This window comes from Triturus cristatus, chromosome 10 (assembly GCF_964204655.1).
Source record: "Triturus cristatus chromosome 10, aTriCri1.1, whole genome shotgun sequence".
Taxonomy (NCBI): Eukaryota; Metazoa; Chordata; class Amphibia; order Caudata; family Salamandridae; genus Triturus; species Triturus cristatus.
Genome location: NC_140593.1, coordinates 209,564,143 through 210,717,575, shown reverse-complemented (window position 1 = coordinate 210,717,575; position 1,153,433 = coordinate 209,564,143). Strand labels below are relative to the sequence as shown.

General features: G+C 44.2%; 1 protein-coding gene and 1 long non-coding RNA gene across 7 annotated transcripts; one reads left to right on the top strand and one right to left on the bottom strand.

The window, feature by feature from the left end:
• Positions 1-233,482: 233,482 nt before the first annotated feature.
• On the bottom strand, positions 233,483-911,516 carry NEBL (nebulette). Of its 6 annotated transcripts, XM_085630816.1 has the most exons (32): positions 911,064-911,342; positions 909,283-909,377; positions 749,979-750,063; positions 613,382-616,993; positions 610,602-610,659; positions 497,566-497,664; positions 477,797-477,892; positions 473,916-474,023; positions 445,842-445,952; positions 438,905-439,006; positions 438,241-438,342; positions 436,151-436,264; positions 410,774-410,878; positions 406,211-406,315; positions 401,811-401,918; positions 399,257-399,367; positions 395,292-395,402; positions 395,072-395,182; positions 368,884-368,988; positions 352,507-352,599; positions 308,450-308,542; positions 299,929-300,021; positions 295,024-295,116; positions 292,918-293,010; positions 291,888-291,980; positions 290,853-290,945; positions 287,477-287,581; positions 283,896-284,067; positions 265,951-266,043; positions 263,661-263,804; positions 239,276-239,391; positions 233,483-234,509 (listed from the first exon to the last, which is right to left on the bottom strand). In XM_085630816.1, the coding sequence occupies exons 5-32, from the start codon at positions 610,635-610,637 to the stop codon at positions 234,333-234,335; spliced, it is 2,982 nt and encodes a 993-aa protein (XP_085486942.1). In that variant the 5' UTR covers positions 610,638-610,659; positions 613,382-616,993; positions 749,979-750,063; positions 909,283-909,377; positions 911,064-911,342; the 3' UTR covers positions 233,483-234,332. The 6 variants fall into 6 exon arrangements, with proteins under 6 accessions (XP_085486942.1, XP_085486943.1, XP_085486944.1 ...); XM_085630817.1 differs by lacking the exons at positions 749,979-750,063; positions 909,283-909,377; positions 911,064-911,342 and having other exon boundaries at positions 613,382-613,458; positions 614,007-616,047; XM_085630818.1 differs by lacking the exons at positions 497,566-497,664; positions 610,602-610,659; positions 613,382-616,993; ... (1 more) ...; positions 909,283-909,377; positions 911,064-911,342 and adding exons at positions 492,139-492,210; positions 492,304-492,487.
• Positions 911,517-921,960: 10,444 nt separating this feature from the next.
• Positions 921,961-923,994, top strand: LOC146789218 (uncharacterized). Its single transcript, XR_014969771.1, has 4 exons — positions 921,961-922,066; positions 922,691-922,830; positions 923,135-923,222; positions 923,649-923,994. It is a non-coding gene; the product is annotated as an uncharacterized LOC146789218 (long non-coding RNA).
• Positions 923,995-1,153,433: the final 229,439 nt, after the last annotated feature.

The window sequence follows — 1,153,433 nt, the reverse complement described above, 5'->3', positions numbered from 1 at the left end:
CAATGTATTTAAAAGCTAGGACATGTACTTTTGAGTTTTACAGGGCCTTTGTAGTGAACATCTCTTAAATTTGTTTTTCACTACGGCAAGGCCTACCTCTCCCATATTATAACATTGGAGTTACCTTATTTCATTCAATAAGTGTAATTTCCAAATAGGAGTAGGAAATATGTTCATGTTTAGTGTCCTTTGATTTGTACTGAAAAATCATAACTTATAGTGAAGTCGGAGTTTAAATTACAATTTTGAAAATGCCACTTTAGAAAGATCGCATTTTCCTGTCTTAGCAATTTGGTGCCTACAGCCTGTTCCTAGGTATCATGTTTAGGTGTATTTGACACATGAGCTTTGATTATTCCTCCCAGACAGCCACACATAATGGGGAGCTTAGGTGTAACTGGATGGATCATCACTGACAGGATGGGAGGGAGGAGCTGGACCTACCCCTCTTACACTTGAATAGGCTGTGTCCTGTCTCCACACAAAGGGTTGCATATCCCCTGTAGGTAGTCTGGAACCAGGGCCAGGAGGGCAGGACACTGGTGCACTTAAAATGCATGCCTCTAGAAGCTTCTCCCCACTTCAAAGGCACATTTGGGCATAAATACTAGATCTCAGACACCAACTCTTCAGTACACTTCTGGGCCTGTGAATAATATGCCGGGAAGGAGGACTGCTGTGGTGTCGAAAGGATTGCCACTCAGATGAACTGCTCCTCTGAAGGACTGCTGCCCTGCTGTGCTGACCTGCTGCCTGCTGCCCTCTTGCCTTGGTGAAAAGAACAGGGCCTGCATCTCTTGATCCCAGAGCCCAGAGTGATTCCAGTGGCTAGTTGGCTGGCCTCCTGACTAGAGCTTCAGACACCGAAGGCTCCAACAATCTGAAACCAGAGCCTGGACTCTGTCATCTGTGATTTCTTCCCTACCAAGTGAAATTAAATGAAATACCAGTATTTGTAAAGCGCACAGCTACCTCCGAAGTGGTGTCCCAACGCTGGGGGCCCTCGGAAGATTAAGCAAGCTACTGCCCAGAGTCACATGGTGCTGGGCTAACCTGCCGCCGGCGCCGGGGATCGAACCGTGAACCCGGTAGTCTGGAGTCAGGCACCCTGGCCGCTGCACCACACCTCTTCCCCTGGTGCCACCCCAGTCCTGAAACCTTGGAAGTGGGCCTGAAGGTGCTATGCCAAGCCATCTGGGGAAACAGCACAACCGACACAGCTCCTCTGCTTCGCGGCACAGTCTTCATATTTTGTCCAGTCTACCCAAACCTTACCACCCACCCTTATGAATCACGCCTGGATGTAATTAACTCTGCACTGATTTATCATCTCAAGGAATCAAATACAAAGCATTAAGCCTTGATCTAAAAAGAGAGAGGTGGGGTTAATCAAGTAGTGACCAAATTTCATAAACACCTAGCATCACACCCGGCTTCCATTTCCCCACATTGTGTGTTCCTAGGCAATTACTCTTCCCACTGGGCCTTTTTTTTCATCACCACATCAGAAAACTTTGAAATAGATGAACTTGGGGTGTGTCCCGCTGAAAAGCAAAAGACTGTAATGTCACTCCTTCTATGGTAAAATCCTAAGCGATGTATATGGGACAATAAACAGCTTTCCTCTTGGTTCATTAATAGCATCGCAGTCAGGATGTTGTTGCGGAAATGAATGTGTCTTAGTTTGTGAATTGAATCTCTCACGCCCATAATTTGTTTCCAAATGCCAGCAGCCTCATTACCGCCTCATTACTGCGAGCAGCAGGGGTACTCCAAACCCCATACTCCAACGCGGCAGGAGCCGCCAACTAGCCGCCCACATCATTCAGAAGCACCAGGAGGCATTTTAAAAGTGGGAGAGGCTTCCTGTAGCACGGGCTGCACGAGGGTGCGCCCAGGCAAAGCCTGGGCCAAGGGCGGGCCCGTCTGCGCCCATCTGAGACCCATCTGGGTATACCCTCTTGGTCTCACTTTTGTACCTTCTTTTGACTTCAGTACTCTGCCACAGCAAGATCAACCATCTTCCAGCTCTTGCACCAGATCCAGTTCCAGTTCCAGTTTTAGAGGCAGCAGCAGAGGACCAGGTAGGGAGACAACTCCCCTTATGTTTATCTTAATATACTCCTTTGAATAGCCCGCTGGTCGTAGAATTGGCGTAGTAGCAACCCAAGGGATTTGGTAGCCGGAGTACCAAGGAATGTGTATCTAACATTCTGTTTATGTACTGGCAGACTTGACTTTGACCCTTGCTGTTTTTGTGTTGAAGACCCTTCAATTGGTTCATCGACTTGGGTACTACATGGGGAAATGTAAGCCATCTACAGTTCCTGGGGGGGCCACGGCTGGCTCCTTAGATTCAGTGGTGACCATGGACTCGTTCCTGCAGCGGGCCTCATCAGTGTTTGATAAGGAGATCGAGCTAGTGAACTGGTGTCACTCTAGATCTCCTGTAAATGCCCATCTTCTCTTGCCCACATGTATACAAAGGGCTGTGGATAGTGTAGATGAATCCCATAATAACTCCGGGGTGCCAGAACCCGTTGGATTGAACCGTTTTTTAACTGGCCAGCAGTTACCCCTTACACTGACTATCATGGTTAATAATTCCAGGGGAGACGCTGTACATTCAAGCCGGGGGCAAGAGGGGGCTACGTCCATTAGTCATTCAATCAAACCATTAGCTGCTGGACTAGCGATGTGAGGAAGACAGGGAGGTGTTGAGTCAGTCAATCAACCTTGGGGAAAGGCTAAAAGACCTAGAGCCAATCCGTCATCTCAGAAGATACCAGTCAAACAAGGTCTGACAAAGGTAGATCTGGTGTGCATATTAGAATCCTTTCAGGATTCCATGAGGGTCATGATGGCCTCAAAATTGGGTTCAGTAATCCAACGTGTGACCGCATTGAAAAAAGTATTTCTACCTCTCAAATGTTGTGTACCGTTAGGAGGCGGAGCCACTATCTTGGAATCAAGGTCACTAATGGCTCCCTCAGCACCGGATTGTCCTACAATTGCAGGCCTACATACAAACACTATGGAACCTCTACTCTCCCCTGTAAAGTTATCGAGGGGCCGTGCACATTTGCGTCCAGTTTTGCCCCCCTCTGTGATCCACACTGTGTCAAAACTGGGCATAAGCTCTGGCCCTGTGGAAAGATCGGCTATACAGGATGAATCTACTCTGGAGAGTAACGCACCTGGGGAGCAATCTCAGGGGGGAGGGCTTTATGCAGAACTCCATGCAGAATCGACCCCATATGTGGTGATATTCGGGAACTTGCCAACTCTCCCTCAGGGTGCCAAGGAGGATTACTCTCAATTGAAGAACAAAGTATTATATTGCGTATCCTGTAATACAGCCTTAGGAATGAGGGTAGAGAAAAATATCAACATGGTGCGAAGGGTCAACTGGGTCGGCAGTTCCCATAAGTCCTGCAAGGATGATTGTGTTATTATCAACTTTAATCGCCCTCACGTGGTAGAAAGGATTTTGATCACAAATTTGAATAATACCCCTTTTGGTCCTAAGTCATCCATCATGGCTCTACCTCTTGGTTTCTTTTATAAACCTGAACCATTGGGGTGGAAATATATGTCTAATACTTTCAAGGGCCCTTATTAACAGGCATATGCCATTGTATCCATCTTTCAGGAATTCGAATCCGAATCTGGCCCCTATTCCAAATTACTGGAATCGGACTGTACATGGCCAGCAGGAGGCACTTCCTCCCATTTTGGAGCTAACAAATCTTTTTGCACCCTTGGCTGCCTTGGATGCTTGTGATTGACTTAGTGGGCCTGCTTCTATGAATCTAGTGACATCTACTAACCAGCTGGAAAGCTTACGGCCAAGTAATGGGACTATGGGTGAAACCGACGGAAACCTTATATCCTGGAACATTGCTGGTCTAACCAACACATTTTCTGACCCTTTGTGGATTGCATTTATAAAACAATTCAGTGTGATTTGCTTGCAGGAAATGTGGCTTACTGAAAGTAGTTTACCATAGGAGGGCTATAAGTTGTTTTCTGGTCTGGTTACCCCTTCATATGTAGGAAGACCAAGAGGTGGCCTTGCAATTTATATTTCCTTGGCAGTTGAATGCAAGTTGTTTGTCCTGCCTACAGAGAGCCCATGTATACAGTCCCTGGTACTCTGCAGGGGGTCCCATAAAATGGGTCTCATACATTTTTATAATTCAACATCTAGTACCAAGGGTATGTGTAACATTTCTTAATGTCGCTTTCCAAAATTTTATGGTTGCCGGGAATTTTAATATTCACACATGCGGTGATCCATGGGTAGACTGGCTGAACTGGGATGTCCACGTGTGAGAGGAATCCATTTTGAGCATTCCCTACGAGGGGAAATATTGAATGGCCTCCTACACAAATTCAATTTATCGTCCCTCATTTGTTTATCTGACCCTTGTAGCAAGGCTGTTATTCCATCTTTTAAAGGTAGGGGGTGAAGGTTCATTTATAGATTTTATTCTGGTATCATCACCTCTACTAGAGTTATTCACAGGATTCGCCATACAAGCGAGTGTACATAGTCACTGTAATCTTCTGTGTGTTCATATTTGTGGGCCTTTATTGTTGCATAGAGGGGGTGCTGGGCAGAGTGGGGTGGTGAGACCAATAGATAGTGGTAGGCTGCTAAAATGGACCCAGATATCCCCAGAGGCTTTCTATGAGTTAATGTCGGTCTCATGGGCTAACGAGCTAGCAATGTGCACTACACAGACCACGGTGCTGGGGTCCTATCGAAACATTTTTTAAAGCGGAATTGGCAAGATGTAAGTCCACTTTAAAGGAGGAATCTTGGAGGGAGTTAATTGAGGCTAGCACGTTGAGGGACAGTTCCAGATTCTGGAGCATAATTAATAGTCCCTTTTTAAATCACGAGGAAGGAAGTGCATTATGTGCCCATATTACTGAGGAGGAGTGGGTGCTCCATTTTGAAGCCATGTTTGAGTGCCCCCAAAAGTTGAACTGTTCCTTTTACCAAGCGGCTGGTACCCCTAACCATGTTTTTAACTTGGCAGAGGTCAAGGATGGTATTGTCGGATTGTCACGATATAAAGCCCCGGGACCTGATGGCATCCCATCTGACCTCTTTAAATCAGATACAACTTTTTGGGCGCCGGTTCTTTCGGCAGTTATGAATGCAGCAGCAAAATCCGGCTGTCCTGAGTCTTGGGCTACCTCTACTGTAGTATAGATTGTGGGTTCATTGTCAACATTTGCTAAGTTAGCATGAGCTTCGCTGCCATGAGGCTGCTTTTGCACACAACACTGTATGCATATATTTCACAGGACTCTGGTTGTGCCCTTTTCACATGAGAACTGTCTGCTTTTCGCGTCTCTGCTGTGCTCTGAGGTTTAGTCTGCACACGGTGTACAAGGTCAATCAACAATGCCCCTTGTTATTCTGTTCTGGTCAGTGCTTCGCACCTTGACATAACATGACACACAGCTACACTACTGAAAATCGTATGCTTTAATACTGCAAGCGAAGCATGTTGTGGAGGCACTTGGAGAGAGATCTCTCCAGATAGAAGAGCTGTGTTTGTCCTGAGATGTGATCCTTTCATCTAGGCCGAAAGGTATGGGGTCTGCTGACAAAGCCCAGAGGTCTTCTTTTTTATAATGAACTAATTTTTACCACAGGGAGGGTGGTTAGGTATTGTAGCCCATTTCCACTGTCTTTAGTAAATGATATCCCTGTTTCTATTCTTTGGAATTGTAACCATGCTGACTATATTGTATTTATGCATTTTGCTGCTAGTAATGGCACATGTACTGTACCATAGAGCGCGTTAGTTAAAATAAACATTTTAAACTACGCCACAACTATGATTACTCTTGTGGGTGAAAGAGCGAAAGAGATGTCTGGCTCCCGCGATTCCTGAGAGAGTCGAAAGTTTCGTGTTCTGGGGTGTCTAATCATTGGTAGCTTTGCTGTAAGTCAGAGAACGAATGAGACACTATAGCTAGTCGGTTTGGGATTTTGGGTACTAATGTGGTAGGTTGGTACACCCCTATTTACTGAGGTCCTGTTTTCCTGCGCATAGTTCTGTATATGTGCAGAATCCATGCAACATGGCGCTGCCAAGGTTTGGTCTGGTTCTTATCTGCGAGATGCTTGAGTAGGGCTTGTGCTTGTCTACAATACCCTCACTTCTGCCTCCGGAGACAGCTGTGATGGTAAAACCTCCGGTATTGATGTTTTTATAGGTTCTTTCAAGCTTGACGTATTAAAACAAGGTTTCTTTCTCTCTATTATAAACCCATTGTTGCGCTGCCGCTTATTAAGTTGTTCTTCTTTGCTTCCGTGATGGCGCTTAATATTCCGCCACACAGTCGCGCAGCACTCCGGTCTTATTTGACTTTACATGTGGTCCCTGATGGTGGTGTTGCGCTGATTTTTGTAGTAGAAGCGAATCCAGGATACACCTTCGAAGTGTTTTACTCTTGGGTCACCTTTCTGGTGGTGGACGGAGCAGATAATCTGTTTCATGAATACATTACCACGGCTGTTCCTAATGCATATCAGCCCTATCGGACTCTGGTGGTCCCGCTCACAGCTTGGCAACACCGAATTTGGTTTAATGGCGGCCTTCCTCACCCACTCACGCCGGTCCGTTTAGGTCCTTTATCGATAGATGGTCCACATGGCCCATTTTTTGATGGGTATTCCCCTCACCCGGCTCAGGTGACAACAGCCAAGCTGGCTGAACTTCACGTGTTACATACTTCTTTAATACCTGAGCATAGAGCTGTTATACAGTTCATATCGCACAACTTCCAGGTGGGACCACCTGGCATTGCTGGGCATCCTGCTGGACCTGGTGGTGTCATGTCATGGTTAATTCAGTAATGGCCAAGCGCCCACAAAATAAGGACGTTTACCTTCTTGCCTTGCTGAAAAATTTGGACAACTTGAAGCTGTTTTTCCAAATACAAGTCCTGTAGAGAAACACAGGATATTGACAATAAGTTTGCCTAAAGACTTACTTCCTGAGGTGGCTGATTGTAACACCTGGGGCAGGGTGTTTGCAGCCGTGTATTCAAAGTGTTTCGGAACTCCCTCTATGACGGTACTCCCTTTCGTGATTAAAAGTGTTCAAGATGAACACGGTGCAGAAGCGGCTGTAGAGCTGGGGATGAGACTGGTGGGGGTGTTTGACATGGTTGCTGATATGATTCTTGCCAATGTCAAGGGCGATGCAATAAGATTTCAAGTAGCTAACGGCTTGGAGGCTGTCCCTGATGCAGACAAACCACGCAAACTACCAAAGATTATTGCAAAGGCTTATAAAACAATAGGCCGTAATAGTTTGGATGTTAAGCCTTTTACTCAAACGCAAACGCAAACACAATCTCAATCACAACAGAAAGCTCAGTCTGATAAAGACGGGCGTCCTGTCTTTCCCCAAAAGAACTGGAAAAATAAAAAAACAGGGACAACAACAACAGAAGCAGGGTTTGCGTGCTGGTTCACTGACACCTGACACTTCTGAGCGCACTTGTGACTTGCGCGACAGCGCAAAAATTAAGACTCCTGATAGCTTTCATGTCCCTGATCAGCGTTCCCCTCGTTCTTCACAGGACACATCTGGCTTTCAAGTCGGAAGTGGGGATCGCTAGGATCGTGGCAAGAGCCATCCCGCGCCACTGGGACATCATCAGCCTCATCAGTTTGATGGCAAGGGGAAACAAGAGGAGCTACCACGCTTCCATGCCTCATTTCAAAAGAAAAAGGTTGCCACTTTGACAGCGAGATATGCCTCAGACAGTGAGCACCCGACTGCTGGATTGGTGACTCTGCTCGACAGCGCAGCGGAAGTTACCATAGTGCGAGAGGCACTGCGTCCTTGTCTGGAGGCAACAGCAACTGAAGCTTTCATTACTGTAGAGACAGCTGACACCGGGGTTGCCCCCCCCCGGATCGACTGTAGAACATAGTTTTTCGAATTGAAGGTGACATTGAGCGTGTAATCACTGGGATTTTTTGGGAGAATCTGACCGCTTCCTATGACATTTTGTTAGCAGAGGCAGATTGTCTCCCACCTTTTGTTCTGGCCGCATCAAGGGGAGAGGACATGATACTTCAGAGTTTCTCATGGTTTGTCCCCAAGGAACATGCAGAGGCCTTTGAAGCTGAGTGGGCTTTGGCCCTGGTGCTGGCAGTGTACCGTAATCAAGTGGGTTGGGATAAAGATTCTCTGCCACATGAAATTCAATTGCGGTCTATGCCTCAACCTCAACCCCAATATCCCATCCGATGGGAAGCCAAAGTTGGAGTATCAAGAGTGATTGAGAAAAAAAGAAACCTGCCCTTAATGAACCCCTTTTGATCCTCATGTACTATTCCTGGGATCACCTTCGCCAACCTATCTGCTAAAATCTTAGCATATAATTTATAGTCTGAATTCAATAATGAGATTGGTCTATATGAATCCAAATACCTTGGTGACTTCCCAGGTTTAGGAATTACAATGATGTTGGCCTGATTCCAGGAGGCTGGGAGCTCTACGTTACCCAAAAGGACCTCATTGAATACCTTTAATAATAACTGTATCAAACTACCAGCCAACATCTTGTACACCTCGACCGGAAGGCCATCTGGGCCCGGTGCTTTGCCCTTCTTAGCTGATCTAATAACCAAATCTAATTCCCCTTGTGTAATCTCTTGATCTAACATATTTTGTAAGTCATCAGTCACAGGTCGCAGACAAATTAACCATTCCTCTATCTTCTTCCTATCTGGAACCATATCCTCCCTATAGACCTCCATATAATAATTAAAGAAGGCATCCACTATGTCCTTAGTTTCTGTAACCATAACACCTGATGGTTCCAATTTCACTTCCTTAATTATGTTCCTTGTCCTATCTGTCCTAGCTTTCCAGGCAAGTAATTTACCTGACCCCTCCCCATACTGAAAGTTGGCTAATCTAGAAGCAAGCCATTTCTCTTTTACCCGATTGTTGACAACTAAATTTAACTTTTCTTTCAAAATCGCCAATTTCTGAGTATTCTCCTCTTGTTGTGAACTATCCCTGTAACTATTAATTATCTCTGCCTCTATTTGCCTGATTTCTTGTTCTAAACTTTCAACCTCAAAAAAGTATTTCCTTCTTTTACTAGCGCCTATAGCGCCTAGTCTCCCTCGCAAAAAAGCCTTAGTTGTTTCCCAAACAATGTCTAGTCTAGCTGTACCTAAATTTTGCTCGATAAAAATTTCAAGCTCATGTTGAAGAGACTGCATTGCCTCATCATCGTATAAAACTGTACGGTCCAATCGGGGGTTGTCTGCTGGCCATTTCTGCCCCGTGGCCTGGTCCGCCTCTGGGGTTTCTGTGCCTCTGGACTCTCTGTTGCCGGTGTGAGAAGGTGGCCTGATATATGCTGTCCACTAGTTCTAGTGGGCACCTTGTATCAGTCCAAACAACCCCTTATGGTGATAGGTTAAAGACAATCTTTATTGAAAGCTATCCTAGTGGTAGCTATGGAGAGCAGCCTTCAGGCTAAGTCTTGAAGGAATGTATAGTAGCTTGTTTTACCAGTCTATAATCTTTAAAATGATCAAATGAAAAGACAACCACACCAGGTATATATTTAAAATATATGTATTTAGTATAAAACACACCCCTCTAGTCTGTTTATGAGACTGGAGTTCGAAGTACTTAATTTACAAGTTAGCAATTATCAATAATAGCACAAATACACATTTGGGCCCTAGGGGCGTACCAAACCATATACCAAAAAAGTGGTATAAGAACCACGACTGGAATAGACACTAGGCCTATAGTCTCTAGAATCACTGGGAGCCCAAGGAACCACCCAAGGTAGTGTCACAGGGGACCCACGGGGACTGTATGCAGTGTGTAAACACAACCGCGGGTTCCCGTTATCTTCTATGGGCAATGTTGTGGTTGGTAATTTAAAGATTAGGGACACTTCTAATCGAGTCAGGACCAAACCCTTTTGGACTTAAGAAGTTCTAGGGCTAGCACCCACGGGAGCACCAGAGTACTCGAGTTACCTCACCCAGGGAAGCCGGGTGCATAAGTGTCTTTTGGTGTCGGGTCGCGTCATCGATTTCAATGGAAGCCTGCAAAGAACTGCTGCTGCCGTGAGGAGGAGAAGTGTACAAAGAGATCCAAGCCTGGATCTAGGATGGAAAGAACCTGAAAGCAGAGGGGATAGAGACTGGGTCACTTGCCAGTGACCTGGGGCAGGATGGACCAATGCCCACAGATGTTGGGTGCTTCAGGTGAGTTGATGGGTGTCTTGACTCTTCAGCCATGAGGTCCAGGACGTGAGCCGGATTCGAGCTGTCCCATGAAGTCTGTCGAGTGCTGTGGTATCGGCAACAAGAATAGACCCAACAAGCATTGGCAACGGCAAGTCACTGGAATTTAGAGAAAGGACTGCGGTGCAGACCAGCAAGGTCTGAGGGACTCACCCAGCATGGGTAAGTCAGGGCACGTCTGGAGCAACCAGGAAAGCCCAAGCAGAAAAGGAGTTGCCTTCTTGGGGACCTGCTAGCCAATGGGCTAGTGATCGTGAAGGAGCCTCAAGCAGTCGCACTTGAAGCTGGCCCACGAGTCACTCGTGGAGTGGAGGCCAACAATCTTCGGTGCAGGAGATGCTCAAGACTGAGGCTACTCAGAGCCCAAAGCACAACTTCAAGGAGGACCAGGAAGATAGTGTTGCTGCAAAAGTTCATGGCATCCAGGGGTCACGGTTTTACATCACCCACGATAGCCACAGGCCTCAGCTTTGCTGTGGACTCAGGGAAGCCTCAGGGAAGTCTGGAAATCTACCTCTGGTGATGCAAAGACTTTGTCGTCTGGCGGGAGCTTCAGCGATGCAGACCGGTAAGTTGCTTCTTTGGTGCCTGCCAAGCAGGGGAGTCACTCCTTGACCCCAAGGGAGATTTCTTCAACCTTCTATTCGAAGTAGAACGTCGAAGGTCCAGGATATATGTAGCAGAGGGGTGTACGTCGTTACAACGCACACTTTTACAACGCATGCACTTACAACGCATTTTTTACAACGCAACATCCACTACAACGCATTCCATTACATCGCAGGACACTACAACGCATTTTTAAAAACTACCTTTACAACGCATTCCATTACATCACATACTACCTTTACAACGCATACCATTACAACGCATAATATTACATTGCATTTAAGGTAAGTATTGGATAGTATAGGGGTAAAAATTACTAATCTTACTCCAGGGGGTGCAACAGTAGGGTAATTGTTGGATAGTATAGGGGTAAAAATTACTATTCTTACTCCAGGGGGTGCAACAGTAGGGTAAGTGTTGGATAGTATAGGGGTAAAAATTACTATTCTAACTCCAGGGGGTGCAACAGTAGGGTAAGTGTTGGATAGTATAGGGGTAAAAATTACTATTCTTACTCCAGGGGGTGCAACAGTAGGGTAAGTGTTGGATAGTATAGGGGTAAAAATTACTATTCTTACTCCAGGGGGTGCAACAGTAGGGTAAGTGTTGGATAGTATAGGGGTAAAAATTACTATTCTTACTCCAGGGGGTGCAACAGTAGGGTAAGTGTTGGATAGTATAGGGGTAAAAATTACTATTCTAACTCTAGGGGGTGCAACAGTAGGGCAAGTATTGGATAGTTTAGGGGTAAAAATTACTATTCTAACTCCAGGGGGTGCAACAGTAGGGTAAGTGTTGGATAGTATAGGGGTAAAAATTACTATTCTAACTCCAGGGGTTGCAACAGTAGGGCAAGTGTTGGATAGTATAGGGGTAAAAATTACTATTCTAACTCCAGGGGGTGCAACAGTAGGGTAAGTGTTGGATAGTATAGGGGTAAAAATTACTATTCTAACTCCAGGGGGTGCAACAGTAGGGTAAGTGTTGGATAGTATAGGGGTAAAAATTACTATTCTAACTCCAGGGGGTGCAACAGTAGGGTAAGTGTTGGATAGTGTAGGGGTTTTAAAATAATATTATGCTTTGTAATGGTATGCGTTGTAAAGGTAGTATGCGATGTAATGGAATGCGTTGTAAAGGTAGTTTTTAAAAATGCGTTGTAGTGTCCTGCGATGTAATGGAATGCGTTGTAGTGGATGTTGCGTTGTAAAAAATGCGTTGTAAGTGTAGTGCGTTGTAAAAGTTGCGTTGTAAAGGTTGTTCCCCGTAGCAGAGTTTCATCCAGGCTAATCTAAAGTCCTAGGGACTGGTTTCCTATACTTATAGTAAGTTTCGGGGATGGACTAACTCTAAGGCCCCACCTATGGGTGGGCTTGGAAAGAGGGGTGGTTACACCCATTTCCTTTGTCCAGTTTCGTGCCAGAGTATGGGCAGGTAGCCCCTGCAACCGGTTTGAACTGGGCTATGCACAGGGACAGCAAACGTGCCCCCAGTGCAGGACTTCAAAGCACCAGAGAGTGCTCCCGCCCAGCCCCAATACACATCAGCCTGTCTGGGGAGGTGGTTACACCTCCCCTCGACAGGAAACCTATTGTCCAGGCCTCCCCTGCCAGAGTTTCGGTCAGCAGCAGGAGGCCAGACCCGTGTCTGTGGCAGAGGCATTCATTTTGTGATGCCAGGGCTCAGGAAAGTCCTACCGGGTTTAGCCAGTGTGAACATGTCTCTCCCTCTAGAAGGGTGGAATGTGACCCCCGCTGTCAGAATTGGCGGGGGGTAGTATTCCAAAGCGTTTAACACCAAACACAACATATTTTGATGCAGACATCCCAAAGTTAGCATTTACCGCGAAGTTATAATGCACTTAAGAGTATATGGTATGGCTGTATCACAGAACAGCCATAAGGAAGTATTTTCGAAAGCTGCAGAGGGGCTCAGCTCATGCTTGGGCACCCTCTCACATAAAACCAAGCACTCTGCTTTCAGGATTGTTAAGGCCTGCCATAGGAGTGGCTTATAGGTTTATATGTGTCTGTATATGGTAGTGATATAGGTAGCCTATACCACTGTAAGGGGTGCAAGCACACCCTTACCCAGGCTGCAGTAGCAGACCTGTGGTGCCATTTTGGAGTGCTTCCCAGGGGTGGCATAATACATGCTGCAGCCCCTGGTTGGCCTCTGAGGTACCTATGCCCTAGGTACATAGTATACCATATACTAGGGGCTTATAAGGCACTCCAGAATCCAATTAGATATGTACCCAATGTACATGCAAACCATTTTAGAGAGGAAGCAGCTAGGCTGTGGTCCTGATTAGCAGGGCCACAGCCAGACTAAGGTTGAAAAACAGTGAAACACCAGCAAAAAGTGGGGGTACCCATGTAAAGCAGATCCTACTCTCCTACAGCCGGGGCTGTCGGCGTTGCAGGGGGGGCTTGCTTGTGGTCCCTGCCCCCTCTCTTCCTGGTTGCTCATTTTGTGCCTGTCCTTAGTTGGTGCCTGTGTTTTATTCGGGCTACGTCCTCTCCGGTCTTTGCAGCTCTATTGGGGCCTTCCCCTGGGGTGTTGGGTTTGGTCCAGTGGTGGATCATGTTGTTCCTTTGCTTTGGTGGCAGGTTCTGTCTCTGCTTCCTTCCCTTCAGTGGGTGGTCGCATTCTTCTCTCGTCTGGGGGGCTTGCTCTCTGTCGTTGCTCCTGCTGTGTTCTGGATGGCGGGTGGTGTTTCTGTGCCTTCAGCAGTGCCGCCCTGCGTGAGCCTGCTATTGTCTGCTCCCCATTGTTCAGCCGGGTTTGTCCTGGTTTGTGCCTGGTTGGGCGGCAGCCTGGTGGTGCCTGGTGCTGTTGGCTTTGCCCATGGCTATTTTTTCCCTGGACAGTTGCCCTTCCTGGCTTTTGTTCTGCCGTGTGGGTGATTCCACTTCCTCTGGGCCTCCTTCTGCTGGTTGTTCTGGGGGAGGCGGCTGGTTGTTTCAGCCCCTCTGGGGGTTCCCTTGGGGCTTGACTCTGGATGCTGGGCCTTCTTCTGGCCTTGCCTAGGGTTCTTGTGTCCCTCTCGTTGCGGCCCTGGCTCCTTTTGCTGGGTCTTTTTCTGTGGTGGCCTCGTCGCTGTTCTTGCGGTCTGTTCCTGGTCCTTTCTTGTTGGGTTCTCCTCCTCTGTGGCTGGTGGGGAGGTTCCTGGTGTCGGTTGTCTGCCGTTTGGGTGGCGGCTCCTGGGTTGGGCTCCTGGTTTTGGGGTTTAACTGCTCGTCCCCTGCTCATTTTGGGATTCAGCTCTGTTTTGCTTGGTTGGGGGCATTGCTGGTTGTGTGCTCCTGTCTGTGTTTTTTCTCATGGTTCTACCTTTTGCTTCTGTTGGGTGCCTCTTTCGGTGTGGCGTCCCTGGTGTTGATGGGAGTTTGGAAGACCCGGTTGTTTGCTTTGGTATTCTCCACTTTGTAAGGAATGGGAGGAGGACTGGATGGACCGGGAGCTAATGCCCTATTAATTACCGGTAATTTTCATTACTCCTGATCCCGTTGTCCTCCTCCCATTCCTTACACCCCTCCCTCTCTCCCGGATGGCCGGCATTCCAGTTGGTGGCTTGGTGTTTCAGGCTGAATGCTGGGATAGTGCAGCTTATGTAGTCCCAGTGGGAGTGGGTGGGTTTAGGTATCCCAGCATTGTCCTGCTCTTTTTTTCTGTCGTGGAGATGAACATCTCCACTTTGTAAGGAATGGGACGAGGACAACGGGACCAGGAGTAATGAAGATTACCGGGATGTAATAGGGCATTTTCTGACCCTTCTCCCCTGAATAAGCTCCGCTTTTCTTGCAAACAGTTTGAGAGAAGAGAAATGTCTGCTTGAACTTTGTTTATTTTTTGTTCCTTCAGCAGTCTCTAGCCCCTTAGCGTCAGGGATACCATACTGCAGACCTGAAGAAGCAGCGGATTAAAGTCTATAGTAGCCAATCAGAAACAGTTCCCTCCTATGGTTAATTAAAATGGCTAATGAAAACATGTTTTTAGGTATTTCCACCTTTTAAGAATCAAAAGAGTGCACATTCTTGTTTACACCAAGTCAAAAAGATTAAAACCTCATTTTAGAAAAATCATTTCTTTTTTACCCTCAGAGCAAATCCCTTTAAATGAATTGGCAGCGCTTTTCATGAATGTCTAAGTAATCTTTTATTTGCCTTTTCACTTAACTCCAAATCGATGCTCAGTGCTAAAGGCTACGTTTGATATGCACTCACTGTCCACCTAACGGCCTCTTGAAAGCATTGTTTTTTCGCTGATAGGGAAACGAACTCTTGCAAAAGCTCTTTAGAATTTAAAGCAGAATCTTAATAAAGGAATGATTAGGCTACATTCAAAGTTTAGTCTGAAAGTGAATAGAGCGGAATGAAAAGGCTTATCACACAATTGGGCATTAAGAGAATAACTTTATTAAGGCAAGGCTAATAGACACTCTTTCACACAAGTCAACAGAAGGAAGGCAATAGAGCTGCTAATTGTCTCACATTCTTATGGTACCTTAGGGAAAGCAATGCTTTAGGAAAATGTGCACTAATCTCTGTTTTCAGTGCTGCATAAAATATGGGCAGCTACATTTTAGATAAGAATGAGGAGGCGCTGGGATTGACTGAGAGAAAATCCCGCCTAATCACACCATTATTGACTGACTTTGAAGTGGTCATCAGTTATAGGAATGCAGACAAGGTTTGTGATTCGTCCTTAAAGCGTTGGTTTACAGAAATGTGCAAGGTAAAAGAATGAACGACACCTTCGATTTTCATAAGTAGTTCTTTATTGAAAATCTGAATTTCAACGAGAAATGGAGTCTCACACTTAAAACTTAATCAGACGACATGCTAGCCCTCAAACTCTGTTCTGTTATGTGTTGCGAAAGGTATGGTAATGTTCCACTATATGTTTTTCCCTTTGGAGGATTTCCCAGGTTGCAACTGGTGTAATTGTCTCAAAGGGGGGTGGGCAAATAGAGAGAAAATGTACAGAAATCAGGTGTAGTAACTTTAATTACTCATGTTAAGCCGTGTTGGACTTGGCCCTTCTGGCAGGTTCACCCCTAAACTTTTGCTTTTTATTGTGACCTGGTGTTAGTGATTTTTGGCTTCTGCGCACTTTACCACTGTGTCCCAGGGTAAAGTGCGTGCGTGTAGTGAGGTTGGCCTGCCCTCCCATAGGAATGCATGGGGGAATGTATGTGTCCCTGGTAGTTCCTGATGCGTGGGGAGTGCAGGTGCGAGTTTGGTATGTGCGGACTCGTGTGATGAAATGCTGCGCGATGATGTGTGCGGCGTTACTATGACTAGTATAGAAGTGCCACTTCTAGACGCTGGCATAAATGTGAAGTGATTGTCTGGCTTGTGATTGGCTGGTGTGCCTGGCTCCAGGAGTCAGGATGGGTCTGCCCCAGTGGTGAGTGGAGAGATCTGCATGTGGATGAGTGAGAGGAGTACACCTGGGACCTGAATAGGGCTGGGCTTTCCCCACACAATGCTGGCTCCACCCCCTGTGGTGCATCTAATGTCCCTGGCCTGTCCTGTGAATAGGGAGAGGGGCTGAGCAAAACAAAGTGCTCAGGAACCAGTTGCATCTGGTCCGCCCCTTCCCTGCACCTTTGGAAACAAAGGATTTGGTGTATAAAAGAGGGGCTGTGACCCCATGAAAATGTTCTTGTTCTGGACTTGAATCTACCAGGGGCGTGCTGCTGCTGGGGCTCAGGGGAAGGCTTGCCTCCCTGGGCCCTGCCCTGCCCCTGGATGCCTGGAGGACTTTTTTTTGATGGGAGCTTTTCTGCTCCATTTCTTTATGCCCAGGACCTCTTGGACTTATTGTTTTGCTTTTGCCAAGGCTTGGTGTCGCCTTGGAGCCTGTGGGGCTGATCAGCGCCAAGCAGCAGCCCTTGTCGGGGGAATCCCCCTCGTAGGGATCCCCCCCGCCTCATGAGCCTTGCGGGTGCCCACCCCGCTTCTTTTGCTTTAAGTATATGCAGGTGCCCACCCTGCGTCTTCGTTTTGACTTCATAATTAATGCGGGTGCCCACCCCGCTTATGGGAGTCTAATGCGGGTGCCCACCCCGCTTTGACATTTATTTTTCCTTATGAGGGAGCCTACCCCTCATTGCCCCCGAGATCCACGCTGCCGTCTGCGGCCTGCCTGGTTGTGGGCGGGGCCGCCGGACGGAACCGGAAGCAGAGACGAGAGGCAGCGCCGGGTCGCGAGGGGCTCCTGTGTGCGAAGGGAAGCCCCGCGCGCCGCACCGGAGAGAAGTCCTGGGCCCTAGGAGAGGACCCAGGTGAAGGACCACGCCGGAGCTGCCTCATGTCCCAGCGGGGCTCCCTTGAGTGGCTGGGAGCCTCGGGAGCCCCGTGAGAAGCGCGAGGCATGCAGCGAGTGCAGGAAGTCCCGGTCCCAGAAGAGGGACCGGGTGAAGAGAACAGCCGGTGAGTGGGGCTCCGGGTTCTCTTGGGTGTAGTGCCTGGTGGAGGCACAGAATCAGAGCGGCCCCGTCTGATAGTGGGCCGCTCCAACGCTATGGGGGCATGTTTATTTTAAGAGCCCCAGCTGGCTCCAATGCTACGGGGGCATAATGCATTTCAGAGCCTGCGTGGCTCCAACGAAGGGCACATGTATGTTTGTTTTGAGCGCCAGGGCGCTCCAACGTGGGCCGTATTGATTTGAAACACCAGTGCGCTCCACAGTGTCATGGGGCTCGTTCTTCTTACTTATTACAGCCTGAGTACTTCGGGAGTGTGTGCTCCCTGGGACCTGATGATTTCCAGAGCCAGATGGCTCCCACGTTTTGCACACTGGTTGTTCTAGAGCCTAGGGGGCTCCAATGATTGGCGCAATTTGTTCTGGAGGGCTAGTGAGAACCCCCCTGCCACAGTTTGACTTCGCAGCTGCCCAGCAAGTAGTGAGCAGCTGCACCATTTAGGTCTTCCTTCCTAGGGACTTGCTTTTTCCTTCGCCCCTACTTTGGCCTTCCACAGCTGCGCAGCACTTAGTGCCAGCTGCAGCGTTTAAGCCCTGTGCGTGTCCCCAGCTGCCCAGCAAGTAGTGGGCAGCTGCTACGTTTAGGTTCTGGCGCAACCTGGTCCCTAATGTGATTTAGCGAGTTGTATACTAATGCGTTGGGTGTTAGGAAATGTACTGTGTGTAGCATGTTTTGGGCACCCTGTGTTTTATACCTCTAGATAGGATTTCTGCCTAGTAGGTTGTTTTACCTGTTTAGGTTGATGTTAGTAGGGAGATTGTACTTCCCTGTGTGATGTACGCCCCTAGAGTAGTTATACTTAGGTGGTTAGGTCTAATGCGTTAGACTACTGAGAAATTGCATAATGTGTTTATGCCCCTGTGATGGATGCAGGATAGGTTTTATACCTGATGCTAGTGTGATGACGCTGAGGTCATTATTGCGCCAGTAGTTACTGGTTGTGCTCTACAGTGCTAATTTGTGTTACAGTTAGTATATGTTCTACATGTACAATTGGTGATTTGTGCTGATTCTGACAGTGGTCCATGTGGCCCTGTCCAGTGTAAATAGTCCCTTGTAAAATTCTGCCCAGTGCCAGTTGGCACAGTGTAAATTGTGTGAATATTATCTAATGTGTTTTGGTATAATATTAACCCCTTCAGTGCCCATGACGAGCTGGACTCGTCATGGGCCGCGGTGGCGCTGTGCCCATGACGAGTCCAGCTCGTCATAGACCCCGCCCGCTAATACAACGGCCGGCACAGGGCGGGGAAAGGGGCGGGCACTGAAGGGGTTAAGGCTATTTTTATATATAACCTTGTGCGGAGTGTCCTTTGTGGTGGGCCTTGGGTGTTGTTGTTGGGTGCACGCGCAAACGCTTTACACATTGCCTCCGGGATAAGCCTGACTGCACGTGCCAAGCTACCAAGGGGGTGAGCAGGGGTTGTCTTTGGCGTGTAACTCCCCAGCCCTGACTAGAGTGGTGGTTTCTGCCTGGCTTTGGCGCAAGCCCTAGCCAACCAGAAATCCCATTTCTAACAAGCCGCATTCCACACTTGAAATCTCAGAATATGGGGTTGTCACACTATTGGCTTCCAAAATATTGTTCTGCCAAAATATTGGACTCATCATATTGACTATTATATATTGTTTAGGTAAATATATACAGGTAATTTGTAGTATAAACAAGGAATATGGCACATTACAACACGATATAATACATTGCGTGCCATTACAACACGGTCGTTAGAATGAGCTCGTTCTTAGTAGGCAATGTATTACATCACAAGTCTTTACAACAACTTCCACTAAGGGGCACGCTGCACTTAGGAATAGTATTATTTACTATTCCTACTCCAGTTTGCGCAACAGTAGGGAAGGTGTTGGCAATTTATTTCCAATACCTCAGCGCCCCCTAGTGGAATTCTTTGTGAATTGGGTTTTTGGATGAGGCGGTTCATGACCTTCTCAAGCAACACCACATTCCCTGTCAGGGTGAACCACACAAGTCACAAAATTACCTGTGCTTAACCCTTTGGCAGCTTAGCTCAAAAGCAATCTGGCTGTCATTAGCAGTAATTTATTGAGTATGTATGCAGCACACAAACATTAATAAAGTTAAAAAACAACACAGGATAAATTCCACAAAAAAATATGAAAAATAGAGTACAATCTAATAAATACATGTATACCAAAACTACACAAATCCAATTAGTAGAACCAGAGATATGCATTTTAAAAGATTTAGGTAAGTTTAGAGTCCAAAAGAACAAAGCTTCACTGGGTCAGTTGGCTTACCTCCTGTTTTGAGCTACAAGGCCGGGCAGAGCTCTGATATTTTATTAAATAGCCATAGTGATGAATCTGCACAATTGGACTAAGAAGTTGACCTAGATTTGTATTTTAATTGTAATGTTTCTCTTAATGTAATGACAAGATTGTTTTGGAAAAGTGGAACATGATGAATTTTGGCACATTTGAACCGTGAATTTTACACTTTATGAACAATTTAGCATATTATTCCTATTGTAAAACCTCCTTAATGGAAACAAATGAGAAACCGTTATGCAAATGACAAGACTCTTTGTAGAATGTTAGCCTCCAGTGAGTGCTAAATTTAAGCCCATGGTTCCCGGTACTCGCTACCAGCTGGCTGTCGGTGGCGGGTTCACCGCCAACGTGAGGTCATTTCCCACCTGCAATATTATAATGGCGTGCTGTACCGTGGCTGTCAGTAACTCCGACAGAAACGCATCCGACGGGCTGCATGAGCCAGCCGGTGAAGCGGAGGCCCTCGTATTCCCATAAATGGCGGCAGTGCCTACCAGGCACTGCTGTTGGGATTACGATGGTGCTTCCCCGACAGCCTTTCCATGACGGCTTACCTGCCACGGGAAGGCTGGCAGGGATGGACTTCCCCCCCTTTCACCTGGGCACTTTAGTTTTGGGGTTGGGGGCACCTATGGAGCCCCTTACATTATCCTACACCATGCAGCAGGCACAGCAAGGTGCCTTTCTCGTAGTGCAGGGAAATGTAAACAGTGCCTTTTTTGCATTGCGGCAGGTGGTGCAGCCAGCAGCACCCGCCGTAAGGCAAAGTATGGCGAGTGCGACTGCCACGGTGGTGGTCGCATCCTAATACCTCCTGTGGAACTGCCGCCTTGTAGGCAGGCGGACCCACTCTCGAGACAATGGCCGACAGACTGAAGTCCGTCCTCCATCGTAATCACCCCCATGGTGACGATGTATGTCTAATTTTGAGATGAGCAAAACAACAGAGCCCAATAATTCAATATACATTAAAATATAAATGATACCTGCGACCAACACCCTTCTCATATCTTTAGGTGGCCTGGAATAGTCTGAATGTTCACTCGAGTGGGAGTGGGATGGTTAGTAGGTGTTGGTATAGTCATTGGCAGCACTGGCAGGGGCAATGGCTGGTGCAAGGTGCTATGGCCTCCTGAGAAGAGCCCTGGCACTTACATTTTTTTTTTTTTTACAAATTAAGTCACCCAGTGAAACCCCAACACGAAAATACCACAGCACTTGGATACGTTTCAGCACTGAAATGGTTTGAGAACCACATTTTTGGGTCCTTCCACCTTGTCGTAAATTCAGTGATAGCGAATTGGTAGCAACTGTTATTTACAGTGTCTAGAAGTGGCAGAAGAGTGGCATCAATCGCTATGCACATATTTAAATAAAAAAAACTACCAGCATAACCTCCATGCAGATGGCAAATGAACCATTCCTGTCACTGAGCTGTATTTGAAGCAAAAACGGCCTGGCACTAGTCCAAAAAGTGTTGTCAGTGACGCAGTGTTATACTTGTTTTGCAACGCACTCTGCAATTAATTCTGATCTGAATTATATATTAGAGACTCTGAGAACATACTCGTGTATTCAATGCGAGTGCGATTAACAATGGAAGAGTGCGGCTTTGAAAAAACAATTCAGTGAAAGTCTTAGTTCAAGAGTCATTGGCAAATCCAATCCACTTGGGACCTGGTTCTCCAATACATTGCGTTCACTAATTTAACTGGGCACTGGTCCAGTAAATAAGAATTGCTTTCTTTGAGTTAAGTATTCCATGGACCTGCTCCAATGTATTCGTCAGAACAATCCCAGGTGGCACTTGTGTCAGTATGGATATTATATTGAATCTAATGATAAAGCAGTTTTCATGAATGTATGATTGTTTTGAGAAATAATGGGCATGGAAATATGAAGGCACAGACTCAAAAAACGTTGCGGTTTGCATTTTGACATACTATACATTGTTTTGCGTATTTTATATTTGAAACGACGGAAAGGGTTGTGTTTTTCTTTATTTGACTTTTTGAGGTTTTATTTCAGGAAAAGACTAAGCTATAACATATGGGCTGATACGAGAAACTTTACGCGGCTTTCTGCCAACTCACTCACTGCTGTAATTGCATCCTAGTTTCTAAATTTCGAAGTTCCTTTCCAATTTTCTTTTGGTTTGAAAAAATCTGTACATAATTAACACTTAAATGAATAATTTAATAAACTGATAACTAATGAATGCTAGTCAGCGAAGAACCCAAGGACCCTGGCAATCTCGAGGCTGCAGGCGAAGCGTCCTCACGAGGTCACAGCACTGCGAGCAGCCCTGCCAGCTGTTATTTCCCACCACTCCAAGCACCCGGTGTTTTGTTTTACACTGTCAAGAGCCGCGGGGCCATGCCATGAACAGCTGAGCTGGTTTAGTGCAGTGTTCAGCATCTGTTTTATGCATTTGCACTTTCTAAAGCGCACACGCCCTCAGGCCCGATTTGCAAAGTTTTCAGAAAGAGCATCGCAGCATTGAAATTCACCGACTGTGTGTGCAAGGGGGAGACACGGAACATAGCAATATCTCCTATGATCAGTGCTTACATTGTAAAAAGAACTACAGTAAGTGCCAGGGTCCTTGCAGGAGGCCAGTGCAGCTTGCATCGCCGACTGCCACTATCAGCGCTGCCAATGACACTACTAACCATCCCAGTCCTACAAATGGGACATTGCACACTATTCCTGCCCCCAAAGCTACAGCAATGGTTTGGGCGGCAAGTATTAGTAATTTTTATGTATATTATATTAATACATGTTAGACCTGGTACCATTGGCGTGAGTCTCCCTTTCATTTTTTCTGATTGTCTCCTCCGTTTTTTATATGTTTTGCTGGTTTAGATGCTTTGGGCACTGTACCACTGCCATTCAGTACCACAGTGCAAGTGCTCCCTATGCTAAATTGATGTATTGATTAGTGACTCCCTGATTGCGTTATTTGATTTACTTGTCAGACCCTAGTACAGTGCACCATGTGTGCCCAGGGCTTGTAAAGCAAAAGCTGCTGGTGGGCTTGCAGCACTGGTTGTGCCGCCCACAGAAGCATCTTGTAAAGTGTGTCTCAGGCCTGCCATTGCAGAGCCTATGTGCAGTCTGGTACTGCCATGCTGCTTGACCAAGTGCACCCACTTGCCAGTCCCTAAACCTTCCCTTATTTTCATATCAGACACCCCTATGGTAGGCCCAAGGGCAGGGTGCATTGTAAGTATAAGGTAGGACATGCCCTGGTGTGTGTGGCATGTCCTAATAGTGAATTACAGCCATTTTAGTTTTTCACTATTGTAAGGCTACCTGTTCCCCCTAGGCTAGACTGGGTAGTTTAATTATTACATCCTATAATCCTAACTGACTCAGGGAACATGGTAGAAATTCGAATTTAGTATGCCTGAACTCAGAATGATAACATACATCTTTTAGTAAAGTTGGTTTTAACATTCTTTGTTTGAAAATACCACTTTTAGAAAGTAGGTATTTTCTTGCTTAACTGTCCAAGCCTGCCTCTGCTAGGTTGTGTATTGTGTGTCTGGTTCTTTGAGTGACAGGGGCTGGGGATTCCAGGGGAGAGGGTGAGTCAGCAGAGGGCTGAATAGGAAGATCTGCATGTAGATGGGTGGGAGGAGTTGCACCTGGGACCTAAATAGGGCTGTGCCTTCCCTCCACAGTGCTGGCTCCACCTCTTGTGGTGTGTCTGATGTCTCTGCCCTGCACTCTGAAAGGAGAGAAGGAGTCAGGTAAACAATATGCTCCAGGACTGACCAGAACTGGTTTGGACTAGGCAAAGGCCTCTCTGCCTTCAGAGAACAACAAGAAAAGTAGTTTAAATATGAGGACCCAAACCCCAAGACTTTGGATCACTTCTGGAACAACAAGAAAAAACCTTTGCCAAGGAGAAGAACCAAAGGAAGCTGTAGGAGTTGGACTGCCCCCCGTGGCCAGGGTGCTGTGTTGTTGGGTTGGCCTGCAGCGGTGTCTTCATTGCCAAGGAGAGGAGAAGGAACTTTTACAGAACTTTCATCATCTTGCATAATATTTCTCCAAGGGCTTGAACGTGTGCTTGCCTCCTGCTGAAGTCTCAGGGATAACAGACTTCACCACCAGCTCCCCTCAGAATTTCCTTGCTGGGAATTCTATCTGCAGAAGTCTGCGTGTCGCTGGGAGCGCGACGCAACGAGAAGAAGCGTGTCGCCGCCGCAGCTGTAGTAATCGCATCGCCGGAGAAGCGTGCCTTCGTCGCAGCTGTCTGCTGTCGCATCACTGGAGAAGCGCGTCGCAACCGTGAGGGTCACCGTCGCATCATCGTAAAAGCGTGTTGCAGGGCCTGTCATGGCACCAAATTACAAGGTCGCCACAAGGCTGTCAGGGCGTGTCGCATCGTCTCAACGTCATCATATCAAGGGTGCCATCTTATCGCATCGCACCGGATTATCGCATCGCATTGAGGCGCCATCTTGCCGCATTACAACCGGGCTGCATCACGAGAATCTACGCATCACCTCGTCTCCGGTAAGGATCAAGACGCATCCCCTACTCTGCGCAAGCATTGAGGCGCGATGCATCGTCTCCCCCGAAGCAAGGAACCAACGCATCTCCAATGCTGCGAGCCTTTTGTTTATTTTGTGTTACGCATCCAGGTACTTTTGTGAGAACTGTGTTGCATTTACCAACAACTCGAACTAAGCTAAATCTACCATCTTTAAGTCAATTTTGAGAACAGTATTGTGGATTTATTGTCGTTTGTGGTCTTGTGTTAAGTCTATATAAAGAATACTTATTTTTATAAAACCTGTGTGGTGTTCATCTGTAGTATTTTCACTGTATTACTGTATGTGTTCACAAATGCTTAACACACTGCCTCCGAGATAAGCCTGTCTGCTCGTGCCAAGCTTCCAAGGGGGTGAGCAGGGGTTATCCAGTAGTTTAATCCCCTTTCCCTGACTTAGAAGCAAGGGTCCCTATTTGGTCAAAGGTACCTACCTCTGCCAACTAGAGACCCCTAGTTCTAACAATACACAACTGTTGTTATGCTTATTAGTAAATTAGACAAACAGTCCCACCTTGTAGCAGACTGTCATAAGTGCCAGTGTGAAAAATTAACTTCCGGTGCTGAGCACTGGAAACCACTGGCTTAATATAAGCATTGCCTATGATTGGCTTGTTGCTACTTTTAACTATGCTTGCCCTTAAACAAGGCTTCCTTGCATGATGTTCAGCCTTGCACCATGGTACAGAGGTTAGTGTGCTCTCTTTGCCAGTTGATTTGTAGTAGAAATGTCCACTCCGGGTAAACATTTTTATGCATCAAACTCTTCCTTGCAATGAATGTGCGTTGTGCAGGCAGCGCAGATGAAATTCATTGTTTTCAGAGATGAACAAAATTCTTCATATTTGCATCTGCTTCCACTAGGCTATAGTTTTCAACCTAAAGACTGGTCTGGCAGTCTTAGTAGATCATGCTTTACATGAAAATCTGTGGGTGTTCGTCTCTGATCTACCCCAGAAAATCCTCTTTGACACCCTGTTGGCGAAAAGCAACACAAAACAGCTTAAAAACAAAATTAACACTGAGAAAAATGCAAACTCTTTTAGCTGTTGGATAGTATATTTCATGCACTGAATTGATGATGAGATAAAATAAGATGATGGAATTACTTTGTGTCTCTTTTCTCCTTAATACATTTGGGCTGGAATTTATCAGCATTCGCAAATGAGTTAAGACAGCACAACACAGAAACAGAGATCAATGGTTGCCTCATTCTGTTTTCCAGCTGTGCTTTCTGAAAATCATGCAGTAAATCAGAGAAATTTCAATATAAATTTAAGGGACTTAGACAGCGCAAACAAATTAAATCTGACACTCAGCTCTACAACTGTTTCTGATACGGACTGTGGCATCTTAGAAAGAAGCACCTTGCAAGCTGGGATCCTTAGGGTAAATTTGAAATCAGAACATATAAATGTCAAATTAGAGTATGCAATTTGATATTGGCTAAAATGGAAAAAAACATTTTGAAGTTTCCACATTCAACACATGTCATCTGGGTAACCTCAGAGCAAAGCAGTATTTGCTAATATAGCTACGTTTTGGACCAGAACAGTACATGCTTCCTCATACTCCTCGATCTGTCATCGACATTTGACATGGTCAATCACGGCACCCTCTTGGAGCTATCAGAAGACAAAAATGGTATTATCTAGCAACGTTCTCAAATGTTATGTACAATACTCTGATATCTGAGGGTCAAATTTGTGCTTATAAAACTCTTCATTAAATAAAATTCCCTTCACCAGTTTGAAAAAGTTCTTGACCCCAATAAAACGTAATTGAAGGGCTTGATACAACCAACTTTTTCCAGCAACCTGAAACACTAGAAAACACAACATACAAATTTAGGAATCCTGCCTTTGTCAAGTGCTGACAATTTCATATATTACTATTTGTTCTTGATGAAGAAGAAGAATTTGGTGCACTCATGAAGAAACCATGTTTGTTATGGAGTTGCTTGGAGTAGTGTGCTGTTGCTGTTAAGGGCGGATAGTAGTCAGCCAGAACAAATAATGTCCCTATCTTAGTTCTAGATAAAGATTTCAGTAATGTAATCCTGAGCTAAAACCATGGCAGCTACCGCACAGATCTGACAGACATTTACAAGTACCAAAACAGTTTAAAATTAAAAAACACATTGCAATATGTTAGACCTGGCATCCTTACGGTGGTCTTCCCCCAGATTTACCTCCTGCCTTTGCTGATTCTTTTTGTTGACCTTTGAACTTAGAGCACTTTACCACTGCTAACCAGTGCTAAAGTGCATGTGCTTCTCCCCTAAACATGAAGACACTGGTATATATATACCTGATTGGCGTATTTGATGTACTCGCAAGTCCCTTGTAGGGGTACACATATACCCATGGCCTTTACTTCAAATGCCACTAGTGGGCTGCAGCACTGATTATGCCACCCACAGAAGTAGCCTTTCAAACCTGTCTCAACCCTGTAACTACAGGGACTGTGTGTGCACTTTACTGCCACATCGACTTGGAATTTAAAACTACTTGCCAGGCCTTAAACTCCCCTTTTATTGCATATAAGTTACCTCTTAGGTAGGCCCTAAGTAACCCTAAGGGCAGGGTGCTATGTATGTGAAAGGTGGGACATGTACCTTTATGTTTTGCTTTTGCATGCCCTGGTAGTGACAAACTTTATATTTCATTTTTCACTACTGTGAGGCTTACTCCTCCCAATGGTTAGCATTGGGAATCCTTTAATACACTTTTACGCTGTAATTCTTGATAAGAGAGGAGTATTCAATTTCAATTCAATTATCTTTTTTGCATGATTAATTAAAATCTTTGCAGTAGAAAACTACATTCAGAAACAACCTGTGCAAATATGCATAAAGCCGCTTAATTCATTACAGTGAAATTGATTTAAAATCATTTAAAACATTTTGCAAGGATTTATACTATTGTAAGAAAATAAGTAAATAAAATAAAGATCTCATATACTGTGTGAGGTTTAAAGTACAATAAAAGGACCGAAAAACTCCTAATTAACAGTTGTTAGACTAAGTCTATTGCCTGCACTCTATACCCTAAAATTCATGACAGATCTAACAGTGGAGGCAAAGATTATCGTCGCATGATTTAAAATTGGAACAATACTTTACAGTTAAAGGTTGTGTAGCTGGTTCTACATTTTGAATATAGCCTTCTGTAATCGATTTGTCATTTAGCAGTTAGATTTACCATGATTTTTGCTATACTCATGAATCGTACCAGTCTGCATGCTTATTGAATGTCTCTGCCTTCAGGACAGGCTTTTAATGCTTGTCTACGTGTTCAAATCCATATTTGGTTCCAGAGTGGTTTTAGTAATAGTCTACTCTCTTTATCTAGACCCCTGCAATTGCACAGTAAATGCAGGACGTCCTCTTTAGGATCTCCACAGATTCTGCAGTTTGTTGTTGTTTCTAGACGTTTCCATGGTGGGAGGTGCTGATTTACTGGTAAGCCTCCCATCCTCAATTTCAGGTAAGATTCCTTCACAGTCCTTGAGAACCCTGTTCCCAAGTAAGCTTGTGGCAAAGACCTTGTATAACTCTGGATAACGAGCAACCCATGAGCCCTCTTGGTCAATGTAAGAGAGGCGTAGCTTTTTCATATTTTATATGATTGGGATAGTAATAGTAAATCCTCCTTACTGGTGAAGTTGGATTTAATATTACTGATTCAGAAATGCCACTTTCAGAAAGTAGACATTTTTCTTCACTTACTGCTCTGTGTGCCTGAAAACCTGTCTCCATTACATGTCTGGGGTGGGCGACAGCTACACTTTTTTGTATTCCATCTAGACAGCCACAACACAAAGGATAGATGTATCTGAGTACCAATCTACATACATCTGCATTCTGATGGCCTTGCCTGGGCAGCATGGAAGGGAGGGGCTAACACTTCTCTTGAATAGGCAGTGTCCTGTCCCCATGCAAAGGATTGATTACCCCCCACAGGTAGCCTAGCAGACAGGACTGGGTTGGGTATGCACTTGAGAGAGGTCCTTTAAAGCCACCCCCACATCAAAGGCACTTTTTGAGTATAAGTACTGGGTCTCTGACCCCCTAAAATCAGACACTACTGGACTTGTAACTAAGCTCTGCCTGAAGAACTGCTGTACAGCCTAAAGAACTGAAGTGGGCTGCTGATCTGGAAGGCCTGCATTTCTGTTTGTTTCCCTGCTGCCTGCTGCTCTCTGCTGAAGGAGAGTAGGACTTGACTTCACTCCATGAGATCTCTAAAGGCTTGTTGGCTTGAGTCCCATTGCTTGAGACTCAAGGATATCAAAGTCTCTACCCATGGATCTGTGCTTGGCTGACTGGAAGTGGCCCAGATACTTGCAACATGGATTTTGGTGTATCTCCTGTCTGCGTGTAGCAGAACTTGCGCATCGACCAGGTTGAGGGAATAAAATCAGTGCACTGCCTCAGAACCATCAGTTTGCCTCCAGATGCAGCAGACATCATATCGCCACCGCTGCAGCTTGGTAAGATCGATGCATCTCCTCAACTGCATGGCATAATCAGGTGCATCACTCTATGCCTCTTGAATTCGGCACCTATCTTCAGAACTGAAGCACCGCCTTCACTGCATGGAGAAGATCGATGTATACTGTGCCTGCGGGACTCGACATTGACACATCTTGCTGTTTATGATTGGGAAAGATACTTTGTTCACCAGGACCTTTTTAGTGCTACTTGCTTATAAGTGGTTTTCTGCATTTATTCCTTTAAAAATGAATATCTCAACTTCTATCCAAGTGATTTTTGTAGTTTAGGTCTTGTTTTGTTCAGAAAATAATAATACATTTTTCTAAACCTGTGTTGTGTCTTTTTGTGGTGTATTCCATGAGTTACTGTGTGAGTGTGTTGCACAAATACTTTACGCATTGTCCCTTTAGATAAGCCTGCCTGCTCTGTGCCAAGCTACCAAAGGGTGAGCATAGGTTATCATTTAGTGAGTATCAAGCTTACTCAGACTAGAGAGGTGATTCCTGCCTGGACTGGGTGCATACCTCAGCTGATCAGGAATCTAATTTCTAACACTAGTTATTAGCTGTGAGGATAGAACTGGTGCTTGTCAAATACCATTTAGAAACTCATGGTTTCCTACAACCTTGTACTGGGACCCATTTGTTCTGCAATGTCAATGGTCCTGCCTGGCTACACAACATCTGAGTTAGACAATCTGGATACATACACAGTGGCCCAACTCAAGGCGTTCTGCTGGGAGAAAAGGGTGTCTCATAAGGGAAGTGCCAAGAAGGCAGAGCTTTAGAAATCCTTAATAGCATGGGCAGAAGCCATCCCAGATGGAGAGGACGATTAGGAGGAGGGGTCTAAGTCTGAGGAGAGATAAGAGTAGGACCTGACTGAAAGACTTGTAATGTTGAGTACAGAAGGGGGAACCAATCTCCTTACAGGACTGGGAGTCCATTCTAGACCAGGCAGCAGTGTGTCAGCAAGGAACCTCTGCCCGGCAAAACTGGAGGACAGGAGATAGGAGAGAAAGCTGAAACTTGAGCTTGGAAAATGGAAATTATAGAAAGAGCAAGCTCTTGAGAAGAAGAGGCTGGCCATGGAGGAGAGTAAGATGGCCCATGAGCTGAGCCTCAGGGAGCTGGATATGAGAGCCTCAAAGTGGGGTGCAGTAACAACAATATTGGTGGCAGCATGTCTGCATTGTCTTCATAAGAGTCAAGATTTCACATCCCAAAAGATAGATGTTTGGCAGCCTATGAGGTGACATTGAAAGTGCACAGGGTTCCAGAGGAGTTCTGGGGGGGTTAGTCTCTGGTGGTACATGGCGACAGTGGGGAGGGGCGGAATCCTTACATTGGAGGTGGGGGACCAGACCAACTTCTCTGCCATGAAGACCATGTTAACCAACAAGTTTAAACTTGGACAGATGGGTGTCGGGGGTACAGATCTGAGTCTCCTTGCCTTCTTCCTTGGTGAACGTGAACAGAGGGTGAAGTTAGGCCAGTTCTTTTCAGCCCCTAAAGCTCTGTAATGTGGTGTCCCTCAGGGCTCTTCTTTGAGCCCTACTCTCTTTAATGTCTATGTGGCCCCACTTGCAAAAGTGGTGAGATCTTTTGGGCTGGAGGTGTTGTCCTATGCGGACGACACCCAAATAATGGTCTCTATAACACATACTGTAAAGGATTCTGCCCTTAATTTTAGGAGTTGCATGGAGGCAGTTTCCCTCTGGATGGTGGAAAATTTCCTGAAACTGAATGGAGAGAAGATCGAGGTCATGATCTTTGGGAGTGATCAGGAAATCTGGTCCAGTGATTGGTGGCCGGCCACAATGGGTGTCTGTCCGTGTCCAGTTTCTCATGGGAAGAACCTAGGGGCGATTGTGGACAATGCTCTCTCTCTGAGGCTCCAGGTAAATAGGACTGTTTCCACCTGTTTTGGTATCATCAGGAATCTTAGAAAGATCTCTCACTATCTTTCTTTTGAAGCATGCAAGCAGGCCGTCGTGGCTTTGGTAACGTCAAGACTGGATTATTGTAATGCCCTTTATTTGGGCATTAATAAAGGTCTTATTCATCGGTTGCAGATGGTGCAGAATGCTGCGGCCAGGCTGGTCTTGAACCTTCCTAGATATCATTCAGCTACAGCCTCGATCAAGCTTCTGCACTGGCTCCCGATGAACCATAGGATCATTTTCAAGATCTTATGCCTGACTCATGAAGCCTTCTATGACTCTGGTCCTGAGGGCATTAAGTCGATCGTTTATCATTATGTTCCCACCAGATCTCTTCGTGCCTCGGACAAAAACCTTCTTACTGTTCCCAGGTTCAAGTAGGCTAAATGGGGTGGCAGAGCCTTTTCCACTATGGCGCCCAAATTGTGGAACTCTCTTCCATTGGAAATTTCAAGTGAGGGCTCGCTACCTTTATTTCGTAAGGCCTTAAAGACCTGGCTCTTTCGTGGTCCTTCAGTATGAGCATGATCCTTTTCTTCTCGTCTCCTGATGTTTTGCATCCAGCGCCTTGATGCCCTTGGGCTAAGTTCGTGCTTTTACAAGTCTAAATTCATTCATTCATTCATTCATTCATTCATTCAGACTGGCCCCTGAGAAGTACAGACAATGGTTCAGGGCCAGTCACAAACTCTACATAAACATGGGTGGACTTCTCGGACTATGCTGGTAAAGCACTGAAGGGCTGGGTAAGGGGTATCAAAGTAGATGATTATGAAGGGTTGTACAACTTGTTTTTAAAGGAGCACATTCTTGACACTTGTTTTCCAGAACTGCACCAACATCTGGTTGAGGGGGGCAGGGTGTACAACAATGCAATATGACTCAGTTAGATTTTGCCTGCACTTAACATTAATTGTTCTGTATGCTGTTGGTTCCACAAGACTACTTGCGGTAAGGGATCATGTTACCGGTCATATCGTACTGTTGTATATTGGGCATTTTTCTGTTTCATTCAGCCTTGAAAATGTCGCAATGACAAAACACATGTTGGCTGCCTGTGTATATGGGCGTGTCCGTATTTGATGCATGAGATGTGAATAACAAAGAAAATAATAAAAATGAATCAACTTATCTTGGAATTCTTCATTACTTTGTTCTCTGGCTTTAATATTTGAATATTGGACTTCTCTGTGTGCTTTCTGTACTGTTCTATTTAGATCAAGAATCACTCAGATGCATTCTGTAGGGCTTGTGTGACCTGCCAGGTCAGTGGGAAGACAGGGCAGAGGCTGAATTCCCCCTCAATTCCTTGCCTGTCATTAGCACCCACTTTGAAAGGGTTGGCACCGACATTGTAGGGCCTATGGATCCCCAGACTGCAACAGGCAGCAGTTTTATCCTGGTTCTGGTGGATCATGCCACTAGGTGCCCAGAGGCAATCCCTCTGAGGACTACTACTGCACCCGCAGTGGCAAAGTCCTGATAGCGATTTTCACACAACTGGTTTTCCCAAAGAAATTTAAGTATGACAGGGGCACAAACATCATGCCTGCTTATATGCAGTCAATGTGGAAGGAATTTGGGGTAAATCACAAGTTCTACACACCTTACCACCCATAAACCAATGGGCTTTTCGAGTGCTTCAACAAGACCCTGAAAGGCATGATTATAGGCCTACCAGTGGCCCTCAGGAAAAAGTGGGATATTCTCTCACCATGCCTATTGTTTGCTCACAGAGCGATGCCACAGATAGTAGTGGGTTTCAGACCCTTCGAACTGCTGTATGGGCACCCAGTCAGAGGACCACGGAGTCTGGTAAAAGAAGGGTGGGAGCAAGGGTCCAGGAAGGCACCCCAAGATGTAGTGAGCTACATGTTGGCCTTCAGAAGCCAGATGGCTAAGTTATGGAAGCAAGCTTCCACTAACCTTGAAGCCAGCAAGGAAGTCATAAAGGAGTGGTATGAAAAAAATACCACTATAGTGGAAGGCACACAAGGTTCTGCAGTCCAACAGTGGCATTTAACCTACTGACCCTGAGTACACATTGTTCCATATACTTGGGACTTATAGGTAAATTAAACATGCCAATAAGGGTTATGCCAATGTTTCCATATTAAAAGAGGGAGTACAGGCACTTTACTACTGGTTCGCAGGGTTAGAGTGCACGGAATTCTACAGCCAGCAAAAACAGCGTTTAGCAAAAAGGTGAAAAATCCAGAGTGTCCATGCAATAAAAGTTAGATTTCCTACACTATTATTCTGTGAGCAAATCAACCAATCCCATGACGTTCTTTCAGTATCCATGGGTATTTATGAAGACAATGGTCAGGGTGGCAGGGTGGGGCCCAGGTTCACTGCAGAGGGGATGCTTTTATTGCTGGGCAGCCGCAGGTGCTTTCAAATGAACAATGCAAAACAAATACCTTTAAAGCCTACTTTTTAAAACATTTGTTTGCATTGTTCATTCAGGAAAGCCCGGCAGCCAGTCCAGCCCTGGTTCATTGAGAGGCGAGCTGATTTTCATCATGGCTATTTCTTTTCCAAAATATGTGTTCTTGAAATGTTTTAGTTGTGCTGTCGATGTAGTACATGAACAGCAGACATCAAAGGCCATCCAGGCCCTAAGGCCTCATTGAAAAATCTGCAGTATTTTGGGAGCTCAAAATGTCAGCCATTGCTGAAATTTCAAGTAGGAATTATTATCTACTCTAATGACTGTGCAGACCCTGTATGATCTGGGAAACAACCATTACAACGCAATCATTCCAACGCACTACATTTACAACACCGTCATTGCAATGCAACTGCCTTTACATCTCATGCCATTACAACGTAGCCATTACAATGCTTGCCACTACAACGCTTGCAATTACAACGCATGTCACTACTACGCATGCTATTACAACGCAATATAAGGTAAGAATTGGGGAAGAGTAATTTTTAACCCTGCACTATCCATCACTTACCCTACTGTTGCACTCCCTGGAGTGGGAATAGTAATATTTACCACTACACTATCCAACACTTACCCTACTGTTGCACTCACTGGAGAAGGAATAGTAGTTTTTACCTCTACACTGTCCAACACTTTCCCTACTGTTTCCCTCAAAGTATTATGCGTTGTAATGTTATGCGTTGTAATGGTATGCGTTGTAATGGAATGCGTTGTAAATGTAATTTCTAGAAATGCGTTGTGATGACATGCGTTGTAAAATAATGCATTGTAATGGATGTTGCGATGTAAAATCCGCGTTTTACAGGCATGCGTTGTAAATGTTTGCGTTGTAACGTGCCCTATCGTGTCCTATTCGCATGATCCGCTCAAAAACTGCCCAAATACCCAACATGCATTTGCTTCAGGGATTAAATGCATGTTTTGCCTATTACATGATTAATTAATGATCACAGTTGTTGACAACAGTGATTTCTGCTGATATTTTAAGGACTCTTGGCTACTTTCCATTCACAAAGGCACTATAGCTACGATGAGTGTCAGAGTCACATATGTGTAAACTGGGATACAAGCCCTGCATCATTTGTTTCAGTTTTTGATGACCAATAATTTAATTGCCTAAAATAAATGCAAATAACACGCTAGTGGTGAGTTCTTAATATTGATGCATGCTGTGTATTTTTGCACATCAGCTATAGAACTCTGAATTACCGTTTCCATGAATGTTGCAAGTTAATAGCCAAACATAATCCAAAAGAAGCAAATATATATCTTCTTATGTTTACTGGATCTGAAGTCTCATGTTTCAAATACAGGACAGCCCTATCTTCTATTTTATTCATTGCTAAACGACCATCAGAAAAATGCTAGATTTCTTTACATAATTTATTGTATTTGCTATTTTTTCTCTTTGAATAGTTCTTGGGGTGTTTTGCCCTCCCCAGCAGTTCTGGCTACTTATATGTAGGGGTGGGCGGAATTTGGGAAATTCACTTTCGCAAATTATCGCGAAAATGTTAAAAATCTCCGCAATCTCGCGGAAATATCGCGAAGATGCGGAAGTTTTTTTCCCGCCCGTTCGCGGTATTTTCTGCGTGGTCGCGGCTCGCCATCTTACCCATGCAGTTGCTCACGGGCGCGGCCATCTTGTTTTCACTTGTCTCGCGGTGCATGATCGCGAGAAGAAAGACGTAAGCGCGTGACAAATGACGTTACTGCGGGCGCGAACTGTCGCGAGACAGCACAAATGGCTACCAACAATCCAATATCTCGTGGAGAACACGACCGGATCGGGAAAACTTGTCGGCGAACGCGGGGTTTCAGGTAAGGCAATCGCGCGCACTTGAGAATGTATTATTTTACAGCACGAGCAAGCGAAAAATTTCCGGTAAAATTCGGATTGTGGAAATTTTGACATTTTCGCGCTCTCCGCGGAACGCAAAAATGTCAAATTATCGCAATTTCCGCGAGCGGAAAGGAATTTTAGCCCAGGCCTACTTACATGGCTGTTTGCATGCGAAGACTGCTAGTGCGGGCAATAGTTAAGAGGGATCAGGCATACAAGCAATACAAAAAGGTGTCATTATTTTCTGATCCACAGACATGTTGGCAGATCTACAAGGAAGTGCCGCAGCGTGGCAACTCAAGCCCTTTGGCTGCGCCACGCTGCGGCACTTCCAAAGCACAGAAATGTGACATATTTACAATAATATGTTGCATTCCTGTGCTCTCCCCAACACTGGCGCACAAACGGCAGCCACGTGCCGGCGCAGGCACCTTTGCACCATGGTGCAAGGATGCCTGCGTCATGGGGAGATTGTTGTTGTGCAGGAAGGGGCACCTTCCTGCACAAAAACAATCACTACAGGCATTTTCGTCTTTCAATGCGTGCTGTAGAATGCAGCACCCTTTGAAAGAGGAAAAAACGAGGAGAAATGAAAACATTGCTCCTCGTTGCGCCTCTCTACGCCTCCTCTGGGGAGGCGTAGCATTGACACGCATTTCCAGATTTACGATTACTCATAAATCTGGAAATGTGTCTCGTTCCATTGGTGTTGCTTGGGAACTACCACAGCAACAACTATGGAACGCCCTTTCAACGCAAAGTGTTGCGTGTGAAGGGGCCATATTTACAAGGGGAGAAAAAGTCACGCAGGGCGGCTTTTCCTCTCCTTCTAAATATAGAGAAGTGAAATGCGCCTCTAATACATCACAAAAAGTAACGTACTGGTGGTGCAGGAGGCTCGTAAATCTGCCCCCAAGAACATAGGCTGCAACGGATGGCAAATCTATTTCCGAATGAAAGGATGTCTCTGCCTACTTTTTCTGATATAGAAAGGAAAAGCTCTCCATTCTCTCACGTCATTATGATTACGATTCTAATACCATTTCAGACAGAAACACGAGGTTACTGCACAAAATGGTATAACAAGTGACTGCAAATGCAGTATTGCTGAATTGATTTCTTGAGACAAATTCTCCACATTATAATGTGATTACTTTGTCCAAGATAAATTGCCTGACTTTCAAGTCCAGAAATCAGTGCAAAGGCTCCAATTTCGGCATTGTAAGACAGGATATTATTTTATGTGATCCACCACATTTTCGTGTCTGGTTTTGCTAGTTTTAGGATTCTATTTGGTGGTCTACTGTTAAATCGTGGCACAGTCTATGTGCTTTAGTCCAAACATGTACTTTTCATTAGTTTCCCCTAAATAATTGACTTATTTACCTTTCCATTAAGGATATTGTAAGCTAGCGCACATTTACACTAGTGATGTGAAAGTTAACTCTCATGTATGGCAAAAATACATGGCTTCAGTAAAAAACTATTTTTCACTAGCTGGTATGCAATTTAGAAACACTGTGGAAATGTGTGGCCAACTAAATATTGAGATTAGCATGCCCTCATTGACAACTATCATATAAAAAAAAAAATCACTGTGAAGGTAAAACTACATTCCAAAAATAGGGTTTGTCATAAAAAAATTCATTATTTCATATCTTTTCATAGGAAAAGCTAGAGCATTGATTAAAAGTTATATTTTACTGAGTATCAAACATCTAACTCAATGGTGCAAGTTGACTTTGATAACGTTATTTGAAGGGTCCATTTATGAAAGTGAATTTTGTACTGCCTGGGAAAGAACTGGTTTGGAATCGATTTGAATCTCAGCTATGCTACAGACAACACCTCATGTCAACACAAGTGTGGCTAACAGAGAGGATCAAAAGATCACCCAGATGGAGGCAGGTGAGGGTGATTGTTAGAAATTGGGTCTCTAGTTGACAGAGGTTTGCACCCTGTCCAAGGAGGAACCACAATCCTAGTCAGGGTAAGTCAGATATACAGCCTAAATTAACCTGTGCGTACCCTCTGGTAGCTTGGCATAGAGCAGTCAGGCTTAACTTAAGAGGCAATGTGTAAAGTATTTGTACACACTTTATTAACAGTAACACAGTTATAACACCACAAAACCCCAAGACCCCAAGACCCCACGCCGGTTTAGAAGACTAGAAAATTGTTATCTGAGTAAAACAAGACAAAAGTGACAAACATCAAATAAGTATAAGTCAAGAAATGATTTTCTAAAGAGGAAATGCAGAAACAGTACTTAGAAGTCACTAGTGGTCAAAAGATTACCTGAGGTCAGGAGGGACCGGAACAAATCCAAAGTTCAGGTGGATTGCGATGGAAGGCATGCTGGCTACAGAAACCATGCAGAAAATGATCTTGTATGGTGCAAAGCGTTGACATCTGGAGCACCATGCATCGATCTTTTCTACCCAGTTGGGTTGATGCATCGGAGACGAGCCTCACAGACGGTTTCAAAGGTATCAGCGCTGCATTGTCGTCATGCCTCGCAGATAATGTTAAAGGATTGGCGATACGTAGTCATCAAACCTCGCAGTTGGGAACTGTGTCCTTGTTGAATCGGCACTAATTTGACGTTGAAAGACACTGCATCAGTTCGATTGGTGCAAAGAGGACAATGCATTGATTTTTCAAGAAGGCAGCATCAGAGCCCACTTCTGGGGCCTTGGACTGGAGGGGTCACCTCAGGCAAAGGTAGGACTCACAGATTGAGGAATCAAACAGCACCAACAAAGTTGAAGGAAGTCTTTTGTGTTCCTGAGACTTCAGAAAACAGGACACAAGCCAACAAGCCCTTGTAGAATCTTGGGTTCAATGATGGAGAGGGCAACCCCAGTCCCTCTAACTCCTAGGCAAGAAGCAGCAGGCAGCAGGCCAGCAAGCAGAGTATGTAGCAAAGTGGCAGTCCCTCCCACAGCACAGCAATCAGAAGGCTAACACAGCAATGCAGTCAGCAAAGTGGCAGTTCTTCCAACAGCTCAGCATCTCTTATTCCCAGCAGAATGTCATTGATTCTGCTAGAGTTTGATTTGGTGGTGTCAGGGGTCCTCCCTTATACCCAAATGTGCCTTTGAAGTGGAGGAGACATCAAAGAGGTCTTTAAAGATCACAATGTCCCTGCCTTTCTTGCCCTGGCTCCAGACACATTACAGGGAGTATGCAGTTATTTGTGTGGGGACAGGCACAGCCCTATTCAGGTGCAAGTGTCAGTTCCTACCACCCAATATACTTCAGTAAGTCCCATCAGCCTGGTGATGCAGCATCAGGATGTAATCCGTCCACCCTTTCTCTCTTTGTCTGACTGTCTAGAGGGAATGCAAAAAGCCCAACTGTGACCCAATACAGATGTGCATTCAAAGACAGGTAAAGACGCAAAATGATAAAAATAAGAAAATGCCAACTTTCTAAACGTCCCATTTTCAGACTTACAATTTAAAATCTAACTTCATCATATGTTGTGATTTTTAATTGTGAGTCCAGAGACACCGTACTCCAAATCTCTATATTTTCCCAATTACACCTAAAAGATTTTTTAAGGGAATCACAGTGTCAGCCTGTGGGAGAGATGTAGTGAAGTAGAGAAAAAGCAATGTAGCAGTTTTTCACTCCCAGGATAAGCAAATCTCATAGGGCTTAGTGATAGCATGGTGTTATCAATGTTCACATTCTAGACTTTGTTAAATACAGGGACAACAAAAAATGCTACTGAGTGGAGAATATGGGCATGGTACACACCATGAGGGCAACATGGCTTAATAGATAGAAAACCATGTCTGGATTTACCTGGAGTGAGTAGAAAGAAATCTGAGAGGAGAGGAAGAGGAAGATCAGACAAAGACAGTTTAGTAAATTGAGCAGGATTAGAATATTGTGCCCGAGGAGGATATTTGCTTCTGATGAAGTCATTTTCCTGTGAAATAAATTTCAAAGGTAGTTTCACAAGCCTTGAAAAGAATGAACTAGCATATTGCGAAAAAAGGGATTTGTTTTTATTTTTAAAAGAAGAATGTGCTGCTTCTCATGAGATGCATTTCTTGTAGGCGTACGAGGCAGCCCGATATATATGGGTTTTGATCTGTAATTAGTGAATTGTCTGAGATGGGGCATCAATTAATCAAACACTGTGGTGCATAACAGGTCACAGGTTACAGGGTGCACTGGTCATGAATTATTCATGGTGGGGTGGTGTAAAAAGCCCTAAAGATCTCGGGGCCGATTCACAGAAGTAACTTAAGACAAAATCCTAACTTAAGTCTGTCTTAAGTCTGTCTTGAGTCTGTCTTAAGACTGTCTTAAGTCTGTCTTAAGACTGTCTTAAGTCTGTCTTAAGTTTGTCTTAAGACAAACTTAAGACAAAATCCTAACTTCTGTGAATACCAAAAGTAGTACGTTTAGGATTTTGTCTTAAGTTAGTTCTGTGAATCGGGCCCCTCAAGTTGAAGCGTGCGGTAGACTCTGATCACTCAAAAAGGGGTGAGGTACCGAGCGACATGTTTCACACATTACAGAGTGCAGGGTGATGAATAACTCAACATGTGAAAGGGTAAAGTGAAATAGAGCACACAGGTTGTCAGTTACCAGTCAAATAACAAAGGATGGGAGCTAAAGGTCAGTACGTCACGGATTGGCTCGTTCTGGAGATACACATCAATTGACACACTGTCGATTCATAACATCATTTGGTTGAGGTGAATGGTTTTAGAGTGCCGCAAGTAGTGGTGACTCAGGACCGAATGGCGGATGCCTGTGTGCTGCAGATGCTGGGCTGTGTGCTGTGTTCTGCTGCTTTCCAGTGTGATTATCGAGCAAGGTAAATCCCAGGAGGTCCAGAGAGCCCGAGTTAGGGGAGCCTCAGTTGTGATGACTCAGGTTAATGCTGTGATCATCAGGTTATGTTGTTTTATTTTGTCAGCAGGCGCAGCATGGCAAGGCTATCTGTCATCTTGCTCAGGTGCCTGCTTGCCGTTTTGAAGGAGGTGGCTGTAAGTTGCCCATCTGTGGACAAGGACTTCTCCTCACATAACTAAACGAGTTTCGAGGCTGCGTGAATCAGTGGAGATCCCCTCCCAAGCTGTCTCAGAGCCCAAGATAACACGGTGGTCTCTAGTTCCCTTAGAATGACATCAGTAAGGTAACAGGTTATGATGTATTAAGAAAATATTTACATTGATGCATTATGCAATTCTAAATAATTGTATACATCGCTTGTACGTTCTGGTGATGAACATCTGAGTGCATGCATAGTTTCATAGATCAAACATGTAGGGCCTGCACATGGTAGAACAAAAACAGTTCACTAAACACCAGGAAACAGAGGACTAAAAACACGAGATTCTCGATTGTCAATAGTATCTCTTCTGAAAATATTCCGAATACTTATTTGGGTGTATAATCTGATAGGAGAGTTTCCAGAAATTCGATTTTTTGGGTAAAAATAGTGGGATGGGCTGGTGATGTTTTCGGGGTGAGAGTGGAGCTAGAAGATGAGGTCAGTCTGCAAAAACTTTGCATTACACCTTCAAAATTAGACCTCAGTGAGATGAGAAAACATTGTCATTATCAAGCACAGAGATGTCAAATCCTGCTTCTGATTGCACAATGGCTGAATTTGCTTTATTCTACTAACTTAGAAGTCACATTAATTTAGACTTTATGAACAAGATTGAAGCATCTTTATTGGATGTCAAATTCCAGAGGTACAGACAGATTAAACCTGTCATTCTGCAGTAACCTAATACTTACAGTCTGTGTATATTTTTGTGTTTGCTTATTAAAAAAGCTTAGGTAACCCCTCATAGCTGGGCCTGGTGGTTCGGGAGGATAATGAATATGTTGTAGGGATCTATGATTGACCTCATGGTCACAGGTTCGAATTCTGTAGGCGCTTGCTCCGCCTTTCACCCGTCTGAGCGCAGTTACATTATTATCAATGAGATGGATAATATTAAACATCTGCTGTCTGTCAAAAGCACCAAGAGACTCCTTGGGTGATCATGCACCCTATACATAAACCTGTTACGTGTTGTTATACTCTAGTTGTTATCAGCTGCACAACTTCAATGAATAGAGCAATACTTTCTCCTGCTTGGTTTTTTATTCCTTTAGGCCCATGAAAAGCTGTGTTTATGCAAGCATCTTCTTGTGGAGTTCGCAATTAGTGGCCCATCCATAGTTCATGGAGTTTTCGACTTTTCTTCTCCTACACATGCGCAGTTTCAGCTTGCTGATATATCGCAATCATTTTGTATGTCATAGGCTTTCTTGCCTAGCCTTTCCTTGAGAGTATTTTTAAATCTTCTTGAGCCTTAAATGTGAGCCAGCATTTTGTATATAAATGACTACCTCCTTCAGTCTTCTCCCACAAGTGGCTCAACTCAAATAATTCTAATTGCCAGCACAAATAACTCTAGGTGGCTGAATGGCATTGCCAGTACCCACCATGGGCCTAATTTGCAATGAAGTTGCAACACTGGAGCGCCACATTTTGCGACGCTCCAGTGGCACAGGTGCCTGCTCCTTAGTTACCAGAAGAACACTAAGCCACTTTGCATGGCTTAATGTCGCCTTGTAAACATTGTTTCCTTTAATACAATTTTCGGCAGTAAAGGGGTGTGCAATCGGTGTTGCTTGGGGGTTCATTCCCAGCAACACCCATGCCTTTTTGACACTGCCGCAGTATTACGAGGAATCTTAGCTCTGAGGCAGGGCCAAAAACATGCGCCTCCCAAAAGGAGAAATACCTTTATTTCTCCTTGTTTTTCCTTTTTCTATTTGTGCTGCAGCCTGCAGCACACGAAAAAGAGAACAAATCCTCTTGTGATTGTTTTTGTGCAGGAAGCGAAACCATCCTGATCAAAAACAATCATCCCCGCAATGCAGGCGCCCTTGCACCATGGCGCAAAGGTGCCTGCACTGGTGTACGGCGGCCTATTGTGCGCCAGTGCAGGGGAAAAGGACAGGAATGCGCCATATCTGAAAGATCCTGCGCATTCCTGCCCCTTTCTTTTGCTGTATGGCAGCGCGGCAGGAAGGCCTATGTCCTCAAAAGCCCCAACTGTGATCCAGCTGGGGGCCCTTCATTATCTACCTATTATTAATCTGCCATCAAAACCTGATAATTTTGTTATTATTGTTTTGTCGTGTTATTTACATAATTTTTCACACACCAGTGTTCCTTTTCCTTTGTTTGACAAAGCACTGGTTTGGATAATTCTGTACCGTAGGCTTCAATTAAGGGTGCCTTAAATTCCAAATCACATGTTTTGTGTCTAAAGGCCGTGGAATTATAATTCTGTCTGGAAAATCCGTCAGGTAGGTAAATCCTGCCTAAATTTACTGAGTGTAAAAGGATCCTAAATACTGCAACATGCAGATTTTGGGGCGCTAAACACCAAATCGACGTTATGCCTCATTTTCACTGTGCAACTTGTAATTGGCAATATGTATCACATGCTATAAACAACTATATCCAAGGTAATATTACTTATCGGGTGCAAAAAACAAAGCAGCAATAATGAAGGACTCATAATCGAGTCCTTGAAAAAAATAAGATGCTATAAGAATTGTTTATGCAGTATATCTCATGCTAATTGAACTGTAGTACGACTTATCTGCTGCAACAGATTGTCATTGAAGGCTACACGTCCATGCCTGTTTTTGCTGCAGTTTCCTAAGCCACCATGCAAACTGCACAATAAATCTGTTTTTTTTCTGCTGAAAATTGATTTGTAAGCGATGATCTGTCACCCTGTCCTTTGGCCATCCTGCGGTTATGCACTTTATTGCCCTTTCAAAGAACAAAATGAAGCAGCAATCAATACCATGTGTCTGCGTCTTATGCTGTGAGAACACAACAAATGGAACTGCAGGCTATTGAATACAAGCTTCTGAAAATGGGACCTTTCACATCACAACAACCTTTAATAAGAGAAAACGTGTTCTGCTGATTTCATCAGCAGTTTTCTTCAGAGTGAAAGGCACTGTGAAAAATGCAACAGCATCATACATTTTGAAGGATTTCAAGACATTAGCAATAGGCATTCTAGTACTGAAAAGCCTATATTTACTTCATATACAAAAAAGCTGTCGGTTGTCTATAAAACCTGCATACTCCTGTATAATCTGTAATCCAGATATCTAAAAATTCCACCATCTCCTTGCTATATTTAGCTATCAATTTTAGGTTGTTGTCACTGCAATTAAGCCATACAATAAAGTCTTGTAAGGCCTTTTCTTCTCCCACCCATACAAAAAACATATCTATGAATCTCATAATTGGGTGGTCCTGATGAAGGTGGATATAAAATAAAAATTCCTCCGAAACGTGCGTTGACCGGGTTGTTGTGAAATCCTTGCCTACAACACGATCACGGATATCTTTTGAAGTGTCCTCTCCGTGATTAGCATCAGTGTATGTAATTGTGGATGGGTAGCCCATGTATGTGATGAGAGAGTGTTACTGTGTTGTTGCGTGTGAGATTAGAATGTCAGTGTGGTTGGTTCCAGGGGGTACACTAAATGTTTCAACACATATGCATTATTCATTAATTTTAACATTGCATTAGAATAATCATCACATGTATTTCAATGTGGAACTATTGTATGTTTACATTAATGAATTTCTTGTGGTTTCAATAACATGTTTTTAACTTTTGTATAATTAAGATGAATTTAGAAAACATGAACAAGTCTAAAAATATAATACAATGACAAATAACAATATGATCATGTGCATGATCTGATAATTCCTGTAATGGGTAGCCTATAGAGCTCTAGTGAGCCAATAGAGAAAGAATACAGGTCACGTTGGAGTTTTTTCCTATATGTTTTGCCAGCATCTTAAACTGGCATCTCTTCTGAATCAGGAGCCAGTGTAGTTTCTTGAGATGGGCTGTAATGTGTGTCCGTCTGGGGACGTTGATTATGAGTCTTGTTGCTAAGTTCTCTATCGTCTGGTGTCTCTTCAGGAGTCGTGCGGTGATTCCAAAGTAGAGCGTGTTTCCATAGTCCAGTCTGCTGGTAATAAGGGCCGGCTTGCCGTTTCTTTTGGTGTTTACCAAGGAGCCACCTGAACATCTTGCGTAGCATGCAAAGGGTGAGGAAGCAGGTGACTAAAACTGTGTTGACTTATTTCTTCATGGATAGCTTGCTATCCAGGATGATGGCAAGTTTGTGTGCGTGGTCTGCTGGGGTGGGGGAGTGGGGCTGTGCTGACTTCCATGGGCCACCTTGGCGAGGAGTTATTCACAAATATTAGGACTTTTGTTTCTTGGTTGTTGATTTTGAGACTTCATCCAGTCCGTGACGTTTATCATTCATCTGTGGAAGTTAGCATTTGTGGTGGAGGGGATGTCAGACAATGAGAGCATGAGTGGGTTGTCATTGGCGTAGGAGATTATATTGAGTCCGTATGATCTGATTGTGATGGCGAGGGACGTCATGTAGGTGTTGAAGAGTGTCAGGCTGAGGGATGATCTTTGGAGGACTCGTAGATGATCTTCTTGGGCTCTGAAGTGAATGGTTGGAGGCGGGTCCTTTGGGTTTGTTTTGATAACATGTATTTATTTGTTTATTTTTCTATGGTGCAATTGTACAATTGGCATTAGCACTTGGTGCAAGAAAGACTCTTCTTATCAAAGATGGTGTGGAGTAGTACTTAAGTGTACTTCCAGAGAATTATAGGAGCTGGTTGCTGCTCCTGAAAAAGATTGTTTCAACATTTGTTCTGAATTATGAGAGTTTATGGATCTAAATAGAAATTGCTTCTTGGATGAAGCACCTGACATCCTTGGCATGGTATTCCACTAAAGGTTTTGCCTTCACATCCACATTTTTGCTGACATCATTTTTGTTTACACTCTGTGCACTTTATTCCTACTAGCCAGTGCTAAAGTGCTTGTGTTCTATCTTTCCAACATGGTAAAATTGGACCACACCTAATTGGCACATTTAATGTACTTGTAAGTCCGTAGTAAATGGTACTGAATGTACCCAGGGCATGTAAATGAAATGCTACTAGTCAGAAGATGTACTCATTTTGCTACCCTCTAATGTAGCACTGTAAAATATGTCTCAGGCCTGCCACTGCAGCCCACAGCGCAGTGTTTAACTGCCCCCTCAACCCGACAAAATAAAGCTTTTGCCAGGCCTATCCTTCCTTTCTATTACATGTAAGTCACCCCAAGGTAAATGAACCAAACAGGTAGCAGGCAGGGCGACCGATCTCAAATAAGTAAGTACTCTGAAAAGCGCGATGTCTTCCTTCACCATTACGTGACTAGCACTCGCCATTCTCTACCCCACTCATTCGGATCCACATACTGGCAGATCTACCAAGTCTGCTCGTTGACACACGTTCTCTTCACGGTTCCCCCCAGGACCGCCCATTCTGACTCTCTGGTCCTGTGAGATACAGTCAACCTCCCCGAATTGGGTAATGTATAACTGTAAACTAAGTGTGAATGAGTGTGTTGTATGCCTGTGTATTACTTTATATTTCCCTATGTATTTTAAACACACTCGTAGATAGGTTTGGAATCACCTGGATCATTTACGTTCTGTGTGCACTAGAGACTGGAGACACTTTGTGCACGCTACTTTCAAATACAGACATCACGCTGTTATCGCTAGGATGCGAATCAAATCGCCACTCGCACAGAATGCCTGTCACATATACAACGATATGTTACAGTGATCTTGAGTGGCACAAGAGGAGGACACTCCTCCTAATGAAAGCATGCGCACAAATACACGCATGTCCACTTGCGGTTATCACTATACTGCTTAAGGGGAAATGAACACGGCGGCAATCATACCGCTGATATTTTTATATGTTGTTTGTCTCTAAATTCCTTTTCAGATGGAGCCTGGCAGTTGACACACATCCACTGTTACATAATATCACGTGGAGCAGCTACTCTGCCCTCACCATACTGACAGGATAGGGACACCCCATCCCAGTAATTTCACTCACATAGGGGAGTTACATTCTTGCCCTGAAGAAAGTCCTGGACCATTTTTTGGCCCCTTTTTTGGACTGAAACATGTCGGCACTAGGGTCCTAGGACCATAACACTCCTTTAAGACCCATTTTATCTATTTTAATTACCCAGACAGACCCAAAAATAAAGGGAAACTGGGGATCTGCCTGTGGTATTTTATCTAATTAACCCCCTCTGTCTTAAACATATTAAAAGCACTCCCAACACTGTGGTCGAGCCCACCCGGACTTCTAGGGGTCTGGGTGACCCGATGATGAAGCATGACACCACTAGGGTGTGTGAGGGTAACCTAAAGAAATACTTATCTCCCCCACGACCACGGTTGTATTAGGCACAACCTTTATTTCAGGAGTTTTCATTTCCCCCCTTCCTTTAATCTTGTTGGATCTTTCTTTAGGTCCGTTAGAGTATTTTTTGTGCATATAGTTTGTATGGGAGGATATACTCTATACAATCCTGCCTCTCTTACCCTTTAAGTCATTGGGATTTCCCAGTGCCTTGTTGTGTTATAGACCCCAAGGTAAGCCATATAGGATCTTAGGGCAGTGTGCATGGTTTTTAAAAGGTAGGACATGTGGGTTTACGTTTTACATGGCTTAGCAGCAAAAAACTCGTAAACCTCTTTTTACTGCTATGAGCCAGAGCCGCGGTTGGAGCTTCTTTATTTATATGTCCCCTTTAAAAGCAGCGTGGATCTGAGAAAGATTGCTTAGGTTTTTGCTCTCATTAATTAGGTTTCTTCTCTCATGAAAGCCGCATCACAGCACAGTGTGCTGGTTACGTTAAAAAAAGCAAAAGAAAGGAAAGTGAATGAATCCCCCACTGGAGCTCTCAAAAGAGGTAGTTGCTGCCTGGAAGTGTCAAGCAGTGAGGTGTCTATCAGATTTCACACTGGATTTTAACATGCACACACAGACAGACACACATACATTAATATTCTCTCTTGTCCCTGCCTTAAAACCTGGTTCATTTGAAAACAATTGTGTTTAAGTACCCTAACAATATGCACTATTCTCTCTTTCCACTGCCTCTTAAGCCCCCCTCGTGTCTTGCTTTTCATAATTCTGTTAGCAAAACTGATCACAGTGATCAGTTATTTGCTGTGCATGGCATATACTGTCATAGTCAAAAGTAGTTCTGTACATTCCCCCTTTGTTCCAGGTTTGACTCTAGCTGTGGCCTTATAATGTGCAGTGAAATGACGGATCTTGGGAACCAAATTTCACTGCACATTATCCCCTTCTGACAGACCTATTTATAGGACAATCAAGCTTGAATGTGTTGTGTGTTCGCCAGACACTGTGTTTACTGGCAGTTTATAATAAAACCTTACATTACACACATACAATTGCAATTCATGTCTGTGTTCAAACCTTGGTTGCATGTTATTAAAAAACATACGCATAGCCAGGAAGGTGTTTTACTGTCGTGCTTTGTGTTTTTTTCCTCATTGAAGCAAAGACTATTATTCTTTAAGCCCAGTGCACGTGCCACATTCTTGCTTCGTGGAAACAGATCTCACTCTGTCACGTGGTATATATCCATTGTTCGAAAATGACAGCGCTTGTGTAACACGGACAGGTAGCCTCGGGTGCTCAGGTAAGGTCAGAGCAACAAAAACATACGTTTTAAGAAGAACTGTCCAAACGCTCCCTCAAATGGTGTGTAAAAACACCTTAAACCAGAGGTCTTCAATCTGTGGGGCGCGACCCCCAGGGGTGGCCTGGAGTCCTGGGAAGGGGGTCGCGCTGCGCATTTCCAGGCCTACCTTCTGCCTGAATGCAAAAGGTGGTTTGGACAAACACAACCGCGCTCGTTAAAATGCTTTAGCTGAAATGAATTGAGTCTCATGTACTGTAAAACTAAGAGGCCCAGCAGACAGGTAAAACAATCCTTCAAAGAGGTCTTCATGCCAGAGTGCCTGCTTGCCTGAATGAAGTGCAAATGTACCCAAGGAGTTAATCTGCAAATGTAAAGGAAGCTTGGGAGTGGTTCTGGCTTTAATTGCTCGAATCACTTCAAGCATTGTGATGGCAAAGATGTGTTTTTTTTGTGTTGTGGTTAGCAACTGGGCTGTGAAGTGTGTGCTTTTAATGATAACTGGATTTACACAGCGCTTAGTACCCCTCAAAAGGTGCTGAAGGGACAGTTATGCAAAAATAAATGCATTACTTACAGTCTGATATTACACAAATCTAAATTTTGGAAGCAAGTATAAAATAATGACTTCCACATTCACTGTGCTTTCTGTCACAGGCTGTGACCTCAAAGCACTAAAAATACCCAAGTCACTATTTTCCACTGCACCAACGAATTTTAATTCAGTGGCTCTCTGGCTACACACAGACCTATGCAGTGCATTAAATAATACAGGTTAAATAATGTACACTGTATAGTGCATTTCCCACTGAGTAACAACTTTATACATTTATTTTTCTTTTAAGCTACCCATTATTTTATATGTAGCTACCTGATGGTGAAAGACCTAAAAAGGAACAAAATATTTTAGGGTTGATTTATGAGAGGCTTGCGTCACTGAAGCGTCAATTTTTTGAGCTTCGGCGACACAAGCATCTCAATCATATCTATGAGGTGAGGCAAAGTCACGCTGCGTGGCTTTGCATGGCCTCATAAGACAAAACAGTGCAAGTCGCTGCGTTGCCTTACTCTATGTCAAGTAGGCATTCCATAGGAGTTGCGGTGGGTGTTCCCACACAACGACCATGGATTTTGACGCTGCCCCAGATTTACAAAACCATGTAAACCTGGGGCAGTGCCAAACCTTAGGCCTCCCCACAGTAGGCGTAACGAGGGGAAATGGTTTCATTTCTCCTCGTTTTTTCCTCTTTCCATGTGTGCTGCATTCTGCAGCACACATGGAAAGAGGAAAACCCCTCTCAGGATTGTTTTTGTGCAGGAAAGTGCCCCTTCCTGCACAAAAACCATCCAGCTCATGTTGGCGCTAGGCAGCAATTTGTGTGCCAACAGGAAATTTAATAAATAAGGTGTATTCCTGCCCTTTCATATTGGTGTAGGGCAGCGCTGCAAGAAGACTTGTGGCGCTGTCCTACGTCAGTGCCTCATAAATGAGGCCCATTGTTTTTAGCCACACTTTTGACCACGCCCCCAACCACTGACCTTTGGTTTGCTAAATACGGTTTAATTTATTTCCCCAATGTATAAATAATTTGCTGTGGTAATTAGAGGCGTTTATGGTTGTCGATAGTTAGCAACAATTAGGAGGCTCAAGTTCTAGAGATTTTCGGCAGGAGGGGGTCCTTACGCCTAAAAGTTTTTAACAGGGGGGTCTCGGCATCAGAAAGTTTGAAGACCTCTGCCCTAAACATAACACGGAAAACTGAGCACGGTGACAGGATCAACAGGGACTGCTCATAACATGCACACACTCACGAGACCTGTGCAATGCATGTCTTGAGAAACGTTTTTACAGGACGACCAAGCATATTTACCAGCATTGCATCAGAGTGTCTATATTTGCACAGAGGCTCTCTCAGTGCTTCTATCCAGTGTGATTTCAAGTTGCGCATCTTTTCAGAGGATATTGTGGACCGGACCATGTCAAATTGAGCACTATTATGAGGAAGTCTTCCATATTGTGCACTCTGGGGCATGGGTTTGTCAGTAAGATTGGGGGGGGGGGGGCAGGGGCAAAGGTGCCTCCCCCAGGACAGATTATATTGTCTTCTGGGGAAGGTACATTGATGATGTCATTTGACTCCGGACGGGCCCAACTAAGGCACCCCATGAGTACTTCTTATATCTGAATGACAATCCATATAACATAAAACAGACAATGAGTTGACACAGAGAGAGGACTGATTTTCGGGATTTGCACTTCTATGTGAAGGAAGGCACAATTCACAGTACCATGTTCCCCAAATGATGCCATGTAACAGCATCCTCCATGCTTCTAGTGCACACACAGCTTCTGTTATCAAGAACATCCCGCATGGGGAAATGATCCGTGTTCGATTGAATTGTAGCGAGGACCTACTTTTCAAGACTAATATAAATCAGACCAAAACCCGGTTCTGAAACAGAGGGTATGAAGTAAAAGGTTTGGCCATGGCATAATGAAAAGTCCGAGAAGTAACGAGGGACGCCACCTTCAAAACAAAGATGAATAAGAAATAAAATAGGAAGCAACATAGATTCAACAAACCTATGTTTATCACCACATACTCTCTTTACAGTGACAAGCTTTACAGGATTTTACGTAAACATTGGCACCTACTAACAGAAATACCTGAGTTACGCAATGAGGTGGAAAAAAATCCTAGAGCTGTGTATAGAAGAAGTTGTACATTGAGAAACTCACTAAGTCTCTACACGTAATAAGAACACATGGTTACCCTCTAAACCATCCGGTTTCTATACCTGCTATGGTTGCTGTGTGTGCTGTTTTGGTAAAAGCAAACAAAAGGATTTCAGATTTAGCGCAAGTCAAACATATCGCATAAGACACTTTATTAATTGCAACACACGGTTTGTGATCTACATAGTAGGTTGTGGTTGTGATATGATCTACTTGGGCAGCATGGTCCGGTGCTTGGAGACAAACATACAGGTACATTGTCAAGCGCTGCAAAATAGTGATTGTAGGTACCCTACGACCGAGCATTATAAAATTGCCCATCCAAATGATCCCAGTTTTTGGTATTGCCCACATAACAGAAAATCCTTGTGGCGGTGACATGGAGCTGTTAATGAGACAAACCAAGGCTAAATGGATTTGTCACCTCAGAACCACACAGCTGGGACATAATAAGGATAATGAGTTTCATTATTTCCTGGGCTGATGTGCTAATAGTCAAGAATGGTAGTTGAATGAAAAAATTCCATTAGTTTCCCCAATGTAGAAATATGGCGATATCAGCTGTTTTTGAGGGGGACTACCGTGGGCATGATGGGGCGTCCCTTATCGCCCACCTAACGTCCCTTTGGTAGGGTTTAAAACCAGTTACATGCATGTTTTGTATATACAGATGAGGGCTGAAAAATAAATATAGGATTTTGCACATGGAGCAAATACTTTACAGGGGTACCCCTATGGGCATGGTGGGGACTCTCCTTTTGCCTATTTTTCCTGTTAATTTTTATATGGTTATCTAATTCTATATTTGCATGCCAAGAATTGGTATATGAGATGCAATTACGCATGTAGGAGTTTGGTTGATCGTAGTGTGCATTTGGACCTTAAGAGATGTTCTAATATATAGCCATGCATTTAGATGTGACATCTGTCCATGTGACATTGTGGATTTTAATATATACGGTGGATTGTTGTTTGCAAAGGATTTTGCTCCAGGGGCACAAATAGTTTTGATGGAGTGAAAATCATTAAGGAATGCATTAGAAAACCAAGTCACTTGCTTCATTCCAATATGGCCACCATGATATATTGGGTAGTTACTTGGTCTGTGTGTGAATTGGACCGTCACCATAGATACGGCTGGTGTAGTCATAGGTGTGGTTTATCCCACCTATGAGTTGCCAGCATATAAAAATAGGAACTCCGATTGGCCACATCCGAACGCCCAGATACAGATGCTTTCTCGACAATACAGATCCTGGCAAGTCGGGAATGGGGAAGTGTTAGACCTGGCATCTTTGGCGTGGTTACCCCTGACTTTTTGCCTCTACCTCCTGTATTTTTGATGCTATGCTGGATTTCGATTTTGCTGGTTTAGATGCTTTGGGCACTTTGCCACTGCTGATCAGTGTCAAAGTGCAAGTGCTCCCTTGGTAAATTGTTGTATTGATTGGTTATCCATGATTGGGATATTTGTTTCACCTGTTAGCCCCTAGTAAAGTGCACTGCGTGTGCCAGGGCTGGTGATTCAAATGCTACTAGTGGGCTGCAGCACTGATTGTGCCACCCACAGGAGTAGCGCTAAAATGATGTCTTAGTCCTGCCTGCAGTGCCTATGTGCAGTCCAGGACTGCCATGTCGACCTGGCCAGTGCACCCACTGACCAGGCCTTATCCTTCCCTTTCTGTACATGTCAGGCATCCCTATGGTGGCCCTAGGTACCCCCCTGGGCTGGGTGCAGTGTATCTGAAAGGTAGGGCATGTACTGAGGTGTGTAACATGCCCTGGTAGTGAATTACAGCCATTTTCGTTTTTCACTGCTGAGAGGCTATCTTGCCCATAGGATAGAATGGGGAAGGCTGTTTACATGCCTATCTTCCCATAGGGGCAAGATAGAAAATCCAAGTTTGGTATCTCTGTGTTCAGAATTTAATTATACATCTTTTTAGCAAGATGGTTTTTAAATTCACTGTGTGGGAATAGCACTTTTTAGAAAGTAGCTATTCTCCTGTTTAACCTTCCTGTGTGCCTGTGTGCTGGTTGGCTGACTGGTGTCAGGTGATGTGCTAGGTGGCTCCAGGAGCCTGGATGAGTCAGCAGCAGGGTGAATAGGGAGATCTGCTTTAGATGGGTGGGAGGAGTAGTCCCTGGGTCTGAATAGGGCTGCCCCTGACAAACACAAAGCTGGCTCCACCCCCTGCTGGCCAGGCTGAGGACTCTGCCTCTGCTGGCACAAAGAAGGCTCCACCTCCTGCTGAGCGTCTAACGACCCTGCCCCTCACTCTGAAAGGAACCAGGTGCTCCAGAGCAGAGCACACCCAGGAACCGGTTTGAGCAGGGGAATCCCCCCACTGGAACAAAGAGAGACAAAGACTTGGAGGGGTATAAGAAGAGGACCCCAGACACCTAAAACTTTAGATCACTTTGGAACTAAGAAGAAACCTCTACCAAGGAGAAAGCTGGAAGAAACTGAAGAGGAGAAGACTGCCTACTTGCTGTTTTGCTTTGCTGCCAAGGAGAGGGGAAGGACTTTGCTGTGTCCCCTTCTTTTGATTCTGATCTCCAAGGGCCTGAGAAGAGCTGGCTCCCTGTTAAGAAGTCCCAGGAACAAAAGGACTTCACCACCAGCTCCCCTGGAACTCTGCTGAGAGAGTTCTGACCTGCCTTGGAGTGCTTGCCCAGTCTTGGGGCCTCAGGAGGTCGTTTTGCTGTGTTTGGGAGCTGGGAAGCAGAAGTGTGAACAAGAGTGACTGGTACCCAACGCATCATCCGATTGCGTGTCGCAAGACGAGAGTGCGAGGAAAATTTCATCGCGGCACCATCGCAACACGCAGGGTCCCCGCATCGCCGAGTGCGTCGAGCATCGTCCCGAAGCGTGAAGCTTCCTGCCATTGCGAGGGTTGTCGCAGAACCAGTTTGCGGGCCGCACCACTGCCGGTGCGTGAAAAGTCTCCAATCGCTGCGTGCGTCGACGCAGAGTCCCGTTCCGTGGCGCATCGAGAATTGCGGCGCCGGAAGGCAACGCTGCGCCACGCATCGCACCACATCGAAGAGTGTCGCATCGAACCTGTGCGTGAAGCTTCCCCCTAAGAAACCTACGCAACGAAGGCCAAAGTCATCGCATCCTCCCCTTACAGATCGGAGCCGGCGCATCCACCTCTGCTGCGTGAAGCAGGGCTGCTGCAAAGCCTCCCCAGGATCTCAGGAGTATCGCATCGCCTTTGCAAGCTTCCTTGTTATAGCTTTTGGGAACCTTATCGCAACTACAGGTACTGTTGGGCACGAAAGTGTCGCATTTTGTGCATTGAGAGTCGCATTGTGCAGGACACTGACTTTTACATCCTGGAGTACTTTCTGCAAACCCTGAACTATCTTTAAAGTAACCTTTTTGAATTATATGTTGGTTTGTCTGTAATATTTGGTCTTGTGAAGTTTTTAGTAAAGATACCTTATTTTTCTAAAACTGGTGTGGAGTAAATCTGTGGTGTTTTCACTGTGTTACTGTGAGTGTTGGTACAAATACTTTACACATTGCCTTTGATAGCCTAGACTGCTCAGGCCAAGCTACCTAGAGGGTGAGCAGGGGTTATCTTAACAGTGTATCCCCCTATCCCTGACTAGAAGCAAGGGTCCCTACTTGGACAGTGGTACCTACCCTGCCAACTAGAGACCCCCAGATCTAACATTGGTGGTCAGCGGTGAGGATTGAACTTGTATTTGTACTTGACCCACAGTAATTGGTGTACATCACTAGTTTAAGTGCAGACCAATAGACAACCACATACTATATTTTTGATTCTATTTTTGAGTAACTCTTCAAGAGCATCATGTCTCAGGTGGCAACAAGCGAGAAGGCAGAAGTGGAGTTTTCCATTGCGGATTTGTATTCGTACGGAGTGGTAGCACTCAAGCAATTCTGCAAAGACCGTGGTTGCCCCTTTAAAAGCGGAGCTAGAAAAGATGAGCTCCAAAAAATCTTGAAGGCCTGGTGGGAGGCCCAAGAGGAGGATGATGCAGATGAAGAGGATGGTTTTGTTCCCCAAGATCTGCCCGTGGGCAGAACAGTCTCAAGGGCTGGGAGCTCCCATTCCAGTAGGGGGCTCACTCCATAGGAGCTGGAGGAGAATCAAAGGGTGAGAGACCATGAAATGGAAATGATGAAAATGAAAATGAAGCAATTGGAAGTAGAGAAGGACAAGGCGGCGGAGGAGAGCAAGAATGCCCGTGCCTTGGAAGAGAAGAAATTGCTTCTGGCTCATGAAGTGAGCATGAGAGAACTGGACATCAAGGCCAAGCAGGTGGAGTCCGGTTCAAATGGTGGCAGCGCACAGCCAGTGCAGGGGGTAAAGTATATATCCCCAAAGATTTAGTACAGAATTACAATAGGAGTGAAGATATCTATGCCTGGTTTACATCGTATGAGATAGCATTAAGAATGAATGGTGTGCCTGAACAGCATTGGGGGGCGGGCCTGTGGAAACATTTTGAGGCTTCTGGGAGGAGTGCTCTAGAGCCCTTAGAATTAGCAGGTGCCATGACCTATCCCAATAGGAAGGAGGCCCTATGTCTCAGGTATGGACTTACTCCAGAGCAGTATAGACTGCAGTTTAGAAATTCCAAGAAGAAAGAGTCTGAGACTTGGATGGAGTGTGTGAATCTGTACTCGCGGGCACTGGAAGGTTGGATGAAGGGCAGCAAGGTAACTGATTATAAGGGGTTGTTACATTTAATTAGTTGGGAGCACTTGAGTAGTCTATGTGTTCCAGAGCTGCGCCAGCATCTTTTAGATAGCAAGTTGACGGACCCCATTGAGCTTGCTAAGGAGGCGGACCGCTGGACCAGTACCAGGGTCCACAGAGGAATTGTGGGTACCATTGCCAAAGGTGGGCAGGGTCCCCAGCAGAAGAGTGGGGGGGACAAGGGTAACCAAAAGGAGTTCTCACAAGGGCCCCAAAATAGTTCCCAGGGTAACCAGTCCCAGCCCCCCAAGTCAAAACCCAAACCAACCTGGCCCCCTAAGGGCAGGTCGGATAACAAGGGTCCCATTAAGTGTTATCACTGTCAGGAATTGGGTCACAAGTCTCCTGTGTGTCCCAAGAAATCCCAGGCACCCACTGGTGCTCCAACACCGGGTATAGCTAGTGTAGCTTTTGGGGGGGATTTAATTTCTAGTGATTTGGAGGGTTTAGCAATTATGTCCCTTGTCTCTTTAGGAGACACAGAGATGGTCCAGGAAACCCCTGTCCCTGATAACACTAAGAAGTACAGGCAGTGGGTGACCATCAATGGGAGGAGGGTGGAGGCTCTCAGGGACCCTGGAGCCAGTGTGACTACGGTCAGGTGTCAGTGGGTCCCTGAGGAGCTGATCATTCCAGACGTACTTCACCCAGTAGTGTCAGCTGACAACTCTGTGCGCCTTTGCAAGGTAGCACATGTTCCCTTTGAGTGGGGGGGGGTCTCAGGTCCTCTCAAAGTTGTTGTGAGTCCATCCATGCCAGTAGACTGTCTGCTAGGTAATGACCTGGAGAGTTCCCCGTGGAAGGAGGTGGAACGCCAGGCTCATTTGGAGATGTTGGGTTTGCCTGAGTGGGTCTGTGTGACCACCCGGTCCATGGCAGCCAGACAGGGTTGTGAAGCAGACCTGGAGCCTGAAACAGTGGCCCAGGTCCCTGCCAGAAAGAGGAAGGGCAAGGGGCGTGGTGCGTCCACCCCCGCTGTTCCCACGGTCCAGGAAGGAGCAGAACCTACGGGGGATGCCCTGGAGCCTACAGGGGAACAGGTCACTGAGCTGGGAGACATACCTGAGCTGACCCATTGGCAGCAAGAGGGTGGTCCCTCCAGAGAGGAGTTCTGCCGTGCGCAGAAGACATGCCCTACTCTTGAAGGTCTGCGGCACCAGGCTGCAGACCAGGCAGCAGGTGCTGATCCGAAGAACTTTTTTCTCTACTGGGAGAATGACTTGTTGTACAGTGAGCCTAGGTTTGCTGAGCCCAGTGGATCACGTACCCTGGTGGTACCCGCAGGGTTCAGAGACTTCCTACTGGGTCTGGCTCACGACGTGCCGCTTGCAGGACATCTCGGGCAGGACAAGACCCGACAAAGGCTTGCCACCCACTTTTACTGGCCCGGGATGAAGACGGACGTCGCTTCCTTTTGTAAATCATGCCAGACTTGCCAGGCAAGTGGCAAGGCTGGAGGAAAATGCAAAGGCCCTCTCCAGCCTTTTCCGGTAGTGAGCACCCCTTTCGAGCGGGTGGGAATAGATATTGTGGGGCCACTGGACCCCAGGACCGCCTTAGGCAACAGGTTCATCCTGGTCCTGGTGGATCATGCCACCCGGTACCCGGAGGCTATCCCTCTCAGGACAACCACAGCCCCGGTGGTGGGCCGTGCGTTGATGGGGATCTTTTCCCGTGTGGGTTTCCCCAAAGAGGTGGTATCTGACCGGGGTACCAACTTCATCTCCAGGTATATGAAGTCTCTGTGGGAGGAGTGTGGGGTAACTTATAAGTTCACCACTCCTTACCACCCTCAAGGAAATGGGTTGGTTGAAAGGTTCAACCGGACCCTGAAAGGCATGATCATGGGGCTGACAGAGCCCATGAGACGGAAGTGGGACGTCTTTTTGCCATGCCTATTATTTGCCTACAGGGAGGTACCACAAAAGTCTCTAGGGTTCAGTCCCTTTGAGCTTTTGTACGGGCACCCTGTTAGAGGACCTCTCAGTCTGGTGAAGGAGGGTTGGGAGAAATCCCCGGGGAAAACCCCTCAGGATGTGTTCAGCTATGTGCTGGCCATCCGCAACCAGACACAGCGCTTCCGGGCCCTCGCTCAGGCGAACCTGGAAGCCAGCCAGGATGAGATGAAGAGTTGGTATGACCAGCATACCACTCTGATGGAATTTCAACCTGGGCAGATGGTGTGGGTGATGGCGCCAGTGGAGCCTTGCGCGCTCCAGGACAAGTGGACTGGGCCATATGAGGTGGTGGAGCGCAAGAGTGAGGTGACCTACCTGGTCAACTTGCGATCTCCCAGGAACCCCATGAGGGTCCTACACGTGAACCGCCTCAAACCCCATTTTGAGAGGTCTGAAATAACAATGCTACTTGCTACAGATGCAGGTATGGAGGAGGATAGTGATCCTCTTCCTGACCTCCTGGCAGCTAAGGAGCAAGATGGGTCAGTGGATGGAGTGGTCCTCTCGCCCACCCTGACCCCAGAACAGCAGAGGGACTGTCGCCATGTGTTGGGTCAGTTTGCATCTCTGTTCTCCCTGTCCCCCGGTATCACCAACTGGTGTGTCCATGACGTGGACACGGGAGATAGCATGCCTGTGAAACAGAAGTTTTACCGGGTGGCTGACAAGGTCAGGGCCAGCATCAAGAAGGAGGTTTCTAAGATGTTGGAGCTAGGGGTGATTGAGCCCTCCAGCAGCCCCTGGGCTAGCCCAGTGGTACTTGTACCGAAAGCTGCTGCGCCAGGTGCCACTCCAGAACTTAGGTTTTGTGTGGACTACCGTGGGCTCAATGCTGTCACGAAGACTGACGCACACCCCATCCCCAGAGCTGATGAGCTCGTGGATCGGTTGGGAGCTGCCAACTACCTCAGTACGTTTGATTTAACTTCTGGGTACTGGCAGATTGCCTTAACTGATGGGGCCAAGGAGAGGTCTGCGTTTTCAACGCCAGAGGGGCACTTCCAGTTCCGTGTCATGCCCTTTGGGTTGAAGAACGCCCCTGCCACATTCCAGAGACTGGTCAACCAGGTACTGTCCGGGCTGGAGCAATTCAGCGCCGCATATCTGGATGACATCGCTGTGTTCAGCTCCACTTGGGAAGAACACTTGCAACACCTCTGCGCAGTGTTGAAGGCTCTGCATAGTGCAGGCCTCACTATCAAGGCCAGTAAGTGCCAGATAGGGCAGGGTTCGGTGGTGTATTTGGGACACCAGGTAGGAAGCGGCCAGGTGGCGCCCCTACAAGCTTGGGAACCCCCCAAAACCCAGACAGCGGTGAGAGCCTTCTTAGGACTCACCGGGTACTATCGCCGTTTTGTCAAGGGGTATGGCACCATTGTGGCTCCCTTGACAGAACTAACTTCCAAGAAGTTACCGAAGAAAGTGATTTGGACCAGTGCCTGCCAAGAAGCTTTTGATGCCCTGAAGGAGGCCATGTGTACAGCACCTGTACTCAAGGCGCCTGACTTCTCCAAGGAGTTCATAGTGCAGACAGACGCTTCTGAGCATGGAGTGGGAGCGGTGCTCTCACAACTAAATGATGAGGACTTGGACCAACCTGTAGCTTTCATTAGTAGGATGCTACTTCCCAGGGAACAGAGGTGGAGTGCGATTGAAAGGGAAGCTTTTGCTGTGGTCTGGGCGCTGAAGAAGCTGAGGCCCTACTTGTTTGGGACTCACTTCCGGGTTCAGACGGACCACAGGCCCCTCAGATGGTTGATGCAGATGAGGGGTGAGAATCCTAAGCTGTTGAGGTGGTCCATTTCCCTACAGGGGATGGACTTTACGGTGGAACACCGCCCCGGTACAGAACACGCCAACGCTGATGGTCTGTCCAGGTTTTTCCGCCTTAGCGATGAGAACTCCCAAGAGGGTGGGTAGTTCTCCCCACTTACAGCTGGAGGGGACACGTGTTAGACCTGGCATCTTTGGCGTGGTTACCCCTGACTTTTTGCCTCTACCTCCTGTATTTTTGATGCTATGCTGGATTTCGATTTTGCTGGTTTAGATGCTTTGGGCACTTTGCCACTGCTGATCAGTGTCAAAGTGCAAGTGCTCCCTTGGTAAATTGTTGTATTGATTGGTTATCCATGATTGGGATATTTGTTTCACCTGTTAGCCCCTAGTAAAGTGCACTGCGTGTGCCAGGGCTGGTGATTCAAATGCTACGAGTGGGCTGCAGCACTGATTGTGCCACCCACAGGAGTAGCGCTAAAATGATGTCTTAGGCCTGCCTGCAGTGCCTATGTGCAGTCCAGGACTGCCATGTCGACCTGGCCAGTGCACCCACTGACCAGGCCTTATCCTTCCCTTTCTGTACATGTCAGGCATCCCTATGGTGGCCCTAGGTACCCCCCTGGGCTGGGTGCAGTGTATCTGAAAGGTAGGGCATGTACTGAGGTGTGTAACATGCCCTGGTAGTGAATTACAGCCATTTTCGTTTTTCACTGCTGAGAGGCTATCTTGCCCATAGGATAGAATGGGGAAGGCTGTTTACATGCCTATCTTCCCATAGGGGCAAGATAGAAAATCCAAGTTTGGTATCTCTGTGTTCAGAATTTAATTATACATCTTTTTAGCAAGATGGTTTTTAAATTCACTGTGTGGGAATAGCACTTTTTAGAAAGTAGCTATTCTCCTGTTTAACCTTCCTGTGTGCCTGTGTGCTGGTTGGCTGACTGGTGTCAGGTGATGTGCTAGGTGGCTCCAGGAGCCTGGATGAGTCAGCAGCAGGGTGAATAGGGAGATCTGCTTTAGATGGGTGGGAGGAGTAGTCCCTGGGTCTGAATAGGGCTGCCCCTGACAAACACAAAGCTGGCTCCACCCCCTGCTGGCCAGGCTGAGGACTCTGCCTCTGCTGGCACAAAGAAGGCTCCACCTCCTGCTGAGCGTCTAACGACCCTGCCCCTCACTCTGAAAGGAACCAGGTGCTCCAGAGCAGAGCACACCCAGGAACCGGTTTGAGCAGGGGAATCCCCCCACTGGAACAAAGAGAGACAAAGACTTGGAGGGGTATAAGAAGAGGACCCCAGACACCTAAAACTTTAGATCACTTTGGAACTAAGAAGAAACCTCTACCAAGGAGAAAGCTGGAAGAAACTGAAGAGGAGAAGACTGCCTACTTGCTGTTTTGCTTTGCTGCCAAGGAGAGGGGAAGGACTTTGCTTTGTCCCCTTCTTTTGATTCTGATCTCCAAGGGCCTGAGAAGAGCTGGCTCCCTGTTAAGAAGTCCCAGGAACAAAAGGACTTCACCACCAGCTCCCCTGGAACTCTGCTGAGAGAGTTCTGACCTGCCTTGGAGTGCTTGCCCAGTCTTGGGGCCTCAGGAGGTCGTTTTGCTGTGTTTGGGAGCTGGGAAGCAGAAGCGTGAACAAGAGTGACTGGTACCCAACGCATCATCCGATTGCGTGTCGCAAGACGAGAGTGCGAGGAAAATTTCATCGCGGCACCATCGCAACACGCAGGGTCCCCGCATCGCCGAGTGCGTCGAGCATCGTCCCGAAGCGTGAAGCTTCCTGCCATTGCGAGGGTTGTCGCAGAACCAGTTTGCGGGCCGCACCACTGCCGGTGCGTGAAAAGTCTCCAATCGCTGCGTGCGTCGACGCAGAGTCCCGTTCCGCGGCGCATCGAGAATTGCGGCGCCGGAAGGCAACGCTGCGCCACGCATCGCACCACATCGAAGAGTGTCGCATCGAACCTGTGCGTGAAGCTTCCCCCTAAGAAACCTACGCAACGAAGGCCAAAGTCATCGCATCCTCCCCTTACAGATCGGAGCCGGCGCATTCACCTCTGCTGCGTGAAGCAGGGCTGCTGCAAAGCCTCCCCAGGATCTCAGGAGTATCGCATCGCCTTTGCAAGCTTCCTTGTTATAGCTTTTGGGAACCTTATCGCAACTACAGGTACTGTTGGGCACGAAAGTGTCGCATTTTGTGCATTGAGAGTCGCATTGTGCAGGACACTGACTTTTACATCCTGGAGTACTTTCTGCAAACCCTGAACTATCTTTAAAGTAACCTTTTTGAATTATATGTTGGTTTGTCTGTAATATTTGGTCTTGTGAAGTTTTTAGTAAAGATACCTTATTTTTCTAAAACTGGTGTGGAGTAAATCTGTGGTGTTTTCACTGTGTTACTGTGAGTGTTGGTACAAATACTTTACACATTGCCTTTGATAGCCTAGACTGCTCAGGCCAAGCTACCTAGAGGGTGAGCAGGGGTTATCTTAACAGTGTATCCCCCTTTCCCTGACTAGAAGCAAGGGTCCCTACTTGGACAGTGGTACCTACCCTGCCAACTAGAGACCCCCAGATCTAACAGGAAGTTTTAGTCGTCGGTGCCCGATAAGCTTGGAGAAATGGGGCTAAATCTGGAGAAAATGTACTATTCTAACTTACACTGCCCGTAGAGCCCATTTATGATTGTCATGTCTCAGTTATGTTTAAAGTAATGGTTGGTGGCATTTAACGAGATCGGGCTTGAGTAATGGATGTTGCTGTATGACCAGGAACAGCCGTGATCCCATTACCTGTAAAGTTTTCTGCATTGGCTGTTCTATAATGATAGCTGGTGTTTCACAATGATTGGCTCTGAGTAGCCTCGGGCAACCTTTGAAAAAAATCCACATACTGGCTATTAAACTACGAGAAACACTGTTTGCCTTTGGAGACAGGATCAGAAATACTGGGCATGAACAATGGGCGATACCCATTTTTTCTTCTAGGTAGTGCTGGTGGAGTATTTTTATAGTTTCCCCGTTATCAGCTTGTACTTCAATTAGTTGGACAACATGAAATATATTTTGAAAAATGTAAATACATTTGGGGATCGAGTAATACCATGATGTCATAACTCCTCCATTTTATCTGTATTGAATAGTGGAAATTGATAACCCTACATCGACTAGAAGTTCATACAAGAGGTTGCTAAATCTGATGTGGAAGCTTACTTTAGACTGAAGGATTAAACGTGATCCACGACTAGCTATACACAAATGCCAAAGATTGATGCAATATAAGCTGCAAGGAAAATGTATGCTTGTAATGTACATACTTATTAAGAAAATATGTAGAAATTGTTAATTCTTAAAAAATGGTTTTATTTGTTACTCAGCGATGGATTAAATATCACATCTGTGTGTTGGTCGCCCTTATCCATTTATAGGTGCGGTATAATTTAACTGTGCAACTTAGTCTATACAACTCTTTGTCTTTCTATAACATAGAACAGTTACGCATTTCACAATAATAAGTGCCATAATTTAACTGTGCAAATTAATTTATACAACTCATATTGCAATATTACTTATTCAATGAGTTGATGATCATGATCAGTATAGAGCAACCTATAGCTCTCGTTATTACAGTAATAATTGACTTTTTATTATTAAAGAGTTATGTGCTCAAAATGCTGATTTGTAAATGGTTCAAGCAACACGTATGACACTTCTGACATTTATGTCAGCACTTATCTCATTATAGATGCTGTACAAATTGGGTATGTGCTTTACCCAGGCTGCCCGTTGGTCGTTTCCGCAAAAAAGTCAGTTTTCAGTACTTAATGAAAACATGTGTTCAATGACGTGGTAGTTATGAGTTATATAAATCAGTTGAGAATTTACAGTCTATATATGAGTAATGGATTCCCAAGCTCTGCCAACCTATGGGCTTGTGATTTTAATCCATAGTCCCTATAAAATATGTTTACAATTTATAACAATGTATAAATATTTTTAAAAAATATATGAAATTTATAAAGTTTATAAGTTAGTAAATATAATGAATGTTGTGTTTGATAAGAGGACCTAATAGGCCTATATGTCTGTCAGTGATATATTGTACTAGTTTGTAAGACTGGATGTTTTAATTTTTGGATCTCATAATTTCAAAAATTGGATTTAACTAAAGTAGAATTTTTATAATGATTGGATATGAAGACATGGTGTTCTATTAGTTTATGGGTGCACCGTTCCATCTTTTTTTCTAAGTATCATTCTGCTTCGCAATAATATCACACAAGGGCTGATATTGGGATAGAAGTGCACCAAGCGATACTATTTGGAACTGTATGGGAGGTGCCGTTGAGAGGTCCGCCTTTTATGTGGATTGTCCTTTGCTAAAATTAGGGGGGGTGCAAGCTTCAGATTGCCCAACAATCACGCAGGCATATCTTGATAAAAATGCAGTTGGCATACACAATTCTTTCACTTTCACACAGTCCCCTGCATTGGTTTTATGTTGTGCCATAAAACTAATGCACCGCTCTGTGTGAAAGTTTTGTATATTGACTTCTTTAAGGTGTGTTCGCAAGTGAATTTCGATTACTCTTAGGCTAATTTAAATAAAATAAAACTTTAAACACATTCACCCCCAAACACAATGAGTTTCTCCACCCCAGTCAATTCTTGCCTGCTGCAAGCAAATTATAACCTCACCTCCCTCAGGCCCAGTCCCACCCGGTGACTCCAGAAGCGAGATGATTGACTGGGTCAGGGGCTGCCAACACTCATTTGGAAGCTTGGAGGGCTGTGGCAACAACCCCGGGGATCATACATTATGGAGCCTGGTTAGGATTCAAATGTGCTTGTGGGGCATGTCGGAGCACGGCACCCGTCCAGCCCGACATAGCAGACTTTACCTCGGGGAGGCACTGCATCTGCCAATTATCGAGCATGCTTGAAGCTGAGGCTCCTCCCCACCCCTTCTCATGTAACTTCTTCTTCTTTGTACAGGCCATGCTGCACCCTGTGATAGAAAAAACAACTGAATAAACAGCATTAATTAATTGAACATTTAATGTGACAAACAAACAAGGGGGCGATGCCCCTTCTTCCCAATAAAGAAGCTGCTGCTGCCTGGGCCCAGATGCTAGTAAGTAAAATGCACCACATGTTCTTTTTAATAGTAAGACTGCCATATCTGAGTTCCAGTGCCCACTCACAAGGTCCTGTGCTGTGAAACAAAGAGTAGAGAACTAAAGAAGAAACATGCCTTCTCACCAAGATGCCTGCTACCTGAAAGAAATGTAAATGTATGCAATGGTTAATCACCAAATGTAAAGGTTGCTTTGGAGTCAGTGTAGCTTTTAGTTTAATGGAGTGACTCAGCCTCATGGTTACAAATATGTATTCTTTTTAATAGGTAATATATGTGTCCCTTAAAAAGGAGTGCACCCTTATTTTCAGTTAAAAAAAGTAAGTTTATTAAGGTAAAGAAAAATACTAATACAAAAAGTATAATAATCAATAGAAAAGGAGAGATTTCATACAATAAAACTAATCAATTCTTGATGAACATAGAGGAAAGCAATGTAAGTCATCTAACTATGATACATGAGAAAAAAGTTAACAATATCTTGTAAAGAATCAGTGAACAAATGAAAACTGCAGTTTATGTTGAATACGCACTAGAATGTAAAACCATGGATAGATCATACAATATCAATATAAGGAAATTCATGGAGGTTTAATAACTTCTTGTTGAGAGGGGATGAGGGGCAGAGAGCGTCGAGCACTAGCATCAATGATAATGGTAACAGGCGACCATAAGTTTGAACGTTTGGATGCCATATGAAATGGGTACACAAAAGTAGTGTCCAGTCTATGATTGTAACAGACACCATACCACCATGCTTGATATTACAATTTAGTAAAATCTTTCCAATTCTTAGTTATTTGCTGAAAGGCAACTGCTAACAATAAATCTATTATTCTTGCATTGGAACTACAATCTGACCAAATAGAAGATAAACTACCTAAAAAGATATGTGAGGCAGAAAAAGGGAAAGAGGAACCAAAAATCAAATTAATTTGAGCCCATACCCTTTCCCAGAAACTGTGAACAAGTGCGCATGTGAAGAGTAAGTGATATAAATCAGCATGTGGGGAGGAACAAGTCCAACATATACCCAAGAGATCGGCATGTCTTGCATTAAGGACGAGTGGGGAGAGCAGAAGTCTATTGTATATGAAAAAGAGTGTCTGTGTAGTATTCGCAGCTCTAGAAGATTTCCTAAGTTTAAGCCAAATTCTATCCCAGAACTCCACAGACCAAGAAACTCCAAAGTCCTTTTCCCAAGACAACTCTACTTTGTTTTTTTCTCTTGGAGTAGGTGAGCCACGCAAGAATTTATATATGGTCGAAGGCTTAGAATTATTAATTAAAAGAGTGCGTAATTTCCCTACAGGTGATGGGTCACAAGAAGCAGAGTGAGGAGAATTTGTGTAGAGTGTAGACGCAATTTGAATGGTTCGTGTTAAAAGGGAGTATTTAGAGAGGGAAGATTCAGGCAATTGAAAAGAATCCCTGGCGTGTGAAAAGGACATAATCTCCTCCTGTACATATAATTGGCATACCCAAATCAAGCCACGTTGTCTCCAAGGCTTCCAAAAAACAGGTTTATTATTTATTAAAATGTAAATGTTATGCCAGATGGTAGAGTTGAGAAAGGTAGTCCAATCAGTAGAATTCAAAGAGGAAACAGATGACAGAATCTTATCGGTATATTTAAGAACAGGAGTGGGGATAGATTGTGGTTTACGCGTAAAAGACAGAAATTCTTGAAAGGAAAATGGGGACATGAAGGACCGCTCAACCGTGGTCCAAAGAGGGCAGTTAATAAGAGATCAGAAAGCCACCTCGAGGTCTGATGTAATAAAAAGGATTTATGGTAAGTAGGAAAATCAGGGAAATTGACCCCATCCTCTGATTTTGGGTGAACTAACTTTGAGATAGACATACGTGATCTCTTCCCACTCCAGAGAAAGGAGGATAAAATGGAATTAAATTAGGGGGATAGACAATGGAACATTAGAAATTGTATATAAAATTATAGGAGACAACATCATCTTTATAGTATCTAGACGACCCCACCAAGACAAGTATAAAGGATGCCATTTTGTTGTTAATGCGGAAAATCTGTGTATGCAATTATCCATACAACGGGATATTGTTCCTGCAATTGAGGGAGTAAAATGGAGGCCTAAATATTTAATGAACTGGGGACTCCATGCGAAACCTGAAGCGGTAAAATCAGCCTTAAAAGTATATTTCGTTAAAGGAAGGATTTCGCACTTATCTCTATTTAATTTATATCCAGAGACTGATGCGAAGGAATCAACCTCTTCTAGAAAGGCAGGGAGAGAAATTTGAAGTTGTGAGAGAAATAAGAGAACGTCGTCAGCATAAGCTGCCATTTTAATGTTGTTCTCTTTAAAAGTGAAACCATGGATATTATCATTTTGGTGAATTCTTAATAAAAAAGGCTCCAGGGCGAGATTAAAAAGGAACGGAGAAAGAGGACAGCCCTGCCTAACTCCCCTACTCAGCGGGAAATAGGAAGAAATGTCTCCGTTTGCACAAATAGCCGCTCTCGGATTAGAGTACAAAATGGAAATCAGAGAAATAATTTTTGGGCCAAAGCCAAACCACTTAAGTGCATGAAAGAGATAAGGCCATTCAACTCTGTCAAATGCTTTCTCGGCATCCAAAGCTACGGCTGCCAATGAATGTGGAATGTAAGAAGCCTTAGAAAGGACATAAAAAAATAAACAAGTATTGTCTGTAATGACTCGTCCCTTGACAAAACCAGATTGTTCTGGTCCTAAGAGATCAGGTAATTGGGATTCCAAACGCAAAGCTAGGGCTTTTGAAAAAAAATTATAATCAATATTAACAAAAGAAATAGGGCGATAATTTTTACAGTGTTGCGGATCTCTGCCATCTTTAGGTATAAGGCAAATAAGAGCATCTGAGAAAGAGCCAGAAGATTCACCTGATTGTAAAAAAGCATTTATGAGGGCATGTAATTTGGGAATCAGTAAATGTGCAAAGTGAGTTAAAAATTCAACAGTAAAACCATCTGAGCCATGTGCTTTGTCTTTTTTAAGTGTTTGCAAGGCAGTCATTAATTCCTTTTGTGTAAGGTCGAATTCTAAAAGGGAAAGATCTGGGCATGTAACAGAAGTGTGTTGAATGTTAGAAAAGAATTGAGAAATAAAATGGTCAGAAGAAGGAGTATCAGATGTATATAATGTTTGGTAAAATTGGAGAAACTCATTTAGAATATCCTCATCTTTGAACTTCAATGTATGGTTTTAATCAAAAATAGATTCTCTATTAAGTTTGTTATGTTTAGCCTTCAAATAATTAGCTAAAAGTTTCCCAGCTTTGTTCTGGCCACCATAAAATTTTGCTCTGGACTTAAACAGAAAGTTAGAAGCATTATTAGTTGTATCCTTATTAAACTGAAATGTTGCATTTAGAAGTTCAGACAAACAACATTTCGATTTGGAAGAGTAATAGGAGTGCTCCAATCTCTTTATTTTAGCCAAAAGGGCATTAGTAGTTTGTTGTGCCTTTTTCCGTTTTTTAGAGACATATCTAATAATAAAGTCTCTAACGGAAGCATTGAAAGCATCCCAAATTACACAAAAAGGCAAAGTGTCCGATTGATTAAAGAGGAAATAATCATTAAAAAAGTAGACAATGGAGGAAGTGAATGCTGGATCTAAAAGAAGGGCATGATTAAAACGCCACTTCCGCGATACATTGGGCTTCTGCAGAACGTCTAACTGAATAGTAACAGGAGCATGATCAGAGATTAGAATAGAACCAATATCTGCTGCCACTAATGATTGAGATATGTTATGAGAAATAAAAAAATAATCCAATGGTGAATGGGTGTGATGAGTCGGGGAATAATAAGAATACTCTCTCAATGTAGGATTGCAAAGGGGCCAAGCATCTATAAGCTTGTATTGCTTAATGGTCTATATAAAATATTTATGATATTTCTGAGGAACAAAGGGAACCAATGAGTTTCGATCCAAAAAGGGATCAAATACTTCGTTACAATCCCCTACAAGAATAAAATTATCATCAAAACGTTGTGTAATCTGTTGGGCCAAGGAAGTCCAGAAGGAGGTATCTCCAACTGTGGGAACATTAATATTCAATAAAGAGATTGGAGCATCACCCACCATCAATTTAACAAAAAGCCATCTACCATCCTGATCGGCACATTGTGATATCACTTTGATAGGAAGGGATTTGCGACAAAGAGTGAGAACTCCATTGCGCTTGCCATCACCCGGAGAGAAAAATACCTCCCCCACCCAACCTCTCTTTAATTTAACAGATACTTCAGCCGACAAGTGAGATTCTTGTAAACATGCTATATCCACTCCCAATTTGGCCAAATGATTTAAAACTCTCTGTCTTTTCATAGGTGAGTGTAAACCTCTAACATTCCATGAAACAAGTTTTAACGTCATAAAACAAATCTGTAAATAAGTGATAAACTACAACTGCAGCGAAGCTGTGAATAAGTCAAACTGTACCAAATAACAAACCAATTGCAAAGAGCTTGAGTCAAATGAGAGGTAGGATAGAAAAGAAAAGAAGAGAGAATGATACGCATAAACATCATTTGAAATACAAAAGAAGAGCATGGGAAGGAAAGCATTGTTAAGGTAGAAGGACATTGAGAAAGAGCTCTGAAAGGAAAGGAAAGGCAAAAAAGAAAGAATGCAATACAAAACACATAAGGACTTAATACAACTAAAGACTTACATATACTCCAAGACATACGAAAGGTGGGAGGATGTGAGGCCACACGGAATAATGACGTGTCCAAAACCCAGACGGGAGGACGTAAGGGAGAACAGAACCGACGGACGATGGAACATGAGGAAAAAGATGACGCAGGGTCATAACCTGTAAGGAGAAAAGGGAGGTTAATTGTACAAATAAAATGACATTAGAGGAAGCTTGTAATATTACTAAATATCAATGTGTATGCAAATCATTAATAAATCTAAAGCACATAACAAGAACAAAGGCATTACAGAGTCCAAAATGTCTATTTAGCACGAGGTGAGGAAGTATCCATGGAATCAGCGTGATAAGAGTAGAGGAAGCTCTTCAGCTTTACCGGATCTTCGTAGGAAGTTGTTTTGTTATTGATGGTCACTTTAAATAAGCAGGGATGATAAAGACCATAACGTGCACCTATTGAATGCAGCTGTGGTCTCAGCGAAAGGAATTACTTGCGTCGATCAGCAGTTCACTTGGCATAATCTTGTGAAAAGAATAAGGAGTTCCCAGACCAGATAATGCGACCCAAGGCTCTGGCTGCAGATAAAAATTTTAGCAGATCGGTGTATTCCAAAAAATATAAAATTACTCCTCTCGGTTTTTTCACGGATGAAGAAGATGAGAAAGATGGCAACGAACCCAACCGATGAGCTCTTTGAATATTGAGAAGCGTGTCCTCCGGTGGTTTGAGAATCTTTGGGATGAAGGATTTAAAGAAGACAATTTGGTCCGACCCCTCCATTCCTTCAGGCAAACCATAAATGCGAAGATTATTCCTTCTATTCCTATTTTCCAAATTTTCAATTTGCTTATGGAGCATTGAGACTTGGGAACATAAGGAGTCTATTTTGGAAGTAGAGGAATTTAGAGAATCAACATTTTGTTCTAATGCAATAACAAGTTCTTCTACATTTGACCATCTGTCAGTAAGGATCTGTAACTTGGAATGGGTTTCTTCAACGAATGGACGCAAAGCCCGAATTTCTTCCAGCAACAAATCCATTGTGACTGAAGCAGATTGTTTAGGGGGGGAAGGAGGGTCTTTCTTCAACCTCTTACTCGGTGCTTTGGAGGCTCCGGAAGGCAACGATGTATTAGATGTCGACGCACCTTTAGGCGAAGTGCTCATTGAATCCTCCATAGAGAGACAACTGTAGCGAGAGCTAGTGTGAATTAAAAATCTACGTGCTGAAGATTTGGATTGGGAAAAGTCCTTAGTTAATCTTCCCATAAGTTAAACAAAATTGCAGAAGAAAAATCGCAATGTTGGGATCCTCAGCAATATAAAACTAAGTATGTAGGTGCACAAGTGCAGGATAACTAAGCGTATCTAGATAAAAGAGATACGACTTTATAAACATGTCCCCTTTGTCATGTTGGAGAACTAAAAAAATAAAAAATAAAAACATCAAAAAATATGAGCTGGCACGAATTGTGTGAGGGCAATTATATTTCAAGAGGAGAAGCAGGGAAAAATGTACCAGCAATGTATCCTGCATTTACCTCAGGACACCACATACATGAGTGAAGTAATCATTTTAGAAGAGAGCAGGCAGTGTATAAACACATACAAAATCAAAAAGAGTTAAAAAATGCAAGGCAACCTTAAGATAGGAGAGAAACACGATATGTGTTACACTCTTCTCCTCACACTGAGTGAAACTCACTTACAGGGCTTATAACATGGTGGTTGGCTAACAAGAAATGCCATTACAGCCCAAAAACGGACCAAAAGAGGAGATTGCAGGGCATTCAATATAGTAATGAGCCGACTTACAGCGCTTCATGATTAATGGCAGTCACAGTCATCGCAACCGGCACACTTGAATTGCTCTGTCCGCGAGCGCGCGTAAGATGGCGGCCGCATTGCAGCCGGTAATGAAAATTGAGAGAAAAAAATGCCTACGAGCCTCTCAGCAGGACATGAAGGAATTCCCTTGGTGCCGCATTACTTCCGACGGCTGGTCTTTCGTTACCGTGCGTCCTCAGATGCAGAAAGTATCGCCGCCAGGCCGTTTCCGTTCCCGTCAGAACGGGAGAGCTACAGAACAACCGCCATCTTCTTCAGGCGCTAGCCACGCCCCCGAGTTCACCCTTTTTAATAGACACATATACAAATATTATTTTATTTTATAATTATTTTTATTAGCTGTGCTCATGAAATCATACATTGCAGGACAATGGTCATATAGCATGTAATAGAACAACTTTCACCATACAGTATAAAGCCATGATAGACATATGTAGGACTGTTGACCCTTATACATCAGACCCTGATCCGCCCACATATACATATATTAACATTAGGTATAGTCGGAATGCTTATCTCTAAAATGTGTATTATTAAATGCTTGGTTTTTCTCAAACAGTATTTTGCAACAGCCAGTTTATACAGTGTAATACAGCTTTAAAATAATGACATTCACAGTGCTTTCTGTCACAAAGTGGGGCCTCGTAGCACTAGAAACAAGTCACTATTCCTCATTGCACTAATCAGGACTTAATTATGTGACTGTCTAGTCACACACGAAGACATCTGCAGTGATCACACTAGCCAAATGAGGTTTCATTAGGTGAAAGAGCATATTTTCCTTTGATTAGTTGAAATTGCGTTTATATTTTTTTGAGATGTGTGCATATTTTTATATGGAGTTATCCAAAGGTGAACAAAAAACCCCGACATCACACTCACTGACCCAGCCCAATGTTATCCTATGGGAGAGATAGGCCTTGTAGTAGTGAAAAACACATTTGAGCATTTTTTGACTAACAGGACATGTAATAGATGGTTTGGACCTGGGAAGAGGTGTATCTTGCCAGGTCAAAATCACAGCGTACAGTGCACACACAGACTCTACATTGGGGAGCCTGAGCCATTGTTAGAGGGCTACAGAAGTGGGTGACACAATAAATTATACAGGCCCTGGTATTATGCAATTCATTTTACTAGGGACTTATAAGTATATTAAATATGCCAATTGGGGATTAGCCAATATTTTCATATGTAGGTGAAATAGCACAAGCACCTTAGCACTGGCTAGCAGAAGTGAAGTGCACAGAGTCCTAAAGCCAGCAAAACAAGGTCACAAAATTGGAGGAGGTTGGCAAAACGTTGGGGGGGGGGGGTAACCACCTGGATGCTGCCAGGCCTAAAATACCAATTAAAGGGACTTATTTCTTTTTAGGTATAACAATGTCAGAAATGGCGGAAAACAAGGCACTGGTTAAAAGGAGGTGAAGTGGATGTCCCTAACTGGTATTTAATTGACCAGATACATCCTAAAAAGTGAATAATCTGTTAAATTTTAACCAGTGCCTTGTTTTCCGCCATTAAAATTCTTTGTGGATAAAACAACGGCCCTTTTTAAATTCATTGTTTTTGCACTCATCACACTTTTTTGAAGGTTTAATCAAACAACACGCCCTGCTATATTTAAGCGTCACAGAACACCAGAGATGCATTCGGCATCTCTGGTGGCGACCCTATGATGAAACATGTCACCAACCAGGTTGGTGAGTGAGGGTTCTTTTACCTCTTTAGAGTGACACTTTTTCACAAACTCTTCCTCATTGTTTGGACACACTCTTTTGTTGTTTTATTATGTCTCTGCTGGTATCCAGTGGCATCTCCTCCCAGCCCTCCTGCCGTGCTTAGCGCTTGGACCAGGTGTCTCAGGCCTGCGGAGGATTCCAGCCCCTAGCCAACGTTCAGCTGCCCAAGGTTTCTTTCACCACCTCAGATCGCAGTCTCCTTCTGAGAGGGGGGCCAGTTTCCCACGGTTCTTCGGTGCAGCAGCACATGCTTTTCTGGCTGTTTTCACAACAGGGGACATCCCCGGTCCACACCGTCTCAGGCCTGAGCCACCGCGCCTCACTACAGCCTAGGTCGCGATGTCAGGATAAGTCCTATACTTCGCATCGAGCATCCTGAAAGCAGCCCTGTGTCGGCAGGGCACCAGTCTGGCTCAGTGACACTCTTTTCCAGCCGGATTGAGGATATGGCTTCAGGATTATGCAGGGTTTATGGACAGATTGACTGGGAGCTCATGAGGCTCTCATCCTATCAGACATGTTGCTTGGCCACGTACCGAAGTTGGATTTTAAGTCTGAAAATGCCACTGTTAGAAAGTTAAAATTTTACTAACTAAACCATTCTGTGCCTCTGCCTGTCTCTGAAAATATATCTGGGGTAGATGACAGCCGGGCTTTGTTGATTCCCTCAAGACTGTCACGCACAAAGGGAGCAGAGGTGTGCCTGATGGGCCATTACCATCCTGATGGGCCATCCTGGGCAGGATGAGAGGGAGGAGCTGACACTTGCACCTGGATAGGGCTGTGCCTGTCTCCACACAAAATTAGCCTGGAGACAGTGCAGTAAAGAAAAGGACCCTATGCACTTCAAAGGCCACTCTTTGATGTCTCTCCCACTTCAAAGGCTCAAATGAGTAAAAGTATTGGATCTCTGGCACCATGCTTTCAGTGCACTTCTAGATCTGAGGATATCCTACCAAGGAGAAGTACTGCTGTGCTGCTTTGCTGAACTGCTTTGCTGTGTTGGCTTGCTGGCTCTTGCCTGGTAGTGAGAAGGACTGTGCCGAATCTATATATCCTCCAAGAATGTCACCCCAAGTGTTTGTTGGCGTGCCTACTGTTTTCAAGTCTCAGGTCCATCAAAGACTTCCTTCAATTCTGCTTCAGCTGCTGGACTCTGCTAATTGTGAGTTCTGCCCTCCCAGAGGTGCCAACCCAGTCCCAAGCCATGAAAGTTGGATCTGAACCGGTTTCTTTTTAAAACCCACGCATCATCAACTTTGTGCCAATTGGACCAACTCATCTCCTTAGACGTTAATTCGGTATCACTTGAGGACCTCCTTGCTAGACTCAACGAAGACACGGAACTCGACTGCGAGGCTCGACGATGCACAACAACATTATCATAAATGGTTCAACGAAGATGTGGAACCAGACTAGGCTTGACATTGATGCTTCTCTTTCAGCACAAAGGAGTTTGACAATGATGCGGGACCTGTCTTCGAAGCCTGACAATGGTGCATCTACCTGACTGCATGACTCGGAAATGAGGTGTCATGCTCTTACCATCAAGGTATTCTCCAGAAAGGTACTGTTTTTAATGAGGCCTGTGTGGCTTCTGTATACGACCTGCATCCCATAGTGATCAGCCGGATCTTTTGAATTTGCGATGAGCTGTCCCCGCTTGGTGCTTAATGCTTTTAAGCACTATGTTGCAGTATAATCTTTAGAAATTCATATCTCAAGTTCTACTTAGTTGACTTTTGTCATTTTGGTCTTGTTTTACTCCTAAAAATTGTATTTCTTTCTCTCAACTGGTGAAGAGTCTTTTTATTGTGTTACCGTAATTTAAGTGTTTACGTTACACATTGCCTCTTAAGTTAAGCCTGAATGCTCTTTGCCAAGCTACCACAGGGTGAGCACAGGACTATTTAGGCTGTGTGTCTGACTTACGCTGACTAGGATTGTCGTCCCTACTTGGACAGGGTGCAAACCTCTGCCAACCATAGACTAAATATCTAACAAGGGTTACCGGAAGAGTTGATCTCTGACAATGGACCCCTGTTTGTCACTAAGGTTTTTGAAGACTATTTATCAAGGTGTGGTGTAAAGCATAAAAAAAGTTGCCAACTATTATCCCTATTCCAAAGGTCACCATGAGATATTTAACCAAATTGTTAGAGCATCTATTCAATTGCCCTGTATGGGCGGATTACCTTGGAAGAAAGTTTTGGAGGCCACATTATGGTCGTATTGTATGATTCCAAATTCTATACAGGGTGTTCGCCTTTTGAACTCCTTCATGGCAGGAAAACAGGAACCAAGTTGGCTCCATTGTGGTTGAAGGATTGTAAAGGAGATTCAGATGCAGGTATTGATTATAAGGAAGATAAGTGAATGTGTGAAAGATTATCAAGAAAAAATTAGGAAAGTTAGGAATCAGAACAGAGGAAAACCTTCTGGTGTTAAAATCTGTCTAGGGGAATGGGTTTGTATCAGAAAGGCGTTAGTATCAGGGAGAGTGTTACCCAAATGATCATATTCAATCAAGGTTGTGGAGGTTTATGATAATGTTGTGAAGGTTCAAGGATGGAAAATTTGGAATATGAGGAGGGTCACTGTTTTTAGAGATCCCTTGTGTTCTGGGTTGAATTATTTTGAGCAGTTTTCCTTGAGAACGGATGAAAGTAATGTCTGAATGGATGTGTCAATGTATAATAATGGGGTAGTGTTGAGTGAATCTGAAAATGCTCCAAAATGTGGCATGCATTCGAAGGGAGTTAAACATGTTTTAAGAAAAACTTCAAGAACCAAACAATCACCTGGGAAATTTTCAGAATAGGTTAATTATTAATTTATAGAATGCCTTTAGCTGGATGTATATTTGTTTAGCATGCTTGGTGACAGTGATGTACTGCATTAGTAATTTTTATTTATGTTCTGCCCACATATTGTATTTCATATTTTTATATGGTTTCTTTATTAGTGCTAGGAATTAATTATGTTTGCTAATTTTCGGCTTGTGTGAATGTGTTTTGTCAATGGGGGGAGGTATGCTACATCCTGCATCTTGGAACCTTGGAGAGGCAGGATGTGGGTGGAATGCTGTAGGTGAATGCCATGGCATAGAAGGTTCAGGTGGCTTCCAGAAAGGCGGCTAGACAGAGAGCTCTCTACCTGGCTGTGATTGTTGGCGGCTCCTTTTGTGTGGAAATAAACTAACTTTGAAACCATTGTACCAGAGGACTTTGTTACTATAGAAAGAGCAATCAGGTTCCTGTTCTAAGGCGGGATATGCCTGACATAGCCCAGAAGCATCACCAAGGAGGACAGTTGAATATGACAGAAAGGGCCAGATGTATCAATCTATTTTGGGTTCGCAAACGGTGCGACTCTCAAATTTTGGCCGTCTGCGAACGCAAAATGGCCTAATCCTATGTACGAAAGATTTAGCAAAAAATGTGAATGCAAATTTTGGGATTTAGCAAATCCCAAATTGCGAAATTGCAATTTGGGCCTGCTTGCCACCTTCTCTTTCACCCTTGAGAGCAAGTAGTACCAGCGCTTGCATAGATCTTCTATGGAGCGCTGTGTGACCCCTATGGCATTCACTTTGGCTTGGATTTCCACCCAGATCTTCCTCTTCTCTGACTTGGGGATGTGTGGGGATTTTTTACCAAACGTGGCTCTTCACCGTTTTTGCTCCCATCTCCCAGATGCGTCACGTTGTAAATATCCCGCAGCCTGGCGCTGGTTTTGCGCCGCCGCAGCGTCACAAAAGTGACGCAACGGCGGCGTAAAAGTGGCGCAAGGCGCTCATAAATCTGCCCCTGTATTCCTAGAGATGCCAACCTGCATCCGAGACCTCCCACCACCTGCCACTTTTCACTCATCTGATACCAGCCACTACAAACCTGATTGTGTTAAATGTGCCTTACTAATAAAATCTGAGAGTTGCCAAACATGATAGCCCACATCACAGAGCTCCATATGGAGAAGGGTAGGAAGGTGCTGATTTCTGAACTGTGAAAATGGCAGGAAAAAAATAAGAAAATCAGGACCTTTGGGACAGTGCTTAGTGTGTAGTATTTTTCTGCTTCTTTTCGTTTTGTGAATTATAACCCCACTTCTTTTTTCGCACATTAATTTAATGTTTCAGCAACAGACAGTTGGTAAACCAATATCTTTCTGGGACAGTACAATAGCCTTTTTTGCAAGAATGGATTTGCTTCTTTCAGGCATTGTTTATTTGAGTAATGCATTGGTTAATGTGTCTGTTGCCTTCCAATTTTTTTATAAGACCATTTGAAGGCAATCTTGGGTAACAATTTGGAGCAAACATATTTGTCACCAAATTTTGCCCAGCGCGCCATTCGTGCAGCTGTCCACCCAGCCGTCCTCCTATTCTAGAACCTTCATTCAAAACAACATGACTATACCTCCCCACCTTTAAAATTGTATTAATAATATGCCTGTTCGCTATGTATTTATATTTCCCCCCAAACCAGTTTTGCTTTCTGGGAATATTCTAATCCTAAACAATGTTCTTCTTCAAACTGACTTGACGTTCCGAAAATTCAAGTAGCATACTTTAGCTTTTTCATTTCTTTCTTCTTCTTACATAAAACAATGTATTTTTTTCATTTCTCAAATTGGTTTTAAGCACCACTGGATTTAAGTGGCCCGTGGTCCCCTGGTGAGTAGGGCATGCATTTCAAATGTAACCAATAAATAAATGAAGCAGGCCCATTCACCTACAAATGGACTGAAACCCTTTGATGTACCCACGCAATGAAATATTTATAGTAAGTCAGAGAAATGTTCTCTGAACTTCTCTGTAATTATCCAATTGGAGGAGTCATTCAAAAACAGAAAGGAGCTGTCTGCAGAAGTACAGCCTGTGAAAAGTGTTTTAATGCAACCTTTCCTTGCATAGCTAATGGCCTCGTCAAAGCTTTGAGGTAACATTATTTACACAGCACGGCCAGAGCATCTGACCAGGCCGGGCTCCCAGATAAAAATGTGAAGGACATTTTAACAAGGAAACAACGTGCTGCTTTGAATCTCATATTTTATATGCCATCTCGAAAGTCTTCTACATCACAGGCTGAGCCACATTTTTATAATTAAATTAGGAAACCACTGACAGTGATTTCAGAATAGGTTATTCTGCCCTTGTCAGAAATAGCTCACATAAACAGGGAGTTCTACATGCACAGAGAGTCAAACTGTTCCCTAAAAATGTGTTTCCATAAAATAGCAGATATTTTATTGCTGGCAATTAATTGGCCAACAAAAAGCATGTAAAAGATGAACACTTATAAAAGTTATTTGGCTTAGAATTAAAGGGGTTTTTTTTGTTGTCAAAAGCCCAGCTGCATGTAAACTGCTTTTTACAAGATAATTGCATCGCAGCTTTGTAACCCAATGAGACCAGCAATAAGGCATTCTGTGGTAACGCCACTAACTTTGTTGCTCTTGTAAAGAATTGGCCATTCTAATGCAATATCTGCTGGCACAATAGGTGCTATTGAAAGTCTGCTTCATTCTTTTACATCATCATGGATGCTTTAAATTCATAAGTGAGGGAGTCCTCCATGTGTTCGTTCATCTGGTACTAAAAGTTAATCCAAAAACCTATGTTACCTGGGCACATTCTTGTCCGTAATGTGAGGTATATAAATGTGCCCCACCCTCTGATTCTTTATACTCCATCCATTGCTAACATCAGGTGGAATGGGAAACAGCCATCACATCGCATGCGCTACAACGCATGCGATTTTAACGGGTTGTTATAACGACCGTGTTGCTACACCGCAGTATCATTACAACGCAAATTGTTACAACGACTTGCTCTAGGGGGCGCTCTAAACTAAGGAATATTATAATTTACTATTCCAATACCTTCCCTACTGTTGCATACACTGGAGTTGGAATAGTAAATTATACTATTCCTATGTCCAGCGCGCCTCTAGAGCAAGTCGTTGTAATGACTTGCGTTGTAATGGTACTGCAGTGTAACAATGCGGTCGTAGTAATGACCGCATTGTAATCGCATGCATTGTAAACACATGCGATGTAAAGTGCTATATTCGGTGGAATGCCTATGGGTTAGGGGCCTTATTTATGCAGCGGTTGTGTTGCTTTTGCATCATGCAACATGGTGCATGCACAACACCACCCTAAAATGCGATTTATCAAGCCAAGCAAGGCCATTTCGCATGACCCAGAGTGGCTTGATAAATCCAGAGTAATACAACGCAGCTCAAATTGCTGCATTGTATTACTCTGCCCCAGGGAGGCAATCGATGGGCATTGCATGGGTGTTCTCACGCAAAGCCCATTGCAGGGAGAAAGTGGGAATGCACAATATCTTCGTAGATATGGCAGATTCCTACCCTCTCCATGTGACAATGTGCAGCACAACAACTTGTCTTGCTGTGTTGTGCTGCTTCCATCTTCATAAATATGGCCCCAATTATCCTCCCATAATGGCTCACAACAACTAAAACACCCTCTGACCAAGCATTTCCAACAAAGTAGGATGGTACACACCTGACAATCATCTTCAGTGCCCCACAAGGGGGTATAATGCTCTCACCCTGATGTGCTTTCTACTTTAATACACATGTAAGCATCGACTCGCCAGTTTCTATTAATGGAGGTGGTCACTGGCATGTTGCACAAAGCCCCAAAAGAACCGGAGAATATGGTGCAAGACACTGCCCTAGAAACCATACTTAAAGAATGGCAGCCTTCAGAATCTCTATGCCACCAATAGAAGAAAATACTTCCAAAGCATTGCATGAAGTGGTCCAAGCTAGACTTACAATCACCTTTGGAGCTGAAGAGGGTGCATGGAATCAAGATATGAACCAACAACAGCAATGCTGTGACAGATTTTAGTCTGTTTCTTCCAACACCTGCACGCAATGGAAAATATTAGACTGGCAAAGCCAACTATTCTTTGAAGGTCATAAAATGTATGTAAACCAAGACTTGTCCCAGGAAACCATACTTAAACCATACTTAAACAGAAATGATTCTTATCCCTGAGACCTCGGCGGAAGTGCCTCGACATTCGCTATAGACTGCTGAGTACAGCGAGAATGTTGATCACCAAATATGGCCACACCAAAGACTTTGACACCCCTGATCAACTTGAAGTTTTCCCTTTACAACATTTGACATGGATACTAGATGGCCACTGGACCCCTTACATCCATAAACCCAAGTACTGTGAACAAAACGGACTGCTCCATCCAACAAAAAGAGGGAACATTTAGAGGAAGTTACGAGGAGCTTGTCATGAGGCCCAAAACACAAACATAAAGCCTGGCCACCATTGGTGAGAGATAAGTCCAGGTAATCTATTATGAATAGTTAATACTCTTGCTCCAGACTCCCGTGTGGCCCACGTTTCCAGTCAGGATACCGCAGAGCAGGCGGTAAAGAGCAGATCACGTTTCAGCGCCAAAGAAAGGAGGCAAAATTCTAATATGCAGCAAATTTCCATGAGTGGAAAAAACACAGTAGCCTCCTCTTTTTAATGAGTTTAACGGTTTATCAATGTTTTAACCAGTAAATGTAAATGTCAACTGTTTCATATCACACATAATATTTCTTGTTAGCAGAGAACCCATCCCGAATGCCGTCATCATTTCAGTGTTGTCAAGGGGAGGAGCAGGGTTTTGGAGAGAAAGAGAAAGTGTGTGCTTTTGCAGACTCCATCATTTTATTCAGGGGTTGCCACTCACTAGGGCCGCATGAGGCCTGTGTTTCTGCAGTTCTCCTGCCTCCTAGCTGGGTGGGACTCGGTCCCCCAGCATTCACGGCAACACAGGAGGCGGGAGCGCATTTTACTTGTTCGCAACGATTATTGCGTGTTTGAAATATCGCGCGAACTTACCCACGCGGTCGCGAATGGGCGCGGCCATCTTGTTTTTCACTCTATGCTATGGTTCTGGGCCTACTTTTCTATCCTCCTTTAATCTTTGCAATCCATAATTTTTTACACTTTTTTTCTGACTTTTTTTTATTTATCATCAATCTCTCTCTGTCCCTAAGTTTATATTTTGCATTTTATTTCTACTTTTACTGTGTTTATTTTTACTTTTCGACTGTTTTATATTACTTCTTTCTTTAAGCTACTACTTCTACCCCCTAACTCTATTTTTTCCTTCTAACTTTTCTTTTCCGCCTCCCACACACCCCAGAACCATGGCCAAGAGTAGCACTAACGGCTCAAACGGCAAGGCGCCTGCACCCAAGAGCCGCCTGCCTTGCGGCAGAATGCGCCCTGCAGGGGTGCAGGCCTGGCAGCTGTTTGGCGAGGCAGAGGTGGCTGCCCTTGTTTTTTTATCCAGCGCCACCTCCCCTTGACCTTGGCAGCAGGCCTGGCTCCGGGTACCCTACCCAGGAGCATCCCCGTCGGTGGGCGAAGGTGCGCCGGGCAGTGTTTCGCTGCTCAGGGGTCCGGCGCACCCATAACCAGCTGGCCCACCGGTGGTCAGACATCCTGGACCGTGAGCAGGACCTGTTGGACCTGCTAGGTGTCGAGGTTGTGGGGCTTGGTGAGTAGCTAATATATAGTAGTATAAGTATTATGTATAATTTTTTGACGAATAACAAGATGACTGCTTCTTACAATTACATTGCAGGTAAATTACGTTTCAAAATCTTCTGTGATTGTAGGACACAGGTGCTCGGCGCTACTCTGACTTGTTTGAAACTTTGCTTGGGCTGATTAATGTAAGAGTTTACTTTAGAGAACTGAAGTTAGGTAATGCTATTGCTAGAGAGACTCTAGTCCTTCCATTGTCCTCCTGTGAAATAGTAGTGGATGGGTATTACTAAGTTTAGTTAGTATTAGTTCATAATTTTTTTACGGTCTGCGTGACGCCTCCTCTGTCACTGAGTGCTGCTTACCCCAGTCCTCTGTAGTACCTTTTGTAGTTTGTTTAGTGAGTGGTAGGCTTAGCAGTGTCAGTAGCAGAACAAGATTAGACGCAACCAACCCACAATTTGGTGTATGCACAAATTTATGCATGTGTCCTCCATCTCATCTATGCATTTTTGAAGGCTAAGAAAAATGGAAATGCAGACTTAGTGAACAATTGGCCCATCTGGAATAGGTGGTCTAGGTCAGGTGGTACTTAGGCTACGTTAGTATTCTGGAATCAGAATGATTATGGAATACTGGAGTGTTCATAAATAAGTAGACGATCCGTGAATTCAGCAGGCAGCACAGTAGTCGATCTGATTAGTTAGGTCAATTTTATTGCAATTGTTGTTTCCTAAAATGTTTTTTGACGTTTTTTTAAAATGATTTCTTTGTTTCACAGCACTCCTTAATATTTGTCTCTTTCTTCATTATATCCGAGTCGGCGGGACAACAACCAGAGAACGGCTCCTCTACCGAGGCCCCTGCTGCTGGCCCCAGTAAGTCCTCCAGTGGTTAATATTAACAATTATATTTCCCTAAATTTTACTGCACCTTTTATTTTCGAACTATTAATTATGGTTCCACTTCCTAATTCTATTTTTTACAAAAGCTTCTTTGACCTTGACTATCTGTTTCCAAATTCTGGTTAGCCCTGCCTCTAAGTTCCTTCTAACTGCCTCTGCTACGACTCTTTGTACTACTACTATTAGTCTGTCTGTAGCTAAGGTTGCCCAGTTGGCCACTCTTTATTGAGGGTTTTCTTTGGAATAAAACTCAGATTAACCAATAGCTCTAGCCACTGGGTCCTGTCCTTTGGGTTGTCCTCTTCTAGTCTTAATCTTGAGGCTTTGACAATTCCCACCAACAAAATGCCCAACCAGATATTTGACTGGTATTTTGGATAAGATAGAACATACTACTACTGTTGCAGGGAATGGGGTTCTGCACAGCCACATACAGAACTATGCACAAGAAAATAGGATGTTGGTGATGGGAGGTTGGACCTTACTCACACCTCAGTCAGAAGAACCCACAATCCCTTGGCCGACTAGCTATAGTGTCTCATTAGGTCCCGAACCCCCACACAAAGATACCCAATGATGACACAACCCAGAACATAACACCCTTTTGCTCACTCACTTGTGTAAGTCCACACCACCACACCAAATACCACAGAGTCTATGTGTAAGTTCAAAAGGTTTATTTTCAAATAACAAGCTCTGTACGTCGTTCTATGAAATTACTACAGCCAGCTCCAACAGCAAAAGGCATAAGATTAAAACAGTAAACATTTACAAGTGCATGATAGAAGACAAAAGATCTGTGTGAATTCTTTAAGACCGTAGAACGTAGAAATACTGGTCACATGCATCATAAGCTCTGCAAATCTGTGGATTGTAGAAGGGAATCTTCCGCCTATTATGAGAAAATGGTGCGCGTTAGATAGTATAATGCAATTATGCAAGCATTTCGCAGCCATGCCAAAAAGTGTAACATGTACATGTTAAGGCTAAGCAATACGGACTAACCGAACTCCATAGCAAAGTGGCTTGTTTTTCGACCTCTTGACTTGTACGCAACACTCATGTGGCCTCAAAGGCTTCTACTGCACAACAAGCTGTGAGGTAATATGCGCAAAAGAGTAGACATGATGAATCTAAAATGGTGAAATGGCTCAGGCTAACTTTCCAAAGAGTAGAGTAGGACTAGATGACCCTAGGGACCATAACACTACTAGTGTATGTCAACTGACTCTACTCTAGTGCCCGATTTGGACTAGTGATGATGTATATTGTATTAACTTTTTTTTCAATCTTCCTAGTGAAAACGAATGAAATATGGGGAGGTGTACAGGCATCTAAAAATGTGTAATGTTTTTTCTAGGCGTACTACCAACCACCAGTGCCGGCGGGGTCAGCGGCAATGGCGATGCGGCCATTCTGGAGGGGCAGGAGAACATGCGGCAACTGCAGGAGCTACAGGGGGGAGCCAGCAGCAGTGGCGGGCGGTGGTAAATTATATTCATTACTTATTGACATTACTACTAGCTGGAAGGGTGTTCACTTCACTCACTGTACTGTGAGACTTATTAAGTTGTAGTGAACATTATACAACGGTTGAAGAAGACACCCTTTACTTAGCATTAGCAATGCATTAGCAATAGCATTAGCAGCGTGAGTTGAGTAACCAATGGCCTCTTCTATCTGACTCCAACTCAGCTGTGAAAGTTTTATGGAGAAGACTAAAAGTCAGATCAGATGACCTTGATGGATGTGTTGAACAAAGAGGGAAAGAAGGGTGGAAGGAGGAAGGACAGGTGAGATGTAATATGACCAGCAGAGAAGGCTATGTTGGAAGCAAGCTTAGGTGGCTGATAGGAATCAGATCAGATGCATGGGTTGTTGAAGGATGGGTGGAAGGTGAAAGAAGATGCCTGCCTGGGTGGGTGACACAGTATGGGTGGATACTAGATTGCAAGAATCATCAGCGGTGTTTGGGTCAAACTCAAAGCCATGGCAAGCAAGGAAGGAGCGGGCGCATGGGTGGTTGTTGGTGAAACCAACTAAGGTTTGTTAAGAGATATATAAAAAAGAATGATAGACATTTACTTTTAATGGATGGATGCCTGGATGAACTATTCATCAAGACAGCATAGGTGGAGACTGTCACTGGAGAGTCTTACTTTGAAGAGAATGTAAAAGAAACTGCGCCAGACTAGCAAAGCGGAGGGGAATATAAGTAGTATTTTGAGAATACAGTTGACTCACAGTAGTTTGCAAGGACATCATATATATATATATATATATATATATATATATATATATATTATCAAGCGCCTTCCTCCGACTCCGAGGACCACTCCCTACTTATGTTAATTTATTTTTGATTGTGTCAGCCAGCCTGCAAAGGGTGGCCTATCTGTTGGTTACACATTCAATGAAAACAAAGTACCCTATGCAGTAGCGGTCGGTGGTGGGAGTGCTGGCGGGCGGTGACGTGGGGAGGGGCAGGGTGAGGGGTAGTAAACTATGTATTATGGCCAAATACAGGTAAGTAAACATACATTTTTTTAAAAATCATTTTGCGCACTGCACCTCCAAATGTGCTGCAGTGCGTGCAACGAGATTTGTTTTATTTATTTATATGTATTGTTTACTTACCTGTAATTGTCTGTAATCCATAGTTTACTAACCCCCACCCTGCCCCTCCCCACGTCACCACCCGCCAGCACTCCCACCACCAACCACTACTGACCTTATGTCGTGCTCCCATATATAATATAAGCAATGATCATTGGATCAGATAAATAATCTGCCTTTTTGTAGTGCCCAGGGCAGGATGAAAGTGAAATTGAGCAATTGCCCTCATGTAACAGAGAGAGTATGGCCAGTGCCACCCGTAATACAAAAATATGAGCTTCCCCACCTGCAGACAGTAGTAGTAAATAAAACTAACGTGAGTCTGCATCATGTGACTCGTATCTGTTTCTCTTGTGTGCAAGCTTAGCTGACTGAGCTGGCATGCCGGCTACAACAAGGTTATGTAAATTCGCTAAACTAGAGATAAGAAGAAGACGACTGGTGTGTACTGGAGTCCATAGTGCTAGTATAATGCCTGAAACTCCCACAAATGTTAGAGTCCGAGGAAGTGGTAGGATAGATATTTACCACAAATGTTATGTACTGTGCTTGCTAGTGTTACTGTGCCACTATGTGTTACTTTTTTGCTAACAGTATTGGTTACAATATTCTTTTTCTTTCTTGATATGGATCCCCCTTCCCAAGAAAAACCCACGCAGAAGGAGTTGGCAGCCAGGGCCCGGCGCTGTAAACTGGAGGCCATCTGTGAAGAGTACCAGCGACTGGTGACTCAGGCGGATGAGGAGGAGGCGGCTGCAGCTGCAGCCTCCTCCAATGTCCCGGGCCCCAGCCAGGCCCCGCCTCTAGTGTTATGGCGCTGTGGTCAGGCAGCCACCCGCTGCCATGCTTCGATATCATCTAGCACTGCTGCCCCCCACCCTGGATGAAACTGCAGGGCATTTTGCCACCAGATGCTCCTCCGGATGGCACGCTTGGAAGAGCACCTAGAGGAGCGGGTCAAGATCCCCGTTAATAAACATCTCAAAACCCGCCGAATTTAGGACCACATTGAATTGCCCCTTTTTAATTCCTTTTGTTGGTGGGTGGGTTTTTGGGCGTTGGGGTTTATGGACATTTTGGACTTTTGGGTTTTGGACATTGGTTGGGGTTAGGGAGAGGGGTGGGTCAGGTCAGAGTGGGATAGTTTATTTTTGTTAGGGTAATAAATTATATGTACTTAAACATACGATGTTAATGTTATGTGGGTGGGTTTCTGTTTTACAAGTTTACGTCACATGGTTTCCTTGCTGCTGCAGGCCCGCAGCCAGTGTTTGATTTAAAATATCTGCCAATTTTGTAACACACAAACAGATAGATGCGGTACCCCTCACTGAGTTATTTTATTTGTCCTACTAGTACTGTCAGTCTCTCCTCCTAGTCCATTATACCTCCCACCAAACTTATCTTACCTGTGATTGATGATGATTAAGTTCAGCACAGCGATGGCTGCATGGTTTCCCAATAGAATGGATAAGATGCCATAGTTGTGGTGGTAGTAGTAGACACTAGCACTAGCATTTGAAAAAAAAAGAGACAGTCACTTGCCTGAGAGAGACTGTGGGAGGAGTAGTAGAACGAAGTAAAGTACAGCATGGGTGGCCAAGCAGAAGAAGATCCTTGCCCTGCCTTGAAATTGAATTAGTGTTGCTTTCACCACATCTGCCCCAGCAAGCGTGTGATCAATTGTTGGTGCACATTTAATGTAGTCACATCACACCTCAATATAAATCACACAGCCCGGAGGAAGAGGGTTAGGTATTGATGAATGGATGAGAAGGGCGGTTTGGGGAAAGCTTTGACAAAGAAAAACAGACAGTACGCATGGACACAACAAAAGTAAAACACAATCTTGGAAGAATACCATGATCCATTATCCAATAAATCTATAAAGGGAGAAAAAGGAAATGCATGTATGATGATGAAGAGAACTTGATGGTTAATGAGTAGTATTTACTAACTACTACTACACAATTAGACAGTACAGGGCAGAAGTAAAATTATTAATATGAAATTTGCCTTGCCTGTATGCCCTCAGAGAGACCCAAATTACATGCTGTACCGGGCTTACTTTTAGTTTTAAAGCTAGCAAAGAAAATGAAAAAATAGTTGTAGGGATCAATTACCAAACAAACCACAGCACACAGTCGTAATGATTGAAGAGAAAAAAGGAATCAAATAAATTAAAAGACGAATGATGAATGATACTAAAGTTACTGTATTATCCTGGTCCAATTGTGGAGTTGCATCTCGTCATTCATCTTGGTCCTCCCTTCCATGGACACTCCGCACATCAATCTTGGCCTGCCTGATGCGGATTGGTAAGGTAAGTGTGAGTTGTTTCTCCCAGTATAGCACAGGGTAAAGGCCGACCTATAAGTGTAGATGGAAAAACAAAAGGGGTATTGAAAAAAAATTACGGGGGAGTGCAAGAAGAGAAGACAAGACTCTTGAGAGAACACTTTCAGACTGAGGCGACTTGCATACATGGATCGTGTCTACTCGAAAGCATTAAGCTACAACAACAACAACAGGACAGGACAGAGCCAGCACAGAACAGGCCCACGGCACCGGGCCGGCCCGTGGATGTGACCCAACCTCCATTTACCTTAAATTTTGACAGAGCCAGACAAAAGGCATATACAGCAACCTAGCATGTTCCAAATCAAGTGACTAAATCAATGCGCCACTGTCAGTCATATCACTACACTCTACTCCACACCACTACTCGGACATGTAGCCTAGGTCTGCTGTGGTTCTTGTTGAATTATTGTGTTTACCGTTTATGCCAGTCCATGAAACGCAGTTATTCCATCAATTATCTCCGATCCAACTGACTGAATGTGTGCAAAGATAGTATGGTCATCATCATGACCGTGTGGTACGTGTTGTCCAACACCAACTCAGTCTGTAGTGACTCCGATTAAGTTTATATTCCATATTAAAAAAATTGCAATGGATATTGGCCTGCACATGCAGTAGTAGGAGTACAATGTGGTTATTAAACAACCAGGAAACATTGACTGTCACTTGAGTCACTTTTACTTTGTAGATAAACTAGCATAGTTCGACTTCATGCACATTCACTTGGAGTCAGCAAGCATCCAATGCAATGCATGCCGTCATTCATTAATCATTACCTGTCTTGCTCTTCTCTTTGGCTGTCAGATCAGATGCCTAGCCTTCTGACAGTGATGAGTTTTGGCTGGGAAACAAAACGCAACATAGCTGTAGTCACGTTTCCCTTCTTATGGAGGGACTGTTAGAGCCAACATTTATTGTACTATTCTCCATCTCCATCCAATTTCTGGCTTGCTGGAAATGTATTTAGGGAGAGTCAGGAAGATGGATCAGGACTCTGAGGAGTGGAGTGTACAGTTATGCACAAACGTGCAACTCCAATAGGGAAATAAAAAGAGGAGACGGTGGTGATGGATTTGTTGTGATTAGATTTGAACCAGAAAAACAGATACACACACACAAATAAAGGAAGGAAGAAAGTAACAATTTGAAAGCCTAGTTGTCAGGGAAGAGGAGCTCGTTCTCAAACTCTGGTGGTTCGAACAAAAGTAGGTCATGTAACCCACTACTAATGTCATCGAAGTCGCTCTCCTCTTCCTGCTGTGATTCACGTATTTTGTACTCCGGTGGTATAAAGTGCTGATTCATTTTGATCATGGTTAACCCCTCCACGCTTTTGGGCGAGAGACTGGTCCTTTTCACAGTTACAATGGCACCAGCAGCACTGAAAACACGCTCAGAAGAGACACTTGCAACAGGGCAAGCCAGATACTTTATCGCCAGCCGGCTGAGCACTGGCCATTGGCTTCTTTTCCCATACCAATACACCAATGGGCTTTGCTCCATGAAGACCTCTGTTGTATCATCCAGATAGGCCTGGATCATCCACTCAATGTTCCGGGGTGCTCCGATTTGCTTGGCCTCTTTTGCCTTTGCATCAGCAATGGACGTACAAAACCCTTTCCATAGAAACCAATCACTTGCCGTTTTATTTAATGTGGCTAATGATCCTGTTGGTGCTGTTGTTGATGTTATTGCTGGTAGCGTTGGTGACTGCTGGGAGGCAAACGCACTGCTATCAGGCTCTGAAGTAGAATTTGACTCTGGGTGCCCTGTAGTACTTGTTCTGGCCTGGGGTGACGGGCCTCTAATTAAGAGCCGTTCGTTTTTGAAGTCAGTGGCTTCCTCAGCTATCAAAGTTTTGTACTTGGCAACATCCACTTCTGAAAAAGGAATTACTTCATTACAGTTCAGAAATAATTTGTACCGTGGATCCAAAATTGAGGCAGTAATGTAATGTCGATGTGACACAATGTTATTTTGAATCCTTGTATTTTCAGATAAGCGAACGTCTAAGGTGTCCGCCAAATATTATGCATCTACTTTGTCATCCACACCTGCATACGTTTCAGACACCTCCTTCAGCTCTTGCTCTAGCATGTACAACAATGGGATAGCTTGGCCCATAGTACAGTCCTCCCTGCTGACTTCATGTGTGAAGACCTCAAAAGGAAGTAGCATCTCTGTCAGGCATTTAACGAGGTTCCTTTGGGCCATCTCAAAGGTTTCACAGTAGGATCTCATGGCCTTTTCATGACATAAGCATTGAGTGGTATGTACTGCTCAAACAGACGGTCAAGCATGTAATAAGTTGAGTTCCAACGTGTTGGCACCTCCTGGATGAGTGCTTTGACTGGCCTTTTATGCTCACATTGAATGGCCCTCAGCTGCTCCTGGGGTTTAAAAGAATGGTTGAAATGTATACATATTCTTCAGCAGGTGGTCAGTAAGTTGCTTACTTTGCTTTCATTTTTCAGAAAGTCTTGAACAACAATGTTAATGCAGTGTGCCAAACACGGGACCCTGAAATAGCCACCATCTTTCATGGCCCTAATTACATTACTGCCATTGTCCGTGGCAACAAATCCAATGTTAAGCCCTCTTGGTCGCAGCCACTCAAAGACCTTGATGTTAAACTCATCCAAAATGTTTGCAGCAGTATGAGATTTCTCCATAGCAAACATGGCTACAGTTGCATGTTTGCTAGTGTCATTAAAAATCTCAGCAGTGTCAACACCTGCAGATATCTTATCTCCAACACCCGAAAAAGAGACCCAGTGTGCAGTGATGCACATGTAATCAGTGGCTTGGCAACTGGTCCACATGTCTGTTGTCAGGTGGATACTCTGAACAGCACTCTGTATTACGGCTTTTCCAAGCAATTTCAGCACGTCTTGATGTAGTGCTGGAACAGCAACTCTGGCGAAATAGTAGCGGCTGGGAAACTTCCATTTTGGGCAGATGGTTGTCACAAATTCCAGAAAACCCACCCCTTCAACAAAAGAAAAAGGGAGAAGGTCCCATGCTAACATTTTAGCCAGCTTCACACTGTACAAACGTGCTATTGGGTGGTTGCGTTCGTACTGCCCCTCCGGCCTAGTAACCATGCTAAGAATGGTAGGCTGCGTGGTATTCCTTCCTGTTATGCTCAACTTCACACTTTTTTTCAATGCAGTACTCCTTGGTGTCTCAGGCTGACTGTTACTCTTGTGCCACTGAGATGTTGCTGAAGATGCAGGGCTGGGGACAGGCTACTTTATGTACCACTACCACAGAGAATGCCTCCCTCTTCTTCTTCTTCCTGTTCCACCATGAGCGGACCTTCTACTTATTTATTCCCACCAACAGCAATGGTTCCAGTTTTTATGCAACGAAGGTGGTCCTCCCAGTTGATTGCGTGGAGTTTTTTCAGATGGGTCATTTGGCCTCCGGTACCATAGTTTGTACCAAGCTTATCATGACTAACAGAGGTATGACAAATGGAGCATATAGCAATGTTCTCCTCCTTTTCTCTAATCGTAAAGAAGTCCCACACTAGGGAGCTTAACTTTTGTCTCCTGCTGGAGGTGCCACTTCCAATGCCGGATGAACTGGCGGGTGTGTATTGAATTTGACTCTGTGCAGTACCACTACCTACTTCTGCTGAGGTGGTGCTTGTGCTGGATGTAGTATGCTGCCGGCCCTTTGCTAATGTAAATATGGAAGCTGGAGGTCGTGTTGATGTTACCTGTGTTGGAGGTATGCGTGCTACATCCCTCGCAGCCATTTTGTATACGGTAATAATGTTGGTCTCCATCTCCTCTGGGACAGGAGTGATGTTCTTGATGACTGGCTCATCATCATCAGCATCCTGCTGTTCTACATCAACCTCCATAAGTGTAAGGCTTTCTGGAACCTTCCTTTTCCCTAGCCTGATCTTGGGACATGTCTCCTTCTCAGACTCAGTTTGTGGTTTCCAAGTGGCATCTAGATCATCAGAAGGGGGGCTTGGCGAAGAACTTCATGGACTAACCCTCCTTTTCCTTGCTGGGGATTTAGAAGACAATGGAACTTCTGAAGGAGTGGCTTCCTCTTCTTCCTCTGCATGAGGTTCAATTTCCTGAAGTGCCCCTACTTCGGGAGGAACAACAACTACTATTGCGGGCGGTGGTTGTGGCTGTTGTTGTTGACCACTTATCTGCTGTGTTCCCTCCTGCGTTGATTGTGTACTACTTTGAGATAGCGATACGTTTAGGTCAGGCTCAGCATCACTGCTTTCCACCATTAAGCTGGCTACCTCTTCCACACTCATCTGATTGGGCCTGAGTTGGTGGGTTGGGCCCACTGATGCGGAGGTGCTGCCCCCAGCTTGGCCCCAGGACACCGCTGCCAGAGGCGTCATTTTTGGTGCCCCAAAAAAGGTTTTGGGCGGCACACCAGACTTAAGTGACACTTCCTTCTTCTTCTGTTCCTTCTTCTTAATGGCAACTTTCTTGGTACTGGAAGACCTGCTACCTGCTTTCTTTGGGCGCATCTTCTTCAGATGTCAGCAGCCTTCAGTTGCACAAGTTTCAGAGATGGCTGGTCAGGTCACTCACAAGTCACGCCGTGTACAGCAGCAGGACATCGGTCTGGCACCACAACGGGCGATGATGACAGTGACACACCTCCTCCTCAGTCTTTTGTGCACCTAAAAGCAAAGGAGCCAGAAGAACATCAGTCAAAAGATAGTACAATCAAACTAATATAATATATAACTTCTTAGTGTGTGGGGGTGGTCACAATTATTAAATTTTATTAAGTCAGTGAACAACAACAGTGTAGCCATTTATGAGACTTTGACAACAAGGCCAGGGCTCCTGGTGTACTGTACTGTGTACACTCAGGAAGAATAAGAATAGCAAAGAACAAAAACATAAATGTAGTGGAGCCTGTTTGCCCTAAATAAAAATGTGTGCATCACATGGGATGGATGCAGAATCAGGGAGCAACAACAACGAACAAATACACATAAAAAAGGCATTTATTTAACACACCCAAAAAGCTAAATATACCCCAGGAAAAAAGTAAAATCCACATTTGCAATTCAATCCAAAGCCATCCATGCCATACATGATGTTAAAATTCAACAGACAACACAAAAACAGTTGTTTAACTTTCATGCACCCATGATGATTGATGAGTAGTACCCCTGGGCCTACTGGCAGATTAGGCCAAAAGCTTGGAGGCCTATGGCAAAAGCACAGTGGCTAGTCCCACAAAATGGCCGCCACCACATGGCCAGGCCACTCACAAAAACAAGAAAAGGACAGGAATACAAGACAGACAATGCAGGCCTATGGCAAAAGCACAATGCCTGGCTTCACAAAATGGCCGCCACCCACATGGTCAGGCCAACCACCACAATAATAACAGGAAAGTGAATACAAAGGACAGGAACAGGAAGTTGGAGTCTCTGTGGAACTTACTTCCTCTTTTAAAAAATGTTTTTAAAAAATAAAAGTGATTCCATGCTCGAAACTACAGCCAAATGACAACCTGAGGAGTTTTTTTATCAAAATGCACAAAATCATCATTTTCGAGAAGGTTTTATGTTGCTCGCGAGATATTGTTTGCCAGATTGCAAATTCTGCGTGTTCGGCATCACGAACTGTACAAAAATTTGTTATCGCGTGCGCGAACACGCATATTGAACGCGCAAAGACAAAAACTGTAAGTCTGCATTGTCGCGCTGTGCAGAGTTGCCAAAAGTACACGAGCTGAACTCCCAGGGTTCCCTACTGGCTGAAAAGCCCTATTTCATTAACACACACCCAAAAACTGAAATTCCACTTCAAAAACCACATTTTGCAATTCCATCCAATGCCATCCATGAAGTTAAAATTCAACAGACAACACAAACTGTTTTTATGCACCCATGATTTCATGATGACTACCTCTGGGGCTACTGGCAGACTAGGCCACAAGCTTGGAACTGAATGTCAAAAGCAAGCACACTGCCTGGATGGCTCCACAAAATGGCCGCTAGCCACCCACAACTACAAGAAATGGAAGACAGACAATGCAAGCCTATGCCAAAAGCACACTGCCTGTCTTCACAAAATGGCCGCCACCCACATGGTCAGGCCACAACAACAACAAGCATAAGCCAAGGGGAACAAAGAAAAGACATGCAGACCTATATGGAAAAAGAAGCACACTACTAAACTACCACCACAAAATGGCCACAAGTTACATGGTCACTCACAGTCACAATGAACTGAAGCAGGCCTTTATATGACCAGACAAAGGAGGCCTGCTAAACAACACAGCTTTAATACATAAATGAAAATCAACAGGGCTACGAAAGGATTGGAAAGTTACACATCAAGCACACACACATATCCAACAAAGGTATTTAACACACACACCCAAACAGTGAAATACACCACAACCACATTTAGCAATTCAATCCTATGCCATCCATGCCCTACATGATGTTTAAATTCAACAGACACCACAGAAACATGGACCCAAGGGTACCTCTGGGCCTACTGGCTAAAATAAAAAATAAAAACTAGGCCCAAATTGAAAGTACAGGCCACCCACAACAATAATTTTTTAAAACAATGAAAATCCCAGAAAAATTTAGGTACAAACAAGCCCCAATCAAACAAACTTGTATGCCAATTCTCCAACTTACTTGTAAAGTTAAATATCAAATCCAAAAGTCCTCAAATAAATCCAATCCAATGATATGATGCAGCAGACAGACACAAAAAGTGATCCTTCCAGCTCCAAATCCAAATGAAAGTGAACAGCACATGGACAAAGCACTGGGAGGAGCCTGCTGGACAGGAACAGGAAGTTGGAGACTCAGGGGCACTTCCTTCCTCTTGAAACAAAGAGTAAAAAATAAAAAGGACTTGAGTCCTTGCACAAAAGACTCCAGCCAAATCACAATCTGAGGAGTTTTTCTGAGCAAAATGATCATTTTCAAGAAGGTTTTATGATGCTCGAGAGATATTCTTTGCCAGATTGTAGTTTTTGCATGTTCGGGATCGTGATCTTACCAAGACAGCCGCCGGAAGTCAGCTCGCGCGTCCGAATGACACTCTCGCGGGATCGGGCGGCCATATTACAAATCTCGTGGCGCACGCGAACGGATAGAAAATCGAGTCGGCGAATGCAGAATCATGGTAAGACGTTACCGCGAGAACGCATATTGAGCGCGCGAGGAAGAAAAACAACTACGCTATGCTGTAGATTGCGTAGTATTCGGCAACTTCGTGCTCTACGCGAACCGCGAAGTTAGCGAAACTTCGCAAACTCCGCGAGCGGAGCGTAGTTCACCGCCTAGGCTTAAAAACAATGGGAGACAAGCTGGGCACTCCTAAGAGACACCGAGGCACTACCCTTGACTCTTTTCTGAAACGTGCAAGGGTCCTTTTGAGGCCCCATCAATTACTTAAACATTGCCTCACTAACAGCTGGTGGTCCTCCAACAAAAAGGAAGAAGAAGCCCATACATGCGGCCCCAATTCAAGGGACAAGTACTAAATCTAAAACATTTTTAGATGAACAACAGAATTGGGGGGATATGTCTGATTAAATTTAGAGTCGGATAGCATAATAGGTAGATTAAGTGTGTATTGACAAATAGCTTCTCACCACTGTTAGATAGACTTGGAATATTAGAGAAGTCTGTATTATCGCTTCAAAAATCTATTGATAACATTAAAATACAAGATGGCAAGGAGAGGCCACCAGTATAGAATAATAGTAGTTCTGGAGGTGGTCGAGAGGTTGTTAGACCTAACACACAGCTTACCCTCCCAGCTATCATTTGTAATGGGGACCATGGTACTGGAGAAGGATTAGCTCAAAATGCAGGTTTGATGGAAGGTAGTTTACCAATAGTAGGGAGATGTACCAGAAATGGGTCTAGGGACTGGGAGGATTGCAACCCCAAAGAGGCAATAATAGATCTAATACAGGGCAAATAAACAAAGTAGCTGATGGTACACAAGCCACCTCAAACCAGGTGAGTCTGGATCTCCCCCCTGAGTGTTGCCTTTATGTGGCAATACCAACAAATGTCCCCTGCCTTCCTGATAACCGTAATGAGACAACAGGCCAATTGAAAAACAATGTTTGCTATTGGTCATCTTGTAATACTGATTTTACGAATCTTAGTTATCAATTCATTTTATTTGTTAGAAGAGTGGGTTGGGTTGGAGCCTCCTGTAAACATACCTACGGTGATTATGTGGTGGATAATTGTGGAAAAATTTATTAAATGTGGCGATAAGCTAGGCTGGCAGGGTTTTGGCCATTGGATTGGCATTATGCCACTGGAATATTTCTATATACATCTCATGTACACTCGTGTAATTACACCAGTTAGCGGCACCTCAACTCAGCATACTCAATGGAGCAAAGAGCCATTTGCAATAGCATCCTTTAACAGGTTCCAACAACTTGCTGATCTTGACAATTTAGACTGTCTCGAGATGGGTAATGCCGAATTAGAGATGATGCCTGTACTAGATTTAACAAGTTACCCACAGTGAGTTAGTTTACATAGTGAGAACACGCCTGCATCCTGTAACCAAGCTCATTTTGCCAGCAAGTGCAATATGTGCCTGACAAATCTAGGGAGAGCTAAGGCAACAGATTGTTTTAAATGCAAAGATCTCAAGTGTCGATCAACAACTTAAAGTGATCTCATGGAATGTTGCTGGGCCAAGGTCTAAACTGTCTGACTCTAACAGGGGCAAGTTAGTGGATCAGTGTCACATTTGCGTGTGCCAGGAAAACTGGGCGATTGAGCCAATCCACAGGGTGGGGTATACCACTTTTAGAGTTCAAGCCAGACCATCACCGGCAGGTAGACCCGCGGGTGGGCTTCTAATCTGGATCAGGCAAGCATGGCGTGCAAAATATGCAGGCTGAAAATTGAATCGCCTGATATACTGAGCCTTGATATAATATCTCTAAAAGGAAAGTTTAAAAAAAGGCTAAATTAACAATTTCAACTCTATCCAACTTCCTTGAGAATTGAGGAAGGAAGCATTATCTTATAGTAGCTGGGGATTTTTAATGTTACATGCGAACCAGTAGATTATGAGTAAGATCTTTTGCAAGAGAAAGAGTTGGCTAGAGGCCTAAAAAAGTTGTAGATAGCTCCCATTACAAGATGTGCAAAGGTTGGTCAACAAGTTCTGTCCTTTACTCTTAATCATGAGGTCTGTGCTTGTAATGGGCGGACGCCTTCTGATCAAGATACAACTTTCACTTTCAAAAGGGTGAATACATGGAGTAGGATTGATTATATAATGGTTGACTTAGACCTGTGGCCTAAAGTGTATGACATGGCTGTTATAGACAGACATGACAGTGATCATAATGCACTGCTCATGGGGTTCGCCAATATTGCCTTTTTGATAAATCACAGTGTTCCAGTTGCAGTGCCCTTGTAACCACAAACAACCACAGGCCGATTGAATGGCCCCATGTAGTTTCAGATGAGAAGACGTTAGCCGGTATCTATACAGAGGTAGCCCAAACTCTTATCGTTATGGGAGATTCTACTCATAATGAGGTATGAATTGTGATCAGTTTCTCCCACCTCCTAATGACCATAATGAGTTACTTCTGCGGACAGCGTCAAACCAACTTAGACAGGTGGAAAGATGTGCCCTGGTATAACGAGAATTGTCGACAAGCTAGACCAGCACTAATCTCTGCTGTGAAGAAAGGAAATAGTAGTGACATAGGAGAGTGAAGAAGAGCCTATAGTAAGATGCAGGTCGAGGGAAAGAGAAGTTGGGAGGAAAATAACCAGCGTACCCTATCAGAGGTGTCCAGAATGAACTGGGGTGGTAAGTGAGCTAAAGAACAATGATGGATTCAACTCAAATCTGTGACTGGGGGTGAGTGTCTGAAAAGTTTCAGCACTCCATCTATCATCTCCTTGTGTTTGCTCAGAAAGAAAGTTTGCCAGCTATTCTGGCATCTAATCTCTGAAGGAGCAATCCATTTGGTTAAAGAGAAGGACTTCTTTATTCAATCACCTGTCTGGGAAGATTACTTCTGGAAAATATACACCAAAGATTGTTGGGAGTCAGACAATGAGAATACTAAGGATGGGATGCATTGTTTATTTGAGTCAGAAGTAGGGGATCCAGTTAGTTTTACCTGAGAAGAGACTGTGGCTGCAATTAGTACATTGCAGTTTGGAAAATCACCAGGACAAGACAAAATACCTGGAGTTCTTTACCGTTCCAAGCCAAATATAAGGGGCTTTTTACTCCACTCTGTTTTTAATGCAATTGCTTCTGGGAGGGATATCCCAGGGACTTGGAAGGGTGCTGAAATTATCCCATATTCAACAAAGGTGACCCGCTCCAGCTATAGCCCATTAGACTCATTGCCAATGCACAGAAAGTATTTTGTAAACTGATCACAACTCCACCTACGCTCTTGGATTGAGGAAATATTATACTGTCTTACTTACAAGCTGGTTTTTCGGTAGCCACAAGCACTCAGAATCAGGTGTTCCATTTTCTATTGTTCATATGGAAGAAAGTTACAATTAGGAAGGGACACCTGTATGTTGTGTTTGTGGATCTCAAATCAGCCTTCGACTCCATCAATTGTACAAAATTAAAAGGTCACCCTGAGGGATCTTGAGATGCCTAGCAGCCTGTTACAACTTATAGTCCGACTGCATCAAGACAATTACACCCAAGTCACGTGGAGCACTGGCAGAGATTTAACCAAAATATGTGTCTCAAAAGGGGCCCATCAAGGTTGTGTTTTGCTTTCAGCCTTGTTTACCTTACATATGAATGGGCTCATCAATGCATTGTTTGAAAGTAGGGGTGATCCCCCTAATTAGCAGGTTGATTTATTCCCTCTCTCCTCCGTGCAGATGATACACTGCTAATTTCTAAAAACCCAATGGGCATGCGAAATTTCATAAATAGTCTTGCAACAGCCTGCAATGATTTTGGCTTTGGATCAATTGTTCTAAGACCAAGTTTATGGCTTTTAATACTCATAAATCTTTTAAAAGGAAACTGAGGCTGGGCTCAACAATTTTAGACCCGGACAAGGTTTTTGATTATCTGAGAGTCTGATTAACCAGTAATCTGACATGGTCTGTCCAGATACAAAAGTGCAGTCTTGCACTTCAGCATGTAGACAGTGCAATTGTTTAGAAACTAAATCTATCTGTTTTCCACCCAATTTCCACTGCAATTGAAATACATGGGGTCAGAGGGCTGAACGCTGCTCTTTATGGTGCGGCGTTGTGGGGCAATTGAAATGCCTAGTGGTGGTGGAAAATAAATGTATAAGATTACTTTTAAACCTTCCAATAAACACACCACTATTCCCTGTACATTTAGACCTAGGGTTAAAGAGCATTACACTCATTGCTTTATAGAAGGCACTATTATTCTGGGTAAGACTCTGGACCAGTAACACTCAGATCCCAGTCACAAAATCAGTTGCTGAATTACAAATCCTTGAAAAACAGGTTCGGCGAGTGCTCTGGTTTAGGGAGGTCAAGCAGTGGCTGTTGAAACTGGGGATGGGGGTTCGTTGGAAGATTCAAAAACTAGTGCTTCCCCATTTAAAAACAATATTTCAGAATTATACTGAGCTATTATGTCTCAATGCTGTAGCACCAGGTACTTTTACTGATAGGTTCTTGTATTGTTTTCAGTTTGGAATTTTTATGGAAGAAATCAAACCCCCACCTGCACATGCACTTTACTTACAATTTAGGCTTGGGACTTTGCCTTTGAATGCCAGCAAAAGTAAATGGAGGAATGCTACTGTAACCCCACTGTATCCTGTGTGTAGTCGTAGCTCTGAATCTCTAGAACATTATATGTTCATCTGCCCCTACTATGCACACATTAGAAAAACATGGATAATCCCGGCATTTCGACTTGTGTCATTTACACGACCAGTAGAAGCTGTACGAGTGTTTAGATCTGACACTAACAAATAGCTTGTGTTTACATTAACAAGATACTTGTATACCTTGATCTGAGTACATGATAGTGGTGGGTGAATATCTGACATTCTTTACTAGTTTGGTGGTATGTAGGTTACAGGTGTTACATATCTTTCTTGGGTTGCGAACTCCATGGCATGTAATTCCTGGAAATAGAACATGTAGCCTCCCTGACACTCTGGTATACCCCCATCTGATAGAGATCTTGAATACTATGCATCCCCCTAACCCAAGATAAGTTGAATGAAGGGCAACACATAGACCGCACTGTCTAATTCAATCTCCTTAACCAAAATGTTTAGTCCATGCCTGTACATCAAAATTTATCTCCCAGAATCATAATGTGAAGTTCTGACTTCTGCGCAAGCCTTGTCAAATCACAGAGCTGTTCACTCTATTTGGCAGCAGACGTTCCACCCAGTGACACTATCTCAGAGGGAATTACTATTACCCAAGGAGTTAACCTTGGAAACACACCACTACATCTTTACTTTCAACACATAAAGACCCATAGAGCCGTCCTTCAGGTGTCTTAATCCATAGCTAACTTCACTTTTCTCCTTGTGACCAACCAACCCTTTCCACTGTCCAAGTCCAGGTGGGTCCTTCAAGACCACTATCATAACCACACAAACTGCTTCCCCCATTAAACTCGCAAAGGACCACGTACATTCACTCCCTATATATCAGACCCAAGAAGCCATGCACACTGTGACCACAGGAGACCAAAAAGTAATTTCCCTGAATGGGAAATCTTAGCCTCCTTAAATAGGGCCAGCAGGACATAGCATTGATTCAGTAAACTCACCACTTATTCAGAAGGAAAGGGAGAAACTCAGAAGGTAATGGGTGGGAAAGGAATATCATGGTTGTGTAAGTCCCCTTCAAGGAGGTGAGTCACCTTAGGCCGATCTGTAACATGAAAGGGCGTGGCAATCCTAGTTCAAAAAGGAGTTGCCTCTCAGAGTGCTAAAGTCATGGACCAATCCAGAGGGACGTTATATACATCTAAGGTCAGACACTAGTCCTAGGATCAGTTTGGGGCCCTGGACCACATGCTCTTCTCCATACCTTGATTAAAACAATTGCTTGGGGGAGACTGGAATTTAGTTCTGAACCCAGTATTGGGCACATTGGACCTTCTCACTCTTCGTAAGCATAGACATCCAAAGGAGCACTCCTTGGCAGACCCATGGAGATTGACACACACCTTTGAACATGACTATACTTTCACATCTTGTGTACATCGCACACACATCAGAATGACATTTAACTCACAACTCCCTGTTACTCCCCTTTTATCATGAAGGCAGCTTTTATACAAAACATCACCTCCGACCATGATTCAGTGCTGCCACAACTAGCTTTAGGTAATCTAACACAACCCCTGGGGCAATGATGGTAGAGCACCTCTAGGTTTAAAATGCCAGAAGCCAAAAGTAAAGTAGAAAGAACTGTAAACACCTACTAGCAGCAAAGCCAGCACTCCGTAACTTCTACTCATATATTATCGGAGGCTAGCAGGGTTTGCACCCGTGGGAAATCAATGCACAATTAAGAATTACAAAACAAAAGGCCACTTTGAACAAAACTGAGCTTGTACGCCTAGTAGCACACCTCATGTCGTATTGTCACAAGACACACTCCCAAGTTATACTGTAGGACAACTCACAAAACAAATTTACATTTATTGGAATACATACCTCTCAAGTGGAAATGTCACTATTTAGCCTCAAGCAAATGCACTAGGAGAGCAGTAGCAAAGCAGCGTGCTTACTGGCCTTTCGACTACGAAAACAAGATGCCTCTTGTATGATAGTTGCAAAAAGAACCATTGATGAACAGAATGCAGAACAATGTCATACATTCACCCCAGTACAGAGATCTGGGCCTTAAATCCATCGTCATTTTGCTCACCATGCCATTCATGTTTGGACCCAGCCATATGCAAATCAGTCCTGGCCCTGTGCCCAAGGGAACAGTCCAGCCCAAACTGCCAGGCCAGGTCCTCCCTGGACTGCAAACAAGCATCCTAGGACCAGTTTTGGGGTTTCACCCCTCTTCAGCCAGGATAGCTTGATTCCAGTGGCATGGAGAGCAAGGGACTCACGTCTGAGCATACCCGTCCCACTCGTGGTGACAATTGTCTTTTGTGTTTTGCTGTTCGCCCTATAGGGAAGGGTATGCCCAGATGTGGGTCCCGTGCTCACTACGCCACTGGAGTCAAGCTATCCTGGCTGAAGAGGGGCAAAACCCCGAAACCGGTCCTAGGATGCTTGATTCCGGTCCAGGGAAGACATGGCTTGGCAGTTCGGGCTGGACTGTTCCCATGAGGCACAGGGTCAAGACTGATTTGCATATGGCCAGGTCTTAACTGGGGTGGCGTGGTGAGTAAAAAAAATAACAATGGATTAAACCCAGATCTGTGACTGGGGGGTGAATGTTTTGCCAATTTCCATCATTTTGTATGTTTTCTTGTATGATAGTGACCCTTCGAAATTATCATGGGGAGATTCTTCATATGCAACAGAAGTTCTAGAAGCCTTCCAATAATTTTACACTAAGCCATATACATTTGAAAGGCATGTGACTTGTAAGACAGGAATCAAGTTTCTCTGTGAGAGAAAAGTACCAAAACTCATCCAGAAGTCACTGTGTAACTGTCACAGCATATCACAGGGGAAGAAATAGGGCAAGTTAGTGATGGGTTCCCCTACTTCAAAGCGCTTGAGGTAGAGGACAACCCAGAATATTTTACAAGTCTAATAAGCGCTCAGTGGTCTTCCTATTATCTAAACTATTTAATGAGACCCAAGACAGCTGTCCAGAGGATAACAAGGTGAGAATCACTGTGATTATCAAGTCCGAAAATAATCCTCTAGGCTGTGCAAGCTGTAGGCGGATCTCATTGATCAAGGTCAATCTTTAGATCCTAGAAAAGGTCTTAGCCAATAGTTTGAAAGGACTGATCCATGCAAATCAGGTAGGATTGTGTCCCACAATGAGCCTCTGCATTTCACCTGTGCTCTCTGGTGCATATACCTTCGCTGGGACATCATGGCAAAGTTGGTGGTCTTGCTGTAATGCAGAGGGCTTTTGACTGGCTGAAGTGGGGTTACCTGATTGTGGCAGCTGGAACCTATGGGCCTAGGCCAAGGATTCCATCACAAGGTGAGATGGCTAAATATGATCCCACAGGTGTGGTATACTGTAATGGGCATGTGTCTCAACCCCTAAAGATCAATTGAGTGAGCAGAAGGGATGCCCAGTATACCATTATTATTTAATGCAGGCCATCATACCCCTGATGATTGCCATCAGAAACAACCCAGGTGTCCATGGAATTCCAAGCCCTACAAGGCAAGCTCAAAGCACTGTTCAATGCAGAAAACATTCTGTCGACACTTACCTACCCTCAATCATTCCTCACACATCCCACTAGCCTGATCTCACTTTTTTCTGACTTCTTGAGATACCACATCTGGGGCCTCATGTAGGTAGCCAAATACCGGTTGGTAACGGCCGATTTTCGGTAATTATACCGTTACCGACCGGTATTTTGGCCATTGGTATGTAGGGGTACAAATTTTGCTTTCGGAATTTACCGAATCGGTAAAATTACCGATTCGGTAAAAATACCGAATCGGTAATGTTACCGAATCGGTAACTTTTCCGAATCGGTAATTTTACCGATTCGGTAAATTCCGAAAGCAAAATCGAGATGTAGGGGGAGTGTGTGTGTGTGTTTAAGAGTCGGTATTTACCACCAACTTATAGTTGGTGGTAAATAATGAATGTATGTGTAAATGCATTTTTACGCGCGTAGCAGTGTGCAATGTGGCATACATACATGCCCTTAGGGCATGTATGTGTGCCACATGTGCACACATGGCCGAATCAGGGGTGCAACAGGGTGTCAATGTGACACCCTGCCACCCTTGTATGTGTTCCCCCCATTACCGAATCGGTATTTACCGATTCGGTAATGAGGCATACCTTCCCATCAATGGGAAGGTATGCCTCATTACCGAATCGGTAAATACCGATTCGGTAATTACCGACTAGTAACGATTCGGTAAAAAATACCGACTCATTACCTACATACCAGTTACCACTTCTAAAATACCGATTCGGTATCGTTCGGTATTTTAGAAGTGGTAACTGGTATGCTACCTACATGAGGCCCCAAGTGGGGGAAATGTGAACCGATGCCTTCTACCAAACCCGTTACAAAAGCCACACTTGTGACCCCATCCATTCAAATGAAACTCAATCAGATAAAATAAGTACGAATTCTGCATAATGCTGGATAACATAGCAGATGATAAAATAACCCAGATGAGCCATAATCTACATGGCACGTTTTACAGTTGGTGTGCCCTAAACTTCTCCCTATGGGGGATAGTTTAAGTATATATAAGTTATAAAAAATGAATATAATACCAAGGGTCAGCTACCTGTGTGCAATGATCGTCTCTATTGATACCAAACCAAAACATCTACCTCATGATGAAGTTGTATCTATGGACATGGTGGAGGAGGAGTCTGTATCCAAAACTACCCAACCTCCAAGTCAGCACTTCGCGTGGGGGTATTTAACTGCCAGAGCCAGATCTCAGTGGCTCTCCTTCTAACTAGCTCAACTGCGCAATTTTATGCATGCTATTTCAGAGGCGTCACAGTAGGCCCTAAGTTGCTAGGTACATTAGGTTGAATGGGTACTCATTACTCAAAAGACAAACACAAAATAATCAACTCTCACCCATACCTGAAGACTATGGCCTACACAAGGCAAAAGGCACAACAAATATTACACACAGATAGCACACAACTCAAAGGAGCACCATTCTTGGGTAACATTAAATTACAGATAGGCAAACTCGAACCGATGTGACCATACTTCTGGGATAAGGCATCTCATGATCAAAAAAATATTGCCAGAATAATGTCCTACACTGACGCGCACATCAAGTTTGCTCTCACTACCAAACAGTTCTTGAGATACTGATAATTGTTGCACTGCATTACCACAGTATTCGGACCATATCCCATTTCTTTACCACAGTCCCACCTGAGGTCAAAACTGGATACCCTTTAAAGCAGTGCTTTAAATGGGAAATAATAAGTGCAGGTCCTCATTAAAATGAGCTACAGGTGTAGTGAGGGGGCGGGGCTAGGGGCGGGGCTAAGGGCAAGACATGATGATACTTAACGACTTCTATAATAGTTGCAGCACACACCAAAACACATGATAAATGCGTATATATCAACAAAGCAGGTTAACTCATTACACAAAATGAAAGAGAAATGCGATAATATTTTAACATTTCCTTTTTTTGCAATAGTTGCACCTTCTTAATGCCATACTGTTGTTTGGCACAGTACTATATATTTTTGAGCACGTGAGTAGGAAGGAACTGAAAATACCCCCTCTTTGAACCAAAGCTCTTATGGCACCAAGCAAATGAAGCAAATCATCATGACCCTCCCCGAAGATATCTCTTGTCTCTTCCATCGATCTATCCATTCATCCTTTCATCCTACCATTTACCTGCTGATGTCGACCATATACCCTTTACATTCTGTCGTCTATTCAGTTTTTCACCCATCATTCAGTTTTTAACCATTCCGTCTGTCCGCCCTTCATATCCAAACCTATCCATCCATCTTTAAACCTATACTTTCACGCATCTATCTCTTTATTCACCCTTTCACTCATCCATCAATCCTTTCATCTATCCATCAACCCTTTCACTCCTTTATACCATCCACCCTTTCATTCCATTCACCCTTTCACACAATCCCTCCTTTCACTTATCCATCATCCACCTTTTCATCCATCCTCCCTCCTTTTCATTCATCCATCCAATCTTTCACTTATCAACAAATCATCCGCTCTTTTATCCAATCATCCACCCTCTTTCACCCATCCATCCATTCACTCATTCATCCATCCATCCACTCGTCCATCCATTCATCCATCTATACATCCATCCTTCCTCACTCATCCATCCACTCACTCACTCACCCACCAACCCTCCCACCTACATTATTTATGAACCTTTGTCACCGAGCAGACATGTATACACAAAGTGCCACCCATTTTCTTTAAAATACCTCCTGAGAGTGTCTTGATTCTCTCTCTCGCTTTTTTCTTACAAAAACACAGGCATACAAATGCAGGCAAACACACAAACATAAGCAGACACACAAAAGACTCTGGTATGTTAAAAGCCATGTTATATACTCTTCACCATGGGTTTTTTAATTGCCACTGCCAGGCGACTGCCATGAATCCTGTGTTTGCGCAAATACAGAGGATAGTGTGAATGTGGTTGACAGCACAGGGCCTGAATGGACCCCATAGCTGCCAAGGTTTCAGATTGCCATGTGTGACATTTTCATATTTTCATTGTAATTATGAGTGACATTTTAACGACTATGAGTGACACTTTCTCGCTAGCAAAATTAAGCAATGAAGACGAGGGACTCATATACATATCAGGAATGACACTCATTTGAGTATGGCTGCTAATGTTTCAGATTGCTAATGTGTGACATTTTCATAGATTCAGTGGATTTACGAGACAACAACAACAACTAGATGTGTAACATTAGAGTGGCACTTTCTTTCGACCAAAATCATGGTATGAAGTCAAGGGAAATAGACAAATATCAGACATCACACTCATTTGAGCAACAAGGAAGTCAGACTCTGCAACAGGTGCTTTTGAAGCTATTTCTTAATTTCCACCCCAACACCAGCTTCAGGTGCGGCCAAACCACATGTAACAAAGGGATCTCGGTGACTAACACAGCAACTCACTGAGCTATCCACATACAATACAGTGCAGTACAATATGCTTTTTTGAAGGAGGCATGTTAACCCTCTACGCTACCTAATGGAGAGAGTGAAAACTGCCAGTAGAGAAAACCCTTACCTCTCTCCAGCGGGAACAATAATCACATGACTTGTCTCTGACTTAGCAAGTCTGACAGTGCTGAGAAAATAAAGGGTGCTGCTTTGTAGTGTCACTGTCAAGCAGGGATGTTAAACACTTTGCACTACTAATAAATCAGCAAAACTGCAAGTTTAGACAAAACGTAGCGCATTTTAAGCACAGAAAGACAAGTCTAGTGTGCCCATTTGCAAGGCCCTGTGCCGTGCTGGAGCCCCCAATCATTTTCCTAACAAACATTTTAAATGTCAGCAGCAGGAGATTATTAAAATAATATCTGACTTACCTGCATCTCACAGCTGTCAGAACGATCCACCGAGAGGAGATGATGGCCTGGCACCCATGGATCTCTAGCCTGTCTCTTCTTCAGAGAGTCAGACAGCGAGCCCTGCTGCAGTGTCTCAGCCTGTGCCATCTGCTCCCACTATGAGACTCACCATGGCGTGGTGAGTCTGGGGCAGAAGTTGGGCTCTGCTGGGCTGGGCACAGTAATAGCACATCATGTCGAGGTCAGGAGGAGGTGAGCGGGTGATCGATTCTCGAACACGGGGTTCCTCTTTTAACTCCATGCAGCAGGGGAATTCCTGGGTGCCCTGGGGCCCGACTGGCAGGCAGGAAATGCAACATCCTGCCACAGCATGGGCGCCGACCAGACATGGCTCCTCCGCAACAGTGTGTCCATGTGGGACCTTACGTGACCCGGGAAACAGTAACAGGGTTGGCGGCACTAGTTTTGAGCTTCTAAGGCATATAATAAAGCCTTCTGTGCACAGGCCGGATAATTGAGGCTTTTGGCGTTAGGAAGGTAGGTGCCTCCGTGCAGAAAGAAGTTAGAGGAGCGCTCCAGGGGCCTCTTCGATCGCACTGTCTGGGCATTAACCCTTCGATCGAGAGAAAGTACGGGAAGTGTGAGAATCCGCCACCCTTGCCCCTGATAAAATGTCTGTGTTTAAAGTATTACCCTGCACAGGCTTTTCACTACCTGAAGTGCTGGGTTTTGAAAATTACACGCGCACACCAGCAGGTAAAATGAGTCTTACGGTCCCTGCTCTCTCAAGCACAGCGTGATGGTGAGCACCGGACATTATTCAGATGAGCCCTGCTGAATAGCTCAGCCGGGGCTCAGGTCGGGGCTGCAGATGCGGCGCCTTGGCTGCCAGACACGTTCCATTCCTGCTCATTAGCACTCTCAGCCAGTAAGCCTACCTTTTCATGAGTACCGGTACTCTCGTCGGCAGAAGAGAAGTGCCGGTACTCAGAGCGATACATTTAAGAAGTGCCGGTACTCAGTTCCGGTGAGTACCGGCCCATTTAAAACACTGCTTTAAAGGGATGGTCTCAGGGATACATAACACCCTAATGGAGGGAGTTTACTCAAAGAAGTTTAGGCACCAACTATGGGACTGGTGGAAGTCTAAGGGACAATTGGACCAGCATGTACAGTGCCCACTTTATGTGAAACAGCCCATGTTGCCAGTAAAGTTGTCCCACCATGGAATAGAGGCTGGCCCAGTGTTGGTCTTTCCAGAGTCCTTTCCTGCTTTATCACCAGCCATTGTAAGTAATGCTTTAGGCTTCCATTGGTCAAGTAAACAATAAGCCATGCTTTCCAATAGGATGGTATTTGACACATAGTGAATGCAGATCCCCACACATCTTAACTCTCTGTACTTATTATTAATTGAACCATTTAATGATTATGGCATAACCAGACCCCTTTTCCATACATATATCACTGTCTGTAAGTAGGTCAAGGTAGTGAAAATCAAAGCTGCCATTGTACTTTGGTAAAGAGGTTTATCACAGAAAAAAATATTTAAATATATATTGTGTGCAATGATGATATGGTGGATGTTTTCGCTGTATCTGTTGGCCCAATTGTTACATTGGAATTTGGTATTAAGTGGTTAGTTTTCAAGGCAATAGTTTGTTTAGTATGCTTTGTGTGTCTGTAAAGATGGCTTGGAAAGGAGAAACAGAGAAACAAGGAGTAACTGTAGCTTGAGGTTCTCTTTTTTTCCTCCTCTCCAGTGCTTGAGCTGATTAGCAAAATGATTAGAGTTTTGCTCTACCATCATTATAAAATGGTATGCTGGGACTCATTTCTGAGTGGTCTGATTACAACTACTGGGCAGTGCTAATTTCTTTTTTAAAACATAAGTGTCAGAGCCCTCGTCAGGAGGCCACTGCAGCTTGCACCACCCATTATGCCTGCCAGTCCTGCCATGACATTACCAACACAACTACAAACCATCACACTCATAGAAGTGTTACAATTCAGCCTATTTCAGTCTCCCAAAGCTATGAGAATAGCATGGGTGGCAGGTACCAGTCTTTTTTGATGTATAATGAATTAATAAACAACTGTTGCTGTGCTCATCTCTAAATCAGACAAACAGTGCCACCGTGGCATAAGTGTTCTGTGTTGACAATTAAGTGCCGGTACCGAGCACTGGCAACCCCAGGCTCAAATTAAGCACTGTTTAACAGGCCTAATTAGCATTTTGCGTGCCAGCTTGTGTTTGTAGGTGAAAAGAGAGTTCTAGGCAGTAGGTATTTGTCCTGTGCTAATTGCATATGCACTGTATTCCTACGTGCAAATTAAGTACACCACGCTATTGCTCATAGATTTAAAAGAGATAACATACTGCAGTGTTGCAAGATGCTGTTGTTTAATATCAGTGTTTATTTTGTGGTACCAAGCATCTCACAAGCTTACTGCAGATATAAACTGATACATCGGAAAAGCCGCCTGCTCTGTTAGGTACAACAGCCTTCCCATGCCTCTCCTTCCGTTTGTATTTTCACATGTACTGGTAAATTTAGAGCATTCCCGTCAGAGTAATGTTTGCCCTTTGCATTCAGTTTTGCCTGGTATCCTTTTTAAGTTGAAATATTGTTGTTTATTATTTTGTTGCACTTAAGGGGTTCAATGTTTAACCGTATTTTATTGATATGATGCATTTATTTTCACATAAAACATTCATAATTCAGTCATGGGAATGCCAGCATCATATGTATGCATGTATCACTACACATGAATCTAGCTTAATGCAGTCCGACAGCATTGTAATTGATATTAATGAAAAAGAAATAATTATTTGTTAAACAATTTGTGCAAGGACCTCATTACTAGGGTGTCGTTTTCTGTAACTATAGCCATTACTATGAAAATGATTATTGATTCCAAACCTTAAACCAAACTTAAAGCGAGATTAAGGCCTCTTTCCTTAGGTCCCCGGGTCCTGTCACTAAAACAACATCATGTGGGAATGTGTCACCAAAATTAGTCGTTGTGCAACAGAGTTGGGTATACTCATTTTGTATCAAACATGTTAGATTCAAATGAGCCTTCTGTGCATGGAACTCTTAACAGATGTACTTTCAGCAAATATTTAATTGATTTTTTTACAGGAGCATTGGAGCAGTTCAACAAGTTTCCCGAATATGTAAAATGTACAAAATGCATTCTTTCGCGTGGTGCTCCCATTATGTTTCACCTGGATACGTGGATACCTGGGGGCAGATTTACAAGCCCCTTACAACACGTTTGCGCCGCCGTTGGAGGCAAAGTGCAAAGTATTTATGTAGCACACAAACAGTAAGAAAGTGAAAACACAGCACAGGAAAATTCCCACACCAATTTAGAAAAATAGAGTAAAATATAATAAATTATTTGTCTCCAACAAGACAAACATCCAGTCAGCAGAACTGGAGATATGCATATTAATTAATTCAGGTACGTATGGCACCTAAAGACACAGAGTGCCACTCATAGTTATCTGGTTGTGCGAGACTAGGTGAACGTCATAATTTCAGGCCAACTGCAATAGAGTGTGGGCTGGGAACAAGGACCAGGTTAGTCCCACTGCAAGAGTTACCTTCTAAAATCCAGGGTGAAGGGTTCCACACGTGATTGAGGAGGCAGCGAGGAGGAGGGAAAGTGTTGCAGATGTTTGTCACTGTAGCGCAAATATATTGTTGTGCGTCGTGGAGGATTGTAGCTGGAGATTCGCATTGGGGGTCACTGCAGGCTGCCGATGCTGCAGTACCAAGTGCAGATCTTGCACTGCCGGTCACTGCTGGCAATCGCTGTTGCACAAAGAGTCGGGTTCACCAGAGCTTTGTGCTGGCGGTCCGCCCAGGTGACATGTTCGTATCCCTGTAGCTTAGAACAGGAGATCAGTCAGCTGATCCTTGGAGTCAATTCAGTCCGGGATGAAGGGTGCAGATCCAGTTTTTCTTCTCAGCAAGTAGGATAGGCGAAAAGCAGAAGGGCAGCCCGGCATCCTTCTTCTGAAGTATCCACAGGTCCAGGAGTGTTCTGAAAAGTGGGTCTGAGGGTTCCATTTTTATACTTGTGCCCCCTTTGAAGTGGGAGCAGCTTCTGGAGTTCCCCCCACAGAGGTGTCTAAAATTTCCTGCCTCTCTGCCCTGGTCCCAGACAGTCTGGGGGCACCATCGGCTAGGGTTAAGTCATTTGTGAATGTGCTGGGCCAGTGCCTTTGAAGTGCAAGATGGAAGTTGAGAGCTTCGCCCCCATACTAAGTTAGGAGGACCAATGTTGCCAACAACTGAATCCTCTATTGTGTTACACAAAGGCCAACTAAACCTAGTCATTAGCTCCAGGAACAGGCTGTAGTCATAAAATGGCAGTAAAACTCCAACTTTCCAAAAGTGCCGTTTTCAAAACTGTACCATAAAATCTGACTTTACCATTAAAGAGGATTTTACATTACAATTTCTTAGACACCAAATGTGAATCTCAACCTGTTCTTAATCACAAGTTTGCACTTTTTAAACGTAATAAGTCAGCCTATGGAAGAGGTAGGTCTCACTGTAATAAAAAGCGAATTTGGGAGTTTTTCCCTACAAGGACATGTAACATTTAAAAGTACATATCCAACCCTTTAATCTAATGCACAGTGCCCTTTGGGCTACCTAGGGGCCTACCTTAGGGGTGACTTACATATAATAAAAGGTGGAGTTAAGGCCTGGAAATAGGTTTGGTTTGCCAAGTCATATTGGCTGTTTAAAACTGCATTCAAGCTGCAATGACAGACCAGTGACATGTTTTAAGGGACTAATTAAGTGAGTGGCATCCTAAGTGTCGCAGGCCCACTAGTAGCATTTAATTTACAGACCCTGGGTATATGGTATACCCTTTTACTAAATATACTAAATTAAATATATCAATCAAATGTAAGCCCATTTTACAATATTTTAGGGAGTAAGCACAAGCACTTTAGCACTGGTTAGCAGTAGTAAGGTGCACAGAGTCTTAAGGCAACAAAAACGAATTTAGAAAAACAGGAGTGTGGCGGCAAAAGGTTAGGGGAAGACTACCCTAAAGTTGACAGGCCTAACACGCTCACACAAATGTTATCGCATATTAAATGTAATAAGGTAATCCAAGGTAACCCAATTTTATCTTATGGGAGAGGTAGGCCTCACAGTAGTGAAAAACAAATTTGGGAGTTTTTCCCTTTCAGGACATGAATGAATGAATTGTGACTTATAAAGCACACTGTCACTCACAATGGAGCGTCCTGGTACTGGATCTCCAACTGAGAAAGAAGGAATAGAGGGCGGATGGCTAGAGAAGGGAGTGGCAAAGGGCATCTGGATCCAAGAAGATCCAGGTCTTCAAGTGTTTTCTTAATGAATGCAATGCGCTGGGGAGATGGTTCCCTGCTCCGGATCCTAGAACTGAGAAGGATTTACCACTTTGGGTTTTCAGTGTAAAAGGAGGAGGCTTCAGGAGATTTGCATGTGTGAATCTCAGAGTTCCTGTAGGTGTATAGTGGGTGACTCTGGCATACAAAACCTTAAAGTACATGTTCAACATTTTAAATACAATTCACCCTGCCTTATGTGCTGATGAGGGCCCACCTTGGCGGTGAATTATCTGTAATTAACTGGGAGTTTAAGGGCTGGTAAAAGGCTTATATTGCCAGGTCGACATTGCAATTTAAAACCGCACACACAAGATTCAATGACAGGCCTGAGACACTTGTAATATTTAATTTGCAGGTACTGGGTACAAGTAGTGACAATTTACTAGAGACGTATATGTAAATTAAATGTGCCAATTGGGTGTGAGACAATTTTACCATGTTTAAAGGAGAGCACAAGCTCTTTAGAACAGGTGAGCATTGGTAAAGTGTGCAGAGACGTGAAGCCAACAAAAACAATTTTTAGCAAAACATGAGGTGTGAAGGCCCAAAAGTATGGGGGATAACCAACCAAGAGTGTCAGGTCCAATACTCTCCTGAAAGCTTTCCCTAAAAGTATCAGGATTTTTTTATCATCACATTAGAGAATGCTTGAAAATAAATTGGGAGTTATATATTTTCTACATTTAGAGCACCATGACAACATACCAAGACTGCCTGAAAAGAGACTATCTGGGCGGGCAACATTTCCTGATTTGTCCCAATCTGAACTTTTTGCCATGACATACAAGACTCCAAAGGAAATGCAACAGAGAAGTATCTAACATCCTGGAGCTCTTCCAGGCTGCATCTTCCAAGTCTTTAAGGTGATGATTTTCAGCCTCTGAGACAGTGTCAAAGTTTAAACTGCAAAAGCAGCGAAGGTGCCTAAGGGGGTCCAACTTTGGGAGTCACGCTTTCCTGATTTGCTCCACTCTAAGCTTTTTGTTGTCAAGATTTAGGGCTCTATTACGATGCCACCGCAATGGCAAAAGGGACCACCCGCCATAGGTGCGGCGGTCCCGCCATTCAAATTAGGATGCGCCCACCAGTGTGGCGGGCACATCACGCATTTTTTACATTGCGGTGGGTGGTGCTGTAAGCAGCAACCGCCGCAATGTAAAAAATTTAAAAACCGCGCGGTGCCTGCCACCTTGTGCATTCAAATGCAGGGGGGTACCATAGGTATCCCACATGTGCACCTCCCACCCCCAACATCCTACTGCCAGCCCGGCGGGGGAGATCCGCCCACCATCCTAATAGGCCCCTTAGTCTTCAGAAAAGCTACAAAAGGGAGGTTTGAAATTTGTGGAGTGTTACTCAGCTGCAGCTCTGTTCCTTATCATCAAAAAGGACTTTTCACTTCTGAAAATGTCACACATTCTAAAGCTAGAAACATTGATTGGGATAAGCCACCAACTTTTGCTAAAGCTTACCCATCACTGCTTGCTGCAAAAGTTTCTGAGGACATGTTTCTCGTTATCTTTGGCTAAAGAAAACCAATAGCTTGCATTCAACCCCACCCTGTCACTGGTCCTGTTTGGAGGCTAACTTGAGTAAGTGCACAGGCTTTATCCAATTTCGTTGTGGTCTCTCTTTTAGATTCTCTGATGAATCCCCAAAGATCCACACCTACGATCTTCCATTGGCCAGCCAAGCTTCTGCTCCACTGAAAGATACCTGGCTACCCTGTTAAGATTCCAAATCCTGTGGTCACTTGTTTTTACAGCATTTTAAAACCATTTTAGGGGCATATTATCAAGGCGATAATTTTTAACGCCGTCCTTGATAATATGCCCCTATATTCTTTGAAAGGTTGACTAAAATTTGATGTTTCTCCACCCTTCCATGGAGACATGATTTTTATTAATTTACCCAATTTCACAAGAGTCCCCTTCACAGCTTCCCCCATCATAAAATTCCTTTCTTCACACCTTTCTCTCTCTCTCTCTCTCTCTCTCTCTCTCTCTCTCTCTCTCTCCATTCCTCAACATTTCCCACCTGATCATCCACCTCCTTTGTTCTCTCAGCCACCCATTTGGGAAATGCCTTACAATTTGGAACCCTTCCTCTGAACAGTTGAAAGGGTGAGACCCTAGTGGTGGAGTGAGGTGTCAGTTGGTATTCTTATACTTTCGTTCCTAACTCATTCTCTCATGCCAACCCACACACCAGAACTGTTGTAAACTCTCCTTAAGTACCTTGATAAAGCGCTCAACAACACAATTAGACGTGGGGTGGTACAAAGCTGCTTTTTGAAAGAGGAAAACACCTCTGAGGATTGTGCCCCTTCCTGCACAAAAACAATCCTGCCTACAACTCATACACCATAGCATCATGGCACAACGGGGCCTGCATTTGTCGCCAAAAGGGCGCCAGGGCAAAGAAAGGTCAGAAATGTGCTGTATAATGTTAAATACAGTGCATTTACTTTCATGCAGCGCAGCAGCAGCGTGAAAGTTTGATAAATATAGCCCCTTAATTTGTATTGCTCTCTAGCATATGTTTTAATACTGTTGAATCTCATGGTGACTATGTCTTGTTTTGGGTGTGTTTGGGTAAGTGCAATCATTGAATTGTATTAATGTAATTTGTATTGATTTAGACATTTTAACTCATCTATTTGTTAACTGTATTCATGTTTTGGTGTTTCTATTTACCACCTGCAATTTTCTCTGAGGAAGGCCTCTCTGCCATTACCAAGTTAATAAAGCTCAATTCACAATTTCACAAGGAAATTAGCTTCGTTTTTAGGCATCAGTTGGTTTTAACCTTGTGGAAGGTCTGCCAAAGATCATGTCTTTCTCCCACATAGTTTAACAACCTGGTTTGCCTTATAAAGAAAAATAAATGACAAAAAAATGGATTTTGGCATGTTAAAATAGTTTAACGATGATATTGGGGGGAAAGACCGTCACCCCCAATAGGCATAAGGAGCCCTTCAGGGCAGCTGTCGGACTTCCATTCCTACCATGAGGGCGGTGCCTATGAAGGCACCGCTATAGGGATTAGGAGGCACCTTTCCGACTGCCTTTCAGCATCTGGAAAGGGACTTAAGGGGCCCCAAGCAGGGTCCTTGTCCACTGCTATGTGGCCAGGGAGGTACATAGGGTGCCTGCCACACAGTGCATGGATGTTTGAAAGCATGTCTTTTTCTACTGCAGCTCGTGCTGTGTCCCTTTTTTATGTGGCAGAGTGTTACAAGCGCTGCTGTCGATAATTAAGTGCCGTTGCAGAGCACCGGTTAGCGCCAGCTCAAATTAAGCACTGCTTGAAGCCATGCATGTGTTTAGAAGAACAGTAGAATGCAAAGCAAAATAAAACTATAATGTACACTCTCCATGAACTAACACATTTTGATTCAGCATATTTTCTGGTGAAAACTCTCCTGAATTTGCACATACCAAATTATGGCATGTTTCCGAAGACAGAACAGCGAAACACTACAAAAACCAGATGACAGTCCACTGATGCAAATACCTCCACAACATAGGATGGAAATACTAGAGAGTTTAATAAGCCAATTCGGTAAAGGTGTGCAGACAAAATATCAAGTTGGAATTATCGAAGTACAGGAATATCGAGTCCTAAATATCATCAGTGGGAACTATCGACAGCAAGAAATATCGTTTTTAAATATATAGGGCCATATGTAGGTAGCTAAATACCGGTCGATAACGGCCGAAATTCGGTAAATATCCCGTTACCGACCGGTATTTAGCTAATTGAGATGTAGGAGGCCAAAAAGAAGGATTCGGTAAATATGAATCGGTAAATACCGATTCATATTTACTGAATTCTAAATTACCGATTCATATTTACCGAATACATATTTTCCGAATCGGTAAATATGAAGTGGTAAAATGAGAAAAGAGATGTAGGTAAATTCGGTATTTAAGAAATCCCTGAAATTCGGTATTTAAGAGTCGGTAATTAACACAGATTGAAAGCAGGTGGTAATCAGAAATAGTGCATATAAGCAATCCCAAAATGCAACAGCGTGAACACCATGGCCTCTCTGTATGTGATTGCAAGGCGCCTACGTCTACAGGCAGCAGGTCTGAGGATTTGGAGACGGGAGGAACGCATTTACAGACAGCGCATCACACTCTTTCAACAGACTGAGGCTGAGATACATGAAAGGTACAGGCTACACCCCCAAACCATCATGGACCTGATAAGGGACCTGCACCCACTCCTGGACCAGCCAACAAGAAGGGCGCATGCCATACCACCACATGTGCAGGTTCTCTGTAGCCTACATCTACTTGCATCTGGCAGTTACCAGGGGGTGATAGCTGCGGTAGGCGGTGTATCCCAGAGTTGCCTGTCCCGTTTCTTCAGGAAGTTCCTGGATGCCATGATGCTGAGAATGCAACACTACATCAGCTTCCCAAACATACAGGCTGAACTGCAGAAAACCAAGAGAGACTTTTACCAGATGGCACAGTTCCCGCATGTCATAGGCTGTATTGATGGCACACACATTCCAATCTGCTCACCAGCAGCCACTGAGCACATCTACAGGAACAGAAAGTCCACCCACTCCATAAATGTGCAGGTAATCTGCGATGCAGGGAACATAATCACTGATATCGTATCTAAGTTTCCTGGGAGCACCCACGACTCATTCATCTTCCAGAACAGTGGGATCTACACACGACTGGTTGCCGGAGAATTTGGAGAAGGATACCTGCTAGGTAAATCACTGTGACGCTCCCTAATACTTATCGCAAATGATTGTTTATTGAGGCATGAGACTGATGGTACTCTCTTACTCACCTAGGCGACAGTGCATATGCCGTGCGGTCATTCATCCTCACTCACTACCTACACCCATCAACCCTGAGTGAGAGACGATATAATGTGGCACACAAATCAACACGCAACGTGGTGGAGCGCACGTTTGGACTATTGAAAAGCAGGTTCCGCTGCCTCCACAAAAGCTGAGGCGCACGCCAGTACACACCCATCATCTGCTGCAAGATCATTGCCACTTGTGCAATGCTGCACAACCTTGCCACGAAAAGAGGTACAGAGGTGGAACTAACTGATTTTGAGGACAATGATGATGAGTCTGCACAGCCAGAGGACAACGCAGCAGGAGTGGCAACAGCAACAGATGGGAGAGTGAGACGGGCAGAGATCACATGCAACTATTTCTGAGTAATTAAGGGGACACAGCCAGTAGTTGGATGCCATGACGTAGTTTAATCATGCGGCACTACGCCACAACACAAAGGAAAAACTGTCCTATCAATATTGTGCAATCACTAGTTGTAAGTCAAGGGTTACTTCACCCAATAGTCCCATGCAATTGTGTGCAGCATCAGTGTCTGCGCCCACGCACTACAGTGCGGGATGCCATTGATTGTGCGTCCTCACTGGCTGTGGGACCAGTGGCAGCCCCATGCCGCCTGCTGCTCCTCCGTGTGTCTGGGGCAGGGGGGGTAATGCTGCTCCTGCTGGTGGTTTCTTCGCTGTCCCCAGCATCCACAGCACCAGTTGTGGCAGACTGGCTTGTTAGCAGCACCTCAAGTGCACTGGTGACCCTCACCATCCCCCTTGACACGTCATTGCTGCAGTGCGCAAGCCCCTCCTGCATTGCCACGGAGCACCTGCAGAGCAGCGAAGTGGCAGTTGCCAGCCGGTTCACTGCCATTGTGTGATGCTCTTTTTTCTGCCGTTCCCGGCGCCGTGCTGCTCTGTCCTCATCAATCTTTGTGCACAGCAGCATGACGGACTGGGACATGTCCCGCATGCCCGCGGCCATCTCACTCATTCCCTCAGCAATGGCGCTTATGCCCCTGTCAATATTGCCCAAGGTAACAATGAGGCCCCGCATTTGGTGCTGCACTGACATTATTGCCTTTGCTTGTAGGTGCTGTATCTTGACCATGGTGGCCTCCAGCCCTGAGAAAACTCCATGGCTCTCACCCTGTGGAGGTGGACTTTGCACCCGAGCCCTGCAGCGACGTCTGGCACCTGTGTGTGCTCCCTCAGAGGCGGAGGGCACACTGGCATGGCTACCATCCAGGGGCACAGTGGATGTTTCCGCACCCCTCGAGTCTTCAAATGAGGACTCCGAGACATTTAACCTGAAAGCAGCACGCCTCCTCGACCTGAGCAATGCAGGTGGTGGTGATGCCGGTGACTCCAGCAGGAGTGGCGATGCTGGCTGGGGTGGCAATGCTGGCTGTGGTGGTGAGGCTGGCTGTGGTGGTGAGGCTGGCTGTGGTGCTGATCTCTGCCCAGAACTTGTGGTGGCCTTCTCTGAGCTGTCCCTCCGGGGTGCCCTCTCTCCCTTCTCATGTGCAGTCCTGCACAATGTATCGTCTGTGGACAGAAATGCAACATCAGCTCAGTGTACCTGAAGCCCTGCATTGCTAGCATCACAATACATTTCTGAAACACTCTCTCATTGTCCTCTGCCTGCTTTTCGCTAATGTGTGTTACATGCCTTGTTGTTCTGTGCTATTCTTCTCATGTTTGGGGTTTCAGTGACTACATCTCCCTTAATGCATTGCTAGTATGCACTAACACCTGTACTGGAGTGGGATTCTCATTGCCCAATTGGGGAGTTGGGATAGGGGTAGGGGGGGCCACATTGCTGTGCATGCGTCTTACCTTGTTTGGTGGCGGCTCTGGCAGAGCTGTCTGCATCCCCAATCCCCACGACACTCTCGGGCTCAATTGTTGACTCCACGAGCTCCTCAAGTTCTGTCAGGGCAGGTGCCCTGTTCCTTCCCCCTCCTGTCCGGCTGGCCTCTTTCTGCAGTTCCCCCATCTTCCTCTTCGTGACGATACGGAGGTCGTACCACCGCTTCTTCAGCACGTCTATGTCCCGGGGGGTCACTCCTATTGCATTGACCTGCGCCTGGATTCCCAGCCAGATTTTCCTTTTCTCTGACTCAGGCACTTGCAGGGACTGCTTTCCAAACAGCTTCTGGTGCTGCTTGACCACCTCCTCCACTAGTACCTGCAGTTCCTTTGGGCTGAATTTCTGTTTTCTCCTCCTTTCACCTCCATCTCTTTCTGTCTCCTGGCTGGACATTGTGTCAGTTTGTTGTTCTCAATCAGGCACTGGCTCTGTTGCTCTGCTCTGCACTACCAGCCTCTCCAGAGTCTGATGATTGTGTGCACCTGCCTGGGTGTGGCCACTTCCTGGTTGGGTGGGGTTGGCCTTGCACAGGATTGGCTGATTCCTCAAGTGATGTTTATTTGAATTACCGATTCGGTAAAATCCGATTCGGTATTTACCGAATCGGTAAATACCACTTCGGTATTTACCGATTCGGTAAATACCGCTTCATGATTCCGGCCGGTATTGTGGATTCGGTATGCATTTACCGATTTTTACCGAATCGGTAATTTATACCGAATGTTTACCTACATACTATTTACCGATTCATAAATACCGATTCGGTAAAATTCGGTATTTATGAATCGGTAAATAGTATGTTACCTACATATGGCCCATAGTTGTTTAAAATATCGATTTTTTAATTAGTGGTATGTATTTTAGTATATATATGAAATGTATGTGATTTTTTTTGTATACATTTTGTTTATGTTTTATAATATATTTGTTACATTTTTTGTAATTATCAATTTTAGTTTAATTACATTTTGCGTTTTTTGTTCCGTAGCTGGTTGTGGGTTTATCGGGGAATAGGGTGGAAAGTAATTTAATTATGATTAATTAATGATAGTATGTATTTATTAATATTAATTTAATTGATATTTTGTGGTGTTAATTGTGGGAAGTAATGTATTTTAAATTAATTATTAAGCTGGAGGTCGTCAGCATAGTTGAAAGTTACAACTCTTCTTTTGAGTAAAGACCAGATCAAAGGTAGCATGCACAGGTTAAACAGGAGGGGCGTGAGGGAAGAACCCTGGGGAACCCCACAGGTCAACTTCACTTTCTTGGCCGAGAAGTTGGAGAGGCGGACTTCCTGAAATCGGTTACAGAGGAAGGAGGAGATCCACTTCAAAGCCACACCCTGGATACCAGCATTACTGACACGATCGATCAGGAGGCCGTGATCGACCGTGTCAAACGCGGCTGATAGATCCAAAAGTACCAAGGCCTGGGTGATGTTTTTATCAGCCCCTCTCCTGAGCTCGTCCATGACTGCTAGGATGACTGACTCCATGGAGTGTGCTGGTCTGAATCCTGCCTGTTGATGGTCGAGGAACTGAGAATGCTCAATAAATGAGCTAAGACAGTTCCCTACGTGAGCCTCTAATATCTTCCTTAGGTGGGGGAGTAAGGAAATGGGGTGGAAATTATTCAGGACCAAGGGGTCAGAGTTGGGTTTCTTCAGGATCTGGACAATTTCAGCATTTTTAAAGGTGTCTGGGACAATGCCTTGTTTAAGAGTGTTGTTCAGGAGTGAGAGGGGCAGGTCTGGACAGGTAAGGAAAGCCTCCTGTAAGATATGAGGAGGGCAGCAGTCGGTAGGGAAACCTGATCTGACTTTTTTGAGTAAGATTAAAAACTCTTCCCTAGAAATCAGGGGGATTTGGTCCAATACAAGAGAATTTTTGCATGTGATAGGGGAGACAGTCGAAGGTGTGGGAGTAGGAATACTAGCTTTAATGGTGGCAATTTTCTCAATGAAGTAAGAGTTAAGGGAGTCACATAGTGATTGTGAGGGGACAGGTTTCGCCGTCACTCTATCTGGTTGTACAAGCTCGTCGACTATAAAAAAGATATCCTTGGTCTTAGTAGCTGAGTTCATAATTTTTTATGAGAAATAAGCTGCCTTAGTCTGGAGGATGGAGTGTTTATAGTCTTTTAGCAGGGTTACATAAGTGGCTTCGTCTCCAGCTACGCTCAGCTTGCCTAAGGGGAATTTATTTTGTTTCAGATCATCGGAAAACCAGCGATGAGCATCGTGGGGGTGCTTGAGTTTGGTTCTCCTAAAGGGGGCGATGCTATCACTAGCTGATTCAAGCCATAGCTTGATGCTCGATGACTGATTGCAAAGGGAATCCTGTTCACTTGGTAAAGTGGTTTTAATAGTGTAGTGAAGGCAGGGATTTAGATACATACATTGCTATGTTAGCATAAGCGCATTAGATGTTAGAAAAGCCATCTTGCCACTTTTGCTGCTTTTGCACACGACACTGCAGAGACATGTTATTATTTGAAAACTGCTTGCTTGCCTTTTCGTCACATGAGAACTGTCTGTTGTTCACATCCCTAGACGTGCACTGCGACCTTGGTCTGAACATTGTGTGCAAAACACTCTGAGCCGCAAGACAATGTATGTTTTTGAGTTCAGGTTGATCGGCCCACTCTCTAGCCATCATACGCACACAGCTGCAAATACCTGAATGTCGAGAGCCTTTAATATTACTGTTTGCATGCGTTAGAAACACATTCTGGAGAAGAACATTTCCAGGCGCAGAGCAAAGCTGATCCTGTGATGTGATTCACCTAAGCTGATCTTTACGGCATTGGGTTCCCCATTCAAGCCTAGAGACCTTCTATTAGTATAATAATACTAGCATACTAGCGAAGGGAAGGTGGCTGTATTCCACTGTCATTTGTAATATGATTTCTCCCTTAATTTTCTATGGTATTGTAACAATGCTGATGTTTTTAATTGTAATCATTTGTCTGCTTATGTTAGCCAAAGTACCGCATCTTAGGACACATAGTTTCTAAAATAAACCTTTTAAACTTTACTGTGTCTCTGATTACTCTTGTTGTGGACTGATATGAGAATAATAACGAACAGGTATTTCTGATTCCCACCATTCCTGAGAGTACTCTAAGTCGCTTGTTCTGGGTTGTCTATACATTGGGACCTCCGAGAAAGTACGGATAACGAATGGGACACTGATGCTGGTCAGATAGGGGTTCTGGGTACTGAGGTGAGCTTTTGGTACACCACAATTCACTGAGGTCCTGGTTTCCTGCACATAGCTCTGTGCATGAGCAGAATCCCTGCAACATAGCGCACCTAACGTTTGATCTTTTGATTTGAAACGCCTTAGTAGTGCTTAAATTAGTCCACGACACCCTCACTCTCGTTTCCGGATAGCGGGAGTGATGGTTTTGACCTACCTGTTTGTACAATAGGTTCCCACAAGCTTGTTAATTAAAAAGGTTTTAATATTTCTGAACCCTTATGCTACTGTAAAATCCATTGTTGTTCTTCTCTGTGTCCTTATGGCGGTCGATATGGCAGCGCATAGCCGTACGCCTCTGCGGCATCATTTGACGCAGTATGGGGTGCCGGACGATGGGATGGCCGTTATTTTTGTGGTGAGTGCCGATGCGTCTTACCCCTACGAGTTGTTTTACTCTTGGGTGACACTGCCGGCAGTGAATGCGGATTATAATGCGTTTCACTCCGAAACTCACACACGGGCCCCAGCAAATTATACGCCATATAGGATGCAGGAGATTCCCCTTTCGGCCTGGCAGCATCGCATTTGGTTTAATGGCACCCTTCCCCATGCGGTTACACCGGCTAGAATGGGCCCTCCAGGGGCCACATGGCCGGTGCTGGCCGGATTTACGCCTCATCCCCGCTATCTGACTGTTGCGGTGGATGAGTTGCGTGTAATTCATACAGCCCTTATTACAGTATATAGAGCTTTAGTGCAATACGTTTCACGCAACGTGCAGGTGGGGGCACCTGCTGTTGCGGGACAACCAGCTGGCCAAGCCGCGGTTGTTATTAGTCCCGTCATGGTTAATTCGGTAATGGGCAAGCGCCCCCAGAATAAGGATGATTTGCCTTATTGGCTTGCTGAGAAATTTGGCCAACTGGAAGCGGTATTTTCGCATTCCACTCCTATGGAGAAACACAGTATTCTCACCATTAGTTTGCAGAAGGACTTAGTCCCAGAGGTGTCCGAATGTGACAACTGGGGCAAGGTATTTGCCGCAGTCTTCTCGAAGTGCTTTGGCACCGCGTCTATGGCTGTGCTTCCCTCCATCATTAAACGTGTTCAAGATAACCAGGGTCCGGAGGCGGCTGTAGAGTTGGGAATGCGGCTTGTCGGTGTGTTCGACGTAGTTGCCTCTCTCGTCCTTGGTAATCTCAAGGGAGATGCGGTGCAATTCCAAGTGGCTAATGGTTTAGCCCGCGTCGATGAGCTCAACAAGCCCAAAGAGTTGCCTAAAATTATTGCGGAAGCATATAGAACTATTGCCCGCAGTAGCTTAGGGATTAAACCGACTATAGTCATTCCTGACTTAATACAGCAGACTAAGGTGAGTTCGTCTGTCAAAGACGATCGTCCAACTTTTCCTAAACAAAATTGGCGAACAAAGAAACAGGGAAAGCAGCAACAGAAACAGGGGTCTCATCCTGTCTCTCCTGTACAGGCGACTGGTGAACGCACATACGATTTGCGCGATCGCACCAGTATTTGGTCACCTGCTAGATTTCAGGTTACTGAACAACGTTCTCCTCGTTCTTCACAGGAAACATCGGCCTCACAGTCCGGTGGCAGAGAACGTGGAAAAAGTCGGGGTGCCCAACAAGGACGTGAGCAACCCCGTCTGACTGACGGTAAAGGCAAACAGGACGAGTTTGCACGTCAACGTCCCCCATTTCAGAAGAAGAAAGTTGCTGCATTAACAGTAAAGTATGCCACAGATAGTGCGGACGCAGCTTCGGAACCTGACATGGGCACTAACGCTGCTCGACAGCGCAGCGGAGGTTACAGTAGTGCGGCAAGCACTGCGTTCATTTCTGGAGGCGACAGCAACTGACACGTTAATTACTGTAGAAACTGCTGACACTAGAGTGGCTCCCCCTGACAGACTATATGACATAGTTCTCTCAATTGAAGGTGACATACAACGTACAACACAAGGGATTTTTTGGGATAATCTGACCTCTTCCTATGACATTCTCTTGGCAGAGGCGGACTGGCCCCCGGCTTTCATTTTAGATGCTCCTAGAGGGGAAGAGGTAATCCTCCCGTACTTTGAGCACACAGTGCCAAAGGAGCACGCTGAAAGGTTTGCCGAAGAGTGGGCTCAGGTGCTTGCACCGGCTTTGTATCGTAATCAGGTGGGCTGGGATAAATTGTCTCCCAGCCATGATCCCAATATCCCATGCGCCGTGAAGCTAGATCTCACGTCGCGGAAATCCTTGAGCAATTGGAATATCAGGGAGTTATTGAAACATGTGTGTCACCAATGAATAATCTTTTATTCACCCTAACGAAGCCTGATGGGTCGTACCGTCTAGTTTTGGATTACCGGCATTTGAACTCTCATTGCCGGATGTGCGCAGTACAGAATACCCACAGTTCTGCCCTCGTTGATAGTCTCGTGAGATAAGGGTTTAAAACCACACTTGACATATCAAATGGCTTTTACAGCCATAACCTGTCCTCTATTAGTAGTCAGTGGACAGCGTTTACTTCTGGCGGCAAGCAAAAACAATTTAAAAGATTGGCAAAGGGCTATAAAAACAGCCCTGGCGTCTTTGCCACACGTGTAGTCTCTCTGTTAGAGAGCATTGACCCTGATGCGTACTCGTATGTTGATGATATCTATCTCACAGACAACGAGTTGTGGCCGCATCTATGTCGCGTTGATCGCATTATTGTTATGTTATTGTTATGTTTGCAGACTTTGGTTACAAATTCAACTTTGCGAAGTCTCACATTGCAGAGCATACAGTGTTGTTTTTGGGCTACGAGCTCAACAATGAGGGTCGAGGATCAGCCGCTCACTTTCTGGAGAAGTGCGCATGTCTGCGTGCTCCTACAACATTGAAAAAATTACAGTCTTTGCTGGGTTTCTGAATTTCGGTCGCATGTACATTCCCGATTATGCCCAGCGTATCAAGCCACTATATGCCTTGGTACAACCTACTTTTTTCAAATCGAGCTGGCTGCCAGAGCATTCAGCTATTTTGCAATCTTTGCAGGCTGATCTTCTTGCTTCAAAATACTTACTGACACGCGATAACCACACAAACCTGGTGATAAGAATTGTGCCAGGCGCCGTGGGTTTCATGTACTTAACGTTCAATGAGGGCGACACAGTCCCCATTGCCTACAAATCACACTTGTACACTTCGGCTGAATTGCGCTTTTCCTCAGTCGAAAAAGTTTTGACTGTGGTGCAGATGGCGATTCTTAAAGAATGGGAGCTGTCGCAAGGAAAACGCATGTTGGTGGTCACACAGTATCCTTCCCTAGAGGCAGTGACGAAAGCCAGTGTACCCAATTCAAAAGCTTTGCATCCACGTTGGATACAATGGGCCACTTCTCTGACATCGCCAGATGTCACCTATATCTTTGATGCCTCTTTGCAGACGCAGGAGTACTTGCAATATGAATTTGTTCATCCGGCTCCTCTGTCTTTGCGCCCGCTCGAAGATTACCATTGTGTCATTTATACTGACGGTTCGGCGCAACCAGCGACGGGATCGAAGCACGCATATTCAGCAGCCTCAGCAATTGTAGCGGGTACTTTCGAGAATGGAGAATTCAAGTCTGATGTTGTACATACGCAGTCATTGGGTGATTGTACCGCACAGTTGGCAGAGCTCCGTGCTCTGGTGCTTGCACTGGAGTTTGCTGATCCTCGGGTTACTACTCTTATAGTGAGTGACTCGTTTTACTGTGTTCAGTCTTTTAACGACAATCTATTCTTTTGGTCTCAAAATGAATATCGTGATTCCAAAGGTAGCACAATTAAGCATAAAAAGCTTTGGGTTTGAGTGGCAGAACTTAAAGAACATCTGCCTCTCGTGAATGTAATTCACACTCTTGGTCACCAACGAGTTGGTGTCCACGCTGTCGGCAACAGCTTGGCTGACGAGGCAGCAAAAAACAGCAGTGGCGACATATCTAGTAGCAGCAGTTACAAGATCCAAAAGTAAGAGCGATGATGACATTTTGACAGCTATTGCTTCTACAGAGAAGGGACGTAATTACCCGAGAGGTTTCCCTTCTCGTTACCATTATCACTTAAGTCCTGATAACGTCCCATTAGTGAGAATTAACGACGTTGGTGACAGATTGATTCCCAACGTGGACTGCAGACCATCCTTGATAACAGCGGCTCACGAGGGTATGGCCTCTGCCCATGCCGGCGTTGCAGCAACTGTTACTCTGTTACAACAACGTTACTCGTGGCGCGGCTTATATAAACAGGCCCACACTTATGTTCTTGATTGTGACATTTGCCAGCAGATTAAACCTTCAACTGCTGCGCTCCCACCACAAACTCAGTTGTACATATCTAATAAACCACTGGGGTGTGTTTATCTAGATCACTGCGGTCCTTTCTCCTCTGATACAGCGTATAAAGATATCTTAGTTGCAGTGGATTCGTGCACACGTTTTCTTTGGGTATGGCCACAAAGGAGTGCTGATGCTCGTACTGTCATAAGGGATTTGCGTGTCTTTATGGGAATTTTTGCGTGTGGTACCTTTCATTCTAATCAGGGCCCTGCGTTCGCCTCTAAGGCGTACAAAGAAGCCATGAAATCCTTGGGGTCCAAGTCAAATTTTCGTCTCCATACTGGCCTGAGGGTAATAGTGTAGTGGAGCGAATGAACCGTGACTTAAAGCAATCCTTGACAGCTAGGGTTTTAGGCACTGGCCGGAACTGGTTTGCCCATCTGTATAATGTTCAACGTGCACTTAATAATCTCCCTAGAAGGTCTCTGGGTGGGCGGACCCCATACATGATGCTCTTTGGCATAAAAATATTTGTCCCAGACTTGATGGTCTAGACATGGCGGCGTCTGCCGTATCCTTTGACGTAGATGATCACTGGGCTGTGTTACAGAGTGTACAAGAGACCAGAGACAGTCTCGCGAAGGAACACTTGCCCTCCACATCTGATGCTGTGCTTCAGATTGCGGTAGTTGGCTGGCTACCTCGAGTTGGTGACCTGGTCCGTCAAAAGGTGGAGAACAAGAAGGAGTTCGGCCCCTCTTATCGTGCCCCGGTTCCAGTGCTTGGCGTGCAGGGTACAAGAACAGTCATTTTACCTCCACTTCCTGGTCGCAAGGATAACAGGTACATCTCCATTGACAATGTCAAACTACAGCGAGTGGCCGATTCTTCTTAGTATGACTCCAGCGGTCTCTTGCCCTGCGATGCTGAGAAATTCTGTCTTGGCTCCGGCTTCTACCACCATGCCTGATATTGCTATTGAGATGCATACAGTTGCTGATCCTTTGTTGCTACCACCAGCTGATGGTCTACCTGAAGATACTGAGTATGCTTATCCTGCAGATGTAACATTGCCTGTTTTACAATCAACCGCAGTTACCCAGTCACGTTTCTCCTTTGATACTAACTCTACGACTTCCAGGGCCCCATCAAAAGTCTATATTTTTGCTGTTTGGTTTAAACGACATTTTTTGATTCCCCCTTGGACTTACATTTGGCTGATGCTCATATGTATTTTTTTATTTATGTCCATCGGATTTGTGGTGGTATTTTTTCTTGTGAACGGACACTACCTAAAAGAAAGATCGACAATTAGATTAATTGATGGAACTTTGGCCCCCCACTCCTCATCACACATCATGAAGAGAGACCAGACTTTTGTGAATATTACTGCCTGGCCTGTGTTAGATGGGATTGAGTGGGATGCTGTTAAATTTCAAATTTATGGACCCACTGAGGTTATTAATGTTCCGAATGTATTTCGTGTTTCTATGGGTGATGTGGTTAAATAAAACATCCGCTCTGATGATTGGGACGTTCAGGCCATAGAAGCACTGTTTTCTGATTTGAAATATTATGCCACTTTTGATGCTGAAGATTTGTATTTAGACACTGCTAACTACGGGGAGTTGTTTTGCTATCAACATTATGGCAATCATTTCCTACATAAAGCCAATACGTATAGTAATTTTGTGAATTATACACAATGGGAACATTGTCCAACGCCAATGTTAGGCAGCTCCAGCATATTGGTGAACAAATTTGCCTATTTTACTGATTTCAGTGTTTCAAAACCTGCCGCCTTTTATTTTAAAATGGCAGCAGAGTCTGCCTCAAAGTTTAGGCTGACACACACTAAATTATTGTATTCCAAATCCTTTATGGATGATTTAGCGGTCAGGGGTTATGATCTGTGGAAAGATACTATTGATCTTAAATCTGTTTGTGGTTCTAAACCATGGCAGGTACACATATTATTTTTGAATTCAACTATTTTTCAGACCACCTGTTTTGGATTGGCTACTTCTAAAAAGCTGAATTACTTCTCTATTCCATGTCTGGGTGCTTATCCACATTGGGATAATCATACAGATTTGTCCCTTGATGCGTTGCAGTCATACATTACTAACACATCATTCAATATTTCCAAATTAAATTCAAAAGGATGGTTGACTTGGCAGACGAGCTTAGAATCCTGTCAACATCGTTTTTTAGGTCTGCAGCCTGGGTATACGCAGGTTCGTGTAGACCCCCGCTTTGAATTGTCTCATTCTGTTACTACCTACTCTGTTGGGAAGTTATGCCAGTCTTAGCTGCAACATTCCACCTTGGCATCTGTTAAAGTTCATTTATCTAAATTACATGACAAAATAGATTTGAATGATTTTGTTAAGGGTCCTGTGGGTGGCAGGTCCAAAAGATGGGTGTTTGCTATTTATAACGAGGTTTGGAAGTTATCACAAATTGAAGCTGCTTCCAGATTGAGAGCTATTGATCAAGCCAATTTGGAGAAGGTACTAGCTGTTATAGATAATAGCATTAACACCCTTTCTTCCAGAATTTACACGTTAGATAATATTGTTTTATCTGTCGTTGATATTGTGCAGGATGATATGTCTGTTTTGTATCATGGTCAGAATCAATTGCGTTCTATAATGCAGTTTGCATGGACTTTGCAAATGTTAAAAGCTGGCAAAGTCCCCTGGGACTACATGAATACTTCATCATTATTCCTTCCTTTTAATCTAACTGCGAAACAACAATTCATGTCCATGAAGGATGCAACATACTCATTACTGCATATTGAAAAGTTAGAACCTTTGCCTTTCTCAGTGGCCAAATTGAACTCAGCTGTGTGGCTTATCCACGGGTTAATCACATTGCCATTTCCATTGTTTAAATTCAGTTCGCGCATGAAGCATTATGCCCTAGGCAGATATGAACCATTGGGTACTGCTTTCCTGCATGAAGTATGGTCGCTCTCATTTACATACAGGTGCATGAGAGAAGGTAAAGAAGTTTATTTGAAGGGTGAGGAATGCTCTTCCACACCTGATCACTCTGTAGTTTGTAGGCACATCCAATTGCATGGCGCCTGCTATGTGCAAGCACCTAATTTAGCATGCGTCCTGAAAGGGATTCCAGTGCCAGCTATTACTCCCTCTTTCACATTGTTAGCTAACGGCAGTTATTTGCTTTTAAATAATGAGGCTTGCTGTGGGATGCTAGTGGGAATTTCTTACATTGTGACTGTATCGCAGAGACTAGTCTGCTGTAAAAATGTCCTTTTCCCACCACCGCATGGGCGGCTGGATGTATCCATCTGGCCTTCCATTCCAACCTTGAAAGCAGAGTTCAACAAGATGAGCAGAATAAGGGCTCTATTGTCTCAAAAAGAAGTCACTCTAACGTCGTCCCGTGAAACATTTGTCCTTCACGTAGGAAAACACCCGTACCGAGGTGCAGGCGCTGTTAAATACTGATCTCCCACTTCATTTTGGTGCCCTGATTCAAACTATATTTACCACCTCGTCAACAACTGGCTTGGCGCATTTTTTCAAAATTGTGGGCTCCGGCCTCGTGACCTCCTTCCAACCAATTTTTTTGTGATACCATCCTTTTTTCATTCTATTTTTTCCAGCGTCTTTGGAGGGTTCCCGTTGATTCTCGCCCTCACGGCTGGCGTGCGGCTGTTGGTCTGCGTACTGCGCAATGGCTGCACAATTTGTGTCATGCGACAGCCTGTCCCGGCTGCTTCATCTTCGTAACCGGATGCTTGAATACTATGGAACTTTACCACTGGCTACCCTGAGCATAGCCTATGGATTATCCTTCTGGTTTGCCTACTTTACACGCGTACAACCTGTTTTTCATTGCCTAGATTGTCCTTTTGAATGGGCTCTGGATTTGTGCTTGTCAAACTCGGTGTAGCCTGCCCCGGATTATGATCGACTGATGAGTCCATTAGTGGCTCATGAGTTGGACTGTTCTGGTGTTCGGATTATGGCCTGTGGTGCGGCACATGGAGTCCTAGGGAATTGGGACATCAGAACGGCAGCGTATGACTACTTGGCAAGAAGTTATCTTGAAGAACACGCCAGTTGTCCTCTGAATGTGCTAGAGGCTCCAGTGGTAGAAGAACATGTATGTTTGTTTACCTTATTAGACTGGATGGCGGACACTTTTGCAACTCGTTCAAATGACTTCCTCTTGGAAGCTGTCGCTACGTACTGTGCTTACACATTGATGGATTAACTTGATTATCGTCCAGCTTCCCTTGCACAAACCACACATTTTTTTTCTGTGTTCCAACATCTGGGCTCGTTGAGCCTTTGCATGATGTATTGACTTACCATTTTCTATTTTCCCTTTATTTTGTTTTTTTTTACGTTTATTTTAACTTTCACTCCTCTTTATTTGGATTTCCAATACATGCACTTGGTTCCGCTCTGTCCAACTTGAACTCTGCGTTCCTTTTTGTATCCCTATTTGTTCGTGGTCCAATCAAGGGGGGGTGTAGTGAAGGCAGGGATTGATATACATACATTGCTATGTTAGCATAAGCGCGTTAGATGTTAGAAAAGCCATCTTGCCACTTTTGCTGCTTTTGCACACGACACTGCAGAGACATGTTATTATTTGAAAACTGCCTGCTTGCCTTTTCTTCACATGAGAACTGTCTGTTGTTCACATCCCTAGCCGTGCACTGCGATCTTGGTCTGAACATTGTGTGCAAAACACTCTGAGCCGCTAGACAATGTATGTTTTTGAGTTCAGGTTGACCGGCCCACTCTCTAGCCATAATACGCACACAGCTGCAAATACCTGAATGTCGAGAGCCTTTAATGTTACTGTTTGCATGCGTTAGAAACACATTCTGGAGAAGAACATTTCCAGGCGCAGAGCAAAGCTGATCCTGTGATGTGATTCACCTAAGCTGATCTTTACAGTATGGGGTTCCTCATTCAAGCCCAGAGACCTTCTATTAGTATAATAATACTAGCATACTAGCGCAGGGAAGGTGGCTGTATTCCACTGTCATTTGTAATATGATTTCTCCCTTCATTTTCTATGGTATTGTAACAATGCTGATGGTTTTAATTTTAATCATTTGTCTGCTTATGTTAGCCAAAGTACTGCATTTTAGGACACGTAGTTTATAACATAAATCTTTTAAACTTTACTGTGTCTCTGATTACTCTTGTTGTGGACTGATATGGGAATAATAACGAACAGGTATTTCTGATTCCACCATTCCTGAGAGTTCTCTAAGTTGCTTGTTCTGGGTTGTCTATACATTGGGACCTTCGAGAGAATACGGATAACGAATGAGACACTGATGCTGGTTGGATAGGGGTCCTGGGTACTGAGGTGAGTTTTTGGTACACCACAATTCACTGAGGTCCTGGTTTCCTGCGCATAGTTCTGTGCATGAGCAGAATCCCTGCAACAATAGTGTGCAGAAATCGCCAATGTTGGCCCAATTCCAATTTCTAGCCAGGTGATTGCCCATCAGGGAGTGTTTGGTTAGGCGGGCACAGGCCATGGTGATTGAGATAAGGTAATGGTCTGACCATGTACATGGGGAGATTAATGGTTGTGAATTTTCCAAGTTAGAGGTCCAGACTTGGTCCAGAATATGTCCCTTTATATGGGTGGCATAATGCACATGTTGAATGCAGTTCATTCCTGACAGGAGATCCGTGAATTCTATGGAGCTGCCACTCTCCTGTACATCAGTGAGACAATAATTAAAATCCCCAATTATGATGATTCTGGCGTGGTTAATGACTAGTTGGGAGATAATTTGCCAAGCAGTTGGGGAAATGAGGGCATGTGGTGAAGAGGTCGGTAGAATAAAGCACAGACAAAGGGGGTTTGGGGCGATTCAAATTTCAAAATGAGGCTGTCGACCAAGGGTATACCTGCGATCCCTAATGAGGTGAACCTGAGATTTTGATGGATATTAGCTGCGACCCCGCCCTGAGCTTGCCCGAAGGCCTATAGGCCTGAAGTATATAATAGCCATTGGGAACTGCTGCGAGGATATCAGGGCTGGACTCTGTAGTGAGCTAAGTTTCGGACAAAAGAAGTATGTCGGGTTTGTCTGAGTCAATGAGCTGGAAGATTTCGAGTTGATGTCTCACCATAGAACGGGTGTTTAAGTAGCTAATTGCAAGAGGCCCTGCTTCCTGACACACAAAGGTGGTGGATTCAGGTAGGCCCTTCCGAGTGACGAGGGATTCCTGACTGGTAGGTGGAGCAGAGAGCTCTAGGAAGGAGTGTCTGTGGGTGAGGATCCCTGTTTTCTGTGCATTAGCCCTGGCACCAACGCTGATGGGTCAGTTACAATGTAAGTGTATCAGCTCAGTTGCCTAGGGTGGTTACAAAATGGGCATATTGTCTAGCCCCTAGCCCCAGCAGGCCACGGATGGACGCAGATGGGCTTACCTTTGGCGCGCCCACTGCGCGCGTCCGCTGCGCGAGGAGTTAAGCATGCCAAATTTATAGAGCTGTGCGAGCTAGAGCGCTAACCAACCGGCTCCACCCCCAGTAGACCCCAGCTACCTGGTGTTAGAGATCAGAAAGCACCAGCACCCTCCACAACAAGTGGGGAAACCCCGTGGTGGACCGGGGTGCAGGCGATTAGAACCAGGAGAAAGCAAGTGCACATAAAGGTAAGGACAGTGATCTCGGCGTTCGTGAAGCAGTAATAAAGTGATACAAGTATTTCAAATCTGTGAGTTAAGAGCAGTTTTAAAATTCAATTCAAAGCGCAAGGTTAAAATTCGGTTTAACAGCTTTGTAATCAAGCGAGAAACTCAGATGTGGCCGAGGTAGCTGGCATGTGGAGGTGTCCTCAGCCGTGTTTGGTGTCCAGTTGGAGATGGTGGGCTGGCTGGTGTCTCTGGGGCCGGGGGGCGGCTGTGGCATTCTATGGGTTGTCGACGAAGGTGTCGTAGAGTGTTCTCATCTTGAAGTGGAAGTAGGTTCCAAGCTTATCACAGAGGTCTTGGGCTGGGGTGATGTCTACAGGTTTGATTCTTGGGCTCCCCTCTAGCATAGTTACAAATGGATTTAATACAGTGCAAATAGCAATGGGGAGCACGGGCAACCTTGCCTCATGATATATGTACTGGTTCCGACTCTACGCCATTAATACAAATTCGGGCTTTGGGGTTCCTATACACAGCTTGGATTGCTTTAATGAACCCAGAACTGAACCCCAAGGAACGTAGTGCCTCGCATAAAAAATTCCATGGGGCCCGGTCAAACGCCTTCTCTGCATCTAACAAAACCAGACCTAGGGTGGTACCCTGCCCATTAGCTGTACGCAACAGGGCTACCACCCTGTTGATGTGGTTGACAGTGCCCCCGGTGGGTATAAACCCATTCTGTCTCAATGATACCAGTGGGGTGATAACTTTAGCCAGCCGGAATGCTAGGATTTTAGTATAGATCTTCCCGTCACAGTTTACCAAAAAAATAGGTTGATAGGATCCTGGGAGCTCTGCTGGTTTATCTTTCTTCTTGAACACAATAATATGTGCCTCTTCCCACGCAGGACTACACCACCCACCTTGTGCTTGTTGCAAGGTGGCCAACAACTCCAATTTTAGATCCTGGAAGAAGGTTCTATAAACCTCCAGAGGCAGCTTGTCTGGGCCCGCAGCTTTACCATTAATCACGTTTTTTATTGGCTCCTCCAGTTCTTCCATGGTAATAGCGTTATCTAAGATAAGTGCTTCTTCCCAGCCCAATTTTTTACAATTAATGCCGATAAGAACATCTCTACCCCCTCCCTCTCGTGGATGTCTTCTGTGTACAGACTCTTAAAAAATGCATGAAATACTTCCAATATCTCACACGGGGTTTCCACTAGTTTAACTTGTCTGTCATTCATACTTTTAATTGTCTGTGCAGCTACTTTGGAGCGAAGCCTTTGTGCCAAGCATCACCCGGTGGCTTCCCCAAACTCATACCCCTCCTCTTTTAACAGATTATATTTGATAGCAATCTCTTTGCTCCAGTATAGATTAATCTTGGCTATATTATGGGCAACATCTGTTTGTAACTGTACAATATCACCTCCATTCTGTATCCCTTGCATCAATACTCCTTCCGCTATCCTAAGTTTCTCATAAAAATCTTGGATCTCAACTCTCAGTTGTCTCTGTCTGTGAAGCCCATAGCTCAGGACCTCTCCCCTAAATCCTGCTTTCAGGGCATCCCAGACATAGGCCTGTGAAGTCGAGTTGCGATTAACTTCCAGAAACTACCGGATCCAGTTATTCATATAGTTTATGAAGTTAGAGTCTGTTAAAAGTTTCCGGTCAAACGAAAATAACTGCTACTAACCGGAATGTGTATCACTAGTGGACCATGATCTGATGTGATTCTTGGATAAACCTTTATTTTGGCACCCGAAAGCATTGCTGATGACAAAAAGAAGTAATCTAACCGGACCAGTTTATTAAATAGGATAGGAATGGAAGGTGAAGCCAGGGTCTGGGCTCTGTAATGCAGACCATGTATCCGTCAAACATGACCCTCCTCCAAATGATATAGTACCCTAAGCACTTTAGGCTTCCTGCCCTTATAGGACTTCCACCCCTTCTGTAGCTCTTGGCAACCCATATGAATATTAAAATCACCACAGAGGATCAGTGGGGTAGGCCATGATGCCAGTTCTAAATTAAATCCCTCCAATGCTGTTGCTTCGGCTACACGGGACCCATACACGGAGCACAAAGTAAACATTAAAGTCCCATTTGCACATTCAATAACCACTCAGCGGCCCTGATTGTCTAGCAATGTTTTACCAGTGCCTTCTATCCCATTTTCAGCTAGGATGGCTACGCCTTGATTCATGGTAGATTGTTGTGTTCAGGCCAATAATGTATAACCTATCTCATTTAAAATCTTCCGCTTATTCCATGGTACATGTGTTTCTTGTAGACATAGCAGGTCGGGTTGAAATACCCGCAATTCAGCTGCCACCTGCTGCCGTTTCGCATTATTGTTTAACCCACATACATTAAATGAGCATATGTGCACTCTGGATTGTATCCTTTTATCCCCCATAATACACTGTTGCATCTCTCCCCTTAATAGCCTTATCCCATAGTTTCCTATATCTCCGTGTCTTTATCTTCCACTTATTATGGATTGCATTTTCCTTTTCACCCCATCCCCGCTCTCTCTGCCAGCCCTCTTACACCCCAATCCCCTGCAGTGTAGTTCCTATTTCCCTTATAGACTCTGCGCATTGGAATAATATACACTATAGTTGTGGCATAGGACTGAGGTCAGTATGCCTCTATTGAGTAAATTATTCCAATGCGCAGAGACTATAAGGGAAATAGGAACTACACTACATGGCGCCCCACGTTGGGCGCCATGTAGTGTAGTTCCTATTTCCCTTATAGGCTCTGCGCATTGGAATAATATACACTATAGTTGTGGCATAGGACTGAGGTCAGTATGCCTCTATCGAGTACATTAAACTTAATTACTTTGTGTGCCAGCTAACTCAGAGGCCACTAGAAACTCCTTGAATAAACAAGAATGGAGTAGTTTCTGGCAACCGCATAAACATGACAACTTTGTTTCCCTTAGAATCGGAACAGGTCTCAGAATCATGGAAACAACAGATAACAGTTTCACTCAGTCAATCTTGCATGCTTAGTTTCTTCAGAGTTACACAGAAATAGATAGACGGGCGTTTCAATAAAAGGATTAATTGAACAGTCTTGTTTCTCGTGTAAGAGAAGAAATAATACTGCAACAGCATTGTCTTTTAGCTATGACATATATTCATAAACACATACATAAATAACATAGGCTAAAAAGTGGTACTCGATGATGCTTCTAAATAGTTCTACCCCAATGTACCTAACCTAAGTGTAGTACAAGGTAAGAAGTAGGTGCCGTGTTCTATAGTATGGTAAGCTATAGTTTTGCATGTGCCAAGTTTGTATGCCAAGAGTCCCTCTAGGTTCTAGTCAGCTCCATACCTTAGAATGAGAGAGGTGGGAATCTCTTTCGGGGTCTCAAACTCTAACACCCCGCAAAGGGAGTCAGAACACTGGAAGCTGGATTCTCTGCGAGCAGTGATGACAGCGTCTGGTCAGTACGTCAGGTGGGGACTCTAATTCTTCTGAACTTGCTGTGGCGAGCCGTATCGAGCTGTGCAGCCGAGCTGTGGTTTGCCATGGTAAGGGAAGGTATATTTATACCTGGAAGGTGTTTAGGAATGTTAGCATTGACGTAAAGTCGGGCAGAGGAAGACGTCATGAATGAACCCCTAAGGAATAGTAGTTCATGCATAATAGATGAGTTCTTGGAGAAATCAATAATCCCAGCTAGGGAGAGTCCCAATGGCTTGAGGGTCTGGTTTCTAAGAACTCGTTGTGACGTGGGGATGGATAGATGTAGGTGACCATGCCTGTATTTGGATAGCATGGCTTATGCCTAAATAAGGACTAGGATTCTATGCCTAAATAAGGGTAATGCAAATTGTGCCTATATAAGGACATGATTTTGGAAAACCTATGTATGAACATCTAAATCGAAACACAACACCCCTCTCCAAAATCTTCCCCAGCCCCTCCTCTCCTTGGGAGGTCAGAAACCTGCCTCGCACCCACCCCCACCCATCCTGCAATGAGGTTATAGGACCAATGGCCCCAGTGATGGATAACTAACACCTCCCAGAGTTCCCCCCCCTTGCGTATTTAGCTTGCTTACAAAAACAAATAGATAAAGGGCATAGGAGCCTGAGATAATACAAAAGCAATGAAGCCAAACCAGAACAGCAGCCTTATATCTCAGGTTAGCTTTCCATTCCATTCTATGAGATCACATATGGCTGTTCTTCTGCCTCCCTTCCACAGTCCTCTCCCTGTTCACATCTAGCTTCAATATTACTTAATAACATATAGATACCCAAGAAGGCATGGCTGAACAATCAAATGTATATATAGCTAAAGATATGAGAGATGGGTAAACCACATTAGCGAGACACCCTATCTAAATACGAAATCTGGTGCTGATCACAACAAAATATGTGTCTCTTCTTGAGTCCTATGTAATGGATTGTAAATACTGCTTTGCTTTAGCTTCCGATGTAAAGAACCAAGTTTGTTCTTTACATGTGACCTTCAATGTGGCCGGGTTGTGTAGTAAGGCTTTGGCACCTTGGGCCTGAAATGACATGATAAGCTGTCTTAATTGCCACAGTTTTTCTTAAGTACGATGGCAAAAGTCAGGCCTTACTAAAAATTCTGATCCCTTCACCATCCTCCTTTAATCGGGAAAATGCCAAATCATAAACAGCTTGACAAGCTAAAAAATTGTTGACCGAAATATAGATTGCTCTAGGTCTGATCCTGTTCTGCCCTGTCTTTGCACGCTGTGTAAATAGGAATCTGTGTGCTCTCTGTATCTCTTGATTCCAATTCCACCGTGAGAGCTCAGGAAGCACCTCTGAAAACAGATCAACAACACATTTTCGTATATCCTGGCCTTCCATGCCTTCTGCAACCCACCAATATTCTCAAGTTGTTACGCCGGAGGCTGATTTCAAGATCTGCCAGCTTCCATTGTGTGTCCTCCTTGGATGCCTGTATTGATTCCATTATTGCCTTTTGAGCTGCCAGTTTATCTTCCAGGTTAGATATTCAGATTTCCACCTCAGTAACTCTTTCGGTGAACTTGGAGCAGGACTAGGCTGAATTGACTTTTGTAACTTACCGCAGGCACCCCTGTTCCGTTGACTTTCTGTGTGGGTTTCTTCTCTATGAGCCATGATCGTTTCATAGATCATAGTCAGCAATATCTCTTCAGGTTTCCCTACCGCAGCCGGTTGTTTCATTACCGCATTCTCATTTGTCCTTGTCCCGGCCAAAAATGAATAGTCCCATTTCTGAGCATCACTCCCCCCCATCATGCATGACATTTTCACTATGCCCCAGTTTTTTTCGGACTGTTCGAGGGGTAGTATCTGATGTATCTGTCCCCTGAACTTGATCTTCAGGGTGCAGGCTACTTGATTCACTGTACCCACTACTCAGGGATACCCCTGTGGATCCGGGCCTAAGATTTAACTCAATTTCATCCCACGATGAATCCGAGGGGTCTGAGAGAGAAAAAAAGTAGTCGCCAGAGTCGATCTCCTTGATCATGGTTTGTGCATTATTGTCATCACCCACCTTCGCCTCTTCATTTAGTAAGACTTATAGGCGCTCTCAGTGTTACAGTGCTGTACATCAAACTGAGGATAGACTAAAAGTGGAAGAAAAAGTCTATTTGAATCCTTACCTGTGTTACAGTGGACATCTGATGAACACTTCCAATGAAGAAAAGGGTAAGGAACCCGGGAGGTCCCAGGTTGGATCCGAGGTTCCCTTCCTTTCCTCCTGCAAAAAGTAATACTCAGCATATTAGAATCATGGAACTTAGCATACAACAGAAGAATATCTCTATATGTACATGAACAAAAACATGAATAAAAACATCTGTGTTGTTGCATACCAGTTTCTTGAGTCATGTCATAGATGCAAAACCAATATTCTTTACAAAGTATGTAAATAGACTATTTCTTCATCGTTGTTATGCCTTCCAGGGTGACGGGTTCCTAAATCAATGATGTGCCTGGACTCTCATCGTCTTAGGGTAAGTTCTCTATTGCCCCCTCTAATGCCTATGTTAACTTGTTCTATCACAAAATATTTTAGTTTCGAACTATCAGAGTAATGATGTTGTTTGAAATGTCTGGCTATGGGGTAGTGATGCTCCTTGTTGTTAATTGCCCTCATATGCTCTAAGACTCTCTTTTTTTGCATGATAGGTGGAGCTCCCCACATACCAGAGATTGCACGGGCATTCCAAGATATAGATGACATATGAGGAACTGCAGGTAAGGAACTGTTTGATTTGTATGATCTTATTGGTAATTGTATTACGATTCTCCTTCCTAATTAGGCTCCCACGACAAGCCTTACAATGGCCACAGGGAAAAAAGCCTTGTAGATTCATGATGTTTCTGCCTGCCGTGGTTGTGATGTCGCTATGCACTAACATGTCCCTCAAGTTGCGTCCCCTTCTGTAGGTAATTCTCAGTCTTTCAGGGAGAGATTTGCCAATGATGGGAACGTTGGTAAGAATTTCCCAATATTTGGCTAGTATTTTCTGAATTTTTGGGGAATTGCTACTGTACATGAATACAATTCTCGTGGTGTCACAGTCCTCATTGTCATTTTGAAGTTTTTTGACCTCACTGTCCGCCAGAGTCATCTTTCTTTCTACCTTACTTACTTTCTCTACTGCCTTCTTGAGAACCCAAATTGTGTACCCTCTTTCAATAAATCTAGCAAGCATGATATCTTGCTCTCTGCTTAACATCTGTTCCGAGCTGCAATTACGTTTTGCTCTGAGTAGTTCCCCATAGGGAATGTTCCACTTCAGGATTTCTGGGTGACTGCTCAGAGCGTGAAGCAAAGTGTTGCCATCTATGGACCCGGCCCCCTTTTCTTGTTTATCATCTTTTTTCCACCCTTTTTCTTGTGACTCGCTGCTCAGATATATATATTTTTTAATTTCTCAGCAACTACTGAACGGATGTACACCATTTAAATAAACGCACTCTTTCTGGACCAAGACCTACCTTTTTGCCAAATTTGGTATAATTCCATTCAGCAGTTTGGGCTGTAGACTGTTTCAAAATCCCTATGGAAATTAACATAGGGAAAACATGTTTTGGGACCCCCCTTTTTTCTCGGCCCCCGCATGACAAACCACTCTAAACTTTCAAGACACCAGCTGACCTGAGCTGACCTGAGCGAACCATTAGTTTTGAAAATTTTGCAAAGATTCATCAAGCAGTGCCAAAGATATTGGCAGATCAATAAAAGCTTTTCCTATGGATAATAAGTCCTAAATATAACTACCTACTGGCGACCGCCAGTGGGTAATAATTATATTATATGTGATCGAGGCCTCGTTAGAGGCTGAAAACCGTAATGGCGGAGGTGCGGTTTTTCTGGAATAAACCTGCTTTGCACTTACTCTGGGTCTGATTTTTCGTCCTTTGGATGGTTGGCGTGGCGAGAATCTTTGTGGATATATATATATACATACATATATATATTCACTTAAAAAACCATAGGTTTCACACATGTTATAGTTAGCTGGGCATTTCACTCGTGAAAAACCAATCAAATTCCCCCGTTATAGTTAGTGCATGCAACTATAACTCACGCGACCGCAATCCTCTGCTGATGACGTCAGATATTACATCACTGTATTTAGACACCTATTTACCCATGTCTTCTTCCATTAATCTTTAGCTATACATATATTATAAATATTTATTTTTCAGAAAGACACATATGTAATCAGTGATGTAATATCTGACGTCATCAGCAGAGGATTGCGGTCGCGTGAGTTATAGTTGCCTGCACTAACTATAACGGGGGAATTTCATTGGTTTTTCACGAGTGAAATGCCCAGCTAACTATAACATGTGTGAAACCTATTGTTTTTTAAGTGAATTTGCAAGGTTTTTTAAATGCTAATTCCTAACTATAACGTGTGTGAAACCTATGGTTTTTTCAGTGAATTTGTACGTTTTTTTAAATGCTAAGTTATGTATTTATTTATTTTTTTTAAGGTTTTTCAACGTGCGCGTACTGTGCCCGCTCGGTGCGCTGCGCGCACCGTGCGCGCGCTGTGGGCGCTCGGTGCGCTTCGCGTACCAAGCGCCCACGTTACGTAGTTCGCGTAATTTTTCCATTTCTACCGTGCGCGTACGCTACGCGCACTCCGCGATTTTTCATAAAAAATTTAAAATACATTTTTGCCCTTGGGGGTCCTTCTGGGACCCCCTGACCAAGGCTAGGGGGTCAGGAACTGTCCAGCCTGCCCACTTTATACGTTATCCACCTTTGTTTTTCACCCCCTCAGACTGCGAGAGACAAAATGGCGGCAGACACTTCCTGGTTTCGACCGATTCGAATGTTTACTAAGATCTAACAACCAATCAGAATCGCGCTCGCGCACGGCAGCGTGCGCGTACGGTAAGCTTACGGTACGCGCTCGGAGCGCGCCTATAGATATATATATTGATTTAAATGCTATTTTCTCAGGAAATACTGAACAGATTTACACGAGACCTTCAAAAGGCACATCCCTGACCTGAGGGCTACCTCTCTGCCAAATTTCAAGTAATTCTGTTCAGCCGTTCGGGCTGTAGCTCGGACTAAAGGTCCTATGGAAAAATGCATGGGGAAAACGCGTTTTGGGACCCCCCCTTTTTCTCTGCCCCCGCTTGACGAATCCCCCCGAGACTTTCAGGGAAGGAGCGGAGCGCCCCACCTATTTTGAGAATTTCGCGAGGATTCGTCAATCGGCGCCAAAGTTATTCAAAATAGAATGTTGCGGATTTCCTATGGAAACACGGTCCTAACTATAACTATCTACTGGCGACCGCCAGTAGATAATATATATATATATGGAGGGGTTTGGTGCATATTTTCACACCGGCCAGAGGCGTGTTTAGAGGCCCCATCCTACAAGTTGGCTGAGATACTACTTACTTCTGCGGCTGCAGTGTTTTCTTTTCCAAGGGATTGGATTTATCTCAGCCCGCCTCTACGAGTGAGCTAAGCAAGGGCTTCTGTGCTGACAGCCTGTGACTTCACAAGGAGCAGGTCACATTGTTTTCCTGTTTATTGCCCGGTGGAAACTTATTTTTGAGGCTGGGATGTTATGGGGACTCGAGGAAGCGTTTGTTTTGTCATCAAACACATTTCCAATATCGGACACTCTGCGTCTAAATCCTGCCCAGCAAGTATCCATCTGGACTGATATCGAGTCCATCCCCTTGCAGCATTGGTTCCAGCAAGGTGTTACCTAGGATATGCAGTACTTACAGCACTCCCACTGACTGCTGGTCATGTGATGGGGGATTGTTAGAAGCTCTTGCCAATGGGAGGGTGCAGGACTATTTGAGGACGCAGGTGTGGCAGCACTTTGATTTACAGCGGCATCCAAAGAAGGCTGAAGGCAGCCGAAATGCATCATGCCATTTGATGTTTTCAATAAACGCTTCCGAAGAAATCCCCTGTGTGGCCTCTACCTTTCATGATTGGAGGAGTTTGGTGCATATGCTGCAGGGGGTGATGAATTACTGGCAGATCTACAAGGACTAAGACAAGAGAGCAGTAGTGAAATGTTATGCCAGCAAGTCCAAGCATTACATCATACACAACAGTGGCTACGAAATTCAAATAAAAATCCAATAAAAACACAAGACTCTTTAGACATCTTCAGTGAATTAATAACCAGTGAAATTAAAAATCTCAAAATACAATCATATAGAAGTCGCAAAAAGTATAATTTCCAACAAAATGCATATCATAGACTCACGAAAAAATTTCAATCTAATGACCAGATAATCCTGAGAAACTCGGACAAAGGAGGCAATCTGGTAATATGACCAAGGAATATGTACATGGCAGAGGCTAATTTACAATTGGGTGACAAAAACTGTTTTAAAAGGAGCAATGTTCAAATGGTACGGGCATCATGGAATGAACATTACTCTAAGTTGAATGGTTGGCGAAGTGCGGGCTTACTCAGTATAGATGAGTTTAAATATTTAAAAAATGAACATCCTGTGATGGCCGTTATATATTTTATACTAAAGCTGCACAAAAACATTACAACACCTCCAGGTCGGCCAATAATATCGGCTAAGGGCAGCCTATTGGAAAATTCATCAAAATATATAGACTTCTTTTTACAGGATTATGTCAAGAACCAACCATCGTTTGTACAGGACACCAGTGACTTTATAAGACATATTAACAATTATGTTTGGCAACCAGATGATTTACTAATGTGTTTAGATGTAACATCGCTATACACAAGTATATATCATAAAGATGGCTTACGGGCAGTGGAGCACTACCTGAATTCTAGACCAATACAACTTGCCCAACATAACAAGATGCTAATAACAATGATTATGTACTGTCTGAACAATAATTATTTTCTCTTCAGAACCAAATCCTACAACAAACTAGAGGAGTAGCTATGGGGGCATGTTTTTCCCCTAGCTACTCCTGCCTCCACATGGGGTGGTGGGAAGAGTTAGTTCTGAATGAACAGCACAAATAAGTTGTAGATAACCACATAAGACTATGGCTACGCTATATAGATGACTTATTTGTCATATGGCGCTGAACAAAGGAAACAGCAGAAGAGTTTGTCCAAAATATTAACCAAAATGAGCTGAATCTCCATTTTACAGCCACTATAAGTGACTGCCCAGTACACTTCCTTGACTTGGAAGTATACATGGAAAATCAGAGAATTGAAACCTGCCTATATCGTAAACCAACAGCGGGCAATAGTGTTCTGCATGCCACTAGCCATCATCCTCAGCATTTGATACGTAGTATACCATATGGAGAAATGCTGAGGATTAGAAGAGCATGCAGAAATGACAAAGATTTGAGGGAAGCCCAACAACAAAGCAAACACCGGTTTATTGAGAGAGGTTACAAAGCCAATATCATTGATACAGCCAGAGACAAAGCAAATTCATTGAACAGACAAGTATTATTAGCAAAGAAAGTTAAAGACTACAAGGATCAGGATAAAGAGAAAAAGGAAGAAACTAGGCTCATATTAACATATAGCCAACAGCATAACTCGCTGCGCAAGATTGTGAACAAAAATTGGTCAATAGTGTGCTGGTAATTGGTAGGATGATGCCAAAACATCCTAGCATCACCTTCAGAAAATCACAATCCATGAAAGATTCTATAAACCATCTGCAAATTGGTGAACTGCTTGCAAAGGGTTTGTGAAGTGCAACAATTGCCGCGCATCCAAATGTGGGATTAATAAGACTGTGTACAATACACCATTTTCACAGCATTCCATCATGATATCTAAATTCATGACTTGTCGTACGGAGTATGTGGTGTACGTGTTGGGTTGCCCTTGTGGGCTGCAGTATGTGGGCACTACTAAACTACAGGCCCACAAACGTATACTGCAGCACATGAGGGCAATCACCAACAGTGACCCCACATACCCAGTGGCACGACATTTTAAAGAGAAACATGACAACCAATTGGACTTACTAATGTACTTTTTAATTGATTGCATTCCAGTATCCAGACAGGGAGGTAACCGAGAGGCTAAACTCCGTCTCTTGGAGACTAAATACATATTAGAGTTAGATACAAAAACTCCGAATGGACACAACTCCAGTGAAGACTTTCATATATGCTTATAAATAAATCAAAGTGGGCAGTATGATATTAAAAATATATATATGATAAGTAATATATATAAAATATTTTCCAAGCTTTTTCGCCACCATGACATTAGGTCATAAGAACAGTAAAGGAAACATTTTACCAGCACAAGTTTTTTTTTAAACACCATAATTTATTGGTAGCACTATTTATTTTTAGCACTTGCACTTTATTTCAGGACGTTCAACATATAGAGAAATGCAAGTATGCGGTGAAAGCAGAAATTTGTATCAATGCGCACACTTTAAAAAAATGTCAAAGAAATCGGTAAAGCAATGTACAATACAACAGAATTAATATGCAGGTTTAGTTGAGTGAAATTAATGAGGGATGGTTAATTAAACATTCTTGAATTGACGGTCAGGTAAAAATAAGAGACCTAATTGAGCAATGAAAGGCAAAGAAATAATAACACAACCCGTGGAAAACATGAAAGGATAATAATCCCAAAATCAGGGTATACAGCGGGTTGAGTATTTATATGCCATTTTTGCAGTCAATATGTATGTATATAATCAAGGGAGGCCAACAGTTGTGAGGTTTTTTTAATATGTTGTATGTACGAAACATAATTGCTTTTAAGAAGGGTTTTTAGTATAATGAAGTTGGTATTTTACCTAAATTATTCTATCAAATTAATTTTATTATTTAAATCTGTTTTTAAATAAGTTAAATTCTTATTTATGGCAGTATGTTGCACATTGAAAATGCGAAATTGCACAAACATCAAGATACATTCAAAATATGTTGTTTATGTCTATGAAAGTATGACATCACATGTGGTTACACTGTCACTTTAAAAACAGCATGGTAACTCCTTAGCGCGTTATTAGAACAAGGCCACGAGGCCGAAACGCATCATGATGGACAAGGTGGCTGAAAAAAAATAAATTGCAGCACGAAGTTGTGGTCTGGCCGTCCGTTTTTCCCGGAGGAAGGGAAGTGCAAGGAGCAGCGCTGTGTGAGATATATACATTCACGAGAAAACTAAAACAAAAAAAATCGCATAAGCTTAAAAGATTGGGAGACAACAGATGGGTAGGATCGACCATATCCAATTGTCAGGACAACATCAACTCTGGAGACATAGATACCCTTGTCACCATGGTACAGCTAGGGAAAGAATCTGAAGTGAATAACAGCATGAATACCATAGACTCCACACAAATCCACATTTCTTCCACTGACTGTGAGGTATCCTCTACTCAAATGATCAGGAGTTTAGAGTTACCAACTGACTTACCTTGTGCAACAGGCTTTAAACCTAAATCTACATTTTTACCGATGATGTCACATGACAGCATAGACACCTTTCATGACAGGTTCAGCAAAGCACTTTGCACTTTTAGACACAAAAATAGACATCAGAACAGGATGAATAATCTTACATTCAAACAAAGAGAGGCTTTAAGATCCCTGGCAGAAGATAACAATATTGTTATCCGTCCAGCAGACAAAGGCGGGAATGTTGTTATTCTGGACAGGGACAAATACATCCAGGAAGCTCAGAGACAACTTTCAGATCAGAAATTTTACATGCCGATCCCATTTGAGATCTATAACAACAGCATCATCACTATTTGGGATAAATTGACCAACTGGTATGAAAAGGGTATTCTTATATGGGAAGAGTTTTGTTATCTCAAAAATCATCATCCCATCTTACCTGTGTTGTATTTGCTGCCCAAATTACACAAGGATCCCATCAACCCTCCTGGGCGTCCCATTGTGTCTTCCAGAGGGAGTGTTTCGGAGAATATTTCTAAATATGCTGACCACTTTCTCAGAGATTATGTTGTCAAGCTGCCCTGTTACATAAGGGACACTAAAGATTTTCTTAACAAGTTGCAAAAATTCAGCTGGGAGAAAGGATGTTTGTTTATTACATTAGATGTCCAATCGTTATATACGATTATTGATCACAAACAGGGCTTGACAGCATGCAATCATTTTCTTAAAGATAGACCCATCCGTTTCAGGGAACACACTGCCATGATTTTGGAGATGATTGAGTTTTGTCTCAATAACAACATTTTTTTGTTCAACAGCGCCCTCTACAGACAAAACATCGGTACTGCGATGGGTTCTTGCTTCGCTCCCAGTTTCGCGAATCTCTTCATGGGACGCTGGGAGGAAGAATTGTTTGCGAACCCTGACATGAAAGGTCATCTAGAACATGTTAACACCTGGGTACGCTACATTGATGACCTTTTCATCATATGGAAAGGCACGGAATTCGAGGCCACTGAATTCATTGAACAGCTGAACATCAACCCATACAACATTGTTCTCACCTGCAACATCAGTAGCACAATGGTTGAATACCTTGATGTCAGGCTTGACATCAAAGAGAACTCCATCTGCTCCGCTTTGTTTAGGAAATCTACTGCAGGGAACAGCATTCTTCATGCCCTCAGCAGCCATCTAGACATGCTCAAATGGAGCATTCTGTTTGGAGAACTGCTGAGGGCTAAAAGAAACTGTAACACTGAAGAAGCTTATCAGATGGAATGTGTTCGCATGCTTGATCGTTTTAAGGCTAGGGGATACCCCAATTGGGTATTACGCAGGGCCAAAGACAGAGCTGATGGCATTAGCAGAGCTTCCACCATTGAAGACAAACCTCCCAGTACCAATGAGGAAGAGGGGAATGAAACTAGGCTTATCACGACATTAAATTCTGATTCCAACAAGATACACCATATATTGGCCAAAAATTGGGATATCTTAAAATGTGATAACATCATTGGTGCTAGTATTCCCATCAGACCCAGTATCACTTACAGGAAAGGAAAAAACATTAGGGATCTTCTTGTACGGAGTGATGTCACCATCTATCCCAGCAGACATAAACATGGTCTTCAGGGTTTCTTTCCATGTGGCCACTGCAAGGCCTGCAAAAACAGTGTCTTTTGCAAGAATGCCCACAACAATGGGATCAGCAAGGAAATCACTCAATTTTTAACCTGCAGTTCCACGTTTGTCATCTATGCAATTGAATGCCCGTGTAAGTTATGGTATATTGGTAGCACCACTCTCATGGCCAAGAAACGCATTCTCGAACACTACCGGGCAATTATACACAAAGATGACAAATACCCCGTGGCTCGCCATTTCAGAGATTTACATTTTTCGAATCCTGCCCTTCTCAAATTCTTCATCTTGGAACAAATTTGCCACAGTCCCAGGGGTGGGAATCGCACTCTGAAGTTGAGACAAAAAGAATCGAAATGTATTGGCAATTTCCAAACGAAACATCCTGGGGGGATCAACCAGGATGAGGAATTGGCAGAACATCTTAGAGATTAATACTTGATGACCTGTGTCCTTTTTCTATATGCTTAAGCTCATTCTTTTATTATCAACTGCTTTCTCTCGATCTCAGCTTGTTTCTTGTTGCTTATGTGCATGGAAGAAAGAGAACATCATTATATTCTGCATTTGTAATGTATAATGTATAATGTACTATCTGTGCTCTATGTTTTTAATCTTTTTCTTTCCTTTACCATTCTTTTTTCAGGAGGAAAGGAAGGGGCCCAGTCACTGGCACGCACGCTTCACGGGCAACCTACCCTTTTCCCCTTTACACCACTTGTACCGGGCGTCTGACGGGTACAGTATATCACTTCACATGGACTTTCAGTGACTGTTTTGCAATGTGGCCACTATGCCGTGCAAGGAGTCTGGACACTTGTCCTTTAGACCCTCATGCACTTATACTCTCTCATGCACATGGAGATATTGGCCAATTGGCGTTTGTTTTCTGTTCTTTTTCAGTTATACTGGGTGACATCTGCCGATGCCCAGCATTTCAGATTGCTTGCAGTGCCGTAGTCGTTCGCTGCATGGCTTGACTAGATTCCTTTCATTAATTACTTGTGCACAGTCTGTTAGCACTTGCTTTGGAATTCTAGCATTATATCACACTTTTCGATGCCTGTGATCCACTACAGTCAGTTGACTGCTTTATGCAGCACACATGAAAGTCACAAAATTTCATTTTTTTTTAGATTGTTTATCTACAGGAAGGAGGAACCTCCTGTACATAACCAATCCAAGGCATTTTGCTTTTTGCATGTGTGCTGAAAAGGCAGGACACATGGAAAAAGCAAAAACGAGGAGAAATAATGCGTTTCTCCTCGTTTCACCAACTTAAGACCAGGTTTTTCCTAGTCTTAATTTTTGTGCTGCCTCCTATGTATGCCACCCTTGTACATAGGGGGCAGTATCAAAAACAATAGGTGTGGCGGTGGAACGCCCACTGCAACATCCACTGGCCACACCTTTCACGCTAACCATACCGTGAAATGGGGCCTTTTTTACAAAGCAGCGTTAAGCCATGTTAAGTGGCTTAACGCTGCCTTGTAAATAAGGCGCAGCCCCTATCGCCACCACAAAGTCAGTGAATGTGACGTTGTGGTGGCTATACGGGCTTGTACATATGCCCCTCAGTGGTATAATGCACAGTCATAAAGCCAGCAAAATAACACAGGAAAAAAATGGGTGACCACGAACGATAAACGCCCTTTGTTACAAGGGATTAATATGGTTCTATAATGTATAAACTTTCTCTAAACAGGACACATTTGCTACTTTGCTTATTGTATTTTCTTTCAAGCATCTTTGATTGAGTAGCACCCACCCTAATAAATCCCTGAGCTTATTCTCAGCTTCATGAATGAAATACTTAATCGGTCCTTTTGAGAATGAGCTAAGTATACTTCTATGTTCTTTTAAAACACAGTGTTGTTGTGGCTAGTCACACAGGTAGGTCACCATTTTGTCCTTGACTAATTTGTTATGTCAATCAAATTTGTTTTTTCCCTATTTTCATCTGGACACATTGGGAACTCTACACAGCTTTCTTGCAACAAACCTAGAATATTGATTATGCATTCAAAAGGTATAGCAGATCAACCGGGTGCCTGAACAAAAGACATTGTGGGGTCTCTGTTGTAAATAACAAGAGGTCACATTTTATGACCCAGATTAAACCCTCCCAGATACATTATTTTCCTCATGCGAGACAATGTCACAGTCTGCACATGTCTCTACTGTCTTTCAGGTGCATTGTGTACACATCCAGTCCCACATTTTCCAAGGGGTTGCATTGCTTCTGCGTCACGCATGGCGATGTTAGGCAACCCAAGGCTTTAAGTCAGATTCACTAAGTCGCGCTGTTACCTTGAGCGGCCCTGATTGGTTTAGTAAATCTATAATAACACAAGGCAGCGCAAGTCACTGTTTTGCGTTACTCTGCTTTGGGAAGGCGTTTCCTGGGTGGAGTGTTGGTGTTCACGCACATCCACCCATGGATTTTTGGCACATTTCCAGATTTACTAAGAATAATAAACCTAGGAATGCGTCAAAATGCTACACCGTCCTGAAAGAGGTGAAACAAAGAAAATATGTTTATTTCTCCTCATTATTTTCTCTTTCTATGTGTTCTGCATTCTGCATAGAATGCAGCACATGTAGAAAGAGGAAAATGCCTCTGAGAATTGTTTTTGTTCAGAAAGGTGCCCCTTCTTCCACAAAAACAATCTTGCCTGTAACACAGGCACATGGCGCAAGGCTGCCTGTGTTGCTGCTATGTAGCCCTCAGTACCCCAGGGCAGAGAGAACAGGAATGAGCAATACATTAGTAAATATTGTGCATTCCTGCTCTCTCCATTTGAGGAAGCGCAGCAAGTTGTCTTGCTGTACTGCATTGTAAGAAATGTTAGTAAATGTGGCCCTTGATGTCTGAAACACACTCCCAGATATATTGTTAAGGACATATACCTTTTCAAAACTAGTTCGATGGGGAATATCGTGTTATTTATATTTAAGTAATTTAAAGCACTAAAGAACCCTCTTTGACAATCGCTTGATCTCATCTCTAGTTTTAGTTCTTTACTCAGGAGAGGACAGTGAGCACTTATTGTAAATTTATGAGAGAGATCATGCTTACAGACAAGGTTAAGGTCAGAGTAAAGTTTATCCTCAACTCTGGATGAGTAGTTTCTATTTGAACTTGGATTTTCAAGCCAATGATGAATTAAATGTAAAGTATTTGTTTTACTGATATTTTTCGATGCTATTTCTTTAGTTAGGTTTAGAAAGACATGTATTTTCGAACTTTTATATTCAAAATTGATAACCATAAACTGTACTTTTTGTAAGTTAATTATATAACTATGCCTCAAAAAATGTTTTTTCTATTTACTAATAGTTATCAAAGTGAATAAGATTTACATAGATCCATAATTTAAAAATTTTTGGATTAGCCTTATAGCTGTAAATTCACGGTACGCCAAACATACAGTACAATATATATATTTACTGAAGCAAGATTAAAACAAGTACATTGAATGCACACCTCTCCATCCAGGCAGCATTCCATGGAGAATGAACCCAATCTAAAGGCTTCCCAAATGCACTTTCAAGGTCATATGTTCACTGAGCAGAAGACAGACGCAAGCCATCTTCACTCAGCTCAGGGGAGTTAAGGAAACAGCGCATCTTGTCAGCCTGTAGTGGCTGCTAATTCAGACCTCTACAGAAATCCTAAACGACTGACCTAACATTTTGTAGCAGTTATAATTCTTTGCTGTGTGGTTTATGGTACTGTGAACCAAGTGGCAGTTCCCTAGCATACCAATGAGTTTCTCTTTTAGTGTGTCTTTTGACTGCGCTGAAATTACAAAAACACTTCATATTAATCATGTTGAAAATCAGTATTGTAAAGGTCCCATCAAACATCCGGCTGGCTGTCTTGAGACCATTTTGTCAAAATATAGTGCCTGCCACTGGAATGTAATCCTTCTGTGTCCTGCAAAATGTAAGGTGCCCTGCATGCTGAATCCTGAATGTGAGCCATATTCTCTTTAAGAGGCGTGGCTTTGCAGCCTTTTGGCGAGGTTATAGCTATGATTATACCATATGCATCTATATACACATGTTCTATGTTATATTCCCTGTTTTATAGTTAAAAGAGCAAAGTGTATAAACCCATGATCTTACAATATGCCACCTGTTTGACTCTGCAAAGTGCCTATACTTACCTACTAAATATTTAGCAATTTTTCTTCACATTTTATGTAATAGAAATTTGATATAAATGAGTACCATTGCTCGCACCTTAATGATTACTCTAAAAATTATTTAGAGCACAGAAACTAGGGTCCAAATGCACTAAAATTGGTGCTGCGCTGAATGAAAATCTACAGTTCTTTGATGTGTAGAGGGTGTACATGTGTGCAGTGCCATGTTTACTTGGGGCCAGATTTAGCAAGGGATTGCAATGACTTTGTGTCATACTGGGTGTCAGTCGCGAGAGCATCAAAATTCCAAAGTCAGAGTTACCAAGCAAGTGTTGCTTGGTAAATCTGGAGTAATGCAGGGAAGCGTAAGTCACTGCCTTGCATTACTCTGCCACTGGAAAGTGTGCCATGGGTGAAGAGTGTGTGTACCCCCGCATCCACCCATGGATTTTGGTACATTCCCAGATTTACTAACACTAGTAATCTTGGGAATGCGTCAAAATGCTACTTCTTCACAGGGGAGGCACAACGAGGAGAAATATCTTTATTTTTCCTCTTTGTTTCCTCTTGAACATTCTCATTCTCACCCTTATTCTCATCCTCTTTCTCATTCTGCAGCACACTTAGAAAGAGGAAAAATCATTAGAGGATTGTTTTTGTGAAGGAAGGTGTCCCTTCCTACACAAAAACAATCCGGCCTGCATCGCAGTGTAACTTTCACTTTGACACAAAGACCCCTGCGTTGGTTCTAGGCAGCATACTATGCACTAGAGCAGACAGAGAGCAAGAATGTTTCATATATTAGTAAGTATGGTGCGTTCCTGCCCTCTCCCTTTCACACAGCACAGTGCAGCGAGTAGTCTTGCTACATTGCATTGCAGGAACTGTTGATAAATCTGGCCTGAGTTTGTACGCTACGGTTGTAAAGAAAAATCCGTTTTCCCACTACTCTAAGAATTGCACCGTGGCACAATGGCAAAAGAGAATGGTCTGCATGAGATTTTCACTCGTGTGACACCTTCCAGTACAAATTTCTATGGACAGGTAACTGCCTATGGATAAATTGTGTCTAATTACATGCATCATGCATAGAAAAATCACATGAATTTAATGTTGCCCACCGTTTGAGCCTGGTTTTATTTGATAGTCGGATTTACAAAGTGAGTATATTAGGCTTTGCGTGTAATCAGTGGGGTGTTTGCCTGTTCCCACCATGAACCACCCCCTTTGTGTACCTTAACCTGCTCAGGAAAGTCTTCAGATGGATTGGACCCAACACCAGGCAAACTACCACACAAGCTCTTGTCACCAGAAGACTCAAATGCGGCAACTCCCTCTATGTAGGAATCACCACCCAACTCCTGAGGAAACTCCAGACCATCCAGAACACAGCAGCCAGACTCATATTAGACCTCCTCAGACGCACATCACTCCTCACTTCAGGAAAGTCCATTAGCTACTTCTAGCAAAGAGATGCCGGTTCAAGCTTCTCTCCCACTCTTACAAATCACTACACAATGAAGGACTTGCGTACCCCAACAAACGAGTGCATTTTCACCATCCCACCAGAGAGCTTTGTTCCGGATCTGTATCCCTAAGAGCCAACCAAAGCATCCACTGAACGAACAGCTCCTTCTCCCACCAGGAGGCCAAGACCGGGAACACCCTCTCCTGCACCTAAGAGCCTCACCATCACTCCAGCAGTTCAGGAAGGACCTCAACACCTGGATGTTCAACGAATAGGTACGGACAGCATGTTCCCACAGCACCTCAAGACCCTCATGGGTAAAGCAGCCATGCTTTACAAATCCTAATTGATTGATTGAGCTGGGACTGGTGTTTTCTGACACAGAGCTGTATTACAGTGCTCTTCCATCAATTTTTCACCTCAAATTTCAAGTTTACCCATAAAAGCTTATCGATTCTGCTGATGTGTCACTTTTCACCACAAAACACTGATTTCTATCCCTTGAGCCCCGGCACAAAAGTAAACTTAAGTAAAATTAGAAACATCTTGTGGGTGCATGAATAATGAACTACATTTGAGCATCTAAAAGTGGAAGCCGCCCCTCGCTCACAAATCATTAAAAACTGTAAGTACATTTGCTTCTATTTTAAGTATTTTGCCATTTTTGTGATATCCATTTATGCTAGGGATTAGAGACTGGCCTATAGAGCAATCAGGATGTCCAGGATGGAATAGCCTTACAGGTCAATGTGGGCAGATTTATTAACTGTTTGTTGCCCTATTTTATAGTCTGCTGGTCCGGTTTTTCCTGTTAATTTCTCTGAAATTAAACCAACCTTGGGCTGCGGCAAGTTCAAATCCACACTGTCTATCATACCTTGTAAAACACTTATACAGCTTTTCTTTACAAGTTCATACATACCCCAATTTGCAAACATGGCTGACTTTTTTAGCTTTCTAATTCACTACTGGGGCCACTTCAGTGTTGGTGCCCAGGCCTATTTTCTATCCCAGTCTGAACCTTGCTTTATTAACACTTGGTCGCTTTGTGCCTTTGAGAATAGTGGTGATGAAAACCTGCTACCACACTACTTAGTATGTTTTTTTTTTAGGTCTCGGCTAGACAGTGCATGTGCTGTCTCAAAGAGACGTGTTGTGTTCAATCTTTCGGCTTCAGCCCGTCCATAGGCTTACCATTTGCTCACTCCATCGTCGGTCTCATATCCTGTAACCCCATTTGTCAATGGCACGCATGTGTCATGCCTCTTATTGTGTTTAGCCCTCCCCCAGAGCATGGACCAAGTATTTGTGTACATCCACTGCTCCCGATTTAGGAGCTACTTTTTTCTTTTTGCTTGAGCTCTCCACACAGGTGCTCATGTTTTGACAGGCTCCATCTCCTCCCACCTGGTCTTCATTATATCCAACAAAACCCAAAGGGTCATCACTTTTTTTTACTATATTGGCCCGTACTTTGCACAAAAAAAAATGCCTTGTGAATAGGCCCCCTTTCACGCTGTGTTTAGCGTGAAAGGGGCGTGCAGTGGGTGTTGTGTGGGGCGTTCCAACGCAACACCCATTGATATTTATGCTGCCCCCTATTCACAAGGGCAGGGTAAATAGGAGCTAACACCAAACTTAAGACCAGGAAAACCCTGGTCTTAAGTTGACGATACGAGGAGATATCCTTTATTTCTCCTTGTTTTTGTATTTTCCATGTGTGCTGCCTGGTGCAAGGGTTCCTGCATTGGCGCTAAGTTGTGAAACTTAGCGCCATCGCATGGGGTAAAGCAAGGCTGCACCATGTCCTTGTGAATACGGTGCAGCCTCGCGTTTCCGAAGTGACGGAGAGAGGCGTCAAGCCAAGAATGCTAATGCCGCTCTCCACCACTTCCTTGTGAATATTCCCCTCTCAGTAGCGGCCCGGGGTGGGTGTTCCGTGGGGCGGTGAGGCGGGGCGGGGGAGGTGCAGGGTGGGGGGTACCGACCGACCGGAGTAATTAAATAAATAAATAAATACAACAAATTTCATTGCGCACGCTGAAACACCAAATGCATTTCAGCGTGCGCAATGAAATTTGTTTTATTCATTTATTTCTTTACATTACTCAGGTCGGCCGTGAGCTGGAGTTTACTACCCCCCCAGCCTTCCCCTCCCCCGCCCCTCCCTACCACCCCACAGAACTCACTCCACGGCCCGCTACTCCCCCCTATGTGTCACACTTTCAGAGACACTTTATTGCGAGGAGAACAAAGTAGTTTCTTCCATGTAACTGGTTATATTTCTGAAATTACTACTTCTGTGAAATACAGAACACATCATAAATGTTTGGAAAGTTTTGCAGTTCTTTCAATTTCTCTCTTCCTTCCTGTGAATATCATAATGGACTAGTTGTTTTGTTTGTTTTGTAAATTAGAACCTGGTGCCAAAAAGCAAGTTAGTCGCTTAAAAGAGGTAAAAAGAAATACCTACTTTTGACTTTTGACCTTCTAGAGCTGCGTGCTGTCTCTTTACTTTCTGTTCAGCTGGTTTACAAAATCAGTGAATTTAAAATTGTAGTTTATTCATAATCTACCAAATCATGTTGACCTTTTTTTTTATGCAAGTGACCGCCATTAGGAGGGGGCGTTATCAGTCCATAATGTCCCGATAAACAAGAACGCATTCTGCAGTGCCAAGGTATTAAACTTAATCCCAGCCCCAGCATTTTTTAATGCCAGTTCTCCCCCATTTGGTGATTAGCGCCGAAACGTTCTGTTAATCCTCTGCTTTGAAACGTGTCGCCAGCAATCAGAACAGATGGAGTGAGGTAGCGGTCTGGTTCATGCTTGTCTTATGTTACATGAGGAGTCATTCAATTTTTGAGGGTCTTGCATATGAAAGGAGGCCCTGCAACATGGTGATACCTGCTCATCGTCACACATATGCCTAACCCTAAAACCCCACGCCTCTGGCCGCATGACATCAGGACTACAAGCAAGCCCCAGAATGCACAGAAAAAAGTTGGTCTGGCTGAGCTACTCAAGCATACACTGCTGCAACCTGTGTTTAAGGGCTCCCAGTTATTGCAGTTATGTCAGACAAGCGATAGGTTTGAAACGCACACTTTCCACACGCGACAGGGTCAACTGACTAACGAGGTGACAACTTAGCCACTATACTTAATCTCATCTCACAGGAGTACACCAAACAGGTCAGACTGAACACCAAATCATTCCTAAGTTCATTGTGAAAACATGAAAAGCACTAACATTCAGGTAAGATTTCAAAACAAACGAATCTTAAATTTCAAGTGTCAGCAACACCTTAAATATACTTTGTGAACACAATGGCACATTACATTGTACACAAGTGCAGCTTGTGAAGTGACATCAGACAGTCTTGTCTAAGTAAAATGTGGGTGCCGAAGGGAAACATTACCTACCTATTGAAATCTGTTTGCATCGTGTGCCATAGATTTACATGTTGTGTACATTTCTGCCACTAATGTAGTGCCAAACATGCTACAAGTCGTTCTTCTATCAAGAAGTATTTTTGGTTGTGAAACACATCGTGATACTCCCCTTTAAAGCCATAATGCATCAGGATATAGATTCCTCCTCAAGTTGTGTGTTTCTCCCTCGTTAAACTTGGTAACACAATCCACACAAATACACTCCACACCATGCCACATAATTCCAATCAGCATAATACCACTCGAAGACACACACGTCTATGTCAAATAATTAAACTCTACACATTTCCATTCCACACCACATGGTTCAACAACAAATTACATAATTTAACTCAACACAATTACACAACACACCACATACATCCAGTCCTCACCACCTAATTCCACACTGTGCCAAAAAGTTCAACAGCACACCACATAATTAAACTTCACTACCTACCACTCTACAACACTATGTCACACAAAGAAGGGGATCAAAGCATTGGTGTCTGCACTAGTCCTAACATCCCACATAATAGTTTACAGAAATTTTAGGTGCAAAAAGGCTTAGGACACAATCCCCTAGGTCCTAACTTTAGAGAGACAAAAATATTTATTGTACACTCTTCAACAATATAAACAAAATAGCCCTCCACTCTTATAATAATTAAATCAACATCTAGATCATTTTTTGCAATATATATCCATAACGTAAGCAATTTTCAGTAGATAGCCATTTTCCCAAATGAAAGAAGTCGATCCAATATTGCAATGTTAAAAGTTATTCTTTATTCATGTTCTTTAAAAGAGTTCAAAACAGCCACAGCCAACGCGTTTCGTCCTCAATCGGACTTCTTCAGGGCATAAAATTGTAAAGAATATTAATTCATTCAGTTGTCATCAATAAATAGAACACAATCGATTTGAATTTATATATTCGATTTTAAGGTTTGGGTCAATTCAATAGGTCACGCAAGCAGAAAAAGTGTAATCGGCGAAAGTAGCGCTGGTCCTCATTTAGTCATCTGGTTCAGCAAGGTTTTCACGTGAAAGATTGGATCGACTTCTTTCATTATTATAAGAGTGCAGGGCTATTTTGTTTACACTCTACATCACTAAATAACATTCCACATTATTGCACTCCATAAAACACAACCCCACAAATTTCCAGCACAATCAATACCACATAATCACTATCCACATAATTCCACTGCACACCATGCCACATAATTCCACTGCACACCATGCCACATAATCCCACTATGCAAATCCACTCTACACCACAATTCCGCAACTAACAATTCTAATCCAACCCACTTAATTCCATGCCACACCACATACATCCACTCCAAACCAAAACACATGGGTAAAAAGCATTGTTATTTATGGCAATAGCTCTAACTCTCACAAATGCGAAATGTATTTTAATGGATAATATGCTGCATGGTGCGTGTTGCTATTCAGCATGGCTAAAAGACATTGACATTGACAACACCAATAGCGCTCAGATTTCTGAGACCTATTTGCTTTGCCAATGCTTGTTCTTACTCATTGCCCCATTTCAGCTTGCTATTATAAAAATGAAATAAATCTGGTATTTGTAAAGCGCAAACTACTCACCCCGTAAGGGTCTCAAGGCGCTGGGGGCTGTCGGGGAGATTAAGTGAGCTATTGCCCAGAGTCACAGGGTGCTGAGCTGAACTGCCTCCCGTGCCAGGGATCGAACCATGAGCCCTGCACCTGGGAGTCAGCCGCCCTGGCCGCTGTGAATTACCTCTGGCAAACCCAGGACAGTTTGAACCTGGGTGCTAGAAACTCGCACCCGTCCCCCACAGATCAATGATCAAAACCGTTGCCTGACCTGATGACAGATTTGAGAACATTAAATTGCATCATGTTCCCGGTGAAATCGTGTTGGACCACTCGCTAAGGGTTTTACTGTATCCAACTACTGGATCTCAGTTTATGGATTATATGAGCATCAATATAAAAAAGTAGATTCTGCTAGATAAAAACATATTAAAAACTTGTATATAGTAGAGGCCATAATACCACAGCAGCCATTTTGAGATTTTACTAGCATAATATTGAACGTTTCTCCATAAGAGGTCATTTGTTACATGTATTTTTATAACATCGTTTACAACTGGTCCATTGTAATATGATTTCCATCTAGGATTCGTTTCTGCAAAATACTCAGGAACGACAACACATATTTTAAATGGCTGTGCAACCGATGCACACCAGATCATATAACAACATTTTTTTAAAGTTAAAATGATATGGCCCTTAGATTTGGCCGCCTAGCATCTGCAGTTATTTGAGTCCAGGAATTTCAGGGAAAGGATTCGCTTAAGAATTGGAAAAATATCTGAATAAAACTGAAATACCGACGATTTGCCATCATAGTTAACAGTGCTTTTGTTCCTATAATGGCCTAGCTTATATACCAATATGATTTTTTTTGTGAATATTTAGGTAATTTTAAGCACGACCAAAGATTTAATTAAATAACGCTAATTAAGTGTACGTTTCTTTAGCATTTGAAAATGATTAATTTAATCATGCGTTATACATTTCGTGCGAACCTTTTTATTAACTTTCACTTTCAGTGTCAAAACTACTGTAAAAAACATTACTTCTATAAATGGCATTTAAAAATTGAATTATTATTTGCAATTGGCAGTTCTTTACTGGCATCTAGCGGTCACAATTTATAACGCAACCAACCAGTTTATACAGATCAGTGACAGGAGAAAACGTTGCTTTATCAGTGACAGAGCATTTACCAAATCAAGCAATACACTCAGGTAGATGTAAAAATATTGTTTGGAACAATCAGAATGGGCTTCACCGAATTTATCTAACTTAAAACCAGCAAATGTAAAAATATCAAAAATAAATGCAGGATTTCATGTCTGGACGCAGGTTCATCTGAACACGGTTATAGTGCACACCTGAATCAAATTGTTGTCAGTCTCTTACTTTAATGAGTTCGGTGATCAAAACAGCTATTTTCTAGGGTGATCACATACTCAAAAATGGTTAAATAAAATTAGGCTATATAATCTATTGAAAACAGCAAATTGAAACATGCATTTACACATTGAATGGTTTTGACATCTGGCACTCTATAGGGCAGATTTACAAGCCCCGTGCGCCTCATTTACGACGCCGTTGCGTCACTTTTGTGACGCAACGGCGTCGCAAATCCTGCGCCATGATGCGGGGTACTTACAACTTGACACATCTGGGAGATACGTCACGTTGTAAATTCCACATGTAGGCGTTCCTGCGCAGGGGGCGGCGTTCCGGTGCAGGAACGCCTCCTAAAAGTGGCTGAGTGAAATCTACAAGATTTCACTCAGTCACTTTTAGGCCCATGCTGCGTCAAAACCCTGCGCCTGCCTGAAGCAGGCATAAAGATTGACGCAGCATTAACAAGATAGGGTCCCCCAGAGCATTGCTGATGCTGCGTCGCGCTTGCGACACAACTCCAGCAATGCCCCACTTTTACGGCACAGATGCGTGACGCATCTGTGCCATTTTTGCCACATGGTAAATGTGGCGCATCCATGGTGGCGGAGCTGTGGCGCACAATAACTGACGCATCCCTGCTGATATGCAGGGATGCACCAGTTATTGTAAATATGTCCCTATAGGTTTAAAAATGACTTAATATGTAAGGCATGAAATATGCCAGTGAGGGGTTTCATAATGCTGGGCACGCACAGTCTATGCCAAAGATGGTTAGCATTTGTCAGGCATGAGCAGTATCATGCAAAGAATGTTCACAACGTACAAACAATGATGAGCTTCATGTCTGGGACAAAGTCAGGCCACATTTATGTGGTCAATATTCCAAGTAATAGCCACACCATGCCCGGTTGGACAGCATTGTACCAGAATACGCATGACATTGCCACGGACGTCTCAATAGGTCAACATTATTCACAAGGAGGATCTCATTGTGCCAAAGATACCTAAAATATTTCATGGATAATCTGTGTGAGAAACTCCTCTGCATTGTCACCTCTCATTTTTTGGTGAATTTTATTGCTGATTTTTAGACTCCGCTCACCGGGGTACTGCTATCCAGCCTCTAGTGTATATGCTCCAATTTCTAAAACATGTGGAATTGTCTAATCCCTGATTGGTGTTTTTATCTCTCCTATAAGGCCACAGTATATGGTACAGAAACTGCAACCATGGCATTGACTGTTCAATGTCACATGTAGTCCGTCGCCCCTATTGTTCCAACACCTAATATAAGAAGGAAAACATGGCTTCATGCCTACCTCTGTAGCTTAACTGCTGTAGTTTAGCCCTACAGTGGTTCTTTTAAGCTGTAATAATTACCAAAGACCAGTTTGTAAATCGGAATGAGCTACTCTTTTGTGGATGGTCGTATAACCCTCCGAAATCACTCCCCACCTCTCCTGTAACCCCACTTGCTGCCTCTCCAAACCCCTTCCATTTATATGCAAATATTGCCATTTTCCACCTACTTTCTTTCCCTTCCACATTTACTACAAAAATATATACCTGCATGTGTGGAGACCTCCACAGTTTTAGTGGCGATCTCTGCACGTAAAAAGAGAGACAGAGACCTCCGCATGTAGGTTTGTGAATGGCATTTTGTTATACATGAGTGGTTCTATTGTAGTACTACTAGTATACTACAAAATAGAGTTTGTGAATAGGTCCCAGAATGTCAAACCAGAGGCCCTATTTAAACTAAACAGAATACATAACACATTAAGGGCCTAATTATGAGAGACAAGGAGGGATAGTCAGTATGTTTACAGCCTATAAAATCTTACACCCTAGAATCAGAATCTATTCAATGCAAGAATAGCACCCATGATCAGTTTTATATTGGCAATGGGGACTAACATGCTGCTTTTGATACTTACTATGCCACAATTCACATTGTGTGATAAAGAAATAGCCCTTTTTCTGTGAATAAATAAAATGTAATGGAGTGCAGTCTGCATTGCACCAGGTATGATAAGTATTTCTCTACTTATAATTGCATTGTCTGTGCAAACACGCTTGCCCAGGGAATGCAATTTCCAGGGCACTGGTAATGAGACCCCAAGAACATAGAAATGTGCTAAATAAAATATAACAAAACAGGAGAATCACATTCCTTAGTGAATCAGCAAATATACACATAGGAAATACAAATAGAATACCTAGGTTACAGAAAAATATATTGATTTCAATCACTAAGTGAATGTGTTTGTGATTTCTTTTGAGAACAATGATGTTTGTAACCCCCACCAAAACAATATGATCACTAGCTGACTGTGATCGCTGAGGGAATGTTAACAAATATAAAATGGACAGAAAGCAAAATCTGGGAAACCTGATTTCCCCCTCTTTTAATGCTAGGTTTGCACAGAATGTTGGCTAGAGTATGACACTAGGTTTTAATTTGATTGTTACATGTCTTACACTTGCTTTTAAGTTTTATGTTTAAATACTTTCTTTATTTATTTGTCCTGAATTACTGGTGATCTTGCATGTTTTCTTGACTTTGACAGATGATAGTTCCAGAGATGTACAGCCCCAATAAGAGAGAGGTTCAACCAATTGACACCTTATTGCTAGAGGGGACTATGGGGCAAGAATACATTCTGATTTCATTTTGGATTCTTTGCAGTTATCAGAGTAGGCAAAGTGGGACCTCAGAGCAGGCAGTCCCAAATGCATACTACCGGGTAATTGTGGCCGATAACCATGAGAGTCACTATCCAGTAGCTCTATATCCCTTTGAGTGGGGGGTCCCAAGCTCCTTTAGGGTAGCTGCCGGTCGAGAATGTATAATGCTACAACACATGCATTTACAATGCATGCCTTTATAACGCAGTTTTTACATCGCAACATCCTTTACAATGCATTCTTTTACATCGCAAGCCATTACATCACATTTTCAGAAACTACCTTAACAACGCATTCCATTACATCGCATTATACCTTTATAACGCATACCATTACAATGCATACCATTACATCGCATTTAAGGTAAGTGTTGGATAGTATAGGGGTAATAATTACTATTCTAACTCCAGTGAGTTCAACAGTAGGGTAAGTGTTGGATAGTATAGGGGTAAAAATTACTATTCTAACTCCAGTGAGTGCAACAGTAGGGTAAGTGTTAGATAGTGTAAGGGTACTATGTGTTGTAATGGTATACATTGTAATGACTTGCGATGTAATGCCTGCGTTGTAGTGACATGCGTTGTAATGACATGCGTTGTAGTGACATGCGATGTAATGGCTGCATTGTTATGACATGCGAAGTAAAGGATGTTGCTATGTAATGACTGCTATATAAAGGTAGTGCGATGTAATGACTGCGTTGTAAAGGTTGTTGCCCGCAGGTTGATCCATGCCTGTGGATTGTCTGCTTGGCAATGACCTAGAGCTCACCATCTGGAAAGAGATGCTAGGGTTGCCTGAGTAACATAGTCTTCGTCTGAGCACTAGAGATAATGACATGTTTAGACCCAATAACTGATGATGGCATAATTATAGCATTTGAGCAAATCCTATTGGAAATTTAAACTAATTTAATGCGTTCCATACGTAATGGGCAACGTAAGGGCCCAGTTTGGTTTGATGATGATTGTGCCCAATCACTTAAGAACCTTCATATGGCCTTAAAATCAAAACCTAGAGACCAAATTCTCGCTATGTGTTTACGTCAGGTATATCGAAAGCAAGGATATCAAGGCAAAAAACTTTAAAAGAGGACTGGTGGGAAAAATTGGAAGGGGATGCCCTATTAAATAGCTCACAGGCCTTTTGGTTGCTGATTGATGCGCCTTTTCTGAGAGACGAGCAAAGGATGACAACAGACACTCATGTAGAGCAGGAGGCATGGGTTGCTCACTTTGAAGGCTGTTGGATTTGGGGGTCTCTAGTTGGCACAGGTAGGTACCTGTGACAAATAGGGACCCTTGAGTCTAGTCAGGGTAAGGGGGTACACTCCCAAAATAACCCCTGCTCACCCCCTTGGTAGCTTGGCACGAGCAGACAGGCTTATCTCAGAGGCAGTGTGTAAAGCATTTGTGAACACATACAGTAATCAAGTGACAACACTACAGATGGACACCACACCAGTTTTATATAAAAAATAAGTATTCTTTATACAGATTTATCACAAGACCATAAACGATACAAATCCACAATACTGTTACTTTAAAATAGTAGAATTTAGCTTAGTTCTCTTAAGATGGTAAATGCGACACTCAGAGTTCAATGTACCTTAGATGCGATACGCATGGCAACGAAAGTGTTGCAAAGATGGTGATGCGTTGAAGATCCTGTGCAAATAAACAAAGATGGCGCTTTCTTCTTGATGCGACACGCTTCCTGGTGATGCGGCGGCGCCTGATGCAATGTCGATCCTCTTCTCTGGTGATGCAAGATGTTTCCTCACGATGCGAGCTGCGACAGGCCCTGCGACACGCTTCCCAGAGATGCGGTAGCGTCTGCGGCGACGTCGATCCTCTCCCCTGGTGATACGAGTTGCTTCCACAACGATGCGAGACGTGACAGGCCCTGCGATACTCTTCCTGTTGATACGTGGCATCTGCAGTGACGTCGATCCTCTTCTCCTGCAATGAGCCGCGACAGGCCCTGCGACACGCTACCCAGTGGTGCGGCGGCGTCTGTGGCGACGTCGATCCTCTCTCCTGGCGATGCGAGGCGCTTCGGTGGACCTGCATTGACTCAACGATTCCTCTGCGACCCTCTTCCCGGAGATGCGGCGGCGTCTGCAGCGACATCGATCCTCTTCTCTGGCGATGCGAGGCGCTTCGTGCTGTGAAGCGGCAGTGGCAGTTCGGCGACAGCTTCCTGTTCTTGAGTCGCGCTTCCAGCTCCTTGCGACACGCAAGTCCTCAAAAAGTCCAGCACAACTGCAGGCACTTCAAGAGAACTCTTGGGGAGCTGGTGGGTGAAGTCTGTTGTCCCTGAGACTTCAGCAGGAGGCAAGCTCTTTTCCAAGCCCTTGGAGATCCTTCACAAGTTGAATAAAAGTGCACACAAAGTCCTTTCTCCTTTCATTGGCAGTCAGGCAATCACTGCAGGCCAATCCCCCAAACAGAACTTCAGCTTAGGGATAGTCTCTCCTCAGTTTCTTCTGGTTCCACTCCTCAGCAAAGGTTTCTTCTTGTTTCCCAAAGTGATCTAAAGTTCTTGGGTTGCGGTCCCAATATTTATAATAAGTTTGTCTTTGTTCCCTGAAGGCAGAGAGGCCTTTGCCTAGTCCAAACCAGTTCTGGTCAGTCCTGGAGCACTTTGTGTACATGACTCCTTCTTTCCTTTCAGAGTGCAGGGCAGAGACATCAGACACACCACAGGAGGTGGAGCCAGCATTGTGGAGGGAAAGCACAGCCCTATTCAGGTCCCAGGTGCAACTCCTCCCTCCCATCTAGATGCAGATCTCTCTATTCACCACTGGGCTGACTCAGCCTGTCTCCTGGAATTCCCCAGCCCTGTCACTCAAACTCCAGACAAGGAATACACAGCCTAGCAGAGGCAAGTTTGAATGGTTAGACAAGAAAATACCTACTTTCTAAAAGTGGTATTTTCAAACACAGAATGTTAAAACCAACTTCACTAAAAGATGCATTTTATCATTCTGAGTTCAGGCATACTAAATTCGAATTTCTACCATGTTCCCTGAGTCAGTTAGGATTATAGGGTGTAATAATCAAACTGCCCATTCCGGCCTATGGAGAACAGGTAGCCTTGCAATAGTGAAAAACGACAATGGCTGTAATTCACTATTAGAACATGCCACACACACCAGGGCATGTCCTATCTTATACTTACAATGCACCCTGCCCTTGGGCCTACCATAGGGGTGTCTGATATGAAGAAAAGGGAAGATTTAGGGACTGGCAAGTGGGTGTACTTGCCCAGTCAGCATGACAGTACCAGACTGCATGCAGGCTCTGTAATGGCAAGCCTTAGACACACTTTTACAGGCTGCTTCTGTGGGTGGCACAACCAGTGCTGCAAGCCCACCAGCAGCATTTGGATTACCAGCCCTGGGCACTCCTGGTGCACTGTTCTAGGGTCTGACAAGTGAACCAAATCAGCCAATCATGGAATCACTAATCCACACACCAATTTACAATAGAGAGCATATGCACTTTAGCACTGATCAGCAGTGGTAAAGTGCCCAGAGTCATAAAACCAACAAAAACAGGTCAGACATAATACAGGACGAAGGCAATAAGTTTCAAGGATGACCCTGCAAAAAGGGCCAAGTCCAACAAAGGCCTATTTGGAAATACCGAGGAGGTGACCATCCAACCCCCTCCTTCAAGCTTAACTGGTACAGGAGGCAATGTCTTGTTCACTTTGGAAGAAACAAAATACGCTCTTAATCGGTGTAAAAGAGCAAAGTCACCCAGACCAGATGTTGTCCCAATTGATTACTTTTTAGATAACCAAGACCTTTAGGCACCACTTTTAACAAATGTTTTTAATAAAATTGCTCGAACAGGTGCCCCTTCCTCATGGAAGACAACTGTAATTGTTCTCATTTATAAAAAGAGTGATAAAATGTTTCAGAAAAACTATAGGCCCATATCGTTATTAGATTCTACTGCTAAACTAATGGGCTAGTTAGTCTTAAACAGGCTTGAGGAATGGGCTTTGGAAAGAAACATTATAATCCCATGCTAATATGGCTTTAGAAAAGGAAAGGGCACAGCGGACCAGTGCTTGAATTTGAATTTAATAATAGCTAAACATACAGCAGCTAAGAAAGGTCATGTATACCTTGCCTTCATGGATTTGTTGGCATCCTTTTACTGCGTGGCACAGTCCAAGCTGTGACAGATCATGGAGGCAATGGGGATTGACATACAGTTTATTAATATAATCCGTGACCTGTATGCCAGAGCTACTGCCTGTGCTCGCTTTGGCAAGGTAGGAGAATGCACTAGACACTTTAAAATTACTATGGGTGTGAGGCAGGGGTGCGTCCTTGCTCCCTTTTTATTTGCGCTTCATACAAAAGCTGTAGAATCTGCTTTGTTAGGGTCCACTCCAGATGTCCCTTATATTAACTCCCTTGAAGTACCGATACTCCTCTACGCAGACGATGCAGTGATATTGCACGTACTAGTAACGCGCTGTGCCGACTCGTAGTGGAGTATGTTAAATTTATGAATTATTTGTCCCTGAAAATTAATTATTCAACGTCTTTTGTTCTTGTTGCAGGTCCAAAACAGCAGAAATTACCTAAAATTTATATTAAAGGGAGGAAATTAGGTGTCGTGGACTCTTTTAACTATTTAGGGATCATGTTCGATAGAGACAGTAACTGGCGAAGTATGGTCTCTAATAAAGGATTTTTGATGGGAAGAAATGATGGGGCTCTTTTTAAATTTGTGAAAAAAATTGGGACCAAACCTATTGAGGTGGTAAAGAAAGTTTATGAAGCAAAAGCTGTATCTGCTGCCACTTATGGGGCAGCTGTCTGGGGTATCTCGGACTCATCTAAATTGCAACGCATAGAAGATGCCTTTCTGGAAAACTTGGCTTCTTTGCCCCAGTCGTGTTCCAACTATAATTGCCACACAGAACTGAGAGTTCCTTATATTAGTGATAAAATTCGTATTGCACCCATTCTGATGTGGCATTCAGTCTGGTGTAAGGAGACTCTTTCATTGACCAGGGATAGCATAAATGATGTTTTGAAATTAGAAGGTGTGAACAATATAAGATGGTTAAAATATGTTCAACCCAACCTTAAGTCGGTTGGTCTGCACCACCTTTATGAAGATCCAATCTCATGTCGATCCATTTCTAAGAAAGAGCTGAAAATCCATCTATTGATCGAATTTCAGGCAAGGAGAGAGGATATTAATCTTAAACTGTCGACAGTTAAAGTATATCATGCTGTCCCTAGTTTAACATCGATTAATGTATACCTAACTTATCTATCGTTTGTGACTAATCTGCAACATAGATATATTTAAAAAAAGATTCTGCTTAAATTATATCCCCTTGATGTTAGGTCTTCCTTTTAAAACATATGCGTTTTCCGAACTGCCACCTTGTCCTTGTGACAATCGATCTACTCCGAATGATCTTCAGTTTAGTTTTTTGTGCAAATTCTATGGTGAAGAAAGGAAAAGGTTTATTGTTCCCCTTATTCGTAAAATGAATTTTAAGCAGTGTCGTGTGGCCTTGTATTATTCACAGTTATTGTCTGATCCCTTTAAATGCTGCTCTTTGGCCTCATTCTTTTTATCTGCCTTGAGGAATAAAAATTATACTGCCAACTTGATATGCAAGTTTTGTATTTTTATGTAAAAAGCATGAGCTTCAATTATTAGCATAAGGAAACAAAGCATTGTTACCAGCATTACAAGAATGGTGAAAAAGATGAATAGTCCAACCATCATAGCTTGCCATGATTGTATGATTATATGAAAATACGTCATACTGATACTCCTACCTAGCACTACCTATCCTATAGAGAGTGTAGTGAGAATGCGTTCTGCCAGCTCGCTTGCAGCAACCTAACTCCCCATACCTGTATGAGATGTATCAGGAAGCCAGTCTGGTGTTGAACAGGCCGCTTTCCTTTGCAGGATAAGGACTGGAGTCAGTAGGGTTGGATCACAGTCGTGGGCGAACATTCCAGGATAGCCCATCAAAGAGCTCCTCTGAGGAACTGAGCCAAAGGCAGTTAATATAAAAAAAACCCTGGTTCCATTTGCACTGTGTCAGAGATGCAACGCTGGTGTGATTGTTGTAATGTCCTGTTCCTGGGATAGGAGTTATCAAATGTAATTTATTGAATTGTGCAATCGATCTGTATATATTTATGATTTATTATTCCTTTTTAAAATATGAATACTCTTTTAATCCAATTTTTCGTAATACATTTCTATGAATATATGTAATTATATGTATATGTAATTTTAAACTGTAATAATAACAGAAATTGTTGTTTGAGTTGTTTATAGAATACTTTGCATGCCATCATTGTGTTGGAGAAATAAAGTTATTTTGACTGACAGACTGACACCTTTTGCAAGAGGGGTCTATGGGACCAGAATACATTCTGAAGTGAAGAGTTGTTTTATATGAGCTTTTTTGTAGTTTTGCTTAGAAAGGAAGTCTTTTCCATGGATGTCCATGTGGGCAATACATAGTGTGTTGTTGTGCCAATGGATAGCCAGTGGGTTCCTTGGATAGCCAGTGATATTTGGTACTATACATGAAGATGCAGGAGATGTTTTTCATGTGCATTTTGGATTCTTTGCAGTTATCAGAGTAGGTAAAGTGGGACCTCAGAACAGGCAGTCCCTAATGCATACTACCGGGTAATTGTGGCTGATAACCATGAGAGTCACTATCCAGTCGCTCTACATCCCTTTGAGTGAGGGGTCTCAAGTTCCTTTAGGGTAGCTGTGGGTCGATCCATGCCTGTGGATTGTCTGCTTGGCAACGACCTAGAGCATACCACCTGGAAATGGATGGAGCTCATCCCACTTGGAGATGCTAGGGTTGCCTGAGTAGGTGTGGCTGACCACATGTTCCATGGCTGCCCGAAAGGGTAGTCAGGATGACCTGGAGCCTAGAAGAATGGCTCAAGTGCCTGCCAAAAAGAGGACAAGGGGCATGGGAAACCCGCTCCTGAGACCTTCATGGTCCAACCGAAGGCAGACCCTAATGTTGATGCCCCAGAAGCTACAGGGGAGGACATTGTTACCCTATGACACCTACCTGACCTGACCAATTGGCAGAATGAAGGAGTGGCCCATTCTGAATTAATGAATGAATGAATGAATGAAGGCAGAATCTATAGAGCGCTCTGTCACTCACAATAGAGCACCCTGGCACTATTGTGACTGCTGACTAGTAAACTGTGCTTTGTACAACGAGGGAGGGCCAGGAGCCTGTTAAATGAAGGTGTGAGAAAGAGTGTGAGGTGCAAGAAAAAGGCAGGTCTTCGGGCACTTTTTAAAGTTGGCCTCAATGTCTGTAAATCGAAGGGTCCTGGAAGTTGATTCCAGGCTTTGGCACCTAAGACCATGAAGGATTTCCCAACCCCGGATTTGAGTCCGAAATTTGGGAGTTTTAGAGCATTGACATTGGAGGATCCTAACATCGTCTGAGTCCTATGGTGACACAGTCAGTCAGTGAGGTATTTAAGGATGGTGGAATTAAAAGCTCTGAATACCAGGACTAGGATATTAAATATGATGCTTTTGAGGATTTTGTAGAAATGGGGTTTCTGGTTGACTAGGGCATATGCCTAAGTCAGGCAGAAACCACCACTCTAGTCAGGGCAAGGGAGTTACACGCTGAAGATAACTCCTGCTCACTGCCTTTGTAGCTTGGCAGAGCAGTCAGGCTTATCCCAGAGGCAAGGTATAAAGTATTGGCGCAACACACTCACACAGAAGTGGCACACTAGTCACACCACAAAAGAAACTTCCCACAAGGTTATATAATAATAGCCTTTGTATTATCCATAAAAACACATTAGAGCACAATCACATATTTTGCCATGCCACTAGGCACTTGTCATGACTTTAGACAGGATTGCATAAATCACTTGGCCCATGGGGCCACTGTCATAAAACATCACAGTTAGGGTCACCAGTAACTACTGGCAGGATTACTCTTAGCATAGAACATTATTCTGCATACATCATAATCATCAGTGCACCCTACAACACCCTAATAGTTTGCACATACTTGTAATCCTTACCGGCAATGTAATATCAAAACATAATCACATCAGTTGCGCAGTATAATGCATTACATCACTTCAACAGGGTGCCAGAGTAAACACTAGTCAGCTGTACACAGTAAGGACATTTTGTGCCGACATCAGGCAACTGCCTCAACTAATCAGCACATGAACCATAGCCAGGCCTCCCCTTTGTCCCTTGTGAGGGCACACAACACGAACCCAAATACTAAGGTACCAATGCAGCCAGCCGATGCGGCGGACCAAAAGGCACCTCCCTTGTGGCTACCAAAGAATGTCCCCGGTGCTCAGCACTACAAGTAACGGGGCGGGGGTGCAGCTCACCTTATCTCCTTCACTGGCAAATGCCCCAGGTGTTGTGAGTAGGGTAAGCCGGGCCGGGACCTCTGTAAAGGCTTTCCGTCCATACGATTACCCGCGCAGGAAACGGTGCCCCCCTCTCCAAAAATGAGGGAGAGAATCGCCTCTGTCTCCTCGGGTGGCACACGCTACATGAAAAATGCCATCAGGGGCAAGGATTCCACCCCAGCCTCCTCGGTGCTGCTGCGGCGAACACTGAGCGAAGTCTCCGTCAACGTTGGTTCTCCATTTCGCAACTAGCCTCCGGCCAGTCTCCTCTCCCTGCCTGGGTCAACCACAACAACTCCCTGCAGGGCAGAAGCAGGACCTGGAGCGAAGTCTACCTACCTACCTTTTACCTACACCTTACCCTGCCCATAGGGGTACCCAGGGCCCATCTTAGGGGTGACTAATATGTAGTAAAAGGGGAGTCATAGATGTGGCAACCACTTTATGTGCCACGTCACAGCGGCAGTAAACTGCGCGCGCAGGCCCTGCAGTGGGAGACGCAGGAGACAGGTTTGAAAGGCTACTTTGGAGGGTGGCGCAAGCAACGCTGCAAGCCCACCAGTAGCATTTAATTTACTGGCCCTGGGTATATTAGATACCACTGTACAAGGGACTGACAGGCAAATTAAATATGCCAAACAGGTGTAGACCAATCTTACCAAGTTTACCATAGAGAGCACAAGTACTTTAGCACTGATTAGCAATGATAAAGTGCCCAGAGTCCTAAAACCACCAACAACAGGTCAGAAAAAATACAGAAGGAAGGCAATGCGGGGATGCCCCTGCAAAAAGGGCCAAGTCCAGCAGGATTAGTAGCCCATGCAGGCTTCTAAGTGCCTCAGATGCTGAACTATTTTTTAGGGAGTTTGGGAACCAGTCTGGCCACCACATTCTTAACCATCTCAAGTTTGCCTTTGAACTTCCAGCATAAACGGTATTACAGTAGTGAAGTCTGGAAGTAATGAATAAGAAGGCAACTGTTGTCCTCATAGCTTGTGGAAGGTAATCAAAGATTTTTTAAAGATATTTAATTAGAGAGAAGCACATGCAAACCATTGCATGTGTAAGAATGGGCAGTGTCGAATTTGACTCCCAGATTTTTTGCTACTTTGCCGGAAGGGGGGGAGTTGGGCCACCATTGCGATGGGGAAAATAGATTAGTCTTTACGAACAGGAGAATGTCGTTCTTGTCCGTATTACTTTTTAGATGGCTATGTTCCATCCTGCGATGATGTTGGTCAGAGTAGTTTTTGAAATTTTGCTTTGATCCAAGAGAGTTCTTTTCGAGGGATAGGATCAATTGTGTGTTGTCTGTACTTGATGTGGTGGCAATTCTGAAGGAGGCTAGCTAGGATATAAGAGGGGCCATATGGACATTAAACAACACAGGACTAAATGATGAGCCCTGTGGGACACCACAAGTCACTGATCATTCGACAGACAAGAAATCACCCATGGCAGCCAATTGTTCCTGTCTGTAAGGAAAGATATGAGCCAAGCTTATGCACTATAGGAGATACCGATCTTGAGAAGATGCTGGAGCAGTATGGTATGAGAGAAGGTATCGAATTCTGCAGAAAGGCCTTATAAGATCAATACAGTGTTGTTACCAGCGTTGAGAGTCATTTTGGAGACTTCCAGTAGGGCAGATTCCGTTGAATGCTTTGGTCAGAAGTCTAATTGGTGGGTGTGTAATGAATTCAAATTCTCCACGAAGGAGATAAGTTGGGTAATGATGATTATTTTGAGTATTTTGGCCAGCATGGGAAGCAACGAAATGGGCCTGAAATTTGCCAGGGTTAAAGCGTGCTGTGAGTGCTTCTTTTTATAAAGGTATTTCCACTGCCAATTTCCAGGATTTAGGGACTTTGTACATGGAGAGAGAAGTGTTTAGTATCTGAATAATTGCTGGATTTACTGTGTTGATGGCTTAATGTAGGATGGTCGGCGGGCAGGAATTCTCATTGTGATCCTGATTGGCATATTGACACGATTGTACAGATAAAATCTCCCAGAAGGCGACTAATGTGGCATTGGCAAGCTCACTTTGAGGCTGGTTAGATTCAGGGCATAGAGTTAGAAAACCCCTTTGTAGAAGGTAGCGATTTGATTGCAAAGGGACAGTGAGGGGGCATTTCTCTTGATATGGCTTTGGGCTGCTGGAAGGATTTGTTTTTGGGGTCAAATTTAGCCTGCTTGATTTAGTTATTGAGGTAGGTGTCAGGAATGCACACTGGGCCTGTATCATCTGCCAACATCCCCATGACCTCTATACTACTCACGTTTTAGTATCTAAAAAACTATGATGTGTTTTACCTCAGCCCTTGCCAATGCTTGTAGTGTACCCAAGTATGCTACCACTTTTTAATTTACTATTGTTTCTTTTTGTGTTACCAAAGGTGAGTTGCATGCCACATTATACTGCCATTAATATTCTCTCTGCAGTAGTATTCGTTTCCTTTTTTTAATTGGACCAAAAGGACGATCTGATCCAATGCGTGTTAAAAGAAAATGAATATCAGCTGTGTTTCCCTGTTTCCAGGGAAACACACGGGCAGGAACATGCTGGTCCGGTCAGGTGGAGCAGCAACGTTACCAAACACGTTGCTACAACACGCCCGGCTATGCCCAAGGATTGGCCATAAATAGCCAAGCCCAGTAACATTCCTCGCTTGGGTTTCTGCCTTTGTCGTCGCGTGGCTGCGAGGAGGTCGCCTTCATTGGACTGCTCTTTGCCACATCAAGCGTAACCTCCAGCTGTGTCATCGCAGCTCCTAGGGTTCCCATTTCACCGGAAACCTTCCGTCCCGTTGGCTCCAGCGGGGAAAAGACAATGAAAGGGAAGGCACGAACAAGCTAAGTGCATATTCTTAATTCCGCTTAGTACCCCTTACATGTGCAGAGCTTGATGAAGGTAATGAAGGAGTACCTGATACATATATTTAACTCATTATAGAAATTATAGCAAAAAACACTGCAGCTTAGGTCAGTTGATAATGATCATTCTTTCCCTAGGATTTGAACGAACGCTACGCCTGCCTTTCCGAGGAACGGATCCTGGCTGGTCCAGGTGGTGGATTGTGGCATTGTCTTTTCTTCTCTTCTCTCTCTCTCGTCCCAATCCCCTTCCCTCTTGGAACATCTGCCAAGGCTCCTGTCTAGTCAGTAGTGTGGAGAGTTGTTGTGGGCGGATTGAGGAACTATCATCGCCCCTGCAGACGATCCTCGATTTCAGGTGAGTGGCTGGACTCACATCTTACAGTACGCTTTCTTGGCCTCCATGATTAGGTCATGATAGGATTTCTTGGGCCTTCTAAAGTTGGTCACGTCCTTGGGAATGTAGGACTGGTGCCATTTGCACTCCAGCCTTTTACAGAGGAGCTTGCCTTCGGCTATGGTTGGGGAGATCCATGGTGCAGATGGATTAGGGTGCTGTTTACCAGGACAGACTAAGGGTGCTAATTTGGTTGGAGTATTGGTGATCCATTCGGTGAACAACTGAAGAGTCTCTGGAAACCTGCCAAGGAGGGTAGGGGAGGTATTGGCAACTGAGTGATGGGAGTTGGGTTAATCATTTTTCCCTTTTTACGACGGCTTTGAAATTTGGTGGGCTAGTAATATTGATCACCAGTCTAAAAAGGGACTTCGCAGTGAACAGACCATGATTGCATTAATGGTTTCTCGGCAGCCAGTAACAGATGGTTGGTGCAGATCTAATCTAGGTTGTGGCATGCAGAGTAGGCAGGTACTACCACTAATTGGGGAAGGTCTAGGGTGGTATGGGTCTCTTGAAGGCTAACTATATTGGGGTTGCTAATATCATCAAAATAATGGTTAACATTCATTAGTATAGTGAAATATGCATATTGGAGAAGGATTGGAGCTAGGGCCTCCCCAAGACTAGTTAAGAAGTCAGCGCCGATAGCTTAGACAGTCAGTAAAATACTGAGAGAAGCTGATTTTTAAGCAAAATTCGAGATTTTTGACTCCCTTCAGGGAGCCCATTTCAAAGGAGCTGGATTCAAAAGTTTCATGACGGATAATGGCAAGGCTACCTCCACGTCCCACAGTTCTGTTGCATCTAAGGATGGCATTCCTCAGGGGATAGCAATAGCAGGTTGGACCAAAGTATGAGCCAGGATTTGGTAACATACAGGAAATCAAAATGAAGATCAGAAATCAGGTTGTGTATTTCATGGACGTACTTGGGGAGGGAGTGTGCATTAATCAATCCCCTCACAAGAGATTTGCTTATAAGAAGGACTAAGACCAAACTCACCTTTGAAACAAATACAGGTCACTGAGCCCTCTAAATTGGTGGTGTCAAGCATATGACCACAATGGGGTACTTTATTAATAACGTTTTTTAGGAAATCAGCAGATAGTAGGACATCTGGCAGAAAATGACTAGGAGGGCTAAAGCTGGTTGCGGAACGGCTGCAGACGGGTGCAAACAGGCTTGCCTTTGGCATGCCAGCAACGCACCTGCTGCACACATCTGCCCTGGAGGCCTGCATATTTTTTTTAATTGACTTAAGCCCCTCTTCTTGAGTGCCTCCTGAGTGCTCCACTAGACCATTAACCTCACCGAAGACGGCGGCTTCACAAGGCTACTGGGGAAGTGGGTAAAGTCCACAAGAACAAATATTCATGTAATTCAAGTAATTCAAATCCCCATATCAAATTCAAGTATTTTATATTCCCCAAACATATTCAAGAAGTTCAAATTTAATATCCCTTATTTTACAAATACGTTGTATTCAAATTAGGTTAAATCTTGATGTTAGCATAAATTCACTTAAAAGTTATTAGGCAGTATTTAAAAAAAAAAAAAAGTGCAGTGTGCAGAAAAACGTGTGCTGCCAAAGTTGCAGTGTGATGTGGAGGACTTATGGTGGCAGGCTGAGATCCAGGCAGCTGGAGACACCTCTGGTAAACACTTGATCTATTGGGAGAATGGTCTCCTGTGTAGTGAGCCTAAGGTTCTTGAGCCTGGTGCAACCTGTGTGTGGTGGTCCCTCAGTGCTACAGGTTCTTCCAACTGGATGTGGCTCATGATGTTCCACTGGCACATCATCTAGGGAAGAACAAGACCTTTGAAAGGTTTGACACCCACTTCTATTGCCCTCAGATGAGGATGGTCTCTGATGCATTCTGCAGGTCATGCCCTACGTACCAGGTTAGTGGAAAGTCAGGAGGGAAGAACAAGGCTCCCCTGCAGCCACTCCTGTCATTGGCACTCTCTTTGAGTGGGTGGGCATCGCCATTGTTGGGCCTCTAGACCCCTAGGTAGGCCTGGTCAACAGGTTCATCCTAGTCATGGTGGACCATGCCACCTGTTACCCAGAGGCTATTCTTTTGAGGACAATGACTACGTCTGCAAGGGCCATGGCACTGAAGGGAATATTTACCAGAGTGATATTCTCCAAGGAGGTGGTATCTGTCTGGGAACCCCAACTTAATGTCTGCATACAAGAAGTCCATGTGGAAGAAATGTGGGGTAACATATACGTTAGTGCCGCTTTGTGTTTTTTGCTCTATTTTCACTTAAATCTTTAAACTTGCATAGCTCCAGTTCTACTGATTTAATTTTTGTATTTTGGTCTTGATTTATTTATTGAAACGTACGCTATTTGTCTACATTGGTGTGGTATTTTTCTTGTGTTGTGTTCTCACTTTATTACTGTTTGAAGTGCTGCATTACTACTTTACACATTGCCTTTAGGTTAACCCTGATTGCTCTATACCAATCTATCAGAAGGTTGAGCACAGGTAAATTTGGGGTTTGCTTGTGACTTCACTCTAACAAGGATTGTGGTTGCTGCTTGAGTACAATTCCACCCCCCTCAACCAGTTAATTAAGGTCTTGCAATTGACTTCCATCCTTCAAGATTTAGGACGGACTGGTTTTAAAATTCTTGGAAGCAACCTTCAGGACCAAAAAAGGGGTGGAGTGGTTTGATTTTTGGAACAATTTAGATATCACACTATTAGCCAGCCCTCACGAACAGTGCTGAGACTTTGGGGTATATTTACGAGAACTGCCACTTACCAGTGTTTGCGTTAGTTAGCTGCAATTTTCTTAACGCAGCCTATCGCTGAAAACTATCGCCCTGTCACCGACATACATGGCGATAGTATCAGCCATCGGCAGTGAATACTGCCGCTAACACTAGCGTCAAGGTGATAAACTTTTTGACGCTAGCAAGAGAAAAGTCATGAAAGCACAATTAGCGGCAAAAAAAAACTCTTGTCAGTCAGGCCAACGTCACTTTTCTGCCTCTAGAGGCAAAAATAGCCTATAAGTCCACCTCCAATGAAAAAAAGCAAATAAAACCAATGGAATACAGAATTGAGTAGCCAGGGCCAAGTTCAGCACAAGTAAACAACCCCCCCACACTCGACCACAGCCAAGATTATCAGCCAGAGTCCCAGGGGAAGAGAAAATGCAGATTCAGGGCTCCATTTATGTAAAGCGGTGCATCACTGCAAAACCAGTAATGCAGCACTTTGGATAGCGCCATTCTTGCAACACCATATCAGCTGATGCCTGGAAGCGCGGTCAGTCTCCGGGGCTCGGAGGCCTCATTTGGCCAGCATCTGAAAACCAGAGTGGGAGGCAGCGGTGCTGTGGAGCTACTATGGCCTGACGGTGGAGGCATGCCATGTCGGGCCCATGCCTGTGGGCTGTGGCACTGGACATTGAGGTGTTGGTGATCGCCTTTACCTGGTGGTGAAGTCTGGCAGGTCGCATGGAGACACGTTGCTTACCTGTATGAGAAGACCGCCTGACACCCCGTGGAGCTGTGAATGGTAGAGGGGCTAATGCGCACCAACATAGGGAGGGTTGCATTGCATAACACATGCCACCACTACACCGTGGTGCACGGAGCAGATGACCAATGGTGGGCTGCAGCTCTCAGCATCACAGGCCAGAGGATGTGGCGCTGCCTGGATGCTGTGGAGGGTGAGGCCTCTGAGCTGCACCAAACTTGTGTGGCGGGAGTGCTACAACTTCACGCCTAAGGGGGCCCTGTTGCATCACCTTCATCCGGAGGTTCCCCAGTGGACTTGGCGGCAGCTGTGGCACCCAGGAGTATGAAATCCTGCCTGGCTGAGGCTTCTAATGACTGAGTCACAGATTTGGAGAGAGTGCAGTGGATTGAGCCCCGGTGTCAATGTCCAGGTGAGGAGAAGATAGGACGCAGAGCGGAGAAGGTACCTGCGGGTGGTGCACTGCAGATGACCTGCATCACCGAGGGCACCACAAAAGACTGGTGGGGGACTCCATTAAATGGCTCATGTCACTGAGATCCGCCATTGGTTGCAGTGCCTGTCTTGGGCACGGGGGCCGGTTCCGGCCCAAGCCCTAGGGTATGCAGCTTGTTCCGTCGTTTGTCGCTGGGGACCTGGAGAACATGGAATCTGGTCACCACTGTTAGATGAGAAGACGCAAAATGCTGGTGCTGTCTTTCCTCAACCCCTGTTAGATTGCTTTTGGGTGTACGAGGGACTATCCATTAGTGGGCTTGCTCTTCCCACAGTGCAGCGCCATCTGGTAGCTGATGTCCCTATCTGCTGCTGCTGGTTCCTCTGATCCAGAGGTCAGATGTTCGGGTCCCTCCTCCAACCGCAGACTCCTGACTGGGCCGCAAGCCTGGTGGTCCGCCAAGACATGGAACACCCTGCCCCTGCACCTCAGGCAATCCACGTTGCTGATCCAATTCAGAAAGGGCCTCAAGACCTTGCTCTTTGAATGATCCTCCACCCAGTGCAACCAGCAATCCTCCTCCATATGGCCTTGAGACCCTCATGGGTGAGTAACCGTTCTATATAAGTCCCGGAATGATTGATTGACTGAATTCCCTTGGTACCATCCGATAAAGATTCCTTGCTAACATACATCTGACTGGAGGAGAGAGGCCGGCTTGCAGCACTGCAACGCATGTCATACATAGTGCCTGGGCATCTGGTGCAACAATGGGCCACCTGCACACGGGGGTAGCATCGACACATGGCAGCTCCTCCATGTCAGTGGACCGAGTGGCTGGGGGGTCACTGGCTGCCAGGGCAGGTGACAGTAGACAACCTGGTTGCCAGACTAGACTCGTTACTCATGGCTGCGGAGAAAATAGGCACCTCCCTCGAACAAAATCGCACTTCCCATAAGGGCCGCATCAACAAAAGATGACAATCGACTTCACCCTGGAGCACCAAATCATCGCAAGCTGACTGACAAGGTACATGACAGTGACCAAGAACTGGTCAAAGTCCACCATATTAACCGGAATTCAGCGTTGGAAGTACAGCAGCTAATGGCACCTGTGAAGTCACTAGAAAGAAGAGCCAAAGATGCGGAGGGTCGTTCCAGGCAGAACAACGTGCAGGTGGTAGATCTGCCCCAAGGAGCAGAAGGAGCTGAGGCAGTGGCATGTAATGAGACATGGTTGTGTGATCTTCTGCCAGCAGTTGCACTCTCCCCATTCTTTGTTTTGGAGCAATCTCATTAAGTGCCGGCGAGCCATCTGCTGCCAGGTACAGGCCCCAGCCCCTTTCTCTTCTGCCTCTGACAGGGATCATAACGCTTTCCTGAGGGAGGTACGCAAGCTGGGGGAGGTAAAAGTGGATAATGCCACAGTACTTTTCTTCCCTGACTATGCCATGTGGGTGCAGAGGCAGAGGGGGTCGTTTCTAGTGGTTAAGTGATGCCTCAGAGAGTTGGGCATCAAATACTCCCTCCATTTCCCTGCAAGGCTGCGAGTTGAATCAGATGGTAACACGCAATTGTTTGATGCCACTGAATGGATCTGGACCTGGCTGGAATATACTGGTCGCCAGGAGGTGCAGACAGGTAGTGACGGTCTGTGCAACAAGCTGTCATTTGCAGATCCAGTTGTAGTGGGAGGTGTTGGAAGAGCAGGCCTCCCGCCAGAACTACAAGCCACCCCCAATCTGGAGCAGGTTATTTCAAGAGGCAAAATGCGATGCATGTGGTGACGCGATGCGTGATTGCACTCAGAGACAGATTCCCAACACTTCAGCTGAATGCTCCCCAAGCGACAATGGTTCCACTGGCCATTCGGTGTGAAGTACGGCTGGCCACTGGATGTGATTCCTCAGGCAGCAGATCACCTAATTTAATGTTTACTGGTTGTGCGTCTCTCCTTCTTCTGCGGTTACAGACAGCTCCGGAGAGTCTCTGGTTTTCTGTGGTTCCTGGTCTCCAGCTTACTCTTACTGAAGTTCCAGTGTGCAGATGTCAGCACTTAGAGGGGATCAGGTCAAGTTGTCACCCAATGGGAATGGAGCAGTTGTTCAGGTGAGCGATGTATATCAGGGGTGGTGGTGGTGGTCTTCTTGATGCTCCAAGCTGCTATGGCAGGAGATCCATGGCGTCGTTGACCTTGCCAAGGATGAATTTTTAGAGTTCTGCTATTATCCAAGGGCTTCATTTATGCTGTGATGTCACACGATTGACGTTCTGGTAGCGCAGTCTGCCACAGCATGTTTACCAGGCCACCCAAATCCACTTTGCATGGCTTTTCATTGACTTGTAAATATGTGCCCCTTTCACGCATTAAAAAGTGTGAAAGGGGAGTATAATGGGTGTTGCTGTGGGCGTTCCTATGCCAAACCAATGGAATCTGAAGCATTCCCAAGTTTATGAGAAACCGTAAACCTTCAGAATGCGTCAGAATCTAATACCAACTCAAGTTTGACATTTCATACGCGCTACAAGGATACATGTTTTAATTTCTCCTCTTTTTCTTACTTTTTATATGTGTGCCTCATTCTGCAGCACACAGAGAAAGAGGAAATACCCTGGATTTATAGTTTTTGTTCAGGTAGGTGTCCCTTCCTGCACAACATCAATCAACTCCGCAACACAGTCACCCTTGCACGTTGGAACATAGCAGCCATTGTGCTCCAACGTAGGGGAAAAATACAGGGGTGCTTATTCATGAACCTCTTCCAACAGTTTAAAGCCGTCAGTGTGTCATTTTCTTGACGTACTTGCAGCCTGAATTTTGCACCATGTTGTGTCATGTTTACAAAGTGATGCATATCGGCATATGAGTTGCCTTGGTAAGCCCTGTGCCACATTATACCTGCGTTATTATGATGTATGCAGGGTGGGCGTTCCCACGCACCAAAGCCTCATAGGAGTGGCAAAGTGAAATCTATCAGATTTACCTGCGACAATTCTAGGACGCCACTGTATCAAAACCTTACACCTGCCTCATGGCAGGCATAAGGGTGAAGCAGTGCCATAGGGATAGGCTGGCTCCATGCACTGCTAGTATTGCATCATGCTTGTGACACAACTGCAACAATGCGTGACTTTAGCACTGACTTTTATGTCAGGATTTCAGACTTATCTGTCATTGATTGCGACATGGAGCACCATACAGTAAATACAGTACATCCATGGTGTCGCAAGGAGGGCGCAGTGTAAAGGGTTGCAACACTGTTTTGTCACAGTGATGCAACACTTTTCATGAATGAGGCCCAAGAATGCACCCTATCTTATTGATAGAGTGCATTCCTGGCCTTTTGTTTTGGCACAGGGCAGTGTAGTTATATTCCTTGTAGCGCTGTCCAGTACCCAAACATCTTATATGTGGATCCAAGTGTTTGCACAAATTTTAAGATAAGCTATTTTTTGGTCTTAAAGAACTGCCTCCAACTGGACTTAGCAGCAGTTTTTTGTTTTTGCACCATACAAGGAATTCCTTGTAAATATCACGTAGTGTGTTTAGGAGAAACTTTTTTCACAGGAATGCCTACCTGGCATCTCAGTTTTGCTAAGTCCCGCTAACAGAAGTGGCGGTCTTGAAAATTTATGCTACGGCAGCATGAAGTTCTTGTAAATATGTCCCTGACCAAAACTATAGACAGCTGTCATATATTGTTGCCCATCATTAACCACTGAGTTTTTTTAAATTGGCTTTCAGAGTAATTAGTTTTCACTCAAACCCTATTCATCACATTACTACTTTTGAGTGATTTCAACATTTGGGCTGTGCAGCTGGATGAACCAATTGCCAAACTAATTTTTAATACTATAAACCTCTTTAATGTATCACAAATTGTTAATGGACCTACCCACATAGTACAACATACCCTGGACTTAATTTTCACTAATCCTAATACTACTGAAATAATAGAACAAAATAAAGCTCTTTGGTCAAACCACTGTTTATTGATATTTGCAATATTCATTACCAATCACCTTAAGGCTAAAGAAGTACAGTATCAAAATATTTCTATCTAGCCCTGGAATAAATATTGTTCCTGGTGATGTTTCAAAACCAATGATGGATCCCCCTACAACTGACCTGGTGTTCACACCTGAGTTCAACCCAGTCCCAGCTCTTCTCGTGCTGCTGCATCTATGTTCTTCTTTCCCGTTATCAGAGTGCATTCTCCTTACTTTTCCCTAATTTTTCACTGCTTTCTCCTTCCCTTTGCCCCATTTTTTGAATTCTTTCTCCTTGCTTTTCAATCATTTTTCATTGCTTCCTCTACTTTATTACACAGTTTTTTGAGTGCTTTCTCCTTGCATTTCCCTCGTTCTCACTGCTTTCTCCTTGCTGTTTCACCCATTTTTGAGTGCCTTCTGCTTCCTTTTCCCCAGTTCTTCACTGCTTTCTCCTTCTCTTTCCCCCATTTTTCGAATGGTTTCGCCTTGCTTTTCCCTCATTTTTCATTGCTTTCTCCTCCTTTCTACCCCATTTTCTGAGTGCTTTTTCCTTGCTTTTCCCTTGTTCTCACTGCTTTCTTCTCTGTTTTTTACCTAATTTTTGAGTGCCTTCTCCGTGCTTTCCCTATGTTTTCATTGTTTTTCCCTCCTTGCCTCTCCCTTGCTGTATGAGTTCTAGCCTCCCGCATAACCCCACCCACCGCTTCCCAGCACCCCTGCCTTTTCCCAGGACCTACTTAGTGGAGTCCACAGCGCAACCATATTGAGCAGGTACCAGGACCAGGTCTCCCTATTTTACTCTATCGTTCATGCACGTGTCTGCCCCTTTCTCCTCCCCCATTTTTGGAGTGCTCAGTCCTTGTTTCCCCCTCATTTCTCACTGTTTTCTACTTCCTTGTCCCCCATTTTTTGAGTGCTTTCTCCTTGCCTTTCCCTCGTTCTCACTGTTTCTCCTTGCTTTTTACCCAGTTTTTGAGTGCTTTCTCCATGCTGCTCCCTCATTTTCACAGTCTTCGCCTTGCTTTTGTCCCTAGTTTTTGAGTGCCTCCTCATCTACTGAACAGATAGCCAAGAAGCAGTTAGCAACTCCAGTGCCTTGACACCCCCACCATTGATTTGCTGTGCTTTATAAATCCTTGATTGAGTGAGTGAGAAATCTAGTAACTGATGTTTATGGCAAGCCCAATGAAGCCCTAGATATAGTAGGTCCCACCCTAGAAATAGATTTCAGGCCAAAACACACCGAAGCCAAGTGGTACTAGTAGAGTTTGAAAAATTACAAAACTAATCAAATACGGTTGGCAAACAGTATTGATAAACTCAGCTATAGTGGACATTGATACAAATATAATTACTTGATTCAGAAAGCCAAAAGAGTAATTCTTTTTGAAACACCTTGAATGATCCTAAGATATCACAGGAACATTTTTTTGTAGTAAACCTCTCAGAGAGTGCAGACTATATTGATGTTTCTCCTTCACATGTATTAGTTGACAATCTAGCACTCTTTCTTACTAAAACATGTACATTTTTAGAGATTTCCTCTCAGTTATCGAAACTAATAGAACTCCCAAAGATCAGGTAGTCGAACCATCCACCCAATTATTTGAGTTTAAACTTCTCTCTCCCACTGACTGCAAGAGTTTGGTAACAAAAGCCAACCCTTCTAGATCTCCCAACAGCATCCTACTGGAAAGAGAAAGCTGGCATCAATCCATAGCTTCTGACTAATAACATTAAAACTCCTCCCTAGAAAGCGTGTAGTTCCTGAGTATTCTAACCATTCTTTATAATGTGTCCTTTTCTAAACAAACTTTCTGTAAACTCAAATAACCTTGCACATTTCAGACCTATCTCCCTCTTTATTGATCCAAAATGCCGGAGAAAATAGATTACTCTCAGCTTCAACTGTTTGTTGAAGCAGAAAAACCTTTAAGCACAACACCATGCAAGCAGACTTCAGGGAAGGCAGAAGTACATAGGGGCATTTTATCAAGAAACTGCGTTGAAATTATCGACGCTTTAGCGGCAGAAAACTGCCGCTACAGCGGCGGTAATGGGCTTGATAATATGCCCTTGAGAATGCCCATAGAAGCCCATGTTCTGGTGTCAACATGACCATTATAGATAATGGGGTAACCCAAAAGTCATCAACGGACCTGGGCACAATGCGGGAATGAAAAGAACGGTCCGTGACTCTTTCGAAGAGAAGCAAATTCAAACCTTTATGATCTGTGTTGTGTAAAGACTCCAACACTGGTATTTAATCCCACATGAATAACATTACGTTTATGCAATTTGAATTTAGGAAGAACAAGCAACAACACTAGAGCGCCAGAAAAGCCTGCATCATCTTTCATGAATTTATTTTTAAAGTTAGACTCAAATCTTAATTTCAATCATTAAGTTAATAGGTTGCAAAAAAAGGGAAGGGGTTGGGATGTGCTCGTGTGGGGTTGGAGAAGGTGAGGATCACAGTTTTTTCGGCAAAACAATTCAAATGTTTTAACACACAACTAGTAATGAAGACCAGTATTGAGAGACCTGTCTATACATAAACATATTAGTTACAATAAATCATATAATTCCATCATGCATCAATGCATCTTCAGAGTGTAGGACGGGGAGACAGGTACAGGCCTCGAGTGGACAGAGGGTGTTGACGTTTCGACTCGACTAATGCAAAGAGGGGGTAGATTTTGACCTCCGCTGCGAGTCTTCTTCAGGACGGGGTGGGACGGGGCAATCTAATTCTGGTGCCATCCAGGCATCACAGGTATGTCGAAACTCACGATGGCCGGTGTTCACAGTCACACGGCGAAGGAATAAAACTGATAGTGGGGGCAGTGCCAGAAATCGCCAAGTGCACAGGAGCCGAAACTTCCTAACCCCTTAGATGCGGTCCAATCCAATGATTTCCAAGATGTGGGACACAATGTGCGCCCGTGAATAATGTGAATTGAATCACGATTCCTTATTACGGGAGACGATGCACCTCGCAGTTGTGCTCCTGTGCAGTTGGCGACCTGCTTCTGGGTTTGCCAGACGGGCGGTTACTGATCGGCGGGGACTTTAATTCTATAGTCTGAGATTCCTTGGACCGTTGGCCCCAGAAAGAACTGCCATTATCCCGCAAACGGATCCACAGTTTCTTAGGTGCAATGGGACTATTGGATGTCTGGCGGTGCCTGCACCCAGCGGAGCTTCAATATACACATCTCTCGGGTCCCCATGGCACCATGTCCCGCACTGATTATGTGCTTACACTCACACATCATCTCTACACCGTCAAAGAAATATGACACTTGGCTAGGGGCATATCGGACCATTCCCCAATTCTGTGTAAACTGGAGGTGGGAGAGCCTTCGGTCGGCCGGGAGGCACCGATCAACTTGTGGTATCTCACAATCCCCCCATTAGAGACAAGGTTTTGTCTGAAACTGAATTGTATTTTCAAGAAAATCACGGGTCCGTCAGTTCCGCTATCTCACTCTGGGAGGCCTACAAGACTGTCGTCCGTGGGGTGGTCCTGGAACAAATCGCAGGGCAGTGAAAGGAGAAGACTGCAGCCATTGTGCGCATAGAGGATGAGATCTTTGAACTGGAACGGGCAGTTAGATCGCGAGATTCGGAAGAAGTGCGCCAACAGCTCCGCGTAAAAACCAAGGAACTCCTAGAACTTGCCATAGATGCGGCTAAGGCGCACTATCGGGCTACCCTTAGCAGGATATATGATGTAGGCGATAAGGCGGGCAAATTGTTAGCCTGGCTAGATCGCATAGAGGGGGCACGGCGGGTGGTGGCTGAACATACCACTAGTTCTCACTCCCAACTCACAGCTCCGCAAGACATCGCAGACGCATTTGGTAGTTATTACCACTCCCTGTATTCTTCCAGCATGACCTACTCGGAGGAAGAGGCTTCTTCCCTCTTACGTGACATACGGATGCCAGTTGTTGCAGAGGAGGAGTGTCTCGATCTCAACCGGGACATTACAGTAATGGAAGTGGAAAAGGCTATTCATGATCTACGTGGGGGGAAAGCGTCGGGCCCAAACAGGATCCCTATAGAATTATTTAAGTTAACGGCAGGCAAGACTGCCCCATTTCTCACTGCCATGTATAGAGAAAGTAAAGAGGTAGGAATTCTTCCAGAGGATCACAGACTCACTAACATTATTGTGATCCACAAAGTGGGTAAACCAGCTGACTTGTGTTCCTCATACAGACCCATCTCGCTCCTCAACTGCGAAGCCAAGATCCTGGCAAAAGTACTTGTCGCTCGTCTGTTACAAGTCCTTCCCAACTTCGTGCACCCGGATCAGTCCGAGTTCATGCCAGCCAGAAATACGTCTCTTAACCTCCGTCGTTTGCATGCAGTGCTTTGTAGGGCTGGTATGCTCAATGAGGGTGCCGTAGTGGTATCGCTAGATGCCGCTTCGGCCTTTGACACTATTGAATGGCCCTACCTGTTTGCGGTGCTTCATAAGCTGGGGTTTGGTCTGGAATTTATCAACTGGGTGCGCCTTCTATATAGTCAACCATTGGCGCAAGTGGTCGTAAAAAATCGGAAGTCTCCTGTCTTCTCTCTGGGGAGGGGCACCAGGCATGGCTGCCCCCTGTCACCGCTCCTCTATCTGTATCTATCCCTGGAACATCTCGCAGCATGGATCCGGCATGACCCTGCTATTCGGGGCCTTAAATGGACACACGGGTGGGAGGACCGCACATCACTGTATGCAGATGATATCCTGCTTTATCTAGCCTCCCCGGCAAAGTCTCTTAATGTGGTGATGGACATATTCCATATTTTTGGCAGATTCTCAGGCTACCGGATCAACTGGTCCAAGTCAGTGCCATACGTTCTTGGTGGGCAACGACCTCGACTTCCCTGGGATTGCCAGTTGGCGGAAGCCGCTGAAGGCTTCAAATATCTGGGAATCTGGGTATCTAAAGATCTAAAGATCGAATGCAATTTTATGACACCAACCTCTGGCCACCACTGGTGCGCCTTAATCCGATGTCCATCACTGGAAGTCACTTCCCTTGAGCCTCCTGGGACGTGCTGCCCTATTCAAAATGATGTCCCTCCCCGTCTTTTGTACATGTTGTAGAACACTCCTCTTCCGGTCGCGGCATCATATTTTAAAGAACTGGAGGGTACCGTACGAGATTTGCTATGGGACCTTGCATCACCACACACAAGCTCACACTGGGATGGTTCGATGGGGGCATCGGACTTCCTGACATGAAAAGATACTACTGGGCCTCGCAGTTCGCTGCTATTCATCAATGTACCTATAGACGCCACGATGACCCGGTCTTTCGGATCGATCAATGGCTCGTCCCCGGGGGTGGGTTTGAGGGCGCGTTATACACAAAGTCTCAGAATAATGCCTTGTCCGGTCCAACCAAGCACGCCGTGCAAATATGGAGAGATGCTATTAGGAGCCTGGGGTGGGAGGGCAAACTTACTCAAGCCACGCAGCTCTGGCATTGTGACCAGCTGGGTCGACTGTTGCGTTCTGCGGGGTTCCATAACTTGGACACCATTGGTATTTCTAGACTCGGGGACCTTTGGAAATCCGGGAATGTCATTTTGTTTTCCCAACTATGTCAAGAGTTTGAAAAGGCTAGTTCTGATATCTTCAAATTAGACACGCATAGCTCTCGGCTTTCCCTAAGGGTACAGATCTTCCAGAATCCTCTCTTTTGGAGGACAGGATTCTGGATGGCGATTTGCCAGAAAAGGCCATATGCCTCATCTACAGGAAACTTATCAATAATATGCCCGATCCCTTAACACGTCTAAGGGGTAAATGGGAACATGATGTGGCAGGTTTGGACGACGTGGAATGGCAAGCCACAGTGGCTTCTCCCCGCGAGGTTGCCATCTCCTCCAGACTCCGACTGGTTCAGTTAAAAATCCTCCACAGGACGTACTTGTCAGGTCCCTCGCTGGTTCACATGGGATACACCCAGGACAGTGGCTGTACACGGGTCTGCGGGCAGGAGGGCACCTTCATCCATACACTTTGGGAATGTGAGACGATTCAGAAATTTTGGGAGGGGGTGGTTTTAATGATGGGAGAAGTATTGGGGCAACAGTTACAGTACAACATCAAATTGATTTTGTTAAACATTTGGGACCCCACTGATCTTACTGCCAAGGAAAGAATATGAGTCACGTTGGGCTTCATGGTGGCCAAGCGGAATATCGCACGTCTTTGGAGGGCTCCGACATCACCAAGCATTGCGGACTGGGCCGGAGACATGGATTGGTGTATGGTGACTGAGATACCTATCTATGTTTCATGGGGATACCCGAAGAAGTGGTCTCAGATTTGGGGGCCATGGAACACTTTCCGGGGGAAGATATGTGAGCCACCGGGGGAAGGGGTGATGGGATTAACGATATTGGTTGATGTGACATTCCCAAATACATTCATGTAGCACTGTGGTGAAAGAGACTTTGCCAATAAGTACATGTGAAACGATGTGTCTCTACTGTTTAACATGCCAGTTTTTTCAATAAAAAGAGTTACCAAAAAAAAAAGGGACAGGTTTGCTAGGTTTCCCTAGGTGCTAGCTGAGCTAGGACTTAAAATCCACAGCTAGCCGCATTGCAAAAAAGGGTCAGTTTTTAGTGGAAAAATGTGATGTGTCCATGTTGTGTTTTAACACCTTCTGTGTTGCGGGAACTAGCCCTTACCTCACAAGTGAGGTACCATTTTTATCAGAACACTTGGGGGAATACGGGGTGATACGATATTTGTGGCTCCCCACAGATTCCAGAAGTTTTTCTCACAGAAATATGAGGAAAATGTGTGTTTTTTTTATAGGTTTACGGTTTTCAAAGGTTTCTGGGTAAGAAAACTTGATGGGAACCACACAAACCACCCCACCTTGGATTTCTCTATGCATCTAGAGTTCACAAATGTAAAGGTCTGCTAGGATTGTCTAGGTGCCTGCAAAGCTATGGCTCAAAAAACACAGCTCCCCACCTCGAAAAAAGGGTCAGTTTTCAGTGTAATACAATGTGATGTGTTCATGTTGTGTTTAGGGTCCTTTCCTGTCGCTAGCACTAGGCCTACTCTCACAAGTGACATAACATTTGTATCGGGAGGCATGTGGGAGAACATTTGTTATTATCCATTGTATTTTTCTGCATTTGTGCCTTCCAAATGTAGGGCAGTGTGTAAGAAAGAAGACATTTTGATAAATGCCCTCTGAATCACATGGTAGTATGGGTATCCACAAATTCAGAGATGTACATATAACCACTGCTCATAAACTCTGTATCTGGTGTTTATTTCAGAAATACATAGGTTTATTTGGTACCCATTTTTCACACTTTATATTTTACTATTTGAATTGCTCTATACCAGGTAGACAATGAAAACACCATTGTAAACTGCAGTTCAGTTGTTGGCTCTGGGTATCTCAGGTTTTTAGACAACCTAAAAACTCTATGTATCCGCATAACCAGAAAGGGCTAGTGGATGTAATGGTATTTTGCTTTTGTAAATCAGCCATTGTGACAAGAATTACAAACGAAAATGTCGCAAATGGCAGTTCTTCACACTCATTTTCTCCTTTCGCCCTCCTGCACAGCTACTCCGGATTCTCTGCAACTCCCTGAGTCAAAGCCTTGAGATTGTCTTTGAACTACAGTCAAGTGGAAGAACTAGGCTAGGTACTTGATATCAGGTTAGTGTGCACTAATCCTTGTTAGTAGTAAGCAGGATTGAGTATTAGCTTCTTCATAGACTATAGACATTTTCTCTATGCCCATTCTGTGATTTACTCCAATGCTTCTTGCTTGTTTATACTTTGTACCCTTCCTGCAGCCTTGGTTCTGGAACTGTTACTGTGCAAGGATTAAAAACTTTAGCTCTGTGTTTCTCTGATGAGCAATAAGGCCAAGAGATGGCACTTCAGAGTCTTTGCTATATGAATGAAACTTGTAATTAATTATATGTTCTGAGTTTATCTCTAGCAGCGTGCACACTCCAATCTGTGATTTTGGTTATTCTGCTCTTATGTTGTGCTACTGATGAAACCTGTAAATGTATGTCACTGCAGTCAATGTATGGTCATTGTATATAGAGAGGCCTCATAGGGAACTGATGTTAACTGCCTCCTCTTGTTATTTCCAGTGTATTTGCCTCATTGCAAAACCAATGGTTCTAGTCCCGTGTGTATCCAACTTGCAGACACAGAAGGTGTCTGGAGTGACAAATCCTGTTACGCAGTATCGCATAACGGCTGAGCAGATCCAGTCTCTCTTTTCTTATTTTATCACACCCCCCTTTCCACCAGTTTTTGATCTATTCATTTGGTTGGTTGGTTGACATGTGCTGGCCTCTGGAGGGATAGGAGGTCCAGCAGCAGCTCCATTATCATCTACGGAGTTGGGACCTTTTGAGTGCATGACACACCCACTTTCTCGCACCACACCAGAAACCTTGGAATCATCATTGACAACAAGATCACCATGAAATCACAGAGCAACCTTGTCTCCTCCGCCTGCTTCCTCACTCTGAGCTTGCTACGTTAGATCTACAAGTGGCTACCTCTACACACGAGACGCACTGTGACATAGGCCCCCCCTACCTAGTTGACTGGACTATGGCAATGCCCTCTATTTAGGAACTGATGCATGGCTCCTCAGAGACTCCTGACCATACAGAACACTGCAGCCAGACTCATACTCAACCTTTCCCGACGAACCAACATCACATCCCATCTCAGGCAACTTCACTGACTCCCCGTACAGAAGAGATACCAATTCAAGCTGATAACTCAGGCACACAAGTCTCTACACAACCAAGGGCCTGCCTACATTAACCACAGCCTGCTCTTCCACCAACCATCGAGAGGACCACGCTCTGCCTCCCTCCCTTACTGTCCATAATCCCCTCATTGACCGAAGAAAAAGTGGAGGAAGCTTCCTCTCCCAAATTGTAACAAAGATCTGGAACAGCCTCCCAAAGCAACTCCAGACCATCACCTCACTTCTGGAATTCTGAATAGCCCTCAAGACCTGGCTGTTTGAATAAGCCGCCGGGACCTGCAAGTGCCTGTATAAAATCTGGGGTTATAATCCACGCTATATAAATTCTGATTGATTGATTAATTTCCCCCCAAAAACAATATTTGACTATATTTGGGCTATATACAGAGACCCTCCATGAGAATTCAGAACCCCTGAGTAGCTTTTTTAATCCAGAGGATGTTGGAAAAAAGAATCCAAATTTGGCGTGGATACCTTACATGGAAAAACAGTTATAAAGCCCTAAGCACAAACTACTCTAAATAGCCACAAAAGGGCTTAGCATTCTAGTGGGTTAACTCCCTCCATTTTATTCATAGGTAATCCCCATTTTTAAGCTATTTCCCGGAGTCTCTCCCACATTTACTATTAAAATGTAACCTAGGTCAGTCAGGGTACAGATCTCTGCAAATTTAGGAAGAGGAGAGTACCAGATGTAAACTCACCTAGGTTTGTGAAACGATACCAAAGGGGATGATGGATGAAGCGTTTGAGCAAATCAAACACTCACCCCCAATCAACTGATCTGGGTTTAATCCACCATCATTCTTTAGCTCACTCCACCACCCCAGTTCAGACATGGCCATATGCAAATCAGTCTGACCCTATGCCTCATGGGAACAGTCCAGCCCGAACTGCCAAGCCATGTCTTTCCTGGACCGGAAACAAGCATCCTGGGACCGGTTTCGGGTTAATAACGCTCATCAGCCAGGCTATCTTGAATACAGTGGCAAAGTGAGCAAGGGACCCATGTCTGGGCATACCCTGCCAACTTAGGGCGAACAAAGCGATACCAAAGGGGATGATGGACGGAGCGTTTGAGCAAATCAAACACTCACCCCCAGTCAACTGATCTGGGTTTAATCCACCATCATTCTTTAGCTCACTCCACCACCCCAGTTCAGACATGGCCATATGCAAATCAGTCTGACCCTGTGCCTCATGGGAACAGTCCAGCACAAACTGCCAAGCCATGTCTTCCCTGGACAGGAAACAAGCATCCTGGGACCGGTTTCAGGTTCATAACCCTCATCAGCCAGGCTATCTTGAATCCAGTGGCAAAGTGACCAAGGGACCCACGACTGGGCATACCCAGCCAACTTAGGGCGAACAAAGCGATACCAAAGGGGATGATGGATGGAGCGTTTGAGCAAATCAAACACTCACCCCTAGTCGGAGACAGAGGGCAGCCCTGTCGGGTCCCCTTGTACGAACGAGAGGGATCAGAGATCACTCCTCCAGATCGTAACCTGGTATAAGGAACAGAATACAGTAAGCAAACCCACCAGATTAAACCACAGGATCAACCCAAGCCTATGGAGCACCCGCCACATGTAAGACCAGTTTACGTGTCAAATGCTTGTTCGACATCTAGGAGCGCAAGGGCATAGTCATCAGACAGGAGGCATGGAGTCTTCCACACATGAGCCAGTCTTTGTAAATTATGAGCAGTGCTGCGCCTTGCGATGAATCCGGACTTGTCCGAGTGTATAAGCAGGGGCAAGTGGAGGAGTCAATTTGCTGCCAGGACACTGCTCAGAATTTTGACATCTATATTTAAGAGCGATATCGGTCTATTTAAGGAAGCGTTTGATGGGTCTTTGCCGGACTTCGGTATCATGACCACGAGGGCTTCCCTCATGAAGGCTAGCAAAATTCTGATCACCAGGGCCTCATTGTTCACCTTGAGCAATTGGTCTGTTACTGATACTACACATTTATGATAACAGTTTCCCAGTAGTCCATCCCTGCCTGGGATTTTTGCAGGCTTGAGATGCCTGATTACTGAAAGGATTTCTTCCTTCATGATTGCAACGACTAGGATCTCTACTACGTCAGAGTCGAGACACAGGCGCCTAACATCTGCAAGGAATGTCTGTACGGCCTCCCTCGGAGGGTATGTAAGCTACGTATAGACCTTGCTAAAGCGGTTGGCAAATTCGTTGTTAATAGCTTGCTGAATGTATGTTGGTTTCCCAGACTCACAGCTGTAGCACAGGGGTCTCAGGGCAATCTGTCTGGATCAGGCGGGTCAATTACGCCTGTCCTGTCCCCCACCATGTATAATCACTGCTGGTGGACTGTGTGGGTATGTTTCTTCAGCCTGCGCCAGTCTTCTAACAGCAACCACCCATATCGGGCCTTCCCACAGTTGCAGGCACTAGGCCTACCCACACAAGCGAGGTACCATTTTTATCTGGAGATTTGGGGAAAAGGTAGGTGGTAGGAAATGTGTGGCTCCCTGCAGATTCCTGAAATCTCCATCACAGAAATGTGAGGAAAATGTGTATTTTTTCTGAACTTTTTTAGGTTTGTAAGGGCCTCTGGGTAAGAAAACCTTTTGAGAGCCTTGCAAGTCACCACACCCTGGACACCTCTGGGTATCTAGATGTAAAAATTTTAAAGGTGTGCTAGGTTTCCTTAGGTGCCTGGAGAGTTAAAACCTACAAACCACAGCTAGCCGCATTGCAAAAAAAGGGTCAGTTTTCAGTTGAAAAATGTGATGTGTCCATATTGTGTTTTGACGCCTTTCCTGTTGCGGGCACTAGCCCTAACCACAAAAGCAAGGTAGCATTTTTATCAGAACACTTTGGGGAATACTAGGTGATAGGAAATGTGTGGCTCACCACAGATTCCAAAAGATTTCCTCACAGACTCATAGAAATGTGAGAAAAATGTGTGTTTGTTAGTTAAAGTTTTACTTTTGCAAAGATTTCTGGGTAAGAAAACCTGTTGGGAGCCACACAGGTCCGCACACCCTGGATTCCCCTGTGTGTCTAGTTTAAAAAAATGTACAGGGGGGCGTGGCCAAGCCGAGCGACAAAATGGTCACTTGATATGTCGGCTCCGCCGACCGAGTACCAATCCGCTTTGAAATCCGTACCTAAATGCCTGGAATGGGGCGCTCATAACGCCGACTGCATTTCGGAAGGGCTGTCGCACATTTTGAGACTGCCCGCGGCTGAATTGGAGGTGTGGAACCCGACTGACAGGATCTCCGTCCTCGTGCCGGATTGAGGCCAGTGTGCGGCCGTGCGGTCTGCTCATCGAGGAAATCGGCGACGGCAAGTGATCATCGGGACAGCCATCTCCAATCGCGGAGTAGTGGAGCACCCGGAAACGGCTCTTCGACGTGTCTGGCGGACTGGCCCAGGCCGCGACTGCCATCCTCCATTTGCCACCGCTGCTCCATTGAACAAGGGGGCGAAGTGTGACCTGGAGACTCGGGAGGCTGGCAGGTACGGCGCATCACGCTAGCGCCGGTAGCAGCGCTGGCCTCCCTGGGAGTGTACCCAACTCCTGAAGTGCCTGGGGGTGGAGGATACCCCGCGCGGACCGGGTGAGCGGATCAGTGCCGGGCTGCATGTCTGATGGTGGGGAATATACCTCGCGCCGATACACACTAAGAGGGGCGCGGGGCTTGAATCACAGTGCCACAGTGCCACTGGCTCTGCTACGCGCCTGTATGGTTGAGGAGGCTAATGGTTGGGAGCGGCTGTGACCTGCTGTGTACGGATACAAGACTTCTCCGCCGGGCTGCTGTTGTAACCACCTGTTGGAAATATCGCCCCGCCCCGACATCAACAAGTAAGTGCGCCACACGAGAGCACTGCCGTCCGCCATAATGTGCCTTTGGTATAGGCCTCTCATCCCTACCACCTTTACCTCTGTGCAGAGCCGAGGCGCACTTCTGGTGTGGATGTGGGGTGCACCCGCCCACAATCCTGTGTTAGAGGGGACCCCAGACCCAGGATATCGGGGGCCTGCTTTCCTCCTACGATTGGTCAGCACAGACAGGCAGACTTTGGTGATTTCTCCACTGGCTGTCGCTTGTACTATCTGACACCTGCAGCGGCCCGGCCCGTTTGCGGGATCCGCAGCCAACATGGCGGGGGGCAGCAGCTCGAAGGCAGCCCGCAAGGCCAAATTGATGAAGTACGCCTGGGAGGGAGGACCCGGCATGAGCCCCAAAGGGGGGCCGACTGTGACCGATAAAGCCGAGCCCGGTGGGAGGCAGAAAGAACCAACGCTACAGGACATCCTTGGGGCCATCACCACAGTCCGCACGTCATTGGAGTCGCGTATTGACACGGTGTCCACTGAGGTGTCCCTTTTCAGAGAAGACATGCGCTCAATGAACTCACACTTGAAGGACGTTGAAATCAAGGCGACCTCTCTTATGGAAGACACATCGGAGTTGCAGAGGAAGATGGAGGAGCTACAAACTCACGCTACGAAACTGGAAGCCCAGCTGGACGACTATGAGGGACGCTCCAGATGCAACAATGTACGTGTTATTGGGGTACCTGAACGGGCGGAGGGCCCTCAGCAGACCTGTTTGTATAGGAGCTGATCACTACCTACCTCAAGCCAAAGGGACTTTCCAATTTCTTCTGAGTGGAGCGAGCACATCGGGTGCCAGGGGGTCGGCCGAGGCCTGGATCCCCCCCGAGACCACTTCTTGCTCGGATCTTCAATTTCTGCAACAGGGATGTCATCCTACAGTGTGCCCGGTCCGCCCCACCAGTGGCATTCCAAAACAGTCGTATTATCTTCTTCCCGGACTTCACCATCAAGGTGCAGAGATAGCGACAGAGCTTCCTGGAAGTGAAGAAAGGACAAGGACTTGAAATATACTATGATGTTGCCGGCCAAGTTGAGGGTGGAATCGGAGGGGAAATCCTGGTTCTTCACCAGCCCAGAGGAGACCTGGAACTGGTTGGAGGGCTGGTGCATGGCAGGCCACCGTAACAACCAGGCTTGGGGTGTGAGGATGGATGGAGAGGCCTGGACCACAGGTGGTGGCTCACCTCACCAGGACAGGAACGAGGCAGCGGGTGGTGTCGAATAATTGGTCTGTATTAATTTCATTTGAATGGTTGACAGTTTCCGTTAAGATGGAGGGCTGCGGGGCTGGAGCTGACTCAGTCAATAGCGCCAGACTTTTGTCGAACTGGGCCAGACTGTTATAGATGGCTCTGTTGACCTTTGTCATTGTTACATATGTGGGCATTAGTGGGTATCTTCTGGGCCCTTGCCAACGCTTTTAGCATAAGCCCTATAGGCTATCAATGATAACATCAGTAAACCAAATTCTCAATGATGAGTGCTCGGTTGGGCTGTACGTTCCCGTAGGATTTTGGAAGGGTGGGCGATAGGCACTCTGCTAGTTTGGGGGGCGGGATGTTTTGGTACCGCCGAACAGGGAGGCAGGCAGGGGGGCTCTGGGGGATGCGTATTGGATCTGGAGGGTGGGCGGGAGGGGAGTTTCTTTGTGTTTTGGTTGAGTTGTTGTTGTTGTGTGGGCATGTCTTATCTGGGCATGTCTTATCATCTTGGATACAGATACAAATTGCAGCAGACATGGCGTTGGCTACACCCTCAGGGATCACGGTGCTAGGAAATGTATAGCCTCATTCCTTGTCTTCCACCCTATCGTGCTCCTCCCTGGGGCATATTGTATTTTTTAACTTGAGTGATGAGAACTATGGGTCAACAGAAACTTTATTTGCTCTCATGGAATGTGAATGGGCTGGGGGACAGAATAAAGAGAGGGGTGGTCCTCCAATTCCTGAAACGCCACTCACCGGATGTCGTGTTTTTGCAGGAGACCCACATGCTGGGCAGCAGTTGTAGGGCCCTGTCACGACGGGGTTTTCGGCTGGCTGCTCACTCTGCTTTCAGCTCTGGCTCCCAGGGGGTGGGTATCCTCGTTCATAAATTCTTCTCCTTAATGATTGATACGGTCCGCACGGACCCGCTGGGTAGATTCGTAGCTCTGTCTGGGTCTTGGGAGGGAGCCTCCATTAGCCTGGTCTCAGTATACATCCCTCCGGGCCTCCATTCACAGGCCTTTATTGATCTCGGTGACCTGCTTCTGGGTTTGCCAGACGGGAGGTTACTGATCGGTGGGGACTTGAATTCTATAGTCTCAGATTCCTTGGACCGTTGGCCCCAGGAAGACCTGCCATTATCCTGCAAACGGATCCACAGTTTCTAAGGTGCAATGGGACTAGTGGATGTCTGGCGGTGCCTGCACCCAGCGGAGCTTCAATATACGCATCTCTCGGGTCCCCATGGCACCATGTCCCGCATTGATTATGTGCTTACACTCACACATCATCTCCACACCGTCAAATAAATACGACACTTGGCTAGGGGCATATCGGACCATTCCCCAATTCTGTGTAAACTGGAGGTGGGAGAGTCTTTGGTCGGCCGGGTGGCACTGATCAACTCGTGGTATCTCACAATCCCCCAATTAGAGACAAGGTTTTGTCTGAAACTGAATTGTATTTTTAAGAAAATCGCGGGTCTGTCAGTTCCGCTATCTCACTCTGGGAGGCCTACAAGACTGTCGTCCGTAGCGTGGTCCTGGAACAAATCGCAGGGCAGTGAAAGGAGAAGGCTGCAGCCATTGTGGGCATAGAGGATGAGATCTTTGCACTGGAACGGGCAGTTAGATTGCGAGATTCGGAAGAAGTGCGCCAACAGCTCTGCGTAAAAACCAAGGAACTCCTAGAACTTGCCACAGATGCGGCTAAGGCGCACTATCGGGCTACCCTTAGCAGGATATATGATGTAGGTGATAAGGCGGGCAAATTGTTAGCCTGGCTAGATCGCAGAGAGGGGGCATGGCGGGTGGTGGCTGAACTTACCACTAGTTCTCACTCCCGAATCACAGCTCCGCAAGACATCGCAGACACATTTTGTAGTTATAACCACTCCCTGTATTCTTCCAGCACGACCTACTCGGAGGAAGAGGCTTCTTCCCTCTTACGTGACATACGGATGCCAGTTGTTACAGAGGAGGAGTGTCTCGATCTCGACCGGGACATTACAGAAACCAAAGTGGAAAAGGCTATTCATGATCTACGTGGGGGGAAAGCATTGGGCCCAAACGGGATCCCTATAGAATACAGCAGGCAAGACTGCCCCTTTTCTCACTGCCATGTATAGAGAAAGTAAAGAGGTAGGAATTCTTCCAGAGGATCACAGACTCACTAACAATCTTGTGATCCACAAAGCGGGTAAACCCGCCGACCTGTGTTCCTCATACAGACCCATCTCGCTCCTCAGATGCGAAGCCAAGATCCTGGCAAAAGTACTTGTCACTCGTCTGTTACAAATCCTTCCCAACTTGGTGCACCCGGATCAGTCCGAGTTCATGCCGGCCAGAAATACGTCTCTTAACATCTGTTGTTTGCATGCAGTGCTTTGTAGGGCTGGTACGCTCAGTGAGGATGCCGTAGTGGTAACGCTAGACGCCGCTTTGGCCTTTGACACTATTGAATGGCCCTACATGTTTGCGGTGCTTCATAAGCTGGGGTTCGGTCCGGAATGTATCAACTGGGTGCGCCTTCTCTATAGTCAACCATTGGCGCAAGTGATCGTAAAAAATCTGAAGTGTCCTGTCTTCTCTCTGGGGAGAGGCACCAGGCAAGCCTGCCCCCAGTCACCGCTCCTCTATCTTTATCTATCCCTGGAACATCTCGCAGCATGGATCCGGCATGACCCTGCTATTCGGGGCCTTAAATGGACACACGGGTGGGAGGACCGCATATCACTGTATGCAGATGAAATCCTGCTTTATCTCGCGTCCCCAGCAAAGTCTCTTAATGTGGTGATGGACATATTCCATATTTTTGGCAGATTCTCAGGCTACCGGATCAACTGGTCCAAGTCAGTGCTATACGTTCTTAGTGTGCAACGACCTTGACTTCCCTGGGATTGCCAGTTGGCGGAAGACGCTGAAGACTTCAAATATCTGGGAATCTTGGTATCGAAAGATCTAAAGATATGATGCAATTTTATGACACCAAACTCCGGCCACCACTGGTGGGCTGTTAGACCCGGCCTTGTGGCGTGGCCATCCCTGACCCCTTTATTACACCGGTGTGCAGGCTCAACCTTTTCTTATTTTTCATACCCTAAGCCCACCCTTGAACCAGCACCCACCAATTGAACATGTCTTTCAAAGACATAGCAGACCTGACATCTAACCAGGCGGACACCAAAGCATATTCTACAGATGAAGCTGAAACAATCTACTCTTTAATACATGAAGCACGAACGTTTGGTACCACCACTGGAACTACAACTCAATTACTCAAACAATTGGAATACACCATGAAAAAAGAGATTAACCAACGTCTCCACGCCACCACTCTCATCGAGTACCATAAAGTCAAGCGAATCCCTAGGGGACTAAGAATTGCCTTAAAACCAATGCTATTCAAATTTAATAAAACTTTCATGGCAAGATGGTATGCCATTTTGAATAAATGTTCCTTAGACCTCATCTTACTCATCATTGAAGAATTATCAACCATACTTATAGAACTCACGCAAGACATCAACCAACTCAAGGATGACTTACAAGAGAAAATGGAGCAAGAAAATTGGTCTAAAGTTCTGGAAGAAATCAATGGGAGATTGGACAATTACGCCAGAGAAGTCCATGAACGCAAGATTCGGAAATTTAGATGAGACACTATCGACTATAAATTAGACGAGGTGTATACATGGGCTGAAACCTATGCACAAAAACGGTTCTTCCGGAAACCAGACCACACTTCATCCGAAGAGAGTGTAGTAGAAGACCAAGAACTCTCCACACGAAGACCACCGGCCAAACAAAGCACCCAGATGGATAAATCAAACATGGAAACAGCATCAACCTCAGGGGTAAAACCGTCTTTTTTAGCCGAGGGACAGTCATCCAATCTACCTCCAGACAGGAACATCCAACAACCAGACACCGCATCCGGAGGGGACAAAACAAAAAGAACAGTAGAAACAGGCAGACCACAGAGGAACCCGAAAAAGCCAACTCCCTCGTGAGAAACATCTCAAAAAAAAGTTTGAATACAGAAGAACTACGGGTACTTAACAAAGGCATGTCCTTTGTGCCCACATACACGTCCAACCCACTGGAGACTGAAATATCATTATTCAAGTTCATGCGCAAGCTGAGATTGAGGTGGTTCTTTTCTCATAATACTCTAGAGGAGAGGCCCACAGAACGCTTTCGACCAAAGAGTAAATTCATGCCTCCATTTTCACACAAAACTTTGGACAGTTTTGAACTATTGGTAAAAAAAGATCTGCAACAGATTAAATACGTCAAGCCGAGCCACATTAATCTATCTAAAAAGGAACTCAGAACCCTGAACGCATTAAAACAAAACACGGAAATAACCATCCAACCAGCAGACAAAGGGGGAGCTATAGTTGTATTGGACACAGACTTTTATGAAGAAAGTGTGAACACACATGTACACGATGGAGACACATACATACAACTGGACAGTGACCCCACCAAACAATTCAAAGATCTCTTAGGTACACTTCTAACAAAAGCTATGGAGAACAGCTTGATCACAGAGAATACCAGAAAGTTCTTACTGGTTGAAACACCTAAAATACCTCACATATACATGTTACCTAAGATACATAAGAATGCGTCTAAACCACCTTTTCGCCCTATTGTGGCAGGGTGTGGATCTTTACACGAACCTATCGGACAGTTCCTGGATTTTCACCTACAACCACTAGTTCAATCATGGGAAACCTACGTTAAGGACACAACTGACTGTCTACTGAAACTGGAGACCGTAAAATACCAAAATGAAGAGGACATTATCCTATGCACAATAGATGTGGTAGCCTTATACACATCCATAGCTCACAACGAAGGTCTCGAAGCGGTGGAATGGCGACTTTTGGAATCTACGTTAGAACAGGACATGAGTGTGTTCCTATTGGAACTTTTACACTTTTCACTCTATCACAGCTATTTCAGCTGGAAAAAACATCATTACTTGCAAAAAACAGGAACTTCAATGGGATTTCCCGGAGCATCGTCGTATGCCAATACCTTCATGGCACATTTTGAACACCAACACATTCTTCAGAATCCCACATGGCGAAAGCACGCAATTCTACTGTTACGGTACATAGACGACATATTGGTCATTTGGAAGGGACCAATCCAAGTGTTAAAAGATTGCATTCAAGAATTGAACCAACACAATCCACGCATTCAGTTCACCTCAGAAATCCAAACAAGTGAAATACATTTCTTAGACATTGAAATTTTCAAAACATCAACAGGGCTTCAAACAAGAGTATACAAGAAACCGACAGATGTTAACAATGCGCTACATTTCTTTAGCGCACATCCATATTCCTTGAAAAAACATCTTCCGGTGTCTCAACTTATAAGGATCAAGAGGATAACTTCAGATGAAACACAATGCACCAAACTAATAGAGGAGCAAAAAATGAGATACATGGAACGTGGATACACGGAAGAAGTGCTTTCACAAGCCCAAAAGACAGTGACACTCAAAAAACGAGAGGAACTTCTCCAACCCTCACAGAAACAGACCAAACAACGCGAAGTGTTTGTCTTAAAATACTCAGCACAAACCTCTCAAATAAAGAAAATCATCCACAAACGTTGGGAAATCATCTCACAGGAAACGGGTTTCAAGGACTTGTATAAAGGCCCTCCCTTGTTCGCCCACACTCGATCCAAGAACATTCGAGAATTATTAAAACCTAAAGATTCAACCAAAAAACAAACCCATAAAGGTATGCAAAAATGCCACAACTGTGGCCAATGTGGTAATGTCATCGTGGGCAACTTATTCTCACACCCACAATCAGGACAAAAAATCACTTTAAGACATTCCTCGGATTGTAACACTGAAGGCGTCATTTACGCAATTCGATGCCCTTGTGGATTAGTGTACGTAGGAAGAACCTCCAGGAAAATAAAAACAAGAATAGTGGAACACAAAAGCACTATACGCAATAAAAATTTCAAGTCAAGCTTAGCAACACACTGGGTAAACACCTCGCACACAATACCACAATTACGTTTCACAGTGTTAGAAAAGATACAATCCATGCCAGGCATTGACTTTAACACAACCCTAGCACGAAAAGAAACTGCTTGGATAAAACAACTTGGCACCCTAACCCCGGGGGGCCTCAATGACCATGTAGAATTGCTATGTTTTTTGTAAACAGCTCCTCTATCACTGATATCATAGATCAAGAGGTTTTTCTAATACATACTTAATATAGAAGAGGTACTGTTCATTTGTAAAGGATTTGCACTCTCTTAAAAGTTTGTTTTTAATCCCTTTCTCATCTCACTTTCATTTATTTTTCGTAATTCTGTTCATGTACATAAAGTTTTTCAACTTGAGTCGTCTAATTGAAAGGAGGCCCCTTTAAAAAAGTCTCGGGAACACACGCGTCATCACGCACGTTCTCTGGAGACGACGAACTCTGCATTCGGTCGGAGCCTGTTTAGATCAGCTGGTAAGCGGCGTTCGTGTAACACGATAATTCTGTTTTTTAGCTCATTTAATCTCTCCCGGAGTTTCATTGTACTTACATTTGATTCCCGACAGCTTACTTTTTTACGAACGTGTGGAACGTTACCACCACTTAGGTAAGATTTAAGACACTCGGGTGTTTGTTAAAGGATAACACAGGTCATATGACCTTAGAGAGATCACATCTCATAGTTAACATTTCTGCTTCACAGATAGACACTTCTTGTGAAAGCGACGTATCCTTCAGTGATCGTTTTTCACCATAGATCCCGCTGTAAGTACATTACTCAGCGATACTATGCACAGGATCACTAGGCACACCAGTCCTAAGCAGCACTTTCCCTTGTTTCTGTATCACACCCACTTTTGGCATTAATCGCGTTCTAATACGCGCATACTTTTGGCACGTTTGGGCAACTTTTCTACAACTAGAGCTCTTTCGGTTACTATCTCCTTCCTTAAAAACCACGTACATTTAACAGTCTGCTTTCACGAATCTTTTCAGGAGTACAAATCCTATTTTACAGTATGTTGTAACTTCTTTTACTTAGTCAATCAGACTTTCTGTTTTGTTGTAGCTTGCACAATGGTGGACCTTGTTGAAAATTGACTTCTTTTCTACAATGCGTAGCCCCTGAAGAAGGGTTTCGTTAACCCGAAATGCATTGGGAACTTTCATTGTAAAACAAAAAGAATAATATTTATGTTGCTTCTAGAGTCAGAAATTTACATGGATTGAACATGTCTATGATTCTTCATATTCTTATGATTTTTGCACAACAGTTGTTTGTATTCACGATGTTCTGACTATTATATGTTCTAACAAGTTGGCACATGTAAAAATATTCACGTAGAATAGTAAAATAATGATATAGACTTCTATAGTCTTGTGTAGTGCGTCATGCAGGTTTGGGTCACTCCACTCCTCTACTTTAGACATCCCTGACCCCTAGCCACACACCCTGACCCATGCACCTCATTCAGCCCCCGAGTACACGGCCTAGCCGGTCCTTCCTGCCAGAACCCACACACCTGACCCGGACTTCCCCGTCCGTGCCCTCCATCTTCCCAGCACCACAGGGCCCGCGCGCCCACTGCATGCACCTACGATGGCCGCCCGGCTCCAACGCAACCCGGGCCTAGAGGCGCCGCCCCGGCTGTAGGACATCGCACTCCCACGGAGTGAGAGAGGGAGGAGCAGTTTCCATCGCACCTCTGGGAGATGGGTTTCGATCGGCCTCCGGCCTCCCTGAGGGCTGGCTCCACGCCTGCTGCGTGTCTGGGACTCCTCCCGACCCGGCCCTGAAAGGATCAAAGTACGACATGGCAGGACGCTCCAACGAGCGACCCCCAGGTGCTAAGCCCCCTGCCTACACAGACTCCAGACATCAAAGAGGGGTTGACCTATAACAAGGGATGCTCTGGGACTATCTGGCAGATTCGACTCTGGAACGACGAGAGCCCTGCTGACGTGGTAGCGGCTCCCTTGCAACCTTGGAACACCTGAGCCCTGCTGAGTGACTCGCGGCTCCCCTGAAGATCGTAAGACGTCCGAACTTGTGCTTGAGCCCTGCTGAGTGACTCGCGGCTCCCCTGAAGATCGTAAGACCTCCGAACTTGTGCTTGAGCCCTGCTGAGTGACTCGCGGCTCCCCTGAAGATCGTAAGACCTCCGAACTTGTGCTTGAGCCCTGCTGAGTGACTCGCGGCTCCCCTGAAGATCGTAAGACCTCCGACCTTGTGCTTGAGCCCTGCTGAGTGACTCGCGGCTCCTGAAGACTCCCTCGGTCCAGCTGGACCCCAATGACCACAGCGTATCCCCCAGCTCGAGGATTGTGAGCTGTGTGTTGGGTACGTCCCTGCAGTGACCCGGATCCACAAAGACTGTCCCGCTACCCCCTATCCCTACCGAGACTCTTGGAGCCCGTGCTCTATTTGTACATATCCACCTTGTTGATCATAAAGATCCTACGAAGCTGATTAGATAAAGATCTGTTCCCAAGAACATACAGTGTGGTGTCTCTTTGTTGTGTGGTGCAGTGTGTACGATCTTAGATACGAGACTCTTCCCCTGAGGAGTCGCCCGCCAGTGCCCGGCTACGATACCCCGAGGGTAGGTCTCAGGGTGCTCAGGTACCTCCCTGTCTCCTCTGAGGTCGCCTTCTAACATGGGCCTTAAATCCGATGTCCATCACTGGAAGTCACTTCCCTTGACCCTCCTGGGACGTGCTGCCCTATTCAAAATGATGTCCTTCCCCGTCTTTTGTACATGTTGCAGAACACTCCTCTTCCGGTTGCGGCGTCATATTTTAAAGAACTGGAGGGTACCGTACGAGATTTGCTATGGGACGGTAAACCACCTCGCATCGCCACACACAAGCTCACACTGGGATGGTTCAACGGGGGAATCGGACTTCCAGACATGAAAAGATACTACTGGGCCTCGCAGTTCGCTGCCATTAATCAATGTACCTATAGACGGCACGATGACCTGGTCTTTCGGATCGATCAATGGCTCCTCCCTGGGGGTGAGTGTGAGGGCGCGCTATACACAAAGTCTCAGAATAAGGCCTTGTCCGGTCCAACCAAGCACGCCGTGCAAATATGGAGAGACGCTATTAGGAGCCTGGGGTGGGAGGGCAAACTTACTCAAGCCACGCCGCTCTGGCATTGTGATCAGCTGGGTCGACTGCCGCGTTCCTCGGGGTTCGATAACTGGGACACCATTGGTATTTCTAGAATCGGGGACCTTTGGAAATCCAGGAATGTCATGTCGTTTTCCCAACTATGTCAAGAGTTTGAAATGGCTAGTTCTGATATCTTCAAATTAGACACGCACTGCTCTCCCTAAGGGTACGGATCTTCCAGAATCCTCCCTTTTGGAGGACAGGATTATAGATGGCGATTTGCCAGAAAAGGCCATATGCCTCATCTACAGGAAACTTATCAATAATATGCCCGATCCCTCAACACGTCTAAGGGGTAAATGGGAACATGATGTGGCAGGTTTGGATGACGTGGAATGGCGAGCCACAGTGGCTTCTCCCCGCGAGGTTGCCATCTACTCCAGACTCCGACTGGTTCAATTAAAAATCCTCCACAGGACATACTTGTCTGGTCCCTCGCTGGTTCACATGGGATACACCCAGGACAGTGGCTGTACACGGCTCTGCAGGCAGGAGGGCACCTTCATCCATACACTTTGGGAATGTGAGACGATTCAGAAATTTTGGGAGGGGGTGGTTTTAATGATGGGAAAAGTATTGGGGCAACAGTTACAGTGCAACATCAAATTGATTTTGTTAAACATTTGGGACCCCACTGATCTTACTGCCAAGGAAAGAATATGAGTCACGTTGGGCTTCATGGTGGCCAAGCGGAATATCGCACGTCTTTGGAGGGCTCCGACATCACTAAGCGTTGCGGACTGGGCCGGAGACATGGATTGGTGTATGGTGACTGAGATACCTATCTATGTTTCATGGGGATGCCAGAAGACGTGGTCTCAGATTTGGGGGCATTGAAACACTTTCTGGGGGGAGATATGTGAGCCACCGGGGGAAGGGGTGATGGGATTAACGATATTGGTTGATGTGACATTCCCAAATACATTCATGTTGCACTGTGGTGAAAGGGACTTTGCCAATAAGTACATGTGAAACGCTGTGTCTCTACTGTTTAACATGCCATTTATTTCAATAAAGAGTTACCAAAAAAAAAAGGGACAGGTTTGCTAGGTTTCCCTAGGTGCTAGCTGAGCTAGGACTTAAAATCCACAACTAGCCGCATTGCCAAAAATGGTCCGTTTTTAGTGGAAAAATGTGATGTGTCCATGTTGTGTTTTAACACCTTCTGTGTTGCGGGAACTAACCCTTACCACACAAGTGAGGTACCATTTTTATCAGGACACTTGGGGGAATACTGGGTGATAGGATATTTGTGGCTCCCCACAGATTCCAGAAGTTTTTCTCACAGAAATATGAGGAAAATGTGTGTTTTTTTTATAGGTTTACGGTTTTCAAAGGTTTCTGGGTAAGAAAACTTGATGGGAACCACACAAACCACCCCACCTTGGATTTCTCTATGCATCTAGAGTTCACAAATGTAAAGGTTTGCTAGGATTGTCTAGGTGCCTGCAAAGCTATGGCTCAAAAATCACAGCTCCCCACCTCGAAAAAAGGGTCTGTTTTCAGTGTAAAACAATGTGATGTGTTCATGTTGTGTTTAGGACCCTTTCCTGTCCCTAGCACTAGCCCTACTCTCACAAGTGACATAACATTTGTATCGGGAGGCATGTGGGAGAACATTTGTTATTACCCATTGTATTTTTCGGTTGTATGACATAATTTCGACAGACAGAAAATCGACCTACAAATATATCGCAACAAAAATATCGATGTCAAGAATATCGACATCCTATCTACAACATGGTAAGTACAAAAATATCGAAAATTAAATATCGATGTCAAAAATATCGTTATTAAAAATATCGTTTTTCTTTTACTTTAAAAATATATGTAAAATAAACCAAATTATACTTAGAAATTAAATAAACATAATTAAATATATTGTATAATATTTAAAATGTATAGTTAATATATATAATTTAATAAAACTTTAATTAAACATATACATATGATATATAATATATATACTTACTTAATAATAAATTTTACTAATAATTTCTGTAACGTATAAATTATTAAATGTTTTTAAAAATTACCAATACATCTATACACATAAAATAATAACATTAATAAATATTTAATTATTACATATAGCAAATAATAATCAATGTTTTTAAAGTAAATAATTTTTATTATTAATGATATATTACAATAGCAAAAATAATACAAAACATATGAAATATGAGACACAATAAAACTACTAGTCCAACTCCAACAAAAACAACAGTAAGGAAAATGTTGGATACCGTAGGGGTAAAAATTACTATTCCAACTCCAAAGAATGCAACAGTAGGGAAAGCGTTGGATAGCGTAGGGTTAAAATTACTATTCCAACTCCAGAGAGTGCAATAGTAGGGAAAGCGTTGGATAGCGTAAAGGTAAAAATTACTATTCCAACTCCAGAGAGTGCAACAGTAGGAAAAGCGCTGGATAGCGTAGGGGTAAAAATTACTATTCCAACTCCAGAGAGTGCAACAGTAGGGAAAGCGTTGGATAGCGTAGGGGTACAAATTACTATTCCCACTCCAGTAAATGAAACAGTAGGTAAAGCGCTGGATAGCATAGGAGTAAAAATTACTATTCCAACTCCAAAGAGTGCAACAGTAGGGAAAGCGTTGGATAGCGTAGGGGTAAAAATTACTATTCCAACTCCAAAGAGTGCAACAGTAGGGAAAGCGTTGGATAGCGTAGGGGTAAAAATTACTATTCAAACTCCAGAGATTGCAACAGTAGGGAACGCGTTGGATAGCGTAGGGGTACAAATTACTATTCCCACTCCAGTAAGTGAAACAGTAGGGAAAGCGCTGGCTAGCGTAGGGGTAAAAATTACTATTCCAACTCCAAAGAGTGCAACAGTAGGGAAAGCGTTGGATAGCGTAGGGGTAAAAATTACTATTCCAACTCCAGAGAGTGCAATAGTACGGAAAGCGTTGGATAGCGTAAGGGTAAAAATTACTATTCCCACTCCAGAGAGTGCAACAGTAGGGAAAGTGTTGGATAGCGTAGGGGTAAAAATTACTATTCCAACTCCAGAGAGTGCAATAGTAGGGAAAGCGTTGGATAGCGTAGGGGTAAAAATTACTATTCCCACTCCAGAGAGTGCAACAGTAGTGAAAACGCTGGATAGCGTAGGGGTACAAATTACTATTCCCACTCCAGTAAGTGAAACAGTAGGAAAAGCGCTGGATAGCGTAGGGGTAAAAATTACTATTCCCACTCCAGTAAGTGAAACAGTAGGGAAAGCGCTGGATAGCGTAGGGGTAAAAATTACTATTCCAACTCCAGAGAGTGCAACAGTAGGAAAAGCGCTGGATAGCATAGGGGTAAAAATTACTATTCCAACTCCAGAGAGTGCAACAGTAGGGAAAGCGTTGGATAGCGTAGGGGTACAAATTACTATTCCCACTCCAGTAAGTAAAACAGTAGGGAAAGCGCTGGATAGCATAGGGGTAAAAATTACTATTCCAACTCCAAAGAGTGCAACAGTAGGGAAAGCGTTGGATAGCGTAGGGGTAAAAATTACTATTCCAACTCCAGAGAGTGCAATAGTAGGGAAAGCGTTGGATAGCGTAAGGGTAAAAATTACTATTCCCACTCCAGTGAGTCCAACAGAAGGGAAAGCGCTGGATAGCGTAGGGGTAAAAATTACTATTCCAACTCCAAAGAGTGCAACAGTAGGGAAAGCGTTGGATAGCGTAGGGGTAAAAATTACTATTCCAACTCCAGAGAGTGCAACAGTAGGGAAAGCGTTGGATAACATAGGGGTACAAATTACTATTCCCACTCCAGAAAGTGAAACAGTAGGGAAAGCGCTGGATAGCGTAGGGGTAAAAATTACTATTCCAACTCCAAAGAGTGCAACAGTAGGGAAAGCGTTGGATAGCGTAGGGGTAAAAATTACTATTCCAACTCCAAAGAGTGCAATAGTAGGGAAAGCGTTGGATAGCGTAAGGGTAAAAATTACTATTCCCACTCCAGAGAGTGCAACAGTAGGGAAAGTGTTGGATAGCGTAGGGAAAAGAATTACTATTCCAACTCCAGTGAGTCCAACAGAAGGGAAAGCGTTGGATAGCGTAGGAGTAAAAATTACTATTCCCACTCCAGAGAGTGCAACAGTAGTGAAAACGCTGGATAGCGTAGGGGTACAAATTACTATTCCCACTCCAGTAAGTGAAACAGTAGGGAAAGCGCTGGATAGCGTAGGGTTAAAAATTACTATTCCAACTCCAGATAGTAAAACAGTTGGGAAAAAACTGGATAGCGTAGGGATTCTATAAACATAATAACCAATTAAATAATTAGTTATAAAAAAAATAGCATATTAATAATTAATTTACAAAATATGTATTATTAAATACCAATTATTTAAAATAAATATTTATATAAATAACACAATTCATTTAAATATCAGTTTATCTATTATTTACAATTAATAATACATTTTTTATAATTAATATACTTATTATTTACAAATTTATACATATTAACTACCAAATTACAATTATTCACAAATTTATTATTAATTAACAATACATTAATTAGCAATAACAACAAATAACATGAAATAATAAATTATTTATATTTACTATATTTAACGTACTAATAACAATTAATTACCAATTAATAATTAATTAACAATTAATTATTATTAATTACAAATAAATAAAAAGTATCAGTAATTATTTGAATTTAATTACATCCCACCCTATTCCCCTATAAACCCACAACCCACTACATCAATTAATCACTTAATAAAATTAAATCACCAATTAATTAGTAATTAACAATTAATTAATTAACAATACCAATAAATAAATAATAATATTAAACTAATTATAACTTATATAATTAACCAATTAATAAAATTAATTTACAATTAATAATTAATTAACAATTAATTAATCAATTAATATGTTTAATTAACAATTAGTAATTAACAATTAATTAATCATAAATACCAATTAAACAATACATATTAATTAATTAATTATAATTAAATTACTTCCCACCCTATTCCCCTATAAACCCACAACCCGCTCTGATACTAAAACGCTAAATTATATTTTAAATAATTATTAATCTCTAAACATTTATTTTTAAATGTATTAAAATACATTACAATAATCTTTAACATACAAATAAAATACATATTAAAATACATTACACTAATAAAATATCGATATTCTTGACATCGAAATTTTTGATTACGATATTACTTACATCTATATTAATGACTTCGATATTATCAACTTCGATAATACTTACCTTGGGGTCGATATTCTGTCCATCGATATTCTTGACTTCGATATTCTTTACCTACGATATTTACAACTCGATATACTTGTAGGTCGAAATTTAAAACTCGATATTTAGACTGCTCACCGTATTTTTCTGCATTTGTGCCTTCCAAATGTAGGGCAGTGTGTAAGAAAGAAGACATTTTGATAAATGCCCTCTGAATCACATGGTAGTATGGGTATCCACAAATTCAGAGATGTACATATAACCACTGCTCATAAACTCTGTATCTGGTGTTTAATTCAGAAATACATAGGTTTATTTGGTACCCATTTTTCACACTTTATATTTTACTATATGAATTGCTCTATACCAGGTAGACAATGAAAAAACCATTGTAAAGTGCTGTTCAGTTGTTGGCTCTGGGTATCTCAGGTTCTTAGAGAACCTAAAAACTCTATGTATCCCCATAACCAGAAAGGGCTAGTGGATGTAATGGTATTTTGCTTTTGTAAATCAGCCATTGTGACAAGAATTTCAAATGAAAATGTCGCAAATGTCAGTTCTTCACACGCATTTTCTCCTCTTGCCCTCCTGCACAGCTACTCCGGATCCTCTGCAACTCCCTGAGTCAAAGCCTTGAGATTGTCTTTGAACTACAGTCAAGTGGAAGAACTAGGCTAGGTACTTGATATCAGGTTAGTGTGCACTAATCCTTGTTAGTAGTAAGTAGGATTGAGTATTAGCTACTATAGACATTTTCTCTATGCCCATTCTGTGATTTACTCCAATGCTTCCTGTTTGTTTATACGTTGTACCCTTCCAGCAGTCTTGGTGCTGGAACTGTTACTGTGCCAGGATTAAATACTTTAGCTCCGTGTTTCTCTGATGAGCAATAAGGCCAAGAGATGGCACTTCAGAGTCTTTGGTGTATGAATGAAATTTGTAATTAATTATATGTTCTGAGTTTATCTCTAGCAGTGTGCACACTCCAATCTGTGATTTTGGTTATTCTGCTCCCATGTTGTGCTCCTGATGAAACCTGTAAATGTATGTCACTGTAGTCAACGTATGGTCATTGTATATAGAGAGGCCTCAGAGGGTACTGATGTTAACTGCCTCCTCTTGTTATTTCCAGTGTATTTGCCTCATTGCAAAACCAATGGTTCTGGTCCCGTGTGTATCCACCTTGCAGACACAGAAGGTGTCTGGAGTGACAAATCCTGTTACGCAGTATCGCATAACGGCTGAGCAGATCCAGTACCAAAGTCTCTCTTTTCTTATTTTATCACACCTCCCTTTCCACCAGTTTTTGATCTATTCATTTGGTTCCTTGACTTGTGCTGGCCTCTGGAGGGATAGGAGGTCCAACATCAGCTCCGTTATCATTTACGGAGTTGGGACCTTTTGAGTGCATGACTAGGGGTGGGCGGAATTTGCAGAATTACCCTTCGCAAATTATCGCGAGAATGTTTAAAATTATCGCAAACAAGCAGAAATATCGCGAAGATGCGGAAGTTTTTTTCCGGCATGTTCGCGAGATTTTCTGCATGGTTGCGGGTCGCCAACTTACCCATGTGGTTGCTTGCGGGCGCGGCCATCTTGTTTTGAGTTGTTCTCGCGGTGCATGATCGCGAGAAGAAAGACGTGATCGCGCGACGCATGACGTCACTGCGGGCGCGAACTGTCGCGAGACAGCGCAAATGGCTAAAAACAATACAACATCTCATGGAGAACGCGACCGGATCAAGAAAACTTGTCGGCGAACGCAGGGATTCAGGTAAGGCGATCGCGCGCGCGCGAGAATGTATCATTTTACAGCGCGAGCAAGAAACAAATTATCGCCAAGCTGCGGAAACCGGAATTTTTGACATTTTCGCGCTCTCCGCGGAACGCAAAAATGTCAAATTATCGCAATTTCCGCGAACGGAACGAAATTTTTGCCCAGGCCTATGCATGACACACCCACTTTCTCGCACCACACCAGAAACCTTGGAATCATCATTGACAACAAGATCACCGTGAAATCACAGAGCAACCTTGTCTCCTCCGCCTGCTTCCTCACTCTGCGCTTGCTACATAAGATCTACAAGTGGCTACCTCTACACATGAGACACAGTGTGACATAGGCCCCCCCTACCTAGTTGCCTGGACTATGGCAATGCCCTCTATTTAGGAACTGATGCATGGCTCCTCAGAGACTCCTGACCATACAGAACACTGCAGCCAGACTCATACTCAACCTTTCCCGATGAACCAACATCACATCCCATCTCAGGCAACTTCACTGACTCCCCGTACAGAAGAGATGCCAATTCAAGCTGATAACCCAGGCACACAAGTCTCTACACAACCAATGGCCTGCCTACATTAACCACTGCCTGATCTTCCACCAACCATCGAGATGACCACGCTCTGCCTCCCTCCCTTACTGTCCATAATCCCCTCATCTACCGAAGAAAAAGTGGAGGACGATTCTTCTCCCAAATTGCAACAAAGACCTGGAACAGCCTTCCAAAGCAAATCCAGACCATCACCTCACTTCTGGAATTCTGAATAGCCCTCAAGACCTGGCTGTTTGAATAAGCCGCCAGGACCTGCAAGTGCCTGTATACCATCTGGGGTTATAATCCACACTCTATAAATCCTGATTGATTGATTAATTTCTCCCAAAAAGCAATATTTGGCTATATTTGGGCTATATTCAGAGATCCTCCAGGAGAATTCACAAACCCTGAGTAGCTTTTTTAATCCAGAGGATGTTGGAAAAAAGAATACAAATTTGGCGTGGATGCCTTACATGGAAAAACAGTTATAAAGCCCTAAGCACAAACTACTCCAAATAACCACAAAAGGGCTTAGCATTCTAGTGGGAAAATGCCTAGCAGTGAAAGGGTTAACTCCCTCCATTTTATTCATAGGTATTCCCCATTTTTAAGCTATTTCCCTGAGTCTCTCCCACATTTACTATTAAAATGTAACCTAGGTCAGTCAGGGTAAAGATCTCTGCAAATTTAGGAAGAAGAGAGTAACAGATGTAAACTCAGCACCTAGGTTTGTGAATCGATACCAAAGGGGATGATGGATGGAGTGTTTCAGCAAATCAAACACTCACCCCCAATCAACTGATCTGGGTTTAATCCACCATCATTCTTTAGCTCACTCCACCACCCCAGTTCAGACATGGCCAAATGCAAATCAGTCTGACCCTCTGCCTCATGGGAACAGTCCAGCCCGAACTGCCAAACCATGTCTTCCCTGGACCGGAAACAAGCATCCTGGGACCGGTTTCGGGTTCATAACCCTCATCAGCCAGGCTATCTTGAATCCAGTGGCAAAGCGAGCAACGGACCCACGTCTGGGCATACCCTGCCAACTTAGGGCGAACAAAGCGATACCAAAGGGTATGATGGACGGAGCGTTTGAGCAAATCAAACAATCACCCCCAGTCAACTGATCTGGGTTTAATCCACCATCATTCTTTAGCTCGCTCCACCACCTCAGTTCAGACATGGCCATATGCAAATCAGCCTGACCCTATGCAAATCAGTCTGACCCTCTGTCTCATGGGAACAGTCCAGCCCGAACTGCCAAGCCATGTATTCCCTGGACTGGAAACAAGCATCCTGGGACCGGTTTCGGGTTCATAACCCTCATCAGCCAGGCTATCTTGAATCCAGTGGCAAAGTGAGCAAGGGACCCACGTCTGGGCATACCCTGCCAACTTAGGGCGAACAAAGCGATACCAAAGGGGATGATGGACGGAGCGTTTGAGCAAATCAAACACTCACCCCCAGTCAACTGATCTGATTTTAATCCACCATCATTCTTTAGCTCACTCCACCACCCCAGTTCAGACATGGCCATATGCAAATCAGTCTGACCCTAAGCACAAACTACTCTAAATAGCCACAAAAGGGCTTAGCATTCTAGTGGGAAAATGCCTTGCAGTGAAAGGGTTAACTCCCTCCATTTTATTCATAGGTATTCCCCATTTTTAAGCTATTTCCCTGAGTCTCTCCCCCATTTACTATTAAAATGTAACCTAGGTCAGTCAGGGTACAGATATCTGCAAATTTAGGTAGAAGAGAGGAACAGATGTAAACTCAGCACCTAGGTTTGTGAATAGCATTTTCTAGTATGTTTTGTATTACTACAAAATGTGCTATAGAAAGCAGTTTGCAAATGAGCCCACTCCTGTTTAAATTACCCCGCAATTTGGCTGACATTGTAGCAAACATTAACCAGGTTCTTACACTTACTCAGGACTAGATGACTAACAATTGGCATTGTTCCGGACTCTCAGTTCTCTTTAGAACAATGAAGTTCTAAAGAATCAAAAGCTTGCCTATTCCATCTAAAAATTCTGAAGTTAATCCTTACATTCTTATCATCTAGCCATAAAGTTATGGTAGCTTATTTATTTATTTATTTATGTTATTTGTAAAGTGCAACAATCATCCCAATGGATATCATGGCGCTAGCATTGCGGGAGGTTGGTGAGTTGAACTGGTCTGTTGTGATCGGTGGCAGCAATCCTAGGGGAATAAATGAGTTTTAAGGTTCTTCCTGAACGCCATGTAATCCTCGATCAGTAGTAGTTCCATCGGAAGCTCGTTCCAGTGCAAAGCTGCAAGGTACGAAAAAGTGCGTCGGCCTGCCCTAATCTTACTGATCCTTTTAGTTTCAGCTAGCGCCTGAAAGCGTGACCTTAGGCACGAGGACTGAGAATAGAATTTAATTGTATTCCGCAGAATCCTGGGGCTGGTGTGATGGAGTGCCCTGTGTGCATGTCCTAAGAGGTTAAATCTTGCTCTTTGACACATGGGCAGCCAGTGAAGTTGTCTTAGGCAATCTGTCTCTCAACTATATCTGCCCTTGTTGCACACCAGTTTGGCCGCTGTATTTTGTATTACCTGCAGACGTTTAAAAAGGTAGTCTGGCATGCCAACAAAAAGTGCATTTCCATAATCCAGCCTACTAACAAGCAGGGCCTGTGTTACTGTTCTCCTGCTTTCCATTGGGATCCAGGAGAAGAGCCTTTTTAAGAGCTTCAGTGTGGCAAAACCTCTACCACACAAGGTCCGCATGTGGTCCTGCATTGATAGGCACACTGCTTGGGCGCTGAGGCCATGCCCAATGAGTAGGGCCACCAGGACACATCCCAGATATGATTGCCTCCACCGAGAAGCAAGATTTCAGATTTCTCAGCATTGAGCTTCAGGCAGCGTTCTGAAATCCAGCTTGCCATTTCGGTGAGGCAGTTGTTGAGTTTGGCCCTAGTGTCCTCATGCCTCTCTCCTATAGCTATCGTCAGTTACGTGTCATCCGCATAGGAGCACATCCCATAGCCCCATTTTGTGCCAATTTCTGTCAAAGATGATACATAGGCATTAAATAGGGTAGGGCTCAGGTATGCCCACTGCGGGACCCCACAGCTGAGAGTTTTTGGAGTTGATGAGAAGGCACCAATTTGCACAGTTTGAGTCCTTTTGCTGAGAAATGAGCTGAGCCATTGAAGGGCTTTTGCATGTATCCCTTTCTTGTGCAGGTTTCCCAATAAAAGCTGGTGGGAGACCGTGTCCAAGGCCGCCAACAGGTCTAACAGGATCAATGCTAGTGCCTTTCCCTGATCCAACAGTGATCTTACATTATCTAGGACAGCCAGAAGAGTTGTGTAGTATCCTGGTGTTATGGCTTGCCTCTCCCATGTTTCCTGTCCCTGGCTGCTCAGCCTGTGGGAGTGTTCTGAATGGAATGTTTGCTGTGAGGGCTATGAGTGGAATGTGTGGGTGACTGGATGAGGATGGACAGTTGGATGGATGGGGCTGAGCAGTTCGCAGGCTGCTCCCGGTGGGGCTAATGTTATGGACATTCACAGTTGCTGTTGGACTTATTCTACCTGTGTACCTGCTTACCTGATACCTGAATAAACCTACGTTGACATCATCACTCCAATGTGGTCTCCTGATTACTACACCTATTTTTGGCGACAGGTTGAGGATGTTCCCACACTCTATGGTGGTTCAAGAGGTCAAGAAATTCTTCAAGATGCCTCCTACATCATGCTGGGAATGAGCCACTACATGGAGAAGCCGACTAATGCAAGCGACAGGTACAAGTTGGAAAAACAAGAGTTACAAGAGGACACACAACAGTGTCACTCTAAAGACATTATGCTACAAAGACAACATGTGAAACAGGTACAGTGACAGCACGCAGTGCAGCCCCACCGGTGTCTATCACATCGGACAGCCACTACACAAGCATGCTGTACAACAAGATACTTCATGGACACTGTGCAGAGTGAGTTTTTAAGACCAGTAAGTCCATATCTTCACTACAATGATACTGCGCAGAGTGTGTGTCTGATAACTGTTTGTGTTGGAACAGACCTTCTCTACAATGACGTTGCCCAGAGTGTGTGGCTGTTCATTGCCTGCGTTGGAACTGAGCCAAGAGACATGTTTGAAGCCACGCTGTCAGAACTACTCCGAGTTTTTCATCTCAGCAGTGGCATTGGCTGGGAGAATGATGTCAGGTGACCAGATGTGTTTGGGGGTCAAACAGCTGTGGTGTCAACAAACCACAACTATCAGTACGCCTTGACAAGCCCTATTGGTGGAGTGATTACAGGTGACAGAACGTGTTTGCACAACATGACACTCCCGAGCAGACTGAGGACAAGTCTGAAAGTGAACTTTGCCCACTGAGCGATGATGTTTTGCATGTGTAGGACATTTTTTGTCTCACATTGTTGGGCTAGGCTGAGACCTCATGTCTGCAGCCCCCAACCGCCGTTTGGAAGTAAAAAAAAAATGAAATTTGCACACGCTTACCTGCCTCAGTCCGGCTGTGACGCATTCTTCACCTCTGCTACGGGGATCCATTCGTGAGTTTGTAGCACGCTCATGCCGTGAGCCACCCGGCATGGCATGATCCAACGTGCCGCCATTTTGATGATTTTGTGGGGCAACTACTTACTTTACCCAGACATTGCCCCGGAGAATTACATTCCAGTTTTTGTTTGTTGTTCGCAGCACTACTCACATTGTTCTTAGAGAGCTGATGAAGTTTGAACATTGCGTCTTCATCTAACTTGCTTTGTCATCCTACATGTGTTATGACCCTTTCATTATTTCTCAACTTTTCGAGTGAGAGAATCTTTCACCGGCGTGTTTATTGTTTTGGTTGTTTCCCTTGTCTACAGAGACTATTTTGTGACCTCATTTTAGAGTTGATGATTGGGTTTTGTGGCAGGGGTGGTCCCTGTGTGCTTAAGACACCTTGTGCTGCATGAGTTTATGTTGCAGGGGTGTCCCTGTGTGCTTAAGACGCCTTGCGCTGCACGAGTTTGTTGCAGGGGTGGTCCCTGCGTGCTTAAGACGCCTTGCGCTGCACACGTTTATGTTGCAGGGGTGTCCCTGTGTGCTTAAGACGCCTTGCGCTGCATGAGTTTTGTTGCAGGGGTGGTCCCTGCGTGCTTAAGAAGGCTTGCGCTGCACGAGTTTTTGTTGCAGGGGTTTACCCTGCGTGCATAAGACCCCTTGCACTGCACGGGTTTTTGTTGCAGGGTTTTCATCCTGCCTGACTCCTCACATTGGAGAATTTCACGTTCTTTTCACAGGTTGTCCCTTGAAATTTGTTGCGGCAGGACATTGGGTAATAGTCTCTCTAGTTCTCATTCATGTACACATTGTTCCTTACTTAGGGTGGGGGCAGGACGTTGGGTACTAGTCCCTTCTGTCCACATTGACTTTACTCCTTACATGGAGATATTACATTTTTACGTTTACTAATTTTTTTTCATTAGAGGAGGTGGATGGGTATTATTGTTTATCCGTCTTTCTCTATAGTCTTCTGTTTCTTTCCCTCTCGTGATGCGTGTTTCCCGCCATCCCTGGGTCTGGACACTGGGTCCCTGGGTCTGGGGCTGAGCAGCTAGCAGTCTGCTCCTGGTGTGGCTCATGATATGGACTTTCGCATTTGCTGTTGGACTTATTCTACCTGTGTACCTGCTTACCGGATACCTGAATAAACCTACGTTGACATCATCACTCCAGTGTGGTCTCCCGATTACTACAAGTTGCCTCTAAACTGTCGGTGGCCCTGAAACCTGTTTGAGAGGGGTCTAGTAATTAATTCAACTCTAGATAATTTGACAGTTGTCTGCTGACTAACTTTTCCAATACTTTGGAGAGATAAGGGAGTTGAGAAATTGGCATGTAGTTGGCTGGGTTATTTACATCTGAGCCTACATTTTTCAGCAAGGGGGTCGCTATGGCCTGTTTCCAAATCTGTGGAAAAACTGCTGTTTCCAGAGATTGGTTAAAAAAGCTGCATGATGTATAGGCCTAAGGTAGGTATGATCTGTGAAAAAATAAAACAATAATAACATAAAATTACATTCTTATCATCTAGCCATAAAGTGATGGTATCTAATGCCTACATTAAGTCAAAATTTGATTTTGGCAATGCTACTGTAAGAAAGTGGATTATTATTTGGAGAACCCAAAATGTCACTGAATTTACCTGAGCTAAGCCTCCTGGTAGCTATGGTACAGAGAAGACATGCTTAACTTAGGGCAATATGTAAAGTATTTATGCAGTGCGAAAACAGTAGTAAAGTCAAAACATCAAACAATAAGGGCTCATTTACAATATTTTGCCTCAGGGCAGCGCTGCAAGACTTCCTGCTGCGCTGCCCTAAGGCATAAGAAAAGAGTAGGAATGCACCATATCTATCTATGCTGAATGCAGTACACATAGAACAAGGAAAAAACAAGGCAAAATAACATTATTTCTCCTGCTTGCACCTTTCCTACGCCACCCCTGGAGAGAGGCAGGCTTTTGACAGATTCACAGGTTTACCACTTGTTATACATCTAGGAAAGCGTTAAATGCCATGTGTGTTATGTGGGAACACCTACGCAACACCCATGGCATGCCTCCCCATCCTAGTGTGAGGCAACACAGCAACTTCCGCTGTGTTGCCTCACACCACATCTACGAGGCCACGAAAAGCCACACAATGTAACTTTATGTGATCTTGTAGATGTGGCTAAGCCCTGTGTGCCACTGGAACATCAAAAAAAGTGCAGAGCGCAGAAGGCCTCTTTTATGAGGTTTTGGCACAAGGGCAGTGCTGCAAGGAGCCTTGCTGTGCTGCCCTAAATCAAAACAAATATGCAGTATTGTGCCGTATCTATGAGATACCACACATTCCTGTCCTTTTCCCCTGCTGCAGCAAACAATGGGCTGCCATGGGCCAATGCAGGCACCCTTGCACCATGGTGCAAGGGTGCATGCGTTGGGGGGCTGATTGATTTTCTGCAGGAAGTGGCACCTTCCTGCACAAATAAATCAATAAATCCAGGTGATTCCCTACTTCTATGTCTGCTGCAGAATACAGCACTCATAGAAAAAGGAAAAATCGAGGAGAAATAAAAACATTTCTCCTCATTCTTAGATTCTGAGGCATTCCCAGATTTACAATTTCTCATAAATCTGGAAACGCTTCAGATTCCATGGGTGTTGGGTGGGAACACCCACAGCAACACCCATGGAACACTCCTTTCACGCAGTGTCCTGCATGAAAGGGGCACATATTTACAAGGCCATCAACAGCCACATAAAGTGGTTTTATGTGGCTTTGTAAATATGCTGCGGCACCAGAATGTAAAAAAAGTGACTTTCCAGTGGCGCAAAAGTGCCTCAATGAGGCCCTAAATGTTTAGCCAAAAGCACTAAATGCCAATCATAGCCTATGGTTGCAGTTGAACAGTAACTAGGCACACTTTGAGGCTGATCACAACGGATACCGAGATCCGATACATCATGTGGGATGGCCCACTAAGGTTTCAACCTTTAGACTTAGGAGCTTATTTTTTTAGAGGCTTGCGTCAACTGAGCATCCCTTTTTTTATGCTGCAGTAGCGCAAACCTCTCAATCATATCTATGAGATGACACAAAGCCGCTCTGTGTCTCTTTGCATGGCCTCATAGATATGAAGTAAAACAAAACTGCGCAAGTTGTTGCTTTTCGTTACTCTGTGTCAAGGAGGTATTTCATGGGCGTTGAGGGGGGTTTCCCACCCATCACCCATGGAATTTGACGCTGCCCCAGATTTCCCTAATCATGTAAACACGGGGCAGCGCTAAGGGGCATATTAACAAGCCAGGCGATAAAATTATGGCCTTGATAATATACACTATGGAATTCCAATTGAAGCCCATGTTAGACGTCCTTCACATTTAACATGGGCTTCAATTGGAATTCCATAGAGCATATTATCAAGCCCATTATCACCGTTTTAGTGGCAGTTTTCTGCCGCCAAAGCGGCGATAATTTTATCGTCTGGCTTGTTAATATGCCACCAAAACCTTATGCTTCCCCAGAGCAGGCGTAACAAGAAGAAATATTTTTATTTCTCCTCGTTTTTTTCCTCTTTCCATCTGCACTGGATTCAGCAGCATACATAGAAAGAGGAAAACACCTCTCTGTATGTTTTTTTGTGCAGGAAGGTGCCCCTTCCTGCACAAAAATAATTCTGCCTGTGAAGGAGGCACCCTTGCACAATGGATGTCAAAATCCTTCAGTGTGGGAAGGCTGCAGGCTGTATCTACCAAACTCCTCTGTAAGTCAGGTAGCTGCTAGACAATTTAGAATTGTTGTTTTAGTCAGGAAAATCTCAGACCGGGAGAAAATTGAATATCCCACCCACTGAGGTTCATCAATTGCCAGGATACTTTTCAAACCTTTGTTTTCTCATTGCAACTTAGTCTCTGAAAAAGAAGTCCTTTTCTTCTAAGTGGGGATAGGCAGCAGGATGTATCCAACGAGGGCTCCAAGAGGTCAGATACCTTCTTGCGGAGGGCTCCCTGTTGGGTTGGCTCTGTTCCTTAATCCTTGTCCTCTGGTGGGTGAAAGTCAGCACCTTTTTAATTTCCATACCTTTGCATAGGTAAGTCTAATTTTCCTTAAGTTTCAATGTAAGGCTCTCAGTCATCAAGGAGACTCTTAGGACTAGCAAGGCCTTGAGCCAGGTCAAGTGCGGAGCCAAGTGGGAATGCAGGGAAAAAGCTTCTTTCAGCTCTTTGTATCCCTATAGTCACACTGAAAGACAGCGCACTGACCCTTGGAGTCCACTTGTTTGTCCTGGGCACAAGACGGAGCACATCCAATACTTCAGGGTTTCTCCCGAGTTACAGCAAGCAGGGCAAACTCCTGTATAGGCCTGGGCGAAGCACTACACTACGCTCGCGTAGTTTGCGAAGTTTGCGCTACTTCGCACTACGCAAACTGCACGTAGCACAGTGCGAACACGCGTAGCGTAGTTTTGCGTAGTGCTGCGGTCATTTTTTGCTTGCTCGCGGTCCTCAACGTCAAGTTGGCGACCGCGAGCACGCAAAATGACATCCCGGCGAGACTTTTTCCTTGTTCGCGATCAGCAACATCAAGTTGGCGATCGCGAGCATGGAAAATAAACCTCCCGGCGAGATTCCCAACGCGAGGTTTCTCATTGCGAGGGGTCGCGTATGCTCGCGACCGCTCGCGATGAGAAACTACCAGTTCGCGTTGAGAAAGCTGCCGCTCGAGTAAAAATCTACTCGAGCAGCAGAAAACTACAGCTCGCACTGTGCAAGATGCCATTTTCAATGATTGCACAGTGCCGGTTGCTTGTCCGCACTGTGCAATCATTGAAAACAACATCTTGCACAGTGCGAACATGTTACTACGCAGTTCGCGAAGTGCTACGCGTAGCTCGCGTAGTGCGAACTTCAATTTGCATAGCTTCGCGAAGTGCTACTTTGCGAACTACGCCCACCCTTACTCCTGTACTGATCATCTGCAGGTCCAGAAAGTGTTCTGAGAAGAGTTCTGCGAGCTGCCACATTTATGACTGGCTGTAGACAGTGGGTCAGGGTGACTCCTAGCTTCTCCCTGACATATGAGGTAACTGTTCTTAGGGGTAAATCTGACTACTTTTTTAGCAGTTTGTTTGCCCTATTGCAAGCAATCCCACAGTGCGTTTTACTCCTAAAATTCAAGATGGGGGCGCTGTTCATTCTTTGTGCAACTCCCTTGTGTAAACGCGGAGGTGATGAGCAGTCCTCTTTCATCTGTTCACTCAAAACTTGTTGTGGATCGACTCCTCCTACCACTGGAACGGAGCCAGGCTTGTTACCATGTGGCATGTGATAAATGTGTTTACCCCTTCCATGTGCCTCCTTACATTAAGCTATGAATGGGCAAGCCTCACCTCTACCCCATTCAAGTTTATGAAGTTCCTAGAATATCCCAAGCTGTCCTTCCTTAGCAGATAGAGAAGGCCTGCCCCACACACAGCCCACCAGACCTAAGCCATTGTCCTACTCTGGAAGCAGTTTTCACATCTCATTAATATCAAGCACTGGCAGGGGCAGCTGCTGGCAGGCCAATGCAAATTAGTATCCAAAAGCTTCAGACAGGGAAAAGGTAACTTTCTAAACATATGTATGAAAAAATTTCGGCACCATTGAATTGGATTTTTAATACAAACTAAAATAGTGGTTGAACTGTTTCTTGAGTTTCTCCCAAATCCAACACAGTAAAATTGATAGATAAATCTGCACTCTAGTTTTCTTCACTGGACAGCCAGAGCCTTCCACAGTGAAAATAGTATTTGAGGGCTTGTCACTGTCGGCACACGCCAAATTTCTATCTGTCCCAATTTCAAATACTTGCCACCTACCTTTTGGGCTACAAGTCTACTGAGGTATGACATTCAATTTTAAAAGGATATATTTTTTCCCACAGAAAAAGGGTTATTGTGCCAGATTGAATAGGAGGTCAGTCTACATTGGTAGGCCTGAAACTATGTTTTTCTTGTCAAACTACTACATGGCACAACAAGATCTGAGGTGCACTGATGACATTTAACTTTTCGTGTGATGGTGTAGTTTCTGTACTATATATTATAACCTTACAGAAGTCTTAAATATGTAAATCAGGGATTAGCCATGTTTTTCCTGTTTTTCTCGGGGTCAGAGCACATACACTAAGTACTGGACAGCAGTGTCCCAGTGTAGAGTGTAAACAACAGCAATAAACGTCTGCACAACATGGGAAGATCATGTAAAAAGGAGCACTCTCTTAAAACTCCTATGCCTGTAACCACACTATTCCCAGAAACCCCAGGCCTAGCTCCCTCAAAAAAACCTAAAATCCTCATCTCATCCCAAAAGAGTAGCTGCACAAACTCACATCTGTGCCAGGAGGACGGAGTGTGCCCTGAGATCATGGCAGATCACTTTAGGAGGCAAGCATGATGCCTGAAGGCATTTGAAAAAACGATGTGATGGGACCCTCTTTATTTTTTATTTATCCTAGACTTTTATTTTTGTTAAATATTTTGAAATTACAATGATATACCCTGAGGTAGATTTTTGTTGTTTCTGTTTGATTTAATTTATAAAAAGTTAATAATACACTTTTTGTATCTGTTTTTAGTTGTAGATATTTTTGCTGTTAAGGGCGTTATGTTTTTGATATACTATTGTGTATTTCAATATGTTGTTTATGTTAACTCTTTACTTTTATTTCCAGATCGTGTGATTTCCTATGTGGTGCACCGTGGGGGATGTAGTTCACTTTCTTTGTCATGTACATTAAAGGAACTGGGAGTGCTGGTGTGAGGAGCTAGCGTGTATGACATTCAGAGTAGGAGTGTGACCTCAATAACTTCAGGGGTTGGAGTTCACATAGAGTGCATTATGTTGCAAATTCATTCTGTGCTTCGAGCACCCCCATTCTCTGTTGACTGGTACGGGTGGTAATTGACTCTGACTATCCCTGGGCTCTGCCTAGCCAGGCCCAGGGCCAGTGAACACACACACACACATTAGGGTTCACTATGTGTTAAGGTACCCCTATGAGTGGCATGACCTACCCCATAAGTTCCTAGTACATAATAGAGCTGGGAGATTAAAACTACCATTAAGTCCCTAGTATATAATAGGCCAATGCAGTTTAGAAGCCAGAAACCCTTTCTGCACCTGCATGTGTGCACTGTTGAGAGCGGGAGATTATTTTAAAAGCAGCCCTGTGTTGAAGCACTGCATTAAAATGTAAATTGTGCCCCAACCTCGATTTTGGTGGTAGGGGAACTTACAAACTGATAAACTACAGTTTGTCAGCATACTAAGTACCCCCAGGGTCTCCCCGGTGTCCCAGGGATAGGGGGGTCAGGTATTTATAAGGAGGGTCCTTATAAAATATAGCACAACAGGGTTCAGCACTATTCAAGAAAAGTCAATGAATATATGAAGGAATGTCCAAAACGTCGATGTAATTTTCTTTGAAAAATTATTTTCTTTATTTCGTATTTTCATAAGCATGAAGAATCATAGCCTCATAGACATCAAGAATCATATCTGATGCGTTTCGTCTCTTAAAAATAGACTTCTTCAGGGCTTCAAAGATCAATATAGAGGGTGTTCAGATTAATTATTAATATAATTCGAACTGATGACTGAAAATTCCAATATTTCAATAGACTTCTTGTATGATGAACATTATCAAAATGGCATGGTGGCCCGTGACTCCCGGTCTCATCGTTTTCAATATGTTTATATCCCCTGGAGATAGAGGAATTGCACATTTCACTTCCCCATTGTAGTAAAGTGTTTCCCCAAATCAACTTTTGTGCTAGAAGCACTGTGGAGTGAGAATCAACACTATTTTTGTATATTCAGGACCCCTAAAGTCTCCCCTTGATGCCCCGGGGTGGGGGTCATGTAGGTATATCAGGGTCCTTATAAAAGATGTTTTATTGGCCCTGGTGTTGGAGAAATTCCACAATTAATCCTAAAGTCTACAGAAAGGACTTGTCTGTAAGCCAAACTTCAGCCTCCCTGCACTCTTCCCTGATTGGTCAGAGTTAACAGGATTAGTCAGGCCGCTTTGATGAAGTGATAAGTGGCACCCAGGGAGAAAGGCTATCAGGTAGAATAGGGCTCTGTTAACTGAAATGCCAGAGCAGGGGGAGGGGTTGCACAGTATGAGCTTCAACGGAAGAATGGGACAGGCAGAGAAGGCCAGGTCCATGTACCCCAATTCCCTCTCTAACCCAGCCAGATGGCAGGCTTAAGGAAGGAATTTTCACATGTTAGAGGGAGAAGAGCTATAAAAATGAGCCATACTTGAGGTTGGTTTAACTAGTTTTTACTCCTCTGCTGACACTTCAGCCATATTGAATTTTGGAGAAATTGTGCTTTCTGAGAGACCATTATGCCACACTTTGGCAGACAAGGTCATTTCTCTGGGGTGTTGCTCTGCTCCTCATTGAACAGGAGTGCTCTCCTGCTTCGCACAAGAGAACACTGAATCATTATCAGAGAGGGGCAGAGCCTCTCAGATCTGCTGCTTGAACCTAAGAGAAGAAGAAGGGTCCATGCTGAAAGTTTGATTTGACACCCAGGCCCTGCACTCTGACTGACTGCGCCTGCTGAACAATCTGGAACTACAGCCCTGTGGACCTAACGTGCTTCAAGAGTTATAAAGAGCGGATTCCTTTCAAGCTACAGGTTAACAGAGCTCACCTGGACCATCACCACAAAAAATCCCCAGCCTGGAGTGCATCCAGTGGATTTATTAGGGTTTTATCCAAGTGGATTGTGGGAACCGAAGTCCCAAACTTTCAAGGATCATCTTGGAGATTCCAGACCCTTCAACTGTGTTTTGGACACTTTGGGACCCCCAGAGGAACTTCATGAAGAAATTCCAGAACTTGGAGAACTTTGGAGCAACTTTTGAAAAAAAGCTCCAGAGGGGGACCGACTCAACCAAGAGAGCCAAGAGGGCAACCTTCAACCATGCGCAGACCTGCCCTGCTGGTTCGTCCCGCTGAAAAGCTCCAGAGGTCTGACTGGTGAAGACCTTCGAGGGACCCCAGCAGAAAAAGCTCCAGAAACATTTCTAAGTCTGAAGGTAAGACTTTGACTGAGGCCTTCTGCAAATGATAGCTGCACCGGGTTCCTTCATGGTCGGTCTGAAACTTTGACTTTCTCTAGTGCTACCCGATGTCCCAATAGGCACTATAGGTTTCTATGTGCTATATAGTGCTAAATCTTTAAACATTCATATGTCCAGTCCCCTATATTGAATGCTTTTTGTTTTGGTGTCATTTGAAAGATACAAATATTTCCTATTTTTATAAATTGGTGTGTGATTTTTATAGTGTGTTGTGTCTTAATTAGTTGCAGAAATGCTGTTTTTAAAGGCTCTACATACCTTTCTCTTAAGTGAAGCCTGCCTGCTCGCAGCCAAGCTACCAAGGGTTGAGCATGGGAATAATATTCTGAGCCCTAAACTGTTAGTGGCTTTATTGCCGGTGGTCGATGCATATTTACCACTACTAATAGCCCACTTTCTAACAAATACCATACATTAAGTTTGCTTTCACCTAGGTTGATTATATAAGTACATCTTGCATATGAGTATCTTTCCTGTCCTTGATCTTGTGTGAATGATTTTAAGTTGTAACATAGCAGAGGGTGGACTGTGTTGATATCCATTTGCAGTACATAGTTGAATTATATGATTGTTGAGTCTGAGGTATGTGGAAAAACAGCTCATTGGCAGCCTCCCAATAGTTGTGTTATTTAATCAGACCGCTTCAGCTTAGAGCTATTATTAATATACAAACAATTAAAAAAAATAGATACACAGTTTAGTCATTGTATAATAGCATTATATGTAATCTGGGCATGAAATTGTTAAAAGGAAATGTGGAATACCTTACTGATTTGAGAGGGGGAAGAGTAAAAGTGTGTTTGGTGACTATTTAGGGTATGTAGTGTAAAACATTTGGTCAGACAGGGAGACTGGTTACGTTGTTGTTAGATATACTTTGGTGTAGATAGATAGATAGATATCTTTATTCGATTTGCATTATAAAAACACAACATTTACAAACATTTAGGCAATACATTTTCAGACAAATAGTGAGGGGGGGTGGACAAGTTCCACAGCAATGTTCCTTAGTTGGTGTGAGGTCAGATTATGATTGGCACTTATTCTTTGTCCCTCAGTCATAAAGCCATCAAACAATCTCTATTATTTGTTTCTCGGTGTGTAGCTATAAGCCATACTGTATATCTCTATATTTGCTTTAAAACTTAACGAATTATTAATTGAGGGCGGGGTGGCTTTGCGATCACACAACTCTAAGCAATCCTTATAAAAGTTGATTATATACAATAAAATCAAAGTAAAAATTGGTATTTCCTACACAAAAACATAAAACATCGGGTTCAAATTATTTGCAAAGTGCCTGGTGCCTTTGCGATCAAAAAACTCTAAGCAATTGTTTGACGCTTGATGGTAAAATTAATATTTCCTTTACAAGTATATGAGCCATCAAACATCAAGGTAGTCATCACCAACAGGATAGCAGCATAATTATTTGAGCCGTCACATGCTAAAATCACACTGTGGCATGTCTGAAGTGAATAGACTGAATGGTAGGAGCCTAGTATAATTCACAATAAAAACACTACTATGCCCCTAGTTGTTTGGTGTTTTGTAATGCTCTACTTCGGGGCATCCATGCATAGAATAAATATCTGGACAAGCCAAAAACTAGGTATTTTGTACTGTTGCTTCTCAAGATTCTAACAAGCTCTACTAAGCCATTGGCTGCCAGAATTTGACAGATCGAGAATAACCAGGTCCTTCTTGTTTGCTTATACATGGTGTTTGTAGATCTCCGCGCTGCCTTTGATCAGTGTTCTTGGTCTTCCTGCTTCCACTGTGGATTTAATAAAAAAAATGTGCTTATATTTATAACTAGGGTTTTGAATGTATCTACCTTGACTTGCTCTTCCACATTATCAAGCTCTACAGTCTTCAGAAAGTCACTAACTATACTGCAGATTTGTGCCAGGGTCTCTGCGCTATACTCTATTTGTGGCCATCTAACCGTCTTCCTATTATTGCTGGTAAAAGTACTGTTAAATGATTTGGGATCTATTAGCGGCTCGGATGAGTATGGTGTTTCTTTAAGTTCTAGAGAGAGAGCATTGTGGTCACTGTTGTGTCTTTCTATAACCCACATGTCCACAAGAGTTGACCATAAGTGGACATCAATCAGAAAATAATCTATTCTGGTTTTACTGTTTGCCCTCTTGTATCTATGATGAAGTTGGGAATCAGAAATGGGGTGGTTATTCACAGCCCTCAGCCCGTGTTTGTGGGAAAAAGATGCTATTTGGAGGGCTACTCTCACGTGCTTTGCTGATTTCTCGTGGCTCAGCAATGGGATGCCTAGTTCCTCATCTTCTTCATCAGTAATACTTTTGGTTGCTTCAAGAAGCTCAAATGTTACATTTAGGTCCCCAGCTACTACTAGGTGATCGTGTGCTCTCACCGTCTCAATAAATGTATCTAGATACACAATGGTCGGTGTATATTAAAGATACGTTTAGTGGCGTTAGTAGTTATCGTAGTGCAGTTTAAAATATCTAAGCAGCTGCACTCAGATTGTACTTTGTTGCACACTGCGGTTGTGTCCATCCACTGCTGCTAGATAGAGTCCCATGGCTTGCAGTAGAAGGAACATGTTGGCTGAGTAGGCTTTCTGTGTGCTGTGGGCATTGTGTAGCTATCAGTGCTCTTTTTTCTGTGTTCATCCACTGCTGCTAGATATAGTCCCATGGCTTCCAGTAGAAGGTACATGTTGGCTGAGTAGGTGTTGTGAGTGCAGTGGGAATTGTGTAGCTATCTATGCTCTTTTTTTCTAAACAAAGGTGTGGAGGATAAACCCCCAAATTTCCATGAACATACAGCAGCTGCAGCATTGACTTTCGGTTGCTCCCTCCACTGCGATTAAAGTATATTGTGGTTGACGGAGTAAGACAAATGCAGTAGAGGTAGTGGATTATTACTAATTATTATAAATTAAGTTTTGTAGAGCTTGCAGCTACCCACATAGGTTTTCTGGCACAAGGCCTTCACAGGGTACGTTATCAGAATGATGTGTTGGTTTACTGAAACAGACAGGTTTTCAGACTAACAGGATCTCAGTGAATGGCCTTGTGTTCTATGGTTAGAGTCCCGGGCAGGAGAACATGCGGCCTATTAAATGTGTTCTTTTTACTCTGGGAACTGAGGAGAGGTTAGTGTTGGTAGAACGTAGGGAACGAAGTGGGTGGTAGGGTGAGACTAGGTATCTGAGATACTTTAAGCCGTAGTATGTGCACATAGCACAGTGTTTTAAAGTGAATTCTTCTTTCCACTGGCAGCCATGGAGTTTAGCAGTAGAGCTGAATTTTGTCAGCTTTAAGCAGCATTTTGGACTAGCTGCAGTCGCTTGATATTGTCCTCTGTAGCACCCGGGTATAGAATGTTACCGTAGTCCAGTCGGGAGAAGATTAGTGCATGTATCACTGTTCTTTGAGCTGAGGGTGGCAGGCAGCTGAGAATATTTCTCAGCCATCTGAGTATTACAAAGCAGGATGCTGCTAATTTGGTATTCTGGGTGTTCACGGAGGGCTTGATGTCAATCCGCTTGTCCATATTATTGACAGCTGGTGATGGAGTGGGGCATGCCTCAACGTTCTTAGTCCATAGATGAGGGCCCCACAACCTGGGTGGTTGCCTACCACCAAGATTTTGGTCTTGCCACCGATCAATTTGAGATGGGTAGTATCCATCCAGGTCAGTACTTTCTCCTTGAAGGTGTTTAAGACTTCTGCATTCTGGTTGTCCTGGGCTGTGAGAGGGAGAACAGTCTGGGTGTCATCCGTGTATGAGAGCAGTCAGACTACAGCTCTCTACATACACATTGAATGTATTGGGGCGAAGGGTCGATCCCTTCGATACCTGACAGGAAAAATAATAAATCTGAAAGCACTGCTGTTTTGTATGAACATGAAAACAGAGGTCTTGCAGAAAGAACTTGAACAATTGCAAGATGATGCCACACACAGCTATGTCTTCTAATCTCTGCACTAAGAGATTGTGACTCACTGTGTCAACGGCAATGCTTAGGTCCAATAGAAACAGAGCAGCGGTACCGCCATCTTCTCTGAAGCCTGACTGAAACTAGTGGAGAAGGTCAATGGACTCAATCAACATTGTGAGTTGATTATTTATGTGTTTTTTAAAGATCTTGGTAATTATTGGGAAAAGAAAGATAGGACTGCAGTTTACCCACTTGTTACTATGAAGGTTTGGCTTTTTCAGTAATGGTCTAACCATTGTGTGCTTCCATGCCTTCAGAATGTGTGATTTCCTTAGAGAGGCATTCAGATGCTGTGTTAGAAGTTCGAAAACCTGTTGGTCCAGCTTACCCAAAACCAAAGGAGTTAGGGGCCTATTATCAAGCACGGCGTTAAAATGATCGCTGCTTTAGCAGCAGAAAACTGCAGCTAAAGCGGCGATAATGGGCTGGATAATATGCCGCAGAGAATTCCAAGCCCATGTTGACACCAGAACATGGGCTTCTATGGGAATTCTTGATAATATGCCCCACAGTGTGTCTAACAGAGAGCCTGGTTTCATGGTATTTAGAAGCTCTATGAATGTCCCCACGTACAGAGGTGAAAGTGTGCTCAGCATAGGGGGGAGGGGTTCCAGACTTATGGGGTGATCCCAAGCATTCATTTTCTGATGCTGGGTCACCATTTCTCTTGAACCATCGTAAGAGCTGCCTGGGATGGTGGTGGTGGCAGGAAGGATCCAGGAATCTCTCTACTCTACCCTTCTCAAGCTATCAGAGAAGTCTGCCAAAGTAAAGGAAGCTTCAATATCAACCACATTTTTATTTAAAAAAGCAGGCTAATTCATTGCATTGGGAATGTGAGAGAGTGGCTAGGGGCAGTCTTGGTGGGGTCGGATAGGCTTTTCAATACTTGTAAGAGCATTTCAGGACTGTTTTGGCCTTGAATGATTTTGTTTGAAAAAAAAGAGACTCTAGAGGTGCAGCATTTTTATGATAGCACTTCAGCGCTATTTAATAAACTCTTTGCTCACTTTACGCATATGATTTCCACCAAATTCTTTCTAGGTGTTTACATTTTCTTTTTTCTTCATGCAGTGCTTCACTAAATCATGGTACTGTTGGAACTATTCTTTGATGTGTGACTTGGGTCAAAAATAGTAAAGGATAGTAGCCAGTCCTCAATGATTCTCAAGTCTGATTCCACTGAGTGACTTATGGTTGGGTCACTAGTCTTAAATCTACAATTCAAGGCTGACATATCAATTTTGGACCAATTCCTCAGTGCTGTGAATATGTCACATTTTTTTTACTATGTGTCGATGGGGTAGCATAAGATAATGGTACTGCTAAATGGTCGAAATTGGGGATTCCGTGTGAATGCTCATTTAAATTTGAAAACAGAGGGCCAAGCAAATGATCTGCCCTGTGTGGGCATACTATTAACAAGCTTCATAACTAAGGCTTCAAAATGCATTATAATTGAAGTAGCTATGTTGAATTCCTTGCTATCAAGGAGAATGTTGAGGTCTCCTGCTATCGTAAAATTAGAATATTTCAGTATATGTGGTGAGAGTGTCTCTAAGACATGGATGCACCAATTTCAGGGGGTGGTATATTAAGGCTCCTGACAAGGCAAAATTGTTCGATAGAGATAGGGAGAACAGAAAACTCTCATAGTCGGAATCTCTAAGTCCACTATTTTACATTGGTATAAAGATTTGAAAATGATCGCAATTCCCCCCGAACCTACCCTGATGATCCAATCTGATCATACTATATGCGGTGAGTAGGACAGCAATTATGCATTGAATCGAGGCTTCATTAAGCCGTGTTTCAGTTAGAAAAAGAGCTGTTTTGATTATGGTCAATTAGGAAGTCAAAAAATTCTCTTTGGTGCTTCACTAGGGAGCAACAATTAATGTTTAACAATTGGTAATGAGCCGATTCTATGTATATTAGTTTCTGGTCTAGGAACTGGCATCAACTCATTGGCTTCATGGTGCCTATGTGTTTTGAAGTAAGTAGCAGTAATGAAGTCACAGTGCTTACATCTATCCTGGTTGACACTTAGGTTGATAGAAGAGAGACAGGTAGCTGCCACAATGGGACAGAGAGTGAGTAGGCACAATACTGAATACACTAACCTGTCGTGTGCAGGTGGGCCATAATTCCTGGCCCCTGGTCCCATTTGGGCACGGATAGGTGCAGACGAGCTTGCCTTTGGCGTGCCAGCAGCATGCCTGCTGTGCATGTACCGGATGGCTGACACACTTTCATTCATCAAACCACCATACTTTACATAGGATGGATGGACCTCCATGGCAGCAGATGGTCGAACAGATGGTTTTTGATGGCCCGTTCACCTCCACCAAACTCTAAATTTGGTCGATGGGTTCTTGACAGCATCAACCTTTGGGTATTCTCATGGCAATATTCTCAAAAGCTAATGCATCAAGGACCACTTTTAATAAGGTTTTCCATGAATGCTTGTGTGATGCAATACAACGAAAAAGCTAGTGTCAATTTACTTACCATTTTGAAGGCCCACCCGTGCAGCAGCAAATTGCATTGCATCACTGAAGCATCTACATAAACATAAGTCCAAGAGCTGAGAGGAGTACACCACATAGTAGTCAATACTTCTTACCCAAATACACACTCAGTGCTTATACAATAACATTGGTGGAGAGGAGGACTGCTGGCTACATCCAGTCTATTCATACCAAATATTTACTTACTAACAAAAAAAATTCTTTAGATTTACCGTTGACTTTTGTGAGCAGTATTCCACCCAGGAGTCTAAGGCCCATTCAGTACCCTTGTTTCCAGCCTGCTCATTACTTTTAAACAATACACGGTCTCTTGCATCAACCTCACACACTGAAGGACAGATTTAATTGGCAGCACCAGCATTATTATTTGTGCCTCTAAAAGTAAAGAGGTTTGAGAGAAAGAAGTAAGGTGAGGAAGGGGACATGGATAGGAAGAAGGGAGACAAGGGGGAATCAGGGAGGAAAATGGCCAAAAGGAGGGGGAAGAAGAAAAGAAGAAGAGAGAGTATGGATGGTAGTGAGAATATGGGGGGAGGGCAGAAGAGGATAGAAGATTACCCAGGTTAAGAATTAAGGGAGCAAGACATTAAAGAAGGTGATAGAAAAGATAATGAAAGAAAGAAAAAATAGGGAAGTAAAAAAAAGAGACAGATTCAGAGATCTATAAGAGGGAGAAATATTAAGGAGGTGTCAGAGAGAAAGTCATAGAGATGTTACAATTAGAGTAAGGAGGAGAAGAATTGAGATAAGTGAGAAGAGAGCAAGTGAAAGGAAGCCTGAGGGGAGAAGGAGATGTCATATGACTATGCACTTCTTATTGGTCATGGTCCCGCAGTTGTGTCTGGACCTTCGAAATGCAGTTACCCATTGCGGCCCCCACTACGAGTGCGGGCCCCCTATCACAACTGTGGGGTCGCAACCATGACTGCAGAGGCACTTCTTGAATCGACCTTTTTGAGTTCATGATTTTCTGTGCTTTAAAAATTATAGACTGTGATGAACCAAAATTTGACAAGGCTGACTTTGTTTCCCAGCCCGGCCCTGCTTTGGGTACCAGAAGATTGGTGGAAACAATATATCTTAGAGGTTTTTTTTCCAAAATCTTTAGATATTTTGAAAATACCACGGAATTTCTAGTTTTTAATGTTTATACAGGAACCAAAACTCCCACAAAATTTTATGCCATGTTCAGCATCAGGGAAAGAGTCGTCAAACTGATTATACTAATTATGCAGTACATACTCACATCATTCAAAGAACATATTCACCAAGAAAATGTTTCTGAAATATATGATTTGGGAGTTTGCTCAGAGTTTTGCACTAATTTCTGTAACAATACTAAAAATATTTGGGGAACAAGGGTGAGTTGTTACACATGTCGAAATTAGAAAATGCGTTCCTATGTAAAGCGAATCAGAAAGACAAAGAACAATGTCAAAATAACATGAAAATGCACTTTTTATACTACGTAAAAGAAAACAAACACTACTTACTGTTTTTATTCCAGACACTGTTTAATAAAGACAATGTGCTTACTTTTCCAGTCAGTAAAACTCACATTTGAATAATGTAAGGAAGATACTACTTGTGTTCAGCTATTTGTAATGTTCTTGGGCAAAACGTAAGGCATGTCATCCAGTCATATACTGTATATTTTATTTCCCACAACTGCAGCACAAGTTACAAGCTAAGATAAAAATAACCCGAAGTAAAAAATGCAGAATAGTTTGTCGAGAGCTCATTGTGAACAGGAATGCTTCTTCAGGATAGATAAAAGACAGACATTCGTGCTGTAATGTGTCAAGAAAAAAAAACTTTTTCTAACAATAATATGCCCTTGCTACCAACTTCTAGTAGGCACTCAGCTGAGTACATTGAAACATGGCTTTTAAGTATTAGGCTTTCTCATAAGAAACTCTTAGAGGCATAGCTTTAACGTGCTCACATCTCTTACCTTTCTGTACAAAAGCGCTTGGAAGCTTGTGTTATAACAATCATTAGTACATTTCTAGTAAACTTACATGGCAAGTTGATAACACCGCGATTATGATTAGCACCACCAGTTTCCAGATATGTTTTTAAATATTTCAGAGAACTTTAAAAGAAATTAGATTTTAGAGCACTGTCTGTTTTGATGCTCTTCATGTAAGGTTTCTATTGTGCCAGGGTAGACTCTTACATTAGAGTTTGTTGTATTGGCGATGCAGTGATGGGCACGGAAGCTATACAATAACTCTTTCATCTTTAAAAATATGGCTAATAACTATATTTCATATACTATCTCTCTTTACAGAATTATCATAAAATGTTAAAGGTTGAGGAACATAAGCTGGTCTTTAAAAATATTAGTTCACCAATTCAATGTAATTTGCTGGAAGCATGCCAGCTTTTCCAGTTCGCTGCACTGTGCCATACATCCAGCCATCATCTATAGGTTGTACATTGATTATATAGTCCCCATCTCTAAATGAAACTTCATCTTCATCCTGTGCACTGTAATCATACATAGCTCTGTATGTTCTCTGTTAGAGAGAGAAAAAACATAACTTTTTAGAACACTATTAGACGAAGATTAGGCAGTTTCAAAACAAAGAAGCAAGAAAAGAGGAAATGATGACAGACCAAAACAAAGGACTGAACGAACGAAGGAAAGAATAAGAGCGAATGAAAGTACAGAAAAATGTGAGAAAGCAACTAAGATAGTAAAGTAAGGAGAGAAGTAAAGGGGAAAAGGCTGAAATGAGGTTAAAAAGAAGGCAGGATCGAACAAAGGATGGAAAGAAAGAAGGAAGGAACTGAAGAACAAAGCAGGGAAGAAAGGTAGTAATCCAGGAGGGAAGGAAAGAAGTGTGAGACACAAAGAAGAAAAAGAAAATAGAAAAAAGCTAGGAAGACAGGAAACACGGAAGTAGGAAATAAACAAACACACTGTAGTCAAAATGAGTAAGGAGGTAAACAGGAGGAGTTTAAGCAAGTAAAAATCAGGTCAAAAGGAGCCAGACAATTCAGGGACATAAAAGTGAAAAAGGAAGATACTCTGGCCCACGTTTTTGATTCTGACACCAATCAGATGGTGGCATACCCTCCTCATCCACCACTAATGCCTCGCCGAGGGTATACAACGTTTACAACGCAACTTTTACACCGCACTACCATTACAACGAAACTGTAACAATGCGAAATCTGTTACAACGCATGCCATTACAACGCATTCCATTACAACGAAATGCACTAGATGGCGTGCTAACATTAGAAATAGTGTAGTTTTACTATTCAAACACCTTCCCTACTGCAACGTGGACTGGAGTTAGAATAGTAAATTGTACATTTCTAATGTCAGCACTCCATCTAGTGTACGTCGTTGTAAAAGCATGCGTTGTAAAGGCTTGCGTTGTAACAGATCTTGCGGTGTAAAAAATGCGTTGTAACGGCATGCGGTGTAAAAGCATGCGTTGTAACGTCATACATCCCTCGCCGAGCCTCCACCATGAAAGGATAAGAAAAGGATATTTTGCAACCAATTTCTTTCATGGTTTTCTTTGGGAGAAAGGATGGTGTTTGTGTGACAGTGATGAATGTCACCCCTTCCGTGTGCCTGAATTCCCAGGGCTTCCCAGAGACCCTGGTAAGTAAAGATGGCTCTCATATCCCACACCATAAAGCACCAGTTGACGCATTAAGCCTCCCTGAAAAAATAGCAATCCAGTGGATTACTCGGCTGATGCCACTCGCGTTGCCTTCACCCTGAGTAATGCCTGTTCGCTCTATCCTGCACTGCGTTGCATGGACAGAAGGATGCTAGAGAGTCCACACGGATTAGAGATATAAGCATGATTGCTCTTGTGCCAATGTGCAGCTGTTCACCACTGTCCGCGCTTCTTCCACAACATCCTGGCTGCCACCCTAGCTGAGTGGTAGAGCATATAAAAAATGAATAAATAAAAAAAAAAGATTAACCCTACTCAAAAGCTGTTCGAATTTTAACATGCACCAAGAGTTGAATGCCCCATATATTTCAGATTTAATATTCCTCGCCCCGGTTCTATTGTGGCACTCGATCTGGCGGAGGGATACAGTGGGATTATTGCAGAAGATTATTAGGGATGGTTTAACCCTTGAACAGACGGTACCATGGCTTGAATATGTAAAAAAAAAAACTGGAAAAATTGGGTCCCAAATCTCTTTTTAAGGATCAAATCTTGCTCCAACACGCACAGGGGAAACGAAAGACATGCAGGATATTGTAACAAAACCATGGAAGCAATATATCTGGTGCTTCCAACTATCCCTGATGAAGCAAACTCATACCTGGTTTTTCTCACAAACATCCGCCACCGATATGTATTGGTGAGATTTAGATAAAATCTTATTCCGTGCATGCTGGGCTATCCTGCGGGAGTCTACTCACCTACTGAATTGCCCGTGATGGTACCTCACCTCAATCTAATCTCCAGCTGATATTTTTTTGTAAATTATGCACTCATGAATGTAAAAAGTATATCCTTCCCCTGTTGCGGAAATATAACTTTGTACAATGTCACCTAGCTTTGTTTTTTCTCCAAAAGCTACTTGACCCTTATGTAAGCTTTTCTCTTGCATCGTACTTATGAATGACCTCAATAACTAGGAGATTAATTGCCTTCTAACCTGCACTTTAATCGGATTTGGGTATTGTTCTTGCATTTTATACTATGTATGGGATGAATTTACTATGTTTTAATAGAGGGTTTTTAGCTACGGAATTTTATATGATTTTTATCAGTATTTATCTATATTTAACTACTGAAATTGTAATATATTATTGAACAAGTATTGCACAATGTACTGTACTTCTATGATCTTATTTTTTAAGATTGAATAAAGCTGATATTGATTAATCGATTGATTGAGTAGTAGCATAGACTATCTTTCAGATGCTATGGTGGGGGATTACACCTCAGAAGACACACGCAGGGATGATAGATTTAATTAACCATTTTGCAATAGTCTCCACCTCAACTACTTACAGAATTCAGCCGCTTACCCCCACAAGTACAGAATGCTGAGAGCCTGAACAAACACAATTACACTTTAGAGGTAATCAAACCATTTATGGAGACATGTTTTAAAAGGAGTAACGCTGAAATAAATAATGTTGAGTTTTGCCCCCACATCTTACTAGATATATACAAAACAAGCTGATCCTGTCAATATCAATATTGTATTCGACAAAAAATCTAAACCACAGAAAGCTGTGTAAAAAAATACAGAAATTGTAGGACAAACGTCCACCACAGGTGCAGTGGCCAGGACACCTGACTTCGGAGCACAGGGTTCACGGTTCGATCCCCGGCTCCGGCGGCAGCTCAGCACCATGTGACTCTGGGCAATAGCTCACTTAATTTCCACGACGGCCCCCAGCGCCTTGAGACCCGTAAGGGTGAGTAGTTTGCACTTTACAAATATGGATTTACATTTATTTACATTTACACAAAAGAAGCTGATTCTATATCTTGTGTACAAAATTCCTAGGAAAATGATTAGGATATCTAAGGCAGCATCTTACAAATCGGAAATGGTGTGTGCCAAAATTCTCAAACTTTATTAAAATGCCTTTGTTAACTATAACGTTAAAATCCAACTTGTTGCTCTTTTAATTGCGCAGACGTGAGTCGATAATATATAGATTCATTGTTGAATAATACATACACTATGGGACCTGTAGCAGTAGCTGATCTAAGGAACAAACATATCATAGATGTGCTAGTGTGCTTGACATATACAGTCTCTGTCCATTTGTCAATTAAGAAACTTGGATGTACCACATTTACTGAACATCAACTAACAACTCCTGCTCATGGTTCTCTGTTTAAAGAATGGGTCAGGCATCTTGAGTTTATACTGCCCCAATTAGTTAAGAAACCATTTTGACAAGGTGGCCACTGTCTTTGGAAAAATGGTAGTGATTTATTTGATACTGGCACTTGGTGGTTTCTGTGGCTACGTCACAGGCTACTAAGCAGAAGCATTCTAGCATAGATAGCACCTAAAAACAATGAGATAAGGGAAATTGAGGAGGGGCTACATGTTATATATGATTTGTTGACCTTCTATACACTGTAGGCCTACTTTACAGTGTGGTTACTCCTTCAGGGTGACGGAGTACAATACTATACTCCAAATTTAGAGATGTCCTCTGCCCCAGCCGATATCTCTTACTCTGGTAGCCTCCACCGTCACTGCGGTTCCCGTCAATGATTTGAAACTGTGCCATAAGGCTCCATCAACGTTGATGGAACCGTATGACACCCTTTTAATTTCTTGTTTAATTTTCAAAAAGAAAATCCCAAAGCGGGATTTTCTTTTTAAAAGTAAAAGAGGAATGATCCTGTTACCATGGGCGTTTTCACCCCCTGGGTGTGGGGGGTCACTGAAATCTTTTTACTTTCATTTGTTGCCATGTTTTGGATGGCTGTAAGAAAACTGAAAAGCCTGCAATTTGTGTGCCCACTCTACTTAGGTTGGCAGACAAATGGCATAAATTCTGACAGCCCTTACACCAGAGAGCGCTCTGAGCTGTATGTCAGTGGCTGAGAGGGAGCAGTCCATGCTGCTAACATAATGAAGTTCCGCCCGACTCTTATAGGGGGCTAGCGTACCTTAAGAATGGCAGCAACGGTTTTCCATGCCCTGTGCTCTTTCTGACACACTCTAAAGTGATGCTCTGGACCAGAAGACAGTCTTCACCTCTTTGTTTTGTCGAGACACTCATTGAGTTCTAACATTCCTAGTGAGGCAGCTGCATACAAGTAATAGGGTAGGATTAGACTATGCCAAAGAGGAGTCACAAGTCTACTTGGCCATTAATCAATACATTATCTTCATTAATGATCTTGAATCCCATTATGAGGTATTTTTCTTCATGATGCAGTCATATGGTCAAGTCTAGATATGGCCTTTTAGTTAATCTTCAGAAGGGCTTTATTAACTAGTTTCAGGAGGAACCGTCGGGTATATGTCTCAAAATGTAAACTAAGCGTCACATATCATGAGGCTGGCAGGAGAATCCCCCAAAGAAAACATTTCTCATTGAGAGCCTAACAGTTGATAACCAGCTTAGTGTAGCTTGTAATCAGGCTAACCCAATCCCTCCGAGAAATTTGCCATCCAGACCATAAAAATGGTGTAAATACAGGACTGAGCATATCACAATTGATTTTCCTACTCTCCTATTTGTTTAAACATAATTTATAGTTAAGAGAGAACTACTTTAAGTGAAGAAGGAAAGTTTAATAATAATGATACCTACCAAACTTGGTGAAAGAGGCTGTGAATGCATTGATCTCATCGAAGACATACTGGCTTGGTGCATGTATCCAAATCCCTGGGGCGGACTTTGTGGATAAGCCCCGGGGAGCACAGGGGCTGCAGAGACAAAAACATGCAATTACAACAATTATTTGACTTTTAGAATCCGCCTGATATAGGTCTTTATAAGAAGACCTCCCATTTGCCAAAATAGACTATCCATTAAGAATATTGCAAAAGTGACGTGTTTCTTAAAAATATGTTTTATAGTATATTAGAAACAGAGGATTCATCAGCTCGAAATTATGCATTTGTCCACACCATTAGATAATTTAGCGTCTCGCAATAATGTACAGCAATGTGTCCTGGAATGCAGTGAAAATCAGCCTTCTTCCCCTGGTACCATTGTGTAAGTAATCAGAAAATCACTATTAGCAATATAATAAATGATTGGTAACTGATTGTAACGGTGTATGTCTTTTCTTCGTCTTCAGTCTAGCCTTATTCACTTTTTTGTGGTCCCCTGCAGTGACTTATGAGGGCTATGCAAATGTTATCTGTATGCACATGTATACAGAGGAATATCACAGTTTTTGATTCATTAACTCTCAGTAAATGTTCACAAAACTGTAAGATTACAAACACATTTGTATTGCAAATTCTACATTTTCAGGTAAAGAGACACATATTAGTGCTGTGCAATCATAAGTGTTCTCTGTCACCTGGGAATGGGAGCACAAGATTCACAATAGACGTCTCACAAGTGGAGGCGTGTATCATACAACATATATGTATGGTGTAAAAAAAAGTGAATGGAACTGTACAATCTGAAAATCACATTCTTCAGTTCCTCTACTGATCTTCATCACATGAGGGAATTTTCCCCTAGATTCAGGATAAAAATAGAAGCTGTGGGCTTGTTCCGTTTTAATGATGACTTACACGTTTTAACCCTCAATAAGTACAGATATACGTTTTGAACAATGTAATATGCTACGATTAAAAAGCGACTGTTTTCAGGTGAGTGTGTGGCTTTATTTGGGATGACCATCAAATTATCATTGGAATGGCACTACTTGTTGTACCAACTCAAGGGGCTACATTTCAGGTAGACTTCTATCCCTGAATTGTTGAATCATCCATCTGTGCCACGAAACTGTTCTACATTTTCAAGCCGCTAGTAACTGCACTGGCCCCCTTAACGATCCCTCTTTAAGACTCCCCTGTCATTATCGATTGAAAAAATCTGCACTCATGGGCTTCGGATGGCTTCCTCTGCCCAATGGGCCTTGGCGCCTTTTCCTTGTTCAATCTCTTCTTGCTCTAGCTCGCTTTAAGTTTGTGCCACCTGCGAAACCAGAGGTTAACCGTGCCTGTCCCCTTTGAAGAAATCCTCCCGATCCTACGACAAATGCAACATTAATGTCATGGAGTTAAGCCTTCCTGCCTTTAAACTTACTCTTACAAATGTGGTCATTTTCTCCCTTTAGAGTAGAGACATCGCCTAAGGCGTTATGTGCCGAATCTTAAGTTCAATGTTTAAGGAAGGGAATGCAAACTGTGAAGTTCTGGAGATTTATATACCAATTTTGGGCCTTTATTATGTATAAAAGCTATTGGATACATACATAGTTCTTCAACTGTCCGCCCACATACAGTTACATGGCCTTCTGTGTGACTTTGAACTGAAACCACCTTTTCAAAGATAAGCAAGACTATCTAGATGCTCATGAGATCCTACATCCAGCCTGTTATATGGCTTATACTGGCTTGTTGTTCTAATCAAAGCATTCAAGCTCTTCCTTCATCAAGTCTACAACACCTCATCATGATGGTATTTATTGTTGTACCATCACACCTGGATTTTCGATTAGTATTACACCCAGTTTCAGAACTGGGACTCATATTATGACTTCTACAAAGCCCACTGAAGCCACTATTCAGTGGGTAGCAGCACATTACACAAATAAAAATAAAAAATATATTGCACAAACTGCACCCAAGATCGAAGTATGATAATATATTTATCAGGTATATAAAATTGAAATATATTGTGCAGTTCACATTTTTCAATAATCACAAATAAAAGTGGAGAAATAACAGGAAATTAAATACAATTTAAAAATGGTGACCACAAATGGTAAAAAATTAGTATGATTATAACCCCAATGTAAAATCTATAATCAATGTCACTTTAAAAGTGAATGTATGCTTAAGAAAGGTGTCTAAAATGATCATAGATTTATCTGTACTTGCTCAAAGCTCACTGAAGTTCTGTAGTGCTGATGCTTTGTGAGATGTAAAACTCTAGCACCAAAAGAACCACGTTTTATTTTTCAATCTTTATTTATTTATATTTATTTATATTGATGCAGCATGCACTTCGTAAGTGTGTACTTTGTGAATTGTGTTCATTCACTGTGGAAATGCAGGGACCTTATCCGATTTCCAATTAGCTAAGAAAAATGATCTAGCCACCAGCATTGAGATATAAATTAACTGTCGCTGTCTCATAGATAGGTTGGGCACTACTAGTCCAAAAAGGGCTCCATGTGCATCTGGTGGGATATTAACCCCAATTCTCAAACTAATTTCCAAGAACATTTCTTGCCAGTATTCATCTACATAACTACAAGTGAATATAATATGGAACTAATCTTCATTCCTGTTATTACATCTCAAGCAATTTGGCTCCACCTCAGGATAATATTTATGCTATTTAGCTAGTGTATGATACATTAGCCACTTGCTATAGAATGACATTTTTCTTAGATAAGCGGCTTGACCACCGTAGCGTAGAAGAGATTAAAAACTTCCACTGTGTAATATCCACTTTGCACCCGGTAGCGGATTCAATTTGATGTAATATATCTAATACCATAACACCCTTGCCTTTAGTATACAACAGTTTGCACCAATTTCCCATACCTACTAATTTCGACAATAAACAAACAGAGCTGAGAGGTTCTGAAGAGACCACCCCCCCCCCCTCCGTTATAGAACCCTCACAAAAAATGTATTGAGAGAAAACTGAAAAAGCGTGAAGGGCTAATATCAGGGGTCAGATTAGACAATTGCTGCTAGGTCATGAATTCATTATTGTAAAAGTAATCTCAAATCCTCCTGTATCCCATCCTATACCACTTACTGCATGTCATGTACCAGTCGATAATTGCAATCCAATTGACCTACATTCGGCTATTTTCAAGAACGGATGTAGCCTCAGTATTTCTGAGGTTTCCCATATCCTGTTAAATCTTTCTAAAATAGTGCGCGGTGTCTTGTACCTTGATTTATTAAAGAGTCTTGGCATGAGAAGGAAAGGGGGTATATCGATTTCTGATACCTTCACCATTTGTTCTAGATAAAAGTTTGTATCACTTGGGACGTTAGAACTAGACCTCAATAACGAGTTCATAAACTCTGCATGGTAATAACACTTTATGTTAGGCAGTGCTAGCCCTCCGTCCAACTCAACAGCCTCTAGTTTTAATCTTGGGTTTTTGACCTGCCAAATGAAATGTCGGATAGCGGAATTGATTGACCTAAAAAAGGACTGAGGGACTTTGGTCAGAAAATTGGTAACACAGTAGCAATGGTAAAATACTCATTTTCAACAAGGCCACTCGCCCCATAATTGCCATGGGAATTTTCTGCCATCTGCCCAACAGCTTACGAATCCTATCTAGGGTAGATTTATAATTTAGCCTAAACAAGTCTCCTGTATTAGAATTGACATATATCCCTAATTAGAACATTGGAATGTTGGAAGCTCCATTGAAAACTATGGAGTGCTCCGGGCTTATAATGGCTGGTATAAGCCCGGAGCTCCAACATTCCAATGTTTCTTTGTTCACAGCTCTGGCTGTGAACAAAGGCTTCAGGGAGCCGAAGGGGATTTGAATCCCCTCGCTCTCCCTGAAGGCTTTGTTTAATTGTTAGAACATTCTGCCCTCTAGTGGCAGAATGTTCTAATAGCCTTATAGCCCTTCGTAGCAGGGCTTTACCGGCAATTAAAGTCCCGCTGCTTTGTTAAAGTCCCTCGCCTTCGGGCTTTAATAGCTGGTATAGCCCACTACGGCGGTCTATGAGGCTATAATATCTTATGGGTCTATACAGAGAATAATTCGAATGCATTGTAAGAGGTAACACATCTACTGTGCAATTTAAAAGGAGAGCTTCAGATTTTACATGGTTTATCTTATACCCTTCCAGTTCAGAGAAGTCTCCTATTTTCTTTTCATTGCATTCGAAATATCAGCTTTATCAGCCTTTAAATACAACACCATGTTGTCCACAAACAACTTTCATTTTGAGGACTCAGATAAGAGGGCTTTAAAATTGGGGTCCTGGCGAATGGCGCACGCGAGTGGTTCAATAAACAGTGTGAATAGTATTGGCATGTCCCTCACATTATAGTAATATTTCCAGCTGTTTTTCCAATAATATTTATACTAGCCTTTGCTCCCGCGTACAAATTTTGCACAAACAAGATTAACGCAGCTGAGAAAGCAAATCTTTCCAGGATTGTGAACAGGGCATTCCACTGTCAAATTCTTTCTCCACGTCCAGCATTATCACTGCCGATTTAATGTCATGTGTAGAATTATAATCTATTGTCTGTGTTAGATAATGTGTATTGTCTGCCACTCCAATTACACTAGAATATGTCACACAGGCAGTCAATCTTTGCCCAAAATGTGAAAGAATGTGGCAACGACCGGATCTCTGCTGAAGTTTATAAATGATTTGCTTCCCAACTCAACACATTTTTTGTGAGATTGTTTTATAGTATAATGAGGGGTTTGGTGATTCCAACCTCTTTCTCTGAAGCTTTCATTGTTAGTTTTCTTTAAAAGGGTCAACCGGAATAGGATGTAATATCATCCAATTAGTCTTTAAAATTATAATTACAAATTATTTACAAAGATATTGGCAAATCGTTTGGCTTCAATTGCACCATCAATTATTCATGGTAACAGAAACAACCACATATTATGCAGATTAATTACTCCTCCCATAAAGGCTCCATCCTACAAACGTTTGTTTTGCCGGATGTATGACATGAGTGAAGGTCTAGTCCTGCCTCATAAAATCATCTAAATGCTTGCACTGCATGGTTCATAAACACAATACATTTGGGGGCATAATCTCAAGGATCTATCCCCGAGTTATCAGCACTTTAGCGTAGCCAAAATCGCAATAAATCTATCGCTACATTCACAAGCCGGTGCAAACAGCTGATATCACCAGTTTTTCGGCGATAGCATCCTCAAAAAACATTGCCACAGGTGACCCCAGCAACTATCGCTAATGAGATGCAGAGTAGGCGTTCCTGAGCAAAAAGCCATGACAACACCACACCAAAACATTCTCAACGACCAGCCAGATAGGCGATAAGATCACAAAACATGCGATAAGGCGCGTTAGCAGATGGAAATTCACACCTGCTCTGATCTGGTGCAAAGTCGGTCGACAACCGGCACCAGAAAAGGGAGCCCAGCCCAGAGCCACACCTGAAGAACAACAGATGCCATGAAGCTACTCATCATGCAGCTCGGAGTCCCAACAGGGCCACAACACCCACCCCCTGGACCGCCGCCCCCCCAAGACCACCACAGAGGCAGCGCAGACAAAGACAGCTGACCTTCAGGAAACGCACCAGCCTCACAGACTTAACACCAGAGCATGTGATTGCCCACTACACACTCAAAAGGACAACCATCCTCCGCATCCTGAACATCATTGCCCACAGGCTGACTGCACCAACACAGCGGACAACAAACATCCCTCCGCATACAAAGCTGCTGGCTGTGTGGCACCTGTTGGCCTGTGGAACTTTCCAACCAACAACCGCCAGAGTTGGGGGAGTCTCACAGCCAGCCCCATCCAAGTTCCGCAAACCTGTCCTGGATGCCATCCTCAGCTTGGTACCCCAGTACCTATACTTCCCCCACACTGCGCAGGAACAGCTGGAGACCAAGCAAGGCTTCTATGCCATAGCTGCATTCCCGCACATGTTGGGGGCAATTGACTGCACTCATGTCCTAACCACTGGGGACTCTTTACCAATGTCGTCGCCAACTACCAAGGCAGTGTGCATGACTCATACATCTTCTGACAGTCCATCATCAACCGGCGCTTCCAGGATGGCACTTACGGAAATGCAGTGCTCGTTGGTAAGTACCAAATGAACACACCACACACTTCCAATCCACAATCGTGCAACTCACAACTCTGGCAATACACATGTTACAAACCCATATACAACATGCCAAACAACATTCCCACCCACCAGACAAAACAGCACAACTTACTGTGGCAACCTGGCCTAGCCATGTGCATGAGCCATCAACGGCATGGCACATCAGCCACACAATATGAGGATGTGGGGAGGGGTGGGAACCAGGCATGTGCGATGGAGGCAGCTGACCCATTAATGAGAATGTACACAATGCCAAGTGTGGCGTGGGTGTGCTGGACAGACTGCAGTATGCAGACCACAGATATATCCATGTCGACATATAATGCTGGTGGTAGTAGTGTTGTGGACAGTGGACACAACCATTTCATCCCAGCCAGTGGGGAAGATCACAGAAATGTAGCTTGTTACGTCCCCCCTGTAAGCATGTGCGGAGAGGGCTGGCCCGGCGGTCGCCAGGCTAGTATAGGGGTGTGAATAAAAAGCACGTAGCTCTGGGCGTGGTTCTCTTCCAGAATGCCCAATGTGTCTTCCAGGGCGGCACCTCTCACCTTGCCACGAGGCCGACGTCATGTGCGGCCGTGCCTGCGAACCTGGGCGCCTGCCGCAGCCCTAGTCACTGCTCCCAGGACCAGTCTCGTCCGCTACGGCGCATTCCAGGCCTCACTGTTCACCTGCCAACACCAGCGTGTCTCCAAGAGTGCCCACCACGTGCCGGTGCAAGCTCCAAGCCCGAGGCCCACGAACTTGGCAGCCTCCTCAGACAATCACGGCCTCGGCGAGCAAGGCCCGCAATACTCCTTTTTTGTTGACGTACTCCACCAGCATACACAGTGGACAAGTAGGTCACACATTTGGAACTGAGTCTTGTTCACACAATGGCAGAATACATATTTAAGGCATCGTTAAAATCCGTATACTCCTGTGATGTGGTGCCACCAACTCTGTGCATAGCATTCCGACAACACGTGTCTGTGGGCCCCTGAGGACTTCTGCCTTAGGCCTACACACCGGACCAGCAGGCCTCAGACAAATCCAATCCAGTCCGTCCCAGGCAGGACACAGCATCGTCCCATGCTGACCGCTGCCTCCAGCACACACTGCGGTCGAGTAGGACACACAATTGGAACTGAGGCTTGATTTGTTCATTGCAGAGATAATATCATTGTTTAGGCCTCATCACAGACTGCATCCCCTCACAGCTCTGGTGCTACTGACTCTGTGCCACGGGAGTCATGGGCACTCTCCCGTTGAACTTTGTTGGCATCTGAGTCTATTGCCTGGGGGTTGTCTTCATCATGTAGCTGATACTGACATGATGGGAAAAAAGAAGACTGTAGCATTCAACTCCTCCATATTGCCTGTTTCTGCTTGTTTCTGCCTTCTGCATCATGCCCTGGATGGACAACTCCACTGTCCCCGTAACACATCGCAACATTCTCCTTGGACATCAACGAGGACTCGCTCAGCACTCATGGCCCTATCTCAGTGCACCACAAGTCACCGTCCCTTGCGGGTGTGCCTGTGAAGGCCGCAGGGCATCTGGTACCACTAACTTTGTGTAGCTCACGTCATGGACTCATGCTGTTTGTACTTTGAACTTCTGATTGTCTGATCACTGTTGTAGAGTTGTTGCCAGCACCAACCAACCCCTGAGGGGTTGCTTACAATACCCAACACAAAAACCAGCACAGACGTCACTGGACGTGTGAAACTGGCAATAAAAGGGTCCGGGCGCACATGCCCGTAGCCAGTTCTACAAATTCTCTCAGTGTGTCCGTGTGGTCATTATGTATGCATGAGGGCCCCGGGCCATACCACATCACATTGTGCTGTGTACAGCGTGTGCAACCTTGTCACCTCAGGCAGTGGGGTAGACCTGGGACATGTAGCTGTGCCGGACCCCCCTGTGAGCGTGAGTGAGTGGACCGGCATATGGCAGTGCGGCGTAGGGGTGTGGTCATTTGATACATGGCTCTTGGCATGGTTGAGTTTAGGCCTTGACAAGGAGGTAACTAAGGCGTGTGTCTCTGGTGTAGTGTCTGCGCCAGCCGTCACGTAATGTGCAATGTTGCCATGTAGCATGCCCACGGATTGCAGCCTCAGCCGAGGGGTACATGAGGGTGAGCAAGCCCGCCCGGGGTCTGGGATCATAAATGCCAACTTCTGTGTGTGTCGCTATTTCCGCAGCATAAGCCAAAGGTCTATCCTCAACCACAGGGCAAGGTCAGCCAGGCATGAACTCTACATCTGTGTCCGCCCTGTCCTTACCATAGGCCTACACACACGTGGTCGCCCAACTTCAGCGCACAACATCACTGTATTGTTGTCAGGCTTGTGGACATGCACAGACAGGCATGACAATGGTGTGCCGTGATGCAACCGCGCTGCGCACACTGGTGAATAGGCTTGGGGGAGGGAGGAGCAGCAGTGATGCTACATAATACAAATTGATGCCACTCATTTGCAACATACAAAAACAACAATTGATGGACAGAATGCAGAACAATGTCATACATTCACCCCAGTACAGAGATCTGGGCCTAAATCCATCGTTTTTTTGCTCACCATGCCATTCCAGTTTGAACCCAGCCATATGCAAATCAGTCTTGACCCTGTGCCCCATGGGAATAGTCCAGCCCGAACTGCCAAGCCAAGTCCTCCCTGGACTGGAAACAAGCATCCTAGGACCGTTTTCGGGCTTTCAGCCCTCGTCAGCCAGGATAGCTTGATTCCAGTGGCATGGAGAGCAGGGGACTCACGTCTGAGCATACCCTTCCCCCTCGGGGTGACAAATGCAAAAACAACAATTGATGGACAGAATGCAGAACAATGTCATACATTCACCCCAGTACAGAGATCTGGGCCTAAATCCATCGTTTTTTTGCTCACCATGCCATTCCAGTTTGAACCCAGCCATATGCAAATCAGTCTTGACCCTGTGCCCCATGGGAACAGTCCAGCCCGAACTGCCAAGCCAAGTCCTCCCTGGACTGGAAACAAGCATCCTAGGACCGGTTTCGGGCTTTCAGCCCTCGTCAGCCAGGATAGCTTGATTCCAGTGGCATGGAGAGCACGGGACTCACGTCTGAGCATACCCTTCCCACTCGGGGTGACAAATGCAAAAACAACAATTGATGGACAGAATGCAGAACAATGTCATACATTCACCCCAGTACAGAGATCTGGGCCTAAATCCATCGTTTTTTTTGCTCACCATGCCATTCCAGTTTGAACCCAGCCATATGCAAATCAGTCTTGACCCTGTGCCCCATGGGAACAGTCCAGCCCGAACTGCCAAGCCAAGTCCTCCCTGGACTGGAAACAAGCATCCTAGGACCGGTTTCGGGCTTTCAGCCCTCGTCAGCCAGGATAGCTTGATTCCAGTGGCATGGAGAGCACGGGACTCACGTCTGAGCATACCCTTCCCCCTCGGGGTGACAAATGCAAAAACAGCAATTGATGGACAGAATGCAGAACAATGTCATACATTCACACCAGTACAGAGACCTGGGCCTAAATCCATCGTTTTTTTGCTCACCATGCCATTCCAGTTTGAACCCAGCCATATGCAAATCAGTCTTGACCCTGTGCCCCATGGGAACAGTCCAGCCCGAACTGCCAAGCCAAGTCCTCCCTGGACTGGAAACAAGCATCCTAGGACCAGCGTACCCTTCCCACTCGGGGTGACAAATGCAAAAACAACAATTGATGGACAGAATGCAGAACAATGTCATACATTCACCCCAGTACAGAGATCTGTAGGGAAGGCTGAATTGTTTTTAAAATGTATGACATGTGTTTTTAAGTTTTACATGTCCTGGTAGTGAAAAACTCCTAAGTTTATTTTGCACTACTGTAAGGCCCATCTCTCCCATTGGATATTGGGTTACCTTATCACATTTGGACTCAAATGAATTTCTAAGTTGGATTTCAAGTCACACTTCTGAGAAACCCACGATCCAAGCGAATGGGGGTTAATGGCACCTTCTATGGTAAATCAAGAATCAAACTTATGAAGATGTTCTCAGTTTTTTCAATTCCCAAATCACGGCACAGTACAATGCAGTTCAAAGTCCCATATCTGATATATTTCAATAACCGGGGTAACTGACTTATAGATGGAAGTTTTAAATTTTTTGAGCGGAGCTTACATGTTGTACAATTAACTGACTTCTAGTGATTTGAGAAACCTATGATAATGTATTTGTCAACCTTACTCCCAGGTATTCAAATTGCTTGACTTGTTCCAATAGAGTGTCACACAGTTTAACCTTACCTCTGAAGGACTTATGTGGATTAGATGCTATGAGCTTAGTCTTATTGATGTTAACCACTAACCCAAGTTTCTCACAAGATACTGAAAGTCTTAAAGTTAAGTATTGTTAGCAAATGAGAGGGACGTATATGTGTGTTCAGCAATCCTAGGGGGACACCCTTACAATCAACTAGAGTGTCATCAGCCTGTTGATGTACAGGGTGAGCAGAGTTTGCGCCAGTACAAACCCTTGCCGCACCCCTCTGTTCACCCTCATATGCTCTGTTATTTCGTCATTTCCTCCCCATCTTATTTGGGTGTAGTTGTCTGACAATTACTTGCAATAAATCATTCGGGACCCATAACTGCTCTAGTACTGCTCACATTTTATCTCTGGGGATGAGATCAAATGTGGCACATAAGTCCACAAATACTATGTATAGGTGTTACCTTTTAATAAGCGCATATTTCCATAAAATTGTTAAGAACCTAAATAATTGGTCGGTAGGGCTCACGTGCTTTCTAAAGCCAGCCTGTAGGGGTGACAAAATCTTCCTTATTCCGCCCCTGTAACCTCACCAAAAGATGCCTGCAAAACAGTTTTTGTGATGTATCAATAAGGCTAATTGGCCTGTAGTTTGCTGAATCACTATAATCTCCCTTCTTGTATACAGGGATTACCTCTGCTCCCAGCCAGGAGCCCAGAACATCTGGACCTTTTAGAATGGCGTTAAAACTGTGGTTCAAAATGGCATAGAGTACCCCAAAAGAGTTATCCAGGACTGAAGTTGAATGTACTAGTTTTCTTTGATAATTTGCTAAAATATGCAACAACTGTCTGCTGTCCTTGGTTTTTGCCACAGTGTTTAGATCGCTCCATAGCCTCTCTTCTCAATTCCGTTTGCCATCATTTAGAACCATTTTGAATTGTTTCTTTTAAGGGCCACAGTGCCTTTACGGCTATTTCTTAAAGCACCCATCAGTTCCATTCTTTCTTCCTTACGTTAATCATCAAATGATTTTACTTTTTTATTACTTATAGCTATCTACTTCAGAATCTTATAAAAAAAAAATCTTAACCTTGCCCATTAATCCACAAAAATATCCAGGATTAATTGCTCCTTATCAACATACTTAAGGATGTCAATTAGAGAGTGTGCTACAATGGTATGTCTCTGCACAAGAGTGTCTTCATTCCCCTCAATAATGGGCCATTAGACCCTCCTTCTGTTACTATGGATAATTGGTTTGGTTGGATTGCTCTTTTGTTGGAACAGATGAGAAATAATCAAGTGATCCATTTCTAAAGTGAGGACATTATGATCACTATCAAATCTCTCTAATACCCTCTTGGCAATCAGGTGGGACAACAGAGAAAGATCAAGTAAAAGGTAATCAATTCCGGTTAAAAAATTAACCCTTTGAAGGTTAAGTTTAGGTTCTTTATCCATTGCAGGCTCGGAGGCTATGCTTGAGTGTAAAAGATGCTAGTTGGAATGCCACGTTCGTATTCCTGGGGGGGCAACTTGACTCAGGCTAGGCATTCCCCATTCCTCATCCTCCTCCTCTGTGACATTTGACATCACTTCAAGGGGTTTGAAGGTGGTACTCAGATCCCCTGCAAGTATTAGATGACCCATATCCTCAGCCTTTTTCAGAAATTCATCTAGGGCAATTGTAGTAGGGGAATCCTGATTCTGCGCTGAGAATCTTTTATAGATATTATCCAAAAGAACAGACTGTTTCTCCTTTGTGTTATGAAAGGTTACGACCAGTAGGTCCTTAAAACTTAGAGTCAAGTTTTTTGAGATTACATTGTAGATGGACATTAACCCAAATAATAATGCCCCCTACTGGATGGCCTAAATATAGGTGGAGAGGCCTCAATACAGAAATCCACCCTGTAGACCAAATCATTAGTCCATGTCTCCTGCAGGAGACATATGTCAAAACTATCAAAGCAGGACACATATGTCAAAACTGTCAGTGAAATTCCCCCATTCCTCACAACTAAGTTTGGACCTAATACCAGAAATGTTCCATGTCAGCATCATCAATTTATCATGATTCCCAGAGAATGTAAATGGTTTATGTCGTAGGGATTTCCTCCCTTCTTCACTGGCCTCATTAGGGTCAGTATACATTTCTGTTGCTACAGGCTTACAAGGGTGACCATCTGCCACTTCCAAGCTGAACTTATTGCTTCTGGGTGACAATCCCTTGTTCAATCATGTACTGCCAACTCAAGCCTCCCTACTGAGTGATCTCTTATTCGAATCAAGTTGAGCATTATCAGTATGGTTAGCTATCACTCTACAACCCCCTGCATCAAGTGCCCCTCTTCTGTTTAGTAGTCAGCACTTAAACTAAATCTTAGAACCATTAATAGGAGAAGTCATACATTCAAATTTACCAATCCACCTCCAAGGTTTTCATTAGCCAACTTAAGGGTGATGTAATTAAATGCTTCCTCAAAATGACACTGTCTAGTGGCCGCTATATCTGATCTAATTATTGAACGGCATTGCCTAACATGCCTAATCTAATGAGTCTCATAATTTTCTTTTGTTGAGTGTGGGATTTTGGGTACATTTATCATGTATATTGTTTTGCTATTTGCTCCTTGGTAACTTTCAGGCCCTGTAGTAGGGTACATTTGGAAGCTCATAGTAAACTCTCTGAAGGTCTACCTCTCTTCCTGGGGGTTTGTTGCCATCCTCCCGCCTGAAGTGGGACAGATGTGGCAATGTCCTGGAACCCTCCTGGGATTCCTGAAACTAATCTTCTTGAGGGGAAACAAAAACTCCCTTAATAAAGAACCCCTAGAAGCCCCTTGTCTGTAGCCACTAGGTGGAAGGCATTAGGTGCAAGGTAAGATGTTTGAGTGTTAGAGACTAACATTAGATTAGGCTGATGTAAAGTATTTATCCCAGTACTTTCTAAATCCATGCCATGGCAGGACCTCGTGTTTTCCTGAAATATAGGTGCCTCCTCGCTTTACTCACAAGGGGTTATTATGTCGATTTTATGAGAGAGTTTCCCCAGATTCACTCTTAACAGGGACAATCCATTACTCAATCATTTGATTATTTCCTGGAGCTGGCTTTTTCTATCTGGCATATACATTTAGTACATACTTTACTATCCTCACCCATTCTCTTAGCTCTTTATGGATTACATTTTTGGTGTCACAGCCAAGCTCAAAGTATTAACCCCAGTCTCATTAATTAATATATCACTTGATAATGCTGTGATAGGGTTGACTGCCCTCACATCACCACCTTCAGTGGCACACAACTGCCATTTCCACGGTCCCCAAAGACTTGAAGCATGGAAGGTGCTTTCCCAAGGGAAAGTGAATCAGATGTTTTTTCTTTTTAAAGATGCCCGGAACTTTCTGACCCAATCCACTTGGTCTGGATGAGTTCCTGCTACTCAGTAGGGTCTCCACCACTTCAATTAGATTATCAACCGCGTTAGCCACACAGTTCTTTGCCACATTTGGTACTGACAATTTAGCCATATTTGTATTCCTCTGGGGGGTCTCTATTGCTTTCTTTTTGCCCATCATAACAGGGGTACCTTACCCGCACCTCAAAATCTGGAGAGAAAATGATCACACCTAAACACTTGATAGGGGCAGAGGCAGTAGATGTTAATAATGAAACTTGCTTTTTCCCTAACTCCTCCTCAATCCCAGGGTAGGCTTGAGGAAGTAGTCCCACCCAGCTCCACAACTGTGAAGCATCTTTGGGAGGAATGCAAGCAAAGGGGAATGATTGGCAAACACCTGTGATGCGGAACAACTCCTATTGGCTGCGCCTTGATCCCTGAATAAGGTGAAGCCACCACTCTGTTATGGCCTGTTCACCTAATCAATTAAATGTGGCACAAGTAAGCAGAGTAGAGACCAAATGATTACACAGCAGGGCAGCAACAATGCAAATCTTAAGAACACAGGGGCTTATTTACAAGCCCTTTGCGCCACTTGTGCATCACTTTTCCCCATTTATAAAGTGATGCACCAGTGGTGCAAGAGGCTTGTAAATAAGCCCCACAGTACCTTTGCTGCAGTGTCAAGGGGGAGGTGGGGGCAGCCCCGCCTCTTCCTAATGTGACCATCGGTGCTATCCGCACTTTGGCATGTTAGACTGGTGGTCCCCTCTAGCAGCGATTCAGCAGGCTAAGGGTTCATCACCCCACAGTGTAATAGGTCCCGCTGACAGATGGCCCAAGTCCTGAAGTTGAAGCCAGAAAACTCCCTGGCCAGGAGTCAGCAGGGTGGCCCAGCTCTGGCTAATCCTGGTGCTGAAAGGTGGAGGGTTGGGCCCACCCTTATAGTGCTATTAGGTGAGGTGACTTGAGGCCATGCCCCCGTCAAGCAAGAAGCTGCACTTCCGCCTCTTGGCACATTGTGAGGTAGGAGAGTGAGTCCCCGATGGCTTGCCGGTCCAAAGGAATAATATACTCCCAAAAGAGCTTCCAAAGTGTCCCATGCTGGGGGATTGTAGAGCACTTTTAGGCGAGATGACGGGTGTCCCTGCCCCCATGAAGCAAGAAGCTGCAGGTGCTCCTAATGGTGTGTTGTCGGATTGGGGAGTGAGTCTCCTGTGGTCTTAGTGGTCCAGAGGGATAGTATACCCAGGAAGGAGCTTCCAAAGTGTTCCATGCTGGGGAATTGCAGAGCACTTTTAGGCGAGATGACGGTTGCCCTGCCCCCATGAAGCAAGAAGCTGCACCTGCAGGTATGTTTAAGATAAGTTCAAGACCAAACGAAGGAGCTGCCAGATTGGTCTTTCTTCCACTATTAAGATAGGGTAACAGTATCATAGGTCCTGGCAAAAGCCTAGTGATCTAGTCACATATTGCGTAGGGCTGAAACATGTTGACCTAGATATAGGATGTGAGGTTGGTGTTATAATCAATACCACATACTCTACTCTCTTTATGTTTTTAATCCTGTGTAAGATAGTGGCAATCCTTTATGAAAATTCCCAATAATAAAATTGAATTTATCTTGACCCTTCATACATCAAAAGCATCACTACCATTAATAAATAGTTTTGCATAAGCCCGCCTACCACCAACCAGTACCGGCAAAGGAGCACCCTATGTTGAAACATGCCACTTAGTGTGGGTGAGGGGTTTAATTTTTTTAAAATACGTCCAAGCAACCAGTAGGTTTACATCAACAACCCTGCAAGCGGAACATAAATGACCTGATCAAGTAAAGAATATTTTTTGTCTTTTCCAGATCTGGTTTGTAAATTTTGTGCAGCAGCAGCCCGTGCAGGTAACAGCGGTGAGGCAGTGGGGCCGGGTGTGTGTGGGGGGGGGGGGGGGTTACTTTTGACGGATGACCAAGAGGGGAAATTAAATAAATAGTTAATTTTCCATAGTCGCTGTCTGTCGAAATACCCTCCAACCCGGCCCCACCGCACCACCACTCTTACCTGCATTTGCCGCTGCTGATTTTGTGTATATGCAAGTATGAATAGGGAGGTTTTACTGTCATAGGCTCTCTTTGACCAAGAATACTTTCATGGAAATTGGGTGCAGTATATCACCAGAAAAACAAAAATTCACTGAAAATCCTACAGCTAAGGTGAAGTGGCTAGAATTGACTATAGCACGTTAATTTAAATTTCAACAAAAGAATGCATTCAATTAAAAAACAAAGTTTAAGTACAGTCTAGTTCAGGTTAGAACTTCAATATGTAACTTGCAAAACAACCATGCACACCATCAACTGCACACTCAATACACTTCTTACACCTCACAATATTTATACCAATAAGTAACACCATCTAAAAGCACTATACTAAAATAAATTCATAGTTATCTTATTAATAGTGACAGTGGTAATGTGATATGTATTTTGATATTTAAGATCAAAAATTAGTAATTACATCTCTTATATCAAGGATGAGGAAATGGGTGAGGACATGAGCGTTATATTTGGTTTGCCATTAACTTGAACCGGAGAAAGAGGAGGTTGATTTGATTGTGTCAATAGCTAATTTGTTCCACTAACTGGAGCCTCAGTTGGGGTTTTTAAGGTCGCATTTCTGTTCCAGATATGCTAAATTGAGCAGGAGGTCATCTTTCATATTTTTGCAAAGGATACCAACAGCAATAAACCCTTAGGGGAAATATTTTGGAGTGCTAATTTCTCATATCAATCAAAGTAATTTTCATGGGGCATATTCACAAGGATCTATCGCCGAGTTAACGACATTTTATCACAGCCAAAGTTGCGATAAACGTATCGCCCCAATCACAAGCTGGTGTTAACAGCCCACAGCATGAATTTACCCGCGATAGCAGCTGCAAAAAACATCGCCACAGATGATCCCCCGCTACTATCGCTTATGAGATGCAGAGTAGGCGTTTCCGTGTGAAAAGCTGCGACAACACCACACCTCAACATTCTCAACGACCAGCCAGATTAGCGATAAGAACACAAAACAGGCGATAAGGCGCATTAGCACCCGGAAACTAACACCTGCTCAGACCTGGTGCAAAGTCGGACGACAGCCTGCACCACAAAAGGGAGCCCAGCCCAGAGCTAAATCGGAAGGGCAACAGATGCCACTGGTCATGCGGCTCGGACACCCAAGAGGGTCACAACACCCACCACCACCACCCCAAGAACCCAAACCCCACCCAGAACCTCCCCCCTCCTCAGGACCACCACAGAGGCAGTGCAGACAAAGACAGCGGACGCCCAGGAAACGCACCAACCTCACAGACCGAACACCTGACAATGTCATTGCCCACTATAGGCTCAAAAGCACAACCATCCTGACCATCATCACCCAAAAGGCCGACGACACCAACACAGCGGACAACCAACATCCCACCCCACACAAAGCTGCTGACTGTGCTGCACCTGTTGGCCCCTGGTACCCCCCAACCAACACCCGTCACAGTCGGAGGAGTCTCACAGCCAGCCACATCCAAGTCTCTCACACCTGTCCTGGACATCATCAACAGCCTGGTACCCCAGTCCCTATATACCCAACACAATGCGCAGAATCCGCTGAAGACGAAGCAAGGACCATACGCCATAGCTGGATGCATGCATGTGTGGGGGCAATCCACAGCACACATGTCCTACCTGTGCCCCCTGGTGACACAGCACACAATCACCGCAACAAAAAGCACACGTCTCACATCAATGTGCAGGAAACATCCGAACACCGTGGAAAATCCACCGATGTTGCCTCCAAATACCCAGCCAGTGTGCATGATTCCTTCATACTCGGACAGTCCATCATCAACCAGCATTCCCTTGGCAAGTTCCAAATGAACACCCCACTCACCTCAACTCCACAACCATGCAACTCACAACTCTGGCAATGCACACGTCACAAAATCACAACCAACATGCAAAACAACATGCCCAGCCACCAGATACGACAGAACAACTTACAATTGTAACCTGGGCAAGCCGTGAACATGAACCATCAATGGCATGGCACCACAGCCACACAATAGCCGAATGTGGGGAGAGGTGGCAACCAGGCATGTGTGAAGGATGTAGGAGAACCAAGGCTGGGAAAGTACACAATGCCAAGAGTGGCAGAGATGTGCTGGCCAGACCGCAGTATGCAGAACACACCCATATTTCGAGAGTGCCTTTCGGTTCTTCTTTTTCCATTACTCTCGACCATTAACTCTTCTTTTAGTAAGGCATTGGTTCCCTCGGCTTGGAAACAAGCTAAGATGCTTCCACTGCTGAAAAAACCTCTCCTGGACCCCACCAAGCCCGAGAATTTCCGACCGATCTCTCTTCTGCCGTGGGTGGCCAAAGTAGCAGAGGCACATGCCAATAAAGTTCTCTCTAACCATATAATCAAAAATAAGATCCTTGATCAATCCCAGAATGGATTCCGTGCGGGGTACAGTACCGAAACGGCCCTTCTAGCAGTGAGTAAAAACCTACGTTCCATCCTTGACAAAGGCCAAACAGCGGCACTCGTATTGCTCGACCTGAGTGCCGCGTTCGACACAGTCTCCCATCCGATCCTCCTGCGTCGGCTAGAAGAAGCGGGAATAAAAGACTTTGCCCTTGAATGGCTCCGCTCCTTCTTGTCAGACAGATCTTTCCAAGTTTTCGCCCCCCCTTTTGCTTCTTCCATCAAACCCATTGAGCAGGGGGTTCCTCAGGGCTCGGTGTTAAGTCCGGCCCTGTTTAACCTTTACGTGCAACCCTTAGCTGCTGTCGCCCGTCACCATGGTCTTTCCATGGTCTCTTATGCGGACGACACCCAGCTTATGGTGGCTCTTTCGGACGATCATGCTCACGATGCCTCTCACTTTCGGATAGGCCTTAAGGCTATCGCGGGCTGGCTGACAGAGAATTGTCTCCAGCTCAGCGCCAGTAAATCCGAGGTCCTTCTGGTAGGCAGGGACAGGGAGCTCTGGAACTCCCATTGGTGGGCTCCGTCTCTGGGTCCTGCCCCCTCCCCCAAATTGGTGGTAAAGAACCTCGGGTTTCTGTTTGATTCAACCCTGCGCTTCCAAGAGCACACCAAAAAAATAGCTGGCACATGCTTTGGTCTTTTACGTACCTTAAGACCTATTCTCCGTTTTTTTTACCCGGCTACACGTCAACTTATAGTCCAGGCCACTCTCCTCTCGAGGCTAGATTACGCCAATTCTCTGCTGCTAGGCGCCAATAAGGCGGAACTGAACCATCTTCAGCGTATTCAGAATTCAGCAGCCCGCGCTATCCTCGGTCTCTCGAGATCGTGTTCAGGAATTGGGGCTGTCCTACGCCTTCATTGGCAGCCTATCTCAAAAAGGGTTGACTACAAATCCCCATGTCTCACTTAATCTTAAAAAACTCTCCACCCCGAGATCTTGTCTGACTTGATCACCCCGTACATCCCTAGCCGTATGCTGCGCTCTTCTGAATTGATCCTAGCCTCTGTTCCCAGTGTCAAGAGATCGAGAGCTGGGGGCAAGTCTTTTCGTCTCTTAGCAGCCAAGCTATGGAACTCCCTTCCTCTAAAGATCCGCAGCCTGGAATGTCTGACCTCCTTTCGAAAAGCTATAAAAACCTTTCTCTTTCCCATGGCTTAATCATTTTTTTCTTTTTTTTCCTTCTGGAAACTGCTACTAGCGCCGGGACGCCCCTTCGTTGGGGCAGCTGCGCGCTTTATAAGTGATTTTAACATAACATAACATAACATATCCATGGCGACATACACCTCTGGTGTATGGAGTGTAGTGGACAGTGGACGCAACCATGTCACCCCAGCCAGTGGGGGAGATTTTGGAAATGTTGCCTGTTACGTCCCCCTGTAAGCGTGAGCGGAGTGGGATGGCCCGGCGTATGCCAGGCCAGCGTAGGGGTGTGAATGAAAAGCACATAGCCCTGGGCGTGGTCCTCTTCCAGAAAGCCCAATGTCTCTGCCAGGGCAGCGCCTCTCACTCCGCCATGAGGTCGACGCCATTCCCGTGAGTGGAGTTGCCTGCGATCCTGTGCGCCTGCCGAACCCTGGCCCGCTGGACCCCGAACCCATTCAGGACCGCCCCAGTGCAGTCAGGCCACACTGATCACTTGCCGACACCGGCGTGTGTCAAGGAGGGCTCACCACATGCCGTCAGAAGCTCCAAGCCCGAGGCCCACGACCTTGGCAGCCTCCTCAGACCATCACGGCTTCCATGACACAGGCCGCTTTAGTCCTTTCTCATTGACGTACTCTACTGCCACCTCCGGCCTACACCACGGTCAAGTGAGTCACACATTTTGAACTGAGTCTTGATTAGACGACCACAGAGTACATATGTTCATTGCAGATTTTATATTAGTGTACTCCCTTCGATGTGGTGCCACCAACTCTGTGCATGGCATTCTTACAACACATGTCTGTTGTCCCCTGCTGACCACTGCCTTCGGCCTACACTACGGACAAGTAGGTAACACATTTGGAACTGAGTCTTTATCATACATTGTCCGTGCCTGCACAATAATGGAGATTCTACTTCACTGTACTCCCTTCGATCAGGTGGCAGCAACCATGTGCATAGCATCCAAATGACAAGTGGCTGTGGGCCCACGCGGACTACTGCTCACGGCCTACACTGTGCTCGAGTAGGCCACAGAATCGGAACTGAACATCGATCGTTCAAAGTCAGAGTAAGAATCATTGCACGCAAGGAGAGGCATAAGAGGAAGACGCGGTTCAGGCAGGAGGAAAAAAAGGATCATCGTTACGGAGGTGATCGAACACTACCGACAACTGCCCTGGTGTCACTAACTCTGTGCATGACAAGACAACGACACGTGGCTGTGGGCCCTTGCTGACTGCTGCCCCTGGCCTACACTGCGTTCGAATAGGTCACACACAATTTTGAATTCAGCCTTGATTTATTTATGGCTGACTTGATGTCATTGTACAGGCCTCAACGCAGACTGCATCCCCTTTCAGCCCCGGTGCCACTGTGTCTATTCCCCGAGACCCATGGACACTTTCTGGATGGACTTTGGTGGCGACTGAGTCCATGGACATGGTGTTGTTGTCGCTATCATGGCAGTGATACTGACTTTGTGGCGAAAACAAGGCCGTGGCATTCCACTCCTCCATTTGCTGCTTCCGGACAGCTTCCACCCTCTGCATCATGCCATGGAGGACACCTTCCACTGTCCCCCGCAACCCTCCACAACATACACCTTGGACATTGATGAGGACCGGCTCAGGTCGCATGGCCCATCTGACTGCACCGCAAGTCACCGTCCCGTGGCTGGGTGCCTGTGCCGGCCGCAGTGCATCCGGGGCCACTAACTCTGTGCTGGTCAGGTCCGGGACCCCTTCTTCTGAGATATTGGATGGCCTCTGAAGTGATGGCTTTGGGGTCATCAACAGCATGTGTCTGTGGCCCTGCACTGTCCACAGCTTCCTGCCTCAACTGTGGCCCACCAGGGCTCACACATCAAATCGAGCCCTGACCGGCCTGGACGTCACATCACCGCAGGAGGCACACGCCACCACCGCCACCACCGACTCTAACCGTAAAATTCCTGTGTCGAAATGGTCATACTGGCAGACTGACGGAGTTGCTTCCCATGACATGGATGCCATCTTCTGCCTGATCCCCTCCTCAGCACTCTAGGTGCCACTGACTCAGTGCACTACGAATCATCATCCATTACTGTCTTGGTTATGTACTGTGGTGAGTTCACGCAGCAATGTCACCTCAGGCGGTCTGGGAGACCTGGGACGACGATGAGGAAGATGATGCAGGCGTGACCCCCCCCCCCCCACTGCAGCTGCATCCTGTAGGTCCCGAAGGGAGAGAATCCTAGACATTCTCTTCACATGACCGTGCTCAGCTCTGGTGCCCCAGACTCAGTGCACTGCAACTCACGGACACTTCTGTTTGCTCATTGTGTGCCCTCTGGACTTGCTCAGGCTACCTCCATGATGCTCCGCAGTTGTCCCTGTAATGTTGGTGTTGTCTGTTATCGTATTCATTGTGTTCACTGTTTTATTTGTTATCAGCACCAACAACTCCTTGAGGGCTGGCTTGCACCCACCCCACACACATCTAGCACAGGCGTCACTATACATGTGGCCCTGCCAATAAAGGGGCCGGGCGCACGTGCCCATAGCCAGTTCAACATAATATCTGCATGTGTCCCTGTGGTCTTGTTGTATGCATGAGGGCCCTGGGCCCTACGACATTATATTGTGATGTGTACAGTGGACGCAGACATGTCACCGCAATCAGTGGGTTGGGCTTGGACATGTAGCTTAGTCGTTACCCACTCAATCCGTAAGGGGGGCGGACTGGGCCATCGTACGCAGAGCCAAAGTGGGTGTGTGACTGATATGTGCGTGCCCTCTGTACTGGGAATGTGCATCTGCATGTGTCTCTATGGCAGTGTGGGTCTCCTTTTTGGGGTGTAGGTGGTCACTGAAGGGTAATGGACACCCACATATGTGTTCTGTTTCGCCTTCCATGGGTTCGGACCACACCCGCACCTGTCAGCCCACCTCCTTTTGGCGTTCTGACACCTGGCATTGGTGTGCCATGTGTGGGTCGGTGAAGTGTTGTGTGCCAGCCGTGCTTACGGGTGCTTCATGCTGTGTGGTCTGTTGCAGGGGCTGGGTTCTCCTCTAAGTAGCTTGTCTGCCCTGGTGGTGGGTTGCGTGGGATGTCCATGGGCTGTTGTAGGGCATCGGTGTCGAAGGTGTGGTGGTCGTCTCCGGCATCACTGATGGGTTGTCTGGTGTGACCTGCTGGAGGTGTTGTTTGTCCCTCTGCAATGTGAAGGGGATAGGCATGTTGACATTTATGTCGGCGCATTGTTCTTGTAGACATGCAAACTGTGTGACAATGTACATCATGGCTGTTTGGGCGTTGCTGGCAATTTGAGTTGGGACAGTGGACATTTGGACTACATGACTGATGTGAGGTTGTACCGGTACATATGCATCTCACAGTTCCCTGCTCTGCCCAATGTGATTGGCCTGTTTCTGCGCATGGGCGGACCCAGTTGTGTCCCCTGTTCTGCAGTGTCGGTGTTGCACTTAGTGCCACATTGTCATGGGATGTGCTGTGATTGCTAAGTGTGTGTGCTGCAGTGTGCCATGGGGATGGGGGACATGTCCCTGGGTATTTGTGGTTGTGCAGTGTGCTACACATCATTGCGCATGTGTGTCATTGTGCCCATCTCACCCGTCCACACAGTCCCTTTTAGATCCTCACCCTGTTTTTGTGTCATGTCTTCTCGAGCTGTGTCCACAGTCTCACCTCCTTGCACCGTCTCCACACTGATGACTGGCCTCCATTTCCACCAGCTCCTCCTGTGGCACAGGACTTCCACCTCCTGTTGCCGTTGCTGCCTTCCTGTTGGCAGCAACTTTGGGCCTGGTTTAGGTTTCCACGTCATGCCAGCGCCTCTTGGCCTCCTCCTTTGGCCTCCTCGACATTCCGTCTGCATTCAAGATAGTCTGATTGTGGGGCAGTTGCTGGTAGTGTTCTGTCACCTCCGTGACGCTGGTCTTGTTTTCCTGCGGTCTGCACCCCATCTTCCTCTCCCTCACTCTCCTTGGCCTTCCCCAACCCCGTTTTGTTCCTTGCTGGTGGTCTGTGGGGCTTGTGGGGTTCGCGTTGGCCTCTGCGCTGGGTCAGGGTGCATCCATGTTGCAATGCACTTTGGATTCTTTCTGGTGTTTTGTTTTTGTCGCTTTTATAGTGCATTTTTCCGCCAGAAGCGCGGGATTTGCTGGCCTTTCACTGGTTTTCGTGGCTTTTTGTATCGTGATTGGCCTCATCACAGCTTTTTTGGCATACGTGTTTCGCATTTTTGCGGCGCGGCATTGATTTTTGCGTGGCCATTTGAAGCGTTATCTGGTGACTATCGCATGGTACCGCCACGTTGTGAATATTTGGTTAACACGGCATAATTTTCCCGCGATAGGCTGCGATGTTGAGAGTTGCGTTAAGCTACTCTTGCGGTAGTCATCACACGTTCTTGAGAATATACCCCCATGTTGTGTGAGAAGCGCCGGGACACTCTTTTTGAGTAGCCGTGCGCTATAGAAATGAATAAATAACATAACATAACATAACATAACATAACATAACAAGCATACTGCTGAAAACTGCACAAAATTTCATAACGCACAATTTTGGAAAATGTTTTTCGTATTATGAGCATCTACAGATTTCAAATATTATATTTTAGCTGAGGCCCAATTTCTTGTTATATCTTTAATCAAATTCGTACAAGTATAAATTGGCATTGCATCAGTACAATGTATGTGACAAGATGTTGGAAGTTTTCTGCAAAATGTCAAGACTGACTTAAGGTATTGTGCAATTAGTAAGGATGAAGATAGCTGTGCTCTCCTTATACTCTTAGTGACATCACACTGGGCTTCGTTAGTAGAAAACAGTCAGTGATACCTCCTCCAAAAGATCGTTTTGTTCCCTCACTGTAGTAGGAACAAGTAGGGTTCATCTCTGAAAACTCCGACGTGTCATCCCCCACGCTTAATTCAGCTACACTGGAGGAGTTCCGCTGCTGTTTGTTAAAGCGATTTGCTTTCTCTAAAATAGTAATAAAAGTTATACGAACCGCCATATGGAAACCAGTCATGGGCTTAAAAATCAACAGGCAAAAAACACAACATATAGAGATAAATTAAAATAAGGGCTGCCCTAAAGTGTAGGCATAGCAAGTTAGAATCTGGTGTTATCAACATGCTCTATGTAATAATATATAAAAAAAATAGGGTTTTCATATTAGAGGGGTTTGGGAAGATTGCTTCATGTTCAAATTAAACTACATTCAACAGTAGTCTACTCAGGAATTCATGCGAGGTGACATTTCTACTCCACTAGCTTATCGAAAAAGAGTCGAATTATTTGCACTATTGTGACAAATATTTAAATTCAATGAAAGTGAACCAGTATAAAGTGCTCTGTCTAACAGATTACATTAATTTAGCAAACTCTTTATTAAAACAATTGGCTCATGTGGATAGTAAACTCTTGAATCTTTTAAGAAGAGTCTCATCGGGGAAGACTATCAACATATAGCTGAGGTTTGAATATTTCGTGACTAACTAGCATGTTTTCAAAACCATGTATTAACAATTTAACTTTTATAGAAGTAATTTGGATACTGACTATGATGTACAGGTCTGCAGGTATGTAAACAAAAAAATTTAGCTTCCAGCACAAAAACGAATTACGGCGGCCAGGGACATTGCTTGAAAAGTTTTGGAAACACAATTACATTTATGACATGAATTTCAAAATATTTGTCACATGTGACCCAACCCCTAAAGGGTCAAAGGGAGTGGGAGCGAGTTTGCCCAGAGGGCAAGGGACCAATGTTTGTGCTATCCCTTCAAAATACTGTTTGCACTAGAAAAATGAACAGGCCATTCTGCTATCAGTCCCACCTATTGTGGCTTTTTCTCACCTTACAGTGTAGGTCCGCCTTCACCGAGGAATTGTTCTGGTACTCAAACGTTCCAAAATTTTGGACCAGCACAATTGTGTGCAAAAAATGAACAGGCTGGCCTCACACACCTCCTAGGTGTCAGGCCTCATAATTGGCCATCCCATGTTCACTAAAGAATCCTCTAATGGCGAACAAGCTCATGTTAGGGCTATAGTTCCAATATTAGTAGGAAACAAAGGTGAAAAAGAAAGGAAGGAAACAATAGGGGAAGTTCAACATAAAAATTCCCTACCGCCTGCCAGTCACTTATTTTAAATTTCTATTAATTGGTGGCCCTATGAGGGGTCCAGGATTTCCCTTGGACAAGGGAAAAGGCACCGCTGGGAGGAGGACAGGGATACACGTTAGGTATCCAGTGAGGGAGTACCTTGACGAAGGTGTGACTACATGACTCCCTCCCCCACCCCTCAATGAGGTACAATACTTAAACATTAAGGATAAAAGGACCCGATTTGGACCACGTGTCAAGCGGGTATTGTATGCATGAAAATTGTACGCATTGTGTAGGGAAGCACCATTGAGATATGTTGGGTTCATCATGGTCCTAAAGAAAGCCCTGGACCCCTTATGGGGCCATGACAGGGCTGAAACATGTCGACATGATTAAGTGGACAGCTAGCACCATAACAGGGTTATTATTGTCCTATATTTCATGTTTTTAACTATCCCTCCACCACCAATGAATACAATTTTTAAAAAGTGACTGACAGGCAGTACGAATTTTTATTTTGAACCTCCCTACCCCCTCTTTTTCTCCTTTCTTTCTTTTTCACCTTAGTTTTCTACTAGCAATGGAACTATAGCCCTAACATGGGCTTGTTCGCCATTAGAGGATTCTTTGGCAAACGTGGGATGGCAAATGATAAAGCCTGGCACCTGGGAAGTGTGTGAGGCTATCTTGTTAATTTTTTGCACACAATTGTGCTGGTCCAAAATATTGGAACGTTTAAGTAGCCAGAACAATTCCTCGGTGAAGGCGCACCGACACGGTAACGTGAGAAAAAGCCACAATAGGTGGGACTGATAACAGAAGGGTCCGTTCATTTTTCTAGTGCAAATACATTTCAAAATAACAGGAGATGCTACTTCTTCTGTGTATGAAATACGCTTATAATAACGTTGCCTGTCATCCATTTTCGAAATGCATTTGGTGCCAAGTGTTAATATACGCATGCAAGAAGTGATCAAGATGTGACCATTCACACAAATCGTGTGCAGGAATACCCGTAATTGTATGGAGACTTCTAGACTGAATATTGTCTTCCAGAGGGTCGATGTCAAATATGGAGCCAGGATCAGTGCGCCACACTTTAAGGTCTTTCAGCAAAAGAAAGATTAAGGATATTGGTTCAAAATATTTGGAATTCGAATTCAACCGAGAACATACCAACACAGTACAACAAACAGACAAATACCAAACTAAGAGAGGTTACTTGGTAATCTATAGCGTTAAAGGTCATTCAGCTCTGTAGGCCCCTTCTATTTATTTTTTGCAGTATGACACTGCACTCTGTGTAACTTTCTCATTGTTTCACTTTAAATTTACAGTTTGAAAAAATGTGTCCCTTTATCATAACTAAAACCAGTATGTACAGGTCTGAAGCAAACAAATGTACTTCATTTATTGGTATTAAAATGCATAATTCACAGCAGAAGTACGCCTGGGAATTAAAAGATTTCTTTAAGTGTTTCTTTGAACTGATTTCCAGTAGTAACTCAATTTATTTGCTTCTTTTCCACACATTATCTAATAGCAACACAGCATTTGTCACTGTAGCATCTTATTGAATTAGTCATCAAGTTCGAAAGAGGAGAAATGAAATCTGTTTTAGGCTGACTGACAGAGAACAACATGTGAAATGAACAGCGGTTGCTCACGTTGACTCTTAAAAGTGGCTCAATCAAAGTGCAGGACTACTGAAAAAAAAGTTTCAAAACGGTATCCCTTCTGGTGAGAAGGGCCTTTCACTTTAAGATGCCCGTTAAGAATGGAATAATGACATTAATCTTTAGAGGGACATTACTAAACAGAAACACCAGAAGAGGGAGGATGGACATATCTGTGCCACATGTCCTATAACTGTCAAAGGAAGTACTGACCATTTATTCAACAGGCTTTGTATTCTTATCAGCATAGCCGTGTAATTTAATGTAAACAGTTGATCTATTGATTTAGAGATGAAAATACCCAAATATCGTATGGGGGCTGACTTAGATGCTTGTTTTTGCAGAATGGGTGGTAAAAAAGAGTTATCATTGATACTTAATATGATGATTTCTGTTTTATTTTGATTAATTTTATACCCCCCTATAGATTCAAAGCTAGTGAACTCGGCTAAAAGCCGCTCTAAATTTGATTTATCAGGAAGCAGATAAAGAATGATATCGTCCGTGAAGAGTTTCAATTTCTCCATCCCCTCTATGGGCGCTCTAATTTCGGGATTTTCACGAATTCTAATTGCCAACGGCTCAATAAAAAAAGTAAATAAAAGGGGGGACAGCCCTGCCTGGTCCCCCGCCTGATCAATACTGTCCCAATCTGCTCGGAATTCACAACTATTCTGGCTTCAGCCCCCTGATATATATTCCTTAGCATGTGTATGATTGAAAGCGGAAATCCAAATTTATTTAGCCCAGTAAATAATGCCTCCCAATTTACAAAGGTCAAAAGCCTTCTCGGCGTCGACCATCATAAACATTGATGGGATTTTATTACAGGTGAAATAGTCAAGGGCTTGAATTAAAAACCCAGTATTTGATGACATGAAGGGGCCAGCTACAAAGCCAGATTGATCACTATGAACTAACTCTTGAGCGGCTGGTGTAAAGCGCTGTGCCCATATTTTCATCAGAATTTTATAGTCAACGTTGAGCAAACTAATAGGACGGTAGGAATTCACGTCCTTTGGGTTTTTACCCTTCTTGACAAAGCTGACAATCACGGACTCTTTAAAACTTGATGGAATATCGGAGCCGTTTTTAATAACATTGAACAGCTTTGTCAGGAAGGGAGTCAATTCATTTGAAAATATTTTATAGAGTTCAGCAGGAAAGCCATCGGCCCCACACGCCTTTGCTCCTGCAATAGATTGTATTGCTTGCGAGACCTCCAGTTCCGTAATCTGTTGACCCATATGCTCAACTCGAAATTCTGAAAGCAAAGTAACTCCCTCAAAATATTTAATTATCTGCTCCTGCGGTAGCTCATAGTTTGTGGCATATAGCTTCAGATAATGCTCGTTAAAACCTTATCTATTCCTTCCTTTTCGCCCGTTATATTCCCGGTTTGAGGATCAATAATTTCAGACACCAGTGCCGCTTCCTGCTTAAATTTCGTCGCCCCGGCTAACAGTTTGCCTACCATCTGGCTCTCCTCATACACCCTCTGTTGGAAGGTTTTAGTGCTATTGATCTCTTCCATTAGAAAAAATTCCCGAAGGGATTGTTTGGCCTTCTCGAGCAAACACTCCACATTAGTTGAACCTTGCAGACTATTTCGAAGCTGAAGAGCACTTTCTAGAGCCCGCTGGAGTTTATCAATTTTATCCCGGCGTAATTTATTCTGGGCTGCCGAATAGGCTATCAGCTGACCTCGCAATGTTACTTTAAATGCTCCCCAGACTGCGAAAACCCCTGCAGACTCCCGATTACGACTAAAAAACTCAGAAATCCAAATCCTCATACTCGCAAGCCAAATGGAATCTTGCGTAAGGCGTTGATCCATTTGCCACCTAGAACGAGAAGTTGTTTGTTTGATGATTTCAACCTCTAATTTAATAAAAGAGTGGTCAGAAAAAGAGTTTGCCCTTATTTCTGAACCAAGACATTTCATTGACTGGGATACCAGAAAAAAATCTATCCGGGAAGCGGAGCGAAATTGACGAGAATAACAAGTGTATTTATGATGAGAGGGATACATATGTCGCCAAGGGTCGTGAAGATGATGCTCCATTTTAAGGGCTTCGAGCATCTTCTTAGTACGGGGTTTTAGCTCTTTTTTATTTATGTTGAAAGTATCTTTTTTAATATCTTGGATAAAATTAAAATCACCTCCTTGATTATTTTCCCTGGGACTCCCCTTTTTAAGTCCGCTATTTCTATTATCTGGAAATCTCATCTACTACCGGTCCATAATAATTTATGAAATTTAATATAGTACCACTTAGTTTAGCCACAATCCAAATCCATCTCCCTTGTTGGTCTCTCTCAATTTGGCCAAACTCCCAAGGGAGGCTATTCAAAGAAATTGATTCTCTATTCAGGAATTCTAAATGGGCAAAGAAGGCTCCCAGGGTGAAACTTGAAGTGCTACAACTGGAGGTAGATAAAGGGGGGCTAGCACTTCCAAAAATCCGCACTTACTACGAAGCTGCGATCCTCGATATAGTAGCTCGTTTATTGGATTTTAATAATTTAGAATATCATTTCTTTCTAGATAGAATGGTTCAGGAGGCAGGTGTACAACTCCCTACTTTCTTAAAAATTATTAAATTGCCAAAAAACAGAAGATATAAGACATTACGTGATCTATCATCCAGACTTCAATTACTATTTAAACAGCATTCTTCTCCAGGCTGGGCTTATTTAAGGCTGCAGGAATGCAAGACTTTAGGTCTATTACTTCATCCCTCTCGAATTTCGAAGTGGAGGGAGATTGGTATTGAGGAATTGGGTCATCTCTATACGAATAACAAGGTGATCTCGTGGCAGGAGGTCTAAATCAAGCTTATAGAACAAACTATACCCAATTTCCTCGACTACTTGCAGGTCATCAATTTTCTGAAAAAGGACAATTTTCCCTCCCCTTCTGCGACGATGAATTTGGCCTCCCTGCTCTATAAAACCAAAGTTAAAGGCATAGGAAAATGGTACACTCTGCTCCGGAAAGATAGTGAGATCCCTATCCTACATATGTTTTTGAGCAAGGTTGAGCGGGAAACAGGGTGTGCCTTGTCCTGTCAAGAATGGCAACTTCAAGCCCGGCTCGGCCATAAGGCTTTGAGAGCGGCTAATTTTAAACGGATGGCTTTTTTAAATAGATGGCTAGCCTACTATACCCCGAAGACTTTGAGTAAACGATATCCAGATGTGGAAGATAGATGCTTTCGTTGTCAGGCTGAGGAGGAAGGAAATTGGCTTCACATCTTCTACACCTGTCCTAAACTTAATGAATTCTGGGGAAACATCTTTATAGCTATAAGCCAGGCCATCCAAAAGCCGGTAGATCCCGAAGTTGAAATTGCCTTATTCGGAATCTCCAGAGTTAAACCAGGACTGACCAAATATGAAGAAGCATATGTAATGATCTGTTCTTTGATGGCACGTTCATTAATTCTTCAAAACTGGAGGTCGCTAGAGATTCCCTCTTTTATGAAATGGGTCAATAAAATGAAGCGGACAAGGGGTTTTGAGGAAGCGTATGCTAGGAGGGCGGGAGCAATAAATACATTTGTAAAGATCTGGCAGTTATTCGACAATGGTACTATGCACACTTTTTAAGTAGACTCTTCCCAGCATATAATATTTTAAAATACTAATTCACTTTAGTTAAAGAACTTCCAGGTGTTGGATTAGCATGAAAGAGGGCTTAATGTTTCGTGATAATGCAGCTATGGACGTTATGTTCTATGAATTGATTTAATATTGAGTTAGTAATATGCAGCAAATTCTGTTTTAAAATTCATATGTATTGCATTGCGACATTTTTGTAGCAACATTAGACTTTATGTTAAAACATTTTTTAACTCTCTACATGCATTTTTTGTACCTTTTTTTTCTTTTTTTCTCTTCTTCTCTCTCTTTCTCTTTCTTTCTAGTTATAGTAGTGTAGTACATCAATTTTTTATGGTTTTAGGTGCTACATTATAAGGATTATGATTGATTTGTATATGGAGAATTTTTCCTGATTGTTTGTTGTTGTTACTATCCCTGTTCTGCTCAATAAAAAAAAGTGAAAACAAAAAAAGAAGGGAATAATGACAAGGTCGAAATCAGCGACTCTTAGGGGCATATGTACAAGCCCCTATCACCACGGGAAAGTCACTTTTTGTGACGTTCCCGTGGCGATAGGGGCTTTGCTTTATGTACAAGGCAGCGTTAAGCCACCTAAAGTAGCTTAACGCTGCCTTGTACATAAGGCACCCTTTCATGCTTTGTTTAGCATGAAAGGGGCGTGCAGTGGGTGTTGTGGTGGGCGTTCCACCGCAACACCCATTGTATTTGATGCTCCCCCTATGTACAAGGGTGGCGTACATAGGAAGCAGCGCCAAAATTAAGACCAGGAAAACCCTGGTCTTAAGGTGGCAAAACGAGGAGAAATGCAGTATTTCTCCTCGTTTTTGCTTTTTCTATGTGTACTGCCTTGTGCAGCACACATGGAAAAAGCAAAATGCCATGGTTTGTTTATGTACAGGAAGGTGCCCCTTCCTTTACATAAACAAACCTTTTTAAAAATGCCATTTAGAAACTTTCATGTGTGCTGCACGAAGCAGCAAACATGAAAGTTACAAAATGGCCTTTTAGGATTGTTTCTGTGCAGGAAGGGACACCTTCCTACACATAAACAATCCTACCCTGCACACATTCACCCTTGCACTCTGGTGCAAGGGTGCCTGCGATGGCGCTAAGTTTCAGTGCCATCGCAGGGGGAAACTCAAGGCTGCACCACATTCTTGTAAATATGGTGCAGCCTTGCGTTTCTGAAGTGGCAGAGAGTGTCGCTAAGCCCAGGAGGCTAATGACACGCTCCGCCACTTCGTCATACATATGGCCCTTAGATTCCAGGTAGCTACTGTGAACCACCATAGTATTGATGATATATATATCAAAAAAACTTTATTAACTTTTCAGTGGATGATAACAAACAATAACACATTGCCCATAGGAACGAGAATTATCTTCATTACATATGACACATCAATATGCAAGGGAGCACAAGAATTCCTGCTTCCTATAGCGATAAGAAAATTGCAAATATATCTTCAGTATGGTATGTTTATAGAAAAGTCCACGTATAATAATGGCAATAGCGTGAGATAGGCCCAAATGTTGGTGATCTGGTGGATTGGGGCAGGCCAGGAGTAGACTGTAGGGATGGATAGAAAGAGGTATGACTTCAGTTTCAGCCATCCGCCTGCAGAGTAAGTAAATAATCTTGGAGGGGTTCCCATATACTCTTGGGTCTGGGGGAGGGGGTCTGCAACTGTGCGTAGTCTTCGCTAATTTTATCTCAATTAATCATGTTTTTCAGCTAGGCAGAGTCTATGAGAAAGTGTCCACTACTCCAATGGAAATCTAGTTCCCGTTTTGCGAGTAGGAACGCAATGGAAGTGAACTTATTGACATTCTTGGAGACATCATGGGTGTATCCCAGAAGTGTCACTAAATGGGTGGGCACAATCGTAACTTCTGTAATAGTAGAGACTAGGGAGAATATGGTGATGCAGCAGTGTCCTATAAAAGGGCATGTCCAGGTTACGTGTGCAAAATCAGTGTCTATGGCAAGGCATTTATGGTACTGGGACAAGCGTATGGAATCAAACTGCGCTAGTTCTTTGGGTGTGTTGAAAGCTCGATGTAGAAATTTAAAATGTAGATGTTTGTGTTTGTGATTGATAGATATCAGCTTTGTTTGAGAACAGCAGTACCAAACTTTGTCAGAGAGTGGATGTCCCAGATCATTTCCACAGCCTACCCATGTGTGCTTGGAGGATTCAGGTTTCATGGATAAACAGGTTTGGTATAACCGAAAGGCCAACCATTATCCATCAGTTTCGGAATAAATAAGTGTTAATGGAGGGAAGTTGTCGGGAACTAAAGAATACAAAGGTTGGGATCATAAACTATAAACTATTGTGAAATCTCCGGGGGACAAAGTGTTCCATATAAGAGGCGTTTTGAAAACAAGTTTCATCAGCGTGTGTTAGGACATGGCCATCTGGAAAGATATCCCCCAGGGTGTGTAGGCCATGGTGTTTTAAGGTGCTTTGAACTATTTTCTCAGGTGCAAGAGAGAACCAGGGGTCATCAATCATGGACAGAGCCGGTGAATAAATGATGCCTTCTCCTAATGCATAGGGGAGTTTCCGCAATACCCAGCTGGTGGTGAGTAGCATTTGTATATCGAAAGGGTCCATGGGGATTCTCTTACGTATCATGGAGGATAATGGCAGGTCTCTAAGTTGATCTTTCTCCGATTTGAGATAGGGGACCCAAGCATCGGCTGGTGCCAACGATATGCATATTGGTATTGTGCCGCGAGATAATAGAGTTGAGGCTCTGGTATTCCGAAAAAGCAGTGTGGGTGAATGAATTTCCATTGGATGCAGGGTTTGCATCTGGGCCATATGAGCCATAACAGGAGACTGCATAAAGTGGTAAAGAAATGTTGTGCCAATGGTATGGGAATGTTAAGAAAGAGGTATAGGAAACCGGGAAGGAAAACCATTTTGAATATCACCACACATCCAGCCATGGAAAGCTGGAGTTTAATCCATCGACCTGTGTTGAGATCTTGTAAATGGTGTGACCATAATTGAGCTGAAGGAACTGATCTTTTTCCCTGTGTAGATGTACGCCTAAGTACTTGGTGGAGTCAGCGCTCCATGTTATGGGATATATTCTATGGACACTGGTTAAGTGCAGTCAGTAAGAGGGAAGAGCTTTGATTTAGCACAGTTAATGTGTAAGCCAGAGATGCCCCCAAATTGCAGAATTTCGGGAAGTAATGGCAGGAGATTATCGGAGGGGTGGCAGACGAAAAGTGATATTCAATCAATCAATCAATCAATCAATCAGGACATTTGTAAGCGCACTACTTACCCGTGAGGGTCTCAAGGTGCTGGGGGGGGGATGCTGCTACTGCTTGAATAGCCAGGTCTTGAGGAGTCTTCTGAAGGTTAGGAGGTCCTGGGTCTGCCATAGGAGGATGGGGAGGGTGTTCCAGGTTTTGGCGGCGAGGTGGGAGAACGATCTGCCACCGGAGGTCGCTCTTTGGATGTGGGGGACTGTGGCGAGGGCGAGATCGGCGAAGCGGAACGGCGGTTGGACGTGTAGAAGCTGAGTAGTCTGTTGAGGTATGCTGGTCCGGTGTCATGTAGTGCCTTGTGTGCGTGGGTGAGGAGCTTGAAGGTGATCTTGTTGACGGAGAGCCAGTGCAGGTCTCTCAGGTGTGATGTGGCTGCGGCGAGGGATGTCGAGGATCAGGCGAGCAGAGGCGTTTTGAATGCGCTGGAGTCGTTTCAGTAGTTTGGCCGAGTCTCCTGCGTAGAGGGCGTTTCCGTAGTCCAACCTGCTGCTGACGAGGGCCTGGGTGACCATTCTTCTTGTTTCGGTGGGGATCCACCTGTAGATCTTGCGGAGCATGCGGAGGGTGTTGAAGCAGGAGGACGAGACGGCGTTGACCTGCTTTGTCATGGAGAGAGTAGAGTCGAGGATGAACCCTAGGTTGCGCGCATGGTCGGTGGGTGTTGGAGCTGTTCCCAGAGCGGTCGGCCACCAGGAGTCATCCCAGGCCAAGGGGGTGGAGCCGAGGATGAGGACTTCTGTCTTATCCGAGTTTAGCTTCAGTTGGCTGTTCTTCATCAACTCAGCGACGGCTTTCATTCCTTCGTGGAGGCTGGTTTTGGCGGTGAGGGGGTCCTTGCCAATGCCATGTAGATGTTGAACAAAGTTGGGCTGAAGGATGAGCCCTGGGGTACGCCGCAGATGATCTCGGTGGCTTCGGAGCGGAAAGGGGGGAGGCGGACGCTCTGGGTTCTGCCGGAGAGGAAGGAGGTGGTCCAGTCCAGAGCCTTCTCTTGGATCCCAGCATTGTGGAGGCGTGTGCGTAGGGTGCAGTGGCAGACGGTGTCGAAGGCGGCTGACAGGTCCAGGAGGATGGGGGCCGTGGTTTCTCCATTGTTCAGCAGGGCCCTGATGTCATCGGTGGTGGCGAAGAGGGCAGTTTCGGTGCTGTGATTGCTGCGGAACCTGGACTGGGATGGGTCCAGGATGCTGTTCTCCTCGAGGTAGTGGGTCAGTTGTCTGTTGACGGTCTTCTCGGTGACTTTTGCCGGAAACGGGAGCAGGGAGATGGGCCAGAAGTTCTTGAGGTCCTTCTGTCAGAATACATGGACAATATAGACAATAAAAGGGGGGCATGCATAATTTGGAGGCCGCGATGCGTATGCCTCTCCTGGAGGTCAATCAATTAATCAATCAGAAATGGTATAAAGCATGAAAGCATGACTACTCACCCGTGAAGGTCTCAAGGTGCTGAGTGGGGGGGTGGGTGGTTCAGTCGAAGAGCCAGGTCTTGAGGTGCTTCCGGAATTGAGGCAGCAATGGTAATTGCCTGAGGTGCAGAGGCAGGGAGTTCCAAGTCTTCGCAGTCAGGTAGGAAAAGTATCTACTTCCAGCCGGGGTCACGTAGATCGATGGGGTGGTGGCCATGGCCTGTTGGGCAGAGTGGAGATGTCTGGTGGGAGTATAGCATGAGAGGAGGTGGTTGAGTTATGCAGGCCCGACGTTTTGGAAGCCTTTGTATGCGTGCGTGAGAAGCTTGATGGTGATTTTTTTGTTGACAGGTAGCCCGTGTCTCTCAGGTGGCTGGTGATGTGATTGTGGTGTGGTATGTTCAGGATGAGTCTGGCGGAGGCGTTCTGGACTGACTGCAGTTTTAGTTGAGTTTGTAGGTGGTGCCGTCATAGAGTGCATTGCTGTAGTCGAGTCTGCTGCTGTCAAGCACATGGGTGACCATTTTCCTAGACTCAGTGGGGATTAGGCATGGGCTAAAATTTTGTTCCGTTCGCAGAAATTGCGTTAATTTGACATTTTCGCATTCCGCGGAAAGCGCGAAAATGTCAAAATTTCCGCATTCCGCAGCTTGGCGATAATTTGTTTCTTGCTTGCACTGTAAAATAATACATTCTCGCGCACGCGCGATCGCCTTACCTGAATCCCTGCGTTCGCCGACAAGTTTTCTTGATCCGCTCGCGTTCTCCATGAGATGTTGTATTGTTTTTAGCCATTTGCGCTGTCTCGCGACAGTTCGCGCCCGCAGTGACGTCATGCGTCGCGCGATCACGTCTTTCTTCTCGCGATCATGCACCGTGAGACAACTGAAAACAAGATAGCCGCGCCCGCGAGCAACCACATGGGTAAGTTGGTGAGCCGCAACCATGCAGAAAATCTCGCAAACATGCGGGAATAAAACTTCTGCATCTTCGCGATATTTTCGCGTGTTTGCAACAATTTTTAACATTTTCGCGATAATTTGCAAAAGTGGATTTCGCAAATTCCGCCCACCCCTAGTGGGGATCCACTTGAAGATAGAATGAATTAGGTGGAGCGTGTGGAAGCAGGAGGATGAAACAGTGTTGATTTGGCAGTTCATTGAGAGAGAGGAGTCCAGGATGATACCAAGGTTTTGTAGGTGGTCCGGGGGTGTGGAAGGAATTCCGAGCGCTGCAGGCCACCAAGAGTCACCTAAGGCAGAGGGAGACAAGACCCAGGATGAAGACTTCAGTCTTGTTAGTGTTAAGCTTGAGGCAAGCAGCTGTCGTTCATCCAGGTGGCGACTGCCTTCATCCTGTTGTGGAATTTTCTCTTGGAGGCTGAGGGTTCATCTGTGAGGGAGAGAATCAGCTGGTTGTTGTTGGCATAGGAGACAATGTTGAGTCCGTGGCTTATGTGGATGGCTGCAAGCAGGGCCAAGTAGATGTTCAAGAGGGTGGGGCTCAGGGAGGATCCCTGAGGCACTCCGCAGATGATCTCTGTAGGTTTTAAGTTGAACGGTGGAAGTGTGACTCTCTGCGTTCGGCCGGTGAGGAAGGAGCGGATCGATTCTAGGGCTTAGTCGAGGATGCCGGCATCGTGGAGCCTTGTGCAGAGGGTGTGGTGGAAGAAGTTGTTGAAGGTGGCTGAGAGGTCCCAGAATATGAGGGCAGCAGTCTCGCCTCGGTTGAGGAGGGCACAGATGTTAGCTGTAGCAGCGGGGAGAGCGGTCTCGGTGCTGTAGTTGCTTCTGAAGCCCGATTAGTAGAGGTCCACTATGTTGTTCATTTCGATGAACTTAGAGAGTTGGGCGTTGATGGCTTTCTCAATGACTTTGGCTGGGAAGGGGAGCAGAGAAAGGGGTCTGTGGTTCTTGAGGTCCGTCCGACCAGCAGAATGTTTCTTCAGCAGGAGGTTGATCTCTGCTTGCTTTCAGTCTTCCGGGAAGGTGGCGAACCAAGGGGTCGATTGCAATAATGAAAAGGAGTGGGTAGTGGGGACACCCTTGTCTGGTCTCTCTTGCTACAGGGAAGGTACCAGTGAGGGACCCTTCAACCACAATTAAGCCACTGGGTTGGAATAAAGGAACATGACCAGGGAGATGAAGCCACAAGAAAGGCCTAGTTTGATAAATGTTGCCTTCAGGAAGGACCACTCCAAGGAGTCAAACGCCTTCTCAGCATCCAATAAGACCACTGTTGTGGGCGTCAGATTCTATTTAGTATTGCAAATATTGTCTGCAAATAAAGTGAGGTGGGTATGTGGGTGACAAGGCCGATTGGACAGGAGAGATAACCTTCTCCATTAATAGCGGCAGACTAGGTGAGGATTTTGGATAAAATCTTGTTGTCGAGATTGAGGGGGGAGAGAGGGGAAAATAGGAGGTGCATCGGTCAGGGTTTTACCAGGTTTCAGTAGAAGCGTAAGCACAGCCTCACACAGACTGTGCGCTGAGAAGCCTGCTTCCAGAGATTCAGCATACATGACAAGGAGATGAGGTGTAAATTGATGTTTATGTGCTTTGTAGAATGTTCCAGTGAGACCATATAGGCTTGGGCTTTGGACACATCAAGGGCATCTAATGCCTGTGAAATTTCTTCAGGTGATAAGCTCACTCAGGAAACACTGTTGACCATATCATTGTGATCTCTGCAATATCAACCGAGATCTCCGCAGAGGTGTCGGATGAGCAGGAGGAATACAGTTGCTCATAATAGTAAAGGAGTTCAGCCACTATGCTCACATTATCAGAGATGCTGTCACCAGTGGAAAGGTGCAGTTTAGTGATGTAGCCACTAAGTTGGTTGGGGCAAAGCAATCTTACCAAGGTACGGCAAGGGAGTTCTCCCTCGCAGTATCATCTAGCGTTGGTGTGTTTCTCCAAATATGTTATTTCCCTGTCAGCCAGGTCTCAAAACTGGGCCATCAAGATTGAGCGTCAGTGTAGTTGAGGAGAACAATTAGGGTGAGAGTCCGCTCATTCGATATTTCACAGCTCAGATTCGACTCAAGCTAGTTGGGAACGTACGTCCTGCAGGATCCCCGCATGTTTGGAAATGCATATTCTGTGAATATAGGCTTTAAAGGCCTCCCAGAGGGCAGCTTGGGTCGAGACTGAGCCTGCATTTAAAGTATTTGATGATAGAGCCGTGTAGTTCAGAGCAAAAGACCACATCATTAAGGGCTTCACCCAGAAACCACTAACTGTGTTCCAGCCTGCCTCTGTATGGGATCTGTAATACCAATCAAACCGACAGTGATTTGACAATTCACACAGAAGATGGGCCACATCAGTTGTCCACTGTGTGGCATTTGCAGAGAAAAGCTAATAGTTGAGTCTTGTCCACATACCATGGGGCACGGAATGAAAAGTATAATCAGAGGTGGAGGCGTGACGCATGCTCCAGATGACGTGGAGAGCAAAGGTGTCAGCAACGTTACAAAGGACCCCGAAAGAACATGGTTTACCACTTGCTTGTGTGCTGGTGGAGTCTTTCCAGAGGATTCTGTACCATATTGAAGTCTCCACCCATGAGTATAAAGTCCACCTCTATTCAGCCAATAAGCGAATAAATAGCCTGAAAATACCTGGGCATATCTATATCTGCTTATCAATAAAATGCGTTTGTCAGCCAAGGCACCAGCCGAAACAATATAACAGTCGTCTGGGTCAATGCAGCTGGTAGTGAGGGAATAGGAGTAACTTTTATATATGATTATGCATACCCCACTTGAATAAGAGCTGTAACAGGAAAAATAATAGTGCGCTCCCTAAGGGGTCACAAATGTATGGGAGTCAAGGGGAGGAAAGTGAGTTTCTTGGAGAAAAGCAATTTTGACCCTATGGCGGGATAGATATGACAGGACTGGTTTTCCCTTACATAGATTATTAAGGACACATTTATTCCAAGTGAGAAGGGCAATTTCTACCATTCTCTCCCGGGCTGCCACGTGGTACCATCCAAAGGAATAGCATGTGTAATGTTGTGCCATGTCCGTAGGAACTGTAATAGGTGCCCATCAGACAGTAGAAAACAAACAGAACTAAAGTCTTTACAAATTCTAAATTCCCTCCCCCACCCACACCAGACAATAAAACATACAGTGAATCCCAAGAACAAACAAAACGACAATAAACATCTCTTTAAACAACATTGTGTCTAACACCACTGAGGTGCACTTTGGTTTATACGGTCTGATGACGGGTGATACCTGCAAACAGAGGGTAGGATTGCTGATGCAACACAATAGGTGGTAGCAATATAAGCATTGTATCAAAACAAGGAGGGGACAAATGCAGTGTTGGCACCCAGGAAGAGTGTCTTTGATGGGTCTGTCAGTGATGAGTTTAGGCAGTGGAAGAAGCAGCCAACAACAGGAAATTACTTCACTGTAGGGTTTGGGGAGCGGGAGCACTCTGGAGAATTTTGCCTGGAAGTGGAGTTATTCACAGAATGTTGTTTGAAAAAGTCATCCATATCTGCTGGGGTATCAAAAAAGCAAGGTTCCCCGTTTACTTCAATCCCTAACTGTATGGGATATAGTATGGCATATTTGAAGCCTAGTTTGTGCAGTGAGGTTTTGACATAAGAGTATTTACAGCCTGCCACATGAACAGCCATAGTAAAATCAGGGAATAATGAAATGGTGGAGCCCTGATATTGTAGCGGGCCTTTTTCGCAGGCCAGTCTGAGCGTTGTGTCACTGACCCTGTAACAAAGGAGACGTGCAATGATCAGGGATAGGGATGCACCTGCTGATGTCTCTGGCCTAGCAATCACTAGGAATGTAGGCGTAAAACTGCCACAATCAAAAAGATCTGAAAGCACTTGTTCAAGTAATGTATCCGTTTGCCCCATATTTGTGGATTCCGCATTACCCAATATGCAGATATTTTTACAGGCGTCTGTCACTAGGTCCTCATTTGTGATTGCTACCATTTTTAGGATGTGTTCCTGCTTTTCCAGGTGCTTCACCATGGTCGTCATTCCATCTTCCAGTCCAGAGATGCACTGCTCAGCACTGCAAAGTCTGGTGGTTTGGCAATACAGGCGCTCACCCATGCGATCAATGTGACTGGGGAGGGCGTTGAAATGAGCATCAATTGAGTGAAACTTGACTTAGAGTTCCGCCATTTTAGCAGCGGTGCCACTTGTAGATTGGGGCGGGTATGCCCACACGTGGGTCCCATGCTCTCCATGCCACTGGAGTCAAGCTATCTTGGCTGATGAGGGCTGATAGCCCGAAACCGGTCCTAGGATGCTTGCTTCTAGTCCAGGGAGGACCCGGCCTGGCAGTTCAGGCTGGAATGTTCCCATTGGGCGCAGGGTCAAGACTGATTCACATATGGCAGGGTCCTAACTGGAATGGCATGGTGAGCAAAAAAACAATGGATTTAGGCCCAGATTTCTGTACTGGGGTGAATGTATGATATTGTTCTGCATTCTGTCCAGCAATCGTTCTTTTTTCATTTGTCATCCCGAGTGCGACGGGTATGCCCAGACGTGGGTCCATTGCTCTCCATTCCACTGGAGTCAAACTATCCTGGCTGCTAAGGGCTGAAAGCCCGAAACCGGTCCTAGGATGCATGTTTCCAGTCCAGGGAGGACCTGGCTTGGCAATTGGGGCTGGACTGTTCCCATTGGGCGCAGGGTCAAGACTGATTTGCATATGGCAGGGTCCAAACTGGAATGGCATGGTGAGCAAAAAAACGATGGATTTAGGCACAGATTTCTATACTGGGGTGATTGTATGACATTGTTCCGCATTCTGTCCATCAGTTGTTCTTTTTGCATTTGTCACCCCGAGTGGGACGGGTATGCCCAGACGTGGGTTCCGTGCTCCCCATGCCACTGGAGTCAAGCTGTCCTGGCTGCTAAGGGCTGAAAGCCCAAAACCAGTCCTAGGATGCGTGTTTCCAGTCCAGGGGGGACCTGGCCTTGCAGTTTGGGCTAGACTGTTCCCATTGGGCGCAGGGTCAGGACTGATTTGCATATGGTAGGGTCCAAACTGGAATGGCATGGTGAGCAAAAAAAACGATGGGTTTAGGCCCAGATTTTTGGACGGGGTGAATGTATGACATTATTCCGCATTCTGTCCATTAATTGTTCTTTCTGCATTTGTCACCCCGAGTGGGACGGGTATGCCCAGACGTGGGTCCGGTGCTCTCCATGACACTGGAGTCAAGCTATCCTGGCTGATAAGGGCTGAATGCCCAAAACTGGTCCTAGGATGTTTGTTTCCAGTCCAGGGAGGACCTGGCCTGGCAGTTCGGGCTGAACTGTTCCCATTGGGTGCAGGGTCAAGACTGATTTGCATATGGCAGGGTCCAAACTGGAATGGCATGGTGAGCAATAAAAGGATGGCTTTAGGCCCAGATTTATGTACTGAGGTGAATGTATAACATTGTTCTGCATTCTGTCCATCAATTGTTCTTTTTGCATTTGTCACCCCGAGGGTGACGGGTATGCCCAGATGTGGGTCCTGTGCTCTCCATGCCACTGGAGTCAAGCTATCCTGGCCGATGAGGGCAGAAAGCCCGAAACCGGTCCTAGGATTCTTGTTTCCAGTACTGGGAGGACCTGGCTGGCAGTTCGGGCTGGACTGTTCCTATTGGGCAAAAGGTCAAGACTGATTTGCATACGGCAGGGTCCAAACTGGAATGGCACGGTGAGCAAAAAAACAATGGATTTAGGCCCAAATTTCTGTACTGGTGTGAATGCATGACATTGTTCTGCATTCTGTCCATCAATTGTTCTTTTTGCACTTGTAGATTTGGAGCATGTATCTCTCTCCGTGGGTTCATCTGTATCCGACTAGGAGCTCTGGTGTTGAGCACGTTTGGACTGTTCAAAGAGCAGTTTGTGCTAGTTCAGGTCCCCTTGACCCATCATGGAGACCTAGAATTAGATACGTGCAAGTTCTGATAGTTAGTGAGGGAGAGTTGATACTGTAGTTTCCACCAGATATCTAGATATGGAGGTAGCTGTCCACAGCTGAATTGGCGTCAGGCGGGACCGAGTGGGGCTGAATCTGTCACACAGGGCCTTTCCCAAGAGTGTGGGTTAGTGGGCGAGTTTGGTGGAATTTGAGGCTGCAATCGGCATCATCCTGCTAGCAACAGTGTGCTCCCACTGTGTGGATGGTGTCAGATAGGTAGTTGAGTACGATCCATGCAGAAAGCGGGCCAAAGTCACAAGAGCTCCACTGTCAGTCGGCCTTCTTGGTCATTGGCGTGGCCACGTCCCCCTGGTATTGTTGTCATTGATCAAGGGAAGAAATGTTTGAGTTTCCATTCTATCACATATAGTATAGTTTTTTGTTTATTGTTTTCAGAGAGAGTAGCCTTTTGGAGCACAGAAAAGTATATGAAGGGCAGAAATAGTATTTGCTTATTCACTGTATTCATTTAAAGTTTCCAGTGTTTTGGTTTTAAGCTAGATGGTGGTTCTGGTCACTAGTGCCCTAGAGTAAAATTTGCATATCCGTTAATTCCACCAGGTTCAAGCAAGAAACAATAAACATGTCAGCTGCCTTCCACTGTGGATGGTGATTAGTAAGATTATGTCTATCAACATACTAATATCAAATCATGGAACAAAAATCCAGTGAATAGCTGAAAACCTGCCAGAAATGCTTTCCTCTTCAGAATTTTTGGCTCTACGGTTCCTCAAATAAAGTCATCCTCATTCTAATAAACATTCTTAGATAACCCAGATTCCTTTAGTCATTACAATCACTACCCCTAATAGTCTCAGAAGATAAAAGCAAATTTTTGATCACCCTCATAACAGTCATTTAAAACTTACAACAGTTCGCCCACATCTAGACTAGTCTTTGCAGAATTACTTTATCTGGAAGGGTATTACGCATTGCTGGCATAAAGAGCAATAATATCTTCAATTTTATATCTAATACAAATAATTCTTTTATTTTCCACTCAAATTAATTGATGAAGGGTGCCATTATTTTGGACAATAGTTCACTATTTGGATTCTATCTAACCATCATAGTATGTTATAAGCAGGCCCAGACAAAATTTTCTTTACAACTGCAAATGTTAATTCCCAGTAATTTGCATTAGCTTGTGTTGGACCTGGCCTTTTTCTGCAGGGTCACTTCAGAGTTTTGCCTTTCCCCGCCATCCTTTGCTAAATCTGTTTCTATTTGTTTTTAGGAATCTGTACACTCTTTCCCTACTAACTAGTAGTAAAGTGTTTCTGTTCTCTCCAGAGTGACCTATACCTATAAAGAAGATTTAGGGCTAGCAAAAGGTTTATTTTGTCAGGTCATAGTGATTATTTAAAACAACACTACAAACTGTAGTGGAAGGTCTGAGACATGTTTTAAGAGACTAGTTTAGTGGGTTTCACAATGAGTGATATTGCCCACTGGTAGCATTTAATATACAGTCCTGGGTACATGTAACGATTTAGAAGGGGTGTACAAGTAAATTGAAAGGGGCAATTAGGTGTAGCCAATTTTACCATGTTTTAAGGAGAGCGCACATGTACCTTCTCACGGGTTAGCAGGAGTAAATTGCACAGAGTCCTAATGCCAACTATAATGAGTTCAGCAAACAAGGAAGTCAAGGGAACAAGTTTGGGAGGAAGCCATACAAAGGATGCAAGGTCTAACATGGATGTGTAGAGCGAGTGTTTTTTTCACATGAAAAATGTATTTCCTCATTCATACAACTACACTTGTTACTTTTCTAAATGCCTAAATGAGTACACCTGAAATGCTGTAATACACCTGCACACATAAAACACTCAGGAGTAATTTACATCTAATACAGGAGCACTATAATAATACCTTTCAAATCAAGGGCAAGGTTTCAAGGGGCAAAATAGGCAGAACATGGAACAAGAGCATGTGTCATCATAACTGCATTAGAGCTCAGTTTGTCAACTCACCAACTATAATTCCCGGCTTTCGATCCATTTCAACAACATGTGGATGCACTCCTTTATACGCTGCATCACTGACGATTTGTGTGTTCCTTCTTACCCTCTCAGTCACAGGATCATCAGCCACTGGCGTAAAACCCCGACCCTTGGTCTTCTCAAAGTCCTCATGATATTTCACCTGCAAAACAGAGTACATTTTCTGTGATGCTGGAAATAGCAGCTTAGTTTGTATTAAGATGTGTGCCCATGCTTTTCAGAAGCACACAATCGATACAAGCACTTAAAGCAAATGTGCAACCAAACAGTAAAATGTTGGCAGTCTGTGTGTGATGACACCAAAGTTGAGTGGATAATAGCGACAAAAGCAACAAAAGTGCCTAATTATTATTCAAAATAAGTGACTGACTATGCTATCCTTCCTGAGATCTCCTAGACTTCCAGAATTTGCAACAGTGGATTAATATAGGACTGAAAGCTGTACAAATAAGGTTTAATTCACACAGATATTTCCAACTTTTTGATTTTGTTGGAAAGAAAATATAAAATGTTTGCATGAATCACAAGGATTGAAATAGGCAAATGTCATTGTTTAGTGTTCTGGGCTCGTGCCAATGATAGTTATCTGGGCTTTTGCCAATGCTAGACTCTCTGCATGTGAGACATGGAATACTCAGTGAACATTCCATGGCAGTTGGAAAAAAGGGTTCGGTGCTGTACATTGCTGGCATGTGTGGCAGCTCCTTATCAACAATAAATATGAGTTTTTCCAGTTTATGAGAAATCATCACATTTTCTGTTGGCAACAAACAGCTGGAGCCAACACAGGACACTTGCAATGACAGGGTGTAAATAAAAAAAGTTGTCTATGTGAGGATGAAGGGTTATGATAAATTCAGTGGACCATTTGTGGTGGACCAAGATTGTAGAAATGCAGTCAGAGTCAGTGGTGATAGTTGGTTGAATGTGGTACTAGTGGTCAAGGATAAATCTAAACAGGATATCACTAGAAACAGAGTGGAGACATTAGGTGCATCTGTTGAGGACAAGGTGGTTAAAACAAGGAATGAGGAATTTAGAAACATTGAAAGCAAGAATGGTATATGCGAAACAATGATATCAAGGAATATCAATACCTAAGTTCGTAGGAGCAGTCTTATCAGACATGTTCCCCTTAGGTTCAGGTAATTTCTTTGGGATCTTGAACATTAGGTTTGAATATTCTCTTTCCATACTCTTTTGGTATTACTCCATATTGTATTCTCAGTCATATAATGGTGTTTTCTGTTTGACAATGCTTAAGCTTATATAGCTGCTGTTTATGTTTTAATGCAGTTTTGTTTTTGTTTTTTATGACTTATTCAAGTATTTTATAGTTTTTAGCTGGTTTTTTTTGGGAGGGAAAAAGTAAATGTAGTATTCTAGGCTTGTGCCAATGATACTCATCTAGGTGCATAGCAATGTTAGACTTCCCGCATGTGAGACATGGAATAGTTAGTGAGCATTCTATGACAGTTGGAGAAATGTGTTCTAGGCTGTGCATCGTTGCCATGTGTGACAGCTTCCTATTAACAATAAATAAAAGTGAAACTATACCTCTGTGACACGATTTTTCCAGTAAATGAAAAATCACCAGAGATTGTTTTGGCTTTATATGGACACATGCATGGACAATAAACATGTAAGGCTCAATGCACAAAAAATCCAGGAACTTTTCAGAAATTCGCTCCAAAGGGTTCACTCCTACCTTTGGAGTAGGGGTGTGTACATTTGTAAAGCAAGGTGACTCGAAAAAGTGCATACATGCATTTAATTTATTGATAGCTATGTAATGTGCCTAACTATATGTAGTTTACATTAGTGGGCAGATATAGTGTGACCTTTGAGTGGAAAGTGAGATCTTTTGCAATGTGGCACACACAAAATCGTTCTTACTTTGTGGGCTTTTCAAAACAATTATCAAAATATTTACTGCAAAAATGTATAGTTTTCAGAGTGTTTATAGAAAAAGAGACACATAAGGGTTTTTTCTAATTGTAAGAAAAGAACTCTAATGACATTTGTAAAATTCCTCACATTTACCAAGTCTAGTTACACTTACTGATTGTAATGTATATGGTAGACATTTTTATATTTAACTAAACAGGCGCGTTTACATTTGTTAATAAATGAATGTAGTTACATTAATTATCGAGGAAATCTTTGATTACACATGCATAAGTCAGAAACGATTGTGAATCAGCCAAACAAATGTAAATTATTACCGTGCTTACAGATTACTTATACCTCTTGCAGCTTTCACCTTTCTATGCATTACAGGCTTTGTACCTTTCTTGAAGTAGCATCATTTAAGTGTTATATTTGATTGATCATTTCTCAGACAAGAGAAGAGAGCCTGAATGAAGCAGGACCTAGAGGGTTATTTAGATTTAGCAGATGCGGTACACATGCCTAAAATTAGTGGATGTTCCACAGTGGATGATCCGTTCACCCTACTTAGAATGTATAATGGGTAAAGACTAATTAAGACAGAACGTATCCGCCAGTTTTGGCGGTTTTGGTTTTAAATAATCAATTTTTGCCACCATTTGAATGGTGATCATTTGAAGCAGGTATTACTTTGCATGTAAGTACATATATGTGCTTTTAAGAGCAAAGCTGACAACAAGGGACAAGCTAATGAATAATGTTCAAAACATCTAGCAGTCTAAATATATTTTGGGAAATAAAGATATTACTCAAATGAGCCTATGGTCCTTTCTAGTGTGTGTGGTTATGTGAGTAACATTACAGATTATATAAATGAATGCCATCACCGTTGCAACCAAGTGGGAATTTAGTGACTAAAGTCCCGTGTTTTTCTTTTGTTTCTGTCAAATTGTAAATGTAATTAGACTAATGAAATGTTGCAAGCTTCATTATAGATACTGGAGTGACTGAAGGCAAAAAATAACAGACAAAGATCCTCTTCTACAAAAAATTGAATGTGTGTTCTGTTTCTCCTGTTGAACTTAGAACATTTTACGTGCAGTGGATGAAAGGTTCTCATAGCAAATAAACCCTTTAGTCTCAGGCCCTTCAGTGTGTTAGTGATACATCAATTTGAAATATTCAGAAATGGTTAAATGCATAGTACAAAATACACCCATGCGACATCACAATGTTTTTGTCTTTATGAAGTGAGAAGCAACAAGTTTCTGTTGACAATGTAAAAAGTCACTATACGTTCTGGTCATATGCATTCCTAGAGTAGTTGTATTAAAAGTACAACCAGAAGCAACTGAAGCCACACATGATCAAGCTGGCACACCACACGCCACACTGTGTCAGGTTCTGGTTAAACATGCATTCCACAGAGAAAATTAACCCACACCAGTATTTCTGATGTCAACATTTTATTAGTATTGTGATATTATTCTAAGGTATTCAAGTGCAGGTGTAAAATTCCAAAACAAGAAGGATCAAGGCAGCTACTGATGGGGAGTGCTCCATTAATGGTGCTTGTTAGAAGATGAAGGCAAACTGCTGCTGTAACGTGAGGTGTCCATTCCTTGCAGCATTCTGATCCGGCGGAGCTCCCGGGACCTTACCATTGAGACATTGTTTTGTGTTTCCCTCACATGCCTCAGCTCAGGTGTGTCTATGATCATACTGGGTCTACCTTTCATTTGTTGCAGGCCACTGCTGTACTTCACCTAAAATAAAGCAATGAGAGATTGTTGACAGCAAAGACAGGTTCTTGTTAAATTTGTGGATTGCAGACCAATATTTACACACCAACAAGCAATAAGCCCCAAATGTTTGTATTTATACTAGAAAAGACTTATGATGTGAAATTAAATCGGATGGATAATGTCAAAGTTACTCCCATGACCAAAAGTCAAGTAAGTAACTTAATGACTTAGGTGAGCATTTCACACATATTGGACCCCATTCACAAAATATCTTCGAGCAGTAGTAGTGTCTTACTCTTGTATTACTCAAGTCTTAGATGCAAAATTCACTTCACTAGTCAAGCCTGTTTTACAATGCATTTTCTGCGAATAGCTGGGTATAGTTCTGACTCACACATGAATTTCATTTCAAAGAGTAAGACATGATTAATCACATAATAAAAAGTATGTGATTCAGAGAGCAGTTTTCAGTCAGTAAGTATGTCTTGCTTCTGGAACACATATCCAACCTGCCACCAATCAAACAGGAGGTGATTAGTTCAGTTCTGTAATGGAAAACATCCTCAAAGATGCATGTGCTTCGAAATAAAGTATATAAACATATAAGAACTTGCTGACCTCGTGATCATGGCATTGTATTGTATTGTAAAGTCTTGTTTGTGTTATACTGTTTAAGTCATCTAAATCCTCACCCATGTAAAGCCTATGAAAAAGACATCATATAGTAAATACAAATGACAGCTTAGTATGTAGATCAAATAACATGACTGCATTACCTCAAAATTTAGTATACATTTATCAAATAGAGTAAATATGATTACGGTAAGAAATGGAGAAGTATCAAAAGCAGTCAGCCAACCTTTTCTACTATAATTGAATTCTGCAGGTGGTAGGCTCTTGTTTATTTTCTTGAAGACAGCAGAGTGTGCTGCTGTCCTATTGAAAGGCAGCTAAGTATTCCACATTACAGTAGCTGCAGGGTTAATTGAAAAATCACCATATGCTATTTAATTCCATTTCGATTAACAAGTTTAGGTTCTCTGTTGGTTCTCCGATTCCTCTTTAACTGGATTAGATCAGTCATGCAAGTTGGTAATTTTTTAATATAAAATGCTTTTCCATAGGAGACAAAGAATTCGCACTTTGACAGGAAATAGTTAGCCAACCATTACTGTTTAGATGCATACACATTTCCAGAAGACACAGATTACGTCACTCATTCTCTTTAAAACTCACTCAAACAGGTTTACCAAATTACCTTGGACAAAGTTAAAAAGCCATCAAAAAATTTAGAGCATATATAGAGTTGATCCCAGATATAATATATAAATGATAATGTGTTTTATTCAACCACCATCTGAACCTGGGGTTCAAATGATAACATATCATCAAAAAGTATTCCTATGGTTTGGACTGCCACTACCAGGCAGTTGATTGAATGGAATCAGCAGAATGATTGTTGTGAATATGAGACATGAATCAAAACCTTGATTTAGATATTGTTCTGTGTTCTACCAAGAAATTCTTACAGCAAGAGATCAGATTGCAATTGCAAATGAACATTTAAAACTGTAAGTCATTTGTGTCTGCCAACTGAATACAATCAGCTGAGACAATCACTGACCACCTTAACTATTAAGAACTTGAAGGAGCTGAAGAAGGATGAGATGAGGCAGAAGTCAATTGGAGGCTTGGAAACTTCCTCCTTCACAGTATTGCTTATTTAGTGAAAAAAGATTTAGTTAATCAGATCTAAAAATTCAGGAGTCATTCATAGGTACAGCATGTGTTTTACACAACTATTCACATTTAAAGCTGTGTGAAGCTGGCTGTAACTGTATTCTAGCAACAATTCCTTAGATACATCCATTATTAACAAATATGATTCATGGCTTACCTCCCTGACTTTAATTACTGCATAAATGTATGTATCCTCTTAATCAACCAAGGGCCTCATTACGATTCTGACAGTGCAGAAGTGGAGCGGTTCACCACTTCCCTACTCCTACACCACCAAACCCGAATGCTGACCGCTTGCCAGATTACAATACAAATCATTGAACGGCAGGCAGGCAGCATGGAGGTCCCGCAGCAGTGCAGTAAAAAAGCTCAATGAGCCTTTAATACTGCCCCACTGTGGGACCACCAAAATGTGTTCCAGCACGGCATGGAATGTAAAGTCTCTGCTGTGCTGGAACTGGGGATGGGGGGCGGTGTGCCTGAACACAGGGGACACAACATGTAATCCCCTGCATGCACCTACCTGCTTGGCAAAAGGGGGGCCATGAAGGGCCCCCTGCATTTCACAACCTCCAGCTTTCACATGGCGCTGCTGAACGCCATGTATGGCTGGCATTTGGAAAACTCAAAACATGCATGGTGGTGCTGCAGTAGCACAGACAGAATATTCTGAGCTCCTGACCATCGCGCCACCACCAGGAGGTGGTTGCGGCAGAGGTGGTTGTGGCGGTCAAATGGTAGTCCTAACACCAAGCTTATAAAACGGTGGTGGGACTGCCACCGCTGCGCCCCGCAACTCTGGTGGTCCATGGACCGCCAAACTCGTAATAAGGCCCCAAAAATTTAACATGTGTCTTTTAATATGATCCCTTTGGAATATAGATTTATAAGCAACCCAGGTACCTGAGATAACCAACACAGTTTTTACATTTTGAGATGCTTGTGATCAAGTGAAATCTTTTCTCAAATCAAATATTGGGAGCAAGTAATATCATTAAACAAAGAGGGTCATAGTAATTTCTTTTATTGCCAGATATGGTATTGAAAACATGAGTTCCATGCACAAAAGATAACCATGGGTTGACAGGACCAGAATATCAATGCCCTACTTGGTGGGGAGTATAATGGGGAGTATAATGATAACCCAGGGATAGGCTGGAAACACGAAGCAACCAAGCTGGAATTTTGTGGTGATTTATAAAACATTTATATGATATTGACAACCCTTGTGTATTTTTCAAAATAGGAACCCGAACACACACATATTCAAGAGGTGTGCAGGAAAACAGGTTAATCTACTTCAAACACCACCTAACGTCCAAATTGGTGATGTAGACAAATGGAAATATACAAAACTAAATTTTTGCAGCCTAAACATTTAGAATTGTTTGAATTCCAAAATAAGAGTGAATAAGGTACTTGCGTTTAACACAGGACTTTTGACCAGTGTCTCCAAACCATCCAGCATTAATCATATAATTTGTTTTATAACCTTCTTCCGTGAAAATACCCCATAACTGTGTTATACAACATATTCATGTAATACACTTGCCGAACTGATGTTTTCTTGATTCCTTTTCACTCGTTCTATCTCAGGAGTTACACCTACAGGAGTAACCTTTCCCAGTTGCTCTTTGTAGTGAATCTAAAGTTCAAGTAAAATATAGTTTCAGAGAATATGGCTCAATTAGAAGCGCATCTTTAGTTTTATGATGTTGAACGACAATTCAAATGAAGTACCACATAACATGTAAAAGGATATATATATATTTGGACAAAATATATCGAGGCTTTATAAGTATAGCATTTAATGAATTACAAACTATAAAAGTTACATCTTTTCTTGAATCAAATATCGGTAGCAGGTACTGTCATTAAACAGAGAAGGTCATTGTAATGTCTTTTAGTGTCAGATATGGTATTTAAAACATGAGCTCCATGCACAAAAGATAACCGTGGTTTGATAGGACCAGAATATCCACTTGCCTATGTGAAAAGGTCTCCCTACTTGGTGAACTTTACTACATACATAAAGTAGAAGAAGGAGTGGCACATGGGGATTATAATGAATGTCCAGGGATAGGCTGGTAACACAATGCAACCAACTGGAATTTTGTGGTGATTTACAAAACATTTGCATGATATTTTCAACCCTGGAAACACCCTTGAAGGTAATTCTTTAAGATTCCGGAGAAAGTGTATTTTCAAAGTAGGAACCTGAATGCACACATATTCAAGAGGTGTGTAGGAGAACAGGTTCATCTTCTGCAAACACCATCTAAGATCCAAATTGGTGATGTCGACAAATGGAAATATACAAAACTACATTTTTGCAGCCTAAAAATTTAGAATTGTTTGAATTCCAAAATAAGGGTGAATGTAGGAAAATTAAGATGTATTCCTATGCTCTAAGGTGATTATGTGCATGAGGAACAATCTAGAGTGAGATAGGTACTTACGTTTTACACAGGACTTTTCAATGTTGTCTCCAAATCATCCAGAATCAATCACATATTTTATTTTATAACTTCCTTCCCTGAAATGCCCCATAACTGTGTTATTCAACAGATTAATGTAATACACTTGCCGAGCTGATGTTTTCTTGATTCCTTTTCACTCGTTCTATCTCAGGAGTTACACCTACAGGAGTAACTTTTCCCAGCTGCTCTTTGTAGTGAATCTAAAGTTCAAGTAAAATATAGTTTCAGAGAATATGGATCAATTAGAAGTGCATCTTTTTGTTTTATGATATTGAGCAACAATTCAAATTGAGTACAATATAACATGTAAACGGGTTATATATATTTGGACAAAATATATTGCAGCTTTATAAGTAGAGTATTTAATGAATTACAAAAGAAAGAAGTGAAATATTTTCTCAAATCAAATATCGGGAGCAAGTACTGTCATTAAAAAAGAGGGTCATAGTAATGTCTTCTAGTGTCAGATATGGAATTTCAATACGAGTTCCATGAACAAAAGATAACTGTGGCTTGACAGGACCAGAATATCAATTTAGAAATCCACTTGTTTATGTGCAAAGATCTCCATACTTGGTGGACTTTCCCACATATACAATTAGAAGTAGGAGTGGAACATGAGGAGAATAATGATAATCCAGGAATAGGCTGCAAACACAAAGCAACCAAGCTGGAACTTTGTGGTCATTTACAAAATATGTGCATTATATTTTCAACCCTGGAAACACTCATAAAGGTAATTCTATAAGATCCTGGAGAAAGCATATTTTCAAAGTAGGAACCAGAACACACATATTCAAGAGTTTTGTAGGAGAACAGGTTTGCCTACTTCAAACACCACCTAAGGTCCAAAATGGTGATGTAGACAAATGGAAATACACAAAACTCAATTGTTACAGCCTAAACATTTAGAATTGTTTGAATTCCAAGCTAAGAGTGAATGTAGGAAAAAGAAGATGTATTCCTATACTCCAAGGAGATTTTTTGCATGAAGAACAATCTAGAGTGAGATAGGTACTTGTGTTTAACACAAGACCCCAAATCATCCAGCAACAATCACATAATTTGTTTTATAACCTTCTTCCCTGAAAATCCCCCATAACTGTGTTATTCAAAATATCAATGTAATACACTTGCCGAGCTGATGTTTTCTTGATTCCTTTTCACTCTTTCTATCTCAGGAGTTACACCAACAGAGGTAACTTTTCCCAGCTGCTCTTTGTAGTGAATCTAAATTCAAGTAAAATATACTTTCAGAGAATATAGATCAATTAGAAGTGCATCTTTAGTTTTATAACGTTGGACAATTAAAATTGAGTACACCATACCACGTAAAAGGGTTTTATATATATCTTAGGACAAAATATATTGAGGCTTTGTAAGTAAAGCATTTAATGAATTACATTGGATGAAGAGTGAATGAATTAGTAATTTTGTGAGTGATAGCATTTCCATACAGCAAGAAAAAAACCACACCATTACTAGCTGCAATACACCTAACACTGATCAACAGCCTACCATAAATTATGTGAATGAGAGTAGACACTATTTTCCCAAATAAACAACATCTTCACCCTAAGAATCGTGCCTATGTATGGGTGCAAATTTGTTATTTTATCTATTCAACAACATTCATATTAGTTTGCCTGAGAAGCTGTGCCAGATGCAGGTTTTCAGGCTTACTTTTGAGAATGTCACATGATAAGTCTCATAGGGTCCTATTGCCTATGTGCAGAATTCAACATAATGCAGCATTGCATAAAAGGGAAGGGACGCCTCCTGTACAAATGCACATTTTATTCCACAGGGTGCCCATTGTTCTCAGTGGAGAAAGTTCTACCACAACCTTTCCAGGAAATTCTGAGGCAATCCCTTCCCAATCCCTTCTAGGAGTAAATCTCTCACGATTTCAAGGTATGAAGGGGGTTGCATCACAGTTTAAGAAATTCTACAAATATACATGTTTGTGGTTGTTCCCAAACTTCCAAGGCAATCGACACCTTGGAAAACCCACTTCCCACCCCTAAGGTGGGATTTACCAATGTAGATTTCTTGGCACTAACGGCAGAGACGTCCACAGTAATAAATCCATTTTCACCTGTAAGGAATTTCTTATTGGATTACTTAAAAGTACAGATGGAGGTATTTCTGACCATAACATTTAATTTTGGCCAAAAATACCCCCTTGAAAATGACTATTCAACTTCATTATCAAAAGATCAAGATTTTCAAAAGTTTTGAATTTCATCTTGATGAAAGTTCCTAAAATGTTTGATCTAGTAGGAGATACTACATTTCAATCCACTGAAGATCGAGGATCTCAATTTAGAGTTTGGCAGATGGAGTAAAGGCAGTCAAGGTGATAGAGGCCTTTATGTCCGCCAACTTGCCTTTACACCTCCCACCAAATTTAGAGTTCACTGTTGGCTCTGCAAGGAACTCTATATGTTTTAATTAATTGCCATCAAGGTGGTTCATACAAAGCCATTTAAAATTTGATTGATGATGGATGCTTACACCCAGCTTTTAAAAAGTTCATTTTCTTTTCCAAAAACAAACTCCCAATGCGAGAGTTCTTTTTTTTTTTTAAAGAAACAACTAACTGCCCCAACACCACTGGAATTAATTCCCATGGGCTGTTGGTTCTCTTTTATTTTTACAGTTTCTTCTCACCAGGACATTACAATTTGGGAAGGCCCACAAACGTCCATGTTTGTGGGTGTACCGAACTTCCAAGACAAACACATATTGGAACATCCACTTTTTCCCCACTCAAGAGAATTATGCAGTAATAAATCCAATTACTCTCCAACAGGAAACCCTCTGTTGATTTCTGGCAGGAATAAGGGGACTAATTAGGATATTTTTGGTCATAATCGTGTGCTTACGACCACAAACACGTTTTTTGAGTAGTGCTCACAAAATACATGTTAGGAAACATAAATAGGTATATTTTATAATTTTCTGAACCATGACCATAAAATATAAACCAACATAAATATAAAAGTCTAGCGTTTGCAAATGTTGCCATCTGAAAATGTCAATAGACTATCTTGGTAATGATATTTAAACATGATTTACATTTTTAGTTTTCATAATCATAGGGAAATGTAAAATTTTAGATCAGATATGAACTTATTTTAAAATTCAGTACTAAATGTAGGTACCACAAACAGCGTGTGACTCCATATTAGAGTAGGCAGTATGTTATGCAAAAAACAAAAGTTAATAAGAATTGCTTGCCGTGCTAAGATTTTCTTGATTTGTCTTGACCCTTTCCATTTCAGGTGTGATGCTAACAGAAGTAGCTTTGGCAAGTTGTTCTTTGTACTGAATCTGTTGGTTAGAAGAATATTGTGTTAAGAAATGTATGCAAAAAGCTAAATTGATTAAAGAAACACATATAATGGAACCACAGCCTACAATCTTTCTTTGGAGTACATCATGCCATGTAGCATGATGGAAATTAAGGCTGTGGGTGTGCATGGGGGTCCTTCGCCCGACCCAGAAGACTGATCATGTCACATAAAAATCATCTGCCTGTTAGGATGCCCCGTTTTTGCTTCCTGGATTGTTAATGTTTAGCTTCTCATACGCTGTGACTCCTGTTAACGGAGATGCAGCCCTTCTGTACTCCTGCAGGCATGCTCTCTAAGGAAGTCAGAGTATTTGGGTGATGAAAACATATAGCAACTAACATGTTGGTAGATGACTGTCAAAATGACAAGAGGCAAACATATTCAATTACTAGACTATGAAGTAAAATGTGTTATTCATACACATGAATTATGTCATTGTGATTACGTGAATCATAAGGAAAGCTAAAAGATTAAAGGAGTGCGCTTCCACGTGACACAAAATGTAAGGAAATCTTAAGACACAACATATTAATGGTGGTAGTGAGAGATTCATTTTCAGTATAAACAACTAGTCCTAGAAATCACTTTAAATATTTCACTCAGTTTTAGATTACGGTTGGCCACAGGCAGCAGCCAGTCTGCTGAGAGCTCTTCCACAGGTCCATAAGTGAACTGAAGAGTGGGTCTGAGGGTCCTATTTTTATACCTGGTGCGAGCATTGAAGTGGAAGAAATATCTTGAGTTTTCACCCCCGCAGTAGTGTCTGGAATCCCCTGCTTACCTGCCCTGGTCCCAGTCTGTCTTGGCTCACAATAGACTAGTGTGAAATTCTTTGTGAGTGAGCAGGATGTTTGAAGTGTGGCTGTCTGGGAGGAATATGCAAAGGTCAACAGCCAACTGCGGATAGCCATGCGACCCAGGAACAGGCTGCAGGCCCCAAATATTTAGGGTAAGAAAATGGCAACTTTCTAAAAGTGGCATTTTCAGAATTGAAAGCCCAATTCCTTAGATACCAAAGAAGACATTCCTACCTGCTCCTAAACACAAGCTATCACTTTTTAGATGTAATGATGGTAACCCAATGTTGTTCTAAGGGAGAGGTAGGCCTCAAACTAGAGGGAAATGATTTTCACTACCAGGGCATGTAATGCCTTAAAGCACATGTCCAATGTATTATAAATATAAAGCACCCTGCCCTATGGGCTGCTTAGGGCCTACCTTAGGGGTGACTTACATGTAATAAAAAAGGGAGTTTTGGACTTTAGGGCTTATTTTGTTAAGTCCTATTGGCAGTTTAACAATGCATACAGTTTACAATGGCAGTCTTGGGATATGTTTTAAGGGCTACTTAAGAGGTTGTCACAAGTGCTACGAGCCAACTAATAGCATTTAACATACTAGCATTGGGCATGTGGTATACTAATTTACAAGGGAAATATAAGAATAAGAAAAATAAGAAGCACTTTAGCACTGGTTAGCAGTGGTAAAGAGTCCTAAGGCCAACAAAAACTATATTCAGCAAAACCAGAGGGGTGAAGGCAATACGTTTGGAGGTGACCCTGTAGAGAGGACCAAGTTCAATAGTCTCCTCGCACAAGTCTCCAGCAGGCAAAAGTTCACATCAAGTTACCTCTGAAATCTGAAATTCCTTAGATTTGCAAGAATTTGGTTATGTTAAACCTATTTTAAAAGTGCCTAAAATAAATATTTCATATTCTCTAATAAATGATGAATTCAATATGTATTTGCTCCCCTTGAGGAAGGAGCAAAGCTAAATGAATTAAGTCAATGCATAATTACTTTCAAACTTGTGCCAACAAAAAGTCTTCTGGGAGCAAAGCGCAGTGGGAAGATGAAATTGTTGCAGCTTAGCTGCACAATTTGTAATGGGATGAATGGCCCCATTGTTGTCTGGCCTATTAATCAAAGCACGTACACTTATTGGCTGCAGAACATTTTAAGTGCAGGCCCAGTTTCTGTTATAAAAGACACACAATTGATGGATGGAATGCAGAACAAATCAAAACATTCACCCCCAGTCAAGAGATCTGGGTTAAATCCATCATTCTTTTGCTCACCATGCCACCCCAGTTTAGACCTGGCCATATGCAAATCAGCCTTGACCCTGTGCCTCATGGGAACAGTCCAGCCCGAACTGCCAAGCCAGGTCCTTCCTGGACCGGAAACAAGCATCCTAGGACCGGTTTCGGGGTTTCACCCCTCTTCAGCCACGATAGCTTGATTCCAGTGGCACAGTGAGCCCAGGACCCACATCTAGGCATACCTGGCGCACTTAGGGCGAGAAAGCAAAAGACCCACAATTGATGGATGGAATGCAGGACAAATGAAAACATTCACCCCCAGTCAAGAGATCTGGGTTAAATCCATCAGTCTTTTGCTCACCATGCCACCCCAGTTTAGACCTGGCCATATGCAAATCAGTCTTGACCCTGTGCCTCATGGGAACAGTCCAGCCCAAACTGCCAAGCCAGGTCCTTCCTGGACCAGAAACAAGCATCCTAGGACCAGTTTCGGGGTTTCACCCCTCTTCAGCCAGGATAGCTTGATTCCAGTGGCACAGTGAGCCCAGGACCCACGTCTAGGCATACCTGGCGCACTTAGGGCGAGAAAGCAAAAGACACACAATTGATGGATGGAATGCAGAACAAATCAAAACATTCACCCACAGTCAAGAGATCTGGGTTAAATCCATCATTCTTTTGCTCACCATGTCACCCCAGTTTAGACCTGGCCATATGCAAATCAGTCTTGACCCTGTGCCTCATGGGAACAGTCCAGCCCGAACTGCCAAGCCAGGTCCTTTCTGGACCGGAAACAAGCATCCTAGTACCGGTTTCAGGGTTTCACCCCTCTTCAGCCAGGATAGCTTGATTCCAGTGGCACAGTGAGCCCAGGACCCACGTCTAGGCATACCTGGCGCACTTAGGGCGAGAAAGCAAAAGACACACAATTGATGGATGGAATGCAGAACAAATGAAAACATTCACCCCCAGTCAAGAGATCTGGGTTAAATCCATCATTCTTTTGCTCACCATGCCACCCTAGTTTAGACCTGGCCATATGCAAATCAGTCTTGACCGTGTGCCTCATGGGAACAGTCCAGTCCCAGTTTCTGTTATAGACACAAGCAATATTCTTGTCTTTTGAGGAGTAAATAGTGTGTTTCTCTGGAAGTTTTTTTAAATTGGGTTGAGTCTATTTGTTTTGATATGCACTTTTATACTGAATGTTGTAGATTTTGGATAGCTGAAAAGTAAATCCCACAAGATGTTGCATGAATCATATTCCAGAAAAGTTGGGGGTGAGGAATATTTTAATATTAAGTAGGTAATCCACATATATTTTCAGGGCTGAGTGGCAGAAGGGAAAACAGGCAAGAATATCCCCATACACCTGTAGAGAAACACTGAGAAAATACCCAAAACATCCCACTTGAATTTCCTGAAATAAAAAAAGAACTTGGATCAGGGCGGTAACCAGTCAGATTCAAGGGAGATGGTCAAACAAATCTCAGGCCTTATACTAAATGGATAGATTGTTTGCTTAAAATAGCATTTTCTATTTGAAGGACTGCCCAGGGCGGAATCCTGGGAAAGCAGATACTATCCATTTGTGGGATCCCATTCAGCTACAGTCTTGAAATTCTAAAATGGACTGGCACTAGATATGAATAGCATGCTGGTTCTGTGGGGAATGATTCAGTCTGTTTGAATATGCATGCAAATGTTTTAATAGGTGGAGAGGGTCAATGGAGAAGTCCTAAAGGCACTTGAATGAACACAAGTTGGAATGCCTACAATATCAGTACAGAAGAAATTATGTATCAGAGTTTTGCATTTTCTTCATTCTTTTCAGTATTTGAAGAGGCTTCTACTGAGCTGGACCAAGATTTTCTGTTATGTTCAATGCAATGCACTAGTGGCCAGCTTTTTCACAATTATTGGTTTAGTTGCTGAATGTTTCTATGCATTTTCATCTACTTCTACATAAAGTGTTAATGAATTCTTATCACACAAAACTCCTCCTCTTAGCGTTTGAGCATGGTTGATTTGTATTTCACCATCATCATTCCAGCGCAACTAGCTAGTTACCAACAGTAACTAAATCTCATTTTGAACAGTTGTCTAATGTAGCTCATGTGGCTATATTGAAATTCTTATAGTGTGTTGAAACCATTTATGAATGAATCTAATTCTGTGGAATGAAAACCCATTGTATTGTTTATGTTCCCTTTTATTCATGGTAGACACAACAGGTCAGACATAGGGAAAGAGTTCTTCATGAAAATTACCTGACACATATGACAAGGGATACATTGTTTTTTCTACATTTTCAAAATCATACAAGCACATTAAGATTTATTTGACGATTGTGACTGTACATAAGACTAAACAAAATGTGGCATGTTCCTCCCACAAAATCACTTGAAATTTGGCAGAGAAACAATACGATGATTAAGGCAGAGACAGTTTGTATACTAGAATGAAAAAACTGAAAAATGCAGTATGGAATTACATGCACATCATTCAGGATATGAAATAGAAGGTCAGGATTCCTCCATCCCTATATGCATGATGAAGAACAATGTTTTACATTATTTTTTTGTATTGTATTTCCTGGTAAAAGAAATATTTAGTACATGTAAAGGAAAAAATGCACACGGGTTAAAATGTTAGTACTGATAATACAAATAATTAAGAGAATCTTATTACTGTACAATAGACAAATATAAGACATGCATCAAAAATATTTAGTACAAAAGACTTGCCAGACTTATTTGTTGTTGATTCTTCTTGGCCCTTTCAATTTCAGGGGTGACACTGACAGAAGTGGCTTTACCAGGCTGTTCTTTGTAATGAATCTGAGGGTCAGAGGTACAGTGTAAAGAATGACTTGTACTTTAAAATCACACTGCAAATTAAACATATCAATAAAAATCAGAAATGTACATGTATTTAAGTCTCTAAATGTAAAAAGATGCAACCTTGTTGCTCCAACTTAATGTGCAGATTTCAGATCGAAAATCACACTGAAATTTTCCCTGTGTGGTGAATGTATTACATCCACTCAAAAGTTATTCTTTGCATTGTGTCACCTACCATTTTAATTATGAATTATTATTATTATTATTATGTTTATTATTATTATGATTATTTTTTATACTATTGGTTGAAGAGCACCCAGGCCTGGGCTTTCCAGCGCTGACAGAAATCGTAACGGGAACAATGATGTGCTATTTATATAAACAAGTAGGTCTTTTACTGCTTTCTAAAGCTAAGCAGCTTATCATTAGCCCTAAAATGGATAGGGAGAGAATTCCAAAGCTTAGAGACCAATCAACAAATTATCTCCCTCCACTTGTAGCCTCTTAATTCTGGGAACAGCCAGGAGAAAGTGGTTATTTTATCTCAGATGTCGTGCATCGCTATACAGGACAATTAAATGGCTCAGGATATGTAGACCCTGAGTGCACTTTTTCTTGAGTGGAATACTGAGATCTTTGAAATTAATTATTTTTTTTACTGGCAGCCAGTGAAGGCTGGCCAAGGCCAGGCGTTCAGACTGAGATTTAGGAAGGCTCATCAAAAAATGGGCTGCAACATTTTGAATAGTCTGCAGTCTCTTTAGGACATGGGCGGGGCTGCCTAGGTAAACTGAATTACCATAATCCAACCATGAGAGAATGAGACCTTGTACCACTATTCTTCGGGTTTCCTCAGGGAGCCATTTAATTGTCTTCTTCGAGGCTCTTAACAGGCCAAAAAAAGTCACTGCAACTTTCTTGGCTTAGGAGGCCATGGTGAGATCTTGATCTAAAGGAACTTCCAAGCTCTTGACTTCCGGTGGGGGAGACAGGCTGTCTCCCATGCATGAAGTACAAATGATGTGGTCCCACAGAGATGAACTGTTCTCGACCACCATGACCTCTGTCTTGTTGCTGTTTAGCTCAAGGCAGCTAGAGGCCATGCATTTGATGACTTGCTCAAGGCAGCTAGATAGGTTCACCGTAGTTTGACTCATTCCGGTGCCAGGGAGACAAAGATCTGGATGTTGTCAGCATAGGACACCATAGTAAAACCAAATGAGAGGATAACATCAGCTAAGGTCCATACATATATATTGAAAAGAGTGGGGTTCAGGGAGGACACCTGAGGCACACTACACTTAAGCTAGTTGAAAGCTGACAAACAAGAACCTTCCCTGACCTGAACACTACTGTTATCAAGCCATTTTAATACTGTTGCCATTATCCCTAACGTCTCTAATCTATATTGGAGAATGGGATGGGAAACAGTGTTGAAAGCTGCTCTCAAATCAAGAAGAATGATCGCAGTTGACCCTTCTTGGTCAACAGTTTTCTTTAGATCTTCCATGGCCAGCAGGAGAGCCATTTCAGTAACATTCCCAGGTCTGAAGCTGGTCTGTGTCTGATGCAGTAGATTATGGGCCTCTAGGAATTTGCTGAGGTATCTGTTGACCAATTTCTCCAAGATCTTGCTAGCACCTGGGAGCAGAGATATTATTCTCTAATTCTCTGTCTTGACAGGAAACATGGATCAATGCCACCTCCACCCCGACATCGCCACCGCCATTCCTGACGGATACAAGATCCAGAGGAAGGACCGCCTTCCACCGCCCAGGAGGAGGACTCGCCATCGCACACAAGAGCCCGCTCCGACTCTCCACCTCCAGCATGAGCGACACCCTCTCCAACACAGGGCATCTCCACTTCCAGATCCAAACCAGCCCGAGAACCATTCTGCGCGGGACCTCATCTACAGACCCCCTGGGCCTCGCGCCTTTTCCGCCACCACCATTGCCAACCTCATCGCAACCCACGCCATCGCCTCCATGGACTACATTCTCATTGGAGACCTGAACTTCCATCCCCACCCACAAACATCCACTTCAGCCACACCACACAGCCCCTCTGGACAGACCACCACTGTGTACACTTCACCTTGAACTCAACCACCACACCCAAACCCGCCCCACGCTCGCCATGGAGGAACTGGAGCAAGATCACAGAGGAACACCTCAACACCACCCTCCTCCACGACCCCCCTCCGCCACGACCAATGCAAACTCTGCAGCCAAAGAAATACACCGCTGGATCTCCAGCTGCGCCGACAAGCTCGCACTCCTCCGCCACCCAGTCAAACAGCACCCCCTGAGGGCCGCCTGGTTCACCACCAACCTCCAAGAAGCCAGGCGCTCCTGCAGACGCCTCAAGAAACTCTGGCGGAACAGGAAACCCCCCGAAGACCAGAAAAACTACAGGAACGCTATGAACGCTATGAATGAATACCACCAACAAAATCCACACCAACGCCAGCAACGCAAAAGAACTCTTCAACATCGTACAGCAATTCACCAAACCCCTCAGCGTAGCCATGGACATCACACCTTATCAGGACCTCTGCAACAAGCTCAGTGCCTACTTCCACCTGAAAATCAAGGCCCTCTACGACAACTTCAGCGAACAGACGCTGGAACCAACCACCCTCCCCACCTCCAACAACCAGCTGACCATCACCACTTGGAAGCCTGCCACCACTGAAGACACCACCACGACCATGAAGAACACCCACTCAGGAGCCCCCATGGACCCCTGCTCACCGCACATCTACCACAGAGCTGCCGCCGCCATAGCACACAAACTAGGCCAGACACTCAACATCTCCCTCGAATCTGGCATCTTCCCCGATGACTGGAAGCAGGCAGAGGTCAAGCTCTTACTCAAGAAACCCTCGGCCGACCAGACAGACTGCAAAAACTACCAGCCCATCTCCCTCCTTCCCTTCGCAGCCCAAATCACCGAGAGATTCATCAACACCCAGCTGACCACCTCTATCAAAGAGAACTCCATCCTCGACCCCTCCCAGTCTGGATTACACAGCAACCACAGCACCGAAACTGCCCTCCTCATCGCCACCGATGACATCCGCATGCTACTTGACCAGGGCCACACTGCAACCCTCATCCTACTAGACCTTTCAGCGGCCTTCGACAACGTGGCCCAATGCACTCTTGCAGCCAGAATCCACGATGCCGGCATATGAGGAACCGCCCTCGACTGGATCCATTCCTTTCTTTCCGGCAGAACCCAAAGGATCCGACTCCCTCCCTTCCTCTCTGAACCTACAGAGATCAACTGTGGAGTACCCCAAGGATCCTCGTTCAGCCCCACACTCTTCAACATCTACATGACCCCCCTCGCCGCCATCGTCAGACAGCATGGGCTCAGCATAGTATCTTATGCTAACAACACCCAGCTCATCCCTCTCTCACAAAAAACCCAGAAGACACCAGACTCAGCTTCCAAGAAGGAATGAAAGACGTTGCAGCCTGGATGAGCAACAGCTGCCTAAAACTGAACTGGGAGAAGACTGAGGTCCTCATCCTTGGACCCACCCCCACTGTGTGGTACAGTTCCTGGTGGCCCGGGCCCTCAAAACCCACCCACCGTGACTGACCACGCCCGAACCTTGGCATCATTCTTGACTCCTCCATCACCTTGACCCGCCAGATCAATGCCGTCGCCTCCACCTGCTTCGACTCCCTCCGCATTCAACGCAAGACCTTCAAGTGGATCCCCCGAATGTAGAAAGACCGTCACCCATGCACTCATACCCAGCAGACTGGACTACGGTAACGCCTTCTACGCCGGAATCAATAAGACCCTGCTACGCTCCAAACCATCCACAACACCGCAGCCAGACTCGTCCTCGGGACCCCACAACACAAGCAAATGACCCAACACCTAAGAGACCTCCACTGGCTCCCCATCGATAAGATAGTAACATTCAAGCTACTCACCCATGCCTATAAGTCCCTCCACAACATCGGACCCAAATTCCTCAACGAAAGAGTCTCCTTCCACGTACCCAAAAGGAACCTTCGCTCCGCCGACCTCACCCTGGCAGAGATCCCATGCATACGCAGACCCAGAGCAGACGGAAGAGCCTTTGCCTATGTCACAGCAAAGACTGGGAATGACCTGCCAATCAACATCAGATGCTCCCTCACTCTGCACACCTTCAGGAAAAGCCTCAAGACCTGGCTCTTCGACTGATCCGGAGCTGCACCTCCCCCCCCAGTGCCTTGAGACCATCACAGGTGAGTAGCATGCTTCAAAAACCTGATTGATTGATTGATTGAGCCCCCTGCTAGAGAGTCATAGATAGACCTAACTTTACTGAGAAAGAAATTTGCCAACTCATTACAGCATTCCTTGAAGGGGGTCCTACTCCTACAGCTTTCAGTTTCAGGAAGGAATTCACAATTGTATAGATTTTCTTCTATGCGTGAGAGGATTGAGAAATCCTGTGAGTATAGTCCACTAGCCTCGCTTTCCTGATTGCGAATTGATATTGCATCAGCGCTTTTTTATGAAATGGCCTTCCTCTCTTCATCATAATGTGCCCTCTATTTTCTTTCCTCTCTCTTGTATACCTTCTTCAGCTCCCTGATTCAGCTCCCCGAATTATGCATTGGAGGTGACAAAACACTGGGGCATCTTGAAATTAATGTCATAGTAGTTGATTTTTTAATCCATTTTGCAGCATGGTTCCAGTGCACATACAAAGTTGAAGGGTGTGAGATTTTATAAGATATATTATAGAAAGTTGACATGAGTTCAGACTTTCTTTGGATTTTTATGGCACTCTTTTTAGAAAGTTACTGCTAAGGTCCTGAGCGCACCCTAAAATATTCTTCTTTTTGTTTGCAAATTTGATTGATCCTCAGAAATTGGCCATATGGGAAATTATCCTTTGAGACATGAGAATAATAACTGCAGCATTGTAAGGCTATATTTCCTTCATTAGATTACCGAAATAGACATGCATAAAATCGGCAGAACAAAGTCACTGATGTGTTATCCACAGTATGAGTAAAAGTCTGATCTTTATGGCAGTACCTAAGTCATGTCACAAAACAAGTAATGGAATCTTTGAATCCTGTTTAAATCATAAACACATTGTTGATGCACCTTAGGTATTGCCAGGTTTGCTGGTGCAATTGCTTAATTATGGAATATAAGTTTTTCAGAACTGTAAGCAAACACATTTGCTAGGTTTAGGAGTGCTGAAAGCCCCAAAACAGTGCCTTTAGTGTGTAAATAAATGTTGTAAAAAAACTAGAAGTAGTTCCTCCTTAAAACCAAATCAGTGAGTTCAGCAATAAATGCAGTTGGCTCAATGTCTCATTCTGATTATCTTTAATGCCCCATGATGTAGAATATTACCAATAATTCTATATTAGGGTGAATTAACAAGTCCAAAAAGTTTGATATATCCTTTGAGCAAGCTTGAGGATTTTACTTATTGAAAAGGTAAATTTATTGATAAAGGTGTTTCAGAGAACTTCATGAGTTCTACAATACTCTGGGGTAATCTAGCCAACTATTCCTTGTCATGCTTGGCAATTTCTCTAGTTAAAAAAAAATGTATTTTGTTACTAAGGTTTACGTTAGTATTATTTAAAATTCCAGGACGTTTCCCCTGTTGAGATCAAAAGGATTCTTACATGATGCATTATCTGTGTACAATGTATCTTTATCCTTAAGAGGTCGATGTCAATGTCGGTATGTATAAAGATACATCGTACACAGATAATGATTGGTGTAAAAATCCTTTTGATCTCAACAGCACTCGCAGGATCAATACCAACACTGTAATCCCTTAAGGATAAAGATACATCGTACATAGATAATACATCGTGTAGGAATCAGCATCACATACAGAGCGCCAAAAACGCCCTATATCTGTTTATAGCCATTCAACAACCGCATTACTTGAGGAATTCCACTCCGATCATGAATACCACATTTATCATAACTAACCACCACCAGCAGTTCTTTCATTGTCTCTTGTGGATCTGTATTGTGTATTATCTGTTGTGTATTTATCGCACACATAAAATACCCATTCCAACTGATTGACATGTTATTATCACATCTAATTTCCCACATCCAAAAGGGCCACGCCATTGGCACGTAACCGGGCAGCCATCTTGTGAAGGTTCGCGCTCCAGTCATCACAGTATGACTGAGCGGAAACACTTCCTTTTAACCCAGCTCCCGGACGAGAAACGCCAATATGCGATCTCGAGGAGGGAAGGATACTAGGTCTACTGACCGAGAGGAAAGACATCCAAGTAAGTGAATTTCCATTGCAGGCAACACACGATAACCGAGCGTTTTGCGGGAACCTTCCCTCAGCACTCACGGTTACTTTCTCTTTCCCGACAAGGACCTCCATTGAAAAGCAGCTACTAACTTTGTTTTTCTTCCGATTTTCAGAGTTCCAGTCGGAACGCTCTCACCCCTTAAAAGACCATGAGGCACATTGTTGCTTCTAATACAGTATGTCATTTATGTTACATGTTTTGTTTGTTGTCTGGTTTGTCCACGGCTCAGTCACCAGGGTCATTTTTTACTTTTAATTTCTCTAAAAACACTCATAATACAGCGCCTAAGCTCCATTAAGATTTTAGGCTAGCATGTTTTTTTCGCAGCTCTGCATGGCGAAAACACACGATGGCAGAGTCCTAGCATGCATCTAAAGGAGCATTTGGGTATTATGCAGAATTTTTACCGATCCGTAAGAGGGGGACTGTGTCCCTTAAGCTATGTTCTCATTTCTTTTACAGATACCACGTGACGATTAAGTACCATACAACGTGACAAATTTGTATTGTATGTATTACTAACGCCTGCTTATTTTCGCAGCGTATTTGTTTCGTTTTTTATCACATCTCACTCTATTCCACTTTGGAGTGGTACACACTGGGCGGGACCCTGTGTTGTCCTGAAGAAGAGCTCTGGGGAAGCTCGAAACATTTGGATAGGCCCACTAGAGACCCACCCCGGTTTTAATAGACCAACGAGGAGCCCGAATAAAGTTAGGTACTTTTTAATACAATCCACTTTACCACACCACTGCACTACACATAGCTCCTCACGACAAGAGCGCCTACGTCTCATCGCAAGTCGTAGCACGCCTCAACCCGCAGCAGGTTGAGATGGCCCCTATGATGAAGCATGTCACCGTGGGGAAACCCTGGTGAGTGAGGGGAATCAAGAAAGGAAAGCTTTCCTTCCTTAAGATTTTCTAGCTCAAACTGAGTGAAAATTCCAATCCCGGCTAGGTCCCTATCCGGTCATACCGGATTTGTATGTTCACTATTGTGTCAGGAGGGTGGACCTAGCTTTATCCCTCTCCCTTCCTCATACTTTTTGATTTGTAACTAATGTAGTCATCTTTTCATTTAGAATCACACCAACAGTTTACTTGGGGATACTTGCAGTATTTGTGGATACTCCGAAGGGCCTTATTATGAGGCCTTGCAACACTTTTGTGCCTCCGGTGCGCCACTTTTTGTGGCGCACCAGCAGCATGAAAAATGAGCCATGTTGCGCAGTATTTACAAAGTGACACATCTAGGCAGATGTGTCACTTTGTGAACGCCTGCGCCACATTATACCTGCCCCAGGTATAATGTATGCAGGGTAGGCGTTGGCCCGCAAAAAGCCTCGAATAAGTGGCGAATTCAAATCTAGAAGTTTTCAATGGGCCACTTCTAGGACGCCATTGCATCAATATCTCACACATGCCTTACAGCTGGCATAAGACTGATGCAGTGCTATATGCATAGTCCTCCCCCTGGATTGCTGGAGCTGCATCATGCTCCTGACACAACTCCAACAATTTGTCAGTTTTGCGCTGACATATATCGTCATTAATACTGACGCATCTGTAATTCCTTGCAACATGATGCGTCATACAGTAAATATGACGCATCAATCACGTCGCATGGAGGGCGCAGTAAAAACTGTTGCATCGCTGTTTTCACGCAGTGATGCAACAGTTTTCAGAAATAAGGCACAGAGGATTTTAGGGCAGGTAATGGTCATATTCCAAATGTATTTTTGTTTTAAAACTGCACTAATTTTTTTTTTTAATTTGCTCTCTGCACCATCGATCACTTATTTCTGTTTCTCTGTTTTACATACTATCAGATATATAATTAATGCAAATCATGTTTATTCTATGGGTAAAATCTGACATGAAATCAGTAAAATATAAAATAATGGAAACAATTGTATTGCTAATCATTCTTTTCCCTTCAATAAACATAGTTTATCTCTGATAACTAAGTATTATACTGTGGATAATCTTTAACAACAATTTAGAGAAATCCAAAGTTTACAGATTACAAATACACTTAAAAAACAGGCATACTTATTTATATGGTGTATAAAAGTACTTATAAAATGACCACACATTGCTAATATTCTTCTGGTTTTCTTTGACTCTTTTCATTTCTGGAGGATCTGAAATAGAAGTCGGAGTACCAATTTCTTTCTTGTATTTAACCTGTGAACACAAAGGAAAATAAAGTTGAACATATGTCGAAAATGCTTGGATTAAAGGCAGAGATTTGTTAAGTTTGTCAAATGATCCCTAGAAAAGTCTGCCATCATGTTCATAAATAATGTCTGTCAAGAATGTTGATATATGATAGATAAGTCAGATTTAGCAAAACTTAGCCACATACCAACAATTTGCATAATTTTAGTGTTTATGACCAGGCATATATTTTACTTTTAAATTACCCCGCCATCTTCTTTTAAAGGTAGGTGTCCAACAAAGCTCCACTTTTCCCAGTGTTCAGTCTTAACATTTCTTGGCATCCTTACTCACCATTCAAATACATTTGATAATTATTTAAACCTAGAGACCTACGCTTTTTCTAACACTCGCAATTGAGTATTCAATCTGTTTTAACCTTCAATTCTGATATCTGTTTACATTCATTCCAATTATTTTGAAACATTTCTAGCTCACTAGCCAAGATTCCATTCTGAACCAATATAATGTGGAAATACCCATGATGGTATTTATTAGCATACAATTTACATTGTCAAATCCACAAATGGGTATGTTCTCATGTCTGAGCTACTCTATTTGTAAGCATGTGTATATGACATGATCATCTGAAACTGGGTTATGCTAAGTAGAACAAACTTCAAGAAAGTTGTCATCCAGGATTAAAGAATAAAAATCTAATATCTGCATAAAAAAATACGAGATCAGGGCTTGCAACACACTTTACAGACATTGGTCACAATGCCTTACAAATACCTTTTTAAGTATGTGAAGTCAGTTCATCAGACACAAGAAAGGGTAATAACTCATAAATAGTTAGAAAGAGAATGCAGGTGGATACAGACTTTTCAATCAGAATGGTTATTTGTGTTAAATGACAAAGAGACTTTTTAAAGTTTTTTGCTGAACTGCTGGGAGTGATACATATTGAGTACTGTAATTAAGTGTATGTATAATTTTATAAAGTATGATTTACAAGGAGAGACAAAGATAAAAAAGCATTATTTACACATACGGAACTCTCAATTTCAGGTTAGGTAGTTTTCACCACTACTAGAATGCGAAGCCAAACAAATTGTGCTAATAGCATGGATACATTTTAGGCTTCCCACAACAAAATAGCCAGATAAGGAATAGTCTTTACAGGATGTGCACATAATTCTGTATAGAGGGATGTATGAGACATATATTCTAAGACTCTGCATTTTTTCTTTTACAGAATTATATTCTACCTGAAGAAGGGGTGTACGCATCCCAAAATGCATCCAGGATTGATAAAGTAATGGAAGCCATTACATATTGAGGGATCTCGTGACTATTTTAAAACATTTACTTTCAAGAAAGAAATTAATTTTAAAATACATTAAAACTAGAAGTAAATCTGTTAGACCTGACATCTTTTGGTATGTTTCCCCAGTCTTTTTGCCATCTGAACTCCTGTTTTTGATGGTATGTTGGACTTCGTTTTTACTGGTTTCGTTTCTCTGTGCACTGTCTCACTGCTATTCAGTGCTAAACTGCAAGTGCTCCTTCAGTAAATTGAGATAGGAGTGGTTTTCCATGGTTGGCATTTTTGATTTACTAGTACTGTTTGTGCCCAAGGCTTGTAAATCAAATGCTACTAGTGGGCCTGCAGCCTTGGTTGTGCCATCCGCACCAGTAGCCTCTCGAATGTGTTTCAGACCTGCCCCTGCAGCGTCTGCGCACAGTTTTACTGCCATGTCGACCTGGCAAGTGCACCCAGTTGCCAGGCTCTAACCTTAATTTGTCTTACATGTGAGTAACCCCTAAGGTAGGCTCAAGGAAGTCCCCTGGGCAGGTTGCAGTGTATGTCAAAGGTAGGATATGGCGTAGTGTGTGTTACATGTCCTGATAGTGAAATACTGTGCATTTCATTTTTAGGTCGAGCGTAAGCGTACGACCTCTTGTATACTTTAGTATACATATATCTCTGTGGGCCAAATGCCATTCCTTGCTTCTCATTTCTTTGTTTCAAGGTCCTTTAAAAATCTTTGCTTGCTAATGGCCAGTCCTGCCTCCTTGTCCCTCCTTTTTCCTCCAAGGAGCAGGGACTTAGAACAATATCATTACGCTTTGTTCTGTTGATCTGCTCTTTGGGGGACTATTTTATTATATTTTCAACCTCGTGTTACACTGTGGCTGCTCAGACCTGTAGGTGCTCACATTTTATTGCAGCATTAACCTTCCCAGTTTCTTCCATGTGGCTGGCATTCTTTTGTATTCTTCCTGTAGACAGCTTGATGGCTGGCTTGGAATGCATGAAATTAATTATTGTGGTTTTAAGTCTAAGTCTGCCTCCTTTAATTTCCTCCAGAAACAGGCACACAAACACTGCAACAGCATGCCATCTAGCTACTGCAGCTCTAAATCATGTAAAAAAAAGTTCAACCACTACTTAAAACAGCCATTGTTTCAGTTCCATTAAATCAATGCTTCAAATGATACTTTAATATGCATGCTGCTTTTGTTCTTTCCTCCCCTCCTGGACCTGTGCTTGGCTGCTGGCTGAGGGGTTGGAAGTCTCCCCTTTTGGTTTAACGCTGAGGCCAAAATGTTTCTTCCTGGAAGAATGTCCCCTGTAAGTGTGCATTTGAATGAAGTACATTAAATAAATGAAGAAGGCTGGCACTGGATACTGACTTTTGCTCTTAAAAACACTCCCTGACACATTCCTGGCCTCAAGCAATTCCAGACAACAAAAATGTCAAGATAACTTCTGTGATTAATGATTTTGCTGGAGAGATGAAGTTGACTAGTGGAAGAAGTTTTGACTCATTGCAAGGTAGCAAAGGGTTAATAATTAGGCAGACTGCAAAGAAAGTGTGCCATGCAGAACACAAAGTGCATAACATGTAAATAGGGCAGTGGGTTATTGCTTTTCTGTTACTTGCAGCTTATAAATTAAAATCCTAACACAGAACAGTGAATTTAGAACTGTCATCAAAGAACTGCATGCACTGCAAAGTATAGATTAGAGCAGATATTATGATTGCAAAAAGGGTTCATCTAGGTAGAAATCGATTGTTTTTATTTGAGAGCACCCCCAACTATGGTTTTCCATTTTCAATTCTGAGTTTTTGCTTCTGGGGCCCAAGCACTCTTTAGCAATGCTGCCTACCAATGTACATGACTTGTGACTCTTACAACCTGTAGTCCTCTGTCTTATGTAACATTTCTTTTAAGCTAATTTATACACATATGATTGATTGTCTCTGTGTATTTGTGTGTGATGCACAGTGCTTTGACACCCTACACTGGTATGAGTGGCGCTTTATATCTAATTGAATACATCTGAACGTTAGTGGTTATGGAGCCTTAAGGGACACTGTTAAAGGGTGGTGGTGATGAAGGAATCAGCACCACTCAGTTTTACCTCAACATCACGCCAGCACCACCTCAGCATCAGTGCAGCACCAGCACCAGCGCAACACCATCTTAGATTTAGCACAGCACTATCTCAGCATCAGTGCACCTCCACCAATGCAGCTCCACCTTAGCAGCAACTCAGCACCAATTCAGCATCAGCGCACCACCACCTCAGCACAAAACCAACACAACATCACTCAGCACCACCTCAGAACCCGTGCACCACCACCACCTCAGCATCAGTACAGTACCACTTTCTCATCAGTAAGCCACCACAAGTGCAGCACCAAGACGCACCAAATCAGCACCAATGCAGCACCACCTCAGTATCAATGCAGCACTAAAGCAGCCCCATCTTCACATTAGCACAGCACCACCTGAGCACTAGCACCTCAGAATCAGCACAGCCCCATTTCAGCATCAGCCCAGCACTGCCTCCTCATCAGTGCAGCACCACCTCTGCACCAGTGCTGAACCACATCTGCATCAGCACAACAATACCTCCTCAGTGCGTAGCACCACATCAACATCAGCAGAGCATTCTGTCAGCATTAGCAAAGCACAATCTCCGCATCATTGCACCACCACCAGCACAGCCCCACCTCAGCAGCAACTCAGGACATATGCAGCGTCACTTAAGCATTAGCACAGCACCACCTCCCCATAAGCACAGCATCACCTCAACACAGCACCAACTAAACACCACTCAACATCACCTCAGCACCAGCACCACACCACCTCCGCATTAGCACAGCACCATAGCCACATCAGTGAACCACCACCTGAGCACAACACCACATCAGCATCACTTAGCACCAACTGAGCACTAGCTCAGCACCACCTGCACACCAGTGCAGCAGCACCACCTCAGCATGCCTCAGCACCACCTCAGTACCAGTGCAGCACCACCTCAGCATTAGCAGAGCACCATCTCCGCATCAGTGCACAACCACCAGCACATCACCACCTCACCACCAAAGCAGCCCCACCTCAAAAGCAACTCAGCACCAATACCACACCACCTCAAGATCAGCACAGCACTACCTCAACATCAGCAGAGCATTATGTCAGAATAAGCAAAGCACAATCTCCGCATCATTGCACCACCACCAGCGCAGCCCCACCTCAGCAGCAATTCCGGACCCATGCAGTGTCACTTATGCATTAGCACAGCACCACCTCCGCATCAGCACAGCATCACCTCAACACAGCATCAACTCAACACCACTCAACATCACTCAGCACCACCACAGCATCACTCAGCACCACCTCAGCACCACCTCAGCATCAACACAGCCACACCTCCTCATCAGTGCACCACCAACTCAGCATTGGAGCAGCACCACCTCAGCACCACACCACCTCCACATTAGCACAGCACCATAGCCACATTAGTGAACCACCACCTCAGCACAACACCACATCAGCATCACTTAGCACCAACTGAGCACTAGCTCAGCACCACCTGAACACCAGTGGAGCAGCACCACCTCAGCATGACTCAGGTCCAACTCAGCATGACTCAGCACCGCCTCAGTACTAGCACAGCACCAACTCAGCATCAGCACAGCACCATCTCTGTTTCAGTGCACCACCACCAGGACATCACCACCTCACTACCAAAGCAGCCCCACCTCAGAAGCAACTCAGCACCAATATCGCACCACTTCAAGATCAGCACAGCATCACCTCAGCACAGCACGAACTCAACATCACTCAGCACCATCTGAGCACCAGTGTAGCACTACCACCTTAGCATGAACCAGCACCTTAGCATCACTCGGCACCACCTCATCATCATCTCAGTATCAACTCCTCATCAGTTCACCACCAACACAGCATGAGCGCAGCACCACTTCAGCATCAAAGCATCACAAAGTAATCATCAGGCAGCACCATTTCCGCATCAGTGCACCACCAGAATCAGAAGAGCATCACCTCAACACAGCACCAACTCAGCATCACTCAGCACCACCTCAGCACCAGTGCAGCACCACCACCTCCACATAACTCAGCACCACAGCGTCACTCAGCACCACCTCCGCATCACTCAGCACCACCTCAGCATCACTCAGCACCACCTCAGTAACACTCAGTATCACCTCCACACCAGCACTTGCTACCTCAGCATCGCTCAGCACCACCTGAGTATCCTTCAGCATCACATCTGCACCAGTACACTACCACATCAGCCCCACTTCAGCATTACTTAGCACCACCTCAGTGTGCCCTCGAAATCTGGCATCTGTTGATTCTCTCCTAGTGCCCGTCCACTGCTAGTGTTTTAATTCAGGTACTATTTCTCAACCTCAACCTTCCTATTGATTATGTCCTTCCATTCATAACAACAAAAAAATCTATAATATACAAGTATTACAACAGGCAGGAAGAGGTTGCCATTATTGTAAGGACAAAAAAACGAGAAGACAATTTTTGTTAATTCTTTTTTTAATAGTCATTCAATTCTACATAATGTCTCCATTAAACTCCACTACATATCACCCCACAACACAAAATACCATTCACATACTTTTGCTCCATTACACACAGTGTCACTCCACATAATTCCAATACACTCAAAAAAACATAATCCCTATCCACATAATGCACCTGTTCATCATACCACTTAATTCCACTACACAAATCCACACCACACAGTATCACAACTAACAAGTCCAATCCAACCCACATAATTGGTACACACCACATACATCTACATCAATCCATAAAACATAGGTAAGAGATATTTACAGTTACAATGCAATAGCTCCAACTCTTTTCTTTTTTTCAAACATACAGATCTGATGCTTAGCTCCAACCTATTTGTTCTTTTCCATCACCAACAACGGAAAGCTATACACACAGTTCCATGCCACACAATTCAACAATTCAGCTCCACACATTTCCAATCTACACCACATAATTTAACACAAAATCACATAATACAACTCAACAACACAATTACACAACACACAACATACATCAAATCCACACCACATAATTCCACATTGTGTCGCAAAATTCAACAGCACAACACATAATTAAACTGAACTACTTACCACTCCACCGCACACAATTCCACTCCACATAATGCCACTCCACTGAATGCCACATAATTGATAACCATATATTTAAACAGCACACCATGCCACATAATGCCACTATACAAATCCACTCCACACCACACAATTCCACAACTAACTAATCCAAATCATATAGTTCCACTACACACCACATACATACACTCGATAACACATAAGTAAAATATATTGCCATTTACAATACCAATAGCTCCAACTCAAAGGTGTTTTTTTAAACTGTGTTTGAAAATGCCACATTTAGAAAGTAGCCATTTTTTTATTGAACCCATCCTGTGTATCTCTGCCTATTTGTGTATTCACTGTCTGGTTTTGGAGTGAAAGGGCTGGGGATGTGCATTCACACTAGACAGTCACCAGGGGGGTGAAGGTGTGTCCTGCCTTTCCTGGGTGACTCATAGCCAGGCTGAATAGACCTTTCTGCATTTAGAGTGATGGGAAGATTTTTCACTAGCACTTGAATAGGTTCTGCAAACTATTGTCTCCACCTACTGTAGTGAAGCTGGACTAGGGAGGGCAGAACTGGTTTTTACTGAGCTCAGAGACTTTCTGCCTAAAACTTCAAAGGGAAAAGTAGCATAAATATCTCAGAAGTTTAGAATGCTTTTGGACTAAAGACCCTGCCAAGAAGAAGAGCTGCCAGGAGGAGTACTGTCCCTTTGCTGTTTGTTGCTTTTTTTGGTTGGCCTGTAGTTTCTGCTTCTGCCTTGGGCAGTGAAAGGACTGGAGTGAACTTTCTTAAATCCCGCTATTTTTCTTCACAGGCTTGAAATAGAGCTTGCCTCCTATTGGAAGTCTCAGGCACACCAAAGACTTCACCATCCTCTGGGTATCCGCATCTGGAACTGTGTGTTTCATGTGCCACAGTGGAAAAAGCAACCCAACACCGCTGCTGGCTCAGTGACCTGTTGGCACCACAACGAGCACCGCCACACTTCGCACCGCAACCCTGGTCTCACTGACGTCATTACTATGCTCCTGCTTGAACAGTGATCTTTGGGCACTGCACCCCTCACTGCCTCGCTTCACACCGCCCGCCCTGGAATCCCCGATGATGGCGCTCCATACCGTCTCAGGCCGCAGCCTTGGCGCATAAACGCTGATGCCATCAACTCCAGATTGTCTACCGACAACAGCGCTTCAACCATGAACTGCCAGCACCACAAAGAGACCTGCTCCACTTCGTAGTGCAGCCCTGGTCTTACCTATGCAGCTGGATGCCATCACAGAGAAGCTGAAGGCACCACATTCTGCACCACTGCACTTCCCACCACAGCTTCAATGCCTGCACACATCAGCGCTCCTGACTTCATCCTCATGGAGTTTAATCTGCAACTGGTGTGACTTCAAGGGTCCAATGACCCATGCACCGACCTCCGACACCTGCTGACACCACCTTTTCAGAGCTCATCGCAAGGTCAACGACACCCTGCATTTCGAAGGTACTGTTTGCAGGTCTTCCTGACACTGGAGATGGCTCGGGACACCGAGGTTCACCTAAACTGTTGGATTTGTTTGTTCACAATACTTTGTAAGTACCGGACGGAGCTATCCACTTCAATGAACTGTATCTTAAGTCTATTTTTGCAATATTCATATTTTGATTACTGTATGTTGGATGTTTATCGTTTTGGTCTTGTTTTACACAGATAAATATTGGCTATTTCTCTAAAACTGATGTGGTGGCCTTTTGTAGTGTTTTCTCTGTATTACTGAGTGTTATGTGCAGGGGTTATTTTAGGAATTGTAGTCCTCTTACCCTGACTAGAAGGAAGTGTGCCTGCTTGGACAAGGTGCATACCTCTGTCAACTAAATACCCCATAAAATCAAGTGTCAACCGGATGCTGCAAAATATTTAATGTGATCTTTCTAGTTTATGTCGAGCTTAAAAAGGTGGCAGACAAACTGGGGAAATAATGGTTGCCTATAGACCTATCAGATTGTGAGGAGACGAGGACGGGGCAGGCGCTATTAGCCACTTTTGCGCTCTGATTTGGCATCCTCACAATCGGATAGGTCAATTTGCCCTGAATTACAGGAGGGTTACCATAACTAGAGCACTTTGTTAGAACAGTGCTCACCAGTGGCAGTAAGATGTCAGCCAGCACCTTATCAACTATGAATAGTGTGGGGGTTTGCGTTATTGAGCTCCCCACCCTGGGGAGAAGATCAGGACACATCTACCAGTTCTTTAAAATTTTGGTCCAGACAAAATGCCAACAGATCGCTCCATGACTACCCAAGGCAGGAAACATATTGACCTATAACACAGACCAGAGCTTATTAGCAGGTCTATAGACAAGGGTATTTTAATGGGGCCTTTATACAGATTAATTGGAGATTGTCCGGCAAGAGAACCATGGACGCTCACCTGCAGCATCTATCAACGTCTTTAGGCCTATATCCAACTCTTAGCCAGTCACAGACTTACTTAATGGGTGTACATGAAAAGTACACAATTTGCTTTTGCAAAATTATGCAAAATCTCATGAAAATTACACAAAATTGTGTGTAATTAGGCAAAATTATACGCCATCATTTTGCGCTATATTTTAGCACAAAATCCAGTATCTCAGTGTTTGACGCAAGGATGCATTTTGTCTTATAAGCTGCTGGTGCTCTGGCCATTAGCATTATTCCTGTGCGTTCATAGTTACATTTTCAATGAACGGCATAAATTACGTCACATGGCATAATGGCGTAATTTCATGAATTTCATATAACAAGCATAATGCAAAATTATTCAACTGGCGCAAACTATGCCGGTGTAAATCAAAGTTCACTCGAGCCTATTCTTTACACAAGATAAACTGAAAGCTTTCCGGATGTGAATGCATGTCTAGAAGTAGCAGAGAATGACTGGGTCCTATGAGAGCAAGAGATGTAAACAATTGAAGACATCTTGGAGGACTCACTCTTGAGAGGTGAAGAGATGAGCGCAGAGATGGAAAGAGAAGGTTTACGGATAAATGATTTCATATAGCCTCATACAGACAGTACCGACCATGAAAGGCCTTCTCCAGTGTTATTGCCTTGAGGCGAGGTCCACAACTATGAAAGCTCGGATCACACGGCCGCCATAGCCCACTGTGGTGGGCTGCAAGGATACTCTAGCATCGTCCATTCATTTAGAAAATATCTTCAGGGAGACACAAGGCTTTACACCTCCCAATGCCTCTTGGAAGCTTTCATCTCTGCTTCTCAGTTTGCAGCTCCTGCAGACTGTACTCGTGCCTGGCTCTCCTTGACATAAATGAAGAGTAGGAGCTGTGAAAGAAGAAAGGATGGAGAGCCCGCAGGCTTTTTTTTAAAAAAACAGGAGAGGAAGATAGAGGAGCCAAGGAGAACTAACACTCCCTCCGTCCACAGCTCTGCCACAGTGAGAACCTGGTGATAAAGGAGGAGGAAGCCTGGCTGCTTAAATCCGTCCACAGCCTCTGTCTCAAATCAATTCAATTGCTTGACTTTATTCAATTTTTATAGAAATCATAAATGCATCTACAACAAGCATTGAAAATGCAATTGGTCTCGCCTTTGATTAAGTTAAAGCCATTTGCTTTGCTAATGGTATTGTATAGCAAAGCAAATGGCTTTAACTTAATGAAAGGCAATACCTATTGCGTTTTTAATGCTTGTTTATTTCTCCAAGCAAGACCAGCCAACAACCACCACCCTTCTAATGCTCCCCACTGCATGGCATGCCAATAAGAACAACATGCTTACTGCTCCCTACTGTGCGGGCCAACAACCACCACTGTTCTACAACACGACATAACACGCGCTAAAAAGGTTCATACTCTCAACAGCCCTTACCAGAACCTCCACCATACTCTGCAGTTCTTGCTGGTAACAAGCAGCCTTTTACTGTTCCATGCTTCACATACGGTCATCGCCTTTTTCTCTCCTTTCTATCCTCTATGTAGCACCTGCCATTAACTACCCCTTTTTCTGTGTTCAATAGAGTGCCTGGTGATATTCACCACCATTCTGCCAGACGATGCATTCATTGCCTACCAATAATCACCACCCCTTTGCTGTACCATACAGGATTGCCAAAATCACCACCTCTGTTCTACTGCATCACCCACTGCGTGCCAATAAGTACCTCTCTTTTTCTGCTTCATGCTCCCTGTGTAACAACTGCCACCCTTTTACAGCTTCGTGCAGCACCCATTGATAACGACTATGCGTCTCACCTACCAGTTTTCCTATACACTGCAGCACACGCGAATAACCACAAAACAATGTAGCACAAGCTAATAGCCACTACCCTAAACCCACCTTCCACTTTCGCACCCTGTCTCTTGCTCACTCATTCTCTGTGCCCCAGCTCACTTAGAATTAAGCTAGTTCTCTTTTCCTTTCCCCTTGGTTCTCAGTTACTATGGTTATGGCCCCCTGTGGAGGAACACTATCAAATTCTGTACTTTTCCATAAATGTGCAAAGGTGACATTAGTTTTGTGTTTTTTACCACAGTACAGCAAACTTGGCACGATGAAAACACTGTTTACTACCTTTCAGATTGTGTGTAACAAGGGAAAGAAATCTAATAGTCATGAGGTGTCTACTGTATGATTTTAACTTTACTGTACAACTTTAACTCCTTGCACACTGCTTTTGGTGAAATACCTTTTGTGAAAGCAAATTCACATGAAAAAAACAGCATGGTATAAGTCATATGCAAATCAACAGTGGTAATTATACCCTGATTACCAGGAGGGCCCCAAAGAGCCGCCAAAATAAAGCCATTTTGTGCTTCGAAAACCAGGCGTCTCCCGTCTGAATCGGGTATGTTGGCATGTATGGATTTTAGCCACATGTGCATTATGAAAGAATCGCCAGAAAGAAGTGCCAACCACTGAACTAGGAAAATTATTCATAATTAGGAGATCACGCTGTTAGCTGAACACAGCTGATAATGATATGTGCGACTAATTAAAGCCTTGCGGTGATGCGGGTTTTATTCAAAATGTTAGTATAACCTGTGGTGCCCGGTGCTTGACAGGGCTCGCCAGTGCAGTGCCTCACACAGAGGTCAGAAATAAAGACTGCAGCTCATCTTTTAAATGGCACGTCCACACAGCCCAAAGGATGCTTGTGCCTGCTTTGCTGCACAGGCGGTCAGTCCGCCTAATGCCATGTGCTGTACACACTCCATTACAGCTAACCGTGCAGGATCACCGGGGCCCTGCTTAAGAACAGAAACAAAGTGGGCACGGAGGAACAGAAACAAAGTGGGCATGGAGGATAGCTGCACACGAGGCCCAAGCATAAGCTTGACGGGGAAACCGCGCTTCACGCCTGTCCTGGCATCACACACTTACCTGGGCCCAAAAATTGGCCAGGAGGACCAGGCTGTGTTTTCGGTACCCCACAAAGCCACAGGCCGAGGGGTGTGCGTCCGATAGGTATGGCATGCCTCGAGCGTGTCCTGATATTTCACACATCCCGGGGGCGAGCGGTGAGCCTGGAGGGTGGTGCCTTCGAGCCGGTTAGGATACCCCACACTCTCCGGTGCCCAGAGATGCGCTCCTGAGGGTGGTGACATGCTTCAAGCCTGTCCTGATAACTCACACCAGCGGACTCATGGGTGAGCGCCTGGGGTAGCAAGCTTCGAGGCTTGCTTTGTTGCAATATAGCGGTAACTCGACCCGAAGGTATGGACTCTTTACATGAGCACCAATTAAGTTACACAACCACATTAATTTTTGGGTAGGCACGGGGAGATTAAGTAATTTGCCCAGAATCACAGAATATTGAGCAGACGCCGAGACTAGTACGTGCTTCCCAGCTCCAAAGTCGGCCGCTCTGGCTGGAAAGCCACATCCGCTCGTCTATGCCTTTCCTAATAACCCACATACCCAAGAAGTGGTGCTTGAATGAGTAGCACTTCTAGACTAGCCTGTCCAGATAACGCACACGCCCGGGGCGAGAGCCCGACGGCAGTGGAGCGCTTCGAGCCAATACGAGCCCCCTCATTCTGCTCCAGTTCCCGCGCAGACCAGAGCTGAGCACCGACCGAGTCGCACTCTCAAGCCTGCCGCACACACTCCATAAACCCTGGGTCTTCTCCGTCACGTGGCTAAGCAGATGTCTCCAGTAATCAGCCTCATGCCGTGACAGAACAGTAATGGTTTTAGACCAGCCCCTTGCTCGGAGAACCGTACAGTGCCATCATCTCGCTGAAACAAGGCGGCTTTAAGCCCAGCTACCGAAGCTTGACTTGGCTTCTGGAAGCAAAAGGATTTTTTGTGATTTCTGTCGAGCATAACTTCATCACAGCTGACACTTTAACCCTCCACTTACTGAGAGCACCGCTCAAGTAAGAAGGCTCACCCGAACAGATACAATAAATATACAGGAGGCAGGGTACAGCACCTCTTGCAAGTTAGGTGGCATGCTTCATTATGGCGAGGTGTGCTCTTGCCCCAGCACCTGTTGGTGTCTTTTGTATGTTTAAAGGGTCAGGGAGAATTAAAAACTTGTATTAAGAAAGGGACAGACTCAAACCCAGGTAGCCTGATATTGCGCCCCTGTGCCTCCGCCCCGCCAGCAGCCTCCTAAGACAATGGCAATCGTGGCGATTTTACTTGCATCTGGGCTGAATTTAATTGGGGTCAAAATTACTTGCAGTGTGTGGACGTTTTTGAAGAGCGCCGAAAAAAATAATTCGCAGTTGAACTTGAAGTCGAGAAACTTCGAGAGAATCAAAAACTGGGAGCTTCTCCTGCATTATTAAAAGCTCAGAAGCGTTTAAGTATACCAGGAAACCGGTACTTGTGTGAAAGTTTCTAAGTGTGGAGAAGAAAGCTAATAGCGTAAAGTGTTTGGCTGAGCGCGTGCAGTGTGTGGCTCGCGGCGCCAAACATGTATTTCATCTTTTCTATCCCGTTGGTGTAAGCTTTTAAAGGTACAGAAACTCAGTGCTGCAAAGACCAGCTTTCCGTTGCCAAGAATGGCACCGGTGTCTTAGTGGTAGAAGCAGTGTCGGCATAGCAATCTAGAAGGCACCTGCTTCTTAAAGCTACAGAGGATTTAGCAGCTAGCTATTCAGGCATTAACTGCGTTATTCAGTTATTGTCTTGAACTTTTCAGTACTACATACAGTGACAACTGCTCCCCGCACTAGCGGGAGGTTTTCGTTTCTTAGTGCTACGAAGGCAGTTATTGAACAGATTCCACCTGCAGGTGGTGCTATGGATGCAGCGGCAGGACATATGCACTAAGACCGGCTGGGGAGATAAACTTCACGTTCAAAAGTAATTGAAAGGCAAACAAGCATTTGCAATGTAATCTGTCCGATTGCATTGCAATGCTTAAGTTTAAAACTGAGCGCGGCGCCGCTTCAAGGACACCGCGCTCGGTTTCTTTCCTTTTTTGGACTTTAACACGGAGTGCGGTGTCCTTGAAGCGGGCGCCACGCTCAGGGCTAAAGTTAAGAAATATATAAATAATCCGAGCGCGGTGTCCGTGAAGCGGCACCGCGCTGTTTCAAAGTTAACCAGCTGGAATAACAAACAAGAATCAGCAATCTCAGTCTAAGTTTCATTAAGGACCCGGACTCAGAGGTACAGCGCTTTCCACAAGTAAGCAGCAATATTGTGTCTGGGTCCTTGTAAAACCGCTGGAGACTGGTCACACGAGTCCCACAGAGTCGCTTCTAATTGGCCGAGATGTATAGCCAATCAATGCATTCTCGATTCTGATTGGTCTTCCTGATTTTACCTCGAACTGGCAAACTGCGGTGGAGGTGTAGTTTAAACTAGCTCGTAATATAGCGTGCAGGCGCTGCTCTGCCCGCACACCTGCTCCCTATCCACCCTCTCGGCAATTAATAACGCGCCATTGCTCATATTCACCTGGAAGGGCTGCTTCCTGTCCCCGGACACGAGCTTAAGCCCCCGGGAGTTCAGCTGAACGAGGTGGAGTCCGAGGTCCTTGGCGAGGTGTGCGCGCGCGTTAGGCAGCCGGGGATGCGGTGAGGGGGATCGGCAGCGGCGAGGTGTGTGCGCACGTGCGCGTGTGTGTCTGTGCGCGTCTCAGAAGCGCGTCCACAGACCCCGATCGCTGCGCGTGCCCTGGTCATCTCCCTTGGGAGCAAACACGGCAACAATAAGTCTCGTTGGCGGCAGCGCTTCGCGCTGCAACGCCAGCGAGACCTAAAAATGACAGCATAAATACATTAAAAGAGAACTGTAGTGCAGAAATGAGTTAAAATCATACAATAAAGTATGACAATAATGAATTTAAAAGCCAAATGGCAATATTGCACTGAAAGGGAATGCCACTGTGCCGTAGCCTGGTTAAGACCCGCCCTCCATTATTTCCCGAATGTGAATCAGGGACCGTAGATACCTGGATACATTCCAGCAGGTTGGCAGAGATGCCATTGTTGCAAGAACAGTAGGGCAGAGCGACATTGCTTACATTTATAGTCACGTAAGATGAGCAGGATAAAATGCCTCCTAGGTATCTTATAAAAAATACCACAAAAAAATGCGCAAAGTGCACTGACTAGGTAAGGAATGACATTGGCATTTTGTTAAAGCATCAGACCAGTAATTGGGCTTAGGAAAAATTACATGTCGATAAAAAATATAAGATTCTAAATCTTGTCAAACAAACCTGTGTTGATGCCTATAAACATATTTTAAGATAAGGCTGCCTGCCATCCGTAACAAGCATCATTTGATCATTAACAACTCTAGGTTTGTCTAATTCTACTGATCGCGTTTGTTCTTCGAGCAAGAATAAAAAACACATTTTTTAACTCTCTCTCAGTAGTTTGATATAAGGAGTCAGGGTTATTGAAATATTTTAATCGTCCTACGTCCAAACAAGACTTTCCTACATATTTCATCCATGGGATTTACAAAAACAGTGATAATTTAAGACAGTCCTTGGCAATCTTTCGATTTAAGATTGTGTCTTGGCAAGTCCAGATCTTGTGCCATAAAAAAATTGGCTGGACTCTGATCGTGTGCCTATAAACAGGAGACCAAGTTCATTGTGGCAAGCAAAAGAGTAGCTACCTTTAGGGACAGCCAGTTGTCTCCAAAAGAAAGCATTCTCCGACAGTTGGATAGGCTTGATGTGATGTTGCTGTATCCCCACGCTCTTACTCCATACAGTGCTACAGAAACACACTTAGACTTATAAATAGTGACCATTTCATTCAAGGGTCTTTTGCAAAGTTTAGTTGCACAATTAAGTAACACCGATGATGCTTTTAAAAAGTGATTTTTTTGTCTATTGCTTGTTTCCAAGAACTGTGTGCCTCGAATAAAACACTTAAGTAGGAAAAGGAGGAGGTGAAATTCATCTTTCAGCTTTCAACCCGCATTTCATTATAAACATTTTACACAAATTCACATTTAAACCTAAATCCTGCATATAATTAATGAAACAGGTAAGTGAACGACATAGAGCAGGGATGGAATCGGTCGCAGTCCAATCTGAGGGAGGTCAATGCATCTCTATCCAATCTATTAATGTACAGTGTGGTGCGAGAACACACCCCTGCCTAACTCCTCTATGCCAAATTCAGGAGTGCATTTGCCCCTCAACCCATAGCGTATCCTAGCACTGCTCACCGTATACACCTCTCTGGGGAAATAAATTATTAATGGGTCAACAGCGGACCCAATTACCTCAACAAAAGACTCTCCGTCCATGTACCCGAAAGGAACCTCTGCTAAGCTGACCTCGTCCTAGCAGCTACCACGAGCATCTGCAGAATGACAGCGAGTGGAAGAGCCTTCTCATACATCGCAGTCAAAGCCTGGAAGAGCTCCCAGTCAACATCAGATGTTCCCCCACTCTACACACCTTCAGGAAGACCTGGCTGAACCAGAGCTCACCTACCCCCCCAGCACCTAGATACCTTCACGGGTGAGTAGCGCTCTTTAAACACCATGATTGATTGATTGATTCTTGGTCAACTCCTAACTCTGACAATACTTGCCACAATTTCTCATGCACCACACAATCAAGTGCACTTCATAAATGAACGAATGCCAGAAACTATTGGCCTTTTTTTAATATGAGCATATGTCCCAATTAGCAAATTTAGAATAACCCATTGTTCGATTGTCCCCATTTCCCTATGGAAGATGTACTGCAGATCTGAAGATACTGCTGATCTGGCGTGATATCTTTATTTTTACCCATTCTTCGAGGCTTTCCAATAATATTCAAGCTGTGATTTTCACCAAAGGGTCAAACAGGGGAACGGGCAATAACAAGCTGGATTGGAATGGTTCCCCTTCTTATAAATGGAGACAATCAATGATGTGGTATATTAGTCTTAAAAAGGTCGATGCAGATACAGTCTGGACCCGGCGCTTTACCACCCTTACTTTTAGTATGAGCCATGTTGGTCACATCTAGAGTAAAAGATAAAAAAACTCTGGTCTCCTGGTGATTCCTCAAAAGTGTTATGGTCTGGCCTTAATGATACAAGATCAGAGGCAGAAAAGATTTTTGAAAAGTGGGCCACCCAGTTAGCAACCTCTAATCTAGGGGCACTTTTGTCCTTTAAAATGGGGGCATTAATCAAACATTAAAGGCTGAGCAGACCTTAGTCTTACTACATTCAAGTAATGATTCCCAGGCAGCCTTCTTTAATTCTTTTCTCCTCTCTTTAAGTGCCAAACTGTAATCCCGTCGGAATGCTTTAACTTCGGGGGAGCACCTGGGAGATTTATGAAGGGCCTATTGGCTTTAGAACAGTTAAAATCAAACCAGCCAGATCTAGTAATTCTAATGTGTGGCATAGGTCAAACTAAGCATTCTTCAATCCCTCTTGAAATACAGAGAAAGGCTTCCTTGATGTCATCATCATTAGCGGAAGCGGTCAGACATGTCTTGAAAGCCTCTATTATATCAACAATCAAACTTTGAAGACAACTAACTAGCGCAACCTGCGTCCAGCGTTTGGAAATACTGTTACAAGAGGCTATTTCAATATTAGCAACAGTACACTCTGTGTTATGCCTGTGCATCATAAACAGGAAATTAACATTAACACTCTAAGGATAATGGTCGCTCATTAAAATTGATTGAGGAGTGAAATTAGATAGCAGTGTGCCAAACTTGTGTGATGAGAGTATATAATCAATGACAATATTAGAACCTCCACCATTGAATGTACAATTAAAATGACTCATTAGTAAAAATATAATCATATTTAAACATCAAATCATTCAATTTAGCCCCATAAATATCGTAGATAAAATGAGATTGATCCATATCATGTATGCCCACCATACCAGAATCTTTTTAGATGGCCAATGACACAAATGGACATTGAAGTTGTCACCTCAAAAAATAAAAACCTCTTTCCCTTTGCAGCAGCATATAACTTCAAGCTCATAATCCAATTGAAGAAGTATATTCAGTATGTCATCTGAGAGAACATTATTATAGAGACTGACAAGAGGAAAGTTTCTGGTGAGTTGATTGTCTGTTGATATCATCAAATTATCAATAGGGATGATCAGTGAAAGGGTGGTGTGAGTTGTGTAAACTACTTTCCGATAAAATGTTGACGTGACGTGTAACTTACAGTGCAAGGAGGCGGAGCACTAGCTACATTCTGACAATTAAAGCTAGAAGCAAAATTGTGATTTCAATACTTCTAGAAAGGTGGCAGTAGATTGTCCCACTAGAGCGAACCTCAAGGTTAATGTATCTAAGAATGCTTAACAAATGGTTCTAAACCACGCATGGAAGTGAGTAGGGCACTAAGCTCCTTTGAGTTAACTGAACGGAGTTTGGTAGCTCTACCCTTTGAATAGGTTGTTTAAACAGTTCATGAACAGCTACTGCCCCCCCCCACTCTATACTATTTCCCAATACTCTGGAAGCAGGTCCTGTTGTCTTTTTACGCTTGGGAAGTGGTTGAAATCGTGAGTCAGAAGGGGATGTAGGAGTAATAGATTGGGAATTGCTTTGAACACAACAATTAACCTCAAAGTCCACATCAGTCCCTGCAGCGTCGGTGTTCCTCCTGGGTAAGATATATCTAATGGGAATTTACTTTGTGATTCTGACAAAGTTTGATGACAAATTACAAGTCTGTCTTCAACCATGTTCATTTCTTTGTCAATGCCCCCATTGCACTGGTTAAAAAGTTAGTAATCAAAGTAGAAGTCACACCCGGTACCTTAACCACTGCAAGGGGGAGTTCTCTTTTTACCATGATTGAATAAGTGAGCAAAAAGAAGCAGCAAAAGAGTAACAAGAAACAACAGACAATGAAGGCAAAGAGAATAGGCCCAGCCCACCCTCATTCGGGCACTGACAGGCGCAGCCGTGTGCAGCCTGACGCGTTCTTGGCCCGGTCATTGCCAGGCATGAGCCCGGGTGCATCCCGCACTACCGGATTCCTCCTGGGGTTAAGTATACCCACCTGGGGTGCTGATCACCAGCCCACCTTCTCCAAAGCAGGGCACTGTGGGCTTGGCAGTCTCAGCCCTTCCTGCTGCACAGCCTCTATCTCACGCACTCCTCTGCATAACTCCCCATATCTGGAGCACAGTTGGAGGAGAAGGAGAGTGAGAAGCTGTATATTAGTGCACTGAAATGTTCAAAGCAAGAGGCCTAAACTGGTTTTAGAGCCTACTAATACTTCATTGTCTTCAATGGAGCTGCCTAATTTCCCATATTCTAATACATATGTATATGTTTATATATATGTAGGTATGTGTACATCACAAGACTGGATAGACATAGTATTGTACATGAGCCCTAAATTGAAATTCAGAATCCTTTTTTCGTGAGGTGAAATCTACTGCGCCGAGATGTCACGTTCTCTGAAAAAGTGAGTCTTCAAATCTTTTCTAAATTGCAGGAAGATAAGGACAGTTTAGATATTGATGATTAGTGTGTTCCAGACATGCAACATAAATGGATAAGGCTTGATTTGTGTGTTTTTTTTCTTCTTTTTTTCTTTTTGTGTTTGCAGTTTGAGGATGTTGTGGATTCTCTTAAGGTGCCATACACCGGAGGTGGTTTTTACTCTGCCTAGTATTTATGGCTGACAATTCAGGTGGTCTTGTATGATAATGCTTGGGTAGTGGATGCGCCACTATGATTTCTTACAGCGGGTAATATGGTTGAAATTCTTCAGACCTTTGAAGAGACAAGAAGCAACAAGAGGGATACCTTTTTGGCGGTCAATATGGTGTTGAGTAGACCATAGATCCGGTTATAGCCTACCTTCAAGTGCAACAAGACAATGGCTTGGACTGCTCTTCTGAAGTTGCTTTTAGCAAGAAACTGTCACTTTTATCAAGAGCCAGTACCATATTCTTATAAATCATAGTGATCTGGAATTGTTGGCATTGGTTAAAGTTTTAAAGCTATCCCGGTTCATTTAGGGGAGCCAAGCTTTAATTACCTGATTGTCTGTTTCTTTGATCAAAATTAGGAATTCCAGCTTAATCCGAATTTCAGAAAGGTGACGGACGTACAATTCTAAATAGGACAGATATGTATGATGTGTGGAGAAACAGAGAATGAGGTAAGCCACATGGAAATATTATCAGTAACTGAGTTTGTACATTATTTGTTTCTATCAGAAAAGAAACAGGGGCAAACTCTCAATAGGTGAACTTATAAGGATCACCTAAGTCAAGCTAAGTCACTACAGGTACCTTCTTGGTGCTGAACTGTAGCTGGGGGAACCTGCCATTGCCTATTTGCACTCACCATTTTCTTGCACATTATAGCCCCAATAACGTTATTTTAACTTTGATCTTACTGTGTTTTTAAATTGTGCTTTATACTGTGTTTCAAAAGTATTGCTAATCTCTTCTGGTTTTTGTGCTCTCACTGTCTTTGCCTCTGGCTCTTGCCTTACTTTGGATTGCTCTCTGTTTCTTTCTTGCCAGATCCTCCCCGTTTCACCGCAGCAACTATGGCTGTTTGAGTGGAGGGAGATCAGGACCGCAATCTTTCTACTTCTGGTTTTTGCCATTTTCCGGCGACCATCTTAGAAGGGAGATATTCTAGTCTTCCTTCAAGTCTTCCATTTCCCCACATACTTAAACGGACGATGGCGCCGGCACGCAGTGGGCGTGCCGCTGCCACGACAAAGGCAAGCCTGTCTGCGCCTGTCTGTGCCCGGAATGTGACCAGCGCTAGAGGAGCTGTACAATTTGCGCCAGAAAAACACTATACCAGAGACTCCCTGCTCGCCTATAACAGTAGCTCACATACTTGTAAAACACAGCTCGATGTCACTAAATGAAGGGACCCCATAGGCTACAAAAACTGCAAAACACTCCTCAGCCCCCCTCAGATCACTCCTTTGGGAATTAGCCCCAATATTACCTCCATACGAGGAGGTCTAATTAACGTCCTCTCTCCATGTAAAGACCCAAAAATATTCACAATCTCATCATAGATGATACCATAGACTGCCTCTTTATAACAGCAACCTGGCTTAAAGCCTGGTGTACTCCAGATATTGTCTGTGCACTACCCCATGGCTACCTCATCCACAGACAAGTGTTCAGTGATTGAAATACCTGACCTCAAAGGAGCAGAAAGCATCGGTTTCTGTTTTCAAGTAGACAACTCTTTCGCTTTCTCAGGGGTTTTGCTCTACTGCCCTCCTGGTCCATATAAATCTTTCTTGGATATAATTGATGATATCATTAGATTACTAAACCTCAGATTTGAAAATGTTACCCTTCTAGGAGATGGCAATATCCATCTAGATGATCAAAGCGACCTAGGTACAATGACCTTTTTGGGAATCAATGATACTCTTGGACTAGAGCAGCGGATATCAACTCCCACTCACAATGCTGACCACACTCTGGATGGTATCTGCTCTAATCTCATGGCCCTTAAAGTCAAGACCCCAAATAGAGTATCCTGGTCTGACCATAAGATTAAACCTCTAGAAATGATATACCAAAATGGAATGAGATTGCAGCCCATCCTGATCTTAGTATAGAAGCCTCAATCTGCAAGCCCAGGCTGTCGGGTGACCCAGCAGCTGACAAACTATTTACACAGTGGATATCCACTTTGAGGGACCGCTTAGCACGCCCTGCCCGACTAAATAAACAACTGCTCAAAAAACCTTCTGCCTCATGGTATAGAGAAAATCTGAAAGTACTACACAGCCCCTGTAGGAAGCTGGAACGCAGATGGCGATAAACCTATCAACAGGAAGACCTAACTAAGTACAAAACCTTACTCAAAAAATATCATCAACAGATCAAAGCCGCAAAGAAATCTCATTTCACCAAGATGCTTAAACTAGCTAACTCGAACCAAAAGACTATCTTTAACATAGTAAACTCTTTCACTAACCCACACCTCCCTTAAACTAGATACTCCCCCCACAGGCCCTGTGTGACCAGATAGCCAACTACTTCAAACAGAAGGTCCAGTCACTGCAACAAGATTTCACAGCACCCCCCCTCCACCGCCCACCACAACTGCCGATCCAGAGGAAAACCAACCATCTCTCATTGATTTTCAAGCATTACATTAGAACAATCCCACCAGGCTATTCTTGCGGTAAATTCAGGTTCTCCTCTTAACCCTTGTCCCCCATTAATTCTGCAGGCCATCATTGACTCTGTAAATCCAGTGATCAATGAATAATTACCTCTTTATCACTAGTGGAAGTCCCAAATGAATGGAAACGTGCGGTAGTTAAACCTCTCCAAAAGAAACCACTTGCGGATCCTATCACTCTTACCAATCTTCGTCATATTTCCCTTATTTCATGTCTCAGTCAAATTACTGAAAAGCTAGTTAACTCACAACTCATGACCAATTTGGAAGGAGCTAATATCCTACATTCCAATCAATCAGATTTTAGACCCCAACATTCTAAAGTATCAGCTCTCTTACACACCACTAAATCCCTGAAAACCGCTTTGGATCAGGGAAAAAATGATGTGCTGGTCTTATTAGATCTATCAGCTGCATTTGATATGGTATCCAATTTCCTTCTCGTGGACCGTCTCGCGTTATATGGCATCTCCCATCTCACATTGGCATGGCTCAAATCGTTTCTACAAAATGGAAAACAAGTCATCACTCTCGGACAATACCAGTCATTCAAATACTTCTCAACTTCTATATGGCCCCTTTGATTAGTCTGATATCGTCCTTTAACATCACGACCATCTCATACGCGGACGATATGCAGCTAATCTTGGTCTTAGACAAAAATACCACACTGGCTGAGGAAAACCTCAGCGAATGTTTGACAGCTGTCTTCCACTGGATCAAAAACAATCACTTAAAATGCAACTCTGAAAAAATGGAAATCTTGCCACTAGAAAAAGCTAACACCTTCTCCCCCCCAACACAGTAACACTAGCCAGAAATCTTGGTGTCAAATTTGACTCTGCACTATCCTTCCACCAGCAATCCTTAGCAGTGGCTGGGACCTGCTTCCATTTGATAAAATCTCTCAAAATGTTTTTGGACTTACTATGTGGTACAGCGAGACAGACCGTTGCAGTGGCCCTAATCACCTCCTGATTGGACTACTGCAATAGCCTCTATACTGGAGCCAACAAGTCAGTCCTACACAAACTGCAGATGGTACAGCATGCGGCAGCCCGGCTCGTACTGAAATGGCCTAGGAGCTCCTCAGAATCCGCCTTACTGGAAGCTCTGCATTGGCTACCTATTCATATAAGAATCTTGTATAAAAACCTTCCGTATCTTTCACTCCTCAGGCCCTCACTACCTTCGACATAGATTTTCACACTATGTACCACGCCATAACCTTAGATCATCCAATGCTAACCTGTTAAAAAACCATGCCTTCAGATATGCCTCAACATGAGGGTAATCAATCGCAGTGTTAGGGATTAAGGCCTGGAACAAACTGCCCACACATCTTCGCTTCATTCAGTCAGAAACTTTATTCAGGAAGTCCTTGACCACCTGTATATTTACAGCCCCTGACACTCTCTGCAGAGCACTCATTTAAGCCCTTTCTGGTCTTTGGTTACCCCCTATCTGTCAGTGAACTCGTTCAGCGCCATGATGCTCCTCGGAGTGAAAGTTGCGCAATACAAATATGAAATAACATAACATAACATAGCAGAAAACTAATGGAAAGAAGAAGGGGATATAAATCATTTTGTTTGTTTTATAAAAAATAAATAACTCTTTATTCGGGAGAAAACACAACCACAAGAGATACAATCCTGCATTAAAAATAGCATCACTACAATCCAATTAATAGCAAACATGGAGAGTTAAATGTCACGGAGTGGCACTGCACAAATAAAAATACTGGATACCACTGCTGAGCACCAATGTCAAAAATCGGGTTCTTGGTTGAGGGGGTTGGATTCCCCTCTAAGGCAACAAGCACAATCTTTGTCAGGGTGAACCACAAAAGTCACTGAATTAATCTGTGATTAATCCTATAGTAGCTTGGCCAAAACAGTCAGGCTTAATATAGAGGCAAAACAGCAAGAATTTATTCAGCACACAAACAGTGATGAACTAAAAACACTACACGAGGAAAGATATGAGACTAATTTAGAAAAATATAGTACATTTTAATAAATAAAGTGATATCACAAAAACAAAAATCCAATCAGCACAAGAAAGCAATTTTTAAATGGAGCTAGGGTCGGGTACAGGGATCAGGCTATTCCCACTGAATAAAGTTACTTTCTCAAATTCCAGCTAGAAGAGATTGGTTCTCAGTGGAAGAGGTGGTGTGGAGAAGGGAGAGCATCATGGATGGTCGCTGCTGGAGTTTTTTGTTGGTGGTCACTGCGGGCTGTCATTGCTGTAGTATGGAGTGAAGATTTTGCATTGCATTGACAGCTGCTGTAGTATGAATGGTCGGTTGGGCATTGTGGATAGTTGTTATCGGACCTTCAAGTTGGTGGTACAGCTGGCTGTTGTTGCTGTGGCGTGGAGTGCAGATTTTGCATTGCTGGTCCTCACTGGCGGTCACTTTAGCACAGAGGTTTGGGTTCACCAGAGCTTCATGTTGGCAGTCGGCATGAGTAGCAGAGTCTTAGCATGAAGATTTGCTTCTGTTCCTCTTAAGAGGAGCTCAAACAGATGTCTGCCATGTGTCCAGGACATGCGGAGGCACCTCTTGGGTATCAATAACTCACTACAGCAGAGGCAAGCAGGGCTCAATCAGGTTCAGTTGCAAGTCCAGGCAGGTCCATTGCAGAAGGTCAGCTGAGCAGTTGCAGGGAGGCCTCTGGAGCTTCTTATGTTCCTGTAGCTCAGACAGGAGGTCGGCTAACTGACCCTTGGGGTCCCTCTGGTTAGCCTGGGATGAAGGTTAAGGGTTAGAAATGGGGGTCTCTAGTTGGCAATGGTTTGCACCTTTGTCCAAGTAGGGACCCTTTTTCCTAGTCAGAGTAAGGGGGATACACACCTAAAATAACCCCTGCTCACCGCCTTGGTAGCTTGGCACGAGCAAACATGCTTATCTCAGAGGAAGTGTGTAAAGCATTTGTGCACAAATACAGTAATAAAGTGAAAACACTACAAATGGACACCACATCAGTTTTGAAAAATAAGTGGTCTTTATCTAAACCAAACAAGACCAAAATGACAAAAATCCAACATACAGTTATCAAAAAGTGACTTTTAGAAGGTAAAAAGAGTTCTGTCCTCAGCGAACTATAGATGCAACACTTTCAACACAAAGTATCTTGGATGCGTCAAAATCATAAACAAAAACAGCCTGAAGGGAAGGTGATGCGTCGGTTCCTTACACAGAGGGAAGATGATGCGTTGGTTCCATATTTCAGGGGAGGTGAGGCGTTGGTTTCTTACTGCCAATCAGAGGAGGTGATGCATCAGTTCTTTACTGAAGGGGACGTTTGCTTCGGTTTCTTACTGTGTGGGGAGGTGATGAGTCGGTTTCTTACTGCGACCCTAGTGCGATGCGTGGAGATCAGGGGATGTGTCGGTTCTTGATGCGGTGTCAATGGAACTGTGTTGGTCTCTCCAGTCGCGGTCCCACTGTGGTACTTTGAAATTTGGGACCGCGTAGGAGGCAGGGCCCTACCCCTGTCTATTCGGGTATTAGTGAACCGCGAATGGCCAATGCGTTATGTACAAGTGCTTTTCATTACATTTCATCGATAAATGCACTATGTATACGATATTATACATTGACTTCATGGGTTCCATCTTAGAGCGGTGGCCATCTTATGGTTGCCCTCACATAGGCTACACATTACAAACAAGTACGGGCCTTTAGAACACATGTACTTTCTGTTTGACTTCTCTTTGACCTGTACAGCTTGGCTCCGCTGCCCCAGGTCAGTCCGGTCTCACGAGCTCCCCGTCCTACGGCCACCTGTGATTAGCATCAGGGTTTGACACACCATAAAGCCTTTTCATCCCACACAAGCCTCCGGCTAATCTCTTTCACATCTGACTCTGTTTCCTACTTTATGGCTTGTTTTACGAGCAGGAGGTGCCCGTTTTATTGGGGTCTGCTGATATCTGATGAGGGTTCTGAGCCTTGCTGGGTTAAATGATTGAGGGCTGAACGAACTGGAATGTGGGATTGTCATCATGACTCTGCCTTTTCTTTGAAGCCAAAATATGTGAATGACCACTTGTGAAACAGGGGCGGTGTTGCCCAAAGCGTAATATTCTGTATAAAAGGGAAGACTGTTTTTTGTTCTGGAGACTGCCTCATTCAGTTGCTAAGGCTTCTGTGCGACGTAGTCTCACTCATTTGAGTTTAATAAAGATGTCTTTTCATATTTCAGCTTCTTTACCAAGTTCTTTGTTATATTACCATGAGAGTGGAATTTTATAATACTACGCCAACATGGAAAACGAAGTCATAGGGTGCTGCCCCTGGCACCGCTGGGGTCCTAAAATCCCTGGTACTTCAGTTGGCGCCCGACAGCGCGGCATCAATACAAGTGACTATCTGGAGGAGCGATCTTGTCAGAGGACAGAAATCTACTGGAAGGAACAGGACAGAAATCCACTAAGCAGGTACTTTGAGCACCGAGGTTCTGGGGGATTCTTTGTCTCTGCAGCCCAGTAGTATATCTCTGATCTTTCTGACTTTGACTCTCCAAAAGATGTCACTCCCGATTAGAACCCTTTTTGGCGTGAGTATTATAAAAGACGTTTGGTTATGTAGAACTTGACAGTTAGAATTTGGATAACCTTTTGATTAGTAAAAATAAGAATTAAGTATAAGTGCTTTGGTTCTTTGTCTTTGATTTGGTTATCGCAGTTACCAAAGCCGAGGGGTTGGTTTCTTGGTTTGTTGATTTGGTCATTGCAATTACCATACCCAAGGGTCTCGCATATTTGCGAGTATATTGGTAGAGATAAACCCTTGAAGTTAGAAGCTAGATTAGTGAGCTATAAGATGCCTGATCTTAGCAAGTTTGAAATGTAGCTTTGGAACTGTGAAATTTGTGTTGGCCAACCTCTGGTTTGTATAGGTTTGATTTGCGAATTGCAATTTGTGTAGGCAGGTAATGAGGAGATATTTCTCCATTTGGTTTAGTTGAACGGTGCACGTACGAAAAATACCTTAAGCACCATTTTGATTATAATACTTGCGTTTTCCGCAGTATTTTTGACATGCCTGTTTGTAAGCTCACATGGAAATATGTGTTGCCTTTTTTGGAAGGTACCATAGTTAAAATCGGTTAGATTTGAAAACATATTTCTTCCTTGGTGATTTTGTACCCCCAGGGAATTAAAATATGACATAATACAAAACAAGGATCCTTCGTTCTGCGCAGTTTTATGAATAAAGATATGCAGAACGATTTTGTGTGGTGTTCTGCTAGGCAAAGCTAGTGAATTGAGCGCATTCACTACTTCTTGGACATACATCTGTCTGTTGGGCTGTTTATGCAGCCTTTTGGAATACTATTGAGAAGCGTTTCTTGTAAATATGACTTACAACTAGTATTTGCAAATGGTTTGGTTCAAGTATAGTCTGTGAGCTGTTCTTTCTTTCTGTCATGCGTATTGATTTGTAAGTCAACTGTGTGTTTAAATGTCTATGTGGTTTTCTCATTAGTGCAACTTCTGTAAGTAAATTGCGACGGCGCTATTTATGAAAAATGGCTAAAGCACGCTGTATTGTCTGTTTGACCCCCTTTCCGTTTGTGTCTGAAATGAGCTCAATGTGTGTTTGTGAGTCTTCTGATGTTTTCAGTCTGTGAAGTAAATTGCTGGTTAATTAATATCAAGTAGAAACTTAGAAAAGAAATCCAGAAATGAACCATGTGATGTGCTAAAATAGCTATATGGTGCTCTTTAATTTATAGAATGAGCGTTTGTTAACATATACAAAACTGCCGTTAAATGCTTAAAGGATAAAATTAGAAACACATTCAGTAGATATAAATAAGGCCCCAAAAACGAAATTATCTATTTTTGCAAAAATAAAATAAATTTACAGCATTTTCCTTAGATGCATTGTATTAGATGTTCACAGGCAAACTTTTCAGCTGCAGTATATTTGATAGAAATGTTCCTTCAGCCAGCACCTTCCCAGTTGAACACGGGTGGAATTTTGCATAACCGTCCTTTTAAATGAAAGTGGCGCAAAAATGTGACGTGTTTCAAGTTGGGCTTATGCGCTTAGGCTTGTGAGGTAATGTGTCCAAAATGATAGGCAAGAGATGCAGCTTGCTTTTTTATACATGGAATTATCACAAAAACGAATAATTGGGATTTTTTTAAAAAGAAAATTATTAATCATGGAAAAATTATTTTTAAAAAAAATAAGTGCTTTTCAAAATCGTTTTTTGATATTTATAAAGCTTAATACTCATACTATGACCTCCTAGCATTAAAATTTGATTTAAGTTGTGTTGCATCACTAAAATGACAAGCATTGGCGTGTACAATTTTCCCTTGGGACAGGCGCAAACAAGCTCATTTTTATAAAGTATAAGTTATTATTTCCAATGCCTGACTCATGGGTTATGTAATAGACATTCTGGTAATGCATATTATGCAAGAAAATTGTAGGATATTCATTTTTTAATGCCTGAAATATCAAAGTCGAATTTGGGTAAAAAACACTGTTTAAACTGAATTTTCTTTCATTCAGAGTACTTTTTAAAGTGTCTCAGGCTTCAGTAAATACATACATTTAGGTTTGATATATATTTACAGGTTGTGCCTTCTTATGATTCAATGAGTCAATATGCCAGTACAACGGCTTGTTTTAATATCAGGGTTGAAGGTTCTAACTTCAGCTGGGCCTACTGAGAAGTTTATTAATTTAAGGTTGATGAAATGTGTACCATTGCATAAGATTACAACGAGCATTCATTCTAAAAACTGGTATGTGTGTTATTACGTTCTGTGAATTATTCACAGTACATGTAGTTTAATAATCTGGGAATAGAGGTAATTTTTTTAGCGCCTAAAAAGGAGAAATTATTTTACAAAATAGAGTGAATTATTGCAAGTTAGGAGGAATTAGGAAGGCCTTCTGGCTTTGACAAATTCAGAGTGGCAGAAGCTGGCTATACATCTGTCGGTCCCTCAGCGCTTGGACGCCCCCGGGCATCAATCGCGCTTAATAAATCCACATACAAATACAAAATACAAATACAAGGAGAGCTGCAGAGGCTGGCTCACGTTACGCTTCCTGTAAACAATGGAGTAGGCTGCCACGTTGACATTTATGACCGTTTAAATTAGGGCCTTGCCTCTGTGGAATGCAGAATGACCTTGCTACACGGGCCTCTAAAGGTGGGGTTTCTGGTTTCTCCATAACAAAATCACTAAAACTAACTTCCAAAGGGAAAATATAGAAAAGGGGTTTTCTTTGAAAGCCCAAACATCATGTTAAATGCTTTGCAGAACAGATACATTTGTGTTATTTAACAGAAAACGAAGTGTTGCATTAAGTCTTAGACAGAAAATAAGATGCAGCCCACTTCTAAAATTTTTAAGGCTACATGCCTAAGTGAGAACGTATCGCCAATTAAGACTTCTTTTTCACAGTGGAAACTGTAGGTGCCAAATTAATATGGAGTGTCATGTAACGATTTTTACTTTCAGAAAGGTAAAACTACGGTGGCTTGATGTTGCCAGGTAACTGACAAGAGGGTAACAGTTAAGTAATGGAAATTTATTTTTGTGTATTTGGTCCTATCATGAATTGTTCTTGCTGGTCCTGTACGTTAGAAGAGAAACAGTAAAGTTATATTTGACAGCAGATTTCCATTGCCTGGTGATCTGCTGTCAAAAGGAGGGTAAAGATTTTAAACCTGACAAATTAAACAGGCCCGTATATTGGGTTTTGGGCTGCAGGTTTACAGTGCATATAAGTACATGACATGGTGTTGTGTGTCACCGCTTATTTACATATGCTATTGTTTTGTCTATGCTTTTTGTGCTTGATATACAGCAAGTATATCTGATGGCTTGACGTTTTGTGCCTTTTTATTATTTTTTGCATGTTTTCGTTGTTTTTGTTGCTGCTTTTGATACTATTACAAGTTTACCTGTGTTGTGAGGGGATGGTCATGACGATGCCCATCGCTACGCAACAGTTGGTTGAACTTGTTCTGGTTACTAAATTCCACAGCTAATGATATTTCATGCTGTGAACATGAGAGACAACACTTCACCAGTGCATGTCTATTTGGCTATAATGGTAAGGAAAATAAAAGAGATATACCGGATCAAAGTGTGTCACCTGTAGTTAGTCACGTTACTGCCCCTTCCCTTAAAGGAACAGGCAGCCTTACATTTATGTATCCTTGATTGGACCTAAGGATGAAATTATAGATCTGTGACTCAAGGTGGCCTAATTTCTATATTACATTAGTTAATGATGTTTTGCTTCCTAAGTAGCCTATGGCTTTTGTTCCTTAAAAGAAAACTAGGTTTTCATTTTTCCCTGAAGAAGGAACTGGAACATTACCTAAGATTACTGTATATGGTGTAGCCGCCAGCGGTAGAGTTAAAATGTATGTAATTTTGGCCTTTGTGTATCACCCGTACTCTTGGTGTTGTGTCACATGCCTGACTATCACCCAAATAATGTTTGGTCTTCCTATAGATTTTTTTTTCCTTTTGTTGCTTCTCCCCTGACCAATGTCGCATCATGCTTAGTTATTGGGGATTTTAGTTGTGTCCTAGTTCCAATTCCCTTTTCCGTATTCCTTTCACCAGTCAGCCCATTTATTATTGTAGGTGTATTGTTCAGGTACACACTTCCAGACTGCATGTTTATGCATAATTCCCTTTTGTATGGCCAGACTGGTTTCCAAGAATTTTCCTTAGGCCTGCTTCAATGTTTTCCAGCCTGACTGGTTAACTGACTCAATATTATAGAAAGACAAGTTTTCCACATCAATAGGAGATATCTTACGTTTACCCTTTTGAGCATGACGAATTTTCAATGTCTATTTTTTAATGTGGTTTTTACCCTTTTGTTCCTGCTGCTTTAATTTTTGGTGGGATCAGATGTGTTCTAATCATGCAAATTTCAGGACCCTCTAGTTCTTGTCTTTTGTTTGCATATTTGACTATTAGCCTGTGTATTGCATATTGCGCCTGATGTGAAAGTTTTCTACATGCCCATGATAATTTGTACCATGTGATTTCTCTATTGAGATGTTCTGGATAAGGAATTTAGGAATACCTAGATGTAATCATTCAGAAAAAAATGTGTTTGCCCCGTTAGACAATGCCACCATATGTGAAGACATCCATTTAGATAGAATTCTCGTGTAGTTATCTACCTTTAGATGATGGAGGCTCTCACACGGAAACCAAATTGAAAAGATTAGAGACACTGTTTTGCCTACTGTCTTTATATTTGTATTGCTTTTTGAGAATGACAGTATATTCTAGACCAAAATTGTCCCATGGCGTGTGGCCACTCCTTTGAAACTCACAGACCACCTGTTTGCAGTCCCCTTGTTATACAATGAACTGTTTAAAGCATCGCACTTGCTTCATCAGAAGGCGTTCAACATCAGAAAAGAAGGAGGAGCTGGTTTTGCCACAGAACCAGAATTTCAGTGCACAAGAGCGCCTGTCATGTGCTGGTAACCTCTGACAGTGTGCAGTCCCTTGAGCCCCTTGGCCTGAGTTTTTGGCCACACCCCCCCCCTCTTTTCCTTTGCTCCAATGGAAGTGCAGTGCACCGGCGGATCCAAGATTGACAAAAGGCACTAATTCTAGGGCCCATGAAAGAGCAGCCTGAGCGTCCTCTGACACCGAATGATGAGTGTTGGATCCTGAGAATGGTCCCGGGTCTGCACAAGATGATCTGTGCCCATGACCAATGAAGAGCATATTATTTGTAGTGTCTGCAGCAGAGGAAAGACACAGGTGCACTGCCTTGAGACATTGAGACTCTCGAGTGAGCTGTGGGTGTTTGCCAGGAGGGCACTCCAACTAAGCAGTACTTTTCCCATGTAAGGCTTGAATGAAGAGGCCCATGCAAAAGAAAACAACAGAAGAAGATTTGATGGACAATAGAAGCCTGCCAGAGAGGCTTTTTGAACGGACTCTGGGCATAGGTGGTTTCACAAGAGGTTTCCGTGTGATTGTATAGAGTAGGTGTTAAGGAGACTGATTGTTTTGCTGGCATTGTTTTAAAGTACTATTCTGTTTAGTAAAAGCAGAATAAAGTCCATTTTCTGTGGAAAGAGTATTTTCACCTCAGAGCATTGATGAGGGTCACCACTGTTTCACCTGAATATATAAAATGCATAGGAGCCCTAAAGGTGTTACTAGATAATTTTAGGACTTGCTTTCGGCTTAGGGTTGTGAAAAATTATTATTTCATTTGTAATAGTGGTCACTACTTTCTCCCATTGCCTATATGTTCTTAATAACGTGTTTTCTAGTGTTTTTAAAACATGACGTTGTCATTTATGGGTGGGATTGTTTTACTCTACCCAATTGACTTCTGCACCCGCTTCCCAACCTATGTCCTTTCCTACTACTGCTTCTTTGCATTCTTTTCACCCTTTTCCTGAACATGGGCAGGTTAAAAGATTAGAATTCGTAAGCAATTCTTTTGTACAGCTTCTGCATCAACATTAGTTAGTAGTGAACATCACTAATTATTGGGTGTGTGATCTTATGCCGCCTGCTACAGACAGAGGTATTCCTTATTTTTGTCCCGCCATATGTGGCCTTTGTGCTACTACATGTGTAAGGAAACATGTATCAGAAGACGAGCTAAGTAATAGGATGATGCTACAGCAACATCTTCATGACTTTATGAATATAGACCTGGACTGAGATTAGTATGAGAATAGTTATTGCCTATGTAAGGGCAAAAGGAGGGTCTGTGGTACTTTGAAATTTGGGACCGCGTAGGAGGCAGGGCCCTACCCCTGTCTATTCGGGTATTAGTGAACTGCGAATGGCCAATGCGTTATGTACAAGTGCTTTTCATTACATTTCATCGATAAATGCACTATGTATACGATATTATACATTGACTTCATGGGTCCCATCTTAGAGCGGTGGCCATCTTATGGTTGCCCTCACATAGGCTACACATTACAAACAAGTACGGGCCTTTAGAACACATGTACTTTCTGTTTGACTTCTCTTTGACCTGTACAGCTTGGCTCCGCTGCCCCAGGTCAGTCCGGTCTCACGAGCTCCCCGTCCTACGGCCACCTGTGATTAGCATCAGGGTATGACACACCATAAAGCCTTTTCATCCCACAAAAGCCTCCGGCTAATCTCTTTCACATCTGACTCTGTTTCCTACTTTATGGCTTGTTTTACGAGCAGGAGGTGCCCGTTTTATTGGGGTCTGCTGATATCTGATGAGGGTTCTGAGCCTTGCTGGGTTAAATGATTGAGGGCTGAACGAACTGGAATGTGGGATTGTCATCATGACTCTGCCTTTTCTTTGAAGCCAAAATATGTGAATGACCACTTGTGAAACAGGGGCGGTGTTGCCCAAAGCGTAATATTCTGTATAAAAGGGAAGACTGGTTTTTGTTCTGGAGACTGCCTCATTCAGTTGCTAAGGCTTCTGTGCGACATAGTCTCACTCATTTGAGTTTAATAAAGATGTCTTTTCATATTTCAGCTTCTTTGCCAACTTCTTTGTTATATTACCATGAGAGTGGAATTTTATAATACTACGCCAACATGGAAAACGAAGTCATAGGGTGCTACCCCTGGCACCACTGGGGTCCTAAAATCCCCGGTACTTCACCACGATGCGTTGGTTCTTGCAGCTGCACAGAAGGGCCTTCGCCGGTATCTGTGTACAAGATTCAGCATGCAGTGATTTCTCCAGCTGCTGGCAGGCACTGCGTCCGTTTCTTCAGCGGCATGATGGCGGTGCGTGGAAATTCTTCGAAGCGTCGTGTGTCTTTTGCAGCTCCCAAAAGCAGGAACAACCTCCAGAGGCCAAAAACAGAAAAAAAGCACCTCTTGGCAGGTCAGAACACCCAGCAAGGAGTTCAGGGGAGCTGGTAATGAAGTCTTTGTGACCCTGAGACTTCAGAACAGGAGGCAAGCTCTACTTCAAGCCCTTGGAGATCTTCCTTAAGCAGGAGACAAAGCACACAGCAAAGTCATTGTCCTTTCCTTGACAGGAACAGCCACTGCCGGCCAACCCCAGACAACACACAGCGAAGGGGCAGTACTTCTCCTTCAGTTTCTTCAGCACTTCTCCTTGGCAAAGGTTCTGATTGAAGTCCAAAAATGATCTAAAGTTCTGGGGTTTGGGCCCCAATATTTATACAGCATTTCTCTTTGTTCTCTTGTGGCAGAGAAGAGAAGCTCAGTCAAAACCAGTTCTGTTCTCTCTGGTCCAGGTTCCCAGCAGTAAGTGGAGACAGCATTGTGTAAGGCAGACCTGCCCCGTTCAGGAGAAAGAAAATCTCCTCCCCCTTTTCTAAATGCAGCCCAGATCTATTCAGCCCAGCCCTGACTCATCCAGGAAAGGCAGGACAAACCTCAACCCCCCCCCTGGATGTCTACAGTGAATGCACATCCCCAGCCCCTGTCACTCCAAAACCAGACAGTCAATAAACAACCGCGCAGAGGCACACAGGATGGCTAAGCAGGAAAACACCCACAATATAAGATTATCACTTGATAAATGTAATAGGGTGACCTAGTGACAGTCTATGGGAGAGATAGATCCTACAACTTTTAAATATTAGTTCAGGAATCTTTCACTGTTAGTAGATGAAAACGTAAACACACATGTCCTACTTTTCAAATAAAATGCCATTTTCCTTATGACGCTTTACAGCCTACCGTAGGGGTGACTTATAAAAAAAGGTTTATGCCTGGTCAAAACATTTTTTAAACATTAGGAAAACAGTCTGCATTCCAAAAATATATTTACAAAGTGATCACAGACATAGTGGTTTCCTGACCCCAGCAAGCAATTGTCTCTGTGATGGTGACCAACTGTAGAGAGTCGCAATTTGCTGCTTACCTCATGAATACTCATTGGGTATGCCGGAGTGCAATGAAGTACGATTCAGAATTTTGTGAACCAACCTATTAGTACATTGGTTGGTTCGGATAATTCCACAATAGCTGCCAAAATTCAAGCACTGCAAGCATCACTTTTTTGGATACTTCAGTCTGACGTCTCCAAGTGTGAAGAGTATGCCCTGATGTGGGTACTGTGCACACTGTGCCACTGGAACAAATCTCCAAACCTGACAGATGAGCCCTAACAAGGGTGAAACTGGTCTTGAGTAGCTTGTGTTCCAGTTCCAGGATTAACTATTAGGCTGAACTATTTCAATTGGCGCAGGGACAAGACTGATTTGCATATGGCTAGATCCAACCTCAGGTTGCATGGTGTCCGAAATAAGGATTAACTGGGATGAGATCAACCGAGTAATTAACAGTACCTGAATTCAAGCAGTCCAGCCATCAATTTGTTGGTTGCTAAATTATCAGTCATAAATTGCAACCAGTGTTTCATACATCTTGATAAAGGCTGTCAGTATTGGCAGAAAGGTACAGTTAATTTCTAGATGACTCATGATGGACTGGGGAGAAAGAAACATTGCTTTGGGCCTTCATTTGCAAATCTTATAAAATATGTGCCACTATTTTACTTACATTCCAGGAGCCAAAATATATTTCTACTCCAACAAACCAAAATGTGGAAATTCACTGGTGCGTGACTTTGATATAAATAGATGAAGAAAAAAAACCATTAAAATAAATGCACCCATACTCACGAAAAAATAATGGGGATCTAACACATTTGAGTGTCTGCTAAACACAACAGATATCTATTATTATTTAAATTTGTGGTACTGAGCAACACTGTGGATGGAATCAAGTGACCATGTGGTCAAGCACAGATCTCTACAGTGCATGCCTAGTATAATGAGGTACTAGACCCTAGCACTTGCAAAAGTGCTAGGTAGGACAGCTTGGTGAGTTGGACACTTCCCACGTTTGTGTGCTGTGATATGCCGATCATGAGTTTCAATACCATCAAAGCCAACTAAACTTTCCAATCTACAGTATATATATAATATTTAAATTAAAATAGTACAATTAAAGTGGGGATAAACCAATACATGATTTATCAGAGTAGATTAAGCCATGTGTTATGAAGAGTTAGAAGTAAAACATGTAATTCGTATAAGGTATGGCACATAGAAATTTGAATGGTGTTTAATGTATCCCCAGATATGGGACCATTACCAAAGCACAGTTCAGAAAACCCCCCACTCTGTGTAGTGAATAGGAGTTTTTGCCTTGCTCGATCAAGGGGAATATTACTCCAGACCCCCTCCTAGCGAGATTTCTCAAAGTGAGTGGTTGCGGATGGCCACGACGCTTGCATTGAGAAACCTTCCGTTTACGTTGATGATGCTGCTGCTCGAGTAAAAAATGTACTTCGGTGGCAGAAAGAAGTAGCGCCTTCCTGCGCTGTGCATTGTGCCATTCGCACTGAACAAACACACAGAACTAAAATTCAGCGCGAACGGCATGACCTAACACACTCAATTGCTTGAAGGACTCGCATGGTGCGACAGAGTTTTTTAGTCACTAAGAACTCAGCCCAGGCCTACGTAAAAGTGTGCTTTAAATTGTAGGATGAAGGAAACATACATACAAAGTAATACTAATATAGATATAAACGAGTTGCACTAATTAATATCTTATGAGCAGGTTGTTTATTAACATTTTCTGATGAAATAGTGCTATTAATAAAGTGGCCTAGTGTTTCTTTTGCTTTTTATTAGAATGCACTATTCAGAAAAGTCGGTAAAAAATGTGTAAAAACTAGGTATGGTTTTGAAATTTCACATGATAATACTAGAAATTCTATAGTTTATGAAAAATTAAAAACACATTTTGTAATGTGAATTTAGAAAATGATATACTTATATGAATATTGAGAAAAATTGTGGTAGGAGGGTATTTCTAACGTTAGCTATTTCCATGTGTTAATGTCTGATGAAAGTTCCACATATTCCCTTTTTGAATTGATTTCATTACATTATATCTGATATTGATTTTCATTTTATTTTATTTAAAATGTGTAATGCCAATTTAAAGGCTCTTTCCAATATGCTTTTTCGCTAATGCTGACCTTTCCATTGACCTAATACAATGGTCCCTTAACAAATAGTGAAATGTTGCTTTATTTGTTCAGCACATGTGTAACTTTCAACATTCCTAGATGTTTTTTTAATGTTCACAGTGAATTATTCCTGTGGGAACAGGACTTCAGCAGTTACTATAGACTGGTACTTTGTATTTCTTTTCCACTGACGTTAGGGCTATGTGGACATTCAAATCTTTTGTTTCTTGTGACTAACATGGTATTACAAAGTATTGTAATAGAATACCAGGTAACGTTATGTGAATCTGAGCATTTGACAGTCTTTTGATGCCAAATCACTGGGACTTTGTTAAGGACTTTATAAAAGAAGAAACCACAAAGGAGGGGAATCACCATATTTTTTCTTTTCCCCTTGCGAGAAGAGGCTTTGCTGATTGATTTTTGATGATTACTAAGAGCTGTCCTTTTACTTCTGGACTGCTTTGCTGATGCTACAGTCGGTAGCTGATGTACTGAAACCTTCTATGCCGAACTATTTCAATTACATGTTCCTTAATTTCTTTTGTTCTATGCTAATGGACTTGCCCTAAATAGACTTTAAATCTGAACCATTTCCACTTCTTCATAGGATTTAAGCTGTTAGACAAATTAACTGTTATTCTGCCTTTGATGGTAGTGGGACTCTGTAATTCTGTAAACTGATTTTTATAATAACCATACAATAGATTCTTGCCTAAATGGTTGGTGCTTTAATGCAAGCTGTGATATTCTAAACTAAAATTCTCAAAAGATTGCTTATAGCTATGGATTTTGAATCTTTAATACAATAACCAAATTAATTTGATATCTCTCTGAGTCTATTATTGAGTCTTGTTGGCTCTATCATTTAAACTGTGCTATTTTACCGATTAATTAAAAACATTGTAGGGATAATCAGTGAGCCCTATCAGAACATCAAGAATTGCTGTTGCAGATCTTTTGCAAAATTCTAGTCTGACTTAACTTCTTCAGGAGGTTGTGTCTTACCATTGCTATTCTTTATTTCTACAGCATGGTCTTAAGAGCTGTGTACCTAAATCTGATCTCAAATTTGTGAATTAGCTGTCAATTAATGGTCCTCATTGGACAGCTAACGTGGTGTTTTTGCCAACCCTAATATCCACCTCTTCTACCGGTGGACAAAGATTTATCAGAGGATCATTGCCTATGAGGTAAATAGAAATGTTGCAGATTGTCTAATCGTAAAGGGCCCAGTAAGGTTATGGTTGTAAGGAGAGTAAGTATATAATAAAAGTTTACCATGCTTGTGCTGAAACACCACCACTGTTTTGTTTTTCCTCAATTAAAATTTAAATATAGAGAATTTAGAGTTATGAATGGTTATGTTGCTTGTTCTCCTGGGAATGTTGTTGCGTGTTCTGTTTAAAGGTGCTAGACTGCATGGACCTTAGAATGTGGACTATACTATTAGGAGCTTGCTGTATCATGGATGTCGCCAGTACAACTGGAACGGCAATAAAGAAACTGTTGGAAATAGGTTCAGTATGTATAAAGGAAAATGTTGTGGATTGGGCTTGCACTCTCTACAACTGACAAGGTGTCATCTGCATGCATCTAAAGTCCTGGCCGCTCTCTTTGATGATCCCAGCCTATGGTCACATAGAAGCATAGAACACAATAGATGCTGTGAAAGCCCAATTCAATAGCTGTTGTTAGAAGAGACCTGATATTTGGTCAGGAACATGTTTTCAATTAAATTCTAAACCATATTCTTTTACCCAACCAACACAGTAAAAGCCTTTGGGCCTGAATTTAGAAAACATCAGACAGACTCAACCAAACAGGATTTCTGGATGCCCCTAAAAATATTGTTCAAGTAATTTTATTCTCACATGCCATTAGAAGTGAAGTATGGGGAAGCGTTTGTTACTACTTTTCATTTTTGTTTGACGATACATTATTGCACATCATCACATGCAATCTTTGCTTGTTCCCATTTCAGTGTGATTTTATAGTTAGATTGACCTCAACAGTTAACCATAGTCACATTAATTTAGCCATAGACACTGCAGGTCTTGATTTGAAAAGCCCAGGTTAAATGACATGCTGTGTTTCTGCTTGATGCGCATAATCATTTCTCATGTTCCAGAAGCCAGGTCCCAGCAATGCAGCAATGTATTCGTTAACTGTACTGTCATTGTTTCAATTGTGTCTTCTAATGAGCTACACAGTAAACCTTTGCACCTCTGTGTGAGAGAGCTGGTGGAGAAAAATTCTCCCTTGTGTGATATCTATGAGGGCCACAGCACAGGAATATCTTTCCATTGTATGACTCATGCGAAAAGGACCAGCATTGAAAGTTACATTAATGTTTAGCTTTTATTAGTTCATTTTCTGTGGGAATGGAAGGAGTGTCCTTCTGGTTACATTTTATACTTTAATTATGTATTTGAATGTTAGGCAGTTTGAACAGCTTCTGTTCACCTTTGAGACCCCATGCTTCTCTTATTCATGCTTCTAGAACAAATCTCGTGTGCAAAACACTTTCTCCGTTTCTTAATTTGAACCTTTATCTCGAGTTTTATTTTGGTGATACATACCACTTAAACTTCTCTGACTTCACTTCTGAATCCTTAGCTTAGCATTAGGGAATTTCCCTTTACGAAATCCAAGTCCTTTGTGATTTACCTACAATATAAAAATAAACTTGGCTTTGTATTTGCTCTTCTGACCTGCTTAAATTATATTGGCTTACTCTGTAGCCAAATGATTATTGATTTAAGAATAATTTGACTAATTTGAGTTTGTAACTTTACTAATCTGCCAATAAACATTTATGGTTTGAAAACCTACTACTCTCTGTCATTCTGTGGGGCAAATTGCGCTTCACTTTTATTAATATATTTATATATTTAATATGTTTTTAATATAATTTTGAATTTTTATGTTAAGGCTCAATTTGAGTCAAAAATACATCCACATGGGTATAACAGAGACACGAGCCTTTGCACAGTACACACACTTATCTGCTAAATTAGGTAGGCCAGCTGATTGCTACCCCAGTGTTTCTATTGAATACTTTAATCTGGAACAACAACTAGATTAGCAGCACATAACATTATCAAGGCTAATCTATCAATCTAGCCAACTGTACTGCTACATGCAATCATACATTGTGAGACTGGTGACCATTGACTCCATGTGTTTTAATTGATTTAAATTTGAATGTACAACATCATTGTGTGCTCTCTCTCTGTGTTAGTAAAAGGTATTAAAGATCATTTTGGTTCTCGGACAGAAGCTTGCCTGTGAAGTGGATGCACAGTCACAAGGAAAAACTTTGGTGGTGCCCGATCGAGACTTCTGTCTGACCATCAAGGGTGTCCTGGTCGTGCTGGCCAGATGGTTGAAAGATTTTTGCTCGATTATATATTTCCTTTATTTACTTCGTATATATATTTCATCAGTTTCTCTGCTCTGTGTATATATTTCATATGTTTTTATGTTGTGTATACATGTCCTTTATATTTGATTCTTGCATTTGAAAGTGCTTATTTCTACTACTTGATGTCCATTATTACCAGCAAGTGTTTTATTATTATTATCTGCTTAAGTTTTATTCCTTGCATTTGACAGTTGGATTACTTGTGAGTGTTTTATTATTACTTGCATGTGTTTTACTACTATTATCTGCTTGTGTTTTGTCCCTTGCATTTGACAGTTGGATTACTTGTGAGTGTTTTATTATTACTTGTTTGGGTACACCTACACACACACGCACACAGACTCACACACACACACATATATGAAGAAACCTGCCTGCTGACAAAAACGTTAGGACATGATGACAGAGCAAGGGGCAGTCACTGAGACCAGCACCTTTAGGTACAACAGTTCGAATGGGCAGTAATGTGACTGACGAGAGGGACATTTTAAAATGCAGTCACTCCGAAGTTAAAGTGCACATTGGCCCAATGTGAACGCCATCAATGAATTAAATTTACTTGAAATACCTTCACTGAGATTAAATATCACTAAGATTGAATTAAAAAAATATTCAACAATGGCCGTGTTATGAACAGAAAGGACTACAGTAAAATCGTAGTCCTTTCTTGCTGGCCACAATGCAGGAGGAGTTAAGAGGACTACATAACAACCTGCATGATAATGACCTTCACTCAAAGCATTTGAAAAAGACTTGGTTGCTGAAACGCGTCATGCTGAGTGGAACGGATGCACTTTGCAAATGCTGAGCGTAATAAATGCATCTTTTTAACCTGTGAGAGTGCTCCGGTTTGGTTCCTGGTGGAGAGACATTGGTGATGAATTGTTGTGTGTAGGCCACATGCACACTGGAGGCACCCGTCAATAAAGAGTTCAGTGGAGTTGGTGGCAATTGGTGGATTGCAGAAGTCAACCTGCCTGAACCGCTACAGCCCAATGAAGAAGCGTGCCTGCTGACAAGAAAGTTGGGACATCACGACATGGCAAGGGGCAGTCACTAAGACCAGGACTTTCAGGTACAATAGGTCTAATGGGCAGAAATGCGGCTGATGAGGGGGACGAAGTGTAATGCAGTCACTCTGAAGTTAAAGCGCATATTGGCACGATGTGAACCCTGTCAATGTATTATATATATATATATATATATATATATATATATATATATATATATATATATATATATATATATATATAATACATTTGTATGTTGTTTTGTCTGTTTCTGTAAGAGAGTTTTTTATTAATTAAACCACATGCTTTATGTTGTAACTGCCTTTTGAAGGTTAATTTGCCTCATTTTGTGAGCGCTGAGTCTCTTTTCCGAGTGTCTCTTCTTCCTTTACCAAGTGCCTCATCTTGGGAGTGCTGACTTTCTTTTATTTTGGAGTGGAAAGCAAGACACAAAATGGTGGTGAAAAATAATGGCTCCAATTCCATGTGATCTTCATCTAATGGGCCACCATGTACAAACATGCTCAGCTTCATTGAGTGAGTTAGGTTTATGTGCTTTGTCAGCAATGAACTAAGATGTGACAATCAACAAGATGGACCTGAAAGCCACTTTGCACAGTGATATTCAGAAATACCAGATGCAGAAGATGTCTCTAAGAGTGAACCGTGCCCATGGCAAGTAAGTCTAGCCCACCAGAGTTAATGATACTTGGGAGTCTGTTATAACCTTTTGTGTGAAATTAACAAGTTTTTTAAGTGCAACCATGAGTTTCCATTGAAAAAGTGAATTATTAATTCCTGGTCCAATTGTCCTGGTAATTTCCCATTCCTCATCGAAGTTTACCCAGGGGTTTTTCCATTCTAAAACTGTGGAAACTCCAAGACAAACCAGACAACCCCTGATGTTTCTGCAGACCTCATCAGCTCCAATGAAGCCGATAACAGGATTACCAGCTGCATCAGAAATTTTGTGGCACACATAAAAAGGCGATAAGTGTTCAACTGAAACATTTCTGGTACAAAAGACCTGGCTGAAAAAAAGCCCTAACACAAACCTGTTGTCAATTCTGCAAACCCCTAGCAGGAGGGAATGGGGAGCATTAACACAATCTAAAACAATATGATGCTTTTAGTGATCACGTTGTAACTTTCTTTGTTCATAAACAGTGAAGTCCAAGGACATTGTGCTTTTAACAACTATGGGAGGTTGTGTGCAGCCATTAAGAGCAGTAAGGAATAAGAGGGTTGAGGGATGTCACAGTCTTTGCAGAAAAATCACAATATGACTTTAAAACATAAAGCCTGATCAGCAATGCTTTGACCCTTAATCCTAACATCTCTTCCATAGTGGCTGTTCTGGAAGCCTATCATTTTCAGTAATGCCTAGTAATATTCCATGATTCTCCAATTATCTGGTTGAACATTTGTGAGAAGGAAACTGCCATACTGTATTCCCAAGCAGACTCTGCCATTTAAGTCCCACTACAAACCATGTGAAGGTCAGCCCTGCAAGGCCAGTGTGTTCTGAAATTCAAGCAGTCTCATTCTATACACCACAAAAGAGGCATCCATGCCTCTATCAAGGGTGCCATGTAGCCAGGAACAAAGATATTTAAAGAGTGGATATTTCGATGAGGCTAAAAACAGGGTTGAGGGCGCAGACACAAATGTAGTCTGGAATATAGACCATCTCCCCCCACACCGGCTTGGGTATTGCTGTAGTAGAGTGTCAAGTACAAGGTATCTCATCCAGCTGCATAAAGTAGCAAAAGCTCTCTAGCAATTTTGCCTGTTTAGCAAGACCCACTTCCACCTACAAGGAAATGAGCAAAAAGAACAAAACATATAAGGCACTTTTATCACACTTTGAAACTCACCTTTACAATTAGTAAATCCACTTTTGAAAAGAAAGGGAACCTACCTAGAATTTGAGAAGTAACCAACATAATTGAAGCTCTTAACTCCGATCAAATCTTATAAATGGCAAAACAGGATTTCAGAGTAACTGTTCTGGTGTGAATGTTCTTGGGCATGAGAAGGGACAAGGGTGTGTGCTGTATCTGAAGGGCTGGCACAATTTGTCCATTTCCCAGTACTGATCCCAGAAATGTGTTATGGTCAATTTTCAGATTGAAGAGCTCTATTGATTAGCAGGGAACCCCTTATCTAATAAATATTGGCTAACGCTGATAATGATAACATAAATGTTACTGATACCAATCGGGCCTTGTCTCACTGCTAAAGTTATTTAGTATAATTCAAAATTGTGCAATCCAAATGTATCATGTGTAACATGAGAAACTGTGTAAACTTTGTAAGAAAAGTAATAACGAGCAACATTGCTGTAACAGACTTTTAGTGCTTGGGAAAAGACATATGTATTGACCAGTAGTCTCAATAACCACAAGGAGACATGGCCTGCATGTGCATGCTACTGCAACAGGTAAAAAACGAAAAGAAATTTTGTAGGACACTTACCGCACTGATATTCTGCTGAGTTTGTTTAATTCGTTCTATTTCTGGAGTCTCACTGACGGCAGTCCCAGCTCCCACTCCTTCTTTGTAAAATACCTTTGTTAAATAAATGACATTATCATTTAATTATTAATCAGGCTAATGTTCAATCTCTGCTCATTGATGTACCCATTGACATGTACAGCGTGGAGAGTGACGAAGGAAAAAGCATTTGATTGTTGAGTAAATAATAAGTAAATAAATAAATAATCGTGCAGTTTTCTTAACCTAAGGACTAAGAAGTCGGAATACTGTAAGAATTCAACAACATCCCAAAGCAGCTTGTCTAACCTTTATTGCATCATACTGTTTTCATCAAACGTCATCATATTTTATCATATAGCTGCTTTTAGTTTTCTGTTAGTGGTAATGAGCTGTCTATTATTCCACAGTATCAGAGATACATTTAGTGTACACTACCAAAGGGCTTGTGCAAATGTCGAGAGCAGTTGTTTCCTGGTTACAAACAAATAAATAAGTCTTCTGCTCTCTCTGCCATTAAACTCACGATGACTGACTCATTCTCCAGTCTCCTGCGCATTGTCACTCATGGTGCATTTTCTTCTCTTAGATTTTTTCTTGGCTTCCTCATTCTCAAGACAATAATTCGCCAAAAAACAATAGAATTATTTATAGACAATTGACGTGGGTCAGCCTACTTGGTCCATTGAGTTACCTGCTTTTCCTCATTAACCATTGCTTGGTTTGCCTTTGCCTTTGCATCAAAGCAATGCCATTTCATCCATGATTTACATTCTGTATTAGACTTTCCATTAGAGACTTGGATATGAGGCATAAAGCAGTTGTGTGATTGTAGGTGTTACTGCACTACAACTGCTGGTACATTGTGCAACATGACATAAATGTGTGTCCTGCAGGGCTACACTTTCTATGTTTAGACCTGTTGGAAATTGCTGTAAAAAGGCTATCTGTCCCATAGGATAGCATGGGAGATACTTTGTAACATATTACAGAGTAGTAAAGTTTAGTAAAGATTGTTTTTAAATTATGTGTTTGAGAATGCCACCTTTAGAAAGTAGTCATTTTCATGTTTAACCATTCTGTGAGCCTCTGCCTGTTTGTGGATTGGCTGTTTGGTTTTGGAGTGATAGTGACAGGGGATGTGCATACACTGTAGACAGCCCCTGGGGGGGTTGAGGCGTGCCTGGCCCTTCCTAGATGAATCAGAGCTGTGCTGAATAGACCTTGGCAGCATTTGTATTAGTGGGAGGAGTTTTCTTTGCACCTGAATAGGGCCTGTCTCCTTTGCACAATGCTGTCTCCATCCCCTGTGGTCATATTGCACCAGTGAGGACAGAACTGGTTTGGACTGGGCATAGAGACCCTTCCACAAAGAAGAACAAAGGCAAAATGGAGCATACGTTGTAGACCTTAAACCCCAAAACTTTAGATCCCTTCTTGACTCAAGTGGAACCTTTACCAGGGAGAAGAGCTGGAGAACTGTAAGGAGTACTGCCCCTTTTGCTGTGTGGTGTTGGACTGCAGTTGCTGCTTCTGCCAAGGAAAGGACAAAGACTGGTACTTTGCTGTGAACCTGCTTGAAGAAGAATCTCCAAGGTCCTGTGTTTGGTGGTCTCCTGTTCTGAAGTCTCAGGGACACAAAGACTTCACCCCCAGATCCCCAGAACTCTATCATTGAGAGTTCTGAACTGCCAGGAGGTGCCTATTCCAGTTTTGTGTCTCTGGAGGATGTTCCTGCTGTTGGTAGCTGGAAAAACTTGAAAGAAGCAAGAAAAGCAATCTCTGGCACTGTCTGTGCCGCTGCTGTGATGCCGCGACCTGCACCGAAGCTAGGGGCACCATTCGTGAACTGCATGACACACCGCCCGGCCTGCACCACAGCTCCTACACCCTTCGACACATGCTGATGACTGCAGTTATTGGCATTCCCGACGCCAGCACTCGCACCGACTCCATCACTACCAGGGCCTGCATCGCGTCACTGATAACTGCTGAGGGTGACTCCATGAACTCACCGACTTTGTATCATCACCGAAACCAATGCTTCACTAACGACACAACTGACTTCCCCTGTCCTGGATTCAACATGTCTCCTCCTCATTGACACAAAGCCTCGTCTCTCTCATGGCAGCTAGGGAGCTGGCCTTCGACCTCGACGCCTCACCTCCACGACGCCGTGCATCATCATAGACTTCATTTCCAAAGTTACTGTTTGTTTGGGGGTCCGTGCAACTCCGTGCCCAATGTCAGGCAACTTGTAGTTGGAGCCATACTTTGGATTTATTGCTACCACAATGTTGTAATAGCCTCAGGTAGAGCTATTTGTTTTCTACAAGCTTTATTTTGGAAATACCTGTTTTGAAGTGCTATTTTACTACATGTATACTGGACTGTTGTCATTTTGGTCCTGTTAAGTTTAGATAAAGATACTTTATTTTTCTAAACTGGTTTGGTGTCCATTTGCAGACAAAGGTGCCTACCTCTGCCAACTAGAGATCCCCAGTTCTAACAAGAGCACTTTGAGGGTCCCCTGTTACTGCTCCTGTCATCCACATTTGCCATGTCTAGACCTCCGAGTAGCTTTCCTGCTGCACCTTCAGATAGTCCTCATTTATTCTACTTGGGTTGTTAGCCTCCCTAAAATTGTCCTTTAATTATACTACTGCTTAGCACCACCACAGGCCTAGAAAATGCTAGGTTGTGCAACCACCATGGGCGTAGAAATTGCTAGTGTGTACAAACTCTGAGAGAGACTAGAAACACACTTGCAAACATGCTGTGAATTGCAGACCAGAACATAAATCTGTGCATGCTTTTATATATTGCCAATAATTTTCATCAATGCACATGCTCGAGGTGAACCAAAATTATCATTATACTTATGGTCTGAAAAATGGAGATGCGAAAATTAGAACAGGGAAAGGGTAGCTCTGTTAAACCCCGTACTGTGACTACATTGGATAACTATTTGGTGTGTGGAAAAATGAACTACCTAAGGACACTAGTACAGAAATTGTTAAGGGTTTGGACCCCAGCAGCTGAGATTTGAAAGAGGATAAACTTAAACAACTAATAGAAAAATGTATTGCTCTTTTGCATGAGAAGTTGCACAAGTTAGAATTAATGTTTAATGTTCTAACCTCGAAAATAGATCATATATCTGGCTTCCGAAATGGCAACAAATCCGAGAGGGGGTCTGAGGCTACTTATTCAAGGGCTTTACGTGATGAGGCACAGCCCTGCCCAAATACTAAGTTAAAATCTTCTGAGCAAAGGATAAGTAATGAATTTGAGACAGCTCTTAATCCTGTCCGGCTGATAAGTAGTGATCCAGTGCTGGCAAAAAGGAGTTTAGGAGACGAGGCAAGGATTAGCATGGGAGATAGGGAAGGTTTGGGCACTTGTTCACATAAGAAGGTTATCTTGCCTATACTAAACCTACTCCCTTAATGCGGCCCATATGTAGTTGGAATGACAGGGGTCCCTGAGTTACCCTTAACTTCCAAGGAATCTACCTCACAGCTATACAAAAATGTTTGTCACTGGTTCTGTAAAAATGCCCAATTTCTTGTTATGGAGCATGGGAATATTCCTTTTGCTAAAAGGGTAGGGTGGCTGGGCCCAGGAAGAAAACAGTGAGAAGCGGACTGTATTGTGGTTAACTGTAGAGATCCTGTATTGGCAAAGCGATTAATACATATATGTCAGTCCCCCCGGCTGACAGTCGAGGGTATTGGCCTAGAATCACTGGGATTCTTTTACAGTCACCTGAGGTCCATAAGTAGGTACAATCAGAACCACTTGATTAGCACCAAGTACAATCCTTCTATTCCTGCTGCCAACAGATATCTACCATTAGCAAGCCTTGATAGCAATGACTTACTGCTACTTAAATGAAAGCAACAAGGGGGAATTGTCAAAGTTACCAATCTCAATGGGAAATATTAACAGTTTGGAACCACTGGCAATTAGGCACTCAGCCTTTAAGTTTGCTTGTTTGCATGCTGTAGGATTTGTTTTAAAGGTGACAAAGTGGTTAAAACTGACAATCCATATGATGTAATTTTACTTCAGGAAACCTGGGCATATGAACCTTTTTTTGTGGATGGGTATGAGTGTTTCCACATTTCTGCTATTGGTGGTGATGGACGGAGAGCTGAAGGTGGATTATCTATTTTGCTCCGTGCAACAAACCTATACAAAATCACAGCTGTTCCTGTCAAGCATAAGGGGATTCAGGAGTTATGACTGGTGGTAACTGGAAATTGTAATTTTCTTTTGTATTCGTTTTTATGACTCAGTGGTTAATATGGGCTGTCAAATTTCTGCACTATTTAAGGTTCTGTATAGCCTAGAAATTAGGGCTCATCAATGGCTGCAGAAGTTCAACTTAGTACTTGGGGATGATTTTAACGCCAAGATAGGCCAACTTTGCCTTGACGAGAATCCTTTTGGGAGGGAAGTGCAATAGAATCACTCAACTCTGGTTGATGAAAGAGGATAGCGGTTAATAAAAGCCCTAGTTCAGACTGATCTAATAGATGTAGGCTCCTTACTAGAGCAAGGTTTAGTTGTAAACCAACTTTTATAGGGTGGGGAAAGGGAACAACTATCAATTTTATATTCTTATCAAGGTTAATGCGAGAGCGGGTCAAATCAGGCAATGTCTTACCTACTAGCAATAGTGATCATGGTCCCCTAGTGGCTGAACTACTAATACCTCTGGGAGAAGTAAGAACTAGCAACCCAGGCTTGATTAGACTGAAAACCACAGAGAAGTGTTGCAGAATTAGGTGGCAAAAACATAGATTCCTGAGTTATTTAAGCCCCTAGTTAGTTAGCCAACCTGGATTTGCTTATGGTTCTATTGCTTTGGATTGATCCTTCTCCTGATGAGGTTTTGGATGCTTTTGGGTCTCTTAAAAAAACTGTTAATGAGATTAAGAAAACTTTTGGTTTGACCATGATTGCAGAATAGCAAATAAGCAGCTTAGAGAGACTCTTTATACTAGGCCAAAAATTAAAGGAGATGACCTTAGGGCCAGAGCCAGCTATACGTTGGTCATAAAACATAGGAAGTGATAGAGCATGGATGTTATCTTTCATCTACCTCTATGAATTCACCCTAGAAAAATAATTTGTGACATTTATGTACGAACATGACAAATGCGTGTTAGGTTACCACGTTTAAGAATAAACACACATGAAACTTGATTTAGGTACTGCATCGTAAAAGCATGCAGAATGTTAGATGTAGGATTTTGATGACATTTGCCCGTAAAAAAAATAATAAAATGTTTAACATATATATATTAAGATTTTTCTCTCTGTGTGTAAATGAATGAGATAAATAAACAATAACATAGAAAACTCTATGAAGGAATAAAAACTTTAATGTGTCATGAACATGGCTGTTAACCTCAGAATGTGTAATAATTAAACACTGATAATGAAGAGAAATAGATGTTATAATGATTTGCGTTGTGAAAAGAATATTCTAGATGTGCCTTTGAATCTTGCGTGATGCATTAACCTATAACATGAAATAGAAAACTGCTGAATAGAATGTGAAATGAAAATGGAGTGTTATAAAGTTATTTATGGGATGTTATACTCACATGATATAGATGCACATCATTAATTTGCTTAAATAAAGAATTAATGTATGATTTCTAATAACGTGAAATTTATATATTAGCATAAATTCATTGTTCACAAGCTGTGTTTTCATGAAGCCCCAAAATTTGCTTTCCTAGTATGAACTTATGAACCGAATAGTCTGAAGCCTATGGGAACCTCTCGTAAAGTTCCTACTTGTGCTCTAACAATAAATGATTACTTTCACATTTGTAGCTCACCCTATTGGACTTGCAACAAAATTGTTACTTCCTAGAGCACATGCTTGGGAAAGAACTGGAAAAGGATGAGCGCATGGACTCGCCTATTCCCTAGATGACATAACTAATCGTATGACTAAGGAGAGTGGAGTTAAGGAAATGCAAAGTAATGGATTATTTAATCCTTCTGCATTTGTATACTATTTGCTCACTACATCATCTCATCCTACTGAAACTGACCAATGGGACAGAGTGGTATGATCAAATGGGTGATGTCAAGGGGTGTAAACCAGAAATCAATGGAGTATAATTGCCTAAAGTGCAAACATGGGCGATTTCTATCTAGTCCACCTTCTTAACCCACCTTTTAGTACAGAGACTGATGATTTGGACCTCCAGAAACGAACACAAACTGAGATGTATTACTGCGTTTGCTGCCAGCTGGTATGCTTGCGTAGTGGAATCTTTCCGACTGGAGGGTTTCCAACAACATCTGTGGCATTGACGCTGCAGTGTGGACAAAGGCGGACAAACCTGTCCATGAACTGGAACTGGTCATTTGGCGATTTCTGAACTTTCATCTATATGGTTTGTATGAGGGTTATTCACTATAAAGGATTCATTTCCCAAGGTATAATCTCCCTTGGGTGAGGAAGATAATTCCCTTTAAACTTTGATCCTCACAGCTTTAGTTATGCTTATTAAATCCTTATAGGTCAAAAATTAATTTGGCATGAATATTTCTTCAAATGTGATAAAAATACCAACTGAGATAACTGTTCTGCTCATTCTGTTTCATTAATTTGCTGTGGTCAATGTATCTCTTTCCAAATTCACTAACTTAAAGATAAATTCTGCCTAAGCAAATCCATTTGGTAATGAATAAATGCTAACTATTATCTTTTTCCAGGTCCCCTAAATATTCTAATCCCTTTCAGCACAGAGCAAGATCCACTGGATGACCTAATGAGATAAATGTGGTAGCTGAGGTTATTCTGGGAAAATATATTTGAAGTAGAGATTTATTGGGGCCCAGCATGTTTGCGCTACAACAGAAGCAAACACTAAAAATCATGGGATAGATTAATGAATGTATGTGCCAAGGGGAACTCTAGGGGCTTCTGGAAGATAGTCAAGGGTAAGGATTTGTCTCTAGATGCTCAAGAGGACATACGGATAAGCATTTCACCAGAACAGTGGCTAAACCACTTTTCTGATGTCTATTCAGAGGATCCAAGCATGTATAATGAAAGGGTTTGAAGATCTAATTGAGTTATTTACTGCGTTCAAAGAATGGCGGCAGGGTATATCTCACTGCACAAACTACAGGTGTTAGTTTTGAGTAATTCAGTGTACTGTCTGACTGTCAATGAGCACCTCTAGAAACCAGCACCCCACTATGGTTTCAAATACAACATAAAAACACAAAGACTGGGAGAGGCATCGTTATGAGAACAAGAGTTTGTAAGGTTTAAATCCCACAAATGATGCATGAGAGCGATGACAGAAATGGCGAGTCTTTCACTTTTTGGTTTTGTAGATCCTTTTGGGGCACATGCATCAACCATTTTTGCGAACGCAAACGGTGCTATTCGAATAAATCGGCCGTTTGCGCCCACAAAAAGGGCATTTGCGATGCACGAAGGGTCAAGGCACTCGCAATCTGAGAATTCGCAATTAATTGCGAGTTCTCAAATTGCGATTGCATTTAAGGAATCGCAAATTGATATTCCTTAAATACAATGCATTAAAGTAAAATAATTAGCGATTTTGCTGATAGGGTGCGCAAATTACCATGAAGTTGAACTTAATGGTAATTTGCAAAAACTTTGAAAAATGCACGAAAGTGCATTTTTCAAAGTGGTAGGTTACACACACACACATGTCCTTTGGGCATGTGTGTGCGCAACATTTGTACACAGATCGATTTCAGGGGAGCAACAGGGTGTCGTTTTGACACCCTTGCACCCTTGAAATTGCATTCTCAATTTGCGATTCTCTAATTGAGAATCGGAAATTGAGAACGTCCTCCCATTCATTCCTATGGGCCTCTAGGCCCATAGGAATGAACGGGGAGGTATTCCTTAATTGCGACTCGCAATTTGCGACTCGCAATTAAGAAATATTTAGAAATCGCTATTTTGTAAGCGATTTCTACATGCATAGGCTTTTGCAATTCCTTATTAGCGAATCCTTATTTTTCGCTAATAAGAAATCGCAAATGGCATTTTTGATGCATGTGCTAGTTTATTCTTTATTAAACATACAGCAGCCAACACGTTTCACCCTCGCGGGCTTCTTCAGGGCAAAGAAATAGTCCACACAATACACAACAAACTGTATTCCATATGATGTAAGCCCAAATCGAACAGAACTTTCTCAAATGCTTTAATCTTAACCGCAAATAGGCCGGCGATTGAGCGCGTAATACCTTATACATTCTGGTCCCGGAATGGGGCAGTGATCATCGACCATTGCATATGGAACAAAATCGTTTTTCCAGACTCTGCGGTTAAGATGAAAGCTTTTGAGAAAGTGCTGTTCGATATGGGCTTACATCTAATGGAATACAGTTTGTGGATTTTGTGGACTATTTCTTTGCCCGGAAGAAGCCCGCAAGGGTGAAACGTATTGGCTGTTGTATGTTTAATAAAGAATAAAGGATCTACAAAACCAAAAAGTGAATGACTCACAATTTCTGTCATCGCTCTCGTGCATCATTTGTGGGATTTAAACCTTATGAACTCTTGTTCTCGTAACAATGCCTCTCCCAGTCTTTGTGTTTTTATCTAATTGAGTTACCCCTAGCCATAACATTTGAACTGGAGGAAGTATGGGAGGCCATCAGTTCCGCCAGTAAGGCTGATTCCCTCTCATTGGACGCCAATGGAATTATATAAGCTTAATACTCCATTTTCCGCCCTACTATTAACTAACACCCTCGATGCAGCTGCAGCCAGAGGAATCCCAAAGAAGTGGAAGTGTGCCACAATTGAACCAGTCTTAAAAAATTGGCCTGCCAGAACCCTAGCTGCTATAGGCTGACTTCTTTTTTAAATTACATTTCTAAAGGTGGCTGAAGGAATTATTTGGGGGCGATTAGAGGAATGTGCCAAAAACAACAATATTTTAGGTCCTTTTCAATATGGTTTTAGGGAGGGCAAGGGAACAATGGAACACTGCCTAAACCTAGAGCTGCTGATCAGGAAATATGTGGTGGTAAAGAAAAGCACCATCGACCTATTGTTTATGGACCTAAGCAGCACCTTTGACTGAGCCAACAGGTCAAATATGTGGTCTTTATTAGAGGATATAGGATTGCCTAAAACCCTGTTGCATTTTTCATGGGCTATGCATTCCAAAATATCTGCTACTGTTAGGTTTGGCCAGGATAGGGAGTGCACAGCTCCCCTAAATCTCAAGAGAGGTGTTAGGCAGGGCTGTGTTTTGACACCCCTCATATTTTGATTGTATATTAATGGAATTAATAAGTTTTTAATAGCCAATGGAAAGGATATGCCTAGGGTTAACTTTGCTTTTGTACCGTCTCTGCTATACACAGATGACGTGGTTTTGTTATCTCGAACAGCTAATGGTCTCAGGGGACTAATGGATCTGTTTGTAAATTTTATGAATAATATTGACCTGGACACCGACATCCCTAAAACTCATTTCATGATTTGCGGGAAGATTACCTCTAAGGTCAGGCCTTTAACTATTAAGTGCAGAGTAATCTCGTGGGTTGGTTCTTTTCCATACTTGGGAGTCACTTTTGACCAACAACGCGACTGGAGCCCATGTATGGCTGTTAGAGGCCAACAGTTTAATCAAGCTTGTGGTGCCCTCTTTAAGTTTTCTGCAACAATAGGAAACAAACCCATAGCCTCTCTTCTTCAAATCTATAGGATGAAATGCCTGCCAGTACTTACATATGGTGCAACCATTTGGGGCTATCTAAATTGTACAAAGATACAGATGGGAAATAACTGTTTCTGTCGGAAACTGCTTGGGGTTGGCCCCTCATGCCCAAGTACCTTTATCCATAATGAACTAAGTCTGGAGTTTGTAAAGGGTTTTGTAAAATTTGCCCCACTACTTTTATGGATCTCCGTTTGGTGTGGGGACATTATAGGGCAGTAATCCAGGATTGTCTTGATTGTGATCTGGGGAATAAGATACAGTGGTTGGCTTAAATAGAAAATTTGGCAATTAAACTGGCGCACCCCGCATTGTACTTTACTCCTCAGTCTATTGTTAAATCCGACGGGAAAAGGAGAAGTATTTTAGCCTAAACATGGAAATGAGGGAAACTAGGGCCCAGGAAAAATAGATCATGAGAGCTTATAAGATAATAAAAACAAACACAAGACTTGAGCCTTATCCTACCTTGGTCAAAAACCCGTGGGAGAGATCTTTGCTTGCAAGGTTTTGATTGGGCTCATTACAGTGCAATCTATGTTTCCCTCCTGGACAATATGAATGTAACTTCATTTTAACATGTCCATGTGTTGGAATTGCCTTAGAAACGTTGGAGCATCTGGTACTATTTTGCCCGACGTATCACTACCTGCTTAAAAGTTACTTGCTCCCTATTTTAAGGTTCAGGGGTTTTTATCAGTATAGGCCTGCTCTTTTACATTTACAGATTTTGGGAGATCCTTTTTTATATTTATAACACACCAAAAACTTTGAAAAAGGGGGTCCAAGGGTATAAATATTTTAAGACCCGCAAGATACAAATGACCAACTTGAAGACACGAAAACGACAGGTCTCAGACCACGCTCTACTTTTAATCCTCCATTACATCTGGTACCTGCTCAGATTGCGACATTTGAGAAAGCGGTTTCACAAGATGTGGAAGACTTGTTCAAACAGGATACCAGACATTACCATAATCTACTAAAATCGGAACACCATGCACTGCAACACTTGGCTGATGATGAGACTATCGTCATTAAAGCGGCAGACAAGGGGGGTGCCATTGTTATTCTTGACCGCATCACGTATAGAGCTGAATGCCTGAGGCAGCTCAATAATAGAGATGCCTATATACCTCTCAAAATGGAACCAACAAAACGTCTGACAAGTGAAATCAAAAAGATGACGGAGGAAGCAAAGGACAACGGTTGGATCACAGATCATGAAGCAGCATTTTTAGTAGCACTCCATCCTGTTGTGCCATACTTTTACGTGCTGCCTAAAGTGCATAAAGGACAGTTACCACCTCCAGGGAGACCCATTATCTCTGGAGTAGGTTCCTTGTTGGAACCCTTATCTACTTTCGTGGATTTTTTTCTACAACCGCTGGTATTGGAGATGCCGTCTTATCTCCAGGACACCAAGCATTTGTTGCGTCTCTTAAATTAGAACAATTTTGATCAGGAACAGGATTACTTGGTCTCTTTCAATGTGGAGGCTTTATACACCTCGATACCACAGGATGAGACCCTTGCGACCATAGAGACTTTGCTGACATCCAAACCCATCGAGAGCATAACCCCAGTACATTTTATAATGATGTGTGCACGGATGGCGATGAAATTAAATTTCTTTAGGTTCGAGGATGACATATATTTACAAATAGCTGGTACATCTATGGGCAGTATTTTTGCCCCCAGTTTGCCTAATCTATATGTACATGCCTTTGAACAGTCTATCGTTCAAACAGAAGACAATCCGTTTGGAAAACACATACGTATCTGGAAGAGATACATCGATGATGTGTTTGTCATCTGGAGGGGTACCCCTGAAACAATTGAAGCCTTTCATACATGGCTTAACTCGAAGAACCACTATTTGCGATTCACGGTGGACTATTCAAATGTCAGTCTACCGTTTTTGGATATCTGTATCTATCCTGACAGAGGAGGCCTGGGTACAGAACTTTACAGAAAGCCTTCTGCTCGGAACTCGTTGTTATCCTTTGATAGTTTTCACCCGAAGGCCTTGCGAGAGAACTTGCCCTTTGGACAATTTCTCAGGATAAGGAGGAATTGTTCCACAATGGAGAAATACAAAGAACACGCTAAGCAATTGACCATTCAGCTCAAAGAGAAGAATTATCCTCCGAACACCATCCGCAGATCGCGCAAACGAGCTGCCAATAATAACAGAGAAGCTCTGATTGATGTGGCTGGTCCTAAACTGACTTGTGTCAATACTTTTTGTCCTCACTCAAATAAAATCAAGAGGAGTATTTTGAAACATTGGAGGATCCTCAACATCGATGCTGAGCCCTTACCCACACCTCTTTTTGCTTTCAAAAGGAGTCCCAACCTAAAAGATCAGATTGTTCATACCAGGCCCAGAATGAAGCAGAGAAGCATTGTCCAACCATCGCCATGGGGATTACCGCCAGTAGTGGGGCACTATCCTTGTGGCTCCTGTGCGGCTTGTCCGCAAACAATGCACATGGCTGAGGTAGACATTGGCACTACAAAACCTTGGTTGCTTAATAAGCACACAAACTGTAACAGTGAGAAAGTTATTTACTTGATCACGTGCCCTTGCTCCCTTCGTTATGTGGGGATGACCACGTAAGGCAAAAATGATAATATTGGAACATAAAAGCACCATTCGGTGCAAGAGAAGATCTACAAAAATAACTAATCATTTTTTAGATTTTAACCACCAAGCAGATAAATTAAAATGGACTCTCCTTGAACAACCTGCAATACCCCAGCATATTACAGACATTTCTAAATTTTTATTTAGAAGAGAGCAACGCTGGGTGTTTCACATTAAAAGTGACACGTTAGGACTTAATGATGATATCCCTTGGTTGTCTCTCTAAAGTTTCACTATATTTTGACTCCCCACTATGAGCATTCTCGATAGCTGTAGGGTATCACTGTTTATGACAGGGATTTTTTCCATTTCCTACAATTTATGGGTGAGATTCACCATGAAATGAGGTGGCTAGTTCCTCAATTTGGGTAAATTAGCGCTTATAATATTAGGTGCATAGCTAAAACTACTAATTTTGTGAACTTGGTCATTACTCACATCTTGCACTTAATTATAGCCCCTGATACTCATGCTTGTTGGTACTGGCAGTGCGGAGAGACACTTCTCTACTATTGTTCATGAGCACATACATTGTCGTCTTGATAAAGTTGGCTAAGTAGAAAGAAGACTATTCTGAGCATGCGCGAGACTATACACTGATCTTTCGCGCATGCGTGGTAGTTTAAACAGGCATTGGAGCGGTACACCTATGGGGTCTTCGTATCATTTGTGCACACAACCCCCGTTGTTATTTAAGAAAATGGGTTGCCCACGTCGGTACCTCCGGTTGCAACTTTGTACTACAACGGAGTACCGACGGAGAGGTGAGTTGGGTTGGGTCGTGAAAATAGGAGTAGACGGCTGTTTGTTTGCTACTTAGTCTATTTTGCCCCATTTGTTATGTCTAAAATTAGGTGGCATTGTTATTCATGCCTCGATGCTGGAAAGTGATTTGAGCGAGTGAAACTCTCTCCCTTTTATCTAAATTCTCGGAAATACTAAGGACACCTTTACGATAGTTATGTGCACAGACATTTACAAATATCTGTGAAGGGACATGGTTTACTTAGCCCTTATTGCACTATTTGTCATCGCGGCATTATATCTTTTTGTTGCTAAGACTAGATTACTACAATTGTTCTAAAAACAGCACAATTTGTACAGCCTTGCATTTTTAATGTCACACAATTTTGGTGCTATCAAGTTTGGCTAACAAAATCTCGATGTCCAACCGGCATATTAACTGGGTGTGGCACTACATGTACTCATAATTTTTTGGACAGCGCTTACGGCAGTTTTTTAACCGTTTTTGAACTACTTTGTGTGTTTGCTGTTAGAGCGTGATGGTTGTGATTTAATTACATATTCGACCATTTGCCTACTAAGACTTTACTTGTTTATATCATTGCATTGTTGATTGTGAGGCATTTTGAACCAAGGCCCACAGACTTTTGAGCTCTGCTTCATTTCAATGTGGCGAACGCTTGCCCACACTTCATTTAAGATTGATTAGAGTATCTGCCTATTTACAATATAGTCTTTATATTTTCGTGCCCTTAATTTTTGGGTCCACTTTTGTTGGTGGTCTGTGACACTACTTACACATCTTGATATACAACATAGCATAACTGACTCATTAATTGTTGGACATTTGCTTGTTGTTTTTTCAGAGCGGGGCTCCCTTCCCTGAGTTGTAACCAGGTTGAGGTGGGCTCACTTGTCCCTCAAATTGGGCGAGTAAAAACACTGCGAAGTACTTAAATAGACTTCAAAACAAACTCGTTTGAGGCAATGAATAGAGCATCATCCTCATACAGTACAGAAATTGTTTGTTAAAATTCTAGGAAGTGGAATGATTGTGTTTTTCTGTGTCTCTTTTCCTTAGACAAGTTCCAGTGATACTGAATCTGCTTTTGGATTAAGAATTTTTATATACACTTATTGTTGCACTTTCATAGCAGCAGCTTTGTTTATCGGTCCTGAAGAAAGCCAGACATACTTGTTAGATGGTTAATGGCTGAAACATGTCGACCTTTTTCTAAATCTAGCTGTTTTCAGTAGTTCCTGCTTTGCACTGCGTTTAATCCTGCCAGTACAGATGAGTTAATAAAGTTCTTTTTCATCTGCACGAGGCAGTTTTAGTTTTACACTTTTTCACTCACTTATTGCGCTGCACCCTTGCATCACCACATTGCTCGTCTTTGGGATTTTAGTATCCATACTCTAGGCACAAATTTAAAAACATCCCTGAGCTCCCACATCTTAGTGAGGTGGTTGTAGCCCTCAGTGGGACTAGGTTATCCCACTGAGAGGAGAAAGCCCAAATGATGAAGCATGTCACCTATGGTGAGTGAGGGCATTCGTCCTGAAAAGGGATTCCTTCCCCCATTAGGGTTTTGTTAATGAGACTCAGTTTCACCATTCATTTCTTTCTTCTTTCTACTGTTTAATGTCGTTCCAGACCCGAGAAGTTCTTAGTGTTTATAGATCCATTTTCATGTCAGCTGTTGTGTCCTTTATAACATGTGCTTTAAATTTGAATGCTGCTAAACACATATAAATATTCCAATAAGTGTACTAATGTAAGATGTCCTTTTTATTGTAGTTTTAAAGAATATGTATTATATAACTTGAATAAAAAAATATGATATATATTTATAGCCCTTTTGTTTTATGATGAGTGATGTATCCATAGTGATTTAGCTTGTAATTGTAGGATTATTAACACATAATCAAACAAATAATTATTGATTGATGGTCTGAGATAAAAAGCAGTGACAGTGCACACACTGGTTCGCCTACCTGTGCATTGAAAAAAAAACTATGTTTTGCTGGGGTACGCCATCCAATTGTAGACCAAACAAACTGAACAATTAGCATTGTCAAAGCCAAAACATTTGATTGATAACTTAAAGTGCAAGCCATACTTATGGGTTGCCAGTGCCTGTTATCATATTATTCTGTTTCCAAAGAGCGCATGACAATTGCAAATCATTTTTATTTTATTATTATCATTGTAATGCATTGTTATAAATATAGATGTATAAGGAAATATATATTGAAACTATTTATAGTGAGGTAGTTAAAATGATTTAAACTATGCATTTTTGTACAAAGTGCTAATAAACTAATTTTCACCCAAATCATTTCAATCAATGTGCTTTTCAATCAATAATTTTCAACTAAAACTGTTCAACCTCAGCAAACAGAATTTAGGGCCACATTACTATGTCAGATGAACCACCACCGACAGGCCATCATGGCGGTCTGCTCGACATCTAGTGTATTGGTCAGACTACTGGATTACATTTACGGTGGTCAGAGTGATTTGGGCGGGGGAAAGGCTGCTGCCTCTGACAGGCTCAAGGAGCCCATCAGGGCAGTGGTCGGAGCATAATCCTTACAATGAGGTTGGTGCCTGTGGAGGCACCGCCGCAGGGATGAGGATATCCCTTTCCCTCAGCCTTTACATGGCAGAATGGGGCTTTGGGGGCCCAAGTATGTCCCCAACACCCTGTGGGCCACTGGAATGTGGCTTGGGGGCACATGTGGTACCCCCCAAACATCCATGCACCATGTGCCAGACACAACATGGTGCCTAGCACACGGCGGATGGATATTTGAGAGCTGCCCTTTTCCACTGTGGTTTGTGTTGCACCCTTTTCTAGGGCCACAGCACAAGTCGCAATGGAAAAGAGCAGTTTTCCTACCGTCAGCATGGTGGTCACATTGTAATTGGGCAGGTGGGAATGCCGACATATAGAGGGTCGGACACCTGCCTGAGGCGATGGCGTTCGTATGCACGCCCACCCGAAGTAGTAATGAGGGCCTTAGTATCTACTTTATCAATTACAAAGGAAATTATACTTGCTGATAGAGAAAATGCGTTGTCAAGTTTGAAATACTGAAAACTCTGTACGATAATGTGTTTTTGTTAAAACACAAAGCACTTGATCGTCATATATGAAGTGTCACTGAAAGGTTTTGTCATGCTTAGGAATTTTTTTAACTTACAGCACTAATGTTTCTCTGACTGTTCTTTACTCTTTGTATTTCAGGAGTATCTGCAACCGTAGAGAAGCTAGAGAGCATCTTTCCAGCTTTGTCTTTATATTTATTCTGAAAAAAATAGAAACACTACCAATTAGGCTATACATTTTGTTGTCATATAATGATATATTCTTGCATCACTAATGTCATTCATCCAAGTCATAAGTGAATCCAAATTCTGAACAAAATTCATTTGAGTAAACTGGAATTTACTTGTGACTTCTTGTACCAGGCTTAAACCCACACCGTGAAACTTGTAGCTCTATCACCAGATGGATATACAGAAAAAAATGTATAGGAGAAAAAACACACTACGCCCTGACTACAAGTTTGCTGGGGGTTTTTTTGGGGCAGGGGTGGATAATATTGCAGGGTCAAAATCCAGATATAATAGTCACATTTCCTTGTGGTTTTTCACCACTGATATGCTGGGTACTTTCCACTGATATAATGGGTACCACCCATCTCTGAGCAGGCAGAAAATTTCATTGGGAGAGCCAATGAGGGTTATGTCTAGGGTGAGTCTGCTCCTTGTTGGTGTTGTAGGGTCTGGGCAGGGGTCAGGCTTTATTCCTGCCTACAGCCTCTGCAGCTTGTAAGAGGGCCCAGTGTCTTCAGGGCCAGATGCTTTGGGTCCAGAGATTGCATACCTGGCAATTCCAGGCAGGAAGGCACTCAAGTGTTGCAGGTGGGAGAACTATATCCAGAGTTACTGCTTTGGATGAAATTCTGCCACTTGTAATCAAGGGCTAAGGGATTAATTTGCTAAGGTTTGCATGGGTACTCATGTGGTAAAAAGTGACACAAAGCACTGCATTGATTTACCTACCATTACAAAAGCCAGCAGGCAAAGGACATAATTGCATAGTGCCATACAAGTGCATGCTCAATAATCCTCAGTAAGTCTAAGCCTAGAGAATTTGGACCAGCTATTACCCTATCCTTAACCCATTCAAACGCAACACCAACATCACACACATTCTTCTCCTAGTGAATTTGTTAAATATATTCATTTACTGTACACAGCCCACCACCAAAATTGAAAAATATGCTAATTAAAATAAAACCAGGCAATCAAGTGATTGCTCACTATAAACATGAACACTATATCTCATTTCTTGTTTCACTGCTTTATATAATGAACTTGGATGTTTCTAGCTTATTGCTGCACTTTGTCAACAGTATTTTTCCCGACTGATAATCCTTTAACAGTATATATTGTGAAATTAAAAAATCCTATCATTACTAATTTAGTATTAAAAAATATGATTATTATTTAGTAAACATGAATCCATGCAAACGATGACTACTGTTATTGTATACGTCATTGCTTCCTAAGGACTTGTATGTCATTGACATGTATTGTAGTGTTATACTATATATATACAATTTGGCCCAAGATGCATAAAGCTGTTCTTCAGTCACAAAGTTCTCAGATTTGGAGTTTGCAACCAAAAAAACAGCTTTTAGAAATATTCTACATAGTTTTTGTTAGTTGGTAACATTTTAACAACAGCTAACATTGGTTCAGAAATGCATAAGGAATCGCTATTTGGAAAGGGGTGTTGTAGGAGTCCCCTCGAAATAATGATTCCCATCAATAGGTATCAATGGCTTAGGACTGAAATAGCAGTTGCAAACCATTGACCCCAGGTTGGGGTTGTAACTGATTTGCAAAAGGATAGAGTCCCTTCAGGACCCCTACCACTTGTGAATGTTAAAAGAAGTTATTTGGGAGTAGGCAGTGGCCCATAAGCCCACTGCAAATTCTCAAATAAACCACAGAAAAGTCAACTTTTCTTTTTAAATGCAGCCTGGTTTCTTTAAGGAAAAGGGGCTGCATTTACAAAAAAAAGTTTATTTTATTGAAAGGTAAAAATAAACATGGTGGTCTGGAGGCCATCATCCCTGTGAATCGTAGTGATTGGAAATTGGGGACCTACCTAATTAGTATTTATATGGTAGGTAGGTTTGCGACCCACTTTGATTCGGAATTTCAAGAACAGACCCAGTAGTACATAGGTCAGCTCTTATAATCTTTACTGGTCTCAAATGTGACCAGTAATTTGCAACCACTAAATAGTCCATCTGACCCTAAGACTCTAACCATTTCTATAATAATGAAAAAAATATATATCTTTCACTTATATTCTCCTATCAAGTACTGACATGTTCATACACAGAAACCTGTAGAAAAACATCGGACAGACATTTACTTTTTCTGATCAGTTGAAGTATGTAGTGGAAATGTTTGGTGGGCATGTCTCTCAGAGCAAGACATCTGATTCTAAATCAATTTTAGATAGTGTGTTTCCTTTTAACATAAGGTGCAAAAATAAATGAAAGATTTTGAGATGTGAAAGCACTTCAACTCAGATCAGTGGGAGAGTCCAGGTTATGGTGGAGGGCAGGATTGAGACTTTGGCTAATTTAAGAAGGATTTCTTACATTAAGGTACTTGGAATTACTGCTCAGGTGAACACAGAGACATTGGCAAACAAACTAGTGACATTAATTCATCTACCGTGCCTGCAACCTGCTGAGAATATTAATATTGAAATGAAAGCTCTTCTCTAGTTTGATTCCCTCAAAAAGAGTAACTGGCAACACAGTGATGGTGGTGATTAAGTCAGTTGAGGGAAAGAATTACATTCTGAGGGTAGACATAAAACAGAAAGTTGCATCTTCAGGAGCTACTCCCTTGCCTAAATGTATAGACCCTAATTTGTATCTGAATACCCATCCATAGTAAAACATGATAGCCTTTGTAGTACTGTCTACAAATTCTAATTGATCACTATCACGACTTAAATTAGTTTTTTTAGTGTTTCTTTTAAAATTTGTAGAGCAAAAAAATTGATCAAGAGGTTGTGCTAATCTTCATGCTTAGGATGGTCCTGAAATTTAGCTGTCAGATATTTTGCAATTCATTTGCGGTAGGTAGTGTCACTGCATCATAAGCTGTCAGTTCAAGGAGTATAGTTTCCCAATGAAAGGGTCAGACTTGACTCTGAGTTTTGGGGGATATTGGACTGTCACCCCACAATAACTCAGCACAAAAAATGATTCTCTTCGAGCTGTCAATCCTGATGCCAGTTATCTGCATGACGAGGGAGATGACCCCCTCCTTCCAAAGTGTGGCTCAGGAGCATTTCTTTTCACACCCATGGACAAAGTGTTGATGAACTCATTCCTTTGCCATGCTGCAGGGAGACTATTGGGTTAAGGGAATGGGGAAAGGTAGAAAATACTACAAAAATGAAACTAACCTTGTACAGGATGTCTTGCCAGGCAGAATCCTAGCTCGTCTATTCGTGAAGCTTGAGCTATTCTGCAGTCCTCATCCACCCTATGATGAGGAGTTGAGGGGGCTTCTTGGTTATCTAAATCAGAATCTCTGGACTTTGGATGGCTAATGACAGCAATGAAAACAGCAGATATAGAAAAGACAAGTTGAGACCAAAAAATCAGCCTATTGCCAATCAGTTAAGGTGCATCTTTAGAATTTGGAATTGTAAACACTCATATTGGATAGATATTTGCTGCTTCTGTAGAAATGCAAATTGTGCAGATAATAGGCAGCATTGTCCAGCCTCAGCGTTCATTTTAGAAAATGATGATTATGTGACACCACACAAAGCATACCTGAAGAGGGATACATTTGGAAAGAGGATATAGAGAATGGTCTGCCCTTGCCATTTCTGTGGACAACATTCTACATATTGGTAACACATACAGAAGGTGTAGTGGAGGTATCAACTTTTCAAATGGTAAATGTTTAGTGGTTTGCAAGCAGTATTATGATCACTGTCTCACAAAAAGCTGACGAACCATGCTATTCACTACAAAATAAAATCACATGGGTTCACGTTACCAAAGGACTGGAAATTATTTACATGAAGGTGTTTGGGCATGTTCCCTGACTACAGAAACAACACCTCCCAACTCCACATATGCTGCCAAACAGCCAAAACCTAGAGTTGGGGATTAAAGACATGCCCCAATGGAACTAGGGAAAGGAAGAATAGCTTGGGGACTCACCTAATCCTAATCTAGGGGTCACTATGGGTAACCCTTGGAGCATAGGCCTAGAGTGTCAGAAATCAGATTTGGTTGTGGGCTTTAGAGTCAGTCAGGACATAAGTGGGAGAACATCATTGGTACACACAGCAAACACAAGCTTGTGACTTGCGGCATTATTTCACAAGCCCAGGAACATGCACTAACTTATACTGCGGTTATCATTAACACATTACTTCAGCCAGCCTCTACTCTGAACCACCCTATTACAGCCATTCCAGAGTATAGCAAAGAGGATACTAATAGGAGACATGGGTCACTGGCAATGTTGTTAAAAAAGCACATAGACAGAAAAAAGTTGAGAAAACATGGACATTGTACTTCTTCTTGTATCCCTGAGTAAAGCTCAAGAATTGGATGAATTTAGCGAACGTCATGTCGGCTGACTATAAATGTCCTGCCCCTTCTACTGGAGGTCGCTTCCCCATACAATTTCCAAAAAGAGTGCAGCAGTCTATAAGCAGCTTCTAAAGAAAAGTATGAGGCTTCGCCTGCACCGTCGTCCTCTTCCATTATGGCGGGTGCTGCATGGACTCAAACGAAGAACATAAACATTAAGTGAAGCAGTTTGAGAAAAGACTGAGAAATGAAGGCACCATGTACAAAGTCTGTTCACAACTCTAAATTCTGCAGTTCTCAAAATTACACAGTTTGGGACAACAAAAGGCTTTTTACAATGCACTAAAGACATTTTATCAGTTGAAAAAGAATTTTGAACATGTTAAAGGGATTTTGTGATTAAGAAAGATGTGTATCAATGGTTTGTGACCAAAAGTATGTTCACAATCTATTGATCAGTTACTAAACATCAGTCTATGGTGGTAACTGATTTGCATAGGCTTCCCGTTGGGTATCATGTTTGACAGCCTCAGAGGGATCATGCAATGGTTCAGAGGTATACTGCATACTTCTTCCAATGTTCTCCCAAATGGGAAACCTTTAGTTTTTAAAAGCAGCACCTTCCCCTTTTCTTGGAAATGGGCTGCTTTAAGAAAAATTCTTCACATTTATGAAACCAAAGGTATAGATTGTGGTCTTCTGGTTCTTGGAGACAAGCATCCTTACATTTACAGCCAATCATGGGTAGAGGGCGAATTGTGAGCTGCCTAATTGACATACTTTAGCCAGGTTGTGTTGTGGCCACAGCAATTGGACACTTTGGGATGTTACTTTTAAGTGTAAAGGTTTCACTAGAAATTGCACCTTCTTTCTGAAGCCAGTTGGCATGCCAGCCGAATATCCCTGGTTTGCGAATGGATCTTTTACTCGAGGCACTAAAAACTGCAATTCACATTTTGGAATCTCATGTGTTCAAACTCTATTTTAGACCAGTCATGGTGGAAAGCCTAAATCAGATTTAAAGCTGATTTGCATGATCTTCACATTTACAGAAACTGGGAAACAGATGATAAACATCAATTCCTAAATGGCCTTTATCAGAGCTACAGTCTGAGTAACCACAGAACACTCATCTCCTCAAAACAAATTTGAATGTGATTTAAAAAGGAAAAGTTTGAACCTGTTTCAGCAAAAACTTAGCATCAGATTTTAGAAAAGCACTGCGGTACCATAATCATGGCTCTTTATCTGCCACACAACAATAAGAACAAGAACAATAAGTAATGGCTTACACAAAGAGATGCTTGGAAGAAAAAAGAATCATGGCATTTATGGATAAGGATTGAGTCTAGACAATAAACTCAAAGAAGGTGTCTGCTTGCTTTAAATGTTATTACATCAACTTGTATAGTTCTGAATGAGAGAGGAACAGAACATTTTAAGCTCTAAATGTTGCAGTGGCTAGCATGTTGTAGAGAATATATGAACCTTGGTGAGGTGACTTTGTGACATAATTATTTACGAAATTAATATTTCTTCTGGTGCTTCAATAAGACTATTTAAAAATGTTTGAACCAATGCTCATCATGTAGAAAAGGATTTGTATTCAATGAACACAACAAGATTGATGCCTAGATTTGCTCAAAGATTTATAAAAAAGTAATCATCATTAGGAAAATAAGCTATAATTAAATTTTGTAGAAGATAACAGGGTTAAAAAAACATTTGCTGAAAACGAGACCTTATTGATAGCACTCAAAAGTGACAACAATAGATCAAATTCCCAGGGGCATGAATGATGATTAATGGTATGTGATCTCAGGTTTAAATGTGGGTAATGTGGGTAAAGGCACTAGACATAACTGTCTATTTTTCACCCATTCATTTTAGCTTTATTATTGAGCTACACAAATCTAGGTGGGGAGCCAAATCAGAGATACCAAAGCAAACCTAAGACAATCATATCATGCTGAAGCTATAAGGAGAGCATAAAAGCTTTAAAAAATAGCAGCCAACCCACATGCATCAGAAGGGAGAATAAATATTCATCAGCTCCCAAAAGTTCAAATACTGTATTGATACATGTATTTGAGAAGTTTATATGTGACTGAAGATCTTCTTTCAGTTACTGGAGTGCACTGAATGCAAGGAGGAGTCTTGATACTGTGAATAAATTGTCCAAGAGGCACCCAGTCAAAATCAGGATAATTTTCTATTATTCCTGCTTTCATTTACCCGGATTTTAGTAATTTGGCATCAAAAGCAATTTGTTTTTCAGGCCTCTTCTGAAACACATGTCATTTGTCTCTGCCTTCAGACCTGGGATCAGAGCATTCCACAGCTTAAGGTGCTGAAAATCCAGAGATCCTTCTTCATTTTTCACCCTCTCAAATTTTAACATGTAATCATATTTAGCACAGTCAAGTTCAGGTTTCTCTTGGAAGAGTATTTGGCGCATGATTTTGTAGGCATCTTTTTCAACAAATCAGTCAGTCAATAGTTTATTTTACACTTAATTAGAACCACTACAATATAAGACATGTTTGAGTGAAACAATCATACTTCGGTCTTGGCCCTTTCTATAGAAAAGCTGTTGATTATTGATCTGGGTGAATTAAGTGCACATCATCAGAAGATATAGGGAATGAAATAGAGTCTGATGGAGAGGGTACTCTGTACTAACTGTGATGGAGTAACATCTCTGCCAAACTGAAGGTCTGCCCACCTTATTTACAGTTGAGCGGTGCTTCAGTATAGTGACGGCAGAGACTACTCCAGCTCTGCCACCGAAATACACCTCCAATGGCCAAACATCCATCAGAGGTTTTCCCATTTAGCTGTCTGCCTTATTTTAAATGGGTGGACAAATGGCAAGTACTTACTGTCTGTCACCGCCAGGTAAAACCTGGTGGGAAGGGGCAGGGAAATGACCTCCACACCTTTGGACTCCCATGGTGCGGGGGTCAATTATGTTTTTTATTTTCAAAATATAAATCCTGCTTTGGGATTTTGTTTTTAAAAATAAAAATGAAAAGTTGATAGTGTGATGTGCAGCTCGGTCATGTTATGGGAGCTGTCCATCAAACCTTCAACGCATTTACAGGACCTGCCATATCGGGCGGGCTGGCGGACATCTCTAAATCTGCCCTCGCTATAGCAGGAGTAAAGTATTTTGCCATGGTGACAATACTTAATCCATCCACCAAAATCTAAATCAGGCCCATAATCTTTAAATGATGGGACCAGGACTTGACCAATATGGCTTGGGTGAGCTTCCAGTTTTACAGGCTCACCCATTAGCATCCTGACCTGATCAACCTGTCAAACAAGTTGAAAATGGCACTGTTGCATGAGAAGGTAGCAGTGATCTATATGAGGCTGAAATGGTCACCAGAATTTGGGTTGATGATGAATGCAGGCAGAGTGTCAAGGCAGGGACTGTGCTGCCTTCTGAGACAAATGGTTGCTAGCTGGCAACAAACAGCGAAGGACTCTGGGAGAAGGTGCAGAGCTGAGCATGCTCGGCAATATCACAGATGGTGAGAGGAGGCGAGAGGTGAGTCTGGTGCAATAGACCCCACCTGACCTGAGAACACCAGTAGCTGAGAACTGATGCCCTGGTGCCCAGGAGTTGAGAAGGACAGGCGCTCCTGAACGACACTGTCATGGAAGCCTCACCCAAAAGTGGAAGTGTGTATTCAGCTGGAGAGAACGGCACAATAAGGAGGATGGAGTGCCTGCCCTTTGACCCCTCTTCAGCACCCCCTTCTGGACACTGCTTGCTTGCCTAATAAAATTCAGAAATTGCTGTTTGACTTTTGAACCTTTTACCTTCACCTTCCTGTTTTCTAAACCTGATTTTGTTGGCTTTTAGGACTCTGCGTAATTTAGCCCTGCTAACCAGTGCTAAAGTGTTTGTGCTCTCTCTTAAACATGGGAAAATTGGCTAATACCCAATTGGCACATTTAGTCCCTATTAAAGTGGTAGCCCATGTACTCAGAGTTTGTAAATGAAATGCTACTAGGGGGCCTACAGCACTGATTTTGCCATCCACTTAATTAGCCATGTCAAACATGCCTCAGGCCTGCAATTTCAGATTGTGTGTGCAGTCTTAAACTGTCATTTTGACTTGGCAAAAAAACTTTTGCCAGGCCTAAACCTTCCATTTTAGCATGTATAAGTTAAGGTTAGACATGTATGTTTAAGTTGTACATGTCATGGTACTGAAATACATTTGTTTTTCTCTACTGCAAGGCCTACCTCTCCCATAGGAGAACATCGAGTGAACTTATATTACATAAGTGATAACTTTCAATTGGGAGCAGGTAGAAAGGTCAAGTGTGGTGTCAAAAGAAGTGTAATTTAAAGCCTTCTTTAACGGGAAAATCAGAGTTCAACTCTGAAAATGCCACTTTTTGAATGTTAGCATTTTCTTGGTGCCTGCAGCCTGTCCCTGGGTCCCATGACTAGGTGTAGCTGGCAGTTGGTCTTTATGTATAGCTTTCAGGTAGTGAAACAATGGGCCCTATGTGTTGGCAGAATGGGTAAACTCTCTGACTTGATCTGTCATCTACCACACATTTGCCCATCACAAAGACTCTACCTTTACACAGTCACAAAGGGTTTGAAACTAGTCTACTGTGACTCCAGACAATCAGGGGCCATGACAGGGAGGCAAAAAATTCCAAACACCTTAGAGGGTTGAAAACCTCCAGAACCTTCTCCTACTTCAAAGTGGGCACCAGGTATAAATATTGGACCTTCAGATCCAACTCTTCAGTACACATCTAGACCAGTGGAAGAGAAGAAGGTCTACTGTACTGCTTTGCTGCAAGAATGACTCCCATACTGGTGTCCTGCTGGGCAGCCTTGCTGCCCAGCTGCCCTCCTGCATTAGTGATAAGAACTGGACCTGCATCTTGAACCCAGGACCACCAGAGTTACTCCACGCGTTAGTTGGCTGGCTTCCTGATCAGAGCCTAAGGGACAGAACCTTGTACGCAGCACTAGGACTCTGCCAACCATGAGTCCTGCCATACAGAGGGGTGCCCCCCAAGCCCTGGACTTTTGGAAGTGGGCCTGAAGGTGCTCTGCCATCCCAGGTTTGGTCCCAGCAGAACCCACACAGCGCAATGTATCGCCTCCCACAACTCTGCATCAGAACTGCAGCACGGTGCATCGCCTCACCAAATTATGCATCTGGACTGCTGCATGACATATCATTGATGCAGGACTTTGCATCGCAACCCGCAGCCTCCTCGGAACTGTCACTGCACGATGCATACTCGACGCAGGAATCGCATCGCAAGTCCCTTGTCGAAGGCATCCTCAATGATGACGCAGGACTCTACAATGCAAGGCCCGTAACTTCTTCAGAACCAGTCAGTGCGTGACGCATCTTTGATGCAGGACTTCTCATCACAAGCCCCTCATCAACAGCATCCTCAATGGCTTCGTATCACAGCCATGCATCTTCCCAGAACCGTCACTGCGTGAGGCATCTCCACACCAGGAAGAGGGATCTCACAATGCTTCGCAACTATAATTTAAGGTACTCTTGTCTCTCAGCACCAACTTAGTACCTCTAGACGGCCCACACTCCATTGCATTGGCCTGAACGTGTGTCTTTGTCCTGCTCCGGTGGGACCAGATAACCACTGTTGGCGCTCTATGCTTTTTTGAGCTAATTTCACTCCCATCTTTAAAATTGCATATCTCCGGTACTAATGACTAGATTTTTACCATTTTGGTCTTAAATTATTAATTGAATTCTTAAGTTAAGCCTGACTATTCTTTGCCAAGCTACCAGAATGTCGAGCACAGGTTAATTTGTGGTTTGCTTGTGACTTCATGCTGACAAGAATTGTGTTTGCTGTTTGAGTAGGGTGTCCCTCCTTCTCCCCTACAAGTACCTCAATTTCTTAAATTGCTTACCAGGCAGAAATAGATTACAAAAATGAATAGAAAAGAGAGGTGTCATGGGCAGTATGAGGTGAGTAGTGAAAGACATATAACTGATAAATTCTAAGCTGAGGTGGTTGGACAGAAGCACTGAGAAGTATTGCAGCATGTGTTTCAGACATTGTAGGATCATTGCGTGATGCAAATCATGGGCAAATTTAAAGGAGCAATCCAGGTGGCAGCACACAAGGGGCGTAGCTTTGATGGGTGGTGTAGAGACATGTAATATTAAGGGTATAGGAGAAACTGCTCTTAAATGGAGATACCTACTAAGAAGATAAATGCCATACTAGAGGCAATAACAGCGACCTGTGAAGCAACAGAAGTGGAATACCGAGTTTCAGGGATAGGTTGACTATAAACTAAATAGGTTTGAGAAAGAATCTCTGATTAATGATGATTTGTGCTAAATCCTGGATGTTCACCAAAAAGACTCAAATGAAGTAAACTTGAAGATTTTCACCCTACAACTTTTGCTTAGTAATGTAACACATTCTGATATTTGGGCATTCATGTGTATCACACGGTATCAGATGTAATAGCTTTAAATACAACCGGATCATTGTCGGGGATCAGAAAATCTGCAACATTCTGGAAGAGGCTACCACTTTGAAAAGTGGTTTGAAAAGTAGTATCTAGAATTATTGTGCTTCCAAGAGTAATATTTTATTTTGTTACAGCCCCACTGAGTCTGTCATGCAGCCTTGTCGGCAATGCTAACAACCTATTGCCGATCTTATCTTGGGTGGATAGAGACACAGATGCCTGTTGAGCTAGCTGCAACTGTATTATATAGCAGCCAGGCTTCCATGAATAGCAAGGGGAGTCTCAGATAACTCAGATGTGGAAATGGCTTACCTGAGTACTAATTCAAGCAAAGAGGACACAGTTGTGAGACTCTTACAGTGAGCGACACAGTAGATACACAAAGACAACTAAGCTGCTGGATGTGGCCAGAGACTGCTGGGTAAGAACACCTTTAGGTACAAACACAAAGCTAGACTGCCACTGGGGTACTTGTCCTTGTTTCATAAGGCAGATGGACCGCCCTGCGAACATCTAGGTATCAAAACTCTGGTAGATTTACTTGCTAACCAGAAACTACATACTTATCAGAGCATCAACTCACAGTACCATATAAAGCCATTCCAACAAACATATAAGACAATGATTAGGTTGTTCTAAAATATATGGGTGAAGTGTCTTGTGTAATATAGAGCGTGCAACCCTTATGTTCCCTAATGCACTCCGTAGTCTAATGACATAACTGTTTAGGTGTGGTTAATAAAATCCAGGATGCAGTATGTTTCAGTTAACAGTTACACTCTAGAGAAGAAAGATGTGTAATACCGAGCTCCATGTGTGGTATAATTTATTTACCTGCAACCAGGCTGGGGAAGACTCTACAATGGGTAATAGGTCAAGACAAACCAAAAGTGCACAGGGTAAGCGCCGCAAAATTAGCAATAGTTCTTACAGGACGGCGATATTGAAAATATATTTGGTGCAAATTATTCAAATAAAGGTCACATTAAATACATGTAGGCACTTGTGTTTAGAAATGCAAGATTTAAAGTCTTGTATGCAGGTTCTACATCGTACATATCTGACGCCTACTTAGCTACACAGAATATTCCTAACGTCATCATATAAAGGTCCATGTGCCAAGAGGCAAATACTGGAATTGTGCATAGGTTCTGGCTAGCCTGTCACTTATGAATTACTGGATGAATAACCAGACGCAGCCTGTACAGGTAAGAACCGTCATCTGGTGAATCCCCCCCACCCCGCCCCACCGCTCTTACCTGCACGGGCCGTGGCTGTGAATAACTTAGAAGATACCAAACAAATAACAGACCTTAAGATAGATAGGGAGCTCAAAACATGTTTATGGGCCTTATTCCAAGACCCAAGCAATATTTATTTGCAAAACGATTTGTGGATTTGGCGCAGGTTCTGGCCAAAAGAAAAGTTGTATTTCTATGGGAAAATGATAGCCCACCCTCGCAGACACAGTGGAAAAAGGAACTGTATCAATAGCCTGAAGCTACAGCTTTAGCAGAATTGTGAACTGAGGACATGGAGGGAATCCCAAATGAATTGCTGAATGGAATGTATTTTGATGTGGGTGGTGGCAAGGTATGATACTAGGCACTGCTGAGAAAGCTGTGAACTAATTATATGCAGACAAATAGGAATTCTAGTAAATATAATAACATATCAAGCAAGCATTGGGATTCCTTACCCTTTCCTAAAAACCTTTGAGTGTGTCAGTAGCAATCAAGAAATAATAGTTGTAGTTAAAATTATGAATACTAAATGTAGGAAAACTCATGGATGGACAAAATATATGAAGCATGCAGAATCTGGAAGTCAGGTTCCCTTAAATGTCTAAGGATAATAACGTTATGTTAGTGCATTAAAATGACACAGCCAGTATGCTCGACTTACAAAACAGAATGTCACAGAAATATGACTAATAATGTGACCTGGGAGATCTGGGATGTATGTGTGTACGTTGATGTGGCCAAAAAAAAGATGTATAAACCTACATGACACTAACTGTTACACGCAGCAAAAATATTAAAATATATTATAATAAAATATGTAAATGATAAAACCATTATAAAAAAATTATCCCAAATAAAAAGATTCTAAGATGGTAGAAAATCATGATTCACTAATAATCGATAGGTTTAGAAAAAGATGCCATGAGGCACATGTATTATGGTATGGGACTACAAAGCAGAATACATTATTCTGGGATATCTGAATTAAGTACCTTCACAGATCAGAAATTAAGTTGTTGGCTTACTACAGTTTAATTCATATCTCGAACAAAAAGTTGAAACTCTATTCTTGTAAAATTTGGACTGTGGTAGATAGGGATTTCATATTCAAATCTTAAGTGTGTTGTTGCATTAAACATACACATTTTCAAATAAATGTAAGGAAATTATTTTACTTTTTAAAATATTGCCAATCTTATAACGTATATGTTCATCAGCAAGAATATAATTAGATACATTAATTACCTTTCCTGGTCTTCAAGTGAGGCCAATTATCTTATGCTAATTTGTCTGGGGAGGTGGAATTCTGCCAGCAGCAACAGAACAGTCCCACTTGACAAAAAATACAAGGCGGACACATGAAGACATTAATTATTTAGCTTGAAAGTTATAATCAACCTATAGTGACAGGTTTTTTCTCTGAAGAGAACTTCTCAGAATTTCATGTCTCTAAGGGACTATGGAAGGGTTAGTAAATTTAAATCACAAGAGCATGTGAAATGCATTCATGTCTTTGGGCAGAATTAACTCTATCAATTTTAAAAGTCATCTTCAATATTGGACTTTGTATGTTTTTGTGGGATTTAGAAAGAAGGAAATTAAGCATCACTGAAATGTACATACAATAGTGCTATAAAAAGGGAGGCATGGGAGCAATTTTAACATTGGCTTGTGCTTTCTTATCCAATGGTACAGAATGCCTTTAATTTAAAGTGAGATGTTGGTTTGTGAAACATGTCACTTACATGCTTTTTCTCCTTTTCTCTGAAGCCTGTCTTTTTCTAGTTGCCACGCTACCAAAGTTAAACAGAGCTTAATCTCATTTAAACCTTTTTACCTCTGTGAGCAGAACAGTGGGTCATTTTCTAATATGGCACTTACAACTTCCACTTACAGAACGTATCTTTTTAGCCTAAACCTAACAACGAATATGGGTTATTAGTAACTACTTAAAGTACGAAACTGTCTCAATGTAAGAGGCTGTGGATAACTGTGGGGAAGTTGCTGAAAAAGTGCCCCGAGGTTCTAGCTATAGATCAGCCTGCCTAATTCAAGCTGTACAAATTGTGTTACGAAATTATTAGGGGGGACAAGATTCAAGCCCCCCCCCCCTACAGCTAATCCATGAATATTTCTGTTTCAGAACTTTTTGGAGAATTATGCAAGCAACAGTAGCAACCTATTGGTTGCACGTTATTATGTTTCAGTCACCAAAAGGCACAAACCTTTAATGTCTATGCTTATAGGAAGTAAACTTTGTTAGACAAAATAAATATGAGCTTAAATCAGTTTCACATGGATCGTCCAGCCACCTTTCTTTAAGTTTACAAAGTTCTTATTGGGGAATGGCTTCTTCCTGATCTTTAAAGTCTGCTCGTTTTAGTTGGAAGTCACTCAAACCTGGTCATTGGAATGTAGGAAAAGATGCACTGCTAAATCAAATGTATTAATCTTTCGTGCAATTTAGGAGAAGGGTATACCATTCTTTGGACATGAACAACTTGAATGCTGTGTCTGCATGCCGAGGGCTGCATTCCAATGTAGTTAGGTGAAGACTGACATTTTCAATAGAAAAGTTTGTTTAGTGGAAAGGGTATTCTGTGAACTATTTGTTATGCATCTTTGGCAATGAACTTCTACCCTAGTAATTCAACTAGACAGTTGTTCAAAATGGCCCCAATAAGCTTAATCTACAATTTACCTGGCAGATAAAGAATAGGTAGCTCTCTTTGTGTCCATCTATAAATTGCATCTTACATCAATAGTTCTAGTATCCACGTTAAGCACCAACCACCAAGGTTGCCAAATCCTCATTCTATTTCTTCCACAGCTTTAAAACGTTTTACTTTGGAATCAATTATGTCTATCTTTGAACATTTTGCCTTAATACGGAGAGGATGTAGCCTTACGGCTAGAGCGGTCGACCTCGAAACTGAGGAACCGGGTTCGGGTCTCGGCAATGGCGCTCAACACCCTGGCATTCTGGGCAAATTTTTTAATCTCCCAATGCCTAACAAAAATGAATGTGTTCTATTTGACGAAACTGGTGCTCATGTAAAGTGCTCTGATACTCAATGTTTCTGGTCTTGTTTGCGCTATATAAAACTGTGAATGTATTTCTCAAGTGAAATGATGTTTTATCTCATGCCTTTATCAAATACACACAAGCAATGTGACAAGTAACAAAGGACCAAATGCACAAAGAATTTTTGTGGTTGCAAACTTCCCAATTGGCAGAATTGGGCCATTTGCAACTACAAAAAATGTTTTTTCAAATGCACAAAATGCAAAATGTTATTTAATAGCAATTTCACTTGCGATTTGGTATTTGGTATTTGGGAGGAGTGTCCCTGTTATTAATTACTGTTTTGCGACCGAATTCCGGTCACAATACATTAATACTATACCGCCAGTTTGAAAGTGATGGTAAAACATTTACAAAGGAAAAAGGGTCTTACTAATCAATGCCCAAAAATTGACTTAGTGCTGCTTGTACTTAAAAAAAACATATTTCTATTATATCAATAGTTACAAATCAGTTTTTACACTTTTCACCAAAATCACGAAAGCAATGCAGCACTAAAACAAAATGCTTGATGAGTTCCAGTCTGGGATGAGAGTCAGTCGAAGAATGGAGATAGTCATCCTGCAAATTACTGACCTTGCTCTTCACAACTTGGGCAAGGGGATTCATGACTTCTAATTTTTTACAACTTTTTGATCGCTTTCAATATAGTAACCCATGCCTTTCTTACTGACACTCTAAGAGCTGCATGGGCTTTGAATGCAAAGTCATGGACGGGCTCACATTTTTCAAGGGCAACCGAGCTGATAAAGTGGGATCATGCAATGTGTAACCAAGTAACTGCCTTTCAAGTGGTACCCCAAGCTACTGTTGAAGCATCTGCATTATTTAATCTTTGCCTTCAACTTCTGGATGATATTGTAAAGAAATCTGACATATCCTGTTATACTGATGACACCCAGTGGTACCTGAAACTTACATTTCCTGGGTGGGCTGGCAGAGGTCATGGTGCACTGGAATTACTCACAAAGAATCATATTTTTGCAGTCTCTCATTTGAATTCTAACCCATTGGCGAGTTATGCTGTTGACCTGTGACCTGATAGAGTTTCTTCTCCTCCTTAGAGGGATAAGGTGGAGAGAAAAGCATTGGTAGGGTGATGTTTTGCCAGACGTGAAAAGTAGTCACCACTTTCAGAAGATAAGAAGCTCAGGTTCTCAGGAACAGGTTGACTTAGAAGAAAGAAGTAAATAGTGGGTTACTAGAGAGGGCTTGCAGCTCACTCACCCACCACACCAATGTAATGAAATGTTAATGAGGAACACTGTCTTGAAGATGAGAATCCATAGTGGGCAGCTGTGCAGTGGTTCAAAAAGGAAAAAAAGTTGAGGACTAAGATAAGATCCCACTAAGGCATGATAAAGGGAATGGGTGCAAATAAATGTTGGAAACCCTTCACCAAAAGCATCACGGCTGCTGTATACAAAGAAGGCAAAATTATCGAAATTAGGCGATTACAGCAGCTTCAGTAACAAAGAGTAATTTGGGGCAAAAATTCTACCACAGGAGCACAGTAACAACTAACTCAGAAAGCGTGAGTCAGTGCTGGCTTCTGCTGTTTGTTTCCTATAGCATTTAGTCCTACTTTCTTAGCGCAAAATGCTTCCTCTGACCCGTTTTTAGAAGCGAGGGTGCATTTTGCACTAAGAAAATAGGCCGAAATGGTGGATTGTGCTTCGTTACACATAATTACATATAATTTTGTGATAATTATGAGTTACACCCACCCCTAATCATAGCCCAAATGTTTTGAACTTTCCATTCATGGAGGGAAGGCACGAGACTTCACTATGTCCAGAATGGCTCTGATGAGGAGGTCTGCCATAATCATGAAGTGGGTGACAGATGCCTGAAGCAAGCCCACCCTCGAGAGCCAGTCGTCAAGGTAGGGGAAGACTGGAACCCCTGACCTCCAAATATGTGGTGTTGCCATGGCAATCACTTTCATGAACAACTGAGGGACACTGGTGAGGTCAAAGGGGAGCACAAGAAACTGGGAATGCTCCTATTCTACCATGAAACACAGATAGTTCCTGTTGGTCTGCAGGACAGAGGTGTGAAAATAAGTGTTCTGCAGTTCCAACACTACCATCCAGTCTTCAGAGTCGAGGGCAGACAAGACTTGGACCACAGTGAGCATCTTCAATTTGTTCTTCTGCAGGAAGGCTGTGAGAAACAGTGACAGCCACCAAAAGGCATGCCCATTTAGTAGGATAACGTCTCAGGAGAAGCCCATGGAACTCATTTGACATGCCTCCAGATAGCTACACTGCTGCCAATTACCCTGCCTAGGCAATCTGTGGTGACCAATCCACAGTAGATAGTATATTTAGCTGTATCACAGCCATCTTGGATAGCCTGCATGAGGACATTAAGCAAGTCCTCAGGGACACAAGGTAAGACCTGTGTACTGGTGTCCTAAAGGGCATGATGCTAGCATCCTAAGAGCTAGCTGGCATTAACAGAATGTAGTGCCAAAGTTGTCAAACAAAACATGCGCTTCCCACAACTTTTGATGGGCTTTGACTCTCTGTCTGAATGAGAGGTAGGAAAAGCTTTAGGACTGTCTTTGCTAATTGAGGCCTGCACAACTAGACTCTCATGCGAGGGGTGCTGAGTCAAAAAGTAACCCGGGACTGGATGATGATGTACCACTATCTGTCTGTTCACTGGCGGTCTGAACCAGGGTTTTCCCAAGCCACCAGAAGGGTGTTTCTGATGGCTTCATTAAACTGAAGCATGGGCTCTGCATTTGTTTACCGTGGCCAAAGCACCTTCATCAGGATGTTGGTCTTCATCTACATAGTTTGTAACTGGAGGCCAAAAACCTTGGTTACACTTCACAGGACCAAAGCAATAGAAGTGTCTTCTTTTGGGGCAGCGCCTGAAGAAGAAACTAGCCCAGTGTCTGGAGAAGTGTCCATCCCACTGACATCCTGAATGTCCTGTTAGAAATGGGGGTCTCTAGTTGGCAGTTGTATGCACCATTGCATCTGTTCCGGACTGTAAGTGGAAGCAATGCACCAAAATCTGAAGACGGTTCTGGTCTGCAGGTGATGTGGTGGAAAACGTGGCGCACAGGTGTGATGCATGGACATGCAGATGCTCTGGAGGTCGAGACAGCATCAGCAAACAGGTGCTGCATTGATTCTTTCAGCTGCGGAGCAGTGATGCGTTGATTCTTTCAGACGCACAGTAGGGCCTGCGTCACAGTCAATGTGGTGGTCTCGGTCGTCTGAGACATGTTCCGCTGGAATTGGGCTGCATGGTTCTTCAGGCCCAAACAGGCGCTGCATCGATTTCTTTGGGCATACAAGGGCAGTGCATAGAAACTTCTCCTGCGCAGCGGTGCTGCGTCGGAAAAACAGGCACTGGATGGGTGATGTGCCGATTTTGCAGTCTTTTGCAGCAGAAACCTTAGGGATGCCTCACATAAAGTAAAAAGGGAAGATTTGGGCCAGTTAAGTTGGTGCACTTGCCAGGTCGACATGGTAGTTTAAAACTGCACTCACAGAAACTGCAATGGCTGGCCTGAGACAGGTTTACAGAGCTACTCACTAGTAGCATTTGATTTATAGGCCCTGGGCCCACACAGTGCACTTTACTACAGATTTACCAGTAAATCAAATATGCCAATCATGGATAACCAATCATTATCATAATTTGAAAAGGGAGCACTTGCACTTTAGCACTGGTCAGCAGTGGTAAAGTGCCCAGGGTACACAAGCCAGCAGAAACAAAGTCTAGCACCCAGTCAAATATACAGAACGTAGAGACAAAAAGACAAGGGAAACCACACCAAGGACGCCAGGTCTAACAGGTCCCCGCACCAATTATCATCTGTATAGGGCAGGGCAAATTCATTCTCAGTATCATAAACATCATTGTCAGAATCTGTAAAATATGAGGAGTTTGAGCCCTTCATGATTCAAGAACAGAGTATCGGAGTCTGATGGGTTGTACAAAGGTTGCAGCCCAAGGGGATCAGTGCACTGCATTGATTACACTCAAAAAGGTGCTGGCTGAGAGTCGGAAAGCACAATATGGTGGTCTTCATCAACCGGCATTGATCGCTTTAGCGTCAATGTTCCATGGTCAGGTTTGGTTAATGGTACCAGCACCAGAGTCTGCATGTAAGCTGGTGTGGAGCCCATAGGGGTCCAGAGGGTCCATCTGGTGCAGAGGGCAGACCCACTGACGTAGTCAAAGGTGGATGCTATCAATGGCTCACTGGGGCCCAAATGCACACCAGAGTGAGCCAGTGTTGGTGCAAAGAGCTACAGCATGGCTTCACTGAATTCTTCAATTTGCTGCAGTGCCTCCTATGGCCCAGAAAATGCCTGTTGCTTCGAGACGAGTGCCAAATAGGGGAACAGCTTCGGGAGGCCCTCACACCTTCTCTGGAGTTCAAGAGTGGCAAGAAAGGTCCGAGCAACACTTGGACATTTTATGTATTTTCTTCAACTACCTGAAGACTTTGACCGCAACAATGATTGGCCATGGGAACAACATTGAGAAAGGCACCTTCCGTTCTGCTTAGACCAGTCTTGGCATGAAGTCTTTCAGTGCTTGGTAATGTGGAAATTCGTCTCATAGTCCCGAACAGTCTTAGGACTCATCAAGGTGCAGTCATTGCATGCCTTGGAGTCATGTTTCAACCTTAGGCACCACAAGTAAACCTGATGGGGATCTTTCACAGACATTTGCTTGCGACAGTCTCTACTCATTTTAAACAATGTAGTCATTGAAGGTGACATTTTCCTTGCACACTAGCATTTTCAATTTGTAGCAGATAAGTGTCTTGTGAAGAGACAAGGGGGTAGGTCCAGATCTACATCTAATGACCCAGGAAGAAAATAACTACTGTAAGCATGCATGAATAGCGCTGATGCGCAGTTCTGCGTGCCACTTTCTGAGTGGAAAGATGAAGACACAAAGCTGCATGAAGCCACCTACAGCACAGAGGTACTGTTGACAAGTTTATGATCCATATTCGTTTTCACATGGTTGAACTAACTTGCCATTTTCTCTCCTTTCTCCCCTTTACCAAATGTTGTGCCATACTGAGAGTTTTCTCTATATACCTCTCTATCTACATGGCAAATATCCAATGACCAAGTTAAGTCAATTCTTTTAATACTTTAGCCATTAAGAAGAGTTTTTAAAAAACTTTCCAACACTAACATCAATCATCATTATCTCTTTCTTCTGACTTAATTTAAAAATTCATCAAATGCTCCCATTCTGGTGAAAATGACAGCTATACTTTCAACTATGCTGTTGAATTCCAACACCTATTCAAAGAAAAGCTGTCTACCGAGACTTGCGGTCTCATTTCATTACTGTAGAACTTTAGCAACATCATACAGAGGATCTCTTATGTTGCACCACAACTACTAGTGGGAACTGAAAGGTTTCTTGACTAGCTTGGTTCCATGTACTATGACTCAGAAAAAATAAACAAAACAATCACTTTTGGCACTGAAGCCACCAAAGTATCTCCAAATGCTCACTATAAACCACTTGTGTATTTTTATCTTACTATTCATGAATCCTAAAATTTTCAGCTTTCATGTGTTACCTGATTTTAAACGGAAAAATATTCGAATGTCTGGTGAAATGTCACTTTCTGAGAAGATTTCACAAGTCTTGAAACTCAAAAAGCATGCACGAGTTTGAGTGGACCTTGAATGATTTGCACCATAACAGAAATCATCATGTCGCGTTTTGTTCATTTAGTGATATTTCTTTGTGCAAAATGCATCCATGGGCCATTAAGACCGCGATGGTGCATTTCACACGATGAAAATGGCCTTAAATGCTGGGCTACACTCATTGCATAATTCTGCGTAATGTTCTGTTTTGCTTTAATTTCATGTAATTATGCTACAGCATATTACACAAGTTATGCCCACCACTAACTAAATCAATCAGCCACTGAAAACATTCTTCGTTCTTTAGCAGTTCAAGCTTAAATATCCTTTTACCCTTGCATATGTTCATCCCATTGTTGCTGGCTTACTCATCAACACCAGAGTGGACAATACTTGTATACTAGATCAAACTGCCTCCAAAAGGGTGGGTATAGATCAGGTAGATTGTTTATTCAGCTGATAAGTGATTTTTAATGCACACTGTCACAAATGTTTCACAGCTTCAAAGCCAGATCGTCATAAAACACTGATAACAGGATAACCAGCTGAATACCCCAAATAAATGCACTTCCATTTTTATATCCCCTAACTCCAATATTTTGGTTGTGGTGATTGTTGTTTCTAAGCTGTGGCCTCTAATCTGTGAATACACCTCTCAATCACTAGCAGGGGCTGCTCCTCTCTGCTAAGGTGGAGTGTCACCCCACTGCTTTCAGAGCAGGAAAAAGGTAAAAATAAAATGATAATAACATTGTTATTATCATTGTATTTTTCTGAGCTATGGGGCTGGGGCCACAGGGAGAGGAGTGGTTCATGCACTTAAGTGCACATAACGGTTTGGCCGGCGTCTTTGGCCTGCCAAACAAAAATGCACACTTTGCATGTACTCCACCATGCTGTAATACACAGCATGGGTGATGAACTTGCCCAGGCTCTCAGTCCCCGTCTGAGTGCTGAACCACAGTGCTCAGACCAATCACAACACTGCATGCAGCGCTGTTATTGACTTATGAGAACCTGTGTGTTTCTGGGACTCGTCAGGGAAGCAACGACGAAGGAGAGACGTAGGCGGCCATGAGGAGGTAAGTGTTTTTTTTAAATATCTTGTTCCCCTGCTCCCCGCCACCCCCGCTCCCTGCCAGCTGCCACTGATCACTAGTCTGTTCCGTAGTTCTTTCAGGAGAGACATGAAATGTCTTCTTTTTAGTTTCCTGTTGAGTCAGGGCACTATGCTTCATCACTTCAATATTACTGATGGTACATGTCCATTCACTTTTGCCCCATCATGGGTTTGAATTAAAGCAGGCAATAATTGTCAATAAAGAACTTCAGGTCTAAAGAAATGTTGATCCAGAGCTAGGCCACAATGAGAGATATGGAATGAAGTCTACCATTGTCTCTGATTTGGTTTAAACATGTTTGTCAAAATCCATTCATTAATGATCAGGTTGCCCAATGAGTAGACCAATTACAGTTTTTTCAACAGAGGAACAGAGTTTGTGTACTCCATGGATCTAAACGCAAATAATTGCAATTGACTTGTAGGCTTCTGTTGGGGCTAATTCTACAGAATGGTTGCCACATCGCTATGAGCCACAGTGTAGATAATTTTACTGTTGCTGCTTTATATTTTTGAGAAAACTGTTGACCGTGTTTTTCTTTCATGAGGATTTGGCATCACTGAATACTTTGGTTTAGAGAAGCATCGTTATTGAAGCTCAGTTGTGAGGTCATAGTGATATGCCTTGTATTGTTGCTTTTTCCAACAAAACACAAGCTGGTGCTACAATTTCTGTGCATGCTTTGAGGATGCTTTTGTCTACCTGCTATATGAGGACTGCCTGAGGAGCGAGACAGCAGTTGCAAAGAAACACTAAAACTCAAAGTGGGAATTGTAACAGAGATAGTGAAGCAGCTAAGCATAATAAGTGCTTGCTGATGATAAAATGTATGTGAGACATGCATGTCTCAAGTGTGATATGTCTGTGGTCACCTCCTGATTTAGCCGTGGTATAACTTGTTATTTACCATGATAAGAACACAAGTGTTATAAAAATACTGACCACTATTACTGAGAGTCCGGATTAGTATTCTGGCACAGAATAGAGTTGGGAGAGAATTAGGGAGATTTGAGAGCCACGTCGGATAATCCACTGAATTAGAACATGGGGGGGGGTCAAAAAGGTGGGTGAATGTGGGCTATATATTACATTTCTGGGATACATGTGTACCACAAACTAAATTGTGATATTTGCTCTGCAAACATGTGCAAATGACGTGTAATCTAGCCTCAACAGACCAGAGATTTTCCACTATTGTGCCCCCTATGAACTTCAACCTCTTTCCTAACAGGATTGCTAAGGAAAAACGTATCTGTTTTGCAAGGGGTGTGGGTCTTATGTGAGATTTTGAGAAGTTGCTTTTAGGTGCCTAAAAAATTCAGGATCATGTGATAATGATCACCAAAGAATTGCCCACCTTTGAAATGCTACTCCTGCCTCAAGCCAGTTTTGGAGCAGTTACAGGTATCTAATTACAGTGCATTAAAGTTTGAGTTTCATTGATATATTTTATTTGTGAGCTTGCGTGTGTATTGTGAGCCTGAGGAGATGGAGTGGGGAGAGGTGCTTAATTAAACTATGCATGTTTGATTTTTTAAATGCTCAGATTAAGGAACTGAGCTCAAGCATTTCCGCACGGCAGCAGCTGAAGCACTCTCTCTTTTAGGCACTGTCTAAATGAACTCACTCAACTCATCTAATACTAGTTTTATAAATTAACACTGAAGTCCAGCAAATGTGTAATACCCTTACAATATTAGAGACTTTTTTTCAATTGTTTTCTTCTTTATTTAGGAAATCTTGGGGTTATTACTACGCATACAGTTAACTTCAGGTAGCCATTTCAGTTGGTTACCAAAGCTTTGGTTTGTAGTTTGCTTGCTATGCACTGTTTTCCTTGGGTTGTAGTTGTTGAGGAAAAAAGGCAGAAAACTGTCTTTATGCAGAAAAATGACATTTGGAAAATCAGTGTCACGTAATTTCAAAGAGCTTAAGAGAAAAAAAGAAAATGTACTATGTAAGAAAAGTCACACATATTTACCTTAAATGTTTTGAATCACCAAGGCTGCAACGAGATATGTTGCAAGTCACAAGCAAAATGGGGCACGTTCTGTACATATGATAGTCCAAGGTGCTCCATGTGTAAAACACTTACACTTAACAAGTTCAAGCAGTAAGTATTTGAAATATAGGGCCTGCGATATAGATGTTGGTGGAAAGGGACCACCATCAAATTTTATGTGGCATGCATGAACATAGGATGACAGGTGTGTTCTGTTTCATAGTCCATTTTTGAATCCTCTAACTTTCAACCAATGGCGCCTTGGAAGCCCAAATTGCTAAAATGGTGTCTGACAATGGGTATATTAAGATATGGAGAACAAACAATATTATACAATTGTTATTTTGTTTTCTGGAGTCTAACACAGTCAGGATCTCCCAAATGGTTGAAGGGTATCTATTGGTGAACTTTGCTCCGGCTGCTACGGCTATCCATAACTGGCATACTTAAAAAACTCTTTGAATCAGCTTTTATATGAATTGACATGTGCAGTGCCTATGTAACATAAAGAAATTGTTCACACGTACATTTTCACGCTGGTTGCACAACGAGTGTTTCTTACCCATTGTTACATATAGAAATATCACATGTTCTTTCATTGTCAGAATGCACATTAAACAATATCTTGTTTAGTGCACTCATGAAGTAGCGGTAAGATAGTTCAAATGGTTCCGTGCCCACTCCGCGCTATAAAATAAGTTCTTTTAAGTAGGGTAAAGATTATTCTACTATTTATAACATTTTACTATTTAGCAAATGCCATTTATTGTTTGGTAGTGAATTAAATGTTCTCTACCGTGGTAATCAAAAACAATTTGAGTTTGACTAAATTATGATTTTATCTATGTAGTATATTAAACACTTTCTATCAAACTTTATTACCAGTTATAACTCATTCTGTATAATCATTCACAAAGATATGCACTGTTATTTATTCAAAATATTATTAATAAAATTGCTGTTTGTAGAATTCTCTCTAAATATCACTAAATTAGATTTACTAATAGCTTAGATAAACAATATGTATTTGCAATTCAACATACTTCATACATATTCAAAATGTTGTAATTGATGGAATTTTACAAATGGAAAAAGCACTTAGAATGACGGAAAATTCGGCAATGTGCTAGATTCAGTGACACTGTATATTTACATTTATTGGAGCAAAAAGGGGAATAACGGTGTTAGGAGATGTCCTTGTGTGAGTATTGGGAATGATGAAACTGTTGGATCTTTGTGAAATTTACAAAACCTTTTCAGTTAATTCGCCAGCCACGAAGACTAGTAAATTTAAATCAACAAAACATTGACAGTGAGCTTGTACCATGCAAAAGATGAATAAACAACCTCTAAACATTAAGGTGGTGTATGAGGAGGAGCTTCAACACAGTCAAAAAAATCCTCTCTATGATACTAATCTGGGGAAAAAGCATACAGCTCACTTAACACAAAGTTGCCAGCTTTTTAGTCAGCTGTAGTGGAACTGTTACAATCTCTCAGGTGGAATCTATTTCATTTTAATGAATATTCTTCTGGCTTATTTATGATTTTTTTTTTAATTCAGATAAGATTTGTAGCAGTGCTCCCAGGTCATCAGCATTATACAATCGAACATAAAACTGTTGACCCTTTAAGATGAACCAAATCCTCAAGCTGCTGAAAGCAGCTAAAATCTCCAAAATTCTCTGATATTTTGTTCATGAACCAAGAATGATTAGAAATTAGGGGAGAGAATGAGTACTTTTTGTGGAAATCTCATCAGAAATTACCAATGCCCTTGGCATTTCTCAGCTGAACCTCAGGGTTCCATGTGTAGTTGCTAGTAACACTGCCCTTACTGAGTTACCAGTACCTCAGTATTGTTCAAAATGGATGAGTGGAGCTACTTGGTAAAATCTGAGAACTTTGTAATGAGACCCTTAAGTTGTGAGCCTAAAGTCAGAGCTCACACAGTTCTGCTCTCTTAAGATTTTCTAACTTCTTTATAAATAGCTTCCTAGGTGCTACGTTCAGTCAAAAAGTGTCTAAATGTCGGACAAAATAAACAACTATTTATTCTGTTATGTGATAATCATGATTGTTAATATTAGAATCGTTCATAAGGCTTAAAACTTCTGACCTGACTAAGGATTTCAGTTACTCTTTTCACTCTCTGGATGTCTGGAATTTCGAAACTGACATCCATTCCTTTCCCTTTGATTTCATTTTCCAGGTCTTTTCTGTATTCCTTCTGCAAGAAAAATATAGAACCAGTTTAGTATTCTTGGAACATTACTTCTATCCTTCAGTATCAAAAACTGGATATTATTTGATGCCAAAAATCTTCTCTAACTATATACCTCATTTAGAATATGTGATGCATTTTTCACTCTGATTAAGTCTGGTGTATCATCCAACACTGTCAGTCCTTTTCCTTTCACCCCTTCTTCTAAATCCTTCTTGTACTCTTTCTAAAAATAAAAAGATAAAAAACTATTAATTAGATTAAATTGAGTGTGCAAAATTGAAAATTCTTATCAATAGTTTCCCATACAATCTAAATGTTCCAGTGTTTGTTCATCAAGGAAGATAATTATTAAAATATGTGTTTACAAATATAATAAAATAAATAAATATTCCATGAAGAATGTTGCTGTCTACTTTTTCTTGAATCAATTTAATATGTATTCTGGCCGACCCATACAGAAAAAGGGAAATAGAACCTCACCAGCAAATTATCAAAGGATAGCATTATTGGATATCGAAAGGAAGTGCTATCCTAAATTACTGTATGAAGGGCATGAAAGTGGGCCAAAGAGAGAAAATTGATTAAATGTTTCCAAACTAGTTTCCAAACACATAGCCACATAGAGTTTAATCACCTCATGCTTTCCTGCCTGATCGATGAAGAGATGAGCCTAAGGCCCTCCCGTTAAATGCAGCATTTATCGACTCCACCAACGATTTTGATAATATTCTCAGAGGCAGACTAAGGGAAAAGCAGATGACCGATCAAACAGGGCGCCTGGTCGATTAGGGGGATAAAAAATTAAAAGATAACAAGTTTCAGGTACCTTGGTGTCACACTGGATAAAAGAGGGGGTAAGAACACCCAGCTGGGCTGCTTGAAATCGACTTCAAAACACCTGACATGCAAGATGGTCCAACTTAAAAGAAGCATTGCATGTCAAAACACAGAGGCCCTTCTAACAGTGGTGGCTGCTAACATGATGCCTGCATTGACGTATGGTGCAATGGTGTTTAATGAAAACCTCTATGAGTGGTTAGACAAATAGTAATGTATTTGCTATTGGTGTATTTTTGCCCTTCCAGGTTGCACTAGCCAATCACAAATAAGGCCAGAATTCAAATTGCCGAAGCAGGATCTGACTCTAAGTGTTACATTTATAACTTACTGCCGAACATTGCAAATGGCAGGGGGAAGTCGGCACACGATGCAGATGCAGTGGCACAACAGAAGAATCCTTAATACACATAATCTGCATATATGAAGTCCTGAAACCCTTGATGCGGCTTTGGCTCTGACCAATAATTTGAATCCTAAACATAAGGACGTGTGGGGTCACTGTCCTTACCTGTCTACAAGGAGAATCGTCTCAGCTACCTGGGCGCTTCATACATATTATGAAATCAGTGACAGAAAACATTAAAATGCCCAAGATTGCTGTTGAAAACTAAGAGTACATCAACTACAAATTTGCTTGTGGCACAAACTATGTCATATTATTGGAAGCACTTTATATTACAAGCATGCCTGAGGCACATACCCTAGAGTGTAGCACCCCTACAATAAAGAACTATGAAGCAGCATGCGTTTTTAAGGTAGCTCATTGTTATGCCACCTTTTACAAGACTGTTTGAGGCAGAAATTATGTTTTATAATCGAAAGCACTTTAAAGCAGCCCATCGCCAGTCCAGGAACTACAAGGGGCGAGGATGTGGGTGTGCGGGCTAGGGCTGTCAATTTCAAATCTGGGGAACCGGGTTCGAGTCTCAGCAATAACGCTCAACATCCTGTGATTCTGGGCAAATCACTTAATCTCCCAGCGCCTAAAAAAATAATTCATGTGTCCTTGTGTAACGTAACTGGTGCTTTATGTAAAGCGCTCTGATACCTTCGGGTCAGGGTTGCGCTATATAAAACAAAACAAAAAACAAACAAGCATGCGTGAGGCACAAATCACGCTTTATTACTGAAAGAACGAAGATCTTTTCAGTTTAATAGACTGCACTAAGAGGACTTTCTCCGATTACATTGTAGGGCCTTCTGTTATTACACTCTGATATTGAATGTCTTTATTCTGCTTTTATTTTCTGAGCCCCTTACTTTCCTTGGCTGAGATGAAATGATTTTAATTAATTGAACATCATTACACTTTACTTTACTTACTTTACTTTGAAATTCAATATCTCAAGTTCTATTGATTAGATTGTAGTTGTTTTGGTCTTATTTTATTTATTAAATCACAGTCTATTTTTCTAATCTACAGGGGACTCTTTTTGTGTTGCGTTTTTTACAGTTTTACTTTTTGAAGTGTTGCACTAATAATTTATGTGCGTGTGCTTCCACTTCACTTAAAGCCTAATAACTTTAGGCTTTTCACTTTTGGTCCTGAAAAAAGCTTCTCATTGGCTGAAACATGTAGACCGATTTGTATGATATCGAAAATCAATAAAATCTCCTTTATATCCGCCTTTCATTTTTTAACTCTGCCACATGACCCCACGAATAAAAGACTCCCATGTAGGAGGGGGGTCCTGGAGACAGTTTTAATTTCACTACTTTCACCATCCATCATTAACAAAGACCCGCTCCAGGCTTCGAAGCGCACCTAGGATGCATTTGGCATCCTAGGTGGGAACCCAACGATGAAGCATGCCACCAACTAGGTTGGTGGGTGAGGATTCTTTTAAAACATTTAGTTTTTTTGTTTGACACAACAGTTTTTGAATGCAGAAAACCTTTTTTAGCCTGTTTCTTCTTGTTTTATTACATTGATTAGGTGAAAGGGACAAGCTCCTTCTGTTCCTTGCTCCCTTTTGTTCTCAGGCACAAATACTTTACACATTGCCTCTAAAGTTAAGCCTGACTGCTCTGTGCCAAGCTACCAGAGAGAGAGAGCACATGTTAATTTGTAGTCTGCCTGCCTCTTACCCTGACTAGGATTGTGGTTGCGGCTTGACCAAGGAGCATACCCAGTCAACCAGCAATCCAATTTCTAACATCCTACATTTGCCAAACACTAAATATGCCCATTTTTTATAACACTGGTCAGAATCTATTAAAAATAAATTCTATGTAGCTACAGCATGCTGGTGGATATAGTCAGTGGCCTGGCTAATTATTGAAAATATATATTTCTTTAAAGTATTCCTCTGTGGGCAGGGATTCAGAAGCATGCCAAAACGATTGATCTATATAGATCCATAAAAGTATTCATGGTTTATGTAGAGTTCACAGGATATGATAAGTTTAAAACGTGGAACAATTTATTTTCTCATAATTTGGAGAAATCATAAAAAGACACATAAAACTTGAGAAGCGCAAGATGTTTTGCTTATCTCTTAGATGCACAATATAAATTAATTTGATAAAGAGTGCAATGTAGACTTGTTTAAAGATCCAAAAGTCAGTGAAAATGCCCTATTTTCCTTCAAATATGTGACCATGCTTCTGACCACAGGAAATTTGAGGTCTATCAGTGCTTTTTGTTTCTGCCATAGTAAGCCCATATGATGACAACGACGTTGCCCAGGACACCCACTAGACCCAGCCTCAAGAGGGGACACAAAAGTACACACATTTTAGAAATACAGGAGGAACTCAATTTTCAAATACTTTTTTAGAACCTCAGTGCCTGAACAAGATGTACACACTGATTTTACTGAGACTGAACCCCACTCACTATTAATCTCTTTCCAAGACATGTTACCTTGATATCATGTAGTGCTCTAAAATGGCTGTAAGGCAACATGATAGCACTAAGCAAAACTTGTTAAACAATAAAAAAAGAAATTAGTATGAGAACATATGCAGACTCCAATAACTCTTACAAAGCAGACCCACAATTCCAAAATTGAGGTCTATTTGTAAGTACAAATATTATTTTATCCACTATTTCTTGTAAAAAGTTATATAGGGATACAGTTGAGCACTTTTCTTTTAGCGTTTACACTGAACACAATGTGTGATGGTTCACTAAAATAATTGAAGTAATACTTGACAGGCAACTGTTTATTTTTCAGCTTCAACATATAATGATACTTCTCAAATCAAGTTGGAAAAGCACACAAATGTCCTTACCTCCTTCAGCAGTTTGGTGACGTGCTTCACATGCAGATATGATGGTGTTAGGTCTAGATCTGCAGATGCTCTCCCTTTCATTCCGTCTTCATAATCTTTCCGATATAATTTCTAATTTTTATTGTAATATACAGATAAACAAAAACTATTTTATTTATATGTGTACAATACAACAGACAGCACACACATCAACAACTACAAATTATTTCACATAGTCCATGAATAATTAAGTTATATAAAGAGGTTTTTAGGACCACAGTTACAAAGCTATCTAACACTTTGAAAAACAGTAGATCCAAGATAAAACCTGATTTCGATCACATAAAACATTATTTCAGATTATTTATAATTATACATCTACTTCACATCACGTGCCAGGGTTTACAGGAAAAAGTTGAATAGGTCTACACACATTTTCTCTTAAATTGCAGGGGGGGCTCCTCTGCTAAGGTGGAGAAGCACTGCCCCACTGCTCTTTCAGCAGAGCAAAAAGGAAAAATAAAATGATAATACCACAATGTTATTATCCTTTTATTATTCTGTACTGAGACACTTTTACAGGGCGGGCTGGGCTGTCAACTCAGCCAGCGAGGGAGGAGTGGTAGGCACTTAAGTGCGCATGGCGGTTTGGCCGGACGTTTCGGACCGGCCAAACAGTCATGCACTCTTAGTATGTTCTCCATCAGGCTGTATGGAACATGCACCAGCTCCCAGTCCCCATCTAAGTGCTGAACCATGGAGCTTAGACCATTCACAAAGCTGCTGTCATGTTAGTGAAAGTAGCCTCTTGATTGGCATGGGGAATCTGTGATCCTGGGTGCTGCCGGGAGCCAGAAACCAAGGGAGGACGGAAGAGAGGCGATGGCCGGCGTTCGGCAGGTAAGTTTTCTTTTCTTTCTTATTTTTTTTCGAACCCTCACCCGCCTCACCGCCACCGTTACCTAGCAGCCACCACTAATAAATTGTCTGTGCTCTAAAATAAATATTTGTCATATAACTTAGTCGTAACTAAATATTTAGCAAGCATCTATTTAGAAAATATTTGAAAGAGATCCATTGTTTGGCTTTAAGAGAGGAAAGGGAGACAGGATTCATCATTCACAAGAAAATCCGCACATGAAATGTAAATAAATAGGGAATGGGCTCACATACTGAATTGAGAATCCCCTTTGCAGCATGAATACAATTAGCAGGATCATGTGGATCATGTCAATACATTTCTGAATCAGTCACTTTCTGGTGAGAGCCAAGGCTAACATGTATTTTCATCTGCTACACTCAGACTGAAAGATCTCTCAAGAAAAGAAAACCTATGGAGCTAAAGTGTGAGGCTGGGCATCATTGCAGCTGCTCAGAAAAGGTTTGCATGCACCAGGCACCATGATAAGAGCATAAATGTATCTAGGAATTAAATTAATTGCTAATGTCACTGCAGCGGAGTAACACAGGCCCTGTAGTGCGGGGGGCCCCCATGCTCCATGGGGCCCCTTCACCACTGCCCTTCGGCCGTGAAGCTCCTGATAGAGTCCGGAGGGGCCCCTCCACGTACCTTGCAGGGGGTGCCCCTCAATTATCATTACGCCACTGTGTCACTGTGCTGAAACCTGTTAAGAATCGGTTGAGTCTGTGTTCAAATGTTTTATTAACCACAGGAGTTTTCACTGCCTTGTAGGGTTCTCCCAGCTGGGCATACAGTTATAATACACTGTTTAGTGGGAGACTTAAATAATCCGGGGAAGCTCTACCAGTGGTAAAAGTTAAATATATCATAATTAAATAATGTTGAATACCCTCATTGAACACACACCTCTAACATTGTTAAAAAATATGACGTTAAATTAGCACGTTACCTGATGGTGGCCAAACTTTCTGTTTAGAAACCTCATATGGCAAGTTTCTATTAGCTATCAGTGATTAAAATCTCAAAGTGTGGCATGAAGTTTCCCACTCATTCCTGCTTCTGTGATTGTCTTACTTCTGACATCCCTGCCACAAGGTGGTGAGTGGTTAAGTAAATGAGATTACAAGCATTTGTGAAATTGTATGCAGGAATCAGGCTTCCCATGCAATTCCCACAAAGTCGTTCCCACTATATCACCAGGAGACATCCACTGCTTGCAGCAGGTGAAATCTCCAGGTGTGATATCCTGAAGCGGTGGTATGCTTGCTGAACATACCATTCCGATGGGACCTGACACTACTGTCACCCGTCCCAGCAGAACTGATTGGCAACTTGAAATGATGGCTCATGAACTGGGAGCACATAGTGATATCTTACTTGTGTACTGTTTTACCACAAGCCATTCTTACGAAATATACAAAGAACAAAAGACAAAGCAAACACATCGCAAATGTCTTTTTGAACCTAGCACAAACAGGACATCTAAAGGTTTATTTTTGTTTTTTTGGTCCGCTTAGAAGTATCTGAACGAGGGTCCAGTGTTAAGCAGCTCTTCCTGAACACTAAAGAAGAAATGTGAACAGTCACTTCAGTTCAACCAGAAAAATCGAATTCCCATCTCATTTTTCAAATAAACTTCGTTTTGAAACCAACCTCACTCTGAAACTTCTGGGCGTCTTTTGAAGCTTGATAGGTCGGCGTGTCAACAAATTCAAGCAATGATCGGCCTTTTGATTTCTCATAGTCTTCTTTGTATTTCACCTGCATGAAAAATGATCTTTTAATGTGTCTTTTAAACTTTCAAAACTTTTCTAAACAACTGCACATTTAGATTGAGATGGTTTGCTTTGAAAATCTATAAAAATCTGTTAATGTGTTAACAGAGAAACATTTCCTTCTGCAAAATTGCAACATATCTACTAATTGTTAAAAAACGAAGTTCTACAATACACCCAGGCCACTGAATTCTTCTTACTGATTACTTTTCATAGCATGACAAGCCAAATCGGTTTTTTTCCTTTGAATCCCTGCACTGGTTACTGTTGTATCGAACACTTTAATAATAAGCATTGTTTGGCAGCCTTTTTTTGATCCTCAATGCTTGTTTTTTTCTGTCAAAGGTTTTGTAAAATGTAATTGTTGAAAAAGCTGCTAGGACCTCACCAATCTGAACAAACACATTGCCTAAAAAAAACAATCTTTATGCCTCAAAGTGCACACTACTCAATAGTAGCCCCTGCCACTGAAGAGAAATTCTTTGCGTGAGGATGTTCTCCACGAGAAAAAGCAGAATGTTATCACAGTGAAGTTAGCCAATGGCTGAAGTAGGTTGACCCGCAACCCCTGGCTGTATTTAGAAGTGAGCAGATGAAAATGTGAATCACACAATAACCTAGCAATGGACGAATAAAGCTGTCTGAAAGCCACTATTAGTACATGTATTACACACGTTAATTAATAAAATCAAAAGGTCTTGTCAAATACCAGCCATAATAATTTTTATTTTTTTATTTTATTTGGTTGGTGATCTAAACCTGAGACAATTCTTTTATGCATAAGATTTAAGGTATCAAGGGCCTGGCATCATCAGATCCATCTAGGTCTGGGCAGAATACCATCCACATCTATATGGGTTACAGGGTAAGATTACTTGACTGTTTTACTCCCCCCCTCCCCCCCCCCCCCCCCCCATGTTAGGCTTTGTTCCATTACCAGCAAGATTAATTTCCATGCTTCTTGATAGGGTTTCTCTGGTTTGACACATTCTGTCTGCTTGAAGGGAAAATCTATCTATATATATCTAAGCATCTATGCACCCACAGGCGAATAAAAGGCAATGTCTAACATGGAATCTAGATGTTTTCTATATACATTTTCTGCTACAGAAGAGGAGACCACTCCAAAATCACACTTGAAGTTTAAAGGGTACAGGGTAAACTCAATAAATAAACTCTGTCCGTGGTTCTTCAAAGGCTATACTCCTTTTGGTAAAGTTGGCACTTAGACGTATTTGCTAGTGCTTCCAAATTGGTAAACAAACTATCCCGAAAAACCTTGTTCAGAAATAACATTTTTGGTTGCAAGATTTTTTATATTCTCCTGGTGAACAATGACTTACAGTTAAGACAGCATGCAGTGAGAACATGCAGTGAAAGTATCTGAAATGACCACAGGTGGCAGAACATGAGCACATCCGGTGTTGAAGGCATACCACATTGTCCAAAGCACTTCAATATGATTAGGTTTCCTGAAACTCACTTTTATGACTTTTATGTTGGGTTCACACAAGGCTGCTGGAAAAGTGAAGACGCTTGCCATCTACAGCTTGGGATCCATAAGGTTAAAGTGATGCCTTCCAGAGAAGATACTTGTACTAATGCCTTCACACTAGATTTACCTAGTGGGGTTTAACGGGTGGGGAACAAAAGAGCCCAGGGAGGTGGCTCATCTAATGCAAGAGAGCTTTTCAGTCTTGTTTGATAAAATCCAGACTCCACTCCTGCAACAAATATCAGGGTTGTCTTTATATGTATCCAGAATAAGAACATATTTGGGATCCCATCTGCCTAAAACAGGCCTTGAAATGAGACTAAAACATGTGTTTTGGTATCGCCCAAGTAAGGGTTTTGTTTTATGGATGTATTCTTTATTAAATGCATTTCCAGGCTCTGTAGCTAATAAGAATCATCAAGCTGTCTCAAAAAAGTCTTGATTGAAGGATTTCTCAGAAGAATGCCAGAATAATTAAAAAGAAAATGAGTGGTTGGAAATATCCACACACTTGAGGATGAACAGTTCTAACCTGTATCTCATTTACACTTAACCCCAGAATGTTTAAAATCTTTGAAACAGAAAAACTAAAATTACTGTCCTTGCTGTCATCCAGTGGGTCACAGTGAGCCTATGTCCTGGCAATGTCCTAAATGCTTTTTTTTCAGGGTCCACATTTCTAAGTTCATGGCCCAGTTTATCAGATTTCAAGTAGCCAGAATATAAAGGTTTAAGGAATTATTATTGTTTTCTATTCATTGTCAGCAATATCCCTAATCGAAGAAAATCGGAAATCAGATCAAGGTAAATCCTGTTGTAAATTAAGGTAGAAATTGTTTCTTGAATATGGCAGGACAATGGGATTTAAGATTTTGTAGAGTAAAGTTTCTTAAATGATATACAAAAAGTTTAGAATTATGTTTGTAACTCAGGCCTATTATTAGCATATGATGTTGTAATGCTAGTTTATCGTTGTCTAGTCTTCTTTGTGGTCTTAATTTTAGGATTTATGCCAGGCATTCATATACATAGAATGTGCAATTTTCCCTGGTTTTTCATGTCCTGGTCCCATTTTCTAAAAAGATATCAAATAAAAAAATAAAGATTGTGCTCAAGATCAAATGTCCACTTAATTTAAATGTCTAAGTCCGATCAGGGTAAAACCAACTGAGGGCAGGCTGGGTCTTTAGGGTTGTGGGAACTCAGTGGTCAGCCTCCTTTTCTGCCATCAAAGTTTGGAACTAGATGTCCACTTCTAACTGAGCACTCATGAAAATGCTTTACCAACTGGTTATCCCAGCCTAGCACCTAAAGCTGATTCAAGGTTGACCTCGCTTGAACTTGTTTGCCTCAGTGTGGTAGGTGTCAAAGCTAATAAACAGCTGACATAAGACTAAGGCCTCTCTCCAAACAGCATGACACATGGTTTGCCCAGTCATGCTGCATCAATGTAACATTTATATAATGCGCGGGTTTGGGAAGGTTTTCTCTTCCGCAAGGGAGACCTTTTCCTGCTAGTGGACAACAACATATGTCAGAGAATTTGGCAGCAGTTCTAGCTGAAGCACTAGGGCCTACCGCATATTATAGAAACACTGACGCCAGTAATTTGACCTAGTATCTGATTTAATGCTAGATAATGAAAGAAAAGAATGCATTGACTCTGATCGATGTACAAAGGACTAATTCTGAAAATACTAAGGGGGTCGTTAGTATAGCAGGCGATCCGCCCGCTAAAAATCACTGCCCGCTTTCAAATTCCCCCCGCCACATTAACAAGACTATCTGCCGGTTTTCCGCCGGTAGGCAATCCGCCCGATTGCCTTCCGGGCGGAAAAGCATTTTATATGGTGGCGGTGTCTGGTAGACACCGCCATCCATATTACAATGCTGGCGGGGACCTGCCTTGCCGCCACCACGGAAAGGCAGGCGGTTTTTGACATTGGGGGCCCCAGTGATTCTGGGGGTGGGGGATGCACATGACACCGCGCGGTGCCTGCCATGTTGTGCATGGAAGTGCACGACATGCCTTCTTGGCATTGCGGCGGGCGGTGCTGAAAGCACCGCGCGCCGCAATGTCAGGAATGCAGGATGCGCCCCCCAGTGTGGCGGGGCGCATCCTAATTTCACCTACGGGACCCCTGCACCAATTGCGGGTGGTCCCATTCCGCCCGCCATCCTAATGACCCTCAAGATGTTGCACTCAGACATAAAGACTCTTGTAATTTCTAATGTGACATTTAGAACAAAAACACAATATTTCTTTTTGCAAATAAAAGATTCACATGTTTACATTCTACAGCTTAGCTATATATACTTAACAGAAGGTTTAGTATGAGCAATAAAAGAGTGCTTCTGTCAGGACCCAACATAGCTTTCAATGTTTATTTCACTTTGCTTCCAATTCCTTCAACAAAGAAGCCTACTTCTGTGTGTGGAAAAGCCATGCTGAGGGCCCTTACTCTGCAACTTGCAGAAGATGGAGTCAATTGGACTTTGAAAATCTACCCATTCTATCATCGTGAATTTGTATTCATGGTTAGTCTCTTTTAGGCATTGCATTCAAACCCAGAGTATTTGGAATGTCAGATCGAACAAATAACCCATACCACTCCTAGGGCGCTATAAACATTGAACTACAGCAAAACAATATATAACATGTAAAAATCTTTTTGAAATGTAAGATTTTTCACACTCATTGAGACGGACAGAAAACTGGTTTTCCACAAATGTTCCACAGATTTCCTGTAATATTTATATTGTCATTATCATGGTTGGTTTACCTGGCTCTGGAGCACGGCGTTTTCTTTGTGATGAATCTGTTCTGCTGTATCAGTGGAAAAATGAAAGTTCCCCTTGGTTGCCTCAAAATCTTTTTTATATTCATGCTAAAAATATAATCACAGTAAGAAATGTCGGTAAGATACAAGTGCAAATAAAATGTTCCCAATTTCTATTTAAACTTAACGACCATGGGGCTTTTGCAGAATAACTACTTTTCATAAACATTATTCATGCAATGCAATTATTGTTCAGCTATGTGTGTTGCTAAATAAGGTGAAATGGCGTCTTCATTGGATCATGTATCCCATCTATTTAATGGGAAAGTCAGGCCAACCATGCTTTAAATATTCACATTTTGGACATGTAGCTTAATGCTGTTCTAGAAAGCACAGAATCAAATCTGCTATTATGCACAACAATATCATAGCAATTCCTTTGGTCAAACTGGTTTAATGTTAATCAGCACACATATTAGTGAGTCACATGCACTCAGGAAAATAGCGACTACACATGTGGTACTATTTCATCTGACTGTCTTCCTTCTGTACATCCTCACTTGTCAAGTGTGACTTAGAGCCAAGGTTTTTCTAAAATTCTGTTTGTCAGATTTACGTGCACCAAGAAAACATTAAAAAACAAACAATGGCATGACACTAGATCTCAATGCAATGTGCTACCATAGGCAGTAGCGGCCGGTGTCCTAGCAAAGTGGTGAGGCGAGGGGGGTCGGGGTCGACGGACAACCAAACAAAAAAACATAAAAAAGAACTAACCTGCCCCTCCGACACTTCTCTCTGGCTCCGTGCACGGCAGGTACAGGCTCCCGAATCCCCTGTGGCCAATAGACACTGTTCCCACGCCGGGAGCAGCGTCAGGATTGGCTTGAGCACTCTGAATTTCCCAGTTAGACTAGGCGTCTGTGCCAACTGCCTCCAACCCGGCAATGCAGCTCAGGTTGGAGACAGGTTCAATGCGCATGACGGTTTGACTGTCCTGAGATGGTCGGCCAAACTGTCATGCGCACTGACAACAGTGCACCTACCAGTCCCCCTCTGCCTGTCATCTCAATCCCTCCATCCCCCCGCCCACTAGACACAATGCCACAGAGAAAGATAAAATGATAATAAACACAGGTTTATGTTTGTTTTATTTTTCATTTTTTTGGCTGCTCGCGAGGGGGGGTGATGCGTAGGGAGACACAGTTGTACACAAATGTGTGCATATTATTTTTGATCTGTCTGTGCAACCTTCCGTTTTCTGAGCCTCCCTTGTATGTGTCCCGCACTGCAAGCTTAGGGAACGAAAAATATCCCCAACACAATCTTGGAAGACACAGAGCTAGCGGCAGCTTGCACTGAGACAAGGTGCAGAGAGTCCCTGTAAATTTGCACTTGCCTGTGTCTGCATGCATCGGCTTTCTCAAAGCTAGTAGTCTATATATTGTGGCCTGTAGATTTTTCCAGTCCCATCCCCAGGTCAGCATGGTGCAATAACGTTAGAATTTTGAAAGGGATCAAGAAGTGGTCGGTCTAGTCCATTTGTAAGGGTGAGAGAATGGTATGTGCTGTTCCGTCGCAGGGTGCGCCTGTGACTGTGGATAGTGACTGTGCAATATTGTAGTAAGCTGTTGTCTGATACAAAGGTTTTGATAATGGTATTAGGATATTTTCGCGTTTTTCCCAGTGGAGGCTGATATTTCCCAGAATATTCGGTTCACAAGAGAAGAGAGCAATACAACCATTTTGGATAAATGGTGGGGAGAAAAATTGCTCAGCCCTTTTGGTTTAAATGACATGTTTATAATCTTTGCTGTGAGACAATGAAGTGAGGAGGAGGTTAAGGAGAACATCAGATTTCATTTCATGGATTTACTGAGAGTAAAGTCAACTCGGCTGGGAGCATCCTACGGGGACATGGAGGGATCCTGGTGTTCTTGTGGACTGAGGGCACTGGTCTTAGTCAAAATCGGGAGTGTGGGAGTTCTTCTTAAATCTTCCCCGAACCGGCAGAAAACTGGCTAATTGTGACTCTGGAAAAGCACGCGGTACTGCAGGTGCCCCTGGACACAGCATGTGTACGTCGCTGTAAGGGTCGGGACATGCCCAGGTGTGCCACCTCTTTTTGCTGCACAAGAGTGAACTGTCAGTGGACTCTCAGAACCTCACATCTTCTGGGACTCCTGCACGGCCATCAGCTAACTTTAGCATCAGTTGGCTCAAAGCATGAATTGCTTGCCATCTGGCTGTCAGCTCCTGAGTTCTAGTCCCAGCATACCCATCGTTGCCTTTTCTTTTTCTTCTACGTAGACTGGGTAAAAGCATATTTGGAGCAGAAAAGACACAATTTAAACCCGTCACATCACGACTAATTGGGGATTTAATGCCTAAATTAAAGAGCAGTCACACTATTTTTGTTACACCAAATGTGTTTCTCCTGGTGCATTTCTCCTAATGCATGCCGCCCCGCGTCACTGTTCATTTTCTTTCTACTTGTACGTGTTTGTCTCCAACACAAATAATGCCTCTTGACCTTGCGAAACAATAACACCCATTATTCCCAGATTACAGATATAGTTAGATGCAGCTTTAAGTGCTGAGATAAATGTAATTCATGTTTGGTTACTTTTACTTAGCCAAGGAAGTCATTTGAAATGTCCTAGATAATGACATCAACGATGTCATTCATGATATTACCAGTGATGTCATCAGTAAGGTCATGAGCAGTTTATTACTTCTTTAAGTGAAGTTCTGAGCAAACCTTAGAGAGTTGTCAGCACAGGAAGACCTAACCTGCTCTTTAAAAAGTTTTATTTAGTGATGTTTTGAATGATACACCTTCCCCTTTCAACACCAACTAACACTGCACACAGGCCTTGGGTGTGAGTAGCAGAGGTTGGCAGCAGGGCCTGGCCTTCCCTCAGTATGTTCGCCCAGCCTCTCCTGAGGCAATACCCTGTGGCACACAGCCAGGCCCTGCACCCACCTCCCTTGCATCCTGGCTCTGTATTGCAAAGCTGGTTGCGTGTAGGAAAAGACTGTATGCAACATGTTGTGGCCATAGGCAACATGACCAACCTTTCACACATCAAACCCTGCATCAGTGCATGGAGGCTGTGTGTACATTCAGCCATGTGTAATGGCTATGAGTGCAGGCCCTACACCAGCCCTTTGCCACTGAGCCACCTTCCTACAGCCGTTTCCCATACACAGAGACAGCACAAGGGGTAAAGGTGTAATATCGCACTATATTATGATCAAGAGATGGTGGCAATGTACCTATCCACAAGCCAAAGGCCAAGCAGTTTGCAGCTGTCAGCAGAACACCAAGATGGCACTATATGACCCTGATACACTTTACACATTCATGAATTTTTTACTTTTCATGTTTAATTTGAGGCAGGTAGATTGAAAATGTCTTTTTAAACAAGCAAATGTTTATTGAAAATGATAAGTGAAACACTGGCTATGCTGTTTGATACTCTGCAGTAAAAAGAAGAAACAACAAATATATAAAAAATCAAAGATTGCTTTGTTAAAAACATATTCTACCTCTAAAAGGTAGACTTTCTAGAAGTGGTTTTCTGCAAAGTGCATCTAATTATGAGCCCTTTTAGGAATTAGAATGTTCAGGTTTTGTTTACCTGTCATGAAGAGCACGTTGATTTAAAAATGGAAAACATTAGAGCGCTGCTGACTTATTGTGGGCTGCCTTTATGATAATATCCCCACATTTCATAGGGATATGTGTAATACGTTCCATAAGTCATGGGTCTCTGAAGTGTACTGAGACCCCTTAATTCTGTATTGAGAGCATGTTCCCTGCCTATTCATTGAGGCCTGTTTCTTGCAGCATCGTTTTCTGTAACGAGTGATGAAACGATGGGGTCCCTCTGAAGAATGTGAGGAGAGGCCTCTAAGTCTCGCATATCGCTCAGATATTCATAGGCCCTGAGCCAAATGGGGGCCCCTCAAGGGTCTGCCCCCGCCCTTACTTCAGGTCCTGATAGGACCTGTGTTCGACCCCTGATAGCAGTTCACTGTCAATGGACATTCTTTTTGCTTTATGTGAGCAGCTCGGCTTTGATGGAGACAACTGTGTAGAGGCACCGTCCCCTGCCCTGCTTACTCGAGTGGTTGCTTCTGCTAGGTTTCTACTTTTCCTTCTGCAACAGCGAGTAGAGCGGGCGCTCATGGACTTGTGGTCCATTCATTCGTGCAGAATGCTGCCTTTCCATTTAGCAAAACTCTTCCATGTTATGATGGGAAGAGATGTTCTTCCTGCCGCTGTTTGAAAAAGGACGAACAGAGAGCCAGAGCATCTGCCAGCGCGTCTTCACATAAACAAGGCCTGCCTCCTTGTACGGTAAGTGAATCAGTGTTCTAACAATTTATATTTTCACTGACAGAAAGAGCTACAGTTGTCACAACTTGAAATTAATTATTTTTTCATTGTTTAAAAAAAAACGGCTTGCATTCATGCACAGCGACACTCCTTTAGCATTGGGTGATACCAGCGCGGTACCCTCCAGCTTCACCAGACTGGCAGTATTCACAGGGACTTACGCTGCTTTGCATCCGACTGGTCTTCAGGGCATGCTCCAAGTAGAGCATGTTTGGCAGGTCCAGCGTTGGCTCGTGCATTTGCTGGATGTCTTTTTTGTAAATCACCTGTAACAACAATAGATAACACGAGAGGAAGGAAGTAAATATAACGTGTAACTGCATTTACTAACTTACACTGACATAGCAATAACTTTGAGAGATAAGAGACACATGAACATTTCTACAGGGCAACAGTAAAGCAAAAAACCACTAGGTGGCACCCGTCTCCCATAAGGGTAACATAAAAAAAATGCTTTGTTAAGAAGCATTGCATAAAAGTGACAAAAAGAAAACTCACAAAGGCTGTTTACGGTGTCAAAGAAGGCGCCGGTCCATTTTGCATAAACAACGGTGCAAACTAAAAGTATGGCATCTTCTTGTGCCACAACTGAAAATTATATCGCGCGACTGTCATTGACAAAAATTGTCACGTACTTTGATGTGACCATCATGTATTCAAGCAATATTATATTAATAAATGGTGGAATTTGAGACATTTCTCAGAAATGTCGCCTTAGTGTAAAGTTAGAAGATAAACAAACTTCAACAGTAAGAACTGAACCTCCTAAGACGAAATTGACCGGCCGCAGACAACCATGGAGACGACTGATCTGATCATATAACCTTAGACAGAGAGAGCGTAACCCGGGCAGCGGAGAAACACGGAATCCTATTAAAGAAGGAGCAAGTGAGCTACCTGCATTTGCCGGATGCACCATATTTTCTGTGACACGTGAGTTTCCTGTGCCCGCTGAGCAATGCAGGCCAGTGGAAGCCAGGAATATGAAAGTTGGGTTTTAAGACCAATCAGGTTAAAGGGTTACTATTTAACAGACCAGATTTTGGATAGGGTGCATCTACCTAAGCATGTGCCACTTTGATGTCCAGTGGTGCCGAGGATTTGTAGATGTGTAATGAAAAGATAAGTTATCCTTTCTAATCTTTCTCTCTATTTCTATCTGTCTTTTTGTTTCCAATCTCTCGCCATCTCCCCCGGTTTCTCTTCGTGTCGTCACAAACCGAGGGCGCTTGAGACAGAGGCAGGGGCCCTCGACCTTCAAAAGCCAGCTTCCAATGGCTAATGCCCAGGGCCGCTGGATTTATGTGAAAGTGGTGGGCCACATCAAACGATAGGGTTGACTAAATTATGCGGCAAGAAAAGGTAAACATGCGAAGTAATGAAGTACGCTTTGTGTTAGTATTGCTTAATAACTGACATATTTAAACATGTTAACACTCTTGAGGCAAATGAACGCAGTTCGGGATGTTGACCTACGCTGCTACAGCATTATTTGGACAGCTTTTATTTGAACTTCACTGCATCATTAGATGGTAAAATGATGGAGTTTTTTCTACCTCAAAAGAAGGAGACAGGTTTTTTTCTCTTAGTAAAGAAATACTTCTTTTTAACTGGCATCATGCCTCGATGATTCCAAATAGCCGCTGATTCAGTTTCAGCACTTATTGCTTTCCTCTCAGACTCAAGCGAGGCATGACTGCCTGAGAGGCTTGGTAGAGGGCCACAATCATATTCCACACATTGGAGCACTTCTCTCTATTTGCTTTCCAGTGAAAAGCTCACTACAGGTGCATTTAGCAGTAGGGCGCTTTGTATTGGAAACATGGCTGCCTGATCTCACGATCAAAGCTAACTGCACTAGCAAGGGAAGGTCTTGTTAGCAGCACCCTCGCCTCGACATTGCCCTACCAAAATGTTTTCACCACGAGGTACAACCTACTCGTCTATGGTACTTCAGATACAAATTTGGTGATTTGTCTCAATTTCAATTGTAAGCAAGTGTTTCTTAGTCTGTCGCTACAATGTGGTGATTATTGGAGGTGTTCCTTGTAAAGTATGAGACCAATGCTTTCCACACCATCTGATATGAGATGGATGCCTTGCGGACATCTTCTTTTTCAAAGTACAATGAAGAAAAGTTTGCCCCCAAAAAGTCTCCCTTGCACTTCTACCAACAGTCACCTCTCCATCACGTACACCCTGCACCTCTCATCCCTCTCTCACACTCCCACACCCACTCTCATCTCGCAATACCACTGCCCCTCTCATCCCTCCCTTACACTAGCAGTCTCTTCTCTAAACTGCCTACTCACACATGCTACCTTCGTGTGCCTCCTCACGCTGTGCTCACTAGTCCACCTCTCTCCTCCCCCCCCAGGTGCACCTTCCACTTGTCCCTCTATCTCTCTCTCGTACTCCCTCTCACCCATCTCTCACGCTCTCTCACACACTATTCCCGTATCTCTCGTGTGGTTAACATCAGGTCTTTAAGCACAGTTTCTATGTCGTGACTTTTCAAGGTTTCCGTCCCTCAAACCCATGCTCTCCTCCTCTGCTTAGAGTGTCTTCTGCGTGCACAAAACCTCCATCTTTATGCGTCAATGGCTTGATCTCTCCTTCTTCCTACCTTTCGCGCAAACTATTTATGCTCTTCTGTCTCATGGTCAGTAACCACTTCCTACACAACCTCCCGATCTGTTTCATTCTTCCTTTCTATCTATTCTCTACAGCTCCCACCACTATCTATTCACCATACCACATAATTCCACTACACAAATACACTCGTGTAGGAAGCTGGCTCTGTATATTTGATACCAAAGTGAGGTATATTCTGCACAGAGTCCAGTGGATCCCCAAAGGTAGGCAGAGGTAAAGTTAGATAGAACCTTACTCTCTTTTTGTGGTAGTGTGGTCGAGCAGTAAGGCAGTATCAGAGGACAGTGTTAAGCATTTGTTGTACACGCTCAGTCAGCAAATGAATTCACACACTCAAACACTGAACCTCAGACCAATTGTTTTGGTATAATAACATTCTTTTAGTCATTTTATTTTCTAGAACCAAGCAAACCTGGCACATGTAAGTAATACATACTTTACAGTAGTAATGCAATTGAAATACAGTTTGGATGATAATTGTATATGCACTTTGGTTTGATTTACAGTATTGATGCAGAGAAAAGCAATACTTAGTAAATGTAGTACATAGACATGAATAGGCTTTTTAGTAAAATAGCAGGTAAGTAACGTTTGAGATTACTAGGCTTACACAGAGTAGTATAACTAGTTACTACTCTGGGAAATTTCCTGAAAACAGGTAAATAAAATCCCTTTTGTTAGATTATGCCATTTTAAAGAATTTCTTTAGTTTCTCAAACTCCACACTTAGAAACTTTTCACAGAAAAACAGTCAATGTTATCCTATGGAGGAAAATAGTGTTATCGGTTTTGAGGTAAGTATTTGGTAGTGGGAGTTGAGTTTCTGGGGGTAGACTCAGGGGTCCCCTAGGGTCAAGGATGTTATGTTATGTTAAAAGGGTTTTATAAAGCGCTCGTACATCAGTTGGTTTATTGGCTCTGATTCTAGGAGATGCCGAACCTGGAGCAGTTTATTCGTAGGCCGGGATGTACAGCCATGTTTTGAGGTTTTCTTAATCTCAATAAATCAGTGCTTGACCTAATTTCTAGGGGGATGGAATTCCACAGTCTGGGAGCCAGAGTTGCAAACCTGCAACCACCTTGACGCTTCAGCTTGAATGTGGGGATTGCCAAAAGTTTGAGATGAGCCGAGCGGAGGTTGCGTGAGGAGGTGTACCGTGATATAAGGCTGTCTATGAATCTAGTGCTCCGGCCATTCAGGGCTTTAAACACCAGACAGCCAATTTTGAATGCACAGTATTGTGGGATAGGAAGCCAGTGCAGCTTCCTCAGGAGGGGGAGGCATGTTGCCACATGAGTTGTTTGTAAATCAGTCTAGTTGCTTGATTCTGTACCATCTGTAACCGTTTTGTGAGGCAGAGTGGCATTCCAAGATAGACTGCGTTGGCGTAGTCTAAATGTGATAGGACCATGGGAATCAAGACATGTATCAAAGCTGCTTTGGTGAGAAGCCTGCTTATCTTCCTAATCTTACGCAGCTGAAAAAAGCAAGTGGAGATCAGAGAGCCAACATGTGTTTTTAGAGATAGGTCATTGTTTATTGTGACCCCAAGGCTTTTGACTGAGGAGGGGGGGTTGGGGGAGTCCTAATTCAATTGGCCAATAATGTGGGCCCCAAAAGTTGTGACTGCCACCCGTCAGGACTAGTTCGGTCTTGCCAGGATTTAGTTTAAGGTGATTGCAGTCCATCCAATGACGGATGAACCACATAGTAGACTGAAAGTCAAATATTGACTGGGGAGAGCTGTCAATTGTGGACAATAGTTGTAGATCATCGGCATAGTTGAAGGTGGCCACTTTCCTTCCCTTCAGAGACCTGATCAACAGGAGAAGGTAAAGGTTGAACAAGTACGGGGAGAGCGAAGAGCCCTGTGGCACCCCACACGTGGTTTTAAATTTGGGAGCCGTAAACTGGCCAATACGGACTGCCTGGGAGCGGTCTTCCAAGAAGGAGTTGATCCAGCTGAGGGCTGAGCCCTGGATGCCTGCCTCCCTGACAAGGTCGGCCAAGATACCATGGTCGCCCATGTCAAAGGTGGCCGATAGGTCTATCAGCCCCAGGGCCTGAGGAGTAACTCTATCAGCCTTTTCCCGTAGGTAGTCCAATACAGCCAGTATTACTGTTTCCGTGGAGTGAGCTGGACGGAATCCAGCTTGCTGTGCGTCAAGAAAATTAGTTTGTTCCATGAAATTGGACAGACATTTCGCCAAGTGGGCCTCCAGCACCTTAGGTACGTACAGGAGCAAGGAGATAGGGCGGTAGTTTGACAACGTCTGGGGGTCAGCCCCAGGTTTCTTCAATGTTATGTTATTAATATTTGTAAAGCGCGACTATTACCCAAAGGTGTCCTGGCGCTATAGAAGAAGGTCCATCCTTGAGTCGAGACCAGGTGTGAGGGCATTTAACGAGTGAATAGCCATGTTTTTAGGGCCTTCCTAAAATCTAGATGGTTTGTGGTGTTTCTGAGATGGAATGGGAGAGTGTTCCATGTTTTAGTTGCTTTCACTAAAAAACTTCGCACACCCCAATTCGATTTTTTTGCCCTTGGAATGATCGCTAGTTTTTCCCCTGAAGACCGCAGGCTTCTCTCGGGTGAATACCATTGAATATGATTTCTCAGATGGGAAGGACCAATACTGTGTAAGGCTCTATGTGTAATACACATAGATTTGAACAAAACTTGTTTCTTTACCGGCAGCCAGTGAAGCCTTTTGATCTCCGCTGAGATGGAAGCATATTTGGGAATGCCAGAGATCAGCCTAGCTGCCGCATTCTGCAATAATTGTAGTCTTTTCAGTAGTCCCTCCTGAATATTTAGGTAGAGGCTGTTACAATAATCTAATCTAGAGAGAGCCGGGGCTGATATAACTATCCTTTGGGATTCTTTGGGTAGGAGGGGCAAGATCTTTTTACAGGACCGCAAAGTATGCGAAGTAGCCAACACTACTGCATTGACTTGATCTTTGAGGGAAATTTTATTATCAATGATGATTCCCAAGTTTTTCACTTTCTAACTAGGAAGAGGTAACGGTCCCATAGTATCTGGCCACCAGACTGGTGTCCAGAAATTAGGGTCATTTCCAAAAATCACCACCTCAGTTTTGGAGGTGTTCAGCTTGAGGCAGTTCTGGGCCATCCAGCTGCCTACTGACGTCATACACTCCTTAAATGCAGATGCTGTGTTTGGTAGTCCTCCCGGAAGTAGAGAGACCACAATCTGAGTATCATCCGCATAGGAGGTAAGGTTGAACCCACAGGATTCTACCAGGGGGCCAGGTTTTTTACATAAATATTAAAAAGTGTAGGACTGATGGATGGATCCTGCGGAACACCACATGGAAGGGAAAACGATTTAGCCGTAAAGTCTCCAAGCGTCACCGTTTGTACTCTGTCTACTAGAAATGACTTGATAAGTTTCCAGGCTTTTCCTTTGACTCCAATGTCGTTGAGCTGGTCCATCAAAAGACCATGATGTACTGTATCGAAGGCAGCAGATAAATCAAGCATTATCATTGCTGCCTTTCCTCCTTGATCCAGAATAGCTCTAATCTCCTCAGTGGAATTAAGAAGCGCTGATTCAGTGCTGTGTCCCCCATGGAAGCCGTATTGTGTGGGATCTAGCACCTGGCCTTCTTCCAGGAATTTGCTGAGCTGTAGGTTCATGATTTTCTCCACTATCTTTGCAGGCAAAGAGAGCCTAGATATAGGTCTGAAATTGTTGGGTTCGCTAGGGTCCAAATGTGATTTTTTCAGGAGCGGGAGGATCGACGCCAGTTTCCATGTTTTAGGGAAATAGCCTTCCGCGAACATTATATTAAAAATAGAAGTTAAAAAAGCTGACACTGGTTCTGGGGCTAATTTTAATATATATTTTTTTTTTTGAGAGCTTTATTTAGTTTTGAAAAACATAACAATATGAAAATATCGGCTGTGCAGACAGTTAATAGCAAGTACGGAGATACAACATTACACACCCCCCTCGTATACAAAAAGCAGCACATTATCAAGGCATCGGACCACAGAAAGACCCCAATCAAGAGCCCACCATTCTCATCCGCCTGTGCCCATTAAAGGAAAAGGACGCAGTCAGGACCCACCAAGCATGCTCAGCGGTCACCCCCATCACCGGCCCACATCCCCCAATTCAGCCCACACCGAGAGAATACAGCCCCCCAACACCCAACAGGGAGGAAGACCAGAACTACCCTACTCCCGTAGGCACTATTCCGGAACTGGATCGCGGTGGGGAAGAGCTCCGGAGGGTAGCGATATAGGTCTTGTAGGGGCCCCAGATATCTTTGGGACGCGCCACTGCAGGGAGGAGACTGGCGTAGATCTCGCTATTTGTGCTGCAATAAGCCATAGACGTGAGCCACGTCCCGGCCGTGGGGGCCGTTCTACCGCCCCAATGTTTTGCCACCTCCCGCTTGGCGAGTAGCAGGCCCAGGGAGGCAAGCCTGCGAACATTCTTAGGGAAATTTACTGTGTAGCCCAATAAAGCTACCTCCGGAGTGGGAACCAGCGTGAGCCCCAACATAACGCCAAGGATCTCATGTATCTGCGTCCAGTATGATTGCAGTCTGGGGCATGTCCAGGACAGGTGCGCAAAGTCAGCATGTGGTGCAGCGCATTTCCAGCATGTGTGTGGGCGCGCGGGCTAATTTTAATATTGAAAGGGGGCAGGGGTCATTAAGAGAACCTGATTTGGTATCCTCCAATAATTTTAACACCTCAGTGACTGAGATAGAATTAAAAGAGTGGAGCAGAGTGTTATGGTTACTTAGACCATTTGTAACTACCAACCCCGGTACAGATTTCCCATTTGTGGAATGTGCAAATGTAGTAAAAATGGCTTCAACCTTTTCAAAGAAGGAATTGGCTATTTTATCGCAGAGTTCCTGACTGGTTTCTATGGGAGGCGGGGCCGGAAGAGCCAGGACTGTAACTGTCTTAAATAATTCTTTAATAGAGTTTTTTGCCTTATTGATTTTAATGGCGAAGAACTCTTGTTTAGTTTTATAAAGCATTTGTTTATATTGATTTAGAGAATCTTTATAGAGTTTTTTGTCCTGTGAGTCATACTTCCTTCGCCAAGATCTTTCCAGGTGTTTATAAAGGAGTTTTTTATCTCTGAGTTCTTGCGAGTACCACGGTGCGGATGGTCGAACTCTGAAATTACGACGACTTATTTTAGGAGCCAATTCTTTACACACTCCTTCCAACTAATTAGAGTAGTTCAGTACTGCTTCGTCCAAATCAGGCGAACAATTTGGAAAGGTGTCTGCCAGGCGAATATTAAGTTTGTCGGCCTTTACTTTATTCCATGGACGATAAGTAGTTTGTTTATTCATTATTTGTTAGACCCGGCCTTGTGGCATGGCCATCCCTGACCCCTGGCCACACCCCCTGACCCGTACACCTCATTCAGTCCCTCAGTACACGGCCTAGCCAGTCCTGGTCCCACGACCCACACACACCCGACCCGGACTTCCCTGTCTGTGCCCTCCATCTTCCCAGCACCACCGGGCCCGCGTGCCCACTTCATGCACCTACGATGGCTGCCCGGCCCCAGCACAACCCAGGCCTAGAGGCGCCACCCCGGCTGGGGAACATCGCGCTCCCATAGAGTGAGAGAAGGAGGAGCAGTTTCCATCACACCTCTGGCCTCCCCTCGGGAGATGGGTTTCGATCGGCCCTCTGGCCTCCCTGAGGGCTGGCTCCACGCCTGATGGGTGTCTGGGACTCCTCCCGACCCGGCCCTGAAAGGATCAAAGGACAACAGGGCAGGAAACTCCAACAAGTGGCCCTAAGGCGCTAAGACCCCTGCCCACACGGACCCCGGACATCAAAGAGGAGCTGACCTATAACAAGGGGTGCTCTGGGGCTATCTGGCAGATTCGACTCTGGAACGACGAGAGCCCTGATGACGTGGTCGCGGCTCCCTTGCAACCTTGGAACCTCTGAGCCCTGCTGAGCGACTCGCGGCTCCCCTGTAGATCATAAGACCTCCGAACTTGTGCTTGAGCCCTGCTGAGTGACTCGCGGCTCCCCTGAAGATCGTAAGACCTCCGAACTTGTGCTTAAGCCCTGCTGAGTGACTCACGGCTCCCCTGAAGATCGTAAGACCTCCGAACTTGTGCTTGAGCCCTGCTGAGTGACTCGCGGCTCCTAAAGACTCCTCTGGTCCGGCTGGACCACAGCGTATCCCCCGGCTCGAGGATTGTTAGCTGTGCGTTGGGTACGCCCCTGCATCTATCCGGATCCCCCAAAGACTGTCCCGCTACCCCCTTCCCTACCGAGACTCTCTGAGCCCGTGCTCTATTTTGTACATATCTACCTTGGGGATCATAAAGATCTGACGTAGCTGAATAGATAAAGATCTGTTCCCAAGCACCTACCGTGTGGTGTCTCTTTGTCGTGTGGTGCCGTGTGTGTGATCCTAGATACAAGACTCTTCCCCCTGAGGAGTCTCCCACCAGTGCCCGGCTACGATACTCCGAGGGTAGGTCTCAGGGTGTTCAGGTAACCTCCCTGACTCCTCTGGGGTCACCTTCTAACATTATTCTATTAGTATCTTGTAAAATGGGGGATACTAAGAATTTCACTGCCTTGTGATCAGACCAGATTACTGAAAAAGTATCAGTGAAAGTGACTTGTGCATTGTTGGTGAATATGCCGTGTAAGGTATGGCCTGCTCTATGTGTAGCTCCGTGGACAATTTGATTTCAAATCTATTAGATTCAGGAGGTCTACTAATTTCCTGGTATCAGGGTCTTCCTCCGCTTCTAAGTGAAAGTTAAAGTCCCCTAGAATAGAAAAGAAGCTTGCATCTAGTTCATTTTCCACCCAACTGCTGGCAAGTTCTATAAACCTAGATTTAGGACCTGGAGGTCTATATACCAAGGTACCCTAAAAGTTACTTTGGTGTGAAAAAGAGAAACAAAAGTCTAAAGATTCGCAGTCAGTATTGGATGAACTATGAAAGGTTGCGGTTAACGACTCGTGGTAAATTATAGCTAGTCCAACACCTTTCTTGGTTTGTCTGTTAAGGGTATTGCAGATGAAGCCTGAGGGAGTGGCTTTCACAATATCAGGACCTGAGGCCTCATCCGTCCATGACTCTGTTATAAACGCAATCTTAATATCTTCATTTTCAATTAATTGTGCACATTCAGTGCTATGTTTAACAAGGGACCTAACGTTTATTAACAAACATTTAAAAGAGTTCTTTTTTCCATGTCCTGGTTCTGCTTTATTCAATGGCTGAATGGTATTAGTCGACTTTGAGTATTGGATTGGTATATTACTTCCACAATTTGAGCAACATATTGTATCACTGGCTGAAATAAAGTCAGGAATAATACACCTACATCTGGAGGTAATTTTTGGGTTGTTTAAACTAAGAAGCATTGAAGCAGAATAAGTCCAGTGTCGAGTTTTTAGTGGGGAAGAACGGGCAGGGGGACCGGCGCTGTGCGCGGGCCATGCGCGGACGGGCACAGACGGGCTTGCCTTAGGCGCGCCGTTGGCGCGCCAGCGGCGCGTCCGCTGCGCGCTCGCGCTGACATCCGGAATATGAAGGCAGGAAGTATGACGCCTAGAGCGCCGACCTGCCTTCACCTAAGATGGCGCCACGTTCTAAAACACCGAGTGCCAGGAGGTAAGATGTGCAAATTAGCAGTACCATACAAGTAAAATATAAACCGGAGTGTTAAAAGATTTAAAAGAAGGTTTCTCACAATCACAAGTACGTTTAAAATATAGAATGTAAAATCGGTTCAGCAATTATGCCCCACACTCACAAGTACCAGCTCTGTCCTCCCGGCTCAAGCCTCAGGGGACCATTCAACTACTGCGCGCTCGCGCTGACATCCGGAATATGAAGGCAGGAAGTATGACACCTAGAGCGCCGACCTGCCTTAACCTAAGATGGCGCCGCGTTCTAAAACACCGAGTGCCAGGAGGTAAGATGTGCAAATTAGCAGTACTATACGAGTAAAATATAAACCGGAGTGTTAAAAGATTTAAAAGAAGGTTTCTCACAATCACAAGTACGTTTAAAATATAGAATGTAAAATCGGTTCAGCAATTATGCCCCACACTCACAAGTAGCATCTCTGTCCTCCCGGCTCAAGCCTCAGGGGACCATTCAACTACTGCGCGCTCGCGCTGACCTCCGGAATATGAAGGCAGGAAGTATGACGCCTAGTGCGCCGACCTGCTTTCACCTAAGATGGCGCCGCGTTCTAAAACACCGAGAAACAGGAGGTAAGATGTGCAAATTAGCAGTACTATACGAGTAAAATATAAACCGAAGTGTTAAAAGATTTAAAAGAAGGTTTCCCACAATCACAAGTACGTTTAAAATATAGAATGTAAAATCGGTTCAGCAATTATGCCCCACACTCACAAGTAGCAGCTCTGTCCTCCCGGCTCAAGCCTCAGGGGACCATTCAACTAGGGGGACCACTACTGCCTCTTCGAAGGCTTTAGGAACACAGCCCTGGAATAAGGACTCGTTCAGGAGAGCGAGGGCAGGGCCAGGAAGGGCAGTAAAAGCAACTTTTAGGACGTGTGGAAGACAACGGTCCATTGGGGATCCAAATCTGACTTTGGACATAAAATCTTGAAAGGTCTGGGTATCAATGGACGGAAAAGATTCAAGGGAGTAGGGATTCCTGGGCATGGGGGGGAGATTTCCTGAGTGGTATGTGTGGGGATACTGGCTTTGATTGAGGAGATTTTTTCAATAAAGAAGTTGTTCAAGGAGTTGCAGATGGTTTGAGGGGGTATGGGCTTACTTAAGACTCTGTCTTGGTTGGACAGTTCATCTAGAATTGTAAAAATGTCCTTAGATTGGTTGTTAGAGGCTAAGATTCTAGAGGAGAAGTGTGCTGCTTTAGCTATTGAGATAACCTTTTTATATTCCCTCATAGCCATTAGGTAGGTGAGATTTTCTTTTAGTGAGTAGTTCTGTCTCCACTTCCTTTCCAATTGGCGGAGGGCAAGTTTTTGTAAATTTAATTCAGGGGAGAACCATCGCTGTGCCTCAAAGCGGCGAGTCAGTCTAATTTTTTTTAAGTGGAGCATGTTTATTGCTGGCCGCTAATAGCCAAGCTGAAATTGTTTACTCATGGAGATTAACATCAGATATGGAATTAGGGACTGCGTTGGCCAGGTCAGGTGCAGAAATCGTTTTTAGCAATGGTGTTCCATTTTCTCGCCAATCCCTCGCCCTTTAATGGGAAATTTACCCGTGTTAGGGTTTCGTAAGGTGAATTTTATCAGGTAATGGTCTGACCATGTACATGGTGATATAGACATCGCAGATACCACCAGGTTGATGGTCCAGATTTGGTCCAGAATGTACCCTTTTGTACGTGTAGCTGAGGATACCTGTTGAGCGAAATTCAAGTTGTTTAATAATTCAGTCAACTCGGCAGATTGTGGCCCTCCTTGTGTGTCGTTGGCCCAGTAGTTGAAGTCACCTACCAGCAAGATCTGACGTGATTAGTTACCAAGTTTGCGACTTGTTCCCCCAATATATGAGGAAATAGGGGCATGTGTTGTGGGGGTCTGTAGAGTAGAACACATATGAGCGGGCCTGAGTCGGACTCAAGTTTCATTACAACATTATCTACTGTGGGGAGGCAGAGTGGGGTAAGGGCAGTGAATTTGAGATCCTTGTGGATAATGACCACCCATTTTGCCTGGTGGACGGTTAGTTTGAAGAATGTAATACTCATTAGGTAACGCTGCCAAGATGTCGGCACTCTAGTTACACCCTCAGTGGCACTAGGGTGGCCAGGTGCAGAGAGCTGAGGCCCAGTGTTATCCAATGGGGGATAGGGGGCCTCCGGTTGATGGCTGCTGACTAGCAGGCCACTTGGTTGTTGGAGCAAAGCTCCTGGACTTTAGATCAGGGCAAATGGGGAAACAAATTAGCACCAAAGGTGCACCCTCAGCGGTACTAGGGCGGCCGGGTGCAGAGTGCTGTTTTGACATCGGACGCCCTGTTGTTTTCAATGGAGATCCTCCGGTTAGGAAAGACACTGCAGGCTTGGGGACGAAGGTCTTCTGGGTGCGACCACCACTTCGAGAGGTAAGTTGGGAAGTTAGGGGTTGGTTAGGCACCGTCGGTTTGGGCACACAAGGCCGTGGGGTGTCGGGTGCAGGGGTGCCTTTTAGGGTCAGATCTTCTTAGCAGCTCCTGGTTGCGGTTAGGGGGCAATTCTGGATTTAGTCTGCAGGCGTCGGCTGGAGACTTGATGCAGGTCAGGGGTCGCCGTATCTTGGCTCAGGATCTCTTCGTGGTGTTTGCCCACTCGAGCTCAGGCCATGAACGGCGGGTGCAGAGTGGGGCAGAACCGCCGTGTCCGGCCGGAGCCAGATGTTGCAGATGAAAAAAATCCAGTATTCACGGGAAACAGAGTCATTGTAGTTGAAGGTAGGCAAGTCCTTCAGGGGTTTCGAGGTTGCTGGTTTCAGAACACACCGGGATTTCGCAGGAGCAGGTTCAAGGGGGGAGACAGGCCGACAGGGCTGGGGCCAAGTCGGTAGGCATCTTTCTCTTGTTTTCTGCTGCACGGCTGTTCGGTCCTTCTTCCAGGTTCTTGTCTGAGGAAGCAAGGTTCAGGGCTGCCCCCAAATACTGGATTTAGGGGTGTTACACGTAGGTAAAAGGTAGGGACCAGTGGGTCTCTTCCCTGGGGTGGGTACACCCCCTATTATGGCACCTTCCAGTGGGAGGGGGGCATGAGCCTGTCCCTGGTTGGCTGAGTCCCCCCATCTTCAAGATGGCGTGCACTGAGAGTTGTGCTTCACCTCGCCTCCCCCACCTGAGGGGTGGAGTTGGCAGTGGCGGACACACCTCTCTTCCTCACTTGTTTTTCCAGCCGGTTCTCCCACCCAAAGTGGGGGTCAAAACCAGTGCGGACCAGTTGCTGAGAGCAGCAAGTGGTCTGGGGAAGCTCACAAAGGCAGCAAGCCTTTGAAGCTTCCCCTTCATCAACCCTGCCTATCCTGGGGGAGGAGGCTTGGCACCTCGTCCCAGAATGTGCATTGTTTCAGGCCCCAAAGAGCAGCAGGCTCTCGACCCAGGGGTCCAGAAACATGTCTGGTATTGGCAGCTGAAAGCAGCCACTCAGCCTGGACACTAGTTGTAGGTTAGTTTTCAGGGGGCATCTCTAAGATGCCCTGTGTGTGCATTTTTCATTAAATCCCACACTGGCATCAGTGTGGGTTTAATGTGCTGAGAGGTTTGGTACCAAACTTCTCAGTTTTCAGTGTAGCCATTATGGTGCTGTGGAGTTCGTAATGACAAACTACCTGCACCATATACTCTTAATGGCAGCACTGCTCTTACAATGTCTATGAATGGACTTAGACACTATAGAGGTGTAGGGCTCATGCACTGTACTGTCACTACTGGTATAGTGCACCCAGCTAGAGGGGTAACTGATCTATGCCATGGCAGTGGGTTGTAGGCATGGCATGTCGACTCTTCACTTTGTTCCGCACCAAAACATGCAGCCTGCAAAGGCAGCGTGTGTGTCTCTAATGGTGGCAAATGTTATGTTATGTTATGTTATGTTATGTTATGTTATGTTATGTTATGTTATGTTACTGATTTTTGTATCGCGCACAGCTGCCCCAGCAAAGGGGCGTCCTGGCGCCAAAGGTGAACACAACAGCACAGTATGCAGTGGGATTACTTTGTTTTATTAAAAAGAAACGTTTTAATAGCCCCTCTAAACCTGGTTAGATTATCCACAGCACGGATATCAGCGGGAAGGGCATTCCAGAGCTGGGCAGCTACCACTCGAAAGGAGCGGCCACCCGTCCTGGTCAACCGAAAGCGAGGAACCACCGCCAAGTTCTGGCCCAAGGATCTCAACGAGCGAGAGGGAATGTACGGAGTAAGGAGATTCATAAGGATAGGAGGGGCCAAGCCCTTCAAAATTTTGAAGGCCAGGCACAACACCTTAAACTCAATACGCCGCACAACAGGTAGCCAGTGAAGAGTATTTAATACTCCGGACACTGAGCAGTGTTTGGGCAACCCAAATATTGCTCTTGCGGCGGCATTCTGCACTCGTTGTAGCCGCGCAAGTTCAGCCTTGTTCGTGCCTGCGAGCAGCGCACTAGCATAGTCTATTCTAGATAGAACCGAGGCCTGGACCACCAGCTGTCTCGTACTGGCGTCAAAAAATTTGAGCACCGGCCTAATACTCCTGATGATGCCAAAACAAGAGGCAGCAACCTTCTTCGTATGGCAGGTGAAACTAAGTGCCGGGTCAAGCCATACCCCAAGGTTCTTTAGCTCCAATACCGGAGAGGGGGTCACACCTAGCTCAGAAGGCCACCAACTTTCCTTCCAACAGCCAGGACGCGTACCGAACACCATCACCTCAGTCTTCTTGGTGTTCAATTGGAGACAGTTCTGATTCATCCAATTGGCCACCGAACGCAGCCCCTCACAGAAGTTGCGGGCATCCATAGCTGAGTCCCCGCTTAGTGTGACCGCCAGCTGCGTGTCATCCGCGTAGGAAACCAGTGTCAGGCCCCAGCTTTTGACAATAGCAGCCAGCGGCCTCACATAAAGATTAAAAAGAGTGGGGCTCAGAGATGAGCCCTGAGGGACCCCAGTCGTGAGCTGGTGAGAGGTGGACTTACCGGGTGGTATTGCTACCCGGAAGGATCTGTTGGAGAGAAAGGAGCGGAACCATCCTAATGCCAAACCCCTAACCCCAGCTTCCTCTAGCCGCCGCAGCAAAATGTCATGGGACACCGTATCAAAGGCGGCACTCAGGTCTAACAAAAGGAGTGCCGCTGTGTGTCCGGTGTCCAGCACGGAGCGCAGATGTTCAACCATGTATAACAGGGCAGTCTCCGTGCTATGAGCTTTACGGAAACCATTTTGCGTGGGGTCCAAGATATTAGCTTTATCCAGATGGTCCGCCAGGATCCCATTCACATGAGTTTCGATGACTTTAGCAGCCCACGGCAACAAGGAGATGGGGCGGTAGTTCTCAGGTTTAGTGGGGTCGAGGGTAGGCTTTTTCAGGATGGGAGTAACTACCGCTTCCTTCCACTTGGTAGGAACAGTTGCTGACCCCAGGGACAAATTAATGAGGGAAAGCAAGGGAGCACGACAAATATCCTGCAGGTTTTTAAATAGGACCGGTTTGAGGGGGTCTGCCGGAGAGCCAGATTTAATTTTCTGGCTCAAGAAGTCAAAACCCTCCTCTGATAGGGGGGCGAGACAGTCCAGGATCACATCCTTGGACTCAGGGCAATCAGCTGGTTTGGAGCTGTGCATGGCAATAGGTAAGGTTTGATAGATAGCTTGCACCTTCTGCACAAAGAACAAGGCCAAGCGCTCACAATGGGAATCAGTGCATATTTCAGCCGCAGGGTTCCTCTTATTTATAAGGTCCTTTAGGACCTTAAATATTAATTTTGAGGGGTTCGGACTATTCCGAAACTCCTGCGCATAGAAAGCTGCGCGTGTACGACACACCGCTCTGTGATATGCCTTGGAGGTAGTGAGGTAGCTGATCTTAAGCGCGGGATCATAGGCTTTCCTCCATCGCCTTTCCGCTTGCCTACATTCTCTCTTGAGAGACGCCAGTGTCTCGTCATACCACGGGCTATGGGCCTTAGTCCGGCAATTGGAACGTACACAGGGAATAAGAGAGTCCAAAGCAGACTCAATCCAAGTGCAGAATGCATCATACCCACTGTCCACGTCAGCGAAGAGGGGTAGGGGAGTGTTTCCTAAAAAACTATAAAAATCATCAAGCTTTAATTTACACCACTGGCGGGACAAAGATGTTTTATTCTGAGTCACGTGCAGAGGATCTGCCACCGGGAGAACTGCTTTCACCAACATATGATCTGTCCAGGCCAGCTGGACAGGGTGGCCTAGAGTAATCTCCTCTAAGGAAGTAAAAAACGGGTCCAGTATATGACCCCCAGAATGGGAGGGGGACATCACTCTCTGTGTAAGCTGCAAAGCTTCCAGATCTGCTAGACAACTCCTGATGGAGGCTTGGGAGGGACAGTCGAAATGCAAATTAAGGTCGCCAACCACATTAAAATTTGCACAGCCGAGAGCTTCTAAGCTAATGACGTCCGGGAGAGCAGCCCTAAATGCCGCATCGCAGCCCGGAGGCCGATAAATTAAAAGACCAGAAAAGCTAAAACAAGGAGATAGCGAAATTCTGAAGCGAGCGCATTCACAACCTGGAAGTGTTAATGCTTTCCAATCGCATGGAAAACGCCGTTTCACTGCCATAGCGATCCCACCGCCTCTCGAACCGCGATTGAGCGTTACCACGGTATACTCAGGGGGGAAGGCAAGATTTAAAATCGCAGTGTCATCGTCTTGTAACCATGTCTCAGTCATAAACATCACGTCAGGGGAGTCATTGGTGACCATGTCAAAGATCTCCGCCTGATGTTTAACCAGAGATCTGACATTTAGGCTGTATATGCTGGCCGTGTTCCCCTCCAACGCGCTCAATTGCCGAGCTGAAATATGGCTAGAGCGAATGCGAACTGGGGGCGACAGATGCCAGCAACAGCAAGTACACCGATAAGGACCCCTTAATGGTGCTACAGGCGGAAATGGACAGGCGACGCAGAGGTCACGAATGGCCAATAAGTCAGCTCTATCATACCTATAGGACGAAGTAGCCATAGTTAAAATAAAGAGTCTGCCGCGCCCTGCGCCTCCTTAGCGCTGACGGGCGCAGACGGGCAGGACTCTGGCTTGACTCAGGCGCGAGTCAGGCGCTACCGCTGCGCGTCCCCGCTGCGCGCCAATACGAGCTTTAAATAGGCAGAGAGGCGTAGCCGCGGCGCTGGAGCGCTAACCCCAGAGCCCAGGAAGTGCAATTCGCCCTCAGCAAGATGGCGGCGGCGCGTCACGTGACCCCGTGAGCCCGGACCCGCAAAATGCGGTGCTTCAAACAATTATGGTGCGAGCAAGGGCCAGGGGGGGGGCGCAGCTATTAAAAGCAGGGGAAACGAACAAAAATGAAATCAAATCAGAAACCAGGGAGGATTTAAAAGTTCCTTCAGCAGGCACTACAGTGCGCGCAGCGCGAAGCCCTCGCACAGCGTGGTGTTACCTTTAGAGGCAGACACACCTCCTCACTCACCTTAAGTAGGCAGAGAGGCGTAGCCGCGGCGCTGGAGCGCTAACCCCAGAGCCCAGGAAGTGCAATTCGCCCTCAGCAAGTTGGCGGCGGCGCGTCACGTGACCCCGTGAGCCCGGACCCGCGAAATGCGGTGCTTCAAACAATTATGGTGCGAGCAAGGGCCAGGGGGGGGCGCAGCTATTAAAAGCAGGGGAAACGAACAAAAATGAAATCAAATCAGAAACCAGGGAGGATTTAAAAGTTCCTTCAGCAGGCACTACAGTGCGCGCAGCGCGAAGCCCTCGCACAGCGTGGTGTTACCTTTAGAGGCAGACACACCTCCTCACTCACCTTAAGTAGGCAGAGAGGCGTAGCCGCGGCGCTGGAGCGCTAACCCCAGAGCCCAGGAAGTGCAATTCGCCCTCAGCAAGATGGCGGCGGCGCGTCACGTGACCCCGTGAGCCCGGACCCGCGAAATGCGGTGCTTCAAACAATTATGGTGCGAGCAAGGGCCAGGGGGGGGCGCAGCTATTAAAAGCAGGGGAAACGAACAAAAATGAAATCAAATCAGAAACCAGGGAGGATTTAAAAGTTCCTTCAGCAGGCACTACAGTGCGCGCAGCGCGAAGCCCTCGCACAGCGTGGTGTTACCTTTAGAGGCAGACACACCTCCTCACTCACCTTAAGTAGGCAGAGAGGCGTAGCCGCGGCGCTGGAGCGCTAACCCCAGAGCCCAGGAAGTGCAATTCGCCCTCAGCAAGATGGCGGCGGCGCGTCACGTGACCCCGTGAGCCCGGACCCGCGAAATGCGGTGCTTCAAACAATTATGGTGCGAGCAAGGGCCAGGGGGGGGCGCAGCTATTAAAAGCAGGGGAAACGAACAAAAATGAAATCAAATCAGAAACCAGGGAGGATTTAAAAGTTCCTTCAGCAGGCACTACAGTGCGCGCAGCGCGAAGCCCTCGCACAGCGTGGTGTTAAGCCCTTAGAGGTCTTACCTGGTCACAGTGCCCTGGGTACCTGTGGTACCATTTACCAGGGGCTGACTTGTGGCCGGAGATGCCAATTGCTTTAGTTTGGGGGAAAGAACACAGGCCCTGGGAACCTGATTGGCAGGAACGCAGGGCACATCAAGTACAAGTGCATCAGTAGTCTGGCAAAATGTAGGGGGGTTACTGCAACAGAAACCTACTTTCCTACAACTCCACAACACACAATTCCACAACTAACTATTCCAATACAACCCACATAATTTCACTCCACACCACACACGCCCATTACACACCATTGGGGAACATGGCGGCAGGCTGAGGCTTAGTCACAGGTGCGTCCACTTTCCCTCCCCGGTATGCTGTGATGTGATTGCAGACGACAAGCTGAGCAGGGCTACACTGAACCCCTTTTGTTTTTAACTTTTCCTACCTTTTTTGCGGATGTACATTCTGTTTTAAGGGGATTGTAGCTGAGCCGGTAGAGGAGCAGGACCTGGAGTGCATAAGCTGATACTTGACTCAGCAGGCGGGTGCTGCCAGTGTTTTGTGGTTGCATGGCTGTAGTTGGAGGTATCACCAGGTAGGCGCACATAGGAGTTTCTAGCGAGGCGTAGGAAGGCTGGAACAGTGCGTGCTTGAATAGTAAGTAGCCGTGTAACCTGGCAGGAGCTGCTGAAGGTGCTGCTGGAAAGGAATCTTAATGTTTGTAATGGAAGTGATTACAGAAAGAGTAACACAATCCTTCTGGTGTTAAGATCCCAGGTAACCCGCACAAAATTATTTCCTGCAAAAAGTAGGCAAATATGAGGGTGGTGAGCTGGAATTCCCCTGTGCTGAGTATACATTTGGGAATAAGGTTTTTAAGAGGGGGGTCCCAAAAATATATGGTCAAGGACCAAGACTAGTACAAGTACAACGAAAGATACCAGTTAAGGTCTAGCAAGCTATCTCCATCTCTAGAATTAGCATGCACCACCCATCAAGGAACTATAGTTAAGGAGGGGAATTCCAAAACTTGGTTTCCCTGCAGAATAGATCTAGGAATATAGGAGGAACTTATATTAAGAAGAAGCTCTGCAATGGAAAATCACCAAGACTAGCTAAGCAAATAACACCAACTCCTCCCCGAGATCGTACTTGGTCATTAAAACGACAGGCAAAAGTAACACCAAAGTATATCAAGTAATTTCAGGGGAAGAATTTGATGTGGTGCTACAAATATCAAACAGTTTTGCCCCACTACAAAAGTTAGAAACAGATACAAAAGTCAGTGAGGGGTCCTGACAAGTCCCTCCACAGAAGCCATTAATGCCCCTTCTTGCTTCTGGACTGAGCACAAACAGCTTTACAGGACTCACACCTCCCTTCATCGAAGTTTCCATATCACAGTCAAGAAAGGTAGGGCATGAAATGGAAAATGTAACTGATGGAAGTAGTCAGAGAGATGAAGATCAGGTTTGATGTTTCAGAAAACAATCAAAAAGTGATACATGACTCCTTTCAAAGGTTATCAGATACAACTGATGACTTAACAGCAAAACCAGCAACATTAGAAGGGGACATGTCTAAAGCCACCGCAGGCATCAAAATAAATTCCTGTGGACTAGCAGAGCTTAGAGTTTTAAAAAAAACTACCCAGGCTACATTGGAGAGGTTAGAGAACCAAACAAGGCAGGATAACATTCGGATTAATAACATCCCTGAGAGTATTGAAAGGCAGGATATCGAAACAATTGTGATCAGTTAGTTTAAGATGGTCTCTTTAAGGGAACATACCGAGCAGATTTGGAGGCAGGATCCAGAGAGTTCACCGGGATCCTTATTGCACGAGTCTCAGAAGGACAAAATCATGGAAAATGTTGGTCAATTTCCAAATTTTTCTAGGTAAAGAAGCAATGTTTGCTAAGGCACTTAAGATGAAGGAGGTGATGTTTCAGGGGTTTTCATGCTCTATACAATCAGATGTGGGCCGAGATATGAGGGAGAGGAGGTGAAGGTTGGGGAAGAGGGTGACTATGTTTAAGGAATGGGGGGCAAATGCAAAGTTGAAATTTCGAACTACCTTAAAAGTTATGTGGCAAAATAAAATGCACACCATTAGTAACCAGAAAGACGCCAACCTATTGAAGCAAATCCAGCAGGGAAATCAAATTTGACTATATGAGCCGACTGAACTAGGTACGAGAGGGCAGTTCAGTGAACAATTACAGAATGGTGTTGCAAGGTGTAAGCACAAGCTGGGGTTCAGAATCACATTGGTATGTTCACACAGAGACTACAGCAACAATGGTAGAGGGAGAGCAAGGGGGTACCTAAATGGCTGGCCAGCCAAGGATGAAGAGATAGCTGAGGAAAAGGGAGGGTTTCACAGGGTGGCTTCACAAAAAGGGAGGAATTAGGGGCGAGGTTGCATGGGGTGAGGATCATTCAGGAGAAAGAGTTTAAAAAGCCTCTACACCATGACTCTGATGTAATAAATATATGTAAAAAGTGAAACATTTAATAGCAGTTGTATGGTAGAGGGGGCTGCTCTGGTGAGTCAATAACATTATAAGATCAACAGACATGATTAATAAAAGCATCAAATTTTTGCCATGGAATGTAAATGGAATTAGGTTAAATCCGACAACTGAAAGAACAGGGAGATAATGTTATGTTTTTGAAGGAAACAGATTTATCAGAAAAAAAACAAAAATGTGAAATTTCTAGACAGAAGTGGGTATGAGAGGTGATCAGCACAACTCAGCCAAGTGGGATGAAGGGGGTTACTATCTTAATTGTACAACAGACAGAAATACAGACACTACGGTCAGTGTTACATTTAAGAGGTAGATGGGCAATAGCTGAATTGAGGGATGGTGCAACAACATTTCTAAGTGTGGGTTAATATGTTCCTGACTTGGATGACCTGAACCCGCTTAGAGACCTATTTGTTGGAGTCCTGGAATACAGGGATCCAATTATATGACAAGAGGAGATGTTAATATTTTTATGAATTATTCCTCAGACAGGGCTAACCCTAGGGCAGGAAAAAGCTCCCACAAGACGACTAGTAGCTTGCAGACCTAGGTCTGACAGATGTTTGGCGAGAGAAGATGGGTGACCAAAGAGTTTACTCTTTCTGTAGAACCCACATTCAGAGCTTGAGATCAGATTACTGGTTTGTGGACAGTAAACTGATACCAAAAGCAGGACAAATTAAATATATCCCAACACTTGTGTCGGATCATAAACCAGTGGAGTTAGAGTTGGAGACTGATGAGTGAATGTGTCCACAGTGTGTCCTTTTCTTTGTGCCACTATCAGGGTTCAGGCAGAGTATGTCACCCGGGTCCAACAGTTCTATCAGAATCTCACGGCTAGAGTTCTTTGCTTTGGTAGCTCCACCAAATGAATACAGATCTGTGGCACCCGCAAGGGATGTCCACTCTCACCACTGCTCTTCTCGATCTATATTGAACCCTATATCCAAGCCCTGAATAGCTCTAGGGACATGTATCAGTTGCGGATTCACCAACTTGAGCTGAAAGTGCTTGCTTATGCAGACAATATTACTGTTTTGACTTCTGCCACTGAGGGCTCTTTTGCTGCTGTCTAAAAAATGGCAAGCAAATATGGGGCTATCTCTGGGTATAAACTCAACCATGATAAGACTCTGATTTTAGCAAACACTGCTCTTTCTCGATATGATAGTTGCTGGGTCAACACGGCTACTTATTTAGTGGAACAAACCTTTTAGAAAATGGAAGAGGTATTGGAGTCAAATTTCGGCTCACTCTTTATCAGAACCACAGAGGTATTTAGTAAGTGGAACTTCATACATACCGGCATAATAGGAAGGTGTAATCTTCTAAAAATGATTAATTTGCTTCGCTATTTATATATTTTTTGCTGCATACCCCGGTATGTATCTAAACATTTGTTTCATAAATAGAGCCATGTGGCAAGAATTTATATGGGGGGAAATAAGCCTGGGGCCAGTATACAATTGCTATAGAGGTCATGGCTGGAGGGAGGTTTTTCGCTACCAGATTTATGAGCATACTAACTAGTGGCATCCCTATCCCACCTTGTCAAGGTGTTGGGGTGTAATTCACAGGGTTAGGCCATCTGTTTCCAGAATATCTTTCTTGGGGGGCAGATATCGCCCCATAAAGCAGTATCATCAATACTGTCTACTTAAAGAGGACTAATTTTAAGATGCAGCGGGTCTTCCATTCTATCTGGGCCTACCTGAAAGTGTGAATCTTGGGCATTTCCCTGTTTAATACATGCTCTTATTTAGGCTACAACCCTAATTTTTCCAGCCATGTACTTGAGAGCTTTATGGAATGTTGGTAGGCATCCCACTTTTTACATTGGGCTCTTTTTATGAGGGCAATTGCTTTCTCTCTTTTGAGATACTATCTTCTCTTCACATTCTGGTTTCTTCAGCGATCTTCAAATCCAGCACTTTCTCATGGGTCTGAAGGTGAACGATCTTCATTGCTCTTCGAATGCCTTCCTTGAATATCTGTGGCATGGTCTGACAAAGAAGGGCATCAGTCTAACAATTCCTTTTGCCGAGGTTCAATGACAGCCCAATCCCTTTCAGCTAATAGCCGATAAGTGGAGCCAACATCTTGTTGGGGTTCAAGTTGCCTCTGATAAAATGAGATGCAAAAACGCTTTCTCACATACAGTTTTAAATGTTTCCTGGTTTTAAACACATCAGTTCCAATTTTTAAAGAATTTTTACTACACCCCTTATCATTTATTTACCTTGATTTTTAGGCAGGGTTCTAAGTGTTACTGATGTTCTAAAGACAGGGCAGATTTGGTTAACATTTTTGCTACCTGCCTTGCTATCTCCTATTATAGGCAGACAGTCTTTGGGAAGCTTAATCGGTTCTGTCCGATCACTTTGAGGTAGGAACCAAAACTAATTGTGTTGGGCCATTCACCTCATGCTTCTGGTCATCTGAGCGCCATTTACTTTTTTGATATCGCTCTAGCTCGATTGATTCTGGCGCATCATTGGTTATTAGTTCAGGCCCCCAATCCTATGCTTTGGTGGCATGAATTTATCAACAAAGTCCTTCTCAAGTGCTGGATCTTCGATAACGATGAGTGATGCACTAGACTTAGGAAGAAATGGGATACATTTAGGGGATTCTGGGTGGGTTCTCAGTCTGGTCATGACCACCTACCTTCATAGATATCTGTTTTCCTTCTATACTCCTTTCTTTGGTTCCCTTTTTGGGTGGTTCATATAGCTACATCCCTCATGGTTCATTGTAGCACTTATTTTTCACTCTAACCAATGACTCTGTACTGTGGCACTATTGCATCTCATTTAAGAAACAAAAGACCTCAATAAATAATGTTTAAAAAAAGCAAGAGAGAATGTGTCCACAGCGGGTTAGATGAACTATGGAGCAGAGGTTCTCTAGTATCTTTATTCCATCTTGTGGAAGATTTCTGAAGAGAGCTTTTGTATGGAAGGATATGCTTTCTGTTGAGACTTGGTAATCATAGCTTCCAGCTTCCATCCTCACTAAAGAAGTTATCTTCTTCAAAGGCTATCTAAGAAAGGTTTGCAACAAAGTGAAATAGAGGCTCAGAAGGCTGTAGCTCAAATTATATCAGAAGAGACATCTGCTAAGTAATTGCTTGCTGTCCTGTTTGCATAAGGATGTTTGAATACTCTGTTCCCTCCTGAATAGCCACTGATAGCTGTTTTTGACTATTTTAATTACTCTCTCCCTACCACCCTGTGAAGATCAGCCCAACTTCAAAGCAGGAGCTTATGTCAACTAAAAACAGGGCCTTGTTGAATTTAGAAAGTTTGTTTAGGAGGTTCTGCGCTGTTTATTATGTAATTAGTGTAGGCAAAAGCAACATTCAGAATAATGTGATTACTAGTAAGTAATTGAAGCAAAAGGGAGAAGGAAGGGGGTGTTCAGGAAGCACAGCAGAGACATTTGCGACAGAATGGGGTAGCCTAAATTGGCAGTAGGAAGCGCCGAATAGTGCCTTTTTGAGTGCAACAAAAGATATTCTATTGCCAGTCCTGACAAAACTGAAGAATTGCTGGCTTGAGTCGCTGTGTTCAGGATTGGGAAAGATGGTCACCTGACCTGTTATACTGCCTGCTTGGACACGTCTCTGCCAGTAAACTGTCTGCTGAATAAGACTTCTCTAAGGAGTTTGTATTAGAAAGTTGTGCAAGCTTTTGATCCGGAGTGAGGAGCTGAACGCAGAGAACAATGTAAAAAAGTGGAGTTTGTGTTTAATGTTGCTACTGCATTCTGTACTATGTTAACTTCAATGAAGAGTCTCAATGCACAGTTGCACACATTGGATATTTCACAATTGTCATGAAGCTTTGTTTATTATTTTACTCACTTTTTTGATATTTTCTTCTTGTTGTAATATTTGATCCTTGATCACTCATCATTTAATCAGCATTTTGCATAGCAACAATTTTTTTTAAACTATGCTTGGTTTGTTTTGTATTTATTTGTTTATTGGTTTGGTGTTTGGTCATGCTGGTACATATTACCTCCAAGGTTTTTCTTGTCACTCAGGCTAATCGATTAACAGTGAGCAAAGGATGCCACAATGGAAAACTATTTACACCGGTGGGCTGGATTGTTTGTCGAGACCCAACATTGCTGTTCTTCATAATATCTTATATGCTTCTGATTTATGGGATGCATATTATAATGTTGCTGTCACTTTTCAATATAAATCTATACTTACATCACTCGCCAATGCAGATGCAATCTGGGCTTGCTTAAAGGAACCACTTTCCATAGGGTTGTACTGTGATTTTCTTTCCTTTTTTTCCATATCAAAAACTTCTTTATATTTGACCTGCCATGAAAACGAAGCAAAATTTCTTAGAGTATTATAACATGTGTCCTAAAAGATCTGTCTGTTTCAGCAAAGATAAGAAAAAGGCCTACAATTTCCGAATTTTATATGGACAAAGTCACTCTAGTAATAGAACGCCATTCAAACTGAGATTTAGCGTTTAAAGTGTCTGTGCTGTACAAAGAGGTAGACAAGCTTATCTAATTTATGCAGCATAAAATGGAAATTTTGTTGCACAACTTCAGGCAGCTTTACTTTCATTCATTTCCACTAGAAACAAAATATATGGTAAAACCTTCAAATTATGCAAAATATAAGGCAAATGTGGCAAACCTGTACTTATGAAGTAAAAGCTACAAACACTGAACTCATCACGCCACTGTCTCTCGCCATTGCCAATTGTCTTATTAAAAATGTATACAAAACAGGCAAAAAAACAAACATTCTAATTCCAATTAGTGCCATTGTTATCTGCACATAGAAGCTAACTAAGCCAAAATAAAACATTTAAATGTGGGGCTGCGCCCTGTGCCCAGCCTCACCCTGTGCACGGTAAGCATGGCCGAAGACCGTGCGCAGCATGGGGGGGGGGGGGGGGAGGCTGCCCACAGGGGGTTTGCCATGGTAAAAGATTTTACCTTATATTAAACAAATCTCAGATATCCAGTGAAAGAAACAAAGGTCACATTGTTGTGATCATGGGATGTAACATTTTAAATTCAAACAACCACTGAAATTCACCAGGTTTAATGTATTGATCTAACTAGAACTTGTGCCTACACCATGCTCTCCTTATGGCCTCACAAATTTGACCACTCATAACATGTTCACTAACATCATTGATGACATCACTGATAACATCTCAAATGATATCATTGATGACAACAGCTGGGCATGCTTTTTTGGTCAAAGCCTGCAATTTTGAGAATCACCAGCTTCTCAGCCACAAATCTAAATGTCTTGGTCATACCACAAATCTCATAATCCAAACTGCAGTTTCCATACAATTCAGGATTTGGATGTACAGGTGTATAGTTTAATATCCACTACTCCATTTACACATATGATACTATCACTTTGACTTACTGACTGGCCGGTCGCAGTGCTGGAATCGGAATAAATGTATACAGTAACCCATAAAGGGGTCAAGGTGATGCAGAGGAAAGGGGGTGGAGTCACAAGGGTGGAGCTTGAAAAGCAGAGTCTAACAGTCAACTTATGCATTTATTTAAAAGAATAAATGTACTGCAAAGAAATTAGCAACCATGAGAAATGTGACAGTAAATCTGTTCTAGAATAAAAATAGTAGGTGTCATTTACATTGTATTTGTGTGAGTTCTCATACACACAGATGCATCTGGCATTCTTCAGTGCATGAACATCTCTTACATGGGGGAGGGGGTTGAACAAAGTAACACATCTCTCTCCAAGTCATAATTTTGCACAAATACTTGTGGAGTAATAAGCTGTGTGCTTTGTTCCCTTCCATTGTCTCAATGTATGGGTGTTAGGCTTCAGATGGCTCCCAGCCAGGAAGACTCTTCAAAAAAATAAAGAAGGGCTAATGACCCTTTAAATCACACTTTTGTTTTGGACCTCGCTGGAAGTGGAAAGAAGAGAGCCCCCTGACTGCCTGTGGATTGCTGCTCCGAATAAACGAAAAGCAGACAACATTTTGGGGCTACTAAATGTGTCCTGCTGTCAGAAAATTACACCAGAACAAATTCACCATATTTCTCTAGGTCAGCCAGATCCCAGATCAGCTCAGAAATCGCTGCTGTGACCGGGATGTAGCTGGATCCTCCTATTTTCCAGCACTGGCCAACAGTGGCCAGTCAGGAATTTAACTTTATACGTTCACCTTTTAATGAAAGTAGACAAGCAATGCACTGGAGACAAAAGAAGAATAGTCATTACTGTTTTCATTGGAAAGCGAAACCCAAATACTGTACTTGTTGTCCACGATACAATCTTACCTGGCTGGAGAGCTTGGAAGCTTCCATCGCATGCTCAAAATCAGGCCTGCCAAGAACAGCTGTCTCCTTGTTTAGGTCTCGCCTTCCTTTTTTATACTCAACCTGAAAGAAATACTCCTGTGAATGGAACTTTTACAATTTGAAATTGCTGAATCAAATCCAAAGTGAGTAGTGACCGGCAGGTTTAGAGGTAGTTCTTGGGGAACAGACAATATTGCAAGTGCCTCTTTTGCAACTAAATTGAGAGCGACATGTTTTATTTTAGGAAGATGTGGCCTAGTGGCTAGAGCTACCAACACTGAAACCAGGAATTTCACTTTAATGCCTTTGTGCAATTGGTGGACATTTTTTGTGGACTTACCTAAAGTCTTAATATACCAAATAGAAATAGGTTGCCATGTTGTAGCACTATACCTCATGTGATGAGAAGTTGGTAAGCATCCTCTCATGCCAAGATGGCACAAATGGCAGTTAATTAAAAAATAAAATAAGGGGCTGCACACAAAGGGATAATCCTACAATTTTCTACTACAGCCAACTCTATAACGGGCCTTAAATGATAGGTTAACACTTCATTGCACCAAATATTACTCTTATGTCTCAGACAATCATACACAAAAACCTGTAGCTTATGAGGAAACGATAAAGATGAAAGAGTGCATACATCGCTGATAATCTTTGCTGACTGAGTTGCAAATTTTATGTCGGTTCTATTAAGTACATCCGTGTATCTGTGCATTTCATGAGCATCCTTTTTATAAGAAGCCTGCAAAAAAACACAAGGACAAGTCAGTGAAAAATATTCACATATTGCATTTGCTAACACTTAATGATTTTCTGTTAATAAAGACACGAACAGCTAAAAACCTGCAGACAGAATAGTTAAGACATTTCAACTTCAGAAAAATACAGATTTCATGAGAAGCTTTTGATTTGAAACACGCAAATTCAGTATTATCTGAGTTGAAACACTTTTGTTAGCAAGCATTTTCTACCTACATAAAATTCCCACAGTACTCTTTGACAAACATAAAACATATAAATAGCGTATGTCATACATAGTAGTGTCTACGAAGTAGAACATGAACAATGAATTAGTTTGCCAAAAACAATGAAGGGGATATTACAGCATCTAAAATTAAAACACATATTTCAAGGAGGAAACGTTTGAGAAACATTGCCCTAAATGTTAAACAAAGTTTGTATCCGTGTATTTTAATATAAATAGATTAGAAAGGAAGTCATGTCCCTTTCCAGTTCCTGTGTCTGTATCTTTACACATGACTTATGCCTTAAACACCCAAAGAGAATTATCATAAAATAAATGGTTGTTTTAGCTTGTATGGCTTCTACATTTGTAAATGTCTGTCTACGATGCAAACATTCTGCAATGAAACTTATGTAATGGATTTTGGTCCAGGACTTCGTAAATAGTGTGTAAATAAGAAATACTGTTTAAAGGACCAGATTTACAAACATTTTCCAGTGATTTTGCGTCATAATAGTGACACAAACCTGCGCAAAATGTTTTGGGGGATTTACTTGGAAAGTTGCCTGAATGTAATGAGTTTTATTATTCTGCTTAAGGGGGTTTTCCAGGGATGAAAAGGGTGTTCCTGTGCAACCACCCATGGTTTTTGAATCGAAATCCTTTCTACTAACAATAGTATACAGGGTTTTTCAACAACTATAACACCACTTGACAGCAGGTGTTAAAAAGGAGAAATGATTTTATTTTTCCCAACCTTTCCCACTTTACAGTGTGTGCTGCATTGTACAGCAAACATCCAAAGAGGAAGACGTTTCAAGGCTTGTCAATGAATAGTATTTTATTCTATCCTATCAGGTTATCCTCCCAGTTCAAAGCCTATGCTGGTCAGGATACAGACATATTTCCAGTGTGGCACAAAGGGATGTGTGTGGCACTCGGCAGCCTGATTGTGTGCCAGCACTAGCAGAATAGTGCCACATCTTAGCCGGCATGGCTCCATCCTGCTCTCTCCCTGTCATGCAACCCAGCACAGCAACGTAAGGGGCTATGCTACATTGTGTGACAGTTATGTACATCTGGGCCAACATGTGTTTTAGGAAAAAAATTGCTATTTGCCCTAGTTGGGCAGTAATGAGGGACAGGTGTAATAATCAGACAAACTCATACATTGCAAGGGCATAACATAAAGGTTTGCTTTGAGCTGCTTCCAAAGTGTTGCCGGTCCCTCTTCTTATCTCCAGCAGCTCCTCATCCCGAAGACTGGAGTGGAGACTAGAGTTAACTACATGATCTTTCAAAGGGCAGTGAAAAGTCCAAGTGCCAGTGGTAGTGTGGATGTAAAAGAAAAAGCCTCGTCCAGACCTACTAGAACTTTGCAGATCCGAGGAGTTTCAAATGGGCTCACCCATACATCTGGCTCTATAGTCCTGTTTCACGTTTATCATCACATAATCAGCAGCTGCCATTAGACATCAGGGCTCGGAAAAGAACAGAGGAGTGCTAGAAATCAATAACTCCCATGATTATAATACTCACTGAGCTTTGTCGGAAGAGTTCCATTAAAAGGCATGGGGATTATTGAGAAGTGCTGGTTTCTTGTCGTATGAAAAAGTGAAGTGCTTAAAAATGCAGCTGGAAACATGGCAAGTTATACTTTCCTGGACTTATTGTAATTACTGCCACGGAACTACTCGAACAAAGGGCCGGATTGACAATGCTACCATCTACCTTGAACTGATTCTTTTTGCCAGCTATTATAAGGGGCCCCTTTAGCACAGTGCTAACCCCTGTATTGTGCAACATGAATAAAGCCTCTGCACTTTATTGAACATGATATTCTTTGACCGAAGCTGCAGTATACGTTTCATTGCAAAAAAGCAAGCTGCTTTGGTGGAAAACAGTTTTCAAAACACGTTTGCTATGAAAAGTTGATTGATTGATCCAATAATGTAAAGCTACCTTTTTGCACTCAAACTGGGGGCAAAGGAGATGATTCACAAATCCATATGTAGTTGTAAATCTATGTTAGAAGTGCAAATGGCTGGACTCATGTGTAAGGTATTCACAAATGACTGTCTTGTGCTCGTCAATCCTTTTAGTCAGCAGAAAAGCCTCCTATTCTTCTTTAATATTCTGTGAGAGTAAATCCCATTAAAGGGGTGGGAGGTGGGTTTTGGAATGTGTTAGAAATAGCGTTATTAGTTGTCCCTAGCAGTGTGATCCATAAAAAGTCACTAAATCAACCTGTGCTTCCCCCTGGGTAGCTTGGCACAGAAAGCAGTCAAGCTTAACTTAGAGGAAAAGTGTAAAGTATTTATGCAGCTCACAAACAATAAGAAAGTGAAACACAAGAAAAATTCCAAACCAATTAAAAAATATATAGTACATTTTAATAAATTATTTTACACCAACACGCCAACTATCCAATCAGTAGAACCAGAATTATGAATTTGTAAAGATTTAAGTAAAAATAGTGTAAAAAATGCACTAAGTGTCAACTATGGATGTCTGTTTGCACTGGACCAGGTCAAAGTCACAAGTTCAGGCTGACTGCGACAGAGTGCAGGCTGGTGACAGTCACCAGGTTAGGGTCGCTGAAGTTTTACCTTCTCAGATCTATGCCATGCGTCCTGTTTGCAGTGGTGGGGGCTCAGGGAGTACGTCGCAGGAGTTTGCCTGCTTAGCGTGAAGAGAGTCCCAGGTATTGCGAATGGACTTTGCTAGAGCTTTGCGTTGGCGGTACCTGTGACTAGCCGATGCTGTAGTGCTATGGGTCGAGCTGCAATAGCAGGTCAGGCTGATGGAGCTTTGCATTGAATCACAGTGCCAGTAGCAAGGTCTCTGTGTGAATGATCCTGTTTGTTGTTGCGAAGAGCCCAAAAGCTTCATTATATCTCTCTGAGCCACAGCAAGGGTCCAGGACTGTCGGGACATCACTTGGGGTTCAGGAACTCACTTCTGCTGGGTCCAGGAGCTGAAAGAAAATGTTGGGGAGCCTTTGATCCCTGAGGCTCATATCAAGAGGCCAGCAGACTAGCCCTTGGAGTTACTCTGGTAGCCCTGGGTTCAAGGATGAAGTTGAAGGTCAAGTTCTTCTCCTGGCATGGAGGCATCAGGGCAGAAAGGCAGCAATTCTGCAAGGTCATCGGTTCAACAGAGTGGCAGTCCTTTCAGCAGTATAGCAGTCCTTCTTCCTGGCAGAGTATCCACAGGTCCAGAAGTGTGATGAAGAGTTGGTGCCTGAGGTCCTACTTGTATATCCTGCTGCCCTGATTCTGGAAGGTTAGGAAAGCTTCTAGGCAGTGGTTTTGGAGTGAAAGGAATTTCCTGCCTCCCCTGCCTTGTTTCCAAGCTTGCTAAAGTGACAATATGGGGTTGTTAGGCCCTTTGTGGGAGGGCAGAGCATAGGCCATAGACTTGTAAGTGGGGCTGTGCTCAGCTTCACCCCCACATCCTGCCAGCAGATGATCCATTCAGGCACAGCTAATCCCTCTGTTGTGTGACTGTGTGGGAGGAGCTCACTAAGTCTCTCGGTTACACCAAGGCATGTGACCCAGGCCAGTCTACAGGCACAAAAGGGCTATGGGCAGAAAAATGTTAACCTTCTAAAAGTGTTTGGGACAAGGGGGAACAATTGAGGTGTTCTGATTAGGGGGATGTGTTGGGGAATCATACGATTGTTTAATATACAGTGGGTATCCAATGATAAGTTGGTTGAGTGGTTTATTTTATTTTATTGTAGAGACCACTGAGAGCACAGGCTCGAAATGCATTGGGTACGAATATACATGCCTATTCCATGAAATGATTGACCTCAACGTGTTGTTGTATGAAGCCTGGATGGGCATACAGTGCATGAGGAGATTTGAATAAAGAATTTAAGTGCAATCATGTTGTCTCCGCAGTGATGAAAAGAGTAGAGTATAAGTTTGGAAGAAGGAAGTGTTTAATACTTGGTATGGTGTGTTTAGTATGGATAACCTGGATGTATTGCTCCATTGGAGGGATTTTTCCCATATTGGCAGTGCGACAGCTTGGAGCGCAAGGAAAGTGCTCCTTTTTGGAATACTTCAACCTTCTAAAGGTGGCATTTTTAATATTGTGATCAAAAACCTGACTTTACCATTAAATAGGGCTCTTCACCACAATGCCTAAGACACAAAGCATGATATAGTCACATGCTCCCTGTTGGAATATACAGCGTATTAAATGTAATAAGGAATCACCGATATTATCCTATGGAAGTGGCCTCACAGTAGTAAAAAAATAATTTAGGACCTTTTCACTACCTGGACATGTCAAACTTAATAGCACATGTTCAAATTTTTTAATCAGACAGCACCCAGCCCTAGGGGTTACCTAAGGCCTACCTTAGGAGATACGTATATGTAATAAAAAGGAAGTTTAAGCCTTGAAAGGGGGTTTTAATGCCAAGTTGACATGAGGTTTTAAAACTGCATTTAGGCTGCAATGACAGGCCTGGGACATGCTTTGAAGATCTACTTAAGTAGGTGGCACAATGAGTGCTGCAGGCCCACTGGTAGCATTAAATATAATAAGGTTTCCCTGTGTCCCTCAGAACCTGGGTATACAGTAATAAGCTACAAACAGTTCTGTCAGGTGAAAGAAATCTCCTCAAGGGGAATTGTACAAGCCTATAAGTGATCCCTCCAACCTGTGGTAAACTTCACCGGACTCAATGAACACAAATCTTTCAAGAAAATAATATCTTAAAACCACTGACACAACCATTAACTTATGTTTTTAATATATTATTTTTCATATATCAAAACATGCATATATATCTCTTTTTATATTTCTCTTTTCAACGGCTGTCCAGAAAACATAAAGAACAATACATCACATTCACATATACATAGTAAAAATCAAAAATCTCCTAGTGATCACATACACAAACATGTGACCTTGGAACCACATATAATTAAAATGTCCAAGACATTTTTGTTCAGTGTATCCATATATCTTCATTACATATTCCAAGTATAGTTGACATAGGACATAACGTAATGTCGTCTGCGTTTCGACCGTATGTTAAAGTGTTAATGACTATGCATCATGTAGGGTTTTACCCACTGGTAGCATTAATTTACAGGGCCCGTGTCTCTACAAGGGACTTATATGTAAATTAAATATGCCAATTCAGTATAAGCTAATGTAACAATGGTTATCAAGAGTAAGCACATAGGTAAATTAAATATGCCAATTCAGTATAAGCCAATATAACCATGTTTTAAAGAGAGTGAGCACAAGCAGATTATCACTGGTTAGCAGTGGTAAAGTGCACAGAGTCCTAAAGCCAAAAAAAAATAAGTTCAGCAAAAATCGAGAAGGTCAGGCCAAAAGTTTGGGGGAAGTCAAGCCAAAGGCTGACAGGTCAGAAACAATGCAATGTGTGTATTAGAAGTTTCTGAATGCCAACAAATATTTCAATTTGAGAGCATTCACAAGCTATTATCCAACCATTACTCACCCTGGAAATATTTGGAGATTGTACCATGCATATATTTATCCTTTGTTCAAATAGTAGCAACTATGACAAAAACTTAATTCACAAACATTCCCAGGATTATGCCTTTAAATCTGTTGCTGCTACATCTCCCCAGCCATACCCATGGAAAGATATGTGACTTTCTAAAACATGAAGAAGAAGATTCAAAAGGGAGAGGATATCTCTCAACATACTTTTACATTTAGCAGCCCAATATTTCATACCAACATTAAGAAGCAACATTAATACTACAATAACAGCATAGAATGGTCCCCATGTAATGATCTCACTTAGAGATGAGCAGGTGGCTTGTTAGATTGCTAGGTAATTGGGGACTGTCGCCTGCCCTGTCCTCATGGACAACTGCCTGTCATATTTAGAGAACCCTCAGATCCCCAGTAGAGGCACCACTGTGGCCGCATCAGTCAAGCGGTTTGTCAAGCGGACACTATGGTTGATGTGCTCATGCAGCAAAGTTTTTGTTTTCTGATAATAAACTCTCAAAATGGGAATTTGTTTTTAGAAGAAAAAAATGGCCCAGATGTGAAGGAATTTACTCCCTGCCCATGGGCGTCATTGTGTGGTTTCCCTAACTAGGAACGCCATTTAAGACAGTTAGGGAAACTAGGTGTTAAATGACCTGAAATCCTGTGGTGAGTAGGCCATCAGATCATTGGTTCCAATTGCGAAGACAGCTGAGACTCTGAAGTCAAAAATGCAGCCATTCCCAGATTCTAAAGAGAGAGGGGGATCAATATGTTTGATAGGGTAGATGTGGTGTCAATTTACAGCGGTGCTCCTGATCTGCCAAATTCGAAGTCATACCATGGAGCCCATGTGCTAATTTTCACCCTGTTAAAAAGTGACTGGCTTGTTGGTGGAGTACTGGGGCCAGACAATACTATTCTGAGACGGTTGTTTAGAGAGGGTTTTGATTGTGTTAGTATTTTCATACTCAAGACATGTATTGACCCCTCTAACTGCTGACAATATTGATCTAGAGCATTTCAGAATATCAGTGATTTGTAAGCATTGACATAGGTGTATAAACGATGATCAACTATGAGTGAAGAAAAACTTGCATTTTAGATATCTGCTTACATCACTTTGGTGTTTGCTGACTTCCATGGCATGTTTAATATCTGGTGGTTCCTGCATGTAAGAATAACTTGATCTTCCTTTTTCAGCATCATGCTTCTGTTTGTAGAGTACCTAGTCAATAAAAATAGATATGTTATTGAAATCGTTTTCGTAACTACTCTGCCACTAAATATGGGTGTCACTGCTAACTTCAAACATATACTAAAACACTATCAAAACACAACATCATTAGTTATTGTCTGAAGCACAGCCATTGAGTTGGAAGTAATATATATTCACCTCTCCTTCATAGCAAATACAAATAATGACAGGATCAAGACTAAGAGTACCTATTGTCATTGAGTGGAAATATTTTTACATTAACATTCAAAATGGAAATCACTTTATAAAAACAGATCATTATTTTGTGGAGAAAAAAAATTCACAGTAGTTAACTCACATAATTGTTTTGGTAATACATAGAGTTTGCGAGATATATAGATATATGTTCTTTTTTTAGATACATGTGCTTGGTATACAAAATGTCAGGAGGCTTGTGAGACCAAGTTTTACAAGATCAAGCAAACCTTTGCATTTCTTCTCTGCTGTAGGTTTCTATCTATCCTGATCTCATCTCAGGATATTGTTGCTATCAGTTCACAGGTGTGCTGTCCTACTCCAACATCCTGGTGCAGGACATGCCTGAGGGTGCTGGGTGCATGGAGCCAGACACCAGAAGCTCACGCCCACAATAAGAGCACTGGTATTTAACTCATGTTTGCAAATCTCGTATTCAAAGGTGCACCTTGTATTCAAAGGTGCATAAAATGTAGCACCATTCTCAGTACTACTTCTTAACTCTGTTTAAGTGTAAGTTCACTTACCTCTTTTCAACACGTTCCTCCTGGATGGAAAAAGTTCTCTTTCCGAGCCAGTTTGAACAAATCCTTTTTTTTGTTTCTATAGCTCTCTTCCATCTTGGGTTGTAACTTGGTCTGCGAAACTTATAGCCTACGTTATTAATTTATTTTGCATCTATCATCCCTCAGATGCATCAATGAAACAAAATTCTGAAGCAATTATGAATGACGAAGCTAATCTCCCAAAAGTTTGATAATGGCATCATCCTTTGAGATTTTAACTGCTGGGTAAATACCACTCAGTGTGCTGCCCAGGATGTTCTTGGTGATATTGCCTGGCTCGATTTGTCCATTTTAAATCTGGACCCGCTCACATCTCTGGTCATCAGTTACAGTCTGTCTTTACATCTCCCCAAAACTGCTGTACTACTAGCAATCAGTTATGTTTACCATGGTCTGATCGTTGCACAGTCTTTTGCTCTAGTAATACCCACAGATCACCACTATCTAAAGCCAACAAACTGTCAGTGTCTAGTTGGTTCTCACACTGTCTGGCCTAGAGATAAATTACTATCAGTCCCATTTTTAAGGATACTAGAGATCAAGCCCAAGATGTAGACTCTACCAAACATCTAGGAGAACAATTGTTCTGTTGGCTTGGATACCATAACCCCTCTAAAGACATTTAAATGTTCCAAGAACAATAAACATCATCAAAATTCCAGGTTTAATAATGATCTTGTTTCCTAGAAACTTAAGGTATGCAGAGCTGAAAGAAAATGAAGATCTTTGTTTACTCAAGAAGCTAGGGTATTTTATCAAATAACTGTATAGAAGTACAACATAATGATTCAAATTACTAATATTAACTATTATACTGCTAATATTCGCAATTCTCCCAACTTATCTAAAGGATTCTTCAGTGTTATAAAAAGTCTAACTGCACCCTGTCACTCCAAACCTCTGACTAGTGCTTCTGACAAAAACTGTCAACAGTGGAACACATTTAGCGACCAAAACTGAATATATTTTGACAGATAATATTTATGAGATAGTCTCCATTATTATTAGATCACCCTCCTTCCCCTAGTAAGCAACCTAATAGTGTTAGCAATATCCTGTTTAGGGTTGAGGAGGTCTACACCACAGAGCTTAATTGAATAATCCCTGTCGGCCAGTGTTTCAGGTTCTCCTCATGACCAGTGTCCAGCCCCAGTAATAAAACAACCAGTCCTGCACACTCTTATCATCCCAATAGTTTTATTCAATCAAACATTTAAACAGGACAAGGTCCCTAATGCATAAAGGCATCAGTTTTTAAAAACAATGCTGAAAAAACATGCAGTGGACTTCTATTTCACATCTGGCTTTCTTTGCCGAAATCCCGGATACACTTTTACCCAGCTCCAACATTTAGGTTCAACTATTTAAAAAGTAACAGCTTTCCATCCCAGGATCCCTACTTCTTGTCACCAAGCAAGTATTGCAGTGTAAGCATGGTAAACATTTTATTATGTGATTACTCTCCTTTACAACTCTAACTGTACTGGGCCCTTTATGACTAGACAATCTGCATCACTTCGATTTACCGCAGAGGCAATGATCCTCTGATTAATTTTCTCTGCCGGTAGGAGGGGTGGAAATTAAGGTAACCAAACACCATGTTAGCTGTCTAATGAGGCCATTAATTGACAGACAACTCACGAACTTGAGACAAGAATTAGGTTCACCACTCTTAAAACCATGCTGTAAAAACAAAGGATAGCAACAGGAAGACCCAACCTCCAGAAGTTAAGTCGAGTTAGGATTTTGCAGACCAAAAACTTTGCAAAAGCACCTGATGTTCTGTCAGAGCTCGCTGATTCTCCCCACAACACATTCAATTATTAGTAAAAAGCACATATGAATGGAAGAACCAAAAGGACTCAATAATAGACTCAGACAGATAATTTGATTAATTTGGCTATGGTAATAAAGATTCAAAGTTCATTGCCATGAGCAATTTCTTGAGAAGTTCAGTTAAAAATATCACAGTTTGTATAACAGTGCCAATTATTTAAGCAGGCTTTGTCAGATTGTTATAATTAGAATCTGCTTACAATGTTACAGAGTCCCACCACCAATAAGGCAGAAGGATAATTTGTTGTCTAACAGCTCAAGTCCTACGATGATGGGGAAAAGAGTTAAAATTTAAAGTACATTAAGGGCAAGTCCATTAGTATAAATAAGAAAATAAACGGAAATAAAAAATGGAATTGGTTTGGCAAAGAAGGTTGTAGTCCATCAGCTACCGACTGTAGCTTCCGCAAGGCAGTCCAAAAGTGAGGGAAAAGTTAATCAAAAACCGATCACCATAGCATCCAGGTCACATAGTAAGAAAAATCACAATAGCGTTTTGTCTAGAAGCAAAAACACTATGGCATTGCCTCTCCTTTGGGGTTTCTTCTTTTATAAAGTCTTTAGCAATTTACAGTGACACAGCATCACACCACCATCGGAAGACTGTCATATGATCAAATTCACGTAATGTCACCTAGAGCACTTGCAACAATGAGATAGTTTCCCATGCTAGTTATGAGAAATGAAAGACTGAGAGTCCGTATAGGCCAAATATCTGTAAAAAGTGATACAAGATAATCATCTATAGCAATAGCTGAAATTCTGTTCCCACAGGAATATTTTACTGTGAACGTTGAAACATTCAAGAATGTCAGGGTGTACATATTTACAGGACAAATAAAGCAACATTTTACTTGTGAAAATTAACTATTGAAGTAAATCAGGGGAAAGGTCTGCACTAGAAAACAACAATTAAAAAGGCCATTAAGTTAGTGTCACACCTTTAAATGAAATGAGCTCTAAACCAACACCAAATAAAATATAAATAAATCAATTCAAATAAACAATATATAGAATCTGTCACAAATCATTATGAGATGAAAATAGCGAACTTTAGAAATACACTACTACCACAAATATTCTCAACATTAATAAGTGTATAATTTTCAATGTTCACATCACAAAATTCAATTTTCATGTTTCATAAACTATAAAGCTCTAGTATTACTATGCAAAATTTCAAGATTGTGTGATGTTCCGACGCGTTTTTGCACCAACTTTTCTAAATAGTGCATTCACAACAGAAAGCATTAGAAACCCTAGGCCATTTTAATTGCATCACTAAACATTAAAAAACAACATTTTCCCAAAAACGTTTACTAGTGCAACTTGTTTATATGTATTAGTATCACTTAGGATATATGTATTCTTCATACTATGCACATCGTAGCATGCTTTTAGGATGCTTCTACTACACTTGCCTCATTTTCATGTGTCACTGTGTCTAACGGATGCAAAATTTTCAATTATAAGTGTCGAAGCACACACAAGTAATATGTTTAGTTGAGGTTTTTTAAAATGAGTAGTCTAAAAGTGATCAAAAACTGCAAACTCCATAAAGTTCTTTTTCTTGTGAAATGTTTATTGAATTTGTTGTTTTCACAATATCTGGTATATACAAACAAAAACAGCATGTTGCCTCTAAGCTGCTAGGTGGCATCCTTGGAAGCCTCAAATGATTGGGGGAGTTCACCATCAACCCCTCAAAGTGAGTAGTTTGCAATAACTGGAGTTCCCACTTGGGTGTTTTTGAAGGGCACAGTGTCTCCCTGGAGAGGAACTGGAATTCCCTTGTGGCCCCAGCACTGCCCCATCTAGGCTTCCTGCTGACCAGGCAGCAGCTGATTGAGTGCGCAAAACTCAGACAGACTGAAATTGGGAAGGAAGGGCCTATGCAGCAGTTCCTCTAGAGCCCACCAAATATAGGGACTGTGATTTGGTTTCCCCAGATCATAGTGCGTGGGTGTGGATTCTGTCTTGAGAAGGCCTTTCTGTTGCACTGAGCCCCCTCTAAAACCCAATCCCAGGCCTCACTGCCACAGTCCACACCACACAACTCTACCATCAGCAAACTCAGCTGTGGTTGCCCTTTTAGCGCTCGGAGGAGAGTAATGGTTCAAGTGCGTGGAAGCTCTTTACTTGAAACAATGGCCAAGTCTGGTCAAGCACTCCATCCCTAAACAGGACATATACACCAAATCAGTCAGAGTACATAGCTGGGATAAATATCCTCAAGTGGCTGCTTGGCCCAGTATATCTGCTTTACCTCCGTGCCTGCTCCCTAGGAAGGCAGGCTCATGGAAGGGTAGGAGGCCTGTGATCTGGACGAGAGCTGAAAGATGGCCAAATACCAAGGACCCTGGGGCCCTAGGATAGGCCCAGGGTGGTCCTCAGAATGTGAAAGGAAACCAACTGTTTGACAAAGCGATCTCTGTCACCACTAATCTGGAGAAAGGTATCTGGGGTTTCTTGTAACCTGTGTTCTGGTGAACTAATTGCTGATTTAGTTTAGGACAGAATTTTCTGTTCCTGACAAATCACTTTTGAGCTCGGTAACTGTGCTAAAAAGTGTCCTGATTATTTTCTCACATACTGTATGTTCTAACAGCTTCACCTATCCCATTTCTCTCCAGGTGCTGCCACTCTTCTTTAATTGATATATTTAAAATAATTTCTAAACTGACTCACTGATTCATAACATTATGGTTTAGTCACAAAATGGTTGCAAATAGAAAATGTATTAATGTGTAAATGCTACGACTTCATGATTAACATAAAAAATTAATCACACAAGATATTGTAAAAGTTTTTTCCTTTTTTCTAAAGTGTCTGTATTAGCACTTTGCATGAAGAATCAGTCACATTACTTCTCTGGGAGAGAATCTGAGCATATATTTCCTAGCGTGGTATTGCAAGAATTACTTGTTGCTTGTTCCTTTTTTTCTTTTACTACAATACATTTCAATTATCTTGGATACGTGTAACTGCAGATTCCTCAACTTAAAGCATTCACCAGATGATAGACTGGATCCAGAGATTTTTTGTATCAGTACACCCAAGTGCCACTAGGTGTTATGGTGCGGCTACATGTTGGGAAGGAGAGGGGGACGTGTGAGAAAATGTATCTTACCCTTTGCCGTCCCGACTGGATAAAACATTTTCAATAAGCCCTGATGGGGACTTTCAGAGCAGTGCAGCCACTTGGCTGTATTGTTAATTTCTTGTAGCACCCAACCCGATGTCTGACCTCAAAGTCTGGACATCTAGCTATACTTTGCAAAAAAACAGTGCCCTCAGCCCAGGCAAGCAGGCAGGGCCTCTCAAAGCTTTGACTAGGGTCTGGTTAGAGTTTTCCTCCCTAAGGGAGAAGGGATGCTCTTGACAGGCCCATGGAACCCCAAAGTCATGGGGACATTGTGACTCCATAGGCCAGTAAATGGAACCCAGGTCCAAGGAACTGCACCTCATGCCAGAGTAGAAGTCTGATTGGATTTGACCTTTGTCAAACAGGGATGCACTCTTCATGCCTTTTGAACCCCATCCAGGGCACTTTGTGATAACAAGGGCTGGCAACATGAACAACAGCCCAGAAGCCTGCACCACTTGCCTGCGAGAGTACTGATTGTGGTCTGTTAATCTTCTAACCAGCAGGGCATGGAGAGAAATCTTCAGATCTTGACATTATAACCGATCAAATGGATCCAGGCCAAAGAGATTGCACCACAGGCCAAACACACTGCAAGAGCAGAAGAGCTCTCTCCAGGCCTGACAAACCAAATTTTGGGAACTTTGTGACATCACAGGAAGCAAATGGCGCCCAGGCCCAGGTGACTGCACCCCAGGGTTGACAAGCATTCTGACTGGTATTGTGTAAACATTTGCTTTTTTTCTGACCTGTTCACCTTGGAGTGTCCAGGAATTTTCTGCAGAAAGTTACGACTGTTCTATCCTTTGACTGGGAGAAGGATCTGGTTGGTCCAGAGGTCCTTGTAAGTCAGAAGGAAGGTGACTGATTTTTCTTGCACCTTGGATGATGGAAGAGGATGATTCAACAAATATATCTGACCTCTTTGCATTATGGAACCCTGCCTAGGCAAATGTTTCAAATGAGCCTTTATAGGGAAATTTCAGGATAGCCCAATCTTCTGGCCATACTTTTCATTTGGCACACTAACATATGTATGCCCACAAAGCCTGGACATCTGCTCCTAATATGAATTCAAAATGGAGATGTGAACAACATTCTGCTTACATTCAGGAGGGAAGCTGTGCATGGTGGGAAGCCCCGGGATGTGGCTGGAGCCTGAACCCTGGGGGCCAGGCTCCAGGTACAGCTGGAGCTTTGACTGGGGTCAAGTAAGTGTTTTTGTCACCGAGGTATGTTGGAGTCACTCCCAAGATTCTAGACATCCAGAAACTATAAACCAAAAAATGTTTCCTCAAACGTGGCCCTGGTCAGGAGTTATGCTGAGAAAAAGAGAGATTGTTTGGTGCAGTCACTGGGCAGGGTCTGTGTCATTGGAGGGAAAGAGGTGGATCAGGCAGGCAGAATACAAGCCATTCTTTTCTCTCCTTCTTATGTTTCTAAGCATGTGCCAGAACCTTGGGACCAGTATCACAGTATCAAGCGCCCAGGTTTCTTTAAGTGGATATTTTGAGCAAAACTGTGTCATTTGTAGGATTAGCATTTCTTATAGCTGAAACTATATGACTTGTAGTTAGCTGGAAGGATCCTAGTGGGGCAGGGGAATCTCGCCTGCTCTGTCTGGACAGGAGAGAAATCGTCTTGGTGGAGACTCTGTTTGAGGGAAACCAGGGTAAGTGTCCCAGAGACTTGCAAAATGCCAGCACTTTGAGCTTGACTGGTGCTTGCACAGGGAAGGCAGGTTGAGCCTGGAGTAAAACTCCAGGTCAGTGGTAGACCCTGGACTCCACTGGCGAGGTCCTTGTGTGGTTGCAGCTGGAGCTCTGTTGGGGTCCTGTAAGAACTTTCTGTGCCTGACGTGTCTGGGAGTCCCTGCCAGGCTTCTAGATGGCTGCAATGGATCCTAGTGAAGTCCCAGGTAGTAGATGGAGCCCAAATTGAGTGGTGCTAGAACAGTCCAGCAGGCAAGGCCTCCAGGAGCTCTGACATGGATCTGGTTAGAGCTTTTCTTCCTGTTAGAGCAAGGGAGCACTTGCCTTGCTTTCAGAAGCCAAATCGGGTAGCTTTGTGACACCAAGGACTGGCATTTGAAGTCAAGTCCCAGGCGATCGAACCCTGAGCAAAAACAGAGCTCTAATTGGCAGTTGTCTGGGCGTTTTACTCTGGAGAAGGAGGGGCGCAATCTTTATACATATGGAACTCCACCCTGGGCACTTGTCAATACTAGAAGCCAGCAAAAAGATCCAAGGCATAGCGGTAAGCCTTAAAGGTCATCCAGAGCTTTGACGAAAACCTGCCACACCTTTCAACTCAACAGAAGCTGGAACACCCTCTTAAACCCTACAGAACCCCTTCTTGGGCACTTTGTGACACTATGGACTGGTGAATAAGCCCATGCCCTAGAGAACTGCAAGCCAAACCACAAATCTGAATGCAACCAGTCAGAGCTTTCAACCCTCATGGAGAAGGTGAGATCTTGCCAGAATTCTGGAAACCTGACTCCATTCCAGGCCAGCTGTAGAACTTTTACCCCATGTGAACAAGGGAAGCCTCCTCAAGCCTTAGAAAGCATGGCCTGACTGCTTTACTGCATCAAGGGTTGGTGCCTTGAGCTCAGTGCCAAGTGCCCAGGCTCTGCGCTGTTGGTGCTCTGACAGAGACCTTTGAGAACTTTTAACCATGCAAGAGCCATGGAACTCTTGATGTACCCGGGGAATACAGTTTTGCATGGAGGAAGAGCCTGGAAGTTCCTAATGGAAAATAAAGTCACACAACATTGGCAGGGAGAAGTATGTGGTTGGTGCAGCAGACACTCTCTCTCTCTCTCTCTCTCTCTCTCTCTCAAATAAATATCTGTGGCAATAAAACTAGGCCTACTTGTAGTTTGACTGAGAGTGTAAGCTGAAAAGAGTTCTGAATGGAGGCAAATGATCTCATGGTGCGAAGCCTCCACTCAGAGGCTTCTCTTATCAGTTATGATAACATTGAAAATGAGCTCCATTCAGGACTTCCAGGGCTCTGGTGTTCTGAACTCTTGAGTTCTGCTCACAAATCATATGTGGTTTTTATATACACAATTTCACTAATGACTTTGGTTTGACCAATTTTGCACACCCTACAGCATAACAAATATTGCTCTGCCATATTTTTGCACTCTCCTATCCTATTTAATGTTGCCAGCTCCATCTTGCTAATTTTTCAGACCAGACCCAAATAGGGTGTGTAATTATCTTGTAACTTGTAAAACTTGTAACTTGCAACTGTATAGCAAACGAGTTGTTTCTCTTTCAGATAGAAACATGTTATATTCTACAGCACTGCTGTGATATTGTAAAAATGTAATGTAATGTAAAAATTATTTGTAAAGTGCGACATTCACCGGACGGTTTCTTGGCGCTATTCATTTTAATCAACGAGAGGCAGAAGCAAAGGCAAGGAGAAAGAGATTTATGAATAGATACCGAGAAAGAGGTGGGTTTTTAGGAGGGACCTGAAGTGAAGATAAGAGGAGGAAAGTCTCAATTCCAGCGGTAGAGAGTTCCAGAAAGAGGGTGCCAGAAAGGAGAACCTAAGACCGCCGTGTTTTTTGCGCTTGAAGCGGGGAGTCTGAAGGAGCGCAAGATGAGAGGAGCAGAGATTCCTAGAGGGGGTATAGGGGTGCAGAAGGGAGGAAATGAAGGAAGGGCCGGTGCCTGCCAGAGATTTATGGGTTAGGCAACCGAGTTTAAACTTGCAGCGCTCCGAAATAGGGAGCCAATGGAGGGCCTTGAGGAGGGGGACGGACGTGATGGTGTTTCGGTTGGTGATAGATAAGGCGAGCTGCTTGGTTCTGAATAAGTTGTAGTCTGTTGATTTGATATTGGGGGATGCCAACGTATAGGGCGTTGGCGTAGTCGATGCGGGAGATGACTAATGCCAGTAGTACCAAGGTGAGGGCTTCAGTGGTCAGAAAGTGGGCTATTTTACGAATCTTCCGGAGCTGGAAGAAACAGGAGGACACGGTGGCACTGACCTGATGCTGCATTGAGAGGTCGTGGGAGATGTAAACCCCGAGGCTTTTCACTTTGTCAGCAGGGTGGGGGGGAGGGCCGAGGGAGGAGGGCCAGAAGGTGGAATTCCAGGGATTGGAAGGGCCTCCGACAAGAACGAGCTCCGCCTTGTCGGGGTTAAGTTTGAGATGGTGTGTGCCCATCCAATTACTGATGTGGCAGAGGGTGGACTGGAAATCTAGAGCCGCTTCGTCCGAGGAGTCGAGATTGAAGACGAGCTGAATGTCATCTGCATAATTAAATGCTGTGACATTCCTACCGCGGAGGGAGCGGATCAGGGGGGTGAGGTAGAGGTTGAAGAGAAGGGGTGACAGGGAAGAACCCTGCGGGACACCGCAGGTGACTCTCGTCTGGTTTGCCGTGAACTGAGAGAGACGGACCGATTGATGGCGGTCTGCAAGGAAGGAGCGAACCCAATTAAGGGCCGTCCCGCTAATGCCTGCCTCTTCGACACGGTCGACTAAGATGGAATGATCGATCGTGTCGAAGGCTGCTGACAGGTCTAAAAGCACCAGGGCTTGACTGGTGTTGGAGTCGGCGCCTCTACGGAGTTCCTCCATAACAGAGAGGATGACAGACTCTGTCGAGTGGGCAGGTCTAAACCCAGCTTGCTGAGAGTCTAAGAAGTTGGAGTCCTCGATGAAGGAACTGAGGACAGTGGTCACGTGCGTCTCGAGTACCTTGCTTAGGTAAGGCAGGAGAGAAATAGGGCGGAAGTTGCCCAAGACCGTGGGGTCGGCATTGGGTTTTTTTTAATATGGGGATAACTTCGGCGTTCTTGAATTGGCTGGGGACCACGCCGAGCAGCAGGGAGTTATTCAAGAGGGCCAGCGGGGGGCCAGGGCAAGACAATTCAAGGAGTGAATAACAGTTAAAAACTGGGATTCTAGTTGGCAGAGGTTTGCACTGTTGCCAAGAAGCGACCACAATCATAGTCAGGATAAGTCAGATACATAACCTAAATTAACCTGTGCTCACCCTCTGGTAGCTTGGCACAGAGCAGTCAAGTTTAACTTAAGAGGTAGTGTGTGAAGTGCTTGGGCACACTGTAAAGTAGCGTAGTGAAAACACCACAAAAAGACTCCACACCAGTTCAAAAACATAAAGAATATTAATCTGAGTAAAACAAGATAAGTCAATAGCGCTAAAAGATTACTTGAGGTTGCCCTAGACCGGGGTAAGTCCAAAGTTCAGGCTGACCATGATGGAGGGCTGACCAGCTTCAGGCCTACTGAAAAAGTACCTTGAATGGAGCAAGCATCGGCATCGAGGACTTCCTATGTCGGTTCCGCTTCCCGCTGTCGGGTCGATGCGTTGAAGCCTCAGAGTTGGTGTTGAAGGGTCGGCGCTGCATCTGAGTTGAGCCTCGGAGTGGCGTCTTCGGAACAGCGCTGCGTTATTGTTGAACCATGCAGCCCAGACCAGCCTCGCCATCAAATCGGCACTGTGTTGGCATCAGAGGACACTGCATCAGTTCCAATTGCTGCAAAGGGATCACTGCATCACTTTTTATAGAAAACAGATGCAGAACCCTCTTCTGAGGATCAGGGCTGGAGGGGACACCTCAGGCAAGGGTTAGACTCATTGAAGGCAGAGTCTAGCAGAACCAGCAGAGTTGCAAGAAGTCGTTTATGACAGTCCTTCTCACTTCCATGCATACGGAAGCAGGCAACATGCCAATACAGCACAGCAGATAGCAAAGTGGCAATCTCTTCTACAGCACAGCAATCAGCAGGCAGCAGGCCAACACAGCCATGTAGATAGCAGAGTGTCAGTCACTCCTACAGCACAGTAACTCTTCTTATGGCAGAATGTTGTTGGTTCCAACAAAGTTCTGATTTGGTGGTGTCAGGGGTCCAATACTTATACCCAAATAGGCCTTAGAAGTGGGGAAGACTTGAAAGAGGCTTTTGAAGATCACAAGGTCCCTGCATTTCCTACCTTGGCTCCAGACTCGATACAGTTGGGTATACAGCTCTTTGTGTGGTAACATGCAGGTGCAAGTGTCAGCTCCTCCCTCCCAATCTACCTCAGGAAGGCCAATCAGCCTGGTGATGGGCCATCAGGATGCAAATGTCACACCCCAGCTCCCCTTGTGCGACTGTCTAGCGGGAATGCAAAAGCCCAGCTGTCACCCAACCCAGACATGTATTCAGAGACAGGCAGAGGTACAGACTGTTTAATGTAAAAAAACACCAATTTTCTAAAAGTGGCATTTCCAGACTTATAATTTAAAATCCAACTTCACTGCAAGGTTGTGATTTTAAATTGTGAATCCAAAGACACCAAACACCATATTTATATCTGCTTCCAATTGAAAAAAGATGCTTAAGGCAATCCCATGTTAACCTTTGGACAGATAGGCCTTGCTGTAATGAAAAACACATTTGGGAGAATTTCACTACCAGGACATGTAAAACTTAAAACTACACGTCCTATTTTTTAAATACAGTGCATCCTGCACAGAGGGCTTCCTAGTGCCTACCCTAGGGATGACTTATATGTAATACAAAGGAAAGTTGGTGCATGGCAAGTTGATTAACTTGCCAGGTCAGAATGGCAGTTTATAACTGCACAAACAGGCTCTGCAGTGACAGGACCCAGCAATGTTTGAAGGGCTTTTGAGTGGGTGGCACAATCAGTACTATAGGCCCACTACTAGCATTTGATTTGCAAGCCCTGGGCAAATATAGTGCACTTTACTAGGGACTTATAAGTAAATTAAATATGCCAATTGTGGATAAGCCAAAACTACCATGTTTAGAGTACATAGCATATGCACTTTAGCACTGGTAAGAGTGATGAAGTGCCCAGAATCCTAAAGCCAGCAAAAATGAAGTCAGCAAAACAGGAGGTCAGAAGGCAAAAAGTCTGGGGAAACCACACCAAGGATGCCAGGTCTAACAAGAATGAAGCATGCTTCTCTGTGAGGAACACCAACACCACTCTTACATGTAACATGCATAGCTTTCCAATTAGATATGGAGGCCCATTGATTACAGTGCTGCAAAATGGCATCACCACACTAGTCAAATAATGACTTGCACAATGACAATTCACTTCTCAGTCTCAGAATTATTTATTTATTCTTATTTTGGTAGTGTTTGACAAAGCGCTGATAAATCCATGTGAGGTACAGAAGCTTTACAAAACAGGCTCAATGTAAAGAACTTGTGCAATTTTTGACAATAAGAGAGGTGTATGTTTCTGTAGAAAATAATAATGGAACATTACACACATGCATGGAAACACAATTGCAGATGGTGAAGCATTGTAAATAGAATGTTGGACCTGTGTTAAAGTGAAGCACTACCGTCAGATTATCTGTTATCGTGGATTTGTAGATTAAGTTTGATGGATGAAGTATTATATCAGTAGTATTAGTATTGAATATTTTGAGGGAATTTCTTGAGAAATAATGTTTGAGTCTAGATGTCTTTTTTACCACTGTTTACAAAATCATGCGGTTTTGCTTCTTAGAAACCATTTTTGCAAGACAGCTACTGTTTTTGAGTGAAGTAAATAAGTGAATTTAGATATAGGTCCTTGCAAGTGATACACACAACCATATAGGTATAGCAAGCATCGAAAGAAAGACATTTTAGAAAGTTTATGCAGAAACGAATGAGCCATCTGCAACACTAATGCCAGAATTAGAACAGCTAAGTCTTTGGTTGACTATGGAATACCTTTTCTGTTAAACACAAGCAGAGATGATAGGGTGGGAATTTCATCGTTTTAGAGCCAGGTGTCATAAAGAGTGACCTCCTTGTCTGGCATGATGTATCTTTGGTACTCTAAGATCAGTTGAGCACATGGTTTTTGAGGGAGAGTAGGGGGTCACCAGCTTACTAAGGCAGTGAGGTCCTGCCTGGGTGAGCGCTAATACTCAAAATAAAGTGCTTCAAAATGTATGTGCTTTAACAAAGGCAACCAGTGAAGGTCTCTGAGCTTAGCAGAGACCAGAGAGTATTTGGGGGTGTGGCCCAAGAGATGTGCATCCACGTTCAGAATCATTTGGAGCCTTTGAACGGCAGCTTTAGAAGCTCTCAAGTAAATTATATTTCCATATTCCAGTTACACTATGATCAACGGCTTTGCAATGGTCCTTTGAGTAGATGCATGCAATAGCCAAATAATTTTCCTGAGGCTCGTCAGCATACTGAAACAGCAGCTGATCACAGTCTTAATCTGGTGGTCAAGTGTCAGTTCCGAATTGAGCCACATTCCTGAATTCTTCACCTAGTTTCCCGCTAATAGGTTTTCTGTTTTGTTGCCATCGATTTTAAGGCAATTTAGCCAAATTCAATGTGCAATGGCTTACAGGCAGAATTTTGGTTGGGAGATCCGCTTTCCAGGGTCAGGGGTGAGGGGAACCACTATTTGAGTGCCACACGCATTGCATATTATCAAGAAACCAAAGGATTCCACTATGTCCCCTAAGGAGCAGACATAGAAGTTAACAGCTCATAGAAGAGCCGTGAAACCCTGCAGGTAATCGGGTGAGATATAGAAGCATACGGCTTGACCATCACCTGGAAGGAGCTCGACTCCAAAAAGCAGTTTAACTGGCAAAGAGCCTTTCCAGTGAGTTTGCTATTTTCAAGCTTGAGAAGAACATGGTGATATACCATATAAAAAGCAGCTCTCAAATCCAAAAGGATAAGACCTGCAGTTCCACCCCATTAAAGAGTCTGTTTGAGTTCCTCCATGACTCAGAGGAGCAGACACTCCGTACTGTTGCCCAGCCAGAAAACGAGTGAGACAAATGCAGGAGATTGTGGTATTCAAAGTAATCAGATGATCAACCTGCCTGTAGATTGATAGATGTCTCTGAGAAGGAGGAGGCATGCTTTAGGTGATCGGGACAGTAGTGTAGTCTAGGGGTGCACAAAATCTGCAGAATTAGCTTTCATGTACTTATGCAAATTTCAGCAAAATTACTCAAATTTAAGTAGTCTTATGTGAAATGCAAATTAATAATTTAGCTCTATATTTTAGGTCAACATGCACGTCCTTCTCAATTTTTGATACAAGAATGCATGGTTTGCCTAAAAATGTGCAAAGAACCCCAAAAGCACCACAAACAACAGCTGCTTGTGTTTTATTGTTCCCTTGAATTAGCTGTAAATATGTACCAAAAATGGTGTACAATTACACAAAGTTACCAAATGCCATAACTTCAGGAATTTTGCACAACAAGCATAACATGTTTTTCTTCCTAATGTTTTGCCTTCAGGCCTCCTGTTTTTTCTGATTTATTTTTTGCTGGCCTTAGGACTCTGCACAATTTACCCTGCTAACCAGTGCTTAAGTGATTGTGCTATCTTCCTAAAACTTGGTAAGAATGACTTATACCTAATTGGCATATTTATTTTAAGCAAATCCCTAGTAAAGTGGCACTACCCGTGCCCAGGGTCTGTAAATTAAAAGCTACTAGTGGGCCGGCAGCACAGATTGTGCCATTCACTTAAGTAGCATTTTTAAACATTTCTTCCATTGCAGTCTGTGTGCCCAGTTTTAAACTGCCATTTCGACCTAGCAAACAAATTCTTTTGCCAGGACCCAAACCTTGCTTTTTAATACATTTATGTCATCCCTACGGTTCGCCCAGGGCAGCAACAGAGGGCAGGGGGCAGTGTTTTAAAACGTTGGACATTTTACTTTTACTATTGCAAGGCTTACCTTTCCGATAAATCAATATTGGATTTACCTTATTACATTTAATAAGGTGTCAACTTCAAAATGGGGACAGGTGACTCTTTAATGTTTGGTGTCTTTGGAAATGTAATGAAACATCCTAACATGATGAAGTCGGAATTTAAATTTAAATTTTGAAAATGCCACTTTTAGAAATTTTACATTTTCTTGCATTAGCCATTTGGCACCTGCAGCCTGTCTCTGGGTCACATGACGTGTTGTAGTTGACAGTTGGGCTTTGTGTATTCTTCCTAGACAGCCATGCACAATCGGGAGCACCCCCTGCAGTTACTTTGCAGCCAGGGCAAGGAAGGTAGGGCACCTGTGCACTTCAAAGGCATACCTCTAGAAGCTTCTCTCCACTTTAAAGGCAGAACTGGGTATAAATACTGGACCTCAGACACCAACTCTTAAGTACACTTCTATACCTGTAGATTCTCTGCCAGGAAGGAGGACTACTGTGCTGCTGAAAGGACATCCACTCTGCTGGACTGCTGCTTTGAAGGAACTGCTGCCCTGCTATACTGACCTGCTGCCCTCTTGCCCTGGTGCGAAGGACTGGACCTTCATTTGTTCAACCTAGGACTAGTTGGCTGGTCTCCTGACTTGAGCATTAGAAATAGAAAACTCCAACAACCTATATCCCCACACCTGGACTTTTCCATCTATGAGTCTACCCTGCCAAGTGGTGCTATCACAGTCCTGACCACTGGAAGTGGGCCTAAGGTGTTCTGCCAGCCTCTGTGGCTCCGGCAGAACCAATGTATCTCCTCTGCTGAGCGGCACAACCTTGTGGAAAACCGACACATTGCCATTGCTGTGTGGGTCTTCCCCATCCCAAAGACTTGCATCGCACCACAAGCTGCATCGGAACTGCCACTGCGCAATGCATCTTCGGTGCAGGTGCTCGCATCCCTCATTGACAGCCTTCTTGAAGATGACACCAGACTACGAATTGCAGCCTCGCAGTTCCTCGGAACCAACACATCACACCAACTGGGCAATGCATCCTCGACACCGGTCTTTGCATCACAAGCCCTCATCGACTGGATCCTTGACCATAATGCAGAACCTCACATCGCAGTCTCACCGCATCGCAGAATTAAGGAATTACTACGGCAGCACAACACATCTTTGATGTGAACCCTCAAAACGCTTTGCGAACCAGAATTTAAGGTACTTTTTTTATTGGGCCTAGCTGAGTCCGCACTCCATTATGGTCGGCCTGATCTTGTGACTTTCTCCTGGTCTGGTGCGACCAGATATCCACAGTTGGCACTTTGTGCTTTTTGGTGCTATTTTCACTGAAATCTTTAGAATTGCATATCTCCGGTTCTACTGACTGGACATTTATCATTTTGACCTTATTTTATTTATTTCAAAATACTCTATTCTTCTAACTGGTGTGGGATCCTTTTTGTGTGGTGTTTTCACTTTATTACGGCTTGAAGTGTTACATAAATACTTTACACATTGCCTCCAAGTTAAGCCTGATTGCTCTGTACCAAGCTACCACAGGTTTGAGCACAGGTTACTTTAGGGTTGGATTGTGCCTTGCCTTGACAAGGATTGTAGTTGCTGCTTGACCAGGGCTCACACCCCAGTCAACCAACAACCCAATATCTTACAACATGAAATTATCAAAATGACATAAATTACACCAGTGTAATTTAATTTTCACCCTGGCCTGATATCTTTCTGTACACAGTGCATAATAACACCAATAACTCCTCTGTGACTCTAAAATCTTTTTGGGGAATGAAGTGTCCAATGTTTTGGAGAAGGTTCCGTTGAAATCTCACAATTTTTGTACTTTCCCTAATACAAATGTCAGGAATTAGTTCTTTATCTAGTCTGCACTCTGGATTTTGCTGATGTGACAGTCCAAAGGAAGATGTTCAGTATGTATTGTTTATCAATCCAGTCTTGCAATAGGACTTTGGTGTTGTTCATCCACAAGAGGTGGAACATCTGTATTCCACAATGGAAAAAGTATTTTCAGCTTTCAATAAAGATGCAAAGACCAACCAAAATCAATTGCCTCAGATTCTGAAATTCATATGACAGTATGAATTAATTTGTTCTTCAAGTGAACTAACTACTATTTAGCTTAGGACAAGATATTTTGTCCCTGACGAGACACTTCTAAGCTCAAAACCTGTGCTAAAAATCATCTTGATTATTTCCTGAAATACTGTATGTTCTAACAGCTTCATCCATCTTGTTGCTCTCGGGTGCTGGCACTCTTCCTTAATTGATCTACTCTAAATTATTTCTAAACAGACGCATTGATTCATAACATTGTGGTGTAGTTTCAAAAAGGTTGAAAATAGAAATTGTGGATTTTGTGTAAATACAAGGACCTCATGTTCTACATAATAAGTGTGTCACACAAGATATCATAAAAGGTTTTTTTTCCCAAAGTGTCTACATTCGCACTTTACATGTATAATCAGTCAAATGAATTCTCTAGGCAAGAATGTAAGCACATACTACCCAGTGTGGCATTGCATGATTTACTTGTGGCATTTTTCTTCTTTTCTTTATCTAAAATACATTTCAATTCTCTTGGATACGTATAACTGCAGATTCCACAACTTAAAGTATTCATCCAGCGATTGACTGGATCCAGAGACTTTTTGTATCAGTACACTCTTGTGCCGCTAGGTGGCACCTACAATGCACGCGTTCCTGTTTGTTTGGAGTACTCTTTGACAAATATTTCTGCTTTATGAGAGTATCACGGCTGGATGAGACTGATATGACCCAGGATCGTGGGGTTTCCTTCTGTCATTATTTTCAATTGTGCTTGTTTATACTTGGAGGCGTTTTGCAATACAACCTTTCATTTTTATTAATAGCCCTGATGAAGTTCTTATGGAACGAAACGCGTTGGCTGATGTCCACACTTTGATTATTGTGAAGAATAAAAGAAACTTTATGGACTTATTTTAGTGATTCTGACTTCTTCTCTGGTGCACCCTCTACAACAGAAATACACTCTTGTGCTGCTAGGTGGCTTGGTGCAACCTCCATTTTGGATCCATACCATCCCAGAAGTAACTAAGTAGAGTTGCATATAAGTGCCATCTCTCTGCACTGATACCAGTTGCTATCTTTCTGTGCCCGCCTATGCCTAAAGCTCCACCTATATATTTTTCGGATTCTGATGACTTTCTGACTTTCAAACTTTTTCATAGTGCGCTTATGTAAAGATTTTAGGGATAGCTATTTACTAATTGCGATTCTCTGCAAATTATCATTAGAAAATCACTATCCCTTATGTATGAAACACTTTTTAGTTTCATTTAGCAATTGCTAATGGGGTCGCAGTCGACCTACCTCATAAATATTAATGAGGTAGGTCACAATTTGCGACCCATTAGGAATCGTTGCCATCACAGGGATGGTGGCCTGCTGAGGTCATCAGACCGGTTGTACGACACAACCGCGCATGCCTAAACCACGCATGCCTTACCCATGCGGTCTTTACAAAGATCGCGTTTTTACCATGCATGCCTTCATCATCCATCCCTTTACAACAAATTTAGTTGTGAAGGCATGTTTGGTAAAATGATATGTGTGGTAAAGATCCCACGCCAGTCCCCATGCCCTGAGCTCTAAAATTCAGCTCTCCTGCTTTATAATCTACCCACCCCAGCCCTATTAAATACCCCTAACCCCTAACCTGAGCCCTAAATCCCATCCGCCAAGCCCAAAAATACTACCCGACCTCAGCACCCCCGCCCTGAGCCCTAAAAACGATACCCTTCTATGAAAACTGCTCCTTACCACCTGCCATGAGCTCTAAAACTCGGCTACCTGTCCTAAAAACTACCCTGACCACCCCCCCCTCACTGAGCTCTAAAACCAGCCCCCACACCTAAACCTACCTCCACCTCTCCCTGGCCCCAGCCCCAGCCCAACTTACCAAGCAGCATCCCGGTCGTTCCTGCTGCATGCCTTCCGGTTCCCCTCCCTGCCCATCCGCTCAGACAGCTAGAACCCCGACTACCTTAACCACGCATATGTGAAGTTAAGGAATAGGCATGGTTAAAGCAAGCTATGTTCAGCTTGCGGGGAAACAGTACGTGTGCTTAGGACCGCATTGTAAAGGCCTTTTCCCCAGCCGACCACCATGTCTGTGTTTGCTTTTTTTTAAAAGCAATCTTTTTTTTAAAATGCAACCCGTTTTCCGTAAAGGATGCATTTATAAAAAGAAAATGAATCTTTAAAATTTCATTTTTTAAGATTAGGCAGTAGCCTGTAGGAGCACTGCCTTCTCTTAAAAATGTATTTGTATCAGCATTCAATGGGACCCCTTCCATTTGCGTATGGTCAACAGCACCCTTGAGGTTACAAAAATGAATGTCTTATGACTGTAATTTAGTTACAAAGCATTCATGTAAACAACTGAGATTCGCAATTTGGAAGAGAAGCTCTAAACATGACCTTTCCAAACATTGATGAGCTAAACAAAAATAGTGATTTGGAAATGTTACCTAATAGCAATCTGTGTTTTGTATATATCAAAAAAGTTTTTGTGGTCGCAAACTCTCCGACTCTGAAAATCAGGCTCTTTGCAAACTCAAAATACATTTTGTACATATGGCCATAGTCCCCACTGAACATGGCAGGACTCAAGCTATGCTGCAACTACAGGAACCAGATATCAGTCTCGGGCTCACAAAAAGTGTTTTTGTGGTGCATGGGCTCAGAACATGTTTCTAAGTTCTAAGATAAGTTTGCCCTCATGAACCCGATCATGATTTGAGAACTGTAGGGGAAGCTGCATACTGCTGAAAACAAGACATCGAAGCCTTCATATCGATCTGGCTACAAGACTTGGGACTGTGCTCAGGGCCTGATGACGAGTTTGGCAGATGAGATACTCTGTCACAAACATGACAGATATCCCTTCAGTCATTATACAAGTTCCACAGGATGTAATGAATTGTAATTTGGAAGACAGGATATCAGGGTTACTCTGTCAAGTTTGTGACAGAGTAACCCTGTCTGCGAAACTCATAATCAGGCCCTTAGTCCTAGTCATGGGGGTGTTCCTGCAACCTTTCCACTTCTAGTGTGAAGTTCTCCCAGGGTGTTCAAAGACAAATGCCATCATAAAAAAGCAGGACTTGACCACATCCTGCCATTCTGACTCCAAGGAGAAGGCACAAGAGTGCCAATATGCAAGGTGCACTTCATCGAGGTCACTGGTCACAGTGCTGATGCCTCAGCTGGTCCTAATGCTCACAAGTTTACCCAGGTTGTCACTGAGGTCTTTGTGTTACAAATATTTGTTCAGTGGGTTTTCCTCTCCCTCTGGGACTCATTAAAGCCGAACAAATCTGTGGGTGTCTGCAGTCTGTACACTGTCAGAGGGTCACTGCCCGGCATCATCTGTGCCTTGGGACTAAATACTGGGCCGTATTGACTCTGGTTTAACTTCCACTCTGGCTCCACGATCCATACATGTTCTCTGTTTTTATAAATTGGTATTGGGTCTTTATTGTGTTTTGTGTCTTACTTATTCACTGTTTTGGTGATATTAAATGCTTTATCCACCTGTCTCCTAAATTAAGCTTGACTGCTCATCTGCCAAGCTACAAAGGGATGAGTGAGGATTCATTTATTGAGACTTGACTGGACCTTATTTGCAGTTGTTTTATTACTACCAGTGGGTACCTATCTACAAGTACTGATGAATCGCTGTTGCAATCTACAATCAGATTTTATATTGACAATGCATTTGTCCCATCTGTGTAACCTTTCCCTTGTCTCCCCCATGTTTTTCGTGACTTAATGCATTCCAACATTCCATGGTTGTTGGAATAACAGTTTGGAACATTGTGATTACTGACAGAAAATAGCTGATGTGTCTGACAGAGTCGTCGGAGAATAAAGGCTACTGTTCATCTACATGATTTGTGTCAGATATATTCTTTACAATATTGGCAACGATCTGCTAGCAGGGGACAGCAGTGAGAGCCTCTTGCCCTGAATATTCCATTGGTAGCCCCCTGATGACAACAATGTAACCGGTTCACTTTTCAGGATACATCATATGCCTCTGGCTTCCCCAAGAACTTCTTGTGGTTTATGGTCCATGTAACGAAGGAGAGGAGGAAACAAAGGTGGCTTCTGTGCCTCAGCCGAAAAAATTACTATGAATGTTAGGCTGTCGCCCATGTACTGTGGTGGGTGAGCAGATCAGGAGGCATCAGAAAGGAGTGCTTTGGTTCTGCTCTGAGCCATTAAGTTTGCAAAGCTCTGTTAAGAAACAGGGACTCGGCACGCATCGTTGTGATTGCACTATTACTTCAGAGCCCTGTTAGCACCTGGTAGTCATTAGAGGAGGCGACTTTTATGACCTGTCTTGCTGACAGGCACAGCTTAATTACAGTATATCCCAGTTCTGCTCTTGTCTTTGGCAGAGGTGTTCTGCCTGTCATGCTGATAGGCACAGCTTGGAATGACAGTTTCTGCAACTTCTCTAACCACTCCCATCCCTCAACGCGCCGTGACAGTCTAAATGTTAATAAGGGAAGCATCAGTTCTGTTTCTCTTTCAGCAAAGTGTTCAGATACTGTCAACCTGACAGACACAGCTAGGAAAGGCATTTTTCTTCAACTGCCATAATAACACGTTTGCCTCAGCATGTTATGCCTGCTGAATAGTAATTAAAGAAGCACCATGTACAGCCTGTCTCACTGACAGGCACAGTTTATATTAGAGGTGATATTGTGCCTTTTATGGTTCACACTTATCATAAGCCTCTGGTGCATATTTTCACCACCAAAAAAGAGAGAACACAATCCTCCAGATTGCTAATTGGTCTTTTGGGGGATGAAGCAGCGGCGGCTCTTTTATTTCGAGTGGAGAAGCACCGCCTCCCCACACTGATAGGCAGAAAGCTTAAAAAATAAAATGGCAATGAAATGATTTTATTACTATCTTATTTTAGATGCTTTCTGCCATCAAACAGAGTATGAGGGCAGGGCAGAGCTAGTGCGCCACTGCTTTCAATGATTGGTAGTAGTGAGGAGTAGCCACATAAAATGGAATTGCACATGTTGGTTTGGCTGACTACCTTGCTACTGCCAAACCGACATGGACAACTGAAATATCTCTAACCCGGCTGTCTTGGACAGATGGGTTGGAGAGCAGGCCAGGCCTACAGTGCCTTTTGGAGCATGGAGCCAGCCCACTCCAGCCAATCAATATGCTTTACTCATGCTGCTTAACATGTGCATATTTTTGCCCCTCCAATGAGCTCTGCAACCAACCACCACTGGGTTTAAGGATATAATTTCAAAGTTGAATATGTTCCTTGCATGAAAAATCTGGTTGAGGGGTGTCTAGATTACTCTGCAAACAGGAGATGAAGGAAGTAACACGGCAGGTGAATCCACTTTGTTAGTGGAGGTTCCAGGAATTTCATAAGAGGCGTGGGATTCAGGCATGGACAAGGTTAGATCACTCAAAACGGTAAAAGAAAAGATAGTCCAGGGTTGGCCTAACAAACTGGCTACTCTAGATGATGGCCTTAAAGACTGTTGGGCTGTGCATCATCAGCTATGTGTTGTCAATAATTGGGTTATGAGAGGGGATAGATTGGTACCCCCTAAAGATCTTTGGGATAGAATTACAGAGCTAGCTCACTAAAGTCATTTAGGGAGAAGTCTCACAAAGTCTAAGGTTAAAGCTGCATACTGGTTTCCCAGGATGGATGCTGTGGTAGACGTAAAAGTTAAAGATTGCTTAATATGCGCATTAAGTGATAAAACAGAAGCCACCAGAAATGCACCTTTGTCCCCAGTTAGTGTTCCAACCAAACCATAGGATAAATTGGGTCTGAATATTATTGGTTCTCTCAAAGTATTTATGTGGGCTGGAAAATGTATGCTAGTGTTGGTAAATTACCGTTCACATTGGATCATGACTAAAGTGGATGAAAGCATCAACACTCAATCTCCGATATGTTATATTATGGAGGTGTTCGTGACTGAAGGTGTTCCCAGCACTATCATAACTAACAATGGGGTACAGTACACCTCTGATGAAACATGTGGATTTCTAGAAATGATGTCCTCCTTGGTGTCTTCACCAGAGTGGCTTTTCCAAAGGAGCTGTCCTCAGACAGGGGCACTAACCTTATGTCTGACTATCTGAAGGCGATGTGGATGGATGTGATGTAACCTACCAGTTCACCACTCTGTTTCTTCCACAGACCCATGGTCTGGTGGAAAGGTTCAATAAGACCATGAAGGGCATGATCATTGGCTTTTCTGACAAGCTCAGAAGGAAATGGGGTGTTCTCCTCCCATGCTTGTTGTTTGCTTACAGAGAGGAGCCACAGAAAAAGGTTTATTTTAGCCCCATTAAGTTACTAAATGGGCACCCTGTAAGAGTTCCATTGTGTTTGGTGAGAAAGTCTTGGGAGAACCTTTCAGGGAACCCAAACAGAATGTGCTGTCTATGTACTAGGCCTGTGGTCAAGCATGGCAGAGTAAATAAGCAGAGCTTGCAGCAACCTGGAGGCTAACCAAGAGCTCATGAAGCTCTGGCATTACCAGAAGGCTACTATGACTGAGTACCATCCAGAACAATTGGTGTGGGTGTTGGAGCCTGTGGCTTCTAGGGCCCTCCAGGACAAATGGACTGGGCCTATCCAATTTTTGAGAAAAAGGGTGAGGTCACCTACTTGGTGGACCTTGGCACTCCCATGAATCCCCGCAGAGTCCTGCATGTCAACAGACTGAAATCCCACCAATACAGGGCAGATATGACCATGCTGATGGTCAGGAATGAAGGAGCAGAGGAGGAGGAGTGAGCTTTTTTCAGAGCTCCTCTCCACCAATGAGCAACATGGGTCAGTTATACTGTGTCCCAAGTTGACAGACCAACAGCAAAAAGACTGCAGACAAGTGTTAAAGCAGTTTGCTGGGCTGTTCTCCTTGGCCGCTGGCATCACCACTTGGTCTGTCCGTAATGTTGACACTGGTGCCAGCCTACCTGTCAAAAACAAGCTATGCAGGTTGTCTGACCAGGTCAGAGCCAGCATTAAGGCTAAGGTAGGCAAGATGCTGGAGTTGGAGGTAATTGAGCCGTCTGACAGTCGTTGGGCCAGTCCATTGGTACTGGCACCTACATGGAATCCTAAAGGGGGGTTGAAAGAATTAAGTTTTTGTGAGGACTACAGAGGGTTGAATACAGTCACCAAGACTGATGCTCACCACATACCAACAACTTGCCAAGGTCTAATTTGTTATAACTATTTCAGGAAAATAGTTTTATAACTTCCTTTACTGAAGTTACCTAAAGCTTCCCTGTTACAGCCTCTTCAAATTGGTCAGCCATTGACAGGCTGAGCCAAGCTGCTCCTGACTAGGTGTGAATTGGCCTGGGCTTAAACAATGCAACCATCTTGTGGAAGGAGATCTGCTGCCTGCGGATGTCAGGACAGAAAGGGGGCTGGGTAGTCCAACTGGTCTTCAAAGGGAGAAGCACAGATAGCACAGGAACCAGGCTCACCCCCACTTCCTGCAACCCCAGCCAGATGGGAGCCCTCTAGTTAGATTAGGAGAGGGTCTGGAAGGAGAGTGTAGAAAAAGGTTAGCCACACCTGTGGGTTGGGTTAGCCAGACCTTAATGTGCAGGAGAGATTTTCCCCATTTTGATTTGGACTGAGATGTGCATTCTGGCGCAAACATATGATACACTTCTAAGGAAATGGTCTTCACAGAGGTTGGCAACTTGAACCCCATTGGTTGTAGGTGCCCCCCTTTTGCCAGACCAGAACATGGAATAAATATGGGAGAGCTTCACAGAACTTCAGATCCCTCCTTGGAAACATCTTGTGAAGAAGGACTGCCCTGCTGGACCATTGGACTGCGCAAATAGGACTGCACTTATAAGGACTTCACCTGTTGCACTCTCAACACTTCACAAAAGAGGAGTCTGCCTGTCTTAAAGGATCAAGGAGTGGACTCCCTGATCAGCAACAGTTAAAGAAGTGCTGGAAGAAGTTATCTACATCATCTTCATCAAAGACAAACACGGCTGACCAGCTTCGCCTGGATTTTACTAGATTTGACCTGGTGCATTGTGGGAATTGTGATTCCAAACCTCCAAGAGGCAAATCAGACCTTCTTGACCCTTGGCTGGTGTTGTGCGACCCTCAGAGTACTGTTTAGAAGAAGTTCTGAAAGTTTTGAAACTTTTGAACAACTTTTGGAAAAAGCTCCATAAGCCCATTGACCTTGACGACAAGAGTCAAGCCGGCTATGTTGAACCGCGACATGGCCCCGCTGAAGGTTCCAGAGCTCTTTGACGTTGATGGCAAAGACAAAGAACTCCAGGACTCACCGAGGCATCCGTTTTGATTGTATTAAATTCTTTACACACCGGTATACTAAGTTGAGCCTGAGTACGCGTCTGCTAATCTACAAAGGGTTCAGCAAGGATTCATCTATTGAGACTTGACTGGACCTTATTTGGGATTGTGGTGTTATTAGTAGCTGTAGGTACCTACCTGCACTTACTAATAAACTTCTTACTCCTAATATACAAAGAGATAGTAAAAAAACAGAGCAATTATCATATTGAAATTTGATAGGAAAACTCATACATTTCCTGCTTTATGAACAACAAATTCACTTAGCCATACTGGTAACCATTTTCAAAAGGTTAATGACAAGTAGTAGCAATGTATTTCAACAGGATGGCTGTCGAACATGAAAAGTGCAGCAAAATATCCTTTAATTAAATGGTAAAGGGAGCCTTACCCTTAGGAGCTATACTTCAAACAATGCTTAAAATCTGTTGTGAAAATCCATGTGTGTGATACTTGACTGGCTGACAGTGCACCAACACTTGGGAAAAGATCAGAACGCCATATCTTTACAAATTTGTTTGTTGTGTTGGATTGTGTGAAATATTTGTAAATCTGCCCCTCAGACCTGAACAACTCAACAAACGACACTTAATAAATTGCTGTCCAGTCAGGGGCTTTTTTTAATAAAAGAGAAAGTACTTTATTATGCATACAACTAAATACCACGCACAAATGAACAACTATATAGTGGATAGCACGTGTAAATAATTTTGGTGACACCATCTAAAGGTCCTTACAAATGACAATGGTGGACAAGGAAGCAAGGTCATACAACTTCAGTTGTACCCTGGATATCCAATGCTGACAGCATTTCTGATGGTCGGCGGAACAGCACACGCAAAACATAATACCCCCTCATGTGCTTATCACAGCAGTAGAAGCACAGTAGTAGCCTATCTGCATTCTGAGAGTGCCAGGCAGATAATGGATTCCAAAAGTAGAGGTAAACTGTTTAACAATACATTTTCATCATTGAAATATTTCATGGTATTTCAAAAAGAGGATTTTCCATAACTTTCTTTAACCTTTGAATTATGCATTTATTTTAACTTCCATTTGGGCATGACAATATAACATCACCATTTTTACAATAAGTATTACGTGCAAGAATCTTTCTTCTACATTTAGCAAAATCTTCCAAACAACCACAGGACCCATCAACAAAAAATCCCTCAGTCGAGAGTATTTACACTACATTTCAAGTTATAGAAGTGCTTAACTTTGGAGTGGTAGTCTGCCAGAGTCTTTCACAATGCCCCAGGAGAGGTAGGGTAATTAGTTTTACAAAAATAATTAATCTCATTCTAAGACGCTACTGCTCCTTCAGCAGCCTCCCTAGCACATGATAGTTTTTAGGTCGAGCCTAGGCAGTGCATGCGCTGCTCTGCGAGACATGCTGTATTGAGATATTATTATTAGCAACGCCAATAGCTCAAACTTTCAGCCATGTGAGACCTATTGCATTGCAAATGCTTGTTTCCATTAGTGCCTCTGCTCCACCTGGGGTCACCACTTAGCGTTATCCAAATTCTATAGGCCTCACAAGGGTCTTGCATATGAAAGAAACTCTGTAACTGCAATTGGTGGTATTCTGGATGGAACGCTGGATGCATTTAGCAGGTTTCATCATCCGAGGCTATTTTGGTTCTATGGTAAATTTTAATGCAGAATTGGATCTCTTTCTATGGGTCACTGAGTGCAGAGTGTACAACATAAGAACATAAGCCACTTCAGCGTATTTGAACCAGCAATTTCTAACGGAAGTTAAAAATTAGAAACATTGTGTTACTATAGTTACCAAAATCAGGCCTGACTGCTGTTTGAAGAGTTCTTTATTGTATGAAAATGGAATACATTAGGAACATTATGCTCTACAGGGATGTTGTTTCTCTTACAGTGTAACTACTACATTAAGTAAATACAAAACATCAGGACAGGGGATTTTACAGTGAGCCAGTGCTTGAGTACTGAAATCTCATTTCACTGCACTGTACTGCATGACAAGCTTTGCTGAGGGCGCATTACAAAAGAGGTTGTTCCTACCTCACTCTGATACTGTGAAACTTCTTTCGCAAATGCCGTGTCAATTGTAGCTGGCATCTGCTTGTACAGAGAATTCGAAAGTTTTTTCTTGTCTTCTTTGTATTTGGTCTGGAAAGAGATGAATATATAACAAAAGTAATTAGCTGTATAGTGACGAAAATATGGTCTTACATTTCTTTTACCCATTGCAATTGAACGGTTTTGATGTTTGGAAAAAATACAAGCACAGTCATTCATGGGATGGGGAGGGGTTGAAAACAATCAAATTAGCACTTTCAATGAATTTTCCCTGCATGTTCATACTAAACCAGAATTTGTCATGGTCAGCAGCAAATTGTAACTTACACCTCTAAAATTTCCAAAAACATATCTGCTATGATGGCAGTCCACCACCTGCACTGAACAGCTAAAATAAATCGAACATCACAAAATGAACAGGCATGGAATAACTGAAGAGATCTCTCGCACATTGCTGGACTTTAATATAGTTCACACTGCAAGTCTCAAATATCCATATAATCCGACCGCTTCTTTGTATCTCACAAAGACACTCAAATATGGGGTGACAACACAAAAGTGCCCATCCCAACAGATTTCTCAACTTCCCTCTCCCAACAACCATGCCAGGTCAAGACCACAACTATACATAAAGTCTCTGATTGGACAACTCAGTACCAGGGGCGTAACACAGGCTTTCGCAGCCCCCGCGGTGCGGGGGGCCTCCAATCTCCAGGGGGCCCCCTCAGCACAGCACTCTGGCTGCAGAGCCCCTGATTAATCCCAGAGGGGGCCCCTCCAAGTGCCTTGCAGGGAGGCCCTTTCAAGTTGTGTTACGCCAGTGCTCGGTACTGTAACCATCTAAGCAGAGTACATAAGAATATGATAAAAGGCCCTGCAGAGGTGTTCAATGCTACCAGGATACTGAAAACCATAAAACTGTGCATCTGTCTCTCATACTTCATCATCCACCACACTGCTATGTGCTGCATCCCATAACACAATAACCGCACATTGATGGTCATCACACACAACATGGAAACAGTTCGCACATAGGATCAAAACAAAGACAACATCCTTCCAGCCACACACCTTACACGGTGTAAAGAGCTACCCATGTAGGCAACTGCTTCAGCACCCCACTTATTGGTAGTAAGGTTGTTTCAAAGTTGTGCAGACAGCTAGGTTGGGGACCACAGAAGTATGCCACTCTAATCAATCCTCTCACTTCCAATTTATTATATATATATATATGTGTGAAGATGTTTTTAGTTATACTCTTATAAGAGATACTGTTGGTTGGTAATCTGCTCATACATACAAATGAAATATACTTTGCAAACTGACTAACTGAAAGAGTAGAATTTGTGGGTAGGGCTGTTCTTTGATGTGGCACTTGTAAGCAATGTTTGAAGCAAGGCTAGGGTGTGTTCTACTGTTTGACAAGAAAAGGCTTCAGTAGTTGCTAATTGGAGTTATGTATTACAAGACACTGGCATTAATATAAACTCTCAATAAAAACATTATTTGCTGGAGACACCTTGGTGTCACTATATACCATCATATGAGGTGTGAGTGGCTGGATGACATTTCTATTACTGTTAAAAGTGAATGATTGGTTGTGTGGCCACTTGCTAGAATGATAGACATGTGGGAACTGTCTCTGACATAAGCAAACAGTGCATATTGTTGATTGCTCACTCGCATGGTCATAGGGGCATTTTTTACTTCACTCCTTTTTGCTTCATTTTCTTCTTCACTGTGAAATCTCTATCAACTGGTACATGTCTTACTCCATTAGCACAATTGCACAACAAATAACTTTAAAAGAATACTGGGAAAGTACATAGCAAATGGAGTCCTACAATATGTGCATTCAACTTAAAAGATGACAAATAAAAAGGCAGTTAGTATAACTTGATTAAAGCTAGGGTGATAAAATGTGATCTCCAAAACTAATTTAAAAGCACAGGATGGGTTTATGCAAAAGACATGCACATTTCTTATGGCAATTACAAGACACAATGATGTTCATTGTTGTTGTGGTCCTTCCACAAGAGTGTGACTACATCTGGCTCAGCCCAGCATCTGCACACTGGTGACCAGTCGCAGAAGGGCAGTTTGAGGGATTATTGCTGACTTTTCAGGCCTTATAATATGTCGCATTGATAGTATGAGTATGTATATCTATATTGTTTCACTATTCATTATGTTCTGGTCTGATCTCTCTGGAAGCATTACCACTACTAAACCACTTTACCACTACTAAACAGGGGGCGAGAGCCTGTGTGTCCCACCTTAATCTTGCTGTGATTATACTTTTTGTATAGCCTAGGCCGTGTTTGGTCTATAGAATTCCCCAAATATCTACTGCCTAAAATGCCTCTAATATGGTGGCACACTATATCTTTAAATACTGTGCCCTCACAGTGACTTATGGTCAATGTGTAGAGTGATTTAGTATACTATACATTATAGATGAAATCCACATCAAAGTACAGTTTCTTCATAGTTAGGCCTTCAGAGAAGTGTGACACATCAATCCTGTGGCAAATTATATTGAATGCCAATCTGATATTAATATCAACAAATCTGAAATCCTTGTGGCACTTCAATATTGTTGATTTTTCTCTGACTCCGCTACTAATAAGTTTCTAGCCTTTGAATCTCTCTGCTGCGCTAAGTTAATTATTTTGCTAGCCAACTGCAGGATTAAACATCTTTGTACACAATGTGGCCATTTGCCAGTGAATAGGCTACTCCTGGGAGAGGAGATGGTAAAGGCAATAACTGTATGTGGTAATTATTTTCACACTGCCCTTAACCTGGGAAGGGGACCCTGGAGGGTTCTCCTGGAACTTCTGTGGACTAGTCCCGCATGACCTACAGAGTGAGGAAGCCCCTGACTTCTGATATCCCAGGTGACCTGCAAGTGGCCCATGTTGTGGGGGCCTGAACACCAGGGGCCTAGACAAGAGCCAGGACCTGTGTGAGGAGAGAGGACAGTGAAAATCAGACTCCCCAAGAACTGACAAACATAGAAGCCTGAAAGAATTACACCTGGCGATTAGAGCATGCTTCAATAAGCACAACTCAACTTTCCTTGTGCAGTCAATCATTAGAGGTATTAATAAACGTCATTGTAAGTGGATTTAATGGTGTTGTATTGGTTTACAATGACATGTTCCAGCTTCTATTAATGTGGTGACACCCTTGCAAAGCCAGTATGATTTTTTTTTGTAACTACACCTCATTATACTGTGTCCAGTGATTGTAAGTGTTACCTTGGTCTTTAGTTTCAGGGTTTGCTAGGGGTGTTAGCTGTTAGGAGGATGTCACCATAGGTATTTTTACCTGCTATCATGTAAATTAACGATGAGTAGTATTGAGTAGTATTAGCACTTAGGGCCTTATTTCTGAAATTGGTGATGATTACCTTTAGGTTGACACCTCCCTTAAGGTAAGGCACAATGCAGCTGGTGAAATTTTCCCACCCAACAGTGGGGGTTCATCAAGCCATCCTCCTCCACTGGATGTAATTCCAACCTGACATTCCGTAGTGATATGCAGGTATGAGGCAGGCAGCAGAATGAAAAATTGAATCACTCGCTTAGGCAGAGAAGCATTATGTTGACTAATGTCTCTCTACTAAATATGATCCACCCAGATGGAAATGTTGTTATCCAATCAGGAAGACAGCAAAGTCTCCGCTATATGGCCTTAAGTCTATGTTTGTAGTACAAAACCAGAATCTTTACTCAGGTCAGTAGTGAAAAGTGGAGTACATTGGATTTAGAAGAGAAAGGTTCATGTCTCACCCTTAATCCACATGGTCATGTAGGATATGTTGAAAAGAAAATATAACTATAACTTCCATTACTCACCTCTGAAATAGCATCCGATACATTTCTCAGATGTAGGGTATCTGGTACAAAGAGGCACTTGCCTTTCGATTTTTCATACTGTTCCCTGTAACATTTCTGAAGAGGAAATATAATTGAAATAGTATGATAATCTCAAACACTCATGAAAATGTACTTTCTCTATTTGCAAGCTATGTTTTCATAATGTATTCAAGTTTGAATGCAAAAAATAAGCTTTTTGTTTTGAAACATTAGATGTCGCAATCTAATCATTCTAGATTTTAAAAATGTATTTTTTATTTTAAAAAGGATCGATTAGACAGTACAAGTACAATGCAATGTAAAACCAAGGGCATTTTACAATTAGGTAGTAGAATATGCACCTACACTTTATATTATGTGACTACTTGTGAGAATGGCCACTGTTTGTTCTTAGACTCTGCCATTGTATGGTCTGTAGACATCAAGCAAAACATGTTTTAGCCACAATAAAATGTATTTAAAAAGACCAGTGTGTAGGTTACTCACTTATAATGGTTTCCCTCATATGTGGCATAAATGGTACTTCAAATTATCCATCTTTCCAAATGTACTACATCCCGGAGGTAAGACCTCCAACAACTTGAAACGTATGTAGCATGCAAATTCTGTACAGTGCTTTGGCATACCCTTAACAGAATGACTCCATAAACAATGACAATTGTATATTACTTACAATTAACGCTCATTACACTAAGTTCTATTATTACTCATCAGAGTACTTACGACCGCAAAGTGAGGCCGTATTCTTGGAGAAAGCCACACTCTATTGCCTTTTTAAAACCACACCTCAAACTTCTTCTTAAAGTAGCAAATAGAACATTAGGTGAGGGCTGTTTCATGATCAGCTGAATGCGTTGGTCGGGAAAGTTGGCTGTGGAGCTGACAAGTGGGAAAAGGATGCCATACATGGGTTCCTTCTTCGCATGACAAACCGACACCATCGATCTGAGAAAAGAATCATGGTCTAGCTTATGAAGAACTTCTTACAAGATGGTGGTTTGTCCACTGGGGTAACGAAAAAAATTGAGGGGGCTTCCCTGCAAGGTACGTGGAGGGGTGCCCTTTGGGCTCAATCAGGAGCTCTTCGGCCAGAGTTCTGTGTTGAGGGGGCCCCCTGGAGCTTGCCCCCCATGCACCGCGGGGGCTGCGGGGGCTGTGTTACACCCCTGGGTTTGTCCTGTAAACTTTCCCATAGGTTTTCTCTCTAAGATGAATTTCAAGTCTTCCTGTGATGTCAGTTTGTGCTTGACATATATACAAAGGAGGCATTCACAAGGTGAAAATGCATTGCAATGAATGTGTTTTCTGCTTTTTGAGCCCTGCTCAATGTTAACAATGGGAAGCTAGAATTACGTCCCAATGTAATGACAAAGTGGTTTTTCATCAGGGGGGTATACTTCATATAGCATACATAAACTGGAATTCTTAAAACTGACTCCATATGAGAAACATGATGGAAGCCATTGGCATGCATCAAAATTGGGGAACTTGTGGCAGACATGGTATGGGTGGTATAGGCCCAGAGCTCCAACATTCCACTGTTTTTCTTTATTTTTATCCCTTTTTAATTTAAAACATTCTACCCTTAGTTAGTGGAATGTTCTAATACCCTTATAATAGCCTTCCTCTGGCTATACCTGTTGTTATTGGCCCTCTCTGTTGTTATAGGCGCTCATATGCATCTCAGTCCTATAATTCGGATTTAGGACCATTAGCAACTAGTAAAGCCTGCGGCAGTGGGCTATAAAGGTACAGTAAAAACTTCTTCTAGATGGAATCGCACCATGCCTGTAGATAAATAAAAAAATCTTTGCAAATTGTGGTAAAGGTTGAACAGGAGATCTTTAGCCTGTTTGCATAAAAATTGAGAAATGTGATATCAGTGTCCAAGCACATGAGCTTGAAGGGCAGATTTTTTGCATCCCAAAAGTGGCAACTCATATTTGCTTTGGTTAGGATAGCTGAGCTTTCCAGGCTTTAGAAAAGTTAAAACATAGTTCCAATTCTAGGGTTTTATTTAATAAGGCAATATGATTGAATGTGTGTGTTTTATGAGAACACAAATCAAATCAGACTTGGTATTGAGATGTATCTAACAATCTGTGGAGATACATATCAAAAGGTATATGAGAAAGAAGTGAACATAACAGGTAAACAGTGCTGTGGAAGAGGTAATATGATGTACCAGCTTATGATTTGATAAATTCAGAGGAAGATTACTAAACCAAACAGAGTGGGTTACCTGAATATGTAAATGTTTTAATACAAGGTGGTAAGAGATGTAAAGTAGGGACGTAAACCTTAAACATTGCATCAGACAGGAAAGAGGGTGCTTGTCAACCTGCACCCGAGTTCCAAGCCCGATTGAAAATCTTTGAAGGCATTTCTAATTCAGTTCAATTCCTACAGTTAGAAACATCCTATTCAGACAACTTTGAAAAAAAGAGATTGAATATAAGACAGTGGAAGGTGGAAAGCTAAAACAGATGCTTAAGATTTGGGCAACATTGCAATAGGAGCAATGATAAAACATGTCTCAGAGTGAAGCAGAGATGCAACTCATTAAAATACCCATCTAAACACCTATGAAATGAACAAACCTTCTTTGACAACAGGAAAAAAACCCTGGCTGTGTCATCATTGTATAATAAATGAGATTTGTAAAACAAGACCAGTAAAACTCCCTCAGAAGAAGGAAGATTTTAGTCCTATGATTCACAGAAACCAAGATGTGATTTCAAGGTAGTCATTCGTTTGGTGTGAACGTTCAATCAGCCGGAGCTGTGCTTATTTTAAACATCCCTGAAAATGTGCTTAAAATAGGAAGGAATATAACACCTATTGCAACTTTATAGAAACCCATTTACTCCAGGGTAAGTATCTGCGAATACCCAAGCTGAACCATCCAAATGAAAATATAACATCAATGCAACCTTACAGAAAGTCCATGATCAAAGGCAAGTGCAGCAGGTTGAAAAATCCCATACCCTAACCAAGAAAACACTGAGTTGGATTTTGAAGCGTTCCGAGGACCAGCCATTAAAATCCTCATGCTTTGCTGGTTGAAACTGAATCTCTGAGAAGTTGTTTAAGAATAAAGAAGAGTTAGCATGATAATGTTATTTCTAAAGTGGAGACACAGCCAAAAATATTTTGGCACAGCTGAAAAATCATATAGAACATATTACCATTATCAGAAGGTGGATTATTAATATGGGGAAGAGGACCCCTTACTAAGTTGCTAAGCACACCACTATGCCTGTATAATGGTCTCAGAGAAACTCTGCTCAACCACTGATAGCTATTGCAAAAGCAAAAGTCAATTCCTACAGAAATGTTTAATTTCAAGAAATACAATGAATCTTCAAGTAAAGAACACTATAATATACCGAAGCAACAGAGAAAAATAAAGAAATATTTATGAACAAAAAAGACAAATAAAATCATTGAAATTGTGTAAGGGGAGCCACAGATATTCTTTAATGTTTTAAAGCAAAATTTGCCTAGAACAGTAAAAAGCTATTGAAGCAACAGACCACAGTTGACTGAGAGCTGCGTGCATTTCAGGCCGACTGCAATAGAGCATAGGCCAGATAAATCAAGTGGGTCATTCCAAACAAATTTATGTTCTTTAGGACTAACCATCAGATACGGAGGTCAAAACTCGTCAGTGGGGCAAGGGCTGGTGGACCTCCCTGAAAGAAAGATATATCATCATTGATCTCTAGCTGAAGCTGTTGGATTTGGCAACAAAAACTTGCTAGTCTGCATAAGGAACAATCTCCATGGCCAAACCTCGATCATCCCGAAGCAGGAAATAATGACTATGACCCACTTTTCTCAAACTGATTGAAAAACAATTTTAGGTTTCTATTGCAGATGCCAGGTCTTCCTGGTATACTTCTAGGCACTTGATCTCTCTCTAACCAAGGATTCTGCATGGTCCACTCTTTTGCGATCAGCTGGAATTGCTTAGAGTCCAGAGATCCTGGAGTAGGCAAACAGGAAGCCACAAACGTTATTGTTGGAAAGCAATTACAGTACCTGGGTGTCAGTAGTCAGGAGACCTTGGGTCTGGTGTTTCCACTAGATGTCAGGAATCTTTCATTCAGTAGGTCTTCTTTTTTAGATATAATCATACCTAAACCACAGATTTTCTGAAGAGGTGATGGTGAGATGCTACTTTTCTCCTGTGCACTAGCCATTGATTAGAGAACTTTTCTTACCAAATCCCAGATTCCTTCTCACCCTATGCCTACCTCCTTTTTTTCAGCACTTCCTATTCACTTTACAGTAAAAATTCTGAGAAGCCCTAAACTCAAGATGCCCGAACCTTTCTTCTCTCTGGAACGGCTACAGGCAAGTATTTTGCTATGCTCCTATTTAGATAACCTTTACTCCTCTATATCAAGGTCAGAACTGATTCTACCTCCTTCTGGAGATGTAGCCAAAGGGTCTAGGGGGGTTCTGTGAATTAAAGGGAGAAACAAATAGCTCTATGAGGTTGTTTACCTTTTGTTGAGGGCAACTGAAATAGATTTGGTGCTGCAGAGAAGCTCCAAGCAGAATAAACCTGTTTCTTCAGCACAGAGTCATCTGGCCTTGGCTGGATCAGCTAAGGTGGATGGTCTTGGTCCTCTGGTAGCTGGGAGCCAGAATGTTCGAACCCCCCATAGCTTGTCAGAGGCTGTAGGAGAAGCCCACTTAGACACAGCCGAGGATCTGAGGACCTCAGGAACAGCACTTAGGGATCGGGATGCATTCCAGCGGAGGCCTCCAGCAGGATTCAGTCCAAGACCAGATGCAATTGGGCAGGTGGTCACTTAAGGAAAAATGACTTCTTACAGCTTGTTGCTTCAGGCTTTCTCGCAGGTCACAAACAGCAGATGCAGTCCTTCTTCTGTTCTTGCACAGGTCCAGTAAGTGTACTGATGAGGATGTCTTGGGAGGCCACAGATATGTTTGGTACAAGCTAATTGGTGATAGTGACCCCTGGATCATCCCTAACCTTTTCAGCAGTTCCTGTTTTCCCAACTGCAAACATTCCCAGTGTGCACCCTACTCTCATTTATTCAAAATTGGGGGAACCCTTTCTCCCTACAGAAGAACCTGTGTGCCTAGCCAGAGGAGTGCCCAGGGAAAACAGTAACTTCCTCCTTTGTGGTCACTCAAAACTGTTTCTGCGGTAACTTCCTTCTCACTGGGTTTGGAGCCGGTCTGACTGGTAAAACAAAGGTGTGACTTCCTCAGGTCTCACCCTACATTAACATGTAAAAGAGCTGGCCCTTTACAAGTTAATGGTGTTCCTGAGTTCACTCTAACTGGTATTACTGAGAGTGGAAGAAAAACACCTCTGTACATCTAGGCCATTTTTTGTTCTGTGGAAACAGTTTTCACGTCTCACTGGCTGGGCTGCTGCTTTCAGATTTATGAAAATTCAGGAAGGAAATGGGTTACTTTCTGAAAGTTACCTTCCTAAATATTTAATATAAATCAGACTTCACCATTAATGTGGATTTGTGTTAAATATTTTGGTAAATATTGAAAATTATGGTTGAATCAGTTTTCTATTTTTCCCAAGCATAAGATACAGTGTTATATTTTAATCTGCATCATGGTTTACTTCCTAGAACAGCCAGTGCCTACCATATTGAAATAACTTTTGAGGCCTTGTCACTGTAGGAATGGTAACAATAAATTACTACATGTGCTACTTTTACATACCATGCACCATACCTTCTGGGCTATAGAGCCTGTAAAAAGGTGAATTATTCTCCTGAAAAGATTCTACATTCAAAGGCAAACTTTTTACTGGGATATACCTGGTTTTTGCATCTGACCTGCCCTCCATCGCAGTCAACCTTAACTTTTGACTTTATCCTGGAGAAGCACAATCAGATGACTACGGATGGCACTTAACGCTTTAACACTTGGAGTCACTTCTGGGTCTTTGGTTCAAATCAAACACGTACAATTTTCCTATAGGATTCATACAGCATGGCAGCCCTTCTTTTTCTTTTCACAGGTCCAGGAGTGTTCTGAAAGAAGTATAGGAGATGCCACTTTTATGCCTTGTGCCAGGTTGTGGGTGAGGAGACTCTTAGCCTGGCACTCTCTAACCAATGGGGGAAATGTTCACAGGGGTGATGCTACCCACTTTTGCAGCACTTCCTGTGTGTTTTACTATAAATTATCCCACAGTTCCCTTTTCAACCTAAATCCAACATCACAGAATCCTTCTTCCCCTAGCCAGAGCTCCATGTGCCCACCTAGAGGTGTGGCCTGAAAGCAGGGAGAACTACCCACCCTCAAGTGAGTTCCCATCACTAAGGTGGAGAAGCCTACAAAGGCATTCAGCATTGGCATGGTCAGTCCCAGGGCGATATTTCACAGTAAGATCCATTCCCTATAGGAAAATGGACCACTGCAACAGATTTGGCTTCTCACCCCGCATTCGCATCACCCATAAGAGGTGTCTGTGGCATGTCTCAACCCGGAAGTAAGTCTCACACAAGTATGGTCTCAACTTGTTGAGTGCCAAGACCACTGCAACGGCTTCCCTTTCTATTGCACTCCACCTCTGTTCCCTGGGAATTAGCCTCCTACTGATGAAGACTGTAGGTAGGTCTACTCTCTCATTGTTTAGTTTTGCAAAACAGCCCCAATGCCATCCTCTGAAGCATCTGATTGCATTAAGAATTCTTTAAGATATCAGGTGCCTTGAGCCTCGGCCCATCTTCAGAGTGTCAAAAGTCTTCTGGCACTACTCTGTTTCAGATCACTGCTGGCACTACTCTGTTTCAAATCACTGGTTTGGGCTGCATATTGGAAGTCAGTTCAGGTAAGGGGGCAAAAATGGTGCCATATCCCTTAACAAATCTCCTGTAGGATCCAGCAGGGCCTAGGAAAACTCTTACATGGGACTGGGTCGTGGGAGGCTCCAAAGCCATGATGGTCTGGATCTTGGGCTGGAAAAGCTGAGCCTTGCCACCCCCAAAATGTTGGCCCAAGTACATCACTGAACACTGACCTATTTGGAACTTACTGTTCTTGAAGGTTAGGCCTTCCTTCCCACTGCAGGACTAGAAGCTCTTCCTGGAGATGGTGCAGGTGGTCATCCCAGCTTGAGCTGAAAACTGCAATGTCATCCAGGTTAGTAACACTGATATTTTCTAGTCCAGCTAACCGAGCTCTGGGAAACACCCACCAATCACTGCCTCTTCAAAAAATTAGTATGGAAAACAGTAAAATCTTTATCATGGATAGAAGATAAAGCATTCCTATCAAAAAGGACTCATGGTTGCATGACTTTGAGCACCTACTCCACCCTCGCCGCTCAAAAATATCTAGCCCTGGGGTATGCTAGAACTACTAAAATCCAATTCTTAAAGTATCGACTAGGCCTGGTACCATGCATAAAGCACTTCCCGCACTGGCTGTGGGCCCAAACTGACTCCACCTGCCGTTTATGTGGTACAGCACAGGAGGACATGCTACACCTACTCTGGACTTGTAAAGAACTGATGCTTGAACGAAAACAACTTTTAAAACCATTTTGTAATCAAAGAGGCATTTGCACGCGGAGACAAGCTGTGCTGGCCTGTTTTGTACCAGAGTACCCACAGCTGAATTGTCACTTGTTAAAGTTCTTGAGGCAGGTGGGGAAGAAAATGCCATAACTGCAAGAGGAATGTGCCAACATCAACCTTACAGCCAACAGACCAACATCTTCACCCAAATGCATGGCAGCCAATAGTCATCCAGCAAATGAACCTTCTACTATAAACTGCACTGGAAACGAACGATCATCTGTTTTAATCAAACTCCTTTATTAATTTTTTCTTACAACATAACGTATAATGAAACTTTTTATCAACATATTTTGTAGCAATGGTTTTAAGTAACTACGCTAATAAATATAAACTTGTAGTCCAGCTAGGGCCCAATTGACCAACTGCTGTAAGGTGGCAGGGGCAATTATTTAGTTCAAAGGGCACCTGCCTGCACTGAAAGTAGCCATTGAGACTGGAGAATGCTGATCTCTCTTTGGCCACCTCAGTTCGGACAATCTGCCAATAACCCGATATTATTCATAGGTCCTGAGGAACCTGGCATCCTCCATCTGATCAACGAGCTCATCACCTCCGGGGATAGGGTAAGCATCGGTCTCGGTAAATGAATTGAAGCCCTTGTAATCAATACAGCACCTATGTTCTGGGGGGGTGCCCTGTGGGATGACCTTAGGCACCTGTCCCACTGAACTGGAACAGTGACTACAAGAAAGCACAATCACCCCCAGATCCAACATTTTACAAATGTCATCCTTTATGCTGGCTCTCACTTTTTCAGACATTCTGTAAATTTTGTTTTTGACAGACATGCTGTCCTTGTGTCTCTCTTATGGGTACACCAATCAGTGAGCCCTGAATTGGGAGACAATAAGCAGGTGAACTACCCCAATAAGTTGAACCAGTCCCACTGTTGCTCTGGTTCTCGGTTGGGAAGGGACAACTAATTTCCCTGACTCAACTTGCTCCTAGGAAAATAGGAGGCCAGGGTGGGGCTTGCTCTCCACCTCCTTACCATCATCTGTCACCAACAGCATTGTTACATCAGACCTCTCAAAGTGGGAATGTAGGTGGTTCACATGTAGGGGCCATAAAGGGGTTCCTAGATATTTTGAGGCTGGCCAGTTAGGTGAACTCCGATCGTTATGCACCTTTACCTCATAGGGCCCTATCCACCAGTCTTTCTAGGCCCGAGACTACACAGGCTCCATCACCTACACCTTGTGGACAGGCTGATACTTCACCAGAGTGGTCTTCTCGTAATACCAGTGATTCATGACTATCTGGCCCCTAGGTTCACAGTGGCTTCTTTTCAGAATTCATCTGATACAGGAGGGTCAACATTTAGCTCACTACATCTTGGGGGTTTATTGGGAGCTTGCTCCAACTCCTCCTTTACAAGACTGAGAGGCTCACGCACATGGTTGTCAAACAGAAGTTCAAAAGGACTGAACTCCTTTTTTCTTTTGAGTAACCACCCTGTAGGCAGATATCAATCAATCAGGTTTCTTGTAAAGCATGACTACTCACCGAATGTATGATGATACAATGCAAACATTCACAACGCATGCCTTTACAATGCAGTTTTTACATCACAACATCCATTACAACGCATGATTTTACATCGCGCGCCATCACAACGCATTTTTAGAAACTACATTTACAAGGCATTCCATTACAACGCATACCATTACAACGCATACCATTACAAGGCATTTTACTTTTAGGGCAACAGTAGGGTAAGTCTTGGATAGTGTAGGGGTAACAATTACTATTCTCACTCCAGTGAGTGCAACAGTAGGATAAGTGTTGGATAGTGTAGGGGTAAAGATTACTATTCCCACTCCAGTGAGTGCAACAGTAGGGTAAGTGTTGGATAGAGGAGGGGTAAAAATTGCTATTCCCACTCCAGTGAGTGCAACAGTAGGGTAAGTGTTGGATAGAGGAGGGGTAAAAATTGCTATTCCCCATTACTTACCTTATGTTGTGTTGTAATGACATGCGTTGTACTGACATGCGTTGTAATGACATGCGTTCTAGTGACAAGCGATGTAATGGCTGTGCAGTAATGGCATGCAATGTAAAGGATGTTGCGGTGTAATGACTGCGTTATAAAGGTAGTGTGATGTAATGACTGCGTTGTAAAGGTTGTTTCCCCTACTCACCCTTTAGGATCTCAAGGTCCTGGGGGGTGGGTGGAATCTGCTGTTTGGTCGAAGAACCAGGACTTGAGGTCCTTTCTGTATTTAGACAGCAAGAGTGATTGCATTAGATGTAGAGGCAGGGAGTTCCAGGTCTTTGCAGCGAGGTAGGAAAAGGATCTTCCTCCATCTGAGGTTTTGAGCATCTGTGGGATGGTGGCTAGGACAATTTGGGCAGAAAAGAGATGTCTGGTGGGTATGTAGAAGGAGAGGTGGTGGTTGAAGTATGCAGGTTCAGCATTGTGGAGGGCTTTGTAGGTGTGTGTGAGGAGCTTGAAGGTAATTCCTTTTTATCAGGAGCCAGTGAAGATCTCTCATGTGACTGGTGATGTGGCTGCAGCAGGGGATTTTCAGGATGTGTATGGTGCAGGCGTTCTGGATGTTCTGCAGTTTCTTAAAGAGTTTTTGGGTGGTGCCGGCGCAGAGTTTGTTTCCGTAGTCGAGTCTGCTGCTGAAGAGTGCATGGGTGACGGTTTTCCTGGACTCATTGGGGATCCACTTAAAGTTCTTCTGAAGCAGGCAGAGCGCGTGGAAGCAGGAGGACGAGACAGCAGTTCATTGAGAGTCCAGGATGATACCAAGATATGGTAGTAAGCTATCCCACTTACACCTCCTTGGTTCTGATAAGCCCATTTGCATGCTTTAAGAGTCTTGCTGGACATTTCAGCAAGCCCATTGGTCTGGGGGCTGTTTGGAGAGGAGAACTTGTAGATTACTCCACACTCCTCCCACGTGGACTTCATGTAAATTGGTACCTCTGCCAGACACAACCTCTTGGGAACTCCACCTGGGTGAATATCCCCAACAGTGCCAAGGCCACTGCAGGTGCAGTGATCAACCTCAGTAATATGCCCTCAGCGCATGATCCACTAAGACCAGGATGAACCTGTTGCCCAAGACAGTCTTGAGGTCCATAGACCCAACAATATAAATGCCTGTCCTCTCAAAACGTGTTCCCACTATAGGAAATGGAACAGGTGGGCCTTGTGCTTTGCCCCTGACTTCGCACTGGCCTGGCAGGTCAGGTAAGATTTGCAGAAGGCATCAGACTGCATCTGCATCCACATCTAGGGCGAAATAGAAGTGGTGACCAGTTGGTCAAAGATTTTGGCCTGCCCCAGATGTCCTGCCAGAGGTATATCATGAGTCAACTCCAGTAGGATGGCCAAATAGCACTGGGGGACTATCAACTCACAGGTAGCTCTTTGCTCACTCAGGGACCTTAGGCTCACTATACAGGAGACCATAATCCCAGTACATCAGGTGATCAATAGTGGTGTTGCAAGCTGCCTGGGTTTCAGCCTGCCACTGAAAACCTTCATGATTAGGACACTTCCTCTATGCTTTGCAGAAATCTTCCTGGGACATCCCTTCCCAGTTTGCCACCCAGCTAACTAAGGTGGGTATCCGAGGGCAGCGATGTAGGTTCTGGGGCGTCATCCTCAGGATCAGCTTTCTCCAAGACCATTGGAAGTTCCGGGATAAGTTTCCCACTCCACCTTTCCTTTCTCTTCTTGGCAGGCACCTGGGCCATTTTTCCATGCTTCATGTCCTTCTGATTTGCCTTTTGGGCTGTCATGGACCTCGTGGTCAGGCCCACCTACTCAGGCAATCCCAACATCTGCAAGTGCAATCTGAGCTCTACCTCTTTCTAGATTGTGTGCTCAAAATCATTCTCCAACAGGCAGTAAACAGGCATGGACAGACTTACATCTACCTTTAAGGAAACTGAGACCTCCCCTCTATTCAAAGGAAACTAGAGCCATTGGACAGTGGCTTATCTGGTTGTCAACTGTCACAACCTTGTGGACTACATCAGGGACTAGTTGCTCTGAGGACACCACATGACACCTGAGATCAGATTGCCACAGGACACACTGCTTGCTGCTCTGGACGAGGCATGGGCCTCCCTTCTGTGGGCTCTTCGCTCTTATCTGGGCCAATTTCCATGGTAGTCTCTTCCTCCTCTTCTATTTCATCCTCATGCCCTGTGGTGCAGACTGCAACATTCAGAACTCTCATTAGGCCCTGAGGACTATCTGGTACTCCGGTTTCTTCAAGCCCTTTGTTAACTTCAAACCCCTCTCCTCACTCAACTTTTTTCAGCTTGGCCACAGTGAAGCTTTCAATGTTGCTGAGATCCACCTACATTCTTGCAAAAATCACAGGACAAAATTTGAGAATAGGAGTGGAATTTAGGGAAAAGAAATAAAGAAGAATTCAAAAATCAAAAAACGATTTATGTCAGATTATAAAGGGATTTTTGGTTTTACACACATTTCTGAGTGACACTGAAAATCACAAGGGCACAAATCTCACCACTTATCACCAATTAAAGGATTGTGAATATTATTTGAGGTTGGTTCACACCCCTTCAAATGATACTCCAATTTCTTACACCTTCCATACCAATATATCCAGACATATCAGGCCTTACTAAAGGCTTGCATTCTCCATTTGCATGTTATGCAGAAACAAAAACTTGTTTTTGCAATATGTTCACATACAACCTGGGAAATGCATTTCAAAATGCACATTTATTTCTAACAGCCTCTCTCGGCATGCTGTAAAATCACAGACGCAAAAATGAGAACTGAACACTTTCCCTGCCCTCATCTTATAGACCAGACTGCACTAGATCCTTTAGGTTAAAAGTAGTCCTGTAACAAACCACTCACAGGGCACTGAGGCACCAGCCGGGGTACTTTGAGCTGAAAGTACTGCTAGTATTAATACAGTTAAGGACTCAAACGAGGGCGTTCGGAAGGGCCAGAAAAGCGCATCGTTTTGAAGGAATCCGGCATGGGTATCAGCTCTGCCTGTGCAGACTGATTTGTATTCCCCAATCACTTCCTCTTAGCTTCTGTGAACGCTAACGTGTTCTCATTAAAAGATTACATAGACCTGCTGTGTCAGTCACGCAAGAGAGCCATCCGCGCAGTTCTATTTACAGACAAGGCCACAACACTTGTATCTAAGTGAAAGGGCACCGAAATATTTCCACAAGGACATTTTTTTTGCTTTATCTTCTCGCGCTCTTCGTGTTTGTTTCCTTTTTGTTTACGTAAGCTCTCAGTTCGGTTAGTGTCTTACGTTTCTAGCAGAGCCGCCCAAGCATCTTCAACCACTCCACAGTCCACGGCTTAAGTTCCCAGGTGTGTAAAGCGAACGCGCATGCCCAAATTCTGGTTATCAGGTATAAAAATAAAGGCATGGATGGAATGCTTGAATTAATCCCAGCCAAAGGTATGTATTTGGCCCTATTTCAGTCCATCGTTTTTTTTGGGCCATTACGTCACTCTAGACGGTTATGAAAAGAATGTATTGCCGATCTCACACAAGACACTGGTGCCTTTCAAGGTGGCATCAATGAAGTTGAGAAAACATTTAAACTGGAGAATTTTCAAAGAAATAGCAAAGTAAAGATGCGATATCCACCTACAAATAAAAAGCTTGCCAAACAAGACTCACAAGAGGAAAAAAACTGCATAAGTAAATGAAATTAGTAAAGTGTGAACTAATGGAAGGCGTAATAAAAATATCTATATTTAAATATAAATATGTTTATGCCATGGAAGTAAAAGTAAACGTGGCCCAGTAGCACATTATTTACAGTAATTACACTAATAAATGAACAGTCACACATATGTTGCCACAGCGCAAAGGTCAGATTCAAGATTATTATCACAGTACAGCAAACTGGACAAGAGAAAAGCAATTTTTATTACGTTACACAATGCATGCAACAATTACTTCACACATTCAAACAAGCCTCCTTAAAGTCTTTGGGCCTCTTCCATGGGGTAATACCGTGATGTACAAATGTAACCCTGGTTCCGGTCGAATCCCTTTCGTTAAAACAAACACAAATGAAAAATGGTCCAGCATAAACCCTACATACAGATGCACAGAGTGTAATATGCTATTTATTACCACAGGTGAGGGGGGGGGGGAGGAGCATCGTGAGGCACTCAATGCTTCACCTGTGATAGGTCATGACCATTCAACGCGCTGAACAATGAGAATTAAAGGCATCTTGGCTCTGCACATCTTCATATATACTATACATGTTTATATATGTAGGGAGAAAAAAGTTCAAAAACAGAGACAAATGACTGCTAAACATGATCGCTTTGTTTTCTCACGTTTGTTGTACTCTACCAAATCCCAAAGTTCTCATCGAATGCAAGCTGTAACTTTTGAACAAAAACACTTAAAGGGACCAGCAAGGGTAGAGGAAAAAAAACTCTCCATGTCCAGTCCTTCATCTATAAAAATCAACAATAATAGATACTCTAACCTAGACTGTTTTTCTGTTTGATGGTGTCAGCTTGGTCTTTGGAAGGCAGTGTGACGTCATTCACCGAACGTTCACTTAAACTGATTAGGAATGTTAAGAGTCACTCTTTACCAGCCTGGATATGCAGATGAACCAGAGGCCAGATTATCAATGAAGCTATCAATTTTAGATAAAGACAATGACACGGGTAATGACACTTACGGCAATCTAAACCGCAAATAATGTAAATAAATGACACATATAGTCACCTACATCGCTTATTAGTTCACTGCATTTCTTGGCGAACTCGATATTTCTGTCTTCAATGACCGGGTTAGGGAAGATCTGTAAAGAAACCAAAAATATATTCCACGATCAGCCCAAAGAAGGGAGATAACGGGAGATCTCCGTTTTCACGGGTGCACCTGCTCTCGGTACCTTCACGTCCTCGTCGCTCTCATCTTCCCGGGTGTCTCTGAAGGCTGGGACCCGCATGTCTCCTGCTGTCCCGCAGAACGCTTCCGATTAGCCGCAAACAAGAAGTCCAGGCTGCGAATGTCTAGCTCCTACGGAGCTCCTAAGGTCACTGCAGAGGGGCAGTCCCTTCTCGAAATGTCACTTTTCCAAGGCCCCTTCTTTATTTAGACAGGACTCGACTGACAGCCCTTATCTGAAAGCCAGCTCGAGGGATCACAAAGGCAACAAACTTATTCACGCCGAAGGAGATACAATATATGTAGAGCAGTTTCTAAACTGAACAGTTCGTACATTATTTATGGCAAACAGCATCCTTCGGTATAAGTTTGGCGACGAGAACGTCTAAAGCGGTCTAAACTGTTGGTGAAATAACAAAGTTAAGAGGTGACTTCTGAAAGGTGCGTGGCGCGCTGCCCAGCCGGGGGCCCCAGTTATCACAGGCACGAGCCTGTTATCACAGAGGCTGTTCGAAACACAGGCCAAATATGGCATTCACAGGAGATGCTGGCTGCTAGGGAGCGCATCTCGCCTCGCCGAGGCAACCCTGAGCTACAGCCTGCCTCCGTAGCCCGACTACCAAGGGAAGTTACATTCCTTTAACTGGACTGCTTCGTTAAACGACATGATTTTCTATAATCATGCCACTCAGAGGTAATTTCAGCACCAACTTTGAGCTTGAAGGAGATGTAGGGAAAGAAAAAAGCACTTACCCATCGCATCAGGCAACTGACTCCCAGTGCGTAAGTTTACGTAAAGCAAGCTTACTCACTGTGCACTGGGGAAATGAAAGGAATGTAAGTGTCACGTGACGTTCTCAATAGTGCGCCTTGAGAGCCTGGCAAAGCGTTCAAGTGCTTTCCGCAATGCTTTTCAACTGTCGACATTAGTAAATCTGCGTCTGTTCAGGCAGTTCATTTAAAAGCCTATCGTGCATTCAGTGAAACAACATGTTTCTACCTACCTTACACATTGAACCACTTCATCGTGTTTTACATCGCCAGATAATGGCACTGTCAGCTATTTATGCAAATCCTACCTAAAGGCTGCAACAAACAGACTTCGCAGCTTCAACTTTCAGTTTTTGGTAAGTGTATATTTAGTTCATCGGGGGTATTATTAAGCTGGCAAGCTACTTGGCTAATGTAAATACTAGTGTTGCTCACTAGGGAAGTCGAAAATTAGTGAGATTCAGCCGAGAACAAATAAGATCGAAGAGGAACTGTTAACTTCCCATAAATCACAAGTATGACCTTTATCCCGGTCATGGTTTCTAAGGCACCAGTACAAACACGCTAGGATATATTGGGAGAGATTTATGACCATTCCGTTTTGTGATGCGTAATTTGCGACTTGCAAAACAAAATGTACTAATGTGTCTTAGACACATTTAGCTTTTCCCAATGGGGCCGCAAATGACCTGCCTCTATCAATATTCAGAAGGAAGGTCACAATTTGCGACCAATTAGGAAAGGCCAGCACTGACAGGGATGGTAGCCTAGTGGGGTCAGCAAACCACCATGTCTGTGACTGCTTTTCAAATTAAGCAGTTTTTTTTTTAAGCAACCGGTTTTCCTTAAAGGAAAATGGAATGAATTTAAAAAAGAAAAATGAAACATTTTCTAAGTGTAGGCAGTGTTCTGTGGGACCACTGCCTGCTCTCAAAAAATATTTTCGCTGTCCAACGCAAAGGGAAAGGGGTCCCCTGTGGATCACTTTCTGTTCGCGTCTGGCTTACTTGAAGTAGGTGGCATCTGCGATTGTTTTCTGACCGCATTTGCGGTCGCAAAACAATCGTACATACCAGTGAGACTAGCAATTAGGAAGGGACGCCCTGAGCACACCCCTTCCTAATAGCGACTCACAAACCCTATTTTGCAAGTCGGTGATAGGTTACCGACTCACAAAATAGGGTTTGTACATACCGCAACCCATTTTAGCAGTCACAAATGGGCCGAATTTCTGTCTGCGACCACTAAAAAGGTCCGTACATCTGGCCCTTCCTGATGTTCAAGTGTTGTATGTGGCAGCTCCTCCTCCTCATCAAGTCAGAGGTGGTCCATCCTGTCAACACCTATTCCCCTTTGTCTCACTTTCTGGGAGTAATACACACAAACCAAACACCAGCTTGACCTAGTCATGTGACACAGGATACAGGCTGCATACACCAAATGGTAGGGAGAAGAAAATGCCAACTTTCTAAAATGTTCATACAAAGAGTGCCTCCCAGACCATAAATTATAATCAATTAAAAAAAATAGGAACCTCTACCTTGTTTCTATTAGTGTCCATGAATGGATTATCTTTTAGAAAGCTTTTTAAGTTTAGTTACTATTCCGAACTGTTCTAAAAAAAACTTTTTTGCCTGGTTCAGGGGTATTCTTCTTTTGATAAATTATGAGCTGGTCATGGGGTCCTATTTAAATGTCTAGGGCTCACCATATTCATGGGGTTGTAGAATGTTCTTGTGGCGGCAACTAAAGCTTTTCTGAGGGTCTCGGTAGCTGCGCCTGACTGCCTTGGTACGCGCTGGTCCTTGGTGCATGCTATTAATTCCATCCGCTGGGAGTCCTCTCTACCTCTCAATAGTTGCATTTGTATCCAGTATGGAGCCGAACGTTTTTAGCCTTGTTTTCCGCGTATACCCGTGAACCAGGCAAAGGTGTCCTAAGGAAACATCTGCCCTGAAGAAGACCTTCTTCTAATCAACAACACAGGCCCACTTTGGAAGGTCGAAATGCGTTAGCGCAAATTTATTTTGAATCCAAGTGTTTCCAGTCACTGTTACATAGAGTGTATGGTGAAAAAGCACAACGGGATAAGGAAGATGGGAACTTACCACGAAAGACTAATATAACTCTGACCTCTGTAGGGCCCCAGAGTAATAGGGACAAATAAAATTAGAAAGAGGACCCAGGTATAGGTCCCAAGGTAAATCTCCCTAAGGACAACAGTTAGGTCATAGCAACAGAAGGTTGCGATATTGTAGATTTATCCTAAAAAATAATGAGGTGTGAGGAGCTCGTAAATACGTCTTGTAGATAACTATGTTGGACTGTATTATTTGTTAATTTGTGCCCCCTTAAATGTACTAAGTGTCCAATTGATTTGTGGTGCATACGTCAAATCCCAACATGGCGTGTAAAACATAGTCGTTTGATGTCTTTATGGTGTAATTTGTAAATTAATCATGTTTTTGTGGTGCAATTTGTAAATCAATGTGTTCATGTGTGTATAAACGTGTAAAAATGTACACAATTTGAAACAGTGAAAATTTACATAAATTTAAAATAGTAAAAAGACAATCTGCAAGTGATTGCAAGTGTAAACAAAGTTTTTAGAACAGTTCAGGATAGTAACTACACTTAAAATCTTTCTAAAAGATAATCTATTCATGGACACTAATAGGAACAAGGCACAGGTTCCTATTTTTGTAAATTGATTATAATTTATGGTCTGGGAGGGACTCTTTGTATGAAAAATCTATTTTTTGATTCCAGCCTCCATAGCCCAGAACCCAATCACTCCCCCATTCAGGAGACGCAACTTTCTAAAATGGGCAGTCTCAAAATTGTGACTCAAAATACAAGTTTACCTTTAAAGAGGGTTTCGAATAACATTTCTTTAGAGACCAAACTCGACATTCTTACTTGCTTCAAATAAATAGATATAACTTATTAAATGTAATAAGGCAATTCAATGTTGTCCTATGGGAGAAATAAGCCTTGCAGCAGTGAAAAATTAATTTAAAACATTCTTACTACCAGGACATGTAAAAGTTAAAAGTACAAGTCCAAACCTTTAAATACACTGCACCCTGCTATTCAGGTCTTCCACAGAGGTGATTAATATATAATGAAAAGGAAAATATAGGCCTGGTAAAAAGTTCATTTTGCCAGGTCGAAATAGTAGTTTAAAACTGCACACACAGGCTGAAATAGTAGACCTGAAAGGTTTAAAGGACTACTTAAGTGGGTGATGGCCAACTAGTAGCATTTAATTTGCAGGCCAGGGGGAAAAGTAGAACCACTTTACTAGAGACTTAAAAGTAAATTACATGTAGCAATTGGGTGTAAGCCAATTTCACCATGTTTAAGGGAGAGATCATAAGCACTTTAGCACTGGTTAGCCCTGTCAAAGCACCATACAAGCCAATTAAAATGGGTTTAGTAAATAGTTATATTATATTTTAATGTTGTGAATGACGTAAATCAGTGTCAAAAGCAATATCAAAAGAAGATAAAATCAGAAGAATTAAAGATAATCTTTGTGTTTCAGAATGCAGCCTTGTCTTTCATGTTGAACAAAAGGATCATTCAGAGGATTCCGTCTGAGAGATGGGAAGGGAGTTAGAGTCTAGGAACAAAAGACAGTCTCTCATATTTATCAAACTAGCGCATTGCTCCAGGCAGGAGATGTCCAAATGGTGCTAATAAAAAGAATCACAGATGAGTGACTGTGACTAACAGAAATTTCTTCTGCTAGGGAATCTGAGTGATATCAAAGAGACAACTCTCGTAAAGCTCGAGTTGTATTTGATATCACTCAGGAAACTTGAGCGGAAAAAAATGCCTGTTATTCACAGTTTAGCCATCTCTAATTGTATGTTGTATATGCCCCCTAAAATCATCTGCCACTGCTTCTACCATGTACGCAGGGACAAAGGAGTAATGGGGCAAACATGTATAATATGTAAAAAATAGGTTAAAAAAAACTGTTCTCTTGCAACTCACCGACCATCCTCAACATATACACTCCATCTACACCAAATTAAAAAATAAACACCTGGGTTTCTGCCGAACAACCCTACTACTCTCTGAAAATCCCTCCCCCTCCCGTCTCCGAATACAAAGAACATACCTGGCCTTCTGCATCCACCCACAACACCCTCTGCATCTACCCCACAAAGCTGCTATTTGATCAAAGTAGGCCTAAATATGCCTGTCCTCCTGCCACACTCTCACACTACCCTCTACAATAACCCCCATGCCAACAGAAAAATAATTAGCTGAACTTCTGCCATCTATTCCCACCAACCAATCCCACCCCCTTCCAGGCCAAATTTGCACTCTTCACTCTCACACTGAGATCAAAGAGCTGACACCGTGCTGATAACAGCTCTGTGAACCCCACCTATCAGCACATGCTGATTTATTCCCTCAGCGCAGGTCCGAAAAGACTTGCGCTGACTGTGGAGAAGGCAGTTGATGCAGGTACAGCACTGACCGTATTCTTGTGCCGTCCTTGGGTCTGCATAGTCCCTGCAGAGGTGGAATAAGGTTGGGGCAACTTGCCTGCCACAATTGTGTTCTGGGCTCCAGAGACCTGGATGAGGGGCATAACAACAAAACCAAGTAATTCCCTTGAGTACACAGGTTAAACAGAGGTTAAATGATTTTTTAACCACTATTCTGATGTCATGCAATGAATAAACACATTTTGATCCAGTTTTCAGGGCAACGGCTTTCAATGGAAGCTATATGCAACAATTATATTATTCAACCAGTTAAACACTAGAAAACAAACACATCTTTTGAAATGGACAAAGGATAGTCCAAACTCTATTGAATGTTGCCTTCTGTGCAATGCCCATTTTCTGTAAGAAATGTATAGAAATGACAGATGCACCAGAAATGAGCATGATGACATTTCAGTCTCAATTCAATGAGAGGATGGAAGGCCAGCAAATGTTCATTCCTCTGGAGAGATTCTTGTATTAAAAACATAGGTATATCACGCCAGCATCTAAGCTTCGAATTATATATATCTATATATATATATGTATATATACATATATATATATATATATGTATATATATATATATATATATATATATGTATATATATATATATATATATATATATATATATATATATATATATACACACACACATACATATCTATACATATCTATCTCTCTCTCTCTCTCTCTCTCTCTCTCTCTCTCTCTCTCTCTCTCTCTCTCTCTCTCTCTCTCTCTCTCTCTCTCTCTCTCTCTCTCTCTCTCTCTCTCTCTCTCTCTCTCTCTCTCTCTCTCTCTCTCTCTCTCTCTCTCTCTCTCTCTCTCTCTCTATATATATATATATATATATATATATTTATTTTTTTTCCACAAATGTGCTCCGTTCAAGGGCCCCCTGGCGCTTCATTATTCGGTGCGACGCTGAGGCCGAGCTGTGCCATTATGAATTCATCCAAAAGGTTCCCTAGCCAGGAAACCCAGTTAGCACGCACTCACAGTTTGCTTGGTTCAATCCCAATTCTTTATTTTTCTTTGCAGGTATCCAGTCTTAAAACGAACCAACGTGTTTCACCATCCACCGATGGCTTGATCACGGTTGTCATTGTACATTAAGATAAGCCAATAAAAACAAACATTGTTGGTCATGTGATTGCTGATGTCATAACATTATCAATCATGGAATTTTGGACTTTGTGGTTTTCCAACCCTATCTTAGTAGCATGTCATTTAACTTTATTTTAGTTGATTTGTAATTTTTAATTAACAATTCGATTTTGTGGAAGTCTGTTCTGGAAATTATTACACCTTTGTTTTTATCCTCTACTCGCAATGCTATTTGTTTCACAGCATTCAAGAATAAGTATTTGCATATTGGTGTTCAGATGTATAACATTATATTTTGAAACACCAAGGTGGAACCGGTTCTCACCAACTTTTAATGTGTGTGCGAGCAGATTGATAGCGACAAGCATGATTGACCAGCATTTAATTATATGCAGTCGCCAGTGATGATTATCGTAAAGTGTTAACCCTCTAGTGGGTTACTGAATTCCAGTTCCTCGAGCCTTGCCCTCCAGTGGGCTGACAGTTATACTTTTACTAATCTTTTTTACTAATATTTTTACGTCTGCCTGGTTGGAAACCACTTAACAGGTTTTATGATGCTTGTATACTTTATAGAAAAAAGAGAAAATATTTTTTATATAAACCATTTTTTTACGATTTTTTGTATTTTTTTATATATATATTTTTTAAAAAATTCAGTTAATTGCCTATAAATTCCTTTTTGTCAGAAAATTCATCTACAAATGAATATATAATTCCTCACTTTGATTGAGGCCCCATGGTGTGAAAGTTCTAAAGTTGAGAATTTGCCGTGATTCTCTTCGTCTTAAAGTCTTTTCTCGGTCCCCCCCTCTTTCATGTAGGGGTATTGTTTCCAGAGCATAAAAGGCCAAAGATTTCCAATCTCCTCCGTGATTGGTTTCCATATGTTTGGCCACTGCATTACTCCTGTCTTTATTGACTGTTGCTCTGACGTGCTCCAGAATTCTCTTTTTGAGTTCACATTTCGTACTTCCTATATACTTCAAAGAACACGGGCATTCAATTACATATACCACAAATTGGCTTTTGCAAGTGATGAGTTCCTTTATCTGCCATTTCTTGTTGTTAGGTAGTACAACTTCCGTCGTGTTTTTAGCAATTTGACAGACCTTACACATGTGACACTTTTTGAATCCCTTTGTTTTTAGCCACTGAGTTCCCCTTTTTTTGGTAGTATGGTCTTGATGGTGGCTATGTATTAATTTATCTCTTAAGTTCTTTGCTCGGCGAAACGTGATGTTAGGATGTTTGCCCATGATTTCACTCACAACCGGATCTAATTGTAGGATTTTCCAATTCTTTCGGAGGATATCCGCTATTTGTTTTGATTCCTTCGAGTGATCCAAAATCAATCTGACTGTGGGTTCTTCCGATTGAGATTTTTTTGTTGTTATTGTACCAAGTTGGTTGTCGTCAAGAATGTCTTGTCTTTTCTTTCCATTGGCCCGTTTCCAACATTTTTGGATAATATTTTTTGAATATCCCCGGTGTTTAAATCTTTTTGCTGTTTTTTTACTATGCTCCTCCCATTCTTTCTGTTCCGAGCAAATTCTCCGTAATCTCAGGAACTCACCATATGGGATATTATCTTTGACCGATGATTTGTGAAAGCTAGTTGCGTGTAAAGTTGCATTTGTTGAGGTCTCTTTTCTGTGCAATGTCGTTTCTAGTTGATTGTTGACAATGTATATCTCTGTATCTAGGAATATTATTCTCTCATTACTGATGTTGTAAGTGAATCTTATGTTTGCATCCGTTGAGTTTAGAATTTTAAAATAATCCTCAAATTCTTGAATTGTTCCGTCCCATATTATTAATAGGTCGTCGATATACCTCAACCATTTCATCACTTTGTTTACATATTTATCATTTTCCGGGTGCCATGCTACTTGTTGTTCCCACCATCCCATGGTGAGGCAGGCATATCCTGGACTGAAAGAGAACCCCATTGCACATCCTTTTGTTTATATATAGAGTTCCTCTCCAAAAAGAAAGACATTTTGCGTTAGGCACATTTGGATCATATCCATTAGCATTTGGTTGTGGTGTTTGAATTTAATGTCTCGCTCTTTGAGAAAATGACTGCATGCCAATAGTCCGATATTGTTTTCAATGTTCGTATAAAGTGAAATGACGTCCATTGTGATTAACATATAGGAAGTTTGCCACGGGAGTGCTTGTAAATGTTTTAACAGATCCGTAGTGTCTTTCAAATATGAGCTCAGATTGAGAACAAATGGCATCAGGAAATAGTCAATGTAATTCGCTACCGGTTCCATAAGTGAACCTTTTGCAGACACTATTGGTCGGCCTGGTGGTTTGATTGGGTTTTTATGTACTTTCGGTAGAAAATATATTGTTGCCATTGTGGGATAATCTGTACTTAGGAATTTTCTTTCATCATCGTCGATTAGGTTCAGAGATTGCCACCTTCGAATCTCCTTGCCTAGATGTTCTTTGAAAATTTGCGTGGGGTTGTTGTCCAATTTCTTGTAGTATTCTTTATTCTTCAATTGAAGGTGCGCTTCTGCTACATAATCTGCGGTGTTCATTATAACGATGTTGCCACCCTTATCAGCCATTTTAATGGTTATTGATTTATCTGCCATTAATTCTTTAAGGGCTGTTCTTTCCTCTTGTTTCAGATTATCATGAAATTTTTGTCCTCTTATTTTATATATTTCCTGTACTACTGCTTCCTGAAAGATATAAATTTTATTGCCGGGGGGCAGTTGAGGGTAGAACCGTGAGGGGGGTTTCTTTCCACTTAAACCTGCACCCATCTGTGGACATACCGTGGATTCGTCAATGATATCCGTCTGTTCTGTTACATCCAAATTAACTAACATTAGAAGGGCTGGCATGTCAGTTGTTTTCAAATTGGGTTCTTCTGTGTTGAGTAACCTTCTTTTCCCCATTTCAGTTGTTTTTGCCCATTCTTGATTTTCTTTGAAGATTTTTGCAAGTTTGATTTTTCGTATATATTTGTATATGTCGATCCGTGTTTGCGCTAGATCCATCGATTGGGTTGGGCAAAAATTGATACCATGTTTTAACAGCGATATTTCATTGTTGGATAGGTGGCGTTCTGATAGATTCATTACGACTAGTTCCTCTTTGTCTTCTGGGTCATCTGACCAATTTATTTCGATGTTTTCTGGCGCATACTCCTGGTTTTGGTTCCCGTTTCTTCGGGTCCAGTTTTTCCTTTTGCCTCTTCTTGTTCGTTTCTTGATGGTGGTGCCGGAGTTCGGGGGGTCCATCTGCGGCCTCTTCCCCTTCCCCGTGTGTTTCGAAATTGGTTTTGGTTTTGTTCCCATGATCTTTGTTGTAGAACCAGTCTCATGTCTCCTAAAAACTGCTTGTTGTTTGTTCACCACTTGGTTCTCCATCATTATCGCTTGCTCCAGTTGAGGTTAGGGATGTTACACTCGAGGAACTCTGTGCCTCCATTGCCACTCCACTCTGACTTTTAAACATATCAAATTTCCTAGCATATGTAAATATGCGTCCTTGTGCATAATCTTCTTTGTCCCTCTGGAATTTGGACTGTTTTCTTGACTTAACAATTTCTTAATGTTTTTCAACATACTTTTCTAGGTCCTCCCTTAGTTTGATCATTTCGGTATTCATTTCCACAGAAGCAAGATCTTTTTCTAATTGAGACAGTTCATCTTTGATTTTTGATAATGCCACTTCTATGTGTTTAATCAGGATCGCTATTAAGCCTAGCGAGGAATTTAGAACGTAGTCTCCCCATTCTTGTAATAATTCATTACTCGCATCCTGTTGACTGGGCATTAATGATATTCTAAGTCCTCTTGGGACCCTCCGTACTTCTAAATATTTTTTCAATGTTGTCAGTTCCCACCATTTGTTGATCTCTTTTTTACTCAATCGCTCCCACATTTTAAGTTTACTCCTAGTATCTGTTTCCTTGTTTTTATCGCCATTTTTTTCTTTTGGGTTTGCCCTTTGTGACGTTATTTCCTGATCAAAGAAGGAGGTCAGGCATTCATTGCGTTTTGCATCGCGTTTCTCCATTTTTTTTTTTCTTGAGGACTGGTTTTAAACCTTGGTATTTAATGATCGTTTAATTTTGTTGGATTCTGCAAACTGTCCCCATAGAGAGAGATATACGTTCTGCTACCGAGGAATTGTTTACCGCTACTTCCCGTTTGGGTGTCCGTATTGCGGTTCTAGATCAGTGCAGCTTAATCCGCTCTCAAACAAGGAAATAACCAGCATTAAACACAGTTCATGTGATTTGTGTATTGTGGTTTGCTGTGGTGACGCGCAAAACGCGGTTAGGAGAAGGCTTACCTCCACCCTCCGATGTTCGGTTGCCGTTTCCGCCGCCTTAAAACGCTAATCACCGTTCCGCAACTCCACCGACACGACGAGTAGCTGGCGTTCACCGGGACCCAAATTTTGTATTTCCACAAATGTGCTCCGTTCAAGGGCCCCCTGGCGCTTCATTATTCGGTGCGACGCTGAGGCCGAGCTGTGCCATTATGAATTCATCCAAAAGGTTCCCTAGTCAGGAAACCCAGTTAGCACGCACTCACAGTTTGCTTGGTTCAATCCCAATTCTTTATTTTTCTTTGCAGGTATCCAGTCTTAAAACGAACCAACGCGTTTCACCATCCACCGATGGCTTGATCACGGTTGTCATTGTACATTAAGATAAGCCAATAAAAACAAACATTGTTGGTCATGTGATTGCTGATGTCATAACATTATCAAGCATGGAATTCTGGACTTTGTGGTTTTCCAACCCTATCTTAGTAGCATGTCATTTAACTTTATTTTAGTTGATTTGTAATTTTTAATTAACAATTCGATTTTGTGGAAGTCTGTTCTGGAAATTATTACACCTTTGTTTTTATCCTCTACTCGCAATGCTATTTGTTTCACAGCATTCAAGAATAAGTATTTGCATATTGGTGTTCAGATGTATAACATTATATTTTGAAACACCAAGGTGGAACCGGTTCTCACCAACTTTTAATGTGTGTGCGAGCAGATTGATAGCGACAAGCATGATTGACCAGCATTTAATTATATGCAGTCGCCAGTGATGATTATCGTAAAGTGTTAACCCTCTAGTGGGTTACTGAATTCCAGTTCCTCGAGCCTTGCCCTCCAGTGGGCTGACAGTTATACTTTTACTAATCTTTTTTACTAATATTTTTACGTCTGCCTGGTTGGAAACCACTTAACAGGTTTTATGATGCTTGTATACTTTATAGAAAAAAGAGAAAATATTTTTTATATAAACCATTTTTTTACGATTTTTTGTATTTTTTTATATATATATATTTTTTAAAAATTCAGTTAATTGCCTATAACTTCCTTTTTGTCAGAAAATTCATCTACAAATGAATATATAATTCCTCACTTTGATTGAGGCCCCATGGTGTGAAAGTTCTAAAGTTGAGAATTTGTCGTGATTCTCTTCGTCTTAAAGTCTTTTCTCGGTCCCCACCTCTTTCATGTAGGGGTATTGTTTCCAGAGCATAAAAGGCCAAAGATTTCCAATCTCCTCCGTGATTGGTTTCCATATGTTTGGCCACTGCATTACTCCTGTCTTTATTGACTGTTGCTCTGACGTGCTCTGACGTGGTTCGTTTTAAGACTGGATACCTGCAAAGAAAAATAAAGAATTGGGATTGAACCAAGCAAACTGTGAGTGCGTGCTAACTGGGTTTCCTGGCTAGGGAACCTTTTGGATGAATATATATATATATATATATATGTTTCCAGAAGTTTGTTGTGAGTTCACCGCTCTCCTCCCTCGCGACGCCGGTGCCAGCAACGGTCACAACTCCGCCTCAAATGTTTTACACCAGGATATGATCCGAGTATTCTCCGAAATAAATCCAGCGGCACACCAAGGACAACACAATTAGCCTTTATTGTGTCACAAAAACAGAACTACGCGTTTCGGCGAAGCCTTTGTCAAGTTGCTGACCTGTGCCCAAATTCCCCTAGAAATACAGGTCAAAGTTCATAGACATAAAAGAAAAACTTTGCGAGCGCCCCGATTGAAACAAAAACAATTACATTCATCAATGATCGTTTTTCATCCAAATATGTGCAAATAGAATTCACAGTTATATAATTTATAAAGGGCGAAAGAATAATTTCTTTTCAGTTTTCGAAAAAACAAATAATAAACCCAAAATTATTATTATTATCTCCTAGGCAAGTGCCTATGTCATCCATTGTTGCACATTTTTTGTCAAGCGGAAAAGTTTCATGATCGAATTAATTAAGGGCAAGATGACTCAAAAAAAAACTTGATATACGGCACTTTCGGATTCATGGAAAATGAGAAAATACATACAAATTAAGCAATTATAATTATACAGACGAGGGTAATGTACCCACAATGTCAACATCTGATAGACAAGTGCCTATGTCATATAACAGCCCAAATTATGCATATTTCATCAGAAAAATTATGGTATGCACAATTGCTATGGGTAATGTACCCAATCCATCTATCTGCGAACAATCAGTAAGCAATCACTATGCACCGGGCTATTTTAGAAAATTCAGATTCCGTATCCAACCCCAATCAGTTAGACGTTAGGACACGTATGTATTATTTTTCTGCCAATCAAGTTCATATAACATTCCACATCATAAAGGGGGAATATATAAGTGGGCATATAGGTCAAATACTGTTTGTAAAATGTGCAGGGCGACCCTAGTGAACCAATAATCATACAAATAACCAATGAAAAAACCACCAAGTGAAAAATAACAATAAAGATAAAAATAAGATAGGTGCAGATAATCTCAGTTACTATGCTAAGCCTAGCTAATAGTATGGAGATAATGAAACATGTTCAATCGATCAAATCACTTTTCCCAGATAATATTCCCATGCAATCATTATATCTGTCTACTCTATAATGTCATGTTAAAATTAGTGTGATGTTTAAAAAGAACACTCAGTACGGTAGTGCAGAGAGAAACAATGTAGCACAAAGGTAAATCAATTAACCTATATGGGTGGCAAGTTCTTCTCCATAATTCATCCCATTAGGGATTTTCGTGTTAAGTTCAATAATGTACTTGGACTCAGTGATTCTCAAGAGTTTTTCACGGTCACCTCCTCTGGGAAGAGGTAGGATTCTATCAATGCCGAAGAATTTAATCAAGTCGGCGTTGCTCTGATGTTTGTCTTGATAATGCCTCGCTACTGGGTAATTGAGATCATTATTTGTTACAGCCCTCATATGTTGTAGTATTCGGGTTTTCAACTGCAGTTTGGTACTACCCACGTAGTTTAACCCACAGGGGCATTCCAGGACATAGATCGTATAGTCACTGGTGCAGGTGATGAATTTCCTGATAGGCTTTCTCAATTTCGTATTCTGACCCGGAATGTAGCTATCACGGTTATTGCTGTGTTTACATGCCTTGCAGGAACCACATTTTTTGAAACCCTTTGCTGTTCCTAACCAACTTGTGTTGTTAGATACATTTTGATAACTATGTACAAGTTGGTCTCTCAATGATTTGGATTTTCTATATGTTATCGCAGGTGTTGTGCCATATCTGAGCCAATTATAGGGTCCGATTCCAGCAATCCCCAATGTTTTTTCATCATGTACTTTAGAGTATTAGATCTACGATTGTATGTGGTAATTAATCTAGGTATCCCTATATTTTTCTCTTCTTTTTTATGTGATGAAAAAAGGGCTTCAGTTCTTGGGATGTTTTCAACTTTTTGACTTGCAGTGGAAATCACCTTGGGCGCATAACCTCTCTGTTCAAATCTCCTCTCCATGACACGTTTTTCATCCAAGAAACCTCCTTTAGTATTACAGTTCCTTCGAGCTCATAGGAACTCCCCATAGGGAATACTATTTAGTAATGGTGTAGGGTGATTACTATTAGCATGTAGCAAAGTATTCCCCGAGGTCTCCTTACGGAATAGGGTGGTCACTATTTGATGATTTTCTATGTTAATGGAGATATCGAGGAATTCACAATGAGAGCTGCTAATAGAGTGGGTGAATGTTAGGTTGAGATCATTCTTCCCCAGAATGTTAATGAATTCTTGTGCTAAATCTAGGGGTCCATCCCAGATCAGGAACAGGTCATCAATATACCTGATCCAAATCGGGATGTGCTGTATGAATCTTTCATTCTCATCCACCCACACTACACATTCCTTTATAAATTATATAACTGTGAATTCTATTTGCACATATTTGGATGAAAAACGATCATTGATGAATGTAATTGTTTTTGTTTCAATCGGGGCGCTCGCAAAGTTTTTCTTTCATGTCTATAAACTTTGACCTGTATTTCTAGGGGAATTTGGGCACAGGTCAGCAACTTGACAAAGGCTTCGCCGAAACGCGTAGTTCTGTTTTTGTGACACAATAAAGGCTAATTGTGTTGTCCTTGGTGTGCCGCTGGATTTATTTCGGAGAATACTCGGATCATATCCTGGTGTAAAACATATATATATATATATATATATATATATATATATATATATATATATATATATATTACCTACTGGCGGTCGCCAGTAGGTAGTTATAGTTAGGAACCCTTTTCCATAGGAAATCCGCAACATTCTATTTTGAATAACTTTGGCGCCGGTCGATGAATCCTCGCGAATTTCTCAAAATAGGTGGGGCGCTACGCTCCGCTCCTACCCTGAAAGTCTCGGGGGGATTCGTCAAGCGGGGGCTGAGATAAAAGGGGGGTCCCAAAACGCGTTTTTCCCATGCATTTTTCCATAGGACCTTTAGACAGGGCTACAGCCCGAACGGCTGAACAGAATTTAATGAAATTTGGTAGAGAGGTAGTCCCTAGGTCAAGGAAGTGCCTTTTGTAGGTTTGATGTAAATCCGTTCAGTAGATTCTGAGAAAATAGCCTTTAAATCAATATATATATCTGAGCCAGCTTACGGTACGCGTACCGTAAGCTTACAGTACGCGTACGGTGGCGTGCACGAGCGCGATTCTGATTGGCTGTTAGATCTTAGTAAACATTCGAATCGGCCGAAACCAGGAAGCGGCGGCCGCCATTTTGTGTGTTTCACTCAGAAAAAAAAAGAGTGAAAACAAGAAAAGGGGGCAAGGAGGAGAGTTACAGACCCCCTTACATTTGTGAGGGGGTCAAAGAAGGACTGTAAAGTACAAAGAAAACATTTATTGATTTTTAAAAAAATCACGGGGTACGCGTACGGTAAGCGTACGGAAGAAAAAATAAATTAAAAAAGAAATGAAATGCAGATTTAAGAGTTTAGATATTAGGGAGCTCTAAAAAGAGCCGTTGTGTTTATGAAGTCATTTTTTTAGTGGTACCTACAAGTAAGTACCGATGCAGAGTCTAAGGTTCAAGAGGAAGACTCTGTTCCCTTCATCATTGAAGTGCACACCATCTCCTCTATAAATGTCTTGCATGTCATAACGCAAGTTGTTGTGGTAAATGGCACCCATACCATAGTCACGGAGGAAAGCAGAAACAGATTTGTTGACGTGCTTTCTTGCTTTGTCAATCTGCGGACAGAAATGATTGGACCAGTTCCATTTTTGCCTTTGGCATATGTTGGAAAACACAAAGGCAGTTTTAGGGAAAAGTGAAAACAGTTGTGCAAAGGTGTCCTTCATAAGCATTTCCAGACCTACCCCAGTCAAAGTGCCTAGGTCATTGCCACCACAGTGCACTATTATGAGGTCAGGGTGTTGGATTTGCATGAAGGATTTCACCAATGGCATCAATTGGTGCCACTTTAACCCTCTCTGACCAATCCATTTAATGTCTACATTTGGCAAAGCAAGGTCTCTCACCATACCTGTTTTCTCTGCAAACTTTTCACTCCAGAAGACATAGCTGTGCCCTACAATCCACACTGTGAACATCTTCAAAGGAGAACTGGATGCACTCAGGAGGTGTCTTTCAGTAGAATGGCAATATGAAAAGAAAGACAGTTTGGAAATGGAGGCATACATATTTTTTTTTTAAAAAAAAAGAACTGATTGGCTGTGTCATACCATTCTAAAATAAAAACTAGGCTGTATGTGTAAATTAATAGAAGCATGTTTTGTATTGGTACAAAAAAATGTGTTACCAAAGAACAGTACTATGGATTTGCTGTTAGGTTTGAAAAGTCAAGCACTCTTGCTCTGTGGAATTGAAACATTGTGTGGCGAACTTCTGACCTAACTCCACACAGCAGTGTTCCATGAGCTGTTGCTATGGTAGCAGGCAGAAGTCAAGTTGGGGGAAGGGTACTAGGCAGAAGTCAAGTTGGGGGCAGGGTACTTTTGGAAAAGGGTTGGTTTTCAACCAATAGAAATGTGTGATTACATTTGAAAAAAAGGGGGAAGCACTGAGATTTGAAACTTACATGTATATGTGTGGAAAAATAGAGGGAAAGTTTGCCATTATCTGGTTCTGCTGAGAGGAGAGAGGTGTACAGCTCTGAGATCCTGGCTCTGCTGATCTGCTGTTTGAGTGCCACATTTCTTTCACAACTAACTAATTTTAAAGGTGAGGTTAGAGTTTGAGAGGAGATGTATATGGTAAATTAAGAAATGAATAATAGAAATGGAAATCCTTTTGTTGAAGTTGCGTTTATCATTTTCTGTTTTGGGAGAAATTTAAATGTGAGGAACATGTAAAATAATATGGACTATGTTTTCACGATAAATTAAGGTGTACTGGAAAAAAAAAGAATAGTTTAAGGGTTTGAGGTTGGACTCAGTAATGCAAATACATTCAGCATCACTAAGGCTGGTTGCCCTTGCTGGAATGTAGGCAGCCACCCAGGTTACACATGGTGGTGGTCTGAAAAAGCAGTTTGGACATGTGCATTTAAAAAAATCAAAAAAGTGGATTCATAATGTGTCAGTCTGTAAAAGTGATTTTCACTTGCCAAAAAAAAAGAGCAGTAAGTGTGCTTTCAAATTGGCAAAGAAATTTCGTTTTGGGACTAATGTGAAAACATGACTCTGTGTGGAAATAGGAATTACAGGCAGAGATTTATTGCGTTTTTCTCTGGTGATTTCACAGTTGCATTAGTAGGAAAAAGGGGGAGCGATTTTTTGGGGGAAGAAGCAGACTCTTAGCACACACCCAGCTGCTTGCCATGTATAATCATGCACAGTATTTACAAGCGAGTGGGGTTTTCAGGTTTCAGTCTGTAATGCAAATACATTCAGCATCACTAAGGCTGGTTGCCCTTGCTGGAATGTAGGCAGCCACCCAGGTTACACATGGTGGTGGTTTGAAAAAGCAGTTTGGACATGGGCTTTTTAAAAAAACTGAAAAGTGGTTTCATAATGTGTCAGTCTGTAAAAGTGATTTTAACTTGCCAAAAAAAAGAGCAGTAAGTGTGCATTCAAATTGGCAAAGACATTTCGTTTTGGGACTAATGTGAAAACATGACTCTGTGTGGAAATAGGAATTACAGGCAGAGATTTATTGCGTTTTGCTCTGGTGATTTCACAGTTGCATTAGTAGGAAAAAGGGGGAGCGATTTTTTGGTGCAGAAGCAGACTCTTAGCACACACCCAGCTGCTTGCCATGTATAATCATGCACAGTATTTACAAGCGAGTGGGGTTTTCAGGTTTCAGTCTGTAATGCAAATACATTCAGCATCACTAAGGCTGGTTGCCCTTGCTGGAATGTAGGCAGCCACCCAGGTTACACATGGTGGTGGTCTGAAAAAGCAGTTTGGACATGTGCATTTAAAAAAATCAAAAAAGTGGATTCATAATGTGTCAGTCTGTAAAAGTGATTTTCACTTGCCAAAAAAAAAGAGCAGTAAGTGTGCTTTCAAATTGGCAAAGAAATTTCGTTTTGGGACTAATGTGAAAACATGACTCTGTGTGGAAATAGGAATTACAGGCAGAGATTTATTGCGTTTTTCTCTGGTGATTTCACAGTTGCATTAGTAGGAAAAAGTATTTACAAGCGAGTGGGGTTTTCAGGTTTCAGTCTGTAATGCAAATACATTCAGCATCACTAAGGCTGGTTGCCCTTGCTGGAATGTAGGCAGCCACCCAGGTTACACATGGTGGTGGTCTGAAAAAGCAGTTTGGACATGGGCTTTTTAAAAAAACTGAAAAGTGGTTTCATAATGTGTCAGTCTGTAAAAGTGATTTTAACTTGCCAAAAAAAAAGAGCAGTAAGTGTGCTTTCAAATTGGCAAAGAAATTTCGTTTTGGGACTAATGTGAAAACATGACTCTGTGTGGAAGTAGAAATTACAGGCAGAGATTTATTGCGTTTTTCGAAAACTAGAACCATTTTTAAAGCAATTTTTTTTTAAAACAAATGAATAAATATTTTTTTGAGTGGGTATGGTAAGTCAATAATAATAATTGTAGTCTCTCAAGGACCTTGTAATGTGATAATTGATTTTTAGTGTTTTTTTTAAAAAAAAAAATACGCGTGCCGTACGCGTACGGTAAAAAAAAAAAAAAAAATTTTTTAAAAAACATATGTAAAAAAAAGATGAAAGATAAGGTTGGCTCTTAAAAGAGCCGTTGTGTTCATGCAGGGACAGAGGAAAGAAAGAATGGGAAAATTAGTCAAAGCGACAAGTGTGCTGATCTATTTTGTTGTTCACTAGGGAAACACTGGTCTCCCTATGACAAATTAGATCATGACAAGAGGCGCATCGAATATCAACCCTCAGAAATCGAGGGTTAATTTCCAGAGGGCCAGCAAAAGGAGATGCTCCCCCCACAGATGAAGGGCTCACCTGACCTGCAGAAGAAGGAGTCAGCCCTGCAGATGATGGTCCAGGCTGAGCTGCTGTGGATGTGCTTGGTTGACTTTCTGAAGAGTTACCTCCAAAAAGTCGAGCATGTGTCCTTCTGTGTACATCCTTGAGGTGTCTCTTCATGGTATGATTCCCAAAGGAATACTTCTTGTCAGGATTACCTCTTGAAAGTACACGCTTACACAGCTTGCAAGTCACTAAGGGTGCATTTACCTTGTGCTGGCCTTCAGGAAAAGTAAAATAATCCCATACATAAGAGGGCTTTTGTTTCCTCGCTCTCTGCCTCAAGGTAGTGCTGCTAGTGCTAGCCTCACTCTCAGAAGAGCTCTGCTGTTCTGCCATCGTATCACAAAGATAACCCAGCTCCTTCTCCTAAGGGATCACAAGCAGAAATGAGAGGAATGGGTGTGGTGTAGGAGAGTTCTAGAACTGAAAGTAGTTTCAACCAATCAAAAGTTGTGTTTCATGATCACATGACCTACCGTACGCTTACGGTACGCTTACGGTACGCTTACGGCAAAAGTGCGCATGCGCGTAAAAAAGACACGCGCTTGCGCGCATGCGCATAACAGTCACTACCCGACACTTCCGCGTAACGTGCACGTGTAGCGTACGCGCGCACGCGTCCCACGCGGAGTACGCGCGGCTACGCAAATTGCGTAACTATACGCAAGCAGCGTACAAAAATTACGGGCGTTGCGTAAACCGTACGCTTACCGTAAGCTTACGGTACGCGTACTAAAAAAATAATAAAAAAAATAGAAAAAATGTACTTCAAATAAATTTTACATGTTTATTTTAAAAAATATATTAAAAAAAAACATATTAAAGAATTTTAAAAATTTAACCATAGTCTTTATAAAAGGTAAGAAAATTAAAAAAAAAATATGTTAAAAAAAATAGAAGAAAAAAAAAAAATTAGCATTTAAAAAACCTTGCAAATTCACTGAAAAAACCATGGGTTTCACACACGTTATAGTTAGGAATTAGCATTTAAAAAACCTTAGAAATTCAGTGAAAAAACCATAGGTTTCACACACGTTATAGTTAGGAATTAGCATTTAAAAAACCTTAGAAATTCAGTGAAAAAACCATAGGTTTCACACATGTTATAGTTAGCTGGACATTTTACTCGTAAAAAACCAATGAAATTCCCCCATTATAGTTAGTTCAGCTAACTATAACTCGCGCGCCCGCAATGCACTGCTGATGACGTCACATATTACATCACTCATGACATGGTCAGTGACATCACTCATGACATCACTGATGACATCTCAAATGACATCACTGATGACATCATCCTTGTGATAGAGTGGCAGACCTCCTCTTCCCCTAATATAACCTTTGATACACACATTCAAAAATAGAGACTAAAATTTTCAAAACAATGGACATACCAATAACAGTTACAACAACCTCTTCAATAATTCTAAGATCCACATACACATCCACTCATTCACCAACAGTACTATACAGTCACTCATACATGTACTCACTTATCATATGTACTCATACACCTATACATCCTGTTACACAATGCCACTCATCCATCGAGCTACTCACACACATAGTCACTCATGCTAATAAAGAATCAAACATACATTTACTTGCATATACAGTTATACACACACCACCACACTTACTTCTACGGAAACTTACACATACTTAGTCTTTTAAACAATCACTTATAGAAATACATACTTATTCATACAGGAACTCTTTCAATCTCTCACTCTCACATATACTCACATATATAAACCAATAGTCACATATACTAGTTTTAAACATATGTAGTTACTCATAAAGACACTATTGAGACAGTCATTCACTCACTAACACACCCATACACACACTCATCCACCCATGCAGTCCTGCACACATGCTCTGTTCAACACATACAAACAGTGAGTCACTCATTCATGCACCTATGCACTACGTCATACCCCCCACCGAACCATGCAGACACTCAGACTAATACTCAAAAAACCAACTAATAACCTATATAGACACCCATGTAGCTACTCACCAACCCATGCAGCCACTTATACACAAAGTGAAAAAATGATACAGATATTTACATATTTAAACATTACTCACTAAGCCATGTATTCACTATGATACACTTAATCAGTCAGTTACACAATCAATTTTTCAAAAAGAAATCATCCATTTAGACAGTAATATACCCATTTATTCTTCCATCGACCTTGAGATATACATATATAAAACATATTTAATTTTCAGAAAAACACACATTCACTGGATGATGTCATCAGTGATGTCATCAGTGATGTCATTTGAGATGTCATCAGTGATGTCATGAGTGATGTCACGGACCATGTCATGAGTGATGTAATATGTGACGTCATCAGCAGTGCATTGCGGGCGCGCGAGTTATAGTTAGCTGAACTAACTATAACGGGGGAATTTCATTGGTTTTTTACGAGTAAAATGTCAAGCTAACTATAACATGTGTGAAACCTATGGTTTTTTCACTGAATATATATATATATATATATATTATCTACTGGCGGTCGCCAGTAGATAGTTATAGTTAGGACCGTGTTTCCATAGGAAATCCGCAACATTCTATTTGGAATAACTTTGGCGCCGATTGACGAATCCTCGCGAAATTTTCAAAATAGGTGGGGCGCCCCGCTCCGCTCCTTCCCTGAAAGTCTCGGGGGGATTCGTCAAGCAGGGGCTGAGAAAAAGGGGGGTCCCACAACGCGTTTTCCCCATGCATTTTTCCATAGGACCTTTAGTCCAAGCTACAGCCCGAACGGCTGAACAGAATTACTTGAAATTTGGCAGTTCAGGGATGTGCCTTTTGTAGGTCTGGTGTAAATCTGTTCATTAATTCCTGAGAAAATTGCAGTTAAAAGTATATATATATCTATAAGCGCGCACCGTGCGGTAAGCATACCGTACGCGCACGGTGACGTGCGCGAGCGCAATTCTGATTGGTTGTTAGATGTCAGTAAACATTCGAATCGGTCGAAATCAGGAAGTGTCGGCCGCCATTTTGTCTCTCGCAGTCTGAGGCAATGAAAAACCAAGGGGGAAAACGTGAGAAGGGGGCAGGATGGACAGGTCCTGACCCCCTAGCCTTTGTCAGGGGGTCACTGAAGGACCCTCAAGGGTAAAAAAAAAAAAATTTATTGCGAAAAATTGCAGGGTGCGCGCACCGTACGCGCACGGCACGAACAAACGCATCGTGGGCGCTTGGTGCGCGAAGAGCACCGTGCGCGTATGGTACGCGCACGGTGAAAAAACTGTAAAAAAAAATGCATAACTTAGCATTTAAAAAAACGTACAAATTCACTGAAAAAACCATAGGTTTCACACACGTTATAGTTAGGAATTAGCATTTAAAAAACCTTGCAAATTCACTTAAAAAACCATAGGTTTAACACATGTTATAGTTAGCTGGACATTTCACTCGTGAAAAACCATTGAAATTCCCCCGTTATAGTTAGTGCAGGCAACTATAACTCACGCGACCGCAATCCTCTGCTGATGACGTTAGATATTACATCACTGATGACATATGTGTCTTTCTGAAAAAAAATATTTGTAATATATGTATAGCTAAAAATTAATGGAAGAAGACATGGGTAAATAAGTGTCTAAATACAGTGATGTAATATCTGACGTCATCAGCAGAGGATTGCGGTCGCGTGAGTTATAGTTGCCTGCACTAACTATAACGGGGGAATTTCAATGGTTTTTCACGAGTGAAATGTCCAGCTAACTATAACATGTGTTAAACCTATGGTTTTTTAAGTGAATATATATCTCTCTCTCTCTCTCTCTCTCTCTCTCTCTCTCTCTCTCTCTCTCTCTCTCTCTCTCTCTCTCTCTCTCTCTATATATATATATATATATTTTCGCACTTAACCAAATGCCAAATGTGTGCCTAAATATATATTTATATATATAAATAACCTACTGGCGATTGCCAGTAGGTAGTTATAGTTAGGACCATTTTTCCATAGGATAAGCATGTTTTGACTTTGCCTATAACTTTGGCGTTGTTTGACCAATGTTCATAACTTTTTCCAAAAACAGTGTCAAGGTAGGTTCAGGTTTTCAAGGAAAGTTTGGCGGTGATCCAGTCAGTAGGGAATGATTATTTGGGGCGCAAATTAAGGGTGCGTTTGTAATGGTAATTCCTATAGTAACCTTTAGCCACACCTACAGCCCGAACCGCTGAACGAACTTAGACCAAATTTGGCAGGTAGGTAGATGTTGGTTCAAGGAAGTGTATTTTTTCTATTTGGTGTAAATCTATTCAGTCATTTTTGAGAAATTTAAGCCAAAATGTATTGTGCTATCTCTGGCCGTGGATATTTCGCGGCAGTTTCACGATTATTTGCAAATGCACGCGCCAATGGGAATGCTCTGATTGGCTGGACGGAACCTGATCAGAGAGCTGCACCCCAATTTTAGGAACATTTACCGGGGCTGAACATTTCTGAAAAAGCTAATTTAAGGGGACAGAGTAGAGGTTCTCTGACCCCATGCTCGAGAAATGGGGGTCTTAGTGACACAAGTTATCTGTCCAAAGTAAATTTTTTTAAGCGTGCATGATATTCGCGATAACAACGCGACTGCCAGTGTGGCCCCCCTGTGCATCATCGCAGGGACATCGCGATTTTCGACGTTTTGACGAATATTGGTGGCAATATCAAAAAATATAATAATGAATCATGAATACACATATAACGATATTGAGATTTTGATAAATGTTTTTTATAGAGTTATTTATACTTTGAGTTATCTAATGTCATGGTAATTATATAGTTATAATTTTGGAATGTGGTCGTGGCAATTGAATGTCTGCTTTTGTTTTCCGTTTTTGTGACGTGTCCGGGAGAATCGTGAATACCGACGTCATCACGATCTCCGGAGTCACTGTGAAAACATAAGATAGGTTTTAGAGATGGTTTTTATAGAAACTATCTAAAAAAACATGACTTTAGAAAATACTGTAAGACACCCCTATTGTGTAAAATACTGTAGTATGTGTGGGTATACGTATTTTAGACTTTATGGGAACGGTACGATTATCCGGGTTAACAGCATCATCGCAACGTCCCGAATAACCGCGAAAACAGAAAGTAGGTCTGCAAGATGGTTCTTAAACAAACTTAGTACAAAAATATGGGTTTAAACATGCTTTGAAAGAAGTATGTATATAGTAATTCACTGAAAAAACCAAAGGTTTCAGGGACGATATTGGGACATTAAAGTTAGGAATTAGCATTTAAAAAACCTTAGAAATACAATGAAAAAAAATAGAGGTTACATGGATGTTATAGTTAGGCTGACATTTCACTCGTACAAAAACCAGAGAAATTCAGCAGAGCCGAGATAACTATAAGCCGCACCCCCGCAATACACTGCCTATTTCCTAACTATAACAACACTGTAACTTTTGGTTTTTTAAGTGAATAATATTAAGTAGGACATATATTTTTCATATGTCTTAACAAATTATTAAGTAGGACATATATTTTTAATATGTCTTAGCAGCAACACTTCCAAATTGTCATTTTGCTGTGAAAAGGTTAGCAGGCCTCTTAGCTAACACAGGGTTACCACCAGACATCCCAGCCTGGCTAACTTCTGAATCGGACTACCTAACTTGGTACTGTAAAGTTTCAAATTGTTCATGGCATTAAATCTGACTTGATGCCTAATTCAAGATTTATGTCACTTTTAAAGCTAAGCAACTTGTAGAATGTTGTCAGTCTGTAGCTCAGCTGGTCCAGGGGATTTGCAGAAGCCCTCGCAAAACAGACAGCTTTCTGCCATCCTGGGGAGATGTGTGAACAACTCCCAGGCTCAGGAACAAAGGCAGTTACTGCTGAGTGAGGTGTGACCTGCTCTCCCAATAAGGCTGCTCGAGGTTTTAGCCTAAAGGGTAGGTTTCAAAGGGGAAGCCATCGTTGAAGGGCTACCTGTGCCAACACTCCCAAGCAGGATGCCTTTTATTCCTGTATAGAAGATGGAGACAGGGCCAAAGAAGGAAAACCGTCCCCAAACCAGTTTTCCCTAGGTTGTGTAGCCCCTTGCTAGCCACAAATCTGGTATGGGCTACCAAGTCCCTGACAGTTGAGAGAAGGTTCACATATCTTGAGAGTGGAAAGAATAATGCACTTTGGGATTGCTAAATACCACACATCACCAGAAACTTGCCACTAAAGCAGACGGGGCCTACTAGCCCATTGGCTAGGGACTACATTGTCCCATCAGGGTACTTTGTGGGTTAATACGGGCACACCTAGCACCCTGAACTCCAGTACACCATGGATTTGGATAGAGGGCCAAAAGAGGAGTGTCCTGCTGCCTTTGAAGCTGCAAAAAGAGAGGCTGCACCATCGGAAGGACTGCACCTTCTGTACTTTGGGCTAGTGGGATTTGACTGTGCCTGTGGCTCCGATTTCAGAGAAAAGTTGATTCCCGATCTCAGATCAAAGCTCCAGAGGGCATTCAGCTGGCCTCCTGGAACAGCACCAGGGATATCAAAGTTATGGAAACAAAAGCCAGTAAAGCAATAATCGCTCCTAAGGGATCGCCGCTTGCCGCTGCTGGGCATGCCAAAAGACAAATCCGAGATAGCCAAAAGTTGCACCCATGTCGCCATACCTGGGATTGATACCAGAGATCAGATTCATCTCCCAAGAGGGACACTAGCCCCCACCAACCATATTCACTGGGACTGCTGTAGTTCGGTATTGAGTGTTCACCTGCCGCTGGACCTCTACTGTTGCAAAGAAGATGTTGTGAGACCCCAAGTGCCATGAACAAAGTTGCTTCAACCCACCCGTAATCAAAGGATCAAACGCACTTCACTCTTTATCGATTGCACAGCACCAGGAGCATCCTCTCAGCATCTTTTGCCTGTATCCTTAGCTTCAGGTCCACTCCATTGATGTCTATGGTGGTCATCCTGTAAAATTTGGAACTTGCCTTAATATTTTTGTAGTGGCAAGGTAACTGTCCGAAGTATCTTTACTGGACTCCTAGACGTCTCTCTGTCCTGTTGGATTTTGTCACCCTAGTCAAGCTGGAGTTGCCAAACTAACAGTTTCAAACTTTTCAAAAGTCTGCAAAGTTTTTGTTGACAAATGTTTTTTTGTGGTTGCCTTTAAAAATATTTATTGCTCCAAAAATCTGTATCTCCAGAAGACTCTGGTAGATTTTGATGATCAAGGAATCTAAAAATTTATAAAAATATGCTTCATTTTTATAAACTGTTGTAGTGTCTCTTTTGTGAGACTTTCGTAATCTGTTGTTGAGTGCTGTTAAATGATTTACCCTAAGATCCTTTGACAAGACTTACTGCTCACAGCCACAGCTATCCAGGGTTGAGCTAAGGTTAAGTAAATGATTCAGACTGGACCTAGGTGGTAATTGTAGGAGTACTCCACGATAAGGTGCCACAGCCATTCTATATAGTACACCCAAGCTTGAAACCAAGACAGACATGTACTGAGTTAATAAATAAAGCAAATAAGTTGATGTCCTAAATGTGTAAATATAACATAACAGTATTGTGTATTGCAGGTACTATAAAGTGTCTAAGTTCATCCTGGTAAATATTGTCCCCTGATACGCATGTCTTCGCTAGTGAATGAAATTCAGCTAAACATTATTAAGACTGGAAGCCTTAGCATACCAACTTCTCTCTTAATCTTGCTTGTCTCCACCTATGAACTTAAGATAGCTTTACACAAGCCTATTTCATTGGGCTTTGAGTAATCATAGCTTTAAACAACCCTACTGCATTGGGCTTTGAGAAATGAACACTGAAATCGATTTAGAAATCATAAAGAGAGTTGTTGGGCATAAAGAGAGTTGTTGGGGAAGTATATTGGAAGAAATAAAATAAAAAAATATAAAAATGTTCTGGAAGTTAGTCCACAAAAGCTCTGGTAAAATAAAGGGGAAGTGAATTGTGTGGTGACAGAAGACACCTGAGGGAGATATTTGGGAGAAATATTTAAGAAAGGGGCATACCGAGCAAAGCAGAAAGACACACTCTGGGCAGGGGTTGAGGAGGATATCAGGTCTCTCTTTACTGCAAGTACCGTAAAAGGAATTATAGCAAATTTAATTCTGACCTGAGCAGCTGGTCCAGATCACCTCCCAGGGGTGATTATAAAGACCCAGCACGAAGGGTGGGCAGAATTCTTCTTCAAAATATTTGTTGGCATAATTGACTCGGGCAGATGCCCTAAAACTGGAGAGGGGTAATTATTTGACCCATCCATAAATGGGGAGATATAAAGGTACTGATGAACTATAGCTTAGTCAACCTATAATATGTGGGAGAAAAGGTCTTCGCAAAAATATTATTGGAAAGACTTAAGGAATGGGCTGAAGTAAATCAGATTGTGCCTCCCGAACAGGGGGGTTTTAATGAGAGCTACTTCACAGTCGATCACTGTTTCTCTCTTCGATCATTTGCGCGGAAGTCGGTGGAGCAGGGAAGTTGCCTGTGTAGGAAGGTAGGATCTGACTGCATGGTTACCTCCACTTTTTGGCTGGTGTTTTGCTGGTTTATTACTAGTCTGACTGGGATCCTGCTAATCAGGACCCCAGGCAATCGGCTTTCTCCCTTAAATTTACATACATGTACTTTGGTACACTCCAGATTGGATACTGGGGTACCCTTATCAGTCCCTAGTATATGGTACCCATGTACCCAGGGCATAGGTATCCCAGAGGCCTCCCATGGGTTGAAGCATGTATTATGCCACCCATGAGAGGCCATGCAAAATGGAACTACAGGTCTGCTACTTCAACCTGTGTAAGCTGGTGCTTGCACCACTTACTTGGATATAGGTTCCCTATATCTGTTGGCCACTACACTTAAAACGTATAAGTCACCCCAATAGCAGGCTTTAACAATCCTGAAGGCAGGGTGCTCATTTTTATGTGAGAGGGTACCTCTGCATGAGCAGAGCCTCTCTGCAGCCTTTGCAGACCATTCTCCCTGGTTGTCTGTGACTCAGCCGGACATATAGGTAGAGGTGCATTAAATCCTTGCGGTAAAGGCTATCTCAAAAACGGCTGCATAGAAACATATCGTGTTTGGTATCAAACACCTTGGAATCATACCTCCACACCAGAAACTGATGTGGGAGGTATGATTCCACCCTTCAGAAGCGAGCTTCGTGGGTCACTGGTCTAACCGCTGCCAGCGCATCTCGACCCGGGCAGCTCAAAATGGATGCTGCCGTCCAGAGACACATTTCTGCCCTCCTGCTGTTGAGCTAAGCTAGAGCAGAGGAAGGCATCACAATAGGCATCTTGTCACAGAGAGGTGTGACCACCTCCCAGACTGGATTTAGTGTACTGGGGCTGGGTGGGTGCACTCTGAGAGTGCCTAAAATCTGCACTTGGGCCACATTTGGTGTCCCTGTGCATAGTTCAGCTCAAACCAGTTCTGGGAGCCATTGGCTCCTGCTCTGGCACAAAACTGGACAAAGGACATGGGTGTAGCCACCCCTCTGTCCTGCCCCTCCCCTAGGAGGGTCCCCTAATTCTGTCCAGCCCTCTCCCCTGGGTACAAAAGGGTTTAACTGGCTGTAAGACTTTGTATTTTACGTGGACAAGATTTTACAAGAAGACTCCACTGACCTTCGACCGTCTGGAAACTCTGGACTTTGCTGGACCTCGACTGGGCTCGACTTCGTCCCCCTTTCTGTCCAAAGCTTAGTTTGTGGCTTTGCTCCATACAGGCCCTGTGCAGGACTTGTGGTGCACTTAAGACAACTGAAGAATCTCCCTTGGAGTAAAGCCTGCAACAGCAGGCACCTTAATGCAACTGACCGGTCTGCTGCTCCTGAGCTCCTAGTGTGGACTCTGAAGATTTCAGCAACACAGGAGGTGGGATTTCGAGGTCACTGAGGTTAGTCTGCCCTCTCACCAAGTTTGAGGCCAGTATCCCTCGTGGGGACTGCATAAGCTGAACCCCTGTGCACCGCATCCATTTACAAGTGCATAAGCTTGTCGGCAATTCCCAAGCTTGGGCATTGGACTCCTACTCCGTGTAGTCCTGACCCTGAGCAGTATTTGCACTAAAGAACTCCAGCCTCCTCACTCCAGGTGCTCCGTGGGCTGGTACTTTGCAATCTTGCTCGGGTCCCCTTGCGACTCCTGGTCCTTCAGCCTTTGGGTCCCCCTGAAGGCCATCTTGATTTCTGTTGGGCTTTCCTGGTTGCTCCAGACGTGCCTTGACTCCACATCGCTTGGTGAGTCTCCTGGTCCTTGTTGGTCCACACTGTAACTTGCTTAACCTTCCTGCGTGGGTTGCTTTTGCCAAGGCTTGTTGCTGCTCCCGCGGAACATCAACCCCTCATCACTCGGCATCATTCGTGGGACAGCTCACGTCTGGCACCTGGTCATCCTCTACGTCTCTGGGTTCTCGTGGCTGCAGAGTCAAGCATCCCTTCTTCGCACCTGAATCACCCAACATCGGTGGGCATTCGTCTCCCGAGCCCCTGGTCACTCTGAAGTTACCCAGACTCTGTCCCCTCTGCTTTCAGGTTCCTTCCTTCCATAATCCAGGCTTGGATTCCAGCGGACCCTTTTCTCCTTCACAGCAGCAGTACTTCTTCACAGCCCTCCATTGAGAACTACAGGATTTTCTGACGCCACTTCAGACCTATGCACCCGGCTCTACTGGGATAGGTAACTCGGGTACTACAGTATCCAAGGGTGGGGTAGCTCTTCAAACTCTTAAGTTCCAAAGGGTTGGCTCTAAGTCCTCCTAGAAGGGTCCTTAAACTTTAAAACTGTAACCGTGACTTTCCCATAGAATTGTACGGAGCCTGCGGTCGTGTTAGCAGACTGCACCCATCCTCCATGTGGTTCCTATCTACTCACCTTGGGGAGTTCCTTGGGGTCCTAGTGATTCTACGTGTTCTAGACTGTGTCTTGACTCACGTCGTGATTGTTATACCACTATTTTAGCATAAGGTTTGGTTTCCCCCTGGAGCCCACTGTGTATTGTGCTACTTACAACTGTTCTATTGATCTCTTATTGTGTGCTTTATGTTCTATCCTCATGTAGAGAATAGTAGAGAGTTATATTAATAAATACATATTTTTATATAACTACTGTGTGGTTCTCATTCATTTAGTCATTCAGGAGGTGATATTCTGGTAAAACAAGCTGCTTTACATTCCTTCAAGATTAAGCCTGAAGGCTGCTCTCCACAGATACCATTAGGATAGCTTTCTAAAGGTTATCTTTGACCTCATACATCATATGTGTCGTTTGGACTGGTACAAGGTGCCCACTTTAATTAGTGGTCAGCATATACTAGGTCAACTTCTCACTGCCTATTCTGCTGCTTCGTCAACTTCTGGGTGGCATTGGTTTTGGTGGGCCGAAATCGATTGTTGTAGACATTGACCAGGTAAAATATTCCTATGGGTCTCCTGGCCATAAAGAGCTACATAGCTATAAATTGAGCTCAGGTTAAGTTGTATACAGAGGAGACCTTGTTGCAGAATATTTGAATTGGAAATGGGTTAAGAAAAGGGTGCTTCCTGGCCCCTTTACTTTTTTCCTTATTCCTCTCTGACCCACCAACTGCTTTGGGCATGGCATAGGAGGCCTACCCTAAGTTAGATAGGAAACACAATGCTTGCTTACTCTATGCAGATGATCTTGTAATCTTGGATCAAACAGGGCTATGTCTGCAGAAGAAGTTGAACTTGTTCAGTGAATATTGCAGCTACAAAAAACTTGTATTAAATTTGGAAAAAATGAAGGGCCTGAGCTTTGGTAAAAAGATGATAACATTTAGCTGGCTCCTGGGCCCTACAAAGCTGGAAATGGTAAAGAAATACAAGTATTTAGGTATGTGGTTCGAGAAATCCCTAAAATGAAATACCCACTTGGACGTACTGAGAGTTCGGGCCATGACATCAGTAAGTGGTCTGAATAATTGTAAAAAAAAAAATAAGGAGGGATAAATATCAGATATACCTGTTTTGAAAGCTTGTACGGCCATGATACCACCTCAGTTCCAATATGGAGCCGAAATGTTATACGTAAGTTGTAATAGTGGGAGGGACATTGAAGTGGGGAAATGTTTAAAACCCTTACTGTCCCTGCCCAGGTCCTCTATGATCCAGGCGGTAAGAATGGAGTCCGGAGTTGTATCATAGGATATAATAGGATGTATGTCGTTACAACGCACACTTTTACAACACATGCACTTACAACGCATTTTTTACAACGCAACATCCACTACAACGCATTCCATTACAACGCAGGACACTACAACGCATTTTTAAAAACTACCTTTACAACGCATTCCATTACAACGCATACTACCTTTACAACGCATACCATTACAAAGCATAATATTACATTGGATTTAAGGTAAGTATTGGATAGTATAGGGGTAAAAATTACTATTCTTACTCCAGGGGGTGCAACAGTAGGGTAAGTGTTGGATAGTATAGAGGTAAAAATCACTATTCTAACTCCAGGGGGTGCAACAGTAGGGCAAGTGTTGGATAGTATAGGGGTAAAAATTACTATTTCTAACTCCAGGGGGTGCAACAGTAGGGCAAGTGTTGGATAGTATAGGGGTACAAATTACTATTCTAACTCCAGGTGGTGCAACAGTAGGGCAAGTGTTGGATAGTATAGGGGTAAAAATTACTATTCTAACTCCAGGGGGTGCAACAGTAGGGCAAGTGTTGGATAGTATAGGGGTAAAATTACTATTCTAACTCCAGGGGGTGCAACAGTAGGGCAAGTGTTGGATAGTATAGGGGTAAAAATTACTATTCTAACTCCAGGGGGTGCAACAGTAGGGCAAGTGTTGGATAGTATAGGGGTAAAAATTACTATTCTAACTCCAGGGGGTGCAACAGTAGGGCAAGTGTTGGATAGTATAGGGGTAAAAATTACTATTCTAACTCCAGGGGGTGCAACAGTAGGGCAAGTGTTGGATAGTATAGGGGTAAAAATTACTATTCTAACTCCAGGGGGTGCAACAGTAGGGTAAGTGTTGGATAGTGTAGGGGTTTTAATGTAATATTATGCGTTGTAATGGTATGCGTTGTAAAGGTAGTATGCGTTGTAATGGAATGCGTTGTAAAGGTAGTTTTTAAAAATGTGTTGTTGTTTCCTGCGTTGTTTTGGAATGCGTTGTAGTGGATGTTGTAGTGCGTTGTAAAAGTTGCGTTGTAAAGGTTGTATACCGATATAATAGCACGTATGACACAAGTAAGATTCTGGCAGAGCCTGTGCTGTGGTGAGGAACACATATTTTACAATGGTGCAAAAGTGAGATATTTCAGAGCGAATTGAAGCAGGCAAAGGGAGTTAGGGAAATCACAGCTAAGGCTTGCAGGGACATGAGAGTTAATTTGTTCCCACAGAATCTACAAATTGAGATTGATAAAACGGAATTTAGGGCATTAGGGAAAGAAATATCTTGAGACTACGGTCAACAGTATCTGGAGGGGAAAAGATCTGTGCGTTTTATGATTAACTTGAGACAAAATGAACAGCAGTTCCCGTATATAGATGCACTATACAGTCGTTGGCTTAGAAATTAATTACTAAGGTTAAGGATCGGAATAAACCTCTGCTATGCCAATGACAGGATAAAAGGGGAAATGATGGATTCTGAAGGGACGGGTACCTGTAATTTAGGCACGATATGCAATACCTTGCACAAATTATTAGATTGCTTAAACGTCTTAGAGTACGGAAAATTATTTTACACCCAATTTTCTTAAAGTATGGCATTGAAAATCGCGCACAAGCAGTAGACTTGTTAATTGAAATGAGTTTTTTGGATATAGCATGTTCCATCAGGAGGTTTATGCTTTAAGTTAAAAGAGTTTTTAGAAGAATATAGAATTGGAGCTTTTAGATATTTCATGGTGAAAGGTATGATCTTCAGGAAACTTGAATTTTATGGAATTTTATGCAAGTTTTTATCTTTAAAGAAAAGTTTATTCAAGGAATGTTATTTATGGAAAGTTGATATGTTTTATGTATTTAAGGACCAATGGTATATATAAACATTCTTTTTGACTTGACTTGATTTAGAAATTATTATTTGCTTTCCATTATGGTGCATCAAAAAGTTTCCTTCAAACAACCAACATCAAAAAGTCAACACTATTAATTACTTAGCAACAGAACTTATTCCACTGCCCTGATCATTCCAACATGAGGAACCCACACTCAAGGTTCTGACAACACTGGTCATATAAACTAGAAGTCATTATTCTCGCAAACGACCCACAGAACGCCACCTGCTGGCACGTTGAAGTATCTTCGTGGAGGCACACTAGGGTACTATCACAGTTCTACATAACTAAAGAAATAAATGACAATCCTGGCATTTAAATATTGAAATACTTTCAGGTGAGTACATTCGATGATACAAGTCAGGGCAGTATTACAAGCTTGAAACCTATTGCTTTAATAGTGAAATTGGATAAACTGAAAAGCAAGATATAAAATAATTCACCATCGACTACATATAAGGTGCCCCGATGCCACAATACACTAATGGTATTTTAAAGCATTAAATCAATGAACTGGCAAAAGGCATTTGTGAACAACAATAATGATGCAAGATGGACAAAGATGTTACAATCAGATGATATTTTAATTTGATCCTAGACTAATTCTGCCAATAGTGATTGATGTCTTCTTGCTGGCACAAACAATTAGTGCTTAATTTGAGCATGTGGGTGCAGTTGAGGTGCACCGAAACATATTTTGGGGCCCAGCACTTATTTTTCCTCCTAAGACTTTGACCCCGAGCAAGAGAAAGAAAGAAAAATACAGAAATGGAGGAAAGGAAGGAGGAAGATTAAGATGGAATACACAGTAACAAAGAAAGAAACCAGGGATGAATAGGAACATGCAAGAGTTAGATAAAAGGGAAAAGAGTGTGGGTGGCTCTTCCATCCTTCACCCCAGGAGGTGGAATGAACTCTATGCCACCTTGGTATTCGGCACCCCCGACATTTGATAGCACCAGCTGGGGGTATCTGAACAACACATTGGGCTTCAGCACTCATTATTGTACAGAATCAGCACTTTGTACAATTATCCTGAGTGAATGCTTTGAGGCTACACATACAGAGCTTTTAAACCTTTTACATGGCGATGAACACCTTCATTTCTAATGTAAAGAGAATAATTAAACAGTAAAATAGGACTCCTAGTAGCGAAGCAGAACATGTATATATTTAGATGTGATGCCAGCAGCATAATATTTCTCATCCAAATAACCTGAAATAACCCGTTTGATTTTCCTGTAGTGTAAATCTACCATGAACTGCTGCCAGTGGCATATGTTCGCTTAAGATTCATCTGTGTGTGGCATGAAAAACAGGTTCCAGAGCACTCCGGCAATGAAAAATGTACTGATTAGCAGGAGCAACTGCAACAAACATGACATTACAAAGCAGAAAAGGGGAATAGTTAACCTTTTCCAAATTTAATGATGTATTTTGAATATTTGCATTTCGAAAAAAACATGTTTGGTTTTTTTCCTTACTTTTTAAAATATGAGGGCTCCTTTACTCCTTTAAGGAATAGCTACAGACTTTAGCTGAACTACAGCAGGCTATCAAGACAGAACACATTATAATCCATGCTCTGGCACTAACACCTTCTACCAAAAGGACAGCTGGAATTAGTTAGAAGGCGTCTCAGCTGCTTTGTTTCCATCTCCTTCTAGTCCTAGGCCCAATTAACAAAACTCGTGTTTAGGCCCACATTCACACAACCTATTTCAATGAATAGGTGTAAGCTGGTCCTAATAACTCAGAAATAAATAAGGAGTAACAAGATGGGAGATGGAGCAGTCGTTCACAAGAAGGTGTAGCAAGGATGTGCCCTCTTCTGTGCCAGTGCCTAAAAACTGCTGGGTAATGCACCACCCTGAATGGAGTTAACCATGTTATTTGTTCAGGCCTGTGTTTAATTACAACTAATGTCCTTTCACAGCAATTCTGCTAATGCTCAACTACCCACAATTGTTAAATCTTGAGATTTGCATCCATATTTTCCTCGTCTTTCTGAGCCTATGTTTTCTCATGACCACAGACATGGAATGTGCTGTGCCTTTCCCCTGTCTTGCAGCCTTCACAGTAAGTGAGGGCTCTGGGAGGGACCTAAAGAAGCAACCAGTAGCAGAGGAGTGTATGTTGCAGAGACCTAAAGAGTCTGACAAAGGTTGTTCATTATGGGAGACAACATTCAAGTGAGGAATATTGCTCTATTATTCAAACTATCAGGCATGAAGCCAACTAACTTGCCCTATTGACAACTGCAATCTCCCATGTAAGATCTATTTTTGATAGGTCCCCAATTTCCATTGCAAGGAACAAAAAAGGTCCAGGCACCAACCGTCTTTTGAATCATCAACATTTTTCCATTCAAAAACACAGCCATCCTTCAGTAAGGTACATCTCAAACAGTAATGCTGCCTGTTGGACCTAGGCCTCTCTGCAGGTGTCACCGCCAAACTTTTTGCCTTTATCCCTCCTGTTATATGAACTCATTTTTGTTGGCTTTTAGGACTCTGCACACTTTATGACTATAAACCAGTGCTAATGTGCTTAGGCTCAGTCCTGTAAACATGGTAACATTGGTTTACACCCAACAGGCACATTTAATTTACTTATAAGTCCATAGTAAAATGGTACCACAGGTACCCAGGGTCTGTAAGTTAAATGCTAGAAATGGGACTGCAGCACTTGTTGTACCATCCACTTAAGTAGCTCTTTAAAACATGTCTTAGTTCAGCCATTACAGTCTTTGTGTGCAAGTTTAAACTGTTAGTTCAACCTGTCAAAATAAACCTTTTGCCAGCCCAAAATCTTCCTTTTCATTCATATTAGTCATACAAATCAGGCTCTAAACAACCAATAGGGCAGGGTGCGGAGTATTTAAAAAGTTGGACATGTAGTTTTACATTTTACATGTTCTGGCAGTGAAAAACTCTCAAGCTAATTTTTTACTAATGCAAGACATACTTCTTTCATAGGATAACAATGGATTACCTTATTACATTTAATCACAGACAGCTTTTGCTTGGGAGCAGGTGGGAATATCATGTTTGGTGTCCAAGGAATTGTAACTTAAATCTCACTTTAATGGTAAAGTAAGATTTTAAGTCACAACTCTGTAAATACCACTTTTAGAAAGTTGCCATTGTCTTGTCCTAACCATTTGGTGCCTACATCCTGTTTCCTGAATCACATGACTAGATGTAGTTGGCAGTTGGCCTTTGTGTATTCATCCCAGACAGCCACACAAGAAGGATGAGCCATCCTGACTTGATGAGAGGGGCAAAACTGTCACCTGTCACACTTGCACTTCACAGACACTGCCTAAGCGTACACAGAAAGTACAGGGACCAAGATAGGGAGGCAGGAAATTCCAGACACCTCTGTAGGGGGGAACACTCCGGAAGTTTCTTCCATTTCAAGGTGGAGAACAAGTATAAAATGAGGACTCTCAGAACCACTCTTCAGTACACTCCTGAATAATCTGTGGAGACTACAGAACAAGGACCATCCTGCTGCCAGAAGACTACCTGCTGCTTGAGGCCTGCCCTGCTGTCTGTGATGGAAGACTGGCCTTGTACCCTTCATCCCAGGCTGAAGTGACTCTAAGGGTCACCTGTTTTGAGCTATGGGGACATAACAAGCTCCAGAGGCCTCTCTGCAACTGACCAGCTGCACTGGACCTGTCTGGGCCTGCGATGGGACCTGCCTGGGGCCTGTTGACCTCCGCTGTAGTGAGTTCCTGAACCCCAAGTGGTTCGTACCCGGTCTTGGACCCTTGGTGTGACCTCAATTAAGCTTTATCTAACATAAAATGAGAAATCCTGAAGTGTTGGGCTCTTTCTGACTACGAACAGGCCTCTTCATGCCAAGCTCTTGACTCAAGCACCAACCGCCAATGTGAGGCTCTGGTGAACCCAACTCTTCGTGCTACAGCAATCACCAGCAATGGCCTGAAGCACAAGATCTGCACTTCGCGCCACAGTATCGACAGCCTATGGGTTGCCGCCAACACAAATCTCCAGCAATGATTGCCTGTGATGCCCAACAGAATCTTTGTGCTATAGCGACAACTGTCTGGAATGCCTGACTTTCTCTTCACGCTACAGAATCAACCAGCCGTGACGCTCTCCCCGCTCCTTGTAGCCTCTTCCACCATGATCTGGGCTCTTCACACTGGACTTTAGAAGGTGACATTTTTAGCAGGACTCACCAGGTTCCTGTATCCGAACCACGCTACCTTGTAGTCTGCCTGAACCTGTGACTTTCACCCGGTTTCGCATGACCAAATAACTGCGAACTATGTTTCTAGGTGCTATACTTACCTTAAATCTTTGAAATTGCATATCTCTGGGAGCATTGATGGGATTTTTGCTGTTTTGTTGTCAAATAATTTCTTAGATTTTAGTCTATGTTCTTGAAATGGTGTGATGTTTTTCTTGTGTTCGGTTTTTACTTTATTACTGTTTGTATACTGCATAAATATTATCCACATTGACTCTAAGTTGAGCGTGACTGCTTTTGTGCCAAGCTACTGGACAGTTAAGCACAGGAAAATGTAGTGACTTTTTTGTTCATTCTGATAAGGATTGTGGCTGTTACTTTTGAAGGGCGCACACCCCCTCAACCACAAGCCAATATTGAACACTAACCTGCTACTGTTATGTTATGCAAATTGGTAGAGTGCAGTATCACCCAGGAGAGTGACCTGGCACTGAACAGGTATGTGTTTACCCACAACTGGGGCCTTGTGGGGCTATTTAAAATGCCAAGTCCTCAGATACTTGTACAATTCAAGAAGTGATGAGGAGGCTCTTATGTATAGTGGCAGGTCATTGTATGCTTTAGGAGTGGTGTAGGAGAAGGCCCGAATGCAAGGTCTGGTTTTCTGTATGTGTGGGATTTGTGGAAGTAGGAGTCCAGTTGAGGAGAGGTGTCTGGAAGGTTTGTTAAAGCAGATGCAATTGTAGAGGTATGCTGGGTCAATGTTATGCAGTGCTTTGAAGGCATTTGAATTGTGCTCTTTGTAAATGGGGAGCCAGTGGAACTTACTTCTTCAGGTATTGCGAGAGTGCCATGGGAGGTTGAGAATGACTCTGGCTGCTGAGTTCTGAAAGGCTGCTGTCTTCTTTTGATTGTTTTTATTGATATCGGCACAGAGGCTGGCTTAGCAGTTTCGCCTTGACTGTTCCAATTGGAGCAGGGTCAAGACTGATTTGCATATGGCTGTGTCCAAACTGAGTTGGCATGATGTGCAAAATAATGATGGACTGTGATGTGGCCTGAGAAATTACCAATGGTTGTGATTAATTTAAGCATTTCATTCAATATGTCTTTGTATACCGCAGAAGAGGTGGAGGCATTCAGAATGGGTGTGAGCCATGTGGATAGCATTGGTTCTTTGCATAAGATCAATTTCAGTTGCAGGTTAAGTTGCTGCAAATGGTGGTGAGTTTGTTGTTGAAGAATTGAGAGAAATTGTTGACCCAACTTCAAATGTTTCCCCTCATTCTTCACTCAGAATTCCCTGTACACAAAGCAGAATGTTTTTTCATACTATGTATAAGGAATTTGACAACTCTCTCTATTGAGGTCCTAAACACTTGAATCTCAAATGGTTAGTAAGAAACTTTTAAAGTATTTTCACAGCTCTTAGACTAGTAGCAGCTTATCAATTCTACCTCTTTCAGAGATGGCCACCTTCTATCTTAGACCCACTACAATGTAAACTACATATTATTTTGCAGCACATACTAGCTACTGCCCACCTAATATCATTTATACATGTAACATTAGAACTTGATTACCTGGCTCCATCTGATGGTTTGGATAAGTAAATAGGTTTTAACCAGAAGTGACTGATTTACCAAGCCTGACAATAAAATAGATGTTCAACACAACCGTGAACTTCCTGTGCTTCTCAATTTAAAATGGAACTGTAGTCTCCTATTGGTGACTACATGAAGCCCTGTCCCACTAGTCTAAATCCTGTAGTAGATTTAGTATGTAGATAAGAAATATTGCCCACCCTCAAATTTACCAAAAATAGCTTTTTTTTTAAATTATTTTTATTTGCATTTCCAACATAAAACACAATAAGCATGTCACATCGAATCGTCCACCACCTTCTACCCTACCACCACCCATCGCTCACCTCCCCCAGTATTGTGCAAAACATATCAATGCATTGATATAGAAGAACCCACCATCCATGTAGGAAATTAGCTGCATCCAAGTCCCTCCCATATGCAATAAGGCTGCCTGAATAACCCTCTCTACCCCCTCAGAGCCCCCCATCCAGGCCATAATAACGTCGCCATTTCCCCCACACTCTGGAGAATTTCTTCGGGCAGCCCCTCGCTTTGTAAGTAACTCTTTCAGCCACCATATATATATCAGTTTATTGAAAAACCTGACGTGGGAGGGGGAAATACTCGTTTTGTAGTGCATAGAAGAACCGCGGTAGAGTGATCATTTTATACATCGCCGCCCGCCCTAGCATTGTGAGTGGGAGGGTCTTCCATCTGCACGCATCCTCCTTAAAGTTCAGTAGAACCCGTTGGATGTTTTTCGTATATGAGACAGAACTACTACTTGTTATGTAAATTCCTAAATATACAAACCCTTCAGTTGTCACCCGTAATGCCTCGGGTATAGCCGGCCCCAGGTCTCCCTCCCCGGGATTGTACAAGACCGATTTATGGCAATTTATAGTATAGCCTGAGCGTGACCCATAGTGGTCCAGCAGAAAAAAATAGGCACGGTATCGAGACCTCTGGAGATGTAACATACAGCAGGATGTCATCCGCGTACAGCGAGATCTTCTCTTCATACCCCTCACCTTGGTGAATTTTAAAACCAGCTATCTGACTATCCTGCCGTATTTCATATGACAGCACTTCTATGGTGAGGGCGAATAGTAGCGGAGACAGGTGACATCCCTGACGGGTCCCTCTTCGTATGGGGAAGTCCTCCGAAAGTATACCATTAACTTTAACCCACGCTCGTGGGTCCGCGTAAAGAAGCGTAATCCACTTCCTAAACTTCGGACCAAATCCAAACTTTATCAGCACGCTATCTTGGAAGGGCCAATGCACCGCGTCAAATGCTTTTTCAGCGTCTAGGGAGAGAAACACATGGGGCTCCTCACGTACACATACCTCCTTCAACCAGTTGTGTGTTCTCCGCAGGATGTGTCTAGTCGCCCTATCTGGCAAAAAACCCGTTTGATCTAAACGAATCAGGCCTGAAACCACCTTTCGAAGTCGGAGGGCTAGGATAGTCGCTAAGAGTTTCACCTCTATATTCAATAACGATATAGGGCGGTAAGATGAGCACACCTCCTGCGGTTTGCCCTGCTTATAGATAGGTACTAACGTGGCCATGCGGAGATCTGGCGGGAGCATCCCTTTCTCCAGCGCCCCGTTGAATAGCGTCAATATATGCGTGGTGAGGAGGTCTGCCGTTCTTTTAAAGAATTCCGCTGGGAACCCGTTAGGGCCAGAAGATTTCCCTGGGCGCAGCTTAGCAATCGCTTCCCGTACCTCTGCTGCAGTAACCTCTGCCTCCAGGCTCTCTCGCTCGTCCACGTCTAGATTGGGGGTCTCAACCTCCTCTAAATACTGACTGATCTCGGCCATCGTGCCTAGGTCTCTAGCCCCATAAAATTCCTCATAATAATCTGCAAATGTCTGCGCTATCTGAGCGTCGGTTCTACTAGGCCGGCCGTCTGCACCCATCACCTGATCAACCCACCTCGCCTCCTGTTCTCTGCGACTCAGCCATGCCAACAGTTTCCCCGATTTATCCACCACGTCGTATAATCTATGCAGAGTTGCCAGTGCCTGCGTCCTGGCCTCGTTACTCGTCATGTCCTTATACTGCTGCTGGGCCTCCAGCACCCGTCGGAGCGCGGGTATCCCCCCGCCCATGACATGTTGCTGTTCCAGTTCCAGAATACGTGTTTCAAGGTCCCTAATGCCCCCCTGTTGCCCTCTCCTGTCCTCAGCTATCCTATTTTGTATTTTATCGCGGAGGACCGCCTTCATGGCCTCCCAGATCGTCACTCCACGGAGCCCAAATTGTCTGCCAGATAGACTTTCACATCCGCCCTGAATCCCCGTAAGAGGTCCTTATTCTGTAGATCCCATGCAGCCAGTCTCCACCTCCCGGCCTTCGCCCCTAGTCTCAGTCCCAACGTCACCAACAGCGGCGAGTGGTCTGAGATGCCACGTGCTAGGAATTCTGCTCTCTGGATGAAGCCATCTCCAGGCGTCCGTCAGCCCTACCGTATCAGTAAATCGTGCTAGAGGGGAGTGCACCGAGGGGGCCAGTCGTTCCCCGGACCTGTCCAATGTAGGGTGCATCACGTCGTTAAAATCTCCACCCACCACGTGCTGTGAGTCCGGCGTGTTCAGAATGATATCAGTCACCCGTGCAAGGGTTCTTGCCTGTAGCCTAGGGGGCGCATACACTGACACCACCGTCATCTTCTGGCGTCTCCATGTCCCCGTCACTCCGACATGTGTACCTTGTGGGTCCGACCAGATGTCTGTAACTATGAAAGGGGGGGATTTCCTCACTAGAATGGCCAGCCCTCTGGAGCCTGACGTGTATCCTGCATGTGCCAGTACCTTGTACGCCCCTCTAGCCAAGAATACGCATTGTGTCCCCTGTAGATGTGTTTCCTGCAGCAGTACTATATCAGGGGCCCTCCGTTTAACTAAGGCCATGACCAGTCCCCTCTTTATCTTTGTACCCAGTCCATTTACATTCCAGGTGAGGATTTTGACTGATCTATCATCTCGTTCCCCTGTCCCGGGGTCATCCATCCTTCCCGAAGACATCAAACTGGGTCAGGACATGTCCCGGCAGGTCCCCTGTGTAGGGCCTATAGGTGTCGTGGAACTTTCCATCTGCGGCATGCTTAGAAAAAAGAACCAGAGCCTCAAACCCCCCCAACCTACCACCCTCTGAACCCTCCCGCCCTTCCCCAACCCCCCAACTAGCGCACCCCAAGAAATAGGACTTTTCCTTGTAGATCACTTTCAGCTTTGCAGGGAATAACAGCATATATTGTATTTGAAGTGCTCTCAGCTTGGCTTTAACTGAGTCAAAGGAACGCCGTTGCTATTTTACCTCCTGGCTGTAATCCGGGAAAATCATAATGTGAAGCGCATTCTCGTGTCGGATGACCCCAAGTTTCCGAGCTTCTCGTAGTATCATGTCTCGGTCCAAAAAGTTCAGGAAGCGAGCAATGACTGGCCTCGGTCGCGCGCCAACCGGCGGTCTCGCCATCAGTGCTCTATGCGCCCTCTCAATTCCAAAGCAAGTGGAGAATTTATCTGTCGGTAATGTGCGTAACAGACACGAGTGGAGAAACTCCGCCATATTTGATCCCTCAAGTCCTTCCCTAAAGCCTACAAAACCGAGGTTGTTACGTCTTGCCCTGTTTTCAGCATTGTCCACCTTCCATAGGAGTTGCGTATGAGAGGCTTTGAGATCCACTAGGTCTTTCTTCAGGGCATGCACAGTATCCTCTGCCTCCCCGATCCTGGTCTCTGTATTCGTGACGCGTTCAGCTAAATTGCGGAATTCCTGCCGCAGGAGCGTCACCTCCGTCCCCACCTTCCCGATTTTCTTTTCAAGGGCCTCACGGAACGCTTGTATGGCATTCATTAAGAGGGCCGTGTCTGATGTTGTCCCACTCGGTTCCGACTCCACCGCTGAAGGGGCCATTGCATACCTGTCTAGTGTGCCCTGTTTGGGGGGCCTGGGGTCCAGGGTTTTCCTGCCCATTGTGGGCTGCGTTGCCATTGTACCTTCCCTGGTCTTTCTTTATACTGGACCGCCGTCGCGCAGGGGTCTTGGTGCCCTTGCCGTCAGTCTCCTCTCGCCTTATCACCAGGCGGCGCCGTCCGAGTCCCACGTCTGCCCACCCACCGCGAGCGAGACCACAGCACACCCCACTTTCACGTCCCCCAGGTCTCAGACACCAGTCCGTGGCCGATGTGGTTCACCCCAGCCCCTGTCAAATGCAGACAACCAGGTCTCCTGTTGCAGTACTCAGCCACCCACTGATGCAGGGTGGGGGGGCGAGGGGAGGTCTCACCTTTAGCCACAGAAAAGAATACCTGCGATCCATGCTCTAATCACCTCCAGACTGGACTACCCTAACTCATTTGTACCTGGGTCTGCCTAAATATCTAAATAGGAAATGTTTTTAATTAAATTTAGTTGTCTGGGTCTCTATTTTTAATCCTTTCTCCCAATACCACAGATCTGGTAACCTGAGGTATCTAGCACCTAGAAGCTCTTTAAGCTGACAAGACGCTCTATAAATTCACTTTATATTTACATGACATTAATTTTCTCGACCTCAGATGGTTGAAGAGCTCGGCACCAGCAGGGGCCCATAGATGCTACGGGCACGATGAAGACATTGTTTTGCAGAGGGCACGTTATCCTTCTGACATGTCATACTAATATTTGAAAATGTAATCTTCGAATCACATCTCTACTGCAGGTGCATTTCCTCCCTGTCATCTCACTTTAAAGGCAGATCCCTGCACCAGGTGAATCAACCCACCGAGCTATCTGCGTCGACAGCTGGATACTTTACAATGCAGGGGTAAGGAACTGACTTCCCCCTGGCTACGAAAGAGGAAGAGGAAGACCACAAGCTGGTGCAGCAATGCATGAAAATGTTTTCTCTTCAAGAAAGGGTGGTGAGAGAGGGAGGGGTCAGTTGAGTTTCAGACAAATGCCACAGTTCAGGAAAAAAGACCGATTGGCAGGCCATAGAGACGGAAGGACGAGAGAACAGGGGAGACAAGAGTAACGGAGGGTATACAAAGAGAAATAGAGAAGGGACAGAGAGAGTAGAGGCACTTAGAAAAGTAAACAGAGGGGCGAAATTTAAATTGAATGAAAAAGTAGGCCAGAACGAGAAAAAGAGAAAAGCGCGCAAACGCAAAAAAGAAAGGAGAGAAAGAGACGAAAATTACATGAAAAAGAAAGTAAGAAGGTAGCAGGGGAAGAAAGTCGGAACTGAGAGAGGGAAAGAAAAAGGGTAGAGGGGAGGGAGGAGACAAACAGCCCGGCACTAGAGGTAGGGTGACCAGATTCTCAAAACAAAAAACGGGGACAGGTCATAGACACAGAAGTAGGACTACGGTTTGCAGTAACCAGCGACATAAAAGTAGGACTATTTGACAGCTGTCATAGACATAGAAAAAGGGCTACAATTACAGCTCCCTCCACAGACCGAGATGAAGCATTACAGACAACAAATCCGCGGTCTTTTATTGGCAACCTTCTCCGTCACACAGCAGCATTAGTACTTTTTATTACATTTACACTTTTAGCATATATTTGCCAAAAATCAATAAAACATCACAGGCTAGCAAACGCCAGATTTACTAGCTTTATCAATGCTCGTTTCTATAGCTGCACGTCAGCACCACATAAAGTACAACTCACCAATGTTGCTTAGTTGCTCATGACAGAAAAGCATGGGAGGTAAACTGCGGAATGCTAAATTGCCAAATGGCAGCCATGGACCAATGTACAAAAAAAAACCTTCTCTCCAGGTATTACTGCCTTAGGGTCTTAAGGGTGGCAAAGGTTGGCCGACCACACTGTCCTCCCACATTTGCGTAGTCACTGCTGAGATGTCATGTTACCTTACTGGGGTATGTATAGTGCACTCTAGCCATTGGTATCATCTCATAGCGCAATAGTGTGAAGACCTGAGCGAAAAGCTCGAGCAGCGCTGCTCGCCTCTCCCACAGGCGTTAACCCTGCTCCTTTAAGTCCTTTCCAGCTAAACAGCTTGCCATGATCTGAAAGGTCAGTCAAAAGGTCAAGTCATAGCTTTGATATGGATAACACAAAGCATGCATCAATTGGTTATGAATAAAACATGCAATGAGCAATGCATTAATCCTTGCACGGTATGCATAGGGCTACTGAAAAGTTTGTTTGACTCTGAATACAAGCTACAGGATGAAGAAATATTGTTTTATCCAAAGTAGAAACTTTGGCTGGCACGATGATGTAGGTGGCGCTGCGTGTAAAATGTCTCTCTTCAAAGGATTTCCCTTCTTGCTACAGCACTCACCTCAGTGACGACACATGCTGTAAACAGTGCAAAGAGAGCATGCGCGCGCATGCTCAACCGGAACAATGAAAAACAGGGACATTTCTGTTTTTAACGGGGACACTGTTTGAAAACAGGGACATTTGAGTCACTTGGAGAAAAGTGTCGGGACACGGGGACACTTCCCCAAAAACGGGGACCGTCCTGGGAAAACGGGGATGTCTGGTCACCCTAACTAGAGGAGAACCAGAGGGAAAAGAGAATTTTGGAGGAAAGCCGAAAGACAGCAAGCAAGAAGGAAAAGGAACGAGAGAACAGAGGAGAACATAAGAGAGGACGAAAGATGAAGAGAAGGGAAGAGGGTGTGAAGGAAGGAGAAAAGGGGGGCTTGTGCTGGCGTACAAGAGCGGCAGACTGGGAGGTGGGCAGCGCAGAGGCCAGCCGTGCTGCAGAACATGCAGGTAAAGGAGACGGTAGTACCAGGAGTATAGGGACTGAACCTGCCAGCCAAGCAGGCATGGAGGGTAAGAGACGCCACCCATACTCACTGAAGTTTTGTATAGCGCTGGCATGCCATCTTCTGAGCGCTACTCATGAGATTGAACAGAACGCCTGGATTTCTTATCTCTGCGGTGGAATAACCCAGGAGGTTTTATCGTTGCATTCTGATATGTTTAGTCTTGATTTTATCGTGCGCTAAATAGGATGTCCAGGGAAGTCCCAGAATGCAAGTCCCAGTATGCAAAGCAAAAACACGCTCCCGATAAACTACTTACACAGGAATCTCAAAATCTTGACTACACGCAGGGAGTTTTCCCGCACAGTGCCGGTAATTGCGGGGGTTGGGGCAGCAGCTAAACTGGGCAGACTTGCGCCCTCGCCTTCGAAGTTTCTGCATTTGAAAAGCAGCCAGCCACTGAGTAAGGCTTACGCACTGGATAGCGTGCCATGCTCGCGTTCTGCTGAAACACCAGCGAGCCGTACACATGCACATCGCCTGGTCAGGTGCGTGCATGCACATCTACTGTCCCCCTTCGGCTAAGAAACCGACGACAATAGATCGCGCCTGGGCGAGACCTAAAAATGAGCGTCTTCCTCTCTTACTCTCCTGGCTAAATACCTCATTGAGTAAACTCGAGGTGAACAAACTGTCAAATATGAAGAGGCTTGAGACTCACCAAAGCAGACAAGCTGTAATAAACAGGAGCCCTTTCAATGAACAGCTTGAGGCTCCACCCATCATGATTCAAGCATGCTGGACTGCTCTAACAATTCCATTCTTCATCCAAGTGATAGATTATGCACTTAACTTAAACTGTGGGATTAAATTGTCATGCCCAACCATACAATCCTGTGATATGGCGCAGGCAGCCTTCACACCCTGAGCATAAACCATTCAGTCTAATTAAGCTAGCTGCACACAGAATCACAGTTTTGGCTCCTACATATCTCCATGACATCCATGATGACATGATAACAGATTCACTCATATTACACAAAGGCCACCTCTATCTCATCTAAACCTCAAGCTGATATCTACTCTCGTGGATTTCAATCACAGTTAACACTTATACGCCTAGATGGCTGTCCTCTCTCTGATTTATGTGCATAGCAGACTGATTGGCCCATGAAAATGAGCTTAACATTTGATATGTGTCCATATATCTTATAGAGAAAAATGACTGCCACATAATGGCTGCCAAAGGAACTATTTTTTAATGGCAGCCCTCCTTAACCAATCAAAGAACTACTACTCTCAGTATATGAAAACACTTTCACACACGCTTCACTATCTTCACCACCTCTGTTGCCCTTGCAATAATCTGTAGGATTCTAGGGTAAATCACTTACTTTGCAAAGTATATTTCAGATATAATATATAAATGCAAGTCAAGAAAGATTATCCTGTAGGGCGAGTTCATTATGTTGACCTGCATACCAGTGAATGTTACCTTGAAGGTCATAGAAACCATGAACAAAATACATAGAGAGGGGCACACATCCAACCTAAAATTAATTTTGGACCTAGATACTGTCAAGATTCATTACACCACCCTTTGCTGCTCATGTCATTGCCTTGTCAGACAAACCTGAGAGGGAATGTAAGGACAGCGGGTTTGGCAAATGCATAGGATGGGTGAGGCTCCCAGCAACCCGTACTGATCGTACACAGAAGGTGACCTGGATATGCATTTCGAGACCGTGGTCTTGGCTAAGTGTCTTCATCGTAGCAAGACCTTGAGTCCTGAATGCATTGCAAGCTTATTAGTGTGAGCAATGGGTGAACTGTCTGAACCGACCGCCGGTGGTGGTAGGCCATAAAAGGGAAATCTGTATTATGCCTCACATAATTCAGTAGGGCTAGCCTATGTCCATTTTAATATCATTGACCTTGGCATCTGGGTCATTTCTTCTTCTTCGTCCACAGTATATTCTATTCAATCATCAGAGAAGGAAAGCACTCTTAAGATTTGTTAACAAGATTTTGTGGGCTGCCCATACAATCAAACAAATAGTCAAAATTCTGGATAAACGATATTTAAGAGCATAGTATTTGTGTAAAAGTTTGTAGTTCTATTTTTTTACATACCACTAAGAATCCACCTATACAGGTGACACAGCCCAATAACCTGGTCACTAACATAAACTAGGGGGAGAGTTGAACTGGCACAGAAAATTAAGTCATGAATGAACTATTACAGGTTGGCCACTACCTAGTGTTGCTGGACAAACTCAGAGGTGAGGACAGGAACACCTGATCTTTTGCACCATATAAAACAAAAAAAGAAGAATGGAAATGTTTTCAGTTGCGTTACTGGTAGGCAGGGCCGGACGGGGAACCGAAACCGGCCCTGGCAAACTGCTCGGCCGGCCCCCTGGATGGGGGGGCTGAGGGGGTGTGGCTGAGCTGTTTGCAATGGCCGGTTTCGGCTGATTTTGTTACCAGAGCTGATATTGCAGTCCCTGGTAACAAAAACTGCCCCCTAGGAGCCCTAAACCGGCCCCCACCCTGTCAGCCCACCGGGAAAACGCCCGGTGCCCGCTACGGCCAGTCCGGCCCTGGTGGTAGGGCAGGGTGCCAAAGAAAAAGTGACGTACTTTCAGTAGTGCTCTTACTGGTGGATACCCAACCTAAGTGAAGATTACACACCTTAGAATACTCCTCAGGAGGCAGACTGGATCCAGAAGTTTTTTTCCAGCAATTCCCTATTGTACAGCTAGATGGAACCATGCAGATCGGTGCAGGCTCTGTACCGCACCAGAAGTGATGGAACGCAGCAGAATATAAGTGCCGCTCCTGGATGTGACAGTTTCTTGCCAACAATAGATATTTTCTGTGCTATTTTATAATTTGGGTTATTTTAAAAGTGAATACACATCAACAATCATGTTAGTAATATAACCACTTACGGACAACAGACATTTTAAGTACTATTTAAACTGTTCTAAATATAAATACAGATCAACCCTTCCGGAACAGACACCAGGATCTTCAGTGGTGTGAACCCTCTCATGATCCCATCCTCTACTGTTACAATTGAGACTCAATCCCAAAGCTCTTATTGTTAAATCTGAATGTTGATATTGTCGTTATGCATTCTTTTCCTTTTGATTTACCTTAAAACCTCCCATTTCTTGTCTTATGCGCCCAACAGGAATTTCTCATACTTTCATTTCTGCTAGTTAGCAATATCCAAAACCTATGTAAATGCCACTGTTTTGTAACTCATATATTCGCTCACATTAGTATTAAACTATGGCAAGCACGTTACTGTAAAACATTTTCTTGGATGAAATCATTACCCTAATGCATTTTTCTGGTGCTTATGAAACAATTCACTACCGAATATATCTGTATTTCGTTACTGTAAATGGTCCTTCTATATTGCTGTAGGGCCACATTATGCTACAGTTATATGATTATCTTTTCACGGGTTTCTGTATTTCAACTCAAATTTTCCATCCCGAGATTAGACTTTACGAGTTCTTGAACACCTGTTACTATTATGTAAATTAGTTGAAGGCTGTTTTTTAAAATTGATTTTGCACGGCTGTGAAATTAACATATTACCTTGTGTGCTCGAAACAGTACACGCGCTGCTTTTCATACATTGCCAACTTTTCCACGACCTTAGTTTGTACTACTTCTCTGTTTAAATCTTCAATTTTAAATCTTCAATTTCTCCGAGCACCTTCAAGCCTGCTCGAGATAATCCCATAAACCTCGTTAGCGCACGCTCCCCCCGCCCCCGCCTTCTGCGCATACACTTCTCCGTCTACTCTTCCTTGCTTTTCAGTTTTCTACCATTATCATGTCTACCAAGTACATTAGCAATTCCACTTACCAAATTAAGACCACAGGAAGTAATACCTGTAAAATTATTAACTCTCCATGATATATATTATCTCATCATAGATACAAATTTATATGTGACCAGCGCGCAACTTTTCTTTGGATGTAACTTTTGTAAAGTGCTCTGATACCCTCTTCGGGTCTAGTCCGCGCTATATAAAACTTTATAAATAAGTTAAAACATATTTAAAAACGTTACCTAAACCCACACAATGCATCGATATTTAATTTGTAATCATATAATTAAAAGTTACCTGATAAAGACCTACAGATATTGTTTGTTGACAATTTCTATTATTTTTTAAACACACAAAAATAAAAACCTACAGGCATTAGCGCAATTGACATTGTACTTATACTTGAAGTCTTCATGGTTAAAACATATATTGTTAGTTGAGAGGGGTGGCAGCCCCACTTAGGCAACAACCACAATTTTTGTCAAAGTGAATTAAAAAAAAAGTCACTAAATTAACCTGTGCTTAATCCTCTGGTAGGTTAGCACAAAAGCAGTCAGGCTTAATTTAGAAGCAATGTGTAAAGTATTTATGCAGCACACAAATAGTAATAAAGTGGAAACACAGCACAAGAAAAAACACCAAACCAATATAGAACAACCAACACAACAAAAATCCAATCAGTAGAACCAGAGATTTTTACTTTTACATTTTTTAAGTAAAATAGCACCAGGAAGCAGAATGCGCCAACTGTGTGTATCTGGTCACTCTGGACTGGACAAAGTCACAAATTCAGGCTGACCATGATGGAGTGCAGCCCGGGCACAGGACTGAGTTTGGTCTGCTGGAAATTGTAAATTAGGTCCTTGATGTGAGGGCTGTGCGGTGTTGCTTTGCAAGGCTTCACGTCACTCTAAATTGGTTTAAATGAAGCTTTCAGCTGTGCAGTGAGATTTTGTGGGGCTTGTGTCACTCCTGGCTGTCACAGAGGAACTCAAAATCTTACTTCACGGCGGAGGGTCAGCCACGATTATTCTGCTTGACCTTAGTGCGGCGCTCAACACCGTCAACCACCCCTTGCTAAAAAACAGATTGAAGGAAATAGGTATCCAGGACAGAGCCTTGGAGTGGCTATGCTCCTTTCTAGATGATTGGTCGCTCCAAGTTATGGATCAGGACTGCCTCTCTGACAGTCTGCCCTTAAAGTCTGGAGTGCCACAGGGCTCCTCCCTAAACCCAACATTATTTAATATATATGTAAGGCAGCTTGCCAACATTATACATGAATTTGACATCTTAGGCATTTCGTACGTGGACCACCATCAAGGAGACTCTTTATTGGGCCCCTGCCCGAACAAACTGGCCAACTGGATGTCAAATAGCTTTCTAAAATTGAAAGGTGAAAAGACCAAATTCATGATCTTGGGTAACAGGGCCATCCCGAGACCCCTAAATCACTGGCCTCCTAGCATGGGTGAGCCTCCAGTTCCTAAACTGGTGGTAAGAAATTTAGGTATGTGGCTCGATAGCACACTCTCAATGAGCGAACAGGCAAACAAATTGTCGGGCATCTGCTTTGGACTCCTGAGGATGCTCAGAAAGATATTAGAACTTATCCCGGAGCAACTTAGGAAAACTGTCATGCAGTCTTTGATAGTCTCCCGTCTGGACTATGGGAATTCCCTATACTTGGGCTCTACCAAGTGTGTGATCAAGAGGCTCCAGACTGTGCAGAATGTGGCAGCCAGGCTTTTGCTCAAACTTCAAAGACAAGCGACAGCTAAAGAATCCTTGAAACTACTCCATTGGCTTCCAATAGCATCAAGAATAAAATTTAAAGGCCCCTGTATCGCTCACAGGGCAGTAAATAACAAAGGCCCACCTAAAGTTAAAACCCTGATCTCGTGTTATGCCCCCTCGAGATCTATAATGTCCTCCCACTCACACCTCCTCAGCACCACTAGAATTAAAAAATCCAGATGGGGAGGCAGATCTTTCTCCCACTTAGTTCCAAAACTGGACCTTATAGGGCAGCAAAATGAACTAATATTCAGGAAAAAGCTGAAGACCTGGTTATTTCCATCTAGCCATTAAGGGGCCTTTGTCTCTCACTACAGCTCTTATCGTCAGCGCAGGGAAGCCTCTGGGTAGTCATGTGCTATATAAATCAATTTCAATCAAATTCAATTCTGTGCCAGCAACAATGAAATTTTCAGCTATGCAGCTAAACTTTGCAGGGCTCCGCATCTCTCAGCAGCAGTTCGAATGAAGCTTTCAGCTGGGCAGTGAGGTTTTGTGGGTCTTCGCATCGCTCAAAGTCTGTTCTGCTGAAGCTGTCTGCTGTGCAGTGAGGCTTTGAGGGATTTTGTGTCACTTCACGCCGGATGTGATGCAATCTCCAGATAGGAAAGGAAGGAAGAGTATTCTCTGATGCCTGCAAAGGGTCCAAGACCTGGGTGGCACATCTTGGAAATAATGTCGTACTCCAGCAGTGGCCAGCAGCAGGGATCAGGAAGGTCTACTTGCAGGCCTAGGCAGGTCTAGTTACAGCAGCAGGTCAGCTGGCCAGCCAACTGACCCTTGGAGTCTGTGATAAAAGCAAGCAGGTCTTCCTTCTCATACAGCAAGGCAGTCCTACAAGCAGCAAGGCAGTCCTTTTTCTGTAACTTCCATAGATGCAGGAGTGTGCTGATGAGTGGCTCTGGAGGGCCAAAATGGATAGTTGGTGCCAGCCTTTGTTTGGGGGTTCTTCTCTGTCCTGCTCACACATCTGGTTCTGGAAAGTTCTTTCCCGTCCGGTCAAGGTTCCAAACTGTCTGGAGGTGACAAAAAGCAGGGTAGTCCTGGTGTCAAATTCCACTGGTTGTGTAGGAGGCAAAATCATTTGAAGTGTAAATGGGACTGAGTACAGCCGCTCCTCAGTCATCATGCTTGGATTTCCCATCCTGTCCACAAACAAACCCTTGTTTTTGTGTCACTGTTTGGAAGGAATAAACAAATCCCAAACAGCATGGCCATTCCCAGCCATGTGACCAAGGACACTTGCAGAAGACTCAGATGGTTATGGATGGCATAAGAAAATGACAACTTTTAAAGGAAAAGAGTAATATAATAATTAGAGGTGCCCACAAGGGATATGTTTGCACAAATACACTTATCTAATTTTTATAAATCCAATATGTCAAATAAAGACATTAAAAATGTAAGTCAAGCGGGTCATGGCCTAGCGGCGAAACAGGATGGCCGCAAGCTAAGGACTCTCCTTTTCAACCCCCTTCCCTTACGGCAATCCGACGACCACATCCGTATCCTGAGGTCGGAATTGGCAATCGGAAGTCCCGCGGATTCCGTCGAAACCAAAACTGGGGCAATCGACGCGCACAGACCGAAGTTACGGCCGCTTCCACTTTCGACCTGCGATCAGGAGTGAGCCGGGGCCTAGAGTGCCCGGCATGCCCCACGTCAGCGTCATCTCGGCAGCCGGCGCTCAGCGCTCTGCCCGCAATCTGACTTGGCCAGAAATCAGCAGCTGCTCCTCGCGGTGAGTGCCGGAGCTGCGGAGTGGGACCTACTCCCCCCCCGCTTCCCGTACACGTCAGGTAGTGCAATCGTAGCCAGCAGAGATCCTGGGGGCAGGCAGGGGGTGGACGAAGAGGCCTGCGAGACACCAGATCCTTTACCTGACATATGGAGGTGAGCCCCCCAGTGGGTCAAACCCACGCTGGCACTGAGGTGATATAAGGAGCTGGAGAAAGATGCTGCGGAGCCCTTTTGAGATCATCGTGGCAGTCAGGGGAGCAAGAAAACACACAACTGGGGTAAAATCCACCTCTGCCCCACCCCAACAATAATCGCTAAACTTTTCAATTTAAGGATGAGAGAGGAGAAATCGGTTGAGTGAGGCGCACAGGCTCTGAAGAGCAGAGCGTCCCACAGCACAGGACAACGCCCTGCAGCGCAGTTCACCGAGGTGCAGCACCCTGTGAAGAGTAGCTCCTACTTAAGCCCGAGGTCTGGTTGCCCCCCTGGGCCCGAGCCCGACTGTTTCTGGAAGTCCGCCTGGGGGCAGAACCAGCGGCGGACGCCCCGGAACACACCCTGAAAGACGTACTTGACGCAATCGGTGGGATCCGCACATCTCTGGAGCAGAGAATGGACGCGATCTCCTCGAAGGTCATGTTAATAAGGGCAGATCTAGCCACGAACAGGGAGAAAGTTAAACAATTGGAGGTAACAGCGGCAAGCCTCATGGAGGATACTAACCAGCTACAAATCAAATTGCGTGAACTGCAGGCTTTTCGGAAAATTGCTGAAGGAAAACTGGATGACTATGAAGGCTGCAGTGGGCGCAATAATGTACGCATCCTTGGTGTACCCGAAAAAGCGGAAGGACAAGCGACAGACATATTTGAGGAAAACCTAATCACCAATCATCTCCAACTAAAAGGTCTATCCAATATCTATGTCGTTGAAAGGGCCCACCAGGTCCCGGGGGAACGTCTGACTCAGGAGCCCCTCCCCGTCCTATATTGGCCAGACTCTTGAACTATTGAGACAGAGACCTCATATTACAGACGGACAGGGTTGCACCACCCATTCGACTTGAGAATTCGGAGGAGGTCAGCTTCTTCCCGGACTTCACCCAGGCTGTACAGAGGCAAGGCAGATCCTTTTTGGGGGTCAACAAACGACTGAGAGACAGGGGCCTTAAATATGCCATGTTGTTTCCTGCCCGCCTCCGGGTGGAGGCCGGGGGAAGACCAGATTCTTTGAGGCTCCTGAAGATGCTTCCGATTGGCTTGATGGCTGGAAAGACTCAACGGAATGCAGCTCCCAGAGAGACTAGGAGGTACCGGGGCCTCGGCCCCCCTTTTGATTTGTGTGTTGGGGTATGGGCGGCATCCCCAAAGGTGCCAGACTCTCGGTGATTAACTGCGTAGGGTGTGAGACACCGTACATAAACACTAGATCGACCGACTCAGGAAGAACATTTCCATGGCATTAAGGGAGTGAGGGGAGGAGAGTATACCCCCCAGTTTCTCCACTTAGTTCAAGTTTAGTGTGACAGGCACTCTGCATTAGTTGTAATCATGGGCAGTTCGGAGCCCGGAGTGCAGGGGAGCAGGGGGGAAGGGAGTTGGGTGGGGTTCAGAAACAGTTAAAAGGTTTTAGGGAATCGTCAAGGCATCACAGTTCGACAACGTAGGAACTATGGTAACACGTAAATACACATGTGTACTCAATGGGATAAAGAGTTTAAGATGATGAGCTGGAACGTAAATGGGTTGGGGGACAAGGAAAAGAGAACCGTGGTACTACAACACATCAAGAGCCATGCCCCTGACGTGGTGCTGCTACAAGAGACACCCTTGGTGGGGAACACATGTAAAGCCCTCAACAGGTAGGGATACAGCCTTGTGGCACACTCAGGCTTTACTTCAGGATCGAGGGCAGCGGGGATACTGCTCAGGAACTCCTTTCCCCTGATGATCAAGTCCACCTGGGTAGACACAGGGGGGAGATATGTGGGCATCACGGGGCAATGGGAGGGGAAGGTACTGACTCTAATGTCGGTCTACGTCCCGCCGGGCCTTCAGGAACTTGCCTTTAAGGACCTTGGCACCATTTTGCTAACAGTACCAGAGGGACTTCTTCTGGTGGGAGGGGATTTGAACGCAGTAGTTGATGGCACCAAAGACAGGAGCCCCCCAAGAGTACTTCACGCATCCAACAGTTGGCTACCGGACTTTATGGGGGCCATGGGATTACAGGATCTATGGCACTCGTTTCACCCGACTACCACCCAATTTACCTACTACTCAGGCGCCCATGCCAGCCAGTCATGTATTGATTACTTGCTAGCCCCTTCAGACCACTTGACACATGTACGGGAGGTCAGACACATGGCGAGAGGCATATCCGATCATTCCCCTCTGTGGGCACATATCGTGGTTGGTCACCAAAGGGTGGGAAGGGTTTGCCCATCAACCCCTGGCACCTTTGGAATCCTGTGGTTCGTGAGGCACTACATTCTGCAATTAAACTATATTTTTTAGAAAATGTGGGCTCGGTGAGCTCTCACCAGTAGTCAGGGGACAGGCCCTTTCCCAAATAAAGGGAGTGAGGAAGGAAAAGGTCAAGGAGGAGGAAGCACTAGAGTCAGAGATCCTCCGACTGGAGGAAGAATTGACAGAGGGATCCAACCCAGACACTCTACATGCCTTCCACCTTAAAAAAGACAGCTAGAAGGCCTTGGTGACAGATAGAGCCAAAGCGCTGGGAAGAGAGACACTAGGAAGGATATATGACCAAGGGGATAAGGCCGGGAAGTGGATCGCGTGGCTAGACAAGCAAAAGCTAGCTAGCAGGCTCGTACCAGAACTCATTGACGAAGCTGGCCATACGATCACTGACCCCCAGGACATTGCTAACACATTCGCGGCCCACTTCGAACAGGTCTATTCCTCACAGAACCAATACACAAAGCAAGACTCCCTCGATCTCCTACGAGACATCACTTTATCTAAACTATCAGCATCAGAATTGGAGTATTTAGAAGGGGCATTCACGATAGATGAGATGACACAGGCAGTTAAGGGGCTTAGGTCGGGGAAAGCTTTAGGGCCCAACGGCCTCCCAATTGAACTATATAAACTCGGGACGGACATCCTTGCCCCCCACCTGTGTAAAATGTTTACAGAGAGTAAAGAACTCGGGGAGCTGCCTCATGACCAGAGGATAGCCACTTTAGTAATGATCCACAAAGAAGGCAAACCCCGAGCAACCTGTTCCTCCTACAGACCAATCTCCCTATTGAATGCCACACCCAAAATTTTAGCCAAACTCCTGGCCAACAGGCTGATCAAAGTCATTAACAACTTAGTACACCCTGACCAATCTGGCTTTATGCCCCAGCGTAATACAGCACTGAACCTCCGCAGGGTACACGGGGTGATAGGAAGGGCGGCAACCATACAGGAAGAGGCGGTATTAGTATCACTAGACGCAACCATGGCATTTGATATTCTTGAATGGACATACTTATTTGCTGTCCTAGTAAAAATGGGTTTTGGGCCCCACTTCATCCAGTGGGTAAGACTCCTCTACACGAAACCTCTAGCCCAGATAGTAGTAAATAACAAAAAGTCTGAAGTGTTTGGACTCCATAGAGGGACCAGAAAGGGATGTCCGCTTTCCCGCCTTCTTTTTGCTCTGGCCCTGGAACCCCTGGTGTCCTGGGTGCGTAGAGGTTTTAAGTGGGCTGAAACGCGAGAGGACCGCATCTCCCTGTATGCGGATGACATCTTATTGTTTTTAACGTCCCTTAAAGGCCTCTCTCACTGCAGTGCTTGATATCTTCACCAGATTTGGACGATACTCAGGCTACTCCATCAACTGGGTCAAATCAGTGCTGTACATCCTCAAGGGACCCCTTGCGGGCCTTCCCAGGAATTGTCCGATACAGATCTCCACACAGGGTTTCAAATACCTGGGTGTATATATATTACCCTAGATCCCACAGACAGATTTGATAAGAACTTGCTCCCTCCTTTACAGAGACTCAAGAAGGACTTGGAGCGTTGGATGACGCTCCCACTCTCGATGCTGGGTAGAGCATCCTTATTCAAAATGATGTCCTTACCCCGGTTCCTCTATGCCCTACAAAATTCACTAGACTTGGTACCTGCAAGCTATTTTAAAAAATTGAAAGTTTGCAATGCCGCCTACTCTGGAACGGGAAGCCACAGATAGTGCTCCCTAAATTAAACCTCTCCTGGTACGATGGGGGCATCGCCCTCCCTGATCTTAGAAAATATTATTGGGCAGCCCATCTGGCAGCCAACAACCATGGCACCTACAGACAAGCGGATGATCCGGGCTACGGATGGATCATTGGGTACTGCTGGGAGGGAACTACCAACGTGCGCTATACTCAAGCGCTGGAAAGGACCGCCTCACCGGACCCACTAAACACTCGGTGTAGGTCTGGCAGGCAGCCATCAAAAGTCTGGGATGGGATCGTAAGTTGACTCTGGCCACCCCTCTATGGAACTCGGACCAGCTGGGGAACCTATGGACATCTAAAGGTTCTGACAAATGGGACCTAATAGGTATAGCAAAAATAGGCGATCTAGGGACAAAGGGTGAAGTCAAATCATTCCCAGCCCTGCAACAGGAACACGATCTTGCTCCCACAGAATATTTTAGATACTTAAAGATCCGTCACGTGTTGCAATCCTGTTTACAGAATGGAGACGTCCTCCCGGACTCTTCACCCCTTGAGTACAGACTCCTTGATGAATACTTACCAACGAAAGCCATATCACTCACCTACAAAAAGTTAGTAAATCAAACTGGAGATCCTCTCTTGAAACTGCGGGAAAAGTGGGAAAGAGACGGTATAATTCTGGATGACGAGGACTGGACAAGCGCACTAGCATCCCCATGTGAGGTTGCCATTGCAGCCAGGTTAAGGCTGGTACAACTTAAAATACTACACCGAATCTACATCACGGGGCCTGGCCTGGTACTAATGGGAAGAGCAACGGAGTGCTGGTGCAGGAGGGGGTGCGGGAGGGAAGGCACATTCCTCCACATACTATGGGAATGCACTTATATACAGAGGTATTGGAAAAAGATTCACGAGGTGATGGGCGAGGTATTACCTAATGCACTTCCACTGGAGGCCAAGAGATGTCTCCTCAATGTGTGGGAACCCACAGATCTTAATAATACACGTATTACATGGGCCACGGTGGGGTTCATGATAGCAAAACGGAATATAGCACAGAAATAGGGGGCAGCACGGCCACCTGCTGTGTCCGCATGGAAAAAGGATATGGATTGGTGCATGCACCATGAAAAATACGTATATGTAGCTAGGGGTTGCCCCCAAATAATGGTCCCACATCTGGTCTGACTGGAACGAACACAGAGGGAACATCTGCACTCCACCGCTACTACTAGCTCACGATAAAACAATTTAGATATGTTACATGTTACCGATTGTTGTAAAATGTGCACTTTCGCCTGTCCAAACTATATTGTGACGAATTATGTGAATGTACTGTGAATTGCAATGTTGATTCCTATTGTAAATAAAAAGATTTAAAAAAAAAAATGTAATTTAAGTATTTGAAAATCAATTAAAAACAAGGAACATATTACTCAAAGAAGAAGAATTTTTTAAAAGCCGGTGTGTAAATTCATTTTTTATATATTCAAAAGAGAAATTTTTCTAAGGAGTTCACAAAAAATAAATCTAAAAACACATTTACAGTAGTTATAAATACATTTTACAATTTTACAAGTCATACAAAACCATAAGTCATTGTGGAAACTGTGAAAATCCTATACACTGTGTTTGAAACTGTCTAGCTCAATAGAACAAGGTTGTAAATGATACATTAAATATTAACTTTTTCAGAGGACATTGGACTTTATGTTGACGTTTCGGTTTCTGTAGCTGTAAGTCATTGAGACCATCTTCAGTGAGCATCCCTCAAAATGAAATAGACACAGCCTTGTAGATGGGGTATCACTCCTGGTGTTCAAACCAAGATAGTCTGTCTTATTACTTGTGGGCTTCTCTAATTATTATATTATTGTTTAGCAAGCCCCTGAGTGAATGTTGGGTTGCCCTTTTTTCTGTTTAACATTTTAGAAGTGGCATTTTCAGAATTGTGACCTACCACAAGATTAATACTATTCAAGAATAGGTATGTGACCTTCTTTCTTCTGCAGAAATAGAGGCAATTATCTCCTCTTAGAAAGCAGGAACACCAATAATCCAAATATTTTCCAGGCCATAAATGATGTCATAATCAGTCACCATGTTGTTCATGGTTGCCACGGGCAAACACAAAGATTGACAAAGTGTTTGAAGACCCAGTCTAGCCACCATACTTGCCTTCAGTTTGCTGGCTCTAAGGGTGCTTCTGGCATAGGAACAGGCTGAGGTTTTACTGCTGGAAACACAGTTTCTTACAGCAAATGTAAATGAAGCATTGGTACAGAGATATTGATGGAACCATTATTTTGTGATCAATGCTGTTGGAACTGACCCTTTTTGTAGGGTTATCCCCAAACCTTATGCCTTCTTTCTCCTATTTTTTCGGACCTGTATTTGTTGGTGTTAGGACTCCTGGCACTTTACCACTGCTGACCAGTGCTAAAGTGCAAGTGCTCCATGTGTACAATGTATTTGTGATTATTTTGTTCATTGGCATATTTGATTTACTAGGAAGTCCCTAGTAAAGTGTACCAGATGTGCCCAGGTCCTGTAAATCAAATGCTTCTAGAGGACCTGCAGCACTGATTTATCCACTCACATGAGTAGCCCTGCAAACATGACTCAGACCTGCCACTGCAGTGTCTTTGTGTGCAGTTTTTAACTGCCATTTCGACCAAGCAACATTCCCCATTTGCCAGGGCCAAATTTCCCTTTTACTATGTGTACGTTAGCCCTAAGGTAGGCCCAGGGCACCCCCATGGGCAGGTGCATCGTATTTAAAAGGTAAGATATATGCTCTGGTGTGTTTTACATGTCCTAATTGTAAAATACTGTAATTTTGTTTTTCACTATTGCAAGGGCTATCTCTTCCAGACGGTAACATGGGGATTGCCTTCAAATATTTTTTAGTTATAATTTCCTATTGGCAGCAGATGGAGATTTGGAGTTTGGGGTCTCAGAACTCACTATTTAAAAATACATCTTTTGGTGAAGTTGGTTTTTAAACTGTGTGTTTGAAAATGCCACTTTTAGAAAGGGGGCATTTTCTTACTTACCATTCTGTGCCTCTGCTTGTCTGTAGAATATATGTCTGGGTTGGATGACAGTTGGGCTGTTATGCATTCACTCTAGACAGTCCCACAAAAGGAGCTGAGGTGTGTCTTGCATATCCTGATGGACCTTCACCAGGCTAATGGGCCTTCCTGAGCTGGAGTGGTGGGAGGAGTTGCCACTGACACCTGAATAGGGCTGTGCCTGTCCTCACACAAAGCTGGCTTCACCCCCCTGCAGTGTGTCTGGAGCCAGGTCAGGGAAATGCAGGGTCTTGTGCACTACAAAGACTTTCCTTTGAAAATGTGCCTACTTCAAAGGCTGAAGGTGGTATAAGTACTAGACCTCTGACAACCCAAATTAAGAGCAACTCTGGACTGAGGGTATTCTGCCAGGAAGAAGAGCTGGATTGTGAAGGAGGGACTACCATTCTGCCTGTTGATTTGTTGGGCTAGCTTGCTGCATCTGTCCTGTGAGAAATAGGATTGGACTTTGCTGTCTACATGCTGCTTCAAAGGTTCTCCAAGTGCCTGTGTGTGCTTGTCTCCTGTTAAGAACTCTCAGGCCCACAAAAGACTTCACCTACCAGTGCCTGGGCTCCTCTGCTGAAAGTCCTGACTTGCCAACCGGTGCCAAATACCATTCTTGGGCTCTAGGAAGTGTAACCTGGTGATCTTAAGGAGAAAATCCAAGCATCGACTCTCAGCGCCTATTTTCTCGATGCATCACTACAAAAGATCAACACATCATCATTGCCTGCACTGAAGCATATTTCCCACCTGACGCATCAACCACGGCTTTCACCGCAAACTGTCACAGTGTCGCAGTGTGTCAGAAGAATCCCCTTAGTGTGGGTCCCGATCACTGCCTCACCGACATCCATGGCACCCGCTCCAACTCCGATCAAGCACCTGCTCACGGCTGAAGAATCAACACAGCACCTGCCTTGCGTCTGCAAAACCAAAGCAGCACCTGCATCCTCGCTGCTGAATCGATGCAGTGTATCTGGATTTTCAACACATCGTCGCTCCACACCAACTGTTCATCAACACCGTAGCAAGGAACCGAGGCCGCATGTCCAAGGAACTGATGCATCACCGCCCATGCCAGGAAGGAACTGATGCATCACCTCCCTGCCAGTAGGTAACTGAAGCATCATCTCCTCTGCCCAGTAGTAAGGAACCGACGCATCACCTCCCCTGCTAGTAATAAACCGACGCATGACCCTTCCTGTGTAGTAAGGCACTGATGCTCCGCTTTGCTTTTTCTGCACCTCTCCTCCTTCATACAGTCTTTCATTTTTGACGCTTCCAATGTACTTTGTGCCTATAGGAATGCATCCATTGGTTTCTATTGACTAAACTTGCCTAATCTTTTAAAAGTGATATTTTGACTTGTGTATGTTGGATTTATTTCGTTTTGGTCTTGTTTCTTTCTGATAAATATTGTCTATTTTTTTAAAGCTTGTGTGGACTCCTTTTGTATTGTTTCCACAGTGTTACTGTATGTGTGGGTACAAATGCTTTACACATTGCCTCTGAGATAAGCCTGACTGTTGATACCAAGCTACCAAGAGGGTGAGCAGGAGTTATCTTAGCTGTGTGGCTCTCTTACCCTGGCTATAGTGAGGGACCTTACATGGACAGGGTACAAACCACTGCCAACTAGAAACCCCATTTCTTACAGATGCCCAGTTTCTTCACATCTCTGAATGAGGCCCATGAACTTAATCCACTAAAGACAGTCTTTCTCCTCTTCTTCCTAAACCTGAAAGAAAATGTCACCACTAACTCATTCTCTAAGAGTGAACCTATATAAATAGCCTCAAAAGCAATAATCGTATTCTGGATACCAGGCAATAAGTATGTGAAAAGCTCAACCAAGAATGCACGATCCTAACTAAGGACTGCATTTTTCCATAGAGTCTTCGTAAAGTTCCAATGAAAAACTCTGCACTTTCACACGTTTTTCTGAAAGTCTGTGTCGCCCAACAAGACGTAAAAACGAAATGAATAAAATTAAAATGTAACTCGAGCATAGTTTAACCATTATCTGCGCTTAATCCTTGCCAAGCCATTGAGGGGCTTAGAATCTTCTGTCTATACATGAATGAATAAATACATCATAAGGTGATCTATGAAGGTGAGGAAGGATTTTAGGTTTTGATGTCTTTTGAAAGAAAGGTTTCTCATCATTTCATATTTTGTTTCCAGGTTGCAGAATGCAATGCATGCTAAGGATAATATCACAAGCTCATGAATATTAAGTTCCTGAAATAGAAGGTCAACTAACGTATTAAGGTAATACAAAATATTTTACGCAATTTAGTTGTACTGGTTGCAGGTAAGGTCTAGGAAAAAAGCTGAACATGCAGGGGATCCTGAGGGAGCCTATAACTCTCTCTGTGGGAGATAAGGGAACTAATCCAAGCTTGTGAAAACCGTTGGTCACACCCAAATATCCTTCTAGTCTAGCCTCTAATGCCAGCCAGGAAGTTTGTAAATCGCTGTCGAGACGAACAAAGCATTATTATTTTTAATTGATAGATGGTAGAATATTTGCATAAACTGTTTTTATCTGGGGAATGAACAGAATTGAAGAGTTACATGTAATCCCATGTCTTCCCTCCAGGTCAATAGGGGGATTTCCATTTCACAGCGCCGTGAAAGAGATTCAGCAAGCAATGGGTTGAAAAGTCTTTAATCATGCAAACAGAGAGCTGTTTTGCATGCAAATAAAAGTGTTCTCTGAGTCAGTCAACTACACTCTGAGTCAGCAACACTGCGCCCTGCTGATGAAAGACACTGCTATCAAAGTCACTTGCAAGAGATTTTCTTTTATGTTTTGCAGCATTGTGCCCTCTTGGCAGCTGCATAATGAGGTGTTATTGGCCATGTGTTGTGCGCTACTAACAGACCACAGATGATTCATTTGAAAACGACGGTGGACGTCAATCAGTGGTTGCCACGGGTATCAATCAGAGTTTACCATTTGCTACACCTGGCATTGTCCAGGCTACCGCTCGTCTTGAAGACCAGGAAAAAAGCAACGGAAGTAACCAGTGTACACTTTCTGTAGTTTTCACTGTTTGTCCTTCAGGATGCAATTAAAAGGCAGGAGAAGGACGAAAGAACAGGGATCGACCCCGTGATTTTATTGAGAGTCAACTAATGCTCAATGACACTATAGCTGGAATTTTAGCAAATCAACAGTCATCAAACTGCCATACAATGTAAGAAATGCTAGAGTTTGTGTTCTGAATGAGCATCATATAACTGTGCATATTCTGAGAATTTACAGGCCTGATTGCCACAAAAAAAGTTAGGGGTGTAACTACGCAATGTATAAACATACGCTTATACATGTTCGTGAGCCAACATGCTTCCCAACAGGAACTGAGAGCAAAAGTTGTTGCAGGATCCTTGCAAAGAAGAGGCTGTAATGAGGCATGAGTCTGCTGAAGTCCTCAGGGAGACCTACATTAAAAAATAACTAACCTGTTGTTGTAAGGATGGGAGAATAATCCTGTAAAAAATATCTCATCTCCAGATCAGAGAAATGGACATCTTGAAAAAAGAGCTTGGACAGTGCTTAGTTTGTAAAATATTAAGTGCAGGTGCCCCCTTTTTCTGGGAGGCCACACACACTTCCCCGGCTCTGCCCACTTCTTTTACTGGCCCCACCCACATCCATGATCCTTAACACATCAGAGCCACTTCCTCACTTCTTGGGTTCTTGCGTTCCGCAAGACGCTGAAGACATGGCGCTTCATACAGGCACCTCAGGGACCTCACACCTACACACCTGCCCATGTTCCTGGATACCCTCTTGGGTGATAAGTGTGCTCTACAAAGCAATACAACATCATATAACCTATGGAAAGTCTATGAAAACACCTCAAAAGTGAACTCAAATGAGAGGATGTGTGCACATCTCAAAATGCAGCTTTAGGATAGGTCACTTGAGGCAGCTTTGCAAACTAAAGAGAATGTGCTTGTACTGTGCGGTTTAAAAGAGGGACAGGATGAAGGAAGGAATACATGAGAAGGCAGCCACAAATGTAAGCAGGAAGGGGAGTACTGGAGTGAGCAAATAGATATGTAATGGATGAAAGAAGAAGGAAATAAGAAAAGAATGTTAAAGGAAGAAATTAAGGGTAGAGGGAGAAATTAAGTGAACAATGTGTGATAGACGAATAGAAAGAAAAAAGAAAAAAAAGGAAGAAAAGCAGAAGGAAGGTTTGAGGAGAAGACAGGAAACAATGTAGGAAGGGATGAAAGAAGGAACAGAAAAAACAAAAGTGAGGAACGAATGGAGGAAGAAGGAAGAAATGCAACAAAGGAGGAAGGCTGGGGACTGAATGAGGATGTAAGGAGGCAAGAATAGAAAGAAGAAAGGAGGCATAACTGGGGAAGCTGATAAAGATAAAACGGAAAGGAAAAAGATTGGATAAAGGAAAATAAGGATGTCAGGGGAATGGATGTGAGTATGAAAGGTACTGGGTCAAGGAAGGGACACAGAGAATAATGACAGTGTAATATTGCAAATAAATGTGATTTTTTTTTCTTTTCATATCACATAATACATATACGATATCAGCAATTGTACGTACATAAATCCACGGGCAACATTAGGCATAAAAACAGAATTAAACAAACAGTACTTCAATTCACGGTATCTAAGCTAAAGTAATACTCCACTTAACATTAACCCAGTTTGAATCATATTTAGGGGTAGTTTGCAACATTAGAACACCTTAAAACTCATTTATCCATGCAGATAATAATCTCCAGATCTTCCTTCCTTTTTGTTTAGCCTGAATACCCTTACGTTTATATAGGGCCATTTCAAATTGATATACATGCAGGAAGCGCCCTTCCATTGCTGGAATGTCAGAGGAAATCTATCCAGCCATGCAGCAGATATGCACAATCTATACACACTCATAGCTATAAAAATCAATTCCCGCCCAGGCCCTAAATAGGTTTTGTCTACTCCCAATAGCATAAGCTGCGGGGATGGAGTGATAATGCTTTTTAATATCTCCCCTAAAACGCCCACAATTTCTAGCTCTATTTGATTTAGACTGGGGCAGGAGTAGAATATGTGAACCAGGTCTGCCCCTGAAGCATGACATCTGGGGCAATTTGTCCCTGCCATGCCGCCCCATTTTGCAATCTTTGCTGGGGTTATATATAAATCATACAGCGTTTTATAGTGTTGCGATTGCAAATTCGAGGCATACATCACTGTGCCCCCTAGCTCCAGTGATTCCAAAAACCCTGAGTCGGCCATGTCAAGTTTCTCCTTCCATTTCCCATCCTGCTTCTCGAGGTCGTCAGGGACCAGTTCCAATAAGCAGCCATATATCTGAAAGATGGAAGGGGTAGCTTCTTTTACCATTACCTCCAATACCGGTATTTGATCAAAGCCAACAGTCCCCCCTACTTTTAAAAAAAAATAATCCCTTATCTGTAAATATTTAAAAAATTCTCGTGATGAGATATTAAATTTACTGCAGATCAGTTCAAAAGGAGCAAACGAGCTCTCTACCAAGAAATCTCCCAGTCTGCTAACCCTGTTACACCCCCATCTTTTAAAGCAACTGTCCTGAAAGATGCAAGGCAGTTGCTCATTTTGAATCAGAGGGGTATATCGACTATACCTACCCACCCCTGCTTTTTTCCTAACAAATACCCAATTCCTATAAGCTGCATACAAGGTCTTAAAGCGGGTTCGTTTGAAATAGCTTTGCTCAAAGAACACCATTAGACAACCCTGAGCAGATTTACCAAGCAATAGCTCATAGATGGAGGGGGACCTGATGCTGGAATCCTGCGCCGTTGTACGACAGCTAAACAATATCTGATAACACTGCAGAACTGCAGAGAGATAGTACAGCCTGAAGTTTGGTAGTGCCCAGCCGCCCCTAACCCTAGGTAAACACATAAAAGCGTTCGCTCTTCTGGTCTTCCCGTATGCCCAAATAAAACTAGCTGTTATCCAATCAATTTTCATAAATCAAATATCATTAATTTCTAATGGGAGAGATCTAAACACGTATAATATTTTTGGAAGAAAGATCATTTTTATTAAATTGCATCTTCCCATTATCGACAGTCTCATGTTATCCCATCTTTTAAAATCAAGCTTGGCTTTCTCCAGAATAGGAGACAGATATTTATCAACTATCATTTCTATCTTTGAAGTAATACGAATACCAAGATACGTAGCCTCATTTGTATACTAATATCAGATGCTAGCGTGTGCCAGTTGATTAAAATTTGGGTTTTAGTTTTGTTCAAAAGGAATTCTGACCCAATTCCAAATATTTCAGCCAGTTCCTCCACTGCCCTTATCGCCCTATCTGGATCACTTGTAATTATGGCAATGTCATCGGCATAGGCGAGGGTCTTAGTGTCCCACCCCTGTAATGTAACGGGCAAGACCTTTTGTGAGGCTCCTAATGCTCTAATAAAAGGGTCAATAAATAGCGCGAAGAGTAGGGGAGACAAAGGGCAGCCCTGTCTTGTACCCCTCTCTATTACAAAGGGTTTGGTCTGTTGTCCCATTATACTCAGATAGGCAGTAGGTCTTTTATGTATTGCCTGGATTGCGTTGATAAAGTTTATCCCCACTCCAACACCCTCCATCACTTTCCAAAGAAAGGCCCACGACACACGGTCGAAGGCCTTTTCAGCATCCAAAAAACAGACCCCCATTGGTTCAGTTGCGTCGAATATGGTTATAACCCTTTGAATATGGTCTGTAGTTCCCCGCCCCGGGATAAACCCATGCTGTTTATCCGATACAAGCTGATGTATGACCCCAGCCAGTCGGGTAGCGAAGATCTTTGAGTATAGCTTTCCGTCACTGTTTAACAGTGTAATGGGTCTGTAGGAGCTAAGAGAAATAGGATCTTTATCTTTTTTAAAGAATATAATTATATTGGCAGCATCCCATGATCTGGGCGGTGAAATCCCCTTTCTGGCTCCTGCTGAACTTCTGCAAAGAATATTTGATAAAACTCTAATGGTATAGAGTCTAACCCTGAAGCCTTCCCTGAGGGTAGGGCAAACAAGGTCGATTGCAGCTCTTCTAATGAAATTTCTCCCCCTATCATCAACCTGTCCTTATCTGTGAGTGTAGCGGAGCCCAGCGGGCCAACTGAGTGGTTGTCTGGTAATGCAGAGCCGGATATAAGCGGTTCTTTATACAAGTTAGCGTAAAACTCCCTGAAGGCCTCCCTAATTTCCCCAGGTTCCGTGACTATATTTATATCCTCATCTTGCTTCTACAACCTCCGCATGCTCCGCAAGATCTTCAGATGGATCCCGACCGAGACCAGGAAGACTGTCACCCAGGCCCTCGTCACCAGCAGACTAGACTACGGAAACACCCTCTACGCCGGTACAACAGCCAAGCTTCTGAAAAGACTTCAGCGTATCCAGAACGCCTCCGCCCGTCTCATCCTGGACGCCCCCCGACGCAGCCACATCTCGAGCCACCTGAGAGACCTGCACTGGCTCCCTGTCAACAAGAGGATCACTTTCAGACTCCTCACCCACGCACACAAATCCCTCCACGACCTGGGTCCAAGGTACCTCAACGACCGCCTGACCTTCTACACGCCCACCCGACAGCTACGATCTGCAAACCTCGCCCTCGCCGTCGTCCCTCGCATCCAGAGAGCCACTGCCGGAGGAAGATCCTTCTCCTACCTAGCCGCCAAGACATGGAACTCCCTGCCCGTCCACCTGCGGCTGACCCAGGACCACTTCGCCTTCAGGAAACAGCTCAAGACCTGGCTGTTCGAGCAGTAGCAGACCCCCTCCCCCAAGAGCCTTGAGAACCTTCCGGGTGAGTAGTGCGCGATATAAATTCCATGATTGATTGATTGATTGATTGATTATTTCCGCTCATATACTTAACTTTACTGATATTAAAATCCATGCTCTGCTGTTTGGCCCTGACTGCCAAATACCTCCCAATGCGCTCATTATATTCATAGCGATCCTGTTCGCTAGCAAAGAGTTTCCCAGCTGTTTTCTCTGCATGATGTTCATTTAGGCGGGCCTTAGTGATAGCTATCTCATTTAAAACAGGAGCCAAATCTCTTCCATTTTGGACAGCGCCAATTTATCTAATTTCCAAGGTGCTTAAAGTTCGATATAGTTCTCCCCAGTGATCACAGGCCTTCTTCTGTTTAGCAATGCTAAAGCTCAGGGTTTCACCCCTTATGCCTGCCTTGAAGGAGTCCCAAACAAACCCTTCCTCTGCGCTTCCCTTATTTATGGGGAAAAAAAGCGCAATCCAGGACCGCATATGCTCAACATAATCAGGATCCAAAAGCAGCCCCCTTTCAAACGACCACTTTCTAGGTACTCGAGTCAGACCAGCAATTATAGGTTCAAACACAATCGGGTTATGGTCGGACACTACTCTAGGATATAAATCCACCCGTGCCCCTCTGACCAATACAGGTGTAACCAGAAAGTGGTCCAACCTGGCAAAGCTGCCATGCGGAGCTGAATAGTAGGTATATCCTGGGTCTGGTGCCCTTAGGGCATGCCATACATCTACCAGACCGAGCTCTTTACACAAATGCCCAAGTGCCCGAAATGATTGTGGCTTTTGTCCAACATAGTTTTCTTCTATATTATAGAGCCCCCCTCTTGACCCATTTAGATTGAGGTCCCCACAAACAACAAACGGACCAGGCCACGTTAGTAATTCAACAGCCAAATAGTTAAAAACACTTGGATCATCCAACACTGGGGCATATATTACGCATAGTGTAAAAGAGCCACTGCCGGCCTTGCATTCCTGTATCACCCATCTACCCAGCTTGTCAACTGCGCTGCGGCCTGGAATAGTTGAGGTGCCTTTCACTAAAATAGCCACCCCCTGGTCCTGGTTTCTTGTGTTGTATGACAGATAACTTTTAAACCTAGAGTGTTCAGCAAGGCCCTATCTTCTCTGGCAACATGTGTTTCTTGAAGGCAATACACGTCTGCTTTTAAATAACCAAACTCTTCAAGTACCCTCCTTCTTTTAGCCTTATCATTCAGGCCGCAGATGTTGATAGATGCTATACGCAACCTAGCCATATCTCAAGGGGATTGTTTCAACCATACGAGATAACCTCCAATTAGAACCTGAAGTCTTACTCCAGTGTGATACCACTAGGGCCACCCTTACTTCTAGAATACCTGCTGCCCATTCTCTCTCCCCTCTAATTTCATGTGCATCAGAACATTTCCTTCCCAAGGCCATAATATGCTGCACCAATAATACTGTTACCACTACTTGCTGTATATCATATAACGTGCCATTGCTCAGTCTACCATTACCCCTACCATTACCCCAACCCTCCCCCTCTCTCCAGCCAACCACCACCCCCCACCACACCTCCCCCCCTCTAATGAAAGCAGTCAGACCACCTGGTCTGTGTGATGGAAGCCGTCTACCAACACAGTGGTGCTCCCCCCCCTCTTAACATATGTTGCTCCAAGTAGAACACAATTCAAACAAAGACAAAAATCATTGACCAAACAATTGCCATAAGCAGGAAAAAGAGGATTGTCTAAATGTCCAACGAATTTCAGTTTTTTCCCCCCATATCCCATCCCGGCCTAGTCCTGGTCTTCAAGTATTGTTATCGCTCTTTGAAACCTGGCCCAAATATTCTTTAGCCTGAATCTCTAACGTAAAAATTTTGACTGAGCCACGCACTATTGTTCTTATTCTGGCAGGGGCCAGTAGATATGCTTCATGGCTCGCATCCTGGAACGGCTTATTTGCCTGTCGCAGTCGCCACCTACGTTCAACTGTCGTGTGACAGAAGTCCGGGCGCGTGAAGAATGATATACCTTGATATGTCCGTCGAGTGTCTGAGCGGGCTTTCTCAAATATTGCCTGTCGTAGCAGGAAAATGCCAAAGAAGACTAGGATGGCTCGTGGCTGCTTTGAATTCCTGTCAGCTGATGTTGTTTTTTTGCTAAACATTGGAAATCTATGGACTCTTTGCATTTCCGAGGCCCAGTTCCATACGGCCAATTCGGGGAATGGTGTTTTCAGAAGCTCCAACATATATGCTCGTATGTCCTCGCCCTCCACGCCTTCCTCTATACCAAGGAAACGAAGGTTGTTTCTACGTTGACGGTTTTCGATATCTTCAAGCTTCCATTGTACATTGCTTAGTTGGTGTTCATGCATCTTGGTTTGCGCTTTCACTTCCGTAACTGCATCTTCAAGGGCCGCCGTTCTATCCTCAATGTGGGTCAAGCGTTCCCCAATCTCTGAGCATGCCTTCCCGACTTTTCGTACAGCCCCTTCTAGTTTTTTTGTCGCCTGCCTGGCTTTTTTGCTATCCGCCCGTGTCTCAGCTCGGTGCTCTTTAATAGAATCTAATATTAAGCTAAGTTTGGGACTAATAGGGGTGGCGTTAGAAGGTTGTGGTGTAGTCATCTTTGAATCATCAGCGGTAGGATCCCCATGCGAAGTCCCAGCCATCCTTGTGTGGGAATAATCCCATATTAAGCCGCTACCAGGAACTTTCTTTGTTCTTTGTTTTCGAGGCTGAATGCTGCCCTTGTTCACTTTCTGCTGCTTTGTGCGTTTAATTGCTGTTTCAGGTGCCTCCAGGGTGCTAGATTCCGATGTGACTGAGAGATTCCCACGAGACTCGCTGTTATATGAGTCAGAATCCGAGTCATCAGTCAAAGAGACGAATTTATCGACCCACTCCAAGGTGGTATCAGAGGATGCAGCCGCTGTAGCGCCGTGCAGCCCAGCAGTGCGGTCCTTACCCTCTTCGCCTTTATCCACGTAACCCCCTGCACCTGCAGGTTCGGTTACTTGTTCAGGTAGCAAAGAGTCACTAGTACTGTGGCCCTCTGTCCCATCCTCACCGTTCTCTCCCATCGCATCTGCCTGTGGCCTGGCATCTAGCGCTGCCGGTGTAGCCTGCCTACTAGTTTTTTTACCCGCAAATGGCAGAGATGGTAAAGATGGCCAGTTCTCAGTATGTTTGCTGGTGAAAACTTCTGTAATTGAGGGCTGCGGTGCATATTGTAAGTCAGTGTCCAGACTCCCTGTTCCTTCTTCAACACCTGCAGCAGCACCTTTCTTGCTTGATTTAGGGGCTTGATTCCTCCTTTTACTAGTGTTCATACTGCCCAATCTGTTTTTCCCCACTTGGGCTGTTACTGCCGCTGCTGCCTTACCTGGCCCAGGCTGCTCGAAAGTCCCATCCGGTCTGACAGCAGGAGCTCGAGTTGTAGATCTGTTCAGAGCTATGCTGGGCGCTTCACCTTTGTCTTTCAGGGTCTTTACAGGTTTTGGTGGCATTCTCGAACAGGCAACCACCCAGGCAGTATGGTATACTAATCCAAGGGCCAGTCGTGGGAACTTCCTGGCAAGTCCCGCCCACCAGTCCAGAGCACTGAGACACCGACGAGCAGCAGGCTCACAGAGCGAGCGCCAGTCCCCGCTCTTCGTCCCTCTCCACACCGATGATCCCGTAAGCATCACAGTGAGGCGGGTTAATTGACTGATCGAGAGGAGCCGCGAGCCGCAAAGGACTCCAAGTGGCCAGGCCGATTCACACAGCAGGAGCAAGGTAAGATTTGGAGGCTCCGGGGAGAGCACTGACGCGAGTGTCTAGGCGGCCGCCATCTTGCTTTCGTTTGCAAATAAATTTGAAAACAAAATATTAAAATGCATTTCTATGTCTTTAACACAACAAGTATGCTTTTACAGCACATATTCACCAGAGGGGGCCTTGACACCAAATTGAAAAGGTTATTCAACTCAATGGCACTAATTTTATCAACCTCAGAAAGATGAAAGACTGAGTGGCCACCCCAAGATTTAAATATATGACCCTGAGATCAAATACAGATTCCTGGAGTGGATATGAAGAGATAGGTGTAAGAAAGAAAAATATTAAAGGGAGAGTTAGGAAGGAGGACAGGTCAGAAGGCAACGATAGATACAAAGGTAGACAAATAATGTGAAGAGAAATGGGAAAAGCAAAGATTAAGAGTGAAAGATTGGAAAGGAACATTATGAAAATGAAAAGTGGAAAGAGGAGAAAGGCAAGGTAAGACAAAGGGGAGCGCATAAAAGGAGAGTGGAATGGAAAGATGAGAAGGTGAAAAGTGAAAAGCAGTTAATGAGAGAAGGCAGGGCAACGTGGATGTAGGGCAAAAAGTAATGGAGACAAGGAAAGGAGTGAGGTGTTAAGGGAAGAAAGAAAAGGAGATACTGAGGGAGAGCAATAAAAGAGCACGACTCTGCTTTATTAAATATACAGTTAATTATTATGTATAGTTAAGGGGTGACAGGGCTGTATAATTCTTGGCTTGTCTGATCAATGCATAGCTGTGCTGTCCAAGACACACAATAGCGATTCTTCAACTGTGTTAAGGTTTTATGCCATCTAAAGATGTTTTGTGCCATCACAATAGGTATTCCCAATCACAGATAATACAGTGTCAGTTATACCATCGGGATTAGCCTTTGATGGAGAATCAGGTTCTCATACTTCAAAGAAATAGTTTTATTATGCGAAGAGGCGGTGGGACACAAAATGCCACTGCCACCTATTTCAAAATGAAGACATTCAGAGAGGCTTCCACGCTGCCTTTTGAATGACTAAAGCACAAAATTCAACTGAGTCTGCCCGCTGTTGTTGAGATGTGACCATATACCCCCGACTCTCAAAACCTCTACCCCAAATGTAGTGCCACTTTTGCTGCACTTTCTAGGGTTGTCACCTGACTGTTTTCTAATGGCATTAATGGTATTTAATATCCTGGTTGGTACAATACTAAGCAGAATCTCCTAAAGCTAGTATTCTTAGCCCTTGTCTGTACATACTTCAACGAGCAAATATAACTAGAAAGCACTTTTAGAAGAGTGGAGCTGCTGAGGTAAGTATCCTTGACTAATAATTAAGTAATAAAAGACAAGAGTCAAGTTACAAATGAATACATACAATTTTGTTTAAAGTCCTGTTCAGTATCACATCTGGGTCTTTGCAGACTCTTAAAACAACAGCAAACAGTCGGTATTTTACTCTTGGAAATGTTCCTAGCAGCTCACATGTTTGAAAGAAAGTTCCCTGATCCATGAAATGAAATGAAAAATTATATTTATATAGCGCGTAACTACCCGGAGGCCTCGCAGCGCTTTAATTGATCACTGTGGCGGGCCGCAGGGTGAGACTAACACGCTTTTGCGAACAGGTGGGTTTTCAAAGCCTTCCTAAATGCCAACTGGTTATTATTTTCTCTGAGAGCTAAGGGGAGGGAATTCCAGAGTCTCGCGGCGGTATGGGAGAAGGAACGGCCACCCCATCGGGCTTTGTTGATTTTTGTTGTAGTTGCTAGGTGCAGTGAACCAGAGCGAAGGGCTCTAGATGGAGCGTAAGGCATAACTAAGGGGAACAGAATGGCAGGGCCTGTACGATGGAAGGATTTGTGCACAATGCACATAGCCTTAAACTGGGCTCTGGCGGCCATTGGGAGCCAGTGCAGTTCTTTTAGAGCTTTCTTAGCTGACTGCCAACGGGGGATGTTAAATAGTAATCGAGCGGCACAGTTTTGTGTGATTTGAAGCCTATTGGTCACTGATGCCGGAGCACCTAGGTATAGAACATTTCCATAGTCCAGGGGGGAGAGTATCAGGGCCTGAACCATGATTCTCCTCGCCTGGAAAGGAAGCAGAGGGAGGACTTTACGGAGCATTTTCATTAGACCGACGCACGTAGAGGCAGTTTTGGTAGCCTGGATCGAAAAGTCCAGCGCTTTATCGAGCCAGATTCCAAGGCTCTTTATCTGAGGTTTAGGAGGAGGAGGAGCACCGAAGCAAGTGGGCCAAATGGAAGCCAGCGTGGACGGGGGAGAGTTGCCCAATAACATAATCTCCGTCTTATCCCCATTAAGTTTGAGACAGGAGGACTGCATCCACTTAGCAACGGCCTCTAGACAGAGGCCCAGGGTGTTGGACGACTCCTCGGTGTGGTCCAGAGAGACCACCAGTTGGGTGTCGTCTGCGTAGGTGACAATACGCACCCCAAAAGACTGGACTATCTCCGCTAGAGGTCGCATATAGACATTAAAAAGGGTGGGGCTCAGGGACGAGCCCTGGGGAACCCCACAGCTAAGTGGTTGCTTAAGGGAGACTACCTCACCCTCAAACACCTGGAAGAAACGCTCGTCCAGGAAGGAGGTCAGCCATTCCAGGGCCGCGCCCGACATGCCCACGCCTTTCAAACGATGTAGTAGTGTGGCATGGTTAACAGTGTCGAACGCGGCACTGAGGTCGAGTAATATGATGGCTGCTTTTCCTCCCCGATCCAGCACCGATCTAGTTTCTTCCGTCACCGCTAGGAGAGCAGTTTCAGTTCCATGCTGAGGGCGGAAACCTGTCTGAGAGGCACATAGCAGATTACTTGATTCTAAGTAGTCTACTAAGATATTATTGATGTGCCTTTCAAGCAGTTTGCTCATCCAGGGCAGTAAGGAGATAGGGCGAAAGTTGGCCAAGTTGTTCTGGTCTAAGGTGGGCTTTTTCAAAAGGGCCCTAACCATCGCACACTTCCAGGGTACTGGGACAGATTTAGAGGAGATGGAGGCATTAAGGACATCCAAGATGACTGGGCGGATGACATCCATCACCTTATTGAGAGTCTGCGGAGGTGCTGGGTCATTAGGAGATCCCGAGGTGACATTAAGAAGCATTCTATCTAAAGTGACGGGATCTAGGAGGGGGAATTTATCCAGTGAGCTGGGAACCAAGAGGTCAGAATCTGTAGTGGTGGTGCACATCGTGTCACCATTGCCAGTAGAAAATGAAGAATAAATGGCCTGGATCTTCTGAGAGAAGAAGGTGGCTAAATTATTACAACGGGTTTGCGCGCCGTCGGATGACAGACGCTCAGGAGGAGGGGGGGAGATTAAAGATTTGGCTATTTTAAAGATTTCTTTAGGGGAGTTTGCAGCTAGGTTGATTTTGGCTTCATAGAAATGGGCTTGTGCAGATTTTATTTGTTTTTTGTAGAGCTTTATTGCGGCTCTGTACTCAGCTTTCTTTGATTGTGAGTATTCTTGTCTCCAGGCTCTCTCTAATTTGCGACAGGATTGTTTCATAGTCCTAAGAGCCGGGGAGTACCAGGGAGCAACTTTAGCTCTGTTGATTAAGTGCAGGGGTTCGTTTGGCAGGACTAGGTCAAGGGAACTGGAAATCCAGTTATCAAAATTGACAGTGGCTGTATTGGGATTGGCCACCTTCGGGGGTAGATGTTCTGTGAGAGCTAGTTTCCACTTGGAAAGTGGGAGAGAGGCCCATTTTCTTCCCCAATGCTTATTGTGAATTCGTAAAGTGGGGGGAGTGCATGTGGACCATGTAAAGGGTACTAAAAAGTGCAATCGGATTCACAGGTGGTTACTTCTGCCTATCCATGATGAAAGCAACAATTTTTTAAAGCTCACAGTGGAGAAGCTGAGTCATGCACCCACCTCTCACATAAAGCACTACATTTAAGCAATGCATATCAAAAGATGGCGGTTCCCGCCTTTGAAACAAAGTGCAGCATCTGTGGAGAACTCAAGGAGGCGGCAAACATCACCCAGCCTAACTTTGTGACACAGCCTCGATTCTTTATTGGAATGGCAATTCAAATACTGTCAAGGTTCACACATGGGGTGAAGAGCAGCTCTAACTAACACCTCAAGTTAAAAGTCCAATGTGTCAGGAGAGATTGTTTTACGTGTAAGTGTTCTCAAGTCCTTCAGAATATAGGAGTTTTTAAGAATGAAGACTGCACGTTCCTCTTTTATGGTACTGTGAAGCAATTCATTGTAATGTTTGCCCTTTGCATTTATGTTTTCTTTTTAACCAAAACTGACAACTGTTTAACGACTCTAGCCCAGTGATGCTACATAGAGAACATGTGGCACTTTCAAGTACCCGTTAGGTGTATATTCTAAATATTGTTTTTTTCCCCCTGGCAAGAGCAGACTGTAAGGATGCGCCATTGTTTTCTCACCACCTGCACATGCCGCATAGAGTAGACTTGTCTGTCCCTGCAAGACCGTCAGCTCACAAAGTATTTCTGCAGGCACGTATACACCACAGATGCACACAGTTGATCACCAGCGGAAAGTCAAGCCTTCAGCAGCAGGGACGGGGCTGCCCTCTATTTGCAGACTGAACTAGTGAGAGTCATGTTACCAGAACCACAGGCTGCACATTTCATAGTAATGTACATTTGACCTTCCATTACTTGCTTCACAATAACGTATCATAATACTTCTAGCAAGTTACACAATCATTACTTCCTGCTTTTTAGTTTGAATTACTCTGTGGGTGGGTGGCCTGCTGAGCGACGTGCTGCTTGCGTCTCCTGTGGCAGATTAAGCTGCGGCTGCGCAGCGTGGTGGGGTGGGCGGGGCAGAGGGTGAAAACAACGTGGGGACAGACTCGCCTGCACCTGTTGGATGATAATCCCCCCGATTCATGCGTTCCGCACAGAGAGGTGGTGCCCCGTGATGGGGCACTTCTCCTCTAGGTGCAGCAATGGCAGAGCCAGGTCTGGGCACTGTTCTGCAGGCTGCCTTCACAGCAGAGTCAGTAGCGCTGCTGTTCCGGCCTCACTGTCAGGTGGCCCCCTTAGGGATCATTGGCGTTAGTGCCCCCACCATGCGGCTGGACAGGCAGTGGTCACATTGTCATCTTTCTGGAGTCCGCACCGCACAGGACAACTTTAGGCTCCACTAGCTACTCACTGGATGCTTCCTGTGCACTCTCAATGCCAGCCCTTGCATGGCGTGGACCCAGCATCTGTCCTGAGCCACAGCTGAGGAGAAGGAAAGTTCTAGAAAAACACTCTTGTCTCAGCAGACCTGGGTAATCGCTTGGCCAGAATCAGCAGGCATGGTTTAAAACAGAATATACGCTGTTCGCAGCATTTCAAGGTCTGGGCTGTGCTTTTCAAGTTCCATGTTCTACAAAAATAAAGAACTTGGACATTTAAATGGTGTCCAGTTTGAAATATTTGAGGACACAGTCACATAAGATTATCAGCTGCTCACCGGGGAGATCCACGTGAATTTAAGTAATCCAACATCACATAAGGACCCGGCCCTGAGAAATAAGTGCTGGTGCTAAGCACCGGAAAGCACCGGCACAAATTAAGCACAGAGCTTGGATTACCGAGAAAATCCGTGGCCTGTGCATTAAGACTGAAGCTGGGTCTAACCAACATTAGTTATGAGTATCAGCAAAAAGTATTGAACTACTGGTTTTGTATGTCAAGGGCAGACAAAAGTTCATGAGGCAACTCATTTAACAATATATTCAAATAAGCCTGGCTCATGGTTGGAGAACTTATATAAAAATAATGGGAGATCTAGACATAGACCTAACAACGAATTTAGGAGAAAGGTCTGTAGTCCAGAGGAAAAAACTGATAAAGCATCTGGTCAAAGTTAGATCAATCAAAAAGACTTCGAGAACTGTGGTACAAGACCCCAACAAACTCATCTTTTGGTCACAGATTAGAGATCAGTTTTACAACTCTATTTAAAAAATATATTATCATGTTATGCAATAAGGTGGATGCTTAAATTAAGACTGGGCCCAGTGCAGGCATTAATACAATGAGGGACAAACAACCATCATCTTGGAATAGAGAGCTCAGACTTAACTGTTTGACCCTTCTGTGAAACTAGCACATTGTCACTTTCTCTTCTGCTTGTATTTTGCAAAATGTTTGGATCTCTCAGAATAAAACTGTTACTTCTTGTTTACAGAGAACTACAGATCGGTCATTTACAGGAATTAATGTTAACAGTGAAGAAATGCAAAAAAATATACGATTTTGTTACCAACTTGGGACATTTTAGAAATTGTGATGGATCGTTTGTTGCTGGTTGATACAGAAAAAATACCCTCAGTCATTTATTTAAAAGAATTGTTGATTTATTATGCTAGTATGTTGCAGTTGCCGATCTGTCAATGGAGAATGATAGAATGTGCTCCTGGTGGAAGGAATTGCTTATGAAAGGTATAATGTAGCCTTTATATAAACTAAATCACTAGTAATTCGCAGAATGTACGTTGTTTTTAATATTAGCATGGCTATTTAATTTTTTATTTGGTCTTTAGCTAACTTTGCATATATGCTATTGAGTGATAATCTGATGAGTGGATGTTTTAGACTATTTCACTTTTAGTTGATTTTTTTATGTGAGGTGTATAAAGGTTCACATTACTTTTGAAAGATGTAGTCCATAATCATTTTTCCCTTGTCAGCATAATATGATATAATAATAATCTTGAAACTATCCTCCCTGCATCCATCCATCAACCAACCTCTCTCTCAGCTTCTTGTCTCATCAAGGATACATTCCAGAACCAATTAAACTAAATTGAGCATATGTACTCTTGTTCCTTATTTTGCATGCCCATACCCAAGGCTTTGTGTGCTCTGCAAGAATGTAAAAATAAGTAAATAAAATACAAAACCACAATTAACAAAATATCTCAAATAAATCACCACCACTCCAAATAATCTGGGCACAAACGGTATATCTGCCTGCAAAAATACGTCTGAAAAAACACATGCATGTTGACAGTCATGTTCGCAAGCACATAACGGTTGTGTATCATGAGAGCTTACTCTTCCCAGCAGTGGGCTCTAGCAAACTTTCAAGTATTGGGGTGAAGCACCCTACCCGAATTACAGGAAAGGTGTGAGGAAAGAATTCGAGACCAAGGAGATATTTTTACTTAAGGAAAAATGTAAATGATGCAGTTTGCAATCATTGGTTTTACAACTGTAATGCTCATTCATTGTTTTGTTGTGACTGCCCAGGTGCGTTTTGTCTCACACTAGTGTTTCAAGTTAAAAGAGAGTAAAAGAAAGGCAGAGAGAATTGCTGGTGGGTGTTTTTTTTTTCTTTTCCACTCGCATTCTTACAATTCAATGAATCGTTTTACTCTAAATCATTCGAGTTAATATATTTATTTTTCAATGAACAAACACTTCTCTAAATCTAACATTCGCTGTTTGTGATTGTAATGTGGTTCTACAAGTCGTTTTCATTATGTTTTAAATGAGAAATTACCTGATGATTATTGGGATGTGTTGAAACTGGAAATATTTGGTGGCATATTATCAAGAGACGTTTCGCCGCTTTTCCGGCACATATCGCGATTTTCCTATCGCACTATCAAGAAGGACTCGCTAACATGCATTAGCGCTTGTTTCCGTGCGATAGCAGCCAGTTTTTTTGCCGCTTTGAATGTCAGCGATATTTATCGCTAATGATATGCAAAGTAGGCATTCCTCACTAAAACAACATGGAAACAGTCGCAAACATACCTTCCCTCTATTACCAATGCGGCCCCGGGCCCGCGAAGCGATAATAAAAGACACGCTAACCACGATTATCACTGGTATTTAACGCCTGATTAAAACCTGACTTAGCCATCTTGTCAATGGGAGGTGGATTGTCAGGCTGAGTCCACACCTGCCTATTAGCAGGCTGTAGATTAGCGCAGTCAAAATATCGCTGGATTTCTCGCGCTATTGCTGGTTTTCACCGCTAGCGCTGGATTTTACATCGCCTCTGAGCAAAGCGTTCCTAATACGCCGCTGTAATCCAGCGATAGCTGGAGATAGTAAAAGACGTGCTAAGCGCGCTTTGTGAGAATTATCGCATTCCGTTGATAATATGCCCCACAATTGTTAGTGGAGACATGAGAGATCTCAAATACCCTGTTGACAGCATCAAATACCAGCGCCCTTTCCCATCTTGATATCTATAGCTTACACGGTGTTGAGTGAAAAGAAACATTCAAATGCTTTTTTAATAAACACGCATGGGCAAAGCAGTGTGTGTGGCTTGTTTAGGGAATTATTTGGCAATAAATAGTTGGGCGATTTTCTGTGAGTTTCCGACATATGTCCTTTAAAAAAAAATCCCTTAACGGAGAGTAAGCCCTTTTTTACTGAACAGATTGCATTATCAGAGTTAAGAAGGATCCTCCAACAGAAGAGTGTTACGAAAATGAGTAACGAGCACGCAGTATTCATTTGCATCTTCAAGAAAAGCTATGCGTACAGACCTCTTGGATTTGTGAAAAAAAGTGCCACAAACAACATTAGAATATTGGAATGTTTGGCACTCCATTGAAAACAATGGAGTGCTGCGGGCTTTTAATGGCCAGTAGAAGGGAGCTCCAACATTCCAATGTTGTCCTTCACAACTGTTGCTGTGAAATTTGTTAGAACATTCTGCCCTCTAGTGGTGGATTGTTCAAACAGCCTTATAGCCCTCCGTAGCTGGGCTATACCGGCATTAAAGTCTTACTCCCTTGTTAAATGCCCTCGCCTTTGGCTCGGGCCTTTAGCGATGTAGTGGGCATTTAATGGCCGGTATAGCCCACCACAGAGCGCTATAAGGCTACATTTTATCATGACAGCAAGGTAAATAAAACTACTAGTTCACGGCCCATCGCCAAAACTCAAAGGAAATGCAAATGAGACCATGTAACTATAAACGAAATGCTGTTGGATCAACAGCTCTTCTAAGAAATGGAAACCAAGACAAACACTTGAAAGCCAATGGCTGAAGGGTGTAGGCCAAGCACAAACCCTCTTACTGCTCTGTCAGTCAGTAACGGGAGGATCGTAATGTGGGAAGCCGCACTACCTATTTTAGACTACTTTAGATCCTGGCCTAAGCTGACCACACCAGCCAAAATATGGACATTGGTAGTCTGCTGATTGGTGCAGAGCACTAGCTGCTGATTCAGGAAGTTTCAAGCAAGTGACATCTCTCAAATGGTGTGGCATTACTGCATACCCATATTAATATGCCACCCATGCTTGCCACGGTGACACCGTAGGTACACCTGTATAATGTGTTGTTTGCACTATAATACTATCTAGGGAGCACTGTTGTTAATGTGAGAGGACAATCTACCAAAATGTGGGCTGATGCAGCACATCGTCAGAGGTCTAATGTCCGGCACATTGGACCTAATGTTATATCAGTGGACCACCACCATTCTACATGCTCATGAGCACATTTAACTTTTGTGTACTCTTGCACTGTTACTCTATTAGACCAGCATTGCCTCAAGAAGTATGCATTTTAGGAGTTAGTTCCTTTCTGCTCAAACTGGACATTTAGTATCTGCACCCTCAACAACCAAGCACAAACAAGAACATTAGCCAATATGCAATAAAGCTGATATCACAATCCACATCTGCTCCAAAAACTGATGCCTGTATCACATTATGAGTGGCCTGACCAAAGGGTTGGCTTTCCCCCACCCCAGAGTTTCTGATGGTGAGGAAGACCAGCCCATTACGAGTTGGACTCTGAGGGTCTACAAAGAAATGGGAAATTACCAGGGGAATCGATAATTCCGGGTCTGACTCCCATGGCAATTCCTCAGTTTTGGGCCAGCTTTTCACCTGATGATTTTCCCTGCTTTTAACTGCCGAAATCTCCAGGTGAAAGTTAAAAGATCTGCGGTAACTCAGCTCAACTGGCCCTAGCTGCCATCCCACATATCTTCTCCTACCTCGCAGCAAAGACCTGGAACATCCTGTCTCTATCTCTAAGGCAATCACCGTCACTGCCCAGATTCAGGAAGGACCTAAAGACCTGGCTTTTCGACTGAACCACAGTGCCTTGTGACAGATCTGCAGCCATCCACCCCCCAGCGCCTTAAGACCCTTACGGGTGAGTGGTCGCGCTTTACAAGTCACTTGATTGATTGATTGATTAAATACTGTTGCCAGCTCCATGGAAATTAAGAGGCCACTCTTAACCCAAAGATTGACAGAGGATGAATGCCCAGCCAGCACTTCTCCCTGTGAATATTCTATTCTAACAACATCCAAATGGTAGTAATGTGAAGGGTGTGCGTTTATATTGACAACATACTTTAAGTTCACCTTACACATAATTGTAAGAAATTGGATTATTAGTTGTGGGGGATTTACCATGCAAGAGCAGGCAAAAGATGGTCCTTATACCTATTCAACCAGCATGTACAGCACATATGAGCAGGTCAAGCCCAGCCACAGACATTGTCAAAAACATCCCTGGAGCACCAGACAAAGGTCAAACTTGTCATGATCAGGTAGAGATTCCATTACCCAATTATCCACTATACACCTATGTTAATAAATCACTATAAGCAGTGATATATGCATATGTACATGTAAATAAAATTAACAGCACAGCACGTGTCACACAAGTTATGCACCCAACACATTAGAATGCCGCCATGGTGAAAGTCACTTGTGAAACAATATGTAAAACATGAACATTCACCCTCCATTTGCATACTATTTACACACAGAACACAGGCTGGAAGTCAAAAGCTCTCTCTCACAAACTACATTTCAATGTTTTCAAAGGACATAACTGACCCATTCATTCATTAATACTGACTACATATGCTATTCCTGTTCTATCAACATCTCATAATAGGGTATGGCAACGAAACTCCTTCCCACCATTCCACTGCAAGCATGCCAATCAACCACTGACAGTTATGCATAAACAGAAGAAACAACCCAAGCGTCGTAGAAGCACAACTATGTATCGGCTTACAGTGAAGTTTACACATCGCATGCCATTACAACGTGGTCATTACAATGACCGCGTTGTTACATCGCAAGCCATTACAACGCAAGCCGTTACAACGACTTGCTGTAGGGGGCAGAAGGTATTTGATTTTGAATCCAACACCTTCCCTACTATTGCACAGACCGGAGTTGGAATAGTAAATTATAATATTCCAACATCCAGCGCCCCCCTACAGTAAGCCGTTGACTTGCGTTGTAATGGTCTGCGATGTAACAACGTGGTTGTTGTAATGGCATGAGATCTAAATGCATGCAGTGTAATGTGGCCTATTCGCAAAGAAGACGTGGAAAACAGCTTCTTGATTGGTTATGTTATTATCTTTTACCAACAGAGCTTTCAACACCTACTTAAAGATTCGGATGCAGACACTTTAATCCAATGGATGAGGTAACATGTCCGTGGTTCGGTCTGAGACCAAATGAAGCCAACTGTTATTCCAACAACCTAATGGATAGTGTGTCAAGAACGGCAATGGTTGAAAATGAGAGCAGGAATTCTACAACTACCTGAGCACCGTGAAAGACTCCAACATAGGGATTCTGGTCATAATTGAAGCAATCATATCTGGTGTGTCTGATCACATTGACCATATTCTTGTACAGCTATAGAACCTACATGGGTTCCAATGTCGGAACGAATTGCAACTACAACAACACAGAGGTGATATGGTGTTTGTATGGTGTTTGTAGGGATTGTATTTATCAGAGTGTGCCATGTGCCTCAAGATTCTTTATGCATGGCCTGAAAGATCCTGCAAAAGCTCCAAACGTGCACCCTCCACCAACAAACAGATGAGGTAAAGGCTGAAATTGAAGTTACTTTATGGCTCAGTTATATGACTACGCAGTATCCCAGAAGGTCTCATTAGCAACAAAGAACCATCCATCAATTGAATGTCAATCACTACACACAAATCCAAGACACTTGCCATGCCTGCACACATCATAGAAGTAACATCCACACTCCCTTGTGATTGACGTTTGTTGCGGGCACAAGCACCCATGAATTGCTCAAACGCCAAACATCACCCCAAATGCAGTGCACTCAAATCTTGAGACCAGGGAAATACACCCCTTATACATTAAGTCAATGATTGTCAACCTGAGGCCATGCACCGGGGTTCTGCAACTGTTTATAAAATAAAATAATATTATAAGATTAATAAAGTGTATGAATACCCAGTAAATGAGTAGGAATTTGAAAGTGGAGGCTACAAATTAGGTAGACATCCATAGCTTGATCTGTGTAAGCAGAGCAAATACAAAAAGACAGTAAGCATTGGAAGCAAAAAATATCAACTAATAACGCTGGAGTCTAGCATATTGTGTTAGCTTTTAGAATCAAAAACAAATTTTGTAACGCTCTAACCTTCCAATTGAAATTTGGATTTAGACAAGAGAAGAGTATCAAAAAGTTTTGATTAGAAAACCTAAAATGTTTCTTAAGATGCACGCAGGTGAGTAGCGGTAGCAGTTAAATAGTAAACCTGAACCAGGATAATTCTGAATGAAAGTCAAAGTTGTGGAGCGTTCTTTATTTTGCCATTTTTATCATCGTAGTGTTAATGAACAAAGTGAGAAGAGTCCCCAATAAGGCACAATTCTGTGTGGCAAGACTTTTTGGGTTCATCTTGCTCAGAGCTTGTTGCCATGAAATCTGAATCTGCTGCAGGGCTGGGAACACGGATACCTGACCTATTGGAGCCCTTACTGGCTGACGTTCCCTTACCTGCCAAACTGAAGAACTGCAACTTATAAGTCAGTGATAAAGTTCAAGTGTCGAGCCGGAAGAGCCTCCCAGAAGCAGTTATTATCCAGCTCTCTGAGACATAGTCTGATTATGTTTCAGGCCCCTGTTAGCCAAGCACCCTGTAAATGCTAGTAGAAACTCTATAGAAGTTTGAGGCTCCACCATGACAAGCATTCCTCGAAGGTCCCATTTCAAATTACCTGGGGCCCTATCACAAAAACTGCCCCACTGCACAGCAGGCATCAGCACCCGCTTTGTGGGTCCCGGGACATTTTGGTATTACAGAAGAAGCCACAGATTGATGTGCGGACCCTTCTGTTATTCAGGTAACACTGGCACAAATGTAGCAGCAGCACTACCTCAAGAGGGTATTCCCTCATTTGCTTGGGGGTGTAGCCCCATGCAAATGAGGGCATCCCTTTATCTCTGCACCTGTGTTGTATTTGGATACAGGCACAACGGCAAAGGAGCTGTAAGAAGGCACACTGAAAGTGCACCACAAAAAGGTGGTGCACTGTCAGTGTGCCCCCTGAGAGCAGCCTTTGGAGGGGGTCAATGGGTGCTATAGATCTCCCAGACTTTCCTTGCAGGCGGGTGCAGTCATTCACTGTAAAGGGATATCTAATCCCTCTTTACACTGCAGGCAAGTTGTTGCCTGCACAGTGAGAACATGGAGCAGCTTTGAAGCAGCCACTCCGTATTTTACTTGAATGAGCTGCTCCCAGTGCAGTACGAGTTTGCGGCTGCCCTGGGGGCAGCGCATGTACTGTAATAGGGTGTACTTTTCCCTGTTGACACACGGTTCACCTATTTAAGGGTGGATCTTGTGCAAACAAGAAAAGTGCGCCCTATGTGTAATAGGGCCCCAGGAGTCATCACTCTAATAGCCATTCTCAACAAAGGTCCAAAACTGTATTTTCGACCCGAGAAGCCAGTATGTGTTACATGTAAATGAAGTGATATCCCTCTCCCCTATTTAAATTTCCTCCAAATATGTTTACTTTTAATTTTGGAAGGATATACTATTTTAGAGGAAAAAACCACAAACATTAAACTGAAGACAAGCAATGTTGTGGTGACGAGATTTACCCTTCTCCCACTGGTCTGGCCAAGACCTCTTTGGGGCGTAGATGTGGCAGAAAGATGATGTTCATTTTCAGTTACATTGGTCATATGTTTAGAGATAATATAATGAATTAGATATACAACTAATAAATGTGCTATTAAAAGACAATTAAATCAAAACTGCATTGCCAGCGATATAATGTATGCATTATCATATGAAATGTGCAATACGTCAATTGTGTCTGCCAGTTTTATTGTTTACATTGTATGATATATCATGTTTTTGACATGGTGAATTTAATATTTTGATCACCCTGGCATTAAACATGTCAAGTTCATGAAACTTTTTTTCCAGTGAGGAGGAAATACAAGTGTCTCGACAAGCTAATTAGCTTAATTTTCCGTCTTCAATTGTGGGATTATCCATTCACGCCTGATTCTCCTTGTGATGCAAGTTTCTGCATTTGAGATTTTCAGTGGGTTCAGCCTCATGGCAATGGTAATGGTTTTAAAAATTATACATACCTGACAAAATGTATGGTTACAACAGAGTGGTAAATAAACACCGTGGACTCAACTGAATTTAAAAAGATCACTTAAAAAATACTAAAGTAATCTTTTTTAGGGTTAGGGCTTGGAAATCTTTGATTTAGCGGTAATACCTGGACTCAACTCAGGCTTTAACACTGACTTCTTAGCCTAGAAAACTAGCAAACAACAGTAGTTAGTGCCAGCAAACAAAAAATTTGTGTCGGCTGAAACAATCTCAGAGTTATAAACAGGGGACTTATTAAATTTATAATTACAACAATGTCAGCAGGTAATTCGGAGGCAGTGGGCAGGCCATACACACACACACACACACACACACACATACACTCACCCATCTACATGCACACACACTCACAGTCATGAATTCATAAGTGCACACAGACATCCACCATTCACAAGCACATACACACACACAAATTCACAGCACACACACACTAATACACCTACATTCATACATACACACATGCAACAACAACAAACAAAACATACTGGGCTGCGGCAGTGACCTTGAGTGACAGGAGGGAAGCCTCAATGTTTCCTGGAGGATTGGTTCCTTACTCATCAGAGAGTGGGATGGCGTCAGTGAGACTTCTGACCCCACCCACTCAGTGAAGAGTGTCACTGAGGGACAGTCAGCCCTGGACACTTCAGGGCTTAAAACTGAAGTATACCGGTCCAAGGCTATTAGTGACGTTCCCCCTCGTCATGAGGGGTAGGACCTCCAAACACTTTGCCAGGCTGAGGAGATCCCTGAGGAGGTCACACCCACAACGCTGTGAAAGTTTCAGGCTTGCAAAGTTCAGCTGAGGCAGCCTGGTGCCTGCACATTTAGTGTATGTATCTGCCTAGCTGCCTGTCCTGAACATAAATAGTGTATGTCCGGCTCATCTTTGCTGATCCTGACACTGTTCATGTCTGCAAAAAGGGTGGGGGCGCTGCGGCGCATCTGTCCTTAAGGATGGACTGCTGCTGACTAATTAAGTGATCACCTCAATATAAACTACTACAACAGGCTCCTTCTCTTTGCTCGATTGCAAGGGTGACTCAGAAAGCTGCCCACTCACCTGCACCACACACATAATCGCCCTGCGTCTATATTGTTCCAAGCTATACAAAATGCAGGTAATAAATTCAAGTTCCTTTCAAAGTGATGATAAGCGTTCACAGCGCGAGGCTACTCGTTGATTTTTGGCTTTGAGTGTGTCATTTTACCTTAGGAGGGACAGTTAAAGCATTTGTAAATGATTATTTGTTATTGGGCACCCAAGCAAAATGAGTCAGAAGGGCAGCAAACAATATGGGCCTGCACACATTAATTATTCAACAGTATAGCCTGTTCGAAAATGCCTCCTCCATATTAGGGATACATAATGTGGGTGTGTGCATGTTTCTGTGAGCATGTGTGTGTGCGCGAGCGAGCATGCATGTGTGTGCGTCTGTTTGCAGGAATATATGTTGTTACTACGCATTCCGTTGCAACGCATGCCTTTACCATGCATGCATTACAACGGAATGATTTTTCTACGCATATCCTTTACCTCGATTATTCCTTTACCACACATTTTTTTGGAGGGGGGAGAAACCCCCCCCCCCCGCAACCCCCCCAGCCCCATTTTTTCATTTTTTTTGCCTTTTTCTCACGTCTTCGCTGACACTAAAAAAGGACTGTATCGGATGAGGAAGAAGACGTTCCGTGAAGGCGTTGCTTGTGTGGTAAAGAGGTCGTGGAAGCAATACGCGTTGTAAAGACGTTTACGAGGTAAGTGTACCGTGGTAAACGTAACGCGTAGAAAAGCCTTCGTGGTAAAGGCTGTTTCCCGTTTGCAGATGTGAAGCATCTGTGTGCGCCTGCGTGTATGTGTGCGTCCGTCTGTCCTAGCTTCCACTGTATACCTCGCAGGCTGTTAATAAACACCACTTGCCTACAAGGCAGCTCTGTGGTGCATCCATCTCCATTAAGGAGCGGCTCATTGTAAGAACAGTCAGCCATTTCTAGCATTCATCGCTCATATGATAAGTAGAGATCCATTGAAAATCGTACTATAAGTTTTTTTTTTCTGAAAGCATAACAAAACAACCACATTCATCCGTGTAACATTTAATTGCACTCCTTCTGCGTTTAACTGTGAATTTGTCTAGCAGCTTATGAACTTCTCAGCAGTACATTTTATCGAAAATGTTTCATCAGCCATAGAAATCAGGTGCTCAAAAAGTGGGAGGTATAACGGAGGCGACTGGAATACTTCTTTTCTACATTAATTAAGGGTGACCTTCCAGAGGTGAGAGCAAGCTTTTAAAGGCTGCATCTGGCGAAAAGAAATACGGATGAATGGCGTATAGGATGGCACAGCAGGTCACGCGAAGCTCCAGACAACCTGCATAATGAGTATGCAAGTGTAATACTGCATGCGGTAATGGACCGAGAAAAGCATGCAGCCATCATCTCCAGGTAATTATCCCTGCCTTGCAGGCGGCAGGGCCTCCAAAAACAGCTCTGCTCTTTGATGTGAATAACAAACACGGCCACAAGCAGCTTGCCAAACATACAGGGCATTCTTCAGGCAAGTCACAACAGATAGTTCTATGCTGCAGGCTAAGAGCATAATAAATATGCAGGGAAGAATCCAATAGGATCTTTGGATTACATATCCACAATAAAAAGGCAGGAATCATAAAACAGTAACAAGAAATGTAGGTATGGGTGTGGGCTTGATAAAGTTCTCAACTAAAGAAGCACAAGAGGCCAGATGTATAATATTGTTCAAGACCCGTTCCTGCCTTTTCTAAATTCATGCTGGGGTGCACCTCAAAGTCCAACAGGGACCCACCTCATTCTCAAACCCTGCACGGTGACACCATCAACTCCACTGCTTGTTGGTTGCAGAATGCCTCTTCGAGGGCGGGGACAAATGGAGAGGACAAAGCACATTTATTTTGATTTCCCTGAATTTAAATCCTCTTTCCAGCACTTGACCACATAAATTGTTTGTTTCTGGGAGAGTCAATTATTTTCCCTGTGTTGCTGCAAATTATAAATGTGGTGCTATTTTTATGTTTGATGTAATATAGTTATGGTATTCTCGATTTTAAAATCGCCAATACCATTTTTAGCTCTCCTTATATCACATCATCGATTCAGTAATCTGATTTCCATATACCGCAGGCTTATTTCTAAAGTGTTTAATGTCTGAGACCCATATGCTAAAACAATGTTTTCTGCAAACTTCCATACAGATTTTTTCGGCTTTGCCATGATAGTATCAACTACCTGAAAATATTGGTGCTACGAGAAAACATGTAATACATATTAATATTGCAATAAAGAAGCAGAGAACTCTGGGTAGTTCCTGTATAGAGCACCCTACAACACCACGACCCTTTGAATCTGCTCACCGCAAATGTCTGTTTTTATAGAAAATTATTATAGCATAGGATTAGTACAGTGCTTTCCATGCAGAGCTAGAAAGGGACACAGTCTTTTGACATTTCTACAGTAAAGTCTTTAAGTATATGTTAGAAATGGGATTTCTGGTTGGCTATTTTGTTACAGGGGACGATATTGCCGACCCCCGGTAACAAAAATGGCCCCCCTGAGCCCAAAACCGGCCCCCACACTGCCAGCCCACCGGGGAAACGCCCGGAGCCCACTACGGCCAGTCCGGCCCTGGATTATATACATGACAGGGCCAATCGGGCCACTGTCAGAACCATCACAACTCACAGAATTAGTGAAAATAACCAGCAACATTGCACTTGGCACATTATTATGCAAAACATAATCTGCAACAGTGCACCATAGTGAACACTGGTCACAGTATACACCTCATGAGCCTTCTCAGGCATTAGGCATAACACAATACAGTATGGCATATTATGCATACAAACATCAGTGCAGTGCATTCTTACTACACCTCATTAGTAGTGTGCACACATTATAAACACTTCTCCACTGGGCCTTACCCTCTGGCACCGTAGTGGACCTTATTCACAGTACCCATATAAATCACAGGCCGGGTCAGGGTTTACACAATATCCGCTGTACAGACCGCCAAGCTATTGCTCGTTACCCTTACCCCCTCCTGTTAGGTTCTTTGGGCCACATGCCCGCCTACACCAGTAAGATCGGTAACCTCTTGGGCCCCCGTCCTGGGCTCGTCCTGACCCAATCACCACAAACAAGGGGGGAAGGGGTGGGGCTATAACACACCCCTGTCTCCGGAAATGAAGAGTGCACTCAATATATCACAAAAAGAATGCAGCTGCCCGCTACCACCTGGGGCAGCTGCTATTATGGGAAGTCGGGGCCGCAGCCTCAAATAACCCGCCGGGTTGGTAGGATGTGCGGGACTGCTACAGCCTTCCAGGAGCTCCCTCCACTCACCCGCCTTCAGGGAAATGGCCTTGTGGCACGTCTGGAGTTCTCCGAGCCTCTGGAAGCCCCTGGCTATCCTTGACCGGGAGATGCTGCTTCCTCCTTCTTTTTCTGCCCGGACTCAGCAACACGCGGGGCTCTGTCATCACCATGGGAGCCCTGCCCACCTCCAGGCACAGGGTTGCCTGACCTCCTGGGAAGGCCTCGTCCTGCCCTTGGCTTCTGCTGTTGCCTCGCGGTCCCGCCCACAGTCAGGCGGTCGTCGCCTGACTTCCTCTCATCACGGAGAGGAGTCTCCTCTGATGCAGGCACACAGGCAGGAAAAGTGTCAACTGCGTCATGTGGGAGATACGCCGACACGCGCAGCCTCCTTCTCCTTCCAAAGGGCTCACAATGCTCCCCACGCGCTCTGAAGCCCGAGCCCCCTTTTCAGGCCCAAAGGGAAATTCACCACAGGTCAAAGAGGAGAGCCAGAAAAGCGCTCTTCTCTTCAGGGCCATAAAAAAGTACCCACATGTAGTGCTCATAGAGGAGAGCCAGCAAAACACCCTTCTCACTAGGGCCAGGGAAAGTGCTCACCAGCGCTGTATGTCTTCCCTCCAATGGGAGGCCGGAAGCAAGGCGCAGGCAGGCCAAAACACTGGCTACCCAGTGGCGGTTCCTCCTGGCAGTCCAGCTGCAAGCTCAAGTAAGCACTCAAGCACACCACAGACAGGGGGTCACAGCCCCAATATTTATATTAACCAGGTCTTTGTTATGCCCTGGCACAGGGCTTGGGGAATCCAGTAAAAACCAGTTCTGGGAGAGACTCATCATTTTATTTACAGTGCCCAACAGTTCCCTTTGACATCGTAGGTCCAGGCCCCAGACACACCAGAGGGGGGAGAGCCAGCATTGTCCCAGGCAGGCACAGACCTATTCAGGGTCAGGTGCTACACCTCCCACTACTCCAAATGCAGATCTGCCCATTCAGCCTAGCGCTGACCCACCCAGCCCCTCTGGAGCCACACACCTCACCAGTCCATGTCACTCCAGAGCCAGACTTGCAATAAACATCAGGCAGGCAAAGACACATAGCACACAGAAATGCCAACTTCTAAAACTGGCATTTCTAAAATAGTAATAATAAATCTGTAAACACCATTACGCAGCATTTGTTATTACTATTCCAAACATACCAAACTTGACCACGCTGCTCCTCTCAAATTAGAAATTACCAATGAAACACTTATCAGGGAATCCCCAATGTATTCCTATGAGAGGGCAGCCTCACAGCAGTGAGAAACCAAAATGGATGTTTGTCACTACCAGGACATGTCACACACTTAAGGTACGTGTCCTACCTTTTACCTACAATGCACCCTTCCCATAGGGCTAGCCAGGGCCTACTTTAGGGGTGACTGACATGCAGTAAAAGGGGTGTCAGAGACGTGGCAACCAGTTTGCGTGCCACGTCACAGCGGCAGTAAACTGCCAGCGCAGGCCCTGCAATTTCAGAGGCCTGAGACAGGTCTGAAAGGCTACTTTTGTAGGTGGTGCAATCAGCGCTGCAAGCCCACCAGTAGCATTTAATTTACTGGCCCTGGGTATCTGAGATACCACTTTACAAGGGACTGACATGTAAATTAAATACGCCAAACAGGTGTAGACCAATCTTACCATGTTTACCACAGAGAGTACACGTACTTTACAATGGACAGCAGTGGCAAAGTGCCCAGAGTCCTAAAACCACTAACACTAGGTCGGAAAAAGACTAGGAGGTAGGCAAAAAGTTCTGGGATGACCCTGCAAAAAGAGCCAAGTCCAACAGTATTGAATTAGCACAGTGCCATTCATGCCAAGCTGTAAAATGACAAAAACCTTTTACCACTTCAGGCACAGTATTACAGCTTTGGATTGGTAAATACCATCATCTTTGGGACAGGTATGCCCAGACATCAGTTTAATGCACCGTGTGTCATTGGAACCAAGCTATACCCTGCTGATTAGCCAATAACAAGGGAAACGCCGGTCCTGGGTTGCTTGTGCTCTGGTTCATGGATGACCTGGCTTGGCAGTTCCATCTGAGTTGAAAAGGGCTGGACCAGCAACCTGTACCCAGGACCACCAGAGTGACTCTAAGGGCTAGTCTCCTGTAACCATCACCTGGACACCACAACTGGGACACCTACCGTACCAAGTGGTGCCACCCTAGTCCTGGATCCTTTAAAGTTGGCCTGAGAGTGCTCTGCCAGGCCAGCCCATCTGAGGATCCAGCAGAACTAACACATCTCCTCTGTTGTGCAGTGCGGACTCTTCCAGGGAAAGGACTTTGCATTGCCCTCGCAGCCTGGACCCTCATCAGAATAACCACTGAGTGACGCATCCTCGATGCAGGGTCTCTCATCGCAAGCCCTTCGTCGACGGCATCGTCAACGAAGATGCAGGACTTCACATCACAAGCCCTGTACCTGCTTCGGAGCAGCCGGTGCACAATGCATTCTTGATGTAGGACTCTGCATTGCAAACCCCTTAATCCACTACCTCATCGACGAGGATACAGGACCTCACATTGCAGATCCTTGAAACTGATGATGCACAATGCATCGCCGGACCAGAACTCACATTGCTTCAGCTGCATGATGCATCCTTAATGCAGGACCACGCAACACTCCGCAAAACAGGATTTAAGGTACTCTTGTTTAGTGAGCCTAACTGAGTCACTATAGCTGGCCTGTGCACCATCACGGTTGGCCTGAACTTGTGGCTTTGTCCCTGTCCAGCAAGACCAGATCACCACAGTTGTCGCTTGTGCTTTCTAGTGCTATAGTCACTGAAATCTTTAAACTTACATATCCCAGGTTCTACTGATTGGATTTTTGTCATTCTGGTCTTGTTTTATTTTATACATTTTACTCTATTTTCCTAAATGTTAGTGGGATTTTCCTTGTGTTGTTATTGTTTGAAGTGCTGCGTTAATACTTAGTTAAGCCTTTGCCAAGCTTCCAGTGGGTTAAATTAATTTGGGATTTGCTTGTGTCTTCCCCCGACAAGGATTATTGATTTCACCCTCCTCAGCCAGCAACACAATTTCTTACAATGCCAAAGAATGGGTTGAGGAAAGAAAAATGGCAAGCCAAATCCTGAAGGACTGACCTCCCTTAATGCTACCGGCATGCCTCCCAGCTCAGGGCCGTACTGGCCGTAGGGGGAACCGGGCGTTTCCCCGGAGGGCCGCTAGGGTGGGACCGGTTTGGGGGCCTGGGGGTCCGTTTTTATTACCGGAGGTCGGCAATATCGGAACCCTGTAACACAATCGGCCAAAACAGGCCCTCGTAAACTGCTCAGCTGCACCCCCCCTCACCCCAGGGGGGGCCAGCCGAGCAGATTGCCAGGGCCAGTTTCGGTTCCCAGTCCGGCCCTGTCCCTGCTCCCAAAGGAGAGTAAAATCCAGATAAGATGATTTTGAAAGACAGTATTAAGGGTCTGGAAAAAGAGCTGGAGACTAGACACTCAGCTAGGAATGGGGTCTCTAGTTGGCGCATGGCCAAAACCGGTTAACTCGGTTTTGAGGAGCGCCATAGGCAAAACCCCCACCTCCAGCACAAAAAATGCAAGTGACGGACAGCCCACACAAATCATGAAATCGGAGCAAGTCGGCACTTGGTCATGGTTGGCAGGCGCACTAAACTCAACCAGACTGCTACAATGACAAAACAACGGCCACAATGATCACGAAGGCAGCCTGTTAAAGATATGTTCTTGGAACATAAATGGGCTAGCAAATAAACTGGGGGATGAGGCCACGGTCTCCTATCTACGGTCTTTTGAAATTATTTTATTGCAAGAGTCATGGCTCCTGGAACCGTAGCACATAGAAGGGTTCAAAATTCATAATTTCCCAGCAACCAAATTGAAGTCCCCAGGACGCTGCAGCGGTGGCCTAGTAATTTATATAATCGGCCAACAGCACAATTAATTCCTGGGACCTAGCAAGCAGTTCCCAGGCTATCCAGTCAGTGGGCATTTCACTTAGAACCTGCAATGGTCAGCCTAGGACCTTAATTTTAATGAATGTCTACATTTGCCCAAACCCAGCTTCAAGGTCATCTCTATCTGATAAGGTGACAGCTACTGTGCTAAACGCGAGATCTGGGTATCCTAACGCAGACATCTTATTATCCGGAGATTTCAACATGTGGCTGATGTCTGATCTTCAAAGGAATGAGGTAATAAAGCAGCAGGAAGATGAATGGGTTATCCCTCCACAGGTCTGCCCTGGGTTGGGCAAGGAGGCCCCAAAGGGTCGAGCCCTTCAGGGTAATTTGGAACGGTCGTTTCTATCCCAACAAGCCGCCTGGCTTCTCATTTCTATCTAAAATCGGCGCATCTCTGATTGATTACTCATTTGTCAGCCTCCCCATCTTGAATCACGTCTCTGCTTTTGGGTTTGGCAACAGACTGGGCAGCGATCATCGTCCTCAAGAAATTTCCCTCAGGTTAGGCTGCTGCAACACGATTAGGCAGCGGCCCAAGCCTTCAAAAGCTTTTCTATCAACTTAAAACGCATTAAGTGCTCAGCCAGCAACCTTCAGCTCCTGATGACAGAAGCAAAGCAAACAATTGTGAACACCTTCAGGCCAATAGAGGACCTAATCACAAACTGGACAAGGTTCTCGGAAAGCCTGTCAGCCAGGTTTGCAAAACCAATAAAGCATACACAAGCAATCGGCTTTCGATAAGGTCAACAGGTCAAAGCTGTGGCAGAAGCTTTCTTTATTGAACATTCCAAACAGCTTACTTAGGGCCTTGCAGCTCTTGCATCAGGACACGTGGGTCAGGATTAAGATTGGAAATAGTTCAAGACTGTCACGACCAATATCGACAACGCAAGGCCTTAAGTAGGGGTGTGTTTTGGCTCCCACACTTTTCAATTTATTCCTGTCTAATCGCCCGGAAGCCCTCAATTCAGTCAACTCACACCCACCTAAAATAGGTAGTCCTCATCTGTACAATCTATTGTATGCCGATGACCTGGTTCTTCTTAGCCACACTAAGGTAGGACTACAACGTCTCTTGGATGCAACCGCCACATATTCAAATAGGAATAGGCTTCAGATCAACAACAAGAAAACGAAAATTCTGGCTGTTCATTTTTCAGGGCCCAAGAAATTGGCATGGTTTTTTAATCTGGAAAGAATAGAAGCAACCGGATGCCGCAAGTACTTAGGAGTCTTTTTTAATAATAATGGCATGTATGCGAACCAACTGGGGGAACACAAAAGAAAGGAAATGCGCTGTCTTTTGCACTCAGCTCCATTCAAAAGGAATTAAATGGCCCAACATTCGGTCCAATTCTTCAGGTGGCCGAGGCAAAGGTGATTCCAACTCTAACTTATGGGGGCGAGGTGTTAAAAGGGCTGGACAGCAGTCAATTAGATAAAATAGTCACAAAACGTTTCAGAACGACTTTCCAGCTACCTCCCTATACTTCACCAGCACAAATCAGGTTGGAATTCAGCATCTGCAGACAGTCATTGTGCCGAATGGTGACTTTTCTAGTAAGCTGCTGTAAGTTGAGGGCGTCAAAGGAGGGCAGCCTGGCTCACCACTTATGGGTCCAGCTGAATACAAGTCGATGGCCAGCGGGGCATCCATATTTGTCCTGCGGCCTTAGCACTCTCGGCCTGAGCGAGCTCTGGGACCTACATACAAGCCAACATGAGTTCAAGAGGCTAGCAAAACTCAGCTCAAAACTACTCTCTTCAGCAGAAGGCAGGGCCAGCCTTTCGGCACGGAGTCATGGCTGGATGACCCTTCGCACTTATGCACAGTTGAAAGCTCAGGTCTACTTAACACTCACCTTCAACTAACGCACTAAGCTCTGTTTTTTAAAACTGAGAATGGGGGTGATCCCAACGAATTGTTATCTCCCTAAATGGAAAAGAGACTGCGCCCTGCAAACGTGCTGGCTCAGTGGCCACCATACGGAATACATAATGCACGTGCTATGTTTGTGCCCTAACTTCTTAGAGCATAGAAAGGCTCTACTACGAAGGGGTTGGACCGAGAAGGAGGTTAGATCTTACAGAGGTGCAGTGCTGGTTTGTTGCGACCCATGGAACACCACCTTAAATTGCGCCTTGGTCAGGTTCATGGAACGCTTCGTAAAAAAGCTAGCGGAGGTGAGATGTCTACCGACTTCTTGGCCTGAGACCTAGCTCTCCTGCCTATTTGCATCAGCCTGCTTCAAACCATCTTTATTTCCGGATTGGCTAGGCACACAAACAGTGGTGAACAACAAAAATGCCAATAGAAGGGGAGAGGCGTACAGGCCAGTCAGCCTGGGTTCTAGACGTTTATTTTGTTAGGACTGCCGTCTCCTACTGGAAGAAAACTATAGGAGTTACGGATAGTGTATTTATAACAGAGTTCCATTCGTCATGAAGACGGGAGTTTTTTAATAATACTGTAAAAAAAACATTTTTAAGATCTAATTCTCAATTTTATATATTATAATGATTTCAAATTTTTGTCGAGCGTTGCAAGGGTTATAACAAATTATGCAATAAAAGTTTCTTATTAATAACTTAAAATTTAGTTGGCAGTGGTTTGCACTCTGTCCAAATAGGGACCTTCAATCTAGTCAGGGCAAGGGAGTCCCACAGATAAGATAACCCCCGCTCACCTCCAAGGTAGCTTGGCACAAGTAGTCAGGCTTATCTCAGAGGCAATATGTAAGCATTTGCACATACACATAGTAACACAGTGAAAATGCTATAAGAGGAGTTCACACTAGTATACAAAAATTATCTGAATAAAACAAGAACAAAATGACAAAAATCCAACATACACATGCCAAAATATCACTTTTAAAAGATGAAGCAAATTTAGTTAATAGAAATCAATAGATGCGTTCATTTTAGCACAAAGTACATTAGAGGCATCCAAAATCAAAGATGGTAAAAAGGTGCAGGGGAGGTGAGATGCCGGAAAAGGAAAGCGATGCATCGCTTCCTTACTACACAGGGGAGGGGAGGTGTTTGTTCTTTACAGGCAGCGGAGGTGATGCGTCAGTTTCCAGACATGCAGCCTCAGCTCCTTAGTGCGGCGTGGTGTCGATGAATATTCTGTGTCAAAGGACGATGCATCGAAAATATAGATGTGCCGCATGGATGCAACAGTGGTAATGCAGGCGCTGTATCAATTTCACAGCAGCAAGGCAGGTGCTGAATTGATTATTCAGCTGTGAGCAGGTGCTGTGTCAGAGTCAGAGCAGGTGCCACGGACATCAGTGACACGGTGCTCCGCATCACGCTGCGGAGATTCTTTGGTGAAAGCAGTGGTCGATGCTTCAAGCGGGAAGCACAATATGGGCAGGAAGCAGGGATGCATCAATCTTTTGCCGCAATGCATCTAGAAAACGCAATGGGGAGCTTGGCTTTGCGCCGATCAAGATGGGCCTACATTAGAGAGGCTCCGTGACTCTCTAATTCCTGCCATCAATTAATTTGGCTCCTATAACTGCAAAATACTTCAGCCTAGCAGCCAACACACCGGAGGCACTAAAGGCTTGATTTCTGTGCCACCACGATCGTGGTAGCACGGAACGCGATGAAGAAGTGAGTTGTGGCCTGGCTGGACCTGAAAGCAGCGGGCTCGATTTGTAGCCAGACCACACAAGACCACGAGTGGCTGTTGGCCAGTGGGGACTCGTGACATGAGGCAGTAAGGCCGCAATCAACCAACGACTCGGGGACGCAAGTGAGTAGACCCCCGAGCCGCAAGAACTGCCAGGTCATGGCTGGGAGGCACGCCGTGGCAGGACACGTCCTGAAGAATCAAGGGCCAATCACCTCGGCTCCGGGGGGATGGCCATAGGGGTAAGAGGAACAAGTAAACACAATCATGGGCCCAGCAGTGGACAAAATATTTAGACTTCTGTCTTGGCATGTTAATGGCCTTGGGGAGAAGCTCAAAAGAGGAATAGTGCTGCAATTTATTAAAAAGCATTCCCCGGAGGTAGTATTACTACAGGAGATGCACCTAATCGCCAACACTTGTAAGGATATAACTAGGTGGGGTTATCAACTGGTAGTACACTCAGGATTCTCCATGGAGTCCAGGGAAGTGTGAATCATGACAAGAAGATCCTTCCCAATGGTGATTGACCGTACCTGGACTTATACACAAGGTAGGTACACCACGGTATGTGGGAGATGGCGGGGGTTGCACTCACCATAGTATCAATGTATGTTTCTCGGGGCTTACACACGCTTGCATTCAGGTATCTGAGAAACGTCATGCTAACTTTCCCTGAGGGGCGGCTGTTGCTAGGAGGAGACTTTACCTCTGTCATGCCGGGAAGACTTGACTGACATCCCCCGCGAGACAAGCGGTCTCCACAGCTGCATTTCCCCAACTTTCTGGATGCGATAGGATTGGTGGACGCATGGCGCATTCACCATCCCAATGAGACACAGTTGACATTCCATTCAGGGGCCCAGAATAGCCTCTCTAGTATAGACTATATCGTTACTCCAGCAGACCAGGTAGGGCACATCAAGGAAGTGGGACACTTAGCGCGGGGTATCCATGATCATTCACCAGTATGTAGTGTATGGGAACAACAGGTGAGGAGAACTGCATCAATAAATCTATGGCATCTCTGAATCCCGTCATTGAAAGAAAAAAATCACACGAGAAATAGAACTTTACTTCTAGGAGAATAAGGGCTCGGTGGGGTCAGCTCAGATGCTTTGGGAGGCCTTCAAGACAGTATTGTGGGGACCAGCGATCTCTCAAATAACAGGGGCACGTAAGGAAAGAAAAGCAGAACTTGTCAGGCTAGAGGAAGAAATCCAGCAATTAGAGGGGGAGATGATGAGAACTGGGGAGAAAGACTCGAAACACGCATTAAACCTGAAGAGGGAAGAATATACAAACTTGGCTACTGACATGGCAAAAACACCAAATAGGGACAAACTTGGCAGATTATATGAATAAGGGAACAAGGCAGGAAAATTGCTGGCTTGGCTCGATAAAAGGGACAAGCGACTCACTTAGTAATGGAACTCATAGTATAGACAGGGGAAACGTTGACGAACCCACAGGAAATTGCAGATGAGTTTGCCAAACACTATCGACAAATATATGACTCTCATACCACCCTTCCAGAGGAAGAATTGAGGGCCCTGTTGTCAGACATTACACTCTCGACATTATCGGCCGATGACATCGCACTATTAGACAGTGAATTGACAAATGAGGAAGTGGCACAAGTCATCAGGAGCCTTCAATTGGGGAAAGCAATGGGTCCCAATGGCCTTCCAGTAGAATTGTATTAATTAACGCCCAACAAAATTTCCCCATATCTTAAAGCCATTTATTTAGAGAGTTGCGAGGTGGGCAAACGTCTAAAAGATCACAGAATCACCACTTTGGTGGTCATATACAAGGATAGCAAGCCTAAAAAAAAATGCTCTTCATATCGGCCCATCTCGCTGCTCAATGCAGAGGCCAAAATATTGGCAAAAATTACCGACCACGTGCCTGGTTCAGGTTATTTCAAAATTGGTCCACCCCGATCAATCAGGCTTCTTGCCAACAAGAAATACATCACTAAATCTCAGCCGACTATATGGGGTAATGGGAAGAAGAGACATTCTGACAGAGGATGCGGTGATGGTGTCCTTGGACGCCACCGTGGCATTCAACACAATTGAATGGCCCTACCTTTGTGATGTCCCTGGAAAAATTGAATTTGGTCCCAACTTAACGAACTGGATAAGACTTATATATACAGACCCGTTGGTGCAGGTGGTGGTAAATAATAAAAAATCTACAGTTCTCAACATATTCACAAATGTTGGTAAATACTCGAGATACACAATTAATTGGACCAAGTAAGTGATTTTTGCATTAAAGGGGAACTTCCCATCTCTACCAAAAGGATACACAGTGACAGAAGCCCCAGTAGGTTTTAAATACCTCGGAATATATATCACCAGGGACCCGAGGTTGTACTACGTCTGCAACCTCCAACCGCCTTTGCAGTGACTAAAGAACACTGTAGAAAACTGGAAAGCTCTACCTCTGTCACTACTGGGTAGAGCCGCACTATATAAAATGATATCTTTGCCGTACTTCCGATACGTTTTGCACAACTCACCCAACCCAGTCCCGACTAACTATTTCAGGGCCATAGAAAGCGAGCAGAGGGAGATACATTGGGTGGGAACACCGCTCTTGGATAGCGTTCAAAAAACGGGTGCGAGAGGGGTACGATGGGGGTATTGGACTCACGGATATAAAGAAATACAACTGGACGGCACTCTTAACAGCTATTAACCATTGCACGTATCAGCCCCACAACGACCCTGGGTATAGGCTGGATAGATGGCGCTTATCGGAGGGAGTTATACCAAGGCACTTTACTCCATGCCTACAAAACTACGGTTAACAGGGCCCACTAAGCACTCTGTCCAGGCTCTTGTCTCTCGAGATGCTGCAGAATGAGTTATTTCTCAACTGAAGTATGAGATGAGGTTGTATCATGATGTTATTTCACATCTGAGTAGAAATAACACTGACCATTATTTGGGGAAAACCTAAAAGAATGAGCCAGCATTAATGCATGCCTGCACCCAAGGCCTTGTATTCAGTGGTATTTCATGGCTTACAGAGATGAAGAAAACCAGTGAGAATGGCACAACCTCCACGAAACATCAGGAAAAAGAAAAAAGCCCACACAAATAGATGTTAGATACAAAGTACAACACCACTCAATGACAAACACCTGAAACATCAACACAGATCCTGACGCAAAAGAACATCAAGAAAATCCTAAAATACACGGATAAGTCACATATTAGCACTTTGAATAACATACCATATGACATTACATATGAGACGAGGTAGATCTGCACACTACAATGCTGTGCCACTGATTCCTCTAGAGAGTCAATGGTGATACACGGATGTCTCAAAGCCAACCATATTCCTAACAGTAGGGCAAGTCACAAACGTCGTAGTCTCATTTCTTTGTGACAGTGCACATCACCATTTGTCAGACAGCACTGCAAGTACGAAAGGAACTCAACACAGCGGTTAGACCTGGGATCCTTGACGTGGTTACCCCTCACTTTTTGCCTTCTGACCTCCTGTTTTGCTGACTTCAGTTTTGCCAGATTTAGGATTCTTGTCATTTTACTACTGCTGACTAGTGCTAAAGTGCATGTGCCCTATACTTAAAACATGGTTACATTTACCCATAAGTCTCTAGTAAAGTGCACTATGTGTGCACAGGGCCACTAAACTAAATGATACTAGTGGGCTACAGTACTGATTGAGCCACCTACATCTGTAGCCTTTAAACATGTCTCAGGCCTGCCATTGCAGAGCCAATGTGTGCAGTTTTAAACTGCCATGTCGACCTGGCAAGTTAACCATCTTGCCAAGCCCAAACCTTCATTTCTAATAGATATAACTGATCCTTAAGAGAGGCCCTAAAGAGCCCGGAGGGAAGGATGCAGTGTATTTAAAAAGTAGGACATGTACTTTACAGTTTTACATGTCCTGGTAGTGAAAAACAATGACATTATTTTTTCACTGCTGCAAGGCCTCTCTCCCCCATAGGTTAACATTAGAATTACCTTATTACATTTTATAATTGTAATTTCCAAATGGGAAATATAGACAATTCGAGTTTGGTGTCCCTGGACTCACAATTGAAAATCACAACTTATGGTAAAGTTGCATTTTAAGCTGCAAGTCTGAAAATGCCACTTTTAGAAAGATGGCTTGTTCTTGCTTTAACCATTCTGTGCCTTTGCCTGTCTCTGAATACACATTTTGCTGGATGACAGCTGGGTGCTGTGCATTACTTCTAGACAGCTGCAAACAAAGGGAGCTTAGGTGTGTCTGATGGGCCATCCACATCCGGAGGGGCCATTAACATCCTGATGGGTCATCCTGGGCAGGATGAGAGGGAGAAGCTGACACTTGCACCTGAATGGGCTACATCTTTCTCCACACAAAGAACTACCCACTTGTAGTGAATCTGGAGCCTGGGTAGGAAAGGCAGGATATTTTGTGCACTTCAATGGCCTCTCTTTGAAGTCTCTTCCACTTCAAAGGCACAACTGGGTATAAGTACTGGACCTCAAATACCACCGCTTCAGTACACCTCTGGACCTAAGGATTTTCTGCCAGGAAGAAGGACTGCTGAGCTGATGAAAGGACTGCCACTCTGCTGGACTACTGCTCTGCTGTGCCTGCCCTGCTGCTCACTGTCCTCCTTGCCTGGGAGTGAGAAGGACTGGACCTGCATCTCTACATACTCAAGAAGTTAGGTGACTCCAAGGGCATGCTGGCTTTCTCCTGTTTTGAAGTCTCAGGGCGATCAAAGACTTCCACAACTCTCCTGCAACTTTTGGAACTCTGCTAACTGTGAGTTTACCCTGCCTAGTGATGCCAATCCAGTCCTCGGCCTTAAAAATGGGACTTCTGAAGTTTGGAAGCAAAATCCATGCATAGTCGAAGTTGCACTGGTTGGAGCCCATGCGTCGCCTCCAGCTCCGACACATCGCCTGCCAAGTACATCGCATTGCCGGCTGTGCACCTCAATGACGACACATCACCTACCTCGCAAGGAAGCCACCACATCTTGGATTGCATGGATTGAAACAGACATATTGCCTACATCCAGCTGGATCCATGACGACACCACCTCCTCGGCTACATGCATTGGATCCTCGACTTCGAAACATCCTCCTCACAAGGTACTATTTGCAGTGGGCCAAGCCTGGTCCCTGCATTTGACCATGCTCCATTGTGGTCACCCTGAACTTTTGGATTTACCCCAGTCAATCGCGACCAGTTGTCCCAGATTGGTGCTTTATGCTTTTAAGCACTATATCTCAATTTATTCTTTAAAAATTCATAACTCTGGTTCTACGAATTGGATATTTGTCATTTTGGTCTTGTTTTGTTCAATAAATTAAGTTTTATCTTTCTAACCTACTGTGAATTACTTTTGTGTGGTGTTTTTACTGTTTTAAGTGTTGCAGAAATACTTTACACATTACAAATTAAGTTAAGCCTGGCTGCTCTCTGCCAAGCTACCAGAAGGTGAGGAAAGGTTAATGTAGGGTGTGCATCTGACTTATTCTGACAATAATTTGGGGTCCCTACTTGGACAGGGGGCATACCTGTGCCAACTAGAAACCCAATTTCTAACAACTGGCAAAAAAACAAGATACGGTAACTCTGCTCTACTCATTGAGTTGTAGGTACAGCCATCCATATAATTGTGCTTTAAGGTCCTCGAGCTACTCATGACTTGAACCTTTACAGGTGACTGTGCCTGCTCACTGACATTTTGTCACTTTGCACCATTAGGTATTTTGGTAGCAATTGATGAGGCTGCATTGTGGAATATGTAGGACTCAAGCACAGTTATTGAACAAGGGGGGCTGTTGCAGATCTGTTTTATTCTCCAAAGGACGGCCATCAACATATAATTGCCAAACTATGACCAATAAACATTCCTTCAACAGCTAACTGCACCTCCATTCATACAAACATCACTACTTCATGGTTCACTGAGAGATACTGAGTAGAGAAGGGTCAGACTCAAGAGGGTGAGCGGGATGCATCATTGACATGAATATGACCCAAAGATGACAATCAAGACAAGCGAATACTGTGAACCATCAGGAGATTCCTCTGTACTGACACCAAAAAACACAAGTCTGCCTAAATATGGTACCACGGAGTCTAGACTTATTGGATAGAGGACGCTATATAATATTTAAAAACGCACTGTGAACTGTGCCATTGGAAGTGGCATTGTGAGATAATAGGCAACCTGCACACAGTGTTCAGATAGAGCTCTTGCTTGGGCATTCTCAAAGAATGATGGACTAGAGCCAGGAAAACAATCTTTAAGTAAATGAGCCATCAGAATAATTATAATGGGCAGGTCTGTAACCAAAAGCACCAGAATGTACTAGCCTCAGTCCCCTGTGGTGTGGTTTCAACATGGTGGTTTTGCATAACCTCACTTATTTCCAGCAAAACAACCGGACCTCTTTGCAGCATTGCAAACATCATAGCCATCACACAATATTAAAATAAACTGCTCATACACTTTTATTCACCTCCCTTGTCATATCAGTTGCCGTCTTTGTACCACAATGGTAGAAATTCAGAGCTGTATATTATTGCCTTGTTACATTCCATGAACGCGCATGTCACTAATTTCTGACACACTGTCAGAATCCAACCCCATTTGGAACATTTATATCTGTGGGATCACAGATGACCTCTGTCTAGTATAAATAAATAATCTCATCTGGTGTGCTGGCCATCTGTCCATCTCTGTGTTCTCATCCATGTCAAGGTTTCCTGTGGCCTCTGCTCGGGTGTTTTGTTTCCCAAGGACAGAAGCATTCAACACAAGAGAGTGCTGAGTCTGTGTTTTGCCCATCTCTGAGGCTCTATAGCATGGTAATTTTCATTTGGCAATTTGACAATGTCAAACTCAAGTATGACAGCCTATCTTTACTAACTGAATATACATTAAAAGCTCCCTCGTTCTTGATCCACAGAATTAGGATTGCATGGCTTTATCCTAAATTTGTGGCATCTGGAATAATAAACCCATGTGCTGATACTGAATTGGTTTTCAGTGCTTGGATTAAACAAGGCAAAGAATGGTAAAGTCTAAGATGTCATTGTGGTACACCAAAGGGATGGATTCTCATACAAAATGTTCAGAAACAAAATAAGACAAAAATCAAAACAAATCCTTCTGTTCTCTTCAAACCTATTGTGATATATAGATTGCTGGATGAACAACTTGAAACCCATGCAGATAGATGCTGTTGGAAATTGAGTGAATGATCGAGGAGGGTGAAACCCTACTAAAGCAGCAACCACAATTTCTGTCAGAGTGAAGTCACAAGCAACCTAAAACTAACATATGGTCAATCCTCTGGTAGCTTGGCACGAAGCTTTCAGGCTTAACGTAGGGGTAATGTGTAAAGTATTTATGTAGCACTTCAAGCAGTGATAAAGTGAAAACACAGCACAAGAAAAATCCCACATCAACTAAGAAAAATAGAGTAGAAGTTATTAAATTTTTGACTTTAAAATAACAAAAACCCAATCAGTAGAATTAGAGATATGCAATTTTAAAGATTTCAGGAAAACAAAACACATAAAATCACAAAGCGCCATTCTTGGTTATCTGGTCATGCGAGATTGGGTGTAAGTAAGTCACACGTTCAGGCTTACCACGATGGAGTGGGGGCTAGATATAGGGACGAGTTTACTCCCACTGAAAGAGTTATCTTTAAAGTAGACCTTGAAGAGTTCCATTCGCAGTGAAAGGGGCCGCGAAAAGCAGGAAGAGTGTTGTGGATGATTGTCGATGTAGCGTGAGGAGCAGGTTGTGTGTCATTGATGGTCGTCGATGTAACGCAAAGATCCTGTTGGGCGTCACTAATGGTCACTGCAGTAATTTCGCATTGGCGGTCAGCATGAGCTGCTGATGCTGTAGCGCGAAGTGCAGAACCCACGCTGCTGGGCTTCCTTAACAGTTGATATGGCATGAAAAGTCAGGTTCACAGGAACTTTGCAAAGGCGACCGTTGCGGACAGCAAGATCTTGGTCTGAACTGGCTGTTTGTGATTGCAAAGAGCCCAAAATTGCAGGCTTTCTCCTATTCTTTGGGCGGGAGTTCTCCTGAGGCCACACCAAGGTTGAAGGACCTGGAGGAACCACTTGAGGGTTAGGAACTCACTCCTCCAAGAGAGGCACTAGCAGTTCTCAGTCAGGTCAGGTTGCAGGCCCAGGCAACAGGTCAGTTGGGCAGTTGCAGGGAGCCTCTGAAGCTTGTTATGTCCCTGTAGCTGGCAACAGGAGGTCAGTCTGCTGACCCTTGGAGTTACTTCAGCCTGGGATGAAGGGTGCATGTCTAGTCTTCCTTCTCAGCATACAGGGCAGCAGGCCACAGAGAAGCAGAGTAGCAGGGCAGCAAAGCAACACAGCAATCCGTCTACGGTAACACCCACAGGTCAAGGAACATACTGAAGAGTTGGGTATGAGGGTCCAATATCTATATAGGATGCACACTTTGAAGGAGGAGAAGTTTCCAGAGAATTTCCTGGCATTCCTTTGGTGATGGCAGGGCATAGCCTATTCAGTTACAAGTGGGGCTGTGCCCAGCTCCGCCCTCGCAACCATGCACATCCAAACCCTCTATTGTGTGGCTGTTTGGGAGGAATAAAACAAACACCAACTGCCAGCTATACACAGTCATGTGACCCAGGAATAGGCTGCATACCCAAAATATTTAGTGCGGGAAAATGCCAACTTTCTTAAATGTGCAATTTCAAAATTGTAACAATTCGACTTTACCAATAAAGAAGGTTTTTAATTACAATTTCTCAGACCCCAAACATAACATTACCATTTGCCCCAGTTGAAACTTAGCACTTATTAAATACAATAAGTTAACCCAATATTATCCTATGATAGGGCTTGCAATAGTGGAAAACAAATTTAAGAGTATTTCACTTCCAAGACATGTAAAACTTAAAAGCACATGGCCAACATTGTAAATACATTGCACCATGCCCACTGGGATGTGTAGGCCCTACCCTAGGGGTAAGTGTATAGAAAAGTTAGGTTTGGGCCTGGTAAAAGGCTTATCTTGCTATTTCAAAATGGCAGTTCATACTTGCACATGCAAGCTGCAATGGCAGGCCTGAGATGTGTTTAAAGGGCTACTTAAGTGAGTGGCATACAATAAATGCTGCATGTCCACTAGTAGAATTTCATTTACAGGCCCTGGGTACATGTAGTACCACTTTACTAGGGACTTATTAGTAAATTTAGTATGCCAATTGAGGACAACCCATTTTTCCATGTTTTAAGGAGTGGGTAAAAGCACTTTAGCAAGTGTGAAGAGTCCTAAAGTCAGCAAAAACAGGAGGCTGGAAGGCAAAATGTTGGGAGATGTCAGGTCCAACAGATGTAAATCCTGCTTAGTGAGTAGGAATATAATATTGTCTACTGCGGTCATGCCATGAGTCAGACGGGTTGAACTGGAGCTGCAGAAATGCACAGAAACATGATGCTTGGCAATAATCTATTTGGCATTGAAGGCTAGTGAGGGAGGTAAGGCTACGCCAATACGCTCATAGAATATTTAAACATATTTACCTTCCACTCTATGGGATTGAGAGGTAGTAGACCCCATTCACTTCTCCACATCTATAGATGATATGTCTGCTGCAGAAAAAGAGGCCATGGCGTTTCTGCAGACATTTGTCTCATACATGAGTGTTGCATTATACTGCAAAGGCAAATAATGGCTAGCATTAACACCCCTGTGAAAACACTACAGTGCAGTCAGCCTAGAGTACCACTGTTCAATGCACATCTTTGGTCATCACAAACATGCATTGTGTCCCCAAGGTGGTGACCACCTTGCATGGCGTGTGGGGTCATGAAGGTCAGCACCTTTGAAGGAGGCTTCTACTACATCTGACGCAGCTCGAGCTGGCCAAATGACTGTCAGTTCTGGAGTTTCGCAGTTCCTGCTGGTGTTTGCTTTACCCTGAGTGCTTCCCTTGTCTTTCTTATCACTAGCAGGTTCTCCTACATTAGCAGGGTTTATAAGTTGCATGAATAGGTGCCATTGTACCAGCCTGGCAGGGACATTGATGTTTAAATCACTTTTCCTCAGTCGGTGGTGGGAGAGTTGAATGGGTATGTCTTGTTATTATTACATACCCTTCATTTAGTTCTGACTTGTGGGGTGTGTGTGCGTGTGTGTGTCTGTGCGTGTATGTGCGTGGGTGTGTGCGTGTTTGCAAGCTGTTCGCATAACGCTTCATCCTGCAATGTTAGATATTCATGATTGAAGCTGTTTGCCTTGCTTTCCCTTGGCGGTACCTGATTCAGTATAGATAGAGTATATAAGCAGTATTAACACGAAGTGCACTATAATATAATGCAGGTGCATGGTGATGCCGCGCTAGCCCCCAATGTGTCACTTTGAGCTTTACCTTTAAACTCGCCACTGGCGTATCACATGTGCATAGATAGGGCGAGCTTGTAGGCACAGATGCACAAAGAGAACTCTATAAATGGGTATTCCAAATGTCATATTATTTTACTTGGGGGACAAATATATGAGTGTTCTCGAACGAACTGATACAAAAGAAGGACAGATGAGATAGTAATAAAACTTTACACCAAATAAATTACCTTCTTGTTCATATCATCTTATTACTATCAGATCTGTAATTACAATGCGATTTGCAAGAACTGTAAACGCAAACTTTAGATCCAATGTCAACGTTGAATCATGTTACTATCTTATAAACAACAAAAACCTTTAAAAAACGGTGTTATTCTTAAGTTTTGCAGTGCCTCACTTGGGAAAGTCCGTGCTATTAAAATTCAGCAGACTTTTGGACACTGCAAGGGAAAGTTGAGAGAACAAAAAGGCCTTTCAGGCAGCCGAGAGCTGACCTTCGGCACTTGATAGCTCCCTAGAAACCGTCCATTGTGGCCATTCTTTTAACAGTTTACATTTCCTAACCCCACATTTTGCCAGGTAGCTGTTCAAGATAAGGACTGTGAGCTGGCGGAAGAACCCACTTATCGTAAACTTCATTACGTGTCTTTTATGGGTGGCTTTACACCGTTTCTTTTGGTGTTCTAACATGAGTATAGGACTGTACAGCCGCATGTAGCAATCAATGAATGGCGTAAAGAAACAGGGGCCCCCTGCTATACAATAAAAGTTCACTTAGTCTAACTCGATCAGCTACTGTGGAATTAATTATATATATAGATTAATTTGGTTATTTTCTATTTGTATGCTTTCAGCTATGAGAATGAGTGAATGAATGTGGATATGATTGGAGTGAGCATTTGGGTTGATTTATATTTTATGTCTTTTGTATTGTCAGAAGAAAATAAAACACATTCTGTATTTTGCTAAATTGTGTTCCTTCAGTTTATTATGAACTATTCTCTGTTTTTGATTGTTGCTTGAGTTACCTTAGGACTTTGCATTTATACAATCAATGAACAGTGCATTTACTTTCTTTGGATTTCAACTTAAAAGCTATTTATAGTGTAACCCACCCAGTAAAACACTCACTCTAGCAGTAACAGTGACATTCTCAAGAGGAACAAAGGGGAATTCTAATATTTATGGTAAAATGGCATGTTCACTTATACCCTTTATGCATATTGTCTTAAATTGTATGTGCATGATTGGGTGCTGCTTTCAATGTATAAACAGCTCTATATGAAAAATACCGCTCATAATTCACATGTCCCGGTAAGAGAGAAAAGTAGAATATTGGGTGGAATAATAGCATAAGGAAAGCATGGAAGCCTAATGGAAGAAGAGAATTTAGGTTTGCATGAGAGAAACATGCTGGTGCATAGGTGATGCGCCAAATGGCAAGTGGAAGTGGAAAGGAGGGATTTGTAGACACCTACATAATCAAATAGGAAGTCACATGTGGAGGGTCCTGCAATGAAAAAAAAATGGCTGTAGCCACTGGTGTATGTAGCATAAAATTCAAGAAGGCCTCCTACCTGCTGGCTTCACTAAAGAAAGTGGCACTGTTCCTACCACAAATAGACTTTAAAACTGGTTAGAAGTAATGCCGGATTCCACAGCTTCCCAGACTCCACATTACTCCCTTCATTGACATCCTACATGATGAAGCGCACATCAACAGGAACATGAAAAAATATAACCAAATAATCTTGCTCCTTATGAAAGTCCCCCATCTTTCATCTTCAACAACAGCATATACTAAGACTTGACAACTGTCATTTGCACCTATCTGGCTAACAAGCTGCCACCTCCATTGGGTGTCAGCACACTCTGAGCGATGACATCATCAGATGAAGACGTGCAAAAAAGTAAACAAATCAAGGCTTCAAGCCTTGCCCATTTTTACACTCAGGACCTTGAACAAACTACCCATATTAATGAGGACCAGCCCGACTCTCCTCCAAAATATGAGAGTCAGACACACATCTATAAAGAACATTACCACAAAGTAACAATGCACTTCAATTCTCAGAACCAAGTCACCGCTTGTGAGGAAAAGGGGTGCACTAAATGGGGTGGTTGTGCGACCTCACAGTGTAATAAACCTAATATACCCTCTAGGTCCAGTAATTCCTTTCTGTAAAATCCTCAGCTCAACCGTGGGTGGCTCTGGCACTAAGCAGCAGGGCTTACACAAAGGAACAAGTGTTAAGCATTTAATAAGCACCAAAACAACTGCAGAAGAAATCGGCACAACACTTAACAAATCCGACACCGATTTATAAAGATAGACCATATTTTTATAAAAATGTAGACACTAGAACGAAAAACATCCACCAGAGGGTTCCAGTGATATAGATTTTACAAGCAATAATAAATCAAAGCAATTTCACTAAACAGAAAAGAAGCCCTGACAAAGTCAACAAGTTGGACACAGAAAAGTTTTCAAAGAAAACTAAGGTAAGTGTCAATGAGGTTGGTTAGACGTACTTGGCGTAACCAAATCCAGCAGGGAGCTACTCAGGGGGACCAGCAACGTCCTCAAGATCAGTTACCTTCACAGAAGAAGCAGTCCTTCAGTAGTTCCAAGCACTTGTATCCGTGTTTCAATGGGTTCCTATGGAGTGGTCTTGATGCAAGGGATGAAGGATGGTGAAGATGTTCTAAGGATGCTGTGGATGCGGTGTAGACGATGAGTGGCTTCCTGCAGTTATTCCTCGCTCCATGAAGATGGTGATGGGTCATGGTTGCAGGGTCAACGTGCCATGAAGTCCTTTACGGTCACGCCAATGTCAAGTCGCCAATAGACTATAAATTGCCCGTTGTTGCAGCCACAGGCTAATCCTTCCTGGGTCAATAACTCACCTTCTTGGGATCCCAGCCACTCTTTAACAGCACTTCCAGGATCAGTGAGCTCTGGTGCAACTGTGTGCACTGGGTCTTGGGCCTCAGAGCTGCATGGTGGCAGTGGTTTGAAAACTATGTGCTACCAACTCACCCCAGCAGGCTTCTTCAGCTGTTGTGTCATTGTGCTGTGAACAGGAGGCCAGTCAGCTGTCCCCTGGAATTCTCTTGGCTTGACTGGGCTCTAGAGACAGCTACTTCTCGAGCAGGGGATGGCAGGCACAGTCCCTCACTCTGCTAGCCACCAGGTACAGTTCCCATCATTGCAGTATCTCTTTGCTGTTCCCTCTGTGCAGCAGGGCAGTCCTTCTTTGGTCCTTCTTCTAAGTCAATCAAGATATGAGGTCTGGGTGCCAGGGGTGCCCCCTTTATGCTTGGAAAGTGCCCTCAGGGCATGATGCAGTTGGTAGACAATGGGTTTCTAGCTTTCCTCACATCTGGTGATCACTAGCTGTGGAGTGTGGCATTTAGGTATCCCAAGATGCCCCATTCTGCCTACTCCCCAGATAGTGAGACCCCTCTCTTGGTGTTAACACCTCCATAGTGCACCCCAAGTTGTTGCTACGTTGGGGCCTACATGCCCCTGGGAAAACTGGTTTAGCAATTGGTTTCCCCTTCTCTGATTCCTGTGCTAGCCTGTCTACCTCAACAATAGGGCAGCCCTCCCCGTGGTGTTGCACATGCGCTGTGCTTCAACTGCGGCTTCACCCTTGAAGCCTGCCTTTTGGGGTTAACACCCAAGCAACTTCCTGCAGGAGGCTTCCTGCTGGAGGGAGGCAACTCCTCCTGGCCTGCAATCCCTCATTGTTCTCCTTCCTGAGACTCATTGGCACGTCTCTCTAGCGGGGCAGAAACCTGTCCCATGGAGCAGGCTCCTCGTGTGCCAGGGAATGTACAGGAGTTTTAAAGGCAGCAAAGTGTCAGCTTTGCTAAAGCTGCACACTGAAACAAGTTACAGTAATGTCAAATTGAGATACAGGTTGGGCTTAATGTAACACGTTGTTTGATACCTTGGAGTGCCAACTTTGGTCTCACAGTTCTTGAGTTAGCGTAGCTGAGGTATCAGCACGTAACCCTGAACTCATCAATTGGGCGGCCAAGCCTTTCGACAGTGAAAACAGCAGTTTTTGCATGTTTTACTGTCAGAACAAGCAAAGTACATATCCTGCCTGAGTCATATGTTGCACCCTGCTTTTAGGGCTCGGTAGACTGGCCAGAAGGGTGACTTATACGTATGTCCAGGATAAGTGGTGGCTTTGCCAAATGCTTTCAATTGCAAAGTCGGGCTTGCAGTGCATGACTGCTCTACCAGTCTAGAGTAGTAGACTGGAGGACTTGGTTTACTTGGAGGACCTCCAGGCTGGCACAATCGGTGCTGCCGGCCCTGGGGTACCTTTCTAACTTACTTGCCCGGGTACCAGGGAACCATTTACTAGGGACTTACAGATAAGTTAGCCAGTTCCAATTGGGTACAGCGAATTCGACATACACTTTAGGGTCAGGGCACTGGCACTGAGGTCTGGTTAGCAGGCCTCAGTGTACTCTCAGAGTCGAAAACCAGCAGCATCAGTCGAAAACATTGGGGTGACTATATAAAAAGAGCATTTTCTTACACCCCTCAAATCACCTACTGACTTTCATCCAGGTTCCTGTATCTATGTCTGTATGTGGTATTTCTATATAGCGAATCTAGCCAAAAAGTAGCAGAGCACTGTACATGGTCATGCACGCATGAGTAATAAGAGAGGTTGCTGTTTTGTGGACCATTAATGCATTGTGATGTAGTGGTCTTTAATATATGGGATTTTGTTCCAGACTCAGGCCGCATAGATTTGAAAAGCCTGCTGCCTTGATTTTTATTCTTTTTTCCACTTTTTCTGCAGTCTGGCTGTTTTTTTCCGATGAGTGTGATATGAACCACCAAAGATGGTGAGCTTATCTGTAAGGGGTGCTGGTCAAAATGATGTTCTAAATGATGCAGCAGGTTTAAAAGATGTTGTCAGCTGGCGAGGGGAGCCCATGGAGTTCCATCGGGATGTGATCATATTTCATCCGACCCTGGATGAGATGTGCTGCAGCGTGTAGGATACCATTAAGGGATGCAAGGGTTGAGTGTAGGAGGCAATGGAGCAGGGTTTTATTACAATCAAGATGAGAGAACATGATGGCTTGAACAGCAGTTCTGAAGTTGCTTTCTGGAAGAAACATTTCAGTTTGTTTAGAAGAGAGTGGTGGTGAAAGTCCCTCTTTCTTTTTTGCAACCTGTTCCTTGAGGGTGTAGTTGATATCCAAGGTAAATCCAAGTGACTTGACTTTTCGTTAACTATTGGGTTACAAACTTTTTGTCAGAAATTGTGTAACCGGTTGAGGGGGATGAAACCTTTCTCAAGCAGCAACCACAATCCATGTCAGGGTGAGGCACAAGCAACCCCAGATGCATCTGTATTCAACCCTCTGGTAGCTTGGCATAGAACAGGCAGGCTTAACTTAAAGGCAATCTTTAAAGAAATTATACTGCACTTCAAACAGTAATAAAGTGGAAACACAACACAAGGAAAGCCCTACACCAATCTGGTCAAATAGAGTAAATTGTAATAAATAAATCAAGACCAAAATGACAAAAAATCAATCGGTATAACTGGAGATATGCAATTTTAAAGATTTCAGTGAAAGGATGGGGAGAGGAAGTAGCCTTAAGGCTAGAGCGATCGACCTCGAAGCTGGAGAACCGGGTTTGATTCTCTGCAACGACGCTCAACATCCTGTGATTCTGGACAAATCACTTAATCTCCCTGTGCCTAACAAAAATGAATGTGTCCATCTGTAACAAAACTTTTGCTCAAGTAAAGTACTGTGATTCCTGACATCCTTGGATCTAGTTTGCGCTATATAAAGCTCTAAAAAAATCAAATGAAAAAAATAACACCAAAAAGCACAAAACGCCAACTGTGGCTATCTGGTCATGGCAGATCTCGACAAAGTCACAAGTTCAGGCTGTTCATGAGGAAGCTTGGGCGGACTACAGGAACCCAGTAAGCCTGCTGAACAAGAGTTCCTTATTCCTGGTTGCTGAGCATTGGAAGGTCTAGTGTTGAGAATGAATAGTGCTGCCAAGGAGATGCGTTGGTTCTGAAGACCTGGGGAGCTGCGATGTGAGGTCCTGCGTCATCACCAAAGATCCTGTTGATGAGGGTTTGTCATGCAAAGTCTTGCTTTGAGGAAGCGTTGTACACTTGAGGTGATGCATAGCTACCGAAGGGCTGCTATACGAGAACCTGGTTTGTTATTGAGGCTGCCGTCGACGAGAAATCGGCGATGAGAGGGCGTGCATAGGTGGAGCTTTGCACAGCAGCAGTTCCAATGTGGGCTGCAAGGTCGATGCAGAGTGCTTGCTCTGAAAGAACCCTCGTAGCAGAGGCGGTGCGTTATTTTTCTCAGGATTACACCATGCAGCGGTGGTGATGCATCAGTTCTGCTGGGTCCACAGATGGGCCGGCAGAGCACCTTCAGGCCCACTTCCAAGGGTCCAGGACTGTGATGGCACAGCTTGGCAGGGTGGGACTCACAGATGACAGAGTCCTTGTGATATGTTCAAGGTTTTTGGAGCCTTCCATCCCTGGGGCTCTAGTCAGGAGCCTAGTGAACTAACCCATGCATTCATGCAGGGATCCTGGGTTCAACATATACAGACAGACCCAGTCTTTCTCACCCAGGCAAGAGGGCAGCAGATCAGCATAACAGGGTAGCAGTACTTCAGAGCAGCAGTCCAGCAGAGTGGCAGCCCTTTCAGAAACACAGAAGTCCTTCTTCATGGTAGAGTATTCATGAGTCCATAACTGAACTGCAGAGTTGGTGTCTGGGGTCCAATATTTATACCTTGGCCTTCCTTTGAGTGGGAGAAGCTTCTAGAGGTTTCCCTTTTAAGTCTCCAAGCATCCTACCTTCCCTGTTCTGTCTCCAGACTAACTACAGGGGGTACACAACCCTTTGTGTGGAGGCAGGACACAGCCTATTTAAGTGTAAGTAGGGCTTTGCCCAGCTCCACCTTCCCATCTCGCCAGTGATGGCCCATTCAGACACATCTAAACTCTCTATTGTGTGTGGCTGTAATGGAAGAATGCACAAAGCTCAACTGTCAGCTACACTCATGTCATGTGACCCAGCAACATGCTGCAGGCACTAAAGGGCTAGGGCAGGAAAATGGCAACTCTCGAAAAGTGCCAATGGGGTCGCAAATTGTGAGTGCCTCATGAATATTCATGAGGCATGCAATTTGCGACCCCATTGGCAATCGCAAACAGTGTCTCTGACACTGTTGTACATGGCATTTAGCGACTCGTAATGGAGCACAATTTGCGAGTCGCTAAATTCCACAATTGTACATCTGGCCCTCAGTGTTGTGTGTGACAAATACATTCGGAGGTTTCATTTTAAAAGCATGGCTTTATCATTCAAGTCATAGATGGTGTGGTTTATTAAAAAAGCCGTAAAAGACTGATTATGATAAACACTATATGGCACCACTGGAAGGGACCTAGTTGGAAAGAAATTTCCCTTTGAAGCAAAATGTTGGGACAACATAAAATGGCAGGGAAGAAAGAGGGTAAGCGAAGTGTAAAACCAAATGACAGAGAAAGGAAATGGGAAAAACAAATGGAAGGTCTGTAAGAAAACAGAAACAAACTGAGTGAAAATTTGCAATGTTTAGCCTTCACTCATAGCTCAATGTGCAACAGCCAGATATTCAGAAAATGTAAAACTAATACAAGCGATACAAAACATGAAACCAGTATACAGAATGTATTTGGTGCACCATCAATCAGAGAAGGTGCACAGCTGGGTGGCGGGTGGGCATGCAGTGCAGGTGTTGGGCTACAAGCGAAAAGACCCCAGCGGCTTCGTGAGAGTCGGTGTATGTGATAGAAGCAATGGACCCTGAGGAAAAGCTTTGCAAACTTAAGCCAATAATTGTACGTTCTGTGCATCATGAGAAATAGATCAGCTGATGAAGCCTGAATCTGTGAAATATCTCTATTGCTAGGACTTGGACTTAGTATCCTGGGGTAACATGAGGCATATCAATGTTGAGGCTTCGGTGTGCATGTTCTGTCGAGACTAACAGATATTTCTGCTTAAACTGCATCCTATTGGTAACCCAAGGGTTAGCTATGTCGTACAGCGACAGAGGATCTGTCCAGTAACTTTTCTGAAATTGAGGATACGGATTCACTGGCTAAATATTGATGCTAAGATTAGAATATGTAACTTGGGGGGTAGCTATGCTGCGTAAGAACTGAGCCTGTAGGTTTTGTGTTGAAATAATTCATCCATGCTCTGCTTTATGGGTATGAATTTAGGGGTGAAGAGTGGCAATAGCTACCTTCAACCCCCTTAACATTTTGGCTCAATTGCCAATTCTTTAATATCAAAATGTGTCCTCAAAAGTCCTACCATGTTTCCCTGACTGGGCCTATGTCTTTCAGAGTGACAGGTTAAGAAAGATTGACTGCATATCTCTGTGTTGCTCCTTTTAGCATCCAAAAAACAATGAAAGGTTGTATGCATGCTTCAAATGTAACCAACTCTATCTCTCACAGTTCCACAGAAGTGCAGTTCTATCATGAGTCTCAGGGAATATGCACAGTGCACCACAATAATGGTACTTGTTGTATCATCTTCCAAATGATGAAATTCTGGGTCATTCCCTGCCTGCTTTCAAAGCTGCAACACACAAATCTCTGTAGCAGGTGCCGTAATCCATAAACAAATCCTACAACAGGTTCAAATATGTTGTTCTACCTGGATAACGTAGACAACAGTGTTGTCGCTAAGTCCCCTATCAATAGATAATGTACATCTGTCCCCTATCATCACAACCATTTCCTTCAAGTAACTTTATCCAGAAACATCTGGAGCAAACGTCCAAGTTAAATGTAGAAATGGCCACCAATTATACACTGCTCAGTGACCTTTTAATTGGTAGCATTCACATTTGCCAATAAGGTTTATGCAGCAAAACACAGGTTCCCTTGTAGTGCAAGGCAATTAGGTCCAATATAATTGTCTACCAATCCTTTAGGTAACCCACATCCTCTCAGAAGGAATGATCAAATTTGGGAACAGGGAAACATTCTTTCAGATAGAGGTACTTAACGACATAGATGAATGAGTTTGTCTTTCTTCCACTAAAGATCCGTCCATCCCCCATCATCACTCATGAGCCAAGTGGGTAATTGTTTCAGAATTGCCTCAAATACAGACACACTCTAAATGCATTGCTCTTACTTAAGAACCTTCCTGTTTGCAGGAGAGTGTCTCTCTGACACATAACGATTCAATGAGCAAAAGTGAAAGCATCACTGTAAGAAAACACTCTGGATTGAGTGCCTGAAAGGCAAGTAACATGATGCTGTATAAAGTACATTGAATAGAGAAGAAAAAGGGCAACACATTCTCTAACCTGCGGAGTACATCTTGTAGGATATGACTCATTCATTTCTCATCAGGGTCAGATAATCCTAAAAAAGAGGAGAAACACACATAATTAGCCCTGACTTACTGCTGATAACTAATGTATTGAATATTTTGCTTCATTGCACCAGGGACACAAATAGGCAGATTCTAGAAAGGGGGAGAGAAAGAAACAAGGGCAACCGAGGAAACAACTCAGTGCATAGGCTGGAGGCCTACAACAATAAAAGCAATTCTAACATTCAAAAATTGTAATGATTATGAACATTCATTTTAATTATATTATTTATGGCATGTATAGAAAAGCAAAAAAAATAAAAATTGATACACAATTGTAACCAAAAAGTGAATGGAAAGGCCTTGATGCATCCTGTACCAGCTATCATGTAATTCCCTCTACATGGGCTATTGATATTGCAGTCAGTTTGTCTCAAAGCCGTATAAGTAAATGAATTTCTGATAGAGGATACCCCAATAGATTAACACAACGAGGGATTTACTTTTGTCAAAGAAATTAGGGTTAGTGTTCTGGAAAGCTAAAATGAGGACACATTTTCTGTGAGTTCCCAAATATCTTACTCATCCATTTGAGTGAAACATTCTGAAATGCAGAGTGAAACATACTTCCAAGACGAGCAGCACCCTAGTAATCAACTGCAGTGTCACCACGGAGTTCTAATGAACAACTAGAGTGCTAGCATTTTGTACTTAAGACAAATGTGAGGAACCCCTGAACACCATCTTGGTAGAAGAAGAGTTGTTGAATGTACAGCCTTTCCTGAGGAGCTGAAGTAAAAGAGCATTTGGATGTTAATGCAGGTATGAAACCAATGGTTTAAAAATGTGAGGAGAGGTAGGGGTTCTTAGTATTTTGAGGTATTGTATGTAGTTTGGCACTGGGAGCCAGGGACCTAGCCATGGTGGGGCCTTAAGCTCTGCAGAAAGCCCTTAACATTGATTTATGGCAGTTTTCAGAGCAGGGCACAGCTCGAGGCACATGTTGAGCAAGGGATCAATGGGACCTCAGAATAGACTTTCAATGCTTGTAACAGAATACGTTCTGGGAGCCTAAACAGTGAAACTAAGGTGAGCACTGCTATTTTGGATTGTGGAATCAAAGCATGTTTATCTACATCGTGTTAATTGAATTTAAAGTGTGGTTGGCAGCAGCCAGTTAAAGAACTGAGATTTCTGTACCCATCTTGAAAACACATTGTGAAAGGCTGCCAACACTCCAAAATAGACAAGTAAAATACGGATCAGTAAAAATGTCAAAGAATACAGGAAGTTATTAAAGTGCACATAAGCCCAATAGAGAGTGGATGTGAATGGTCTTCATGTTATAAGAAGTCGGAGATTGCTAGAAACATGCAAAAATAGAATTTGGTTTCAAGTTTACTTTTCTACAAGTGATTGCCAAGATGAAAATAGTGGGAACTACAAACCCAAAAGATAAAAGACTACAAAAGTGACTTTCTCATGTTTATTTAATTGGCAGCACCTGTGGAGAGTGTTTAAAAGAAGAGAAAAAATCAATGCATCTTATGATTGACAAAGGATGTGTCTACAGCCGAAACGCGTTCCAGTTTTTTATGCAAGTGCTGTTGGTACATACAGGAGCTAACCTCAAGATTTGAGTGTGGATTTTCTTTTGATAGAGCGAATAATGTTTTTCATATATATATGTATATATCCAAAAAAAAGGTTGCCCACAAGGAAGACGCCTCTCAGATGGATTGCCAACCTCTTTAATACGCTTGGTAGCACGCCAACACCCAACATAAAATCATCATAAGAGGCCTGACGCGTTTCGGGCTCTTCCGCCCTTGTTCCCAGGCACCAGAAATAGCGAACGACACAAATGCAGTTGACCTCCTTAAAAGTTAAATAGACTTCACCCACTGGTTTGAGAGAATTCTGATCGGGGTAAGCCTGCAAAGTTTAAACCACAGTGGGGTGTGTCGTCGCTAATGAATAATCCAATGTACACATCCAAGTGGATTGGTAAAATGTAGGTGAAAGGCAAGCTTTCCATACTACCGCTCACCAAGTGTTACCATCTGTTCCTTAGCGATGGCTCGCATCACAGACCACTGCGGATCCGCTTCCATGTGGCAGTCATCTTCCGCGACCAGACCAGCCACAAATATTCAAAAAGAAAGGTTGCCCACAAAGAAGACACCTCTCAGATGGATTTCCAACCTCTTTAATGCGCTTGCTATTTCTGGTGCCTGTGAACAAGGGCGGAAGAGCCCGAAACGCGTCAGGCCTCTTATGATGATTTTGTGTTGGGTGTTGGCGTGCTACCAAGGGCATTAAAGAGGTTGGCAATCCATCTGAGAGGCGTCTTCCTTGTGGGGAACCTTTCTTTTTGGATATATATATATATATATATATATATATATATATATATATATATATATATATATATATATATATATATATTTTTTTTTTTTTTTAAGAGACAGTGGTGTTATTGTTATTATAGTTACTACATTTTAAACTCATAAACGTACAAGCACTTAACCGTTCACTCAAGTTGATTTTAAAAAGAGCATGGAGGAATATTAAGGTAATCTGCAAAGGATGTGGTATTATTTTGCCAAACTGAGTCTGACGGGAAGAATTAGTGGTCAATACTACCAGTTTGCAGGCATTTAAACTTAAAAATCAAATCAGGTAATATGTCAGGTAAAACTCAGCATGTAATATTAACATGTCAAACAACGAAGAGGGAATAATTTGTATAAAAGATTTGCTGGCACCTACCTTGCACATTTGAAATAAGTTATGTGACCACATGTTTGCGAGAAGTGACATTTTCCAGTGAATGTTTGATGAACCCTCTTAAGAAAAACAAAAATCCATTATTCAGATTTTTCAGTATTTATGCAGTCCTTTAGCACAACACAATACACAAAAAAGAAGCAGACATATTTGATTAATACCCTACAAAGAACGCAACCACATTAAGATATCAAATCTCCTCTGCAATATAAAAGCAAGGGAAAAAATGCCACAATGTCATTCTTGGAGTAATATGATACTCAAACGAAAATGCTGACTGTACAGTATAACATTGAAGAAGGAAATTGAGTCAAACTATTTTGTTGACAAGAACATCGCCATTAGTTTTACTATCGTGTTTTTTTCAATTTCAACCTTTAAAAAAATCAATTTTTAATTTTAACGCCATTCAAATATAATTCAAAATATAAAGAAATAATGGACTATTTCAAATTCACCTGCATGCCTATGTATGTATGTATCTCTTTTTTAATGAATGTTTATTTGCTGGAATTTACAATTTTACAAATCGAACATGTACATGCATTTATTCCTGTATGATGAAAATGTTTAAAATTCGCATGAATTGTGTTCTTGCTGCACATACCTTCTACCAAGTAAGTTTGAAATGTACACAGCGGTAAACGCCTCACCAAAGCAGCTTTCAGGAGATCTAAAATACTGGAAATCGGTTAATTATCAGAGGAACACGAGTTATCAGGTGTTTAACTACATTTTGTTATGCTTGACACCTTTATAACGAATTAGCAGGTCCATTTGTTTTACTGCTTCTATACATCGCTGGCTGATGATTACAGCATGGACATTTCACTGTACAGTATATAAAACGTACACTGCTGAAACTTGGGGTGTTCCTGGTAAACAGTATTAACAGGTAAACTATACTCCATAAAACAACACCTCTCTCATTGTTCTGCAGTCAGGGAACAAAAAGTAACTTCTTAAACATTTGCTTCGAAATTTTTATATCCGATGTGCAATTAATTGTCATAATTTTCTGCAAATTCTATGCCCAGGGAATGACCCTGGTGAGTACAATATGTTTCAAGGTTGTAAACCTCTTGCAACGCATAGATGCATGACAAATACTGTGTGCATGGCAGCAATTACAAATCACTTACTGAGAATAGCAGTTGATTGTAATTACTTAGATTGCTTATTTTGACTGTATTTTCATACCAATCACAGAATAGGGAAAAAAAACAGATAAGTAGGTGAATACCTGAGAGGACCCAATGTGTAGTACTTACTCTGCTGCGAAAACCCCCTTTGGGCTAATGTGTATTGTCTAGCAACCAAGAAAATAACACCGTAAAACAAAACTCCCTGCAACAAAAGTATAAGAGTGTTACATGTTTGTAATATATGGGATGGAATTCGCTAGAGTTACATGTGTGTTGTAGCCCAATAGTTCACTGCTGTGATTCAAGGGCAGTGAAAGGAAAGCAAGAGCGTTGACATGCAGTGATTGGTCCCATCTGCTCCCACCAAGCTCTGGACTTCAGAGGCTCGACAGGTGTGGAAGAAGGCCAGGCCCTGACCCGCTGCATCCCCACGTCTCCATACATGTTAGGGTGGTGGAGGAAAGGCAGGGGGTGATCTGCCGTCTCTCCGTGCCTTTCAGGTGGAAAGGCAGATGGTGCTATGGCAGTGCCCTGCACAATCTCACACGCTTCAGTACAGACCTGCGGGAGACAGGAGATTTCAGACATGAACAGCTTTTTGTGGGAGTTCTCGAATCTTATCAATTCAAGGCCTGATTCACAAAGGCAAACTTACACCTTTGTGTAAATTTACGTTTTTTTTCTCCATTTTCTTAAACTAACAGTTGATAGTAAGTTTTCTCCTGCGGAGACTATCTTTTTATGTGTGGAGATCTCTGCTGTTTGCAGCTGTAAACTTACTATTAACTGCTAGTTTATGAGTACAGAAAAAAGTGGTGGCTACCTCAGAACGGGGGTGGTGGGTGGCGTATGAAAAAATAATTACAATTAAGCTTACCTGTCGCCGCCTCCGCCTCTCATCTGCAGAACGAGAAGCACCCAGGCTCCCTGCCTCTGCCAGCAAATCATGACAGCAGCATTGTGATTGGTCAGTGCGGCCAAATAGGCCACTCAGGCAGTGCCTGGGAGCCTGCGCATGTTCTCCACGAAGCTGTGCAACACAACCCGGTGGAGAACAAGCTAGGTGTGCATGATGGTTTGGCCGGCCCAAAAGGGCCAGCAAAACCATCATGCGCACTCAGGGAGTGCAAACCACTCCTCACTCTGCTCTGACGGTGGTGAGCCCAGCCCTGCCACACCCAACTTGGTTCTGAGTCTCGCAAAGAAAAATAAAATGATAATAACTCTTGCTATTATCATTTTATTTTTATTTTTTTGCACTGCTCGCTGAGCAGTAGGGCGACGCTCCTTCGCCTTAGCGAAGGAGCCGCCACTGCTGAAAAAACGCAAACCTGCATCAAAGTGTAAGTTTACCTTTGTGAGTCAGGCTCCACCTCTCCTCAGCTACAGAATTCTTCTATAACTTAAACAATCCTTTAAACTTACTTGCGATGTTTAAACACAGTTATGTCATCACTTATGCACTCAACCCACCAACTCTACCACAGCCAACTCATCTTCGACAAAGCCGCCTTTGGACTATTATCTGTTACAAAAAAAATGACTGAAGCAATAACTTTTGTACTTCATCCAGACATATTTGTATCTGCTGTATTTTTTGCAATCATCCTCTTCTAAGCATGATGTAAGGGCATATTTTCTGTAACCATGAATAGCTTGTCTCTCTGGACCTGGTACAGCCCAGTGATACTCATTTGACTGAAACTCATGTCCCTTTCACAAATTCAAGGCCTGTGGAGGTCCTTGTGACCCTCACAGCCAATCACAAGATAGAGGTTTCTCAAAAAGCCATAGTCAATTACCTTGTGCATTCTGCCCTGTCCGAACAAATAAGCATGCATAAGCAAAAACAGGTTATGGTTACATCATCAAGTACATAATTCACAATTGAAATCCATTATAACCTAAACAATTTCAGACAATGATGAAGGATTTTCAAGTTCATGCATCTAACTAGTGTGATCAATGATAACCAGTATAATGCTAGTACGGCTGGACATTCACATACTCTGCAAGACGAAGCATTGCCTGCAGAAGGCATGTTTTGATTGCGTGCGGAGCAAACATGACCTCCTTGCAGTGAGACGGACAGCTGCCCTCCAAACTGGGTATATCGACTGGAGAAAGGTAAATATGTGAAGAGGTTCGAGTAACTTGTTTTATTAATTTTATAACACAACCACGTACCATTTAAGAACCTGACACACACGCATACGCACAAACACACACACATCCAGGCGAGCAACCAAGCAGCACTTCCGCCGCATGGAAGAGTGTTTTTCAACTTATGGACAGAATATTTATCTATAAGGTGGCAGGCTCATTTTAGATATTAGCATACATTACTGATCTGTTCCTGTGTTTTTTTCAGGCGTTGCAGTTCAGGAGTGTCAGTCACAATACTGAAGCCTCTTCCTTTGCTGTCTTCAAAATCTTTTTTGTAATTGACCTGTAAAAGTAAACATTATAGTGAGTAAATTTATATTTAAAAAGAACAATGAAGGATAATATCACCCTGCTGGCTAAAATAATTAACACACATTTTAGGCATATTTGCAAAGTTTGTGGGCCCTATTGCAACTGCTGTTTAATTAAATTAATTTAAAAAGTCAATATTGTTCATGTTCAGTAACCTAGGGCATTGTTGCAGTGATTGCCCAACCTTGATGTGTATGTCCTCTAATATAATCAGAAAGTATGTTTTTATCTAAGAAAACAGAAGTGAGGACGAACACGTACCACAGCCTGCCTTAGTATATGTTGTTCTTGGCCCATTTTGCAGGGTCATCCCAGAACATTTTGCCTGCCTCCTGGTATTTTTTTCTGACCTCATGTTGGTGGTTTTAGGACTCTGGGCACGTTATCACTGCTGTCCAGTGTAAAGTGAATGTGCCCTCCATGGTAAAACATGGTAAGATTGGTCTACACCTGTTTGGCGTATTTAATTTAACTGTCAGTCCCTTGTAAAGTGGTATCTCATATACCCAGGGCAAGCAAATTAAATGCTACTGGTGGGCTTGCAGCGCTGCTTGCACCACCCACCAAAGTAGCCTTTAAAACGTGTCTCAGGCCTCTGCCATTGCAGGGCCTGCGCGTGCAGTTTGCTGTGACATGGCACATAAAGGGGGTGCCACGTCTGTGACTCCCCTTTTACTACATATCAGTCACCCCAAAGGTAGGCCCTAGCTAGCCCTGCATTGTAGGTAAAAGGTAGGAAATGTGTCTTAACTGTGTGACATGTCCTGGTAGTTACAAACAACCATTTTGGTTTCTCACAGCTGTGAGGCTGCCCTCTCATTTGGGATTCCCTGTTAAGTGTTTAAGTGGTAATTATTGATTTGAGAGGAGTAGCAGGATCAAGTTTGGTATGTTTGGAATAGTGGTAATAAAAGCTGCGTGATGGTGTGCGCCAATGTATTATCACTATTTTAGAAATGCCACTTTTAGAAGTGGAAAGGGTAAACTTGCCAACAAGGGATTTTATTTGGAATGTAAAAATAATTTGAAAGTTTCAAAGAACTTAATCTATAGATGTGTTGAAATGAATTAACACCACAGTGAAATCAATCGACTTATCTGATCATCGGTCATTGACAACAACACACACGGGGATTTTTTCTGTGATTGAAACACAATGATCTTTATATATTCATCAAGGATAAAAAGGAGTACAGATGGAAACAAAAGTTTGAGCAATATTTCATGAAAGCAGGGAACGATATTAAATCCACATTTCATCAAAAAAACATCTATTCCAACTTAGTTTGAACAGGGACAAAACTCATTGTTGAGCAGATAGTCTACTGTGCATAACAAATATACTGGAAGTAGATGGTATAGTCGACGTTTCGGTCTTGGGAGGTGTCAATCCGTCAGACCATCTTCAGGACAATAATTGCATAAACAAGACTCTTTCTGGATCTTTTTAGTGTTCTCACGAAACTTTAATTAAAATCGTGAAAATATTTTCAATGGTACAGGTAGTCTTTGAAAATTTCGACTGCCAATATGTTTTTGAATGGGAGTTAATCCTCCTGTAGTTACGCAGATTTCTGACGTCTGTATCAAAGTACGAAAAGGGGGTCCGTCCGAGTCAAGGGAGCCATTGAAGTCCGAGGCCGGAAGTCAGACAGTGAAAGCCTGGCTGTGGTCAGGGACACCAATCCAGAACGACGCTGCCGGAGAAGAGCCGAGAGAGGAACGGCATGGCCAAGCCATCGGAGGCCGAGACCGTGCTGCTCGACCAAGGATCCTGATTCACCCGGGAAGCGGGTGAGTGTCCTGGAAAACCTGGGCAGGAGAGGGGAGCCCAGGGTGACACCTCAACGGAGGCCCCTGGGTAAAATTACTTCCCCATTTTTGCCCGGATCACAGCTGCGCCGCACGATCACGGACAGCTGCATTTGCATCACAGCACCAAGGACGCCCCGGTAAGAGAGAACAGGTGAGCTGCACCCGCCCCCCTTTCTGGTGACACAGGGGCAGCAGAGACATTCGGTGGCAGCCACAAGGGAGGCACGTGGTTGCCCTCCCCCTCGACCTGCTGTATTTGTGCCCTAAGATTGGGGTACAGGACAGGTGCCTAGGAGTGAGACAGTTGCCTAAGGTGGGCAGGAGGAACGTATGGCATGTGCCCACTAATAATGCTTGTTACATGCATTTCTATTGGTATTGATGCAATCCTGTACAGGGTTATTGCCTCATGTGTGCCCAGCTATAAGTGGGTACTTTAGTATTCTGGCTTGGCCATGCCGTTCCTCTCTCGGCTCTTCTCCGGCAGCGTCGTTCTGGATTGGTGTCCCTGACCACAGCCAGGCTTTCACTGTCTGACTTCCAGCCTCGGAATGGGCCGACTGTGTATGGAGCAAAGTCTCCTTCGACTTGGCTCCCTCCCACTTCCCCACCATGGCAGTCACTCCACCAGTGTAATGTGCAGCAATAATGTTTATGCCTAGAAGGGGCCTGATGTGTTTGGGAATAACACATTGCTGACTATGATTTATGCACAATGTGTTTATGCTAAGTGCCTTTACCAGTAGTTACTGGTTGTTTTATTACTTACCTGTTCTAATGATTATGGCAGTGGCCCGATTGGCCCTGTCATGTATATAATCCCCTGTAAAGTGATACCTACTGTCAGGTGGCACAGTGTATGTATGTGATTATGTTCTGATGTGTTTTATGAGTAATACAAAGGCTATATTTGATATAACCTTGTGTGGAGTTTCTTTTGTGGTGTGCCTAGTGTGTCGCTGCTGGGTGAGTGTGTTGCATAAACGCTTTACACATTGCCTCTGGGATAAACCTGACTGCTCTGCCAAGCTACCAAGGGGGTGAGCAGGGGTTATCTTCAGTGTGTAACTCCCTTGCCCTTACTAGTGGTGGTTTCTGCCTGACTTAGGCGCTTGCCCTAGCCAACCAGAAATCCCATTTCAAATAGTATATTTTCCAGAACTATACAATAGTGTACCAAAAATGGTGTGTTATTTATCAGTGTTTTTGGTTGGGCAAGATATCTCATTTTATTCCGCTCAAAGTGCTTTGGTGCAAGGAGAAAGGCCCTCTTAGAAATGGGGGACACTATTTGTCAGTGGTATGCAACCTGTCCAGGTAGGGGCCCTTTGTTCCAGTCAGGATAAGTTACACACCTAGATAAACTCTGCTCACCCCCTTGGTAGCCTGGCATGAGCAGACAAGGCTTATCTAATAAGCAATGTGTAAAGCATTGGAACATAACACACACAGTAATACAGTGAAACACAACAAATGGGCACAGGTTAGAAAATCAAAGTATCTTTATCCAAACCAAACACAACCAAATGAAAAAAATCCAACATACACATCTCAAAATATGACTTTTAAAAGTTTTCAAGCAATTCTGTCCACAGGAAACTATAGATGCATGATTTTTACACAAGGTACCTAAAATGCGTAAAAATCCACAAGGCATAACAGCCGCAGAGGAGGGAAGCATCGGAAAACACAGCAATGCATCAGTTCCTGAGTACTTGGAGAGGCGATGCGACAGTTCTGCTGTATGCAGGAAAACGGAAAAGTCAAATCCTGACTGTAGGGGGTAGTGACGTGTCGATTTCAAGACAGTTCTGGTCTGCAGGTGCTGTGGTAGTGATGCGTGGCAAACAGGGGCGATGCTTGGAAATCTGGGACGCGCCGGAGTGCGATGAGGCAGCGACAAACATTTCTTCAGCCGCTGTCCCATGATGCGTCGCTTCTTGCAGCCGCACAGCAAGGCCTGCGTTGAAGTCGGTGCAGAAGTCTCGGGCTTCAGAGACCGGTGTGTCGAACTCAGCGCCCAACGGTTCTACAGGCCACTGGTAGCCGCTGTGTCAGTTTCTTCAGCCACATGGGGCTGTGCGTCAGGATTTTTTCCTGCATGGCGGTGCTGCATCAGGAAATACAGCTGCAAGAAAGGCAAAGCGCTTCTTTTGCAGGTTTCTTCAGTTCTTTGTAGTTCTTTGCATCAGGAACAGCCTCTAAGGGCCTAGAACCGAATTTGGCAACAGAAAGCAGGTGAGAGTACCCAGCAGTGGAGTTCAAGGAAGCTGCAGGTGAATTGTTTGTTTTTCTGAGACTTCTTACCAGGAGGCAAGCTCTGCATCAAGCCTTCGGAGAACTTTACCCCAGAAAGGCAAAAGTCCAGTCCTTTCCTCTGCCGACAGACAGACAGAAGCAGCAACTGGAGGCCAGTCCAGTAAGGCAACACACAGCAAAGGGGCAGTACTCTCCCTGGCAGCTCCTTAGCTCTTCTTCTTGGCAGGGCCCTCCTAGTTCAGAAGTAATCTAAAGGCTTGGGGTTTTAAGTCTAATACTTATATCCCTTTCTCTCTTTGAAGTTTTTGTTCAGAAAGTCTGTTCAGTAAAACCAGTTCTGTCTTCCCTGGTCCATCCACACTACAGGGGGTGGAGACGGCATTATGCAGGGCAGCCACAGCCTATTCAGGTGCAAGTAACAATTCCTCCCACCACTCAAGCCCAGGATGAGTCATCAGCATATTCATGGCACACCTCAGGTCCCTTTGTGTGAGTGTTTGGACTGAATGCACAAACAGCCCCTGTCCATCTAAAACCAGACAGTGAATCCACAAGCAGGCAGAGGCATACAGGATGGTTAAACAAGAAAATGCCCACTTTCTAAAAGTGGCATTTTCAAACACAATTTAAAAAACACCTATACTAAAAGGTGTATTATTAAATTCTGAGTCCAGAGACCCCAAACTCCAAATCTCTAGCTGTTCCCAATTGAAAGTTACACTTGTAAAATGTTACAAGGCAGCTCCAATGATAGCCTATGGGAGAACTAGTCCTTGCAATAGTGAAAAACTTAATACACAGTATTTCACTATCAGGACATCTAAAACACACCAGTACATGTCTTACCTTTTAAATACACTGCACCCTGCCCATGAGGATACCGTGTGCCTACCTTAGGGATGCCTTACATGTAAGAAAAGGGAAGGTTAGGGCCTGGCAAGTGGATGCACTTGTCAGGTCGACATGGCAGTTAAAAACTAAGCGTGCAGACACTGCAGTAGCAGGTCTGAGACACATTTGGAAAGATACTTGTGTGGGTGGCACAATCAATACTGCAGGCCGACCAGTAGCATTTGATTTAAAGGCAGTGGGCACACACAGTGCATTTTACTAGGGACTTACCAGTAAATTAAATATGCCAAACATGGAGAACCAATCAGAATTATAATTTACATAGGGAGCACTTGTACTTTGGCACCAATCAGCAGTGGCTTTGTGTTCAGATTACCTGAACCAGCACACAGTCAAAATAACATGAGGCAGAGGCAAAACGTCAAGGGAAAACACACCAAAAATGCCAGGTCTAACACACCCCAATAAGGTACTCAGGAAGTTTTAGGTTTCAGGAGCTTTGCCAAACAACAACTTCCAGTCTTGCCCCACTGGAAGATTTTGAGAACCAAATTGACTATGTCTGAAGGTAAACCATTAGACCAGATGTGGGGAAAATCTACTGCAGCTCTGAAGCAACAACAGTGGCTTTGAAATCCTCCTCTGTCGTACTTGAAGCTTTTGGCAGAAGCTTTTGGCACCAAAACACTACAGGGGGAGCATCACAACAAGGTATCTGACTCAGAGAGACCCTCACTGGCTTCAACTTCCTGACCTGCCGTGCTGAAATACATGGAACTCTGAAAAATATTCTAAATCTAAAAGTAAAAACACAGCCCAGTTAGACCCTTTTGGATAACCCGACCTCTGCTCTATCATTGTTAGACTTGAAATTATGTTTATGTGCTGGTTAACTGCAAAGCATGTGTTTTCTGTGTGATTTTTGCTTTAAACCTTAAAAAGATATGTCCCTGTCTCCCTTAATGTGGATTTATTTGTTTTGATGCTGTTTTGTTTATTAAATTTGTCCTGATCTTTTTTTAAATTAGTTTTGACTTTTATCATTTTATGTTCTTTACTTTAAAATTGGAAAACGTGAAATTTGAAAACACTTCTCTGAGGAACTGTCTGCTTCTTGTGCCACTAATACCATTAATTGAGCAATGATTCTCTTAGTACTGTGCTGTGATGTAAACAACTTCTGTGAGTAGATGGGGCCTTCCTACCTTTAGCACAGGTCTAGTTAGTAACTTGACATGCTCAGGATCCTGGTCACTCTGACAAAGGGCTAACACGCTTTTTGGGCAAGAGATAGAGGGCGAAACACATTGGCAAAAAATGATGATGGAGACTAGATATATTTGTTTGATCCAATAGGTGATTTTAATCCTGCTGGGTGTACCCATTAAATAAAGGGTAATATTTAAGGTTTACACCAAGGCAGTTTTAACAGTTTATCTGAAACCTATGTCTTTCCAGTGCAGACCTCTTAGATCTCCCTCACCTTGAGGTAGAGACCATCTTGGTGATATCATCCAACCAAGATGAGATAGGATCTCCTATTATGAAGTATGCTACAACTATATGTTTGAGGCTTTCCTGTCCATTCCTACCATATTATCTAATTTAGATAGTGGCAACCCTCTAGTTTAGATAGTGCGCACCCTACTACTATCTCTTTTTGGTGTATATGTAATTTCTTGATGAAAGGTCCTACTACTCTGAATTACTTATCATACACTAGAGTTTATGGAAGCCCGATCGGGACGCGAAAAGCCCATGGCTGTGGTGTGAAGGGAAAACATTGGTGATTTACAACAAAGTTCGAGAAGTAGGAAGCCTGACGCTTGAACTGAGCTCATCCAGTCTGACGAATGATACAGTGTGATTTAAAGCGAAGGCGTGTCTGTTTGGCGTACGGGACTCAAAATTGGGGACTGAGGTGAAAGTTACCCTCAGGAGAAGGAAGAGAGTGCACTTATTGTGATTGAGATTATTCCTACTCTTGATCTTTGGACATACGTAAAGAAATTAGACCCATATTCAAAAATAAATACATTGATGAGAATTTCCTTGTTTGACTTCCTGATGTTTTATGTACACAATTAAAGCTAATACTGTCCTGAAGAAGGCAGTAGATCAAAAATATACCCACCAAAATGTGAATTGACTGTTTATGTGTCCAGTCCAGAAGTGACCAAAAGGAAAAAGTAACTTAAACTCAGCCGTTGTATGACAGACACAGTTTTTTCTAGGCTGATGTATGATGGATGTATGAAATGTGGAATGATTGGTATGTGAGATGTAATGCATGTTTTCTGTAATGGATGGAAAATCATGTCAAAATGATGTATGCAAAAAATGTCATAAAAATGTATAAAATAAATGTTTTGTTAAAATTAAAGAAATCTGAATTGTATTAAATACATTTTCAAAATTGATTTGGATCTGATCACTTTGGGATTTATTCCTGTGTGATAAGTAACTAAGGGTAGTAGGACCTTTCTTTAATTAATTTTTTTGTTTCTTCCCCCCGGTCCTCAGCCTGTTTTTGACAGTTGAATCAATAGAGGCGGGGCCCTTCTGTGTGTTTTGGTATATGTAATTGACTTCAGAAGACATATGGTAGTTCGATCCCTCCGTCTCTCTTTTATGTGATTTAGCCCTTTAGCATGGTCACACCTATTTCTTTATGGACTGATGCCGCTGTCTACTGGGATACAGCCATCCAGTCCCAAGTGCATGTGATCTGACCCCTCAAATGTGCTAAACATGGCTATATACAAATTGGCATATTTAACTTTACTTTAAGGCCATTGTGCATGGTGTAAAAAAATACAACCAATTGCATAGATAGTTACATGCCACCTCTGGACTGCAGCACATATTGTGCCATTCAGTAGGCTGACAAAGAAAACATGGAATCAAGCCCACATATGTTATGTGACTCCTACAACTTTTAAACCTGCAGGCAGCCCTTACAAATAATCATTTTGAGAAGAAGAAACCACTGTGTTTAAATATTAAGTCACCCCTAAATCGGCCTTATTGCCCACAACGTAGGAAGCCTGATATCTAAAAGTGGAACATGGTACAAATCTAATTTTTGCATGGTCCTGCAGAGATCAGCCCCCAAGAGCTATTTTCACTCCCAGAGCTGAACAAAGCTAAAATACCATTAATCCTTTATATTGGGTTTGGAATACAATACAGAGATGGATAAACCACTGTTTCTAACATTTATTAAAAATCCATTTCAGTGGTGAATTTGGATTTTGATAAGTATATAGAAAAAGGAATTTTTAAAAAGTCACACTTTTCCTTCCTGAAACGCCTACAAGCTAATTAGCATTGGCCTGCCTGCAGTTGTGTGTGCTGATTTGATGAGGTGTGAAACAGTTCTCAGACCTGAAACAGTTGCTTGGGATTGGCAGGATGGTTTGGAGGAGTAATGTGACCCAGCTTAACCAAATCAGGGCAGTTTAGGAGTGGCCATAAACTTAACTCATGTTGAATGGACCGGGGGAGGGGGCTGCATCTTTATAGGTTGATGATGAGGGAACAACTGGAGAAGAGGGTCTTTTGACCCCAAAAATAATTAGCCACTTGGCTTTAGTCTCAAAGGAAGAGGAAGCTGGCCTTAAAACTGTGTAGAATGGTTTAGTTGGAGAGGTCTGCTCTTTACCTTAAAAACATAACGAGGTGTGATATAAGCTTTCTACAAGGGCAGAAAGATTTTACTCTCTTGGCTTTTACTACGAATGGTGCACTCTGGGATAATTTACTGTGAGGGAAACAGGATGCGCTGCAAAAGTGAGAACATTTTGCCTATGTGTCAGAGTGTAGAGCAGTCTACCACATTTACTAGCACCTCACCCACAGCCCCTCAGAACACTTTTGGACCTGTGGCAGAACAGACTGGACCTGCAGTCTGTTACCTGAGTGGAGACATGATAGACTGGGCCTGCTCCCACTTGTAACCAGGACAAAACAAGTAGACTCCAAGGGTGAGTTGGCTGACCTCCTGTGTGGCTACAGGGATGTCAAACACTGCAAGAGTCCTTTTTTCTGGAGTGACCAGTGGACTAATTACAAATGGAAATGGATTGAACTGATACAGGCCTCTGCTCAAGTGTGTTCCACCCCTTAACTGCTGTCCATGAAGTTCTGGGAGGCTTAGAAGTTGCTAAGATGAACTGCCCCAGAAATTCTAAAAAGTTGGGATAAAAAAATCTTTTGCGGAATTCAAGAGATTCAGAGGAGACCTTGCATCAAGGTTGTGCGATTTCAGAGGGACTTCATCTGATAAATCTTTAGCCTTGCCCCTTTGGATGATTTTGAGCTACAAAAATGAGACTCAGTCCGAAAGAAAAAGTCTTGACTGGGCAAACACATGAAGAGTATCAGCTTGACAAGACAACTTCAGCAACTGTGAAAGTTACATTTTTCCACCTAGAACTTTACCAACCAAAACCAATGGATTCAGCTGGACCTCATCCAGTGGATATCCAGATTTGTTGGTTACAGCCTACAGCCCTGGCTTGCTGAAGGATTTGGGTTTCCATTTCAGAGCCTAAGATCCTGATTTAGAGTTTGGCGGATGGGTCACTCCCTCACAATTTTTGACAGATATCTTACTTGCCATATTAGAAGTGCCATAGGATAAAATGCACTTGTAATATGGCAGGTGGGAGTTACCTGTCCGCTGACTTCTAAATCAAGCCCTAAGTCAGAAGTCAGTAGGCAAAATCTTTGACTTGGATGATCCAGTTGGGGTTACAGAACTCCAGGTCATTGATGTCAGCTTGAAATTGTGGGTAGTTCTTGGTCAACTTAAAACAGTGACTCTGATTGGTGCTTTTCTTGCCACTGTTTGCCCAAAAACCTCACAAAAAGTCCTATCCAAAGTTAGTAAAAGGTTAGTAGTTTTGGGGTCATCTTGCTTACTAAATGTTTTTCTGTTTTTAGAAATTGGGATTTTTATTGTGTTGTGTTTTGACTTTTTAATTGTTTTGTTATTGCTAAATACTTCACACAATTTACCTTAAGTTAAGTCTCTGTGCTCTGTGCCATAGCTACAAGGGGCAGAACTCTGGTTTATTTATTCAACTGGTGCACTGGCCCTGATAGGAATTTAGACTTACAAATTAAGAAGTGCTCACATCCCCATAACTAATGTCTTATTTTCATACTGCTTTGAAAAAAGATCCAATATATTGTCTAATGTAATTGGAGTGCATATGTCCTTTGATGTACGAGACACTCCTGTCATAATAGTGGTGCTAATGTCAGATGTATTGCTTGTGGTTTGTATACAAACTACAATGCAAAAATTCCAGAATTGCCATTTATTTATTTATTTATTTATTTTTGAGTTTTATACTGCGCTAGTTAGACCTGAGGGTATCAGAGTGCTTTACAGATTATGAGAATACATAAATACATTTACAAGAGGTACATGAGGGAATTCGTAATGTGACACCCACAAGACAGTACAACACTAAGTGTTTATATAGTCATAAAGTATAACACAGGGCACATCGAGGAGAATAGTATCAGTGATAAAAAAGCGATTGAGCAAGTTGTGTGACCATCTAGAAGGCGTTAATTAATGAGGGGAAAAAAGAACAGTTTGTTGAGATGTTGAGGTAACTGTTGAGGAGTGGAGATTTGAGGCCCCGTTTGAAGGAGGGGAAGAAGTTGCAGCAGAGATCTTTGGGTAGCGAGTTTCCTGATCTTCGGACCATTACCTGAGAAGGAGTGAGACAGATGATTTCTTCTTGAAGTTGGGAGGAATGAGAAGGAGAGCTCCGGAGCTTCTCAGTGTTTGGGCTCTTCTAGCTCTTGAAAATTCTGGTCTCTAAGTATTCAGGGGTTTTTGTATGAAGCACTTTGTGGGTGATGCAGGCTATCTTGAGAAAGCATCTTTCTTCGATGGGAAGCCATTTAAGACTACAGGACAGATGTGGTCAAATTTATTAGTACCTGTGAGGAGTCTGGCAGCTGCGTTGAGAGCAGCTTTAATGAGCGCCAGGTGACATTTAGGAGTTCCTGTAAGGAGGGCATTGCCGTAGTCGAGTTTTGAGATGACAAGAGAGTGCACTATTGTTGTAGGTTCATTTTGGGGGAATAAACAGCTGTACTTTCTTGAGATGTCTGAATGTACAGAGCGCACCTTTGGCAGAGTTGCTGATGTGCAGCACTTCTTCAGTAGCAAATGATTGGCCCATATGTATTAAAAGCTATACACTGAAGTTCTACATGAAAACCTGCGACCCTGTTTTATGTACTATTCATCATTTTCCACGGGAGTGCAAAAAATGCCATTTTAGCACAAGGCCTGACATTGTACCACAGTTTAAAGACACCCCAGTGGCATTCTGTGTGGTATCTGTACTTGAGGTATACTCTCCAGTACAAAATTGTACATGTTAACAACTATCTGTACTTGAGGTATGCTCTCCAGTACAAAAGTGTACATGTTGACAACTGCCTAGAGGTAAGTCACATAAGAAGTAATTATGTGAAAATGTCATGTGCATATTGGGTAATTGTAGGAAAGTAGGATCTGATACTTAAGGTTACCCCCACTTTTTGTTTGATGTTACACTGTTTTTGACTAGTCTGACTGGGATCCTGCTAATCAGGACCCTAGTCTATCTGCTTTCTCCCTAAAATGTTATGCCATGTACTTAGGTATACTCCAGATTGGATACTGGGGTACCCTTGTCTGTCCCTAATATATGGTACACATGTACCCAGGGCTTAGGTACCCCAGAGGCCTCTCATGGGCTGAAGCAAATATTATGCCACCCATGAGAGACCATGCAAAATGGATCTACAGGCCTGCCATTGCTGCCTGTGTAAGATGGTGCATGCACCACTTACTTTAGATATACGTTTACTATATCTATAGGTCACTACACTTAACACCTATCAGTCACCCCTCTAGCAGGCCTTGACAATCCTGATGGCAGGGTGCTGGGTTTTAGGTAAGAGTGTACACCTGCATGAGCAGAGCACCCCTGCAGCCTTCAGAGACCATTCTCTCAGGTTTTCGGTGACACAGCCAGACATATAGGCTATATGCTTGTGTAAAATGCTATCTCGAAAACGGCTGCAACAAAAAACATGTTGTGCTTGGTATCAAACACCTTGGAATCATACCTCTACTCTGGTCCGGTGTAGAGGTATGATTCCACCCTTCTGAAGCAAGCTTTGTGGGGTCCCTGGTCTTCCCATTACCAGCCTTTTCGACCCGGCAGCACAAAATGGTTGCTGCCGACCAGAGACACATTTCTGCTCTCCTGCTGCTGAACCAAGCTCTCGCAGAGGAAGGCAGGACAATAGGCATCCTGTCATAGGGAAGTGTGACCACCTCCCAGACAGGATTTAGTGTATTGGGGCTGGGTGGGTGCACATCCAAAGTGTCTGAAAGTCTACATATGGGGCACATTTGGTGTCCCTGTGCATAGTCCAGTTCAAACCAGTCCTGGTAGCTGTTGGCTCCCGCTCTGGCGCAAAACTGGACAAGGGACAGGGGACTATTCTCCCCATTGTCCAGACCCTCCCCTGGGAGGGTCCCCTGAATCTGTCCAACCCTCTCGCATGGGTACGTAAGGGCTTACCTGGCTGTAGGACCCTAGATTTGACGTGGACAAGATTTTAAACCAGAAACCCCTGAACTACGACCGTCTGGACACTGTGTACTAAGCTGGACTTTGAATGGGCCTGACTTCGTCTCCCACTCCATCAAAAGCATCGCCTGTGCCCGTGCACCATACAGGCTTTGTGCAGGACCTGTGGAGCATCAAGGACAACTGAAGTATCTCCCATGGGGTGAAGGAGTCACTCCACTGCATTCGCAGGCACCATAACGCAACTGACCGGTCTGCTGATCCTGAGCTCCTGCGGGCACCGAAGACTCCAGCAACACAGGAGGTGGGTTCCTACTTTCCATGAGGTTGAGCTACCCTCTCACCATGTGTGATGAAAGTATCCCTCGTGGGGACCACATACCCTGAACCCCTGCGCATCACATGCTTTTGCAAGTACATATGCTTGTTGGCATTCCCCAACTAATTGCATTGGGCTATGGATAGCCCCAACCTCTGCGTACATTCTGTACAAAGAACTGTTATTTTGTGAAACTGCTAGAAGTCCCATCATTACTCCTGTGCCTTCGGCCTGTGGGTCCATTTGAGGGACAACACTGCTTTTCTTGGGCTTCCCTGGTTGCTCCAAGCCTGCCCTGACTCCCCTTGCTGTGGTGAGTCTCCTGGTCCTTGCTGGGCCAGACCGTGAACGTACTCAACCGTCTTCATGGGTTGCCGTTGCCAAGACTGGTTGGTGCTCCCGCCGGACACCGACCCCTCAGCTCCCGCCATGCTTTGTGGGACAGCTTGCATCTGGCTCCTGGTCATCCTCGACATCTCCTGGTCCCCGGTGGCTGCTGAGTCAAGGTCTCCCTCTTCACACCTGAAGCACCTGACAACGGTGGGCATTTGTCTACCGAGCCCCTGGTCACTGTTGAGTGACCCAGACTCTCTCCCCTCTGCTTTCAGGTTCCTTCCATCAAGAATACACCTGTGAAATTCCACCAGAAACTTTTCTTCTTTTTAGCAGTGGCATTTCTTTGAAGACTCCCATTGAGATTGATGATGGTTTCCGACGCCACTTCAGCCCTATGCACCTGGCTACCCTGGGATAGATAACTCTGGTACTTCAGTATCCACAGGTGGGGTGGCCTTCTATGTTCTAAAGGGTTTCTTCATAATCCACTGGGAGGGGTCCTTAAACTTTAAAATAGCAACCGCAACTCTTCCATTGAATTGTACGTAGCACGCGGTCATGTTCTCACACTGCTCCCGTCCTCCGTGGAGTCCCTCCTTACTCACCTTTGGTGATTCCCTGGGGTCCCAGCGATTCTACAATCTCTAGACTCTGTCTTGACTCGAGTCGTGGTTCTTATACCACTATTTTAGTATATGGTTTGGCCTCGTCCTGGATCCCACTGTGTATTAGTGCTACTTACGATTATTTCTGTGCTACAGTATTGTGGGCATTGTGTTCATCTGTGTGTAGCAGATACTGTGAGGTATTTAAAGTGTGTTATAATAATAAATACATATTTTTAGAACTACTGTGTGGTTCTCCATTCATTTCACCAATACAATAAGGTTGTATTCTGGTAAAACAAGCTGTTTAACATTCCTTCAAGACTAAGCCTGAAGGCTGCTCCCCAGAGCGACCACTTGGATAGCTTTCTAAGGTTATCTTTGACCTCTTAAATCACCATAAGGGTTGTTTGGACTGGTGCAAGGTGCCCACTTTAATTGGTGGACATCATATACCGAGCCAACTTCTCACAGTACTGTTCTGCTGACTTGTTTGCACATAGTTTCATTTGGCACTAGGGTTGTACATAAAGTCACATCTTGCCACTGTTATACCTCCTTTGCATTCATTATCAAGAGTTTGGCACTATGCAAGACAAATAATATAGTAAAAGAGAAAATTCTCTTGAAGAAATCACCAGTCAAATCATTCACACTCCACTGTGTCATGTATCAGAAGCTAAACACTCTCCGTCGTAAAAGGACCCAAAAGGAAATTGAATAAAATCTGTTTAATGAAGCATAGATTAAAAGAAAATATAGAAAAATAGATAATATTCATATAGTTAAAAACATTCTCATAGAAAACATATTGTAAACTAATTATAAAACATCACAAATAAGAGAGACAACATCCCAGACATAAACATTTATCATTAATTTGAAGAAATCAGTAAAAGTAAGTGCAAACTGTCACAAATTATTCATTGTTCCTCAAATTTAACAAAATCAAGGGGGCGTTGAGGCATTTCAGTGGGAAAACAATATAAGACCACCTTCTTCAGGTCAATAGTATAAACATCTCTCTAATTGATTATGCAGTGTTCACCAAAGTTCTATGGTTGTTGCTATAGGGGTAAATGACCCTTTCGACCATCACAGATCTGGTCATAAGCACATAAAACTCCTATTCAACTGGTTGCTCCTATAGATACTGGAGACTCAACCTTTCAGAAGTCCATAGTACCTTCAAGGAGGATTTTATAAGCAGAAGTCTCTATATTCCTGTACTTCCGGGTGTAATTCCTAAGGTTTATAGTCTCTTAACGGATATTGGTTGAATTGCTTTAAAAAAAAACGTAATTAAAACCTCAATATTCAGATCAACAATCCAGGGCGTGATGATGGGGACTAGTCAGCCCTCCACCTGGATATAGGTCCAGGAAGAAACTACCATCTCAGGAACATATCCATTAACTATTGTGAGCCTTGATCGCTCACAGATTTAACGTTCCACGTCCTTCTTTCAAAAAAATTCAACTATCCAACACAAAGCCAGTTCGCCCTGTGCTTGTACAACGTTTCATTGAAGCATATATTCTACATGGGAAAAACTGACCAATAGTACAGTTTTTGCCACATTGTGGTTTTTAGCACATCTGGGCCAGACTGCCAAACTATGGTCAATACTGACCTGCTATTAGTATCTTTGTTGAAAAAGACCAAAGCATTGTTGGGTCTCATTTGTTTCCCTCACACTTTCCTGGCCACTCTATGTTACATATACCTTACTATTTTTTGTTGTAATTTATTTGCAACTATAAAGAAAGCGTCTTTCTCTAATTTGAGTTCAATCAGACAATATTGGCTGCACTCTAAGTAATGTAAGTTACTGCAATTTCTAGAAATCGTATGTGACTGACCATACAATATATCTCCTAAATTAGTTTTTCCTCACACAAACCATGTCACTCTCTTTGACACTTAGCTATATCTCGAGTTCATATTAACTGTAGTTTTGTAAATGCAAAAGGTTTGTGATTAGCCCTGTGCAAAGTTTTTGTTATAGTGTTGTAATCGTAGAAAACTAACAATTTCATGATGCATGAATTAGGTTAAAGTTTTAAAATTTTTCCTAATGCAAAACTGTTCATGAATTTTACCTATAGGACACTGGTACGAGTAAGGCAGTAGCTGTTCAGTATCTTGCATCACTTCATCTGCGAGGTATATCCTACTAGAAAACCCAACTTGAGAATCTGGTGAACTAACTATATTTCACGGAAAAAGCAAAAATGTGTGAAAATAATGCAGATTTCAAAACAAATTTGCATATTTCGCACACCTTTAGTGTTGGTGGCAGGCTAAAAAAATTATCTCTCCGGGTTGTGCTCTAGTACAGAACTCTACCCACTCTTTGTGGCAAATATCCCTGTTCTGTTTTTTAACTGAATGTCTATGAGGAAAGAGGTTAAATCTTGCTCTTACACGTATTGCTCAATGTACTTGATGACCAATGCACTGGCACCCTTTTACAGAGGATTCACGACTTATGCAGCCACCGTGAAAGTTCATATTCAGCTGGCAGTGGGTTGTACATTTGAATGTGATTATCTCGTGTTTATGATGCTTCACACAACTCGTCACTCCTCTCAGGAGAATGACATGGTTCTAGTTAAATAGGGTATCACATTTGCCACTCTACCTGTGCAAAACAGGTATATTTTAAATAGTGGTTTTGCACACTAGAAACCTTTCTGCAGTGTGAATTCCCTCAAATAATGTTAGTCACTATATTTGGCAAATGGCTCTAACATTTTTAAATTACTTGCATTGGTTGGCCAGAGAAAGAATCCCTGTCAAGTTTGTGTTCCATCACACGCACACATGGCTTGACTACATTTTTTTAGATTTGAGGTAGACCAGAACAAAAAAGTGTGAATTCTGTTTTGCCTCACACAACCTCTATCTACTGCTCTAGTAGAAAGGCAACCCTATCATGTTTTAAATGGGTGTTAACCAGAACATTAAAATCTCTTTAATGGACACTCAGTTACATTGTTCAATCACCCATAATAGCAGATGTCTCTAACTTCCCTTAATTACAATGACTGAAGGCCAGAATACATATCCCGTAGAAGCTTGTTTTCACTAAGAACTACCTTAGGCAAATAGGTATTTTTATTTTTATTTAAAAACATCCGGGAAACAGCTATTCCATAACATAAGACTTTTAGACAATGATTTTCTAATGTTCTAATTTAGACAAGCATTCTTATTGCCATAAATTCTAGGGTTACGAAAACATTCTCAAAGATTTATTTCATGGTCACTACCCCGGTAAATTAGCCTTTTGTTGGATAATAATCCACATAATCAATATTTCTGGTTTCTGTTCCCTGGCCTATCCCTGGTCTCTTTTACTCTTTTGCTCTTTTGGATGGTTAAATATCCTATTAAGTACTTAAAACATGGTTGGGTATCACGTGATTGGGAAATATCTGACAGTATTGCTACACTAATTAATTTAAGTCTATCACTGGGAGGATATTAAGTGAAACTTTAAATCTAAAAAACATTTTTTAGCCTCAGTTGGGGCTCAAGTACGACTTTGACTGTGTGCTCCTCATACTCTCTGGTATGAGTAATGTCAATACTTGTAGTGGCATCAGCGAGTGCCCTTGACACCATTTGCCACTATTGTTACCAAAATGTGGCTCAACAATGATTTTTTTTCTTGCATTTGGTGAAGGGAGCTGGTCTTCAAAGCAAATCTAAATAATTTTAACGTTTTCTTCCAGAAAGGTTGTACAAGCACATGATTTCTTTTTTCTTGCCAATAGAAACACTTTCAGGCATATGCATCAAGCTTTTTTGCGAGCGCAAATGGTGCGATTCGCAAAAATCGGCCGTTTGTGCCCACAAATAGGGCTACTGCGATGCATCAAGGTTTAAGGAACTCACAATTTAAGAATTCGCAATTTATTGCGATTTCTTAAATTGCGATCGCATTTAAGGAATCGCAATTTGCGATTCCTTAAATGCAATGCATGATGAAATTGCAAATAGGGATTTCGCTAATGGGGCCGCAAATTACCATCAATTTGAACTTGATGGTAATTTGCAAAAACTTTGAAAAATACACTAAAGTGCATTTTTCAAAGTTGTAGATTACACACACACATGCCCTAGGAACATGTGTGTGCGCAACATGTGTGCACAGATCAATTTCATGGGTGCAACATGGTGTCCTTTTGACACTCTTGCACCCTTGAAATTGCATGAGCAATTTGCGAGTACCTATTGGGTACTCGCAAACTGCGCATGCAATTTTTCATTCATTTCTATGGGCCTGTAGGCCCATAGGAATGAATGGGAAGGCATTCCTTAATTGCGACTCGCAATTTGCGAGTCGCAATTAAGGAATGTTTGGGAATCGCTAATTTTATAGCGATTCCTACTTGCATAGGCTTTTGCAATTCCTTAATAGTGATTCCTTAATAATCGCAATTAAGGAATCGCAAAAGCCTACATTGATGCATGTGCCCCTTTGTCCCTGTCTGTTACAACTAATACACTTTATTGTGGTGACACCGCTGCTTGAAGGCAAGAGGGACAATCTTACACCTCTATAACATTGTCTTACAACTCTATAAAATCATGTGAATCACACCTTTCAGAGGTGGCAGCAGTTCATTGACTCAACTTATTTCTCGTCCATATTGGGCATGGATATACAATGAAAGATTTGTAAAAGTATGTTTTCGAAAGTTTATGTTTTACAAAATGAAAATCAAATTAGTTTTTTAAAGGTGTGAGTCTTCTATATCACTATGGAGTTCAAACAGTGAATGTGAAAGGATTGAGGGCCCCATGTATCAAATGAGTATTTTGTAATTGCCAACTAGCAATTTTACTGAATCGCATTTTGGTAATCGCAAAATGCTATGTATGTAAGAAATCTTGGTAAATAGTGAATCCCTATTAGTGCAAATGGTTTTGCATTAGTTAATTTGCGATTACCTAATTGGTGATTGGAGCAAATTAGCTAATGCAAAGCTTGCAAAGGTTGTCCAGGGGCCGAAGGCCCCCCTGAACCACCCCCAACAAATAAATGTGCGCATGTAAAGCGCACACATGCCCTAGGGGCATGTTTGTGCTACATGGCACTTTCAAAAATGCAGTTTTGTGTATTTTTCAAAATTTGCACATGGTTACCATTGACTTAAAGTCAATGGTAATTGCATTTTCCTAAATGCACAGTTTGCATTTAGAAAATGCATATTTCATGTATTTTGTAGTCGCAATTTTACATAATCGTATTTTTGACTACAAAGCTTTTCATGTATCATAAAAGGATATTTTGCATTCGCAAACAGCCAATTTATCTAAATGCACCGTTTGCAAATGCAAAAAAACTTTCATACATGTGGCCCAAGTATTGAATACCCGACAAGCAGGTTTGTCATATTTTGTCTGTTTAGCAGCTGACTGCATTGACTAGTTTAATAGCTGCTTCCCCTGTGCCCTTATGCAAGATGAGAGAAGTAAGTGACCCAGTCTGGAAGCATGATCCAAGCTTCAGAACGTATCTGAGATATTTTGAGATGCTACTGCCAACAGAGCTCTTTTTTCAATGTCCAGAGTAGTAATTCATCTTCTCCTCAAAAGATCTCTTTGCTTTCCCAAAATAGCGAAGATCGTATGTTCCTTCCATTACATATAAACGCCTTTAGAGAAAAATGTGAGAAAATATATCTAGATATCGGCATCCCGGGCATAGCTTCAGGGGATGCTTGGGGTGTGACACCCCCTAAATAAGTGTATTCTTGTCTCTGTACTTGGGTCTAGTGGCCCAGAGTTGGTTGGGTCTGCTAGTCTGTGTCTCTTTTTCAGAAAAGAGTAAAAGAAAAAATAGTGACCTTTGATGTATTACACGGGAGAGAGAAAGTCAGACATATATATCTGGTTGCTGATTTTCAAAATGTGAAACAAGATAATCTAGAATCAATACTGATTTCCCTTCTTGTTCGAATTGTGTGACACTACACAAACATTTTATTTCACAGAGCCTCCTTTTTCTTTATTATCACATATGAAAGCAACTTAAAAAACCTAAGTGCATGATATGAGCTGTACAAGCAATTCTTATGTTTGATTTAATGGACCATAATGTTGCTCCATCTATAATATGAATCTGGGCCACATTTAAGGTTTACATGACTTCTGACATGCCTCTTAGTTGATAATGGCATTGTTGTTTGGGTGCGAGTCATTAATATTTCTTGAATATACACTCTTCTGCTTGTTAAAGAAATACACTTTCTTGAATTTTGAAGAGACTGTCATATTTTTATATTATGTTTGTTGCATGTAATACATGCCAAATGTTTTCATGGCTTGGGCATGCAATCTTAGAGCCAAGTTCAACCCTGGTCTCGGCTCGTCGTATTAATTTTCTAATGCACTCATCTTTGTTTGCAACTCAGGCATAGTACCTGGGGTCATCAATCAGTTCATAAAAGGATCTGTAAAAAGTGTGGATGGAAACAGAGCCCCATTCCATGCACTGATTTGACAACTCTATCCTAAAGACTTCTCCTAGCAGAGATGAAGAGTACCTGCAGAAAAAATACATTTAAATAAGTGATCCCAGGGCAGGGACTTCAGGCCAGTGTGTTGTATGTGTCCTTAGTCATGAGATTCCAGGGAGAACTACCAGGCCCAGGTGAAACAGGCAATGGCATGGCTTCAGGAGTATGTTTGTGGTGTAACACTGCTCAAATGCATTCTTCGCTTAGTAGTTGGGTCTGGGGGCCCTGAGTCGGGTCAGCTATGTCTAAGTTAATTTTTCTTGTCATTCTCATTTTACTAAGAAGCTTGAACTTGTTACAATTTTGGATACCTAAATATATAGAGATTGGATATAAAAAAAAGAGTACATCTGCTACCGTAGAAGCAATCATTGCATGGATTCAAATTTACTAGGTTCTGCAATTAACAAAAAATGTCAGTAGTAGTCCTGGAAAGCTGCTCCAGTCTTCCAGGTTTCCAGGCATACTACTGGCTATTGAGCACCCAAAACGTAATGGGGTGAGTATTTGCAAATAGTCTAACCAGTGGCAATAACTCAGGGTAGATTCCAACCCATCGTTTTTCGGTCACTGTGCTCTCTTCACAGAGGCCCACCTAATGGAAATCAGTACTGGACCTCTTTATCACGGAAATAGTCCATCCATAGCCCTAGTCATCTCACCCCTTCACCCCGCAGCAACTGTGTTTATATTTGGGAAATTTGAGGTTCACATACCCCTAAGCTTACTGACTAAGCTACGGCCCTGATCGGCACAAAACTATCAGTGTAAATGCCTGTCATTTCTATGTATTCTAAATCATAATTTGCAATAAATTCTAATGGATTTTGTCACATTTTAAACTCCTGTACCTATTAAATTAAAGTCTGTTTGACCCACTGTAGAAGGAAGTATACAAAGAAGTATACAATCAGAGTTGACGTGTGATGTATGTCCAGCCTCCATCTTCATACTCCTGAATTTTATTGCACTAGTTGCTTTATTTCTAACAAATTACTAATCTCACCTCCTCGACGGGAATGGTGTGGTCATCTTTGAAAATCGTAATTGCAAAACAACTTCTTACTAACCCTTGTGCTTAGCCCTATGGTAGCTTGGTATAAAAGCAGTAAGGCTTAACTAAAAGGCAATGTGTAAAGTTTCTATGCCACACCTAAACAGTAATAAAGTCAAAACAAAATTCCACAATAATTTAGAAACATTAAGTACATTTATATAAATTGTTTGAAAACAACAAAACAAGCATGCAAACTGTAGAACCAAATATATGATTTTTTAAAGTTTAAATTGAACTATAACACCTAAAAGATTAACCAACCACAGACATCTAGTCAGGTGAGACTAGAGTAAAATAAAAAATTATGTCAATTAAGTAATCCAGCTGTCGGACCAATGGCCTGAATGTCTGGTGGACCGCCAACGATGGCCTGCCGGTGTGGGTTCACCCGGCAACAAAATGAGGACATTCGTCTTTTTTATGGATGTCAAAAATCTCCAGCAGGATAAAGCGGCAAGCTGCAGCCAATGAGTGCTCCACGAGGTTGGATACCCATTCCAAGTTGAGCCGTTGAACAGTTTGTGTTGCTGTGGAGAAAATGTAGCAGCAGCTACAATAAAAACAAGCTGACTAGTGATGCACCTTTGGTGGATCAGCGAGCAGGTAGGTCCTGGTCTCCTCTTGCTTCTCAGGTACTTTTTGCCTGAAAAATGGCTGACGTTTTGGATTTGGGCTTCCTGGGCACCTTTATCACCACTTCCAAGGGTCCAGGACTTGAGGCACACCATTTAGATGGCCAGGACTCACTTAGGCTGGGTCCAGGTGTGGGTTCTAGATGGTGGGAGCCTTTTCTGTTACTGAAGCACTGATCCGGAGGCCAGCCATCCAGCCCTTGGACTCACTCTTTAAGTCTTGGGTTCAAACAGAAAAGGAGGTGTCAAGCAGTAGCGCAGTCCATTGAGGGCATAAGGCAGGCTTCAGGCAGCAGGGATATCCTCTTGGTGCAGCATGGCAGTCCTCTGAACTACACAGCAGGCCACAGACAGCAGGTTTGTCCTCTTAGAGCCCTCAGCAGGTACAGAAGTCAACTGAAAACTGGGTCTGAGGATTCTGTTGTTATGACTAGTGCCAGTGAAAGACACTTCTGGAGTTTTAATACTACGGACGTGTCTGGAATTTCCGGGTCCCAGGACGTATGAGGCACAAAAGGCTACAGTGAAGTTCTTTGTGTGAGTGAAGAGCAGGGTCTTAAAGGTGCAAGTGGGGTTGTGCACATTTCCATCTCCCCATCCTGCTAGGCTGGCCCATCCTACCCACACTCAGTCCCTCTGTTGTTTGGAAGGAGTTTACAAAGGTCAATTGCCAACTACACCTAGTCATGTGACTCAGGACAAAGGCTACAGACACCATATCATTAACGCAAGAAAATGCTAATTTCCAAATGTGACTTAAAATCTGATTTTTACATTAAAATGTTTTTAAAATACAATTCCTTAGACACAAAACATGACATTTCTATCTGCTTCCAAAGTAAAGTTATAACGTATTAAGTGTAATAAGGTAAGTTAATGTTATCCTATGGAAGTTGCAGTCCCCACAATAGTGCAAAACAAATTTGTGAGTTTTCCACTACCAGGTCATGTAAAACTTTAAAGCACATGTCTAACTTTTAAAATACACTGCATCCTGCCCTATGGAGTGTTTAGGGCTGAATTGGCAGTTAAAAACTGCACACAGGCTGCAATGGCAGAACTAACATGCTCTAAGGGGTTCCTTAAGTGGGTGGCACAAAGAGTGCTGCAGGCCCAATAGTATCATTTAATTTACTGGTCCTGGGTATATGTTGTATTACTTTACTATGGAATTATGTGAATAATAAATAAGCCAATTCAGTTGTAAGCCAATGTCACATGATTCAGGGAGTGAACACAATCATTTTTGCACTGGCTAGCAGTCCTATGGAGAGCAAAAACAAATACACTGCATCCTGCCCTATGGAGTGTTTAGGGCTGAATTGGTAGTTTAAAACTGCACACAGGCTGCAATGGCAGAACTAACATGCTCTAAGGGGTTCCTTAAGTGGGTGGCACAAAGAGTGCTGCAGGCCCAATAGTATCATTTAATTTACTGGTCCTGGGTATATGTTGTATTACTTTACTATGGAATTATGTGCACAATAAATAAGCCAATTCAGTTGTAAGCCAATGTCACATGATTCAGGGAGTGAACACAATCATTTTTGCACTGGCTAGCAGTCCTATGGAGAACAAAAACAAATTCACCAAAACAATAATGAGAAGGCAAAACTTTGGGGGAACAGCACCCTAAGGCTGATGGGTTTAACAATGAGTGAAAAAGATCTATCATATTTCAGAGATTTCAAAAGGGGCAACATCGGGCATCTTTCGATTGAAACTCTAGGGGCATACCAACTCTCTTGCCCTCAGCACCCTCCTCTGGCTGTCAATTGTTTTATTTAATGCTTTTTGTACAGTCCACACATATTTTCTCATACTTAGCACAGCCTTTCTATAAATAAAACTGTTTGAATATGTTTCTCAGTCTTCTTCACATATCCTATTTCTTGCATTTCATATTACAGCAGAGCTATGACAATAACATGTAGGAGCAGAGCATTTTGATGGTGGTGAGCTCCATCTGGAATTTTATTCTCATACCTTCACATTCTATCTGTCAGACTATTCTCAGTCGTTCAGTGGTGGTTAATTGTTGGACTATTTATGTTAAGTTAGAAAGCCTCCACTTTATCATTTGTGCAATTTAGAGATGCATGCTTTTTTCATGAGACCTACAGCAAGCCATACCCTAAGCAGATAATAGAGATAATTCAAGAATCATCGAGCTGAGACACAGAAAGTGAGTTTTGAAGATCTCCAGGGATTCTGAAATCCATTCGCTAAGACACTATAAACATAGGTGGTATGTTTACCACAATGACTATGGGCCACCTAGTACTGTACTATAAGGACTTGGGGGCATATGCATCAAACGATTTTTTAATCGCAAACGCTGCGATTCGCAAAATAACAGCGTTTGCGATTAAAAAATCGGTAATCGGGATGTATGAGCCAAATCCCATCGCAAAATTAAGGAATTGCTAATTTAGCGATTTCTTAATTTTGCGTAAGCATTTAAGAAATCGCAAATTGCAATTTCTTAAATGATATGTAAAAAGCACCCAAGTTGTGCGAATTATCCTTAAGAAATCGCAAATTACCACCAACTTCCAGTTGGTGGTATTTTGCGATTTCCTTTCAAAGTGCACTTTTTTGAATTTTGCAAGGTGCCACGTGGCGCTCATACATGCCCTTAGGGCATGTATGTGCGCCATATGCACACACATGCTCATTTCAGGGGTGCATCAGGGTGTCATCATGACACCCTTGCACCTTTGAAATTATTCTCAAATAGCGATTAGCAAATTGCGAATTCGCTATTTGAGAATTACTTCCCATTCATTCCTATGGGTCTCCTGGCCCATAGAAATGAATGGGCAGGTATTCCTTAATTGCGATTTCGCAATTTGCTAATCGCAATTAAGGAATTTTAAGAAATCGCAAAAAGTTTGCAATTTTTTAAATACATCCGGTTTTGCAATTCTCAAATAGCGATTCTTTAAAAATCGCTATTTGAGAATCGCAAATGGTGATGTTGATACATATGCCCCTTGGTCACTAAGCAGTTTTTTGGTATATGTATTCACATCCAGTGTACCGAATCCTAAATCTGCCCAGTATGAATAGCAGAAAAGACATTCTTGCTAAGTGCTAGAAATGGGGGTCTCTAGTTGGCAGAGGTAGGTACCTTTGTCCAATTAGGGACCCTTCTTCCTAGTCATGGAAAGGGGGATACACTTCTAAAATAACCCCTGCTCACCCCCTTGGTAGCTTGGAATGAGCAGACAGGCTTATCTCAGAGGTAGTGTGTAAAGCATTTGTGAACACATACAGTAATACAGGGGAAACACTACAAATGGACACCACACCAGTTTAGAAAAATAAACCAAACGAGACCAAAACGACAAAAATCCACAATACATAAAAAAAATAATGGCTCTCAAATGGTAGAAATAGTTCAGTACAAAGCAAATTGCAGATGCAACACTTTTCACAGACAGTACCTTGGATGCCTCATGCACATAAACAAAATGTGTCACAGGGAAAGTGATGCATTCGTTCCTTTCACTCAGGGAAGGTAATGCATTGGTTGTTTGGTCCGGGGGAGGTGATGAATTGGTTCATTACTGCTGCGCAGGGGAGGTGATGCGTCGGTTCCTTACCGGAGAGGAGGTGATGTGTCGGTTTCCTACTGCGTGGGGAGGTGATGCATCGGTTTTTTACTGCATCCCCCAACGATGCGACAGACCTGGTGCCTCGATGTGATGCGACGATACAGGATGATGCAAGGAAGTTCAGGGGAGCTGGAGGTGAAGTCTTTGTGTCCCTGAGACTTCAGAACTGGAGGCAGGCTCTTCTTCAAGCCCTTGGAGATCTTCCTCAAGCAGGGGACACAGCAAACAGCAAAGGCCTTTTCCGTTTCCTTGGCAGAAAGTAGCCACTGCAGGCCAACCCCAGACAGCAAGCAGCACAGGGGCAGTATTCCTCGTCTGTTTATCCAGGTCTTCTCCTTGGCAAAGGTTCCTCTTGATTTCCCAGAAGTGATCTAAAAGTCTGGGCCCCTCTTTTTATACAGTAAAACTCTTTGTTCTCTCCTGACCCAGGGCTCTGAGCCCTGTCCAAACAAGTTCTGGGGGTCACTTTGCAAGTGCACAATAAACTCCATTGTCGGTGTGAGCCCTGGATCCAGACAACCCACAGGGGGCGGAGCCATAATTTTGTGGAGGACAGGCACAGCCCTTTTCAGGTGCAGAAGCTACTCCTCCCACCACTACAAATGCAGACCAGGCCTATTCAGCCTAGTGCTCACACGTCCAGACTCTGGAGCCACTGCACATCCCCAGCCCCTGTCACATCCTAGCAGAGGCACACTGGATGGTTAAGCAAAAAGATACCTAATTTCTAAAAGTTGTATTTTCAACCACAGAATGTAAAAATAAAACCTCAGTAAAAGATGCATTTTAACATTCTGAGTTCAGGCATACTAAACTTTATTTTCCTACCTTGTTCCCAGGGGTAGTTAGGCTTATAATTTGTTATAAGCAAACTTCCCATTCTATCCTGTGGGAACAGAAATCCTTGCAATAGTGAAAAACGAAATTGACAGTATTTCACTATCAGGACATGCCACACACACCAGGGAATGTCCTACCTTTCACATACACTGCACCCTGCCCACAGGGGTACCATGGGCCTCCCTTAGGGGTAACTAAAATGTAAGAAAAGGGAAGGTTAAGGCCTGGCAAGTAGGTGCACTTGCCAATTTGGCACAGCAGTACTAGACTGCACACATGCTCTGCAATGGCAAGCCTGAGTTACATTTACAGGCTGCTTATGTGGGTGACACAATCAGTGCTGCAGGCCCACTAGCAGCATTTGATGTACAGGCCCTGGGCACACACAGTGCACTGTACCAGGGACTGACTAGTAAATCAAATCAGCCAATTATGGAAAAACCAATCCAAACATACAATTTACAGGGAGAGCATATGGGCGAGGCGGAGCTCAGACTCGAGCGCGTCGCCATTATGGCAGTCGTGCCAGTCCCCCGGCTCAGAGGAGGTGGGGGGTCGCCGGGTGCACCAGGGACGCAGCGCCCCACCTCCCCTGTGCGGCCAATAGCAGTGGCTGGTAGGGGGGCGAACCGGAAGCACTAGAGTGCTTCCGGTTCAGCGCGAAGCTGAAACGCAGGGGCAGGCCGGTTTAGACCAGTTTGCCCAGTACACCCCCTTAAAAGGAGCTGGGGGAGCGAGAACAGTCTCTTGTTTTCTCGCCGCCAGCATCTCTCACTGGTCTGGGCCACCAGCAGCCCGTAACAAGCTTTTCCCCACCCACCATCCCCTAAGGCAGGCAGTTAATATGAGTGTTGCTTTCATATGTGTTTTGCTTTGATTTCTTAAATTTTCGTTGCAGGTATCTCAGTAGAAATTGTTACTGTAAAGTTGTGTTGTTGATGCTTCGGTATTGTGTAATAAAAGTGTCAGTATATGTTTTTCATTTGCAGGTAATGTTTAATGTAAAGTTGTGTGTTTATGCCTTGGTAATGTGTAATAAAAGTGTCAGTATATGGTGTTTTGTTTGCAGGTAATGTTGTCGTATTTTAGTATGTGTTTCCCTGGTCAGGCGGTTAGGTCATGATAGGTAACCATAGTTTTTGGTCCTTAGCGGCCACCACCATGGAACTCCAGGGGCATTACAGCCGGTCCGTAGGCTGTAAGGGTGCTGGGGCCAGGGAGTCACTCTTTCCAGTAGGCTGGTCAGCCACCCCGGCATGTGCATGCGCACCAGGATGCAAGGAAGCAGAATTGCAGTGCCCTGTTATGAAGTTAAGGCTCAGGGCGTAGGGGGAGCCCAGGGAAGATATCCATCCAATAAGCTAGACCCCCTATGCAATCTTACTCCAGTGGAGTCTTGGTAGTTACCGGGATCTGGTACTGCCAGTCACTGACCTTGCCGTAGGCTCTAGCAGGGATACGCAGAAAGTAAAGTATATCATGTTTTAGATTACGGTAGGAATGGCTATGCATTAGAAACATGTTAAGGTTAACCAAGTAACATCTTGTACCTATCAATGTAACTGGACTTTCTGCATAATTGTACATAATGCAAATAATACGTTTAATGGTTTTTTATTTTGTAATAAAATACGGCTGGTGTTTACTACCCTAGATCCAAAAGAGTGTGGTTTGAAGTGCTTGCCTTGGAGGAGGGAGGGAGTCCACATCCAAGGGCGGTCTTGGGTCTAAAGTAAAAGGGGGACTTAGGCAGTACCAGGCCATATGCACTTTAGCACTGATCAGCAATGGTAAAGTGCCCGGAGTCATAAAACCAACAAAAACAGGTCAGAAACAGAAGGCCATAAAGCAAAAGATCTGGGGATAAATCCGCTGAAAAAGCCAGGTCTAACACTAAGGAAACTGCAAAAAATGTCAAGCTTCACCCAAGTGTTTGTGATGAAGACACTCTATTCACGAAAGTTTCAACCTTCTCCCACATAGAGCTTTGGAACTCTTTGAAATCCTTCAATCATGATCTCCCAATTGCATGATCAAACACATGTATATTTCTCCCCAAACAACGCATGCCTGACCGTAGAAATGAAAAAGAAACTATGATCAGAACTGTGATCAAGATCTGATGAATCTCCAATTATGTATTCATAACTGATTGAAAATTAAAAATGATTCAAAACCAATCGGCCATGCAGCAATGTTTCCCACATCTATTGGACTCATCTGAATAAGCAAATACATCCTGCCCAAAATAGCATGTGTGGAAAAATGCAATATTCGAGTCTTTGAAGTGATCCAGTTGCTGAACGCGTATTGAAAGGAGTGGTGGATAGATTATTTTTTTCATCAAATGCTTCTTTAATAAGATTGTATTGGTGCACTTAAATCTATTAGTGTTCTAAATATGGTCACTTGCAACTGCATACAAAGCATGTCTAAATATTTTCATTTATAATCTTATAAAAATTGGTATTTTAATGTTACTACGTTGTGAGACAGTGGATTATTAGTTGGAATGGAGGGTAGTCCACCACAAGTAACAATGTCACTATTCTTGTTAGGTCGAGTAAAGGTTTCAGTAATGTAAACCTGAGCTCAACCCCTGGTAGTTATGGCACAGAGAAGACAGGCTTAGCTTAATAAAATGTGTAAAGTATTTAGAAGTACCAAAATAATTAAAAATTCAAAAACACAACAAAATAAAAATGTCAATCCAATTTTTGAAAATGGAGAACAATTTAATAAACACATTGACATCAAAACGTCAAAAATACAATAAGGGGATCCGAAATCTGAATTTTAAAAGTTTAAATATGCAAATAGTGCCTAAAAGCATGGTCACCTGGTTGTGCTTGACCGGGACCTAGGTGAGGTTTAAGACCAACCATAGTGCAGTGAGGGATGGATACAAAAGTCAGGTTTTACTTGGTCAGAAATTCTACGTGTCTCTAAAATGGAAGTTTAAAATCCTGTGCAGGGCAAGAAACCAGGCTATGGCTGAGAAGGGCTCCATGAGGAGGAGCAGCTGTCAGACGAGGTTCAGGTGAAACCATTGACATTTGGCAGGCATGCTCAGAGTGAGAAAAGTTCAACATTTTCACCCAAGCAAGGTCCCTCGCAGGCCGGATACTTATCGTATATTAGGCTGGTGAAGATTTGTTCTTTTGGATTTAGTCACATTTTTGGAGCTCAAATTCCTCCAGTGGGGCAAAGCTGTAGCCAAGCTGGGTTGCACGAAGTTGGATACCCTCTCTGCAACGTCCCACTGATTTGGATTTGCTGCTGAATAAAAGTTTCGATCAGCAGCAACCTGAATCATTGGCCCAGCAACAACAACTTAATTTGATTGACTTGGCAGGTTTGTCCTGGTGCTCCGGAGAACATTAGAGCTAAAAAGTGCCTAAATCCAATGTTTTTTATGTTATTAAGAGGAGTACACTATGACATGGTCAAAGGTCTCAGGACCTCAGAAACAACATTTAGGGGTCAAACCTCACTCCAGCAGAGGATACCAGGAGGGTACAGGGCAGATGTAGTTGTAACTGGTCAGTTGCGCTCTTCAGGAAAATGGGCTTCAAGCGGCTGGTTATGCCCTGTAGTTTAACAAGAGGTCAGCCAACTGATACTTGTGGTCCACTTCTCTGTCCTAGGTACAAGTGGGAGCAGGTCGAGCTTTTCAGGTCTCCAACCAGGTCTCAACAGCAGGTGCAGTCCTTCTTCTGTCTTCCACAGGCCCACTAGTGTTCTGAAGAGGGTGTACATTGGTGCCTCATTTATGTCTGGCACTAACCTGTGGGTGGGGGTTACTCCTGTCTACTCAATAGCCAATGGGTAAAACGTTCTCAGGAGTAACTCTATCCCATTTTACAGTCATTTCTGCATGCCTTACTACAAACAATCCCAGAGTGCCATTCTGGCAAGTCAAGATGGCACAAACTTTATTCCTCTGTGCAGAGCTCCTGTGCCCACCCTAGAGGTATGGCCAGGGAAATGAGCAAACACTTCTGATAGAGCATCTTCAGGTTCTGAAAATTGTAGGGGTGCATCATAATCATGGATAGTCCGCACCCGCATATATTCTTGTGTTGTAGAAACAGATGATCATTAAGAATGCAAATGTAATAATGAACAATGTGAGTGTAATGTTAGAAATTCAGTTCATGTTAGTCAAAATGGTAAAACGACATTTAAATGTAACTGCCTATTGTAGAATGCCTAATGAATTAATTCACATGTAATGTAAAAGCATTAGATTCAAATGTGCATCATAACGTCTGCACGTGTAGAGATGACTAATTGTGCTTAAAAGTGAAGAAATGCAATGCTTATAAATGCAATGTTTAATACGTGTAATCCTTGTTGGGTACAGGCCTAAATGGATGCTCACGTTTTGCTGTGAAAGGCCTAATAATTATTTCCTATGTTAGCTAAATTGTGTAGGCCCGAAATGTGTTTCCCTGGAGGAGCTCTCAGTTGAAGGCAGTCAGCAAAATTCATGTGCGTACAAGGTTATTTCGTTGACATGCTTTCCGTTGCAGGTGCAAGGACATCGTCTTCGTTAGTTAGACTGATGCTCTTTGTTTTAGGAGTTAGGTATGGGGGAGACCTGAAACAGTGTATCGTGGAATGCTGATAATTAGGAGCTCGCTGGAGAAGCCTGAGACCCAAGGAGGTATCAACCGTTATTGGACGGGGTGCAAGTTTCGGTGGAAAGTTACCTATGAGAGATGCCTAGCAAAAGGAGGTGTTTCAGGGGTGTGTTCTATTGATTGATCATTTTGTATTCGGGACAGTGACCCAAGGGAGGAGAGACAGATGCAAGCAGAGAACGGTTAGGAGGGTAGGAGCAGGGATTGATTCTTAGAAGGAAGACTTAGCTTTGGCTACTGACCCATTCAATGTGAGTGCACTTTTTAGGAAGTCTTCAAGTGCTGACACCTTTTCTCGATCTGGGTTGGGAAATGCTATATAGGGATGTCACCTTAGTGTTAGAGTAGGGACAGAGTTAACTGATTATCTTTCCTTTTGCTGCAACTAATGAAAACTGATTTAGACAATGGAGCAGTTGTTGCTTGCCTAATCTTTTTAGAATTGCTTATTCTTTTTATGCTACACCGGATCAGACTAGTACATAGAATGCTTTTTGTATTATTGCCCATGTATTTCTCTAACCTTGTCATGAGGTGCTTGTATGTTCAGTTATTTCTGTTTTTTTAATAAAATCTCTAAATGGTAAGTTGGAGTCAGTGGTCCTTTCCGAGTCGAAGTTGACTGGTGCATATTATTATGATAAGGACATTGGTTTTCTCCCCTTTACACTTCTCAGCAGATAAAAAGGTCCAGTGGGCCAAGGATTCTTAGGAGTGGTAAGATAAGATAAAAGATAAGATAAGAATCCGGCGTTATCAGTTGGTAGCAGAGTAGGATGGTTATCTCTGGAGTGAGGGGAGAACTAGAGAAGGGTAGATATTGATCCCATAGAGCCCAACTGATGGTGATCCAGTGGATCATGAGTGGAGGACGACTGCGTTTAATGGAAACCAACGGAGAGTGATGGTGCGGCGGAAGCAGCAGTTCGTGGGCGAGTGAGTATGAACAGGGATGTTTGCCTGTTAGATTGCAGTGTTGTGTTGATTGTGTGATGTCTTGCAGAGTTGGTATGAGAATTGAGTGATTGTGGATTCGGACTGTGAGCGCGCGCGGTCCATGAGATTTGATTCTGATACCCCGGGGTAAGAGATTGTGGTGTAGAAGACACCCAGAGTTGAAATTGTCAGACCGGTGATTGTGGGAGTCATGAGATGTCGTTGACTAACCCACTGGTGATAGGGAAATGCGTGTGTGAGTGCGTGAGTAACCAACGCAGGTCGTGGTTTGCTGCGTGCAGAACATCGAGTGTTTGGATCTTATCGATTAAGTGTACGACTGTACGGCTGTTCTTGGGCAGATAGTCTAAGGCAGCTGTCCGGTCGTTTCGCGGACAGATGGTTGCCAGAGTTGAGGTCGACAATTGTGAGAGACTGTCCGGTCGTTTGGTGGACAGACAGTCAGAGTAGTGACTGTTCGGTCGTTTCGCAGACAAACAGTTATTTCATTGTATGAAAGAGACGTGTGAGTGTGCGAGAGACAAATTGTAAAGGAGTCGAACTGCTACATGCGGAGGAAGAGTGACGTCGGAGAGTGCCGTGCTGCGATAGGTCGGTTGGTGTGACGCCGCGCTGGTATTGGTGGATTGACATCAGGAAGTAAAACAAAACGTTGTAGGAAGAGGAAAGTTGATTTCATCGTGAAATGTTTTAAAGTTTTACGAGATATGTGTAGAGGAGATAGAGAGGTGGTTACTCGGGGAGGAGAAGAAGCCCCGCCTGAGGATACCCTAGCCCATTTCATGGCTAAGAATATGGGATTGCATACTATAATTTGTCTTGAATCAATCAATCAATCATAGCATTTGTAAAGTGCACTACATACCCGTGAGGGTCTCAAGGCGCTGGGGGGGGGATGCTGCTACTGTTCGAAGAGCCAGTTCTTGAGGAGTCTCCTGAAGGATAGAAGGTCTTCGGTCTGCCGTACGCGGATGGGGAGGGTGTTCCATGTCTTGGTGGTGAGGTGGGAGAATGATCCGCCGCCGGCGGTCTCTCTTTGGATGTGGGGGATGGTGGCGAGGGCATGGTCTGAGGAGCGGAGCTGGCGGGTGGGGGGAGTCTGTTGAGGTACGCTGGTCTGGTGTTGTGGAGTGCCTTGTGTGCGTGGTTGAGGAGCTTGAAGGTTATCCTCTTGTTGATGGGGAGCCAGTGTAGGTCTTTCAGGTGGGGTGTGATGTGGCTGCGGCGGGGGATGTCCAGAATCAGGTGAGTGGAGGCGTTCTGGATGCCTTGGAGTCGTTTCAGGAGTTTGGCCGGGGCTCCTACATAGAGAGCGTTGCCATAGTCCAGTCTGCTGCTGACGAGGGCCTGGTGACCGCCCTTCTAGTTTTGGTGGGGATTCACTTGAAGATCCTGCGAAGCATGCGGAGGGTGATGAAGCAGGAGGAGTAGACGGTGTTGACCTGCTTTGTCATGGAGAGTGTGGAGTCGAGGATGACCCCTAGGTTTCGTGCGTGGTTGGTGTGTGTAGGGGGTGCTCCTAGTGCCGTCGGCCACCAGGAGTCGTCCCAGGCAGAGGGAGTGGAGCCGAGGATGAGGACCTCCATCTTGTCAGCTTCAGTCGACTGTTCCTCATCCAGTCGGCGATGGCTTTCATTCCTTCGTGGAGGTTGGTTTTGGCGGTGTGGGGGTCCTTGGTGAGCGAGAGGATCAGCTGGGTGTCGTCGGCGTAGGAGATGATGTTTAGGTCGTGCAGTCGGGCGACGTGGATGAGTGGTGCCATGCAGACGTTGAATAACCTTGGGCTGAGAGATGAGCCTTGGGGTAAGCCGCAGATGATCTCGGTGGCCTTGGAGCGGAAGGGGGGCAGACAGATGCTCTGGGTTCTTCCGGAGAGGAAGGAGGTGGTCCATTCCAGGGCCTTCTCTTGGATTCCGGCGTCGTGGAGGCATGCTCTTAGTGTGCAGTGGCAGACTGTGTCGAAGGTGGCTGACAGGTCCAGGAGGATCAGGGCCACGGTTTCTCCATTGTCGAGCATGATCCTGATGTTGTCGGTGGTGGCGATGAGGGCAGTTTCGGTGCTGTGGTTGCTGTGGAACCCTGACTGGGATGGGTCCAGGATGTTGTTCTCTTCGAGGAAGCTGGTCAGTTGTTTGTTGGCGGCCTTTTTGATGACCTTCACCGGGAAAAGGAGCAGGGAGATGGGTCGGAAGTTCTTGAGGTCCATGGGGTCCGCCTTGGGTTTCTTTAGTAAGGCGTTGATCTCTGCGTGCTTCCAGCTCTCTGGGAAGGTCACTGTCTTGAAGGAGATGTTGGTGGTTTTCCGAAGGTGGGGTGCGATGGTCCCACTGGCTTTGTTGAAAATGTGGTTTGGGCATGGGTCTTCCGGGGATCCGGAGTGGACGGTGTTCATGATCTTGATGTTGTCGTCGTCATTGGTGTTGGTCCAGGCGAGCAGGCGGTTGGTGTGGGTGGTGGTCGTGGGAGCGGGGGTGTGGGCTGTTGTTGGGGTGGTGACGGCGTCGAAGCTGTCGTGGATGTCTGCGATCTTGCGGTGGAAGAAGGTGGCCAGCGAGTCACACAGTTCTTGTGACGGTGGGATGTCGTTGGTGTTGGAGCTGGGGTTGGAGAGTTCCTTCATGATGCTGAAGAGCTCTTTGCTGTTGTGTGCATAGTTGTCGAGGCGGACCCTGAAGGCAGACCTTTTGGTGGATCTGATGAGTTGGTGATGTCGGCGGGTGGTGTTCCTGTGGGCTGTGTAGCTTTCCGGTGTTCTTTCGCGGGTCCAGTTTTTTTCTAGTTTTCGGCAGGTTCGCTTGGAGGCCTGGAGGTATTCGGTGAACCAGCTGGCTCTCTTGCTGGTGTGGGTGTTGGGGGGTTCTTGAGCGGGGCAAGGGTGTTGGCGCAGTCGTTGATCCATTGTTTGAGGTTGCGTGCTGCGGCGTCGGGGTCGTTTGGGTCTGTGGGTGGGCGAGGGCGGCGGTTAGCTGGTCCTAGGTGATCTTGCACCAGCTGCGGCGAGGCATCTGCTGGGTGTGGTGGGTTTCCGGAAGGTGAAGTGGATGCAGCAGTGGTCGGTCCAGTGGAGTTCGGTGTTGCGGTCAAGGAAGACGTGGGTGCTCGCTGAGAAGATGGGGTCAAGCATGTGGGCGGCAGAGTGTGTGGGTGCTGTGACAAGTTGTCTGAGTCCGAGGTTGCCGAGTTTGTCGATCAGGGTGGAAGAGTTGGGGTCTTTGTTGTTCTTGAGGTGGAAGTTCAGGTCCCCGAGGAGGATGTAGTCCGTGGAGGCGAGGGCGTGTGTGCTGATAAGGTCGGTGATGGAGTCACTGAACTGCGATCGGGGTCCGGGGGGTCTGTAGATGAGGGTGCCTCTGAGGGTGGTGTTGGGGTCGGTGTGGATCTGGAAGTGCAGGTGTTCAGCGGTGCTGAGGGTGTGGTCGGCGTGTGTCGAGATTGTGAGAGTGTCCCTGTGGATGATGGCGATTCCTCCTCCTGTTCCGTTGGTGCGGTCCTTGCGGGTGATCTTGTAGCCTTCCGGGATGGCTATGGTGATGTTGGGTGCCGAGGGGGGGGTCAGCCAGGTCTCCGTCAGGAAGGCGATGTCTGGGGAGGTGGAGTCGAGTAGGTCCCAGAGTTCGATGGCGTGTTTGCGGGTGGAGCGGGTATTGAGGAGGATACATCTGAGGAAGTTGGTTTCCATGTTGAGCGGGTTGGTGGGCTGGATGCTGGTGGTGAAGCTGCAGTTCTGGCAGGAGAAGGGTCCTTTGGTGCGCTTTGGGACGGCCAGGCAGCAGGTGCGTGATCGCCTGCCGTTGAGTGCGTGGAGGGTGCTGGAGTCGTAGTGGAGGCGGGTGTCGTGGTGTGTGCGGGGGCCAGGGTTCCTGGTGCTGGGCGCGGTCCAGGCGCAGACGGGCGCAGACAGGCTTGCCTTAGGCGCGGCCGCGCTGCATCCGGCATATATGGGGAGATGGGAGGGAGGAGCAGCTGGGAGGCGGGAACAGCGAATGGGCAGTGGGCAGTCAGGGGCATAAAGTGACTGAGAAGGAGGGAGAATTGGCTTTCCCACGTTATGGTACTTTCAGGTTGGAAGCGTTGTATCAGTTGAAAACAGTGATGTGTACATTGCGACCTCTGCCGACAACCAACACAGTTTGAGGCGTTACATGCATGGATAAGAGCAGCACATGACAGGAAAAGAGACTGAAGTCAGGAAAGGCTGAAAAAGTCGATTAGGGCATTACAAGATGTGCGATGGGATGCATTGGAGAAAAGATGGAGGGTGGAAACTATAGAAGGGGATAGGTTATTCCCGTTGATGGTAAAGGTGGGCGACACACAGAAGAAGAGTGTCGAGGAAGACGATAGTGACACAGATGACAGCTTGTTAGAAAGGTTATCATCAGAAAGACCACCCCCTTATAACCCAGGATCAGAAACGGGAAAGTCAGTGCCGATAGAGGGAACTAGAGAATCGCAGATTCAACCAGATGTGAGAGTAGTGGGGAAAATCACAACAGGAACAGAAAGGGATGAGGACACAGACACCAACAAATGTTGAGGCTAGGGGAGTTACACGGTTACCGGATGCTCTTACAGTGCCGGTTACCATTGGTCCCATAGTATCAGTTTATGACCCAGATCAAGCGAGAAATGGAAGTTTGGCACAGTCACCAGTAGGAGAGGGCATTGGCTCTGGAGGGAATGGCACAGTGAGTGGAATAGCCCACCTACTGAGACCCATAGAATCGAGTACCCCATTACCAGCCACCACAGACTCCTCTAGAGGACAGGTGGATGTAAGGACAGCGAGACTAAAGGTCTTTGGCTGATTCAAGATCCGATCTAAGGATGTGGGAACCACCAGTGAGGAATCAGAATGACAGGATGACGGGAGACTGTGAACGGGGAAATTCTGGAAATTGGCCAATCCTTAGGGATATAGCAGAAGGGAATCGATGTGGAGATCAGAGCAATGAGAATGAAAAATCGAGTGCTGCATCTAGTCGAGGGGCCCTGAAGGTTGCTACAAGAGCAAAAATGTTGGACGTGGTGAGGTTGAAAGCTGAGGTAGAGGAGATAATTAGTGGGAACTTGCCTTTGGAAAGAGTGGAACTTTATGAACCTGATGAGTTGCTGTTTGTTGCAAAGGATGTCACTCGCAAGGCAAGATCGGCACATTAGAAACTGGCAGATTTAGCGAAGAGGTACGAGTTGGATTTGGCTAAAGCAAAGATGTTGCAGGGAAATCACAGGTTACAGTATAGCGACCAGGAATTGGAGGAGAAAAGAGTCATAGGGCTGAAAGCTCACATTTGAGAATTGACTATAGGGATACGTGCATGGAGCATGCTTGACAAGTGGGAGGAAAGATGGTCCAAAAGGAACAGCACCAAAAAGAGTGTAGGAGAGACACCGCCTCCAGGAGGGGGTATAGTAGGAGTGGAGAATTATCCTTTGCGAGAGATATCCAACGGAAGGTATGTGCATGTGCCTTGGAGTTGAGGTGATTTAGCAGCATTTACGAATGAATTTCCTCGGCTGAGGGAGAAACCTGTCGAATGGTACAAGCAGGTTGATTGGTTTGTTAAAATCTCGAAGGTGTTGTTGGTTGACTTGAATACCTTGTTTGACATTGTAGTAGCAAGTGACTTGTGGGCAGCTTGTAAGGTTGCCGTTGATTGGCCAACTTCTGAACCAGACAGGGATCCTGCTAGAATCGGACCGCCAACTATTGTTATGAAAAAGTTTGAACAGGTAATTACATGGCTGAAGTCCAAGATCTCACCACAGGACATAGATTGAGTTAAGATAGATTGAACTGTTCAGGAACCAAAGGAGTCTGTACATGAATACTATGAGATGCTCTTACAAGCTTTCAAGCAGTATAGTGAGCTAGACACGTTAGACCCCAAAGACATGGGACAGTTTGTTTCCAAGTTTGTCTTGGGTCTGAGACCAGAAATCAATTTCATGATTCAGCAACAACTGATCTGCTGGCAGAACAAGTCGGTGGACGAAATACTGCGGTATGCCAGGTACTGAGGTGGACTCAAAACACGGGAAGCTTAAGGATAAGCTGATGCTAGTCCAAATGTAAACTGCTGATAGGGAACTCCGAATACAGCCAAATGGAGGGACACTAGGGAGAAGACAGGGAAACAACCAAGGAGGAACGCAGAATGCTCAGCGTCAAGGAAAAGGGAAACCGGTGTACCTCTAAGACAGGGAAGAATGTGGCAACACTAAAAAAGACTACCGCATGTCACCTCTGTCACAAAATCGGGCACTGGAAGCGTGAGTGTTGGTTGAACCCAGCTAACCAAGTACAACAAGAGGGAGAGACGGTACAAGTTCCTGAGGTCGTCAATACAGTGACAAGACCTAGGTCTATGCAAGGGGGGACATTGGCCCTGCAGGTACAAGTCCCGCAACCTCTGAGACTTTGAAATGACGGTGCCTGAGAGGGGAGAAAGACTGCACTCTTGGGGCAGTCTTGGAGGTAGACCAGAGGGGACCGTTTGTAGAGGCGGATGTTGACCGTCATTTTACCACATTTTTGGTTGACACTGGTGCTACCCGTTCTACTGTGAGATCTGCAGTAGTTCCCAACCTACCCCTCTCGGGACAATCAATCCAAGTTGTAGGAGTAGCGAATAAGAAGATGACTAATTCATTGACTGAACCGATTCCCGTAAAAATAGGAACTTTCCGAGACTGACACCAGTTTGTGGGGTGCAACTCAAGTCCGGTCTGTCTGTTGGGACGAGATCTTCTGTGCAAATTGAATTGTACCATCTACTGCACGCCCAAGGGAGTGGAAGGACAGACAAGGGATGATGATGCCACCTTTAAGGTCGCGAATCAGCATTTGTGCATAGAGATGTATCCTGTGTTAACAGTGGAGGAGCTTCCACTCGACTTGAGAGATTCCGTCTCATTGGATGTGTGGGACTTTACAGGAGAAGAGATTGGGTTGATTAAAGGTGTAGAGCCAGTTAATATCCAGATGAAGCAGAATGTTGAATTTCCAATGATACCCCAGTACAATCTGTCACCTGAGTCGATAGCAGGGCCCAAACCTGTAATCGATTCCATGATCAAGCAGGAAATCTTGAAGGAGATCAGGGGTAGTCCATGCAACTCACCTATGATGGGATTACAGAAGCCTAGTGGAAAATTCAGAATCGTGCAGAACCTGCGAAAGGTTAACACGTTTGTAGTTTTGTCTTGTCCAGTGGTACCGAATCCATCAGTGATACTATTCCAGATTCCATGCAAAGCAGAATGGTTTACGGTGATTGATCTGTGTCAAGCATTCTTTTTGATTCCTCTTCATGAGGAGAGCCAATTTTTGTTTGCCTTCCGGCTGGAAGACTGTATGTTAACGTGGTGTCGTAATCCTCAAGGGTATACAGAGAGTCCATTGATTTTTAATCAGATCTTGAAAAAGAATCTTGAGTCTTGTGTTGCCCCAGAACTCTGTTCTCGTGCAATACATCGATGATCTCCTGGTTGCGTCAGAGACAGAGGATGCTTGCAGGATTGACACAATTGCCTTACTGAATCATCTGGCAGAGAATGGACACAGCGTGTCCCCAAACAAGTTGCAATACTGTTTGAGTGAGGTTCGGTATTTGGGTCATCGAATAGAGAAAGGCAAGAGGAAGGTGTCACCAGATCGAATTGATGCAATCATGAATATGGCTGCACCTACCACTCAGAGGGAGGTCAGAATGTTTCTGGGGATGGTCGGGTACTGTTACCAATGGATTCCCAATTTCTCTCTCAAGGTGAAGTCTTTCCAGAGGCTGACCACAAGGATGTGAGTGATCTGGAACCATGGGACAACGACTGTCTGATGGCATTCCTAGAGTTGAGAGAGGGCCTGTGTCGTGCTCCATCTCTGGGAATGCCGGACTACACCAAACCTTTCTCATTGTTCTGTTGTGAGAGAGAAGGTTGCGATTTATCAGTTTTGACTCGGAATCACAGAAGTGTTTGTAGACCAGCTGCCTATTTCGCAGCTACTTTAGAACCAGTAGCTTCAGCGTTGCCCGGATGTCTTAAATCCGTTGCTGTAACCGGTGTCAACATTGAGAGATGTGAAAGCATTGTTATGGGTCACCCTTTGATTGTGTACGTTCCGCATTCTGTTGAACTGTTGATGACAATTGACTAAAACACAGCACCTGACAAACAATAGACTCACTATATGAGCAAGTCATACTTGCTGCTGAGAATGTGACTCTGAGACGGTGTTCTGTTTTGAATCTAGCCACACTGATGCCTTTACCAAATACAGATGATGAAGATTGTGAAGACCATGACTGCCTCGATGTGACTGAACTTTGCACTAAGCCAAGACCTGACATTGTTGATGAACCTCTGACTGACCCTGATGAAATTTTCTTTGTCGATGGTTCATGCTTAAGAGACAATGTTGGTCAATTGAGAGCAGCATTCGCTGTATGTACCATTACACGAGTGGTTGAGGCTGCTTGTTTAGGAGTGCACTCCGCACAGGTGGCCAAAATCATTGCTTTGACTCGCGCCTGTTTGGCAGGTAATCAGATTCGAATCACTATTTAAACCGACAGCCAGTATGGGTTTGGTGTGGTTCATGACTTTGGACAGCTATGGTCTCAGAGGGGTTACATGACATCATCTGGTTCGCCCATCAGGAATTGGGAATATGTGCGACAATTGTTGGAGGCTTTGCAATGTCCCAAGGAAATTGATGTCGTAATGTATGCGGCTCATGGGAGGGGAACTGACTTTGTTTCTCTCGGCAATAAGTATGCCAATGAAGTTGCACGTTTTTGTGCTGAACAAAGGTGTATATTTACTGGAGATTACACAGGAGAGAGTCAAGAGAGAACCAAGCTCAACATGTTAGCCATGGCAGACACTTGGGATGAACTCAAGCACCTGCAGGAAGGGGTTACAGAGCAGGAGATGGAACTATGGATCAGGTCAGGTTGTGAGAAAGGGGATATTGACATTTGGGTTTCGAATGATGGTTGAGCAGTATTACCAGATAACCTCTTGAGTCCGATGGCAAGATGGATCCATAGTGCTGTGCATCTTGGAAGAGATGTGATGGTGCGAGTGTTCAGACAAATGTGGTACAATCTATGATTTCATGCAGTTGCTGGAGCCGTGTGCCAGAGGTGTGTTACCTGTCAACAAATGAATGCTGGACAGAAGACTGTGGTTACATTGAGTCACATGGGGAGGTCGGGAGGGCCTTTCAATAGAATACATTTGGACTTTATCGAGATGCCTAAGTGGAATGGGTTGAGGTACATTTTATTAGTAGTGTGTGTGTTTTCACAGTGGGTAGAAGCTTATCCAACACGGTGATGTGACACCCTCACTGTAGCAAAGCTGCTGTTGAGAGAGTTGATTCCTAGGTTCGGTTTTCCAACCTCCTTGGAGTCAGATAGAGGAACACATTTCCTCAGTGAGATCATGAAGTTGCTTTGCACCGCTTTAAGCGTTGATCAGAGACTCCATTGCAGCTATCGACCAGAGGCTTCTGGGACAGTGGAGCAGATTAACGGGACTTTGAAGGCACGAATGGCGAAAGTGTGTTCATCTACCTCCCTGAAGTGACCTGATGCATTGCCTTTGTTGTTGATGAGTGTTCGCAGTGTCCCAGATAGGAGGACCGGTCTTTCCCCGCATGAAATCTTAATGGGGAGGGCGATGCGGTTGCCAGCGGTACCAGCCACAGCTTTGATAAACATCGATGATGACTTGATCCTCGATTACTGCAAAGGACTAACTGATGTGGTCCGTTCTGTGTCTCAGCAGGTGCAGGTTGCTGCTGTTCCCGCTTCAAGTGACCTTTGCCACAACCTATGCCTAGGAGATTGGGTACTGGTCGCAAGCACATGAGGAAGAGCTGCCTGGATGCTCGGTGGTGAGGCCCTTATCAGGTGATACTGAAAACGAACATGGCAGTGAAGTGCAGAGGATTGCCAAATTGGGAACACGCTTCTCACACTCGCCGAGTTTCAGCACCCTTGGAAAAAACAGCTCCTCTCACGAATGAAAATCCAGCTGTGGTGGCTGGGCCACAAGAGAGGAAAAGTCAAGCTGTGAGCTGTGAGCTGTGAGTCAAGCTGTGAGGGTCACTGACAAAGCTGGTTGCTCACCGGAACAAGCTGAGGAGGGTCACACTACCCATGACTCGGACATTGAGGAAGAAAGTCACTTTGGGAGTGGCAGAGAGACAGATTTAGAGAAAGGAAAGGGTGAGCAGCGTAACCAAGAGGAAAGCAGAAGGGCTAGGAGCACAGAAGAAGCGTGGCCCGAAAGACAGAGGAGGCTGAATCGAAGACTGGCTCCCGAGAGAGATCTTGCCCCTGTGTCTGAGGTCTCTGAATCAGAAGTGAAGAAGAGCAGAATCAAAGTCTGAGGAGATTGAGGAGGATGAGAGTGCCTTGCCAGAGATATGCTACCCCGGAGTGGACATACGCCGTAACTGATGCCGGGAGTAGTGAGTTCCGGTAGGCTGAGGTCCGTGAGAGTGGTCAGCACGAATCCGCTACTGAAGATCAAAGCGGTACTGCTGGTGCAAGGACTTGAAATCGAAGGGGTACTGACGATAACAGTTCCGAAACCTCCAGTCTTGAGCAAGGTGCGAATCCTGATCTTACACAGACTAGTTTTCCCGATATTTGGATTTGAACCATCAACTCATGAATTGGTAACTGTTCGTCTCGAAATTTTGCAACATGTTCTGGCTGCAATTGGATCTGAACTTATTGTAGATTGCGAAAGAACTGTGTTTTGAAAATAAGTGTTTAAGAAGATAGCCTAGGCCCGAGTGGAAGAAGAACAAACTTAGGGACTTTCCATAGAAGAAGAAAGAGGGTTAAGGAAGTCTTCTTGGACTGTGTAAATAAAGAACTAAAAGACTGTAAAGGGGATTTCCAGCACATCCGGAGTGGTGTCTGAACTGGTTAAACAGCAACTTGTGGTGGAGAAAGAGACTCTAAGTGTTTGTTTGCTAAAAACCAACCTGACAACGAGAATGGAGGCTGGAAATCCGAACCGTATGTCCAAATATATGATAGTACACTCATAGGAGGAGTGAAAGTTTCAATAGTTGTAGTTATCATAGTATCAGTAGCTATTGCACATGAGGTAGAAGTAGGAGAGGTGAAGGAAACACCTGCACCTAGTACTTCAACCAGGAAAGAGGGCATCATAGGAGCTGAAAAAGCTTTGCTAGATCAAAACAATCGTAGATTGCATGTAGATTTGTCTAGAGGTGATTTTAAGCTTAATGTGTATGCCAAGCCGCTATACGAGTATGTGGAGGCGATGGATGCGAAACATTGTCATGTGTTTATGCAGTTGCCTGCCTCAGTGGATGAGAGTATTGAGTATCACCACCTTCCACTGACTTATGAAATTACATGTAGTTTATTGTTTAGTATATTCTATGGGAGAGGTCATTAAGAGTACTTCTTTTCGAATTATGATGCAGTGCTTTCAGAAGTGTCAGGGTACAAACACCTAAACAAGTATGATTCCTACAAACAGGAAGATAGGATTGGGAAGTATTTCATACCGGCTACAACTTTAGACACCTCTTATGCCCATAGATATAATCTGACCTGCTCACTAACAGATGTAGAGAAGAAAGTTGTAGATCAAATAGAGGATAGATATAGACTGCAAATGCAAACACGTCACACAGGCGAAATTCCAGTAGATTGGACAGACAAGGAGAGAGCTCACAGAGCGAATGGAAGGCATGGCCCTACATAATTGGACCTAGTGCAGAAGGGGAGGTTGTGTTTGAAGCGTGTGCAGACCTATTATGGTAAGATCTATGTAGGATAAAGTTTGTGTGATCATGTTTTCACTATGGAAGCGTCCGCAAAGGACTTCCTGCAGGGTTCGGTGCAGGTGGTGCCAACAGTATATTATGTGTATGGAATGAATGCTTATGTGAGATTGCCTGCAAATTGGTATGGTACATGTTATCTGGGAATGATTTTTTCTCAAAATCTATCACGCAGAAGATTTAGAACTTCTAGAAGGAGAAAAACATCTCAGAACAAAGAGATGCGAGTGCAGGAGCAGTGATTGGAGATATTTTTGGAGTGGTAATACCAAGCTTGGGAGTGATTTTGAATGATGTGATGATAAGGAAGTTGGCGACTGTTGTGGACCGGTTGTCGACAACTACAGCTAAGTCATTGATACTGGTTGATGCGGAGATGTTGTCGATAAGTATGCTGGGGATGCAGAACCGTCTTGCTGTAGATGTCTTACTAACAAAAGAGGACGGAGTCTGTAAAATGTTGAAGGTTCAAGAGTGCTGTACTTATATACCAGATAACAGTAAGGATTTGGAGAAATATATAAGTAACATCACTGTGATACATCTTGAGATCAAGGATGTGACTGAAGAAGGTGTTTGGGAGAAGGTTGGTAAAGGCTTTGGCACAGTGGGAAATTGGTTTGCGAACTTGGGGAAAGGTATCCTTGGATATATTCTGAAGCCTATCATTATCATTGTGGTTTGTGTGGTTTGCTTATGGGGATTTTCCAGAGCTTATCTGTGGTACAGGGCAAATCAAGTTGAAAGGTCCCTTAGGGAGCAAGAGATAAGGATGGCCAAACAGCAGTACAGTCACTATCAGAATATCAAGAATCAAGAGAAGTTCCGTTAGGGAAGGATGGCTACGAGCACTGTTTAGGTCGGTTCTTTCTCCAGGGATTTGTGATTTTTGGTGATGATACTAGTCATCAAAGGGGGGAACTGATAGAGCGTCATGAGATTCTGAAAATTGTAGGGGTGCATCATAATCACGGATAGTCTGCACCCACATATATTCTTGTGTTGTATTAACAGATGATCATTAGGAATGTAAATGTAATAATGAACAATGTGAGTGTAGTGTTAGAAATTAAGTTTGTGTTAGTCAAAATGGTAAAACGACATTTAAATGTGACTGCCTATTGTAGAATGCCTAATGAATTAATTCACATGTAATGTAAATGCATTAGATTCAAACGTGCATTATAAAGTCTGCACATGTACAGATGACTAATTGTGCTTAAACGTGAAGAAATGCAAATGCTTATAAATGCAATGCTTAATATGTGTAATCCTTGTTGGGTACAGGCCTAAATGGATGTTCACATTTTGCTGTGAAAGGCCTAATAATTATTTTCTATGTTAGCCGAATTGTGTAGGCCCGATATGTGTTTCCCTGGAGGAGCTCTCAGTTGAAGGCAGTCCGCAAAATTCATGTGCGTGCAAGGGTATTTCGTTCACATGCTTTCCGTTGCAAGTGCAAGGACATCGTCTTCGTTAGTTAGACTGATGCTCTTTGATTTAGGAGTTAGGTATGGAGGAGACCTTAAACAGTGTATCGTGGAATGCTGATAATTACGAGCTCGCTGGAGAAGCCTGAGACCCAAGGACATATCAACCGTTATTGGACGGGGTGCAAGTTTTGGTGGAAAGTTACCTACGAGAGATGCCCAGCCAAAGGAGGTGTTTCAGGGGCATGTTCTATTGATTGATCATTATGTATTAGGGACAGTGCCCCGAGGGAGGAGAGGCAGATGCGAGCAGAGAGCGGTTAGGAGGGTAGGGGAAGGGATCGATTCTTAGAAGGAAGACTTACCTTTGGCTACTGACCCATTCAACGTGAGTGCACTTCTTAGGAAGTCTTCACGAGCTGCCACCTTTTCTCGATCTGGGTTGGGAAATGCTGAGTAGGGATGTCACCTTAGTGTTAGAGTAGGGACAGGGTTAACTGATTATCTTTCCTTCTGCTGCAACTAATGAAGACTAATTTAGACATTGGAGCAGTTGCTGCTTGCCTAATCATTTTAGAATTGCTTGTTGTTTTTATGATACACCGGATCAGACTAGTACATAGAATGCTTTTTGTATTAGTGCCCATGTATTTCTTTAACCTCATCATGAGGTGCTTGTATCTTCAGTTATTTCTGGCTTTGTAATAAAATCTCTAAATGGTATGTTGGAGTCAGTGGTCCTTTCCGAGTCTAAGTTGACTGGTGCATATTATTATGATAAGGACATTGGTTTTCTCCCCTTTACACTTCTCAGCAGATAAAAAGGTCCTGTTGGCCGAGGAGTCTTAGGAGTGGTAAGATAAGATAAAAGATAAGATAAGAAACTGGCGTTATCACTCCCCTGTTGTCACCCAAAACCAGTTCTGGTGGCAGCTCCTTCCCCACTCAAATTAGTGTCTGGCTGACTAGAGGGACAAAGTGGGGGGTAAGTCTAGGTGTTAGCCACATCTGTCTATGACACGTTGGGCCTCTTTGGAGTTAATTTAATTTCTAGGCATGGCCCAGATGGTCATCCTGCCAAATGTGAAACCTTTTGTGTCAAAAAACACCTCAGTGAAGCAGATACTAGCTTGTGGAAAATTATATTTTTGTTCCAAAAATCTATGCATTGCATGTGTGGTGAAGTGCACATAACACATCCAAAGTGTGGTGTTCTTCTGAAATGTGTCCATGCAAAGAAATGTGTACTAGAAAGGAGTGTTTCCAATAAAAATCCTATGATAGATGGCGCACAGGTTCTCTACACCAAGGTCTGAGGCTGTACATCTCACAGGAAAGCTTAATTAGACTGCTAGTTCAGGGTATGACTGCAGCATCATGCCAATCTTAGTATATCGGGTGCTATGCTGATCTTTTCCTCTTGCACAACACAGTGCATCAGATTTGGTGGCTATGCTGTGATGCGTGAAAAATGGACAAAGTTGTTCCAAAATCAGTACTTAATTTAAGCTTGATGTCACAAGGGGGGCACTTATTTTTCCTCATCAAACGTTGACCCTCAGCAAAAAAGATAAAAACACACAAGGGAGGAAGAAGGAGAAAGATAAACACAGTAAATCTGTGACAAAGGGAGAATGAAGGCACCTGCAAAATTGAGACCCAGGGACAGAGTGTGCCTGGTGGTGGATTAGAGGGGCACATGGTTAAATTCAAGACTATGCTGCCTTGTTATTCAGTATGTCAACATTCCATAGCGCTGGTTGAGGGCTTCAGAGCAAAACTTTGGGTGCCAGCACTTTTAAAAACTAAGTGCTAAACCAAAGTGCTTGGCCAAGCACTTGTTTAGCTACTGTAAATATCTTATCAACTGGGTGTTTAGAATTATCAGAAGATATATGTGTGTTTCATCCTATTACATTTATTGGCCCCAACTGCTGAGTAAGGGAATTGACTCATATATTCTCCTGGATTAGACTACTAAATTGGTTTTATATTAACCTTCCTGCTTAGCTGCTCTCGAAATTCAGATGAGTGAAAATGTTTGCAATCTGAATCACTAGCTGGATGAAGACATTTTAGCCTTTGCTGGAAGCCTGTAGATCTATTCACAGGATTCTCTTTCAACAAGGAGCAGTATTTAGGAATCTGTGCTTGGTCTACAGAAGTTGTTATGTCCAGTGCTCTTTCTTTCCAGCCGGATGTTTCCTTCATCATAGATTGTCTAAGAGGCTATATCAGTGGTCTTCAAATGTTTTCATGCTGCATCCTATCACTTGTAAAACATATTCTTTCGCAAGAATGACAAACATTTTATCATAAATATTTTATTTTCCAGGCAGGTCTACACGTGTTTAGCAATCCAAACATTGCAGTTACATTCAATTATCACCTTTAAAAATGAAATCAAATACATGAGTGACAACATGCTAATGGAACACTGCACTTACTAATAGTATAAAAGCAGCCACAGTGTGATCCTTCATTAGAAATGAAGGGAGGCTTATTGGGAGCCCTCAAAATCCCCTTCATAAAACATCTTTTTCCAACCAGGACATGAATGAAAAAGGCACTACTGATTGCCCACTACAGAGAGGCTCGCTGCCATTCTGTTTTATTTCACCAAGAAGAACTTTTTTTAAGCATGATGATTCTCGCTGTTCCCTGGGAACATAATAAATGCTCCTTTAAGCCAGACCCAGCAACCAAGCTCAAATCGGGCCTTTTCAGGGGGCTCACGCTCCCAGTTTGAACATCACTGCTCTACATTAACATTCTCTACTTTACCTTAACTTAGTTCAAGCTAACTTCCTTTGGGGTCTAATATACTGAAGATTTTACACCTGGAAATGATTAGGCCCTAAGCTCTGGAAAGAGTTGTCTTTATGGACTTGACAAACCCAGGGCTTGAACGCTTTCCCAGTTAACTTAGTAAGCTTCAGTATGCCAGTGCTGTCACTGCTTCAAGATTATTTTTAGGTCTCGCCTGGCAAACTCAGCGCGAAAGCGCTGTCGCCAGCGAGATCTAATGTTGCTGACTTGCCTCGGAAGTGGAACAGGAGATGGGCACGCGCAGGGCTTTTGGCGATTGTAGTCTGTGGACGCGCTTGTGGAGACGTGTTTGCAATGATGTGTACAGCCACGCGGCGTGCACATCTCTTGTCCCCCTTCCGTCCTCAGCAGCCTCATGCACTTTCACTTTCCATTTCCCAGTCGGCTCCACGGAGACAGCTTGTATTACATTAATCTTCGTATCTGTATTTAACAAGCATTAAGCACTCTGTCTTTAGAGGCGAAGATACAACCATTCGGGTAAGGAGGCGGGGGGGCTAGAGTTACAAACTGTTACACCCCACACTCAAGCTTCTTCAACTGAGAGACTCCGGGCATGTGGCAGCCTTCGTGGCCTGCTGTCCCATCCCTGCACGGGTGGCGGTTAACTTATGGGGTGAACATGTCAGTGTACCAAATCTCCCCACTTGACGAAACAATAATTCCTTCCAGCTCACTCCCCTACTTCCCTAGGTTTACATATTCATACAGTGCCACATATACAACTTTCGGAGACACGTATGGAATCTTTGTTCCCACGACACCCTGATTACAGACGCGGATGTCAGGGGCTTTCACTGTCATTACTTTACCCACCCCTAACCTGTGTTAACTATAAAGAATTCTGTATGAACCCCCCCCCCCCCCACTTGTGCTCCAAGGGAGGGGAGATCAGACCCTTTCCCGTCAGTCTTTTTGCTGAGGGGAGGAGTGACCTTCGCTTCTTTCTATCCGAGGAGTCCTGCTATCCCCCCACCCAAGATCTTCGGAGAGGAAACCTTAAGCCCTTGATTTTCCCAGGGGTCTGAACTCACTTCGTCCGGGCTCCACTGCCGCTCGGAAAAGCTGAGCATGCTGGAAAGCAGGGCCGCGGCCTGCTCAGGGTATATGGGTTAAGGGGGAGGAGGCCAATCCCGGAGAGACACATCAGCCCGTCCCCGAGAACACGCTGCTTATATCCGCCCGAGTGCAAAGTCCGCCCCGCCAAGAACCCGCCCACCATCTTCCCAACTCCGTGATGGGGGCGAACTCAAAACGTGAAAACTCCTCCCACGGCTCAACCCAGCTGCCTGGTTATGTCCTTGCATCCAGACAAGTGACATCATACCTACAAGTCACGACTATTGCTTTGGTCAATGGTTGTTAGTTGCATAAGATAAATAAGCAGCAAGTAATACTTGTTGGAACTGCCTCTTGCGCCTCTTCCCTGTCTCACTGATGACCGGGCTGACATCTCACTTTAGGGGGAGAACTGCGCGCCGCCCTGTGAGAGCTCTTTTATGGTTGTTTTAAGAATGTTTGAGGGGCGAAGCAAGACACATTTCAACTCTTTTTGTGTGACCAGTTAAACCAATACTTTAGTTTTGTGTGCCATCATGGAGTTTGAAATATCATAAATGGGTGATAAGATTCTAATAAGTTCTGTATGGTGCCCCAAACCATGTCTTACTTGGGGCCCCGCGGTCCTTAAGATGACACTGCGTCGCTGCTGCCCCCCTCCCCCTCCACCCCGCAGTTGCTGGACACAGCAAGAGGTCTGACCTGCCCATGGAGCACAGACTCAACGAAGCAGAAGGAATGAAGGCCACAGCCCCAAGCCCGTATCTTTAGAACAGAACCAGTAACTGGACAATAATGTGACAATAATCTAGTGATTTGGGGGGGGCTATTCCTAAATAAACACCGTGTAATTGCAATTACATGTACATAGCGCTTACTATGCCTGACGAGACGTTGAAGCGCTGTACAGCGATTAGCACACTACTCGGAACCCAAGTAAGACTCCCCCTGCTTTAAAAAGGCCCTCGAGTGCACACACAACCACAGGAGCACACAGTGTATTGCCCATGCGCTGTGCTGCATCTACGGATCACATTCTTGGCCCTGGTTCAGAGTGTGGAGCAGAGCCCCGGTCCGTGGACCCGCATCAGAAGTCTGGCCTGGGCGATGATTAACTTAGTGCTCTGAGCAACCCCTGCAGAGATCTGTCTGGTAACCAGCAGCGCCGGAAACTCAATGACCTTTGGGATTTTCATTAAATCATTAGTACCAAGAGAACATGGCCGTGTGCATTCCTAGGGAGTAAACCCACCAAGCGCTGTGAAACCAGACGCACTGCTAAGGCCAGCTTCCGGTGCTATAGCGCAATGGAAGAGGATGTGGCCACCCCTCCCCTGTCTGGCTTCCTCCCTCCTCCCCCCAAATTAAAGAGGGGCCCTGAGACTCCAGAAAGCCACAGATATTCCTAGTACTGTTTATCTAATCAGGCAGTGTTTAGGTGCTAAGAAAGAGGTGGGCACCAGTAAAGCGAAAGGTGAAACCAGGCAGTGACATTTCGGGTCAAAGTGCGGTGACCAGGGCTATAACTTAGAAAATGAACCATTTTATGAAGTGGCGCTTCGATGCGCCTGACGAGGCGCTGAAGCGCTTTCACTTAAGAGGTAACATCCCTCGGGTGTTTTAAGACAAGGTAAAACATATATTTCAACTGATAACTCAAAGTTTAGAGGGAGCACGTTTTAAGCCCACTGAGAGTGACAGAGTTTATTTATACGCTTTTATATAGCGCAAACTTTACCCGAAGGTGTCAGAGCGCTTTACAATTGAATAAGTTGCATTAGATAATGACTTCAGAGGACATGAATAACATAAAAGATACAAACAGATAAACTCTAACGTCCCATAAGAATGGTAGTAAGTACATACGTCTACTCCAGATACTAGTGGTTAGAGTAACATATATACAAGTTGCAAATTCACTCAAGACTACATTTTAAGAAGCGTTCAGCTGCTCAAGGCGCTACGAGGTTAGCTCAGCGTGTTGAGAGCGTGCTGCAACGAATGTGCGTGGTGCCGGTGGGATCACCGGCCAACATCTCGCCACTTAGCAAAACAGTAAAAAAAAAGCTCTGGAAGGTAACAATAAATGAAATATACAGCTATATTGGAAGAAGGTGTCACCCCTGTGCTTGGATGCAGGTGCCACCCCCCGCCCTCACTCTTGGTTTTAATGTGTCCACCCTCTGTGCTTTTAACCTCAGTGTCCACGCCTTTCTCACTGAGACTTCACTGTGCTCCTTCACTTCCCAATTGATGTTTTTAGTCTGTGTAAGTTAATTAACTCAGCCTAGCCAGTCATGAGAACCATTATCCACGACAATATTTGTGATGTCAAACTCAAAAGTGCTTTCCAGGACCGTGAATTATTTATTCACTAGCTGCAGCCTGTTGTTTCTCTGAAGATCCAAACGCCAAGAAGCGTATGGATAGCCGCATTGATTTGCTTTATTCTACCCACATTGCCGTTTACAGTGCATAAGTAATGCAGGAAGGGTGGTTCAGGGAGGAACGGTGCAAAGAGAGAGAATGACGGAAAAAGGCTTAATAAGGAAGGCACAAAAGGGATTGTTTATAGAATAAACACTGCATAAAGCATTTACAATGCAATATGGCATTGTAAATGACAATGCCTTTTATGTATGTGTTAAGAAAACAAAGTACAAAGTGCTTGTTTACGTGCACCACTTGCAGGTTTTCAATAACACATAAATAAAAGGCAGGGTCATTTGCTATGTCAATAGCTCAAACTCTCGCAAATGCGAGACCTATTGCATTGCAAATGCTTGTTTTCTCAGAGGTGCTATTAACACCATTAACCCACACATGGTGTATGTGCGCTATAGAAATCCTAAAATCATTTAATCAATCAATTCTAAAGGTAGGATGCAGTACGCACGCAAGCATCTTAATCATAAGTAGAAAGCATACAGAGGCATGTTGTTAGACGGCGACCTCAGAGGAGCCTGGAAGGGGGTCCTGACTACCCTGAGACCTACCCTCGAAGTATCGTAGCCGGGCACTGGCGGGAGACTCCCCAGGGGGAGGAATCTCGTATCTAGGATCGTACTTCTGGCACCACACGACACAGAGTGACCACACCGGGTATTCTTAGAAATCAATCTTTATCAAGTAGGTTATCACTGCAAATATGTACAAGGTGAGCACGGGCTCAATGAGTCTCGGAAGGGGTAGGGGGTAGCGGGACAGTCTCTGGTAAAGGTTCAAGGCAGGGACGTATCCGGCGCACAGCTCACAATCCTCGAGCTGGGGGATACGTGGTTGTAGTCGGGGTCCGGCGGGACCGTGAGAGTCCGTTGGAGCCGCGAGTCACTCAGCAGGCTCAGGTACAGGTTCGGAGGTCTTACGAGGTTCAAGGAGCCGCGAGTCACTCAGCAGGCTCAGGCACAAAGTCGGAGGTCTTACGAGTTTCAGGGAGCCGCGAGTCACTCAGCAGGCTCAGGTACAAGTTCGGAGGTCTTACGAGTTTCAGGGGGGCCGCGAGTCACTCAGCAGGCTCAGGTACAAGTTCGGAGGTCTTACGATCTTCAGGGAGCCGCGAGTCACTCAGCAGGGCTCAGGAGGGTCCAAGTTCCAGGAGCCGCGACCACGTCGGCAGGCTCTCGTTGTTCCAGCGTCGAATCTCTGGAAAGACCCAGGGCACCCCCTGTTATAGGTCGACCCCTCTTTGATGTCCGGAGTCTGTGTAGGCAGGGGTCTTGTCACCTGGGGATCGCTTGTCGGGATTTCCTGCTATTGTCTTTTGATCCTTTCGGGGCCAGGTCGGGAGGAGTCCCAGACACCCAGCAGGCACGGAGCCAGCCCTCAGGGAGGCCGGAGGGCCGATCGAAACCCATCGTCCCAAGGGAGTTCAGAGGTGCGATAGAAACTGCTCCTCCCTCTCTCATCCCCTGGAAGCGTGATGTCCTCCAGCCGGAGTGGCGCCTCTAGGCCCGGGTCGCGTTGGGGCCGGGCGGCCATCTTGGTGCATGAAGTGGGCACGCGGGCCCGGGGTGGCCGAAAGGAGAGAGGCCATGGACGGGGACGTCCGGGTCGGTGCGTGTGTCCTGGTGGGGAGGGTCGGCTGGGCCGTGTGCTTGGGCTGCAGGTACCAGGTTTCGGTGGTGCGGGGGCACGTAGGGCCATTCTACGAGGCCGGGTCCAACACGCGTCCCCCCCAGCTGAAAGCCGGAGAGAACTGCCCATCATCTTGGGGGGTTCTCTTCGCTGAGGCGGAAGAACCGGGAGAGGCCGTCAGCGTTGGCGTGGTCCGTGCCAGGGCGGTGTTCTACGGTGAAATCCATCCCCTGGAGGGAGATTGACCACCGCAGTAGCTTGGGGTTTTCTCCTCGCATCTGCATGAGCCATCGCAAGGGCCGATGGTCAGTTTGGACTCTGAAATGGGTGCCGAACAGGTAGGGTCGTAGCTTTTTGAGTGCCCAGACCACGGCAAAGGCTTCGCACTCTATGGTGCTCCATCTCTGTTCTCGGGGCAACAGTCGCCGACTGAGGAAGGCGACGGGCTGGTCCAGGCCTTGGTCATTCACTTGGGACAGGACGGCCCCAATGCCATGCTCGGAGGCATCGGTCTGGACTATGAACTCCTTGGTGTAGTCGGGAGCCTGGAGGACGGGGGCAGTACACATGGCTTTTTTTAGGGCATCGAAAGCTTCTTGGCAGGCAGCCGTCCACTGCACTTTCTTTGGCTGTCGTTTAGACGTGAGTTCTGTGAGAGGGCCGACAAGGCTGCCATACCCCCGAATGAATCTTCGGTAGTAGCCAGTGAGTCCCAGAAAGGCTCGGACCTCCGTTTGGGTGATGGGTGGTTCCCAGGCCAGGATGGCGTCGATCTTTGGCTGTAGAGGGGCGACCTGGCCGCTCCCGACCTGGGGCCCCAGATAGACTACGGATCCTTGCCCGATCTGGCACTTGCTGGCTTTTACTGTGAGGCCTGCCTGGCGCAGGGCGGTTAGCACCCTCCGGAGGTGCTGGAGGTGCTCACTCCATTCTGAACTGAAAACAGCGATGTCGTCTAGATATGCCGCGCTGAACTGCTCTAGCCCGGCCAGGACCCTATTCACCAGTCGCTGGAAAGTGGCCGGGGCATTTTTCATCCCGAAGGGCATTACGCGGAAGCGGTAGTGCCCATCGGGGGTGGAGAAAGCGGACCGCTCCTTGGCCCCTTCGGTGAGCGCAATCTGCCAGTATCCGCAGGTGAGGTCGAAGGTGCTGAGGAACCGGGCTGCCCCTAGTCGGTCAATGAGTTAGTCGGCTCGTGGAATGGGGTGGGCATCGGCTCGGGTAACGTCATTGAGCCCCCGGTAGTCCACGCAGAATCGGAGTTCGGGGGCGACACCGGGGGCCGCTGCCTTCGGGACCAGGACCACGGGGCTGGCCCAGGGACTGTCAGAGGGCTCGATCACCCCCAGGGTCAACATCTTCGAGACTTCAGCTTGAATGCAGGACCGGACCCGGTCAGGAACCCGGTAGGCTCGGTGTCTCACCGGCGGGCTGTCCCCGGTGTCCACATCGTGAACACACCAGTTGGTGACCCGGGGGGTCAGGGAGAAGAGGTCGGAAAATTGTCTTAGGAGCTGGCGGCAGTCCGCTTGTTGCTGGGCAGTGAGGGCTGGGGAGAGGTTCACTCCCTCCACGGAGCCATCCTGCTCCTTGACACACAGGAGGTCCGGGAGGGGATCCGACTCATCTTCGGCCCCGTCATCGGTGGCCAGCAGGAGGCTCAGTTCTGTCCGCACGAAGTGAGGCTTGAGCCGGTTCACGTGCAGGACCCGGAGGGGATCCCGAGGCGACTGGACGTCCACCAAGTATGTGACTTGACTCTTCCTCTCAACCACTTTGTAGGGTCTAGTCCATCGGTCCTGGAGGGCGCCAGGCTTCACGGGGGCCATGACCCACACCTGCTGGCCCGGCTGGAACTCGACCAGAGTGGCATTCTGGTCGTACCAGCGCTTCATTTCTTCTTGACTCGCCTCCAGGTTGGCCTCGGCCAGTTCTCGGAACTTCCGGGTCTGGTTCCGGAGGGCCAGGACGTATTGGAACACATCTCGGGGGGTGGTCTGGGGTGCTGCCTCCCACCCTTCCTTAACCAAACTGAGGGGACCTCGGACGGGGTGTCCATAGAGTAACTCAAACGGGCTGAACCCCAAGGACTTCTGGGGGACCTCCCGGTAAGCGAACAAGAGGCAGGGGAGCAGGACGTCCCACTTACGCCGGAGGGGCTCTTCTAGGCCAGCGATCATCCCTTTCAAAGTCCTATTAAACCTTTCTACTAGGCCGTTCCCCTGGGGATGGTACGGGGTGGTGAACTTATAGGACACCCCACATTGTTGCCACAGGGACGTCATATATTTGGAGATAAAATTAGTGCCGCGATCGCTCACGACCTTGCGGGGAAAACCCACCCTGGAAAAGATCCCCATCAGGGCCCGGCCCACCACGGGGGCCGTAATGGTGCGTAGGGGAATAGCCTCAGGATAGCGGGTGGCGTGGTCCACTAGGACCAAGATGAAACGGTGACCTTGGGAGGTGGGGGGGTCCAGTGGTCCCACGACGTCGATTCCGACTCGTTCAAAAGGGGTACTGACGACCGGGAAGGGTTGGAGGGGAGCCTTGCGCTTCCCCCCGCTCTTCCCACTAGCCTGGCACGTGGGGCAGGACTTGCAGTGGGCTTCTACCGCTGCTCTCATTCTAGGCCAGTAAAAATGGGTCACGAGACGGCTGTAGGTCTTGTCCTGACCCAGGTGGCCGGCGAGGGGGACGTCGTGGGCTAAGCCCAGGAGGAAGTCTCGGAAGCGGAGGGGTACCACCAATACCCGTCCGGATCCCAGCTCCACCGACTTCTGCTCACTGTACAAGATGCTATTTTCCCAATAGATTCGGTGCGTCCCGGTCTGGTCCCCTGCGGCTTGGCCCTCGGCCTGGCGCCGCAGCCCGACCAGGGAAGGACAAGTGGCTTGCTCCCGGCAAAATTCTTCCCGGGTGGGCCCCCCCTCGTGGCGCCACTGGGCCAACTCGGGTAGATCTCCCAACTCGGGGACCGGGGCGGGGTCGGATGGTGCGGGTTCGTCGCGGGCGACGGACCCTTCTGATGGGGTGACGGGAGGACCCTCGGCGGGGACTGTTCTGGTCTCTTCGATCGGGGTGCTTTCGACTTCTCTCCGGGGAGTGAGTCGGGCTGACATAGATCGGGTGGTGGCGCACACCCACTCGGGGAGTCCCATCATTCCTAGGTGGGCCTTGCGCTCGACGTGCTTCCAGGGAGAACTCTCCAGGTCGTTCCCTAAGAGGCAGTCGACCGGCTGGGAGGTCCTTACGGCCACCTTGAGTTTACCTATCACCCCTCCCCACTCAAACGGTACCAGGGCTACCTGACACATACTTTCTCTATTGTCTGCGGATATTACGGGGCAAAAGACGTTGGGGAGGATTTGCTCCTCGGGGACTAGGTGCCTGAGGACACCGGTGATACTGGCCCCGGTGTCCCGCAGGGCCTCGACTTGGTGGCCATTGATCTTGACGAGCTGCCCGTATTTCTGTGTGTTGGAGGGTAGGAGGCTACCAGGGATTATCTCCCTATCTCCCAGGGATATTAGGGCCATCGCTGCGGGTTCCCACTCCTCGGCTTCCTCAACCTCCTCCCCCAGGGCTACGTTGGCTATCTGTCTCGCAGGGGTGGTAGGGGAGACTTGGGTGGCCATGGGGCACTCTGGGTCATTGGCGTAGTGCCCGGGTTTCTGGCAACGGAAACATGTGACGGTCACCCGGTGTCCCCGTCTCCCAGGGGGCCCTGTCACTGGTGGGGGGGGCGCCGGGAAAGGTGGAGGTTGTGTCTTCGGGGGGCTAGGCTGGGATTCTCTCGGCCCTCCCTGGTTCCCTCCCCCTCTCTGGCGGGGTGGTCCCTGACTGGCTCGGGGGTACTCTCCTACCATGCCCCGGGAGACCCGGGTGTTGGTCCAGCGGTCGGCCTCCACAGCCAGCTTCCGGGGGTCTGTGAGCTTGCTGTCAAGCAGATGCTGACGTAGTTCTATGAAGCAGTTCGCAGCCAGGTGTTCCCACAACATGAGGTCAGTGAGTTCGGCAAGGGTGGTGACTTTGCTGCCCTTGATCCACCCATCGAAGGCCCGACTGAAAAAGTTTACATACTCCACCCAGGTGGTGCCCGGGATCTTCCTGCAGTCCCGGAATCGCTGACGGTACATTTCTGGGGTGAGGCCGTATCTTGTGAGTAGAGCCTCTTTCATGTGGCTGTAGGAGGTCTGCAGGGAGAGGGGTAGGTCGAGCAGGGTGTCCCTTCCTTCGCTCAGGAACCGCCCCCACAACCCCGCCCCCCAGTCCTTCTGCAGGATCCGATGGGAGGTCATGGCGACCTCGTAGGCCCTGAACCATTGCTGAATGTCATCGTTTTTATAATATTCCTTGACCACATCCTTGGGGATGTGGACCTTCTGTTCCGCTGGGGAGGCCGTCTCTCGGTTTCCCGGGGGCCTCCCTTCCTCATTTCTGGCCTTGAGCTCGAGTTCCTTCAAGCTGCGTTCGTGCTCCAGTTGGAGCTTCCTTCCTTCGTGCTCCCGTTGGAGCTTCTTTTCTTCTAGTTCGCCTTGTACACGCATTTGTTCTACTGCTAGCTTTTTCACCGCTAACTTTAATTCGCCCTCGATTTTGAGTTTGGCTAACTCGAGTTCATGATTGCGACTTCTCTCTCTGTCCGCGAGCTCTTCCGGGGATAGGCCCCCGTCTGGTACGATGCCTCGCACCTGATTGCTGCTGCTTTCACTCTGGGGGGGTTCGGCTTCGTCGGGGCGCTCCCCCGTGCCTTCCGGGCGGGAGGCCCCGGTCTCCACCCAAGTTTTCAGTGCTTTCTGCAAATCTTCTTTAGTGTTGAGACCAGTGGTAGCGATTTTCAGTTCTTTGCAAAATTGCTTTAGCTCTTTGTGTGTATATTCTTCTAGATGCTCCACCTGGAACACCCTGTTGGCGTTGGTTTCTGCGGGGCTCACGGTGCTTCCTTCTGCCATCTTTGTCGGTAGTGCTTCCGTTGTTCACGGTACGATCTCTAGGTGATGGGCCCGAATCCCGTCGCTTGCCACCAATGTTAGACGGCGACCTCAGAGGAGCCTGGAAGGGGGTCCTGACTACCCTGAGACCTACCCTCGAAGTATCGTAGCTGGGCACTGGCGGGAGACTCCCCAGGGGGAGGAATCTCGTATCTAGGATCGTACTTCTGGCACCACACGACACAGAGTGACCACACCGGGTATTCTTAGAAATCAATCTTTATCAAGTAGGTTATCACTGCAAATATGTACAAGGTGAGCACGGGCTCAATGAGTCTCGGAAGGGGTAGGGGGTAGCGGGACAGTCTCTGGTAAAGGTTCAAGGCAGGGACGTATCCGGCGCACAGCTCACAATCCTCGAGCTGGGGGATACGTGGTTGTAGTCGGGGTCCGGCGGGACCGTGAGAGTCCGTTGGAGCCGCGAGTCACTCAGCAGGCTCAGGTACAGGTTCGGAGGTCTTACGAGGTTCAAGGAGCCGCGAGTCACTCAGCAGGCTCAGGCACAAAGTCGGAGGTCTTACGAGTTTCAGGGAGCCGCGAGTCACTCAGCAGGCTCAGGTACAAGTTCGGAGGTCTTACGAGTTTCAGGGGGGCCGCGAGTCACTCAGCAGGCTCAGGTACAAGTTCGGAGGTCTTACGATCTTCAGGGAGCCGCGAGTCACTCAGCAGGGCTCAGGAGGGTCCAAGTTCCAGGAGCCGCGACCACGTCGGCAGGCTCTCGTTGTTCCAGCGTCGAATCTCTGGACAGACCCAGGGCACCCCCTGTTATAGGTCGACCCCTCTTTGATGTCTGGAGTCTGTGTAGGCAGGCGTCTTGTCACCTGGGGATCGCTTGTCGGGATTTCCTGCTATTGTCTTTTGATCCTTTCGGGGCCAGGTCGGGAGGAGTCCCAGACACCCAGCAGGCACGGAGCCAGCCCTCAGGGAGGCCGGAGGGCCGATCGAAACCCATCGTCCCAGGGGAGTTCAGAGGTGCGATAGAAACTGCTCCTCCCTCTCTCATCCCCTGGAAGCGTGATGTCCTCCAGCCGGAGTGGCGCCTCTAGGCCCGGGTCGCGCTGGGGCTGGGCGGCCATCTTGGTGCATGAAGTGGGCACACGGGCCCGGGGTGGCCGAAAGGAGAGAGGCCATGGACAGGGACGTCCGGGTCGGTGCGTGTGTCCTGGTGGGGAGGGTCGGCTGGGCCGTGTGCTTGGGCTGCAGGTACCAGGTTTCGGTGGTGCGGGGGCACGTAGGGCCATTCTACGAGGCCGGGTCCAACACATGTTGCTTGCCTGAGCAGGCTTAGAGTGTACCTAAAGCTCGTTCTAGTAAGACAGGGGCAACTCAGTGGAAAAGGGGGGATAAAATAGATTATTACATGGTTTGTGAGACTGGACTATGTAAAATGGAGACATCTTTGAGTCAAACGCTACAAAGACTAAGGAGACTCAAGGAGATTGGAGATTAATGACCCAATAATAAAATAGATTATATGTCACTCGAATAAATATTAATACAAAACAGTCGTCTTATAGCAGACCCACTTTGTCAGAGCTGAAATGGTTAAATTAGGTACGTGATGGGAGTTAAGGAGACAGTTTCCAGTAATGGTCGTGAACATCAACTAGCAAATGTATCCCTGAAATCTTCCAGTGGGACAAATCTTAACAGAGGTCTGACACAGATTTTTTAAATTTCAATACCTTTTATTGAAAAATGTAAGGCATAATATATAAAAAAAGAAGCAGTAGAAAGAAAGCATTGAAGTACATCATTATATAAGAGTTGGTGGAGGGAACTGGTTCTACCCGAAGTGAAGGAAAGTTTATGTATATCCTATATTCATTGAAAAAAACAAAGACTAACGTGATATTGTAGTTAAATAAATATGTCAGTGACAACATATTCACTGTTTATAATTAGCAGAGCTAAGTATAACGTGCTCCCCCACCATGCACTGCTTATGACCTCACATATTACATCACTAACATGTTCTATGACATCATACATTACATCACTGATGACATCTTAAATGACATAATTGATGACATCACTGATGAAACGTCTTTGAACATGTGTGGCATGGGGTTAGCCGCTGGGCCTGTCTTGTAGCCAGGCCCTGCTTCCAACTCCCCACAGGCAGGCAACACCATGCTACACACAGCCTTTGGCCATGCACAGTGGGGTGTAGGTAACAGGACTTGACCTGCTGTCAGGCCCTGTGGCCTAATGCCTAGCAGGCTGCTAACCCCATCCTGTGCACAGCCTTTGGCGTACACAGCATCATGTTGGTCTTCGGGACCTGTGGAAAAACATTTATATTAAGGGAAGGAGGGCTGGCAGTCCCTTACCGACCTTTAATGGTCCCCAGAAACCCATCCCCGGGGGTTAGTCCCAATAAAGAGGGGATGGGGCTGTGTCACCTCACGTCCTCTTTCCCCACGCCTTAAAAGGCCCAGGGACTCTATCCCTTTGGGGATGAATACAATTAAACAGGGGAGGAAGGCATGCAGACCCACTACCGAGCCATAATAGGCCCTGTGCACCCCATCCTCCTCAGACAAATACATTAAAAAAGGGGATGGGCCCTGCAGCCCCCTCCTTGAGCCATATTCAGCCCCAGGAGCCACACCCATGGGGCCAGATTCTAAGGGGAACTCCATCCCCCAGGGCCAAATACAGTATAAAGTGAAGGGGCTGCGTGACCATCTGCTTGCACCAAATATATTAGCGGCCATGCACCCCCCTCCCCAAGCTTTATCAGGCCACGGGTACACCATCTCACAGGGCCATTCATCTCTTTAAAACGGGATAGGGGCCACGCAAGGGAGCTGGTCCCCAAGGCTAACTACAGGTCTTGACTCTCTCAGGGTAGCAAAGCAGAGCAGTTCAAGGCCTACTCATGGGAAATGGTGTAGGCTAGTAATCACAATTCACTAGGACGCAATAATAACACTCAAAAAAAGATTCAGTGCTTAGAAAAACAAAAAGTACATCAATCAGACACACAGATTAAATTATGAAATCACTTTCAACCCCTCAAGGGTCATGACACCAGAAATCACAGTATCCCCCCACATATAACACAGAGTACATCACAATATCGGTGTGTATATCTTGAAATTAAACAGGTCTATTGGCCTTGTAAAAGGGTCATCAGAACATATAAGTTTAGCCTATTGGTTTTATCAAAGGTGCACCAAACAAACACAATGTTAAACCTCAATATACATTTATTATATGTCAATAAAGCATTTTAACACTAATCAAAAACATTGTGACATAAAGCATTAGAAATTAATATAAAAAGTGTATGTGTCTTTATTTTGAAACAACCTCAGGCCACATAAAATGTAGTAATAGAACCATTCCCTTTTTTGAGGGTGCTGCACTCCCAGCTGTAGAGCAAAGGTTTGAGCCTTGGGAATGCTTATAAAACAAACAAAAAACACTTAGCTATGTGACACCAGAAAGGTAGGTTCAGCTTTCAAAGAGTTAAGAGAAGGGAGCTCCTGAAACCCCCACGCACAACTTTAGTGTTGTTGGTGTTTGCCCTGTCCTCCTGGGGCTACCACAAGAAGGTAAAGGTCATGTAAATATAGCCCTGTAGGGCATTCAGGGACACTCCCTCAAAGAGACTGCAGAATATTTGATGAGCTTCTATCCCGCTGATCATAAGAGCTGCTTTCCTGCTGCCACCGTGCAGCTTCTGGTTTTTTTGCTTTTTAAGGAGGTGCCTGGTCTCACTTGGCACCCCCAGCCAGTCTTTACCACTGGGGCAATGCGTTTAGCCTACTCCCACACTGCCTGGCCGGCTAACTGCCTTGCCAAAACAGAGTTGTGCTGGTACAGGAACTGACATTCTTGTTCTACCACCCGTTCCAGCCATGGGTGGGTGCTGCAGTCCACCGCCACCTCAGGCACAAGCATTGGGGGGTGGATGGGCCCAACGGTCATCCTGGGGGGGCACCACAGCACTCCCCACGCCTCCTCACTTAGCTCGGGGGCCCTGGGTTTGGGGTACCGAGGCCCTTGATATCCTTCTTTGCCCTTACCGGGTTGCATTCGATTTGCGTCGGCCCCGAGAGGAAAAAGTAGAAAGTGGAGAGCACCACACCCTCATCCCCTGACTTCAATTTAGGATGAATCTCCTTATGCCGACCCCTGGACCCTGGCAAACCCAGGAGTATTTTTAGGAAATGTGGTGGAATACCATGCGCTCTATCGCTCAGGAAATGTCAAAGGTCGCCAATCACGTAATTGCCAAACTTAGGAGCCCCCTCCTATGTTGGCTCCAGTTCTCTTGGCTTCCCACGTTGTTCAGTGGGTCAGTGTTGTTGCCAGTCCTGGTACAGTGTGACAAGTAATTTACATATGAAGTCACCCCATACTCCTCAGGAGCTGAAGGACTCACTGTTAACTTCTCTTTTTGTTTGGTTTGGCTTGTGTTCCCTCTTCTAGGGAGAAACGTAATTAACTTGGGTCATAAGGGTGACAAAAGGCCTGAGCTCTGATTCTGAGCTGTACCACCGAAATGTGACAATTCCACATGACCCAAAAAGTGGCCATTTATGGTCTTGGGAATTGCGAATATGAAGTGGGTGCACACTTTCCGCTCAGTTTCATACTTCACTGGAAAGTGGAATTGCACTCTTAGGCACATCTATCCCTATATGTAAAATACAGTGTCTGTGGAGACAAAACAATAAATCATAATCACTTTCCCTATGAATGCCCAGTACTATTATAAGGCCTACCCAAGGTCAATATGTAACCCTATAGAAACCTTCTGCGCCAGGTTACCTGAGCGCAGGCACGGAGTGTGCACAATGGTATTCTCACATGAACAGTGCACCTACATGTTTACACACATGTGCACTGGTGTTCTCATGGAACCAGTTAAGTGCCTCTTAACCTAGCGCTGTCGCAGCAGCCTTATCATAAAAGGCAGACACTCATGGTAAACATTGGTAGTTAATTTATCATGTGATTATTGTGGGAGAAACACATGTAGTGAGAATCACCCACAGTACAAAGTCCAAAACTGGGTGATCAAAATAAGCAAAACTAAAAAATATGGGTGCATTAAATTGGCAGAACCCATTTGGCAACAGGGCTCAATATAATGCCACAGAGGTATGGTTGTAGAATTGTCTAGGAACCAATGGGTGCCTCGGGCAGCAAGATATGTAGTTTTATAGGTAAACCAGTTAGGGAATTTACAGCGTCCTTTATGTCCTAATCGGAGTTTCTTTTAATGAGATTCTGGCTCTTCATTTGGTCCACAGAATCTCTGAGGTGATTTTATCAACTTAGGAAAAAAACAGCATGCTGGCAGTGAAGTTCACTAAAACTGTGATAATTTTTACGGTTTCAGATCGGCTCATTAATAGATATTTTAGAATGTCTTTGATTTTCTCTTGAGTTTTTTGTTTATTGTGTTTGATCAACTCCTAGAGGTCATTACAAAACCAAATGCAAAGTTATTTAATATACTTATATTGCTATTCTAGGCCTGTCTCTCCATTGCAGGTGGGAAGGAGTTGTTGCTTGTGTGGATACCCCAACATTTTCTTACCCAGAAGCCCATTCAAACTTCAAATTTAGCTATAAAATCACATTTTCCTCACATTTCTGTATGGGAAATTTGTGTGATCTCTGGCCCGACACAAATTCGCCTATTGTTTCCCCAGGTCTCCCCCCCCAAAAATGCTACCTCACTTGTGTGGGTGGGCAAGTGCCCACGACAGGGAAGGGACAAAAATGTATTGTGGAGACCTCAAAATTATCTATCACAATATGACCTGGTTTTGCAAGGGGGTCACCTGTGTTTTTGGTCCCGGGCTCGGGCCATCAAGGAAAACCTACCATCCCAGACAATTATATAAACTAGAAACCAGGGGGAGTCTAGGAAGGTATAGCATGCATGGATCCCTTAAAGTTTTCTTACCCATTAACCCCTGCAAACCTAAAATTAAGCTAAAAGAAATCAAATTTTTCTCACATTTCTATGTGGGAAGGTTCTGATATCATGAGGCCTTCACAAATGTACTACCACCCAGTGTTACCCCAGGTCTTCCAATATGAATGCTACCTCACTTGTGTGCGTGAGACAAGTGCCCAAAATGTATTGTGCAGACATCAAAACCATCTATCACAAAACGACCTGGTTTTGAAAGGGGATCACCTACAATTTTAGTTCCGGGCTCGGCGGCCATCTAGGGAAACCTACCAAACTCATACATTTCTTAAAACTAGACAACCTGGGGAGTCCAGGGAGGTGTAGCTTGTGTGGATCACCCTAAATTTTCTTACGCAGAATCCCATGCAAACCTCAGATTTAGAGTAATAAAATCACATTGGGCCCGATTCACAGAACTAACTTAAGACAAAATCCTAAACTTACTACCATTTTGGTATTCACAGAAGGCACTTACTCATTTTGGTATTCACAGAAGGCACTTACTCATTTCGGTATTCACAGAAGTTAGGAGTCCTAACTTTAGGACTCCTAAATGCCTTCTGTGAATACCGAAAGTCTTAAAATTAGGATTTTTCGCAGTTTAGTAGTAGTATAGTTAGTACTCCTAACTTTAGGACTCCTAAATGCCTTCTGTGAATACCGAAAGTCTTAAAATTACGATTTTTCTCAATTTAGTAGTAGTAAACTTAAGACTCCTAACTTTGGGACTCCTAAATGCCTTCTGTGAATACCGAAAGACTTAAAACTAGGATTTTTCTCAGTTTAGTAGTAGTATAGTTGGGACTCCTAACTTTAGGAATTCTAAATGCCTTCTGTGAAAACCGAAAGTCTTAAAATTAGGATTTTTCTCAATTTAGTAGTAGTAAAGTTAGGACTCCTAACTTTAGGACTCCTAAATGCCTTTTGTGAATGCCGAAAGCCTTAAAATTAGGATTTTTCTCAGTTTAGTAGTAGTAAAGTTAGGAGTCCTAACTTTAGGACTCCTAAACTGAGAAAAATCCTAATTTTAAGACTTTCGGTATTCACAGAAGGCATTTAGGAGTCCTAAAGTTAGGACTCCTAACTTCTGTGAATACCGAAATGAGTAAGTGCCTTCTGTGAATACCAAAATGAGTAAGTGCCTTCTGTGAATACCAAAATGGTAGTAAGTTTAGGATTTTGTCTTAAGTTAGTTCTGTGAATCGGGCCCTACGATCTCACATTTCGGTGTGGGAAAATTGTGGGATCACTAGGCTGTCACAAATTTCCTACCAACCAGCATTCCCCCAGGCCTCCTGATAAAAATACTACCTCACTTGTGTGAGTGGGCCAAGTGCCTATGACAAGGAAAGGCTCAAAGCGTATTGTGGAGACATCAAATTTATGTATCACAAAAATGACTTGGTTTTGCAAGGGGGGGCAATGCTCTTTTGATCCTGGCTCAGCGGTCATCTAGGGAAATCTACCAACCCACATATTACTGAAAACTAGACACCTGGGGGAGTCCAGGGAGGTGTGCATGCAATGATCCTCCAACGTTTTTTTACTCAGGATCCCCTGCCAGCCTCAAATTTAACAAAAAAAATCACATTTCCTCACATTTCTGTGTGGGATCACTGCAACGGCACAAATTTCCTACCACCCGGGATTCCCTCAGTCTCGATAAAAATGACCCTCTTTCTCATCTTAAAAATGCTTCTTTGAACAGTTCTTCTCAGACGTTTCTCTCCATGGCTCCAGCTACTGAACAGTTTTGGTAATTTTCCAAGAGTGTTGACAAACTTCAGAAACTTTGCCATTTTGAACTACATTAAAATACCCGTCGGTAATATTCATTGCTGATAAAAAATGTGTTCCTTGCACATTTAATTGTCAGCAAAACCTCAGCCTCTAATAACATCTGTCACATTTGGTGTTGGAAGTGGACTGCCTCGGTTCAGTGTGTGGTCACAAAAAAGGAAAGGTAATTTTAATAAGCAACACACAAGTGGTTCTGTGATTGAAGGAATTTTCTTACATTGACTATGAAGCTAAATGTCCTAGACAGCAAGAAATTATGTTTTTCCTATTTTCATGTATTATCCCCTTCATAAGATATGTTGTGATTCTGTCCAATAATAAGCCACTGATCTTTAGCATTAATTTGTTCCATCTCATTACCCACATGTTGACTCTCGATAACTATTACATATACACCCACGCGGTTTGCACGAGTTTGTAATTGGTAGCCACAAGAAAAATCGTATTAATTCTGCGCACTGCAGGAGCTGTCCATCCTTAGAAAATGTAAAGCTTCAGTCTGAGATAAATGTTCCTTGCCAATTGCACTCTAATTGCATTCTCCAGTTTATACATATACATGTACATATAATATATCCAACTGCAGATTCTTGTAGAAGGCAACCATGTCCACACTCACAATGCTGGTGCTACAGGCGGCTATGGGTCACGTCAACAACGCAGAACTAATCCAATGAAGACAGAATGCTGAAAGTCACCATTTGTTTATTTAGTGTTGCAAACACAAAGGATTTCGGCTTAATAAAAAGCCTTTCCCAAGTGGATGCGTGCCCGTTTGGCCTAGGTAGATATACACAAACTTAATAGCCATAAAAACCTACTTCATATGTGATCAAGTGTGGTAAAAAACTGTGTATTTAAAAATTTAATTTATAATATGGAACATTGTATTAGTTGTGTATATTAACCAATGCATTGAAGATGATTGTAGATAATGGATAGTCTTATAAATGTAGGCATGCAGGGATTTGTGTAAGTATTTTAGATCATTCCTTAGGCAAATGATTTCACAATAACTTGAGGGTGCATGCTGTGGAACACTGTTATTGAGACAGTTACCACTGTGGCTAACTAGGGTTCAAACCCAATCTAGGATTGCCATTTTGTCTTATGTGTCTTATGTGTTTTAGTAAATGTTAGAACAATGAGGATTAACGTATACTTTTAATTATTTTGTTAAATTTCTCTATGAAGGTTTAATAGACATTGATTATTGATAATTAAAGCAAGCAAAGATGAATTAGAACATTTTACAATTGGATCAGTATGTATGGATTCAGTGAGGAATGGTAAAAGATGTTAATTGGTCATTAAAGGCAAGAACGTTTGAATTTGAAATTTGACGGTTAAATTCCAGCACCACTCTGCTGGACCCACCATGCACAAGAAGAATTCCCTGCCCGTGCTCTTGGGCAGAGAAAAGACGGTGTCCTTTAGACCACCATGGAAGATGGAGTCCCAGTGCCATGCCATGGCTCAGGTACAACATACCTTCTCCCCATTTTTTAAATATCACCTCCATGGGGATGCAGCAGGTCAGCACAGCAAGGCAGCGGTTCCTTCAGAGCAGAAGTCCAGCAGAGTGGCAGTCCTTTCAGCAGCACAGCAGTCCTATTTCCTGGTAGAGTATCCATAGGTCCAGAAGTGTACCAAAGAGGTGGTGGCTGAGGTTCAGTATTTACTCACAGTTGTGTCTTTGAAGTGGGAGAAGCTTCTAGAGGCATGCCCTTAAGTGCACAGGAGCCCTGACTGAGGTGAGCCGCTGCCTGCTGCACTCTTGCCTAGGGAAGAACTAGACCTGCAACTTCATCTTGAAACCTGTGCCTCAGAGTGACTCCAAGGGCTAATCTGCTAGCCTCCGGATCTGAGTCTCAGGGACATACAAAGTCCCCCAACATCTCGCACCAGCCCCTGGACCCAACCGCATGAGTTCCTGCCCCCCAAGTAGTGCCTCTCAGGTCCTGGACCACTGGTGTGGCTCAAGGGTGCTAAAATCAAGCTTTTGGGCTCTTCGTGATCGTGAACGTGCTCGTTAAGACAGATACCTTGCTGCTTTCACTGCAAATCAGCACACAGCTCTGTCAGCCCGAGTCTTCAGACTGCAGCATCGACTGCTCATAGGGACTGCCAATGCAAAGCTCATGCATAGGCCAACTAAGATGCTGGCCGGCTTTTCTTGCTTTGAGGACAGTCTTCCATGATACTCTCCCTGCTTCTCACGGCCCTCTTCAATGCAAACAGAACTCTTGGCATAAACGTGAGAAAGTACCCTTCCACGGGCCCAACCTGGTGACTGTGTCCAACCTGCGCTTCACTGCTGTTGGTGTGAGCTTGTGACTTAGACTCAGTCTACTGCAACCAGATATCCCGGTTGGTGCTTTATTTGTATGTAAAATCATTCAAAATGAATTACTCCAGTTCTACTGATTGGATTTTTGTTATTGCGGTCTTGTTTTATTTATTAAATGCTACTGTATTTTACTCACATGTGTGCAATCCTTTTTGTGTGGTGTTTTCACTGTGGTACCGTTTGAAGAGTTGCACAAATAGTTTACACATTGCCTCTAAGTTAAGCCTTATTGCTCTGCGCCAAGCTACCAGGGGGTTGAGCACAGGTTAATGTGGGGTTTGATTGTGCCTTACCCTGACAAGAATTATAGTTGCTGCTTGACCATTATCCTAATCTCTCACACTGCCTTCAACCCTTAACCCCATAGATGGAGTTGTACTAAAACTGGAAATATCTTGGTGTAGTCAACTAAGGTCTTCCATGACAATGTTTATGAACACCTGAGATTAGGGGTATGACAAAAAAAGTTGTGTTTTCCCATTTTAGCTCCAAGAGAAGATTTCTTCAGCAAAAACTATTGAAATGTTTTATACCAAACTTGCCATGGAACTAGAACTTTACACAGAAAGTGAGCTTTTGTTGATGTGAAGTCAATTTATAATGTAGTTTTTAAGATGTAAGCATTTTGAAGAGTTGATGGGCCACCTTGAAAGTGTTTATATAGGTCTGTTGTTGAAAATCATGATTTATGGATTTTTGTCAATCACAACCACATTTCAAATGTTTGACTGATGAAGGGGATTTGTTTCGGGCAACGTACTGACCAGGCTTAACACACCACTTTGCCAATGGCACTGAAAGAAAAGACACACAATCTATGATGGGTGGTATGAGTAATAGTGTGCAATTTGTGCATTGCTACCGATAGCTGGCTAATTTCATTGGTTTTGCCTATTTAAGCCAGAACAATCAATATATACAGGTCAGATTTTTCTTTAAATAAATTGATTTTTGTTTTGCTAGTGACTTTAGGAAAAGCTGATGAATCTGCACGAAACGTTTCATAAAAATGTACATGCACTTCGGGTTATTCAGGGCAAGTTTCATGCAGATCTGTCATGCTGAGGTAAATAAAGTGGGGTTTCTAAATGTAAAATTTTCCATCCAAATTCCAATATGATTATTTGCTCCTCAATGGAGAAAAACAGCAGATAGGATTTCAACAAACATGGCATGAATTTAGAACTTTACTCAAGGAAGAGCGTTTGATTATTTGGAGCACAAACTTTCACTAGTTTAAAAAAAAGGCTTAAAAAGTGTCCTGGCCGGGACATTAAGAAGCAAGGTGGATGCTAGAAGATGGCCTCAGACAAGCCATTCTGCTGGTCTTGGTGTTTGTTCTGTAGGGGTACTCTTGAGGTGGATGCAGGGGACGGAACCTTCTGAACCAGGTATTGAATGGTTCACAAACATGCTCTGAATATACTAATGATTGCAATGTGTTTATCAATTGCCTTCTTATATTTTTAAGTTGGTGGGTGTTTACATAACATATGTATATATTATATTTATAGTTTATGTATGATGCATATGATTTGTATAAAATGTAAAAATACTTTATGGTATAGAATATACTGCTGTAGTTGGTGTTTAAAAGAGGTCTCTCCGGGGTGTTTTCAAATTGTAATGGCGGGTAACTGAATATGCCTATTTGTCACACTGGGCTTCCTTTTTCACTGTGGGAAGTATCTGTGTCACCTCTTAAGTGCCTCTAGCAAAACTGTGTAAGCTACCTTAAAAGTTTTCATTAAAAATTCAACATCAATTAAAATGTACTTAATTCCCTTATTTTTTTTAATGCACCCCTGCCGCCCTTCTTTCTTCTGCATGCCCCTTTTGTAGTTAAGCTACTCTAAATCTAATGTCAATCCATCTGAAGCCCCTTTAAGAACCATAACAATATCTATTAATTCAAGAAAGCAATACCTTCACACATAGACCCCTCTAAACATCACATCAATATCAATAATGTATCACAAATTAACTAAAGTGAATGCATGGAATGAGCATCCCAGACTAACCCCAATAACTAATGGTCAGGGTGACCACTAACTTTTGGCTCTCGGATAGCGTGGTACTCACCATAAAGCATTTCAACCACTCGTCTGGGGTCATAAGCACTATAGAAATGCAATATAAACACTTGAAGAAGCTTAATTTTAGAGATATCAGACCACTAAGCTGTGGAGTTTGACAAACTTAGTTTTGTGCGCAGCGTGGGTTGGCCCTTTTGACAGGTTTATTTCCAAACTTTTTGCCTTTTGCCTCCGATTTTTCTCACCCTGTTTTGGTGGGCTATACGGTTCTGGGCACTTTAGCACTGCTGATCAGTGCTAAAGTGCATGTGCTCTGTATAAATTGTGGCAATGATTGGTTATCCATGATTGGCATATTTGATTTACTGGTAAGTACCTAGTTAAGTGCACGGTGTGTGCCAGGGCCTGTAAATCAAATGCTACTAGTGGACTTGCAGCACTGGTTGTGCCACCCACATGATTAGCCCAGTATATGTGTCTCAGACCAACCACTGTAGTGTCTGCGTGTGCAATTATGAACTGCCATGTTGTTCTGGCAAGTGCACCCACTTGCCAGGCCCAAAACTTCCCTTTCCTTACATGTGAGGAACCCCTAAGGTAGGCCCAAGTACCCCCATGGGCAGGGTGCAGTGTACGTGAATTGTAGGACATGTACTACTGGTGTGTGTGACATGTCCTGATAGTGAACTACTGTGTATTTCATTTTTCACAATTGAAAGGCTATCTATCCCATAGGCTTATCATTGGGGTTGCACTGTACTATTTTATATGTGTAACTTGCAATAGGGACAAGATGGGAAAATTAAGTTTGGACTCTCTGAACTCAGAGTTTATTAACACACCTTTTGGTAAAGGTGTTTTTTAAATCCTGTGTTGGATAAAGCAATTTTTGGAAAGTGACTGTGTCAGGGGAAGTCTTTGTACGATCAGCCACATGAAGAGGACGTTGGACATCTTCCCCCTTATCTCTCCCCTGTTCTTTGTTTACAGTCCACAAGAGGAATAGAAACCGACGATCCCTTTAAGGATGACCCTGCGCCAGATGACATCACACCCCATGTGACCGCATCACGTGCTTTCTCCAGCAAAGCCTACCCAATCGCGGCGGTATTTGAATCAGCAAAAGGAAGCGAGGCGCACGCTGCTGTTGTTGTGCCGAGGAGGAGCCTCACGGAAGAGGAACAAGCAGGCGAACGGGACCCCATCGTTTACCTGGCGGCATCATCCAACTCATCCCACGGATCGGCGGAAGCAGAGGTTGCAGACCCCGAAGAGTCCTCAAGGTACCAAGGACAACGACGCGGAAGAGACCTACAGCGGGACCCAGAGAAATCTGTCAAACAGCAAAAGAGGGAGCCGGACCCAGTCCGGTACCGCGAAGACTCCAGCCACGCATCAGGAGATGCGTGGCTTCCTACGGTACGTGCAAGGGTACGGGGCTGGTTTAGTAGGAACGCCCGACTCGGGGGAGAGGGAGGGTACCGTTAAAGCTCCGGGGCTATCTTTTCTTATGCTCAGGAAACACGTGGTGATGGTACGGGTGTACAACCCTCACCCCCTACCCCTTTAAAGACCAGGATAAAGAAGAGGATCCGTCCTTAAACATTTTTTTCTATCTTCTTTTTTCTCCTTGTTGTATGGTTCATTCGGACTCTCTCGACTGAGTGTCTTCACCTACCTGACCCCGGGGGGAAGAACACCGGAAAAGACTTGAAACACAGAACCCTGTCACGCCCTGAATAATAGGAGCGGAGAAAAGGACTATATGATTTATATATCGGACCTGCTTGAATTAATAAAACGCCCTGAACTAACCCCTCTTTCTCTGGCCTCCTCGTGTTTATGTACAGACTGTTAGAAATGGGGGTCTCTAATTGGCAGAGGTAGGCACCTTTGTCCAAATAGGGACCCTTGCTTCTAGTCAGGGTAAGGGGGATACACACTTTAGATAACCCATGCTCACCCCCTTGGTAGCTTGGCACGACCAGACAGGCTTATCCCAAAGGCCATGTGTAAAGTATTTGCACCAAAACTCACAGTAACTTAGTGAAAACACCACAAATGGACACCACACCAGTTTGGAAAAATAAAATATATTTATCTAAACTTAACAAGACCAAAACAACAAAAATTTAACATACACAGTTAAAAATATGACTTTCAAAAGGTTTCAAGAACTTGTACCATAGAAAACTATGGATGCATGACTTTTACACAAAGTACCTGTAGTTGCGTAAAAATTTGCAAAGTCAAACAGCTGCAGAGAAAAGAAGCATCGAAAACAAAGAGATGCGTCAGTTCTTGAGACCATGGGGAGGCGATGCGACAGTTCTGCTGCACGCAGGAGAAGTGATACGTCTAATCAGGTGGGCGTCGTGCTCCGCTTCGCCCACGGAGTGCACGTAGCGCTGCCTGCTTCGCCGTTTACGAAGTAGGCATAGCAGGCAGCACTACGCACATGCCACAGCGAAGCAGAGCTGCCCGACACCCGCCCGCCCTCATTTTAAAATAATTTAAAGAAGGTTAAAGGTAAATAAACCACCTTACCTTCAGGACGCCGCACTGAAGGTAAGGTGGTTTATTTACCTTTAACCTTCTTTAAATTATTTTAAAATGAGGGGGTGCGGGAGGCGGGCGGCGCGTAGTGGGGCTATGCAGAGCGCGCGAGTGTGCGTAGATTTTGCCACACTACGCACTGCTTCACATAGCCCCACTACGCCCAGGCTTAGAAGCAATGCATCGCCAAGTCCAACAGTGACCATTTTCTTACTTTACCATTCTGTGTGCCTCTGGCTGTTTGTGTAATCAGCATCTGGTGTGTGAGTGACAGGAGCTGAGATGTGCATTTACTCTAGACCAGTCCTGCTCTAGACAGTTACTGGGGGGGTTGAGGTGGGCCCTGCCTTGACTCGGTGACTCATTGCAGGACTGAATAGACCTGGTCCGCATCTAGAGTGGAGGGAGGAGTTTTGCTTAAACCTGAATAGGATGTGTCTCCTTTTGCACAATGCTGCCTCTGCCGTCTGTGGTCATGCTGCACCAGGGAGGACAGGATTGGTTTGGACTGGCTTCAGGGACCCTTGCCACAAAGAGAACAAATACATTTTGGAGTATAATTATTACACCTACAACCCAGGACTTTAGATTACTTCATGGAACAAGACGACCCTGCCAAGGAGAAGAGTTGGAGAGCTGTAAGGAGGAGTACTGCCCTGTCGGAGGGACGGGCGGATACAGAAGTGAGGAGGCAGTATGGAGATAATAGTGGGATAGGTTTATTGGTGTATAGAATCCCAATGTTGTCGAAGAGTCAGATCTTGAGTCACACCAGAACATAAAACAAACACAGTCTTGGCTGTTTCTGAATTATTCAAGGATGTCCGCCATTTGTAGGAGTTCTCTTCACTTCTGCTTGGGTCTGGTCAGGTCCCCGAGGTTTACTCAAAATAAAAAAAATAAAAAAGCAGTGGTCAGTGATGATCACACTCTATTTGTTACCCTTAGCTTCCACCACACCTTGTGAGGGATTGGCCAAATGGACTGTGTGGGAAAAGGGAAAGTTAAACAACAAAGGCAGGGAGTTGCCGATTGAAAAAAAGAAGAAAAAAAACGGAAACCACGCTCAGGCTTCCCCATGCCATGGTTTAAGTGAGACTTAGGGAGTCAGAGGGCTAACCACCAGTTTCCTTCCCTCCCCCTCCTTCGTTCCATCTGTCCGGGTCATGTACCACTTTCAGCCGCAACTCTCCTGAGTTGCGGCGGGTCATTCGCGTCCTCCGGGATCCACCAGTCTTCGCACCACACCTCAGGGCTTTTTGGCCTCTGGCATGTCTTCTTCGGTGTTCGCCTCCGCGATGTCCTCAGCTGTACTCGGGCTTCCTCTCGCCTCTCCCGCAGTCCTCCTTCCGATCGCTTCATTCGCAGTCCTTCTTCAGATCGCCTTCCCCTTGGATGAGGTTTCTTCCGAATTTATCGTCCAACCACAGGGTCCTTCCTGTAACCCTGATTGGATAGTTTGTGTTTCCGTTCCGCCCCTCCACGGAACGAGTGTTTCCTGGGTTGTACTTCCGGGCTGTGTATAGGGACGAAAGTCTGTTATTAGTGTTGTTGTTTCTTCCCTGTGTTTGTGGTCTTCGTCCAAGCCCTAAAGGTAAGGGACCCAAAAGGGGGTGATGGGGTTCATATTGTGAGTGCTGACAGGGTTTTGGGGTGCTTCTTCACATGCCCCTTTGCTGTGTGCTGTGTGGGGTTGGCCTGTAGTTGCTGCTTCTGTCTGTGGTGGAGGAGAAGGACTGACTCTTTTTGCCCTGCTGTGGTATCCTGCTTGAGAAGAAATCTCCAAGGGCCTGTGTGTGCTAGCCTCCTGTTCTGGGAAACTCAGGGACATCAAAGTTGCCAGGTGCTTTTCCCTAAAAACATTCTGTTTGCTGTACTTGCACAGAACTCTGTGCTTTGCCCTACAGCCCCCCTCCTGTGTGCTTTAACTCAGCCGAGCCCCATGTGTTTGGTTCTGCAAGGGCTCGGTGACGGTGAGCATCCCCTTTCACTGAACACAGTGTGCCTGGCTCCCCAAGCACTGTTTTTTGGAGTGCCATGTGCTCACTTAAGGTGCTGTGGGCACTGTATATCATCCCTCTAGTCTCTTCAGAGGGCCTTTCCTGAGACTCGGTGAGAAGGAAGCAGTCTGCTTAGGTCACCACTCCACTGACCGCCTGTGGCTCAAGTCCATGGCTGAGTTCAGTGTCTTTGCTACAAGAAATCCTCAATCACCGAGTGGAAGCCCCTGTCAATGCCGCAGGATACTAGGCATTGCCTAGCAACTGAGAGTCCTGGGAGAGCAAGAGTCGTGGCCCGCTGCAGCTCCGCCCAGCAGGACGCTGCATCAAGGCCAGAATAGCAAGGACACGCTCTGGCAACTGCTCCGCTTCCTGCTCCCTGTGCATAAGCACCAGCTCGAGAGGATTCTACTGCTCCCGGACCGGAAACTGAGTGAGTACCCTTTTCCCTCCTGCCTCTAATTCTTCCCCCAGCCTCCATTGTGCCAACGGAGGTGTGAGCAGCCATCGGAGGGAGTTGAGAGGGTGCACGAGCAGCCACCACATGGCTGGTGGCAGTGTAAGATTGCAGCCCGAGTACCAGCCGAGCTGCTTCCAGCCCAGTAAATACGAAGGCCCGCCTCAGAGTCTCTCCGGATAGCAGAGAGCACAGAGGTGCCTGGAAAGTCCCCTGAGTCCCTAATTTCAGTATTCGTTTCTCTGCAAAGGTAACCATGGGCATAACCAGTAACCAGATATTTGAATTGTGTGCATAACAAATAATCTGATGGTGTGCTTCACTTGTGACCCTAAGTGTTTGTGGTCATGTTCTTTATGTATCGTGCAAAGAGGCTGTGGACTAAGGTGCAAGGTATTAGTATTTTCTTCAGTGCACTAAACGGGAGGTTATGACTATTGCCTATGGGAAAGAAAAATATGCGATCTATGTGGTCTATATGGGTTACATATACTGCAAAGTGATTTATAATCTGCATGATTATGTAAACGTGGTCTTATGTGGTTTATATGTCTTTTTATGACCAGTGCCTAGTGGCACAGTGATGTATCTTTTGTGGTCTAATGTGTTTTATGTGTAATGCAAAGGATATTTTTACATAACCTTGTATGGAGTCTCTTTTTGTGGTGTGCCTAGTGTGTCACGAGTGTGTGTGCATGTGTGTGTGTGCGTGCATGTGCGTGTGTGTGTGTGTGTGTGTGTGTTGTGCAAACGCTTTACAGATTGCCTCTGGGATAAGACTGACTGCTCTGCCAAGCTACCAAGTGGGTGAGCAGGGTGTATTTTGGGTGTGTAACTCCCTTATCTTGACTAAAGTGGTGGGTTCTGCCTGGCTTAGGTGTATATCCTAGCCAACCAGAAACCCCATTCGTAACAGGGCTATGATGCAGGGTCAGCCAGGCCATTTTGTCAATTCCTGCTGCACACAACCAAAGTCACCTATGGAGGGTTGGGCAAAGAGGCTAGCTTCTAGCAACACATTCTGCAAATGGCTAAAGGCTGTGCACATTAGTGGTTGGTCATCTGCAGTTGGTTAGACACAGCGCCTGCCAACTCTGAAAACAGTACGCAGTGGGGGCTGGCAGCCTATGGTGGGCCGGATGCTGGATTTAGTCAGAGATAAGGCCTTGCACTTGACCTCAGCTATGCAAAGCCTTTAGCCGTGCACAGAGGACTACATCAATTGTGGTGATTTGGGCACCGAGCCTGACCAATGTGACTTCATATATTAAGTAATAAGCAGTGCATGGTGGGGGTCCCAGCTATGGTTAGTTTACCTAATCATAACTGGTGATTTTCAGCGTTTTATTTTTTTTATAACCAAGTTGCTATGACTTTAACAACTTTAAAGACACATAACATGACCGGTCTCGCATGTCTACACATCTTTCCAATATACATTTATGAAGTTCCCACATTCACGCCATGGTATTCCCACCACTTTCCCTAGATCTTCACATGTTTTCGGGGGCAGCTCCTTGCCTTGCAGATTGGCCATTCCCGCCAGACACACCAGTCTACTCCTCTCCTCCATTCCACCATCGAAGGGGTTTTGGGAATTTCCATTTGCAAGCAATGTCTGTCAGTTTTGCTACCCCAATAAACGTCTGCTCCATCCTCTGTTCCCCCACTTTTTCCAATAAGCCCAACAGGGCGACCACGGGGTGAGATCAATCTGGTGGCCCAGAACCATGGAGACTTCTTCTTCCACCCTTTTGCAATAGGGGGCCAACTGTGGGCAAGCCTAGATCACATGGTAGAAGTCTTCCTCCACCAGGGAGCAGTGCTCACTTGGCCTTGGAACCCTGCTAGCATGGGGGTCAAATAGGCAAGATGCAGATAATTAAGCTGAATCATGCAGAGGCACAAAGAGATAGTCATTTCTCTAGGGGGGCAATCTGGCCAGTCAGCATCATAGAGATCGACACCTTCGCCTACCATCGTGCACGCAATCCAGTGAAGTGGTCCAGAACATTGAGGATGAGAGAGCTGTAGATCATAGAGATAGCTCCCTTTCTCAGCTTCCCCATTAAGATCTTGACCTCAAAAGGACTGAATTCAGGAATGTGTGTGCCCGACGGAAGCTGTTCTAGTAGGGCGTGGTGCAGTTGCAGATACTTATGAACCGGTGTGCGGGAGAGCTCGTATTGCTGCTGCATTTCCTGAAAGGACATTATGGCCCCCGCTTCCAGAAAAACCCAAGATGTGGGATTCCTATTCTGTTCCACCGCACAAAACCTTGTAGGCCAGCAATGATTGTGATACATTTGTTTTATGCAATTTTTCAGCTGTGCACTCAGTATACTGGTGTCAGTTCACCAGCAGTTCACATGCGAGGTGGGCTTCCTCGTTCCTGAGTTGCACGCGTCATGTTTCTAATTGTATTAATTGTTATTCGCTATTACAAAGCTGGTGTGCGCTAACTTACATACATTAGTTCAGCAATGTGAGGTAGCCACTTCCCCTGCCACAATGGGGTTATCCCAGTTAATCTGTGCTCCCACCCAATGAATCTAGTACAGCAGAGATGGAGAGTGTTTGAGGGATTGGGGTTCCATAGAGCAGGCCCAGAAGTCTGTCAAGGCCCACCAGGGTCAATTCCATCCAGTTGGCAGGTTCATCTCAACCCCCACTAAACCAATCGTTTATGATTGTGAGTTGTGCAGTTAGGTAGTATCCCTAGAGATGCACCATTCCCGTTCCTCCATCATAAGGGGCGTGTCGCTCATTGACAACGGCCACACAGTTGTGTCCCCGTGCCCCCCTGCCGAGAGGAAGGTGACATTTTTTAAGGCCAGTGCCTGAAACCTTTTCCTGGGGATGGGATGTAGGAAGTTGTAGAAAATGTACAAGAAGCATGGTAAGATCATCATTTTAAACAGGGTCATTCGTCCCAGAGGATTCAAAGGCAAACGTCCCCATCGCAGCAGGTCTCTGTTCAACCCAAGTGCAAAGGGATTCAGGTTAAGGCTCCATGACAATCCCAGGAGATGGAAGATGTAGACCCCAGGTATTTGAAGGATAGGTGGCTTACCAGAACTGCGCCACACAAACAGCAAGCATCCACATTGCCCTCGATTGGCACCAGTAGGGATTTAGATTCATTGACTCGGAGCCTCACCATAGAGCTAGAGATTTTTTAGACATTGTGGTCCTGAGGACTGCAGGTTCTCCAGAAACAGCAGAATATCATCAGTGTTTAATGCTACATGCTCCTCTGATCTCGCCCCAGGGCCATCCCTCACCCAGGCATTGCAGTGGATAAGGCGTGCCAATGGCTCAATCACCAAGGCAAATAGAAGTGGCGGGTGCCCCTGTGACTGAAAAAGGGCTACGAGAGGGTTCCATTAACCTGAAACTGGCTGGTGAATTTGGCATATAGGAGACTCACAAGCCTGCAGAAGAAACATCCAAGTACTGCCCTCTTCAGCACCACTTCCAAGAAGGCCCAGTCAAAGGTATTTAAGGCCTTCTCAAAGTCAATTAAGAGTAGCGCCTTAGGTTTGCTGATGCTTTGGCGAAAGCCACTTAGATTCTTCTAATGCAGCGTCAGGTGCTCCTATTTGGTATAAACCCACAGTCATCTGGGTGAATCAGATAGCATAAGGTCTGTGTTAGATCTGGGGGTCTCTAGTTGGCAGGGTAGGTACCACTGTCCAAGTAGGGACCCTTGCTTCTAGTCAGGGAAAGGGGGATACACTGTTAAGATAACCCCTGCTCACCCTCTAGGTAGCTTGGCCTGAGCAGTCTAGGCTATCAAAGGCAATGTGTAAAGTATTTGTACCAACACTCACAGTAACACAGTGAAAACACCACAGATTTACTCCACACCAGTTTTAGAAAAATAAGGTATCTTTACTAAAAACTTCACAAGACCAAAATACTACAGAAAAACCAATATACAATTAAAAAGGTTACTTTAAAGATAGTTCAAGAGTTTGCGGAAAAGTACTCCAGGATGTAAAAATCAGTGTCCTGCACAATGCGACTCTTAATGCACAAAATGCGACACTCTCGTGCCCAACAGTACCTGTAGTTGCGATAAGGTTCCCAAAAGCTATAACAATGAAGATGGCAAAGGCGATGCAATACTCCTGAGACCTTGGGGAGGCTTTGCAGGAGCCCTGCTTCACGCAGCAGAGGTGGATGCGCCGGCTCCGATCTGTAGGGGGAGGATGCGATGACTTTGGCTTTCGTTGCATAGGTTTTTTAGGGGGAAGCTTCACGGACAGGTACGATGCGACGATCTTCGGTGCGGCGCGATGCGCAGCGCAGCGCTGACTTCTGGCGCCGCAACCCTCGATGCGTCACGGGATGGGACTCTGCGTCAACACACGCAGCGACTGGATACTTTCGCGCACCAGCAGTGGTGCGGCCCGCAATCTGGTTCTGCGACGACCCTCGCAGCGTCAGGAATCTTCACGCACCGGGACGATGCTAGACGCACTCGGCGATGCGGGGACTCCGGGTGCTGCGATGACGCCGTGATGAAATTCTCCTCGCACTCTCGCTCTTGCGACTCGCAACTGGATGATGCGTCCCTCAAATGGATGATGCGATGGGTACCAGTTACTCTTGTTAACGCTTCTGCTTTCCAGCTCCCAAACACAGCAAAACGACCTCCTGAGGCCCAAAGACTAGGCAAGCACTCCAAGGCAGGTCAGAACTCCCTCAGCAGAGTTCCAGGGGAGCTGGTGGTGAAGTCCTTTTGTTCCTGGGACTTCTTAACAGGGAGCCAGCTCTCCTCAGGCCCTTGGAGATCAGAATCAAAAGAAGGGGACACAGCAAAGTCCTTCCCCTCTCCTTGGCAGCAAAGCAAAACCGCAAGCAGGCAGTCTTCTCCTCTTCAGTTCCTTCCAGCTTTCTCCTTGGCAGAGGTTCCTTCTTAGTTCCACAGTGATCTAAAGTTTAGGTGTCTGGGGTCCTCTTCTTATACCCCTCCAAGTCTTTGTCTCTCTTTGTTTCAGTGGAGGGATTCCCCTGCTCAAACCGGTTCCTGGGTGTGCTGTGCCCTGGAGCACCTGGTTCCTTTCAGAGTGAGGGGCAGGGTCGTTAGACGCTCAGCAGGAGGTGGAGCCTTCTTTGTGCTGGCAGAGGCAGAGTCCTCAGCCTGGCCAGCAGGGGGTGGAGCCAGCATTGTGCTGGCAGAGGCAGCCCTACTCAAACCCAGGGGCTACTCCTCCCACCCATTTAGAGCAGATCTCCCTATTCACCCTGCTGCTGACTCATCCAGACTCCTGGAGCCACCTAGCCCATCACATGACATCAGTCAGCCAATCTGCACACAGGAACACAGGAAGGTTAAACAGGAGAATAGCTACTTTCTAAAAAGTGCTATTCTCACACAGTGAATTTAAAAACCATCTTGCTAAAAAGATGTATAATTAAATTCTGAACACAAAGATACCAAACTTGGATTTTCTATCTTGCCTTTAGGGGAAGATAGGCATGTAAACAGCCTCCCCCATTCTGTCCTATGGGCAGGATAGCCTCTCAGCAGTGAAAAACGAAAATGGCTGTAATTCACTACCAGGGCATGTTACACACCTCAGTATATGCCCTACCTTTCAGATACACTGCACCCAGCCCAGGGGGGTACCTAGGGTCACCATAGGGATGCCTGACATGTACAGAAAGGGAAGGATAAGGCCTGGTCAGTGGTTGCACTGGCCAGGTCGACATGGCAGTCCTGGACTGCACATAGGCACTGCAAGCAGGCCTAAGACATCATTTTAGCGCTACTCCTGTGGGTGGCACAATCAGTGCTGCAGCCCACTAGTAGCATTTGTACTACCAGCCCTGGCACTCTCAGTGCACTTTACTAGGGCCTTGCAGGTAGAACAAATATGCCAAACATGTATAGCCAATTACATCACAATTTCCCCAGGGAGCACTTGCACCTTGACACTGATCAGCAGTGGCAAAGTGCCCAAAGCATCTATACCAGTAAAAACGACATCCAGCATAGCATAAAAAATACAGGAGGTAGAGGCAAAAAGTCAGGGGTAACCACGCCAAAAGATGCCAGGTCTAACACGTGTCCCCTCCAGCTGAAATGTGGGGAGAACTACCCACCCTCTTGGGAGTTCTCATCACTAAGACGGAAAAACCTGGACAGACCGTCAGCGTTGGCGTGGTCTGTACCGGGACGGTGTTCCACCGTGAAGTCCATCCCCTGTAGGGAAATGGACCACCTCAACAGCTTAGGATTCTCACCCCTCATTTGCATCAACCATCTAAGGGGCCTGTGGTCTGTCTGAACCCGGAAGTGAGTCCCAAACAGTAGGGTCTCAGCTTCTTCAGAGCCCAGACCACAGCAAAAGTTTCCCTCTCAATAGCACTCCACCTCTGTTCCCTGGGAAGTAGCCTCCTGCTAAGGAAAGCTACAGGTTGGTCCAAGTCCTCATCATTTAGTTGTGAGAGCACTGCTCCCACTCCATGCTCAGAAGCGTCTGTCTGCACTATGAATTCCTTGGAGAAGTCAGGTGCCTTGAGTACAGGTGCTGTACACATGGCCTCCTTCAGGGTATCAAAAGCTTCTTGGCAGGCACCGGTCCAAATCACTCTCTTGGGTAACTTCTTGGAAGTCAGTTCTGTCAAGAGAGCAACAATGGTGCCATACCCCTTGACAAAACGGCGATAGTGCGCGGTGAGTCCTAAGAAGGCTCTCACCTCTGTCTGGGTCTTGGGGGGGTTCCCAAGCCCGGATGGTATCTATCTTGGCTTGTAGGGGCGCCACCTGGCCACTTCCTACCTGGTGTCCCAAATACACCACCGAACCCTGCCCTATCTGGCACTTACTGGCCTTGATAGTGAGGCCTGCACTGTGCAGAGCCTTCAACACTGCGCAGAGGTGTTGAAAGTGTTCTTCCCAAGTGGAGCTGAACACAGCAATGTCATCCAGATATGCGGCGCTGAATTGCTCCAGCCCGGACTGTACCTGGTTGACCAGTCTCTGGAATGTGGCAGGGGCGTTCTTCAACCCAAAGGGCATGACACGGAACTGGAAGTGCCCCTCTGGCGTTGAAAACGCAGACCTCTCTTTGGCCCCATCAGTTAAGGCAATCTGCCAGTACCCAGAAGTTAAATCAAACGTACTGAGGTAGTTGGCAGCTCCCAACCGATCCACAAGCTCATCAGCTCTGAGGATGGGGTGTGCGTCAGTCTTCGTGACCGGATTGAGCCCATGGTAGTCCACACAAAACCTAAGTTCTGGAGTGGCACCTGGCGCAGCAGCTTTTGGTACAAGTACCACTGGGCTAGCCCAGGGGCTGCTGGAGGGCTCAATCACCCCTAGTTCCAACATCTTAGAAACCTCCTTCTTGATGCTGGCCCTGACCTTGTCAGCCACCCGGTAAAACTTTTGTTTCACAGGCATGCTATCTCCCGTGTCCACATCATGGACACACCAGTTGGTGATACCGGGGGTCAGGGAGACCCGAGATGCAAACTGACCCAACACATGGCGACAGTCCCTCTGCTGTTCTGGGGTCAGGGTGGGCAAGAGGACCACTCCATCCACTGACCCATCTTGCTCCTTAGCTTCCAGGAGGTCAGGAAGAGGATCGCTATCCTCCTCCATCCCTGCATCTGTAGCAAGTAGCATTGTTATTTCAGAACTCTCAAAATGGGGTTTGAGGCGGTTCACATGTAGGACCCTCATGGGGTTCCTGGGAGACCGCAAGTTGAGCAGGTAGGTCATTTCACTCTTGCGCTCCACCACCTCATATGGCCCAGTCCACTTGTCTTGGAGCGCGCAATGCTCCACTGGTGCCATCACCCACACCATCTGCCCAGGTTGGAATTCCACCAGAGTGGTATGCTGGTCATACCACCTCTTCATCTCATCCTGGCTAGCTTCCAGGTTCGCCTGAGCGAGTGTCCTGAAGCACTGTGTCTGGTTGCGGATGGCCAGCACATAGCTGAACACATCCTGGGGGGTTTTCCCAGGGGATTTCTCCCAACCCTCCTTCACCAGACTGAGAGGTCCTCTAACAGGGTGCCCGTACAAAAGCTCAAAGGGACTGAACCCTAGAGACTTTTGTGGTACCTCCCTGTAGGCAAATAATAGGCATGGCAAAAAGACGTCCCACTTCCGTCTCATGGGCTCTGTCAGCCCCATGATCATGCCCTTCAGGGTCCGGTTGAACCTTTCAACCAACCCATTTCCTTGAGGGTGGTAAGGAGTGGTGAACTTATAAGTTACCCCACACTCCTCACACAGAGACTTCATATACCTGGAGATGAAGTTGGTACCCCAGTCAGATACCACCTCTCTGGGGAAACCCACACGGGAAAAGATCCCCATCAATGCACAGCCCACCACCGGGCTGTGGTTGTCCTGAGAGGGATAGCCTCCGGGTACCGGGTGGCATGATCCACCAGGACCAGGATGAGCCTGTTGCCCAAGGCTGTCCTGGGGTCCAGTGGCCCCACAATATCTATCCCACCCACTCGAAAGGGGTGCTCACTACAGGAAAAGGCTGGAGAGGGCCTTTGCACTTCCCTCCAGCCTTGCCACTTGCCTGGCAAGTCTGACATGATCTACAAAAGGAACCGACGTCCGTATTCATCCCGGGCCAGTAAAAGTGGGTGGCAAGCCTTTGTCTTGTCTTGTCCTGCCCGAGATGTCCTGCAAGAGGCACGTCGTGAGCCAGACCCAGTAGGAAGTCTCTGAACCCTGCGGGTACCACCAGGGTACGTGATCCACTGGGCTCAGCAAACCTAGGCTCACTGTACAACAAGTCATTCTCCCAGTAGAGAAAGAAGTTCTTTGGATCAGCACCTGCTGCCTGGTCTGCAGCCTGGTGCCGCAGACCTTCAAGAGTAGGGCATGTCTTCTGCGCTCGGCAGAACTCCTCTCTGGAGGGACCACCCTCTTGCTGCCATGGACCGAGTGGTCACACAGACCCACTAAGGCAAACCCAACATCTCCAAATGAGCCTGGCGTTCCACCTCCTTCCATGGGGAACTCACCAGGTCATTACCTAGCAGACAGTCTACTTGCATGGAGTGCAACGACTCTGAGAGGCCCTGAGACCCCCCCCCCACTCAAAGGGAGCATGTGCTACCTTACAAAGGCGCACAGAGTTGTCAGCGGACACTACAGGGTGAAGTACATCGGGAATGATCAGCTCCTCAGAGACCCACTGACACCTGACCGAAGTCACACTGGCTCCAGTGTCCCTGAGAGCCTCCACCCTCTTCCCATTGATGGTCACCCACTGCCTGTACTTCTTAGTGTTATCAGGGACAGGGGTTTCCCGGACCATCTCTGTGTCTCCTAAAGAGACAAGGGACATAACTGCTAAACCCTCCAAATCACTAGAAATTAAATCCCCTCCAAAAGCTACACTTGCTATACCCGGTGTTGGAGCACCAGAGGGTGCCTGGGATTTCTTGGGACACACAGGGGATATGTGACCCAATTCCTGACAGTGATAGCACTGAACGGGACCCCGGTTATCCGACCTGCCCTTAGGGGGCCAGGTTGGTTTGGGTTTTGATTTGGGGGGCTGGGACTGGTTACCCTGGGAACTGTTTTGGGGCCCTTGTGAGAACTCCTTTTGGTTACCCTTGTCCCCCCCACTCTTCTGCTGGGGACCCTGCCCACCTTTGGCTGTGGTACCCACAAAACCCCTATGGACCCTGGTACTGACCCAGAGGTCCGCCTCCTGTGCAAGCTCAAGTGGATAAGTAAGCTTGCGGTCTAAAAGATGCTGGCGCAGCTCTGGAACAAGTGATCCCAAATGATCAAATTCAACAACCCCTTATAATCATTCACCTTGCTGCCCTTTATCCAACCTTCCAGTGCACGTGAGAACAGATTCACACATTCCACCCAAGTCTGGGACCCCTCCCTCCTGGAGTTCCTGAACTGTACCCTGTACTGTTCTGGGGTTAACCCAAACCTGAGGCATAAGGCCTCCTTCATATGGGGATAGGTCAGGTTACCGGCTGCTTCCAAGGGCTCTAGAGCACTCCTCCCTGAGGACTCAAAATGCTTCCACAGACCTGCACCCCAATCTTCTTCAGGCACTCTATGCATTTTACAAGAAATCTCATAGGCAGAAAACCACCCATAGATATCATTACTCACTCTGTAACTCTGAACCACATCCTTGGGGATATATACCTTACCCCCTTTCACTGGCTGTTTGCTGCCACCATTTGAGCCGGTCTCCACCTCTCTGGCTTTGATCTCCAGCTCCTTCATGCTCAACTCATGAGCCAAAAGCAATTTCCTTTCCTCAAAAGCAAGGGCATTCTTCTTCTCCTCCTTTGCCATTTCCATGTTCATTTTCAGTTTCATTACTTCCAGCTCATGTTCTCTGATTCTTTGATTCTCTTGTAACTCCTCTGCTGGGGAGAGACCCCTGCTGGAATGGTGGCTCCCCGCTCCGCTGGTGGGGTTGCCCACTGGCAAATCATTTGCCCCAAACCCATTCCCTTTATTATCATCATCTGCTCCCTCAGCCTCTATAGCCTCCCACCAGGCTATCACAGCCTTCTGCAACTCCTCCTTTCTGAAGTTGCTTTTTATGGGACAACCAAAATCCTTGCAGAACTGCTTGAGCTCCTCCACCTTGTATGAATACAAACCCTCAATGCTGAACTCTAGCTCTCCTTCTACACTGGCTGCTTTCTCACTTGGAGCCATGATAATTCAAGAGTTACCTCAAAAATAGAACTGAAAATCAACAATCAGCAGTATGTGGCTGTGTAATGGTCTGCTCTCCTAGTGATGTACACCAATTACTGTGGGTCAAGTACAAATACAAGTTCAATCCCACCGCTGCCACCAATGTTAGATCTGGGGTTCTCTAGTTGGCAGGGTAGGTACCACTGTCCAAGTAGGGACCCTTGCTTCTAGTCAGGGAAAGGGGGATACACTGTTAAGATAACCCCTGCTCACACTCTAGGTAGCTTGGCCTGAGCAGTCTAGGCTATCAAAGGCAATGTGTAAAGTATTTGTACCAACACTCACAGTAACACAGTGAAAACACCACAGATTTACTCCACACCAGTTTTAGAAAAATAAGGTATCTTTACTAAAAACTTCACAAGACCAAAATACTACAGAAAAACCAACATACAATTAAAAAGGTTACTTTAAAGATAGTTCAAGAGTTTGCAGAAAAGTACTCCAGGATGTAAAAATCAGTGTCCTGCACAATGCGACTCTTAATGCACAAAATGTGACACTCTTGTGCCATACAGTACCTGTAGTTGCGTTAAGGTTCCCAAAAGCTATAACAATGAAGATGGCAAAGGCGATGCGATACTCCTGAGACCTTGGGGAGGCTTTGCAGCAGCCCCGCTTCACGCAGCAGAGGTGGATGCGCCGGCTCCGATCTGTACGGGGAGGATGCGATGACTTTGGCTTTCGTTGCGTAGGTTTTTTAGGGGGAAGCTTCACACACAGGTACGATGCGACGATCTTCGGTGCTGCGCGATGCGCGGCGCAGCGCTGACTTCTGGCGCCGCAACCCTCGATGTGTCACGGGACGGGACTCTGCGTCGACACACGCAGCGACTGGATAATTTCGTGCACCGGCAGTGGTGCGGCGCGCAAACTGGTTCTGCGACGACCCTCGCAGCGTCAGGAATCTTCACGCACCGGGACGATGCTCGACGCACTCGGCGATGCGGGGACTCCGGGTGCTGCGATGACGCCGTGATGAAATTCTCCTCGCACTCTCGCTCTTGCGACTCGCAACCGGATGATGCGTCCCTCAAATGGATGATGCGATGGGTACCAGTTACTCTTGTTAACGCTTCTGCTTTCCAGCTCCCAAACACAGCAAAACGACCTCCTGAGGCCCCAAGACTAGGCAAGCACTCCAAGGCAGGTCAGAACTCCCTCAGCAGAGTTCCAGGGGAGCTGGTGGTGAAGTCCTTTTGTTCCTGGGACTTCTTAACAGGGAGCCAGCTCTCCTCAGGCCCTTGGAGATCAGAATCAAAAGAAGGGGACACAGCAAAGTCTTTCCCCTCTCCTTGGCAGCAAGGCAAAACAGCAAGCAGACAGTCTTCTCCTCTTCAGTTCCTTCCAGCTTTCTCTTTGGCAGAGGTTCCTTCTTAGTTCCACAGTGATCTAAAGTTTAGGTGTTTGGGGTCCTCTTCTTATACCCCTCCAAGTCTTTGTCTCTCTTTGTTTCAGTGGGGGGATTCCCCTGCTCAAACCGGTTCCTGGGTGTGCTGTGCCCTGGAGCACCTGGTTCCTTTCAGAGTGAGGGGCAGGGTCGTTAGACGCTCAGCAGGAGGTGGAGCCTTCTTTGTGCTGGCAGAGGCAGAGTCCTCAGCCTGGCCAGCAGGGGGTGGAGCCGGCATTGTGCTGGCAGAGGCAGCCCTACTCAAACACAGGGGCTACTCCTCCCACCCATTTAGAGCAGATCTCCCTATTCACCCTGCTGCTGACTCATCCAGACTCCTGGAGCCACCTAGCCCATCCCATGACACCAGTCAGCCAATCTACACACAGGCACACAGGAAGGTTAAACAGGAGAATAGCTACTTTCTAAAAAGTGCTATTCTCACACAGTGAATTTAAAAACCATCTTGCTAAAAAGATGTATAATTAAATTCTGAACACAAAGATACCAAACTCGGATTTTCTATCTTGCCTTTAGGGGAAGATAGGCATGTAAACAGCCTCCCCCATTCTGTCCTATGGGCAAGATGGCCTCTCAGCAGTGAAAAACGAAAATGGCTGTAATTCACTACCAGGGTATGTTACACACCTCAGTACATGCCCTACCTTTCAGATACACTGCACCCAGCTCAGGGGGTACCTAGGGCCACCATAGGGATGCCTGACATGTACAGAAAGGGAAGGATAAGGCCTGGTCAGTGGTTGCACTGGCCAGGTAGACATGGCAGTCCTGGACTGCACATAGGCACTGCAAGCAGGCCTAAGACATCATTTTAGCGCTACTCCTGTGGGTGGCACAATCAGTGCTGCAGCCCACTAGTAGCATTTGTACTACCAGCCCTGGCACTCTCAGTGCACTTTACTAGGGCCTTGCAGGTAGAACAAATATGCCAAACATGTATAGCCAATTACATCACAATTTCCCCAGGGAGCGCTTGCACCTTGGCACTGTTCAGCAGTGGCAAAGTGCCCAAAGCATCTATAGCAGTAAAAACGACATCCAGCATAGCCTAAAAAATACAGGAGGTAGAGGCGAAAAGTCATGGGTAACCATGCCAAAAGATGCCAGGTCTAACAGTCTGGCTGAGCGGAGTGGCTAGGACTTTTGCAAATACTTTGACTTCTGCTTTAATAAGAGATATAGGCCTATACGAGTAATGGTTGTCTGAGGGTTGACCTGCCTTAGGGATAACGACAATGGTCACCGTGTCCAGCTGTGGGGGAAACAAACTTCGCCCCTTCCGCCTCAGTGTATAACGCCAGGAGGTTGGGAAGCAGGAGGGATAAAAAGTGTTTGAGTAACTAAATTGGAAAGCCTTCCAGACCTAGGTTCTTCCCTGGAGTCAGATCAGACAGCGCCTCATTGATCCCCTCCACAGTAAGAGGATGGTCGAGGTCTCGAGTCAAGGAGAGAAGAGAAGAATCAAGGGTAGTGGAATGTCTTGCAGTATCAGGTGAGCAATCTCATGTGGGGACCGTGAGGTTGCTGCATAGAGTGTGTGGTAGTAGTCAGTGAAGACTTGTGCTACCGCTGTGGTTTGCTCATGAAGGCATTGTGCAATATCTCGGATTGAGGGCACTTACTCTGTAAGCCATATCCCTATAGGCCAGCCAGTAGAGGAGCTTGCCAGACTTGCCCCCTTGTTCATATACCCTTTGGGTTGATGCCCTCCAGCACTACCTGGCCTCATCCAGAGAAACCTGACAGAGGTCAAACCTCACCAGCTTCAATCTTCAGTCCAGGTACAACTGGTGATGTCGTTGTTGCTCCAAAGAGAGGATCTAAGCCGCCAGAGCAGTAATGTGCGACAGCTTGTGAGAATCCCTGCCTCGGATTTACCCTCTAAAAGTGGGTTTGCTGACTGCCCAGTGGGTTATTGCAGGCGCCACCATGCCCTGCTTCATCTAAAGAAATGGCTGGATCTCTGCACCACAAAATCGGCACAGCCCTGATCTATGAGACACCAGGCATTGATATGACACATGGGCCTCAAGTGCATCTCCAGAGATCCCATCTTAAGGAGGAGCAGGCGTGATCCTCTGGAATGGATTTGAACGAGCCTGAGGTGTAGCACATTTGGTGCTGGAAGCCAAATTCATGCGTGTCACAGAGGCATATGGAATCCACCCCTAAGGAGAGCTGGGTAGAACCTGCACAATGGTTCAGTCAGTGAGGTGTCCCAAATGGGGTCAGGAACATGGAATGCCAAAACTACTAATGGGAGTCCTTTATGCAAGAAATTGCCAGCCTTTGGTAATCCTGGGAAAACCCAGCATGGAACACCCAGTCGTAGCCAAAGCATCCAAGAAAGGAACACTGGGTGCCCGTCAGGTGGGTTTTCTGAAGCAGGAGCACTTCTGTTTGAAAGTGTTTTACATATTGCAGAACGGCTGATCATTTGATGTGATTTGGTAGGCCATTAACATTCCAGATAGGACCTTAAACACCATCGACAGAAAAAGGGATCAAGGAGGCGGCAGTCTCCGGGGGTAATGCCAGGGAATCCAGTGGAACATAGTTGCAGTGGGAACATCACAAGTGGGTTATCGCAGCGTGAATGAGTGGTATGTAGAGAGAGCAGCAGCCATGTGTGTGGTCAACCTGAAACAAACAAATAAAACGACCCATCCCCCCAACTGCCCCCACCCCACACTTGCAACCCTGAAGTCTCTGTTTCCGCAACCCCAAACATAACAACAATCACAGGGGGCCTAGAGCCATCCAGAGGTTCCCGGGTGCCCCCACAAAAAGATTATAGTGCCCAACCGCAATCTCAATGTATTTCATCATAACATCATAGTGCGTCCACACCAAGACAACCAAACAAAACCAATGACAAAGCTCAACACAACAGTGAAAGTGTGTGTAATAGATAGGTTGAGGCATTGCATTGTACTGCCTGACACAGTTACCAGATCAGCCACGCTCCGGGTATTAGTCCAAATTTAATGGGGGTTCCTCCAAACAGGCACCCTGTGATCAGAAAACGTCCGCCATCTTGGTTGCTCAAGCCATGACCCCAAATTTCAGTGGTTTTTAGGTTTTGTTTCATAATCCTTTATAACTACACATTAACTCAGTTTTTTTCAGTGAACTTCAGAAGTTTCTGTAAACATACATTATAGTCTTCTAAGCAAAGTTATCCTTAACTGTCCGTTAACCTTTGTTTTTATCGCTGAAAAAAATAAAATATATATATATATATATATATATATATGTATATATATATATATATATATATATAAATGCAGAAACTTTTCAGCAGTAAGTCAGCACACCATCAGGTGGTGCCGTGAGCCACTGCACTTATGTCGTTCTGCTTTGGAAATGACTTGCGGTGCCTATATATGGGGGTTGGGTGCAGTAGGTCCCTGAGTGCCAGAGGTAGGTCTGGTATACTGATCTATCTTTGTCTGGGGGATGTCTGTGTGCTGACATCAGTTGCTTTTGAGGCTTTTGAGGCTGTCCACACCCCAAGATGCAGAGCCCCAAAAGCAAATTTATTCTCACCAGTGTGAAAGTTCATGGACTTAGGATCCTATTTACAGATGGAGTCCAATCTCAGACTGGGGAGGAAGGGAGGGTCAGTGAGGAATCTGAAGCTAGAAGTAATGTACTAGAAAGAACATTACTAATTTGACAGAGACTTCCAGCCACAGATTCCTCAAATGTTGAAAACATACCAAAACAGTACCTCTTTGGAGCTGGGTCTGTGAATGTACTCTAAGTGGAAAGTTCTGCAAGACCAAGTGGGCGAAATGAAGTGACTCCCATGTAGCGGCCTGGCATTTATCTAGGACGGGAACTACGCAGTGGTAGCAGCTACGGCCCTGGCAGAATGAGGAAGCAGTCTTTCCGGAAGCTGCTTTTTGGAAAAAGCACACCAATCTAAATGGAGAGTTTGATCCAGCAGGAGATAGTTGTCTTTTGCACTGCCTTGCCGTTTTTTGCTCCAGAGAACCCCAGAAAGAGCTGATCGTCCACTTGGTGTTCCTTGGTGCAACCAATGTAAAGCTGAGCACTTTTTTGGGATCCTAACGACGGAGCCTCTCCTCCTCCCTAGCAGGGTGTGGTGGAGCATAGAATGCTGGGTAGGTGATAGCTTGACCGACGTACAACAAGCTCACAACTATTGGTAAAGATGATGCTGTGCCGAGGGGATGGCGATGAGTAATACAGTCTTAATAGTATGGATTGGTAATGAACAGATGTGAAGTGGCTCAATCGGATGAACATCAGATAGGTAAGGATCAGATTAAGGTCACATTGAGGCATTGCAAAGTGAGAAGGGGAAGCATATGGTGCAACCTTTTCAATAATTGCATCGCAACTGGTGACTAAACAAAGAGGACTGTTCTGGAAACAACAGGAAGGCAGAAAGGGCCAATAGATACTGTTAACCATGTCCAAAGCAAAGCCTTGCCAGGCAAGAAACAAAACACACAACAGATTATCAGATAACGTGGTCCTGCAGGCGGTCTATCTTAAATACAGCGCACCAAATCACACATTTTTCCCAATGACAGGTGAATACAGTTTTCGTCTAGGGATGCCTGGCTGCAAATGTTGCCATTCAATCTGCAAACATGAAAGTAGTGATTGCAAAGGCCCAGGTGTAGAACAGCAGGTTCTCCTGGATGGGCAGCTTGATTGGACTACATATGAGAAATCCCAGCAGCTCTGGATTCCAAACTCTTTGTGCCCAATCCAAAGCCAATAGGATGACTTGGGCCAGGTCAGTCCTCTTCTTCTTGAGATCTCGGGGAAGGAGTGGTATCAGCAGAAAGACATAAATAAGTACCAAGTTCTACTCAAGGTAGAACGCGTCTCTGAGCAGGAGACGCCTTCGAAATTCCAATGCACAGAAGTGCTGATTTTGCTCATTCTCAGCTATGGTAATAAGATCAAACCATGGTTCTCTCCATTCATGGAAGACTTGTGGCACCTCCAATTGCTACTCGTGGTCTGCTGGGAGTTAATGGCTGCGTTAATTCAAAAAGTCTGAAAGGGGGTTCACCACCAGTAGGACCCTTTGGCAGGCCAGCCTTGCCCAGAGGCACAGGGCCTCCTGGCACAAGGTCCCTGTCCCCATCTCACCCTGAAAGACCACTGTACAGCTTGCATGGTGTGCTCAACCAGCAGGATGCAGGCCATGAGTCCCAGCAACCTCAGAATCAACCTCACTGCTAGCCAGACCGAGATTGAGTGATCAGGATCATAGTCTGAATGTTCTGCACTCTCTTTTCAGGAAGGAATGCATGAAACTGAATGATGTCCTAAAAAGCTCCAAAGAAGGGAAGTGACTTCCCCATGTTGATAGAGAACTCAAAAGATGACAGGAGGTTTGTCGTAGTTGGATGGTGGTTAACCACCACCTGGGGCAACGCACCATCAACAGCCAGTCATCAAGGTAAGGAAAAACTGGCACCCCTGACTGCCGAAGGTGTGCTGCCATTCCACCATCGTTTTTGTGAACACCCAAGTGGCACTGGTGAGACCAAAAGGGGATACTGTAAACTAAAAATGCCCCTGGCCCACAACTAATCACAGGTGGCGTTAGTTCACCTGCTGGACAGGCATACAGAAATAGGTGTCCTGCAGGTCCAATGCCACCATCCAGTCTCCAGGGTTGAGGGCAGAGTGGGTATTTTGAACTCCTCCTTCCAAAGGAAGGCTATGGGAGGGCTGGGCAGAAAAAGAAGTGAGGAGGCTGAATGTATTTCTTAATGGTGGAATCCTTTATTGTCTTTATGACATGCAACCTAAGATAGTACATCTGTTTTTTAAAGAATGGGTATCTCTTGAGTGGTTTTATTTGATGTCTTCTTTGTTGTTCTCTCTTTCAGCACAACCACGAAGGCTCAAAAGAGAAACAAAATGCAGCATTAAGTATGAGTACTTCCTTAAAGTCTATTAAGAAGAAAAACCGTCGCCACACCCAGTGCTGGTGATTCTGTGGCCCAAATACCTCCCTTGTAGTGAAAAGTGGCATATACAGTCTAGTTCACCCTTAGTGTTTTCCTCTCCCCAGGGGTTCTTCTTAGGCGTTTTTAAAGAAAGGAATCGCTGTTAGTTTTCTGTTGTTTTCATCTCCCACGTGTTCCTTTAAAAAGGATGCCAAGGAAATAACATAAAAATATACAGGCGCAGTTCAAATCACATTCTAGAATCATGGAGCGGGGACTCCTTTACCCCTACGAGTCTGCAATAAATGAACAAAAACGTTAGGGAGGGGAAAATGGGCTCCTTTAACTCCAGGAGTCCTTTAATAAATACAGTGGCTTGTGGTGGTGAAGGATTAGAGGAACTTCCATTAGGGTTCTTGTAGGGAAGAAATAGAAAAGAAAAGGACCAGAGTGAATGAAGAGAAGAAGAACACCAATACCCACACCCAGCTGTAAGCACACTCCGGTGCCCCTGGTCCATCTGAATCACTCGTATAACTTCCCACATACTTCAATGGACACGCACCAGCATCTGCTGCAACTCTCCTGAGTTGCGGCCGCTTGTCGGATCTCTCTGTGGGTGACCACCACTTTTCACTCCACGAGTCTGAGGCCACGTCGGAGCCGGTGTCATCCTCCTGCACCTACATATCATGGTCTTCCGGAATTCTGTTACCTGGTTCGTGGCTTCTCTCCCCTTGCTCCTCTTCTTCCGGGTGATTGCCTTCCCTTCCTGTGATGCCGTCCTTTTCTTTGTCGTTCCGGGTATGTGATTGGTTGGGTGGACTTTGGCCTCCTCCCTTTTGTTGGTGACAATAGTAGTCTTCTCTTAGTGTTGGCACTCCCTTCCTTGTCTGAGTCTCTCTTTTGTTTTTACAGGTCAGTCATGGAAGATAGGAGGAACAAGGGGAAGACGTCAAAGGGACATAACGTAAGTGGGGGGGTTCAGGGAGGTCAGGAGGAGTTCTCTTACAAAGGCATGAAGAGGAGGCCAGTCTAAAATAGACTGCAATTCTCCAACTTTCGAGAGCACCAGAAAGTAGTGGGAATAAAATCCACGACCTACTTCTGGTGCAGGCACGCTCTTGACAGCCCCGTTGGCCATAAAAGACTTGCACTTTCTACCACAAAATGGAGAGATGGTCCTTCGACAATTGTTGGGTGCACTATGAAAGGTGCAGCGGGGAAAAAAGGTAGGTTAAGGTGTAGCCACAGACAGATTACCTGTGGAACCCACCTGTACCACGTAATGGCATGCCAACCCAGGTAAAATTGTGCCTCCCACCGGATATCTGTGCTGCTGTAAGGGTACACTAAAGAGGTTTGGCATGTGGGGTTGGGGGAGGGGAGGTAGACTGGGCAGCCATTTAACACTGGCTGCAGGGGCAGTGGGCAACTTGGCCCTAACCACAAAACTGCTGAGTTCCTTACAGAGGTTGCACAGACTGGCAATATGAGGGTACCTTGGCCAAATTTGCAAAAGAAGCAGTGGAACTGTTGCAGGAGGCGAGGTGAGCCTGAAAGCCTCACAGAGCGAGCAGTAACCCTGCTCTCCTTAAAACACTCTAGAAGGGAATCAGCTTTGTCTCAGAAAAAGCGAGTCCCATCGAAGGGCATGTCCATCGGGGAGGACTGGACATTGCCTGAGAACCCAGTCGAGCTCAGTCCAGCATAGTGGTAAATGGCAATAATTCTATCTATTACTCACTCGATAGAGATGGTAGTGGCAACGCCACTAGGAATCATGAACTTAGCAGCAATCTGACCATCTTGAATCACCTGAGTGAGAAGAAGGTCTTCGGCCACACCAGGGAGGGATTTTGCCACTGAATCCCAAAAGGTGTGGAAGTAGCAACCCCAGAAGCAGCTGGCATTAAAAGATTGGAGGGTCAGACTAGAGGAAGAAAAACACCTTTCCTCTTACTTGATCTCAGTGCAGCATTTAATACTGTATTCCACTCCTTTCTCCTGGAAAAGCTAGTATCTATGGGGATGCAAGGTACAGGGCTAGCATAGTTATCCTAATTTCTTGAGAACAGCTCATTTCAGGTCTTTTCCGGTAGCATTAGAAAAAAGGCACATGCATTAAAGCAGGGTGTTTGTCAGGGCTTGGCACTGAGCCCGATGATTTTTAACATCTATGTGCACCCCCTTGCTGAGTTGGTGGAGAGCTGTGATCTGACTTTGCTCTCATATGTGGACGACACTCAGATCATCTTTGCTTTTATGTCCACACAGGGTAATAGCTCCAGCACCATAAATCTAGGCTTGAGTAGGATCTCTGCGAGGATGGGAACAAATTCTCTAAAGCTGAATGGAGAGAAGATGGAGGTGCTGGTCCTAGTGAAGAATCCCTAGTTAAGGGGCCCACAGAATTGGCCAGGTGCTGTGGGCCACCTTCCAGACCTCTCAGTGCTTGTAAAGAAACTTGGCTTCTGGTTATATGCGATGCTCAAGATGAAGCCCTAGGTAGGTAAGGTTGCTCCCACCTGCTTTGCAGTTTTGAAGTGGGTCAAATAGACCACAGGTATTTTGCCTCTTTCTGCTCAGAAAACAGTGATCCAAGCCCTTATTAAACCCGACATGCATTTTGGCCCCCCCGTGAGGTCAGGGCCTGGTGCAATTTTTGTGGGAAGGTGGGCACACAGCTCTCCTCCCTGGACCGATTAAGGTCCCGGGGACCACATCCCACGATGCCAGACACCATTTTGAAGGGAGAAGAGGGTATACAGTTCCACTCCCCAGGCCAATTTCAGCCCCGGGGACCCCCTACAAATTTGGTGTAATTCCATTCAGCAGTTTTTGCTATAGCCTGTCTTAAAGAAGTCCATGAAAAATGCATGGGGATTTTGCTTTTTAGGACCCCCTTTTGTCTCTGCCCCCACTTTACAGATCACCCAAGAACTTTCTATGATGGCGCTGCAGTGGATGAATTTTTTTCTATTTGGAAAAATGTGTGACGATTCAACAAACATGGCTTAAGTTATTAGTAAACCAAAAAACGCACAGTCTACGGAAAAGAATACCTAACTATAACTACCTAGATGCAATAAATAGATAGATGGACAGGTAGATAGATAGATGGACAGGTAGATAGATAGATGGACAGATAGATAGATGGACAGATAGATAGATGGACAGATAGATAGATGGACAGATAGATAGATGGACAGATAGATAGATGGACAGATAGATAGATGGACAGATAGATAGATGGACAGATAGATAGATGGACAGATGGACAGATAGATAGATGGACAGATAGATAGATAGACAGATAGACAGACAGACAGACAGACAGACAGACAGACAGACAGACAGACAGACAGACAGACAGACAGACACAGACAGACAGACAGACAGACAGACAGACAGACAGACAGACAGACAGATAGACAGATAGATAGATAGATAGACAGACAGGTAGACAGACAGGTAGATAGACAGGTAGATAGACAGACAGACAGGTAGATAGACAGGTAGATAGACAGACAGACAGACAGGTAGATAGACAGGTAGATAGACAGACAGACAGACAGGTAGATAGACAGGTAGATAGACAGACAGGTAGACAGGTAGATAGATAGATAGGTAGATAGATAGGTAGATAGATAGATAGATAGATAGATAGATAGATAGATAGATAGATAGATAGACAGACAGACAGACAGACAGACAGACAGACAGACAGACAGACAGACAGACAGACAGACAGACAGATAGATCACTTAAAAGGTTATGGGGACGTTATAGTTAGGTTCACATTTTACCCACATTAATCCATAGAAATTCAGATGTCACAGTTATGTTAAGAAACAAAATCTCCTGGCCTAATGTCACTTAACGTTATGAGTTACAGTTTCTTCAGATAAGTATTACAATATGTATAACTATAGCTGCTGAATTTCTATGGTTTTGTGTGGGTAAAATGTGAACCTAACTATAATGTCCCTGTAACCTTGTTTTTTTCCAGTAAATTTATATGTTTTATTTAACTTAAAGTAATATATAATTGAATCCGCAGGTACCTGCGGGTAACCGCAGAACTGCTTCCCTAGATATGCAAAGTTTTATTTCTTTAACAACTTAGAAACTACTGAACAGATTTACACCAAGTTACAAAAAGGGCTTTTTCTGGACCAATAGCTAGCTTTCTGGCAAATTTGATGCAAATCCGTTCAGCAGTTTGGTCTGTAGCTGTGTCAAAATATTGCAAAATCCCCATAGACATTGCATTGGAAAAAATAGTTTAGGGACCCCCCCATTTTTGACCTCTTTTCCCAAATAACTCCAAAACTTTCCATGCAGAACAAGGCAACATAGTCCACTTCTTCTTTTGGAAATGTGAAGATTCGCCAAACAGCGCCAAAGGTATTGGCAAAACAAATAATGCTTCGTCTATGGGAAAAGTTGGACCTAACTATGGGCCTGATTTTGCTCTTTGTAGGCGGGTTACTCTGTCACAACGGTGACAGAGATCCCGTCCTCTGAAATATAAATCACATTAGGATAGAATGGAATTTATATTTGAGTACACGGGATATACTTCACCATTCTGACAGAGTAACCCATCAGCCAAGATCGAAACCAGGCCCTATAACTACCTACTGTCTATCCTGTGTCCTTGTCATGGTAACTTTAAAGTTTTGTGCTGTAAGCACAGTACAACATAACAATATTATTTAGCAGTAATGCAGCACAAAATCACAACAGCACATAAATACAACAAAACACATCATCAAAATAGACAAATGTCATAGAACATTCTTGACATACAATACCACCTTCACATGCCTCCCTTGAAAATGCAGTGATATAAGGGGTTTGCTCCAAGCACTACCTTACCACTAAGGACATGAAATAGCATTCATCAGTCAAACATGTTTTCAGTGTTCTGGTCTACGGTGCTTTTTTGTGCCACAAGAATCGAATTTTCAGGAAAAAGTGTACATTTATCCTCTTTACCAATGATTCTAATGAGGGCAGGATTAATTACTTTTCAGTTCTTTCATGGTAGGTTTAATTTTAGCTGATACCTCATTTTGTGCACCTCTTGGCATACTGTGCTGCTTCAGCAAAGATGGCACCCCAGTGTTCATAATCATAAGCCAGCTGTCATCATATGCCAAGAAACATCACAGGCATGACCCCCTTTCTGTAATGTTTTACTGCGATAAAAAGTTCCACCATATTTTCATTTCTTATCCGTAGTCTTTCACTAAATAACTTCACACATCTTCAAAAAGTTAACCAACTTTAGCCATTGCCGTAGATGTGCATGCAGTGATAGTTGAGTTCAGATGTGGGCATAACATTTATATGATCTTAATCTCCAGCAATAAAATGAGAAAGTAACGAAACACTGTACCAAGCAGATGGGGTAGAAATAACTTATAAATTACAACTGAAAATCTCAAGGACATCGAGGTATCACTAATGCTTCACTAATCAACTGACCTCTCATGGACAGTACCATGTTTCAATAAGCCCATGTCAGTTTCACTTTGAGAGAACCAAGCCTCCTTGGAACTCCCCTGATTTCCCAGTAGGTCAGTCTGCTTCAAGTTCTCAATACTTCTGCAAGTGTAGCAAATTAAATGAAATTGTTTTTGACAACACTACCATAAGCTTCATTTCGAAAATATCTTCAAGAAGTTAAGTAAAAGTGTAGTAGGACCCTGATGGTCATCTCATTCTTTTATTAATTCAGGTTTAAGGATCACCTTATAGGCTTAGATCTAAAATGTAACAGCTATTAATCATTTACCAAAAGTTTGTGGACCCTACATCCCATGAAATAATTTCCTTCAGAAATGCGGTCTGCGTGTTGGAACAACAAGATCCTAAAGTTTGATATGGTGTGTTGGATAAACTTTTGAAATATCTAAAACCAGTAGTTGCAGACAGGGTCGGAGTGGCCTATAGGACAAGCAGGCATTGGCAAACGGACTGGTTTGACAGGTCAGTATTTCAGTCATTTTTATGATCTGACTTGACCACACTACTGTCACCAGACAGTTATGTGAGAATCACCATGCAAGGGTCTTTGGCTCTGCCCACATGTCGGGAGCCAGGTGTGAGTGTTCTGATTGAGCAGAAGTTGTGTGCTGTCACAAAAAAGTTATTGCCCTCCACACAACTGTGATCGTTTTGTTTATCTACCTGCCTGAGCTTCATTTTCAGGCCATGCGATAACTAGATAATATATAGAGCTTTTCTCTGGCAGCAGCACAGAGGGAAGGAGGGCCGTCATTAACCTACATGGATTTTTAGTCTAGCTTGACATTGCAACTCACAGCTGGCCTTTTAACCTACACCAATACTATTCCAGAGCTCTTTGATTCTTTACAAATACATGTCCATCCCCATGCTATCTACTTGTAATGATTCACATTACAATACAAAATTCCTTTAAAGCCAGACCAATTGCCATTTCCAATGCTTGTTAGGTCTGACATCAGTCAAGTCCCCTTGACATTACTAAAATTATATGTATAATATACTTACATAAAGGGGTTTTTAACCACCTTTCTTCATCCATTGGTCTGTTCTGGTATCATTCCAGCCACGGTCGGTAGTAGGAGTAGCTGCAGGGTGGTGATGTGGGGAGGGGGAGGGGGAGGGGCAGGGTGGGGTGTAGTAAACTATGGATTACGGAGGTTTACAGGTAAGTTAACATATAAATTAATAAAACGAATTTCGTGGCGTGCACTGCATCGCATTTGGGGATGCAGTGCACGCAACGAAATTTGTTTTATTAATTTATATGTTAATTTACCTGTAAACCTCCGTAATCCATAGTTTACTACCCCCCACATTGCCCTCCCCTCCACACGTCACCGCCCTGCAGCTACTCCTACTACCGACCGCGGCTGTATCATTCACACTTTGCTTCCGCCCTCTACAGCATACAGCATGGGGCAGAGGGGAAGTGTACTTTAGCCATTCGCTAACTTCACTTTGAATACCTGCATTTCGCCCTTTCACAAGTAGCACATCCAAACACAAGGTAGTCCCTTTCACTGTCAGTGTTTTTTGTCTTTACTTTATAACTTTAGTGTTGCCTTTGTTTTTCGAGCCAGATGTGACAGCTGGACGCGTTCTACCATCTGAGAGCATAGAGCTTATTCCAGGTTTACCAGTTCCTGTCTCATGCCAAAGTTGTACTTTCCTTTTGAACTGTCCTTTTTGTATCCGACTGCTGTTTTTCCACATTATACCGGCAAATCACATCAACATTGAATATATGAGGGTGCCCTATCTTTGCAATCCTGTCTGTCTGCCATTCTTTCTTTCTTTCTTTCTTCCTTTCTTTCTATCTTTCAATCTTTCTTTCTTTCTCCCTTTCTTTTCTTTCTTTTTCCTTTTTCCTTTTCTGTTTCTTTCTTTCCTTTGTTTCCTTTGTTCTTTCTTTTTTCCCTTTCTCATTTTGTTTTTTCCCTATTCTTTATTTATTTATTTCCATCCATCTTTCCTTCTTTTCTTCCTCCCTTCTTATTATTATGTACCTTCCTTTTCTTTCTTTCTTGCTTTGATTTTGCTTCTTTCTTGCCTCTTTTCTCCATCTTTCTTTCTTCCCTTTTTCTTGCCTTTCTAGTTATTTCCTTGTTCTTTCGTGCCGTATTCTGTTTTCTTTTTCTTGATTTCCTTTTTTGCTTCTTTCTTCATTTTCTGTGATTTCTTTACTCTCTGTTTTCTTCTTTCTTTTTTCCCTTTTTCTTTCTTGTTTGCCTTCCTCTTTATTTATTTCCTTCTTTCCTTCCTTCTTTCCTTCTTTTGGTCTACCCTTCTTATTATGTTGTACCTTCCTCTTTCTTTCTTTCTTTCTTGCTTTCTTTTTATTTATTTATTGCCTTTTGTCATCTTTCTTTCTTCCTTTTTCATTTCCTTGCCGTTCTCTTTCTTTTCTTTCTCTTTCTTGCCTTCTTCTGTTTTCTTTCTTTCCTTTTCGGCTTCTTTCTTTTTTTGTCCCTTTCTTTCCTCTCTCTTTTCTTCTTTCCTTTTTTCCTTTTTCTTTCTTTTCTGCATTCCTCTTTATTTATTTCCTTCCATCTGCCCTACTTTTGTTCTTCCCTTCTTATTATTTGTACCCTCCTCTTTATTTATTTCTTGCCTTGTTTTTCTTTTTTCTGCCTCATTCTTTCCATCTTTCTTTCTTCCATTTTTCTTTTTCTTGCCTTTCACTTTCTTCCCTTTGTTTTTCTTGCTTTCGTTCTTTCTTTCTTTGTTTTTTTCTTACTTTCCTCCTTTCTCCGTTTCTTTATTTTTTTCTTTCCCAAAGGCAAAAAGTTGGGAATCAATACTGGAGAGATTGGCTTCACTCTTTGTTAGGCACGACCTATTGATTTTACTAAAATTATGTGTTCACCATAGTTAACTATAGGGGTTTTCAGTCAGACTTCGTTCATTCATCTTTGGTTCTGTCATTAATATTTTTCTCCTACCCTCTCCAGCATGCACCAAGGGGCAATGTGTCATCCCACTTCAGCCATTGGTGACTTCCCAATGAGTTACGGTTTGCTGCCCTTTCAGAGGAAGCACAAAGTAGTTCCTTTCAGTGCCAGGGAGTTCTACAACAGTGTGTGATTTTGAAACCAAAACAATTTTTTTGCCTTTAGTCAATGTTTTTGTTTAAATTGTAGAGGGCCAGGCAGCTTCCTAAATAATAACGATTTACAAAAAACATGAGAAAACAAAACAAGAACTGTGAAAAGGCTAGTGGCCTATTAAAGACCTAAAGGCATTGCCAATGCTTGTTTTTGGTGCCTTGGTGCTGGGCAGTTTTTTTCACTGTTGATTTCCCTGAATGATAATAAAACAAACATTGCCTGCAGCAAGTTTAAATCCATGCAGTCTTCCAAACCTTGCAAAATACTTATATAATGTGTCGTTACTAGTTCAAAACTGCCCCAATTTGCAAGCACAGGAGGCATTTTTAGCTTTCTAATTCACGTATGCGAGCCACTTTTATTTTATGTACCCGGGCCTATTTATTGTCCCACTCTGACCCTGGTTGCAGGGATGACAGAGACATTCCACTTGAACACTCTAATTTTCTGAAGTTGGCTGCAACAGCCTGCGCATAGTTTGGATGCCACGGGTTTCTGCAATAATTGCTTGCCAAGTGTGCGCGCGTCAGTACTCGGACATAATTAATATTCTCAAAGTACTCAGTCATGGTAATTCTTGTGACACACCCAACAGTTTTTCATAACTAATTTGGCAAAAGTGGTATTTTAAAGGTAATTGGCTCGCAGAGGTATTGTTATTATTAATAACTATCCTTCCTCAGAGTCATTTTGTGACTTTTCACATTGCATTTTTGTGACAGTCTAATATAACTCTGCCAATACAGCACTCCCTTCTGACATATGTGTATGACCTGCAGGGATCGGACTCGGCCTTTCATACTTTTGAGGTCGATAAATGATCTATGCTAACAGAGCTCTTAAGTTTCTCATTTCTATGTATTTTGGGATTTGTAGCTTAGATTAGATATGCTGCTCATGCATGGACCTGGGAAACTTGAGAGCTCTGTGCTGAGAAATGGCAAACAATAGTAGCAACAACTAATGTCTTGTTCGATAAGTGACTGGCTTTCTATTATGCGTCTAATCAAACAAGCCTTGTTAACTATGCCAGTAAGGAGTTTTGGGAGTGTGTTGTGGCAACAAAGTTTAATGCAAGGAGTTTCCCCCTCTTCAGGGCGGAATCCTCTTGTGTAACATATGTCACACTGCTGCCGTGTGGCAGAACTCCCCGCCTCCCCCCGCAATCAATATTATAGTTTTGAAGTGATTCCGCATCATGAGTGACAGCTTCTGCAAGTCAACTACACTTTGCTTGCTGCAACTTGTTTGCCCAAACATACAATGCACGCAGAACTACAAGTCCCAGGATGCAAAGTACAGTTAGCTGGAAAGCCAGAAGTGGCTGAAGATGTCACACAAGATGGGGTATGTAGTAGCTGAGCACCCTAAGTAATGGAAAGTCTTTTCGTGGTGAGAGAGAATATTCTTTGGAAATCAAAGGATGTTCCCCCCAAGCCTCTGCGATTAACGTCATGAAATGCAGAGAGCTACATTCACAACCGCTGTAAGGAACATGGCAATACGGGGTCTCTGTTTTGTTCTTGCTTTGGATAGTCATTAAGAGTCAGCGGCACTCCAAGAATAAATGCTGCTTGTTTCTTCATTTGAGGATCGCGGTTCTGGGCCCATATCCTATGTAATACATTTAGACAATCAAACGCAAAATGCAGGTGCTCAGCTCTACGCTGACCCACCACAGTTTTTCACGATACGGCCCTGTGGATTTTATTTTATTTATTTGTGAGACTTATATAGCGCCTGAATCACCCCAAAAGGGGTATCTCCGCGCTCAGACTGCTTGTGGCCCAACTGAGGAAGATTCAGAACAGTGCAGTTTTCAGAAGTTTTCTGAAGGCCAAGTAGTTAGTACACTGGCGCATCTGAATGGGGAGTTGGTTCCAGTAACGGGGGCCAGATGGGAGAAGGCTTTGCCCCCCGTGCGCGCAAGTTTAATACGGGGAATGCGAAGGAGTGCTTGGTGTCTCGACTGCAGGGGACTGGACGGTGTATATCTGACCAACTTTTGGGCCAGATAGCTGGGGCCCATGTTGTGTAGGGATTTATACACCATACAGCAAATTTTGAAGTTAATTCTCTTTTTTTATTGGGAGCCAGTGAAGTTTGCAGGGAAGCGGAGCAGAAGGAGTTCTGGGAGGGACATTGCTCACCAGACGAGCAGTGGTGTTCTGGACTATTTGCAGTTTATTTAAGGATTTTTCTTTGGCAGAGATCAGCAGGGCGTTGCAATAGTCTAGGCGGCTGATGATCAGTGCCTCAATTAGGGTTTTTCGGGTAACTAATGGCAGCAAGGGGAAAACCCTACGGAGCATGCCAAGAGTGTGAAAGCATGTCCTGGAAGTAACATTGATGTGTATCTTTAATGTTAGTTCATGATCAACTCGCACTCCTAGGTTTTTCACTACCTGCTTTGGGGAGGGGGCTGATCCCAATTCCCCTGGCCACCAGCTGGGGGACCATCTCAATTTTGCTTCTCCGAACAACATGATTTCGGATTTTTTAGTATTCAGTTGGAGGAAGTTGTCCCTCATCCACTGCACGATGCCTTTCATCCCTTCCGAGAAGGTGTCTTGAATGTGAAGGTCTGATTTATCAAAGGAAAGGAGAAGTTGCGTGTCATCAGCGTAGGAGATAGGAATGAAGCCTAATTTCCTCAGTAGCCCTGCCAAGGGGGTGACATAGATATTGAATAATGTGGGGCTCAAACAAGAGCCCTGCGGAACCCCCTTGGTAACTGTGGTGGTCTGGGAGCGGTAGGGGCCGAGGTTGATGGTTTGTGTTTTATCAATTAAGAAGTTGTTCAGCCAGTTCAATGCTTTACCCTGGATGCCTATGTCCTTAAGACGTTTGATCAGGACCTGGTGGGAGATGGTATAGAAGGCAGCAGACACGTCAAGCAGCACCAGAAGTACTGCCCGACCACTGTCCACTGTCATTCGGATGTTATCAGTGACTTCCACCAGTGCCGACTCTGTGCTGTGTCTTGGGCGAAATCCGGATTGTGATTGGTCAAGGCGATTAGCGGATTCGGCGAACTCAGATAAGTGTTTGTTTATTTGCTTTTCTAGAAGTTTGCTGTATAGGGGAAGCAGAGAGATGGGACAGTAGTTAGTGACATCTTCTGGTGGGGCTTTTGGGTTTTTCCTAATGGGAATCACCTGTGCTGCTTTCCTCTCAGTGGGGAGGATACCTTCCTCCATGGAGCTGTTGAGGATTGAGCAGATTGGCGTCGCTAGTGCTTTGGATAAGATGGCAGAGGTCTTGGCAGGTAGGGGATCCAGTGGGGACCCAGATTTGACTGTTCTTAGGAGAGTGTCTACTTCTGTAGTAGTGAGAGCAGGGAAGGTTTTAAGGGTAAAAATGTCCGGAGCGGTGGAGGGAAGATCTATGTGACAGTAAGAATGGTAAGTAGAGACGGAGGTATTTTTTTGGTAAATATTTTCTATTTTCTGAGAAAGATGGTTCGCGATGTTGTCACAGAGGATTTGAGAAGGGGCCTCTTCGGTGATGCATGCTCTAGGGTTGGTAAATGATTTTAATATCTGGAACAGTGTACGAGGAGAATTTTCAGCTTAATCGATCTGGAGTGCAATGTGTGATTTGCGAGCAGATTTCAGTTGTTTGTGGTAGGCGGCTAATGCACTTTTGAAACGATTTTTATCTAGTGTGTTTTGGGAAAGGGGCCATAGGTGTTCTAGTTTTTTACAATGGCTTTTTTCGGTTCCAAAGACGGGGGAGACCATGGGGTGTGTATGCGTTTGTTGGAGTTCAATTGAGGTTTCAATGGGACTAAACGATCTATGGTGGATAGCAAACTAGTAGTCAAAGACGATAGTCGTTTCTCTGTGCTGTCAGATTCCAAATTGTGGGGAGGGGTAAAAGCTTCCTGGAAGTTTGTAGGTGTAATTTTATGCCATTGTCTGTATTTCCTGGTAGATTTTGTTTTAGGGCCAATATGGCCATGTTGGCCGCTGATTATGAAGTCGATCATAGGATGATCTGACCATTAGAAGGGGCTGGTGGCTTTGTAAGTTATATTTGGAGAGTTGGTTAGGATTAGGTCTAACATATGTCCAGCCTGATGGGTAGGGTCATTATTTACTTCAGTTAGATCAAGTGTGGTAAGGTGTGTAAATAGTGTTGCAGCTTCTTTGTTTTTAGGATTTTCACCATGCACATTAAAGTCTCCCAATAATAGGAAATTCTTTGTTGAAATCACATGGGGTGAGATCAATTCCATTAGTTGCGAGGGAAACTTGGATAGGGGTCCTGGGGGTCGATATACCAGGGCACCATTTGCAGATGACATTTTAAAAACGAAATTGCATGTAAGAACAAGCATTGGAAATGCAATAGGTCTCGCATTTGTTAAAGATAAAGCTGTTAGGGTTGAAAATGACAATGTTTTTTTAGATTGTTTTTACAGTGGAGTAATTATATTTGCATAGTGCAATTTCCATTGGTATTAATAATCAACATTTTAAAAACATTGTCAACGCCAACAGCTCTAACTTTAATGAATGTGTTTGTTTTAGAATTTACACGAACAACAATTTAAATAGCACTTAGTTTATAATTTGTTAGCGCTACTCACCCCAATGTAAGGTGTGGGAGCACTTTGCATCACATGCAAACATTGACAATAAATTACAAGTATGTAAATGAAATAAATGATGTTACAAGGGGTTTTCAAGATATAAGAGTCAGTTTTTGCTGGTAAGGATTATATGTAACGAGTGAATGGCTGGTAGAAACAGTCATGATTTAAAACGTAATGCAGTGTTTAGAGTTGTCTGTACTAATAAAAGGTTATCAGTCAAAAACAGTAACCCACTTACTGATCTACATAAAATTAAGCTCATCTGCATGTTATGGGATGTCCTTTGAGGGAGACATTTACTGTGCACTATTAAAAAAAATTATGTTGACTGAGATTGCTTTTCATGACTCTGCCCCTTGCGACTCCACCCTCTTGTGTAGCTACACCTTAACTACAAAATGATGGTTTTATGGAATAAATAAAGTTTTTCCAGCACTAAACAGAATACGCCTTACCTAGCCTCCTCATGCTGTTCGCTCAACTTAGTTACTCTTTGCCTTGGTCCGCTGCATCCACTACACAACCACTGGAAGCCGCTCCTTTTTGATCCTGGCTGCACGTAATTGGAAGACCCTACTGCTGCAACTGGAGTTGCGGTAGTAGCGTGTGGTGTGTGTACTGCAGGGGTGGAGGACAGATTAAGGGAGGGTGAGGGCTGCCCCAATATGGAAAATAAACCACAATAAAAATGCGAACACAATAAGGCGGACACCGCGTCAGGTAAAAAAAAAAAAACAAGGCTCACGACATGAAGGGCTTAGATGGGGAGGGAGAGGACACAAGGGCTTGATGCAGGAAGTTGGACTGTAACTGAAACAAGCAGGAGGAGGAGGCAGCTACAGCCCAGGGAGCGAGCGTTGGCATGAAGAGCAGCTCTTCCCAAAAATTTATTAAAGCCATTAAACTGAAAAAGAATGTGTCCTTGTGTAACGTAACTGGTGCTCATGTAAAGCGATCCACTACCTTTGGGTCGAGTTTGCGCTGTATAAAACTGAAAAGAAAAAAAAAAGCCCCTACAGTGTACGGAAACTGTACGTGTTTCCTATTCCCTCGCTGAGTATGAATTCAAAGAAGTAGTCCCCACATGAGCATACAAGCACCTATAGTGTAAGGAATCTGTAGTTGGCTGGTGCTCCCGAGCGATAAACAGAAGCGATGTATCAGGAGCACCAACCAATGAGCATTTAGTAAAAAAGACTGACACACAAGTCAACCTATGGTAAGCAGCAAGCGGAATTTACATGTCTATAGTGAAAACAACAGGTCTTGCAGACACCGCATGCGCAGTGATGCTTGACCAACAGATAGAGTTTCACCCATGATCTCTCAGATCACTCATTTAAGGCAGCTAAGGGCTTGGCTCTGCTATGTGTGTTTTCTGCAGAAGTCTGAGAAGGCAGCTTGACTCTTAAAAAACATTATAGCTCTTAAGTTGTCACAACTTCAGACAGCTTCAGACTACATTGCATGTGGGGTTGCGGTCAGTCTGGGCATCCACACAACACTCAGGTCAAAGTGGCCATCCATAATCTTTCATCCTTCACCATACAGATAGTCCCTGTCTGGTAAAACAGCTTCAGTTGTGTGTGTAAGATTGAAAGACACAGGGTGGAGCACTCTCTCATCATAACCTGATGACAAAGGAAGAATGTGATTCTGTTAAAATGCATGAAAAGCAGTGACCATGCGGTAATGCGTTATTTGTCTAAGATGTTTTAGTTCAACCCTTAATGTGGGTAACTTGGCAGGGCTGTTCTTATCTTTCTCTTTCTCCATATTTCTCCCTTTTGTGCTTTTTTGTCTATTGCACAGGGTCAGTTTATTGATGGAAAATAAGTCTGTGTGAGAAAGCGCCTCTATTTTGCATGGTCACGCCCTTTTTTTGAGGACTGATGCTGATGGGGTTTTCACTCTGTGCACTTGGATTCTGATAACAAGGCACTGAGTGTGCTCTGTCCGCAAAAACATGTTAAAATTGGCATACAGCTTATTAGCAATTTTAACCTCTGTGAGAGGCTTGTCTGGTATATGATGTCCACTTATGTAAGTGGGCACCCTGCACCAGTCCAGACAATCCTTATGGTGATTTAAGAAGTCTTAGCCAAACTTAGAAAGCTCTCTAAGTGGTAGCTGTGGAGAGCAGCCTTCAGATTTAGTCCAGAAGGAGTGTAAAGCAGCTAGTTATACCAGAATGCAATCTTATACGTACAGATTAGGTGAAAAAAAACACACAAGGTATTTATAAATATATGTATTTATTATATAATACTCTCTAACATACAAATATCTCCCACCCGGAGATATGCACAATGCACACAATACTTTGCATAGAAATCACGTAAATAGCACAAAATACACAGTGGACCCCAGGGGGAGACCAAACCATTAACTAAGAAAGTGGTATAAGAACTACGACTCGTGTCAAGACAATGTCCAGAGGACACAGAAGTGCTGGGGACCCAAGGAACTACCCAAGGTGAGAGACTAGGAGCCCCACAAAGATTGTGTGCAGGGTGGGAACACAACTGTGTTCTCCGTACAAATCAACGTGTAAGTCGTGATTGCAAATTTTAAGATTAAGGACCCTTCCCAGTGGACCCTGATAAAACCCTGTGGAAGACAGAAGGTTGGAGAGCCACCCCACCCCTGGATACCCTAGTACCCATGTTACCTGCACCAGGGAAGCTGGGTGCATAGGTGTGAAGTAGTGTTTGAAACTGCAGTCGAACCCAATAGAGGACTTCAGGAAAGTGTTGCTGCTGGAGAAGGAGAAAGTGTCCGGTGGAATCCGAAGGTGGAATCAGGATGAAAAGTACCTGCAAGCAGAGGGGAAAGAGTCTATGTCACTTTGGAGTGACCCGGAGACCTGGAAGATGAATGCCCACCGATGTCAGGGGTTGCAGGAGAGTTGATGGTGACCTTGACTCTGCAGCTGTGAGAGCCACGCAATGCTGAGGAAGACCAGCAGCTGTGCATGAGCTGTCCCACATCGGGTGTTGAGAGCTGAGGGTCGGTGTCCATCGGGAGCACCAATAAGCCTTGGCAACTGCAAACAACAAAGAAGTCGAAGAAGGTGCCGCAGGGCTCTTCTCTTTCCCCTCTTCTTTTTAATCTTTATATCCGCCCTCTTGTTTCTTCTCTTCTCGAGCTGGGGGTTTCCGTGTATAACTACGCTGATGACCTCCAGCTTGTTTTCGATCTTTCATCCCCTCTTCTTTCCCTTCCTAAATTTTGCTCTACTCTTGTTTTCATTTCGCAGTGGATGAGCTCCAATCATTTGAAGCTCAATCCGGATAAAACGGAGCTTGTCCTCACTGGTGGCCCTTCCAACCCCTGGTCCCCTGTTCATTGGCCTCTCTCTTTTGGGCCTCCCCCGGTACCTGTTTCTTCTGTCCGGACCTTGGGCATTAAGATCAGCCAAGATCTGTCCATGCGCTCACAAATTAGTTCTGTTGTTTCTTCATGTTTCCTTTCTCTTCGTATTATTCGCAAGATCTCTCGGTTTTTCTCGGTTGATGCGCTTAAAACTATAGTCATCGCTTTAATCATCTCCCGCCTTGACTATGGGAATGGCCTGTATGTTGGCATCCCGGCCTATGAAACCCGCCGTCTCCAGGCCATCCAAAATCAGGCGGCCCGACTTATTCTTCGGTTACCCAAATGTTCTCACATCTCTCCTGCTCTCAGGTCTCTTCACTGGCTCCCTGTACATTTCAGATCTTTCTTTAAACTTGCCTGTCTGGCCTTCCTGGCTCACCATCGTTCCGCCCCACAGTTCATTAATTCCCTTATCACTTCTCATGCCCCTGCTCGCACTCTTCGTTCCTCATCACTGTCTTTGCTTCACATTCCCCGCTTTCGTAAATATCGTACCGGGGGCACCCGCTTCTCGGTTCTGGCCCCTCGGCTTTGGAATAGCCTCCTTCTTGCTATCCGCTCCATCCCCATCTACCTTCACTTCCGCAAGGCCCTTAAAACTTTTCTTTTTTCTCAGGCTTTTCCTGGCTAGTCCTTCTGGGTTTTTTCTGTGAGCATGTATGAGCCCCCAGCGCCAGGAAGCCGCATTGGCCGCAGTGCGCTTTATTAAATTCCTCTTTTCATTTCATTTCATTCATTTCAATGTCAGGACCAGCAAGGTCCATGGGACTCACCACAAGCAGGGGAGTCAGGGTAGGCCCGAGCAATCAGGGGAAACCTAAAGAAACAAAGATGACCCTCAATAGGACCCACAGGCTGGAGGCACTGGAGTCGCAAGAGGACCTTGAGCAGCTCACCAAAAGATGCATGCCACAATGCAAACAATGTGATGTGGACAAAGACTTTGGTCACTGGTGATGCTTGAGGTTTGGGCTACTTGGAGCCCAAAGATCTTGGTGGAAGGAAGACAACAAGCCTTTGCAAAGGCAAGTCGATGCAGTGCACAGGGGTTTGGTTCCTGCGGCTCCCACAAGGGATACTGGCCTCAAACTTAGTGAGAGGGCAGGGCAGGTCTCAAGAGCTGTGGAGAACCACCACCTGTGTTGTTGAACCTTTCGGAGTCTGTAGGAGCTTAGGATCAGCAGACCAGTCAGCTTAGTTGCAGTGCCTGCAGATGCAGGGAAGTGACTCCTTCACTTCAAGGGAGATTCCTTCAGGTGTCTTGGATGCCCACAGGCCTTGAAAGGTGCCTGTATGGTGCACAAGCACAGATGATGCAGTAGACTGAAAGTGGGACGAAGTTGAGCCCAAACAAAGTCGAGCGAAGTCGAGAGGGCCCAGACGGCAGAAGTTGAAGTGGTGTCTGAATTGAATTGTGTCCCACGATGAATATAGGGACCTATACCAGGTAAGCCCTTAAGTACCCTAAAGAAAGGGTTGGGATGATTCAGGGGACCCTATCAGGGGAGGGTTTGGACAGGGGGGAGGTTACTCCCATGTCCTTTGTCCAGTTTGGCGCCAGAGCGGGAGCCAAGGGCTCCCAGAAGTGGTTTGAACTGGACTATGCAAGGGGACACCAAATGTGCCCATCATGCAGACATAGTGGCGCTGGCAAGCACACCCACCCGGACCCAATACACTAAATACTGTCTGCGAGGTGGTCACAGCTCCCTGTGACAGGATACCTATTGTTCTGTCTTCCCCTGTTCGAGCTCGGCTCAGAAGCAGGAGGGCAGAATCGTGTCTCTGGTCAGAAGTAGCCATGTTGTGCTGTCCGGGTCTAGAAGACTCTTACCCGGAGCACTGAGAGCTTAACAGAGGGCTCTTCAAGTGCTTGAAATCATACCTCCCACACCGTTTACGGTGTGGGGGTATGATTCCAACATGTTTGATACAAAACATGATAGGATTCATTGAAGCCAGTTTCGAGATGGTCATCGTGTAATTATGCGGGGCCCCTCTATATGGTATATGGCTGCTTCACTTAAAACCCGGGAGAATGGACTCCGTAGGGCTGATATAGGGGTGACTTATAGCTTTTGAGTGCAATGACCCTAGATATAGGAAACCTATATGTTTCGAAAGTGGTGCTAGCACCAGCTCACACAGGCTGCAATGGCAGGCCTGTAGTTGTATTTTGAATGGTCTCCCATGGGTGGCATAATGCATGCTTCAGCCCATGGGGACCTCTGGAGTACCTATGCACTGGGTAACGTAGTACCATATGCTATGGACTGATAATGGTACCCCAGTATCCAATCTGGGATATACCTAAGTACTAAACACAACAATTTAAGGGATAGAGCCTGGGGTCCTGATTAGCAGGATCCCAGTCAGACAGCTTAGCACCAGGCAAAAAGTGGGGGTAACCATAAAATCAGATCCTACTTTCCTACAATGTGCCCAAAATACATTCATGGCATTGAAAGTTAAATGTCACCCTCGAATAACAGCATTACTGTGCCATTCGCTAGTGTGAGCAGGCAAACATGACTTAAGGCCTACCACTGTAGCCTGGCTGCTGCAGTTTTACAGCTGCAACTGGGCCTGACAAAATACCCCTTTTCGGTAAGAGAAAACCTTCTTTTTGAAAATTAATAAGACCCCATACATAGGCCTTGCAACCCACAAGTAAGTGCTTAGCCCTAATGAGGTTTTGAAAACTGCTCCCAGAGCAAAAACAATGGCTTGGGTATAAGGAGTCATTTTCTCTTCCCCTGGCAAGAACACCAGTTGGGATGTACCTCTGAACTTTATAGATTTAACAGGAGTTTTCTCTGGAACATCTGGAACGGGACCAGCTTATGTCCTTCCAACCAGGAAGATACAAACACAGTGGAGGGAGGGCTTCCCCCAGAACTGGTTTGAAGTGACCAAGGAGGAAGCCCTGGGTGGAGACACAGGCTTTGCACAAGGGGAGAATGGTTTCTCTAGCTTGAATTTTAGGAGGGAGAGGCACTCTGGGATTATTTGCAGTAGGGCAAACAGGGACTGCTGCAAAGGTGAGCAAGGTCCCCCTAGGAATTTTTACTTTATTGGTTAGGGAGGGTCAGGAGTGACCCCCACCCAAGAGCTAGTGCAAGTCATAAATAAGGCATCCCCAGGCATCCCCTTCTACACACTTTGTTGGCTTGTGAAAGAACAGAAGAGGACTGGAGCTCCTGTCTGGGAATCTGAAAGACCGGACCGGCTCCCCTTTTAACAGGGACAAAGAAGGGTGCCCCCGGGTCAGCTGACTGAGCCTCTGTGTAGCTAAAGGTCTACCAACATTTGCAAGAGACCTTTTCCTGATGTTATCAGCTAACCAGTACCAACAGCAGCAGGTGACCTCTGCTGTAGTGAGTTTTATGCTTCAAGTGCTGTTCTTGAGGTCCTGGGACCCTTTGCTGTCTCTAACTTCTTCTACTACTCCTGAAAACAAACCTGGAACGTAGAGAATATTTGGACTTTCAGACCTACGGAGGACTGTGACAAAACATCCCGGTCTATCCAACCAAGATGCAACATCACTGGGCTAAGAAATCAGGTTTCTTCGGATCTGAGCTTTGCCACAGCAGTAAATCAGATTATGTCGACCCTGAGCAAGAAGGTATCTGACCTGGTGCACCTCAATGCCAGATACAGCCATAGCTTTACCTGCTGAAGGATTCTAGGCTCTAAAAATTATACTTAGGGCCAGATGCATCGACAATCCATTTTGCGAGTTCCTAATTGCGAATTATTGAGATTCGCAATTAGAAAATCGCAAAATGGAATGCATGAAAGTGTGTTTAACACGTTCTGTGAGACCTAGGGGAACGCAAATGACCTACGTCATGAATATTAATGAGGTAGGTCGCAATTTGCGACCACCAAGGAATCGCAAAAATCACAGGGATGGTGGCCTGCTGGGGTCAGCAGACCACCATGTCCGTGATTGCTTTTAAATAAAGCGATCTTTTTTTTTTGTAAAGCAGCCAATTTTCCTTAAAGGAAAACGGGATGCTTTACAAAAGAGAAAATTTAATCTTTTCCTTTCATTTTCTGTGAGCAGGCAGTGGTCCGTCGGACCACTGCCTACTCTTCGAAAATGCATTTACAGACTTTCACAAAGGGGAGTGGGTCCCTTGGGGACCACTTCCAATTAGCAAATTGGTTACCACCTACTTGAAGTAAGTAGTAAAATTCGAATGTTTTGCGACCGCATTTTGGTCGCAAAACATTCATGCCTACCGATGTGATTCAGTATTAGGGAGGGACGTCCTAAACATGCCCCTTCCTATTAGCGAAACACAAACCCATTTTGCTGCATCAGAAAGGCATTTTTTTGCGTTCGCAAATGACCAATTCTGCGAATCGGCCATTTGCGAAGGCAAAAAATGCTCGATGCATATGGCCCGGAGTCCAGGGGCAAAAATCTTGACTGGGTAAAGGTGCCAAAAGTATCCAACTGGCGAGAGGACTTCCCTAGGTACATAATTTGAATACCTCCCAATCTGAACTTTTCATGTCAAAACCAATGGCTTCATCAGGACCCCACTGAATGCCTATCTGACCTTGGGAAGACTTCCTCGGCTACTGCCTTCTGGCTTGTCCCACTGAAGGATTTTGACTTCCATAAAAAAAAGACCCAAGGTAAAACCTCCAACTGGGCCAAACAAACATTGATAGTGTATCAGACCCAACTTTCATCACGGTCACCCTAACACTGCACCTAGGCCCTGGTCCATCAAGGCCATTGATTGCCATTGGTGCATTGCTCTTTTTCCAGCTATTTTTACTGAAAACAAAAAATAAATATTTGATTCTCCTTATTGGATTTTTTGTCATTTTCTTAATTAAAGGTAATCTCTATTTTTCTAAATTGGAGTTTTTTTTATTGTGCTGTGTTTTTGACTTTCTAGAAGTTTTGGTGCTTTTTAAATGCTTTATATCTTTTTCTCTAAGCTAAGCCTTTATGCTGTGTGCCATAGCTACCAGGGCTTCAGTTCTGGTTAAAATTAATGAAACCTTTAAATGAACCTAGCAAGACAGTGCCTTTATTACTTGTGGTGGGCCAGAAACCACCTCAACTAATAAACCACAGTCCAACATTGATGTTCTTCAGTGGGATCCAGAACTTGTGTTTATGCATACCACTCAGTTATTTGATGAGGGCATTTCTGATTTTCAAAATGATTTTTTATTTACATTTCTGAACCTTACGTTTTCTTTGGAACATGGAGGGGGATCTGGGTACCCTAGCCAGTTTTACTGTGGTAGAGAGAAAGAACATGTGCAAAGCAATGAAGCTGACGATGGGACTGAATGCCATGAAGATGGACTATGAGAAAGCCGTAAGGGCCTTGAAAGAGACTCACCAACAACAGATCATCTCAGAGAAGGATGAAAAAGATGAAGCAATAGAGATGGTCAAAGAAGAAGAGGGCTGCGAGGTACAACCTGTCCCAAAATTGATATTGTGATGTACCTTCAAGGGTGGAGAGTGGTGCAAGCTCTGCCAGTCAAAGCCCTTCTGAGCTGGACATACACCAGATGGGGTTCAGGGACAAGGAGTCAGTGGGGGGCTGCAGGTCAAACTGGCAGGCATCACCCTGGAGGAGAAGAAACTAGCACTAGAAGCTAGGAAACTTAGGAGGTGAAAAAGGCCCGCTTGGGAATCCTCCAACCCAAAGCAATGGTGAGGTGTCTACAATGGGGTCACACAACCCCCATTTTATAAACAATTTTGTGCCTAGCTTTGTGGTGGGGGATGACACAGATAAACAATTTACTTCCTATGAAAGGGCATTGAGAATGTGAAGGCAAATAAGCAACACTGGGGAACCCTGCTGTGAGGGTTGGTGCCTACACTGTAGAGGGATGTACTCCTTACTCTGGGCAAGAAGGTAGCCAACTTAAACAACCACATGAAGGACATGGCCCTAAAACGCAACATGAGACATCAACATTTCCTGTAAATAAAATGTTCTTTTGCCCATACCGGTGTGAAGGACTCACATTTTCACTGCTTTGTTCTGATCCTATTGAGGGCAACCACACAATTAGGTTAGCGCTTTTATCTGGAGAAGTGTAGGATCACTGAGCGGTCCGGATTTTGTAGATCCCCCAGAATCCAAATGTTTCCACAACAGAAATGTAGAGAAAATATATGATATTAGACAAAGAATGAGGTTTGCATAGATTTTTTGGAAATAAATGTCATGGGCTCAATGCCAGACACACCACCCTGAACTTCCCAGTGTGTCAATATTTCAGACGTTGCTTGGTTTAGTAGGTTTCCCAGGCTGACGGTAGAGCCAGGCCCAAATAGTGCAGCCATTCAGAATGGCAAGTAAGAGGAAATTTGGATTTATGTAATGTAATATATTGAGGTGCTTATATAGCGCTCTATCACCCGACGGGTATCCTGGCGCTTAAAAAGGAGAGTCCCCACCAGAAGTTAATAGGGGCAGCTGAGGTGTGACACAGGAAGGGAGGAAAAGAGAGATAATATCAGAGGGAAAAATTACTCCAGCCTAGGGAATAAAAACGTTTTCAACTTTTTCCTGAACTCCATTAGAATTTGGACCTGATGTAGATCCAAAGGGAGAGTGTTCCATAGCCGAGAAGCAACGGCAGAGAAGGATCTGCCACCTGTTCTGGACCGCCTGAACCTGACTACATTCATCAGAAATGCAGAAGCGGAACGACGGTTTCTAGTTGGAGAATACCAGCTGAATTTTCTTTGCAGGTTCTTAGGGCCCATTCCATGAGCTGCCCTAAAGACAGTGCATAGAGCTTTGAATTGAATTCGCTGGTGGATCGGCAACCAATGCAAATCTTGCAAGGCTAATGTGGTAGAGGTCCCTCGCTGCCTATTTAAAGCGAGTTTCGCTGCGATGACCTGTATTCTGTACAGCTTCCCGATAAGGGTGTTAGGCGCACCCAGATATAGAGAGTTGCAATAATCAAGTCTGCTGAGAATTACGCATCTTACAACCTGCGTTCTAGCAGAGTTAGGCAAGAAAGGGAGGATCTTTCTCAGCACTCGGATTAGCAAGAAGCAAGTGCCAACCGTTTTGTTAACCTGAGAATTCAGTTGGAGATCCTGATCCACCATCACCCCCAGATTGCGTACTGTGCTAGAAGGGTTAATAGGTGCGCCAGTAGGGGACAGCTGAAAGATGGGTAAAACAGGCTATCCCCACTCTTCAAGTCCATATGTAAAACTACAGCCAAAAGAATCCAAATGTCCTCTTAATTGCCTGTAGGATGGGGATGCTCTGTACTCCTGGTGGGCAGAAAGACCAGAGAGGGTACGCCCAACACCATAGCAGTCTGCCCACACCCTATATTTTTTCAGTAGATAAAAAAAAAAATTCAATGGTGTCTAGAGAGCTTCTTGCTCCTTCCATTTCCAGAGGGCAGAATTGTGATAACCCCTCTCCAATAAAATATATAGTTACTAACTCATACAACTGTCTCAGTTGGCCTTGATTCATGCTTTTAGTGTTTAGATATAAGGTATAACCAGCCAATAATTGCCATGTGGAACCTTAGAAGCATTAAAGGACTCATTGTAATGGGCTTTGCTATATGTGGTAGCTCCCCATTAAGTAATAATATATTTTCTTGTAAATGTATGGACATTTCTTGTCTATGATAGGGTACATAATTTGTATTAATCATAGCAGGATTTTTTGTGGTGAAATGCTTTCATAGCTAGTTATAGTTAGGAATTAGCATTTAAAAACCTTAGAAATTCACTGAAAAAACCATAGGTTTCAGGTACGTCATAGTTAGAAATTAGCTTTTAAAAAAACCTGAGAAATTCACTGAAAAAAATCACAGGTTTCAAGGACGTTATAGTTAGTTGGACATTTCACTCGTACAAAACCAGAGAATGCACTGCTGATGACGTCATATATTATCATTCATGACATGGTCAGTGACATCACTGATGACATCGCTGATGACATCTCAGATGATATCACTGATGACATCATCCACGTAATTATCTGATGCACCTCCTCATACCCTAACATAACCTTTGATACACCCACTCTAAAATACAGACTACCATTTTCGAAACCACAGACACACCAATACTAGTAACTACATACCCACTCACTGATTCCAAGTTCTACACACACATCCACTCACTCACCCATACAGTCACTCATACATGCAGTCACTCATCAATACATCACTTTCATATGCACTCATACACCAATAGAGACACTCACACACCGCCACTCATCCATAGAGTTACTCACACACCTATTCAGTCATGCAAAGAATCAATCACACTCCCATTTACTCACCTATACAGTTATACACACACCACCTCACGTATTCAGATACTAACAAATACAATCATAAAAACTCTTATACAATTACTGATACAAGCACACACTCGTCCATACAGCCACTCTCACAATCACTCACTCTCACATATAGTCATCCATTCACTAACCAACACACCCATACACACACTCACCCACCCATACAGCCCTTCACATGCACTCTTGAACCCATACACCCAGTAAATCACCCACTCACACATCTATGCACAGTCACCCACCCCCACCCACCCACACAGACACTGATGCAGATACTCAGACAACCAATCAATAACCTATATAGACATTCATGTAGCTACTCACCAACCCATGAATCCACTTATACATCAACTGACAGACTGATACAGACATTCCCACAGATTAGTTAGTCATGCACCTACTAAATGATCCATTCAGACACTAATACACCCACTCATTCTTCAATACACCTTGGCATATATATATATATATATATATATATATATATATATATATATATATATATATATATATATATATATATATATATATATATATATATATATATGAAACAACCAACACGTAAAACGTGTAAAGCGAAGAGCACTCGAAGCAAAATCCAGGGACAGTGTTTCTTAAAGCATAAATGCTTTATTCAGCAAGTTCCCCCCCGTTGTTCCCCCGAAACGCTGACAGACGCGTTTCGCCGACTGGCTTTTTCAATGCCAAAAAAAAAAAAAAAAAGGCCAATGCCAAAAATATATATATATATATATATATATATATAACATATTTAAACTTTACAGAAACACGCAGTCACTGGACGATGTCATCAGTGATGTCACCAGTGATGTCATTTGAGATATCATCGGTGATGTCATCAGTGATGTCACTGACCATGTCATGAATGATGTAATATGCGGCGTCATCAGCAGTGGATTGCGGGGGCATGAGTTATGGTTAGCTCAATTAACTATAATGGCCAAATTTCTCTGGTTTTGTATGAGTGAAATGTCCAACTAACTATAACATCCCTGAAACCTGTGTTTTGTTCTGTGAATATACATATATCTACACACATTGACACATACATATACAAGAATATGTATATTCGTATATAGATATATTTAAAACAAATGTAATACAATATTTGTTGTAAAGGCATAAGTGTGGTAGGAAAATGATTGTCAAAAGAATCATGGTAAAGACTGTTTCATTGTAAAGCCTTCATTGTAAAGGGATTGATTGTTCTGCCCTCGTTGTAAATGATGTTTCCCTCCCGGGAAGGAAACGATGGTGGGAACTTTCAGCAGATCAAAAGGAATGGATGAGAAGCACATTTTTCAGAGACCCGTAGGATTTTGAGATTGCTCTTGCTACCACTTTAAAAGGATGCCAGTCTAGACTTCAGTTTATCTGTTGCCTCTTGTGGCCAAGATTGACAGAAAGTATCTCCATTTCACAGTCAAGCATAAAGGTTAATCTGAGAGTCTAGTAGAGGTAGCAAACAATTGATAAAACCTAAAGTACTATGTTCCTGAGGAGATCTAGGGTATTCAAGTGAACTGAAAAGATGAGTACTTACATGATTTAACCCTGGAGCTATAAGGGACTGCACTCCAATGAAAGGTATCTCTCAGCCTTGGACTTATGAGTGTCCCCTAAGTAACAACATGCCCACTTCTGAGATGAAGACATATTATTGAGGTTCCATGACTCTCCACAGGGTAGATCCATTGATAAAAACCCTAAAACTGTTCTATAATGGGGGGAAAGGGAGAAACGAAGACTACAAGTACAATTGTGTGCCGCACTGCAAGGCTTATAGTTTTTCTTTTCTCCGAAAGTAGAGGAAACTGATTTGGAGAAGGTAGTCATAGCTTCTATCCTCAGTTGACCCTCTAACTGACATGAAATGCAGTCAAACGAAGGCTAATTAAAGCATTACGTCTATTCTAAAAAACAAAGGCTTTGTCAGTCAACTAGGGAGTGCACAACACTTAAAGCTTGGTAGTCAACCATCCCAGTCCCCACCCCAGAAACAGCCAGGAAGCAAGCCAAAGGAATATTTTCCTTTGAAGATGAAAAATACAAGTCACATGTGAAATGTACAGTTCTGCTTTAATTAACAGTTGCAGATATTCACGTAACAGAAAAATGTTTAAGTAAATACTTCCCAAAACGAGGACTCCTGGAGATGAGCGGGTGTGGTGGAATTCCAAGTGCAGGCGCGTATTTCTGTGCTATTTTCTAACTATAACAATGTGTTCAAAATGTAAAAGTAACTTTCAGGAGCATAGGTTCCTGTCTTACAGTCCTGCTTTGTGAACTGGGTTCTCCATAAGGGAATGCACTCTACAGTTCACAGATCTGCACAAATTCCTACAGGCAGCATATTTTGTAATAACCAAAAAGAGTGTATTGATTTGCAATTGGGCCTGTATAGCACACATAACACCCGGATCCCATTTCACAAATCCCTCATTCATGTCTGCTGGAAATCACAAAATGCATATCTGCCAAGGTTTCGGATTGGTTAATTGTGACATTTCCATGTTTTCAGTGTGCTTCTGTGTGACATTTCATTATATTATGTGTGACACTTTGAGTGACACTTTCTCATAAGTAGAGCCAAGCAATGATGTCATTGGAATGAGATACATTTAAAAAAATTGCCCCCTTTGTGCACAGCAAGGCTATGAAGTGCATTTATTATCGCTACAATACTGCTTGGCTCCCACCAGAGGAGGCTCAAGTTTATAGATGGGAAGCCATGGTTAACCAAAGTCAGCCTAGAAAGTTCATATCCAATGACATTGAAAAATAAGTAAAGGCCATTATTTATGATTTGCACATCATATGAAGCAAGTGGACCCATGTCACGTGTGTGACACTTCAAGCCAGTGCAGAGTTTTAACAAACCCTTCTTTCATTCTGGGTCTCTATAGACCATAGTTTTTTCTAACGAGAGATTGGAATGGTTCGAGCAACTTCAACCCTTTCTGGACAGCTTGCCAAACAGGCAATATAATGGTAATATTGTCTTCTTCTGAAAAAATACAACTATGACTCCCAGAATACCCAGTGCTGAAGAATGTCAGACACAGAAAGAACTGCCACCATGTAAACTTTTCACGAGTGTATCACCCTATACAAATGCACATACTGCATTGTGCACAGAAGATGCCAAATGAATGAAGTTTTTATAATCAGAAGAAATTTCAAAATGTGCACAGTTTTCCATTTATTTAAAGTATTTTTGAGAAACATCTGGACCCGCAGCCATCAACGTATTGTACTTCTGCAGTGAAATTAATTTTATATCAAGATCCTAGAAAGATGTGACCATCAGCCACTGCAAGTGCAATACACTTCTTTTCACTGTTAGGTGTTGCCTATACAACATTGTTATATCACGCCAAGGCAGGGCTGGGATAGGGTGCCCTCCTGTCAATCTGTCAAGTGAAGCAAATGTTTGCATCATAATGTGTAATAGGAACACTGTTTTTTTTTGCAAAACAGTATCCTGGAATCTGGTATTTCTAGTATTGTTTTTCATATGCACTGTGGGCTAAAAATCCGTAATTTGCATTACGCGTGTCACATTTCTAAGAACATACACAAAATACACTTTATAGTGAAAGAGCAGTGTTTCAAAACCAACTGCATTTGTCCTATGTAAATCGGCATCATTACATGGGCATCTTTTATTTCTTATAATAAAGCATTTTTAGAATATTTAGAATCCACATTTGTGGGCCCATATGCATGTCGTGAACATTTTTAGTGTTGACTGCACGAGGTGTCTCACAGGCTACACACAATGTTAACAAAGTGCTTTGCTCAAAATGGTCTGAAAGAGCATTTAAGCTGAGCAGGAGTGCATCGACCTCTGGGGCCTGCCAGTACATTGCCTGACTGCTGACGCTGCGAGCCCACGCCTCTCCTTGCAGTGGTGTGACTGAGTGCCTGTGAGAGGACCGCTACGGGGTATCCATGACAGGTTTCATTGTGGCCTCTCCACACAATACCATCACTTCACCCTGGCACAGCAGAAATCCTGGCGCTGTGACGCACACTAGCTGCTTAACTAAATGCGCTTGGTTGGGAGCACTATATAAATATAATCAGGGTTGGATTGGGATTAAAAATCGGCCCAGGCACGCAAAAAAAAGTGGCCCACATTTGCATATTGCCTTTGCAAAACACTGCTTCGGCGAAGTTTTATTAAAAAAAAAAAAAAGGGGGGGGGGGGTAAAAAAAAATGCACGGATTAGTTTACACTGGTGAAACACACCTGAATACAAGTGAGGCCACTTTTGCTCAGGCCTCCTGCCCCCGCTCAATATGCATATGGTAATGGGCCGGCCCCAGCGAGAGAAAGGGAGTGACACCTCTGCCCTTTGATAAAAGGGAGGTAATGGACGCCCATCTGCCTCCAGAAAGGCCACTCAGACACCCACTGGCGGCATCCAAACAACGCAGACACCGCCAATTCGCCCCCAGACTGCTCAAAAAAGCAGCCCACAGCTGGAACTGGACACCGGCTCCTCGGGCATTGCCTGAGTGCCCGCGTTACCAATCCGACACTGAATATAATACTGTAATGCTGACTTCCAAATGAACTACTTACATTAAGACCTGAGTATTACAGGTTCAACTGGTGGCAATGTAATATTTACCAATGATCTGTTTCACCTATGGCTTCACCCTTCCCTCCTACATGCTTTTGCATGGCTTACCTCTTAACTCATGGTCTGGGAACATAGTGCAGTTCAGTATTTCGGTGCTGCGTGCCTCCCATGTTGCACTGTTATCTCGCTTGTAACATCTGTCTGCAGCAGGGGCCCATTGTTTTCTTAAAGCCAAATAGCCTGAGTTTCTGTCTCAGGGTATGCTACTTCAAAGTACTACTAAAACATGCAGCCTCGCAGTTGAAGAGCTAGCCAAAGATTGGTGAACGGGAAGGCACGGATTGCCTAGGAACCCAGCAGAAAAATGATGTGTGTGTGGGAGGTGAAAAGTGTTGTCTGTGTGTGGATCCCATAAAAGTCGCACCAGTATTCCTATCATTGGATGACCAGAATGAGCAACCCACTGTTGTGTCACTACAATGTACACTATGGATTTCCCAATGATAAATGAACAAGTGTCTAATTCGGCACGATGGGGCTTATTTATGAGAGCCCTGAATCACTTTTGCACCACGTAAAGTGGTACATGCATGATGAATGGCCCTCATAATGATTTTTATGAAGCCACCATGCTTGGCTTTGATTGGCCTCATAAATCATGATATTGGTGATGCAGCACAAATCACTGCGTCACATCACCCTGCGCCTGGGAGGTGTACCATGGGCACTGCAGTGTGTTCTCCCACGCGACAGCCATGGAATTTGATTCTGCCCCAGATTTACAAAGTGATGTACACCTGGGGAAGCGTCAAATCCATACGCCTTCCGAAGGGTAAACAGCCATTAGTACGCGGATGTTAGTCCGCGTACCATTACTTCGCAAGCGTTACAACGTATACGATGTTACAACGCGTATCCTTTACTATGCAAGTTGTAACATCGCATGCATTGAAACACTTGCGAAGCAAATGCTATCAACATCATTGTGTGGAAACGGATGCGCTTCCGTTTCCACACAACGACATGCACAACTGACGCTGGAAGCCCGGAGAAGAGGAACCATGGCTGAAGGAGAAGAGAGGAACCGAGAAGGGAGAGGTAAGAGGGGCTGTGTAGTATTTAAGGGTTAAGGGTAGGGGGAGGGTCGTGCAGGGGTAGTCTTTTTGGTTTTAGGGTAGTCTAGTTGTGTTTTTGTAGTGTAGAGTAGTGTATTTTGGTTTAGGGTAGTGTCAGGGGGTTGTGCACGGTAGTGTTTGGGAGTAGGAACAGGACTGTGAGTAGGGGCAGGGTCGTACTGGGGGTAGTGTTTTTGGGTTTAGCGTAGTGTCGGGGGGTTAGTGAAGTGTAGTGTTAGAGTGTAGGGTCCAGGCAGAGGGAAGGGGGAAGATCGTGTAGGGGGAAGTGTATTAGGTTTTAGGATAGTGATGTGGTGTTAGTGTAGTGTAGGGTACTGTTTTAGGGTTTAGGGTAGTGTTGTGGTGTTTGTGTATTGTAGGGTAGTGTGTTAGTGTAGGGACCGGCTTGGGGGTAGGGGCAGGGTCGTGCTGGGGGTAGTGTTTTAGGGTTTAGGGTAGTGTCGGGGGGGTCGTGAAGTGTAGTGTTAGAGTGTAGGGTCCAGGCTGGGGGAAGGTCGTGTAGGGGGTAGTGTATTAGGTTCAAGGGTAGTGATGTGGTGTTAGGGTAGTGTAGGGTATTGTTTTAGGGCAGTGTTGTGGTGTTTGTGTAGTGCAGGGTAGTGTTTTAGTGTAGGGAACGGCTTGGGGGTAGGGACAGGGTCGTGCTGGGGGAGTGTTTTAGGGTTTAGGGTAGTGGTGTGGCGTTTGTGTAGTGTAGGGTAGTGTAGTGTTTTAGGGTTTAGGGTAGTGTCGGGCGGTCGTGAAGTGTAGTGTTTGGGTGTAGGGTCCAGGCAGGGGGAAGGGGGAAGGTCGTGTAGGGGGTGGTGTATTAAGGTTTAGGGTAGTGTAGTGGTGTTTAAGTAGTGTAAGGAACTGTAAGGTAGTGTAGTGTACGCATGATTTTAGTGCTATGTTTTTAATTAGCATAAACCATAGTATATTTATAACCATTTGCGTTATAAATGCATGCACAGTTAAAACTTTCGAAGTAATAATGGTTTATGCTATGTAAAAACATTGCACTAAAAGCATGCAAAGTAATGGTATGCGAAGTATCGACATACATTCCTCCTGAAGGGAGGCGTAACGAGGAGAAAAATGTTAATTTATACTTGTTGCTTCCTCTTTCTATCATAGAATGATGAAATTGCCCTGCGTGCAATGGGGGCCCCATTGCACCATGGTGTGAGGGTGCCTGCATTGGTGCTAGGAAAGGACAGGAATGCACCGTATTGCGTAAATGCGGTGCATTCCTGCCCTTTCACTTTGTCGTACACAGTGCAGCGAGGTGCCTTGCTGCCCTATGCCAAAATACCAAAAACGAGGTTCTATATTGCAAAAGAAACGCAAGAGACTGAGTGGCACACCAAAAACAAAAACGATCATAAGTAAACACAGACTAAAACTCTCTCTACCTCATTAAGGCATTAAAGCGACAGCAAATGGTCACAGAATTAGAGGCTTGAAGATTAACATAGTTAGGCCTCTGAGTTTGATGGTTGCTTAGCTTTCATTAGACAGTTTGCTAAGGAAATTTGAAATCTGAGTGACAGATGCGGTAATTAAATAATTATGAGTTAGTCTAACACGAGATGTGTGGTACTAGGCAGGGCTGAAAATTGTTCCTGCCAGGCATAAACTACGGATCTACTTCTGTGGATTTCCCCACTGCAAGGATTGAGAAATCACCAGAAGTACAACCTACAAGATGGGTAGGAAGTGGGTATTAAGAAAAGTCATGTGACAGGCGCAATAGTAAGCCTGGACAGATGCGCCACACTTGGCTTTCCAGGCTTTTCACCTGTTTGGTGATTGACAAAAAAGAGTAAAAGTACATTCAGACAAAGTTGAAAACTTTAGTATGTGATTATTTTTTAGTGAATTGGACATCAATAGTTATTCACCCAGGACTTTCAAATATTGTGTTAAAGCCACTACCTGATTGACAAATTGTACACATGCTGTCAAATGTAGACAATGCATTTATATTAGGCAGATGCCCTCAGTCTGAAATGTGCGTTGTGAGAACCTCAAATCTAATTTAGAGCTCAGTAGACAGGCTACTCCATCAAAAACGTGACGTATATCCTGTCCGCTGTATTAAAAGCTCCACTGGATACAATACACTTTCAATAAGGCAGACCAGTAGCGGCTCGTGGAGGGTATGCTGCAGGGCGGTGGAGGAGCAGGGTAGGGGTAGTAAACTATGGCATTCGGCCGAACAGGGGTAAGTAAACAAATAAATAAATAAAATGAATTTCACTGCGCGCGCTGCATTGTCAAATGCGATGCAGCGCGCGCAACACAATTTGTTTTATTTATTTGTTTACTTACCTCCGTTCGGCCGTATTCCGTAGTTTACTACCCCCCACCCTGCTCTTCACCGCCCGACCCACCACCCCGCAGCACTCCCTCCACGAGCCGCTACAGAGGCAGACATGATCTCTGTCGCATTTGTGACGGAGTAACCTATTCGCCAAGCTCCTAATCAGCCCTATATCTCTTCTTCTTTTCTTACACATATATCTTTTTCAATTGATGGGGGCAGGTTGATGAGAGGGCAGCTGGGGTATTCAATTTTTTATGAAATGATCGTCATATTAAACGCAGAAATAAAAGTCAACGTTATATTTCTTAATTATCAACCTACGTAGTTTAATCACTTTCTTTCTCCTTTCTCCAGAAGTAAAGTCAGTAAGAAATGGGGAGGATTGGAAGGAATTGTTCTTTTCTTAGCTGTATTTGGACCTGGAATGACAGGACCACCACATAAGGGACCCGCAGCATACTCATCATATTATCAATCTGTAAGAATTTATAGTATATATTTAGTACACTTTTTTAGCATTTCTAAGTGCTAGCATTCACAAGCTGTAATCTGTTTACACCGTGATGCTGTGGTACAATGCCAACAAAGGCCCTTATTCCATGCCAAGTTGTTAAGGCAACAGCAAAAATTTACATAGGCATACAATTTATACAATATGCTAAACAAATATGTTAATCAATCTCGCATTTGTTTCTTATACAGTCATGAAATAGTATTTAATCTACAGTAGTTTTTCAATATTAATTCATAACGTGTACCGCAATAACAATATTAGAACTTTATATGTTATGAAGTGCTCTGCATTGCTTTTCCCTCACGTAATTCCTCATTCAATCTGTGATACGAACTAGGATTACCAGGATATTATTGTATATATGTTTTAAAATATTGTCATTGAATGACCTTGCTTTAAAAGGCACTCTCTTCTGCTTCCAACATCCAACGCATATAAATATGGTTTAACAAAGGGAACATTTGTACACTCGGAAAGTCCATTTTGTGACATTTTTGAAAATATCAATACATTTATAATTCATGAGTGCATTCTGGTGCATGTCTATTGAATTCCCTTTAAACATTTGATTTATTGGCATAATAGTAAATGGCCGTGTTGAGACTGTTAAGTATAGGCACTTGTCAGGTGTATCAAAATTGAATAACATTTTGTCATAAAAAAGGAATAAGCACTATCCAGGAATTCCGAGACCCCATTCCCCAACCTGTGCACCCAATTCTGCATAAAGCATCCTACAGCAGATCATTACCTTATATCTCTATCAGTTTAAATCATCATTGATCTATACGTACTTTCCCAAAGCTTCAATTCCTCCTTTTAAAATTGCTTTCAACAATTTGAGAATATTGAAAATATCCTCATTTGTGCCTCTACTAGTTATGAATTTTGTAGAGGTTGATTTACCTTCAAAGTTGTGCTATATGTATATTTGCTTTAATTTAATTTCTGAATGAGCAATTGTGAAATAGTTTAATTTGTAATGAATAACCATACAAATCCAATACAGATATACAGCAAACTGCCCAGTTACACAGTTCCAGTGGGTTGCTGGGATTTCCAGGGGCGGCTGGTGACATTTGAAAGTGGTAGGGCGTAAACAAAATTGCGTGACTTATGTGTATCAAGCAAGCGTAGCGAGCTAGCCCAACTGTCATAAAGTCTGGTTGGAGACGGGAGGGGGGTTCTTCCCCTGAGAACCTTTTGAAAAAAGATGTGGCAAATTTGTGCATTTTCAAGCAAATTTGAGAAAGTAAGAAGGTTAATAAGGCACTTGTGAAAGCGTAGTTGTGACATCAATAAAAAAGATTTCACATGAAAATGATATTGGTAGCTGCCTATTCAGTATAACCACAGAATGACATCACTTTTCTCTAGGATATACACTCAAATTACAACCTGCATCAATGATTACCAATTGCTTTTATATACTAAAGTGTCACATTACACATCAGTCTGTCATCATATGCACAGTTACCCCATAATATGGCAGACATACATTTCATGTAACTAATTAACCACCACAGACCATTCAGTGCCTTAGGATGCGTCTCATATTTCCTGCATATTCCGCCAATGCCATGATGTACTCCAGGGATTTCCCATTTGCCAATCAACCCCATGATGTGCCTCTCATACCCTGTCTGCCATTTAGTGCCATGATATGCCTCAGAACTCTGACTAACAACACTTGGAGCCATATTGTACTCCAGGGATCACCTTATAACCATTATATGGATATAATATTTAAAGCCGTGATGTGCTCCAGGTAATCAATGGCCATAACAGGCTACAGATATTTTTTCCTAATCCAGTTAATGGCATGATATACCCCAGGTGCACGTTATATGCCAACTGACCTCTTGATGGGCTCCAGTTACTGTGTTTTGCTAGTTAGCTCCCTTGGTGCTCCGGTATTCTCCTGCAAACCTGACAGCACAGTGTAACCCACAGAGGCTAGTCAATTAAACATTTTGCACAATCCATGAATTAATGTATTCCGATCCGCAGTCACACATGCTTTAAGCAGCATAAACACGTATCAACACCTCTCAGCGGCACAGATATAATAAACAGATAAAACAAACAGGCAGGCTAAGTTAACGTTTCAATGTCATTTAGCATGGGCACTGCCATCGAGCTATTCCTACATGCCTCACTCACCCTGTGCATTTCTCTCCTTGACTCACTGCAATCAGTGGAATGCCGTGGTGGTGGCAAACGGCATAATGTGAAGGAAGAGTCTCTTTGACAAAGATCCCATCAGCAGAAACAAACCAGGGGGTCAATCATGCTGTATGTTTTTATTTGTATAGCACAAACTCGACCCAAAGGTATTTGCGGGCTTGACATGAGCCCCAGCTGCACTGCATTACAGACGGGCACATTCATTCTTAGGCATGGAGAGATTTAACTTAAGTGATTTCAAATCACTTAAATCTGACTTTGCTGACTTGCCCGGAATCACAGGATGGTGAGCCTCCTGCCGAGACTCACTTGAACCCTTGAAAACCCCAGCTAGCTAAGAGAAAAGTTTAATCTGGAGTCAGTCTTGCCCGGGCTGGGGGCCAGTAACAGGCGGCGGGCTGCTTTGAGAAAGCCACACGCCCAGATCCCTAGAGGCCGTGCATTGCAAGCCAAGAAGTAATGTCCAGTTAGCTGCAATTTATCGGCCAATTCGGGGTGCAAATATTTTTGACTGCCGGCTGGCTGACAGATAAGGCAGTAGCCTCTGGGGGCCTGGAGGCACGCTGGGGCTTAGAGGCCTCACGTTGCAGAAGGCCATGAATATGCCTTCAACGGCAGTCCGGCACAAGGCGGGAGCCGCGCTTATAATGTTACCCTCAGAAGTGACCGAGATTGGGTTTTCGGCCTCACACTTTTTCACCACAAGGCCCATTGTTGCAGTGCCTTTAAAATGGCCTGTGTCCAGTCGCGGTGGGCGGAGGGGGGGCGGGGGGTGGGGGGGTCGCGCAGGGGTGGGGGCGCCGGGGGGTTAGTTTTAAAATAAATGAAAAAAAAAATCCTACCTGTCATGAGCAGGTCCGCCGTCCGCGCCGCCTCGGGTCCGTTGGCGCCTACAGCCCCTCTCAGACAATCCTGGCGCTGCCGGCAGCGCCAGGATTGGCTTAGGGCATGGTTACTCCTCGCCCGCCTGCCCATTAGGAGACTGAGGTTTGAGCCTTTGCTCAACCCTCGCTCTCCTAATGGGCATGCGCCAGCCTGTGCAGCCACTAGTGAGCATGACTGGGGACGGTGCGAAAATTCGAGCACCTTCCCCACTCATGCGCACTGGTGCTGCTGCCTGATGCCCCTGGTCCGTCTGACAATCATGTCAGTCAACATGACGCCGGACCGCCCAACCCCTTCAGACTATGAAGGGGGTGGGCGGTCCGACGTCATGCTGACTGACATGATTGTCAGTTCTCCCTCGGCGTCTTTGAACTTAAGTAAACTGATTCAGTTTACTTAAGTTCAAAGACGCAGAGGGAGCTGCGGGCGGGGGTGTTACGCCCCAACGCCCCAATGGACGCACCGCGCCTGGGGATTTCTCTGTAGCCGAATCCACTTATTTTCTATACAGGTCCTTCTTCATTCCCCATATGCATGAAAGATGTTTCCCCAGTGGGATAGGAGAAATGTCCAGTTGGTCTAATAGTATACTTCCAGGAAGATGCAGATATCTCTGTCTGCAGGGCATTACACAATCCCATTACACAATCCCTGCTTCAGGAAAGAAAGTCCACAAAGTATTCAGGGTCATTTGGCAGGACCTCAACCCTTCGATACTTAAAGTCAGCAAGAAGCTATCTTCCTTATCCCTCAGTAAAGCTTGTCTGTCCCAGGGATCAAAATCAATCCAGAAGTTAAATTTTTTCCATAGCACCCTGTCAGACCTATATGACGAAGCAACACGCAGATTGTAGTGATACGGTGGAGTCGACATGTTTCTTGCCTGAATTGCCCTAAGGGTCAGTTGGCAATTCATTAGGACCAAAAGAAACGGTTAAATCCTACCCTCTGTTAAGCAAAGAGGACCCTTTCAAAGCTGGTAGGTCGAGTGATATTTTCATGTATCCACAAATTGTCCCGCAGCTGTACCGGGACCCTCTGCCTTGCCTAAGGGGCTATTTACTGAACACCTTTGGGTGGAATAAGCTCGTTGCAACTGATCTGGTGCAATATTGTAATTCAGAAGTGCCCACCCTTCATTTGAAAGGAGTCCCATTGCTTAACAGAGGGTAGGATTTAACTGTTTATTTTGGTCCTGATGAAATGCTGACTGACTCTTAGGGCAATTTAGGCAAGAAACATGTCGACCCCACCGTATCACTAGGATCTGTAGCTATCAAGAGACATTGCTCCTGGAGGATAGCACCACTGTTTTATTTAGTCAAGGTACCTTCACCCCATAAACACATTCTTCTGGGTACCCTTAGTCCATTATACACACACCCCACACTTTCCGCACAGTTCCCTCTCATGCATTCACCTGATGGCGATTACGGATCAAAAGATCTCCAATCAAGAGCCCCCAGGCCAGTCAGGAATTGCAGCACCGACCTGACGAGGAGTGCCCTGTGATGAAACATGACACCCTACCAGGTGTGTGGGGGCATTCAGATCTGACCATTTTGATCCCTTCTGATCCAGGTGGTCAGCTTCGTGATTTCACCACCCTTTGACTCAACCACTGACGAGGAACTACTCCACCTTTATGGTTAGTCTACTGGTTTCTAGGAGGAGCATAGGCATAGGACCTCTTTCAATATTGGGCTCTTCATCCCTCCATTTATGAAATAAATGTATTTCAAATTTAAAATGCAGTCACAGACATGGTGGTCTGCTGACCCCAGCAGGCCACCATCCCTGTGAGAGCTGGTCATTCCCAATGGGGTCGCAAATTGTGAACTGCCTCATGAATATTAATGAGGCAGGTCGTTTGCGACCCCAATGGGGATCGCAAACAGTGCCTGAGACACTGTTGCAAATTCCATGTTGCAAGTCGCAAAACAGAAGGGTTATACATTTGGCCCTATATGTCCTAAATTCTATATAAACACAGTCAAATATTTGGGAATAGCGTTCTGATCCTCTAAAATATTGCACATTCTCTGCATGTAGCCCCCTATAAAGTGACTTGCCTCCAAAGGGGAAAGTAACACTGGAGGCAAAGGGTTGTGCTGCTTTTGATTCCAGCCCTGCTTGAATAGAGAAGCAACACTGGTTAATATTCCTTTGCTCTGATGTGCCATGCTGCTGGACAAACATGGGCCTGCTGATGTCAGCAGGTACCGCCTCTCCTTCATCCACATGGGTCAGGGGGCGTATATACTTCACAGGGCTAAAACTGACAGGACACAGAAATGTAAGATACTTTATTTTTACCTGTGAATTGTAAGTGGGAACATTATCCTTTAAACCAGTGGCAATGCCTTGACAGATTCATTCCATGCCTGATTCGGGCATTCCCCCAAAGGAGATCTTTGCAAGAAAATGACATTTACTATGTGGGGAGAGAAAATATCTTTGAAATTAATTGATTTTGCAGGCGGGACAGTCACCAAGAACATGAATTACCTGGGAGGTTTTTGCTACATCACCACTCAACGCATAATTAGCTACACTCCTATTTCTTTTTCATTTCTATTACCACAAGGGATTCACAATTTCATAGCGAACTCTAGAATACAAGATTTAAATGACAATAGACACAGGCACAACCACAACCAAGAATATTATCTTTCCAGTCTTGAAATAATTGGCATAGTGAATTATTAGATAACACTATTAGCTAATGCTACACGTCTGGATTAATGAACTGGGTGTGATAAAATGACTTCCCATAACATTGATTACCTGACTCTGCATTGCACTTTGGTGCTTCAAACGTAGGTTTTCAGGTGTATCTGCTACTGTGGTAAAAGACTGCTTTGGATAATGTCTACAATACAAAAGGGAAAGCAATGTGTAAATATGTATTAAAATATCAATGAACTTGAAAGCAAGTGGTAACAAGATCTGGAAATGGCACTGTCTTTATTTACTACAACTTTTTTTTAACAGTTTAAGCAGTTATTTTAAGATGAATGTGTCTCATTGTTCTGAACATTAGGCCACAATTGTATGCTATGTACTCTATTGAAGCCCTACTACAGAAATGTAAAACGTTTCTGCACCATACACACAGGGACATACATACACTTCTCGTGGTACACAAAGGTATTACTCCAAAAAATGATGAATGTAGCACAGACCAATACTTCTCCTCCATCACTCAACAGTAAACAGAGTTGCACATTACCATATTTTACTGGATTATGCATTTGATAATATTAACGTATAGAGACAGTACAGCCAACTTATAAATAAATATCTCTAGAACAAGTTAGCCTTTTATGACTGACTCACAATCCGAACTATGCATGTTTTCCATGATCCTATTTGTGTCAAATCTTCAATAGTTGCTATCAAGGGCCTTTGCCATTATTTTCAACCATCAATTATCCTCTACTGTTTCCTGCAATCCACTCTATTTCCTCCAGGCCCTTTCTCATCTGCCCCAGCTCCTCTTGGGTCAGTCCTTCTGCTTCCTTATTCCTTCGGGAGATTCGTCACTACTGGCTCATAAGACATTTCTCAGGCTTCACATCTGCCCTTTGCTGGCAGGAAAACTCATCTTTTGCCAGCGTTATTATCCTATTGGGAAGTTTGGAGTACCAAGTCCAGGACTGTTGCTCACCTCTGAAACAATGAAGTCAGATTATCTAACAAGTGCAGAACCAGGTCAAAGCACTGAGGCTGCAGGCTATGTACCTTTCAGCATTGGTGCATTCAAGCAACCTGTTTGGTGGATTTTAATTTCTGTTTATTTTTCGGTGTTTAAGTGCCTTCAAGGATAAGTAACCATCAGAAAGCCACAATTCATCTGCACCGTGGTACAATGCCAGGAGCCTCTCTGCAGCTAAGAGAAGTATCATATCTGAACTTTTGCCCGGTTTACATAGGTAAGTTGCAGTCCAGTACAGACAGAGCTATCTGATTGTCTTCCTGCACTGGAGCATGACTCCTCTTATAACAATCAACCTTGACTGCCCTAGGGGCTTTGTCGCTAGTAATGTCTCCCTGAATTGCACGATCATGAGGGCTTCGTGGTGGGATATGAAAGGTAACTCAACATGTTAGTTTATGTAATAATCTTAAAAGTAGTCTTATTAGGCCATTCTTCTAATCTGATAGGTAGTCACTCATGGTTAAATTCAGAACAGTGGTTCTTACTTTTGAAATCTCTTACGTCAAGGAAACCAAAATCTGAAACAAGCATCCTCCTGCCTTGCTATGATAATGTGCAACAATTGCATAAAAGCAATTCACCTCTTGATCCTCTTTCAGGGGAAGCTAGTCTACAGTCTACAGGGCATGGCGAGGGAGGGACCAGTCATGCCCTCGCCGCCGCCGCCGTCCCCCGCATCCGAAGAGCCACAACGGGAGGATGATCCTTCTCCTACCTGGCCGCCAAGACGTGGAACTCCCTCCCCACCCACCTCCGCCTGACCCAAGACCACCTCGCCTTCAGGGAGCAACTCAAGACCTGGCTGTTCGAGCAGTAGCGGACCCCCCCTCCCCAAGCGCCTTTAGACCCTCCGGGTGAGTAGCGCGCTATACAAATGCCTTGATTGATTGATTGATCATCTTTGATATGCTTCGTAAAAAAAAATGTAACTAACAATATTTATTGTGTAGATCAGTGAAATATTTTCAGTACGAGGATTCCATTGCAGCTAAGTTTGTATCACACAAAATAAAACAAATAATAAATATCTTAATAACTAAATAAATAGATACATATGAACTTGTTTTTTTATTTTTATTTGTGGAGGTTGTAGTCCTAAAGAATTGCAAGGTGCTTACAGAAAATATAGTTTACAGTATTAATCCACAAGTCTGACAAACAATAAAATGATAAAAGTACAAACAAATTAGAAATAACTTTGATTCCATTTCACAACACTGTCCCTATAATTGCCTACCTCTTGCAGTCAGATATTTGGGTGATTTGAAATATCAGTAACAAAAGTTCGACCTGAATAGTCAGTTATCCAGTTTGTAAGACTAAGAACTGAAAGTCACATTAACACAATGGTGGTCTAAACAACGTTTGCTCACATTACTAGAAAGGGGACTTGTAAATCTGTCAATAGTAAAACCACTTTTAATTTGTAATGAACAGGTTGCAAAAAACGAATCTCCGGTACGAGAGTATATTGCATTCAAAGAGCTCACAGATGTTTCCTGTTAACATCTGAACTACATTCTACTGGCAAACATGCACTGCAGTTTCCTCCCCTCCCCCACTCACTTCCTCCAAATATTCTGCTCTAATTATTGTGTTACAAGATGTAGGTCCTACCTCACCACCAGCACCCACAGCATTGCTATGGTAGAGCTGGAAATTCCAGCTAACACCGCCAGTATGTGAGCCCATCCGAACACTTTCACTAAGGAGCGTCCAAGTGTTACAAACAACCAAGTGTCTTTAAGATTGGAACATGCAACAACTTCTCCCAAGCAGCACAATGGATAAAATAGCTCAATAAGCTATCAATCGCCATTGGGTCTCTCATCATAGTTATCATCTACGTTTACTTAACACGTAATAATCAGACGTTAATTTGTAAAAAAATAAGTGCTGGGGCTCTCGTCAGGAGGCATCTTGCACCAGCCCATTTCTCCTGTTAGTGCTGCCTAAAACAGAACCAACTGCTAACCATGAAAGTGGGGAGAGGATGTGGTGTAATGGCAAGAGCTGCAGGCTTCGGAGCTTGAGAACCCGGCTCGAGTCTCTGTGTCCACTCAACATCCTGTGATCCTGGGGCAAATCGCTTAATGTCCCCATACAATACAGGAAAAGTGCTGGTGTTAATGATTAAGTGATAGTGCTGAGCACCGGAAACCACCAGCTCAAATTAAGCACTGGTAATAATTAGTATTTGGTGGCATTTTTTGATGAATGCAGCCGCATATCTGTTCATTCTTATACCATCCATCCTCAGAGTTTCCAGTTTGCAATGTAATTGATTTTTCGTACACTGCTTGAAATTAGATGGTCGATCAATAGACTGTACTTTATCTCCAATATTACAAAAAAGCGATGCTTTAGTCTGGTGGACTTAGATGTGCTGTTACTAGTATTTATCTTGTATCATTACCAGCAGACGATCAGGCCCACATGCTACTTTTTCTAAATCACACCACACTTGGTTTACAGGCCTCAGCCTGTGGTCTGCCGGTGAAAAGATTAAAATACAAGAGAGGTGTATTATAGGCTTTAGAAAAGTAAAGTGCAGACTTCAACAATAAAGAAGAATTAGCAAAGCTGATCGATCTCACTCTGAGAGTGCTGCCCCATGGCACTGGCTTTGCTAATGCCAGAGCCTTTTAAAATATGTCTGACTGGGGAAAGCCAATAGCAGTGACTGATCATGTTACAAATATAGAACTCATTATTTTAAATACTTTTAAGATGGCTAATGCATTGTGTGACACGATGCGGTCTATTCACAAACTGCATTTTATAGTACATTTGTAGTACAACAGTAAAACTACTAAAGTACTGCAAAATGTTATTCACAAACCTTAAAGTGTAAATCTCCACCACTACCTCACAATACTTTTCTATGGGTCAATCTTCACGCATGTAGGTTTACAACTTTGGGGCATATTATGATGTTGGGCAGAGTTGCCTCTGATCGACTCTGTTTCGGTGAGGGAACCGCCCGACCATAGTTCGGCACTTTCGAACGCCTGCTTACGATGCGACCGCACATGGTACGGTCTTAAACTCCCATTTCTATATGGGAACTTGTGCAGCTGCACTGTGTGTGAGGCACCTCACGGTGCAGGTATTTTCAGGGGGGCACAGGCCCAGATGCGGAGGGCCAGGGCGGAATGGGATCTAGGGGCCCTGAATGTCACTTTCCAACAGCCTTTCCATGTCGGAAGGGCTCACATGGAAAGACTGTCAGTAAACAATATTATAATCCCTAAGGAAAAAACGCCATCTGTAAGAGATTATGAGGAGCTTCCAACTGACCAATGAGCTCCATGAGCCCGTTTGATTGTGTCGGTCAGTCCCTCCGATTGCTGCCTCCGACTGCATGCATCCTAATGCGTCGGTAAGGCTACAGCAGTAGATGCGGTTCGCAGAACAACCGACATGCTGTCAGTTGCGGTCCGAACCGAATCGTAATGAGGCCTTTAGTATTAAATGTGGGAAGGACCAGGGGAGCTCCTGGAAAATAGGGAATACATCCTATTAAATGGGAGGTGTTTAGGGAGGAGTAAGGAGGGGTATACGGAGGGGTTTAGCGAGGGGGACACACTCACCTACAAAAGAGTGAACCCATTGCTGTTTGCAAACTGCACTTCTAAAATTAATACAGCCAACAAGGCACACAAAACAACAAATTACTCCAGCTCAGCTAAAAGCTGGAATACTTGGAGCACCATGCATGGCCTACCATTGATATTGCAACACCCCCTCATGGAAAATATTGGAGACAAGCACATAAAATAAATTCCCAAAGGAAATAATGTTACATTTAATTTCTCTATAGGATCCTTATGCTCAGCAGAGAAGACTGAAAATGTGAAACAATTAAATAGTAAGCAATTAAATAGTTCTTTCTTTTTTTTTCTTTCTGTCAGAATTCAGCTTTACAAATAGATCTCAAAAATAGCAGGATAACATTACTTCCGTAAGTCCCACATTTGTAGCTTTGTATTAATCCTTGAGTGTTGCTTTCACCTAGTCCGCTGCATTTATCTTTTATCTTTTTAATTGGCTGATGACTTTATCACGAGATTTTTTACTTTTTGTGAGATTTTTAATTTGTGTATGTCCACTGGATGACTTGTTTAATATATGAATTTGAGAAATGTATAATTTTTTAACCACAAAATGTATTCTACTTGTTTTACTGTGAACTGTCATTTTGATGGCCCTAGTGGCCGAAATAAAGTCATTTGGATTGGCGTAAATGTTTGATAGCACTTGTAATATCTTTCTATTTAATTTTTAATTTAAAGCTCTCTTGTTGATGGTGAACATCAGGAAATAGTTTTTAAAAAACATTTTTGTTTAATTGTTTGAAAATCTTATTGCTCAGTGGGATGGGGAAACCCCACAGATGATTTCTGTTTATATGACTTTTCTGTCTTTGCAGTCTGTAGGGGATGCACACCTCTTCTCTAACAGCTAGGAGAATTGTTTGTCACCACTGATCCTGCTCAACCTAGAGGTGAGGGAATTTGTGCCAAAATAAATGTTAATAGAGCAGCTCACAATTGCCCTGGGCCCCTGATTGTAACTGTCACTCTCTCAGGCCCCCTTCAGCCTCCTTTCTTCGATTGAAGGGGTAGGTTACAGGTGACTGCATTTCTGATTCCCTGTTACCCAGAACTGAATATGACAAATGAAAAAGTGTGAGATGCCCCAATCCTTGCCTCTCTGAAGTTTGTGCAGCAATTTGGAGAGGGGCAGCTGACATGTTTGTGACTGCATGGACATCTCACGTCATTATCATTTTAGTTTCTGACGGAGCAAATAGCAAAAAAGATTACAAATAAATGCATATTGGCAAGCTAATAAAGAATAACATGTCATTAAAACTAATATCCAAGAAAAATATATGATCTCCAGACAGTTTTTCGAAATCCCACCTCTGTATGACAAATAAAACAACGAACTGTGCATTACTCATTTTCTGAGTAAAAACTTGGTTCGTGATATTTATTGCACTCACAAATTACCGCCCTTGGGATACTGTTTTTTTAGGTCGAGGACTACCGGTCTGCCGAAGGCAGAACCGGAAGTCGAGATTTAATGTTTCCTAGAGTGGCTCCTTAGCCCGCCTCTCTTTTTGCCTCTCCTCCATTGGCTGGCTTCCTAAACGGAGGCCCGCCATTGGAGGAGAGAGCCGTCCCTCCAAATAGGCTCCGTCTTTTTCAGATTCGGGGGCGTGTTCCTTGCTGTTCTTTCCACTTTTTAGCCACGCCCTTTTAGAACAGCAGGAACACGCCCCCGAATCCGAAAAAGTTTCGGAGCTTCCATCCGCCATTGTTTTGCTGTCCTCTGGCCGTGAGGATCTTCGTGCTGTTGTGAGTATAGTTGGTGGCGCTGCCCTTCGATGAGCAGGGATCCGCACCGTGCCTTGGACGCCTTTCCCCCTTGTTAGACTCTCTCTGTAGGTGGGGCCCCTTACAGCTAGTAATCTCACCCGGCCTTGTTTAGCATTCAGATTTTGTTTCCTCTCATATCCCCTTTTATAGTGCACACTACTGAAGACGTGAACAGCTTACAAAACTGAGCACAGTAACTCCAAACGTTCAGATGGTGAAGAGATCAGAGATCTGTAAGCCTTTCAGCCTGCGCAAGCTCGAAACGGAGCTGTAGTATTTACAAATGAAACAATTTCCACACAAAACTTAGCTGCGCCTTTAAAATCATGCATCGCTTAACAGTTGCACTTGTATGACTGCTCGTAGATTGAAGCTTTACAGAGACAGCCTCTGTTTGCACACCTGCATCCTACGCTGCTTCTCTGTAGAAAGGTGTTAGAGGCAGGGCCCATCCCCCAGCAGAGTTAAGAGAACGCGGGTCTCTTGCGATGCTAATTGTCCCTTTGTTATGCGAAGAGATTCATTTTCATCTCCAGTTCGGCGGCATCCTGAGGCCATGCCCTGAGTTTCCTCTCAAAGCAGGGAGTGTTCACAGACGCTGTTGAGAAAGGCCTCACAGATTTTAGAATCATGCCAAACAAGCGCACCTCTCTTTTAAGGCCTGATGACTTAATCAGTTAACCTCCAAGTGCCTAAAATAAACAAAAAATGAATGTGTCCGTGTGTAATGTTACACAGGCTACATACAGTTTTGAAGACACAATTGGGATGTGCAGAATGAAACAGGCGTACCTTTTGTTTTATCAAGTGTATATATGCATTTTTTTTTATTTCTGTTGAGTTTAACATAGTCTTGCGCAAGCTTTTGTGCTGCACCGCAGAGCGAGCACCTGCCTCTGTGGGCCTGCAGTCAATAAAGAAACCCTATTTACCCCATATTTATGTCAGTTACTACATTATTTTCAGACAGTACAGCTCAGAAATAGCAGTCAAAGGTTGCCTAGTTTTGTTTCTGACCTTTGTTGTCTAAAACTAAAGCACCAATTTAGAGAAATATCATGATACTGTTCCAGCAGCTAAATAATTCATAGTTAATATTTAGCTGCTTAACAGAGTACCGGGAAGTTGTATTGGGTACCTATTTCTAAAGCAGGAGGAGCGGTCTCATTGGATACACAATTGTGGCACACCTGCTCCCTGGCATAAGTTTTGTGCTCACACAATAAATAAGAGTACATACAAAATCAACACAACTAGAAGGTGCACTGCAATTGCGTCTATAACTATAATTGGGGCTCAGATCAAGACATGTGGGGCTATGTGTATATTACCTGTTGCGACCAGCACACAACACTGCAATATCAGAGTATGCGTCACAACTTGTGGGTTCATGAAACAGGCATGTACATAGTCAAAGAGTGATTGGTTCTAACGTCTCGCTGCAATCTTATGCCAACATTGATTTTTAAAGGGGCAGAGATTATGGAAGAATATAAATGGCAAATAGTCTCTTTATACTCATAAAGAATGTAGTTTTCTTATTCTCCGCCCTCTGTGTTCATAATTTCTAAAATAAGAACAAGAGTTGTAGTTGAAAGCCTCAAACAAAGGAAAATAAATTACTTTCAGGGTATCTCCTTTTCCTGCTTCTTTTTTTAATATAGCATGGACAACAGAGAAGCATGTTTAATTTTTCAAGGTGTAAATACAGGCCCTCAAGAGCAACTGGTCACAAAGGGAAGTGCAACTGTCTACCCATCCAGAACTGGTGTGAAGCAAACACAGTACCGAGGTGTCTAGCACGGCCCTTTAATAAACTAACAAAACGTTTTAGAGTCCTAGGGCCTAGTGGTTTGGGAAGTAAGTTATTATGCTGTAGCATTTGTATCAAATTTTGATGCAAAGGTTTTTTTTGCACAAAAGTTGATCAGCACTGCTCATTTGAACACTTTAGATAATGAAGCATTGCATAGAGTTGTGGAAACATTCATGTCAAATGATAATAAACATTGGTCTCACGTGGTAAAGCTGAGGTATAAACAGTAGTATTACACTACCCTATGATGATCAGCAGTTTTACACTTGGAATATCAAGGCACCAAACTCCTAGTACAATAACAGACTACCACACTTTTCTTCCGTGGTTCCACAGAAATCGTATAACAATCTGTGGCCACAGGGTAAGTCAGTCTTATTGCCGGATCTGGTGCTATTTGACAAGCACTCATAAAATATTTTAACCTTCCCAAAAATCTTTGTAGGTTTTCCTGAGGCTCTCACATTGGAAGCTATGTGGTCACAAACTAAACTTTCAAAGACCCCTAGTGCCTGCAAGAGCCAGCTTTTATTGCCACATGCAAGTATTGCCATGAAGATTTTGCATCATATTTAAATAAAAAGCTGTGCTGAAGTTCTTTGTAGAATTTGGTCTTTGGAATTCTTAAGAGTCTGTTCAAGGACCAGCTCACAACTGAGTATTGGCTCATGATATAGCGGCCTCGAATGGGTGCAAAAGACCCGCTGATGTGTTCAAAATTGTTAATTTGTGCATTAGATTGATGAAAAGTATACTATCTTGCACTACTTTGGAAACAAAAGTGTAAAGCTTGCAGTATAGCAATAAGCAGTTATATCTGATTATATACTTCACTATACAGTACATTCCTTCAAATCGCTTTCAGTGCAACAGCATCTCCCAAACTAACCTGCTGGTCATTAAATTGAAATGGGCAAATGAAAGGCTTTGTTAATCAGATGTTTGTCGTAACTTTATACTAAAAAAATGCTTTATTTCCATTTTATAAAGAAAATCAAGCCATTGCAACAAGCGAAAGGCAAAATATATTCCCTCATCACATGATAACATAGAACTTGCAGCTGCAATAGAACTATTAGCATACATGGTAACTTTTTCTGCATACACATTCTTGTAACCAATCCCCTCAGCAAGTAGCTTGATCTAACCATGCATCTAGGTTCCCTTTTGCCCGCCTCTAACCCCCATACCCCTGGCAATCAAGCACAGCCCAAAAATCAGTTTCCTCCTCTTCTAGCCAGACAAGCCTTGTGCTGTAGGTGGTGCTGAAGTCATCCTCACCCCCCAAGTCCTAAACGGAGGCCCGCCATTGGAGGAGAGAGCCGTCCCTCCAAATAGGCTCCGTCTTTTTCAGATTCGGGGGCGTGTTCCTTGCTGTTCTTTCCACTTTTTAGCCACGCCCTTTTAGAACAGCAGGAACACTCCCCCGAATCCGAAAAAGTTTCGGAGCTTCCATCCGCCATTGTTTTGCTGTCCTCTGGCCGTGAGGATCTTCGTGCTGTTGTGAGTATAGTTGGCGGCGCTGCCCTTCGATGAGCAGGGATCCGCACCGTGCCTTGGACGCCTTTCCCCCTTGTTAGACTCTCTCTGTAGGTGGGGCCCCTTACAGCTAGTAATCTCACCCGGCCTTGTTTAGCATTCACGCGAAGCTCCGAGGGCGTTGCGTGCGGCGCCGGGCTCGGGAATCCTTAAGTCTTGACCAGCAGTTCATCTCATATGGCACATATTTCCGTTTTACTCCCATCGGTTTCGAGCTTTAAATGATCAGAGGGCGGGCGGCATTATCTGTGTACTCAGCTGGCATTCATCATAGCTTGTGGTGTTGGTGCTTGCAGTATTACATTGTTTACAGATAGCGCTCCATTCTACATCCTGCGTTTCCAAGTGCTGTAAACATCAGCTGTTCTTGTTTTCCGATGTAACTTGCATACCTTGTTAGGATAGAAGGCTGAGTCGGCTTTGGTAGGATTTAAGTCTTGACCAGCAGTTCATCTCATATGGCACTTATTTCCGTTTTACTCCCATCGGTTTAGCACTAGTGTTCTTAACAGAATTAAAAGCTTACACGCTTATCATGGTGCTGGAAAGTGAACGAATCTCTTCCAGACTAGTGCACATGTTAAGTGCCTGTGTTAGTCTAGTGCCATGGAACTCTCAGGGGAGACACGTTTCTGAACGCGTAGCCTCCTTCATCTACGTTACTTTACAGTACTTTGTGCTCCAGTGGAAGAGAGGGCGCTGGACGCTGGTTCAGCATTGTTTCTCGGCGCTTTGGCGGTATGTCAGAACACCGAGGCTAATAATATAGACATGTATTGACCCCCACGAGATCGACGACTATTATATGGTTCGGATCACCATACTTGTGGAGTGAAGAGTCACTATTTTACCTCTCCGGTGAGGGAGTGGCCGCCTGGCCATTGGAAGGATGACGTGCGTCAGCCTCTGCTCCCCAGAGAGTCTCTGTACCCCCAGCCAGCCTCTGTAGATGCAGTACCCAGCCAGTCAGCACGTCCCTGCACCCTCAGCCAATCTCAGCGCTACCAGTCTCTGTACCCAGCCAGTCTCTGTACCCTGCCAATCTTTGTATTCGAACCAGTGACCGCATTCCCGGCCAATTCTCGTAGCCACAGCCCTGCGATTCTTCAGCACAAATATAATGAAGTCCATGTTCTCCACTTTAGAACACAATTAAAAAGTAAATGTAAGTACTGTAACACTTATTTGTATTCGTGAATGAGCTCAGAGCAAATGCACTTTCAACTACTTCTCTCTCTAAAAAGATCACTACCTCACTCTCTCACTCCCTCACTCTCTATATCACAACTTCACTCTCTCTCTAACTCACTACATCACTCACTCTCTATCTCTCTACCTCACTCTTTCTATCTCACTAACTCACTTTCACTGTCTCTTTCACTACCTCTCTCTATCTCACTACATCACAACACCACTCTGCTTACATCTCACTACCTCACAACATCCCTCTCCCTCACTACATCACTGTTTCACTACCTCACTCTCTCTCACTACATAACTCTCTCTACCTCACTACTCCACTCTATCTCACTACCTCACTATCTCACAACTTCTCTCTCTCAAAACATCACTACCTCACTCTCTAGCTCACACCCTCACAACTTCACTCTCTCACTCACTACCTCAATCACTCTCTATCTCACTAACTCACTTTCACTCTCTCTTTCACTACCTCTCTCTCTATCTCACTACATCACAACATCACTCTATGCTTATATATCACTACCTCACAACATCCCTCTCCCTCACTACCTCACTCTCTCTATCTCACTACCTCACTCTCTATCTACCTCACTCTCTTATCTCACTACCTCACTCTCTATCTACCTCACTCTCTCTCTCTATCTCACTACCTCACTCTCTCTCTGCTAATGCAATAGGTATCACATATGCAAAAAAAGCTAATGCCAATAGAAATGACAATGCCATTTCTTTAGGGATACAAAAATGATAAAAAAATAATGAGCAATACCAATAGCTCTACCTATAATATTGCCGAGACCATTGCATTGTAAATGCTTGTTTCTTAGTGTATCAGGTAGCTCGCCCTTCAGTGGCCCAGACAGAAATAGGGATCGAGGGTCTTATGTTCTTTGTTGTGTGAATTTCCTTTCATATCTTCATTCTAACTGCAATGTTCCAATGCACTTTTAGTCCTTAAAGGCAGATGGTGTTTGTCCATCAACCTATTTTATGTTCATTGAGGGAATTGCTTTGATGTGCATAGTTTGAAAATGTTCAATGAAATCCCTTGAACGCTGTGAATCAAAGCACGGCCAGCTATTAACAAACAATTGACTGGGTTTATAAATATGAATACAGCTTTATAATGTTAAGTTCATATTACAAGGCAAGGCAGTACCATTACAATGACACTAGTTGTAAGCCACAGGGACTCGAACAAGCAAGAAACAAGGAAAAATGAAAAGCAGAGTGTGCACCTGTGCCGTGAGTTATCAGCACACCTTTATGATTTCTAGCTATATGTTTTCTTGGTTACAGCATGAAGAGAGATGCAGGGGTCTAAAAATCCTCCTTCAGTTTCCTAATGCAAAAATGTTGTCCTTAAATTCTTAATTGAGAAATGTATATCAACAAAATGCATTTAATAGCGGTAGCTTATATAGTTTTGTTTAAACTGAAATTATATATTAAAAATATAAATAAAGCAAATTGTAAATCCATTCAAAAAAGTATTTATCTTGATTAAATTATACTTCTCTTTTCCTTAGAAGACGTATTCCACCATATATGATTTACCTGCAATTTCTGTATGTTATTCCTTATCTTTTACGACACAGGTATTAATCGTGTCCAAAAAAACAGAAGAAAACTCGCAAGATGTTAAGTACTCTGGGTATTTTGCTTCAAAATTACACCTGGCCTGTACATAAACACTTTGTTGCACAAAGTTAAGACATGACTCACAGATGAAAAAAAAATGCTATTGGGGAAGATAATCAGAGCGCCAGAGCACCTAGGGGTATAAATAAAATTTAAGAATATATTTCCCAGTTTTGAACATATACAGGAAGAGAAATCTATATGCATGTATTTGTATTTTTTTTTATTTCTCAAATACGACATGCTTTACAACATGTGCCCAAGGAAATAATGCAAAGACGTGATGCTGATTTTCACCACCACCTTTTCAATGTGTGATAAAACGAAGAACAACACCCACATCATGAAATACACTTACCACACATCATTCACAAAGCACCAGGGATGAATTTCATAAATGTCACCAGAAAAAATTGCCACTTTTTATGTGACTAACACACATAACGATGAAGCAACGTGTGACATCCCATCTGCACCCTTTCTTGAAAGGAACACACATTTATGACCTTTACAAGGTCGTTTCCAGTCTTAAAAACCAGACACATTTCTTCCTATCCCCTGCACCTCATGTTGTTACTATTACCCCTAAATGCCTTCCAGTAAAGCTGCGAATATGTGTGCTTAAAATGTCCTTTCCAGGTAGAGGTGCAAACAAGGTGTCAAGTGGCGTCTACTGCACAAGGCATCTTTTTAGGCCACTGTCTCTCGATTAGCCACACAGTACGTCATGTTTTAAAAGTGCTTAAATACAACCAATACCTAAAATCTTTATTTTTAAGGGCAAATTATACCCAGAATATAATTACGCTGTAGTTTTGAGGCTCAGGTATTTTGCTGAACTTGAGATCCAGATAAATAGCGGGGTACGGGTACCATTTTATTGAAAGGTTGGATGGGGTCTGCAGCAGAGGTTTCAAGCTTGCTCAGTGCATCATACAGGTGACCGATAGATACTATACTGTGAGGATGTGGTGGTCGAATAGGCTTATAATGCAATCTGGCAGTGCTAGATGGATCAGTCTGAAAGGGCAATGTGTGGGAAGGTTTTGTGGCTGCGCATTGGTCAATTTTCTGGTCTGGTGTGTCGTGCTTGCGGCTGCGTGTGGGTCAGTGTTGTAAAGATCTTTTAATAAAGCCAGGCTGGCAGTAGCAGCCAGCAAGGTGCAAGCTGTGGAATATATAATCTTATTGTATGCTGCATGGATGGTTCAATTGCACTTCATAGGAGGGATGCGTCAATATTTGTATCTTTTTGCTAGGGAAAGAACATAGCGAATTTTACTGCCGCACCTCTTGGATTACCACACACATTGCCTGAGGCAAGCAGAACTACATGTGGTTCCTGGCCCTGCAGAGATCACCCGGAGAAAATGTCTTAAAAAGTATAGGATTGCTCTACTTACAAATGTGGCCAGTTATTTTACAACCCAGTTGATAAATGTGGACCTATTGTCTACCTCAGTCCGACCTGATGAGGATGCCAATTCCAGCAACACTTATTTTCATACCTAACAGCGCAGGGCATGCGCTCACGCACTAATACTGCGGGTTTACACTAAGGTATTTATTAATTTATAATGACCTTGCACAAGACGGCTAGGGGACACTAAATACCCCACTCACCGTCCTTTTGTTTTTATTATCATATAGTTATTGGTCACAATAAATTATTTTTCTGGTAACTATAATGATTTTTAACCTCCGTTCCACCCCACGGGCCCCCACTCTTTAGTTTAGAAGTGCATCCCTGTCTCCAGGTGTATGCCCGCCCTCCATCAAACGAAGGTTTTGGAGGGCGAGGACTGGCCGATGATGAAGCATGACACCAGGTGGTGTGTGAGGCCAGTCCGTCACTTTTTGTGAGATGTCCCAACTCACAACAATTCTAGAACTGAAGTAGGGTCACACTACTCTAGGAGCAGCTTTCTGTGAATAATATTTATTAATAGGTTGCCAGGGCCGAATTAAAGACCAATGCTCTCTTGGAATCATGGAATTTGCAAAAGTAGCGAGAGCTTCAGAGAGGACAAAAATGCATATATTTGTTTTTTTTTACAGAGCACATGAGGACATCTTCGGTAGACTTGAGATCACATAAGAGACCTAAAATAAAGAGCACCAGACCCATATGTAAACACCCAAAGTACATACAAATTCTCTTGGTTTCCCACTAGCCTTGTTTCTGTGCGGCAAATGTTGGATGCCAAGGATGGTTCCTTGCATTCTGTTCTTTTGACTGGTGGTGCTGAGCTCAAGGATAGTTCGTGCTGCGCTTTGGGGGAGGACAGTAACCTGCTTTTAGAAGGGGTGACACTTCACTGTTTTATGTCAGGAGTTAGTGGTGCCTCATTCCTAACTTTGCACTGAGGGACGCTTGTTTTTGAAAGTGGAAGGTGAGGGGGAGCTGGGGCATAATTTAAAGACAGTCTATGGGCTAGCTGCAATTAATGTGCATCTTCCATTCTGAAACATTTAAAAGGAATGCCACTCATTTTATTTCTACATTTAAAAATTGTGCATCCTTGTTGCCCAGACCAATACTGATTGTGCTTCTGAGATACAATGAATTAGTGGCACTTCTAGACTATTAAATGGATTATGGTTAAGCTCATTTTAAGTTATGCTATTGACATCTTTAACTGTCAACCAAATCTCTTATCAACACTGACAGCCCACCAGTATCCAGAGAGGGAGTTGAGTAAGCCCAGTTTAAGCTTGGTGTGCTTGGGCGAGCGCCCTTCAGTCATTTAACCTTTGTTGAGTTCAGTGTGCTTAAGATCAGTCCATGACTTTTGGCAGATGCTGACATGTATCAATCTTTTTGGAGAATAGGTCATGATGTAGTCTAGCTACAGTAGCTGTTACGTAAAGTCTACCACTCCTGAGAAGGAGTTGTAAAAGGCGAGCTATCACAGTGTGTTGCATCGCCTCCTTCTCAGGACTGTGCTTGTGGTTTTTGGTTTATGCCGGTGCTCTGGCACTGGGACACACAAGGCATAGCACGCTACAGGTCATAAATGCAATTGAGGCTTGCAATCCTAATTGGATTACAATGGGGATGCCTTCATCCAAGATGGCTCAGCTGAATGGTAAGATATCCCAATCTACAATAAAAGTATTCCTCTTCCAATATAATGGCTGTTACAAGATTGAGCCCACCTTTCCTCATCACTTTTGACTTTTCCTCCTAGTGAAGGTCAGTTAAGGATGCCATGGAGAGGGTAGTTGGACAAGAAGATGTTAGGGAGCATTGCATGACATGCCTCCATCAAGAGAACTTCTCCCGGACATCAAAATAGCATCCCTCAGAGCCTGATGAGCATTGCTAATGCAATCTCCCAGGAGCACCGGGAGGTGGTAAAGTTCAGCACACAGTAAAAGTTGGACCTGATGGGAGCCTTCTGCTGCAGTTGGGGGCTCCTTCAGGAGGAGCTGTGAATCACCATACCAGTCTTGGGCCAGAGACACACAGGGAAGGAGAAATAAGGATACAAGAAGAAGGTCATTCAAAGTCAGAACACCATATGGTTTACATGTTGTCAGTGTACTTCTTAATCTCTGTGCAAACTGTGTCCCACACCATTTAGTTATACAATTTAAAATGTATTTGCCTACTTCCTAAAAGCAAAGTGCCCTCCTCAAGTACTTGTCTTCGGTAAGATTGGGCCCTCAGAATACCCTAAAAACATTCGTCTGGAAGGAGCTTCAGGACAACAGTCAAATAAATTGCTGGGCCAAGGCGAGTGGTGAGGCTTTAGAAGCGCTGGCCCACAACATCTGTGGGAAGCACACTTGCAACATCACACCTTCAAACTCTCAGTAAGCAAGCAAGCGAGGCTCTTATGCTGGGTGCAAGACAAGGAACACTTCCACATAAAAATACCCTTGTGGCTATGCAGCAATACATACAAATCTCCAACGCTGCAGAGCTATCTCCACAAAACCATCAAAAGGCTTTATTAATCTTGGTTTTTATCATTAATACTCGGCCTGTCAATATCAAAAGACCCAATGCCACCATGGGCACCAGAACCGACTTCACTGTCATGCAGGCTGTATTAGGGCTCAGACGAATCTTTCTTGCACATACCATGCATATGCCCCATTTTGCTACCGGCACGCAGAACACTTTTACGTAATCTCTTTAATGCTAATGGAGTAAGAACATGCCGATAGGCCTTGCTGTTCTGCTTGCAAGGTTGCAGCCCCAAAGGCATTGCATGCTTGGTTAAATGTATTACTTCTGTGGAACAACAATTCTCGAGTGGTCGCAAAAACGGAGTAACTATGTCCTAAAGGCTTTCTACTTTCCATCTGCACTTTCCATGCACTGGCACTTTATCGCATGTTTGTCCATCTGAACTAAAGAGACTTAATGAAAAGTCCTTTAGTGATTAGCAAGCAAATAGCATTTTTAATTTGCTATTATAGTAAAATGTGATCCTTTGTTCAGTTTTACTTGCTGTGCATTACCTTTTTTAGGTAGCATTAAGGTCAATTATCGCACAGCGCGAGCACTAGCATCTTACCTTGTATATGCTTGAATTACTCTGGACATCTACTGAAGTGAACTTTTTATGGTAAAATGCGACCTTTTCTTCAGTTTTATCAGCTGGGCAGTAGCTTTTCAGGTTGCATTTAGTGACCGCAGCAGGGACCTTAGTTTTAACATGAGCTTATACTTTTAACTGATTGTGTACTGGCTAATATTGTATTTAATATCATGTAATGGTTTTAATGACCTCAATCATGATTATTAAAGTTTACTCACTTCTACCCACCACTTCCTAGAAGCCTATGCAAACAAGGACACAATTTTTTTTAGTGAAGGTCAGTGGCACTGCCTTAGACCATCAGTGGGCATTTAATGTTTCTGTTGTATCAAGAATAATTTTTAAAGCAATGTTTTGCCACTGCTTATTCATACTTAGCCCAATGCTTTCTCTGGAAATACATTTTCTGCAATTAACCTAAAAAAATAGTGATCATTGATTACAATGAAGAACTGTGAATCACTATCCTTTGGATATACATATATGAAAAAAACCATATGATGTGTTGTTTGCAGTTCTTTAAAGACATTTTGCAGTTTAGCCGAGTAGAAGAATGAAACCTTGTAAAAGCTCATAGTGTGGCATTTGGTCTCCTCCATGCCACTGTTTTTAATACAGTGTTAAAGCTAAGCATGATGATGATGATTGATGATAACAGATTGTTACATATGTTACAAATGGTATATATTCTGTTTTTTACCTGAAATCTCTTCTTAGACTACCTATGTGGGGTTGTTGGTTTTGGGCACAGACAGCATTAGCTGTTTGTCACAGACCTATTGGTTCAAATATATGACGCACACATAGACTAGGCTTTTGCAAATTCAAATGGCCCAGCACCACAGTTCAGTTCACATATAACAAACTCTATTCATAACATTTCAACACAGTTGTTATATATAGTCCACAGACTCTGTCATGTTTGCTTGGAAGAGACTTCTTTATTCACGTTCTTCTTCTTAGTAGTTTAAAAAAATTCTCTTCTTTACTTTAAATGTAGCAAACACGTTTCATCATTAAGGACTTTTTCAGGGCTTTATATATGGGTCCTTCTTAGTAAGGAAATGTGATGATATCTTAAGATTAATTGCAGACCATTACAAAACATAGCAGCACGATTACTGCTTAAAATTCCCAAATTCAGTCCTGTATCCCAAAGTATTCAAGACCTGCACTGGCTCCTGGTCAAGGCAAGGATCCAATTTAAGGCAATGTGCATTGTGCACACGACTCTTCATGGGGCTGGACCTGCCTATCTCAGTAAGCATATCAGATGGTACATCCCACAACGTAACCTCAGGTCATCGACTGCCTCTCTACTGATTGTTCCCAGTGTGAAGACAGTAAAATGGGGTGGCAGTAGGTTTTTCCATCTGGAACCTAATATGTGGAACACTCTGCCCATCAGTCTGAGAAGTCAAACCAACAATTGTTCCAAAAATTGCTAAAAACATGGGTTTTTGAATCCAAGCCATAGTCCTTACCATCTCCCCCTGGTCTAGTTTCAATGACAGCTAGCGCTAAGACACCTCGGAATACACGCGCTTTATAAAACTTTAATTTCAATTCAAGAAGAGCTGCTGTGCTGTAGGGGGTACTGCCACTTTGCCATCTGCTCTGCTGTGTTGGCCTGCTGCCTTCTGCTTCTTGCTTGGACCTGTTCTCTACGTCCCTGAACCCAGGTTTCTCCAAGGGCTTGTTGGCTTGCCTCCTGTTCTCAGAAGTCTCAGGGTCACAAAAGACTTCATGCAACTCTGCTTGTGCTGCTGGAATCTGCCATCTGTGAGTCTACCCTTGTACGAGGTGCCCCCTCAAGTCCTGACTCTCACACTTGGATTCCGCAGCTGTTTTCTGCTAAATTCAACATAGTGACCCCTTCGCACCAATCAGAACTGATGCAGTACCGATTCAACGATGATGCAGGTCTCGACTGAGCGGTTCGACGATGACAGTGCCATTCCAAAGATGTGAGGCTCGCCTCCAATGCATCAGCCCAACTGTTTGAATCAGAACAGAGGCACTTGCTCCATACAAGGTAAGATTTCCGCGGGCCATGCGCGGGTCCTGTAGCCAGCCTCCTTTCTTTGCAGTTGGCCTGAACACTAGATTTACCTTGGTCTAGCGTGACCTCAAGTAACTGTTTATGGATTCAAATTTTAAAAATTCATATCTTGACTTCTACTTATTGTTTTTCATCTTGCTTTGCTCAAATAAATATTCTCTATATTTCTAAACTGGTGTGGAGTCTTTTTGTAGTATTTTCACTGTGTAATACTATAAGTTAAGTGTGCACAAATATATTACACATTGCCTCTTAGTTAAGCCTGACGGCTCTGTGCCAAGCTACCAGAGGGTGAGTGAAGGTTAATTTAGGGTGTGTATCTGAATTACCCTAACTAGGATTGTGGTCCCTACTTGGACAAGGTGCCTACCTCTGCCAACTAGAGACCCAATTTCTAACAAATGGCAAAGCCAATAGCTTATTCTTGGATATGACAATGCGACTTCTGTTCTAATAACAGAGTTCAAGGTAGTACTTTTTAAAGAATCATTTTTTCTTAGGAATAAACTTAAACTTGTTTTGAAAATGGGGAGCAGTGTAAAAAGAAAAAGAAATTGCCTCTGTAATCTCGATTGGTCTCTCCCCAAAACAATCTCCTAGGCTCTTCAACTCAACAAAGAATAAAAGGATGTCATAGATGTGTATCACTTTTTGAATTCAAAGCCATTCAGAAAAATAACCACATTTGTATGAGTAAATGGTGGTTTACATGAAAGGCCTGTAGAAATCTGAGGTTCCTCCCAACCAAAAAGCCTTAAGAAAGGAGGTCCAAATACAAACTTGTTTAACGACTTACTTCTGGGGCATTGAACGCAGGAAAGGCAGCCCCTCTAAGACTGGGATCAGTTCTTCAATTTCATTGCTACAGCGCCAATGTCATGCTCACATATATCTCCAAGCCAAGCACAACATCGTCAGGAAAAGTTGAAGGTCCAAAGCCAAGTAGTGACCTCGATCTCCAGAAGCTTGGCCCATTAATGTAGGAAAAAACAGGAGGATGCTGGGAACCTCAGCCTCTTTATGGCTTCCACCAAATGGGTGGGTTTGCAATCACAGCATTTGACTCAGGAATACCTCGTGGGAAGGCGTGGCACCTCAATTTTATGACTGGGACAAGGAAGTGGGACATGGAAGTGGTGATAATTAGAGGTTTACGAGCCTGAAGCTGTTGCTCTGAAATTACAAATTATAGTATTCTAAAATAGAAGTGGCCAAGGCCTGTGCACGGTTTCCATTGGCGCTTAATATTGGCTTGCCTAATTAGCAGTGCAGGTGGAACTCATGGCTTAACTCTGCATGAAAAAGTTGCTCTGGGATGTAAAAGTCAACAAGCATAATGCAATAACAAACTTAACAAACTTAAGGGGCAGCATTATCAGAGAGATGTCAAACACTAGGGACAGAACTTTGGTGCTATGAAACCACAGAAAGAAAAGGTAAGAGTTGTATTTTAGTTAGGTATGGTAATGACATCTTACTTTATATAAAGATTTAATCACATCTTAGATGACATAATTAATAACAATACTGTGCCACAGTTGAACGCGGCCTCTGGGTCCCCATCTAGGGGACTCAATCTATTAGTTAAAGTGGAGGGGGCATGTGGCCCCTGGCCCATGCCTTAATATGTCCCTGGGAACATCATCCCCAGGGGCTGAATAGCAAATGAAGAGGAGGATACATTTAGCTCCCCACCCTGAACTCTTAGGGCCCTGGGGACCTCACCCCAGGGTCTGAATTATATTTAGTGGGGACTCCATCTCCTGGGCCCAAATAACAAATAAAGAGGAGGGAGGCATGCAGACCCCCTCCCTGAGCCACTACAGGGCCCTGGGGACTCCATCCTCCAGGGCTGAATTATAATGGAAGAGGAAGGGGGGAGCGGCCACATCCCCAAGCCTTCTCAGGCTCTGGGGACCCCTTCCCCCGGCCAATCTATTTTAAATGGGAAGGGGGCCGTGCAACCCCCTCCCCGTATCATATTGTGTCCAGGAAGCCCATTACCCAGGGGGTGATCCTGTTCCTTGCCCTGGGGGATACCACCACCACGACACTGTGCTTCCCTGCCCAAGAGAGTGCAGAAATACCCTGTACACACTCTCCTGGGCAGAGAACTCAAATATGCTTCCACCCAGCAGGAGTAGTTAAAAAAAAAGCTGCTTCCACCCGGACAGAAGCAAAGAAATGGTGCCGGTTCCCTCCAGCTCCCAGTATGGTTCTGCCTGAGGAGCCTATTGGGACCACAGGGCCCTTAGTTATCCACCCCCAATGGTACCAACAGTGTGGGTTACCCGGAGGGACACTGCAGCACCTACTTAAGAAAGATATGCAAGCTCACGACGGCGCCCACTAAGGGTGTTGATTGGGGAGCAGGCATGGGGCCACGGGGCCCTGGGGCTTCTTATCCACCGCAGTCCCAAAACAAAATTATAACATGGGCGTATAAGTTTGGAACGGGACACCCACAACAATATATATAGCTCTTTTTAAAGTGAATAATAAATGAGTAGCAGGAGCCGCTCATTTATTATGGACTGCTCCTTTAAGGAACGTCCCATAATGCCCTGCCAGGGCAATTTACAATTTCTTTTAGCTTGGTGGTGTAACTAGACGGGGAAGGGGCACCAGCAAGCATTTTTTTTTTATGTTGTGAAAGGCTACAGGGTGTGCAGCAGCCCCTCAGCAACATTAAAAAAAAACACAGTTAGTCTCCTGGGTCATTGAATCCATGATCGCAGAGAGCTTACCATGATTTTGTAAAGTATTCTCAGCTGAAGCTGTAAGCATTCATTCATTCATTCAACTTTATTTTGGTCTTAGACCATAAAAGTACAAGTTCAGAGAATACATAAAAACATTTTAAAACCAGACCAATGGAATAAGACCAAGCTGTATGCTCTTCAGCTGCAGTTCAGGGTCCTATTGTAGTTGGTTTATGGCTGCACTTTGGGGCCTAAACGATGTTTAAAAAAAAGACTCAAAGACATATTTAATTTTATTTGCTGCACAAAATGCTTTACTACAATTACCCTAATACAATTACTATTATTAAACATTGAATTGTGTTTTAATTAATGTCATATACATTTTAATATAGTTATTTGTGACTTTGACAAAATCCATAGGTCTGCTTAATATATGTTGATGTGCTGACCTCTTGATAAAGCCAATGACCCAGCCACTATTATTTTGCTACCTAGATCTGCCTTACTTAAAAGGACACCTTAAATAGTGCTACAGAACCTAGCCAAGGATGCATGTCAATGGGGTGCCCGGTGCCTTTGGACGTGCGCACCAGAGTGTTGGGCTTTTATGCAGGGTCTGACACAAGGCCTTCGAGCAAACCCCACACCACGCATGGCGATGGACCTCTTACTTCAAATTAAGAAAAAAACCAAAAGTTAAAGTGAAACTATAATTAGGGAATAGAATATGCTGCTTTACATAAAAAAACACCTTAGCAATTAAATGAAGAAAATTAAGGTTAAAGGGACATTATAGTTAGTTGAAAATCTCAGTTGAATAATACTATTTTAAATTAACAAACCACTGAAATTCACCAGTAATAGTTATCTCAAGTAACTATCACTCATGCCCTAAAGTAACTATAACTCACTCTCTTGCCATGCACTGCTAGCTATCTCAGAGATTACATCACTCATGACATGTTTTATGACATCATTGATAACATCACTGCAAAATCTGAAATGACATAATTTATCCTAACACTGTGCATGGCGGGGGGCATGTATTAAAGTTACTTTTGGGCATGACCCCCACAACACAAAACATAGTTGGTGGTGCCCCTGCCTGTTCCAGGGGCACAGGCACGAAGAAAAAAATGATTTACAAAAGTCTTAGGGCATTGTGGGATACTCCTTGCCAGAGCAGTGAATAATAAATGAGTGACTCCTGCCTAGGGGAGAGTGTAAAGAACATGCCTGCACTATCCATGGCAGGGAACCGGAGTGCCCGAGGAGGAAATGGGGTCCCAAACCCAATGACTGCCTCAGGGCGATGGGCCGCATGCCCCCTTTCCAAAAATAAAATGGCCACAGGGTATGGTGTCCCCAGCTGTAGTTAAGGCTCCAGGAGGGTGGCTAGGTGGCCCCTTCCCTTTTAAGAAAATGCGGCCCTTGGGGACCGAGTCGCAAAAGGCTGAAAAAGTATTGGGGAGGGGAAACACATGCCTTCTCCCTACTTAACATAAATCCAACAACCCTTTCGGGTCGTGGCCCACCTCAGAGGGAGCTCAGTATGAAAATGGTCAGGAGCTTTTTTTATCCTCCTCAGATTAATGGTAATGATACCAACAAATTAAGTAATTGGCCTCAGCGGGGGTCTCTGGGACCCCCACCCAGCCAGGCCTAGGAGCGAAGAGAATCCAAATCTGGCCCCCTCTATATGTTATTTTCTTTTTTTCTCCTTTAACCTCTCTAAAACTACTGTATGGATTTGCACAAAATCGCCGAAAGATTTCTGGACTAATATCTAGCTTTCTCCAAAATTTGGAGTAACTTTGTTGAGCCGTTTTGGCTAGAGCGGTGTCTAATTTTCCTTTGGAAAGCTGCTTGGCAAAGATGCGTTTGGGATCCCCCTTTTTCTCGGCCCAGAATAAAGGAAGTGTTAATCCCCACTCCGTGTCCGCGTGTTTATTAAACGCTGGACATGAAACCTGGCGACGAGGGTGGGATCAGGACACCCACCAGGAGCACACAGAGGCAAGAAGAGCTGCACACTGCACACAGAGCACCTGCATCCTGGCAGCAAGAGATGCCTCGTTGGAGGTAATACATGAGAAAAGACTGCTCACAGTGCAGTCAGTAACCAGAGCACCAAGCGACCTGAGTCCCAGCCTCAAACAATTGATGCCGGTGAAATTGGGATAAGAGCACTGAATCCCTCTTCAGAAACCGGCACCAGTGGTCACATTCGGTGCCCATTTTGAGGTCAGGCATCCCTCATAAGGGATCACTGTTTCCAGCCCGGCGGCCATCTTAAAGTCAGGCAAGAACCAGAAACAAGCCTAAGCTCACCAAAATGCACCCTGAAGCCTCCCGAAGCCATTGGGAGTACTCAAAATAAGCAGTAATACACCCTGAAGCCCTTCAAAAACCACCGGGAGCACTCCAGACAAGCAGTAAAGGTTGATAACCTGACAACATGACCACTCAGCCTGATTCTACGTAACCAGGCCCGGCCCGAGACATGCCGCAGGGACCCATACTCATGAGGGTGCCATTTCTGCATCCCCCCGAGCCTCTACCACTAACGTCTGGGAACAGCATGGGCCCTAAGTGGAAGAGCTGGATTGAAGACTTCGAGGACTTCATGAAAGGGTCTCCAGTAAATGACCAGGACCATCAACTCATTGCATTAAAGAATTTGGTAGGAAAAGACATTGGCCAGATCATCAAAGAACTGCCTCCAGCAAATAGCGCGTCATATGCAGATGTGAGGGAAGCGCAATCTGGACTATGAACAATACACGTTTAACCTCGCGTCTCAAGAACAGGTCCATGGGAGACGTCATCTCTCGACTAAAATGCCTGGCGCGATACTGCGAGTTTGATAATTTCAACACAGAAGATGCTCTTCGCCTGCGCATCATCGAAGGGTGCCAATCAGAGTCCCTACGACGTCGACTACTAAAGAAACACTATTCGCTCGACGACATCGAAGAACTCACACAAATAAACGATCAAGCGGAGGAACACGCAAAGAAAATGGAGGCTGGAAAGACAGAGAAACGAGAGCAGGCATTCCAGATACAATCACAAACAGACTCGAAACGCCGGCCGGATCCGAGGAGATCCGGAAAATCCACAAACTCATCCTGTGGTGGGACCAGAGGCGGCAAAACCCAGAAACAACCACCTCAATGTTATCGCTGTGGTTTGGACTATCCCCACACAGGCACTTACCCGGCCATGGGACAACTGTGTCACCGATGTGGAAGAGACAACCATTTTGAAGCAATGTGCCAAACCCGTCGGAAGGAATAGGAATCGACCAAGCGAAGCACTGGACCGCGCCACCACGCGAGGGCGGTGCAAAGAAGGAGAGACCGCTCAATGAGCTCGTCCAGATCCAGCACCCAGTCGCGCTCATCATATCGATCTCGAAGATCAACGTCAAGGGAATCGTCCGCCCTCACCCCCATATCACAAGACAGTGACGAATATATGTGTATGGTGGCAGACCCGGATCGACTAAAAAAATATCCCCGGTTGCACTTTCAGATAGGAAACCACTCGGCCAAGTTTGTTCTAGACACAGGGGCATCGCTTAATTACATCTGTACAACTGAATATGAGAAAATGCGCCCGAAGCCGCAGCTGGAGCCGGCTGCATTACGTGTCTACACTTGGATGTCCAAAGAACCGCTGCCGTGCCTGGGACGATTCCCACCACGCTGACCTACAAAGACAGACCAATTCAGGCCCATGTTCATGTAATAGAGGGTCCTGACGCAGCTGACTGCCACCTCAGTCTACCCACAGCAGAGCGGCTGAGGCTGGTAGAGATCCTATTCAAAGTCGACGACTCACCTGACATCGTAAACAAGTTTCTGAAACTGTTCTCAGGCCTGGGAAAGTTAGCTAATGTCAAAGTCAGGCTACACATATATGAACAAGTAACACCAGTGGGTCAACACCACAGAAAGGTACCGTTCCACCTACAACAAGCAGTTGATGACGAACTCCAAGATTTGTTCAGAGCGGACATCATTGAGAGATCAACTGGACCTACCCCCTGGGTGTCGGCAGTGGTAGTCATGCCAAAACGGGGACACGAGAACAAAGTACGCCTGTGTGTGGACATGCGAGCCCCAAACACGGCTATAGAACGAGAGAGGCACCCAGGGCCCCACATCAGTGACATGTTCACTCGCCTGAATGGATCGACAGTCTTCTCAAAGTTAGACCTCAACAAAGGATATCACCAACTCGAACTCCATGAAAGCTCCAGGTACATCACCACATTTACTACGCATCAAGGACTCTTTAGGTATAAGCGCCTCAATTTCGGTATCTCCTCAGCGGCCGAGATCTTTCAAGAGGCTGTTCGGTGAGTAATTCACCACATCCCAAACTCGTTTAACTACAGTGACGACATTCTTGTCTTTGGCGCCACATGCGAAGACCATGACACCGCCTTGGATCGAGTGTGTCACGCCCTTCTCAACGCCAATCTCACCCTCAACAAAGACAAGTGTGAATTCCACAAATCCACCCTCAAGTTCTACGGTCACATCTTCTCCAAAAACAGCATGAGACCTGACCCCGAGACGGTCTCAGAATTGGCTGACACGCCACAACCTCATGATGTCAGTGACATTCGATCTTTCCTGGGCATGGCCAGTTATTGCGCCCGATACATCAAGGACTATGCGACCATCAGTTACCCACTGCAAGAGCTCATGAAACAAGGGCAGGCCTTCCAATGGTCCACTGCATGCGAGCGTGCTTTTACCAAGATCAAGACAGCTGTGAGCTCTGCGGCACACTTGGCATACTTCAACCCGAGACGAAAGACAGAAATTACAGTTGATGCCAGCCCTGTCAGACTTTCCGCCATCCTAGCCCAGTATGATGATGAGAGAGATCAACGTCACATCGTGGCCTACGCCAGCCGCAGCCTCACCGACACGGAGAGAGCATACTCACAACCCAAGAAGGAAAGTCTGGCAGTCGTATGGGCATCTGAGCATTTCCACCTGTTCGTGTACGGGAAACACTTCACCCTCATCACCGACCATCAAGCCCTAATCACCATCTTTGGCAACCCAAGACCGAAAATGCCTCCACGGATCGAGAGGTGGGGGATCCGCCTGCAAGACTATACATACACCATCATCCACAAACCGGGGAAGGCGGAGAACCCGGCAGACTACATATCACGCCATCCTCAAGGGTCGACACAAACATGTGCCTCAGTGGCTGAAGAATACCTCCACTTTGTCATTGACCCAGCACGCCCACCTGCTGTCCCTCTGGAAATCATTAGAGAGGCCACCGCCAATGATGCCACACTTCAAAACGTCATGCAACGTGTCCGCACTGGCTCCTGGAGACACCTGGAGGATGTGCAAACAAATACCGCCACCAACCTACAAGAACTCTCATCTTTCAGACACGTCAAAGATGATCTCATGATCAGTGCAGATGGGCTACTGTTAAGGGACAGAAGAATTGTCATTCCTCGCCAATTAAGACAAGGGACTATCAATCTAGCACATGAAGGCCACAGAGGCATAGTGGCCACAAAGAAAGCACTGCAAGAGAGGGTCTGGTTCCAGTCTCTTGACCAGATGGTGGAAGCCACGCGGCAAAACTGCCCACAGTGCCAATAGTCGGGCATGAAGAACCACCCGCTCTGCTACAAATGTCAGACCTCCCAGACAGCGTATGGCAACAAATAGCTGTCGATTTCTTCGGCCCGCTGAAGTCCGGCAAATATGTGATCGTCATCATGGATGAGTACTCTCGATTCCTCATTGGACATCAACTCTCATTCACAAAGGCGTCCACGGTCATACCCATCCTTGAATGGGGAATCCCCGAAGTAGTGAAAACAGATAACGGACCACCCTTCAATGGACGTGAATTCACAGAGTTTGCAAATCACCTGAATTTCAAGCATCGGAAAATTACTCCCTTATGGCCCCAAGCCAATGGAATGGTCCAAAGCTTCATGGCCACCCTGAAGAAGACAATACAACAAGCTGAACAGTCTCAACGGGACGTCCAACCGGCTCTCAATGAAGTGCTGCGAGCCTACAGGACTACGCCACACAGTACCACCAACAGATGTCCCGCCACTCTGATGCTTGGGAGAAATCCGCGCACTCAGATACCGACCTCAGATGCAGTTGCACGGTCTAGGCCCCCAGCATCAGACCATGAGACACAAGTGAACATCGACAAGGACAAGAAAGCAAGGATGAAGAAATACGCTGACGATCGTCGGCACGCTAAGGTGTCTGACATCCGAGAAGGAGACTGGGTATTGGTGAAGCAAAAGCGGAAAACCAAAGCTGACAGTCGCTATCATGCTCACCCGCTCCAAGTAACAAAGAAAAGAGGGACTATGATCACAGCTGCTTCTGCAATCAAGAGGACCACCAGAAACATTTTGCACTTCAAAAAATGTAACCCAGAGGCCTACAGTCGAGAAAATGAAGCAGACTGTGACACGGACACATCAAGCCCAGAAATGGATCAGTGTGAAGAACACCCTCACACCACTGATGTGGGTGAAGCCCGAGTACAGAGCTCGTCCCGTCGGACCCAGAGAATCATTCAGAGACCAGTTTGACTCATTGAAGAACTTTAAGAGAAGTGACAGAACTGGGGCCGTTGCCAAATCAAACAGGGGGGAGATGTCATGTCATCATGCCTGACTCCGTCCGTACTTCCGGGTCAGGCATGACAGGAAGGAGAAGGGAGGGGCAGCGCGAGAGAGCGCTAGTCGGGGAACAGCCATAAAGAATAGAGGAAGTGTTAATCCCCACTCCGTGTCCGCGTGTTTATTAAACGTTGGACACTAAACCTATGTAAACATGGTCCTAATGATAACTACCCAGGGCGACCATCACGGGGAAATAAACATGTATATGTGTAAACCTGAGAATGCAATTGGTAAAGAACACTGAAATTTACCTCAAACTAAAGTTTTACATTTTCAAACGATGGACAGCTCTTGCAGTGAGCAGAATTAATATGGTTTTTGTTCTGACTATATATGTACACAAACACACGCACCACCCACACATGCAGAAACACCCACTCACGTACGTACAGTGACACCCTCACATAGATTCAAGCACATATAATACAACCAGTGGCCTACAAAGCAGAAGGTGCTACTTAGCTGGAAAACCAGTGCTGCTGAGTAGGAGAGATGTTGGATACCATGGCCATGGCTCTGCCTTTACAAAATGAACCTAACACAAACACACACGAGTGCACACACATGCACATACAAATAAATAGACCATGCAGCCTAAAAGAAAGAGGTGTATTTAACTGCAAGAGCAGTGCTGCTGAGGGAAACCAATTAAAAGAAATTACTTTGCACCCACAGAGAATTAGAGAACAGCGCCCACGTCCCTAAAGGGGAGAAGTAGTCACAAGGTGCATATAGTTACACAACAATGAAGCTATACCAGAATAATTAGAGGGCAGGTGGCCTTCCTGCTACATTTAGGAAGGATTATCTTCTGACGATTATAATGCTTTTTATTATGATCCCTAAACACTTCTGTTGGTATAACCCACTTTGGAATGTATTTCCTGTTTCAAAAAAATGTCTGAGCTACCTACAACTATTTGAGGTAAAGCGGAACGTCGTAGGTTAATTGCCTATTCATATCTTACGGTTGATTTCTTCAACCACGTTTCCGTTCTTATTTTAAAGTATGCCTATTTCTTTCATAACTAGTACTACATATTTGGTGCCCTAAAATTGAAATCATATTTTTTTTTCTAAAGGGAGCAGATGAACTTGGCAGATATGAAGATGACACTCATATGCTCGTTCACGAGAATAGTTTTTTTTTTACTTTCATAGCTTTCTATTCACAGAGGAAGCCAATGCCTGTCGCTAGCCAGTTATTTTAGATTCATTTTCATGCTTAAAGCAGCCATGGGGGAAAATGTGTTGCTGACTACATCAATCCACTAATTAGCAAGTTGCAAAATGTATGTGTTCCATATTAACACAAAGGTTAAACTCCCTGCAATTGCATCATAACATTATCTAAGCTGCTTACACCAGTGTCGATTGTAAAGCAGTTTTATTTTCCATATTTAACATGATTGTAAACATTATTGAGTGTGAGGCTATCAAGTTAATAATCGGTGACATCTAGGCCAATAATTGTGACTGTGTCTATTCATTTTTGTTTTTAATAAATCGTGGTGAGATACCTGAATGCTTTGTATAACATTTTGCATTTGCACGCTTGGAAATTGTTAACTGTTTACGTATTTACTTTTAATACTTTTATCTAGGTTGATGTATGTATTTGAGTATTTTTCGTACCATTATTGTAGTGGAATAAAAGATTGTGACTCATTTAACAGGCTCTTTTGTAGTGCCTTTTTCTTCTAAAATGCGGATAAGGCACTAGTAAGCAGAATATAAAGTCATTGCACAGGAGTAGCCCTGCGGTAATGGTAGGGACTCTGGAAAGTTAGACTGCGGAAGTACAAAACGTTCGGGTCTGGTGCTAAAACATGTCCTTAGTGGTAAATGCAGCAGTGCTTGACCCAAGGACCTTACCAACCATATTATGAAACCACGTATATGAAGGTGGTAATGTGTGACAAAAAGTTTGTGAAAATTCATTACTTTTTAAACTATTAATTCGAGGATGTTTTAACAGCTAACATTATAAAAGTAAGCTTCCACCTACCAGCAGACTATTGTAATTTACTCAGGTGGTCTGAAGCTTAGTCAGATTTCTACAACCTGAAAAAAAAGTAAAAATAACCCTAACAGTGGACAACAACAGACTAATAACAAACCTAACTTGGGTAGGGTTAGCTATTGAAAATGGTGTAGCAATACAAGTGTATAAATACATAAATGACAATTCCAAATGATAATTCCAAGCCAATCAGGAGCCTGAGGAGGCCATAGCACCAAAACTGCTTTGATAAAAATTCTCAGTGATATTCACTGCATGCTAAAGGATGGGGAATATGCTGCTGGCTTTGTTAGATTTACCAGTGTCACTTAACACAGTGGATCTTAACATACTTTAAACAATGATGAAATGCAGAGGGGGCTTCAGAGTCTCAGCTCTCAACTGTTTTTGATACTTTCTCATGAGTCTTTGCAAGTAGTTGAACTAGGAAACTATTCCTTATGATCAGTTGAGGTAATTTGTCCTGCAAGGTCATACTTTATCCCCAGTACTTTTACACCTGCACGTGAAGCCCTGTGGCTTACTTCTGAAAAAAGTTGAGCATTAAACAACACAAATTCGTAGAGGATATACAATTCTACCTAAAGCTTTCTTTGATAAAAGACATCGGGCCCGATTCACAAAGGTAAACTGAGACAAAAGTCTAACTTGACGACTTTTGGTATTCACAAAGGCAATTTACTACTCATAAATGCCCTTTGTGAGCACCAAAAGTTGAACTTTATGACTTTCAGTATTCACAAAGGGCATTTATGAGAAGTAAATGCCCTTTGTCAATACCGAAAGTCATAAGGTTAGACTTTCGTCTCATTTTACCTTTGTGAATCGGGCCCCTCATCTTTCATCAAAGGGACTTTGAGAAATTACACAACAGAGCTACAGGCAATTGCTTGAAACTTAATCCAGAGAATATGTAATTCTTGCTAATTTCTCACAAATCTAACAAAAGAATCAGCGCCGACCTAATCACTGAACTAAGAGTGAACAGCTTCTGACAATCAGTCTCAGGGAATGTGAAATCGCTCACCCTTGTGTCCCTTTCGTCATCTCCGAACCTTCTGAAACCCCCACCTCGACTGCCAGTAACACAAGGCTGGTCTAAGCTATCAGAGCAACAATGGACCAACACCCTCAATTGCCACCTGCCCACCACCACCGAAGACACAGAACAAGAGGTGGATAACTTCATGAACTAGATCACAGCAAGCGCTGACAAAGTCCCATCAAGGAAACTCACCAACCCCAAGAAACAAACACAACACCCCAACTGGTTTATACCAGTGATGCAGCGCGCACAACGAAATTTGTTTTATTTATTTATATGTTTACTTACCTCTAATCAGCAGTAATCCGTAGTTTACTACCCCCCACCCTGCCCCTCTCCTGCCCCACGTCAGCGCCCGGCAACACTCCCACCACGGGCCGCTACTGGGCTGGATAGCCAAATGTTGCAGTTCCGGTAAAGCTGCTGACTTTTGGAGGGAAATTTAGGAGTGGGACAAATTCAAAATTACACCCAAGTAAATCCTTCATTAGCTGGATACTTTTTTCTGCTTTAGCCTTGTAAAGAATTTTATGTTCTAACTTAGTCACTTTTTTTAGAGCTCGGACTCCTCCGGTGAAGCAAGGCTGCGAGCTGTAGTCGAACAGACCTCCACGAGGCCAAATATTCTCTTAGCTGCAGTGGAAAAGCTCTGGGTGGGAGTAATCTCATTCTTTGGCCCAGAGACAATGCACCTTCATTGGATTGACTTGACAGGTTTGTCCTGATCAAGGATCTTACGGTGTTCTTTATAGCCAAAATGTTTCTAAGTCTCAGATTTTTCAGGATGTTTAGTAGGAGTACTCTATGACACAGCCAAGACTCCCAGGACCTCAGGAACAGCATTTTGTGATAAAAACTCACACCAAGCAGAAGCTACCAGCAGGATCCAGGTCAGGTCCACGTGGACCTGGGCAGCTGGACTGTTTAGAAACAGGGTTTCTAACAGTGTGTTATGTCCCTGTAGCTTAACAGGAGGTCAGTCAATTGACCCTTGGAGTTCTCTTCTTTGTCCTGGGTACAAGTGGGAGCAGGTCATCCTTTAAGGTCTCCTAACAGGTCTCAATAGAAGGTGTAGTCTTTCTTCTCTCTTCCACAGGTTGTGTAGTGTGCTGGAGAAGGTGCCCCAGGGGTGCCATATTTATGCCTGTCACTAGCCAATCAGGAAAATGTTCCAAGGGGTAACCCTGCCCACCTTTAAAGCAATTCCTGTGTGCCCTACTGAAAACAATTTCACAGTGCCCTTCTCTACTTAAACTCAAGATTGCAGAACTTTCTTCACCTGCGTCCACCATAATGGTGTGACCAGGGAAACGAGACACCCCTTCTCTGTGGTCACTCAAAAGTGGTTTTGAGGGCAACTCCTCTCCCACTGGCATTGGTACTTGGCTGACTGGAGGGACAAAAAATGGGCAGGTCCAGTTCTTAGCTAAATCTGCCTGTGACAGGGTAGGCATCTTTGAAATTACTTTCCTGGGCACAACCCAGGTAGCCATCTTGCCAGAGCAGAGAACACTTCTCCATTCCCAAGACCTTTGTCTCAGCTCTGAGAGCAAGTTCACACCTCATCAAGGAGCCATTCAGCTCCTGTGTGACATTTTGAAGCTCATGCAAATGGGCTTCTATTGAATACAATGAGGGTAGTGGGGAGTTAACATCAGAGGACTATAAAAGATATGAGCCACAAGAAAAGTTGTTGATCAGATATTACTATATTTTGTTGTTTATACATACAATGAATATCATGATAATGTGTCAAACATCTGTTAACATATAAAAAATAGTAATGTGAGCACACAAAAAAATGTGCATAAAATTTCAAGACTTAGGATCGTATTCAGAGTGTCAACACCAGCTTGTCAATTATTTTGCGAAATGCAGGTGGAAAGCCAAGCTTTTCAATATACATGAACAATGAAACATTTGAAGACACAGAAACCTGCATGGGTGTCAATTAAACGTGGCATGGGAAGCAGACACTAGCCTTTGTTTACTTCTTGCACTGCCTTTGCTACAATGAATTGCAGATGTCTTGAAGGCAGCATCAGGAAAAAAAGTAAACAGGATTCTAAGATAATTTTTATTTTCAATCGTTTTTATCACATGTCCATCAGATTGTCTTTTAGCACCAAAAAGGAGTCAACTGCAGGGCTGGTGTTTGGACATGTGGTCAACCCGCTGATTTCATCAGTGGGAGTTAAATAGTGATTGATCTTACTTGTACTACCCATAGGAAATTGGTGAGTCGAAGTCAATGGAAACCTGCGGGACTTCTTAAGCATACAAGCCAGGCAGTCATGGAAAGGAAGATGGACAACATTGTTCCATTCCTCATGTTTTGAGATTTGATAGTGGGACCAATGATAGGCTCGGGGATGTGGAAGGAACACATGGTTTATGGGTTTTGAAGCAGTAGTATGGATATAATGGAAGCAATTTGCAGAAAATCAAACTGTTTGTGAAGGTCGACATGTCTACGCCAGGGACACATTTTGATTAAACTGAGCTTTAACCAGGATAATATTAAGATTTCTTAGAAATTAAAAGTTTCCAAAGGAGTAGCCTCAGTGTGCACTTAAACTTTTGCTTCCAATTATAAAATTAGAAAATGGTCTCAATCACATTTGTGGCTACAAATTGCTAGTCATTTCATACTCCACTATTACCAATTTCAATCTTAATTAAAGCTGATTGTTTCTCTGAAGATATTGTACTTTCTTTCATCTCTCGAGTTTACAAATCAAAACAAAGGCCTAATCAAGAACCCACACTTACACACAGCTTCATTATTGTTTAGCTAGCCGTGCATTATTAGCTTGTCAAAAGATTATCACTCAGCACTCAATAAATCAGCAAAAAATAATTAATCCCATATCATATTTCAAACATCAAATACATTATAAGAGACTCTTACATGCTTCTTCTGCCTAGAAGTATGCTTCCAATAGAGCAATTGGCTTCATATCAAATCTAACAAATAAAGGGGCAAGGCTAAAATGCCAAATAGAATGACAGGCTTTTGAATTAATTACCTAAGAAAGATGAACATATGATCCCCATAAACAAATATTGCATAGAGAACGACATAAACAGTACATGTAATTGGTATGTGCTGCAGTACGTAAGGAAGGCTCATTAAAGCGACCACAGTAAAAGCGTATAGTTTCGCACTAAGTTCAACACACCTGTAAACAGCCACCGAATTTTATTTTGACAACACATTTTTGGAATGACTATTACAAGTCGAAGTCGAACAGTCCAAAGTTTTCTGTTCACCCCTGTAATATGAAAGCAGACTCGTGGCGGTGATGCTGAGGTCAATGAACATTAAACAGGGTACAAGCCCTAATAATTGCAGATGGGCTTAAGTGCAAACGTTGCAAAGGACAATACACGTTTTTCGACTCTTTTTTCATCATCTATGATTAAATAATAATGTTTTAATGGTAAGCTATCCTATAGTGATGTTTTAGTTGAAGGATGTTAGCAAACAATGTAATCAACTGAGAGTTTGAGAAGCTTCATAAAATTGTAATAAACTAGTCAATGACCTGCATCTCAGAAACGCTGGATGCTCACACGCTGAAACGAACAGCGCATTAGCATTTATAGTTTACAAGATCATTAGCGATGCAACCCTTGTAACTCCGTGTATTAAAATGTGCTTATGGGTGACGTGTGCATCGATCTGCTAACAGATTTGCACAGCTGAGCCTCTAACTTTTGACACCAACCCCGTTTTTATAATAGTATTTTAGTAAAACGAGAAAACAATATATCAGAACCTAAATTGAGATCGAGAACATATTTAAATAGAAATACTAGTCTGTGGCTGACAGAAAAGCATGCCCCTGCCACCGCCATGTTGTTCTCTGCTCCTGTGTCTGTCAAGCTGCAGCGGATTCATAGAAGTGGGTCAAAGCCCCCACAAACGAACCATGTCCTCCTCACACGTCGTCTGTCAAACTATAAGGGTATGATAGCCCTGGCGATTCTGGGCCACACAAGCTCCATTCGGATTAAGACCTCCAGGGCTGCATTCCAAAGCATGCTTCAAGATATTGTACATAAGTGAAATAATATCTACATTTCAGGCTTGCCCCATCTCTCCAGTGTTTTAGAAAAGAGTTGAAGCAGCGAAGCCGCAGGGCCCTCTTTCCCACCATTGTGAGAAGTTGGCCTGGCATATGCTGGTCACTAACTTCTCACAACCATCATCCCAGGCTCCAGAGAAAAGTCTCCATCTTTCTCACGGTAGCCCACCAATATGTTCAGGTCTTACTGTCTGTAGCTTCACAGTGGCAAGTGCTTAATTTGAGCAGGTGGTTTCCGGGGCTCGGCACCCACACTTAATTGCCAACACCAGCACTTATGACAGTTGCCACATGGTGGCGCTGTTAGTGTAATTAAAAAATGAACACAAAAACTGTTGTTCAATAATGCAATATACATTGTGAACAACCAATACCTACCTCCCATGCCATTCTTATAGTTTTGGGGGCCTCAAACAGTCTGAATTGTCACACTTGTAGAACTGAGATGGTTAGGAGTTGTGTAGGTACAGCCATTGGCAGCGCTGACTCAGACAATATTTGGTGGAAGCTGCCGTGGCCTTCTGAGGAGGGCCCTGGCACTTCTTTTTTTTTTTTTTTTACAAATTAAGCACTGACAGGGGCACAAAATTAGACATAATCATAGAGTGCAGAAGAAATTAAATGGGATTCCCACTGACTGGCGGCCATTTAATTATTCAAGCTCTGGGCGGTGCAATCTGATGCTGGAGGACATTTCTTTAAAAGTCCATCATTCCTTCTACAGAAAACATATTAAGTCCCTGTATAAAAAATGCCCATCTAATTAAAACAGCATTTCCCCTCCTTGTATTAAAAAACAGTATAAACTGAATAGCAAGACGTATTGCCACAATGCACTTCCAATGGCAAAGTGCCCCATTGTACGAATACCATAAGTTTATCTACCATTTAGTAATATCGTTCTCATAGTGGATTCTGACTGGTTATATCCTTCTCGAATGATTTGGACAACCCGAGGAAACAAATCTTGTAATGATCCCCCCCATTTGTTGTGCTTTGGATATCTGGGGTTTTTAACTACTGCGTTGGTTGAAGCCCTGCTTATCAGGCCACAAAGATGTGCATTTACTCTGATGCAACCAACATCTGTTATAATAATTTTCTCATTTAATTTTAAAATGAAGATTATGCTTTTCAGAGTCTGTGAAGTTTGCAGAGATATGCAACATACATTAAAACCTTAATGTCGCAACTGTCGAAAAGAAAATCCAATCAGAATTCATTTTCAGCATTAGCTATAAGGCATGACATTGATATGGTTACATATATTTTTATCCCATACTTTATTTTTGCTAATTTAAGGAACCAACATGTATTATACCTAAACACAGCCCAGTGCTTCACTGTAGACGACCACATCGTTGGGTGGAATTTCTGTTAATTTGGACCCGGCAGTGGTCCATGCAGGTTAGTGCGGTGGAGCCGCGCAGTGGGAGGGATGTCGACAGGCAACAGAGGTATTTGACAAAAGATTAGGGAAGAGGATGGAGGATAAATCCGACTCTCTCTGATTTTACTATTGAAGTGAATTTTGGTGCAAATGTGTGAATGTGGGTAATTCTGGTGCTGTTGGCAATGAGGATTAATTCCATTTGAATTCTAATGTATTTCAGGAACCCATTGGTGTCGTCTGCATCTTGGCGAGTCTTGATTTCATTGTTGCAAGTTGAACTCTGACAGGCTTCATGCATGGTTTTAAGGTGGTCCCATCCCTGTAAGACTCTGCAAATTACTGGTTGCTACTTCAATCTTGGAGTGCCCATTCAGACAGGCTGGTATCTTTTGATAGGCGTGAGACAAAAGTCTGAGAAGTGTGGCATCCCATGACTCTCACGTGTTTTGATGAGGGCATGACGGTCCTCAGTGCCAGATTCTGCAACTGGTTCACTTTGACTGACAATGAAGTGTCACACGTTTCTGTAATAAAAAAGTAGGCATCGTTCACAGCTTGAAAATTAACACTTTCACTGATGACGCATGGTCTGAAATTAGATACATTGTTATTTAGAAGGTGGTAAGTGCTAGGTTCACCTTGTAGTTAGATGGTGCCTGTTCTTTCTATTGTCTTCGACATGAATCAGAAATGAATGACCAGGCAGCATTTGGCTCAATTGTTGGAGTCAAGGTTTTGTATTTAGCAATGGGAGAATATACTTTTTTTTAGAATGTTGAGGGGAAAAACATGTGATAGAGACATTAACAATGCTAATTAATAGTGCGAGTTCTTTGAAAAAAATTAATTTTGGGTGCCACGGGAAGGTTATTTCTGCTGCATCAAGAATAAAATTTGCCATAACCAGAAAAGTGTAATACATAAATGGCCATATTACAGTGAAGGCGCATTTTCATTGTTTGCGCTGGGCGCACCTTTCAAAAGGTGTGCCCAGCGCAAACAATGAAAATGCGCCCATTACCATGAATTCACTGCCCCCAGGGCAGCGCATTCAGGTGAAAAACTGAGCAGCTGTTTTAAAGCCGCTCAGTGTTTTCACAGAGCAGGCGGCAACCCGCCTGCACTTTTAAAGGGGCTTAGAGATCCCCTTGCAGGCGGGTGCAGTCAGTGACTGCACCTGCTTGAAAGATAATGTCTGGGGGGTCCATGGGACCCCCTTTGCCCTCTGCAGAAGGCTGCCTTCAGGGGGCACACTGACAGTGCACCAACTTTTAGACGGTGCACTGTCAGTGCGCCTCCCGACCATCTTTACCTCTGGTCCCATATCTGTAATACGGCATGGGTGCAGAGGCAAAGGGATTCCCTCATTTTTATAGGACACACACCCATGCAAATGAGGGAACATCCCCTGCATATAGGGCTGGCGCTCTATGTGCACCAGCACTATGGGTATTAAAGAAGGAGCCACACAATCGCCTGTGGCCCCTTCTGTAATACCAAAATGCCCTAAGGGGGGGTTGCAAAGCGGGCGCACGCAAGGGAACTCTGTAATATGACCCCAAGTGGTTTCAGTGTAAGCACACAAATTCAGCCCAACCAAGTCCTGTACTCAGAGGGACAACATGTGAGTGGAACCAAAGCCCCTCTCATTAAGACTCTAAGAGGTATTTTTTGATCACACAGATGTTAGATGACAATTGCACGGCCAAACCAGACCAAAAATACATGCAGGTTAATGACTGCCCACCTTCCATCTGTGCTGTTCAATGTAAATTATATAGCTATCTAAGACACTTTAATAGGACTACAATGGCATGTGTGTGCCTTTAAAAGTATAAGCCTCAGGCAGCTGGATAAACAAGCATTTTCAATGTAATGCATTCGCGAGATTTAGACCTACTGTGTTGTAATGACAATGCTGATGGAACCCGTGCCAGGGACGGCACGAGATCCATTTGTGAACCGGCATTGTATTTATGGTCCATGGAGGCCTGTGGTTACTCCAAGATATGGCGAGCGCCACGTAAGGGTCCCCCCAAGACATCTGTTTCAACTTTACACCCTCACAACCACCACACGAGAGAGTGGTGTGAGTGAGAAACAAGAGAAATGCATGGAGACAGCACTTCACACGTGTTTCAGTCCTGCACTTTCAAGGAGGGGTTACAACAAAGGGATGCCGGACCAGCGTGCAAGTGTGTACACTTTGCTGCAAACCGACCACAACTGTACGGATGTACATTGAAGATAGACACAGAAGGCCGCCGGTGATGGACGCTTACACACGTCACATTACTCCTACAAGATTAATAGGAACCACTGAGTAAAAAATACGGAACAGCCTTAAAACGGGCGAGACTAACCTTCGTGCAAGCACGAAGCATGGGGCACACACGCTGCGCACATTCCCATAGACGCACGCAGGTGCCACAGAGCACACGGCACGCAGACGGTGAACACTTGATCTCTTACCTGTGCACAGCGCCATATGTCACTTCTATAGGTTCTTCTCATTCACCCCTTTGCCGGACCTCAGACTGAATGCTAAGAGTGCTGGCAAAGTCGGCAGGTCCGGTGCAGTAGTGGACACAGTGACACAGATCAACAACACCTGCACTTCTGCATACCCCGTCCCAGATGAGTGGTACGTCACTTCCTTTCCAGCTTGGAAACCAAGGTTTGCTGCACCCAAACAGCACAGCAATCCCCTAATGACATATAAGCACCTTTTTATGCAGATGTAGGCGGGACCTTCAGAGAGGCAGGATGAATCTGCGACGCAGCCTTTTATTCCTCCTTTGTGGAAGTGCATTGTACAGTGATGGAGGAACCGATTGTGCATTTTTTCGGGCTGGGTTTTCACTATATAAAACTGTTTAAAAAACTGCTTTTGTGCTGTACGTTTATATTTGGAAAGAGGCGAGAAAATGCACTAAACGAAATGACTCCATTTTTGCACAGAAGCATAACTTTAATGAAACCGACCCCAGATATCTTGAGCAGAAAATAAAAGAAGTAGTCCCCAGACAGTCGTGCATCATAGCCATCGAGGGAGCAACTGTCGCTCAGGGATATCTTCATGTATCCACTGGGGTTGGTGCAGGGCCTGCAAGGTTGCAGGATCTGTTGCAGGGTAGATACACTGGTGGTGCTCATAACCAAGTAGTCGCCCGGCCAGGCGGACGCCACCCCTGGACTCATGTGCATGTAGCCATTGTCCTGCAGCTGCTCCATGTGATAACAGTGTGAGGCAGGAGGGCAGGCAGCTGGCAGGGTTGTGCCATGGCAGTGTTGTCCTCCGTGTGTGTGCCGGACACTGGGTAGCGGTTGGCCATCAGTAGGCTGGTGGGAGGTGCTGGTTAAGTGTGTTTGACGTCCGTGCATATTAAAGGTATGACCATAGCAGCCCGTGAAGTAGGCGCCATGATACTAAAAAGCAAAACATGAAAGCAGCGGCGTGGTAGGCATCGTGGTGATAACGTCTCACTACCATGAAATAAAAGCAGTAGCCCTTAAACAAAACACAAACAACTGCAGCTTAAGTAAACTGTAGTTGGTTTCTACTCCTTGCCATAAAACGTAAGTGTTGTATTGGGAGCGCCAACCAATAAGGAGCCAGGAAAAAAGAGCAACACAGGAGTTAACCAATGGCAGGAGTCACTCCCTATACTGATTACAACACGTCTTGCACATAGCGCATGGGCGCTGCCTATGCTCATCCTAATAAAAAACATGATCGCAACTGCATGAAGTTCAAGCACGTTTAGTCGGAAGCACACAACTTTAGCCCAATCACAACATATACTCCTGCCTTTCAACATGTGGGTGAAGTAAACACCCCTCTCCTGATTATTCTCACATAATTATCTGCCGACAGCTGCGCTGTCCAGCCATATCATATAAAAGGAATCTGGGAAGAACTATAATTTTAATTATATTGTAGCAACCAACCAAACTATTAGATAAGCAATACAAATTACAAATTACTGCAAATCAATCCTTTAATAATTTCTCATAGTTCATTTTGCTAGTTAGTATAACAGCTAAATTGACAGCTTCATTTACATTTGATAACCTGCTAATCTGGTATTAAAGATGGCAAAGGTCAGAGTGTTGGCAGCATTTAATTGATAGCCAGATATATATCGAAATTCAACCGCCTAATTTTTGATAGACAATAGGGCATCTTTAATTCATTTTGTGTAAATTGTAAATTTGCTGGCATATGTTGATACTTTAAACTTTAAATTTTGAATTAAATATATACCCATTAACTTAGTTTAACTCAGTTTAATATTTCCCTTTCAAGAATATGTGTTTAAATAAGAGTTTAAATCGTTGACAAACAGAAGACTGTAAACAGACCTTCATGGCATATGGCCCATGTTGATCCATACCGGTGCTGAAAAATACAGATAATCGACTTTTGGAGCAAATATTGGCATCTGAACTAATTCCTTAGTTTTTTCCCTTATGGAATACAATAAAGTTATTGTTATCCCATGATAAGAATTCAGTCTTCTCAAGAAATTGCGGTCAAAAGGAGAGAGAGTTGTTAGAATTAGTAGTCTCTAGTTGGCAGTGGCTTGCGTCTTGTCCAAGTAGGGAACCTTATTCTGTTATGTTATGTTATGTTAAATGAAGCTTGTAAAGCGCACTGACACCAATGGTTTCCTGGCGCTAATGACAGAAGAGTGAGAGCAGCGGCAGAGGGACAGACAGCAAAAGGCAGGTTAGCAAGGAGGGGGGAAGAGGGAAGTCTTTAACAGTTTCCTGAAGTCAAGGAGGGAGGGACTAGATTTGATGGGGAGAGATAAAGAATTCCAGAGGGAAGGGGCCAGAAGGGCGAAAGAGCGGGCACCGAACTTTTTAGTTTTGACTTTGGGAACAGTCAATAAGTGGAGGTGGGCAGAACGTAGATTACGTGATGGCTGGTATGCCGTGATTGAGGATTGCAAGAAGGCAGGGCTAGTGCAGTGAAGTGCTTTGTAGGTGATGCACGCCATCTTGAAGGCTGCCCTTTGGCCGATTGGCAGCCAGTGGAGTCGCTGTAGTAGTGGTTTAGCCGACTGCCACCTAGGGATTTTATAGATAAGACGGGCCGCCTGGTTCTGGACAACCTGAAGGCGATGCAGAAGACACTGAGGAAGACCGTGATAAATGGAGTTGGAAAAATCCAGGCGGGACAGGACCAAGGAGATGACGACCTGGATTAATGCAGGTGATGAAAGTAGGTGGCTGATCTTACGGATCTTCCTGAGCTGGTACATAGAGGAGGAAATGACAGCCCCCACTTGGGTTTTTAGAGAAAGTTCAGCATCGATTATCACGCCGAGACTTTTCACTGTTTTCAGCGGGACCGGAAGAGGGCCCAATTCAGTGGGCCAGAACTGAGGGCCCCAGTGAGCAGAACTGGAACCAGGGAGAAGCAGTTCAGTCTTCCCCGGGTTCAGCTTTAATTGATTAATATTCATCCATTCCAAAATGTGGATCATGACAGACTGGAAGGTAGTAGCAGCATTAGGGGAGTTCAGTGGGAAGATGATTTGCAGGTCGTCGGCGTAGTTGTACACCGTGATATCCCAGTTCCTGAGTGACTGAATGAGTGGACGAAGGTAAAGGTTGAACAACAACGGCGAAATGGAGGAGCCTTGGGGGACTCCACAAGTAGTTGCAGTTCTCCCGGCTGTGTAAGGGCCTAGGCGTACGGCCTGAGTTCTGCCGGTTAAAAAAGACGTGATCCAGTTAAGGGCGGTGCCCTGGATGCCCGCCTGAGCAACACGGCGGAGGAGGATGTTATGGTCCACCGTGTCAAACGCGGCGGACAAGTCCAGGAGCACCAAAGCTTGAGGGGAACCAGCGTCCGCATTACTTCTTAGAGTATTCAAGACTGCGAGAATGACCGCCTCGGTCGAATGGGCGGGTCTGAATCCGGCTTGATTGGGCTCAAGGAAGCCAGAGGACTCAATAAAGTGTGACAGAAGTTGAGTAACATGGGCCTCCAATAACTTTGAGAGGTAGGGGAGGAGGGAAATGGGACGATAATTAGAAAGCTCTCTCTAGTCAGGGTAAGGGAGTTACACACCCAAGATAATCCATGCTCATACCTTGGTAGCTTGGCACGAGCAGACAGGCTTATCTCAGAGGCAATGTGCAAAGCATTTTTACATATACACAGGGTAACACAGTGAAAACACTACAAAATGACACCACACCAGCTTAGAAAAATAAGCAATATTTATTATTATTATTATTGCAATTTATAGAGCGCATGGCTACCTCCAACGGAAGTGTCCCGGCGCTTTATCTGAATAAAACAAGAACAAATTGAAAAAAATCCAACATACACACACAAATCCAGATATTACTTTGATAAGGTTTAAAATAATTCAGTCAATAGGAAACCATGAATGCATCACTTTTATCACAAAGTTACCTGGGATGTATCAAAATCAAAGAAAAAAACCGGGGCAGGAGAGGTGCTGGAAAAGCAAAGTGATGCGTTGGTTCCTTACTGCCAAAGGAGGGGATATGTTGGTTCCTTGCTACAGCACAGGGGACGTGCTGTGTCAGTTCCTTACTGTAGGGGGAGGTGATGCATCAGCTCCTTGCTGTCAGGGGAGGATGCGTCAGTTTCTGGACATGCAGCTTTGGTTCCTTACCCCTGGGCAACATCAATGAAGAACTTGGCACACGGGTGGGATGCATCGAAATTCCGGATGCACTAGGTCGATGCAGCGGCAGTTGCGAAACAGGCGCTGCATGGATTTACCAGCCGTGAAGCAGGTGACGGATCTATTTCTTCAGCCTCACAGCAGGGCCTGCGTCAGAGTCAGAGCAGGTGCCTAGGACCTTGATGACACTGGGCTCTGGACACGGGCTGTGGCGATCTTTCAGCCACATGGTAGGTGCTGTGCCCATTACTCTGCAGCACTATGGTGATGCCTTAGATTTTCAACCACACAGCATCGCTGCAGCAGGAAAAACAGGCGCTGAAGATTGATACATGGATTTTCTTCAGTCCTTTGCAGCAAAGCCACCTCCAAGGGTCCAGAACTGGAATTGGCTCTATTTGGGGGATCAGAATTCCCAGCAGAGGAGTTTAGGGGCTGCACGTGAAGTCTTGGATAGCCCTGAGACTTCAAGCACACACAAGCCCTCGAAGAACCTTGGCAAGCAGGATACAGAACCAGGATACAGAGTGCAAATTCCAGTCCTTTCACTGCCCAAGACAGAAGCAGCAAGCAGTAGGCCAGCACAACACATAAACAAGAGGTGTGGCAGTACCCCTCCTACAGCTTCTCCAGCTCTTTTTCTAGGCAGAAGCTCCTCTTAGTCCAGAAGTGTTCTGAAGTTATGGTTTCACAGCTCCAGTACTTATACCAGTTTCTGCCTTTGAAGTAGGCAAACTTCGAAGAAAAGTCTTTTTAGGGCACAATACCTTGCATTCCTTGACCTGGCTCCAGACCCACTACAGGGGGGTGGCAACAGCATTGCATGAGGAAAGCCTTACTTAGGTGTCAGTGACAACTCCTCCCACCACTCTAGCTGAGGAAGACCCATCAGTCTGGTGATGGGCCATCAGAATATGCAGGGCACACCTTAGCTCCCTTTATGTGACTATCTAGAGAGAATGCACAAACAGTCCAACTGTCAGTCTAAACCAGACGTGGATTCCACAGGCAGGCAGAGGCACAGAATACTAAAGCAAGAAAATGTTCACTTTCTAAAAGTGGCATTTCCAAACATGCAATTTAAAAAACAACTTCACAAAAATATGTATTTCTAAATTATGAGTTCAGGGATCCCAACCTCCAAATTTCTATCTCTAATCAATTGAACTTACACTTGTAAAAGGTTACAAGACAGCTCAAATGATAACCTATGGGAGAGACAGTACATGCAACAGTGAAAAATTAAATTAGCAGTATTTCACAGGACATGTAAAACACACTAGTACATGTCCTATGTTTCACATACACTGCACCCTACCCATGAAGCTATCATGGGCCTACCTTAGGGTTTTCATGTAGAAAAAATAGAAAAGGGTTGGGACTGGCATTTGGATGCACACACAGACACTACAGTGGCAGGTCTAAGCCATAGTTGCAGGGCTACTCAAGTGGTTGGCATAATCAGTGCTGCAGGCCCACTAGTAGTATTTGATTTACAGGCCCTGGGCACGCATAGTGCACTTTACTAGGGACTTACCAGTAATTCCAATATGCCAATCATGGATAACCAATCAACAATACAATTTACACTGAGACAATATGCACTTTAGCACTGGTTAGCAGTGGGAAAGTGACCGAAGTTTTAAAGGCAACAAAAACAAGTTAGAAAAAGTAGGAGGAAGAAGGCAAAACATTTGGGGATAAACCTGCAAAAAGGACCAGGTTCAACACAACACCTTTCCAGCCTAAAGCCAGGGTAGGCTAATCAATACCTTGTTGGACTTTCCTGCTTAGGGCAATAGAACATGCACTCTGGCCTGCAATAGCAGGGGTATGTTTCAGTTTTACGCCTCTCTGAAAACAGTTGGATCCCACTGTCCATACTCTCGTGCCCACTAAGCTAACGCATAGGGAATGATTTTCATTATCTGTGGATCTCATCTGTGCAGCAGATGTATCCCCGTAGGCCGACAGTACCACCATGGGCAACACAGTGTTGTGGCCCATTCCACCTCTGGGGAGTGACTTCTGTTACCAACCCAAGAGCAAGTCTGTCCACCAGGACAGCAACCCACAGTGGCCACTGACAACTGTCACTTACATGAGCCAGGCCACAGGCCGTTCAGGGATCTCCAATCTCTGTGGTTTCTCAGAGTGGGGGGCGGTAACCCCAGGTGACTGGCACCCTTTGTCCACTCTCCCTCCCACCAGTTCAGGAGTGGTATCCTGAGACTGGTCACTCACAACAGTATCTGTACCCTGAGGTTGGACTGTGGACAGGGGTGGGCTCTCCCACACACTCTCCTCCCCTCTGGGATCCTGTACCACTGTGGAGAAGTATTCAAAGACTTTAGAACTGTCAGGGTGCTGGCAGCAGTTGTCCTTCACAGTTCTCCTACCAGTGCATGGATGCTAGCTTGCAACTGGTCCCCCAACCCAGGGTATGTACCCTCAGGCTAGGCAGGTGCTTGGCAAGCTAGGATGTCCAAGGGAGTACACTCCTCCCAAGGGAAACACTTACTGTACGTGTTGTGCCAGAGTCTGCATGGCAATGGACTCCTGCCCTCTGTCCATTTGACAGTGCAAGAAGCCCCCCCAAGCTGGAAGTGGCCTCACCAGAGTCAGTCTTGATGTGCTCTGACCCAGAGCTGGTAACCCCTGACCCACTGGTCCTCCTACTAGGGACTGTCTCCACCTGTCACCCCTCCATCTGAACTTCTGCACCCTCCCTTCTGGAGTGGTGCTGCCAGACACCAGACTTGGTGGTACACTGGTGACAGCTGCACCCCCAAGCTCTTCTGACACAATGAAGTCCCCTCACAGGATGCCCATTCAGTACAGACATAGCCCCTCTACCGGTGTTCACTCTGGGGACCATCTAGACTCTGAGAACTGGGTTTTAAGCACCCTGGGCCTCTGCCCCCCACCTCCTCCTCCCCTGAGAAGGGACATGGGGTCCTCTAGGAATACCACTACACTGGTACCTATCTGGGCTACTGCAAACCTCCCTCACCTCCTTCGTTTGGGGAAAACCTCAGCCACCCCCTTCAGGATCACTTCCAAAAACTCTTCAGATGCTCTGGCATCCATCAAAAGGTCTGCCTCCAGTGCAAGCTCCCTGGGTTCAGAGAACCCACACTCTACCTGGGGTTGGCATAGCTCTGAAAAACAGGGACTGAACATATGCTCTACAGCACTCAAATTCGACAGCCCCACGCTTGTTAATCATAATACCATTCCCCACACCATCAGTGCCTTGAATAAGTACCCCACATCACCCTCCTGAGACTGGTGAGAAAGTATCGGACTGTCTCTCAAACTCAATCCATACTCTTCTGGTGTGTCTCCATACTTCCTAATCAGGGCTGCTACCATGGGGGAATACCTCTTGCTGTCACTAGGTAGTGAATATATAAAATATATATAGAATGACTACAAATGTAACATAAGAAAAACACAATTCCAACTCAGATATGCTGGCTCTACAAACGGTTTTGCATTAGCTAAGCCACACTAACTTTCTCTACAATGTACTATATAAATATTAACAAATGTATAATTTTATTGCTAGTATGTTGACTAGAGTACCCACATTTCCCAGGTCACCTGCTTGCTTCTCGCTGCAAGCTAGAATTTGTAGTTTGGTTTATCCCTCTATATATTCAGGAGTACAAATTAGATAACTAAAAAAAACATGGACTTGAAGACTTGAAGATCTACTTATGAAAGGACCTAAGAATCTTTAAGCATCTGTTTAAAGTGTTGTCTGACACCTGTTTCCTGCACTGACTAGCACTCAGTATTTATGCAAACCTAGTTATGGTTCCCTTTGTATTGTATGTTGTCTAAGTAGTGAAAGTGACAAAACACACACGTTGAATGGCGATGGCAAAATGCCATACCCAAATTTTGTCCATCCCTTATCCATTCAACCACCTCCCATTTTTGGCTAAGGTTCTAAGAGAAAGACAGGCAGTGGAAGCTATAGAGTAATAATAGGATACATGGAGATGTAATTACACTCTTTTCTTGCTGCTGCCTTCATGCCCCTTTAGATCAGGGTTAGCAAAGACAGAGTCATGGGTATGTAATACTACTCCGAACAAGACCTAATTGTCATCCATGATAAATGGCTATTAGAAGCTGCAATTTCAGGCTGCACTCTCAAGCTAGCCGTCTAAAACTATATAATAGATATGAGTTCTGGCTCCCTTCAAATTTATTGGTAATCTTGTTGATGGTAAATTTGAGTAAGGAGAATATGTAGCAGTGTTGGTAATGTTAACCACTCGAAGCCTAAGAGAAGTCCGCAAGCTGAGAAGAGGTTTGAAACGTGAGTATTTGCATATTGAGATCCCATTTGGCTTCAGTACCATATATCCCTAAGGAAAAAAATGAGACACTCTTCTCATAGAACTATATTTAATTTTGTGTGATCAAAATTGAAGATTTGTTTAAAGTGGAACAGAATATCAGGAATGCAACTAGAAGTGCATTAAAAGTGGACTAAGTTCTTGCTTCCACGCCATGGTTTTGTAGGTAGTTTTTGAACTAGATATTGCTTTTTTTCAAATGGTGAGAGCTAAAGATTGTTTTTCAAATCTTAACATAAAGACAGTATGGAAATTACAGTTATTGCTTTAGAATTTATAGAAAAGTAACCCAGCTTTACGACCAGCAATCATTTTTCTAATATTATGGTTAGAAGAAATCTAGCACTAGCCTAACATATAGGGGTCGATTCACAGAACTAATCTGAGAAAAAATCCTAAACTTACTACTTTTGGTATTCACAGAAGGCATTTAGTAGTAGTAAAGTTAGGAGTCCTAACTTTACTACTATTAAATGCCTTCTGTGAATACCAAAGGTAGTAAGTTTAGGATTTTATCCCAGTTATAGAATAGTTCTGTGAATCGGCCCCATAGTTCACAACAGTACTTCAAAATGTATAGGTATCTACACTACAGATCATCATTTTCTACCATTTTTGGAACTTTCTTCAAATATTGCTTATGTAAAAATGCAGCTACTTAATGTAAAATGAATACAACATATTTCTTGAAAGCATTTCTCAAAATACAGAGTATCCATTACATATTGCATTATGGATCTAGCTAGCACATGCATCAAAAATGCCATTTGCGATTCCTTATTAGCGAAAAATAAGGATTCGCTAATAAGGAATCGCAAAAGCCTATGCATGTAGAAATCGCTTTCAAAATAGCGATTTCTAAATATTTCTTAATTGTGAGTCGCAAATTGCGAGTCGCAATTAAGGAATACCTCCCCATTCATTCCTATGGGCCTAGAGGCCCATAGGAATGAATGGGAGGAAGTTCTCAATTTGCGATTCTCAATTAGAGAATCGCAAATTGAGAATGCAATTTCAAGGGTACAAGGGTGTCAAAATGACACCCTGTTGCACCCCTGAAATCGATCTGTGTACAAGTGTTGCCTACACACATGTCCAAAGGACATGTGTGTGTGTAACCTACCACTTTGAAAAATGCACTTTCGTGCATTTTTCAAAGTTTTTGCAAATTACCATGAAGTTCAACTTCCTGGTAATTTGCGCCCCCTATCAGCCAAATCGCTAATTATCTTACTTTAATGCATTGCCTTTAAGGAATCTCAATTTGCGAATCCTTAAATGCAATAGCAATTTGAGAACTCGCAATTAATTGCGAATTCTCAAATTGCGAGTGCCTTGACCCTTCATGCATCGCAAATGGCCTTTTTGCGGGCGCAAACGGACGATTTTTGCGAATCGCACCATTTGCGCTCGCAAAAATGGTTGATGCATGTGCCCCTAAGAGTTGATAAATTGCCAGTTTCAGTGCCAGGTCATATAAAAGTAGCATTTGTTGGATATAAGGCTATTCGGATACTGCATATCTTCTTATTTGAAATGTAGGTTACTGCTTTATCGAATCCTATTTACTCAGGAAAATATAAACCTTCATTCATCAACTAAATTCATTGTTATTATAAGTGCATCCATATAATTATATCCTTCAAAACAGTTTCGAGAAACATATCATGGTTGACAGTCTAATTAGACCGACACTCCTACATCCCATTAACAACACCACACCCAAAGTTTAACAACTGCGTTAGGTCCAAGTGAGATCAAAGACACCTGAGAATATAACAATGTTTTATGCTAAAATAGAACATACTGTACAAAATATTTCCAAAAACAGTAGGAGTAATGATGGGTATTTATTTATTTTATGAAATACATATTTACGGCCCTCACTGCTTATGGAGACCTCCCACTGGGATTAAATGAAGGTTCCCTTTAGAATTTAGTGTATACCACTTCTAATCTTACCCCTTTGACGCCGAGCTCTAGCTTCTCTCTTCTTACCCTTCCTCCTTCTGTACCTCTTTCAGTCTCTGCTTTCCTATCCTCATCTCTTTCTCTGCGGGCATTGTACTTTTCATAGCTCGTCCCATGCTAGAAATAAGATTATCAGCAATTTCTAGGATAATATATTGTTCATGACTACCAGCTTCAATCAGTTTGTTCCTTACGGTCCATTACAGAGGAAGACATAACTCAAGCATATTGACCTGACACGGATCTACCAAGAAACTAGCATGTATGCTGTCTCTTCGATGACTTGTTCGCTAAGGCCTACTGCAGTCCAAGGTTGTATACTCACTAACTAGTGCCCCTTTGCATTGATCCGATTTTAATGTACCGTCTGATCCACCTCTTGTAGGCTTCTAGTAATGACGATATGTTTGACTTGATGTATCTACAATACTTTGCCCTGTCTTTTATGTATTTTGTGTTCTAAAGAAAATCAATAAAATTTCTTTGAACAAAAAACCCCCCGAAATTTGTTATTTAGATAGAACCTCTATTCATTTTACATTTTTGACTAATGAGCCATTTATGAAATATGCTGTGCTCTGAACACTAATACCTATAGATAGACTAGTTTGAAAATCATAACTTTCGAATCACTGCTGATGTCAGCAGCAACCTTTAAGGCAACAAGCGATTTTTCCACCATTAGAGAATAAGTAGTTGAAAAACTGTACATAGAGTTGTGTGTTTGCTCAGAAACTGCAACACTTCAGATAGGGTCCTGCAGTATGCAGAACAATTATTGTCCTGCTCTGGTATGATCAATCCAGCACAAAGTACCAGTTCAAGTACACAATAAAGAGGAAAATGAGCAACCCCGGTCTTACTTCGGCCTATTTTGGCTTTTTCTATTGAGGCACAGTTTGAGACACATGGCAAAGTGAGCATGGTATCCATGACTGGGCCTACACATCACACGTAGGGCATCTCACTGAGAAAAAACTTAAAAGTAATGGGTGAATTAAATGTTTGAATTAATCTCAGCCACTGGTAATTACTTGGGGTCAAATTCTAGGTTATTATTATTTTACCCTGGTGGACTTGCCTCCCTAAGCAGGGTCACTGCCAAACCTTTTGTCTTCACTGTTCATATTTTTCGTTTTTGTTGCCTTTTAAGACTCTGTGCACTTTACCACTGCTGACCAGTTCTAAAGTGATAGTGTTTTCTCCTGTAAACATGGTGAAATACGTTTGCAACCAATTCGCACATTTAATTTACATGTAAGTCCCTGGTAAAGTGGTACTACATGTACTGAGCACCTGTAAATGAAATGCCACTAGTGAGTCTACCGCCCTATGTGTGCCACACACTGAAGTAGCTCTTTATATATGTCTGTGGCCTGCCATTGCCACCAGTGTGTACAGTTTTAATCTACCATTTTGATTTGGCAAAATAAACCTTTTGCCAGGCCTTAACCTTCCTTTCTAATAACTAAGTCAACCCTAGAGTAGAACCTAAACAGTCCATAGGGTGCATTGCATTTAAAAGGTTGGGCATTTACTATTAAGTTTTACATGTATTGTCAGTGAAAAGCTCATAAATTCGTTTTCACTACTGTGAGGCCTACCTCTCCCATAGGATAACAAAGGGTTACCTTATTATATCTAATACATGCTAACATTTGATTGGGAGCAGGTTGAAAAGTCAAGTATGGGGTATAGGGAATAGTAATTTCAAAACATTTTTAATGGTAAAATCAGATTTTAAGTCACAATTAGCCACTTTTAGAAAGTTTTATAAAACAACGGGGGTGGGTCTTTATTCAAAGCCAAGGTTAGACCACACTTAATATTAATAACAACAAAATACCCTGGCTGATAATGATTTTTAACACCTTGGTTTCTCTTCGGCCAAGCAACCTATTTATCTTGGCCGTGCTCATTTATAATCAAACTGCTTTCAAAGCTAATTTTTACATTCAATAAACCATTTTCGTATTTTTAATCCAATGTCTATAGTATAAAAAGATGGTTGTAAAAATTATCAGCCAGGGTATTTTGTTTTTAATAACTTTGAGAACGTTGGCCTTTTTGTGCCCTAAACATTTGGTGCCTGCAGCCTATTCCTGGGTCACATGACTAGGTGTGGTTGGCAGCTGGACTTTGTGTATTCCTCCTAGACAGCATCTCTACAGAGGATCTGGATGTTGGGAGGATGGGTCATCTCTGACTGGATAGTGGGTGGAGCTATCACCTACCACACTTGCACTTCAAAGGCACTAGCTCAGCTCACACACAAACGACTTCACATTAGCCTATCATGCACCTAGACAGACTGGACCAGGGCAGGGAGGCAGGAAATTACAGACACCTCTGTAGGGGAAACTCCAGAAGCTTCTCTCACTTTAAAGTGGGTCCCAAATACAAATATCAGACTCTCAGACACACTCTTCAGATCACTTCAGAACCTGTGGAAGACTCAAAAAAAGGACTGCTCTGCTGCAAGAATGACTGCTCTGCAGCCCTGCTGAGCTGCTGCCCTCTTGCCTCAGTAAGAAGTACTGGACCTGCACCTTGAGCCTAGGGCCACCAGGGTGACTCCAAGGTTCCAAGAACTAGTTGGCTGGCCTCCTGAGCAGGGCCTCAGGCACAGAAAAGGCTTCCACCATCTTGAAGCCTGCATCTGGACTATGCCCGCTGAGAGTCCTAACCCCCCAAGTGAAGCCCCTACAGTCCTGGTACCCTGGAAGTGGGAATAAAGGTGCCCTGCCAAACCAGCTGTGGTCCTCATCACAACTAACGAAGTGCAATGCAACCCAATGCAACCCTCACTGCACCTCATCGGAACTGACACAGAGTGACAGCTTGCATAACAGTTCTCACAGCTCCTCATCACAATCAATGCGGCGCAGCACAATGCAAATCAATTTGGACCTCACATCCTAGCCTTCGTAGATGCTCATCAAACTGACACGGCATGATGCTACTTGATGCAGAACCTCACATCACTCCTTGGAACTGCTGCGCATCAAGGGCATAAGGTCCAATTCTCAGAGGGCCTAAACTGATCCCTGTGTCCGGCCCGCGATTCATTGCAGTTGGCCTGAACTTGTGACTTTGTCCCGGTCTAGAGCCACCAGTTGCTGATTTGTGATTTTAAGTACTATTTTTACCTAAAACTTTAAAACTGCATATCTCCTCTTTTGTAGATTGGATTTGTTTTGGTATTAAATCATTTATTTTAATGTATTCTATTTTTCTACATTGGTGTAGGATTTTTCTTGTGTGTTGTTTTCATTTTATAATTGTTTGTGTGCTGCATAAATACTTTACACATTGCCTTAGAATAAGCCTGACTGCTTGTGTGCCAGTTTACCAGTGGGCCAAGCATATGTTAATTTTGTGACTTTAGTGGTTCACCCTGACTGATATTGTGACTGTTGCTTCAGAAGGGCTTGTGTCCTTCTCAACCAACATCCCGATTGTCATAGCCACTCATCCCACATCAGAGAGGACCCAGCCATGTGCAATTCATCCATATGTCTGTACCAATCAAAATAGTACAGCTCAAACGTTAAGGTCAGGTCTCTTCTAAAGGTGAACAAAGCAGGTCCAGACCCGTTTCAGTCCATTTGAGCCTCAGCAATATGGTGCAGATTGAGTTGCATGACTGGGACCCACATTTCGGCATACCCACCGCACTTCACAGTCTCATTGAGAAAGAAATTAGTGGAATACTTGAATTAATGTGTTTCACTAGTAATTACACTGGATCGCATTTCAGTCAATAATTGTTTCCCCATGGGGAAATCATGCACAAGTCAGAATGAACTGCATATCAATATGCTTACTTTTTACATTTAGTCAAATGAAATTTGAAAAGTAGGAAAAATGTATAGTTTAAGTGTATTTGGTCAATTTTGAACTAATAAACTAAAGAGTAAGGAATACGTGAGTGAATTAATGAATGGTTGAGCCACTGAATGAGTGAGTCAGGTTAGTACATCATTGGATTATAATCTAAATTATCTGTAGGGATTTAATTTCATGAAGTGTGGTAATTTAATGGTTAGAAGAGGTACACTTTCAGATTCTAAATTGAAAATGGCTGGCTTTGAGAAAAGGTGCGATCTTAAATGCTGGCTTTTTATCATCCTCTAATAGTCATTGCAAGGGCCAGTTTGCTACATATCTCTTTTGAGTCAGAATACGTGATCAGGTCACATTCAAGCTGTATAAATTTGGTTAGATCATTCATTCTTTCAATCTTGATTGTTTGTTGAAAGCAACAGAGGGGTATAGCATGACACACATATTTATAGACAGGGAGGCCTCTTGGTGATAATAACAGGTAATGGATGTTTATTGATTCAATCAGAACTCACTTCATAGACCACAGAAGGAGGAATGGCTGGGTGGACCCATCACAATTAGAAGCTGTAATCACAAGGTCGAGCCCAGATTCCTGGTATGGAAGTATTATTCAGTTGAGCAATGAAGCATAGCATACACCTTATTAATTGCAGCCTGTTCTCAGGCTCCAAACTTGATTTTGGATGGCTGATCAACACAAACATCTAGGGGCGGAGTGTTTGATTCAATTTATTTGTTATCTTAAAGCTTTAACCAACATTTATATTTGGTGGAGTTAAATGGTTATATCGATTACCCAATCATTCACAAGGAGCTTGTGAAGTGATTGCAGCATGGAGGTATTTGGATTCTATTATTTCTTCCCAGCTCCAAGTCTATTGGAAGAATGTTGAATATACTGCAGACCAAAGATGTTCTGATTAATAAGTGTGAGTAATGGGGAGTGTCTAACTTCAGGACAATAGTTTTTGTGCAGTCGAATAAATACTGCTTTTCCAATCACAGGTCTGAAATGGATTAGATCTCCACACAAGTGCATGATATGGTGGGAGGCGTCAATATCTATTCTTACCATAGAGTAAAATGTTATGTGTAAATATTTTAAGGAATTTAGTATGCCAGCCTAACAGTCTTCAGCATCACCATAAACCATCAGTAGTGGCTATTGCAAGAGACACCAAGATCTACTTCTTGATGTTGGGAGCATGAAGGAGAAGAAACATGTGGATGAATGCTAATGTTGTATTTGACCGCAAAGCTAATCTGGCTGTTGCAGAATGTTATCCTCAATCTGAGGAGACCCTGTGTAAAATCACCTAAGTAAGCCAGAGGGATTTTGGGTTTGGAGAACAGGGTACTCCATCTCAAATGCAATGGAGTTCCCTACTCGCCAAACCCTTGGTTCGTCTGCCTTATTTAAGGATGTGCATATCTTAAATATTCCATTGAAGGAGCTCCCATTGGCTCCATTGATTGAATACTTCCTCTGATGGCCTGGAGTAGGGGCCGTCAGAGGAAGAATATTATACTACCTGCCCTACTTAGGGTTGACAATGTAACAGCTTTTCTTCCCTGTCCATCACTACCAGTGTGGAAATCGCAGATAATATCTGTTAGCATGAGCTGAAGCCATTTTGGCTGTGGCATCCATTTTTGCTAGCCATGTGATTCTTCCGTCTTCAGTGTTGCTTGCCTTTCTATTCTGCTTGAGTCATCAACTGTAGTTAACTCCTTCAGTATTGAGCCAGAGCACTGTGTAAGCTCAGAAAGGCCTGTAGCTGCTAAAATGCTCCTGTCTTAGAGGGTAACTGTCAGGCTATTTCGACTGATGTAAGCAGTTCTGTCTCCCCTCCCACTTTGTTGACTAAGTAATATTTGCCAGCCCATGTTAGTCAATCGCTATTCCTGTGTATGCCTGTACCTCCCATTTGAGTCTCCATGCTTACTCTGCAACAAAGTCTGTATAAAAGGCCCATGGCCTCTGTATTCTATGGACTACCTCATACAGTGCCTGAGGGTGCTGTATTGATGTAGTCCCACTCATGAGAGATTAATAAACGTATTATTTGATATTCCTGCTTTTGTGCCAATCTCTACTTTGTTGGTTTAAGAACCAGTGGACAGATAAAGGTGAACCCCTGCACCGGTGAGCCCCTAAAAAAGGCTCATTTCCACACCAGGAAAAAAGATGACATCCCATGGTATGGGGGTATTCATTTTTTTGCTTTTCAAACAAATTTGACTTTGAAAAACAACGAAATGTTAATAGTTTGGTGTATGACCATCATCAAAACTGACTGTGGCTGTGTCCCAAACGTTTAGTGCATTGAAATGCACCATTGGGATGTTTGTCCTTTAAATGTATAGAGATCACTGTAGTGCCAGAACTCATCTCAAAATTTGGTGGGCACAGTACCCTGGAGATGGCAGAGGTAATGTCCTCTGCCATCCTCACAGATACTACTCCACCCGCCATTCATTCAATCAGGCCCAGAGCCTGAAAATTCTAACATACTAGGTTATGTCTGTTTAAGTGTTATTTAAAAGATATAGACCCAGATGTACTTAACCCATTTGTTAACCCCGTCGGCCAACGGCCCTCGCAAGCACTACCTTGGTAGTGCTCTGCACGTCCGTTGCCCGATGCGGCCCCGCCCACTCAATGGAACGCCCCGCACCGCGGTGGAATTACCGCCGAGGTAAACGGGTTAATGGTTTTATCACTGCAAACAGTGTGAATCACTGTTTACAACCAGACAAACATTTAGTACATGCACTAAAAGCATTTTAAGTGTCTGCACATTTTAGCTGACTCCAAAATGTGCGACTCCATATTGAACCGCTGTTTGGAAGGGATGTGTTGTGGATAGTGATTTGGTATGAGATGTATCAATGATTTGCTGTCGTAATTCGTGTTACAAATTATGCAAAAGTTATTAATCCCCCAAGTTGGGCTGGTAACCTTTTCATAAATAGGAAGGGGTCCCCTTCAGACACCTTCCCATACGAGAATGTTGAAAAAAGTTCCAGGGAAAGTTGACAGTCAATAAAAGTTTTAATGAAAATAAGGTTTTTTTTATGTAAGCCTGTTTCCTATAAGGATAATGAGCTGCAATCAACAAACACAATCAAAGACATAGTGGTCTTCTGATCTTTATTATCAATGTTATTTTGGTCAATCAGAATGAGTCACAATTTTCAACCTACCTCATGTGTTAATGAGGTAGGTCAATTTGTGACCCACTCTAGTTTGGGAACAGCCGCTGTCCGTGAAGGTAACAGTGGCAGGGCTGTAGGGCCGAGTGGGGGGTTAGGGGCATTTCGAGGGCCGATGCAGACGGAAATTAATTTTTTATTTAACTTTTCCTTTGCATCGTCTCTCAAAATCCCCTACGCGGCTCCACCACCCCACCGCTGTAACCTGAACGGACCGCAGCTGTTAGGGAATCAACCCATTGGTACATAGGTTGCTTTGCAAAATTCAACACTAGTCGCAAAATACTGGACGCAAATTGCAACCATTTCTGAGAGCAGTTTCATAGTACATCTGCTTCCTTTTGTTCCTGGCTACCAAATCGTCATTCATTACTGTGCATGTGTCAGGACAGTATAAGTGCTGCTGAAGTCATCAAATAAATGTGTTAAAATTTAATGCGCCAGCAATTATGGAGTTGCACATACGGTCACTTTGTGATACCCTTTCAGATGTCAATTATATTATCTTCAAATTCAACAAACAAAAAAATGACAGGTAAGTGAACTTTGATGACAATACAATGAGCCAAAGAGAAAATGTCACCTGTGCAACATGAAAACAGAGGTAATGAGCAATCTGCGGCTCTAATGCCTACCAAAGATGCATTGTTGATTGTGTTCTCTCCATTATCACAATATGACACTTTTTGAATTGACGATGTAATGGGGATTTTCGGTCATTTAGTACTAATGTGTTCTAATAAACGTACTTTATACATATTGCAAAACAGCTAATTCCCGGGTGAAAATTTGAGGAGATTATGATAAATTAATAATGTTTGAGCATTTCATGTGATTTTTGTTTATGCACTGTACTTCTGAAATTAATCCTCAAATACACAATGCCTCTATGAATATGTTTACATAAATATATGATATGTATTATTGTACTTATTTGTATAACGCTTTTCAGAAGCCATAAATAAACTATAATGTTGAAATGAAGGGAATTAAAGCTGTATATAAAGGCAAATTTTGACACCCTTGTCTTTCGATACTGTGCATAATTCTAGCATTTGATACACCCTAATATAACCAGGAGCTGTAGCCCAGATGCAATGTCTTGAACCTTTGGTGTCACATGCACCTCCAGTACAGAAGGCCTGCATTTCACACAAGTCCTGCCCTTACTTTTAATTGTTCATGCAGCTGTTGTGGCAGACTCACTTTGCAAGTGAGTCTACAAATGCTATTCTTCACTTTTAATCCCTTCTAACACATGTTCTTCCTGCTCATTCTTATACAACATATTCTATATTTAACTTCTGCACCAGCTTTTTATTGAATGGCCTTTGTTGCTGTAGTTTGTTTGGTTCGAATTGGGTAACACGTGTGGACTTTCTCTTCTTGGGTTTGTCCCACCCCTGGAGCATGGACCCATTACTCGTGTTCTTCGAATGTTCTATTTTCAGGTTAAAATGTATTTATTTTTGTTTAAGCACTTTAGGAGAGTGGGTGTGTTTTGCTACTGTCTCCCTCATGTAAGTCTCCCCCTCTTATGGGCTTGCTGCCAGTGTGCTACCCCTGTTCCAGTGTTCTTATCCCACCCTGTGTTCATTTGTGTGTATCTCCCCACATCTGCATTGAGCTCTCTATTGTTTCTTTGATCTCCCTTTCTCTCCTGTGTAGATTTGCAACCACATCCTGTTGCTCTCCCTTCTGTTGCTTCCCTCTTCAATGGTGCTAATGCCCCTTATGTTGCACCTCATTGCTTCCCCCTCTCCAGTGTTGTTTGCCCCCACACATGTTTTGTTTACCAATACAACTCAGATTAGCAAACAAAAAAAGGCTTGTTTTAAATTGTAGGTGCGAGAATGGTTGGTGTGCCTACAAAATGATGTGACCAGTTGCCCATGTTTTCTTTTATTTTTAAAACGCATTGCTGTATAGTATCAGGTATCATATAGAGCATGGCTAGAATCAATGAACTGTCTACGCGTTGCTTAGAGATCATCACACAAAGTGAATAGGTCTCACAGGTGAGACCTATTGGCGTTGCCAATGTTTGTTCCTGACACATCGTGTCTTATCTCCTTTCTTCGTACTAGATACCTCTCCTTCTTTTAATCAAATGTCTCTTTGTCTGCACTACAAAAGAAATGTACAACTTTAGATCTTTCTCATTCACTCAGATTTTTCCCAAACCCTGAATTTATCTCTTTGCCCCCAAAAATTGGAAACCTTCACCATCTCCAATGTGTTTCGCATCCACGCTTATGCTTCTCAGCCAGTCCTCTAAAAAACTTCCTTTTAGTGCCAATGCCTGAGGCATTTTTTGCTGTTTAAACTCCTTTGCTTTACTTGATAACATTTCAACTATTTATAATTGTGTGATCTGTAAATCAGCAATGTGAAACTAAATAAATATATGTCTCTGTACTGTAGTGGAGGAAGTTCAAACCCTATAAAATAACAAAACTAGAACTCAAGTCCGTGCATAATAATTACTGGCTGCCATGCAGATGGTGATCATTATGATCAAGCGTTAAATGAAAATATATTGAAATTACTTGGCTTAATTCCAAACTGCGACTATCAGGCTTGACAGATCTATGGAACTGAGGCATTCACCCACTGAGATACCTCACCTATTAATTGGAGAGTAAGACTTGTAGAATTACACATTTCAGATAAAGAAGTTCTATTGGTTTTTTTCATGCTGACATTGATTTGATTCCATCAAAGTAAGTGTAATCTGCTGTAATTCCTGTAATTACATGCTTTGTCTTAAAGTACTTTGACGATAGATAGCCATGTATGCTACACAACATGCAAGCGAACCAGATCTATTTGTGATAGTCTTAGCAGCTTTGGTAATAGCTGACATTGCAGGATATTGCTGACATTCACATAGAGGCTCATTTTGAATCCTGCATAAAGGTAAAAATGTGAAACAACCAAGTAGCTATGCACATATTTTAATTGTTAGCATTAAAAATAATATGATGTTTATTTTGTACATCAGTAATATCTTAATTCCACATCAGAGAAACAAAAGATGTTTTCACTCATTACTAGCACATGCATCGTCATGGCCAATGACTCTTGAGTTAATGTGCTGCACAGTGCAGTCTCACAGAAACAACCATCACCCTGCGCTCACATGAGCAGACTATTATTTCTGGTCTGCTGGGAATAGGCACATAATCCAAGAATGAATGTCTGCCTGCTGTGGTAATATGGAACACAGGAAGATCCAAGAGTGCAAGAGAAGTGCAATAAAACCTGAGACAAAGCATCCACACCTGAGAGCTGAGATACAAGGAAATAAGTCAAACAAATACCTAGTGTTCAATGCAAAGTGCCTTAAACTAAATCTGTGTATTCACTGGTAACCGGTGGAGGAAGACAAACTGAGATTTAAAAGAAGTGCAGTGAGGAAAATGAAGTAACAGTCATGGCAGCTGTATTTTTCAAAATATTAAGGTGACAGCTATTTATAAAAGCCAAATAAACTACAATCTTACAATTCCAACAGGATGAGAAAAGAAGTCTGGATCACCAACCTTCTTTCTTCAACTCAGAGACAAGGAAGAATTTTCATTAAGCTATTCAAAAGGGAGTAACATGTTAAAGCTATCTTGTTCACATGCAGTCAGAAAGTAAGATCAACGCCGATAATAACACGAACATCCTTGGAGACAGTAGCAGGAGCTGCAAGTGACAAAAGAGCCAGTGACTACCAAACGGAGGTCCAGGTTTAAGGATGATTTGCTAAAACCAACTCCTATGTGTTCAAATTCAACTTCAAATGTTAATTACCATCAGATATGCAACTGAATCAAGACATTCCCAAAGCTTAAGGAGAAAGGAGAGTTGCTGTCAATTTCTTGTATCAGGAACTGAATATCAGAAGTATGATTAAAACAACAATTGGCAATGATAATACATATTGCTTATAACTGGAAACGACTCTTCAGCCACTGATGTGTTTAGACACTCAATAAATCATCATTCATGCTCTCCTTCAGTCAACCACAGATTCATACATTCATTTATCTACCCACTGACTCCTCTTTTAATTTACCCACTTATCCAACTACAGAAAAATGGATACACAAACTCAATAAACATATGGATGATAACTTAATAACAATAGAAAAAAGAAAACAGGCTGCCACCTAAATTTAGCAAGTATGTGTTTGCTATATAATAATAAAATCAACAATAGCCTCAGTTGCATTCTTCTCAACACCCGCTCCACCCGCAAACATGCCGTCGAACTCTGGGGCCTTCTCGACTCTACCTCCCCAGACGACGCATTCCTGACGGAGACCTGGCTGAACCCCACCTCAGCTGCCGACATCGCCATAGCTATCCCGGAAGGCTACAAGATCACACAGAGGAATCGCCATCGTCCACAGGAACACCCTCAGAGTCTCGACCAACACCGAAGACACCCTCAGCACAGCCGAACACATGCACTTCCAAATCCACACCGACCCCAACACCACCCTCAGAGGAACCCTCGTCTACAGACCCCCGGACCCTGACCGCAGTTCAGCGACTCCATCGCCGACTTCATTAACACACAGGCCCTCGTCTCCACGGACTACATCCTCCTCGGGGACCTGAACTTCCACCTCGAGAACAACAACGACACCAACACCAACAACAACACCCCAATCGACAACCTTCCCAACCTTAGACTCAGACAGCTCGTGACAACACCCACCCATGCCGCTGGCCACATGCTCGACCCCATCTTCACCACAAGCCCCCACGTCACCTTCAACCACACCACCGAACCCCACTGGACCGACCACCACTGCATCCACTTCACCTTCAGGAAGCCCATCACGCACCACCGCACCAAACAGATGCCTCGACGCGGCTGGAGCAAATTCACTGAAGACCAGCTAACCACCACCCTCGCCCAGAACCCACTCGCCGACTCCACCGACCCAAACACCACCGCCCGCAACCTCAGACAATGGATCGACAACGGCGCCAACACCCTTGCCCGACTCAAGACACCCTCCAACAGCCACACCAGCAAGAAAGCCACCTAGTTCACCGAAGACCTCCAGGCCTCCAAAGGAACATGCAGAAAACTGGAGAAGAACTGGCTCCGCGAACGAACACCGGACAGCCATGCAGCCCACAAGAACGCCACATGTAGGCACCATCATTTCATCAGAACCACCAAGAGGGCCTCATTCAAAGACCGCCTAGATAACAATGCACACAACAGCAAAGAGCTCTTCAACATTGTGAAAGAAATCTCCAACCCCAGCTCCAACACCAATGACATCCCGCCCTCGCAAGACCTCTGTGACTCGCTGGCCACCTTCTTCCACCGCAAGATCACCGACATCCACAACAGCTTCAACACCACGACCGCCTGACAACCACCGCCCCCACGACCACCACCCACACCAACCGCCTGCTCTCCAGCATCAATGACGAGGACACCAGCGAGATCATGAACACCATCCACTCCGGATCACCGCTAGACCCATGCCCTCACCACGTCTTCAACAAAACCTGCACAGCCATCGCACCCCATCTCTGGAAAGTAATCAACATCTCCTTTGAGACAGCAACCTTCCCGGAAAGCTGGAAGCACGCCGAGATCAACGCCTTACTCAAGAAACCCAAGGCAGACCCCAAGGACCTCAAGAACTTCCGACCCATCTCCCTGCTCCCGTTCCCGGTGAAGGTCACCGAGAAAATCGTCAACAAACAACTGACTGCTACCTCGAGGAGAACAGCATCCTGGACCCATCCCAGTCTGGGTTCCGCAGCAACCACAGCACCGAAACCGCCCTCATTGCCGCCACGATGACATCAGGTCCCTGCTTGACAACGGAGAAACAGCGGCCCTCATCCTCCTGGACCTGTCAGCCGCCTTCGACACGGTCTGCCACAGCACACTACGCACATGCCTCCAAGCTGCCGTAATCCTCTCTGGCAGAACCCAGAGCGTCCGCCTCCCCCCCTTCCGCTCCAGGGCCACTGAGATAATCTGTGGCGTACCCCAGGGCTCTTTCCTCAGCCCGACGCTGTTCAACATTTACATGGCACCCCTCGCCTACGTCGCTCGACAGCACGACCTCAACATCATCTCCTACGAGGACGACACTCAGCTGATCCTCTCTCTCACCAAAGACCCTCACACCGCCAAAACCAACCTCCCCGAAGGCATGAAGGTCATCGCCGAATGGATGAGGAACAGCCGACTGAAGCTGAACTCGGACAAGATGGAGGTCCTCATCCTCGGAAACACCCCTTTGGCCTGGGACGACTCCTGGTGGCTGACCGCACTGGGAACCGCCCCAACACCCACCGACCATGCACGCAACCTAGGGGTCATCCTTGACTCCACCCTCTCCATGACTAAACAGGTCAACGCCATCTCCTCACCCTGCTTCAACACCCTTCGAATGCTCCGCAGGATCTTTATGTGGATCCCCACCGAAAATCAAAGAACAGTCACCCAGGTCCTCGTCACCAGCAGACTGGACTACGGAAACGCCCTCTACGCAGGAATGTCAGCCAAGCTCCTGGGATAACTGCAACACATCCAGAACGCCTCAGCACATCTGATCCTCGACATCCCCCGCCGTGGCCACATCGCACCCCACCTGAGAGACCTGCACTGGCTTCCCATCAACCAGAGGGTAACCTTCAAGCTCCTCATCCACGCACACAAATCTCTCCACAACACCATCCCAGCATACCTCAACAGACACCTCAGCTTCTACACCCCACCCGTCAGCTCCGCTCCGCCGACCTCACCCTCACCACTGTCCCCCGCATCCGAACAACAACTGCCGGTGGCAGATCCTTCTCCCACCTCGCCGTCAAGACCTAAAACACCCTCCCCACCAACCTACGGCAGACCCAAGACCTACTGGCCTTCAGAAGATTCCTCAAGACCTGGCACTTCAATCAGTAGCAGCCCCCCCTCCCCCCCCCAGCGCCTTGAGACCCTCACAGGTATGTAGTGCACTTTATAAGTATCTTGATTGATTGATTGATAGCAGTGAGCAGCCATCTTGCAATGGTATTTTACATAGTACATTATTGTTTTGAATTCCCTACCTAGTTGTTACATTTAGAAGCAATGAGTTGCCATCTTTGAGTTTCAGAAACATTAATACACAATATCATTCCAGGATAGAACTTCACTAAACATTACACTGGGTGCCCATCTTTAAATGCTACAGTGTATAGTGTGTCACGGTTATACTGATCCAATGTGGCCAATATAATGCTCATCTTGGAACATTAAAATAGCATTAACCAACTTGGACCAGTAAAAAAAAAATAATCGTTAGACAATCCGATGTGAAGATGGCGTCCCAATTTAGAAATTGTGGCTGCACAGAATGCAGCACACTGTAGTTAAAGTGAGCATCGACTTAGCTGTCTGGTAGGACTGGCTGGAATAGCTGGAGATTCAGGACACACACTTAACCAAGGAGAAATAAAGAAATGAAATGAGAACTATAAAAGGAAAAAATGGAGAACCAAAAGGACAGGCCACCAATCCAGACACTGACAAAAGCTAATTTTCAGTCAGATGAGTATACATGATCAGGCAAAGCGACAGAAAAAAAGAGACATTGACAGAAACGGGATAACCTCTTCACCTACATAAAATGCTGTCATGGGGAGAAGCATAATTTGAATGACACTTGAAAATACAGAAGAGGCCAGACCCAAAGATTCTGAATGTAAGTATAAGTGTGTTGTTGTGGCCAAAATCACCAAGAAGATCGTCTACGCCCAGCTGACTAACTTCATCAAGGACAACGCCGTCCTCGACCCTTCCCAATATGGATTCCGCAGCAAGCATAGCAACGAGACCGCCCTCCTTTGCTTCTCGACCAAAGCCACACCGCAGCCCTCAACCTACTAGACCTATCCACAGCCTTCGACACCATCTCTCACCACTCTCTCACAGCCAGGCTCCACAACGTCCGCTTACAGGGAACTGCCCTCAACTGGCTCCCCTCCTTCTTCGCCGGCAGAACCCAAAGGATCAGACCCCCGCCCTTCCTCTGCGAACCCACAGAGAACACCTGTGTAATACTCCAAGGATCATCACTCAGTCCCATGCTATTCAACATCTACATGGTGTCCCTCGCTGCCATCGTCAGACAGCATGGACTCAGCATAGTATCCTATGTCAACGACACCCAGCTCATCCTCTACCTCACAAAGGAACCTGACTCCACCAGACTCAGCTTCCAGGAAAGAATGAAAGACGTAGCATCCTGGATGAGCAGCAGCTGTCTGAAGCTCAACTCGGAGAAGACAGAAGTCCTCGTCCTCTGACCCACCCCCTCAGCTTGGGACAACACCTGGTGGCCTATCGCCCTTGGCAACACCCCCCACCCCCTCGGACCACGCTCGGGACATCGGCATCATACTCGACTACTCCCTCACCATGACCGGCCAGATCATCACTGTCACCTCCACCTGCTTCAACACCTTCCACATCCTTCGCAAGACCTTGAAATGGATACACCGAATCCAGAAAGACCGTCACCCACACACTCATAACATGCAGACTGGACTACGGAAACACACTCTATGCTGGAATCAACAAATCCCTGCTACACAAACTCCAGACCATCATAAGTAAGAGACTGAAAGGGTGTGCCTTCTTACCTTGATCTCTGAGAGGGTCGCGAGGGTTGTGTTCTGGGGTGCTGATTCATGTGTTTTTCTGGTAAGGCTAGGAGAGCATTTGAGGCACTATAGCTAGTTGGATTCTGTCTCATAGATAGTCAGGTGGTATGATAATTCAGTCCCTACATGCCGATGGTCTATGATCCCAAGAACAGTTCTGTTCCTGAGCAGAACCCCTTCAAAACTTTAACCAGTATTAACAAAGTGCAAATCTTTGACAGCAATAGCTTATCTAATAGAGTAAACAATGCCAAAACTCTTGCTTACTAAGAGGCCCATTACGATGGCGAAGGGAGCCAGGGACCAATCACTGAAGGTGCGGCAGTCCCGCCAGTGGCATTAGGATGCACCCGCTACACTGGCGGGCGCATCCCGCATTTTTTACATTGCGGCAGACAGTGCTGCACGCAGCACCCGCCGCAAGGTAAAAAATGCATGTTGTGCATTTGAATGCACAACGTGACAGGCACTGCGTGGTGCCTGCCACCTTGTGCATGCAAAAGTACACCCCGAGTGCACCCCCACCCCCGCTGCCATAGAAAGGCACGTCTCTGCATTCATCGTAATATGGATGGCGGTGTCTTGCAGACACTGCCACCATATTGGAGCCCCTTTCCGCCTGTTCGCCTGTCCGACTAGCGGAAAACCGGCAGACGGTCTTTCCGTCCGCCGGGGTCCCCCCCGCTATCGTAATGTAGCGGGGGGGAAATGGTAGGCGGGCGGTGGGAACTGGCGGGTGGATGCGACCGCCATACGGGTGGTGGCGGTCTGCCCGCCAACCTAATCGACCCCTTTGTTACTCTGTGAGATTAATGTGGCAAGGTACCAGTTTACAATCTTCAACACAGTGTAATAACAATTAAGGCTCCCGGTTTTATGGTATTTTTATTTTATTTTCCATCTGTATTTATCCATATTTATTGTTTGCCCATTTTAGCGAATTATACATATTTATTTAGTGTTTAGTGTAAACAATTAAGCTGCAATGGGTAGATTTAATGTTTATTTAACTGAAAAATGTTGACTCATGTTTGAATCTCCAATGAACTTTAGAAATTTACAGTACAATACATTCATCTGCACTCATTTGCATCGCAGGACTTCTTAAACAGTTTTACTGCTGCAATCATTCAAGCTTCATTAGGAGCTCCTCTTTCTGTGTTTTTTACCTCCCCTATTTGTCAGTCTGCACAGCTATTTACGTAGTACACATGATCGACAGTAGTGAGAATTGTCCAAAAGCAAACCTATTTTCTGTATTTTTTTGCATTTAAAAATAAATACAGACAGGAAAATAGATTGTTTTCTGTCTGTATTTGTCTGTAAATATCAGTAAAAATAGAAAGCTGGGAACCCTAAAATTAATCCATCATTAAATTCCTACTGGATTTAATAAATCCATTTCACAATAAGTAAACAAGGTCTATTATCTTTCTTGCAAATTTTCATAATATACAGATCAAACTGGTGGCAGCTGACAACCTTTCTAAATAAATCAAACAGGCCTCGAGCATTTATCATTGGCCTGCCGCCATATTCAACTGAAGCCTCCTTTATTGTACATATGCTGGGAATCATCAGACACAGAGTGATACATTTACAAACATATACAAACTTACAGTTTGTAAAACAAGATACAACCCCTCTGAAAAGGACCTAACAAAGATAATCAAATTGTAAATATTCAACTTAAAGTGTCTGTCACAACAGGTAACCAGCACCAAAACCCTTGCCTACTACAGCAAATTGTGATGTTCCAATATCCGCCTTTAACACAATATAATGACCATCCACCCTTAAAGGTTTACTGGCTTTACCAAGCACTTTTCACAACATGCTCACTGCCTTTGTTGTAACTTTTCATAATAAACATACCAAACATATAGTATGTAACATAATGTTTCCCAGAGAACTCATTAGGCCATTAGCATTTATCATTGGCTTGTCACCATAAACAGTTTAGGCCAGTTAATTCCTCATAAGCTTTCCCACAAGGCAACCATCAGCCACACAGTGAGAAAACAACAATGAACCAATCAAACCTATAGCCTTTATCACTGGCATGACACCATGATCAACTCAGACTAACTGTACTGTGCATATGCTCTCCCGGAAGGCAGCTCACAATATACAGTCAAAAAAGTGCAAATATGTGCTAACTAACAATTGGCTAAACAATATAAAACAAGTCCTGAAATGCATAACAAGGATGTAAATGTGCAGATTCTTTATCCCACGGGCTTGTCACAGGAGGTAATCAATACCAAAGCCCTTGCTTACTATGGTAATCTGCGAGAGTCCCTGTAACAAAATACCTGTCTGGAAGCATTTACACAGTGCACTGGCGGTCCACCCTTAACGACTTAAGGATTTAACATATGCTTTTCACAGTAACTAAGAGATGTTAAAACAATGAATTATCAACACACTAACCAGACCTAAATAGGTACTGGCATACATATACAAATATAACAACACAAAATTATTACAAAGGACACAAAGTGCAAAGCAAAAAACACTCTTTTTATAGCTATTATTTATGCAGTAGTGCAATTTAAAAATGGCTTAGAACTCCTAATTTAAGTCATTGGTAGAATTAGTGAACATACAAATGTGTTCAATGAGTCCTAGTGTCAAAGCACAATGAACATAATGCCAAAAAGATGCACAAGGGAGGAAGCTTTTGTTGAGCACCAGACAACTATTCCAATGAATGAATACTATCATGTGTTGGGAAATACACAAGGCAGGCTCGTCTGTTGCATTTAAACTGTAGACAGCGTTTCGACCCACAATAGAATGTAGGGGTCTCATCAGAGAACAGCGGGACATCCATAAGTTCGATGAACGGCGCATGCAAGGTGGGCATGCACATCAAGGAAAAGTGCAAAGGAATTGCCTAATTGCCCTGAGCCTCACACTCTCTCATAGCCCACCAAGAAGGCTTAATTACAAAACAAATATCAAAAAATGCCTTTGCATCATGACTGTAGGGACGGCCCTTCCAGTGTATCAATGGCACCTGGTGCTAAATCCCCTTATTTAATTCATGAATTTCAGCTTACTGAGCACATTTTTTTGCAAAGCCTGCTCCTACCCTGCTGGCACTCCTTCGCCACGTGACATTTTGCCAGCTCTGCACATCATGGTGAGTCTGATCATAGGCTCTAGAGGTGGAACAGCAAGATGAACACACTTGTGAGACGCAGGAAAGAGCAGCAGGCACTGAAGGAATACCTCACCAAGTTCTTTACATTACACATTTCCACAGCCTTTAGTGATCGCACTCACGAACCAGTAGATGTATTTGAAAGTAGGTTTGTTACTAAGCAACGGTTACTAGGAGCCTGTGATTAACATTGCCGCTTAGTAGATTAGAAATAGCAAAACCAAAGCAGAGTTACTTATAATAAGAGAGAACTGCTGTCTGCAGATATTTGAGAAGTTTAAATTATTTTACTTACAAATGCAAATTCAGAGTTATAATTATAGCTTTCAAAGAAATGGAAAGATGTACGGTTCAATATGAAACGGGAATACATACACATGCTTTTTAGGGTACAATTAGGTAGGACATGCCCTGAAAAAAGACATTGTTCACCAGAAGAGGCTAGTTTCTAAATATGTGTTAAAGTGGCGCAAGGCTTTTATAAATGATGCCGTACGTTCCCAGGCAAATACTTCTATAAAGCGTTTAAAATACACTATTTGTAATTTTGAATAACTATGTGGTTCACATATTTATACATCTGAACTCCCAAGGACACCTGCATGGTCCCTGAGCTTCACAGATGCCACTCATTGATTATGTATAGGGTAAAAGGCAATACATTTTCATGAACTGAATTGTCCATCACTGCAAAAAGTAAAGGGCCAAAGTACAGACTTGCTAAAAACAAGCATTTGCAATGCAATCGGTCGCGTCTTTGGGAACCTATATGTATATAGCTATGCAGCACATTAGCCTGGGTGCTGAACATCTACTGTTCTTTAAAATGGAGAGAGAGTAAGCACAAACTGCATGACACGCCAGGTATGGGAACACATGGAGAGAAATATTGCCTTTCAGCGGGAAAAGGTATAGTCTAAAGCTCTGTTTTTAATATAAAATCAGGGCCTTCGGTGGTCATATCACTGAAAATACAAGATTTGATACAAATATTGTTGTCTACGGGTGCTCGTGGAAGACAATTTCTATGGGCTGGAATCTAGAGCATGCTAAAGTGATTCTGGTATTTTACTGACCTCTGCTGGTCGTTTTCTATCAAGACAAATAGAGGCAGTTGAACAGAAAAAAAAAAAGTCCTTAAGCGGAAGCAGACAAGTACTAGGGCTGACCTCCAGAGCCCACATAGTACATACACATATAAGTATATAATAAGTATATACTAAAGTATATACAAGAGGTCTTGAATGCTCGACCTAAACACACAAAAGGGAAAGAAGGAGGATGAGAAAGACTTAAGTACAGTCACAAAGGGAGACAGCAAGAACCAGCAAGAGGAATAACCAAGCCAAGGGTGTCAGGTACTGGATTAAAGAGGTCTGGGGTGGTTTCAATTCTAGAGAGCCCAGGTATTCGGCCCACGGACATTTATTTAAAAGGGCTTCCGAGCAGAGCTTTGGGCACCGGTACTCATTATTTGACAAATTTACCATTGACGCATCTGAAAAATACCTTTCCTTCGACGATGCACACAGCACTCATCCCACTGTGGCACAGTGCTTTCCTATTCACATTCCATGCGCAGGCTCCCTCACCCCGCGTGTGGAAGTCCTTCGGGCTCGTGCTCTGAGCTACTTGCTCCTTTAATGGACTGTAATGAAAGTGAAGTTCCTTGTGCGCTGCAGGGCTCAGGCTGTACTGCTCCGGTGTCCCGGTGGGAGAAACACCGAGCAGCTGAAGCACGAGGCAGGAAACGAGGAAATTACCCGGGAGCGTTGCTGCCAAGGTTTTAGATTTCTATGTATGACATTTTCATAATTTCTGTGTAAGTATGAGTGCCATTAGAACCACTATGAGTGACACTTTTCTCACCAGCAAAATCGACAAATAAAAGATGAGGAAAACATAAATATCAGAAATCTGACCCATTTGAGCAACGAGAAACTCTACGATCTTAAAACTGCTGCAAATTCATGAGGTGGCTGAGTCATAATTACAACAAAATTATCACAATATCATACATAGCAATCTGAAACCTTGGCAGATATGAGCGAGGACTAGCATCACTTCACATGACATAGCATTGAAGACCATGCCCATACTTCTGGAGAAAAAAAGAGCGGACAGCTAGAAAGCAGGTCACATGGCTCCGCTAAGAATTAACACTAAAAGTAGCAAGGACTTGCATTTATACAGCAGAACCACCTAACAGGGTGTGAGAGGCCCTAACACAGAGCCCAGCTACCTTGGGGCCTATAGTGTATATTAGTTAGAGTCAGCTGACTCGCGGACTCCGGCTGGCGCAGTTAGCACTTTCATGACAGCATGGTGCTGGGCAAGCCTCAGGAAAGGCTGGGAGATACACACAGCGGTCACAGCAGGATGTATTATTTCAAAATGTAACACCAGTGAAGTGAGCAGTCCAGGGGTCTGGCACACCACAGCTACACAATTCACTTACTTGAACGAGTCAATAAACTAAGAGAACTGCATGTACTCTGTAGCAAAGAGAAAACTTTTAAGTCATTTTTAAAACATACTTACTGCATATTTGCTATGCCGTGGGTTTTAGAACTAGCTGCACAAGGTTCACCCTGCAGCAGAGCCTCTCTTCCTCCTGCAGAGTACATCTTCTTGCCCGCGCTGTGACCTGGGAAACGTCTGGGAGCCTTAAGAGATTGTCACATTCAGGAGACTGGTCGGGCCAGGAGAGGTAGGGGACACGTTTGTACTCAGCAAGGAATGATCGAGTACTGAAATCTGTGATTTTTAAAAATTAAATCCCGGATGTTTATTTTCCAGTTTAAAAAACACTTAAGCTGCTCTTTTTAACGAATGGATAAACCTTTCCTCTTGAAGCAATATCGTGATGGGAACAAGAGGACAATACTCCCTCGGGGCGCACAATTGAAAATGTCTGAAATCCGTTCTTAATTGTGTTGGATTGCTGAATTTTACTTCGCCCACATGTATGGAAATAGAGAATTTTTATATTTTGCAGCGTACATTGAAATGATGGTTCTGAGATGGACAGTGTGATTGTCTTGAAAATAAATTGCTGCAAAGTCATTTTGTTAGGAGCTCTGCTGCCCTCTTGTGGGCTCTGTCGGCACTGACATTGGCGCGGAAAATAAGGGAAAGCCGGAGAGCATACATTTTCTTTCGTCGAATTGCTGAACCACGGATATTGTCTCATCTACAGGGTAGGTTATATAATGTCGTGACCCTGAAGCACTGCGTAAAACAGATTAGAGTAATACCAACAAACATTGGCAATGCAATAGGACTCGCATTTACGCAAGACCTTTTGCATTGCAAATAGCAATGCGTGCGGACGACGAGGCACGAGGAGGGGCGGCAGTGAGAAGGCATCGGACTGCGGGAGGGGGGGCACAGGAAGAAAGTAGCCTTTGCTGTGAAGGGGCAAGTAGCCGTGGAAGGACACAAATGACTGACATGGCTGTTATGGGGAGGGACTAACAAGCTTAAAACCAATCAGAAGGCAGCATTTAGAACCTAAGCAAATAAAGAAGATGGGCCGAAGTGTGGGCGGAGCATCCACAAAGCTTTGACACTATAGTGTATACTGCATGCCTCACAAAGGATGGCAGCACATTCACGCTGCAACACTAGGAGAGACCTAAGAAGAAGAAAGTAGTCTGTGCTGTGAAGGGGCCAGTAGCCGTGGAAGGACACAAATGACTGACATGGCTGTTATGGGGAGGGACTAACAAGCTTAAAACCAATCAGAAGGCAACATTTAGAACCTAAGCCAATAAAGAAGATGGGCCGGAGAGTGGGCGGAGCTTCCTCAAAGCTTCCACACTATAGTGTATACTGCATGCCTCGCAAAGCGATGGCAGCGCTTTCGCGCTGAAATGCTAGGCGAGACCTAAAAAGAGCGACAGGCAAAAAATCTACTCTCTATCATTGTGAATTATTTAAAATACAGTACAGTACAAGGAACTGTTTTTCAATTGACTGGTCTTTGTTGACTCTTTTGAGTCTCCGCATGTTTTAAATGTATGCTTGAGTTCATTGCGGAATAAAAACAAAATAAGGATTAGGACATCTCTATTAAGTTTTAAGGAGCAGATTTGTTTTTTGTTTTTTAAATGAATCTTGCATCTCCCATCTTGGAGTAGAGTTTATGAAAACTCCAAAGCGGTTTCTAGGCATTCAATCAATATGTAGACAGCCTATCAGTGGCGGCTCCTCGAGGAAGTGCTGCAGGGCAGTGGAGGGGCAGGGTGGGGGTTAGTAAACTCCGAAATTGGGCCGAACAAAGTTGAGTAAAGAAGTAAAAAGAATTACATTGCGTGCTGCATCGCCGATTTGGCGTTGCAGGGCACGCAATGTAATTCGTTTTGTTTATTTATTTCTTTACTCAACTTTGTTCCGCCCACTTCTGGAGTTTACTACCTCCCACCCTGCCCCTCCTCCGCCCCGCCCCGCCCCACCGCCCTACCGCCCTGCAGCACTCCCTCAAGGAGCCGCCACTGCTGCCTATATAAATATGTTGTCATCTCACACCATCCTCTTTTGTTTAGGCTCCAAACTTACTCATGTACCTTTCCTTTTCATCTAATATGCCTTTAATTATGTTTATAAAAAATAAGAGATTGTTATGAAAATCTTTCATTGCACACAGTTATGGTACCAATGAATAACGTAACCACCGTAAATTGTAAAACCAAAGTGTTGTTTTCATTACATACCTATGATGACGGTCCTAACGGGACTGAATGCCTGGATATACCCACCTCTGTAATATATCACCAATAAAGAGGTATTTCCGCCCACTGAAAACTGGTACCTTTTGCTTCCTGGTGCACAAAGGAAACAGTGCTATATAAGTCTGGAGTGCCTCACGCATTCACCAGCTCCAAATGGAAGTAACGTATTGAGGCGATTGATTGACACTAAACAAAATATGCATATCCATATATACATGTTGCAAACACACAGAGTCGATTCCACTGTAAATTCCTGGATGTGGAGTTAGCTGTGATTAATGGCCAACTAACAACAAGGATACATAACAATCCAACTGCTCATAATTCCTTTAATTCCTTGTTGCATGCAAGCAGTGGTCACCCAGGTGCTCTCAAAGGAGCATTCCTCACAGTCAAATGTTGAGAGCCAGGAAGATATGTTTAGTTGACGTATAAGGCAGTGTACAATATGATTAAATGATTTAGCGAAGATGTGAAAAGGAGAGCTAGTGAGAAAACAAGAGAGCAGTTGCTCACAGGATAATAACATGAATAAAAAGGATATCGTGGTGAAGAGATCGTTTCTGGAATCTAATTCAGCACAGCCCATCGTCAAGAAAATATTGCAAAAGAACTGGTACATTTTAAAGAAATATGAGCATCTCAAAGAGATTGTGAGCTTGGGTCCGCAAATAACATCTAAAAAGGCAAGGTTACTAGGAGATATTTTGACATCAAGCCACTTTAACCCAAGAAGAAAACAAAAGAATTTGCCATCTATGACCACCAAGGGGGTTGTAAACTGCAGTTCATGCAAGGCATACAAATATGGATTGAATTGTAAGAGTTATGGAACTTTTGAGGGACAGGAGATCATGATTAATGACAGAATTTCTTGCACTACTGACCACGTCGTATATGTATTGAAATGTGGATGGAAAAAGTTATATGTGGGGCCCCTCTCCCTTTTAGTTAAACACAAATTAACATTAAAAAGGCCGGGCCCCAGGGGATAGGGTCCCTGGGGCAAAAATTGGCCCAAGAAAGGGGGGCCACCGCGCTCCCCTACCTGAATAAATGTACATTTTATTTTTTTAAAGACCGGCGGGTCCCACCCTTTTCCTTCAACACTGTGCAAACGCACCTCCTGGCACACTGTTGGTTGGGGAATGAAGTACCCTTGGCTGGTGAGGGATCTTGGGGGCCAACTACCCCTCCTGTTGTATTCAGTAAGTCCCACAGAGCGGGATTGCTGAGAGGTTGTCAGAGGCCACATCCGCTTTCTCCACCAGTCTGCAAATGCGACTACTCTATCACAATCAATCAGGGATTTATAGAGTGCACTACTCACCCGTGACTGTCTCAAGGCACTGGGGGCGTAGGAGAGATTCGGGCAGCTCGGGTCATCTGAAAAGCCAGGTCTTGAGGCTCTTCCTGAATGCTTGCAGAGTGGGGCTTTGTCTGATGCTGAGGGGGAGTCCGTTCCAAGTTTTGGACGCTATGTAGGAGAAGGATCTGCCTCCTGTTCTGGCTCTGTCGATGCAGGGGATTTCAGCCAAGGCTAGGTTAGCGGAATGCAGGTTTCTCTTGGAGGTGTAGAAGGAGATTCGTTTGTTGAGGTATTGGGGTCTAGTGTTGTGCAGGGCTTAGAGGCATGTGTGAGCAGCTTGAAGGTCACCCTTTTTTCGAGAAGGAGCCAGTGGAGGTCTCATAGGTGCTGGGTGATGTGGTCTTGTCATGGGATGCTGAGGACGAGTCTGGCTGCGGCGTTCTGGGTGGACTGGAGTTTGTTGATTAGAGATTTGTTGATTCCTGCGTAGAGGTCACTCCCGCAGTCCAGCCAGCATGGGTGACGGTCTTCCTGGATTTGGGGGAAGAGATCCAATTGAAGATCTTGCAGAGTATGAGGAGGGTGTTGAAGCATGTGGAGGATACGGCGTTGATCTGTCGGTTCATGGTTAAGGAGTAGGTGAGTATGATGCCGAGGTTGTGGGCATGGTCCATGGGAGTGGGTGTGTTGCTGAGGGAGGGGGGCCACCAGGAGAAGTGAACACTGTGGTGGTTTGTCCAAAGGGGTCACATGGTGTGACTGAAGCGGATGTTGATTCCTCCGGCGAAGATGGGGTCGAAGGTGTGTCCCGGCTTGTGGGTGGGGTTGGTGACGAGTTGCTTCAGTCTGATGTTGGCGAGGTTGCCTAGGAGGGTGGTGGAGTTGGGATCACTGAGGTTGTCAAAGGTGGAAATTCAGGTCTCCGAGCAGTACATAGTCCATGGATATTAGTGCATGGGGCTCGATGTAGTCTGTGATGGTGTTAGTGAACGGAGTGGAGGGTCTGTAGGCGAGTGTTCCACGTAGAGTTGATCTGGAGTTGACCTGGAAGTGGACGTGTTCCATAGGGGACGAGGAGTCGTTCTAAATGGAGGTTATCATTCGAAGGGAGCTTTTGTGGATGATGGCGAGGCCTCCTCCAGGGTGGTTGGGGCAGTCTTTCCTCTGGATCTTGTACCCGTCGGGGATGGCAGTTGCAATGCCAGTGTGGAGCTGGCGTTGGTCCAGGTCTCTGTGAAGAAGGCAACATCAGGCGAGAGGATGTTGAGAAGGTCCCAGATTTCTACTGCGTGTCTGTGCAGGGAACATACATTTAGGAGGATGCAGCTCCGGGGTTTGAGTGCGCTGGCGCCCAGTGGGTTGGTAGCAGCTGTCGGGGTCCGGAGGTGGGTGAAGATGCGGCAGCAGTGTCGGCAGGAGAATGAGTCCTGGGTGATGCTCAGCAACAAGAGCTGGCAGTTGCTGTTGCGTCCAGGGTTGGGTTTGTAGAGGGTTGCTGACTCGTAGCGGCAGGCGGTCAGAGGACCAGGGTCCCTGGCGCTGGTCGGGTCACGGTCGTGTGCAGACGGGTTTGACTTTGGCTTGCCCTTGGCGTGTCAGCGGCACGGCCGCTGCGTGCGTTTGCTCCGCAGCCACGCAGTGTCCGCCATTAAGTAGGAGTCGGGGGAGGGAGAGCAGTTGGGAGGCAGGAGGGGGAACACATGGGGAGGGGCCAAAGGGGTAGCAGAGGCGGGAAAGGGAGCAAACTGAAAAACAGCACAAACAGAAAAAGAGGCATTGACAGACAAAAAGTCACACATAGACAAGACGGCATAAATAGACAAAAAGGCACAGATAGACAAAGACAGAAAAAACAGAAAGGCTGGCAGAGCAGACCAGCATAAGAGCAAGCCTCTCCAACTGGACAACCAGAGATGAGGCGCAGGCAGGAGCCTGCAGGTGGCAGTGGGCCTCAAACACCGCAATGATAGAGCTGGTGAAGGGAGAGCAGTTTCCCTGACCAGGAGGCCAGAGGTCTTGTTCAACCTGTCATGCAGCTGCTGCCATTAAGTAGGGGGATGGGAGGAAGAGCAGCTGGGAGGCGGGAGTGAGAACACGCAGGGTGGAGGGTCCTCGGGGGTAGCAGCGGTGGAAAAGGGAACAAACAGACAAACGGCGCAGACAGACAAAAAGGCACAAATAGACAAGAAGGCACAAATAGATAAAAAGGCACAGATAGACAAAGTAAAAAAAACAGAAAGGCTGACTAGAGCGGACCAGCAGAAGAGCAAGGCTCTCCCAGTGCTCCATCAGGGATGAGGCGCAGGCAAGAGCCTGCTGGTGGAGGAGGGCCTTTAACACCTACCAGGAAGCAGAGAGGCACAAGAGGCGGAGCAGCAATGACAGAGCTGCGTGAGGGGGGAGCTGCTTCCCTGACCAGGAGGTTAGAGTTCTCGCTCACCCTGTTGCGCAGCGGCTGCCATTAAGTAGTGGTTGGGGGAGGGAGAGTAGCTGGGAGGCGGAAGCGGGAACACGTGGGGGGGAGGGCCACAGAGGCAGCAGTGGTGGGAAAGGGAGCAAACAGAAAAAATACACAGACAGACAAGAAGGCTAAAGAGGCACAGACAGACAAAAAAGCACAAATAGACAAGAAGGCACAAATAGACAAAAAGGCACAGATAGACAAAGACAGAAACAATAGAATGGCTGGCAGAGCTGACCAGCAGAAGAGCAAGGCTCTCCCACTGGATCACCAGGGATGAGATGCAGGCAGGAGCCTGTGGGTGGAGGAGGGCCTCGAACACCTACCAGGAATCAGAGAGGTGCAGGAGGCAGAGCCGCAATGAGGAGAGGGGCGAGTAGTTTCCCAGACGCAGCCATTAAGTAGGGATCAGGGTGCAGGGAGAAAATGGGAGGTTGGATGAATAAAACGTGAAAATTCACTGAAAAACCAAAGGTTACAGGGACATTATAGTTAGGAATCAGCATTTAAAAAACCTCAGAAATTCACTGAAAAAATAAAAGTTGCATTGACGTTATAGTTAGGAAACAGAATTAAAAACAACTTGGAAATTCACTGAAAAACCAGAGTGTCACGATTCTCTCCCTGTGCTCTCGTACCGACCACCAGGGGGCCGCATAGTGGGACTCTTAAGTGGTCTAATAAGCTTCCAGACCCTCCCCTTTATGTAGATACTGACTTCCAGCCATTTAGATTCTACTTGCAAATTGTGAATCTATTCCCAATCCATGTCGGGTTTTGTGGAAGCCAGCCTGCTCATTTTGGAAACTCCATTACCTATAATTCCCTGCTCACTGCTCCGTCTCCACCCCTACAGGCCAAGGATGGGTGGAGGAATTCAGTTCACCTGGGACTGGCTGCTGCTAGCCTGCTCACACCTGATGCATATGATTACTGTGAGCTCTTTTAAGCCCCAGCTCCCTTCAGTCCAGGGTTGGTCATTGTAGCTGTTTTCTGGTGAGACAGACCCTTGTTTCCTGAGCTTTTGATATTCCTTGATTCCTGAGCTATAGTTAATCCTTGTTCCGGGATTCCTGAGCTATAGCTATTTCTTGTTCCTGATTTGCACTGCTTGCAGTGCTCTCTTGACTACTTGTTCCCTGAGCTGTAGATGTTTCCTGTTTCGTTGAACCAGTACTGCCTGCAGTGCTACCTTGACTCCTGAAGCTTTAGTAATTCTCTGTTCCTGAACCAGCACTGCCTGCAGTGCTGCCTTGACTCCTGAGATTTAGTGAGCCCCTGTTCCTTTAACTCCTGAGCCTTAGCTCAATTCGTGTTCCTGCCCCAGCACTGCCTTCTATGCTACTTTGTCTTCTTGATTACTGAACCTGCACTATTCTAGTATACCCTTGTAGCCTTCCCTTCTGTATATCCTTTTCCAGTCCCTGCCTTTCTTCCCATTTCCTTGGTTCCAGTTCCTAATTTTCTGTCTTTCTATTCTGCTGTCTTGCTTCTGTTGCCTTGTATGTTTGTTGCCTGCTTTCTGCCAAGTGTGCCCTGTGATTACCTTCCTTTCCTGTTAAGCACTCCTCTTTGCTAGCTTCTTGTCTATTGTGCTTGAGTTTAGTTCTACCCCCTGGCTGTTACTGCCTTGCGTGTTCCTGTTTGATCGCCAGGATCCATGGGCACAGCTGACTACGTAGGTGGTGTTTCTTGTTCACTGTGAGTATTGTCTTTGAGTTGCATTTATAACACCACCATAGGTATAAGCTCCACAGACCCTGCCTTTGTATGCATATCCTATATGTGGGTATTTGCAGTCAGTATCTGTAACAGCAATTGTGGGTGAGAAACTTACAGAGCTTCAGACTTACCATGTGGAGCTCCAGAGTGCTTTACCCCACACTCCCCTTTATTGTTAATGTTGTATCATATGTATTTCTTGCACGTCCGTCCTGGGTGTAGTTAGTCATAATGCTAAATTGCCTTGTGAGTGCCCTTCCTTTCTGAGTCTTAGCCATCTTGTTTTTCTATGTACAGGCTTCCCCTTTGGGTCCCTTTTCCTCTTCTGACTTCCTATGTGATCCTGGGCAGCGCTGTTCCCCTCTCTGTGTACGTTTTCTACCCCATTCCCAGTCCCTGCCCAAGTCCCCGACTGTGTTCCTGACATAGTCCCAGACAGTCCCTGACAGAATGACCAACCCACATTTCCAGGGTCACTTGTGAGGTTTCTTTGCATTCAGTTAGCTACCACTTTTTTTCCTCACAGCTCTCCCAGTCAGTTCTTGTCAAGATGTTTAGCATCAGAACCAGAAAGTCTGGATATGATGGCAGACATCCATTACCAAGGCAGCGCAGTTTCGTACAACCTATTAGGAAGTCCTTAGACTCTAGAGATCGATTCATGGAACAAAACAGACTCCTATTTTCTTCTATGTTAGATTTTCATTCCATCTGTAACCCTGATGTCAGCCTCTGACCTACAGGATGAAAACGAATTTCTGCAAACCTTGCTATTAGCAGAAAGATAAAATAGTTATTTAGAGAGTGGTACTATTCGGGGAAATTTTTCTGAAGATTGTAACTTAGAGATCACCTGTCAAGACAATGTTTTATTTGAAGACAAATTCCAGACACCGTATTTAACAGCATCTTACCAAACTGGTAGTTCAATGACCCCAGTTAAAGCATGTTTAACCACACCACAGACAAAAAAGAGAGCAGGTGCATTATATAACCTCTGTTTTCCATACAAACGGAATACCTCAGTCTTGTGACCCAGAGAAGATCACAGTCCCTGATACTAAAGAGACCATGTTTAATACTACATTCAAAGTAAACAATCAGATTAACAAAAGAGAGAAAGCACCTACTACAACACAGACCACTAATAGACAGTTTAAACAAAATCCATATTGAGTTCAGTTGCTTGTTGTGAAGTTTCAAAGTCTACCGCTGTCCTTGTAGAAAAAAAAAATCTACAATCTTCACAGGATATATCTGATTCGAAGATTTTGGAATTACAACAAGAGAATAAAATGTTTCAGACCGTGTTAAAAAACTATAAAACATAGTTCAAGTGGGAATCTAAAACCCTGGTACAAGACTACTTTTCAGCTTCTATGTTAGCCTCCTTAGAAATGGAGAATGAAACCTTGCGCACTATTTTGCGGTCCCCTCAGAGCTGGTCCAGTAATTGTGTAAATAATACTGTGGCTGATCACTCGGATTCCACTCAGAATAGCCATAGTACCATGTCTCAAAGTGCAGTTAAGGAAAGTATTTGTTTGAATTCTGAATTTTCTTACTCCTGTCTTCTAGTGCTAAATTACATCTATTTACTACATCTGAGATGCGTCCCTCCAGTTTTGAGGAACCCCAAATTCCAGGCAAGACACAGAACATCTTTCCTTTCTTTTCCTGGTAGTGAGGTCAGTTCTATCTCAGAGATAACCCAGAGACAGGCCATTGACATACAGACAAAACCAGAACCATTGACCCACATATTCCCTGATGTGACAATGTCCTGTAACTCAGACCATGCTCTTGATTTAACTACAGCAACTGAAGCCAACCTCCTCACTGAGAAGGAACAAAATCCTGACCCCTTGTTTGCTCTTCTGCCTTTATGCATGCCACATATTAAAAAGTCAGGAAATATTACCCTATGCTCCGATGCATCTGTACCACCTTGTAAAGCAGAAGGAATTGAACAAATTTCCCATGACCAAGAAGTCTTCGACCTATTTCCTCTGAGTAAGAGATGTGAAGTGCAAAAAAGTAAAGGGAGTCTTATCAACAGAGACTCTGAGATAAGCAGTATTCTTAGCCAACCCGAAGAAAGCACTTCAGTGTGTTTTAATGAGCCTAGGAACTGTGAAGATTTCATTACTGACAACAGGGAATCTATTGTTCACGGGCTATCACCATTCCCAGACTTCAAAGTCTGTCATCCTTGCGCCTCTCTGCCATCAACGTGTCTTATTTCAGAGTCTCCAGAGTCCTCTGCCGGCCTGCTGCTTTCAGAGTCTCCAGAGTCCTCTGCCGGCCTGCTGCTTTCAGAGTCTCCAGAGTCCTCTGCCGGCCTCCTGCCATTTGAGCCCGAGCCTGCAGCTTTCCTGCCATCTGAGCCTGAGCCTGCAGCTTTCCTGCCATATGAGCCCGAGCCTGCAGCTTTCCTGCCATATGAGCCCGAGCCTGCAGCTTTCCTGCCATCTGAGCCCGAACCTGCAGCCTGCCTGTAATTAGTACTGTAGCCTCTAGACTGCCTGCATTCAGAGCACAAGCCCTCAGCTCACATGCCTACTAAGTCAGAGCTTCCAGGCTGCCTGCCTTCCGAACCAGAGCTTCCAGGCTGCCTGCCTTCCGGACCAGAGCTTCCAGGCTGCCTGCCTTCCGGACCAGAGCTTCCAGGCTGCCTGCCTTCCGGACCAGAGCTTCCAGGCTGCCTGCCTTCCGGACCAGAGCTTCCAGGCTGCCTGGCTTCCGGACCAGAGCTTCCAGGCTGCCTGGCTTCCGGACCAGAGCTTCCAGGCTGCCTGGCTTCTGACCTTGAGCCTCTATGTTGCCAACTTTTTGACCCTGCGCTTCCAGCTAGCCAGCATTCAAAGGTCTCAGCACATACACTTTCAGAGACTGAACTTCCTGCTTCGGAGACAAAACTCTCAACCTATAAGCCTCAAGGGCCTGGGTCTCCTGCATACCTGCTTCCAAAGTCTCCTGCATGTGAGTCTTCTGTATGCTTTCCTCCAGGACTAGAACTTCAGGTCTACTTCCTGTCACCTCCTTCGTTTTCAGCCTGTTTGCCTTTGACCTCTGTGCCTCCTGCCAATCTGTTATGTGCTTTTGACCCTACAGTCAATCTGCCTTTGTTTTCAGAGTGCTACTCTAGCCTGCCATCATCAGGACTTCAAACACCTTTAATTCAGGTTTCTAAGCCCCTGTCACTAGATTTTGACTCTTCAAGTTCTGCCTTTAATATTGTTGTTAATTTACGGCCTATTAACCAACCCTCCAGAACATCACAATTTTCCTGCAGTCCTCTGGTAGCTTGCACTACATCTTTGAGGGAAATGAACTTACTACTTAGGAGCAAAGGCTTTGAATCCAGTTCTAGATTCCGGGAGACGGTCTTTGGAGGGGGTGCACTGTCACAATTCGCTCCCTGTGCTCTCGTACCCACCACCAGGGGGCCGCATAGTGGGACTCTTCAGTGGTCTAATCATATTCCAGACCCTCCCCTTCATGTAGATACTGACTTCCAGCCATTTAGATTCCACTTGCAAATTGCGATCCATTCCCAATCCATGCCGGGTTTTGTGGAAGCCATCCTGCTCATTTTGGAAACTTCATTACCGATAATTCCCTGCTCACTGCTCCGTCTCCAACCCTGCAGGCCAAGGATGGGTGGAGGAATTCAGTTCACCTGTGGCTGGTTGCTGCTAGCCTGCTCACACCTGATGCATATGATTACTGTGAGCTCTTTTAAGCCCCAGCTCCCTTCAGTCCAGGGTTGGTCATTGTAGCTGTTTTCCGGTGAGACCGATCCTTGTTTCCTGAGCTTTTGATATTCCTTGATTCCTGAGCTATAATTAATCCTTGTTCCTGGATTCGTGAGTTATAGCTATTCCTTATGCCTGAATTAGCACTGCCTGCAGTACTACCTTGTATCCTGAGTTCCTGAGCTCTAGCTATTCCTTGTACCTGAATTAGCACTGCCTGCAGTGCTACCTTGTTTCCTGAATTCCTGAGCTATCGTTATTCTTTGTTCCTGGGCTTCAGCTATTTCTTGTTCCTGATTTGCACTGCTTGCGGTGCTCTCTTGACTCCTTGTTCCCTGATCTGTAGATATTACATGTTTCCTTGAACAAGTACTGCCTGCAGTGCTACCTTGACTTCTGTCTTTCTGTTCTGCTGTCTTGCTTCTGTTGCCTTGTAGGTTTGTTACCTGCTTTCTGCCAAGTGTGCCCTGTGATTTCCTTCCTTTCCTGTTAAGCACTCCTCCTTGCTAGCTCCTTGTCTATTGTTCATGTATTTAGTTCTACCCCCTTGCTGTTACTGCCTTGCGTGTTCCTGTTTGATCGCCAGGATCCATGGGCACAGCAGACTACCTAGGTGGTGTTTCTTGTTCACTGTGAGTATTGTCTTTGAGTTGCATTTATAACATCACAATAGGTATAAGCTCCACAGACCCTGCCTTTGTATGCATATCCTATATGTGGGTATTTGCAGTCTGGAACAGCAATTGTGGGTGAGAAACTTATGTCCATCCTGGGTGTAGTTAGTCTGAATGCTAAATTGCCGTGTGAGTGCCCTTCCTTTCAGAGTCTTAGCCATCTTGCTCACTTGTACAGGCTTCCCCTTTAGATCCCTTTTCCTCTTCTGACTTCCTGTGTGATTCGGGGCAGCGCCGTTCTCCTTAAGGTGTACGTTTTCTACCCCATTCCAAGTCCTTGCCCAAGTCCCAGACTGTGTTCCTGACATAGTCCCGGACAGTCCCTGACACAGAGGTTACAGGGATGTTATAGTTAGGCTCAGGTTTCACTCCTACAAAACCAGGGAAATTAGACAGTTATAGTTAGCTATAACTCGCACCCTCGCAGTGCACTGCTTATGACCTCTGGAATGGAAACGGTCAGTCCCAGTCTTCCTGGCTTCCTTGGGGAAGGGGCCATTATTGGCTCAGGGAGGGGGGGGGGCACGTGGCCACCCTCCCCATTTTCCGTCATTTTGGCCCGGAGGCGGGACCACCGTCCCCATTTTGAAAAATGTGTGCCCTGGGGGTGTGCTCCCTGGGGCCTGTCATGGTTTGGGGAGGGGGGTCGCATTGCCCTTTTCCCCTTTATTATTGAAATCGACCCTAGGAGATGGGGTATATTGTTTGAGATGTCATCAGTGATGTGATAGATGTTATATGGGAGGTCCAAAGCAGATCATGGCAGGGGCGCAAGTTATAGTTGGCGCTGCTAACTATAACTTGTGAATTTTCTATGTTTTTTGTTCAAAATGTTAATGTTTACAATGACCATTTCAACTAACTATAATGTTACTTTAATGTTTGCTTTTTTCAGCGAATTTCTGTGTATTTTTTTTTTAAAAAAGATTTGTATTACTCCTAGCTGCAACGTTGCTTTAGTCTTTAATTATTTTAGTGAATTTCTTGGGTTTAAAAAAATAAAAAATAATCATTTTTGTTAGCATATGTATGGTAAAATTACTTTATAATATGTGTTGTGTTCTGACTATTTTTAGTTAAGGATTTTTTTTTATTGTAACAAAACAGCATGTGGTTCACAGTTTGCAAAATCTTTGAAAAATCTGGGTGTGTATTAAAGAGATAAATACTTTATAGAATTTGTTTATTTGCTCTGTTACGCTGGATAAAAGCGGTTATAAAATTGGTTTGGAAAGTAATATGACAACTATCTGCCACTTTGTAAATTATAAAACAAACTAGCACACTCTGTAATGATAGATGTGCATAGTAGGGTGTGAGGAGGGACTGTCTTCTCTTTTTAGACCTCTCTCTCAGATGACAGATGTGCATAGTAGGGTGTGGTGAGGGACTGTCTTCTCTGCTGAGACAGCTTTCGGTAATGATAGGTGTGCATTGTAAGGTATGCAGAGGGACTGGTCTGTCCTTTCATGACCTCTCTGTCAGATGATGGGTGTGCGTAGCAGGGTTTGGGGAGTGACTGCCCTCTCCTTTTATTAGACCTCTTTCTCAGATGACTGGTGTATGAAGTGGGTTTGTGTGGTGAGACTGGCCTCTCTGCTGAGACATCCCTCTGTCATGATAGGTGTGTGTAGTAGGGTGTGTGGCGGGACCGCCCTCTCCTTTTAGACCTCTTTCTCAGGTAACGGGTGTGCATAGTAGCGTGTGTAGAGGGACTGGCATCTCCTTGCTGAGACCTCTCTCTGTAATGATAGGTATGAGAGGTGTGTGTAGTAGTGTGTGGGAAGGGACTGAGATCTCCTTTTGGACCTCTCTCTCAGATGATGGGTCTCCGTAGTAGGGTGTGTGGAGGGACTGGCCTCTCTGCGGAGACCCCTCTGTAATAATGTGTGCATTTTAGGGAGTGGAGAGGGACTGGGCTCTCCTTTCAGACCTCTGTCACAGATGACTGGTGTGTGTAGTGAGACTGGCCTCTCTGCTAAGACTTCTCTCTCAGATGAAGGGTGTGCATAGTAGTGTGTGTGGAGGGTATGGCCTCTCTGCTGAGACCTCTCTCTGTAATGATGTGTGCATTTTTGGGTGAGGGGGGGGACTGGGCTCTCCTTTCAGACCTATATCTCATATGATGGGAATGTGTAGTATGGTGTGCAGAGGGACTGGCCTCTCTGCTAAGACTTCTCTCTGTAATAATGGGTGCGTGTAGTCGGGTGTGGAGAGGGACTGGCCTCTCCTTTCAGACCTCTCTCCCAAATGACGGGTGTGCATAGTAGGGTGTGTGGCGGGACTGGTCTCTCTTTCAGACCTCTCTCTCAAATTACTGGTTTGCACAGTAGGGTGTGGGGAGGAACTGCTTTCCCCTTTTAGATCTCTCTCTCAGATGACTGATGTGCGTAGTAGAGTGTGGGGAGGAACTGGCCTCTGCTGAGACATCCCTTTGTAATGATAGGTGTGCGTAGTAGCATGTGGGAAGGGACTGCCCTCTCTTTTCAGACCTCTCTCAGATGACTGGTGTGTGTGGAGGGACTGGCCTCTCTGCTGAGACATCCCTTTGTAATGATAGGTGTGCGTAGTAGCATGTGGGAAGGGACTGCCCTCTCTTTTCAGACCTCTCTCTCAGATGACTGGTGTGTGTGGAGGGACTGGCCTCTCTGCTGAGACATCCATTTGTAAGGATAGGTGTGCATAGTAGGGTGTGGAGAGGGACTCCCATCTCTTTTTAGACCTCTCTCTCAGATGATGGGTGTGCATAGTAGGGTGCGTACAGCGACTGGCTTCTCTGCTGAGATCTTTCTCTGTAATGATAGGTATGCATAGTAGGGTGTGGGAAGGGGCTGAGCTCTCCTTTTAGACCTCTCTCACAGATGATGGGTGTGTGGAGGGACTGGCCTCTCTGCTGAGACCTTTCTCTGTAATGATGTGTGCATTTTAGGGTGTGGGGAGGGACTCGGCTCTCCTTTCAGACCTCTCTCTCAGATGATGGGTGTGTGTGTAGTATGCTGTGTAGAGGGACTGGCCTCTCTGCTAATACTTCTCTTTGTAATAATGGGTGTTCTTAGTAGGGTGTGGAAAGGGACTGGTCTCTCCTTTTAGACCTCTCTCTCAGATGACCGGTGTGTGTAGTAGGGTGTGTGGGGGGACTGTCCTCTCTTTCAGACCTCTCTTAGATGACCGGTGAGCGTAGTAGGGGTGTGGGGAGGGACTGCCTTCTCCTTTCAGACCGCTCTCTCAGATGATGGGTGTGCATAGTAGGGTGAATGAAGGGACTGACCTCTCTGCTGACACCTCTCTCTGTAATGATAGGTGTGAGTAGTGAGAGTGTGGGGAGGGACTGTGTTCGCTTTTCAGACCTCTATCTCAGATGATGGGTGTGCCTAGTAGTGTATTTGGATGAGCCTTATCTCTACTCGCAACCTTTCTCAAACCAATGAGCATAAATACTAGAGTCTGATAAACACCATCTCCAGTAAGACTTTTTCATGCAATATCAAGTGTGCACAGCACAGTGTATTCAAACATCACCTACTCCTTCCTACGCTTCACGATCCCGCAAGAGTCTTGCAAAATCATAACTTTAAAAAAAGGAGTTACCCTTCTAATCATCACAGTACTTACCTCTTCCACACCTCCTCTCAAAAACAAGGACAATAATATACATTCCTACTAATAAGAGTATTGAGAACTCATTTACTCTTTTTTACTATTCATGATCCCATGAGAGTCACGAGAAATCGTAACAATTTCTTAAGAATAATATACATTGATTATCTTCACAGTAGTTATCCCTTAGAGTCCTCCTCTCTAAATCTAGGGGGACAACATGCCCTTCTGCTTCCCCCTAATACAACTTTTTTACTTAATTTCCACAACACCTCCAATTTTTCACAGTATACAGTAATGGCGGCCATTTACTTTCTAACATCCCAACAGCCACACAATCAGAGCGCTTGATTTCATGGGACTCACAGGATCCTCTTGCTCCCATGAGTGTGCGAAGGCTCATGGGAAAAATTGGCTACTCGACCAATCACAGGGCTCCATTTTTTATTTTGCCCTCTTACAAGATGCCCCGGGGTACACTCATGAGCCCAACTGACAAAATATACAATTATTTTCTACCGTTAATATCTCAAAAGCTATTGAACTGATTTACACCAAATGACAAAAAGCACAATCTGCAGCCCAAGATCTAGTTTCCATTCAAATTTTGTGTAATTGCATTAATTATATTTTACTGTAGCCTAGTCCAAAAACTCTATGGAAAATGAATGGAGTGTTATGTCCCATATAGGAACCCTAATATAGGCTCAGGTAGTCATCTACCCTTTCACCTATATTCTCCCTACCATTACACTACATAACGGTTCTTAGTGCTGACCTTTTACCTAGTTACAGTAATGTTCAAAAATGACATGTGGCTTTCTCCGAAAAGCTTAAGCCTCATTCATTATGCATGAGGATTCTTGGAATCACAGCAGGACATCTCCTGCATAAAAACTATATTCAAGGGTCAATCCTTCCATCATCCCAGTCCGACATGACACAGCGAGGTATATCCCCAGGGGGTGAACACTTGGGTATATATACACCATCTCTTGCTAAGGTAGTCAGAGGAGAAAAGGACTTTCATGCCGACACACTGACACGAGACGCTGAGGCTCCTGCATGCAGGCACTCCAGCTCTCAGTGGTCTGACATCCCTTGCGGGGTGTCCATCTCAAGACCAAGACGGAGTCCCACAGTCTCTCACTTCAGGTAATGGGGTTGACTTTATCTTAGAGGGATTCTTGGCTTTACACCCACATACATGCTAGGTGCACTTAGGTACATCTAGTTAGGGACGCATCGTAGGAATACGCATTCTGCTATCATGTATTTTATTTACTTGCCTGTATTCATTGTTTTAGCACGATGGTAGAAATCTACCATCCTTTTTCTCTGTTAGCGCTTATTATCATTTATATCTGTTACTGTCTAATGGTTGTTTCAGGACACCTATTTTACACTAGAATGATGCTGGTTCAATAATACTTATTGGCAAACGTCCCCACCGTTTATTCTGTGTAACTCCCTGAGACAAAGTGAGCACGAGTGACTGAGCGAAAAGTACACTGTTTCCACGATCCCTTAAGGGATCAGGGTTGTAATGTTCGATAGTTGCCAAGAACTATTCTCTCCTTGGTAAGAGGTGTTTCTAGTGGCACTGTGAGCTAGCTGGTATACAGGCTAACATATTCAGTAGGGGTGTCTAGAATCAGTCTAACTCCAATCCTACAGTATATGTTGTCTAAATGCGCAGATCCTATATAGGTTTATAGGAACTACATGACAGTTGATTTTGCATTTTGGGACTCTTTTTTTTTTTTCTCGGGTCTCACTTGATAGATCACCCCAACACTCTCAAATTGGGCCTAAGTTATTAGCAAACCAAAAAACGCTAAGTTTATGGAAAAGTATGACCTAAATATAACTAATATATATATATTTATATTTTTTTCGCTCCAAACCTGCCAGTACTCCTGCACTTGCTGGGAGGTGGCCCGTGTACGAGGGCAGACTCGTGAACAATATCAACGCTCCAAAGAGAAGTCACGGGCACCCCTGGGGGTAATCCTTCTTCGGATTTATTTGGCACAAGTAACAAAAAACAAACGCGTTTCAGTGGGTCGCCTTCCTCAGTGTTGGCGGCCGGCACGTTTTTGCCTCATTAAATAAATCGTCATGCACAATAATAGTCAGGCAGAACATCACTTCAAAGGTCAGGCATAGAATCTATATGACCCGCCATACTAGAGTGGTGTGGTACGTCCTCATTATTTACATACATTGGTTGCCTCCTCTAACTGTGAGGTGGGTCTGGGTAGCCCTATCAATACGGTGCTACATGACCAAACTAATTCATTATTAGTGTAATGTTAGACATCGCATGGATACGGCGCATGCATAAACCTCATCATGCCCTGTATGGGCCTGCCTTTTTGAGGACCCTACAGGACTGCATGTTCTACTTTGTGTATGCATTATATTACGTCCTCCTTTCCATGATTCGACCTAAATGTCAGCAATCCTTTAAATCACAGAATTGCCTCCCTAGACTGATATGATGACAGTACAAACCTGGGTCCCTCACCATAGAACTACATGCCAATTCGGAATCAGGCCCTGTATGGTCAGCACTCCCTTGGGGACCCTAGCTCAGCTCTCTGCACAAGGCGCTAGTGTAAGACAGTCGTGATGAAGCCCTGGATGGGCCTAAATCTCTAACACTTCTACTCACAAATACTCAACCACAAATTCAGTTCTGCCTGCTTTCCTCTACCTCCTTACAGATTATAGATGCACACCAAGCTCCTCCCCCATATTGAGGCCCATCTGTGATCTAGTCACCATGTCCAGGATATAGCACAATTCCAATTTGCGCAATCGCTTCTCCCCGTCCCCTCCTCCTACGTTATGTGGTACATGGTCAATGCAAACATATTTCAACAACTGTCTGTTGCTATTGTGATGTGTCTGGAAGTGCCTGGTCACCGGGTTACTCTGATCCCTATTCTGGATAGCCCGCTGAGGCTCTAAAATACAGACTTTCGCTGGATGAATTGTGCTGCCCGGATACCTTAAATTGCACGGGAATGGGAGGCAATATACCATGTACGGTGTATTACAATTCATAAATTTAGTAATACGAACTGGATTTCTCAGGCCTACCACCTTATACGTGGTCACCTTAGTACTATTACCACAGGCCTTACATCTGCCACAAGTAAAAAAGCCTTTTTTGGAGCGTTGATATATACATAAATATATATAATATAAACACATGCGCGCACACACACACACACACATATATATATATATATATATACACACACACACATGTATATATGTTTATATATTAACTGAATAAAACAAAGATTGGAGTGACGCTGTAGGTATGTATTGAAATGAATTTGCCTGCTATAATTCAGTGAACTAACTACGACTTGTGCCTCATAATGTACTGCTTATGACCTCATATATTACATCACTCGTGACATGTTAAATTACATCACTGAGAACATCAGTGATGACATCTCAAATGGCATTGATGACATCATCCAATGAATGTGACAGTGTGCTATACACTTTTTGGATAGGATGATTTTCAACAAGTTGCATGTAGAGACAAATTTAAGTCAAGAGACTCATTTCTATGCATTATCCACTGATGAAGCATGTACACCCAGGCCCTATGGACAACCTTTTGCAGTTTGTAAAAATACAGTGCACACATTCCTGAAATTAGAAGAATGACGTACAATCTTACAACTTTGCTTACAATCATACAGCAAGTTAAACTGGTTCTTAGTATGTCATCTATGCATTAAACATCCCTCTAAAATATATAATGTCTCAAAATATTTAATAAAGTTCTGAAATTGAATATCTGTACCTTAAAACCTACAGTTTATATAGAAATCGTACGTAGCACTGTATATAAACTATTTAACAAGTGCACTTGTACAGTCATTGTGACAGTGTCCTATAAGTTTTGTGGACTTGAAGTAATTCAACACACTACACCTGTGCTAACCTTTCTATCACCAACCTGTGCTAACCTTTCTATCACCATTCAAATCAAATGATAATGGATGTTACCTTTGAACACATGCTGAGCACATAACATCTGCCAAGTCACCCACATTTGGTGGATGTTATGCTTTTACTGATATTCCAACTAACAAACAAATGCCCCTACAACTTTAATAGAGTAACCCCCCTATTAATACCTTGAACACCATAATGGACGTTCATGGAAATACAGTGGTACTGGCATGCCAGAGGTAATCCTTGGCATATGGGGACTCATAGAAAAATGCTGTCACTAGCGTACTTGAGGAAATTCTTGGCACATCCATGGAAAAATGCTGGTGCTTGCTCATTGGGGTTACTTCTTGGCATAAGTGATGAAAATCATGGCATATGGGAGGGGGGAAACCATAACAAAATACTGGCTCTAATGTAGTAGAGGTGATTTTGACATAAGGGTCCCCCATGGTATATGAACAGAATTAATAGCAACATTCTGATATTGGCATAGTCTAGGTCATTTTTGGCTTGAGTGGCACCCTTGGCATATGAGGGGCATTAATAACAAAAGTGATGTCCTGATACAATGAAGGTAATTTTTTACACATTGGGGGCACCAATACCACATTTTAAAAACAACAGGGCTAACTCTTGGGGATCTTCAGGTTTCATTGGCTTGGCACACCATGAAAGACTTGAATATGTAATGAGTGCCCTTCCGAGCCTAGAGCTTTTTAAAAATTGTGAGAGAAAACATTTCCAAAATATTCTTGGGGGGGGGGGGGGGGGAACAACAACCACACCTTTCTAGAAGTCTGACTCACTCTATATAATTCAAGGCAAATGTTGCTCCCCTTTATTTTCAAAATGCATGTCAGCATCAGCGCCCTAGTGTAGTTTGTATGCAAAGTGGGTCTTTGTCTATGTTGTGTTATAATAATCATGCTGCTATTTTGGACCTTCAGCAATGTAAATTACTGTGATGCCTTCAGCGTTAAGGTAATGTGACACTACTTTCAGTGTCAAAGATCACATGATGTCACTTACTCTGATGTCATTAAGATCAAAGTGTGTAATGTCATTTCTGCTACCCCAGCAGTTTTGTGAATCAATGTCCATGATCATGTCTTTAGCTTGGAATGTTTAGAATGGCAAGGAACACTAGGAATGTTTAGAATGGCATATGGTAGCTTTTGAGTCTACTGTTGCTGGGAAGCACAAAGGCATTACAATGGAGCAAAGGTAAGTATGAAGTAAAAGTATTTTATTATTTTGGATGAGCATCACCTGACAACAAGCTGACTGTGCTTTCTTAGTTGCATGCTTGGTACAACCGCCTTTGCTGGGCGTGGTGGACTAATAATAATTGGGATTATGAGATTTTGGTTGATTTGACGGTCATTGATTGGCGTTTTACCCCCTTGGAGGAGTAAGCTACATCAGTGTGCAAGGTAGCATTAAGAATTCTTTAACTTTGAGAGTTCAGGTCTTCCCATAATCGTAACCCTTCTTATACATACAATGGCCTTCCATTTCAGGTTTAAATTTTTTATATTCCCCCATATATATTTATATTATTTCTCCCCAAAAAGACTTTTGAAACTAAAAAATAAGTGGGTATGCAGATTTTTTTCCTTCCTTTTAAATGCCTTTATTTGCCCATAACCTGCTCTCGCGGCTAGACCACGATTTCAACATTCCTCGAGATAGAAGTAGATATTTTAGTTGTGCTTGCTTGTGCTTATTTAGGGTCTATAATAAATAGCTGTGGCAGGAGTTCCAATAGATCTGGTGTCTAATCTCAGGGATCTTAATTATGTTCTAATGTAAAGAAGGTCATACTAGCTCGAACTCGATAACAGAACGGGGTAATTTCACAAACGCTCGCCCTGACATTATCAGCCACTGATAGGATTTACTGAAATACTTAAACTTGCACAATAAATACTGCACTGTCACTTCAAAAGGTCTCCACTGCCTGTCAATTGTTTGAAAAAAATAAAGAATTTTGAACAAGTGATGCATAATAAAATGACTTCTTGAAAAAGATCAGAGATTGCATTTAATAGAGAGAGAACATCAGCTTTGATAATAATTGTTCTGTGGGATTGTCGTATTTTCTTTACCTTGTGCAGACTATAAGTGCGCACTTGTTTTAAATATAGCCCTTTAAAAATAGCTCTCACGATTCTTCTATCCAGGAACAGTTTCATTACAGAGATGTGGCAGCTTAGTTTTAGATATACGAAGAAAGGTTTCCGATAACTTCTCTGTAGATAAAAGGTGAGAGAACTGAAATAACTGTCACATCGTAATTTGCAATGACGTGCTATAGCGGGTCTAGAAAATGGTTTTAAGGTGGTTTCTTAATATGCGAAAGCCTCTTATTTATACAGTTTCTCCAGAAATATTACTCAATAGCCCCATACCTGGATATGTTCAGAAATTCCTGTTCACATCGTTCTTCTATAACGATTTTAAAGATGTCATTACAGGGAATGAAACGGCCTTTTATATTACAAAATAAATATAAAAAATAAAGAATGGTACCCAACACAACTTTTCCTACACTGAGGGGTTCATTACGATGTCGGTCGGAAAGCCTCCGACCGGCACTGTCTCGGACTCGGGACCAACCAACAGGCGGTCGGCAGTTCCAACCATCGGATTACTATGCGACTGAACACTGTTCGGTCGGATTCTCATTGTTCCCTACTGGAGCTTGTGTTACAGCCGGAAACCAGCAGTAATGCAAGCTCCTATGGAGGAATGGGTGTGTAAAACCCTGCAATCTGTCGCAGGCATGGTGGCTGCCATACAGTTCGGGGTGTTACTTGGGGAACATTAGGTACCCCATCGGCCACCAACTGTAGGCTGTATGGGAAAGGGCAAATTCAATTTTTGACAGCCTTTCCATGTCAGAAAGGCTGGCATGGAAAGGCTTTCAGGATCCGACATCGTAATCCTGACTGCCGAAACGCCGTACATAGGGGGTTACGGTACAGTTCCGAACCAACAGTAATACTCCAAGTGCCGGTCAGAACCTAGTCTGAATGACCGGCTGGTGTACGTTCCGACCGCAAATATCCTAATTGGGCGGTCGGACTGTAAACCGACCAAATTGGTCGGAAGGGCTCTGACGCGACCGCAAAGCTTCCGACTGTTGGTCGGAGGCTTTCCGACCGACATTGTAATGAGCCCCTGAATGTTTCAGTCCATTACAATTTTCTCACATGCAGAAATAATTGCTGTCTTATGCCAAATGGGCTTGCCTAAATTAATAAAAAATAACACATGCAGGTTGGAACTACAAGAGGGTAGTCGCCAGATTCTGCCCAAAAACAGTCCTTAGTGTAGCTCTGAACAACATGGTAATTGGTGCTTAATTTTGTGTCAAGGGCAAATTGTGGTTTCATAAATTGGAAGCTGTATTGCAAAAAAATATTGTGAATGTGCAGAATTCGAAATCTGCTGACTGAATGGTGTAAGGTTCATGAATCAACATTTACTGAAGGTGTTTGTGAGCACAAATGGTAGGTAGCAATGTACAAAAGCAACACTGAGAGTAGGAAAAGTCTTTATAACTACACAATGTGCATTTTGCCACCCATACCAAATCACAAAGGAAAGGGGGAATGTAATATTTCTGGAATTCAGTGTGGAATGGATTAATCTGATCAGAAACTACTGATCAGAAACTGCCCCGTGAAAGCAGGTCATATCTTTTTACAAAGTGAAGCCTGGTCTAGAAGCTGAGATTTAACTTTGTGAATGGTAGCTGCAGCTATCCCTTGACGTTTAGAGTCACCTGTCACTATACGGGAATGGGATGCTTTTAAGAAACATGTTAGCATTCAGGAAATGTGAATACATGCTTGGTCTGGTGCCCCTCACAGGCCTCCATCCCTGCAATCGCAGGTGGTCCAAAATGCCTCTTGCTTCTTTAATATTAATGAGCTAGAAAGTTTTGCGGCTTCTGGGAAAGTGAATTTTGGAATGCCACTGAATATTACAATTGTTTGCAAAATTAACACAAGGGCAAAAACAGATGGTAGGCAGAATACACCAACTCATTAACGACCTGGATTTTAACTTTGGGCTATGCTATCATTAAGCTTGACAAACCTTATTTGTGGCAAAAATCACTGATAGAGAGCAGAGTGCTGTCTTGATGCAGTCATAAAATGGAAGATAATTCTCGTAGCAAAAAAACGTGATTAGCGGAATAATTGACTTCATTTAGCAATAATTCTTCATACCTTTCCATCCCACTATGTAGCCCAGCAGAGACAGAGACTAACCATACATAAATCAGGCTTGTTGCACCCAAAAGGAGTGGTGTGTGGTTGATTGTGTTACTGAACAGAGGGCTCGTAGTCTTGCAGTTTGGACTGGACTGTTGTAAATGAAGAAGGCCAAAAATCCAAGCAGTATGCACGCCCTAAAATAGTAGAAACCAGTTAATCAAACACTTATTCGCTTTGAGACCTTTAAAAAAAAAAAAAGCTCCTTCCGGCCTCTGGCTACATAATATGAATCTGAAACCTGAACCTACAACCTTGGTCAGATATTTTTCCACTGCACTGCTTCATGCAAACTGGATAACTTTATCTTAATTGTTTATTAATTACTCATCTGATCATTAATTCATTTTGGATTGATTTCTCTTTATATATTCTGAGATTTTATTTAATAAGCCATCCTCGGTGCACTTCCCCCCTACCCCACTTTCTTTATTTTCACCCCTGGAAAATGTCAGTGTCCTGGGGAATTTATAAGTGCCACCATGCTCCAAAATCTCATTGCTCCCAGAGTCAACAATTGCCATGGGGGTGTCTACCCTGAGCCTCTGCCTACTGCTGTCTGTGCCCATGTCTGAGGGTGTGGGGAGAGCCCACACTGTGGAAAAGACATGTGAACAGAAGAGCAGGCAAAAGAGGCACTCTCCCCACTGATTAGATGAGAGCCAGGTCGGTGGAGATCCAGTTGGCCTGTGGAGACTTGGCCTGCTACGCAACGTGGGGGTAGGGGCACTAAAATGGAAAATATAAATGGAGTGCACTATTTGCCAATTTTCTGAACTGGTGTGGAGTTTTTTTGTGGTGTTTTCACTGTGTTACTGCTTGAAGGGTTTCACAAATACACTACAAATTGCCTCTCAAGTAAAGCCGGACTGCTCTGTGCCAAGCTACCAGAGGGTGAGCACAGGTTAAATTAAAGCATGTTTCTGATTTACCCTGATTATGATTGTGGTACCTGATTTGACGGGGTGCATACCTCTGCCAACCAGAAACCCAATTTTTAAAAGGCACGAAATGGCTACAGCAAAAAAAATTCAATATTCTAAAAGTGGAATTTTCAGAACTGTAATTTGAAATCTTACTTTACTATAAGTTAGGATTTTAAATTCTGATTCCATAGCCACTAAACATGAACTTTTTATCCCTTCCCATTATGAAATTACACTTATAAAATGTAATAAGACACCTCCAATGTTATCCTACGGAGGAAATAGGCTTGCAGCAGTGAATAACAAACTTTTCACTACCAGGGCATGTAAAACTTAAAAGTACATCTCCTTACTTTTAAATACATTGCACCCTGTTTTCAAAACTGTTCAGTGCCTACCCTAAGGGTGACATATATATTAAAAAGGAAGGTTTGGGCCTGGCAAAAGGCATATTTTGCCAGGTCGAAATAGCAACTTAGAACTGCACACATAGGCTTTGCAATGGCAGGCCTGAGGCATGTTTAAAGGGCTAGTTAAGTAGGTGGCACAACCAGTGCTTCAAGCCCACCAATAGCATTTAATTTACAGTCCATGGGTACACGTAGTACTACTTTACTAGGGACTTATAAGTAAATTAAATATGTCAATCGAGGGTAAGCTAATATTACCATGTTTAGTGGACAGAGCACAGGCACTTTAGCACTGGTTAGCAGTGGTAAAGTGTGCAGAGTCTTAATACCGGCCAAAACAATTTCAGAATAAAATGAGGGAAGGAGGCAAAACGTTGAGGGGAAGACCACCATAAGGCTGACAGGTCTAACCCTGCACAGGTATGAGAGATTCAAGCAGAACCATTCAGTTCATGATCAGGTATTCTTAATAACTAATGCAGTTGAAAAAATATTTATGCTTCTGGTGGTACAATATTTGCCTGATTTATTGATCGTGGAGAGGTGTGGCTCACTGGTTAGAGGCGGCAGATCCGCAAGCAGAGAATCGGCCAGGGACCAGGGTTCAATTCCCGACGCGGCAGGGTCGTGGACCAGGGTCAAAACGGACTCGATAATTCTCGCCTCGGTACCTACTCTAACCAGGAACACACTCGGCAACTCTGGGCATTAGCTTGCCTCATCTCCACAACGGCCCCCCACATTCGCCGGGGATGCCTGGTTTCACCTTGGAGATACCCAGGAGTGACCATCTCACAGGGATAGCCAGGACGGGTTCCCCAGCGGTCTACAGCGCCACGACGCCTCAGGGCAGCAGTGCGCTTTACAAGACACATACATTTACATTTACATTTACATTTACATTGATTCAAACAACTCTTGTAGTAAACTCAATTGTCATGCACTATAGATAAGATGTTCAACATTGGAACTACCAAAAGCTATTAAGCTTTTGACTTGTAAATTACGGTGAGGTTATGATCAGACTTGACATTTCATGAGGGTTGGATATGAGGGCTTACCTAGTAAAATAGCCATTGAACTGAGCAAGATCAGAGCTGTGTTTTTGTCTCATTTTATCCAATCAGCATACTTGTGATTTAGATACTGTTATACACAGACAATAATGGACCAGCCTAAATTAACAGTGCTCTAGTAAGTCCTCTCCCACTTGAAAACACCATTTTAAAAAAAAAACTATTTTTCCTCAAGAGGACTTCAGACAAATTTAAACTATTTCAACAGTGATGCAAAATGTAATATTGTAGTGAATAATATTTGAAAAAGGTCTGTCATAAAGGGTACTTGACATCACAAATGGTATGCCCATAGAATGACTAAATAAATATAAATATCTTGGATAACAAATTCTGCCATTCGTGGATTGGGACCTGATTTCCAATTGAAAGTGATTACAAGAATAAGGTGGTGTAAATGTAATTACACACATCCTTGATTAAAACTATATGTTATAAAACAATATTCTTTGAAGATTTTTATACAGATAGTTTGCAGACTGTATACAGATAGTTTTTGCTCAGATGTCTTCTGGCCTGACATATACGGATTATGGATGCATTTGTAAGAGTTTTCTGATATTCAACAGCTCATTATATGTCTAGGCAGAACATGGGCATTGAATTCGGTCTTGTACCAGTATGCTTGCTGGCCATAGAAAGGTTTTTATGCGCTTTGCACCGGGGGTATTGCAGAAACAGGAAGTGAGATAATCAGGATTAGCCCATCAGTTAGCAAGAGCACATTGGAGTGTTAAGAGACACTGGAGCCTATTTTCCTTTATTAGAAAAGAGCAATGGATCATGCAGGTTGTTATTTAGAAAAGGTTAACATGTTATCTATGTCTTAGTTAAGAGACAGCTATAAATCTGACACCCAAGCACGGCAGGCACAGATAAGCGGGGTGGGGTGAGGGTAGGGCGTGGCCAGGGGAAGCTAACAGACAACACAATCAGTCGCTGTGGGTAAAGAATCTCCCACCCTAGCTGATCTCTCATCTTTTCTAGGGCAATTGACAGGTAACCTGAAAATAGTGATGGGAGGAGATTTTAACTGCCACTTTGAACCCCTGGAGGGCCTAATGGAGGGTGCTTTTACTGCCGAGGATGACCATTGGGGAGTCCCTCCTTCTTCATCACCTCACCCCAAACCCTGGTCCCCGTTGGCAGTACAACTTACTTCTCTCACCCTGAATTTTGCACTGAGGGCGTGTAATGGGCGCACCCCTTCTGACACTCCTTCGGTGTGCACCTTCAACAAAAAGGGCCATGAGTCAAGGCTGGACTACATTTTTATAGATATTTCCCTGTGGCCCAAAGTTCTAGATTTTAGAGTGATCCCGAGGATAGACAGTGACCACAACGCCCTTTCCTTGGAGATCCAGCACCCAGCCCCTGCCTTAGGGGCGCCAACTACCGATTTTGTAACCGACCAGGGAGACATATTACTCACCACAAGCAGGCGCCGAGTGAAATGGGGCAAGCTAGTTGAGAAAGAAGAAGCTTTAAAAAACCTCTATGGTATAGCACTTCCTAGGTTCCAGGAGGTGGATGCCCTCATCAACCAATCTAGACCCTCAGATTACAATGAGAGACTATCTGGCATTCACCAGGCCCTAGCAAGGGACCTTGCAGATGTCTTCAATCCGGCCCTGCCTATTAGAAGGAAAAAGATTCGTGCTCCGACTTGGTACACCTCCACTTGCAGGAAAACTAAGTCTGAGCTTCTTTCTGCAATTAAAGAGGGTAGTGATAAGGTGAAGATCGCTGCCCTTAGGAGGGGGTACAAGGTAGCACTGGCCAACGCAAGGGCAGAGTGGGATTGGAACCACTGGCATGACCTGTCTGGAGCCCTTAAATCTAAAGACTTTAGACAATTTTGGGCTCTGGTAAACAATGGAACAGGGGATCTGTTATCTGCAGTAGAACCCAATATTGCCCCCTCTGTTTGGGAGGCTCACTTCGGGTCACTATATCAAGAATCCACTCTCTGGCCGGAAGGGATGGTGGTAGAGTCCCCCTGCCTGCCAGATGTGGCCTTGGAATTTTCTTTGGGGGAGGTGAAGCTGGTACTGGAGGGCTTAGCGCTGGGGAAGGCACCGGGGCTGGACAAGCTACCCGGTGATTTGTTCAGATATCACCCTGACATTTGGGCCCCGTACTTTCTTGTCCTTTTCAATGCCATTTTGGGAGGTATGGCGATCCCTTCCTCTTGGTTAGGGGCTGAAATAGTTCCGATTTATAAGAAAGGGTCCCCCTTGAGTCCTGCAAATTATAGGCCTATCAGCCTGATAGATGTTCCCCAAAAGCTTTTTGCGCGCCTTATTTTGAACCATCTATTAGACTGGGTGGAGGAAAATGACATCTTGAGTCCCCTGCAGGCTGGCTTCAGGAGAAACACATCGACCATGGACCAGATCTTCCGCCTAGTTCTCCTCTACTGGAAGACGGTGAGGATCGAGGGCGGGAGATTGTACATGGTCTTCGTGGATCTGAGGTCAGCCTTTGACCTAGTCCCGCGCAGGAAACTCTGGGAGGTATTGGAAAAGTTAGGAATTCCCCCCCAGCTACTTAACATCTTGGCCAGGCTGCATGAGAACAACTATGCGCAAGTTAGGTGTGGGAAGGACGGTAGACTTTCATCCAGGTTTCCTGTGCGCCGAGGTGTGAGGCAGGGTTGTGTCTTGGCACCGACCCTGTTTTGTTTATTCATCAATAATGTCATCTCACATCTGGAAAACGTCAAGGACAATGACGCCCCCTGTTTGGCAGGTAGGAGGGTACCGGCAATCATGTTCGCCGATGATACCCTCCTCCTTTCAAAATCCCCAATGGGGATCCAGAGGATCCTGGATGGTTTTGGTCTCTTCTGCCATCAGCATGGGTTGGAGGTGAATACAGAAAAGACCAAGTTTATGATCTTCAACCCACCAACTAAAACTAGGCCTAATCCTACCCTGGGGACCGCTAGCCTTAAGAGGGTGTCTACCTTCATATATCTGGGGGTTACACTGCAGGAAAACTTGGCATGGGATCGACAGATAGTACGATCCAAGGCCAAACTATCCCAACTCTCGGGTGCAATCCTGAAAGTGGCTAACACTTCTTCTTTTAAGCCCATAAGCCCGGCCCTTGAAACCTACAAGACCCAGGCCAAGGCTGCGGCCATGTATGGCAGTGAGCTATGGGGACATAAAACGGTGAAGGGCCTATCAATAGTGGAAAATAGCTTTCTAAGGCGCCTTCTAGCCCTTCCAAGTGCCACGCCACTCCAGCCTCTGAGAATGGACATGGGTCTCCCCCCTATTGCAGAGGAGCTTGTGTCAAAGCCAGTGAAGTTCTGGCACAGGCTCTGGTCTACGGACGAACTCCATCATTATAGGGAGGATCTCACCCATGTCATGAGCTTAAACTCTAGCGGTAAAATCCCCTGGCTCACCTTTGTGGAAAACGAACTGTCTGCCATTAATCTCCGTGTCCTGTGGGAGGACCCTGCACGAGGCTGCCGTGCAATCTCGCGCAGGGCTCTGGCACAAATCTACAAAGCCAGGTCCCTTGCACATTTGACGGCTGCTCAAAATAGTGGCACCTTAACCTTGCAATTTTTAGAATCCAAAAATTCTTATGTTTTTGAACCTTTTATGGATTTTATTTTTCCCATCCTGGCAAGGAAACTGTATGTTCAATGGAGGTATAGCACACTACCTATCAATTCATACACTTCGAAGTGGACAAATGGGGGCGACAAAATATGTCCCTGCTGTAACAACCATGTGGAAGACGACCCCCATATCTTGTTTGTGTGCCCTGCATACCAAAGGCCCAGAAAATATTGGATAGCGCCACTCTGTAAGAACCTGGGGTTCAGAGAGTATGCACAAGCATACAGGATTTTGAAAACTAATACCTTGGGCCACATTGTGTTTGCTGTTTCCAAATTTCTTATGGCCATATGGCTGATTAGAAGGAAAAAAATCGTCTGAAGCTCCTTGAACTTTTTAAAGAACTTTCTAAATGCAATTTTAACCCATTCCTCGCTGGGAGAGTCGTTTTTATTCAAATGTATTTTAATAATGTTTTAATGTCTGTAATGTTTTCATTGCATCTTTTATGGTCTATATGACCGAAATAAAGAATTTTTGGAATTGGAATTGGTATTATGTATTTATTTAATTATAACTATTCCGTTGTCTGTCGACTTCACCCCCTCCGACCCCACCACCCCCCTCCCCACCGCGTTTATCTGTGCCGGCCACTGCTGTGACTATAAGTCAGGCATTAAATATAACTGAAGACATATTTAGGATTATGTATTTGCAACAATAATTAGTTTAATTATGAAAGGGAGTAAGTGATAGTGTCTTTTAACGTGCTTAGGGGAGGATGGTTTTACATACAGTCAATACCATTCATAATTTTTATTGCGTATTTTTATAAACATTTTACTGTGCAATTATAGAAAGTGTATTTCGTTCAGTTAGTTTACCAGCAAATTTTTATTTGTTACATTGAAAGTCCTACCATGGTTAAATTCTCATTGACTTTAAAATTATAATATGGTTATATTAATTAATTACAACAAAATTAAACTAAAAATAAAACATCAGACTGCGCATACAGCATGCATACTTCGACATCTGTGGGTTTATTGTTGAATTTTATAAAGACGGCTTTTAAAAACAAAACAAATTATTCATTAGACTTAAATTCCAGTTCAAGGCATGGAGTAAAATAAATATTGCTCTATCAGTAGCTTGGGATGTGGACCTTCTTCTAATTTAGCTACACTATGTAAACAGATTTGTGTTTTCATTGTAGCACTCTCAATTACAACAGCTTGTACAAATATTTTTATGTTCCAAACTGCAAATGAAGTTTGATGCAAAGGAGGACTAGTTATTACATGATGTTCCTATTCCACCCAACTGTGGCATATCTTTCGAAATACTTAAAAAACAATGTTCATTCAGCATTCTATGAGTAAAGGAATTAATTTGAGTTTTTTTTTTATAGGAGTGTATTTAATCCAAAACAGCGTGAACGTACTGCCTACATGTTGAAGATGTGCGCCTACGCAACATGCAGGCTCTTCTGTATGAAAAATAACTCATCTATATACTTAAACAGATGTCTAACCGATACACTTCGAAATATTTCAGAAAAACAGTGAGAATGTGGAGAGAATGTGATATTGTCTGAAAATTAAGAAAAAACCCATAGTTGGCATGTGCAATACGTGTGGCCCCTTAAAGAATTTTCGCGTCATTTTCATTGGAAACATTGCAGTTACCATAAATTAGAAGTAACATAAAATCTCAAAAAGATGTGAAGTGTGCCAGGTGAGGCAAAGTACTCTCGCTCCTCTCCAATACATAGTCCACAGCATTATATTTGACATCAGCAAGCGCATCCTGCGTGATAGCACTAATTGCATTTTTGATAGAACCACGTTTTTATTCTGTAACTACAAAAACATATAATTTCTTTGACAGCTATGGGGGAAAAGCTTGTAATCTTATTTTCTGTGTGAGATGGTTTTCAGACAGATATTTATACAGCGCCAAAGATATGTTTTAATCCTTTCCTAAATTAAAGATGACATAAAGACTCCATTTAGACACCTGAAACCAAACGCATCTCAAGCCTACATTAGAATTCTGCATGGGAAAGAGCCATCATGCACAGCATCTCTTAAAATAACATATCCCAGGGTCTCAAATTAGGAGAATATTGTTTCCTGGAGTGATATCCTTCCCTTACTGCACTACCACTTCCTCTTACTCAAAATAAAACTAAAGAAGAGAACCACAAAAGCAGAAAGGCAGGAGTGGGGGTTCGGGGAGTCAATAAAAAGCTTGAGAACATCATTTATTACTATTGCATAAAACTAACGTCAAAGTCACACATAAGAGAGTAAAGTTGTATCTGGGTCTATTGTACTTCTCACTAAAAGACACAGATGTAGGAAGAGACGTTCTCTCTTCTGGCAGTTCCAAAGATGCGTTCATGCACCTGTGTGTGTCTTCGTGCATTGGGCAGGGCGTGCTACTGCCTGGGACACAATCACAGGCTCTTTGCATTTAGAGCGATCCTGTGCATTAAATGCTTCAAGACCCAGCCTCCCCTCTGATTCTCGCCATCTAACAGAGCTTGCCTACATCCGCTGCACGACTTGCTGCTGCAGTCTCTCCAGTCCTCTAGTTCCCGCTCAGAGTCCCTGTGCCCTCTCATCTGAACTGCTTCAGAAACTGCAGGTCCTCTCTACGTTGCATCACTATCATTGTGTCAGCTGTATGCCACGCTTCCTGCGCTTCCCTGCTCTTTTTCCCAAGATATTATCAATCCTTTGAGTGCTTCAGACCACATCTTCTCATACAGCTCTATGCAAACTCAACCACAACCCATGCAGCCTATTCCTTGCCCCTGGTATTTTTTCTTAGCCCCTGGTATTTAGTCCTAGGCTACATATATTCCTCGTTATAGTGCCACTTCCCCGTCTGACGACTTCAACCTTCTGCCCCAATATTTCAGTCCAACAGTCCCTTTGATGCTCGTGAGAATCTTCTCTATTTGTTTGGTCTCATATGTCTGCAGCCTCTGTATTTCTTACACTCCCTTTGTTATGTTGCAGTTCTTTGCCTCTTCTCTGTTCCATGCAGTGCCAAAGCATTTGATATTGACATTTCCAAATTTGCATATGTATTATTTCCTGCCTCACCTCCCTCTTCAAACCCCTAACGATTGCCAGGTTCCTTAACTAGCCGGTTCCACTTTATTGAACTTTCAGGTTCCCTAAAGCCAATGGGCAATTCACAGAAATACACAAAAGAACATGAATAGCACATACATACAATATACCCTAAAATAGTAGCCATACAGCAGGCAGAGGAGGGATTTATCAAAAATGATGATAATTTAGCTTTTTATTTAGTACACCCATTTAGTTCACACTCTTTTAATGGAATACTACACACTATGTGGCAGATCCAAAGGCAAACAAATACTACAAGAAAAAAAATATGAACTGATTCATCCAAAATTCTGGATGTCTTATTCTATTTTTGTGTTTGGCTAGAAATAGTTTGCATCCCTAAAACGTTTTAATAATTGACAATGTGCCAAAGATCTTCTCTTCAATCACATCTTTAGTTGGCTATGTGCCTGTCCTTTTCAACTACTGGCTTTTTGTTGACCAGCATCTTTCAGGCGTAGGGCTGCTGAAATCCAGGTCACTAGTCGTCTCATCAGTCTCCTTTTTTGGGTGTGTTTGTAGATGCAAGGTAGTTCATGAATTCATCCATTGTTGTCCCTACTGTTGCTCACCTCTTCTGGAAACAGAACATTTTGCTTTGCTTCACATAACCTTTTTAATCCTCGTACCTCTATTATGCCATCCAGATTGACTATATCCACATTAGCTTGTTGCACGTGGTCTACTTTAGAGCTAGACACAATTGTATCTGATAAATTTTTACTGGACTGGGTACAGTTAACAGAGACTTCCATGCCATATTATTGCACTAGGATCACAATGACTCAACCTTTCTCAGTATTTTCACTTTGTGCATTTAATGCTTGTGCACTTAATAATAACTCCTTATTTTCGGTGACTGAATCAATTTTTACTTGCAAATTAGCCACATTTTTTGTATAGTCTGAGTTCCTGCAACTCATTGTCTGGTAGGCCTCTCATAATAGGGTGGCTCTCTTGCCCAGTAGCCAAGATGCTTGTATTGTATTGTATTGTATATTCACTTATATAGCGCAGACTGTCACCCTACGGGTATCCTGGCGCTCTGACAAAACAATCAACTACTCATGCTACAGGAGAGAAGCAGCAATCAGGCTTTTGGGAAGAGCCAGGTCTTGAGGCTCTTCCTGAATTCCAACAAGAAGTCTAGTTGTCTGATGTTCCAAGGAAGCTCATTCCATAAACGAGCTCCTGCCACACTAAAGGCCCTCCCACCCATCCTGGCACGTTTGAACCTAGGTTGTGTCAGTAGATTGGCGTTAGAGGAGCGCAGCTTTCTTGGAGGGGAATAGCGTGAGAATCTGTCCTGCAGAGGGGCCGGACCCTCCCCGTGCATAGCTTTGTGGACAAGGCATAGGGACTTAAAATGAATTCTTTCTTTGATCGGTAGCCAGTGGAGCTCAGGCAGCGCCTGGGTGGAGGAAGAATCGAGACTGCGGTTAAGCGCCAGCTTCGCTGTAGCAGACTGGACTCTCTGTAATCCCTGCAAGATATATTGAGGGGCTCCTAAGTATAGGGCATTGCAGTAGTCCAGTCTGCTGAGCACTGTGCTCCTTACAATCAGAGCACGTGAGTTGTCTGGCAAGAACGGAAGGATTCGGCGGAGTACTCGCAGCAGCCCAAAACACACACTGGCGGTCTTGTTTGCTTGCGAATCTAATTGAAGGTTGCTGTCAAACATGACGCCGAGGTTCCGGATGGAGTCTGCCAGAACCAGTGGAGCCTCCTCCGGGGTTAGCCTGAACTCAGTCGCCAGGTGATGACTCTGCCCTGGTGGCGAGTAGAACATCACTTCGGTTTTTGCTGCATTAAACTGCAGGGAGTTATTCCTCAGCCAATCTGTGGTCAGGCGCATGCAGCTTTGAAACTGTTCTAAAGGCATCGCCTGTTTACCTTCCAGCGAAAATACCAGCTGTGTATCGTCTGCATAATTTACTAGTTCAACCCCAAATGCTTTAATAGCCGCAAATAGTGGTTGCAGATATATATTAAAAAGAATGGGGCTGATACTGGAGCCCTGTGGAACTCCATAGGCCACGGGAGATTTTTCTGAAGAGAAAGGTCCCAGCGTTACCGCCTGCTGTCTTTCCGCAAGATAGGAGCGGAGCCACTGTAACGCTCGGCCTTTTATTCCTATCTCCTCCAGTCGCTCCAGTAAGATAGGGTGGCTCACTGTGTCGAATGCGGCTGACATATCCAGGAGCACCAGCACCGCGGTGTTCCCGGTGTCAGCCCGCATACGCAGATTATCTAGCACGGTGACCAGAGCAGACTCCGTCCCATGACCAGGGCGAAAACCAAACTGGTCCACGTCTAACAGATGATGCTCCTCAAGAAATTCCGAGATAGATCTGCTCACGACCCTTTCCAGGATCTTAATAGGGAAAGGGAGCAAGGAGATAGGTCGGAAATTGGCTGGATTAGTGGGGTCCAGGGAGGGTTTTTAATAAGAGGGGAAACCACAGCCTGCTTCCATGTGGCCGGCACTTGTCCGGCTTCCAGTGATTGGTTACAGATCTGGCACAGCCACGGGAAGGTTAGATGGCCGTATGGTTTCCACATCTTCTGGGGCAAGGGGTCAAGGGGTGAGCCGGAGGAGATGCTCCTGACCAAGGAGTCAAAAATAGGGGCTGACATAGTAGGAAAGGCAGTCAAAGGGTTATGTTGAGCCAAGCTCCCATTTGTTACTGGGTTTTCTCCGGGGCTGAGGGCGGTCGCCTCGTTGTCCTTAAAACGGTCGACAATTTTAGCCACTTTATCTTGAAAGTGGGTGGCGATCTCATCACAGAGCTTTTGTGAGGGGACTACTCTGTTCTCCAGGCAAGTTGGGGCTGAGATGGTTTTTGCTATTCTGAAAAGCTCCGTAATCCCATTTGGGGCCTGCAGAATAGATTGAGCAAAGAATTGGGCTTTACTTTCCAGAATAAGTAATTTATATCTGCCTAGTATTGACCTAAGAGTAGCCTTATCTCTGTCCGCATACCCCTTCCTCCATGCCCTTTCAGCTTTTTTGCATTGTGATCTTAATTGTCTTACATCATCAGTGTACCAGGGCGCTGAGATTTTCTTTCTTATTTTCACTTTTTTCATGGGGATCAGATTATCCAGTGCAGGCGTGATGTACTCCTGGTATATGTTATAGTTATCCTCCACAGTGTTAGAGCTCTGGAAAGGGCTCTTCGAGGGCGGTGTGAGGAGTGCGCCAGTCCTTGTTAATTTAGCCCAGTTTCTCCCTTTCCGAAATAGCCCGGCCATGTTGGCTTGGGCAGGAGATACATCTGCCCGTACTGAGAAATGTATCAAGTAATGGTCCGTCCAGGTTTGGGGGAAAATGTCTAAGAGTTCCACCTCTGACTCGTTAGCAAGAGGTCGAGTATATGCCCTCCCTGATGTGTCGGGGAGTTAACTAGTTGTTGAAGACCTAGATTATGGCATGTATACTTCAAATCTCTCAATTGGTTTCGCAGGCTAACATTCTCCCACCAGTTAAAATCTCCCAGGATGATCATGTTAGAATGCGATAGGGATAGGTTAACAATGGTGTCCAGAAGGGGTTGCTGTGAGGTTTTACTCCCCGGAGGGCGGTAGCATAGTAGGCCTTATAAAAGGTTACCCCTGGCTTCCTGTAGCGAGAAGCCCATCAGTTCAAACCCCTCTAGCTTGTCCACTTGTAGCAGGGTGAAGTTTAATTCCTCCCTGAAAATCAGCCCTACCCCTCCTCCCATTCCCACGTCTCTGGGTTTGTGTACAATTTTAAATCCTTCCGGGCAAGCAAGTCCAATTTCGACTGCGGAGTCCGCTCTAATCCAAGTTTCTGTAAGAAACAGAGCGTCTAGCTTAAGGTTCTCAATTAGTAACGCTATTTCGGAATAGTGCTTTACCAAGGATCTGCTGTTGATCAATCCACAGTTGAGATGGCCATGAATGTTGGCATTTAAATTTCCTGTGTTTGCCCTGATCTCACTGGCACTGCCATTAAAATCACTAGCATCAACAGTTCCACTATTTTCTCTCCTGCCTATCTCTATTAGGTGGTTTTTAGAGTACACATGGTGTACCTTGTTGGAATCGCATTCGTCGTCCAGCGTCCGGCTCTCGTCCGGAGCGCGGACGGGCGCAGACGGGCTTGCCTCAGGCGCGCCCGCTGCGCGCACGCACTGCGCGCTTGCATTACTCTGTTTTTTATAGTCTCCCCGTCTGAGAGCGTTGATGCGCGTTGCAAAATGGCGCTCAAAGTATAGGATCTAGACCGATCCAAGATGGCGCTCGTGACTTGGAGGAGAGAGAAAGATCCCGCTCAAGCAGCAGGTGAGTGAATTCTGTTTTTAAATGAGGGTATGCAGATAAGAATACAGATAAAAACACAATAAACATAGTAAAAGACCGAAATCCGGTCAGTGAACTAGCAGCAGCAAAGGAAAATTAGCAGCAATGAGTGTCCCTGAGTTAGCAGCAGCAAGTACCCCTGGAACGGATAATGGCCCCATAACAGCTCACTCCTGCGGCTGAGACTAGAGCGTAATGTCAAGAACGACGCTTGGGTAACATTCTTTTTACAAGGAAGGAATTCTTATGCCCCAGTAACAGAAAGAGCCTGCTTTACTCGATACGGAAAAAGCTAATACTGTGAAGCTCCACACAGTTTGCCTCTCTTCTCCAGGTCCCCTTTTTTTAGGTCTTGCCTACGCAGCGCGCATGCGCTGCATAGGAGGGCCTTTAGCCGTCGCTCTGCTCATTTTCAAGCACACACTTGTGCTTGTGGCGGCATCCACCTTGCGGGAGCAAGCAGGGGCGCGCCACAAGCACAAGTGCAGTGCTTGAAAATAAGCAGACTGCACGCGCGCGCACCACTCCCGGGCTCATCTCCTGCTCCACCTCTCTCTCACGCACATTCAATGTTTTTTTGTTTTTAAACTTTCAGCGCGTTTTCATTGCCCGACAACAACACGCTTTGCGCGTATCTTTTGGCATGGGTACCGCATTTCCCATGGAACCTGGCTGCAAAATACTAATAATGATGTTTAATACACATCGTGTTAGCATCATTGACTGTGTTCTTGCCCTGAATCACTATTTGTGTAAACACCACAGAAGCTTGCTTTGACTGTGATATCAGACGTTCCTTGCATAACTGTGGTGCGTCCTATACGCCTGCCACATTGCCCATGATTCAATGCTGGAACATGACGTGCTCAGCATGTGCATCGCAATCCCGGTATGTAGCACAAACCCCATGAATCCATGGAGTGGATCGGATGCATAATTGGCACTTGTGATTTCCATTAGCAGTGCTCACTGACACGGTTAGTGTCCTTTGACCTGGTGATGGAAGCAGTAAATTTTGTGCTCATTCCCCTCCTGTCTTGCACGTAGAACATTTTTAAGAGTGAAACTAACCAGGTACTGGTATGTGCTTACCCTTGTTATGTACTGTATGTCGTCGTTACCAGTGTTGTGCCTTGTGCACTGGCTTTGTGGTGGCAATCTAAGTTCGCCCAAAATACACTCCCATCTTAGTTATGAAAGACTTTGAACAGTATCTTCTGCTACACAGTTCAAGTTAACTCCCGGACAAGTCCTTTCATAATCGGCTACAAACTACAAATTGCATTTTAGAATTGCCACCAAATGTAATTACTTTTCGTTGAAGTCACATTCAGAATCCAATTTTTTTGACACAGTGCTCTCTTGTGAGGACTGTTTCATCCTGGTCAGGGTTCAGTTCCTTAATCTACACACATACTGTAACCTTTGTGTTGGGACTGCATAATAACTCTGTCAGCAATGCCTACCAACATGGATCTTCCGTTGGTGGACGCTCAGGAATGTGCTGCATGGCTAAACACTTCAAAGCTCCCAAAGGTTAGAGGTATTGGCTATGCCAATGCTCAGGGCTTTAAGTGGGATGAAAAAAACTTGGGTGGTCTCTCAAAGAGGTGTGGCCAATGTAATTAGGGGCGTGGCTTAAAAACACGTACGCAAAGAATCTGTGCTTTCCATAGTGTGCCACCTGACTTGTATTTTGCTGTTTCTGTCACCCCATCCAGATATATGATACAACTCACATCATAGCTACAAGTCAGGACAATTGGCTTTGTTAATGGTTGTTAGTTGCATAAGATAAATAAGCAACTATGGTTTGTATAAAATATTGAATAGCTTCCACTTAAAGCCCCGATGACACCGCAACACTGTTGCTGCTCCTGAGTTTCAACAAGCATTGGCATAGCCAATAGGTCTCGCCTTGGGATCTTATAAGTGTTTAGCCATGCAACAGTTGATGTTGTTGCACCAAGGATATTGTGCTGGATAGCTAAACACTTCTAAGGTTTCAAAGGCGAGACCTATTGGCTATGCCAATGCTTGTCATAGGTAGGTACCTCAAGGATGCATGTCCTCCGATACCACATGCACTCATTTTGGAAAGGCATTCACGAGCTTCAACATCCTGCTTCTATTAATATATCATTGGGGCCTCATGAGGAGCAGAAGGGCACATGTATCATTATTCAGTGTTGGTATAAGGTACAATATTCCCGGATCATAGCTCGACATCGCTGTCGTTTACGTTAATCTGGCCCACGCCAGTAGTCCCCTCATCTCGGAGAAGATATCAAAACTTCCTGTTTTAAAAGAACATCCTCCTGATATCACCTGGTCTGTATTGGTTGCCTCTGCTTATAGTTGATTAAACCCAGCTGGGCTGGTTTCCACACATGATGGATCTACGTCTTCCAATGTTGAAGCCAGCTTGACCACCATGGGAGAATAGAAAACCGATTTGGAGTTTGTGCATGCCTATCGCTGCAAGACCTGAGCTGCTTCCCATAGCTCCTCATGAAGAAAATACTCAGCGAGCTGGCAATTAGTGTACTTTTTGTAATGCAATGTTAGGATCCGGACAAACACGTTTTCCATTACTTAGTGGGAAATAGATTTTGTTAAATAAACCTCATGGCTAGGAACACAGGCAGTGCCACGGCAGAGAAACCTGTCCTCACACCTTGGCTCGGAGAGATCAGAGAGGAGCGCACGCAGAAAGCACGTGTTTGGCACAGGCCTCTGGTGTGCCCGAATGTATCGCCCATGTATTCAAATGCTGCCCATCTGCGGCGATAAGACATTCATTGTTCCCCAGCAAACAGGTTACAGTGAATATCTGCGTAGATAACAAACTACACATGCAAAGTGTGTGCCTGCTATGCAGTACCACCCCCTATGCAAAATCAAGAAGCCTTTCACCACCGAGTAGTCACTGTTATATTTTATGCAAAAGCGGCTACCCATAAAATGTCACACAGCGGAAAATAACAAGGAGAACAAAGTCAAACAAGGGCAGGCACATGCGCTCAATACACGGGTGGTCATCGGCAGCGCAGACAGGCAGGAACATTGCAAATGATTCACCACCGCTCAGTTAAAGGAGTGTAAAATTACAGCCAGCCCTAACTGTGGGTGGGGTAGGGATGCAGTCTGCAGTACTTACGCCTGGACACGCCTCTGCGAGAATCTTGCTGGTAATTATTGCTCCTACGGACTTTTCTATCTGCACTTCGTTGGGCATTTAGCTTTGATTGTGTGCCCTTGTCCACCCACCTCTTGCTCTATTAAGGTATTTGCATATGTAGGTTTATCTTGGTGGCCAAATTCCTTCTTTCAGTACACAAAACATGCTTATACACACACAGATGTATTTGGTCACATCTGTAGTTTGTAAAATTACTTTCAGTAAATCCTCGTGGGCGTGGTTTACCTCCATTGGTTCCACAGGTGCAGTGGCACCGGGGCCCAGATGTATGAGGGGCCCACTGCCAAGATGCTGCAGTTACAGTTACAACCCAGCCCAGGTTATGAGTGTCTATTACTACAAAATCAGGGAAGATTTATGGGAGGAGGTTCAGTGTCCCTACCCTCTAAAAGGGAATATGACATTCTTGCTAAGTCACTGATCAGGAGAGCGCGGTTGGGCATTCCACAGGGGTGATGCCTGCCTATTGGAAGGTTTACTTCCCACAGAGGCAGACACTTCAGAGGTAAATGACTAACTATGATGGGAATGGGAAAGGAAGACATTCAAATCTGGTAGGAGAGTGGGAACAAGGATTTTAAACACTGAAAAACATTTTGCCCGTGGAGAAGAAAACGAAATCCATCTTAAATGTATTTATATGTACATACATAAATCTATATTGGTTTATGCGCAGAAATACATCTTTTACACTTATGCATAGAAATGATTCCACGCGTAAGTAACCTTGAATTCAAAACCAAATAAATATATCTGAGAATCTTCGACTGTTTCAGCTTCTAAAGAGTGTTTTTGAATTTACTCAGAACTCTAAAATACATCGGACAGGACCTCCGAATACAGGAGTAAGCCTTGAGGTTTAAATTAGACTTCTGTTGTAAAATTAATACTCAGGGGCATATTTACAAGCCCCTTGCGCCACCGGAACTTTACTTTTTTTGACGCTCCGGTGGCGCACTGTGCTGGCCCATAACTACAAGGCTAAGCAAAGCCACCCGACTAGGCTTTTCATAGCCTTGTAAATATGGCCCCCATTCATGCATTACTCTGCTTGAAAGGGGCGTTTCACGGATGTTGCTGTGGGTGTTCCCATTCAACACCCATGGATTCTGGCACATTCTCAGATTTACAAGGTCTTGTAAACCTGAGAATGTGTCAGATTCTAACGCCTAACCATGGGAGGCATTACAGTGACACAACAAGGAGAAATATCTTTATTTCTAGTCTTTTTTCCTCTTTCTATGTGTGTTGCATTCTGTCTCTTTGCATCATTATGGCTTGCAGCACCGCGCTGCATCATTGTCTTGCAATATGCCCCTCCGTTTCTATTCAGAAGGCCTGATTGTGAGGTGTCTTCAGCAAGTCAGGTTTAAGCCCAAGTACATGTCTTACAAAGGAGGTTTGCTGACTTTAGTATTAGAAAAAATACCACCAACCCAAGGGTACTTAAGTCTTAACAGTCATATAGAGGTAGTCACTGTAGCAATCATTTTTTATAATGCTACCAATACAGTGTTGGAGTTTCATAGCACTGTAACTAGTACATAGTAATATATCAATGTAATGGTATTCGATGTTGCCCATAATAAGGATGAAGGGCTGGGATTGCCCTGCAGAGATGTGAACTTCTGACTTGAAAGTCAGACACAGATGTCAGAAGTGAGGACTCAACTCACAGAGCCGTGATAGCCATCGTGTCAAATGTTATATAGTGGCATCCACGTGTGATACAAGACCGTGCAGCACAGTGTATGCTACATATATCAGTGGTTATACTGAGAGGGAAGTATTAGCATATGAGATGCAAAATCAGAAAATTCTTCATTCAACTCCAAGATAAGCAATTTCCATCTTCAGGAATCACAAGTTACTGTTTTCAATTCTCCTCACCTATACAAATAACAAATATACTGTGTCAATGATGCCTCTACTACCAAGTCCAAATCCGATCAAATGTGAGCAGTGGGTGTGCAGTTGCAGTCATTCAGCTACAGTGTAATACAACTACTAAAGATTTAGTACAGAGGTCAGAAGAGTATGGTGAAAGTGAGATCTCGCACTCATAGGCTGCTTATTAGCTAGACCTGGATTACACAATGAGGTTTTACATTCAGTGCCTCTACCCCTTGCAGAGGCGAGCAAGACACCAACGAACTCAATGAATGGAGAAATCACCCTGGCGGATACTGCATGCAGGCAACACCGAATCGAGTATGGTGCTAGTTGTGTTAGTAGATGCTCATTGTAAGTAGAAGAGCAAATATAAGCCTAGTGCAATAGCTTGAACTGCAGCAGACTCACTGAAAACATCCTTGTGACGTTCAGAATACTTTTAGCCTGCAGTGAGAATGGATAGTAATGCACTCTCTCCGTGAGAGCACTTGCTTACGTCGGGAGTTCCTTCCTCATTTCATCACCTTGCCCTTCCTCGTTTTTTCACCCTGCTCTCCCCTACTTTTTCCAGTCAAAGGGCTGGGCCATAGAACCTCAAGTTTGTAGCCAGGCATTGTAATGTCGCTTATGAATGACACGTTGTGCCCGGGAGAGGTTAGCTGTCTAGTTATTGTTTCGAAGAGGAAATTATGGAAAGGGGAGAAGACAGGAAGGGGAGGGGGGCAGGAAAAAAGGTAGAGGAAGCGCTGAGGCAGGAGGGTAGCTGACCAGCTCCTCAGAAGACAGCACATGTACATGCCAGGACGTCATAAATAAAGGTGTTGTGCCTATAAAGGGGGTACTCAACACTGTTGAGGAAGAACAAACGTGTGCATACTCCAGGGGTCAAGCTGACAATGTGCAGTGCCTACCCGATTAAAAGAAAGAACCTTTTTTGACCCGCGTTTAAAATAATCTAGCCTAAGAAATAGCCAACTCAAAAAATTAAGTGTAAAGAAAATCGCTCCAAATACCTTCAAACTACTCAATAAAGGAGCAGGAACCACTGTTGCTGTCCCTCGATACGATTGAGGAAGCCACTGGAGCAGACCCAACTCTGAGAGTGGGAGGGCGATTGAGTCAACAAGGACAATGGACGCATTTAGAAGAGAAGTCAACAGAAGAAGGAGCAAACATGAAAAATCTATCAGCATTTCATTAGGTAAACGAGGAACTAACCATGACCCCTAGAGGAATAATCCTCAGAGACACTAGTATAATCATATGCTGATCACTCCAGACAAAGGTCATGGACCTCACACACAACACGGGACACAGAGGAACAGGGGCAATGAAAAGAGAACCCGAGACAGAGTGGGACTCCCAGAGCTAGATCAGTTACTGGAGGAGACTCTCAAGAAACGTCACCCGGGTCAGACTACGAGCTATAAGTCAAGGCTGCCACCAGCACAGATGTCAGCCCTACCAGAAGCAGTGTGGCACACAGTAGCAGTAGATTTTCTTGTGTTGATATCAAGAGGGAAACACATTTTGGTTGTGATGGATGAATGGTTCAGATTTCCCATTGCTAAACAAGTCTCATCAACCAGCACAAAATCAGTAATTCCAAAGCTGGATGAAATGTTTGCAGAAGCTGGCAAACCAGAAACGGTTAGGAGTGACGATGCACTCCCTTTCAATGGACAAGACTTTGCGGACTTTGCAGCTCATCTAGACTTCAAACACCACAAACTCATGTCCCTCCAGCCACAAGGCAGTGGAACAGTGGAACACTTCATGAGAGGTCCAAAGAAAGAAGCACAACAAGTGAACCAAGACCACACTTCACTGCAACAAACTCTCAATACCATCCTATGAGCATATCGCAACATGCCTCACAGCACCACAGGAAAATTCCCTACCACACTCATGTATGGATGGGAACCCAGAACCAGTACACCAAGAAAGAATCCTTGCCTAAACCAGGAGCACACATGTCAGACATATGAAGAAATACAAGTCAAAGACACAAAAGCCAAGGAAAAAATTAAGCAACATGCCGACGTTGAAGGAAGGACCAAAGACTCCCATCATCAGCGCGGTGACTGGGTCCTGATGAGGCAACACCGAACAAAATAAACAAATACTACGTATGACCCCCTGTCCCCGACAAGCAATGCAGAAGAAAGGGATGATGATCACTGACAGAGATTGAGAGAAGCAAATGTCTCAAAACTGATCACATTTCAAACCATATCACAGCTCGAAACAGGCAGATGAAAGGGACGCAGGAGAATTTGAGTGGGAGAGTGAAGATGTGTTCACCTACAAGACACAAGGAGCTTCAGAGAATGCCTCCAACATCCACAAATCGAAGAGATCAATCAAGACTCATTGACAAAACGGAATAAACCTTTCTAAGTGCAGAAGGAAGAGAAAAGAGGAAACTGAATGAACATCATATAGCTGAACAAGTTCTCTCGCTGGGCAACACTTCTTAATAATAAAAAGGGGGAAGAGATGAAAAAGAGGAAACAGAACTTTCTAACCAATCAGACTGATGTAACTGTATACCATTTCTAAATGGGGGGAGATGTAATGCTGCCCTTGAACGACTCTGTGTGCCCTTGAGAGGTTGGCAGTCTAGCTGCTGCCTCGAACAGAAACTTCCAGGAAGGGGAGGAGACAGGAAGTGGGACAGCAAAATGCACCTCCTCAGAAGACAGCACATTTGAATGTCAGGTGCCACGGTGAAGCCTTGTGTCATGTCTATAAAGAGGGAACTTAACAGGCATACAGCAGGTGTGTGTGCTATGAGAGCCCAGCTGCCAAGGGCTGCATTCAAATAAAAGTCACAATGGACCTATGACGGCCCTGGGCTCTTCATGTGGGCGTTCAGCATCATCAACAGGGAAGCCAGCTGTTATGAGAAAACTCAAACAAATCAATGAAGATAAAGCATTAAGTGTTGCATATGTTTGCTGCCTCACTGGTCATGTATCATTATGACCATTATGTAGTGTATATTTCTGGGGCTTATTATTTTTTTTTAGTTGCAGAATTAGAGCGCGGGCTCCACCCAAAGATATTGGAGCGCTTTACATGAGCACCAATTACGTTACACAATGTCAATATATATATTTTTTTTATTGTAGACACTGGGAGATTAAGATTAAATGAACTGTCCAAAATCACAAGGTGTTGAGCAGACTCCCAAACTCAAACCTTGTTCCCTAGTGCCAAAGATGGCAGCTCAAGCCGTAACAGCACATCTTCCCTGTGATATCCTTCATGCCGTGTATTGTCACAAAATCAGTGCTTGAAATGGGCAGGTACTGAGTACCTGCACTTTTTTAATTTGAAAGGAAAGCGGAGGAATTGCACTTCTAAACACAACTTCAGTACATTTAATAGGAGAGTACCAGCACTTTTCAGGAGCCAACAGGTACTCTAAAGAGTAAGTGCCTGCACGTCTGTAGTTCCATTTAAAGCACTGGACAAACCCTTTTGCTGCTATAGTGCTATACACATACAGACTAGACAAATAAATACATAAACACATACTTAATATTTAGACAAATACGCACAGAGCTTGAAAGCGCTCTGCTTTCCAGGCATGTGTATTTTTGGTGCGAGGGCATTACTGGCTGCAGGACTCTTCTTGAGATGTCACCTCTCCTGCAGCGTGCTCTATTCTGTAAGCAGAAATTCTGGACGTGTGCATGTGTTCTGTGAATTATAACACCTCGCACGTTGGATGACGCTCTAACTGTAAGAAAACACGCCTCCCGTGAGCCTCCACTCGGCGGTGCTTCGCCTCATCACTCCTGACTGCCGCAGACCTAGAACGAGAGCCTTATCACTCAGCGTAGCCAGGAAGCAGCTGCACCGCAGGTGCTTCCGCGGAAGAGGAACTCTACCTCATGACCTGTATGAAGTCACGCTTTGAGCTTGCATAGGAGCATGGCCGTGCTGATAACGGAATTAGCATCTCTAAAATACCGTCCGTTCTCTAGAAGATATGTCTTTCTCTGTATGGGCTCATATTCTAAATAATGAAAAAGTATAGCCAAAAGCATACATATGAAGCTTCTCAAAATTAAATTATGGAATGCTGTGCAGCAGTCTTCAGAATAATATATAATATATGCCTAAAAGTTCTTCCCCCACATATTGGGGTATGGTATTTTCACATAGAGTCTATGACTGGCCCTATAGATCAGTGTCCCTTCCCCTCCACCCCGTGAGATCCTCACTACTGATGACAGACAGCTGAGGACTCTGCCTCTCCCGCGCCCAGGGTTTGATCTAGGATCCTTCTAGCTCCACTCCAAGGCAGCTCAGTCATCCCGCGGAGGGCTCACAGAGGCCAGCTGCATTTGGTACACAATGGGAAAGTATAAGAGTTCAGTTAGACAAAGCTATAAATTGATTTCACAGAGCTTTGGGGAGCAGGATTGAGGCTTTACCTTAAAATGATTTCTAAGACGACTGCCTCGACAGCGGTGTCAGCTGAGAACAACCAATGTGGAGACATTTTTTTTTCGAAATGGAGCAGACTGTAATGGCAGTCAAAAGGTTGTTTTCAGCAGGAATGACACCTTTGTGATTTTTTCCCCTGAAAGTATGAGGGAATTAAGCAGTAAAATTCAGTAAAATAAACCATTTATTTTAATTTCATTTGCATGCTTAGAGAACAGGTGAGCACCTGCTTCGCAATATACAAATTACTTCCTTAGGGCCGTTAGCACATATTTGTTCCTCAAGTTTTTTAGAGCAGGGGTCATTTAATGCCATATGAATCCTACAATATCGACTGACGTTAAGGTGACCGTTACCAGGAACGGGAAACCCTAATCAAGAACTATACTCAGGGCACCTGGAATTATGCGGCAGGGGAGCACAAAATTATGTGGCAGAGTTGACTAAAATATGAACCAAGAGAAAAAAAAATATGCAGCATAGTGCAGCAAATCTTTTGAAGTTAATAATAACAATAGAGTTTCCCAGAACCACACATTTTAGTCATGAATGTGGGTCTTTTAAATACACAGTGCAGCCCGTGTGAGGCATTTAATTTGAATGCCACTAGAGCAATTCCAGATCCAACTTACCATATACTTTTTGGAAATTTAAATATTCAGTTGGGGTGCACCCAGTGTTACCTCATATTTGTAGGAGAAGAGCACAAGCGCGGTGACACTAAACGGCCGAAGCACAAATCTTAAAGCTGTTCTTGCACACATCAACTTGTTTGTGCCTGATCATAAACTTGACCTACCCTGAAAAATATTCAGCTTCATAGAGTTAAAATAGCTACTTTGTGACCTTCACTTAAGATTTTATTATGTCAGAGAAAGCATTCAGGTCAGAGAAGAGCTAACTTTAGAGCAGCGCTTCTCAATACACTTTGTGAGGTCCAGCTTAGAGCTGTGATACATCTTGATATTTCAACAGCATGTGAAACACCTCGATGCAACATGTTGTGCCCAATATCTGGAACCACACAAAATGATTCAGCTCATTTTGACTCAGCACGTTTATATGGGTTTTGCAAAATCCTCCTCCCACGACTCACAATGTGGGGATCAATGCAAGGCGCATTTCCAGATGCATGTTCATCAAACATGAGACTGCATCTGACAATTGCTTAGATAACATAGAATAGAGAAAGGTTTGCCAAAATGGAAGCTCTTGTCTTAAGAGGAAGAGATACTACACTTCTATCCTTCTGATGCCCTTCAAGTCTAGGATTGCACTCACCATGCAGAAACTAAGAAATCTGGGTCTAATCTTTGAATCAAGGCTTTTATTTACCTCTTCCCCCAAATGAATACCATGGTAAGGGGATGCACTGATTAGAGCAATGTGATCCGCATAGACCCAAGAGTCTACAAGATTAAGCTATCAGGATGCCTCTAATCCTACCTACATTGACTATGCTAAAGGCACCCTGAAAGCCCTCAATTGGCTCCTATTAAATGTGTGAATTACATTCAAGTCATTGTGTGAAATTCACAGCACATATTGGATCAAATGCCCAGCATTCTCTGAAAGCGTGTACGCCCAAGAACGTTAATTTTTTACCAAACATGCACTAATTTACAGAGACAAAATGCAGTGGAGTGAGAAAGGAAATGGTGCATAATTTCAATAGAAGATAGGTGAAGGTCAGGAAATGGAAGGCTGCCAGAGAAAAGAGATGGTTGGTGTGTGCCTTGATCTTAGTGCTTCCTCTTTCTGCACTAAAATGTGGTAGGTAGTTTGCAGACTCCAACCACGATTTTCATTTCATTGCATCTTATAGCCCTGAAGAAGTCATAGGGAAATCCCCAACCGGCGAAACATGAGTTGGCCGGTCGTAAGAAGTTGAGAAATAAAGAACACAGAAGAAACTCATGCATAGTGGAATTTTTACATAAATTGTACTATATTTTGATGTGTGCTCAGGGTATTGGCTATATCATTGAGACAATGTTGGAACAGCTACACCAAGCTACAGAGTCAGGGCCCAGGCTACTCACCATAGATATAAATCAGCTGCCTTAAACACTGAAGTGTGACCCAAGTGGAGCTTTCCCCGGAAATATGGAAATATGGGAGTCCCACTTATGTGGTGTAGTGAGTGAAATATGTGCCGGAGGGTTGTTAATAGATTTCGTTGAGCTACAAAAGGATATAGAATTCCACCATTGCGATTCTTGTCCTCTTGGATGCTAAGTTACATGATAAAGATTATCTGTAGTCACACCAATGCAGAGCTGCTCATCGACATGTTTTTATTTTTTTGTATTTTAGAAAGTTTCATTAAGTCCGAAAATGACCGGAGAGGGTATCCGAGTGCTGTACAGCAAAGTCGGCTGGATAAGTACGTGGATACAGCAGATACGTATTGCAGACAAAAATATGCATATAAGCAGTTCAGCCCAGATGCACATTGCACAGTAGATATGGGAGGGCAAGGTTGGAAAGCCATTTCAGATAGCTTGTATGGCTACAGGACTATTGTCGCATGTAGATCTTCTGGAGCAAACCTTTGACTTCAGTTTTTTAATGTGGAAGTCGAGGTCGTTTTTCCAAATGATGCTCACATGGAGAAACTGGGAGGAGAATGGTATCACATTTATGTAGCCGGAGCAAAGTGACATTAGGTTCACAGCTTGCTTACTAGCTTCTACACATTATTATGTACACCTGAAATGCAGTTTTACAAAATGATGCTGCTACTGCTTCTGTCACAGTTAAGACAGTAGAGACACTTTGAAGAAGAGTGTTCACTGCAGTCAAAGAGAGTGGAACTAACAGATTTCCACAGCTCAATCATCCGGTTTATGCCTGCATTTACTTTGCAGCTTTTATTGATACTTTACTCGAATTCTATAGTTGACTTGTGTTGTTGCAGAGATAGGAGTTTTCTAAACTGTGATATGGTACCACCAAAGAGAACAGCAAAAATTAAACCATGAAGACCCACAGATCTGACCCTACTCACGCACACTACTTTCCACCCCACATCATTGGCCATCTAATTGCAACTTCTTGATTCCGCTACTTCTTCCAGTGCGACACCTCCTGATATTTCGCATTTCAAGCTCTCAACACACTTAAGAAGAGGGGTAAAATGTGCTATATTGTTCCTAATTAGCATTTTGTTTTTGTACAACCTTACATGACTGCAGTCTTTTGATAATGTTCCACCAGATGCGTAATACTTGTCTCCAAAAAGCTAACATTAACATTAACAAATCTATGTGAAGAAAGAAGGCCATGAGTTAAGCATAGGCTTACCTTGAGAAATGTACGTTTTGTAGTGCTAAGGTGCTGTTTCACGGTGCAGGGGGTGGTTTTGCGGGGCGTGTGCCATTATGGCGGGGTAGTGTGCACTGCTGGGGAGTTTGTTGCAGCCCTTCTTGTTTGGTAATGTAGCCTAGCTTAAGTGTTGCTTTGTAGTTGGTGTGTTTATTGCTGGTTGAGATTTGACAGCGCTGGTCTGAGTTGCTACAATGCTGAAATTGAGGCTGCAGTTTCGTGGGGGCTACAGATGATTCAGTCCCAGTGCTGAATGTTGGCTTTACTGTGGCGATTAACTGTGTTGTTTTGATAGGAGGTGTTGCACTGCTAAGTGGATGTATTACTGTGCTGAGGATTGTGTGCTAGTATCGGGGTGGTGTTGCCTTGCTTGGGTGTGCAGTCACTGTGCTGGTTGTTGTTATTTTGTAGGTGTGGTCATAGTTCTGGAGAAGCTGCTGGACGAGTGTTGTGTCACAGTGATCAAGTAGCATCAAAGCGCTGAAGAGCTGGTGATACAGGGATATTGGTGGTGCTGAGGTGCCGTCATGATGGTGCAATCAATTTCTAAAATGAGCAAAGGGTTTTTTGAATTTGGTGTGAGCAAGGATGAATTTCAGCACATCCTAACGATGGCAGGGGTACTCGCCATGACATGTGAATTTGCCAGGGTACCGCATATAATATTTGGCATAAAGTATCTCCTGCCATCCATTATAAGGATATTGCAAGTCACCGAGGAGTTCAGTGACCACACAGAGGTACAAGACCGAAGTCTGGGTTTCTTTATAGGTCATGGAACTCTGAAGTTACTTGTAATACCTTTATAACAGGGCTTACTTAGTCCTTAATAAACAGGGCTGCTGGAATTATGCGGCAGGGTGTATTAAATTATGTGGCATTGTTGTCTAAACAATGTGGTAAGAAAAGGCAAATTATACAGCATAATGCAGCACATTGTTGATACTATTTCTTCTTTATTTTGTCATTTTAAAACATGGTAATACCAACTGGGCAAGGTTTGCACCTCATTAGTACACGTTTAAGAACAAAATACCGAAATAAAAAGCAATCTAAAGACGACAAGCTAAAATTTGCACAAGTACTTCTATTGCTTGCGAATCCATGTCGCCACGTTTTTAGTAACTTTTGATCCATTTGAGCTACAAACCAATTTTTTTGTTTAAATCTGCGGATTATACAGCATATGATGGATTATGCGGCAAATCCATAACTATGCAAAAAAAAACAGCGGCAGAGGAATCACATAATTCAGGGGGCCTTGCTTATAATAATACTTGGTCACATCTTCACCATTCCTACAAGTTGCTCTATCATATGAGAGAGATAGAATGTTTGTAAGCATGTACAATACAATTTGAATATCTAGTGTAAAATTAAGCACACCAAAAAGTAATTAGATTATTGTTGCAAAAAGATATTAGAATCAGTTTATCGGCCACATTTAAAAAATGCTCTAGCAGAAGCAACATGCTAAGAAATTCTATAGTTCCTATAATTGCCTGAACGGTGGAAAATTTTTTACATGTTGCAATAAATATCTGCTTTCTGCTTATCACTGTTCATTTAAAAAACACAGAGGCAATGTGCTTTTCAAAAAGAGCACAACCAAAATGGCAACCCACTACATGACGACCCAGCACACTGCGGATGACTTACAATGGACCATAATTGAGCAATTTAACAGTGAGACTGGCATTTTTCAAAAAGAACAAACGTGGGTGTTCCCGCTTGGGGACACATGTCGAGGGATTGAATGACGATATACCTTGGGGGCAATTTACCTGATCTTTATCCAGGTCCCTACGATTTTCTCTAAAATACTAGGAGGTTACCCTTCTTAGTATCAATGTATCCATCAACATCACCTCTGTAGTACGGCTGGGCATGACATACAACTGAACAGCAATATTTGACACAAGGGCCATATTCCTTCATGGTCCAACAATAATGCCCTGGGTCGATGTCAACAATGTCATGGGGGTCGCTACATGCCTAAAAACACTAAAGAGCCACTCCCATTGTTGACATTCTCAATAGAGATAATTCATTCATGGTCCAATAATAACCCCCTTTTGTTAATTTCAATAACGTCATACATTATGACGCACTATTTCCCGGGGTCGCTACATGCCTAAACCCCGCAGGGTCACTCCCTTTATCAACCTCCTCAATCGACATAATGTGTAAACAGGACTCCTGGTCTTTTACGCACGATCAGCAGTCATCTCGCAATGTGCGCAAAACATGTTGGGGACAATGTTCCATGGTTTCTGGAAAGGTTCTTCTTTTGTGACAGCATACTGGGTGGACTTGATAAATCTGATAGCTTTAATACCGATAATTGCATTTTTCCCGGTCTTGGGAATACAAGAAGTGGACTTTTTAACTAGACTAGGTTAGCGGTCTAGTTTTTTTCAGGGGAACGAGTCTGGCAAAAGGTATACACAATAGGAGCACCACCTAAAATTTGGTTAAAGAGGATTCCTGGCTCGCTGAGCCGTTTTTCTCTGCATCACTAAATATTTATTAGGATCTCACCTAGATATTGGTTTCCTCCCAGCAGACCCGAATCCTGGCCTTGAATATATGGGAAGTGGGTCGTTTTTCCACTCGGGAACGGCGTCTGAGGGAGTTCAGCAGTCTAGTGCCGCTTTCCCAATCGATTACAGCTTTGGCGGCACTTTTGCCAATTAAGCACAGTACTTAAGGATCCCCCCGGCGGACCCATCATTCCACGGAGCCGCAGGGAGGTAGGATCCAGGAGAGGCAGTGATCTTGACATAGTAAGTACGGCATAGCCGAGCTGAGACAACTGGACGCCGTGTGATGCTGTCACGGTTGGCAGGACACTTTTAACCACGACATTTTCTTCTTTTTCTCAATTGTATCCAGTAAATGACTATAGACACTCCCTCCCAAACCATTCAGAGGCTCAAGGGGTATTATCACTTTTGAGAAAAAGCATGTGCTCTACCTCATTTTCTCTAATGGCACCAACATATTTATAGCTATACGATATTATTAAAGGCTGCATTTATCACCTTGGACTCACAGTCAGCAGTCCTTAGGCATAGAGTGTGTGATTTATGTTAAGTGTGTGCGTCTGTCCTTTGTATTGTCCCTTTTTTTCCACCAGCAGTGCACAGCACCGACTTATCATCACCGATAATGTTAGTAGAAATATATCACATTATCTATCACTTTTTTCACAGGTCACCACCGATTGTGATGGATGATGCATATGTTATGTTTGCAATGTTATGTTTTCTCTTCCAGATTGACATTAAGTAGCATACCTTTTGGGGTATTGTATACAATGCATGTTTTATTTTTACATATGCACCACGTAGTATTATCTACATGTATATACACTATTTGTACTTTACTTTATATTAAATTTTGAGTGTAGAAGGGATCCTTTCGGTCCCGAAAAAGAAGCCAGGGGAGGGCTTCGAAACATGTTGACATTGGAGACACGGCTCATTATAGCACTGTATCTCCAACTCATTCCCCACTTTTGAGAATACCAGCTCAACGGGATATGAAAGTTTTTTCCCAAAGAGCCAGGTATTTTTTAACTTATATTCACTCCTTCACTCATTCCTGACCCTTCCACTCACATTCCTACACTACACATAGTTTTGTTCCATGCTTAGTGCTCCCGCTTAGTCGTAGGTTGTAGCACGCCCAGTCCCACAGAGGAAGACCCCTATGATGAAGCATGACACCAAGGGCCCTTTTGGTGTGTGAGGGGTATTTTAACAAAGTGGTGTGCCTTTCACCATTGTATGAGACACACTTAGTCTGGGAGATCACGTTTGTATATCATTTTGAAGGTGGATCCCTTTTGTTTCTCATACATTGACTAGAGGAGGACGTATCCACCTCTTCTGCTCTTCGAGCATTACCTCTTCACTCCCTATTTTGAATATTTACATTTAGAAATAGAGCAGAAGTAGGAAAAGCCATCCTTCGTTTTTTCCATTTTTTAAAGTGCAGCTTTAATTATGATCTGTGGTCTACCATTACCCTCTGCTGCTTTTAACAGCTGAGCAGGTATGTTATTTCTTTATTACAGACAATAGAGACATCACAAGTCAATGGTAATAGGGGAATTAGCCATAGACTTTTTTAAAGAGACAGCAGGCTCTCACATATTATTTAATTATTAATGCTTGGTAATTTATAAAATGCTCACACAGTTGCTAACAGCTGCTTTCAAAACATAGGAAAGGATGGAGGTCGAGCAGGATGATGATATCTAATGGTATGACCAATGTAAGGGATAACACAAGAGGTTAACTCAGAGAGAGAACCAGACAGTGTAACAAAATGGGTTAATAGTTGTGAAGGATGAAAGCCCAGCGCGAGTAATAGGTTCACAGTTGCTTCATACTCGGAACCAAGTACCTCTTTGTAGCACTTGACTTTCTCAGGGTAGCGAAGCAGAGCAGTACAAGGCCTACGTATGGGAGGTGGTGTGGGCTATTAATCGACATTAGCTGGAACGCAACAACAAGACTCAATAAAATTTTGTCTAGTCAGTGCTTTTTCTTTCAAAAAGGAAAAAAACCTTTATGACACACACTACTAAATGCTATGCAGTAATTTACAAATATGTGAATCAGGTAGATGGAAATACCTTTGGTGACACCCTTAAATCGCATTTTTCCCCTAGTGGGTCGTGAACCCCATAATCACAATACCCTCCACCTACATCAGATAAAACATAACAATATGAAGATGGGCAATTTTAAATAATGCATGCCTGCTGGCTTTGTCAAGGGTTTACCACAGCAATAAACACAATTTCTCAGGTGTCAGATGGAGCGTCATCTAGATGAAAAGCAAGTTTTGTGCCATTCCTTATGCATTGTAATTATTGATGCACAGCACTTGACTCCTGACATGGAAGTCGAAGCTTTCACACGTGCGGAGATCCCGCGGACTGAGGGAGACGAACACCTGTCACAAACCGTGCTATCTGTTTTATCTCTCCTGGTCCACCCTGGTCATCCTATCCTTCACCAAAGGCGCCACCACCACCAGACTCAACTTCCAGGAAGGAATGCAGGACATTGTATCCTGGATGAGAAACAGCTACAACAAGCTCAATTCGGAGAAGACAGAAGTCCTCATCCGCAGAACTTCCCCGTCAGCTTGGAACAACACCTGGTGGCCCACCTCCGTCTTCAGTCCCCCGACCCCCACAAACCACGCTCAAAATCTTGGCATCATACTTGACTCCTCCCTCTCCATGAACCGACAGGTCAACGCCAGCTGTTTAAACACCCTTTGCATCCTCCGCAAGACTTTCAAATGGATCCCCGAATCAAGGAAGACCGTCACCCAAGCACTCATACCCAGCAGACTGGACCACGGAAACGCCCTCTCCGTCGAGAAGAGAGTCGCTTTCAAGATACTCACCCACGCCTACAAATGCCTCCACAACACCAGACTCCAATACCTTAACAAGAGAATATCCTTCCATGTACCTAAAAGAAACCTCCGATCCACCAACCTCGCCCTCGCTGAAACCCTGCGCATCCACAGAGCCAGAACAGGAGGAAGAGCCTTCTCCTACATCGCAACCAAGACCTGGAACGAGCTCCTGATCGACATCAGACACGCCCCCTCCCTGATCATATACAGAAAGACACTCAAAACCTGGCATTTCGGCTAAACGGAGTTGGTCAACCCACCCCTCCAGCGCCTGGAGACCCTAGCGGGTGAGTAGTGTGCTTACAATTCCCTGATTGATTGATTGTTTGATGGGAGGGCATCCCTCGCCTCACCTGGCCTCCCTCAAATTGGGAGCTGGGGAGCTGGAGCTGCACTCTTACTGCCTCATTGCCTCATTCCCCCAATGGAGAGGCCCATTGATAGGCGACTGCGAAGTACTGGCAGGTGTGCCTGAACCTGTGCAGTGCAGGCCATTCACCCCTGAGCACTCGTGCAGGCCCGGAGGACAAGGGAGCCTGCCATAATCCAGACATTGGGATCCCATGCCATGTAGTACTGCCCTCAATGGACTCATGCCCACTGACCACCACTCGAGCCATCTGGAGGTGAGTTGAGCAAGTGGAGGGAGTAAAGAAAGGTGGGGAGATAAGTGGAGGACAAGGCAAGGTGGTGCAACACTATAGGGGCAGGTGGTGTAGGTGGGACAAGTGGTACAGGCGGTGGTACCAGCGTGAGTGTAGTGGCCATTTTAGGTGTGTGGCCCTAGAGTAGGGCTCCTATGCATAACCATCTCCATGAAGATATTGCATTAGGTAAAATGGAACTAGTCCAGGCCATCCAACATCAAAAGCTGGAAAAAGCCTCAGGCCTGAAGCAGGTGCCCACTGATGTGTTCAAAAGGAGCTGGGAGAGTGGCTGGGCCCTTTGACAGTTGCCTTCATTGCTATCCTACTGGAAGGTGTAGTCCCTGATTCCTGGAACTCATCTATAATAGTCCCCATTCACAAAAAAGGGCAGAGGGACGATCCTTCGAACTACCGCCCATTTTTTGTTATGGACGGAGTAGGTAAAGTCTTTGGCAAGCTATTGCTACCCAGGTTCGGACTCGGATGGAGGAAAATTGCGTAATGTCTCACCCTCAAGCCAGCTTCCACAAGGGCCAAAGCATGATCAATCAAGTCCTGCAACTTCACATGATCTGTTAGAACTAGGAATTTTTGGAAAACATCACTCTTACTGGTCTTTATAAATCAAAAGAACACTTTTGATAGCGTGGACCTGATTTAATTACGGCATATCTGGAGGAACATGCTGTCCCCAAATACCTAAATAATCCGCAAATTAGCCTTCATACCGGGAACACAGCGGCCATATAATATGGCCTCAAAGACGAGTGCATGACCACGTTTGGAATACACTCCGGATCAGACAGGGGTGCATGCTGGTACCAGGTGTATTTAAAATCTATAATAAGGACATAGGGAAGACACTCATCAATCTCGTCCAGGATGTACCCAAGCTAGGGAATGATAAATTCACGATCCTTATGCTGGCTGACAATGGGGTTCTTCTAGCACAAACTGAACTGTCCATGCACTGCATACTGGAAGGCTTAGACATTTTCTGTTAATCCAGGAAGCTAACAATCAATGTGCAGAAAACAAGATACATGGTAATGAAATCAAGTGCCAAATTAAAATCAACCATCAGTATTTATGGCAACCAAATAGAACACGTTAAAATCTTTGATTACTTGGGCATCCAGATTGATGAAAAACTTCTCTGGGGCAGTCAAGTGACCAGGTCTAAAATGGTCCTCTTCCAACAATCTGGTGCAGTATGGAGATCTGCGAGCAGGTGTAATAGCCACCTGATTAAGCCGCTTTTTTCTATGTACAAAACTAAAGCAATAACAGTAAGCACGAATGACGCTGAAATTTGGGGACACTCAAATGTACAGGCCCTAGAATAATTGGAAGATGGCTTCCTTAGGCAACACTAAAAACTAGGCCCAGGTACACCACTGGTAGCACTCAGGGCTGGACTGGGAATGATGTCTGTGGTAGATGAAGTTGCTTGCTGCCCTGTAAGCTACTGTATACGCCTCTGGACTACACCTGCTCTTGCAGAGTACCAAAAGAGTTTGAGGGACAATCTGAGATGCCATAACTGCAAAGATTTGCAGTGGCTAAGACACATAGAGCACATATTAAAGTCAATCAATTATTTAGACCTATGGCTTTATCACGAAAATATAACTAAAGACACTCTACCATTGGTGAAAAGGAAACTCTGGGATTCCACGTGGCAAAAGCATGAAGAAACAAGCAGTGCCTTGCTAATCAAATATCTGGATATAAAAACTGAACCTGGCTGGGAACCTTATGTTGACAGGGTTTCACCACCCGTGAAAAGGGCTCTCTTCCTCAGGTTCAGGTTAGGCACACTACAGGTTCACTCTTACATCAAATCCTGGTCATAGGGCTATGGCCAGAGAGATGGGACGTGCACCTGTTCTTTGGTGGCCAAGAAACTTTGAAGCATTTTTTGTTACTCTGTGTCAACTCTTTAGCTCTCCAAAGGTCCTACCTCTGCCCAGTACTGCATGAGGAGTAGTAAGGGTGCTCTTTCATTGTACTACAGAACTGGTCAATTGAGATCTATCAGGCCATAGCTTCTTATATATACATTGTCTGGAAAGGAAGATGATTGGTTACAGCGCATGCAAAGGAGAACTGCAACCTTTAAGATAGAGATTCAACAGAACCCATCGTCATCATTAGTTTAAGTTTATTGAACACCAGTGCAGTGACTGGAGGAAAACTGCTGCTAACGGTTGTTATTGATCCAAATTGCGTTTGCACTTTACCAGATGGGAAGGTCTGGGGCTCACAGGTGCTAATTCACAACTGAGCAGCAGAGGAAGTCTTATTGCGGCTCCATAAGAAGGCTTAAGACTGCATAGGGTCTCTGGTTTTGATATTGATACATTTTCTTTCCTAAAAGGATTTGCTTTGGATGGATGCACCTTAGTTGTCCTGTATAAACACATTTATTACTTTAGAATTGGTTATATCAGACAATCATTCCACCTAGTCTAAAGCTGTTAGCCGTCCATGATGGCAACTGTATACAGCACTTTATTTTGCCTTTTGCAGAGACATATACAATCCCTTCTAACTAACCCTCCCTTTGCACGGCTGCACTTTTTTGCAGTCCTTGCAAATACAAGTTTCTGAGGCCAATAACCTTTAGCTGCCTATGATTGGCAATCATATCCTGCACCTTATTTTGCATGTTGCACAGACATATATATTCCTCCTTCTTATACAAGCGTTTAAGGTCCTACCTTTTAAGCCTCGGCTGGTATGGTCATTAATTGTTTTGAGCTTCCCCACCTGCCTGTTGCATAGCCACTACACCACTTTGTTAGACTCCTGGGGCCATATTACACATGACTGTGCTGGCGCTAGTTGTCGCTGTGGGACAGAGTATGTTTGTGTTTATGTGCGTTTGCATCTGTGCGCCAATACAATATGCGCACAGACGCAAATGCACATAAACATAGAGCTCAAAGTCTGTGCCAACATCACGGCGCATTACAAACCGATCCTCTGTAATGCCATTGGGCACATACTCTGGCACACAGCGACAACTAGCGCCGTCGCAGTCATGTGTAATACAGCCCTTGAAGCATTTAATAAGCTTCATTTGGGCACATGCATCAACCAAACCAAAAGCGATTCCTTAATAGCGAGAAATAAGGAATCGTTATTAAGGAATCGCTTTTGAGCATGCATCAACAGATTCGGTAAATTTTAGCGATTCCTTAAAAATCGCTATATTTACCGAATAATCAATAGTGGGGCATGCAAACTCCGATTAGCTATTTGCGAGTTCGGTAATACCGAATTAGCTATTAGCGAATTCGGTATTAGCGAAATCGCAATTGACCGCGTCGCTCCGGGAACGTGCAGATGACATCACCAACCAGGAAATACTGCAGCCCCACCCTCATTGCCTCGACAGAGGAGCAAACAGGAGCTGTGAGTGAAGACTGCCTGTGCAGAGTGAAGCCACACCGACTGTGCAATTCGCAAAACTGATTCATCATGGAGAAGGAAGTGCCATCCAGCGCTGAGTCAGCACGCAAGCGCAAGTTCTCTGACAGGGAGCTGGAGTACCTTATAGAGGGAGTCAGCAGCAAGCACGATCGCCTTTTCGGTAAGCAAGGTGCCTGAGCAGGAGAAGCGGCGCATATGGCTGCGCATCCGGGAGAGGGTGAATGCAGTTAGTGTAACGCCCCGCAGCATCGACGACCTCAAGAAAAGGTGGTACGACCTGCGGAAGCGTGCCAAGGAGAGGATTGCAGAGAGGCTCCGGGAGGCGAGCAGGACCGGAGGCGGCCCTTCAACAGTACAATCCAACACTGCCCTGGAGGACCTGGTGGAAGGGACGATCGAGCGGGAAGCCGTCATGGGAGTGACCCAGATGGACACGTCCGGCGCAGCCACAAGTGCCCAAGGTAAGATGCATGCCTGTGCCCATACCCAGCATAGCGTAAATCCATTCCCATGCCCACAGCAGGACCTGAGTGTGTATGCAGCTTTGGGCCACACACCTTAACTCTTAACACTAGTGCATCATGGGAGTTGTAGTCTAGTCAGCCCAGTGTGCATGTACAGGCGTAAATACAATTACGGATCACCACATCAGTTGAACATGGAAATAGAGTGTTTATTTAGTGGATCACAGAGGGATATGTACGTGTACAACACTACGGAGGTGTAAGTATCCCACTAACTATGCACTGTTTCACACACAGATGCATCTCCTGGGGAATCGGACGACAGCGGCCAGCTGATCATATCTGAGACACCGGTGGATTCCGACATGGAGACAGCGCAGGATGCGCATCCATCACCTCCACCTGCCACCCCACCACCACCAGCAACAGCACCACCAGCACCAGCACCACCAGCACCAGCCACACCAGCTGCAGCAACAACAGCCACTAAAGCGCAGAGGCACAGGTCCCAAGTAGCGCCCTTGCAGGTGATGGAAACACCCTCCACACAATTGGGACAAAGTCAGCGCCCCATCACACCGCCTGCTGCACCACCTGGACGCGCCAGACTCCAACAGCGGCGCAGGGCTCGGCCAAGTTCTGTCTCCTCAGGTGACCTTGATCTCCCACACACTTCTGCCATCGAGGAGAGGATGCTACGTGTACAGCGCCTGCAGGGACGACACATGGCAACAATTAGCTCTAATATTGTGCGCCTTGCTCGGGATATGCGTGCCATGAGTGCGGCGGTTAGGGACATGTCCACTGTGGTGGCAGAGGGCAATGGGCACCTCAGGGAGGACATGCAAGAGCTCACCCGTGCCATGAGGGAGGGCCATGAGTGCGAGAGGAGGAGGCACCGTCAGCAGTCGTTGCGGTCCGCGGCCTCTACAAAGGCTATCACACGTCTCAGCAACAGCACCGCAGTGTTGGCACGCCGCTCTGTGTCCTTGCAGGTGGACCTTGGGCACTTTTGCGGGGATGTAGCAAAGGCACTAGGGCAGATGACTGCTGCTGTCGAACACCTACAGAGCGGCACATTCAGTGCTGGTGCATTGGGAGGGGAAGATGGCAGTGAGGCTGCCTCGAGTAACAGCAGTGTGTCAGTGGCAGAGGCCAGCACCAGGCGCCGCAGTTCGCGGGCCTGGGACAGGGCGTGGTGAGGCGTCGGAGACACCTGAGCGGAGGCTTGGTGTATGTGGCAAGCACCACTAGACAGAATTACAGGCCTACCTGACCGTGGTGGGGCAACCATGGTCCTCCCCTTCCTGAGTCTGCACAGCCGTGACTTTAACGCACATTTGTTTTTACTTCTTACATGTGGTGCATTATTTCAATTGCTTGTTATGTTGCACATACCGCAGTGCTACTGTGCATTAAACAGTTGCACCCCCAACAAATTAGTTATGTATCATTCTCACCTGATTCAGAAATGATGTTGCATGATGTATGTCCGCCTCCTATGGCCCTCTGCTGTGTTAGGGACGTGTGCCTGTCGGTGTTGGGCGGGTGGTTGGTCATCCCGGTGGTCCCCATTCCTGTCCACCTCTATGGGTATCCCCCTTCTGGTCGCAATGTTGTGCAGCATTGCACATACGGCAATAATCTGGCAGCAGGTTTCAGGTTTGTATAGCATAGCGCCGCCAGTCTTGTGTAGGATTCGAAAGCGACTCTTCAGAATCCCAAATGTCCTCTCTATTACATTCCTGGTGCTAATGTGTGCTGCATTGTAGCGTTGCTCCTGTGGGGTTGCTGGATTGATGTATGGGGTGAGTATAAAATCACGCAGGGCGTAAGCACTGTCACCTAGAAGATAGAAGCAAAGACTTAGCAATGGTGAAGTTCATACATGTGTGGTGTTCATGTTGGGAAGCGGGATTTGAACGTACCAAGCAGGAGTCCCTCTCCAAATTCTCCGTTGAGTAGACGCCTGTGGATTCCACTGTTGCGGAATATGTAGGAGTCGTGTGTGCTCCCTGGGAATTGTGCCACTAGGTCCGTTATGATGTGATTGGCATCGCACACAACCTGCACGTTGATTGAGTGGTATGACTTGCGGTTACGGAATATGTACTCATTTGCTGCCGGTGGACATATGGCGATATGCGTACAGTCGATGCATCCAATTACATGAGGGAATTGTGCCACCTTGTAGAATGCCTGTTTGTTGCGGTCCAACTGCTGTGGGGTTGTGGGGAAGCTGATGTGGGAGTGTAGCATTGTCAGCATGGCATCTAGGAATTTCTGGAAGAAGCGTGAGAGTGCGCTTTGCGATACGCCTCCGGCTACCGCAATTACCCCCTGGAAACTTACTGAGGCCAGTAGGTGCAGGCTGCATAGGACCTGGACGCGCGCAGGGATTGCATTGGTTCGGTGTGTCTGGTGCTGCAGTAATGGTTCCAGGTCTGCAATGAGGCGCATGATCATTTCACGATTGAGTCGATACTTCTCGTACACCTCGTCCTCATTCTGGCCGAGCAAGGTGATGCGCAGTCTGAAAACTCTCTCCTGGACCCTTCTCCTGCGCTGTCCTGCCGCATTGATACGCATCCTCCTTGCAAGCACGTAGAGGGCTGCCATTTTGTGGTAGCCAACAGGGTCTCCTTGACCACATTTAAGGGGTTGGTGATTACCACAATCAGTTGCTTCTGTAGAATCATTTTTTTTATTCACAAATTTTTTTTTTTAACTTTACCTCCAGGTTCTGATTCCCCTTATTTAGCTCATGCTAAATAGCGATTTTTGAGATTTTCGGTATTTGCGACTGTTGTTGCATTGGGTAGCGATTTGTTATTAGCCATTGGCACTTGCCGGGAGCTATTAGTGATTTCGGTGATTGCTAATTCGGTATTTAACGATTCGGTATTTTTGCATGTTGGTTAATTGCGATTCGGTATTTTACCGGATTTCATTTAGCGATTCGTTATTTGGTCACAGTTTTGGTTGATGCATTGGGATTCGTTTTTTTTTAATCGCTAACGGGTGTTATTAGCGATTCGGTATTTTACCGACTGGATTTTGGCTTGATGCATGAGGCTGATTGTTTTTACTGTAGCTAGATACGACATTACCGTGTCCAAACTCCTCCTGCACAGGAGTCGTACCTTTGTTTTAACACATTTATGATCTGATTCATTCTGCCTCCCTATAAGAGTGTAGCTTTGTTTGTGCTGTAGTGAAGGACAGAGGACAAAACTATTTTATTGAGGGAAGGCACGCCGCTGCATTGTGTGTCCTCTAAGGTGTCTTAAGCTAAGCAGATAGCACAACGATTGCCTGAAACCAAAGAAAGGAGGCATGTTGGTAAAAACGTCTTATCTGGACAGGATTGTCTTTTCTCTTAGTGTTATGTACCATTTGGGTCCTGATCTGTACAATGTTTACATAAGTCGGGGGTTCCTACATACTGTGTATTTTATGTTGTAATTATTGTATGGCTTTACTGTAGAGCTGAATCAATAGACTTGGTTGAATAATCTTAGGTTAGGATCCATCATTAAGGTCAGGAACCACTTTGAAAGGCAGTTAATGTAAGCACAGCACTGTCATCTGTAATCATTGTCATCAAATCATGGCAATTTAAATAAACATGTGTTAGAGTCTTTCTTAACAATCTTTGGGCCATATAGTGCAGCCATAGGATCAACCAGTAGGGGTATCTCAACTCCAGAGCCTGAGACCAAAAGATCAGCTCTTAGAATGCTTTGTAAATGATAGAAAGCTCTCCTGGGCTCATTCATTCAATGGCTCAGGGGACCTAGGGTTAACATTTTAAAGTATTTGTGGTGAACTGTAGCCCACTATAGAGCCCCCTCATCACTTTCCAAATACGTTGGTGATGCTTCTGCCCCTTCTTGTGCTACAGAGAAAGGAAAAATGTAAAGTTAAACCTACCCGGAGCATCATGCCCCCCCTCCCCCAGTTAGAACAGTGAATATATAATGAACAGGTCGCATGTTGCTTTTATCTGTCAGGCCTTATGCAGCCCATTCGTTTTCTGCTGTCTTGTGTTTTTGTGGGTGCCTCTGTCCCACCTAGGACACCCTCAATCTGTCGTGATGTTGGGGCAGTGCAAGGAGCCACCTCCTGTGCTATCCTGCTGGCTCACCACCCGCTCAACCCTGTTCTTTACGGACATTGAAAACCATATTCTCTCTCTTTCCCAACTGCAGTCCATTTTATTTATTTATTGCGATTTTATATAGCGCGAACATTACCCGAAGGTGTCAGAGCGCTTTACAAAAGAACCAGTTGCGTTACATAAGACTTTGGATTACATGAGTTACATAAGAGATATAAACAGGAAAAAAATTGCAAATGTACAAGTGGAGAGAAAAGAGAGAAAAATTGCAAATGTATAAGTTGTAAAGTCACTCAAGGAAGAGATACAAACAGATAACCTCTAAAATCACATAGGAATGGTTGTAAGTACAAAGGTCTACTACATAGACTAGTGGTTAGAGTTATATATACAAGTGGAGTGAAAGGAGGGAAAAATTGCAAATGTACAAGTTGTAAAGTCACTCAAGGAAGAGATACAACCAGATAAACTCTAAAATCAATTAGGGATGGTGGTAAGTACAAAGGTCAACTACATATACTAGTGGTTAGAGATAAATATATATAAAAAATTGCAAATTCACTCAGGATTACATTTTAACAGCGATTAGGCTTGAACAATTATATATTACATATTTATAGAGCAGGAAATTCTTGCCATTGTTCAGCCGGGTGTTCAGGGGGCAGGGGAAGAGAGAGTGGGGAGAACAGAAAGAAAGGGAAAGGAAAGCAGATAAGGACAGGAAAGTGAGAGTGAAACAAAACGGGAGAGGGACCAGAGATATTAACAAGATCGACAACGAGGAGTAGGTCCGTGGCACAGGAGAGACAATAGAAAGGTCACCCGGCTGGGACAGAGGAAGAGGTCAATGATCACTAAAATGGCGGATCAGGGACAGGGGAGTCAAAGAAGAAAGTCACAAAATGGTGGGGAGCATAAGAGTCCAAGTCAGAAAGTCAAGGGAGCAAAATCCAAAAACACCAACAGCAAATTACGCGGAGGGTAACTAGAGGGGGAAATGAGCAAGAGAGTCAGGAGGGGGTGGGCAGTCGGTTTCAAAGTCACAGCCGTACTGTCCATGAGCAAAAGCTGAGGACGTGCCTGAAGAGAAGTCCGTTGCGGTTCAAGAAGAGGTGGCCGTCGGCGTCCAGTGGGAAGGGCATGCGGCCACTCACCGTGCCCTCCAGGAGCGAGTCTGGGTAGTGCTGCACCGTCTGCCCTGCGTTATGTACAGGTAGCCACTGACGTTTAGTGTGAGCAGCGAGGCTGGGGAGGGGACAGGGGCTGCGGGGCGCTCCCCGCCCGAGGCTGCGCCCTCCTCATCCTTGTCCCTGCGGGCGGCTCTGTGCTCCACTGGGAGCCGCAGCTGTCCGCGCGCACTGTTCAAGTGGGAAGAATGCTACTACCCAGTGCATATGCCTCCCCTTCCAAACATGTACACAGGGAGTTGGAGCAGTGTCTGGGTTCTCACTTTGTACATCAGGGTCCGGGAGGGTGCCCTGGGCCCCAAACAAAGGAGATGCAGGTATCCGGGAGCAGTACAAGGTGCAGGGAGGCATCTTCCCAAAAATGGATAGATCAATAAAGATGCGCCAACCCAAAGGTCATTTAAAAGTATAGCAACAAAGTGCCACACATGCCATTTCTAATTCAAAAAGGAAGTCAAATGCTAAATATTAGAGGACTCTGGGCATAACTCTGGCCCTGCTGGGCCGATTTTCGTGAGCTTTGGCTTGTTTCACTCCTGGTGGTGAGATCTAATCAGCAGGAGCAATTTCAACATGCGTCATTGCCTCTAACGGGTTCATGTTGTAGGGAGCTGATTTTTCTGGATCTGTGCGCCAGCCTTCTCCTCTCTTGGCACCTGGTGCTCCTCTCCTGCTGGTGAAGGCATCTTGTGCAGCCCTTGTACAACCAGCCACCATTGCACCCTCCAGCCCACAGTCACTAGCCCAAAACCCTGCTGCCTCTCTTGCATGGCACCAATGGTGGCTGTGGAGTCCAGGACTTCCCTATACCAATCCTCAGCATGCATACCAGTACCACTGATGCTAGAAAGACCCATCTGGTCTTGGGGGTTAGCTGCGGACATGAGTCTTAATTCATGTCTGCAGGCCATCAGATGGCTTCTCTTTCCAGCTGGTCATTACTCTGCTGTCATCATCTTCTAGATCAAGGGTCTTGTTCTTCTGGAGTACTGTGAATGCTCTATTTATGCTTAGAAAAATCTTGTGGGTGGGGGAGACTCCTGGCCCCTCCTACCGCAAACAATCCCACAATGCCCCTCTCTGCCTAAATGCCACATGGCAAAACCTTTCTTTCCCGGTGCTGAGCTCCTGTGCCCAACCAGAAGTTTTGTCATGGAAATGAGTAGCCCCTCCTCTGTGGCCACTCTAAACCTGTTCTGGGAGCAGTCCCCTCCTACTGGAATAGGAACCACCCTGACTAGAGGGACAAACGATGGAGCAGGCCCATATTTAAGCTACATCTAGCTTTAATAGGCACAACCCCTTTGAAGTTAATGAAGTTACTGGGCAAAGCTCCCAGGCCATCCTGACAGTACCTCCCCACACCCAACGCCCTTTGTCCTTATTCTGGAAACAATTCACACCTCACTACAAGGGAGCCCATCAGCTGCCAAGTGAAATTTAAATTCTTAGAGCGAAACATCCTGGTGGACTAAATAGGAGGAATCCATTTGCAACATACAGTTAATTGAAAGGATAGGTACAGAGTTTATTTCCGAATCTGAAACGGTCATATTCATACTGAAGAATGCCGGTAGGGTAATCCATTACACAAAAGCCAAGAAATGAAACTCTTGCGATAAAAAAAATGTTATTTATTTTAATAAATACTCCCCATAAAAGGTACTGTTTCTATCAATAGAAAACATCAGTATATTTTTGTTTAACCATACGCATTTCTAGATAATGTCTTTGAAGTAACCAACTTATCTCTTCTTCTCTTGCATAGTGACAATTTTCTAAGACATTTTTCTGGCAAACGAGCAGACATTTTTTGTACTTCAAAATATTCATAAACCATTTTAGGGAACCTCTGGCCATATTTAGTAGGGCCCAATGGAAACAAAGTTACAAAAAGTGATGCAAAGTGCCGGGTGTTGTATACTTTACAGCACAAAAGGCATGTTTTGTAGGAAAGATGCTCATTTCTCAGCACAATATGCACATTGCACTGCTTTGCATCACTTTGCATCAAGCGAGTTTACTGGGGGGTTTTCTTTGGCAGATCAGTGCAAACACACAAAGGAATGGATGTAAAGGTTTCTTACAAAATAGGCAGACCAGGCCTGCAACAACTGTCTCTTTGTAGCAGGTGCAAACAAGGAGAAATGTTTTCCTTTCTCAAACAACAAAGAAACCACACATTGTAAGTGTGCTAAATTGCACAACACACATCTAGTGCATAGCATTGTTCTATGTTTGTCTAGACACTGGAATTTGTACTGAAAGAGCATGTGTGCCTTACAAATCTAATTGCAGGCGGAACATAATGACCACTGTGAGGCTGATGCATCATGCAATGAAGCCTTTCAGAGTGTCTGTGCAGGGGATGACGGCAGCAGAAGGCTAATCAATATAAGTGGTTTAGAGCACTGTTATTCCTCGTGCACAATTCAGCAATTTGGTTGCTGCACTGTGTTGCATGAAAAGTTATTAAATCCAGGACTGATTTTTGGCCTTAATCAGTGTGAAAATCAACCAAAAAAGATAAGAAAATAGCTAGATTTGTAAAGCGAATGTGTTAGCAAAAATAGCTAGATTTGTAAAGCGAACGTGTTAGCAAAAATAGCCAGATTTGTAAAGCGAATGTGTTAGAAGGATTTGATTACATAATATTACAGCTAGAGGGGCTAAATAATATTTTATGATACAGCAAAAAAGTTAATGGGATGTTAGACAAAACCAGTCACCAGGGTGGTACTGGGAGAGGAAATATGCCCAGGCACCAAAATAAAAGTGGCTCCAGTAGCGAATCAGATAGATAAACAAGCATTTGCAAGGCAATAGGTCTCACATGTACGTGAGTTTGAGCTATTGACATTGCCAATAACAATTCCTTTTATTTTAGTTTTTAAAACATAAATAAAAGGCATTGTCATTTACAATGCCAATAGCTTAAACTCGCGTAAATGCAAGACCCATTGCATTGCAAATGCTTCTTCTGTCTCCTGTCTTGGACTGCCACCCCAGAAGTGAACTGATGGCTTTGAGGCTACTGAAAGCATAAAGTTGCGAGGTAGGTTTAAAATAATTTTCTACGCTAATTCTGATAGTGTCACATTTCTCAAACCCAGAAGATATGACAGAAAGCATTTTGTGAGAGTTTGGGCCACATTGGGCGTCGTGCACAACTGACGCATGCGTATAACATACAGGACACCGTGCCACCAATAGAAGTTTAGAACACCGCCTCCCTCTAGAGATCTTCTTGCATGTATTCAGAAAACGGTCAAGGGCTGAGTGTACTTTGCACAGTGTATATATCCCCACGAAGCTTCACTCTCTCAAGCTTTTTCCAGGCAGTCGATTACGCACCTCGGAGTGAAACGGTGAGCCAAATGCGCTATAAAACGTGTGATTCAATTTCCCGCAATGGTGCCAAGGGCCCTAATGCAAACAAGGAACATGTCCCCATGTCATATGGGTGAGACAGCTATGAGTGGGATGCAGGGGGCCCCTAAGGCCCCTGGGCCTCAGTGCTCTTGCACCTGCTACGCTATTGATAGCTACACCGTAGCAAGAAGAGAGGGCTTCCGAGGCCCCAGTACCCCGCGAGAGTGGGTCCTACAATTAGTATTCATTGTTTGCATTTTATTTTATTGTGGCATTGGTATAGCACTTCTGCTTGTGACCCCTTCAGTCTAAGAAGGGTGTTTCAGAGCTACCTCAAGCTTCATGCAGAGATACCTAAAACACCCTCTGATGAATATTTTATCAAAATGAATTGTACATTTGTTTCTTCCTATTCTAGTATCTATATTGGGAACACCTTGAAGCAACCAGCGATTACTTTGTGTTGGGGCATTAGTAAACAGCAAACCTGCAACACTCATGGTACTGGTAATACCTGAAATACGATTGGGTGTAATGCTTTAAGGAGTATGATACAAACTCTAAAGTATAACAATGAAATATAGTGGTGATGGGGCTTCAATGTGCATCGACACTACCCAGTTCATAGCAGTGCTGTGCGCTATAAAAATGCAACGCCAAAATGCACGTCGGCATATTGTAGTCAGAGACGTTTAAGGCACGGGCAAAGTGGGCTCTGGCCCAGGGCCCACGCCTTTCAGGGGGACCCAAGCCTTTCAGGGGGGCCCAAGCCTTTCAGGGGGACCCTGATAGAGCCAGCTCTGTTCTGCAGAGAGTCTTGCCCTGATATGTTGAATAAAGTTTAAACAGATGGTTTTAAATACCGTTTTCCTTACATGTATTTTTAATGTGTGTGATTAGTGAGAATACATTACAGACATTTTGCAGACAAATGTTTTTATATTTCATACAACATTCATCAAAAATGTTTCTTTTTGATCAAAACAGGACCTCATATATGAGAAATGGGATGGGGGTTCACAGAGATTATTTGCACTAACATACACCAACAACATCGAAATTCGTACAAGTTTGGACAATCAAATTCAGCGAGACCAGTGGTCCTATGAAGAATTCAATGAAGGAAGAATGCCGACAACCCGTAAAGAAATTGTGTCAATGAAACTTAGGGAGATTCTTCTATTTATGGGAAGTTTAAGTAATGTTAACTTTTTCAGGGAATTTTAAATTAGCAATGTAAGACTCGGGACACAGGCCGGTAAATGCGCTCCGAGGCTACTGTGCAGTGGTATGAAGCGATTTTAACAGCCTTGGTTACCCCAAGTAAAATAAAGAAATAAAATCTGCCCATGCGATTGTTAACCTGTCAGGGAGACCAAGTGGAGTCGAACTGTAGACAGTGGCACTTACCTAGTACTACTTGTCCCTGGAGACCCTTGAATTTCCTGCAGGCGAAGCCCAGTTTACAGCAGCTGTAAATCCTCTTGATGTAGTGGAAGAGATGCTGGTGGGGAAAGACAGGCCTGGGGGGTCCAGAGGCAGCAGTGCCCAACCAGAGCCTAAAGGGGGCTTCGTCATCTAGCGTGGCCAATTTGCTGTGCCTGCTGCTCCAGGGCCGGCTCATGTGCAGGCACTGATGCCGCGGGTTCACTCTGCCAAGGTCATTGTAGTCCATGCCGAGACCCATGTCCTCGGGCCTTCCGGCAGCCCAGTGCTGGGCGGACACTGGGCTGTGTCTGGGGTAGAGCGGCAGGGCACGGCCCTCCTGGAGGAGAGAGAGGAGACAACAAAGGGCGAGAGCGTCCAACATGGTGCCACACCGAGGGCAGTGGGTGAAATGCAGTCTGTAAGGCGGCATAAACGCAGCATTAGCAGTGCTCGTAAAAACTGGTCATAAAAAAATAACCTAAAGAAATAACAACAAATCCACTAATTGAAATATGGAGGTTGGCAGCCGTCTTGTGCACAACAAAAGAAAGGCACGGTGCCACACTTAACGAAAAAGAGTATTGCGTGATGCAGCTGCAACAATTAGAAACTGGGGACGGGGCTCAAGCATTGCGCAAGCATTGCGGTCTGGGAGGCGGCATAATGTAGCATGAGCAGTGCTCGTAAAAACTGCTCCGAAAGAAATAATGCTGAGCTAAACTTAAAGCTTGGTGCGTAAGTTGTAATTATGAATGCGGGCGCTGTGCTATACATAATGTGCAGCGCCCGTGTATGTCAAAGCTATGAAGCGTCTGCTGTGACTAAACGGTTACCATGAAATAAAATAAGTAGTCCTCAAGGAACTAATAAACAAGTACAGCGCAAGTAAACTGGCCTCGGCAGAAAACTGAAATGACATGACAGATCGCCAGCCAACAATAAGCCACATGATAGATTGCCATTTATTGTTGACGTTCATTATTCTGTCTGCCTTTTTTCGCTGCTGAGAACTTGATTGGCACCTGATCCTTCTATCCCTTATTGTAAAATGAAAACCTTTTATATCCTGGTTCCCCTCTTGGGCTATTCGGTGGACAAGAGAATACTAGCATAGAAAATCTGTTTCCCGAGGTGCTACATGTGATTAAAATCTGTTTGCTGTTATTTTCACTGCTTAGCGGCCGGCCCCGAGGGTTGTAGGCCCATACTTGTCTTTATTTGCAATGTCAATAAAGGTTTTCCAAAAAAAAAAAAAAAAAAAAAAAAAAAAACAATAAGCCACATAAGAAGAGCAATGCCAGAATTAACCAATGGCAAGCGGCAGGAGAAATTAGCCTCCATATTTTGTTTACTACAGGTCTTGTGACAGTGCATGCGCTGTCTAGGCTCGACCTAAAAAGTACCCCACTATTGCACATCAGGGGCAAACTTGTTAAGAAGCACTATACCCCTCTTTTACAAGGTATGGGAGACTGCATACATTTTTGCTTCCTGCAGGCAGGTGAATGTTTATTGATTATGGTAATATCAGAGAGATTCACAACACAAGCCAGCCCACCAGACCCAAAAACAGGTGCCCACTAACAGCTAAAACAAGCATTTGCAATGCAATAGGTCTCACATTTACGCAAGTGTGAGCTATTGACATTGTAAATGACAATGTCTTTTATTTTTGTTTTCGTTTTTAAAACATAAATAAAAGGCATTGTCATTTACAATGCCAATAGCTTAAACTCGCGTAAATGCGAGATCTATTGCATTGCAAATGCTTGTTTACACTGGCGCCCGGGTTCTACAGATGCGTTGGCACTGAAGTATTTCTTTTCTTTTATGTCCTTGTTGCCCCTGTTCGTTCGTGCCAGGTTGCATCGCAGTCAGCGACTGCATGTGACTTAAACGCCCATCAGTCTGTTACAATGCTTTATACGCGACTTCCGCAGTAGTACCGGGATCAGCATACATGGGATTTCATTGTTATAGAGTTGAGTAGTCGAAACGGCCATGTTGAGTTTTGTTCATGAGATTGTGCAAGTCTCTTGCCATCACTGACTTTCCTTTTATTGTAACTAATATATCAATGTAAAACAATGCCTCAAAAAGAAACCCGTATGTCACCATGTTATTTGAGATGAGAATGCAGTGTTTAACCATTTACTAGGCAACAATTCTGGGGCAGAGGGAGGCACAAGCGCACACGTGGGGGGCTGCAAATTAATTACATAAAGATGCGTAGCCGCTAAAGTGAAAGAGGACTGCACTGTAAATTAGTTAAATAAACAAGCGCAGCCGCTAAAGTAAAAGCAGACCTCGCTGCATGCAAATTAATTAAGAAAAGAAGCGCGGCTGCTAAAGTGAAAGCAGACCGCGCAGCAAATAAAAAAAAATTTAAACAAAATAGTGCTGAGAGCCAAGATAAAGCAGACCATTTAACACCACCAGTAAAAGGTCCAGTCCTTATGGGCAGTAACAAATGGAGACAAGGCGGTACCAAGGAGGGACTAACAAGCCTATTTACCAATCAGAAGCCAGCATTTAAGAAGGACAATGACACAAAGCCAATGACAAATATGGGCGGAGAGCGGGTAGGGCTTCTAGTGCATACCCTAATACAGCATGCCTCACAGAGCAAGCAGCGCATGCGTGCTGCCGCGAGAATTGACAAAAAAACGGCCCAGACACTAACCAGTGTCAAACCAACTTACCGGGCATTTTCAGATTGCCCTATAGGCCAACCTAACCTGCTGGTCACCGATATATCGCCGGTCAATAAGGAAACTCTTTATGATACCAGTTGATATATTTTAATGGTTTTTAATAATACTCGCATGCAGAAAATACTTGCTTTTCAAAGAAAGTCTTTTTATTTTGCGACTGATCCATGTGGGGATAACGTTTTTAAGGGAATTGATTGGGGTTTTGTAGTGCAGTGTTATTGCATGAACTCTCTGTTACTGGAGGTGGTGTAGTCCATCATCCCGACTCACTTTTGCTTCCCTGCTCCAGTGGTCTGGGTGTGCAGAGTGGCTTTTTTCTTTTCAACAGCTTCCCTATTTAAATATGTTCAACGCGCGAACACACAGCAGTCAGTAAATGAACTTTTTGCCACCAGTGATACATTTTAATGGTATTTAATAAAACTCGCTTGCACAAAATACTTGCTTTGCACAATTTTTTAAAAAGTTCTTTTATTTTGCTACTGCTCCATGTGAAGGTGATGTTTTTTGAGGGAATTTCTTGGGGTTTGGAAGTGTTCAACATGTTCAAAGCGCAGACATGCCACTGGCCTACCAAAGGCATGCCAAAGGCAAGCCCGTCTGTGCCTGTCATAATTCTGGAAGAACCCAGCACCACCCATTATCCTAATTTTACAAAGGAATCAAGTGTGAGGAAGATTTATTCTAAAGCAGATGTGCTTGTCCTTAATACTTTGATTAGGTCTCGCTTGAAAAAGTAGCCTGATGAGATGGGCTTGTTTTGGAGTCAATATCTCTTACTATATTCAGGGACCTCCGTTTTTCCCTTGCTGCTACTAAAGGCATAGGATCAATAAAAGCCTCTCTTATTAATGTTTGCTCCCTTCAGAAACATGCATTGTTTGTATATGACCATCTCTCGGACGAGAGCCTGGATATGCTATTTATTACTGAGACTTGGATGTCGGTCTCTTCTAAACCAGTTATAGAAATGGCCATTCCTTCTGGCTATAAGATGCAGAATTTAGACTGAGCTATTGGAAGAGGGGGAGGTATTGCAATCATATACAAAGACACCAGCACTTACTCCTTCTTTCCAGCTACTGAACTACTAGAAGCTGAGGCACTGGGCTTTTGTCTCTCGTTAAATGACCAACAGTCGATAGGAGACCTACGGAACTCCTGGTCTGGCTGGCCCCTTTTTGAAATCTTTAAATGAGGCAATCTCTCACGTCCTGCTGTGTTTCTCTCACTGTATCATTCCAGGTGATTTCAATATTCATTGGGACTGCCCATTCGACAAAGACACGGTCACCTTACAAGTGTCATGAAATGAAATGAAATAATGTATTTGATAGAGCACACAGCTACTCAAACTAGAGTGTCCTGGCGCCTAAACAGTGGGGGGAGAATGCGTAGAAAAAAAACCCAGTTAGTGATTAAAAAGCCAAGTTTTTAGATTCTTCCTGAAGGACAATAGGTCTGTGTTAATCAAGGACTGCGGAAGACTGTTCCACAGTGTTGCTCCAAGATAGCTGAAGGATCTTCCACCCATACGGGCAAGGCGTATCTTGGGCACAATAGCCAGGTTGGCATTGGAAGAGCGTAAGGGTCTAGAGGTAGTATAGTGATTAACACTTTTGGTTAGGTATCCGGCTCCTACGTTGTGGGACGCTTTAAAAAAGACGGTCAAAGCTTTAAAGTCTACCCGTTCTTTAATGGGGAGCCAATGTAAAGATTTAAGAATCAGAGTCATATGAGATCGGGGCTTAGGTCTCAGGATGGCTCTGCCTGCTGCGTTTTGAACCACTTGTAGACTCTGGATCAGAGATTTTGGAGGACCGAGGTACAGGCAGTTGACATAATCAAGCTTTCATGTCACCAGAGCCTGCACTACGATCTTTCTACTCTTCAGCGGTAGTAGTGGGAGGAATTATTTTAACATTCAGAGTATGCCAAAACATGCGCCGATGAGATTTTGTATCTGAGAGCGCATGGAGAGTGTTTTGTCTATCACAATACCTACATGTTTGGCTTTCTCCTTTTCTTCGGGCAGGGGCGGCAGATCCTTGGGCCACCAGGAGCTCCAATCAAGAGTTTCCGGTTTTCCAAAGAAAACAACTTCTGTTTTGTCCAGGTTACACTTAAGCTGATTGACCTCAAGCCAGTTGAAAACCTTTGTGAGGCAGGACCTGATCCTTGCCTTGTCAAAGTCAGAGTATTTCTCACATATGAAGATCAGCTGAGTGTTGTCAGCATAGGAAACGATTTTGGCACCCTCTTCCTCAACCATAGGTGCAAGGGGAGATAGGTAAATATTAAAGAGGGTAGGGCCTCTCTCAATTGTTTATGAATTCCAGTCATAGGTGTCATACAATCAATGTAGTCCTTTCGGATCACAGTATAACTGTTCCTGACTCAATTCCTGTGGCATGGACAGATCACTATTGGATTCAATGCAATTGGCTTACCTCTCCTCAGAGCAGCTTAGATGACCTTTCTTCGCCTCACCAATTTAGACCTTTCTCCAAGATTACCCAAAACAGTCTGCTGTGTGCCCTGGAAAATACGAGGCTGAACCTCTTGGCGTCTATTGAATCTGATGCTCTTGATGTTGACAACTGGTTGTGCTCCTCAGTGGAAAAACTAGCCCCCTCCCAGGTTGCGTGCCAAGCAGAAACAGGATTCCTAGTCCTTGATTTAGTGATGCCTTAAACAAGGGAAAACATGTAAACAGGCAGAAATGGCTTGGAATTAAAATTATAGTATTGAGGCCAAGCAAAGTATAAAAAGGCACTTAAAAATTATGTGGTCTTGATAAATTCTACTAAGAGATAATTCAATGAAGGGAGGAAGGATTGAAATGGTGGGAAATACATCTAGGAAATTTTTTTACGATTGTAAAAGACTTCTCTGATCCAGCTGCCTGCCACAGAAGCAAGGTCCCTTTGGTCAAGTGGTGTGAACAACTGGCCTCTTTCTTTCACAACAACAAAATAAAGGAGATTCAGAATAGTCTAATTACAAAACAGACATTGGAAATCGATGATCCTAGACCAACTCTACCTCCTAACATATAAAATAACTTCAAATGAAAGATTTTGCTGTATCCATGGTGTCTTTTGATGCCCTCCTTGTTGCAGGTTGAAGGCCCTCCCTCACAAGAGCATTTAGAGCAGGTGAAGTGTGGGAAGCTGGGAAGAAGAGCTTTTGGCGACCCCCACAGATTTCAGGTCTTTACCTCTTAGGAAAGTTAGAAAATGTGTGATTCCTGCAAAAGTGTCACATTTGTAAGGCATTCTGATAAGTAGAAGTGGGGGCATCCACATAAGGACCACCACCGTGAACTTCATCAGGAGTCTAGGTTTCAGTAATGAATGGGGATTGTAGGTTTCCTTGGATGATGACCAATTCTAGGTCCAAATACTGCAGCTATCAACATGCCCAGAAAGACTGAAATTCTCAGACAAATCTTGCTGTTTCCACTTTTCGTTTTTGACCCACCCAGACAATATGGGTTCTGTTTTTATTAACAGAACTGTCCGAATGCTGGTTTGTGGGACATTTGGTGTTCTCCACAGAATCTCAAGCTTTCCCGCTCAGAAACGTGTGAAAGAAATGAAGGATTTTTTTAAATGTTTGCATTTGCAGAGAACTGTGGGTACAAAAGTGGGGTTTCCATGAAAGCCACACCCCACTAAAGTTCTCCAGATATCTAGATTTCAAAAATGTCTGAGGTTGGTAGTTTTCCCAGGGTGCAGCTGATACCTAACCCCAACACTGCAGCTACCCACATCCCCAGAAAGTTTGAAACTCTGTGGAAAGTTCTTCTTTTCCATCAGCAGTTATATGCCCACCTCAACAAGTGTGGTATTGTTATTTTTCATGAGAAAAGTGGAAATGCTGGGTAGTAGGACTTTCGATGATATCTACAGATTCCCACACTTTCCTTTTCAAAACATTAGGATAATCTGTGATTTCTGCCAATGATATAAGTTTGCAGGGCATTCTGGGTATGAAAATGAGAGGGTATTCACATAAGCCACAACACCCTGGAGTTGCCGAGGTGTCTAGTTGATAGGCTTCCATGCATGCCAGCTGAACCTGGACAAAAATATCAGTGTTACCCCTATGCCCAGCTGGTTTGAAATTTCTACGGAAAAATCTTTCTGTGTGCATGTTGCATATAACAGGCAGTTCTTGTTGTGGTTATTAGGTTCACCCACAATTTGGGTACAGTTTTTATCACGAGAAATCGAGGAATTCTGGGTAATAGGAATTTGCTAAATCCCCACATACTCTGGAACTTTCTAGCACAGACAATTGTGAATATTTAGTGATTTTTGCAAAACCATGACACATTGCAGGCATTCTATGTAAGAAGCAGTGAGGGTATAGATGTAAGCCACACCACTCCAGACTTCCTGACGTTTCTAGTTTAAATAAAAGTCAGGTGATTGTATGTGTTCTTAGCTGCTGGCTGAGCTTGGGTCCAAATCCTGCAGCTACCCACATCCCCAGAAAGACTGAAATTCCAAGGAATCTATTGCTGACTTCACATTGCATTTTGGGGCTCTTCCTTTCACGGGTGACAGGCATATCCATACAAATGGGGTACAGGTTCTATCTAGAGTAGTGTGGGAACACAAACTTGTGAAAATGTATTAAAATCTATTGAATTTCTCAACTTGTGACTTCCACATGTCACTGAGCAAGAAATAGCACATTTTGGAAAGGATCCACTGACTGACATGGTTTTATAGGTGAACCCAAATATAGACTCATATCACTAAACATTATTCATAAACTCAAATTCTAGGGCACATGTAAAATTCATATCTATTTTACATGTTCAGATTTTACCTTAGGAATTGATGCATGTTTGGTACACAATTAATAGACATTACACGCTAAAACTAAGTCAATGTTCCTCAGTATGGCGTGTTTTTAGACAGCCAACAAACAGTGTATACCTCTGCAATAGGAAGAGTCTTCCAGACGTAAGGGCACTTTATTTTAGTAGATTGGCCAATGGGGCAAAAAAAGCACCGATTAAATTCTCACCTATTTTTTCCTACTTACTTTAATTAAGATCAATTATTTATTTATTTATCATTGGCTTTCTACTCCTTGTTGAATTCATAATTGTTTCTCCCTTCAGCTTACAGCTTTTGGGGTGCATCCCCTGATTTCACACCTCTTTTCCCCACAAACTGGAAGTAGGTAGAGATCACAAAAATAGTATATAGTGACTACCAATTGGTTAATATCAAACCTGTGCTGGAAAAATGATTCTGTTTGTACCTGAAAGATTGCAAGAGAGTGATCTTAGCAGAGGAAACTTTGTATTGATTCCATTGTGAGAAAAAACACTTTCTTGCATGGCACTTTTTCCCATTTTACAAAAAAAGTACCAACATTCTGCTGCATTTGGCTATTTTCTTGGTTTCCTCATAGAGGAACCACGAACCCTGATTTCCTTTAGAATTGCCAAAATGTAGGAAAGAGAAGCACATACATTTGACATCTATTTATTTTGTGGAAAAATATTACAGCTTAAGCATGAACTGCTCCATATATCAAAAAAGAGCTTAGCCAGCACTGGGGCGGGGGGGGATTCTCCAGGCAAGCTGCTCTCCCACTTTTAAGATCCAGAATTGATGTTTTAACTTTCATTGTCATAGGTAATTAAGGTCAAAAGAATCAGATGTTTTCATTAAACTGGAGATGGAACACCTCTGATGCTTTACATATTTAAAAACAATGATTGTACCAAAAAATACAAATACATCAAAGTACATAAGATGTGGGAGTGTATCAAAACATTGTATGGATTTATAGTCAATTGATTTTCAAGCCAAAGAAATTACATTTCTTTCACAACACTTCGTGACAACTTATCATGGTCAGTATTTCTAAATACCCTTTGCATTGGATAAGTAACATGACCGCACAAAATGTTCCCAACATTGTTCTGGGAAATAGAAATGCTGGCATTATAACTGAGATTTTGTTTTTCATGTGCTTGCCCTTAAATTGATTGTCCAGCAGTACTAATTTTGGGTTTCGTCTCACCCTACATGTTAATCTTCTTCTCTGCCTGCTTTTAATTTGGCAGAAGGTGCACGAAACCATTGAAAAAGCATGCTTGTCTTTCTTTGTGGGAAATTTTTTATTCAATGCAGTAGACCTGAGTTGCTAATGGGGACAATTTAATGATCAAGAAAAAATGACTAAATGGGAATCTATTGCACAACCCATTGTTCTAATTGTCTTTTTATAACAAAGCTATTTGAAAGGCAATAGGACTGACAGTTTTAGGGCGAAAAGCATTAGTTAAAGTCAAAATGTCTTTAAGATGGGTTGTCGTTACACTGTGTTAAAGGCATCTTGTTACATGAGTTCTCACTGATTACTGCAGTAAACAACTATTTTGGTGTTGCTTACCCCCTCTGAAAAATTATGAGTGTTAAAGATTTGTACTGTAATAATCAGGAGTGGGTGGAATATTTCATTCTGCCTGTGGAATCAGCAGAATTTGGCGACTTCATGTTACTCTTGTAATGCAGAGTTCCTGCCAAATTCCAATAATCACTGCATGGCGGAAGTTATTTCCCATGAGGAGCTAAAAATGCAAGGGTGAGTGAGATTTGGCGTCCAGTATTGCGTTTTTTTAATGCTGACGGTTGTGAGCGACCGTAGTCAGAGGGCTGCTTCCCAGTAGATTTGCTGCCGCTCGGGTAGATTTTCTACTCGAAGTGCAGCAAAATGAACTCAAATGGCCTAGCACTCTTGCTCACTGCATGCTCACTTGCTCACTCACATGCTGATTTTCAGCGCTGCTCGCGCTACTGGTACTGAGCTGCATTACGAGTAGCACATTTTTTTCCACCAGTTGGTAGAATTCCACAAAATCCCGCTGATGTTTTATGTGACTCAGAAGAATTCTGCGGAGTGAAAATCAGTGAGTTCTACCCACCCCTCGTAATAACCCTAGTCAGGTTCTCTTAAGAGTGTGTCTTCATTGTTTTGTCAACTGTCATCTTGTGAATAGTTCTACTTTTATGACTGCAAAAGCAATAGGCCTGGGTTTGTTATGATGACTGGACAATATTAAAGGCTGTAGGCCTACCTGCTTCATTTGAATAACTTATGCCAAATACTGGAGGTTTAATTGTTTTATTATGAAAAGTTACAACAAAGACATAGAATAGGACTTGAAGGCTGGGTTATTAGTACATGTTAAAGCCTTTGGAGTTATCTGGTTACATGGAATATCGCAGATCACCATGGTAAGCATGGGTTGTCCAATCTACTAAACACGGAGGGACAAGATCTGCATTAATGTAATTCTTCTTAGGCCATTTTAGGAAGACCTTCATATTGTTCTTCCAACAATTCTTTTGCAAATATCTGTTATTTTTGTGTAGCATTTAAGTTTGACCTGACAGCGTTAGCTGCCTGTTAGGCTTTTGTTATCAAAAGAATATATGTAAATATACATATACATTCACACAATATAGAGGGGATTTGGGTCTGCCCTCTTCTACCTTTTGTGTGCTTGTGCGCCATTCATATTCTTCCTCAACCAATGGCAGCATACAGAATGAAGCAATGGTCAGCTCACTTTAGCCACTGATTATATTGGCCTCTGAGTGATGGTATTTCTCCTGACAGATGGTCACAGCTGCCTAACAAATGAATACGCTACAGTGCCAGGGCTTGAGGGGCAGGACAGGCTGATCTTTTTATGAATGGAGTTGTCCTCCCTAATGGCAGAGTCTCCCAAGTTGTAAAGGTACTAATAAACTATTTGTTTGTGAATACCAAAAATGAGTAAACTTACACAAAAGTGTAACTTTATCTTTGCGAATCGAGCCCTGAGTGACTAAACTCATCAGTGACTTAAAACGTACTTTCAGTTATAAGTCAGACCAACTTGTTCTTTAGTTTTTTGTTCAAAAACCACACTCGTGGGTTATTGATGGCATCTGAAGCTAAGTGTAAATGATGAATAGTTAGAACTGCACTCAGGACTTCTCATACTTAAGTCCTAGGCCTTTGTAGTGAATGCCAGAGAGGGTATTCAGTATTTATTGCACACAATAAAATCCAACACTGTGCCTTTCGGAATTTATTGGGTGCAATAAATATTACTTATTAAAGGTTTTTCTCTAAAATGCATTATTTTATTCTGATTTTAGTGTGTACCACACCAAAATGTGCACGTCCCTACAATTACCAAGACTTCTTTATTTGATGGACCCACTTCAGAGATTCTAGTGTTTTCTAGAAACAAACTCCAAAAGCTGGAGTTTGTTTCTTGAAACAAAAAGTAGATGGCCTTGACAGGCAGCAAGCTTTTTCTATGCATGTGGGAGCTATTGCCAGTAATAGCATTACCCCTGTGCCTCCCATCACAATCCTTTCCTATACATAAACATCCCTCCCCCACTCCTTACTTCCTGTTCTGTACCAAGCCCAAAACACTACACAGTTAGATTGGCCAAAAACGGTGGGAGGGAGTCATCAGGCCGAGAGAAGGACTCAGAGTAACGATATTACCGGTAAATAATCACAGCATTACACATTCTGTCCCTCTTGCTGTGATGACTCTGTCATTGAGATTTACCCAAGCCAAAAAGCGGCAAGTACAACCACACCATAAATGCAAACTCTAGTTCAAGCCACAGGCAAATACAATGTGCTATATGGAAGCCAGCACTGCAGAACCCAACAAATCCAGAACCACTGGACCCTAGACCTCCCAAGAAGGAGACTCAAAGGGAGAAAGAATTGCCCGAAGGCAACCCAACAGAGTGGCACGTAAAGGCAGCATGAACTCCAGCCCTGGAAGCCGACAAGCCACAAGGAGACCTCCCAGTAACCCCAGAGAGAAAACAGGCCAAATGGTTCAAAGACAGACAGAAGCACGACCCAATCCACTGGCACAAAGGCCGGAGTTGAAGGCTGATCCCCACCCGTTAGCGGAATCAAATGTACAAATAAGCAGAGGAGACCCTGGAACATCCGCACTTGATCCAGGACGAACAGAACCTCCATCTGCACAGCAAGCCAATGAAGTGCCACCTGTCCACGAGACAGAGGAGTCGGAAATAAAATTAAAACACCACTGCAATAAACACCACCACCAGTAGAAAATTAAACAAAAGAAGGCACCAAAAGCACAAAGAGCAGGCCCAACCAAAGAATAATCCTGTCCACAAACACCTGAAACAAGGAGACAGACAAGACAATCAGCACATTACCCCCACCAGAAACATCACCAGCAAGGCCAAAAGACAAGACCCAACAAATGCCAAGGGCACAAGGTGGGGGACAAGAGATTCTGCAAAACCAGATGCGAACCCCAAAGTCAGCACATCTTCAGAGGGAAGGACAGAGATCTGAAAACCCTGAAAAGCTCCAGGCAACCAGGCCCTAAATGACCAAAAGCCTCCGCATGGGGAAAGGAGGCCAGAAAAGCCCCGTCAAGAGGAAACCGGCACCTGAGGCAGATAACAGTAAGCGTAACCCTGACGTGTCCGAGCACACCAAGCCAGAAACGACTCCCTATGCTAAGCACATGAAGAACAGGCAGCAACTTTCCAGACGCTGCCACAGAAGAGGAGACTTAGATAGAGAAACATCTTCTTTGCAGCACCAAGATGCCATGAGAAGACAGAAAACCCAGCACTGTCAGCACATGTAACAGGGCTAGAGAAAAGAAGCCCCTGGACCAACAGCCGGCTAGAAATGGGAAGAAAGAAATCCCAGCAGAAAAAGAAGAGCCAGCAGGGGAGCCAACACTCAGGCAACAACCTGGGAACCGGTATACAGGCTGAACGTCAGGACCAGGAATCAGAAAAGTATGACTCCACAATGAACCACAGAACCCCTGAAGACATGGACATAAGTGCATGAGTAGAAACGCTACCAGCAGAATGAATGCAGCGACATATACCCCAGGAGACAAAAGGGGAAGGAGCTGCTGCAATGATTGAGGCGAACCGGCAAGCACCCATACTTGAAGGGATGCCGAGTCCGTTCACCCAGAGGCCATGCACCCACCTGAGAGGGCAAACCAGGAGTGCTGCCCCGAGGGACCCGCAGCTGGGGAGATATCCAGCCACCTATCCCGTCTTGCACCAGTCCGAACACCAGGAACTGGAAAAACCTCAACCCCACTCCGAATCTCCGAAACCTCAGAAGACAAGGAGAACAGGAACAAGTAGGAAATCAACCTGCAGAACGAACACAGCCACGAAGACCCCAGGAGACAACAGGGGAAGCAACAGGGAAGTATTCCAGTGGCCCAACCCACCTGAGCGGAGACCGGCATCCACAGAAGGAAAAGGCATGGGTATCCACCCAAGGACAACCCCCAGGATCCCCGGTAAAAAGAACTACTGGAAAAATATCAGCAGGATCAGACATGCACCTGAGCAATGACAGACAGCCTGGCAAACCATCCAGCCAGTCACTGAATAGCCCGGCACCCCCAATGGCAACTGAAGAATTAAGACGTTCCGCCAGATCTGCCCACCAGTCCGCAGCAAGAGAAAGCAACCGGCCAAAACAGCAAAGGAGGATGCCACACATGCCCCAACAAAAACTGTCAACACAACAGCAAGGAATTCAACATGTCAATGCTCTGACCTGTTAATCCAACACCCAAGCCCCCACCAGCAGAGTCCCCACCAGAGCCACAAAACCCGTCCCCAAAGATTGAGTGACAATGCCCCACACAAGATTGCCCAGGGAACCAACTCAGAGGCAGCGAAAAACTCCATCAGGCCACCATGCGAACCACAGGAGCCAAAGGAAATAACCCCAGGAATGAACGATGAGCAGCCAAAAAGAGGGGCCAAGATGGGAACAATCTGAAAGGAAAGTGGTCACAGCGACACCCCTCGATCCAATGCACTGGGGAAACAGGAAACGGTGACCATCGCCACACCACTGGGGGAGAAATCCCCACAGTTGAATATCCACAAGAGCGTCGTGCAACAGCCCACACCTGACAGCGGTGTACACAACAGAGAGCCCTGCAGGAGCACAGCTGCCCACAAAGCCATCCACCGTTTGCCCCACAGTGCACAGGCCCTGCCAAGCAGACCACGCGGAAGCGTGGCAAGCCAGGTGAATGACAGATACGAGCTCCTTCAAGGGCATCCACCACGAGCACACAGCAGCCTGCGGAATGCTGAAAGCTAGACACCATACGTTGCTGGACCACAAGCAGGAAAAGAGATGCACTACATGGATCAGGCCAACAAAATATACTTTGGCCCACATAAACCTCAATGCCGACAATGAACAAGCGAGCCTGGAGACAACAGCAAAAGAAGCATCCAAATGCAGACACGCCGCTGCCCATGGATATGACATCCCATGTGTCATGCCCAGGCAACATGTCAACAAGCCAGTGCAACACAGGACAGTGAAAGAGACAGCAACCAAAGTGCCTACAGCACGTATATGGCAGCAACTCAGAAGAAACACAATCAGACCTAGTGAATACACAGATCCTTGACAGATAAACTCAAAGACTCAGTGAAACAAAAACAGGGGAAGCACTGGTCCCACCACAAGGAGACCATCCCAGCGAACTTTGGGGGAGACATGCCCCAACAGCATCAAATAGAACAGACAGGGACATGGTGCACGTCCCCGGGGATACCCACCACATACCGCCAACACCGCCGCACTTACCGGGCAGAGAACTCAGAAGTGCGGTAATGCAGGAGCAAGCCAAAGTGATTCATAATTATAATAATTCAATATAGACAACACTCGTGGCCACCACAGGTGCCCAGCAGTCCAGGGAGTGGCAAACACACACCTCCTCTATCTGCCACACTGCAAGCAGGAACATGGAAGCCCTGCCGTGCAACAAAGTCTGCACCAGGCCCTCTGGAATGCCGCTCCGGGATTGCATGCTCTGTTGATAATGAGCCATTTGAAATAAGGAAATTCTCAAGAAACAAAGAAGTTAAGCTGTTCCATCTGCCTAGAAAACAAGCATTGAAAATGCAATAGGTCTCGCCTTTGATTAAGTTAAAGCCATTTGCTTTGCTAATGGTATTGTATAGCAAAGCAAATGGCTTTAACTTAATAAAAGGCGAGGCCTGTTGCATTTTCAATGCTTGTTCTGTTTTTGGATCCATTTCACAGAGGATCAAATAAACAAAAGGAGAGGAAAAAGAGGGTAAGAAGAGTTTCCTGAAGTCACGTTTTTCAGCAAGATAGAAAGAGAGGGAACAAGAGGAAGAAAGAGACGGGGCAGCTGCCAGCAGCAGAGCAGGAGAAGTGGACACTGCCCTTATCTTCTCTGGGCAAAAAGGAAAAGACAGAGTCCTTTTCCTTCTCTGCTACCCCGCCCGTCCTCGAACTTCCACGAGCGCCGAGCCTGCAGTCCTGGGATGCATTCTTAAAAATAAAAAGTAGGGGAACGGATTCCACTAAATTAAAGAAGTAGGGGCACGCTGTGCCCTACCGATCCCGCCCACTTCGACCACTGGTTGAAAACCTTTTTCGAAGCGGTTCACACCTGTGTTCTGTTTAGGGCATAGTTCCTTAGTCTGCAGACGGGCTACTCCAAATAATTATGTAGTAGGTAACATCTACTTCTCAGTGCGTGGAAAACCACTAAATTAGAAGGCCTGTGAGAGACGTGGAATATCACCTAAGTGAGAATGGTGTCAGATGTCACATATTCACTCACTCATCCATCCACCTATGCCCACGCCAGATCGGTCAGTAACCTATATGTCACTCATGCCTTAACTGTACATATTCTTGCTGCAGAGGGTCCATGGCTCGACCCTCCTGTTTTCAATCTTGTGGTTGGAGGGAAACGTTCAATATAGGTCTGACAGTATAACATAGAAGGAACTATATATGACATAAAGGGCATAACCTCACCCAAACTAGGGAACACATAACTAGAAAACTGTATTACCAGTGAGCAGTACTAGCCTCAGATGCTTCCCACTGCTACATATGGAACCCAATGAAGAAGCATTGGAGCACACCTCATCACATAGGTGAGGATCCATCACATACTATGTGATTCCATTAAAGTAAAGTAATTCCAGAAGAGGATTGGCTGTTTTGTCATTGGTTTAATGTGTAAAACAAGCAATTATTGAAATGCACAAGACCAAGATGTAAAGTTTTAACAAGCATTGGCATAGCCAATAGGTCTCGCTTTTGGGACCTTATAAGTATTTAGTTATGCAACTGTTGCATGGCTGAACACTTATACGGTCCCAAAGGCGAGACCTATTGGCTATGCCAATGCTTGTTTGTAAGGTGTTTATGGTAGTACTGGCACTCTATCCATAAGAGTGAGTGAAGAAACAGCCACCCCGTGTTTCACCTCTTTACATGGTCATCCGGCCTGGGGCTTCCTCAGGGCTGTACATACATTTACAATTAGCAAAAGAGGAGAGTGGTGTGTATCCCCAAGAAGGAAAGGAGGAGTGTTAATAGACCTGGCGCACTTAGGGCAAGAAAGCAAAAGACACACAAATCAAGGGCTCACTGTGCCACTAGAATCAAGCTATCCTGGCTGAAGAGGGGTGAAACCCCGAAACCGGTCCTAGGATGCTTGTTTTCGGTCCAGGGAGGAACTGGCTTCGCAGTTCGGGCTGGATTGTTCCCATGACGCATAGGGTCAAGACTGATTTGCATATGGCCAGGTCTAAACTGGGGTGGCATGGTGAGCAAAAGAATGATGGATTTAACCCAGATCTCTTGACTGGGGGCGAATGTTTTGATTTGTTCTGCATTCTGTCCATCAATTGTGTGTCTTTTGCTTTCTCATATGAGGGGCTTACAAGACATGGGGCCTCGTCAGGGGAGAGACTCATTCTCGACAGTTTGCGGCTACGATAGAGTCTTAGATGAAAGGTGATAGATCTTAATTTAGAAGTCAGACTGTAGTTTACTATAACCTGCCAACCAGGTGCTTGAATCTTGTTAGGGTTCAAACTTCTTTTTATTTCAGAACAGCAAGGGACAAATCTATAATAAGGGTTCAATTGGCCCCTCGGCGCTCTGTGGCCCGGGTGCCGCTGCACCTGTTGCCCCAATGGTAGCTAAGCCCCTGGTCATGCCTGTGCTATTCAGGTGTTCCCGGTTCCCTGTTTATCTTTGCATGAGCGTTTCTGGAAAACAATTGCATACCATTCATAAGAAGTGGTGGTGTGTCGCAATTACTGCATCTTTTGATAAACACCAGAGTGTTATGAAACTGTGAATGAGAAATAACAGAGAGCAGTTGTTGACTGGCAAAGCCGACCAAACCAGGCAGGGCTGTGGGCGTTCATGGTCACACAAAAGTGCAGCAATTAAACACTACGCCAGCCAAGACAAATGCTATTATCTCCTCCTACAAAATAAATGAGGACAAGACACAACACATGCGCTGCCAAGCTCTTGCAGAAGACTCTACCACCACACCTAAACGACAGGGCAGGCCAACGTTTCACAGCAGCACTCTGCGTGTTTACGTTAAGAAGAGTCTGACTGAACCAGTTGTTCTGTGCATATTTCTGCCACGCCTCTCATTTGGCACCCGCTGTACTTACGCATTACAGTACGGCTTCTTCTCGTATCCTTTGTAGTTGTTCATGTTTAAAGTCATTTTGCAGACTTCGCAGTGGAAACATCCTTTGTGCCAGTACTGTAAAGGAAAGAAGGAACACGTGAACAGGCGTGTAATATGTCTATATTTCACAGGTCATTGTAAACAATCTGTAAAGGTGAACCTGGAAATTATAACAGTCTCCATTAAATGGTCACACAAAGCAAAGCTAGTATTGCTAGCAACGTTTTCTATATTTTAAGTAACCAAAGAACACGTGCATGCTGTGGGGAAGTCTGGGAAATAAATCCTTCGCTGGCCTGATGACTAGAGCACCTGGGAAGAATGTTTACATATTGGCAAGCAAACGCACCGCCTGAAAAAAAATACATATAGTTGGCATATGACGAACACAGCCCTAAAAAATACATGAAGGCAGTGCTAGATTCAAGGTACTTAGCCTGTCTATTTTTGCGGCGTTTACACGCGTCTCTGCTTCAGGGACAATCCTTCTTCAACAGAATGCACAAGGTTGTGAACATTACTAACTTATCTTTTGTCGAACAGAAGACTCGGTGTTCAGGGTTGGAATGAAAGGCGCCCCCGCGCGCGCTCCAACACCTCGCTTCACACCCCCACGCACGTGCATCAGTGGCTCGTCGCAGCTCCGGGCGGATGATCGCACGTAGTGGCGGCGAGAACCTGCGAGCGTCACGTGAGCAGATGGACAGGCCGAGGGCGACCAAACACCTGTATTGTGAATCAAATGGGTGACATTCGAGAGACGCTATGGGGCTGAGGGGTGCTGCTTTAAACGAAGGGGGGCTGCGGTGCTCTGTAATGCACCGGGTTGTGCCACCCGAGTTACAGAAGCCACGAGAAGCTGTGACGTTTATAAAAAATAAAAACTGCAGGAGCTGCTTCTTGGCGTCTACGTTTGGTCCCAAATGCATGTCTTTTTTTTTTTTTTTAGCTTAGATGTGACGTTTGAAGCGCCACGGTGCTGCACGCTGTAAAGGCGTTCTGAGGAATGGTGGGGTTTAAATAACACGCTCTGCTTCCTGGCTCCCAGAAGCGCTCTCTGAAGCAGAGCGTACAGTCTCAAACTACCACAGTGTTGTTTACAGCACCACCCAAGTTGTGGGACACTAGGAGTTGTGCGTGAAGGGGGTGAATTTGAAATCGCGACGGTGTTACTGGACTCTCTGTGTCGCTGGTTCTGTTCTCCCGGGGGTGCACTTTAACATACAGAGATGGCACTTAAATCACAGGCAATGATGCGGTAAACTTAGGTGCTGTCAGAAGTTGTCAGAACACGTGAACAAGCATGCATTCATGCTTGCTGTAGGCTATATTTCAATAGTGAAATTAACAGTAAAAAACCGGGGTACCAGACCATAAACAGGCCCACAAACAGCCCAAAAGAGGTTCACGCCTTGACCTTTCAGGCCAGAGCTTCCGTCCTCTGCCCGCACCCCCGGCTCTCTGAAGCTGCCCGTTCCTCCACCCATGGAAGCACATTCTAGTAATACGTGGGTTGCCCGCCTGGAGGTGTCAGACAAGGGGCACCATACCACAGCATCCGTTCCTCATAGGCTTCCGAGCCCGGTTTCCTGCATCTAGCAGTGACAGGGAAATGACCTGTCAGGTGCTCTCGACAGATGGCATGTCACCTTCAGCGACATCAGCGGGGCTTGCTGATCTCAGAGGTGTCAGCGCCGGATAACCTGCTGGCTGTCAACCATCCCTGCCCCTTCCCTGGCCGCTGGGGAGAGAGCGCATTACCTTGTCCAGGCAGTTGACTTTTTCAGTGGGATAAACGACTTTCCCACAGCGAGCGCACTGGGGGTTCATCCCCGCCCCACAGGTAGATGCAAATTGGGGGAGGCAGGCGTGCTACTTGTATGCCCTTCCTGGTGCACGCTGTCTGCTCGCTCCTGCCTCTGTCCAGCTAGGGTAGCTTTCCAGCACCTGAGATCAGCTCAAGAAGCAGTGGTTCACGCTGTATCACTCCAGCGGCTGCACGAGTTCCTAGAGGCTTATCTGGCGCTCGCCTGGTCCTCTGGCTGAGCCTCTGTGGAGCGGCTGCTGCACTCAGACTGGTAGGGGAGGAGATTCCACACTCTGCCGGCCCCCTTTCTCGGTGCGTTCAGGCGATAGGACAAGCCGCAGCCCACTCACTGGAGAAGCGCGATGCACGAGCACGCAGCGAACCCGAGCCCGAGAACTGGTGGAACTGCAGCAACGCCCTGAGCTGCAGCAGCAGCAGCGCCCGCAGAGGTCTACAGGGGGAGGGACCGGGAGGCGCGCCTCCGCCGGGGACGTGTACGAGGCAGCGGGAGTGGGTAGAGAGCAACCTGCCTGTGAGCGCGCCCTGCACCTGTGCGCGCGACTTGATGCGGACGGCAGACTGGTGGAGAAATGGGCAAAGAAGTGGGGTGGGCTATAAGGGGTCTTAAGCCGCAGGGACTTTCAGAACACTGTGCAACCACTTCCTTTAAATAGGGGGAACTTAGATTAACGTCCAAAATATTTTTCTGAAAGATTATAAATTTACACCGAATGTAGCTAAATGATAGATCTCAAAGTAAAAGTTCTTGAACAACTTCATGTTGCGGAGAGGCCTAAGACGCAGCGCAGAAAACAACATGATGCAAAAACACTTCTGAGAGATTTCTCTTCGTAAGAGTCAAGTCTCAGGTTGATCCAGTGTGTCTGGAATGTGAGCAAGGATCAAAGGCAGCCGGTTGGCTCTTTTGCAAGACAGCTCTAGCGAGTTTAAATTCCTCCTCTGCCCAAACATAACAGCCAAGAAAGCAAACATTGGCAATGCCAATCTTGGTGACTTTAATGTGGTGGAACAAATATGCCAACTATCTCTATTACGCACAGCAAATGAACAGTCAAGGCAGCAGGAGTGCACGTTCAGATACAGTAAACACCTTCTGAATTTGTTACATTATGAAGTTAAGGGCCCTTTTTTCGAATCGTGCTCTTTAATATGATCAGGAGTGGTTAGCCGTACAGTAGTTCTACTATGGGGCGTGCATGTACTTTAGGTTAATCCATTTTACCTAGTTAGTATCAAAGTTTGTAGCAGGTGAATGCACATGCCATACAAAATATTGGACAGTAATTGCCAACGTATATGATGCTTTTTTGTTAGCAACAGCTTATAGACACTGGATATAAACCCTTAAGAACCTGTAAACAAATGAAACATGTTTTAATTCAATTTGCAGTACGTAAGCATCTGTACAGCTCCTGAAGGCATGCAGCCCTGGCGCTTTTTTGAGGCTGCAGATTGAATACTGCAAAGAAACAACATATGAAATATAAATCACCTTATATGAAAAAGCAGAATTTAGGATGGCACACTCTGAACCACAGCAACACAAAAAGATGATGGACGGAATGCTGAACATTGTCTAACATTCACCCCTAGTACAGAGATGTGGGCCTAAATCCATCGTTCTACGTGCTCATTGTGTCATTGCAGTTCAGACCCAGCCATATGCAAATCAGTCAAATTACAAAACAAAAGAGGTAGCAGTGTTTTCTGGACAGTCGCACATCAGAAATGTATGTGCATCAGAAATGGTATTTACAAAATACGGTTATGTATCATGTTTTTTTAAAGCAAGCAAAGATATAATTGTTGATGGTGCCACTAGGGGTAAAAAGTGTACCCTACTACCTGGGGTGCACAAAAGTCCAGATACTGTAAACAGTCACTGTACACCACAATGGAAACTGAACATATCCCGGCACTCAAAACGTTAGATCTCTTCTTATGTATTGCTTTAATAGGCTTTTTCCATAGTATACTCCATCATTAATATATCATTGGTCAGACAACGTGAATACATTTCTCAATACTTTACTCCTGAGACAAGGATAATTGCATCCAAATTACAAGCAGACTTCTATTACAAAAAAAGTTTTTGGGGAAAGAGAAATTTTGTACAGAAGGTACACAATAGTACAATTCAAAGTTATACAAAGACCCCTATTGTGAGAAATATATTAGAAGGGGAAAGCTTGCGCCATGAGTTCTCAATTTCGTAGCTCCAATCAAGATGCACGAGAACAGCCAACACGTGTTTCGTCACATCCAGTGACTTTCTCAAGGCTGTAAAAGTAATGAAAGAGATTTTTTTCCCCCATATATACTGTTCATCCATTCATGAAAGAACCTGTCCAAACTGAAATTAGTATAGGCAAATCCCTTGTTAAACATCGAGTGAATTCAAGGAAGAAAAGAAAAAGAAGCTTCCCAAAGAAAAAGAGAGACAACTAATGGACGGACAGGCCTACATAAGACTCACTGGCAACCCTATAAAGAATATCACTTCTCTGATACATACCAAACATAAGGAATGGAGAGATCAGGGACATATATTGGATATGGAATTCAAATATCTTTATAATCCAACACCAAGGTCACCATGTCTGTATATCTTACCCAAAGTGCATAAACCAAGCATTTTTCCACAGGGACGACATATAATTTCTGGCATTGGTTCCCCTACGGAACATATATCAGAATATATAGATGTGTTTTTACAACCGCTAGTACACAATCTTCCCTCATATATTAGGGACACGAGTGATCTTCTAAGTAAATTAGAGGATGTGGAATGGACAAGCGATCTATCATTCGCTACGTTGGTTGTATGTTCACTGTATACTTGTATACCACTGGAAAAAGGTCTACATGCCCTAGCTGAAAGTCTTGCACATAGGGATGCTACCTTTTATGAACATACACAGATGTTATTAGACCTAACCCGACTGACTTTGGAAAATAATGTATTTTTACATCAGGACTCCTGGTATAGACAAGCTATAGGAGTAGCTATGGGTTCAAAATTGTCACCCTCCTATGCCAATTTATATATGTTTTTTTTTGCACAACAACATCTATGGAAAATGGCGGCCACTAAACTCACTGAACACATTGTATATTGGGGCCGCTACATCGACGACATTTTCATCATATGGTTGGGTAGCGACCCTTGTTTCCAGTTATTACTGGAACATTTCAATAATAACACATACAATCTCAGATTTACACACAAGATTAGTAAGTTTGAAATAGATTTCCCAGATGTAATTCTATATGTAAAAGATAACAGGATTGTCTCTAGACTTTTTCGTAAGCCCACTGCTTGCAATTCTGTGTTGCACGAGAGTAGTGCTCACCCAAAATCGCAGATCAATTCCATCCCTTTGGGAGAAATGACGAGACTAAGAAGAAACTGTAGTGAAGATACCATCTTTAACATAGAACTCCAGAAATTGGAAGATGGATTTCTAAATAGGGGGTATTCACAGGCGACTTTGAAAGGTGCCAGGAGCAAAATACAGAAGAAATCGAGAGACTGTTTACTCAAGTTCGCTAACAACAAAAAACGGCGTAACAAAGATCGCAAAATTGCCTTGGGGACGTGCTCTTGTTATCTCTCTGCCAGAACCTTGTCTCTCCTGACTACAAGCCGTGAGGGAAACGGCCAACTTGGGTCACTCACCGTGCGATTAACAGCCAATTCAGCGCCGTGAGGGGAACGGCCATACGAAGAGAAACTACATTACCCAGAAACCCCGGGGCGCCTGCCTCTGACATCAACAGGCAGCGCCAGGGGCGTATAAAGCTGCTCACTACTAACCGCAGCGCGGGGCGCGCGCGGGCAGCGCCCGGGCAAAGCCCGGGCCAAGGGCGGGCCCGTCCTTGCCCGTCTAATTCCGGAGAAGGCTGGGCTGGGCATACCCTCTAACGTGTATTGTTGGACATTAATCTGTAAGTACGGACGTGCTAATAGGCTGTGGTATATCCTGTTTGAGTCTGGCCCTAGGGGCCCCTTGTTTGGAGTGGGCTGGTACATATTGTAACATCAATAATTTATGTTTTTGAGACCATATGCCTTTTGTACATGTAGATCCCATTAGAGTGTTTTGAGAGGGTCAAAGGGTGCGGGGGTCGATTCATTGAGGGGGCTGCTGACCTTAAGTTCTAGCCCTTAAATGCAATATTGGATTACTGTCTATATTGGAGGTTTTGAGTTTTGTTTATATTGCACGCGATGAATACCAGGCTTAGCATGAATAGAAAATCATCGACGGGGGATCTGTCAGTGGCACCCTAGATCAATTTATTACAAGGGCAACCGCATTGCTGGAACGCGAAATTGTGCATACTGAAAGACGTTTATCATCTGAATTGCAGAGGAAACGCTCTTCGTTGGGGGCTATTCAGTTAGCTACCACTCCATCTCACAAAACCAAATGCACCACACACACAGAACAAATAAGTGACATAGATATCATCCCACAGCCTCAAGAACAGGCAGACTTCCAACTAGGTATAAAAGATTCTGTCACTTTAGATAATAGTACAGGGCCAGAAATTGAACATCTAAATGAGGATTTGTCCCCAGTAAAAAAGTCCCCTATAAAGATAAATAGTACAAGTAAAATAAAAGATCCAATATCCAGTTCCTCAAAGCAAAAAAGGACTCGCGGCACTCGTAAGCAAAAAAAAGGTGGGGCTAAAATCCCGAACAATTCTATGAGTTTTACGAGTACAACAGATCCTGGAGCTCTTAAAATTGGCCCCGATAGCCTGGCAGCACACCCCTACCAAGATTTAATGAGTGACATAGAAAAACTAGTTAAATCTTTGTTGTTACCTTTGGCGGAAAGGGTAAAAAAAATGTCAGAACAGTTAGTGTCTATACAAGAAAATGGTGAGGCTAATGCCAAAACATTGGGAGAAATATCTGCGAGAATGTGCACTTGGAATCCTTCAGGTCTGGCATCAGAGCCAGTGACGAATTTAGTTAATCCCGCAAATAGTGTAAAGACAACCCCCCCACTTAGGGCGACTAGCCTGGCCACACAGTATACGAATTTGGATTCAAGGAAACCGAGAGAGAGTGGGGTCCTAAACAAGCAGAACTATGAGCGCAGTAAAATGGGTGGGAAAGCACACATAGATAGAAATCTCAAGGGACCATCCCAGCATATAGATCTCCCACCAGAGGCTGAACCCTATGTCATCGTACTTGCAAAGGTACCAGAGTTAGCATTGGAAAATTATGAAGGCCACCAGACTCTCAAGAATAAGGTGATGCACTGGCTTAGAGTGAACAGGCCATTACCCGCCAATCTAGACGGGGAAATTCTCCATGTTAGAAGGTTAGGATGGGTGGGACGACGACCAAAAAATGAAAAGGGAGATGTAATCATTGTTAACTTTCGGGATTACAGAGTGGTAAATCATATTAGAGACTGGTACTCAGGGGGCCACGAGGGAGGCATATCAACTCACGACCTAAGTTACTTCTACCCCAAGATCTTGGTAGGCAATGATGAGTGCTTAACACGTTCAAACACCCAGATAATGACAGGTCCAATGTTTAATATTTCAACCTCAAATCAGTTTGCAACACTCTCTGGACTGGAGGGGGTTGATTGACTAATCACTCCCACGATCAGTAATTTAACCGTTAAGGAGAAACCACCAACTGATGATATAGGACTAGTTTCTTGGAATGTAGCTGGCCTATCCTCAAAATTTGACAATCTTGAATGGAGGGAATATATTGCAAGGTTTCATGTGATTTGCCTCCAGGAAACATGGGTGGTTGATTACAATCCCTTTCAGTTAGAAGGGTACGGGTGTTTTGTTGTCCCGGCACAAAAATCAATTTCGGGCAGAGCCAGTGGAGGATTAGTCACCTATGTGGATCTGAAACTGGAAGGTGTGTGGACCAATTTGAACTGGAATTCCTACTATTTCCAAGGCCTGAAACTCAAAATAAATAAAATGTGCATTATTTTAGTCAATTTTTATAATGCCATAGTTTCAAGCAAGGAAGGTTCAATACTATTTGATCTAAATAGTCATTTGACTGGTGTAATGGAGCAGTGTAATTCCATAGTGGCCCCGCGTATTATTTTAGTGGGTGATCTAAATTGCCACTTATGTCCAAATTTAAAATTTTGCATGGGCAATTGGTCTGGGTGTACTATATCAAAAGGTCTGCACTTTGAACACACCAAGGAGGGGAGGGAGTTAGAAAAAGTTATGAAAGCCCACTCATTAAAACACACACTCGTCTTGGTATCTGTAGAAGAAGGAAATGGTGCCCCAACAACCTTTAAAGGGAGGGGATGTAGCTCAACAATCGACTTTATATTAGTCTCAAATATACTCTGGCAGTGGATAAAAGAGATGACCATTGACTGGAGTATATTTAGTGACCATAACCCACTCACGCTTTGCATTAAAAATCAGTCCGTCTCCAAAGAAAGAAGTGGCTTACAGAAAGGTAGCTTTGAGAAAGTAACTGATCAGGGGAGACGTTTAAGATGGTCCCGGATTGATGGAGATGCTTTCTATGAAACCCTTATTATGGATGGGAGAAAAGAGTTCGAAATCTGCAGTGATCCTCTAGTGGAGGGCTTGGATGTGATTAACGCATTTGAGTCAATGGCCAACCATATAGACAGATTACTAAAATCTACTCGACCATGGAAACACAAAAATGTGCCCAGATGGTTTAATAAAGACTGCTCACGAGCACAGAAGGATTTAAAAAAAAGTCTGAAAGTGAGACCAAGAGACAAATTGCGAATAGCCAAGTGTAGGACTGCTTATAAAAAAGCTATAAAATGCAGAAGATTTGCCTTACAATCACAAACATGGGAAACTTTAAGGGAAGCTGCGGAAAAGAGGGATCTTGGCATTTTTTGGAAAACCATAAATAATCCATGTTTTCAGGATATCGCAGCACCGGTAATTGGCACATCTATCCTCCCCGAGCAGTGGTTCAATCATTTCAAAAGTTTATATAATTTCTCAGCCGTAAATTCCTCGGCTGAAGAGGATTTGTGCCCATGGAGGGCAGTGATTGAATTCACTATTGGAGAAGTAAAAGCAGGAATTTTGGGGCTCACACAAAATAAGGCACCTGGCCCAGATGGTATACCACCTGATTTGTTCTTATACAAGGTAGAATTCTGGGCCCCAATCTTGACACGTGTAATCAATGTGGCAATTGCAGTGGGCATGCCACGCTCTTGGTCTACAGCAATCATAGTGCCTATTTTTAAAAAAGGTAAAAAAGACGACCCGCAGTGCTACCGTCCCATATCACTGATCGATGTGACAGCAAAAGTTTTAGGCAGAATGATTTTAAATCGTCTATTGGACTGGGCCGAGGAACACCATATAATCTCAGATTTTCAATATGGTTTTAGGACAGGCAGATCAACTACGGACCAATGCCTGAATCTTTATTTACTGGTGGCAAAATACACTATAGCCAGTGAACAATCAATATATCTGGGGTTTATGGACCTCTCGCCCGCATTCGATCGCGTAAATAGAGAAAAATTATGGGCACTCATGACTAGATTGGGAGCAGATCCAGAACTTATAAATATCTTGCGAGCACTCCATTGGAAAACTTTTGCCAAGGTACGGTATAATCCGGCTGGGGATACAGCAGGATCTTTTCGTTGTACAAGTGGAGTAAGACAGGGCTGTATATTGGCCCCGTTCTTATTTTCCCTGTACATTAACGTATTGGAAAAGACACTGTGTACATTGAATGCAGATACTCCAATGGTGGGTCATCGCTCCGTCCCAGTGCTATTGTACGCAGACGATGCGGTTCTTTTGGCACTAACGCCGAAAAGCCTGCAGCGTCTAATAGACGGCTTTGTTGATTTTATGGATACTTTAGATTTGTCAGCTAACCTAACAAAGTCCTATGTCTTGTTAGCAGGAGCTAAACCGTGTAAAAAATGTACCTATCACATAGGGTTACATATTTTAGAACAAGTGAAAACCTTTTCTTACCTGAGTCTTTTATTTGATGGGCTTTTAAATTTTAAACTCTTAATTGAAGAACGGAGTATAAAACTGATTTCGTCATCAGGAGCTATTATGAGTCACGGAAGAAGGCTGGGTCGGTGGTCAGCGAAGCAGGTCATGCATCTTTACGGCTCCATCTGCTGTGCTAAAATAATGTATGGAGCAGAAGTATGGGGCTTTGTTGGGACACGACAAATACAGGTTGAAGAAAACACATTTTTGCGAAAAATACTTAAAATTCCTCAGAGCTCGTCGGCATACATCACCCATGCCGAACTAGGGAGACCATATATTGAGGATTTGATCCAGACTAGACCTGTCATGGCCTGGATTAGGACCTGGTCCAATACTGATGCAGAACTAGGACGGCAAATTATAACAGACTGCATGGCCAGGGATAGAGGGATGTGTATCCCGTGGCTCAGATATGTAAAATCAACTCTGGAAGGAATAGATTGCATAGATCTTTTTACTAATCCAACTACTGTAACATTCCAAGATAAGAACAGAATTAAGGATTTGCTCCTGAAAAAAGCTGAAGAGCATAGAGTTAACAGCGAAGGTAGTAAGCCTTTAGCATGTGCCTACAGCATGACTAAGACAGTAGTTGCTATGGAACCTTATCTTAGTTTAATATATAATGGACAGAATAGGTTCCTGTTTACCCGTTTCAGGCTCAACCTTATTCATCATCTTTTAGCGGACCCTTCGGGATATACTACCACAGTTGAGCAGAAAGGTACTTGCGGCTGCGATAATAAATCTCCGCAGGATACCCTTCATTTTGTATTGTTATGCCCTTTTTATTCTTTTCCCAGGCGTCGTTACCTAGTAAGATTATTAAAAAACGGTAAATTTAGACAAGCGAAGGTTGCTCTGTTGTATTTACAAAGGGCTGAAGATTTACTGACTTTGGCATGTATAACAAGTTTCTTAAAAGTTGCATTTAAAATAAGAAACACCAGGGGACAGCCAGGGTCAACGTAGGGCTGAAGCTAAGAAATGCTGTTTTATTTTGCAAATGATTTTAATTGAGATAATACTGCCTTATATGTTGTCAATGGCATTTATTTACCTATATTTTAGGCATGGCACTAGCACTTTAGGAATTGCTGTTTATTTTCATGTATTAATACTTGAAGGCGTAGGATGGAAAGTAGCAGTTTTTGTCTAAATTGATAATGTCTTGTGGTTCTCTGTATTATGATTGGAGTTTTTAATATCGGTGAAGACATTATAAATGTATTTTTTAATCATTAGGACGAACAAATAATGAAATGTTGTATGTACATTTTTAAAAAATTTGTGTTGCTTTTATGGTGACTTGAATTGCACCGAATAAAGCTGATTTTGATTTGATTTGATTTGCCTTGGTGACGCATTACAACACACATAGTCACCATTTTTATACTATTTTGCAGAAACACTGGCACATTCTTTAGCTAGATAAAACTGTGGACAAATTCATAGCTTCTAAACCTACAGTGTCACACAGACGGGGCAAGACGCTCAGAGAACTGTTATGTCCCAGTTACTTATCTCTTGACAAAAAACAAGAAGCCACATGGTTACCATCTAAACCACATGGCTTCTTTAAATGTACCAACTGTTGCATCTGTCAGTTTGCAGCTAATAAGACTCTTAACTTCCAGTATAACACAGCCAAAAAATATGATGTTAGACAATTTATAAACTGTAACACTACTTATGTGGTATATTGTATTATTTGCTGCTGTGGACTCATTTATATAGGGAGCACAATCCGATCCCTAAAAGAAAGAATACAGGAACACATAAGGGCAGTGCACAATAATAATGGAAGTTATGCATTTGCGGTGCATTTCAATGGAAACCACACCGTAGATGAAATGAGAAAGATCAGATTTCATGGCATTGCCCATATACCATGTAGTCCAAGAGGAGGAGACAGGATGCTCACTTTAAGGAGAATTGAAACACAGTGGATTATCAAACTGTGAGCTGTGGAGCTGGGGCTCAATTTTGACAAGGAGCTACATGTATTCTTATCAGAATAACGAGCGAAATGATCAATGTGATTGGGAAATAGGAACTATTGCCCCCAATCTTATCCTATAGATGGTTGGGAGCAATATATAGTCCTTAGCAATCATGATACTTATATCTGAGCAGTACATATGGACAAATGAGTAACAGATTCGATCTATGTACAATACAAGAAAAATGTAATGCATATTTAATATATACTACATGAGCAGCATATCTCCTTTTCCTCTTATGCACATAAACATGTTATTATTGTGTTCTAATGTTGGTTATTGCCACAATGTATGAATAACATATATATGAATTGACACCTGCTTTGTCACATATGATGCAATGTATTTGGAATTTTAAATTGTGAAATTTCTATACTTACTATATGCTTCTTACACTGGGTTTTCCTCTCCTTTTCTTCTATCGTGGTACTAACACTAATGTGCCTTTGTATATTTTTTATTTTTTCTTTCTGATTTTTTATCAATCCATGCAATCCGAGTGTGAACTTAATAATTCTCAACATCTTATGTCGCGCATTAGCTTTACACATACTTTTCTGCCCAATTTGCCAACGGTTTTAAAAAAATAACATATTACTACTACAATCTCGTAATTACGCCACAAACTGCTTGTTTAAACTCTCTTTTGGTCCATAAAATGATTACGGACCCCATTCTAATATGGCCGCCATGGAGAAAAGGCTTGTATACGCTCTGCGAGGGTAGAAAGAGAAAAAGGGGGACAATATGTTGCCTCTTTTCTTTTTCCTGTTGGATACTTCCGGTTTGAGCTTTGGGAAACTGGCATAAAAGGACGGGTGAAATACCCTCCGTCTCTTGTTACTTAACATAACAGTGGAGGCCCGCGTCGCGTATCGAGTTCATCGGTGAGTACCAGTAGTCTGCCTCACATGTTTAGTCCTTATTTTTGAGGCTTGACACGTAATGCCTTTTCAATTACTCAGATTTTCATTGTTGGGTAAAACATTCCAAACCTCCGGGAGCTTCTTGTCTCTCGTGGTGGTTCCAAATAGCTCACTTTACATGCGGGGGTTATAATGACTCATACTGAAATATCAAGGCTCTCTTAAATCTCAAACCAACGGATATTTCCAACCTCGGGGGCTCAACACAAGACAGAATGATGTACGAATGCTTGCTACAGTTAATAATTTTTAACTTTTGCAATTGTGTATTACAATGGTTTATCGACTAAAGGATTTAGATTTTTGAGTTTTATACTCGTCTTCTTTCAAAATTATGGGACTATTCTTAACCAAGGAAAATATGATAGGTGACTTCACATTATTTAACTACTTCTTTTTATCTATACACGGGCTCTACATAGCCCAAACAAGTATCCCGAATATGGATGCAACTCTTGATAAATACAGGATTTGAGAGTGAGTTTTATTCCGTTAACAAATAGGACTGATGGATTGAAAATGGAGACGTGCGGTTTTATGGGTACCATTCTTATGGGATTATTTCTCATCTTATTTTTTAAATAGGTGGCTTGTATATTTCCAAGTACCACACACGGAGACATGTAATCTCTTACGGTAACGAACAGACATTGGAGTGAAAAGGATTTGGGTCTCCCCTAATGAAATACGTTTTTCTTTGGACACCATCTACATGGATTTACTATGTAAGTTCCATGCGGGATTAGTCGCGAATTGTAATATTTCAAAAGAATGACTCGATATTTTCCGATGTCATTTGTTTGTGATTTTCACAATATTTCAAGGTTTTGCTTGTGAGTAAGCAATCCCTTTCTTTTACATTCTATTCATTTTATTGTGGTTGATTTATATACTAATCCAATGTCTTCGTTAAATATAAATGAGTAGTGGACTTGGATTTTGGATATTCATCTGGTTCTCATTGGAGAAGCGTTTTTGACCATATGCAAATCTGATGTGGCATTTATGGACTCTAATTATATATTACAGAATACCCTTCTTTTGAACTACACTTCCACCTCACAAATGAAGAAGCAGGATTGGATTTAGTTGCAGAAATTAGTGTTTGTCTTGAAAGGTCAGTTGTCCTAAAGGTTTTTAGCGGCCTATTATGTTTTACACGGATTGTTATGGGTTTTCACTTTATTTAAATATTCACTACAGCCTTTTTGTTTCACAGGCTTTTGGGTCTATAGACACAGCTCCCTTTTCCTTCTTTTCTCAACATATACCTTTATACTCTATAAAAACGTTGCTTCTTGTCTTTGACATATCACCTTTTTGATTATGGAAATTACTATTTAACTGTTTTTCACTAGAGTACTAAAGTTTTTTCTTTGGAAGGTTTTTTTCTTTGGGAAGCTTCTTTTTCTTTTCTTCCTTGAATTCACTCGATGTTTAACAAGGGATTTGCCTATAATAATTTCAGTTTGGACAGGTTCTTTAATGTATGGATGAACAGTATATATGGGGGGAAAAAAATTCTCTTTCATTACTTTTACAGCCTTGAGAAAGTCACTGGATGTGATGAAACACGTGTCAGCTGTTCTCGTGCATCTATTGGAGCTACGAAATTGAGAACTCATGGCGCAAGCTTTCCCCTTCTAATATATTTCTCACAATAGGGGTCTTTGTATAACTTTGAATTGTACTACTGTGTACCTTCTGTACAAAATTTCTCTTTCCAAAAAAACGTTTTTTGTAATAGAAGTCTGCTTGTAATTTGGATGCAATTATCCTTGTCTCAGGAGTAAAGTATTGAGAAATGTATTCACGTTGTCTGACCAATGATATATTAATGATGGAGTATACTATGGAAAAAGCCTATTAAAGCAATACATAAGAAGAGATCTAACGTTTTGAGTGCCGGGATATGTTCAGTTTCCATATGCAAATCAGTGTTGACGCTGCTCCCCATGGGAACAGTCCAACCTGAACTGCCAGGCCAGGTTCTCCCTGGACCCGAAACAAGCATCCTGGGACCGGTTTCAGGGTATCACCCCACATCAGCCAGGTTAGATTAAGTCCAATGGCATAGTGAGCACCAGAACCACGTCTAGGCATACCCTTCCCACATTAGGGCGACTATAGCAACACAAAAAGGTGATGGACGGAATGCTGAACATTGTCGTACAATGGACATCCTGGGACCAGTTTTGGGGTATCACCTCTCATCAGCCATACTAGCTTGAATGCCCAGACGTGGGTCCCATGCTCACAATCCCATTGGATTCAAGCTAGCCTGGCTGATGAGGAGTGATATCCTGAAACGTGTCCCAGGATTCTTGTTTCCAGTCCAGAGAGGACAGGCTTCACAGTTTATTGAGCCGATGCTAAAACTTGATGCTGGGTTCCCAAGTTCCAAAGTTGACAGTTCTGGCCATTACAATACATCCTCTTCTCCTATATATATATATATATATATATATATCCATCGAAAACAATTGCTTGTTAAGAAGGAGCCACCAGGTACGTAAGTTTCTTGCCGTTATTTATTGGAAGAAAGCACAAAGCTCAGTTCAATGCTTCACCATAATCTCGTCCCTCCCGACGCGTTTCGTGTCTCCTGACACTTCATCATGGGATCAGGGCTGTTGTGAGTTCTGGAACTGGCGAAGGCAGTACTTGATGGAATTAAGACCCTGCCCATGTGGGCGTGGCCACCCCGTGGCCTGTTGGTCTTCGTAGTGCCGGAATCTTCTCTAGTGAGTCGCTGTTCCATTCACTTGTGAAAAGAAAATCCCCAGTGGGTTGGGAACGCACTGTTGCTGGAGAAAAGTGCAGCTTACATCCTCCAAAAGGTCGTACCACCCTTAAACCACTGCGTCGGTTGGCGCGATGGCAGGACTGCACGCAAGTGCAGCGGGGCTCTCTTCGCGACTCAAGCAGGGCCGCTTCAAATCCATTGAAAACAATTGCTTGTTAAGAAGGAGCCACCAGGTACGTAAGTTTCTTGCCGTTATTTATTGGAAGAAAGCACAAAGCTCAGTTCAATGCTTCACCATAATCTCGTCCCTCCCGACGCGTTTCGTGTCTCCTGACACTTCATCATGGCATCAGGGCTGTTGTGAGTTCTGGAACTGGCGAAGGCAGTACTTGATGGAATTAAGACCCTGCCCATGTGGGCGTGGCCACCCCATGGCCTGTTGGTCTTCGTAGTGCCGGAATCTTCTCTAGTGAGTCGCTGTTCCATTCACTTGTGAAAATAAAATCCCCAGTGGGTTGGGAACGCACTGTTGCTGGAGAAAAGTGCAGCTTACATCCTCCAAAAGGTCGTACCACCCTTAAACCACTGCGTCGGTTGGCGCGATGGCAGGACTGCACGCAAGTGCAGCGGGGCTCTCTTCGCGACTCAAGCAGGGCCGCTTCAAATCCATCGAAAACAATTGCTTGTTAAGAAGGAGCCACTAGGAACGTAAGTTTCTTGCCGTTATTTATTGGAAGAAAGCACAAAGCTCAGTTCAATGCTTCACCATAATCTCGTCCCTCCCGACGCGTTTCGTGTCTCCTGACACTTCATCATGGGATCAGGGCTGTTGTGAGTTCTGGAACTGGCGAAGGCAGTACTTGATGGAATTAAGACCCTGCCCATGTGGGCGTGGCCACCCCGTGGCCTGTTGGTCTTCGTAGTGCCGGAATCTTCTCTAGTGAGTCGCTGTTCCATTCACTTGTGAAAATAAAATCCCCAGTGGGTTGGGAACACACTGTTGCTGGAGAAAAGTGCAGCTTACATCCTCCAAAAGGTCGTACCACCCTTAAACCACTGCGTCGGTTGGCGCGATGGCAGGACTGCACGCAAGTGCAGCGGGGCTCTCTTCGCGACTCAAGCAGGGCCGCTTCAAATCCATCGAAAACAATTGCTTGTTAAGAAGGAGCCACCAGGTACGTGAGTTTCTTGCCGTTATTTATTGGAAAAAAGCACAAAGCTCAGTTCAATGCTTCACCATAATCTCCTCCCTCCCGACGCGTTTCGTGTCTCCTGACACTTCATCATGGGATCAGGGCTGTTGTGAGTTCTGGAACTGGCGAAGGCAGTACTTGATGGAATTAAGACCCTGCCCATGTGGGCGTGGCCACCCCGTGGCCTGTTGGTCTTCGTAGTGCCGGAATCTTCTCTAGTGAGTCGCTGTTCCATTCACTTGTGAAAATAAAATCCCCAGTGGGTTGGGAACGCACTGTTGCTGGAGAAAAGTGCAGCTTACATCCTCCAAAAGGTTGTACCACCCTTAAACCACTGCGTCGGTTGGCGCGATGGCAGGACTGCACGCAAGTGCAGCGGGGCTCTCTTCGCGACTCAAGCAGGGCCGCTTCAAATCCATCGAAAACAATTGCTTGTTAAGAAGGAGCCACCAGGTACGTAAGTTTCTTGCCGTTATTTATTGGAAGAAAGCACAAAGCTCAGTTCAATGCTTCACCATAATCTCGTCCCTCCCGACGCGTTTCGTGTCTCCTGACACTTCATCATGGGATCAGGGCTGTTGTGAGTTCTGGAACTGGCGAAGGCAGTACTTGATGGAATTAAGACCCTGCCCATGTGGGCGTGGCCACCCCGTGGCCTGTTGGTCTTCGTAGTGCCGGAATCTTCTCTAGTGAGTCGCAGTTCCATTCACTTGTGAAAATAAAATCCCCAGTGGGTTGGGAACGCACTGTTGCTGGAGAAAAGTGCAGCTTACATCCTCCAAAAGGTCGTACCACCCTTAAACCACTGCGTCGGTTGGCGCGATGGCAGGACTGCACGCAAGTGCAGCGGGGCTCTCTGCGCGACTCAAGCAGGGCCGCTTCAAATCCATCGAAAACAATTGCTTGTTAAGAAGGAGCCACCAGGTACGTAAGTTTCTTGCCGTTATTTATTGGAAGAAAGCACAAAGCTCAGTTCAATGCTTCACCATAATCTCGTCCCTCCCGACGCGTTTCGTGTCTCCTGACACTTCATCATGGGATCAGGGCTGTTGTGAGTTCTGGAACTGGCGAAGGCAGTACTTGATGGAATTAAGACCCTGCCCATGTGGGCGTGGCCACCCCGTGGCCTGTTGGTCTTCGTAGTGCCGGAATCTTCTCTAGTGAGTCGCTGTTCCATTCACTTGTGAAAATAAAATCCCCAGTGGGTTGGGAACGCACTGTTGCTGGAGAAAAGTGCAGCTTACATCCTCCAAAAGGTCGTACCACCCTTAAACCACTGCGTCGGTTGGCGCGATGGCAGGACTGCACGCAAGTGCAGCGGGGCTCTCTTCGCGACTCAAGCAGGGCCGCTTCAAATCCATCGAAAACAATTGCTTGTTAAGAAGGAGCCACCAAGAACGTAAGTTTCTTGCCGTTATTTATTGGAAGAAAGCACAAAGCTCAGTTCAATGCTTCACCATAATCTCGTCCCTCCCGACGCGTTTCGTGTCTCCTGACACTTCATCATGGGATCAGGGCTGTTGTGAGTTCTGGAACTGGCGAAGGCAGTACTTGATGGAATTAAGACCCTGCCCATGTGGGCGTGGCCACCCCGTGGCCTGTTGGTCTTCGTAGTGCCGGAATCTTCTCTAGTGAGTCGCTGTTCCATTCACTTGTGAAAATCAAATCCCCCGTGGGTTGGGAACGCACTGTTGCTGGAGAAAAGTGCAGCTTACATCCTCCAAAAGGTCGTACCACCCTTAAACCACTGCGTCGGTTGGCGCGATGGCAGGACTGCACGAAAGTGCAGCGGGGCTCTCTTCGCGACTCAAGCAGGGCCGCTTCAAATCCATCGAAAACAATTGCTTGTTAAGAAGGAGCCACCAGGTACGTAAGTTTCTTGCTGTTATTTATTGGAAGAAAGCACAAAGCTCAGTTCAATGCTTCACCATAATCTCGTCCCTCCCGACACGTTTCGTGTCTCCTGACACTTCATCATGGGATCAGGGCTGTTGTGAGTTCTGGAACTGGTGAAGTCAGTACTTGATGGAATTAAGACCCTGCCCATGTGGGCGTGGCCACCCCGTGGCCTGTTGGTCTTCGTAGTGCCGGAATCTTCTCTAGTGAGTCGCTGTTCCATTCACTTGTGAAAATAAAATCCCCAGTGGGTTGGGAACGCACTGTTGCTGGAGAAAAGTGCAGCTTACATCCTCCAAAAGGTCGTACCACCCTTAAACCACTGCGTCGGTTGGCGCGATGGCAGGAATGCACGCAAGTGCAGCGGGGCTCTCTTCGCGACTCAAGCAGGGCCGCTTCAAATCCATCGAAAACAATTGCTTGTTAAGAAGGAGCCACCAGGTACGTAAGTTTCTTGCCGTTATTTATTGGAAGAAAGCACAAAGCTCAGTTCAATGCTTCACCATAATCTCGTCCCTCCCGACGAGTTTCGTGTCTCCTGACACTTCATCATGGGATCAGAGCTGTTGTGAGTTCTGGAACTGGCGAAGGCAGTACTTGATGGAATTAAGACCCTGCCCATGTGGGCGTGGCCACCCCGTGGCCTGTTGGTCTTCATAGTGCCGGAATCTTCTCTAGTGAGTCGCTGTTCCATTCACTTGTGAAAATAAAATCCCCAGTGGGTTGGGAACGCACTGTTGCTGGAGAAAAGTGCAGCTTACATCACAAATTTGCTGTGGATCCAAGAATCTTCAGCAACAATTTTAAACAAGGGCTTGAAATTAACTGCTCCGTGTGGGCCAGGGTCCAGAGAGGATGTGGCATTAAATGCGGCCCCCTCACTCTGCCTCAAATAGGCTCAGGGGCCCCGAACCCCTGGAATGGAATATTTTTTGAAGGGGGGGGAGGGCAAGAAGCATTCCTCAATGAGTCTCCTTAGGCCAGGGACACCCGGGCCCTGGTGGTCCCTCTGCGACCCTCAACATATGCAGGAGGGTGGGTGGCCCGGGTGGGCACCGAGGCACCCTCTCAAAATAAAAAATATTGGCCAGCTCCCTCCACAATGGTGGCTGGGGAGTCGGCGGGGCCATGAATGCCCTTGTGCTCCCTCTGAGGTCCCCAACAAAAACAGGAATGAGGTGGCACAAATTAAAAAAATTGGTGGACTCCTGGCTTTAAGGTGGCTGGGGAGTGGGCTGAGTCTGTGGGGTCCCTGTCATTGAGGGTGCCCCGTTGGGCATCCTGTCACCCACCAAAAAAAAGCCAGCTCACACCAAGGGAGCCAACTGGGGCCAGAGGAGCCCAAGGGCCCCACACTGCCCCCATACAAAATAAAACATGTGGGTGTCCTGGGTAGGTACCACGGCACCTAGAAAAAAAGAGAAAGAAGGGAAAAATAAATAAGTGTCAGAGCCTCTTGTTTATTATTTTCTGCTGGGGCATGGAGTACCCCATAATGCTGTAGGACATTTTTTCAATATATGAGTTACTGCTGGTGGTGCCCCTAAAAGTGGTAGAGGCACCACCAAACATTTTTTTAATGTTATGGTGGGCTGCGGGAAATGCAGAAGCCCCACAGCAACATCTTTTGGGAGGAGTTTTATATAGCGCAAACTAGACCCGAAGATATCGGGAATCAGAGCGCTGTACATGAGCACTAGTTTTGTTACACAAGGACACATTCATTTTTGTTAGGCACAGGGAGATTAAGTGATTTGCCCAGAATCTCAGGATGTTGAGCATCGTTGCCAAGACTCAAACCCGGTTCCCCAGCTTTGAGGTCGACCGCTCTAGCCGTAAGGCTACATTGAATGAAACAAAACCAGTAAGTCTTGGTCAGTAAATCGATGACCCCAGGAGAGTGCACTATTTTGTAACCACTTCTTGCTGGTGCTTTATGGTCTTCATCTGGAGTTCAGACCCTCCGCACAGGGCCCCAGACTTGTTTTTTTTTATATACATTGATTGACTATGTTGAACTCACAACAGATTAATGCCATGATTAAATGCTTCAAAAATCAATCCTGTCCTTAATGGGCAAACCCTTCAATGTTATTATCCAAACGAGGCAACTTGTGTCTTTAATAGTTCATTTGATAATATAAATTCATTGATAATATTCAATCTTATCATTTTACTACAGCCAGCTCAATAACATTTCATCTCATTTTTACAGGATATGTACCCACAACTCCTCTTCATTATTGAGACCGCTGGGGGTTTTTGTTTGTAACTCTGTTAGAACTGGGGGTCTGTAGCTCGCAGAGGTAGGTACATTTGACCAAATAGGGACCCTAAGTCAGGGAAAGGGGATTACACTACTGGATAGCCCCTGCTCACCCCCTTGGTAGCTTGGCACGAGCAGACAGTCTTATCTCAGAGGCAGTGTAAAGCATTTGTGAACACATACAGTAATACAGTGAAAACACTACAGATGGACACCACACAGGTTTTTTAAAAATAAGTATTCTTTATATAGACTTAACACAAAACCACAAACTACAAAAATCCACAATACTGTACTCAAAATAGACTTAAAGATGGTAGAAGTCACTTAGTTCAAGTTGATGATAAATGCGACAAAGCTTTCACAAAAGTACATGGATGCGTAACGCAAAAATAATAAAAGGTTCGCAGGGATGGAAATGAGTTGGTTCCTTGCTTCGGGGGAGATGACGCGTCGCACCTCAATGCTTGCGCAGAGTAGGGGATGCGTCTTGGTCCTTACCGGAGAGAAAGTGATGCATTGGTTCTCATACTGCGTTCTGGTTATGATGCGACAATATGGTGCCTCGATGCGATGCGACAATCCGGTGAGATGCAATAAGATGGCGCCCTTGATGTGACGAGGTGAAGACGATGCATGCACGCCCGGCAGCCGTGCGGCAAACTCTGTAACTTTGGAGCCGCGACAGGCCCTGCGATACGCTTCTCCAGTGATACGACGGCTACCTCTGTGGCGGCGACACGCTTCTCCGGTGATGCGTCGGTAAACCGCTTTGACGAAGGCACCCTTCTCTGGTGATGCGGCGGCGACCTCTGCGGCGGCGACACGCTTCTCCGGCGATGCAACGGCAACAGCTGCGACTGCAACACGCTTCTTCTCGTTGAGTCCCGCTTCCAGCTCCCTGCGACACGCAGGCTTCTGCAGACAGAATTCCCAGCAAGGAAATTCAGAGGGGAGCTGGTGGTGAAGTCTTTTGTCCCTGAGACTTCAGCAGGAGGCAAGCACAAGTTCAAGCCCTTGAAGTAATATTCTGCAAGATGATGAAAGTTCTTTCAAAGCTCCTTCTCCTCTCCTTGGCACTGAAGACACCATTGTAGGCCAACCCAGCAACACAGCACACTGGCAGGGGGGCAGTCCAACTCCTACAGCTTCCTTGTTTCTTCTCCTTGGCAGAGGTTTATCTTGTTGTTCCAGAAGTGATCTAAAATCATGGGGTCTGGGTCCCCATATTAATACTACTAAATCCTTTTTCCTGTGAAGGCAGAGGGGCCTGTACCTAGTCAAAACCAGTTCTGTGCAGTCCTGGAGCGCTTTGTTTACAGGACTCCTTCTTTCCTTTGGCAGGGTGGCCCAGGGTCCTCAGACACACCACAGGGGGTGGAGCCAGCATTGTGAAAGGCAGACACGGCCCTATTCAGAACCAGGTGCTACTCCTCCCACCACTCTAAATGCAGATAGGTCTATTCAGCCCTGTGTCGACTCACCCTGTCTCCTGGAATCCCCCAGCCCCTGTCACTCACAAAACCAGACACACAATACACAAGCTAGCAGAGGCAGGCTGGATGGTTAGGTAAGAAAATACCTACTTTCTAAAAGTGGTATTTTCAAACACAGAATGTTAAAACCAACTTTACTAAAATATGTATTTTATCATTCTGAGTTCAGGCATACTAAACTCGAATGTCTACCATGTTCCCAGGGTCAGTTGGGATTATAAGGTGGTATAATCAAACTGCCCATTCTGGCATATGGGGACTGGTAGCCTTGCAATAGTGAAAAACGGAAATGTCTGTAATTCACTATTAGGACATGCCACACACACCAGGGCATATCCTACCTTATACTTACAATACACCCTGCCCTTGGGCCTACCTTAGGGGTGTCTGATATGAAGAAAAGGGGAGGTTTAGGGACTGGTAAGTGGGTGCACTTACCCAGTCAGCATAGCAGTACTAGACTGCACACAGGCTCTGCAATGGCAGGCCTGAGACACACTTTACAGGCTGCTTGTGTGGGTGGCACAACCAGTAATGCAAGCCCGCCAGCAGCATTTGATTTACAAGCCCTGGGCACACATGGTGCACTGTACTAGGGTCTGACAAGTAAATCAAATAACCCAATCATAAAGTCACTAATCAATACATCAATTTAACATATGGAGAGCATATGCACTTTAGCACTGATCAGCAGTGGTAAAGTACCCAGAGTCATAAAACCACCAAAAACAGGTCAGAGAAAATACAGGAGGAAGGCAAAAAGTTCAGGGATGACCATGCAAAAAGGGCCAAGTCCAACACAACCCCCTTCCAGCCAAAATGCAGGGTATACCAATCACTACCTTGATGGGCTTCCCTCCTTTGGGCGATAGAACATGGACCCTGGCCCGCAACTGCAAGGGCATATTCCAGTTCTATGCCAATCTGTACCCATTTGAATCCCTCTAGCCATACTCTCAGGGCCCACCAAGCTAACTCATGGGGAACCCTTCTCCTCACCTGTGGATGCCACCTGTGCAGCACCTAACCTGATCTTGCTCACGGGTGTGTCCCAACAGACAGACAGCAAGCCACAGTGGCAACTGAGAGTAGTCAGTGATGAGACCCAGGCCTTATGCCTCTCAGGGCTCTCAAACCTCTGTGGCGTCGGAGAGCGGGGGCAGTAGCCCCAGGTGCTTGGCACCCTTTGTCCACTTTCGCTCCTGTCAGGTCAGGTATGTCATCCTGGCACTGGCCCCACCGGGCCTGTACCCGGCAGCTGGACAGGAGACTGGGGTGGTCTTTCCACACCCGGTCCTCCTCCTCCTTGGGGCACTGTACCCTCCCACTAGGAGTTGTACCCCCTTCCAGAATCGTCAGGGTGCCTGTAGCAGGTGTCCTGCACAATTCGCCCACCAGTTCAGGGCTTCCATCCTGCAACTGGGCTTCCAGGTCAGGGGGGACACCCTGAACCTGGCCCTCCAACCTAGGGTCTAAACCCTCAGGTTGCACGGGGTCAGAGGCGAGGACTCCTCCCCTCTGCACCCCCTTCGAGACTACTGCCCCCTCCCATCAGGAGTGGTACCCCCAGAAGACAAACCGGTCAGGACACTGTTTACAGTTGTCCCACCCTCCAGGTCAGACAACACCTGAACTTGGCTTCACAACCTACGGACCAACCCCTGCGGTTGAACTCTTGCCCGGCGCACTAGGACTTCATTGGGAGCACATATGCCCCCCCAGAGGGTGACACATAACTCATGTGTCGTGTAACAGTCTGCCTGGCACAGATCTCGCGACCCCTGTCCATCTGACAGTGCGTGAAGATCCCCCAGGACAGAAGTGGTGTTGCCATGGTCACTCCTTGGAGACTCAGCCCTTCTGGCTGGCCCCTGACCCACTGCTTCTTCCACTGGGGACTCTTTCCCCCTCTCACCCCTCAATCTGGACTTCTGCACCCTCCACTTAGGAGTGGCACTGCCAGACACCAGAGCTGATGGAGGTCTGATTACAGACAATCCCAGCTCACCAGACAGTAGGGGATCCACCTCAACGGTCAGCCCATCAGGACAGACTAGGCTCCCCACCTGGTGTTCCCTTAAAGAACCATCCAGGCTCTGAGATTGAGGTTGGGCACTATCAGGACATAACCCATTCTCACTCCTTCCCCTTAAAGACAGGACGTGAGGCCCAACACCCATCCCACTACAACAGGACCTAGCTGGGTTACTCTGAGCCTCTCCCATCTCTATGAATAAGAAGATACCTGAGCCAATCCTCTTAGGTTCACACCCCAATGCCTCTTCAGACCCTCTGGAATCCCCAAAAAGGTCTGCCTCCAATGTGAGCTCCCTGGGGTCAGAGAACTCACTCTCCAACAGGTGTTGGCATAGCTCTGAAAAACAGGGACTTACAATATACTCTCCCACAATTGGATCACACAGCCCTCTACAAGGGTTAACCAAACTATTCTTCACCTCCACATCCAGTACCCCACACCATTCTCCTGAGATTGGCAAGACGGTATCTGACTGTTTCTGTCCTTCAACCCACACTCTTCTGGGCAGTATCCACAGGGGCGTAACATACACTGCGGTGCGGGGGCCCCCCCAGTCTTCAGTGCATGAAGGGGGGCCCCCTCAGCTCATCGGTAGAGAGCTGTGAGAGGTTTGCTCTTAAGCAGCTGCAGTGTGCAGCCTGCCCTGAGCTCCTCGCGCTGACCCAGGACTGAAGAGAAACAAAGTAACAAGTTACATTGTTTCTCTTCAGTCAGAGCCACAGCCAGGCCTGGAAAAAGGATGGGGGTGGGGGCCCCAGAGAGCGCAGGAGGCAGCACAGAGGAGAGCTGACAGGGGCAGGAGAAGGATTGCAGCTCTAGAAACAGGGTCTGCTGGGACTCATTGGAAGGTAAACAAGCATTTGCAATATATGGTTTTGTGTTGTGTGTATTGGATCTGTGTAGTGAAATAATGTGGCATGGGGTGCAGTGTAATTATGTGGATAGTAATTGTTTGGCATTGAGTGCACTGGAATTATGTGGAGTGGGATTGTGTGTCATGGAGTGGGATTGTGTGTCTTGAAGAGAGATTTATGGAATGGTATTTTGTGGTGTGGAGTAGTATGTAGTGGAGTTTACTTATGTGGTGTGCTGTTAAATATTGTAGCATGATGTTGAATTTTGTGGTGTAGATTGGATGTATGTGGTGTGTTGTTGGTTTGAATTATGTTGTTTGTTGTTGAATTATGTGGTGTGGAATGTGTTGGACTTGGCCCTTTTTCCCTAAATTTTTCGCTTTTTTGGGAAATCGCATGATGTGTAAATGTGAAGATTGAATGCTATGCGATAAAGTACGCAGACTGAGTTTCCCCATTTTAAACATATCACTTTTAAAATGGATGCCATGGCTGTGTGGTTGTGCCAATTGACTGAGCTGGGTTAACAGTCTAGTTATTATTTCCCAGCAACCCCAGCTTTTGGAGGGAAGCCTGGCACCCATGGTGCTCTACCCCTCCCCCTAGGCCAGTTAGAGCCAGTCTCCCCAGACACTTCTAGAAGCTTCTGGCACTGTCTGGAAGGTGGGGTGAGGGGCGTATAAAGGGCGGAGCTGGGCTGCCATGTGCTCAGTCAGAGGGTGGACCTGAGAGAGAGGGGACCTGCTGCCAGGGGTTACCGCCACATGGGCCTGTGTGCTGGGCCCTGAGCCTACCTACCCCCTCTACTGTCCCTAGGGCGAGGGAAAGCTATAGTTGGGGCAACGCAGACCTGGAGAAGCCTACGCAGGAATTTTAGGCGGTAGGGTGTAGTCAGGGACCTATGCCTCTGAAAGTGACAGGGCTTAGGTGCTGCCTTTTAAGTGAGTGAGGGATCCTGAACTAACCCACTGATCTGGCCCGGCGAGAGGAGAACCCAGGGGCGACCGGCAGAGACTAGTTAGTCTACCGTCAGCCACCAACACAACTTCCCCCCCTCAAGAAACCCTCAACTAAGGGGCAGGAACCAGCAAGCGCCCCGTGGGACCTGGACTGCAGTCCCTGCAGAGAGAGAGAGCGCTATTTACAAGCTGCCTGTGGAAAGAGAGCGATATTTACAAGCTGCCTGTGGAAGGAGAGCGCTATATCCGGTGAGCGCTACATTTCTAATTGACTGTGCCCTGCTGGTGAGTGTGGGAATCCCAGCTGCCTGATACCTAGTGCCTGGGAAGCGCTATATCCACGGCCCCCGTAGCGCTGGGAGGCGGGGAGAACTGCTTTTGTCAAAGCGGGTGCTCACCCCGCATTTGTGGCGCCACCGCATATTTACAACATCGGGAGCCCACCCTGTGTGTGTGCTGCCACGCGGTGTTTTTTTTATTTATCCCAGCGGGAGCCCACCCCGTGGTTATGATGCTGATTCCACGGGAGCCTACCCCGTATTGGCCCCGCAAGGAGAAGATTGTGCCAAATCACCGCCGCGACCCGAGGTGCCGACCCGAGGTGCCGTTGAGGGCCGCCGCGCTGCCTGTGGCGACCCGGAAGGGTTGAAGACTGCCTGGCGTGGGCGGAGCCGAAGCAGGAAGTGGCCGCGTGATTGAGCGGGGCTCCTGGGAGTCTGGGAGAGCCCCGCGGTGGGGCCTAAGAGTCCTGGGTCCCAGGAGGGGGCCCGGGTGAAGACCCGAGTGAAGCCGAAGTCGAGAGGAGCCTCGCGGGTCCCCAGCCAAAGTCCCGGTCCCGGGAAGGGGGACCGGGTGAAGCGGAGGCGGCCGCATGTCAGGAGAGTCCCGGTGAGTGAGGCTCTGGCCGGTGAAGCGCGCAGGAAGTGCAGAGAGCGCCCCCGCTGCCAGGCCGAAGCCTGTGAGGAAGCGGAAGCCTTCTCGAAGTCCCGGGTCCCAGGAGGGGGCCCAGGTGAAATTCAGTGCAGGCTGCCGGAGGAGCCCTGGTGAGTAGGGCCTGGGCTTGCTTGGTGGAGGTGTGTCGGGGGACATTGCCGGTGCCCGCCCCCGGTATCAAGAGTGCCGCATTGGTTCCCTGCACAGATGCCCCACCTGACAGCGGGCAGCTGCAACGAAGGGGCCTGCCTGACTTTGGAGCCCCAGAGTGCCCTGTCTAAGGCCTGGTATACTTGAAAGGGGGTAGCGCTTTGCTCAGAGGCCATATGTCGAGGCCCTATTGAGTGGCTATGCGCTATTGATCCCCCAGGTACAGCGCTAGGTACAGATGCCATGTTCTAAAGCGCTATGTTGAACTGCCATATTTGAAGCGCTCATGATTGGTAACGTGCAGCGTTATGTTGACATGCTCTATTGGGAGCGTTAAGGATTTGCTATATGCAGCGCTGTGTCAACTGCTAAGTTAAAGGCTATGCTTAGAAGCGCTAATGAATTGCTACGTGCAGCGCTATGTTTATATGCCAGGTTCTGAGGGCTACTGAATTGCTATGTGCAGCGCTATGTTTATATGCCATATTTTAAAGTGCTATTGCCTTGCTATGTGCAGCGCTATGTTTATATGCCTGTTTTAAAGCGCTATTGCCTTGCTATGTGCAGCGCTATGTTAGAATGCCATATGTGAAGCGCTAATAATTTGCTATGTGCAGCACTATGTTAAAAGGCTCTACTTGAAGTGCTAGTAACTTGCTATGTGCAGCGCTGTGTTGCGATGCCAGGGTTTGATGTGTCAATGAACTGCCTACCCTAATTTCTGCCTCAGGCTCAGGGGTCACTCATATTGGTGATGCATAGGGGAATGCCATGATGTTTTTATTACAGGTGTTCCGGACTATTGCTTAATGTTATGCCATGATGATTTCCTTGCAGGTCTGAGGCTGATGGACTTATTTTTATTGTCTTCTATGTCGCAATGATTCCGGCAGGGGCCCGATTGGCCCTGCCCTGTATATAATTCCCCCCCTGTAAGTTTTAACCGAGCGCCAGTTGGCGCAGTGTAGAGATTACCATATATACTGTGTTCTGACAATACAAAAGTTATTTTTACCTAAACTGGTGTAGTGTCTCTTTTTGTAGTGTGCCTTGTGTGTCGCCTGTGTGTACTGCGTGAATGCTTTGCACATTTCCTCCAGAGTTTGGCCCACCCGCTCTGCACCACGCTACCCGTTTCCAACAGAATGGAAATGTGTAGAGTTGAATTTGTGTGACGTGGAATTGTGCACTGTTGAGTGAAAATTGTGTTAAGTGGTATTATGAGCCGTGGTGTGAAGTGTAGTCATGTGGAATGTTGCTATGTGGCATAGACTGGATTTATCTGGAGTGTATTTATGCAATATGTAGTTGAGAATAATTATGTGGTGGTAAATTATGTGGTGCTGAGTGGTATTATGTGGAGTGTAATTATGTTGTGTGATGAATTGTGTGTGATGAATTGTGGAATTGTGTGACGTGTGGAATTGTGTGGCATGGTGTTTTGTATAATTGTGAGAAGTGGAATTATGCAGCATGTTACAGAGTTGTATTTTGTGGAGGGTAATTATGTCTTTTGCAGTTAAGTGTAAATATATTGTGTGAAGTATAATTATATAGGTTGAAGTGGAATTATGTGTAGTTGAATTGTGTTGTTTGGAGTGTAATTATGTGATTTGGAGTGGTATTAAGTTGTGTGGAATTATCTGGTATGGAGTGAAGTGCAAATATGTGTTTTTTAATTTTTAGGACTGTAATGATGTGGTATTGAAAGTTGTAGGGTTACATTATTTATAGTTGAATTGTGTGGAATGGAATTATGAGATGTTCAACTGTGCTGTGTGTGGTAGACTTAGCATAGCTGCCAAGGTTTCAGATTGCGATGTGTAACATTTTCATAATTTCAGTGTAATTATGAGTGACATTTCAAATGACTATGAGTGACACTTTCTCGTGAGCAAAATCAAGCAATGAAGAGGAGAGAAACACATAAATATTAGAAATTACGCCCATTTGAGCAACTAGAAACTCTAAGAAAGTCACTGAACTAAAGTGCTCTAACAGCAGGCTACTGAAAACTGAGCAGAGTCAGACTGCGTGAATGTCACCCATTATTACAGTTAAATTAAGAAAACGTCACACTTACCAATCTGAAACCTTGGCATCTATGAATGAATCAGTGTGAAAATGTGCTCTAATTGAGGTGTATTCCTCTGCACCCTCATGGTTACCAGCCTGCCAGGTGTCTTTGCAAAGTTGCAAGCGCCAAGCAATTTTCTATCCGCTACATGTTAATGTAATTCTACAAAATAAATACATAGGACGTTCTCTGTTGAAATCAGAGGTTTGCCTGCGCCAGGTTACACTTACTCCAGCACTTTAAAAGTAGCAGTTCATTCAAGGTCCAGTCAGGCCTCCCATAATGTCTGGTTACTCAGCGTATTAATGCTGCAAAGTTTTTTTAAAATGCTAATCTGTGATCAAATTAAACCTTCCAAAAAGAGCTGCCTTCATCTATGAGTAATCAGTCAGTTTCTGGGATGCTAAATTCACAGTAAGACCAGTGACTTTCCCCCTGTGTCTCCTCAGTGATCTTCTGTCTGAGTTAGGGTGCAACTGGGATCTAACATGTTTTAAGATTATGTGGTCTAGACTGCCCTGGTCTGAAGTGTTTCGTCCATTTAGCCACGAGCGTAAGGAGGAGAGATCCGAGCCTGAAGCAGTATGTGAAGTGGTGCCTCTGATGCTTCCATACTAGAGTTAGGCCACAGCTCCCTGCGCCACGGTAGGCACCTAGACCCTCAGCGCAATCAGCTCGTCTGCGGAGCAAGGTCTGTAGGTGAAATAATACAACACCTTCTGGATGGAGGGGGGCCTGAGGCCTCTTCTGTGTGTGTGTAAATTGGGCCTTACTGGCCTGCGACCAGCAGGCAGAGGCCCGAACTTGAGAGGCTGGATGAGGCAATATAGTAGACTGTTAAAGCATGCCTTTCTATGGACTCTATTCAAAAGAGGAGCATTGAGGACCATGGGAGGGACAATAGGCGTTAGATGGCTGTGAGGTGACTAACCACAGTAACATGTGGCACTACGAGAGATGACTGGAGGCGCTAACCCTCTGAAGAGCAATAATTCATGGCAGTAAGGGGAGGTTATGTCTATGCACTCCGAGAGTGTATTGTGCGGTATGAATACAATGTCACCTGGGTACAGTCACGCTTTTGGAAGCTGTTGTCACTCATTTAGCAATTACTCAATGTAACACCCCTTATCAGTGCAGCTACATATCTATCTTGCATCTGAAGAAATCAATGATCTGACACAGGTAAGAGTTACCAATAGACCTAGGTCACAGGAGTTAAGGTACCTTCACAATTAATGTTTATGTTTTTCATTCCGGTATGTCTGCTGCTGAAAGTAGCTATTACCGCCTTGTGAAAGTTTCGAAGAAAACAAGTAGGAATCAGCCTGGAAACAGACTCCCGCATGTTATTCCTTTAATACTTACTCATCGTTATTTCCATTCCCCCAACAACAAAACAGCAATGAAATTGGGCACTTCAGCACTGTGGTGTAATCGTGTTGGAACCTTAGATCCTGTCTCCTCCATGCAGAGCGGCCGTTTTTGCACATCGCTCACCACAGGGAGGCGGAGGTTATCCTGGGTCATATCACCCACTCCAGAGCTCCGGTGTTCTTCTCAAGCCCCTAGCTCCCGTCAGGTACCAGGCCTTGCATATGTCGCACTCGAAATAGCTGACATCATAGGGCTGCCGGTGCATGGCATGCGTTTACAACAAATCCTCGCGAGACCTAACTTTATGGACATACTACGGAAATACGGCAAAATGTTGTGGGCATAGAAAAGGGACATTCATTACATGACTACCACACAGGCAGCTGCACTGCATAACGAAATTTACCGCATCACGTTCAGGAGACGGGGCAAGCACCAGAAAATAGACGGCGGCCAGATGGAAATAATACTACACCAGCATTGATTAGCAGCACTGGTACCCGAGGAGGCGGGATGCCTGTTATGCGTAATTTTGCATTTCAGTGCAGTGATGCGGATCACCACACTTTAAATGCGTTAGTCTAAAGCCAGATGCGTGGTATTTGGCAGGGCTGAATTAGGTGGCATGGATTTGGACAAGCTGTGCACGCTAAGGCTTTTATGTCATGGAGATGAGCAGCTGGAAACACTGGCCTATCCAGCTGCCCATCTGCAGCCCCAGCTGGCTCCACCACCAGCTGAAGGGGCATATCTTGCTTCTACCCAGGCCCTCAGTGCCTTTTGGTAGTCATCCTTTTTGGAAATGACTTGGGTAGTAACTTTCAATTTTCTGCAGAGAAGCTTGAGCTGTTTCAAATTGTAGGTTTCCAACCTCTCTTCCTCAAAATCTAGATCCATAGATGCAAGAGATGCTGGTCTGCTCATGGCAGTAAGAATTGGCAGATCTCAGGGAAAATAACAAGCCAAGGAAAAAAGAATTCTACCAAAAAGTATGTGGTCTCGTTTAGTCTGCACTCACTAGTAGTCGACACCGATTATTGTATATGAGTCACAAATGCAAGTGCAAATCCTCACCGCTGACCACCAATGTTAGAACTGAGGGTCTCTAGTTGGCAGAGGTAGGTACCTTTGACCAAATAGGGTCCCTTGCTTCTAAGTCAGGGAAAGGGGATTACACTACTGGATAAGCCCTGCTTACCCTCTTGGTTGCTTGGCACGAGCAGACGGGCTTATCTCAGAGGCAGTGTGTTAAGCATTTGTGAACACATAGAGTAATACAGTGAAAACACTACAGATGGACACCACACAGGTTTTATAAAAATAAGTATTCTTTATATAGACTTAACACAAGACCACAAACGATAAAAATCCACAATACTGTACTCAAAATAGACTTAAAGTTGGTAGAAGTCACTTAGTTCAAGTTGATGATAAATGCAACAAAGTTCTCACAAAAGTACCTGGATGCGTAACGCAAAACAAACAAAAGGTTCGCAAGGATGGAGATGCGTTGGTTCCTTGCTTCGGGGGAGATGATGCATCGCGCATCAATGCTTGCGCGGAGTAGGGGATGCATCTTGGTCCTTACCGGAGAGGAGGTGATGCGTTGATTCTCGTACTGCGTTCCGGTTATGATGCGACAAGATGGCGCCTCGATGCGATGCGACAATCCGGTGTGATAAGATGGTGCCCTTGATGCGACGATGTGAAGACAATGCATGCACGCCTGGGGGCCATGCGGCAAACTCTGTAACTTTGGAGCCGCGACAGACACTGTGACACGCTTCTCCGGTGATGCGACGGCAACCTCTGCGGCGGCGACACGCTTCTCGACACATATTTAAACTCTACAGAAACACCCAGTCACGGGATGATGTCATCAGTGATGTCATTTGAGATGTCATCAGTGATGTCACTGACCATGTCATGAATGATGTAATATGTGACGTCATCAGCAGTGCATTGCGGGGACGCGATGCATAGTTAGCTGAACTAACTATAACGGCCGAATTTCTCTGGTTTTGTTCGAGTGAAATGTCCAACTAACTATAACATCCTGTTTTTTTCAGTGAATTTCTAAAGTTTTTTTAAATGCTAATTTCTAACTATAGCATCCCTGAAACCTATGGTTTTTTTCAGTGAATTTCAAAGGTTTTTTAAATGCTTATTTCTAACTATAACACCACTGAAACCTGTGTTTTTTTCAGTGAATTTCAAAGGTTTTTTAAATGCTTATTTCTAACTATACCCACGTTATGTTTTTTGAGCTTATATAGCGCACGGTTACCGTAGGGTGTCCTGGCACTGAGCGTACCTGCTGGTTATCAGTGATGGGGTTTTACTATGTGAAAAGCCAGGTTTTCAACCCCTTTCTAAAGGAGAGGAGATCTGCTGAGTTCCTCAGGTGGATCGGGAGCTCATTCCATGCTTTAGAGGCACAAGTAATGAAACTTCTGCCCCCCCCCAGGTTGGCCTTTTTGATCAGGGGCACTCGGACTAGTTTTGCTTCTGTGAACTTAAGATTCCTTGCGGGGATATACCATTTGAATTTTTGCCTCAGATGGTTAGGGCCAATTCTATTGAGGGCCTTAAAAGCCACGCAGAGGACCTTAAAACATACCCTTAGCTTCACGGGGCGCCAGTGTAGTAGCTCCTTCTTAACAGAAACAAATTTGGGAGTTCCTGTTAGTAATCTGGCTGCTGCACTCTGTGCAATTTGAAGCCTGTTAATGTGCTGTTTTGGGGCATTTCGAAGTAGACTGTTACAGAAGTCAATCCGCAACATAATAAGGGATGTGATCACTGTCCTGAGACTCCTCTCAGGAAGAAAAAGCTTTATTTTCCTTATGATTCTAAGGATTAGGAAACAAGCTGAAACCACCGAGCTTATATGCTCACCAAAAGGTAGGACATGTGCAGAAAGAGAAAGAAAGGCGCAGAAAGTAGCAAGAGAAATGCAGAAAGCGGCAACAGAAATCCAGAAAGAAGTCATTCTGTGCCCCTAACTTTTTGCTGATGGGTACTGGTGGTAACTGACCCTGACTAACCAGTCCTGGAGCCAGTGCTATGCTGAAAGACACTTAGAATACAGTGAAAACACCTACATACACTAGGGTACACTATGGGTTAGGGTACCACTGTGATTGGCATGACCTCCCCTGTATGGCCCTAGTACATAATAGGGCAGGGATATTGAAACTACCTCTAACTAAGAGGTGCAGAAGGAGGCAAGTGAAGTGCAGAAAAAAGCAACACAGGTACTGAAAGAGGCAAGAGAGGTGCAGAAAAAAGCAAGTGAAGTGCAGCAGGAGGCAAGTGCGGTACAGATAGAAGCAAGAGCAGTGCAGAAAGAACCAACAGAGGTGTAAAAAGGGGTAGGAGAGGTGCACAAAGATGCAAGAGATTTGCTGAAAGAAGCAACAGAGGAGTAGAAAGAAGCAAGAAAAGTGCAGAAAGAGGCACGTGAGATGCAAAAACAGGCAGGAAAGATACAGAAAGAGGGAAGACGAGTGCAGAAAGAAGCACATGAGGTGCAGAAAGAGGCAACAGATGTGCAGAAAGAGAGAAAAGAGGTGCAGAAAAAGGCAAGAAAAGTGCAGAAGGAGGCAAAAGAGGTACATAAAGAGACAACAGGGGTGCAGGAAGAAGCAAGATAGGTGCAGAAAGAAGCATGGAAAGTACTGAATGAAGCAACTGGGGTGCAGAAAGAGGCAAGAGAAGTGCAGAAACAGGCAAGAGAAGTACACCAAGAGGCAAGAGAATTGATGATAGAACCAACAGAGGTGTAGAAAGAAGCAAGAAAAGTGAAGAAATTGGGAAGTGAGAAGCAAAAACAGGCAGGAAAGGTACAGAAAGAGAGAAGACGAGTGCAGAAAGAGACAACAATGGTGCAGAAAGAAGCAAATGAGTTGCAGAAAGAAAGAGGCAAGAGTGGTATAGAAAGAGGCAAGGGAAGTACAGAACAAAGCAAAAGAGGTGCAGAAAGAACCAACAGAGGTGGAAAAAGAGGCAAGAGGGGTGCATAAAGGGGTTGGAGAGGTGCACAAAGAGGCAAGAGGGTTACAGAAAGATACAGGAGGGGTGCAGAAAGTGGAAGAGAACTACAGAAAGTAGCAACAGAGGTGTTGAAAGAGGCACAAAGGGTGCAGAAAGAGACAAGACAGGTGAAGAAAAAAGGAACACAGGTACAGAAAGAGGCAAGAGAGTTGCACAAAGACGGAAGAAGGGTGCTGAAACAGGCAAAAGGGGTGCAGAAAGAAGCAAGTGAGATGTAGAAAGAGGCAAGAGAGTTACAGAAGGAGGTTAGTAAAGTGCAGAAAGAGGCACGTGAAGTGCAGAAGGAGGCAAGCGAACTACAGAAAGAGGCAATAGAGGAGCAGAAATAAGCAAGGTAAGTGTAGAAAGAAGCAATAGAAGTGCAGAAAGAGGGAAGAGGGGTAGAGAGAGAGGCAAGAGGGGTGCAGAAATAGAGAAGAGGGCTGGAGAGAGAAGCAAGTGGGGTGCAGAAAGAAGCAAGACAGGTGCAGAAAATAGCATGGGAAGTACAGAATGAAGCAACAGGGGTACAGAAAGAGGCAAGGGAAGTGCAGAAACAGACAAGAGGAGTGCACAAAGAGGCAGGAGAATGGCTGAAACAATCAAAAGAGGTGTAGAAAGAAGTAAGAAAAGTGCAGAAAGAGGCTAGTGAGATGCAAAACCAGGCGGGAAAGATACAAAAAGAGGGGGGACGAGTGCAGAAAGAGAGAACAGTGGTGCAGAAAGAAGCAAATGAGGTGCAGAAAGAGGCAACAGATGTGCAGAAAGAGGAAACAGAGGTACATAAAAAGACAACAGAGGTGCAAAAGAAACAAGACAGGTGCAGAAAGAAGCATAGGCCATAAATAAGGAACAACCCCTAACAGTTATCTATCTAAATACCCGTTCCATGGTCAAACACCAACTTGAAATACACAACTTACTGGCGACTGAAAAACCAGATATCCTTCTGTTAACAGAAACCTGGTTAACACAGGACTCCTCCCCTGATATCCTAACAGCTCTACCTAGCGACCATTACATCCTCCAAGCTAACCGCCATCAGGGAAAAACAGGAGGGGGGTGGCAGCTATAATAGATCAAGACCTAAAATTCTCAGCACTTACCCCCCTCGACCTACCACAAGTAGACAACCTACTGATTAAACTAGAGTCCGATTCCACCTCGCTAGTCTGTGTCATACTCTACAGACCACCACAAAGCATGCCACAGTTCCCACAGCTTTTGAGTGAACAGATGACACATATCACAACAAACCACACGAAAATACTACTGATTGGTGATCTTAACTACTGGGCTAACGACCCAACAGGTGGACCTCACTCAGTGGAATTAACTGATTTACTTACAGGGCTAAAACTCCGTCAGCATATCACCTCCGCTACTCACATTGAAGAGCATACATTAGACCAGTTATGGTCTAAAAACCTGACCATAAATAATCCAGATGTCACTCCTTGTATCTGGTCAGATCACTACCTCATAAAAATGTTCATAAACAACCTTACTAAACCTAAAATACCTCTACCTGAACCTGGATACTTTAGGAGCTGGAACAGCATTGACAAAGTCCAATTCTTTAAAACCCTAGCCAATACAATCCCCATCAGCCAATCCTCTATAGATGAGAGTGAGGAAAACCTGTCGGAATGGCTCTTGACAGCCAGCAATAATGCCCCACTAAGGAAAATAAAACGAGCACGTCGTCACGAAGCCCAGAAATGGTTTTCCGACGATTTAAAAAAGTTAAAACTTGCTCTGCGCCAAGTGGAAAGGAAATAGAGAAGCAAATACTCACCGACGACAAAAGCACCTATCTAACAGCGCTTAGAACTTATAAACAAATGATTCTCACCACAAAGGCAGAATACTTTTCACTTAAAATCATCACCTCCAAAAACCGATCAAAGCACATTTTCTCAATAATTATTGACCTATCGAACCCTGGCCGAGTGACCTTAAAAACCACACCTTCGCAATCCTTATGCGACTCCCTGAATAATTTCTTCATTGACAAAATCAAAACTATCAAAGCAAGCATCCCCACATGCACAAAGCCCACTTGTCAAAACAAACCAAATAACACACAAAGGCTAGAACAAATCCCAATGATAAGCCAAGAAGTTTTTTCAGTCCTACTGACCAAAGTAAAATCTGGCTCTCCTAGGGACTGTTGCCCCCCTTGGATCCTAAAGGAAGCCTTTACGACCTTGCCAGAGCCAGCCATGGCCCTCTTAAACAAATCGCTATCCCAGGGACACGTACCTGGTGCCTTCAAAGAGGCATTTGTCATCCCCCTCCTGTAGAAGCCAGGAGCAGATCCCGGAACTCTCACCAACTACCGACCTATATCACTGCTTCCCTATACGGCCAAACTACTCGAAGCCCACGTAGCCAAAAGCCTATCCACCTTTCTGGAGCAGTCAGATTACCTGGACCCTCATCAAGCAGGGTTCCGCCCAGCTCACTCCACAGAATCAGTGGTATTGTCAGTCCTGGACTCTCTGCGAGAGAAAGCGGACGGAGGTTCCCCCCAAGCCCTGTTGCTGCTGGATCTTTCTGCCGCTTTTGACACGGTCGACCACAAAATCCTGGTCGACCGTGTAATGGTTGCAGGAATCCAAGGATCGGCCCTTGAATGGATAAAATCCTTTCTAACCAACGTTTATCAGGCGGTCCACCTAGAAAACTTCACAACCCCCAAGATTAAGAACACTTGCGGTGTTCCCTAGGGCTCCTCTCTCTCCCCGCACTTGTTTAATTTATACCTCCTCCCCCTGACCCATGCGCTAAAAGAAAGGAAAGTCCAAACCTTCAATTATGCAGATGATTTTCAACTGATATTTCCGATCAATGACTCCCCTACCACCGTCCTCGAATTCCAGACAACAATGCTGCTCATCCGCGACTGGGTGAACAGCAACCATCTCAAGTTAAATCCGGACAAAACGGAGGTGATCCTCAAAGGGGGCTCATTGAACCCCTGGAGCTCCCACTTCTGACCTAAAGAACTGGAACAGCCCCCGTCCCCTCTACATCTGCAAAATCTTTGGGAGTCATAATCAATAATAACCTCACCATGAAAAATGAAATTGGGTCCGTGATCTCAACATGTTGCTTTCAACTAAAGAAAATAAGGAAAATCAGTAGGTTCCTCACTCAGGAAGCAAAAATACAGGCAGTTCTCGCTATGGTGATTTCCCACATCGACTATGCCAACTCTCTTTACCTTGGCATCCTGGCCTATCTCACCCACCGCCTTCAAATGGTTCAAAACTAGGCGGCCAGACTGATCTTTCAAGAAAACAGGCGCCAACATATTACCACTCTTCTTAAGAAACTACATTGGCTTCCAATAACCCAGAGATGCGCCTTTAAGGTAGGATGCATCATCTTCAAATCCCTGAATAGCAAAAGCCCAAAATTCATCAGCAGTTTGATCAATAGATACACTCCTACCCGCAACTTAAGATCTGATCACATGCACCTCCTGACCACGCCATCTTTCAGGCTAAAACGCGCTGGGGGAACAAGGTTCGCCAACCTAGGCCCCAAACTCTGGAACTCCCTGCCTCTTGAGATTAGATCCTGCACAAACCTCACGAGCTTCCGCAAACTCCTAAAAACTTGGCTATTTAAACAGGCATACTAGTAAAACCTTAGTCCAACACCTTCAGAGCAGCGCCAAGAAACCAATCTGGTGTACGTGCGCTATACAAATAAAGTTTAACATAACATAACATAACATGGAAAGTGCAGAATGAAGCAACAGGGGTGCAGAAAGAGGCAATAGAAGTGTAGAAAGGAGCAAGTGAGGTGCATAAAGAGCCAACAGAGGTGCAACAAGAGGCAGGAGAAGTTCAGAAACAGGCAAGAGAAGTGCACAAAGAGGCAAGTGAATTGCTGAAAGAAGCAACAGGGGTGTAGAAAGAAGCAAGAACAGTGCAGAAAGAGGCAAGTGAGATGCAAAAACAGGCAGGAAAGGTACAGAAAGAGGGAAGCCGAGTGCAGAAAGAGACAACAAGGATGCAGGAAAAAGCAAATGAGGTGCAGAAAGAGGCAACAGACGTGCAGAAAGAGGGGAGAGAGGTGCAGAAAAGGCAAGAAAAGTGCAGAAAGAGGAAAAAGAGGTACATAAAAAGACAACAGGAGTGCAGAAAGAAGCAAGACGTGTGCAGGAAGAAGCATGGAAAGTGCAGAATGAAGCAACAGGGGTGCAGAAAGTAGCAAGAGAAGTGTAGAAAGGAGCAAGTGAGGTGCAGAAAGAGCCAACTGAGGTGCAAAAAGAGGCAAGAGAGGTGCAGAAACAGGCAAGAGAAGTGCATAAAGAGGCAAGAGAATTGCTGAAAGAAGCAACAGAGGTGTAGAAAGAAGCAAGAAAAGTGCAGAAAGAGGCAAGTGAGATGCAAAAACAGGCATGAAAGGTACAGAAAGAGGGAAGGCAAGTGCAGAAAGAGAAAACAGGGGTGCAGAAAGAAGCAAATGAGGTGCAGAAAGAGGCAACCGACGTGCAGAAAGAGGGAAGAGAGGTGCAGAAAAAGCCAAGAAAAGTGCAGAAAGAGGCAAAAGAGGTACATAAAGAGATAACAGGGGTGCAGGAAGAAGCAAGACAGGTGCAGAAAGAAGCATGGAAAGTACTGAATGAAGCAACTGGGGTGCAGAAAGAGGCAAGAGAAGTGCGGAAACAGGCAAGAGAAGTGCACCAAGAGGCAAGAGAATTGCTGATAGAACCAACAGAGGTGTAGAAAGAAGCAAGAAAAGTGAAGAAATTGGCAAGTTAGAAGCAAAAACCGGCAGGAACGGTACAGAAAGAGAGAAGACGAGTGCAGAAAGAGACAACAATGGTGCAGAAAGAAGCAAATGAGTTGCAGAAAGAGGCAAGAGTGGTATAGAAAGAGGCAAGGGAAGTACAGAACACAGCAAAAGAGGTGCAGAAAGAACCAACAGAGGTGGAAAAAGAGGCAAGAGGGGTGCATAAAGGGGTAGGAGAGGAGCACAAAGAGGCAAGAGGGTTACAGAAAGATACAGGAGGGTGCAGAAAGTGGAAGAGAACTACAGAAAGTAGCAACAGAGGTGTTGAAAGAGGCACGAAGGGTGCAGAAAGAGACAAGACAGGTGAAGAAAGAAGGAACACAGGTACAGAAAGAGGCAAGAGAGTTGCACAAAGACGGAAGAGAGGTGCTGGATCAGGCAAAAGGGGTGCAGAAAGAAGCAAGTGAGATGTAGAAAGAGGCAAGAGAGTTACAGAAGGAGGTTAGTAAAGTGCAGAAAGAGGCACGTGAAGTGCAGAAGGAGGCAAGCGAACTACAGAAAGAGGCAATAGAGGTGCAGAAAGAAGCAAGGTAAGTGCAGAGAGAAGCAATAGAAGTGCAGAAAGAGGGGAGAGGGGTGGAGAGAGAGGCAAGAGGGGTGCAGAAATAGAGAAGAGGGCTGGAGAGAGAAGCAAGAGGGGTGCAGAAAGAAGCAAGACAGGTGCAGAAAATAGCATGGGAAGTACAGAATGAAGCAACAGGGGTACAGAAAGAGGCAAGGGAAGTGCAGAAACAGACAAGAGGAGTGCACAAAGAGGCAGGAGGATGGCTGAAACAAGCAAAAGAGGTGTAGAAAGAAGCAAGAACAGTGGTGCAGAAAGAAGCAAATGAGGTGCAGAAAGAGGCAACAGATGTGCAGAAAGAGGGAAGAGATGTGCAGAAAAAGTAAAAAAAAGTGCAGAAAGAGGAAACAGAGGTACATAAAATGACAACAGAGGTGCAAAAGAAACAAGACAGGTGCAGAAAGAAGCATAGGCCATAAATAAGGAACAACCCCTAACAGTTATCTATCTAAATACCCGTTCCATGGTCAAACACCAACTTGAAATACACAACTTACTGGCGACTGAAAAACCAGATATCCTTCTGTTAACAGAAACCTGGTTAACACAGGACTCCTCCCCTGATATCCTAACAGCTCTACCTAGCGACCATTACATCCTCCAAGCTAACCGCCATCAGGGAAAAACAGGAGGGGGGTGGCAGCTATAATAGATCAAGACCTAAAATTCTCAGCACTTAACCCCCTCGACCTACCACAAGTAGACAACCTACTGATTAAACTAGAGTCCGATTCCACCTCGCTAGTCTGTGTCATACTCTACAGACCACCACAAAGCATGCCACAGTTCCCACAGCTTTTGAGTGAACAGATGACACATATCACAACAAACCACACGAAAATACTACTGATTGGTGATCTTAACTACTGGGCTAACGACCCAACAGGTGGACCTCACTCAGTGGAATTAACTGATTTACTTACAGGGCTAAAACTCCTTCAGCATATCACCTCCGCTACTCACATTGAAGGGCATACATTAGACCAGTTATGGTCTAAAAACCTGACCATAAATAATCCAGATGTCACTCCTTGTATCTGGTCAGATCACTACCTCATAAAAATGTTCATAAACAACCTTACTAAACCTAAAATACCTCTACCTGAACCTGGATACTTTAGGAGCTGGAACACCATTGACAAAGTCCAATTCTTCAAAACCCTAGCCAATACAACCCCATCAGCCAATCCTCTATAGATGAGAGTGAGGAAAACCTGTTGGAATGACTCTTGACAGCCAGCAATAATGCCCCACTAAGGAAAATAAAACGAGCACGTCGTCATGAAGCCCAGAAATGGTTTTCCGACGATTTAAAAAAGTCAAAACTTGCTCTGCGCCAAGTGGAAAGGAAATAGAGAAGCAAATACTCACCGACGACAAAAGCACCTATCTAACAGCCCTTAGAACTTATAAACAAATGATTCTCACCACAAAGGCCGAATACTTTTCACTTAAAATTATCACCTCCAAAAACCGATCAAAGCACATTTTCTCAATAATTATTGACCTATCAAACCCTGACCGAGTGACCTTAAAAACCACACCTTCACAATCCTTATGCGACTCCCTGAATAACTTCTTCATTGACAAAATCAAAACTATCAAAGCAAGCATCCCCACATGCACAAAGCCCACTTGTCAAAACAAACCAAATAACACACAAAGGCTAGAACAAATCCCAATGATAAGCCAAGAAGTTTTTTCAGTCCTACTGACCAAAGTAAAATCTGGCTCTCCTAGGGACTATTGCCCCACTTGGATCCTAAAGGAAGCCTTTACGACCTTGCCAGAGCCAGCCATGGCCCTCTTAAACAAATCGCTATCCCAGGGACACGTACCTGGTGCCTTCAAAGAGGCATTTGTCATCCCCCTCCTGTAGAAGCCAGGAGCAGATCCCGGAACTCTCACCAACTACCGACCTATCTCACTGCTTCCCTATACGGCCAAACTACTCGAAGCCCACGTAGCCAAAAGCCTATCCACCTTTCTGGAGCAGTCAGATTACCTGGACCCTCATCAAGCAGGGTTCCGCCCAGCTCACTCCACAGAATCAGTGGTATTGTCAGTCCTGGACTCTCTGCGAGAGAAAGCGGACGGAGGTTCCCCCCAAGCCCTGTTGCTGCTGGATCTTTCTGCCGCTTTTGACACGGTCGACCACAACATCCTGGTCGACCATGTAATGGTTGCAGGAATCCAAGGATCGGCACTTGAATGTATAAAATCCTTTCTAACCAACTGTTATCAAGCGGTCCACCTAGGAAACTTCACAACCCCAAGATTAAGAACACTTGCGGTGTTCCCTAGGGCTCCTCTCTCTCCCCGCACTTGTTTAATTTATACCTCCTCCCCCTGACCCATGCGCTAAAAGAAAGGAAAGTCCAAACCTTCAATTATGCAGATAATTTTCAGCTGATATTTCCGATCAATGTCTCCCCTACCACCGTCCTCGAATTCCAGACAACAATGCTGCTCATCCGCGACTGGATGAACAGCAACCATCTCAAGTTAAATCCGGACAAAACGGAGGTGATCCTCACAGGGGGCTCATTGAACCCCTGGAGCTCCCACTTCTGACCTAAAGAACTGGAACAGCCCCCGTCCCCTCTACATCTGCAAAAACTTTGGGAGTCATAATCAATAATAACCTCACCATGAAAAATGAAATTGGGTCCGTGATCTCAACATGTTGCTTTCAACTAAAGAAAATAAGGAAAATCAGTAGGTTCCTCACTCAGGAAGCAAAAATACAGGCAGTTCCCGCTATGGTGATTTCCCACATCGACTATGCCAACTCTCTTTACCTTGGCATCCTGGCCTATCTCACCCACCACCTTCAAATGGTTCAAAACTAGGCGGCCAGACCGATCTTTCAAGAAAACAGGCGCCAACATATTACCACTCTTCTTAAGAAACTACATTGGCTTCCAATAACCCAGAGATGCGCCTTTAACGTAGGATGCATCATCTTCAAATCCCTGAATAGCAAAAGCCCAAAATTCATCAGCAGTTTGATCAATAGATACACTCCTACCCGCAACTTAAGATCTGTTCACATGCACCTCCTGACCACGCCATCTTTCAGGCTAAAACGCGCTGGGGGAACAAGGTTCGCCAACCTAGGCCCCAAACTCTGGAACTCCCTGCCTCTTGAGATCAGATCCTGCACAAACCTCACGAGCTTCCGCAAACTCCTAAAAACTTGGCTATTTAAACAGGCATACTAGTAAAACCTTAGTCCAACACCTTCAGAGCAGCGCCAAGAAACCAATCTGGTGTACGTGCGCTATACAAATAAAGTTTAACATAACATAACATAACATAACATGGAAAGTGCAGAATGAAGCAACAGGGGTGCAGACAGAGGCAATAGAAGTGTAGAAAGGAGCAAGTGAGGTGCATAAAGAGCCAACAGAGGTGCAACAAGAGGCAGGAGACGTTCAGAAACAGGCAAGAGAAGTGCACAAAGAGGCAAGTGAATTGCTGAAAGAAGCAACAGGGGTGTAGAAAGAAGCAAGAACAGTGCAGAAAGAGGCAAGTGAGATGCAAAAACAGGCAGGAAAGGTACAGAAAGAGGGAAGCCGAGTGCAGAAAGAGACAACAAGGATGAAGGAAAAAGCAAATGAGGTGCAGAAAGAGGCAACAGACGTGCAGAAAGAGGGAAGAGAGGTGCAGAAAAGGCAAGAAAAGTGCAGAAAGAGGAAAAAGAGGTACATAAAAAGACAACAGGAGTGCAGAAAGAAGCAAGACATGTGCAGGAAGAAGCATGGAAAGTGCAGAATGAAGCAACAGGGGTGCAGAAAGTAGCAAGAGAAGTGTAGAAAGGAGCAAGTGAGGTGCAGAAAGAGCCAACTGAGGTGCAAAAAGAGGCAGGAGAGGTGCAGAAACAGGCAAGAGAAGTGCATAAAGAGGCAGGAGAATTGCTGAAAGAAGCAACAGAGGTGTAGAAAGAAGCAAGAAAAGTGCAGAAAGAGGCAAGTGAGATGCAAAAACAGGCATGAAAGGTACAGAAAGAGGGAAGGCAAGAGCAGAAAGAGAAAACGGGGGTGCAGAAAGAAGCAAATGAGGTGCAGAAAGAGGCAACTGACGTGCAGAAAGAGGGAAGAGAGGTGCAGAAAAAGCCAAGAAAAGTGCAGAAAGAGGCAAAAGAGGTACATAAAGAGACAACAGGGGTGCAGGAAGAAGCAAGACAGGTGCAGAAAGAAGCATGGATAGTACTGAATGAAGCAACTGGGGTGCAGAACGAGGCAAGAGAAGTGCAGAAACAGGCAAGAGAAGTACACCAAGAGGCAAGAGAATTGCTGATAGAACCAACAGAGGTGTAGAAAGAAGCAAGAAAAGTGAAGAAATTGGCAAGTGAGAAGCAAAAACAGGCAGGATAGGTACAGAAAGAGAGAAGACGAGTGCAGAAAGAGACAACAATGGTGCAGAAAGAAGCAAATGAGCTGCAGAAAGAGGCAAGAGTGGTATAGAAAGGGGCAAGGGAAGTACAGAACAAAGCAAAAGAGGTGCAAAAAGAACCAACAGAGGTGGAAAAAGAGGCAAGAGGGGTGCATAAAGGGGTAGGAGAGGTGCACAAAGAGGCAAGAGGGTTACAGAAAGATACAGGAGGGGTGCAGAAAGTGGAAGAGAACTACAGAAAGTAGCAACAGAGGTGTTGAAAGAGGCACGAAGGGTGCAGAAAGAGACAAGACAGGTGAAGAAAGAAGGAACACAGGTACAGAAAGAGGCAAGAGAGTTGCACAAAGACGGAAGAGGGGTGCTGAAACAGGCAAAAGGGGTGCAGAAAGAAGCAAGTGAGATGTAGAAAGAGGCAGGAGAGTTACAGAAGGAGGTTAGTAAAGTGCAGAAAGAGGCACGTGAAGTACAGAAGGAGGCAAGTGAACTACAGAATGAGGCAATAGAGGTGCAGAAAGAAGCAAGGTAAGTGCAGAGAGAAGCAATAGAAGTGCAGGAAGAGGGAAGAGGGGTGGAGAGAGAGGCAAGAGGGGTGCAGAAATAGAGAAGAGGGCTGGAGAGAGAAGCAAGAGGGGTGCAGAAAGAAGCAAGACAGGTGCAGAAAATAGCATGGGAAGTACAGAATGAAGCAACAGGGGTACAGAAAGAGGCAAGGGAAGTGCAGAAACAGACAAGAGGAGTGCACAAAGAGGCAGGAGAATGGCTGAAACAAGCAAAAGAGGTGTAGAAAGAAGCAAGAACAGTGCAGAAAGAGGCTAGTGAGATGCAAAAGCAGGCAGGAAAGATACAAAAAGAGGGGAGACGAGTGCAGAAAGAGAGAACAGTGGTGCAGAAAGAAGCAAATGAGGTGCAGAAAGAGGCAACAGATGTGCAGAAAGTGGGAAGAGAGGTGCAGAAAAAGTAAAAAAAAGTGGGGAAAGAGGAAACAGAGGTACATAAAGAGACAACAGAGGTGCAGAAAGAAGCAAGACAGGTGCAGAAAGAAGCATAGGCCATAAATAAGGAACAACCCCTAACAGTTATCTATCTAAATACCCGTTCCATGGTCAAACACCAACTTGAAATACACAACTTACTGGCGACTGAAAAACCAGATATCCTTCTGTTAACAGAAACCTGGTTAACACAGGACTCCTCCCCTGATATCCTAACAGCTCTACCTAGCGACCATTACATCCTCCAAGCTAACCGCCATCAGGGAAAAACAGGAGGGGGGTGGCAGCTATAATAGATCAAGACCTAAAATTCTCAGCACTTACCCCCCTCGACCTACCACAAGTAGACAACCTACTGATTAAACTAGAGTCCGATTCCACCTTGCTAGTCTGTGTCATACTCTACAGACCACCACAAAGCATGCCACAGTTCCCACAGCTTTTGAGTGAACAGATGACACATATCACAACAAACCACACGAAAATACTACTGATTGGTGATCTTAACTACTGGGCTAACGACCCAACAGGTGGACCTCACTGAGTGGAATTAACTGATTTACTTACAGGGCTAAAACTCCTTCAGCATATCACCTCCGCTACTCACATTGAAGGGCATACATTAGACCAGTTATGGTCTAAAAACCTGACCATAAATAATCCAGATGTCACTCCTTGAATCTGGTCAGATCACTACCTCATAAAAATGTTCATAAACAACCTTACTAAACCTAAAATACCTCTACCTGAACCTGGATACTTTAGGAGCTGGAACACCATTGACAAAGTCCAATTCTTCAAAACCCTAGCCAATACAATCCCCATCAGCCAATCCTCTATAGATGAGAGTGAGGAAAACCTGTTGGAATGACTCTTGACAGCCAGCAATAATGCCCCACTAAGGAAAATAAAACGAGCACGTCGTCATGAAGCCCAGAAATGGTTTTCCGACGATTTTAAAAAAGTCAAAACTTGCTCTGTGCCAAGTGGAAAGGAAATAGAGAAGCAAATACTCACCGACGACAAAAGCACCTATCTAACAGCCCTTAGAACTTATAAACAAATGATTCTCACCACAAAGGCCGAATACTTTTCACTTAAAATTATCACCTCCAAAAACCGATCAAAGCACATTTTCTCAATAATTATTGACCTATCAAACCCTGACCGAGTGACCTTAAAAACCACACCTTCACAATCCTTATGCGACTCCCTGAATAACTTCTTCATTGACAAAATCAAAACTATCAAAGCAAGCATCCCCACATGCACAAAGCCCACTTGTCAAAACAAACCAAATAACACACAAAGGCTAGAACAAATCCCAATGATAAGCCAAGAAGTTTTTTCAGTCCTACTGACCAAAGTAAAATCTGGCTCTCCTAGGGACTATTGCCCCACTTGGATCCTAAAGGAAGCCTTTACGACCTTGCCAGAGCCAGCCATGGCCCTCTTAAACAAATCGCTATCCCAGGGACACGTACCTGGTGCCTTCAAAGAGGCATTTGTCATCCCCCTCCTGTAGAAGCCAGGAGCAGATCCCGGAACTCTCACCAACTACCGACCTATCTCACTGCTTCCCTATACGGCCAAACTACTCGAAGCCCACGTAGCCAAAAGCCTATCCACCTTTCTGGAGCAGTCAGATTACCTGGACCCTCATCAAGCAGGGTTCCGCCCAGCTCACTCCACAGAATCAGTGGTATTGTCAGTCCTGGACTCTCTGCGAGAGAAAGCGGACGGAGGTTCCCCCCAAGCCCTGTTGCTGCTGGATCTTTCTGCCGCTTTTGACACGGTCGACCACAACATCCTGGTCGACCGTGTAATGGTTGCAGGAATCCAAGGATCGGCACTTGAATGTATAAAATCCTTTCTAACCAACTGTTATCAAGCGGTCCACCTAGGAAACTTCACAACCCCAAGATTAAGAACACTTGCGGTGTTCCCTAGGGCTCCTCTCTCTCCCCGCACTTGTTTAATTTATACCTCCTCCCCCTGACCCATGCGCTAAAAGAAAGGAAAGTCCAAACCTTCAATTATGCAGATAATTTTCAGCTGATATTTCCGTTCAATGTCTCCCCTACCACCGTCCTCGAATTCCAGACAACAATGCTGCTCATCCGCGACTGGATGAACAGCAACCATCTCAAGTTAAATCCGGACAAAACGGAGGTGATCCTCACAGGGGGCTCATTGAACCCCTGGAGCTCCCACTTCTGACCTAAAGAACTGGAACAGCCCCCGTCCCCTCTACATCTGCAAAAACTTTGGGAGTCATAATCAATAATAACCTCACCATGAAAAATGAAATTGGGTCCGTGATCTCAACATGTTGCTTTCAACTAAAGAAAATAAGGAAAATCAGTAGGTTCCTCACTCAGGAAGCAAAAATACAGGCAGTTCCCGCTATGGTGATTTCCCACATCGACTATGCCAACTCTCTTTACCTTGGCATCCTGGCCTATCTCACCCACCGCCTTCAAATGGTTCAAAACTTGGCGGCCAGACCGATCTTTCAAGAAAACAGGCGCCAACATATTACCACTCTTCTTAAGAAACTACATTGGCTTCCAATAACCCAGAGATGCGCCTTTAACGTAGGATGCATCATCTTCAAATCCCTGAATAGCAAAAGCCCAAAATTCATCAGCAGTTTGATCAATATATACACTCCTACCCGCAACTTAAGATCTGATCACATGCACCTCCTGACCACGCCATCTTTCAGGCTAAAACGCGCTGGGGGAACAAGGTTCGCCAACCTAGGCCCCAAACTCTGGAACTCCCTGCCTCTTGAGATCAGATCCTGCACAAACCTCACGAGCTTCCGCAAACTCCTAAAAACTTGGCTATTTAAACAGGCATACTAGTAAAACACCTTCAGAGCAGTGCCAAGAAACCAATCTGGTGTACGTGCGCTATACAAATAAAGTTTAACATAACATAACATAACATGGAAAGTGCAGAATGAAGCAACAGGGGTGCAGAAAGAGGCAATACAAGTGTAGAAAGGAGCAAGTGAGGTGCATAAAGAGCCAACAGAGGTGCAACAAGAGGCAGGAGAAGTTCAGAAACAGGCAAGAGAAGTGCACAAAGAGGCAAGTGAATTGCTGAAAGAAGCAACAGGGGTGTAGAAAGAAGCAAGAACAGTGCAGAAAGAGGCAAGTGAGATGCAAAAACAGGCAGGAAAGGTACAGAAAGAGGGAAGCCGAGTGCAGAAAGAGACAACAAGGATGCAGGAAAAAGCAAATGAGGTGCAGAAAGAGGCAACAGACGTGCAGAAAGAGGGGAGAGAGGTGCAGAAAAGGCAAGAAAAGTGTAGAAAGAGGAAAAAGAGGTACATAAAAAGACAACAGGAGTGCAGAAAGAAGCAAGACATGTGCAGGAAGAAGCATGGAAAGTGCAGAATGAAGCAACAGGGGTGCAGAAAGTAGCAAGAGAAGTGTAGAAAGGAGCAAGTGAGGTGCAGAAAGAGCCAACTGAGGTGCAAAAAGAGGCAAGAGAGGTGCAGAAACAGGCAAGAGAAGTGCATAAAGAGGCAAGAGAATTGCTGAAAGAAGCAACAGAGGTGTAGAAAGAAGCAAGAAAAGTGCAGAAAGAGGCAAGTGAGATGCAAAAACAGGCATGAAAGGTACAGAAAGAGGGAAGGCAAGTGCAGAAAGAGAAAACAGGGGTGCAGAAAGAAGCAAATGAGGTGCAGAAAGAGGCAACCGACGTGCAGAAAGAGGGAAGAGAGGTGCAGAAAAAGCCAAGAAAAGTGCAGAAAGAGGCAAAAGAGGTACATAAAGAGATAACAGGGGTGCAGGAAGAAGCAAGACAGGTGCAGAAAGAAGCATGGAAAGTACTGAATGAAGCAACTGGGGTGCAGAAAGAGGCAAGAGAAGTGCAGAAACAGGCAAGAGAAGTGCACCAAGAGGCAAGAGAATTGCTGATAGAACCAACAGAGGTGTAGAAAGAAGCAAGAAAAGTGAAGAAATTGGCAAGTTAGAAGCAAAAACAGGCAGGAACGGTACAGAAAGAGAGAAGACGAGTGCAGAAAGAGACAACAATGGTGCAGAAAGAAGCAAATGAGTTGCAGAAAGAGGCAAGAGTGGTATAGAAAGAGGCAAGGGAAGTACAGAACAAAGCAAAAGAGGTGCAGAAAGAACCAACAGAGGTGGAAAAAGAGGCAAGAGGGGTGCATAAAGGGGTAGGAGAGGAGCACAAAGAGGCAAGAGGGTTACAGAAAGATACAGGAGGGGTGCAGAAAGTGGAAGAGAACTACAGAAAGTAGCAACAGAGGTGTTGAAAGAGGCACGAAGGGTGCAGAAAGAGACAAGACAGGTGAAGAAAGAAGGAACACAGGTACAGAAAGAGGCATGAGAGTTGCACAAAGACGGAAGAGGGGTGCTGGATCAGGCAAAAGGGGTGCAGAAAGAAGCAAGTGAGATGTAGAAAGAGGCAAGAGAGTTACGGAAGGAGGTTAGTAAAGTGCAGAAAGAGGCACGTGAAGTGCAGAAGGAGGCAAGCGAACTACAGAAAGAGGCAATAGAGGTGCAGAAAGAAGCAAGGTAAGTGCAGAGAGAAGCAATAGAAGTGCAGAAAGAGGGGAGAGGGGTGGAGAGAGAGGCAAGAGGGGTGCAGAAATAGAGAAGAGGGCTGGAGAGAGAAGCAAGAGGGGTGCAGAAAGAAGCAAGACAGGTGCAGAAAATAGCATGGGAAGTACAGAATGAAGCAACAGGGGTACAGAAAGAGGCAAGGGAAGTGCAGAAACAGACAAGAGGAGTGCACAAAGAGGCAGGAGGATGGCTGAAACAAGCAAAAGAGGTGTAGAAAGAAGCAAGAACAGTGCAGAAAGAGGCAAGTGAGATGCAAAAACAGGCAGGAAAGGTACAGAAAGAGGGAAGCCGAGTGCAGAAAGAGACAACAAGGATGCAGGAAAAAGCAAATGAGGTGCAGAAAGAGGCAACAGACGTGCAGAAAGAGGGGAGAGAGGTGCAGAAAAGGCAAGAAAAGTGCAGAAAGAGGAAAAAGAGGTACATAAAAAGACAACAGGAGTGCAGAAAGAAGCAAGACATGTGCAGGAAGAAGCATGGAAAGTGCAGAATGAAGCAACAGGGGTGCAGAAAGTAGCAAGAGAAGTGTAGAAAGGAGCAAGTGAGGTGCAGAAAGAGCCAACTGAGGTGCAAAAAGAGGCAAGAGAGGTGCAGAAACAGGCAAGAGAAGTGCATAAAGAGGCAAGAGAATTGCTGAAAGAAGCAACAGAGGTGTAGAAAGAAGCAAGAAAAGTGCAGAAAGAGGCAAGTGAGATGCAAAAACAGGCATGAAAGGTACAGAAAGAGGGAAGGCAAGTGCAGAAAGAGAAAACAGGGGTGCAGAAAGAAGCAAATGAGGTGCAGAAAGAGGCAACCGACGTGCAGAAAGAGGGAAGAGAGGTGCAGAAAAAGCCAAGAAAAGTGCAGAAAGAGGCAAAAGAGGTACATAAAGAGATAACAGGGGTGCAGGAAGAAGCAAGACAGGTGCAGAAAGAAGCATGGAAAGTACTGAATGAAGCAACTGGGGTGCAGAAAGAGGCAAGATAAGTGCAGAAACAGGCAAGAGAAGTGCACCAAGAGGCAAGAGAATTGCTGATAGAACCAACAGAGGTGTAGAAAGAAGCAAGAAAAGTGAAGAAATTGGCAAGTTAGAAGCAAAAACAGGCAGGAACGGTACAGAAAGAGAGAAGACGAGTGCAGAAAGAGACAACAATGGTGCAGAAAGAAGCAAATGAGTTGCAGAAAGAGGCAAGAGTGGTATAGAAAGAGGCAAGGGAAGTACAGAACAAAGCAAAAGAGGTGCAGAAAGAACCAACAGAGGTGGAAAAAGAGGCAAGAGGGGTGCATAAAGGGGTAGGAGAGGAGCACAAAGAGGCAAGAGGGTTACAGAAAGATACAGGAGGGGTGCAGAAAGTGGAAGAGAACTACAGAAAGTAGCAACAGAGGTGTTGAAAGAGGCACGAAGGGTGCAGAAAGAGACAAGACAGGTGAAGAAAGAAGGAACACAGGTACAGAAAGAGGCAAGAGAGTTGCACAAAGACGGAAGAGGGGTGCTGGATCAGGCAAAAGGGGTGCAGAAAGAAGCAAGTGAGATGTAGAAAGAGGCAAGAGAGTTACGGAAGGAGGTTAGTAAAGTGCAGAAAGAGGCACGTGAAGTGCAGAAGGAGGCAAGCGAACTACAGAAAGAGGCAATAGAGGTGCAGAAAGAAGCAAGGTAAGTGCAGAGAGAAGCAATAGAAGTGCAGAAAGAGGGGAGAGGGGTGGAGAGAGAGGCAAGAGGGGTGCAGAAATAGAGAAGAGGGCTGGAGAGAGAAGCAAGAGGGGTGCAGAAAGAAGCAAGACAGGTGCAGAAAATAGCATGGGAAGTACAGAATGAAGCAACAGGGGTACAGAAAGAGGCAAGGGAAGTGCAGAAACAGACAAGAGGAGTGCACAAAGAGGCAGGAGGATGGCTGAAACAAGCAAAAGAGGTGTAGAAAGAAGCAAGAACAGTGCAGAAAGAGGCAAGTGAGATGCAAAAACAGGCAGGAAAGGTACAGAAAGAGGGAAGCCGAGTGCAGAAAGAGACAACAAGGATGCAGGAAAAAGCAAATGAGGTGCAGAAAGAGGCAACAGACGTGCAGAAAGAGGGGAGAGAGGTGCAGAAAAGGCAAGAAAAGTGCAGAAAGAGGAAAAAGAGGTACATAAAAAGACAACAGGAGTGCAGAAAGAAGCAAGACATGTGCAGGAAGAAGCATGGAAAGTGCAGAATGAAGCAACAGGGGTGCAGAAAGTAGCAAGAGAAGTGTAGAAAGGAGCAAGTGAGGTGCAGAAAGAGCCAACTGAGGTGCAAAAAGAGGCAAGAGAGGTGCAGAAACAGGCAAGAGAAGTGCATAAAGAGGCAAGAGAATTGCTGAAAGAAGCAACAGAGGTGTAGAAAGAAGCAAGAAAAGTGCAGAAAGAGGCAAGTGAGATGCAAAAACAGGCATGAAAGGTACAGAAAGAGGGAAGGCAAGTGCAGAAAGAGAAAACAGGGGTGCAGAAAGAAGCAAATGAGGTGCAGAAAGAGGCAACCGACGTGCAGAAAGAGGGAAGAGAGGTGCAGAAAAAGCCAAGAAAAGTGCAGAAAGAGGCAAAAGAGGTACATAAAGAGATAACAGGGGTGCAGGAAGAAGCAAGACAGGTGCAGAAAGAAGCATGGAAAGTACTGAATGAAGCAACTGGGGTGCAGAAAGAGGCAAGAGAAGTGCAGAAACAGGCAAGAGAAGTGCACCAAGAGGCAAGAGAATTGCTGATAGAACCAACAGAGGTGTAGAAAGAAGCAAGAAAAGTGAAGAAATTGGCAAGTTAGAAGCAAAAACAGGCAGGAACGGTACAGAAAGAGAGAAGACGAGTGCAGAAAGAGACAACAATGGTGCAGAAAGAAGCAAATGAGTTGCAGAAAGAGGCAAGAGTGGTATAGAAAGAGGCAAGGGAAGTACAGAACAAAGCAAAAGAGGTGCAGAAAGAACCAACAGAGGTGGAAAAAGAGGCAAGAGGGGTGCATAAAGGGGTAGGAGAGGAGCACAAAGAGGCAAGAGGGTTACAGAAAGATACAGGAGGGGTGCAGAAAGTGGAAGAGAACTACAGAAAGTAGCAACAGAGGTGTTGAAAGAGGCACGAAGGGTGCAGAAAGAGACAAGACAGGTGAAGAAAGAAGGAACACAGGTACAGAAAGAGGCAAGAGAGTTGCACAAAGACGGAAGAGGGGTGCTGGATCAGGCAAAAGGGGTGCAGAAAGAAGCAAGTGAGATGTAGAAAGAGGCAAGAGAGTTACGGAAGGAGGTTAGTAAAGTGCAGAAAGAGGCACGTGAAGTGCAGAAGGAGGCAAGCGAACTACAGAAAGAGGCAATAGAGGTGCAGAAAGAAGCAAGGTAAGTGCAGAGAGAAGCAATAGAAGTGCAGAAAGAGGGGAGAGGGGTGGAGAGAGAGGCAAGAGGGGTGCAGAAATAGAGAAGAGGGCTGGAGAGAGAAGCAAGAGGGGTGCAGAAAGAAGCAAGACAGGTGCAGAAAATAGCATGGGAAGTACAGAATGAAGCAACAGGGGTACAGAAAGAGGCAAGGGAAGTGCAGAAACAGACAAGAGGAGTGCACAAAGAGGCAGGAGGATGGCTGAAACAAGCAAAAGAGGTGTAGAAAGAAGCAAGAACAGTGCAGAAAGAGGCTAGTGAGATGCAAAAGCAGGCAGGAAAGATACAAAAAGAGGGGAGACGAGTGCAGAAAGAGAGAACAGTGGTGCAGAAAGAAGCAAATGAGGTGCAGAAAGAGGCAACAGATGTGCAGAAAGTGGGAAGAGAGGTGCAGAAAAAGTAAAAAAAAGTGGGGAAAGAGGAAACAGAGGTACATAAAGAGACAACAGAGGTGCAGAAAGAAGCAAGACAGGTGCAGAAAGAAGCATAGGCCATAAATAAGGAACAACCCCTAACAGTTATCTATCTAAATACCCGTTCCATGGTCAAACACCAACTTGAAATACACAACTTACTGGCGACTGAAAAACCAGATATCCTTCTGTTAACTGAAACCTGGTTAACACAGGACTCCTCCCCTGATATCCTAACAGCTCTACCTAGCGACCATTACATCCTCCAAGCTAACCGCCATCAGGGAAAAACAGGAGGGGGGTGGCAGCTATAATAGATCAAGACCTAAAATTCTCAGCACTTACCCCCCTCGACCTACCACAAGTAGACAACCTACTGATTAAACTAGAGTCCGATTCCACCTCGCTAGTCTGTGTCATACTCTACAGACCACCACAAAGCATGCCACAGTTCCCACAGCTTTTGAGTGAATAGATGACACATATCACAACAAACCACACGAAAATACTACTGATTGGTGATCTTAACTACTGGGCTAACGACCCAACAGGTGGACCTCACTCAGTGGAATTAACTGATTTACTTACAGGGCTAAAACTCCGTCAGCATATCACCTCCGCTACTCACATTGAAGAGCATACATTAGACCAGTTATGGTCTAAAAACCTGACCATAAATAATCCAGATGTCACTCCTTGTATCTGGTCAGATCACTACCTCATAAAAATGTTCATAAACAACCTTACTAAACCTAAAATACCTCTACCTGAACCTGGATACTTTAGGAGCTGGAACAGCATTGACAAAGTCCAATTCTTCAAAACCCTAGCCAATACAATCCCCATCAGCCAATCCTCTATAGATGAGAGTGAGGAAAACCTGTCGGAATGGCTCTTGACAGCCAGCAATAATGCCCCACTAAGGAAAATAAAACGAGCACGTCGTCACGAAGCCCAGAAATGGTTTTCCGACGATTTAAAAAAGTTAAAACTTGCTCTGCGCCAAGTGGAAAGGAAATAGAGAAGCAAATACTCACCGACGACAAAAGCACCTATCTAACAGCCCTTAGAACTTATAAACAAATGATTCTCACCACAAAGGCCGAATACTTTTCACTTAAAATCATCACCTCCAAAAACCGATCAAAGCACATTTTCTCAATAATTATTGACCTATCGAACCCTGGCCGAGTGACCTTAAAAACCACACCTTCGCAATCCTTATGCGACTCCCTGAATAATTTCTTCATTGACAAAATCAAAACTATCAAAGCAAGCATCCCCACATGCACAAAGCCCACTTGTCAAAACAAACCAAATAACACACAAAGGCTAGAACAAATCCCAATGATAAGCCAAGAAGTTTTTTCAGTCCTACTGACCAAAGTAAAATCTGGCTCTCCTAGGGACTGTTGCCCCCCTTGGAGCCTAAAGGAAGCCTTTACGACCTTGCCAGAGCCAGCCATGGCCCTCTTAAACAAATCGCTATCCCAGGGACACGTACCTGGTGCCTTCAAAGAGGCATTTGTCATCCCCCTCCTGTAGAAGCCAGGAGCAGATCCCGGAACTCTCACCAACTACCGACCTATATCACTGCTTCCCTATACGGCCAAACTACTCGAAGCCCACGTAGCCAAAAGCCTATCCACCTTTCTGGAGCAGTCAGATTACCTGGACCCTCATCAAGCAGGGTTCCGCCCAGCTCACTTCACAGAATCAGTGGTATTGTCAGTCCTGGACTCTCTGCGAGAGAAAGCGGACGGAGGTTCCCCCCAAGCCCTGTTGCTGCTGGATCTTTCTGCCGCTTTTGACACGGTCGACCACAAAATCCTGGTCGACCGTGTCATGGTTGCAGGAATCCAAGGATCGGCCCTTGAATGGATAAAATCCTTTCTAACCAACGTTTATCAAGCGGTCCACCTAGGAAACTTCACAACCCTCAAGATTAAGAACACTTGCGGTGTTCCCTAGGGCTCCTCTCTCTCCCCGCACTTGTTTAATTTATACCTCCTCCCCCTGACCCATGCGCTAAAAGAAAGGAAAGTCCAAACCTTCAATTATGCAGATGATTTTCAACTGATATTTCCGATCAATGACTCCCCTACCACCGTCCTCGAATTCCAGACAACAATGCTGCTCATCCGCGACTGGATGAACAGCAACCATCTCAAGTTAAATCCGGACAAAACGGAGGTGATCCTCAAAGGGGGCTCATTGAACCCCTGGAGCTCCCACTTCTGACCTAAAGAACTGGAACAGCCCCCGTCCCCTCTACATCTGCAAAAACTTTGGGAGTCATAATCAATAATGACCTCACCATGAAAAATGAAATTGGGTCAGTGATCTCAACATGTTGCTTTCAACTAAAGAAAATAAGGAAAATCAGTAGGTTCCTCACTCAGGAAGCAAAAATACAGGCAGTTCTCGCTATGGTGATTTCCCACATCGACTATGCCAACTCTCTTTACCTTGACATCCTGGCCTATCTCACCCACCGCCTTCAAATGGTTCAAAACTAGGCGGCCAGACTGATCTTTCAAGAAAACAGGCGCCAACATATTACCACTCTTCTTAAGAAACTACATTGGCTTCCAATAACCCAGAGATGCGCCTTTAAGGTAGGATGCATCATCTTCAAATCCCTGAATAGCAAAAGCCCAAAATTCATCAGCAGTTTGATCAATAGATACACTCCTACCCGCAACTTAAGATCTGATCACATGCACCTCCTGACCACGCCATCTTTCAGGCTAAAACGCGCTGGGGGAACAAGGTTCGCCAACCTAGGCCCCAAACTCTGGAACTCCCTGCCTCTTGAGATTAGATCCTGCACAAACCTCACGAGCTTCCGCAAACTCCTAAAAACTTGGCTATTTAAACAGGCATACTAGTAAAACCTTAGTCCAACACCTTCAGAGCAGCGCCAAGAAACCAATCTGGTGTACGTGCGCTATACAAATAAAGTTTAACATAACATAACATGGAAAGTGCAGAATGAAGCAACAGGGGTGCAGAAAGAGGCAATACAAGTGTAGAAAGGAGCAAGTGAGGTGCATAAAGAGCCAACAGAGGTGCAACAAGAGGCAGGAGAAGTTCAGAAACAGGCAAGAGAAGTGCACAAAGAGGCAAGTGAATTGCTGAAAGAAGCAACAGGGGTGTAGAAAGAAGCAAGAACAGTGCAGAAAGAGGCAAGTGAGATGCAAAAACAGGCAGGAAAGGTACAGAAAGAGGGAAGCCGAGTGCAGAAAGAGACAACAAGGATGCAGGAAAAAGCAAATGAGGTGCAGAAAGAGGCAACAGACGTGCAGAAAGAGGGGAGAGAGGTGCAGAAAAGGCAAGAAAAGTGCAGAAAGAGGAAAAAGAGGTACATAAAAAGACAACAGGAGTGCAGAAAGAAGCAAGACATGTGCAGGAAGAAGCATGGAAAGTGCAGAATGAAGCAACAGGGGTGCAGAAAGTAGCAAGAGAAGTGTAGAAAGGAGCAAGTGAGGTGCAGAAAGAGCCAACTGAGGTGCAAAAAGAGGCAAGAGAGGTGCAGAAACAGGCAAGAGAAGTGCATAAAGAGGCAAGAGAATTGCTGAAAGAAGCAACAGAGGTGTAGAAAGAAGCAAGAAAAGTGCAGAAAGAGGCAAGTGAGATGCAAAAACAGGCAAGAAAGGTACAGAAAGAGGGAAGGTAAGTGCAGAAAGAGAAAACAGGGGTGCAGAAAGAAGCAAATGAGGTGCAGAAAGAGGCAACCGACGTGCAGAAAGAGGGAAGAGAGGTGCAGAAAAAGCCAAGAAAAGTGCAGAAAGAGGCAAAAGAGGTACATAAAGAGATAACAGGGGTGCAGGAAGAAGCAAGACAGGTGCAGAAAGAAGCATGGAAAGTACTGAATGAAGCAACTGGGGTGCAGAAAGAGGCAAGAGAAGTGCAGAAACAGGCAAGAGAAGTGCACCAAGAGGCAAGAGAATTGCTGATAGAACCAACAGAGGTGTAGAAAGAAGCAAGAAAAGTGAAGAAATTGGCAAGTTAGAAGCAAAAACAGGCAGGAACGGTACAGAAAGAGAGAAGACGAGTGCAGAAAGAGACAACAATGGTGCAGAAAGAAGCAAATGAGTTGCAGAAAGAGGCAAGAGTGGTATAGAAAGAGGCAAGGGAAGTACAGAACAAAGCAAAAGAGGTGCAGAAAGAACCAACAGAGGTGGAAAAAGAGGCAAGAGGGGTGCATAAAGGGGTAGGAGAGGAGCACAAAGAGGCAAGAGGGTTACAGAAAGATACAGGAGGGGTGCAGAAAGTGGAAGAGAACTACAGAAAGTAGCAACAGAGGTGTTGAAAGAGGCACGAAGGGTGCAGAAAGAGACAAGACAGGTGAAGAAAGAAGAAACACAGGTACAGAAAGAGGCAAGAGAGTTGCACAAAGACGGAAGAGGGGTGCTGGATCAGGCAAAAGGGGTGCAGAAAGAAGCAAGTGAGATGTAGAAAGAGGCAAGAGAGTTACGGAAGGAGGTTAGTAAAGTGCAGAAAGAGGCACGTGAAGTGCAGAAGGAGGCAAGCGAACTACAGAAAGAGGCAATAGAGGTGCAGAAAGAAGCAAGGTAAGTGCAGAGAGAAGCAATAGAAGTGCAGAAAGAGGGGAGAGGGGTGGAGAGAGAGGCAAGAGGGGTGCAGAAATAGAGAAGAGGGCTGGAGAGAGAAGCAAGAGGGGTGCAGAAAGAAGCAAGACAGGTGCAGAAAATAGCATGGGAAGTACAGAATGAAGCAACAGGGGTACAGAAAGAGGCAAGGGAAGTGCAGAAACAGACAAGAGGAGTGCACAAAGAGGCAGGAGGATGGCTGAAACAAGCAAAAGAGGTGTAGAAAGAAGCAAGAACAGTGCAGAAAGAGGCTAGTGAGATGCAAAAGCAGGCAGGAAAGATACAAAAAGAGGGGAGACGAGTGCAGAAAGAGAGAACAGTGGTGCAGAAAGAAGCAAATGAGGTGCAGAAAGAGGCAACAGATGTGCAGAAAGTGGGAAGAGAGGTGCAGAAAAAGTAAAAAAAAGTGGGGAAAGAGGAAACAGAGGTACATAAAGAGACAACAGAGGTGCAGAAAGAAGCAAGACAGGTGCAGAAAGAAGCATAGGCCATAAATAAGGAACAACCCCTAACAGTTATCTATCTAAATACCCGTTCCATGGTCAAACACCAACTTGAAATACACAACTTACTGGCGACTGAAAAACCAGATATCCTTCTGTTAACAGAAACCTGGTTAACACAGGACTCCTCCCCTGATATCCTAACAGCTCTACCTAGCGACCATTACATCCTCCAAGCTAACCGCCATCAGGGAAAAACAGGAGGGGGGTGGCAGCTATAATAGATCAAGACCTAAAATTCTCAGCACTTACCCCCCTCGACCTACCACAAGTAGACAACCTACTGATTAAACTAGAGTCCGATTCCACCTCGCTAGTCTGTGTCATACTCTACAGACCACCACAAAGCATGCCACAGTTCCCACAGCTTTTGAGTGAACAGATGACACATATCACAACAAACCACACGAAAATACTACTGATTGGTGATCTTAACTACTGGGCTAACGACCCAACAGGTGGACCTCACTCAGTGGAATTAACTGATTTACTTACAGGGCTAAAACTCCGTCAGCATATCACCTCCGCTACTCACATTGAAGAGCATACATTAGACCAGTTATGGTCTAAAAACCTGACCATAAATAATCCAGATGTCACTCCTTTTATCTGGTCAGATCACTACCTCATAAAAATGTTCATAAACAACCTTACTAAACCTAAAATACCTCTACCTGAACCTGGATACTTTAGGAGCTGGAACAGCATTGACAAAGTCCAATTCTTCAAAACCCTAGCCAATACAATCCCCATCAGCCAATCCTCTATAGATGAGAGTGAGGAAAACCTGTCGGAATGGCTCTTGACAGCCAGCAATAATGCCCCACTAAGGAAAATAAAACGAGCACGTCGTCACGAAGCCCAGAAATGGTTTTCCGACGATTTAAAAAAGTTAAAACTTGCTCTGCGCCAAGTGGAAAGGAAATAGAGAAGCAAATACTCACCGACGACAAAAGCACCTATCTAACAGCCCTTAGAACTTATAAACAAATGATTCTCACCACAAAGGCCGAATACTTTTCACTTAAAATCATCACCTCCAAAAACCGATCAAAGCACATTTTCTCAATAATTATTGACCTATCGAACCCTGGCCGAGTGACCTTAAAAACCACACCTTCGCAATCCTTATGCGACTCCCTGAATAATTTCTTCATTGACAAAATCAAAACTATCAAAGCAAGCATCCCCACATGCACAAAGCCCACTTGTCAAAACAAACCAAATAACACACAAAGGCTAGAACAAATCCCAATGATAAGCCAAGAAGTTTTTTCAGTCCTACTGACCAAAGTAAAATCTGGCTCTCCTAGGGACTGTTGCCCCCCTTGGATCCTAAAGGAAGCCTTTACGACCTTGCCAGAGCCAGCCATGGCCCTCTTAAACAAATCGCTATCCCAGGGACACGTACCTGGTGCCTTCAAAGAGGCATTTGTCATCCCCCTCCTGTAGAAGCCAGGAGCAGATCCCGGAACTCTCACCAACTACCGACCTATATCACTGCTTCCCTATACGGCCAAACTACTCGAAGCCCACGTAGCCAAAAGCCTATCCACCTTTCTGGAGCAGTCAGATTACCTGGACCCTCATCAAGCAGGGTTCCGCCCAGCTCACTCCACAGAATCAGTGGTATTGTCAGTCCTGGACTCTCTGCGAGAGAAAGCGGACGGAGGTTCCCCCCAAGCCCTGTTGCTGCTGGATCTTTCTGCCGCTTTTGACACGGTCGACCACAAAATCCTGGTCGACCGTGTAATGGTTGCAGGAATCCAAGGATCGGCCCTTGAATGGATAAAATCCTTTCTAACCAACGTTTATCAAGCGGTCCACCTAGGAAACTTCACAACCCTCAAGATTAAGAACACTTGCGGTGTTCCCTAGGGCTCCTCTCTCTCCCCGCACTTGTTTAATTTATACCTCCTCCCCCTGACCCATGCGCTAAAAGAAAGGAAAGTCCAAACCTTCAATTATGCAGATGATTTTCAACTGATATTTCCGATCAATGACTCCCCTACCACCGTCCTCGAATTCCAGACAACAATGCTGCTCATCCGCGACTGGATGAACAGCAACCATCTCAAGTTAAATCCGGACAAAACGGAGGTGATCCTCAAAGGGGGCTCATTGAACCCCTGGAGCTCCCACTTCTGACCTAAAGAACTGGAACAGCCCCCGTCCCCTCTACATCTGCAAAAACTTTGGGAGTCATAATCAATAATGACCTCACCATGAAAAATGAAATTGGGTCAGTGATCTCAACATGTTGCTTTCAACTAAAGAAAATAAGGAAAATCAGTAGGTTCCTCACTCAGGAAGCAAAAATACAGGCAGTTCTCGCTATGGTGATTTCCCACATCGACTATGCCAACTCTCTTTACCTTGGCATCCTGGCCTATCTCACCCACCGCCTTCAAATGGTTCAAAACTAGGCGGCCAGACTGATCTTTCAAGAAAACAGGCGCCAACATATTACCACTCTTCTTAAGAAACTACATTGGCTTCCAATAACCCAGAGATGCGCCTTTAAGGTAGGATGCATCATCTTCAAATCCCTGAATAGCAAAAGCCCAAAATTCATCAGCAGTTTGATCAATAGATACACTCCTACCCGCAACTTAAGATCTGATCACATGCACCTCCTGACCACGCCATCTTTCAGGCTAAAACGCGCTGGGGGAACAAGGTTCGCCAACCTAGTCCCCAAACTCTGGAACTCCCTGCCTCTTGAGATTAGATCCTGCACAAACCTCACGAGCTTCCGCAAACTCCTAAAAACTTGGCTATTTAAACAGGCATACTAGTAAAACCTTAGTCCAACACCTTCAGAGCAGCGCCAAGAAACCAATCTGGTGTACGTGCGCTATACAAATAAAGTTTAACATAACATAACATAACATGGAAAGTGCAGAATGAAGCAACAGGGGTGCAGAAAGAGGCAATAGAAGTGTAGAAAGGAGCAAGTGAGGTGCATAAAGAGCCAACAGAGGTGCAACAAGAGGCAGGAGAAGTTCAGAAACAGGCAAGAGAAGTGCACAAAGAGGCAAGTGAATTGCTGAAAGAAGCAACAGGGGTGTAGAAAGAAGCAAGAACAGTGCAGAAAGAGGCAAGTGAGATGCAAAAACAGGCAGGAAAGGTACAGAAAGAGGGAAGCCGAGTGCAGAAAGAGACAACAAGGATGCAGGAAAAAGCAAATGAGGTGCAGAAAGAGGCAACAGACGTGCAGAAAGAGGGGAGAGAGGTGCAGAAAAGGCAAGAAAAGTGCAGAAAGAGGAAAAAGAGGTACATAAAAAGACAACAGGAGTGCAGAAAGAAGCAAGACATGTGCAGGAAGAAGCATGGAAAGTGCAGAATGAAGCAACAGGGGTGCAGAAAGTAGCAAGAGAAGTGTAGAAAGGAGCAACTGAGGTGCAGAAAGAGCCAACTGAGGTGCAAAAAGAGGCAAGAGAGGTGCAGAAACAGGCAAGAGAAGTGCATAAAGAGGCAAGAGAATTGCTGAAAGAAGCAACAGAGGTGTAGAAAGAAGCAAGAAAAGTGCAGAAAGAGGCAAGTGAGATGCAAAAACAGGCATGAAAGGTACAGAAAGAGGGAAGGCAAGTGCAGAAAGAGAAAACAGGGGTGCAGAAAGAAGCAAATGAGGTGCAGAAAGAGGCAACCGACGTGCAGAAAGAGGGAAGAGAGGTGCAGAAAAAGCCAAGAAAAGTGCAGAAAGAGGCAAAAGAGGTACATAAAGAGATAACAGGGGTGCAGGAAGAAGCAAGACAGGTGCAGAAAGAAGCATGGAAAGTACTGAATGAAGCAACTGGGGTGCAGAAAGAGGCAAGAGAAGTGCAGAAACAGGCAAGAGAAGTGCACCAAGAGGCAAGAGAATTGCTGATAGAACCAACAGAGGTGTAGAAAGAAGCAAGAAAAGTGAAGAAATTGGCAAGTTAGAAGCAAAAACAGGTAGGAACGGTACAGAAAGAGAGAAGACGAGTGCAGAAAGAGACAACAATGGTGCAGAAAGAAGCAAATGAGTTGCAGAAAGAGGCAAGAGTGGTATAGAAAGAGGCAAGGGAAGTACAGAACAAAGCAAAAGAGGTGCAGAAAGAACCAACAGAGGTGGAAAAAGAGGCAAGAGGGGTGCATAAAGGGGTAGGAGAGGAGCACAAAGAGGCAAGAGGGTTACAGAAAGATACAGGAGGGGTGCAGAAAGTGGAAGAGAACTACAGAAAGTAGCAACAGAGGTGTTGAAAGAGGCACGAAGGGTGCAGAAAGAGACAAGACAGGTGAAGAAAGAAGGAACACAGGTACAGAAAGAGGCAAGAGAGTTGCACAAAGACGGAAGAGGGGTGCTGGATCAGGCAAAAGGGGTACAGAAAGAAGCAAGTGAGATGTAGAAAGAGGCAAGAGAGTTACAGAAGGAGGTTAGTAAAGTGCAGAAAGAGGCACGTGAAGTGCAGAAGGAGGCAAGCGAACTACAGAAAGAGGCAATAGAGGTGCAGAAAGAAGCAAGGTAAGTGCAGAGAGAAGCAATAGAAGTGCAGAAAGAGGGGAGAGGGGTGGAGAGAGAGGCAAGAGGGGTGCAGAAATAGAGAAAAGGGCTGGAGAGAGAAGCAAGAGGGGTGCAGAAAGAAGCAAGACAGGTGCAGAAAATAGCATGGGAAGTACAGAATGAAGCAACAGGGGTACAGAAAGAGGCAAGGGAAGTGCAGAAACAGACAAGAGGAGTGCACAAAGAGGCAGGAGAATGGCTGAAACAAGCAAAAGAGGTGTAGAAAGAAGCAAGAAAAGTGCAGAAAGAGGCTAGTGAGATGCAAAAGCAGGCAGGAAAGATACAAAAAGAGGGGAGACGAGTGCAGAAAGAGAGAACAGTGGTGCAGAAAGAAGCAAATGAGGTGCAGAAAGAGGCAACAGATGTGCAGAAAGAGGGAAGAGAGGTGCAGAAAAAGTAAAAAAAAGTACAGAAAGAGGAAACAGAGGTACATAAAGAGACAACAGAGGTGCAGAAAGAAGCAAGACAGGTGCAGAAAGAAGCATAGGCCATAAATAAGGAACAACCCCTAACAGTTATCTATTTAAATACCCGTTCCATGGTCAAACACCAACTTGAAATACACAACTTACTGGCGACTGAAAAACCAGATATCCTTCTGTTAACAGAAACCTGGTTAACACAGGACTCCTCCCCTGATATCCTAACAGCTCTACCTAGCGACCATTACATCCTCCAAGCTAACCGCCATCAGTGAAAAACAGGAGGGGGGTGGCAGCTATAATACATCAAGACCTAAAATTCTCAGCACTTACCCCCCTCGACGTACCACAAGTAGACAACCTACTGATTAAACTAGAGTCCGATTCCACCTCGCTAGTCTGTGTCATACTCTACAGACCACCACAAAGCATGCCACAGTTCCCACAGCTTTTGAGTGAACAGATGACACATATCACAACAAACCACGCGAAAATACTACTGATTGGTGATCTTAACTACTGGGCTAACGACCCAACAGCTGGACCTCACTCAGTGGAATTAACTGATTTACTTACAGGGCTAAAACTCCGTCAGCATATCACCTCCGCTACTCACATTGAAGAGCATACATTAGACCAGTTATGGTCTAAAAACCTGACCATAAATAATCCAGATGTCACTCCTTGTATCTGGTCAGATCACTACCTCATAAAAATGTTCATAAACAACCTTACTAAACCTAAAATACCTCTACCTGAACCTGGATACTTTAGGAGCTGGAACACCATTGACAAAGTCCAATTCTTCAAAACCCTAGCCAATACAATCCCCATCAGCCAATCCTCTATAGATGAGAGTGAGGAAAACCTGTCGGAATGGCTCTTGACGGCCAGCAATAATGCCCCACTAAGGAAAATAAAACAAGCACATCGTCACGAAGCCCAGAAATGGTTTTCCGACGATTCAAAAAAGTTAAAACTTGCTCTGCGCCAAGTGGAAAGGAAATAGAGAAGCAAATACTCACCGACGACAAAAGCACCTATCTAACAGCCCTTAGAACTTATAAACAAATGATTCTCACCACAAAGGCAGAATACTTTTCACTTAAAATCATCACCTCCAAAAACCGATCAAAGCACATTTTCTCAATAATTATTGACCTATCAAACCCTGACCGAGTGACCTTAAAAACCACACCTTCGCAATCGTTATGCGACTCCCTGAATAACTTCTTCATTGACAAAATCAAAACTATCAAAGCAAGCATCCCCACATGCACAAAGCCCACTTGTCAAAACAAACCAAATAACACACAAAGGCTAGAACAAATCCCAATGATAAGCCAAGAAGTTTTTTCAGTCCTTCTGACCAAAGTAAAATCTGGCTCTCCTAGGGACTATTGCCCCCCTTGGATCCTAAAGGAAGCTTTTACGACCTTGCCAGAGCCAGCCATGGCCCTCTTAAACAAATCGCTATCCCAGGGACACGTACCTGGTGCCTTCAAAGAGGCATTTGTCATCCCCCTCCTGTAGAAGCCAGGAGCAGATCCCGGAACTCTCACCAACTACCGACCTATCTCACTGCTTCCCTATACGGCCAAACTACTCGAAGCCCACGTAGCCAAAAGCCTATCCACCTTTCTGGAGCAGTCAGATTACCTGGACCCTCATCAAGCAGGGTTCCGCCCAGCTCACTCCACAGAATCAGTGGTATTGTCAGTCCTGGACTCTCTGCGAGAGAAAGCGGACGGAGGTTCCCCCCAAGCCCTGTTGCTGCTGGATCTTTCTGCCGCTTTTGACACGGTCGACCACAACATCCTGGTCGACCGTGTAATGGTTGCAGGAATCCAAGGATCGGCCCTTGAATGGATAAAATCCTTTCTAACCAACTGTTATCAAGCGGTCCACCTAGGAAACTTCACAACCCCCAAGATTAAGAACACTTGCAGTGTTCCCTAGGGCTCCTCTCTCTCCCCGCACTTGTTTAATTTATACCTCCTCCTCCTGACCCATGCGCTAAAAGAAAGGAAAGTCCAAACCTTCAATTATGCAGATGATTTTCAACTGATATTTCCGATCAATGACTCCCCTACCACCGTCCTCGAATTCCAGACAACAATGCTGCTCATCCGCGACTGGATGAACAGCAACTATCTCAAGTTAAATCCGGACAAAACGGAGGTGATCCTCACAGGGGGCTCATTGAACCCCTGGAGCTCCCACTTCTGACCTAAAGAACTGGAACAGCCCCCGTCCCCTCTACATCTGCAAAAACTTTGGGAGTCATAATCAATAATGACCTCACCATGAAAAATGAAATTGGGTCCGTGATCTCAACATGTTGCTTTCAACTAAAGAAAATAAGGACAATCAGTAGGTTCCTCACTCAGGAAGCAAAAATACAGGCAGTTCTCGCTATGGTGATTTCCCACATCGACTATGCCAACTCTCTTTACCTTGGCATCCTGGCCTATCTCACCCACCGCCTTCAAATGGTTCAAAACTAGGCGGCCAGATTGATCTTTCAAGAAAACAGGCGCCAACATATTACCACTCTTCTTAAGAAACTACATTGGCTTCCAATAACCCAGAGATGCACCTTTAAGGTAGGATGCATCCTCTTCAAATCCCTGAATAGCAAAAGCCCAAAATTCATCAGCAGTTTGATCAATAGATACACTCCTACCCGCAACATAAGATCTGCTCACATGCACCTCCTGACCACGCCATCTTTCAGGCTAAAACGTGCTGGGGGGACAAGGTTCGCCAACCTAGGCCCCAAACTCTGGAACTCCCTGCCTCTTGAGATCAGATCCTGCACAAACCTCACGAGCTTCCGCAAACTCCTAAAAACTTGGCTATTTAAATAGGCATACTAGTAACACCTTAGTCCAACACTTTCAGAGCAGCGCCAAGAAACCAATCTGGTGTACATGCACTATACAAATAAAGTTTAACATAAAATACCATAACATGGAAAGTGCAGAATGAAGCAACAGGGGTGCAGAAAGAGGTAATAGAAGTGTAGAAAGGAGCAAGTGAGGTGCATAAAGAGCCAACAGAGGTGCAACAAGAGGCAGGAGAAGTTCAGAAACAGGCAAGAGAAGTGCACAAAGAGGCAAGAGAATTGCTGAAAGAAGCAACAGGGGTGTTGAAAGAAGCAAGAACAGTGCAGAAAGAGTCAAGTGAGATGCAAAAACAGGCAGGAAAGGTACAGAAAGAGGGAAGCCAAGTGCAGAAAGAGACAACAGGGATGCAGGAAAAAGCAAATGAGGTGCAGAAAGAGGCAACAGACGTGCAGAAAGAGGGAAGAGAGGTGCAGAAAGGCAAGAAAAGTGCAGAAAGAGGAAAAAGAGGTACATAAAAAGACAACAGGAGTGCAGAAAGAAGCAAGACATGTGCAGGAAGAAGCATGGAAAGTGCAGAATGAAGCAACAGGGGTGCAGAAAGTAGCAAGAGAAGTGTAGAAAGGAGCAAGTGAGGTGCAGAAAGAGCCAACTGAGGTGCAAAAAGAGGCAAGAGAGGTGCAGAAACAGGCAAGAGAAGTGCATAAAGAGGCAAGAGAATTGCTGAAAGAAGCAACAGAGGTGTAGAAAGAAGCAAGAAAAGTGCAGAAAGAGGCAAGTGAGATGCAAAAACAGGCATGAAAGGTACAGAAAGAGGGAAGGCAAGTGCAGAAAGAGAAAACGGGGGTGCAGAAAGAAGCAAATGAGGTGCAGACAGAGGCAACCGACGTTCAGAAAGAGGGAAGAGAGGTGCAGAAAAAGCCAAGAAAAGTGCATAAAGAGGCAAAAGAGGTACATAAAGAGACAACAGGGGTGCAGAAAGAATCAAGACAGGTGCAGGAAGAAGCATGGAAAGTGTAGAAGGGAGCAACAGGGGTGCAGAAAGAGGCAAGAGAAGTGTAGAAAAGAGCAAGTGAGGTGCAGAAAGAGCTAACAGAGGTGCAAAAACAGGCAAGAGAATTGCGGAAAGAAGCAACAGAGGTGTAGAAAGAAGCAAGAAAAGTGCAGAAAGAGGCAAGTGAGATGGAAAAACAGGCATGAAAGGTACAGAAAGAGGGAAGACGAGTGCAGAAAGAGACAACAAGGGTGCAGAAAGAAGCAAATGAGGTGTAGCAAAAGGCAACAGACATGCAGAAAGATGAAAGCGAGTTGGAGAAAAAGCCAATAAAAGTGCAGAAAGAGACAAAAGAGGTACATAAAGAGACAACAGGGGTGCAGAAATAATCAAGACAGGTGCAGAAAGAAGCATGGAAAGTGCAGAATGAAGCAACAGGGGTGCAGAAAGAGGCAAGCGAAGTGTTGAAAGGAGCAAGTGAGGTGCAGAAAGAGCCAACAGAGGTGCAAAAAGAGGCTAGAGAGGTGCAGAAACAGGCAAGAGAATTGCTGAAAGAAGCAACAGAGGTGTAGAAAGAAGCAAGAAAAGTGCAGAAAGAGGCAACTGAGATTGAAAAACAGACAGGAAAGGTACAGAAAGAGGGGAAATGAGTGCAGCAAGAGACAATAGGGGTGCAGAAAGAAGCACATGAGGTGCAGAAAGAGGCAACAGACATGCAGAAAGATGGAAAAGAGGTGCAGAAAAAGGAAAGAAAATTGCAGAAAGAGGCAAAAGAGGTACATAAGGAGACAACAGGGGTGCAGAAAGAAGCAAGACAGGTGCAGAAGGAAGCATGGAAAGTGCAGAATGAAGCAACAGTGGTGCAGAAAGAAGCAAGAGAAGTGGTAGAAAGGAGCAAGTGAGGTGCAGAAAGAGCCAACAGAGGTGCAGAAACAGGCAAGAGAAGTGCACAAAGAGGCAAGAGAATTGCTGAAAGAAGCAACAAAGGTGTAGAAAGAGGCAAGTGAGATGCAAAAACAGGCAGGAAAGGTACAGAAAGAGGGAAGATGAGTGTAGAAAGAGACAAAAGGGGTGCAGAAAGAAGCAAATGAGATGCAGAAAGAGGCAACAGACATGCAGAAAGAGGGAAGAGAGGTACAGAAAAAGGCAAGAAAAGTGCAAAAAGAGGCAAAAGAGGTACATCAAGAGACAACAGGGGTGCAGAAAGAAGCAAGACAGGTGCAGAAAGAAGCATGGAAAGTGCCAAATGAAGCAACAGGTGTGTAGAAAGAGGCAAGAGAAGTGCAGAAACAGGCAAGAGAAGTGCACAAAGAGGCAAGAGAATTGCTGAAAGAAGCAACATAGGTGTAGAAAGAAGCAAGAAAAGTGCAGAAAGAAGCAAGTGTGATGCAAAAACAAGCAGGAAAGGTACAGAAAGAGGGAAGCCGAGTGCAGAAATAGACAACAGGGGTGCAGAAAGAAGCAAATGAGGCGCAGAAAAAAGCAACAGACGTGCAGAAAGAGGGAAGAGAGGTGCAGAAAGTACATGAGATTTGTAGAATGAGGCGCAGACCGAAACTAGGCTCAGCATTAGTACCAATTTAACACCCACATTTAGCAATAAGTAACACATGACAATTCTAGGTTTGCAAAGGGCCTTCCTCCATGCTGTAACACTTGTCGCTGCATTTTTGGTAACGTTTGACCCGTTTCAGCTATAAACAATGCTTTTTTTGTTCAAATCTGCAGATTAGGGTACAGATGATAAATTATGTGGCTAATGCAGAAAATGAAGTCCACTTGTGTCCTGAGGTCCTCAGGACACAAGAGGAGCTCATCGCCCCACCACCAGTGCACCAAGAGGTGTGTTTGCAGAGTGGTGTAAAAAGGGGCGTGGCCTCAGGCCACCTCTCTGCAACACAGCTCGGTGGCGCATACTGGAGGTACCTGCTGGGCTAGTTGGCCCCCAGGGACCCTCAGGATTGAAGGGGACTCAATCCCCCAATTTACAACACCCCAGGCGGCGTGTTTGCATAGTTTTATATCAGGTCCCGCCCCCTCCCTGCACCACTGTGCAAACGTGCCCCCGTGGGCCCCTGCCACATAATAAGGCATGCCCCTGGGACCTGTCCCACCTGGAGGCTTAAATACAATGAAGCGCAGGAGCCCGCGCTTCGTACTTTTAATTTTCACTGCTGAATTCGCGACCCCAGCACGAATTTGGTCGATTAAAAAAAAATGCTTTTTTTTGGCTTGGTGTCCTTGTGGGACCCCCTGAGCAGGCCTAGGGGCTCAGGGTGTTTCTACCCTACCCCTGTTCTTGTTTTTTATCTTTGGTCTACTTTTTTCTTGTGACTCGGTTCTACCGAGTCACAAGATGGCTGCCAACACTTCCTGGCTTGGAGTGTTGGCAGCCAATGAGAATGAAGCTCGTGCTCGGGAGGGTTCGCGAACCCACTGCGCCCACAGATATATACATTTTTTCTTTTTCTAATTTCTCAGAAACTACTGAACGGATTTACACCATTTAAAAAAAGAGCTCTTTCTGAACCAAGACCTACATTTCTACCAAATTTGGTGTAATTCTGTTCTGCAGTTTGGGCTGTAACTTTGTCTAAAGTTTCCTATGGAAATTAACATGGGGAAAACCATTTTGGGGACCATCCTTTTTTCTCAGCCCCCGCTTGTCAAATGACCCCAAAAATTTCAAGACAGGAGCTGACTGGAGCAGGCCACTAGTTTTGAAAATTTCGCGAAGATTCGTCAACCGGCGCAAAAGTTATTGGGAAAAGAAAAAATGCTTTTTCAATAGAAACGAGGTCCTAACTATAACCACCTACCGGCGACCGCCAGTAGGTAATATAACTACATATAACTATATATATATATTGCCATTCACCGTGCAATCAAGCACGCGTGCATTCCTCTCGTAAAATAACACCAACTCCAAAGTGCTCCAAAGAATTTATTATCAATGCATCGATCCAACAAGAAGCACCCAACGCGTTTCGGCGAAGCCGCTTTGCTTACCCGTGAGCAAGGCGGCTTCGCCAAAATGCGTTGGGTGCTTCTTATTGGCTCGATGCATTGAAAATAAATTCTTTGGAGCACTGTGGAGTTGGCATTATTTTACTAGAGGAGTGCACGCGTGCTTGATTGCACTGTGAGTGGCAATAGAAAACCGGGCTGCCTCGGACCCGGAGGTGCACCACGGCTTGAGTGTCTCGGCTTCTTCTGAGGGTGAGGAACAGATATATATATATATATATATATATATATATATATATATATATATATATATATATATAGAGAGAGAGAGAGAGAGATATCTCTCTCTCTCTAAAGGTTTACCACATGCTGTTATGTAAAGGAGAGTATGGGAATATGATGAACATGTGTCAGTTCTATTTACTTGCATTTGCACTTTATAGTCACAAGGTATTGACCTAATTTGCAGTTAGAACATGGGTCCTGACCTTTGTTTAGATAGGTATTTTTACTATGACAGTTTTAAGCAGTTCCCTCCCCTCGCTAGATCCTGCATGTTTTAACCTTGTGTGAGCAGTTAGTTGTGAGGTAAGATTGTAGTTTTATTGATGTGCTCACTTAACCTGTGTTATATAATGCGAGTCTGTTTTTTTGATCAGCCACATCATTTAGTCTGTCTTTCACATTTTTGCACATTCTTTATGAGTCTGTGTTTACTGATTGGCTACACTTGATATTTAAGTTGTGATTCGTCAGTGGCGCACCATGTTATCAAGATTGCTGTCGAGCGATCAAAACGGGTCAGGGCAGACACTTGTCTGTTGCACTATGAGGTGACATAGAAAATAAAAAGAAGAATTGCAAAACATTCTGGATTGTGTGGAGGCATTTTTGTGGTCCATACCTGCTAGGAACCCCCTTGGTGCAGGAGGGGGGCCATGACTGCTTTATTTTTATATATATTTATATATATTCAATGAAAAAACCAGAGGTTTCACACATGTTATAGTTAGCTGGACATTTCACTCGTATAAAACCATTGAAATTCCCCCGTTATAGTTAGTTCACCTAACTATCAATCGCGCGCCCGCAATCCACTGCTGATGATGTCACATATTACATCACTCATGACATGGTCAGTGACATCACTCATGACATCACTGATGACATCTCAAATGACATCACTGATGACATCACTGATAACATCATCCAGTGAATGTGTGTTTTTCTCAAAAAGTTTAAATATGTTTTATATATTTATATCTCAAGGTCGATGGAAGAATAAATGGGTATATAAGTGTCTAAATGGATGATTTGTTTTTGAAAAATTGATTGTGTAACTGACTGATTAAGTGTATCATAGTGAATACATGGCTTAGTGAGTAATGTTTAAATATGTAAATATCTGTATCAGTCTCTCACTTTGTGTATAAGTGGCTGCATGGGTTGGTGAGTAGCTACAAGGGTGTCTATACAGGTTATTAGTTGGTTTTTTGAGTATCAGTCTGAGTGTCTGCATGGTTCGGTGGGGGGTATTACGTAGTGCATAGGTGCATGAATGAGTGACTCACTGTTTGTATGTGTTGAACACAGCATGTGTGCAGGACTGTATGGGTGGATGAGTGTGTGTATGGGTGTGTTAGTGAGTGAATGACTGTCTCAATAGTGTCTTTATGAGTAACTACATATGTTTTAAACTAGTATATGTGACTATTGGTGTCTATAAGTGAGTATATGTGAGAGTGAGAGATTGAAAGAGTTCCTGTATGAATAAGTATGTGTTTCTATAAGTGATTGTTTAAAAGACTAAGTCTGTGTAAGTTTCCGCAGAAGTAAGTGTGGTGGTGTGTGTATAACTGTATATGCAAGTAAATGGATGTTTGATTCTTTATTAGCATGAGTGACTATGTGTGTGAGTAACTCTATGGATGAGTGGCATTGTGTAACAGGATGTATAGGTGTATGAGTACATATGATGAGTGAGTACATGTATGAGTGACTGTATAGGACTGTTGGTGAATGAGTGGATGTGTATGTGGATCTTAGAATTACTGAAGAGGTTGTTGTAACTGGTATTGGTATGTCCATTGTTTTGAAAATTTTAGTCTCTATTTTTGAATGTGTGTATCAAAGGTTATATTAGGGGGAGAGGAGGTCTGCCACACTATCACAAGGATGATGTCATCAGTGATGTCATCAGTGATGTCATTTGAGATGTCATCAGTGATGTCATGAGTGATGTCACTGACCATGTCATGAGTGATGTAATATGTGACGTCATCAGCAGTGGATTGCGGGCGCGCGAGTTATAGTTAGGTGAACTAACTATAACAGGGGAATTTCAATGGTTTTATACGAGTGAAATGTCCAGCTAACTATAACATGTGTGAAACCTCTGGTTTTTTCATTGAATTTGCAAGTTATTTTAAATGTTAATTCCTAACTATAACATGTGTGAAACCTACGGTTTTTTCAGTGAATTCGCAAGGTTTTTTAAATGCTAATTCCTAACTATAACGTGTGTGAAACCTCTGGTTTTTTCAGTGAATTTGCAAGGTTTTTTAAATGCTAATTCCTAACTATAACGTGTGTGAAACCTCTGGTTTTTTCAGTGAATTTGTAAGGTTTTTAAAATCTTTTTTTTTTCTTTTTCTTTTTTCTTTTTTTTTTTTTACAATATGCTACCTATGTATATAATCATTGATTTACTGTATCCTGCAATATAGAAAGATTAACCTTTTTTAAATAAATGGTTAGATATAGTTGAATAACATAGTTAATATCTTCTACAAACCTTTTTTTTTTTTTAGGATTTTTTTCTGTGCGCGTACGGTAAGGTTACGGTACGCGCACAGTATGCTTTATGTACGGAGCGCGTACATAATATTTATGCTCCGTGTGCGCATGCGTTCGCGATTTACGTACGCGTCCGTACTTCCTGAGCGACGCGTAAGCGCTTGCTCCCTACGTGGACGTGCGCGCGCACGTTATGCGGAACCGCCGTACGTGCGTGCACGCGTGCCTCTAATGCGCATGCGCGCGTTCGCGCGTGTCTCTAACGCGCAAGCGCGCGTGCCTATGTCTTACGTACGCGCATGTGATCCAGAAACAACACTTTTCATTAGTTTAAACTTGTTTCATTTCCAGAAACTTCCAACACCACACCCATTACCCTCATTACTGCTTGTGATTCCCTAGGAGAAGGAGCTGAATTGTCTTTGGGATACAATGGCAGAACAGCAGTCCTCTTCTGGGAGTGAGCAGGGCAGCAGCAGCATCAGACAGAGAAGGAGGAAACAGAAGAATTATTTTGTTTGGGAATATTTCACATTTCCAGAGGAGCAGAAAAAGGTAAATGCTTCATTGGTCACCTGCTCACTTTGTGAGCGTGTGTTATCTAGAGGAAATCCAAGGAATAAGTATTCCTTTGGAAATTACTCTATGTTTAGACACATTAGGGATGTACATCCCAGGACCTTTGCTCGACATACTGAAGCAAACCCTCCAGTAAGTCACCCGAGCACATCCGCAGAAGCTCAGCCGAGTACATCACCATCTTCTGCTCCTCTGGACATCTACCCTCGGTTTCAGAGGGTACATATAAGGTGCAACACTTGTTACTCTCTTATTGCTATGGGGGAATCTAGTATTCCTCTAATAGACAATAAGATTGAGCAGCACAAGTGCGGTCCCTTCTAATATTTCCATTCTTTCTTTCCTCTGTCCCTGTATTAACACAAGGGCTCTTTTTAGAGCCACCCTACCTCACAATTTTTTTAAAATTTATTTTAGGAGTTATTTTTTTAAAAAATCTTTTACCGTGCGCGTAGCGCACCTTTTTTTTTTTCAATAAAATATTTATTTCACCCTTCAATGTACTTGAGGGACCACAAGGGAAATGACAAAAGCAGAGTGAGGAGAAGTGAAAACAAGGGACTACGAAAGTAAATGTGTGATAAATACAGATATTTCAAACTTACCTGACCAACTTAATTATCATTAAATGGTTTTTTTAATTGCTAGAAAAAAGGAATAATTTTCCTAAAATTTCTTTCTCAATCTGTAACAAAAGAAAAAAAGTATTAATATTTAACAATACATTTTAGAATACAGTACACATATTTTCATATTTAACAAGGACATGTTTTGCCCTTTTTTTGCTGTTTTCAGAATATATTGAATTTCACTGCAAATTGTGAAACCAATTGCATTCATCACTTAACAGCGGGCAAAAAAATTAACAATCTGAAAGCCCTGAATCTCTTCTCAGTAAAACATACCTTTATAGAAAAGTAACATATTTAAGAAAAAACATGATCTAAAAACAATAACTTTTTTCAATAAATATCGTCTGTAAATCTTGTTGCTTATGCACATACACCAAAATAATATCTGTCAAAGAAGTCCACAAGAGAAATTTTTACCTTTCCATGAGGCCAAATGGTAATTTTTAAATTCTTTTTTGATGAAATATCCAATGGTAATCCAATAAAATCGCAAAAATTATTTGTTCAGATGTTGCAATTTGTATCTAAAATTTTGGTTTTAGAAACATTAAATAGGAATTTGGTAATTCTGCAGGCAAACGTTGCTTGAAAATCAATTGAGAATCATTACACAGTGTCCAGCCTTTTTCACATTTAAGATAAACTGTGTAATGACCAGAAGTTATCGAAGGTCCATCATGGAAAATTATTGCAACTGCAACAAAAGTTTTTCCTGATATTGATAATTGTTTTCCTACAAACTTCTTTATTAAAGTGTCCAATTTTGTTCCATCAGCTCTACAACGTTGCATCATTAAAATTACATACTGTCCATATTTCTTTAAAAATAACGTTGAAAACATGTCTGATTTACATTTAGAACATTCCATGCTGTGATTGGCATCTTTAACTAATTTACTAAAAGTGACTGATTGACTGTCTGGTAATGTTAAATATATGAACCTTTCAGAATCAACATTAGAGCTGCATGTGTTGAAACAGTTTTCACAACTATGTTCCCATTTATAAGAGAGACCAAACATATTTTCTATTTCTACCCCTTCTTCTTCCAGTACCATAAGAATATACATCAAGAATTCCTGTGCATCTTGCTGGACATTTTGAGTAAACTGTGTACTTCCTGAACATACATCTAAAAGTTTTCTAACATCAGAAGCACTTTCTATTTTAGTTTTATCATTACTCAGCTTCTCATAAAGAAAACTCAGCAGAGAAAAGAATCTTTTTTCATGATTTAGTATTATCTGCTCTTACAAACTTTCAAGATAAAATACAACATTCAGCACCACATTAGCGTAGCAGTTGACACCAGAGCTATTTTCAAAATGACAACCAACAACCTCTTCAGCATTGTCCTTTTTCTTTTTGCTTGCAATCACATCACTCTCCTTTTGTTTTCTCTTCTGCACATCCTCATTACAGATATTCTCAATTCTCCTTTTCCGACAAACAACACGTTTTCAAACACAGGATACTGACCTAAGTGAGGAGCATAGCTTCTTCTTAATCTATTATATTCCTTTACACAGTTTGCATCAGCATTAACTTTTGAGTCATCAAAGTCTATCATGAATAGACCAGATAATGTATTCACTCGTGACAAAGCAACATATGCCATACCTTCTATGAACACAGTTGAACAAATGTTTACAAAAGCACTATCTACACTTAATCCTTGAGATTTGTGAATAGTTACAGCATATGCTAGAGAAAACGGAAACTGCTTCCTACGTACATATAAGTCTTTCGCAAGAAATGAACTGAACAACGACAAATGTCTTTAACCTCTTCAATCTGATCAAATTTTATTTTTAAAAATTCAATTCCATCTTTTTTCTGGTATTTCACAAAACCCACAACTTTACCCATAGCTCCATTCACTAAACCTTTTTCTACATCCAAATTTCTTCTTAGAAATACTCGACAGTTCATACAAACATACAGATTTTTTTCTAATCCAGCTGTTTTCGAAATGCTCTTCTCTAGAGAATCCAATTTATTTTTCAGTTTGCCTGTTAATGTAATAGTAATTCCTTCATGCTGAATTTTGTCCACTGCTTCCATTTTCTTAATCTCTTCCTTTTCCAATTTCAAAAGTTCCTCATTGAATATCGAGCATTCACGTAGTGTTGGCATTAAGCAGATTACAGTATTTTTTTCTGCAATGTTCTGGTATATTTTCTCTGCAACTATTTCTTCACTAAATTATGAAGCAACCGACTCTGTAATGCTTCTCTGCCAACTTCTGTGAGTAGTCCAATTCTGATATCTTTCAGAATACTTGCATAATGTTCATTGTTTGCTTGCCTCATATTGGTAGTGAGTTCTTTGTACTCAAAGAATGACCAAATATTCGCATTACCAATACTTCCTAATGACTTCTTTGTGTCTTCATGTGTCACAGTATTAAACACTGGTTGTCCTTTAACTGGAGTGAGCTGCAGAAGATCCCCAAAAATTATAACATGTTTTCCTCTAAATAACACGTCATAGTCTCTCTTTAGAATTTGCTGCATTTTTAAATGCACAAAGGCAAGCATTAAGTTTGATACCATGCTTACCTCATCAATAATGAGAACTTGCATCTTCTTCAACACTCTTGAAACTTCGAAGCATGCTTCTCCTGTTAGTTTGTGATATTCTATTTTGTTCTCATGCTCCACTGGTAACATTTGCAAGCGGTGTAAGGTAATTCCTTTTATGTTATATGCTGCTAACCCAGTTGGAGCAGTAACAACACAAGACAAAGTTGAATCTGTTTTTTGCTGTAGGTAGCTTCGGATGACTTTAATTAAGAAACTTTTTCCAGTTCCAGCTCGTCCACTCACATACATCCTGATTGGTTCAAATGATGCACATGAGCACTCTTTCTTTTCATGTAGTAATCCATGATCAATTTCTTTTGTCACTTCTTCATAAATTTGTTTTTGTTCTTCATTCAGTTGCTGTTCCAAATATGTTAAGTCCACTAAATCTGCCTGAGCTTGATTCATAGCTGTTTCCACTTCAGTCATGGCTATTGCAGCTTCATTTTCTACGATTGGTTGTCCTAGGGAATCTTGACTGAGCGTTCCAGAACTTTGGCTGTCCTGAGAACTGTCTCTAGCTACTTCAGATGCAATTGTAGCTTCCTGTTCAATTTCTTCATTTAACATTTGCACATAATTTGTGAAAGTACCGCATTCAATCGTATCTTTACATGCATTAAAGGAATCTTCATAGCTGTGAAAATCTCCAAGTAATTCATCCTCTGAACGCCATGGTTTAAACAGCTGTAAAAGTGCTAAGTAGTAAAATTCCTTTTTGTCAGGAGTGTCGCAACTCAGCTTCCTGTGATTAATCAAGCTTCCTTTTGTTTGCTTCACCAAACATCCTTCCTCACCAATGACTTTATATTTTTCATTGTTGATGTCTTCTGTGGCTTTCCGTGTAAAAATGTAGTTCTGCAGCACTTCATAGAGACACATGTTCTCAAGATGACGACTTCTTTTTGGGTAATATGTGTCCAACATGTTTGATTTCAAAATATCTTTACTTTCCGGGTCATTCTCTGCCAAATATTCAATTTCTCCAACAGATTTCAATACCCGATTTCGCATTCCTGCAAGGCCTAAACTTACCCAAATTATTCTTCTGGATTTGGAGTACAGACTTGCAGATGATAACCTATCTGAGCATTCATAGGATCCAATTTCTCGATGCGATAACATCTTTAAACTGAAACTGTATAGCTTTTTACTGACAGTCTTCTCGTGAGAAATCTCTTCCCACATTTCCTTCAATTCCGTTTTCTCAGATTTAGTGATGTAAGATGTGACATACATAGCAACAGCAATAGAATTGTCAGCTACATACTGAATATCCATGTTAGCATTCCACATGTATAAAATGACTGGGTTGTAGTCATTTATATATTTTGACTCTTCTTTTCTCCTTAGGTTGTAGGTATTTTTAGGCGATTTTCTTGTAATAGTATGTCGCACAGCTGACATAAAACTATTGACTCTTCCTTTTGAAAGAACAGGTCGTGGAAATCCAAATCGACATTTTGTGTAGAATTTTTCTTTACTCTTGTACTTTCGTCGACAGTATTTTCCACACCGATGACTTTGGAAACGTAAAACTTGCTCTTTTAAATGTTTCTCTTCTGTGCTTTTAGGTATATCACATGTTGCATATCCTTCGATGAAACTTAAAACTGCATCATCAGAATCTGTTCCAAATTTTGGGGCATCCTTGATCCACAACAGCATATGAATATGAGGAGCACCTCTTGCTTGGTACTCTTTTCTCCAAAAGAAATCCACAACTTCTCCAAGAGGTGGATTTTTTTTATTGCAGATGAAGGACATCATAGCCTCAAATCTGTGATTGAAATATCTGCAAACATTAACCGGATCCAATGAGCACAATTCTCCTGCTGTCTTGTATTGGATGTTTTCAATATTTGAATTTGCCTCTCGAAGAAAATCCAGAAGATCATCCCAAGCGTACTCAGCACAGCTTAGGGTGAGAAACCATGTAGGAGTTCCTAAATTCCGTAACATACACTTCAATTCTCCATGGCGTCGGTACCAATATTCATTGGTCCCACGCTGACAAGCCATTAGATTAATCAATTGAGATTCCAAATGATCATCTCGCTGTTGCACTTTGTTCATAAAATCCTTTGCAGACACATTACGTAGATGTACTCCAGTTTTCAAAATGTGATTTACTGCATAAGATAGTGCTGACAAGTCACTTTCAAATAAAAGATGGAACAAATAAGGAATACTTTGACGAAATCTGGGATCTTCTGCATATAATCTTGTAGTCCGATACTCAGAAGCAGGAATCTGTACTGGACGTTCATCATATCGTCCACCTTTTCCTGTAGGAAACAGCTGGGGAAAACAACGAGCTTCCAAGCTCTCCTCCCATAAACTCACAGGAGTTCCTTGTGCTTTTTTCATCTGAAACAGATCAATAGTGTTTGCCAGAACTTCTTTTGAATGAAGAGGATGTATGCTGAAATGTTCATAAATTTCTTCTTCTTTTGACTTATCCACTTTTTCAATTTGCCCAGCTGGTATTCCTGAGTCTGGTAGTAAAACTTCCTCATCTTCATCCATATAAATTGTTGCATACCATTTATTATTTCTTTTCAAATATAAATTTGCTCTTTGTACTTTTCGTACATCTACCAGCTCCTGCCAAATTTTCTTTTTTGGTACTCCATTAGCCAAAATAACTAATGGTTCAGTTTCCAATCTATCTGCATCAATAGTTTCCATATTGTTTTTCAAATCCAATGGCAAATAGACAACTCTTCCTTTTAAACCTCTTTGTAAATCCGAAGGAGGTAATTTGCCTGTTTTTGGCTCCATACGAACTATAGTCTGAAAAGGATGGACACATTGAATGAGTATAGACTCATACGTATTTAAATCACTAAGTTCTGCAGGAATTTCAACCAATTCTAAATTATTATGTACAGCTCTTGCTGGCATTTTATTTTCTTCTAACTTGTTATAACAGTATTTACAAATAAGGTGATATTCACCCAAATCAAAACAATTTTCCAGAAATAAATATGTAGCAAAATCCAACCACTTAGTATTATTTTCTTTTTCACTTTTTTTATAGAGATCAACATACCTTGTTTGATTTTTATAATGGCTTCTCCGGCAACAAATACAAATAATATTTGGTCTTTCATTAGAGATGATAGTAAATTTTGTCATTTGATCTTCAAAATTTTTACTAATAGTAGGTTCTACATTCACTTCCACATTTTCTTCAATTACTGTGTCATTTCCTGCACTTTCTTGTTCCGGACCAAAGTAACAAAACTGAATTTCATCAGTAACCTTCTCTACATCTGATACAGATCCACAGAACAGAGCCCTATTCAACTCATTTAACTTTAGTGCTGGACTTTTAGCAAAATACAATCTTCTAACAAACTTTCTCATTTCAGTATGATGAACTGCCAGCATCCTAAAATGGTGAAAAACACTTTGGCAAACTTTCCTAGAAAGACAAGCCAGAGAATGTCCTTGCAAACCAGTATTCTCTCTCACTCTACATGGATCTAGTCTTTGAAGCACCTTAATCTTCTGTTTAACACTTTTTTTTACTATGTTCTCTTAGAAATTCACGTAATTTATCAATAGTTCCTGTCGTACAGTACAAATACTACTACAATTCCAAGTGTACACTGGGGCTTTAGGACGTCTCCCCATAACCTCATCAGCTATCACTTCTTCCTCATTTCTTGGAACCATTTTCTCCTTTTCCATTATACAACCATCTTTCACTTCATAAGCACGACCTCTGGTGTCAACTGCATGAAGCAAACTATTACTTTGAAGATAACTCTCTTCATTAAAAAAGGGTTCAGTACTTGAACTATGCATCCATTCTCCTAAAAACACTTTACAAAAGTTATTTCTTTTCACTACTCTTTTCGTTTTGCTTTGTGACTTCATTACATTGACCATTTTATCTAATGTACTGATCCTGTTCAAAATTAAAATGAATAGTTTTCTTTTTAAATCTAAAGCCTTAGCTACAATTGATTCAATATCTTTTTTCCGCTTATAAAATTTCGCTTTCTTCTTATATTTTTTCACATCCTTTAGCAAATTGGACATCACTCTTCTCTGAAACATTTTTCTACGAATGTCTTTAAATGCTGTTTTTCTTTTTAAGTCAATCTTTATTGCTTATACCCCCCGTGTATGTACACCGTACATACACGGGTGGGGGCACGACTCGAACGTACACGGGTGTACATACACGGGGGTTCGACACGTACACGGGTGTACATACACGGGGGTTCGACACGTACACGGGTGTACATACATGGGTGGGGTAAGACTCGAACGTACACGGGTGTACATACACGGGGGGTTCGACACGTACACAGGTGTACATACACGGGGGGTTCGACACGTACACGGGTGTACATACATGGGTTGGGGTACGACTCGAACGTACACGGGTGTACATACACGGGGGTTCGACACGTACACGGGTGTACATACACGGGTGGGGATACGACTCGAACGTACACGGGTGTACATACACGGGGGTTCGACACGTACACGGGTGTACATACACGGGGGGTTTGACACGTACACAGGTGTACATACACGGGGGGGTTCGACACATACGTACGTACGTGGGCTGGGGGGGTACGACTCGAACGTACGGGGGCGGGGGGGTCAGCACGTACATACGGGGGCTGGGGGGGGGTCGCGCTTACATACGGGGGCTGGGGGGGGGTACGGCATGTACCGGGCCACCTACTCTGGTCGTTTCGCGCCGTACTTCGCTTTTCCGGCACTTTTTGGGTGCCATGAAAATATTGCCCTCCGGACTGCTGTCGGTTCGAATCGTACTTCCTGGGTCGTGAAACGCTGCCTGAAAGCGTCCCGACGCAGCATTCCCGGATCACATTCGTATGTATATTTTCGTCGGTCGGTGTTTTTTACGATTCGTACGGAAATCGTAATTCCATGTTTTACGACCGGGTACGAGTCGGACGGAGAAAACGCTCCGACTGACGGTTCGTACCCGGTTTTTCCAGGATCGTAATCGGCACCTTTTTCTTTTTTGCAACATGAGGATCTTCAACTAATTTGGGTCCTCCAGTTGTCTTCAAATATAAATGTTTTTTCTGTTCTTTTTTTCTTCCTTGATTTTATAGGCATCTTTAACTTATTTCACTGTTTTTCAGCAATACCTGAAAGAAACTAAAAAAAAAATACCTTTATGTAATTTAAATTTATTACTATATTTTTTTTGTGCTTTTCAAATCTTATAAAACTATCTACCCCTTTCCTACAAGTGAAAAACACAATAAAACCATCACGAATTAAAGCTTCCCCTTTCCTACGAATGCAATTCTAAAAGAACCAGAATACCACAAATTAAAACTCTGACGACAATTCCTGTGTGCGCACAGACTCATGTTGTGATTCTAGGCAGAAAATGAAATTTGATTTGCAATTTGAAAGCACACTTACTATTGTGGTAGAGCAAGTGATAATTACTGTAACAGTATGACACATTTTCATTATTTCTTTCAGAAACAGAAAACAGCACTTGCACAAACAGCTATTTGAGACCATGAACATGTGCAACCTGAATGACATACTACACTCTAGAAAGGAAATGAGCCTTGGTGAGGTTCAATGTATTAGCGTTACTCACTGCTATCTGAAACATTACACAGCGCTGAATAGTACGCATGACTGTACATGAGAAACAGCTTGCTCTCTGCTAAGATTGTCCTTATAGAGACTGTCTAGTGCAAAAGAGATCTGCATGGACGCTTGCACAACTGCATAAACACTGGAGACGTATGTAACACTACATGTGTGGTAAGGGTTAATTTGACTTTTCAACATGTACAAACTACATGACCCATTGCAGGAGTGGAAGGAAAATCTACCATGTTGATGTCAAATGTCTTTGCATTGCTCTCTCATTTGTGACATAATAATTTGGGCTCAATGGTAGCCATCACAGTTCAATAAAACAAGCTTCCCCTTTCCTACGAATGCAATTCTGAAAGAACCAGAATAACACGAATTGAATCTCTGAGAACAATTCCTGTGTGCGCACAGACTCATGGTGTGATTCTAGGCAGAAAACAAAATTTGATTTGCAATTTGAAAGCACACTTACGACTGTGGTAGAGCAAGTGATAATTACTGTAACAGCCTGACACATTTTCATTATATTTTTCAGAAACAGAAAACAGCACATGCCCAAACTGCTTTTTGAGACCATGAACATGTGCAACCTGAATGACATACTACACTCTAGAAAGGAAATGAGCCTTGGTGAGGTTCAATGTATTAGCGTTACTCACTGCTATCTGAAACATTACACAGCGCTGAATAGTACGCATGACTGTACATGAGAAACAGCTTGCTCTCTGCTAAGATTGTCCTTCTAGAGACTGTCTACTGTCAGGTGCAAAAGAGATCTGCATGGATGCTTGCACAACTGCATAAACACTGGAGACATGTATGTAACACTACATGTGTGGTAAGGGTTAATTTGACTTTTCAACATGTACAAACTACATGACCCATTGCAGGAGTGGAAGGAAAATCTACCATGTTGATGTCAAATGTCTTTGCATTGCCCTCTCATTTGTGACATATTAATTTGGGCTCAATGCTAGCCATCACAGTTCAATAAAAAAAGCTGCCCCTTTCCTACGAATGCAATTCTGAAAGAACCAGAGTAACACAAATTGAATCTCTGAGAATAATTCCTGTGTGTGCACAGACTCATGGTGTGATTCTAGGCAGAAAACAAAATTTAATTTGCAATTTGAAAGCACACTTACTACTGTGGTAGAGGAAGTGATAATTACTCTAACAGTCTGACACATTTTCATTTTATTTTTCAGAAACAGAAAATAGCACATGCCCAAACAGCTTTTTTATGCTGAATACAAACCATCACAGTTCCAAAAAACAAGCTGCCCCTTTACTGCGAGTGCAAGGCTAACAGAGCAAGAGCAACACAAATTAAATCTCTGATAACAATTCCGGTGTGCACACTGTCTCATGGTGTGATTCTAGGCAGAAAACAGTATTCCTGGGTGATACCACTACACCTTAACTTATGGTGAAGACATACTCCATAATATCTAACATGTTGAAGGCACTTAAATATCTTCCTTAACATGAAATGTAAAACACAACTTTAAAAGTGGAAGGAAATTTTACCATGCTATTTTCAAATGTGTTTGCATTTGCCTCTCATTTGTGAGAAAGTGATTTCTGCTGAATGCTAACCATCTCAGTTCTTGAAAACAAACTGCCCCTTTCCTGCGAGTGCAAGGCTAACAGAGCAAGAGCAACACGAATTAAATCTCTGATAACAATTCCTTTGTGCACACACACTCATGGTGTGATTCTAGGCCGAAAACATTATTCCTGGGTGATACCAGTACACCTTAACTTATGGTGAAGACATACTCAATAATATCTCACAACTTCAAGACAGTTAAATATCTCCCAAAACACAAAACGAGAAAAACAACTTTAAAAGAAGAATCACATTTCTATTATTTATATCAAAATGCTCCACATACATTCCCTCTCAAATTCATAACTCACCTTTAAAAGTACTTAGTTCAGAAATAAATGTAGCACTCAACAGCAGATTATCAGAGACAAAATCTCTGAGCTGTACACCTCTCTCCTCTCACCAGAACCAGTTAATGGCAATGTTTCCCTCTCTTTTTCCACACATATACATGTTAACTCCAAATCACAGTGCTTCCCACAATGTTTTCAAATGGAAACACACATTTTTATTGGTTGCAAATGTCAACCCTTTCCAAATGATCCCTTCCCCCAACATGATTTCTGCCTGCTACCATAGCAACAGCTCATGGAACACTGGTGTGAGCAGAGAGGTCAGAAGTTCAGCACACAATGTTTCTAATCCAAAGAGCAAGATTGCTTGACTTTTCAAACCTAACAGCAAATCCAAAGTAATGTTCTGTGGGTACACATTTTTCTGAGCCAATACAAAACATGCTTGTAAAAATCTAAACATACAGCCTAGTTTTTAGTGTTGAATGGTCTGAAACAGCCAATGATTTCTTTAAAAAAAAAAAAAGTATGTTAGCCTCCATTTTTCAACTATCTTTCTTTTCATATTGCCATTCTACTGAAAGACACCTTCTGAGTGCATCCAGATCTCCTTGAAAGATGTTCACAGTGTGGATTGTAGGTCACAGCTATGTCCTCTGTAGTGAAAAGTTTGCAGAAAAAAGAGGTATTGTGAAAGACCTTGCTTTGCCAAATGTAGACATTAAATGGATTGGTCAGAGAGGGTTAAAGTGGCACCAATTAATGCCTTTGGTGAAAACCTTTCTACATCTCCCACAGCCTAACTTTATTATTGTGCACTGTGGTGGAAATGACCTAGGCACTTTAACTGGGGTAGGTCTGGAAATGCTTATTAAGGACACCTTTGTGCAATTGATGTCACTTTTTCCACAAACTGCCTTTGTATATTCTAATATATGCCAAAGGCAAAAGTGAAACTGGTCCAACCAATTTTGTCCGCAGATTGACAAAGCAAGAAAGCACATCAATAAGTCTGTTTCTGCTTTCCTCAGAGACTATGGTATGGGTTCTATATACCACAACAACTTGCGTAACAACATGCAAGGACATTTATAGAGTAGACGGTGTACATTTCAATGATGAAGGGAACAGAGTCTTCCTCTTGAACTTTAGACTCTGCATCGGTACTTACTTGTAGGTACAAAAAAACACTCAATGAACACACATTCAAAATAAATGCTCCCTTAGTTAAACATTGTATTGAATACAAACATACATCTAACGACTTTAAGTGGTTCATTATTGAAAAAATAGACAGTACTGATAAGTCCAGATCAGAAGAAATACGCAAAAAACGGGAGGTATATTGGATTTTTACCCTTGATACGTTTAAAAACGGATTAAACAGCAAAATCCCATGGGAGAACGCTATCCGCTATAACTATCATTAAATCCCTTGATCTCCAATTCTGTTTCCATTAAAGCTGTTTCTGATACGTACAATACCTCTTCAGATTCGGGACCATCCCTAATTTCTTTGATCCACATTTATACTTATGGTTTTAATTTCATTTTTATTCACATATTCCTCCATTGCTGTTTACCACCTATACATGCCACTGCATATTCTTTCCCTGGCACAGTGGCCATCGTTATTCCCTTTTACTTACTTTTATACACATTCCCACATTGCGTTAATCATACATGCTCCTCTATTATTACTGAAGGCATTGCCTCTGCCTTTATTTCAATCTTTTTTCCCATCGGTCATTCTGTTATAAGTTTCTTTTCTTTCTTGCTTTCAGACCGCCATCCTTCATCACTCGGTTAGCGATCTAGTTCCAATGTAATATGCAGACTCGGTTGGGCATTTCCTGTATACGCTGAGGTGCCGATTACGATCCAGTTAAAAAATTCCCCGTACGACTCGTATCCGGTCTTTTTACCGTACGAATCGTACAAGTGGCGTACAAACTGCCAATCACGATTCGCATGGTAAAAAGTCCATACGAACCGCATTGGGAATTATTCTCCACACGTCCTCGGGTCGGAAAATGTGTCCGACAGGTCCTCGGACAATTTACCATACAAATGTGAAAAGTGAAGTCCGACCGAGGAATCACGATCCATCCCGTGCGTCCGATGTTACAACCGTATGGAAAAAACACAGTCCGCACCGAACTCCCATAGCAACCATGGAGACATGTGCCCGCATACGCGCCCAACACTCCCCCCAGCCCCCTAACGTCCGAGACGTACCCCCCGTGTATGTACACCCCCACCCGTGTATGTACACCCGTGTACGTGTCCTACCCCCCTGCATGTACACCCGTGTACGTGTCGTACCCCCTGTGTATGTAGACCCGTGTACGTGTCGTACCCCCGTGTATGTACACCCCTGTACATGTCGTACCCCCCGTGTATGTACACCCCTGTACGTGTCGTACCCCCCCTGTATGTACACCCGTGTACGTGTCGTACCTCCCGTGTATGTACACCCCTGTATGTGTTGTACCCCCGTGTATGTACACCCCTGTACGTGTCGTACCCCCCCGTATGTACACCCGTGTACGTGTCGTACCCCCGTGTATGTACACCCGTGTACGTGTCGAACTGTACGTGTCGTACCCCCCTGTGTATGTACACCCGTGTACGTGTCGAACTGTACGTGTCGTACCCCCGTGTATGTACACCCGTGTACGTGTCGAACTGTACGTGTCGTACCCCCGTGTATGTACACCCGTGTACGTGTCGTACCCCCCCGTGTATGTACACCCGTGTACGTGTCGTACCCCCTGTGTATGTACACCCCTGTACGTGTCGTACCCCCCGTGTATGTACACCCCTGTACATGTCGTACCCGCCCCTGTATGTACACCCGTGTACGTGTCGTACCCCCCGTGTATGTACACCTGTGTACGTGTCGAACTGTACGTGTCGTACCCCCCGTGTATGTACACCCGTGTACGTGTCGAACTGTACGTGTCGTACCCCCGTGTATGTACACCCGTGTACGTGTCAAACTGTACGTGTCGTACCCCCCGTGTATGTACACCCGTGTACGTGTCGTACCCCCTCCGTGTATGTACACCCGTGTACGTGTCGTACCCCCGTGTATGTACACCCCTGTACGTGTCGTACCCCCCCTGTATGTACACCCGTGTACGTGTCGTACCCCCGTGTATGTACACCCGTGTACGTGTCGAACTGTACGTGTCGTACCCCCCGTGTATGTACACCCGTGTACGTGTCGAACTGTACGTGTCGTACCCCCCCGTGTATGTACACCTGTGTACGTGTCGAACTGTACATGTCGTACCCCCGTGTATGTACACCCGTGTACGTGTCGTACCCCCCGTGTATGTACACCCGTGTACGTGTTGTACCCCCGTGTATGTACACCCCTGTACGTGTCGTACCCCCCGTGTATGTACACCCCTGTACGTGTCGTACCCCCCCTGTATGTACACCCGTGTACGTGTCGTACCCCCGTGTATGTACACCCGTGTACGTGTCGAACTGTACGTGTCGTACCCCCCGTGTATGTACACCCATGTACGTGTCGAACTGTACGTGTCGTACCCCCGTGTATGTACACCCCTGTACGCGTCGTACCCCCCCTATATGTACACCCGTGTACGTGTCGTACCCCCCCTGTATGTACACCCATGTACGTGTCGTACCCCCGTGTATGTACACCCGTGTCCGTGTCGAACTGTACGTGTCGTACCCCCGTGTATGTACCCCCGTGTACGTGTCGAACTGTATGTCGTACCCCCCGTGTATGTACACCCGTGTACGCGTCGAACTGTACGTGTCGTACCCCCGTGTATGTACACCCGTGTACGTGTCATACCCCCCCTGTATGTACACCCGTGTACGTGTCGTACCCCCGTGTATGTACACCCGTGTACGTGTCGAACCCCCCATGTATGTACACCCGTGTACGTGTCGTACCCCCCGTGTATGTACACCCCTGTACGTGTCCTACCCCCCGTGTATGTACACCCGTGTACGTGTCGTACCCCCGTGTATGTACACCCCTGTATGTGTCGTACCCCCCCTGTATGTACACCCGTGTACTTGCCGTACCCCCCGTGTATGTACACCCCTGTACGTGTCGTACCCCCCTGTATGTACACCCGTGTACGTGTCATACCCCCCGTGTATGTACACCCCTGTACGTGTCCTACCCCCCGTGTATGTACACCCGTGTACGTGTCGTACCCCCCGTGTATGTACACCCCTGTACGTGTCGTACCCCCCGTGTATGTACACCCCTGTACGTGTCCTACCCCCACCCGTGTATGTGCACCTGTGTACGTCAGAGTTGCACCCCCACCACAACCTCCTAAGTACGGAGCGCACCCCAGGCCCCAACATCACAACCGCATGTACGAGTCGTACCAAGCCACACACAAGGACAGCACTGTACAACCAAATGGCCCATGTACACACCGTACACACGCTAAAAACGCACGTACACAACCAGGACAAACCAAAACAACACAAGAATACACCATTCGAATGGCACAAAGCCACTAAACATGTCCAACAACCACGAAAACAACACATTCACTGACCTGCAACTGCCAAAAACAAACAGAGGCCCAAAACACCACCACTCCTTATAAGACACCCACCCAAACTTCAAACACAGCCACACCCACCAATGGACCAATAAAAAGGGCCCACACACACAAACCATGAGCCTTTGCAACAGACTCACTGCTGCCAGACCCCACAGACAACCTACAGCACCATACTACAAGCTTCACCACACCTTACACTTGCAACCCTTCACACAACCACCTTCACAAACACCCCCTCATCACATTCACACACACACACCTGCACAACCACACCCACACACCCACAACCATCCACACACCCCCCCATCCACCCCCACACCCCTCACCATGCCCACTAACAAGAATCCAAAGTTCAGTAACCGAGAGTTGGAGGTCCTTGTCGATGAAATCCTCAGAGTCGAGCCACACCTCTTTGGAACATTGGTCAGACAGACCAGCATGTCAGAAAAAACAGCCATGTGGCAGGCCATCGTCGATGCTGTGAATGCTGTTGCGGACACCAGAAGGAACAATCAGGAATGCCAAGCCAGGTGGTACGATCTGCGGAGGAGGGTCCGAGCCAAGATGACGGACGAACACAACCAGGCCAACGTCACTGGAGGAGGGCCGTCCCGCAGACCCGTACAATACCATCCCTGGGAGGAGAGGGTGATGGCCATACTGCCGGTGGAGGCAGTCGAAGGATTAGGAGGACTCCGAGACCCGGGTGAGTACGCAAACAACGCACCTCACATGGGGGGAACGTCATCCACAACCAAACTCACAAACAGGCACGCAACCACCCCAAGCTATCGCATGACTCAACCACACTCCATGAACATGCACATGCCACTGGCGCCACCATGCCCCATGCACCCAGCTGGACAATGTCAAGTCACAGGCCACAGAAGACACCAACACATGACACGGTAACCCGGATGGCGGGAGGGTGGGCCCCAAAAATCACATAGTGCAACTCAGAAGCAGACAACAATGCCCTCTGCCCATATGGCCTAGGTCACAGCCAGAAAAACACTGTGTCCCCACACAGGAAAGACTCGCCAGCAAATGGCGGACGCCTTGCATTAACACATGGGGGTGAAGGCACGTTTTTGCACATGACAGCAGCTAATGAACAGCCAACACTGTGAAAGAGTGGCAGCACACACCACCACAGCAGCAGTGCTGACACAGACACTACACCCAATGGGTGCCTGGAGATCAGAAACAAACTCACATCAACAAGCCAAGGGCCATTCAAAGATCTGCTAACAGTCTGTGCCCAGGAAGCTGGGCGTAGGTGACAGAGGGTGACACACAGAGGGAGGGAGAGGGGGACAGAGAGGGAGGGAGACACGGGAAGACGGACAGAGGGAGGAGGCTGACACACAGAGGGAGGGACAGGGGGACACAGAGGGAGGGAGAGGGGGACACAGAGGAAGGGAGACACAGGGAGATGGACAGAGGGAGGAGGCTGACACACAGAGGTAGGGACAGGGGGACGGAGAGGGAGGGAGAGGGGGACAGAGAGGGAGGGAGACACAGGGAGACGGACAGAGGGAGGAGGCTGACACACAGAGGGAGGGAGAGGGGGACACAGAGGGATGGAGAGGGGGACACAGAGGGAGGGAGACACAGGGAGAGCGAATCAGCCTTGTGGTGTGTGGGAATGTCTGGTCGTCAGCAGGTGGACTGCGTGCATGTAGACAAGGGTGGCCAGTGCCAGCACCCCCCCTCTCCTCCATGGCAAAACACAGGGCCATGTCACAACCTGTGCATGAGCACAACGACAGCTACCTGTATTACCTAAGTGTGTGGAACCACTCCATATGCCCACGTACAGTGCAACACGGAAGGCGCCAATGCATGGGTCGCCACACCTGCCCACTCCACTGCTGACTGCAGTCACACTTGACGCAGCAAGTAAGACTGTGCCACACATAGTTAAAGGCCCCAAAGTGGTGCCCAAGGGACACACCCATGCACAAGTGCACTGTGAGTGGAATGCAAGACAGATCCTAATTCCCAGAGGCAATGTTCCAACTTTGAAACTGATGAAACATGGATGTTGCATGGACCAAAATTAACATTCTCACACACAGGTCAACCTCGTGGTTCACCCCCCAACACTGGGGGGGGAAGACTCACAGGACCCGGCTCTGCGGGAGGCCGATCCCACCGGCAGCGACGACTCTCACCACTCTGTGGACGACCCCGACCAACCTGGCCCCTCTGGTGTCCAACGACCTGCAGCACCTGCGTCAGGTACAACGGGGCCAACCACCACCCCCACTCCTGCCACATCCCAGGAGACACCCAGGATCCCTGCCCCACCACCACAAAGCAGCCAGGCTGGCCAGGAGGGACACGGTGTCCTGGGCACCCAGGAGGAGGCAGGCGACAACGCCAATGCCACCCCTCAGGGGTCCCGATGTGCCCACAAGGGCAGGCCAGGTGCAAGTGGGCAGGGGTGGTGGGAGTGGAGGACGGCGGAGGCGCCAGCCTGACCAGTTGGCTGGGGAACCGGTATATTCCCATGTCCGTAACATCCTGGACACATACCGGCAGGACACCACGGGCATGGCCCAGGTTGTGTCCACCCTCAATGAGATGAAGGGGACCCTCGATGAGATAAAGACCCAGCAGGCCCAGCAACATGCCTGTCAACTGCAACACCAACGGAGGATGGAGGACAGACAGGCTGAGCTCGTGACGGTGTTCCAGGGGATTCACAATACACTCCGTCGGATGGCCGACAACATGGGCAACCCTCCCTGTGCCAGAAGGCGTAGAACATCACCACCCACAGGGAGGGACCAGGAGGAGGAGGAAACATCCGATGGAGCATCCCAAACATCGTCACGGCCTGCTTCTGAGGGTCCCCGCAGGAGGCCGGGTCGTCCACGGAAAGGACCGTGAGGGTCGGCGCTACATCACCATCTCCCAGGACACCTGGCCTGGCACCTGGCCCACTGGAGCAACAGCATCACAGCATCAAGAGACATTCTCTGCCACATGGCCTTGCTGGTCACTGTCTGACCAATGTTGACAAAGACTGTGCCATGGACTCTGAGGATTTCCAATGGCAAGGACACCAACTCCCCTACTGAACTTTGGATTCAAAACTCCCGGAAAGCCCCTCACGTCATACCCCCCCCCCCAAAAATAAAAAGTCACACCATGAAGAGAAGATGCCTGCTGGTTGCATTATTACCTTACATGTGTCTTGTAAAGTCTAAACATGCCTGAGTTCTCTTTTGACTTCAACCATCCACACCCTGGGGCCTGAGTCTGGCACAGGACACACGGGTCACAGTGTATTAGGCAAGACAGACATGGAGCACCATACACACCCGTGATGGGCCCAACCAGCTGAGGGGGTGGCCGCACAACCGTGCTGACAGACACATTGAGTACAGCAACAGTCATGCGCAGAGGTCAGGGATCCTGTCCAGTGTCCTGGGGGGCACCCAGGTATGTGTAGACAGGTGGCAGAACCATGTCCTGTAAGCTTGAGTCCGGTGGATGCAGAGAATGGGGGCCTGCCCAACGTTGGATGATTGGGGATGGCACATGTCACAATACCCACACAGTCATGGACATCATGCACAATACACACTCTCATCCCACACACACAGCTTGCATCTTGCTACTCGACACATAGACACATAGCCACTATCACGGAAAACCATGCCAGACATGCTGGATGCACCGTGGCAACACACCAGCATTGACTGAGAAGAGGCACCTTGGAGGCATAGGGACACCTTTATTAGTCATGTTTTCGGGATTGCAGAGGCAACTTGAAGTACACATGAACACTTCATGTGGAGTAACATGTGGGTCCAACACTGGCACCCCCCTTCTGCAGCACAAATGCGTGATAGCCATGGAACTGGCACACAATTGTCGGCTAACAGCTAAACACCCACAGCTGCTCACGGAGAGACTGCCATACACCATTGATCCGCTGATGTAGAAGTCCCACACCATGTCAAGCCAATGCAAACCGTATGTGTCCGAGGGCAGTGTTACACACATTGATGCCATCATCACAATCCACTATCCCATCACTGATGACTGTCAACAAGTCAGACCATCTATTCAGGTGTACACAGCTGCATGTCATGTGTACCATGGTGATGCTACATGTCTGCAGAGGAACCAAACATCCACAGGGGCAGTGTGCATACATCGTGAACAACTGCCACACCCAATACACGCCTGATGCATCCCTTACCCTAAGGAGACTTCCAAACGTGTCCGTGCCTGTAACGCTGAGTCAGCACACGATGACGTGTCCATGAGGAATAGCAGTGCCACAACAATGCAAGCAGCAGACGGCATGCGCAAGTACCTGGGGAAGAGAGACACACAAGAAGTCAGCCACAAAAAGCACAGCCACTTGCATGTGCATTTACTCGACACATGTATGGATGACAACATGCTAGGTCACAATTATGACTGGGGAAATACAACCATCACTGGCACCATCACTCCAGTGACACACCCACACACACCTCTGACTCACGTGCCATACATGCATGTGGAGACACACATCGCAACACATGCCACACGGGGACCAATGCGTGCACACTCAGACACTGGTACTCACCACTAAGCAAAGAAGTCGCGTATGAGCCGAGTCCGGATGTCCTCTTGCGGCTCCACATCCTCCACATCACTAGCCCCATTGCCAAGCCCTTCGTCCTCCACGGGTGGATGGTCCTCGTCATCTTGATCCAGGATGAGTGGCACAGCTTTCTCAACTGCCATGTTGTGCAGCATGCAGCAGACCATGAAGATTTTGCAGACCTTCGCAGGGGCATATGGGAGTGCGCCGCCGGTCTTGTGTAGGCACCTGAATCGGCTCTTCAGCAGGCCAAATGTCCTCTCTATCACTCGCCTTGTCCGGCCATGGGCGGTGTTGTAGCGGAGCTGGGCCGGCGTGATGGGGTTGCGGAGAGGTGTGATCAGCCATGGCATGTTGGGATAGCCAGCGTCCCCTACATGGGAAGCACATGGACATCGTTAGAACTGGAGAAGCGGTCGTGCCAGTAGTCTACGCAAAATACAGGACAGACAGACTGTACCCACCAACAACACATGCTCGTTCGTTGCGCAGCTGCGTCATCATTTCAGGCACCCTGCTACGCCTCATGATGTAGGCATCATGTGCTGATCCTGGAAAACGAGCACAGACATGTGAAATCACCATGTTGGACAGACACACCACAAGGGCATTGATTGAGTGGTAGTGCTTGCGATTCCGGTACGCTACCTCCTGTGCCTGTGGTGGTACCAAAGCAACATGTGTCCCATCTATGGACCCAATGACATGGGGCATCCCTCCCAGGGCATAGAATCCACGCTTGACCCCAGTCAACATTTCAGGGGTAGGAAAATGTATGAAGTCATCCAGGTGAATCAACATGGCCTCTAAGAAATCATGCAGCACACGGCAGAACATGCTCTGGGACATGCCACCAACATGAGCTATGGTATTTTGAAAGGTACCCGTGGCTAGAAAATGTAGGGCTGCCATTACCTTCAGCTTGGGTGTCAGTGCCGTAGGATACCTGTGCAGCGGTTGCAGGTGTGGTGCCAGTCTCGCCGTCAACTCCAGAATCAACCGTTGGGGGAAGCGGTAGCACCGGATACGATCATTCTCCCGCATGGCAGACAAGTCCGGAATTGCTCGGGGAAGAGGCGGCGCTCTGCAGTAATTTGGAAGTGACAAGGAAGAGTGAGTGCACCACAACAACAAATAATTTGTACTGAGCACATGTTAATCTGTCTATACACATATGCTACATACGGAGTCAGGTATGTGCCACATGCCCTGGACACGTATGGCTGCCAGGTGACACTCCTACCAAGAGCCAGCTACACACGGAGATTGAGAACCTCCACATGCCATGGCATGGGATTAGCTGTGTCCCAGTGCAAGTGAACAGCCAGATGCAAGACAGGAGTGACATACACCCACACATCAGCAGAAGTAGGATGCCGATTGCAGAGACTGGTAGCGGAACACTAGAGCCACAGGTCACATGACATTACACTAGGACAGCCCACACACCTTGCCATGAAGGTGCACATGTCATGACTCACCACACATTCATAGAGAGGATGCAGACATGTCCTAGTTACGCTACTCCGTGTCCCATGCATACATACGCACCTCACATCCGATACCACATGTGGCATGGTGTGCGGAACAGTGTGCAATGTCAATCTACACACAGACACATGTTGGTTGCTGCAACAGCTGCAGCTTTTGAGGGTGCTCCAACATCACCCTAATGGGAAACCCCCACACATACATGACATAGTCACATCGTGCACCGTGGGTAGTGACAAGTCAGGTGTGGTAACCCCTGTACCGGGCATCAGGGGACACTTCCGTGTGTTGGTGTCCGTGCCATGCCAGTGTCGGTCATCCCAAGTGTGCAATACGACATGCACACATGTCCAAGGAGTCAAGGGCATGCCTGGCACACATTGCACCATCACACATTACATCAGTACACATCTCATCATACATCTGGTGCCTTCTCGACACAGGAGTAATGTGCCACATCACAGCCTGTCACACCTGTGCCCCACACATGTAGTACTGCACAGACAATACCTTGATGTCCATCCATGGACAAGTATGTCCGCCCTATTCCTTCCTGTGTGCTGCCTGTCACCACTGTGATGTGTGAAAAGCGCCGTATTGCTGCTAAGAGGGCCTGTGTACGTTCCCATATCACTATGGGAGTGCTGCCGTATGTGTACCAATAGTGATGGTGAGCGTACAGGCATGTGTACGGTCAGTAAGTACGCATACGCGAGAACACCCATAGTGGTACGGCCCGTACACACGCCTGTACGTTCACTATCACTATGGGTGTCCTCGCGTATGCGTACTCGTACTGGTACGGCCCGTACACACGCCTGTACGTTCACTATCACTATGGGTGTCCTCACGTATGCGTACTCGTAGTGATAGTGAACGTACAGGCGTGTGTACGGGCCGTACCAGTACGAGTACGCATACGCGAGGACACCCATAGTGATAGTGAACGTACAGGCGTGTGTACGGGCCGTACCAGTACGAGTACGCATACGCGAGGACACCCATAGTGATAGTGAATGTACAGGCGTGTGTACGGGCCGTACCAGTACGAGTACGCATACGCGAGGACACCCATAGTGGTACGGCCAGTACACACGCCTGTATGCTCACTATCACTATGGGTGTCCTCGCGTATGCGTACTCGTAGTGATAGTGAACGTAGAGGCGTGTGTACGGGCCGTACCAGTACGAGTACGCATACGCGAGGACACCCATGGTGATAGTGAACGTACGCACGCGTGTACGGGCCGTTGCTATGCATTTGGGGTGCCCTAGGGGCCCGGAACGCACCGTACCTGTGGGTGAAGCTCAATTTTACATAGGGGACACATGAGGGACAAGTATTAAGGCCTACATGCATGCTGGTTGTCATGGAGCCCAAGTTTAAAGTTTGAATTTGTTCTGGAAGGTGCACAGCAGAAGTCAGTTGGAATGAATCTACTTTGTTGCAATGTGTTTATGGGGTTGACATCATGCTGAAGAAAAAAACACAATACAAACCCACTGACTGTGCTAGGTTTGAAGGGATTGGAGGAAACATAGGATGCAAATGTGAGTGACCAATCACTCTGTACTCCTGTGCATGAAACAGGACAGCAAGGCAGATATAAGGCAGCCAGGTCCCATGAGGGAGCACTTGCCTGCACATATTTCCTATCTAACACACTGCTGCTGCTCGTGATTCCCTGGAACCATGTCAAGGTCTGTGGAGAGGTCACAGCCATTCACCCTGGAGGAGAACCTGGCCTTGCTGGATGGGATCCTCCCACAGTACCCCCTGCTGTATGGGCGACCAGGGTATCAGGTGAGTGCATAGCTACTAGCACAGACTGTGTCCCTTTTTTTGTGACTGTGACTTCTGCCATTCTGTCCAGGTGTGACACACATGCTATGTACTGTAGGGGGGAGTCCCAGGGGGGGAATGCCTGATGTCTCCCAGCAGTGCCCAGAGACAGGAGGGGTGTGTGCAGAGTCCTCCCAGCAGTGCCCAGACACAGGAGGGGTGGGTGCAGAGTCCTCCCAGCAGTGCCCAGAGACAGGAGGGGTGTGTGCCTATCACTCCCAGCAGTGCCCAGAGACAGGAGGGGTGTGTGCCTATCACTCCCAGCAGTGCCCAGAGACAGGAGGGGTGTGTGCAGAGTCCTCCCAGCAGTGCCCAGACATAGGAGGGGTGGGTGCAGAGTCCTCCCAGCAGTGCTCAGAGACAGGAAGGGTGTGTGCAGAGTCCTCCCAGCAGTGCCCAGACATAGGAGGGGTGGGTGCCTATCACTCCCAGCAGTGCCCAGACATAGGAGGGGTGGGTGCCTATCACTCCCAGCAGTGCCCAGAGACAGGAGGGGTGGGTGCAGAGTCCTCCCAGCAGTGCCCAGAGACAGGAGCGGTGTGTGCCTATCACTCCCAGCAGTGCCCAGAGACAGGAGGGGTGTGTGCAGAGTCCTCCCAGCAGTGCCCAGACATAGGAGGGGTGGGTGCATAGTCCTCCCAGCAGTGTCCAGAGTCAGGAGGGGTGGGTGCAGAGTCCTCCCAGCAGTGCCCAGACATAGGAGGGGTGGGTGCCTATCATTCCCAGCAGTGCCCAGACATAGGAGGGGTGGGTGCAGAGTCCTCCCAGCAGTGCCCAGAGACAGGAGGGGTGTGTGCAGAGTCCTCCCAGCAGTGCCCAGAGACAGGAGGGGTGTGTGCCTATCACTCCCAGCAGTGCCCAGAGACAGGAGGGGTGTGTGCAGAGTCCTCCCAGCAGTGCACAGACATAGGAGGGGTGGGTGAAGAGTCCTCCCAGCAGTGCCCAGAGACAGGAGGGGTGTGTGCAGAGTCCTCCCAGCAGTGCCCAGACATAGGAGGGGTGTGTGCAGAGTTCTCCCAGCAGTGCCCAGACATAGGAGGGGTGGGTGCCTATCACTCCCAGCAGTGCCCAGACATAGGAGGGGTGGGTGCCCATCACTCCCAGCAGTGCCCAGAGACAGGAGGGGTGGGTGCAGAGTCCTCCCAGCAGTGCCCAGAGACAGGAGGGGTGGGTGCCTATCACCCCCAGCAGTGCCCAGAGACAGGAGGGGTGGGTGTGATGCACAGTGTGAGCCTTGATAATTGATTGTGTCATTGCCCTCATTCCACCTGTGTACTTTCACTGGCACGTACTGCTTTTGCCCTTCCCCAGAGGAGTATGTCCCTATGGCAAAGGTGCAATGCGTTGGCTGCATGACATGCCTTGTTGAAACCAGCTAATTTGTTCCCATATGTGTCTCTGTGACATGTTGCAGGTGTATTGATGTAGTGTCACTTGTTCATCCTCACAGGTAGGCGCCTCTGCCAAAGAGCAGATCTGGCTGACCGCCGTCAGTGCCGTGAGGGGTGCGGATGGTCGGAGGCGGAGCCTGTCCCAGGTGAGGAAACGCTGGCAGGATATCCGGTGCTGGACGCGGAGGATCGCACGGGTCCTGCTGGGGGACTCACCTGAGAGCCATAAGAACCGCGTCTCTCCCACATCCACAAGCGTGTGCTGGCGGTGGTATTTCCAGACTTGGACAGGCGCTTACAGGAGATGCAGCAGCAGGAAGGGGGTAGGTACATGTGTGTTTGTTGTGTTTCACCAGCATTTGTAAGTGCACTGTTCCATGGATGCACTGCCAGGGTTTAATGGTGCTGTGCAGATCCTGTTACCCACAGTATTGCAGTGCTCTCCTGCCTCCCTTCCCCTCCTTGCAATGTGTTCCCTGGTCTGTGTGACGTCACTCCGTCACAAGGTTATGTAGCCTGGCACCTTCTCCATGTGTACAATGCCTGCAGCATCATGTGTGGGGGTGGTGTGTAACATGTTTTGGGACCTTGCCTGTGCCCTGTCCAGTTCTGGTCTTGTGGGTTCCATGTCAGTTGGCACTAATGCTGAGTCCAGACATGGGAGTTAGTCTCTCAAGTGTGAGGCCTTACAGCACGCATGTCCTATGTGGTGGCCTGTGACATGATGTGCATGAGTGTGCGGTACGCATAGTGCGGGGATGGTAGCGTGTGTTGCAGTCATTCCCATTCAGGAGCATGGAGTTGTGTGGCCACCACTGTCCCCAGGGGCATATTTTCCTAGGTATCATGTGTGTAATCTGAATATGTTGACAATCTCTGTGTCTACAGCATAGGTTGTGCTCTGTGCCATTGTCCCCTGGCCAAATGTATATTGACGTGAAATGTAGTACAAGTGTCCACTGTACAGACTGACCTGATTTTCCTTGTTCATACTCACGGTGGACATTGCCTGTGTGTCTTGTTACAATCATCTGATGATGCTCATTTGTACATGATTATTTGGACAGGCGCACCTTGGGTATTTTGTGTGCAACCTTGATTTGTTGCATCCCATGTTTATTTCACCCAGACTAAGGGATGTAAGTGCTTCCTGTGTCTCAATATAATTGTCTCATGTAGGGGGTGGGTGGTGCGGGCATGGCCTTCATGTCACAACCTGATATCTCCTTGCTAGGACTGGCCAGTGTGTGATGTTGGTCTGGACATGCACTCAAGGTGCAGTGGGCCAGTCATGGTGGGCATGTTTTCAGTTTAACCTATGCTGCATGTGCCTCTTGTTCCTGGATATGGTCCCTGCTCATCCCTATTTCCTGCCACGCTGTGTGGTGCAGATGCAGTGCTGGATTGTCCCCAGGGCCGTGCTCCTCAGTCAAAATTCCATTCCATCTCATTTGCTATTGTGTCATGCTCTCCATAGTTTTTCGGTGGCATGGTGGGTCAAAAAACTGTGTCTTGCATGCCCTACATATGTACCTTGTTTTGTAGATGTAACTCTTCTTTTGTTTCAGGCTATGCACTGTGACCTATGTAGATTGGACTCATGTGACATATGTATACAGGTGTATGATTAATTTCTGTCTCTTCACCCTGCCCACAGCATCGTCGGGGGACACGAAGGGAGACATGGGCACAGACGGAGCAGAGGGACCGAGCACCAGTGCCAGCGGTGACATCGGGGCTGGCACGTCAAGTGGGACTGAGGCGGAGGAGAGTGAACCCGGGGACCTGTCGACTGGCACAACAGAGTATGAAGCTGACGGGTCCGAGGATGATCTCTCCGAGTGGGCGGCGGCTGCACCAGCAGCTGACAGCGGCACTACATCTCGCCCCGCCCCCTCCATTGCCATCAGCCGCCTCCCACTTGCTCGTGTCCCTTCCCAGCGTGCCTGGTCACCACATGTCTCCTTCCTGCCAGGCACCGCACCCCCTGCCCCTGTCTCCACTGCTGCCGCCAATGCCGAGTCTGTGGACATCCAGCGGCAGTTGCAGGTTGGTCAGGCTGCGATCCTTAATGTCCTCCATGGCCACAGCCAGGTCCTCAACAACATGGAGGCATACTTGGAGGGCATTCATTCATCGCAGGCTGACCAACGCAGCTTGCTGAGGTCGATAGACTCGACACTGACTGCAGCAGTGGGTCTCCTGCAGCGCTACGTCCCACCCCCTACCCCTGCCCCATCCACACTTCCCACTCCCATGCCTGTCCCACGTACACCCAGACGTCAGCATGCGCCCACCACAACACCCACAGGCACCACACCAGCAGGGAAGGTCCACCGCACACCTCCTGACATGCACACACAGGGTGAAGTAGGCACACCCACTGGGTCGGGGGGCAAACGTGTGACACGCAGCCAGAGTGGGAGTCCACATTCCACCCAATCCACTCCCTCCAAATCCCCTCCCCTCAGCTCTCCTGGCCACATCTCCCCCAAAGACTCCTTCATGGCCGCTCTGTCCCTGAGCCCCACAGTGACGCCACCACGCAAGCGGTCAAGGAAGTCCTCGGTCAGGGTGGTTGATTCCCCCCCCTGTCTACACCCTCCCCCAGTGGCGCTGCGACCCATCCCTCTGACCCCCCCCCTCCTTGGGGCCTGTGGTTCGTTCGGGTGCAGGGGATTCCCTGGCGGACCTGGCTGAGGTGTGCAGCGAGCTCCTGGCCTCCACCTTTGGCCCTGCCCCACCCCCTGTGGTGGAGTCCTCCATCCCTGCACCCACGACGCCTACCCTTTACCCTCCTGTCCCTGCGGTGCCTGTTTCTTCCCCCCCACATGATGCCCTCACCCCTGTGGAAGACAACGGAATGTAACTGTGCAGGCAAGCTAGGGGACACGCATCCCACTGTGTCCCCCATCCAGCTGTGACTTCTGGACTGCCCAATTGGCTTTGTAAATATTGAACTTTCTACGAACATACAATTTTTGATATTGCTGATTAATGCCATTTTTGTTTCCTTTGAACACTACTGCTTTTCTGATATTGCTGTTGGTGGGGCTGCTACATGATTTTGGGTGGTGATCATGTGTTGGTTGTGTGGGAAATGTAGTAGTGTGCTGGTCATAGGGGGGACCCTGGGATCTGTGTGCCATCACACGGTGTTAGCTAGGTTTCTGTGTTCATGTAAGCAGTTGCTGCATGGTGAAATTGTCCAAAGGTGTATTCCTTCCTCTGTGTACCCTGCCATCTTCCCTGCAGGGTGTTACCAATATTTAGCGCAGAGCTGTGTGTACATTAGCTGGGTGTGTGACGGACTCCTTCTCCTTTGCACATGCATGCTGAGCGATGTCTCCACCTGCATCATTCATGGCATTCTTGGTAGTCATTGTACTTGTGTATGTGGACTATTGACATGACTTCATGTGTACATGTTTTCTTTTCTGCGCTATGCATGCGTATACTCCCAGCCTCGCACACATGTGGTACATGTACTGCAGGGTCTTTGTGCACCTGACTGAAATTTGTGGGCATGGTATCTGTGGCTACTCCACCCTTTGCGTTTCATGGGCACTGCTGTGAGTGTTCGGCACCCACCCCTCCTGTCTCTGGGCACTGCTGGGAGGACTCTGCACACACCCCTCCTGTCTCTGGGCACTGCTGGGAGTGATAGGCACACACCCCTCCTGTCTCTGGGCACTGTTGGGAGGACTCTGCACACACCCCTCCTGTCTCTGGGCACTGCTGGGAGGACTCTGCACACACCCCTCCTATGTCTTGGCACTGCTGGGAGGACTCTGCACCCACCCCTCCTGACTCTGGGCACTGCTGGGAGGACTCTGCACCCACCCCTCCTGTCTCTGGGCACTGCTGGGAGTGATAGGCACCCACCCCTCCTATGTCTGGGCACTTCTGGGAGTGATAGGCACCCACCCCTCCTATGTCTGGGCACTGCTGGGAGGACTCTGCACCCACCCCTCCTATGTCTGGGCACTGCTGGGAGTGATAGGCACCCACCCCTCCTGTCTCTGGGCACTGCTGGAAGACTCTGCACACACCCCTCCTGTCTCTGGGCACTGCTGGGAGTGATAGGCACCCACCCCTCCTGCCTCTGGGCACTGCTGGGAGTGATAGGCACCCACCCCTCCTGTCTCTGGGCACTGCTGGGAGGACTCTGCACACACCCCTCCTGTCTCTGGGCACTGCTGGGAGGACTCTGCACACACCCCTCCTGCCTCTGGGCACTGCTGGGAGTGATAGGCACCCACCCCTCCTATGTCTGGGCACTGCTGGGAGGACTCTGCACCCACCCCTCCTATGTCTGGGCACTGCTGGGAGGACTCTGCACACACCCCTCCTATGTCTGGGCACTGCTGGGAGGACTCTGCACACCCCCTCCTGTCTCTGGGCACTGCTGGGAGGACTCTGCACCCACCCCTCCTATCTCTGGGCACTGCTGGGAGGACTCTGCACCCACCCCTCCTATGTCTGGGCACTGCTGGGAGGACTCTGCACACACCCCTCCTGTTTCTGGGCACTGCTGGGAGTGATAGGCACACACCCCTCCTGTCTCTGGGCACTGCTGGGAGTGATAGGCACACACCCCTCCTGTCTCTGGGCACTGCTGGGAGGACTCTGCACCCACCCCTCCTGTGTCTGGGCACTGCTGGGAGTGATAGGCACCCACCCCTCCTATGTCTGGGCACTGCTGGGAGGACTCTGCACCCACCCCTCCTGACTCTGGGCACTGCTGGAGGACTCTGCACCCACCCCTCCTATGTCTGGGCACTGCTGGGAGGACTCTGCACACACCCCTCCTGTGTCTGGGCACTGCTGGGAGTGATAGGCACCCACCCCCCCTGTCTCTGGGCACTGCTGGTAGGACTCTGCACCCACCCCTCCTATGTCTGGGCACTGCTGGGAGGACTCTGCATACACCCCTCCTGTCTCTGGGCACTGCTGGGAGTGATAGGCACCCACCCCTCCTGTCTCTGGGCACTGCTGGGAGTGATAGGCACACACCCCTCCTGTCTCTGGGCACTGCTGGGAGTGATAGGCACACACCCCTCCTGTCTCTGGGCACTGCTGGGAGGACTCTGCACACACCCCTCCTGTCTCTGGGCACTGCTGGAAGGACTTTGCACCCACCCCTCCTATGTCTGGGCTCTGCTGGGAGTGATAGGCACCCACCCCTCCTATGTCTGGGCACTGCTGGGAGGACTCTGCACACACCCTCCTGTCTCTGGGCACTGCTGGGAGTGATAGGCACACACCCCTCCTATGTCTGGGCACTGCTGGGAGGACTCTGCACACACCCCTCCTGTCTCTGGGCACTGCTGGGAGTGATAGGCACACACCCCTCCTGTCTCTGGGCACTGCTGGGAGGACTCTGCACACACCCCTCCTGTCTCTGGGCACTGCTGGGAGGACTCTGCACCCACCCCTCCTATGTCTGGGCACTGCTGGGAGTGATAGGCACCCACCCCTCCTATGTCTGGGCACTGCTGGGAGGACTCTGCACACACCCCTCCTGTCTCTCGGCACTGCTGGGAGGACTCTGCACACACCCCTCCTGTCTCTGGGCACTGCTGGGAGTGATAGGCACACACCCCTCCTGTCTCTGGGCACTGCTGGGAGTGATAGGCACACACCCCTCCTGTCTCTGGGCACTGCTGGGAGGACTCTGCACCCACCCCTCCTGTGTCTGGGCACTGCTGGGAGGACTCTGCACCCACCCCTCCTGACTCTGGGCACTGCTGGGAGGACTCTGCACCCACCCCTCCTGTCTCTGGGCACTGCTGGGAGTGATAGGCACCCACCCCTCCTATGTCTGGGCACTGCTGGGAGTGTTAGGCACCCACCCCTCCTATGTCTGGGCACTGCTGGGAGGACTCTGCACCCACCCCTCCTATGTCTGGGCACTGCTGGGAGTGATAGGCACCCACCCCTCCTGTCTCTGGGCACTGCTGGGAGGACTCTGCACACACCCCTCCTGTCTCTGGGCACTGCTGGGAGTGATAGGCACCCACCCCTCCTATGTTTGGGCACTGCTGGGAGGACTCTGCACCCACCCCTCCTATGTCTGGGCACTGCTGGGAGTGATAGGCACCCACCCCTCCTGTCTCTGGGCACTGCTGGGAGGACTCTGCACACACCCCTCCTGTCTCTGGGCACTGCTGGGAGTGATAGGCACCCACCCCTCCTGCCTCTGTGCACTGCTGGGAGTGATAGGCACCCACCCCTCCTGTCTCTGGGCACTGCTGGGAGGACTCTGCACACACCCCTCCTGTCTCTGCGCACTGCTGGGAGGACTCTGCACACACCCCTCCTGTGTCTGGGCACTGTTGGGAGGACTCTGCACCCACCCCTCCTGACTCTGGGCACTGCTGGGGGTGATAGGCACACACCTCTCCTGTGTCTGGGCAATGCTGGGAGGACTCTGCACCCACCCCTCCTGACTCTGGGCACTGCTGGGAGTGATTGGCACACACCCCTCCTATTTAACAATATGTACGCTTTGTCCAGACACGTGTGTGGGTTCGCTCCATGGGGGTACGGGTCGTACTTACACTGTTGGGGTGGGGGGTGCGCTCCATACATACGTGGGTGAGGGTACGGGTCGTACATACACGGTTGGGGTGGGGGGACGTGTCGTACTTACACTGTTGGGGTGGGGGGTACGCTCCATGCATACGCGGGTGGGGGGACGTGTCGTACTTACACTGTTGGGGTGGGGGGTACGCTCCATACGTCTGTGGGTGAGGGTACGGGTCGTACTTACACTGTTGGGGTGGGGGCACGCTCCATACGTACGCGGGTGAGGGTTCGGGTCGTACTGACACTGTTGGGTTGGGGGGTATGCTCCATACGTCCGCGGGTGAGGGTACGGGTCGTACTTATACTGTTGGGTTGGGGGTACGCTCCATACGTCCGCGGGTGAGGGTATGGGTCGTACTTACACTGTTGGGGTGGGGGGTACGCTCAATGCATACGCGGGTGGGGGGACGTGTCGTACTTACACTGTTGGGGTGGGGGGTACGCTCCATGCATACGCGGGTGGGGGGACGTGTCGTACGTACAATGTTGGCATGGGGGTACGCTCCTTGCATACGCGGGTGGGGGTACGTGTCGTACTTACACTGTTGGGGTGGGGGGTACGCTCCATACGTACGCGTGTGAGGGTACGGGTCGTACATACACGGTTGGGGTGGGGGGTACGCTCCTTGCATACGCGGGTGGGGGTACGTGTCGTACTTACACTGTTGGCATGGGGGTACGCTCCTTGCATACGCGGGTGGGGGTACGTGTCGTACTTACACTGTTGGCATGGGGGGTACGCTCCATACGTACGCGTGTGGGGGTATGTGTCGTACTTACACTGTTGGGGTGGGGGGTACGCTCCATGCATACGGGGTGGGGGTACGGTCTGTACATATCCGTCCCCACGCTATGTGATGATTGTGCGGCCCGTACCCAGGCCTTTGCCCCGTGGGTACGAGCCGTCCCGCCATTGTTGGGGTGACGTAGGTGTGGGCGTGGTACGACTCGTACCCACGCTCTTAAGGCGTGGGTACGGGACGTACCTGTCTGGTTGTGTTGCCGGTTCGCGTCGTCAAGAACTTCCGTTGTGGCGGTCGCTGGCTTTGCTGGACACGCCCCCACCCCCTCGTAGTGACCAGGGCCTGAGGGTCAGGTATGTCCAGGGCATGTGTGCTGTGTGACTATGGTGGGGGTTTTGTGGCCTGCCCTGGACCTGCCACCCCCCCTCTTCCCCCCTCCCTTTGTTGTTCTGACCTTCTGCGGCGTCTGCGTCGTAACCTGTAGAGGAGGTCGACTGCTATGACTGCGATGACAAGTAGGTTCGGGTCCATGTCTGTCCGTCGCGTACGGGTACTCCTTGTTCGCGTCGTCCTGTCTGTCCGTCGCGTACTGGTACTCCTTGTTCGCGTCGTCCTTTTTTCCCGGCAGTTTTTGGCAGCCGGAAAATATTCACCGTGCGGGATGATGTCGGTGCGAATCGTAATTCCTGGTTCGTGAATGGCAGGCTGCGTGCGTCCCGACGTCAGGTCGGCGCTTTCCCGGATCGCATTTGTATGTTTATTTTCGTCGGTCGGGGTTTTGTACGATTCGTTCGGAAATGGTGTTTCCGTGCGAATCGTAATTCCATGTTGGTATATTTTGGCGACCGGGTATGTGTCGGACGGAGAATATGCTCCGTCCGACGGTTCGTACCCGGTTTTTACAGGATCGTGATTGGCACCTGAGTGTGTCTCACGTCATGATCAAGTGAGCTATAGACAGTCATGCCATTGGCTGCCTCCTCTTTCATAAACACCCTGTTTCCTCTACGGCATTTCCATGCCGGGTTGTATCACAGACAGGCTGATATTCATACGTTTCGAAGTAAGTACCTTCTCGCATTGTGGCGTTCATGCTGGGCTAGCGAATTTTTGACCCTCCATTTAATATTTTGACCCTCACTTTAAAATTTAAATTTTGATTCATTCATGGTTGGTAACTGATGGGTTATTTTCCTAGTCATGCCCATCACCTATTGTATCCCTTGACATGTTCCATAATTGAATTTATTGTATATCTTGTTACAGTTATATATCTTTTACGAGTACTCCATAGTACAGCGACGATTTCATCTTCCTATCCCTTGCATCTCTACATACAGAGTCCCGTTGCTATTTATACAGGTAATCCCAGACCTTGTTCTCCAGTCAATCCGTTGCAGTTATATACTTCAGGACTTTAAGTTTACTCGCTGCTTTCCTAACTTAGTTTTCCCAACTTGTACACGCCGATCCTCAGCACATAAGTTTCGTTTCATTAGTCGTACTCTGGTGATGTTTCTTATATTCTTTAATTGCTTTTCTCCAGCCTCCATCAATTTACTACTACCCAGGCCACTTCATGTAATTTGTGGTAACTCTGGCGACTAAGGACTTAGCGCCATCCATGGTCGATCGATTTCCTTCAATAGAACTTGAGTTCACCTAGGTAAATATCCCTTTTCACTTTTTAGTCATTCACTTTAACATTGGAGCAGTTCCTCATCATTTTCAATTCACTCCTTACAGAATTCTTTAGTCTACCGGTTCCTAATTATACATAGATCCAACATTAGGACTTCCGGGATGTGAGTTTCTTCATGACTCTCCAGATCCTGGATATCCGGCATCCTTTGTACGATACTTGCATCTTGTCTTTGACATCCTGAGAAATTTTTGTCTCTGCATGTCCATCAGGGACATAGTAGGTAATAGATACGTATATTTGATTATGCCTTATTTTTCAATTGGTGGTTGGTTTCTATTGGACTTTCATTAAGTAGCCCTTACACTGGTCTTGTTTGAACTCTTTCACGCTGCACATAGAGGTGTCCTATCTGGAGACAGTCTCTTGTCTCCTCACTATATCATCATATCGTTAAATTCCTTTTCTGATGGATGATATCAGTAACCCTTTCCAATTCTGGGTTTCATTTTCTTCTTTCTTTTGTGTGTGCCAACCCCATTTTTGTGTTATATTTTCCATATGGATACAGTGTACTCCACTATGTCATATATACGCATATACACATGGCCCAATATACTCTGTAAATATGTCTCTAAACATCTTTTTAAGAAACAAAGCTCTTATTGATTGCTGAAATTACATGTATGTCTATGTGTTTTTAAATTGTTTATACAAACTCATTTTTGTTCTTTATTTAGGAATTGTTTTGGCTTTTTCCTGAAGAAGGCATCTTAATGCCGAAACGCGCGTAGAAAATTACAACTCTCTACTGAAATTAACCACCTTTCCCCCAGCTTTTCGCTTCATAAGCCAGTATATGTATTACTTTTTTCCTGTCATCACGTATTTTGTCGGAAATACTGTTTTGTGCCAGTAATGTTTATTTTATGTGGTTGTTATTCTTGTTGCCTCTTTGCACATATTGTCTGATGTTTTATGCAACATAAATAAAATGATTTAAAATTATCTTTACTGTAGTAGGAGTACACTGTCTCAATGAAATTAGAATTTTGATATTGCCTTGTAGCTTTATAATCCATGTTTACTGCCTAGATTTGTCATTTTGCCTTTGAACTATTTCCCCGTTCTAGGAGTACCTATTATTTACGGGGTGCCCTTCTTTATACCTTAGTTGTTTTGTGTGCGTACATCTGCGATGTTGGGGTATGCACCGTACATACGCGATGATGTTGTTGTGAGGTGCGTACATAGGCGATGTTGGGGTACGCACCGTACATACGCGATGATGTGGTTGTAAGGTGTGTACATACGCGATGTTGTTGTGAGGTGCGTACATATGCGATGTTGGGGTACGCACCGTACATACGCAATGATGATGTTGTTGTAAGGTGCGTACATACGCGATGTTGTTGTGAGGTGCGTACATATGCATGGGGGGCCTGTACGACTTGTACCCCTGTACGACTCGCACCCCGGGAACTACTTTTCCCGGGATACGAGTCGTACAAAGTTTGCTTTGTAGCAGGTAAAGTCATTCCCCGTGTACGGGACGTTTTCCGTACGAATCCTAAATCGGAAAGCCGGTCCGGATCATACTTGTACGCTCGGACTGTATTTTTTGGATTCGTACGGAAAAGTGACTGGGTCCGTCTCGTACAACTTTTCCTGATCGAATTCGTACGGATCGGGCCGATCCATATGTATTTTTCCCGTACTAATCGTACTTCACGGGTGGGACGGGACTTGTACGATTCGTACGGGAAAAGTTACGGATACGAGTTGTACGGAAAAAAAAAATACAGGATCGGAATCAACCTCTTTGTCTTTGTTTAATTCAGGTATCCTGATTGATCATGACTGTCTGGACCTGGTGCCTTAGTGAGTTCATTCTTTTGATGGTCGCGGAGCTAGTGTTTTTTTCTGCGACTATGAATGTGTTGATTTTGTATACACAAATTGTTTGGTTGGAGGCCATTAGATACTGCCTTGCATATAAGACCCATACGAGTTGTACGGAAAAAAAAAATACAGGATCGGAATCAACCTCTTTGTCTTTGTTTAATTCAGGTATCCTGATTGATCATGACTGTCTGGACCTGGTGCCTTAGTGAGTTCATTCTTTTGATGGTCGCGGAGCTAGTGTTTTTTTCTGCAACTTTGAATGTGTTGATTTTGTATAAACAAATTGTTTGGTTGGAGGCCATTAGATACTGCCTTGCATATAAGACCCATAAAGTGTTTTGTCCAGGAAGATGTGTGACTTTTCTTGCCTTTCCAAGTTAGAGTGAGTACTGAGTCTTTGCTGGTTTTGAAGATATCTTTATTGTTTAGCAGGATACCAGGGTTGGTCAGATACAATGGTGCATTTGATGTCATTGCCAATATGGTCACTAACCATTATGGTATCTCATGGTTGGGGATCTGATCTCGTGAATGAACTATGATGGGCTGCAGTTATTGGGAATGCTGGCTGTGACTGGCAGGTGCAAAGTAGAGTAACCTGAGTTTATTTGTCAAGGGTTATCTGAAGTTTGAGGTTGAATCTTTTATTTTAGTATTCCTATTGTTGAATCTTTCGGTTTTCAGTAGAAAGTGTTACATTTCATAAGGAGATTCAAATCATATTGGGGCTGTGATCAGATGTACCTTTATGCGTATTAGCTCTCTCCTGATATTCCTTCATCTAAACAAGATGTGATAGCATACAAGACGTTACAAAATTGGGTCTCTAATTGGCAGATGTATGCAACCTGCCCAACAGGAACCACAATTCCATCCAGGGTAAGGTAGATAAACACTTTAAATTAATCTGTGCTAACTCTCTAGTAGATTGTCACAGAGCAGGCAGGCTTACTTAAGAGGCAATGTGTAAAGTGTTTGTGCAACACACATGCACAGTGACACAATGAAAACACCACAAAAAGACTCCATACAGTTTTAGAAAAATAGAGAATAATTTTATCAGTAAATTAAGATCACAACGATAAAAATCCAATAACTAAAGGTTGAGATATTATTTTTTATAAGATTAAATCCAAAAACAGTGCTTAGAGGTCAATAGCGCTAAAATGTTACTTGAGGTCGCGTGGACCGGTGTAAGGCCAAAGTTCAGGCTGACCGCAATGGAGTTCGGTTGGCTACAAGATCTATGAAGGGTCCACTGAAATGGTACTAAGGATGGAGCAAAGTGTTGTACTAGAGAGTCCGATGCATTGGTTCAGATTCACACAGCTGGGTTGATGCATTGAATTTGAGCCTTGCAGTCGGGACCACGGGTGGGCACTGCAACAGCATTGAACCTCTCCGTTGGGACCTCAGATCAGGGCTGCGCTGTTGTTGAACAGCACAGGGATGTCTTTGGATTGGCACTACTTCAGCACCAAAGGGCACTGTATTGGTTCCGAACAATGCAGCAGCGATGATGCATCGGCTTTGTAGTAAAACAGCTGCAGAGCCCACTTTTGAGGCCCAGGACAGGCAAGTGTAGGACTCACAGATTGCAGATTACCGCAGCATCAGCAGAGTTGCAAGAAGCCTTTTGTGTCTGAAACTTCAGAAAACAGGAGTCAAGCCAGAAAGCCCTTATAGCCACTCTGGGTTTAAGTGAGATGGGTCCAGTCCTTATCCTCAGCAGGGCAGAGATCAGCAGGCAGCAGGAGCAGCTTAGCAGAGCAGTGAAGCAGTTCCTCGGAACAGCCAGTTCAGTCAAGCAGAGTGGCATTCCTTGTAGCACAGCAGTTCTTTCTCCTGGCAGAGTTCTCCACAGGTCCAGTAGAGCACTGATTTGGTACATTCAAAGCCCCCGTACTTATACCCTAATGTACCTTTGAAGTGAGGGTGACTTCAAAGCAGCTCCTTGAAGAGCACAGGTTTCTTTTCATCCCAACCCTGTCTTCCATGCTATCTGTGGGGGGACCTTTGTGTGGGGACTGGACACAGCCTATTCAGATGTGTCAGCTGCCTCTCCCCTTACAGCCCAGGAAGTCTATCAGAATGCAGATGAACACAGATGAGTCCTCTGTCACACCCCCTTCCTGTGTTTTTGGCTGTCTAGAGGAAATTCACAAAGCCTAGTTATCAACCAGCCGAGACGTGTATTGGAGACAGACTGCAGGCACACACAGCTAAGTTAAAAGAACTTTATAAAAGTGTCTTTTCTAAAGAGGGAAAGGCCAAATCCAGCTTTGCCACTAAAAAAGGATTTATGATTACCATTCCAAAGATATGAAACATGATTGAGATACTCCTTTTCAATTAAGAATTATAGTTTAAAATGGTTTTAAGGAATGCTCAATGCTAGCCTATTAGAGGAGTAGGCCTTACAGGAGTAAAACATGTATTTAGCTGTTTGTCACTACCAGGACATATAAAACTAAAAAGTACATGTCCTACCTTTTACTTAAACAGCACCCTGCTCTTACCTAGGGCCTACCTCAGAGAGGACCTATGTGTAATGAAAGGGGAGTTTAAGGCTTGACAAGTTGTTTTAAATGCTGAGTCAAAGTGATATTAAACTGCACGCACAGGCCTTGCAGTGGCTGGCCTGAGACTGGTTTGAAACGCAACTTATATGGGTGGCAAAATTGGTGCTGGAGGCCCACTGGTAGCATTTAACTTACAGGCCCTGGCTATATCGTATGCCACTTTACAAGGAACTTACAAGTAAACTAAATATGTCAATTGGGTATACACCAATGTCACCATGTCTAGAGGAGAAGCACATGCACTTTAGCACTGGTTATTAGTGGTAAAGTGCTCTGACTCCTAAGGCCAACAGAAAGATGGTCAGAAAAAGAGGAGGAGGCAGGCACAAACTTTGGGGTAACCCTACTAGAAGTAACATTTCCAACACAAGAGTTGGAGAGGGTTTGAGCCAAGTAAGTGTGGTGTTGCAGATGCTGCTGCATAGCATTTTGTAACTTCAGAATACTTGTGCATGCCCCATGCATTGGATATTCTTTTTAACTATCTGTTCAGAAGGCATTGCTTCCAATGCTGTTGCTAGCACAATTAGTATTGGTATAGTTATGGCCAATCATTTTACCTACATATGAGGTGGTAATGTCCCCTTCGTCTGTTGTAGGGGTACATGTCTGATGTCCACCACCATGTATTTCAGGGGTTTTGTTTTTTGTGTATTTTGGATCAGAATGTAATTATTACTGCTGCAACAGTGATTTCTTCTTTTTTATGACTGGTGGCTGATGCTCTTTTGGCCACGAATCACTGACAGAATATCGACGACCGCAATATTGAGGTCCCAAAATATCGACACCTAAATATCGAAGTCAAGAATATCGACATCTTATCTACATCATGGTAAGTACAAAAATATCGAGAAAAAAAATATCGTTGTAAAAAATATCATTGTTAAAAATATTGTTTTTTTAAATGTTGAAAAACTAATATAAAAGAAAGTATATAATACTTATAATTTAAAAAGAAAGTTATCATTTTTATAAAATGTTTAAAATTAGAAATAATAAATATAATGTAAAAAAAGTAAACATACATATATGAAATATAATATATCTACTTACTAATATTAATAAAACAATTATTATAATAAATTATAAAATTTTGGAAACATAATAAACATTATAAATACATATATATCTACATATACCAGTCAATTAAAAATAAAAATAAAATATATGTCATAAATTAAAATATAACAATATTTTTATTCTTTTACAATTACATTTTACACTACATTAACAGCAATAGTAGGGAAAATTTTGGATAGCAGAGGGGATAAAATAACTATTCCCACTCCAGCAAGTGCAATAGTAGGGAAAGTGTTGGATAGCGGAGCGTAATAATTTACTATTCCCACTCCAGCAAATATAACAGTAGGGAAAGTGTTGGATAGTGGAGGGGTAACAATTACTATTCCACTCCACAAAGTACAACAGTAGGGAAAGTTTTGGATAGCGGAGGGGAATAATTTACTATTCCCACTCCAGTGAGTGCAACTGTAGGGAAAGTGTTGGATAGCTTAGGGGTAAAAATTACTATTCCCACTCCAGCGAATGCAACAGTTGAGAAATTGTTGGATAGCGGAGGGGTAACAAGTACTATTCCCACTCCACAAACTAAAACAGTAGGGAAAGTGTTGGATAACGGGGGGGAATCATATACTATTCCCACTCCAGTGAGTGCAACAGTCGGGAAAGTGTTGGATAGCGTAGGGGTAAAAATTACTATTCCCACACCAGCGAGTGCAGCAGTAGAAAAAGAGTTGGATAGCGGAGGGGTACCAATTACTATTCCCACTCCAGCTAGTGCAACAGTGGGGAAAGTGTTGGATAGCGGAGGGGAATAATTTAGTATTCCCACTCCAGTGACTGTAACAGTAGGGAAAGTGTTGGATAGCAGAGGGGAATAATTTTCTATTGCCACTCAAGCAAAATAATTACAATTAAGAAACAAACAATTTATAAATTAAAAACCATTTACCTCCCACCATATTCCCCTATAAATGACACCACCAATGTTCTAAAACATAACACTATTAACATAATTCATTAATAATTATCTAATTATTTATAAAAATTAACCAGCAATTTAAAAACAATAAATAATAATTTTATTAATACAATTAACAATATAAAACAACTTAAAATACATTTTATAATAAATAAATATAAAGATATATAGAAATTAAATTACTTCCCAGCCTACTCCCCTATCAACACACACCACACTAAAAACATTACACAAATAACATAATTAGAAAATAATTAGTAATTATTATTAACCAATTAATAAACAATTAACAATATAATATTTACCACTATTTTCAATATAACATTTTAAATACTTAAATATTAAATAATTAAAAATATAAAAAAATAATTAATATTAAATTACTTCCCACCCTACTCCCCTATAAACCCATAACCAACTCCTAAAAAAATAACACATTTTACACATTACCAATGAATTAATAATGATTAACAAACAATTAATAACTAATTAATAATACATTATATACCACAATTAAAAATATAAAAACATAAATACTTAATTATTAATTAATAAAAATGATTAATTAGTTAATTATAATTAAATTACTTCCCACCCTATTCCCCTATAAACCCCCAACCCACTCCTTAAAAAACAGCATAATTAATTTGCTTACCAAACAATTTATAATACTTAACAACCAACTAATGGCTAATTAATAAAAAAATGAATTACTACAGCTAACCTTCTAAAATATTATATATATATATATATATATATATATATATATATATATATATATATATACCTCTAATCCCCCTTTCACAAAAAACGGGTCTGACACTTGCTTGGGCTGGTCAACACAATTTTAATGCCTCCAGGATGCACAGAAAGAATCGACGCGATGTCCACGCCATCAGCTCCTGGCAGACGCGTTTCGGCGGATGCCTTTCTCAATGCCGGGCGTTTGGCTGAATGTTCAATAAATAATATTAATTACTTAATTATAATTACATTACTCCCCATCCTATTCACCTATAAACCTACAACTAGCTGCAGAATAAAAGCGCAAAATTTAATTAAAAATAATTATTAACTTCTAAAATTGATTATTACATTTATTATAATTGAATGACTTCCCACCCTATTCCCCTATAAACCCACAACCCGCTATGGAACTAAAACGCATAATGTACTTTAAAAAAATTAATAACTTCTAAAAATGTAATACATATATTTAAAAATACATACAATACTTAAAAAAAAATATGGTACACATACATTTAAAATACATACTAAAATACATAACACTAATATAAACATCGATATTATTAGCAACAATATTTTTACACACGATATTACTGTCTTCGATATTAAAAAAAACATTATTTCTTACCTTACTGTCGACATTCTGGTCCACGATATTCTTGCACTCGATATTCTTGTACCTCGATATTTACAACTCGATATTATGGCACTTCGAAAAAAAACCTCGATATTCTGTATGTTTACCTTTGGCCAAATGTGCCACTGCGAGTAGTTTGATGTGCTTCAAAAGTGTTTGCCTATGGATGTTTTGATGAGTACTTTAACTACTTGTATGATACATTTGTTCCATAATGTGTTTGTTTTGTGTGATGAATAATGTTTTAAACATCAGTCCTCAACCAACATGTAGACCTCAATTTGATAAGTTAATTAGCTGTCATTTATTTTGCTTAAATCTGTTTTGATTGATTTTTACATTCTTGTGAAAGGCAACAGTTGCTCTTAAAGCTGTTTTTCACAGTAAAAAGGCTAGGTTGTGATACCTGCGTAACCATTAATCATCAGTATGATATACAATTCTTTTTGTGTCAGGTACACAACTTTAACATGCAATTTCTTCTTTGAAAAAGCAAAGACAGCATCTGCCCTCCGATCATTGTTACATACTGTGTAGAATTACAGGAAAATACAATGGAATGTAGATGGGACAGTTATGATGTTTTGCAAAAGTACTTCCAGTTTTATCACCTTGGGCTTATGAACAGATGATGTAACAAAGAACGAAAACAACAACAGTGACCTGTCCATATGAACTTTTCCCCCCTCTTTGTTCCTCCCGCGCATGTCTACATCACAATTTCGAATTGATCCAACATTTGTTCTCTCCCGTCTGTGGAGTCCACACCTGCGTAAGCACTTAGTTGACTCATATGTGCTCATGGAGTATCGCAACGCCCCCTCTAGTGGTGTCTGTGGCCCCGCTACTGGTTCGTGCTCTTCACGGTCAGGCTGCCCCTCAGATCACCCCCTCAACTTGCTGCAGTGTTTGTAGGAAGGTATCCCAATGGGCTGCTATGGGTTCTTTACGTAGTCCCAATGTTTCTCGCTTAATGGCGATGCTTTCTGCTTTGGCCCATGCTAGCAGCAAGTGATGTCACGCATGTGCATGCAGTGAGTCCTTCACTTTGCACCGCTTAGTTAAAAGTCGCTTAGCAACCACTATCCCCAGATCTAGGAACCTGGATATTACCTTAGTGGCAGGGGTCCTCTTGAAGTGGTGTAGTAGGTATATTGTCCATTCAAAGTGTAATTCGCGACCTGTGCATGTGTGTAATAGTCTGCATACTGTGTGCCAGTATGTACTTATTCTAGGGCAGCTCCATAGCATGTGTATCAATTTAGCCCCTGGTTCAGCACATCTCGGACAGGTCGCATCAATGGAGTGAAAGTAACGATTGATCATAACGGATGTGAGGTAGGCCTTGTGGATAATGTACAGCTGTATTTGCCTGAACCTCATATTTCTAGGTATGCGTACCGGGCTCTTTAGTATCCGTGTCCATTCTTTATCAGCTAGCTGTCGCCCCCGGTCCAGCCCCCATTTACGGCGGAGCGGATCTAAGCTGAATGCCGCGTGGGTCCGGAGGGATGCTGCAAACCAGAGTACAAGGTGTCTTTCACGTCCCATGACATGTAGATACTGTATGGTGAGGTGGGGCCCCGGCTCAGTAGTTATATCCCCCCATATGGCTGTTAGTGTGGCTGTCAGTGAGCGATGTGTAAGGAATTGTCCAGGCGGGAGCCCCTCATCATCTACCAAACACATATACGATATGAGTGCCCCATCACAGTATAGGTCCCCTAATGTCCGTAGAACTGTCTCCAGCCATTCCATAAGTGAGTGGGGCGTAAACACTGTGGGCCCGCTAGGAGATCCCTCCAATGGTATTACTGGCTCATAGGGAGTAACGCTTCGAGTGATATGCAGAGATCTGCGGCAGCATTTGTACACCACCGCTAGTAGCAATGGCGTTGGTGTTTTAGCCTTAGTGGCGGGTGAAAAAGCCTGACTATTTGCTCCAGTGAGTGGGGCGGGTGCGTGGTTGTCGTGTCCGCACGGTTCCTGTCCGTGAGCCAGCGGGCTATCCATTGCAGTTGGGCAGCCAAATAGTAGTGTTCAAAGCAAGGCGCAGCAAGGCCTCCCTGGTCTATAGGCAAGTATAGTTTCGCCAGTGCCATTCTGTGTCTTGCGTTCCCCCACAGGAAGTCCCTAAATAGTTTAGTTAGCATGGCAAAAAGGATGCTGGGATATATAAAGGCAGGTTGGCAAAGTAGTATAGGAGTCGGGGAAGGATTACCATCTTGGCTAGTCTCACTCTGCCGGCTACCGCTAGCGGCCGGATTGCTGTTAAGGCCCTCCCCAGGTTCCTGTCAAACAAGTCTCTCGGCTTGCGATAGATAATGATCCCCAGATAGCGGAAGGTGCCCTCTCTCCACTGCACCCTTTTACCATTAATAGTGTATCCCGGGTCTCGACCTCCTTCGCGGAACGCATATATGCAGGACTTGTCAACGTTCACTCGCAGCCCAGAGATGCCGGCAAATGTCTGCAAGAGGTGTGGCAATTGATCAGGTACCCTCTCTATATCCTTAACATAGACAAGGCGATCGTCTGCGTAGAGTGATACTTGGTGTATTGCATCACCTAAAGGTATACCATCTCCCATTGTTGTACGCATCGCCTCCGCCAGGGGCTCTATTGCGAGCGCGAATAGGAGGGGGGATAAAGGGCACCCCTGCCTGGTGCCCCTGCGCGCCGGTATAGCATCTGATGTGTACGGTCCTAGACTCACAAGTACCTTAGGGTTTGTGTATAGAAAGTTGACCATTTGGAGGAACCCCAGGCCCAGATAGTACTTTAATAAGGATGTAGACAGGTAGCCCCACTCTAAGCAATCAAACGCCTTTTCCAGGTCCAATATTAGACACCCTGCCCTAGGCCATTGCTGTATGGCATCTGTCGCCACCCTGAAAAAACGTCTCAGGTTCAGGGAGGTGCTCCGTGCGGGCACAAAGCTTTTCTGATCGGCGTAGACCACTTGCGTCAGTCTGTTCGCTAACACTTTGGCAAGCATTTTATAGTCGGTATTAAGTAAGGCTAAGGGTCTAGAAGAACCCAGGGTCGTGGGATCTCTATCCAGTTTTAATAGGGACACCAGATATGCCTCACTCATCGAGGGAGGTAGTTCTCGCTCTTCTAGAGCTGTAGCATATAGTGTGTGGAGGCTTTGCACAAGGGACTCGTGATATGCCTTGTAATACTCGGCTGGTAGGCCATCTGTCCCTGGCGTTTTACCGGATGCCATAGATCCGATCGCATCTCCGATCTCCACTAATGTGAGCGGACCATTAAGTACCTCTTGGTGTTCCCCTGTGGCTATGGGCAGCTGTACGGAGCCCAGGAACCCCTCCAGTTCATGATCCGGGCTAGATTGGTACAACTGGGTGTGGTGCTCTGTCATGGCCTTGTGTATCTCGCGCTGTGTATATACTAGGGTCCCTGCCGGTGTGCGTATGGCCCCTATCGGAGCGTGGTTGCTTTCCTGTCATAGCAGCCAGGCAAGCAGTCGGCCTGCTCTATCGGCTGATGCATGTGTGCGAGCTGTATGCACTGTTTAATTATGGCATTGTAATCACTCCAGGTGATCTGCATGTTTTTCGTGTAGCTGCTCCAGGTGCCTCTAATCCTTACCCTGTCCTTCCCCCTCCCATTCGCACCCCAGCAGCTGAGTTTCTAACTTCATAAGTGAGGTTGTCAGTTGCCTACATATATTCCATGTGGCCCCCAAACAGTGTCCCCTGATCGCTATTTTAAAGGCTTCCCACTCTATGAGTAAATTGCTCGCTGTACCCTCATTTAGATCAAAATATGTGAGGATGGCCATCCCTAGTGACGAGTGCAACTCTGGATCTTCCAGCGCAGTTGATTGGAGAAGCCATGTGGGTATGGGAGGATGGTCTGCCTCCCAGCTAAGCTGCATCCACAGGGGGTTATGATTGGAATGTGTCCAACCAAGGTATTCTATTTTCGTGATTAACAGGAGGAGTGATTGAGAACCCACCACTCTGTCTAAGCGTATATATGTAGATCATGCACCGCTGAGTTATAGGAGTAAATACGCTCAGTAGGGTTTAGAGCACGCCACACATCCAGCAACACCCAGTTTATGAGCTAGTCCGTGAGTGCCTGAGCATTAGACACACCGGAGGTCTTATTAAGAGGTCGACATTGAGCACCGAATTGAAGTCCTCTCCAACCATCCAGTGAAGTCCAGCGTAGGGGGTCAATGTTTGCGACAAACGCACCAAAAAGGAGAGTTGATCCATGTTTGGGGTGTATATAGATCCCAGCAATACCGTCTGACCATTGAGCCTTCCTCATACGAAGGTGTATCTACATCCATCATCAATTACATTATCCTCACAGACAAACGGGGTTCCTGTCCTCACCCAAATTAGCGTGCCTCTTATGTGCGCTGAGTACACAGTGCCGGCTACCTGCCCTCTCCAACACCTGTGCAGTCTTTCCAGCTCTACTTGTGACATGTGCGTTTCCTGCAACAGGGCAATGCCCACCGAATGCTTCTGGAGGTAGGCGAATATTGAGGGTGTATGCATGCCGAGTATATAACATGTTAGTACGTTAATTTGTGTCATTACGGGTATGTGTAACCATCAAGGGGAGCAGAAGTAGACATTGTGCCAGTGAACGTGTGCTATGTGTAAGTAGTAGTGGACTGGTCTGTTGTAACCAAAACATCGATTCAACGTTAAACGTCATAACAACTGGGGCGAACTCTGCGAAGACGGCCGTCCAAACTGTGTGTCAAACTATGACAAGTAAGAAACTATCCCAGTACAGTGCCTGGTGGGGTTGTGTGTGTAACTTGCACTCAACTGTGACATTTCCATTCCCTTCATGTTCAATAGGTGTGCCATCCGGTAACCGTCTAGGTCAGTGCGTGGGTGCTAGTGAATTCAGAGGATATGTGTAATGGGCCGCTGCAGTGCATATGTAATGTGCCCTCAGCCGTGATGCATGTGTCTGGGTAGTGATCCAGCAGTGTGGCCCGGGTGCTCTGGCAGACGTGACAACATCCCCTCCAGTTTAGTAATATGTCACTGACCCCTGACTTATTGAAGGGGCATCACCTTCCAACTCCACCAATTGACTAAGATGAGGTATGGCTGCGCATAGCTGCCTGAGTATTGGCACCGCGTGTCACTAGTGATGATAATCACCTTAGGTTTTTAGGAGGGACACACTGTAGTGTAGTGTGTCAGGGTGTCGCTGTTCATGCGCCTAGTCTAAGTAGTGATGTGCTTAATTAGTCGAGCTCTTATCGCAAGTGGGTGTGTGGCTATTGTGTGATGCACCCTGTGTATTTACTGATCCTTCTGTGTCGCCCCATGCCAGCAGCACTACTTGCATGAGCTTTTTCTGGCGTAGGTCAGAGCGACAATGTCTCTTCATATGATGTCATCAGAAGTCTGCGGAGTTACCACCGGGAACCTCACTTCGTCAGAGTCCTCCGGCCTGGGAGATGACGAGCCACTAGCCGCTGCCGATTTAGTGGAGCATGCTTCCTGGTGCTCCAGATACTGTGTGGTTCCAAGCGCCGCGTCCGTTTCCAGGATGTCTTGCCGCTCCATTCTGATCCTTTCCGGCTCGGCGCAGTCGTCCCCAGTTTTCTGTTTCCCTGCTTCTCGTGCCTCCCCTGTCTTCGGACTATTTTGCCAGCCGCCCTGACGGTGTCTGGGTCTGAGGGGTGCATTCCCGTCCACAGTCCTGACTCCTCCAACCAGTCCCATGTCTCTGTAGGGGAGTCAAAGAAGTGAACCCCTCATTTCGTCACTACCCTCAGCCTGGCGGGGAATAGTAGGGAATATGGCAGTTCCAATTCTCGAAGCTGGTCCTTCACTGCCGTATATGTGGTTCTGCGCCTCTGCACTAGCGCCGTAGAGTCTGGGAACATCACGCAGTACTGCATCCCTGTCTCTAGAGATTAGGAGTTTAAAGAGAAATGGGCGCGGTTGGGCTCCATACGGAGGTTTCTGTGTCGGCACTCAATGCGCCCTCTCAACTGCAAACTGCGGTGATAGTGTTCCCTGGGGTAGTGTGTCCCGTAGCCAACATTCAACATAGAGTTCCGGGTTCTGTCCCTCTTCTCCCTCCGGGAGGCCCAATACGCGGATATTGTTATGGCGGAAACGCCCTTCTGCGTCTTCAACCTTATCTTCCAGCATGTGCATGCGATCAATAATGTCATGCAGGGCAGCGGCGTGACTTTGGGTAACAGGCTGAAGTTCCATAAGTGACTGGCTGTTCAGGGTGACTTTCTCAGCCAATTTACGGTGGTCCGCATGTAGCAGGTTAAAGTCGGAAGTAACCTTGTCGAGTCGCAATCCCAGAGAGGTTCTGGTTTGTTCCAGTGCGTAACCTATCCTTTCCACTGCCGCAAGTACTGAGTCTATTTTGGCTGCCAGTGCTGCATTCGGCGGTTCCGTGGTCGTCTCTCCTCCCGTGTGCAGTGGTTCTGAGCTACCTGCACGAAGTACACCATGCTGCATGTTGGCACATATGCGACCCATCACTAGTTGCTGTGCAGTAGGCATTCACGCCCAGCAGATGACTGTTGCCCTTCAGTTTCCAGAGTTACGCAACACGGTTTGGAGCGTTAGTGTTCTTGGCAGGTGCCTGGCAACAAAGTATGATCTAGATCCAGTCCGGTGTGTTCACAGTTCAGGGGCACCAGATCCGCATGTGTTGACCAATGCGTTGGGTTCAACACAGCATTGTGGTGTGCCACGCCCAGAGGAGTGTGGTCCTTTTCGCAACGTTACTGTAAGTTCCTCAGTAGTGCCTCAGGTCTATTATCATAGGCGTCCGACAATCCCCTGTTCATAGGCCTCTTGCTGCGTGGTCTATGTTGATTCCGGCATGGGTGCTAGGCCGCAGTATATCCCATCAGCAAGCTAACTCTTCGATTGGGTATGTTTCTCTACAGCGCAGGACAGCTCGCACCTTTGCCAGCGCCTATATCTTCGGGCGCTTGTCGCGTGTGCTATCCTCAACCCCTCTGCAATGTTGCCACACTTGATGGGCAGTTGCCCTTGATCCTGACTGCATGTGCACACTCTCGGTGAAACATACTTTCATCTCACCGCGTCCTGCAGTGTGGTTGTAGGGTCGTAGGCCAAGCGGATTCTGCCGCTGTCTGTCGCTACGGCCTCAATCTCCTGTGGCACACACCAGCTGTTGAGTCAGTTCATGTTCTCCCCCTTGGCTGTGACTCGTTGGTCTCCGGCACTGTGCAAGCGGGGTCTCTGAGGTTCTCCTGCTTTCCTACTGCTGATGGGGGGCTCCAGAAGCAGGCCGTCCCCAGCGTCCCTCTTCAGCTTACTACTGCCGGTCTCATCGGCCACCTCGTAGCGGCTCAGGTTCGTCTATGCCTGGCCTCGGTTGTACTTCCTGCGTGGGCCAATGTCTCCTCCGCAGTGACTGACTGTCTCTCCCCACCAGCAGGGCCGCAGCAGGGATCAGCTTCGTCGCACGCTCACCAGGTTGGGATCCATACCCAGGATCGTACGATGCAGCTGGCAGTCTACTCCTCCATGCTCGGATCGGCCCGCAGCATCAGCATGGGAACTCCAGCTCCAGCGAGGCACACTCCGCGGTAACTTTGTGGGCATGCTTCTACCTCCTCAACTGCGCTGTTGTAGTGACATCTTGTCCGGGGGTCTAGCAGGATAGTAATCGCTCTCACCTTCCGGTATGCTGCTTTCCCCAGTCAGAGGTACCAGCTCCGGTTGGGGTGGCCTCCGTCTGCCGCACTCCGCCTCTTCACGGCCGCATGGTATGTAGGCCGCAGGCCTCACTTCAGTGGTGGCTCTGTTTGTTTTTGTGTATAAGGCATTTATCAGTGCTTTTCAGAGTCTGTAGTACTTCACCCTTCTGGTTTCGCACTTTTCCAGCACGGATGGCATGGTGAAAGGATAATTTTGCAGGATAACGAAGGGATGTTGGACGGAGCATTAGGAACTCGCGTCAGCCATGTTGGCTCACTAGCCACGCCCCCAAGTTAATTCGTTGTCATGATCATATCCCACATGTTGAGTGTGAGTGTGAGTGTGTGTGTCTATGTATGTTTTTCTTGTCCTTGCTCCTTAGTGGCCAGTATTTTTGCTGTAAGAAAGTGGATTATTAATTGGGGTGGATGATAGTAAACCACAAGTAATAGTGGGACTCTCCATGTTAGGTCTATTAATGGTTTCACTAATTTAAACTTAAGCTCAAACTGTGTTTGGCCTGACAGCCTTAGGCTGGTCTTCCCCCAAACTTCTTGCCTGTTTGCCTCCAATGTTGCTGTATTCTTTTTGTTGGCCTTAGGACCCTGCACACTTTACCATTGCCAACCAGTGCTAAAGTGCAATGGCTTCTCTCCAAAACATAATTTAATTGACTTATCCACAGTTGGCAGATTTAATTTATCTATAAGTCCCTAGTAGAGTGCACTACATATGCCCAGGGCCTGTACATTGAATGCTGCTAGTGAGCGTGCAGCATTGATTGTGCCACCCACACAGGTAGCACTTTAAATATGTCTCAGGCCTGCCACTGCAGAGCCTCTGTTAGCAGTTTACACTGCGACATCAACCCGGCATTTAAACCCCCTTGCTAAGCCTCAAACACCCCATTATTACTTTGTAAACGGGTCACAGCTTCTCAGGAGGAGGTACGGGATAACCAGGACTGGTGGCTACCTACACCCCCACTATCTTCTTCTTTTACCCACCCGCAGGACGATTGGGGTATGCACGAGCATACAGAAGTGGATAAGGATTACGAGACGGGTCCCTTTAAGCAGCACTGCCTTTTCGCGGAAGCCACGCCCCCGTCATCACGTGGTCGCACGGGATTGGATATCGGGGCGGAAGACCAGACCTCGGCGTGTGACATCACCGAAGAGTGGATTCCGGGAGGCGAGGTGCGGAGACGGATATCGGAGAGCGGAGGAGACGACCCAGTGGAGCAACCAGACGAGAACTACCCGACGGACCCTAGAGGAAAGCCAGGAGGCCAACGTCCTCACGCAGCGCCGTGCCACTCTCCCGGAGGAGGGTGGCTACCCCAGGTACGGGAGCGGGTCAGGGGCTTGATGGGCTGGCGAAAGAGCTTGTAGACCGCCGTGTTCCCCTTCTCTGTTTCCCTACCCCTGCACTAATCACACGTGACACTGAGTTAACTGTACCGCACTGAAACACAAGAGTAGGTGTGTCCTCACTCCCGGTCCCGGTGTTAGGGTGTCTTCACGTCCCAGAGTAAAGTCCTAACGGTCCTTTTCTCCCTTCCTTCACATACGTTCTGTGGGTCCTGGAGTACCGGATTGCCAGCGGAGAACGCTCCCATAGCCGAAGAGAGGACCAACACCAACGTCGCAACCACGGAGCCAGCAAAGAAGGAGGAGAGACTGCCTAGCAGATTTAGACGTGTAACTTCCACAATAAAACCTTACGTTAAACGTCCTGGTCTGCGTGCTGTTAATCCCACACCTCTACAACTGGTGTCAGAAGTGGGATTACCGTCCATCAGTACTCCCGTGATGGAAAATGTTATTCAGCACCTCATAAAAGGCCAAGAGAAGTTGGAATGGGCGGTAGGACAGCAAATTGCCACGTCCCAACAAGACAGAGAAGTGCTTCAAAAATTGATTACCGCCCAAGTGGAAGGACTACGTACGGCCCAAACGGAGTCCGGGCTCCATACTGCTCCGGAACGCCGCTCCCAAGCACCGCATCCAACAGGGGTCACGCTACAAAAATACGTAGGAGGAGAGGACCCTGATGCCTTTTTCTCCAACTTTGAGCGAGCAGCAAGGGCCTATGGGTGGCCCGAGGACAAATGGCCCTTTTTCTTGGCCCCCCTTCTCTCCGGGGATGCGCAGGCTGCATACCAAGTGGCTAACGCCACAGGGACATCCCCGTATAACGAGATAAAGGCAATTATTCTAGATCACCTGGGGCTCGATGAAGAAGCGTACCGAGTGCGCTTTCGTAAGGAGAAAGGTACACCAGGTGAAAACCCCAAAACACTGTTTTTTCGACTAAAAATGGCAGCAGATAAGTGGCTAAAGCCGATAACCAGTACCAAAGAAGAGATCATGGCCCGCATCTATCTAGAACAATTCTTGGAAGCTCTTCCCTATGGGACCCAGAGATGGTTACGGCAACATACACACTTGACCCCCGAACAAGCCATCGAAATGGCTAGCACTTATACGAGAGCCCAGCCGAAGACCCTCCCGTGGGACGCAGAGAGGCATACCAAGACCGGACAAAACTTAAAAATAGAAAGGAAAACAAGAGGCCAGTTCGAGCCCCGAAAACCGATGCCACTTCATATCGAATCACCGGCGATAAAAGGACCCCAGTGTTTTGAGTGTGGGGAGTGGGGCCATGTAGTAAGAATGTGTCCCCGGAAAAGATCCTCAGAAGAACCCATGGAGGTTGGATACCTACCCAAAGCAGTCCTTTACTCCGCCAAAATGGGGCCCTCCTTCTATGTAAGCACCAAAGTTAACGGCAAAATGGTAAAGGCCCTGTTAGACTCGGGGTGTAAACAGTCTGTCGCCCAGAAAGAGTTGGTAACACCTGACATCATCCTTCCAAACACCCTAGTACAGATTAGGTGTGTCCATGGGGACGTGAAGCCTTATCCAGTTGCTATATTGACTCTAGAAGTAGACGGTCACAACCCCTGTACTGTAAGGGTTGGGGTGGTGGACTCCTTGCCTGAAGATCTGATAATAGGCATAGACAATCCCCAGTTCATAGAAATATTTCAGACCCACCTGCACCCTCAAAAGACAGTGACGTCTCTACCTAGTGCTGCCTATACTGTACAGGAACCCTGGCTCTTGGACCGGAGTTTTAAGTTTGCCCAGGCAAATGATCCAACTCTTTGTAACGCCTGGGAAAACGGACAGGCTAATACCGATTTCCCTCGTCAGGTCTATCCTCGTTTTATCATCCAAAACGACTTGTTATACAGAGAAGGGAGGGAAGGCGAACACCCCCAGCTCGTGGTACCCCTGCCCTTCAGAGACCAAATCTTATTCTATGCACACACACATCTTACAGCCGGACATACCGGCGCCGAAAAAACCACTCAGAATGTATTACGGCAGTTTTTCTGGCCCGGTATATATAAATGGCAACAATAGGGGTTCTGGCTCCAACGCAGTAAGGCTGCGCCAATACAAGAGTCAACAAAAAAATGCCAGTACTGCACTTCAATTCAATAGTTTCTGCTAATTGAGTAACAATCCTCAATTCGGAAAGACCAATCTTTTAGTCTGGTTTCTTATGAACATTTCTTTTTATTTTGGATTTTATTCCTAAAGTTTTTTTCTATTTTTTGTTGGACCTTTTTTAAACAAAAATTATTTCACAACAAATAGAGACTTGAAAGGTATATACAAAAAACATCCAATATATACAAAGACATCAAAAAATGTCACAACTCACATATAATGTATATCACTTTACAAAATATTTAGTGGACACATTAAACATTCAAAGGACAACATTAAGTGCACTTAGAGACATGAACATACAAGACTAAACAAATTGACGACACATTAACAAATACAGCCTGTTCAGAAACAAGTGTAAACGCCCTGTGTTAAATAAAGTTTTTTGAGAACAGGTGCGGATACTAGTGATTAGTACAAAATTTGTTTGTTCATATTTTCATATAATAGACCATCAGATAATTCAATTTTTAAGTTGTAATCCTGGGGAGATTGGTCTATTTGAGAGAACGGAGGTAAAGAGAACAGGGGTCGACGCGTTTCGAATCCCTTATGTAGCAGGGATTCTCATCAGGACCGTGAAGATTCAATCTACAGAAAAAATAATAAAAACATTCTGTCAGTCATACTCACAACACTCGACTTCAATCAATCACGCACACTCTCAGATCATACCTGTATTTATGATTCAGTGGTCGGTCTCCCAACAAAGTGTCTAATCGTGTAGCTGTAATGTTAAGAATTCAATGGGCATAATTAGTGTTGGTTAGCCAGTAAAAGGGAAACAATGATGAAGTTCGTTAATCTGGGTACTTACATAGAGATGCGGTATGACCGCGTGGTCAGTTACTTATTGTCAGACTTCAAACAATTCTGTAATGAAGAAAAGAAGAAATGTCCTATTTACTTTGGCGAAAAAAGGGGGCACGCAGATGCTCATATTTAAAATGACCGGCTTAGTGGGGCGGGTGTAATCGAGCTCTTAAGTTTGTTAGCACGCAGCAAGCCTGATTTCTAGGTGAGGGTGTGCCAATAAATGGAGTGGTTTGGCGTTCGGTAGTGTTCATTTAGGAAGAATGTAGAATTCACTTAGGCACTTCTGCGTTCTGTAATTCGATGGTGTGTCTATGCTCGTGTTAAATGACAGATTTCGTCAGGCGGCATTCCAAGTGCACGGATGGGTTAAAGCTTTTCGGCTGCGCGCTAAGGAAATCTTACCGGTATTAGTTTCTCAAGTCTCCTCCATACGCGTCTACGTCCATCACTGAGGCGCGTTTGTGATTATCCCGGTTGACCCGGTTGTATAAGTGATTGGAGCCTGCTGCTAAGGCTTCTGGGAATCGTAGTTTTAAGTTTTGAACATGTTGTGCTGATTGCAATATTTGTTTAGGGGTATGTAAAAGTGTGGTTTAGTCCGTTTTTGGTGGCAGGATATGCCGATTCCGTAGGTCTGGAAGTTTTTTGAAAAAACTTGACAGCTGTTACTTAGCAACCCGTGTAAGTGCATTGTAGATCGATTGTCTAGTGGTGGAATATGTCATTGCTGTCCAATGTATCCATGAATTCTTGCCACAGTAGATGTAAAATGGAGGGAGAGAGAAAAAACCACTATGTTCATAAGTTATAAAGTTCCGACATTTCGTTCAAGCCCTGAGTGGCCGAGTTGAATTTTAGGATCAGCATTGCTTCTCGTTGCTTTAGTTTGGTCTCTAGATCTCCGCCCCTCTGGTCATGCTCTAACTTCGAAATGACGGTCCATCTGAAGTCAAGGTCTCCGTGTGACTCGTCAATCCAATGTTGTACAAGGGGTGCTGTGGTGATTTTTTTCTTTATTCTTGATTTATGTTGAGAGATTCTCTGTCTGATTTCCTGATTTGTTTTCCCTATGTACAATTTGGGGCATGGACATAGGATGGCGTAGATCAAGTTTTTTGATTTACAATTCGTAAAGGTGTTGTGTTTCCATGAGATTCCTTCATGTTGGAATACATTCCCCTCAATTGTGGAATTACAACACATGCATGTTCCGCACTTCTTATGTCCTGTAACAGGAGGTAAATTGACAAATTCACGTATTGTGGGGGTCTTCTTGACAGGGACGGCTGCCCTAATGATTTGGTTCGCAATGCTCTTATCTTTTTTGAAGGCGAAGAGTGGTTTGGCGTTCAACTGTATGTCAATATCCTTTATTAGATGCCAGTTCTGGTGGATGACCTTTTTGAGAAAATTAGATGATGCCCCAAAAGTAGTGACACATACTGTGCGCTCGAGTTTTTTCTTTTCTTTCTTTCTCAGGAGTTCTTCTCGTGGTGTCCACCTCGCGCGTTTGATTGCTTGTTTAACCAATTTAGATGGATATCCCCGGACTAAAAGTCTCTCCATGAGCAAGTTTGCATGGTACATATACTCGTCTTTAAATGAACAATTTCGACGTATACGGAGAAATTGGCCTATTGGTAAATTTTCTTTCAGACTGCGCGGGTGGTTACTTGAGAAATGCAAGGATTTGTTGCGGTCAGTCTCTTTTCTGAAGAGGGTGGTCACCAACTGTCCATCTGTGCAATAAACTTCCACATCTGGAAAGGAAAGTCTTGTGGGTGATGACTGGATACTGAATTTGATGTCCATTGTGCGACTGTTGAGCCATCCATGAAAGTCAGTTAATTGTTCCATTGTGCCGGACCATGTGAAAAAAATGTCGTCAATGAAACGGACCCAGCCCCCTATCCATTGTAAGAAGGGGTTGTTATTGTGTACGTATCTGTCCTCATATACACTCATAAAGAGTATAGCCAGCTCCGGGGCAAAGGGACAGCCCATGGCTACTCCCTTTATTTGGAGAAAGAAGTCCTCATGGAATTTAAAGTAGTTTTTAGTTAAAGCCATTCTAGCCAATTCCAAAATGAAGTCCGTAGGAATTCTTGCTGGACGATCTCTTTTATCCAAGAAGATTTCCACCACTTCCAAGGCCTGATCTTGGGGAATTTGGGTATATAGTGAAACTATATCCATGCTTACTAGTAAATCCTGTCCTTCGGTAAATGGTAATTGTTGTAATTTACACAGAAAATCTGAGGTGTCTCTCAAGAAAGATTGTACTGTCAATGTGAAAGGTTTAAGGAAGAAGTCAATAAACTTGGAGATGGGTTCAAAAAGTGAATCGCACCCAGATATTATGGGGCGGCCTGGTGGTGTTTTGGCATTCTTATGTACCTTCGGAAGTACATAGAACAATGGTGTTCTTGGGTGTTTGTTGACTAGATAATTGAATTCTTGTTTGCCCAAAAAACCTTGTTCAAACCCATTCTGTAGAATTTTTTCAAGTTCTCTCTGAAATTCAGTCGTTGGATCTGATCGTATTTTCCGATAGCATTCTATGTCAAGTAGCTGTCGATTGGCTTCCGCTATATATTCGTTGGCACCCCATCATCATCTAATTTTCTCAAAAAGGTCATCCACCAGAACTGGCATCTAATAAAGGATATTGACATACAGTTGAACGCCAAACCACTCTTCGCCTTCAAAAAAGATAAGAGCATTGCGAACCAAATCATTAGGGCAGCCGTCCCTGTCAAGAAGACCCCCACAATACGTGAATTTGTCAATTTACCTCCTGTTACAGGACATAAGAAGTGCGGAACATGCATGTGTTGTAATTCCACAATTGAGGGGAATGTATTCCAACATGAAGGAATCTCATGGAAACACAACACCTTTATGAATTGTAAATCAAAAAACTTGATCTACGCCATCCTATGTCCATGCCCCAAATTGTACATAGGGAAAACAAATCAGGAAATCAGACAGAGAATCTCTCAACATAAATCAAGAATAAAGAAAAAAATCACCACAGCACCCCTTGTACAACATTGGATTGACGAGTCACACGGAGACCTTGACTTCAGATGGACCGTCATTTCGAAGTTAGAGCATGACCAGAGGGGCGGAGATCTAGAGACCAAACTAAAGCAACGAGAAGCAATGCTGATCCTAAAATTCAACTCGGCCACTCAGGGCTTGAACGAAATGTCGGAACTTTATAACTTATGAACATAGTGGTTTTTTCTCTCTCCCTCCATTTTACATCTACTGTGGCAAGAATTCATGGATACATTGGACAGCAATGACATATTCCACCACTAGACAATCGATCTACAATGCACTTACACGGGTTGCTAAGTAACAGCTGTCAAGTTTTTTCAAAAAACTTCCAGACCTACGGAATCGGCATATCCTGCCACCAAAAACGGACTAAACCACACTTTTACATACCCCTAAACAAATATTGCAATCAGCACAACATGTTCAAAACTTAAAACTACGATTCCCAGAAGCCTTAGCAGCAGGCTCCAATCACTTATACAACCGGGTCAACCGGGATAATCACAAACGCGCCTCAGTGATGGACGTAGACACGTATGGAGGAGACTTGAGAAACTAATACCGGTAAGATTTCCTTAGCGCGCAGCCGAAAAGCTTCAACCCATCCGTGCACTTGAAATGCCGCCAGACGAAATCTGTCATTTAACACGAGCATAGACACACCATCGAATTACAGAACGCAGAAGTGCCTAAGTGAATTCTACATTCTTCCTAAATGAACGCTACCGAACGCCAAACCACTCCATTTATTGGCACACCCTCACCTAGAAATCAGGCTTGCTGCGTGCTAACAAACTTAAGAGCTCGATTACACCCGCCCCACTAAGCCGGTCATTTTAAATATGAGCATCTGCGTGCCCCCTTTTTTCGCCAAAGTAAATAGGACATTTCTTCTTTTCTTCATTACAGAATTGTTTGAAGTCTGACAATAAGTAACTGACCACGCGGTCATACCGCATCTCTATGTAAGTACCCAGATTAACGAACGTCATCATTGTTTCCCTTTTACTGGCTAACCAACACTAATTATGCCCATTGAATTCTTAACATTACAGCTACACGATTAGACACTTTGTTGGGAGACCGACCACTGAATCATAAATACAGGTATGATCTGAGAGTGTGCGTGATTGATTGAAGTCGAGTGTTGTGAGTATGACTGACAGAATGTTTTTATTATTTTTTCTGTAGATTGAATCTTCACGGTCCTGATGAGAATCCCTGCTACATAAGGGATTCGAAACGCGTCGACCCCTGTTCTCTTTACCTCCGTTCTCTCAAATAGACCAATCTCCCCAGGATTACAACTTAAAAATTGAATTATCTGATGGTCTATTATATGAAAATATGAACAAACAAATTTTGTACTAATCACTAGTATCCGCACCTGTTCTCAAAAAACTTTATTTAACACAGGGCGTTTACACTTGTTTCTGAACAGGCTGTATTTGTTAATGTGTCGTCAATTTGTTTAGTCTTGTATGTTCATGTCTCTAAGTGCACTTAATGTTGTCCTTTGAATGATTAATGTGTCCACTAAATATTTTGTAAAGTGATATACATTATATGTGAGTTGTGACATTTTTTGATGTCTTTGTATATATTGGATGTTTTTTGTATATACCTTTCAAGTCTCTATTTGTTGTGAAATAATTTTTGTTTAAAAAAGGTCCAACAAAAAATAGAAAAAAACTTTAGGAATAAAATCCAAAATAAAAAGAAATGTTCATAAGAAACCAGACTAAAAGATTGGTCTTTCCGAATTGAGGATTGTTACTCAATTAGCAGAAACTATTGAATTGAAGTGCAGTACTGGCATTTTTTTGTTGACTCCGGTATATATAAAGACATACAGAGATATTGTCAGTCCTGTGACATATGTCAATTAAAGAACTGTCAGCGGCCCCCCGCCGTTCCCCTGCAGCCCTTACCTCTGATTGGAAAACCGTTTGAACGGATAGGTATGGACCTTATAGGCCCACTGCCCAAGACCCCTAGGGGACATGCCTATGCGTTAGTCATTGTAGACTACGCTACACGGTTTCCAGAAGCTTTCCCGCTCAAATCTCCAACAACGAAAAACATATCGGAGAAGCTGATTGAACTGTTCTCCCGGGTGGGCTTCCCGCGAGAAATTTTAACCGATCAAGGAACACCCTTCGTGTCGAAATTGATGAAGGAAGTGTGCAGTACGCTCAACCTGCATCACCTAACGACATCAGCATACCACCCCCAAACTGACGGTTTGGTCGAAAGATATAACCGTACCCTCAAGTCCACACTGAAAAAAATGCTTTCCCTCGAAAGTACGGACTGGGATCACTTGCTCACACTTGCCCTTTACGTAATTCGAGGCCAAGTACAAAGCAGCTTGGGCTGCTCAGCATTTGAAATGTTGTACGGGAGACAGCCTAGATCACTGCTAGAAATCACTAGAGAAGCGTGGGAAAGAGAAACCACTGAGGAACAGAAAACCTTCCTAGAGTATACGACACAACTGCGTTCTCGGATTGGTAAAATACGGGAACTAGCCCTCCTAAACCTAGAAAAACATCAGATGTCGCAAAAGGTTCAATATGATAAAGGAAAGAAACTGAGAACCCTGAAACTAGGTGACTGGGCCCTAGTCCTTCTCCCATCTTCTACGAAGAAGTTTCAAAGTGAGTGGACAGGTCCCTTTAAAGTTATAGAAACACTGGGAAACACCACATATCGGCTACAAGTGACCCCCAAACGAAGACAGTGTTATCACATAAACCTGTTAAAAAAATGGATAGGTCCGCCCCCCAGAAATGCGCATGGTATATGGCCTACTGGGAGAAAGGAGTCCACTCTGCCACAGATGCCCCTAAATCCAGAATTGTCCAATGACCAGCGAACAGATCTACTTCTGACTCTGAGCCCCTTCTCGGCCTTGTTCTCTGACCTTCCTGGCCGGACTACCCTGGCCGAACATAGAATTAACACGAAGGAAGGTCTGACTGTCAAACAGAGACCGTATCGCATACCCGCGGCCAGAAAAGAGATGGTGAAAAAAGAGGTGAAAGACATGTTACAGCTAGGTGTCATTTGCCCCTCCAAAAGCGCTTGGGCATCACCCATTGTTTTAGTCCCGAAACCAGACGGCACAACCCGTTTCTGTATGGACTTTAGAGCGTTAAACGCCATTTCCTCCCTAGATGCCTATCCGCTGCCACGAGTAGACGATCTCATAGAGAAGTTAGGGGAGGCAAAGTACATTACAACATTCGACTTAACAAAGGGTTACTGGCAGGTGCCATTGAGAGAACAGGACAAACAAAAAACTGCCTTTGTCACGGATGAGGGATTGTATGAATTTAATGTACTGCCTTTTGGCCTACACGGGGCCCCGGCCACTTTTCAGAGATTAATGAACACCGTGCTACAACCCTATACCGCATTCAGCTCTGCGTATTTAGATGATATAGTAGTGTTCAGTAGCTCTTGGGCCGAGCACTTGCAACACCTCACTATCATCCTGTCCGCCCTGAGCAAGGCAGGGTTACACGTTAATGCGAAGAAATCTTGTGCAGCTTATTCACGGGTGAAGTATCTAGGATATGTCCTGGGAGATGGGGTAATAGCACCACAACAGGAGAAGGTGAAAGTCATCAAAGCTGTCCCTTTCCCTGCAACAAAACGGGACCTCAGGGCATTCCTTGGCCTTATTGGCTATTATAGACGGTTCATTCCTCAGTTCGCGGAGACTGCAAGCCCCCTGACCGATGTACTGAGGAAAGAAGTGAAACAAACCGTCCTAGCAAAGCCCACAAAAAGAATGTTAGAGGCTTTTGTTTCATTAAAGAATGCCATAACCACCGAACCTGTACTGGTCTCTCCTGACTTCCGCAAGGAGTTCATATTGTCCACAGACGCGTCCAATTGCGGACTAGGGGCAGTGTTGTCACAACTAGGAGAGGATGGAAACGAACACCCTGTTTTATACCTCAGTAGGAAGTTATTTCCACGAGAAGTCAGATACTCAACCATAGAACGGGAATGTTTGGCTATAAAATGGGCCATAGACAAACTGCACTATTACCTGGATGGCAGACATTTTCAACTATACACTAACCATGCCCCCCTTCAATGGTTGAACAAAGCCAAATCGCAGAATCCCCGAGTCCTACGATGGTTTCTGTCCCTACAGCCCTATTCCTTCACCATCAACCACCGTAAGGGCAGTGACAATGTGAATGCTGACTTTCTCTCCCGTGTTCCCCCTCTCCCCGATCGGGAGAGTCTAAGGGGGGAGGTGTGTAAACGGGTCACAGCTTCTCAGGAGGAGGTACGGGATAACCAGGACTGGTGGCTACCTACACCCCCACTATCTTCTTCTTTTACCCACCCGCAGGACGATTGGGGTATGCACGAGCATACAGAAGTGGATAAGGATTACGAGACGGGTCCCTTTAAGCAGCACTGCCTTTTCGCGGAAGCCACGCCCCCGTCATCACGTGGTCGCACGGGATTGGATATCGGGGCGGAAGACCAGACCTCGGCGTGTGACATCACCGAAGAGTGGATTCCGGGAGGCGAGGTGCGGAGACGGATATCGGAGAGCGGAGGAGACGACCCAGTGGAGCAACCAGACGAGAACTACCCGACGGACCCTAGAGGAAAGCCAGGAGGCCAACGTCCTCACGCAGCGCCGTGCCACTCTCCCGGAGGAGGGTGGCTACCCCAGGTACGGGAGCGGGTCAGGGGCTTGATGGGCTGGCGAAAGAGCTTGTAGACCGCCGTGTTCCCCTTCTCTGTTTCCCTACCCCTGCACTAATCACACGTGACACTGAGTTAACTGTACCGCACTGAAACACAAGAGTAGGTGTGTCCTCACTCCCGGTCCCGGTGTTAGGGTGTCTTCACGTCCCAGAGTAAAGTCCTAACGGTCCTTTTCTCCCTTCCTTCACATACGTTCTGTGGGTCCTGGAGTACCGGATTGCCAGCGGAGAACGCTCCCATAGCCGAAGAGAGGACCAACACCAACGTCGCAACCACGGAGCCAGCAAAGAAGGAGGAGAGACTGCCTAGCAGATTTAGACGTGTAACTTCCACAATAAAACCTTACGTTAAACGTCCTGGTCTGCGTGCTGTTAATCCCACACCTCTACATACTTATAAGTCACCCCTAAGGTAGGCCCTAGTTTGCCCATAGCGCAGGGTGCTGTGTAAATAAAAAGTAACATATCTACTTTTAAGTCTTGCATGTCCTTGTAGAAAAACACCCAAATTCAATTTTCACTACTGTGATGCCTACCCTTCTCATAGGTTAAATTGGGAATTCCTTATTACATTTATAAGCTGAAAATCCTGATTGAGATGGAATAGCTCTGTTCTGTTTCATATAATTGGAATGGTAAAGGGATCTGTCTCAGCTTTGGGAGCAAGTTCACACCTAATTGAAGAAGCTATTCAGCTCATGGGTAACAGCTGGAAGATCATGCAAATTAGATTCTAGAGTCTTATGCAGGCATAACGTGACATATTAAAAGTACCTTTTGCAAAATATTTGTTACAAATTCAACTTCACCAATGGATTGCGCTTCTAATAAATAATTTGACAAGTCCAAGAATGAACTTTGTAGCTGCCTTCTAACAAGAGATAATATTATTAATTTTAATATTGTATCCCAATGCTATCCTATATAGCATCAACCCTACTACAGCCAAAATATCTTTCTGGGCTTTGTCACTGTAAGGACATGTTTAACTTAAAGTTTTAACATGCCCTACTTTTAGAAATACGGCACCCTGCTCTATGTGTATTTAAGCTCTACAGGGGAGTGACTTATTAAAATTTAAAAGGAGGGCATATGCCTGTCAAATGGGGTTATTTTGGCAGATGAAATGTACAGTATTAAAACTACACAGACAGGCTACAGTAGCAGGCCTGCAGTAATTTTTGTGTTGTCACCGTAGTGGGTGGCACAATGGATGCTGCTGTCTATTATTGACATTTAACTTACAGGCCCTAGGTATACTTGGTACCACATGCTAGGGACTTATAGGTAAGGTAAATTAACCAATTAACAGTATTGTTATTTTTATTTTATTTTTTAGGGGTGTAAGCACATGCCCTGGGGCTTGGTTAGCAGACTTCCGGTGCACAGAGTCAAAAAAACAGCAGCATCAATCCAAGCAAATTGATCATGAAAAAGAGCCTTTTTTCTATAGTTGTATTGCTTTAGGAAATATTTTTGCTTCAATGTTGCCACCAGCACTTTCAATTTATGTATGTGAATTGTATTGTCAGTTGTAGTCATTTCGCGGCATACGTGACCATATCTGTACTCTGATGCCTGTAAATAGTGTGTTGTGTTTAATGTGCTATTAAATAACATAATCTAAACGATTTATGTTTAGGAGCATGAGCGGACTGTAATCTCTGGTACCTATGGTCTGAATCTATATTTTGTGGTTGTTATTTTCACAGTTGTTGAAAGTATAATTCATCACCAATCTGCATGTTTTGTGTTCTCAGACTATACATCATTGAGAAAAAGATTTTTTAGCTCTTTCTATTATGGGACATTGGACAACTCATGGCTCAGATGTCAATAAAAAATCTACTCATGCCACTCAATGTCCTTCCAACAGTTTGACTTTAAAATTTCCAGTACATTCACTCCACATTTTCTCCTTGTTAAAGAGTGGGAGTTGCCTTTTCTGTGTTTTATTATAGACATATGTTTACCTCTGAACCCATAAATCACAAATCTGTTTGATCATCAGTCCTTTTTATTGACTGAGAAAACCAATATCATTTTGCTTTGTTTTCACAATTTTCTATAAACAGGGTAAGCTCTACAACAATAGGCTCCTTTGTTTTTTACAATATTCACACATATATCCTGTACATAATATTTACATTTTTTTACACAAACATATACAAAAAACAAATAATACGACGTTATGTAACTAGGTTCTCCACCATTAGTTTTTACAATTCTATATGAAAATGTCCAATATTATACACCTTTGAGGCCTTAAACTAATTGTTCCTCTAAGTGGTTGGGTTTTGCTGGTCCTAGGCAGAGTCAGAGACAATGTTTTCAATGTTCTAACACGGGGGAACCTTATATTTATTAGGTTCCTTTTATTTGGGGAAGGAAAAAAGGCTATTTCCGCTATCCCTATTTTTTCTGGATCTCTGCTAGTCTAATTTTTATATAGCCTACGCGTTTCGACCTTTGTATCTGGACCTACAAAGTCTTGGAAAGGTCTTCTTCAGGGCTTGCTTTACTGTTGTGTGGACATCTTTCTTTACTGGTCTCCTGTAAAAATAACGGAGGGCCTTGTTTAAAATGTGCAGTCCTGAATGTTGTGGTAGATCTGATGTATTAGGATTAAAGTTACGTACCTAAAATTTTGTTGTGCCTGTGTGGCTCGAACCGGTAATGTTCTCTGACCTGTAATATTATATGTATATCTGTATTAGTGCTTCGTTTAACAAAAAAGTGGTATAATATATACTCTGTTGCTTTATTGCAAGTAGGCACCTACCAGGCTGTGTTCCAATTTGATGGGAAATGTCTGATCGCTTCTTTACTGGTTTCTCTTATGTTGTTTTTTGTGGGTTCCAAAGCCTTTTGAAGTTTTTCTAAAAAAGTGGGGGTCATAGTTTAGATGTTGTTCTGACAATGTTCAGTTCCTATATTTCTTTATTTGCATGCTCCACCACCCGTGTTCAAAGAGAGGGGGGATTTGTGGTTTGTATTGTATACGTGCAGCGTGTAAAGCGTCTCCTGATTCTATCCTGGATACTGCGACTAGCGTTAGTATTACGCGGTGCGGGCTGGGGGTTCTGTTCTCTTTTTCCACCATTTCAAAGCACCGCCGTGAGATTAATTTAAACATTAACTTCCGTTGTCAGTAAAAACTTACGATTTTTCGAAAGGAGAGAGCTTGAGGTTCCTTTTCTTGCTCTTCGTAGTCTTCGCGTCCTCGCTACTTTGGAGCTGTCAGCACTTCCTGGGTCGATTCTTCTTCGTGATTTTCCCAGGTGTGTGACGTCGCTACGTCATAGCGTTGTTTGTTACTCGGGAGGTGATTGGGCTCTCGTCATTCTGCGGCGGGAGTTTGGCGTCAGTGTAACCATGGCGAAGTGTTTTTTTGAGAGGGGAAAACAATAAAGTGTTGTGGGCGCTGGCTTCGTTATTAGCCCTATACACTGTTAGGTCGTGAAGCATCTTCGCTTATAAAATATTTTGACATTTCTTATGACAATTCCTTCTTTCAGTTTGTTAAGCTGGCAACGACGCAGTTATGGCGGATTCACTAAGGAGAACAATAAAGTTTTACTTGTTTTCGGAGAACAATAAAGAGTTGCTGGTATTAATCTCTGGCCACAGCATCATCAAGTTGTCGTCTCTCATTTTGTTCTGGAGACGTCTCGGCTACCTTGTTGCTGGTTTGTGATCTTGTAATGTTCAGTTTGCCTCATAAAGGATTTTTTAATTCATGTCCTCTTGTTTTGAATGCTCTGTAATGAGTGGATGTTTAATCAGAGTGTGGGGTGGAGGAAAAAACTTAACTTTAAGATGATTATTCTATATTATATTTCCGAGTTCTGTCATCTCGTTTAGACCATTGTCCATTGTGCTCAGTAACATTATCATTCTGGCTTCTGTCCTAGACAGGCGTGATTCCGTATTACTTCCTTTTATGTGGCGTAATACTGTCCATTTTATTTCATCTGGTCCATGATTTTTTTCGATACAGTGTGACACCATGGGTGCATTGGGTGTCCTGCATCTAATTCGTGACCTGTGTTGAGAGATCCTGTTTTTCACGGCTTGCGATGTTTTGCCGATGTATGCTAAAGAGCACGGACATACCACGCAGTAAACTACATTGTGGGTGTTACAGTTTGTGAAGTTTTCATGGTTTACATACTTCATGCCATATGTAAATTTGGTACCCTCAATGGTGCTTTCACATGAGGTACAGTTCCCGCATTTTCTGTGGCCTTTTATTGGTGGCATGGACCACAGGGTTCGTAGGGTAGTTTCGGATTTTGGCAAGGTTGTGTTTGCACGTACTAGTTTTTCTTTGATGCTTGTGTTCTTTTTCAAAGCAAAGATGGGAATTTGTTTAAATGGGTGCAAGTCTTTCACTGTAGTCCAATTTTTTCGGATGATTTTCTGTATTTCGTTGGTGCGTCCTGAGAAAGTGGTTACACAAACCAATGGTGTGTCGTCCTTCTTCTCTTTTGGGGTGAGGAGGGACTCACGTGGAGTGTACCAGGCTCTTTTCATCGCCTTTTTCAGGAGTTTTTTGGGATAGTTACGAGTTTTCAGTTTTTCTAGGAGTTCTGTTGCATTTTTGAAATAATCTTCCTTTTTTGAACAGTTGCGTCTTATCCTTAGAAACTGGCTGAATGGTAAATTTTCACGTAGATTACGTTGATGGAAGCTTGAAAATTCTAGGAAAGTATTCCTATCAGTTTTCTTCGTGAATAGTGTGGTGTACAGACGGCCTTCTTCGTGTTTCACCAATATGTCTAGAAAATTCATCTCTGTTTTATTTGAATTCATGGTGAATTGGATATTTTGGTTTCTGTCGTTTAACCATGTCAAAAAAGAATGCAATTGATCTACATTGCCTCTCCACAGCATGAACACATCGTCTATATAACGACGCCACATTTTGATGTGTCCATCATGGGGGTTGTTGTTGTATATCCACTTTTCTTCGAATAATGCCATGAACATTATGGCCATTTCCGGCGCAAATGGACAACCCATAGCGGTACCCATGGTTTGAAGGTATTGAATATCATTGAATCTGAAAAAATTGTGTTTTAGACAAATCTCTGCAAGTTTTAATATTGCCAGAGTAGGTACAATGTGTGGTCTTGGTCTTTTTTCTAGAAAAACTTCTAGGGCTTCCAAACCGTCTTGTTGTGGAATATTGGAGTAGAGACTCACAATATCCAATGTTACTAGAAGCTCTTTTTCTTCATCAAAGGGTTGATCTTCCAGCATATTGATGGCTTGCATGGTATCTTTGATGTAACTTGGGGTCTCCCGTATAAGGGGTTTGAGAAACGTATCCACGTATTTTGCTGGACGCTCTAAGATGGAATTGACACCCGAGATTATTGGTCTTCCTGGCGGTTTTTGTGGGTCCTTGTGTATTTTGGGGAGGACATACATGATCGGGGTCCTCGGATTATCATTAATCAAGAATTGTGATTCCTTTTTGGAAAGCCAACCTTCTTCTGTTCCGTTATCTACAATAGACAGGATTTTGGTCTTTATTATTTGATTCCAGTCTTCGTTTGTTCTCCGGTAATACTTTTCATCGGATAGTTGACGTAATACTTCCTGTTCGTAGCTGTCTCGGGTCCAAATCACTATCCCACCTCCCTTATCTGCGGGCTTGATTATCAAGTTCTTATTTTTGGAGAGATCATCCAAAGCCTGCTGTTGTTCCTTCGTGAGATTCCATTTGGTGAAAACTTTTCTCTTGTTTAGATTATCTATGTCTCTTAGGACGTTCTTTTCAAATGACAGCAATTCGACTGGCATGCTAGTTGTATTCGGAAAGAAGGTGGAGGGATTTTTTAGGCCTGAGGGATTTCGTGGATTCAACTCCGTTCTGTCTTGGAAAAAGATTTTTAGCCTCATTTTTCGAAACAACTGTATTATTTCCAATTTAGTTTGGTTCAGATCTGGTCTTACTGTGGGGATGAAAGAGAGACCCTTCTGTAAAACTTTTTGTTCATTTGTTGATAACTCATAGTCGGTTAAGTTATAAATACAGTTGTTGACTGCTTCTGTGTCTTTGTTTTTCGTGGTTACCAGCGGTATACATTCCTTCTTGTTGTGATTTCTCCCTGATATTGATTGGAGCGTGCATTGTGCCATCTGTTCGCTCGTGGGCGTCCTCTGGGTCGATTGGTGCCTCTGCCTAAAAAAGGAGCCGGTTGGTAATTAGTTCTTTGTTGGTTGCTAGCTTCGCTTGTGCTGGCTTCGTTTTCACTTGAGCTTCCAGATGAGGAAGGGTCTGAGAATGTTAGAAAACGTCTCCTGCTTCTACCTCCGTATGTTTTTAGCACTCCTGTGTTATACGGGGTTTTGTAGTATTCCTTATCCAAGTATGGATATGTCTTTTTTTCGGAAAAGTTTGTTATATCCTTTTGAAGTTTTTGGCGTTTTTGGTCTTCAGTATTTTTTTTGAAGGTTTCGTTTTCTTTTTCCAATTTTGTTAGAAGTGACTGTGCATTCTCGATCGCTGTATTGTTCAATAAAGCATCCTCCAATTCTTTAATTAATTCCAGTTCTTGGAGACTGAGACGTTCAGCAGTCTTGATGGAGTGAAACATCCAGTCCCTGGAGCATTTTGTCCCAATGTGGCTAAAACCTTCCAAATATTCAGGTTGATCGGTAAATATCACCGGGATGTTTCTTACTTGTAGGCCTGTAGGTATTGTACCGGCTCTCAGGTGTTCCAATAGTACTTCTCCATGCAGAGCAGTCCTTATTTGTTTTTTCTTCAGCCTTGTTATTTTTTCTAATTCTGATTGTTGGCCAAAGTTTGTAGCGATGGTACTGCCTACATTTAGTATCGATGGGCGTTTTAGTAGTTCTTCGATGTCTTCCTCCCTTATACTCAGGGTTTTAGGTTCTGACATTTGCCGATGGAACAGGTAGGTGTTCTAAATGGTTTTTGTTGGATCTAAGTTTATACTTGGTACGTAACTTAATGCACATTCAGTTTTAGGGGTAGTGTGAGGAGTCTAGGTGAAGAGGGTACCCTGTAAATTGTTTTTCAGAAAGTGGCTGGGGTGTCTGCCCTAGCAGGAGGACCTCGGGGTTCTCTGTGTTTTATAGCGTACTCATTTAACCATTATTTCTTCCCTTCTTATATTTCTATTTCATACTAAATTATTTCACATGTGAAGGCATTTCAATCCCAGTGTATGCGTTAGTACTCTGTCTCGCTCACTCTCATTTCCTCTCACTTGAAATAAGTCACCTTGTACAATCGATACAACTTTTTGTCCCTCTGTGCTAAATGTTCTTCGTAAACACCAATGCTCAGATTTACGAAAACTTAACGCAATGAACTGCATGACAGGGTGAGAGCAGGGATGCATGACATCTACTAAGATCTGAAGCATCCGAGCTGCCTGGCTGCAATGCCGGCACCCTTGCGCCATGGTGCCTGTGTTACAGGAAGGATTGTTTTTTGTGCAGGAAGGGATACCTTCCTGCATAAAAACAATCTGAGGCAGTTTTCTCTTTCTATGTGTCCTGCAGAATGCAGCACATGTAGAAAGAGTCAAAATGAGGAAAATTAAACATATTTCTCCTCGTTACGCATCTGTTGGGAAAGCATACCATTTTGATGCATTAGTAGGTTTGCTAGTCATAGTAAATCTGGGAATGTAACAAAAACCATGGGTGGATGTGTGGGAACACCCACGCCCCACCCATGGAAAGACATCCCAGTGCAGAGTAACGCAAGGCAGCGCCTTGCCCTGCCTTGCAATACTCTAGATTTACTAAGGCACATAGAACCATGGAAGGTGGCTTTGCCTGGCTTAGTAAAACTGACTGAAGGGCTGGCCTTGGCTTGCGTCACTCAAGGGCAACATAAGCCCTTAGAAAATCTCGCTCCAAGTTGTGTATCCAGGCGACTTTTCTAGTAAAGTCTATCTTTACCTTATTTAACTTCATTTATTCTGTGTCTTACCACTCATTCTTTTCTCTTTTATGAGTTTTATGCATCGAATTTCCTCATTTAGGTCAAGTTATGAGAATCCTACGTGTTTGTATTTCTAATTCACAGTTCTATTTATTGAACACCTTCCTAGAAATGTTAAAACTCCAATTATATTTGTGTTTAGCCTTACTCTGCAATACGACAAATCCGTACAGGCATTCTGGGATTGTACCTATATATGAACAATTGTGGATAGTGTGAATGCACCACTGTTGCCCCACAATTAATGAGGAACGTGCAATAATACGTGTACACGTTTAGCGGACGTGCTTAGAACCAATACCAGTTGCACAAGATACGCTGTCATTGGTAGGCATTTCTGAATTTAATTCTACACCACTGTTATCCACTCAGCTGCTTTCAAAGCTGGTGCATTATGATTGGCCGTTGGACGATGAGCTAAATTATTTAGACATGCTAGATTTACCAGCAGAGACTAGCAGTCATGTTTGGTAATGGAAAATGTAAAACATCTTTCTTAAGCCTTGTGGGCCTCATTCATTCGTCAGAGCTGGCACTGAACGTGCACGCTCGACTGAATGCAAACATATTTGCAGCCCGAGGCGACATTGTCGAGCATAAACGGAGCAATCGCGCCGAGCTTCCCGGGGCTTGCCTTCTGCCATCGAGAGAACACCGCATGGCTGTCTCTTACCTCAGTCCGCACGGATCCCAAGATGCAGCATCGCTTGTCATTCAGATCTCTTGAAGGAAATATGAATCAATGCTGTGTCGAGAATTGCCAAAAATAGATATATAGGCGTGAGAGTCATTTACCAGACTCAGCTTAGAACATGTTTGAGAACGCAGATTCATCTGCAGAAATGTTCATACAGCTAGATGGTCATCGGTGTGTGTCAACGGTAAGGAGTAAGTCAGCTAATGTAGGTGAGAGATTGCAGACACGCACCATTAGAATTCAGATATCACATGTGTGATTCAATATTGACAAGCCATAGAGAAGGCTCTACACTTCCCCCATTGAGAAAGGCTTTACCCTGCCCACCCATCAATTTTGAAGGCGTTGCCTCCCCCCCCTCCCCCCCCCCCTGAAAATATATTTACTTCTTCCCGTGCCAGGAGTGCATTTTCAACCTTTTCCGATGAGAGAAGGCTTTGGAAATGAGTTTGAGAATACCCACAAAGGTGTGTGCTTGTGGATTTACACACATTCACTGGTCGTTACATCTGTAGAATGCTCACACCCTCCCCTATAATTAGATCTACACACACGAAAATCTCTGGGAGCTTTTTTTATACTTTCAAAACCAGTTTGTAAGAATGCCAACATAGTTTTTTGCTCTAATGTCAAAGGCTACAAAGACAAAGGATTTGTTAAAATATTTTATAATTAAATAATAAATATGTTGTAGTTAGAGATGTTTGAATTCATATATGTAACTATTTAAAATATATCATTTTACTTAACATTTTTGTTATGAGGTTTGGTTTTAAGGCCATAATTTTTTAAAGGACAATGTTGCAGTATTAGTGATTGGCCTTATGGGTTACCGCTGTTTCTCTATTAGCAGTAGTAATTTACCCACATTAATCTTTCCTACACCTTTGAGTATCCTTAGACTCGTATTTTATGAATAGCCAAAAGTATTAAAGTTACTCAAATGTGTGAGAGTAAATGACTCATGTAAATTACTCTCAGGGATAAGTTGCCTTTGTGAATAGCCCCATGAGAGTTTCCAAGCATGGCCCTTTCTCAACCTATAGAAGTGTACTGACTGCTTTTAGTGACCTTACTGGCGCAGCACCAAAGGTACACCATCTGCACCAATGCACACACTGGAAATGCCAAGTGACAAGCATGCTGCCCCTTGACTCTCTTATTCAAATATTCCAGAAAGCAAATTCTAGTGCTTCAGTTTTCTTGCAAGATTGTGGGATCATCAGGCTCTTTCATCCCTGATCAGACCCCAGACCTTCTTCCCTGACTGGATGATGATGTAAGCATTAATGTAAGAGAGCCTATCTCTAATCCTAATGCTTCCCTAAACTTCATGATGATTATTGCGCATTCCTTCCCACACCATGCAAATGAGATTATTTACTGACTGTGTTTTATTTTTCATGGAGTCCTAGCTTAGGGAGTCATCTGGCCACACCTAGCTATCGCACTACCTCAGGGATATGGTAGACCTAAATGATAGAGAACACTGTATGCAGGTGGATTGGCTATTATTTATCATGCCAACTTTCACATTTGCTGACAGTATGTTTTTTTCAGTTAAACCTTTTCCCCACTATTATTTTTTCTGGCTGCTTTGTATATCTCCCTCCTGGATTAGCTGCATACTTTGGACCCTCTTTGGTGGAATCCATTCCCTTGTATGCCCTCCGATATACCAACTTCATGTTTCTGGAGGATTTTAATACTTGGATTGGCTTGCAGAGGAGCCTGCGTCCTGTTGGCTAGCTGAAGCATAAGTTGTCTGAAGAATCGCTCAGCTAGTATGACTCCGATTCACAAGGCAAGGCACACTTTAGAAGACATTTTCTCTATCAATGATCTTTTAACAATTGCCTCTCCATTAGATCTGCCTTGAGCACGTCGCAAAGCTGTTCCTTTCTTCATTCAGAACCCCTCTTCAAAAATACCTAAGGTCCTATATAAAGACAGTTGTCATACAGCGTGTCCTTGGGCTAAGTTCAATGCTAGCTAATTCAATGAGGCATTAGAACACTCACTTTTACCAGACTATAAGAAATTGGGCTGTTGGTTGACTGGGGTGTGAACCCTGGTCAATTAGCAACCACAATCCATGTCGGGGCGAGGCACATGCCAACCTTAAATTAACCTGCGCTAATACACGGAGTAGCCAGGCTAAAGTTAGAGGCAATGTGTAAAGTATTTGTGCAACACTTCAAGCAGCAACAAAATGAAAAACACCACACAAAAAGGATCCCTCAGCAAGTAAAAATAATAGGGCGATTTTTATTAAATATATCAAGACCAAAACAACAAAAATCCAATTGGCAGAGCTGGAGATGTGTACTTTTAAAGATTTTAGTGAAAATAGGGCCAAAAAACAGAAAGCAGCAACTGTGGATATCTGGTTGCACAGGACAGGGACAAAGTCACAAATTCAAGCCGACCATGAAACAGAGCGGGCTGGCTACAGGGTCCAAGTTTAGCCCACTGAACAAAGTATCTTAAATTCTGGTTTGTAGACTGCTGCGAGGATCTGTGCGAAGATGTGCTGGACATCCAAAGTGATGCACCAGTTCCGAGATGTCGCGAGGCTGCAGTGTAAAATCCTGTATTATCTTCAAGGACCCCATGGACGAGGGTTTGTGATGCAATGTCCAGCATCAAGGATGCACTGCACAGTCAAGGCAATGCGTGTGTTCCAAGGAGCTGCGAGTCTGCGATGTGGAGACCGGGGTTATTGCAAAGGCTGCTGTTAATGAGGGATGAGAGGCATTGCACCAAGGATGCACCCGCTGCAGTGGTTCCGATGGGCTGCGATGTGATGCGGGTCTTTGCAACATCTCCAATCCACCCAGCAGCAGTGATGCTTCGGTTCTGTTCAAAGTTGCTCTAGGTAGCAGAGGAAAAGCGTAATTTCCACTTGATCCACAGAGTCCAGCAACTTAAGTCCACTTCCAAGGGTACAGGACTGTGGTGGTACCATTTGGCAGGGTAGGCTCACAGATGGCAGAGTCCAGGTACTGATTTAAGGTTGTTTGTAGACTGTTGTGACCCTGAGGCTTCAGATCAGGAAGTCAGCCAACTTGCCCTTGTACTCGCTCTGGGGTTCTGGGTTCAAAATATACAGGTCCAGTCATTCTCACCCAGGCAAGAGGGCAGGAGGCAGAAGGGCAGCACATCAGAGCAGCAGTCCTTCAGTGCAGCAGTCCAGCAGAGTGGCAGTCATTTCAGCAGCATAGCAGTTCTTCCTCATGGCAGAGTATCCACAGGTCCAGAAGTGTATTTACCAGTTGGTGTCTGAGGTCTAGTATTTACACCCAGTTGTGCCTTTAAAGTAGGGAGAAGCTTCTAGAGGCATGCCTTTGAAGTGCACAGGTGCCCTTCTTTCCTGTACCCTGCTTCAGACTAACAAGTGTAAGTGGGGCTGTGCCCAGCTCCTCCATCCCACCCTGCCAGTAATGGCCCTTCCAGGCATACTTAGCCTTCCTATTGTATGTGGCTGTCTAGGAGGAATGCACAAAGTCCAAATGTCAACTACACCCAGTCATGGGACCCAGAGACAGGCTGTAGTCACCAATCAGCTTTGGCAGGAAAATACCAACTTTCTAAAAGTGGCTTTTTCAAAATTGTAATTTAAAATCCAACTCCACCGCATTCATCAGGATTTTCTTCTACAATTCCAAAGACACCAAAAAAACTGGTTACCTGTTACCATTTGGAAATAATAGCCTATTAAATGTAATAAGGTAACTTCAATGTCATCCTATGGGAGAGGTATGCATTGCAGGACTGAAAAATGAATTTAAGAGTTTTTCACTACCAGGAGAAGTAAAACTTAAACGTGCATTTTTTTACGGACCTATCAATTTAGCAGGATAGTGTATTAGACCAGCACAAACCTCACATTATTGGGACTCCGTCCATATATACCATCAGTAAGTGTTGATGGGTTTTGGCTAGCTCACAGTACAACCTTTGACCCCTAAACCATCCAGGGTAACTAACATTATTGGCAACCTTGAACATGACACTCTGATTCTCAAGGACTCTGTGGAAACAGATCCAACCCTTCCATTTGGTCACTCTTGCATGCTCAGGGCAAACACAACAAAGATATAACAATGCATGTTCTAACAGTTATTGAAATGATCATATTCTTGCAAACAAAGCATGAGCTATGATTATTAGAAAGATGAGACATGTTACTGTTATCAGCATTATTAGAATGATAAACAGTATGAACAATTCAACCATGTTAATTGTTACTAAATGTTTGCTTACTCCTATCTGTATCTAATATCATACTAAAGAGAGCATAGCAGGAGCACCACTCTGCTAGATCAAATGGGATAGCTTAACCCCCAATCCTACGTTTCAGGAAGCCGATCACAGTCTACAGGTTATCTACCTTAGCAGGCTGGAGGTCAAAGTCAGCAGGGTCTCATACCAGTCACAGTTTTAAGTGGTTCCGTGATAATCCCAGCATGGGAACTCTCCTCTTGAAGAACTTTAGCAGGGAAGCTGTTTATATAATAAAGTACAGTTCTTATCAACTGTAGCTGAAGTTCAGAGCAGCTCATTTGGTTTCGTCTAGCTAGAATGAAGTGTCTCCTCACAAGCACAGAAAGAAAGAAAAACAATGCCTTTGTTTTCTTCATGTATGACCCTGGAACTAACTAAACAGACTACAGGGTGTCACCTATTCTCCCGCGTTTCACTTCCCAGAACACCAGATTGTTTTTTCCGTGAAGGAACAAGTCCTTCGGATCCCGGCTTACAGGTATGCCCGCTCTATTTTCCCGTCTTTTATCGCACCTGTCCACTCGACATGCCGTTCCCAACGTAGGCTTAGATTTTCATGCAACATAGCGAAATACCTTTTCTGCTGCATCCCCACGCTCGACCTAGATATTTATTTCATTTGTTCTTTCGTTTAGTCTTTTTCCTTTTTTATTTTACCATTGGTCGTTTATTTGTGTACTTTGGACATCTACACTATACTTAGGCCCGCTCTCTCCCCCACCCCATTTCCGCATATTCATGTGTTCGCTAGCTTAACTTGTAATTATTTTTTTACTTTTGTAGGCCACATATGCCTTCTAGTTAGATCCGAACACATTGATCACTTGAAATCGAGTTTAATCAAGTCTACACGCCCTATGTTGCGCCATACCGGATCTACTTAGTCTCTACTTCAGTTACGTCCTTGTCCTTCCCTTCTTACTTCTGTTGCATACTTGCTCCCTTACGCGCTTTTTTGCGCCATTATGTTTCCCGCTATTTTTGTGCAATTTCATTGTTTCCTCACCCTTTCTCTTCACAGCACACTGCGCACCTAGGCCCTTATCAAGGTGGCCCACGCGCTGTACTGTGTCTACCTATATTTATACTTTTTGATTGGAAATTGACAAGAGCGCCTACACTTGGTATGTACATATATTCTTTTTTCTATCCTTTCAGACTCAGCAACAATGGGTGGTTTCCATTGACAAATAATATTAAGGGGAAAGAGGGCCATTTGACCTACATTGGCTTTCTTGATATGACTTTACTGTTTATCCTTTATTATTAATTTTTTAGTCTTTCAGTTTTGTATATTATGCATTTAAATATAATCTCAGGCGCAGCAAATATGGGTTGTCCTCTTGGCATAATCATGACAAGAATGAAGTTGTTTATGATCTTTATTGTTTCACCTACAACCGTCTTTCATTATTTAGGCTATGTATACATACATGTTAAATGTTTGCCTTATCACGAATTATGTGGACAGGGAGCACTGATGCATATTAACCAAGTACCACTGTGTTTTATTTTCACATTGCCTTTTGCGTTACATGTGTCTTAAATATATTCCACCATCATTATAAACAGTTTTCCAGTGCTTTGTGCTTTTCCCATATTCGTGTACCACCAACAGTATAAAATGTAGTATACTTTGTACTTATAGTATTCGTGCATTTAGGATTTCTGATTAAATGACCCACCCCTAATTGTATTTTAAAGATCTACTTGGATCTAAGATTTTTTGCAACAATACACCCCTCCGTGTGCCTTTCCTTGTTTTCTTGGTTTCCTTGTTTTCTTGGCTCTAGAGAATTGGTCAAACTTTCAATCCTTAAATATAGTTTAATATCAACTTCAATATAAGATGTCACTACTTTATGTTCTCAACCCCCCCCCCCCCTTTGGTTACTTCTTATATTCCCCTTCCTTCCCCCCAACCCACTCCCATTTTATTATACACTTGTCACTTGTTCACCAGTTCACCTCTTCCTCCTTCCAACACTTCTTCTTTCCTCTTCACATCACATTTACCTTTTTCCGTACTCACTTCTGTGTCACCATATTGTACGCAATATTAGATGTGTGCATATTTATTTGTTTGGGGCACACCATTTCTTTGTTTTCATTATAATTTACAGCCCTGAAGAAGTTCATTATATGAACGAAACGCGTTGGCTGGCAAATCTTTATCTTGGAAAATAAAAGAGACTTATCACCTACTAAGACTTATTTGATTCTTTGACTGTTATTGACGTTTCAATAAGCGGTGCACCACTCCACCAACCTGTTCCTTCAGTTTTCTGCTAAGCAGTTGGCACTCCTCAACGGCAAGTGCTGGAGTTTGTTTTTGTGCACGCTCACTTAACATCCAATTACTAGGTAATATCAAGGGAACTACATAGGGTAGTGCGGTCTCTGTGTCCGCCGTTGTCCGGTACTACAAACTTAGACTACAGGGTGTCAGTGCCAATCAGAGAGGCACATTCAGCACATTCACAAAGTAGCAGAAGTGTGGCAAAGGGCACCACAAGAAAGAGATGTCAACCTAAGGAGTTGAATCTAAAATGGAGATTACACGTGAGCCATACAATAACATGTCCTACTTTTTAAATACATTGCACTGCTCAGGGCTGTCCAGGGCCAACACTAGGGGTGACTTATATGTATTAAATGGGAAGGTTTGGGCCTGGCAAAAAAGGTTTATTTTGCCCGGTTGAGATGGCAGTTTAAAACTGCCCATACAGGCTGCCATAGCAGGCCTGAGACATGTTTACAGGTGCTACTTAAGTGGGTGGCACAATCAGTGCTGCAGGACTACTAGCAGCATTTAATTTACAGGCCACAGGCCCAAGTAGTGCCACTTTACTAGGGATTTGCAAGTAAATTAAATATGCCATTCGGGTGTAAGCCAGTCCTACCATGTTTTAAGGAGAGAGCACAAGCACTTTTACACTGATTAGCAGTGGTAAAGTGCACAGCGTCCCAATGCCAGCAATAATGAGGTTAGCAAAACAGGAGGGTTAGAGGCAAAAATTTAGGGGGCACCCACACCAAGTATGCCAGGTCTAACATATACACTATGAATAAGAACATTAAAGTTAAGTGCACTTTTTTTTAACAAGTGGGTTACTACGTCCTTGGACACAGCTGGCCCTGCTAAATCATTAAGGCCCTGTAAGACCTCATTCTCAGAACTGTAGTACTCTGATGATTTTTCTGCAGTTAAGCATCACTGCAAGAAGCTGGAAGGACAATGGAGAGATTAGCACTGAATTAAAGTTTATATAAACTTTGTAAAAACCTAGGGCATCTGCATGTTAGGTGGTGGAGAAATCCACCAGAGAGCTTCTCATGATAGTCAATATTATTTTTACTCCACAAGTGTCATCCTATATTCCCCCTTCTATAGAATTCAGTGACCCTACTTCCTCCAACTTTGGAGAAAACATTCTCAAAATGTATTGTCACTGTTAAAGTTAATGGGGCAGATTTACAATAACTGGTGCATCCCTGCATATCAGCAGGGATGCGCCAGTTATTGTGCGCCACAGCTCCGCCACCATGGATGCGCCGCATTTACAATGCGGCGTACCATGGGGCAAAAACGGCACAGATGCATGACGCATCTGTGCCGTAGAAGTGGCGCATTGCTGGATTTGCGTTGCAAGCACGACGCAGCTCCAGCAATGCTCTGGGGGGCCCTATCTTGTGAATGCTGCGTCAATCCTTACGCCTGCTTCAGGCAGGTGCAGGGTTTTGACGCAGTATGGGTCTAAAAGTGACTGAGTGAAATCTTGTAGATTTCACTCAGCCATTTTTAGGAGGCGTTCCTGCGCTGGAACGCCCCCCCTGCACAGGTACGCCTACATGTGGCGCATGGCTTTACAACGTGACGTATCTCCCAGATGCGTCACGTTGTAAGTACCCCGCAACATGGCGCAGGATTTGCACCGCCGCTGCGTCACAAAAGTGACGCAACAGCGGCGTAAATGAGGCGCAAGGGGCTTGTAAATCTGCCCCGAAGTGTTATTTATTGTGTCAGCCTGACATAGACAATATACATAAGAAAGATGCTTAAGAAATAAACAGCTTCAGAATATCAATACATAAAAAAGTATATTCTGTAAAACTGATCGGAGGGTAAATATTAGGGCGCCATACAACAGGTTACGAGGGGACAATCATTAGAGTGCTTGTTGTGGCCCTACTACGAATAAAGGGCTAGTGCCTGGGCAATTGAGCCGACCTTAAGGCGTTAGCTCTTGTGTGACCAAATTATTGCTTCTCACTCAAAATACATCTGTTTCTGGGTCTCAATAATGATTTTGCGCCTACCAGAGTTCCCTCGTAAGGAGCGTCTCACCATGATACTTTAACTTGATTGCAACTAGGCCAAACAATATGTAGCTAAAACGTCACAAAATCTAATGTACCACTTTTTCACAATTCACAGGTTATACTGGTCCCCTCGTAAAATCTCAAGAATAAGGGGTGGTGGAGAAGCAAGATGTCTCAGATGTGGCTCCCTGAATGCAGATGACATCCACATATTTGCCTCCTGTTCCAAGTTATACGAATTCTCGAAAAATGTGGGTAAGACCATTTCGAGGGTGCTGGGTTCGGATGTAGATGTAAGCCCATCTCTTATTCTTTTTGGCATAATTTCTAAATCTGGGGGAGGTGTGTCCCGAATGTAGTGCAACATAAGTTGGTGTTCTACTTGATCCTCCTGGCTAGGAGAGAGATATGTAAATTGTGGCGTCAGGTGGCACCACCTTCCTGGAATGCCTGGTGGAATTCTGTCACATATTTTAGAGCTCTGGATCAAAGGGTAAATGCTTACAGAGAGAGACCTGCCACTGGATTATTCTGGAACTTGTTGGACGAGACATTCATCGACTAGACTAGACTAGATTAGGTTTCGGTTAAGTTCCAATGATTAAAACCTCTTGGTCAGCTCAGGATGTGTACTTTGGGCGGTCCCCGAATGAATAACAGCTGAGACTGAAAACACCAAGTCATTAGCACTAGCGGTGGATCAGGTCGAGAGGTTGCTATCGCTATGGAGGTCAAATGATGAAAAAAAAAAAAAAATCAAATGTAGAAATTCATACAATGTTAAAGTGCTTCACACAGTGGACCTACAACTTAAGCAAAAAGTGCTAGTGCATGTACTTTAATACATCCTTGAGTTTGTAAATCTTGTAAAAACATGTTATTGCACATGGCCTCCCAATAAGAAAGGGCTAATGTTTGGACCTTGGGCAGGTGTTAAGCATTATTCGTATGTAAACATATTATTATGACCGGTCGGAAATGCATTGATTACAGGTCCCCATTTCCTTTGCCAGCGGGGACTCACTAAATAAAAGCATTTCAAGGTGATCCTAACACTATAGTTTTGCTACCGATGGCTGGATCATAATTTATTCAAGTCAGTCAAATGTTCCTTCCTTTTTCTGAGGACAAATAACGGCGGCTGTGGGACAGTCAATAATGTATATCAATCCTGAGGGCCCCTGCGGGTCAACTAACCCACCAGGTACCTCCAGTAAGCGCCAGAGGACTGTGTTGCAGAGAGGCGGTCAGGGCCATGCCCCTTTTTACACCTCTCTGCAACGCAGCTCTGTGGCGCTAACTGGAGGTATCTGGTGGGCTAGTTGGACCCCAGGGACTCTCAGGATTCAGGGGGACTTAATCCCCCAAATTACAACGCGCCAGGGGGCGCGTTTGCAGAGTGATGGAGAAAGGGGGCATGGCCTTTCTCTACCTCTCACTAATCCCACTGTGTGGGGCTTACTGGAGGTAAAAGGTAGGCAAGTTGGCCCCTGAAGGACCCCCAGCAGTGAAGGGGACTTCAATCCCCATCCAAGAGTATGCCAGGGAGTGTGTTTGTAGAGTGGTGGGCAAAGTGGGCATGGCCTGGTACGAATACTTACCAATGCTGCTGTGTGGGACTGATTGGAGGTAATAGTTTGGAAAGTTGGCCCCCATGGATGTCCTCCGGGGCCAACTACCCCTATTGTAACCTCCAGTAAGTCCCACACAGTGGGATTGCTAAGATGTCTTCGGAGGCCATGGCCCACTTTCTCTAACACTCTGCAAACGTGCCTCGTGGCAGACTACGGGATGGGGGATGAAGTCCAATTTAGTCCTGAGGGAGTTTGGGGGCCAAGAATCCCTCCTGGTCCCTCCTGTAAGCAGCCGCGGCCCGTGGAGGGAGTTCCGTGGGGCGGTAAGGCGGGGCGGGGGAGGGGCAGGGTGGGGGTTTCTAAAAAACGGAATATGGATAATTGCAGGTAAGTAAACAATTAAATAAATAAAACGAATTTCGTAGTGCGCGCTGCATCGCAAAATGCGATGCCCCACGGAACTCCCTCCACGGGACGCGGCTGCCTGTAAGTCTTACACAGCAGAATTCCTGAGCGTTGGTTGGATGCCCAGCACCCTTTCTCCACCACTCTGCAAACGTGACTACTAGTTAAAGTAGCATATTTCTGCACCTCTGACTTAGAGGTAGTTTTAATCCCCCTGCCCTGTAATGTACTAGGGCCTTACAGAGGAGGTCATGGTAATCACAGGGGTACCCCAACGCATAGTGTTCCCTAGTGTATGTAGGTGTTTTCACTGTATTCTAACTGTCTTTTAGCATAGCACTGGCTCTAGGCCTGGTTAGTCAGAGTCAGTTACCACCAGTACCCGTCTGAAAAAGTTGTAGGCACAGGATGATTTTGCAACAAGGCCTCTTTCTGCTCCTCTGTTGGTTCTTTCTGCACATATCTTGCTTCTTCCTGCACTTATCTTCATTTTTGTGGACTTCTGTTGCTTCTTTATGCATTTCTTTTGCTTCTTTCTGTGCGTTTTTTCTTCTTTCTTCACATGTTCTACCTCTGTAGGCATAGTTAGAAACTAGCATTTAAAAAACCTTAGAAATTCACTTAAAAGAACATAGGTTTCAGGCACGTTATAGTTAGAAATTAGCATTTAAAAAACCTTTGAAATTCACTCAAAAAAACATAGGTGTCAGGGACGTTATAGTTAGAAATTAGCATTTAAAAAACCTTAGAAATTCGCTGAAAAAACCATAGGTTTCAGGGGCGTTATAGTTAGTTGGACATTTTACTCGTACAAAACCAGTGTAATTCCCCTGTTATAGTTAGTTCAGCTAATTATAACTTGCGCGCCCGCAATGCACTGCTGATGATGTCACATATTACATCACTCATGACATGTTCAGAGACATCACTCATGACATCACTGATGACATCTCAAATGACATCACTGATGACATCACTGATAACATCATCCTTGTGATAGAGTGGCAGACCTCCTCTCACCCTAATATAACCTTTGATACACACACTCAAAAATACAAACTAACATTTTCAAAACAATGGACATACCAATACCAGTTACAACTTACCCATTCAGTAATTCGAAGATCTACACACACATCCACCTCATTCACCAACAGTCCTATGCAGTCACTCATACATGTACTCACTCATCATATGTACTCATATACCTATACATACTGTTACACATCGCCATCCATAGAGTTACTCACACACATAGTCACACATGCAGACAAAGTGGCAAACATCAATTTACTTGTATATACAGTTATACACACACCACCACACTTACTTCTACAGAAACTTACACATACTTACTCTCTTAAACAATCACTTATAGAAACGCATACTTATTTATATAGGAACTCTTCCAATCTCTCACTCTCACATATACTCACTTATATACACCAATACCCACATATACTAGTTTAAAACATATGTAGTTACTCATAAAGACACTATTGAGACAGTCATTCACTCACTAACACACCCATACACACACTCATCCACCCATACAGTCCTGCACACATGGGGCCCGATTCACAGAACTAACTTAAGACAAAATCCTAAACTTACTACCATTTTGGTATTCACAGAAGGCACTTACTCATTTTGGTATTCACAGAAGGCATTTACTCATTTCGGTATTCACAGAAGTTAGGAGTCCTAACTTTAGGACTCCTAAATGACTTCTGTGAATACCGAAAGTCTTAAAATTAGGATTTTTTTCAGTTTAGGAGTAGAAAAGTTAGGACTCCAAACTTTAGGACTCCTAAATGCCTTCTGTGAATACAGAAAGTCTTAAAATAAGGATTTTTCGCAGTTCAATAGAAGTAAAGTTAGGACTCCTAACTTTAGGACTCCTAAATGTCTTCTGTGAATACCGAAAGTCTTAATATTAGGATTTTTCTCAATTTAGTAGTAGTACAGTTAGGACTCCTAACTTTAGGACTCCTAAATGCCATCTGTGAATACCTAAAGTCGTAAAGTTAGGATTTTTCTCAGTATAGGAGTAGTAAAGTACAGGCAAGGGCCCAAAACGTAGTGAGGCGACATCAACATTGCCTATCAAAAAATGTTTTGGGCCCTTGCCTGTCACGGGTACTTGGGCCTCCCACACAAGTGAGGCACCATTCTTACCAGGAGACCTGGGGGAACGCTGGGTGGTGGGAAATTTGTGTGAGCCCGGTGATGCCACAACATTCCCACACAAAAATGTGTGAAAAAAGTGATTTTTTTGAGCTAAAATTGAAGGTTTGCAGGGGATTCTGGGTAAGGAAACGTTGGGGGATCCATGCAAGCCATACCTCCCTGGAAGCCCCCGGGTGTCTAGTTTTCAGAAATGTGTGGGTTTGGTAGGTTTCCCTAGATGGCCGCCGAGCACGGAGCCAAAAACCCCGGTGACCCCCCATGCAAAACCAGGTGGTTTTGAGATAGGCAATTTTGATGTCACCTCACTATGTTTTGGGCCCTTGCCTGTCACGGGTACTTGGGCCTCCCACACAAGTGAGGCACCATTTTTACCGGGAGACCTGGGGGAACGCTGGGTGGTGGGAAATTTGAGTGAGTCCGGTGATGCCACAACTTTCCTACACAAAAATGTGTGAAAAATGTGATTTTTTTCAGCTAAAATTGAGGTTTGCAGGGGATTCTGGGTAAGGAAACGTTGGGGGATCCATGCAAGCCATACCTCCCTGGAAGCCCCCGGGTGTCTAGTTGTCAGAAATGTGTGGGTTTGGTAGGTTTCCCTAGATGGCCGCCGAGCACGGGGCCAAAAACCCAGGTGGCCCCCCTTGCAAAACCAGGTGGTTTTGAGATAGGCAATTTTGATGTCGCCTCACTATGTTTTGGGCCCTGTCTGTCGGGGGTACTTGTGCCTCCCACACAAGTGAGGCACCATTTTTACCGGGAGACCTGGGGGAATGCTGGGTGGTGGGAAATTTGAGTAAGCCTGGTGATGCCACAACTTTCCCACACAAAAATGAGTGAAAAAAGTGACTTTTTTCAGCTAAAATTGAGGTTTGCAGGGGATTCTGGGTAAGGAAATGTTGGGGGATACACGCAAGCCATACCTCCCTGGAAGCCCCCGGGTGTCTAGTTTTCAGAATGTGTGGGTTTGGTAGGTTTCCCTGAATGGCCGCCGAGCACGGGGCCAAAAACCCAGGTGACCCCCCTTGCAAAACCAGGTGGTTTTGAGATAGGCAATTTTGATGTCGCCTCACTACGTTTTGGGCCCTTGCCTGTCGCGGGTACTTGGGCCTCCCACACAAGTGAGGCACCATTTTTACCGGGAGACCTGGGGAAACGCTGGGTGGTGGGGAATTTTTGTGAGCCCGGTGATGCCACAACTGTCCCACACAAAAATGTGTGAAAAAAGTGTTTTTTTCAGCTAAAATTGAGGTTTGAAGGGGATTCTGGGTAAGGAAACGTTGGGGGATCCATGCAAGCCATACCTCCCTGGAAGCCCACGGGTGTCTAGTTTTCAGAAATGTGTGAGTTTGGTACGTTTCCCTAGGTGCCGGAAGAGCTAGGATTCCCAAACTGCAGCTAGGCACTTTGTCAAAAAAGGGTCATTTTTCACTGCGAAATTGAGGTGTGACCACGTTGCGTTTTGCGCCGTTTCCTGTCACGGGCACTAGTCCGACCCGCACAAGTGAGGTACAATTTTTTTTGTAAGACTTTGGGGAACGCGGGGTTGGTGGAAAATTGTGGATCCACGCAGATTCCAGAACTTTCCACCACAGAAATGTGGGGAAAATGTGTTTTTTTGACAATTATTTAGGTTTGCAAGGGATTCTGGGTAACAGACCATGGTGGTAGGCAGTCAAGTCACCCCATCCTGGATTCCCCTGATTGTCTAGTTTTCAAAAATGTATAGGTTTGGTAGGTTTCCCAAGGTGCCCGCAGAGCTAGGGTTCAAAAACTACAGCTAGGCACTTTGCAAAAAAAGGGTCATTTTTCACTGCGAAATTGAGATGTGACCACGTTGTGTTTTGCGCCATTTCCTGTCGCGGGCACTAGGCTGACCCGCACAAGTGAGGTATCATTTTTCTTTTAAGACTTTGGGGAACGCGGGGTGGGTGGAAAATTGTGGATCCACGCAGATTCCAGAACTTTCCACCACAGAAATGTGGGGAAAATTTGTTTTTTTGACAATTTGTTTAGGTTTGCGAGGGATTCTGGGTAACAGAACCTGGTGGGAGGCAACTAAGTCACCCCATCCTAGATTCCCCTGGGTATCTAGTTTTCAAAAATGTATAGGTTTGCTATGTTTCCCTAGGTGCCGGCAGAGCTACTTCTCAAAAACTACAGCTAGACACTTCGCAAAAAAAGGGTACATTTTCATTGTGAAAATTTGGTGTGTTCACGTTGGGTTTTGAGCCATTTCCTGTCGTGGGCACTATGCCTACCCACACAAGTGAGGTACCATTTTTATCGGGAGACTTATGGTAATTCAGATTTGTAAAGCAACTGTTATTAACTATTGATTGAAAGACATTGTGTAAAAAAGAAGTCATTTTGAAAAATTAACGATAATTCTCATGCTAGTATGAGTATTCCCAAATTCGAAAATGTGCAAATATGTACTTTTTCTAAACTCTATAATTTGTTCCCATTTCAGAAATACATAGGTGTCTTTCATACCAATTTTTCCATGTATACATTTTCCCACAATATTTGCTATATACCCGGAACATAATAAAAAACCAATGCAAATTGCTGCTCAGTTTTTGACTCTGGGTTCGTCGGGTTCTTGGTGAACCTGCAAGTCCTATATATCCCCACAGCCAGGAAGGTCCAGTGGATGTAACGGTATATTGCTTTCAAAGAGCTGTCATAATTAGAAGAAGTTACAGGTAAAAACGTTGAGACAAAAGGCTGTTTTTTTCAACCAATTTTCAATTTTTCCAATATTTATCTTTTAGTTTCTATAAAGAAACCTTGATGGATCTACACAAATGACCCCTTGCTGGATTCAGAATGTTATCTACTTTTCTAAAATGTATAGATTTCCAGGATCCATTATTGCTTTTACACTGTGTAAAAAAAAATGTTGGTTTTCTGACAAAAGTCTGTCATTCCCTAAAAGCTGGGAAAACGGTGATTTCAGCTGCATAAACCCTTTTTTGATACCATTTGCAGAGAAAAACCCAGACGCTTTCATTTGCAGCACGTTTTTCCCATTTTTCCCAACAAAAAAAAAACAAATTGCTGTATTTTGGCTAATTTCTGGGACCCCAACAGGGGAATCCACAAACCCTGGGACCTTTAGAATCCTCATAATGTTGGAAGAAAAGTATGTAAATTTGGCGTGGATACCTTATGTGGTCAAAAAGTTACAGGGGCCTAAGCGCGCACTACCCCAAATAGCCCAAAAAAGGATTAGCACAGGGGGGGAAAGGCCCAGCAACAAAGGGGTTAAAGGTAAGGGATACACTCTCCCTATTTGATACAAGAGCACTAAAGGGTATCCCATATCCATGAGTATTGTTGAAAACTTGAGTCGTACGAGCTACACCCTGCTTTCTGGAAGCCAAATGATTTTGTTAGATCCTCACCCATTCTATTAGTGGCATGCTTCATAATCGGGTCTCATTCTGGTCCTTAAAAACAAGGATGGGCTCAAATATATTTCAGTGAACACTTTAGATATCTAAATGCACGGGGTCTTGCAGAAGAATAAAAATATCTTTAAAAAACACGGTATCCTTTTAATAGTGGTTGCTTACGTACAAATAAAACCAATATGGGAATAAGATAGGGATATAATGACCCTATCACCGTGTGAGTCTGCCAACATGTTTAAGCACTCAATCAAATGACCTCTTAGGTCCAGGGCTTTCATCAGGACAAGTAAAGTGCCCCAGTTCTACTTGATGTCTACCTATCTATTTATGGATCTATTCTGCCATCAAATCACAATAGGAAATCAGAACTCAGAAACATACCACCCCTCCATGGCGGCTTCCAAAGAGTTAGTAATGGTGACCTACATCTTCGATATGATGGCTAGTGATACGGACCTCAGTAATAGTGGTAAGTTACACAGTCCTTAAAGTGGGCCTGCTCCAGCAGGCGTCTGTGCCAAGGGGAGCAAACGCAACAGCTGAAGGTAAGTTAGGCAAGTCAATTTATTGAATTAGGTGGACAGGATGGTGATGAATGGTGCCCACATTTCAGGATAGGAGTCATGCTTCGATTCCACAGCTAAGGAGAGCTTTTCCATCCCCAAAAATGAACCATAGTTTATGCAACCAAGCTGTGCAATCAGGGATCCTGTCAGAGCCCCATCCAGAGTATGACTTGGTGGCCAGGTCAATCTGCCTCCCCCTCTGAGAATGCAGAGGGTATGTCACAGGGTTAGGGAGCCCCAACAAGGTATAAGCCAGGAACCTCGGGATAGTTGTATTGAAGGCCCCATCTTTGCCATCTAGGATTCTCTCCCAGTAGCTGACCAGTTTCAGACAACATCAGAGTAGTTGTACTAAGATGCCTGTCCTCTCCAGCATCCCTTTGTACGTCCCGGGTACCATCTCTGAAGCCGTGCAGGAGTAAGGTACCAGTAGGAAACAATCTTTTATGCTGTCTCTGTGCTTGCCATGTTGTGTGTGGTATGATGGGCCCAATAGTAGATGTCTCCTCATTCTTTGCTGGTAAATTGCCTCCCCAGTTCTGTCTCCCATTGTCTCTGCCCCACAGTCTTGACCGGTGGTGGTGACCCACCCAGGAAAGCATAGATCTCTGTAACAAGACATCTGTCATCCCTCTTCTGGAAAAATAATTTCTCAAAGGGCATAAGGGGGCGCACTGTAAGTGTTTGATAGATGGTTGCATCATCCAATGCCGAATTTGTAAGTACTGGATGCGGTGTGCCTCCACTAAGCCATAATCTGTAATAAGGTGGTCAAACAAGATTATCCCCTGAGTGTCAAACATACAACCTATGTGATTGCAGCCTCCCTTCTGCCATCGGTGAAACACCGACGGGTGCATACCTGGTTAGAAGTCGGCGTTAGCTAGGATAGGAGTTATAGGAGAGGGAAAGGAGGTCAGCCAGCCCTGGATCGCCGTGGCATCCCAAACCCTGAATGTGGAGCAGGTCACCGAGGATGAATAGAGACCCCTCGCTCTGTGTCTGCTAGTTTGTCACGGCTCCCTCCAGATATGGGATCTCGCCATAGCTTGGTCCATAAAGCACCAGTGTTTCTCAGAGACAGGACAACTTCACTTCACAAGGAAGCAAAGTTGAGAGACTTGGAATTATAGTCCAACCATGGGGACAGCTAACCTCCCCTCACCCTGGGTCGAGTGATAATGTAACTGCCTATGGAACTAAGGCTTTTTCCCGTCCCAGATACATTTATTGATCCCCAACTGCAGGGTCCAAAGGGTGTGCTTCGGCGTGTCAGTGACAAGGCCTGGAAGAAGTAGACGAGCTGAGGGAGGACTGTCATTTTGACAGCTGATATCCTTTCTATCCAGGACAATTGCAACCAATGGCAGTTAGCCAAGTTTGCCATAACTTGCGAGGTAAGGGCAGTGTAATTGAGTGCCACAGTCTTTGCAACCATTCAGGCCAATTTGATGCTGTGGTAGGGTATGGACTCTCCCGCCCACTCAAAAGGGAACACAGCATGAAGATAGGTTTTTTTGTGGTGGAGAAAGAGATAGGTTTAGTATTTGTGACTCTCTTCATGTTAACCTAGAACCCGGAGACTTCCCCGAAAGAATGAAGCTCGGACACCAGGGCAGGGAAGGATGACATTGGTTGGTAATATCAATAAAATCATCAGCATAGATGCTAATGATATGGCGATCTACTCCAAAGAGCATTCCCATGAGAGCAGTATCCGTTCTCCTTCATTGGGCTAGGGGCTCCATTTATAAGGCGAATAGCAGGGGGGAGAGCGGACACCTTTGTTCCGCGCCCCCCTGGATGGGAAAGGGTTGGGACGATACACCGTTAACTCTCACCAGTGCCCGTGGTGAGCTGTAGACACTCTGGAACCATCATCAAAATCTATCTCCGAAGCCAAATTGTTTCAGGGTCACAAAGAGAAAAGGCCAGTGCACTCTGTCAAACAACTTTTCAGCATCGATTGAATGGAGAGCCATCTTCCGGGACTGATGGATCTTGTCCACAAGGTGGAGGATGCGCTTAGTGTTATCCCCATATTGGCGGTTGGGGTGAAACTTGTCTGGTTGGGATCAACTAGGCCAGTCATTGTGGGTTTATGTGGTGAGCAAGGATGCTGGTGAACAACTTGACATTAAAAAGGGAGAAAGGTCTGTAGGAACCACATATTGTGCTGTCTTTCCAGGTTAAGGGATGACTGAGATGGATGTCTCTATCATGGTGTCAATGATGGTCCTGGTATCGGCAAAGGAGTTAAAAAGATGTGTAAGTAGTTGGGCCAGGATATGACAGAGTATTTTATATTCGTGAGGAGAGTAGCCATTGGGCCCAGGGGACTTTAGTAGCTTCAAGTGAGCAATAACTGGGATCACCTCCTCGATCCGGTTAGGCTTCTCCAATTTATCAGAATCATTTGGTGTAGGAGGAGTCACCGGGGTCGCCTCGAGAAAAGGTGAAATACCATTGACAGGACAGTCAGGGGCTTTGTATACTGTTGTCAAATGTCCTGGAAGACTGCTGCGATTTGCGTATCCCCATTAATGTCATTACCCTGATTGTTATGTATCATTTTGATGGTGTCCCTGTGTGTTTTAGCCCAAAGTTGGAGAGCCAGCATCTGCTCACAGCGATTACTCCCTAGAATTTGTTTTGCTTTAGACGTGACATCGCGTATTCCGCCCTGTCAAGGTCCAGGTGCTTGAGGTGTAGGCGCTCCTTCTGTAACTCCCACCACACCCATGGGGACCTTTTGCGTTTGTGTATGGCTTTTAATTCTAGGACGTTTTGCTCAAAACCAAGTCACTTCTCTTTTCTGTCCCAGTTATCAGCTGCCAAAATAGATATTGGTTCCACTATGGCTACCAGCTTCAGAGCATCCCAAAGAGAGGCTGCTGATGTCTCCCTCGTGTCATTGTTCCAAAGGAAGTCAGCGATCACCTCTTGCAGCGCAGTTACCGTGGACTTGGCCTGGAGGAGGCTATCTTGAAGCCTCCAGTGAGAGGGCTGAATAGAGCTCCAGTCTACTTGAATAACCCTCGAGATGGGGGCAGGATAGGATAAAGATACGGGTGTGATGTGCACATCCTGTACAAGAGATTGTATCACAAGGGAGGCTGATACTAGTCAATGCGGGCATATGTTTAAAGGGCTGCAGAGTAATATGTGTAATCAAGGGTATTAGGGTAGGAGAGTCTCCGCATGTCCCCTAAGTCACAGTCGTCCAGCCATTGGAGTCCCTGTGTTGATAAAAGGTACCAGACCGTCCGAATCATTATCCGGATCGGTCCAAGTCCTTATCCATAACTAGGTTCAGGTTGCCCCCCACCAAGAGGGCTGTATCAGGGAAGTGCAATTCTGATGTGAGGGCTCCCACAATGAATATTTCCGACAGCTCATTGGGAAGCTAGCGTGGTGTGGAGGTGACCCACATGTATCTGGTAAGCAAGCAACCATCCTTTGATCTCTGCTGTGTTAGTCCTGACCTCTCCCCGGATAACCCTAGAGAAAAGGATCGCCACCCCACCCTTTATCGCTGGTCCGGAGGACCATGAATGGCACGGGAACCAGCAGGATTTTAGCCTATGTTCATTTTTGGGGAGGAGGTGTGTTCAGAAGTCACTGCCAGAGCATTCCAGGAGAGACAGGACAGCGGTCCAGTTAGTTGGGTTATTGAGGTCTTGGGCATTGATGCAGGTAAATTTAAGCACCAGGGGGGCCAGGACAGAACATAAGCCAAATCTCCACACACCCAGATAGCACCCGTCTCTGGGAGAGCAAAGCCAACCCAGGAAAAAACATCAGGGTTCCTGATCGTGGTCAAAGCTGTGGTCAGTCTGTGAGATGTGAAGGGGTAAGGAATAACAGACCCCCAACAACATTAGAAACAAAACCGTGAAATTAGCAAGTCCATTAATAATGGAAAACTAGAAGCTGGCCATGGTCTAGTCAGAGAAGCAGCATGCAGTCTTCTCTGTGTACAGGTGTCTAACCAGACCTCTGCCACCACAGACCAGAGCAGGAAAGAGCAACCCTAGGGTAGATGCACATGCTGAAGTCGCCGAGAGCAGGAGTTGTCGATGGCCATGCAGAATTCTTGCCAGTATGAGATGCCAGACTGTCCAGTACAGCCTGACTTCCCTTAGCATGTTCTTTCGGGGCGAGGATGTTTCTTATGTTTACCAGCCTTTTGCCAAAGCTATGTACGTGGGAGGGTAGCCCCGATGGGACCCGGGTATAAAGCGGACAGGAAAGTCCCTAGGGAGATCCAAGATGAGGTGAGCCACCAGTGTCTTGGGTTGGAACAGTTGATCCTTCCAGTGGAAGGCCAATCTGAAGGGATGACCTCAACCATAGGAAACCTCTTTGGAGCATAGGAACGCAGTGATAAGTTTAAATATCTGCAGCGCTAGAGGGTGAGCACTGAGCTGTCCTGGAAGATCCCTATTTGATGTCCGTGGAAGTGGATAGGTTGTGAGGCCCTGGCCTTTTTCATGATTACTTCTTTGGTCTGGAAGTCTGTTAGAAATGGGGTTTCTGGTTGGCTAGGGCAAGCGCCTAAGCCAGACAGAAACTACCACTCTAGTCAGAGCACACACCGAAGATAACCCCTGCTCACCCCCTTGGTAGCTTGGCTGAGCAGTCAGGCTTATCCCAGATGCAATGTGTAAAGCGTTTGCGCAATACACGTACACAGCAGCGTCATACTAGGCACAGCACAAAAGAAATTCCACACAAGGTTATATGAAAAATAGCCTTTGTATTACTCATAAAACACATTAGAACACAATCACAAATATAAACTGTGCCACCAGGCACTAGGTATGACTTTACAGGGGATTATATACAATTACAGGGCCAATCGTGCTTCTGTCATCACCATCACCACTCACAGGTAGAGAAAACAACCAGTAAATACTGGTAGACACTGTATGTAGCATAAACACAGGAAGCACAAATCATGATGTATAAGCGTCATCACAGTAGCATAAAACATTGTGCATACAGAGATTAGGCATAAATCCTAGGTAGTAACAGTGCACCATTTCTACAACACATCATGCCCCTCATGGGCAAAACCATAACTGCTCTGTATGCCACCACTGGTCCTTTGTGCACCTTAGTACATATTTATCTGAGTGCTGTCTTGGCCGTGTAACCCCAAGGCCTAATCACACCAGGCCCATAATTGCAGTATTCTCCTGGGCTTGTCCCGTAATCCCCCCTCAGGACAATTATTGCCCCCAAGATTAGGAAGTGCGTAGCTGCCCGCGACCATGCGGCGCAGCTGCACTTATGCGGCCACGCTCTACTCACCTGACTTCCTGCTTCATGGAGCAAAGTCTCTGCAACTTCCAGGCAACACGGGCGAGCCTCCTCCTGGGCACACCGCATTGCAGCACTCCCCGAGAGCGCTCTGTGACACTGCTCCAAGCAATGACAGTAGGGAGCAACAACACTTTCCATGTGCTGTGGCTGGGATCCTCGTATAGGGTCAAGAACCTAGCGCTCACCACATGCTGTCTTTCAAAGGTACGAGGGCAACAAAACAGTGCCAAACAGGCACTGTTACTTCTCAGCCAGGGCAAACCACCAGGGGCAAGAATCACAAAGTCCCAGGTCTCTTCAAAAGTGGAGCATCCTACCAGCATCCAGAGCGCTTCACCACGAGCTGTGGGCAGTATCTCCTTTCAGTTCAGTCAGCTCAGGCAGGCCAGCACACCGGGGCTCTTCAACAGGGCAGCAGCTTTACTGCCATGAGTAGGGAGCCCCAGATGGTGGTTCCTCCTGGGTCCAATAGCTCTAAAGTATGCACCAACAGCACACCTTTCATCGGGTCACGGCCCCCATACTTATACCAGCTAGGTCTTTGTTCTTCCCCGGCACAGGGCTCTGTGCCTGGTCCAAACCAGTTCTGGGGGGCACTAAACAAGTGCACAACAACCTCATTTGTTAGTGTAGGCTCTGGTCCAAGACACACCACAGGTGAGTGGAGCCAGCATTGTGGAAGGCAGGCACAGACCTATTCAGGCCCAGGTGCTACTCCTCACACTAATCCAAATTCAGATGGGCCTATTCAGCCTAGCGCTGACTCACCCAGCCCCTCTGGAGCCACTGCACCTCCCCAGCCCCTGTCAAACCAGAGCCAGACATGCAATATACATCAGACAGGCACTGCGAGAAGTTGTCCTGGTATATGCTGTCCACTAGTTATAGTGGGCACCTTGCACCAGTCCAAACAACCCCTTATTGATGATGGGTTAAAGACGACCTTATTTGAAAGCTATCCTAGTGGTAGCTATGGAGAGCAGCCTTCAGGCTAAGTCTTGAAGGAATGTAAAGCAGCTTGTTTTACCAGTCTATAAGCTCTTGAATGACCAAATGAAAGGAGAACCACGCTAGGTATATATATAAAATATATGTATTTATTTCTAAACACACCCTACTAGTCTCTTTATGAGGCTAGAGGTAAAAGCACATATGTTACACTTCAAATGTTACAGTAAATTAGCACAACACACAATGGCCCAAGGGGCGGACAAAACCATATACTAGGAAAGTGGTATAAGAACCACAACTTGACTAGACACAAGGCCTAGAGCCTGTAGAATTGCTGGGACCCCAAGGAACCAGTATACAATAAAGGACCTGTTCCCACAGTGAGCATTCAATTCATATAGCCATTATGGTTGTCGTATAATTTTAGACAAACTAGGAGCAAGTGTTGCAATATCATCAATGCTGCTTTAAGGTATGGCTCACTAATTCAAAGAAGAGAAAGAGTATTCAAAACGAGATAGATAAAAGTTGTCTTTTTATCCAACAGTAGTAATATCTAAAACCACCCTCGTGTAGAAAAAGTGTGGGAAAAGTGTAGGAAAGGAGTGATGGCGCCTCACGGTAGCAACACCATAGAGGATAAAGCAGGAAGGTACTCGCCTGCTACCTCAAGATCTCATCATCAGCTGCCACCACTCCGTAGAAAGGAAATGTGTGTGGGAAGGTGTGGACAAGAGAATGGGTAGTGACCCAACACGTAAAGGTTGCTAAAGTGTATAACAAAAGAGAGAAAAGTAGTGCAGAGAACCGTGCACCGTAATAGCCCCACAGTGTTTGTACACAGATTTGAGTTGGTTCACACTGGCTTTCTACTTTTTATTCTGTGCTGTGTGACCACTCATATATAAAATGCCGACATGTTTCATTGCCAATCGGAAAAAACTCACGGCAACTTCTTCAGGGCGTGGGGTATTGTCATTTCACCCTTTAGCCTTGCTTGATCAGTTTAAAAACAGTTCTGTTGGACAAAAGACAGACAAACAAAACAACACATATCCAAAATATTTGGCTTCTGGTTCAAAGGCACCAATTACTGTGTATACCATTCCCAACCCGATGTCCCCCGAAAATATTTACCGGGATGTCGCCCATCGGGGGCATACCTTTACCCTCGGGCTTATGTATGTGTCACAGCGGTCGCTTGTTCAGGGTTCATCCCCTCGACTCCTGTCATGAGTCTGTAAGCATCCAATGCAGGACACGGAGAAAGACATAATTCGAACAGATAGAGTTAACAGTTTTCTAGAGGAAACAGGTGCTGGTTTCCCTCCCTTCCCTGTATGATGAATAGCTATTGCTCTATCTCTGAATCCATCCCTGTGTTGCTGTGTTGTAACTCTGCATGTATAGCTCCTGCTTGGCCGGGGTTGCTGGCGGTTCATCTTGTGTTAAAAAAGGTTCTCGTTTGAGGGTTCTATCCGCTATGTGGCGTGTTGTCCCTCCCATGTCTCGCTAATGGTGCGTCTTTTAGTACCTGCTGTATGGCTCATATTTAATGAGTCTACTTGTATTATGATGATTCCACGCTCCTAATTGAGATTTCAAGACCCTTGGTTTCCCGTAACAGGTCTGTGCGTGCCCCCTTAAAAAGAGAGAAATTCCCCGACCTAGTCACGTTTACTATTGCGGGTGTCCCTTCGCCTCTGGTCTAAGCCGCTTTTTACGCTGCTCCCTCAGTTTTAGAAGAGAAGGGGGAATAGTCGGACTCACCGGTATTCTGTCCGTGTCTGGCGTTCACTCAGCACTGCAGCAACGCAGCTGTTGTCAGCCGTGATTAAAAGAACGTAGCCTGCCCAGTCACGTGGCTCCGCTGTCGGTCCCGCCCATATCAGGGCCGACAGAACGCGCCATCTTGGAATGGTAATATGTGCCCCTACAGGTAATCAATACCTCATTGTAAGAGCAGCTGAGCACCCGTTTTTTGATATAAATGTGACTCGTAGATGAACAATTAGGGCATACCTTCATCTCCGGTTCTGTTTATACCTGTCACCTTGTTGCATGGTTACACTGTTGTATCGAGTGTAGTCTAGCTCAGAACTGTATTTTGCAATGCTGCAATGAGCAGTGTCAGTTATGTCTGATGCCCCTAAGTTTCCCATTATGTTATCCTGGTATCTCATCCAGTCTACCGCCCCCACATTTTTCTTGCTATTCCTACCTTCATACACCAATCATAATGGCTGGAATTATACTGACCATTAGGGAAAAAAACGACCATGAATGAATGATACATGATTTACATGTATACCTTATTCCACTCAATGGAGTCATTCAATCCAGTCTGATCCACACCCTCCTGATAAATCCAACGGGCTTCTTTGCTGCTTAGTCTGGATTCCATGTTAAACTGATCTCCCATCACTCTTTCTAGTACTATCCAACGTACATCTTTGGGATCATGTTTATGATGCTGGAAGTGTTGGACTAGTTTCGTACTCAGTTTACCTGCACGCAACGTGCTCAGATGTTCTTGAATCCTAACTTTGACCTTCCTTGTGGTAAGGCCAATGTAGTGTAGCTCACAAGGACAGGTCAATCTGTAAATAACGTTGGTTGTATTACAATTGCTGAATTTGTTCAGATACCATAAACGATTATTTGCAAGAGTGACACTTTTGGTGGTGATTGTAAGCTTACATACAGAACAGCCCCCACACGGATAATGTCCTTGCGGAATATTGTTTTCCCGTGGGTCAGATTTGGGTCTGGTGTGTACCAGTTGATCGCGAAGATTTGCAGATCGTTTAAATGCAAAGCGAGGAGGAGGCATTTGCATACTCGTAGTGCTTAACAGATGCCAGTGTCTGCGGATGATCTGCCTGATTTTGGTGGATAAAGGGCCGAAAGTGGTCACCACAGGGATGCATTCGCCCTTTTGTTTAGACGTTCTTTCCAGGAGAGCCGCACGTGGCGTGTTATATGCTCGTTTTTTCGCCTGCCTGATTACTTTCCTAGGATACGCCCGGTTCTCCAGTTTAGTGGCCAATACGCTGGACTGTTCGGAGTATTGGCGAAGGTCGGAGCAATTCCGGCGATATCTTAAAAATTGGCCCACAGGTAAGTTATCTCGAAGTGCTCTTGGGTGGTATGACCTGTAGTGAAGCAGGGAATTTTTATCAGTTATTTTATGATGCACTTTGGTAACGAGCTTGTCGTGCTCGGCCTGTATATCCAGGTCAAGGTATACTGCTGATGTTCTATTCACCGCCCAAGTGAATTTTAAGCAGGCATCAAGACCGTTCAACCAGTTGAGAAACTCGGTGAGACTCTCCTCCGAGCCCTCCCATATACACAGGACATCATCGATATATCTCTTCCAGAGAACAATATTCTTCTGGAAGAGATTTGTGTCTGGATGAATGTGGTACGCCTCGAACTGGCCTACATAGATGCAGGCCAGGCTAGGAGCAAAGGTAGCCCCCATCGAGGTACCCGACACCTGGAGGTACACCTGTTCTTTGCACGAAAAGAAGTTTTTGGTCAATGCGATCTCAATGCACTGGAGTACAAAGGTCTGTGGAGTATCATAGAACCATTCAGAGTCCCTCAGGGCGCGGGCTGCTGCCACCAGCGTAGCTTCCTGAGGGATACTCGTATATAATGATTCTATGTCTATGGTGACAAGGAATTGATTCATGGGATCGTATGTTATATCCTCCAGGATTCTCAGGACATCGGTGGTGTCTTGGACGTACGAGGGTTGGGAAATGACACACTCCCTCAGGAAAAAATCCGCAAATTGTGACAGTGGTTCTAAAAGGGATTGGATGCCCGATACTATTGGACGTCCAGGTGGGGGTCTTTGGGGTTTGTGAATTTTGGGTACAATATAAAAAGCCGGCATCCTAGGTTTTAAATTGATCAGGAACTCTGCTTCTTTATATGTCACCCATTTCTTTTCTTTGGCCTCTGTCACCAATTTGATGATAGTGGCCTGAAGATCATTAGTGGGGTCCCGCGCCAAAGGTTGATAATTGCAGCGGTTCCCCAGAAGCCTGGTCACCTCAACATCGTAGTCCTGAGTGTCCATTACTACCACCGCCCCGCCTTTATCGGCTGGCTTGATGGTGATAGTTTGATTATTTTGTAGACTTCTTAAGGCTTGCCAATCTCGGATGCTCATATTACTATGAGCCACTGTGTGAACATTCTGTTCTACCTGGCTGATGTCTTGAAGAACCTTCTGCTCAAACACCACTATTTCCGGGCCTACTGAGCTCGTAGGGGGACAGAAATGTGAGGGACACCGTAAGTTAGTTGAAAAGAGGGATGCCTGTTCCTGCTCCTTTCCTTGGAAAAACTTTTTGAGCTTGATCTTTCTCATCAGGCCGTACAGGTCTGCCCGAAGTTGGAACCCGTCGTGACGGGGAGTGGGTACGAACCCTAGGCCTTTATTCAGTACTTCCAATTCCATATCTGTGAGTTGGTATGTTGAGAGGTTGACCACTATGTTGTTCTCAATCGCAGTTATAGAGGGGTTCTGCCCCTGCTGCGTGTGATCCTCGGGGAGAAGGGCTGCCAGTTGGAGTTGGGATTCTGGCGGGCCCGGCCCCTTCCCCGGCCTCTGTAATTGGACCCTCTTTGATTTCCAGGGTTGTGGGTTTGCTGTCCTAAAAAAACCCTGAACAGGGCTCCCAGGTCCTCATTAGTTGGTTCCTGGGGATTGAATCTGACCTGTTGGTTGGAGGGCGACGGTTGGGCAATGGGTTCCTCGTCTTCACTGCTTGTATTTTCGAACGTCCAATTGTTGGGTGTTCTTCTACCTTGTCTACGACCACCTCTCCCTCTAGTTGTGGGCATGGGTTGTGGCTGAGTTTGTTGGTAGTATTGGTCCTCCACATAAGGAAAAGCCCATTCATGGCTGAATCTGTCTAAGTTGCGTCTGAGTCCTTTTATTTTTTGACTGACCATATATGTTTGATATTCGCTAAGGTCGTCTTGAATTCTGGCTAGTTGTTCTTTCGCATCAGTTATGGTGGTGTCTGATTTCAGTGTTTCTTCTAGCTCCAGGATTTCTTTAAGGAGCTCATCACTAAGCCTCTTGGCCGTGCTGATTATCAAGACAAGCCAATCCCGGGTGCACTTGTTCGCTATGTAGCTCCAGTCCACCCGGAATTTCTTGTCCTCCAAAAAGATCTTCGGTTCAATACGTACCAAGAGACTCGCTGGCGCTGCGCCTGCCCTTAGATACTCAGTCATGAGCGCTCCGTGGAGTGCTATCCTTATCTGTCGTTTCTTGGTATTAGACAGTTTGTCCCACTCATCCCGGGCTGAAGGTCCCCCGTCTAGAGGAGCACTTGGTAAGAGGGAGGGGCCTGATAGTATTGACGCTATATGCTCATCAGTGAAGGCCAGGCAAAATTTATCCATTTTTATGCTCTCACTAGCTCGGACTTACTGTAATGTGGGACGCCTGTACTTATGACCAGAATCGGAGAGTTTAGAGAATGTGGATCCCAACCTATGAGGTGAGTCTTATGGGTGCCTACAAGAAAAATGTTATAAGAGTGCCAACCAGAAGGATATGTGCTGTATCTCGTGATGAATGAAAATCTAAAAAAGCTCTCACGGCTAAGCTGCCGTTCTCAAGACCAAATCACACAAAGGAGCTGAAGGGGCAGAGAACAGGTCATCCCCCACTCAGAAATCTGTATACAATAAAGGACCTGTTCCCACAGTGAGCATTCAATTCATATAGCCATTATGGTTGTCGTATAATTTTAGACAAACTAGGAGCAAGTGTTGCAATATCATCAATGCTGCTTTAAGGTATGGCTCACTAATTCAAAGAAGAGAAAGAGTATTCAAAACGAGATAGATAAAAGTTGTCTTTTTATCCAACAGTAGTAATATCTAAAACCACCCTCGTGTAGAAAAAGTGTGGGAAAAGTGTAGGAAAGGAGTGATGGCGCCTCACGGTAGCAACACCATAGAGGATAAAGCAGGAAGGTACTCGCCTGCTACCTCAAGATCTCATCATCAGCTGCCACCACTCCGTAGAAAGGAAATGTGTGTGGGAAGGTGTGGACAAGAGAATGGGTAGTGACCCAACACGTAAAGGTTGCTAAAGTGTATAACAAAAGAGAGAAAAGTAGTGCAGAGAACCGTGCACCGTAATAGCCCCACAGTGTTTGTACACAGATTTGAGTTGGTTCACACTGGCTTTCTACTTTTTATTCTGTGCTGTGTGACCACTCATATATAAAATGCCGACATGTTTCATTGCCAATCGGAAAAAACTCACGGCAACTTCTTCAGGGCGTGGGGTATTGTCATTTCACCCTTTAGCCTTGCTTGATCAGTTTAAAAACAGTTCTGTTGGACAAAAGACAGACAAACAAAACAACACATATCCAAAATATTTGGCTTCTGGTTCAAAGGCACCAATTACTGTGTATACCATTCCCAACCCGATGTCCCCCGAAAATATTTACCGGGATGTCGCCCATCGGGGGCATACCTTTACCCTCGGGCTTATGTATGTGTCACAGGGATGGATTCAGAGATAGAGCAATAGCTATTCATCATACAGGGAAGGGAGGGAAACCAGCACCTGTTTCCTCTAGAAAACTGTTAACTCTATCTGTTCGAATTATGTCTTTCTCCGTGTCCTGCATTGGATGCTTACAGACTCATGACAGGAGTCGAGGGGATGAACCCTGAACAAGCGACCGCTGTGACACATACATAAGCCCGAGGGTAAAGGTATGCCCCCGATGGGCGACATCCCGGTAAATATTTTCGGGGGACATCGGGTTGGGAATGGTATACACAGTAATTGGTGCCTTTGAACCAGAAGCCAAATATTTTGGATATGTGTTGTTTTGTTTGTCTGTCTTTTGTCCAACAGAACTGTTTTTAAACTGATCAAGCAAGGCTAAAGGGTGAAATGACAATACCCCACGCCCTGAAGAAGTTGCCGTGAGTTTTTTCCGATTGGCAATGAAACATGTCGGCATTTTATATATGAGTGGTCACACAGCACAGAATAAAAAGTAGAAAGCCAGTGTGAACCAACTCAAATCTGTGTACAAACACTGTGGGGCTATTACGGTGCACGGTTCTCTGCACTACTTTTCTCTCTTTTGTTATACACTTTAGCAACCTTTACGTGTTGGGTCACTACCCATTCTCTTGTCCACACCTTCCCACACACATTTCCTTTCTACGGAGTGGTGGCAGCTGATGATGAGATCTTGAGGTAGCAGGCGAGTACCTTCCTGCTTTATCCTCTATGGTGTTGCTACCGTGAGGCGCCATCACTCCTTTCCTACACTTTTCCCACACTTTTTCTACACGAGGGTGGTTTTAGATATTACTACTGTTGGATAAAAAGACAACTTTTATCTATCTCGTTTTGAATACTCTTTCTCTTCTTTGAATTAGTGAGCCATACCTTAAAGCAGCATTGATGATATTGCAACACTTGCTCCTAGTTTGTCTAAAATTATACGACAACCATAATGGCTATATGAATTGAATGCTCACTGTGGGAACAGGTCCTTTATTGTATACAGATTTCTGAGTGGGGGATGACCTGTTCTCTGCCCCTTCAGCTCCTTTGTGTGATTTGGTCTTGAGAACGGCAGCTTAGCCGTGAGAGCTTTTTTAGATTTTCATTCATCACGAGATACAGCACATATCCTTCTGGTTGGCACTCTTATAACATTTTTCTTGTAGGCACCCATAAGACTCACCTCATAGGTTGGGATCCACATTCTCTAAACTCTCCGATTCTGGTCATAAGTACAGGCGTCCCACATTACAGTAAGTCCGAGCTAGTGAGAGCATAAAAATGGATAAATTTTGCCTGGCCTTCACTGATGAGCATATAGCGTCAATACTATCAGGCCCCTCCCTCTTACCAAGTGCTCCTCTAGACGGGGGACCTTCAGCCCGGGATGAGTGGGACAAACTGTCTAATACCAAGAAACGACAGATAAGGATAGCACTCCACGGAGCGCTCATGACTGAGTATCTAAGGGCAGGCGCAGCGCCAGCGAGTCTCTTGGTACGTATTGAACCGAAGATCTTTTTGGAGGACAAGAAATTCCGGGTGGACTGGAGCTACATAGCGAACAAGTGCACCCGGGATTGGCTTGTCTTGATAATCAGCACGGCCAAGAGGCTTAGTGATGAGCTCCTTAAAGAAATCCTGGAGCTAGAAGAAACACTGAAATCAGACACCACCATAACTGATGCGAAAGAACAACTAGCCAGAATTCAAGACGACCTTAGCGAATATCAAACATATATGGTCAGTCAAAAAATAAAAGGACTCAGACGCAACTTAGACAGATTCAGCCATGAATGGGCTTTTCCTTATGTGGAGGACCAATACTACCAACAAACTCAGCCACAACCCATGCCCACAACTAGAGGGAGAGGTGGTCGTAGACAAGGTAGAAGAACACCCAACAATTGGACGTTCGAAAATACAAGCAGTGAAGACGAGGAACCCATTGCCCAACCGTCGCCCTCCAACCAACAGGTCAGATTCAATCCCCAGGAACCAACTAATGAGGACCTGGGAGCCCTGTTCAGGGTTTTTTTAGGACAGCAAACCCACAACCCTGGAAATCAAAGAGGGTCCAATTACAGAGGCCGGGGAAGGGGCCGGGCCCGCCAGAATCCCAACTCCAACTGGCAGCCCTTCTCCCCGAGGATCACACGCAGCAGGGGCAGAACCCCTCTATAACTGCGATTGAGAACAACATAGTGGTCAACCTCTCAACATACCAACTCACAGATATGGAATTGGAAGTACTGAATAAAGGCCTAGGGTTCGTACCCACTCCCCGTCACGACGGGTTCCAACTTCGGGCAGACCTGTACGGCCTGATGAGAAAGATCAAGCTCAAAAAGTTTTTCCAAGGAAAGGAGCAGGAACAGGCATCCCTCTTTTCAACTAACTTACGGTGTCCCTCACATTTCTGTCCCCCTACGAGCTCAGTAGGCCCGGAAATAGTGGTGTTTGAGCAGAAGGTTCTTCAAGACATCAGCCAGGTAGAACAGAATGTTCACACAGTGGCTCATAGTAATATGAGCATCCGAGATTGGCAAGCCTTAAGAAGTCTACAAAATAATCAAACTATCACCATCAAGCCAGCCGATAAAGGCGGGGCGGTGGTAGTAATGGACACTCAGGACTACGATGTTGAGGTGGCCAGGCTTCTGGGGAACCGCTGCAATTATCAACCTTTGGCGCGGGACCCCACTAATGATCTTCAGGCCACTATCATCAAATTGGTGACAGAGGCCAAAGAAAAGAAATGGGTGACATATAAAGAAGCAGAGTTCCTGATCAATTTAAAACCTAGGATGCCGGCTTTTTATATTGTACCCAAAATTCACAAGCCCCAAAGACCCCCACCTGGACGTCCAATAGTATCGGGCATCCAATCCCTTTTAGAACCACTGTCACAATTTGCGGATTTTTTCCTGAGGGAGTGTGTCATTTCCCAACCCTCATACGTCCAAGACACCACCGATGTCCTGAGAATCCTGGAGGATATAACATACGATCCCATGAATCAATTCCTTGTCACCATAGACATAGAATCATTATATACGAGTATCCCTCAGGAAGCTACGCTGGTGGCAGCAGCCCGCGCCCTGAGGGACTCTGAATGGTTCTATGATACTCCACAGACCTTTGTACTCCAGTGCATTGAGATCGCATTGACCAAAAACTTCTTTTCGTGCAAAGAACAGGTGTACCTCCAGGTGTCGGGTACCTCGATGGGGGCTACCTTTGCTCCTAGTCTGGCCTGCATCTATGTAGGCCAGTTCGAGGCGTACCACATTCATCCAGACACAAATCTCTTCCAGAAGAATATTGTTCTCTGGAAGAGATATATCGATGATGTCCTGTGTATATGGGAGGGCTCGGAGGAGAGTCTCACCGAGTTTCTCAACTGGTTGAACGGTCTTGATGCCTGCTTAAAATTCACTTGGGCGGTGAATAGAACATCAGCAGTATACCTTGACCTGGATATACAGGCCGAGCACGACAAGCTCGTTACCAAAGTGCATCATAAAATAACTGATAAAAATTCCCTGCTTCACTATAGGTCATACCACCCAAGAGCACTTCGAGATAACTTACCTGTGGGCCAATTTTTAAGATATCGCCGGAATTGCTCCGACCTTCGCCAATACTCCGAACAGTCCAGCGTATTGGCCACTAAACTGGAGAACCGGGCGTATCCTAGGAAAGTAATCAGGCAGGCGAAAAAACGAGCATATAACACGCCACGTGCGGCTCTCCTGGAAAGAACGTCTAAACAAAAGGGCGAATGCATCCCTGTGGTGACCACTTTCGGCCCTTTATCCACCAAAATCAGGCAGATCATCCGCAGACACTGGCATCTGTTAAGCACTACGAGTATGCAAATGCCTCCTCCTCGCTTTGCATTTAAACGATCTGCAAATCTTCGCGATCAACTGGTACACACCAGACCCAAATCTGACCCACGGGAAAACAATATTCCGCAAGGACATTATCCGTGTGGGGGCTGTTCTGTATGTAAGCTTACAATCACCACCAAAAGTGTCACTCTTGCAAATAATCGTTTATGGTATCTGAACAAATTCAGCAATTGTAATACAACCAACGTTATTTACAGATTGACCTGTCCTTGTGAGCTACACTACATTGGCCTTACCACAAGGAAGGTCAAAGTTAGGATTCAAGAACATCTGAGCACGTTGCGTGCAGGTAAACTGAGTACGAAACTAGTCCAACACTTCCAGCATCATAAACATGATCCCAAAGATGTACGTTGGATAGTACTAGAAAGAGTGATGGGAGATCAGTTTAACATGGAATCCAGACTAAGCAGCAAAGAAGCCCGTTGGATTTATCAGGAGGGTGTGGATCAGACTGGATTGAATGACTCCATTGAGTGGAATAAGGTATACATGTAAATCATGTATCATTCATTCATGGTCGTTTTTTCCCTAATGGTCAGTATAATTCCAGCCATTATGATTGGTGTATGAAGGTAGGAATAGCAAGAAAAATGTGGGGGCGGTAGACTGGATGAGATACCAGGATAACATAATGGGAAACTTAGGGGCATCAGACATAACTGACACTGCTCATTGCAGCATTGCAAAATACAGTTCTGAGCTAGACTACACTCGATACAACAGTGTAACCATGCAACAAAGTGACAGGTATAAACAGAACCGGAGATGAAGGTATGCCCTAATTGTTCATCTACGAGTCACATTTATATCAAAAAACGGGTGCTCAGCTGCTCTTACAATGAGGTATTGATTACCTGTAGGGGCACATATTACCATTCCAAGATGGCGCGTTCTGTCGGCCCTGAGATGGGCGGGACCGACAGCGGAGCCACGTGACTGGGCAGGCTACGTTCTTTTAATCACGGGTGACAACAGCTGCGTTGCTGCAGTGCTGAGTGAACGCCAGACACGGACAGAATACCGGTGAGTCCGACTATTCCCCCTTCTCTTCTAAAACTGAGGGAGCAGCGTAAAAAGCGGCTTAGACCAGAGGCGAAGGGACACCCGCAATAGTAAACGTGACTAGGTCGGGGAATTTCTCTCTTTTTAAGGGGGCACGCACAGACCTGTTACGGGAAACCAAGGGTCTTGAAATCTCAATTAGGAGCGTGGAATCATCATAATACAAGTAGACTCATTAAATATGAGCCATACAGCAGGTACTAAAAGACGCACCATTAGCGAGACATGGGAGGGACAACACGCCACATAGCGGATAGAACCCTCAAACGAGAACCTTTTTTAACACAAGATGAACCGCCAGCAACCCCGGCCAAGCAGGAGCTATACATGCAGAGTTACAACACAGCAACACAGGGATGGATTCAGAGATAGAGCAATAGCTATTCATCATACAGGGAAGGGAGGGAAACCAGCACCTGTTTCCTCTAGAAAACTGTTAACTCTATCTGTTCGAATTATGTCTTTCTCCGTGTCCTGCATTGGATGCTTACAGACTCATTACAGGAGTCGAGGGGATGAACCCTGAACAAGCGACCGCTGTGACACATACATAAGCCCGAGGGTAAAGGTATGCCCCCGATGGGCGACATCCCGGTAAATATTTTCGGGGGACATCGGGTTGGGAATGGTATACACAGTAATTGGTGCCTTTGAACCAGAAGCCAAATATTTTGGATATGTGTTGTTTTGTTTATCTGTCTTTTGTCCAACAGAACTGTTTTTAAACTGATCAAGCAAGGCTAAAGGGTGAAATGACAATACCCCACGCCCTGAAGAAGTTGCCATGAGTTTTTTCCGATTGACAATGAAACATGTCGGCATTTTATATATGAGTGGTCACACAGCACAGAATAAAAAGTAGAAAGCCAGTGTGAACCAACTCAAATCTGTGTACAAACACTGTGGGGCTATTACGGTGCACGGTTCTCTGCACTACTTTTCTCTCTTTTGTTATACACTTTAGCAACCTTTACGTGTTGGGTCACTACCCATTCTCTTGTCCACACCTTCCCACACACATTTCCTTTCTACGGAGTGGTGGCAGCTGATGATGAGATCTTGAGGTAGCAGGCGAGTACCTTCCTGCTTTATCCTCTATGGTGTTGCTACCGTGAGGCGCCATCACTCCTTTCCTACACTTTTCCCACACTTTTTCTACACGAGGGTGGTTTTAGATATTACTACTGTTGGATAAAAAGACAACTTTTATCTATCTCGTTTTGAATACTCTTTCTCTTCTTTGAATTAGTGAGCCATACCTTAAAGCAGCATTGATGATATTGCAACACTTGCTCCTAGTTTGTCTAAAATTATACGACAACCATAATGGCTATATGAATTGAATGCTCACTGTGGGAACAGGTCCTTTATTGTATACAGATTTCTGAGTGGGGGATGACCTGTTCTCTGCCCCTTCAGCTCCTTTGTGTGATTTACCCCAAGGAACCACCCAAGGTAGACACAGGAGACCCACGGGGGACGTGTGCAGTGTGAGAACACAGTCGCACGTTCCCGTTAGCTTGTAAGGGGAAAGTGGCGGTTAGAATTTTAAAGTTTAAGGACACTTAGGAGTGGACTAGGAACAAACCCTTTTGGACTTAGATGGTTCTAGGGCCAACACCCACGGGAGCACTGGAGTACTCGTTTTACCTCACCCAGGAAAGCCGGGTGCATAGGTGTCAAATGGCGTTGGGTCGCGTCGTCGTTTTCAATGGCAGGAGACTGAAAAGTGCTGATGCCGTGAAGAGGAGAAGTGTCCGAAGAGATCAAAGCCTGGATCGAAGATGTGAGGAACCTGAAAGCAGAGGGGACAGAGTCTGGGTCACTTGCCAGTGACCAGGGGCACGATAGACGAATGCCCACCGATGCTTCAGGTGTGAAGATGGGAAGCTTGACTCTTCAGCCATGAGGACAAGGAGGCATCGAGGACAAACAGGAGCTGGATTCGAGCTGTCCCATGAAGGAAGTCGAGTGCTGCAGCGTCGGTGCCCGGATTGGACACACAAGTCTTGGCAACAGCAACCCACGCAGGAAGAGGAGAAAGGCTTCGGTGCTGACCAGCAAGGTCCTGGGAATCCCCAAGGGATGGAGTGTCAGGGCACGTCTGGAGCAACCAGGGAAGCCCAATGGAAGTAAGAGTTGCCTTCACAGTTACCCACCAGTCAACGGACCAGGGATCGCGAAGGAGCTTCGAGCGAACATACAAAGGGCAGGCTCACGGAACACTCATGGAGTGTAGGCCAGCAATCTTCAGTGGAAAAGGTGCTCGGGGTCTGGGCTACAAGTAACCCAATGCTCAGCCTCAAGGGACATCGAGAAGCTGATGCACTTGTAAATGTGCATGGTGTCCAAGGGGTTCTGGTTCCACTGCACCCACGAGGGCTACGGGTCTCAGCTTTGCTGGGGACTCGGGTCAGGCTCTGGGAAGTCTGGAAACCCACCTCCTGTGTTGCAAAATCTTAGGTGTCCGGCGAGAGATTCGGAGATGCAGACCGGACAGATACGTCTTTGGTGCCTGCCAAGCAGGGGAATAACTCCTTTACTCCAAGGGAGATTCTTCAATCATCTAGTCATGTAGATCATCGAATTTCCGGGATTTCGTTAGCAGAGTTTTGTTCAGGTGTAATCTAAAGTCCTGTAGTCAGGGGTTCCTTCTTTATATCCAAGCAAGGGGTTGGACTTACTTTGGGGACCCTCCTATGGGAGGGTTTGGAAAGAGGGGTGGCTACACCCATTTCCTTTGTCCAGTTTCATGCCAGAGCAGGGGTTGGTAGCCCAAGCAACCGATTTGAGCTGGACTATGCAAAGGGACATCCAATGTGCCCCCAGTGCAGACTTTAAAGCACTCCTGGAGTTCTCCCACCCAGCCCTAATCCACTAAGGCCTGTCTCCAAGGTGGTAACACCTCCCTGTGACAGGAAACCTATTGTCCAGGCCTCCCCTGCCGAAGTTTCAGTCAGCAGCAGGAGGCCAGACCCGTGTCTGTGGCTGGCAGCATCCATTTTGTGATGCCAGGCTCTGTTAGCTGGTACCGGGTATTCCGGTGCTGTGATGTCTCTCCATCTAGAAGGGTGGGATCTTACTCCCACACCAGTTACTCCCACACCAGTTACTGGTGTGGGGGTATGATCCCAAGGTGTTTGACACCAAGCACGACACGTTTCCGTGCAACCAGTCCAAAGTTAACATTTAACGTTTGGTGATAATGCACTTAAGAGTATATGGTCAGGCTGCATCACAGACAACCCCGGAGAAGAGATTCCGAAGGCTCAGAGGGGCCCTGGTCATGCATGGGCACCCTCTCACACAAAACCAAGCTTTATCTCTGTAAGGGGTGCATGCACCACCTTACCCAGGCTGCAGTAGCAGACCTGTGGTGTTATTTTGGAGGGCTTCCCAGGGGTGGCATAATATATGCTGCAGCCCCTGGTAGGCCTCTGGGGTACCCATGCCCTGGGTACATAGTATACCATGTACTAGGGACTTATAAGGGCACACCAGAATCCAATCTGTGGTGTACCTAAGGTACATGGAATCTATTTAGAGAGGAAGCATCTAGGCTGGGGTCCTGATTAGCAGGGCCCCAGCCAGACTAATGTCGAAAAACAGTGAAACATCAGCAAAAAGTGGGGGGAACCATAGGAAGCAGATCCTGCTCTCCTACAGGCACAAAGACACATAGCACACACAAATGCCCACTTCTAAAAGCTGCATTTTTAAAATTGTGACAATAAATCTGCACACACCATTACGCAGCATTTATTACCACTATTCCAAACATACCAAACTAGATCACGCTACTCCTCTCAGATCAGGAATTACCACTGAAACACTTATCAGGGAATCCCCAATGCATTCCGATGAGAGGGCAGCCTCACAGTAGTGAGAAAGCAAAATGGCTGTTTGTCACTACCAGGACATGCCACACAGTTAAAGCACGTCCTACCTTTTACCTACATTGCACCCTGCCCATAGGGCTAGCTTGGGCCTACCTTAGGGGTGACTGATATGTAGTAAAAGGGGAGTCACAGACGTGGCAAACACTTTATACGCCATGTCAAAGCGGCAGTAAACCGCACGCAGGCCCTGCAATGCGGCCTCATTTCTGTGGTCCCACAGTAGCCATCCCCTCCGAGAGCCACCATAGGTGGTGCAATACTTTTCCGTGCCCCCAGTCTCCTCCGTGCTTCTCCCTCTGTCTTAAATGCTAGCTGCTGCCATCTTGCCACTCCTGAAGTCACACCACTGGACCAGCACGCATTGGTGGAATATCTCCCGGCGGTGGCACAATAGCCCGCGCAGGGCTCAGAGCACTCTGCTAGTTATGCCCACACATCACTAGGCAGTCACTGCCATGTAGATAGGGGATGTAATGCGGTCGGTGGCCCTCGGACATTGGCAGCCACCATCTTGCCTGGGTCGTGGTCAGCTGCCCAGGCCATGGTTGGAATACCAAGACAAGCCCCCCATGGTAGCATCGGGGGCAAGTCTGGATACAGTTGTGTGCCCCGGGACTCCACTACGAACAGAGTTTGGTGGTCTGAGGGGCGTAGGGGCGATCCGCATGTCTCACCATGCTGCTATCTTGGCCACGCCGACCTACCTATCTATTTAGAAGGGACAAGCAACATGCAACACAAAAAAATACACTTATAGGGTTTACTCACATAATTTTTGAGGAAATAATATCTCGATTCCTGTTAGGGATACACAAAACATTCATTATAAAAGAAGAGGTGAGGATGCTCTCATTTTGTGTGTCACATCGCCAAACTGGCAGTTGTGCAGATCATGCAGCATTCGTGGAACATAGCCCAAATGTGCCTTTTCTATAAAATATAACTCAAGTTAACACTCATAATCATAGTGGTGACATGCTGTGATATATCACACACCAATTCTCCGTGAAGGCGTTGTCTAAAGAACATGTGCGCTCTGGGCATATAATGACAAATATAATGCATATCAAGCATGATATTATGTAAATGAATGTCCGAAGCACACATGGATTCTTGCCCTATTTGGGAACCACATAATGCAACATGGGAAGAGGAAAGGACATGCTTCTATAGTCACACACTGGGATTCGGTAATCATAGGTTTTGTTGTCATGTGGTTGTACACATGAAAATAAAACAAAAAAAAGAATGTCACCTATAATCCTAAGCCAAAATTATTAAGGGATAAAAGATGCCCCAATCAATGTCTACTTACATTGTCAAGAGCGCCATATGGCCTACAGCTCTACTTTAGCCCGATTCTTGTACTGGCTCCTCTCTCATCTCTCGGAGGAGTGCCGTTATAAATGGAAGTAGCTGACCAAACGTTCCCTGTGTGCATGTGCGGGTGGATGCGGTGATGTGTTATCATCATTGCGGCCACTGTGTGACCTAAATGGTCATGAAGAACGGCACTCTGCATATGCGGGAGAGTTTGAATCAGGTGGCAGTATTAGAAACCCGTTCCCCAGAAGGGGAATTACTGCCTTACTGAGCACTATGTATTAGCAGTGACCTATAGAAATAGTCAAATGGCTAAACAGTTATTTATAGGTATTTATAATTTATGCAAAATACAATTAGATGTGGCATAAGTCTGGATCTGAATGGAAATTTGCAGAGAAAAAACTGTTTCTTTCCTTTTTTATTTTATAGGGTGGGGTTTACCCTATATGAAATGTGTCTCCATTTTGTGAGGAAAGGAAGTATACAACCTTAGTTGTATCTCACTTCTGCCCTGTTGTCCCAAGGCAATTTGCTAACTGATTTGCTTTTTTCTGAAGGATGAAGGATTAAAGGAGGAACCCAGATAAACTTAAGATGCAGAATTCCGTTGATCCCAGGAAATATCATTATTTACACTGTGTTTGTGGTTGTCAAGCCTGTAAACCCACTGTTGTTCTCACTGCAACAGGGTTCATGGCATGTTATTGCGTGTAAGTATTTTTTTCAATTGTAGTCTACATGGTGTGCAGTAAGTTTGGTTGAGGATCATTGGCAAAAATTATTTCTACAATGTTCGCTGATCCTTATCTTGATTTTTCTTAAGATCATGCCTATGTAGCAAAACGTACAGGGACATTCAATCAATTGAATCACATTGTTTGAATTATAGTTTGTATGTTTTCTTTGCTCCTTTGGTGTATATATAACAAGGTCTAGTGTTGTGGTACCCTATGGAAGCCCCCAGGGATGCTCTGATTTTGGATGATGTTCTTGCTTTGGCTAGAGTGGCCCAGGAGGTCTCTTAGATTAGTATTTATTTACAGTGAAAATATGGGTTTCTTGAAAGCCCACTGGTACATGTTAGTATTCACCAGCACTTTGTGATGAATTTCTTCACCTAATAAAATTATGCTGTAAGTACTCACAAACATAAGTTCATTCGTATTTACCTTCTTTTTATCTATTAGTAATGTCTCTTTGTGGTTGTTCCTTGCCTTTTTATTGGCTCTCTGGATCAGTCTTATCGGATAGTGCCAATCTAGTAGTTTGGTAGTGTGTGTATTGGACTCTGTTTTATAGTCTTATATATTTGAAAATGTATTCTTATACAGAGAAATTTGCTTCCTGGAAGATTCTCCCTAAGGGTACAGGGATGTGAGCTATTAAAATGTAGCAGGCTGTTTTTGTTTGAAGGCTTTTGTGTATAATTAGGTGGGCAGACTCCCCCCCTCTTCTTTTTTGGTCACATCTGGGACTAACACCTCACTGTTGTTGATGGTCATGGTAAATCTCAAGAACGGATTCTGGTTATTCAACCCCTCTACAAACTGTGTTGACTTTTCCGTGTTTCCTTGCCAGACACTGAACACGTTGTTGATTTACCGGCCCCCATATCCCTAATTCTTTCTCAAAGGGGTTATGGTCCATATGTACAGTTGTTTGAACCAGTATAAACACAGACAGGTGTTACTGGAGGCAAACGTGCTCCTCCATGAAGTTCTGATTGTGTCCGTGATTCTGAAGTAATGCCTTGTGAGGCTAGTCTGGCCAGCTGCATGATCCAGTCAATCATTGCTTTGTTAGGCCATTCTTTTTCTTACAGCAGGTGTTCAATGAATCTCAGACTCTCCTCTTGGGGAATGCTCATGTACAGTGCCTCAACATCCAGCATATCATCATATCAGTGCTGTTGCCATAATCTAGATCTGATATTATGTTTAGTAGATCTTTTTTGTTCTTTATATAGGATCACATTTCTGTAACCAAAGGTCTCAGAAACCAGTCAACAAATTGTGATAATGGCTCTAGCACAGATGCAATTCCTGGGACTACAGGGCAAGTCAGAGGGGGAGGGTTCTTAGTCTATGGGTTTTCCATAATAGGTACAAATAAAAAGTTCTGGACTTCTCAGTTGTCAGAATCTCAACCTACTTCCTTGTGATCCATCCCTCGGTTTTTTGCCTAGTCAATGAGTGACACAATTTTCCCTTGTAATTCCTCAGTTGGATCCATCTGTAACACTTTGTAGTTTATTTTGTCTCTTAATAGGGCCAGACAGGCTCCCAGTAATTTTCTTGTGATTGTATTACAATTACGCCAACTTTTTGGCCTGTTTGATCACCATGCGTGTTTTCTTTCATACATATTCTAGGACGTTTCCCTCTTTTCTAGTAAAGCTATGGTATCCTACCATCCTGGTATCAATTCATCTATATCCTTTATTATATCATCTTCAAAGGCTAGTACCTCCAGGGGCATTGTCAAAAGAGGTGGATTAAAGCAGGATTTTTTCATCGATTTTATGGCATTGGTCTGCTGTGAGTTCCGTGTCATTTTAAAGAAGGCTTTTACTCTGATTTTTAAAAACAATTATCCAACTTACATCGTAGCGTGAAATTCTCAACACCACTGCTTGGAACAAAGCCCAGGCCCTTGTTAAAAGACCTGGTTTTCTTCTGATGGCAGTTCCTCTGTTGTCTGGTTGATAACAAGCTTTATTGACCAGTTGTCCTTGGTTGGGATTCCCTGGTGTTGCTCCGTGTCTTCACCCCTTCCTTTTCTGGTTTTTCGCATGTGCACTTGTTTGACTACTCTGTTCCTGCATTTCCCCCTTCATCCTCCCCTTCCTAAGAAAGGACAATTGCCCTGGAAGAAAGCCAGTGGGGGGGGGGCATCAGTGGTGGAGGGGGCTCGAGGATCTCGGGCAATAATACATCTGTTGTGGTACTGGCAGTTGGAAGATTTTTTTCCGATTTCTTCCACCCCTGCATCCATTACGTCTGCCTCCCAGATTGCTATAGGAGCCATTGGTTGACCATCCATATAAGTTTGAATTAGAGGACCAGCTATGATCCCTTTGTCCTTCTCTCTGTGTCTATGCCCTTTGTTGATTATATTCATCCTTAATATAATGGTAGACCTTTCCTGCAAGAACTTTTTGATATCTTTTTAGAGTTTGTTCATCTTGCTCTGCATAAAAAAAGTCTTTGTAATTGCCAATTTCCTTGTTGAATTCCTCTAACTTCTTCTTAAAGGCCCCCTATTTTGACCGGTGTGCTAAAACTTTTGATTTTGGTTTTGATTTTGATCAACATGAGATTGGATAGGCTCTTGGCCATATCGATTATTAAGATCAGCCAGTCACAAGAACTCCACCATGTAATAAGGGACCAATCTTTTTTAATCGCTTATCATTTAGAACTGTTCTAGGTTTGTTGTTGGAAATGAGACCTTTAGGGGCAGCATTTATAAGGATTTCATATTGAACATGAGGACTAGGTGTTTGTGGTATTTGAGGTCAGTTTTTGATTGGCGGTGTTACAGGGAGATCACTGTAATGTTGTTACCTGCATCTTGGAGTGTTTGCTGAAAAAATGAGATCCATTGGAACACTTATCGTTGAATGCACCATTGAAGACAATGGAAAGGCTAAGGGTGAATATTGAATGATACAAGCCTTCTGCTCCAACATTCCAATATTTGTCTTTCTAATTTCCCTTTTTAATTTAGAACATATTATTTCAATAGGTGGAATGTTCCAATAGCTTTATAACACTTTTACCAGTTGTAAAGGCCCTCTCCCTCGTTATAGGCCCTGGCTTGTGGCTCGGGCCACTAACTTGGGCCTTTAAAAAGTGGTAGAGCCCACTGCCACAGGCTACAAGGTAATAAGAACTTCAACCTAAAATGTATGTGTGCAAACAAAACAAAGTTTGAATGTTGCAGAACATATGAAAAATGAAGGATAGAATCTTAGGTAGTTCTCATTATTCAGGTGGCGAGCTGCTTTGTACCATGGAGCTCATTTACAGCATCATCAGCATTCTAAGTATGCCGCCTCCAATATTGTTTTTTTTTTACAGAATTTGGAAGAATGGGATTAGACCAGTGCTACTGATGCCATGAAAGAAAAGTTACAAAGCCTTTTGTTATTTTCAGCAACGTTTTTACTCAGACAATTGGTAAGTGCTACCCATGTTCCGCTAAAATATAACAAAGCCATTTTACTACTCCAGGCTCCATATTAAAGTTTTGGAGTTTGCAAGACTGTGAATTAGCCAAGGTTACCTACTGGAATTTATCTAAGCAATGTAACCTATTGATCTTGAGAAGCAGATTCAGTATAGGATAAAAAAGTATGCATCTGAGGGGTATCACTCAGTATGGAGAGAAAATGTGCAGAACAAAGGTGTAAAAGTTGTGTATCAGTATGAAATCACATATATGACAGTGTATTGTGGTGAAAGATCTCCCTCTCTGCAACATCAACATTTAGGAACATTTTAAATGCTCAAATAAAATGTTTTACTTTATGAGCAAGTACATGATTAGGTGCAAAATAGCCCTAGGTGCAACACCAACAGGAATGTGCAAACACATTTGGCACACAAATCACATTTAAGATCAAATACAAATTTGAGTGGGATATCAAGTTTGGACACAAAATCAACTTAATGTGTAAAATCATTTCTAGTACAACATTAAATGTAGTAAGGAAAATTCTTTATGTATAAAACACACGTGAAAGTTTTAAGCTGGGATATCATTTTGTAGTGTAAAGGTTTTTCCTTATTTTCTGCTGTTGTGTCTGCATTTCAAGCTGCAGGACAAGCCTCCCAGTCTGACATATGCTGAGTGAAGAAAGAGTTCCCCAGTCTTGGGGCCTACATCAATAGACTGAGGCCAAAAAACATGGAGACATCAGCTGAGCCTCTTGGATCTACTCGGTGCACATTGCCCTCTAAAGTAAGCCTAAGGCTCCTGCATCTGCAGCAGCCAGTGGAGTGCTGGTTGCTTGCAGTACTACAGGGATTCCTACCAGGAGATGTAACAACATTAATATAATTAATGCGATAAACATAATATTGACATAATTCATGCAATAATCATAACATCAGCAGCATCAAGTGGTGACATTTGCAGGTATGATGAGGAAGTCCCTTTCCCGGTAAAGGAAGAAGACAGAATGGTGTAATGCAGTCTACAGAGCCTTTCATAGTATTTAGTCTTCGATGTTCATGGCCAGGATGAGGCAACTATTTTCATGAGATCTTTGGCTTACATGCTGGTAATGTATTACAGCTAACAAAACATGCACATAAGGCACAAACGTTTAATAAGCGAAGTAATATGTTGCCCTGGCAAAAGAAATCTGATGAAGAATTGTATAAAGATACAACGGGCACCTAATAAAAAGACAAATCGTCTTTGTGGGACAAACATTTCAGATCTTAATTTATTACAAGTGTCCATTCATACAGTGGCAAACATTTGATATGGAACAGAGATGGGGCCTGATGAAGAAAATTCCATTGGTTACAAGACAACGATCAAAGTTCTCTCAATTGGCTGGATGTTGCCCAAAGAACTATTAGCATCCTTGAATTGGCTTTAATGATGTTGTGTGGTGAAGCAGCTTGGAGATGAAGAAAATTCTAATAGGGGCTTTAGTAGCCTCTTAAGTTTAAAGCGTGTTATAATGTTCCTGCATGGTTGAGTCTGTTGCTCCTAGTCAATATTTTGTGCACAGAAATAGTCCATAGAGCAATCACTTGCATCTAGCAACCTATCAATGCCTCCCGTTGGAATCTGTCAGGTATGTGTGTAGACTATTATTTGAGCTTAACATTTTGAAAGGTTTGGTCTGCAGGGTGGTTTTTCACTGGAACACCTCAAGCCAACATAGCTGTTTAGTTTTGTAAAAAGAAAACAAAATAACAGCGTTTCCCGGACAATCATGGCATGACACCATGGTAAGGTCAGTTGGCCCATTTATATTTTTATTCTATGCCTGCCTGCATATTGTTTCTGTTAAAAAGTGAGAAATTTAGACACTGCACCAAACTGTTAGCATCATGTCTATCTAGGCTGACAAATTGTGTTGTTTATATTATGATTGCTTCTATGTTAATATGGAACGTGCAGTGGAGGCTAAAATGTGTACATGTGAATTGAGATAGCGCTTTTAGCGGCATAATTTTGTTGTCATCTTGGCAATTTAGATTCTCTGAACCTATAAACATGACATAACCCTCTAGTCTAGTGTTGGGGTCCCACAGGGACCCAGCTGAAGTTTAAAAAAATCATTTTTTCAATTTTGCCATAAATTGTGGGCGAATCCACAACTTTGTGTCAAAATGGAAAAAAGTGCAGTCTCCTGTGCTTGTTTATACTATTTCCCCCTGGTGTGCCAGGTTCCAAGGGCATCTGGGCATAAAAACAGAAAGGAAGGGGTCCGCGCAAACCCCCTCCAATATTTTAAATGGAGCACTGGGGGATAGCCATCCCCGGGGCTAGAAAGACCATGGGGGGGCCTTATTTGCCCCCCTCCTTTCCATTTTTTACTCATACATGCCCTGGTACCTAGCCCACCCAGGGGCCATGGTATAAACAAGCACATGCAATTGCCCTTTTCTTTTTTAAAAATGTTGCTGCAAATTCACTGATCCACCCACAATTTGTGGCAAAATAGAAAAAAAATGTAATCCCTGTGGGAACCCACCCCCAGACCTAGGGGGTCAGGGCATTCCTACCCTGCCCCCTTATGCCTCTCCGTTAATGTTTTTTTGAGGCGCTCTAGGAGGGGAGACCTGAGCTTGCCCCTCTTTTTTAGCATGCACCTACTGACAGACCCACTCATACACTCACATCCCCGCTCACAGACCCACTCAGACATCCACTCACAGAGACTCACACACCCACTGAAAGACCCACTCAGACACTCATACACCCTCTCACACATCCATTCAAGCACTCGTACACCCACTGACAGATCCATTGAGAGGATCACACACACACACTCACAGACCTACTCAGAGACTCACACACCCACTCATAGACAAATACAAACACTCACTAACCCACTCGCTGACCTACTCAGAGACTCACACAACCACTCACAGACCCACTCAGACACTCATGGACACACTCACATGCCCACTCAGACACTCACTCACTCACAGACCCACTCTAACACCCACTCAAGCACTCACACACCCACTCACAGATCCACACAGGCACTCACACAACCATGTACACACCCATGCTGTCATTCAAACACCCAATCAGAGACCCATACAGCCACTCATCCGCCCACTTACCTACCTATACAGACACTTTCACACCCACTCTCAAAGGTTGCAGTTAGGAAATAAAATATAAAAAAGCTATTAAAATTCCCTGAAAAAGCCCCAGTGGTTACAGGGATGTAATACTTAGATTAAGGAATACAAAAAACCTTAGAAATTCGCTGGAAAAAAACAAAGGTTACAGCAATGTTATAGTTAGGCTTAGATTTCACTTGTACAGACCAGAGAAATACAGCAGTTACATCAGCTAACTATAACTTACACCTCTGCAATGTACTGCTTATGACCTCCCATATTACATCACTCATGACATGATCAGTGATATCACTGATGGCATCACTAATGACATCATCCACAGAACCAATCATACACCCAGATAACTGCTCACATATCTACTTGTTCATTCAAAGAGCTACTCAAACACCCACTCATTCACACACACAGCAACTCACACAGCCACTCACTTACCCATACACCTACACATACAGCTAATCATTCCCCCAGCCACTCACACAGCCACTCACTCCTCTATACAGACACTCACACACCCAATCACGCACCAATATAGCTACTCATACACCCAGTCACTCACCCAAACAGTCTCTCAACAGAGACACTCACACACCTACACAACCACTTACTTACCCATTCACACATTCATACAAGCACTCACATGTCTACTCACTCATTCATACAGCCACTCATACACTCTCAAACACAGCCACTCCCACATCCAGTCACTCACCCATATAGCCACTCACTCACCCATAGAGCCACTCACACAATCACTCACTATCCAATACAGCTACTCACACAGCCACTCACTCACTCACCCATACAGCTACTCCCAAACCCATTTATTCACCTATACAACTACTCAGACATTGACATATTCACCCATACAACCACTCTCACACCCAGTCCCTCACAACTGATCACGCATGGATAAACACAGTCCCTTACATAATCTATGTTAGAAATAGTTTCACTCATTAGTAGCATACAAAATATACAAATTCAACTTTTGTAGTACCTTAGTATATATATTTAACACTCATAAACTTTTAGAAAGCACTCACAATCACTGGATGATGTTATCAGTGATGTCATTTGAGATGTCAACAATGATGTCATCAGTGATGTCACTGACCATGTCATCAGTGATGTCATACATGAGGTCATAAGCAGTGCATTGCGAGGGTGCAAGTTATAGTTAGCTCAGGTAACTATAACTTCTGAATTCAGTGGTTTTGTACTAGTGAAACTGGATCCTAACTATAACGTCTCTCTAACCTTTAGCTTTTTCAGTGAATTTGTAAGGTTTTTAAAATTATATTACCTAACTATAACGTCCCTGTAACTTGTGGGTTTTTTTCAATCAATTTCTAAGGTTTTTTAAATGCTAATTCCTAACTATAATGTCCCTGTAACAATAGTTTTTTTCAGTGAATATCGATGGTATTTTTAATTTTATTTCCTAACTCTAGCCTGTAAATTTTTGGGTGTGTGAGCCGCTGCATAGGTTGGTAGGCCTGTGTGTGTGAGTGGCTGTGTGAGTCTGTGAGTGAGTGTGTAATATCTGGGTAATTACGTAAGTACATGAGTAGTGCCTTGGTGATTGTATGATTACATAGGTAGTGTCTGTGTGATTCTATGAGTGCAATTGCCAAGGACACACTGCAAATACTGGGTGTTTTTAACAAAGTGAGACAAATATATGTAGACACATTTTGCATAAAGTTTCAGTGTAGCTATTTAGTAAGATACTAATTTAATTTTGCCCTTTGTATTCATTTGTTGAAATAATTAAATTGAAAATGCATTTTTCTTCTTCACAGCAATACTGGAGGTCGCAATGACATCAGTAATCTTGAAAACAAATGACAAAGTGTAAAACAGATATACAGACATATTTTATACACATTTTGAGTCTAGCTGTTGAGTAACATATTGGTTTAACTTTATTTTAACAACACATTTGTAAAAAACAGTTTAAAAAAATAACTTTCAACATCTGAAATTATGAATAGAACATAACTACCAAACTCGCCCATCAAACTACCCTTTGTTAGCCAAATCCATGGGGAGTCAAAAACTATTGAAAAACTAGTGCAATGCACAATCAGTGACAAGACAATCTCTAGAGGGACAAACAAAAAATATTCATGTGGACGACGACCATCTACATCAGTGGCAGCAGCAACAATTTCCAGAAAAAAAGTTCCTTCAGAGGTGCAGACCCATACAACAGATAGGGCTCCAGAGTTTTCAAGAATGGCCATTGCATGGACTGTAGTGTTGTTATAAGTGCTGATGAGCAGTGTGTTACAGCTATTCACAATTAGGGGTGGGCGGAATTTGCGAAATTCACTTTCGCAAATTATCGCGAAAATTGTAAAAATCTCCGCAAACACGTGGAAATATCGCAAAGATGCAGAAGTTTTTTTCCCGCCCGTTCGCGGTATTTTCTGCGTGGTCGCGGCTCGCCAACTTACCCATGCGGTTGCTCGCGGGCGCGGCCATCTTGTTTTCACTTGTCTCGCCGTGCATGATCGCGAGAAGAAAGAAGTGATCGCACGACGCATGACGTTACTGCGGGCGCGAACTGTTGCGAGACAGCGCAAATGGCTACCAACAATCCAACATCTCATGGAGAACGCGACCGGATCGGGAAAACTTGTCGGCGAACGCAGGGATTCAGGTAAGGCAATCGCGTGCACGCGAGAATGTATTATTTTACAGCACGAGCAAGAAACAAATTATCACTAAGCTGCGGAATGCGGAAATTTTGAAATTTTCACGGTTGCCCGGAACGCGAAAATGCCAAATTATCGCAATTTCCGCGAACGGAACGGAATTTTGGCCCAGGCCTATTCAAAATCCTGCAACACATCACACATGCTAATTTTTTTCCACTTTTATATTTTTTCCACATTTTTTAGTGTACATATTTCGAATTCCTCCTGTCCCAGTTCCCATTTTTGTTACCATAAAAAAGAACAAAAACATTTTAAAGCTTAACAAAACCACAAAAAAAAAATCAAAAACAAAACAGAAAATCGTTTCACCAGGAAAGAAAGGAATATCATTGGATAATACACTTTTCAACTAATAGGGTAAGAAGAACACGCCCATTTATCTGTCTTGAACATTTTTAAGAGGAGTTTGTAGTGAGCAGATTTGCACAATGCACAATATGTCACAAGACATTGTCAAGAGGTACACCAAATAAATAATCTTGAGGGGCTACAGCCATGCTTTAGTATCTAAAAACATACCATAGCAATAGTGTAAAAGCAGCAAGAAGGCAACGCAAGGGCTAAAGGGCACTCAACTTCAATAGCAGCCGCAACTACACCAGGGCAGAGGTCCCTTCAGGGGACCAGTCTTAACTTCAAGATTTGGCTCCACAGGTTTAGAGGATGGCATCATACTACATGAGTTGTTGTGAGTGCTGGAGTGCAGTCCGTAAAAGCCCTTTGCAATGCTGCAAAGAATTATAAATGTTGATTTTTTGGGGGGGCCTTCATAGATCTACATTGGCATTCATTTTGTTATCTTACAAAATGAATATCTAATACCTCTGTGTTATTCTTTTTATTATTTTCTAATTTAATGTAACACTACTAACATATAACTTGCCGTATGGACAATTGAAAGCATTCCTCTACAAATAAATGCACAGCTAACTTTTGCCAGTTATCGTTATTTACTTCTTCACTTTTTAAATACAAGACAACGGTCTGTGTTTGAATCTTCTAGTAAATGCGTTGACAACATATATAAACATTCTCTGTTTTTTTACCCAAAACTGTGTTAAATTTTGTAATCTCTTTTTCAAAACTATCAACTGTAATATCTGTGTCCTGTTCTGTAACTCCTTCTCTTAACAACATTTTCTTTAGAATCCTGCTCAGGATCAAAGAAACAAAACTGTACATCATCCTAAACCTTTTCTACATCTGCCACAATACCAAAGATGCTCTATTAATTTCTCCTAAATATAAAGCAGGGGTTTTCACATAGTACATCCTCCTAACTAAAGTTCCCTTTGTCGAGTGGTTTGAAACTAACATTCTGAAATGATGAAAGGTGTTTTGGCACACTTTGTTTGATAAACAAACTAATGAGTTTCCTTGCAAAGTTGTATGCTTTCTAATCTTGCTAGAATCCATTTCTTGTAAAGTACCTATTTTTTGTTTTAAACTTCGCCTTGGAAAGATATGCAGAAATGTCCTTATTATATCAATGGATTGCTGTTGAATACTACAAACACTACTACAATTCCATTTCTATACAGGTGCCTGACTCCTCCTACCTTGTACCCGTTCTCCAATAACTTGCTCTACATTTGTACGTACCATCACTTCTTTCACTATAGGAGTGCCATTCTTCATTTCATAACATAGTCCTCTGTAATCAATAGCATGAACTAATCTATTATCCTTGAGATAGCTTTCTTCATTAAAGAAAGACTCCATACTAGAAGTATGTATGCAGTCTCCACTAAAAACTGTACAAAAGTTACTTCTATTCACTAATCTTTTTTCTGGCTTTGTCTCCTCATGCACAACACCATTTTGTCAAGAGTCGTCATTCTATTTATAATCAAAATGAAAAGCTTCCTCTTCAAAGCAAAGTCCTTATCAGCTACTCTCTCAACTCATTCTTTCTGTTTCAGTGCCTCTCTCCATCTTGTATACTTTTTCAAAGTTCTCAGTAGGTTTGTAACTACTCTACTATGAATCATCCTGGCTCTGATTTCCTTAAGCAGCCTTCTTTCCTATTCTTGTGATATAGATTTTGTCCACTGTTATTCTTTCTCATAGTTTGAATTTTATTTACATTATTTTAAAATTTTTGTAAATGTCCACATATATTTTCAAGAAATGACTTTGTCCTCTTCCCATTAGCTCTTTTTTCTCTCACCACTTTTTCTTCATTTTGCCCCTTTTGTGTCTCAATTCTGCATAGATACTGTAGCTGCTTCTGTTTGTTTTCCCTTCAAGCTTTTGCAGGCATTCTGTGTGTAGTTATGAAGATATTGTTCTGTAAAAAAAAAAGTATATTTCAATTTTTATTCTAGCCAATGTACCAGCTACTTTACTACTGGCTTACACATAATACAAAAACAGTTTTTATGTTATGTTGCGGTTTTAAATCTATAGATTAACCTAGCTACATAAAGCTACATAACTACAAGCACATACTTTAATGTGCCAAACCCGAACCAAACCACAAAACGTAATTTATTAGTTACATTTTAATATTATAGCATCCTCTCCTCGGTTCTTACTTATACACGGTAAAATACCACTTTATCCCTTTTGTAGTAAATTTCAAAATAAACATCAACCAAAGTGTAAAAGTACATACAGTGTCTCAATACTGTAAATCCAAAAACACAACATAAGGAGCTATTTCTGTGCCTAACTAACACTGTGTCACTGGTTCATTTGGTGTTTCAGTACTTTTCTACTTAGATGTGTCAGACTTAAATTTTGAGAAACATTGCATATAAAAATCTGCACATTAATCTGTATCACAGCATATAGCTCTATAATTCTTCTGAGTAGATCCAAACAGTTAGTGACATGTTACATATATAAATCTCCAGATGGTTCTAAAAGAGTACATATTCCTCACTAAATCTTGTAAATACATGTGTTTGTGATTGAGTACTACCATACTCCCTGGATGATTGGATAAGTGCATAGATGGTACCTACGTGATTCCCTCAGTATATAGGTAGTGTCTTCATGATTTACTGAGTATGTAGGAACTATATCAGTGGTTTCAAATCTGCATAGTTAGTGACTGCGTATTTGCATGACTATATTGCTACTATCTGGGTGATCAGACGAATGCATGGGTAGTTCAATAAGTACATAATTAGTACCTGCATGATTGAAAGAGTGCATTTGTAGTGCCTGGGTGATTGAATAAGTTTAAACATCACCCTTGATATATAATTGCATACATGGATCTCTAAGAGCATACATTTCTCTGTTGCTCAGCGTGCACATGCATCAGTAAGTTTCTAAAACTGAAAACAACAATTCTTACTTTTTCAAAGCACAAAACCTTTTCTTAATGGCATACCTACATCATTTCACAAATATATCTTGTGTATTTAAAACACATATTCAGCACTTCTCAAAAATGGTTTACATGCCAAGTAAAACCAGCACAAGAACTCTCAAGAGACATTATGCACTATTAACCCTCCTCAATTTTAAATTTAGCATGTATAAAGAAATACACCTCCTTCACCATATACATGACATTTTCACCAGCCTTAAACTTAAAGAACATAGATTACAATGAAACATATATGTGATTTCATAATAGATATACACCTTCTGGCCATCTTTCCAAAAATATATAGTTCTCTGCAACTTTTAATAAACTGAAGAGTCTCATCGTACATATAACTATCTGGAAAAACTAAAACCATATCTCACCACTAGCAAGTGCAATCCGGTTATATAAGTTAAAAACTACGTTGACAATTACTTCCTAATACATACCTAACAAGTATTACTACATTATAATTCATAGAAAGACGCAGCACATTTTCTTATCTTTTATTTCTGACTACATTACTAATGTTTAATAATGTGCTAATGAAAATAATAAAGATGTATCTATTCAGCACATAATGCTTAGACATTTAAAACATAGTCATTTTAAAGGCATTGCTCATGGTAATGTTCAACTGTACTAACATCTTAAACACATAACTGCTGCCAGATATAGTTAATCTGATATGTTTTTTTTCACATCACTGTGATACTCTTTGTAATCAAACTCCCATATACATCTTCATTTCTAATGTACATTTTGTTTAACTAATTAAAAAGTTATATACATACCAATGAATTGAGTTTGTAGATTATATTGTTGTTTTAGCTCTTTCTGCATAGTTTTTACACTGTTAAGAGTTGTAAAAACTAAGCACAAGAATGGTACACCACTCTCATAGAAAGCAACTATAAAATGGCAACCTCTTCAACTTTTCACTCTATGATCATGAAAAAGGCAGCAAATGAGATCATGTCTTTCATTTTAGACTTCTGCAGCTCCAGTTGTGAATGGTTAGCATCGGTTAACCCTTTCCCTCTGTTTCAAAATGAGGTTCTATCTCCACATTTTCATGATGTTTTCGCGATCATCGCGGAATAATCATGAAAAAAAACGTGAGTCCACATCAATATTTAGCTTCATTTAAAAAAAAGAAAATGCTGAACAGCTTGTCCTGATTTGGAAATTAAAGTTTGCCTTTACTTAAATTATGTCATAACTAGTTAACTTTAAAAAAAAATGTTCTGTCTCTTTAACACCCTCCCCCCATTACATATTCTAGAAGGAACATGCTACTTCCAAATGAGATACAGCAGGAGTGGTTTTCTCCACAGATTCAAAAGCACATCCATGTCTGTATTACATTTCTTTTTTTAAACAACAGCCAATAGTAGGTCTTCTTCCTAAGGCATCCAACAATCTACCTAATTTTATTCACTTTCATGCTGACAGCATCCAATGAAATATATCTTTAAAAAAAAAAAGAAAAATCACCTCCATTTTACAAACTCATGTTTTTCGAGTGTATTTCTAGAAAAACCATCCCTAAAATCTATTTTCCATTTTTGCGTGGAGGCCGGAGATCGCAATGACGTCAGTAATCGCGATGCACACGGATACAGGGTGAAAGCAAAATCAGGAATTCAATAGCCACAACCACATTAAAAAATTCTAACAATCACACTAGATAGATAAATCACTATCTAAATAACTCTATAAAAACATGTATCAGAATCACACTATAATACAATATGTATTAATGTTTCACTGATATATTTTTTTATGTTTCCACCAATAGTCGAGGTGTCGCCGCGATACTCGCAACATCCACATGACGGTACACGGGGGCTCGGCTGGCGGTGGTGTCATCGTTGCGAAGATCGCGCACGATGAAAAAAATACATTTTGGACACATAACTTGTGTTACTAGCACACCCATTTCTTAAATATGTGGTCAGAGTATCTCCACCCTGACCCCTAATGTTAGCTTTCACACAAGTTTTAAGCCCCGGGAATTGTTCCCGAATAATAAAATGGTGGCCGCAACTTTATCTTTTGCTTGCATCGAACCAATCACAGCATTCCTGATGGAGTGCGCATCCGCGAATAATCGGGAAACCACCATGAAATATCCACAGCCTAAGATATATCTATACATTTCGGCCTCAATTTCTCAAAAACTACTGGATGGATTTGCACAAATAACGATAATCGAAATTTGCATAACAAGATCTACCTTTCTACCAAATTTGGTGTAATTCTGTCCAGCGGTTCGGGCTGTAGGTTCGACAATGCATTCCTATAGGAATTAACATTACAAATGAACCCTTTTTTTGTGCCCTTATTTCATGGTCCCCACTGCACGGATCACCCCCAAACTTCCCATGCCACAACCTAATTTGACACTTTATTTGGAAAATTTCATGAAGAATGGTCAAAGAACGCCAAAGTTATAGGCAAGTCAAAAAGTGCTTTTCCAATGTAAACTAGGTCCTAAATATAACTACCTACTGGCGACCGCATCAAGGTACATTTTGGTGGAGTTAAGTACAGCAAAAATTTCACGATATTTATGTCCTTGATACTCTTGGCAAGTTATTTTGTGCATGTGATATTTTTAACTCGATATTTTGTCCAACTAAACCCAAGCTCATCTTGAGGGACTAACCATGACTAAAAAACACCACCTTCCCAGTATTGTTTTTTGCGTTGTGCTTGGGTCCCAGTCCAACTGGATATCTAATTTGTGTTGGTACATTGAACTCAGTCCTTGCACTAGGTGGTTAGAAATCTGAGTCCTGAGGTCCTTGGTGGGGGGATCCTTATTTTGTGACACATTGTCCTCTTCTATCCCCTATCTCTAAATGACATAGGACAGCTGTTTCCCTACTGCTCAACTCTGAATGATGTTCTGAGTCTTTATGATGTATTCTGATTTGGCTTCCACAATATTCTGGGACAAAGCCACTGTCTTCATCTGCTGTTGTGAACGTAATGCAATGGTACTGTACCAACACTGTCTTTGAAATAAAGACCAAAATAAATACAAACATTAAAAGTAAAGTTGCCCATCATGACAGTAGCCGTTACCAATTGGTGCCCATATCTGTTTATAGGCCAGTGTCTTTATAAGTCCCTTGTAGGATTTCATGTTTTTTTGTTAAACATCTTTTAATAGCAACTGACAAACTGGAGATAGCATTCTGCTTGAGTTATAACAAGCTCACAGAGTCACAAGCCACTTCTGTTGATGTGCTATTTGTAGTTTCTTAGCAAGGGGAAAATTTACCCCGCAGGATTAAAATGTAGATGTGCTAAGAAGCTCAGCTTACATTTTGGACTGCTAGTCAATAAACTAAACAGTCAGTAATCTGCCTCCATTGTGTGAGTTTAAGCATGAGTGGTTCATAACATCACCTTAGTTCATCTAAATTATATTTTTTAATTTAAATAGCAAGATATTGAACATTTAATTAAAACTCAAATGCTACCCATTATGCCCTTTTAATATTATTTCCTGATCTGAAAATTGTGTTATGGTGTACAATATTTCCAAAGCTAGTTGGACGAACACACCTACTTGGCAAGATCTTGTACGAGCCATACTAAGTTGTCCTATGCCTCCCAGTTGTTCCCAAAACAGATGCACCTGAGCTACAAAAGGAAGCCACTGTTTTATCTCAAACTATGCCCTGGCCTTCCACAGAAAGCATAGCTTAGTGTGTCTTCTAAAATAATATTTTGTTGCTGGTTCATATCCAGTAACATATGCCCCTGAAATGACTAGGTGGGTCCCAGTGCATTAGGTATGAACCTTTGGAAGCTCCCAATGGGAGAGTACCATGATTAATAAGCTTGCAGCATTCCTTAACCAGAAATGCCTATCCTAAATGAATGAAGTGCAGAGGGATATAGACAAAATCATATCATATTTTCCACAAGAGCTATCAGCATTTATGGTTGGTGAAATCCTATTTTAACACAGGTCTTTCAGTCCAAGTTATCTGTAAAAAACCTTTTTAGTTCTGAAACCATTTGCCAATTAAAAGTTACAATTTATTTGCAGGTTACTTTTATTTACTAGGCGGCATGTCTTCAAAGAATACAGAGCTTTTAAGCTACAACTAATGTTACAATATGCGTTGGCTAAGATTATCCCTCACGTCTACATTTTCATGTTTGTACCATATAAAGTTACATAGCGGGTGTATACACAAATAGATGTTTTACAAGCGAATCAATTATTGCAATTCAGAAATATAACATATAACATTTTAAAAGATGATTGATGGCTTACCTTATTCATAGGCACAATTTTAAGGACAAAAAGACCTTAGCCCCCACCCACTATCTTAGATGCTTTTCATTATTGATGTATCACGTTTATTGGATTCTGTCTGCACTTTATGAGTGGGTATAGTCCCCTTTCAGTAACAGTGTTATACATAATATATTCATATATAGTAAGTGCAGAGCAACCTACTCAACCAATTGTACATATTGTTTGCTTCTAAGTATTCCACATGAAGTACAGAAGGCTGCAATACTTTTCTGAGACCTGAGCAGAAAATGATCCAAACGCCACACATTCCAATTGTGAAAGAACCAAGAAAGAAATAATAATTTAACAAAAGAAAGAGGCTGCACCTCATGTGTAATAGATATAAGTATACAATATATATACATGTGGTTTTAGAGATAAAGATGTAAGTGGATGAAAGGCAGTAAGAGGACACTCATGTTTTCTTATCATAACAGTTTGAATGAAAAGTATAAATCCAATATTTAGGGATTGTTAATGCAAAACGTAATAAATGTGTATAAACAATTGATTATCTTTCTCTAAACTGATTTGCATGCTAAAGGTACTGCAGACAAAAATGCCAAAAATATCCTGCTATGTTTCCAGCTTTGCAGTGGTTCATATTTCTGACTTTTCCAAATTCACAAGCAGTTTCTATGTTGTACTTGGAGAGCAAAAACAGTTACAGGTTTCTGGCCGCACTCCTAGAAACTGTTTTGAATTCCATTTTCTCATGGGAAATATAGACATGCATATTTTGTATGAAAAGGTTGTTATACCTGATGTACTTGGTCTGGTTTCCACCCAAACCTTTTGCCTCCACTCTTCCTGTTTTTCTGAATTCGTTTTTGTTGGCATTAGGACTCTGCATACTTTACCACTGCAAACCAGTGCGAAAGTGCCTGTGCTTTCTCCTTCACCCATGGCACAATTGTGACATTTCATTTTCTTACATGTTCTTAGTAAAGTGGTACAACATGTACTCATGGCCCGTAAATTAAATGCTGGGGCCTGCAGCACTTATTGCATCATCTATGTAAGCCTGTGTGCAGTTCAACACTTCCATTTTGACCTGGCATAATACATTTTTACCAGGCATAAATATTATTTTTTTATACATTTAAGTCACTCCTAGGGTAGGCCCTAAACATTCTGCCGTAAACAGCCCAAAGGGCAGGATGCCCTGTATTTGAAAAGTCGGACTTGTCATTTTCAGTTTTACATGTCCTGGTACTGAAAAACTCTTAATTAATTTTTTCCTAGAGCAAGGCCTACATCTCCCATAGGATAACATTGGATTCCCTTATCACATTGATTGCTTGGGAACAGGTAGGAATGTGATGTTGGTCTCTAACAATTTGTAATTTAGAAACCCTCTTTAATGGTAAAGTCCAATTTTAAGTCACAATTTTGAAAAGGCCACTGTTAAAGTACTAACCATTTGGTGCCTGCAGCCTGTGTCTAGGGTCGCATGACTAGATGTAGTTGCCAGTTTGCCTTTGTGTATTCCTTCAAGACATTATGATAAAGGAGGAATGGGTGTAGTAGAATGAGCCATTCTAACATGTTGGGAAGGGCGGCGCTATTATCTACTACACTTACACTTCAAAGGAACTTCCTCAGCACCCACACAAAGAATTTTCACATGAGCATTTTGTGACCCCAGGGATCCCGGGACCGGTGTAGGAGAAGGAATGAAATGGCAGAACCAAATGAAAGGGAAAGTCTAAAAGTTTCTTCCACTTCAAAGCTGGCAACAAGAATAAATATTGGAACCGCAGACTAACTCTCTTCAATTCACTCCTGGATCTGGGAATACTACAGAAGTAGGACTGCCATACTGCCAGAGGACTGCCATGCTGCCTGTGGCCTGCCCTCTTGTCTGAGAAGGAAGACTGTACCTGCTTCCTTCGTCCAAGGCTGCTTGAAGTGACTCCTAGAGCCAGATGACTGACCTCCTGTTCAGGGCTACAGTGGTCTAATCTGCTCCAGATGCTTCACTGCAACTGCCCGGTTATCCTGCTGAAACTGGACCTGCCTGGGCCTGCAACTGGACCTTCCTGATCCCTGTTGTCCTCTGCAAGTGTGAGTTACGGATCCCCCAAAAAGTACCTCCCTAGGTCCTGGGCCCTTGGTTGGCATCACAATGCACTCCTATGAACAAAAAGGAAAAAGCCTGAAGTTTTAAGCTCTTCTCGAATGGGCCCATTTGTGCAGAGATCTCAACACCCCCAACGACCACCAATGCGAAGCTCCTGTGGAACCCAACTCTTCGCACTACAGCAGCTGCCATCGATGACCATCAACATGAGCTCTACATTATGCACTACAGCACTGACAGCCTGTGGCAACCACCAACGCAAAGCTCCTCAACATCTGTCATGATGCCTCACAAGACCATCATACTACAGCAATGAATGCCCATGACACCCAGCCTTCTCTTCACTCTACATTGATGACCATCCCCAATGCTCTCCCTCTCCTTGCTGACTCCTGCACCATGACCTTGACACTTTGCGCTGGACTTTGAGAAGGTACATTTTTCAGCAGGACCAGCCTTGTCACTATGTCCATCCTGCTCTCCATTGTGGTCATCCTGAACTTGGGATTTACACCCCATCTAGCATAAGCAGATGATGAATGGCGCTTTGTGCATTTAGGTACTTTTGACTTTAAGTCCTCTAAAAGTAGCTGTGACCCTGCCATGTCTATTAGACAATGATCTGGAGCACACTGTCTGGAAAGAAGTGGCATTCAGGTTACACCTGGACATGTAAGGGTTTCCTGAGTGGGTGTGCATGACTACCTGGTCAGTTACTGCAAGAAGGCATATAGTCTGGAAAAATGGCTGCTGCTAAAAAGACGAAGGACATGGGGTGTGAGAAGCCATTCCTGAAACGCCCATGTTCCAGGAGGAAGCGAATCTGAGGGTGGTGCACTGGAACCTACCAGAGAAGACATTACTGCCATGAGAACATGCCTGAGCTTGCTGGCTGACACGTTGAGGGTGAGCCCACCAGGGAGGAATTCTGTAAACTACTGAATAGTGCCCAACTCTAGAGGGCTTGAGGAGGCAAGCTGAGGCCAAGGAAGTTGCTGACACCTCTGGAGATTAACTCATTTATTGGGAGAATGACCTCAAATATAGTGAGCCTAAGTTCCTGAACTTGGGTGAACTTGTGTGTTGGTGGCCCCTCAGTGCTATAGAGTCTTTGTACTGGGCCTGCCTCAAGATATTCCTCTGGCAGGATATCAGCAGGCTTGTCACCCACTTTTATTGGCCCCGGTTGAAGACAGCCTCAGATACATACTGCAGTTCCTGTCACTCCTGCAAGGCCAGGGGAACACAGGGAAAAAGCTTAAGGCTACCTGGGTTTCCTTGCCCATCCTTGGCACCCCCTTTGAAAGACTGTGCATGGACATTGTTGGCCGCTGTACACCAAAACTGACATAGGCAATTGTGTATCCTGATGATGGTGGACCATGCCTCTAGATACCCTGAGGTCATACCTCTGAGGTCTGTGATTGTGCCTGCAGTGGCTAGGGCCTTAATGGTGAATTTTACCCGGGTGGGGTTCCCCAAAGAAGTAGTGTCCGATAGGGGCACTAACTTCATGGCTGCGTACATGAAGTCCATATGGGATGAGTGTGGAGTAACTTACAAGATTTCCACACCCTATCACCCTCAGATCAATGACCTTGTTAAAAGTTTCAACAAGACCCTAAAATGCATGATTACGGGCCTGTCTGAGCCCATGAGGTGAAATTGAGATGTCCTCTTACATTGCTTTGTTTTTGGTTATAGGAAGGTACCATCAAAGGGAGTTGGGTTTAGCCCATTGGAGCTCCTCTACGGTCACCCTGTTAGGGGACCTCTGAGTTTGGTGAAGGAGTGGTGGCAGCAAGCTCTCAGAAAGCCCCAGGATGTAGTCATTTACATGCTGGCTCTTAGGAACCAGATGGAAAAGTTTGGGAAGAAGGCTTCTGAGAACCTAGAGCCCACCAGGGAGTCATGAACCTTTGGTACAACCAGAAGGTCACTCTGGCAGAGTTTCAGCCTGGATGTAAAGTGTGTGCTTTGGTGCCAGTGGAGCCCATGGCCTTATGAGGTGAAGAAGAAACAGGGGGAAGTCACCTGGTTGGTGACCCTCAAGACAACCAGGAACCTCTTAAGGGTACACAAAGTAAATTGCCTCAAAACTCATTATGCGAGGTCTGAAGTCACTATGATCCTGGTGACAGATGATGGGGTGGAATAGGAAAGTGTACCTCTCCCCAACCCCTATCTTTCAGGGAGCAGGATAGGTCAGTGGAAGATGTCAACCTTTCCCCTACCCTGACCCTGGAACAGCAGGGGTAATGTCACCAGGTGTTGGGGCAGTTTGCATCTCTTTTCTCCCTCAATCCTGGGCCTAAACATTCTTCTATCAATGACATTGTTATTGGAAACAGCATGCCTGTAAAGAGCAACATTTACACAATATCAGGTAAGGTGATGGCTATCATCAAGGTGAGAATTTTTTATTTATAACCTCTTCTGTTTACAAAAACAAATGGTTCTGTTTTCCACCTAGTAATTGTACCTATAGGAGACTACATTTTCCTTGTCTCCTCAGCCCTCCAGTAGCTAGATTGGACATATACATTTTAAGAACTACAGGTCCCTTGATCCAATAAAATGAACGGGGTGCTGTATGATATTGTCCGCATACAAGGATATGCGCTCTTCCCAGCCCCCCCCAATATCTATGCCCCTCACTACCGGGTCTCTTCTGATCCATTCGCCAGTGGTTCCAGTGCCAGCGGGAATAGCATCGGTGACAGTGGGCATACCTGACGCGTCTCTCTGTGTAGCGCCAAAGCTCTGGAAACAACTCAGTTGACCTTGATCTGTGCCATCGGACTAGTGTATAACAGCCCGATCCACTTTTGCAGATTGAGGCCAATGCCCACCTTCTCCAACACAACAAAGAGGTAGGACCACTCGATGCTGTCAAAAGCCATCCTCGCATCCAGTGATAGGAAGGCGGCCGGTATGTCTGGCTGCTTTTGGGTCATGTGCATGACTCCATATAAGCGTCGCAGATTGAGCCTAGTGCTCCTATGCGGCATAAAGCCAGATAGAGCTGGGTGGATCAGGGATTGCATGACAGGGCTCAAATGGTTTGCGATAATCTTGGCTAGAACCTTGGCTTCAAAATTCAGAAGGGAAATAGGTCTGTAGGAGCTACAGAGGTCTTGCAGTTTGCCGTTCTTGAGGAGGACCACTATAGTCGCCATTCACGTGTCCTCAGGGAGTTGGCCTCGTCAAATGCCTCTAAGAAAATGTCTAACATGTGAGGAGCTAGCGTGCCCGCCACACATTTAAACAACTCTGTGGGAAGCCCGCTCGGGCCCGCCTCTTTCCCTGATTGCAAGTCACGCATGGCATTTTTTACTTCTTCCTTATTAAAGTCAGAATCCAGCGCCTCCCTGTCCTCCAGCCCAAGGGTCGGTAGGGAGATGTCTCTTAGGAATTCAATACAATCTGACTCCCCCCGCGTGGATTGGGACTGATAAATGTTTTCATGATACTTGGCAAAGATTTCTGTCAGGTCCACCCTGTGCTCCCTCTATGGACCGAATCTCGGAAACCCAATTGCAGCTCCTGTCCCTCCTTTCCAGCCATGCGATCAGTTTGGTGGCCTTATTGCCCAGACCATAGATATTTCCTTGTGTGGCAATCATGTGAGCTCGAGCTGCATTTTATGCTATGCCTCAAAGGGAATTTTCTTTGAGTTTGAGAGTGTGTTTGAGCCCGCCAACGCCCCCAGGGTCAGCGCTTAGTGTGCGCTCCAGATTTAGTATCTCATGCTCAAGCTCTTCACACTGGGCTGGTTTTTCTTTATGTTGCGCACCCCTCACTGCCTGTACAAAGCCCTAAGCCACCACCTTATACGCTTCCCAGAGAATGCGGGCGGAGCTCACAGAGCCAGCATTTTCAGTGAAGTATTGTTCAGTGCGCTCCGCAAAGTGCCCTCGGAGCTCCTGATGTCGAAACATGAAAGAATCCAGTCTCAGAGGAAGAGACCAGTCTCGGTCCGGCCCCTGCAGCTGTATTTCAACCGGTGAGTGGTCTGATATCCCACGCGCTTTGTGGCCCCCTCCCTAGAAGAGACCCGCCGAGGTAGTGTGCATAAATATATAGTCCAATCGTTCTCCTCTGCCATGTGCTGCAGAGATATGAGTGTAATGTCTTGTCCTGGGGTTGTGGCACCTCCAAAGGTCCACCAGTCCCAGTACTAGTGCAAATGTGTACAATGGTTGGGGCCCCTGTACCATGGGAGGGAGAACTTCCCTATCCACTTCCGGCATCATCGTTTCATTCATGTCGCCCCCTAGAAGCAAAGTTCCCTGTGGGGATTCCAGTATGAGTTTGCTAAGGTCCATGAATGTAATCTTGTGCAGTCGCAGGGGAATATAGACAGAGCATAGTTTCACAAACTGTCCCTCCCAAGTTCCTGACAGTGCCACGAAATGTCCCAAGTGGTCACACCATGTGCGCTGTATCACCAGAGGTATCGCGTATGTCCGTGCCCCTGGACCCCAACGTGAAATCGGGGAGTGCCTGTAGTGTATATCCATATCTATTAAGGGCTAAGTAGTTATTGCCATTAAGGTGTGTCTATTGAAGTAACACAATGTCTGGTGAGTGTCCATGCAGATACTGTAAAACCATAGTGCGTTTAATTTTGTCCCCCAGGCCTTTCACATTCCAAGAGAGGATTGTCAGCTTTCTAATAGGTTGTGTAGCCATGTAACTAGCCTATCTTATACAGCCCCCCCAGCAATCAGATACCCACCCATTACACGCAGCAGCACCCGATCCATGGACACAAATCTCTAGCCACAATTGTTGAAGCGCCTGTCCTGAAGCAAGAACCATTAAACAGAAAACATAAAGAATTCAAAAACCCCAACAGTACCCCTCCTCCCTGCAACCCTGCCTTGTAGGTCTAGAACTACCCACATCCCAAATAGCAGAGTGCCTGTTGCCCGAAAGAACAAATAACTAGTGTAGGGCTGACTGGCACCACCACTTGGAAGCGCCTTCTCCTGGACCCACAATTCCACCCTACAATGTTTATTGCAGCTGGAACACTCGAGACAGCATCCCATCTGGCAGTGTCTTGAACTTAATTGTCCCTCGAGCCTTGTCACTTCACATTATCAGTAAATTAGGTCTATACCTTAAGTCCCTCAGAGACCATGCAGCAGTTCACAGAAAAGAACCATGTCCCTTACTTTCCAGGATAAATTGCTTTGCTCGTGGGGCTCCCAGAACTGGATCTTCTGGATCTTGATTCTGACCTCTCTCCCTCTCTGTGTCGGGTTGGAGACTCGAGATTGTGGTAGCGACTCCCACGCCAGTCCACTGTTTCATGACGCCTGTGTGTTCGGGGGAGCCCCACATCCAGCCATTATTGGATCTCTGTAGGTGTAACAAAGAACAAGGATTTATCATTGTCGATGACCTTGAGCTTGGCCGGGAAGAGCATCATATATTTTATCACTTTCTCTCTAAGAACGTGTTTCACCCCATTGAATGTGCGCCTCTCCTGCTGCACCTTTAAAGTGAAATCTGGGAAAAACCGTACGATGGAGTTCTCATAGGGGAGATCACCTCGTACTCTAGCCGCCTGCAAAATGGCATCTCGATCTCTGAAGTTCAGGATTTGAATTTTGATCGTCCGAGGGGGGGGCCCCCAGTTTTGGCTCAGTCATCGGAGCCCTATGCACTCTCTCAACCGTAAACAAGGTGGACTGTCTCTTTGGCTTAAGATGGTTCAGTATGAGGTCTACAATGAAGAGGTCCATCCTGGGACCCTCTCCCCCCTCTGGCACTCCCACCACCCTGATGTTATTGCAGCCACCCATCCCTTCCTGATCATTCAACCTCAAGGCCATCAGCTTATGTTGGTGCGCCAACTTTTGCACGCTGTCTTCGAATTTTCGCATCACAGATTGGAGCTCCCCTATGTTCTCTTCAGCCGATGTGACCTGCTCTGAGGTCTTGTGCATGTCTGCTCTCATCAAGTTCATTTCAATTGTGACCTTGTAAATCTTTGTCTCCAGGGTCGTACTCAAGGATTGGATACCCAGCATAATAGATCCCAGGGATGGCTCCTCTCCGGCTGTTTTGTCGCCAAGCGCCCCATCCTCGGATGCCACTTGGTGCGGGAAAACATATTTGTCCTGTTTATTAGATTGCACAGCAGACGGAGCCCCCTTTGGTTTGGTCATGATTGGGTTCACAATGTTTGAATTTACAGATGCACTTCACCACCAGACAGTTCCCTTCCTTCAAGTTACCGCAGAGTCAGTCACTGGGTAATCACCTATTAGTAAGGGCACTCCCAGAATAGACCAAGGCACCTCCAACCCACAGCGCACAGCAGGCCTGCTGATGACCTCAAGGTAATGCAGGAGCGCACTTCGGTTGATATGGCTACCCTTGTCGTGCCTCAAGGAGTGCCAAAGCGCCCTGCCTTCAGTTCACGTGGGCACCACAGAGAAGGAACCATTTTAATGAGGTCTCAGGGCAGCCGTCAATATAGCCCCCCGGCCCGCGCACTCTTGACACACCTAGACAGCAGGTCAATCCACTTCCCAGATGGTCCTCGACAGAGGGTCGTGCAGGGTAAAGCGCTGATTGTCGCACCCAGGGGTACCTCACAGCACAAGTACAGCGCCTCTTCCGCCTACCATGACAGTTGAATCCCCACTGAAGCCGCTCTTCACCTCTCTGCCGATAGCGCAGACCCGCTCAAATCACTGGCCCAGGGTGCATGCCATGGGAATAACGTACCGTAGGTGCTCCTGCGCACTCCTCCAGACCAACCAGGGAGGGCCCTCACGCTGGTCGCTTCACTCTCAGCCTCTCCTCCCCAGGCCGCACCGGCGTAGCTCTATGATCACGAGCTGGCTCACCTCAGCAAATGCAAGGCTGCCCGGGGGGTTGCGCAGCAGCCACCCTAAAAGGGCGGCAGCATTAGTGCCACAGGAAGGCACTGGGGTCGCCGGTCTAGTCCCTGGGCCACGGCCAGGGAAGATGTCCGGCCAACCCATTTCCGGGGAGGGGGGAGGGGACAGGGGTATTTAGGCTGTCCCCGCTCATCCTTCGCCCTCTTTGTCCCTCGCCGTCTCGCCTTGCACACCGTCTTGACTGCTGGTCTAGCGTCGTTGGGACCCTGCGACGGGGGTTGGAGTTCGTGTTCTCGTCTGCTTGGTCGGGTCTGCACATCGCTGGAAGATAGGTTAGTGGTAATCCCACAGTGGGCCACATCCTGCAGGGTAGAGAGCAACGCTCTCGGGCCCACCTTTCCCGCTTGGGTAGCATGCGGGGACGGAGAGAGCGCTCTGGCCTGGCCGGGTGTATCTCCGGTGTATCCAGCCACATGGCTTGTCTCGGTCGAGCAGTCAGCGACACGGTGATCGGGGAGGGCGGCCAACGCGAAGGGTCGGTTGGTCGGGCCCGGGTGTCTCGGGTGGCACAGCGGGGGTTCCTTCTGCACGAGGTCTCGGCAGCTTCTAGAGCTGTGTGCGTCTGTCCTAGGCTCTCCGGGTCGTCGTCTTCACGGGTGGCGAAGTAAGGCGGGGAGGGGCCTCCACTGGGCCGGTCAACCTCCTTGTTGTCGACGGTCAGGGGGTTAAAGTGGCATGTGTTCATGTCCTGTGTGGGTGTTGGGGCCGGCATGGTCGGAGTGCACCTGTATTCCTGTCTTGCTAAGGGGCAAGGAAGCTGCTAGTTGGGGGCCGGGTCGGGCCTGGCCTGATGGGTTTACGGGCAGCCTGCCGAGGATCAGATGGTGCGGAGTATGCCGTGGTTGCTTTTCCTGGCGTGTGGGACAGTTGCAACGCGGCCGATGGGTTGGGGTAGTTTAATGGTCCGCATTGCTTGCAAGCACGCTGTCCTGCGGCATTGGTTGCACCTCTTCAGGTTGGCAGCTGTGGGCTTTAGGCGGCGAGTCCAGGGACCGCTGGGGGCAATATCTTTAGCCGGCTAGGGGATGTCCCCAGGCCCGGGCGGCGAGACTGGGCTGTTCGGGGAGTTTAGCGGCACAACCGGGCGGAAAACGGTTCACACATTTGTATGAAGGTTTATGGCTGTTCGATCCCAGGGGTAGACACTACCACCTTGCTTGCTGTTACATGTTTAGGTGCTTGGACCGGCCCAGAATATGCTTTGGTGCTGTTACGCCATACAGGGGGAGCCTACTTTCGCGCTACTCGCAACTACGGCATGGCACTGTCTCTCAGCCCCCCCCTAACATGCTTGTGCCGGGTTGGAAGCACCTGCAGCTTGCCGGGTAGCAGCCGGAACCGGTCCGTCGGGTCCGCGCATGCTCGTTATCTTGGTGGCTCTGGATAGTTGTCGCCAGCTCTTCATGAGGCCGGTGAGTGTGGTTTTGCCCATCAGCCCCCCCCCCGCTGTCCGCGTGGTTCTTGCCAGGTATGGGGGTTGAGTCAGGTTTTGAATTGTGCGGCAGGAGTTGGGGCCGGGCCAGTGGCAGCGGCTACAGTGGTGCCTGGTTGCAGGGAAGGCAATTTATTAAATCTATCTCCAGGCTGCACACTAGAGGTTCGGGAGGCTACCTGGCAGCGTTTAAGGCACAAGGATAACTAACGGGAACATGTTATGTGCGAACGGCTATGGTTACACTATGCCCGAGATGCAACAGTACGCTGGCAATTCACGGGTGCTCATATGGCTGTGGTGACGCTATAGGTCTACGTTGTGCCGGTATGCTACGCGTGCCGCAGGCTGAATCGTTGGCCTTCTGTGTGAGTTAGCACAAGAGCGAGGCACCCTGGTCACGTGGTCGAAGGTCCAAGTACTCAGGGGCCTGGGGAGTGCGACGGGAATGGCGGTGTATCACAGAAAGCTAGGCAAAGGTTTAGGTGGTGTTCAGGACAGCTTTGCGGCCGCAGTGCTTGGTAACGAGTGGTACTTAACACGATTACCAAAGGAGCCACAAGTACATGTGGGGCCTCCGACCGAGGCCCTGCCCCGAGGAGTAGTACTTCTATAGCTGGGGAGTGGCGAAAGGAGACTTGCCCAGCGCAATCAGCATGTGGGCGGACTGGACGCGTTTGGCGGCTACACCGCGGTGCTGTGGTTACTCCCATTCTAGGGCATTCTTTCTCCGCCATGTTGTGGAAGCGGGGGCACACTTAAGGGGATTTCAGCCCTTGGTATTATGTTGATGCGGATCAGGATTGTACTGTAGACGTCGGGGTCATATGCACACGTGGACGCCCTTTGGGGAGAGGATGTAGCGGTTAGGGCAGTCGACTCGATTCTGGGAAACCGGGTTCGAGACTCGGTAACATCGCTCATCATTCTGTGATTCTGGGCAAATCACCCCTGTCCATCGCGGTAGTTGCGAGCGACGTCGATGTTAACCTTTCTTAAGTTATATCCTGGTTGCGCACGTTGTGGTCCTCTAGTGCAAGTCCTGTCACAACGGCAGGACGGGCCATTGCTGGTTGGTCCTGTGCTGCCTCCGCAGCACACATGCAGGGTGCGCTGCACGTCACTATTGCACACCGGGCGCTTGTGACAGCCTGCCAGGAGTTGGCGCTGTCTGTCTATTTAGAGATGACCACAACAGGCAGTGACTAATTTATTCTAAATTAATCACTTTTGCCCGCTGCCCAAGCCTTTCACATAGCTCTGCGGGCTTGTAATGGGCGCAAGTGCCATGCTTGCACGTGTGTTAGGGTTAGTAGTTGTGGTGTTACTAAGGGTGGCAGTAGGGCAGGAGCTAGGTGTGGGGCGGAAGGAAGAAGCCGCCTGACGGGAGTCTTGGCATATAGCGGCACATGTGTCAGGTTTTTCAGTGGAACTCTTTGCGGTCTGTAGCGCGGGCGTATGCCGACTCTAAGTTTGCGCCATATGGGGCGTCTCGATGTACGGCCGCTGTGAACAGCTTTAGGTGAAACTTGTGCTTTACCCTGCCTTCAGCTGGCATGTATTTGGTTTAATTAGCTGTTACATAGCACCAACATTCTGCATTGGACTGTCATTACATTTCAGCATAATTTCGCTCAAATCCGCAAAGGTTAGATCGGCAACCCTGGACTTTTAGAAGTGCGAATCCGTCACTTATTTGTTTTCATAAATTGCTGAGTCTGGTAGTATAAGGGGAGTGAGTTTATCGTGCCATGGAGTACTTCAGAGATCGATTGTATAGATGTAGCCGTGCGGTGGCATATTTACAATTGGCACAGTTAAACCCTAGCATATGACACTCCATGCTAGGTGTAGCTTCCACCCTGTAAGGGCCATTGAGTCTAGCGTCACTATGTTTAGCTAGCAGAGTGCTTTAATCACTTTCTTAATACCCTTTAATGACTGCGAGAAAATTTCCAGGGCACATCAAATCTGGGACCCATAAGCAACATCGCAGAATTATGCACAGCTGCAACCGTCGTGCTGCCATGGGCGGGCTCCGAATTTTGATCCTGTACCCACTTCTGAGGCCACAGATTGCAGAACTCTGAGGGTTGAGACTACACATCAGAGTTGGAGAGTCTCCTTCGTTAGCAGGCTATGGGCATGCTCTGCCAGGTCGTGTCCGGATCGGTCAACATGCCGGTGCTCGCCAGGGTAGGGCATGCATAGGGGCTGTGCATAGGTCTGGTCAAACTCAGCAGAGCAGTTACACACTGGTTCAGGAGCCATGTTACAGGGCTTCTGGTATAGCTCTTCACTGCACGGTCAGTTTTTTATGTGTGGTTGCGCGCAACATCAAAAATCAGTATCTCACAACAAGACAGGAACTCCAGAATCAGAATTCGAGGGGGATCTTATATTATTTGGGCACCAAGCCAACTGGCGATCATGTGCAATGCGCTATACCTAGGCAGCATGTGCGCATTAGAGTATCTCCGCGTAGGGAAGTCTCAGGATTTACAGACAGTGAAGGATCAACAGAGACTTATATTTATTGGATTCACTATTGGGGAGTCTATACTCCAGGGGGAGGGACCCATACAATTTTTCCCCGGCCACATAAAGCTATAGTGATACACGCTTTACATACTTGTACCGTGCGGTATATCTACCTGATTGAAACACAGCGTGCAACCCCAGGAGCACCGGGTTTAGGTCTGCTCCAAGACTCCATTGCTAACGGCAGGACAGTCATTTGTCGACCCAAAATGATTTTAACGGATCGTGGGCATGTTGCCCAGTGCCATCCTGAAAGCTTGCATGAGTATACAGGAGGGGGGGGCTTTACTTTGAGTGCCCGGTAGTTTTAGGAGGGAGGCAGTTGAACCGATACCACTAGGGCTATCATGGCGATATTTTGTTGGCCCCTGTGGGAGGTAAGATTACCCATTTTCGCAGTAACTGTGCTTCCCTGTGGTAGCATTTGGTTTGTTGGTTACAGTCAGCTTTTCGCCTGCACAAGCGATCCTTCTAGCCTTGGAGGGAGGGGTGGGGGGGGGTGGCTTGATTGTCTCATTTGTCATACGTGGAGTTCAAGGGAAATAGAGGCGTGTCAGCTCTCTAGTTTCATTGCCACGTTGGCTGCGCTTCAAGGACAGATGTTGAATGTCTCCTGACAAGTGCTGCTTGCAATATTAGTTACATTGGGTTTGGTGAATACATTATCCTGTCACTTGCGGTCAGAGAAAATAGATAATGGGTTTGGATGTAATTGGGATTTGAAGGTCCCGCTGGTGCCTGCCACTAAGCCACTGCAGGTTGTTGATGGTGATCGCTAAGGGCTTAGTAGGGGTCACGACAAAATTCACCGGGGCTGATCCACAGGCGGGTGTGGTGGTCCCGACCTCTATTCACATGATGCTCCCTGTCGGGTTTGTCTAACGTTCATCTAAAAGGGCTTTAAGTTATCAGCCTCTCTGGTCTCAGCCATACGGTGTGCAGTATGCAAGCAGTCTGTGCATCAGCAGGTTGGGGTGAGCACGGCCGTTCCCGGGGTTGTGGCTGTGATTCCTGTTGTGACTCTGGGAGTCCTAGTCCTGCTTGCTGTAGGTGGCTGAGGAGTGTTGATTACATAACTGGATGCGATGGATGAGGAGGCAGAGCTCTGCAGCACACTCTGCTAAGCAATGTTCCAGGCGATTTGTTTTGACCCAAGGCCGAAGCGGGAGCTTCTAGTGCAGGGCCAGAATCATTAGGCCGGGTAGCATGACAAAGGTCTTTTAGGCACTGGTAGAATGGGGCATGCTAAGTAGTCCTGAAGGCCCACCCCTCCCCCCTGGCAAAGATGGCAAGCAGGGGTCACACGGGGAACGGAGCTATCAGCTGTCAATCTGTTGAGCTTATAACCAGCATGAAAGTCGGAGGGAGGCTGCTGAGTTGCCCTTGCATGGTTTGTCTTGCTTCAGGGCCAGTTGAAGTTACTGTTCTGGGTAAGGTTAGACTTCTTGGTTGCGTTGGATACTTTGACAGGTTGCCCCTGCGCAGGCCACACGGCGATAAGTGGTAATTTCGGGGGTGAGAGCTAGGTGTCCTTCTAGAAACTCATTAGATCTTGCAGCCCCGCCATTGCAGAACATAGATTTGTCAACATGCTTCAAGGAAACCATTACTAGCAGGAATGTATTGAACCATGGAGAGCCAACGGCTGTTGGTTCGTGCACACCCCATTCTGTTTCATCAGGCTAAGTGTACCATCAATCGCATCAGCAGCTATAAAGCTTCTATTTTCGCACAGGACTGGGGCTGGCAATGTCTCAAACTTTGCAGCCAGACACGGTACAGGCAAAGACATACCAGTGATGGTGCAACGTGCACTCAGCAGTAGCGTCAGCTGAGTGTCATCATACCCAGGTATACCGTCAGTGACATACATAAGGTTGGGGCTACATACGAACAGGCACTCTGTCTGCTGGGGCGGGAGTGTGCCAGTGCCAAGAGGGTGCGGGATGCCTGGTTAGGGCTGATAGGGATGGGAGGGAGCACTAATCCAGACAACCACAAGAGCACATTTTGCAGTCATAGAAGGTTAAATTGATATTTTGATGGCATGGTACCAGTTGCTTCGGTTATGCGCATTTTCCTTGGCAGTTGTCAGCGAACATTCAGAATGCAATGCTGGTGGTTAGCCTGTGTCATGCCTTTCAGAGGTGTTTTAGATCAGGCATGGCCAAGCATGGGTTAGATGCCTGTGGTCTGCCCTGGGATTTATGTTACCAGGCAGGTCGAGCGGCAGAACTTAGAGGGGCTTGGATCCGACCTCTGGTCACAGGTGCAGATCCTGGTAGGTTCACTTAGTGTCCCGTCCTTGAGTTCGATTTAAACAGGTACCATTGATTTGAGTAATGGTAACGGGTAATTTCCCCCGCCCTGCAGCCTTGCCTGGCAGCGATGCAGGTGTGGAAGTTGCCTTCCAACCTGGGCGACATGGTACATAGGTTTGGGGGGGAAACGCAAAATGCAGATCCTGATAGGTTCACTTAGTATCCCGTCCTTGAGTTCGATGAAACAGGTGCCATTGATTTGAGTAACGGGTAATTTCTCCCGCCCTCCAGCACTGGCTGGCAGCTGTGCAGGTTGTGGAAGTTGCCTTCCAACGGAGGCGAGTTGGTCCATATAATTGGGGGAAACCCCTGGGAAACACATTTGGGCTACAAAGTATCAGGAGAACAATTGGCATTCCCAGTATTCAAAATAGAGAGGTATTTTACACGTTGGTTCCCCTCTGGGTCACTCTGTCCTGTCTGCTCTCTGGTATACTGGCAGAAGTTTGGGAGGACAAGGCTTCACATTGGGTGGTGACTGACGGAATGCGATGGACATACTCCGACTAGTGCTAGACCCAGACAACTGAGTGTAAGAGGAAGTAAGGCGGGCCTGTCAACTCTTACCTCCTCCCGCATTGGCACTTCTTGGCAGGAGTGGCTTGTCATAGGTATTGTTCTTCAGCCATGCAAAAGGTAACATTGGACCAACACCTATTTTTAGGTTTCAGGTTAATTCAGTCAAAAATCCACGGGGAGTTTATAAAGGATGGGGGCACCTGTCCTGAAGGGGCATGCTGGCCTCCGGTCCTGTATGGGCTAAGACTTGTTTTGGCTGGACCTGGGAGAAGCCCGGTATTCAGCATGTTGTAAGTAAAAAGGCCTACCTTGGTGGGGGGCCCTGGTAGTGACGGTGGCCACTCCCAAGGCTGTGTAGGAGTTACAAGGCGATCCAGAGTCTGCAGATACCAAGGGGTAATTCATGCAGCAGCACAGCGTGGTGCTAAGCCAGGATATGTATACACACTTCAAGAAGAAAGGGGGGACAAGGAGCAAACAAGTAGGAGAGGGAGAAGGTCCTGTACCGGTGCTCCTGAAATTAGTACACGTACACAGTAAGGTAACAGTTCCTAAAGAAAACAATGACAGTATGGTCTACCGTGCGAAGGGGGAGGTGGGGGGCGGGGGAAAGTGTCAGATGAGGTTCGAGAGTTGTGGTGTAATGGAGACCAGAAACTCCTGGATGGTACTAGAAGTGCCCTCACACACCCTTGCGGGTGCAAAGCATCATCATCGGGCGGTGCTCCTCGTGGGGGTGGCGCTGCAGTCCCTCACGGGCTCTCGAAAGGGCTCTCTATCGGAGATCTTTTGGTGGAGTCGCCGTAGTTGTGTGTGCGGGTATGTGGGGAAAGGAGGGTGTAGTGATAGAGCTTAAAAAGACCTAATGGTACCCTAGCTATTTATTGGTGGGTCCAAAGGATCTACTAAAAGTAACGGGGGATGATGTTAAATAAACATTCTGAGTAGGGGAAGAAAAGATGTAGATACGTCCCGCTGCTCTCGACCCGTTGGAGTGAGGGTTAGAGTGAGAGAGAAGGAGTGCAAATAGTGGTCAACATGTTTCGCGCTGTTGCTGGTCCCTAATGGATCCTAGCGCTTCGTCAGGACCAAGGTGGTGACTAAAAAGTAAGGGAAGGGATTCAGACAATAGGGGAAGATATTCTGTAATCCCCAAAAACAAAAATAGATGATAGAAGGATCACGGATTATTCGTGTCCTTAACGTCGAACCTGTGAGGAGAGGGAGAGAACAAAGGATTAAGTGGGGCTTCCTTCAAACCGGGGCTAAAATATCATGCACCAGTGAGGAGAATATTCCAGCCGTAATCGTGCTAGGAATAGGTGCTAGTGCCCCGTGTAAGGTCGAGGGAAGTGCCCAAGTATAGGGGTCGGAACAAGACAACAACAAGTTAAAACTGGGGTGTCTGGAGATAACAGTATATAGCCCCTACTAGAAAAATAAGGCTATATATGATAAAAATGTTGTGAGACTCAGAAAGGTCAGAGTGCAGGGTGCCGAGAGAGAGCTCACACGTGAGCGTGAACTGACTAGTATGCTGCTAAGGGGGTGTGGACTGAGGATGGGTGCGTGATTCCCCGTCAATATCTACATGCCAATACCTAGTCAGAGTTAAGTGAGTATTAGCGACTGTGGCGTGTACATATTAAATTATGCCACAAGTGTCAAATGCTGAGTTGAGGAGGCAAACATAACGAGTGTAAGCTATATGTACAACAGTGGGAGAGAAAACACACATGCTCGTCATTGAAGAGTTTATTAGGAACTCCTACCCGCAAAAGTCTGGGTCCACGCTGTACCGGGTCTTGACCATCTGGGGCGGGGGCTACAGCTGTAAAGGATTAGGTTGCGGGGGAGAAACAATCTGCATGAGTCAAGGGGGATAACAAGGCTCACACATAAGGCTGCTGAATGTGGCCACGTAGTATGCCAATGTAGAGGGATATGGCAGTAATACCGCTAGAAAGGTAGCTAACGAACATGATATGTACTTACATATGCCCCGGAAGTTCACTGCGGTAACCTAGGGTGCCTCCAGAGTCGCCGGTAGCACTGCACGGCGTGGTGGAGCTTTTGTACGCTCAGAGACAAGTGGTAGAGAGGACAGAGCGGGAACTGAAGAAGGACTAGGCTCCGGGCCGGAGCGGTGGCGGCCATTTTGGAACGGTTTCATGTTCAAGCCTGATCATGGAGGGAGCCCGTTTCTAGTGATGTATAACAGAAGCTGATCTTGTAAATCGTGGGGTTTGAGAAGAAGTGAAAGTACCAGTGTCCCATGTGGCCGAGTGGTATAGGGCCTTAGACCAGGTGCTAGGAAAAGGGATCAGTGGTCAGCGTATTGTCGAGCATACCTGCCACAACATAGGTAATAATCAAGGGGGGTAGCGATAAGGTGTCAATGTACCCAGACCCGTTTCAATGATAGCCACTAATAGTGCAGTTATGCACTGGTGAATGGGAGTCAGGAGAGAAGGACTTTCTCATGGCTGAGGGATGTGGGTGTCTGTTCCTAAGTCGGTATCTTAAGTAAACCGGCTATATATGTCGTAGGTATAGCTGTGTAGAAAACACAGAGGGAGTAACAGCTGTGCTTATTGTCGGGTGGTGTGACAGTAGAGAATCTACAGTCTGTCAAGGAATGGCGAGCGCCAAAGGGAATGGTAGGCACGGCAGTTCGACAGTAGTATATCCCAAAGGTTCAGTATACAGGAGGGAGAAGGGTCACAGCAATCTGTGTGCGCTCTATGATGATGGCGAGAAAGAGGGACAGGGTGCTTGTCAATATATCGAGAAATATCGAAATATCAGGCATGGAGAGCACTCCACGGAATGTCGTCATTGAGGCCTGTGACGTTAGACTTGAGTCTAAAAACCCACCGTTGCTCAGTTTTGAAGAGGGTTGTGGCTGACCAGGCAGGATTGTGATCAATTACGATCCAGTGTAGACTCTCAGGGGGGTGGTTGAGTTCTATAAAGTGGTTCTGCAACCTCGTTTGGGTTCGTTTGCACCTTATTGTGCTCTTGTGTTCCCCAATACGTGTTTTGACAGGTCTTGACGTCATCCCGATATAGTGGAGTCCACACGGGCACGTTAGTAAATAGATGCAATTCTTGGAATTACAGTTAGTGTGGCATTTTAATTGCCATGGTCTGGGCAATCCTAGGTCAACCTCTTTTGTGGGTTTGGTTTGTGGACAGCAGGAACATGACCCACAGGGGAAATGGCCAGAGATGGGGGGTAAGTTCCAAAGGGTTGAGGGCGGTTTCGAAATGGTTCTGGGGCGTGTGTGTACTAGGATGTCTCTCAGATTTTGAGTGCGTTTGAAGGCAAACAAGGGGGGAGGACCCGGATCGAACGTCCCAGTTCTGAGTATCCGCCAATGTCTTTTCACTATTTTTTGGATAGTATTAGAACAAGACAACAACAAGTTAAAACTGGGGTGTCTGGAGTTAACAGTATATAGCCCCTACTAGAAAAATAAGGCTATATATGATAAAAACGTTGTGAGACTCAGAAAGGTCAGAGTGCAGGGTGCCGAGAGAGAGCTCACACGTGAGCGTGAACTGACTAGTATGCTGCTAAGGGGGTGTGGACTGAGGATGGGTGCGTGATTCCCCGTCAATATCTACCCCTCTATCTTTCTTTGCTTGGTCCCCCTACCCCATCCCTCACAAGACACAACAAGCTCCACAGCTCCCCCAACCTTTCCAGACCCTTGACCCATCATGGATGACCCTGGTCTATGTTTTGATGATGAGACAGTAGCCGAAATTCTAAGAGCCCCCTCCCTGTTATCAGAGGACGGCAACCTCCCATCAGGTAGCAGGGATGATGACTGGAAAGCCCTACAAACTTTGAGGAGGTTACAAATTAAAACTGCCCTACACGGTACAGTCATGACCGAGTACCTGAGAGCCAACATTGCTCCCAATGGTCTACTTGTCTCGCTCTCACCCCGTATATTCCTTGAGGATATCACATTCCGACGGGAATGGTCCCGCATTGCATGGAAATGCACGAGGGATTGGTTGGTGCTGATTATCAACACAGCCAAAAGACTATCGGACGAACTTCTAATACAAATTACACTGTCCGAGAATAGACTTAAGACAGGCATCTCCATCACAACTTTTAAGTCACGTTTGTCTGAAATTAATCAGGAGATGAACGACCATAAAGAGTACCTGACCAAACAAAAATTCACCAACTTCAGAAGGATGTGAAAAGATTTGATAAAGAGAAAATCTTCCCATACACGAAAGAAGACTACGTCTTTCAGACTATTGATACATCGGATGATGCCAGTAGCAATCACTCATCAGGCTCCAATAATAGCAATTCCAGCTATGACAACAGGCAACCAAGGTACCGAGGAGGATATAGACAACCTCCGCCACCCCCTCCTCTGTTTCAAAGCTTCCCGGGCCTCCCTTACCAACCACCTATGTACCAGGGACCATGGATGGGCCCCCAACCTCTTTGGAACCACCCACCTGCACCTCATCAGATCATACCTCAGTACAACCAATTTCCGAACCCCCCTTTTCTAAACAGAGGGAGGGGCAGAGGAAGAGGCAGGAGAAGAACAGGAGGAAAGAATGTTCAATGGCAAGACCAGGACAAGATGACTCTCAGGAGCAAATCAACGAAACCCTTGTAGTGAATCTGTCATCTAGATCACTGACTCCGGGCGAACAGCAACTCCTGGAAAAAGGTCTTGGCTTTGTCCCAACTCCCAGAGAGGATGACTTAAGACTGCACCAGGAACTTCACCTTTTCTTCAGGAAAGTACGTCTCAAGGCATTCTTTGATGGAAAACCTGATCTCCCGGCAGTAAGGACTGGCCTGAAGAACAAATCCAGGTTCACCCCCACCTCAGCCATGACACCTAACGAAGTTCTCACTTTTGAACAGGCGGTCCTCAAAGATGTCACAGAGACCAAAGCCACCGGCCATCACTTTGACAACTAACGGAGTATCCTGACCAAAATCGCGGATGACCAGACGATCATCCTAAAACCTGCTGATAAGGGCGGCGCGATCGTTATCCTTGACAGAGGGATCTATGAAGCAGAATGTGAACGACAACTTTCAGATACCAAATATTATCAACTGATTGAATTGGACCCCACGACACGCCTCGCGAATGAGATACAAAGCCTGACCCTGGAAGCTGAGGCTGAGGATTGGATTTCACATGATGAGGCCCTTTTCTTGAACCAAACAAACCCACGGACACCGTATTTCTACTGCCTTCCAAAAATTCATAAAGGCACTAATCCTCCTCCTGGACGCCCCATCGTCTCTGGCATTAATTCCTTACTTGAACCTTTAAGTAAGTTCTGCGACTTTTTCTTACGACCATTAGTCAGCAAGACACCCACCTACCTGAGAGACACTATGGAGGTCCTCAATCTAATACAACAATTTGATTCTCCAGAGACGATCGACCTTCTTGCCACTCTGGACGTTGAGGCACTATATACGAACATACCTCAGGACGCCACCTTGACAGTCCTTGAATGTGCCCTACAGAATGTGGATCCATGGCCGTATGTCACTCCGATACCTTTCATCTGTAATTGTGCCCATCTTGCACTTAAAGAAAATTTCTTCGCATTCAACAATAAACTTTACCATCAAATTCAAGGTACATGCATGGGCAGCACCTTTGCGCCGAGCCTGGCATGCCTCTACATGGCCGACCTGGAGGAAGTAAAAATCAGGACACCCTCCAACCCATTCCATGACAACATCCTCCTCTGGCGTCGATACATCGACGACATTCTCATCTTCTGGAGAGGTAGTGTAGAGGAGTGTACTGCATTTTTCACTTGGATGAACACTATTGACCCCTTCCTCAGATTTACAGGAACCTACTCCCCTGAATCCATACCATTTCTGGACCTCTCCATCACACTTAAAGATGGTGGGCTTTACACTACCAACTACAAAAAACCCACGGACAGAAACAGCCTCTTACTCTATCATAGCCACCACCCTAAATCACTTAGGGATAACCTCCCTGTGGGTCAGTTCCTCCGTCTAAGAAGAAATTGTAATACTCTCACTGAGTTCGAGACCCAAGCAGCCATACTCAGAAAAAACCTCATTGCTAGGGACTACCCTATCAACATCATCAAAACAGCCCACAAGAGGGCAAGAAACAACCATCGTGAGTCTCTGTTGGGAACAAGAACGAGATCAGAGAATACCGCACTCACGTGCGTAACCTCGTTCACCCCCCTTTCTAATACTATCCAAAAAATAGTGAAAAGACATTGGCGGATACTCAGAACTGGGACGTTCGATCCGGGTCCTTCCCCCTTGTTTGCCTTCAAACGCACTCAAAATCTGAGAGACATCCTAGTACACACACGCCCCAGAACCATTTCGAAACCGCCCTCAACCCTTTGGAACTTACCCCCCATCTCTGGCCATTTCCCCTGTGGGTCATGTTCCTGCTGTCCACAAACCAAACCCACAAAAGAGGTTGACCTAGGATTGCCCAGACCATGGCAATTAAAACGCCACACTAACTGTAATTCCAAGAATTGCATCTATTTACTAACGTGCCCGTGTGGACTCCACTATATCGGGATGACGTCAAGACCTGTCAAAACACGTATTGGGGAACACAAGAGCACAATAAGGTGCAAACAAACCCAAACGAGGTTGCAGAACCACTTTCTAGAACTCAACCACCCCCCTGAGAGTCTACACTGGATCGTAATTGATCACAATCCTGCCTGGTCAGCCACAACCCTCTTCAAAACTGAGCAACGGTGGGTTTTTAGACTCAAGTCTAACGTCACAGGCCTCAATGACGACATTCCGTGGAGTGCTCTCCATGCCTGATATTTCGATATTTCTCGATATATTGACAAGCACCCTGTCCCTCTTTCTCGCCATCATCATAGAGCGCACACAGATTGCTGTGACCCTTCTCCCTCCTGTATACTGAACCTTTGGGATATACTACTGTCGAACTGCCGTGCCTACCATTCCCTTTGGCGCTCGCCATTCCTTGACAGACTGTAGATTCTCTACTGTCACACCACCCGACAATGAGCACAGCTGTTACTCCCTCTGTGTTTTCTACACAGCTATACCTACGACATATATAGCCGGTTTACTTAAGATACCGACTTAGGAACAGACACCCACATCCCTCAGCCATGAGAAAGTCCTTCTCTCCTGACTCCCATTCACCAGTGAATAACTGCACTATTAGTGGCTATCATTGAAACGGGTCTGGGTACATTGACACCTTATCGCTACCCCCCTTGATTATTACCTATGTTCTGGCAGGTATGCTCGACAATACGCTGACCACTGATCCCTTTTCCTAGCACCTGGTCTAAGGCCCTATACCACTCGGCCACATGGGACACTGGTACTTTCACTTCTTCTCAAACCCCACAATTTACAAGATCAGCTTCTGTTATACATCACTAGAAACGGGCTCCCTCCATGATCAGGCTTGAACATGAAACCGTTCCAAAATGGCCGCCACCGCTCCGGCCCGGAGCCTAGTCCTTCTTCAATTCCCGCTCTGTCCTCTCTACCACTTGTCTCTGAGCGTACAAAAGCTCCACCACGCCGTGCAGTGCTACCGGCGACTCTGGAGGCACCCTAGGTTACCGCAGTGAACTTCCGGGGCATATGTAAGTACATATCATGTTCGTTAGCTACCTTTCTAGCGGTATTACTGCCATATCCCTCTACATTGGCATACTACGTGGCCACATTCACCAGCCTTATGTGTGAGCCTTGTTATCCCCCTTGACTCATGCAGATTGTTTCTCCCCCGCAACCTAATCCTTTACAGCTGTAGCCCCCGCCCCAGATGGTCAAGACCCGGTACAGCGTGGACCCAGACTTTTGCGGGTAGGAGTTCCTAACAAACTCTTCAATGACGAGCATGTGTGTTTTCTCTCCCACTGTTGTACATATAGCTTACACTCGTTATGTTTGCCTCCTCAACTCAGCATTTGACACTTGTGGCATAATTTAATATGTACACGCCACAGTCGCTAATACTCACTTAACTCTGACTAGGTATTGGCATGTAGATATTGACGGGGAATCACGCACCCATCCTCAGTCCACACCCCCTTAGCAGCATACTAGTCAGTTCACGCTCACGTGTGAGCTCTCTCTCGGCACCCTGCACTCTGACCTTTCTGAGTCTCACAACGTTTTTATCATATATAGCCTTATTTTTCTAGTAGGGGCTATATACTGTTAACTCCAGACACCCCAGTTTTAACTTGTTGTTGTCTTGTTCCGACCCCTATACTTGGGCACTTCCCTCGACCTTACACGGGGCACTAGCACCTATTCCTAGCACGATTACGGCTGGAATATTCTCCTCACTGGTGCATGATATTTTAGCCCCGGTTTGAAGGAAGCCCCACTTAATCCTTTGTTCTCTCCCTCTCCTCACAGGTTCGACGTTAAGGACACGAATAATCCGTGATCCTTCTATCATCTATTTTTGTTTTTGGGGATTACAGAATATCTTCCCCTATTGTCTGAATCCCTTCCCTTACTTTTTAGTCACCACCTTGGTCCTGACGAAGCGCTAGGATCCATTAGGGACCAGCAACAGCGCGAAACATGTTGACCACTATTTTCACTCCTTCTCTCTGACTCTAACCCTCACTCCAACGGGTCGAGAGCAACGGGACGTATCTACATCTTTTCTTCCCCTACTCAGAATGTTTATTTAACATCATCCCCCGTTACTTTTAGTAGATCCTTTGGACCCACCAATAAATAGCTAGGGTACCATTAGGTCTTTTTAAGCTCTATCACTACACCCTCCTTTACCCACATACCCGCACACACAACTACGGCGACTCCACCAAAAGATCTCCGATAGAGAGCCCTTTCGAGGGCCCGTGAGGGACTGCAGCGCCACCCCCACGAGGAGCACCGCCCGATGATGATGCTTTGCACCCGCAAGGGTGTGTGAGGGCACTTCTAGTACCATCCAGGAGTTTCTGGTCTCCATTACACCACAACTCTTGAACCTCATCTGACACTTTCCCCCGCCCCCCACCTCCCCCTTCGCACAGTAGACCATACTGTCATTGTTTTCTTTAGGAACTGTTACCTTACTGTGTACGTATGCTAAGCCAGGATACCCAGGGATGTCTTAGCGTTGTCCCCTGGAAGAGCTATGGCGCCCCGTTAGTCCTACGGGCGGTTGTGGGTCTGAGCAACCGGGGGCAGCCATAATACGCTCCGCCCACCTCTTTCGGGGGGGGCGTGAGTAAGCAAGTGGACTGGTGTTCCACGGATGGGAGGGGTGGCCCCTCCCAAGATTTGGTATGCGCCAATTTGCGACTGCCACTGTGTAATTTAGGCTTATCAGACGGGCAGGCGGCATAGGGGTTGGCCTGCCCTGGGATCGCCCATAAGATAACCCACCATGTTTGCATATTGGTTATGGTAATAAACCTGCAGCAATATTTCTCCACTTACAAAAGTGTAGTGTGGTTTATTAATGTATTATGTGTGTTATGTGACTACAGTTGCCGATATTGGCACTATGGCTGGCTGCAGGGAGCTCTCTGCCAATGACACTCGATCTGCACGGCCCCTGAGAGCAGCAACACGGGTATGGAGTCCAGCATTGATCGCTGGCCCAACACAGTGGATCTCGAGCACAGGAGATCCCAAGCCGCGCGATCCAGATGCGGACCGTGGAAGAACGTGTCTCCGCCCCCTTGCACCTCGGATCACGTTGCCGATCTCGGAACAGGCCCTTCCTTGCCACACACGGGCTGCTGCACCGTCGGGGGCAAAACACATCCCCAGCCCTAGGACACTCCCAGGGAAGCAGATCCGGCCATTTCGGACCTCCAGCTGTCGGAGCAGTAACGGATATTTCGGTCTTTATCAAGGGACCGGTCGGAGCAGGCAAACTATGCCGCCATCTTTGCCGATGCCAGGCCACGACCTCTCAAGCAGAATTCTTTGGCAACATTTCTCTTCGCTTTCTTCCTTGTGTGAATTGACATATTTCCTAAATATAGTGTGTGACTACAGGAGCAAACCCACTGTGGCCTTAGGAGAAGTAGGTGAGTTCTTGTCTAAAATAATGAGGTGCAAAGCGTGGCCTCATTGCCTGTTGAACTATAAATACATGTAGTTTTGAGTGTATTCACAATGTCACATATATTACAGATGGCATTAGCATCCTACGCACGGTGCCTATGGTCCGAGCCGAACCTTTAAGCTAATAAAATCACAAAAGGAATAGCGAGTGAATGAATTCATTCAAAACCTAAACTTTGTGGGGGTTTTTAAATCATGAACCAAGGTGTTAGAAAAACGGTCACAATCTAGTGCTAAGCAAACAAATTCTGTATTACAATGTTGGAGATAATTATCACTGCATGTATGCATGCATACTAGAGTTGTGTGGTCATAACACTGAGCAGGATATAACGAGATTAGCAATAAAGTACAGTGATTAATAAATACTATTTTTATCACGGCATTATCTTGGCAATCATTCTTGTGTTATAGATCTTTATTACAATGCAGGAATCAAGATGCGAAGGCAGCGTGTTTTTAGGCGAGTGGTAACTCCACTATGCTTGCTTGTTTATGTCGCGTGGAATGAGAAATTTTACGTTTCTACCGGGGCAACACAGCCAGCACCTCCTGAGGCAGGCCCTGGACCCAAGTGGCCTTCAATATAGGGGCTGAAACTTGTTGACAAGTATAGAGTATTAGGTCCATTATATCCCTATCCCATTTATATAATAATTTTTAACCATATCCAAACAACCGCGAATAAAGGAACACCTTTGTTGTTTGAGGTATTTTTAGACATTAGGACCCCAGTGGGAACAATATCCAAAGTGCTCCATGGAATATGGTCAAGCCGCTCATGGTTTTTAGGGAAAAGGATGAGACCCGATGATAAAGTATACCACTACTAGAGTGGGTCTTAAAAAAAAGAAAAAAACTTTTATTTTCCAGTGCCAGCAGGGTGCTCTTTACCTCCAAATAAATATAGTAGGTAAGGGATATTTTTGGTGATGTGAGTTTGACTAGGGAGAGTGTACCCCATTCCTTTGTAATTGAAAACGCCTCTCTTGCCTTCCAGATAGTTTTTTTTTTGTAACAACCCCATTTAGTGTTTGAACTGATACTTCACATGAAAGCACCCGTCTAAAGTAGTTTGTTTATATGTGACTTTTTCATATAGGAAATTGTACAACTCGTCCAGTCAAAACCTCTGGATTGCCTTTGTGCCATGGCACAAAACTGTGCACTGTGTTAGATTTTTTGTGTGTCTAATAACGTCGTCAGCGTGCTCCTCTGTAAATCGGGACATGCACAGTTTTCTGTCCTTTGTGCATCGGAGAGCATCTTTTTCTCATGCAGTGTTGGACCGGGCCCTTTTGGCCGGATGGTCCCTAGACTTTTCGCCTTCCACCTGTACTTTTTCTGACCTACTGTTGGCTATTCTATGACTCTGGGCACTTTACCACTGCTGTTCAGTGCTAAAGTGCATATGCTCTCCGTATTTAAAATGTATATGTTGGTTGGATTCCATGATTGGCTTATTTGGTTTACTGTCAGACCCCAGTAAAGTGCACCAGGAGTGCTCAGGGCTTGTAAATACAAATGCTGCTGGTGGGCTTGCAGCACTGGTTGTGCCACCCACAGAAGCGGCCTGGTAAAATGTATCTAAGGTCTGCCATTGCAGAACCTGCGTACAGTCTGGTACTGTCATGCTGACTGGGTAAGTGCACACACTTACCAGTCCCTAAACCTTCCCTTAACTTCATATCAGTCATCCCTATGGTAGGCCCAAGGGCAGGGTGCATTGTAAGAATAAGGTAGGACAAGCCCTGATGTGTGTGGCATGTCCTAATAGTGAATTACAGACCATTTTCGTTTTTCACTATTGTAAGGCTACCTGTTCTCCATAGGCCAGAATGGGCTGTTAGAATTGTTACATTCTATGATCCCAACAGACCCAGGGAACATGGTAGAAATTCGAGTTTAGTATGCCTGAACTCAGAATAATAAAATACATCTTTTAGTAAAGTTTATTTTAATATTCTGTGTTTGCAAACACCACTTTTAGAAAGTTGGTATTTGCTTGCCTGACCATTTCAGCCCTCCTCTGTTATGATGTGTATCTGCCTGTCTGGTTGTGTGAGTGACAGGGCTGGGGAAACCCAGAGGGGCAGGGCTAGGTAGCCTGGTGGTGAATAGGAAGATTGGCAGTCAGATGGGTGGGAGGAGGACACCTGGGCTCTGAATAGGGTTGTGCTCTGCTACCACAATGCTGGCTCCACCTCCTGCGGAGTGGCTGATGTCTCTGCCCTGCACCCTGAATAGAAAGGCAGAGTCATGTCAACAGAGTGCTCAAGAACTGGTTTGGACTGGGCAAAGGCCCCTCTACCCCAGAGGAACAAAGGAATTAGGGGTATAAGTATTGGGACCCTGCTCCAAAGAAATTAGATCCTGCTGAAACAAGAAGAACCTCTGCCAGAAGAGAAGGAACTGGGAAAGCTGTAGGAGGAGTAACTGTCCCTGACCTGGGGGATTGACCTGCAGTGGTTGCCTTGCTGCTGAAGGAGAGGAGAAAGACTGCTAAAGACTTTGCTTCAACTTGTGCTTTAAAAAGATCTCCAAGGGCTTGAACTGAGCTTGCCCCCTGAACGAAGTCCCAGGACCAGTGGACTTCATCCCCAGCTCCCCAGAGTCTTTTGGAAGTGCCTGCTGCTGTTGTTGGGCCTTCTGAGGGACTGCGTGTCGCAAGGAGCTGGAAGCGCGATGCAAGGAAGAGAAGCGTGCCGCCGTCGGAGCCGCTGTCGTCGCATCTCGCCAAGAGTGTCGCCGCTGCAGCATCACATTGAGCGGAAGCGTCTCGCATCATTCCGGAAGCATCTCACAACGCCGAAGAAGCGTGTCGCCATCGCAGCCATCGTAGCTGTCGCATTGCACCGCATCGAGAGAAGAGTCTTGCATCGAGGAGGAAGCGCGTCGCCATCGCAGCCATCGTAGTTGTCGCATTGCACCGCAACCAGAAAAGCGCCTCGCATCCACAGAGAAGCGTGCCGCCGTCAGAGCCGCTGTCGTCGCATCTCGCAGAAGGGGTGTCGCCGCGGCAGTATCGCATCGAGTGGAAGCGTCTCGCAACGTCGGAGAAGTGCCGCTGCCAAGGCCGCTGTCGTCGCATCTCATCAAGGGTGACGCCGCTGTAGCTGACGCATCGAGTCGAGCCTTCTCGCAACATCGGAGAAGCGTAACGCATCTGGAAGATCCCGTCTTTATTTCTTTTGCACCAAGAACTTCAACGCAACTGCATCGCTGCAACACTTTCGTTGCCCTGCGTGTCGCATCTAAGGTACATTGACTTAATGTGTCGCATTTAAGAACTTAAGAGAAACTAAGCAATCTTCTACCAACTAAGCAACCGTATTATGTATTTTTAATCGTTTAATGGTCTTGTGATAATCCTATATAAAGAATCCTTATTTTTAATATAAATACCTGTGTGGTGTCCATTTGTAGTGTTGTCACTTGGTTACTGTATGTGTTCACAAATGCTTAACCTATAACGCTCTGAGATAAGCCTTGTCTGCTCACGCCAAGCTACCTAGAGGGTGAGCAGGGGTTGTTTTTGTAGTCTAACCCCTTACCCTGACTAGAGGAAAGGTTCCCTGCTTGTCACAAGTACCTACATGTGCCAACCAGAGAACCCGGATTCTAACATGCAGCTCTAGATTAAACTGGGCACCCACACATTGGTTTTGCAGTAAAAAACAGCCATTAACTGGAGTCAAGTGAGCCTCTCACACCCCTTGAGCCCTGGGGTCACTGCACCTGCTGCACTAATGATAGCTGCACCTATGATATTTCAGTCAGTTTAGCATTTGTTACAATCACTTAAATGAACCATATTCTAAATTTGCAGAGTTATTTATCACTGCACCTCAATCTGAAAGAGCATATTTCAGTTTACAAAGATGTTTTTTAGATTGCAGTATGCCAGCTCTGACTCTGTTCTGAACATCAACTAAAAATCATTAGAATTGTGCAGAAATGTTCTGGTGGTGTAATAGGATCCATCATGCCTAATAATAAGCAGTATATATCATTGCCCGGAAAGACAGGGCTTCCTTTGCAGGACATATTTTCTAGCAACCTCAACTTTAGTTTTGCATCTTTGAGATTTGTCTTGCTTCATTCTAGCTTTGCTCAAGACTTGTCAATGTTTACTACTGAACTACTTCTTCAGGCATGTAAGTCTCCTCCCCAGAAGATATCAGGTCCCTCAACACCAGTCTACTGAAAGCCTAAAACTGGCTAACAGTCACCAGCCATCAAAGAATGGATAAATCAGCTCACTGCTCTAAACTGCATTCCGCACATCCTTGACTCCACAAGCACACTGTTCATAATGCTATACACGAGTTTGAACATGCAGAAGCACATTAGTGCTCTCACCAAAAGAGCGAACTTCCAAATGAGCATCTTGAGGAAAATAAAACCTTTTCTACCCCCCAATGACTTCAAATCTGCCGTGCAAACTCTAGTGATCTCCAAGTTGGACTATGGAAGCGCAACCCTCTTTAGCCTCCCAAGATCTAAGATTGCTCCTCTAAGGGCCTCTCTTAGCTCTGCTGCAAGATTTATCACAGGTTCTAAAGAAACTACAATACAATAAGCTGAAATCCCTAAACTGGCTCCTATTTGAAGCAACAATACAACTACAAATTGCCTGCATGATCCGTAAAGCCTTACATTTCAATAACTCGCTATACCTTGTACACAAACTTGTGCTATCTGGTGGATCCTCTAGTAGGACCAGCAAACTACTGCTGAAGCCACAGAAATTCCATAGAAAGGAACCTTACAATCGAGCTTTCTCGGGTATCGCACAGAGAATTTGGAACTGCCTACCCCCAGAAATCAGGATGAACCCCTCAATGGCATCTTTCGACTCGCATTTATAAGAGTTTGAGATATTGGCATTGTAAAATTACAATGCCTTTTATTTATGTTTTGGTTTTAAAACAAATAAAAGGCATTGTCATTTACAATGTCAGTAGCATAAACTCGCATAAAAGCAGTGTGTGGCGTGCAGCAGTGTGCGGCGTGCAGAAGTGTGCGGCGTGCAGCAGTGTGTGGCGTGCAGCAGTGTGTGGCGTACAGCAGTGTGCGGCGTGCAGCAGTGTGTGGCGTGCAGCAGTGTTTCGTGTAGCAGTGTGAGGCAAGCAGCACTGTGTGGTGTGCAGCGGCATGCAGCAGTGTACGGCATGCAGCAGTGTGCGGCATGCAGAAGTGTGCTGTGTGCAGCAGTGTGCTGTGTGCAGCAGTGTCGTGCAGCATGCAGCAGTGAGTAATGCAGCAGTGTGCAGCAGTGTGTGGCATGCAGCAGTGTGCGGCGTGCAGCAGTGTGTGGCGTGCAGCAGTGTGTGGCGTGCAGCAGTGTTTTGTGTAGCATTGTGCGGTGTGCAGCAGTGTGTGGCGTGCAGCAGTGTGTGGCGTGCAGCAGTGTGTGGCGTACAGCAGTGTGTGGCGTGCAGCAGTGTTTCGTGTAGCAGTGTGCGGTGTGCTGCAGCAGTGTGTGGCGTGCAGCAGTGTTTCGTGTAGCAGTGTGAGGCATGCAGCACTGTGTAAATGCAGTGGCGCGCAGCAGTGTGCGGCATGCAGCAGTGTGCTGCATGCAGCAGTGTGCGGCCTGCAGCAGTGTGCTGCATGCAGCAGTGTGCTGCGTGCAGCAGTGTCGTGCAGCATGCAGCAGTGAGTAATGCAGCAGTGTGCAGCAGTGTGTGGCATGCAGCAGTGTGTGGCGTGCAGCAGTGTGTGGCGTGCAGCAGTGTGTGGCGTGCAGCAGTGTTTCGTGTAGCATTGTGTGGCGTGCAGCAGTGTGGGGCGTGCAGCAGTGTGCGGCGTGCAGCAGTGTGCGGCGTGCAGCAGTGTGCTGCGTGCAGCAGTGTCGTGCAGCATGCAGCAGTGAGTAATGCAGCAGTGTGCAGCAGTGTGTGGTGTGCAGCAGTGTGTGGCGTGCAGCAGTGTGTGGCATGCAGCAGTGTGTGGCGTGCAGCAGTGTTTCGGGCAGCATTGTGCGGCGTGCAGCAGTGTGTGGCGTGCAGCAGTGTGTGGCATGCAGCAGTGTGTGGCATGCAGCAGTGTGTGGCGTGCAGCAGTGTTTCGTGTAGCAGTGTGTGGCGTGCAGCAGTGTGCAGCGTGCAGCAGTGTGCGGCGTGCAGCAGTGTGCGGCGTGCAGCAGTGTGTGGCATGCAGCAGTGCGTGGCATGCAGCAGTGTGTGGCGTGCAGCGGCATGCAGCAGTGTGTGGCGTGCAGCAGTGTGTGGCATGTTGCAGTGTGCGGCGTGCAGCAGTGTGCGGAGTGCAGCAGTGTGCGGCATGCAGCAGTGTGAGGCATGCAGCAGTGTGCGGCGTGCAGCAGTGTGAGGCGTGCAGCAGTGTGTGGCGTGCAGCAGTGTGTGGCGTGCCGCAGTGTGTGGCGTGCAGCAGTGTGTGGCATGCAGCAGTGTGAGGCGTGCAGCAGTGTGAGGCGTGCAGCAGTGTTTCGTGTAGCAGTGTGAGGCGTGCAGCAGTGTGCGGCATGCATCAGTGTGCGGCGTGCAGCAGTGTGTAATGCAGCAGTGTGTAATGAAGCAGTGTGCGCAGCAGTGTGTGGTGTGCGGTAGTGTGCGGCGTGCAGCAGTGTGCGGCGTGCAGCAGTGTGTGGCGTGCCGCAATGTGTGGCATGCAGCAGTGTGTGGCATGGTTTGTAAACAACAAGAAAAGCGGACATCAAAGGAAGGGTGGGAGGGAACGAGCATATGGGGTGTGAGTTATAACGAAAGTTAATTGTTGTAAGAGGGGATGCAGGAAGTGAGGCCGAGCGCGCGCTGGCGAAAGCAGTCTGATGCTTTCAAGTCCGATGCCAGATGCCAGCTTCGCGCTTGAATGCCTCACATGCACTGGCCATAAACCACATTCCTAAGGTCTTGTGCCCCTTACTAAATCTCTCTGAATGCGTGAGGTGGTGCACACGCAGGAAGTAGCTGGTGGCAAATGGAATGCGCGTGGTTGTGCGCGTAACCGCCACCCGATCCGCCTGGGAAGCCTTTGGGAGCATTTTCTGAAGCCCCTACATAAGTCTCGCTTATGCGATCGCTTACGCGATAGCCAGGCGAGACCTAAAAAGGAAGTTAAAGAGCAACTGATTAACAAATGATTGCCCTAGAACACCCGCCCCACCGCTCTACAAGCCCTCTAAGACTCACCCTCCTCACCCTTGTCTATTATCTGACTTTTATGATAGAATTTTGATTTGTTGGTTTCAGAGACTTACTTCTTTTGTACCTTTCATATTTACCTACTTGTTGGATCTCCTAGCTTCCTCCTCCTGGGCAATTGTAAAGTGTTTTGTTTATTCCTGCTCTGCTAATATCCAGGCCCACTCTGACACATTTCCCTCACCTTTGTATTTTACTTGACTGTTTATGATTAGGCCTTGTTCTGTTTGGCCTAACGTTTTTCTCCTCCTGTACCTGTTCGATTACCCTGTTGTTTGATCTATATGCCTCCTCTTTCTCGCTCAATTGTAAAGCGCTCTGGTACCCCCATGAGTCATTTGTGCTATATAAAACCTTTTTAAATAAATAAATTAAATAAATAAACAAACTGGTGCACAGCCATCATTCTGGGAGAACATGACACATTGGTGCATACCTTCTGTATCTACAGTAGCATCAAGTGCCACATCGACTGGACATTGTCCTTGTATTTGACAAGTTGCTTTTCAAGCCTTTCTAGGGTTGTCTTTCTGGGCAGTGACGGAACCTAAAAACAAGCCCGTTCAACTGGCCCATCTAGCAGTGCCAGGCTGCCTGAAAGGGGCTTGCCAGGACCTAAGTTCCCCATTGTCTCAAAGCCACATAGACATCAAGGGAATAGAGATCTGTTTCAAAGGGGCTTTTCCAGGTCTTCATGGCCGTCAGTAAAAGCTAGCACACTGGTTTCTAGGCCCTATAATCGATTTTTCCCGATCAGGGGTGTAACGGAAAATGATGCCACTCCTCGCAGAAAGTGAAGAGGGGGCTCCTGATTCTCCAGTCATTTATTGGTCTTGGGTTGAATGGGGGGTCTCCTGAAGAGTTTAAGGGCTCTTAAAGGGTTGCCCCTCCTCTACACTGTAGGGGATACAGGGGCCTGTGTTGTGCCCCTGCCCACGCTTGTCAGTCCTGAAGACCAATATGATAATTACTGAGAAGATCACTACCTTTAAGGACAGGAAATCCTAGCTCTAAATTTGCAAACGTTCACAGAATGATGTGCTGCATAAAAATCTCAAGTGGGGTGTAGTGTGAATGTTAAAAACTGTACTGCAGTGCATTTACCGACAGTTTTGCACTGATTATGTCACCTGCCATGCTGAACCTGCTTTGCACGAGGCTATGCTTTGCACTATGTTGCAAAGGCGAACCTGCATTGTATAGTGTGAAAATGTGTTCTTGGTGTACAGTCTAAGGGATAAATTATGAAACAAAGACAACTAGCAAAAGGTATGATGATTAAAAAAGGTCAATTGTGCTATTTTGTAGAAATTACACATAGGAATGTCATGTGCTATTGTGCTTGCCCATAGTTCACATCTGGTTTCATTTGGTATTAGGACTGGACACAAAGCCAGTTCATGCTAACTTAGTAGATCTCAGTTTGCCTCACTGTGTTTGCATAATTGCTGCCCCGTCTTGCATACATTGACCGGGGTGCTGCTGCACTTCAATTTGAAAAATCTAGGGGTATATTTACAAGGAAAAGATGCAGCACGGCCCTGCGAGCACTTTTTCAGCACTGCGCTGCAAGCACTTTTTCAGCACTGTGCTGCATCATTTCATAAACGCAGGGCTGTGCATTATTTACAAGAATACGGTGCACCCCTGTATCTCCCCTGGCACTAAAAAAAGCTGCCCAGCGCCTGGACAGACACCTTTGTGCCATAGTGCCAGGGTGCTTGAATTGCAGGGGTGATTCCCTAAAATGCAGGCACCTTTACACCATGGTGCAAAGGTGTCTGTGTTGCAGGCATGATTGTTTATGTGCTGTAATGGGCAACTTCCTCCACATAAACAATCTTTAAAGGCGATTCGCTCTTTCTACGTGTGCTGCAAAGTGCACATGTAGAAAGGGCAAAAACGAGGCAAAATAAAAGTATTTCTCCTTGCTGTGCCAATCTAACGTCTGTTTTTCAGTGGCATTCGTTTTTAACACTGCCTCAAATTTACAGATCCTTGTAAACCTGGGAAAGGATCAAAAGGCAAAGGGTGTTGCTGTGGAATACCCAGAGTAACACACATTGCACGCCCCTTTCACGCAGATACCTGCGTGAAAGGGGACGATATTTACAAAGCAGTGTTAAGCCATGCAAAGTGGCTTAACATCACTTCATAAATATGGAGCAAGGCATTGTGCCACCAGAACGTCAAAAAAGTGACATTCTGGTGGAGCTATGCCCTTGTAAATATGCCCTTTGTGCTACAAAGTTGATTGAAGCTAGTCTTACTGCTGCTTTCCACTGCAAAATGCTGCTGAGAAATGCATGACTACCTGCATAAAAGAATATAAATCTGGACCGCGCATGCTTTTGATGGTCAGTAGAATCTTTGTTAAATACGCTCATTCTCGGGCATTCCCACAATATAGATATAGGGTAGCCACTCCCACGCAGCTCCTCCAGCAGTAGCCCGGTGTTTCTGTAAACTTTGGGGCTTATTTACAAGCCTCTTGCACCACGGGTAGTTCACTTTTTCCCATGTTAAAAGTGATGCATAGGCGGTGCAAGGGGCTTGTAAATAAGCCCCTTTTGCTCAGCTTGTCTGGTGTGAGATTCCACACCATCGTGACTTTAAGGGATGATGCTTGAAGCTCAATTATGCGTTCCCTATTCACTCCTTGAGGGAATAGAGGGGTCGGATTTAACCATTCCAATAGGTAATCCCCCATGAGATAAAAGAGATCATAAGTAAAACTTACTGAAATGGGGAATAACCTGGAATTACCAAGACCTGTACCTGTAACTACTAGGCCGTTCTATTCTGGTATTTATCATTTCAGGTCAGAACAAAGGGGAAATGGTGTGGGACCAAGGCAGGACTGGCCGTGCTGGGTATTGGGCTTTTAACAGGGAAGATGGAAGGGGTGAGAGCTAGTTTTGTTCCTGTGGGGGCAGTTTTGTTACTGGGGGTTGGTTTATCGCTGAGCTGGGGTCACTGTATTCGCGAATTGTTCTGGGTTTAACAGCACTATCAGAAGAGTTATTTTGTATCCAGCAGTTTTCAGACAATATTAAAAATGTCAACATAGCGCTGGTAATTAATATTTGTGCTGGAGAGGGATTAGAGTTTTGTCTAGTTGCAGTTTTACCTCATGTAAAGCAGCACCAAGGGCTAACGTGCCTGCTCAAAAGACCATGCACCATGTAGACCGCTACAACTGTATTTTATGCGGATAGCTATGTGGGCTACTGGTTTCGTCATAGAGACCCTTTTGTTACTTGCAGTTCATAAGTTACAATGGTAATATAGCACAGTGAGCTATGTACTGCCATCAAAGAGCTGCATGCAAACTGCATGATACAGTTAGTTATGTTTTTCCCAAGTCTTTCATTTTCCTAATATTCCTTAAAAGGGTTTGTTTAGGTACAAATACATTGTTATTAGGAAAGGGAACCCTAATCACTGTGTTATGTTTTGAATCCTGAGTTTGTCCTTCCTCAAAACAAGCACGCTTACGAAAATGCCTACCAGTATAGGTGACATTTGAATCCTACAACTTGTAGTCACCTTTGTCTTATGCAACATTTTCTATACACAGATTTACACACGTATGATTCATTGTCTCTGCATTTGTGAGGGTGATGTAAAGTGATCCACCACTCTACACTGGTATGAGAGGCACAATAAAACAAATGAAATACATGTTAGATAGGGCTACAGAGATATGAGGGGTACTGTCGTGGAGTGATAGTGAGGGAATCAGTGGAGGAGGAGGCAATTGATGGGGTACCCAAAACCTTTGTCGCACCCGGCACTACCAGTGCTAAAGTGGACCGTGCCATGCTGTTTACTGAGTTGTAGGATGCTAACATCCCTAAAAATAGTCTTTCATTGTGTTCCCCGGTTCTTTACTGTGCTTAACAGTGAATGGATGCACTTAAGTTATAAATAAAATCATGTTTCATGCTAGACATCTTATTTTTTGATAAAATGTCAAGAATGAAACATGAAACATTTTTCTTGGTAAGAGTGTCTGTAGTTATGACTGGGTATCCTGATGCATTGGAAGATCAGCATTTACTATGATTTTAAAGCGAATACAATTGAATATATAATGAATAATGTATTTTAGAATACACCATTTTTGCTATGTTTTTCCCAAAATATTTTGTGGGGTATCTTCTCACCCAAACTCCTTGTAGGGGTTGAAAAAGGTTGGGCTCTAGGCCCCCATGCACTACGCATGAACTCACAGACACAAGGAGTTGGTATCTGGAACTGGCCCAGGGTACGTTCGTCCAGCCCCTTTTATTGGCAGGTTCATGTCTTGTGACACCTGTGATGGATGGGTTTGGGGTTTGGGTCGGGGAGTGGCTGGTATAAGTATACAACTAGAAAGACTAGAACAGTGACCAGCCGATCACTACATCCCTCCCAAACATATTAAAAATGGAACAAGTCCAACCTGTGGGCGAGAACAAAACAACAACACTCAACTCCACAGAGTCCATCAGGCTGCTTTCCACACAGGATGATTAGACAAGTGCAGCTGAGATCATCAGGCATTAGGGCATTCCTCCACCATATTAACCAGACTGCTCTGGGCACAAATGGCAGTTTAGATAAACTCTAGATTTCTCGCTCACCAGTTTGAATTGGCACAGCTCAGCGGTGCACTGTGGTTCCTGTCCTACCTGGACTCAATGCGTGGAAGTCTATATACAATGTCTATTTACACTATTTGCTGTGATGGTGCATGTGGAGTGATAGTGAAGTCTGTGGATGTTACATTTTCAAAAGACGTCCTGGCCCCATGAGCATCAAGCCTCCTAAGATGGATGACATCCTAGTTATTTTTGACGAGTTCCTCTAGTGCTGCGGTGCTTCCAGCTGCATGATGGTGGAGTAAACTCCGGCTTCCTTCTCTTATCAGGATTCCCCTTTCTTACCAGGATTCCCCTATCACGGGTGTCTCCAGTGGTCCTCTTCACAAGGCTTCCACAGGACTGTGTGGACTATGCCGTGTCTCTCCAACGCCATACTATAGGCTCATGGAGGAATCGCTATGAGTCCCACCTTCAACTAACTCGCTCCGCCTAGAGGGTAGTTCTTTCCAGGTCGGTGTACTGCCCTCTTGACTCTGGTGCACCGGCATTGACAGGACAGTCTTTGGGATAACCAGCTTCCGACAAGAGATCTTCATGCTTCCTGGGACCTGCGTGGGAGCTGCTGCAGATGCATCTCTTGTGGTGGGATTCCACTGTCACCAGGGATCCCCGTGGCCCTTGCCCCTGGACACCACGGACCGGTGTGGACTGGTCGGATCCTCTTTAGACCCCATGACTAAGGTCATTCAGGAGATCTGAGCAGTACCACAATCCAGTCTCATGTGCGAACTTAAAGGTGGATGGTACAAGTGGTCCAGCTTGCTCTCTTTCGAAGGCTTTAGGTTTGCTTGGTGTAACCAACGGCTTCTGGACAGCCAGCCTCTCATGGTGCCACAGATGCCACTGATCTCTGAGTGTTACCTAGGTACAGTGCTTCACTCATGATGTTCAAACTCCTGAGATGTTCTTGCACTCATAGTCAAATTCTCTACTTTGCGGTGTGCCAGATGTCCATTACACACCCTTCTCTTCTTCTTTCTGAAATTTCTTTGCGCTCTACTGTTGCAGCCTCGTGCCACATTTTTCTTCTCCTCTTCCGCTGATTTAAACTTGTCACCTCATGCCACTTCTACACTTCTACTCCTTCTTTTTCATGACATGGTCTGGTCCCATCTTGTCTTACTCTCTTTTTTTTGACCAGTCCTCTCCATGTGACGTGCACTTCACACTGGCCTCCTAGGACCTGTCCTACCCCAAGGACTACGCCTTCTCCTCGTCCAGTAACCAGACCTCTTATCATGACCTTCTTCTCTTTATGACCTGTCACTGGTCCTCTTCTTCAGCCTCTCAGAGGCCTTCTTCTCCATCGACCTCTCACAGGTCTTCTCCATCGACCTTTCACAGGTCTTCTTCTTTGCTTGAGGATGCACTCCTTGTGCCACAAGGCTGCACCGACCTGGCACTCCCTTCAGCCTGCACTCAGGCAGGCTTCAGAGTGGTTGTCACACCCTGTAGCAGCACGGGTCCTCTTCCTCGCAGGGCTCTTCCCCTCGGACTCATGTCCATGTTGTCAACTTCTCTGGTGTGGTCTTCGGCGCACTTCAGAATTTTGGACCTTCCATCCTTCACTTGAGGGTGCTCCATCTTCTTGGCGCTCAGCGCTCCCCTCCTAAACGTGGTGGTGGTATGACCGAAGGGGGCGCTCATCGCCCACCTTCTTCTCCTTGACAGCCAGGACTTCCCTTTTCAAAATGCTTGGCAGACCTCTTGGTAAGACAAAGCTGGGGTGCCATGGGTCAATGCACAGTCTCTTCTCTGTTCTGACAGCCGAAAGTCTTTTTCCCCTGGGGCGGCATATGACACATATGTGCCCCATCTCCTTGCCAGTTTGCAGTTCATGCCCATCTTCTCGCTTTCATTAAGAACATTTCAGTTTACTTTAAGGGTCTTGCTGGCCATCATAAGCTTTCCTCTTGGCAGTCCAGCTTGGCACCTCAAACGTGGCCTGTTGGGGTTTCATTACTGGGGGTACTAATCTGTCCTCAACGGTGAGATCAGTTTAACACAGGGGACCACATGGCAGCAAACTCGATTACTTTTGCAAATCCACTGCTGCTTGCAGCTGGCTCATGCACAGCAGGCTCCTCACCAACTTTCCCTTTTGAGCCACATTTCACATTCACAAACACACTAGCAGTGAACCAGTCCACTCTTTATTTTGTTTTACTGGGCAGTACCACCAAACTGCCACTGGGGGCTCTGTGGCAATGATTGTATGTCCTGGCTGCTTCCATACTCTGCAGGTCTCTGCTCTCACCAGCACCGCAGAGGGAGATGCAACACCGCAGACAACTTTTCTTCCTATGCCACATCAGTTTCTCCTACATGGCCCCACTTTAACAGCAATTCCTTTGTCTGCAGGCAGGATCCTCACACTGCACCTTGATCTGCCGTGACCCCACCTACTTACCTCCCACAACTCAGCACCCAGGTAAGGCCGCAGCACAGTGCTTCTCCACATCATCCCATACCAGTGACGGCTCCTCGAGGGAGTGCAGTGGGGCGGTGGGGTGGGGCAGAGGAGGGGCGGGGTGGGGTGGGTTTAGGGGAGGGGCACGGTGGGGGGTAATAAACTCCAGCATACAGCCAAACGGAGTTAAGTACATGAATAAATAAGTAAAACAAATAACATTGCATACTGCATCGCCATTTGGCGTTGCAGCACGCCCAATGTAAGTAAGGAGTGGCCTCAGCAGCTTCATTCACACTGCGGGGAATCGCCTCTCACTGGTGCAGGAGCATCCTTTGCTTTGCATGCAGCATCACCATCACTGGCCGAATGCCTGGCCTGTCCTCAAGTGCCTCCAGGTTCTGCTAGCCACACCGCACTCATTTGCATGCACTGCCTTCGAAATGGCGTCCAGTCCACTGCATATCTTGTCTCTGCGGTGTGCACTAATTCTGCCGCCTTCCTGGCACCACCGCGCTCTCTGTCCATGCAGCCTCAGGATAATCGGTCTAGCGTGAGCTCAACCTTTCTCTCTGGCCCCATGCAACCCACTGCTTCACCGCAGGGAGATGAGTTGCCATGCTTGCTCCGCCACTGTCATACTCTCGGCAGTGGGGCATTACTTGTTTCCTTTCTATGCCGCCAGGGGTCCACATCATTGGGGCTGCTTTTCTGGGAGTGCTGTCAGTTTACATTGTGCCCCACCACCCTCCTCTTTCTGATGGGGCTTTTTGGTGCATCGACTTTCTGCCCTTCCTCCACCTCACGGGCTCACCTCACGCCCGCAAGGCCGGCAGACCCTTCGCCTTGTCCTCGACAGATTCTTGAGAGTCGCGGCCATCAAAACACTTGGCCATCTCATCCCCTTTGTCTCTGGGTATACCACCAGGTCTGCCACTGCGTTACCACTGCTGGTAGGGGTGCCCTCGACATGGGCTATTCTCTCCCTCTTACCTACAATCAGGGCATCTGCACACATGGGTCCAACCCGCTCGTGGCCAATGTAAAGTCTCGGGCCCCATGTACTATGAATGAACAGTCAGACACAATGAGTTGGTATCTGGAACTGGCCCAGGGCACGTGCACGCAGCCCCTTTTATTGGCAGGGTCACATGTCTTGTGACACCTGTGATGGATGGGTGTGGGGTGATAGTATAAGCCAGCCCTCGGGGAGAAGCTGGTATAAGCATACAACTGGAAAGACTAGAACAGTGACCAGCCGGTCACCAGAGTGACCAGGCTCACTCACTATGCACTATACAGAGGCTGGTCTGACTACATTTGCAAGGGCTTCTTTGGATTTCCTGCCCTGCCCTGTGTGAAACAGGAGGTCATATGTGGCCAGGCTGGCAGTGTCCTGCGCTGAAGGAATCAATGTCTGCATCCCTGGGTAACTTGAGAGGGTGAAAGAGCCATATGCTCCTCTCGGCTTGAATCCCCTGCCCCTCTCATCTCATTATCTTACCGGAAGTAGACCCCCTGGGGATCCCTCTCCAGTGAAAAAGTGCTTGATGACTTACAAACATGTTGTTGTTTGTTACATCCTTCTGTGGGCATTTCCATGTATTTCCATCCCTAATGTACTGTCCCGTCACCTCTCTGCTGTGCTTCTTGACTAGCTGATATATTGCTGAGTTCAGTCTCTTTGTGTCTGTAAACGTCCTTATGGAGCTAATTTACAAGCCCTTTGCGCTGCTGGTGCGTCACTTTTGACATTGGAAAAAGTGATGCACAGTTGGCACAAGGGGCTTTTAAATAAGCCCCTATGGGACATATGTACCAGGAGTCAACTCTGCCGTAGCTACAATGTTTTTTTAAATCGACGTATGTACAAGTTGCCGCTAACCGCGGTTAGAGACAGCTTTCTGACGATATCATCTGTTTTTCCGTTCGCCACTTCTGTTAGCGATAGCTAACGAAAATGAGATGCATGGTAGGCGTTCCCATACAAACACCGCTGCTAACCCCACATCGCGATATGTACAATGATCACCGGTGCTGGCAATACATTAAAAAACAGCCGCTAAGGTCCGTTAGCGGCTGGTTTCTGAGACCCCAAAAAAGGTGGTCTTAAAAATGGAGAAAACCAAACAGGATATAAGGGAGAGTAGCTCAGAACCACATTTGACAACC

Coding starts and splice junctions, on each gene's coding strand:
- NEBL (XM_085630816.1), bottom strand. CDS start 610,637: ATGAATGAGTCATATCCTACAAGATGTACTCCGCAG. Junction 497,665..610,601: donor CTACAAGATGTACTCCGCAG/GTTAGAGAATGT, acceptor CCCCTCATCCAG/GTCTCTGGAGCCCAGAACAC. Junction 477,893..497,565: donor AAGGACGGCACAAGAATACG/GTCAGTGCTGTA, acceptor TTTCCTCTTCAG/AAATGTTACAGGGAACAGTA.